A 1,071,256-nucleotide genomic window follows, 5' to 3' on the forward strand; every position below is an offset into this window, starting at 1 on the left:
GCACAAACTGGAATCAAGATTGCCAGGAGAAATATTAGTAACCTCAAATATGCAGATGACACCACCACAGTGGCAGAAAGCAAAGAGGAACTAAAGAGCCTCTTGATGAAGGTGAAAGAAGAGTGAAAAAGCTGGCTTAAAACTCATTCAAAAAACTAAGATCATGGGATATAATCCCATCGCTTCATGACAAATAGATGGGGAAAAAATGAAAACAGCAATAGACTTTATTTTCTTGGACTCCAAAATCACTCTGGATGGTGACTGCAGCCATGAAATTAAAAGATGCTTGTTCCTGCTGCTGCTGCTGCTAAGTCGCTTCAGTCGTGTCCAACTCTGTGCGACCCCATAGATGGCAGCCCACCAGGCTCCCTTGTCCCTGGGATTCTCCAAGCAAGAACACTGGAGTGGGCTGCCATTTCCTTCTCCAATTGCTTGTTCCTAGACAGCTTATTAAAAAGCAGAGACATCACTTTGCCAACAAAGTTCCATGTAGTCAAAGCTATGGTTTTCCCAGTAGTCATGTACAGATGTGAGAGCTGGACCATAAAGAAGGCTGAGCACCAAAGAACTGATGCTTTTGAACTGTGGTGCTGGAGAAGACTCTCAGGAGTCTCTTGGATTGCAAGGAGATCAAACCAGTCAATCCTAAAGGAAATCAACCCTGAATATTCGTTGGAAGGACTGATGCTAAAGCTCCAGTACTTTGGCCACCTGATGCAAAGAGCCAGTTCATTGGAAAAGACCCTGATGCTGAGAAAGATTGAGGGCAGGAGGAGAAGGGGACAACAGGGTATGAAATGGTTGGATGCCGTCACCAATTCAATGGACATGAGTTTGAGCTAGCTCTGGGAGTTAGTGATGGACAGGGAGGCCTGGCGTGATGCAGTACATGGGGTTGCAAAGTGTCGGACATGATTGAGTGACTGAATAACAACTCCATATATCAAAAGATATTTAAGGTGATTAAAGGATTTAAAGACATACAAAAGAAGAAGTAGAAAATGTACATTAAGAAGTCCAAGCTCATACTGCTCACCACCCAACAGGTCAATTAATTGAGAGATGAGTTGCTAGGGTAAGGAATAGTGACTTTATTTGGAAAGCCAGCAGAGTGAGAAGATGATGAACTACTGTTCAATGAACTAATGTCACAAAAAACCATCTTCTCTGATTTAGAACTCAGGCTTCTTTGATAGGGGGAAGGGATAGTTAGGGAATTGGGATGGACAGGTACACACTGCTGTATTTAAAATAGATAACCAACAAGCATCTACTCTATAGCACAGGAAACCCTGCTCAATGTTATGTGGCAGCCTGTATAGGAGGGGAGTTTGGGGGAAAATGGATACATGTATATACATGGCTGAGTCCCTTCACTGTTCACCTGAAACTATCACAACATTGTTAGTCAACTATACTCCAGTATAAAAGTGTGTTGTTGGTTTGTTTTTTTTTTAAGTTCAGAGAGAGGCAAAAAGGAATACTGAGATCATCAGGAAGAGAAAGTATTCACACTGTGACCAAGGAGGGAGGGTGAGTTCCCAGGGTCTCCATGCCTCACTGAAACCTGCATAGTCCATTCCCCTAGGAACAACCCTCTGCTCCATGCTGTAACCCATTAAAGTTCTGAGAAATGTTAAAAAAAAAAAAAAAAGAATTCAGGCTTCTTTTATATTAAAACAGGGTGGGGGAGGTAAAATCCTAGAAAGGATGTGTTAATTTCTTACTGCCTAAGACTGTTCACAAGTGGCCCTGGTCAGCATGTTTCCTGTGAGCTAGACAAATGCTCACCTCCTGGGAGGCAGGGTTCCCAGAGATGCACCACTATGTATAATTTAGGCTTATGGGCAATATCCCTTTAGTGGTTAATTTGTAATAGAATACAAAGTTTCTTCCCTATTACAGTTTTCCACTGTCAGTGATCCATTTCAGAATCCTGTGGGAAAAGGGACAAAGACCTCCCTAATTCCAGCTGAAGAGGGATGACAAAGAGGTGATTACAGAATGGAATTGGTCAACCTTGAACAGAAAATATTCCTCAGAATCTTTTGATCAGTAGTACCATCCTATTTCTTTTTTAATCTACAACTATCTGAACCTGGTTAAAGCCCTTAGCACTTTATTGTCTAATTTAATTGAACTTGGGGTTTTGGTTCCTGTTCCCAACACATATAAATTCCTATGCCATTTATTTGGACAAAATTAAATATGCTGACCCTTCTCTAGCTACAGTGAAATTATAATGAACACTTGGCTTTTTTGTTTTTAGAGAGCAAGGTAAAGTCTTCTAACAGTTCACAAACCCACTGCTCTCTAGGCCTCTCAGAAATAGGATCATTTTTGGACAATAGTGGTACTGCTTTTTATCCCATTGTGATGAATCCATGGCTTACTCCAGCCAACTTGACAGATGAATACATGGTAAACAATAGCATGTGTGGCCCTGTCTGCCTTGCAGTCAACTGATGTCCAGGCCCTTATTCTCTCTGGGTGTTAAGAAGGACTCAGTCTCCAGGTCAGAAAGGATGTAAAGCAACTTCAGTTGGAAAGGCTACTTCTGGTGGAAGCAAACTCATGAGCAAGGGTTGTTATAGGGTCCAAGGTTTTAACATAATTGGCAATTTCTAGGTCTTTAGAGCATTTAGAGATTCTCCCACCCACGCAGACATCTGGAATGACTGACCATACCATATTCCAAAGGGGCTTAATTTAAGCCCACTTCTAGGAGCCACTCTGATCCATAGCAGGGCCACTGTCAAGGCCTTATCCCAAGTTAAATTAGTCTCCTGACATTTTAGCAATGCTCCTTTTTAACAGATGATTCATTTTCTTGGTTTTTTCCTATTGATTGTGGTCTCTGAGATGAACATAGTTTCCAATTAATTTGCAATGCTTTAGACACCTGTTTAATTATACTGAAGACAAAATCCATCCCACTGTCGTTTTGAAGGGTGTGAGGCAATCCAAATTGAAGAATAATTTCCCTAAGCAAGACTTTAACCATTTCAGAGCCTTTTTCTGTCTGGATGGGATATGCCTCCACCAGCCTGAAAAAGTACCCAAAACACTGGCAAGTGTATGAAATTTCTGTAGCTGAAGGCATTTGAGTAAAGTCTACTTGACAATCCCCAGTGGGGCAGGTTCCTTTGTGTTGAGTCCTCACCTGGGGAGGTCTGACAGCAGTCTTCAGTTACTTTTAAGCACATTTCATGCAATTCTGAGTGACTTTCTGGATGGTCTTTTGTAGGTTGCTGTCTTTCTGTCATGTTTGATTCTTTGCAACCCTATGGACTATAGCCAGCCAGTTTCCTCTGCCCATGGGATTTCCCAGGCAAGAATACTGGAATGGGTTGCTATTTCCTTCTCCAGGGCATCTTCCCAACCCCAGGACTGAACCCACATCTCCTACACTTGCAGGCAGATTCTTTAACTTTGAGCCACCAGGGAAGCCCAGCGGAATATTACTCAGCCATGAAAAAACAATGAAATAATGCCATTTGCAGCAACAAGGATGGGTCTAGAGATTATCACGCTAAGTGACCTATAACAGACAGAGAAAGTCAAACATTATAACCTATATATGGAATCTGGAATGAAAAAGATACAAATGAACTTATATATAAAACAGAAATAGACCCGCACACATAGAAAACAAACAAGGTTATCAAAGCGAAAGGGGAGGGAGAGGGATAAATTAGAAGGTTAGGATTAACATATATACACACTAATTTATATAAAATAGATAACCAACAAGGACCTACTGTATAGCACAGGGAACCATACTTATTATTTTGTAATTACCTATAAGGGAAAAGAATCTGAAAAAGAATATATATGTGTGTGTGACTGTGTGTGTGTATAACTGAATCACTGCTGTACACCTGAAACAAACACAACATTGTAAATCAACTACACTTCACTTTTAGAAAGTCATGAAAGAAAAAAATGACATTTAGCTTTGCATCTTCTTTTTGCAGTCACTGTTGCCTGTTGTTGAACATTTTAAAAGCAACATCTACCAACTGAGAAAGGTTCACTCCAAATGCACCATTTGACATTTGCAACTTTCTCCTGATATCTGAGACTCTTTCCCCAAAAAAGCAGTCAAATTAACCATTCTCGTATTTTCAGGGGTCTCGGGATCTATAAAAGGACAGTGTCTGTAGCCTGATCAATACTTTTCAAAAATTCAGAGGTGAGGCAGAGCAGAGAAACTGCCTGCAGGTCCGTTCTTGGGCCACACGGCCCTTTGCAGCACCAACCCACCCACTGTGCCTGCGTCCCGACACCACAGGAGTGAAGGTGGAGACCATCTTCCTGGAGCCTGGCCCTCCTTCCCCCAAAGCAGCCAGACCTGCGTGGTGCACTACATGAGGCACTTGAGGATGGAAAGAAATCTGATTCCTCCCAAGAGAGAAATAAGTCCTTTAAGCTTGTGCTGGGTGCTGAGTGAACAGGAAGTGATCTGAGGCTGGAATGAAAGGGTCGCTTAGATGTGTTTGGGTCACAAGGCCAAGCTGTCTCCCCAGACTATGCCTACGGTGCCGCTGAGCATCCAGGCATCATCCCCCCAAATGACAATCTGGTCTGTGTGGGAGCTTCTAAAACTGGAATGACTGGAATGGTCTCCTTCCTGGGCTCCCTATTCTTGGATGTGCCATAGAAGGATCTGGTTCCTCCAGCTATGCACAGCAAGTCTGCAGGTAGCTTTTCCTGATGTTCCACTGCTCTTTGTATAAACATCTTCCCTGGCTGTGTTCTGTCACCGGCTTTGCTCATCCCCTTTCTCCTCACACGGGTGTTGACCTCAACTATGGGCCATAAATCTCGTTACTCCTTTTAGTTTGTTTTCATTTTGAGGTGAAGATTGAGTTTCAGTCTTTTGGATCTAGGTTTCCAGTTAGGTTTTAGTCAAGTATTAACAGCACAAGTTATGGGTTAACTTTAGAACAGGAATTGGTATATGTATGTGTATGGGGCTGGGGGGAGGTGATGCAAGAATCTATATCTTATTTTTTTGGATGAAAGTCTTATTACATACTAAACCTTGTTGCTGTTGCACTGCAAAGTCACAGTAGATTTGAGGTGCTTTTGAGGGCCAAATTATTCTCCAAGTTTAGAGATGTTTTGGGGTTGAATTAGAAGCCCAACCCAAAACTAAAATGGGAAGGGGGAGAGTCTTTGCCTCTACTGTCCCACCCCCACCATCCCCTGTATCTGTCCCCAGGCCAGCAGGGATCTCTGAAGCCTTCTTCATGGCCTGGTTTTTCTAATGGATGTTCATGACTCTTATAATCTCACAACCATCCAGGCACCACTTCTTAAATTTTAAAAACTTTAATTGAAAGTTAAATTGAGGGTGTTGTTGTAGACACTTAACACCCATGAAAGCCCAGCCATCATGGCAAATCCTGTTGTCTTAAGAAAATAATGTTGGTCATCACAGCTTCAGCATCTCTTGGTTTTTATGCTCGGCAACCTCTACTGATCTCAGAGTTCCATGGCTTCTCCTTCCCCCCGATCCTTTTGCTGTCCTGTGTAGTGATTTGGTGAGAGCAATTGCTGCATATTTCCCCTGTCCCCAGAGGCTTCCCAAGTGGCACCTTGGTAAAGAATCCACCTGCCACCGCAGGAGACACAGGTTCAATCCCTGAGTCGGGAAGATGGCAACCCACTCCAATATTCTCATCTGGAGAATCCCATGGACAGAGGAGGCTGGCAGGCTATAGTCCATGGGATTGCAGAGAGTCAGACATGACTGAGTATGCACGAGTGCATGTGTGCACACATTCTCCCCAACACACACACATATGAGTTTCAAGTTTTATTATTGCAATAAAAGCACTTTATGCTGGCTTAAAAAAAAAAATGAGGCATCTTTGTTTTTGCTGAATTTCCTGAATTTTGTTCAAACCCTTTTGCTCTGGTACCTCTTTTCAAAGCCCTACCAAGATGAACTTATGGCAGAGCTCTAATAAGGGCAGGCATTCCTCACTCATGGGGGTTCCGATTTGGCTCAGTGGTGGGTACTGGCAAGCGTGCTTCCATGGTGCCATTTGGGTCTATTAGGTGGAACTTGTACACTTCTTCCCTGGCCTTATCAATGACCATTATCCTTTCAGCTCCTGTAAGCATATCCTCCCTCTAAGGAAGACGGCCATCTTTCCAATTAAGCAAGTCTGAGAAGGAGAAAGGACCATGGATTCATAGAAACCCAGGTGCCTGCAGTTTGTATTAAGACCTCCTACAGAATATCGGCACAAGGGAAATTGCCCTGCTCCAAAATGGCCCCTGGTTCAAACTGAGTGCCTTGTGCATTTAAAGGTGGTGCCAGACTAGGTCTCTGTGCCCCAGGAACTAACACAGGATTTTCTAATTGACTCTATGAGGAGGTGGAGCCAGTCTGACCACTTCCTAATCCCCAGTGTAGGAAACTGGGACTGTTCAGGATCAGGAGGCAGGGCTTCCTTGGTGGCTCAGTGGTAAAGAGTCGGCCTGCCAATGTAGGAGATCAAGTTCAACACCTAGGTCGGGAAGATCCTCAGGAAAAGGAAGTGAAACCCACTCCAGTATTCTTGCCTGGGAAAACCCATTGATGGGGGAGCCTGGCAGGGCTACAGTTAATGGTGTTGCAAAGAGTCAGACACAACTGAGCAACTAAATGACAACAAAAAAGAACAAGAGGCACCAGAAGGGGTGGGTATATTGGCATAACAGCTGGAGGAGCTGGGATGGTTAGCTCAGCCGGAGCTCGGAGCAACATATCCTCACCCTCATCCCCTTTCTTTTTTTCATGTATGACAGATTTTCTCTTGAGGCTTCCCTGGTGGCTCAGACGGTAAAGCGTCTGCCTGCAATGTGGGAGACCTGAGTTCGATCCCTGGGTCAGGAAGATCCCCTGGAGAAGGAAATGGCAACCCCACTCCAGCATTCTTGCCTGGAAAATTCCATGGACAGAGGAGCCTTGTAGGCTACAGTCCATGGGGTCGCAAAGAGTCGGACACGACTGAGTGACTTCACTTCACGTCTTCATTTACCATAAAGGTGACGACTGTCTGGCTTTTCTCCACCCTGATGTAATAAGACAAATGCTGCACATAAAGGATTTCATCATTCTTCTTCCCTGTTTCTTCAAAACATAGCTAAAGAGCCATTCAAATGCCACTATATAATCATAAACAGTAATTGATCATCTCTAACCATTAAAAGAATGCCTTTTTCCCTTGACATTAGCCAACAAGGCTGAATTCTGGGATAGGGTTTTGGGTGATTTTAGGAACCAAGGGGAAACTTTATCTTCTCCCTGAGAATATCCCACTTTCAGACAAGAACAGATAGGGTTTTTGTTGTTGCTGCTGTTCCTTTCCTCCATTTGACATTAGTCTGTAAATAAAAAATGGTATCAAGACAAAATGGAAAACCTGAAGACCAAACAGAAAACCCTAAATAAACCCTCAAATTTGGTCTCAGGGTTTTACATAACACAAGAAACATTAACCCCAAGGCAACATGACTCCTCGGAGAGCTGCTGGATCCACACCAAGGACACAAAAAGCCACAAATGATGTACTTGACCGGCAAGGGTGACAGTACAAGATGCACAGGATCCCAAGGTAACAATGCCTCAATCCCTTGTTGAGATCCTACCAGGTATTGTTGTCACACATTGTTACAATAAAAACCCTTCTCTCAGTCATGGGTTCATAGCTATAATCACTTACCCAAAATGTGCTTCAGAGAACTTGCTCTAGGAATAGTGGAAACATTCCCCAGATTTAAAAGACAGAAATATGACAAACAAAATAAACAGCATACACATGCTAGCATCCAAAGAAACAAAATACTTGTTCACAAATCAGATAAAAGTCCAAGAACTATTTTCTCTTTCCAACAGGATGCTTCCCAGGTGGCGCTAGTGGTAAAGAACATGCCTGCCAATGCAGGAGAAGAAAGAGACGCAGGTTCGAAACCTGGGTCAGGTAGATCCCCTGGAGTAGGGCATGGCAACCCACTCCAGTATTCTTGCCTGGAGAATTCCATGGACAGATGAGCCTGGTGGGCTACAATCCATAGGGTCACAAAGAGCTGGACATAACTGAGGTGCACACACGCACCCCACTCAAATAGAAAACAAGTTTGGTTTATTCCAGAGGAGAAAACCCAAAATGGAAGAGAAAGAACTTCCCGCATTTTCACATACTGGAGTGACCTACCCTACTGTACTGAGTCCATCAGTTCCTAGATACCGATTCCTGGCTCCCATTGCCAAGCCCTGGGGCAGCCAGCTCCATTTTGGTAATCTTGAAGGGAAGACCCTCAGGGCAAGCAACCCTGGTTAAGGCCTTACCTGAAAATTCCCCAACTGAGACTGACTGCCCACCAGCAGCAAGGCTCCAGACTGGCTTTGTCAATTTGTTAACCAAATCCAAGTTCATACTTCTCACCAAAGCCAGGCAAGTAAATCAAGAGTTGTTGGGCATGTAATAGTGACTTTATTTGGAAAACCAGCAGACTAAGAACATGGTGGGCTAGTATCCCAAAAACCATCTTCCTGGTTAGAACTCAGGCTTCTTTTATATTGAAGGGGGTGGGGTTAAAGTCCTGGTTCCCCCCAAACCCAAGAGGGGATGTGTTAATTTCCCCTTCCTTTAACTGTTCACAGGTGGGCCTGTTCAGGATGTTTCCTGTGAGGCAATCAAAGGTACTTTAGCTAAATTCTCATTACCTGGTAGGCAGGGTTCCCAGAGATGGGCCATTACGTATATTTTAACCTTATAGGCAGTATCCTTTTAGTGATTAACTTGTAATAGAAGACAGAGGTTATTCCCTATTGCAAGTAAATATCTCAAGATGAGAAAAGATCTACTAAGATCTAGGCAAAAGATAAAACTAGAATTGTTACATGCCATTACATAGAAATGTCAAACCAATATGCCAGAAGATATTATATAGGAAAACTACAAGCCAGAAAATTTTAGAATGTGAGTATTGGACAAAAATGTAATGTCCTCTGTATATATAGAGCTCTTAAAGTTTTAAAAAACCAAGGTATTTTCTGAATTTCAGTTGGCTCCTGATTAATTCTATACAGAAGCCACTTCATTCAGATATTTTGATGTACATTACAAAAATTATTTAACTTGGAAGAACATCAGGAAATCACAGGACTCAAAGCCAGGCTTTCTATGGATGTTTTTCAGGAGTTAGGGGAGGGGAAGATTAATTTTAATGGCCACAATGTTTAGTTTGCCTTTCTTACACGTTTTCCAGACTAATATTAATTAAGACTAGGTTATACTGAGCAGAAATTTGGAACCTAAATGGCCCATCTGTCTGAGAGTACATATTCCACTTTTTCTTTTTTTCCTAAAGAGAATCTTGGCCAAATACTAGAGTACTCCCTCAGAAACTCCTGATTATTGAGACTGCTAAATTTACCCAAAAGGTGTCACTCCTACAGTTACTCAATATTCCATTGTGTTACTACTTCCCCCCTAGATCTCTGAAATAGTAGAACTCCACATGGAAGATATCCAGTTCTGAACTTCCAGCTACTTAATATCTATCAGCTATGGGTTTACCTTGGGCCAAATGTATAAAGGAACATTAAGGATTTGGTTTTTACTATTTCCTCAGATCCTTTAAAATGTACCTCAGAATTAAAGTCAGGCAGGCACCCAGAAAATTCTTTTTGTACCCTCAGGATTCGTCTTTGGTTTGCATCGTCCGTGGTCAGCATTGCAGGACATTCTGCAAAATGGTTACATGAAATTTATCATTGTGTCCCTGTAAGAATGTTGTTGATTACATTGCACAATGGCCTCTTTATGTGGACTCTCAAGAGTTGTTTCATTCTGCCCTTCGTACTGGATATTTGTGCTTCTCCTGAACAGTTAGTTCACTTGCCACTATCTTATGGACACTGTGAGTTGGCTTTTCAAACTTGCTGATAAAAACTAGAGTTAAGTTTGTGCTCCATCCCAGAATACAGGGCACTTTGGTCTTCGTTACTTATGCCAGCCTCATTCTTGGCCCCTTTATCCCCCTCCCACCTATTTCAAATGATGTTGAAAGTGAAAGTGTTAGTCACTCAATCTTGTCCAACTCTTTGCGACCCCACGGACCGTAGCCTACCCGACTCCTCTGTCCATGGGATTCTCCAGGCAAGAATACTACAGTGGGTAGCCATTCCCTTGATATTATCTGGCTCCATTTTGCCTAATGCTGTAAGCCATCTTACAGCCTTTTTTGGAACAAGGCAATGTGGTGGTCATAAAGTGTCTTCAGACCACGCTAGCCAGCACAGCGACAGAGGCATACCCAGAGTAGCTCATAAAATATCCCGCAAACGTTCACAGTTCTCCATTTAACTCTTCATACAAACAAGGCTAAGAGTTCTCTTCCTTTCCCCCTACATTGTTTCTTCCTTCTCGGTCAATGCTGGTTCCTTTTTTTTTCTTCCTTTACCAAAAATTCTAGTAGTATCTGTGCTGGTTCCTTTTCTAATTCCCAGTTTTGTTTCCCTCTGGAGGTTACTGCTCTGAGGACCAGGTGCCAGCCCACAGTGTCAAGATGTTGGTACACATTTGCCCTCCAGAAAGGGCAGTGACCTCTTCTGTGGACACTTGATCCTCACTGCAACATCGTTATGCTGCTGTTTTGACATCTGGCCCCAGCCAAGCGGCTTCGTTTTTAAACACGCTCTCCCCACTAGAATGCAGTCTCAACTGCCCCCTTTTTCCTGTATCCCAGAGGATGCTGGAGTAGTCAGGAACATTCTTCTGTTTCTCATTGCTTTGATTTTCCTGGCCCTTTAGACAAACTTGAGACACTGTAACAACTTGCTGGCTCAGACAGTAAAGAATCTGCCTGCAATGCAGGAGACCCGGGTTCACTTAGAAGAGGAAATGGCAACCCACTCCAGTATTCTTGCCTAGAGAATCCCAAGGACAGAGGAGCCTGTCAGGCTCCATGGATTTACAAAGAGTCAGACATGACTGAGCAACTAAACATGCAACAACAACCTGATATGTTGTTGACTGAAAGGAGGGTAGGATTGCCCCATGCCCAACCCCCACTTACACACAGGGACCTTGAGAGAAATAGCAGTATTGTCATTAGAGGGACTCTAACTCATGAATTCCCAATCTATATCCCAGTAAGAAGTGATCCTTGACAGAGAAGAGAGGAATAAGAAGAACATGGCACTTGGAGGAGGTATTGAGTAGACCCTCAAGATGGAAGGGTACGCCGCTTCCCTCCTCATTCCCTTTTGCATATTTTTTAAAAGGAGGCAATATTACAGAGGTCTCTTCCACACAAAGGTCAGAAAAGGGCTCTCAGAGAAGATCATATTTTAACTCTGGGAAACTCGTACATGGGCTTCCCATGTGGCGCTAGTGGTAAAGAACTCACCTGCCAATGCAGGAGCCATAAGAGACACAGGTTCTATCTCTGGGTTGGGAAGATGCCCTGGAGAAGGAAATGGAAACCCACTCTAGCATTCTTGCCTGGGACATCCCATGGACAGAGGAGCCTGACAGGCTACGGTTCATAGAGCCACAAAGAGTCGGACACAACTGAAAAGACTTAGCACACAAATTCATACATAGCTAAAGAATTCTTCTAGAGAAGGTGTTTTTTGCCTTTAAGTCGCAATTATTTATTTTCATTTTTCAATTTTTTTCTTAATAAACTGCCTACTCATTTCCTTTATCCATGTGGGACTCAAAGCTTGCCTTTCTCTCAGTAATCTAATTTATACCATTTTTGTTAGTCTCTTTCCCTCAAATAATGATGTATTTGTGATATTTGTGAAAGGAAAGGGGAAGGGATAGAAATTTGAGTAAGAGGAGTGTTAGCATGTATGAAACACTAAGGAAGTCTCAACCGGGCTGTTTTGAGGAGCCCTGGGTCAAAGATCTCCCATTCAGAGGAATTCTGCTTGAGTGGGGAATAGCTTGGCAAATGGATCCCCATCATGCTCACTGTTGGCTTGGGGCAGCCCAGGAAAATGAAGACCTCAGCCTGAACAATGAGGCAGGTACATAGGTGCTGTATTTGCAGACTATCCACTACGACTTTCTTCACATTGGGTTCTTTTGAAGAGAGACGTGAACAGGGAACCTCTACAGCCACCACAGTTCACCATTGGTGGCGGGCACGAATCCTCGATATCCACACATTTGTCCTACGTAATTTCGATGGGCCACTTTTTCTGATGACAAATTTTCAAAACAGAAGTGAACAGGACACATTACAGTCCTTGTGTCTGCAGTTAGCCTTTGGGCCACAGCTTATGCTCACATCTCCCCTCTCCACCATCAATTCTAAATCTCTTTTGCCCTTAGCCATGCAGTTCTCGATGGCTTACCTGGAGTTGTGATCCAAACTCCCCTTCTGGCAGGGTCTGAGTTCCTGGCAATCATACTCTTATTAGGCAGGGCTTGATACACTTGTTCGTTTACAGTTACAGTAGGACAAGGGAGTAATGAGTGGAACCCTAGTGGATCACCTTGGCTTCACACACGTCCTTTCCATCTGCCATTGTGGAAAAGCAGCCCCACCTCCCACTCCTGATCAGGTTCTTTTGCCCCTTCCAAAGTGGCAACTCTTCTTCTTGTGTACTGGTTCACCCCATATATGTTTTGAGGGGAGACTCGAACAGCACACCTCCAGGGCAACCACAGCAAATAATGAGGGAAGTATTTGAAGTCAACAGTAATGTAGAAACCCAGAAGATTACAATTAAATTCATGTGCTACATGCAAAAGAGTGGAAGAAAAAGTTGGATATAGAGTCTTATACAGGATAATTCTTAATATAGTGAACATAGAATTTTACATAAGCAAGGGAAGGAGGGGAAAAAATACAACTTAGTTTTAATGTAATCTCTAATACAGAAAGAATAGCTTAAACATATACCCAAAAGAAGAAAATGAAATGCAAAGGATTAGGATCGTTGATGTTGTCATTTAGTCATTATGTCTGACTCTTTTTCCACCCCATGGACTGTAGCCCACCAGGCTCCTCTGCCCATGGGATTTTCCCAGGCAAAATAATGGAGTGGATTGCCATTTCCTTCTCCAGGGGATCTCCCCAACCCAGGGATCAAACCTGAGTCTCCTGCATTGGCAAGCAGATTCTTTACCCCGAGACACCTTGGAAGCCCATGATTGAGATTGTTGTTGTTCAGTCGCCAAGTCATGTCCAACTCTTTGAGACCCCACCGACTGCAGCACACCAGGCTTCCCTGTCCCTCACCATCTCCCAGAGTTTGCCCAAGTTCATGTCCAGTGAATCGGTGATGCCATCCAACCATCTCATTCTCTGTAACCCTCTTCTCCTTCTGCCTTCAATCTTTCCCAGCATCGAAGTATCCTATCATGATTGGGATACTAATTTATTTTTTAAAAAAAGAAGAAGAGTATTTCTCTTGGTCAAAATAAATGCCATAAATAACTTAAAAGGCAAATTAAAAAAATATTTTAAAAATAAATAGACTTGCTTTTAATATTCTTATATAAAAAACTCTGACAGTTTTACTTTTTAAAGCAAGGTTTTCTCCCATTTATGACTGGTGTGTAGTTTGTGATTCCAAATCACTTCATTCCATTCCTTTGGCTACATTACATAAACAGTTTAACTTGGAGGGTACATAGGGAAGCAACAGTGCTCAAAGCTGGTCATACTATGGAAGCTTTATTGAGGTTTTCCTTTTTCTCTTTTTTCCCCAATGTGCCACAGTGGGCTTTTGGTTACACCTTCCTTAAACATTTTACAGGATAAAACTATTGAGTCTGTGCTATATGGAGCAGAAACTTGGGTCCTCAATGGCCCACTTTTTGTGATGAAGAGCAAATTCCAAGTTTGTTCATGAGGAGCATCTTGGTGTGGTCTTTACTCCCCTGAGCCACTCTTCCTGGTGCACCAGAATGATGGTTCTTTTGGTTTTCAAGACACAGAGAAAATGTTTCTTTAACCCTGGTCCCCTGCCAGGTACTGTTTAAATTTGCACTCTGAATCAACCGAACAGAATAGCTGTAGGCCAGATATTGCCAGAGGGGTTTTACACTTTCCTGCTTATACTGCTAACTGTTATTTTTTAGTCTTACTACATCCATCCAGTTTTATATTATTTGATTACTTTCTATTGCTATGATTTATTTTCCCCTAACATATCACAGTCTGCCAAATTGTTTTCTTTTCCACAGATTTAAACCTTTGATATCCTCTTTTTACCAGACCAGTGGTTATCTTTAATTCTTTTCTCAGAGTTCTAATTTTATCTGAGTGGAGACATGTAAAAGGAACAGCCATATTATTGGAACAAAATTAAAATTGCCCATCACTTCCCGCATGAAACATGTGTACACTTCATCTTTGGCAAGGCGCTAGCTTTGAAAATACCAATGGAGTTATAAGGGGATATCAGAAAGAAGACACCAGAGGATTGGTAAGCCTCTCTCTCAGCATTCTGCTCATCTTTAAAATACCAGGGGAGATATGTGGCGATAACCAAAATAGGAATGTATACTGGCGCCAGCCATGTCCCTAGCATATTCCCTCAAGGTCAACTTCCTGCATTATTTATTTTCATTTATTTATTTTTGAATAGAGAATATATTTAGATGCCTCAAAAATCAAAAAAATATTAAAAGAAAAGTTTTCTAGGGTTGGTCGAAAAGTTCACTCAGGGTTTTTGGTAAGATGGCACAAAAACCCGAACAAACTTTTTGGCCAACCCAATATTTTTAACCCCACTCTTTCTTATCTAATTCTCATGACTGCTACTCCCCCATTACATGTAGCCACTTTCACTAGCTTTTCATGTGTTCTTTCAAAGTCCCTTTATATAGCACAAGGAAATACATATTTCCATTTCTTTAACATAAAATATACTATCCAGGTTTCTTTACTTTTTTTTTTCCACTTAGCAATATTTCTTGCAGATCTCTCCCTATTCATGTATAATTTTCCCACTATTTGTAACCCCTCAGTAGGGTTATATGGCAACAGCAATCTACCATTCCTTTATTGATTCCCACCATTCTCTTATTAATTAGTTCCAACAAATTACTATTACAAATAATACTTACAGTGAATAGACTAATTTATATGTCATATTCTACTCATGGAAAAGACCCTGATGCTGGGAAAGATTGAAGGCAGGAGGAGTAGGGGATGATAGAGGATGAGATGTTCGGAATGCATCACCGACTAAATGGACATGAGTTTGAGCAAGCTCTGGGAGATGGTGATGGACAAGGAAGCTTGGCATGGTGCAGACTACGGGGTCGCAAAGAGTTGGACACGACAGAGTGACTGAACTGAACTGATTCTACCAAAAGGAATCTACTCATAAAAGTTAAGTTCCCAGATGTGGGATGACTGGGTCACGGGATTTATGCATTTTCAATTTTGATATTTATAGCAAGATGGCTTTACTTAGGGACCCTCACAATTTACACTTATAACTAACAATGTATCAATGCTTGTCTCCCACAACCTACACCCCAGATACAGTGTGGAAAAAAAAGTGAAAATGTTAGTCACTTAGTTGTGTCCAACTCTTTGCAACCCTAGGACTGTTGCCCTCCAGGCTCCTCTGTCCATGGAATTGTCCAGGCAAGAATACTGGAGTGGGTAGCCATTCCCTTATCCAGAGGATATTCCCAACCCAGGGATTGAACCTGGGTCTCCTGCTTTGTAGAAAGATTCTTTACAGTCTGAGCCACCAGAGAAGTCCCATCTAGTCATATATTTAAAAGCAATTACTAATTCAATTGTCGTGACTACTTTGATAATACTGTTTGCTCATGTATGTATTGTAGGTCTTTTTCTTATCAACGTCAAGGAATTCTTCACATGTTCCTATGATGTAAAATACAGATAATTTTCTCAGTCTGTTTTTTGCTTTGCTTATGGTGTTTTTGCTTTGTAGATGTTTTATATGCATATAAAATTTTGTCAATCTTTTCTTTTGTGACTTTTGGATTTTGAATAGTTAAAGAAGATTTATCCACTTCAAACTAATAAAGGAAATCCCTTGTATTTTTTTCCTACTACTTATGACATGAAAAGCGGCTCCAACTTAATTTTGTTTCAAATGACTACCTACGTGCCAGTACTATTTGTTAAATAGTCTACTTTTTCCATCATTGACTTTAGATGTTATCTATAAGGTATACTAAATTCATTCATGTGTATGTAACAATTTATGTACTTTTTGCTCTGTATCACTAGCTACTTATGCAACAGCCCTATGTAGTTTTAATTATAGAGGCTCTATTATTTGTTATATTATGTCATAGTATGTCATAAAATAATATAGTGCTAAATCTAATGAAAGTACACTTCCTGTTACAGGTCTTTGATCCATTTTGAAGTAATTTTTGTATGTGGTATAAAGTAAGAGTTCAACTTCATTCTTTCGCACGTGAACATCCAGTTTTCCCAGCACAATTTATTGCAAAGACTGTCCTTTTCCCCATTAAATATTCTTGGCACCTGGACTGAAAATCAATTGACAACTTTCAACCTATGTGTGTCATTAAATCTGAAGCGAGTTTTTTGTATTCAGTATAGAGTTGAATAATTTTTTTCATTCTGCCAATCTCTGACTTTTGATTGAAGAGTTTAATCAACTTACTTTTAAAGCAATTACTTATAAAAGGACTTACTTCTGACATTTTGTTCACTGTTTTAGATATTTGTTGTTGTTCAGTCACTCAGTTGTGTCCAACTCTTTGCGACCACATGCACTGCAGCACACCAAGCTTCCCCGTCCTTCACCATCTCCCAGAGTTTGCTCAAACCCATGTCCATTGAGTCAGTGATGCCATCCAACCATCTCATCCTCTGTCGTCCCCTTTACCTCCTGCCTTCAATCTTTCCCAGCATCAGGGTCTTTTCCAGTGAGTCAGCTCTTTGCATCAGGTGGCCAAAGTATTGGAACTTCAGCTTCAGCATCAGTCCTCCCATGGATATTCAGGATTGATCTCCTTTTGGACTGATGGTTTTAAACATATCATGTATCTTCTATCCCCTTGTTCTTCCACCACTGCCTTCTTCAGTGCTTAGTTGATTTTTTGCAGTGAAATTCTTTAATTTCCTTCTCATTTCCTTTGTGTACATTCTATAAATATTTCCTTGTGGTTACCATAGGACTTATGACTTTCCTAGTGGCTCAGACAGTAAAGAATCTGTCTACAATGCAGGAGACCTGGATTTGATCCCTGGGTTGAGAAAGATCCCCTGGAGAAAGGCATGGCAACCCCCTCCAGTATCCTTGCCTGGAAAATTTCATGGACAGAGAAGTATGGCAGACTACAGTCCATAGGGTTGCAAAGAGTCAGATAGGACTAAACTCCTCACACACACACACACACACACACACACACACACACACACACACACACACACCCCAGAGGACACACACTTAACATTTAAATTTGAATTGATACCACCTTCAATAGCATACAAAAACTCTGCTACTATACAGCAGTACCCCCCTTTATGTTATTGACAAGACAAACTATGTTTGTATCTATTATGTCACATAACAGATTTATATAATTATTTTTATGCATTTGTGTTTAGATTATGTAAAAAATAAAAAGTGTAATTATGTTACAAACTAAAATTACAGTAACACTGGCTGTTAAATTTGCCCATGTATTTGCCTTTATTGGACATCTTTATTTCTTTATATGGCTTCACATTGCTGTTGAATGCCTTTCATTACACCCCGAAGGATTCCTTTTAGCATTCTTACATGCATGCTTGTTCACTTGCTAAGTTGTGTCTGACTCTTTGTGACCAAATGGACTGTAGCCCACTAGGCTCCTCTGCCCATGGGATTTCCCAGGCAAGAATACTGGAATGGGTTGCCATTTCCTTCTCCAGGGGATCTTCCTGACCCAGGGATTGAACTCCATGTCTCCTGTATTGGCAGGAGTGTTCTTTACCACTGAGCCACCAGGGAAGCATATTTAATGGGTAAGAAAAAAAGGCCTCCCTCAGCTATTGTTTATCTGGAAATATGTTAATTACAGCCTCATTTTTGAGAAACTGGGTATAGAACTCTGTTTAAAGTTTGTTATAGGCAGAAAGAATTATGAGGAACATGATAGGAAAAGACTCAATTTCCTGGAAATGATTTTTAGTAGAAATCTAGATTTACAGAGAACTCAAAAAAAATAATAAGGAATTGATTATTTGAAATTATAGGCAGATATATTCTTGTTGTGTAGTGTCAGAAAGCTTAGAAAAATTGTGTCCCGCACTAATGTGGAAAACGGAACTCACAAGCAATAAATTTGCATATATAGATAAGAAGATTTTCAGGAAAAGTTGTTGAAGATACTTCCGGTTTGCCTACAGTAATGTGACAGCAAGGAGAAATTGAGGGAAGAAATATTATATACAATATATATACTAAAAGTTAACTTTTGAAATTCTAGCCTCTCTAGGTGACAAAAAAAGCCTAGAGACAGAAATGGCTACCAGAAGTGTGGCATAAGGAAAAAGGTGGATGAGACAAATGGTCAGACGTCTCTGATTCACACAATTGGGCCTCTAAAGTCGGTATTACTGGCGTATCCTCTTGTCCCTTCAAGTAAGAAAACTGAGGTCACAGGACTTCCCTGGTAGTCGAGTGGTTAAGAATCCACCTGCCAATGCAGGGGACATATGTTCAGTCCCTGGTCCAGGAAGGTTTCACCTGCCATGGGGCAACTAAGCGTTACACCATAACCATGCACCCTAGAGCCCATGCTCCACAACAGTAGAAGCCACCTCAATGGGCACCACATCTAGAGAGTAGCCCCCACTCACCACAGTTAGAGAACGCTTATGCACAGCAATAAGACTCAGCTCAGCCAAATTTTTTAAAAAAAATTTTTTCTTTTAAAGATGGCAAAGAAAAAAAAGGAAACTGAGGTCTCATGGCTAATAGGTGGCTGAGCTGGGATTTGAACTCAGGGAACCAGCTTCTATACTCTTTACCACTACGTGATAATCATCCTCTCCCCATCCCAGAGGATGTTCATCCTGCCCTTTTTATGGTTAAGGGAACAGAGACCCACAGCCTATTTCATAGAACCTCACACAGCTAGTGAGGGGAGTAAAAACAGAGTTAAACTCATGAGTCTACGTCCAAAACTTGTGCTCTCCTATACTGTACACCACCCTTTGCTTTCCTAAAAAAAAAAAAATTTTAAATTTAAATGTATTCAGTCACATAAATGACCACTGCAAGAGACTAAGGGTGTGCCTCCCAGATCTTTCGGATCAAACCACAGGGCCTCAAAGAAACAGAAAGGCGCTCAGCAGGAAATGAGATAGAGAGGATATCTTTATCAAGGATAGAGAAGGAATTATCTCAAAAGAGTCTAGGGATCTGGCTTTTGTCTACTGAAGCTGATCTCCATGAGATCCATGGAAAGTCCATTAAGTTCTTGAGAAAAGGTAAAGATAAAATTTAAAGGAAATTGTTTAATACCTCCCACACAATCCCAAATTCTACTGGCAAGAAGCAGGCTAATAATACATGCTGCTGCTGCTGCTGCTAAGTTGTTTCAGTCATGTCCGACTCTGTGGGACCCCATAGACGGCAGCCCACCAGGCTCCCCCGTCCCTGGGATTCTCCAGGCAAGAATACTGGAGCGGGTTGCCATTTCCTTCTCCAATGCATGAAAGTGAAAAGTGAAAGTGAAGTCGCTCAGTCGTGTCCGACTCCTAGCGACCCCATGGACTGCAGCTGACCAGGCTCCTCTGTCCATGGGATTTTCCAGGCAAGAGTACTGGAGTGGGTTGCCATTGCCTTCTCCGAATAATACATGTTACCTTTCATGAAATTAGAATAAGTGATTCAAATATCTTTCATGAAATTAGAATGAGTGACTCAAATGAGTGTCTTCAGATGGAAGGAAGAGTCACATATGATTTTTCCCAAGCCTTGAAATATAATATAAGAAAAAACATTTGCCCAGCTGGATTTCAGGACTGTTAATGGACCAATGTTTCCTTTTAATCTACTATTTTCTCACCCTTTTGAGCCAGAATGTTGATAATTGTTATCCTACACTTCTCTCGCCATTGTAGCCCAGGTGCGTTGAGGGAAAATAACTTGTTTCTTTGGTTTCACAGGGTCATAGGTTAAGAGAAATCAGACTTCAAGAACTTCACTTAATAGATGACATCCAGGAGCCTTATTGGCATCTTTTTAAAATAATGTTTGATAATGAAGTTTTGGACTTGGAGCTGATAATATCATGAAATCCAAACTTAGATGATGAGATTTTTTTCTTTTTTTTTTTTTTAATTTGAACAGATTCTATAATAGGAGGATATTCCTGGGAGTATTGCCCCTAGAAAAGGAGCAAATATTTGGAAAGGACATGAATCTTTGGGAACTAGTGGAAGGACTGTAATAGGTAGAATTTTAAGATAACTTCCATTGTTCATACTTGGTATAATTATACCCTGTATAGTCCCCTCTCATTGAGTATAGAGGGGACTAAGAAAAGGGTGTGACTTGGTGACTAACCAGTTGACTTTGAGTTCATTGAAAAAGTGATTGTCCTGAAGTCTGATCTAATTAAGTGAGCCCTTAAAATAATGTCTGAGCCATTCCTAAAGAGAAAGATTCAAAATGAGAGAGGTTCTGCTGCTGACCTTGAAAAAGGAAATACCACATTGTGAATAACTATGCAAGGGACAAGAAACTGATAAAACTGAGGAAGTGAGAGTGGTCTCCAACCTATAACCAGCAAGAGAGCAGGGATTTCAGAACAACAACCACAAGGAACTGAATTCTTCCAGCAACCCATGAGCTTGGAAGAGCACCCTGAGTCTCAAATGAGATCATAGACAGGCCAGTGCCCTGAATTCAGCCTGGTGAGACCCAGGGCAGAGGACTCCCCTAATCCATACCCAGACTCTTGACTCATGGAAACTGTGAGATAATTGTGTTGTTCTAAGCTGTTAAGTGTATGATAATTTCTATATAGCAATTGAAAACAAATCATTGATTATTATACATCTCCAATACTTCCCTCTTTTAAAAAGAAGTACCAATTTATCAAGTATTTATCAAGTCTCTAGCTCATCGTTCTATGAGAAACTATGGAAATGAGACCGATTACTCAGTTTAGTATATCTTCATATCAAGAGCGGCCACACCGAAGGAGAAGCATCTACATCTGATGTAGATCATAAAATCTTGTACTTTCAGTCTGTTGCTGTATTAGGATGAAAATTTGGAGCCTGGAAAGGGGTTTAGTATAGTTTGCATGTGAAAGGAACATAAACAATCAGGGACAGTGTGCAGACTATGGTAGACTGATTACATTAATGGCCCCAGTTAATAACTGCACCATATTTAGTATGCCTGTAATCTTATAGGGGTAATCATATTCTTCTCCTACTCTGATTTAGGGCTCAGTTAGTTTACTTGCTTTGACAAATGACATATTAGAAGCTGTGTCACAAAATGTGGCTTGAAAGAAGTAGATTTTCTGCTAACCTTTTTGTGTTTCTGCCATATTATGAGAAAATGCCCATGAATGAAAATGCCCAATTAAGTGAAATAAACTTGGAGGAAACCAAGCTTTCCCACCATACCAGCTGAGGCCATCCTAGATCAGTCGTCAGTCAGCACCACAACAGATGAGGAAATTTAACTGAGACTAGAAGAAACTTCTAATAAAACTCAGCCTAAATGGTTGGCTCAAAGTGAGCCCAAAAATGCTTATCATTTTGAGGGTAATTTGTTACACAGCAGAACTGCAGCAGTAGATAAATGACACATCAAGAAATAAGAAACTTAGCATAATCTAGTTGAAGCACACAGCTTCCATCCCATTTAAAAACATTGAGGCACTGGTCATTTCTCACAAAATAGGCTCGTGAGTCACCCTGATGCAGAATTTGTCATCATGATAGATCCAAGCTCTTTTAAGAAACACCTCATATGTATATCTAATCCATGATTATCTGATAGCTGTAGCACCAATGACACTGGTATGTCTTACTAGAAATTCCATGTACAGTCAATAAAGAATTCATTGAGATGACCCTGATTACCTAGCTTGGCCTGTGGTTCATGATCTCAATATTCAGATCCCTAAACACAAAGAGGAATCCATTTTAATTATTCACTTCAATTTTTCAATAATTTTCACAGATGAGGAATCCCCACAGACAGATTAAGCCATAACTATTTACTTTTGAAATGTGTTTGTTCTTCTTTAGGTTTGCCTAAGATAGCCCTGTGTTACACATTCACCTGAAACAAGACCCCTGGACTTCATTATCTATATCCATAACAGAACCTTTGAACACTTTGCACTGAAATAGACATTACCACACATTAGTATACATGTCCAGTTAACGTTTTACTATCTGTGGGAGCCAACAGAATTTGTTTCAGAGGCTTACCACCAACTTATATACACAAAAATTTGGCAAATGGCATAGAAAATTCCTGAGACAGCATGTCTAACCTTGCTCTTTGCACTGGTAAGCGCTGTCTGTCCTTTGTAATTAGGAAAAAAACATTCAAAACTAAACTCTTGGTTTTATCCTTGACATGTATTCTTTGCTCAACCTTTTCAAGCTCAGTAAATAAAAAATATACCCGAGAACTAGGACAAAGCTCCGGAAATTATTTTCGTTCCAACTTTCCCCACATTTTCAAGTCATCAACAAATCCCATCAGTTCTATATAAAAAATATTTCTCAGAGACAAATAGTTCTGTTTTTTCTTCCTCATCTGCATTCTCAAAAGTTGTTCCTTTTTCCTCTACATTAACCCCTTGCTCTTTTATTCGTTCTTAACATTTTAGTTAGTGCTATCTTTAAGAATTTTTATTTTGAGATCATTTCAGATTTGCAAAGCATTTTAAATACAGTATAACTTTACCACATACTCAAATTTATGAAACATTAATATTTTATCACACTTGAATTTTTATTTCCATCTATATATCTATCTGTCTAGCTATAAAATTTATTTTCTAAAAGAGGTGAGAATTCCAGCTCAAGATACACATTGCATTTGGTTGTAATGTCTCTTTAGTCTCTTTTAATCTCGAGTTCCTCACAGATACATATATATATCAATGAGCTTGATACTTTTGAACAATAAGGCCAGTTATTTCATAGAACGTCCCTCAGTTCGGTGTTATCAGATGTTTCTTCTTGTCTAGATTTAGGATAGGCATTTTTGGCAAGAATATCACAGAAATGGTGGTTCTTTTGTTGCATTCTTTCAGGAAGCATGTGGTATCAACTTGTCCCATTATTACTGGTGATAGTAAATTTAATAGCTTGGTTAAAATAGTGTCTTCCAGACTTTTTTTTACAGTAAAGTTACTGCTTTTTGCCAAGGTTATTGTTAAGATATATTGATCAAAGCAGGATATTGAAGAGATATTTACACATCCATATTCACTTATTCACTGCTCTATTATTTTCAATAGCCAAGGGGTAGAAGCAAATCAAATGTCTATCAACAGATGAATGGATAAAGAAAATGTGATATAGACATATAATGAAATATTAGGCTACCTTAAAAAAAGAAGGAAATCCTGTCATATGCTACACCAAGAAGAAAATTCAAGGACATTGGGCTACCTGAAATAACCAGTCATGAGGATGGATACTATATGATTCCATTCACATGAAATAGTCAAAAGTCATAGAAATAGAAAGTAGAAAGGTACTTGCCAAAAATTGAGACAAGGGGGAGGAGAAATTAGGGTTTAATGAGTATACAGTTTCAATTTTGGAAGATGACAAAGTTCCAGAAATCTGTTGCACTACAACATGAATACAGTTAACATGATTGAACTTGTACAGTTAGAAACAGTTAAGATTGCAAATGTAATACTACGTGTGATTTTTGTTATACAATAAGAAGAAAAAGCAAGATGGCCAGAACACTATGTAAAAAATGTTTGTCTTTAATGGTAATCAAACAAATATTAATTAATTAGCAAACAAACTTACAGGTTGCCAGGGGGAAGAAAGGATAGAAAGAATTGTTAGATAGTTTGGAATCAACATGTACACACTACCATGTTTAAAATGGATAACCAACAGGACCTACTGTATAGCACAGGAACTCTGCTCAGTGTCATGCGGCAGCCTTGATGGAAGGGGAGTTTGGGGGAGAATGGATACATGCATATATATGGCTTAGTCCCTTTGCTGTCCACCTGAAAATATCACAACGTTGATAATCTGCTATACTCCAATACAAAATTTAAAAAAAATTTTTTAAGAAGATTGCTTTGTCAATCTACATTCATTTTAAATGGTTGTAGGAAAGTACCACAATTTATTTATCCAATCTCTCATTTGTGGTATTAAAAATACTTTCAAAATTTTGCTGCAATAAAACAATCTTATGTGTAAATATTGGAGAAGGAAATGGCAACCCACTCCAGTATTCTTGCCTGGAGAATCCCAGGGATGGGGGAGCCTGGTGGGCTGCCGTCTATGGGGTCGCACAGAGTCGGACACGACTGAAGCGACTTAGCAGTAGCAGTAGCAACATGTGTAAATATATATATATATATATTAATTAGAACCAATAGTAGCAATGAATATTATCATTATTGTCATCTTTGCCAACCAGCCTTTGCATGGATTAGGGTGTAAATTGATATTATCATCGTTTTTTTTCTTATTGGAGTATAGCTTGGTATTGGGCTGTGTATCCCCGGTGGCTCAGCGGCAAAGAATCTGCCTGCCAATGCAGGAAACACAGGTTTGATCCCTGGCTCAGAAAGATATCCTGGAGAAGGAAATGGCAACCCATTCCAGTATTCTTGCCTGGGAAATCCCAAGGACAGAGGAGCCTGGTGAGCTACAACTCATGGAGTTGCAGAGAGTAGAGTTGGACACAACTTAGCAACTAAACAACAACAAACATAGTTTGGTATTACCTTCTTGAAAGCATTTTGACAATTAATACATTAAATGTGGGAAAATAAAAGGTTACGGTGAAGTCCTAACTCCCAGCACCTCAAAAGTGAATTTATTTGTAAATAAGGTTGTTGCAGATGTAATAGTTAAGAAGTCACACTAAAATAGAGTCAGCCCTTAATCCATTTTGGTGTCCTTATGAGAAGAATAGAAGAGACACAGACTCACAGGGAGAGAATGCCATGTGACGACAGAGATTGAAGGGATGCAGTTGCAAGGAAGGAATGCCAGAATGGCCAGCAAACCACCAGAAACTAGGAAGAGGCGGGAAAGGATTCTCCCCTAAGGATGTGGAAGGAGCATGGCCCTGCTGGCATGTAGATTTCAGCTGCTAGCCTCCAGAACTGTGAGACAGAAAATTCTGTTGTCTTAAGCCACCCAGATTTTGATACTATATTAGAGCAGCTTTAGGAAACTAATATAGTATTTAATCATTACATTATAGGGAGATATTTTGAGGCTATGTAAACATCCTATTTTACTGTAGAGACAGAAGATGTGTGTGTGTACATATATACCTCTACATATTCTCTAGCTGCGTTCATTGGAAGGACTTAGAAGCAATGATACCCTAGAATATCTAGTATCCAGATCTTAGTTTCTACTTAATTATCTATCATTTTTGTGTTGAATAGTTACCTCTGTGGTGGTTCCAAAATGATGATTTGCCAATGCCATCATTATCTTCTACATTAGTTGATATTCTACTGTGATGAGGTATTTATTCATTCATGCATGCATGCATTCACTCATTTTTTATCAGTATAGATTCAGGGACTCTGATCTATAGTTTATAATATATTACTATACTAATTTTGTTACCCAAATGGTCCTATATTCAGCCAGTGTGAGCCCCTTCTAGCTGGCTCCTGAATTCTCTTTGGTAAACTTCCATTATTCTTTGGACATTTAAAAATTTTCTGGCAGAAGGTGTTCTGGGTCCATTTTCATGCTATTTCACCTGACACAAATGCTAAGCATGACTGGCATGTGATCATCTTTCCAATTTTATCTTAAATGTTTTCTCTTAAGATAGACCTATTTTCATCATTTAATCTAAGCATCTCCCTTCTTCATTCCCTATTGCAACACTCCTGTAACCTTCACAGCCTTTACTTATTAACATTAGATTAATTCCCTCAACAAATATTTATTTAACACCAACTAGCGCCAGACAGTGTACTAGACTTTGTTTATTGTCTTTCGTAACACATTATGTCCATTTTATTTACCAAGCAGAAGTCAATGCCCAGAACATAACAGGTCCTAAATAAATATTCACTGAATGAATGAATGAAATGACCTGATACTAAATCCAATAAGAAATTTTGAGATGGTTTGAGGGGGAGAAAAGGAACAGGAAAATATATTATTCTGTTAGACAAGTTTATCTCAATCTTGCCTTATTGTTTTAGTACTTAATTTGCTTCAGACACATACATGGACCCCCAAATTTAGGCAATAAAAATAAGCTTGTCATACAAAAGTCATTAAATATATTATTTATAAAATTACTGATGTAAGTCCACAATACATTACTGAAAACTCTTGAGAACAGGTATATTTTATTTTAAGATTCTTTAAGTGCAATTAATATAATGTATGTTCCTTATATTATGTAACATAGTCAATAGGGTAAGGGCAATACCCTATAATAAATGTTAAACTTTGTATAGCAAAGACTCATACCAAGTAGGATTAAGAAGGATAAGCATTCCTATTTTTGTTCAGGTCAAGTTCTATCATTAAATGGATTTTCTATGAAGCTATTTAAAAAATTGATATCTTTGGATTTGGAAATAGCAGATAAGGACTGTGAACTTAAAATCATATATTTTTCTACAATAATTCAATGCAGTATTTCTCCAAAAATGTGTTTTTTTAGCTTGATTTTTATACCTAGGCAGTTTCTTTCTTGTTTTTAATCCCACTGAATTAAAAATGCTATTTGACAAATTAGGTCACCAGGATGACAGAACTACTTACCTGCATATGTCCTTCATTTTCACATGCAGCTATTAGTCCATAAGCACTGATCACATGCTGTGTCCAGTCCACATCTGTGGGACAATGCTTGTGTTTACCACACCATCTTTTCTTCCTGAGTAAACAGGAAGACTGTATTTCCCAGCGTCCATGGTGATTATGTCTGGGTAATAAGATATTACCATTAGAATACAGATGAGAGGGATAGAAGCCATTTTGAAGCCCATCTCTTACAAACAATCCACGAGACCTTTCAGCTTTAATTTCCTATTCTATAGAAGTCCAGGATATCATGTGTTCCAAATCATAAGGCCTGTGCAATGGAGGAAGGCTGACATATGGGTGGTGGGCTCTGATGTGACTGAACGGTAAACTTTCACAGTGTTAAGACACTGATTTCAGGGATATGTTTGTCACATCAACACAATTCACAACGTAATCTTTTCCCTACATGAAAATTAATTCTACATGAAAATCGAGGCATGAGACCCCAAAGATAGAGCAAAAACTGAGCAGGCTATTCTCCCTTATATATGACTCTCATGTATACCACAAGTTAATTGGCATGTTGTGCAAGACTGTGGACTGAAATGTCAGCTAATAAGTACTAGTGATAATTGCCTTTAAACCCTGACTGTCAATAACCCTTGATCAAGACATTTTGCTAATAGCTCATTCAGCTTTCTCTCTGAGCTTCTCGCCTCCAATGTCCCTGGCATCTCTGAGCTGCTCTGCCCCGGGGTTTTCTCCAGAGCACCAGGATCTCACCCAGCCAGAGCCCATCAGTGCAGGGGAGTTAATGCCCCCCCAGAGCAACTCAACTACAAGATGGTGAATCAGTGAATGAAAAGTCTAAACCTTCTGTCACATGGTGGGAAAATTTCGAGGTTCATGCTACACAGTTCACTAGAGGATCCCAGTAGGACTGAGTTATGCTTTCCAGAAGAATAGCCAGATTCAATGACACACCCTTCATTGTCTTTCTAACCTCCTCACCTTTTCTCCTTCTATACTCTGGCTTCCTGGGATTACCTCCCAAAATGAATGGCTTGTTTTGGGGAGAACCAAGCTAAGTCAGTACTTCTGTGTTGAAATTATCTATAAATTCAATCAGTTTCATTCCCAATTGGTTTATTAAAAAGGAATTATGTATTGTGTGTAAAGGATGCAAAAACAGACATTAGTCAAAACAGACAATAAACTAGTTAATTGAGGTACTAGGGAACAGATTTCTGACCCAATAAAATCCACTTTTAAGGCTGGCACTTTTCTATTTGGGCTTCTTTTATGTAAAATCCTCACCAAAAATCATGTATTCCAGGACGCAGAGACTTATAGTCTATATTTTCAATGGGAGCCCTAATTATTTCTTACGTTCATGGCCTTGTTTTGAATTATAGTATGTGTACCTACTGGCATAGGTGCTTATTTTTTTTTATCACTTTTTTTCTTCAGTGAGCCATGTTTGAACCATTGATCCACATTTATGATTGGGAATGTAGAGCAGTATTATAATGATCAGTTGGAGCTTCTGGAAAGTAGATGCTGAAAGAGAATTGCAAGTTCAAATGTTTATTGGGACCAAAGCTGTGAAAGATAAGAGGGGATGGAAGCAGAACTGGGCAAGGAAAATCTTCAACTTCAGGGAAAATCTTCAACCCAATGATGGGAATCTGACATCTCTGAAAGGAAAGGGGGTGGAGAAGAAACAGGATTGGGAAGGAGGTCATCTGACCACAACACACATCTGACAAAGTCACAGCCAACCCAATAGAAAGCTCCAAAATAAACATTTCCCACTCCATTATTTTTGCCTGGAGAATCCCATGGACAGAGGAGCCTGGTGGGTCCATGGGGTCCCAAAGAGTCAGACACGACTGAGCACGCGTGCACACACACACACACCCCAGGCGCATGTGCGCGCGCACACACACACACGCACACACACACACACACACACACACACACACACATACACACCCACCCCAGGCCCTAGGACTCAGACCATGCTCAGTCATGGCTGGAGGGCAGCTGCCCAGGAAGGCTCTGCCTTTGTTCAGAGGCCAAAGGCGGATCCTGAAGGTGCTAACAACTGGAAGCTCTCAGCTAACCACTTTCCTCGCAGCTGAATGGCAAATTCTTTCCTGAAAGAAGATCCAAGCAGCACGCCACCATGGCTGCCACGATATTAACAAACATAAACATCAATATGAAAACTACATGATAAATTACTTACGATGAACTGCAGCCTATTAATGGAACGTAAAGTGAGATGATCTAACCACGGAAACCCTTGTTGCCCATGTACAATCTTTTAAAACATGCGATTTATTAATGACATAGTAAGATTTCAATACAACATTAAGTAACATTTTGATTTTGTGAAATGTGAACAAAATACCATCCCTGCCTTTTTCTGTCCATTAGATTCTGGCGAACACTCAACCTTATGTACCCTACCCTCTTGCTAGCCATTGGAGGGATCACTGTAACACAAACTGTAGCTGATTCATGAGTGTTCAGGGCTTCCCAGGTGGTGCTAGTGGTAAAGAATCCACCTGCCAATGCAGGGGACACAGGAGATGCAGGTTCAGTCCCTGGGATGGGAAAATCCCCTGGAGAAGGAAATGGCAACCCACTCCAGCATTCTTGCCTGGAAAATCCCATGGACAGAGGAGCCTGGCAGGCTATAGTTCATATAGAGTTGTAACAGTCAGACATGATTAGTGACTAAACCACCACCACCACATCCTCTGTTAAGTCCCAGGAAGGTGTGGTTGGGAGAAGTTTCAATGTCAAGGACATGACAGAGTATGCCCCCCTAAGTGGAAGACAAGTCATTGCACACAACACTGACAAGGAATCTTTTTGGATTCTGAAATCAGACTTACATAGCATTTGTGTACCTCTGAGCAATTAATTAATAGGAACACAGAAATCTGCCCAGAGCAGATTAAGAGAAGATTTTCCAGATGGTCTAGACCATAAGGTTTCCCAGACAGCCCATGAGCTTATCTGATGGACACACTGATCTAATAGTGTCCACGATGCATGAAGCAGGCCAATATGTTATAAAGACACTCTGCTAAGCCTTGAAAGTAGTGTTACCACAGGAGATCCTGGGGTTTTGGAGCTAATTCATGTCACCATCAGCAGGTAACTGTTCTCTTCTTGAGTAACAACTCCTGGCATGCTTCTAAAACCAAGGTGATTATAGAGTCAGGGTAAGTATGCAGTCTGGGAGGCCCTTCAGGAACTGTAGATCTGAACTGTCAGATCCAAAGAACCACATTTACCCTAAAACACTCCAAGAAGTAGTACATAGAAGAACAAGCTTTACAGGCCACAACGATATTTAAGTAAATGTGTTACTCACTTGGAACACAAAAGCATGCATTTATATATTACAGGAAGTGCTTAATAAAAATCTCATTAAATAAAGACTAAATAGGTGAACCTGTTCCTAGCAATGAAAGATTCCTACTATATAAGAGGCAATCAAATAGTTTCTGAAGTAAATTTTGCCAGACATCAGGCTTCATTAATAATATTTATTTTAAAGATCACTTTTTATCGTAACAAATATAAAGTCATCAATGTTTTACAAATTGTCAAAAATGCCTTAAGTACAAAAAAAATTAGTAAAATGAATGTTATACTGTATATTATTTGGTATATACTTAATACTGTCAACATGCATACCATATGTCAGAAAAGCTCATGCATTACTGGAAGAGAGAAAAAAATAAAAGTGCTGTATTAAGATTTCCCAGGTGGCTTAAGTGGTAAAGAATCCACTTGCAGTGCAGGAGATGTGGGTTCATTTCCTGGGTTGGGAAGATTCCCTGGAGGAGGGTATGGCAACCCACTCCAGTATTCTTGCCTGGAAAATCCCGTGGACAGAGGAACCTGGTGGGCTACAGTCCATGGGGTCCCAAAGAGTTGGACACAACTGAGTGACTGAGCACTCATGCACGCAAAAGTGCTATATTGTCTGATTACAAATTCATTGCTTCGGTTAGTTTTCTTTCTTCAGGAATACCATTTACCTGCAACGTGTAAGAATGAATACGAGTGTGAGTTAGACATGGACAACTTTTAGACTTTCAGCAAAACAAATTATGGCAAGGCATAATTTTGTATCTTCTTAACATAATTATGTTGCATTATTTCTTTGCATTTGGTTTTCAACAACAACAACAAAAAGAGGAAAGTCTAAATTAGTCCTCCCCTTCCTGGAGAAGGAAAAGGCTGCCCACTCCAGTATTCTGGCCTAGAGAATTCCATGGGCTGTATAGTCCATGGGGCTGCAACGAGTCAGACACGGCTGAGTGACTTTCACTCTTGGGTCAAAGTTATAATGTTTTATATTTCTCAAAAGGTATGGTCTGAAAATTCCTCCCACAATAAACAAAAAGAATGAGTTTGACTGTGGGACATACGACTGCATCGTTTAATCATGGCTCTTTAGAAAATACCATGTGGGTAGGAAGGACAGAGAAAATGAGAGAACCTGAAGGGACATCAGAACTGCTGGCATGGGCCTGGTCTAAATGGTAGTACTACTGTCAGCTCTTCACTGCTCTATTATCTGAGCTAGCACTTAAGTCCAGGATTACAACCCCAGCAGTTAGTTCATTTCTTAAAGTTCTGATGATCTTTTAAGAGAAAACAACTAACTAAAGAAAACAAACTTCAAAATACACTCTCCAAATTGGCAAATTCCATAGAGGAAGCTCAAATAAAATATCTTGATATCCAAGAGACAAACACTGTGCTTAAATCACCTCAGTAAGGAAAACTGTGATACCAACATAAGGCTTTGAGGTACTTGCAAAAAGCAAATTATGTAAACCCTGCACAAATGTTGTTGCCTCCTTGTGATACTAAGATAACCAGGATGGAGGGACAGAAAAGTTGTTGTGCCCATGAAAATATTGACACATCCATAGCACTGAATCTACACATGTGCACACAGAATGGAATAAAATTGAGAAAGAAACTTTATTTTTTCATTCAAATGAATAGAAAGGGAATAAGGAGTGTAACGTGCCCATTTAGCTCTTCTCTCCAGGAGGCACAAGTCTATTTGGTGTTACATTTATCAGAGGAAGAAACACAACAATCTACCATAATTATAAAAGATGCTAGGGTGGTTTCTCTCCCTTTAGCATTTAGGTAATTTGGGGACTCACTGAAAACGAGAACAAGTCGAAAATAACCAAGAAGAGATGGTGCAATAATATACCCCAAATTACAGAAAAATATAAGAAAACAAGAAGGTAATAGGCTACAGTGTTAACTAAAAAGGAGATGAAAGCCTTCCTGACTCAAGCAAAATGCTTGTTTCCCAAAACCTGTTTTAGAAAAATAACTTAGAAAATTAGGCTGAACAACCTAAAATCCCCCTAGGGAAATTCATTGGCTCTTATAACACTTGCTCAGGCATAAATTGTCTTTTTATTTGGAAATGGTGCCTATTACTAAAATGTAGCAAGCTAACAAGTCTACTTGCTAAAAATGTATACAACTATTAAATAAATCTAACATCATATACTTAGGTTTCCTTATTTCCCCCAATAGGAGGGGAGAGAAGTAAAATCTAGATTGTTTACATATTCAGAAGAACAATTTACTATTTTTCTAGATATTGTCTTCCTTCATTCCTTGTCTGAAATAATTAAGAAACAGAGGAAAGACATCTTAGGAAAGATTGAAGCCTATGAGCTTAATGAGGAAGAAGTCCTAGCATCTCCAATGTAGAAATACCCTTTTAAAATTTTATCTCTTGAAAAAAAAGTCATGAAATTAGTAGTAGTAAGGACTCATTTATTTCTTTGCTCTTTAGACAACACACATTTATAGCAGTTTGTTCCTTCATCAATCACCTGAATGCTCACATGGTAGAATCACTGCATCAATATATTGAACAGTCTTGTTGAAACATGTTAACATTTAATTAAAACAAAGCCATCAAAATTGTGGGGAAAATTCGTATAAACGTTATCTCATATTTAAAATCTGATGAACAACTTCATTATACTTGCCTCAAATCTTTGAAAAGTTGTCAAACGAAAATCTCCTTAAATTCCCGAAAGCATTAATAGAGAAGATAATTTTTTGAATGAAAATATGCACAGATTTTCTATATGTGCCTAACGTTTTAACAAGACTTACTTAATAGCTTCCCCACCACAATACCACTATTCATACTCAGAATTCCACATCCAACTTACAGTTTTAAAACTTCTCTTGCTTTTCCAAAAGAGCTACAAAGGCATTACTGGTTGCTTGGCAATTAGAACTAGGAATCAACCACTAATTAGAAGACAATCATGAATAAGTTATCTACTTGGTACAGAGATGAATGAAATAATTGGCTGTGGAAAATTTTTAGGGACTCTTGAAAGAAATAAACTTAAAGAAAGCAAGTCTTAGGGAAACAGAATAGTCCAGGGAGAATTGTCCGCCATCTTGTTATTGGCCATGTTATAACAGCTTTTTAAAGTTGCATTAAAACCAGGCCAACCATTTCTCCTTTATCCCCCTGAAGCCTCAGTGATTAGTCACAATGGTTTTCTTTTGTAAGAGTCAGTTTCAAGCTGCTCACTTACTGAGACAAATCCTGGAAGCATCCAAGCTAAGAATCTTTCATACCAAGGGGAAGAATAGGGAGCTTCGCTGAGGAAGGGGACTTTATTCAGTCTTCCTTAATTAGACAGGACCTCCATGGATGCTTATGCTTTAAGATCATTTACCCTCTGTTTATCACTCTGATGCCAATCTATGCAATAATCTAAGCTATTATCCTGAGGTTCTAACTCTGATTAAATAATGACACAACTGTTTTGCCTTACTTGGTAAAGCTAAAGCTTCGTAAATTATCTACTACTAAAACAATCTTTTCATCTATTAGCTTCATTCATAAACATCAACTTATTACTTTTAGTACTCACCTGTGGTCTGCTGTTGGGGAATTTGAGTCTGATGTGGCAAGTTCCTAGAAATGATTACCATTTTTTAGTAAGATTGTTTTTATTTACACACATGTAAACAGAGAGCAGACACATTAGAATGAAAAACTTTACAGCTAGAAAGGGCCCCAGAAATCATCTAATCCAGCACAAACATGGTCCCCCAACCCTCACAAGTTTATGGATGAGGAAACCAAGGTCTGAGAAAGATGAATAATAACAATATTTGATAATATTCAAGGAGTTTCTACTACTTGTTAAACTCTATCTCACAAGAGCACAAGGAGGTAGGTATCAATATTATTTTTCCCAATTTACACATGAGGAAATAGGCTTAGAGGTCCCAGCTAGGTCCTACATAGCTAGGAAGTGGTAGACCAAGATGCGAACACAGAGACTCCTGGGCTTGTGCCTGTAACCTACACACTTTGAGATCCAGGTCTAGATCACATGTACACACTCACAGAACATCTTCAGTCACTGTGCCAAGCCCGTGCTCCTCCATCCAACTCCCAGGAAATGATACTGGCTGTCCGCCAACTAGACAAGTCAAAAGTACAGAAGTCCTCACTGACTCTCCCCCCTCATTCAGCTCCCACATCCAATCACTTGGGAACCCTTCATGAGTCTCCTTAGTCTCCTGTGAATCTATTCACATCTTCCCCATCTCTACTGCTGCCTTGGTGGAAGCCATCATCATTTCTCATTTGGATCTTTGCAACTGGTCTGAACTGTTTCCTCATTCCCATTCTTGCTTCCTTATAATTTACTGTGCACATTGCAGTCAGACGATCTTCCAAGGCACCCATCTGACTATGTCATTCAAATGAACATATTTCATTATTTCCTTATACCTACCTGTGAATTAAGTTTCAAGTTTCTTAGTGTGGTATAGAAGTCCAACCCAATATATCTACTTCCTATATGGAGCCCTCCCTGCACCGCTTGAAATGGAACCACCACCATCATGGCCTCGATTATCTCTTGCCGTCAACTAGCTTGCATTTATCCTTGCAAACGCAACCCAAAACTTGTTAGAGTGGCCTCTTGTTACTCCCATAATTTAAAGTATCCCACAAGGAATGTTAATTAAAATATTTAACTTATTACTTTTAATTTATAAAGTAACATCTCAAATACCACCTCTTCTATGCCTCTTTACTCTCCAAGCCTTCCTTCCCCAATTAGGTTACCATTCAGCATGCTTTCATACACATGCTGACTTGTCATTGTATTTCTCCTCACTTAATATTTAATTACCCCAAAGTGCCTTAACAATGAGAATGTTCCTATTTTGCATAGTACCCCTAGCAGTAAGCATACAATGTCTGAATGAACACCTACAAAAATGAAGATACTTTAAGAGATTCATGTTCACTGACACACATTCACCCACTCATTTTCATATTTTGATATGAAAACTAGTTTACAAAAATGTACAATTTAGATTCTATGTGGAAGAAATTCTAGGAGTCAATCTTGCAGCAGAGTAGGGCTTGATCTAAGCCAGGGATTTTCAAGGCTTTTTGTTTCTCTTCAGGAATGGAATTCCTTTTAATTGAAATCCTAAGCAGAACTCTTGATGTACAAAAGAGATAAATGTGAGGTTGCCTGGGTTGAAACAAGGGAGCCAGGAATGCCGCCTCCTTTGTTTTCTTTGCCTCTCCTGCTGGCCCCTAAGGCATTTTAAAGAAACCTCCGAGAAACAGAGTTTGAAAACCATTGATCTGAATCATTTCAGCCAGGCAAATATTATGCTCCAAATACAAGGACCTAAACTGGAAAACAGTACATGCTACTTAAACATTGTTTAAACTCTTAAACTAATCCATAGGAATGTTAATGACTTCAAGTAATTTTTTTTTTTAATTTCAGTTCTATTTAAAAGATATGGTTAAGGAAATAAAATCAAATTTAATTCAATTTGAAGAAGTTACTTTATAATTCATCTCAATAATCACATTCTTTTTTTTTTTTTTTTGCTATTACCTATCAGCCCTATTTATTCTTGTGAGGTCTCAGGGAGTATTTTCCTTTGTTTATTCTTTCAGTACTTCAAACAATGTATTTATAGTGCTTTTGATCACAAAAGTAAAAAGATGAATTTACAAATCACAGAAAGGACATTAAGTTATAGATTTAAAGATGGAAAAACAAACATCTTTACTACCAAAGTCAAAAATGCAATTTCATTGGCATTTGGGAAGGGGATATTTGCCCCTTCAAGGGGAAACGAGGGAGTTTTGTATTAACATCTCAGGTACAACTTTGGGTCTATTCTACATTAGAAACAAATACAATACACCTTACACACACACACACACACACACACACACACTGCCTCATTTCCTATCATCTCTAGCTCTATTTAGCCTATTAATGGATAAAATCAATACATTTTGACAAAACAGACACACCAAATAGGACAAAGAAAGTCTCTCAAATACCCTAGATAAAGATAACCAAACTCAACAATCAAGCTGTGAATGAAGTAGCTGCCCCCACTCCCACCCCACTCACTGGTCAGCCCACTTACCCTTCTGTGGAACACAGTTTTAAAACCAAAGATCAGAGTCAATCTATGCCCTGTAATTTCTTCTCTAGCCATCGTTTTTTCCCCCTTCTTCTGCTACAACTTTCTAAATAGAAATGGGCTTGGTTAGGTTTGAAGAGAACTGGTTAGAGGAGAAAGTGCCACACACAAATAAGCAAAAAATTCAGAGAAGTATGAGCAATTGTGTGTGCTACATTGGTTTAGAGATTTCAAAGTATCTGCAGTGTGTGTTCCAATTGGTTAACGATGTACATATGCTCCTTGCAACTTCAGCGGAAACTTACATGAGTTGCAGATATATAAGCACAGTGTGTACAAAAAAGGTGCTCAACAAAAAATTTGTGGAGATTCAACATCCTCTGTCTCCAAGGTGTATACACATAACTGATTTTGTGGCTGTCCAAACTTGTGGCTACTTGTGCACCTGTGAGTGTTAATATACCTATGATGGGAATATTCGAAGTACATATTTCATTTAAAGGCTGAAGGGAGGTACCTCATAAGAGTGCTGCTTCAGGCGTACTGAAAAAATGCCCACTATTGACTCTGCTATAGCTGAGCAGAGACTGCAGTAAGAAAGTGGAAACGGTTTCATCTTTGGTGAAAGCAGGCTGCTAAAGGCAATTAGACAGGAGAGTGGGGTCTGACTTCAAATAGAAGTCCTATAATCCTTCAAAGAAAGGACCTTTATAAAGTCATAAGACTATTTAGAATAATTAAGTTATTAAAGGACTAACAGATTATTATGGGTGAACTGAATTATGCAGAGAAAAGATTTACAAAAACTGTAATTCTCTGAATTATTAGCATTAATTATTTTCTATTTTTACTACCATTAATTACAGGCATTTAAATAGAAAATTATGTAAATTAGCTATTGCACAAACTCTATCCTTTAAGATAGCAAAGGTAATAACTTGCAAATTAACAAATAAGTGATTTGGGGGGGAGTACACAATCATTTATTATTTGTATAACCATTTTATGGTAATTTGATGTTCTTGGATACCGTGTATAGTTATTCTATGAGTAAGGTTGATGATTATCAATTCATTATATTCCCACTTGCTTGAAGACTCAGAGCAAAGAAAGGTTAAGTGATTTCTACAAAAGCCACAGAATCTGTGTTGAAAACAAACGACATTAGTTTAGTTATGGGGAACACAAAACACCTCTTGTGAATTAGTATGGATTCATTTAACAATACGAAATAGTAACATCTTTTGGGGATTTCCCAACTATCAACAAAAACTGGTATTACCAAACCTCAAATTTTCTACAAATTCTTTTCTACAGAAATGCTGATTTGGGTCCTATGACTACTTTTACTAAGGAATCAAGCCATTATTTGGCTCAAAGAAGAAAGGAAGGACACAAAGAAATTGGAAACATCACCACAATTTTAAATTTCAAGATCTAATTTTAGTAAAAATCAATGTAGAATATACATGCAACATAAAGAAGAAAGGAGATATTCGTTTATTTTAGGTTTTTCCCTCATACTTTTATAAAGCCAAAAGCAAGTCTACCACAACTTTAAAATGGAGTCCAAAATCACTAGAACCAAAATCCATCAGAGACATATACTTATCGCTTTTAGTGTATCCTTGCTGAATTTTCTAAAAAGTCAACGGCTCTGACATATCCTTGGCTGCTTGACACTTCTTGTCAACAAGGAATTACTATCTTCATCTCCAGAAAGTCTCTTCAACTGATAACTTTTATTGAAATCTAACTTTTTATTTATGGAATTTTACCATGAAGTTGGTTCTCACTATTACCCAAGGGAAGACAGATGGAAAAATACTTTAGGTAAAAGCAAAATGATTAGTTACTAAATATCTATAATTAGAAGACTTAATTCTACTTTTATACTGTTAATTTGTAAAAGATTAAACACAACCTACTTCCTGTTTTGAGGGAGACCCAGTCACCCTGGATTAAGTGTTATGTTTAGCATAATGAATAAGGAAAATTTTGGTATAGACAAGTAAAATCTTCCTGGAAAATGTTTGGGTACCTTCCTTTATCATTCCTTACATAAACTCCTCATTGAAGATGCCTCCCATGCAGGAAAAATCAACTGATATTGATGTTGGTATAAGAAAAGGATAATGAGGAGGCAGATCTACCCCCAAAAAAGACCACGATACATTATAAATTTAAGAGTAAATCATTTTTTAGAAATTTGAATATCGGGGAGCCTCCGGTCAATGCTTTCCATAAAATTGCAAAGTGAATACAATTTCCTGGGTGGTTTTTATCCTTTCAAGTTTACCATTTCTCTGTCCCATTAAGACATCATTTTCTAGTCATCACTCACCTCTCACTTCTCCACACTATGCCCTTCAGCAATTTAAGGGAGTGTGAAAGCATAGAGGCTGATGGGCATAATAAACTCACGAAGCCCAATGCTCTAGCCTGCCACATTTTCTTTCGCACACACCCCTCAAGGGGAATTAGGAGAAACTGTTCCCCCTCCCAACACCCCCAGCAGAAATACCAGAAAACCTGAATCCTAAAATGGAAGCTCTTTAAATATTTAAAAGCTGGGATTCCCAATTTTATTTTTCCTGCTCCACCATAATACACCCTAAAAGCAGGGCCCTGGGATCTGTATCGTTAAAGCCTCACAGGGGAGTGTGGCCTGAAACTTGGTTTGGGAATAACCAGGCTAGATTATCTCTCAATAGTCCTTTTAGGACCTAAAACTCTACGCCTTGGAATTTGACTTTCTTAATTTAAATTATTGTGTGTTAGTTGCTCAGTCATGTCTGACTCTTTGTGATCCCCATAGACTATAGCCTGCCAGGCTCTTTTGTCCATGGGTTTCCCAGGCAAGAATACTGGAGTGGGTTGCCATTCCCTTCTCCAGGGAATCGTGCTGACCTAGGGATCAAAACCAGGTCTCCTGCATTTCAGGCAGATTCTTTATCATTTGAGTCACCAGGGAAGCTCATAATTTAAATTAATATAAAAGCTTATGTTTGAGATACATCATGTGTGCTAAGTCATGTCAGTTGTGTTTGACTCTTAGCAACCCTGTGGACTGTATGTAGCCTGCCAGGCTCCTCTGTCCATGGAATTCTCCAAGCGAGAATACTGGAGTGGGTTGCCATGCCCTCCTCCAGGGGATCTTCCTGACCCAAGGATCAAACCCACGTCTCTTACGTCTCCTGCATTGGCAGGCAGGTTCTTCACACATCAGTTAAAACTATATTATATTTTTGATATTATGTCTTTGGTAAGAAACATAACATCTAAACACAACAATGATTCTTTGGGCAAAGAGAATTTACTTTTATTTTTTTAAGATTTTTTTTTTTTTTTTTGATGTGCACAATTTTTAAAGTCTTTATTGAATTTGCCACAACACTGCTTCTGTTTTATGCTTGGTTGTTTGGCCAAGAGGCATGTGGGCTCTTAGCTTCCCAACGAGGGATCAAACCTGCACCCCCGCACTGGAAGGGGGAGTCTTAACCATGGACCACCAGGGAAGTCCCTAAAGCAAACGGACTTTTAAGAATTACTTGAGGGTGTGCTTTCTAGCAATAAATTGTAATAAGTCAGGGAACTGCTTTTAGTGGAAAAAATTCTTCCTATTAACGGTCACATATTCACTAGCTACAAAGATAAGCAATTAAGCAGAAATGTAAGAAGTCTGACTACACTTCAGGATGGGGGACATTTTACAGAAGACCTGGCTAGTGCTCCTCAAGACTGTCAAGATCATGAGAAACAAGAAAGGTCTAAGACACTGCCTAGAGCAGAAGAGACTAAAGAGATATGCCGATTGTTGTGTCCTACACAGAATTTTGGAGAAGAAAAAGCTCACTGAGGGAAAAACTAGTGAAATCTGGGGGGGCGGGGGGGGAGGCGGGGAAGCAGTCTGAAGTGTGGTTAATAGTAAAGCAGAAACGTTGGTTTCTTGGGCTTCCCAGTTGGTGCTAGTGGTAAAGAATCTGCCTGCCAATGCAGGATACATAGGAGATGCAGGTTCAATTTATGGGTCAGAAAGATGCCCTGGAGGAGGGCATGACAACCCACTCCAGTATTCTTGCCTGGAGAATTCTGTGGACAGAGGAGCCTGGTGGGCTACAAAGAAGTGCAAAGAGGTGGACATGACTGAGGAGACACAGCATGCACGCGATGTTGGTTTCTTAGTTGTAACAAATGTATTACGGGGCAGTAAGATGTTAACTTATGCCAGAAAATTTGGAAAACTCAGCAGTGGCCACAGGACTGGAAAAGGTCAGTTTTCATTCCAATCCCAAAGAAAGGCAATGCCAAAGAATGCTCAAACTACTGCACAATTGCACTCATCTCACATGCTAGCAAAGTAATGTTCAAAATTCTCCGAGCCAGGCTTCAGCAATACGTGAACCGTGAACTTCCAGATGTTCAAGCTGGTTTTAGGAAAGGCAGAGGAACCAGAGATCAAATTGTCAACATCTGATGGATCATCGAAAAAGCAAGAGAGTTCCAGAAAAACATCTATTTCTGCTTTATTGACTATGCCAAAGCCTTTGACTGTGTGGATCAAAATAAACTGTGGAAAATTCTTCAAGAGATGGGAATACCAGACCACCTGGCCTGTCTATTGAGAAACCTGTATGCGGGTCAGGAAGCAACAGTTAGAATTGGACATGGAACAACAGACAGATTCCAAATATGAAAAGGAGTACGTCAAGGCTGTATATTGTCACCCTGCTTATTTAACTTATATGCAGAGTACATCATGAGAAACGCTGGGCTGGAGGAAGCACAAGCTGGAATCAAGATTGCCAGGAGAAGTATCAATAACCTCAGATATGCAGATGACACCACTCTTATGGCAGAAAGTGAAGAAGACCTAAATAGCCTCTTGATGAAAGTGAAAGAGGAGTGTGAAAAAGTTGGCTTAAAGCTTAACATTCAGAACACTAAGATCATGGCATCCGGTCCCATCATTTCATGCCAAATAGATGGCGAACAGTGGAAACAGTGGCTGACTTTATTTTTCTGGGCTCCAAAATCACTGCAGATGGTGACTGCAGCCATGAAATTAAAAGACGCTTACTCCTTGGAAAGAAAGTTATGATCAACCTAGACAGCATATTAAAAAGCAGAGACATTACTTTGTCAACAAAGGCCCGTCTAGTTAAGGCAATGGTTTTTCCAGTGGTCATGTATGGATGTGAGAGTTGGATGGTGAAGAAAGATGAGCACTGAAGAACTGATGCTTTTGAACTGTGGTGTTGGAGAAGACTCTTGAGAGTCCCTTGAACTGCAAGGAGATCCAATCAGTCCATCTTAAAGGAGATCAGTCCTGGGTGTTCATTGGAAGGCCTGATGTTGAAGCTGAAACTCCAATACTTTGGCCACCTTTGTGAAAAGCTGACTTATTGGAAAAGACCCTGATGCTGGGAAGAATTGGGGGCAGGAGGAGAAGGGGACGACAGAGGATGAGATGGCTGGATGGCATCACCGACTTGATGGACATGAGTTTGGGTAAACTCTGGGAGTTGGTGATGGACAGGGAGGCCTGGCATGCTGTGATTCATGGGGTCGTAAAGAGTCGGACGCGACTGAGCAACTGAACTGAACTGAAGATGTTAACAATGGGAGATCTGTGGTGGGGTATCTCTGTGAACTCTGTATTATCTTTGCAACTTTTCTGTACCTTTTAAATCATTCCAGAATTAAAGTTTATTAAACAATAAAGACATTGGGGATTCCTAGGTGGTGCAAGTCATAAAGAGTCTGCCTGCCATTGCATGAGAACAAGAGATGTGGGTTTGATCCCTGGGTTGGGAAGATCCCCTGCAGAAGGAAATGGCAAACCAGTCCAGTATTTCTTGCCTGGAAAATTCCAGGAACAGAGGAGTATGGTGGGCTACAGCCCATGGGGTTGCAAAAGAGTCAGACACAGCTAAGCACACACATACAAACAATAAAAACATTAGCAAATATCAAACAAATTTGCTTTATATTTCTATACATGTAATAATTTTAAGCCTGTCTGTGCTGTCTCTCTAATCTGAAAAGGAGAAGAAACAGAAAATAACTTCCTTTTTAGCAAGTCCCCTGTCTTCGGACCTGCTCCAGTTACCCTTTCTACTATCTGTTCAATCACTTTGCCTGTAGCCTGAATCAGAAATCCTAGAGGTCAATGATCACAGTATCTATCACTGACTTGATATCAAGACTGGTAAATAATCTAATCCTGGTTTTGACCTAATTTAAAGTCTCTTAACCATATCTCAATTTTATTATCTGCAAATGATTAAACATTTTTTACTATCTAATTTAAGGGGCCAGTCTGGAGTCATATGGAGCATTCTACCAAAAACAAGGTTGTGTAATTGATATATACCTGTGGCAGCCTCCCATTACACAGTGTTCTCTAGACCGCACTGTTACAAGGTTCGCTATACATCAGATTGACTTGTTTAAAAGACCCAAACAGGTTTCTATGCAGCTCTGAAGAAAAGCTTTGAATGTTCTTGAGCCTTGCTTAGAAGTCAACATAAATTTGCAACCCTATCTTATGCCTAAATATTTCTGATGTCAAATCTGAAGAATAAACACAAAATGATGTCGCTATCCACATTATGAACAATAAATTCAGTACAGTTAGTATGCCTACGTGAAGATGAAACTCACGCCCTTTTAGAATGAGTTTAATGAATACCAGGCGGCACTATCCAAGGATATATATCCCTGGTTATCAAGTTCTGTAATGCCTCATCAAACATAATATCTCATTTTAACACTGAGATTTCAGTTTGATCCCAGTGACCAAAATATTTATCTGTGTGTGTACCTAAGCTGAAACAAACCTTCAAAAACAGGTTAGGAGCAAAAGCTGGATTCACGTAAAGGACAATTGTGATGAACCTGATACAATAAATTCCCTATTTTCTGGCATGGTTGGAAAATGAGGTTAATCACATATTCTGGCTTATAGAGAGTTACCATAGAGACCATGCACATATTATCCATTTCCAAGAATAAAAGAAAGATAATATACACTCAACACTGAAACTACATCGAATGTAATTTAATTTTCCTCTGATGAGTCAGACGCACTTGATGATCTTTCAGTGCCTCAGAATAATCATTGTGAACATCATCAATTATCTATGTACCCTATTTATATAGAAGTGCTAGTTAATGGACTTTTTCCATTAGCAGAAATCCGAATAATATAAAGGTTTTCTGGACTTAAAAATACATGTATGGTCAAATTGTTGCAAGTTCAATAAAATAATCTATTGCATTTGCAAATAGAGAGATCTGATAAACATAATGACAGTCTCGATGGGGTTATGGAAGGACCAGGAAGATGCATTTAGTTATAAACTAGATAGAAAATTTTATTTTGCTTGGGTATTAGCAACATTGCCAAATCCTAATCACAGAGAATCAAAATAAAGCTTAAGGAGTTATCCTTATTCTAAACATATATAATTAGAAAGCACATCTAAAAAAATGACCCAGCCTTTTATCCTCCCTTAAAGTTTTACTGACTTATTGTGAAATCATATTCAATTTCCCCTACTCATTATAATGAATATTCTTCTCTTCTAAAATTTGAAAGCATTGTTATTTTGTCAGTAGATGATTCCCAACTTCGTTCCTTAGATAGTTACCTCTTTTGACCTTTTCCCGTGGATTCACAGGGCATATCAACACACTAAAGGCTCTGAGAACTCCCCCAGCTTAAACCAAAAAACAAAAAGTCCTGTTTCCCAAATTTATTTGATTGTTTCTTTTTTGCAGATATATATCAACCTTTGAATGTGAGAAATGGAAACTTTAAAGAATTCTTCAATTCTTTTCAGTTTGAAAATGAATGATACAGCTGTTCATAATTTTCATCTAAGAAAGACAGGAGAGATTACAAAATTGTGAACTATGACAATATTCTTGAATACTGTAAAATTCAACATTCTTGAATTTCCTAATTTTTCTCAACGGTTTCTAATAATCCTGGCAAAGAGATTTCACAGTGACCCCACTAACCATTTGAGGACATAAAAATCCATCAGTTCCATTCAGTACAACTCGATTTTGTGAAACTTTAATATTTATATCCTTGATAGAATATTGTTTCCAAAACTCAAACTTTTAAATATATGCCATTTTCCCTACTGCTAATAGATTGAATCAGTTACTCGCACCCACCCACACACACACACATACACACCAATACATACCTTGGCCTATTCAACATTAACTGCACACTGCTAGCGGACTTCAGGAAAATACTCATAATACTCTTAAGAGCTTCATGCTCTGCTGACTGAGCTAGCAAGGCACACTTTCATAATACTTTTAGATGGTCAAAGTCTTTTGGACAAATTTATAGTCTGTCTATACTACTCATATTAATCACTATTCTAATTACTGTTTAATCTTCAAATTACCACATGTCATTTACATGGCTGTAAAACAAGCATTTGCAAAGTAAAAATGTACCCAATATGCTGTCCAAATAAATCTCTAATCAGTAAGAGGTTACCTTTATATCATATCCTAACATTTATGTAGTATCTCCGTATGTACGTATGTCTGTGTGTTGGGGGTGGGAGGGATAGATATATTTATTCTATTTACAAAAGTCAACTGAAAAAGAGAAGACTCTCAAAAGCAAACTGTGACTTCCTTAGGGAAACTGAATTTAACCCATTTTAACATATGTTTAAAAAAGTAAGAGTCATGTTCTTTGAAATAAATGACACTTCCACCTACAATTTCTTTACACTAAAACGGAGTTTCTAGACATATAATGGGTTCTCAGGAACAACTGGGCAATCTCCTCAACTAATTTCCTCTACACCTACCCCTTACAAAGGCCTCCTCCAAGCTTTCTGACCACACTCCTTCTAGCACAACAGAGAAGGTCTGTACTAATAGAGTGTCTTTACAGCCAAAATTGGAACTACTCATTTTGATATATAAGCAAATCATTAAAAAAAAAAAAAACCTTAAATACCCTGAGGCAAAAAATTTAGATTAAATAGCTCTCTGGTAATAACATTAAAAAACAGGTGAACAGAACCAAATAATTCTAATAATAATAGCTTTAAAAAATGATCAATTTGCTATGCTTTAGGATATGCCTCTCTTTTCACAATTAACTCATCTTTGAGCAAGCATATGTGAGTTCATTTGTTGTGCTAACATTAAGGTGAATGTCATCTTGTTTAGATTAGTGAGGGGAAAAAAAATATTTTCTCAAAGTAATTTTATGTATTTGCCGTGGCATTAGGATCTACACTATCAGTGTTCTTTGGCTACTTTTCTTCTCCAGTTATAAACAAACAAATAAACAAATGCAACCATAATGTAGAGCTCTGGTCTTGAAAGACATTAAGCAGACACATTCATGCATTAATAATGATGGTTCCAAGTGGACACTTACTGCTGCGTTTGCATCAACGGCATATTGGTGCTCTCATAATTGTCTGTGTGTAGAGGGGGTATGATTTCCCCAGTCACAGGGTGAAATACAGGAAGTGTGGACAGGGGCCATGCTATCTCTCTATTCTTGGACATGTCACGAAGCTCTTTGGTAGATTTCTGAATAGCACTATGATGAACCAGCTGGATGCTAGGTCAAAAAGAAATAAAACAACACAGATTTAAAATCACATATTAGTTCCAGATTATCAGTTTGAAAAAGTTACAAAATCTTTTTTTTTTTTTTAAATAAGAAGACATTATTGTACTTTGGGCATTCTATAAGTTATTTCAGAAAAAGATAAGTTTCACATACTTTTAACATAACAAAACTGAAAATTAGAAACTAACTTTTAAATAAACGTTATTTCTCGTTAAACTAAGCTATAAAGCACTGTGTTAATATTACAGCCCTAGGTAGCAAACTACTATTCTATTTAATCTCTATGATTAAGATAAAACTACCATAGCTTTTATACTGTTGCTTCTGATGGGGCATTTATACATACTCACATAAGTTTCATTTTATGGTAGGTTATTACTGTAGATTCAGGAATACGTGTATGAAAGGTCTTTTCATCTGTTCTCTGGTTTATAGAAATGCAGATTGGGAAATCACATAATATAAATGGCAAGTTAATATTCTGAATCTGAAATATTTTAGGTTTAATTTTTACCTATATAATCTTAGTTTTCACACCCTTTTTATTCTCTACCCCTCCTAAATTTCTCTATTTAGAAAGCAGCTTTCACATTTATGAAATAAACTATGAAAGATGATGAATGAAAAAAAAGCATGACATACATGTATGGCGCACGATGAGCAACTGAGACATGAAAAAGAAATGACAAAGAAAATAACAGGAAAGAAGACACTTACTCTGGTGTTTGCATGTTTCTCTTTTCCCTAGAAACAAAACAAAATTTATGAATTAAATAATAGCATTGAAATTTGGAACATTAAGACTATATGCTCATGGATCTCGCATGAGGTGGAAATGCTGACATTGTTACTATTAAATGCAACCAGGCAGCATTTGCCACCAGGTTTATGACATTACTTGGATGAGTACACATACAGAAATGGAATACTGATGAGAAACACAGAAAAAAAATGGCAAAAAATGGAGATTAAGAATCAAGCTCTTGGAAATAAATTCTATGACATAATGAAATCAGGCTACATGAAAAAATGGAAGAATTTGTTACTTGCTGCTTTATTAATATTTTATCATTTGCTTTGTCACCCTGACTTTCAGATAATCTCGGGAGATTATTTTAATTGACACAGATGTCCTGAAAGCACTAACTATTCATGAAATGAAGACTCATTGCTCAAATTATCATTTTATTTTCATTAATTTACTCCTAAGTTTATATATATCTACATATGTACTTTTAAACATTTAGGTTGTACTGCCCTGCTTGACATCCAGAAAAATTGCAAGAAGAAATCTGACCATCATTTCTGATCAAACTGAGACTGAGACAATTTATTTAAAGTGCAATTACCATGTCAATAGGTTCCGCAGTCTCTGCTTACACAGGACAGCTTATATAACCAAAATACCTAGCCTCAATTATCCTTGGGACTGTTTGGCAGTATGAGTTTACATTTAGCCTTAATCATTTTTGAATATAATAATTATAACCTTTAGTTTCACTAGACTCAACACTATTTTAATTCATTTGAAAGGAATAAAGTACTGTATTTGACTTGAGCATAATTTCATTTATAAGGTGTTTTATGAACTAAATGAAACTTGGGTTTTAATGGAATCTTATATAATATCTTAGAAGTTCTATAATTTTTTATTAGTGTTTTAAAGTACTCACACTCCTTCCCGTCGGCAGCACATGATATAAGCAAGTATTAGAAAAAGGACCAATGCTACTGCCGAGGGCACAGCCAGTGTAATTAGGAAATCCGTGTAATAGTCTCTGCTTTTCAAAGAATCAGAAGGGGGTTTGTACTCTCCACCATCAGGCAAAATCCCTTCTCCACGAATCACTTCCTGATAGGTGGACACTTGCTTTGTTTTATCAACCTGATACAAAAGAAGATAATTACACATGAAATTAATAGTTGCAAATATTATGACAGCTTAAGATCTAGACATACCAAGACAGACTAATTTCTAAAAAGCAACCTTTCCTGATTACTTTATCACCTTGAACTTGCAATTATTTATGGAACCTAGGAAGAAGTAATGAATGAAAGTAACAAGTTAAAAGGTTATATTGGCCTTTCTAGGTCTTTCCTACCACATATATACATACATATATACGTACACAAAAAATGTGTACACATGTATGATTGTTCTTTTTCACTTTACTTCCCCCAAAGCAAAAATCCTCCACGTGACTATGCATACTTTTTGTTTCCTAGTGACAAATCTCAAGTGCAAATGTCAACAAACCATCAAGTGACTGATAAACAGTATGTAGGTATGGTTTCTAAGGTTAGTGAAAGGGAGAAAAAAAAGAAAGGGAGAGAGACAGTTTCTAAATGCCTACAACTTTGATCCTCTGCTACCCAGCAGAAAGAAGTCATTTTTAGGAAAAATACACTATTTGCCTTAAAAATAGTTTAAGGAACATTCAATGCTATCGCTTCATTAAATTCTATCCCAGGCTCAAAAAATGTACAACACTTGTACTATATTAATTTACCTCCACATTAACTGAATTGCTTTCACTGAGCTGCATTTAATTATGCTAAGGGTTTTATGGAAGGACACAATAAAATAGCCATGTGAAATTTGTTACTACATTTGTTCCCTGCCTTAAAAAACGCTGGGGAGAATTATCTGCCGCATTTTTCAGTATCCTCGCCCTTAAACACCACTTGAAGAATTTTGCTAACGATACAGTGCTAGTAAAAACTTTTATCTTCTTCCAAGAAACTGGTGCTCTTCCTCCTTTAAGAATGAGAACTAAATAACAAATTAACTTTCTTATTTTACCAGGGACATTAGGAGGCTTATTGTCAAAGCTGACCTTAGGGCTTTCTGTTTTGATTAAGTGCAGGTCCTGATTTTCCAGTTCTTTTATATCTGCTCTATTATGCTTATTATCTGACTCTTATTCAAGCATCCTGAAATCTTCTGTGGTAAGATGTAACTTATACATACAAACATGCGAAAGAAAAAAAACAAAAATTCCCAACCTTTCTTTTTCTGCAGTCTCAACCACAGAAAATGCAGTCTTCAAAGCATGTCATTTTCAAACCTTTAGAAATTAGATACTTTTCCTAAACCTGAATAGTGTACAGCTCAAGCACAGGTAAAATGGCATCACCAGGGCTCTCCGTCTACTGCTCTAGTAAGAGGCATCTATTTAAGTTACGACCGCAGCCACTCCATCTTTTGTGCTCTTCTATGATTAGCACATGGCCAAAACATTGAGCTTTGTAAATTCAACATTCATCGAATAGAACACATAAACCACACAGCATCCGGATACTTTGACTGAATTTGAGAAAACAGAGAAAGTTTTCCTAAGGCACATGTGACGTGGAAAGAGGACTCTGGGGCGTAGGGCCACGGGTGCTAAGCGCTTCAGTGTGAGCAGGGTGTTCTCCCGTCCTGGATCTGGGACAGGCGCCTGCAGCTGGTTTTCTAAGACATCAAGTGACAGTTGTGTTTATGTGTCAATAACTTTGTCCAAATGTCAACTTTAAACTTAGACCTAACTCACCACCAATCATTAAGAGTGGACTGAAGTTAAATCTAAAGGTCACTAAAGAAGTAAACCAACATTCCTAACTTCCAGAAAGGAGAATCAAAAATATAATAGAAATTATATGTACCATATCATATGTATCTGACATACATATGAAATCTTACTCATATGTTCCTAACTCTTTGAAAAGTTCCTGAGTCTTTAAAAAGTGATTTGGAAAAAAATTAATACTTAAGGGGCTCTGGGTAAGATTCTAACTTTCCTCTTTTTTTCCCTTTATTCCTTGGTCTTTCCTGACAATGAGTTTCCAGGACACCGAATCATAGCACAATTCTGCTTTATTTTCAGATTTATCATTGCACTCCAGTCTCGCCTTCCAAGGTGGGACAAGGCAGGATATTTGAGGCTTCCTGCCCATGTTACACTGACTCCAAAACTTGACTTAGTAGCCACCTGGATGTCCGGAGGATCATTCAGACCACCTGCCAAGCTAATCCGGCCCCAACAACTAATCAAGAGTAGACTGAGTACGGAAGTGGAGGTACAATTTCTTAAATGGATGCACTGTCAACGGTCTCACTAAATCCTTAAAAGTCAAGGGAAGTCAACTGCAGTTAACAAAGTAAACCCAGGATTTGTTCCTGAAAGCAGTTCAGGTTTTAGTCAAATGCTATTTTCGGCCACATCACTTCTAGTTACAGTTGCAAAAACAAAATCAAAACTCACCAATGAAATTTTGCACCAGTCAATGTAAAATTGAGTACGGAATTTTTTATCACATGTTATTACAGGCTCCATTTCTTGACTGCATCTCAATTGATTCTGTGGATTTTCAACTTCTCGTAAACAAGAAGAAAATGGGACGTCGGCACCAACCATGACATAAACGCTGCAAAAATGTGAAACTCTCAGGTTATCCTTTAAGAAAATTGGAAACACTGAAATAAATCTACCCTGAAAGCAGGATTTATCCTTTTGAATTGAGGGATTATCTAGAATCATCCCTAAGGTAGGGGCCTGGGCTTTAAAAGCAGTGATTCATGTAGGGGCTTCTTTTCATTCTTTCCTTTATTCAACCAATATTTACTGAGTGCTTTGGTGTACAGACACTCTCTTGACTCGGTTCCTTTCTAAAATTTTTTCACCCTATATCATATTTTGATTAGATTTGATAGACTCCATTCGAAATATTCTTAAATTGTTTAAATAATATTATCACTAAGATAATTATCAGTAATAATTCTTCATCGAATTTCATTTTAATAAGACTGTGATATTACATCCTGAGGTGTGGAACTGCAGGCAGATCTAGTCTTTCTAACAGTTCTATCTTTGAGGCTTTTCTACTGCACAGACCCCCTACTGTTAGGTTCCTCAATACAATGTCTCTAAATTTTTATCTAAGAAGCTAACGTAAGAGAAAAACTACTGTTTGGTAAACACAAATTAGGCAAACAAAATTTATTTTCTTGATATGTATCTTGGCAACTAGATTTGCCAATTTAACTGACCAATAAGAGTTTCACAATAAAAGAGACGACAGAGATAACAGTGTTTAAGTAATCTTGGAGCAGCTTGAGCAGCTAGGAATTTCAAAGGTCTTTTCAAAAGAAAAGGGAAAACCAGAAAATTACTCTAAATAAATTTTATTTCTTTTCTTAATGACACTGCTATAATTACTTGTAAAATGGAATAAACCCGTCAAAATTCCTGCCATCTTTTTTACAGAAATTGACAAACTGATCCTAAAATTCATATGACAATTCAAGTGACGCACACACACAAAATTCTTGAAAAAGAAGAACACAGTTGGAAGACTCACAATTACCATTTTCAAAACTTACTACAAAGCAATAGCAATAAAGAGAGTGTGGCTCTATAATAAGGCTTGGCATGTAGATCAATGGACTAGAATTCAGAGTCCAAAAATAAAATCTTTAGCAAATTGATTTTGTCACAGGTGCCAAGACAATTCAATGAGGGAAAGAACAGTCTTTACAATGGTACTTTAGAACAACTGGATATCCACATGCAAAAGCAAGAAACTGGACCCCTACCTCACACCATATAAAAACCTGACTCAAAAAAAAAAAAATCAAAAACTTAATGTAAGGGCCAAAACAATTAAGCCCTGAGAAGAAAGCAGGAACAAATTTTAATGACCTTGGATTAGGCAGTAGTTTTTAGTTAAAATTGCATTTTATCAAAATTTAAAACTTTGTGCTTCAAAGGGCATCATCAAAAAAGTGAAAAGGCAACCCACAAAATGAAAGAAAATATTTACAAATCATACATCTAATAAGGGACTTACACCTACAACATATGGAAGACTCTAACAACTCCATAACAAAACGACAAATAACCCAATTTTAAAATGACAAAGGATCTCAATATATATGTCTCCAAAGAAGATATACAAATGTCCAATAAGTGCATGAAAAAATGTTCAACATCATTATCATCAGCAAAATAGACATCAAAACCACAATGAGATAGCACTTTACAGCCATTAGAATGGCTATGATGAAAAATACAGACACTAGGAAGTGCTGCCCAGGATGTAGAGAAATTAGAATTCTCCTACTCTACTGGTGGGAATGTAAAATGGTGCAACCACTTTGGAAAACACCCTGGAAGTTCCTCAAAAGATTAAATACAGAGTGACTATATGATGTAGCCATTTCATTCCTAAGTACATACTCTAAGAGAAATTTAAATACATCTATCAAAAATCTTGTACATAAAAGTTCATAGCAACATTCTTTGTAATAGTCGATAAGTAGAAACAATTCAAGTACTCATCAACCATCAAATGGATAAAAAGTAAAATATCCATATAATATTACTCAGCCATAAAAAACAATGAAGTACTGTACATACTACAACATGGATGACCCTTGAGAGCAATATGCTAAGTGAAAGATGTTGGTCCCAAAGGACCACATATTGTATGATTCCATTGATATGAAATGTCCAGAATAGGCAAATTCATAGAGATAGCAAGTAAATAAATTATGGTTGCCTAGGGTTGGGGGTTGTAGTGGTGGTGACTGCTAATGGGTGTAAGAAGGGAGTGTTAGAAGGATAAAAATGTTCTAAAATTGACTGTGGTAATGATTGTACAACTTTGTTAATAAACTAAAATACATTGAGTTATATATACTTTAAATAGGTGAATTGTATATTATGTAAATCATATCTCAATAAAGCTGTTTTTTAATGAAATGACATAAAAGCATGACACAAAAATTCAAATTTATGTAACTATGAAGCCACACCCTTAATTAACAGCTGTGTCCCAGAGCACAATTACACAGATTCAGCTGGTTGTGCATTATGTCAAGTTAAAAATTTATAAGTTCAGAAAAAGTAGATGTAAGAAACCACTGGTAAAGAATTCACATGATTAGTGAGTAGAAATATATTCCATTTACAGGAATATTGCTCATCCTTAAAAAAGAACAAAATAATGTCATCTGCAGCAACATGGGTGGACCTAGAGATTGTCAAACTTGAGTGAAGTCAGACAGAGAAAGACAAACATCATGTGGTATCACTTATACATAGAATCTGAAAAATGGTACAAATGAACTTACTAATAAAACAGAAATAAAGTTACAGATATAGAAAACAAACTTACAGTTACTGGTGGGAAAGTGAAGGGTGGAGGGTGGGAGAAGGCATAAACTGGGAGATTGGAGTTGACATATACACACTACTACATAAAAAATAGATAACTAATAAGGATCTACTGCATAGAACAGGACACTCTACTTAGTACTCTGTAATGACCTATGTGGAACAAGAATCTGAAAAAGAGCAGATATACATATATGTATAACTGATTCACTTTGCTGCATACCTGAAACTAATACAACATTGTAAATCAACTACTCTGTAATAAAAATTGTAAAAGAGAAATATATTCTATTTAGAACATCTTGTTACTTTTAAGCTTCATATAAAGCCAATTTCTATCCCCTTATTAGCTGCTTTGCAAAGACCATATTTTTCCTTGATAACTGTGAAATATATTTGTAAATACAGAAATTAAATATTTCAAAAATTGTTAAAAGTCCTCTTGCTTTTACATAACATTGATTTGCATTTATAATTAGTAAGATTTTTAATTAATTCACTTCAAGATAACATAAATAGGTATAAGCATAAGTTTTGGGTGCTCTGAAATGTTTTTTTTCCCTCAAATTATAAAAGCAATATAAAAACATTACACAAAACTTGGGAATAAAAACAATTAATTTCTATTACCAATATCATGATTTTCATTTTCCAATGTACCTTGCAGAATACTTTTCAAGTGTATATATTTTAACCTAATTGTAATCATCTCCAAAATATAATTTTGTATCCCACTTTTTCACTTAATGCATCATAAGCATTTTCCTCATAGGCACTTTCCATATTTTATAGTCTTTGTAATTACATTTTTATAGGAATATAATTTTTAAGTGTGCATGATTTATTCATAATTATTTCAGAGTTGGCCACATAAGTTGCTTCTAATGTTTTGATGTTATAAATAATACTGTAAAGATGATCTCTGTGCATATTCTTTAACATTACTATCTTAAAAGAGATGCCTAGAAGTGGAAACATTTTTATGACAGTTGACACATACTGCCAAATTACTTTCATCTCCACTTGGATGATCCAGCAGCTTCACAAACTTAGCATGTTCCAAACTGAGCTCATCATCACCCCATCCCACCTCCACCTGTCGCCCCTTCCATCTTCTTCTCTCTCAGTGATTGGCAAGGGCAGATGCTCAAGCTCCAACATCACTGACTCCTGTCCTTTTCCCTATCATCTGTCTCTGACATTTACCCTGAGAGAACTCTCATAGACACCTGTCCACTCTGTTCCTACCCACAGCCAACATCCCAGTTCTAGTCACAGGGAGTGAAGCAACAGCCCCTTGACTATTCGCCTGGAACTCAGCCTCTCTCCCTGTCCTCAGGGAGTCTATTTGCAGCATGAATGATACTGGTTTAGAAATAGAAGCATTTGTATATTTGAAAGTTGCTAAGAAAGTAGTTCTTACAAGTTCTCATCACAAGAAAATAAAAACTAACTGTGAGGTAATGGATGTTATCTGAAGTTATTGTGGTGATCACTTCATAACATGTGAGTGAGTGAGTGGAGTCGATCAGTCGTGTCCAACTCTGCGACCTCATGGACTGTAGCCCACCAGGCTCCTCCATCCATGGAATTTTCTAGGCAAGAGTACTGGAGTGGGTTGCCATTTCCTTCTCCAGGGGATCTTCTTGACCCAGGGATCGAACCCGGGTCTCCCGCATCACGGGCAGACACTTTACCGTCTGAGCCACCAGGGAATCTGCTGTGCACCTTAAACTTTTCCAACATTATATCATCAATTATAACAAAACTGGAAAAATAAACAAGTTAATTTAAAAACTGCAAACAGGCTACTCAAGAGAAGTAGATATTGGATTAGACTTGTAGGTTAAAAAATAGGTATTTATTGGGTTTTTTTGTACAGCCAGTAAGTTTTAACATCTTGGTTTTTTAAAAAATAAATTTGTATGAGGCCATGTATAATAATTATAATTTCATGCTATACATGCTAAAATATATTTTTCATAATCTGCTCTTTTCCTAGATATTTGATATGCAGTTTTTGATTTACAGCTATTTTGACAGGCTAGCTTTTTGATAGGCAGAAATTCAAAATTTTTATGAAGTGAAATGAGGATGATCTTTACATTTATGATCTTAGCCATGCTTTCAAACTTTAAAACATATGTAAACAGATGACATGGCAGTGTATTATCAAGTACAAGGCTCTCAAGCAAATGTTAACAAAACGTGGTGACTCACAATCTTAGGAATTGAGCAGTCTAAATAAAACTTGCTCCTGTGAAGAATTTTTTTCTTCCAATTTGAAGAACTCAATTTCCCTTGAGGTAAAACCCATTTACTATGGTCTTTACGCATACAAAGTGCAGAACCATGTTACAGGTAAAAAAAATTATGTCAAACCTCTCCTGTTTTTCAGCAATAGTCAGATAAACACATCCAATGATTATATTTTTTACCTAGTTGTCCAAATAATGAATGTATTTTATTCGTGATTTTATGTATGTAAGAGACAGAGGACGGTTTAGAGAAGAAAGTGTCCAGCTATATTACATGCTGCCTGGGAACTCCTGAGCTCTTAAAAATGCATTTTGATTCTTGCCTCTGTCCTTGACCCCACTTCTCTGTTCTGTGCATATCAGTCAATTAAAAAACAAGATGAAAAACAAAGAAGACATAAAACTAAATAAAGCATCTAATTCAGAATAAAAAATAAAGAATAAAGGTCATTTCTAGACTCTACTTCTACTACTATTTGTTACTCCTCTTTACTGAAGAAGGGAAGAATGATCTTATCAACTGGCACCCAAGACTCAGACCTTTCTGGGGGATTTTGTGGGAGGATTTTCTTGCTTGAAGAAAGGAGGCATTTGGGTTCGATCTAATCTTTTAGCTCATGCAGTGCAGTGGGGCTCAGCAGGCCTACTTGCTAAAATGAAAATGTTAACACACACGATTGTTTGCAAGGTCCCTAGTGCTACACAAGACAAAATCCAAACAATTCTGCCTGGAGTACAAGGTCTTAACATGGTCTGGTCTTTGCCTCTTTGGTCATTATTATTTGTGGGTCCCTGTCCCCCATTTGCACACACAAAGCAGCTTTCCAAATCCACCAGGCTTCTTCCTACCTAATGGCTTTTGCTCAAGCTGCTCCCTCTGCCCAAACTCTCCCTTTATCATTTTTTGAGCTGGCTATTTTGTTAATTTCAGTTCAGTTCAGTCGCTCAGTCATGTCCAACTCTTGGCGACCCCATGGACTGCAGCACGCCAGGCTTCCCTGTCCATTAGCAACTCCCAGAGCTTACTCAAAATCATGTCCATTGAGTCGGTGATGCCATCCAACCATTTCATCCTCTGTCTTCCCCTTCTCCTCCCGCCTTCAATCTTTCCCAGCATCAGGGTCTTTTCAAATGAGTCAGTTCTTCACATCAGGTGGCCGAAGTGGAATCAGGTGGAATTTCAGCTTCAGCATCAGTCCTTCCAATGAATATTCAGGACTAGTTTCCTTTAGGATGGCTAATTTGTACTCATATTTTAAACCTCATCTCCTCTATGAACCCTCTGACATGGACCAGAAGTGGGGGAGGAGTCATTTCCATGAATACCTTAACTATGATACATACAACACTGTTTTCTAATTATCTGATTACTTTCTGGTCCCTAAGAGATGTGAGCATAGACTATACTCTTTATTTTTAAAATTTAATTTTATTTTTAATGGGAGGATAATCACTTTATAATCTTGTGATGGTTTCTGCCATCTATCAACATGAATCAGCCATAGGTATACATATGTCCCCTCCCTCCCCATCCCATCCCTCTAGGCTGTCACAGAGCACTGGTTTTGAGTTCCCTGAATCGGAGAGCAAATTCCCACTGGCTACCTATTTTACATATGGTAATGTATATGTTTCAACTGTACTCTTTAAATCACTGTACCCTAGAGAGTAATACATTATTCCCCCATAAAAAAATATTTACTAAATGCTAAACAATGGAAGAAAAAAATCAATCTATGCCTAGAACTTAGAAGAACAGAAACTAAAGACATATAGACATAGAGTTGCATGGATTTTTTCAATTGACTTATTTTTATATTTATAAAAATGGGCTTATATTGGCTTCCAATTTTGTTATTAAAGGCTCAAAAATTCCAATCTCATATCCTCATTCCCTAAAAGAAAGAATAGTTGCATCAAAATTACAGGAGGCACATTATTTAAGAATAAAGGACTATCTTGCTGCTGCTGCTAAGTCGCTTCAGTCGTGTCCGACTCTGTGCGACCCCATAGACGGCAGCCCACCGGGCTCCCCCGTCCCTGGGATTCTCCAGGCAAGAATACTGGAGTGGGCTGCCATTTCCTTCTCCAGTGCATGAAAGTGAAAAGTGAAAGTGAAGCTGCTCAGTCGTGTCCGACCCCCAGCGACCCCATGGACTGCAGCCTACCAGGCTCCTCCGTCCATGGGATTTTCCAGGCAAGAGTACTGGAGTGGGGTGCCACTGCCTTAAATCACCAAAGATGGGGACTGACTGAGCAGAGCACTACAAACTGGCCCAGGACCACAGCCTTGCATCAGATGAGTCCTTGGCAGCCTTTGACTTAGATTTTCTTCTCCAAGCGTAACTTCTCTCTGAGCCCTTTACAGGGCAAAAAGCAGACAATTAATTAGAGAGAGCACTCTGTGAGATTGTCTCGAGAATAAACTAGGATTCTCTGTTGCTGATTGAGGCTAGATCCACGGGCTTTGGTAACCAGAGGAAACAGTGGGAGGTTTGACAATCTCTTATGAAAAGTGAGTATATTCTTTAATCCTCACACCCCATCATTCCCTTCATAACCACCGTTTACACCACATCACTCACCCTGAGTTGGCAGCTACGCCATGCCCAGACTGAAATATGAACCTGCTCTTCTTTCCACCAGCTTTATCCCAGGCTAAATGCATCCACGAATCCTTAGTCTCTGGCTCAATGTCAAGAGCAAAAGCAGCCCTGAGACCACACCCAAAGAGAGAGCACAGTTGCCCTGGGGTTATGGGTCTGGAAAGTGAAAGGGAATCTTTTCAGGAGGTTCAGCTTTTTTTACAGGAGCTTATTCACGCTGAAGGAAACCTTTACCATTGGTTTCTGTTAGATTTAGAAGAAGTTTAAAAGCTGTCAGTGAGGTCTGCAGAAATGAGGGGAAAAAAATGCACATCAAGAAGGACGAGGAGCTTGGGCGCTGTAGCAGGGACTCCTGGTGACTGATATTTAATGGCACTGTGGGCTGTGGAAGGGCTGTAGGCTTACTCTGAGGGTCTACTACTGAAGAGTTCCTCTTGGCCATCTGCTGTGAGTTTGACTAATGTGGAAAAATTTTCAGTTAGTAAATTGTAGCTGCCATGCATCATAATAGGAAATAATTTAAGGAGATTTTTTAAAATCACGGATTGAGACTCACTCAAAGTATTAAGCAGAACACAGTAAGTTTTTAATACTTCTGAAGTATATTTTTAAATAAAATTTTAGAAAATAAAGTGATGCAATTCCTTTGCATCTCTGACCATACCCTTGATCTTTCCCGTATTTCATTTTTAATGACATTTATAGGCCATGTTACTTTCAAAAGAAAGTACAGACGCAAAAAGTTTAATAAGTGGATTAGGAATCATGATGTTGTTGTTCAGATGCTAAGTCACATCCGATTCTTTTGTGATACCATGGACTGCAGCCCACCAGGCGCCTCTGTCCGTGGGATTTCTCGGGCAAGAATACCGGAGTGGGTTGCCATTTCCTCCTCCAGGGGATCTTCCTGACCAGGGACTGAACCCACATCTCCTGCATTGCAGGTGAATTCTTTACTGCTGAGCCACCAGGGAAGCCCCCTCAAAAGTTCAACAAGTGAATTAAGAATCATGATATTCACCATTAAAAAGGAAAGAAGGCACAAGAAGTGAGTTAAGCACTGAATTTATTCTAAATTTAAGGCAAATAGGGTAAAAAAAAATAAAACAAAACCTATTTTTGTTACCTTGACATTATATAACAACCAAAGAAAATATGCAAAATTATTTCCAGGGACAAATTTTTCTTATGCAATTATACTCAAGTAGGATCTTACTCCATTGGTGCTCATATAGGTACACTGGAGTAAGAAAGTTGGCATTGGGTACAATTTATAGAAATTCTATTTTAAATGACTTACCATATGAATACTTTGTAAAGGTTACAGCTTAACATTAAATTAAAACTCATGGAAAGCATTTCTAGTTGGGAAGGGATCTGAGACAACAGGGTCCAAATAAATGCCACGGGACTGACAACATATGCCTCCCACTAGCAGGTGCTGGGGGTCAGTCAGCTAATGACTGGATTCTCCAACAAGTACTTGTAGGACAAAAAATTCTGTTCTTAATTTAGACTCACATGCTCAGGCCCAGCCCTAGACTCAAAAGATCCAGAATCTCTAGGGGGGATCAGAGGCCAGGAACCTAGGGATATTTTTAATAAAGCTCTACTGGCAGTTCTCAAGCTAGACACATTTGAACCGTACCGTTTTAAGTCAGAGTTTGGTTTAGAGAGGTGTTAGCTCAATTTAGTTTCTGTGCTGTGCTTAGTCACTCAGTCACATCCAACTGTTTGCAACCCCATGGACTGTAGCCCACCAGGCTCCCCTGTCCAAGGACATTCTCCAGGCAAGAATGCTGGAGTGGGTTGCCATGCCTTCCTCCAGGGGATCTTCCGACTCAGGGAGCGAACCCAGGTCTCCCACATTGCAGGCAGATTCGTTACAGTCTGAGCCACCAGGAAAGCCCTTAATTTAGTCCAGTGGTGGCTGAAAGTGCCTCTGTGGGTGGTGCCTACACTACTGATTAGGGAAGGGGTGAGTCCAGAAGAAAGCACAACTACGGAAAACTCTACCAATGACTGGTTTCCATGTTGCTTCCTCCAGCATCTTTTGGTCATTGTTTTAACAATCACTGTGGAACACATTACTTTAAGAAACTGTTGAAAAGACTCCAGGGACTTCCCGGGCAGTCCACTGGTTAAGAATTTACCTTGCAATGCAGGGGATGTGGGTTCGATCCCTGGTGGGAGAACTAAGATTCTATATGCCATGGAGAAACGAAGTCCATGCACTCCAACTACTGAGCCCGGGCACCACAACTAGTCTGTGCACGGCAGCCACAGATCCTACGTGACACAGCTAAGACCCAATAGAGCCAAATCAATAAATATTTCCTTAAAAGACTCCACATTTGGAGAATGTCTTCAGGGCAGATACTCCTGTTCATCTCCTCCTATGGTTCTACTTTAATTACTCACTGGGAAAAAGATCCATGTTGTACCTCTGAAGTAAAATGTTAAGCCCAGAATTCTGTTTTCACAGAGAAAGCCAACCAGCAGACAGGCAAGAAATAAAGCAACTATTATTCTCCGAACACTTGCAGGTATGCTTGACTGACTTCAAAAATCCATTATTGTACCATTGTAACACCTTAATTCTGAAATTTGTAAGCTGGACTTCACAGGTCGTTGCTTATGCTTCCATCTCCTTTCTGACTACTTGCTCTACCTTATCTATGTCTATTTGGGATTTCTTTCTTTATTTCCAACAAAGCTCTCCTTTGAAGTTGCCCTTAGATTTGATTCTTATTAATCCAGACATTCTAGTTAATTCCAGATGTCCTCTGTATAAATGTTACCAAGAATATGGATAAAGGAGGAGTTGGAAAAGGATATGTTATGCAAAATGTGATTTATTCTGTATCCCATACTTTTATAGGATTTAGTTTTTTAAAAAAAGCAGACCTGCCTCAACTTGCAGATTAGAAATTAAACAGCAAAATTCCATCACTGTGGGCATTCAGTATGTCATTGTGCTCAGGTATAAGTGTTTTATAACCTCTACAAGGGTGTAAGGCACATTCTATATCTGTAAGACTTGAGAATAGGCAAGTCCCTTTCAAATGCATCATCTCTTTAATCCTCACAACAACCTCGAAGTTGTTCCCATTGGAGCAGACGAGGAAGCTGAAGCCCAGAGGGGTGCAGCAGTTTGCCCAGTGTCACCCAGCTTGTGAGTGACAAGGCCAGGCTTTGGGAATGGGTTTCAAATCCACCCCAGTCATCAATCATCGCCACATGGTGGAAAGAATGTTAAAGGCGAAGAAATAGTTTCCTAGAATAAAGTTACAGCAATCTGTATGTCCTTCTGCAGCTGATAACTGGGGCATCAATTTCCTTTGAAACTCGGGGCCCTAAATAATCAGCTTCTCTATGGAAGGTACAAAAAAGACTTAGCACTGTAATTTATGATGCAAGTCCTGATCTACAATTAGCTTTCAAAGGACCTGGAACACCAGATATAAAGACCATTAATGTAACCTCTTTGTCAATACAGAAAATTGCTATTTTTTTCACATCTCTACAATACCTATCGCTTATTAAAAAGAAAAATGCCACAAGCCCTCTTCCATCTATACTAAGTTTGATAATATCACCGTATTTAAAAATCCACACTTAAGGCGATGAGATGAAGTCCGCTTACCCCTCCTTCATGTCGTTGATGGGCAGTGGGACTCGGCCGCCCCGGTCAAGGGCCGATGTGATGTTTATGGCGTTCAGGCGCTCTGGCTGCCACACATTTTTCACGGCCCCCAGGAAGTCTCCAAGAACCTCGCTGGCCAGCATTTCTTCTACGTTCATATTTTTAATGAAGAATTCTGCTTGATAGGGTAACGGGAAGTCTAATTTTGGTGGAAAAGGATATGCACACCTTTAATGAGGGAGTCTTTTGAAAGGGAAACAGAACAACAACTTGAGATTTGTTGACGTGTCACAGTCCTGGCTTTGGGGAACAGCATTATTACTGACTTCAAAGGCTTTCAGTGTAACAGAGGCTATATCTAAAAACACCACATACATTTGACCCAGAATTTTATCTACGATGTAATCAGATCCAAGGGACAGCAGGGCAATTCACAATTATAGGAAAAAGGAACAAAGAAAGAAAAGAAAAACATGCCAAATCTCATATCTGTCTCTAACTTGCCAGTGACCTGCCAGCCTTCTCACCCGGCCAACGTACCCAGGTAGAAGAAACATTTCCAGAACTGAGAAAAATATTTTGCGTTTGTAGTGTTTTAAAGTTGACAGATCTTTTTCACATTGTTTAATTTAATCATTACAGTCCTAGGCAGTCCTATTTCTATTTGAACAGAGGAGGAAGCAGAGACACAGAACAATATTCTTTCGAATAGAGAAGATATGACAAAATACCTGGACTTGTTTGTGGGTTGCTTATATAGGATATGGAAAACCATATTAATTTGCAGTATTACTGATATTTTTAGAGCATGCTAAAACATTACATTTAACTAAAATAAATATTGACTCCATTTTCAATAAGTACTTTGAAATCATAACTACTTCATTCTTTGCATCACTCCATAATTAGATATTCTAGAGAAATCATATTTAAAATTTCTCATGAAATTCCATATCTCACATTGTTAGACATTTACTTAGCTTTTTTCCTCCTCAATGTCTCATCAATAATTTCCCTCTAAAGATATCAAAAGGAATATTTTAAGCCAAACCAATGTCCAATTCAGGCTCTCGATATAAGAAACTTGAAATAAATATAGTTGATTTCAGCTTCTCAAATGTTAGTCTTGAATTACAAACTGTCATTTCCTATATTCTGGCTGTTCTATTAAGACAAAGAATAGCTTTCTTCTTGTTTAGTAATATTCTGTAATAATAAAAGCTACTTTCCTTTAATACTATGAGGTAGGCCAAACTAAGGGAAAGAGGTGAATTAACATATTTAGTACTCACAATCAGAAAGCAAGTAGGTACTTGTATTTTTCTCCATACTTTCAGAAGAGGAAGCTAACTTTTAGATCATATGAACTTACCTCACATGATTTTTACCTAAGCTAAAAGAGACCGTATATATAAAGTGCTCACCAGAGCTCCCAATATACAGTCAGAACTTAGAAAATATTAAACTTTAGAAATTATCCTAATAATATGCACAGGTTGCTTATTTGGATTCTGCCATGAAAATTTCTGGACTATCCACAGATTTAAAGTCCCCAATAATAATTATATTATGTATTGTTGTTGTTGTTCACTGGCTCAGTTGTGTCCAACTCTGCGACCCCATGAACTGCAGCATGCCAGGTTTCCCTGTTCATCACCAACTCTCAGAGTTTGCTCAAACTCATGTCCATTGAGTCAGTGATGCCATCCAAGCATCTCATCCTCTGTTGCCCCCTTCTCCTCTTGCCCTCAATCTTTCCCAGCGCCAGGGTCTTTTCCCCTCTGACTTACTATAACTCTTGTACTATCTGTCCATTCTTATTTAAAATAAGTAAAAAATTAAAATTGTACAATAAATAACTGAAACCTTGATGACCTCATTTATTAAGAAACCTCTTTAATATTAAAGGACATTTGATGCCAGACCTGAAGTCAGGAGATATTCTGGCTCTAGAGTTTTCAGGAGAGTTTTCTGGAATGTAGTGTCTCTAAAGATTTTTTCAAAGCCCTAATCACAGAAGGCCCTTCACTCTTCTCCTACACTGTAATTTATTCCGCTTATGATTTTGTTAGATTTGTTTGATGTATAGCCCATCTGCAATCTTCTAAAATATGCTATTCTCTTTGATGTAGATACGTTTCCTCTTTTATACAGATACATTTCCTGTTTTATATAGATAAATAGTAGCTTAATCATATTACATTCCTCCCCCATACTGAAAAACAGTCATGCAGAAAAATGTCAGGAAGAACAGTTTCTTGGCAATAAATAATATTTATAAATATACCAAGTATAGTTTGTTGAGTAGGCTAGAATTCTATCATCTATTCACTTCATTCGGTGTTTTTATATCCACTTGTCAAAAAAAGCATGCAAAACTTTTTCCTGTTTATCATCAAGGCTCCTCCTTGGAGAGCTGCTCTCTGTCTTTCCCTAATGCCTGTGACCTTCCAGGGCTCCTAAGGAGGCTGGCGGCCACCACCCTCCGCGGCTCCTGCGGTCTACCCAGCCAAGCGCTCTTGCCAGGTCTCCCAGAGATGAGTCACAGGAGCTTTCTAACTTTGGGGAAATCCCGTGCCTGCTATATTTGGACATCACAGAGGCCAAGGGAACAGCAGGCCAACTGAGTGGTGGCACTAAAACCTGATTTAGAGAATCACTCTACATACTCTCCTTGAGCTTCACGTTGTGTGATTCTACACACCTCATTTCCCATTAGATCTCCCAGAGCAGGAGACAGCTCCCAGACAGCAGGAGACAGAACGGAGCATGGTTATCCTGATACTCAACTCCTGTTACTGCTTTTCCTCACCTTATCTGGGAGCAATGACCCACGTATAGGTCATGCCCACAGACGCACACCCTAATGACCACACGCATTCCATCAAGAAGAGCAAGGAAAAATGCCTGCCTGCTGGTGCACTGTTTTTCAGAGTTTTGGCCACTGCTGTTGTTCACTTACTCAGTCGTGTCCGACTCTTTGTGATCCCATGAATGGCAGGCACACCACGCTCCTCTGTGCTCCTCTACCTCCTGGAGTTTGCTCAAATTCATGTCCATTGAGTCTGTAAGGCCATCCAACCATCTCATCCTCTGTCCCCCCTTCTCCTCCTCCCCTCACTCTTGCTATCTAATGCAATCTAATCATCTATAAAAGGGGGCTTTCTAAACCCAGATATTGGTCCTCTCCCAACCCTGACTTAGATAAATAGCCCCTCAGGACAACTTTCAATCCTATAGTCAACTAGCAGTCTTCCATTAGTATCTGCTTGAATATGGTTCCCACACATCAGCATCACCTGTTAGGATATATTCTGTGTCGACTGGACTGAGACCAGACTTGAAAAGAAAGAAGTTCAAACCATAGGCCAGGTTATTTTTCAATTTGTTGTTGTTGTTCAGTCGCTAAGTCGTGTCCAACTCTTTGCTTGTAGGGATTCCCATACCTTGCAAAAGATTTCTGAGTCCCTCTGAGAACATACTAGTGAGGTTAGTGGTCCAAGTTCACTGTAATATAAGTATATAACTGAACTGATGGATTCCCAAGGAAAGGGAACGTCACAACCATTCTGCTCATTAAGGATATTCCAGTTTTACATGGACAGCTTGGACTGGATGCAAGTACCCAATTACAATTTGAATAAAGAGTAAAAGTCTCCTTAATCCAAATGAGTACCTTACAAAAGCCCCTGGGAAGTGGAAAAGTCGACAGAGACTCTTCTGTCCTGGCCAAAGGAATGGGCACTTGGACTTTCTTCTCATATATGAAAGTAACAGTGAAAGTCATATATATGGTCGTGTCCAACTCTTTGCAGTCCCATGGACTCTAACCTATCCGGCTCCTCTGTCCATGAAATTCTCCAGGCAAGAGTACTGGAGTGGGTTGCCATTTCCTTCTCCAGGGGATCTTCTCAACCCGGGGATCAAACCCAGGTCTATTACATTGCAGGCAGATTCTTTACCTATTGAGCCACTAGGAAAGGTCATTTAAAATTTTAAACTAGCACATTTGTTGTCTGCAATTAATACAGCTAAAATGCCAAGAAGAAAAACTCATGTTAAGGGGTTCAAAATCATCAAGCATTCTCCTCAATTATGTATTGTATTACATTTTCATTTCTATTGAAATTAGTTTCTTTCATAGAGTGTAAAGATAACTTTAAACACAGCCTTTACTGAATTACTATGAATTGCAAATTAGTAGGTCCTGATAAAATGTGTTGTACTAGTAAATAGAAGTAAGAATTTTCCTATCCAGGATACACAATTGTTTTCCTGTGCTGGGGTTGGGGGGAATGTTGTATCAGTTCTTCTCCCATCACCCTCGTAAATGATATCTGGTATAGTATCCCATGATTTATAAATTTTAACCACCAAGTTTTTAGGGGTATGTCTTTCCCAACTGAATGCCAAAACAGCGTCAGAATATGCTAAGTGTTGGAGTAACTCTTGTGTCCCTAACCTTCTAAACCCTAAGGTATCACTTAATAATTTGAGCACGTGTAATTCTAAAAATTGCTGATGGACTCCAGTAATTACTCCAGCTAAATGATTAGCTATTTAGAAAGGAGACTGTGACCCAAATGATGGTTTATTTCTGTGCATCGACATCTCTTCATCATCACATACAATATGAGAGGTTTTAAAGTAAAATCATACCAATGACGAATTCTATGACCAGCCCTATGTCAAGCACATTTTGAGCCTTAAATGATCGCTTCCTTACCTCAGACTTACAAGAGGAATGGTATTAGTCCCACTGAACAGATGATTTAACCAAGGCCTGGAGAAATAAGTAGCCTCAATATCTGGCTCCCTATCCCGAGGTTTTCAGCATCGAAACAAATCATGATATCTTATAATGAATTAAATATTGCTGAGTTTTCTTTTCTACATTTTACTATTTCATTAGGTATGGTAGGTATGTGGAGCTTTAAAATCCTGAACTAGATTTTATATACCTATAAAATATAAGTGAAATACTTCTTGCAAATTAGGAAACAATCAATAACGTATTTTCCATACCTACCTTCTGCTGACATTATATTAATTATCAAATTGTGCCTTGCAGTCTCAAAGGTACGCCTATTATAGGCAGTTATCTATTAGAAAAAGAAAGTCATATTAAAGTAGCGAAATGTTATTTGAAAAATGAAATTCATTAAGGACTAAATGAAGACAAATTGTCGTTCTTTCCATTTTCATTATTTGTCTATATACTTACAAAATATTCCTTCTCTGAACAACAAGAATCAGAGCTTTTAGCAATATTATGGGAAGTAGATAATTAGTCAGGTCTATTAAACATGCTAAAACAACAAGTTAAAATCAGAAAAACCCTTTTATAGAAGACTGTTAAGTGCCAGTAGCAATGCAGATGCATTATTAGTAAATGTATTAACTATTATGAATTACTTACCAGAGCCATTCTAAACTTGAAATAAAAAAAAACATACAAAATCTATTTGTGTACTTTTGAATGGAACTTAAGGCTCATACCAGAAAGTATACTTTAAAACAAGCACATCTCTGTGTTGTCTGTATTTAGTACTAAACTGCATACCAACCAGTCAGGAACTGTCAGAACCCCTTTGGAAATCGTATCTCACAATGGAGCACAGCAGTAGGGATCACAGTCTGATGGCACATGCTCAAAACCACAAATCAATTCTTTCACAAAAAAATACTGGTAAACGTTTGTGGAGTCAATGAACTTACATCAAAGTCAACTCAGAAACAGCCACTGCAAACAACAAACAAAGCAAAGGCCAACAGCAGGATGTGGCTTCAAAAATCTAAGAATAATTAACTTTATAACAGATATGAAATCACTCAGACAGGCCTGCGGTACCTCAAAAGAAACCCAAAAAAACAAATGATTGTCTTAGCATCCCAGCACTGTCCTTCTGGCAGTAATTGCAGCCACAGTTGACACTGAGATAAAAAAGTAAGGCAAAAGAAATATCTTGCATACTCAGAACCAGTATCAAACATTTTAAGCATCATACATGAGCTTTAAATACATCACCCTCATCAGAAATATCATTTGTGACAACAGTGAAAATCAGAATTTGGGAATTATAAATTCTAAAACTTTAACAATATTTAAAAGTACATATTCTGAAAAGTGTATTATTCCACAAAGATAAAAGAACTTCTCTCTCCACAATCTGTCAGATTTCTTTTGGATTCAGTGACTTCTTTGCTGCTCTCTGTTGGGACACATGATCAATGAGGTTCACAACCAAACACTAAAATTAAAACTAGAAAAAAAAAAGACTAGTCATTAAATAAATGGGGCATTACTGTTTGCAAAGAAGCAAAAGACATTTGGGAATGCTCATGAGTTTAAAAGTTTACTCTGCAAAATTTTAATCATGTTCTCAATGGAAAAAATTCTAAATATTATTTGCTATAATATCTTAAAGCTAATGCTCAGGGAGACAAAGTTCAACATTTTCACATTAATTGTAATCTTTTTCTGGCTAGCCTTCCCATAATTATCAGAAAGTTCATTATTGTAAATTTCATAATTCTAATGAGTTTTTTAAAATCATAGGCTACATAAGAGAGTGAAGAACCTTTTCATAAATCAGGAGGAAGGATTTTATTATCCATATTTATATTTAATGCTTAATTTTAACAGCTATAACAGAATGCAATTCTTCTATCATTTCTAATGAGATATTTAATACTATAATATCATCTATCAAAGTCTACTTATCACGATGTGAAGCCCTTCATAGCACAGAGATAGGCACAGGTGTACACTTTTGGATCCCCTATTTCTAAAACAGTGGCTGATTTATTTTAGATGCTTAATAAATATCTACTGAACAAATTAGGGATGTAAGTAACTAAATATTTAAGATATGCAAAATCTTTTCACTATATTATTAACAGAATATTTTTAAATGCTGAAAATATGTTTTTATAGACCAATGTAAAAGGAGTTATTTACAGATAAAACACTACTTGCGTTAGATGAAAGATTTGCTGTTTTCATCATTTTTAAAGATATTATTTGATACTTATTCATAGCCTTATATGTTGGTAGTAAGGTATAATGAACCCCTGTGAATCATGGCTCAACACATGTGTTTCTCTTCTGTCCTAGCTTCTTGTCTCTCTCCCACCAGAGAAACCATTTTGGATTTTGTGTTTATCATCCCATTCGTTTCAAATATAGTTTCATTATACATGCATGTATGTTTAAAATACATTGTTCATTTGGATGGCTTTTGAACTCTCTAAAAATCATAAACTAGTCTTCAGAGGTTTGGGGTTTTCTCCAACATTATGTTTAAAGCATTTATTCATGTTGCCAAGCAAGTCTAACTTCATTCTTGCTGTAAGTGTTCACTGTGTGAAATAATTCCAGGAATTATTTATCTGTTCTCTTGTTGATGGACTTCTGGGTCTCGGTTTGTGTGTTTCCAGTGTTTTCCCATGCAAACATTGCTTAAGAAACATGACTGTGCATGCCTTTGGGTGCTGGACATTTGCAAATGTTCCTTTTTTTTTATATTTTAGTTGCATCACGTGGCTTGCAGGACCCTAGTTCCTTGACCAGTGATTAAACCCCAGGCCACAGCAGTAAAAGCACAGAGTCCTAACCACTGGAACGCCAGGGAATTCCCTGCAAGTATTTAAGTTCATATGTAGAAGCGGGATGGCTAGATCATAGGGTACCATAATATTCAGCTATGTAAAATACTCTGATTTCCAAAGTGATTACTCCAATTTCCGCATCCACTGCCAAAGAACTTTACTGAGGGTAAAATTCTCACTGCAGTCTTAATTTGAATATTCCTTCTTATACTCATGAGAGTAAACTTCTTTACTTAAATGGCATTTATGTCTTCTCTTTGGTAAAAATGTCCATTCATGTCTTTTTCCTACTGAAACTGTAGCTGTCCTTTTTCATATTTTACACACTTATTATTAGTCAGTTACATATATTTAAAATATCATCTTCCAGTTTGTGGGTTGTCTCTTCTTTAAAGTTTTCTTTTGATGAATGGAAATTCACAAGTTTAATATGGTAACTTGACCAAGTATTTCTCTTAAGTAAAAAATATTTAGGTTTTATTTAAGATATCCTTTCCTACCCCCAAATTCAGAAAGATACTCCTCTACACTTCTTAAATTAATTTATTTTAATTGGAGGCTAATTACATTACAATATTGTGGTGGTTTTTGCCATACATTGACATGAATCAGCCACGGGTGTACATGTGTCCTCCCATTCTGAAAAGCCCTCCCACCCCACCCCTCTGGGTTGTCCCAGAGCACTGCCCTGCTTCATGCATCAAACTTGCACTAGACATCTATTTCATATATGGTAATATACATGTTTCAATGCTGTTCTCTCAAATCATCCCACCCTTGCCTTCTCCCACATAGTCCAAAAGTCCATTCTTTACATCTGCGTCTCTTTTGCTGTCTTGCATATAGGGTCGTCATTACCATCTTTCTAAATCCCATATATATGCATTAATACACTGTATTGGTGTTTCTCTTTCTGACTTACTTCACTCTGTATAATAGGCTCCAGTTTCATCCACCTCATTAGAACTGATTCAAATGTGCTCTTTTTAATAGCTGAGTAATATTCCATTGTGTATATGTACCACAGCTTTCTTATCCATTCATCTGCCAATGGACATCTAGGTTGCTTCCACGTCCTAGCTGTTGTAAACAGTGCTTCAGTGAACATTGGGGAACATGTGTCTCTTTCAATTCGGGTTTCCTTGGTGTGTATGCCTGGCAGTGGGATTGCTGGGTCATACGACAGCTCTATTCCAGTTTTTTAAGGTATCTCCACACTGTTCTCCATAGTGGCTGTGTCAGTTTGCACTCCTATCAACATTGTAAGAGGGTTCCCTTTTCTCTACACCCTCTCCAGCATTTACTGTTTGTAGACTTTTTGATGGCAGCCATTCTGACTGGTGTGAGATGGTACCTCATTGTGGTTTTGGTTTGCATTTCTCTAATTATGAGTGATGTTGAGCATCTTTTCTTGTGTTTGTTAGCCATCTGTATGTCTTCTTTGGAGAAACATCTGTTTAGTTCTTTGGTCCACTTTTTGATTGGGTCATTTATTTTTCTGGTATTGAGCTGTATGAGCTGCTTGTATACTGGAGAATAATTCTTTGTCAGTTGTTTCGTTTGCTACTACTTTCTCCCATTCTAAAGGCTGCCTTTTAACCTTGCTTATAGTTTCTTTCGTTGTGCAAAAGCTTTTAAGTTTAACCATTGTTTATTTTTGTATTTATTTCCATTACTCTGGGAGGTGGGTCTTAGAGGATCTTGCTGTGATTTACGTCAGAGAGTGTCCTGCCTATGTTTTCCTCTAAGAGTTTTATAGTTTCTGATCTTATATTTATATCTTTAATCCATTTTGAGTTTATTTTTGTGTATGGTGTTAGAAAGTATTCTACTTTCATTCTTTTACAGGTGGTTGACCAGTTTTCCTAGCATCACTTGTTAAAGAGATTGTCTTTTCTCCATTGTATATTTTCGCCTCCTTTGTCAAAGATAAGGTGTCCATAGGCGCATAGATTTATCTCTGGGTGAATCAGCCTTCCTGACTTCCGACTATACTACAAAGCTACAGTCATAAAGACAGTATAGTACTGGCACAAAGACAAATACAGATCAATGGAACAAAACAGAAAGCCCAGAGATAGATCTACATTTTCACATAATAGCTTAAAATTTTGCTAAATCTTCAATATACCTAGACATGAGTTTTGTATTTCTTGGGAAATAAGAATCTAATTTTATGTTTGCCATGTGGCTGAGTTTCAGTCAATAGCTTCCTTTTCCCTAATCTGTGATATGTGGCACCATTTCTTTAGATATATACTGTTGTCCTTTATGTACATGGACCTGTCTCTGGGCTCCCTATTTTATTCATTGGTTAATTTCTCTATTCTTGTATCAATACAAACTTATGATTGGTTACTACAGATTCACAATAAATCTTGATATCTGGAAAGGAAAGAAATCTTTCTCCCTTTTTTTTCCTCTTTAAAAGTGTCTTGATTTTTCTTGGTCATTAATTTCTTTATCAGTTTTAGACTTAGACAATTTTAGTTGTCAAGTTTCATGAAATAACCTATTGAGATTTTTTTATTTGAACTGTACTGAATCTATAGATCAATTAGGAAGAAAGCAATACTTTCATGATTTTGAGTCTTCCTATCCCTGAATGATAGGATAGCTTTTTATTTATACAGGCACTATTTAATATCAATAAATTGTTATAATTTTTCCCATATATACCTTTTGTTAGATTTATTCCAAGTACATTAGAATTTTATTACTAAAAATGGTATCTTTTAAAAACTTGCATTTTTCTCAATACTTGTTATTTAATAAATAAACATAATTAAGTTAATATTGATCCTATAACTTACTGCCAGGCTTTCTTAAGATTTTAATAGCTTACAGACTCTTTATATCATTGACTATTCCATTTCTTCCTTTCAAACACTTATAAATTTCTTTTCTTTCTTTACTGCACTGGATAGGACTTCTAAAATATTCTGTAATAGATGTGATGAAGGGAGCTGTTCTTGTTTTGTTCCTGAATTTAAATGGAATTCTCCTAGTGTTTTCCCATTAAAAAATGATGTTTGCTATTAGTTTCAATATATAGCCTATTAGGTTAAGGAAGCTCACTTGTTTTCCTAGTTTGCTCAGAGTTTCTTTTTTCTTATCAAGAAGAGGTGTAGAATTTTAGTAAATGCTTTCTTTGAATCTATCCAGGTGACTGTGTTTTTCTTTTTGAATCTAGCAATGTGGTGACTTCCATTTATAGATTTCTTTTATAACTTTACTAAGTATTTTAAAAATTATTTTGACAATAACTCCAAATAACTTTCCTATATCTACACATATTCTATCTTATGTCAACACTGTCTTAAGCAAGCAGATTTATAGACAGACGTCATTGAAAAGTCATGTTAATACAAACTTCAGTTCAGATGAAGAATCACCTTCTCTCAGTCAACATGGAAGCTCATATTCACAGTCCATGGCTGATTACAACTCTGGAGAAAAACGCAAAGCATGTAGCCTCCTGAGAATTTGTAAAATTACTACAAATTTCTGGTGGCAGAAAACATGCCACCCATGACCTGCACAAACTCCTGGCAATTCTACAAGCAGTTCTGATGCTGGTGCCCTGGTCACTACCAGTAAGTCTTGACAGAATTGGAGAGTTAAGTTCAAGAGGGAGGGGATACAGGTATACCTATGGCTGATTCATGCTGATGTCTAGAAGAAACCAACACAATATTATAAAGCAATTATCCTTCAATTAAAAATACTACATTTTTTTAAAAATTCCAATTTAAGATCTTAGAGGCATTGAGGCCTAAAACTGTAGTAGAACTCTCTTGCCATTAATTGCCAGTGTAATTCAGTAAAGAGTGAAACACTTTTAGCTTTTCTATCCATTCATTAAATAAATAATTCCCATTAAAGGTTTGATGTCATCATTATTTTTATTGTTTTAATTTCTTTTTTTTTTTTTTTGGCCACGCCATGTGGCATGTGAAATCTTAGTTCCCTGACCAGGGATCGAACCCATGTCCCCTGCGGTGAAAATGTGGAGTCTTAACTACTGGATTTAACCACTGGACTGCCAGGGAAGTCCTTATCGTCTTAATTTCTAATATCTTCCAGGTATGATGTCAGGTACTGATAAAAATCTGACTAATTATAGCTCCACCATAACTCCCAAAGTTAAGGTCAAACATATCTGCATGGCTTACAGAGCCCTCCAAGATCTGCCCATATCATCACCAACACCTCTCTTCCCACCATTTGCCGTCTGGAGAGCATGCTGTCCTCTAACCACCCCTGAAGTTCTCTAAGACCATGTGGCTTCATTTATGCCTCCAAGATTTTGATGTGCTATATCTTCTTCCTAAAATAGCCTTCCTTCTACTTAGTGAAGTTCATTTACCCTCTTACAACTCTGCATCAGACAGCACCTTCTTATTATAACAGTTATGTCAGTGTTGGCTAAGTCTGAGTTTCCATTCCAGTGCTTCAACCTCAGAACTGTAAGACATGGCAGGTGATGGCTACTATTCATTTTTCTACCATTGACACCTATCATAATGCTCAGTACATGGTATGGTTAAAAAGACATCTGTTTAAATGCTTATATCTGAATGAACATGAAATCTGAAATTAAAATTTGGAGGAAATAAGTGCATTCATCTTCTTAAATAGAATTTATAGGAATATATTTATATTAAATATCTTTTATTTTTTTCACTAATTTAGGCTGCTCTTTTTTATATAAGTGCTGAAACAGAAAACTCTGTAGATGAACAGAAAGAAATGGTATGTTTCCAAATGTTATCTCATGTGTTTCTATGCATAAAATACTGAAAACCACTGCCACATAATTTTAATTACATTTGAAACTCAAATTACAAATAAACAAGAATATAATTTTGCTCTTTCTAAGTAAATTACCTCAATGACTGTTGGTTTTCCCACATTTTCGGCTGTTGGAGACCCATAAAGGACTCCATCACTATATGGTGTCCTTTGGATATATCGAAGCCATCCAGGACGGTCTGGGTAACCCATTAAATTTGTGTTAAATGTTATGGGATCGTTACTAATCTCACCTAGGTAAGAAACACAGAAGTAAGATATAAAACAGTTATTTTCATGTGTTGCTTTGATAGTTTCAACAAAAATATGTCCGTCTAAAAAGTTTTTCTTAACATTTGTAGCAAATTAAGTAAAACCAAAAGAAATCCATCTGAGAATTTACATTAGGACCTCATATAAAGAAAAAAATCATTTTGGTGGTTTAGTTTGTCTAGAAATCTGATGCAATGCAACAAAGAAAGCATATTCATGCAATTTTTTCGAATTGTCTTTTCCTTTCTTTAATTTTCTTTGGGAGGCGTGGGGGTCACATAGCAGTGGAGAAGTTCTATCAGTGAGACAACTAACTTTCAGGAAAATCCTCTAATCATGTTGATATGCTCATTCTTTTGAGAAATCTTTCTTTCATTAAACTCTGAACACTATCAACTTAGTCTTAAGGGATATCTCAAAATTATAAAACAAAAATAATGTAATTTCAAAACAATGGAGGATGAGTTGAAAAATCCAAATCTAAAAGAACTTCAGTAACATGACATTTATTAAATAAACAATAATAATAGCATCATTTTATTAGCATGCACCAAGCCCCATTGTTGTCTCTGGCCTCTATAGGCACTATTATTTCATCTGATTCCAAACATACCAATAAAAGTAGTACTATTATAGCCATAATTTTATTGATGAAATGTGTAATTTTCCACGTTAACTCTTCATAGTCAAATTAAGTGAGGAAACGAGAATTTAATCTTGGTTGACCCCAGAAACTATGCTCTTAACTATATGAAACTATATATTTTCTTCTGCTGCTTAAAAGGTTTAGCTATACAGTTTTGCAAAAGTACAATGCCTCATGAGAAAACATTTTATAAATAACTGATGAAAAGATTGACTTTTTTTCTTGAATACTGGTGAAAACATGGTTAACTATATTTTATGAGTATTTTCAGGTATGCTGTTCATCACATAATCTACAAAAATAATATTTATGCCATAATTTTCAGAAAATTCATTTTTGTTACTTAAATAAGAATCATAATAACAATATATTTTCTCTTGCTATTCTTTCTATATCTTCATTAAGTGGATGGCATTTATGACAATCGAACAAAACATAATTTAAACCAATAGATGATTAAATAAGGCTTTGTAATTGGTATTACTTTGAAGAAAAATTAATCTCCATTATATTATCATGAAGTTATATAAAATTATTTCATATTGTAAAAGTTTTTTTGAGAACCTTAATACCGTATTTCATTCTCTTCTATGATATATGTATAATTTTCTAAAAGTCAATGTCCTAGGTAAGACTAAGTCTTAATGTGGAAAATCATAATTTTACAGCTATAATTATCTCTATGAGAATATGGGTAGATGATTTGTCAGAGGTACAAAACTCAAGACTAGATAATCAGAAATATGCTTTCTTCAAAATTCAAAAATGAATTGTTTTCTTCTGTAATTAAATTTCGAATCTTAAAATGGGAAATATCCTATATCAATTTATCATATATCCCTACCATGTCAAATAATGTCAGAAATATATGATTAAATATTATCTGGATTATGTACACTGAATAAAAAGAAAAATTTAATAAATTAACCTCTTTATTTTTCCCCACCAAGAACATACCAGGTTTGGGGTAAGGTGGAAATTCCCCCTTAAAATACTCTCTTTCCAAAACATGAACAAAGAGGACGCCTGCGGAGGGGTAGACATTCCGATCGGCGTGTACCTTGGAGAAAATAGTGTACACTGCAAACAAAAAGGGAAGAGAAGAGATAGAAAGACAAATAATGAGGTCTGCTTTTGCAGATTCACTTACACTGTCAAACTGGGTTTCACTATAGAGACATTTCTGAGAAAACTGAAGCAACATGCAAGTTATTGTTAAGAAGTTTGTTTTAGGACAAAACATGGAACAACTCTCAACTTGGTGTGTTCACATACTTTTCAAGTACTATGTAAGCAGAATTAGGCACAATTAATTTTTAAAATTGTTATTAAATAATAAAGACAACCATAACATCTTTTTGGTAATTTTTATGGAGATTATTACCAACAAAATACATCATGAGAAGTGACCAACTATATAATTGCTACAGTATCTTTTTCATTTTACCTTTTTTCAAAGAAAAGTATAAAGAGCAACTTTTAAATGGTAAGAATCTCCACTGTATTAACTGTTTGCCAGACAAAGCATAAATACCATTGATAAATGTAAGGTGACTTTCAGAAATACTTATAAAAAGGCATTGGGTACTCTTTGAGTATTAGTTCTCATCTCTCTCCTAGAAATGATTTATTCTATTTTACCTGATCTTGACATTTAATAATTCATACATATAAGCTAGTCTATTATGCTATCTCCTAAATAAGCAATAACAATTACATAATAAAATTCAGGGCAAATCACTTCTTTAAGTGAAATGGGCAAATTTTATGATTTACTGGTTCCTGAAGACCCATGATGTGAGTACATTAAAATGACCAAATTGGTTTGATTAGTTTCAACTTATCATTTTTTTCCCTCTGATATCATCATCTCCACCAACACATTACTGCCATTACCCTTGTCACCTCTGCAACCTCTTTTGGTTTTCTATCTTCTTGTTTGGCTAGTGGCTGCAATTTTTAAACAGATAAACCCTATCAGGCAAGTTCTTTCTCTTAGTCACTGATGGATTTGTAAATGTAGTAATTAACCTTAAGAACCCAAGGCTGCTCACTCCAGGCTCACAACTAACTAAAAGCTCTGAATGGTAAAATCACTGACAGTAATTTTTCAGCATAAAAATAGGAACTCACAAAAAAACGTTGCTTTATCTGTGAAAACTTGCCCCTGCAGTTCCATGGATGGCTGCCAAAAATGGGGAACTGAACTAAAACATTTGGCTGGCAGCTTCATGTATCCATAGCTTTACTATGGAAAACACAACTTCAAAAGCTAAAGTAACAGAGGGAAGGAAGCAGCAAGTAGGTGTAAACTAGGTACGTAGGGAGACTTGCTTCCAGACTTGTTTTGTACCAGCACTAGGAAGCATTCCCATGGTTTTAAGTACCCAGTCTTTACCCAAGAGCAATTAACTCACCTGTGAACATGGTCTCGTTCCAAAAAAAAAAGAATGAACAAATGAATCGTAGAAATATAGTGGGGATGAGAACTGGAGATTTTTCACCAACCAGATTCCAGTGTCCCCGGAGTGCTAGGTGCTATGGAGATTGTGAAGATGGAGACCCAATCCCTGTCTTCTGTGAGTTCCCCTTCTGGTTTGGGACAACAACACCCACCTAACTAGGTATGACTCACAGAGAGACAAACTGCTCTGGCAAGACCTGGAAAGATGGTGAGGAGCAACGGAAGCTGGGAAGATCTGGTAAAGGTTTACGGAAAAAGTAGAATTCAAATATGGCTTTTTAAGTACCAGCAAGATTCTGAAACTCAGAGATGGACAATTTCGGTGGTGAAACATTCAAATTACAATCGTGGGAGACTGTGGGGCCCTTTTGAGAAAGGGAATGAAGCCACTGATTCTAGATCCTGGTAGGGAGACAAAAACTGGGACGAAGAACCAAATTACAGAGAGCTGTAAACTGCTGCTGAGAAGTTACTTCATGCTATACAGAAGGTGTTTAAATTCTAGATCACAATCTTACATCCAAAGCACAGGAATGCTTTACATAATTTAAAGGAATCTCTTCAGAGCTTATCCAATTCATTCTTTCTAGAGATTAAAAACACACTGAAGTCCAGCACCAAACTTTATTTACCTTTGCTGTTTTCTGGGCACCTTGGAGGTGTCTGGCATATGTGAATAATTTTATAAATGCCTACTGAATGGATTAATACAATCTAATACATAGCACGGTAGAGGGAAATAGTTCTTATGTTTGTGTACTAAATATATATAATGCTTAACTTCAATTTCAGTTTTGTAACTTATATTAATTCCCATATGTGTGTAGCAGTTTATGGGTTACCATTCTTCATTTACATTATAAACTACTAACAGTCTCCCTTAGTTTTTGCTGCCATAAGGTGGCAAATGCTAGCTTCTAAATCAAAAAGAAAGGTTGTTCATATTAAACAATATTGAAATGATTCTTTTTTCTATATGGCCTGTGGCTGGGCCTGAAACGGAACCATAAAAGGAGCCTGTCACTGCTTATCATCTCACTTCAAGGACTAGTATAGAACATCTCACTTTCTGCTTTCACAAAAAAAAAAAAAAAAAAATTTTTTTTTCTATGATCTACAGAGCCAAACCACAATCTACCATGGCCCCCCTGGGTTTTAAGATGACATGCACATTTCTTTATTCATGTGTACTCAATTGCCTTTCTGCAATCTGCTGAACTGCATACTTGCTGGTCAGTTACCTTGGCGACTCTGCTTCGCTGTAAGTATAGTATGCCATTCACTTTGAGAAAAACATGATACAGATGTACGACACATTCATCATCTAGAAATGGAAAATGACTAAGCCACTATGTTTTGTTTGTGAAAATAATACTTCCTTTCTGTAGCATCAGTTTAAATTATGGGCACCCACACGACATTTTAGAGAAGTGCCCTTTACCTTACCTTTCCCATTTGTTACTTGCAAAACAAACAGCTCTTCAATAGAGGCTATTAGGGCAGTATTTACACCTAGCTTCCTTTCAAAAACAACAAATGACACAGAGAATTCAAAGTGATGAGCTCCTATTCTAAACATAAGCTATACGAACAATACTGAGCAACCCTGCACTAACACCAACAAAGGCTGTTCCTTAACAGTGAACACATGTTGCGCTCACAGATGTCTAGGTAGTCCTCACTAACAGTAAGTTTGGAGCATATTGTTTTCTCTCAAAGCAAGTTTTGAAAATCAGATTTAAACACTCCAAGAATCTCTCAAAGACATGTCTCTGAAATAGGCTGAACAGTCTCCGAAATACACAAGCATACTGTGCCATGCTAATCAAGCTGAGGTCACAGGGTCTGGACGCTCTGTGTATCGCATGGCTCTGCAATCGTCTATGGCTGCAAATCCATCACCTCTGCAAGCACATGCCATTGGATACAAATGAAACAGGAAGCCAGTCTGTTGCTAAAGCCACGCAAATCCATCACCATTAATGGTCAAAATAATTAAACCGAAAGTCCAACTCACAGGGGGTCAAAAACATCATCTTCAAACCACAAGGGTAGCTAGATGCGCAAAAATTAAAAATTGAAAACAGGTAGTCATAAGTAACAGAATTTTTTAAAGGAAAAATTACATATCTGAGTTGAGAAGAGCAAAAGAATACGTGGGCACAAGCGGTTGGGGTAATATTTCACCATCCCGATGCAGCTCCAAAATCCTTTGTTAACATGCTAGCAAAATCTTTCCATAAAACTATGAAACTTTCGTCATAAGGCATAGAAACTACAGACCATTTTCAACAATGTATATTATGTGAATACAGAGAACCAAGAACCAAATAACAGACGGTGATGGCAGTAGCAATAAAGTGGGACCTCATGCTAGCTAAATAGCATCCTGTCTTCTTTTATTAATAGTCCATTTGAAATTTTCTCCCCATGGGAGCAACACTGAGATGAAAATAGGAGGGTGCACATTTGTGTGCTTATTTACAATTACTTAAAAACAAACGCAAATCTGCATGTGTTCACCAAACATCAAATCTGAAAGGACTGTGGTGATACAATGCCAACAAATCTAGAGTATGACACTTCACAATTATCAAAATGATTTTTCAGTGGCATATACATGTGCACAGACATATATAGAGTCTACTCTCCACAAAAAAGTCCAGAGAACACTTACAAGCCCTTTGTCTGTATCAAGAATGAAGAGATGACTATAAAGATAAACTGGCTGCTGAGTGTGGGACCAAGTCTCAGCTAGATTGAAATCTTAAAGCCTCCTCTCCTCTGAAATCTTTAAGAAGTCATAAAGGATTGTCAGTATTCAGATCGAGGTGACCTTTATTAGGCAGCTGTTATGTTGATCTCTCTCTCATAGAATGCTTATCAACAAATTAATCACTTTCAAAGGTCCACTTACATTATCATCTTCTAATTTTTTTGCGGTTTAAGAGAATACAGTAAAATCTCAGTTTACCAGGAACCCCAAGGAAGGAAACATTTTAGAGAGCTGAGTTTTCTGAAGTACTCCGTGGTTGATCCTTTTTCATTATGGGTGTAAGATCGTCATTTAGCACATCAATTATTGCACTCCGCTCTATTATACAATGATGCCCTTATGGACTATTTGGTTGCCTTGCCATTTACCGATCATGCTAGTGCTAGCAAGTAGCCGTCTGCTGATGCGTTTTGAGCTTGTACATTTTATAGATTTTCTGTTTTCTCATCTGTAGACAAGTTGTCAGCTGTCATTTCTCATTGCTATCAGTAATGTTTCCTCTAACAGCTTCTCTGTGCCTTCTTATTTGCGGCTATTAATTCGCTGCAGGTTTAGAAACCAGACTACTAAATGAGGTGGGATTGTGTGTTAAAGTAAGAACAAATTTGTACTGTCGTATCACTCGCAAGGCTCTGCTAGAGCTGAAAAAAAGAAGCCTGCATCTGCCACGACTCTTTTGGCAACCCAGAGACCCTTTTGTGGCATATTTCCCGATTCTTCGTTGACACAGTATATTCTGAAAAGATGATCTTACTATAATTGGGAGCCAGCCATTATTTGAGGAGATGGCAGCAAAAACTCTACATATTAAATGAATTCAGAAAAAAAAAAGTGTACCATAGAAAGCCTCTATTTAATCCATATGTTACATAAACAAACTGTCAAATCAAAATGAATGGATTTAATGTGCTCTATAAAATAATTTTTTACATATTTGCTGGGTGGGAAATACACTGCACAATTTAAACAAAGAGAACTACTGATTAAGTGATCTATTACCCTTAGCAATAGCTAAATCAGTCTAAGACTATAACACACTAAAATAAGTAATTTATTAATAAGAAAGTGAAGCCTATTTACAAGAGCATTTCAATTTTGTTAATTTGCCTCTCTTGTAAGCTACTCATTGGGAAGCATGACAAGGGTGCCTTAACCGAGTGCAAATTAGTTAAATAAGACTGCATGTTTTTCAAATGTTCACAGTACTGCTTTAATAGTATTATTTGAAAAAAATTTTGGATAAAAATGATGAAGAAGACTTTTAAATATGTTTAAGATACAAAGATAATACTGACTAGCCACTTATCTGGTACAGCTTCTCAAATAAACTTTTGCTTAAGCAACTAAATTTCCCAATTCTTCAAAATCCTATTTATAGAAGAGATACTTCTCTGCTAAAGTGAAGAACTGGATTATTATTTAAAAAGAAAGTTACACAAAAAATACAATTGCTGAAAACCTATTTTACTGTATGATCTTTGCTGATAATTCAGAACTATAAGCACGGGCAGAAAAAATAACACTTGCCTTCTCTTTTATAGTTTTAATATCTAAAAGCTCTTTATGAGGCTCAGAGCCCTGTATATACAGCACTCCAAGAAGCTTCTACCGATTAATCAGAATTGATTATAAGAGATGAATTCCATTTTGCTCTCTCTGCATCAAGAGAACTGATTTTAGGGTTTTCAGAGCCTGATATATCTACGGTTTTCTCCCTAATTTATTTTTCATTGTTTTATCTCTATAGTTTAATTGAAATTTAATTATTAAACCAGATAATGTCTACAGAAAAATATTTTGAAAGGCATCAATATCCAGCTGGTATACAACCTGTTTTGCTTTTTTTTTCCCCCTCTTTAAAAGTTACTGTGTGTTGTAAAGTAATTAGCCCCCAACTAAAATAAATAAATTTATTAAAAAATAAATAAATAAATAAAAGTTACTGTGTGTTTTATCAGTCCAGCTTTATAAATCTTGGCTTAGAATTAAAAGCTTCTCTCGGCAGTCTGCCCTTCACCCCTTGAGTTTACTCAACATCAAAGTCCTGAAGACCATTCATTCAGCAGTGGTCAGCTATTGTTTTTATTTCAGTCCCAGATAGTCTACACTTGGGCTTTAGAATTCATCACCGGGAAGGCATCAAATTGCCTTTTCAAACGTCATTCGTCTAAGAGATAGGACCACTTATTTTTACATGAGGTAGAAAAGAAACCACTACCTGGACCTTTTTTTTCTGTAGAAAAAAATCTTTTTTCTACAAAAACAGAAAGGTTTCTTCCTGAGATCTTTCCTCCCCAACCAAAGCCACTTACTAAAACCATTTTTCTACATGGAGTTAAATATCTTGATTTTTCCATTGAACGATCACATGTGTTTGTTCTGTTGTTTTTTCATAAATGTCAGTTGGAAAGTGGTTGCAAACCATTTTAATTGGTAATCAATAAACTTGGTCTCATAGAACACTGCAGTTGAAAAGGGCTTTATATGTCATCCTGTCGGGATGTGCCAAACACCTTTCTCTACTAAGGGAGAGGTCATTGTGTTACTTCCTATTTGGATATGGCCTCGGCATTCTACTCAACCCAGGATTCCTGCTAGTTAATACCAATCAGAGTCAGCATCCATAAAAACAAGTTCAGTCCTCCAATTTTAGAGTTAACAACATTGAACCCAGAGAGACTGAGTGACAGGTTCAAGCCTACAGGACTAGAAAGAGGAAGAGCCAGAACTTGAACTGGGGGTAGTTATGCATTTTGTTGATTTTGATAACATAAGGTAATACACTTGGTGGTTGTCCATTATTATAACCCACTACAGTAAACTCAGGGCTCACTGTATGTAGATATTTTAATAATGCAGAACTATAATAATAGGATTTAAATTAGAGGAGGAGACCAGGAAGGGAGAAAAAGCTAAAGAGTAAGTTCAAGAGCAACTGGGGAAATAAGAGAATGTGGTAAACTGAACTGGTTACCTCAGTAGATTCAAGATGTATTGATCATTTCTATTTTGAGAACTATAGTTATGGCTCAGGTTCCAAGGAGAAAATCAGTGTGAGGTCCAGTGGGAGCATGAAGTTTGACGCAGGAAGAGATAAGGATCTCTTGGAGATTCTAAAAAATGTGATAGTAAAAGCCTTGGAATAGTATATTTCACTAAGAATACCACCATAGTGGATGATTCAACTAAGCTTAACAGCCAGTGAGACAGTAAACGTAGAAAATCAAATAGGAATGGAGTGACATGCTGAAAGAGGACAGAAAGTCTAGGGATCAAAGTTAAACAGAAGAAACCAAAGAAAAGGGAAAAGAAGGCTGCAGGTAAGAGCAAAATAGTGTGAAGTCCAGAGGAAGGGTTTTGGTGATCTCATGTGAAGCAGCAGGAATAAGGGCAGATCACAAATCTTTGGGAGATGACAGAATAGAAATACGATGCCAAATCTGGGGCCATAACTAGAAAGATTAGAAAACAGGAAGAGTGGATGTACGGAAGAAGCTGAAGGCCCTCAGCTTAATTAAGGAACAACCAGATAAGGTGGTGCTAGTGGTAAAGAAGAGAAGGCAGTGGCACCCCACTCCAGTACTCTTGCCTGGAAAATCCCATGGACGGAGGATTTTCCGTCCATGGGGTCGCTAAGAGTCGGACATGACTGAGCGACTTCACTCTCACTTTTCACTTTCATGCACTGGAGAAGGAAATGGCAACCCACTCCAGTGTTCTTGCCTGGAGAATCCCAGGGACAGGGGAGCCTGGTGGGCTGCTGTCTATGGGGTCGCACAGAGTCGGACATGACTGAAGCGACTTAGCAGCAGCAGCAGCAGCAGTGGTAAAGAACCTGCCTGCCAATGCAGGAGACATAAGAGATGTGGGTTCAATCCCTGGGTCAGGAAGATCCCCTGGAGGACGGCATGGCAACCCACTCTAGTATTCTTGCCTGGAGAATCCCAAGGACAGAGGAGCCTGGCGGGCTGCAGTTCATAGGGTCGCAAAGAGTTGGACATGACTGAAGCAACTTAGCCCACATGCACGCAGATCAAGTACTCAGTAATGAATCCCTTGATGGAAATAGAGAAAATCCCTTGAGAATATCTAAGAAGGGTGTGGGGAAATGGCTGTGGGACAAATCACTTAGATCCTAGAACAAGTGCATCTACTGCTTTGTAAAACAAATTTTTGAGAATTCTCCATGAGAAGCTACTGTCACAAAACTCTGTTTTCTTTTAGATATTAGAGATGAAAATTCCTTAAACATGCAAAGGTGTTCATGGGTTTGTTTCAAAGACAAAAAAGCAGAAGAGATCCTGGGAGCCTTGGTCCTACTGTGAAACCGATCTGGGAGTAGAAGATTTCAGCTAAGGAATAATTTGATGCTATCTGGAAAAAAGTTAGTGACCTCAACTCAGGACTGTAAGAAGAAAATGAGGTAAGCCAGGAATCACTCCTATAAATACCAAGAAAGTCTTATATGGCAGTAAGTCCATCTTATCACAAAAAATTCCTGTTCTTTTCAAAGTATTTTTAAATTGCTATTTTTTAATAGATAGTTTGATTACCCCAAAGTTATAGAAACCAACCTACTGTTCTGCTACTGTTCCTGACCACATAAGAGTAGAAATTTGGGGGTGGGGGTAGGGGGGTGGGACGAATGTGGTTAAGAGGGATTGTAAAGACAAATAATCCAGAAATATTAAGTGAAAGCTCATGATGATAATTGATATTTTTAAAACAACTAATCTTTCTGTTGTTAAGTAAGCCTTTTTCTCCCTGATGAAATGCATTATTTCAAAGGTCCTGACATATTGCTAATGGACACATTAAAAATAGGGAAGGAAAATTTAGAAGGACAATCAATCATTCAAGGGTCAGGACATCTTTTCAATAGAAAACAAATGCCATCGAATTATTTAATAGCAAAACATAGTAATTTGGTTTTACAACAAAAATCATTCAAAAAAATCATTGATAATTAGCCAAAATATTTTATGACTTTATGACCATTTTTCTAAGGTTATGCAAATACTGTTTTTAAGTGATTTATATTAAACATACTTCTTAATGTTTTTCAATGTTACAAATAAATTGTTATAATAACTGCATTGCAATAAATTGTATAAGTGGCAAACTAGTGACTGGATAGGTTAAAAACAAAGTATTATTTTTAGTTTAAAAAAAGGCAAAACTACAGCAAAGGAAAAAAAAAACCTGAAGAATAATGGATTAAGAACACAGATGATCAGAAGTTTTAGCAGATTAGGAAAATAAAAAATTTTTCAGATTGACTTATCAAAAAAAAAAAATCCACACATGACTAAAAAAGCAAAAGGACTATTGGAAGCGGACATTTATCAGCTCCCCAAAAGGGATTCAGATTACAACCTAAACTCACCATCTTTCTTCCCAGCAGTCACTTTTCTGCTGATAATAAAACTGTTGGCCTGTTTGGTCTTCCATTTAACTGTTCCATTTATGCCATCAGCACAGCTTAATAAAAAAGCTTTTCAGAATGAAACAAATGCACAAAAAATGAAATTAATGTCAAATTAAAATGACTATCACAGATTACCTATTACTTGTTAACTGGGATCAGATTCCTGCCAGCCCAGCAAGCTACTGAATTCCATTCAATAAATATTTGTTGCATATCAACACAGGGAATATGTGGGGATACAAGGTAAAGACACAGTTCCTGCCCTCCAAGGAGCTTACAATCTGTAGGGACTGATACTTCATGTACAGAAATACATATGTCATATATAGAAATAAATATATATTAAAATATATAGTAATATATAGAAATATATATATATATATATATATTATATAATCTCTTCCCAAGTGGTACAGTCGTAGAGAATCCACCTGCAATGCAGGAGGTGTGAGAGATGCAGTTTCAGTACTTGTGTCAGGATGATCCCCTGGGAGTAGGAGATGATAACCCGCTCCAGTATTTTTGCCTGGAAAATTTCATAGACAGAGAAGCCTGATAGGCTACAGTTCACGGGGCCACAAAGAGTTGGACATGACTGGGCGAGCACACACGCACAAGAGAGATGTAATATAAATATATATATATATATATGCAATATATATGCACATACAGAAATATATAGTACAGTGTATATGTATAGCAATCACACATATACACACAGTGGTAGAAACCCTAACTGCTGCTGGAGGGAAAACAATTTTCCCTGGTGAGGAACGTTACGATAACTTTAACATGTCTTTCAAATCTATAGTTAAGTTTTGGAAACATTACAGCAGAAGCAATGAACAGAGAATCGGAGGAGGGAACACGTAATAGGGGCTATCTCTGGAACGTAAAGTAGCAGTCAGCATAAATCAGGGGCTGAAGAAAGGAAGAGTAAAGGCGGGGCCAGCTATAAGACATCATGGGAGATAATACTGACCATCCTTTCCAAACTGCTGGATGTGGGTGAAAAAAAGAATCAATGATGGCTTTGAATTTTTGACCCAGAATGACACAGAACAGTACTATATTGACTGAGTGAGTGCAAGTCTCTTCATTTCCGACACTTTCGCGACCCCATGGACTGCACCCTGCGAGGCTCCTCTGTCCACGGAATTCTCCAGGCAAGAATACTGGAGTGGGTTGCCATTCCCTTCTCTATGGGATCTTCCCAACCCAGGGATAGAGTCCAGGTCTCCTGCATTGGAGGCAGATTCTTTACCATCTGAGCCACCAGGGAAGCCCCCAAAGGAGTTCATTTCAGGAGAAAGATGGTAACTTTAATTTGGGATATGTCAAATTTGGGGTACCAATTGGATAGCCAGGTGAAACCAGCTAAGAGGAAGGTGGAAATAGAGCTCTGGTTCATAAGGGAACCTAATGCAGGCTTCAGATACAGATTTGAAGTTCATCACCAGAGAAATGATTGCTGAAGCCAAAGCCCCACTGTAATTCCTGAAAGAGATCATGTCCTCAGGTAACATGTGTTAGACTGTCAGGTACAAAATGATCTGGAGAAGATACACATTCACGTTCTTGGCTTATTTGCCTATCCTATTCCCAATTATCCAAACTGCCAATCTTACTGCTTACTCTTCCATCGTTCATCCTTATCTTCCAGACTTGATATTTACCATTTTCCTAACTACAGCATTGGGTCACCATCTCATTCTTTTTTCCTCTAGCCATCTCAGATATGTTTCCTCTGGGTTTAGCTCAGTCCCCAAATCCCCCTGGGTGTACCCTGTACCTCTGTCCTAGCTTCTGGAGCTGAAATACACAGCAAGAAGGGATCCACAAAAAGTGAAAGGGACAAAGAAGGCAGAGGAACATGTTAATAAATACATTCACGTAGCAAAAACACAAGATGATTCAGCAAAGAAATAAGAGACAAAGCAGTCAGAAATGTTGGACAACTGAGCCTGAAGTGTCATATATATGTTAACAGAAGAGATGCCAAAAAGGAGTGTGATCAACATCCTCACTTACTGCAAAAAGGTCAAAAAGGATGAGAGCTTAGAAGAGACTGCTAGATGTGAAAAGGGAGAAGTTAGCGGTGACTCCTTAAAGTGGAGTTCCAATAAAGTGATAAGAGTAGAAACCAGAAGCAAAGGGCCAAGATGTAGATGCAACAGATGCAGTTAATCTTTTAAGAATACTGGCCAGAATAGGGAAGCAAAGAAATAAAATGATATGGCAGACTGAAGAGCAGCAAGGTAGAGAGAAAGGTTGGTCCTTTTAGTGTAGGGAGACAGATTGTGTTTCTAAGCTGAGGAAAAGACATAGGGAGAGAGAAAGACTAGGTGTAAGGAAAAGGAGCATAAATGATGAGACACAATCCCAGAAAAATTAGAATAGGTGGGACCAAGCACATATAAGTAAAAAAAATACTTCATGAACCAGAGAGTAAGGACAAGCGAAGATAGAAATATTTGTTGGGGGTACAGAACACCTAATGGTGAAAGGGCTCCTCACTCTAGTGAATCAGAGATGAAAAGCTTATTTTCTTTTCAACTGAATTTTGACTAGAATTCTGAACTTTAAGTTACAGACATACCAAGTCCCCTTCCAAAATGAAAAGAGAATACAATTCAAAACCCGAGTTATTAAAAATAAACAACTGAACAAAACCCCGGGTGATCATTTCAGTGATACCTGGGAGTGGAAACCAGAGGCCTTAGCATCCCAAGTGAATAAATGACTTGGTTGGTATTGAATTTCTAAATCATGCAAACATAAGTATACTAATTTTCTATCTTCTAAAAGACCAATCTCATGGCTGATTTTCCTAATAAATGGTTGATTCACCTAAGAACTGAAGTTATGTCCTTCTAAATCTAGATGAAGAATACCGTAGTCATTTCCCAAATAATTTAACATGAAATAGGGTCAGAAATGTTCATGGTCTTTTGTGGCAAAATACCCCACCTCCAAATTTTTCCTAATTGCTGGGTTCCAAAGGCAACCTGCTGGTTACATAAGAATCATCTGGGCAGCTCTCTAAAAATACATATTCTCACACACCCTATAAAATGTATAACAAAAAATTTTAAAACACATATTCACGATTCCACCACAGAGAGTCCAGCTGAGGTGGGTTACACAATTTTATCAGGTGATTCTCACACACAAATACAAACTCTAGAAGACCAACAGAAGCCCTACAGAACCCAAGAGTATATAAGATATTCAACCAAGGTGCATCAAAAGTGCCAGATGTAGGGGTAACCTTATAACTGAAACCTTCACTCTCTCCAACTGGCCCATGGATGTAGCCAATTTGCAAGAACATGTAAGTCACTGCTGGGCAGTGAGAAATCTCAGCCTAGACAGACGGGAAGCAGGTGGCCAAATTCTTCTCTACAACTCTTCAAAGAACAAAGTATCTATGTGGACCTGACAAACAACACCGACATTTAAATCTTTCACATCACTTAGTCCTGAGCTAGGTGCTTTCATGTAGACTGTCTAGTTCAATCCTTACAAAACCAACAGAATGTATTAGCATGTCTGAAGGTTACAGACACTTGATCCTATAGCAGAATGGAGTAAATCCTGCAAGCAAGCAGGCACTGTCAGAGTTCCAGACTTCTTTATGGATTGGGGAGTAACCATAAAAAAAGAATGGTGTGGGTACACGGTACCCACACGGTACCCCTTTTGTTCCTTTCTTTAGTCTAGTCCAGTGGTTCTCAGACCACGCTGTGCCTAAGGGTAATTGTTCAGTTATATACACAAAACTATACAAATGTACTTTATAGTAACTTAAAGGATTTACTAGGGTAACTTAAGTTATGGGATTTTTTTTTTTTTTTGTCTTACACTCTGGCTTTCAGAACCTCACTAAACCCATAAAATTGAATGCCACTGCACACCCTTGCTGGGTGAGCCAACACACCATCGCTCATACTTTCCAGGTCCTGCATAAGTGCAGTCTACTTGACTTTTACAGATAAATTTCAAAATTCAAATCTGATTGGTGCTTCAATTGTTAAAAATTAGAGGCAGGGTGAAATATTTTAAAGGGCTTCCCAGGTGGCTCAGTGGTAAAGAATCCTCCAGCCAATTCTGGAGATGCAGGAATCACCAGTTCAACCCCTGGATAAGGAAGATCCTTTGGAGGAGGAAATGGCAACCCACTTCAGTATTCTTGCCTGGAGAATCCCATGGACAGAAGAGTCTGGCAGGCTATGGTCCACGGAGTTGCAAGGAGTCGGACATGACTGAGCAGCTGAGCACAGCACAAAACAGTTCAAACACATCCTACAAATAAAGCTCTATTTTAAGGCTGGCATTGCTTTGAGCATGTTCATTTTTTTAAAGTTTATATTGATCCATCTAAAGTCCTGCTTTGACCACATAAGACCACAGTCCAATAAATCTCAATAAAAAGACAACTTCTTACGCCTCTGCTCACCAGACAGTATAATAAAGGCAAGACACAACACCATGGATAACATGTTTGCTTAAACATTCAAGTCCCACACTTGAGGGAGAACTCTCAGTAATACTGAAATATCTATTTTTCATTGTGCATACAAGATCATGGATCATCCCAACTAACTTCTTGTATAGAAAATTATTATAATCTCTACAATGGTGACTATTGTCTACTTCCTTAGATCTTGAATTTCCCCTTTAGTTCATTTATGTTTAATAAAAAAAACTTTTTGAAATTTACTCTTTATTGACTAAAAGATTATTTAAATTAAAAAAAGAAAATTATTACAATCTGTACATTAAGAAATGGAGAATACTTACTCGTGGAAAAAAGCTAGTATTTTAATAACTTTGATTTTCATTGAAAAAGATCACCCTATTTTTTTCTATGAGAACAAATTTCCTTAGTTAGGATGGGAAAATATGGCTCAAATTTTTAAAATATTTATTCTATACATCACATTTCAAGATTAAATCTAGTGTTTAAAAAGAAAAATGTCAGCAGGTATAGACTGGTTCTTGGACTTTTTCCAAAGATAATGGACCATCCTCAGAAATCCTGAAAGGAGCGCCACTGTGCTCATTTGGTTCATGATAATCTATGCTACAGTTGTACCTGGATATGAGTTTCGCTCTAATTCATAAACACAAAAGCAAAGAATAAAATGAATCTTGTGTTTGCAGAGCCTAAACTAAGTCACACAGTCACACAACTAGCTAACATAGCACGGTATACAATTTAACCAATTCTTCAATGCTCCCTCTCAAAAATCCTCAAAGCCTGAATTAATCCAGTGGTGGCTGGCAGGACCTTAAATTCCCTAGAAACCATTCAATACTTCAAGTTTGTCTTAAGGTTCCACGATTCATCTGGAGTCTTATAGCAGCATGACTACATCTCATCTGGCCAGGGGCAAACACTCTCTGAAGAAATATTACTCTTTCCCAGACCTGAATAATTTGCTGACCTAGGGAGGTGGGGTTTTGCTATTTAATAAAAGCCATTGAAGACTTGTGAATAGTGACTGATTGCTGATGATCTAATCAAATGTCAAGGGATAGAAATAATAAATAATAACTTAGTTCGACATCACTGTCCAAGTAAATAGCAGGATACGCCAAATGAAATGTAATCTCATTAACCTGCTTACCTTAGAACCAAACTGTCAAGCCTTCCTCTGCCCACTGTTTCATCTGTCTCTTTTCCTATTTCACTCAAAGGGGACACAGAAGGGGACACAAAGGGGAGCATAAATGGGATACACAGCTCATGCCCCTCATCTCTCCCCCCCTCACCATTGCCTGTCATATGTCTCTCCTTCACCCTCTATGTTTTCCCTTCCCTTTTTCATGCAACTATCCTTAATATTTTATACACTGTCTCTTATACTGAAATCTTGTTTTTATATTTTTCTCTCTCAAAAACGTTAGCTGACATTATCATTGGCTACCAAGTTTTGTGTGCTAAGTGCAAGGTACGAAAGGTTTTCTATATAACTATTTCAACCCCTACATCATCAACTCTGTAAAATAGGTATTATTAGTTCCATTTTCAAATAAGAATAAGGACTCCTAGGAAATTATATAACTTAATCCCAGACCATATGTTTAGTAAGTGGCTGAGTTGGAGTTTGAACCCCTTTCTTGGCTGACTGCAAAGTCTCCATCATCTAACACATCAATGCTATCCCCAAATGGTTAAATGAGGATACAATTTGTGAACTATGTTTTTTATGTAATTTGAGATATTATTATTATTACCAGTAGGTCCTCTTCAACTTATTTTTCTTTCTAGAAGAAAATAAGTTTTGCCTGGCTGCTAGATTAGAAAGAGCTAGCAACGAGGAAATGCCCATGGAAATTAATCCTGTGTGTTAGGTACAGACACAAACAATTCATTAAAAGAAGAAAGTTAAAAGGTTAGCTGGAACCTACGGAGAGAAAAATGGCTTTGCTGAGAACGGTCCACCCCAACCTCCAAGGGAGTCAAGGAAAAATATTCCTTAGAGAAGTATAACAGCAAGAGTTTAAACTGAGAATGCCAGAATAAGAAGCCTCTAAACTTTGTTAAAACAGCAGAGCCTGGCAGGGCAGAACATAAACAATTATTTAATAAAATGTAAAGTTATCAGAATTTCATAATTTTAGCATAAGCTTGGTAAGATTTTAGGCTTCAGAGTGAAATAAAAATTAAGAACACAGAAAGGCTAGTGTTTAGTGTTTAAAATCAGCGTCTTTGGAGACAGAGCACCTGGGTTCATACTCCCAGTTTCTGTCCACTGGGCAAGTTATTCAAGGTCTCTGAATCTCAGTTTCCTTATCTGGTAGGAACAAAATAGTGCTCACTTCATAGAGACTTTGTGAATATACGTAAAACCCTGAGAAGAGTGCCTAGCGCGCAATGACATTCTCAAAACATGAGTTATTATTACACTTAAACTTCACTTAACATGAAGGAAATTTTAGATTTCTTTAAATGTGTTTTATTTTTTTTAAAAAACAGACATTCAAGTGGAAAAAACCATTGTCACTACAGTTGCTATTACAGAAAACAGAATTCTTTTTTCTTTCTCCTTCACAGTCAGGAGACACATGAAAAAATGATATTTGTATGGCGGAGCAGAGTAAACGCTGGAGGCTGCTCACCAGCCGAGACAAACGCCCAGGGGTTCCAACCATTCCAAACTCCACAGGGCTAAGAACATGGCATGTTAGCAAGTCTTCATTCCCAGTATCTGCCAAGGCAAACTGGTGGAGAGCTGCAGTTTAACCCTTCTGAGGAAAGCCAGGTGTAATGAGAAGCAAGTTATATTGACATCTGTACTCTCTGACTGGCATAAACTCTTAGGTATTTATTCTGAGGAAATAATGCAACAAAAGCAAACACTGCATGGGCACAAGATTCAGCTTTGCATCACACATATCAAAACCGGAGAAAAACTGAAACATCCAATCAAAGAAGAAGCGTTGGTTTGATAGAATAGTTTGTGGAGAAGGGAGGGTTATCCACTTCTCTTTGTGGTTTTACTCTCTTGCTCAAAGAGCCCAACCAAGGCACATATGGGGTTTTCACTGATCGGATACAGTACTATCTATATTGTACCTCAAAAATACTAGATGAAGAAGAAGATCCTTGAAAATGGGATATATAAAACATGCAATAGTTATATGCATAACAATTTAATGTTCCTATCTTCAAAATGTTGGACTGTTTCGAAATTATTAAAATTAGTGAAAGGTAGAATACAAAACAATACGCAGACTGAAATCTAGCCTAACAGTGCAATCTAGTGGGAAAGGATTAAAAGGCAAAGCAGTAAGAGCGACTGGGCTCAGGAAGTAAAACTGAAGGAAAAAATTCTGTCCAAAATAAAAAAATATAGTAATACAATACTAATGCGTGTTTATTTGAAACTGTCATTATTTTTCTTTATTATAGAAGCCACACATTTTCACTGTAATACATCCAAAGAGTATAACCAGGAGGGTATGAAATATAAAAGTTCCTTCCTACATATCTATTGCCGTCCCTCCAACGCCACTGCTAAGGGTATCCCCTCTCAACAGTCCTCACATCATTCCATATTCTACGCATATATAAATGTATGTTTGTACACAAACACATATAAACACACACATACCATGCTTTTCTTTCCATGATGTGATCACAGTTTTTTTCCCTAGCATACATCTTGGACATGTTTACACGATATCACATTTTAAGACCGCACAGCTTTACGCTTTGTGGCTCAATCATAATTTATTTATCATCACCTCAAGCTCCTGATCTTTCCCTTAAAGTCTGGTCTTCTTCCAGCATTGCTTATCCTGAGAATGGCGTCACCATTCATTCTCATGAATACAACAGAAATCTAGAAATCATCTTTGATTTTTTTCCTAGAGAAATCGTCTCTGGTAACTCTCCGCCCAAAATTCAACCCCCGACCCACTCCTATTGCTCTTTACCCCTCAACATGTTCTTCCAAACTTCCATCTCCCCACCACCTCTCTAGCAAGGGAGGTCATCTATTCCTCTCTACTCTGGATTACAAAAGTAGACTTGGAACTACTGCTTCTGTTCTGACCCCTCCAATCCTTTCATCACAATGCAATCAAAGTGCTCTTTTTGAAATGCAAATTTGATCAAGTCCTGCTTAAAGCCCTCCAAAGAGGTAGGTTTTAGATTTTAGGATGAAGGTTACACTCTTTAAAGTAGTCTAACGGGTCCAGCAAAATTTGCTCCCTGACCCCCACATCCATATTATTGTGCCTCCCCTTCTCCCCAGGCACCAACCTCACAGGACTTTCTAGAGCACCTTCTATTTGCTAGGGCACCCTGCTCCAGAGCCTCTACAGAGCTCTTCCTTTGACCTCCAATATACCTTTCCTCTTCACCTCACCAACATCTACTCATCCTTCAGGTCTGAGTACCTTCTCAGATAAGCCTTCCTTAATCCCCCTGATGGGCCAAATCCCCTGCTTAGAAATTCTATTAGTATTTGTAACACTTACCATAGTTCTAAGGGCACATTGATATGTGTGATTGATTAGTCTCTGTCAACACCCTAGTATAAAAGTTCCCTAATCTAGGACCATGTATTAACACAGTCTCAAAACCAGTCAACACTCAAAAAATAAATGAATAAAAGAAGTACTAGTTAGTAAAAGGAGCCACTATTTTTTCTAACTTTTCATCATTACTATCAATATAAACATCCTTATATTTTTATTTTTCATCACCTGAAGGAGTATCTTTGTAAGCTAAATACCTAGAATGTAAACAGCTAGACAAAAAATAACATATATCTCAAATCTTGATCAGCACATGTAACAACCTGTTCTGTTCTGTTTCTACTTCTGCAGTACTGGCCTTTGATTAGAATCAGCTCTATAACTACAGAAGATGAAAGATGGTAAAGTGCTCATCGATTAACTCTTTCAGAGAAGAGAAAAGCCACTATCATTTTACTGCACAGTGAGGAACACCAATTTGCTAAGGAGAAAAGAAAAATGAAAAACCTTGAGGCTAATTTTTCTCTCCCTCTGCATTCCAAGGTTAAAAAAAAAAAAAAAAATCAACTTTTACTTCTGTGCCTATTACTGAAGAAATCCCAGAGAACTAAAATATTTCACTTTAACTGCTATAGCAAAATTAACTGTGATGTCTCCCTTCAAATTGACAGTGAACTCCAAATCTCCATAAGAATCAAAGTGGTGACCAAATGAATGAGTGGAAAGCTCAAGAATGGGAAAGACTTTACACTGGAGCTGCCTAACTCCTAAACATTTTTGAAATGAGCGGCTTCACTTGTCAGAAAAGAGAAATGTCTGCCTTCTGTGTCACAACACAAGCAGGGGCAATATCCGTGGTACAGAATGCCAAAGAGCTAGTCTAAAAAAACTGATTAGTCCAAGGCAATTAACTAGAAAATGAGACATGCTAAAGATGAATGCTTTTAAAGTGATGAAACACATTTAAAACACTATTGCATAGATACTGCATAGGAATTCTCAGATGAAGACATAAAACATAAGATTTTTGCCAAAGTGACCCAAGAAGAAAACAGCACTTTTCTAACATGGAGTTTGGCAAGAATATAACATTAACAAGTATACCAGCAGTACCTGTTTTGCAGCAACCTGCTTATTTCCTAAGATAACTTCCTGAAGTTTTAAAATTTAAACACTGGGGATTATTTACTTCCCAAACCCAGCAGCAAGAGCAAGTATTGCATTCAAGGAATTGCAAGTAGCCGCCTGCAGATCAGGTGCATGAGCGCTGACAAGCCAGGCACTCAAGCTTTGAGCATTTCTCTCTCGGAAATATGAGCTCAGCTCAGGAACGCCTGTGGCATCTTCAACAACTGGGAGCCGGGCCATCGGCCATTACAAGCTGCCCAGTACATTACTACAATCCCACAAAAGTGCATTACACTTTTATAAAAGATAGAGAAAATAAGAAGAGAACGTGTTTAACATTAAAAATACACTTCACATATTCAGGGTTCGAGTGATCATATCTCTGACCTAACAATCTGAGTGGAGGAGAAAGTTCTGGGTGTGGGGAGAAGGGACAGGAGTAAAAGAAGCATGACAACGTTGATTCTAAAAGATGCCTGAAGAATGGTCTCTTCTTTCTTCACATTTGTGATCAGAATCCCCTTAGTTTTCAAGGGTCACTCACAGGCATAAAAATCGTCACCGTGGAGTGAGACGTGTTGGGCTTATCACTTCTTAGAACTGAGGTCCTGTGTGCCTATTCCACTAAGGAACTTTGAGCAATCACATTTTCACAGTGAGAGATAGTAATCAAAATAAACAATCCATAGGCAGGTGGAAAGAAAATCTGCCCCAAGACATGTTTGAGACACAAAGCCGGTGCTCCTAGGGCAGTGACAAACCAGGCTCACTTCAAAGGGAGTTAAAAGAGCACAAGGTCAGCGGCCTACTTTTGATTGAAAGGGTTTCTTTTCGAGTGAAAAGCTAAAAATTGTAACTGTTATGTATTACAAGGACATAGAAGGGGGGACTGCAGAAGGAAGACGGATGGCCTCACATTTCCCCTGGGTGAGAGGCTCTAGCAGCGTAGGGCTCAGCTGTCCTGTACCAACGGCTGGCAGCAGTCTACTCCCCCTTGACCTAGGGCGCCCCCGGGGCACCCGCAGCGAGAAACACCAGGGAGGGAACAACTTCAGGAAGCAACTGAAAGCCACTTTAGTTCTCAGGTTTTCACATTTGAAATGAAATTAGAAGGGAGGAAAGGATGCGTTAAAATGTCCAGTTGCAGCTCTTTTCAAGTTGTAAGAAATCAAGCTGCAACACACAGGAATACTCTTTCTTTTAGACAGTTGATCAGAAAAAAGAAAATGTTTACACCGCGACATCAGTGTATCTCTGCTGTCCTGCACTAAAATGTCATCATGGCCTCAAATTAAATATTCAATGCAAGAAAGGTAAATATTTCTGACACTTGAAAATAAGAGACCAAGTAAAGGTGATAAGTTGATTCCCTTCTTGAGCTTCACTGTTAGAAAGGTCTCAAGTTGAAACCCATCTCTATCTTTCACTCACTACAGCTGGTTCTGCTTTCTGAAGCAAACAGAAGAGAGTTTATGTCTACTTTTAGTCTTTAAGCTAAGCGTTTCCAGACCCTTTGAGGATACCTCCTATAACAAGATTGCCAGACCCCTCACCATCCCCACAGATTGTTCTGGAAGTTGTCTAATTTGTCAATGTCTCTCTTTAAATGTGACAGCCAGAAATGGACACGATACTACAGATGTGGTTAATTAGAGCAGGCTACTATTAATTTTTGTGACATATGGACACTATACTATTACTGGAATCTAAATTTGATTTTTTTTTTTAAATTTTGCAGCCACATCATGTCACTGGTTCATATTAACTGTCCTTCTCCTCAAAAACTGCTACCATATAAAGTTATCTCCTTCCTTTATGCAGGCCAATGAATTATGAGGCATTTACTGCTACAAAATATATTTTTGAATAGCACTGCAGCCTACTTAAACCATATTAACTCTCAATTCTGTTATCTATTTGTAATAGACTTTTTTGAAGTCAACCATGGATTTTAAAGCAAGCATCTTAGAACTTCATCAAAGTTATCCACAAAAATGTTGAAAAAGAGAAGACCAAGGGCAAAGGCTTGTGATCCTTCACCAGGGACCACTCCCAGACCCAAACTCAGTAACCAACACAGCTTGCCCCAGGCTCACAAAGCAATCCTGCTTGTCTATACAGCATCTTACATACGAGAGCCTCCGAAAAGCCTTGACAAATGCTCAGCTGAAAGCAAGATTCACTTATCTTTCAAAGCGAAGTGTAAAAAATCTACACACATGAAAATTAAGAGTCAAGTGAAAATATATATGCACATGGAACAAAGGCTAGAAGGGAAGGCACATCAGTGCAAATGTTTGTTCTCGTGTCAGACTGTGGAGACTATTTTTTATTCAATACGGTCTTTACTATAGTTACATTGTTTGAAAACCTGAAGTCCCCGGAATTTCGCTTAGACAGAAATGTGCGTGGAAGCTATTCAGAAGCCATCCACGTGAAACAACTTTAAGAGCATTGAGCCTCTATCTGATTCTACCACCCTGAAAATCCCAGTCGGGAAAACCAGTCACTTGAAAAGACTTGTTGATCTTTAGAAACACTAGCTTCCTTTTTTCAATTCTGCAGTGCTGCTTGTGGCTTAATTCTTCTAAAAATCAGGGAGGCAGCAAACTGAAGAACTGAATCCTAAAGTTTAGAAAAAGCCTCGATGTCTTGCATGTGTGTGTGCCCATGCGTGTATCTGTCCATGTCTCTCTGTTTGTCTGCCTGCCTGCCCACATCTGCCGGTCTTTCTGTCACATCTCTGTTGGAGAAATTGGAAAGGATAGAAAGAAACAAAAAGCATCATGTTAATATTTCCGTGAAGCTCTGGACTTCACAGAGCTCCAGCCCAAGAATCTGTAGTGGACATGTAAACATATGTTATCTATTCACGTAGAGTTCTTTTTTACACTGAGAGTGGGTAATAAGATCAACAACAGGATCTACACTTGGGTGTTTAGAACTGAGGTAACAGTAAGTTAAAAGAAAAGTGACCAGATAGAGTAAGCATGGACGCATAGTAAAAAAGAAGAAAAAACAAAGTGTCTGGTTATTTCAGAGAAAATGCGATCCATAAATACTGCACTTCTTAAAACCCCAACCCATCTGAATAACTGACGGAGAATTTTTTAACACATCAAGGTTTCTTCACTGCTTCAACATTTTACTTCAAGCCTGGTTTTCATCAGTTAAAACCAGTGCTAGAAACTGGATATGTGTTATCTTTCTCATCAGTTTTCTCTGGTGCTGTCCCTTGCTAATTTTCGATGTCCGAGAGACAAGTGAAAATTCCACTTTGCTTAGAAAAACAACTTGCCTACCACTCTAGAATTTAAAGTAAATAGATAAGGTCGATCAACTGGTTTTAGATTTATGGCAAACTCCTTATAATAAATGGATAAAATGATCAAGTATTAAGTCCAATTAATATTTGACAACTGAAAATTTTACTTTGCTGAGAAATATATTTTTCCTACCACACTAAAAGTTAAGTTAAATGCATGTAGTAAATCAGCAGATTTATAGATCCAAAGCAAACTGTCATCTAAAACAGATAAAATGTTTAACTAGAAAGTCCAGTTACTGTTTGGCAAGTGAAAATTCCACTTTTTATGAAATACATTTTTCCTACTACCCTAGACATTAAACTAAATATAAAAGGTAAATCAACAGCTTCACAGATACATGGCAAATTGTCTTAAATAAGTAAAATATCCAATTAGAAAGCTATTATTTGACAAGTGAATATCCCACTTGGGTTTGAAATAAAATTTTCCTACTACACTTGAAGTTAAACACAGGTAGTTAATCAACAGCTTCATAGATCCACAGGAAATTCTCATTAAAATGGATTAAAATGTTCCCATACAATGCCTAGTTATTATTTGATAAAGTAAATAATGCATATTAGCATCTCTTTTGCTATGCGTGTAATCTTGTGCAAGACGGGTAAGAAACAGATAACATTGGGAACAAATATCTGAGAAAATCCAAAATTCACTTATGACATCAAATAGCAAAAGAGTGTTTTAAATTCTTATGTATTTATTTGGGGGTGATTTTTAATGTTGTTCTGTGCTTTAGGTAACATAACAATATCATCTCAAGTATTTACCTATTAACATTGTATTTTTGTTTTTATATTTAATATTGTTTTGCTGCTTTAGATTAAAATTTTTTCTCAAAGCAACTTATCTATTGTTGCTTTTTTCCTTAGAAAAATCTATTTCTAAGCAAAGTAAAAATTTTTTCATATATATAGAATAAAAAACACAAGGATATATACCAGATTACTATGTGTGTGTTAGAATAGTGAGATCAGAGGAAACTCTCAGTTCTTTGGTTTTAAATATTTTTGTACTATGTTCATTTAAATTTCAATTAGAAAAAGTAATGACTATTATTTCCATTTTTAAAAAGATTCTGAAAATTTAATATTATTTAGATAGCTAAGGCTCCTTGAAGAGAAAAAATGGAGGAAATTAACTTGATCCCATTTTTAATTTTTAGAAATTATACACGTACCACTCTATGAAAAATATACATTATTTAGGCACGTGTATATGTATCGAGAAAGAGTCCATAAGGTTTACTGGGGTTGTCACAGGATAAAGAGGTTACAGGTGATCCTGATTTTCTTCTTGATTTTTTTTCCCAGTTTTCTGTAGTTTTTCCCCCTAAATTTTGTACAATGAATAGGAATTACTTTTATTATGATAAAGATAACACTAAAGCTGGGTTTTTTTCCTCCACCTCACCCCCCCCCCCAAAAAAAAGTCCTGGCTAACATTCTGAAATAAAAATTCAAATAGGTTCAAACTTGTTCAAACTTTTTAGATTTGTAAACCTGAGTTTTCTCTATCACCTATCCTGTTTTTTAATCTCATTTTTAAGAAAAAGAATGTCTATCAGTTACCAAACAACTAGATGAAGTAACTTTCCTGGATTTAAAAAAATGGTAAGAATTTGACGGTCTGGCGGTCACCAAAACAGTATTCTAGAAAACATAAGAAATCCTGAAAGCATTCAATATTGCAAGGAAGAGTGAACATCCTAAACATGGAAAGACACTAAGGCACTTCTAAACACTATAATTATATTCACCCAACTTCCTAGTAAAATATCTTTCAGTGTTGGAAATCTGCACCTCATTTATTCATATATCTGATGGTCAATATTTTATTTCTGATTAAAAAGTAGAATTTCAATAAATGTGCTAGAGTTGTTTACTCTTAGAAAGGCTGGCTTTAACTGAGATCCCTACCATTCTGTCATCTACGACGGGTCAAATCCTTATCTATCCTCTATGTACAAATTAATACGCAGCAATGTTACTCAAATCTGCTATTTTAGCCTTTAAATACAAATGTGTCTCATCTGTGTCTCAGGAACCTCACTCACTGGTAGACAATTGGTTTTTTCATTTTAACTTAAACTTCTTTTACTAAGATTATCAACAGATCGTCCCTTTTCTCAGTACCTAACACTTTCTTAAATTGAAATCCACGTTAAGGCTTTTTTATTTCAGCATCCTTCCTCATCAGTATTTTAGTCTTGGAACTCATTGCAATTTTCTCTAACGTAAAATATATATGTTTATAAACATACACAAATATTTGTGGCCAAATCTTGGCAACACGCTTCAAAGGATTAAACTTGCGGTTACCACGACTAAAGGTATTCATTCACCCTACAAGATTTAGAAAAACGTAACATTGCAGGGAGATCCATGTCTCTGCGTAAACCTTGTAATCATCACCAAAAGGCCGTAGCTGGGAGTCTTCGAAGCCCGCCGAATACACTGGAGGCATCCACAGCTGTTTTTAATTGTTTTCGCTTTCTCAAAATAGTGTACTTGGTGGGGCAAACAGTTGTGTTTGCAGCGTTTCAGGCCCCCAGCCGAGGTTAACCCTGACCTCAATGCCCTGTTTAACTCCTAGCATTTCATGATTCCGTTTCCTTGCTCCGCAAAACCTAAGAAAAACGAGATTTCCGTTGCCGAGAAATTCGCTTAGGAAGAAAGGAGAATTAGGCGTTTGAGATGCATATTTTTATGTTCTCTCCAGATCGGATTCAAGAAAAGGGGGAAAAAAAGATGTAGTGTGTTTGTAGAGCTGGGCACAGCTCGACACCCATTTCCTATGAGCTCGCCTCTGGGCCGCAGAGCCCCATTCGCAAGGTAAGCCCCCAACCCCCAGATGGTCGACGACCCCCAGCTTTGAGGCAGGGATCCGGAGAGGTTCATCACCAGGACTGCTGGGGATGGGTGGAGGGCAATGAGAATGGAAACTGGAGATGGAATTTCGGCGCTGCTGGGCAGGGAGGGGCCCGCGGGGGCGCAGAGAAAAAAAGGCCAGGGGTCAAGCCTGGCAAGGGAAACACGGGATTCGAGAAGTGGGGTGCGGGACATCTTGGAGGAAGCGTGCACTGGGGACTCCGCAGCATGAAGGGCTCATGCCCGGAAAATGCACCCAGGTCCCCCAAACCCGGGAAGGGGGGTGGGGAAGCAGCGGCCTGTTGGCCCCAGGACCTCCCGTCGCGCGCGGGCCACTAACCTGTCAGCAAGAAGGTGCCAGTGGTCGCGGGGCTCATCCTTCGTGTCCCCCGACCCTGTCCCGTCCAAGCACAAGGGTCTCCCAGCTCCCACCACCGGGGCAATTGCATTCTTGGCCTGGCTAGGCCGGCCGTCCTCGATTCTCCCTTCCCCTCCCTTTCTTCTTTCCTCCCAGCTCGGCCGGTTCAGCATCAGCATCCTGCACCCCCCTCCTTAATCCCGAACTCCCTCTAGCGGCGGGCCAGTGCAGCGGGGCCATGGCCCCCACCCCCATCTCCCCCATCCCCCCATCCCCTCCGCCCCCGCTCCCCCTCCACCCCCCCCTAACCCGCGGAGCACGCTGGGATTTGGCGCCCCCCTCCTCCGTTCAGCCTATATAAGGCTCCGGGTCGGCGCTCCCGGTACACGCGCTTCAACTTCGGTTGGTGTGTGTCGAAGAAACCTGACTACGACCTGAAGAGACCAGCGGAGACGGACCACCGAACCTCGAGGAAGGTCCGCTGAGCGGGCTCGCGTCCGGAGCCACTCCGGGCGGCCGAGCACCCAGCGGCGCCCACGCCTGGCACAGGTGTGGGACCCCATCTTTCCAGCCTTCGCAGAGGAGTCCTCGCGTGGTGAGTATGCGGTGAGGATGTTTCTTTTTCTTTAAGACCACGTTCATTCCCCGTTCTTATCGAGAGCTGCGGGAGATGGAATAGCGCCCCGAATGTCTCCACGCACACCTTGTCACGCCTTCACTGGCTGCACCCCAAAACTGTGTGGAGAATCCAAGCCTTCAGGGCTTTGGTTTCTAGTACCTAAGTCGAGATACGGGTTGTAGACAGATATGAGCTGCGGACAAACATGAGCTGCAGACGGACATGAGCTACAGACCAATTTGCAGATGTGCTGCAAAGTGATATCCGCTACAAACTAATTGGCGCTTCAGATGCGCTACAAACTGAGCGCTTCAAATGCGCTACAAACTGATAAGCGCTTCAAATGCGCTACAGACCCGATAGGCGCTTCAATGCGCTACAGACTGATGGGCGCATCAGTGCGCTACAAAGCGATGGGCGCGTCAATGCGCTATAAACTGATGGGCGCTTCTTTTGCACTGAAACCAGTATGAACTGCCCCGGTTTATGAATTGCCGCGATTTATGAACCACAGACTGATGACTGATTTGCGCTTTAAATGCGCTACAAAATCTGAGCTGTAGAAGATTAGCGCTACGAAAATGATACGATAGCACTACAACAGCGCCTCGTTGCGCTACAAGACCCAGGAACCGCAGAGGTACACGAGCTGTGGAACGTTTTATACCTAAAATGCGCTACAGAGTAGTAACAGCTGCAGAAATAGACAAGCTGTACTGCTTTGTGCTACAAAGAAACCAGTTGAAGCGGACAGGAGCTGAAGAGTAAGATCACTCTGTTCTTAGAGGAACCCCACCCTTTGTCTCTAACACACCTTTGGAATGGCTCCCACTATGTTTTTCTTCAGGACGGTTCTCTGCATGATGGTGCTGTTAGACAAAATGGAGCCCTGGGCAAAAATTAGTGTTTAACATTCTGCCCACACCATTCCTGCTATGGCAGTGGAGTGGAGGGGCTCTGACTGTAGCGTAAAAGGGAATCTTTTGGTGGTGGCAGGGCTCCCTTGCTTAGTTGCGCTTGATTGAAGTGGTGGTGTAGTTGTAGTGGTGGCGCGAATTGGCATCCAGCAACAGTTTGTGGAAGCTGTTGGTTTGCTTAGTATTGGGAGGCGTGGGGTGGTGGTGGGGGACTGGATCTGGGGGTGATTGCTCTTGTTGCATGAAATGAATCTGGCTGGTGGAGGCTGGTGGGAGGGGTTTGGGGAGGGGGAGATCCAGGGAGAGGCATGCAGCCCGTCTTAGACCTGCCCCGCCCATTCTAGCGCGCCTTCTCTGCAGTATCTGCTTGGAGTGGGCTTAGCGCCGCCCAGCGCCTGCTCTGAGCGCGCCTCCTCTGTGGCGCGCCTTCCCAGAGCGCGCCTTCTAGATCCAGCCTCCCCAAGCCCCACCTTCCCCTGAGCCCGCCTCCTCTGAGGCGGCTTCCCTAAACCCCACCTTCCCCTGAACCCCACCTCCCTTAGGTGGCACCTCCAGACCCCGCCTCTCTCTGAGCCTGCCTCCTCCGAGGTAGCTCGTCCAGACCCCGCCTTTCAAAACTTGGCCCCACCCTGAGCCTGCATCTTCTGAGCTGGCCTATGGCCCCGCCTCTCCAGAGCGCATCTGCGCCTGCGCAGTGTGAGCCCCCAACCATTTCGTCAGGGTTCCCCCCCACCTTTGCGCCTGCGCACCCTTGCTGCCTGAGCCTGGCTGCACAGCCCCGCCCTCCTGCGGTTTCTCTGCTGTGGTTTCTCTTCTGCGCAGGATTTGCCTTTTATCCACTGGTGTCTAATAAATATAAGAATAATATATAAGGACAATTAACAACAATAACAATTATACATGGCATTAATAAGCCACTTTTTATAAACACTTTGTATATATTAAATAACATAAACCCACAATTTAAATTCCTGATAGTGGGTTATGAAGGGTGCTTCCAAACTGACATGGCTGGCGCCTCTAAAGGCAATCTAGCTAAATTTTTTACTACAAATGAAAAATAAAATACTTTAACATTTTTAACTTGTAAGATTTTTTAAAATATTAATAAAAATTTAATTTTTTTAAATTAAAAAACTTTTTAAAGTGTTTTGGACACACTAGTGGACCTTTGTGTTGGGACCCAATGGAATCGTATGCTTTGGTGAATACAAAATAAAGAACAACTTGAACTTTGTTGGTGCTGCTGGCTTGGCCTCTAAAGGAGGATAAGGTGTATTTCTGCATTTTTTTCTTGGAATCTCTAGGGCATTAGCCCTGGCTAACTTGCCTACGTATTATTAATTGGGTCTGGCATATTGTAGGCGTTCATTAAATGATCAGAGTAAAATGGTTTATTCAGTGTCTTCCTCGGTGTGTGCAGGTGTTATCTGATCTTTTGTTCCTGGCTCTTTCTTGTGGTGGTTTGCTGTCCTGTGTTGTCCAAGATGCTGCTTGTTTTATCTTGCTCACATTTAACAGGATCTTAAAAAAAAATTTGCATTTTTAAGCTTGAATAATGTAAGCTGTAATTATAATTCAAAACAGCTAAATTAATTCAAAACACTAAAAATAATTGGCTTTTTTATAAACTAAAAAGCAAATCTAATTATTTAAATTTGGGGCAAGTGGATTACTTAATAGTACATAATTGTTATATTTAAAATTTGTGTAATGTAACAAAGTGGTTACATTACAAAAGATAGATTGAAGATTTTAGCTGTCATTTTAAAATATCTGTATAAAACAAATTTATAGTTTCTGCCAGTCAGATATTTATGTTTCTAATTAAATGAAGAAATTTTAAAACCTGGTTCCATATGTTATAAACCATGAACCAGGACTGTTACAGGGGCATTTGGAAGCATTGGCTCCCCAAATTTGTCACTCCCCACCAATCACGCCCCCCCAATACACACACACACACTGCCTCCATCAAGGATACAGTCTGTGGATAACATATCATAATTACAGCTTCAAGTCCCCAGGTTCCATTTACCCCCCCTTGCCGCCCTAACCCCTCTTCTCTTTGGAAATTCTGTGGCTGCATTATAAAGAGATTCAAAACAATGGTTTTTTAAAATGTGCATATTATTAGAATTTGCATTTCACTAACTGTACAGTTCTCAAAAAGAAATATGGACATTTTCAAATGTAAAACAATTAAGCATTGTTTGGTGAAGCATCATTTACTAGTGTGATGGTTAATGTGTGATGGTTAATGTGTGATGGTTTTTTGCTGCTGTTGTGCTTTGGTGTCTTTCGTGGGGGCGTTGAGGGAGGGTAGGGTGGGGGGAATAGAAAGTTTCAAAAATCATTGTGAAGAGTCAAAAATTAATCAAATGTATTTAATTCTTAAATAGAGTAATACTGAACTGTTTTTCATGTGTAAAGGTGGCATCTGTCCCAAGTGGCTTAGCTATATGCTGTGTGTTCTTTGAGGTTTTATTTTAGGAATGGGGCCTCTTGACCCCACCTCTGCAATCCAGTCCCTACTCGGGAGGCATTAAGGAACCATAGTCCTGTCATTCAAATCAAGTCACAGTGCCCCTGTTGCCTGTCATCTGGTGCTCCAGTTGCTGTTTAAACATTGGTAAACTTTACTTATGCTCTTAACTTGCTTGCCCACTACCCTATCAGTTTTAATGGTTAAACAACTCTGTTCTGGGCAGTTGACCCTTATAGGACTTAAGAGTCCCACCCCAAAATTACAAACCCTGGGGGTGGGAGCCTTAAGCCTGATACTGGCAAAAGTTAGGGACCTCAAACTAGTGATCTCACCGGTCAAATAAGGCTCTGAATTTGTTTGACCGACACTGGATTTAAAAGTCATACAAGAGTTAAAAGAGTTTGGGGGGGGGGTATTCATCCCCAAGTGAAATAGCTGTAGCCCCTCCCTATTGTCCAGTCTCTTTTCACATTTCTATTACCTTCCTGTCCCCAAAAGCGTTTGAATTTTAAGGTCTTACCGATCTTCTGTTTCCATAAACAATTCCATGATTGTTTACTGATTTCCTAATGTATTGTTATTTCTGTCCTGTCCTTGTGTTTTGCAGATGTGAAAACCATCAGACCTGGGCCTCAATAAAGCCCACCCCAGTGACTGTGATTGACATATAGGTGGTTAACCTTTCTGACCTGCTCCAGGCCATGCTGTGAAATGCCTTTTCAGAAGTCTTGTCTCTAACTTTTGAAAGTATTAATGTTTTGATGACAGAAGTGGCACCTGAGTCATCGTGACATGATGCAATGACCTGTGCTTATTAGTTGCTTTTTAATGGGACATTAAAACACTTCATTTAATTAATAAAAATGGCATTATTTTGTGACCTCATATTCTGAGTGTCACCCATGTAATCGTCTTTAAGCAGTTGGACATGAAACAATGTCACAGGCTATGATGTGTTAATTACATCTCATTTTTTCTAAACTTGAATGTCAACGATTAATTGTTTTCATAGTCTAAGTTATTAAAGTAATTAAGTAGCAGTTTAAAAATATTAAAATGGCACAGTAATTCTGTCCCTTAAGGACTCTGCTTGCTGCCACTCCTTGAAGAGGCGGAACCAACAGCCCGGGGCATGAGGGAAAATGGCTGTGGGTGGTGGGGCTGGGGCAGGGGAGGGGCCTAAAGAACTTGGAGGGTCTCAAAAAGAGGAGGAGGAAGGGGTATTTCTCTGTAGCCAGGCACCATGTTTAATTACTATCACCTTTTTCCCCCCACGTACCCTATTGATGAAATATTAGCAATTTTTCACCTAACTTCTCTGAATAGCATGTTTACTTTTGTGGCTTTATTTTACACAATTAATTTGGTGTTTGTTTTTGCCTTGGTGGGTCAGAAAGGAACAGGTGGCCAGGACTGCCAAGTTAAAATGTAATGAATAGGCAGTCTACCGGCTTTATATATTCTATTTTTAAAGTTTTGAGCACTTCTAGTTTTCCAAATATGAACACTTAATGCCCATTTGAAAAATCATTGATGTGTTAAAATAGTTACTCTAAATGAACTTAACCCTATTTCCAGGAAGTACACATGCCCCTGTGTGCTGATTTATTCTATATGTAATTTATTGTCACCCTACCCATAATTAGGGCATTAAGTCCCCTCATCCCTTCCCCCTCACACGTTCACCCCTATGGACACAGTCTTTTTTTAAAAAAAATGAGTATCTTTAGGTGGGATGTGGGACCCAGGTTGCCATAGTTGCAGCCCCTCCCTGTTTTAATCTCAGCCTCATTATACAGAAAGTTGAAGTTTCTGATTTTATTAATAACCTTATTAATATCAGCTAACAGTTGTTGAATATGCACTATGTGCTTTACTTGCATTATCTAATTAAACCCTCATTGTAAGTTTGAGGGACACTATTATCGGGCTTCTTTGAATGTTATATTTTATAGCCCAGCTACTCCTAAGAGGCATCAATCAATAACTGTTGGTTGACTGCATAATAAGGAGGGAAACCAGTATATACAGACAGCTGCTCAGTACCATTTCTATCCCAAAGGGGAACTCTAATTAGGGTCTGAAAAGGAATTTAGACAGTTCTCTGTTGGCTTTGTGGCAGTTGTTGTTTGTTTTGATAACTATTAATAGTTACCTTCTCTGTAAAGGTGGATCAGGGTCCTGACAAGTGGGCCAGAGTGCCCCCCGCCCTTGATGGGTTGATGAATACAGGCATTGTGAGTTTTAACACCCCCCTTCTTTTTCTTGGTTCTCTATTGGCTGGGATAGTAGCTGTTTTTCCCATAATAAGTAGTTATCATTTTGGCTTTATTTTACATAATTTTTTGGTATCAATCTTTGCCTTGAAGGTTTCTTGCTCTGCTTATAAAGTTTCTTATTTGGAGTGTCTACATTATTTATTAGTCAGTAAAGGTAATCATGCTGCTTATAAGAGTTGCGTATTGTTAAATTCTGATGAACAGGTGATTCTTGAGGAGGAAAGGATCATTTGGACATCAAAGAGGAGGATGCTTTTCATTGTCCACAGTCCTAATTGATTAACATCTTTTTTGTGGGGCTTTGGTCTGTTTATTAACTATGGATGTAAACAAGGGGAATAAAGATATACTTTAAATACTCATGTATTTAAAGTACTTTAGCAGATACTTAGTATTGTGGTGCTTTGAATGTATGTGTTGAATTTATGCTTTTATCTTCACTTACAGAAACAAAAAGCTTCTGAAAACCAAAAGGCGAAAAAGTGGTCGGGGAGGCCAGGACACAGGCCTCCATCCCCACAGGAGTGAAGCTACTACGCCTGGGAGGTCTCCTCCCACCCCAGCCATCACCCTGGGGCCCGACTGCCCACCACCTCCGCCTCCTCCTCCTCCCAACGATCCTTCCTCCCCCTCCAACTCCCCCTGCAGCAGCCAGAGGGGCCAGTACAACCCCAACCTGGGAGAACGCCGGCGAGAGGATCTCTCCGAAGAAATCAACAACCTCAGAGAGAAGGTCATGAAGCAGTCCGAGGAGAACAACAATCTGCAGAACCAGGTGCAGAAACTCACCGAGGAGAACACCACCCTCCGCGAGCAAGTGGAGCCTGCCCCCGAGGAGGAAGAGGACGACATTGAGCTGTGCGGCGCCGCAGCCGCTGCCGCCCCAGCCACCCTTCTCGAGGAGGAGTGCCCAGAAGACCTTCCCGAGAAGTTCGACGGCAACCCAGACATGCTGGTTCCCTTCATGTCCCAGTGCCAGCTCTTCATGGAGAAGAGCACCCGCGATTTCTCTGTCGATCGCGTGCGCGTCTGCTTCGTGACCAGCATGATGACGGGCCGCGCCGCCCGCTGGGCCTCGGCCAAGCTGGAACGCTCCCACTACCTGATGCACAACTACCCAGCCTTCATGACCGAAATGAAGCACGTCTTCGAAGATCCCCAGCGGCGCGAGGCCGCCAAACGCAAGATCAGACGTCTGCGCCAGGGCATGGGGTCGGTGGTCGACTACTCGAATGCTTTCCAGATGATCGCACAGGACCTGGATTGGAACGAGCCCGCCCTGATCGACCAGTACCACGAGGGCCTCAGCGACCACATCCAGGCGGAGCTGGCGCACCTCGAAGTGGCCAAGTCGCTGTCTGCGCTCATCGGCCAGTGCATCCACATCGAGAGAAGGCTGGCCCGGGCGGCTGCCACCCGCAAGCCGCGCTCCCCGCCACGCGCGCTGGTGGCCCCTCACGTCAACAATCACCACCACCAGGTAGACCCCACCGAGCCCGTGGGGGGCGCCCGCATGCGCCTGACGCAGGAAGAGAAAGAGAGACGCCGCAAGCTAAACCTGTGCCTCTACTGTGGGAATGGAGGCCACTACGCTGACAACTGTCCTGCCAAGGCCTCGAAGGCTTCGCCGGCGGGAAACTCCCCGGCCCCGCTGTAGAGGGACCTTCAGCGACCGGGCCGGAATTAATAAGGTCCCCCCAAGATGATGCTGCGTCATCTCCACACTTGCAAGTGATGCTCCAGATTCATCTCCCGGGCCGACACAGCCTGTTCGTCCGAGCCATGATCGATTCTGGCGCTTCCGGCAATTTCATTGATCACGAGTACGTGGCCCAGAACGGCATTCCTCTGAGAATCAAGGACTGGCCCATACTTGTAGAAGCGATTGATGGACGTCCCATAGCATCGGGCCCAGTGGTCCACGAAACGCACGACCTGATCGTCGACTTGGGAGATCACCGCGAGGTGCTGTCGTTCGATGTGACTCAGTCTCCATTCTTCCCTATCGTCCTGGGGGTGCGCTGGCTGAGCACACACGACCCCAACATCACGTGGAGCACCCGATCGATTGTCTTTGATTCCGAATATTGCAGATACCACTGCCGGATGTATTCTCCCATACCACCACCTCTCCCACCACCAACACAGCCGGCGTTCTATTACCCGGTAGAGGGGTACAGAGTTTACCAGCCCGTGAGATACTACTACGTGCAGAATGTATACACCCCAGTGGATGAGAACGTCTACCCAGACCACCGTCTGGTGGACCCTAACATAGAAATGATCCCTGGAGCACACAGCATTCCCAGCGGGCATGTGTACTCACTGTCCGAATCTGAAATGGCAGCCCTGCGAGATTTCGTCGCCAGACACGTGAAGGATGGGCTGATCACTCCCACCATCGCGCCGAACGGAGCCCAAGTTCTCCAAGTGAAAAGGGGGTGGAAGCTGCAAGTTTCTTATGACTGCCGGGGTCCCAACGGTGTCACCATCCAGAATCAGTATCCTCGACTCACGATTCCAAATTTAGATGACCAAGCTCACCTGGCGACCTACACCGAATATGTACCTCAAATTCCAGGATATCCGACCTACCCCACCTACACCGCGTACCCGACCTACCCAGTAGGATTCGCCTGGTACCCAGTGGGGCGAGATGGACACGGGCGATCCCTCTATGTCCCCGTGATGATCACCTGGAATCCTCATTGGTACCGCCAGCCGCCAGTGCCCCAGTACCCGCCGCCGCAGCCGCCGCCACCGCCCCCACCGCCGCCACCGCCTCCGTCTTACAGCACCCTGTGAATAGGCATCCTGCCTTTCAGGACCTCCACCCTCAAAATGAACTCCTGTTCAGCTTCTCAATCAGTGACTGTGTGCTACATTGGGCCACTGCACCTTCAGACCAACCTGAGCACAGGTTTTCCTCTGAAATGGTTACAGAAGGTCAGGGCCACCCTGGACTGACACCCATCTCAAAGCACCCACTGACCTCCACTGTTTGGTGGAAGCAACAAAATATTTACCAACAAATTATCGCTGGTTTTCCACCTTAACTGCCAACCTAATTAAAATTCGTAACAAGTTTACTTCCCAGCAAACCCTGGAAACCTGGGTTTTACCTGCTGAAACCTCTGTCACCATGTGAATTATGGGCTGTCGGATTCCTCATTTAACAGTTACTGAGAAGCTGATGCAAACACAGGAAATGCTGTTTTCCTTATGGAGGGGGAGGCGAGGAGGAGGACATGACTTTCCTTGCAGTTGACGTACCTTAACAGCCTTGGAGGAGCGAGGCCTTATTAAGGAAGCCACAATTACTGGTGCAGTGCCAACGGCTTCCGTGATGTTCTGGCTGCACCCTTTGAAACTTCACCATCTACAAACTCCATTTTCATGACTCAAAGAGTGGCAACTCGACCGGTTTTCCAGGGAGCAGGCAAAACCCCTTCAACGGAACACCTCAGGCCTCAGGAAGACGTGCTCTCAGAGGGACGTGTGCATGTTTGAGTGTGCCTTCACATCCTGGTGCAAATCATATGTACCCAATAACTCTGACTTTGTCACAACACCTTACCATCACCATGCCAGCAATGGCTTCCACACAAAACAGAAAGCCTGGTAACCAGAGACTGTTGGTGGCTCCAGGTTGTTAGATATTTGTGAAATGTGATCACCTCTCAGTCATGTATGAGGGCTAAGGCATAGCTAATAAGGACTCCTAAATCCCCGTACCCAACTCTTAAAGGAGAGACTCGGTTAATGGTACCATCTTGACCTGGAACTTCAGAAAGAATTTTCACAAGCATTGTTCACTGGCTGGAAGGGTGTCACCTGACCTGAAGTCTTGGGAGCATCTGTCCTTGTCTCTGCCTCCATATGCACCTGGGCATTTCATTATCAGTCCCCTCACTAGACTATAGCACTGGATGCTTAGGGAGGGGGAGTGTATTTTAGCATCCTCTAGGGGATGGAGCCGATAAGCTGCCAATGAATGGAAGGCCTCAGAAAGCAATCCAAAGCAACAGACGAGTTGTCTTCAATCCAGTGACATCAGCTGGTGTCTCCTGGATGCTTTGTGCTAACCTGGCACTGCCTGACTTCCTTTAGCCTGGTCCCTTGCTACTACCTTGAACTGATTATCTAATCTGTCTCTCTGTTTACTACTGCCACTTACGCTGCTGCAGGATTTGACATCCTTCCTGCCTGGTTGCTGAGACTCCATTTTGCCGCCATGGCATGGAGAAGAAAGAGGCAGGCTTCTGGGAGCAAGTGTTTGAACACACAGTCTCCAACAGTTTGAGCAGTAGAAAACAATATGGTGTATATTTCAAATAGCCTGTCATGAAGAGGAGTCCAGTGGTGAAGTTTCACTTTTCATCAGCATCACCCTTCACATATTCATTATCACTCACCCTTGCATGTTTAAATACTTAAAAGTTTTAGCTGTAGGTTGATAGTGTCCTTTAACCACTGTTAAAGTAGTGACTCTGCTTTCAAAGTTATTTCCATTGAATTACTGTCCAACTCTTACTAAATTAATTAAAATTGATACGTAAGGTAGTGTAAAATAGTTCTTTACTGTGAACTTCTCTTACAACACTGTGAATAAGAGGCTCCTCAGACTGGAGTACTTGTATAATAGTTCATCCTGTTCATCTTCAAACTTCTATTTTAACATCATCTATAGTTTAAATTTTTTTTTTTGATTGGGCCTTTAAAAATCAAACAAAATGATATACAAATTCAAAGAAAATACCTAATTGCCTAATTGGCTATTTAATCCAAAACAACTTTTCCTTTTTCTTTTGCAATGGAATCTGAAAGCTTGTCGGTCACTCATGTGTTCTAGGTTAATTTCTTTTTAAATGGTGCATTTGTGCTTCTGGACTTTTTGAAGCATCAGGTCAATTTACCTCAATCAATCCATCCTCCATACATTTGAATTCAAGTTGCTTTGTGTCAAATTTACAGTTGTCAATTGATCTTCAAGCTGCAGAGGGCCTAGAAATGGGCTACTGTCTGCAGCCCCAGCATGTGCACACGGACATTGCCATCACTGCAAGCGGAAGTCTGGGGACGTGACGACAACCATCATGAGGGAGTGCATGGTGGTGTGGGTTAACAACTCACGGAGGAGATCCCTGACACACCTTTGGCTGTTTTGTAGAGCTTGTGAAAATCTGTTTGGCAGTGTGTACTATGCCTTATAGCTATCATATATTATCTATATGCATAGGTGTTCAAGATAAGTAATCTCAAACTTATTCTATAGAATCAGAATTTTGTTAAGTTTTCTTTCGCTCATGTGTTTTCATCAACTTTGTTTTAATTGAATACTTTAAAAATTTTTGGCATTTTCCAACAAGATGCCTTTATTTGTAAGAAAGGAGAAAGCAAATTAATCTCTAAAGAAGGTAGAAAGGGAGCAAAATAAAGACAAAGATGATACATAAAACATCAAAATTGTTAGCAAAGCCAACAGTCTGCCTTTTGAAACAATGACAAAATTGATTGACTTTTGGCCCAAATGTTCAGTGTTAATTAAAAAATGAAGGAAGAAGATATAAGCTCCCATTGTTAGGCAGACCTGGAGAGAACTAGCTAAGGTCATCATGCTAGGTTGTTGAAACGGAGGAAGTTTATGTACATTTCTGAAGGGTCAATTTAGTTTGAGCAATGAGGTACTTGTAGTAGATACTGGAAAATGGAGAGTTAGTTGGAATAAATCATGAGTTAGCACAGTGAACTTCGGGTGGACAAAGAGGGGCACACATATATAGTGCAGTCAGGATTTCTGTTTAAGTTTGCAGGTACCGTTTGGACTCCTGAATTGATCCAGTCATCAACCACCACAGACATCTAACATCAGAATTCCAAGACTGGCAACAGAGAACACCCTGCTGGAAAGACCTGGGCAGAAATGAAGAGAACCACCTGCAGAGATGAAGAGCCTGATGGGAACCATGCTATGTTTTCATCTTAAAGAAGGAAGGCACATCTGTTGGGATTGAGAGTTCTTTGTTGTTTCAGATTGTAGAATGCTACCAAACTGGTCTGTGGAAACTTTTCCTTGTTTTTATTTTTTTGTTTAATGATTTAATTGGGGATATATATAATCATAAGTATTTTAGGGGGGCTTTTAAGTAATCTTAAGTGGGTGGGATTAGTTAAAAAGCATGCTACTATATATTAGATACCTCTATAAGTAAACATGTGTACCTCCTTGTGATTCTTTACCCTATGATTGCTACCCCTAAAGATTTCAGATAAACTTGAAGGGAACTGCAGGGAGATCAACCTTTTTAGGGCTATTGGACACAGATAGAAACTAGTGGGAGAAAGTTCAGGGATGATTGGATAAATAATCTAATAGAGGCTCTTTGCCCTGAGTATTAACTCCAGGGATTGAGATTGTAAGCAAAGTCTTTAGAGAGTTAAGATAGATGCCCTCTGAGAAATCGTTGCTGGAGTGATATTGATAACGATAGATGGTAAAGATTCATGGAAGTTACAGGAAAGTGATGAATAAGAACAGTTGCTTATGCCCCTGCCAGTGGCCCTTCTCCTTACCCCTGCCCCTTCTTCCTAACTCTGCACTTCCAGCTACCCCTGTGCCACCTCCCTACCCTTCCCCGTTTATTGCTATTTACTCTGTATTTCTCTCTATTTACTAATGTATCGCCTGATGTTATAATAAAAATTCAATAAAGATTTAGTGGTTAAGTGCAAACTGTGTTTTGATCATTTCAGCGTACACTGGACATCGAGTGGACGGGGTTGGGGGAGGATGGGAAAGGGGAAGAAGGAAAGGAGGTGGGGAGGGAGAGGGAGGGGAAGGAGGAAAAGGGGGAGGAAGAGGAAAGGAGGGGTGGACAGAGCGGAGAAGAGGGGGGAGGGAGGGGGAGGGGAAGGAGGAAAAGGTGGAGGAAGAAGAAAGGAGGGGACAGAGCGGAGAAGAGGGGGGAGGGAGGAGGGAAGGGGAGTCTAGAGGATGGGGTTGGGGGTGGGAAGACAGTGGGGTGGGAAGGGTGGGGTGCTATATATCAATCAAGCAACACAGTGTCCATTATTTACCCAGAATATTCCAAGAAATCAATGAAATCATTCCCAATGCAAACCTTTAATGTATAAAATAAAGCTCCACGATTAATAGCAACTCTATGGACATAATATAAAAAACTTTCTAAACTGAAAAACTTTAACATACATTAAGGCCATACAATTAATAGAGATTCTATTGACACGTATAACTATTTTTATATGAATTTGCCATGGGGTCACAGAGTCGGACATGACTTGGTGACTGAAGGACAACAACAACAAACTTGGAATACCTGAGATTTATTAATAGAAAATTATTAAAAACTTAGAAGACATACCAAATGTACTCAGGTATGACATGAAGGGAAATTAGCAGACAGATGTTTTTAACACCAAATAACACTAAAACAGGATCAGAGTTAGCATGAAAATCATCTAAAGTGACATGAGGTTGAGGAGGCACTCATCCTATCGAAGTTTATAACAGTTATAGGATAATAGGTTGCATATAGAAAACCTGAGCTAAAGGTATGATGATAATCATTTCACAAAATATATGTTGTTAAACTACTAAAGCTGTTCATCTTATATATATCAATTAATCGCAATAAAACTGGAAGAAAAAATAACATTGCCTGCTTCTGCCACTCCTTAGAAAAAGAAACCCTGAAAAAAAGGACTCAGTGATGTGCAAGTTTTGAAGGGTTACTGGGTTCATTGATGGGATAATGACGTAAATGCAATCGTTTATTGGGAGTTGCACATGGGAGACGATGACTAAATGGAATGATCTGGGGTAAGGATGGACACACACAACCTAAAAACTTTCACCTTAGAAGCACACCATCCTAAATAGTTACTCATCTAGCCCAGAGTTCATGGGCTTCCACAGTGTGCTGAGTGGTGAGCAGGATTTGCAAAATTGGTAGTGGGACACAATCAAATGCTTACTTGGGGGTGGGCATTACTTAATTTAAACAATATGCTGTTAAAGCTATTAACCAACCACTTTGAAAAGAAATGGAAGTATCCTATACATTCCTGTTTTGTTGCACCTAGACTCCTCCCCTTTCTGACCCCCACCTGGCTTCTTAAACCACGTGATTAAACAAAACTTAAGGGAGAATACACAAACTATAAAAACATATAAAAGCAATTAAGTATTAATGTGGAAAACTTTTTGATCCATACCTCAAAAAATACACTACTGAATTCCAGATAGATCAAGAACTATAGAAAGGAAGAAGCACATAATGGCAGAAGAGGGTAAACAAAATTATTCATGGAATATTCATGGAATTAAATTAGCAATCGCAACTAAGACCAGTGGTTTTGAATTCACAAAGAACTGTTCAACATAATGAAAAAATACATGGTATACACCTATAAAATATGTGATAACTGGCTTATTTACCAAGCAACAAATATTTTCCTAGAGACATTAAATACCCAGCCCCCACCCTTTACTCAATTTAGGGCTTCTTTAAAAATATATAAAGAATAGGGATGGGTAAATAAATAATAAATTAATAAATGTGTGCACATGTATGTGTGTGTGTGCATGTGTGTTCTGGCTTCCTTGAATATATACAGAGAAAAATCTACATGGATAAAAATGATAAATACGTGTATGTGTGTGTTCTTGCTTCCTTTCTGAATACATATAGAGAAAAATCTACATGGATAAAAAATATGTGTGGGGTGTGTGTGTGTTCTGGCTTCCTTGAATATATATAGAGAAAAATCTTCATGGATAAATAACTAAATACATGTGTGTGTATGTGTGTGTGTGCGCACACACGTGCGCCTGTTCTGGCTTCCTTGAATATATGTAGAGAAAAGTCTACATGGATAAATAACAAACAATAACTTAATTAAATAGAATAAATATGCGTGTGTTCTGACTTCCTTGAATATATGTAGAGAAGAGTCTATTTGGATAAGTAATAAATAAATAAATGTGTGTGTGTTTCATGTGTGTTCTGGCTTCTTTGAGTATATATAAAGGATCTAGGTAGATAGATAATAAATATTTAAATCAATAAATAAAGGTGTGGTCAATAAGTATGAATTTCTTTTAATGTGCCAGACACTAGGCTAGCTTTGGGGGACACAATGCTGGGCACAGACCTTGCACTGAGATACTTACTGCACTTAAAGGATAAGTACCCAAGGATTCTCTAGCCAGGGTAACCCAACATTTTAGGCATCATAGTTACCCAAGTTATTTTTGACCAGGCACAATTTAACCATCCTTTACTGCAAGAATCTTGCTTAATTTGTGGCATTAGATATTTTTTCTAGAATACACTAAATTTCTCAAGTATTCATTTTTATTAGCATTTAAATGAGAATTAGAAAGGATCAATAAGAGAAAGAGAGCCTAGATGGCTCTTTTCCTCCCAAATTAATCTAAGAAACCCTTTCAGCACACAGTAAACCTCCTCCCTAATTCTATTCCCAGATAATCACTAGAGATGGATGATATATGTACATCAGAAATCTTGCTTCCTGGAACTCAGGGTAATTTACACAATAATATTTTGATCTAAGACAATAGCGATTATTAATTATTAATTACTCAGAAAGATCATTGATTATTATTTTATATCAGCCTTATAGTCCAAACATAAGACAGTAGCTGGATTAAAATGATCAGTTCTATAACTTTGTATCATTGACTAGTTCTTTTCAAGCAGTCCATGTCATAAACCAAGAATGAAACAGGTGCGAGTTTTACCTAGAGACACACTCGTGAAAGTTTATAATGGATAAAATTCTTTTCAAAAATAACAAAACCATTTTTTTCAATTCTAAGAGGTTTGAACATTACTGAAGGAACCTGATGTTGAAATAAATCTAATAAAAAAAATACAACATCTTGCCTTCTAAGCCTAACCAAACTTAAAGACTATGTATTATTCACTTCTGTAACTTTGAATCACCTGAGCACCACCACCCCAATTTTCATCACTGCCTGCAGTTTTTAAGACTAATAACAAATAGGGTAAAGGCATTTCCTTAGTTTTAGGACCACAGAATCTGTGTATTGAATTATCAATTTTCTATCAATACAACTCTGAAATAATGCCCAATTCTGAGAACTAGGTTTAAGCTTTGTTACTAGGTGCTAAAACATCAAAATCAATGTTAGGTTTGGGAAAGTGTTCACTGATTACCTTTCTCCTCTTTTGAACTTACTTGAGGAATGAACACAGGAAGTTGGATGTGGGTTCAGTTTAGCTCAGTTCAGTCGCTCATTTGTGTCCCACTCTTTGCGACCCCAAGAATCACAGCACGCCAGGCCTCCCTGTCCATCACTAACTGCCTGAGTCTACCCAAACCCTTGTCCATCAAGTCGGTGATGCCATCCAGCCATCTCATCCTCTGTCGTCCCCTTCTCCTCCTGCTCTCAATCTTTCCCAGCATTAGGGTCTTTTCCAATGAGTCAGCTCTTCACGTCAGGTGGCCAAAGTATTGGAGTTTCAGCTTCAACATCAGTCCTTCCAATGAACACCCAGGACTGATCTCCTTTAGTATGGACTGGTTGGATCTCCTTGCAGTCCAAGGGACTCTCAAGAGTCTTCTCCAACACCACAGTTCAAAAGCATCAATTCTTCAGGGCTCAGCTTCCTTTATAGTCCAGCTCTCACATCCATACATGACTACTGGAAAAACCATAGCCTTAACTAGATGGACCTTGGTTGACAAAGTAATGTCTCTGCTTTTTAATATGCTATCTAGGTTGGTCATAACTTTCCTTCCAAGGTGTAAGCGTCTCTTAATTTCATGGCTGCAGTCACCATCTGCAGTGATTTTGGAGCCCAGAAAAATAAAGCCAGCCACTTTTTCCCCATCTATTTCCCATGAAGTGATGGGACAAGATGCCATGATCTTCATTTTCTGAATGTTGAGTTTTAAGCCAACTTTTTCACTCTCCTCTTTCACTTTCATCAAAAGGCTCTTTAGTTATTCTTTGCTTTCTGCCATAAGGGTGGTGTCATCTGCATATCTGAGGTTATTGATATTTCTCCCGGCAATCTTGATTCCAGCTTGTGTTTCTTCCAGCCCATCGTTTCTCATGATGTACTCTGCATATAAGTTAAATAAGCAGGGTGACAATATACAGCTTTGATGTACTCCTCTTCCTATTTGGAAGCAGTCTGTTGTTGCATGTCCAGTTCTAACGGTTGCTTCCTGACCTGCATACAGGTTTCTCAAGAGGCAGGTCAGGTGGTCTAGTATTCCCATCTCCTTCAGAATTTCCCACAGTTTATTATGATCCACATAGTCAAAGGCTTTGGCATAGTCAATAAAGCAGAAATAGATGTTTCTCTGAAACTCTTGCTTTTTCGATGATCCAGCAGATGTGGATTAAAGTAAGTCTTTTTAAAAATTAATTTTTATGGCAATACAATTGACCTAATGTTTTATTAATTCCAGGTGTTCATCAGAATAATTCTACACATGTATATATTATGAAATGACCAGTGGTAAGTTCAGTTAACATCCATCACCACACATTTTTTCTTGTAGTGAGGAATTTTTAAATTTACTATCTTAGCATCTTTCAAATATATAATACATTATTACTAAGTATTGAAACCATCTATACATTACATCTCCAGGACTTATTTTTTTAATAATTGGAAGTCATTTTGAAAACCCTTTGAAAATAATTTTGAAAACCTTCACCCATTTCACATACCCTCCATCCCCTACCTCTAGGAACCACTAATCTGTATCTGATGTATTTTTAGATTCCACAAGTCAGTGAGATCATATAGTGCTTGTCTTCTCCGTCTGACTTATTTCTCTTAGCATAACGCCTTCAAGGTCCATCCAGCTTGTCTTAAATGGCAAGATTTCATATTTTTATGACTGAATAATATTCCATTGTATAGGTGTGTATATATATGTATATATTTTTTCTTTATCCATTCAGCCATCAATGCACGCTAAGAGTGTTTCTTGGCTATTGTAAATAATGTTGCAATAAACACGGGGTTGAAGATATCTTTTTGAGTTAATGTTATCATTTACTTTGCATAAATATCCAGAAGTAGATCATGTGGTAATTCTGTTTTAATTTTTTGAAGAACTTCCATACTGTTTCCACAGTTACTGCAACCAATTTACATTCCCTTTTCCACACATCCTTTCCAACTCTCATTTCTTGCCTTTTGGATGATAGCCATTTCAAAAGGTGTAAGGTGATATCGCATTGTGGTTTTGTTTTGCATTTCCCTGATGACTATTGATTTTGAGTATCTTTTCATGTACCTGTATGTCTTATGTGAAAAAAGAGTCTATTCATATTTCTAACATTTTTATACCAGGTTGCTTTTCTGCTGTTGAGTTGTAGGAGTTCTTCATATATTTTAGATATTAACCCCTTATCAGATATATGATTTGCAAATATTTTCTCACATTTGGTGGGCATATTCAGTTTCTTCATGGTTTCCTCTGCTGTGCAGAAGCATTTTAGTTTGATGTAGTCCCATTTATTTATTTTCACCTTTGTTGCCTTTGCTTTTAGTGTCAAATCGAAAAAAGCATTGCTAAGACTGAGATCAAGGAGCTTATCATCTTTTTTTTCTTCTAGGAGTTAAATGGTTTTGAGTCTGATGTTCAAGTCCTCAATCCATTTAAGTTAATTTTTGTGTATGGTATAAGATAGTGATTCAGTTTATTCTTTTGCATGTAACTTTCCTGGTTTTTTTTCAATATCATTTATTGAGGAAACTATCCTTTCCTCATTGTATATTCTTGGTTCATTTGATGTATATTAATTGACCATATATATGTGGATTTATTTCTTTGCTCTCTGTTCTATTTGATTGATCTGTTTGTCTTCACGTCTATACCATATTGTTTTGATTACTATAGCTTTTTTGAAATATAGTTTGAAATTAGGAAGCAAGACACATCTAGCTTTGTTTTTCTTTCTCTAGGTTGCTTTGACCATTCATGATCTTTTGTGATTCCATACAAATTTTAGGATTATTTATTCTATCTGTGAAAAGTGCCATTGGAATTTTGATAGACACTGCATTGAATCTACAGATTGCTTTGGGCAGTATGAACATTTTTTTTTAAACAACAGTAATTCTTCCAATCCATGAGCCTGGAATATATTTCTATTTGCTTATGTGATCTATTTCTTTCATCAGGATCTTAGCTTTCAGTTGACAGATCTTTGGCTCCTAGGTTAAAATATTCCTAGGTCTATTATTCTTCTTGATGCAATTGCAAATGTGATGGCTTTCTTAATTTCTCTTTCTGATAGTTTGTTATTAGTGCACAGAAATGCAACTGATATTTGTTTATTGATTACGTACCCTGAGGCTTGGCTGAATTTATTGAAAACAGTTTTTGTGTGCAGTATTTAGGGTTTTCTATATATAATATTATGTCATCGTCAAGTAGAGACAGATTTACTACTTCTTTTCCTATTTGAATGACTTTTATTTTTTTTTCCCTTGACTAACTGCTCAAGCTAAAACTTCCAAAACTATGTTGAATAAAAGCGATGAGAGTGGGGGCATCCTTGTCTGGTTCCTGATTTTCAGCTTTGAGTATGATGTAAGCTGAGAGCTTGTCGCATATGGCATTTATTAGGTTGAGGTACATTCCACAAATAATAAATACTGGCAAGGGTGGAGAGAATAGGGAACCCTTGAACACTATTGTGCAAAGGTAAACTGATTCAGTCACTGTGGAAAACAGTATAGAAGTTTCTGCTGCTGCTGCTAAGTCACTTCAGTGGTGTCTGACTCTGTGCTACCCCATAGATGGCAGCCCACCAGGCTCCCCCATCCCTGGGATTCTCCAGGCAAGAACAATGGAGTGGGTTGCATTTCCTTCTCCAATGCATGAAAGTGAAAAGTGAAAGTGAAGTCGCTCAGTTGTGTCCGACTCTTCGAGACCCCATGGACTGCAGCCTACCAGGCTCCTCCGTCCATGGGATTCTCCAGGCTAAAGTACTGGAGTGGGTTGCCATTGCCTTCTCCATAGAAGTTTCTAAAAACACTCAAAATAGAGCTACCAGAGACTCAGCAATTCTACTCCTGGGTGTATATCCGAAAAAAACAGAAACACGTATTTGTAGATACATGCACCTCAATGTTCATAGCAGCATTATTTACAATTGCCAAGATTTGGAAGTAGCCCATGTGTCCATCAACAGATGAATGGATAAAGAAGATGTGGTATATATATATATATATATACACATACATATATACGTATATATATATACACACATATATGTATTACTCAGTTATTAAATAAAATAAAATTTTGCCATTTGCAATGACATGGATTGACGTGCAGGGTATTATGCTAAATGGAATCAGTCAGAGAAAAGACAAATACTGAATGATGTCACTTATATGTGGATTCTAAAATGTAAAACAAACTAATGAATATAAGAAAAACAGAAAAAGACTCAAAGATATAAAGAATGAACTAGTGGTTACCCGTGGGGAGAGGGAAAGGGGAAAGTTCAAGATAGGAGCTGGGAATTAACAACTTAGTGACCAGAGATGTATGTCTTCTGTTACCTGAATGTTATTGACTAGACACATTTCAATATTCACTTTCGTAACAAATGGCTGGCCACAGACATTCGTTTCTGCAAATATCCCCCAATCAGTAATGTTTTAAGAGCTGCAAACTACTATGTATAAAATAAATAAGCAACAGGAATATATTGCACAGCAGAGTTCTCCTGCTGAGAACTTCCCTACCACTCACACACCCCCTCCCCCCAACCAGGGCAAAAAAATAGTATTAACTTCTGTAAATGTGATGGGAAAAAGCTTAAAAAGCGCTTCTTGTCAGGGAATAACGGGCATCTTTCCTGAAGGACCCAGAGATAAAAAGTGAGACAATCTGCTGACCTTCCTGACATGGTGAAATAATGAAAGGTGCACTGTGGTCCAGTTAATTTAAACCTGAACTTACATGTCCGTTGTTTTCTCAATGTCCATTTGTGTCCATCTGAGGATCGAATTTTATATTTTTAGCTTACTCCAGCCCAGGAGGTCATGGTGGATTTTCATTTTCCATGTAGAATTTGCACATTATTTAACTCTTCTAACTGGGGTTAGCTGTAGGCTAGAGAACATTCAAGTTGAGACTGTCCCAACTATTGCACAATTCTTTAATGAATTGGCTTCCCAATTGGCCTGTGGCCAGCTCCCATTAGCAATCCTGCTGACTCAACACTTAGCATTCCTTTGCGCTTTCTAGCACTCATCCTGCTAGCTACTTTACATTTTTAAGAAATTCCTCAAATTTTCAGTATCATTAGAACATCCTGCCTTGTTTCCAGTGCTGTAATAGATTTGTTGCTTTTCGTGTATCATTCCTATTTTTCAGGGTGATCTTAGAGATAAAGGAAAATAATGTCTGTCATCTTAGTGTGGAGGGCACATTTGTTGTTTTTCCACTTCACAATGGGTAAATAAACCAATGGGTAAAATCAGAATGAACAGGCTAACTTAAGACTAAATAGGCATTGGTCTGATTGAAAATTCAGCTTTTTATCAGTATTTTTGGAAATTGTGCTTGTGCCAAGAATAATGGACATGAACATCTTTATTACTTTTAAAATGCAAAGTATTATTTGATGTTTATACAATTTGATGTTTGTACGGTCATTTCAGTACTCCAGAGAAATTTTTTCCTTAGTTCTTTTCTCAGTTTCAGTTCACTCGCTCAGTTGTGTCCGACTCTTTGCCACCCCATGAACCACAGCACGCCAGGCCTCCCTGTTCATCACCAACTCCCTGAGTCCACCCAAACCCATGTCCATCGAGTCAGTGATGCCATCCAGCCATCTTATTCTCTGTCGTCCCCTTCTCCTCCTGCCCTCAATCTTTCCCAGCATCAGAGTCTTTTCCAATGAGTCAGCTCTTCACATCAGGTGGCCAAAGTATTGGAGTTTCAGCTTCAACATCAGACCTTCCAATGAACACCCAGGACTGATCTCCTTGAGGATGGACTGGTTGGACCTCCTTGCAGTCCAGGGGACTCTCAAGAGTCTTCTCCAATACCACAGTTTAAAAGCATTAATTCTTCAGCACTCAGCCTTCTTTATAGTCCAACTCTCACATCCATACCTGACCACTAGAAAAACCATAGCCTTGATTAGATGGATCTTTGTTGGCAAAGTAAAGTCTCTGCTTTTTAATATGCTATCTAGGTTGGTCATAACTTTCCTTCCAAGGAGTAAGCATCTTTTAATTTCATGGCTGCAGTCACCATCTGCAGTGATTTTGGAGCCCAGAAAAATAAAGTCAGCCACTGTTTCCACTGTTTCCCCATCTATCTGCCATGAAGTGATGGGACCAGATGCCATGATCTTAGTTTTCTGAATGTTGAGCTTTAAGCCAACGTTTTCACTCTCCTCTTTCACTTTCATCAAGAGGCTCTTTAGTTCCTCTTCACTTTCCGCCATAAGGGTAGTGTTATCTGCATATCTGAGGTTATTGATATTTCTCCCAGCAATCTTGATTCCAGCTTGTGCTTCATCCAGGCCAGTGTTTCTCATGATGTACTCTGCATATAAGTTAAATAAGCAGGGTGACAATATACAGCCTTGATGTACTCCTTTTCCTATTTGGAAGCAGTCTGTTGTTCCATGTCCAGTTCTAACTGTTGCTTCCGGACCTGCATACAGATTTCTCAAGAGGAAGGTCAGATGGTCTGGTATTCCCATCTCTTTCAAAATTTTCTACAGTTTATTGTGATCCACACAGTCAAAGGCTTTGGCATAGTCAATAAAGCAGAAATAGATGTTTTTCTGGTACTCTCTTGCTTTTTTGATGATCCAGGGGATGTTGGCAATTTGATCTCCGGTTCCTCTGCCTTTTCTAAAACCAGCTTGAACATCTGGAAGTTCACGGTTCATGTATTGCTGAAGTCTGGCTTGGAGAATTTTAAGCATTACTTTACTAGCGTGTGAGACGAGTGCAATTGCGCAGTAGTCTGAGCATTCTTTGGCATTGCCTTTCTTTGGGATTGGAATGAAAACTGACCTTTTCCAGTCCTGTGGCCACTGCTGAGTTTTCCATATTTGCTGGCATATTGAGTGCAGCACTTTCACAGCGTCGTCTTTCAGGATTCGAAATAGCTCAACTGGAATTCCATCACCTCCGCTAGCTTTGTTCGTAGTCATGCTTCCTAAGGCCCACTTGACTTCACATTCCAGGATGTCTGGCTCTAGGTGAGTGATCACACCATCGTGATTGTCTGGGTCGTGAAGAACTTTTTTGTACAATTCTTCTGTGTATTCTTGCCACCTCTTCTTAGATTCTTTTCTGAATCACATCTATGTCCATTGACACAAAAAACGTTAACTTAGATTTTTATATGAAGATGAAAACATTTATTATGGTTATTTTGGAAGGTGAAATTTTGACTGACATTATTTTTGTTTCTAAACGTATTTTCTTTCTTTATTTTTTTTTTAGTTTCTATATCTCTATTTTTTTTAAATTAGTTTATTTTCTATTTTTTAACTTTACAATATTGTATTTGTTTTGCCATACATTAAACGTGGTTTCTAAAGTTTCTACAACAAACACACATGTAATTAAAAGGGGGATGTTTGTTTTCTTTCAGTTTGCTAGACAAATGTTATACCATACCCATGGCTACTTAAGAAAAGTAATTACATTTTTGAGCAGTAAATTTAAGGTATGGAAAATCTAAGGTATGAACAGTCTTATATATTCTGGTTGCACAGAGATTTTTTTGTGAAGTTTAAAACTTCATGCGTTATTTCTTTTCTACTTTTCCTGCCAGCTGCTGACCTTCAAAGTAACATTATTATTGAGATGACTCGTGAGAGTCAGTGTGAAATAGAACATTTTGCTGCTGGAAGTTCTTAGATTGCTTAGTACTATTTGGCAGTATTGGATAAAGGAAGAGCAAAGTTATAAAAACTAAGATTAGAAATTAGCTCTGTCAGCACACCTTAAAAGAACTATAATTTTGTTAGGAATGTGTAACAAAAGAGTCAGTGTTAACTGTTCATTTAACAGTAACATTTATTATGCAGAAGAAATAATGTGTTATTAGCATAGGAAGATGAAATCTCCTCTAAGGTCTAACCTGGCAAATACGTCTTTTTAAAAAATATCTATTTATTTATTTATTTATTTGACTTTACTGGATCTTAGTTGTGTTTGCAGGATTTTTAGTTGTGGCATGCTAACTCTTAGTTGTAGCATGTGGGATCTAGTTTCCTGGACCAGGGATTGAACCTGGGCCCCCTGCATCAGGATGGAGTCTTAGCCACTGGACCCCCAGAAAAGTCCCAAGATAACATCTTTTAAAATAAAAAATATTTTCTGTATCCCTTAACTTGTTTGCTGAGTTGTATTATATGATCATTATTAATCAGAAATAATTTCCTCCTTGTTATCCTTTAAGTAGCTTGTAAAGAGTCCTTTTCACATTAATGTAGAAATATACAGTGTGGCTCAATGTACATTCCTCACAAAAAATTTGGTGGCATCTATATTATTAGTAGGTAATAAAGAATACACATTTTTGCACCTAAAAATAATAATAGAACATGGAAGCTAGGAGTTATGTGTTTTTCCAGAAGTTAAGTAAATAGCTTAGCTATTATATAGTGACCAGTTCAACTCCCAATTTATCACTAATTTCCTGTGAGTCCTGGGAAATCCCTAAGTGTTTTAGTTCTTTTGTATCACTGTTGGCAATACAATGACCAGTTCAATAACATTTGTAGCTATATGATATATTAATTTTGAGATGCTAGAGGTAACATTTATAAATTGAATGGCCTAATGAAAAAAAAGTTGTATTAAAATTGTAATATCTTCAAAACCACCGTGAGGTAATATTTCACACTTGTTAAAACAAGTACTATTAAAAAAAAAAAACAGAAAATAACAAGTGTTGGCAAAATTGGAACCCTGATGCACTGTTGGTGGAAATGCAAAATGTTGTATATGCTATGGAAAACAGTGGCCTCAAAGTATTAAAGACAGAATTAGCAAGCCCACTCCTGGGTATATACCCAAAAGAATGGAAAGCAGTATCTTGACGAAATATTTACACACCCATGTTTATAGTAGCATTATTGACAATAGTCAAGAGTTGGAAGCGATCCAAAAGTATGTGGTACACATAGAAAGGAATATGATTCAGTTTTGAAAAGAAAGGAGATCATGTCACAGGCTAAAACGTACATGAATCTTGAGGACATCATGCTAAGTGAAATCAGCCAGTCACAAAAAGCCAAACTCTGTATTATTACACTTATTCAGTTCAGTTCAGTCACTCAGGCGTATCTGATTCATTGTAACCCCATGGACTGCAGCACGTCAGGCTTCCCTGGAGCTTGCTCAAAGTCATTTCCATCAAGTTGGTGACGCCATCCAACCATCTCATCCTCTGTCATCCCCTTCTCCTCTTTCCTTAATCTTTCCCAGCATCAGGGTCTTTTCCAGTGAGTCAGTTCTTTGCATCAGGTGGCCAAAGTATTGGCGTTTCAGCTTCAGCATCAGTCCTTCCAATGAATATTCAGGACTGATTTCCTTTAGGATTGACTTATATGAGTTATATGATTACATTTATATGTGTTATCTATAGTAGCCAAACTTATTGAACAGTAGAAGAATTGTTACCAGGGGCTGGAATGGAGGGAGAAATGGGCAGTTGTTACTTAACGGACACAGGATTTCAATTTTACACCATGAAAATGTTCTGTAGAGGCATTTCACGACAATGTGAATATATTTAACTTTAGTGAACTGTACGCTTAAAAGAAAAGCTAATATGGCAAATATTATGGTGGTTTTTTTTTTTTTTACCACAAATAAAAATGGAAAAAAGTATAAATCTGTCTGGATAGGATTAACTTTATGACTTTATAAGAAGGCAGCTATAGGAATGGAGAACTCACTAAAGGATTCTCTTCTCTCTAATCTCTCTTTATGCTTTAAATGCCTCCCTTAGAGCATCATTCGAGAGCTTCCCTGGTGGCTCATACAGTAAAGTGTCTGCCTACAATGCGGGAGACCCGGGTTCAATCCCTGGGTCAGAAAGATCTCCTGGAGAAGGAAATGGCAACCCACTGCAGTATTCTTGCCTGGAAAACCCCATGGACGGAGGAACCTGTTAGGCTACAGTCCATGGGGTCGCAAAGAGTCGGACACCACTGAGCAACTTCACTAGAGCATCATTCATTGGGTTATAGCATATTCATTATTGTGAGTAAATAGCTAACATAATGACCCATAGTCAAGTATTTACATTTTAAGGACATTTATATCAGATTGTTAAGAGTAAGCTTTGATAGAATAGGGCTTCCCTTGTGGCTCAGCTGGTAAAGAATCTGCCTGTAACGCGGGCAACCTGGGTTCTATCCCTAGGTTGGGAAGAGCCCCTCAAGAAGGGAAAGGCTACCCACTCCAGTATTCTGGCCTAGAGAATTCCATGGACTGTATAGTCCATGGGATCGCAAAGACTCAGACACAACTGAGCGACTTTCACTTGATGGAATAAGGGAGGAAAAGGAGTAGAAGGGAAGGTGTCCTTGGCAAAGGAGGAGTCACAGCCTGGTGAAGACTAGCTGTTTACCAAAAAATTCACCTATTAACTCCACCTCAGACCTGCAGAAAAATTTTCCCTTCCTATTTCCTGTTGCCCTGGGGAAAGATTCTGTTACCATAGTAAAGGGGTTCTCTATGTGTAGCCTATGCATGCCTTTCTAGGGGCACATAAAAGAAACATTGTGAGGGAATGACTTTCACAGCTCTTCACCTCTACTCCATCCGTGTGCTCTGCTTTAAGCAGCATTTTTCCTGTTTTTGAAATTAAATCCCATATTGATTGTTGCTCCTCATTTTCACATCTTCCTTTAGTTCGACTGTAGAACAATACATTATGATCATTACAAGGGAACCAGAAGTGGCAATTCATTTTAAGATCCATTCCAACACAGATCACTCACCTCCCAGCCTTGTGCTGTGGGACTCTCTTCTGGAAGAAACTCCATTTTTCATTTTGCGATTTCTACATATATGAATACTACACCCCACCAAAAAAAAAAAGGTTACCGTGGAAACCGGGGAGTTAGGAACTTGGAAACTTTAAAAGAAGCGTTCAGCTGCTGTGGCCAAAGCTGGGATAATAAACATGCATTTACCAGGGGAATACAGAACTTTCTATCATAAAGTTGGCTACTTTTTCTGCCAGGTGCTCCATAACTCTTCTACAAGTGTATTCCCAATACAGGAACAATATTTTCTGTATTAATGATGTAGGAAAATGTTTATTATTTTGACATAGCAGTATAGTGGTTAGTGAAAAAAATTAATTAAAACTTGATTTATATTACCTTATGTGTGTACATCTTTCCCTTCTTTTCAGCCTAAAGCTTCAAAAGGACATCCTTGAGGGTTTTATAGGTTTAAGTTTCCTTTGTTTTTAGTGAAGAATTGAAGTGATTTATTACACAAAATTTTGATAGCAGAGTAAGCTACAAAGGTGAACAAAATGCATAAACTCATTCTCCTAACTCATTTTAGTAAGTAACTGATCTATGTTCTTACAGTATTTTTTCTTAACATGTTTTTAACGTAGTTGAGATTATTGAAGGCTTTCATTGCAATAAATTTTGTTTATCACCTAGATCTTCTACCATCGGATATTCAAATTGACGGTAATCCATTCAGCTGTTTCCTATTTTTTAGGCTTGATAATAGGAAAGGGTTTGACTGTTGGTAATAGGGGATGGAAAAGGGGACATTATCAATATGTAAAACTTCCTTTTCTACTCTGAATATTAAATGCTTTAAGCTCTTCTTCCTCTAAAAAATGCTCCTAAAAATACTCTTTGTCCAAAATTGTTCTGTGGTCGTTCTTGTTGTTCTTGAAATATTTCTTCTGGTTGGTGCCCACATCAATCTCTATTCTATCATATTCTTGTGGCAATATAAACAGCATAAACTCTAGCCCAGAATTCACACATGGAGTCTGAATATACTAATTTAAGACTGAAAAAATATGCTATGTAAGTCTTTGATCCTCAGTGACACTTGAAGACACTGTTGGGAATCTAGAAATCACATGTAGAGGAAGGTAGATAAAGAGCTTTCCTCACAAATAAATTCTGAAGCTGGAGAGATGCTGAACAATTAGCTAAGATGAGGGTACCAAAAGTATTCTCAAAACAACCCTGTTTCCTGTAATTTCTTTGCACACACAAAATGATAAAAACAATACTCTTTCAAAGGCCCAGAAGCCATCCTAGGACTTGCCTACAAGTCTCAAAGAATAGGAGGTTTTAACATCCCTGAAAGTCCCAAGCATAGTGAACTTGCCATTAGCAAAATATTTGAACTTCTGAGGACCAGAGGCTGGAGAAAAAGAAAGGGAATTTATCCTTAAGCTGAAACTAAAAAGGCTATATATATTTTTTATCTTCAGCTGCCAAATTGCTACTATGTAAACATTGCTTAGAATGCCTCTTTAATCTAGGTGCTCTACAAAATGAATAAGATGTCAAAATACTCTTCTAAAACAAAGAATTCCAAAGTTCACTAAAACTTAAAAACCGAGCAGTGTTGGCCTACACCCTGCACAGTGCTGCAAAAAAATTAAAAATAAAATAAAGCTAGAAATCATTAGCTGGGACTTGGGGCAAGTACCTAGGAAGGTCAGTAATGTGACATGGCATAGGTGAATTAATCTTTGACAAAGGAGGCAAGAATAAACAATGGGGGAAAGTCAGTTTCTTCAGTAAGTGGTATTGAGAAAGCTGAATAGCCAAATGTAAATCAAAGAAATTAGAACACATTCTTACACCACATACAAAAATAAACTGAAAATAGCTTGAAGACTTAAATGCAAGACTTGAAACCATAAAACTCCTAAAAGAGCACATAGGCAAAACATTCTCTGACATAAATCATACCAATGTTTTCTTAGGTCAGTCTCCCAAGGCAATAAAAGTAAAAGCAAAAATAGACAAATGGAATCTAATCAAACTTATATTTTGCACAGCAAAGGAAACCATAAATAAAATGAAAAGATAACCTATGGACTGGGAGAAAATATTTGAAAATAATGTGAAGGACAAGGGATTAATTTCCAAAAATATACAAACAGCTGATATATCTCAATAACAAACAAACAAAACAAAAAAATGGGCAGAGTACCTAGACATTTCTCCAAAGAAGACATACAGATGGCCAATAGGCGCATGAAAAGATGCTCAACTTTGCTACTTATTAGAGAAATTCAAATCAAAACTACAATGAGGTACCACCTCACATTAGTCTGAATGGCATAATAAATGCCGGAGAGGGTGTGGAGAGAAGGGAAACCCTCCCCTATACTGTTGGTGGGAATGTGAATTGATGCAGCCACTGGCAAGAACAGTATGGAAGTTCCTTAAAAAACTGAAAGAAGTTGCTGTATGACCCAGCAATCCTCCTCCTGGGCATATATGCAGACAATAGTATAACTGGAAAAGATACACATACCCCTATGTTTGTAGCAGAACCATTTACCATAGGCAAGACTTGGAGACAACCTAAATGTCCATCAATGGATAAAGATGTGGAATGTTCGTATCCACAATGGAATACAACTCAGCCATAAAAAAGAATGAAATAATGCCATTTGCAGCAACACAGATAAATCTAGATATCATCATACCGAGTGAAGTAAATCAGAAATAGAAAGACAAATACTGTATGATATCAGTTGTATGTGGAATCTAAAATATGACATAAGTGAGCTTATCCATGAAACAGAAACAGACTCACAGGCATAGTGAACAGACTTTCGGTTGCCAAGGTGGAGGGAGGTCCAGGGATAGAAGAAGGGAGTTTGAAATTAACAGAAGAAAACTGTCAGAATGGATAAATGACAAGGTCCTACTGTATAGCATAGGAAAGTACATTCAATATTCTGTAACAAATCATAAAAGAATATCAAAAAGAAGACGTATGCATAATTGAGTCACTTTGCTCTAAAGTGATTTAGAGCAAAAAGTGATTTGGATCTAAAGCAAAAATTAACAGAGCATTGTAAATTAACTATACTCAATAAAATAAATTTTTAAAAATATATAGTCACTGAAAGGTACAAACTTTCAGTTGCAAGTCTAAGTCCTGGCATCCCATGTACAACACAGCAACTAAAGTTAATAACACTGCTTCATATACTTAATGTTTCTAAGAGAATAGATCTTAAGTGTATACACCACAAAAAGAAATTGCTAATTATGTAACACGATGAAGAGTTAGCTAAGATGGTAATCATTTTCCATATATAAACATATCCAATCAACAAGTTCACCTTAATTGTATACGATGTGATATGTCAATTATATCTCAATTAAGTTGGAAAAACAGCAGCAGCGATAATAACAACAAAACCCTTAGTCTCTGGCAAAAAGCCAGAAGCAAGTAATTGTGAACTGTTTGCTTTACTAACAGGAAAACGTGTGCTTTACATTCCTCTCCTAAGAAAGTAAAAGTAGGTAAACTTAGACCTGCCTGGCAATTAATGTTCCTTTATTTATCCAATTTGAAATGACTATCCAGATAGTCAACAAATTCTCTTCAATTTAGTTTAGTTAGGAAAGACCCTGAAGCTGGGAAAGATTGAAAGAAAAAGGAGAAGGGGGCAGCAGAGGACGAGACGGTTAGATGGCATCACCAACTCATGGACATGAATCTGAGCAAACTCCAGGAGACAGTGCATGACAGAAGAGCCTAGTGTGCTGCAGTCCATGGGGTCGCAAAGAATCAGACATGACTTGGTCCCTAAACAACAGTTTCAAATTACCAAAATCTGAAGACTGCTTTAGACAAACAGTCCCAAAGCATAATTATTTTTAAACAGTTTTAAAAGGACTCCTTTTTCCCTCTTCACTCTTAGAGATCACATAGGAGTAAAGTTTCTGAGAGCCCAAGTAGATGATTTATATCTCAAAAGCACAATAACAGAAATACCAATTCCTTCTAGAACACTAACTTCTTCTAATGGTATACGCAAAGTCCAGTTTTAGAATGGTAAAACAATTCCCATCTTGGCCATTTTCAGAGACTTTTTTCTAGTTTCTAAATAAGCCAATTCAGTTGAAAGAAATAACAATACTACATATCACTCACTCACATTCATATGCCTCACTTTCAGAGGAACAGGGATCAGCATTCAAGTTAACCGTTACCTCGACTGTTAACTCAGCCTCTGTGGCCTTTCTTAAATAGAAAGCAGTTGCTAGCGTGCAACTGTGGCCACCACCTTATTGTCTCTTTCTTTCCTGTAGAAATGATGGCCAAGCATCCCCACAATAACCTTAGGACTGTCTATGATTTCTCGGTACTCTCTTGGTGGCCCCCATTTATCAAGGACAGTCACCAAAGGGCCCCACATACCAGTGGGTAGCCACGCCAGGGTTACACCTGCAACTTTCAGGCCCCACATGCTAGGTCCCTGCAACTTCCCATCCCCCATCTTTATTTCCCAACATCTGGTGGCTCTTGGGAGTTTCCTGGGGCTCCTGGCTGATCCTATACTTGTGCCGCACCCTGAGGCCTCCAAGGCCTTGCCCAGCTCAGGACCAAAGAATGAGCCCGAAGGCAGTCACAGGGACATCAGTGGTTTAATGGACAGGTGAATCTGCATCTGAAGCAAGGTCTTGGAGCGAAACCCCGCCATGTGCAGTCAGCAGGACTTGGCAGCAGTGTTTGCTGCCGGGGGCACGGGGAGGTTATCCGCCAGAGGAGGAATTGACATCAGATGGGCTCATAGGCTATCAGGGAAACAAGCCTTTGAAAAACAGAGTGAAGAGTTCTGATCTAAAGCTAGAAATCATTAGCCAGGGCCTGGGGCAAGTATGTAGGAAAATCAGTTGGGTGAGTAGGGTGTAGGTGAAGCAGGCATTGGTCGAACAGGGGATGTACAGAGAACAGGAGAACAGCAACCCTGGGAGTCCCCTGGTGGTCCAGTGCAATGGGTAGATGTGTTCACTGTTGTGGCCCCAGGTTCAACCCCTGGTCAAGAGAACATCTTGAGTGACTTGACCAGACAAGTAGCTACAACATGTTTAAATGGTACTTTACCACTAATATCAGTTCAGTTCAGTTCAGTCACTCAGCCATGTCCGACTCTTTGCGACCCCACAAATCGCAGCACGCCAGGCCTCCCTATCTATCACCAACTCCCGGAGTCTACCCAAACCCATGTCCATTGAGTCGGTGATGTCATCCAACCATCTCATCCTCTGTCATCCCCTACTCCTCCTGCCCTCAATCTTTCCCAGCATCAGGGTCTTTTTCAATGAGTCAGCTCTTCGTATCAGGTGGCCAAAGTATTGGAGTTTCAGCTTCAACATCAGTCCTTCCAATGAACACCCAGGACCGATCTCCTTTAGAATGGACTGGTTGGATCTCCTTGCAGTCCAAGGGACTCTCAAGAGTCTTCTCCAACACCACAGTTCAAAAGCATCAATTCTTCAGCACTCAGCTTTCTTTATAGTCCAACTCTCACATCCATACGTGACCACTGGAAAAACCATAACTTTGTTGGCAAAGTAATGTCTCTGCTTTTTAATATGCTGTCTAGGTTGGTCATAACTTTCCTTCCAGGGAGTAAGCATCTTTAATTTCATGGCTGCAATCACCATCTGCAGTGATTTTGGAGCCCCAAAAAATAAAGTCAGCCACTGTTTCCACTGTTTCCCCATCTATCTGCCATGAAATGATATAAATCTTATGAATGTCTAGGCACAACTAGAATGTGTGTTTATTCTTTTTATTGAGAATTATTTTATTATAAAATTGTGGGCTATTTTCTGCACTAATATAGATGTATTACTGGGTTTCCCTCATGGCTCAGTGGTAAAGAATCTGCCTGCCAATGCAGAAGATGCACCTTTAATTCCTGGGTCAGGAAGATCCCCTAAAGAAGGGAATGGCAACCCACTCCAGCATTCTGGCCTGGGAAATCCTATGGACAGAGGAGCCTAGTGGGTTACAGTCCATGGGATTGCAAAAGAGTCAGACATGACTTAGTGACTAAACAACAAGATGTATTATTAGATTTTATTAAGAAAATTTTCTATAAAGTAGATAGCCCAACATTTTCTGTCTTATGAGCTCTCCAAGTGTTAAAAATCATTTTAGCCATTTTGTATGCCTGGTGGGATGCCATCTATGGGGTCGCACAGAGTCGGACATGACTGAAGCAACTTAGCAGCAGTAGCAACATGCTATACAATAAAAAAGTAAATTCAATAATTTATACATATATTTTATTTTGCACATCAACAAAAATACAATATAATATTCATTTAAAATAATAATTTTAATACTTAAAATATTTAAAATGTCAATATCTGATCATTTTTAAAATACATACGGATAAATTTAGACCCTTTCCTATTGATTAAGAAACAAAGGTGCTTAATTTTCTCGATTAATTGTGTAAGACAATGCTTACTATACTTAAAATAATATTTAAAATGAAATAAGTTTTATTTCGGGACTGAATAGATGTTTAAAGATATATTAATGTGTAACTAAATGTTATACATCAAAAAAAGCAAAAATGAGTTTGCAATTTTAACATAGTCTTCAAAAGATCAACTGATTTGTTAATTTTTTAAAATTATAAGTCTAAAGCTGTGTTTTCAGGCAATTTCTGGAGATCTTTCCAAAATAAAATAATAACCTTGGGGTATAGTAATTATTGATATTTTATAACACATGGCTAACACATTATGTTTTCTCCTTTTAACATAAAATTTTTAAGTCCTTCTCTTGAAGAACTATTTAAGAGTACTGTAACTCCTGAATTCGATTAAAAATAGCTTTTTTATTATAACCCCTGAGGAAGCAGAACTGTCTACTTCAGAGTATGATTAAATTTATGAGATTGATTTATGACAGTGACAAACAATATCAAAATTGAAACAGTAAACTTTTCCATTAGAATACAATAGATAAAAAATTTTTAATATATAGTATTACTTAGGATTAGATTCCATCATGGACAATGAAGGCATTAACAAACCTCTTGACCCTGTCAATTTATTCTGCACAATGTACAGTCTCAGAATATTTTATATGAATTACCTTTTCATTTGATAATTCTCATGAATTCCTTATATAGTGATGAGTTAGTTCAGGAGTATTAATAAAAAGTGTATCAACGTAACCTAAAATATTTCTGGCATCTCTCTTTTTATAAGATAAATGTATAAATCATTGTGATTTTCCAGGAGCTCTTTGAGAAATGCCATAGATAATTTTAATTTTGAAAGACATCTAATGCTCATTTTGGCAGCATCTAAACTAAAATTGGAATGATACAGAGATTAGCATGGCCCTAGAACAAGCATGACATTTAAATCTGTAAAGTGTTCCATATTTTTTCAGCAAATGTTGCCAGAGAAATTGACTATTCACATGCAAAATAATGACGTTGAACTCTTACCTTACACCATATTCAAAAGATTACCTTAAAGTGAATCAGGTACCTAAACATAACAGCTAATACTAAAAAGACACTTGGGAGAAAACCCACTTAAGGTAGTTAAACTCAGAGGACAGAAAGTAGAATGTTGGTTGCCAAAGACTGGAAGGAGGAAGGGATGGGGAGATATTGTTTAGTGGGTATAGAGTTCCAGTTGGGGAAGATGAAAATATTCTGGTGACAGATGGTGGTCATGGTTGCACAATAATGTGAAGTGACTTTTTGTACTTGATGCTAGAGAACTGTTCACTTAAGAGTGGTTAAGATGGTAAATTTCATGTTACATATATTCTGACACACACAAAAATTAAAAAGACATCCTAAAATTTTTAGTTTTTTGAATTTAGGATCAGTAACTTTTTAATAATCTTGAGGAAGCAAAATAAAAGTTATCAAAAGATTTGGTCATCTGGTTGAGACAGGAGCACAATTATCTGTTAGCAGGGATGAGTATACATAAATCAAAGTAAAAACTATATTTTACAATAAAAATAGAAGGTAACAAAATAGTAAGGAAATTTAGCTGTTCTGAAGAAATGAATTTTTGTTTTAAATAATCAAGGACATAATAAAGTCAGCACAAATTACTAAGAACTTATTCTGGCAGTATACAGAATTTCTGCTAAACTTGCAGATTACACAGACGGTAAAGAATAATCTTTTATCTCCCTTCTTAAAAGCAGACTAAATATTTCAAGAATGATTTGTATTTTCACAGGCAGAAAATAAAATTCCAGTATTGCATTAATTTAGTCTTTGGCAGCAAAGGATATTAACGTATCTTTACAAACAAGCTCATCAAAACTAAGCAAAATTTCACCAAAATTTTTAAGTATTTTGTCTATGTTCTTTCAGACTCAGATATTCTAAAATATTGCAAATAAAGTTCATTTATCTGAAATCATCTACAATATAAACACTCAAGTTTTATATTTCACTATGTTCTTTAAAATTCTGAACTTTACTCTGAACAAATTAATTGTGTTTTACCTCAGAAATAAAAAAAATGCCAGGCTACTTCACCTGATTGTCAGTTTTGTATTTCTCTTTCTCATTTTGTATGAGTTTATTTTTTTTTTAATTGCTGAGATTTTTGAAATGATCCATAGTATGGTCTATTTAGAGAATGTTCTATGTTCATTTGAATGATCATCATAAATCTCTTTTTATCCTGGGTAATATTTCCTTTCTTTGATGCCTACATTACATGATATTAATATAGCCACTCCAAGTTTCTTTTGATTATTATTTATGTAGTATATCCTTTACATAATTTTAACCTACTATTGCAGAGAAAGTAATCAATTGCAAAGAAGCATGAAGAAATTTGGGCATTGATGGAAATATTCAGTATATTGAATGGAAATGATATCACAAGAGTCATATCTGTTAAAATTCATCAAATTGTATCCTTGAATTGAGTGCAGTTTTTAGTACAAAAATAATACCACAACAAGATTGATTAAAGACAGAAAATAATATCAAAAAAAAAATCTAGAAGCTCTCCAAGTATTTGGAAATTAATATACTTCTAAATAAACCAGGGGTCAAAGAAGAAATCACAATGAAAATCTAAACTATTTTGAGTTGAATTAGTATGAAAAGACTTCATATCAAAATATGCAGAATGCAACTGGAGCAAGGATTACAGAGAAATCTATAGTTCTAAAAGCATATATTAGACATTTAACAACACCTGATCTACACCTCTACCTTAGGAACCTAAAAAGAAAAGTTAAATCCAAAGTAAGTCAAAAGAAAGAAACAATAAAAATCAGAGCAAAAATCAATGATATTGAAAATGGCTGATAATGGGAAAAAATTAACAAAACAAAAAGTTTGATCATTAAAAATATTAACGCAATGGATAAATCCCTTGATAGGAAACATGCTGTTTGCTTTCTCTAGGACATGAGCAAACTTATCAAAGAAAACTGGGTATCTTGGTGTTCTAGATAATATCTTTTTTTTTTTTTTTTTACCTTGAGCATTACCAAGAAAACTACGGATATTAGTCTTAGCAAACTTAGTGTTAGCTAACAGCTTGGGTAAGATTATGAAGGATGCTGTTCACCATACAAACAGTAAAGTAGGGAAGGAACATTCTTAGTATCCATGCAAAAGACACCAAGTGTATCATGTTCACAGCTTATGAATAATCATACAAAACTTAAGAAATAAAGCCAAGAGAGTATAGTGGATCATTATTTAATAAAAACATCTGAGTATTATTTTTAAGAAAATGAAACTGGCACTTTCACCTATATTTTACTATTCTCTTTCCTATTTGACTAGAGCTCAGACAATGTAAAATTCATGTGATTTTGTAGATTTCTATGTGATAGAAAAGTTAACTTCCAGAATTATGTTGGGGTTTTTTTTTTTGTTCACTTTTTCCTGTGAAGTAATAAGTTTTGCATCTCACCTAAAACTTACTGCAATATTGGTGCCTATAAATAATTCCTCAAAATGTTTTTGAATTAGCTTTACCATCTTACTTGCTAATGTTGGGAGATAATTCTCCATGGGTCTCTCACATTTCTGTGTGTCTTATGAGCAGAGGTACTAACTGCCTTTGTTCAGGATTATCTTTTAAAGAATGTTTGTATAGCAACAGCCTTGAGACACAGTATTTGCTTCCAGAGAAAAGCACAGGTTTGCTTAGAGTCTTAGAACATAGAGATAGGTTCCCCTTCTAAGTGGGATGGGAGTCAGGCATGCTTAGCATGCACTACCTAAGCTCAGAGTTTCTCTCCTGAAAGGGACCCATTGCACGTGCAGGGGTCACCTGGCCTTCTTCATATCACTGTGTGGAAATTGTGGTTTGAAAAACTGGCACCAAATATGCATATGTTCATACCGCTTGCTGTGCTGTGAGTAATACATTTCTTCTTGCCTCTCACCTAAACCATCTTGCGTCTACTGCTGGCAACCATGAATCCTTGGCAGGCAGCCTTTCAGCTTGTAACCAGGGTAAAATCTCCTACCCCTCCCAGTTCTTGATAGTTTCTTCGCTTTTTAAAAAATAGGCAAAATACGTGTTCATTCTGTATTGATAAGAGAGCTATGTTTCAATTATTTGAAAAATGTACTTCAACATGATGATAGATCATCCACTGAGATACTGGAGCGGCCTAACCTGCGGGTTCAGTAGGACAGCATTATGCAAGAACTGAACTTAATGTGTTCTTAAGCTGAGGCATGTCTTTCCTTGACCCCTATAGTGATTCTCAATCAACTCTAGAAACTTAACCTTTGTTGACTCACTGTTTCTCCAGCTTTTGCCTTTCTTTCCCCTCTCCTGATTTTTGTTTTCTTTCTTGGTTAAGTGTGTGAGTTGGTCAATGCTTTGTCTAACTGAGTGGGCTAAGTTGCTTTTCACAGTCAACTTCAGGGACAAATGGTCTAATAGGTCATCTTGCTTGCATAGTCAGTTGAGCATCTGATGTGTAAATGAATTTGATTTGTGTGCGGCTGATCAATGTTTCCTGATTGATTGCAACAATTTCTGATAATCTCTTTGAACTGTCCTGACATTTAGTAATCTCTGTGAGGGTGATGGAGATCTGTTTTTTGTCAGGTGACAGATAACAGAGAATCTGGTTTGTTTTCCTTTTTGACCATTTGTGAACCCATATCAACTAAGAAAATACTTGTGTCCACTGGAGGAAAAAGAACTGCGGAGTTTTTGTGCTCTGTGTTTACATTTACCCGTAGCTGAGGTTGGAGAAGTAAAGTTGCAAACTTTTTCTGTGGTTTTTGTGACTGAGAAAAGTCTTTAGCTCCTTCAGGGTGATTTCAAATATTTTTATATCTCCAGAGGGTATTAATAAATTGGACTGCAGAGTCTTACAAAAGCAGAGTTCTGTTCTGATTGTTTTATATAAGTTAATAAGTTATTACATACATATAATGTTCCCAGAATTTCTAGAAGTTAAATAAACTAAATTTGAATATTTTATATAGGTTAGTCTTTAAAAAGTACATTTCTAAAGAAACTTAGTTCAGAAGCATTTTTATATAAGAATCCAAAATCTACATTATGAAGATGAAATTTTGGACAAATCAGACCGGATTTGTAATTTTGGTTTAAACTAGGGTTTCTTCAGTTTGGCACTGTTGACATTTTAGGCCACATAGTAAGAATTTAAAAGATTAATTTTCACTTAAACATACTTTAGTATTTTTTTGAATCCTAAAAATATTTGTGGAAACAAAGATAACTTACTGGATCCATGGAACTGATGAAGGAAATCTTAGACATTTAAATCATGAAAAATTAAATTCATCTTGTATTTAACTAAAATCTTTCGCTAAACATTTTACATGTTGATAAAATTAGCATGAAGACATTATGTTGATTTTAAGCTACAATTAAATTAATCTAATTTGTCCAAAGAATTATCTTTTTAAGAAGAATATCTTCCTGGTTTTTTATATATAAGTAAATCTCTGTAATAATCTCAAAAATTTTAAAGATTGTGAAATTTTGCCAGAACTTCTCAATGTTGAGTTTTTCTTTCTAGTTGGAAACCGCATGCATTGCTTAAAATCATAGTTAACTTTTCTTTTGAGTTTCACTCTTGGCAAGGAAAAACATACAACAGAAGCACAAACAATATAATATTTCCTCCATCCTCATTATATTTTGGAAATTTTAAACCTTATATCTGCATTAGATATTATAGAATTTACATATCATGACTGAGCAAAGTTCATGAACAAATTAACTTCCAAATTTCCAAAGAGAAGGGAAAAAGAAAAGGAAAGAAGAAATAGGAGAAAGTCAGCTTAAGACAGATAAAGAATTATCAATAAAAGGCTAATTATCTAACCTCTGCAAGGAAGGGAAAGGGGTCAGATGAAGGAAACTCTATTTTCACAGATATACACACAAGATTAATAAAGCATTACAGTTTATCTGAATAATAACTAGGGTTTTTACCAAAACCTTATGATTAAAAAACTGGTACTCAGAAGATCCCTTGGAGGAGGGCATGGCAACCCACTCCAGTATTCTTGCCTGGAGAATCCCATGGACAGAGGAGTGTGGTGGGCTACAGTCCATGGAGTTGCAAAGAGTTGGACATAACTGAAGTGACTTAGCATGCAGTAATCACCAAAGTGGGAAAACTTAAGAGGGTGGATCTCTTATGTTAAAAAATAATCTCTTTTACATGTAGCTGTCCAGTCTTCCCCAAACTACTTAGAGACCATCTTTTATCCATTGTATATTGTTGCTTCCTCTGTCATAAATTAATTGATCATATGTGCATGGATTTATTTCTGGGATTTTGATTCTGCTCCATTAATCTATTTGTCTGTTTTTGTGCCAATACCATGCTGTTTTGATTACTGTGGCTTTATAGTATAGTCTGAAGTCAGGGAGATTGATACTCTGGCTTTGTTCTTTTTCTTGAAGATTGCTTTGGTTATTTGAGGTCTTTTGTGGTTGCAAACAAATTTTAGTGTCATTTGTTCTAGTTCTATTAAAAAGTTATGATTATTTTGATATTTCACTTATATGCAGAATCTAAAAAATAAAACAAATGAATATGACAAAACATAAATAGACTCACAGATACCATAAACAAACTGGCATTTACCAGTGGGGAAAAGGCTGAGAGAGGCAAGATAGAGAAAAAAATTAAGAGGTAAAAATTACTAGGTATAAAATAAACAAGATAGAAGGATATGCACAGGGAATATAGCCAATACTTTTTAATAACCTTAAATGGAATATAAACTAAAAATGTATCAAATCACTATGTTGTATACTTAATGTAATACTGTAAAACAATTATAACTCAATTTTTTTTTTAAGTTACCTCTTATTTGGACACATAAGTCAGAGAATCTCCTCCCAAGATTTTCTTCCCATTTGCATCTTGTTCATGTCAGGTATTCCCTGAAATGGCCAAAGTATTTCTAAATCCTCCTTGGTGAAACAGGTTAGTGAGAGAAATATGCACATGAATGAAAGCGTGAAGGCAGTATCTGCATGCCTCAGAGTGTCAAAGAAGACCTCATGAAAACCACAACACTTGGTGAGAATTTGGCCAATCAGCAAGCCTCACAGCCTTCATACTTCCATCTCCAAGCAAAAGAAATTAAATTAAGTGATGAAACAGAGGCCAGAAAGAGAAACAGCTCTATGAGGTTTGGATTGGTGGCCCAAGGCAAAAACGGTCCTGTAAGGATGTGGGTCTGATAAGGTGTTCTGAACTTGTCAGCACTCGGGGATGGATTGAGAGACAAACTATTAAACCTATGCTAATCCTTCCCCCCTCTAAATTTTCTCTGATGGCCTCACAACAAAAAAGTGACAAGAACATAAAAAGAACCTTAATGCTGTGTTATGAATAACAAGCTAGGTTTCCCTTCAAGTGTGAGTTTTCAAATTGGGCCAGACAGACAAGGGATCCCCAGGAGGAATTCTCTTATTCCCAGGAAACAAAATAAACTCAGCTTAAGAGAGTTTCACATAAATCTACTGGACCTGAGCACCAGTGCAAGACCTACTTGACCACTGCAGAGGAAGAGATCCCTGAACAGGATGTTCAAGAAGCCTCAAGGATCCATGTGGTTTCAGAGCTGAGGACCTTGGGCTGTATCAGCCAGCCGGTCTTGATCAGATCTTCTTGTGTCAATTCACCAAAAGAACAGCAGAGAAACCTATCGATCAAGCGAGGCCAAGGTTATTAGCGTTGCTGTCACAAGGGAGAGTACCCCCATGATCTTATTTGAGAAGGAAGATTTCAAGAAGTAATATTTGCAGGGTTTAAGAAGCTAGACTTACAAGGTTTAGAGCAAGTCTTTCATAGCAGTTTATTTTTGTGATAGTTTTGACACAATAATTTGGAATTGGTGGACATAGCATGGTGTTTTGATGACTAAACTGCTGAAGGATAAGGAAGCTCTTTGCCCAAACCAGCTAGTGTTATCTCAATAGGAGAACGGTTTATCCAAATGAGCAAAGTATATAGCTGAACAAAATGTGTTTGCAGCAATTCACAGAACAAAAAGTAAAATTTACTGATTTACAGTCTTATCTCCTTGGGGCATAAGCTTCCCAGGTGGCACAGTGGTAAAGAATCTGCCTGCCAATGCAGGAGATGCAAGACATGGGTTTGATCCCTGGGTCAGGAAGATCCCCTGGAGTAGGAAATGGCTACCCACTCTAGTATTCTTGCTTGGAAATTTCCATGAACAGAGGAGCCTGGTAGGCTACAGTCACAAAAAGTCAGACATGACTTAGTGACAGAGCATGTACGCCCGCCATGGGCCAGAGTTCTCTAGAACAAATGGTTGTGTCATGATAGCATAGGTGGTCTGAGTTCTCAGAACCTTTCTGTTCTGTGACCCCTACTATGGCTTGCCTAGTGGCATACGTGGAAAGTATCGTTGCTTTCAGATGATTTCCCTTATAAAAATTAGTAAATATCTTTCATAGGGGTAATTTTCTTCTCTTTTCTCAAAATATACCCTTTCTTTAGAGTGGTATCATCCTTTCATTGATCTGGTAATGTTTCTTTTTTTCCATTTTCTTGCAGATAAGTTGCTGCTGCTGCTAAGTCACTTCAGTCGTGTCCGACTCTGTGCGACCCCATAGACGGCAGCCCACCAGGCTCTCCCGTCCCTGGGATTCTCCAGGAAAGAACACTGGAGTGGGTTGCCATTTCCTTCTCCAATGCATGAAAGTGAAAACTGAAAGCAAAGTCGCTCAGTCGTGTCCAACTCTTAGCGACTCCATGGACTACAGCCTACCAGGCTCCTCCATCCATGGGATTTTCCAGGCAAGAGTACTGGAGTGGGGTGCCATTGCAGATAAGTTGCTGCTGCTGCTGCTGCTAAGGCGCGTCAGTCGTGTCCAACTCTGTGCAGATAAGTTACTAGTTGTTAATAGCATGCATGCGTGCTAAGTTGCTTCAGTCATGTCCAACTCTTTGCAACTGGAGAATACTTGAGTGGGTAGCCATTCCTTCCTCCATGGGATTGTCCCAACCCAGGGATCCAACCCACATCTCTTGCATCTCCTGCACTGACAGGCAGGTTCTTTACCGCTAGTGTTACCTGGGAAGCCCAGTTGTTAATAGGTTAGAGTTAGAAGTTTTGACAGGGTTTAGATCTCAGATTCTTTCCAGCTTCCTGGGCACATTGGGCTCTCCTTCCTTAATCTGCTCCCATTTATAGCTAGCAAGCATTCATCAAACTTCTAAGGATAGTAACAATCTTTTCTGACTTTAATATTTTGCAATTATTTCCATAAAAATCTAGGTTGAGAAAAATTAACAGTTTGACTCTTTTGTAAAGCAAACAAGTCAGACATGTCATTCTAACATGACCAGTAAAATAAAAAATAAGATTACAGATGACAGAATCTGTCCACTGTAATATGACCACTGCACTTTGTAATATAACTGCTTCATTGTTTTGGATTACAGTAAAAATGTTTTCATCCATTGTAATGAAGTGAAGTAGCCTGAGATACATATGTTACTGCCTGGATTTATTAAAACAGAGAATTAAAACCTAAATTCTAATATTGCTAAATATTAGAAACATTTCTAGAAACCATCCAAAAGAGCTTTTTAATTCAACGAGCCAGATTAAGAGGGAGACAGAAATAGATAATACAGATACAAAAGGAAAACGACCACATTGTGTGTCCAAGTGTCAAGAAGACTTTAAAAGTCAAAAGTGCAAAAACTAAAAAAGCTATGGGGATGCCTAGAGGGTAATTAGATATTTTCTAACATGTATAACAATTTGAGCCCTAGAAGATAGAAAGAATATGAAAAGAATGCAAGATATGGTCATGTCCAAGGTTTTTTGAAGATAAACAGGAAGCTATTTAAGTATGTTAGGACACAAAGAATTGAAAAGCCAAATAATATCATGAAGCAAGAGGCAACAATCAGTGGGGGCCCCACACTCCTTTTGGAAGACAAAAGTAGGCATCTTCTGATTAATGTCAGTAAACTGTTCCTGACAATCAGCACTTACACACAAAATTGTTACCAGAAGCCTATGTCCAATTATTTTAAACAGGAACACTTTTAATATGTTAACCATCAACTCAGTGCCTGCAACTAGTGTCTTAAAATACAGAAAACAGTTGCATATGAGTAACAGACTCTAACATTAGAATGTGAAATTATTATAATGAAATGTGTTGTGTGCAATAATGCTACTATGCCTTTTTTTTTACACTATGGGCATCATAAGAGTCACAATAAAAAAGATTTTTTACTGACATTATGTTACGCTTGTCAAGTCTTCTACTCTGATTCTGTCATTCTGTCAGTTGTATTTGGATCACGAGTCAAAACTTTTCCCTCTCATCATTTTGATTTAAAAAATACTGCATTGAGTTCTGGGAATAAAAGTATACATTTGATCCCATATAAACACCAGCCTAAAATATTGTTTTGAGAAATAAATATGTTTTGTGAAGTTAGGGGCATTAAAATCCAAGAGGCATCCCAGTGGGAAAATCTTAACTGTGGAGAGAATCAGCAATTTATGCCTATATTTAAAAAATTGTGACTTATTTGAGGCTTAAATTCATAAACTATGTGAAACTTCTCCATCCCCTTTTGAAAGGTATAGTGATTATAACTCAGACTTAGTTTGAGCCCCCACACCACTGTCATTAAGAATCATTCTAGGGACTTCCCTGGTGGTCCAGTGGCTAAGACTCCACATTCCCAATGCAGGGTGCATGGGTTCAATCCCTGGTGGGGGAACTAGACCCCACATGCCACACTAAGAGTTTGCATGCCACAGCTAATAATCTCATATGCTGCAACTAAGACCTGGCACAGCCAAATAAATATTTTTTAAAGAACATTCTAGAATTTTGCTTAAATAGGAAGAAAACTCTGATATACTACCATAAGGATGAGTCGGAGAGTATTAGGCTAAGTGAGATAAGCTAAACACAAAGAGACAAACACTGTAGATGCTCCATGTATGAGGCATCTTGACTGGCCAAACTCATGGAAAGAAAAAGTAGAAGGGTGGTTGCCACAGTCTGCAGGGAAGGGAGAAATGGGGAATTGTTTTTTTTTTTTAATGCATATAGAGTTTCCATTTTTTCCAAATGAAAAAGTTCTGGAGGTTGGTTGCCCAACAAAATGAATATACTCAACATTACTGAAATGTAAACTTATGGTACAGATGGTTAAGATGGTAAACTTCATGCTATGCGTTTTTGTTTTTGTTTTTTTTACAAAAACAAAAAAAGGGCAGGGGGGAGAGAATCATTCTAGACACTCACCTCACTCAGAAACCATCTCTAAATGTTCTTGGTACAACATATTATATCTTTAGTGATTAAGCATCTTTTTGCCCAGGAAGAATCAGGAGTATGTATAAAAATCTTAAGATAATAAAATCCATAGTGTCAATATTTTGCACTAAGGAATCTTGCATATTTGCCTCTCTGGTGGTTTAGTCACTAAGTTGTGTCCGACTCTTGTGACCCCATGTACTTGTGAACCTGCCAGGCTCCTCTGCCTGGGATTCTCCAGGCAAGTATACTAGAGTGGGTTGCCATTCCCTCCTCCAGGGTATCTTCCCAACACAGGGATCGAACTTGGGTTTCCTGCATTGCAGGCAGATTCTTTACCGACTGAGCCACCAGGGAAGCCCTATTTGCCTCTATATTTTCTTACTTGTTTGTATTAATACCCTAGTAATTCCATTTGCTAAAGTATACTTGTGTAATTGATTTAGGTTTGTGATATTAAATTCAATTCTTACTAAATTTATGTACGTTCTTTAAAAATTTAAGATAACTGAATGAGATTAAGAAGAGTTAAGTAGCCAGGAAGGCTGTATTTAAGCTAGGCAATTGTTTTGCCAAAAAGAGAATTGAACATTTTAATGTAAAACGCTAAACGTAAAAGGCAATGTAATAAACTGAGATGTTTAAGTGAATTTAATAAGTTTCTAAAATCCATCTTAAAAGCAACTGTAAAAATTTTCGAGACGTTTAGAAAGAATCCAGACTATGAAGTTACCTTAAAAGCTTAAGAAAGAACCAAGTAAATAAAAATAGTCATTTAAAAAGTAACCTAAGTAAACCTCTAAATGGCCTTTTCTACACATAAAAGCTGTCCTTGAGGGCAATCAAAAAAAAAACACAACCTCACTTTCACACAGACAATAATACGGAATGTAAAGAAGGGAATGAGAGCTGGGTTGTAGCAGCTAACAAGTAGTTGTGAACCGTCCCTGACGTGTGAGCAAGTCAGGTATCTGGGAGAACAGAAATAGAACTAAACTCAATGACTGCAGAGAACCCCAGCTAAAAGTGGACATGCAGATTGTTTTTCTATGTAAATTATATCGAACTCTTCTTGATAATTTTTAACCTCAGAGCCTTTCCTCAGTTCTTTATTCATTAATTGCCTTACCAGCCAGCAATTTGTGAGTTCTAGTGTCGGCCTGAACCTGGGGGGCTAAGACTACCAGGAGCCTTGATAATGAGCAAGGCTTAATTCTCTCTTCCTCTCAGGGACAAAGTAACTTATAATTCTGCTCAGGTGCAAAAGCAGTTTGAAACTGTCTCTGTCTCCGGTTCTCAAAGATTTTTCTCACAATCAAAGAATAGATTTTCCTTTCTTTTTAAGCAATCTGCAAAGCACCCCACTCAGTAACATGTACATTGAATAATTTGGGGGGAAGGTATTAAGGATGACCTGGTGTGATACCATTTTAATGAGCCAGTTTCTCTCTGAAAGAGCTGTGGGCTTTGGTGAATCAGAGGCACAGTTTTAAATGAGTCAGAATCATGTATTGATCACCCTCTGTGTGTAGATGATCGGGTTAGTGTTACTGACAATTTAAATGAATAACAAAAGAAAAAGCCTTGGATTTCAAAGAGTTTCTAACAGCCCTTTTGAAATACGGAACACTTACAGACAGGTAAGCCCAGGGTGACATGCTGCAGCCATATGTCACTTCAAGGCCTTGAGTCACACAGCAGGAAAAGAGGAAAGGAAATGAGGACTCCAAGTAGGCTGTAAAAATGAAGTTGCCTTCAAAGGAATCCTTAGACCAACCATCAGATGGAAGATGTCAAGCAGGGACTGGAGGAATCCATCCAAAATTATACCTCTTACTAAACACACAACTTGGTTCAACTGTCAGTTTGATGAAGACTTTGCAGATTAAAAAAAATGAAAAATCACTGCCCTCAAGGAGAGCCTGAAAATACTGGTAGATAAGACCAGAACATGTATCACGTACAGCTTCGCCCCAGGCCTCTACAGCAATCAGCCTGAAGAATCACAACTTGGTCAGCGACTGCCAGCTCCCTCTCATTGGGGTACCCAGCTTGTTGCTCAGGACCAACCAGAGAAAGCAAAGTATGTGTGCTGAGTCGCTCAGTTGTGTCCGACTCTTTGTCACCCCATGGACTGTAGCCCACCAGGTTCTTCTGTCCATGGGATCTCCCAGGCAAGAATACTGGAGTGAGTTGCCATTTCCTTCTCCAGGGGATCTTCTTAACCCAGGGACTGAACCGGAGTCTCCTGCATTGCGGGTGGATTCTTTACCGTCTGAGCCACCAGAGGCCCAATATATATTTATATATATTCATATTCCCAAATCAGTCATGGAGGAGGACCCACCTCTCCTCAGCCCACTTCTGGCTTCCCCTGACAGCCTCCAATCAGAGCACACCAGAGGCCTATCCCCCCCTCCACCCCTCATCAAGCCTCCTTTCCCGTCTTGGAGTCACTGCTAAAAGCAAGTGATTGGGTTTGAGTGCCCCAACTGGTAGCAAGCTCTAGATACATCACCTTCTAAAATTCTAACTTGGGTGGTACTCATTTATTTCCACAGTTCTGGTGGAGGCCCCACGCAGACACTGCCTGCTCTGTATGTGGCCGCTGACCCCAGACTTCAACCAGACACAAGAGACCCCCCCACCGCCCCCGAGGGTGCCCCGGTGTCTTGCTGCTCGTGGCCTATGGAGGGCACGCCAGAATAGAGGGTCAGAACTGGGTGGTGAGTCAGCACTGGGTCTGAACACTGCGCTCTTTGCAGAGTTCCTCTGCTATTTATCCTGAGATTATTAGGCAGGCTTCGTTACCGGTTCTCGTTTGTTTGGTGTCCTTGGTGGAATCAGGTCATTCTTCTTCACCCTTTTTTGCAGTGTTGTGCGCTTTCTATTTTGTGTTGTACTGTCTGAAAGTGTTGTTTGTTATAAGGAAGAGAGTCCCAGTTGAAAACACAGGATAGGTGTCCGTCAGGGTCCCATTCAAACATACCCTCTTTTGGGCTTCCCTGTAGCTCAGATGGAGAAGAATCTGCCCGTAAGGCAGGAGACCTGGGTTCAATCCCTGGGTTGGGGAGATCTCATGGAGAAGGGAATGGCAACCCACTCCAGTATTCTTGCCTGGGGAAATCCCATGGATAGAAGAGCCTGGCGGGCTACAGTCCATGGGGTCACAAAGAGTCAAGCACTACTGAGTGACTAACACTCCTTCTACCAGGCTCCATAAGTCTGTTCGGTCACTTCACAGACCCATGCATTTGTTCTTCTTACCCAACAGGCATCCATTTGGACAAATTCTGCTAAGGGTCACCAGAAACCTGATGAGTGTTTTCTCCCATCCTGACTTTTTATCTTGAGAGCTTGGCTTTGATCTAGGCTGACTGTTCACTCTGGAATTCTGCCTGTGGGGTGAAGAGTTTGAAGGGACGTGTGAAGATTATTGGGTCTACATTTGAAGGTAGCCAGACAGCCTTCTGATTAAGAGCCCAGTATGTGAGGAGCACAAGAATCACATTAGGAGGTCTCATGGCGTCATCTAAGCCTAAATCCTATCCTCGGAAAGAATCTTCCTCTGTACACTCCCATTACCATCCTTTTTCCTGAGCCTCTCTTACTAAATGACATAACTTCACCAAGGATGATCTGGGCCTTCAGGAGCACTCTGGAGAATATTTGACTTGAATGAAATTGTTCACTCAGGAGGTACCGTGGAAAAGAAAGAAAATAAGATTTTGGGGAGCCTAGCACTTGTTCCTAAAGATCCATGCCTCCCATGAGCCTGACATGCAGACAACTACAGAATTTAAACCTTTGAACCAAGGTGAGTTAAAAGCTGTAATTAAGGATTTCCCCAACACAGACAAGACCAACAACTATTCATAGATGATGCATATGACCTAGGGTTATCTGGCCTCTATCAACTTGTACATATGGTAGTCAGAACTTCAGAGCTAAATCCTAGATGGGAAAAGTAGATTGAACCAACTCAGAAAGGAACCTACAAGATGTCCTTCTGCTTTTCAAAAAAAAAAATTAATGTATTTGACTGCACCAGGTTTTAGTTGCAGTATGTGGTATCCAGTTCCCTGACCAGGGATTGAACCCTAGGCCCCCTGCATTGGGAGCATAAAGTCACTGGATGACTAGGGAAGTCCCCAAGATCTCTGTTCCAACAGTCAACCTGAGGGTCAGAAAGAAGCTCAAAAAGGAGACCAAAGTATTCTAATAGCCATACCTGAAACATTTCCAATAAAAATTGTTTGGCCCCTAATTGACTTATACAAACAGAAAAAAAGGTGAAACTATAGGAACAGGTTCTCAGTCAAGATTTAAAAGATCTAAACTTCCCTTGTGATTCAGTTCTGACACAACATATAGATGACATCATCCTTTGCTCAGAGAACAAGGAAGCCTGTGGAAAAAAGATGCCATTTACAGTCACAGCAGAAAAAAAAATCAAGTTTCTAAAGACATTACAGTTTTTCCAAAATATTACTCATTATTTAGGGCATGACCTAATTAAGAAGAGAAAAAACACTCTCCGAATAAACTAACAATATCCAAATTTAGCCTACAGTCCTTATAAAATGACAGTTGAGAGAATTCCTAATTTAACTGGATGTTGCAGACACTTGGGTGTCAAATTTTTTTGAGTTTCTAGCACTTCTGTATGAATTGAAGAGTTTGTAGTTCCTGACTATGGAGATAGCTGAACAATCTCCAACTGGTGAAGGTCTGGGTCTCTAGCCTTCCCTGAACTGGTCAGCCTCTCACAAGTGATAGAGAGACCAAAGCGTGAGGGGAGGTGGACTGAGAGACACACAGTGGACGCCGGCCAAATCCTACATGCAATGCAATTCTGACCCACAGCTTCTGCTGCAGTTGGCCCAGAGAATCAAAACTTGCCCGATGACTATCAGCTTTCCTAATTTTTGCCCTAACTTCCATCTTGGGAGGAACCAGAGAAAGCTAAGTAATCTATACCAAACTAATTACATAGGATGCTCCATTTCTAGTTAGCCCCTTGTTTCCTCTGTAATGCTTTTGCATTACCCTGTCTGCCTCTGCTGCTGCTGCTGCTGCTAAGTCGCTTCAGTCCTGTCCGACTCTGTGTGACCCCATAGACAGCAGCCCACCACGCTCCACCGTCCCTGGGATTCTCCAGGCAAGAACAATGGAGTGGGTTGCCATTTCCTTCTCCAATGCATGAAAGTGAAAAGTGAAAGTGAAGTCGCTCAGTCGTGTCCGACTCTTCGAGACCCCATGGACTGCAGCCTACCAGGCTCCTCCGTCCGTGGGATTTTCTAGGCAAGCGCACTGGAGTGGGTTGCCATTGCTTTTTCCGGTCTGCCTCTGAGTCTCTGCTAAGTGATGGAGACGGCCTTACTATAGCAAGCACTGAATAAATAACCTCTGTTTCTTCTCACTTGGGTTGTCTTTATTTATTTCCACATCTTCCATTCAGAATTTTCCCATTTGAGAAATTTTGGTATCTAGTTATGAAAGTTTCTAAGCACCATCCATTACACCTATAGCCAAGATAAAAAGGATGCAACCTGATCCCAAGGGCTTCCCAAGTGGCTCAGTGGTTAGAGAATCCACTGGTAATGCAGGAGCTGCAGGAGATGCGGGTTTGATCCCTGGGTTGGGAAGATCCCCTGGAGAAGGGCATGGCAACCCACTCCAGTAATCCTGCCTTGAGAATCCCATGGACAGAGGAGCCTGGCAGACTGCAGTCTGTGGGGTCACAAAGAGTCAGACATGACTGAAGCTACTTAGCACAGATGCACAGAGAGGAGACCTGGGTTCAATCCCTTGGTCAGGAAAATCCCCTGGAAGAGGGCAAGGTTACCCACTCCAGTATTCTTGCCTGGAGAATCCCATGGACAGAGGAGCCTGTACAGTCCATGGGGTTGAAAAGAGTTGGACATGACTGAGCACACAACCACTGATCCTGAATTGCAGAGTCAAAACCTCTGAGTGAAAATGCCATTTTGTCTTACTCTACTCAGAGTCACACTCAGGAAAACACCAGCCACCCCTGCAATAAAGATAACATATTATCTCCATCAACGTGATAGAAAAATAATCCAAAAAACAGAAGTAGGTAAAAGTGAGTATTGGGTATTCTCTAAGCTCAGTGCTGGGCTTGCTGCTTTAACTTCCTATTGCCTGCGCTATTATGTAACTCTGTAGGGACAGAGGTTAACATGCAGAATTTTTGTTCAGTAGAAACATAAATAACTTCTATCCTGTATCATTTATTGTCCTGTAAGATATGAAACAGCTTAGTATCTACCTCAGAAATCTACTAGTAATATTCTTTTATTAGATTCAAATTTACATTCCTGGCTCCTCCAAAGCCCTCTGGACTAGTTTTAACATCTTACTGGCTCCCTCATTGATTGATAAGTTGAATAAAATCTTTAACACATGTTCATTTGATATTTTCCTGAGACATGATTTTGTTTTATGAAAATTATACTTGAACCATTTAAAATGTAAGCTCTTAAAGGAAGGATGTCACATAATTTTTTTTCTTAAATATTGTAATATGATAATATATACTAATAGCTGTCCTAATATTGACTCAACTGTGCATTCCTGGGATTTAGTGTACATGATATTGTGGTACCAAATTCTAAACTACAAAATATGCAATTAGAATTTGGCACCCCATACATACATACAATGGAATATTACTCAGCCATTAAAAGGAATGCATTTGAGTCAGTTCTAATGATGTGGATGAACCTAGAACGTGTTTTACAGAATTAAGTCAGAAAGGGAAATTTAATATCATATACTGATACATATATATGGAATATAGAAAGATGATACTGATGAATTTATTTGCACTGCAGCAATGGAAAAACAGACACAGAGAACAGACCTATAGCCAAGGGAAGGGAAGGAGAAAGAAGGTGAGACGTATGGAGAGAGTAACATGGAAACTTATAATACCATATGTAAAATAGATAGCCAATGAGAATTTGCTGTATGACTCAGGGAACTCAACAGGGGCTCTGTGACAATCTAGAAGGGTGGGATGGGGAGGCAGATGCAAGGGAGGTTAGGGAGGGAGGGGACATGGCTGTACCTATGGCTGATTCTTATTGATGTTTGACAGAAAACAAAATTCTATAAAGCAGTTATCCTTCGATTGAAAAATAAATAAAGTGGCAAAAAAAAAAGAATTTGGCACTACAAAGAAAGGAAACCAGGAAAATGATATTTCAATAAGATAGTAACAGCAAGGAGATAAAAAATATAAGACCAAATAGTATAGCTGGAGGTGAAAAATACAAAAAGTGAAACAAAAAATTCTGGAGGGATTCACTAGCAGATTTGAGGAGACGAAAGAAAGCATCAGATAATTAAAAAATAAGTCAAATGAAATTATGCAGTCTGAGTAGAAAGAAAATAAAAGGATGAAGGAAAATAAACAGAGCTTAAGAGAATTTTGGCACACTGTCAAGCTGTGAACAAATGCATAATGGAAAGCCCAGAAGAAGAGGGGAGAAAGAAGTGGAATAGTTGAAGGATACTCAATATTTCAAGCAATAGTGGCCAAAAATTTCTCAATTTAAAAAGACATGGATCTATATATTCAATAAGCTCAATCCACTCTGAGACTGAGCAACTTTTCATACTTTTAATAGTCACTTTTGTTTCCTTTAACTGCCTGTTCATTTTTGCTCATTTTCTCATTTTTTAAATATTTTATATATATATTTCATCCATTCTATGGCTTTGTTTATAGTGTTTTATTGATAGATGATTTAATTTTTATATCAGCAATTCTTTTTGTTTATTTATATTCTGGGGGTTCCTGTATTGCTTATTAGTTACTTCATCCTCTTCCATATTATACAATTATTCTGTTACATTTGCTTCTAATATTTCTATAGTTTGATTTTTAACATTTAAAACTTGATTCCATCTGCAATTAACACTTCCCATATGAGAGATTGGGGAAATAAAACCTTTTCTTGTAAATGTTCAACCAGTTGCCCTGACATAATTATTGAATAATATCTTCTTTTCCCCACTAACTTTCTCCCCTCGACTAACTTCTAATGCTACCTATCTCTACCCCTACCCTTTAAGATTTAACATATACATGGGAAAATGTATAGACCCTTTGATCTGTCTCTTTCTATACCAGTATCTATGCAGATTCAAGAAAATTTTCATATCTAATAGCACAACTACTTCAACATTATTTTTTTCCACAAACTTCTTGGCAAGTTTCATGTATTTATTCCTTTACATGAACTTGAAAATTATTTTATTGTATCAAGATTAAATATCTTTGGAATTCTGATTGGAATTGTATTTGATTTATATATAATTCTGAGGAGGATGGATATGAAGGCTTCTCATCCTGGAAAATGATGTCTTTCTATTGAATAAGATTTGGTTTATAGTACTTAATAATTTTCAAAGTTCTTTCTACAAAATCTCATTCTTTTTGTTAAACTCATTCCTGCATATCATATAATTTTTTCCTGCATATCATTTAATTTATTATGGATGCAGGAAATTTTTCCATTTTGATTTCTATCTGGTGATTTATATCATAAAAACTATTAATTTTTATATGTTTTTGTTAGCTGCTCATTAAATTCTCAAACTAGCTGTCATAGTTTACAAAGTTGAGCCTCTTTTTCTTGGTATAGATCCATAATAACTATAAATAATAATAATTTCTTCTTTCAATAATTATGCTTATTCTTGTATATTTTGTATTAGCTACACTCTTTAGGAAAAAATGAATAATAGTGGGTGAATAGTAGACATTTCAGGAAAAAAATGAGTAATAGTGGGTGAACAGTAGACATTCTTGTCTTTTTTACTTGTTTTAATGGCAATGCCTTCAGTATTTTTCTATTTTGTATGATTTTTGTTGTTGGTAGTAGTTTCTGACAAAGCATTTTTTTTATCTTTAGGAATTTCTCTTTCTTTCTGCTTGGAGTTTTAATAAGGAAAGGCTAGTGAATTTTACCAAATCTTTAAAAGTTATCAATTGATATCACATAGTTTTGCTTTTTATAACTTTAAGTATTACCTTGACAGATAATCTAGTTATAATTGCCTTTCTAGAATAAATCCTACTTATTTTTGAGTAAAATCCAGGGCATTAAATCATGCCCTGCAGGATCTGGTTCTTACCTATTTTCAACATCTTTTGAAACCAATTTCCCTCTTAGCCTTTCCTCGCTACTATTCCACCCCACTAGCCTAACTTCTATACCTCAAGATTACTAAGCCTTTCTTGCATATTGTTATATTTGCCAGGAGTGTTTTCTCCCTACTTCTTCACAGGTCAGACACAGTCTCACCTTACAGACCTCAGCTTCTCCTCAGAATCACTTTTACTGACTCATCTGTCTAAAACTTACTCTTCTGGGTATTGTCTGCCTGATTCACTGATTTGATTTTCTTTACATTAGTTTTCAAAAACTATTATTATTTTGCTGGGGTGCTTTTGTGGTTTATTTCAGGATTAGCAAATTTTTGCCAGAAAGTGGTGGATAGTGACTATTTTAAACTCTGGTCCTTGGGGTCTCTGTCACAGCTACTCAATTCTGTCACCCTTGTGTGTAAGCAGCCACAAACAATACACGAAGAAATACATGTGGCTAATGTTCCAACGAAACTACCACACAGGCAGCAAGCCTGCGGATGGGGTTTGTTGACTTCTGGTTGTGACTTTAGTTGTCTTCTCTCGGTTTACCAAATTGAGTATGGATCAAGATTTCTCCTTGAAGCATGTGTTCAAGCAGAGGTTTAGCTGCATTCTTTTAGGTTTTTATCCAAAATGCTATCTTTTCTTTTACTCTCTGGGTGACTTCACATTTCATTTTAAAATCACATTTCTTCTTGGAATTATATTGAAGTATGCTTTCAATTATGAAAAAGTTTATATTTTTTCTAGTTATTCATTTTAATTTTTTATATTTTAGTGAAAGATACTAGTGTTCTTTATTCAAAATTTTTCCAAGCTTCTTATCTGCCCAATTACAGGAAATTTTTTATAGTTGTTCTGAGTGAAATAAAATAACAAATACATATAGTGATAGAGATACAAAATATCGTATACATATATATGTATGTTCTGTTCAAATGAAGAGTATTCTTGGTTATTTGATAAATATCAGTGATTATCATATCAATTTTGCTGTATTTTTATCATTATAAATATCCCTATTTTGTAGAATACTTTTAAATTCTACTACATCTGTTATTATTATTACAGATGTTACTACATCTGATATTATTACATTAATATTATCTCTGATTTTTCATTTGTGTTTGCCTAATGTATCTTTCTCCATCCCTTTGTTTTTATTCTTTGTTTCTTGCAGTCAGCTTATGCCTAGATTTTGTTAAACCAATCTAAAGTTTGTCTTTTTATGAGGGAATTTAACTAAATCAATTGTTCAGTTTGATTTTGTTTTAGCTAACCTATTTTATGTATTCCTTTATATATTTTGTTATAACCTTGTTTCCCTTCCTAGGGGCTTCTTGCATTGACTGTTTAAAAATTATGTTTCCCTTGGTAATTTATTCTATTATATAGCTCTATAGTTCTATTTTTATCAACCACATTTAAACTTCTAATTATCTCTAATGGCATATGCCAAAATGAAACAATTTTTGTAATGCTGTGTCCCAACTCTCTCTTCTATCATTCTCTGTTTTTTCCTGATGCTGGGGATTGCTGCTCTCTGACTGAGAACTGTGGAGGCAAAATATCCACTTGGATATTCTCAGGGTCTCTTAGATATTCTAACTGAATGTAGATAGAGCTAATGAGGAGGGGAGACTGGGGACAAGAATTTCCTCCCTCAGAATGTATCTGCAATGAGAAGGTGATGTCCAGCCAATTTCCGGTTGTTGACCCTCTTCCTGTCAATGGGCTGCATCCATTCCCTGTTGCATAGTTCCAGGGCAAAAGGTCAAGCATTCATTGGCTATGATTAGACATGTTTAAACCTTAACATCTGCTTGTAATTAGTATGAATCCTTCCAAGTTTCTGATATATGATGAATTCTAATCCTTAGTTTCCAGAGCCATTGCACATGTTTTTCTAATGTGTGTTTTCAAAGATATTTCATAAAAATTTGGGGGTTTCTTTAATAGATATTTAAAAAGTAACACATGTTGCCTAACATTTAGAAAATGTAGAAAAGTCCCCAGAAAGAAAATATCCATAACCCATTTATATAAAGATCATTTCTTTTATCAGACTGTTTATATATACATTATTCTAATTCTGATTTTATATCTGTTTTTGTAATACTAGAGTCTATTTGCAAACTGTTCCATATTTTAAAATTTTATATACATGAACTTTTTTCATTCCATTTAGTATTCTTTAACAGCATAATTCTTATTGCTACTTAGTATTCAATCTATAATTTCCAGAGAATTATTTTCAAATTTATTGGTAGAGTTGTGCTAGTATTTTCCTTTTACCTTTTAGTATCCCCTGGACTATGCTGCTGCTGCTGCTATGCAGATATCTGTTTTCTCATTCTTAAATTTGTTTATTTGCATTTACTATTATTTTTATTAGTTTATTAGAGGTTATTTTAAAATCAACACTTTTAAAAACTTGGTAAAATTTTATTTTAATATAATTTCAAACTTGTATAAAAGTTAAATGAATAGGAGGACATACCTATATGCCCATCACCCAAATTCACCAATTGTTTACATTTTGCCTGCTTGCTATATTACTTCATATGGGTATATTATATATATAATATAATATGTACTGCTATCACTATTCTACATCACACTATTTTTTTCTGAGGCATTTGAGAATAAGCTGAAGATATGCCTACTTTTCCCTAAATACTTCCATGTGTATTTACTGAGAACAAGGATATTTTCTTACTTAACCATAGTATAGTTGTCAAAATTAGAAAATCAGATATTTATACACTATTGTTGGCACAGCAACCCACTCCAGTATTCTTGCCTAGAGAATCGATACTATGGATAGTAGAGCCTCATGGGCTACAGTCCATAGGGTCACAAAGAGTCAGACACAACTGAAGTGACTTAGCACATGCACACACATTATTATTGAAACCACAGATCATATTCAAACTTACTTATGCCTCAATAATGTCCTTTATAACATTACGTTAGTTACTTTAGTTAGGATTTTTAGTCTGGAAGAATTCTTTCTTGAACTTAATGTTTTGAAGAAGGTTGTTATTTTTGTTGTTGTTATTTGCCCTTTTTAAAATTAATTCATTTACTTTAATTGGGGGCTAATTACTTTACAATATTGCAGTGGTTTTGCCATACATTGACATGAATCTGCCATGGGTGTACATGTGTTCCCCATCCTGAACCCCCCTCCCACCTCCCTCCCCATTCCATCCCTCTGGGTCATCCCAGTGCACCAGCCCTGAGCACCCTGTCTCATGCATCGAACCTGGACTGGCGATCTGTTTCACATAGGATAATATACATGTCTCAATACTATTCTCTCAAATCATCCCACCCTTGTCTTCTCCCACAGAGTCCAAAAGTCTGTTCTTTGTATCTGTGTCTCTTTTGCTGTTTCACATATAGGGTCATCATTACCATCTTTCTAAATTCCATATATATGCGTTAATATACTGTGTTACTGTTTTTCTTTCTGACTTATTTCACTCTGTATAATAGGTTCCAGTTTCATCCACCTCATTAGAACTGATTCAAATGCTTTCTTTTTAATGGCTGAGTACTATTCTATGGTGTATATGTACCACAGCTTCCTTATCCATTCATCTGATGATGGACATCTAGGTTGCTTCCATGTCCTGGCTACTGTAAACAGTGCTGTGATGAACATTGGGGTACACGTGTCTCTTTCAATTCTGGTTTCTTCGGTGTGTATGCCAGCAGTGGGATTGCTGGGTCATATGGCAGTTCTATTTCCAGTTTTTTAAGGAATCTCCACACTGTTCTCCATGGTGGCTGTACTAGTTTGCATTCCCACCAACCATGTAAGAGGGTTTCCTTTTCTCTGCACCCTCTCCAGCATTTATTGTTTGTAGACTTTTGGATAGGGATAGCAACCATTCTGACCGTCATGAGATGGTACCTCATTGTGGTTTTGATTTTCATTTCTCCAATAATGAGTGATGTTGAGCATCTTTTCATGAGTTTGTTAGCCAACTGTATGTCTTCTTTGGAGAAATGTCTGTTTAGTTCTTTGGCCCATTTTTTGATTGGGTCATTTATTTTTCTGGAATTGAGCTGCGTAAGCTGCTTGTATATTTTTGAGATTAATTCTTTGTTAGTTGCTGCATTTGCTATTATTTTCTCCCATTCTGAGGCTGTCTTTTCACCTTGCTTGTAGTTTCCTTCGTTGTGCAAAAGCTTTTAAGTTTAATTAGGCCCCATTTGTTTATTTTTGCTTTTATTTCCATGGAGAGGGCTGTTATTTTAGAGAAAGTCCCTTAATATAACTTTGTCTGATCTTTCTTCATGATAAGATTTAGGCTGTGCATTTTGGTGGAAATATTACAAGCAATGTTGTGTCACTTTCCATGCATCATATAAGGAGAAATGATGTTAGTTTTGGTCTCTTGGTTAAGGTGATATCTGCAGGTTTCTTCACTTTAGAGTAACTGTTTATTCCTTTGTCATTCATAAGTAATTTGTGGAGAGAGAGTTTCAGACTATGAAAATGTCCTGATCTTTTCCACCCATTAATTTTAGCATCTCTGATTGGCTGATTTTTAACTTAACCACTCGTTCTATATTTATTGCCATTTTACGAGAGGAAAGCTATTTATTCTTTCCTTTTTATCTTTTATATCTGTGGGTATATTTTATCTCATGAATTCTTATGTTATTAAATTGGTTATAATTAATTACTCCATATATTTTGGTATACAACCTATCCCAAAGTTACCAAATGTGAATCCCTTAAAACTGTCTTTCTTATCCTTTCCTTTAAAATAAACCTTCATGTTATACTGCTTTTTTCTTGAAGAGATCTCTAGCCTTTCCCACTCTATTGTTTTCCTCTATTTCTTTGCATTGATCACTGAGGAAGGCTTTCTCTGCATTCAAATGGGTATATCTTTCCTTTTCTCCTTTGCCTTTAGCTTCTCTTCTTTTCTCAGCTGTTTGTGAGGCCTTCTCAGACAACCATTTTGCCTTTTTGCATTTCTTCTTCTTGGGGATGGTCTTGATCCATGCCTCCTGTACAATGTCACAAACTTCCATCCATAGTTCATCAGGCACTCTGTCTATCAGATCTAATCCCTTGAGTCTCTTTGTCACTTCAACTTATAATCATAAGGGATATGATTTAGGTCATACCTGAATGGTCTAGTGATTTTCCCTACTTTCTTCAATTACACTCTGAATTTAGCAATAGGGAATTCATGATCTGAGCCACAGTCAGCTCCTGGTCTTGCTTTTGCTGACTGTATAGAGCTTCTCCATCTTTGGCTGCAAAGAATACAATCAATCTGATTTTGGTGTTGACCATCTGGTGATGCCCATGTGTAGTATTTTCTTGTGTTGTTGGAAGAGGGTGTTTGCTATGACCAGTGCATTCTCTTGGCAAAATTCTATTAGCCTTTGCCCTGCTTCATTCTGTACTCCAAGGCCAAATTTGCCTGTTACTCCAGGTAACTCTTGACTTCCTACTTTTGCATTCCAGCTCATTATAATGAAAAGGACATCTTTTTGGGGTGTTAGTTCTAGAAGGTCTTGTGGGTCTTCACAGAACCATTCAACTTCAGTTTCTTCAGCATTACTGGTTGGGGCATAGACTTGGATTATCGTGATATTGAATAGTTTGCCTTGGAAATGAACAGAGATCATTCTGTTGTTTTTGAGACTGTATCCAAGTACTGCATTTTGGACTCTTTTGTTGACTGTGATGGCTACTCTACTTCTTCTAAGGGATTCTTGCTCACAGTAGTAGATATAATGGTCATCTGAGTTAAATTCACCCATTCCAGTCCATTTTAGTTCACTGATTCCCAAAATGTTAATGTTCACTCTTGCCATCTCCTGTTTGACCATTTCCAATTTTCCTAGATTCAGGGACCTAACATTCCAGGTTCCTATGCAGTATTGCTCTTTCCAGCATGGGACTTTACTTCCATCACCAGTCACATCCACAACTGAGTGTTGTTTTTGCTTTGGCTCCATGTCTTCATTCTTTCTGGAGTTATTTCTCCACTGATCTCCAATAGCATATTGGGCACATACTGACTTGGGGAGTTCATCTTTCATTGTCCTATGTTTTTGCCTTTTCATACTGTTCATGGGGTTCTCAAGGCAAGAATACTGAAGTGGTTTGCCATGCCCTCTCCCATGGACCACGTTTTGTCAGAACTCTCCACCATGACCTGTCCATCTTGGGTGGCCTACAACCAGGCCACATTCAAGACAGATCATATCAGCAGCTCTGTAGTCCTCCACTAGGATCACATCTGGATGGTATGGACATGTGACTTTTGGAAGAGCATCTGAACGGCTGGTAGATGTCATCTTCACAGCCACTGTGGCTCCAGATACAAACAATGACAGATGCAACAGCAAATAAAGGACAGAAATGGTATGGACCTAACAGAAGCAGAAGATATTAAGAAGAGGTGGCAAGAATACACAGAAGAACTATACAAAAGAGATCTTCATGACCCAGATAATCATGATGGTGTGATCACTCACCTAGGGCCAGAAATCCTGAGATACGAAGTCAACTGGGCCTTAGGAAACATCACTAGGAACCAAGCTAGTGGAGGTGATGGAATTCCAGTTGAGCTATTTCAAATCCTAAAAGATGATGCTGTGAAAGTGCTGTGCTCAATATGCCAGCAAATTTGGAAAACTCAGCAGTGGCCAAAGGACTAGAAAGGGTCAGTTTTCATTCTAATCCCAAAGAAAGGCTATGCCAAAGAATGCTCAAACTACTGCACTATCGCACTCGTCTCACACGCCAGCAAAGTAATGCTCAAAATTCTCCAAGCCAGGCTTCAACAGCCTCAACAGTATGTTCAAACTGGATTTAGAAAAGGCAGAGGAACCAGATGTCAAATCGCCAACATCAGTTTGATCATCAGAAAAGTGTGAGTGTTCCAGAAAAACATCTACTTCTGCTTTATTGACTATGCCAAAGCCTTTGACTTGTGGATCACAACAAACTATGGAAAATTCTTCAAGAGATGGGAATACCAGACTACCTGACCTGCCTCCTGAGAAATCTGTATGCAGGTCAGGAAGGAACAGTTAGAACTGGACATGGAAAAACTGACTGGTTTCAAATCGGGAAAGTAGTATGTCAAGGCTGTATATTGTCACCCTGCTTATTTAACTTATATGCGGAGTACATCATGAGAAATGCTGGACTAGATGAAGCACAAGCTGAAATCAAGATTGCTGGGAGAAATATCAATAACCTCAGATATGCAGATGGCACTACCCGTATGGCAGAAAATGAAGAAGAACTAAAAAGCCTCTTGATGAAGGTGACAGAGGAGAGTGGAAAAGTTGGCTTAAAACTCAACATTCAGAAAACTAAGATCATGGCATCCAGTCCCATCTCCTCATGGGAAATAGATGGAGAAACGATGGAAACAGTGACAGACTTTCTTTTCTTGGGCTCCAAAATCACTGCAGATGGTGATTGCAGCCATGAAATTAAAAGACACATGCTCCTTGGAAGAAAAGTTATGACCAACCTAGACAGCATATTAAAAAGCAGAGACATTACTTTGCCAACAAAGATCCATCTAGTCAAAGCTTTGGTTTTTCCAGTAGTCATGTATGGATGTGAGAGTTGGACTATAAAGAAAGCTGAGCACTGAAGAATTGATGCTTTTGAACTGTGGTGTTGGAGAAGACTCTTGAGAGTCCCTTGGGCAGCAAGGAGATCCAACCAATCAATCTTAAAGGAGATCAGTCCTGAGTATTCATTGGAAGGACTGATGCTAACCTGAAACTCCAGTACTTTGGCCACCTGATCAAAGAACTGACTCATTTGAAAAAACCATGTTGCTGGGAATGATTGAAGGCAGGAGGAGGAGGAGACGACAGAGGATGAGATGGTTGGATGGCATCACCAACTCAATGGACGTGAGTTTGAGTAAGCTCTGGGAGTTGGTGATGGACAGGGAATTCTGGTGTGCTGCAGTCCATGTGGTTGCAAAGAGTCGGATACAACTGGGTGACTGAACTGAACTGATACTGCTTTTTTTTTTTAGCTCCATTAACTGTTTCCTGTTTTTAAATGTATTTACCTGTATATTCATGCTTACATAATTAATTGTGTATATAGGAAATGGCTCATGAAATTTCAACCTTTTTTTTTTAATTAGTTTATTTTCTATTTTTCAACTTTACAATATTGTATTTGTTTTGCCATACATTGACGTGAATCCCACCATGGGTGTACGTGTTTTCGTCTTCCAGAAACCCCCTTCCACCTCCCTCCCCATCCCATTCCTCAGGGTCATCCCGGTGCACCAGCCCTGAGCACCCTGTATCATGCATTGAACCTGGACTGGCGATTCGTTTCACATATGATAATTTACATGCTTCCAGGCCATTCTCCCATATCATCCCGCCCTCGTCCTCTCCCATAGAGTCCATAATACTGTTCTATTTATCTGTGTCTCTTTTGATGTCTCGCATACAGAGTTATCTTTACCGATTGACTAAATATCATATATATGTGTTAGTATACACTTTCTAACACCATACACAAAAATAAACTCAAAATGGATTAAAGATCTAAACGTAAGACCAGAAACTATAAAACTCCTAGAGGGAAACATAGGCAAAACACTCTCCGACATAAACCACAGCAGGATCCTCTATGACTCACCTCCCAGAATATTGTAAATAAAAGCAAAAATTAACAAATGGGACCTAATTAAACTTAAAAGCTTTTGCACAACAAAGGAAACTATAAGCAAGGTGAAAAGACAGCCTTCGGAATGGGAGAAAATAATAGCAAATGAAGCAATGGACAAACAATTAATCTCAAAAATATACGAGCAACTCCTGCAGCTCAATTCCAGAAAAATAAACGACCCAATCAAAAAGTGGGCCAAAGAACTAAACAGACACTTCTCCAAAGAAGACATACAGATGGCTAACAAACACATGAAAAGATGCTCAATATCACTCATTATCAGAGAAATGCAAATCAAAACCACAATGAGGTACCATTTCACGCCCGTCAGAATGGCTGCTATCCAAAAGACTACAAGCAATAAATGCTGGAGAGGGTGTGGAGAAAAGGGAACCCTCTTACACTGTTGGTGGGAATGCAAACTAGTACAGCCACTATGGAGAACAGTGTGGAGATTCCTCAAAAAACTGGAAATTTCAACCTTTTATTCAGAGGTCTTCAGTGAGAATAATCTTGACTTGGTAAGGAAATAATTTGCAGGTAAGACAGAACATGCTATCAGATGTCAAACACACTAATCTTCTATTGTTTGTTTTCCCTCATTTTAGCTTTAATGCAGTAGCTTGCAGCAAAGCATCTGTTGTTTTTATCTTTAAGATAACTATCTTCTTATGGGAGTAGGACCTCATTGGATTTGTTAATGTTCTAAGAACACTACATTAGTGTTTGAAACGTGAATCTATACTATCCACCACAAACATTTGCTTTTCAGTACCATTTTACTCTCTTTCATTGTATAAACTTGTAGATCTTTACTCTCTATATACTCTTTACTCTCTATATACTCTTTACTATTTCTTTACATTCTTTTGAAAATTTTTATTCATTTCTTTTATAGTGTATCACAAATTGGTGAATATAGTTCCCTGTACCATACAGTAGGACATTATTGTTTCACAATGATAATGAAACTAGAAATAAATATATAAAACTAAAATAAAACTAATATAAAACTAAAAATAAATAAATTATAAAAAGAAAATTGTAAAATTCACAAGTGGAGATTAAACAACATGCTACTGAACAATCGACAGGTCAAGTTTAAAATCAAAAGAAAAATAAAACTTATCTTGAGATGAATAAAAATGGAAATACAACTTACCAAAATTTATTGGAGCAGCAAAGCAATTCTAAAAGTTAGTTTATAATGATAAACTCCTTTATTAAGAAATTAAGAATCATCTAAAATAGCCTTTTTTTAATACCTCAGAGAACTAAAAGCATTAAACCAAACACAAGCCAAAATTGCTAGGGAGAAATAAATAACAGAGATTAGAGTGGAAATAAATGAAATAGAGACTAAAAGACAATAGAAAAAAATCAATGAAATTAAAAGCTGGTTTTTGGAAAATATAAATAAAATACAGAAACCTTCAGCTAGACTTACTCCCCAAAAAGTGAGAAAATTCAGATGAATAAAATTATAGAGAGGATACATAGTAGATGTAAAGCAAATGGAAAAGATCATAAAAGACTACTGTGAACAATATACAGCAACAAATTGGGCAATCTAGAAGAAATGGATAAATTTCTAGAATTATACAAACTACCAAGGCTGAAACATAAAGAAATAGAAAATCTGAACAGACCAGGTACTTTTAAGGAGATTGAAAAGTAACAAAAATCTCCCAGCAATGAAAGTCCAGAACCAGACAGCTTCACTGGTAAATTCTAACAAACATTTAAGGAAGAAGAATTAATATAAATCCATAAACTCTTCTGAAAAATAGAAGAGAAGTGAACACTTCCAACTCATTTTTATGAAGCTAGCATTACCCTGATACCAAAGCCAGACAAGGATGCTAAAAGAAAAAGAAAATTATAGGCCAATATTCCTAATGAATGTAGTTGCATAAATGCTCAACAAAATATTAGCAAACTGAATTCAACAGTAAAATGAAAAGCCTCATTCACCATGATCAAGTAATATTTGTTGCAGAGATGCAACAATGGTTCAACATATACCAATCAATGTGACACACCACATTAAGAAAATGATGGATAAAAATCATAGGATCATCTCAATAGATGCAGAAAAAGCATCTGACAAAATTCAACATAGATTCATGAATAAACACTCTCGACGAAGTGGGTGTACCTCAACATAATAAAGGTCACATATGAGAAACCCACAGCTAACATCGTATTCAGTGATAACAAGCTGAAAGGTTTTCCTCTAAGATTGAGAACAAGACAAGAAAATCCATTCTGGTCACTTTTATTCATCATCGTATCTGATATCCTAGCCAAGGCAATTGGTTTGGATAGGCAAGTCAATAGGCAAAAAAAGAAGTGTGCATGCATGCTAAGTCACTTCAGTTGTGTCCAACTCTTTGTTACCCTGTGGAATGTAGCCCGTGAGGCTCCTCTTTCCATGGGATTCTCCAGGCAGGAATACTGGAATGTTGCCATGACTTCCTCCAGGGGAATCTTCCCAACCCCTGCATCTCTGATGTCTCCTGCATTGGCAGGAAGGTTCTTTACCACTAGTGCCACCTGGAAAGTCCCCCCAAAAGAAATAAAAGTCATCAAAACAGGAACAGAAGAAGGAAAGCTCTATATATTTGCAAATGACATGATACTACATATACAACCCCAAAGACATCGCCAAAAAAATCTTTAGAGTTAATAAATGAATCCAATAAAGTTGCATGATTGAAAATCATTATACAAAAAATTATTTGTGCTTCTGTACACTAACAACAAACTATCGGAAAGGAATCAATAAAAAACTCCCACTTATTCAGAAAGAATAAAATACTTAGGAATAAGTTTAACCAAGAAGGTGAAAGATCTATACACTGAAAACTGTAATATCAATGAAATAAAGTGAAGAAGATACAAACAAATGCAAAAATATTCCATTCTCAAGGATTGGAAAATCAATATAGTTTAAATGTCTATACTACCCAAAGATTGAACTCTGATCCACAGATTTCAATGCAATGACCATCAAAATTCCAATGATATATTTTAACAGAAATAGAAAAAAAATCCTATAATTTGTATGGAACCACAAAAGACTTGAATAACAAAGCAATCTTGAGAAAAAAGAATAAAGCTGGAGGCATCACACTTCTTGATTTCAGAGAGTCCTTTGGAAATCAATCCTAAAGGAAATCAACTCTGAATATGCATTGGAAGGACTGATTCTGAAGCTGAAGTTGCAATACTTTGGCCACCTCATGCAAAGAGCCAACTCATTGGAAAAGACTCTGATGCTGGGAAAGATTGAAGGCAAAAGGGGAAGGGGACAACAGAGGATGAGATGGTTGGATGGCATCACTGACTCAATGTAGATGAACTTGGGCAGACCCTGAGAGATGATGAAGGACAGGGAGGCCTATAGTACTTGCAGTCCACAGGGTCACAAAGGGCAGGACCTTAGCAGCTCAACAACAACAACAACAAAGATATAGATCTTTTTACATAATATATGTTTGGATTAGAATTGCCATATAAAGTACCTACAATCACAAAATTACTGAATCTCTAAGTTAAGCTCTTACTTAAGTCTAATGTCACTTTCCATCTGATACTTAAATCCCTTGAAACTAATCACTTATGAGTGATTTCCAAAACTAGCAAACATACAGTGAAGGAACTATAGGTACAACCCATTCTAATTTTGCATTTTTCTAATATTTCCTTCCCTTAGCTCATTTACTATCTGGTTTTATTTATTTGTTTGTTGCGATTTTTCCATATTTATTTTTCACTAAGCAATTTTTTTAAAAAAAATAAAGACTTAGGGACTTCCCTGGTGGTCCAGTGGCTAAGACTCTGTGCTCCCAACGCAGGGGACCCAGGTTCGATCCCTGGTCAGGGAACTAGATCCCATATGCTGAAACTAAGAGTTTCCATGCTGCAACTAAGACCTGGTGCAGCCAAAATGAATAAATAAGTATTTATAAAAAATAAAAAATAAAGACTTATTGAGAGAATGAACTTATCATCAGGCCAAGCTACCTCTTTGGAACCTCTCTTTTCCTTTGATAATCAACTAAAAGATGTAAGTTGATGATTATATTTAGATGAAACAAAAGTGGAAGTGTTAGTCACTCAGTCGTATCTGACTCTTTGAGACCCTGTAGATTGTAGCCCACCAGGCTCCTCTGACCATAGAATTCTCCAGGCAAGACTTCTAGAGTGGGTAGCCATTCCCTCCTCCAGGGGATCTTCCCAAGCCAAGGATTGAGCCTCGGTCTCCTGCATTGCAGGCAGGTTCTTTACCGTCTGAGCCACCAGGGAAGCTCTTATATCTAGATATTACTAAGTAATAAAATTGTGTACCTAGAAGATTAATAGGTATTCAACTTTAATCAACCAAATGCTAGGCTGATATATTTAAATGAGTCTATTTTAATAACTTTTTATAAAAAGCAAAACAGAGGCTAATGTTGAAATCAAATTCAAAATTACAACTTAAAGAGGGTTTGAATTGAGTAACTCCATTATATGAAAAAGAAAGTCTCTTCACAAAAAGTATTTGTTGTGATAATGGATCAGGATTGAGATTTGATTATAAACTCATGTTTAGTTTAAAATAAATACAAGATGATTATATATATATAGAAATGAGTATATTTGTTTATCCAGTGGTTGATAGACACATATGTATCTCTTGCTCTGTCAGCTAAGAGGGCTTGAATCAGTGACACTCCAGTGGCAATGGGGAACCAGGGCTCCTTGGAGAAATGGCTGATTCTAGTGCAGGGACTGGAAATAAGATAATCCTGGAGCATATTATAGTGCTAGAAACAGGAAAGTGGCAAAAACAAAATCAAAACCCCACATGATGTCAAAGGGACACACAAGCAAAATGAAAGCTTGACCGGTGGTCAAAGCTGCAACAATCTGGGCAACTAAAAAACAAAACAAAAAACAACAACAACAAAAATAGTACTGGGCTGTAACACAAAGTATAAAATAAATATCTGTAAGTCCATTCTTATAGAACTACATGATTAAACAAATAAAGGACAGAAGAGATAAATTTCTTGTGCAGAGAGTTCTAAATAATTTTTCCAAATACTCTGATGTCAAGAAATGGAGGCATAACCCCCACTCTTTTAATGCGGACTGTACATAGCAACTTGCTTCCAAAGTATACAATATGGAAAGGAGAGGGGAAAGTATCTTTACAGTGGAGGAACCTGGCAAACAATACCTAAGCCAGCTGATTGAGGTTAGCATGAAAGTGTGTGTTCAGTCACTCAGTCAAGTCTGACTCTTTGAAGCCCCATGAACTATAGCCGGCCAGCCTCCTCTGTCCTTGGAATTTTACAGGCAAGAATGCTGGAGTGGTTTGCTGTGCCCTGCTCCAGGGGATCTTTCTGTCCTAGGGATCAAACCCATGCCTCTTGCGTCTTCTGCTTTGGCAGGTGGATTCTTTACCAATAGCGCCACCTGGTATCATACTGAGACAATGTCAATAAGGAGAACTGGGTGTGAGGGTAAAGCATTCTATGTTATCATCTTTTTTTGTAAATCTAAAACCGATCTTAAAAAATAAAGTTTATATTTTTAAAAGTATACACTGAAGTATGAAAAGTCCACTTGGTTTGGACTGTACCTATAAATTCTTAGCAGTCTAAAAAGGTCAATTTAGACTTTCTAGTGAGTTTGAGCAAGCTCCAGGAGATGGTGAAGGACAGGGAAGCCTGGCGAGCTGCAATCCACAGGGTTGCAAAGAGTCGGACGCAACTGAGAGACCGAACAACAACAACAAGGTCAATTGTAATGCTGCTGCTGCTGCTGCTGCTAAGTCGCTTCAGTCGTGGCCGACTCTGTGCTACCCCATAGACGGCAGCCCACCAGGCTCCCCCATCCTTGGGATTCTCCAGGCAAGCACACTGGAGTGAGTTGCCATTTCCTTCTCCAATGCATGAAAGTGAAAAGTGAAAGTGAAGTCGATCAGTCGTGTCCGACTCTTCGCGACCCCATGGACTGCAGCCTACCAGGCTCCTCCGTCCATGGGATTTTCCAGGCAAGAGTACTGGAGTGCGGTGCCATTGCCTTCTCCCAATTGTACTGAGGTATTATTTATTATTCATTCTTTGGAGAAGGAAATGGCAACCCACTCTAGTGCTCTTGCCTGGAAAATCCCATGCATGGAGGAGCCTGGTAGGCTACAGTCCATGGGGTTGCGAAGAGTCGGACAGACCGAGTGACTTCACTTTTCACTCACTTGGTTTGCAACATTTTTTTGATAGAATGATTCAAAGTCATTTAATGTTTTCACTCCCTCAGGTAAAAACTTCTCCATATGCTCTTCAATATGCTATTCTGTAATCTTTTATTGCAATATTTTTTAATAAAAATTCTTTGCAGAAACAATACATTGTGGAGTTGGGTTTTCAACTTTATTGAGTAAAGGACATTAGTTCTTCCTGTTGCAGGTTCAAATAAATCTCACATTTAAAATATATGTCTCATATAAATTACTTTTGTTCTGAAAAGGGAAATGTACCTTGTGAGATAAACAAAATACAGTGCAATATGTGACAGTTGTGGATCTGGGGGGCGGAAAGTGTTCCTAAAATGAGAAATTTCAAGTATAAGGTTGAACAAATTATTCCAATGATGATCAAATAATGGTAGCCAGGGTGTAAAGAACATAAATCTAAGCAAAGCATAATCTAAGAAACTCAAAACACATCATAAATTAAAAATATTTCTACATATTAGAAACAATGTTCAAATAATAAAGGTTTTCACCTTTTTCATGATTTCTCAATAAGGCAGAGGAAGACAGGGCCCTTTTTTGCCATATTTATATAAATATAAAGTTGATTCCTTTTTCTCTATTTTGAGGACTATTTATTAAGATCAAAGACTCTTTCCTGATATTAAAATTCTGCACAACCTCAGAAAAATTCCAGAAAGAAAGTTATTTCCCCCTTTGTTCAGGACTGCATATTCTGTGATGCAAAGGGGGAGAATTCAGTTCAAAATAGGAGTTTTCTACTAATGCATGATGATGTGACAAGTACAGAAAGCAGTCTTTAGATACTGGGGAAAGAAACTGGTACTGCTAAAAAAATTACACCTATTCGTAAATATAGGACAAAAGTATGACTGTATGTCATTTCAGTATCCTACTGAACACTGCCTAATGCGACCACCCAAGGATTATCTAATCCTCTAGGGGATAAACCTTTGTTTAACTTACTAGTTACCTTTGATTAAGACCCAGATTCTGTGAATTGTATGTCAATGATACAGATTTTTTTTTTTTTCCAGTAGAGGTGCAAATGGTAGAAAAGATAATACAAAAGGTTATGGTTTTATTGCCCTGTAGGATATTAATCAGTTTTATCTCTCACTGAGTACTTATTTCAGCAAGTTTTTTTCCTGACTGACTTGATATAAATCAATGTTAATCTCCTTCTCTCTAGCTCTCTTTCTCCATGTATATATTTCAAAGGTTCTTTAGGTCAGATTAACCATTGTACTGCCACCCTTGTTAGGTCAGAGACGCCTTTGATACATGTTTATTTTACATCTATATGAGAGTCATGCTATAATAAAATGATTCAAAGTAGTCTACTTTTCCAAGTGAGAACTTCCACATACTTTTCTCAACCTCTAAAACAGGTTACTGAAAAAAAAAAAAGATTTATGCCTAAACACACTGGTTTAGGGCCACATCACTGTCATCAGTGTTCACCTTTTCCTTACTGTTACATATGTCCTCATTTATTTATGACAAGGGCACAAGACAGTATTTGTGAGCTAGGATCAGTGGTGACAAAACATATATAGCTTAATTTTTGCAAAGTTGAATAGTTTGACCTTGTGATAGGTGAATGAGCTGAATATACATAAGCTTTCAGAGCTTTTAAGCAGATATCAGTTGCAGAAGATGCTTTTGTTTAACATTTACACTTGAAACAAAAACTATTTCATTAATGAAAATCATATTTAACCACCTCTCATTAAGTATTATCTTCAAGGGAACAAAACAGATTTCAATCTGTTGGTTATATGAGGTGAAACAATGGAGATTATCATACTAAGTAAAGTAAGTCAGAAAGAGATAACATTTCCAAGTGGAATCTAAAATATGACACAAATGAACTTATTTACAAAACAGAAACAGACTCATGGACATAGAGAACAGAGTTGTGACTGACAAGGGGGAGGTGGGTGGGGAAGAAATGGATTGGGAGTTTGGCATTAGCAGAGGCAAATTATTATATATAGGATGGATAAACAGCAAGGTCCTACTGTATAGCACAGGGAACAATATTCAATACACTGTGATAAACCATAATGGAAAAGAATATGAAAAAAGAATGTATTATATATATGTATAACTGAATCACTTTGCTGTACGGTAGAAATTAGCATTGTAAATCAACTATACTTCAATAAAATAAATTAAAAAATATAAACTGGAAACTCCTGTATATAGCTTCTGGGAAAAAATAAGTATTAGCAAAGTACTGTGCTAGTGTAACCAGTACTGATGATGAGAAAAGCCCTAATTTTTAGACATTTATGTAATTTGGTCAGCAAATATATATATATATAGTCACAGAAGTACAAAATTCTGTCCAAATGAAAAGCCCTTCTTTCTCCTGCTTATATTCACTTGTCATGGTTCTTATTGAATCTGTAATTTATGAGTCAATAAATGGCATGGTTGTAATTTGCACGCAAGACTTTTAACTCTATACCCAGTGCTTTCTCCGAAAGATGATAGTATCCATAATCTGTACATCCTTACTTTACATTATTTCAGAACAGGGTTTAGTAAAACTTTGTTTTGTATTTCAGCACAGGAAACAACGTTTTCAAGGTTTTACTCCATAGGAGCAGGATGTGTGCATGTATAGTAAATCCTGATCATCCATGCCAATAAAGAGCATTAGTACAGAAAAATGAAAACATCTTAACTAGTGTATCACTTGAAATAGAGATCAGTTCCATCTGCAAAGAGGTGAATGTGTTTCTGTGTCCAGTCAAATTTATCTTTCATGACAAACACCATGTAGTCAACATCTAATTGTTTTCCACATATTTTCTGTTCAAAATATTTAGTTATGGCCACCCATATTGCAGTTTCTGAAACACACATATTCAGAAAAGTTGAGGGTTTATCATACTTTTACTGAAGTACTGCCTTTATTACCGAGGCAAAGTATACTTGTGACCAAAAGACCAACAAATCTAGTAAGCTCTGGGGTTTTTCAACTACTTTAAGAGACATATTAATACATAGCACTACCATTTGGATAGTCTTCAAATGTAAAGTGACATAAATAAGTCAAGTGGAAAGGCCGGCCACATTATATTAGGGACTAAGAACCTCAGTTCCGATAACATTAACACTACAGTATGACATGATGCAATAATTAAGAAATCACCTCGGACTGCCTTCCTCCAATCAGAGGGCTGGGCTGACTTGGAGAAAATTGCCTAAGTTCTTTCTCTTCCATTTCATAATTTATTGTCTTCTCTAAATTTTTCCATCAAGAAAAATAAATTCAAAATAAAATTCTTATGTTTATGAACACAAAAAAGAATCTAAAATTTAAAGAGATATTTCTACCACCGGGGAACAAAGAAACAGTTTTCATAACTGTATCTAATTTTGCACTTGATCTGAAAAACTAATATGTTCTTTATAATACAACTATGAATTTTTGATACTGGAAAAATGTTCAGTTTATTGTAACAATACCTTAACTGTGCCAAGTAAGACAAAACTATGAATATCATTTATGCTTGGACATTAGGCAGTATTTTTGATAAATTGACTAAAAATTTAATTATATTAAATGCTAAGGATTATGAAAAGCTTTTAAAAATAAATTGATTGTTACTTATTTACCTGAGAACAATGTAGATACAAACTAGCATGAATTATTATAGCATTCACTTTTGAATACAACTGATGAAATCAATAGTAAAACCTACATAACTGAAATGCTCAACTTTGAAAAATTAGAAGTTGTTTGTCAATGTGGATTCTATCAGCTTTTGTTTTCCAACTCTCTAATTTTTTTTTTTCCTATCAAAAAAATTTCCCACATGTATTATCTTCAGAATCATTAATATCCAAGTCAGGTCAATGTAGTCTAATTAAATAATTTGGCACCTCAGGTAAGGAAAACAAATGCAAATAATTTCCAGAAGACTTAAAACCTGGTTCTTTCTATTATTGTTGGTATTTCAGTTCTGCCCAGAAACCCTCTCAAATTTAGCTGGAGACAGCTTCCATGGAAACTGAAGAATATGCTCTGATGAGTCTTGAAACAGACAAATAAGAATCTTTGCTTCTTAGCAGTGGGCAGCAATTTACCTCTCTGATGCTTAATGGGAGACCTTGGAATTTATTTTGGTTTCAGGCAAAAACTTGGGGAAAAAAACCAGTTCGGTCAATTATACAAAGTCTGAAACATAGATATCAGTAAAGTTGAGGTTGGCATATGATGTTGATATACATCCCAGCTTTTAGCCTTTCCATATTTTTTCCAAAAAATTAAATATCTTATACTACCAAGAAGAACTTTAAAAATTAATTTTCTTGATCTGAGCAAATATATCACTTTTTATTCTCACTGCTGGCTTTTAATTACTTCCTATGGAATCTAAAATGCAAAGTTATGACACTGAAAAAATGACCTTTGATTTTTTATGTTTTGGTAGAGAAAAATTGGGGATGGATTAATGGGAATGTACAAGTTGGTACATGAAGGAATGAAACACTTTACTGAGTTGAAAAACATACAAACTTTCAAAATCTAACAAAATCCCCTCGAACGTAAAAAAGAGAATTGGTATTACTCAAGAACAGATCGTGACCCTACTTGAAAATATCTCTGCATAAACTTCTATGGAAAATGATAATACAAGCAGATAAATCTACCGCAATCTCAAACCAGAATCAACAAAAAGACACTCAATTCCCCTAAGGGGAATCTGTTTCTCTTTGTTGTGACATTGGTTACTAAGGTAGTGATTATGTTTGAGAGCCCCCTGGCTACAAAACCATTCTTTTTTTTTTTTTTTTTTTATAAATTTATTTATTTTAGTTGGGGGCTAATTACTTTACAATATTGTAATAGTTTTTGCCATACATTGACATGAATCAGCCATGGGTTTACATGTGTTCCCCTTCCTGGACCCCCCAACCACCTCCCTCCCCATCCCATCCTTCTGGATCAAAACCATTCTTTTGAAGACCTTCAGTGGAATCTAATCAGACTCTTATAAAGAACTCACTTGTGCTCCAAGTGCACAAAAAATCTGAACCTTAGCAAATGGAAATTTCTCTGGTTGCAAAGCAAAGGCAAAAGCCAAGGTAATTATTGAAAATTTCGGCTTAAACCTGCTTTTACCTTAACTCTTCAGAACAAACGGTTAGAAGATGTCTATCTGGTATCATTTAGAACCCTGTGACCTAGGCATTGCCGTTGGCAGGATAACCAGTAGGTCGCATGAATATTTGTGTGATTTGGAAGACACGATTGCTGGTGTTGGGACTCACAGCATGCAAAGCACAAGCTGGATTTAAGCTCTCCCTCACTCTTCATCCAGGCATATTTGTGCAGTATGTAAACTGCTCAGCCATACACAGCAGCCCTTGCACTGGATCTTCAGTGTGCAGTGATGAGCGGAACAGGGCAGTCAATACCAACAGAAAACAAGAATTGGAATCTGGCTATTAAAGGACTATTATCATTAAAGGACAAATATCATAGGATATCGCTTATATGTGGAAACTAAAAAATGAATGATACAAATGAACTTATTTACAAAACAGAAGCAGACTCACAGACTTAGAGAATAAACATGGTTACCAGAGTGGGAGGAGGGATAGACTGGGTGTTTGGGATTCCCATGTACACACTGCTGCTGCTGCTACAGCTGCTGCTAAGTCGCTTCAGTCATGTCCGACTCTGTGAGACCCCATAGATGGCAGCCCACCAGGCTCTCCCGTCCCTGGGATTCTCCAGGCAAGAACACTGGAGTGGGTTGCCATTTCCTTCTCTAATGCATGAAAGTGAAAAGTGAAAGTGAAGTCGCTCAGTTGTGTCTGACTCTTCTGCGACCCCATGGACTGCAGCCTACCAGGCTCCTCCATCCATGGAATTTTCCAGGTAAGAGTACTGGAGTGGGTTGCCATTGCCTTCCCCAAGGGATCTTCCCTACCCAGGGATCAAACTCTCCTGCATAGCAGGCACAGTCTTTACCATCTGAGCCACCAGAGAAGCCCTGTATCATTTGCAATACCATCTAAAAATATGAAATAATTAGGAATAAATTTAGCCAAATAATGAAAGGAAGTATAACTGAAAACTAATAAACATTGGTGAGAAAAATCAAAGGGAACTAAAATACATATATATTTGTTAATCTATTGGAAGACCAAATATTTGGATTTAGATTTCCACAAATTAATAAACAGATGCGATGCAATCCCAATGAGAAACACAGCAAGAGTTTTTATAGAAATTGCTAAGATGACTTTGACATGTATATAAAAGAGCAAAAGACCTAGAAGAGCTAAAATAAAAATAGCAAAGTTGGAGAAATTGAACTGCCACATATAAGACATATATAAACTATAGTACATGGGCATATATAGACAGACAAAAGAACTGATAGAGAATCTAAAAATTAACCCATGTGTCCATGGTCCTTTGATTATTACAAAGGTACCAAGGAAATTCAGAGGTAAAGAATATTGTTTACAAAAATGGTGCCAGAACAACTAGATTTCATAATTTTCTAAAATTAAGTTATCCATACTCTACAACATATACAAAAATTAACTTGAGATAGATCATAGACCGGACTTTCCAGATGGTGCTAATGGTAAAGAAATTGCTGGCCAAGGCAGGAGATGTTAGATACCTGAATTCAATCCCTGGGTTGGGAAGATTCCCTGGAGGAGGGCATGGTAACCCACTCCAGTATTCTTGCCTGGAGAACCTCAGGGGCAGAGGAGCCTGTAGGCTACAGTCCATGGCATTTTAAAGAGCTGGACACAGCTGAAGCAGCTGAGCATGCAGAAGGTAGATCATAAACCTAACCACAAAATCCAAATTACAAATTTGAGAAGAAAATCTCAGGGACCTTGCTATATGTTTCTTTAACAGAACACAAAAGCATGACTAGAAAAGGAAAAATTGATAAGTATACTTCATCAAAATTACAAATGTCTGCTTGTCAATAACGGTGAAGGATCTCACATTTTACCCAACTGGCAAACTAATGTGTTAGCCTGCCATAGTTTCATATATGCTATCAACCAAGACTCCTCGGTCAAAGCTTTATTACTCAAAGCATAGCAAGTAGTATGACTATTGGCATCTTTCCACCAATTTTCTTTGTTCCCAAATCCCACAGGGATGAGGCAGATGGATATTTGAACATGCAGTTAGTTGCAAGATAGAGGTGCATTCTTGCTTGCATGCCCAGTCACGCTGGACTCTTTGCAACCCATGGACTATAACCTGCCAGGCTCTTCTGTCCATGGAATTTTCCAGGCAAGAATACTGGAATAGGTTGCCATTTCCTCCCCCAGGGGATCTTCCCAACCAGAGATCAAATCCTCATCTCCTATATTGGTAGGTGGATTCTTTACCACTGAGCCAACGTGCGTTACAGAGGAGGGAACTCAATCTTCTATGATGTGCAATATGCTATGGCTGCCCTTTGCTCTAGAAGGAGACATCACATTTATTATACTGGACAGTTGATGTGCCTGCCTTTTGCTCTGGAGGGAGATAAAATCTCTTGCTTCCAAAGCTACTTGCTATACAAACATCCATTAAAAGATAGTCTAGAAAAAAGTTCAGGTAGTAACTTACTCACAATAAATGAAGAAACATAAGAAACCTATGAAGAACTGTCTCCCTAAACTGTTCTTGCAAAGGCACTGTTAAGTACCTGAAAAAGGAAAGGCACAGAAAAGAAAATACTTACAACACATATATGTGACACAGAATATATAAATAAGTTCTACTAACTGATAAAAATACAAACAGCCCAAATTAAAGAAGAAGCAGAAGATTTAAGTAGGTATTTCACCAAAGATGTCTGAACGGCCATCAAGTATATGAGAAGACATTCAATATCCTTAGTCATTATAGAAATGCAAGTTAAAACCAAAATTTGATAGTACTACATATTTATTAGAAGGGCTGAAATACTGCTGGTGGGGGATGCGTAACAGTAGACCCATTTTGTAAATGTGCTTGGTAATTTCTAATAATATTAAAAATACACCTACCCCATGACCCACCAATTTTAATGTTAGGTATGTAGCAAAAAGAATTGACCTACCCAATAAAAGAAATACAAGAATAAGAATAAGATGTATAAAAATAGAAATACTTATAATACTAGCCCAAATTTGGAAACATCCTCAATGTCCATTGACCAGTAAATGAGTAAACTGTGATATATTCATACACGGAATACTACTTGGCAGTTAAAACAAATAAGACAAGTACTTCCAATATATATAGCTATACAGATGAACTGGAGAAACATTATGTTGAGCAAAAGAAACCAGATACAAAAGACCACATACTGTATGATTCCATCTTACTAATTTATTGGAAGAGACAGAATTAATCTGTAATGGCAAAAAGGAGATCAGTGGATGCTTTGGGATTCAGGATAGAGCTTGACTTCAAAGAGCTCCAAGGATCCTTTTAGAGTAATTAAAACTTTCTGCATCTTTGATTATAGTAGTGTTTACCCAGTTATACACATTTGTCAAAACTCATTAAACTGTACTTAAAATGTGTATTACGTTGCATATAAATTATGCCTGTGCATGCATGCTAAGTTGCTTCAGTCATGTCCAATTCTTTGTGACCCCACAGACTGAAGCCCACCAGGCTCCTCTGTCCATTGGTTTCTCCAGGCAAGAATACTGTAGTGGATTGCCATGAGCTCCTCCAGGGGATCTTCCTGACTCAGGGATCGAACCCTTGTTTCAATCATTTCCTGCACTGGCAGGTGGGGTTCTTTACCACTAGTGCCACCTGGGAAGCCCATAAATTATGCCTACTTAAAGTTTATTGAGGATATAATCCAGTTACATGAAAGATGACTTGAAAGAACAAACTCACAGGTAAAGACATTTTGAACAAAAAAAATGTGGTGTTAGATTTGCATACACTGAAATATGTGTAAATATAACCATTTAGTATAGATGATTATGCTAGATTCTATGAAAAATAAAACACCATTTTTTATCGTCAATGTAAAAAAGATATTAGTAATTTTAAGACAATTCAGTAAGGTAGCTGAGCACAAAATTACTATTCAAATCTTAATTGCTTTGCTATTTATAGTTTTAAAATATAATAGTGTATATTCCACTCAAAGTAACACCACAGGCAAAAAATCTCAGGGCTGTACCTGAATGGAAATATAAAGGACTCATGCAAAAATATTTCATAATTCTGCTGTGGAACATAAGATATACTTGAAGAATACGGCTGTCTTGGTTGACTGGTGCTGTATAACAAACCACTCTGAAACTAGGTGGCTTAAAATATGTATTCATTTGTAGATTTGCTGGGGTTTAGCTAGCCTGAGAGGAGCTTGCTGGGCAGTTGTGTGTCTCCCTAGAATTCTTCAAGCTGGTGAGAGTACTTCTTCACGTTGTAGCACCTGGGTTGGATCTGCTCTACACATCACTCAACCTCATTTTGGGATGCTAGCAGATGGATAATGTTCTCCTAATACCAGTGTAAAGGCAGTTTTATGACTCAAGAGCATATCAAATTTTGTTTATGTTACTTCTTAAGGAATCTTTAGCCAAAGCAAGTCTGCATGTTCATGGCCAAAGTCAATGGGCAAGAAAAAGTACTTCTATGGAGGAGTGGAAGACACTGCAATGTCACATGGAAAGGTTGTTTTATGGACTGGATGTGTCCCCCATCCCCAAATTCATATGTTGAAACCCTAACTCCCAGTGCAATGGTATGGGGGTGAGGATGTGGGGATTAGGGAGGTAATCAGATTTAGATATGGCCATGAGGGTGAAGACTCCTGAGAGTCCCTTGGACAGCAAGGTGATCAAACCAGTCAATCCTAAAGGAAATCAATCCTGAATATTCATTGGAAGGACTGATTCTGAAGCTAAAGCTCCAAATCTTTGGCCACTTGATGTGAAGAGCTGACTCACTGGAAAAGACCCTGATGCTGGGAAAGACTGAGGCAGGAGGAGAAGGGGATGACAGAGGATGAGATAATTGGATGGCATCACTGACTCAACGGATGTGAGTTTGTACAAACTCTGGGAGATAGTAAAGGACAGAGAAGCCTAGTGTGCTGCAGTCCATGGGGCTGCAAAGAGTTGGACACAACTTTGTGACTGAACAACAATGAGGGTGGGGCCCCTATGATGGGGTTTGTGCCCTTATAAGCAGAGGAGTAGACATCAGCTTCATCTCTCCAGCATCCAGCAAAAAGGCAGCCTCCTGTCAGCCAGGAAGAGAGCCTTTATGAGAACTGAATCTGCTAGCATCTCGGACTTTCCTGCCTCCAGAACAGTAAGAAATAAACATCTATTGTTTAAAACACATGGTCCATAGTATTTATTATAGCAGCCCAGTCAGGTTGTCATTAAAGGGATAGGTGAAGAATTGGACTAAACCAAAATCATACCTGGATTTTTGATAGAGTCAGTGATTATGGTGATTTTTAAACATTTACCCAAATTCTTTGACAAAAATGAATTCTTTGACTTCTCCCATGAAGAGGATCCTGTGATTCTTCCACTTGACCCAGGAGAGCCATTGTCTGTGAATAGAATGTGTCAGGAAAGATGCTACATGACTTCTGAGGCTTTGTTAGCAAAGGCTGTGCTTTTAAAAACTGCCTCAGTACTTCAGAATGATTGCTAGTGTGTTAAATAAATTTGTTACTTTACATAATGTGTTAGTACACATGTTTTCATTAGCACGACTAAAATGTATCCAATAATTAACACTTACATTTGTGCTTACCTTTACATTTCAAAAATTGTTTTATATAAAACCCATAAACAAATGCAAAAATAGACAAACAGACTTTTAGATTTGCTTCCAGCATTCAGCTTTCAAACCATATAAGTCACAATAATTAAGAATACAAATAAAACAATTGCATAAGACCAATTTCTCCTGATTATTCTATGAAGTCACAAGGAGCTGACTGGTGGCTACATTGTTGGTATAAGGCCATGCTAGGGGTAGATGAATTTAAGAAAGCTAAGTCCGGCCAAGCCCCAGTAATAATGTCCACAAGGCAAGTTCCCTACATCACGGAGTCCTGAAGGTGGAGTCTGTGTGGGAGCCGTGAAGCTGAAGTGGTCCTGTCCTAGACTGAAGCCCACCCAAAGCCCTTCATTTTCACTGTCTTAAGAAAAAAAATATATTAATGTCTTGATATGAAGCTAGTCTGCTCACACTGAAAAGATGGATTCACAGCATAAGGAACCAGCTTGTGGGAACATGTATGAGACCAAAGGAGGGAAATATTGCTAAATGGTGTCTGTTGTACAGAATTAGGGCAGCTGCAAGCAGAGCATCCAAAACCAAATTGATGGGGAAAACACATAAGCAAACCTGGAAGTAAAGCTGCTTGGCAATAGAATGTGGGGAAGATGGGTAGAAACTGACAGCAGCAACTAAATTTGCAAGAATCATAATAAACATATTGGATTTTTTTTTTTAACCAGGACCAAGACACGCTGTCCATGACATGGAGAGCACAAATACACAGTGTTGAGTGCAAAGACTATAGCTTCCCAGAAGAGCATGACCTGTCTGTCCAGTGTTGCTGTTGCTCTAAAACACAACGTGAGACTCTATCTACCTTATGTTTTCTCTCTCAGTTCAAGCTCTTCTTCCAGTCTGAAATAACTTCTTCCTCTTGCCACTATAAAGACTTCCTCCATCTGAATATCTGGTCTAAATCTCCTTGACTGAGCTCTGCTCAATTTAATCAAAGTCTCATTTGCTTTAATACGTTCCATGAATTAGCATCCATTTTGTTGTTGCTTTGTAAGTATGGTTGACAGTTATTAAAGTGTGGGTTCTGTAATTTTGACTAGATTCTAAACTCTGACTTTTTGGATATTTTATTCAGATGAGCATTTAATTTTTTCCCAAACTTATTGAGATATAATTGACATACTGTTGTGCAAGTTTAAGGTGTGTTGATATGACACAACTCTATATTGCAGTATGATTGCCACTGTAACATTAGCCAATGCCTCCATCACATCACACAATTAATGTTAATTGTTCACTAGAACAATTAAGATCTAGTCTCTCAGCAACTTCAAGGAATAAAACAGTGTTGTTGACTATAATCACAATGCTGTGCATTAGATCTCCAGAACTTATTCATCTTATAACTGAAAGTTTGTAACCTCTGACCATTATCTCCCTAATTCCTCTGTCCCTGGTTCCTGTAACCACCATTCCACTCTCTGTTTGTATAACTTTTTAAAATTCCACAGATAAGTGATATCATATTTAATTTATCTTTCTCTGACTTATCTCACTTAGCACAATGCCCTCAAGGTCGATCCATGTTGACTCAAGAGGCAGGATTTCCTTCTTTCTCATGTTGTTGTTGTTCAGTCACTCAGTCGTGTCCAACTCTCTGTGACCCCATGAACTGCAGCACTCCAGGCTTCCCCGTCCTTCACTATCATCTTCCAGAGTTTGCTCAAACTCACGTCCATTAAGTCGGTGATGCCATTCAACCATCTCATCCTCTGTCATCCCCTTCTCCTCCTGACCCCAATCTTTCCCAGCATCAGGGTCTTTTCCAATGAGTAAGCTCTTCACATCAGATGGCCAAAGTATTGGAGCTTCAGCCTCAGCAACAGTCCTTCTTTCTTATGGTTGAATAATATTCTCTTATATGTCTGTATCTATTCATCCATTGACAGACACTTAGGTTTTTCCTTATCTTGACTGTTGTGAATAATGCTGCAATGAACACAGGAGTGTAGGTATATTTTCAATATCTTATTTCATTTCCTTTCAATACATACCTAGAAGTAAGATTGCTGAATCATATGGTAATTTTACTTTTAATGTTTTTAAGGAAACTCCATCTGTTTTCCATAGTGTCTGAACTGATTTACATTCCTATCAACAGTTCACAAGGGTTCCCTTTTCTCCACATCCTTGACAACACTTGTTATCTTTTATGTTTTTGATGATAGCTATTCTAATAGGTGTGGATGATTAGTGACATCGGTATTATTTTATGTATCTTTTGGCCAGTTGTATGCCTTCTTTGTAAAATATATTAGCAGATTGAATTCAACAACACATTAAAAGGATCATACATCAGCATCAAGTGGGATTTATTCTTGGGATGAAAGGATAATTCAACATACATAAACCACATTAAATGTTGTATCCACATTAAAAGAAGGAATGTGGTAGCCATATTAAAAGAAAGAAAGATAAAAGTCATCCTTCTCAACAGATGCAGAAAGAAGCATTTGATAAAATGCAACATCCTTTAGTGATAAAACCCTCAACAAATTGAGTATAGAAGGAACATACCTCAATATAATAAAAACCATATAGGAAATGCCACATATTCCATCCTCAGTGGTAAAATTTTGAAAGCTTTTCCTCTGGGATCAGGAGCAAGATAAGGGTACCCATTCTCACCACCCTTATTCAACAAAGCACCAGCAATCTTAGCTTGAGCAACCAGGTAAGATATAAGAATAAAAATTATCTAAATCAGAAAGAAAAAGTAAATTTTTCTTTATTTTCAGATGACAGGATTTTATATATAGAAAACCCTAAGACAACCAAAAAACTGTTAGAACTAATTAATGAATTCAGTAAATTTGGAGGATATAAAATCAACATACCGAAGTCAGTTGTGTTTCTATACACTAACAGTGAAATGACTGAAAAACAACCAACTGAAAAAAGGACTCAAGTAGTTTATATTAAGTAATCGGGGACCCAGGTGGGAAAAGAGAGGAAGAGGGAAAATGAGGCAGAAACAATATTGGAAGTGATATCCAGGAATTTTCTTCAACTAATGATATATTTATGTGAAAGTGCTGCACTCGATATGCCAGCAAATTTGGAAAACTCAGCAGTGGCCACAGGACTGGAAGAGGTCAGTCTTCGTTCCAATCCCAAAGAAAGGCAATGCCAAAGAATGCTCAAACTACCGCACAATTGCACTCATCTCACATGCTAGTAAAATAATGCTCAAAATTCTCCAAGCCAGGCTTCAGCAATACGTGAACCGTGAACTTCCAGATGTTCAAGCTGGTTTTAGAAAAGGCAGAGGAACCAGAGATCAAATTGCCAATATCCTCTGGATCATCAAAAAAGAAAAAGTATTCCAGAAAAACATCTACTTTTGCTTTATTGACTATGCCAAAGCCTTTGACTGTGTGGATCACAATAAACTGTGGAAAATTCTGAAAGAGATGGGAATACCAGACCATGTGACCTGTCTCTTGAGAAACCTGTATGCAGGTCAGGAAGCAACAGTTAGAACTGGACATGGAACAACAGACTGGTTCCAAATAGGAAAAGGAGTACTTCAAGGCTGTATATTGTCACCCTGCTTATTTAACTTCTATGCAGAGTACATCATGAGAAATGCTGGGCTGGAAGAAACACAAGCTGGAATCAAGATTGCCGGGAGAAATATCAATAACCTCAGATATGCGGATGACACCACCCTCATGGCAGAAAGTGAAGAAGAACTAAAGAGCCTCTTGATGAAGGTGAAAGAGGAGAGTGAAAAAGTTGGCTTAAACCTCAAAGTTCAGAAAACTAAGATCATGGCATCTGGTCCCATCACTTCATGGGAAATAGATGGGGAAACAGTGTCAGACTTTATTTTTTTGAGCTCCAAAATCACTGCTGATGGTGATTGCAGCCATGAAATTAAAAGACACTTACTCCTTGGATGGAAGGAAGGTTATGGCCAACCTAGATAGCATGTTTAAAAGCAGAGACATTACTTTGTCAACAAAAGTCCGTCTAGTCAAGGCTATGGTTTTTCCAGTGGTCATGTATGGTTGTGAGAGTTGGATGGTGAAGAAAGCTGAGCGCCGCAGAATTGATGCTTTTGAACTGTTGCGTTGGAGAAGACTCTTGAGAGTCCCTGGGACTGCAAGGAGATCCAATCAATCCATCCTAAAAGAGATCAATCCTGGGTGTTCATTGGAAGGTCTGATGTTGAAGCTGAAACTCCAATACTTTGGCCACCTCATGCGAAGGGTTGACTCACTGGAAAAGACCCTAATCCTGGGTAGGATTGGGGGCGGGAGGAGAAGGGGACGACAGAGGATGAGATGGTTGGACGGCATCACCGACTCGATGGACATGGGTTTGGGTAGACTCTGGGAGTTGGTGATGGACAGAGAGGCCTGGCGTGCTACAATTCATGAGGTCGCAAAGAGTCGGACACGACTGAGCGACTGAACTGAACTGAATGATATATATAAACACACAGGTGTAAGAACTTCAGAAAGTTTCAAGCAAGGTAAAGAAAACCACACATGAGGCACATGACAGTGAAACTGCTGAAAACAAAAATGAGGAGAATCTCATAAAATCAGCCAGAGAAAAAGACCCATTGCATTGCAGTAATAGAAACAAAGCTGACAGATAACTTTTCAAAAGAATCATTGGAAAAAGATAATCAACATCTTTAAAGTGCTTAAAGAAAAAAAGCTAATAATTTACTACTTTATATTCAGCAAAATATCATTCAAAATGAGATAAAGATGCTTAGAGACAAACAAAAACTGGAATAATTATCAGCACACAGTACAAGAAATGCTGCAACTAATTATTCAGGCTGAAATAGACTGATGTCAGACGGAAGCACTGAACAATAGAAAGGAATGAAAAGTATCCAAGGAGGTAACAATGTGGGTAAATACAAAAGATTATTTGTTTAAATCATAAATAACATCAATGTCCTTCAGTGTATATAACAAATGTAAAAGTGAAACGTATGTTGGTAATTACATGAGGGCAAGAGATTTTTCAATATAGTTAAACTAGTGAAAGATTCCTGAATTATTCACAAAATGGTAAAATTAATAATATGATAGTCTGAAATAAGTTCAAGGGTGACCTATAATGGGCAACATACCACTTAAACATTAACACAAAGAGTTTATCTAAAGCATTAGGAGAGATAAAATGAAATAATTTTTAAAATACTTGTTCAGTACAACAAAAAGGCAAAGAAGAAAAAAATAGAGCAAAAATTGAAAACAAATAGTAAGATGGTAGACTTAAATCCAGCTATACCAATAATTACATTGAATGCAATAGTGATGAACTACTAAAATTAAGAAAAGATAGTGAGAAAGATTTTTTAAATGGCTCAGTATATTCTATTCACAATAGACACACTTAAAAATATGAAAATTGATAGGCTGAAAGAGAAAGAATGAAAAAATGTGTAACATGGGAATATTAACGAAGAAAGAGCTGACATGCCTATGTTATACAGGACACAGTAAACTTTAATACAAGTAGCATTACTAGAGTTAAAGATGGACGTCTGACAATAAGAGAAACAACTCACTAAGAGGGATAAAAATACTAATTTTATTTCCATCTAATTATGGTTGAAAACTGTTAGTGCCTCAGTCATGTCTGACTCTTTGCGACCCATGGACCGTAGCCCACCAGGCTCCTCTGTTTATGCAATTCTCCAGGCAAGAATACTGGAGTGGACAGCCATCCCCTTCTCCATGGGATCTTCCTGACCCAGGGATTGAACCCTCAACTCCTGCCTTAGCAGGTGGATTCTTCACCACGGAGCCACCAGGGTAGCCCACTGGGGTCTGTATTGTAGGCTAAAGAACCATAAAAATACAAAGCTGGACATTTAAATAGGAGAAGGATAGCTATATGACCTTTCCTTCTGAGAGAATAGAAGACTTAGTTCCTTATTATAAATATTCCTTGAAAAGAGAAAGGGAGTAATCTTGGGCTATTACCTTTTAGAAAGTAATGTGTTTAGGGGAAGATAAGACAAGCATCTCTGAGTTAATAATCAAGATTGTTATCTCTCTGGCTCCAGGAGTCATCCCCTTGAAATAAAAACTCATACCTCTGTGAAAGTAAATCTCTTTTAAGTTCTCACTATCTGTTTGATTATCATTTCACTTTCAAGGCTTATGTTTTAGTACAGGTTTTAATTTTCTTTGCTTTAGAAAGACCTAATCATGTCCCTCCCCATGAAAAGTTCTCCAAAGCTTTGTTACTGCTACTCAAAAAACAATTTTAGATGTCTTAATAAATACCATAGACAATATTTAAGATCTTAGTTATTAGAAAAGCTATCTAAATATTCAATGCAATTGAATTCAGTTTATCACAATTCCAATACAAACCTCAGAAGTAAATTTCCACAGGAAACTGTAAAGCTGATTTTCAAATTTATGGGAACCCACAAAGAACTAGAATATTTAAGAAAATTTTGAAAATGACAATGATGTAAGGCATACACTAATAGATTTTAAGACTTACTAGAAAACTGTAACCATTAAGAAATGTTTTATTAGTGAAAGAGATAGAAAAAGAATCAAATGGAATAGAAAAGTGTATGGAAACAGACCATACAAATATGAGTAATTGATTTAAGACAAGCATTTATTTCATTTAAATTTCAAAACTGAAAGGATTTGTCTCTCCAGTGAATAGTGCTGGACCAATTGGATAGCCATATCCATTTTCAAAAGCCCTAAATTTAAAGTAGTAGTGCTTCTGGGATATAACATAGGAGAATACTTCCATGATATTGGAATAAACAGTAATTGTTAAACAGAACACAAAACCCAGTAAATTAATTAAACTAATAAATATTATTAAATGACCAATATTATTATTAGTCTTCAGGGAAATGCAAATTAAAACCACAAGAGAATATTTCAAACTCATAATGACTAAACTATAAAAAAAAAAAAAAAACTGTATAGCAGATGTTGGTGAACATGTGGTAATTGAAAGACACATACATTGCTGATGGGAGGAAAACTATTTAACCATTTAAGAAAACTATCAGTGTTTAGTAAAGCTAAGCCCACATCTATCCTATGATGCAGGAACATTCAACAGATACAGTTCTAGGTACCTATTCATGAAAAATAAGTCCATATGTCCACCAAAATATATGCACAAGAATGTTCAAAGCATTTTTGTTCATCATAGCCTCAAACATGGCTATCAACTAGGAAATGGATACACATATTTTGATTAATTCATACATGGAGTAATACATAATAAGTGCATTACCAATAAATACAACCATTAACACAGATGTTATGTTTCTAATATATGTAGGACACAAAAGTGTGTATTCAGTGTGACTCTATTTACATGCAGTTCAAAAAATAGATAGTAATAGATGTCAGAATAACGCTTACCTCATGTATGGATATTGGCTGAACAGGGATGTGAGGGAACTTTACTGGAGTGTCCTGTACTTTGATCTGGGCTTCCAAGGTGGCCCTAGTGGTAAAGAATCATCTGCCAATGCAGAAGATGTAAAAAGACACAGATTTGATCCCTGGGTCTAGAAGATCCCTGGAGGAAGGCATGGCAACCCACTCCAGTATTCTTGCCTGGAGAATCCCATGGACAGAGGAGCCTGGCGGGCTACAATCCATAGGGTCGCCCAGATCAGACATGGCTGAAGCGACTTAGCACATATCTTGATATAGTTAGTAGTTTCTCAAGTGTATACATATATTAAAAAATCAATTAACTGTCATAAAATTAGTGAACTTTTGAACATTTTTGAGTATGCATTAAAGTCAATTGTAAAAAATGAGGAGTATGTTTATCTTTTGAGAAGTGTGTAAGCTTTTTCAAGTATGTTTTGTATGAGAAACAAGGGGATTCTCAGAAGGAAATACAGTTGTTTCTCTTTATTTGTGGTAATGTTCCAAAAAAATCCTTGTGAACACTGCATTAGCAGATACTGAGCCATTGCTCCTAGGAGAAATATAAGATTAGGTTCCTACTAATCTTAAAAGATTAGGTCTCGACTCAATGGACATGAATCTGAGCAAACTCTGAGAGATGGTGAAGGACAGGGAAGCCTGGCATGCTGCAGTCCATGGGGCGCAAAGAGTCAGACATGACTGAGCAACTAAACAACAGCAACGTCTGACCATGACCCGTTTGTCAACTGATGAATATATAACCTGGTTTTAAACATACTTCTGCTTAAGGACACCTATTTAATACACGCTGCTGATTCATTAACATCGAACTTGCAGCTAACAACACCATAACTCATGCCTGAACAAAGCTTATCTAGAACATACACATTCTTCATAAGACACATCACAATTTTCTCGTGCTTAGGAAACACCAGACAGTACTTCAGCACAATGTTTAGGGACTATTTGAAACAGCAAAGTCACACACACACACACACACACACACACACAAAACCACAAAAGAGCATAAGATGTGGCATTAAATAGATTGCAAAAAGAAGAAGACATAGAAACACCACATTTAATGTCAGTTGGGATCATTCACGTCAGATAACTCAAAATTTTCACCATTCTGTGCATGAATGACTGCAGAAGTGATGCAAGTATTGATTTGGGGGTCAGAAATAAATTTTAGTGAGGAGACAAATTTGCAAATAAATAATCTGTGAATAATGAGGATAAAGCATAACTAGGAGGTTGTTGTTATTTAGTCACTCAGTCGTGTCCTAACTCTTTGCAACCCCATGGACTGCAGCACGCCAGGCTTCCCAGTCCTTCACCATCTCCCGGAGCTTGTTCAAAATCATGTCCATTGAGTTGGTGATGCCATCCAACCATCTCGTCCTCTGTCGTCCCCTTCTCCTCCTGCCTTCAATCTTTTCCAGCATCAGGATTTTTTTTCAATGAGTCAGCTCTTTGCATCAGGTGGCCAAAGTATCAGAGCTTCAGCTTAAGCATCAGTCCTTCCAACGAATATTCAGGACTGATTTCTTTTAGGATGGACTGGTTGGATCTCCTTACTGTCCAAGGGACTCTCAAGAGTCTTCTCCAACACCACAGTTCAAAAGCATCAATTCTTCAGTGCTCAGCCTTCTTTATGGTCCAACTCTCACATCCATACATGACTACTGGAAAAAGTAAGAGGCTAAGACTCATAAATCTTTCATCAATTCTCAAATTTAGGAATAATGTCCCTTATGGGGAAACTGATTTAGAAGTTATCTAGGTAGACAGAAGGAAGTATGTAGGAAACATCAAGGCAGAAATGAAAGTAAGAAAAATAAAGCAAAACTGGATGTTTGGGCATTGGTTACGCAGAGCAATAAGAAGAACAAGAAATATGACTGGAAGAAATAAGAAGGTAAAATGGAGTTTGTAGTCTCCCAGAATCAGTGAAAAACTTCAACTCATCTCTTTTGCTCTCTTCTATGTGTTTTCTTTTTTCCCTTCCCAAATGCTTTCGTTTTTTTCAATTGAGGTATAGTTGATGTACAACATTATATAAATTTCAGGATTATAACAGAGTAGTTAATAATTTTTAAAGGTTATGATCCATTTATAGTTATTATAAAGTATTGGCTGTAATCCCTGTGTTGTACAGTATATCCTTATAGCTTATTTTATACACAGTAATTTATACCTTTTAATCTACAGCCCCTATTTTACCCCCACCTTCCCTCTCCCCAGTGGTAACCACTAGCTTGATCTCTGTATCTCTGAGTCTGCTTCCTTTTCATTATATTCACTAGTTTGTTGTATATGTTAGATTTCACATGTGAGTGATATCACACAGTATTTATCTTTCTTTGTCTGACATCACTTGGCATAATATCTTCCAAGTCCATCCATGTTGCTGCAAATGGCAAAATTTTATCCCTTTTTATGGCTGATAGTCCACCATGCATATGTGTGTGTGTGTGTATCTCCATTCATCTGTTGGTGGATATTTAGGCTGCTTTCATACCTTGGCAATGGTAAATAAATGCTGCTATGAACACTGCATATATGTATCTTTTTAAATTAGTATCTTCATCTTTTTCAGATATAGACGCAGGAGTGGAACTGCTGGGTCATATGGTAGTTTCAATTTTTGAGAAAAGTCCATAATTTTCTCCATAGTGGCTGCACAGATTTACATTTCCAGGGGCAGTGCAGGAGGGTTTCCTTTTCTCCATATCCTCACCAACATTTGTTGTTTTTTTCATAACAGCCATTCTGACAGGTAGGAGGCGATATCCATTGCAGTTTTGATTTGCATTTCTCTAGTGATTAGCAATGTTGAGCATCTTTATATCTGCATGTCTTTAGAAAAATTTCTATTCAGATCTCTGTCCATTTTTAATTGTTTTTTTGTTGTTGTTGTTGATAATGTTGAGTTGCATGAGCTGTTTATATATTTTAGATGTTAACCTTTTATCATTGTATCATTTGCAAATATTTCTCCCATTCAGTAGATTGTTTTTTTGTTTTGTCAATGATTTCCTTTACTGTGCACCTTCGAAGTGTTTTCACCACCTCTTCTGGGGGTTCAGATCCATCAGGACCTCATATTTTATTAACTTGGTAAAAATTTATTTAAAATACATTAAACCCTTGACAACATACTACAGTAACACTAATATAGATCTAACAGAAATGGCATTTAGAAGGGACATACATACACATTCCATCAGCCAGGATAGTATAGGTTATGCTGCTTTAAGAAACAACTCCAAAATCTCAAGAGTTTCATACAATAAAGGTTTATCTTTTTCTTTACCCACAAAGTACAAATGGCAGTTTTGTTTGTGATAGTTCCAAACTGGAAATAACTCACTTGTCCTTCAACAGGAGAATAATTAAATGAATATAACCACAGCACAGAATACTACACAGCAGTAACATGGGACAGCTATTGATAACACACAATGACAAGGTGGTTTTTGTTTTTTGTGTTTCTCACACAACATGGCCTTTGCAGATGACCTAGAGGTTCTGCTTTAGCTACAATCTCATTTCAGAGAATAGCTACTCCATGGCTGTTACCAAAACTGATGCCTTCCTGGGCCTGTGCAAATGTTCCTCCTGTCCTTCTATCGACCCTACCCAGGACTGTGCCATGTGGTAAAATACTTCTCTGCCATCAAGGGCTTTGTAGTTAATAGATACTGTTTAATAATCGTTAGAACCAGGTGGCCTCTATGTTTTGTTAGTCCCTAAACAATGATGAAGTCCCTCACTGAATATTCCCAGCCCCCATGAGGCTAGTTATCCATTCATAAATCTTGACTTAGGAATGCACTTCCTGTTTCCAAGAATGTATCCACATACCCTAGGTTAAGTGTAAAGCTGTCCCAGTAGCCCTGCACAGTGTGGAGTGCAGCTGTGAACACTCCTGGATCATGGTCTGCCTGATCCTACCAGGGAGTAAATTATCCTGTAACAAACTGATCCATTGATCGTATGGAGCTGCCTGCCTGCAAGGCAGGCAGCTTTTTGTTCTCAAGATGCCTTTTTTAGTTTGGTGGGCACTTTTTGTTTCTTCCATCCTCCAACAACCACAATCTCAAAAGTTGCTTCTGGAGTGTAGGAGAGGGACAAAATGGTTTTGGAGAGTTTTATTCAGCAATAAATGCTTCAATAGAGAAGTGAGAGACAAACACTCTATTCATAATCATTGTGGGCATCCCAGGTGGTGGTAGTGGTAAAGAATCTGCCAAATCAAAATAAACCATTGGCCAAATCTAAATAAAAAATTTAAATAACTTCATCCAACCCAAAGAGGGCTCAATGTTGTGTTCAGGATATTGTGGCTATGTTTATGAAGAATATTGTTCCATAGTTTCCTTTTCTCATGAAATTTTCTTCTGGTTTTGTATGAGGGTAATTCTAGTCACATAAAATGAGCTGATAAAAGTTTTCTACTCTATTTTCTGAAAGAGTTGTCTAGAATTAGAATTATTTTACTCTTAAATGTTTACTAAACTTACCACTGATTCACTCTGAGCCTGGAGTTTTCTTTATACAGTCAACCCATGAGCACAGGTTTGAACTTCATAGATCCACTTATATGTAAATGTTTTCCAGTGAATATATTGGAGTTGTCTTTTTTTTAGATTTGTGACAATTAGAAAAAGCTTGCAGATGAATTGCATAGATATATCAAATATTACAGAAAATAAGGTATGTGGTGAATGCATACAAAATATAAACATAGTAGTCTATTTTATCATTTACTACTGTAAAAATATATACAAATCTATTATAAAAAGTTAAAATTTATCAAGACTTACACAAACACTCACAGACTATACACCAAGGAAAACAAATAAATGTAAAGATACAATATTAAATCTTAACTGCATAAAATTAACTATAGTACATACTGTACTACTGTAATAATTTTGTAGCCATCGCCTTTTGGCTATTGTGGTGAGCCAAGTATTATGAATATCCACTTATTAACAAAACACAGTCTGATACTAATCATTTCCTTGTGAGCAATTCATCTCTGTAAGAAATTGTGTATCACGGTAAAAAGTTCTCTCTCATAATTCTGTATTTTTCCTCATGTTTGGTGCAATACCATAAATCTTGAATGACACTACGGGACCCATAAGAAGTACCACTAGTGATTCTGGAAGTGCTCCCAAGAAGCAGAGAAAAGTTATGACATTATAAGATAAAGGTGAGTTGCTTGAAATGTACTGTAGATTGAGGTCTACAGCTACAGTTACCCACCATTTCAAGATAAATGAATCTTGTGTAAAGACCATTGTAAAAAAACGAAAGAAAAGAACAACTTGTGAAGCTGTTGCTGTAGCTATGTAAACAGGTATAAAATCCTTGCACTTTTTGCAAATATTTTTTTATCTCATATTGAAAATGTATCTTTTCATGAGACAAATGCTCAGGGCTGGGGCAATGGGATGACCCAGAGGGATGGGATGGGGAGGGACGTGGGAGGGGGGTTCAGGATGGGGAACACATGTAAACTCATGGCTGATTCATGTTAATGTATGGCAAAAACCACTACAATATTGTAAAGTAATTAGCTCCCAACTAAAATAAATAAATTAAAAAAAGAAAGTATAAAAAAAAATAAAAAGAAAATGCATCTTTTATGTGAGTGCAGGCTTGCTAATAAGGAAGGCATACCTACAGACTCTGGGCTTCCCTGGTATCTCAGCTGGTAAAGAATCTGCCTCCAAGGTAGGAGACCTCAGTTCAATTCTTGGGTTGGGAAGATTCGTTGGAGAAGGGATAGGCTACCCACTCCAGTATTCTTGGGCTTCCCTGGTGGTTCAGATAGTAGAGAATCCACCTGCAATGCAGGAGGCCTGGGTTCAACACCTGGGTTGAGAAGATCCCCTGGAGGAGGGCATGACAACCCCCTGCAGTATTCTTGCCTGGAGAATTCCATGGACAGAGAAACCTGGCGGGCTGCAGTCCATGGGGCCGCAAAGAGTCAGACACGACTGAAGGACTAGGCACAGCACATTATCTAGAGACTCTAATATGATTTGAGAAAAAGTAAAGTCATTATATGACAACTCAATGCAAACAGAAGGTGAAGAATCTAAAGTTGGAGAATTTTATACCAGCAAAGGATAGTTTGATAATTTTAGAAAGAAGTTTAGCTAATAACAGTCAAAATAACAGGAGAAGCAACTTCTTTCCACCAAGAGGCAGCAGACAAATTCGCAAATGCCATTAAGAAAATCATTGAGGGTTTTTAGCTCACACAAAGGCGCCATATTCTGGGGGGGGGGGGGGGCGGTGTAAAAATACCACATTTATTAGTAAGACAAAGAAGTGAGTACCAGGATTTAAGGCAGGAAGGGATAAGCAAACTCTACTCTTTTGTGCAAATGCAGTCAGGTTTATGATGAGGACTGGCCTTATCTGTAAAGCTAACCCTGAGCCCTGAAGGGAAAAGATTAAGTACCAACTGCCAGTCTATTTTTGTACAACAACCAACCCTGGACAATGAGAACCCTTTTTCTGGATTGGTTCCATGACTTCATCTCTGAAATCAGGAAATACCTTGCCAGTAAAGGACTGCTTTTTAAAGGCTTTTATTTATTTATTTTTAATTGGAGGATAATTGCTTTACAATGTTGTGTTATTTTCTGCTGTGCAACAGCGTGAATCAGTCATAAGTATACATATATCCTCTCCCTCTTGAGACTTGCTCCCACCACCCCATCCCACACCTCTAGGTAAAGTTCTTTTTATAGTGTACTATCAGAGCTTCCCCAGTGGCTCAGTGGGTAAAGAATTCTCCTGCAGCGCAGGAGACACAGGATATGTGGGTTCAATCCTTGGGTTGGGAAGATCCCCTAGAAGAGGAAATGGCAAGCCACTCTAGTATTCTGTCTGAAAAATCCCTTGGACAGAGGAGCCTGGTGGGCTATAGTCCAAAGGGCTGCAAAGAGTTGGATACAACTGAACATGAGCACATGACCCCTAGCCACTCAGAATTTCATGAATTTTATTGGTTTCTTCAAAAAAAGCTCTTGGTTTTACTTTTTCTATTATTTATCCATCCTAAGGTTTCAAATGAGTAAGAGATAAGTTGTATTCAGAGTCATAGTGTCCCTACTACTAAGTCCAGTGTTTACAGACTGGGTTGAGTCATAAGAGAAGGGGTTAGTCTAAGGAAGACTGATGTTTATTAAATATTTGTTAAATTAATCTGCAAGGACTGTGGATGGCCTTTTTTGCCTAAGAGAAGGAATGGCCAGAAAATGTGGGGCTGCACCAGCAGAGGACAGTAGAGGCAACAGGAACTCTACAAGACTGTCACCAGAGCAAAGCAGTGGAGATGGGACAGTGTCCTGCAATCAGAGGGACCTGGGGGCCCTCCCTGGTGGTCCAGTGGTTAAGACTCCACGCTTCACTACAAGGAGCACAGGTTCGATCTCTGGTCAGGGAATTAGCATCCCACTTGTTGTGTGGTGCAGCCAAAATAAAGTTAAATAAAAAGTAAATACAAAAACAAAAAAAGAACCAAAGGGACTTGAACAGCAAGTCATTGCAGCTGGCGAAAAAAGACACACTCCAAAACATGCTGGAGACTTCTTATTCTGTGGTCAAAACACTGGAAGAATAAAAACTTCACTTAATACTTAATCTTTGTGGGAAATGTGCTTACAAAGGGGTCATCTATAACAAAACACTGGCATCAGTGAAGATAGTTTCATCAGCAGGGAGTGTTTTCTAAGGTTTGTGGTAGCATTCAAATCAAGTGATTGAATCAAGTGGTTGATAATTTTTCCTATTTTTATATTATTTCCCTAACTAGAATCTAGAATATTACACTGATTTGTATCCTCTATGATATAATCCTGGTTCACCATGGTCTGGGCAAGTGTAATATGAATATATATGAACACAAACATACATACACACACTATCATCCTCCTACCTTTCAGCCAAGTTCACAAATTATCTCATTTCACCACTTCCTCACACTTCTCCATATTGTCCTGTAGGGCAAAATCAGAAAAACTTTAAAGGTTGGGTAAACATGGATGTTATATGTATGTTTAGGGGTTGAAATGACAGTAAATGATACTTAGTCACTCCTGGATCCTCTGCTTTAAGATACCAGCGTTATTTTTCTTTAGCATTAGTGTAGATAATGTGAATTGGCTCCATTTGTGAAATAAAAGGAGAAACTAAACAAAGGCGGCAGAGGAGATATTTAATCAATAAATTCACGAAAATCAACATTGTAAAAAAACTGTACAAATATTTAGCCAAATTGGAAAACTATGAGTGTTCCCAGCATGAAATCTGGCAGTATAACAAATCACAAGAAAAATCATGTCTTTGTGAAATAACCAAATGTGAAATGAGTAAAACTATATGAGGTTAATTGCTAGCTCTAAAACAATGTTTGCTTGAATTTTTCATGAAGACTGTTTAATTAAATATGCTTGATATCTTGGGTTGCATGTTTTCTTCTATTCCCTAGTTCTGAGAATGTTTCATATTTGAGAGCTATGTGCTGCATATGCTGAAAATAAATCTTGGAAGATCATTTTGATGCTTTTGAGTGATTCACTATTTGACCATTTACCAAATATTCTTCTGTCCAGTCACCTCTGTCCTTCTAAACCATTTTAAAGGAAGAAATAGGATCTCTAAGAACTTTTTGGACTACTATTGCAAAAACTTGGTAATTTAACAATATATCTCGTTATATAGTATATCTTGTTATATATAATACTGCTTATACTAATAAAGGGCTTAGAAGGACAGAGGAAGTAGAAAGGTTAAGTCGAATGTTACGTTCTAATAGCAATATAATGATCTTGAGAGTGAAGAAGTCATTAGTTTCTGCCCTTTTCCCCTTATCATTTTTCTGCATAACCACAGCAAACCTAGAAAGTCTTTTACTCTCACTGAGATCAATTTTTAGCTTGGAATTCTGGTTACACCTGTCAACATCAGTCGTTCTGAGCCAATTTTTCCAATACTGATTGAAGTTCCCACTTTCTTTGTTCTTCTACATAGTTTTGAAAATATGCTATATTGCCACACATGTTAGTTTTTGTTTTTGTTTTTTAATTTTTTTCACTCCTTTAAAGCTTATTCTTCAAACTAGTCTGGCTCTATAGACTAACAAACGTAGGAAACATGTAAATCTACTATTTCTCTCAGTTTCTTAACAGCCAATTCCAGTTCTATTTTGTTCGAATTGTCTAAAACTTTCTCTGTAAATACCAATTTGGACATATTGACTTTGTGCACATTAATATTACATATTTCCCTACGGCCTGAGGGATGCAAACAAGTGTTAGTTAGTTGCTCATTCGTATCTGACTCTGCAACTCAACGGATTGTAGCCCACCAGGCTCCTCTGTCCACGAGATTTTCCAGGCAAGAATACTGGAGTGGGGTGTCATTCCCTTCTTCAGGGGATCTTCCTGGCCCAGGAATCGAACCCAGGTCTCTCACACTTGCAGGCAGCTTCTTTACCAGTGTGCCACCTGGGAAGCCCTTCTGCCCTGAGGGATGCAAAGAAGAGGAAGAGTCTAAAATCTGGTTAGGGTGAGAGGTTATACACAGAAAAAGTCATTGATCCATAGTGAATATACATTGAGGGGCAGACAAGGCCACAGGAATGCAAATAACATTTAATCACTGGTTGCTGAACTAGAAAACATTTTAGTGTTGAAAGTCACAGTAACAATGTCATTTTTAATTGTCATAATTATAGAATTCAATAAATTTTTGAATCATTTGCATGGTGTCAAAGTATAATTATCAAAAATCAAAAGTGACTCATACAAATATAGAATAAATGCTTGTCATAGATATATTAAGTCATTAATGTTGGAGGCAGTAATACAATAAAGTTTATTCAAAGACCACTCTGAGAAACTGGTTACTTACAGGGATTTTGGGAGTAGCTGGGGGAGAATACTAAATACAAACCAGTTAATTTCCAACAGGACAATTAAACTATAACATTTGTGGTTATCATCTTTACCAAATAAAAACCTGTAAGTTAACAAGGTCATTTATAGTATCTGTACTCTAATCAAATAGTAAAATAGCAAACTCAAGCATAAATACACTCTCTTAGATAATTAAATAAGCCCTTCATCCAATGGCCTTTATTACATTGGAAGGTGATAATGCTCCATCCCCAATATTCAAGTATTGGATTAAAAAAATTTTAACACTAGTTTATCTTCCTGGTTGTTCTAAGTAACTCATATAGTTTCTTGGCTTTGTTTTTCTTTTGCATACTCAGTCACAGTCATGTCCAACTCTTTGCAACCCCATGGACTGCAACCCACCAGGCTCCTCTGTCCATGGGCTTTTCTAGGCAAGAATACTGCAGTGGGTTGCCATTTCCTACTCCAGGGTATCTTCCTGATCCAGGGATTGAACCCTCATCTCTTGCATCTCCTGCTTTGACAGATGGGTTCTTTACCACTAGTGCCACCTGGGGAGCATCTGTTAAAGCATACATTTAATCACTTTTCTTGCTGTCTGTTAAAAGGAATTTCAGACTTATTTTTCTCACAGAGGAGTTAACAAGCCAATGTGCAAAAAGGATCTTTGAATACTTAATAGGCAATAATCATTATTACGTGGAGATACCTCACATCCAAGGTCAAAGTAACCCCAGTAAGACAGTAGGCACTGGAGCGGCTGTGAGGAGATACCCCATATCCAAGGGCAAAGGAGAAGCCCCAGCAAGATGGTAGGAGGGGCAAATTCACATTTAGAATCAAACCCCATTCCCACCAGAGATGCTCAGAGGGCTCAAACAAGCCTGTGTGCACCAGGACCTAGGGACCCCACAGAGACAGAGACAGAACTATGTTTGAGCATTTCCTGTGGAGGTACAGGTCAGCAGTGGACTGCCACAGGGACAGGGACTCTGGGTGTGGGTATGGCATAAGTTCTCTTGGAGGAGGTCACCATTAACCCCACCACAGAGCTGCCAGAACTTTTACACAGGACTGGGAAATAGACTCTTGGAGGGCACAACAGAACCTTGTGCACCAGGACCCAGGAGAAAGGAGAAAGGAACAGTGACCCCACAGGAGGTTGTCCCAGACTTGCCTATTAGTGTCCGGGAGTCTCCAGCAGAGGCCTGGGTCAGTGGTGGCCTGCTGCAGGCTTGGGGGCACTGAGTGTAGCAGTACATGCATGGGATCTTTTCAGGGAGGTCACCATTATCTTCATTACCTCCACCATAGTTTGAACCAGTGAACCAGTTAAGTTGCTCAGACGTGTCCGACTCTTTGCAATCCATGGGCTGTAGCCTACCAGGCTACTCCTCCATGGAATTTTCCAGGCAAGAGTACTACAGTGGGTTGCCATTTCCTTCTCCAGGGGATCTTCCCGACCTGGGGATCGAACCCAGGTCTCCTGCATTGCAGGCAGACGCTTTACCATCTGAGCTACCAGGAAAGCCCCAATAGTTTGGCCCCAGGTAAATAGAAGGGAGGGAACACAGCTCCACCCATCAACAGAAAATTGGATTAAAGATTTACTGGGCATAGCCCTGCCCATCAGAACAAGACTCAGTTTCCCCCTCAGTCAGTCTATCCCATCAGGAAGCTTCCATAAGCCTCTTATCCTTCTCCATCAGAGGGCAGAGAGACTGAATACCACAATCACAGAAAACTAACCAATATAATCCCATGGACCACAGCCTTGTCTAACTCAATGAAATTACGAGCTATGCCATGTAGGACCACCCAAGACAGTCAGGTCATGGTGAAGAGTTCTGACAAAATGTGGCCCACTGGAGAAGGGCATGGCAAACCACTTCAGTATTCTTGCCTTGAGAACCCCATGAACAGTATGAAAAGGCAAAAAGATAGGACACTGAAAGATGAACTCCCCAGGTCGGTAGGTGCCCAATATGCTACTGGAGATCAGTGGAGAAATAACTCCAGAAAGAATGAAGAGACAGAGTCAAAGTGAAAACAATACCCTACTGTGGATGTGACTGGTGATGGAAGCAAGGACCAATGTTGAAAAGAGCAATATTGCATAGGAACCTGGAATGTTAGGTCCATTAATCTAGGAAAATTGGAAGTGGTCAAACAGCAGATGGCAAGAGTGAACATTGACATTTTGGGGATCAGCGAACGAAAATGGCCTGGAATGAGTGAATTTAACTCAGATGACCATTATATCTACTACTGTGGGCAAGAATTCCTTAGAAGAAATGGAGTAGCCATCATAGTCAACAAAAGAGTCCGAAATGCAGTACTTGGATGCAGTCTCAAAAATGACAGAATGATCTCTGTTCATTTCCAAGGCAAACAATTCAATATCACGGTAATCCAAGTCTATGCCCTGACTAGTAATGCTGAAGAAGCTGAAGTTGAATGGTTCTATGAAGACCTACAAGACCTTCTACAATTAACACCCTAAAAATATGTCCTTTTCATTATAGCGGACTTTAATGCAAAAGTAGGAAGTCAAGAGTTACCTGGAGTAACAGACAAATTTGGCCTTGAAGTACAGAATGAAGCAGGGCAAAGGCTAATAGAATTCTGCCAAGAGAATGCACTGGTCATAGCAAACACCCTCTTCCAACAACACAAGAGAAGGCTCTACACATGGTCATTACCATATGGCCAACACTGAAATCAGATTAATTACATTCTTTGCAGCCGAAGATGGAGAAGCTTTATACAGTCAGCAAAAGCAAGACTGGGAGCTGACTGTGACTCAGATCATGAAATACTTATTGCTAAATTCAGACTGAAATCGAAGACAACAGGGAAAACCACTAGCCCATTCAGGTATGACCTAAATCAAATCCCTTATGATTATACAGTGGAAATGACAAATAGATTTAAGGGACTAGATCTGATAGAGTGTCTGATGAACTATGAACGGAGGTTCATGACATTGCAAGGAGACAGGGAGCAAGATCCTCTGCAAGAAAAAGAAATGCAAAAAACCAAAATGGCTGTCTGAGGAGGCCTTACAAATACCTGTGAAAAGGAGAGAAGCAAAAGGCAAAGGAGAAAAGGAAAGATATATCCATTTGAATGCAGAGTTCCAAAGAATAGCAAGGAGAAATAAGAAAGCCTTCCTTAGCGATCAGTGCAAAGAAATAGAAGAAAACAACAGATTGGGAAAGACTAGAGATCTCTTCAAGAAAATTAGAGATGCCAAGGGAATATTTCATGCAAAGATGGGCACAATAAAAGACAGAAATGGTATGGACTTAACAGAAGCAGAAGATATTAACAAGAGGTGGCAAGAATACACAGAAGAATTGTACAAAAAAGATCTTCGTGACCCAGATAATCACAATGGTGTGATCACTCACCTAGAGCCAGACATCCTGGAATGTGAAGTCAAGTGGGCCTTAGGAAGCATCACTACAACCAAAGCTAGTGGAGGTGATGGAATTCCAGTTGAGCTATTTCAAATCCTAAAAGATGGTGCTGTGAAAGTGCTGCACTCAATATGCCAGCAAATTTGGAAAACTCAGCAGTGGCCACAGGACTGGAAAAGGTCAGATTGATTGGAATCAATCCCAAAGAAAGGCAATGCCAAAGAATGCTCAAACTACTACACAATTGCACTCATCTCACGCTGGTAAAGTAATGCTCAAAATTCTCCAAGCCAGGCTTCAACAGTACATGAACCACGAACCTCCAGATGTTCAAGCTGGATTTAGAAAAAGGCAGAGGAACCAGAGATTGAATTGCCAACATCCACTGGATAATTGAAAAAGCAAGAGAGTTCCAGAAAAACATCTATTTCTGCTTTATTGACTATGACAAAGCCTTTGACTGTGTGGATCACAATAAACTGTGGAAAATTCTGAAAGAGATGGCAATACCAGACCACCTGACCTGCCTCTTGAGAAACCTGTATGCAGGTCAGGAAGCAACAGTTAGAACTGGACATGGAACAACAGACTGGTTCCAAATAGGAAAAGGAATACGTCAAGGCAAGAGGACAAGGAGACAACAGCAGATGAGATGGTTGTATGGCATCACCTACTCAATGGACATGGGTTTGGGTAAACTCCAGGAGTTGGTGATGGACAGGGATGCCTGGCGTGCTTCAGTCCATGGGGTCGCATAGAGTCAGACATGACTGAGTGACTGAACTGAATCATTATTACTGTCCCACTCTTGATTTTCTTCAAGAAATATTTACATATTTACATGGGATTCTAGTTTACCTTTTTCATCTTTATCATGTTTTTAGAGGCTAGGAACCTGTCTCTTTCCTATCAGAATTTCTGACTCATGGTAGATATCAAACAAATGTTTGCTGAATGAAGACCTAGTTTGTGTGAAAATTGGTCTTTGTTAATAAGGAAAACATTGTCTTCAAATTCAGCTACTTGTGATTTTTTTCTTCTATGGCCATTAATGCAATGGTTTTCCTCTGCAAGCAACCTTTCACGTTCTTTATTCCAACAGATCTGCGTCTTCTTAGTAAAACCAGTTAGTATTTTTGATCTAAACGTCACTCTTATCTTGACATCGGTGTAGGGGTATTGTTTACTAATAACCTTTTGATATGTTTTATTAGCCAAAAATAAATAATAAATCATCCTCCGCCTTTTTCATTAGCCTTTTATGGGCTTCCCTGGTTCAAGCGTCTGCCTGCAACGCGGGAGACCTGGGTTCAATCCCTGGATCAGGAAGATCCCCTGGAGAAGGAAATGGCAACCCATTCCAGTATTCTTGCCTGGAGAATCCCATGAAGGGACAAGCCTGGTGGGCTACAGTTCACCGGGTCACCAAGAGCTAAGCGACTTCACTTTCACTTTCACTTTTATGGAACACTTTTTACGATAAGCATCAGATTATTAATCTCTTTTCTGCTCATCTGCAAAATAAGGAGGCCATATATTATTATTATTAAGAATCTTTCTAGTCTAGGGCTTCCCTGGTGGCTCCGTGGTAAGCCCAGGAACCACAACTACTGAAGCCGCACACCCTAGAGCCCATGCTCCACAAGACAGGTCACCACAATGAGAAGTCTGCACACCACAACGAGAGAGCAGCCCCATCTTGCCGCAACTACAGCAAAGCCAGGGCAGGGAGGAGCACACAGCACAACCAAAAATACATAAATAAATAAAGGTTTTAAAAAGAGAATCTTTCTAGTCTATAATCCTTTATTGAAACATCGAAACAAGTCATTTTTATCATTTTTTTCACTTGAATTAAAAATAGCAATAATAACAACTTAAAGGACCTTCACCATAGCTGTCCTTATTTCAAATACCATAACATTATCTTTATTTGGCATACATTGTATAATATCTTCACAACTGTTAAATATGGCATCATACAATGAAAAATTAATGAGGCAAAACAGAGTTTAAATTCTGTCTGTGCCCTTTACAGAGTTTAAAAGATCACACATAATTAGTGAACTTTATAAAACTTAAAATCTCACAGGCACCAGACTTCCATTCCCAAATACCTATTTGGCTTATTCCAACATAATTTTAACATTCTCCTACCAAATAGGAAAAGGAGTACGTCAAGGCTGTATATTCTCACCCTGCTTATTTAACTTATATGCAGAGTACATCATGAGAAACGCTGGGCTGGATGAAGCACAAGCTAGAGTCAAGATTGCTGGGAGAAATATCAATAACCTCAGATATGCAGATGACACCACCCTTATGGCAGAAAAAGAAGAAGAGCTAAAAAGCCTCTTGATGAAAGTGAGAAAGGAGAGTGAAAAAGCTGGCTTAAAGCTCAACGTTCAGAAAACTAAGATCATGGCATCTGGTCCCATCACTTCATGGCAAATAGATGGGGAAACAGTGGAAACAGTGTCAGATTTTATTTTGGGGGGCTCCAAAATCACTGCAGATGGTGACTGCAGCCATAAAATTAAAAGACGCTTACTCCTTGGAAGGAAAGTTATGACCAAACTAGATAGCATATTAACAAGCAGAGACATTACTTTGCCAACAAAGGTCCGTCTAGTCAAGGCTATGGTTTTTCCAGTAGTCATGTATGGATGTAAGAGTTGGACTGTGAAGGAAGCTGAGAGCCAAAGATTTGATGCTTTTGAACTGTGGTGCTGGAGAAGACTCTTGAGAGTCCCTTGAACTGTAAGAAGATCCAACCAGTCCATCCTAAAGGAGATCAGCCCTGGGTATTCAGGGCTGATGTTGAAGCTGAAACTCCAATACTTTGGTCACCTCATGCAAAGAGTTGACTCATTGGAAAAAACCCTGATGCTGGGAAGGACTGGGGGCAGGAGGAGAAGGGGACGACAGAGGATGAGATGGCTGGATGGCATCACCGACTCGATGGACATGAGTTTGGTAAACTCCGGGAGCTGGTGATGGACAGGGAAGCCTAGCGTGCTGTGATTCATGGGGTCGCAAAGAGTCGGACACGACTGAGTGACTGAACTGAACTGAACTGAATCAGGAATAGATGCAACAATAATTCATTTTATGATAATCATTTTAGGGAGGCCAGATATAAGAAGAAGGACAAAATTATGTCCTACTTACAGAAAATCACACAGAAGGCAAGTTCAGGTTGAGGATATTAGCTTGAGATGCCCTAACAAAATAACATGGGCTGGGGTGCTTAAACAGACAATGGACATTTACTACTTACAGTTCTGGAGTCTGGGTAGTCTGAGATCAAGGTGCCAGCAGATTTGGTCTATCTTCCTTTCTTATGACACAAATCCCATCATGGTGATTCCACCTTCATGACCTCACCTGAACCTATTTACCTCCAAAATACCTCACTTTCTAGCACAATCATATTTCCTTAGGGCTTCAACATATGAATTTGAGGGAGGACACAAGCATTCTGGTGGGCTCCCCAGGACACTCAGTGGTAAAGAATCTGCCTGCCGGTGCAGGAGACACAGAAGATTCAGGTTCAATCCCTGGGTCAGGAAGATCTCCTGGAGAAGGAAATGTCAATCCACTCCAGCATTCTTGTCTGGGAAACTCCAAGGACAGAGGAGCCTGGTAAGTTGTAAAGAATAACTGCATGACTGAGCACACACAATTATTCAGTCCCTGTGCTGTGAGCTTAGTCACTCAGTCATGCCTGACTCATTGTGGCCCCATGGACAGAGGAGCCTGGCTCCTCTGTCCATGGGGATTCTCCAGGAAAGAATACTAGAGTGGGTTGCCATGGCCTTCTCCAGGGGATCTTCCCAATCCAGAGACCAAACCCAGGTCTCCTGCATTACAGGTGGATTCTTTTTTTTAATATAAATTTATTTATTTTAATTGGAGGCTAATTACTTTACAATATTGTAGTGGTTTTGCCATACATTGACATGAATCCACCATGGGTGCACATGTGTTCCCCTTCCTGACCCCCCTCCCACCTCCCTCCCCATCCCATCCCTCTGGGTCATCCTAGTGCACCAGCCCAGAGCACCCTGTCTCACGCATAGAACCTGGACTGGAGATCTGTTTCACATATGATAATATACATGTTTCAATGCCATTCTCCCAAATCATCCCACTCTCACCTTCTCCCACAAAGTCCAAAAGACTGTTCTATACATCTGTGTCTCTTTTGCTGTCTCGCATATAGGGTTATCATTACCATCTTTCTAAATTCCATATATATGCATTAGTATACTCTATTGGTGTTTTTCTTTCCAGCTTACTTTACTCTGTATAATAGGCTTCAGTTTCATCCACCTCATTAGAACTGATTCAAACGTATTCTTTCTAATGGCTGAGTAATATTCCATTTTGTATATGTACCACATTTTTTTTTTTTTATGGCTTCCAATACTTATTTTTATTTTATTTTTTTAAATTAGTTTATTTATCTATTTTTTCACTTTACAATATTGTATTTGTTTTGCCATTCATTGACATGAATCCACCATGGGTGTACATGTGTTCCCTTTCCAGAACCCCCCTCCCACCTCCCTCCCCATCCCGTCCCTTCGGGTCATCCTGGTGCACCAGCCCTGAGCACCCGGTATCATGCATCAAACCTGGACTGGTGATTCTCTTCACATATGAAAATTTACATGCTTCAATGCCATTCTCCCATATCATCCCACCCTCACCCTCTCCCATAGAGTCCATAATACAGTTCTATACATCTGTGTCTCTTTTGCTGTCTCACATACAGGGTTATCTTTACCAGTTTACTAAATTCCATATATATGTGTTAGTATACTGTATTGGTGTTTTTCTTTCTGGCTTACTTCACTCTGTATAATAGGCTCCAGTTTCATCCACCTCATTAGGACTGATTCGAATGTATTCTTTTTAATGACTGAGTAATATTCCATTATGTATATGTACCACAGCTTCCTTATCCATTCGTCTGCTGATGGGCATCTAGGCTGCTTCCATGTCTTGGCTATTATAAACAGTGCTGCAATGAACATTAGGGTACACGTGTCTCTTTCAATTCTGGTTTCCTCAGTGTGTGTGCCCAGCAGTGGGATTGCTGGGTCATATGGCAGTTCTAGTCCCAGTTTTTTAAGGAATCTCCACACTGTTCTCCATAGTGGCCGTACTAGTCTGCATTCCCACCAACAGTGTAAGAGGGTTCCCTTTTCTCCACACCCTCTCCAGCATTTATTGCTTGTAGACTTTTGGATAGCAGCCATTCTGACTGGCGTGAAATGGCACCTCATTGTGGTTTTGATTTGCATTTCTCTGATAATGAGTGATGTTGAGCATCTTTTCATGTGTTTGTTAGCCATCTGTATGTCTTCTTTGGAGAAGTGTCTGTTTAGTTCTTTGGCCCATTTCTTGATTGGGTCATTTATTTTTCTGGAATTGAGCTGCGTGAGCTGCTTGTATATTTTTGAGATTAATTCTTTGTCCGTTGTTTTATATGCTATTATTTTCTCCCATTCTGAAGGCTGTCTTTTCACCTTGCTTATAGTTTCCTTTGTTGTGCAAAAGCTTTTACCATCTGAGCTGCCAGGGAAGCCTTATTCAGTCCCTAACAGTAGGTACTTAAACCAAGTCCTCTGAACTTTGGGAAAGGATGGAAGAAGGCAGTGAATGGGTATGACTCTGTAAGTCTCCCATAATGTCTATAAATAAACAAAACATTCTATACACTTGTTAAGCTGCTATGACTCTTCTCTATAAGAGATTTTGATTTAGTATGTTTGGTGCAATTTCTTGGAATATGCATTTTTATTAATTGTTCTGACATATTCTGACTCAGGCAGTCTCTAGACTACGCTACTACTAAACACTGCATTAGATGATGTGTGAGGTCATTTAAATATCTAAAATGCTGATTACGGGGGCTTACCTGGTGGTCCAATAGTTAAGACTCCATGCTTCCAATGAGGGTGTGTGGGTATGAACCCTGGTTGACCAACTAAGACCACAGGTGAGGTCAAATAAATAAATAAAATGCTGTTCACAAAAGCTCAGGAATTCATTAGAATCCCAGCTGACTTTTCTGTGTGGTAGTATAGATAGTCAAAAAAAGAATACTACATGTGAACTGTATTTAAAAAATAAAAAGGCCTAATGACCTTGGTAACAACTACGGTGTGGTCACTCACCTAGAAGCAGACATCCAGGAGGGTGAAGTCAAGTGGGCCATAGGAAGCAGTACTATTAATACAAACGAAGTTAGTGGAGGTGATGGAATTATAGCTGAGCTATTTCAAATCCTAAAATGTGATGCTGTTAAAGTGCTGTACTCAATACGCCAGCAAATTTGGAAAACTCAGCAGTTTTCATTCCAACCTCAAAGATAGGAAATGCCAAAGAATGTTCAAACTACTGCACAATTGTGCTCATTTCACATGCTAGTAAGATAATGCTCAAAATTCTTCAAGCTAGCATTTAGCAGTATGTGAACTAAGAACTTTCACCTGTACAAGCTGGGTTGAGAAAAGGCAGAGGAACCAGAAATTAAATTGCTAACATCCACTGCATCATAGAGAAAGCAAGAGAATTCCATTCCAGAAAAACATCTACTTCTGCTTCATTGACTACGGTAAAGCTTTTGACTGTGTGGAGCACAACAAACTCTGGAAAATTCTTCAAGAGATGGGAATACCAGACCACCTGACCTGCCTCCTGAGAAACCTGCATGCTGGTCAAGAAGCAACAGTTAGAACTGGACATGGAACAATGGACTGGTTCCAAATTGGGAAAGCAGTATGTCAAGGCCGTATATTGTCACTCTCCTTATTTAACTTCTATGCGGGGTACATTCTGCAAAATGCCAGACCAGATGAATCACAAGCTGAAATCAAGACTGCTGGGAGAAATATTAACAACCTCAGATAAGCAGTTGATAAAACTAATGGCAGAAAGCTAAAGAGACTCTTGATGAGGTTGAAAGAGGAAGAGTAAAAAAGCTGACTTAAAACTCAACATTCAAATAACTAAGATCATGGCATCTAGTCCCATCACTTCATGGCAAATAGAAGGGAGAAAAGTGGAAACAGTGACAGACTTTATTTTCTTGGGCTCCAAAAGTCACTGCAGACAGTAACTGCAGCCATGAAATTGAAATTAAAAGATGTTTTCTCCTTGGAAGAAAAGCTATGACAAACCTTGACAGCGTATTAAAAAGCAGAGACATCACTTTGCCAACAAAAGCCCATATAGTCAAAGCTATGGTTTTTCCAGTAGTCATGTACAGATATGAGATTTGGACCATAAGGAAGGCTGAGCATTGAAGAATTGATGCTTCTGAACTGTGGTGCTGGAGAAGACTCTTGAGAATCCCCTGGACAGCAAGGAAATCAAACAAGTTAATCCTAAAGGAAATCAACCCTGACTATTCATCGGAAGGACCAATGCTCAAGCTGAAGCTCCAATACTTTGGCCACCAGATGAGACGAGCCTACTCATTGGAAAAGACAGTGATGCTGGGAAAGATTGAGGGCAGGAGGAGAAGGGGACGACAGAGAGTGAGATGGTTGGATGGTATCACCATCTCAATGAACATGAGTTTGAGCAAACTCTGGGAGACATTGAAGGACAGGGAAGCCTAGTGTGCTACAGGCCATGGAGTTGCAAAGTCAGACACAACTTAGCGACTGAACAACAACATATGGGTTGCCAAGATAATCAGCTGAGGAAATTAATACGTCATCTTGGAGATCTTTTTTTTTAATTAAACTAAAAAGAAATAATTAAAATCTCTTCTTGACCTTTGCTTGGCACAATGAACTTATTTTGCCATGGGAACAATAGTTATTCATTGTTAATACATTTTTCCTTTTCATACTTTCTCCTCTTCTTTTTCTTGTTTATTCATATTTTCTCTGGGACACTAAAAATGCAACTTTGCATATTTCCTACATTACCAGTATCATTGGTAAGTATTCATGTGTCCCTATACATACAGGTTATTATTTTCCCTTTTTTAAATTCAGTTTCATGAAGCACTGTAGGCCATTGTGCACATTCTTTAGTTTAAATTGTTTCTAATTAGAGTATTAGCCTCATTAGCTTTTTTATAATGCCCTGGAGGTGTTCAGTTCCATTAGTGTTTTTAAAAAAGGGCTAATCCAGAGGAAAAAATAAGAGCATCTGATTTCCATAGTCTTGTACAGTCTGAAAAGCTACTTTACTTCTCAAATAAGGACATTCTTGTTTGTGTTGTTGTCTACTTTTATGGTAACACATACTCACTATTAAAATCTACAAGGTAGATAATCTGGACCAATGAAGCGATATGAACTCAATGATAGTTTTGCCTTTTGCTCTGCCTCTTACCACCACAAGAAATAAGCTTTCTTGGTGTAGTGGCCACTCTGTATCAGGAGCTCTTGGCCAATTTCCAGGTCAAGGCCTGCTAAAAGCTTCTGAGGAGCCAAACAATTTAAATCCCCTACAGTTAAATTAAGCAGCTCTATTCAAGTAAACAACAGTAAAGGTGATATTACTTCCACAATTCTTTTAACAATTCATGAATTCTCAGCCAAGTTGGATGAGCTCATCTAATCACCATGGTTAAAACAAATGGAGCTTAGATTCTGCTAGTTCTTCTTCACCCACAAAATTAAATTTGCTGTTTTCTCTTTAATGGAAGATATTAGGGAGGAGAAGGCTTTGAATTGTATTGCTGCTGCTGCTGCTAAGTTGCTTCAGTCGTGTCTGACTCTGTGCGACCCCATAGTCAGCAGCCCACCAGGCTCTGCCGTCCCTGGGATTCTCCAGGCAAGAACACTGGAATGGGTTGCCATTTCCTCCTCCAATGCATGAAAGTGAAAAGTGAAAGTGAAGTCGCTCAGTCATGTCTGACTCTTAGCAACCCCATGGACTGCAGCCTACCAGGCTTCTCTGTCCATGCGATTTTCCAGGCAAGAGTACTGGAATGGGTAGGCTGGTTCATATTCCAGCCCTGCCTTTATTAATAGCTTTAGAGAGATTATGCAATGTTCTAAGTTTTAGAGGGTTTTTTCCCTCTACATGCATACCATATAGACATATTGCAGGAATTGATATAAGAGCCAATGTAACAGGCTTAGTACCATGTCTAGCATGCACATTGCTCTTAATAAATAAAAGTAGTTACTTTTTAGCAAGAGACCAAATATTGATATAGGTGAATGTTCATGTCTTTCTTCCCTCACTCCCTCCTAATCCTTTTTATTTTTTCCTCCTAACTAGAACAGGTGCTTCCCTCTCTGCCCCTTCTCGTACCTCCATGATCTCCACACTAATCCCTTCCCCCAGCCGTGTGATGGAGTCCAGTATTTCCTACTCTAGCCTTGCTCTTCCTGTTTGTGTGCTATTTTTTAGAACATCCTGACTCTATTGTTACCAAAATATATCTTTTCTTTGGATTCCATTCATTTCCATATCCTATGTGTTTTATGGGCTTCCCTGGGGGCTCAGATGGTAAAGAATCTGCCTGCAATGCAGGAGACCTAGGTTCGATCCCTGGGTCAGGAAGATCCCCTGGAGAAGGGAATGGCTACCCACTCCAGTATTCTTGCCTGGAGAATTCCATGGACAGAGGAGCCTGGCGGGCTACAGTCCATAGGGTCACAAAGAATTGGACACAAATGAGCGACCAAGACTAACTAATTGGCTCATTGGTTACCAGTCAGACCAGCAGAGGGTCATGCCCTTCACTGCTCCTTTAATAAGCATTGTGGAAAGTTCTGATCTAAAGCTAGAATAATCATTAGCTAGGGCCTGGGGCAAGTATGCAGGAAGGTCAGTCATGTGGGTAGGGTATAGGTGAATCAGGCACTGGTCCAAGGAGATGTACAGAGAGCAAGAGAACAATCACCTTGAGTGGCCTGATCCTATGCTCCACCCCTACAAACCCCTACAGCTCTTACAATCCTGGTCCCCTGCTCTTTTACCAAGTCCCTGAGGTCACGTAGGTAGAGGCACACTGTAACCAGATGCCATACATACATTATAGATACCAGCAGCCACGGAGTATCAAGAGTAAGATACCTAGTGTGCTAAAACCAGTCATTCACCAGGATATGGGCAAATTCTGGAGCCAAGCACTTACCAGGTCAAGGGGGAGGAAGTCAATGGTGGCAGTGCCCTCTCCAGTTACAAGGAAAGTAAGGCTGCGCCTAGTTTTTGCAAACCCAGAGACCTCCATGGGGAGAGGAAGGCCTTGCTTTGAAGGCAATATTCCATTGACCTCACCAGGAACCAGCAGTTACCTTACAATTCTGACTGCATTGTTATGTTGAATGCAAATAGGGCTAGACCCATTAGGTTTTTCCAAACAAAGGCAGTTAATCCCACTAGTTGGACCTGTATGTTCAGAAGGCAGGCTATTCCACTCTACACCATGCAGTGCAGAGGGGATCATGGGATGTCAAAGTTTATGAAGTGTTATAAAGTAATGTTCACAGACAGGAGTCCTTCATATGTATTGACAGGAAGATGGTAAGAGTCTTTCCCCCTCATTGTCAGTCATCCCCATATGGTCACATTAGCTTAGGGTGTGTTAGTTAGAACTACCTTAACACTCTCACACACACACAAACCAAAATGGTTTAAAGACTTAAATATAAGACATGACACCCTTAAAACTCGTAGTAGAGTACATAGGCAAAACAATCTGACATAAGTCATACTGATGTTTTCTTTGTTCAGTCTCCCAAGGCAAGAGAAGCAAAAGCAAAAATAAACTAATGGGACCTAATCAAACTTATAAGCTTTTGTACAGCAAAGGAAACTATAAACCAAACGAAAAGATAACCTATGGACTGGGAGAAAATATTTGCAAATAATGTGACCAACAAGGGCTTAGTTTCCAAGATATACAAACAACTCATACAACTCAACAGTAACAAAAAACAAACAAACCAATCGAAAACTGGGCAGACGACCTAAATAGATATTTCTTCAAAGGAGACATACAGATAGCCAGCAGGCACATGAAAAATGCTCAACATCACTATTACTATAGAAATGCAAATCAAAATTACAATGAGAGGAACTTCCCTGGTGTTCCAGCGGTTGAGACTTCAGCTTCCAATGCAGGGGCTGTAGTTAGATCCCTGGTCTGAGAGTTAAGATTCCACATGCCTTGCAGCCAAAAACCCAAAACATAAAATAGAAACAATATTGCAACAAATTCAATAGACTTTAAAAATGATCCACATCAAAACAAGATCTTCAAAAAAACTACAATGAGATACCACCTCACAACTGGTCAGGATGGACATCATTAAAAAGTCCACAAATAACAAATGTTGGAGAGGGTGTGGAGAAAAGGGAACTCTCCTACATTGTAGTTGGGAATGTAAATTGGTGCAGCCACTAGCAAGAACAGTAAGAAGATTCCTCAAAAAAGTAAAGTGTTGCCATATGATCCAGCAATCCCACTTCTGGGCATACATTCAGAAAAAACTCTAATTTAAAAAGATACAAGCACTGCTATGTTCACAGCAGCATTGTTTACAACAGCTAAGACCTGGAAACCAACTAAATGTTCATCAACAGATAAATGAATAAAGAACATGTGGTACATATACACAATGAACTGAACTGAATACACAATGGAATACTACTCAGCCATAAAAAGAATGAAATCATGCCATTTGCAGCAACATGAATGGACCCAGAGATCATTAAGTGAAGTAAGTAAGAAAGAGAAAGACAAATACCACACAATATCACTTACATGTGGAATCTAAAATATTATACAAATGAACTCATCTACAAAATGAAAACAAACTCATAGACATAGAGAACAGATTTTGTTGTTGCCAAGGGCGAGAGAGAAAAGACAAGAGATGGAGTGGGAGTTTGGGGTTAGCAGGTGTAAGGTATTGGATAAACAAGATTCTACTGTATAACACAGGGAACTATATTCAATATCCTGTGATAAACCATAATGGAAAAAAAATAAAAAAGAATATATATGCTGCACAGAAGAAATTAACACATTGTAAATCAACTATACTTCAATTTAAAAAAAAAGTCCTTCCTGTGAATTTTCTTGAAGATGAAGCACTTTTGTAAAAGCAGAGTACAATATCTGTTTATGAATGATAAAAGACTTTAAAAGGGACAAACACCTGATTCCAATGTAATTGATAAAGAAACTTGGTTACAATAACTAGAATCATTACTGATTATAATCTTAACCCTTAAGAACTTTAAACTCTGGCAAAAACAAACAAGCAAGTAATTGTGAACCATTTGTTATACTAGTAGGAAAATGTATGTTCGAGTCTTCCTCTCTTAAGAAGGTAAAGGTAGGCAAACTTAGACTCACCCAGCAATTAATGTTCCAGTATTTTACCCTCTTGCCAAATGCAGGAGACACAAGAGACATGGGTTCAATCCTGGGGTTGGGAAGATCCCATGGAGTAGGCAATGACAACCTACTCCAGTATTCTTGGCTGAGGATTCCATGGACAGAGGACCCTGGTGGGCTACAGTCCATGGGGTCGCAAGGAGTAGGACACTACTGAGCGACTAAGCATGCACACACACATTTTATCCTATTTGAAATGACCCAGATGGTAAATGAATTCTCTTCATTTAACTTAGTTTAGTTGCAAGTTAGCAAAATCTAGAAAGACTGTTTTAGATAGACGTTGCCAAAACATAATTAAGATTCCTATACAGTTTTAAAAGGCCTTTTTTCCCCTCACTCTTAGAGATCACATAGGATTAAAGTTCCTGAGAGCCCAAGCAGATCATTTACATCTCAAAAGCACAAGAACGGAAATACCAATTCCTTCTAAAAGCTAACTTCCTCTACTGGCATTCGCAAAAGCCAGTTTTAGAGTGGTAAAAGATTCCCATCTTGGCCATTTTCAGGGATTCCTCCCCTCCACCTTCCTGCCTCTAAATAGCCCATTCAGTTTAAAGAAATAGCAGTAATAAACAACATTACTTATCACTCACTCATATTCACATACCTCACTTTCAGAGGAACAGGAATCAGCATTCAAGTTAGCCTTCACCTGGACTGTTAGCTCAGCCTCTGTGGCCTTTCTCAAAATAAAAAGCAACCGCCAGCCCACAGCTGTGGCCACCACCTTTGGTCTCTTAACTTCTCTTTTCCCTCAGGGATGGCGGCCAACATCCTTGCAGTAGCCTTAGGGGTGTCTCTGAGTCCTCAGTACTCTCTTGGAGGCCACACTCATCACGGACAGTCACCAGAGGGCCCCATGTATTGTGCGCAGCCATCCTGGGATTACCCCTGCAACTTTTAGGCTCCACATGCTAGTGGGCCGTGCCTGCAACTTTCCACTCCCCCCCTTATTTCCTGACATCTTGGGCTTATGGGGGCTTCCTGGGTCTTCTGGCTGTTCTACTAATTGTTGCCACAGGCCTACAAGCCCTGTATCTATGAATCTATGCAGCTTCAAGACCGAAGAAAGAGCCTGGAATCAGCAACACAAGACATCAGTGGTTTCGTGAATGGGGAAGCTTACGCCAGTCTGAAGCAAAGTCCTGGAGTGACACCCCACTGTGTGCAGGCAGACTGCAGGGGGGACGTGGTGGCAGTGTTTGTTTCTGGGCGGAGGGGCGGAGGGGCAGGTTTGTAGTTATGGGGGGAAGTGAGGTCAGGTGGAATCATTGGTTTCCAGGGAATCCAGCTGAGGACATGCCCCTCACTTCCTCTTTGATCAGTTATCAGGTGGAGATGTTCTGATTTAAAGTTAGAAGGATCATTAATTGGGACCTGGGGCAAGCAGGTAGGAAGGTCAGCATTTGAGCAGGGTGTAGACGAAGCAAAGGTTGTACTAGGAGCAAGAGAATAGTCACCTTGAGTGCCCTGACAATACAAGTTCAGAGGAGAAGTTATAATCACCATAGCCAGTCCAGTGAATGAGGGATTGATGGATAGGCAAGCTTCACATGTGAACCTCATCAGGGAGGAAAAACTTTTCCTCTATTCCCTTATGTTCAGTATTAGGGGCCTGTGAATTAAACAAATAAAAGATTAACAGGAGAAAAGGCACACACTTTTTATTAATATTTACATGTATGGGAGTTCACAGAAAAGAAGTGAAACTCCTAGAAATGGTTACACCTGGGAGCTTATATACCATTTAAACAAAAGAATAGGGGATCGGGGCTTCCATTTATGATAAATCCTAGGAAAGTGACTAGGAAATAAGGTAACTAATGGGAGATAGGGGGTATTTTAGTAAGGTTTGTTTATGAAAACTTATCTAAACTTATCCATCCGTAGTGATGAGTCACTCTCTTCCTGGTATGGAGTAGGAGAGGAGATCAAAGGGAGGGGAAGAAACACCTTCATAAAGGGAATTTTATGCCTGGTTTTAGGCAGATAAGGGGAGGCTAAAGAGCTCCTTCTGCATCTGTTGATTATCAGTTGCCTTTAGTTCAAAAGGGACTTCCCCGGTGGTTCATATGTAAAGAATCTGCCGGCAATGCTGGAGACCCAGGTTCAATCCCTGGGCAGTGGGGGGGGATCCTTTGGAGAAGAGAATGGCAACCCACTCCAGTATTCTTGCCTGGAGAATCCCATGGACAGAGGAGCCTGGTGAGCTGCAGTTCATGGGGTCACAAAGAGTTGGACACGACTGAGTGGCTAATACTTCTGCTCAAAAGAATCCTTATGTCAAAGAAGCATATTTTATGGTGGCAAATCCTGATCTTCAGCCTGAGCCAACCACCATGTAGACAGATGTCTACCCAAGCAGAAACTTACTCAGCCAGATCTCCTTTCATGGTATGCTCACCATAATCTCATAAATGTTATCAATATCAACTACAGATCTTCTTTAAAATGCAGACTAATAAGTCCTCTTTCCAGCCTATCTCTGGAGATTTTGATCTGCATTGTCAACAAGCATTCAAGGTGATTGTTATGCATTTTAAAAATTGAGAACTCCACTAGTGTACCTTTGGCAAGTACATATAATGAAACAAGCCACAATTTTCTTATAAAGAACTTTTACCAGATTTTCAGTCAGTCCTGAATAATGAGTCAAAAGTTAACATCTTCAAAGTAAATGGAATTCTTTTCCCTAGTGTAAAAGAGATTGCTAGGCATCCTGCTATTTTACTTTTACCAGTCCTGGAAGCTGACATTATAAACAGAACCAGGCTGGGTTCTATTTTAAGACATATCAGCATTCCCCAGAGAGTTCTTAAAAATACTGATTCTCAGGTCACACCCCAGAACAATGAAGTCAGGACCTTTTGAAGTGGACCCAAGCATTTTTCAAAAGCTTGCCACAGGATTACAGTATGTAGATGCATACTGTAGATGTATTTAAGAATCAGTGTACTAGAGTCATAATACTCAACCCTTATTATTAGAATGCAATTATTAGAATGACCCAGGGAGGGTTTGCTAGTGATCCATTCCCAGAGGTTTCCATTTATTTATCCTTGGAGTTACCCCAGTTGTACAATGAATGGCCCATGTTGAGAGCAGAGACCATAGAGCCACAATTCAAAGTGAGAAGGAAGAAGCGTGGTAAGGAGGGAAACTTACTTTCAGATTTGAAACAGAGAAGGGAGAAGGGGAAAGTGGAGGATAGGGTTTAGAGTTTCACATCGAGAAAGAGGCTAGTTTATACCAAATGATCCGGCATAGGCACTGTAATATAGAAGTGAGTTAACAGTTCAAATATCCTAGTTCTGAATGCACAGCCCTTCTACTTGAAAGACTGAGCAATTCTATACTCCAGGCTTTAGAGAGGCAGCTATTCTTACTTTTTATCAACACCAGGTGTCTTTTTAAATAGCATAAGAAATGTTAGAAAAATTTTATTGCTCTTTAAGATATATGGTTGGCTAGGAAGACTGTGCTTCCCAGGTGGCTCAGTGATAAAGAATCCGCCTGCCAAAGCAGGAGACATGGGTTCCATCACTGGTTGGGAAGATCCTCTGGAGAAAGGAATGGCTCCACTATTCTTGCCTGGAGAATCCCAAGGACAGAGGAGCCTGGCAGGCTATAGTCCATGGGGTCACAAAGAGTTGGACATTACTGAGCCACTGACACTGAAACACTTCTATCAAAATTAATTGTGTATTTGATTTCTACATGGTGAACAAGATAGTAATTTATTAGAAACATTTTATATTTTTATTGATCCCTCAGTTATGAATTGTTTGTTCCTTATATTTCTTAGGTTTTATATACCTGAACATATGGCTAGGATCTTGCAGAGAAGTCATATTTTCCATAGTTGGAGAAATTTCATTTAAAGCAAAATTAAAATCATAGTATGCATCGACCTTGTGATTTGAAAATCCCACGGAAGTGATCAAAACAGTTTAAATAGGTGATGACAATGTACAAATATTTTGGAAAATGTGCCTATATATAAATATGTAAGTTTCTGGGTCGTCACCTACCTGAGAGTATCTCAGTGTCAGTTTTAAGTGTAGTGTTAGGTTTTTTAAAATGTGTTTGCTTTTTGGAAAATGAAACTCCATCACATAATAAATGACTTTCATTTATGCATCTAAATGGCTCATTTGGTCTTGGTCCGACTCTCCTTTGGGTGAGCATGTGGTGGTCTATCAATTGGTTCTATGTTGCTGGTCTTGCTTAATTTCTGAGGCTCTTGAGTTCAATTTATGAATTTGCAAAATATGAACACTTTGCATAAATTATATTACAGCACACTGTACTCAAATATAAGTAATTTATCATAAGAAAGTTTTCAGGCTTCCCAGAATAACATCAGAATAGACTGTTAGCTTCTAGAACAAAGCAAAAAAATAATTAAGTCCACAAAGTTCAACTGAGTTAAAGCTACATCAGGCCAAATTTACATTTCTGGCTAAGATTATATATTTTTTTTTGTTTTTGAAACTATAACTCCCTTCTAAAATTTTAATATAAACTCAATTTCACCTCTCAATGATGTGTTTGTTTCTATTCTCAGTATCATAAAATATGAATTTCATTTCCCCTGAGAATCCAGCTAGGCATTAAACTACTTTCAACTATTCACTCTACTTTTATGGTATTCACAAAATAAATATGAGGTTTAGATTATTGTTCATGTTTTGTCACACTCTTATAAGGAAATAAGTTGTAGTCTGACTTTTTTCATAGACATATACCATTTTGGTGCCCTTGGCTTTCTTTTAAAAATAATGTACTATAAAGGAACAAAACTTAGGTTGTAGGCCAGGTAACTACTTTCTTTTCCTTAGAAGACTTATTAGACCATAAATATATAAGAGCATTTCTTTTTTTTTTTTTAATTGGAGGATAATTGCTTTACAATATCTTTGCTGTCTGTTATACATCAACATGAATCAGCCTTAGGCATACACACATCCCCTCCCTCTTGAACCTCCCCCTCACCTCCCACTCCACCCCACCCCTCTAGGTTGTCACAGAGCACCGGTTTGAGCTCACTGCATCATACAGCAAATTCCCACGGACTATCCATTTTACATATGGTAAAGTATACATTTCAATGCTACTCTCCCAATTCATCTCACCCTCTCCTTCCCCAACTGCGTCCACAAGTCTGTTCTCTATATCTGCATCTCCATTTCTACTCTACACACAGTCTCATTAGTACCATCCCTCTAGATTCCACACATATGCATTAATATATGATACTGGCTTTTCTCTTTCTGACTTACTTTTATATAATAGGCAGGTTCATCCACCTCATTAGAACTGACTCAAATGCATTTCTTCTTATGGTTGAGTAAGATTCCATTGTATATCCGTACCACAACTTCTTTACACATTCATCTGTCGATGGATGTCTAGTTTGCTTCCATGTCCTAGCTACTGTAAACAGTGCTGCAATGAACACTGGGGTACATGTGCGTTTTTCAATTATGGTTTTCTCAGGATACATGATCAGTATTGGGATTGCTGGGCTCAAATTCTTCCAGAAAATTGCAGGGAAGGGAAAATTCCCAAACTCATTCTACAAGGCCACCAGCACCCTGATACCAACAACAGATAATTATTAAAGTAGAATTTAACAGTACTTTGCTCAGCTGTACAAAAATCAAGAGCAGGATTCAGACAGAAGATTTTACAGAATGAACCAAAATGATGATATGATTTTCAATGGCATGCTCAAACCATGAATGTAGGTGGAAATTCATGCTGAATCATTATCAATTTATTTAGGCAGAAATGATAACTTAAAGATTACAAAATCCATTTATGGATTTAAGCTTAATTTTATAACTAGCTTGACAAAATCAGAGATTACAGATATCGCTGATGTATTCTGAATGTAAGCCTGGGACTCTATCACGATTTTAGAGAAATATATTTTACTGCTACAATGAAGTATGTGTGAAATATTGTAAGACTAAAAAATAACAAACAGTTTTTACCCTTAAACAGGGATGGTTATTTTAAAAGATGGACCTCTAAGATACAAGATATCAACATTTGCATCTGAAGATGACAAAGCACTCTGATATTTACAAACGTAAAATAAGCAGTTATAACTAAACTTTTTGTAAACAAGTGACTCATTACTGTCAACATACTTTTCTTATTAATACTGGTACAGAAACAACAGTATGAGTAAAGTATCATTTTATGCTAGAGTTATGGGTAAAACCAGGGCTTCCCGGGGGCACTAATGGTAAAGAACCCACCTGCCAATGCAGGGGACCCGACTCAGGTTTCCCTGGGTCAGGAAGATACCCTGGATAGGATCGGAATTGCTCTTCCCTTACTTTGCCTATTTCATAAAAAAATTATTCTAGGACTTCCCTGGTGGGACGGTGGATAAGAATCTGCCTGCTAATGCAAGGAACACAGGTTTGATCCCTGATCCAGCCTGCATGCCCTAGAGCCTGCATTGCGCAACTATTGAGCCTGCAGGCTGCAGCTAATGAAGCCTGTATGCCTAGAGCCTGAGCTCTGAAGTAAATGAAGCCACTACAATGAGAACTCCAGGTGCTGCAGCGAAGAGTAGCCCTAGCTTGCTGCAACTAGAGAAAGCCCTCACGCAGCAACGAAGGCCCAGCACAGTTAAAAAAATAATAAATAAGTAAATAAAAATTATTCTAGAGACCTCCATGTTTGTTCTATTCTTTTCTCTCCCTTGATGAACTTCTGGTAACACATCATCAGCCAGGTGCCTTCATGCTATAAATCAAGGAGTGATGAGCTGTTTCAGACTCAGCCTAGTCAATTTTCTCATTTTAAAATTTGATTCAGACTTGATTTAGGCTTAATTTCACAATTACACCCAATATTTCACTTTCACATATGAATAATTTAATTATTTGAATAGATACTCAGAATATCCATTATGAAAACTGAAAAAATACATTGATAAAACCCCTAAAACAAGGTAGAATACATTTTGTACTTTTTATTGTACTAATCAATGGTCCTTTCTTCTTCTTCTTCTTTCTTATTTATTATTGGTTACAAAGGAAATAACAGCCCACAATATTCTACATGATTTGTAAAACAAATCACATATGAAAATCAAAATTCTCATCTTCCCCAAATATATTGCATTTTGGATGTCTTGTATGTCAGTACTAAACTTCACCTAACACTGACCAGGGATTCCCTGGTGGCTCAGTGGTAAGGAATCTGCCTACAGTGCAGGAGAAACAGGAGATGTGAGTTTGAGCCCTGGATCAGGAAGATCCCCTGGAGAAGGAAATGGCAACCCACTCCAGTATTCCTGTTTGGGAAATCCCAGGGACAGAGGAGCCTGGTGGGCTACAGTCCGTGGGGTCAAGAAAAAGTCAGACCGGACTTAGCTACTAAACAACAACACTGCCCCAGTCCCTTTCCAATTAGAACATGAAAAATTTATGACCTCTTATCCCCTTCACATTAATGATCTATTGAACTAAGTTTTGACCATTATAAAGTCAATATACTTTTCCTAATTTACAGAAGCTCAAATGTTGTCTATGACAGCGCCATTCAATAGAAATTTCTGTGATGAAAATGTTTTGTATTTATACTGTTCAATAGGGTAGCCACCAGCCACATGTAGTTACTGAGTCTTTCAAATGTGGCTAGTGGGACTAAGGAACTTAATTTTATTACTTATTTTTTTTAAATGTTAATTTTTATTTATTTATTTATTTTTGGCTTTACCAGGTATTTGTTGCTGCCCGGGCTTTTCTTTAGTTGTGGAGAGGGGGGTTACTCTCTATAGCAAGAGTTTCTCACTGCAGTGACTTCTCTTGTTGTGGAGCACAGGCTTTAGGGCTGGGAGGCTTCAGGAGTTGCGGCCCCTGGGCTTTGGAGCACAGGCTCAGTAGTGGCGCATGGCTTTAGCTGCCTCAAGGCATGTGGGATCTTCCCAGATCAGGGATTGAACCTGTGTCTCTTGTGTCAGCAGGCAGATTCTTTACCACTGAGCCTCCAGGGAAGCCCAGAACTTAATTTCAAATTGTATATGATTTAAGTTAAATAACCACATGTATTGGATTAGCTAGTAGTGGTCTAGTAGTCCCTTCAAACATTCAGATAAGTGTTAGAAATGGAAGGTGGATAATGGGCAAGCCAGGAATCTAAAATTATGTTTTAAAAGCTCTGTCATTCATCGCTTCACTATGAATTTTTCCAGAAGGTTCATATTAAAAAAAAAAAAATGAAACCCAAACCAACCGAATTCTTTAGGCTGCTTTTCTGCATGAATCATTTTTTTGTAAAGAGGTGTAAGACTGGTTTTGTTGCCAACTCTGCCCCCTCATCTACAGATAGAACTCAGTGATTAGGTTCCTGCATTTATTTAAGTTATTATCCTAAAAAACATGGTTTCCATACTGCAAATAAATGACAGGAACTTTTCCACTCATTTACCCCAGACAGCACAAATGTTCTTTCCAAAAGTGGAGACTAGAACCACAGCCCCCTCACATTGCCTGTTACATCTGTTTATGCTTATAGAAGTGACATCCACGTCGTAGACAGAGAATGCCAATTCCTTGGGAAAGCACCCAGAATTTGGTGAGGCTTGAAGAAAAGAAAAAAACCTCCACTGTTCAAAATAAGAGATACTTAGAATTGAGTAGCGACAAAGCTCTTTTGAAATTGAGAAAAGATTTTGCTTCAAGAGTATATAGATTCTGTGTACAAACTGGCCGGAGTTCATATTAGCTATAATCACTTTCTAGTGATAAAGCTGTGTGTGCTCAGTCATTCAGTTGTGTCTGACTCTTTGCAGCCTCATGGACTGCAGCCTGTCAGGCTCCTCTGCCCATGGAATTTTCCAGGCAAGAATACTGGAGTGGGGTGCCATTTCCTTCTCCAGGGGATCTTTCCGACTCAGGGATCGAACCCTGTTCTCCTGCATTGCAGGCAGAATCTTTACCACTGTGCCACCTGGGAAGCCCTAGTGAGAAAGCAGTAGGTAAGTTACAAAACCTAAACCTGTTTATCCATCTGTAAAAATGCAGGTAATAATGTTTCCCTTGGAAAAACTCATGTAAGGCTTTGAAATGGACAAAAAGGTTATTGAGTGTCCTTTCAATGGAATGCTGGATGTTATTACAGCAGTGGTCACCAATCTTTTTGGAACCAGGGACCTATTTAGTGGAAGACAATATTTCCAGGAACTGGATTGAGGGTAATGGTTTCAGGATGATTTAAATGCATTATGTTTATTGTGCACTTTATTTCTATTATTATTACTTCAGCTCCACCTCAGATCATCAGACATTAATTAGATCCCAGAGAGAGGCTGGGGACCCCTGGGATTCTTCATGGTTCTACAGTACTTTGCACCTTTGCCTGCCTTTGACTATACTTTTTACCATTCTATAATCCCTAGAAACGTAAGGATACTGTAAATGGTTCTTATCTGTAGAAATACAAAATCATTTTGTTCCTTAAGAGACACAGTTGATTACTACCCTGTATAGGAGATAATGCAAAACATCACATTTTAGTGCCTTATTAACCAGTTTTGCCTCTTTTCTGATTTTCCATTAAGTTTTGTTGTTCACATTGTCATTTGGACGGGTTATATCTTGATGTTCCCTCCCTAATTGATGAGTCAAATAACATTTTTGACACATCTTCATTTTACATTTCTATTAAGAGTATATTTTTACTTCTTGAAAAATTATCCTTAAAAGTTTCTACTCCATGGTTTTGTTTTGTTTTTTTTTTTTTTTTAGGATTGGTTTAAAGGTCTTTATTGACAGTTATGATAGATTTCATATTTTGCAGGAAGGCTGTAACACTTCCTGGATTTTTGATGGGGAAAGGAGGGGGTACTGAGCATTTATAAAAGAGGTGGGGGGTTTGGGCGGGGGGAGTCTGAAAAACTCTTTCCTGACAAGAAAGCCAGAAGAGTTCCTCCTCTCTCTCTTTTTAGCAGTGGCGCCTTAAGGTCAAGGTGGGTGTTAGGTGAAGCGCAGTGGCCTAAGTGGCGGCCATTCTGGATCTGGGCCTAGGTATTGGCCTTCCAGGCCAGGAGCGTTGCCCAGGGTTTTAGATGCCCTGGGGTCATGGAGTTAACTGCAGACTCTGTGGGATGGGGCCTCAATTACTCAGTTCTCACGGAACCAAGACCCGAGCCGAAGGGCAGGCCTTGCCCCAAGTCTGAGGGGCTCTTCGCCCACGGCGCGGGGTTGGGGGGGGTGGGGCGGCCTCGCCGCGGGCCGGTGCTTTTCGCCCTCCGTTGGCCGCCAGAGGCTCCCTCTCTCTCCCTCTCCTGGGATTTTGCTGCCGGGCTCCCTCTTTCTGCGGCCCTAGAGTTAATCCCATCAGCCGAGGTGAGGCACCTGTTACCCCGGGCCTTCCTCACCCCCGCGGCCTCTCCCTCATTCCACCTCAGCTCCGCGGCCGGCCAAACGGCCCGGCGCGGGCGGTCGCACGTGGACGAAGCCCCTGCCCTGGCCGGGACCCCCGCCCCAGGCAGGCCCGGGGGTGCGAATGCCTCGGGGCCCGGGCCGCCGCCCGCCCGCCATGGCGTTGGGGAGTGCAGCGCTCCTCTCCAGGCCGCCGTCCACGGGCCGGGCGCGCGTGGGGGCCGCGGCGCGAGTGGAAGCGGCCGCTGCAGCCGCCCTCCGCGCTGCGCCGTGAGGAGCGGGTGGAGGGGCGGCAAACGGGCCGGCGCCGAGCCGAGTTGCGGCCACCGCGGGGCGGGGGGCGTCTCGGAGGAGGGGGTGGGAGCCACGGCCGCCTGACCCTCCCCGTTGGCGGCGGCTCCGGCTCGGGTAAGGGGGAGGCTGTGCGCCGGGCGAGGAGTTGGGGAGGGTGGAGGTGAGGAGGAAAAAATCGGGATGTACAAAGGCTGAGTTGCAGGCTGAGGGTGGGGGTGGGTTGCGGTTGGGGAGCGATAGGTTGAGGATCAGAGGCATTATCAGTGGGATCTATTGTTTCCTGGCACTCTGAGACGAAAAACAAAGGGATTTATTAGCATTACCCTGTAATTTTTTCCTTTTTTTTTTTTTTTTAATGTGGCTGGGGAGCTCGGCTTTCCCCGAGCCACGCCGGCATCCGCCTGGCAGCCGCCGGGAGCCGCAGCCAATGTGTTAGGACTTCAGGTGCTTCTTGGCACAAAGCTAGTCCGCGACCTCCTACCATAGCGCTTGGCGTCACCTGCTCTCCCGGCCCTGCCCTGCCCGGGGCCGAGGGATTGCGTCCCGAACCAGGGAATCGGCTGCCTCTCAAGTTGGTGTTATTTATGTTTGTCTTTTGTGAGGGCAGGTTTTGAATCCCCCGGCGGCCCCATCGCCCCCGCCCCCGCCTCTTCGGGTTTGGAATAGGCGGGGGCGGGAGTGGGGTGTGAGGGTGAGGGTGGGGGTGGGAGTGGGGGTGGGGGGTAGAGAGTGTGAAGGCTTAAACAAATGTCAGGGTAGAAGGAGATTGTCGATGCCTGACAGAAAAACAGCCACCACACTCTGAAGCCTTTCTTGTTTGTCTGCATGGGCCATGCATGCGTGCTGGGCCAGGAGTCGAGTTTGGTTGGAGACGGTTTCAATGAAAGTGTGTGCTTCCTCATCTGATGGTGCGTGCGGGTGATAGGGCTTGGCCTAATATTGAAACAAAACAAAACAAAAACAAAAGGAAAAATCTTTAGAACTACAGTGTCTGCTCCACAGCGGATCTTGAAGTATTTGCTTGCTGGCATATTGATGTAAAATCCAGCTGTGGGCTAGAGGAAACCGGCCAGCATGCATTGCGTTGTATTCTGAGCTTGTAGTAAGTTAGAGGCAAGTGTAATAAACAAATCAGGGCTGTGAAAAGAGGTTTCATGGTCTGTTTACCTTCTGATCGTCACGTTCTCATACACTGATTCCCATGATACTGTATATCCCACTCTATAATTAATAGTGTTCACTCTTAGGAAACTTCCAAATATTTGATATGGTTCTGAACTTGGAGTGAAATTTACTGCCATTTAAGAACGTTATTGTGCTTGTTTTGGCCTGAAATTGCACTAGGGTTGCTTTGGGGATGCTGTAGAGGAGAATCTCGGACCAGAAAGAATGGAATAAGCCGCTGTAGGCATGTTTTGGAGTTTGTAAACATAGATTCTGAACTTTTAATTATGCTTATACAGAAAGAATAAGTTATACCTGATGTGGGGAATCTCAAGAGAATTTCATTTTTCTGGATAGTTTGATGATTTCTTAAAGATCTGGGGACTGCTGGTTTCTTTTAAGGTCATTCACAAAACCAACCAAAACTTGGGCTAAAGTATTGCTTTCAAGTGTACTTATGTGTCAGTTGTATGTGTGTGTGTGTGTGTGATTTTGGTGTGTGTGGGGGTCCTCAAGTTATGTTTGAAACAGTTTTGTTACCCAAGGTTGATCAGAGTTATAACTTTTAAATTCTTGGCTTTGAAGTTTCCAGTTCAATAAGTAATTTCTTAGTTGACATGTGGCTAAGCCACCTTGAAAAATGTATTAATAGTTGACTAAGCATAAATTCAAATAAGTAAATGAATTCAGAAATTCATTCTTTTCTGTTACAGATGAACCTGTAGTCTTGCTTTGAAAAAGCCATTTTGTGTAACTCTTGACTGAATAATTTCCTAATACACCTGTTGGGAGGATCACTGACACAGTATGCCATTTGAGAGGTACTTTTTCTTGACCAGATACTGGTGATTAGAGAAGAGAGGTGTTTTGTTTTTTTGGTTTTTTTTCCTGATCATTATGAACATTGGCTTTTCACCCCTGAAGTAAAAATGTTGAAAACTGAGTCTTCGGGTGAACGTACCACGCTCAGAAGTGCCTCTCCTCACAGGAATGCATATAGAACTGAGTTCCAGGCATTGAAAAGTACCTTTGACAAACCCAAGTCAGATGGGGAACAAAAAACAAAAGAAGGTGAGGGCTCCCAGCAGAGCAGGGGGAGGAAATATGGCTCCAATGTCAACAGAATTAAAAACCTATTTATGCAGATGGGTATGGAACCCAGTGAGAATGCCGCAGTCATTGCCAAAACAAGGGGCAAAGGTGGACCTTCATCCCCTCAGAGGCGAATGAAGCCCAAAGAATTTCTGGAAAAAACAGATGGCTCGGTTGTTAAGTTGGAGTCCTCTGTTTCAGAACGAATTAGTAGATTTGACACAATGTACGATGGCCCTTCATATTCTAAGTTCACAGAAACTCGCAAGATGTTTGAGAGAAGTGTGCATGAGTCAGGACAAAACAACCGCTATTCCCCAAAGAAGGAGAAAGCTGGAGGGAGTGAACCTCAGGACGAATGGGGTGGTTCCAAGTCCAACCGAGGCAGTACTGATTCCTTGGACAGTCTTAGCTCCCGGACCGAGGCTGTCTCCCCAACTGTGAGTCAACTGAGTGCAGTATTTGAGAACACCAATTCCCCCAGTGCCATCATTTCCGAGAAGGCTGAGAACAACGAATACTCAGTGACTGGACATTATCCCCTGAATTTACCATCTGTTACTGTTACAAATCTTGACACCTTTGGCCACCTTAAGGATTCTAATTCTTGGTCTCCTCCAAGCAAGCACAGTGACGATGCAGAGGATGCTCAGAAGAGTAGCACAAGCCCAGGACTAGAGGTGGCTTCGAAAAGTACCTCTCTAGCTTCTGTGCCTAGTGAAGAGGCGCAGCAGAGCAAGGCAGCCGAGGACCCCACATCTAACCAAGAGGCTCCCGACAGAACTGACAAAGACATCCCTGAAGAACCTGGTGCTGAAAGCAAGGCAGTGCCAGAGTTTGAAATCCCTTCACCACAGAACGAACCTTCAGAAGACGCAGAAGCTCGTTTGGTTGAGAGTGAGGCAGCAATGCAACAGAAGAGAGAACTTGCGGGTGGTGATTTCACCTCTGCTGATGTATCTAGGTTCACTTGTGAAAAGGAGGTATTTGAAGAGCCACATCATTTTGGGAGCTCCCATGTTTACATGCACAGTGACTATAATGTATATAGGGTGAGATCCAGGTATAATTCAGACTGGGGAGAGACAGGCACTGAACAGGAGGAGCAGGAAGATAGTGATGAAAACAATTACTGTCAACCTGATTTGGAATACTCAGAGATCGTTGGATTGCCAGAAGAAGAAGACATCCCGGCAAATAGGAAAATTAAGTTTAGTAGTGCTCCAATTAAGGTAAGTATATTTTCTTAGTTTGTCTTTGGAGTTTTTTTTCCCCCCTAAGTTTTTTTCTTAGTATTTGGGCCTAACTGTATGTAGACTAGGACTGACAAGTGTAAAAACTACCAGGTTGTTGATATACACATGTTGTCTGGTGATTTTAAGAGTTTGGAATTTTGAGAGCTATTTCTAGATGTGCTTTGTAGTTGTGTAAACAGCAATATTGAAGTTGAAGAAGTTTGGGGATTGTGAGATACATACCAGTGGACTGGAGTATGAATAATATGAACCCTGAAAACCAGGAGTGTTAGCTTGAAAGAGAATTACATCTTTAACTAGTTTTACTTGAAATTATCCATAAATAATAAAATTATCCAAATGTAAACCCTGTAGGATTTGAGGTATCATGTACAAAGGTAGAGTTATGATAACCTTGAAATAATATTCTTTATTTACTTGCTTAAAAAAATCTGAGTTATCCCTTACTTAAGTGTAAGTAGATTGTGAGGAATGCTGGAACTTTTTTTTTTTGTACTGCTCCTTGGTAGTGCATGTTTGATTCGTGGAAATATGTTAGCGGACTTAACTACTTAAATTGGAAAGCTATGACTCTAAATAGCTTTGAGCTCAGAATTTGTTATATGGCTTTAAAATGGAATTGTTTGAAAGGATGTTAAATTGATTTGCCATTCATGGATTTATTTTTACCTCTTAAAAACTGGATAAATGCCAATTGAATTCAGATACTCTATTCTAATGACTTCACTTAGTTAACATTTGGAATAGAAGAATAGCACAAAAATACATCCGCAGCAGGTGGTGAAACATTATTAGCTGATAATGGCAGTGGGGCAGGAGATGTTTGGTTGAGTATCAGCATCTCCTGGAGTGCTTTTTCAAAGAGTCCTTTCCCATCAGCTGAGTCCCAAGGTGCTGGCATGCCCTCCTAGGGGAATCTGGAGGGCTGTGGTGGCAGAGTATGTAGTCTGCAACCACTTTCTAGGGACTTTTAGGTCACACAGTGTGTGTAGATGATAGATTTGGAATTAGATATGTTATTTTCTTAAATTTTCTCCTCAAAATCTAAAGCCACTGTCTATTGTTATTTCCATCTTGTAAAACTTTCATAGAAGACTGTAAGATATGTTATTTACATAACAAAGATAAATATGACCTTTCTGTAACTGTGAAATTCTTTCTTGAAATAAGCTAATAATCAGTGAAATTATTTACTGGTGTTAACAGGCAAACTTGCCTTTCAGTAGTGTAAAGCAAAGTTTTGGGTCAGAATGGGCCATGTCAAGTTAAACTATGTTTGAAATAACTTCTAGAGCTATGAATCTAGTTTCTAAGGAAGCTAAATTTTTTTGCTGCTCTTTCCCACCTCCCTTTGTCATTCTCTCCCCTACCCCAAGTTGTAGGCATTCTCTTTAGAGGTCCCTTTCCCTCAGGCCGGTCCAGCCAGCTCCTAAATTTCATCGTTCAAGTCCCCTTTGCAAGTGCTCTCATTTGAGCATCATCTTTCTACCCCTTAGGAAGAAAGCAACAAGATTAAATTGTTACATAGCCAGCAAGGCAGGAATAACTGAAATGAACTCTTCAAGGAGTTTGTTAAAACCAGTGACCAACTCCCTAATGGGGAATAGCAGCTTATTAAAATTTATCAACCCAAATGGAGCACCAGCCTTGTGTTTGGGTCCTATGCTGCACAAAACATAACTGCAGTTACCGGTTTAATGGATTTTAAGGGATTTATCATTGAAACTTGGATGTTCATACGTGAACAAACCAGGATTTAGGGTATGATATTTTCAAATTGAAGTCATTTTTTTTTCTACCATTGCTTATAACAATAAGCATTTCGCCTCTTAATTTTCACATTAAAGACTGTATGTCACATAACAAGGAATGGAATAGAGTACATATGTTTAACGCTTTCCATTAAGAACATGGATCAAGCATCAGATTTGTGAAAGATAACATGCTGCATTTTAGTGGGCAGTTAACTGTACTAGTTGGAGTGGATTAAGTTTGCAAACAGAAGATCCATTCTTAGCCCTTTGTAATGAATAAGACAATTACTCTTTTCTTGTTCCCATTGTTTAACATGTAAGTGGATTCACTTGGAAATCTTGAGAGCTACTTTTCCACTGGTGGTGGTGATGATGGTAGTGTTTAGATTATTCTCCAATTAAGATATTTGCCTCAGAGAGTGGTAATAATGTTTATTGAAAGCTTGTCAGATGTCTACTCTCATGCTGTTAGCTGCAGAGGACACAAAAATCTATAAGGTTACCTCTTTCTCTATGAGCTTGTGGAGTCAATTCTTAAACACATGGCATTTAAAACCCATGAAACACAGTGTAAAGACCTGTGCTGAAGTGTCTGATGTCCTTTGAGTACTTTAACCGTTCTTGGCTATACTAAATGTGTGGCATGAACAGTATTCGATAGGTCATTTGGAAGGGGATACACTCAGCCATTCTCCATGGGTGTTTCCTTATTCTTTTTATAAATATTTCTTTATTGGAATGGGAAGTTATATGCTTTCTAACATAAATCTTTTCCTTTGAAATGTAAACACATTCCCTGTTTCAGAAGTAATAGCAAGCATATTCCTTACAGAAATGATCTTCAGAACTTGTACATTCTTTTCCCAATCCTCTCATCTTATTCTTCACTAAACATTCTCAACACTTTTGGCCTCTTGTTTTAGAACTTGTTTATGACCTTTATGTGTGTGACAGTGTCCAGTTTCTACTTCTGTAGATGTTTTAAATTGATATTTCCCTAAGATGTCTTAATCTGGACCTAGAAAAATGTCAAAATAATAGCTGATCTTTCCTGTGTATGTATATCCTTTATGTATAATTGTTGAAATTTTAGAAATGATCAGATTGTTTCTTAATGGATAGATTAATGTGCTTCATTGTGTCATGGAAAATTAGAATGAAATTAATAATAGAATATAAAATCTAACTTTGGGGTATGGAATGAAGGGAGTGTTATGAAGATATGCTGATTTAAGATATGGAATTATACCTTCATTCTCAAGAATTTCTCAGAATCAAGGAGTTGAATTAAATTTGTCTTAGGTAAATCAAAGAAAGGGTGATATTTAACTCTTTTTTTTTAATTATTTAAGAACATTTATTGAGTCCTTACTATGTGTCAGGAACAGTGAAATATAATAAATACGTAAAATTACCAGAGCTGATGAAGTCAGGAACCAGTGGCCGGTGGGAAGTATACAGCCCATTAAGGTCATTCTGCTCAACTCTGTTCTTGGATAATCTAAGATCATCGCTGCAATCTTGTTAAGAAAGTCATGACCCTTTCTCTGTTTCTGGTAGTCTTAGGTCCTTCAGATTGGTGTTCTTGAAACATAGTGTATCGGAAAAAGTGTATTTTTGTAATTCCCAGCAAGACAAAAATGCTGGATTAGTGTTGAGATACATTATGCTGTACTTTTCTGTGTGTTTTCTCAAGTTGCGTGGAGTTTTACAAAGCTGGAGTTGAACGAGAGTCACCAATGGCAGCAGTGTTGCTCTAAGCCTTACATGATAGTTGTTGAAAATGGATTTCTTAGCATTTGCTACCTGTTTTGGGGCTGTGAGTTATTGTCAGGGGGGTACATGAGGCCTTTTATTCAGGATGGTGTTCTGAGCTTAGTTCTGACAACCAAATTTCTGTCTTGGTGCAGTTTTCTTTAACAGTCCCGCTCAGTGCTTCTAAACTTGAATTTGCATTATCAATCACTCAGGGACCTTTTGAAATGCATATTTCTTTTTCAGTAGATGTTTTGTAGGAAATTACGGTGATGCAGTAGTTAGCTTCCCAGTACACTACCAGCTATCCCAGAGGTAGGGAATAGACAGGCTCAGCCACCAAATTAAAATGCTTGAATCATACGATTTATCAAGTCAGTTTAAAACACAGCCAGAAGCAAGAGGAAAACCATGCGGGTTGGTGAGGAGAGGGGCGGTAAGTTAACGAGCTTAAGGTACAAAGGAGATTGAAAGGAAGGACCCGAGTCCTTTCACTTTTTTGTACCTGAGTCCTGGGTACACAAAATTCATGTGTCCTGTCCCTCTCTCTCTCACATCAGCCTTTCCCACTGACGATGTACACGCTTGTGAGGACTAGAGTTGAGTAAGAACTCTGCACAGACTCGTGATGCCCTGGGCATCTTGCTTCCTGGGATACATACTTGCTGAATCGAAGAGAGTGGGGACAAGTACACTTAGATACAGGTGCTGATGAGCCATGGGTGCTATTTGCATTTCTTGGTGAGAGCACCTGAGGGTCCAGAATAGCCTCATACTGAAAGTCCTCACTGGAATGCTGATATGGAGATGGCATAGCTGTCAGTCCAGAGATGGCATGATAATGGCTTGGTCTTGCCATCCCTTTCTATTTTGGAATATCTTACAGGTTACTAACTTCCATAATTTTAACATATCTTGTGACTTTTCTCTTGGTCTTACAAGCTCTCATTACTGTGCTTAACTAAGTCACTGAGTGTTAGCTTACTACCATCAGTGATGATAACTTCTTAAGAGTTTCATCCAATCCATTTATTTTCTTGACCTTTATAAACAGAATTTAATATTCCCAAGCAATACTGCAAACTCTGACAATAGTAGGTCTGGGGTGAAATTTTGCATTTCTAACAAGCTCTCAGATTGGTGCCGATGCTGCTGATCACCAGACCACTATTTGGAATATGATTTTGAAGTATAATCTTCTGGCTTCTGAATGGGGCTTGTAACAAAATTTGCTCTTCAGATGGGTCTGCTGTAGCTGCTTGTATGGAAAAATATTCTTTGAAGCTGAAACAGGTGTAAAGTTGTTTCTGGATGCCAAAGTAGATTATGATCTCTAAATTCATAAGGAGTTTGGGTCATTAAAAAGTCATATTTTCGACTCTGTGTGGTCTAAATTTTTAATTATAGAAGGACAGGAGGAGGAAGTTCTTGACAGACTCAGAAATTCCATTTCTCTCATCCTTTTGGAAGCCTAAATTTAAAAGCTTCTAGGGAGAGTATAAGAATCATCATTTTGTATAGCATGCTTTTATTCGGATAGCATTCAAACTGAGCTTCCTTTTAAAATTTGGTGTTTTATAAATTATGGTTTATAACCAGGCAAATATGTCAAATGTTTTAATGTGCTGTGTGAAATCAAATAATGAATAGTTATTGAGTGACCCCTTTTCTAATACTGCATATGTGTATACTAATACCTTTTGCCCTCCACTGAAATTTGGTCATTTAATATTTAAATGAGGTTCTTTTCTACAGCAGCCTATTACAGATGTTTGCAGAAATTTATTTGTAGTAGAAAGATTTAAAGTTTCTTGCTTTTTGTGTCAACAATATTTTTTGTTCCCCTCTAAATTTCCTCACAAAGGTGCTCGTTATTGTGGTAATGAACTTTAAAGAAAAAAGGCTGAATTTGAGGAAAATAACTTTCTATTATGTCATCCATCCATTGTTTACTTTATTAACCTAGTCACATGCCCGTTAGCAGTAATTTGATTTAAATCTCTTCTGCATTAGATTTTTTTCTAACATCTTCTTCACCTAAAAAAGAAAAAAGACTTCAGAATTTCTATAGAAAAACACAATTATATACAGGATAAATTCTGTATAAGCAAATCAACTGTTATGTTTAGTTCTGAATATCACTTCTTCATTTTTGTGCTATTATCTAATTTACTAAATATTTTTTCTTAATTTCCTATGCTCTTCATTTTGAATCTTTCATTTTTGTTCTTTTGCTTCATTATAGTCTTTGGTTTTCATTTTGAATAGAAAAAAAAAGTAACTTTTCAAGTAATGCTTCACATTTTTTCTTTCTGGTCACTTTAAAAAATTACCCTGCTTCTAATCTCTTCATCTTGGTTTGTGACATAGAAACTTAAAGATGAAAAATACTTAAGGGTAATCTAGTGTAATTTCCTACTCACTTTAGTTAGCCCTTCAATAGCATATTGCTGACAGATGATCATTCAGCTTCTGCCTGAATAATTCCACTTATGGGGGGTTTAATATTTTGCAAGGCAAAAGGAAAGTTAGAAGGAGGGACATGCTGTGTGTGTGTGTGTGTGTGTGTGTGTGTGTGTGTGTGTGTGCGTGCTCATATATTTGTTTATTTTCATTTATCTTTAACTTGCAGTTTTTTATTGAGATCAAATTTAAATAACATCAGATTCACCATATTCAAGTGTACAATTTAGTGGTTTTCAGTATATTCACGATGTTGTGGAGCCAGCACTATTATCTAATTCCGGAATATTTCCATCACCCTAGAAAGAAACCCTGTGTCTGTTAGCAGTCATTCCCAATTCCCTTTCTTCCCACATCTTTTGGCAAACACTAATCTACTGTCTGTCTCTATGGATTTGCGTCTTCTGGACATTTCATATAAATGGGATCAAGGGCGTGCTTTTTAAAGAGAAATGTTGGAGATGCAGTGAGCATGTCTTGAGCTTTGTTAAAATTTAGGATACCATGTGGGAAGCAGACTATAGGAAGGTCTAGAGGGCAAGGATAAAGGACTTTATGGATGGTGACATGGTCTCAAGATGAAGTGACGGGATGTGGGGGCCACAAATGTTGCCTACCTATTAACGCAGTTTCATGGAGAGAAAGAAGACAGGAAGCTGAGATAACAGCAGGATACAGAAAGGAATGAGGATATTTGTTAACTGAGGAAAAATAGTGTATGGGGCAAAGAGGATGGTCAGAATCACTGCCTAACTTGGGACATTGCACTTTTCTTCATGTAATCTGAAATTGCCGTTGATGAAGCTAAGTGATTGCTTCAGCACAGGGTATCTTTAAAGGCACAGAAGTGCTGATGCCAATTTTCATCTTTACATTGGTCTTTTCTAGCATGAAGAGACTCTTGTCATTTTTCCCATGATCTGATTTATTTCCATCCTACTGCTCTTATGTTCTTGCTTCTATTATTCTTTTATGTTGATTGGAATTGTTCATGGACGAACTTCACTCTGTATTTTAAAACTTCTCCTCCTTCAATATTTCAATATAGATTTTATATACCATTCTGACTATTACCTCTATAAATCATGTATGAGGTAAGTCATTTTGGGCAGGCACTTAATTTATTGCACATTGTCAACTAAAGTATATTATATACATCACTCTTAAATATTACTAACTGATAATGAGAGTAACACCAAACGTTTCTTTCTTTTTTTTTTTTTAAGCTAGCGTTGTACACTGTTTATTTGGCTATGCTGGGTCTTCATTGCACAAGCTTTTCCCTAGTTGCAGCAAGTGGGGGCTACTCTTGCTCAGCTTCTCTTGTTGCAGAGCACAGGCTACTAGGGTGTGTGGGCTTCAGTAGTTGAGGCACATGGGCTTAGTTGCTCTGAGGCATGGAGGACCTTCCTGGACCAGGAATCTAACGTGTGTCTCCTGCATTAGCAGGCAGATCCTTTACCACTAGGCCACCAGGGAAGCCCCCAAAACTTTCTTGATATTCTGTAAAGTTGGACAAGTCTGCGTCTTGAAGCTTTGGTTTTCTTATGTGTAATTGAGGCTGTCTTACTCGTAATTTATCACTAGAATCTCTTCTCAGCTTTAACCTCTTGTTATCTTGACTGTATTTTAAACGTATTTGTACAGTATCATTGCCATAAATATTTGTGCTATTATTTCAAAGGGAAAAATTTGAACGTCTTTGTTGAAATGTCAAAATGAAGTCATGTTAAATTACTCTTGAGAGTGTTATTTATACTATAGATTGTAGTTAAAAACTTTAAGATGATTAAAAGATTAAACCCAAGGGAGTACATTTTGATAGAGTCACTTTTAGAGCAACTCGACTTTTGGAAGTATGGCTTGAACTATATATTAGAACACCTTGCTGAGGAGCCTAAGAATAAAGAAATGTTTTGTAATATAGTTGCTGACATGTTAATTGCTTTACTCACTTTTGTTCTGGAAATAGCTTCACAGCACAGTTCAGCATGATTGAGATATTGATAATTTTTTGCATGATTCCCAATTTTTTAGCCTAACTTGCTCTTTCTCATGTGCCAATCCTTACAAAAATGACAATGAAAAGGCAGAGTATAAAGATATTTGGAAATTTTATTTTTATTTATTTAAGAATATTTATTTGTTTGGCTGTGCTGGATCTTAGTTGCAGCTTGTGGGATCTTCAGACTTCCTTAAGACCTGCCAGACCTTAATGAACTCGTAGGTTCAGCATGTGGCATCTAGTTCCCTGACCAGGGATCGAACCTGGGCCCCCTGTGTTGGTAGCTTGGAGTCTTAGCCCCTCGACCACCAGGGGCATCCCTGGAAATTTTATATTTTAGGAGGAGCAAAGTCTTGTTGCTTGTTTAATATATTCCAGAAGGATTAAAAAAAAGCACTTGTAGAGTTAAAACTATTTCACATATATTTATATGTGAAGAAAAGTGGTTTTAAATGGACCGGCTGATAGACATGTTAGCCTCCTCCTCTCTCTTTTTAAGTCAGATAATGAATGAGTTTTATTCTGGAGAAAGCTAATCTTCCACATTATTTTCTATGCCAGCTGAAATACGGTGGGCTCGGTTGGGGCACATAGTGGTTGACAAAGGGTCAGGAAAATAAACAGAGCAGTGACCGTGGTAGCTGCCTGGGGAGGCCCAGGCTTGCAGAGTAGGGCTTCGGTGTTTCTCCCTGACGCTCTAGGGTTGGCATGACTCTGAGAAGCTGTGTGGCTGTGTGCCTCGAGGCTGTCACTCTTCAGTGAGGTACTCCTTTCTGTTTCCTCCACTTCAGATCTCTTCTCCAAATATTGCTTTTTATTCCTCTTCTTTCAAACAATATGAAAGGGATAGAACTTTGTGGAGGGTACATTCATATTGGAAAATATGTCTAATCTTGATATAAAGATTTTAAATAATACTTAAGGTCAAAGGTGCCTATTTTGAAAAGTTTTCCTTCACTGTAAGGGACCTCCATAGAGAAGGGAGAAGAACAGGTTTATTGGTTAGTTTTTAAGGTCCACTTGTGAGTCAGTGCTGTATTGATGGATTCTTTTTACTCAGCACTTGTTTCAGATAGAATGGATGTGCCAAGTTGTTTTGTAAGAAACAGACATAAATTCACACTTTTCGTTATGAATCAGCTATTGTAGTTTTTAAAAAGCACCTGTTCCTGGAGCTACAACTACTCTGTATACAATAAATAAGGAACAGGGATATATTGTATAGCACAGAGAAATATGGCTATTATTTTGTAATAGCTTTAAATGAAGCACAATCTATAAATTATTAAATCACTGTGTTGTACATGTAAAACTAATGGAATATTGTAAATGAACTACACTTCAATAAAAAAAAAAATTAAAAGAAACCAATCCTTACAGGAAAGACAAAACTTACTCTAGGGTGTTTGACTATCACCTTGTATACCAGTATGTGAAATGTAAGAGTTATTATTTTTTGGCCGCATCACGTGGTGTGCAGGATCTTAGTTCCCCGACTAGGGATTGAATCCATATTCCCTGCAGTAGAAGCGCAGAGTCCTAACCACTGGACCATCAGGAAATTCCCAGAACGTAATTATTTTTAAAAGTTTATTCTGTAGGTGGAATACTAAAATGCAGTAATTTAAGTTGTGCATCAGTTTTATTTTGGCCACTCCACGGACAAAGCATGCGGGATCTTAGCTCCCGGATCAGGAATCGAACCTGTGCCCCCTTCAGTGGAAGCACAGTGTCTTAGTCACTGGACTGCCAAGGGGAAGTCCGTAGGCTAAGGATTCTAGATAGTTTTGCATCAGTTTTAATATATGAATGCCAGAGCACACGTTTCCTCTTAGAAATTTTAAGATTGAGCACTGAACGTTAAAACAAACACACAAACAAGTCTCATGAAAAATAAAAGCTGGGTGAGAAATGAAAATTGATGATATAATAGAGGAAGAGGAATGTAAGAATGATGATAACATAGATCAGGTCTTTGTTGACTTTTGATACATGTGCACAACACATGTTATTTTGTTTCAATGTTAAATTAACATTGGAAGGGAATTAACTCTATATATAATTTTTTTGTCAGCATCTTGAATTATCTATGATTATTTATTTAGGATAGATTCCTAAAATACTTTAAAGCTGTTGATACACACAGTCTGAATTATTATTCAGAAGAATTTTATTAGTATATAATTAGCATTGCATTGGAATGTTTTTCTCATGATTCCTGGTGTTATATGTATGCTTTATAGTTTTCAGCTTGTTAGGTTTCTCATAATTTCTATGTATTATATTGACTTATTGGTGAGGTTGAATGTTTTCATCTATTTACAGGCATTTTTTTGGATATGAGTTCTGAGTATTATTTATTGCCTTTTTGTCAGTGATTATTAGTAATAGTCAAAGTGTTTATCAAAGTGTTGTCTTTGGTAGAAAGTTAAAAGAACTCAGATATTCAATTAATAGTGGAATGGTTATAGTATAATAAGATAAAGCTGTTATAAATCTTGTTTTCTATTTTTTTTAAAAAAAAATATGTATTTATTTAACTGGTCTTAGTTGTGGCATGTGAAATCTAGTTCCCTTACCAGGAATCAAACACCAGCCCTCTGCATTGGGAGCTCACAGTTGTAGCCTTTGGACCACCAGGGAAGTCCATAAAATTTTTGAAAATGAGAAATATTTTGCAGTATGCAATACTGTGGAGTAAAAAGACTAGTTAAATATTTAATATGCATTTTTATCACAATTTTAATTTTAAAACTGAAAGACTGAAGAAAGCCTAAAAATACATACAGCATAATGTTAATGCTAGTAATTTCTGGATATAGAAAATAAAGGTTATGTTTATAAAACTATTTTAATTTTTCTAGATTTACTAAATTCTCTACAATGATCATATATTATTTTAATTATATAAAAAATGGGGGACGCATTTGGAACGATCAACAGTAACAACTATGTTTTTTATTCTTTTGGCCATACTACATGATGTGCAGGATCTTAGTTCCCTGACCAAGGATTGAACCCACACCCCCTGCAGTGGAAGTGCGGAGTCTTGACCACTGGACCTCCAAGGAAGTCCCTAACAACTCTGAAGTTGACAGAAACATGAAAAATTACTGTCAGAGAGGAATTCTAATAATTAATTTTTTAATGGAATTTCTTTGGAGGTTAATATGTCACAGAACAAAATTTTGGAGTATAAATTTATGGAAAACTGAGGAGAGGTATTGGGTTTACGAAAATGGGTGAACTTTTGACAGTTGAATTCATTAAGGGCATACTTTCTAATCCTTGGTAAAATTGATCCCATATTTGTGGCTAAGCTTGTAAGCATTATGTGGGGCAGGACTTCCTAATGAATTTTAAATTGTGAGGATAATATTTGCATAGGTTTTAGGTATTTCCTTTTCAGTTGCTGTTGTGTGTGTTATATCCCAATGTGTTACTTAAAATGTGGGCATATATTCTGTATCTGAAGTGAAAAATATTTTGATGCGTAGTTTTACTCAAAACAATAAGTATTTGTTTAAAGAAAGCCTAACAATTTTCCCATAAGAGATCATGTCTTTTCTTTTGAATTTGTTAAATTCGTGAACCTTAACAGGCTTTGTCTTTCAGAAGCTGAGAACAGAGATGTTAAGTTTAGTATCTTGTCTACATGTAATCTTATGAAAACACTTGGATGCAGTCAGTTAAAAATGGGATTTTGTGTCCTAGGTCTCTACAGCATCTTTTGAATATGTTTTCTAAAATGCCAGCCAATATGTAGTTTCTTCTTCTTATTCTTTTAAGAAATATATATTTATTTGCTTGGTTGTGCCGGGCCTTAAAGTGGTTGTGGCGTGCGGAATCTTCGATCTTCCTTGCAGCATGAAGGATCTTCAGTTGCAGCATGTGGGATCTACTTCCGTAACCAAGGATCAATCCTGGGCTCCCTGCATTGGATGTGCAGAGTCTTAGCCACTGAAAGGGAAGTCCCTTTTCTTGACAAAAGCTTTAGGTGAAAAGATTGATTGGATATATGATTAGAGTATATGGTAGTATATAATATTTTTAGTTAGAGTCTAAAGATCAGTTACCCTCAAGCACTGGATAGTGTTGCACCTGTGAAAAGCTTTGGTAGACAATGCTGAAGTAAATAAATGGTGAGAAAAATATCTGGGGGAGATGGCAGAGTTTTCTGAAATCAGAAGTTAAAGTGTTGTTTTTGCCTAATTAGATCAAATGATAAATCATACAGTTTTGAGCAATTCCAGCATTTTATAAATTCTGGTGAAGTCCTTTAAATTGCCTTACTGTGTAATCTGGTGCTGTGTTATCTTTTTTTATTAGGTGTACTTAAACCATACTGTGATATGGCTAATAAATTCTATTTGTATTTTATTGAACACTGAGTTTATAATAGTACTACTTACATATGTATTATGTACATAATTATAAGTATTATTTAAAGGAAAGAATGCAGCATTATTAGGTATTCAGTCAAGTTTGAGGTGAGACTTGTGTTTTTCCACTGGGGACTGTGTTGCTTGTGGAATTTTTATATTGCTGGTTCTGTCTCTGAATAATGAGTTCTGTGAATAACATGTTTAAGAGCTCTCAAGAGATTGCTCCACTTTGCAAAGGTAGCAATTAGAAGTTTTAGTTTGAAGTTACTTGGGTTTGGCACTTATTGTTTTGTGAAATTCTTACCATTAATCTAGAAATGAATCATTGACTGAGTTGATCCCTGTCACTGGAGGATGGTGGAAATAAGCTATAAATATTGATACAAAATACTTTCAAAGTTGTGGTTTTTCCATATCTTGTGTTTAATGTTTAGGTGATGTATTTGTCAGGGTTCTCCAGAGAAACAGAACCAGTATAATGTATGCGTGTGTTTAAGTGTGTGTGTGTGTGTGTGTGTGTGTGTGTGTGTGTGTGTAGATAGATATCAAGAAAGAAAGAGAAAGGTAGAAGTAGAGATGTTTAAGGATTTGGCTCACGTGATTATGGAGGCTGGCAAGTCTAAGATCTGCAGGGTGGGCTGGAGACCCGGGGAAGAACTGATTTTCTTAAGAATTTAAGTCTAAAAGCTGACAAGCTGGAGACCTAGAGAAGCACTCAAGCTCGATACTCAGGGTTTAAGTTCAGAGGCTGTCTGTTGGCGAATTTCTTTTTGCCTAGTGGAAGTCAGTCTTTTGTTCTATTTAGGCCTTCAACTGTTTGGATAAGGCTCACCCACTTTATGGAGGGCAAGCTAGCTGCTTTACTCAAAGTCAACCAATTTAAATATGTGTGTGCTCAGTCGTGTCTGACTTTTTGTGACCCCATAGACTGTAGTCCACTGGACTGCTCTGTCCATGGAATTTTTCATGCAAGAATACTGGAGTGGGTTGTCATTTCCTAGGATCCAGGGATTGAACCCAAGTCTCTTGCATCTCCTGCATTGGCAAGTAGATTCTTTACCACCAGCGCCACCTGGGAAGCCCAACTTAATGATAGTCTCAATCAAAAATATCCTTGCAGAAATGTCCAGAATAATGTTTCACCAAGTACCTGCGTACCATGGCCCAGCCAAGTTGACACATAAATTAACTGTCATGGTCAGGTTTTATTATTTGATTATTTCCTCTGAAGCTGTTTCAGGGGAAAAAAATCTTCAATTTCTCCACATATCTTAGTGGAAGAGTTGTTCTGCCCCTGTCATTCTTAGAAAACTTACCAAAGGGGTTCTCCCTCTTGGGGCAATATGTAGGAGTATTAGGAATAGTAGGAGTACTAGTAGAAAAAAGTACTAGTATTAGTAGGAAAAAGAACACGTGTTTTGGAATCAGACCTGAATTCGGATCCTGCTGACATATGATCTTCTTTAGAATGTTTGTTTCAACTTTAAAGATAGGGACTTTGTTTTATGGTTGTCTAGCACTGTCATACTGTCTGGCACATAGTAGGCACATAATCAGCGTTAGTAACCTTTGATGTCCATCACTGGTACTCCTTATCACTTTCCTGTTCACTCTCCCCACATATGAAGGTCCAGATTGGGATGATGGGATGATATTTGTAGATGAACAATGATTGTATAATTTATTTACAGGTAAAACCCTTCAAGTCAGCAGTGATAAATGAAAGCTGAGTGATTCTGTTACAGACTGTAATCTTTTCTGGCCCCTGCTCTGGCTTGCTGATGTTGTGCTCTCTTTCATTTGGAAAATCTCAATCTATCCCCTGGTGAGATAATGACAGTTTATAAGTAACTAGAAATAGTCATTAAAGTATGGTTGCATGAGACATGGCTGTGAAAGTTGAGAGGGGAAAGTATTCATTTTGCTTTAACTTTATTTCTGCTTTGAGTGATTGCCCAAGCTTGTAATTAGTTGCAAGATAATATAAAACTTGAGGTTCCATATAAAAATTGTAAAGCTACTTATTTGGAAATTGAGTTAATTTGCCACAGCATTGGTAGCTTAAGTATGTAAACATATCTATTTTTCTTCATGAAAATTATTGAAAATTTAATTGAAGAAGGCAGTTGAATTATTTCTTATAATTTAGCCTCTTTCCCACCTTTTATATCCTGACCTGTTTCTTAAAATGTGATTTCTTTTGTACTTTTCAGTGATGAGAGAGGAATTCCCTTTTTGGATCACTTCTATTCCCACCCCCTTGATACTGATTTTAGAAATGTTCTTGGTTTTAATTCCAGACCTAAGTTATAATTTTGTAATTATTTTGGTAGCCAGTTATCTCATTCTCTGATCAAGTTCTTACTGTGTAAGATTTTTATTTATCCACAAAACAGTTTTGCATTTTTCTCAGTGCTTTTAAGTAATTAGTAACAAACTGCATGAGGACAAATAATCCAAGGTCTTCAAATCATATTTGTTATGCCATTTTATTAGTTATTTGTATATTTTTCCATGAATTATATTATGTGGAAGCTGTCTAACCATTGTTGTCAGGCTAAAATATGAAATAGCTTTGCTTATTCTTGTAAATTTGTTTATGTACAAAACGTGTATCGTTTTCCCCAGGCAGAAATAGCTTTTAATGGCACTCTAAGGAAGAGAATAGCTGAGCTGATTTCTGCATTTTCTTTTTAAATAAAAATGCAATAACCATTTTTTAGGGTTTATGTGCATTTCTGGAGACACAAAAATGTTCTGTGAAAATTACCTTTTAATGCTAGTTCAGTTCAGTTCAGTTGCTTAGTCGTGTCCAACTCTTTGCGACCCCATGAACCGCAGCATGCCAGGCCTCCCTGTCCATCACCAACTCCCGGAGTTTATCCAAACTCATGTCCATTGAGTTGGTGATGCCATCTAACCATCTCATCCTCTGTCGTCCCCTTCTCCTGCCCTCAATCTTTCCCAACATCAGGGTCTTTTCAAATGAGTCAGCTCTTCGCATCAGTTGGCCAAAATATTGGAATTTCAGCTCCAACATAAGTCCTTTCAATGAACACCCAGGACTGACCTCCTTTAGGATAGACTGGTTGGATCTCCTTGCAGTCCAAGGGACTCTCAAGAGTCTTCTCCAACATCACAGTTCAAAAGCATCAATTCTTCGGCGCTCAGCTTTCTTTATAGTCCAACTCGCACATCCATACATGACTACTGGAAAAACGATAGCCTTGACTAGACGGACCTTTGTTGACAAAGTAATGTCTCTGCTTTTTAATATGCTGTCTAGGTTGGTTATAACTTTCCTTCTAAAGAGTAAACGTCTTTTAATTTCATGGCTACAATCACTGTCTGCAGTGATTTTGGAGCCCCCAAAAATAAAGTCTGTCAGTTTCCGCTGTTTCCCCATCTATTTGCCATGAGGTGATGGGACTGGATGCCATGAGCTTGGTTTTCTGAATGTTGAGCTTTAAGCCAACTTTTTCACTCTCCTCTTTCACTTTCATCAAGAAGCTCTCTAGTTCTTCCTCACTTTCTGCCATAAGGGTGGTGTCATCTGCATATCTGAGGTTATTGATATTTCTCCCTGCAATCTTGATTCCAGCTTGTGCTTCATCCAGCCCAGCATGTCTCATGATGTACTCTGCATATAAGTTAATTAAGCAAGGTGACAATATACAGCCTTGACGTACTCCTTTTCCCATTTGGAACCAGTCTGTTGTTCCATGTCATGTTATTAAAATTGAGAGTTCATCATGTTATATGAATGAATTGAGCTAGTATGTCAAATATTATGTTGTTACTGGTGATAATATTCTTTGAGATTAATATGATTACGGCATTCTATAATTACTATTGTGAGCATAAGTCAAGGTTAAGAAATCACTTATCATTCAACTGTTTATAAATACCTGTTTATGCTGCAGCTGTTTGCAGAAGGATTTTATTCTGAATTGTTTGGTAACAGTCAACAAAAATTATTGAATATGCTTAATATGTTTTGAGCTTGGACTCCGCCGTGTGGTTGTTATGGTAAATAAGATAAGCCCTTGCTCCTCAAGACATTTATAGTCTTGTGACGGAGATAGAGAAGAAAACATTGAATGATATGATAACGTATATAGCTATGTACAGAAGACAGCCATATATTATTTATTGTCCAAATGTGATTCTTTCCAGAATAGAAAAGGAGTAATAATTACACATATTTGAGAAGTGGAATAGTCTGAGATGTATGTTTTTCTTTTAAATAAGAGAATAGACCATTGCATAATCTTCTTTGTATTATACAATGTCTAGGGAGACCATATACTTTCTTATCAAACTGGGACACTTTAATAATGAAATGAGTGTTGTCTATACTTATATGGAGACAACAGGCATAACCTAGGACTGACCTAAGGCAACCAGTATACATTGTCACCTACATATAACAGGGTGCAGAGGTGCTGCCAAGCCAGGGTGTCTGCCTTCTTGAGGAAGAGTAGCATAAGGGAGAGATTTTTAGAGGAAGTGATGATACTTGACACTCTAAAGATGACTAACAATTAAAATTGGGACCTCCTTAAAGCTCAACGTTCAGAAAACTAAGATCATGGCATCTGGTCCCATCACTTCATGGGAAATAGATGGGGAAACAGTGGAAACAGTGTCAGACTTTATTTTTTTGGGTTCCAGACTCACTGCTGATGGTGACTGCAGCCATGAAATTAAAAGACGCTTACTCCTTGGAAGGAAGGTTATGGCCAACCTAGATAGCATATTTAAAAGCAGAGACATTACTTTGCCAACAAAAGTCCGTCTAGTCAAGGCTATGGTTTTTCCAGTGGTCATGTATGGATGTGAGAGTTGGACGGTGAAGAAAGCTGAGCGCCGCAGAATTGATGCTTTTGAACTGTGGTGTTGGAGAAGACTCTTGGGAGTCCCTTGGACTGCAAGGAGATCCAATCAATCCATCCTAAAAGAGATCAATCCTGGGTGTTCATTGGAAGGTCTGATGTTGAAGCTGAAACTCCAATACTTTGGCCACCTCATGCGAAGGGTTGACTCATTGGAAAAGACCCTAATGCTGGATAGGATTGGGGGCGGGAAGAGAAGGCGACGACAGAGGATGAGATGGTTGGATGGCATCACCGACTCAATGGACATGGGTTTGGGTGAACTCTGGGAGTTGGTGATGGACAGAGAGGCCTGGTGTGCTGCAATTCATGGGGTGGCAAAGAGTTGGACACGACTGAGCGACTGAACTGAACTGAACACCAGGGAGAAGCATGATTGAGGTACCTGCAAACAAGTCAGGACAACTGAAGGAACAGCAAGGATGCATGTGTGTGTATGTGTGTGTGTGTGTGTGTGTGTGTAGTGTAAGATTGCAAGCGGGTGGTATTTGCATTCTAAGGGGTTGGAAATTGAATGCAAACTGTTCGGAGTCATTGAAGAACTGTGAGGGATGGATGACCTCATCATTTTTTTGTAGTGCCTCTCTCCTATGAGTGGTTATGGAAGGTTGGAGGAAATCCATTGGTTGTCTATGCTTTCTCTTTCATTCCATGTGTTCTTCCCATAACCATTTATCATAGAACTTTTCAACCAGCTTCTACTTAACCAGCTTTCTGGGCTAACTGATGTTTTCCATTTGGCAGATAAAGTGTACTAACTGTTACCCATGTGAGTGATTCTGATTCGAAGACTGTACTTTAGAAAGCCTTCATTATCATCCTGCCATATTGAGTTGTAGGCTAAGTGGGATTGGTTATGTATTTCTAAACTTATTTTTTTGTTTGCTTCTTGTCTTTCTAAATGTGTATTTAATTGAATATTAAGTAAATTGATGAAATATGAGTGTGAAAACTAAGTTTTTTAAAAATAAAAATGTAAATTGAATTCTTTGGAGAAATTTGACAAAGATCACTTTAAAGTCTTACTTTTGAATTTAGTGAGGGTGGTATGGATGAATAAAAGTGAATAAGTAATCTAAAAAACTGACTACTCCAGTTATTCTTCAGGTGTCTTTAAGCTTTTGGTATCCTTTAAGAAAGCCAAACTGGCTCTCATAGCCAGTGCATTATGCAGAATGATAATACTGATCGTTAATCTGCAGATCTAAACTCAAAGAAGAGGCCCTGGCATGATATCTAGAGATGGGTGAATGAAAGCACTTTTAGATATCTTACATTAATGTAAACATGTAAAACATGTATCAGTTTTTATGATTTCCCACTTAACTGCCTTTTTCAGTTAGTTGACAAAATCATAATCCAATTTGCTTTGGCTAAAAGGGCACCTTCTTTTTTTAGTTTTAGTTTTTATTGGAGTATAATTGCTTTACAATGTTGCATTAGTTTCTTCTGTACAACAATGTGAATCAGCCGTAAGTGTATATATGTGTATATATACACAGAGCACTGGGCTGAGCTCCTTGTGTTGTACAGCATCTTCCCACTAGCTGTCTGTTTTACCCACAGTAATGTATAGTTTTCAATGCTGCTATCTCAATTTGTCCCACCCTGTCCTTCCCCCGCTGTGTCCACAAGTCATTCTTTATGTCTGCATCTCTATTCCTGTAGGGCATCTTCTTGTAGAGAATATCTGCTCTCAGCTAGGCACTAAGCTGATCACCTAAATTATGTATTAGAACAAGGAGCCTGCATTCTAGTGGGAGAGATGGACACTAAAGTCAACAGTTATGAATATAGTGAGAGAAGCAGTTTGATAGAGGTGTGCATAGGATACTATTGGTATAGAGAAAGGATTCCTGGGTTCTGGATACAAGTTAGGGAAAGCTTCTAGGAGGAGATCAAGCTCTAGCTAAGTTTTGAAGGTTTAGTAAGTGTTTGTAGAGAAAGTTGCTTGTGTTCAAGATAGCAGGAAGGCACAGGGAAGAATGGAAAAGCTTGCTGTGTTTTGTAGATCTTAAAGTAGTTTAGTTCTGTTGGTACAAGGTAAGGTGAAGGCAGATTGGGAAGGCTTCTTTGTTTTATAGACTTAGGACTTTGCATGCTTTTCTGAAAACTTACCAGTTATGGGAAGGGAGTTTGAGCGTGGAAAGGCATGGTTGAATTTGTGTGTTAGAAAGACCACTTTGATGGAGGGTGGAAGATGGATTGAAGAGTGGATGTGGAGATGGGAGTTGGGTAGGTATGCAGGAGTCCATGTAAACAGGGATAAGACTGGTAAATGTTCGTTAGAATGAAAGTTAAGACAGGCAGAGGGCAAGCTGGGGCAAGATGGATTAGACAGAAAATGATGAGTGATATTGTTTTTTTATATATATAAAATTAACTTTTAAATACAAACACCATGTGCTGCTGTTTCTTATCTATGTATTTCTCTTGGCTTCTAAGAAATGGCCTTGCCTAGTACTTGGTTTATATCTCAGGTACTCAGCAAATGAGAGGTAGTGAAGGAATTAGCTGGACACAAAGAGGGAGTTGATTTTTTTTCAATCCAACAGCTACAAAATAGGATGGATAAACTAATGGGTTCCTTTGAGCAAAGACTGTGGATCTGCGGATTGGGTCCAGGTATCTACATCACTGGGGTACAGTAAGGAGAAATGAGAAGGAATACTACCTGAGGAAAGTGTTGGGAGCAGGCCCACATTTGGAGGAAGAGAGTATGAGAAAGAGTGCTTTGGAGAAGTCTCCAATGAGATCTGAAAGATTTTTAAGAAGTGCAGAGGTTGAACAACCTTCCTGGTGGGTTGGTAGATGAAGTACCAAACTCTGAATAATTCTGAGGAAAGCTGGTGGTATTTATGGATCAAGACTGGGGAAAGAGCTCTTCAGGTCAGGGAAAGTGAGAGAGGTCCAGAAATGTAAAGACATTGACAAATATTTCTGAGAAAGTAGGTTAGTATTATTGTACCACCTCAAATATATAAGTCAAAGTTGTGTACAAGGTTGGTAGCAGATTTGGAATCAGATTTCGGGGTCTAAAAGAACCAGGACTGTGCTTTAGCTATCAGAATCTTGCAAGCTAAGCCGAGATTGTTAATATATCCACCCAAAATAGTCAAGTATGCAGGTTGCTGTTACGTTCTGTAGAATTACTTTGCATGGTCAGCTGGAAGTTTTGCTTTTTTCCTTTGCAGATTTTTATGGCTATAGTATTTTGCTCTCTGATATATTAGATCTATAATGATCCCAAACAAAGGCTCTAGAATATTATTCTAAGTAGTAGCCCAAATTAGTATTGCTCTCAGTCTTCATTTACACTGCAAAAATAAGTGCTCATCAGTAAGATGTGTCTGTTTTCTTTTCTGAAGGCATGGTGAGCTTCAGATGGTATTTTGGTAACTCTTATACGACCCAATTGATTTCAAGCAATAACTTTTTGACAGGTCATTGTAAATTAAAATCTTTTTTCCTATTGGCCTAATGCTATATACAGTGAAATTTTGTTCCTGGAAATAGATGTCACCTTATAAAATTACTAAAGTTAGTCATGAGAATGAATAGAGAGAACACACAATGTAAGTTTATGCAGATGTTAAAATATATTAACCAACAGGGTAATAATATAAATGTTCCTTTTAGGGGATTTTTCTGCATGAATTAGACTGACTATGGGTTCTTAAAATACCACTTCTTTGTATATGTATGTGTGCCTCTTAAAAAGTATTTGGATAGGAGTGGCTGTTTCCATGGCTATTTCTTCTTCAGGGAATTTTTGCTGCTAAATCTACACTGACCTGACATTTACTTCATTTGAGGTAGGTGTTGGGCTGAGCATAGCCAGTTTTAAGGACAAGTTTAGTTTTCTTTGCTCTTGTGTAAAGTAAGTTGATAAATGCTTGCACTTGAGCCATTCTATCTCAGGAGTGGCTAGAGATAGAGCTACTTAGTATTGCTGTTCTTTAGAAAGAATGGATTATGATTCTGATTATTTTTAAACAAAGTAGTATTTACCAGCTGAAAGGTGTTTTGGATTTTGTATTGTTATACTTTGACTTATAAGTTTGTAAGTTGTGTCAAAAAGATCAAATTGTACAACTCCATATTAAATTCTCTGAAATGAAGATGCTGAACTAGATGATCTTTATGTCTAGAAGTGCCTTGTAGCTATAAAATTTCAAGCCTTTATTATACAGTTCTTAATTTGCTATGTGAATAGTCAGACTTCTTACGTTTGTGAATGTTGTTCTGAGGTGTGAATTTAACATTTGTTAAATTTATTAGAACTGAGACAGAGTTTTATAGAGCCACTTGCAGAGGTTAAATTTGTTCTGTGTTAGAATTGAGAGAATATGTATTCAGAGCATTTGACCTTGGAGTTATAGGTAGGAGTGTTTGAGAAAAGGGGAAAGGGGAATGGTGGGACTCATCGTGACAGTTCATGAATTAAATTAGCCACCTACTCCATCAATGATAATTATGATATGTCTTTTTTTATGCTGCTCTTCATTTACAAAGATGGAGACAGAGATTCCATCCTACCTGGGACATATGCTCTATCAGGAAAGGTAATAGGGCTTTGTTTCGTATATACTTTATCATTTGATCTCCTATGTGACTGGTGTCATATAACTGTGAAACAGATGGTCAGGAGTGCAGTATAGAATAACACTATGTGGTGGAATATGTGATTATATGACTAATCAGGACAGAATTAACTTTGACTATAAACCACACATTTAGATTGTCTTTGGCTATATATGTAAAGCCACATCTGTATGCATATATATGTGTATAGCATATAGTATCCTGTCATTGTGTGGGAAATTTTCAGTGCTTTAATTATGAAAGAAAGAAAGTATTAGTTGCTCAGTTGTGTCCAACTCATTGCCACCCATGGACTGTAGCCCGCCAGGCTCCTCTGTTCATGGAATTCTCCAGGCAAGAATAATGGAGTGGATTGCCATTCCCTTCTCCGGGGAATTTTCCTCACCCAGGGATCAAACCTGGGTCTCCTGCATTGCAACATGATTCTTTATTTATGAAGGATAGTTGCATTTGTTGTTGTTGTTGTTGTTCAGTTGCTAAGTTGTATCCAACTCTTTGCAACCTCATGGACTGCAGCATGCCAGGCTTCCCTGTCCTTCACTACCTCCTGGAGTTTGCTCAAACTTATGTCCATTGAATCGGTGATGCCATCCAACCATCTCATCCTCTGTCTCCTGCTTCTCCTCCTGCCCTCAATTTTTCCCGGCATCAGGGTCTTTACAATGAGTTGGCTCTTCCCATCAGGATAGATACATTATCAAACCTCAAAGCTGAAAGAAATTCTCTGGGAACATAGTTTGCCATGACTCTACTGTGAAAAGGTGCAAATTTACAAGATTAACAGAGAGAAGTTTATTATAGTTCAGGTTTGAACTACGGGCTGCTGCTTTTCTGTAAAGTCAGAAATACAACAAGGTGAAATTAAAATATAAAATATTCTGAACCATTTGCAGAAATGCCCCGGAAGCATTTCCTGTAAATCACTTGGAATCCCATGTGCAATATTATGTACAAATTTACCAAAAAACCCCCAAAAAACACCTTCTAAAATACTTCTTTTTCAAGTAAGAAACCAATGTATTTATATAAGCTAAATAAAATGAAACAGAAAACAACAGAAAATGTTAACAGAATAGGGATATAATGAAAAGAGGGGAAATTCTAGAAGTGAAGACAAGGAATTTGAATATTAAGTAGATGGCAATGTGAGGAATTCTATGTAAAGTATCAAAGTGCTTAAGTCATCACTGAATTTAGGTAGACAGGCAGAGGGATCAGAATAGAACGTGAAGTGGGAGTCATTCTCCTCCCTTCTTTCAACTATATTGCACACAGTGTTGGTGTGGCTCATGCTTATATTTGAAAATCCTTGTGCTCAGGTCGTCTACCCTGAGGATCTCTGATGAGCTGAAGAGTGGCATCGTAAGGCAAAACAGTGAGGTGTAGTTATATTAGGGGACTAGCAGTGGCTCAGTGGTAAAGAACCTGCCTGCCCACGCAGGAGACTTAGAGACATGGGTTCGATCCCTGTGTTGGGAAGATCCCCTGGAGAAGGAAATGGCAACCTACTCCAGTTTTCTTGCCTCGAGAATTCCATGGACAGAGGAACCTGGCAGGCTATAGTCCATAGGGTCACACAGAGTTGGACACGACTGAAGTGACTTAGCACACACACACAGCCCCCAGGTAAAGTCACCTGAGTAAACTTTCGGTTTAATTACTTTTTCTCTTCTGTAACCACCGAGGGATTTCTTCATGACTGAAAGACTGTTCCTTGCCACTTGACGGTACATGTTTGATTCCAAGCCTCTGTAGGTTCTTGAGTATAAGTATTCTGTGCATTACCGGCGGATCAGCAATCAAACAAGTGTTTGAGTGCCTGACCAGCCTAGCCCCTAAAGTCTCCAGGATATTCATTTGTTCTTTGTCTCACACACTTTTGTTGTTGTTGTTGTTGATCAGTAGGTAAGTTGTGTCTGACTCTTTGCAACACCATGAACTTTTGTGACTGTGCTTCAACCAAGTAATCTACATGGCTAGGAGCTCCTTAAGGGTGGAGAACTCTACGTAATTTTTCTGTCCACACTGCCTATGGCACAAATTAGGTATTCATTGATTAATTGTGAATGAGAGAAACTTTATAGCTATCTGCCCATAATTTAGTTCTATTAACATATGTCCTGATTTCCAGAGTTCTTAGGCATTAATTAGAATTACAAGTATGTGGTGATAGTGGTTTGGTTTCATGCAGAACTATATACCTCTCATATAAACTGCTTTTTATAGAAAATTAGAGAAATAACAATATTTTCTTTTTTTTTCTACCTGACTTTTGAGGAGATGAAGATATTCAAGATACCTAATAGCCTGATTCCTCAACCAGGCCATTGGGTAATGTGTCCCCGATGATGCTTATTAGCTTTCCCTGTAAACTGGGATAGCATTTTGGGTAGTTTGCCAAACCATCTCATTTCTTTGTTTAATTTGCAGTAACTCTGAGAATTAGTTTTTTTATAACAAGGTTTTAATATTGTGTATACTTATGTGTTGAGTATTTGCCTTGAGCATGGTGATATTTTAGACATCTCTCCATATGCTCACAGAGAGATTTGTTCTTCTCTTAGCATTATCTCAGCAAAATGATGACAAGGCTTATGAGAGGGAGCAGATATTTGCGGTGTTATTCGCTTGAATGGCATATATAACTCCTTTTGCTCATGGAAGGGGTGCTTTGAGTTTTAAGCATCTTCTTAACTGTACCCTTGTAGAAGTCGGGGTGTGCACAGAAGTGGTGTTTAAATCTATTTATTTGTATTTTGCTTTTTATTTAAAGTATTTATTGTGGAATCTATTGCTTAGGTTTTATATTGTTATAACTATTTTCTGTGTACCTTTTCTTTTTTTCCATTGCATTTCTGTTTTCAGTGCTTTCCTTTTATAAGGTGTAGTTTTTCCTCTGGAGCCCTTGAATCTGCTGTCTTTGTCTTTGGTTGTGCATAACCAAACATCATATGGTTGGAGTTGATATGATCAAATAATTATTTTCTTTTTAGCAAAACTAAATTGTGATTCTGTTTCAGGAACAGAAATTTAAATCTGGTTTTATTTGAGATGTAATGTGGTTATAAGTTTTGTAAGATTCGGACTCCCTAGTTGATATGTATCATTTTGTTACTAAATTGCCATTTTAAGTCTGCTTTCACCTAAAAATCTCTTCATAGAATTCCTCGCATTGCCATCTACTTAATATTCAAATTCCTTGTCCTCACTTCTAGGATTTCCCCTCTTTTCATTATATCCCTATTCGGTTAACATTTTCTGTTTCGTTAGTTTCTTACTTGAAAAAGAAGTATTTTAGTAGGTTTTCTTTTTTTTTTTTTGGTAAATTTTCTACATGGTATTGCACATAGGATTTCAAGTGATTTACAGAAAAGAAAAAAAAACAACCCAAATAAAAGTAGAGAATCAAGAATAAAACAAAGAGGAGCCCAAGTATGGAGAGTGCTTTGCATGTGATCGTGAACATCCTGTAAATCATAATGAAGATGAGATATACTCAGTTATCTGTTTCTGATGTTAAGGACAAGCAGCACTTTTTACTCCAGAAGCAGCAAAACTTTGTTTTGTTCCTATAAAGAGAAAGTTTTTATGTGGGATGCTGTCATGTCAGTGATAATAAAAATACCTAACATTTACCATGCAAAAGCAGGGCTTATAGGGTGTTTTCTGTATTAATTCATTTAGTCCTTAGGCTAGCCAGTCACTTTACAGCAGTAGCAACCCAGACACAGCACACATGAGCATGGAGCCTCCGGTTTATGGGTGATCTAGCTTGTGACTAGATCCAAAGTGGTCTGGTCCCCGTGCCTGGGCTTTGTATTAGTGCAAGACTCAGTCTTTAGAATAGGCCCTTTCTGGTAAGCTGTCTTCTTTCTGTTTTTAATACTACTTGTAAAATAGTTTTTCTGTTAATGCTTTTAACTGAGTTTAGAACTGACTGCCATTGCATAGTATGATCAAAGTAAATTCAGGTTCTCAATTTGAGACAAATAAAACTGTAACATTGTTAGCTTTTCTTTGTTAGTGTTATTTTATTGACTAGTCCTTGAAAAATTTCTGTGAAGAAGTTCATATTTAACAGATGGGGAACCAGAGGCAGAGTTAGGGCCATAAGATCAGGGTAAATTAAGAGGTGATCCAGGAGTAATTTGAATGTAGAATTCTTTTCGAGCAACATTTTGGCCTTTTACTAGATGTACATTTTATGTCCCGAGTAGAGCACTAGGCCATCAGTCTTTAATGGGTCTTTCCTGTAGCAGATTTACTGACAGCTCTGTAAGTATAATTGAGTTGTAACAGCCCACCCTTAATAATTTAGACATCAAACACTTGCTTTGAACATGTTGTCCTTCGTTTAATCTCCTCTTACATGACCTTTAAGCTCTCTAACATATGGTATAAATTTGAGAGCTTCTCAGCCTTAACTGCTGAGATGTATCCTGATTTTTATCATCCAAATGTTACCCCTCATGTTTATAAATTATTGTTAAATTTTTGTCAAAAAGATCTGGCCTGTGAATTCAGAACAGATCTGGTAACAGGTTAAGAAAATACTTTAAAACAAGTGCAGCCAGCAATTCACACTACCCTTGTATTCTATTTAGTCTGTTATCTGAACTTTTGTCATTTTGGGGTCCTCTTTTATTATGTAGATTATCTTTTAAAAATACATTTATGTTTTGACAAGCAACACCTGTTAACAGATTATTAAACTGGTATTCCCTGGGATGCACATTGGTGAACCATGTCACAAATCTCAACTCCATACCTCCAACCTAAAATAACATTTATGTTTTGGAGTAATGAATGTAATTTTTTGGATTAGCAACAGGTCTAACAGAATATCATGTAGTAAAGTGTGAGAATAATAAATGCAGTGGTTTGAGCTTTATAACATGTAGATTGTATGCTCATAAATAATGTAGTTTGTGTTTTAGTTACATTATGGAGGGGTCATTTTCATTGCCTGAAATTAGTCATCTTCAGTTTGTTTTTCTCTGCCAAGGTAAGAGAGGATGATAAGGCCAAGCTACAACCTAATCATTATTCCTTTCCATTGCTCTTCTTAGAACACTAGTGAGCAAGGGCTTTGTATGGTCTAGAGGCCAATAACAAGATGTGCTGGCACATTCCAAAGCTGTGTTTTACTGGATATTAATTCTTTAGGGAATACTGTGAACAAATGGCCCTGTGGTTAAATATGTTTGCATGTACGCATGCTCAATTGCTTTAGTCATGTGCAACTCTGTGACAGTTGTGTCTCAACTGTAGCCCACCAGGCTTCTCTGTCTATGGGATTCTCCAGGCAGGAATACTGGAGTGGGTTGCCATGCCCTCCTCCATACTTTATGTAGTAGCCCCTTCTTAGAGAATCACAAGACTATCAGCCTGTTCAAGGCTTCAAGTAGACCACACTGTCTCATTTTTGAAAAATTCTCTTCCTGCCTTATTCTTTTTCATGGTATCTTTTAGCATTTCATGGTATCATTTAGCATCCCATGGCTGGTGGAACACACTTTGGGAAAACTTGTTGTACAGTTTTGAAAACAGAATTTTTCTTTTAAATTGCATTTCAAAGGTTCAGTTTCTCCTATTGCCCCTCTCCCATTGATTATCCCAGAAATCTGAAAGTTACTAATAATGGATGTTGGGTTATAATAAAGTGGTTTTAATTAATGAAAGTACTGCTCTGATAAAGTAGTTTCAATTTTCAGTAAAGCTTGTTGCTATTTCATTTTAGAAACCAGGGACTTTGGATTTAAAATTTTCTTTTAATTACTGAATCAGTTTGGATTATAGCATGCTGTATTTTCTGTCTCATGATAACTATATTGCCATAAAATATAAGAAAATTAAAAAAACATTCTGTTTTGTTGTTTAAATAGTTGAAAAGAGTAAAGTAAATATTTTAAGCTCTGTTTACATTTGGAAAAGGAGATTTGAGCAGTAATCTCTACCCCTAGAGATACACTTTTTGGATAATTAAGCCTAAATTAAAATAGTTTTCTTCAATAACTAGGTTTAAGTGTTGCTGTATGGGTACCAGAGAAGGTAGTGGACTTTGAAGATACTTTCAGATTTTCCCGGCTATATTCTCCTATTGGTAATCATTAGCTATGAGTGATCTTTTTTGAAGAGCCTCAGTTTCTTCTTCCGGAAATGAAAGTCTTATTAGATGATCTTTTTAAGACTCTTCCAGCTTCTAAAATAATTTTCCTTTAATTCAATATCTAAAAGAAAAATTTCCATCCTTATTCCTTTTTTTGCCTGGAAAAGCTTTTAGCATCAAATCAGATTTAGGTCAATAGCATTAAGGGATTCTCTGTTTTCATCCTATTATTTTCTATCTTAATGCATGCATTATCTTCTTTATTCTGTAGGTTCAAATAGAACTATCTTCTGTGTGTAGAAAGTATTTATGAATGCTTATAAACAGGGAAACCTGAGCGAAGATCATGTGAAAAAATCTTCAAAAGTACTTTACTCTGAAATTATGAAAGTTGTATGCATGTGTGCTCAGTCATGTCCGACTGAGTCGTGTCTGACTCATTGCAACCCCATGGACTGTAGCCCGCCAGGCTCCTCTGTCCATGGAATTCTCTAGGCAGGAATACTGGAGCGGGTTGCCATTTCCTACCCAGGGGATCTTTCCTATCCAGGAATTGAAACCACGTCTCCTATGTCTCCTGCATTGGTAGGTGAATTCTTTACCACTAAGCCACCTGCTGCTGCTGCTGCTAAGTCACCTCAGTCGTGTCCGACTCTGTGCGACCCCATAGATGGCAGCCCACCAGGCTCCGCCGTCCCTGGGATTCTCCAGGCAAGAACACTGGAGTGGGTTGCCATTTCCTTCTCCAATGCATGAAAGTGAAAGGTGAAAGTGAAGTCGCTCAGTCATGTCTGACTCTTCACTACCCCATGGACTACAGCCTACCAGGCTCTTCTGTCCATGGGATTTTCCAGGCAGGAGTACTGGAGTGGGGTGCCATTGCCTTCTCCGACTAAGCCACCTGGGAAGCCCCAAATATATGTGCTGTGCTTAATTGCTCAGTCATGTCCGACTCTTTGTGACCCCTTGGACTGTAGTCCACCAGGCTCCTCTGTCCATGGGGATTCTCCAGGCGCGGCTACTGGAGTGGATTGCCATGCCCTCCTCCAGGGGATCTTCCCAGCCCAGGGATTGAACCCAGATCTCCTGCACTGCTGGCGGATTCTTTACTGTCTGAGCCACCAGGGAAGCCCAAGAATACTGGGGTAGGAAGCCTATCCCTGCTCCAACGGAACGTCCTGACCCAGGAATCGAACCGGGGTCTCCTGAATTGTAGTACGTCTTTACCAGTTAAGCTACCCGGGAAAGCCTATATATATATACACACACATACACACACATATATATTTCTTTCAAAGAATAACCTAGCAACTCAAAATAATTGAGTGCTAAAATTACCGAGGAGTGTGTGTGCTTTTTTGCATTGTGTGTGCTCAGTCGCTCATCACCAAATATTAATTTTGTAATATTTTCAGTTTAATGAATGACTAGCCCATAGTTGCTTCCTTGACTTTGGGAAAATCATTTCTCCAGTTCTGAGACTCTTTGGTTCATATATATGCTGAGAATTATCTGAATAAATTTACATATATAAAAGTAAACATAGGACCACATTTTTTTTTGGTCTTCATGTTTCTTTTTACAGTTAATATATAGTATGATAATTAAAGCCATTTAATGTCATTCTGTGCCCATGGGTCATATTTTTTAATAGCTCCTTAGTACAGATATTATAGTTTATTATTTATTTATCCTCAATTGATGGATATTTGATTATTTCCAGTTTTTCTCCTAGTTAATATCTTGATGTATTTTGTGCACACATGTGAGTGTTGTTGCAGGGTAGATTCCTATAAGTAGTGTTACAGTCCTTTCTTGTCCTCCAAACGATTGTTTCTGTCTCTCCTAAGTCCCTGAGCTCACTGTGCATCCCTGTAGCACAGTGCTGGGCTGTATTTTATTGTAAGTATGAGGCTGTCCCCTTCACTCGTGGATAGAGATTGTGATTGTTTATTGTTGTGTCCATAGCACTGGGCACACAGTAGTTAAAAGTTAAAAATACATTTGAACTGGACTTCTCTTGTGGTCCAGTGGTTAGGATTCCAGTGCAGGGAGCATGAGAAGTTCTGCATGACATGTGCCCCCCCCCCCAAAGAACTTAACTTGAAATCAGCATCCAAATCTTTAAGTCCTGACCTATCTCTTTGCAGTCTTCTTTAACTCTCCAGTAGTTTCTTTCCATTGCATTTGGGTCATGACAGCGTAGCTCTCCTGATATCTGTAGCTGTCATCATAAGGAGAAGCTCCTCTGCTCTTTGGAACTTAAGTTTCAGAAGCTTGACATGACCTAGTTACACAGGTGTGGTTTCTTACAGAATAAAATGCTTTACAGGTCTCTTGAGATAATTCTCCTAATTAGAAATCAACGCATGAGAAGGCTTATGTAATCAAGATTATGGTAGAGTGAATAGAAACAGGTATGAGAGTCAGATGTTTGCAAGCATCTTCTCTGTGTTACACTATAGTCATTGACTTTGGGCAGGTTTATTGATCATTTCCTCATCTGGTCTCTGTGAGACCCTGTTTCCTCACCAGTGGAAGGAAGATAGTAGTATATATTAAGACAGGGTTTTGGAAGGATTCAGGGAGGTCATAAGGGTGGAATGCCTAACTTGGAATTTGGATATGGTAGGCACCTGGGGAATGTCAGTTCCCTTCCCAGGTACCTCCAGAGTTTCCAGCCTTGAGGGGAACTGACTGCACAACACATCCATCATGGTTCTCAATACCCTTGGATACTCTGGTAGAGTAGAAGGTTTTTTTTTTTTTTTTAAGAAAACAGGTAAACAAATGTAATGATTTTATTTACAAGCAGGAGTGTAAGAAACTGCTAGCTGCAGAAGGTTGTTTTAGGTGTCAGATGTATCAGAGATTTTAGACAATTACTGTCCTTTTTTTTCCCATTTAGATGTATCTGGTATTTCCCCACATTTTTTTTTCTTGGTATGAATGTGTTGATTCTGGCATTGCTATCGTCACCAGGAGAAAGGTGTTACTAATTTACTACCATTTGTCTTTTTTTTCTCTGCTACCCTCCCTAATGACGTTTATTTGAAAAATTTCATTGATTTGTCCTGTTTCACAGTTGAGTTAGATTACATTTGTCAAAAGATCAGAAATGGTCCTGGTTCTCATAATTCTTTTTTTTTAATTTATTTTTTATTGAAGGATAATTGCTTTATAGAATTTTGTTTTCTGTCAAACCTCAACATGAATCAGCCATAGGTATACATATATCCCCTCCCTTTTGAACCTCCCTCCCATCTTCCTCCCCATCCCACCCCTCTAGGTTGATACAGAGCCCCTGTTTGAGTTTCCTGAGACATACAGCAAATTCCCGTTGCCCATCTATTTGACATATGGTAATGTAAGTTTCCATGTTACTCTCCCCATGTCCATAAGTCTATTCTCTGTGTCTGTTTCTCCATTGTTGCCCTGTAAATAAATTCTTCGGTACCATTTTTCTAGATTCTGAATATATGCCTTAGAATATGATATTTATCTTTCTCTTTCTGACTTACTTCACTTGGTATAATAGGTTTTAGGTTCATCTACCTCATTAGAACTGACTCAAATGCTTTCCTTTTTATGGCTGAGTAATACTGCATTGTGTATATGTGCCACAACTTCTTTATCCCTTCATCTGTCGATGGACATCTAGGTTGCTTCCATGTTCTAGCTATTGTAAATAGTGCTGCAATGAACATTGGGATACATGTCTTTTCAGTTTTGGTTTCCTCAGGGTATATGTGTAGAAGTGGGATTGCTGGGTCATATGGTGGTTTTATTCCTAGTTTTTTAAGGAATCTCCATACCGTCTTCCATAGTGGCTGTATCAATTTACATTCCCACCAACAGTGCAAGAGCATTCCCTTTTCTCCACACCCTTTCCAGCTTTTATTGTTTGTAGACTTTTTGATGATGGCCATTCTGACCGGGGTGAGGTTTTACCTCATTGTGGTTTTGATTTGCATTTCTCTAATGATGAGCGATGTTGAGTATCTTTTCATGTGTTTGTTAGCCATCTGTATGTCTTCTTTGGAGAAATGTCTGTTTGGATCTTTTTCCCACTTTTTGATTGAGTTGTTTGTTTTTCTGGCATTGAGTTGTATGAGCTGCTTGTATATTTTGGAAATGAATCCTTTGTCAGTTGTTTCATTTGCTATCATTTTCTCCCATTCTGAGGGTTGTCTTTTCACCTTGCTTATAGTTTCCTTTGCTGTGCAAAAGCTTTTAAGTTTAATCAGATCCCACTTGTTTACTTTTGTATTTATTTCCATTACTCTAGGAGGTGGATCATAGAGGATCTTGCTTTGATTTATGTCATTGAGTGTTCTGCCTACGTTTTCCTCTAAGAGTTTTATAGTTTCATCATTCTTGAGCAAAGGCATTTTTAAAAGAAATTTTTATTGAAGTATGGTTAATTTGCAATGTTGTGTTAGTTTCAGGTATACAGAAAAGTGAATCAGTTATATATTCATACTTAAAACTAATCTGTAAGTTTAGTCAGACCAGTTTGTGAATAAACAGTAAAACTACTTTGGAGAGCCTAAATGAGCAGAGATAGAATTGGTTGATTCTTCTTTAAGTAAGTTCTTTTTGGGGTACAGAAGTGCATTATGCTGTGCTGTATGTAGTTCTGGGGATTAAAAGAGTTCTGACAGTATGTTTTTTGTACAATCTCAGGTGAGTATCATGCTGTGAATACACTATTACTTTTTTAAAGAGAGATAAATGGTCATTTTCCCTCCATATTGTGAAAAAATGTATATAAATTTTATGAGTAAATATTTTATTATTTTTTTGCTGGTATAAGGATGTTAAGTCAGAATTCACTATGTGTGATGTAGATGAATCACTGCACAGGCTTTGAGGTGTAGTGGTTAGGTTGATGGACTTAGAGGGAGCAGAGCTAGGTTTGGGATTCTGCTTTGGAGCTTGCTCACTGTGTAACTTTGTGTACATCTCTTCCCAGTATCGGTTTCTTCATCTAGAAAAGGGATAATACTTTTTCACAGTGTTGTTTTGGGAACTAAATAAGAGAATATGTGAAAATGTGTTAGTTGCTCAGTTGCTGTTTGCAACCCTATGGATTATAGCCAGCCAGGCTCCTCTGTCCATGGGGTTCTCCAGGCATTCTCCAGAATGGCTACTGCAGTGGGTAGCCATTCCCTTCCTCAGAGGATCTTCCTGACCCAGAGATCAAACCTGGGTATTCTGCATTACAGGCAGATTCTTTACCATTTGAGCCACCAGGGAAGCCTCTGAGAATATGTGAAAGCACTTTCTAAACTTGAAAATTTTATCTACATGGATAGATAGAACAGTTAGTATGCACGCATCTACTGCAGTGCTGGTAGATAGTAGGCATATGTTAAATACTTGGTGAATAAATGCACCAGGGGAAAATTAAGCTGAAACAGTCTGCTTAGCATAAACGTTCAGGTTATCCATTTTTACTTTCTTCCTTCTCTATATTCCAAGTCAAGGAAAGAAATATCTTCTAAATCACAGATACTTGGCAGAGACATGATTTTGATGATCATCATGATAAAGGACTGCTCAATATTCCATTGGACTGTAGAGCACTTCAGTCAATAAAACAGATCGAGGAAACAAGTTATTTGTATTATTAAATGGTTTACATAAGAAATAGCTATTTATTGAATATAGACTGTGTACTTAGTGTTTCATCATTTAGATAAACCTGATTAGAGCTTATCATGAGTTCCAGTCCAGGGATTATATGGTGTCTAGCAGGGGCACGGGGAGCTCACCCAGCCCTGCAGCCTGCCAGATACACACTGTCTCTTCACTTCCTCACTTACGTGGTGCTTGACCTGGCCTGGTTGCTCCTTGAAAGCTCCAGAAGTGCAGGAGTGTGATGTTAACTCATGTACCACCAGTATTTGATATGGTGCCCAGGACATAACAGCTGCTCAATAAGTACTGTTGAGTGATGGCTTGATGAAGGTCCTGACTTTGCAGTGTTCGTGCAGGAAAGAACTTGCGCCATAACAGTCAAAGTAGCTGATCTTGAGTAAATCCTACAATGTGTCATGTCCTCTGCTGAGTGATTTGCAGGCAATAACTCATTTCATAGTCTTATAATACCTCGAGGAGGCTACTGGTATTGTTCACATTTTACATGTAAAGAATTGGCTTCTCAGAGGGGTTAGATAATTTGCCTGATATCTTGTAGCTATCTCCTGTTTCTTCCTTTCTCCCATTCAGGAGGATCCAGAATAGCATAATCTTTGCTTTTTCTTTTCTTCTCACTTCTGCTGAGTTAAGTTGAACTTAGCTTATTCTATCCAGACGTGCAGTATCCTCCTTAATACTGTGTCCCTTCCCTTCTCACTCATTCGTGCTTATTCTGAAGAGTCTCTCCCTCTCTTGGTCTGTGAGCCAAGTTCAGTTCAGTTCAGTCGCTTAGTCGTGTTCCGACTCTTTGCAACCCCATGGACTGTAGCACGCCAGGCTTCCCTGTGAGCCAAAGATGATGCTAATCATAGCTCATAAACATGAGGTTGGGATTAATGTTATATTTGTCATAAAGGAAAAGGAAATCTTCAAGCTTTAAAGGAAAATGAACTCTTCTGTTAGTCTCTGGAGTTCTTGAAAATAATTAAGTCCATTCTGAATCCCTCCAAATGTCTTCGTTTACTTTATTATCTTTCTCTATTGAAACCAACTTCTTTTCATGATCAGAATGCAAGATCAAGAAATAAATTATGATATAGAAGATTTTTGGTAGGTTCATAGAATTTGAAGATTGGAAATGGGTTTATTTTATTTTTTTGATTGGGAAAAATATTTTATAAATTAGAAAGCTTAAAATTTAGGAAGCTGGAAGTTTTAGAGTATTAACTCTGTCCAACATACCTTGCCCAGCTCCCATTTGTCTTCAAGCCATAAGAAGTCTTTCACAGTGAAGAACATACCTTGTCCAACAGCAGTGAAATCTGAGAAGAACTGAAAAATTGAAGATTACATTATGCACGCTGCCACTGTGGTTCTTCTTTTTCCAGAAAGAATGAAAGATAAATATCTTCTGCTTGATTTGATGTTATGTATGAAAGACCAACATTTTTTAAAAAACTTAGAAATATTAGGGCAGAAGGGAACATATAAGGACAAAAATCAGATGGAATTAGAGAAAGGAAGAGGTTTGAAAAAAGACAGTGGCATTTAGAAGCTGTTGGGGAGATCAGATGGGACAAACACTCAGGGGTAGGAACTAAGGAGCAAAGCAGAGATGAGTTTTGCCATGAACAGGTGACAGTGATGAGAGAGTGTCTATCTAGCTGAGATGGAGTCTGGATGAGCCAGTGTAGGTCACCTAAACTTCAGTGAAGATGTGGACATTGGAATTATCTTTACATTGAATTTTAGCCCTTGTAATTAGTGTCTGTATGCCCACATATGGGACAGTATAACTTATTGTTCATTTTGAACCTCTTCAGTGTGCTCTTTTTAAGAAGGCAGGAAAGTATGTTTGTATATTTCAGAAGGAGTTTAAAGGTTCCAGAAATACGAGTTGATACCTAATGATCAAGTGTCAATTAATTGGCAACTTAACCTCCTCCGCTCTTTTTGTCCTAGACTGACCATCTTCCCCAAATTAAAAGCCACTCATGTTTGTGGGATCTTTTAGACTTTTGTTGGCTGGCAAGTATGAAAACCTAATTTTGATTTAAATCTCGATTTTTGTACAGTTAAGTTTTAATTTCTCTGCATCTTTGAAATCTGTAAAAAATCACCTTGATAAGAGTTGGACTGCTATTTTTATTTTTAAAGTACTCAAGGAAATGAGAGAAAACGATTGTATTTTTTAGCAAAACAGTATAGTTCATTGGAAAGAGCATTGAGTTGGTTATGTAAGTTTCAGTTTTCACATTCTTGGGCTGAAGTTATTATTGTTATTATTTTTGATCCTCAGTTTTCTCACCTGAAAATAGGAAAAACATCTGCCTCATATGGCTTTGTACAGTACATGAAAAATATACAAATGGCCTAGTTTGTATTTGATACATAAATTTAAGAAATCTTATTTTCCTCATTTGTGTCTTCTTTTCAGTAAGATAGAATATTTCTCTCTGATTCTTAGTCCCTGAACTAGTCAGGAACTCAGAAGCCTTAATAGCAGGTCAGTTTCCCCAGGCTGTAGACTTCCCTCAGAGTTTACTTTGATTTCAAATTAGTTTGCCTTCTGTGTTCTACAACAGGAAATAACCACTTCCTAGACTTGGGTGGAAGCATAAAAAGAGTATGAACCTATCTAGGAATAAATCAACTACCTCAGTTAAAAGTCATCATAATTTAATAATTTAAAACAGAGATTGATGAACTATGACCCCTGGGCCAAATCTAGATCTCTGTTTTTATAAGGCCTTATAGAACACAGCCATGCCTATTTTTAAAGTGTTTTCTATGACCGTTTTGATACTCTAAAGGTAAAATGAGTTGTTGCAAAAAAGATCATATAGTCAGCAAAGTCTAAAATACTTATTATCTGTTTTATTTTTTTCAGAATAAATTTGTCAGTTCTTCACCACTGAGCCACCAGGGAAGCCCATACTAGATTTTCATAAAATGAGGTTGGAGTCATGTGTTGATAATTCAGATTTCTTGCAGTGGGATATGATTATGAGAGAATCATGGAAGGCCAAATTGTGACCTACATTTTATCAGAACTGGTGTATATGTTTCATAAATGCAAGTTTGCTGACTTCTTAGTTTGTTTTCTTTGTAAAATGCTTATCTCGGTCCATCCGTCTGTATGAGGGTCTGGCCTGTAATCCACCCCTGTTTCCAGCTACACCTCTTCATTGAGCCAGTCCAGGTTTCTCTGTCCTCCCATCCAACACATATATACCCTTTGTGATCACCTGCCCCTTTAGAGCTCTTTAATGACATTTAAATGAAACCATGCCAGATGTTATTAACATTGTGTTCTTTACACACTGACTAAGCATTTAACATATTATTCATTACTGAAGGAGTTTGTGACTATAGTAGAAATATGCTCTTTTTTTTTTTATAAAGAGCATTGCTGTTGTTCTTTGGAGTTGACTTTTAGTTCTTTAGATCAGCTAATTTTTACTCAAGGGAGAAGGGGAGTCTCCATTTCCTAAACTTGTAGTTATAGTTAAACTTTGACTAAAACCAGAGTGATGACCTTGTGATCAAAGACATTTCTTTGACAGATTTGTTCATTTGTAGAAATCTCAATTCCTTTTCAAAGCACTTTCTTTAGCCTTCATTTTTAGTATACTTTGTTGGACTCTGATTCTTTTTCTCAAAATAACAGATTGTCTGGATTTGGTATTCTAGTTGCATTTGAAGAGGATTTTGAGAGCTACTATAGAATTTTAATTGAGTTCTATTATTTCAGGGCATTGAGGGTAAGGCTTTTCGAATGTGTGGCTAGTTAGATTCCAAGGAGTCAAAAAAATTGAAATTTTTAATCAAATTTTAAGTTCTAAGTCTAGATTCTCCACCCAGTTCTGATGGGTTTGAGGGGATGGTCTATGATGTCCTAACTTTCATAAGATACATTTGTATTTTAAAAAGTCAGAGTAGGGTGATAGCAAAGGAGTTTAGGTCAGGTCCTCCAGTTCTTTGCAGACTTAAGTAATCTCATGTATGTTACTTAAACTCTTGTGCTTTTTTTCCTCTTACAAAATGATGATGATTATACCTTCTTCAGTGGATTGTGAAGCTTATTTTCATGACATATATAAAAGACAGGGATTCTTAAGGTCAAATGAACATAGTGTGGGTTATCTGGATAATTTAAGTCTGAAACCTTGAGAAAACATTTTATGGGAGTGGAGGAACATATTTTAGAGAGGATGTCTAAATAATTTAAATTGATTCATTGTACTTGTTCCAATTCACTGAAAATTTTCCAATCTTTTATTTTGTTTTGTATGAAATTGGCATAAAACTGTCATTTTAGTCACTTCATGTTTATGCCCAGTTCACAAACATCCTCTTGCTGTTTAGTCATAGTAAGGAGACAATTACATTCTATTAGATTGTATCAGTTGAAATAGGCTAAAATATTTATGAACATATGTTTCAAAATTTGGAAATATTGGAGGAAAAGAATCAATAAAGATGTAAATATGTTTTGTTAAAACAGTTTAAATCTGTTAAATATTTTCTTAGTAATCTGCTTGACATGCACAAAGCACTGTAAATAGAAATAACAGAACTCATTAACAAAGAGGTTTGCATGAATACAGAATCTGGTTTTTGGATTTTGTTTCATTAGTCTGAATATTAATTTTAATTTATTTTACTAGATTGATGGCTTTCATAGCATTAATTCTGGGAACTTGAAATCATCAGAAATCTAATATGATGCTAAGATGGTGCATAGATTCTTTACAAAGTTTAAAATTACACATGAAAAAAATGTATTGAGATTCTTCACAAGCTAAAGTGATACCTAAACTGTAGCAAAGTTCTGAAAGCTTTTTTTCCCCCCTCTAGAAGGAGCATTCTAAAGCTCTCTAGGAATACCCTGGGTAACTTACACCTTAATAACTCTTGGAGAGCACTGGCCTTAAATTCTTAAATACTGAAGAAGAGTGGTGAAACATTTTTTTGAAAGAGAGAAACATATTATAAGATTTATCCATCTATTTCCAGTTTTGACTAGAGTCAGCAGAACCAACAGATGAGGCCTGTTGGAGAGCTTTGCTAGGTTTAGACGGGATCAGTTCAAGGGCTGGCATTTACCTTTGGTGTTTGTGTCTAATTCTTTTGAAATTTTCAATTGCCTTTTTGTTCCTACCCCCCACAGATCTTTGACATTCACTGACTAATGTAGGATGGACAAGAAACAATAAGGGGTGAATTTTATAAGGCCTGTTTGGTTCAGTGGTATATTAAGAAGGATAGTACTCAGATTTCTTGCTGGCTCTGACTCTGGTTGAAGTATGAAGCAGCAGATGGGACACCTTGCAGGTTAGGTCAGGGAAGGTCTTCAGAATAGAGGGTGAAGGCTATGGCTCTCAAATAGAACAAGAATGGGATTACCCAAAATAAAAGGCTTATGCCCAAAATAAAACACAAGGGTGTATATTGTCACCCTGCTTATTTAACTTATATGCAGAGCACATCATGAGAAACACTGGGCTGGATGAAGCACAAGCTGGAATCAAGATTGCCGGGAGAAATATCAATAACCTCAGACATGTAGATGACACCACCCTTATGGCAGAAAGCGAAGAAGAACTAAAGAGTCTCTTGATGAAAGTGAAAGAGGAAAGTGAAAATGTTGACTTAAAACTCAACATTCAGAAAACTAAGATCATGACATCTGGTCCCATCACTTCATGGCAAATCAATGGGGAAACAGTGGAAACAGTGACAGACTATTTTTGGGGGCTCCAAAATCACTGCACATATTGACTGCAGCCATGAAATTAAAAGATTTTTGCTCCTTGTAAGGAAAGTTATGACCAACCTAGACAGCATATTAAAAAGCAGAGACATTACTTCACCAACAAAGGTCTGTCTAGTCAAGGCTATAGTTTTTCCAGTAGTCATGTATGGATATGAGAATTGGACCATAAAGAAAGCTGAGCACCAAAGAATTGATTCTTTTGAACTGTGGTGTTGGAGAAGTCTCTTGAGAGTCCCTTGGACTGCAAGGACATCCAGCCAGTCCGTCCTAAAGGAAATCAGTCCTGAATATTCATTAGAAGGACTGATGCTGAAGCTGAAGCTCCAATACTTTGGCCACCTGATGCAAAGAGCTGACTCATTTGAAAAGACCTTGATGCTGGGAAAGATTGAGGGCAGGAGGAGAAGGGGACGACAGAGGATGAGATGGTTGGATGGCATCACCGACTCAGTGGACATGGGTTTGAGTAAACTCTGGGAGTTGGCAGTGGACAGGGAAGCCTGGTGTGCTGCAGTCCATGGGGTCGCAGAGTCGGACACGACTGAGTGACTGAACTGAACTGACTGAAAATAAAAGGCAACTGTGACTTATTTTAGGGACTTTGAGATCTCTATTAGGCCAGTCAGTGGCTTAGATATTGGTGGGAATTCACTGAATGACGTGTGCTGATGTCTGTAGTAGGGCAGGAGGCTCACCTGGGGGTTGGTGGGCTGGTGATGGGAGAAACAAGTTTAGAGAGAGCCTCGGAGCACAGTAAATCACAGACTGTCATGTCAAGGTCATTTGTTCTTCTCTCCAGTGCGGTACTTCTCTGTTAAAATATTATGGTTCATGCTTCAAATGACATGTGTTGCCTCTCCCGTCAAAAGTCCTATTTTTTTTTTTTTAAGAGGTACCCCTCCCCCATCTTTGTTTAAAAGCAGAAATTCGTGAACATTTTATTGTTAAGATTCCTTTACACAAAAATTAATTGAAAACCCTAAAACGTTTTGTCTGGGTGGATTAAATTTCTATGGAAAGTGTATGTCTCTACTGTTTCTGCCTTTGTTCACTTATCTTCAATCATTTATACTTTTTAAAAAATCACAAATTTGACTTAAGGAGATAGGATGAGTGAGATTTCTGCTTGTCATTTTGGAGTATGAATAATGGATATTGGAAGTTTTGCATTTCATATAGTTCAGTGTAGTTCAGAGAGCTGGCTGGCCAACCCGGGGGTAATGGACTAGGCCAGCTCTTCCTGATGTTCATTTCTGTGTAAGTAAATTTCTGTTTCTGGGGTCTCTCTTCTGTTCTGATGATTGATTTATCCTTATTTCTACTTCAATCACAAGCTCATTTTGTCACTTTCTGTATGTTTTGGTACCAGATATTCAAGTTTCCCTACCTTGTTGTTCATTAAGAGCAGCTTTGCTCCTCTTAACCCTTTGCTCTTCTGTTTAATTTTAGAATCAGCTTGTATAATTTCTCTAGTCTTTTTTTCATTTTGATTGAAATTTCACTGAATCTGTACTTCAAGTTTGAGAGAATGTTTGAATTTTCTAGTCTGGCTATGGAGATTTTTGTATTTTCAAGTGTGACTAGGGAAAGGTGTATGATTAATATCTTTCTATTTCTTTGGGTGTTTAATATCTTTGTAAATTTTGTAAGTTATTATGTAACTTGTTTAAAATTTTTTGTTGCTTCTATAAATGTTATTTTTGTCTATTAATCAAAGGGCAGTTGATATATAATATTGTTCTTAATGCCTGATGACCTTCTGAATTATTATTAATTATAAAAATTTGCTTGTAGATTATTTTGGTTTTCTAAAAAGATGATCATATAATAGTTTAATAATGGTAGTTTATTTCTGCTTTTCTAAGCCTATAGGATCTTTGCCTTTTTATTTGTTTTTGTCTTACTTGGACCCCCTTCAAATATTGCCAGAGGTGGTGACTTTTTTGTCTTGTTCCTAATTTTAATGGAAGTTATTTTAGTATTTTATCACTGCTTATGCTGTCTATTGTATTCTTTGATATCCTGTATCAGAATAAGAAAGTTCTATTCAGTTGCCATTTATTTGGTGTTTTGCTTTTAAATCTTGAATGAGTATTAAATTTCATTGAACTTTTATGTTCTGTACCTATTTGTATGATCTTATAGGAATTCTCCTTTTATTATATTAATAGGTGTTTTTGATGTTAAACCACTCTTGGATAAATTTGGGATAAATCTATTGTTGTATTTTATATTTTTTATTCACTGGTTGATTTTATTTGCTATTATTTTATTCAGGAGGTTTGCGTCAGTGTTTGTGAGTGAGATAGGCCTCATAACTTTCCTTCCTTCTACTGTCCTTGCATGGTTTAGGTTAATAAGGGTGTACCAGTCTCATGCATGATCTGGGAGTGGTTCCTCTGCTATTTTCTGAAATGGTTGTGTAACACTGGATTGATTTCTTACTTCAGTGTTTGGTTCAGTTTTTTATAACACCATATAGGCATTTTCTTTTGTGAGAAAATTTAAAAGTTTCATTGAGTATCTTTAAAGATTATAGCACTCTTATGTTTAATGCTATTTTTGAGTCAATTTTGGTAGGTTATATTTTTTAGAGAATTGCTCATTTTATCTTAGTTTTCAAAATTATTACCATAAAGCTGTTTGTAATCTCTCTTTTTACATTTCTGCTCTAACTGTGGTCTTAATATTGTTATCATGTCTTATTAATTTATTGCAGATGTATGTGCTAATTTTAGTGTTTTCAAAAGAACCAACTTTTGTTTCCATTCATCTTTCCTGTTATTTTTGTTTTATTAATTTCTATTTATTTTTTTCTTCCATTTTTCTTTTTTTGGGTGTTCTTTTTGTAAATTCTTAGTTTGAATTTACAACTTAAATTCAAACTTAGCTCATTAATTTTCAGCCTTTCTTTTTAATACAAAATTTTAAAACTAAATTTTACCTTGTGTACTGCTTTAGCTAAATCTCACAAATTTTTATGTTCATATGTCTTCATTATTCCTATTTAAGTATGTTCTGATTTCTATGTGATTACTCTTTTACATGTGAATTATTTAAAAGTGTGTTTTAAAATTTCCCAATGAACACCTCCCATTTGTTTTTTATTAATTATTGTGAACTTGGATTGTCAGACAGTTAAGAATCTGGCCTGCAATGTAGGAGACCCAGGTTCGATCCCTGGTTGGGAAGATCCCCTGAAGAAGAGAATGGCTACTCACTCCAGTATTCTTACCTGGAGAATCCCATACACAGAGGAGCCTGGTGGGCTACAGTCCATGGGGTCACAAAGGGTCAGGATGCAACTGAGCAACTAACACTTTCACTTTTGCCTTATGATCATAGAATATGGACTTTATGATACTGACTTTTTTTAGATTAAGAGTAGCTTTGAAACATAGTTATGATCAGTTTTTGTAGCCATTCTCTGTGTACTTGAAAGGACTCTAGTTCGTGATGACAGTTTTCTATATGTGCATATTAACTTGTTTGATTCTTATGTTGTTGAATTTTATATCTTTGCTAAGTGTTTTATTGTTGATAGCTTTCTGTATTAGAAGTGAGAGAATTATGCTTTCCCACTCATAATGTTTTAGCTTATGTATTTTTGAAACTACTTTAAAGTATATGTAAGTTTTAAGTTGTTATACTTTCCTCTATAATTTTTAAATCAATCTTTGTGTATCATTACATGTCATTTTGCTATTTCTGCTTAAGTTATCTTATCTCTGATATAAATATATAGCTATGTCAGCTTTCTTTTGTAGACTAATATATCTTGTTTTATCTTTTTACTTGCAGACTTTTTTTGTCCTTATGCTTTTTAGGCATTTCCTTTGAAAAACATTGTGTTGGATTTTTTTTAAATCAGATTTTTCTTTTAAATAGGGAGTTTGGCTTCCTTAGATTTATTATGAGTATTAATAGATTTGTGTTTATTTTGAGCATTTTTTGCATGCACTCCCACATTTACTGTTTGTCTCGTTTCTCCCCTCCCCGTTTTTTTTTTTTGGTATGAGTTGTTGAGCTTTTCCTTTTGACTTGTTTTGTACTTTCCACTAGTTTGGAAGATATAGAGTCTATTTTTTAATTGGTAACTCTGGAACTGTACTTAACCATTGAACATCAGCAAATTTGGTTCATTTGTACGCATATATATTTCAGTAGTAAATACTACAGTACTACAAGGTCTGTAGTGGTTGGATCCATGAATGCCAGGAGCCTGAGATATGAAGGACTGACTATAAGTTATGTGTGGATTAATCCTCATGTAATTCAGTGATCAACTGTATATATTTTTTAGTGTGTGTGTGTATATAAGTATATGTATGTAATATCTTAACAAAGTCTAAAGTTATTCACTATTTCTACTGTTTTCTAGAGCTATAAAGTAATTTTTATTACCTCTCTTCCTGGGATTACAGAATTATCCCTACTTTAGGTCTTTTAAAAAACTTATCACATTAGACAGTTATTATTAACACAATTCTTTTTCTTAATACAATTTATATACCTGTTTTTCACTTTATTTTTTCATTGTTTATTCATGTTTTCCAGATTTTTTCTCTGAATTAGTTTCCATTTTTCCTGAGGGTATTTCCTTTAATAACAGATCATTGATATTAGCCCTCTCATATTTTTTATCTGAAATTTTATGCTTATTTTTGAGGAACCTTAAATAGCACACTATTTGATTCCTACTGTAGTAAAACAAATTTAGTGTAAAATTTTTTCTTCTTAAAATGTATATCGAAGTGTAATGATTTTTATAATTGTTCTTGCTTTCTATTATCCAAACCCATGTACTCTTTCTTTGGCATGGATAATCATGAATAACTTGTAGGAGATTCAGAATCTTTTTTTCTATTACAGAATTGACTCCAAAATAGTTCTCCTATTTCTTTTGATTCCCACTGGATAGTGATTTCTTCTTTTTTCTAATTGCTGTCCTATTAAAAATATCCAAACTTGCCTTGTGTTAATTTTCCTTACTTCCCTTGATTGTCTAGGCACTGAGTTTCCTCATAAAAGGGGAGGGAAGGCTATTTTCAGTATATTCTCATTTATTATAGATGTGTTGTTTCTTATGGTTTTAAAAATCAGTGCTTATTTGAGGGATAAATTTGACTTAAAATCCCTTCATTTGTGTATTTATTGTTTGGACATTGTGATAACCATCCACAATGTCCTCCAATAGAATTTGGAGATAAGTGTCTCCAAATTCTACCAGTCTCCCATGGGCTAGCTCCACTTTTCCAACTTACTTAGGTTTGGAGGCCAGTACTGCTTCAAGTTGGCAAGGATTAGATTTTCTGTGCCCTTGTTATAGACTGGGAACCACTGTCTTGATTCCTGTGTTTGGTTATCTGCCTTCATGGTACCTTGGCAACCTTAGCTAGGATCTTGCTCTCTGCTGCCAGGGCTGCCTGCCTCTCTGCCAGTCTGTGCCTGTCACAGCATTGTTCACTCTATCCTGTTGCCTCATGCTGTGTTCTCCAGTTACTGCTGGCCCTCAGTTTGGTTAGATTTCTTCCACTAGTGACTGCTGCTGGATAAGCTTTGAAACCCAGCATTTCAGTTGTGTCTGACCCTTTGTAACCCCATGGAATGCAGCATGCCAGGTCTCCCTGTCCTTCACTATGTCCTGGAGTTTGCTTCAACTCGTGTCCATTGAGTCGAGGATGCCATCCAACCATTTCATCCTCTGTTGCCCTCTTGTCCTCCTGCTCTCAGTCTTTGCCAACATCAGGGTGAGAAATGAGCAGCTCTTCGCATCAGGTGGCCAAAGTATTGGAGCTTCAGTTTCAGGATTAGTCCTTCCAATGAATATTCAGGGTTGATTTCCTTTAGGATTGACCAGTTTGACCTCCTTGCTGTCCAAGGGACTATCAAGAGTTTTCTCCAGCACCATGGTTTGAAAGCATCAGTTCGTTGGTGCTCAGCTTTCTTTATGGTCCAACTCTCACATCTGTACATGACTACTGGAAAAACCATAGCTTTGACTATATGAACCTTTGTTGGCAAAGTGATGTCTCTGCTTTTTAATATGCTGTCGAGTCATTTCAGTAGGCATTTCCCAGGACAGTCCATTTTGTTAGTATCTGAATCCCTGTTCTAAAGTAGCAGTCAGCATTTAAGAAAGGACAAAGTTGATTTGTTCCACAAACTTTCAGGAGAAAATTAGCTGCAAGTAAGAAACCTTCTTATTGAAAACATATTGAGTGTTAATAGTCTTTGTCTGGTTTTATTTTCAGACAGACATGTAACTACCACCTGTTTCCCCTAAAAGTAGAATTTTAAATCATTTATTTCACATATAAATATTGATATCTTTCATTCTTTGTTTTGCATTTCATATTATTTTGTCATATTTAATTTGACTAAATAAATGAATTATTCTTTACAGTATTGAAATGTTACCTGATTTCTTTCATATTTTAAGTTGCTACCCAGTGATTAATTTTTTAAGTTAACAGAAGTTGCACTGTAGTGAGACTGATTAAAATTTAGCAGTAGGAAATTCTAAAAATTGATACAGCAGTAGTAAAAAGGTATTTTTCCGGGACATATATTTTTTTTGTCCCTGTGAGCTCACCTTTGGTAAATGAGAGTGCTAAATGCATTAGATTTCTTTTTTTTTTTTTTTAATAAATTTGTTTATTTTAGTTGGGGGCCAATCACTTCACAACATTGCAATAGTTTTTGCCATACATTGACATGAATCAGCCATGGGTTTACATGCATTAGATTTCTTTATTCAAATAATTGTCATCAAACTGGTATCATTATTTTTTTTTTCCTTCTGAATCCACGTGTGTTCATTTATATTTGCTATCTTAGTGAATATCCACTTTTTACCTAATGTAAAAAAAGTGTTTGTGTTGTAAATTGCCCACCCTCTGAAGGCAAATTTTACTTTGCAATATTTCACAGTCTCTGGCTCAATACATGCACACAGCACATAGTAGGTCTTCAATCAGTGTTGGAATAGAAATCAATCAGATGAGCTGGCATTAAAATTTAGATTCAGAATTTTCATTTGTCAGTATTTGCAAAGATGTAGGTAGTTGTAAGATAACCACTTTCCTGCAGTTCTTTATATCCACATACCAGTGTATGTGATCACTTTTTTACAAATAAGGTATTAAACATCAAAGTGCTTTCTATCATGTTTAAATATATGTTTCAGAATTTAATTACCATTATACACTTCATTTATTTTAGAATATGTAAGACATATGGAATCACAAAGTTCTATCTCTTATTTTGCAAAAAATACAGGATTTAGTTTCTTATATACTTTTTCTTTTGTTTTAAAACTATCCTGCAGCAAGTTTAATCTGTAAATAGTGGTCTTATTCTTGGCACTCCATCAGATAGTTGAAGCATAAAATACAGTTGCTTTCAAAGAATTCTATAGTGATTAGCTTTGGTACAGTTAAAAATTGGCACCTGGGGTATCATATTTAGCTTGCTTTGCTGAAGCCCCTCATCACACTTCTATTTCTAGGAACAGAAGTAATAGAAGGAGGTAAGCCATACTAAGTAAAGCAATTATAATTTTTTCCCTCTATGTTTGGCCAAGTTATGAGAAAGTGCCTGTAGATTTGATAGGCCTGTTGTCATGATTTCTGGATAGAAATTTTACAAGTAGCTAATACTCTGTTTTAGATTAGAAAGTAGTTCAGTGAGTGAGGTGTTGCTTATAGACCCTTATTCTTTATTAATCATTAATCGGCTACCAGTATGAATTATAAGTGCCCACCCAAGGCAAGGCATAACGTATACTTTGTTTGCAAAAGGTCTATGATGTTGTTGCTGGTTTCAGTAGATTCAGCGCTTGCCAGGAACACAGTAGAAGCGAGGTGAATTTTGTAAATGACATGTTCCATCAGGAGTTTATGAATTTGACTCCAGTTACTGTGGCCTTTATGCTTGCACTGGCTTCTGGCCTTGCACTAGGCATCTGTCTAGTCTGAATGTCCCTTCTTCTGGATATCTGCGTGGCTGGTTCTTGATATCCAGGTTACTGTGCCTAAATGTCACCTCTTTAGAGGTCTTCCCTGTTCTCCAGTTTAAATTAGCCTCTTAGGCTCTATCATATCACAGTTTTTGTTTCCACAGTAGAACTTATCAATACCTTTTGCCCCAGGATAAGCAGAGACATTATCTCTCTCATTCACCTCTTTATCCTCAGGGCTTAGGTCAGTCAATACCTAGTACAAGATAGGTGCTCAAAAATGTTCCCTAACTGAATGTGTATATTTTCTCACTCAAACTTTTTTTTTTTGATCATTATTTGTTATAATGACACTGAATTATTATGGGAATAAATGATATTTGAGCCCTAAAATATAACGAAAGTGAAAGTCGCTCAATTGTGTCTGACTCTTTGCAACCCCATGGACTGTAACCTCTCCGGTTCCTCGCTCCATGAAATTCTCCAGGTAAGAATGCTGGAGTGGATTGCTGTTCCCTTGTCCAGGGGATCTTTGCAACCCAGGGTTTGAACCTGGGTCTCCTGCAATGCAGGCAGATTCTTTACCATCTGAGCCACCAGGGAAGCCCCAGAATATAGTGAAAGTCCACATCAAATTAGGGCTCTGAGGTCAATGCAGTTTCATTGTTATCAGCAATATGAAGCTTTGCTAGTGTATCTGCTTTCTTGTTATATTAATTATACATATATTTCCATTCATAAAATTTGAAACCTGACTATAATCCCAGTTTATGTAATCAATTTCCTTTTTTAATTGACTTGGTTATTTTGAAAGAAAAGAGACATTTTCTGTATCGCTGCCCAAATTCCCTTTAGGGCTTTTACAGCAGTATGGCTTAAAATTCCAAGGTTGAATATAGTTACATATTTTTACAGATTACAAAGTTGGGAAAATAGTTAATGAATGACTAGTACAGAGTTAATGAAAATAGTTAATAAGCAACCACTGAAAAGTAGAATAAAAGTTTTCATTTATATCCAAAGTAAATCTAAAATGACAGTGAAGGGGCACTCTAGATTTAGTTTATATATACATTAAAAGGCACAAGAATAGTAAGTGTTTAATCTTACTTTTGGAAAGAATCATTTACTCATGCCTTTAGTATTTAGTAACCACCTATAGTTATGGGATTTTGTGAATTCACATTCTGTAGAAAAAGTAGCCACTTTTAGAGCCTTTCATTAAATTTACTTTATTTGATATGGTGCTTTTGATACTCCTGACCATAGTGTTTTATGCAGAAAAATTATCCAAGGATTATATTGACTTTAAAAATTAATATTTAAAGTTACAGATTTAAACTTCTACTTTTACCTTTGATTTGTAAGTCTAGCATATAAATTATCTTATTCTTGTTATATCAAACTGTTAAAATTTTTGAATGATTAAAGGTTTTGAATGATATTTAGTCATATTTACAAACTCAAACACCTTAAACTATTTAAAACTATTCATATAAAATTTATTGTATTTAAGTGCTTTTCTGAAAACCAACATAATTCCTATACATCTCACAAATTAAACTATAAATATGGTGACTGTAAGGTTCCCATGATATGTCAACACTCTGTGTATCAAGGTAGTGAGTTTTCTATTTATAATCACTGGTCTAAATCAATTACTCTATTTTATACTTTAATTGGAATTACAAGGCTAAACCTATCACTCTAATAGGTCAGGTTATCTTAAATGTTACAAATCCTTAAAATATAATTGAGCTTATCATAAAATAGTAATGAGTTTGAATCTCCTAAATATTTTCACATTTAATTTAAATCTCCTCAACGTTATATCATCCCAAGCAGTTTTCTCAAACATTTGACCCTGCATGAGGAATTTGAATTGGACGCTTATCAGATTCTTGTCAGTTCTTGTCACAGACACATTAATTAAACCATATTTATAGATGACAGGGGCATATTAAATTAGTCCCTTCTTAACTGCATGCCCATAACCCTGTTCTGGTCATGTATAGAATGTTGTCTGTGATACTTGATTGAACTTTGTATTTCTTTGGCTTGTTAAGTAATTAAATATCTTTTTACCAAACTTTAAAGACTTTTGAAATTAGTGGAATTTTTTGTAATGTTCTTTCTGGCTAGAGCACAAAAATCTTACTGATATTAAAATTATCTGATTGAATGCTAGCATTCTCTCAAGACTTCGTTCAGTTACAACTTTCAGAGTCATTCCACTGATACTAAGTAAAAGTGATCAGTGAACTTTGCTAGTCTCTTAACCCTTCTTTAAGAGTTTTTATTGTATAGATGTCCTCTGTACTAGGGGTGAAAAAAGAAAGTACTCTTAAAAGGTATATTGATGCTAATCATATGGTATCTTTATGATATAAATGATAGCCTCTGTTCCTTTTAGCTCAGTCATGTCCGACTCTTTGCAACCCCATGGACTGACTGTAGTCTGCTAGAGTCCTCTGTACATGGAATTTTCCAGACAAGAATACTGCAGGGGGTAGCCATTTCCTTCTCCAGGGAATCATCCCAACTTGGAGACTGAACCCACATCTCTCATGGACTTTGCATTGACGGGCGAGTTCTTTACCACTAGTGCTACCTAGGATGCCCTCCTTTAGTTTAGGTCAACATAGAATGAAGAGAGAACTCAAAAATCCTTTTAGAAAGTAGGGGACAATAAAGGAAATAACACTAAGTCCTACCAACAATATTTTACATATGTTATCTGATTTAAAATAATTTCATTCTTAACCATATACCTGCCAGGTGGGTATTATTAGTTCCTCATAAAGTGTCTTTGTTTATAGATAAAGAGACAGTGGTTCAGTAAGGTTAACAACTTGCCAGAGGTCTTAAAACTATTAAATGATGGAACCAGAATTTGAATCTAGATCTGTTCCGAGGCAGACCTCTTTTCCTGCCATGGCAGAGGATAAATGAAAATAAATTGGAGTTGTATTCCTTTAAAAAAATATGTTTCTTCCTCATGTTTGCTTGTTTTCTCTGCTAACATATTTAGTAGAAAAGTGTTTGCTAAATTGCCACAATTAGTTTTGTAGACTCCCATGTTGGCAGAGAAAGATGCACTTTCTATAGAGCTGGCATCCACTTGCAGGTTTCTGTGGCCTTTTCTCTATGGAAATGAATTTGATTAGGGGAAGGCGAGAATTGAGTAATGATATGATGTTCCTAGTCCAGAAAGGAAGCTCCTGAGTTCACTACCTTCCTGACTTTCTCTTCTCCTTCCTCTGCTTCATAGAAAGGAAACAAAACTGGCCAATAAAGTGACATATTTGCCCTTGAAGAGGATTAGGATAAGCTATCCCCAAATATGCCAGTTTGGCATCAGGATTATTTTGAGCTGAAGGAAATAGTCAACAGATGCAGGAAGAGTTCTCTGTCCTCCCCTTATCTGCCTAAAAGCAGGATATAAATTTCCTTTGTGAAGGTATCCCGACTTCTGTACAATGGAGAAGAGACAGACTCTTGTCACTGGATTTGGAGAGTCATCACTGGGGTGAGCCTGCATAAGGTGAGGGTGGGACGTTCTGGGAGAATAGCATTGAAACATATATATTATCATATGTGAAACAGAACACCATTCCATGTTCAATGCATGAGACAAATGCTCGGGGCTGGGGCAATGGGATGACCCAGAGGGATGGGATGGGGAGGGAGGTGGGAGGGGGGTCCAGGAAGGGGAACACATGTAAACCCATGGCTGATTCATGTCAATGTATGGCAAAAACTACTACAATATTATAAAGTAATTAGCCCTCAACTAAAATAAAAAAAAAAAAATAGCCTTGTTTCTCCATTGCTTCCCCCCATATATTTCCAGGTCACTTACCCATAGTTTATCATCTCTCAAAGTCTAAACCTCCTTTCTTTTGTTAAAATGGTATATAAGCCCTTGAGTCTAACCACTTTTTTGAGTTTTACTTCTTTTCTGTGACTTCCTTCCCATGCACTTAAAATACTAAAAATTGTATATCTTTTCTCCTGTCAACCTGTCTTCTGTTAGTTTAATTTGCAGGCTCACCATTACTAAACCTAAGAAAGTAGAGGAAAAGGTTCTTTTCCTTGATATCTGAAAGAAAAACTTGAACCTTACAGCATTAGTTTATTTTTTCCCTATAATTGGGGTATCTTTTGGCTGTAGCAAATATTTATGCTTTTCAAAATGGTATCAAGACTCACAGTTGCAGTATTATTCTGGTAACTCAGTGGGTTGTATATGACAGGTATTATTCCTAATTCATTAGTAAGTAAATAAAAAAATGACTGACCTGAGTCACTTACCTCAGACTAACTCTGAGTAGAAAATCTATAATCTTTTAAAGAAAAGGAAAGGCTATGGGGTTCCTTATATAAATATACAATTAGGTAAATTCAGGAATTCTAGACAGTTATTTATAGGAAGGTGAAACATCTAAGAGGTTAAGGTCAACTTTAGAAATGACTGGTACCCCCTTTGCAAAAACTATTTGTAAATATCTGTACCCTCTGTGGTAATGAATAATGCCAAATTTGGATGTAAAAGGCTTCTTAGGCAGGAAATTACTATTTAAAGTTTGAGTTAAAGTGTTTGGAAAATGTTTGCCCTTATCCTTTAGCACACTCTGGTTTAATTTGTGATCTGAGCATATATCCTAAAACAGACTCTTATTGGTACATCCAGTGTATTTAGGCACAATCTGAGGATCAGCATGTCAGAGGATGCTCGTTTTGCCTTAACAGTGTTCATAAATATTTGAATGGTCATTATATGACTTATATGTTACTTCGGACTCAGATGAATTTCCTGCGATTCACTGCAGATAGACTAATCCTCTAGTCTTTTTTTTTTTTTCTTAATTTAAATCTTATCAACTATCAAGCATGTCAGAACTCATTCTCTCAGACTCAGTTAGTTCATTTATTTATTTATTTTTTTGGCTCAATCTACCTGGGTATCCATCCATCCTTTATATAGATTAGAATATGAAAAATATTATTTAATGCCTAATTTGTTCTCAAATTAGCTCATGCTATATTTCAGTGTAGCTTACTGTTCCTAAAATTTGTTGTCACAAAAATGTACTGTTGCTCAAGATATTGGTTATTAATTAAATTTTAAAGTATATACTATTAACTCTAGTGCTTTACTGTTCTTAGAGTTTTAAAGAGCTTTTTGATTAAGCAAGATGGTGAGATATTATTATATTGGTTATCACTAAAAACTAATGGGTTTAAAGAAAATTCCACTGAATATTACTACAAATGCTCGATAGAGCTTTTCTTCACTATATTAGGGGTTTATGACATATGACCCTAAATTGGATTACTTTATCCTTTTGCGCATAAGAAAACCTTTTCTGTTTAAAGAAATGTCGAATTTATTTCTTGTAAGGAGAAAATCTAGAGTTCTATTCATAAGCAGATAGTATTCAAGTAAAAAACAAAAAAAGCAAAAACCTCCAGTTGAAAATTCAGACTAATAGCCTGCAAAATCACCTTGCATTAAAAAATTCATTGAAATGATACATGTGGAATCTAAAAAATAAATATACCATAAGTGCAATGAAACTCACCTTGATTTTAGGCTTGATTTTGGAATCTGAGTGCTGAAGTGTCATTGACTTAAGCAGAAAAGGACTAAATATTTTCCTACTGTAGTCAAAGTAACATATTAACACAGGTCCCTTTGAATTTCTGTACCTGTGAGTTTCAGTGTAGGCAGAAGACTTGCCACAGAATAACAGGATAATAAGTAGTAGCTCTTGGAGAAATAAATTTCCTTTCTTGGACTTTCTTCCTCTTCATATATGCTTAATCAGTGAAACAATTGATTTTTGAATATGTAAAGTCATAGCATTTAACATTCCAAATAGGAATTATTTAAATAACAGCAAAAATCTGTTAATCTCAAGATGCTAGAGGAATCAAGCATTCAGGTTTACATAATAGCATAACTTTCATATGAACAAGCAATTCTGAAAGTATTAAAATGAAATATATTTAAAGAAGTTTTGATGACTTGAAGTTTTGATGACTTAAACATGACATTTTAGACATTTGAAATGAATTTTGGGCTTACCAATTAAGCAGCACTTAACTTGTATTAGTGAGGCATGGAATGAAAATTTGTAAATGAGAATTTTAAATTCTAATGTGCCAAAGAAATCAGTTTTCAGTTATAGTTACTAGTTTTTATAATGGGTTTATTGCTATAATTCATATGCCATAAATTGTTCTTAATGTATAGTTATTTATCCATCACTATAGTCAGTTTTAGAAATTTTCATTAGCCTTGAAAGAAACCCTGTATCAAGTCATTCCCCATACCCTTCTCACCCCAGCCCTAGGCAACTGTGGATGTATTTTTTTGTACCTTAATCTTCCTGTTGTGCACATTTTATATAAATAAAATTATACAATATTGTAGTCTTTTGTGTCTGGCTTCTTTCACTCAGCAAAGTGCTTTCAGGGTTCATCCATGTTGTACTATGCATCAATACTTTATTCTTTTTTATGGCCAAATAATATTCCAGTATATGGATATACCTTATTTATTTATCCATTCATCAGTCTATGGATATTTGGGAATCTTTCCCTTTCTTGACTATTATGAATATTCATATGTACATTTTTGTAGGGGCATATGTTTCCATTTCTTTTGAGTATATGTATAGAAGTACGTAGTAATTAAAAATATCAGTTTTACTTTGTTAAAAGTAAATAACATTTTGGATAAATGAACTAACATAAAGCAGCATCTTTGAGTAGTGGAAATGGGCATTTTTAATCCTGGCTCTAGTATTTAAACCTTTTATACCTCTGTTTCCTTGTATGACAAGTAAGATTTCAGTGGGACGATCCATTTAAACTCTTCAGCTCTTTGTGTGTGTATTTGCGTGTGTGTTTTCTCATTCACCAAACATTTGTTAAGTATCTGAGAGATTTGTGCAAGCACTTGGGGATAGTGAGTCTTCAGGGAAGCTTAGAGACTAGTCGGTAGGTAGGAGAGGGACAGGAAAAGCGGAACCGACAGTCAGCAGTTAGGAGTTGGTGTTCTGCATGCCCAGAGGAGGATGGGAATCACTGAACGCTGTTGGACCACTGAGGAGTGGTAACTCATCCAGTGTGTGTGCGGGTGCAAGAAAGTCTGGGAAAATCTCTTCATGGAAATGATGCCTAAGCAGCCATCAGCAAGTCAGCCAAGTGGATGAGTAAATGGCATTTTATAACAAAAGCTACTTGGTGATTATTTTGTGCTTAAAACGTTGGTGAGTGAATTGTTGAAGTTGACCAAGCAAGAAAAAAGCAGCAACATTTTTCTTTTTACTATTCATTGCCAGATGTCTTGGTTATTTTTCTTACTGTGAAAGAATGTAGAACAAACTGATTAAGCTTAAAATAACTCTTAACTCTCACTTGAACTCTTAGTTGAACTATTTTAGTTACCTTCAAAACTGTTGGCAATCATCTTGGGAAAATTCAGTTTTTTTTTTTTTTTCAAGAAGAAATGAAGCTTTGTTTAATAGTCTTTTTTTTTTCTTTTAGTATTCATATGTTTCCTTTGTTTAATAATCATTTAATTTTTTAGTAATCACATATCTCCTCATAAAGAAATGTGGAAATGTCCTTGGCTGAGGGTCCCTAGGTGGGAAAGCCTCAGAATGAAGTTATTTGGGTGAGGAATACAGATCCATGCATAAGCATGGCCAGCTTCACCCTGGGAATAGGTGAAATGGTAATTATGAGGCTCTGGCCTTGACTGCAACTCCCTTCAGAGACTGCAGTGCAGTGGCTGAGCGCCAAGTATGTGGAGGGTAAGTTACCTCTGTGAGACCTGCTAAGTGAAGTATTTTTGTTGCTGTTGTTACTTTTGAGGCTCTTGGCCTCGTCCACTTCTCCCTCCCTCCATCCCTCCCGTCCTTTCTTCCTTCCCTGCCTCTCTCCCTCCCTTCCTCCTTTTTCCTTCCCTCCTTCCTCTTTCTCTCTCTCTCTAATTTTTACAGAGATATCATTGACATATAACATTTTAAAAGATTAAGGTATACATGTTGATTTGATACATTCAGCTATTACAGTATGATTAACACTGTGGTGTCAGCTAACACCTTCATCGTCTCCCATAATTACCATTTCTTTTTTGTTGTGGGAACTTTAAGATCTAGTCTCTTAGCAATTTTGAGGAATGTAATACAACATTATTAACTATAATCACAATGCTGTGCAATAGATCTCCAGATATATTCCAGGTATACATCTTCTAACTGCAAGTTTGTACCTTTTGACTAATATATCCCTGATTCCTTACCCCTCTGCCCCTAGTAATCACCATCTACTCTCTTTTTATGTAAGTCTGAGTTTTTCAGATTCCACTTATAAGTGTTCATGTGCATTGCTTGTCTTTCTCTGTCTGACTTAACCTGACTTAATATGATGGACTCAAGGTTTGTTCATGTCACAGGTGGTTAAGATATCCTTCTTTCTCATGACTGTATAATCTAGTTTTTTTTTTTTTTATTGTTGTTGTTGTGTTGAGTTCTTTATATATTTTGGATGCTCACCCTCATTAGACAGATAGTTTGCTAGTGTTTTCTCCCATTCCATAGGTTGCCTCTTCATTTTGTTGTTTTCTTTGCTCTGAAAGAAGCTTTTTAGTTTGATGTTCTCCTCACTCATTGATTCTTGCTTTTGTTCAGAGACTTCAGTTTTCTATTTGTTTGGTAGCTGGCAGGTGGAGTGCATGTAACTTTGGAATCCTCTGTGGGTGGTAATCTGTAATCATGGTGATATTCCCATTGGAGTGTCTGCATGTGATCTTGGGTCACTTGAGAAACAAACTAACAGCCAAAAATGGTGCACTGAGCATTGTTCTAACTTGTAGAATCGATAATCTAGTTGAAATACTAAAAAACTCTTTAGTGCTATTGAAAACAAAAATACGATTAACTTTGCTCATAATTGGAAATTTCCAGGAATTTTTAAATTGCTCAAGATATAAGAATTCTTTCTTCCCCTCCCAAGTTCTTTTCTGTCTTTTATATCCATCATTTCCTTTAAAGCCTGCTTTAAAGCTTGCCTTAAAGAAAGCCTTCCATCATTAAAAACTCCCTTTATCTTATTTTCTTGAATACTGATATGTAATTTATTACCTAGTTTGCATTCTCCTAATGGATTGATTTAAAATAAAGTTATGGAGATATTTCTTCCCTGATCATGATGGCCAAGACACACACAGAAGATGACCATAGGACATGAATGATAATGCTTAATTTTAATTCATGAATGCAATTATCTGTTTTTTTTTTAATACACCTTTGGTTTTGTGCCATACATATTATTTCAGTGTCTTGTTATTTTAATTAGGCCGTTTGTCTGTTCTGAGTTTTGGTTCCAGATCTGTAAGGGGGAGAGACTCATGCTGACCTTGGCTTTCATAATTTATTACATTGATGCAAATGAAACATAGAACAGAGAGGAAGGAAACAACCTTTCTTGGCAAATGCATTTTTAACTTACCCTGTTAAGACTTTTTTTTTTCACTACAAGTATGATAGGCCGCTCATTCTCTGGCAGTGACTTCTACCTTGACCTGACTCAGCTAGTATGGTGGCTTTTTGTGCAATTATTTTCTCAACCTTCAATTTGTCACAAGTAGCTAAGCACTATCCCATGAATAATAGATTTATGATTTTTCTAGCATTAGCAGAGTGGTTAGGATACTAAGTTGTTCCAGCTGTGTTTCCTGGATTTGGTTTTTCTTCTCAGGAACTGGCCTTTTTGAGCAAGAAGAAAATGGATGATCAGTTAAGTAGATTTGTGATGGGTGTGTACTGGCCTGGCCAGGAGGAAGATTAATCTGAATATAGGTTGAGAGCACATAGAATACTTTAGGCTTTTGATGATCTAAATGTAAAGTGTCGCCAAGTCATGGAGCCAGATAGCTACCACATTACTGACTGGGAGACTAAATCTTAGAGAGACAGAGGCTCTTGCCAAAAAGTTGTCCCATTCTGAATTTAATATACACCTTCTGACACTTAAGTTTCATATACTTTTCATTGCATTGTATATAGAAACCAATGAAACGATAGGTTTTTACTGGTGAGAAAAGAACCATTTCCTGGACAGAATAATTAGGAAAAAACCCTACAGAAGTAGAAATGACTTACTCCATTTCCTCAGTATTCCTGTTATTTAAAATAATGTTGAGATTTTACTTCCTTCACTTTTCTGTCTTTTAAGATTTTTGTCCCTTTTCTTAAGTGCTGTGAAAATGAGACTTTCGTGAAACATAAAGTAAAAAAAGACATCCACTGCATCATAAAAATAATACATGTGTTTGTATATTTTGATTATTGTTGTTTACTAAAATATTTGCTATCTTAGAGTATAAATTCCTACAGTTAAAAGGACCAAAATGTTTATTTAATCAGTTGATGCTGAATTCTGTACTATGTATTGAAAGAAATACAAGATTTGGGGTTGGTAGAAGATCCTTTTAGGTAAGAGTATAACTGATGTTAGCAGATATAATATAGTTGATGGGACTTTGTGTGCCCTGGGATTTGGACATAATTGAAGAGGTAATAAAGACCAATATTGGCTGTTGTTGAGTAAGAGAGGGAGTTTTAAAAAGTGCTTCGGTCAGGTTGTTCAAGAGATGTGCAGATACTCTCTCAATTTGTCACATCTTCTCCTTCACCTGCTGTGTTCACAAGTCTGTTCTCTATGTCTTTATCTCTATTCCTGCTCTGCAAATTGAAACAAATCGAAACATTCCCATGTGTAAAATAGATAGCTAAGAAGTTACTGTGTAACAAAAGGAGCTCAGCCTGGTGCTCTGTGATGACCTAGATGGGTGGGCTGGGGGTTGGGGGGAGGGAGGGAGGGAGTTTCAAAAGGAAGGGGATATATGTGTACTTAAGGCTGATTGGTGTTGTTGTATGGCAGAAACCAACACAGCATTGTAAAACAATTATCCTTCAATTCAAAAAATATTTTTAGTTTAATAATTAAAAAAAGAACAAATGGAAGGCCATATGATACCTGAAATCAGTTGTAATAATTCGGTGTGTTAAGAGCCATGAAGGGATTTTGGGATTTAAACTTTCCCTTGAGGGACTAGTACATAGATAAGAGAGGAGTGGTTGTTATGGGGGAGTTCAGTTGTCTGTGGTAAAATACGTCAGACTGAGTACAGTCAAATTGAAGTAAGAATTTGAATGAGAATTTATGACTGGACTGGAGGGTTCATGGCGATGGGCAGGGATGAGAAAGATAGCTTGGGATCACATTACAGAGAGTCTCAAAACTTAGGAAGATGAGTTTTAATTATGGTTTGTAGAAATGGCACCCCTCTCCAGTATTCTTGCCTGGAGAAGCCCATGGATGGAGGAGTCTGATGGACTGCAGTCCATGGTGTTGCAAAGAGTCAGACATGACTCAGCGACTGAGCATGCAAGTCAAGACAAGTTATAGGGCAAGGAAAACACAAATTATGTTTTTAAAATTTTCAATTTTAAGAAATTTTTGATATCACTTGGGAAATTGTAGTTTCAGGGTCTTGGTCTCTGTTAGCAGTAGGATTTGGGGGGGAAAGGAGGTAATGTTAGATGAATTGAATGAGTTAAGGATGAATTTAAGGTAGAGGTTCTTAAGCTTGTATGTGCATTAGAATCTTCTGAGGAGCCGGTAAAAAATTTCCCAGGTAACACCCTTTGAGGCTCTGATTTTGAAAGGATGGGGAAAGGACAAATATCTACATTTTTAAAAGGTCCTCTAGGTAATTTTGTTATAAGCAGCAAACAAGTTTCCAGCCAAACATACTGGGATAATCACAGATGAAGAAATGGAAAGTAGGGGAGTAAATCTGTGAGACAAATAATGAGTTCGGTTTTGGACAAGCTGAATGTGATCTTTATTTGCTGTGGTGAGTTTGATGTCAGGACATCCAAGTGTAAAGGGCTGTGCCGTAAAGATAGGTCTTTGCATTGGATGGAGTGCATCTGTCTGGCTGTGAGAGTGGACCACATATCAGGAAAAAGGGTGCTGGACAAAGAACAAGGGGATAACCTTCTTCTGATTAGTTTACCTCAAAGGCACCAGGTCCTGATGGATCTCTTTAGTTAAGTCAGCTCAACACAGCTTTATTCTTATTTTTGTTCTAAAAGAACCCTGACATTTCTTGTTTTATTTTCTCAGCTCTTGGGAAATATACACAAATGTCTTTGGTGGAGTCAAGCTGGTCTTAACATAGTTCACAGTATTTTCAGCCACTGCAGACAGCTGTTTGGGCTATTCATTTGAGGCATTAAAATAATTCATAAACAAATAAAACACTGTTAATTATAGCACTAAACTGAGACAATGTGTCAATGACTTATATGGCTCTGTGCCTTCTACTCTTTACCTACTCCAGTGTAGGCATTGGCATCATTATTATGTTAATAATATCTGAGATAGCCCAACATGAGTTTGAGTAAGCTCCAGGAGTTGGTGATGGACAGGGAAGCCTGGCATGCTGCAGTCCATGGGGTCGCAGAGTTGGACACGACTGAGTGACTGAACTGAACTGAACATTTATAATTGATCCTTAATTCATGTTTTTCCGTGTTCCCAGAAAGCATTGTAGATAATCTTAGCTAGTATTTTGAAATTCTCAAAAATTAACTCCAATTTCTCTTAATTTGGGGGAAAAAAATACCATGTTGCACTGTTTAGAAGGGTCTGGGGTATATATAAATTGCTCTGATCTTAAATCAAATAAGTAGTGGCTTTCTGCTTCACCTCCCAAACTGATATGAATCATGGTGATAAAGTTTAGTCTAGTCCATTCATAGAGGAAGAGAAGTAGCCTGGTAGCTTAAAGCCCTCCTTTTGATTCTGCTATATATTTTAGAAAATGTTCAACAAGCTCATTCACCTCTGGACAAGCTGGAGGTCTTTTTAACTGCACCATCTGAGTAGAAGAGGCCTAATATAAAGTGACTTATTCTTAACCATATTCAGAAATGCCATGGGCCAAGTTGAATCCCATGAAACCTAACCTATATACAGATAGTTTCCAGCATATGAGCCAGTTGTGTTTCTAAAGTTTATGTGTAAGGCAGCTGTTTGGAACTCAGAACACATTTATTTTCCCCCTCTCACTGAAACAGTATAAAAAATATTGGCTGTGTTCCCAGGCCAGCTCACAAATCTGTTTTAACCCTATATGTACCCTAAATTTTAGCTGTACAGTTTCATGTCATTAAGGTGATATTTTTGTTTCTGTGGGAGAATATATCACAAATCAGTTTGAAAGAAATGGGTTATCTTTACTTAGCTGGGATCAGGATCTTCTCAGAAGGTGTCACTGACAAACTGGGAACTAGTAATTTAATAACTTGCACATTTGTAAATAGCTATCTTTACTCTATTATAGAGGCACATTTCTAGGCTATTCATTTCCCCGGTGATCACTGTTTCAGAAAGATGGTCTCAGTTTCTCACTCTTCTTTCTTTACTTTCTCTCCTTTCTTCTCTTCTCCCCCCAAAGGTGGGCAGTTATTAAGTTCATGTTCATGAATCAGGGGTTGCCTGTAACAGCAGATTTGGGTGTAAAATGTCTCGTGCTCTTGTACTTCATAACCAGCATTAATTAATAGGGTTAATCTTGTTCTCTCTTAAATGTGGCTGGTGAGGTCTTATTATATAAAACTTGTTTAGGAAATTATCCATTATCTGGCAAGGATGGTGATGATTGGTGTTGTCCAGGGCAAAATACTGAAATACTTACTAAATTATCAATGACATAAAATTTTATGAACTGTTATTATAACATTGCCTATTATATGGTATCTTACTGCTTTGAACTTTGATAAGATAGTGAATTATCTCTAATATTATTAACATATTATGTTCTCAATCCATATTTCACTTTGGTTGCAGTGGTGAATATGCATTCATTAAATGAAAGGAGCTTTGTAAAAGAATGATTAAGGCTGTTTTAAGTTCAACTTTAAGAAATGTTTTACTTTGCTGAGATTACTATTGTTTTGAATGGAATTGAGGATCTGGAGCCTCTCATTTATTCATTTAATTTTTCATTCGACATATATTTATTGAATGTCTATTATTTGTCAGTCTCTAGTCTAGGTATTGGAGAAGGCAACGGCAACCCACTCCAGTCCTCTTGCCTGGAGAATCCCACGGATGGAGGAGCCTGGTGGGCTGCAGTCCATGGGGTCGCTAGGAGTTGGACACGACTGAGTGACTTCACTTTCACTTTTCACTTTCATGCCTTGGAGAAGGAAATGGCAACCCACTCCAGTACTCTTGCCTGGAGAATCCCAGGGACGGGGGAGCCTGGTGGGCGGCCGTTTCTGGGGTCGCACAGAGTTGAACACGACTGAAGTGATGCAGCAGCAGCAGCAGTCTAGGTATTTGGGATGCTACAATGACCAAACAGATGTAGTCCTTTCCCATATGTAGCTTGTATTCTTGCTGGGAGTACAGAGAATAACAGTAACTGCCTAAGTAAGTATATTGTGTGTCTGAATATTTTGTGAAGGTAGATCCCACTTGGACATGTTTGAGTAAACTCTAGGAGTTGGTGATGGACAGGGAGGCCTGGCATACTGCAGTCCACGAGGTCTCAAAGAGTCAGACATGGTTGAGCAGCTGAACTGAACTGAAGTGAACTTCTATATCCTATGGTCAGTTATTAAACATAGTGGAAGCTAGTTCTGCTGCTGCTGCTGCTAAGTCTCTTCAGTCGTGTCCGACTCTGTGCAACCCCATAGATGGCAGCCCACCAGGCTCTCCCGTCTCTGGGATTCTCCAGGCAAGAATACTGGAGTGGGTTGCCATTTCCTTCTCCAATGCACGAAAGTGAAAAGTCAAAGTGAAGTCGCTCAGTCGTGTCCGACTCTTCGCGACCCCATGGACTGCAGCCTACCAGGCTCCTCTGTCCATGGGATTTTCCAGGCAAGAGTACTGGAGTGGGGTGCCATTGCCTTCTCCGGGAAGCTAGTTCTAGCCAAATGTTATATAGACATAGCTCTCAATTATCTAATATGAGGAAGAGAAGAGTTGTGTGCAATTCATACTGATTGAAAGTGTAAAAGTCATTATCTTTTCGCTTTGGTATACCTTGAGGTACTTACCTCTGTCGATTGAAATACTAGATATGAAAATTCATACTTGTGAGGAACCATTAGTGTAATTGTCTAGATCAGAGTTTTTCCAAAAAGTTTAACTCGTATCTCATTTTAAACTGTAACCCAGTATATAGTTCCACACATTTATGTGCATATGTATGTATGTGCATATATGTGTTATAATATGTAATATGTGATAGATAGGTAAAAGTTTCATGAAATAATACCTACCTTAACATCAGGGCTTCCCTTGTGGCTCAGCTGGTAAAGAATCTGCTTGCAAGGCAGGTGACCTGGATTCGATCCCTGGGTTGGAAAGATCCCCTGGAGAAGGGAAAGGCTACCCACTCCAGTATTCTGGCCTGGAGAATTCCATGGACTGTAGAGTCCATGGGGTCGCAAAAAGTTGAACACGACTGAGTGACTTTCACTTTCACTTGCATCATGTAGTACATTAGAATGTTTTTCTATTCTAATTAACTTTAAAAAATATTGTACATGATCTAAATTGGTTTCATAACCCATTGCTGGCTTATAACTGGATGTTTGCCTAATCTTGGCTTCACTGATCTCCAAAAGCACCCTGTAACTATGAAATGTTTTATTATGACAGTGTACATAAAAATTGCTTTTTTTTTCTTTTGGTTTTGGATTTTAAAAGAAAGGTGATAAAAGTATTGACTGTTTACTTAAAGGCCACTGATATCATAAGAAAGTAATCTTCACCATGAGATAATTTAAGAAATGCTTTTGACAGAGTCATTTATTCATACAACTAATCTTCATTGAGTGGTAATTATGTGTCAGGCTCTGAACTAAACATGTATTCTAATGTAAAGAAACAGAGTCTTTTTCTAGCTCCAAGCAACTTCCTGTGTAGCGGAAGGAACAATAAAGGAGCAAATAAATATTTATAAATTGCTATCGAGCTGTGATAGAAAATAATGGAAGATGGTTCCTTGCTCACAGTTTTTAATTACCTCAATTATGTGTAATTGAGAGAAGGGAAACAGGAGCTGGAAGCTAGGTTTTTGGGTCCATATGTCGGTTCATATTTCCTAGGTAGGGTACTCTGCTCTCCATATCCCTTTTAGGCAGGAGGTGTAATTTAAAAACTTATTAGAGGTAATTTTCTTTGGGGCATTTTTTTACTTTGTATTATAGATAATTTTCTTTTTAGCCTCCAGTTTCTGTTTAGTATATTCAAATAAAATTCTCAGGTGGTTTACCCATGGTTAATTTATAATGATACATATTTATGTATATATATTCTAATAGAGGCAATTTTCTGTTTTTAATTTTCTCACACTAATATCCACATTTCCTTAGCATTCAAGAGGAAAAGTTGAGGTTATTACAGATTGCTGTAGTTATTATAGAGGAAGATTGCTCAAGAATGAGAGTGTTTCCCCAAACTCCTTTATACTTCTATATATGAAGTGGAATCATAAAATTTTTCTTATCTCCTAATTTAATTCTAATAGATGATGCTGTTGCCATGCATGGATGTGTATGAGAAACTTTTGAGAAAAATGAGATATTAAAGAAGATTTGGCAGGTGGGAGGAGGGGAAGTGATAGTCCTTTTCAGATTTTTAGTGAAAGGACTGCACAATTTTTAAAGATTTGGAAACTAACATGAGATTATTAGGTAGAAAATACAATGGTGACAATTTTGATGGATAAAGAGGAAACTTTATAATTTTTGGTTGAATAATATTGGATATATTAGTCACGCTCTTTCAAGTTTACACCTTACTTTTATCATTAATGTTACTTTATTTTTAGTTCCATTGCTCAAGTTCTCAAAAGACCTGGTCTATTTCTCTCCCTGTCCCAGTATTTGCCACCTGATTTCAGGCTTTTTTACAATAGAATAATTAAAATTATTGTCACACATGTATTAAAATATTGACATTCAGAAATGAGATTCATGATTTTGACTTTTGGGTAGAATACACTTTTAGAAAAGATACTGCTTCTGGTTTTAGACAATTTTGATTTGTCCTTCTGGAAATTCAGTTGACTTATAATCAAATCTTTAATGCTCTAAAATTATCTGCTACCTTCCAACCACATATAAGATGACTTGTGTAGTTTGAGCAGCAACTTTTGGCTTGGAGCTGTTTTCTTGTATCTGGGTGTCATTGGCCCACCTTTCTTTTACGCATGAACTATAGTATTTGATATTATGAACAGTCTGGTTCCTTGGTGACATCAAAAATAAGAGGCCAGTGAGGTTTAGGGGTAAAAGTAAAATATTTGCAAATGGACAGAAATTGATAAACTGTCAACCAAAATACCATATCATGATTTTGACAAAAGTAAGGGATATTTATCTCTTGAAGCTTTTTTGTCTTTTAAATGTAGCTTTGGCTGTGCCTCTGTTGTGTATGATGACGATGATGATGGTGATGATAATAGCAATAATTCATTCTATTTAGCAAATTAGTAGCATTTTAGGTTTTGTTTAAAAGAAAAAAATGTAAATTGAGTGAAACTATAAAAGTAAGTACAAAGATTTAGAAATTAAATCCTTTTAAGAAAACAGTATCTTAGCTATTGAAAAAGTTAATGCTCTTTTTGCATTAAGTATAACAGTAGGAGAAGAGGTGTTTTCTCCAGTAAAATCGGTGAAGACGCGTTCATATCCTTTGAGCTAGTAGGCCTACTTCTTACAGTGTATCTTACATAAATAATCCAAAAGGAGGGAAATGTTCTTTGTAACATTATTTATACTAGTGAACATATATATCCTTACATATCTCCTTATCCTAAAGTATAAAATTTTAGGTGTCTTCCCAGAATGCTATAGTACCCAGTCTTTTACTAGAAGGGCTATATACAGAATTATTGTAGCAACAGGGGTCATGTAAAAAGGTTTTACACAATTAAATTTGTACCACTTATGTATGAACCATTTTTTTAATTCTCAAAAAAATACCCTTGCCTTTTGAAAACATACTTAAGATAATTTTTTTCCCTTCTGACTTATTTGCTAACTTACTTTTCTACCAGTTGCTCCTTATCTGGTTATATACATTTTTGTTGTTTTTTAGATTTCTAGGTTTATTCCTGTAAAATATCAATTGTCATTTGAAGTGCAGCTCTCTTGTGCTCTAAATTATTTAATATTGCAGCTCAAAAGTAAGAAAGCACATCTTCCATGTATAAGTTTTGATTTGTGGGATTTAAAAAATAGGTAACAATGAATAGTTACTATTGGGTCAGAGGTTCATTACCCCGGACACTTGTGGGCAAAAAGTCTGGGAATTTGTCATCTGTGTTTCCAGATGGGAAACTCTTACCTTCTGATATTCGGTCTTCATTACAACTAAAATACTAGAAAATTTTGTTAGAAGCAGATGTTGGGAGTATGTAAATGTAACCCAAGTGCAACTCTGGAGGAAATAGCTTAGTTAAACAAATGATAGAATTTTATAATTTAATGATAGAATTTTTGTATCTTCACATATTCTATTATTTATAATATAATTTATATAATTTATATAATTTAATGATAGAATTTTTGTATCTTCTCATATTATAATTTAATGATAGAATTTTATAATTCTATAATTTAATGATAGAATTTATAATTTATAATAATTTATATAATTTAATGATAGAATTTTTGTATCTTCTCATATTCTATTATTTATTAATATTTTAGACATTTGTAATTTAACTACTTAAGAAGAAACCGATCTAGTTTTAAAAAATTTGCTGGATGAAAGGACAGCATAGCAGTTTTGTAAGTTTTTTTTCTTCTTAATGTTTCGAAATGGTAATACTGTGTATTTAAGGAATGAATCAAATTGGAGTGATCAGCCAACTTTCAACAGATCTGAGTAGATTAGAAGGCCAGGCTAAATAATTTCTATTGAATATAAAAACTGAATTTGACTATCTGAATTATGTAGGTAATTATTTCTATTACATTTTCTTAACCTTTAGAAACAGTGGGAAAGTAAAATGAGAAGCTTCTACTACAGTACTTTATGGAAAATTAGGGGGAAATGGGAGAGATGAATGGGAAGAACACAGAGGATTTTTAATGCAGTGAACACACATTATATCATATCATATGGTTATATGTCGTTATAATTTGTTTTAATCCATAGAATCTACACCAAGATTAAACCTTAAGGTAGAGTATGGACTTTGAGTGATCAAAGTGATTATATGTTAGCAGCGTAGGTTCATCTTTGGTAAAACATGTACTATTCTGGAGATATTGATAACTGGGGGGTCTATGCCTGTGTGGGGGCTGGAATATATGGGAAATCTTTGTACCTTCCTCTTAATGTTGTTGTAAACCTGAAAATTGCTCTTTTAAAAAAAGTCTTTAAAAGTGAAAATAAGAAATTATGAGTCAAAATATGTGTTGAGAGGAAACCATTCTTTAGGTGTGAAATAGAATGACTGTATCTCAAATCCACATTTTCCTCAAATCCGCTTTTTCTTATCCTAACATTTTGGAGTGATTGACACCCTTCTTCTCCATCTCCACTGCCTTATGTAGTGGTGGTGGCCTTACGTAGTGGTGGTGGCATATTAGCATGTATTTCTTACTTTGCACAACTCCTGATTTAGCCAGATTTTTTCAGTGCTTAGCTGTTCAGTATTTTTAAGTTTGCATTATGTTTTTTTAAAATAAGGATTAAATATGGTGATCCCTTTGACAAGGAAAAAAAAAATCAAAGTAAGTGTAATTAACCCCCCACACAATGGTTTTCTCAATTTCAAGGAATCTTTAGCCTAGGATTTTTAAACTTTAGATTGTTTGAGAATCACCTGAAGGGCTTGTTAGACAAGACCGCTGGCCCTTACCTCCATGTTTTCTCATTTAGTAGGTCTGGATGTAGCCTGAGAATGTGCATTTCTGAGTTCATGTGGGTGCTCATACAGGCACCACACCAGAAAAAGCAAAACAGTTTATCATATATATTATACAACTCATTCTTAAAGTTTTAAAAAAAAAAGTAAAATCATCACTCACAGATACACAAGGAGTTTTATAAATATTGAACACGTGATGAATCATTATTTAAATCATTATTAGTGAGGTAATCAGCTGTATGTTTTAACCAATTCAAAGGAAAGTCAAAGATATCCAAATTTGTGTGGTTTAGGAAATACTGAAATGAATTTTTAAATGGTCAGAAGATCAGCCTTTTCCATTTCAGGGACTCATTGACCCTCCACTGTATGGATTTTCTATAGACAAGATATCTGCATTGCTCTTGGTTATCTATGATAATCAGTTATCTATAACTTACTCTGAGTGGTAAAATAGCTCAAAGATAAGACTAGGATCAGATAACAAGGAGTGGTGTATGCTATAAAGTCCATATTCTTTCACTGGAGCACGCGGTAATCGTCTCATTCCCAGTTTCCTTACAGTGATTTACTGTAGAACTTGTTTTTAAAGGTAGTTATCTTCTTTTCAACAAAACATCCCTGTGATTCTGATGCACCCTGAAGTTTGAGAACCATTTTTTAATGTAACAGTGGAGTGAAGTGTTAGTTGCTCCATCGTGTCCGACTCTTTGCGACCCTATGGACTGTAGCCTGCCAGGCTCCTCTGTCCATGGGGATTCTCCAGGCAAGAATACTGGAGTGGGTTGCCATTCCCTAATCCAAGGGATCTTCCTGACCCAGGGATCAAACCCAGGTCTCCCACATTGCAGGCAGATTCTTGACCTCTGAGCCAACAGAGGAGGCCCTTAATGTAACAGAGTAGACATTTATTGCATCTGTAACACATACTTACTAAGTCACATGTTTTCTCTCATCATACAAATTACTGTATATGTAACCAATTTATTTGGAAAATATATGTCAGGTTGCTCCCATTCGTTGAAAATTTTAATTTATTTATTGGCTATAAAGGAATTTAATATGCATTTGGGTAATAAGGTAGTTGTGAAGTTTTTTGAACATAATTAGAAACAGACTCTGTTTTGATCCATTTAAATATGCTTCATAAAGCTTTTGATTAATCAAAATATTAAAAATTTCAATTAAAAAAATTTTCTTAGAGTATATCTTAAATCAGTCTTTGGACATGCAATACAATGTTTCTCAAAAGACCCAGTTATTTTCAGAGGCCAAGCAGTATAATGTAAAGAGCACCAATTTTAGAAGGCTAGGCATGGTTTATTTTGCTTTTGTAGCTAGTAAGTTATAGGATTTGAAATTCATGATAGTGGTTGGATCATAAAGATAACTGCGTCTAAGCTCTTGTGATGATAGATAGGAGCATGCATCTGAATCTAGTACAAAATTGGGATGATGGAGCCGAATGAGGTTCAAGGTGTTAAGACTAACAATGTATAATACTTTGGATATTGCACAGTGGAAATCTTTTTAAGTGTTTACCAAATTGTTGTTGTTCACCATTTCTCTTTCCCATTTCCCCCTTTGCTTTTCAAAGTCTGATTGGTTATGGTTTCTTCCTTTAAAATAACTTTATTGAGATATAGTCAATGTCCAATAAACTGCACATCTTTAAAGTATACTGTTTGGCAAGTTTGGATGTAATGTACCTGCTTATGAGATTATCACAGCAATGAAGATAATGAACATATCATCATATACAAGTTTCTCTGAGTCCCTATGTAATTCCCACCTTCCACTTCAGACAATTAGTGAGATACTCTGTTATTACTGATTAATTTCTATTTTCTAGAATTTTACATATGTAGGATAATTGAATATGTCCCTTTTTTGGCCTGGCTTCTGGTTCAGTATAATTATTCAGGTTGTGCACACATCAGTTCTTTATTCTTTTGTATTGCTGAAGTGAAGTGAAGTGAAAGTTGCTCAGTCACGTCTGACTCTTTGCGATCCCATGGACTATACAGTCCATGGAATTCTCTAGGGCAGAATACTGGAGTGGGTAGCCTTTTCCTTCTCCAGGGGATCTTCCCAACCCAGGGATCGAACCCAGGACTCCCACATTGCAGGTGGATTCTCTACCAACTGAGCCACAAGGGAAGCCCTTGTATCACTGGGCAGGATTCTATTTAATGTTGTACCACAATTTGTTTATCAGCTTACCTGATGGGGGATTTAGGGATTGTTTACATTTTAGATATTATAAATAAGATTGCTATAAAATGTATGTATACAAGTTTTTGTATAAGCATACATTTGTCTTTTGGGTAAACATGTAGGGGTGGGTTGATTGGGTCACATGGTAGGTGTATATTTAACTTTTTTTGTTTGTTTTACAAAAGGATCCCTTTAAAAAAAATAATTTATTTATTTTAATTGGAGGCTAATTACTTTACAATATTGTAGTGGCTTTTGCCATACATTGACATGGATCAGCCATGGGTGTACATGTGTTCCCCATCCTGAACCCCCCCTCCCACCTCCCTCCCCATCCCATCCCTCAGGGTCATCCCAGTGCATCGGCCCTGAGCACCCTGTCTCATGCATCAAACCTGGACTGGCGATCTAGTTCACATATGGTAATATACATGTGCCAGTGCTAGTCTCTCAAATCATCCCACCCTCTCCTTCTTCCACAGAGTGCAAAAGTCTGTTCTTTACATTTGTGTCTCTTTTGCTGTCTCGCATATAGGGTCATTGTTACCATCTTTCTAAATTCCATATATATGCGTTAATATACTGTGTTGGTGTTTTTCTTTCTGACTTACTTCACTCTGTATAATAGGCTCCAGTTTCATCCACCTCATTAGAACTTATTCAAATGCATTCTTTTTAATCACTGAGTAATATTCCATTGTGTATATGTACCACAGCTTTCTTATCCATTCATCTGCCAGTGGACATCTAGGTTGCTTCCATGTTCTGGCTATTATAAACAGTGCTGCGATGAACATTGGGGTACACGTGTCTCTTTCAATTCTGGTTTCCTCGGTGTGTATGCCCAGCAGTGGGATTGCTGGGTCATATGGCAGTTCTATTTCTAGTTTTTTAAGGAATCCCCACACTGTTCTCCATAGTGGCTGTATTAGTTTGCATTCCCACTAACAGTGTAAGAGGGTTCCCTTTTCTCCGCACCTTCTCCAGCATTTATTGTTTGTAGACTTTTTGATAGCAGCCATTCTGACCATCGTGAGATGGTACCTCATTGTAGTTTTGATTTGCATTTCTCTGATAATGAGTGATGTTCAGCATCTTTTCATGTGTTTGTTAGCCATCTGTATGTCTTCTTTGGAGAAGTGTCTGTTTAGTTCTTTGGCCCATTTTTTGATTGGGTTGTTTATTTTTCTGGAATTGAGCTGCGTGAGCTGCTTTTATATTTTTGAGATTAATTCTTTGTCAGTTGCTTCATTTGCTATTATTTTTTCCCATTCTGAAGGCTGTCTTTTCATTTTGCTTATAGTTTCCTTCGTTGTGCAAAACTTTTAAGTTTAATTAGGTCCCATTTGTTTATTTTTGCTTTTATTTCCACCATTCTGGGAGGTGGGTCATGGAGGATCCTGCTGTGATTTATGTCAGAGAGTGTTTTGCCTATGTTTTCCTCTAGGATTTTTATAGTTTCTGGTCTTAACATTTAGACCTTTAATCCACTTTGAGTTTATTTTTGTGTATGGTGTTAGAAAATGTTCCCAGTTTCATTCTTTTACCGTGCTTGACCAGTTTTCTCAGCAACACTTGTTAAAGAGGTTGTCTTTTCTCCATTGTATATTCTTGCCTCCTTTGTCAAAGATAAGGTGTCCATGAAAGAAAGAAAATGAAGTAGCTCAGTCGTGTCCAACTCTTTGCGACTCCATGGACTGTAGTCTGCCAGGCTCCTCTGTCCATGGTATTTTCCAGGCAAGAATACTGGAGTGGGTTGCCATTTCCTTCTCCAGGAGATCTTTCCAACCCAGGAATTGAACCCTGGTCTCCTGCATTGTAGGCAGATGCTTTACCATCTGAGCCAGGTGTCCATAGGTGCGTGGATTTATCTCTGGGCTTTCTCTTTTGTTCCATTGATCTACATTTCTATCTTTGTGCCAGTACCATACTGTCTTAATGACTGTGGCTTTGTAGTATAGTTTGAAGTCAGGCAGGTTGATTCCTCCAATTCCATTCTTCTTTCTCAAGATTACTTTGGCTATTCGAAGTTTTTTATATTTCCATAACAAATTGTGAAATTATTTGTTCTATTTCTGTGAAAAATACCATTGGTAGCTTGATAGGGATTGGATTTCATCTATGGATTGCTTTGGGTAGTATACTCATTTTCACTATATTGATTCTCCTGATCCATGAACATGGTATACTTCTCCATCTGTTTTGTGCCATCTTTGACTTCTTTCATCAGTGTTTTATAGTTTTCTGTATATAGGTCTTTTGTTTCTTTAGGTAGATTTATTCCTAAGTACTTTGTTCTTTTTGCTGCAATGGTGAATGAAATTGTTTCCTTAATTTCTCTTTCTGTTTTCTCATTGTTAGCATGTATATTTAACTTTTAAAGAAACTACCAAGCTGTTTTCCAGAAGGGCTGTACCATTCTATTTTCCCACTAACAGTGTGTGAGAATTCTAGTGCCTTTACTTCTGCACCAACACGTGATGTGCTCAGTCTTTAATTTTAGTCATTCTAATAGGTGTATGCTGCTGCTGCTAAGTCATTTCAGTCATGTCCGCCTCTGTGTGACCCCATAGACAGCAGCCCACCATGCTCCCCCTTCCCTGGGATTCTCCAGGCAAGAACACTGGAGTGGGTTGCCATTTCCTTCTCCAATGCATGAAAGTGAAAAGTGAAAGTGAAGTCACTCAGTCGTGTCCAACTCTTCACAACCCCATGGACTGCAGCCTACCAGGCTCCTCCGTCCATGGGATTTTCCAGACAAGAGTACTGGAGTGGGTTACCATTGCCTTCTCTGCTAATGGGTGTATAAGAGAATGTTTTTGTAGTTTTAGTTTGAATTTCTGTAATCACTAATGACATCAAGCATCTTTTGTTCCTTTTCGCCATCTATATATCTTGTTTTGTGAATGTCTAATGAAATATTTTACCAATTTTTAAAGTTAAGTTGTTTGTTTTCTTATTGTTGAGTCTTAAAAGTTTGTTATATATTCTGGATAAGGGTCCTTTATAAGATACATGTATCGGCAAACACTTTTTCCAAGTGTTTGGCCTGTCCCTTTTTTCTCTTAACAGTATATTTGGATAGAAGAAGCTTTTAAAATTTGAAGTCCAGTTTTATAGTTTTTTCTTTTATGAATCATCTTTTGGTATCCTATCTAAGAAGGCTTTGGTTAACCCAAGGTCACAAAAATATCTGTGTTTCCTTCTAGATTTGTATAGTTTTTGGTTTTAAGTATATGATAACATTTTGAGTTAATTTTATATATGCTGTGAGATATGGATCAATATTCTGTATTTTTTTTTCATATGTATATCTAGTGGTTCTGTATCTTTTGTTGAAAAGATTATCTTTTTCTACTGAGTTGCCTTTGCTAAAAATCAGTGTCCATATATGTCTGGGTCTATTTCTGGACACTGCCTGTGCATTGTGTTGATCATTTTAGCTTTATAATGTCTAAAAGTCAGAAAGAGTTAGCCTTCACAGTATGTTCTTCTTTTTTGAAGTTGTTTGGGTCTTCTAGGTAATTTGAATTTCCATATGAATTTTAGAATTAGCTTGTCAATTTCTACAAAAGAAGCTGCTGGTATTTTGATTTGAATCTGTTTATCAGTTTGGGGAGAACTTACATTGTAACAATATTGAATTTTCATTAACAAAATGTAGCTCTCCATTTATATAGGTCTTCTTTAATTGCTCTGAGAAGTTTAGTAATTTTCAGTGTACACTCTTGCTCATTTTTTGGCCAGATTTATCCCTAAATATTGCATATTTCTTCTTAACTTTTTGACTACTTGGTACAGTTAAAATGATCATCTCATGTCCATATTTACAATTTCTACAATTTGTGTCAGTTCTTGGTTAGCTTCAATTGATTGATTTATCTCGATGTCATGGTTCAAGTTTTTCTGCTTCTTTAAATTTCTTAGGATATTTGATTGGATGCCAGACATTATTGGGTACTAAACATTTTTGTATTTCTGTTAATATTGTTGAGATTTTTTTTTCTAAGATGCAGTTAAGTTACTTGGAAACAATTTTATTCTTTTGGAGCTTGCTTTTAAATATTTGTTAGGCAGGGCAAGAGCAGTAGTTAGTCCATGGCTCATTATTCTTCACTAGTGAGGCAAGGCCATTCTGCGTACTCCTTGCAGTGTTCCATAAATTATGGTGTTTTCTCGTCTGGCTGGAACAACTGCATGTATATTTGGGGAAAAAATGTACCTTGAACTCTAGTTCATGATATATATAAACATTAATTTATGATGGATCATAGGAGATCATGGGAGAATATTTTCATGGCTTGAAGATAGGAAATGATTAATTATATAGGACATAGAAAGCACTAAACCTAAAAGAGAAACTGATAAATTTGACTTGATAAAAACTGTAATCTTCTCATCAAAAGGCACTGTTAAAAAATGAGTAAGAATACTGTGAGAAAGTATTTGCCCTACATATATCTGATAAAACACTCCCATGTAGGCTATTTAAAGTATTCCTACAGCTGCTTAAAGACTTTATCACTGATTTCCAGTAATGTGATTTGATGTTCTCTGGTGTGGTTTTCCGTGTGTATATCCTACTTGAACTCTAGCTGAGAGTTTATTATTTTTATAAAAACCTGGTAAATTATTGGCCATTATTTCTTCAAATACTTTTTCTGACTTTCTTTCCTTTTTGATTTTAATTGTGCATGTATCAGACTGTTTAATATTGTCCCACAGGTTACCTAGGCTCTATTCATTTGTACAGTTCTTTTGAAATTTCTCTCTTCCACTTTTGTTATTTACTGTGTTTTTAAACTTACTAATCTTTTCACTTCAGGTATTGTGTTTTTCATCTCCCCAAGTTCCATTTTTATGCCTTCCACTTTCCTTTTTATCATATTTTAAACACTTGAGCCTATACGTATAAACTGTTTTAAAGTTTCCTCGTTTGCTGAGTTTATTATTTTTTGCATCTTGGGGTCTATTTTATTCTTTTTTCCCTCACACACTTATGGATCTCATTTTTATCTTTTTACTCATAACACCTGGAATTTTTTGTATTGTGTGACTGCTAAGTCTGCTAAGTCGCTTCAGTCGTGTCCGACTCTGTGCGACCCCATAGACGGCAGCCCACCAGGCTCCCCCGTCCCTGGGATTCTCCAGGCAAGAATACTGGAGTGGGTTGCCATTTCCTTCTCCAATGCATGAAAGTGAAAAGTGAAAGTGAAGTTGCTCAGTTGTGTCCGACTCGTAGCGACCCCATGGACTGCAGCCCACCAGGCTCCTCCATCCATGGGATTTTCCAGGCAAGAGTACTGGAGTGGGGTGCCATTGCCTTCTCCATTGTGTGACTATTATGCTGTTAAATATTTGCATTTTTATTATATTTCTTTAGATTTTTAAACATTTGTTTCAGATGATGACTAAGTTGTTGTGCTTTAGCTTGATGTTTTTGAAACTTTTTCTCGAAGCTTTGTTGGGTTGGGTCTAGCAGGAGAAGGGGATGACAGAGGATGAGATGGTTGAATGGCATCAGCGACTCAGTGGACCTGAGTTTGAGGAAGCTCCAGGAGTTGATGATGGACAGGGAAGCCTGGCATGCTGCAGTCCATGGAATCACAAGGAGTCAGACATGACTGAGTGACTGAACTGAACTGAGCAAACCTTTATGGAGGCTAGGTTAGTGCTACTAAGATATGACCCTTCTGAGGTGTCTGCTTAGTGTCTGGGGTCTTCAGTGTCACTGCACTCATGTCTGTCTGAAACTGGTCTCCCAGCCCAGTGAGACCATTGGGAATTATTTAGCCTCCAGCTCCCAGATGGCTCACTAAACCTCATGGAGTTTTCTTCATGCGTTTGGGTAGTTTAATAGTCAGCCATTGACTCAAGGGACCTCTGTGCGGGTTCCTGGAGCTTTTTCTTTGCCAGCATCCCAACTCTCTGATATTCTCCCCCACAAACTCCAGCTTCTTTGGTTTCCCCCAAAATCTTACTTCTGTCTCCTCAATTCAGTGAGACTTTCATGATCTGCTTTCAGACGGTTCCCCTTCCTGCACTCTGCTGTGGAAAGTACCTCCTGGAAGAAGTTTCACTGCCTGTTTTTCTTCACTCATGGGTCATAAGTCCTGGGCTGCCTGTTGTCTGTCTCAGTGTCTGAAAAACTATCTTTTTCCAATTTTCTAGTTGTTTATGGTGAGGGGGCATTATGGCAGAAGTAAAACAGTATCTGTTTTCAATAGAAGTATTTATTGCAATCATGATCTTAAATAAATGGGATCTGAGGTTATTTATTTTTGTTGTTTTCTGAATAATTCTTTTCAGCAGCAAAACTCTTCTCCCCTTTTTTTTTCCAAATGAAATTCTACAATTCTACACAGGACTCCAATATAGAAACTAGTTAAAACTTCATCTGCTCTCATTTAAGTGAGGTGTGGAGCTGGCTTGGATTCCACCTAACCCTGAAGCAATCTGGTACTTCTGAAAATAAAATTTGAAGACCCATGAACTATTTACCCCTCTCACTTTACATGTGAGGAAACTAACTTCTAGAAGGGTCAAGTGTTTTGTCTGAAAGTAATGAATCTTAAACTATCTTGTTCATATGGGCTTTTTTGGCATTTGAAATAAGACCTCTTCTTTCCAAACTCAATGTCTTATTTTCCTTAGGTCAGCTTGACTGGGGGAAAAAAAAGAAAGAAAGGAAAAAGGTCCCTTTGATTTTGAGCTGTTTCAGCATGAGATTCTTAGAGAACTCCATTCATTTCCTATTAGCCTTTGTGTAGTGCATTGAACTCTCATGGACTATATTGTAACTTATAGCTGTTTAAACAGTTTTACAATAGTTTGTTTTAAACCAGTCCAGCACTTTGGTTTATTCTGCTTTCTCATTGCTTCTATATGGTAGATTTCAGCTTATGCATTTTATAAGAATTATGTATGCAGATACTTATATACCTAGATTTTATTCCTCATTCCTCTTATTGTGGTTATGTTATTTAATCGCCTGGAAACTACTTGGACGATATTCTAAAGAATGTTGTACTTTGAACTCTACTTAGTGTTTAGATAATTGGTTGTGACCTTGGGTTGTTGGGGAAGTTTTCGTGTTGAAGGAAGCAGAGTGTCAACAGCTTGCACTGTATTTCTTGGCAAAAACCTGCTTTGTGTGCACCTGGGGCTGTCTTCAATCAGAATCTAAGAGCTTACACTTCAGTCATTTCACCCTGAAAGCTATCCTGTGTTCACGCACTGCTTTATTATTGTGGTCTATAGTGTAGAAATGGGACAGTCACCATAGTTGGATGAGAGGTCAACAGGCAGGGTAGATGTAGCATTTACTCACTTTCTGTCTGCCAATTATAGCTAGATTTCAATATTGAAGAATAATGTTGCTGCTATTTTATCTTCCCCTTCTTCTTACTGAAAAAATGAACTCAAAAGAAAACACCAAATAATTTACATTATATCCATGTGGTGTAATTTTAGAGTTAAGATTTCATTTGAGACACATCCATTGTTAACTATTAGAGGCTCAATTAATGTTTGCCATTGAACAAATGAACTAAATCCAAAAAATATTTCAAAAGAAATTGTTGATGACATAACTACTTGAGCTGCTCTACTTTACAGAACAAGAAGAATTTGATTACTCTTTGGCAAAACCAGTCAAGTTACCTTATTTTTATATTAAGACCAGGCATCCCATGGTGATAACAGCTTTTCTATAAGTAGTGCAGGAAAATTTCCTCTTACTTTACTCTTACTCTGCACCCATCATAGTGTTTTTCACATGAAAGGTGTTCAGGAAGTGTTTGTAGAATGAGACAGGAAGTCTGTTCTACCACATTTCATTGCACTCATGGACAGGCCTAGCAAATCTTGAAAAAGTGATTTTTTCATGACTGTAATAATCTCACATGGATTTTTTCATAATATGCTTTACATCCACATGTGTTCACTCTCCACTTGTGCTATCTCTTAATAGTCATCTCTTTGCTAACACTAATTAGAATTTTTAATTTTTAAAAATTCTTATATTTTTAAAAATTTATTTTTAATGGAAGGATAATTGCTTTATAATATTATATTGGTTTCTGCCATACATCAGCATGAATCAGTCATGGGTATACATATGTCCTCTCTTTCTTGAACCTCCCTCCCACCTCCCACCACATCCCACCCTTCTAGGTTATCACGGAGCACCGGTTTGAGCTCCCTGAATCATACGGCAAATTCCCACTGGCTATCTGCTTTACACATGGTAGTATATTTGTTTCTATGCTACTCTCGCCATTCGTCCCACCCTTTCCTTCCCTCCTTGTGTTCACAAGTTTTTTCTTTATGTCTGCGTCTCCATTGCTGCCCTGCAAAGAGGGAAAAGTCTTATATTTTTAATGTGGTATTTGATTCTTTTTTCTGTCTGTTCTTCTTATAGTCTAAATAACTTGAATTTGATTTTTTTTACTTTTACCCAGGTGAAAGTTTATCACCTATTGGGAATAAAATTTGTAGTTTTTGGACTGATTACTAACATTTATAAAAGAGCAATTTGGGAAGGGTTTTCATGCATGTTACCTTGTTTGCTGTCTCAGCTTCACTGTTAGGTAGGTAGCCAGCTAAAGTAAGTGATATAGATAGATTAACTGACTGTGTCAAAGTTACACAGCTAGTTAAGTGACAGAACTCTGAAGCCAGTGTTCTTTTTGCTGATTGTAAACTGTCTCTGGATATTATGTTTTAAAAAGTGACACAATCTATTTGCTTTCATTAACTTTTATTAGAACTGACTTCCAATTTTGATTCAAAGAAATCATGAGGAAGTAACACTGTCCTCAGTGGGGACAATACAATTTCAGAGGTTGATTTTGAGAGAGAGAGAGATATTTATTGTTTAATCATATCATCATAATTCTTTTGTCTAGGGTCCTGTGTCTTAACATCCTTAGTTCAATAATCTGTTTCTGATATAAACAGATGATGAGAAAACAGTGATTCCCAGATCTGTTATTGCTGCTGTGGTAATTTGATGTTCTCCAGATAAGAATTTTGACTGATAGGAGGCTAGTCTGGAAGTCATATGTTTCAGGGGGCTCATATTGTTTAGATTTGGAAGTGTGCTTGCAATTGAATTCAGGAAGGCTGTTGTAAACAAGGACTTGGCCTGCATTATAATTAAGACTTGTATCTTCATGTAGCTATTCCTTTAAACTATTGAAAGAAAAATCTTTTATTTTTGAGATAGAAAATTTGAAGTTTTTCGAAATGGTCTTTTCCACTCTCATTCTGAATAACCATCACAGTGATAAGCATTTATATACAGGCAGAAAAGTTGAAAGTCAAAAAGTATTAAATCTTCCAGGGAATAAGAACCTTTGTGTCATATAATACATTGAAAAGAAACAAGTTATGAGATTTTTAACAGATCTGATTGCCTGGTGACTCCCACAATGAATATGAGGAGAATAAAATGATGCCTTGAGGGATTTTTGCAACAGTTTAAATCAGTTGGTCAGGAAGCAACAGTTAGAACTAGACAATGAACAACAGACTGGTTCCAAATAGGAAAAGGAGTACATCAAGGCTGTATATTGTCACCCTGCTTATTTAACTTATATGCAGAGTACATCATGAGAAACACTGGGCTGAATGAAGCACAAGCTGGAATCAAGATTGCCAGGAGAAATATCAATAACCTCAAATAGGCAGATGATACCACCCTTATGGCAGAAAGTGAAGAAGAACTAAAGAGCCTCTTGATGAAAGTGAAAGAGGAGAGTGAAAAAGTTGGCTTAAAGCTCAACATTCAGAAAACTAAGATCATGGCATCTGGTCCCATCACTTCATGGCAAATAGATGCAGAAACAGTGGACACAGTGACAGACTTTATTTTTTTTTGGTCTCCAAAATCACTGCAGATGGTGACTGCAGCTATGAAATTAAAAGACGCTTACTCCTTGGGAGAAAAGTTATGACAAACCTAGACAGCATATTAAAAAGCAGAGACATTAATTTGCCAGCAAAGGTCCATCCAGTCAAGGCTATGGTTTTTCCAGTAGTCATGTGTGGATGTGAGAGTTGGCACTATGAAGAAAGCTGAGCACCGAAGAATTGATGCTTTTGAACTGTGGTGTTGGAGAAGACTCTTGAGAGTCCCTTGGACTGCAAGGAGATCCAACCAGTCCATCCTAAAGAGATCAGTCCTGGGTGTTCACTGGAAGGACTGATGTTGAAGCTGAAACTCCAATACTTTGGCCACCTGATGCGAAGAGCTGACTCACTGGAAAAGACCCTGATGCTGGGAAAGATTGAAGGCGGGAGGAGTAGGGGACGACAGAGGATGAGATGGTTGGATGGCATCACCAACTCAATGGATATGAGTTCGAATAAACTTCGGGAGCTGGTGATGGACAGGGAGGCCTGGCGTGCTGCGGTTCATGGGGTCGCAAAGAGTCAGGCACAGCTGAACGACTGAACTGACATCAGTTGAAACACAAATTTTGTTTTGATTTGTTAGCCTTATTTCTTTAGTATTAATCGTGTTTCATTTTCCATATTCCTTATGTTTTTGATTAGTGTTTTTTGGTCATCAGTTTGAAAGGAGTTTCTTTTTATTGCCTTCTGAAACCTGAAGTATACCTATATCACAGGTTTTCTAATTTGTATTAAAGATAGAGAAGGTCATTAAAATCTGTTAGTAAGCTCTCCTTTTCCAGAGGCACGTTTGAGAAACAAAAACAAAGGAAACTATAGTGTTCTGAGTGGCATTAATTCAGGTATATCTGTTCTAAATGTTAATCACTGACAAAATTGTTTGAAGTGTTTTAGCATTCATGTGTCCCTCACAAGCCATGCTTTCTAGAAAAGAGAACTTTTGTAATAAGTGCCCTCTCTGTGGTGATTGTAAAGTGGCTTCACCTATGGTAAACACTGATGTTGATCTGTTAAGAGGAACTAGCTAGCTCTTCAGAATACTTTGTGGAAGTGAAAACTGCTTTTCATACTGAAACCATTGGGGAATGGTTGAGGGGAGGTTTCAAACTGTTAAAAAATATGTGGCTAAAAGTATATGAGTATGGTATTTCAAGTATATGAATATTACTACAAAAATTACAATAATACAGAATACAATTTCTTTCTATACCAAGTGTAGTATGTTGACATAATATTCCACTTAAAAGCCTTTCAAAGAAGAAGTCAGGGTTATGAGCCGTATGGGAGTCTATCTAAGTCCTGTCGATTCTAGAAAGCAAAGAAAGGAAAAAAGAGTTGAGAGATAGTGGGGATGGGTGTCTAGGTAAGGCACGAGAAAATGGTACCTGAGGAAGGTGCTAGTTGGCTAAAATGAAAGGAAAATCTTGTTGGGGGTGCCTGTTGGGAGAATGTAGGAATCTTCACTGAAAGAACACTCAGGTGAAGGTAAGGAGAATAGCTTAGACTTGAGGATGTATTCGTGGATTTTGAACCCAGAGTTAAGAGAAAAATATAGAGTTGAAAGCTTTTAGGTGGCCTAAGATCAGAAATAAATATGAAAGAAGAAATATCATCTCCTAGGAAGAATAGATCAGAAACAGAAAGAAATCTGGTATGTTTTCAACCCAAGACTCACTAATTGAATGGAATTGTAGGTATCTAACTTGTAGGTATCTAGTGTGTGCTCTTCTGATGTCTTTACACTGTAATGAAAGCGTACATCAAATTTACTCTTTATTTACATTCCATCAATGATAGCTGTAATATCTATATCTAGGAAAGAAAAGGCCAGCCTCATAATTCCTTGAATAGCCACACTGCAGTAGCATCCAGTGTATATGTCTATGGGAACCTGATCTTGAGGCTTTATGATTGGAGAATTACCAGTGTCATTGTAGCTTATCAAAAAGCCCCACCATATACATGTAAAGGACATGTCTTTAAAGAGTATGTAAGAACTAATCTGTAGAAAATTGCCTTTAAAATTGTTGGGTTATTATTTCTATTTTATTTTTGGGATTCATTCGTAATTATATTAGTGAGGTGTAATTCTTAGTGATTAAAGATAGCAATTGTTTTCTTCCGCTTTCAATAGTGGAATCTGTTTTCAGATTCAAACCTGTTAGGAAAAACTCATGAATAATTACTTTGTGTTCCTATTAATATGAAGAATCATGCATAAAATGTAGGTGCATGCCTGTCTCTAAAATGAACAACGAAATACAATTTCTTGGTTCTATTAGTTGTTACAAAACATAATTGCTCAGTTATTATCCTGTACTTCAGGTAAAAAAAAAAATCTTCATTATTGATTCCAAGCAAAATCATTTAGAAATTAAAGTCTACCATGTGAATATTAAACCATGGTATTTTAAAAGGGTATGTTTCTTCAATCTGAAAACTTTCTGATTAGGAAACAAAAATATGACATTTGTTTTGTCCCTCAGTACTCAAACAAGAAGTTTCTCATTTGGTGAGATCCCTTAATCTTTATGTAAATTTTTATAGGAATAATTTAAAGTAAGGGGAAGCAGCTCCCTGTCTCCTGTTTTTTTTTTTTTTAACCAGAACTTTGGTTTTCAACCCTGGCTTTTCTTTAGAATCACTTTTTAAAATTACCAATATGGTGAGACACCCAGAGATTCTGATATATTACTGGTTTGAAGTGGGGCTCAATAATGGTTGAGTTCCATAGGTGATTCATACAGCACTGTGTAAGTGCTGTAATTGAGATATAATTGACATACAGCACTGTATAAGAGATATAAATGGCATATAGCACTGTATAAGTGTAAACATTATGATTTGACTGATGTATATCATGAAATGATTATCACAATAAGTTTAGTGAACTTTATCATCTCACAAAGATACAAAATTAAAGACATAGAAAAATTTTTTCCCTTGTCATAAAGACTCTTAGAATTTACTCTCTTTCATATATAATGTATAGCAGTCTTATTTATATTTATGCAGTGTATCGCTAGTACTTATTTATCTTATATAACTGGAAGTTTGTACATTTTCATTACCTTCATCCAATTCGTCCTTCACCCAACTCCATCTCTGGTAACCGCACATCTGATCTCTTTTGCTGTAAGTTTGTTTTTTGGTTGTTCGAGTATGATTGACCTACAATGCTATATTGGTTCCTATAACAAAACATTGTTGTTGTTGTTGAGCCTGAGCTCAAAAGGTATGTTATGTTATATCACACATTAAATACTTTTTCTAGAACAGACTTTAAGGATATATTACACTGTTGAGTTCAGTTCAGTTCAGTTGCTCAGTCACGTCTGACTCTTTGCGACCCCATGAACCGCAGCAGGCCAGGCCTCCCTGTCCATCACCAACTCCCGGAGTTTACCCAAGCTCATTTCCATTGAGTCGGTGATGCCATCCAACCATCTCATCCTCTGTTGTCCCCTTCTCCTCCTGCCTCAATCTTTCCCAGCATCAGGGTCTTTTCAAATGTGTCAGCCCTTTGCATCAGGTGGCCAAAGTATTGGAGTTTCAGCTTTAACATCAGTCCTTCCAATGAACACCCAGGACTGATCTCCTTTAGGATGGACTGGTTGGATCTCCTTGCAGTCCAAGGGACTCTTAAGAGTATTCTCCAACACCACAGTTCAAAAGCATCAATTCTTCAGCGCTCAGCTTTCTTTATAGTCCAACTCTCACATCCATACATGACTACTGGAAAAACCATAGCCTGACTAGACGGACCTTTGTTGGCAAAGTAATGTCTCTACTTTTTAATATGCTGTCTAGGTGGGTCATAACTTTCCTTCCAAGGAGTAAGCGTCTTTTAATTTCATGGCTGCAGTCACCATCAGCAGTGATTCTGGAGCACCCCAAAATAAAGTCTGTCACTGTTTCCCCATTTATTTGCCATGAAGTGATGGGACCAGATGCCATATCTTAGTTTTCTGAATGTTGAGCTTTAAGCCAATTTTTTCACTCTCCTCTTTCACTTTCATCGAGAGGCTCTTTAGTTCTTCACTTTCTGCCATAAGGGTGGTGTCATCTGCATATCTGAGGTTACTGATATTTCTCCATATCTGAGGTTACTGATATTTCTCCTGGCAATCTTGATTCCAGCTTGTGCTTCCTCCAGCCCAGTGTTTCTCATGATGTACTCTGTATATAAGTTAAATAAGCAGGGTGACAATATACAGCCTTAAAGTACTCCTTTTCCTATTTGGAACCAGTCTGTTGTTCATTGTCCAGTTCTAACTGTTGCTTCCTGACCCGCATACAGGTTTCTCAAGAGGCAGGTCAGATGGTCTGGTATTCTCATCTCTTTCAGAATTTTCCACAGTTTATTGTGATCCACACAGTCAAAGACTTTGGCATAGTCAATAAAGCAGAAATAGATGTTTTTTTGAAACTCTCTTGCTTTTTTGATGATCCAGCGGATGTTGGCAATTTGATCTCTGGTTCCTCTGCCTTTTCTAAAACCAGCTTGAACATCTGGAAGTTCACAGTTCATGTATTGCTGAAGCCTGGCTTGGAGAATTTTGAGCATTACTTTACTAGCGTGTGAGATGAGTGCAATTGTGCAGTAGTCTGAGCATTCTTTGGCATTGCCTTTCTTAGGGATTGGAAAGAAAACTGACCTTTTCCAGTCCTGTGGCCACTGCTGAGTTTTCCAAATTAGCTGGCATATTGAGTGCAGCACTTTCACAGCATCATCATTTAGGATTTGAAGTAGCTTAACTGGAATTCCATCACCTCTATTAGCTTTGTTCGTAGTGATGCTTCCTAAGGCCCACTTGACTTCACATTCCAGGATGTCTGGCTCTAGGTGAGTGATCACACCATTGTGATTATCTGGGTCGTGAAGATCTTTTTTGTACAATTTTCCTGTGTATTCTTGCCACCTCTTCTTCATATCTTCTGCTTCTGTTAGGTCCATACCATTCCTGTCCTTTATTGAGCCCATCTTTGCATGAAAATTTCCCTTGGTATCTCTACTTTTTTTGAAGAGATCTCTAGTCTTTCCCATTCTATTGTTTTCTTCTATTTCTTTGCATTGATTGCTGAGGAAGGCTTTCTTATCTCTCCTTGCGTTTCTTTGGAACTGAGCATTCAAACAGGTATGCTGCTGCTGCTGCTAAGTCGCTTCAGTCATGTCTGTCTCTGTGCGACCCCATAGACGACAGCCCACCAGGCTCCCCCATCCCTGGGATTCTCTAGGCAAGAACACTGGAGTGGGTTGCCATTTCCTTCTCCAACGCATGAAAGTGAAAAGTGAAAGTGAAGTCGCTCAGTCGTGTCCAGCTGTTCGCGACCCCATGGACTGCAGCCTAGCAGGGTCCTCCGTCCATAGGATTTTCCAGGGAAGTGTGCTGGAGTGGGTTGCCATTGCCTTCTCTGTCAAATGGGTATAGCTTTCCTTTTCTCCTTTTCTTTTTGCTTCTCTTCTTTTACAGCTATTTGTAAGGCCTCCTCAGACAGCCATTTTGCTTTTTGGCATTTCTTTTTCTTGGGGATGGTCTTGCTCCCTGTCTCCTGTACAATGTCACGAACCTCCGTCCATAGTTCATCAGGCAGTCTGTCTATCAGATGTGGTCCCTTAAATGTACTTCTCATTTCCTCTCTATAATCATAAGGGTTATGCTGTAGTATTATATATTCAAACCATTTACATATTATTATTGTTGTTGTTTAGTTGCTCAGTCGTGTCTGACTCTTTTGCGACCCAGTGGACTGTAGACCACCACTCTCCTCTGTCCATGGGATTTTCCAGGCAAGAATACTGGAGTGGGTTGCCATTTTATTCTCCAGGGGATCTTCTTGACCCAAGGATCAAACCCACATCTCCTGCATTGGCAGGTGAACTCTTTACCACTGAGCCACCAAGGAAGTCCTGTAATATAGCATAGTGATTCTTTTCATATGCATTTCAAAATTATCACCACAGTAAGTCTAGTTATAATATGTTACCATACAAGCATATTACATGATTATGGATTCATTCATTTTGCAACAGGGAATTTATACCTTTTAATATACCTCACCTATTTTTGTTTTTTTGCTACCTCCACCGCTTAGCCCCTCTGGCAAACACTTATTTGTTTTCTGTCTGTAACTTGCTTCTGTTTTGTTCTGTTTGTTCATTTGTTTTGTTTTTTAGGTCTCACATATAAGTAAAATCATATGGTATTTGTCTTTCTATGACTTACTTTACTTAGCATAATACCCTTTAGGTCCATCCATGTTGTTGCAAGTGGCAAATTTTCATTCTTTTTTTTTTTTATAGCTGCGGAGTATTCTATTGTATATGTATACCACATCTTTATCCATTTATCTATTGATGGTTGCTTAGGTTGCTTCTATATCTTGGCTATGATAAGTAATGCTGCAGTAAACATAGGGATGCATTTATTTTTTTGTATTTAGTGTTTTTTTTTTTCTTTGAATAAATACCCAGTAGTGGAATTGCTGGATCATGTGGTAGTTCCATTTTTATTTTTTTGAGGAAACTTTATTCTGTTTTCCATAAGTAACACGTAGTTAGGATGAGAACCACTGCCTTGGAAACATTCAGATAAATTTTCTTTTGTCTTTATATAAAATCAGAAGGGGAAAGAGGAAGTAAAGGTGACCTGGAGCATTAGCTTATTTTAAGGGATCATGGTAAGGGAGCAGGTGAAGGCACCCTACGTAGCAGGGCTGTTATGTAGTACTGGAAGTAATCTTTGTTGTTGAATGCTGCAGTGTGGTGGCATTTCTTGCTGGGAGCAAAGGAATAATTGATTACTTCTGCTTTGGTTTTGCTTGACTTTGAGTAAAAAGTTGACTATCTCCTGCTTTCTTAAGCGTTTTAGGACAAAAAGATTCTGTGCCATGGGTATCAGGCAGTCTGTCAGAAAAATATGTGAATGGAACAGATTTGTGTGTTTCCCTTCAAACCAGTGAAGTCACAGGGATTCCTTTTGCTTTCTGGCTAAGCTATGGCAATGCAATTGCTGGTAATTTTATAAAAAAAATATTTCAAAGCAACAAGCAAGCCCCCCAAAAAGCCATTAGAGAGAGAGAGAGGGAGAGAAAGGACATTTCTGGGTTATATTGTATCTCTTTAAAAAAAAAAAAATCTATGAGAAGAGTTTAAAATCTTTAAGGAAAGCTTGCTTTGTCATTATGCTGTTTCTGTATCACTTTGTTACTATCCTGTCTGTAACTTTTCTAATATAAACTATTGTGCACATCTAAATTAATTAATTTGTGCATACATATTTATTGAGTGCGTTCCCTGTGTATAGAGCTGTTTAAAGCCTCTGAAAAGAAGAATAAGTATCCGTCATGTTAATACCAATTCTGGACACTCTGTGCCTGAATTAACTTTTTTCTCCCAACCCAGAGGAGTATATAGTCTAACTGGTATACTGTTAGATATTGCTACCCTGGAGTTAATTTGTTAAACACTCATTTCATCCAACATATCCTGTTGCACACTGCCATGTTGAAGGGAAGGAGAACACCCTAGAAATGGTGAGTCCTTCTCACTGATGACAGTACATATCCTACCAAAGATCTGATGGGTGTTTTCCAGTGGATAGGAATAAACCTATTTTTTTTTGCCAATCAACTGGGGAAAGATTCTTGATTTTCCTAGAACAGAGATGATGCAATTAATTTTTATGGAGACATACACTCGTTTGTTAGTGAAGTATGCTAGAATGTATTCTCCTGGTTGGGTTCCAGGCCACTAGCCTCTAAGCTGCATCTGGACAGGGATTTTATCTCTTTTTTTCACTACTGTATCCTCAATAAAAATTAAATGTTTTACATTTTGATGAAGTCATTTATTTACTTTTTAACTTTTTCATTCTTCTTACTAGTTATTTTGCTTTGTAAGTATATGATATAATCCACTTACAGTTTTCTCCATAGGGCTGAATACAGTAATCTTTTTACAATTTATTAAAAGTGTTAATCACTAAGTCATGTCTGACTCTTTGTGACCGTGTGGACTGGTGCCTGCCAGGCTCCTCTTTCCTTGGAATTCTCCAGGCAAGAATACTAGAGTAGATAGTCATTCCCTTCTCCAGGGGATCTTCCCAACCCAGGGATGGAACTCAGGTCTTCTGCATTGTAGGCAGATCCTTCACCATCTGTGCCCCTAGGGAGGCCCTCACAATTTATTAAAGACATGTAGTAAAGCCGACGGTTTGTGGATAATCTATGAATTAATTTTATAGAGAATAACAGTTAAAAATAAATGTCTTGAACATTAATGTTGAGTATTTCTTTTATAATAAGCCTTTCAGTTCAGTTCAGTCGCTCAGTCATGTCTGACTCTTTGTGACCCCATGAATCGCAGCACGCCAGGCCTCCCTGTCCATCACCAACTCCTGGAGTCCACCCAAACCCATGTGCATCGAGTTGGTGATGCCATCCAACCATCTCATCCTCTGTTGTCCCCTTCTCCTCCTGCCCCCAATCCCACCCAGCATCAGGGTCTTTTCCAATGAGTCAACTCTTCACATGAGGTGGCCAAAATATTGGAGTTTCAGCTTCAACATCAGTCCTTCCAATGAACACCCAGGATTGATCTCTTTCAGGATGGATTGATTGGATCTCTTTGCAGTCCAAGGGACTCTCAAGAGTCTTCTCCAACAACACAGTTCAAAAGCATCAATTCTTTGGCGCTCAGCTTTCTTCACCGTCCAACTCTCACATCCATACATGACCATTGGAAAAACCATAGCCTTGACTGGATGGACTTTTGTTGGCAAAGTAATGTCTCTGCTTTTCAATATGCTATCTAGGTTGTCCATAACCTTCCTTCCAAGGAGTAAGCGTCTTTTAATTTCGTGGCTGCAATCACCATCAGCAGTGATTTTGGAGCCCAAAAAAATAAAGTTTGACACTGTTTCCACTGTTTCCCCATCTATTTCCCATGAAGTGATGGGACCAGATGCCATGATCTTAGTTTTCTGAACGTTGAGCTTTAAGCCAACATTTTCACTCTCCTCTTTCACTTTCATCAAGAGGCTCTTTAGTTCTTCCTCACTTTCTGCCATAAGGGTGGTGTCATCCGCATATCTGAGGTTATTGATATTTCTCCTGGCAATCTTGATTCCAGCTTGTGTTTCTTCCAGCCCAGTGTTTCTCATGATGTACTCTGCATATAAGTTAAATAAGCAGAGTGACAATATACAGCCTTGGCGTGCTCCTTTTCCTATTTGGAAACAGTCTGTTGTTCCATGTCCAGTTCTAACTGTTGCTTCCTGACCTGCATACAGGTTTCTCAAGAGACAGGTCAGATGGTCTGGTATTCCCATCTCCTTCAGAATTTTCCACAGTTTATTGTGATCCACACAGTCAAAGACTTTGGCATAGTCAATAAAGCAAAAATAGATGATTTTCTGGAACTCTCCTGCTTTTTTGATGATCCAGCAGATATTGGCAATTTGATCTCTGGTTCCTCTGCCTTTTCTAGAACCAGCTTGAACATCTGGAAGTTCACAGTTCACGTATTGCTGAAGCCTGGCTTAGAGAATTTTGAGCATTACTTTACTAGCATATGAGATGAGTGCAATTGTGCGGTAGTTTGAGCATTCTTTGGCATTGCCTTTCTTTGGGATTGGAATGAAAACTGACCTTTTCCAGTCCTGTGGCCACTGCTGAGTTTTCCAAATTTGCTGGCATATGGAGTGAAGCAGTTTCACAGCATCACCTTTGAGGATTTGAAATAGCTCAACTGGAATTCCATCACCTCCACTAGCTTTGTTCGTAGTGATACTTTCTAAGTCCCACTTGACTTCACATTCCAGGATGTCTGGCTCTAGGTGAGTGATCACACCATCGTGATTATCTGGGTCGTGAAGATCTTTTTTGTACAGTTCTTCTGTGTATTCTTGCCACCTCCTCTTAATATCTTCTGCTTCTGTTAGGTCCATACCATTTCTGTCCTTTATCGAGCCTATCTTTGCATGAAATGTTCCTTTTGTATCTCTAATTTTCTTGAAGAGATCTCTAGTCTTTCCCAATCTGTTGTTTTCCTCTATTTCTTTGCACTGATCACTGAGGAAGGCTTTCTTATCTCTCCTTCCTATTCTTTGGAACTCTGCATTCAGATGGGAATATCTTTCCTTTTCTCCTTTGCTTTTCACTTCTCTTCTCTTCCAAGCTATCTGTAAGGCCTCCTCAGAGAACCATTTTGCTTTTTTGCATTTCTTTTCCATGAGAATGGTCTTGATCCCTGTCTGCTGTACAATGTCATGAACCTCTGTCCATAGTTCATCAGGCACTCTGTCTATCAGATCTAGTCCCTTAAATCTATTTCTCACTTCTACTGTATACTCATAAGGGATTTGATCTAGGTCATACCTGAATGGACTAGTGGTTTTCCCTACTTTCTTCAATTTAAGTCTGAATTTGGCAATAAACAGTTCATGATCTGAGCCACAGTCTGCTCCGTATCTTGTTTTTGCAGACTGTATAGAGCTTCTCCATCTTTGGCTGCAAAGAATATAATCAATCTGATTTCGGTGTTGACCATCTGGTGATGTCCACGTGTAGAGTCTTCTCTTGTGTTGTTGGAATAGGGTGTTTGCTATTACCAGTGTGTTCTCTTGGCAAAACTCTATTAGCCTTTGCCCTGCTTCATTCTGTACTCCAAGGCCAAATTTGCCTGTTACGCCAGGTGTTTCTTGACTTCCTACTTTTCCATCCAGTCCCTTATAATGAAAAGGACATCTTTTTTGGGTGTCAGTTCTAGAAGGTCTTGTAGGTCTTCATAGAACCATTCAACTTCAGCTTCTTAGGCATTAGTGATCGGGGCATAGACTTGGATTACTGTGATATTGAATGGTTTGCCTTGGAAACGAACAGAGATCATTGAGTTTAAATATGATTTTAAAACATTCCAACACATGTTGTCACAGATATTAACATATTAGAGAATTCCATTCAGAATCATACTGGTTTACTCGCATTTCAAAACACTTATCAGTGTAAAAATTTTTATTAGATAACTTTAAATTGTTTACCTAGTGAGTTTAAACCTTTTATTTTCAGAAATTCAAATTTCAGCTCATTTTAGGATCATATATATTGTAAAATGTAATATATACTAGCACCTGGTTATGGTCAATATCTATCAGAAAAGTTAATACAGAATTTCTTTAGGATCTGTGGTTCAGAAAAATATCCTGGTTTTATTTGTAACAGCCTATATAAATAACTGCTATAAACTTAGCAACTCACAATATTTGTGAATTCCTTTAACCCCGCTGAACAGATGTTAATAGGAAAATTAGGTTTTTTTCTGTTATCTAACATAAATTATTCTCACCTAAAGATACACAAAATATTGATGTGTAGGGTCATACAGTTTTAGAAATTGTTGTTGTTTTTCAGTTGGTTAGTTGTTTCCAACTCTTTGCAACCCCATGGATTGCAGCATGCCAGGCTTCCCTGTCCTTGACTATCTCCTGGAGTTTGCTCAAACTCATATCCAATGAGTTGATGATTCTATCCAACCATCTCATCCTCTGTCACCCCCTTCTCCTCCTCCCCTCAATCTTTCCTAGCATCAGGGTTTTTTCCAGTGACTCGACTCTTTGCATCAGGTGGCCAAAGTAGTGGAGCTTCAGCTTCAGCATCAGCACTTCTAGTGAATAGTCAGGGTTGATTTCCTTTAGGATTGACTGGTTTGATCTCCTTGCTGTCCAAGGGACGCTCAAGAGTCTTCTTTAGCACCACAATTCGAAAGCATCAATTCTTCGGCACTCAGTCATCTTTATGGTCCAACTCACATCTGTACATGACTACTGGAGAAACCATAGCTTTAACTAGACAAACTTTTGTTGATAAAGTGACATGTCTGCTTTTTATGATGCTATCTAGGTTTGTCATAGCTTTTCTTCCAAGGTGCAAGTGTCTTTTAATTTCATGGCTGTAGTCACCATCCACAGTGATTTTGGAGCCCAAGAAAATAAAATCTATCACTGTTTCAATTTTTTCCACAACTGTTTGCCATGAAGTGATGGGGCCAGAAATGAAGAGGCTCTTAGAAATAATCTAGGCTTATTTTTGGCATCTTTATTATAGATGATAATTTTATAAAAAACTTACTGATACGTTTATGGAGAGATTTTTAACTAAGTTTTTCACGCCTTAATATTTCTGTATTAGCCTTCTTTGTCAATTTTTACGAAGAGTCCCACTGAGAGATCAGAGTCATTTCTTCCAGTTTCCAGTTAACATAAGGAAGAAAATAAATTGAGGTCTTAAGAACCATTTTGATGCTCCTTTGAAAAGAAGGCCCTGAATAAGGTCCACAACCTATTATAACTGATGGTTAAATATATTTTTCAACACAGGAAATTCACTTTTCATTAAGTAAGATAATGCCTTCTAGTAGGTCTTTGAGAAAAAATGAAAGTGACTACATTTTAATTTTTTGGCTATACTGTGTGGCATGTGGGATCTTAGTTCCCCAACCAGAGATCAAACCTGTGCCGCTTGCATTGGGAGCGTGGAGACTTGACCACTGGACTGCCAGGGAAGTCCTGATTTTAATTTCAAAGAGTAATTTTCCAGAACCCTGCCCCTTCTCAGTTCTGATGTGGGCTTCCTGAGGTCCAACAGGGTTTGTTTGCTCCTCCATCTATTTAGTTATCTTACCACTGCCTCCTGTCATCCTTTGAGAAACACAGTTTCAAGGTCTAATAGGTACATGTGTGTGTATGAGTATATGTGTTTTAATATGTGGTCTACCCTTGCATCTTTTGGGGGCCATCTTTTTAATTTAAATGGTCATCCTCAATTTTAGGGGCTTCATTGGAGTATAGAGTTTTGCCTTATACTGTAAGTTACTCTAGGGCAGGGTGTCTTAACCTATGTACTATGATGTTTGAATCAGATAATTCTTTGTTCTGAGGCACTTTCTTGTGCAGTGTAGGATATTTAGCAGTGTTTTTGGCCCTATCCACTAGATGCCAGTGGTATTTTCTTCCCCCCATTTTTGACAACCATAAATGTCTCTGACATTGCCAGATGTCCTGTGGGGGGCAAAAGTCTGATTGAGAATCACACATGTGTCCCTCCTAATTATATATAATGTGTAAGAATAAAAGCCCAATAAATTTTTATTGAATTGCAATAGTGACTTTATTTTAAGGCCCGATTATACTGTGAAGAAATGTTTATTTTATAGCTTGTGTATACGAACAAATATGTAAATACTTGGAGAAGTCTAGGAAAACTTGGAAGTCTAATCCAAGTACTATATAAATAAAAGAGTTAGCTTTGGGTATCTATTAAAACAGTGTTAAATTCCATGTTTAGTTTTCTATTTGTGTCTGTTACACAGTTATGGAAACTGTTCCAGTTTTTTGTTTCTGTAAAATAGGGATAATATCTGTTTCACAGTTTTGTTGTGAGGGTCCAATTAGATGATTAGTATAATAGGCTCCTGCTGCTGCTGCTGCTAAGTCGCTTTAGTCGTGTCCGACTCTGTGCGACCCCATAGATGGCAGCCCACTAGCCTCCGCTGTCCCCGGGATTCTCCAGGCAAGAATACTGGAGTGGGTTGCCATTTCCTTCTCCAGTGCATGAAAGGGAAAAGTGAAAGTGAAGTCGTTCAGTCGTGTATGACTCTTAGCGACCCCATGGACTGTAGCCTACCAGGCTTCTCCGTCCATGGGATTTTCCAGGCAAGAGTACTGGAGTGGGGTGCCATTGCCTTCTCCATATAATAGGCTAAGCCCAGTTAAAAGGCCGATGCCTTTGGTGGGTGTAGTTTGATGGTACCTTTTCTTCTATTTTACTATTTGCATTCTGATTTACATAAAGGATTTCTAGGGGGTGGAAAACCTACTAGAAATCTCCCCACAGGTAGCATTGTAGATATATATGAGCTTTAAAGATGTACCATAGAGATGCCATATAGATTTCTCGATAAATTTCTTTGTAGAGTAGATTATAGAAAGGAACAGTGGTTGAGAGAGTATCAACCTTACTGTGGGATCCTGTTTCAGTTAGGGTAGTCTGCAGTGACAGTGTTAGTCACTTAGCCATGTCCATCTCTTTGTGCCCCTGTGGACTGTAGCCCACTAGGTGGCTCTGTCCATGGAATTCTCCAGGCAAGAATACTGGAGTGGACACCATTCCCTTCTCCAGGGGATCTTCCTAACTCAGGGATTGAACCTGTGTCTCCTGCATTGCTGTCAGAATCTTTACTGTCTGAGCCACCAAGGAAGCCCCTGTCTGCAGTAGCAAATCCAAAAATTTAATGGCTGGTTCAGTAAAGCTTATTTCCTGCTTACATAATAGTCATGGCTGCTTCAGGTTGGCAGCATTAATTCAGAAATTGAGGCTTCTTCCATCTATCCCCATCGTAAACTTCACTGTTATCCAGATGGTGGAAGAGGTAAGGGTGTGGAAGAGTCATCTGTCCTCTCCTAAAAGCAATGATTTGAAAGTGACAAATGAATTCTGCTCATAGTCTGTTGTTCTTCCTTTGGTTTAATGGCCACACGTACCCCTGTGGAGACTGAGAAAGAATGGATTTGACTCCTCCTTAGACTCTTTCCCCAAAGAGGATTCTTTTTACTGTCTTGACAAGGAATGCCCTCCAGCATTCAGGTGTGCAGAGATTCTTACCTCTTGACAACAAGATGTGATTGCTTTCCAGTGCTACCAGTGGGTAGTTATTAGGTAATTTGTGGGCCCCTCTTTGATTACCACATCTGTAGACCCATCAGGGCTAGATCCGGGTGACCTGTGATGGGAAGTAGAAATCAGGATTAATCCATCATGGAGTCTCCCATGTGCTCCTTTTGATTCCTGAGAAAAATGGAAACTTGTGCCATCCTGCCGGATGTCAGGCTTTGGCAGTCAAGTAAGTAGAGCTTAGAGTTGTTGGACAAACAACTGGAAGCTTAGAATCATCAAGAGCCAATTGAAATGGGATATATATATATATATATATATCCCAAAATATATATATTCATAGATTGGTGAAGTTTGAAAAATTCTGGTTACTTAGGTATAAAGAGACTGGAATTCTGTGCATGACATATAGCTCCCTAGTGCAGTCTGGTGGAGGATAGGGGGCAGGATGACCTAGCAGGAAAGCAGTGCTCCTTACCAGATGGGGCAAATGGCTCTTCGGGGTTTATAGGCATGGTCACGTGGCCAGGAAGTTGTTTTATCATAGGAAAAACAGAAGACCTTTATAATAAATTATTTGTTTAATGAATGATAAATTTTACTAAGACCCTGTCCATGCCAGAGCTTATAAAAACATATTTAGCATTTTTGGTACTGTACGTGCTGTAACAGTTCTAAGAATGTTAATATCAAAGGCTGTTTGGAGATACTGAATTTTATACCTTTTTCCTTTAAGTGCTTAATTTCTTCCATTGTTCTTCTCTCATTGTGTTCCTTGCAAGTTTGATAACTATCTCAGCTTTTAAATGAAAGAGAATTTGTTCTTTTAATTTTACTTTTTTTTTGGTTTCTATCACTGAATTCCACTCATAATACATTTATAGCAAGCAGCAGGAGGGTCAAGCTATATAATATATGTTGACATTTGTGTCTTTTAGTGTAGCTACCCAGTATTGACAGTGTATCTTGAGCAACACTGATATTTTCTGTAGTTAGCAAGTCTTGAAATAGTTTTTTTCTTGTCTTCTCCTTTGGTTTATCTTAAAATATATAATCATAATACCTAGTTTAAAAATTTTTTTATATACTGCTCTTTTGAAAGTTAAAACTACTTCATCAGGAAGAAATCCATCAAATTGTAGAGTGATCATAGTGTTTTATTTTGAATAACTCATTGATAAACATTTAATATATATATATATATTTCAGAGGCTTTGGGGAAAATTTGAAGAAGTTCATTCTGAGCTGCCTTCTGTTGCTATAATAATAATTTTAAAATTTGAACATAAGCTGGAAGATTTAATGATACAATATTCTTATATTGATGTTTGGTGTTTAGTTGCATATGTTATTTGTCTGTAAAAATATACAAGTTCCATTGATATCAGTATTGCACATAGCTAGTAGATAAAAATGAAGAATTGGGAGATGTGCCTGACAGAAATGCAGTCTGAGAAGAGAATTTTCCTCTTTGAATAGAATTCTCTTTATACTTGGCCGTAATTTTTTTAAGATAACAATGCTGCTTTTCAGAATTTAGCCTTTTTCTGAAGATATTTTTCATATCAGCATATTTCATCCGAAATACCTCATGCTAAAGATTATGTTAAATTTAAAATGAGAATTATTAATATCTGAATTAAGCACATAAAATTAATTTTATACTTTTAAATGTGGAATTACAATAAAGCATTGTTTTACGAGGTTGATTTTTCGATTATCTTTCAAGTAAAAAGCATGTGAAAAATTTTGGCAAGCTTGGTCTTTTTCAAAGTGAGTATGATTTCCTTTTCTAGAAAATTCTGATGATTGTGGTCTTGTTTTGTGAACTCCTGATTATAGGGGCAAATAATGAAGCTGTTTTATGTTTTTATTTTTTAAAAACTGAGCAATCAAGTTAAAACCTACAATAATGTTTCAACAGTAATCACCATATATATGTTCTTATCCTTTTATCTCTATTTGTTCTATAACCAACTCCTTTTCTTTTAATTCCTTAATTTTAAAAATTTTATTCAATTAAAATTTATTAATTGCACAATTACTAATAGTTAGGAATTATCACCGACTCAATGGACACGAGTTTGAACAAACAGAGAGAGTGAAGGTCTTGGAAGCTTGGCATGCTGTAATTCATGGGATCACAAAGTCAGAACTGACTTGGTTACTGAACGACAGGAATTATGAGGGTTAACATTTAAAAACTATTCTAGAGGTAGCAACTGTTCAGTTAAAATAATTCACAGCAAGTTGGCTAAAGATTCTAAAAGAGAATCAGTGTCACCTTGGAAAGAGCTCTTTCTTTAACTCTGTTCCACCTTCTTTTTTGGAATGAATTAGGTCACTCCCAAACCATGAAGTCTATGTCAGACTCTACATGGAGTTCTACTTTGCAACTCCATGCAAAGTTGAAAGAAATCGCTAATATGTTGAGTGGAAAAATTGGAACTAAAATTTATCTCAATGGGCTGATAGGCTGACATAGTAAATATAATTTAACATGGATAAACATGTTTCCCCACATTTAACAATACATAAATTAATAAGTTCAAGAAAACTCTGCAAAGTGTTTTAATTGACTGTGTATTTTATAAGAACCAATGCTATGGTAAAGCTGCTGAAGTTGCCATAGTATAATGGACTCTAGTAGTTACAGTTTCAAAATCAAATTTTCTGAGGGCTCCCTACCCTAAATTCTGTTATCAGCTCTTCAAGAGTATTTTTTCCTTTCTAGACTTCCTTTATTAAGGAATAATAGGACATATGTATGAATGAACAAGATCATGCTTTGACAAAGAGATATTTTGTTTGGAGGAATGATATGAGAAATCTGGAGTTGGAGAATCCTGGGGGACTTCATCTGAGGAAAAGTTTTCTTATAATGGGCATTATCCCTATTTTGAAAGCAAAACTAGGATCACTGAGCTGGGAGAGGTTTTAGGGGGGTTGGTTATTAATTCAGTTAGTTAAAAAACTTGGATACATTCAATATTGAATTGACTGGGCTGCTTCACCAAGTGAGTGGAACTAAAAAGTGAATTTCTACCATTACAAACTACAAGATTATTATACTATAATCAGTTGTGTTCTTATACCCTAACAGCAAATGATTGAGAAATTAAATTAAAAAGAATTCAATTTATAGAAGTGCCCAAATCATAAAATACGTAGGTATAAACATAACAGAAGATGTCCAAGACCTCTGCACTGAAACATAAAAACTATTGCTGAAGAAAATAAGAAGGCTAAATAAATGGAGAGATCAAACTATGCTCATAGGTTGGAAGACATAATATTGTTAAGATGGGAATTCTCTTCAAATTGCTCTATAAATGTAACAGAATTCCAATCAGCATTCTAACAGGCTTTATCTTTTTTTGGATAGAAACTGACAAACTGATTATACAATTCATATGGAAGCTCAAATCCGCTGGAATAACCAAAGCGATTTTAAAAGAACAAATTGGATAGTTTACCCTGTCTAACTTGAAACCTTACTATGCAAAGCTATAGTAATGAAGATAATTTGGTATGATGAAATTACACAGAACAGAGAATGCAGAAATAAACCCATTCATAAAAGATCAGTTGATTTTTTTAATTGAGGTATAATTGACATACAATATTATGTTAATTTCAGGTGTAGAGTCTAGTGATTTGACATTTGTATACATTGTGAAATAATCACCACAGTAAGTCATTGCCACCTGTCACCATATAAAGTTAGTACAGTATTTTGAAGATATTTCCTATGTTTAATTATCAATTTTATAACTAGAAATTTGTATCTTCTGATCCCTTTCACCCATTTTATGTGGTTTAATCTTTCTGTTCATTTAAGCTTCTTTATTTTTTTAAGCAATATTTTGTATTTTTCACTCTGTGAATCTCAGTGTTTGTTTTGTTTGCAGATTCTATATGTAAATGCAGGCAGAATCTGTCTGCCTTCTTGGACTTAGCATAAAACCCTCAGGGTCCACCATGTCACAAACAGCAAGATTTCATTGTGGGTTTGTGTGTGTGTGTGTGTGTGTGTGTGTGTGTGTGACTGAGTAATAGTTCATTTTGTGTGTGTGTACCATATCTTCTTTATCCATTCATCTATCAATGGATGCTTAGGTTGTTTCCATATCTTGGCTGTTGTAAATAGTGCTGCATTGAACATGGAGGTGCATATATCTTTTCAAGTTAGAATTTTTATTTTCTTTGGATAGATTCTCAGTAGCAATTCTCCTAACTGAAATTCTGTAACTGTAATTGTGGATAAATTGGTCTTTTGGGATTCAAACTCACCTCAAAGAGAACACTGTAGAGAGATCAGGAATATCTAATCATGGAATTCATATTAATTCTTTCAAATAATATATTCAATAAATTTAGACCAATCTGGTAATCTCATTGGACAACCAGAAAACAACTATCCAAAGGTGGAAATCCAGTCTTTGTCTGGATTAGCTAATATTTATAATCAGGAGTATAAGTGAAATGTAAGAAAAATGAATTTTTGTTATATAGAAATGAATTCACACTGCTTACTGTGTCTTTGAAGTGATTTAGAACAATCTCAATGCTTTGCTCCAGAAATCTTAAAATTAACAGAAACAAATTTTATTAATATATTATTAATGCAATTGTACATGCTGACATGTAGTATTCTAGATGAGAGTTTATGAGAAATCATGTGATGAGACAGGTATTAGCTAACCTTGTTAGGGATAGGAGAAAGAATGTACTGAATAGAAAGGGGAGCATGTATGTGGAGAATGAAAAAAAAAAGGTTTTTTATGTTAAGAAAAAAAATACTTTTTTTAAATTTAATGCTCTTAGAATAGGCTTTTACGTTTTACTGATATACTTGTTACATAAAGGAAATCTTGTTTAATACATATAAATTCCATGGACAGATGTTCCCTGGTGACAGTAATGAAACACCTACAGAAGTTGCTTGTGCCGGGGCTGCAATGATAGAATAGCTTTCTTTGAGTGGAGCCTGAAGCAGGAAGATAGCTTTACTGACCGAACATTGTGGTTTCACTCTTTATGCCATGCTTGGACAAACAAGAAGGTCAGTGTGAACAGTCTATTTGTGGATTGGTCTCAGAAGTCATTCTCAGAAGTTATTTTTAAAAAGCCAAGGAAAATAGAGCTCCTGTTTTTGGTGCATATGTCACAGCTGAGCTTCTCTGTTTGAAGAGCCTCATTTAATATTTTTTGCCTTTTAGAGAGTAAGTAAGCTCTAGACTACATCCTAGACACAGTAGCATTGATAGAATGTTAATATATAGAGGCTCTGTGTATTCTTTGGACCAAATACTTTCCTTTTTCACACTGCTTTGCCACAAATCTTTTCCATAGGGCGAGGAAGTGTTTCATGGATTGCCAAGCCAATTTTGAAAAGATGGCATGAAAATATCAGTTAAAATTTTTTATTATTATATTTGTTGTTAGTGAGTTCTGTATTAATAGAACTTTCTTGTAATCTGGAAATTAATAAGGTTTTGAACCTTAGGAAGTAGGCCAGATTTTGATTTAGAAAAAAGAATTAGGAAAATTGTGATTGAAATAATTGATATCAGGCAATAACTTATGATATTAGGATTCTAAGCAATTTGATAGAATGCGAATTGAAATGATAATTGACTGTTCTGTCATCAGTGATTGAAGGGAGCCCAAAAGGCCTGTTTAGTCTTAGGAAGGTATGGAAGAAGCCATGTGTATATGTTTATAAAATGAAACAGTTTTTTTTTTTCCTTAATAGGCTCAGTGAAGAGCTATTACATATAGAAGATTTATAACATTCTACTGCTAAAATTATTGCAATTAATTTTTAAGTGAGAATTTTATCTCACAAATCTCAGGGAAGAAAATCCTGTTTTGAAGCATGTGTTTTCTATCTTACTCATTAGTTGTTTGCTTTTTTGAAAATTATTTGGATGTGTGTTTGATTTCTGATGCATACTTTGCTGAATCAGAAGTGACATACATTACCAATTTAGTTGGTATTTAGTGTATTAAATGATTGGTACTTGTCCTGTGATTTTTGTGTTATGGTCTTAAAGTGACAGCACTCCTAGCTGAGCATCATGGCTGATAGGCGCATTAGGGCTACCTCCATTGCTTCTTAGGAGCCTGTGTAAGTGGTAGGATGAATACAGTAATGACAGTACATTTTGAGCCCCATAAGGACCCCTTAGACTCCTCTTTATGTTACCTCTCTGGCTTGTTCTTTAGTTAGAATTTTAAGCTTCTTGAGGGGACACTTTAGGCTTCTTTTGTGCTGTACACTGTGCCTATCTCTTTGCTAGTACTCTTTCCAAATGTCAGTGCTTCAGTATTCAAATCCAGCTCTATTACTTACCAGATGAGTAGTGGGCAGTGTCTCAGAGCACTGATTTTCTCATCTGTGAAATACAGATAACATATATCTCAAGATAAATGGTCAGCTCCAAATGAGGTATTATAATATTTAGAAAAAGCTTATTTAAAATATTCACATGTCATTTATCTTAACTCACTGTTTAATCAGTAAATTGAATTGAAGGATAACCTTCTTGCATTTGGTGGTATTTTAGATAACCAGTAGGCACTCTTCTGTTAAGTTCCTCTGAGACTGTGGTTGGAGAAAAACTGTATTTTAATACGTTTCCTCAAAAGCCATTTTTGTAACCATGTGTGTGTATATATATACATATATATATTTTTTTTTTTTTTTTGCACAGATTGAGACTAGAAAAAGAAACTGACAATATACTTTTATCTGTCTGATTTCCTAGAGTCAAATACTTTGTACTTAGTTTAGCAGAATTTTCTTGTCCAAGTGTTAGTTCTTGTTAGAACTTCTTGTTATTGTAGTGACAGCAAATGTGAGAGATGTGGTAACCCAGAAAGGGATAAAGAGTGACTCTGGCTGTCTGTCTACGTAAAGCTGCCAGTAATCAGTAATTTCAGCCAATGAAATAGTAAAGTTTGGTAAGTCAGACCCACTTAACCTCTTGTTTTTCCTTTAGAATGCAAAAGAAACATTTACTTACTCCTAGTTTAGAAGGCAATGGCACCCCACTCCAGTACTTTTGCCTGGAAAATCCCATGGATGGAGGAGCCTGGTAGGCTGCAGTCCATGGGGTCGCTAAGAGTCGGACACGACTGAGCGACTTCACTTTCACTTTTCCCTTTCATGCATTGGAAAAGGAAATGGCAACCCACTCCAGTGTTCTTGCCTGGAGAATCCCAGGGATGGTGGAGCCTGGTGGGCTGCCAAATGTGGGGTAGCACAGAGTCGGACACCACTGAGGTGACTTAGCAGTAGCAGCAGCAGTTTACCCAAGAGTGACTTTCCAAGTATTTAACAGCTGGTATGGCCTAGGCACCAGGGAGTTGGGACTAGAACAATGTCCTGGGGATGTCCTGTTCTACTAGGGCTTAGATCTTTAGTTGTGGGATTGGGAGTTTCAGCAGGTGGCCATGCAGGGGATCTGGCTGAGGAGACTGGGCAGCCTGTGTGGGAAGATGGAACTTGGGTCTTCTGTTAAACAGCAGCTCAACTTGTCGGCCAGGTAGTACAGAAACCTGTACGTGACCATTGAACATGCATACTTAGCTAAAGGTGAGTATCTAAAACTGGATTCATTATACCTGATTTTCAGTTTTTATGGAAACTCATTCATCCTTTTGACTCTCTTTAATCAGCCATAGTGATAGTTGTAGGTATCACTTAATATAACATTATTTGCATTTTTAAGAAAGTATATGTAAAGTGCTAGCTCTAATAAATGGAAAGAAATATATGCTCTGGGAAAACTGTTTAAAGAAATGTTATTTTAAGTTCTTTCAGAAACTGATGATTTTGGTTTATCTTAGTTATAATATTGAATTTTTATTTATTAGCTTTGTTATAAAAACAGTGTTTATAATAGAGCACAGAACCCTAGATAGCATATAGTTTTGGAAGGGCTAATTTACATATAATTATAGAGTTGGCAAAAAAAACCGTTAAATGATTTTAACCAGTTTGGTCCAACTTATCTGTGGTCAGTCACCCAGCTGGTAAAATAAATGCCCAGTGCTTGAACCAGCACATCTGTCCTGTCTCGAGTTATTTCTACTGTATCTTATTTGTGTTAAGAAGCAATAGCTCTCTTTAGTTTGTCTTATTCAGATCACTTTACCAACAATTAAGATATATGACCTTCAGATATGTATCATGGAAGTTATTGTTTCTACCTGAGATTTGGGGTAACTGAGGCCTAGAATTTTTCTTGGTATCTGATGTATCTAACTTCATTGTTCATGCTGGTTGGGTGAGAAATACGGCTTGTCACTTTTCCTGCATAGCCAGCCAAAGGTATCCTCTGTAGTTTGGCTGCCAATGAGCACGGTGAGAGTTAATAGATGGGCAGATCTATGGACATGTGTATTTTGAAAGCATATCACCAGGGGGAGAAAACTTGATACTTGAATTTTTACTGTGGCATAATCTTTTTTTTTTTTTTCTTAATTTAATGAGAAAACTTGAGATCCAGGGAAGCAAAGTCACTCAGGAGAATTTACTTATCAAAGTCACAGTAGGATTGTTATAACTAATTGAATTCTTTCTCCAGTCTACCCATACCTAAAACCTATCCCTTAAGACCCAGTCCAAAGGATACCTCTTCCATGTAGCCTTCTCAGGAGAAAGTAATAAATGACCTACAAAGGCCAGTCTGACTCTGGAACAACCAAATGAGGAAACTCTGACTCTCCAGATGACATTTTTAAGGAGAATTTTTGGTATAATATTTGGGAAATTGTCACCCAAGTTCTTTTAGTACACTTAAGAAAATATGCTTTTATTACAAAATAATACACAAAAGGAGAAGGAATTGGAAACCCACTCCAGTATTCTTGCCTGGAAAATCCCATGGACAGAGGAGCCTGGTGGGCTACAGTCCTTAGGGTTGCAAAAGGGTCAGACACGACTGAGTGACTGAGCATGCACATATACACTAAAATATATAAAACAATACAGGCTTTCTAGGTGGCACTAGTGGTAAAGAACCTACCTGCAAAGAAGGAGAAATGAGACGCGGGTTCAATCTCTGGGTCAGGAAGCTCCCCTGGAGGAGGGCAGGGCAACCCACTCCAGTTTTCTTGCCTGGAGAATCCCAAGGACAGAGGAGCCTGGTAGGCTGCAGTCCATAGTATTGCCCAGAGTCGGACATAACTTAAGTGACCTAGCATACTTTCATGTGTGTAAAACAATTATACAGTATTAATTATAACATAAATACCCATGTAACTACCTCCCACATATAGAAGCAGAATATTATCATTGACTCAGAAGTCATTTTAATCTTTGGAGGTTATCACTATCACTGAGTTTCATGGAAGTACTTTGTTTCTTTTTGAATAAAATTATTTTAAAGTTTTTATATGTATCCCTCAGTGGTCCTCTTTGTTCTTTACTTTTGCCTATTTTTAAGTACATGTTGAAGTTCTTTGTTCATTTTTTCATTCTGTGTGCTATCTCATCAATTTGCAGAATTTCTGTTTAAAGTTTGTCTGGAAACCCTTTGTTGCTTGTATCAGATACAGTATCTTGTCTTATCCTACGCCATTTGTTTCCACTCTTTATTAAAGTTTTTTGTTGAACTACAGTTTTTTATTTTTAAGTTAGTTAAGTTTATCGATTATTTCCTTTTTGGTCAATGCTTTTAGTGTGCTGTTTAAGAAAATTTCCCCTCCTCTGCAATTATGAAGATATTCTCCTCTATTCTAAGAGCTTTTTAATTTTGTCTTTCACCTTCTGCTGCTGCTAAGTCACATCAGTCCGGTCCGACTCTGTGCAACCCCATAGATGGCAGCCCACCAGGCTCCTCTGTCCCTGGGATTCTCCAGGCAAGAATACTGGAGTGGGTTGCCATTTCCTTCTCCAATGCATGAAAGTGAAAAGTGAAAGTGAAGTCGCTCATTCGGGTTTGACTCTGTGTGGCCCCATGGACTGTAGCCTACCAGGCTCCTCCGTCCATGGGATTTTCCAGGCAAGAGTACTGGAGTGGGTTGCCATTGCCTTCTTGGTCTTTCACGTTAAGGCCTTCAAATTCACCTGAAGTTTTTGTTGTTGTTTTATGGGTAATGTGAGGGAAAGGTTCAATTAAATTTTTTTCCTATATGGATATCTAATTGTACCAACATTATTTATAAAAAAGACTGTTCTTTTTTCTATTTCCATCACATGCTATTTTTGTCCTAAATCAACTTTTTATATGAGTCTGTTTCCAGGTTCTTTGTTCTGTCCCAGTTATACTTAATTTTGTCTTGCTATACCGGTACTGTGCTGTACTGTTATTATCAATAAATAGCAGTTAATTGATATATGTAAAATTATATAGAAATATGTTTTATATGTATTAGGTATTTATATATATAAATAAATCACTATGAAAAAACTTTATAACGGATAGAGTTCTAACACTTTGTTCTTTTTCAACAGTGACTTGTTTATTCTTGGCCTTTTTCACTTCCGTATAAATTTTAGAATCAGCTGGTCAATTTCCACACAGACTCTTTTGTAATTTTAGATTGTAATTAACCTTGAATCCATGGAACAGTATGGGTTAGATTGATCCTTTACTCTATACAAATGGTATTTTCTAGGCTTTTTAAAATTTTCTTCAATTTTCTGGGTTTTCTTAAATGTCTCAATTTTTTATAAACTAATTTTTGGATGTTTGTAAGTATCCCTATTTAGTAAGATTTCTGGTATACAAAATTAAAATAAAAATTAGTTGTCTATATAGCACCATCAAAGAAAGATTTGCTGCTGCTTCTGCTGCTAAGTCTCTTCAGTTGTGTCCGACTCTGTGCGACCCCATAATAGCAGCCCACCAGGCTTCCCCTTCCCTGGGATTCTCCAGACAGGAACACTGGAGTGGGTTGCCATTTCCTTCTCTAATGCATGAAAGTGAAAAGTGAAAATGAAGTCGCTCAGTCATGTCCGACTCTTCGCGACCCCATGGACTGCAGCCTACCGGGCTCCTCCGTCCATGGGATTTTCCAGGCAAGAGTACTGGAGTGGTTTGCCATTGCCTTTTCTGAACAAAGATTTGAAATGATACAATTTGCAAAAGCATTTATTTTAAATATATTGCAACCTAAGGTTTAAATTTACCACCCTATTTGTGTGCTTTCAACTCTAAAAGTTTTTGTTATTTGGTTCTGCAAAGAAAGTCGTACCCTTCTTATCTACCAGTTGTTTGTACAGTTATATCAATTATTCAGAATTAGGAAATATTCTAAGTTGAGAAGTAACAGATGTTTGATTTTATATTGTTGATGGCGTTACTATATTCTCTTGCATAAACTTATTTAAGCCTTCTAGTGACTGCATGAGTACAACATTATGATCCCTGTTTTATAATAGATGAAACAAATGTAGTGATATTAATTAGTTTGCCCGTTTTCACAGGACTAGAAAGTTGTGAGTACCTTGATCTGAACCAGGTTATGTCTAACACCAGTGTCCTTTGTTTTCACTTTTAACATTTTGTCACATGTCAGTAATTCCTGAGGTCAGCACAGTATTTCAGAATGGGATGGTAATTGATTATGATAATGAGAAACCTGATTATGATAATGAGAAAGCATCAAAAGACTAATTAATATTCATTTTATTTTGTTTCACTAAGTAAGAAAGAAAATAATACATTTTGGAAGAGTTCCATTCAAAACACTAAAATCAAATTTTAAGCCTGCTGAGCTTTATGATTCAAATTAATTCAAATAATTTTTTCCTTTAGAAGGGAGAAATATAATGCATAAATAGAGTACTTATTAATGCTAGCTATTTGTTAAAATAGAAAATTATTTTATAGTTAAGGACTCTACTTTTCACATAAAGGTCAACTTTTTAGGATAAAAATTTTGGAACTGTAGCTTATATTTATGTATCTTTTTCTCCTTCTGTCAGTGACTACCACCTTGCCAAATCTGTGGGAATTTTATGATCTGTTATCCTTTGAGATCTGCGGATTCATTTAAGCTTTTGCTGTGATTTTATTGGTTTTGGAATCAAGAACTAAAAGCTGAATATAGTTCACTATTCATATACCAAGATTTAAGGATGCTTAGTTTTTAAAAGTTCCTTTGGTCCCCATTAGATTTATTTCTGCTTGACTAATGAGTAGATGGAGAAAAAAAATCAAATATTGCATATGGTTTCTGGAGGTATTTTTAATAAGAAAATCAAGTCTGGTCAATGAAAGCTTTCAGAAAATGATTTTATGAAAAGCTTGCATTCTTAAATTAAGAACAGTTTTCCCCAAACTTGTGTCAGTCATACTGCTTTTTTAAAATTTTTGTCTCCATTTTTGATATTGCTTTAAAATATTTATTATCTTTGTGGAGATAATCCTGAGAGCTGTCTCCCACTTAGGTAAAGGTCAACAAAATGACAGCTGGAAAAACTCCATATTGTCTACCATGAAGGCTCAGATGAAATAGAAGAAAAATAAGTAAACGCTGTTGCGATTGTTCTACAATATACTTGAAGCTCTTTTAATAAGACTGTGGTGTGAGCAGTGTTTTTTGGGGGCGGTTAGCACGTCACTTTATTTTTTACATTTCCTTATTTTGTTTTATTTTTTAATTGGCGAATAATTGTTTTACAGTGTTGTGTTGGTTTCTGTCATACATCAACATGAATCAGCCATAGGTATACATATGTCCCCTCCTTCCTTAAACTCCCTCCCACCCCATCTCACCCCTCCTGGTTTTCAGAGAGCACCAGATTGTGCTCCCTGTGTCCTACAACAAATTTTCACTGGCTGTCTCACTGGCTGCTGTTTTACTTTCAGTAATATATGTGTTTCAGTGCTGCTTTCCCAATTCATGTCACCTTCTCCTTCCCATGCTGTGCCCGCAGGTCTGTTCTCTATGTCTGTGTCTCTATTGCTGCCACGTAAATAGTTTCATCAGTACCATTTTTCTAGATTCCATGTATATGCGTTAATATACGATTTTTTTTTCCTCTTTTTGACTTACTTCGCTCTGTATAACAGGCTCTAGGTTCATCCATCTCACTAGAACTGACTCAAACTTGTTCTTTTTGGTGACATATAGTAATATTTCTTTTTATATATGTACCACAACTTCTTTATCTATTTACTGTCGATGGATATCCAAATTGCTTCCATGTCCGGGCTATTTTAAACAGTGCTGCAATGAACATTGGGGTACATGTGTCTTTTAGAATTGTGGGTTCTCAGGGTATATGCCCAGTAGTGGGATTGCTGGGTAATATGATAGTTTTATTCCTAGTTTTTTAAGAATGTCCACACTATTCTCCAGAGTGGCTGTATCAATTTACATTCCCACCAGCAGTGCAAGAGGGTTCTCTTTTCTCTACATCCTCTCTAGCATTTATAGTTTGTACATTTTTTGATGTTGGCCATTCTTACCAGTGTAAGGTGATACTTCATTGTAGTTTTGATTTGCATTTCTCCAATAATAAGTGATGTTGAGCATTTTTTCATGTGTTTATTAGCCATCTATATGTCTTCTTTGGAGAAATGTCTGTTTAGGTCTTCCATCCATTTTTTCATTGAGTTGTTTGTTTTTCTGATATTAAGCTGCATGAGCTGCTTGTATATTTTGGAGATTAACCCTATGTCAGGTGCTTCTTTGTGGTTATTTTCTTACATTCTGAGGGTTGTCTTTTCATCTTATGTATGGGTTTCCTTTGCTGTGCAAAAGCTTTTAAGTTTAATTATGTCCCATGTGTTTATTTTTGTCTTTATTTCCATTACTCTAGGAGGTGGGTCATAGAGGATCCTGCTGTGATTTATGTCAAAGAGTATTCTGCCTATGTCTTCCTCTAAGAGTTTTATAGTTTCTGGTCTTACATTTAGGTCTTAAATCCATTTTGAGTTTTATTTTTCTGTACACTGTTAGGAAGTGTTCTAATTTCATTCTTTTACATGTAGCTGTCCAGTTTTCCCAGCACCCCTTATTAAAGAGACTGTCTTTTCTCCATTGTGTATTCTTGCCTCCTTTGTCAAAGACACAAGGCCCATAGGTGGATGGATTTATCTCTGGACTTTCTGTCTTGTTCCATTGGTCTGTATTTCTGTCTTTGTGCCAGTACTGTACTGTCTTGACTATTGTTGCTTTGTAGTATAATCTGAAGTCAGTCAGATTGATTCCTTCAGCTCCATTTTTCTTTCTCAAGATTGCTTTGACTGTTTGGGGTCTTTTGTGTTTTCATACAAATCATGAAATTTTTTGTTCTCGTTCTTTGAAAAATGCAACTTGTAACTTGATAGGAATTGCATTGAATCCCTTGAAAGATTACTTTGAGTAGTATAGTCATTTTCACAATATTGATTGTTCTAATCCAAGAATGTGGTGTATCTCTCCATCTGTTTGTGTCATCTTTGACTTCTTTCTTCAGTGTCTTAAAGTTTCGTGTATATAGAAATTTTGTTTCCTTAGGTAGGTTTATTTCTAGATATTTTATTCTTTTGGTTGCGATGGTGAATGGGATTGATCCCTTAATTTCTCTTTCTTTTTTTGTCCCAATCCCCATGCTCCAGCTCCCAGCTGTACAAGTTCCCATGGACTTGGGTTCCTGTCCAGAGTACATAGGGCTGTGTGTGGCATGTGGCAGGGACTGTCTGTGTGGTTCTCACTTCATTCAGATCAACACAGATCAGCTGCTTCACTCTTTGACAGTCTCACATGCTTTCCTTCTGTCCCAGTTGATTGCCCTGGATGTGGGGATCTCACTCCCATTTCAGCTTCCTCAGCCCCTGGGTGAAGGTCAGGTCCCACTCACTTTCCTCCTCTTTTTCCCTTCCTTCCTTCATCCCACCAAGTTTTACATGGATCTGTATTTTCCTTTCCAGTTATCAAGGACTCCTGCAGAACTCAGCTGGTTCTCTGCGAGGTCCTCTGCATCTGAAATGTATTCCTGATGCATCTGTACTCCACTTCCACCTATTCCTCTGCCATCTTGTCCTCCCCAAGTATTGTCTTTTAAACTGAGGCTTTCAACCTGTTGGCGGGTCATGAAATAATTTGAAGCATTGCAATGAACATTTTATTTAATGAATAGTGTAGAATATTATTTCAAATTTGAATGAGAAATTCAAATTTAAAAGTGAATATAGATTTAAGGGAATTTTAAATAGGACAAGTAAGAGTAGAAAAGTTAGTATACAAACAAAGCTCATTAATTAATGAAATTAATTAATTTCATTAATTCATGAAAATTTAGTATCATTTCCACAGACACACAGATCTATCAAATAATGTATATCAGGATCTAGTCCAAGAAATAGAAAAACATGTGTTTTAAAAGGAAGATATTTAATGTGAGGGAATTACCTGATTATGAAAGATTGTTCCTATTGGAATGACTTGCAAAGAGTATAGAACTGACACACCCAAGAGCTGCTTACATGTGAGGCTTTGCTAGAGATGTGAGTTTAAGAACATAGCTGCAATCAAGTAATTAGGGCGACCATTGTGGCTGTGGCCACAATTGCTTTTGACACCAGAAAATTGAAAGTGCTGCGATAAACACTGCCATAGAAAAAGCTCACATTTCCTTGGCCTTGTTTGCCGTTGAAACAGCCAAAAGGAAAATGACCTCTGCTGCAGTTTTGCTTTCATGATCTCAGATGAGTTGTTTATGTTTGCAGAACTAATTCTCATCCAGAATTCTGAGTACAAGAGAAATGTTCTTAGTTTATTGACCTGTCCAGCTATCAAGATGGAGGTTAGAAGGGCAGATGAGAGATCAGTGCAGAATATCCACATTAGTTCACCTCTTTGATTTCTCAGCACTCACATGTGCTCTCCTACTCATGCCTAGATTTCCAAACAACACCACTAATGGCAAAACCATGCAGTTGTCACTCCTACAAAGGAAACAAGCTCACTTCTTCCCAAAAGACGTTAGGACAGAGTCACTGTACCCAGTGAATGGATGTTCCTGTCCAGTAGAGATGCATACTGAAGTATTTGTATGTTATCTGGGATTTGCTTTAAAATATTCTGGAAAAAATAGTGGAGGGGAGAGATGAAGCAAGATTGGCAAAAATGTAGATTGTTACTGAGACTGAATTATGGGCACATAATAGTCCATTATTAGTGTCTATTTTTGTATAGCTTTGAAAATTTCCATATCTGCAAATTAAATGAATATGTACATGTAAATCTTTGCTCATAATTGATGTTAAAAAATTTACTGTTGGTTTAAGAAGAGTAACAGACAAAAGCTATGAAATAAAGAAACTGAACCATAGTGGTAAATACCTATACAAAGAAGAATATTGATTCTCTTCACTCTCTGAAAATTATTCAGTAGTGATTGCACTCCTAAATATAAAGCATTGTCAGTCTCATCTCATTTTAAAATGAAAATGCTACCTAGAGTTATGATAATAATAGTTAACTCCCACATGTTATAACCAAAAGTGATTTCTTATCTGTTTGAATTAAGATTAGAGGTGTTAAAGGTAGACATGATGTGTTACATCTGAACAGTGTCAAGGCCAGAGCTTCTGACTCTAAAATACCAGGTTTGCACCATAGAATATACTGAAGGGGGTATCCGTTCTTAGCATCTTTGAATGTGATCTGTACATGAGTTTTCTTTCCTTACCCCTTGTTGAGAATGGGGATCTGAAAGAACTGTGTATGTGTGTATTTTAATACTAAATTAATAGGAAAAGTGGATGTTGAGACTTCCATTATCAGCTCTAACATTTAAAGATCATGGAAGTTGTCACTCTCATGCTTACAATAAGAAAAATCTGGACAAATTAAAATATCCATACCTCCCATAATAGAACTAAGGGTATAGGGCAGACTACCACCCTGAAATCTGGACAGATGGGTGTATCCAGAGCATATCAGCCAAGATCTGCTTACCTGGAGCATAAGCTGCCAAAGCAGTAACACTTAAATGGTAGTAATAATTTTGATAAATTGCCAGAGGCTGAGTATGCACTGGTGAGAGTTAGAAACTCCTGGGGGCCACTGTCTCAGTCTACATTTCCACGGACCTTGCCTATAGGGTCTCCATCAAGTTCTCCCAGTGAAGATCTGAGAATGATTCCTTCATGGCTCTGACAGGAGGAGTGGATGAATAATTGTCACAAAATACACCCAGACCTTTCTCCATAAAAAGCCTACTTTCTAGGGTGAAAGTCTTTATCAGAGCCTTGTTCTAGATCCGTAAGAGCAGGGTATTCCTCTTTAGCCTCTTGTTGCCTTCCTGTCTCCCCTGAGGAGGTGGGGGGAAAGCTATTCAAGAAGAAACCCTTCTAAAAGTCACGGGCCAGAGACAAGATGCTTCAATTTCAGCTTTTAGATGTTCTTCACATCTCTTTTCATTTTCATCTGCCCTTCATTCAGGTTATCTTGCCTTCTAGTTCATTGAGAAAATAGTAACATTAGAAAACGTAGGCCATCTTCATTTCCACCCTTTTCCTCATGCCACATCCAGTTTTTACAAGGCACTCTGCATTCTCTGCAGATTTTGTTTAATGTGTTTTCTCCTCTCTATTTCAAGTTACTGCTTCATCCTTTCCCTGTCTCGCATGATTATTGTGATGGTCCTTTCATTCCTTTACCACAATAGCGTCCTATACAGTCTCTATGAACCAGATTAATCATATCTGTCCCATGCTTAATTAAACTTGTCTGTGCTTCTCACTTTGCCTATAGAGTAAAATCTACCTCATTAGCCTGTCCTTCAAAGACCTTCCTATTCTGCCCCAAACTATTGGGTCGACCAAAAAGTTTCCTTGGGTTTTTCATAAGATGGTAAGGAAACATCCGGATGAATTTTTTGGCCCGCTAAATGTATTTTCTGATTTCTGAAGGGAGAGATACCCCATGAAATATTTTTCGAGCTTACTTGACAGGAACATCCATTTGATGTCTCCTGGGTATCTTATGTTTTGCAGAGTACAGTTTGGGAAATACTAGGAGTGAGTGAAGAATGTGCAGTTTGGGGAATGGGAACAGGAGAGAAAAGCATAATTGAAGTCATCTTGGTAGTAATGAGCATGGAGGCCAGCTGCGTATGAGGTCATGACACACGTTAGTACATGATTCTCAAAATGCTGATTTTTTTTCTCCAAGATTTTTAGGAGTGATCCTCTGTGTCTGTTTATAATCTGCAAAGACCCTGTCATGCAGAAAAATAGGAGGAAAAACCTTTCCGCTCTGAATCTCAGGAGAAAAAAGATTTTCAGCATGTTTCTGGAAACTTGAATTGGCAGAATTTAGTCTTTCAGACAGCTCACTTTTATTTCACTTGTAGTTATATTTCATTTGCAGTTATATTTAACAATGTGAGTGTAGGCTTATTTGGCAAATTTGAAAATAATAATTTTCATTTCTTATGAATTTTTGTGCTGCTCTTTTTATAGCCTCCCTAAGATATTATTTACATTTATCAAATTGTCATCCTAAAATTAGAATATATCCCTGATAATGTTCCTGTCGTAAAAACTGTGGTTAATCATTTTTTATTTGCAATTTTTTGTGACTGAAAACCTTTCTTTTTTGGAATAGGGATAATTATTTATTGTCATGTCGTTAAGAAGTACTTAATCACTCTGAAATAACTATGACACATCAAAAACATTAAATACAGTCTATTATTATATTATCTTTTAGTTATTATACTATAATTTAAAAATTAATTATTTCTTTCAACTATTTTCAGTGAGACTTCCAGCACCTGGACTGGGGTGCCCTGACTGAGAGACTGAGAGCTCACACAGGGTGTTGCAGACAGGACCTTTAACACTTAACATAGGATGTTTTTATAGTTAGAGGACGAAATGCACGGTGAGTAATGTACTTCATTCTTAGAAACGAAGACTATCTCTAGGCCTTACTTACATGTGGGAGAGTGTCCACACACACATCCTGCTCCAGCCCTGGATGTGGGAGACTGTGATGACTTTGAGTGTAGCTATTAGAGCAGTAAGAGGGCACCCATGTGCCCTCTTACTGCCCTGTGGAGTTCCCAGTCCAGTTGTGCATGAAGTTTGCCTATGCGCAGGCATCTGACCCTAGGATCATAACGTAAGTATTGACTTTTCAAAAGATGTGGAATTAGGAGTGAAAAGAAAAAGTGTTTAGGAAGCCCATGTTACAGATGTATCATGGCAGTGAAATGGGTTTCTTTCTAAACTTTTGGCTCACAATACTGAAATTGCTACCTGTGCTACTACTTCTTGAAACTGATATGCTCTATTAGAAGAGGCATAGGACATGTCTCTTTATACAGAAAACTTTTTACATCAAATGGATTTAAGAATACTATCTTGTGATCCTATTTTTTGTGTTAAGGTGTCTATGCCATTTCTAGTTTCACCAATTAAAAATGTCAAATTTCGGCAAAGCCATGCTTCACTTATGATGCTTTGAAAAATAAACCTTACACTGTGATTAGTTTCAGTTGTAGATCATTTGCAGTATGTTAGGTTTCTTTATTATGTAATCTATAAATATCTCTGCCTGTACAACGTACCTGTTCCTAAAAGTATGTAATGGGATCCTTGTGATGTCTTGAACAAAAGTGAATCTTCTTATTGATGTTAAATCTAGTCAATAGATTGTCTAATGGTATTTTCATGATCAAGACAAAGAGAAAGATATCAAGCTACCAAAATACAATGTTTTAGGCATCATCCACATGTTAACATAAATTCTAAACAGTCCTAGATTTTTAGCTGATAGCTCTCATTTTGGAATTACTCTATTTCTGATACTTATAGAAGTATACTTTTGCTGAAAAAATGTTCCATTAAGACAGATTTTAGGTATTCCACTTGCTGTGTAATTTCTCTAACTTAGACCCATATTTTTTAAATATTGCCCTTCACAGCTAGGGACAGGGAAATTTTGCTACTTGTAAAGTCACAGTAACATGTATAAAAATTGAGACTGCTAAATTGTCTTTCTTCTTTATTTTCTTTAAAACTATTTTATTGTATTCCTCTGTGTTATTTTCATCACTTAAGGGAGTGAGATTTCAAATTAAATTCTAGGGAGACTTCAGTTCCCTTTGGGTTCTTCATTGCAGGTATGTGTGTGTATTGGGGGTAATTAGTGGTGCCTCATTAGGATAATATAGGCAGAGTATAAGACTGACTTCTGCCTTGAATAACTGTGCTGAGAAAAAAAAAAAGGCCCACGCCACTAAATAAATACCCTTGCTTGTGCTTTCCATAAAATTAAAATACTTTGGACAATAATACATAAATACAGCACAAATGAATGAAAAACTTGTGAGTGATGTACTGCTCTATTAATAAACTGTTAACAACATCATTTCTAAACATGAACTTAAACTTTCTACCTCCCACAGACCGCCCCAGGCCATTTGTTTGCTACTCTTTATTTTATTCTTTGCTTTAATAATTGTCCCCAGTTCTGTCTTTAAATACCTAAGTCTCTTATTCACTAATTTTCTTAGGTTGTGAAGTAATTCAGAGGTAAGATTAGTGGTTTACTCTTAAGTTTGGCCAAGGTTTAAGTTCCACTTATTGCAGCAGAAAAATAGCACATTGGAGATCCTGTGTTTTAAAATTTTACTGAAAAGGAGAAACACCAAGTGAAACCATAGGCTCAGTGAGGGGAAATGAGGCAGTTACTGGTTTTTGTTGTTGTTGTTGTTTGTAGTTAATATCTGGTCCCTGTCTCCCAGTGACTGTACTAAACTGCTTGTCTCAAGTCCTGAAAGACACCCTTTATACATCTTTCTCACTTCCTATTTAGGAAAAGATTGAGGTCACCTGAAGTGGATTCCCTCTCCTTTCGTCTCTTCTACCTTGACTCTTCCTCATCACTTGTACTTTTTTTTCTTTCTACTGTATGAAATTCTCTACTGTATGAAATTGAAGTTTAAAAGAAAAAAAATGTGAGCATTTTGTCCCTGTGGTATCATTTGAAAGATAATATAGTATCCGTTTTCCGTTTTTAATTTGAAAGATTCTAATGAGTTTAAAAGAGGAAAATAAATATCAGAATGGCTTGAAAACTATAAAGGGCTGTACAGTAAATTGTTATTAACATCTTTTTCCATTGTTTGAGCTTAAAATAGTTTGATCCAATTTTGTTAAAATAGTTTGATCCAAAATAGTTTTGATCCAATAGATTTGGTTTAAAAGGATGTGGTAAAATTTGAGTAGATTCAATAAAGAACAAGAATGAAAAGAACAGAAAATAAATCCTAAGAGTAAAATTGAAAAGGTTTGAGACTTTATTTGTCCTTATAAAACTAGGTAAGATGACTAACTCCTTCTCCTTTAAGCATATGGAATATATTGACATATACTTTATCTCTTTAAAAATCAAATGGAGAAAATGACCTTAAAGTGCAGCAACAGAGAATAGCCAGTTATAATTTCTGAGTTGAGGTGTTATAAAACACTGAAACAAGCTGCTAAAGGAAGACTTTGGATATTTTTTTCCTAAAGGCAGATGACCTGATGATCTCTTGTATTCCCTATAACCTTTTAGACTCTTACTATTTTATTACACTGGAATTTGCAGCATCATATAAGGTACTTTTTCACTTCTATTATATTTAACTTTTTCTTAATATGCACATTTTCTGAGAGGATACTTAAAAAAAAAAGAGGATACATTTTTAAAGAGAAAAGATGGTGGCTTACATGGATAATTGTTGGATTGAGTTCTGAGGATTCTCTGCCATGGATTCCAATTGTGGGGATATCAGCAGCTGTTTGTGTGCTAATGACTTCTCACCTCCTTTTTCATACCAGTATGAAATTTCTTGTCTCTAAATAATTCATCATCTTTGCTTCAATTAGACCAGAAATAAGAATCCAGAGATCGTCCCAGGAAAAAAAAGCAAACATTTAGGTCTTCTTGACCCTGAAATTCCAAAATTATTTCTGAATGTTTGTAACCAACTTGGTTGATCGAGTCTTTTTTCCTTGTTCCTTCTCAGAGAAGCAATGACCCGCAGCCATCTGTGACCACAAGCCAAATGTATTGTGACATTTGTAATCAAAAGCTTTTTGCAAGTGTTGGTTTTGGTGCTGGTGCCTCTCCTGGATTTCTTGATTTCAACAATGGAGTAATTCAGGAGAGCATAGAGGGTCCTGATCCCTCCAGGTGCTGTGTAACACACACTGTTGTTGGCAGCAGCTGAGAGTTATTGCACATTTACTTCCACTGGAGTTATACTCGTTCCAACCACAGGATTAAAGTCATGTCATCTCTTCACATTATTTTTAAGGGCTTTTTAACTTCTATATTCTAGATGAATAACTTGTATCAATAGGGGCTATTAAGTAAGTTTTTCAAAGCAAATATTTTATAGTACATTTTTTAGTTGTTGGGTACCATGTCAGTTATAGAGGGCCATCAATATAGTTTAAGTCTTCAATGACATAATCTCTAACTGTCTTTTCCCAACTAACTGTAAACCTTTCTTGTTAAAAATTCACTTCTTGAGCTACAATCGCTTTAGTTCTCCAGGATCTTTTTGTGTTTTGAATGACCTCATTGTTTCTTCACAGTAAAGAATGATTCTGATACTGCTTTGTTGTAAATATAGTTGAGTGCCCTTGCTGACATTCTTGTTGAGCCTGAAAAGTCCATTATGAGTACACTTTCTCTCAGGCTGTACCTTTGCTAAAATTGAAGGAGATTTTGAAGAATTTTCCCATTCTCTCTAGTTATGTTAGCTGCCTTCGGTTTTCCTTTTGGGTTTGCAGTCACTTTGGTCAGCTATATTGATTAATTCATTGGGTACCACTTTAACCTTTTGCGTTGTGGTGTGAAGTGTAGATTTAAAAGTGACACATTATTTAGGCCTTGGCAGTTGGAAATAATACATATAGAAGTTGTTTGATGATTTTTTTTTTTAATGTGTGCTGTATGCTCAACAGATACTTCTACAAATATAAGTATAAAGACATGCAGTTTAGTAAATATTTTGTTTTTTCTTAGAATACAGTTTTATTTGTAAGATCAATTAAAAAAAAACTAGTTATGTTTTTCCAGATTGAATATTTATTTTAAAAAAGAATAGCCACAGAGGACTTCATTATGTTTTTAATTTCTCATCTAATCTTACATAAAGCACAATGTGTGTGTGTGTGTATATATATATATATATATATATTTAAATTCACTTATTTTTAATTGAAGGATAATTGCTTTACAGTTTTATGTTGGTTCCTACCAAACTTCAACATGAATCAGCCATATGTTTACCCAGGAACCAAATGTATATTAAATTGTAGTACAAAAAAGTCCAATATAAAGCATGATGTAGCATGATAATGTATATAAAGCATGATGTAGTACAATATAAAGCATGATGTAAATGTCCAAAAAGTAGCATTTACTTTTTATTGACTAAGATGGTAAGAATTCAGGAGCATTTTCCTGCTTAATAGTTAACATCTGTTAAATCTATTTTATGACTTCTTGTATTATAACCCATTCTTTAACTTATCATTTTAAGTGTTCATTCAAAAAATTATGTGACTTGGTAGGGTTTTAAGATAAATAGGGTCATTTTTTCCTCAAAGCTAACTTGAAAAACTTGGATGTAAAGATAAATATTATGCATGTACAACAATAGAAATATTAATATAGTAGCCTATGTTACATTATCTCTGCTTTTTAAGAAAACCTCTGGGATAAACTTTACCAGGGAATTTCCATCTTGTGTGTGTTTGGTGGGTGATTTTAAGATTTCTACAAATCCCAGCATTGACTGTAGGTTGAATTAATATGTGACTCACATGTTTTGCTGTCTTTCAGATGAATGTAGAAGCAATCCTATTCAATGAATGTGAATTTATTTATACAGCTATCAAATTCATGGTAGATTTTTGGTCATTATATGTCCTTTCAGCCAGCTGGTGTTACAAGTGTATCCACTCTCATGTGATGGGTCTGTGCTCTGCTCTCTAGAAATATATATAGTTCAATGCATTTTGGTGTGTTGAAGATAGGAGAAATTTGAAGTGTAATCACAAAACTGTTTAGCCTAAAAAGAGAAGTCTGATGCAAGAGAATTTTAAAAACCGCTACAATAAGCTTATATAATTAACTTATGTTAGTATAGAAGCATGACATTTTAAAATGAATACATTGATCATTTTAGAGTAATCCACCATGACTTCCTCCAGTGGTTTCCCATTGCATTTGGGATTTATTTCTGTCTTTTATCATGTATTGCCTGGAACCAGGGTGACCATTTAATTTATCACTGAAATCAGAACTTTCTGCAGGGGAAAGGAAGTTGTATTTGTAATTGCTCCTGAAGAACAGGAGTATCTAGCTCTGTCTTAGGCAAATGAGCATGTACAGTTACTTGAACACTGAGACCCTACTGGCCTGTGCCTGCCCTTTCCGCCTCTTCTACCATTTTCCCTCATCTTCCACACTGGCCTTTTTTCTCTTCCTTGATTGGTCTGTTTGTATTTGCCTTACAGCCTTTATACTTTCTTGTCTGCTTGAAACACTTTGCCGGATATCACATGGCTAGTTTCTTGTTATTCAGGTCTTAGCACAAATACCATTTCATCATTGAGGACTTCCTGGTGCATGCATGCTCAGTCACTCAGTTGTATTTGACTCTTTGTGACTCTATGGACTGTAGCTTCTCTGTCCATAGGATTTCCCAGGCAAGAATACTGGAAGGGATTGCCATTTCCTTCTCCAGGGGATCTTCCTGACCCAAGGATGGAACCCACATTCCTTATGTCTCCTGCATTGTCAAGTGGATCTTTACCACTGAGCCACCTGGGAATCCCGAGGACTTCCCTGTCCATCCATCTAAATGAGCCCTTCTCTTTCTCAGCACACCAACCTTTGTTTTTCAAGGTATTTTAACACCATCTGAAATTTTGTGTTTGTGTCTTGAATTCGTTGTCTTTTCCCATAAAATAAAGAGTAGGAATAGTGTTTGCCTTGTTGATTACAATACTTCCAGTGCTTAAAACAGTGCCTGGTAGGTAAGGTTCAAAAATATTTATTGAATGAATAAGAGCAAGTTAATAATTGCAATTTGAATAATCTGTTTCTGATGAATTATATATTATGATGAAACACAAAATTTACTTGTGGGAATGAACTTTGATATAGGAGACAGAAGGGACTATTTTCTTGAATTACCTTAAACTTTCACTGACTATTCTTCCTTCCCTGTTCCTCAAATTTGTTAAGTGGTGATAACATCTGTATTGCCTGTCTCACCATCATAAGATACATGTTTGGGAAAGGAATAAATGTTAGGGGGCTTTTACAATTAGAAGGTATTATGATATATTTTCCACTTCTTTCCCACTTAAAATACTGCTATTTTCCAACTTCCCAACTTTTATGACCTTTGGGCTGGAAACCTTAGAAATAGTTAACTCTACCCATTCTTTTGTTCTTGACATGGAGTTTTGTCTCTAAGCTCTATTAATTCTCCCTTTGAAACATCTCCAATTTCAGTTTTTATTGCCACTACTTAACACCCAACCGTAGTGCTGCCTCATCACTTTTTCCCAGGTTACTATGATAATATTTAACATGTTTGTTTTCTTTTTCCCATCTGGCTCACCAAAGGCAGGTTAATCTTCCTTAAAAGATGTTTTCAAGTAACCTTCAGTGATCTCTATAGCCTATTTGAAGACATCCACACTTTTAAGCCTTGCCTTTGGAATTTTCTACTGTTAACTGTAGCTGATTTCTTGGATCTTGGATTCTTACTAATACAGTTATATCTGTGTTTTTTCCCCCATTTATTTCTCATTCCAACCTAGAATGCTCTTCTACTCAAGTACCTTATCCTTTAGGAAGTCTTTCCTGACAACATAACCCACATGTAATTTCAACATACTTAAAAATTTCTTGCACTTATTTTGTTACACAAACATTGTACCTATTGTTGCTTCCATTTATTGAGTACCTACCATATTCCAGTACTAATATTCCAGGTGTTTTACTTAATAATTAGAAAAATCAATACAAAGCAACCCGAAAAAGGTATTAAGTGTGGTTATTTGTTGACTTGTTATTTAACTGTTGTATATAAATGTTATCATGCTGGAAAATTAAAATGCTTTCAGAAGGCGCATGTTATAGAGATATTAATTTAACAGCTTACACTTGTTAAAATTGCATATATGTTTTAAAATTCCTAAAGGCTGACTTTTCTGGTAGAGCACACTTGATGCTTATGAGTTTGTGTGCTGAAGAATTTTAATGGAAAAGTTCTTATCTAAACAATTAAACTGGAATGACAGAAGTTCAGTGAATTTGCTAATTTCTTTGTAATCATTCATTATCCAGGAACAATGAATCCATAATATAACCATGGATTTATATGATATTTATCTCCCCCCCAAATTAACACACTGGTTTATAGTCATGCAAAGATAATTTCAATACAACAGTAGAATACTTTGAGCAGCAGAGAGGGGTTTTCTTTGTCTTTACTTCAAATCCTGGAACTCACAGTAGTCTGAGGTTGATGAGGTGTTGCATTCTTATTAATCATAGTGAGCTTATGATGTTGCAAACTACCAGAGTTTTCTTGCCATACGATTTTTTTTCCTTGCCATATGATTTTGCTGCTTTTTTCAGTTTGTGAACACTTCATACATTATATGACCATATTCCCAGAAGTTGCTTTAATGATAGCTAAGTTTGCCTGAAGTAATACTAATGGCATTTACAGCTGTATATAATATCATTCACCTCATGAAACTTATCACTGATCTGTTTCAAACAGATATTTTAACTAGTAAATTTTTGCAGGTATTTGCTTCAATAGCAGCTCTTAAAAAAATTGAAATTTTACACTCTTGAATCTTGAAAAGACCAAAATCTAAGTCAAGTATTTATGTGTGACTGTTGGCTATGTAATTCAGCCAAAATGGTTCTAGAAATAATCAGACACACCTTTGCTAGAATTTGTGAGACAACTTAAGATTACATATAAAGTTGATTAAATTATCAGTATGATTTACTGCTTAAAAATTGTTGAATTTTGCTCTTTCTCTTTGTAACACATGTATAGTTTGTTTGGAAATTTCATTTAGAGAAGAAAAAAAGGAATTTATGACTTCATCAAAAGCCTCATTAGGGAATATGTTTGGCCTTCATGCTGAGCTTTTTCTTTTTTTCTGCTGTTGTCTGTTCCCAAGAAATTCAGTCTTTGCACTCATGTAATTTAGGGGATTTCAAGTACTACAGCATTCAGCCACAGCTGTTTTAGATATGCCACAAATTGTAGTGGTATGGAATTTATTCTTTTTGAATATGGTGAAAAGCAAAGAATACTAAAAAGTGAACAAAACAAGGAAAATTTAAACTGTCTCCATAGTAATGAGATCATTCATTTAGCCAAAATGCTACAGTTTAGTAACTACCTTGCTTTTAGTGCAGCATCAAATCTTGGTGGTTTGTTTCTCACTTAGTGTGGATGTGGCATATTCTATATCTTTAGAGTGGTTTATAAGAAGTTATAGTCATGGTAGAGAGGTTTAACTTGGGTTCCCTCCATGAACTTGAGGCATTTTTCCCAACAAAGAACTGCAAGATGAAATTTTAGGTACATTAAAGAAAGATAGCTTGCACATCCTTTAAAACTTGGAAAACTACCCCTGTGTTTTATTTTTTCCTAATCCTCTCTGAGTTCATTTGTCAGTAACCCTCTTCTTTACTTACTCATTTTTATCCCTTCCACTTGGCCAGTTTACTACTTGGAATAATTTTCTGTGTAACAGAATCTATTTGATTCCTTCTTCCTCTACTCTTTCAGTTAGTATTGAAGAGAAATTAATTATATTGAACAATTGTTCTTAAATTTATTTCATTTACCCCCTCTCTAATCATCTACTTTGCTTCTCATTTTGAACTTAGTTATGGAAAGTAGGTCAGGATTTGGAAAGACCTTCGTTCTGAATAATTGGAGCGACCATATTTGCCATTAGGGAGATATATAGAGTAATTGTTATAGACCTATCTGAATACTAGAGGTTCATGGACAATATGGGAAACGTGTATTTCCAGGTTTGTACCTAGAGATTCTGATTTAGTAAGCCCAAAGTAGCCTTATGAATAAGTGCTATTAATAGAAATAATCAACAACAGTGTTGTTCTTAAGTCACCTTAAATGATACTTCTGGAATTGGTTTTAAAAGAAAAAAAAAATAAGAGCATTTGTTCTTGTGTAGATTTACCTCTAGAAAGGATTCTTTTTGGCTAACTGTTTAATTAATTTTTAAGTAGAGGAGAATGGGTTAGGCTAAATTAAAATAATTAACTGGACTATGAATGAATTCATTACTAGGTGTTAGATGTTATGCTGGGTAGGGTAGAAATGCAAAAAAATGACAAGCTGTTTTTCCCAGGGGAAAAAAAAAAGTATCAAAAGATGTATATATATTTGGGCTGGAGATGGAACCAGTCTAGGAAAGGAGACTTTTGAGGGGAGAACATAAACTGAGAAAAAACGGGGAGCTACACGGAGTCCTCAGGAATTTTGACTTTACCCGAAGGAAAAAGGATAAGGAGGTGAGGGCTGGGGTGTAAAGTTTTCGCATCAAAGAGATATTTTTCCAGTTTCAGTTATTCATGTATCATCTCTCCTTTTTTTTAAATTTCTAAGTACCATCCTAATTGCTTTTCACTCTTTTTCTTCTTTATAGGTGATATTGCATGGTTGAAAATAATCAAAACTTTATAAAAAGGTTTAAGACTCATTTCCACAGTTGCCCCAGGCCTCTTCTGCTCCTAACCCTCACTCCTTATAAACAGCCATCTTGTTAGTTTTTTGTTTACCCTTTCATGTTTCTTTTTACGAAGTCCCAGAGAAATCTATCACAGTATAGGCTTTCAGCCTTTATTAAAAGCCCACCCTCTCCAAAGTACAACAGAATAACAGCATAATAAGGGGCTCTAGCTTCTCAGCCCAGAATTCAGAGAGCTGTGGGTCAGTCAGCTATGTGACCATATGATTGAACTGTCCAAGCTATCCACCTGGTAGACTATGACTGAGCACTGAAGTAGTCCTGAGTATATTATTACTTCATCTTTCTGTATCTGTTAATCCTAGAACATAAGCAGTTGGTATTCTGTATGAGGTTGAACATGACAGAACTTTATGTACATTAAGTGTGGGCTTCAAGGACAAAAACTTCTGTGATGTATTAAAGTGAAAGGTGTTCAGTTGTGTCTGACTCTTTGTGACCCCATGGACTGTATAGTCATGGCCTGGATTCTCCAGGCCAGAATACTGGAGTGGGTAGCCTTTCCCTTCTCCAGGGGATCTTCCCAACCCAGGGATAGAACCCAGGTCTCCCACATTGCAAGTGGATTCTTTACCAGCTGAGCCACAAGGGAAGCCCAAGAATACTGGAGTGGGTAGCCTATCCCTTCTCCAGGGGATCTTCCTCACCCAGGAATGGAACCGGGGTCTCCTGCATTGCAGGTGGATTCTTTACCAACTGAGCTATCAGGGAAGCACCCTCCCCGCCCCCCCCAAAATAATTTTGTAGCACCATAATTCCACCACTCAGTTTTCAGTTTGGATCTTATTTCGTTTCTTTCATTCTGAGTGTGTACTGGGTCCTTGTGAGATTGAAATCCAACTTTGGATCTTGATCCAGACCCCCTTGTAGCCCTTCTGCTCTTGTCCTGGACAAGTGAGAGGGGATACAGCAATCTCAAGGGGTTTCTGAAACATGTGACTGAGGTGTTCTGCCACAGACATTGGGCAGGATAAGGTATAGGAGAAGCTGTAGCCTGAGGAGGATGTAGCAGACATTTTGGGAATGGCCCTGGAAATTGAAAAACTCCAGGGTATAGACTGACACAGTACAGGGAACAAGTCTCAGTCTGAAACAGGAACTCTGTAAGTGCTGCAGTGCCTTTGTTATGGAGCGCAGCCTTGTACAGCTTGCAGACCGCGCCCTCCTCACTCTGTTACCAGGCGACTTTTACCGGGAGATGGCTAATGGCGACTCAGCCATTGGTCAGCGCCACAGTGAGCCCCTCCCCCAGGTTGAGCACCTGTCAGTGAGTGACCTTTAGTGGTTCTGCTCAGACATTGGTTAGCGCTGCGGTGGGCCTCTCCCTCTGGCAATCAGCTGTCACTGAGTGACTGTTAGTGTCCGTATCAGCCAAGGATTGGTGGAGTGGTGGAGTGGTGGCTGTCGGGCGGAGAGTGAGGAAAGAGGCGGATCCTGGCTTTCTCCTCAGGACCCTCCAGCTCACATGGCCTCAGGCTGGCAGCTGACCTGGGGGCGCCGTGAAACAGACCGGGGCTGTGTCCTGCACAACTCCAGAGCCCTTGCCAAGGCCCACTGTCCCGGCCCAGGCCTTGAGGTGGCGGTGAACCTCTTCCCTGTCCCCACCTCTGTAACCTAGTGGCAGCAGCCTTCTGTGCAGAACACAGTCTGTGGCCCAGCCCCTGGCGTCTGGATGGCCAGAGGAGCCTGAGGGCCAGTTGGGTCCTGGGTGCCTGGCTCCCTCATTGATGACAGCTGGGCAAGGTCTGGAGACCCGGCCCTGAGGGAGCCGCCAGCTGAGATTTGCCTCCTCTCAGCCAGGACTGGACCTTGAAGGGTGACGGTTGTGCCTGGGGACCTGGCCTTTTCTTGTCAGAACAGAGAATAACATTTGTTTGATGGCGATTGACAGGAACATGTTACCTGACCATGACCTGACCTCAAGAAACAGGATCTGACAACAAGACATTTGTGGCAATTCACCACACCCTCCCTCGCCTTTCCTAGAAAAGGGCTTCACTGAGAGCTTTTGGGCAATTTGGGGTTTCTAAGGCAGGAGCCACCTGTCTCCTTGCAGGGCCCTCAGTACACCTTTCTCTGCTCCAAACTCGCAAATTTTGGTATTGTTTGGATTCACTGTCCATTGGGCACACAGACTGGTGTTTTGGTATCACCTTCAGCCCTAATTGGGTTAAGGCTCAGCTTCTGTATGTCCAGGCTTACTTAAGAAACTGAAATCCAAGCATCTGAGTTCTTGCTGCACATTACATGAAGCTAACAAAGGTCTGAGTAGGCTGGCTGTCCCACACTGGTCATCTCTGACAGTGGGAGTTCCAGGCAGCCATGCAGTTGAGTAAGGAGTTAGGGCAGAGTTGGGGATTTATATAAATTGGCTTTATGGAGCAGGGATTAAAGTGTATGTAAGGAATTGAACTGGGACACTAATAAAGAGCAGATATATAAAAGACAGATGAAGTGCCATGACCCATGGTTACCCAAGCCATAATCCCATCACCAGTGCCCAATGAGAGGGTCCTTCTTGAGTAGTACTAAAAACTGAGAGCAGATGTTATAGGAATTAGGTAATGGAAGCACTCAGTTATGAACCGTGGTTAAAGAGAAAAGGTCAAAAGCTTCCAAATTTTCACCACGAGTTGTAATTAGATTTAGATGCTGGCATCATCTAAGAAAGGCTTCCCAGGTGGCACTAGTGGTAAAGAACCTGCCTGCCAATCCAGGAGACATAAGAGATGTGGGTTCAATCCCTGGGTCAGGAAGATCCCTTGGAGAAGGGAATGAGTACTAACTCCAATATTCTTGGCTGGAGACTCCTCATGGACAGAGGAGCCTGATGGGCTATATAGTCCATGGTGTTGCATGAAGTTGGACACAACTGAAGTGACTTAGCATGCACACACAATCATCTAAGAAGGGTTTTGTGACTTAAGAAAGTTGGCTCTTTTATCCCATCCAAACTTCATTAGGTCAGATTATTCCAATTTAGATAAGATTTTAACACAATAAACTTGTACCATGTGGCAGCAAGCTCATGCATACATCACCTAACTGTACACTTTCCAGATGAGGCCTTTTAGTGAATATAAATATTCCGTTAACCCCAGTGTACTTCAGTCTATGAGTGTACAGTGGTTTGGCTGGAGATACCCTAGTTTAGGGGCAGATAACACAGGGAAGCTGAGAGCCAATAGTAGTGGATGGGATATGGAGTGGTAATGGGGAGGCGAGCAGACAGAAACTCTACCTTCAGCTTTAAATATATCATGCGTATCAAGATATACATTTATTCCAACAGAATCCTATTATAACATGGGATTTAAAAAAATCATTTGCATTGTCAGGGGAGCCCCACATTCCAACAATGAAAACAGCTGCACAAACAAACACCTGGAATTTTCTGACCATTTTGTCTTCCTGGGCTTGTGCTAGGCTCAATGCAGTGCTACCAATGGGAAATTCTTTATGGAAATCTACAGGAAGTTTTAAAGATGTATGAGCCAATATCTATAAAAATATTAAGTAGTTGGGCAAAAATTCCTTTGGTGATATCATAATAACTGAATTTATTGTAATAAGTGTTATCATTTTTGTGACAAAGTAATTTTAAAAAATTACCACAAAGCTTTAACAATGAATTATCCTCATTCTCTGAATGGCATTAATAAGTTGTGACTTTATCTCTGTTAGCAATATGATGTCACTGTTACCCAAGATACAACAAAACTATTAGTACAGAGCATTGTACCTGACAGTGGCTTGTAAATTAGTATTCCTAAAATGAAAAAAACAGGGATATAGTAGGTTAGCAAATACAGAATTTGCTTAAAATACTTTAGTGATTTGAACAAACCTGTATTACCATGAGAAGATGCTATACCAGGGCACTGAACTTTTAAATCATCAAGACAGTTTAATTGAAGAGAGTCTGATTAGCTTGTATCCTCTGGTAATTGTTTTGGTTCTCATTTTCCTTTGACAAGAGCAATTGTGTATATCTTGAAGATAGAGGAGATTCTCCTTTGCACAGCTGATAGGTGCGTGGAGTTAGAGAAATGAATTAGGTGATCTTTCAGGGTGAGGGGAGCAATCTGCCCAACATTTTGTCTGTTATTTTGTACAGAGTCAGAAACTAGTGTCTTCACACTCAAATTCTCACCCTTGTTTTTATGAAAAGCACATGATAATTACCATTTGAGAGGACATAAGAAGGAATTGCAAACCCCAGCTTCCCCAGGCCCCGATATGTTGGTGTGAAAGAGAACTGAAAATGTTCTTTTTAGGTCCTTCTTGCTCCTACAGATAGAAGCAGCTCAGCTCACAGATGAGTGATTTTTTTCTCCTGTTCAGCTATGATCGTCATAGTGTAATTATAAAACTGTATCTTTACCTTTCTTTTTGCTTCTAGCAGAGCTATTAAATGTTTTAAAGAGGAGTACCCACAGTGTGCTTTGCCGGCAGAGAGCACCTCTGTCTGCCTCTCCTTTACGAGAGGGGGAGTGTTGCTTGGTAGCGGTGGAGGCCGTGGGTGTTCGATGGCAGATGGGGGCTGCAGGGCTGCAGCTGCAGTCTTGCAAAGATTGTTAAAATAAACTTAGATTGCAAATTGACTGGTCAAATAGAGTGTCACAGTGATGAAGCAGAGTTGAAAGTCTGATCTGAAAAAGAGCAAAACCATTTATCTGAGCCATGGAAACTTTTATGCTGAGCAGTGTGGATGAGGTTCTTGGCAAAGAATTGGTGGCCTGTGCATCTAAGAGGCCTCTGGGGGGTGATTGGAAAAATGGTCACTGACAGAGTATTTTGCTGAAAGAGAAAGCAATTCCATTATTTATTTTAAGAAGTTTTCATTCCGAAAACTAATTTTTTACAACTCTGTAATGTGTCTTAGTACATTTTACCTGTATCTCATTCTCACGTGTGCATAAGATGGACTTTGTATGTAGTAAGTTTGCACATTAGATGTTACTTTGGCCTGCACTGTACACTATAATCACACTTTTCTTAAATTTCAGAAGAGCCAAATGAATAAATGGTTGGTGATTGTCAAGAGTTGTGGAAATTTATAGAGATTTGTCTTTTAGTGTAGTTGAGTCTGAAGTATAAATAAAATGAAATACGTTAGTTTATCATACATTCTTATTTTCCTTCATATTTTAATTAGGTTGTAATACTTATTATTTTGAAATTAGGTGTGAGGTGGTTTTTATCATGTGAGTTCATTTCAGTTTAGTGAAGAGAGCATTACAAAATTTAATGTTAAAAAGGGGGACTTTGAGGTCTTCTTATCCTGGTAATAGTTTAACTTGGACCTTAAATTGTTTATGCATCCAGCAGAATTTTTTTTTCTTTTATCTTTTATTTTTTATTTTTTATTTTTATTTTTTCTTTTATCTTTTAAAGTACAGTCTTTTACTATTATTTACAGTAGTTATGTTCTATGAAGTTGGTGCAAACACTTTATTAGGGAATATTACATCTTTGCTCCTAGGGAAAATATAGTGTTTTATTCCCATGAGCCTTTGATCACATTTTCCTCAACAAATCAGTATATAGCTTGTTTTGTATTGTGTGTTTCTGTGTAAAAGCACTTTATTTAATGTTTTTGATTCATTAACTCATGACCAATGCTGGAAATATTTTTAAAAGTACGGTAACAGAGATGAAGAATGCCTTCAATGGTCTATTTTGAAGACTTGACTCAGTTAAGGGAAGAATCTGTGAACTTGAGGGTAGAACAATAAAATTACCCAAACCAAAAAATAAGAGCAAAAGAGAGTAGGGGAAATATAGAGCAAAGTTTCAAAGACTTCTTAAATAATACTAAAGTCTAATGTTTGTATAATGGGAATGTAGAAGAAGAGAAAGTATGGAATAGAAGAAATATTTGAAGAGATAATGGGCAGATTCTCTAAAGGTAACAAAATACATTAAATTATGGACTAGAGGAATCCAGAGATTCTCAAGTAGGATAAATATAAAGAAAAGTCTCCTAGGCACATTAATATTAAAATTACCCAAAATGAAAGAGTAAATGAAAATCTTGAAGAGAGGAAAAAAACCTAAATGACAGACATAGCAATGAAGGTACAAATTTTACCTGAACTCTTTTTCAGAAGCCTTGCTTCTGAAGTGGAGTGAAATTTTTTTAAGGCCTGGAAAAAATAAAGTCTGTCAACCCAAAATTCTATACTCAATAAAAAAAAGTATTTCAAAAAGAAAAGTGAAAAAAAAACAAAACAGTTTTTTGGGAGAGAATTCATTAGCAGCAGACCTGTGCTTCAAGAAATGTTAAAGGAAGTTCTTCAAACACAGGAATATGATACCAGACAGAAACTGGGACCCACATAAAGAAATGGAGAACCATTGAGAACATCAGAAGTTGACATTCCAGGTACCTCTAAAAATTAGAATGTGCAAAGAAGATCAGGAGATTAGTTTGATGCTTTGAGTGATCTCCCTGACAGTGCAACAGGTGAAAATCTTCCTCTTTACCACTAGGAGAAGATAAGAGTTTTATTACATAAAGAATTTGAGAAAAACTGATTATGTTCATTACTGAATAGTTAGATTGCCAGTCTCCTTCCCTTATGTTGTTCCAAGCAGGAGGAAGATTCTTCTCTGAGAAAAAATGTTAAGCCAAGAGGAAAATTCTGACAGCTATTTGGAATTACCCGACTAAATTGCTGGATTATCACTTCATCAACACATATTGAGATTCATCAGTTAATGACTCTTGTTCCAAGGGCACAACACTCCAGTCAGCTTAACAGAAATATACCATTATGGGTTGAATTGTGTCCCCTCTCCCCAGATTCATATGCTGAACCCCTAAACCCCAGTAACTCAGAATGTGACTATATTTGGAGATAGGGCCTTTTGAGAAGTGATTAAGTTAAATGAGTTAAATAAGGAGGGTTAAATAAGTTAAATAAGGTGGGTGCTAATCCAGTCTGGCTGGTATCTGACTGGTGCAGTTGTCCTTGAAGGGAATTGGTTCCAAGACCCCCACTTAGGTACCAAAATCTGAGGATGCTCAAGTCCCTAACAGTTGATTCTGTGGGCCTCTGGCCCTCTGTATCCATAGATTGTGTATACAGAAGGCCAACTGTAGTTTGGGGAGAGAGAGGAAAAGAAAAACGAGGGCACTTTGGAGACTCTCCATCAGATGGCTTGATTTTATTATTTAGATTTTGTATAAAGGTTATGTATATAAAAAGTAATATTCTCCAGCCTTTTTATTGTTCCATAATTTTATGCTCATCAGTCAGCCTGCATTCTTTTCAGTGTTGACATATGTAGATAGTAGCAGCCAGGATTCTCCACTTAAAAGCTAATTTTTTTACTTGTTAGGTGCCTGCCTTGCCTTTGAGACCCCTGGTTTGTACAGCACTTTTTTTTTTTTGGCTCCTGGGAATCCTTCTGTTGGAGACAGAGTGAACAAACAGACAAGAGAGAAAGCCAAAATAAAAGAGAGTAAAATTAACCATTACTTTTTACCTTAGGCACTAGGGTCCTTCAACTTCCTATAGGCAGTGCAGGGAATCTCATTATATACTGTTGTTAACACAATAAAATGGGCTCTTCTTATCCTGTGGGGTTACAGCCATATAATTCCAGTTTATATTGTTCTCAGGTACCTTTTTTATATATGATGACTTCTCTTTGTGACTGCAAATATTTCTTTATTACAAAGAAAACTTTTTCTGGCCCATCTTACATTAAGGTTTCCTAAGCTATTGGCTTGCTTGATTCTCTTTGTTAACTTTGATGTAACATTGCAGTGGCATCTGGTGTTTTCTAGGAATCATTCCACAGTGTGTAAAAACCATAGATGTCAGCCTCATATCCTTGCAAAATATATTTCTTCCATTATATGTGATGGAAAGTTGTCATTGTTGAGCTTTTTATATCAATTAGAAATGATTTTGGTTTAATTTATTTGAAAATAACATTGTTGAATGGAGGTACAGCTCAAGAAAGATATTATTTACTTGAGTAACTAGACCACCATGACCTTGTAACAGTTTACTGTGAAACCATTCAATGAAAACAAATAAAGGAATTACTGAAAATAAGCAGTCAGAGAGGAAATGAACTGTAACTTTACTATTTCATAGAACCAGAAAAGCTAGGATACTTGGCTAATGCTAAAATTTAAATTTCAATCATTGTCATTTCTAACAGAAATGTGTAAGATGCTGTTTTTGCCTATGAAATAAGACTGCTTTGTCAGAGTTCATGTACTTATGAAATTACAAGTTCAGCATCATGATGAATGATATTTTCTGTGATTTCTTGGAGTCTTTTGTCAGATCATGTTTCCCCTACCTGGATCCCTCTTCTTATAGTCATTACCTAGTTCCACTTAGAGATATTTAACATCTTTGTTCTTCTCAGATTACTATAAAATCATTATTTGATCTTTCCCTATATGAAAAAAGAATATTAATGAACAATGGCTTCTGTTTTATAACTTTTAATTGGAGGAGGTCTTCAGATGATAAGGATAATGTAATTGGCAAAAAAACTTTTCGAGAAAACTTTTTTTTAGAATTTCAAAGGGAAAAGAAGTAGCTTTTCATTAATTTACTGGGAACATTTATTTATGGTTCATCTCAAACTGGAATTGAACCCATTCTATCTCAACTGAGCTACAGCTCAGTTGGTAAAGAATCTGCCTGCAATGTGGGAGACCTGGTTTTGATCCCTGGTTGGGAAGATCCCCTGGAGAAGGGAACAGCTACCCACTCCAGTATTCTGGCCTGGAGAATTCCTTGCACTGTATAGTCTGTGGGGTCGCAAAGAGTCAGACATGACTGAGCGACTTTGGCTTTCACTTTTTCTTTCAAACTGGAAACTGGCCTTCATATGCACTATAAATTACGATTTTTCACTTGATTCATTTATATCCAGTGCTCACATGAGTAAGTGATCATACTTGGAGATCATTTGATACTATCTCAGTGTCTGGTAGGATTAGCAGGCAAAAATTAGTAGGATTTTAGGATTTCAAGAATAAGTACCTGAGGATATCCTCTTTGTTGTGAACTAGCAATGGCACAGAAGAATTTGTAATACAGTGGGAGAAACTAGCAAACTAGGAAGATGCTGAGACTGGGAACATATTATAGAGATTAATCTATTTTCAGGGTTCCTTGCAAAGGCAAATAGTATCAGATCCTTGACTGAGAATTTTTAAGATTTTTTTTCCCCTGGATACAACATTTTGTTGAACATCTTTTGTGTGACATTTCATAGAGTGTGGCAAACTAGAGTTGTCAAGAGCTTGGCTCAACTCACTTTCTACTTTTGTTAATTTTAAGTGAGCAAAAGGTAGACCATACAAAAATGTTAGCTATCTAAGGACCATTATTTTCAATAGCTACGATTTTCAAATAGCTGAGAATCAGTATTTTTAAAATTAAAAGAAAATATTTTATTATAAAAGGAATTATTTGTAAAAAAAAATATAGAAATAATATAAGCCAGAAGGAAGTAAAAATTGTTTGTAGCACTGTTATCCAATGTTAATTGAATATATATATATAGCTTTATTTTTCATATTTTATCTACCATATCTTTTACCCACCTTAACATATTCTAAATAATGTAGTTCATTTCATTAAATATTATTCTGCATATAACTTTAATTTCTGCAAGCTATTATGTGGGTGAACTATACATTAATGTTCAATTTAAGTGATTTAATTTTGTTAACTGGATTTATTATAAAAGAAATACAAATATTCATCATATAAAGCCATGACATGTTAACTCTGTTATCATTTAGTCTTTTTTAGGGGAGACATTTTTAAAATTATATTTTATATTAAAACTACTTGTATAATTTATACAACTTTTGCCTTATTAAAAAGAAAATGTATAGTTAATCATTTTGATATTTCAGAGTTTATATTATGAATCAATATTGTCTTAATATAGTTGCATATAAAATATATAGGCATATGTAAAATATAACATAAGTTTAAATTTGGATTTCTTTAAACATTTCCAGTGTATGTATTTCAATGGCAAGATTTCTTCAAGACCTGAGTTCCTTTCCTCAGTCGCTCAGTGGTGTCTGACTCTTTGTGACCCCCTGGACTGTAACCCACCAGGCTCCTCTGTCTATGGAATTTCCTAGGCAAGAACACTGGAGTCGGTTGCCATTCCTTTCTCCAGGGATGACCTGAGGGAATTGAACCCAGGTCTCCCACATTTCAGGCAAATTCTTTACCTTCTGAGTCACCAGGAAGTTCCCAGTAAGATGACAGAATTCTTAAAAATTAAGCCATTTTCTGTTTGAATAGTGTTTTGTGCACAAGAAACATTTGAAATTTCATTTAAAAATGATTACAGTGCAAAAAAGGTCTCTAAAGTATAGTCTAATGTTACATGTTCCGGTAAAATTTTTCCTTTACATGAGTGTCAGAATATGAGCAAAACCCTTTTCAGTAGGGTGAATTAAAGCAGTAAATTGGAGGGTAAAAATAAAAATACTCCTAAATTCTACCATGACTTTGGTAATAACCATTGAAAGTATAGATCAACTGAATATCATCATCATCTTTATGAAAGCTTTTGAAATGATCTTCTGCCAAAAATACAAAGGCACATTACCCAATAATGTGTTCCTTCTTCAGAGTCCATTCTCTGTATAGAGTAGTAAAGTAGAAACTATCATGATAATTTTTAAGGATGTGATTATTTAAATTGTCAAAATGTTTTTTTCTAAAATTAATATGCTTCTTTTCAGAGAATCTTTAACATGAAAGCATATATGAACAATCAGTCCTGCTGCTTAAACCAGTTTTTGAGGACTGAATGGGTTAAGGAAGCACATTTGTGTTTATTTTGTTGTTTCTTCCCCCCATTCCCAGAATCTCCTAATGGACGTGATGAAGAATGTGCTATCATATAACTAGGCCAGGCAGGAGAACATTAAAATACTTACCTAGGTGATTTTGAGAGCTAGTAAAACACACACACACACATGCACACACACACACACACACACACACACACGTGTTATCAAGATTTTCAGTCCCCAGTTAGATTAGAAATTCATAAACATACCAAAACCATATTTGGTCACAACTGTAAACTATTCCAAAAAATACACTGGAATCAGAAACTATTTGAAAGTGTAGTTTAGTTCTGATGACTTAAGCTCCATACAGTGATTTAAAAAAAATTATGAAATTTTGTCTATTTAGGTAAAATTATGTCATTTGTGAAGGCCTACACATAAATGTCATCACATGAAATTACTTTTGTAAATCACATGATAGGTAACTTAACTGGGTGTATCATTTTTTGGTGGCACTGATTTCACAGGAAATTTATGCCCTGTTCTTAGCTGGCAAAGGGGAGGGCAGAAAACTTTTCTTGCCTCTGTTGAGTCTCAGCTGCCTTGAGCTGAAAATAATTCTTATTCTGAAGTGGCGCAGTCTGGACTGGTGTATCCTTCAACCTACTATCTCATACTGCGTGGTATAATTTTCTTATACTGAAATCTTTTAATCAACTACAGTGAATTTTTAATTGAAGGTTAACATGATGTATGCAAATTGTTTGGGGTACTAGTTAAATACTAATTATATACTAGGTCTGCTTGTATAAATAAATCTCAAATTCAGTAACAGTTTATTTCTAAGGATCCTAATAAATCACAGATTAAAGAAAATAGATGATATAAGTGGAAGCATATATTTCTATGCTTTGTATGTAATACTGTTTCATTTATTGTTATGCTTTCCTCTTTACTGATAAATTAATCATGTATAGGATTTTTAGATATTTAGTTTTCCTCTTGTTTTGAAATATAAATATTAAAAAGTGATTGAAAAGACTAGTAGATAAGGTAGGTAAAGTGTTGATTTTTTAAAAAAAATCACATTTGTCAAACATTAAAATAGTAAAGAAACATATAAAACAAGAAAAAATGTTTTGTCATGTCCCATTTTCTAAAACTACTAAGAAATTTCCTTTGTTTCCTTCCAGAAATTGTATATGAATTTGTAAATACGTATCTATGCTTCTTTAGTGTAAAATGATTACACAAGCATGTGCACAGCCACACACAGCTTTTGGCAACCTGAACTTTAAGGTGTACTGTGAGAGTAGTCAGAGTGGTTCAAAGGAAGCACATATCAACTTCAGTTAAAAAAAAACTGATTAAAATGGAGTATATCATTCAAAATAAAGTTAAGCACAGTATCTTGAGCTCTGCTGCCTGGGATTGAACCCCAATTTCAGTGTTTACTATCTGTGACACCTTTGGCAGGTTTCTTCATGTTTAGAATGGTGGGCAATACTAATATCTATCTCATAGAGTTGATGTGAGCATTTAATATTAACTCTGAAAAAGTACTTAGAATATTCCTGGCAGTACAGAGCCATAGTATGTTAGCTGTTATCTTTCCGTTTTTCAGGATTTAAAATTTTATTTTATTCTTTCTAATATTGTCAGATTATCCTTTTTTAATATTACAATAATTTATTGGTCTTTCAAATAATAAAAAAATTATTGCAGTGACTTATTGGTCTTTTAAATTGTCTTTCAAATTGTGTGACTGCTTTTTCCTATCTTCAATACTAGACGTTACTGATTTTTCAATTTTTGCTAATATGGTTAGCTTTACTAATTTTTATTTTAATTTATATTTAATTGTAAGTACACTTGAATACCTATTTATAGGGGACTGTTTGTGATTTTTTTCCATGCAGAACATATCCACAGAATTGGCTCATTTTTCTATTGGTTTATCACTGTTTTCCATTTTGCTTTCTAGGGATACTTTCTCTTTAGAGGGAGTAAATGTTTGTCAGCCCGTTTGTACTATAAGTAATTTTCTCAGTTTATTCTTGACTTTTGACATAAATATTTGTGTTTATGGCTTCTTTTCTTTTTTGCCCATGATTTTTCTAATTTTTATGTATTCAGGTTTATGTATTTTTATTGTTACTGCTTTTGAGTATTATTTCATTCTTTGAAAGGTCTTCTCTAGCAGAGGCTCACATTTAAGATTTACTTGTCTATTTCTTTAGTGCTTTTATAATTTTATTTTTGCCTTTAGATCTTTGATCCATTGCAAACTTAACCTTGTTGGTGTAAGAAATGAAATAAGGATCTAGCTTTAGTTTTTTTCTCAGATGGTTAAAATATTTTGCAAATACTATTTATTAAATATTTCATCTTCCCTTCACTATTTTGAAATATTGTACTTCTCATAAACTTAAGTTGCATATATTTATATACATATATATTTATATATGGACTTCCTAGGTGGCACTCATAATAAAGAACCTGCCTGCCAATGCAGGAGACATAAAAGACATGGGTTCAGTCTCTGGGTCGGGAAGATCCCCTGAAGGGAAGGTATGGCAACCCACTCCAGTATTCTCGCCTGGAGAATCTTATGGACAGAGAAACCTAGGGGGCTACAGGCCGTAGGGCCACAAAGAATCAGACACAACTGGAGTGACAGCATACACACACATATGTGTATATGGTGTTTATATGTATGTATTTGAGTTGTAGCTTTCTGGACTTTATTTTATTTCACATCTGTCAGTGTACTGTTTACTAATAATAAGCAATCATTTTTATTATATATTTGTAATATTTTAAAATTCCTCTTTTTTCTAGCTACCCTTCCCCAACACTGTTTATCCAGAAATTTCTAGTTCATTCTTTAGTGTAATTCATTCCTGGCAAACTTAAACTTTTTTGTCATATTTCAAAATATAAGTCCCATGAAATTTGTAAGTTAGGTGAGACTCCATTGAGTTTACAAGTTCAGTAGAATTTAATATGGGCTTCCCTTGTGGCTCTGCTGGTAGAGAATCCACCTGCAATGCGGGAGACCCTGGTTCGATTCCTGGGTCTAGAGGATCCCCTGGAGAAGGGATGGGCTACCCACTCCAGTATTCCTGGGCTTCCCTTGTGGCTCAGCTGGTAAAGAATTTGCCTGCAATGCAGGAGACCCGGAGTCGATCCCTGGGTTGGGAAGATCCCCTGGAGAATGGAAAGGGTACCCGCTGCAATATTCTGGCCTGGAGAATTCCATGGACTGTTTAGTCCATAGGGTTGCAAAGAGTTGGACATGACTTAGGCGCTTTCACTTTCAGAATTTAATATCTTAATATTTAGTGGGGAAATTTCCAAGGTAATCATAAATGTGATATTTTCTTTCTTTAGATTTTCTGTCACTACTGTTTATATATGAGAAAGCTTTCAGTTTATATATATTAGTTTTCTAACCTGACTCCTAACTTAGTTATAGTGTTGCTAATATTTTCCAGTTGATTTTTTGGTTTTAATTTTATCCCTTGGAAATTATAGTTATGTCTCTTTCCTTCTAATACTTATGCCATTATTACAATGTTTACACCTTTTATTTCTTGTTCTTGACTCATGTAACTGGATAATTCTTTCCAAAGAGTCATCCCATCAATTTTTTTGAGTGAGTTTATTCTAAATGAGCCTCTTTTGTAAATATATAGTTGGCTTTTAGTTTTTAATCCAGTCTCACATTCTTATTCATTTAAATAGCTGATTGCTCAGTAAGGAATTATTATGACAGAAATGTTTGATCTTAATTTTACCAGCTTACTGTGTCACAGATTTTTCTTTCCAGTGCTTCCTTTGTTTTCTAGTTTTTGCTTTATCGTTCATGTTTTTGTTATTACCCTTAATAGTGAAATAAATGATTAAAAATTCTAGTTATATAATCTATATTCTTTCTTAATCAAGTAGAGTATTACCAGGTTGTTACTGAATACGAGAATTATTAGTGTACTTTGAAAGAAATCAGACTATGCCAAACCGGCTATTTTAGCATAAGTTAGTTTGAACTGAAGGTAAGTGAGAAGCACCAGAAATCAAACGAGCTGTTTGCCTGCCTCCTTTCTGCCTGAAAGCAGGGCATAAATTTTCTGTTGTAAAGGTGAAATAAATATCCATTTGTAAACATGCCCCTTTCCCACCTCCCTTCCTGTATCAGGAAGAGGGCAGTGATTCTCACCACTGGAGATGACTTGAGTCTGTACACTAAACCTTTCTGAACAGTTTAAACCTTACATTTCTGAGTTACCTTTCTGCCGTTTACCACCTGTAGGAGTACAAAGTCCTTTTTTTCTTTGTTTAGTCATTTCTCACAAATTATGGCCCTGTGGTAAAATGGTCTATAAGCCCCCAGGTGTAATCACTCATTTGGGCTTTCACTTCTTTTCTGTGAGGCCCCCAAGATTTAAAGACAGTAATAGTGAGGGGACATATGTACACCTATGGCTGATTCATGTTGATGTTTGACAGAAAACAGCAAAATTCTGTAAAACAATTATCCTTCAATTAAAAAATAAATAAATATTAAAAAAAGACAGCAATAAAATTTGTATGTGTTTTCTTATATTAATATGTCTTTTGTCAATTTAATTTCTTGTCCCCATTGATAGACCCTAAGAAGGCAGAGAAAAAAATTTTCATTTCCTACAACTTCCGTTTCCATTTTTTACTTTCCTCTCATCTTTTTGATTTTTATTTACTGTTCAGAAAAATGTGAAATCGTGTCTTTCTTATAGATTTAATAATGAACAAGCATTAAAGAATTTAATTTACTCATACAATATGAGGGAACCAAGTAGATGTTATAGCAGGTTCAGAGAAAGTTAGAACCATATAGATTGATATGAGCTAGAAAAATGTTGAGATGGCATGCAAATGAAAGCAGAATTGGTTTTTCTTCTGGGAATAGAATGTCAAAACACTGTCAGGCAGGTCAGAATTTACATATCTATCCTTGAACGATAATTTACAAAAGTTGAAAAATATCTCAAAGATAACAGTAGAACTACATTTTCTTAACCCAGAGGGGTGTGCTACATGTGATGCATAGTTTTCATTGGAACACAAGAAAAGTTTTGAGCTTTTACCTTGAAAATATTTCTGATATTCATTTTATATATTATTATGTAATTTCCAGAGTTGTTTAGCATTCATTCTCTATGTTAGGAGTTAGAAAAATTTTTCTTTTAAGGACAAGATAGGAAATATTTTATGTATTGGTGAGCAAGTATGGTTTCTGTCATATATTCTTTGTTTTATTATTTTTATTTTCTTTCTACAACACTTTGCAAATGTAAAAACCATTATTAGCTTGTGGGCTGTACAAAAATAGACCGTGGACTGTATTTTGTTGACCTTCACTCTATACAAATGATTTGAGGGTCAGCACCAGCCTTTTCATACCATCAGTTGTTAATTCTTGAGATCTTCGTTTTCATAAGTCTCCTAGCTGACTGGTATTCATTATCAAATATGCATGAACACATTTTTCCCTAGAAAGCTTATTAGTGCAATGTGGTTATTTTTCATTAGTCTGTGCATGCTTCCCAGTGCTTTTATGTGCATCAGTAGTGCATCAAGGGCAAGGCAGTGGGAGTGATGTGTTTTAGGTACAGGCTATGCATAGGTTCATTATCTGCAGAAGATTCTAAAATAATAATAAAGTTGAATAACAGTCAGTCTACTCAAGTTCATCTCAAGAGTAAATTCAACTTCTGCTTCTGTTCATGATGTACTAACAAGGATTTAATTTACCCTCCTCCTTGAAATAACATAAAATGGACAACTGAATGAAACAATGGCAGTGAAGATATTGGATATCAGGCAATACAAGACAGTGATCCCTGAGAGAGGGGGAGAAAGGTGATTCTGCAATTGCCTAGGTTCACCTGAAGGAAGTTACCCAGACCATGGTGCAATAAGCAGAACCCAGGAAGAGGTTATCATTATTAATCACTGAGATGTAGCTGGGGAAGCCAAGATACCTGGAGTCCATGGGTAGAATAATGATGAGAGCACTGCACAAAGTGAACACTCTAGACATCTCCAGAGGTCCTCCCTTAAAGACTGAGATACTGATCTGTGCATGCATGTGAGAAAAGTACTAATGGTCAAGGAATGAAACAACAGAAAGGATTAGACGGAACAGTACCCATATGTCATATCTGGTGTTAAAGAGTGCTTGTTCACAACAGCTAGAATAGAAGAAAATCTTATAATTCTGTAGGTATTGGTTAGAGTGTCAAAGAAGGGTCTCACTTCCTTAGTGGAGAAAAAAGTTAACTCTAGGCTAAATGTGCCTTTGTATCTTCCTAACAAAAGTTAAAATCAAGACCTGAATGGATGAGACAGTTTCCAAGTAACTTAACCATATCCCAGGAAAAAAAGCTCAAGGGTATTTGTAGAAACACAAAAATACTTCTGATGCAAGAAGTTGAGTAAGAGTCACAGTATCTGGCATTCAATTAGGAATTTCCAAGATGTAAAGAAGCAGGGAGGCAAAACCATCATGAAGGAAAAAAAGCAATCTTTTGATCCTGAGACGAAACAAATGGTGGAATTAGCACACAAGGAAATTACAATAGACGTGGAAATTATTAAGGATTCAAATTAAACTTCTAGAGATGAAAAAATGCACTGGTTGGATTTATTGCACGTTAGACAGTCAACCCATACCTCGTACCTCCCCAGGAGACACTCAGACACAGTTCTGTCTCAAGTCTCTGTGGGGTCTCTGGGTGGTCCTATGTCTGAGTGTCTCCTGTGGAGGTATGGGTCAGCAGTGGACTGCTGCAGAGCAGGGGCTCTGAGTGCAGTAGACCTGAGTATGGCATAAGCCCTCTTGGAGGAGATCGCCATTAACCCCACCATAGAGCTGCCAGAACTTACACAGGACTGGGGACACAGAATCTTGGAGGGCACAAACACAACCTTGTGAGCACCAGGACTCAGGAGAAAGGAGCAGTGACCCCAAAGAGACCAGACCTGCCCATGAGTGTCCAGGAGTCTCTGGCGGAGGCGTGGGTCAGTGGTGGCCTGCTGCAGGGTTGGGGGCACTGAGTGTAGCAGTACATGCATGGGATCCTTTTGAAGGAGGTATCCATTATCTTCATTACGTTCACCATAGTTTGGCCTCAGGCCAAACAACATGGGGGGAACACAACCATGCCCTTCAACAGAAAATTGATTTAAAGATTTACTGAACATGCCTCACCCCCCATCAGAACAAGACCAGTTTCGCCCTCAGTCAGTCTATCCTATCAGGAAGCTTCCATAAGCCTCTTACCCTTCTCCATCAAAGGGCAGACAGACTGAAAATCATAATCATAGAAAAGTAACCAATCTGATCACATGGACCATAGCCTTGTCTAACTCAGTGGAACTCTGAGCCATGCGATGTAGGGCCACCAAAGACGGATGGGTCATGGTGGAGATTTCTGACAAAACGTGGTGCATTGGAGAAGGAAATGGCAAACCACTTCAGTATTCCTGCCTTGAGAACCTCATGAACAGTATGAAAGGCAAAAAGATAGGATACTGAACATGAGCTCCCCAGGACGGTAGGTGCCCAATATGCTACTGGAGATCAGTAGAGAAAAATTCCAGAAAGAATGAAGAGATGGAGCCAAAGCAAAAACAGCACCCTACTGTGGATGTGACTGGGGATGGAAGTCAAGTCCCATGCTGGAAAGAGCAATATTGCATAGGACCCTGGAATGTTAGGTCCATGAATTCAAGGCAGATTGGAAGTAGTCAAACAAGAGATGGCAAGAGTGAACATCGACATTTTGGGAATCAGCGAACTAAAATGAACTTGAATGGGTGGATTTAACTCAGATGATCATTATGTCTACTGCTGTGGGCAAGAATCCCCTGGAAGAAATGAGTAGCCATCATAGTCAACAAAAGACTCTGAAATGCAGTACTTGGATGTAATCTCAAAAATGACAGAATGATCTCTGTTCGTTTCCAAGGCAAACCATTCAGTATCACAGTAATCCAAGTCTATGCCCCTACCAGTAATGCTGAAGAAGCTGAATTTGAACGGTTCTATGAAGACCTACAAGACCTACTAGAATTAACACCCCAAAAAGATGTCCTTTTCGTTATAGGGGACTGGAATGCAAAAGTAGGACGTCAAGAAACACCTGGAATAACAAACAGGCAAATTTGGCCTTGGAGTACAAAAGAAAGCAGGTCAAAAGCTAATAGAGTTTTGCCAAGAGAACGCACTGTCATAGTAAACACCCTCTTCCAACAGCACAAGAGAAGACTCTACACATGGGCATCACCAGATGGTCAATACCGAAATCTGATTATATTCTTTGCAGATGAAAATGGAGAAGCTCTATACAGTCAGCAAAAACAAGACCAGGAGCTGACTGTGGCTCAGATACATGAACCCCTTATTGCCAAATTCAGACTTAAATTGAAGAAAGTAGGGAAAACCACTGGACCATTCACGTATGACCTAAATCAAATCCCTTAACGATTATACAGTGGAAGTGACAAATAGATTCAAGGGATTAGATCTGATAGAGAGAGTGCTTAAAGAACTGTGTACAGAGGACTGTGACACTGTAGAGGAGGCAGGGATCAAGACAGTCCCAAGAAAAAGAAATGCAAAAAGGCAAAATGGTTGTCTGAGGAAGCCTTACAAATAGCTGAGAAAAGAAGAGAAGCAAAAGGCAAAGGAGAAAAGGAAAGATATACCCATTTGAATGCAGAGTTCCAAAGAATAGCAAGGAGAGATAAGAAAGCCTTCCTCAGCGATCAATGCAAAGAAATAGAGGAAAACAATAGAATGGGAAAGACTAGAGATTTCTTCAAGAAAATTAGAGATACCAAGGGAATATTTCATGCAAAGATGGGCTCAATGAAGGACAGAAATGGTATGGACCTAACAGAAGCAGAAGATATTAAGAAGAGGTGGCAAGACTACACAGAAGAACTATGCAAAAAAGATCTTCATGACCCAGATAACCATGATGATGTGATCACTTGCAGAGATCCTGGAATGCCTTAGGAAGCATGACTACAAACCAAGCTAGTGTTGGTGATGGGATTCCAGTTGAGCTATATCAAATCCTAAAAGATGATGGTGTGAAAGTACTGCATCAATACGCCAGCATATTTGCAAAACTCAGCAGTGGCCACAGGACTGGAAAAGGTCAGTTTTCATTCCAATCCCAAAGAAAGGCAATGCCAAATAATGCTCAAACTACCACACAATTGCACTCATCTCACAGGTTATCAAAGTAATGTTCAAAATTCTCTAAGCCAAACTTGAACAGTACATGAACTGTGAACATCCAGATGTTCAAGCTTGATTTGGAAAAGGCAGAGGAACTAGACATCAAATTGCCAACATCAACTGGATCATCGAAAAAGCAAGAGAGTCCAGAAAAACATCTACTTCTGCTTTGTTGACTATACCAAAGCCTTTGACTGTATGGATCACAACAAATTGTGGAAAATTCTTCAAGAGATGGGAATACCAGACCACCTGGCCTGCCTCCTAAGAAACTGTATTCAGGTCAGGAAGCAACAGTTAGAACTGGACATGGAACAACAGACTGGTTCCAAACAGGAAAAGGAGTATGTCAAGGCTGTATATTGTCATCCTGCTTATTTAACTTATATGCAGAGTACATCATGAGAGACGCTGGGCTGGCTGAAGCACAAGCTGGAATCAAGATTGCTGGGAGAAATATCAATAACCTCAGATATGCAGATGACACCACCCTTATGGGAGAAAGTGAAGAAGAACTAAAGGGCCTCTTGATGAAAGTGAAAGAGGAGAGTGAAAAAGTTGGCTTGAATCTCAACATTCAGAAAACTAAGATCATGACATCTGGTCCTATCACTTCATGGCAAATAGATTTGGAAGCAATGGAAACAGTGACAGACTTTATTTTGGGGGGCTCCAAAATCACTGCAGATGGTGACTGCAGCCATGTAATAAAAAGATGCTTGTTCCTTGGAAGAAAAGTTATGACCCACCTAGACAGCATATTAAAAAGCAGAGACATTACTTTGCCAACAACATTCTGTCCAGTCAAGGCTATGGGTTTTCCAATAGTCAGGTATGGATGTGAGAGTTGGACTGGAAGGAAAGCTGAGCACCAAAGAATAGATGCTTTTGAACTGTGGTGTTGGAGAAGACTCTTGAGAGTCCCTTGGAATGCAGGGAGATCCAGGCAGTCCATCCTAAAGGAAATCAGTCCTGAATATTCATTGGAAGGACTGATATTGAAGCTGAAGCTTCAATACTGTGGCCACCTGATATGAAGAACTGACTAATTGGAAAAGACCCTGATGCTGGGAAAGGTTGAAGGTGGAAGGAGAAGGGGATGACAGAGGATGAGATGGTTGGATGGCATCACCGAATCAATGGCCGTGAGTTTGAGTAAACTCTGGGAATTGATGATGGATAGGGAATCCTGGCATGCTGCAGTCCATGGGGTTGCAAAGAGTCGGAAACGACTGAGTGACTGAATTGAACTGAAACATTCACCAGGTAAAGATAGTGGAAGGGATGATGTAGTAATAGAAGTTCTCCAAATTGAATCAGGATGAAAAAAATATTGGGGAAAAGAAATACTGAAAGGTACATCAGTAAACTGTGAGATAAGTAGTCAAATAAACATTAATGTATTACCAAACTCATGTTCAGCTGCTTGACTGTCAAAAGCCAGTAATCAAGAAGGAAGTGTTAATAGAAATGAAAAGTGCTTTATTCACAAAAGCCAGCAATCTGGGGAGAAGGTAGAATTTTGTCCCAAGACCATTTCCAGAGATTCTGCTCGGCCAGGACAGTTTTTAAAGGGATAAAGTCAGGGTGGCTTGGGAGGCCTGGGAGGGAAGGTGCAGGGAAGACACTCAGTGAATCATCCGGGCAGAACATGGGTTCTCCATCATTCTGCATTGCGTGTAAGCTGGCAGACTCTCACTTCAGGTGTATTCTTGCCTGTGTGGTCTGCCTGCAGGATTGCTTAGGGGGGCCTGTTTGTTGGAGAGCTAGTCATTCTTTTACTACTTAATTGTTCAGTCTTCTTTTTCTATAGGAAAAGATTCCACAGGTTAATTGGATTCTTTCAAGGGTCAGTTCAGTTCAGTTGCTCAGTTGTGTCTGACTCTTTGCAACTCCATGGACTACAGCAGGCCAGGCTTCCCTGTCCATCACCAGCTCCCGGAGTTTACTCAAACTCATGTCTATTGGGCCGGTGATGCCATCCAACTGTCTCATCATCTGTCGTCCCCTTCTCCCGCCTTCAATCTTTCCCAGCATCAGGGTCTTTTCAAATGAGTCAGCTCTTTGCATCAGGTGACCAAAGCATTGGAGTTTCAGCTTCAACATGAATCTTTCCAATGAACACTCAGGACTGATCTCCTTTAGGATGGCCTGGTTGGATCTCCCTGCATTCCAAGGGACTCTCAAGAGTCTTCTGCAACACCACAGTTCAAAAGCATCAATTATTTGGCACTCAGCTTTCTTTATCGTCCAACTCTCACATCCATACATGACTACTGGAAAAACCTTGGTCTTGATTGGACGGAACTTTGTTGGCAAAGTAATGTCTCTGCGTTATAATATGCTGTCTAGGTTGGTCATAGCTTTTCTTCCAAGGAGCAAGCGTCTTTTAATTTCATGGCTGCAGTCACCATCTACAGTGATTTTGGAGACCCCAAAAATAAAGTCTGTCACTGTTTCCACTGTTTCCGCATCTATTAGCTATGAAGTGATGGGACCGGATGCTATGGTCTTAGTTTTCTGAATTTTGATCTTTAAGCCAACATTCAAGGTTAACTTTGAAGGTTAGAGGGTAAAAAAAATGGGCAAACAAGAAAGGAGCAAAGGAGCTGCTTTTAATTAATTCCTCACTGTCAGACATTATTTTGTTCTATATGATTAGGGGTTAAGATCCATCCTCTGTAACTTTGGAAACTCAAGAAAGGATATAGAATATGTTTTAATTTCAGCTCAAGAATAGTAAAGATAGTATCAAGAAAAATAGCAAACATAATTTATAAAGTAGCTGATACTTTAAACAAGAAGTCATTGAAATTCATGAAAATGCTCTTTCAGTTTAGAAAAAAATGAGTTTAGAATATGAGAGGGCCTAAAGAATAAGACTGGTCAAATTATTGTCATTCCTTTGGTTAAAGCCGCCTAACACACTTATTGTAGCTGCACTGAGAATGTGAGTCTGTCTTCTCATTTCCTCACCCTCTAAGGCATAGAAGTAAGCATAAAGATGTGAATGTGCAGCACCAGGTGTTTACTTTTATGCTATTGAGATATTGGTGATGTATTCTGGATATCTTTCTCTAATCAGATTATTTCTCTAATCAATAATTTATTTAAAGATAAAGACCCATTGACAGCAGCCCACCAGGCTCCCCCATCCCTGGGGTTCTCCAGGCAAGAACACTGGAGTGGGTTGCCATTTCCTTCTCCAATGCATGAAAGGAAAAGTGAAAGTGAAGTCGCTCAGTCGTGTCCGACTCTTTGCGACCCCATGGACTGCAGCCTACCAGGCTCCTCCGTCCATGGGATTTTCCAGGCGAGAGTACTGGAGTGGGTTGCCATTGCCTTCTCCATAAAGATAATTAGTTCTTGTATTTAATTTAAATAAAAACATTAACTGTAGTTCCTTATAAATTTTAGTCTCCTTACTCTAATTTTATTTGAAACTAAAAATAAATTTTGTTTACTCACAGTACTATTGAATCCTTAATATGGGCAGTCTGTTTGCTAGATCATGGTCTATAATGCTTGAAGGAGTCACAGTTTCCTGGTTAAAGTGAAACATGATGAACTATTTATAGTAAAGGGGCAGATGATCTCATGTATTTGAGTTTCCCATGGAACATTATTCTTTGGGATGGTTACAGGTGTGCTGAAAAAAAAAATTAAGTTTAGCCAATCCTGGGCTTTTTTATTTTCCTGTTGTTATCACCTTTATTGTTCTGTAATCCCAGGTCTTCTCTGTGCCTTTAATCTAATAATACTGATCCTGACTGTGGTGTTTGATTGTCTCCCAGTTGTTTGTAGTCAGGAAATCCTTTTTAAGGCAACACCTATAAGTATCTGCTGGAACTGAACCAAGGTTTATAATAGAAGAGAGTATAAAACTTGAGTGGAAAAAGCTCCTAACTCATCAAAGGGAATTCTAGTTCTTTCACGTAGTTTGAGATCTTGCGATTGCTGGAGATACTGATAAGAGTGTTATCAGGGAGGAATGTGTGTGTGTGTACGTGCATGCATGCACGCGTGCCCTCAGTCATGTCTGATGCTTTGCAACCCCATGGACTATAGCCCGCCAGGAATTTTCCAGACAAGAGTACTGGAGTGGGTTCCATTTCCTTCTCAGGAAGATCCCAGGGGATCTTCCCGACCCAGGGATGGAACCTACATCTCTTGCATCTCCTACATTGGCAGGCAGATTCTTTACAGCTAGTGCCACCTGCAAATCCCAGGGAGGGGATGGGAAGTGAGAATATTTAAAAGTCTTGTAAGATCTGTTATATTGTTGGGATTTTGGTAGCTTATAAGAATCTTTTGAAGGTATTTAAATTTGAAACAAACAAGAAACTCATCTCTCTAAGCAGAGCACAGTCCTGATGAAATTCTCGTTTTTAGAAAAGTAGTGACAATATGGGGTGATTAGAGTGGTACCTGAATAGATGCTGAGAATTGAATTGATTAGTAATAATTTAATGTGTCAATGAGAAGAGCTTCTGTCACTGTGGAGGAGAGAAAGAAACTCAGATTATATAAGGAGATAGAGTATAGTGGGCCCATTCCTCTGATTTTTACTTTAAGAGACTTAAATGGATGGTAGTATCCTTACAAGAGTCTCTCTCTCTCTCTCTCTCTTTTTTTTTTAAAGAACATGGTATTCTGTATTACATGCTTTCTAAGTTTATTTTGGAAGTTTTACTGAAGTTAGTAAGTAGTCAGAAAGCACTGTGCAGTTGGAGAAGCTTAAAGATAAAAGAGGATGAACTACACCCATAATGGTCTGTATTCCTGACCAAACTCTTCTTTTTGAGGTTTAGAGTTTGAGGATCCTAACAGACAGTATTTCCCTTCTCTGATAAAACTGCACCACATGTGAGATAACATGATAAGTCTATAGCTATAGAGATCAAAATTCCCTTAGTAAAGAGTAGGTATGGGCATGTACCTTAGGTTGTAGGGCCATCAGTCTTCCTAAATTCTGAACTCCAAAATTATACTTGCCATTCAGTTCCTGCTGACACTGGAAAACAACAGGGCTCTCCAGCGAAGAGAAAGCTCTAAAAATTAAAGCATTAAAGAGCAGATCAGAATATGGGCTGCTGCTGCTGCTGCTAAGTCATGTCAGTCATGTCCGACTCTGTGTGACCCCATAGACAACAGCCCACCGGCTCCCCCGTCCCTGGGATTCTCCAGGCAAGAACACTGGAGTGGGTTGCCATTGCCTTCTCCAGTGCATGAAAGTGAAAAGTGAAAGGGAAGTCGCTTAGTCGTGTCCGACACCTAGCGACCCCATGGACTGCAGCCTACCAGGCTCCTCCATCCATGGGATTTTCCAGGCAAGAGTACTGGAGTGGGGTGCCATTGCCTTCTCCGCAGAATATGGGCATCTGCTTCCAAAAAGAAGAGCAGAGTCACACAGCCCTAGTTTCTTATCCCTAAAGGACCAGGCAGATAAGTAAATCAGTTTTACCTGGGCCTGGAGGCATATACTGTATAATCATAAGGGATTTGATTTAGGTCATACCTGAATGGTCTAGTGGTTTTCCCTACTTTTTTCAATAAGTCTGAATGTGCCAATAAGGAGTTCATGACCTGAGCCATAGTCGGCTCCCGGTCTTGTTTTTGCTGACTGTATAGAGCTTCTCCATCTTTGGCTGCAAAGAATATAATCAATCTGATTTCGGTGTTTACCATCTGGTGATGTCCATGTGTAGAGTCTTCTCTTGTGTTGTTGGAAGAGAGTGTTTGCTATTACCAGTGCATTCTCTTGGCAAAACTCTATTAGCCTTTGCCCTGCTTCATTCTGTACTCCAAGGCCAAATTTGCCTGTTAGGCCAGGTGTTTCCTGACATTCTACTTTTGCATTCCAGTCCCCTATAATGAAAAGGACATCATTTTTGGGTCTTGTAGGTCTTCACAGAACCGTTCAAGTTCAGCTTCTTCAGCATTACTGGTCGGGGCATAGACTTGGATTACTGTGATATTGAATGGTTTGCCTTGGAAATGAACAGAGATCATTCTGTCGTTTTTGAGATTGCATCCAAGTACTGCATTTCGGACTCTTTTGTTGACCATGATGGCTACTCCATTTTTCTTCTAAGGGATTCCTGCCCACAGTAGTAGATATAATGGTCATCTGAGTTAAATCCACCCATTCCAGTCCATTTTAGTTCGCTGATTCCTAGAATGTTGACATTCTCTCTTGCCATCTCCTGTTTGACCACTTCCAATTTGCCTTGATTCATGGACCTAACATTCCAGATTCCTATGCAATATTGCTCTTTACAGCATCAGATATTACTTATATCACCAGTCATACCTACAGCTGGGTATTGTTTTTGCATTGGCTCCATCCCATCATTCTTTCTGGAGTTATTTCTCCACTGATCTCCAGTAGCATATTGGGCACCTACCGACCTGGGGAGTTCATCTTTCAGTGTCCTTTCTTTTTGCCTTTTCATACTGCTCATGGGGTTCTCAACGTAAGAATACTGAAGTGGTTTGCCATGCCCTTCTCCAGTGGACCACATTCTCTGAGACCTCTCCAACATGACCCGTCCGTCTTGGGTGGCCCCACATGGCATGGCTTAGTTTCATTGAGATAGAGAAGGCTGTGGTCCACGTGATCAGATTGGGTAGTTTCCTGTAATGATAGTTTTAGTGTGTCTGCTCTCTGATGCCCTCTCACAACACCTACTGTCTTACTTGGGTTTCTCTTACCTTGAACGTGGGATATATCGTCACGGCTGCTCCAGCAAAGTGCTGCCGCTGCTCCTTACCAAAGGAGAAAAGGAAGCATATTCCCATCTGAATGCAGAGTTCCAAAGAATAGCAAGGAGAGATAAGAAAGCCTTCCTCAGTGATCACTGCAAAGAAATAGAGGAAAACAACAGAATGGGAAAGACTAGAGGTCTCTTCATGAAAATTAGAGATACCAAGGGAACATTTCATGCAAAGATGGGCTCGATAAAGGCCAGAAATGGTATGGACCTAACAGAAGCAGAAGATATTAAGAGGAGGTGGCAAGACTACACAGAAGAACTATGCAAAAAAGATCTTCATGACCCAGATAACCATGATGGTGTGATCACTTACCTAGAGCCAGACATCCTGGAATGTGAAGTCAAGTGGGCCTTAGAAAGCATCACTACGAACAAAGCTAGTGGAGGTGATGGAATTCCAGTTGAGTTATTTCAAATCCTGAAAGATGATGCTGTGAAAGTGCTGCACTCGATATGCCAGAAAATTTGGAAAACTCAGCAGTGGCCACAGGACTGGAAAAGGTCAGTTTTCGTTCCAATCCCAAAGAAAGGCAATGCCAAAGAATGCTCAAACTACCGCACTATTGCACTCATCGTACATGCTAGTAATATTGAAAATTCTCCAAGGCAGGCTTCAACAATACGTGAACCGTGAACTTCCAGATGTTCAAGGTGGTTTTAGAAAAGGCAGAGGAACCAGAGATCAAATTGCCAACATCTGCTGGATCATCGAATAAGCAAGAGAGTTCCAGAAAAACATCTATTTCTGCTTTATTGACTATGCCAAAGCCTTTGACTGTGTGGATCACAATAAACTGTGGAAAATTCTGAAAGAGATGGGAATACCAGACCATCTGACCTGTCTCTTGAGAAACCTGTATGCAGGTCAGGAAGCAACAGTCAGAACTGGACAATGAACATCAGTTCAGTTCAGTTCAGTTGCTCAGTCGTGTCCGACTCTTTGCGACCCCATGAACTGCAGCACGCCAGGCCTCTCTGTCCATCACCACCTCCTGGAGTCTACTGAAACCCATGTCCATTGAGTCGCTGATGCCATCCAACCATCTCATCCTCTGTCGTCCCCTTCTCCTCCCGCCCCCAATCCTACCCAGCATTAGGGTCTTTTCCAATGAGTCAACCCTTCGCATGAGGTGGCCAAAGTATTGGAGTTTCAGCTTCAACCTCAGACCTTCCAATGAACACCCAGTATTGATCTCTTTTAGGATGGATTGATTGGATCTCCTTGCAGTCCAAGGGACTCTCATGAGTCTTCTCCAACACCACATTTCAAAAGCATCAATTCTTCGTCGCTCAGCTTTCTTCACCATCCAACTCTCACATCCATACATGACCACTGGAAAAACCATAGCCTTGACTAGACAGACTTTTGTTGGCAAAGTGATGTCTCTGCTTTTAAATATGCTATCTAGGTTCGCCATAACCTTCGTTCCAAGGAGTAGGCGTCTTTTAATTTCATGGCTGCAGTCACCATCAGCAGTGTTTCTGGAGCCCCCGAAAATAAAGTCTGACACTGTTTCCACTGTTTCCCCATCTATTTCCCATGGAGTGATGGGACCGGATGCCATGATCTTAGCTTTCTGAACATTGAGCTTTAAGCCAACTTTTTCACTCTCCTCTTTCACCTTCATCAAGAGGCTCTTTAGTTCTTCTTCACTTTCAGCCTTAAGGGTGGTGTCATCTGCATATCTGAGGTTATTGATATTTCTTCCGGCAATCTTGATTCCAGCTTGTGTTTCTTCCAGCCCAGCATTTCTCATGATGTACTCTACATATAAGTTAAATAAGCAGGGTGACAATATACAGCCTTGACGTACTCCTTTTCCTATTTGGAACCAGTCTGTCGTTCCATGTCCAGTTCTAACTGTTGCTTCCTGACCTGCAGACAGGTTTCTCAAGAGACAGGTCAGATGGTCTGGTATTCCCATCTCTTTCAGAATTTTCCACAGTTTATTGTGATCCACACAGTCAAAGGCTTTGGCATAGTCAATAAAGCAGAAATAGATGTTTTTCTGGAACTCTCTTGCTTTTTCGATGATCCAGCGGATATTGGCAATTTGATCTCTGCTTCCTCTGCCTTTTCTAAAAGCAGCTGGAACATTTGGAAGTTCATGGTTCACATATTGCTGAAGCCTGGCTTGGAGAATTTTGAGCATTACTTTACTAGCATGTGAGATGAGTGCAATAGTGCGGTAGTTTGAGCATTCTTTGGCATTGCCTTTCTTTGGGGTTGGAACGAAAACTGACCTTTTCCAGTCCTGTGGCCACTGCTGAGTTTTCCAAATTTGCTGGCATGTCGAATGAAGCACTTTCACAGCATCACCTTTGAGGATTTGAAATAGCTCAACTGGAATTCCATCACCTCCACTAGCTTTGTTCGTAGTGATGCTTTCTAAGGCCCACTTGACTTCACATTCCAGGATGTCTGGCTCTAGGTGAGTGATCACACCATCGTGATTATCTGGGTCGTGAAGATCTTTTTTGTACAGTTCTTCTGTGTATTCTTGCCACCTCCTCTTAATATCTTCTGCTTCTGTTAGGTCCATACCATTTCTGTCCTTTATCGAGCCTATCTTTGCATGAAATGTTCCGTTGGTATCTCTAAATTTCATGAAGAGATCTCTAGTCTTTCCCAATCAGTTGTTTTCCTCTATTTCTTTGCACTGGTCGCTGAGCAAGGCTTTCTTATCTCTCCTTGCTATTCTTTGGAACTCTGCATTCAGATGGGAATAGCTTTCTTTTTCTCCTTTGCTTTTTGCTTCTCTTCTCTTCCCAGCTATCTGTAAGACCTCCTCAGACAGCCATTTTGCTTTTTTGCATTTCTTTTCCATGGGTATTTTCTTGATCCCTGTCTGCTGTACAATGTCATGAACCTCTGTCCATAGTTCATCAGGCACTCTGTCTATCAGGTCTAGTCCCTTAAATCTATTTGTTACTTTCACTGTATACTCATAAGGATATGAACAACAGACTGGTTCCAAATAGGAAAAGGAGTATGTGAAGGCTGTATAATGTCACCCTGCTTATTTATCTTATATGCAGAGTACATTATGAGAAACGCTGGGCTGGAAAAAACACAAGCTGGAATGAAGATTGCTAGGAGAAATATCAATAACCTCAGATATGCAGATGACACTACACTTATGGCAGAAAGCAAAGAAGAACTAAAGAGCATCTTGATGAAAGTGAAAGAGGAGAGTGAAAAAGTTGGCTTAAAGCTCAACGTTCAGAAAACTAAGATCATGGCATCTGGTCCCATCACTTCATGGGAAATAGATGGGGAAACAGTGGAAACAGTGTCAGACTTTATTTTTTCGGGGCTCCAAAATCACTGCTGATGGTGATTGCAGCCATGAAATTAAAAGACGCTTACTCCTTGGAAGGAAGGTATGACCAACCTAGATAGCATATTGAAAAGCAGAGACATTACTTTGCCAACAAAGGTCCATCTAGTGAAGGCTATGGTTTTTCCAGTCGTCATGTATGGATGTGAGAGTTGGATGGTGAAGAAAGCTGAGAGCAGAAGTATTGATGCTTTTGAACTGTGGTATTGGAGAAAACTCTTGATAGTCCCTTGTACTGCAAGAAGATCCAACCAGTCCATCCTAATGAAGATCAGACCTAAAGGAGATCAGTTCATTGGAAGGACTGATGTTGAAGCTGAAACTCCAATACTTTGGCCACCTCATGCAAAGGGTTGACTCATTGGAAAAGGCCCTAATGCTGGGAACGATTGGGGGCAGGAGGAGAAGGGGATGACAGAGGTTGAGATGGTTGGATGGCATCACCAACTCGATGGACATGGTTTTGGGTAGACTCCGGGAATTGGTGATAGACAGGGAGGCCTGGCATGCTGCAGTTCGTGGGGTCGCAAAGATTCGGACACGACTGACCAACTGACCTGAACTGCATTGAACTGAACTGCACTGAACTGGAGGCATACCCTAATGTCCCATCCCATGACAAATAAAGCCAAGGGAAAGGATTCCTTTTCTCTCAGTCAGTGGCACTGCTAAGACTAGAAGCTATTTATGGAATGATTTATGGAATGATAATATTGTACTTTGAAACAGCAGATTATTATGGGTAAAGTTTTGGAGTTTTAAAGTGAAAGTCATCTTAGAGACCATTTAGTTCACTCCTTGTATTTTTACAGATGAGGAAAATGTGGACCTAAAATGTCAACTTTCTTAAGATAACACAAGTGGAAGAGCGAGATTGGAATAACCATGTAGACATCTATTTATAAGCAGGAATGCTAATGTATTGTTTTTTCAACAGAAAATTTAGTGAGTTTCTTCATTTCCATTTTTCATGCAGAAAACAAACATATTTAACAAAAACAAAGTAAATTCATAATCCAACCGCCTTAAACAACCACTATAATTTTTACATATTTTCTTTTCAAATGCTTTTTAACACATAAATGTATATGTGAAGTATAACTGCAATTGGAGGTTCCAAATTGAAATCGTTTTCTGAGGAGGGCTTATTTTGGTTCATGTGAGAGGACTTATTTTGCTACTTTTTTTTTTTAATAGAGAACCATTCTGAAGGAATACAGGGTAGTATCAAGAATACTCTATGACACATCTTGAAATTACTGTTCTAACATCAGATTTGATTAACTGTGTGATCTTGGATTGCTTCCCTGAAACTAAAATAACAGATTAGACCAGATATGACAAATATGTTTCTTTTGTCCTTGTCCTGACTTGCTCACTTAGCAGGGACTACATTGGAGATGCTGGGAGATGGCTGAAGTCAGCTCACATCACTCACCTGGTTCATCCACTGAAGAATGAGGGGGAGTATCATGTGTGGTGTGTGTTTATATCCCCAGTTGGGCAATTGCTAAGATCCCATCTGGTTGTAAAAGTATGTGGCGTATAAATTAGAAGCTCTTTTTTCCAATTGAGACCAATTTATAGTTTTACTGAGTTTTTATTCATTTTATTGGAATATAGTTGATTTACCTGAGTTTTAAATAAAGTCATATTCTTCAGACTGATCAGTCAGTTTGCTGTACTTGTCTATGGATGTAACTCAGGGATCAGTTCTGTTTTCATATGATGAAAAATCTCATTCTGCATAAACACACAAACTGCCCAGGAAACTTCAGCCAAAGTATGGTAATAGATTTTTGTTCAGCATGAGCAGTGATTTTCCACTGAGCAGACCCTCAGCCAGATGTCTGAAAGAAGAGAATGTACAGCTGACTTCCCTATAACCTATTCTCAGAATTAAAACCAGAGTGTTCCAGTAACTAAGCTCTCTTGCACAGGAAGTGGGATCTAGATATTCTTTGTTATTGAGGATAAAGGCTTTTGTACCATCTTAGTATTTAAGGTTGAAACTCTCAAATGAATTTTTTTTTAAATGATACCACAACTAGAAAGCATAGTTCCTATCTGCTTGGCACATACGAGCTTATTATATTAAAAAACCTGAATGTAAGTTTGTTTTGCATTTAAGATTTACAAAACAGATGGTGTGTTTATTCCTTAGTCTCATCATTGCAAACATCCGTTATCACAATATAAATTAATGTGGTACATGTTATTAAAATATATTTTAAATTAATATAAAGTCAGATAAACTTGCTATTACTTATGCTTGTTGTGAAAGATTTATGCTTGTTGATCATTAAAGATTTGGTAATGAGTATTTCTAAAATAGCATTTATTGTTTTTCACTTATTTACCAACACTATATTTTTTAAAAGATAGAAAAGTATAAAGAAAATAGTTTATAAATTTAGTATCCCAAATTGTTTTATCTATATGTATATATATAATTAGGATCGTTCATATTCTATGTGTATGTACACACACACATAGTTTTATTATTTTTTCAGTATCATATATATGAACTTTTTTGTATCATTACATAATCTTACAAAGCATGATGATTATGGTACATCCAGAAGGATCAGTGTGTTCCATCTTATGGATATTCCATTATTTATTCATCCTTCCTTTTTTACTTAGCTTGTTTTGACTTTTTCCTCTTTTATAAATAATACTATGATTAATGTCAGTGTACCTACATTTCTGGGTAAGTATAATGTATGATTCCATTAGATTAAATCCTTAAAATCTACTAGGTCAATTGAAGATAAATGTTGTATTCTAATGCATATATATGGTATCTAGAAAAATGGTATTGAAGAATTTATTTACAGGGCAGTGATGGAGAAACAGACATAGAGAATAGACTTAAGGACATGGGGAGAGGGGAGGAGAGGATGAGATGTATGGAAAGAGTAACATGGAAACTTATATTACCATGTGTAAAATAGATAGCCAACAGGAATTTACTGTATGGGATGTGATGGGATGGGGAGGGAGATGGGAGGGAGGTTCAAAAGGGAGGGGATATATGTATACCTATGGCTGATTCATGTTGAGGTTTCACAGAAAACAGCAAAATTCTGTAAAACAATTATCCTTTAATAAAAAATAAATTAATTAAAAAAATTATAGGATCCTTGTTCCTTTTCAAGTTATATTGAACCAGAAACTCTCGGAATAGGATTCAAGAATCTGGAATTCCTAACAAATTATACAAATAATTCTATGCACGCTAAAGTTTGAGAAGCACTGATTTAGTCTTTGTATTTGACAGAATACAGCAAAATTCTGTAAAGCATTTATCCTTCAGTAAAAAAATTTTAAAAATCTATTAGGTCAATTGATTTTAAAGTTTTCAAGATTTTTAACATATTGCTGTCTACAAACATATACCAGTTTACTTTATTCATAGTATATTACAGTGATAATTTATCCCTTTGCCTGCTTTTAAATCTTTGTAAATAAAAAATAACTCATGTAATTTGCATTTCTTCATTTTCTAGTGAGCTTGAATCCTAACCCCTCCCCCTCATTTATTGGTCCTTTGCAGTAGTAGAGTGTGTGTGTGTGTGTGTGTGTGTGTGTATGTGCATATGTATATATATATGTTGTTTATTCTACATGGGGTGCTTATTTCATATTTTGGTGTTTTTAATCATGCTTCCTTTACTAAAGCTGTAGGTATTGGGGAAAGGCATGAAATTTTAATGCAGCCATATCTGGGCTTATATTTCTGTTGCCACATGTTTTTTCCATGTGTCTTTGAGCAAACTACCTGTCATCTCTCAGCCTGATGTTCACTGATCTGTGAAATAGGACCAATATGGGACACTTATCTCAGAAGAGGCACTCTGTGATAGGTATGATTATCTCCCTCTTCCTCATCTCCCCATTATCACCTTCAGTTCAGTGCAGTCACTCTGTCGTGTCCACTCTTTGTGACCCCATGGACCGCAGCATGCCAGGCCTCCCTGTCCATCACCAACGCCCGGAGTTTGGTCAAACTCATGTCCATTGAGTCAGTGAGGCCATCCAACCATCTCATCCTATGTCATCCCCTTCTCCTCCCACCTTCAATCTTTCCCATCATCAGGGTCTTTTCCAATGAGTAAGTTCTTCGCATCAGGTGGCCACAGTATTGGAGTTTCAGCTTCAGCATCAGTCCTTCCAGTGAATATTCGGGACTAATTTCCTTTAGAATGGACTGGTTTGATTTCCTTGAGGTCCAAGTGACTCTCAAGAGTCTTCGCAAACACCACAGTTCAAAAGCATCAATTCGTCGGCTCTCAGCTTTCTTTATAGTCCAACTCTCACATTCATACTTGACTACCGGAAAAACCATACCTTTGACAAGACAGACCTTTGTTGGCAAAGTAATATCTCTGCTTTTTAATATGCTGTCTAGGTGGGTCATAACTTTTCTTCCAAGGAGTAAGCGTCTTTTAATTTCCTGCCTGCGATCACCATCTGCAGTGATTTTGGAGCCCCCCAAAATAAAGTCAGTCACTGTTTCCATTGTTTCCCCATCTATTTGCCATGAAGTGATGGGACCAGATGCCATGATCTTAGTTTTCTGAATGTTGAGTTTTAAGCCAACTTTTTCACTCCCTTCTTACATTTTCATCAAGAAGATCTTTAGTTCTTCTTTGCTTTCTGCCATAAGGGTGGTTTCATCTGCATATCTGAGGTTATTGATATTCTCCCGGCAATCCTGATTCTAGCTTGTGCTTCATCCAGCCCAGCGTTTCTCATGATTTACTCTGCATGTAAGTTAAATAAGCAGGGTGACAATATGCAGCCTTGACGTACTCCTTTTCCTATTTGGAAGCAGTCTGTTGTTCCATGTCCAGTTCTAACTGTTGCTTCCTGATCTGCATAAAGATTTCTCAGGATGCACATCAGGTGGTCTGGTATTCCCATCTCTTAAAGAGTTTTCCACAGTTTGTTGTGATCCACATAGTCAAAGGCTTTGGCATAGTCAATAAAGCAGAAGTAGATGTTTTCCCAGAATTCTCTTGCTTTTTTGATGATCCAGTGGGTGTTGGCAATTTGATCTCTGGTTCCTCTGCCTTTTCTCAACCCAGCTTGTACTGTTGAAAGTTCTCAGTTCACATACTGCTGAATGCTAGCTTGAAGATTTTTGAGCATTACCTTGCTAGCATGTGAAATGAGCACAATTGTGCAGTAGCTTGAACATTCTTTGCCATTGGTCTTCTTTGGGATTGAAATGAAACCTGACCGTTACCAGTCCTGTGGACATGGCTGAGTTTTCCAAATTAGCTGGCATATTGAGTGCAGCACTTTCACACCATCATCTTTTAGGATTTGAAATAGCTCAACTGAAATTCCATCACCAACACTAGCTTGGTTTGTAGTGATGCTTCCTAAGGCATTCCAGGATCTCTGGCTCTAGGCAAGTGATCACACCATCATGGTTATCTGGGTCATGAAGATCTTTTTTGCATAGTTCTTCTGTGTATTCTTACCACCTCTTCTTAATATCTTCTGCTTCTGTTAGGTCCATACCATTTCTGTCCTTCATTGAGCCCATCTTTGCATGAAATATTCCCTTGGTATCTCTAATTTTCTTGAAGAAATCTCTAGTCTTTCCCATTCTATTGTTTTCCTCTATTTCTTTGCATTGATCACTGAAGAAGGCTTTCTTATCTCTCCTTGCTATTCTTTGGAATTCCGCATTCAAATGGGTATATCTTTCCTTTTCTCCTTTGCCTTTTGCTTCTCTTCTTTTCTCAGCTATTTGTAAGGTCTCCTCAAACAACCATTTTGCCTTTTTGCATTTCTTTTTCTTGGGACGGTCTTGATCCCTGCCTCCTCTACAATGTCAGAGTCTTATGTCCACAGTTCTTTAAGCACTCTCTCTATCAGATCTAATCCCTTGAATCTATTTGTCACTTCCACTGTATAATCGTTAAGGGATTTGATTTAGGTCATACGTGAATGGTCCAGTGGTTTTCCCTACTTTCTTCAATTTAAGTCTGAATTTGGCAATAAGGGGTTCATGTATCTGAGCCACAGTCAGCTCCCGGTCTTGTTTTTGCTGACTATATAGAGCTTCTCCATCTTCGACTGCAAAGAATATAATCAATCTGATTTTGGTATTGACCGTCTGGTGATGTCCATGTTTAGAGTCTTATGTTGTTGGAAGAAGGTATTTGCTATGACAGTGCGTTCTCTTGGCAAAATTCCATTAGCTTTTGACCTGCTTCTTTTTGTACTCCAAGGCCAAATTTGTCTGTTACTCCAGGTAACTCTTGACTTCTTACTTTGCATTCCAGTTCCCTATAATGAAAAGGACAACTTTTTTGGGTGTTAATTCTAGTAGGTCTTGTAGGTCTTCTTGAACTGTTCAACTTCAGCTTCTTCAGCATTACTGGTCGGGGCATAGACTTGGATTACCGTGATATTGAATGGTTTGCCTTGGAAACGAACAGAGATCATTCTGTGATTTTTGAGATTGCATCCAGGTACTGCATTTCAGACTCTTTTGTTGACTATGATGGCTATTCCATTTCTTCTTGGGGATTCTTGCCCACAGTAGTAGATATAATGGTCATCTGAGTTAAATCCACCCATTCCAGTCCCTTTTAGTTCGCTGATTCCTAGAATGTCAACGTTCTCTCTTGCCATCTCCTGTTTGACCACTTCCAATTTGCCTTGATTCATGGACCTAACATTCCAGGGTCCTATGCAATATTGCTGTTTCCAGCATGGGACCTGATTTCCATCCCTGGTCACATCCACAATGGGATGCTGTTTTTGCTTTGACTCCGTCTCTTCATTCTTTCTGGAGTTTTTCTCCACTTAATCTCCAGTAGCATTTTGGGCACCTACCGTACTGAGGAGCTCATCTTTCAGTGTCCTATCTTTTTGTCTTTTCATACTGTTCATGGGGTTCTCAAGGCAGGTATTCTGAAGTGGTTTGCCATTTCCTTCTCCAATGGACCATGACAAAAATCTCCACCATGACCCATCCGTCTTTGGTGGCCCTACATCCCATGGCTCATAGTTTCACTGAGTTAGACAAGGTTGTCCTCCATGTGATCATATTGGTTAGGTTTCTGTGGTTGTGATTATCCGTCTGTCTGCCCTCTGATGGAGAAGGATAAGAGGCTTATGGAAGCTTCCTGATTGGAGAGACTGACTGAGGGTGAAACTGTGTTTTGTTCTGCTGGGTGAGGCCATGCCCAGTAAATCTTTAATCCAGTTTTCTGTGAAGGGTAGGGCTGTGTTCCCTCCCTGTTGTTTGACTTGAGGCCAAAGTATGGTGGAGGTAATGAAGATAGTAGTGACCTCCTTCAGAAAGTCCCATGCCAAAAAAAAAAGGGCCTCCTTCAAATGGTTCCATTATCATCTACCTGTCATTTTTTTTTGAACAAATTTAAAGGAATGTCTATCCACGTTTGCTGTTTGCTTGTAAGCAGATTGGGGTGGGTTCTCCTTCCATTCCACCAAATGGTCACTATTGAAGTCATCTTTTCTTATGATAGAGCTGATTGGCAAAATTTGCATTACACATACACACACACACACACACACACACACACACACAGGAAAAGGTGGAAAGGACTAGAGTTGGAACAGGCCCAGACAGCAAAGAACACACACACACACACACACACACACACACACACACACACACACACACACACACACACACAGGCCCAGGCAGCAAAGAACACACACACACACACACACACACACACACACACACACACACAGGAAAAGGTGGAAAGGACTAGAGTTGGAACAGGCCCAGACAGCAAAGAATCAGCGTTTTCTGTCCTGTGTCTGATACCACTTTTTTGCTAAGGCCTGGCTCTCCCTGTGTTGCATTTTTATATTTCCCATAGCTACTGCCAGAATATCAGTAACCTAAATGCCAGAGCTTTTAGTGGAAGCCAGCAGGGTAGACCAGATGATGAAGAAGATTTCCTTTGCTCATGTTGAAAACTTGTCTGTAAAACTTGAACAGCTGTTTGAATGAACGAACGGAGAAACTATTCAGGAGAATTTATTTACCGAATTTCCAAAAAACGTCAATTTATCAGACTGTCTCCTTTATAAGGCACTTCTGTCAACAAACATGTGTTGCGTAAGTACCCTGTGTCAAGCTCAGTGCCAAGTGGTAGAGATGCAGTGGGTAATAAGATTTGTTTTCGAGTTTCCAGTTAGTTTTAAGATTTAAACATATAATATTATTAACAATTAAAAGGAAGGATATAAGCTCTAAGAGATTGACAGAGGACTTAATGAGTTCTGGAGAAGATGGAAGTGATCCAATGTTGGAGGATATTGTCATAATGAGGCTTCAAAATATTGAAGAAATTGAGCCCTATATTTCAAAACAGTGTTTTTTGTTTCTTCCATTGTGAAAGGGTGAGGTATGTTTTCCTTTGTATTAAGTTTTTTTTTTAAACCTTCTATGTCAAATTGATTAGCATGAGGGGAAAGGGCATTAGACTAGCCAAACTTAGGCACCTGACAAGCACATTTCCCCTCCATGTGGCAGTAAGGCAGATGGAGGCAACATGGGAACAGATTTTGGTAGTCAGCTTTCACACATTGGTTTGCTTGTGGTTTTTGGCTTGAGAGAGGATAGATACCAGCAGATGGATTTTCTCATGGACGGAACACCGTGACCAGAACACAAAACTGAGTGACGGCTCATTCATTTAAAAAAATCAATTATATAATTAATTTGGCTTTGCTGGGTTTTAGTTGAGGCATGTGGGATCTAGTACCCTGACCAGGGATTGAAGCTGGGCCCTTTGCATCGGGAAGCATAGAGTTTTAGCCACTGGACTACCAGGGAAGTTCAGTTTTCTGACTGCTGGATTTTAATCAGCAAATCTGCTTCAGTTGTGAGCCTGACTCCCAGTCACTTAGTGAGAGTTTCTGCACTCAAGACTGCCAAAGAAGCCAACCACTTTTATATATTTATGTATTTAAGTCAGCTATCTAACCAAAAGTGAAATACTTTTAAATTCCTCCTGCCAGTCTCTCAAGCAGAGAACCCAATATTAAATATTATTATATCTCTCAAATGTTACACTTTTAGAAACCTAATTATCCTTGACTGTCCTATTCTACCAATACATTTTTATATTAGCATTTCAAAATACATTTAAAAAATAATCAGTTCTACCAAACTGACTTCTCTTGTCAATCACACTAATCTGATCAAAAGGGGAACATTATAAAGTTTCTTTCCAGGAGCTAACCGGCCTTTAAAAAAGGAGAGCAGTGGCCTTTTTTTTTTTTTTTGGTATTATCTAAATAGGATATAAAATTAATTTTAATAATAAACATTCCTTCTTTGGTAATACTGATTTCTGAAGTAACCATTGTGTGTGTGCGCTTAGTTGTGTCTGACTCTTTTGTGACCCCATGGGCTGTAGCCCACCAGGCTTCTCTGTTCATGGAATTTTCCAGGCAAGAAATACTGGAATGGTTTGCCATTTCCTTCTCCAGGGGATCTTCCTGACCCAGGGATGCTTCCTGAACCCACATCTCTTGCGTCTCCTGCATTGGCAAGCAGACTCTACCACCTGTGCCACCTGGGAAGCCCCATCTTAATGACATAATCTTAATGATACAGTCATTAAGAGTATGTTATTATGTCATCTATTCTGGAATAAGGCCTTGTAAATGATTATGCTAACTGGGTTTTATCACAGGTTTATTTGGCTAATGGATTAACACTAACCATCATCTCCAACTGTGCATATGTGAAGACTTCTTTGTTTTGAAGTTGTTTTAAAGTTTTTTATGAATGAGTCTCCCTTTTGCCTTGTTTCATTTGTTCAGCAATTCTGACTTAAGATACAGTCCATATATAGATCACTAACAATGATAAAACCTGATTGCTTTTAAGACATTGAACATTGTTAACAGGAGATGATATTGACTGTGGTAAATATTTCACATGGACAGATGGACAGATGCACATGGACAGATGGTAAATATTTCACATGGACAGTTCACATGAACTATGGACAGAGGTTCGTGACTTTGTACAGGAGACAGGGATCAAGACAATCCCCATGGAAAAGAAATGCAAAAAAGCAAAATGGCTGTCTGAGGAGGCCTTACAGATAGCTGGGAAGAGAAGAGAAGCGAAAAGCAAAGGAGAAAAGGAAAGATATTCTCACTCGGGAAAGGAATGCTTGGTCATTATACAGAGTTGGAAAGCACAGAAAAGGTGTGCAGAAGAAATGTAAAATCACCCATATATTCACTCTCTCTATTTCCCACCCCAGCCCCATCTCCCAAGTTTGTTGTAGAGAATGGGAGATACTACATTTTTCTTTTGGGGCCCGTTAAGTTTGAAGTGTTACGGAGGCATTGTACTGGCCCAGAAGTGTGGACTCTTTGTCGTCAGGCACTTGTGTAGCAGTGGTTGTTGCATCCTCTTCTCTGCAGAGCAGTCACCTATTTTTTTAACAAAGTACCACTTAGCTTTGTTGGCATCTTTGTTTGTACAGACAGTTTCTGAAGTTGTGGAGACAATTGATTTAAGAAGCATAGTGGTTAACACAGTATTTACAAAGTCATCATTTCTATTACAAGATATATGAGGTCAAAGTTAGTGTGATTCAAGGGTCAGTGATCCCCAGCTCTGACCATTAATCCTATGGTAATGGAAGTGATGGCAGCTTTCACCTCAAACACACCAAGAATTAATGCAACAACAGCACTGTCCTCCACGTGTTTTGACAGAGATTGCCCATTATCTTGTTTCCCTTGAAGCACTCCTGCCCTTTAGGCTTTGCCAGTAAATAAAAGAAGAATGAGACAGATACCATTTGTAGATTTAGTGTTATGTTGACATTTTCGACAATGATCCAGAATCAATTACATTTGACCATAGTTCTTGGAGAAGACTAAGTGGAAGGGACAGTTTGTTTATAAGAAAGCAGAGTCTTTCCTGCTTTGTGGGGGTAACATGATAAATTTTAATGTTGGATCACAGCTGTGCTGAATGTAGTAAAGTTCTGTCGCATCTAGTCTTAGGTTTACAAGCTCAGCCTTGTACGTAGCATCAGTATCCTCATGTATATATGCATTCCCTAACAATTGGTTGTTTGTTCTTCTTCTTTGTCAGTTTTTTCCACCATGTGATGTCTGGCCTCAGCTTGCAGAGTTTAAAAATGAAGCATATTTTACTCATGACCTTTATAGAAATTAAAATTTTCAGTTGGCTCTGTAAGTCTCAGTTGATGGTAGAAATGCTTGCTAAAAGATTTTTTTTTTTAACTTTATCAGCATTTGAACTTGTTGGAGGTTTTGAAAAATTGTGCAACCTTTGCTTCTATTATTTGACCTCTGGTAAAAGGTGATAAAGGTCTTCCCAAGGTGGCTCAGTGGTAAAGAATCTTCTTGCCAATATAGGAAACACAGGAGACATAGGTTTGATCCCTGGGTTTGGAAGATCCCCTGGAGAAGGAAATGGCAACCTGCTCCATTATTCTTGCCTGGAAAATTCCATAGACAGAGGAGCCTGTCAGGCTACAGTCCATGTGGTCACAAAGAATTGGACATGACTGAGCATGCATGCAAAAGGTGATAAATCTCAAGTAGAGATTCTCTCCTCTAGAGATGGACACACTCCTACTAAAGTGCAAGATTTTAGATAGGTCTTTATCTCATAGACATAATTTCTACATAATTTTGCCCTAGCAATTCAGCGAAGATAAATCTTTTATTGCCGTTGTCACTCACATGGCTCTGTTGTCTCAGCTGACCTTGGAAGAGGAGCTTCATCTCCCAGGACCTTGGTTTACTTATGGTCCTTCTGAGACGGATGTTGCCTCAGCTCTTTGTGCTTCCCAGTCCCTGTGTCGGGGCACATGCCCACGTCCCTGCCTGCCTTCTGTTGTCCTGTGAATGGCTGGCTACATCACCAGGGGCACCTTAGGCAAAAATCTCTTAGTACCTTGAGGACTTCAACTCTCACTAAGTCCCCTCAAAGGAATGACAGTATAGGATCTCTAGAGCTTCTAACTCATCCCCGCTTCCAATTCTGCTCCCCTCTAATCCTCTTCATAAACTCTCATTTTCTTTCAAGGTTGTTGTTGTTCAGTCAAGGTTACAGCACATGAATCTTACTCACACAATGAATCATGTATCACAAAGCTCTCCCTATATACTTTTTTCCATCTCTTACCATTCATTCACCACTGCAGCTTTGGCTAGATCGAATTACTTTGTCCATAATTCTGGTGTTCTCTCTCATTCCTACCTTTAACATAATATTTGTTCTCCCAGAATGCCTTTCATAGGCCTCCCCTTCCCCACTTATTATTTGCTAATGGTAAGGATAGCTAACTAAAGTCTGTGCTTTTAAGACCTCTCTGGAGATCCTTTCTTGCTTTCACCTCCTCCCCTGTCTCTAAGGCAGGCTTAGATGCACATACACCTAAAAACTTATTGCTTAAGCATGCTGTTTTTTTAGTCTCTATATCATAACCATTTTATATCAAGACATGGTCCATACGTGTGTGTGTATGTGTTCAAATCAAACTGGAAGATTTAAAGTATAAAATATACCCTTAGTAAAATTGTAATGAACACTGATGTTTTCTGTTATATTTTTCTGTTTAATTTTCTCAATGCTGTTCGTGACCCATTAGATTGATTTTACAACAAACCACTCTCCCCAAATAACTGTACTTTGTCCTGTGGTGAAGACTTGGAGTGTGGTGTATCAGTCAGAGTTCAACCAGAGAAACAGTAGGAGATACATATTAAGAGGTTTATTTCAGGCAGTTGGCTTATACAAATGTAAGTGTGCAAGGTTGAAATCTGTAGGGCAGGCCATCAAGATGGGAGGGAGGAACTCTGCAACAGACTGATGCTGCTGTTCAAAGGCAGAATTTCTACTTCCTCCAGGAAGCCTCAACTCTGCTCTTAAGGCCTTTCAACTGATTGAATGAGGCTTACCCCGATTTTCTAGGGTGATCTCCCTTACTTTTTTTTTTGGCTCTACCAAGTGGCATGTGGCATCTTAGTTGCCAGACCAGGGATTGAACCTGTGCCCTCGTCATTGGAAGTGTAGTGTCTTAACCACTGGGCCCTCCCTTATTTAAAGTCAACTGATTTTGGACTTTAATCACATCTACAAAATACCTTACAGTGGACCTAGATTACTGTTTAATTAAATAACTGGGGGCTGTAGCCTAATCTAATCAAGTTGACATATCAAAAGACCATCACAGTAGGTATGAGTAGCTTGATCTTCAGCCCATTTTATTATTTAAAGAGTAGAAATCAATTTTAGTTCACCCACCTCTAGTATACTTTACATCACATTCCTTTCTTCTGCTGTACTCAAGTTAACCTCCTTGAGATCCTTACCCACTGGTTTGGCCGTTATTTAGTCACATCCATGTTTTTACATTTTCTCCCATCACCCTGGATAAATGCACAAGTTTTGACAGTTTTACAACTGCAGAGCTGTGATTAGTTGCTCAGTCTTGGCTGACTCTTTGCGACTCCTGTGGTCTGTAGCCTGCCAGGCTCCTCTGTCCATCCGGATTCTCCAGGCAAGAATACTAGAGTGGGTTAGTTGTGCTTTCCTCCAGGAGATCTTCCCAACCCAGGGATTGAACCCAGGTCTCCCACATTGCAGGTGGATTCTTTACCATCTGAGCCAGCAGGGAAACGGCTCCTTCTGCTTTTAACCTGAACCATTACTTCTGATGTTATTTTTGAACAGATGATCAAGTTCCCTACAAGGCTCTTTCTTTTACTCTATTTCCAGGCAAAATTCTGGGTCTGGAGTACACTTCCCAAGGTTGTTAAAACCTCAAAGTTTAGTATTTAGTCCTCATGATACCCCATAGCCCTCATATCAGAGGTGCAGTCACCCTTGGGACCTTTGGATGGGGGAGAGTAAATTTCTATACATGGATAACTCTTTTACCTTGGAAAGTCTTTCTTTTCCCAGCCTCAAACCCTCTTTGGTGTGGTCCGTGACTCCCTTTCTCCTCTTTAACCTCACTACCCCATACATGCTGTAGTACTCACCTCCATCTGTTTTCTTATTTAGACAATTCAAAATAATCTCACTCCGTGGGGCTTTAGAAGCGCAGTGTGGTAGTGAAAGAAATGAATACCAGCCGCTAAGACAAATGCGAGAACAGACTCTGGCTTATTAACTCAACCTGTTGCATCTGTACAGGAACATTACTTTCTGTGAATGGGAAGTTATTTCTCTAGGGGATTATCCTGCCCCCTCCAAAAGTTGCCAAGTGGTGCTAATTAGTTCACTTTTCCTGTGATGAAGATACCTGTTCAGTGGGAACTGGACCAAGGCCACCAGTTTATTTCATGCTGGCCACTGGTTGTCAGTTTGAAAAGCATATGTCTCTGATTTAAACTAAAAGTCTGGCTGAGCTGAAAGAGAACGTTGCTAATTTCTCATGGATGTGTTTAAATGTTTATTACAATTTGAAAAATACCAAGAAAACATGAACATCTGTGGAACTGCCCAGTTTTCTGTTCAACTGTCTACTGGAAAAACTCACTTTTTTGGACAATTTGTCCAAGTTTAAAATAAGCTAAGTTTATATTTATTTATGATGGAATTTTTTTTTAATTACTCTAGTGGCATAAGCTGATTTTGTAAGGAGATATTAAGCTTATTTTTAAGATTTTTCAAGGACTTTAACTATATACATATTTGTAGATAAATGTGCTAATTATAACTGAATTCTAGTTTGTCAAAATGAAGAGATACAGGACTTTCTAATCTTTTTATTTCACTGATAATTTCTGTGTATGTGACCTTAATAAAACTCCACTTATTTTTAAGTATTCTTTCATAAAAAGTTTTCTTATATTTAGCTTATCTTTCTGCAGAGTCAACTATTGCTATTCTAAATTTGAAGAATTTACATTCTCCATATTTCATTGTTGATTATCTACAAGTATGAAGTGATTGGTGCCATTGATAATACAAAAACGTATGTTTAATTTTATCATGGGTTTTGTGTACATTCCATGAATGTATCTGGGGATATAAAAATTTACAACACTCCAATGATATATAGAGAGGCACTATCTAGATATGATTATCTCAGTTAGATGTCAAGCTTTTGGAGCCAAAGAGTATTCTATTTTAAGGACTTTGTGATAGTTAATTTTATGTGTCAACTTGTCTAAGCTATGGTGGCCAGATATTTTAGATCACGTATTATTTTAGATGTTTTTGTGATGCTGTTTTTGAATGAGATTAACATCTAAATTAGTAGACTTTGAGTACAGTAAAGTAAATTGCCCTCTGTAATGTGGGTGGGACTCATCCAACCAGTTGAAGGCTTTATAGTAAAAGACTTACTTCCCCTGAAGCAGAGAGAATCCTTGGGCCTGAACTCCCAACAGCAACTTTTCCCTGTGTCTACAGCTTGCTCCTCTGCAGATTTTGGATTTGTCAGTCTCTGTAATGACGTGAGCCAATTCCTTAAAATAAATCTAGTTAATATAAATACAAATATGAGGGCTTCCCTGGTGGCTTAGGCAGTAAAGAATCTTCCTGCAATGTGAGAGACCCAGGTTCGATCCCTGGGTCGGGGAACATCTTATACACATACACCTCCTGTTGGTTGTGTTTCTCTGGAGAAACCTGACAAATATAGGCCTCTTTGTGTTGCCTTTTGATCAGCCTGTTCTCTACCTCCCGTTATGTCAAGTATATTTGTTTTTTCACTTCCTGTTCTTTAGTTATTCATGAAACCACTAGGCTTGCGACTAGTGAAATACACCTTTTATCCTTACAGACTTTGTCTTTATTAGTTATCCTCATATATGCCATGTATATTGTTCTCTGAGCTTCGAATTTCTCCTGTAAAAATATGAAAAGTAGATACTCTCCTTTTTTCTGCCTTATTTACTGGATCAGTTGGTACAATAGTTAAAGACTACTTCTTTAAAGTTAAAGTTAAAGCTTGATATTGTCTGTAATTTACTTTCAGTTATTACAGCATACACATCACCATATTTATGGGTATAACTTTCTTTTAGGAGTCTTTAGTTAGCACTCTAGGTACAACATTCATGGATCTTCACTCAAGGATTAGTATTTGAAAGACCCTAATTAGAAGTCTACACTCCAGAGATGCATACTTTAAATCTGCATAGGAAGGTTTATTAATTTTAGGAACGTTACAGATAATTGGTTAAATGAGTGATGTTGAAAATACGTGGATTGGTTTTAGAAATATTTTATGTAAATGGATTTTGATTCAAGCAAGCTAAGCTTTTGGAGTAGCGTCTAACTGTTATTCATTTGGTCCTTTTTTCTGAAATGTAGGATTTTGTTGACAGACTCAGTTAGGTTAGAGACATCATACTGTGGAATATTGTCACAGTTGCTTTAAGCATGCCTCCATGCAGGTTACTTGCCAGAGTAACTGAAGGACAGAAATCTGAGACTGTACTGAGCATGCAAGATAGAGCTGCGGGTCTGTTTTTTCAACCTCCTGCTCATCAATGTGTTTATATTCATCAGAAAGCTCTCACCTATTTAGAATCTTTGGAGACTGCCAGTGCTTACCCCCAAATGCCTGATGATTTTAAACTCCAGTTTGGCTTATGTCAGTTTGCACCAAGAACCTAACATACTCCCTGGCACACACTAGGCATTCTAGAAACTATAATTCTTAACATTGTAAATCAGTGTGGGAAGGAAAGGAAACTGAAGTTTTGTGTACATTGTTCTAAGGCTGTCAGGATCCTCCTTTCTGAGGATGGTTTATCACCAAATTTGTTTTTAAAAACTTTGAGGTGGACTATCTTCTCTTAGTTTCAATTTATAGAGTCTCTTAAGCAGAGCGACTAAAATCATGTGAAGGTGAGTTAGAGTTCTGCCAAGGAAGCTTGTGATAAGTGGGGCCCGTTTGTGGAAGCATGTGAATGCTTGGCTAATCTCCACGAGCATGCTGTGCCAAGCCATCATCTGAAGTACAGCTTGCTAGAACCTGGAACATTTTCCATCTTTGATGTGTCAGGAGATGAAGCAGAACACAGACGACAGGCAGAACTGAAACCTTGTGGAAGCCTTGTGGGAGATTCCTTCTAGTCAGTATTTACAGAAAATCCTGGATTCATTTTGACCTGCATTGATTAAAGAAAATGTGTCATAAGGAAGTAAAGGAAATCAGGTTTTTTTCCCCTTATTGTTGAAAAAATGTTGCTGTTGTTTTGAAAAAGTGTTGGAGCTCCAATTACTGGAAATGTGAAAAAGAATGGTTCTAGTTGAAATCTTATAAGCTAATTTTAACTTTATTTATTTTTCATAACTTTGGGTTGCAGGGTCAGAAATGTCGTTGCTAACTGTATTTGTAAACTTGTTATCCTTAAAAGCCTGCCTCTGCTGCAAAGTAAGGGACAAGGTCTTGTTTTGTTTCCTTTGATCAAGGAATTGCTTGTTGGCTCTGAAACAAGAAGTCTTAAATTTAAACATCCTTTTGCTTTTCTCAGTGAAATAACACAGAAACAATGTAAAGGTGACTGAACTAAATATATGTGTATATCTCTTGAATGGTGCTGAATAGTAGGACACAGGATGCTGTTGGCCTTTAGTTTTTGCATTTTTGCATTGTGGCAATATCATGATGAGGTTTTGATTATTATTTGCGTAATTAACTATTCATTTTATTTGTAGAGCAGTTATGGTAATATAAGTAAAAATGATAGAACTATTGTAAGAATACTGAATGAGTCATGACCATATTGATGAAAGGGAAAGTCTTACCTAGGTCAGTTTTCCTTTCATCTTGAGGTTCTTCCTGGTCAAGGCAAAACAAAGCATGACAAATAACAAGCCATTGTGTAATGATATTGTACTGCTCTGGACACAGGTAGGGGTTTTGGCAGGCCAGTCTACATTGTAGTACCAAATTAGTCTAGTAGATTTTTGTTCAAAGGGCATTAAGCATCATAGTGGATGAAACATTCAGAACTTACTTGTAAATAAGAATATGAGATGAGTGTAAGTATCTGGGGAAATATTATTATCTCTGATTACCCTGGGAAATCTTTCCCTCCCCTTACATTGAACCCAGCATAATTATTTGGATTGTCTCATTTTATTTTCATAGCAACTTTATATGATAGGTATTATTATTATAATAGCCATTTTGTAAATAATGAAACTGAGGCTTAGAGTGGTTTTACAGTTTGGCAAGAGCTACATGGCTAGGGAATTTAGGAGATCTTTAATTTAGATTAAAGTTAGGGTCATACCAATTGAGAATATATTTAAACCTATGTATATGGGCTTCCCTGGTAGCTCAGCTGGCAAAGAATCCGGCTGCAGTGCAGGAGACTCCGGTTCAATTCCTGGGTGGGGAAGATTTGCTGGAGAAGGGATAGGCTACCCACTCCAGTATTCTTGGGCTTCCCTGGTGGCTCAGCTGGTAAGGAATCTGCCTGCAATGTAGGAGACCTGGGTTCATTCCCTGGGTTGGGAGGATCACCTGGAAAAGGGAAAGGCTACCCACTCCAGGATTCTGGCCTAGAGAATTCCATGAACTGTATAGTCCATGGGGTCGCAAAGAGTCAGACACGACTCAGTAACTTGCAGTCACTATATAGGTATATATAGAGATAGAAGAGTAGATACATATGGATATAGATGTAAATATATCTGCCATGTGCCTTTTTGGTTAAGTAAGGTATGAGCCTTTGGATAAGTAATTTCAAAGCCTTTCATGTTTGCAGAGATAGATCTTTCTTATTATGTGATCATTATGTGAAATTACATCTTTGTAAATACTATAACATAGTAAGACATCTTCTCTATCTTTGAACATTTATGTAATTTTCCATTTTGGGGAATTACAAATGGTTCTTTAATGAACTTCCTTGCACAGATATCTGTGCACACTTGTAAATATCTCTATAAATACTTACATATAGCATTACTGGATCAAAGGCATTTACATTTGCAATCTTGATAGCTAATTTCAAATGATGACTTTTTTCCTGCTTTTTCAAGAGTATTTTTCCTATATCCTCACAAACACTAGATGTTGCAGTCTTTTTCAAAAAGTCATCCTATAGGTGAATATATTGTATTTCCTTCTTAAATTAATTTTTAAGAAGAAAATTTTTAATGATATTGAACATCTTTACATCATTTATTGAACAGTAGTGTTTCTTTGTTGAATTCTCAGTTTCCTTCCCCCTACTTATAGATGTAGTTTTTAAGTTGATAAAACATTTTTAATATTACAAATGTTCATATTTCATCTTGATATTTGACAATATATTCTCCTAATATTTGACCTGTTTTATAATTTCATTATGATGTATATTGTTACCTAGAAGTTTTTAGCATTAATATTTAATCAAATAGTTTATTTTCATTAGGCTTTTTAGGACCCGTGGCTTTTGGGGAAGATTCTCTCTTGCCTGTTAAAAATATTGTTTCATATTTCCTTTTAGCAGTTTGTTGTTGTTCAGTCACTAAGTTGTGTCCGACTCTTTGCAACCCCATGGACTGCAGCATGCCAGGCTTCTGTGTCCTCCACTGTCTCCTGGGGTTTGCTCAACTTCATGTTCATTGAGTCGGTGATGCTTTATAACTGTCTCATTCTCTGTCGTCCCCTTCTCCTCCCGCCTTCAATCTTTCCCAGCATTAGGGTCTTTTCCAATGAGTTGGCTCTTCACATCAGGTGGCCAAAGTATTGCAGCTTCAGCTTCAGCATTAGTCCTTCCAAAGAATATTCAGGGTTGATTTCCTTTAGGATTGACTGATTTGATCTCCTTGCAGTCCAAGGGACCCTCAAAAGTCTTCTCCAGCACCACAATTCAAAAGCATCAATTCTTCGGTGCTCAGCTTTCTTATGCTCCAACATGACTACTGGAAAAACAATGGCTTTGACTAGATGAAAGCTTTGTCAGCATAGTGATGGCTTTGCTTTTTAATACTCTGTCTAGGTTTGTCTTAGTTTTCCTTCCAAGAAGTAAGCATCTTTTAATTTTATGGTTGCAGTCACCATCTACAGTGATCTTGGAGCTTAAGAAAAGAAAATCTGTCAGTTTCCACTTTTTCCCCATCTATTTGCCGTGAAATGATGGGACCAAATGCCATGATCTTAGTTTTTTTAGTGTTGAGTTTTAAGCCATCTTTTTCACTCTCCTCTTTTACCCTCATTGAGAGGCTCTTCAGATCCTCTTTTTTGCCATTAGAATGGTATCATCTGCATATCTGAAGCTGTTGATATTTCTCCTAGCAATCTTGATTTCAGCTTTTATGGCTCATCCAACCTGGCATTTCTCATGATGTACTCTGCTTATAAGTTAAATAAACAGAGTGACAGTATACAGCCTTGTCTTACTCCTTTGCCAATTTTGAACCAGTCATTTGTTCCATGTAAGGTTCTAACTGTTGCTTCTTGCCCCGCATACAGGTTTCTCAGGAGACAGGTAAGGTGGTCTGATATTCCCAACTGTTTTAAGGATTTTCCATGGTTTGTTACGATCCATGTAGTCAAAGACTTTCTCATAGTCAATGAAGCAGAAATAATTGTTTTTTCTAGAATTCCTTTGCTTACTCTGTCGTCCAACAAACGTTGACAGTATGTTCCCTGGTTTCTAAACCCAGCTTGGGTGAGGTTTTTTTTTTTTTTTCCTACAACTGGAAGTTCTTGGTACATGTACTGCTGAAGCCTAACTTGAAGGATTTTGAGTATAACCTTACTAGGATGAGAAATGAATGTAATTGTTCAGTAGTTTGAACTTCAGTAGTTTAATAATTTATAATTTTTTTGTTCTTAGCTGATGTAAATTTTACTTTTGTTATTCATATGAATTAGGAATTTTTTTTTCAGGAGGATATCTCGTTCTTTCCCTACTATTTTTTTAATAGATCACCCAAACTAATTTGAATAGAAAGGTAGAGGAGGGAAACAGAAAGTACAAAAATAGATCTGTCTTTGGGCAAAGCATATTGCCTTAATAAATGAGGTTTTATTATATGTTCTGATATCTGATAAGGTTTGTTTCCATCCTTATTCTTTGTTTGCAAGCAGCTTGCTAGTTTTCAGGAAGAATGTTAGTGGAATTTTAATTTTGATTGCCCTGTATTCATAAATCAAATTGAGGCAAACAGACATTTGCAATAATTTAGGATCATAGATGATTTTACAATATTAAGGATTTTAATACAAGAATATAGCATGACATTACACTTACTCAGGGCTTTTTAAATTTTTCAGTTACGTTTTATAGATAAGGATATTCTTGCATATTTATAATCACTAATTGAGTATTTTATAATTTCTGATCTTTTCTATTATATTTTCTAAAATTACTATGGATTTTTTGGTTAGTTTTCAAATTCTGCTTTCACTGAACTTTTTTTCTTCCCCAAAGGCAAGACAACACTTTTAATTTCTTTAAAACGACATTAGTACTTTCTGTCTGTAGGTCTCACAATAAATTTGAGGTTGTATGATAATTTATCACAGGTATAATACTTAGGGAACTACATTTCTAGAAACACACTTGCTTTTCTTGTAATTGTCTTCCAAGTTTGTAGTAGCACCAGCCCAAATTTGGCTTGCATAAGTTTAAGAGAATGATTTTTTACATGAGTGAGGAAATGTAGAAATCACTGAACTCTTGTTAGTTCTAAATTTTTCTTTTTAACCTCTTGGATTCTCCAGGTAAACAAAAGCTTAATTTTCAAATAATGAGTTCTGGCCTTCTTTTTTCATGTATTTATAAGAGTGTGCTTATGTGTCCATATAATTTACCAACAATGAACAAGCTGAGGATGAAAAGTATATTATCTTATTTGTTCTCTACAGAACGAAATGGTGATATAGTCATCTGATTGCTAGATGCCTCAAACATTATTTAAAATATTATTTTCCAATCTGTAGTTATATAGTTAGTTTTCTGTATGTTTTATTTAATTTTGGGATATCCTCAAAATGAACTTTATACCAGCCTTATTGGGAAAGAATATTTGCTAGCAGATGTGTGTGTATACACACACAGTTCAATTCAGTTCAGTCACTCAGTCATGTCCGACTCTTTGTGACCCCATGAACCGCAGCACGCCAGGCCTCCCTGTCTATCACCACCTCCAGAGTTTCCCCAAACTCATGTCCATTGAGTTGGTGATGCCATCCAGCCATCTCATCCTCTGTCGTCCCCTTCTCTTCCTGCCCTCAATCTTTTCCAGCATCAAGGTCTTTTCAAATGAGTCAGCTCTTTGCATGAGGTGGCCAAAGTATTGGAGTTTCAGCTTCAACATCAGTCCTTCCAATGAACACCCTGGGCTGATCTCCTTTAGGATGCACTGGTTGGATCTCCTTGCAGTCCAAGGGACTCGCAAGAGTCTTCTCCAACACCACAGTTCAAAGACATCAATTATTCTGTGCTCAGCTTTAGTTATAGTCCAACTCTCACATCCATACATGACTACTGGAAAAACCATAGCTTTGACTAGATGGACCTTTGTTGGCAACGTAATGTCTCTGCTTTTTAATATATTCTCTAGGTTGGTCATAACTTTCCTTCCAAGGAGTAAGCGTCTTTTAATTTCATGGCTGCAGTCACTATCTGCAGTGATTTTGGACACCCCAAAAATAAAGTCAGCCACTATTTCCACTGTTTCCCCATCTATTTGCCATGAAGTGATGGGACTGGATGCCATGATCTTAGTTTTAGAATGTTGAGCTTTAAGCCAACTTTTTGACTCTCCTCTTTCATTTTCATCAAGAGGCTCTTTAGTTTTTCCTCACTTTCTGCCATAAGGGTGGTGTCATCTGCATATCTGAGGTTATTGATATTTCTCCTGGTAATCTTGATTCCAGCTTGTGCTTCTTCCAGCCAGCGTTTGCAGGGTGACAATATACAGCCTTGACATACTCCTTTTCCTATTTGGAACCAGTCTGTCATTCCATGTCCAGTTCTAACTGTTGCTTCCTGACCTGCATACAGGTTTATCAAGAGACAGGTCAGGTGTTCTGGTATTCCCATCTCTTTCAGAATTTTCCACAGTTTATTGTGATCCACACAGTCAAAGGCTTTGGCATAGTGAATAAAGCAGAAATAGATGTTTTTCTGACACTCTCTTGCTTTTTCAATGATCCAGCGGATGTTGGCAATTTGATCGCTTATTCCTCTTCCTTTTCTGAAACCAGCTTGAGCATCTGGAAGTTCACGGTTCACGCATTGCTGAAGCCTGGTTTGGAGAATTTTGAGCATTACTTTACTATCGTGTGAGATGAGTGTAATTGTCTGGTAGTTTGAGCATTGTTTGGCATTGCCTTTCTTTGGGATTGGAATGAAAACTGACCTTTTCCAGTCCTGTGGCCATTGCTGAGTTTTGCAAATTTGCTGGCATATCGAGTGCAGCACTTTCACAGCATCACCTTTGAGGATTTGAAATAGCTCAACTGGAATTCCATCACCTCCACTAGCTTTGTTCATAGTGATGCTTCCTAAGGCCCACTTTACTTCACATTCCAGGATTTCTGGCTCTAGGTTAGTGATCGCACCATCATGGTTATCTGGGTGGTGAAGATCTTTTTTGTACGGTTCTTCTGTGTATTCTTGCCACCTCTTCTTAATATTTTCTGCTTCTGTTAGGTCCCTACCATTTATGTCCTTTATTGAGCCCATTTTTGCATAAAATGTTCTCTTGGTATCTCTAACTTTCTTGGAGAGATCTCTAGTCTTTCCCATTCTATTGTTTTCCTCTATTTCTTTGCATTGATCGCTGAGGAAGGCTTTCTTATCTCTCCTTGCTATTCTTTGGAACTTGCGTTCAAATGGGAATATCTTTCCTTTTCTCTTTTGCTTTTCGCTTCTCTTCTTCCCACAGCTATTTGTAAGGCCTCCTCAGACAGCCACTTTGCTTTTTTGCATTTCTTTTTCTTGGGGATGGTCTTGATCCCTGTCTCCTGTATATCACGAACCTCTGTCCGTGGTTCATCAGGCCCTCTGTCTATCAGATCTAGTGTCTTAAATCTATTTCTCACTTCCACTGTATACACACACACATACACATATATAATATATAAAATACATATGCATTCTTTTATTCACATATTAAATGCAGGAGTTAAGTTGAGTTATGTTGTAGTATGAATATCATTTGAATCCTTGTTTAGCGATCATGTAATTGAACCTTCTAGCAGAAGTAGAGTGGCAGACATTAATGGAATAATTTCCAATCATCACTGCCAATAGTTTCCAGGACATGTATGTTCCAGATTCAATTACTTTTTTGTGTGTGTTATTAAAGTTTGTTTCTCTAGGCATATTATATTGTGATCCATTCAATTGTCTATGTTTTCCAAAAGATACAGATTTTTTCCAGTATCTTATATTTGAAATATACATTTCACCTCTTCTACATTTGAATATATGAATCCTTGTTTATTTTTAGGATTCAGCTCACATAGTTCCCCTTCAATGAAATTCTTCCCTTTCTCAGGACAATAAAAAAATTGCTTGGTATACTCCTTTGTTATATCAATTATCACACATATGGTAGTTGTTTATTTTTATTTCTGTGTCCCTACTAAACTGTGAGCTACTTGAGATTGTGCCTTCTTCTGTGTCTAGCATAATGTATGGCATAGAGTTGGTACTGTATAACTTTTTGATGCATGAATATATGTGAATTAATGATTACCAAAACTTATAAGGGAAGTGAAAGACCAAAAAGGCTGTCTAAGAGAAAGTCATAAACCTGACAATTTAAGAAAAACACTAGAAGGTTCTATGGAAGGGGCATAGGAAGCATATTTTATGAAAAGATTAATTTAAAAGATACAAACCCCATAATCTAGAGGTGTTCCTTTTGATGCGGAAATGTTTATTGTGGTGGAGCAATGTGATAGAGACCAACTGTGAATGGTACATGGCCATGAATACATGTTGAAAGTCAGGAACAAAAACTATAAATGACACGATTTTGAGAAGTATGTAGAATTAGGAACCACACTACATCTGTTTCTATGTATCCAATATGTATTTCTGGTTTATAGATTGCCATATATAGCGTGTAAGAGCTGCCAGTTTTCCAGTAATATGAATGTAAAGCACATCTGGACTAGCAGGGCCAGCTTTATAGACAACAGACTTGATTTCTTCCATCTCTGACCTTCATTCCTGCTTTCTACGTTTATTATCACTTTTTATGTATATTTTTTAAAATACTGTTCAATCAGAGATTTTAAATTTTGGAGGACAAGACAGAGTTTTGTCAGGCACAGTTTGAATACTTCATAACTGTTGAATTTAATTGAAAATGTCAGTTTTTATCATGCAAATTAATTTTGTTTGATGAATTATATATTTCTTTCTTTTAAATATTCTTCAGTGTATTAAGTGAGGGATTATATACCAGCTTCCAGTTTGCTTTAAAATAAATCAAATATTTCAGCAGAAATAAGGACAATAAGTTTCTTATGGCTACATTTGAAGACCACACATAATGATCTTTTGAATGATTTAGGTCAGGAAGAAAGACCTACCAATATTCCATTTGTTCTGCTGATCTTGAGCAATATTTTGATAGTCATTTCATTAAAATGTTCAGTGAGAATTTAATTTATATTTGCATGCAAGTAAAATGAGAGATGACAAATGAGAGCTTAACACAGCCTGGTACAGTATAGTATAGAAGTCAGTTTCAGTGATTCTATGTTTCAAATATAATTCTAGTACCAGCACACTACTCACCAGGGCTTTTACAGGTCATAGCATGAAATGGATTCAGTGTGGATATTTGCTTTAGTAGCATGCTCAAGATGCTTTACCTTAGTTTTATTGCAGCTAATATAGTATACCCTGATTCTGTAAAAAGTGATAAATATTGATAACCATATAATGATTAGCTGTTGGCTACTGTTGTCTCTCAAATTATTAAAAGTGGTACATTTTTTAAATTAGTGAGTTACTTTTATTCTGATTCAGTTTTCCTTTTCCTAACATCTCTATTGATTTGATGACAAAACAGTTGTTTAGAGAAATTCTTCATACAAAATTTTTAACTTATGTAGTTTTGGATACTTAGCAGATTTTCTTAAATTAAGAAAGCTGTCTTTTCTGGATTTTGATCTTATTGTTGACATCTTACTACAGGTCTTCAGCACATACTCCAATGAAGACTATGACAGGAGGAATGATGAAGTTGACCCCGTGGCTGCTTCAGCTGAGTATGAACTTGAAAAACGTGTAGAAAAGCTGGAACTTTTCCCAGTGGAACTAGAAAAAGGTATATGAGCTCTGCAATGTTAATGTTATACTGGTATTTTAATAGTATAGAAATGACTTTATTTTCCCTAAATATAGCCTTTTTTTTTCCCCTAAGGATTGGAGAGAGTTTTCATTGTCATGGAAGGTTTTATTTTTTAAATTTCAAAAACAGTTTATATGAATTCTGCATAGATGGTATATTGAAAGACTCCTCCCTCACCATCCCTGCTGAAACCCATCTACTTTACTTGGCTGGATTTGTGACTAGGAATAGGGAAGTGTGAATGAGGTCTGATGTTTTCTTGTATTCCTGCAAACCACTGGTGCATGTGAAGAGTCCAGGGAGAGTTGCTATAAGTGAGAGCTTAGGCTAGGTGATTGTTTGTAGTTTTTTGTTGGAGGGAGAGTGGTCATGATTAGATGCTGAATGTAGTAGATATGGGAGTACCGAACATTTAGGAAATGATGGATTTTGGAATGAAGGCAGTGGCGTCCTCTTCATCTCTGAGGGGAGAAGTCTAAAGGAAAGTAGGGAGGACAAGACAAAGGGGCTTTCTCCTGATTCCTCCCAGGAACCACAGCCTGCCTGCTGAGTAGCTGGGAACTTATGGGCCCAGAGCCTGCTGTGTTTATCATCACAAGTCATCATCTCGGAACTGACCTAAGACCCAGTGAACAGAAAATCAAAACATCTCCAAGAGCTTTGGAAAAAAGCAGAACAAACAGATGACAAATAACAAAAAAGAAATAAATGAAAAAATGAATAAAGATATTCAAGCATGGCTTTAAAATGACATCTTAAGCAAATTAACAAAACAACAAAAATATTTATTTTAAAATTTAAAATTTCAGTAGAGGCGTTGAAGAGGAAAGGATGGTTATTATCAAGACTCAAATTGGTGATGTAACAGATAACGCATAAGAAATGTCCCAAAGTAATTCTCAAATGACAGAGCAAAAAATCCAAAAAAAATCATGAGAGAGACCAAATATATAAATTGTAATAGAAGGAGAAAAGACAGTACAGGATAAGATACATATTACACAAGATAGAAGAAATTGACAACTCAAAAAATATCTGAACCTCATGCTTGAAAGGTCTTAGCCAATTTGTTGCAAGTGAGAGGACTTAAAAAAATTCCCATACTCAGGCATAGCCTGGGAAAATTCTAATCACCAACATAAAGTAAAAATCTTATAAAATACCAGGCCAAAATCAAAGCAAACAAAGAAGCAAATGTGCTTAACGAAGGTAAAATTATTAGACCAGTATCAGGCAACACTGGGAGTAGGGGGGCATAGGGATCATTGCATATACCAGTGAGAAGAAAAAGGAAGATGATTCAAGACTCCTGTATCCATCCCAGAGAGAATTTGCCTATCCTGATGAAAGAAAGAAATTTGCTAGTACTTAAAGATTTAAAGAGCACATCTCCTTCATAATTCCCAATTAGCAGGTGGGTGGGGGTGGGGGGGTGTTGCCTGGAGAATCCCAGAGACGGGGGAGCCTGGTGGGCTGCTGTCTATGGGGTCGCACAGAGTCAGACACGACTGAAGCGACTTAGCAGCAGCAGCGGTATGGGGGAGGGGGAGAGGGGAGAAACAAAGAACAGCTTGTCCAAAACTGAAAATGTGAGGGAAAGAGTTGAAATGTAAGTATTACTTAATATTTAAGTATTAAGTATAAAATTGCTTGGATGAAAAAATATAAAAAATACCAATTATTTCCCTTAACATGATTGGCTAATAATTATTCCTGTTATTTTCATTTAAGGTTAAAGAAAATGTAAGACTGAGGCTTATACTTTTCATTCATTTAAAAATGTAAAAACCATTCTTAACTATGGCCCATATAAAGGCAGCTGGATTTGGCTGTGGGCCATTGTATTGCTTTTAATAGCAAAAATGAGAACAGTCTGAATATTCATTGATGATAGAAAAGGGTATTTAAATTGTAGCATATCTATTCCATAAAGTATTACTCAGTAGTAAAAATGAAGAAGCCACAGTTCCGTGGAGCAGTGTGTTATGATCCTTACAAACGTGAAATTGTGTGTAGCGGGTGGGAAGCAAATCACAGAATAAGCCATTCAGTACAATTCCATTTACTTAAATTTCAAAGCCAGGAAAAATTAAACAGCATATTATTTAGAGATACACAGATAAATGACTTTAAAAAGTAGTGTTTTAATACTAATACTACCTTTTAAAGGAGGTAGTAGTTAACCTTGCTAGTAGTAGCAAAGGAGGAAATAGTTAACACCATATTTAGGATAATGGTTACCAAGGAGAGTTATGATTTCAGGGAGTGTACTTAGTGGTCTTTGAGGGTATTGGTAGTGTTCTGGCTTTGTTAGTACATGAATATTTGTTTTATTTTTGCTTCTATACAGTATTTTATAGATAAATGTTTTTATTCATTCTTGTTTGTGTGCTATATTTCAAAATAAAAGTTAAACTAGAAAAATTGAACTAGAAGAGAACTAAATGAAGTACGGTTATTTTAATTTTTGAAGAGCCTCCATAGTGTTTTCCATAGTGTCTCCAGCAATTTACATTCCCAACAGTGCACAAGAATTCTTGTTCCTCTTCATCCTTCCCAACACTTATCTCTCTGTCTTTTTGATGGTAGTCACTGGAACAGGTGTGAGGTGATGTATCATTGTTGTCTTGTAGCTATTGATGCTGTAAAAGTTGTATTGTGGCTATTAAAGATACAAAAGTGAAAGTGAAAGTTGCTCAGTCGTGCCCAACTCTTTGTGAGCCCTTGGAATTCTCCTGGCCAAAATACTGGAGTAGGTAACCATTCCATTCTTCAGGAGATCCTCCCAAGTGAGGCATCGAACCCAGGTCTCCTGCATTGCAGGCAGATTCTTTAGCAGCTGAGCCACCAGGGAAGCCCATTAAAGATATAGGATCCTGACTGAAGATAGATTAAAGATACAGGATCTAAGCATAGATATTCTGCATTCTTGGATGGGAAGATTCAGTATAGGAAAGTCTCTCCTATATCTGATAGGTATCTTCTATCCTGATAAAGTAATATATAAATTTAATGCAATTCAAATAGAACTGTCATCAGTTACACTGGGAGAAGGGATAGCATAATACAGTAGTAAATTTTACATGGAAAAATACAGACCTAAGAGCAGTATGAAAAAGAAAGTGAAAGAATTTAATTTTCCAAATATCTGAATGTAATGTAATTCCTCGATAATCAGAACAAATTGTAATCATACAGCAGTTGATCAGTGAAACAAAATACAAGGTCCAGAGAATGATGTTAATGTGCATGAAAATTTAATAACTTGACATGTAAGATACTCTAATTTAGGAGTAACAGGGTCCTTTACAAATTGTTCTGGCATAACTGAGCATCTATCTGAAAGAATATTAAGTTGGGAAAACTTCATTTTCATTCTATCATGTATAAAGGTAAACTGCATGAATTAAATAATAAAATATTAAACAAAGATATGTGACGAAAACATATATCTACATCTGGGCTTCTGGGAGGAGGGGCTTAACCATTTGGAAAATCAGAAATTATAAAAGAAAGATGGACCAATTCACTCATTCAAAATTTTAAACTTTTAAAGGCAATGTTGTCAAACAAAGCCAACAGATAAGTGATATATTTAGGAGGGGAAATATTCATTTTGGTGACATGGAGTTAATAACTATAATATTCTAAGAGTCTTTGTAAATTATCAGGACAAAAGAGACAGGCAAAACTCATTAGAAAAATTGGCACTTTACTTTAGAGGAAATTGAATGGCCCACATTCCTATGACTACAAGCTCAAACCTCACTAGCAGTGAGGGGAATGCTGAACCAACATGAGATTTTTTTCCTGGTAGAGAAAATAAACGCTGAGCTCCAGAAGGTGGTGACAGCATCTTCCTAACATAGCCTCAAGTCTTTTCCATCTTTTCCTGGATGTTTTGCATACTTTGTGCTCTGCCTGTTCCTAGTAGAATATATACAGAGGAAGACAGGGTCGCTGCTGGGTCCTTGATGGTGCAACCAGAGGAATCAAAGCCTTCAAGTGTGTGGCTCTGGACTTCACCCATGCTTGCCATCTCAGAGAAGCTGTACAGAGATGAAATCAGTCAACTGATCTTTGGGTTGATTGTACTCTTCCTTTAGTTTCCTTTCAGTTATCACCATGTCTTTCAGGTGGTCTGCACTGAATTGAGGGTGGCTCAAGCCAACATACTGCTTTGCCCATAGTTGCATTTTCATCTTTGCAAGACTGAGTAATTTTCCAGTTAGAGCATCAAGGGGAGCTATGAAAGGAAGGGAGATGATTTTACTAAAACCTGAATCCAGGCAGAGAAAATGGATTTAAAAACTAAGATGTAATTTTCATGCAAGATATTTGTTGGAAGAAACTATTAAATGGCATGGTAGTACAGAGAATCCACATTTGAGAGGAGCCCTTTGAGTATACTGAGTGTGGAAACTTAATGTTGGCTTGACATGTGGTAATTCATAATGAACAAAAGTTCTATAAATACAATGAATATGAATAAGAATCCCCCTAATACTTAATATTCACCAAAGATTTCATACAGAAGAGAAGCACTGCAACATTATTCAATGTGGAAAAGTCTACAGCGATCATCTCTTAAACAACACAAGAGCAAACTCACTGAATGTAGACACTGGGAAGGGTTTTGGGCATTAGTAATCCCTTCATAAATATAAACATTCACACTCTAGAGAAATCTTATGAATGTGATAAATATGTGCAATAATTCTGCAATACAGCTAACCTTTATACACATAAGAGAATTTGTGTAACAGAAGAAACTGTATACATGTAACCAATGAGAAAGAGCTTTCAGCACAGATCTGACCTTCATGTGCGTTAGAAACCTCATTCTAGGGAGGAACTGTAAAGCTATAGCGAATGTAGGAAAGTTTTTAGAACGAGAATGCTTCTTGATGAATATGAATACCTATACCAGGGAAACAATTAGAATGTAATAAATATGGAAAATGATGTGTGCAAATATTCTAAATGTAAGGAATAAAGGAAGGTCTCCCGTGATCACTCAATTTAGTCAACAGTTCTCACACTGGAGAGGTACCTATGCCTGGAATCAATGTGGATGTGCCTTCAGCTGGGGATCAAACTCTATACTAGTTTTCTTTAGCACACAACTGAGCAAAGACATCACACTTTTGCTAAATGATGTATTTTTAAACATATGTAGACTAAAGATGTAGGATTATGAGTTGTACTTAGAAATACTTAAAGCAGAAGCTAATAAGTGATAATCAATGAGATGAACCCTTTTCAAAAAATTACTAGCTGAGAATACTTAGCAAATTAAAGGTTATTGCTAAAGAGTCTTTTAAAAGCATGAAACATTCTATTGAGCACATGAACCAGTTTTTTTTTTAACAATCCAACACTGTTGATTAGTTAATATCTATTTTTATACAGCTAATGCACCATTATTATAAAGACTTTGAGGCTATCAGAAAACAACTTTGAATGTTAACCAAAAAATGTGGAATGCAAATAATGTATCTTTTATTTCATTAATGTTAAAATATATGTGTTCACAGAAAGGAGAATTGTATCTGAATTTAAAAATGTGATTGTCAGTATTGTTCAAAGGTCCAATAAATTGGAAACAGAAGTGAATGCCAAATGGTTGTATAAATTATGACACCTTCTCACTATGAACTGTTATGCATTCTAAGTGATTTAAGGCTATATAAATTGATATCTTATCATTAGAGCAGAAAAATAAACTGCAGAGAGAAGTAGATATAATATGATCTTGTTTGTATAAAGGAAATAAGAAGGAAAATTAAACACTATATAATATATATTCAATTATATGCACATATATGTATATATTTTATCTGATCATATGTTTATATGCTTGTATAGTAGAACAGAAGAAAATATTGAGAGATACTTACCACCTTATTAACATAAACGGGGATGTGGCCCAAGTTAAAAAAGAAAAAGAAGACCACATAAGTAGATGGGAAATTCCAGGTATAATCACATTAGTTTAAAATTATATACTCAAACATACATATATGTGTGAGTATGTATGCTCTGTGCTTAAAAATATTGTATTATTTAGTTAGGCTGTGTTTTCAGATAGATTGATTGCTCAATAATCAAGTTATTCCTTTTCCAGGGATCACATTTTACTGCAATAGTAAAATGAAAATAAACTAATGAGCCTTTTAAGGGATCTTATTTAACATCCTTGCTCCCCAGCATAGGATAAAATTCTGTCAAAGCAAACATGTCAGGATAGTTCACAAAGAACAAAATTAAAAGCAGCAAATAGATCTCAGAATCTAATTATGGATGAGTGCAAAATTAAGGTTGTTCACTTTTTTCCTTTTTCATAGATGAGGATGGACTTGGCATAAGTATTATTGGAATGGGTGTTGGAGCAGATGCAGGCCTTGAAAAGCTGGGAATATTTGTCAAGACAGTGACAGAAGGTGGTGCTGCTCAGCGAGATGGCAGGTAAACCAGCTACTGTTGTTAACATCTAAAATCTGGGAAATGTTTCTGGGAATTTCTTTCATTGGTAGCTTTCTTTTGTTTTTTTAGAACAGAATTTCAGAGTGTATCTCAGATGTGGAAAATGTTAAGACTTTTGAATTACTTTTTGATTTGTAGTCAGAATATATTTCTTTAATGTATATTAGATAAATAGGTGGATGGGTCTGTTATCTATATCTGTCTTCCTTTGTATATATCCATTCATCTGTCTAGCTAGTGGATAGTGATCAGAAACATGGTATATATTATTTAACAATATGTACTATGGAGATCAGCATATAGTTTCACTTGAGAAATATCAAGCCAAATGATAGTAGTTCTGGCACTTCTGAAAATGATAGTGGTAGGAGAGAGAATAACAACTTGGATTCTGCAATGATGGTAATTGTGGAGATCAATGTCTCTCAAAATGTGTTGTCTAAAAACATAGGTTCTTGAGTGCCATCTAGACCTGTGGAATCTCTTGGAGAGGGTTAAACATCCTCTTCGGATAGTTGGATACACACCAGAGCATCAGATGTTCATATTTTATGTCTGAGCTTTCATCTTGAGCTATAAGTATCTTTAAAGATTTTAATTAATCCTTACCTAGCTACTGATGCAACAAATTGGGGATGATACAGAGGATTGGCAGTAGAAATAAAAGTAGACTCAAAAATATGAGCGCCAAAATCAATGAAATAGCATCTTATTTTTTTCAGAAAATTAAATATTAATAACTGGCTTTGATTTTTTTCAAGGTTTAAGTTTGTATTACTTTTACCATCTTATCTATAAATAATAAATCATGTTGAAAATCATTTGCGAATCTCCAGTGAAACCAATAGTAGTAATTCTAAGATGTTTCCCAAGAGGAACTAAATTGATTTATTTAAATAGAAAGCCACACCTTCAGAGGAACTAAATTGATTTGTTTAAATAGGAAGCCACACCTTCATTATCATCTCTTTCTATGCGGTTAGGGATCACATCTTACTAGTAACCTTATTTGTATTCCCATAACACTTGAACAAAAAAGGTCTGAAATGAATGTTTTCAGTGAATCTTCAGCTGACTAGGTGTTATACTTAAAACAAAGAAAGTAGGATATTAATATTTTGTGTTTAAAAGTAATTTATTGTCTTACTCCTTTGCAAAGTAGTGAAGGAAATAACTTCTTTGCTCTTTCAATGGATCCTATAATTGTTGTTGTTCAGTTGCTAAGTCGTATCCGACTCTTTGCAATCCCAGGGACTGCAGCATGCCAGGCTTCCCTGTAAAATAAAATATTCCTGTAAAATATTATATTTTGTGATGGTAGTAGTATTTCCTATTATTAATTTAGAACCTTTCTTCCAAATGAGTTAAAGTTTGTTTGCAAAAATCTACATCTTTTTTCTTTAAGTTTCATGAAAAATGTAATTATTCTAAAGTAACAGGGAATAATTCTTATTGTTAATATTCAAACAATATTAATTATTATCAATCACCTCTCTTAAGTAAATGGGCCCCAAAGCCAAACTGAAACACAAATTGATTTAAAGACAAAAAAAGTAGAAAATTTGAGGTCTTCTCTGGTGGTCCAGTGGTCAAAACTCCACCCTTCCAATGTGGGTGCAGGTTCAGTCCCAGGATGAACACTAGGATCCTACGTGCTGAGTGACCAAAAATAAATAAATAAAGTTAAGTACTCTTGGTCACCAGACTACACCGTTAAAATCGTGAGAAGGCAATTCATTGAAGAAAAAAAGAAAATTTCTTATTAATCAGTTAGTCAATTCCTGTTTTCTAAACTCAGAACTATTTGTTTTTCCATCACTCATTTTTAAAATTAGGTTTCTTTTATGTTGACCTGTTTACTGATGTTTTCTCCTGTGTAGTTTTAATATTTACATTGCTATGAGAACTTTGCTTTACCCATCCCAATGTGCATTTCCTCAGACCTTCTAAATGAATATTTATCTAGTGCAGTAATCCTGCTGTTATTATAATAGATACTTGATAAATGCCTCAGTGAATATATTAAAAAAGACAACTAGAGGTAATGAAATGAGAAGAATCTTTGGGATCACGTGACATATATATATATATATATGTGTGTGTATATATATACACACACGTGTGTATATATATATATATTTGAAAATAAGTGGTCACATTATTATACCTATGGCAGTGTTCACATCTTTTAAATTATTATACTTATTTCCACCATTAAAGGTGTACTCATTTGCATAGCATTTAAAATTTACTATTTAAAAGTTATCAGTGTAAAAAAATTAGAAAAGGAACATTTTGGTTGGTGTTTGCAGTCAATACATGTATACTTACTGATATGGAAAGTTATTTTTACTTACTGATATGGAAATATATTGTATTAAGGATTTACAAAACAGTATGATGAGTGTAATGCTGTTCTTATGCAGATATGTTTTCTATTCTTTTCATCCCTCGCCCATCTCACTCCCATCTCTCTCTCTTTTTTTCTCTTTCTCTCTCTCAAGAAACTTAGAATTAATATACATCAAAGAGCTGAATGGCTCTAGTCTATGTTTCCATTTCAGCAAATATGGAATATTTAATTTTTCTATAGAGAATATGTAATACTTTATATAGTTTAAACTGCAACTAAAATAATCATCATGTGACTTTGGAAAAGTTACTCTTCAGAACTCAGTTGTGGACAAAATTAAAGTTCCAGGTTAGATATTCCTTTTAGCTTTAAAAGACTGAGTCTGTATTATAGCTTTCTAGCTTGCTGTATTATAGCTTTATAGCTTATAGATTTCTAGCTTCTTAATAACGCTTCCTTAAGAAAATGATTTCAGTGTTATCTCAGATTTGGTTAAACTTCCTTCAAGGTATATCAAATAAACAGATATATAGAGAAAATTCTTTTCTCCCTCCTCTTCCCTTACCACCCCTGATACAAGAAGCCTTTTTTATTGTGATGTTTTTACCCCTTCCAAATGTCTCAGAAACTAATCACATTTTGAGTAGTTTTAAAAATTTACCATGGATATTTATCTCCTGAGTATCTAGTACAGTTTAAAAGTTTTGGGTCTCCCTTACTATTCGATATGATATCTTAACATTCTGAATTTGTCTTCATATCTGTCTGTATCATTTCATATGACATCTGAAATGTAGGAGGTGCTCAGTAAATATTTGGTGAATAAGTAAATACCTGTGTTTCAGTTGCTTTCAAGACATTTACTCTTGGGACCTAACATATTCTTTTTCTGTTCTTTTCTCTCTCTTTTATTGTGCTACTTTGCTTTGTAATTTAGAGGGTAACTTGTAATATAGCTGAGTGGCATGATAGACATTTACACTTTGTTCTAAATTTTTATTAAAATAATATTGTTATTAACCATTATTTTTTGCTGCAATAATGTTATGAATATACACAGGACACTTTAACAAAGTGGCCAGTTTTACAAACTGACCAGCTACCTTCCTGTAAATTGCATTCCAGTCGACAGTATTTCCAGGGATGAACAGATATTTCCTCTGCTATTCTGGAAAAATTTTGGAAAGTGTATGTTACCTGTAATCTTTCTACTCTGGGATGGTCTGATGCAGAGAAACTGTCCAGTTAATTTTTACTACCAGGACTCATCCCTTCTTTTCTGCTTTTTTAATTATGAGCCAAGATTTGAAAGAGATTATCAATTACTGCTTTTTAAAGTTGCATCTAAAAGTTGCCCTCTCTCAGTAAAAAATTCAAGCAAAGTGGGTATAAGATGCCAAAAAACTTTTCCCTACCATAGTAACCACTTACATAGTAAATATGCTGCTGGTTCATGACCTTCTGGGTTGTAGGGTCAGTCCATGGTTGCAGTCACCCTGAGCTGGTGCCCTTTTTTGTAACTAGTATTGTTTACTCCTCTCACTCCTGTTCAGTCACTTATTACCTCTCCTCCTTCTTCTGCTCATTTTTATAGTTTCTTGAGTTTGTCTCCACATTAATCACCATACAACTTACCTCTAAAAAGGTAAATTGAAATGCCCTTCAAATTAAATAGCAAAATCTGTGGAACTTCCCTCCCTTTCTCCCTCTTTTCTAATTTAAAGGTGGCTTGAATTTCCTTGTTTTAATTGTGTATCAGATTTTTAGATCCTTTCTTTAATGAATATCACCTTGAAATGAGAAAAAAATTTTTTAATTGATACCCTTTTAATGAAAATAATAATCAAATAATATTGAGCTCTCTTTATCTCCTTAATGCTCTCTGTATTAAGGCAGGCAGGAAGAATTATGTAGAATCAGAGACCTGCATTTTAATTATGAGATGCTTCTTTCTTACACCCGTCTCTGAATTTGGAGAGCAAATCCAGCCAAATATCTGTTGCCACTCTTCATGTTGCATGGAATGCTTTATAGCTCTACTGTCTTCCGCTTCCAGTGCTCTTTATGCCTTTGTGAAATATGTATTTCCACTTAGTATCACTTTTCTTCTGCCTGAGTGATGTCCTTTACCATTTTATCACCAGGTCTTCTGGTGATGAATTCTTTCAGCTTTGTATATCTGAATAAGCCTCTGTTTCACCTTTGATTTTTTTAAAATATATTTTCTCTGTGTATAGGATTCTAGGTTGACAGGGTTTTTTTGTCCATTTAGAGCTTTTTCCAGATGTATTTTCTCATTTTAGGTTCTTGAGTGTGCATGAACATAAGGATGCCTACACAGATGAATTAAGAAAATTAGGAATTGCTATAATATAAATAATAAATATTGTTTATTTTATGCTTAAATTAATAGTATTTGGTAAGCATTGTGAAATTTGTTGTAAAACAGGAACTCAAAACCATTTGTATGAATTACCCTGTCCTTTACATTTTGAGAAAATGTCTTTTTGGCTTTGGGTTATAAGTTATAGTTTCTTGAGTCCAGAACTATTAGTCTAGTTATTTTACGGTTATTCACATTTGCATCTCTAATAAAGAACAAGTGATTATAATGCTTCAGTCTAGAGCTAAACTTTTTAGGCTATTTCTACAGTCACTGTAAAATGTCATCATCACTTGTCAAATAAGCATGTGCTAATTTTAGAGAACATTTTAAAGTTACAAATGTAATACATGTTTATGGTTAAAACTTTGGAAAGTATAGAAAATGTAAAGAAGAAAATAAAAATCTCATTTAATCCCACCATGTAGAGTTGACCACCCTTAAAATCTTGCTGGTAAATTTCCTTCCAGAGTTTTTTCTGTGCATATGCCTAGGTTTACTTTCTTACAGAATTAAGATCGATTGAATATATAATTTTATGCATTTTCATGCATTTTATTCAATAAAATAATATTTGTTGAGTGCTTACTATATGTCAGGCAGTGTGCTGTCTTCTTTGTATTTTGTACCTTTTTAATCTCACTAATAGCCTTGATTAAATACATGAAATTATTGATATTTCTGTTTTACATATAAGAAAGCAATGGCTCCTCTTATACAGTCATAGCAAGTAAGTGGCAGAGCCTAGCTGTGAACTTAGGATATCTTACTCCAGAGCCCGTGCTCAAATAGTATGTTATGTTATATCACATATTAAACACTTTTTCTACAACAGACATTAAAGATATATTATGCCATAGTATTATATATGTAAGTGAAAGTGAAGTTGCTCAATCGTGTTCAACTTTCTGTGACCCCGTGGATTGTAGACCACCAGGCTCCTCTGTCCGTGGGATTTTCCAGGCAAGAGTACTGGAGTGGGTTGCAATTTCCTTCTCCAGGGGATCGTCCTGACCCAGGGATCGACCCAGGTCTCCTGCATTGCAGGCAGGCGCTTTACTGTCCGATCCGCCAGGGAAATCCTTATATATGTAAACCATTTACATATTGTTGTTGTTTAGTCACTAAGCTGTGTCCAACTCTTGCGACCCCGTGGACTGTAGCTCACCAGTCTCCTCTGTCCATGAAATTCGCCAGACAAGAACACTGGAGTGGGTTACCATTTCTTTTTCCAGGGGATCTTCCTGACCCAGGGATTGAACCCCAGTCTCCTGCATTGCAGACAGATTCTTTACCACCTGAACCACGAGGGAAGCCCACATATTGTTATACTAATATATTATTTCAAGATATTGATCAGGTTAGCATTTTTATGTAAAAATCATTGTGAATATCTCTGATTATTTTTTGAAAGTACTTTCTTGAAGCAGAATTACTATGTCAAAGTGAATTGCACTTTAAATGTTACAGAAATGCGTTGCTCACCTGCCTTTAAGAAAGGTTGTTCACTATTTGCTCCCCAGCAGTGTCAAAGAGTAGGCTGTGTGTGTGTGTGTGTGTGTGTGTGCTCTTAGTCATGTCCGACTCTTTGTGACCCCATGGACTGTAGCCCGCCAGGCTCCTCTGTCCATGGGATTCTCCAGGCAAGAATACTGGAGTGGGTTGCCATTTCTTACTCCAGGGGATCGTCCCAACCCAGGAATTGAACCCGCGTCTCCTGCATCTCCTGCATTGGCAGGCAGGTTCTTTACCACTGCACCACCTGGCAGGCCCCTAGAGTAGTCTACTGCACCCTCATTAAGGTTGCATATTGTGTTATAAAATTTTGAAGAATTTGATACTTTCTTGTTTTTAATTTGTTTACTGGATGGTTGTATTTCTTTCTTTTTCTAGCAATTATTTTCAGTGGGCTTTTCTCCTGTTGCCTTTTTTACTACTGTGTTATCATCTGTTCTTTTAGTGCCAATTTCTACAAATAAGTGGTCCATGCCACTGGTTCCACTTCTTAACTGTAGTGAACTTTCTCCTCTGTTTCCCCACTCTGATAACAAAAAATGATCAAGTATAATAGACAGAATTAAAGTGAAACTTTAAACAACACAGTAAAATTCTGTATTTAGTTTCTAGCCTTAATTTTCTATCAAATTTATTGCTTTGAAATCATTTACCTCCTTTTTGAGATATTCAAGTAACATTTCTTAGGCCTTATGTTAAACTTTTCAGTGTTGTTATAGTCATTCATTTCAATGAGTTCCATGTCCCTTTCCTTGATTTGTGTTTGTTTGTTTTTATTGATGTGTGTGTTTGTGTGTGTGCATGTGTGTGTGAGACACAGAGAGAAAGAGAAGAGGAGGGAAAGAGACTTTCCAGGTTCTCCTTCAGTATAAATCCTCCTATTTTCACCCTGCATTGAAAGGATGCTTCGCTTCCAAGGTGAGCATCTTGAACTCATTTTTGTATTCAAGTCGTTGTTTAAAATGACTCAACATAAATTACTCCCCAATTTATATCCCAGTCTTGGTGCATGTAGAACTTACTCATTTATTTCATGTGTGTCTTATGATTATCTAAAATTTATCTTAAAAGAAATTGAATTTCTCTTTTCTTTGATCTGAACATGCTGTTTTTTATGTTTATTCTGTTTTTCATGACTTTAGATGTAAACTTCCTAGTCATATTTTGTTCTTTCATTTTGCCCATTAGTATCTTTCTTTCTTGTATATATATATATATATATATATATTTTTTTTTTTTTAGAATGTCCCTCAGATTCTTTTTTCCACTGTTTTAATTTATTAATTGAAGGATAATTGCTTTACAGAATTTTGTTGTTTTCTGTGAAACCTCAACATGAATCAGCCATAAAGATACATATATCCCCTCACTTTTGAACCTCCCTCCCATCTCTCTCACCATCCCATCTCTCTAGGTTGATACGGAGCCCTTGTTTGAGTTTCCTGAGTCATACAACAAATTCCCATTGCCCATCTATTTGACATATGGTAATGTAAGTTTCCATGTTACTCTTTTCATACATCTCACCCTCTCCTCCTCTGTCCCCATGTGCATAAGTCTATTCTCTATGTCTGTTTCTCCACTGTTGCCCTGTAAATAAATTCTTCAGTACCAGTTTGGTAGATTCTGTATATATGTGTTAGAATATGAAATTTATCTTTCTCTTTCTTACTTACTTCACTTGGTATGATAGGTTCTAGATTCATCCACTTCATTAGAACTGACTCAAATGCATTTCATTTTATGGCTGAGTAATATTCCATTGTGTATATTTACCACAACTTCTTTATCCATTCATCTGTCGATGCATATCTAGGTTGTTTCCATGTTCTAGCTATTGTCTATAGTGCTGCAATGAACAATGGGATACATTTATCTTTTTCAATCTTGGTTTCCTCAGGGTGTATGCATAGGAGTGGGATTGCTGGGGCATATAGTGGTTTTATTCCTAGGTTTTTAAGGAATCTCCATACTGTCTTCCATAGAAGCTGTATCAATTTACATTCCTACCAACAGTGCAAAGAGTGTTCCCTTTGCTCCAGATCTTCTCCAGCATTTATTGTTTGTAGACTTTTTGATGATGGCCATTCTGACCGGTGTGAGATGATACCTCATTGTAGTTTTGATTTGCATTTCTCTAATAATGAGCAATGTTGAGCATCTTTTCATGTGTTTGAGAGCCATCTGTATGTCTTCTTTGGAGAAATGTCTGTTTAAGACTTTTTCCCACTTTTTGATTCAGTTGTATGTATATTTTGGAAATTAATATTTTGCAAATTAATCCTTTGTCAGTTGTTTCATTTGCTATTATTTTCTCCCATTCTGAGGGTTGTCTACCTTGCTTATAGTTTCTTTTGCTGTGAAAAAGCTTTTAAGTTTAATCAAGTCCCACTTGTTTACTTTTGTTTTTATTTCCATTACTCTAGGAGGTGGGTCATAGAGGATCTTGCTTTGATTTACGTATTCAAGTGTTCTGCCATGTTTTCCTCTAAGAGTTTTATGGTTTCTGGTGTTGCATTTAGGTCTTTCATCCATTTTGAGTTTATCTTTGAGTATGGTGTTAGGAATTGTTCTCATTTCATTCTTTTACATGTAGCTGTCCAGTTTTCCCAGCACCATTTCTTGAAGAGGCTGTCTTTGCCCCATTGTATAATTCTTGCCTCTTTTGTCAAAAATAAGGTACCCTTAGGTGCATGGGTTTATTTCTGGGCTTTCTATCTTGTTCCTTTGGTCTATATTTCTGTTTTTGTGCCAGTGCCATACTGTCTAGATGGCTGCAACTTTGTAGTATAATCTGAAGTCAGGAAGGTTGATTCCTCCAGTTCCATTCTTCTTTCTCAGGACTGCTTTGGCTATTTGGGGTCTTTTGTGTTTTCACATGAATTGTGAAAATATTTGTTCCAGTTCTGTGAAAACTGCCATTGGTGATTTGCTAGGGATCGCATTGAGTCTGTAGATTGTGTTTGGTAGTATAGTCATTTTCACAATATTGATTCTTCCTACCCAGGAACATGGAATATCTCTCCATCTGTTTATGTTGTCTTTGATTTCTTTCATCAGTGCCTTATACTTTTCTGTGTACAGTTCTTTTGTCTCCTGAGGTAAGTTTACTCCTAGATATTTAATTCTTTTTCTTGGAATGGTGAATGGGATTGATTCCTTAATTTCTCTTTCTGATTTTTTATTGTTACTATATAGAAATGCAAGTGATTTCTGTGCATTGATTTTGTATCCTGCAAGTTTGCTGTATTCACTGATTAGCTCTAGTAATTTTCTGATACTATCTTTAGGGTTTTCTATGTACAGTATCATGTCATCTGCAAACAGTGAGAACTTTACTTCTTCTTTTCCGATCTGGATTCCTTTTCTTTCTTTTTCTTCTCTGATAGCTGTAGCTAGGACTTCCAGAACTATGTTGAATAATAGTGGTGAAAGTGGACACCCTTGTCTTGTTCCTGATCTTAAGGGGAATGCTTTCAGTTTTTCACCATTGAGAATAATGTTTGCTGTAGGCTTATCACATATGGCCTTTATTCTGTTGAGGTAGGTCCCTTCTATGCCCATTTTGTGAAGAATTTTAATCATAAATGGGTGCTGAATTTTGTCAAAGGCTTTTTTCTGCATCTATTGAGATTATCATATGGCTTTTATCTTTTAATTTGTTAATATGTTGTATCGCATTGATTGATTTGTGTACACTGAAGAATCCTTGCATCCATGGAACGAACCCAGCTTGATCATGGTGTATGAGCTTTTTGATGTGTTGCTAAATTCTGTTTGCAGAAATTTTGTTGAGAATTTTTGCATCTATATTCATCAGTGACATTGGCCTGTAGTGTTCTTTTTTTGTGTTGTCTCTGTCTGGTTTTGGTATCAGGGTAATGGTGGCCTCGTAGAATGAGTTTGGAAATGTTCCTTCCTCTGCAATTTTTTTAAAGAGTTTTAGAAGGCTAGGCATTAGCTCTTCTCTAAATGTTTGATAGAATTGTCTTGTGAAGCCATCTGGTCCTGGGCTTTTTTTTTTTGGGAGATTTTTGATCGCAGCTTCAATTTCAGTGCTTGTAATTTGGTTGTTCATAATTTCTATTTCTTCCTGGTTCAGTCTTGGAAGACTGATCTTTTCTAAGAATCTGTCCATTTCTTCCAGGTTATCCATTTTATTGCCGTACAGTTGTTCATAATAGTCTCTTAGAATCCTTTGTATTTCTGCATTGTCTGTTGTATCTTCTCCTTTTTCATTTCTAATTTTGTTGATTTGATTCTTCTCTCCTTTTTGCTTGTACATGACCAAGCAATTTTCACTTTCAAACCGAATATCCATTTCTAACCTCTATCGGACCTCTCCTCCCATCCTGGAAGCATGGTGAACATTAAGAATAAATAAGGAAGATGGATGAGCTGAGCTATAGAGTCCAGGCCTTGGTAGCAAACAACTCCATATTTACAAAACCAGAAAAGATGTCAGATGTCCTCATTCTGATGTGTAGTTTCAAAGAAATCCAATAAAAGTCTTAGGAGTCTTCTTTTTTGGGGGATAGAAATTGACTAGCTGGTTCCAAAACGCATATAGAAACATAACGGACCTACAATGCCAATTCTGTAAAAGAATAAAATTAGAGGACTGACCTTACCTGATTTTTTTCAAGACTTACTACAACATTTCTGTAACCAAGACCATACGATATTGGTATAAAAATTGAAACAGAGATCTGTGGAATAGAATAGAAAAGTATGAATAGGCTGAAACAGATATAGTCAGTTGACTTTCAATTAAAGTGATATAATAATTCAGTGGTAAAATGTATAATCTTTTGTACAAATAGTGCTGTAAGGATTAGATATCTAATATTCTATAATAACCTAAATGGGAAAAGAATTTGAAAAAGAATAGGTACATGTATATATGTGTATAGTTGAATCACCTTGCTGTACACCTGAAAGTAACACAACATTGTTAATCCAATCTACTCCAACATAAAATAAAAATTTTTAAAAATTAGATATCCATATGGAAAAATAAAACAACCAAACCACAGACTTTATCTTATACCATGTACAGATTAACTCAAAATTATAGATCTAGGCATAAGAGTTCCATGAAAATCTAAGAGAATACATAGGTGAAAGTATTTGTGTCCTATCATTAAGCAAGGATTTTTGAGACAGCGCACAGAGCATGGACCATTAAAGAAAAAAGGGAACTGTATTAAAATAAAAACTTTTATTCTTTAAGAGGCATGGTTGTGAAATGATAAAGGGGATCTATATAGAGAAGAAGAAAATATTTGTTAAACATTCACGTGAGAATTTGTGTCAAGGGTGTGAAGAAAACTTACAACTCAGTAAGAAAATACTGACAAATAAAAATAATTGTATTTGAAAAATACAAAGGAAAGATTTGTGTAGTTGTTTCAAAGAGAAAAATATATGAATGTTCGATAGCATATGAATATTTGTTCATCATCATTAGTCCTTAGAGAATACAGATTAAAACTGCAGTGAGATACCATACTTACTAGAATGGCTAAAGTGGAGAACACTGACAATGTAAAATGTTAGCAAGGATATGGAGAAATGGAACTCATACATAGCTTGTGGGAACATAAAGTTTCACAGGCACTTAGGAAAATAATTTGGCAGTTCTTTTAAACATATACTTAACCTTTCAAGCCAGCAATTCTACTTGTTGGTAATTTCCAAGAGAAATGAAAATGTATGTCTCCATAAAGACTTGTAACTTTATTTATAATAGACTAAATTGAGGGAAAAAAATGTCTGTCCTGTGCTTTACTCTGTATCTTCTGAATGAGAATTTTGGAGGAGGTGCAACGTGAGGAATTTTTAATTTTCAGAATTACTCCATTGTCCCATTGCAGTTAGGCAGTTTGGGAACCAGTGCCCTAGACAATCCTATCCAGTATGATCAGGCCTCTGCCAGCTCATATTGTACTTCTGTGCAGATTTGAAAAATGCAGCTTTCCCCTCCTCCCTCCACTTTAGGCACCAGTCAACTTTATGTAGAGATTTGCTTCTTCTGGACATTTCATATAAATGGAATCATATAGCATGTGGTCTTTTGTGACTGGCTTTTTTCACTAGTGTAATGTTTTCATGGTTTAGTCATGTTGCAGCATCTATCACATTTCATTTCCAAATAATATTCCATTGAATGCATATTTCATATTTTGTTCATTCTGGCACCAATTGATGGATATTTGGGTTGTTTCTGCTTTTTGGCTATTATGAATAATGTTGCTTTGAATATTCATGTGCTATTTTTGTGTGAACAGGTTTTCATTTCTCTTGAGTATATAGTCAGGGTGGAATTTCTGACTCATATGGTTACTCTGTGTTTAACCCTTTGGAAAACTGCTGGATGGTTATATTGTTACCAGTAATGTATGTGGATTACAGTATCTCCACATCTCATGAAAACTTATTGTTATTTTTTTTTAATTCAAGTATAGTTTATTTACAATATGATATTAATTTTGGGTGTACAACACAGTGAATCAATATCTTTATAGGTTATGCTCCATTTAAAGTTACCATCTGTCTTTTTCTTAATATATGTACTGGAGTTTAGTTGATAAACAGTGCTGTGTTAGTTTTAGGTACTATCTGTCTTTTGATCATAGTCATCTTAGTAAGTGTGAAGAGGTATCTTACTTTAGTTTTGATTTGCAGTCCCCTGATGACTAATGGTGTTGAGCACCTTTTACATATGCTTATTTGCCATTTGTGTATCTTCTTTGGAGGAATACCTATTCAGATCCTTTGCTCATTTTTTAAAATTGAGGTATAATTGACATATAACATTGTATTAGTTTCAGGTGTAAAACATAATGATTTGATATTTACATACATTGTGAAATGATCACCTCAAGAAGTCTAGTTAACATCCCATTGCCAGATGTACTTATAAAAATGTTTTTCTTGTGATGAGGAAAATTAAGAGCTAATCTCTTGACAACTTTCAAATATGCAATACAGTATTATTAACTGAAGTCACCACATTGTACATTATATCCCCATGACTTATTTTATAGCTGGAAGATTGTATCTTTTGACCCCCTTTTCCCATTCTGCCCATCTCCCACCTCCATCTCTGGCAGTCATCTGTCTGTCTCTATATGAGCTGGTGGTTTTTGTTTGTTTGTTTTGTTTTTTAGATTCCCCATGTAATTACCTATGTATTTTGCTTTCTATGTCTGATTTACTTTTAAGTTGGATTGTCATTTTATTATTGGGTTGTAACTATTCTTTATAATAGTCTAGATACCAGCCCCATGTAAGATATATGATATATAAAAATTTTCTTCCAATCTGAATTATTGCAGATTAAAACAGTGAGAAATACTACTAGACACCTATTCGAATGCCCAAAATCTAAAATATGTACAATACTGATGAGAATGTGATGTAAAGGAACTTTCATTCATAATTTTGTGCTGTTATCATTTCAAACTTTGTACAGATTGCACATGACTTCTTAACTCTCATGATTTCAGTTTCTCCAGTGACCTTCTCATCCTTTACCCCTAATGGAGGAACATAAGTTCATTTTTCAAATACATGAAGGGGTATCATAGAAAAAGGAGTTGACTCATTCTGTGTAACTCTAGTAGTAAAAGATTACACTCTTTTTAAATTATCTTTTGAAGAGTCCTTTAAAACAGAGAGAGTTTTGTCAAAATGCAGCACATTTTATAGTGTCTTTTTGGCTCCAGATGGTATAAACCAAGGCAAATAAAAATTACTTCTTTAAACCTTCATCTTGCTATACACATTCAAGTTTTGATCATCATTATGTTCTTTCATATGCTAAAACAGGCTGATACATTTGGATTAGCCTGCTGTTCTTTTTCTTAAAATACAAAAATTCCTTCCATTACCTTATTTACATGATTTTATTTTTTTTTTCATTATTGTTGTTACCATAGTCTTAATTATACATTTAAAATTTAACTTGTTGCCTACTTAACTGACTTCTAGTAACAACCCTCACTGGTAGCTTGGAAGTTGGTAATAATCACCTGTCATACACAAACAATTTAGCAGACCAGCAAATAGCATTTTCTGCAGCCACTATACTATACTATACTATAAAATAGCCATTATAATATTTTTACATCTTCTTAATGTGCCACAATAAGCACATTCTTTAACACAAGGAGAATTGTGTATTTTAAAAGCATCATGACCAAAATTTTTGAAATAACTAAGAATCTTGGAAATCATGTTTTAAGCTGGCACTCTATAAAACATAATTACTGTTGATATAAAAGTTTGTTAATATTATGATTCAGTTTAGTTAAACATACTTTTATATTTTTTTCCTTTTTAAACTTTATGTAAGAATATTGTTAATCTATGTGATCAGTGTCTCAGAATTTTAGAAAGTTCAGATTAACTGGTCTCCTTATGAAAATATAAAGCCACACCTTTATAAAATCATGGAGAAAACTTTGTTGTTGTTATTCAGGTGCTAAACTGTGTCCGACTGTTTGTGACCCCATGGACTGTAGAACACCAGGCTGTCCTCCACTATCTTCCAGAGTTTGCTCAAATTCATGTTCATTGAGTTGGTGATGCTATCTAACCATCTTATCCTTTGCTGCCCTCTTCTCCTTTTGCCTTCAATCTTTCCCAGCATCACGGTCTTTTCCAATGTTACTTTAAACCAAAATTATTAAATTAGTCTTATTCATCCAAAGACTCACTTTTTCACTTTTATTACATGAACTTGGTCTCATATGAAAAAACTTCTAAGCTTCTAGCAGAATCTCCAAAAAGGATTTTTTTCTTAAATGTCTAGTACATTGAAACTCTCATTAGATACTAGAAAATAAAATTTATGAAAGTGATCACTATTCTCTATGAACCAATTAGATTATCACTCCTTTAATTTCAGAGGCTTTATAATTCAGTTTATTAAGACCTTTGTAAGTTAGGAACATACTTTGTACTCACATAGTGAGGTCATGGCTTCTCTCAGTTATTACAGCACAGAGAACTTGTAGCTTCAGTTCTGCAACCTCAGGAACAAGTTAAGTAGGCCAAGAAACACAAAAACTCACTGGTCAAGATTTCAAAGGACTTTTTCCTTTCTAGGGTTCATGAAAATTTTTTTAATGAAATGTTTTGAGCTCCCAAATAGACAAAAATCTTTGACAAAGATCTGGGGCTTGGAGACAAATTTTGAATCTGTAAGAGTATCTTAAAAATCAAATATTTTGTCAGCTCATTTATTGTGAGTGGGAATATATTATGAGTAAAACTAATTGTGGGTAATTTTTTCCCTTTTCCCAAAGGATACAAGTCAATGACCAGATTGTGGAAGTGGATGGAATCAGCTTGGTGGGTGTCACACAGAATTTTGCTGCAACAGTTCTGAGAAACACCAAGGGCAATGTCAGGTATGTGGCTTGAGATATATACAACTTGATTACTTGATATTTTGTTGAATTTTAGTTTTCTCTCTAATTGTACCTATAAATATATGTAATTACCAGAAGAATTTTATCTAATTACTAAAAACTTGTCTTTAGCTTAAAAATTTTCCTTCTTTATTGTGATTAGTTCATGTAAATTAATTTAAGACTAAAAATTATATTAATAATATTCTAGAAAGACATGAAGATATGAAATATACAGTATTGGTATGGTTAATTGCTGAGCTATGTTAGTGTGTTTCATTGCTAATATAGCAATAATTTCTAGGAAGATAGAATTTATCAGTAAATATGAATTTAGGCCCCAGATCCCTTCAATAAAATCAGTTATGCAGTAAATTGAAATGATTATACATATATCCAGTGATACATGGAGAAGGCAATGGCACCCCACTCCAGTACTCTTGCCTGGAAAATCCCATGGACGGAGGAACCTGGTAGGCTGCAGTCCATGGGGTTGTGAAGAGTTGGACACGACTGAGTGACTTCACTTTCACTTTCCACTTTCATGCATTGGAGAAGGAAATGGCAACCCACTCCAGTGTTCTTGCCTGGAGAATCCCAGGGATGGGGGAGCCTGGTGGGCTGCCATCTATGGGGTCGCACAGAGGCGGACATGACTGAAGCGACGCAGCAGCAGCAGCGATACATGTTACTTAAGACAAGTAGGTGGAATGATTTAAGATTGATAAATTCATTTTAAAATCTCTTTCTCGTTTTAAAGAATGGCAAGACTAATCTTTGATCAACTATAACTTTTCCAACCTAATAGGACAGACTATACATTATTTTGAACCTTAAATTTATATCCAACCCTGACGTCCTAAAATGTATAGTTTGGAAAACAAATAAAGTAGTTCTGTGCCAACTAAAGTCAAGGTTTTAATAAATTTTAATTTTGGTCACAGGGTACTTATTTTTTAATGTAGTATTGCTTATGCCTTATACTTTTCCATAAATCCTATAAAGAAGCACGTTAGGGGACATTATTTACTGTGTATAATTATGAATGTATTTTAGTATTATCTTCAAAATGAAACTGCCAAATATTCTGAAAATATTGATGAGTTAATATTGCTATAAAGAGAGTAACATTAGGATTTTATTACAGCATATTTTATGTTGCACAAGCATGGGTTTACGTTTTATAATTTAGACTTTTTCAGTTGGAAAACATCCTTTAATAATGTAGGGAATGTTAACCTAAATGACTTCTATGGGTGCGATGTCAATGATTCAAGAATACGCATCATCCTAAGAAAAGCATGTAAAATAATTAGAAAGAGTGCAGGGAAAATTTGGAGCTGCATGGGTGGGTCCCTCAGTAAATGTGATTGTCTCTGCAGAATTGCTGTCTGTTCTTTAGACAGCACTTTTCTATGTCAGTGTAGAACTTGGTTTTGAAGCTGCTCTCATTACATTTTGCAGTGAATGTTAAAGTGAAATAAGTAAGAAATATGTTCAACTTATAAGAATATTTCTCAGCTGGAAAAAAGTTTGTAGTTACATAGACTCATAGCCACCCCTTTCTTTCCCTTCATAATTTTGTACTCATCTCAAGCCTTGTACAGATGGCAAATGGCTTCTTAACTGTCTCATGATCTCAGTCTCTCCCTTCTTTAATCTGTCTTCATCTTTACTTCTAATGGAAGAACATAAAAGCAGTTTTTAAGTAAAGGCCTATCATGGAAAAAGCAATTGACCCATTCTACATAATTCTAGTAGTAGAACTAAGACTTGTGGGTAGAAATTCTTCTTTTGTTATGTCCCTCTTGTCTTTGTTTTTTTTCTTCCAACAAGAAGCCATAGCTTTATTAATAATAGAAACAGTACAAATTTCCAGGCCAGCTTCAGTTACTCTTTTGAAACACCAAAAAAAGTCCTCTTTTCAGATGGTTACATTGTTAATTACTATTGTTCTTCAGGGTTCGGACTGCCTTTGCTCTGGACACATTTGCTTGTGACATGAAAAGTTCTATGTCCTTAACTTCCACACCTGTTTCATCAACCTCTCCTCTTTTACAGTTGGAGTCTGTATGTTTTCTTGAATGTTTGAGACAGCTTCACCTTGAACTTTGAATTTCTCAGCAGCTGCTAATTGTGCTTGGTGAGATAAATCCTCCATCTTGGCTTTCCCCCAAATTATGTAGGTATCTAGGCTCTTGTACACATCTGCTTTTGTGATGACAAAAAGGATATTCTTAAATTTCCAGATATTGACTCTATTAACCCCTGTAACCTCTTGCAGACCCAGTTTGGACATAGACATCTGTGTCTTCTTTTCCCTTTTGCTCTGTTTTGCTTTACTGACTTGTTCTTCATCGATTTCATCTGCTGCTGCCAGTTGGGCTTGTTGTTTGGTTGGTTGCCTGTGTAGAATCCTGTTCCTCAAGCTCTGGTACTGATTCATTACTATCAGATTCTGTCCCAGACTCTGTCTCAGTCTGGGGCTGTGGTAACTCCTGTTCTTTAACAAGGATGGTTTTGTGGCTTCACTGGGCATTTTGTGTGGGGCATGCGGTGTTGATGTTTGGCAAAAACCAACACGATTCTGTAAAGCAATTAGCCTTCAATTAAAAAATTAATACATTTATAAAAAAATATGGAGGCAGAAAGAGAGCCCCTCTCCTCTTTAGAAAGCTTCAGTCTCCCTCCATTCTGTGCATAATCTAAGTTCTTTTTAATAAAAAGCCTTTCATCCCCTAGGTTTATGACTTGTGCTGTTCTGTGTTTAGTTGCTCAGTCGTGTCCAACTCTGCGACCCCATGAACTGTAACCCGCCAGGCTCCTCTGTCCATTGGGATTTTCCAGGCAAGAATACTGGAGTGGATTGCCATATTCCTCTCCAGGGGATCTTCCCAACCCAGGGATCGAACCTAGGTCTTCCACATCGCAGGTGGATTCTTTCCCAGCTGAGCTACCAGAGAAGCCTGTCTTAACACCTACCTTTCCCTATATTCATGCTCTAGTACAGTCTTACTAGTGTAGTCATCATCTTTCAAACATGGATTATGAATTTCTTTCTTTCATTCTTTCTGTTTAAAATACTCTGTTCTAGTTACAACTTACTTATCTTGAAAGTATTTCAGCTCCTTTGCCCTCTAAGAAATCCTTCTTGATCTCCCTGTTTCCTAGTGATCTCTTCTTCCTGGTAATATCCATCATTCATACCAGTTTTTTGACCTGAAGGTTACAGGACATTCTACATTAATTTTTTAAAGGCATGTATTTAATTTCCTCATTTACTTTGTAAAAATCTTAATATCAAAATGGAACCCGTAGCTTCCTTTATTCTCTCAAATTATTTAACCCAAGGTTTAGATTGATGTATAACTCAGGGTCTTAATTAATTGAATGTAAGTAAAAAGACTTTTCTCAATTTTAACTTATTAGAAATAACACCTGAATCCTCTGAATTAATTTTAGGTGGTAGTTCTTCATAAGATATTAGTACAAAAGTGAAAAGTGAAAGTGAAGTTGCTTAGTCGTGTCCGACTCTTTGCGACCCCATGGGCTGTAGCCTATGAGGTTCCTCCATCCATGGAATTTTCCAGGCAAGAGTACTGGAGTGGGTTGCCATTTCCTTCTCCAGGGGATCTTCCCAACCCAGGGATCGAACCTGGGTCTCCTGCATTGTAGACAGACGCTTTTACCATCTGAGCCACCAGGGAAGCCAAAATAGGGATGCAAAAGTTAGATGTGTATTTTTAATGAACTTTTTTAAACTGAGGGTTTAAAGTATGTATGGTTCTATGTTGGGAGCTAGCTATCACATTTACTGTTTCCTAAAATTTATTTTTTAAAAGGGATATCTAAGAAATCACTAAATTAATTTGAATGTTTCAAGCTACTAAGTACAGATCAGGAATGAAGGTATGAAACTCATGGCTTTGAAGAGCCAGGAAGGAGAAAGATAAGAAACTAGTAGTGATAAGGAAGTTGAAGCTGAGATTTGGACATGATTATATTTTAAGCATTGAAGATTTATTTTTTAACTTATTTTCTGGAAGTGGATGTGAAATTGGTGCCATCATTTGGATATGAATCAAAATCACACAGTGAAATTCTGTTGACCTCACCCACAGTTACAGAGAATCACTTTTATCTGAGCTTAGTCTATTTCTTTATTAAACTTAGAATGGCTGTACCTGAGTTTATGAACTAATAAGTCCTAATGAAAGCCTCATAGAAGTCCCATTTTTGACATATTAGAGAAAGTATAAGACAAATATTATTAATATGATAACTTACAAGGGCATATATATTTTTCAACCCTATATCATTTATATGAATTAAAGCATATTAGGCCACTGTGAAGGAGTGATTCAGCTCAAATCAGGCTATATTCCTGAAGGATTAGAAGCTCAGGGATGGCTCAAGGTGTTGAAAAACCACTAGTATTTCCTCAGTTTTATTGATAGCATTTAAAACTAAGTAATCCTAATGAAATCATGGTGAGTACTATACTAATCATGTTAATTCAGTTCAGTTCAGTTACTCAGCCATGTCCAACTCTATGCGACCCCATGAACCACAGCACACCAGGCCTCCCTATCCATCATCAGCTCCCAGAGTTTACCCAAACTCATGTCCATTGAGTCGGTGATGCCATCCAACCATCTCATCCTCTGTCGACCCCTACTCCTCCTGCCCTCAATCTTTCCCAGCATCAGGGTCTTTTCAAATGAGTCAGCTCTTCCCATCAAGTGGCCAAAGTAATGGAGTCTCAGCTTCAACATCAGTCCTTCCAATGAACACCCAGGACTGATCTCCTTTAGGATGGACTGGTTGAACCTCCTTGAAGTCCAGAGGACTCTCAAGAGTCTTCTCCAACACCACAGTTCAAAAGCATCTATTCTTCAGCACTCCGCTTTCTTTATTGTTCAACTCTTACATCCATACATGACTACTGGAAAACTCATAGCCTTGACTAGACGGACCATTGTTGACAAAGTAATGTCTCTGCTTTTTAATATGCTGTCTAGATTGGTCATAACTTTCCTTCCAAAGAGTAAGTGTCTTTTAATTTCATGGCTGTAGTCACTATCTGCAGTGATTTTGGAGCCCCCCAAAATAAAGTCAGCCATGTTTCCACTATTTCCCCATCTATTTGCCATGAAGTGATGGGACCAGATGCCATGATCTTAGTTTTCTGAATGTTGAGCTTTAAGCCAACCTGTTCACTCTCCTCTTTCACTTTCATCAAGAGGCTCTTTAATTCTTCCTCACTTTCTGCCAGTGTGGTATAATCTGCATATCTGAGGTTATTGATATTACTCCCAGCAATCTTGATTCCAACTTGTGCTTCTTCCAGCCCAGTGTTTCTCATGATGTACTCTGCATATAAGCTAAATAAGCAGGGTGACTATATACAGCCTTGATGTACTATTTTTCCTATTTGGAACCAGTCTGTTGTTTCATGTCCAGTTCTAACTGTTGCTTCCTGACCTGCATATAGGTTTTTCAAGAGACAGGTCAGGTGGTCTGGTATTCTCATCTCTTTCAGAATTTTCCACAGTTTATTGTGATCCACACAGGCAAAGGCTTTGGCATAGTCAACAAAGCAGAAATAGATGTTTTTCTGGAACTCTCTTGCTTTTTCGATGATCCAGTGGATGTTGGCAATTTGATCTCTGGTTCCTCTGCCTTTTCTAAAACCAGCTTGAACGTTTGGAATTTCATGGTTCAAGTATTGCTGAAGCCTGGCTTGGAGAATTTTGAGCATTACTGTACTAGCATGTGAGATGACTGCAGTTGTGAGGTAGTTTGAGCATTCTTTGGCATTGCCTTTCTTTGGGATTGGAACGAAAACTGACCTTTTCCAGTCCTCTGGCCACAGCTGAGTTTTCCAAATTTCATGACATATTGAGTGCAGCACTTTCACAGCATCATCTTTTATGATTTGAAATACCTCAACTGAAATTCCATCACCTCCACTAGCTTTGTTCGTAGTGATGCTTCCTAAGGCCCACTTGACTTCACATTTCAGGCTCTAGGTGAGAGATCACACCATCATGATTATCTGGGTCCTGAAGATCTTTTTGTACAGTTCTTCTGTGTATTCTTTCCATCTCTTAATATCTACTGCTTCTGTTAGATCCATACCATTTCTGTCCTTTATCGAGCCCATCTTTGCATGAAATGTTCCCTTGGTATCTCTAATTTTCTTGAAGAGGTCTCTAGTCTTTCCGATTCTATTGTTTTCCTCTATTTCTTTGCCCTGATCACTGAGGAAGGCTTTCTTATCTCTCCTTGCTATTCTTTGGGACTCTGCATTCAAATAGGAATATCTTTCCTCTTCTCCTTTGCTTTTCGCTTCTCTTCTTTCACAGCTATTTGTAAGGCCTCTCAGACAGCCATTTTGCTTTTTTGCATTTCTTTTTCTTGTGGATGGTCTTGATCCCTGTTTCCTGTACAATATCACGAACCTCCGTCCATGGTTCATCAGGCCCTCTGTCTATCAGATCTAGCCCCTTAAATCTATTTCTCACTTCCACTGTATAATCATAAAGGATTTGATTTAAGTCATACCTGAATGGTCTAGTGGTTTTCTCTACTTTCTTTAGTTTAAGTCTGAATTTGGCCATAAGGAGTTCACGATCTGAGCCACATCAGCTCCCAGTCTTGTTTTTGCTCACTGTATAGAGCTTCACCATCTTTGACTGCAAAGAATATAATCAATCTAATTTCGATGTTGACCATCTGGTGATGTCCATGTGTAGAGTCTTCTCTTGTGTTGTTGGAAGAGAGTATTTGCTATGACCAGTGCGTTCTCTTGGCAAAACTGTTAGCCTTTGCCCCGCTTCATTCTGTACTCCAAGGCCAAATTTGCCTGTTATTCCAGGTGTTTCTTGACTTCCTACTTTTGTATTCCAGTCCCCTATAATGAAAAGGGCATCTTTTTTGGGTGTTAGTTCTAGATGGTCTTGTAGGTCTTCATAGAACCGTTCAAGTTCAGCTTCTTCGGCGTTACTGGTCGGAGCATAGACTTGGATTACCGTGATATTGAATGGTTTGCCTCGGAAACGAACAGAGATCATTCTGTCATTTTTGAGATTGCATCCAAGTACTGCATTTCGGACTCTTTTGTTGACTATGATGGCTACTCCATTCTTCTAAGGGATTCTTGCCCACAGTAGTAGATATAATGGTCATCTGAGTTAAATTCACCCATTCCAGTCCATTTTAGTTTGCTGCTTCCTAAAATGTCGACATTCACTCTTGCCATCTTCTTTTCGACCACTTCTAATTTGCCTTGATTCATGGACCTAACATTCCAGATTCCTATGCAATATTGCTCTTTACAGCATCAGACCCTCCTTCTATCACCAGTCCCATCCACAACTGGATGTTGTTTTTGCTTTGGCTCCATTCCTTCATTCTTTCTGGAGTTATTTCTCCACTGATCATGTTAATTACTTTTATTAATTGATTAGAAAATGGACTCACAGGACTCAAATAATTTATGTTCGGAAGTAACATAACACAACAGTAGGCTGAGAAAGATAAGCATTGAAGGAATGGGCATGGAGGAATCAGACGCAGTCTTCCTTATCATCCCCCTACTGGAATTCACAGGACTTCTTGATGTCCAGATTTTAAACTACCACGGTCATGGGTATAGTACCAAGAAGCCCAAAGCTAATGTGTGGTATGGGCTCTCATAGTGTTAAGGTTTCAGTTACCCCTAATATGCAGATAAAAGCACAATTACAGTGAAAATCTCAACAGGCTTTTTTGGAGAAATTGATATTTTTTAAAAAGAACAAAGTTGGAGGACTTCCACTGTCTGAAAACTACACTAGTCAGAGCAGTCTTGTTTAAGCATAAGAATAAAAATATAGATTAATGGAGCCAAATAGACAGTTTCAATATAGACCTGCACAGACATAACAATTGATTTTTGACAGATGCACCAAGGTAATTCAGTGGTGGAAATTGGAATCTTTTTATAAAACAAATGGTGCTGGAACAATTGGATAACCACATGAAAAAATAATGACCTTCTTGCTATGGTGTGTACAAAAATTAACTCAAGATAGATCATAGACCTTAGTGCAACAGTTGAAACCAAAAAATTTCTAGAAAGTAGGCAAAAATATTTATGATCTTGGGTTAATGAAAGATCTTTTAGCATGCAAAGGCAAGAAATATAAGAAAAAGAAATGATAAATGAAACTATGAAATTTTAAAACATTTGTTTGAAAAATACCCTTGAAACAAAAAAGCCAGCTGCAGACTAATATTTGCAAAATAATTATCTAATAAGGGAGTGTTAATTAGAAGATATGAAGAACTCTTTGTAATTCAATAAGAACATATACGGACATCCCTGATGGCTCAGACAGTTAAGAATCTGGTTACAATGCAGGGGACCCGAGGTTAGATCCCTGGGTCAGGAATATCCTCTGGAGAAGGGAATGGCTACCCACTCCAGTATTCTTTTTTTTTTTTTTTTTTAATGATGCCAGTACAATATGTTTATTATAGAAACTTCAGGAAACACAGATTAACAAAAAGAAAAAAAAAAATCACCCATAATTCCAAACCCCAGAGACAAATCCATTTTGCACACATTCTTTTGAACTTTCTTGTATGCATAGGAACCTTCACACATATCAGTTTATTTATTTTTTTTTACAATAAAAGGATCCAGTCATGCCTAATGTTTGATAACCTCCTTGTTACTCAAATAATTGTGAACATAATGCCTTGTCTACTGTATACATATTCCATTTGATATTTTATAACATACATGCTATATTTTAAACAGAATATATACTAATAGTGACCATTTATTGAGGGTTACTGTGTCAGGCATCTACTGAGTACTCTGCATATTTTATCTCATTTAAACATCTAAGCAAGGTAGTTTCCTTTTATTTATTTATTTTTTTAAATTTATTTATTTTAGTTGGGGGCTAATTACTTTACAATATTGTAGTGTTTTTTGCCATACATTGACATGAATCAGCCATGGGATTACATGTGTTCCCCATCCTGAACCCCCCTCCCACCTCCATCCCCATCCTATCCCTCTGGGTCATCCCATTGCCCCAGCGCTGAGGATTTTTCTCATGCATTGAATCTGGTATGGTGTTCTGTTTCACATATGATAATACACATGTTTCAGAGCTATTCTCTCAGAATGTCCCACCCTCACCTTCTCCCTCAGAGTCCATAATAATGTTCTATGCATCTGTGTCTCTTTTTCTGTCTCGCATATAGGGTTATCATTATCATCTTTCAAATTCCATATATATGCATTAGTATACTGTATTGGTGTTTGTCTTTCTGGCTTACTTCACTCTGTATAATGGGCTCCAGTTTCATCCGTCTCAATAGAACTGATTCAAATGTATTCTTTTTAATGGCTGAGTAATATTCCATTGTGTATATGTACCACCGCTTTCTTATCCATTTGTCTGCTGATGGACATCTAGGTTGCTTCCATGTCCTGGCTATTATTAACAGTGCTGCGATGAATATTGGGGTACACGTGTCTCTTTCAATTCTGGATTCCTCGGTGTGTATGCCCAGCAGTGGGATTGCTGGGTCATATGGCAGTTCTAGGCCCAGCTTTTTAAGGAATCTCCACACTGTTCTCCATAGTGGCTGTACTAGTTTGCATTCCCACCAACAGTGTAAGAGGGTTCCCTTTTCTCCACACTCTCTCCAGCATTTGTTGCTTATAGACTTCTGGATGGCAGCCATTCTGACTGGCATGAAATGGTACCTCATTATGGTTTTGATTTGCATTTCTCTAATAATGAGTGATGTTGAGCATCTTTTCATGTGTTTGTTAGCCATCTGTATGTCTTCTTTGGAGAAATGTCTGTTTAGTTCCTTGGCCCGTTTTTTAATTGGGTCGTTTATTTTTCTGGAATTGATCTGCGTGAGCTGCTTGTATATTTTTGAGATTAATTGTTTGTCTGTTGCTTCGTTTGCTATTATTTTCTCCCATTCTGAAGGCTTCTTTTCACCTTGCTTATACTTTCCTTTGTTGTGCAAAAGCTTTTAATTTTAATTATGTCCCATTTGTTTATTTTTGCTTTTATTTCCAATATTCTGGGAGGTGGGTCATAGAGGAGCCTGCTGTGGTTTATGTCAGAGAGTGTTTTGCCTATGTTTTCCTCTAGGGGTTTTATAGTTTCTGGTCTTACGTTTAGATCTTTAATCCATTTTGAGTTTATTTTTGTGTATGGTGTTAGGAAGTGTTTTAGTTTCATTCTTTTACAAATGGTTGACCAGTTTTCCCAGCACCACTTGTTAAAGAGATTGTCTTTTCTCCATTGTATATTCTTGCCTCCTTTGTTGAAAATAAGGTGTCCATAGGTGCGTGGGTTTATCTCTGGGCTTTCTATTTGGTTCCATTGATCTATATTTCTTTCTTTGTGCAAGTACCATACTGTCTTGATGACTGTGGCTTTGTAGTAGAGCCTGAAGTCAGGCAGGTTGATTCCTCCAGTTCCATTCTTCTTCCTCAAGATTGCTTTGGCTATTCGAGGTTTCTTATATTTCCATACAAATTGTGAGATGATTTGTTCTAGTTCTGTGAAAAATACCATTGGTAGCTTGATAGGGATTGCATTGAATCTATAGATTGCTTTGGGTAGTATACTCATTTTCACTATATTAATTCTTCCAATCCTTGAACATGGTATATTTCTCCATCTGTTTGTGTCCTCTTTGATATCTTTCATCAGTGTTTTATAGTTTTCTATATATAAGTCTTTTGTTTTTTTAGGTAGATATATTCCTAAGTATTTTATTCTTTTTGTTGCAATGGTGAATGGTATTGTTTCCTTAATTTCTCTTTCTGTTTTCTCATTGTTAGTGTATAGGAATGCAAGGGATTTCTGTGTGTTAATTTTATATCCTGCAACTTTACTATATTCATTAATTAGCTCTAGTAATTTTCTGGTAGAATCTTGAGGGTTTTCTATGTAGAGGATCATGTCATCTGCAAACAGTGGGAGTTTTACTTCTTCTTTTCCTATCTGGGTTCCTTTTATTTCTTTTTCTGCTCTGGTTGCTGTGGCCAAATCTTCCAGAACTATGTTGAATAGTAGTGGTGAGAGTGGGCACCCTTGCCTTGTTCCTGACTTTAGGGGAAATGCTTTTAATTTTTCACCATTGAGGATAATGTTTGCTGTGGGTTTGTCATATATAGCTTTTATTATGTTGAGGTATGTTCTTTCTATTCCTGCTTTCTGGAGGGTTTTTATCATAAATGGATGTTGAATTTTGTCAAAGGCTTTTTCTGCATCTATTGAGATAATCATATGGTTTTTATCTTTCAAATTGTTAATGTGGTGTATTACATTGATTGATTTGTGGATATTAAAGAAACCTTGCATTCCTGGGATAAAGCCCACTTGGTCATGATGTATGATCTTTTTAATATGTTGTTGGATTCTGTTTGCTAGAATTTTATTAAGGATTTTTGCATCTATGTTCATCAGTGATATTGGCCTGTAGTTTTCTTTTTTGTGGCATCTTTGTCTGGTTTTGGAATTAGGGTGATGGTGGCCTCATAGAATGTGTTTGGAAGTTTACCTTCTTCTGCAATTTTCTGGAAGAGTTTGAGTAGGATAGGTGTTATCTCTTCTCTGAATTTTTGGTAGAATTCCGCTGTGAGGCTGTCTGGTCCTGGGCTTTTGTTTGCTGGAAGATTTCTGATTACAGTTTCAATTTCCATGCTTGTAATGGGTCTGTTAAGATCTTCTATTTCTTCCTGGTTCAGTTTTGGAAAGTTATACTTTTCTAAGAATTTGTCCATTTCTTCCAAGTTGTCCATTTTATTGGCATATAGCTGTTGGTAGTAGTCTCTTATGATCCTTTGTATTTCTGTGTAGTCTGTTGTCTTCTCTCCATTTGCATTTCTAATTTTGTTGATTTGATTCTTCTCCCTTTGTTTCTTGATGAGTCTTGCTAATAGTTTGTTAGTTTTGTTTATCTTCTCGAAAAAACCAGCTTTTAGTTGTGTTGATTTTTGCTATGGTCTCTTTTGTTTCTTTTGCATTTATTTCTTCCCTAATTTTAAAGGTTTCTTTCCTTTTACTAACCCTGGGGTTCTTCATTTCTTCCTTCTCTAGTTGCTTTAGATGTAGAGTTAGGTTATTTATTTGATTTTTTTTCTTGTTTCTTGAGGTATGCCTGTATTGGTATGAACCTTCCCCTTAGCACTGCTTTTACAGTGTCCCATAGGTTTTGGGCTGTTGTGTTTTCATTTTTATTCATTTCTATGCATATTTTGATTTTTTTTTTATTTATTCTGTGATTTGTTGGTTATTCAGAAGCGTGTTGTTTTGCCTCCATAAGTTGGAATTTTTAATAGTTTTTCTCCTGTAATTGAGGTCTAATCTTACTGCATTGTGGTCAGAGAAGATGATTGGGATGATTTCAATTATTTTGAATTTACCACGGCTAGATTTATGGCCTAGGATGTGATCTGTCCTGGAGAAGGTTCTGTGTGCACTTGAGAAAAAGGTGAAATTGATTGTTTTGGGGTGAAATATCCTGTAAATATCAATTAAATCTTGATGATCTATTGCATCATTTAAAGTTTGTGTTTCCTTTTTAATTTTCTGTTTGGTTGATCGATCCATAGGTGTGAGTGGGGTATTAAAGTCTCCCACTATTACTGTGTTATTGTTGATTTCCCCTTTCATACTTGTAAGCATTTGCCTTACATATTCTGGTTCTTCTATGTTGGTTGCATATATATTTATAATTGTTATATCTTCTTCTTGGATTGATCCTTTCATCATTATGTAGTGTCCTTCTTTGTCTCTTTTCACAGCCTTTAGTTTAAAGTCTATTTTATCTGAAATGAGTATTGTGACTCCTGCTTTCTTTTCGTCTCTGTTTGCATGAAATATCTTTTTCCAGGCCTTCACTTTCAGTCTTAATGTGTCCTTTGTTTTGAGGTGGGTCTCCTGTAGACAGCGCATATAGGGGTCTTGTTTTTGTATCCATTCAGCTAGTCTTTGTCTTTTGGTTGGAGCATTCAACCCATTTACATTTAAGGTAATTATTGATAGGTATGGTCCCATTGCCATTTACTTTGTTGTTTTGAGTTCGTGTTGATACAACCTTTCTGCGTTTCCTGTCTAGAGAAGATCCTTTAGCATTTGTTGGAGAGCTGGTTTGGTTGTGCTGAATTCTCTCAGCTTTTTCTTGTTTCTAAAGCTTTTGAATTCTCCTTCATATCTGAATGAGATTTTTGCTGGGTAGAATAATCTGAGTTGTAGATTATTCTCTTCCATTACTTTAAGTATGTCCTGCCATTCCCTTCTAGCCTGAAGAGTTTCTATTGAAAGATCAGCTGTTATCCTTATGGGAATCCTCTTGTGTGTTATGTGTTGTTTTTCCCTTGCTGCTTTTAATATTTGTTCTTTGTATTTGATCTTTGTTAATTTGATTAGTATGTGTCTTGGGGTGTTTCACCTTGGGTTTATCCTGTTTGGGACTGTCTGGTTTTCTTGGATTCTTGTGACTATTTCCTTCCCCATTTTAGGGAAATTTTCAACTATTATCTCCTTGAGTATTTTTTCATGGCCTTTCGTTTTGTCTTCTTCTTCTGGGACTCCTATGATTCGAATGTTGGGGCATTTCATATTGTCCCAGAGGTCCCTGAGGTTTTCCTCATTTCTTTTGATTCTTTTTTCTTTTTTCCTCTCTGCCTCATTTTTTTCCCACCGTTCTATCTTCTATCTCACTTATCCTATCTTCTGCCTCTGTTATTCTACTGTTGGTTCCCTCCAGAGTGTTTTTGTTCTCATTTATTTCATTATTCATTATATATTGACTCTTTTTTATTTCTTCTAGGTCCTTGTTAAACATTTCTTGCATCTTCTCAGTCTTTCTCTCCAGGCTATTTATCTGTAACTCCATTTTGTTTTCAAGATTTTGGATCATTTTTATTATCATTATTCTAAATTCTTTTTCAGATAGATTTCCTATCTCCTCCTTTTTAGTTTGTTTGATGGGCATTTATCATTTTCCTTTACTTGCTGAGTATTTCTCTGCCTTTTTGTCTTGTTTAGATTGTTGTGTTTGGGGTGGCCTTTCTGTATTCTGATAATTTGAAGTTCCTCTTTATTGTGTAGGTTCCTCCCTGTGGGTGGGGTTGGACGATTGGCTTGTCAAGGTTTCCTGGTTGGGGAAGCTTGTGTTGGTGTTCTGGTGGGTGGAGCTGGATTTCTTCTCTCTGGAGTGCAATGGAGTGTCCAGTAGTGAGTTTTGAGATTTCTGTGTGTTTGGTGTGACTTTGGGCAGCCTGTATATTGATGCTCGGGGCTATGTTCCTGCATTGCTGGAGAATTTGCGTGGTATGTCTTGCTCTGGAACTTATTGGCTCTTGGGTGGAGCTTGGTTTCAGTGTGTGTATGGAGGCTTTTGGATGATCTCTTATTAATCAGTGTTTCCTGGAGTCAGGAGTTCTCTGGTGTTCTCAGGTTTGGCGCTTAAGCCTCCTGCCTCTGGTTTTCAGTCTTACTCTTGCAGTAGCCTCAAGACTTCTCCATGCATACAGCACTGATAATAAAACTTCTAGGTTAATGGTGAAAAGATTCTCCACATTGAGGTATACCTAGAGAGGTTCACCGAATTACATGGAGAGGTGAAGGGGAGGAGGGTGATAGAGGTGACCAGGAGAAGAGGGGGACTCAAACGTGGAGAGAGCAGTCTAACCAGTAAGCACTTCCCTATGTGCTCTCCACAGTCTGGAACCCTCAGAGAGGTTCACGGAGTTACATAGAGAGGAGGGAGGAAGGAGATAGATGTGAGCATGAGGAGAAAGGGGAGAATCAAGAGGGGAGAGAGAGATATGGGCAGTACTCTGTTCCCTAAGTGTTCTCCGGTGCCCAGAACACCCAGAGATTCACAGAATTGGGTTGAGAAGAGAAGGAGGAGGGGGGGAGATAGAGGTGCCCTGGGGTAAAAGAAAGACAGTCAGTAGGGGGAGAGAGTAATCAACCCTGTAATCACACTCCTGAGTAAAAATGGGTACTAAAGATTGGGTTCTTATATGTACAAAATTGATATCAAATACTATAAAACAAAGATTAAAAATCTAGAGTAGAGGTTAGACTCTTAATAAAAAACAATATCAAAAAAAACGAAAACCAGAAAAAGTATAAGATACATGTATGCAGTTTGCTTTAAAAATAGGGTCTTTTTTTTTTTTTGCAAGGTAATAGTGGGTTATAAAAATGAAAATTAAAGGTGTAATAGAGGACTTAAAGAAAAAAGAAAAAAAAATTTTTTTTAATTAAAAAAAAAATGATAATAGTAAAAATATATCCAGGACTTTCTCTGGAGCTGTTGCAAGCAGTGTGGGGTCAGTTCAGTTTCAGATAGTTTCTTGTTCCTGCTTATACTTTTCAAGATCTATAGGTCCCTTTCAATGTAGTTGGTGTTAACTACAGGGGTTTTAATCTGTTGACCTGTCACTTCCAAAGTGGTTCCCTGTTTATTTGGCTTCTGTTTGCAGGTCTCTTCAGTGTCTAATTTCTGCCCTGACACAAGAGGGTGGAGGTGGTCTCTTTAGGTTCCCTTGTTCAGTCATGCTGTGGGGAGGGAGGAACACTGCAGACCAATATCACTGGCATGTGTGTGGAGAGCTCGCAGTGTCTTGGCCACACTGGATTTGCCCCTGCTCACCCTGCTCAGGCTTCAGGTTATTCTGCCTGGGAGCAGGCCCTGAGATGCGTGCAGTTTCCAGGTCTAAGCTGCTCAGGTTCAGGCTCTCGGGTACTCCACAAAGGCGCAGACTCTCGGTTGGGCCTGTGGTTTGTGCCGATCCCTGGTCGGGGCAGCTCAGGCAGCCAGGTGTTTGGTGAGCGCACTCTCCCCTGTTGGGGCAGTGCAACTTATCACCTCCCTGGTCCCAGCCTCGGTTTCTGGGCGCGCCCGACTCCAGTGTGCCTTGTGTCAGTTCTGGGTAGCTGGCCTCTGTCTGCGACCCTCCCGGCGGATGTCAACCCTCCAGAATCTCAAGAAGTCTTTATAATAGTATAAAGTTAAAAAATAGAAAATAAACTAATTAAAAAAATAAAATAAAAATAAAAAACAATAAATAAATAAACAAATAAAATAAATAAAAGGGATAGCCATCAAGGGCCTACTGTATAGTACAGGGAACTCTGCTCAATGTGATGTGCCAGCCTGGATGGGAGGGGAGTTTGGGGAAGAGTGGTTACATGTATATGTATGGCTGAGTCCCTTCACTGTTCACCTGAAACTATCACAACATTGTTTGTTAAGCAGCTATACCCCAATACAAAATAAAAAATTAAAAAAAAAAAAAAGAAGTCTTTGCTCTCTGGGGCTGAGTTTGCCCCTTTCTGGCTCTGGCTGGCCCCGCCTGCCTGCTGCGTCCAGCGGGGGATGGGGCAGTCCGCAGCTGGCTAGCTCTTTCTGGTATTGCTCAGTCCTTTGTTCTGTGAGCGAGCAGGTAGTGCCTTAGATTTGGGCTTTTCACAGGATAGTTCTCTCTCTCTCTGGCTATCCCACAGTTTAGGTTGCTATCTCATGTTAGCTCCCTCAGATTGCCCTTGGGGAATTCGGGCCCGGTCCTTACCCTAAGCAATGCTGCCCGCTCCTCTCCGTTCAGCCCCCACTTGCTGGTGGCGGATGCGAGCATCTGGGGTACTTTGCTGGGAGTTGCCTTTAGGCACGTAATCTGTGGGTTTTATTTATTTATTTTTCTTTCCGGTTATGTTGCTCTCCGAGATTCGAAAACTTCCCCCAAACCCGCTGGTGAGGGGTTTCCTGGTGTTTGGAAACTTCTCCTCTTTTACCATTCCCTCCCTGGGGCGGGTCTCCGTCCCTAACTCTTTTTTCTCTCTTTTTATCTTTTATATTTTGTCCTACCTCCTTTCGAATACAACGGGCTGTTTTTCTGGATGCCTGATGTCCTCTGCCAGCATTCAGAAGTTGTTTTGTGAAGTTTGCTCAGCGTTCAGATGTTCTTTCGATGAATTTGTGGGGGAAAGAGTGGTCTCCCCATCCTATTCCTCCGCCATCTTAGACCCCCGCCCCCCTCCGCCCCAGTATTCTTGCCTGGGAAGTCCGATGAACAGAGGAGCCTAGCCAGGTATAATCCATGGAGTCGCCAAGAGCTGGACAGGGCTGAGTGACTAACACTTTCACTTTCAAGAACATATACAACCCTATTCAAAACCTGCAAATCAATTAACAAGATAACTTCACCAAGGAAAGAGAAAGCACATGACATGCTGCTCAACTTTTAATCATTGGGGAAATGCAGATTAAATCCACAGTGAGATACAACTATACCCTCACTAGAATGGATGAAATTTAAAATACTGATACTACAGTGCACTGACAAGGACGTGGAGCAACTTTAGCATCCATTCATTGTTGATGGGAATTCAAAATAACACAGCAACTTTGCAGAACTGTATAGCAAGTTCTTATAAAGTTAAACATATACTTATACCAGCCAGGAGTTCTACTCCCAGCTATTTACTCAAGAGCAATAAAAACAAATATCTACCCGAAGGCTCACAGTCACACATTCATAGGAGCTTCATTCCAAAAGCTCCAAACTGGAAAAAATTGAAATGTCCTTTAACTGATATATGCATTTACAAATTGTATTATATTCCATACACTGAAATATTTCTTAGCAGTACAAAGGAATGGACTGCCAATGTATTTAGCACCACGTATGACTCTGAAAACTATTTATATTGAGTAAAAAGTGAGACACAAAAGGCTTTACACTGCCTGATTCTATTTAAAATGCATTGAAGAAAAAGGAAACATTTGTGAGGTGACAAAATGTACTATATTGTGCTTATTGTGCTTGTTATAAAACTGTATACATATTTATCAAAACATATTATACAATTCAAGTTTGGTAAATTTTGTTGTAAATAAATTTGACCTTAGTAAAACTGATTTTTTAAATGTGTGATAATAGTTACAGTTATCTTTAAAAGTGCCATGCTAACTAATTATATTGAAGTGATGGTGATTTATAAAGGAGGATCATGTTTATTTAAGAAAGGCAGATGCAGTCAAACAATTTCATTAGCAATATGTACATTTTATTGTGCTTTATATGTTTATTTTTAAAATATTTTATTATTGGGTTCTTACTAGAAAAATATATATATCTATATAAAATTCTTTATGTCTGGACTTTTTTCCTTATTCAAACATTGAGTTGCAACATAACTTTTAAGAAATCAAGTTTTTGGGTCTATAGCTTTAATTGGGACTTGACTGTCTTGTTTACTACTAAGTGCCTGGCATAGTTGGTGTACCTATTGTTGCATGACATAATACACCCCCAATTTAATGACTTGGAACAACAAACTTATTATCTCATAGTTTCTGTGATCCACTTCCCAGCTTTCTGGTGAGTGCCTCTCTACAGGGATTCATCACAACATGGAAACTAGATTCCCCAGAGGGAGTGATCCAAGCGAGTAGCCAAGATGCAGTCTGTCATTTTTCATTTTGCTGAAGTGACATTCCATCAGTTCTGTATTTCATTTGATAAAAGTAAGCCAACAAGTGCACCGCACATTCAAGGGGAGAGAATTCCACAGGACTTAAATGTAAGAATACAGAGATTACTTGAATTCAGCTTGGGGGCTGCCTGTTATATAGTGATCAGTAACTAGTTGGACAGAACTAGTTGTACAGACAGATGGATAGGCAGACTGCTGCTGCTGCTGCTAAGTCGCTTCAGTCATGCCCGACTCTGTGCAACCCCATAGACGGCAGCCCACCAGGCTCCTCTGTCCCTGGGATTCTCCAGGCAAGAACACTGGAGTGGGTTGCCATTTCCTTCTCCAATGCATGAAAGTGAAAAGTGAAAGTGAAGCTGCTCAGTCGTGTCCAACTCTTTGAGACCCCATGGATAGGCAGACAGATTTATGTTATTCCATAATATGTATTAATGTTGCATACCCTATCTTAAGAAGAACCCTAAAAACCTTGAGACTTTTTAAGAAAGACTGACCTTTGGATGGTGAGAGGTCTAAACATTTTTCCTTCTATATATGAAAGATTCTACAAACTTTTGCCTAAAAAATAGAAAACATTTAAAAGACATGGTAACAATTGTAAAGCATTTGAAAGAATGAACTCTGGAACACGGATTGCGTGTGTGCTAGGTTGCTTCAGCCATGTCTGACTCTTTGCAACCCTATGAACTGTAAACTGCCAGGCTCTTCTGTCCAAGGGCTTCTCTAGGCAAGAATACTGGAATGGGTTGCCATGCCCTCCTCCAGGGGATCTTCTCCACCCAGGGATCAAACCTGTGTCTCTTATGTCTCCTGCATTGGCAAGTGGGGTCTTTACCACTAGTGCCACCTGGGAAGCCCAGAACTCTAGCCAGCTTCTTTGTGCTGAAAGGAAGCTGCTATAGGAAAGTGATGCTATAGTAGAGGTTGTGCTTCTGTATGAGAAATTTCTGATAAATTGGATGTTTGCTCGTCAGCACCATTCACATTAAATTTTAAATGCCTTCTGGCAAGTACCTGCTACTTATGCTCAATCACTATGCATTCATCATGCTTTTATCTCCAGTGAATGTATTTAACTACTTTTTGACATCAAGCCATAAAACACTTCTGAAGGTTAGGATTTTATAGAAACTGTAGTCATAGACAATAGAAAATAAATTAATCTGAGATTCTTAAATATTCCTCTGTCCTTGTTGGAAGAGGTTATACTATTCAAAAGAAGATTTAAGTGAATGATAAGTAAGCTTTTTATAGACATGCTCATGTTTATTTTGGGTTCTCTCCTGGACACGTAATTTCTAAATATGAAAGCTTTAAAAAATACTTTTTACTTAATATCATTGTGTATTTGAGATTTCCATTTGAAATGCACTGAGAGTTTCACTTTTTTAAAGAGCCTTGGTTTTGTGGTGGAGTGTCATAGATAATGGAGGGCAGTGAGAGCATTGTCATGTTCATGTTCATGTCATGGAAATCGTGAGTTATTGTGGATTTTGTATTTGCCTCACTTGTAAGACTACCCCCTTTCCCTCAGATAAGAGGAGCAGCTACTCTAAAGTTGGGACCATGGATAGTAAAATTTTACACTTGTATATGTGAAAATGGACTTCCTTGCTGGCTCAGATGGGTAAGAATCCACCTACAATGCAGGAAACCCAGGTTTGATCACTGGGTTGGGAAAATCCCCTGGAGAAGGGAATGGCAACCCACTCCAGTATTCTTACCTGGAGAAGTCCATGGACAGAGGAGCCTGGTGGGCTATAGGCCATAGGGTCACAAAGAGTTGGACACAACTGAGAGACTAACACTTTCATACATGAAAATAGTCAGCAACTGGTGATAGAAGACTAAAGACAGTAGGGATTTCAGGAAACTACTTAAAGGAGACTTTGGCTTAATGAGACATTTTCTGGTGTCACTATATACAAATTGACATTTAAAAAATTCTTTTTAATATTTGTGTGTGTAAATGTTTAAACCTGAGCCATTATTCCTGTCCTGTAAATAGGTTCATCTGTACCATTTTTCTATTAATAGATTCTATATATATGCATTAATATATGCAATTTTTTCTCTTTCTGACTAACTTCACTCTAAATAACAGAGTTATAGTTATAGACTATGTATATGTAGTCCAGTTTCACCCTTTTTCCTTTCATGGCTGACCAATGATCTAGAAAGGTGGGAGGCAGGCTCAAGAGGTTATACGGTAGAAACCGACACACCATTGTAAAGCAATTATCCTCCAATTAAAAGTTTTAAAAATGTTTACCACCCCCCAAAAAAATACTTGAGGCATCAAAGCTAACTATTAAACAGAGAAATGTCATTTCTTGAAAGGATGTAGCATTTTAAAAAATATGTCCTTGACATAGGTTAATGTTAGGGTTAGGCAGTGTTGTTAAATAATTCAACTACTTCTTTTGACATCAAACTATAGCATCAAGAAAGTTCTATATAATCAGAATTGAGTTAGATAGAAAATTCATTTCTAGGAAGTAATGCTTACAATTAAGTTAAAATTTTCAAATCTGGCTTTTAATAGCAAACATTTTGTAGGTGAATATAAATTTTTTAAAATGCTGAATATATAGTATATTAATCTAGATCCAATATGGAAAGGAAACTATGTAAGAATCTGCAAGTATAAGCAAGAGATAAAAGCTTGGATGTGCAGGACTTCAACTTCTGAATACAATCAGTAAATTTTAGTGAAGGGGGCTGGATATACTTTTGCCATCACTTGCTCAGTAGATTTAAGCCAAATATTTTAAAAGTTATGAGCTTCATACTTTAAAATATCGTCAAATGTAAAACAAGTGCGTTTTCACCAAAATGTTTAAAAGAACCATGTGATCTTGTGATCCAAGGCTCAAGTAAAATGATAGATGGTCTTATGCATCTATTTTTCATTTTGCTTTTTAAAGATAATACAGATTTTGGTCTGCATATAATAAATATTGTTTAAAGAATATTTGAATGAAAGAATTGATTTTTTAGGAACTAATAACTATATTCTGGTTTGTTGTTGTTGTTCATTTGCTAAGTCATGTCTGACTCTTTGCAACCCCATAGACTGCAGCACGCCAGGCTTCTCTATCCTCATCTATTTCCATGTCCATTGAGTTGGTGACACCATCCAACCATCACGTCCTCTGCCACTGTCTTCTCCTTTTGCCTTCATTCTTTCCCAGCATCAGGGTCTTTTCCAGTGAGTTGGCTGTTCGCATCAGGTGGCCCAAGTATTGGGAGCTTCAGCTTCAGCATCAGTTCTTCCAATGAATATTTAGAGTTGATTTCCTTTAGGATTGACTGGTTTGATCTCCTTGCAGTCCATGGGACTCTGAAGAGTCTTCTACTACACCACAGTTCGAAGGCATCAATTCTTCGGTGCTCAGCCTTCTTTATGGTCCAACTCTCACATCCTAGTTTAGCTTTTCCTTTTTTTGATTAGCTTAATTCCACAATTATAATTTAAAATTTTTTATGTCATAATAAGAGCCATATTTAACTAACATATTACTTCTATTAGAATAGCTTATGTCTGAAAAAGAGAACACTCATAAATCATCAAATCATCATCTTTCAACATAACCTTCTCACATCATTCACAGGAAACATGTAGGATGTTTATGACTATAATTCAGCAAATTGTAAATAGAATTTTATAGTTCTTTTGTTTTTGTTTGACAGCTCACCAGAAAATTCAATAAACTAATCAAATGAGTCCTTTATAATCTCATCATCTAAACTCCATAGGACAGTGCATGGACATTGCTGTGTCTGATTATAGATGGAAAGAAAAGGAAAAACTGATTTATCTCCCTTTGCCTATTTTATCTCAGCCTGAAGGGGAGAGGGGGCAGTTCTTTGTGAAATAATTCATGTTGCAACATTACAATTGTTTTTAAACACTAGAAATGAGTTGTGCTAAAAACATAAACCCTAGTAATAGATTTTGTTTTTAATATTGCCATTACTTGTCAGCCATAAGCTTAGAAAATACCTAACTTTTAATTTAAATGTCACATTACAGGGTTTTTTTCTCACCTCATTCTTTATATCTGAAATGCAAAAGATCACATCATTCCTTATTGAAGCAAGGAAAAAAATTAGAAAGCAACAAGAAAAAGATTTTTCTCTTAATTTTAAATTTATAAACAGGATGATTTGACAGTATGTGTTATCATTTCAGTCAGGGATAATGTCTAAAATATAAATAATAATTGCACAAAAATATTAGTTAATTTGGTCACATGTATTTCAAGAATCTTATGGTTGCTGGCAATCATTTTTGATGATTTTTAAAATTCCATATAAAGTGATTATATAATCCATACTTTCCTGTTTCATTCACAGCTCAGATTAAGGTTTTCAGAGCACAGTTCAGTGCAATGTTTCATCTTTTTTCCTGTGGTTGGTTTAGGAAAAACTCTCTTTCAAAATTAGCGCAAATAAGTAATTTAGATAGTGTTTACATATAGTATTTTGAAATGCATTCAATCCCATATAGAAATGTATATATTACCTAGATAAAGGCAATATAAAACATTTATTAAATACTCTCTAGGTACCAGGTAGTTAGTAAAGCTTTTTATATGGATTATATAATATTTGTTTGTTATTATTACATTTATTGTACATATTTGGAAATTAAGGATTTAGAAATATTGATACACTCAAGGTCACAAAGTCAGTAAGTCATGTTTATGGTTTAGTGTATTTGTTCTATCAGAACCAATCTTTTCTTTTGTATACACTTTCAGTCCCTAAATTATACTATCACACTATGTCCATACATTTTCTACTCATTTCTCTGCTAGGTTATACACATACAATAGGACACATTTATAAAGACCGTTTAAAAATGGGCCAAATGTTTAGAATATATAGAAAGGTAATTTGAATGTTACCCATTTTCCAAATAGAAGGTTTTAATGGGCTTCCTAGGTAGTGCTAGTGGTAAAGTTTATCTGCCTGCCAGTGCAGGAGACATAAAAGACACTGGTTTGATCCCTGAATTGGAAAGATCTCCTGGAGGAGGGCATGGCAGCCCATTCCAGTATTCTTGCCTGGAAAATCCTATGGACAGCAGACCCTGGTGGGCTACAGTCCATAGGGTTGCAAGGAGTCAGATACGACTGAAGCAACTTAGCACATCATTATAATAGTGCCTTAAAGACTTTTCATGTCTATACCACATTTTATTCTTATGTCACTCTTAGACATATGAGATAGATACTAATTTTCACGTGAGGGAAATAAAGCATAGAGAATAGTTTAGTTTCACTTCTGTGTGCTTTCCCTTGGGACCACGCTTATTATGATGATCTTCTATTATTAGAAATCTGTACTGTAAATTATACCATAAGACGTGACTAACTGGGAACTATAACATGACCCAAATTTGCTGCCTAAATTAAGATATATATCTATATAGATAGATAGATAGATATAGATATAGATATATAGATATAATTCAACATAAAATTTTTAAGTTAATGCAGATAGATCAGTGAATTGGAAGACAGAGTAATGTATATCACCTAGATTGAGCAGAAAAAAGAATTTAAGAAATGAGGATAGTTTAAGAGACCTCTGGGACGACATCAAGCATATAGGGGCCCAGATGGAGAAGAGAGAAAGGGGCAGAGAATTTGTTTGAAGAAATATAAGCTGAAAATATCCATAACCTTGGAAAGGAACAGACATCCAGATCCAGGGAGTACAGAGTATCCAAACAAGATGAACCCAAAGAGATCCACACCAAGACACATTATAATAATTAGAAGGGCATAAATTAGAGATACAGAATCTTAAAAGCAGCAGAGAAAGCCAACTAGTCACATATAAGTGAACTCCCATATGAATGTTAGCTTACTTTTCAGCAGAAATTTTTTAGGCAGAAGTAAGTTGTACCATATATTTAAAGTGACGAAAGGAAAAAACCTACAACCAAGAATACTCAGTAAAGTTATCATTAAGATTTGAAGGGGAAATAGAGTTTTATAGACAAGCAAAAGCTGAAAGTTTTCAAACCGCTAAATTGGCTTTATGACAAATGTTAAAAAGACTTCTCTAAGGAGAAAAGACAAAAAATAGACCACAACTAGAAACATTTAAATTACAGAAGAAAAAGGTGTTGTTGGTAAAGGCAAACATACAGTGAAAGTAGTAGATCAGCCATGTATAAAGTTAGTAGGAGAGTTAAAAGACAATAACTAAGGGATACAAAACCCAAAAAAGATGTAAAATATGGTAACAAGAAAGTTAAATGTGATTCGGAGGAGTGAAAATGCAGGGTTGTTAGAATATAGTTGACTTGAGATCACTAACTTATAATAAACACATATATATTGATGTTATAGATGAACCTCCTGGTAATCACAAGTCAGAAACCTATAATAGATGCACACACATGCAAGAAAAGAGAAAGGAATCCAGACAGAACATTGAAGACAGTTGTCAAATCACAAAGAAAGAGAGCAAAAGAAGAAACAAAAAGAACTACAAAACCCCCAAAACAGTAAACACAGTGACAATAAGTACATACCTATCAATAGTTGCTTGAAGTGTGAATGGATTAAATGGTCCAATCAAAAGATATAGAGAGGCCGAATGGAGTAAAAAACAAGGCCCATATGTATGCTGCCTGGATGAGAATCATTTCAGATCTAAAGACACACACAGACTGAAAACAAAAAGCAGGAAGGAGGTATTACATACAAATGGAAACAGAAAGCTGGGCAGTACTTATATCAGATAAGATAGACTTTAAAACAAAGACTGCAGCAAGAATAAAGAAGGACATCACATAATGATGAAGGGATCAATTCAACAAGAAAATATAACAATTGTAAATATGTATATACCCAACATAGGAGCACCTAAATGCATACAGCACATGTTAGCAAACACAAAGGGAGACATTGAAAGTAATACAATAATAGTAGGGGACTTTAACAGGCCACTTATATTAACAGGAAGATCTTGTAGACAGAAAATCAATATGGAAGCATTGCTCCTAAATGACAGATTATACCACATGGATTTCATAAGTCTCATGAAATGTAAGAAGATGGAAATCACATCAAGTATCTTATTCTACCGCAATGCTAATGAGACCATTACTATAAGGAGGGAAAAACCTTCAAAAAACACAAACGTGGAAGCTAAACAATATGGTACTAAACAACCAACGGGTTACTGAAGAAATCAAAGAAGGACTTGAAACACTGTTGGAGACAAGTAAAAATGGAAACACAATGATCAGTATCTATGGAACAAAAGCAGTTCTAAGAGGAAAGTTTACAGTGATACCAGATTACTTCAGGAGACAGAAAAAAAAATCTCAAATAAATAATCAAACCTTATACCTAAAGGAACTAGAAAAGGAGGGACAAGCAAAACTCGAAATTAGTAGAAGGAAAGAAATCATAAAAATCAGAGAAAAAGTAAATGAAATAGAGACTAAAAAAAAGAAAAAAGAAAGAAAAGATCAATGAAACTGAGACCTGGTTCTTGAAAAGACAAACAAAACTGGTAAACTTTAGCCAGACTCATAATGGGCCCAAATAAAATCAGTAGTGAAAGAGAAGTTAAAACTGACACCACTGAAATGCAAAGAAACATAAGAAATTACTATGAACTGTTACATACCTTCTAAGTTGTAAAAGACAACCTAGAAGAAATGAATAAATTCCTAGAAATATACAGTTCCCAAGATTGATTGAGGAAGAAATAGGAAATATGAACAAACTGATTACCAGTAATGACATCAAATCACTAATTTAAAAATCCTCCCCCCAAAAAAAGTCCAGAACTAAATGGCCTCACCAGTGAGTTCTACCAAACATTTAAATGACAATTGAAACCTGTCCTTCTCAAGCTACTTTGAAAATTTGAAGGGAAAGGAGCACTTCTGAACTCATTCTATGAGGTGAACATCACCCTGATACCAAAACCAGATGGAATTACTGCACAAAAAAGAAAATTAAGGTCAATATCACTGATAAAGCTAGATGCAACAATTTTCAACAAAATATTAGCAAACTGAATTCAACAGTACATTAAAAGGAATATATAATAACATGATCAGGTGGAATTTATCCCAATGGTGCAAGGATAGTTTGGTATCCAAAAATCAATTGATGTCATAACATTAGCAAATTGAAAAAAAAAATTATCTCAATAGATGTAGAAAAACTTATCAAAATTCAACATGCATTTATGATAAACAATAGGGAACTTACCACAACATAATAGCCGTATATGACAGACCCACAGAGAACGTCATACCCAATGGTGAGAAGCTGAAAGCATTTCTACTAGGATCAGCATCAAAGCAAGGATGCCAATTATTGCCACTTTATTTAATATAGTATTGTAAGTCCTAGCCACAGCAGTCAAATAAGAAAAATAAATAGAAGGAATCCAAATTGAAAAGGAAAAATTAGAACTATCATTGTTTGCAATGACCTGATTCTATATAGCAGAGTAGTAGTGTTAGTCGCTCAGTTGTGTCCAACTCTTTGTGACCCAATGGACTGTAGCCTGCCAGGCTCATCTGTCCATGGAATGCTCCAGACAAGAATACTGGAGTGGGTTACCATTTCCTTCTCCAATACTCTATATAGAAAATCCTAAAGTCGCCATCAAAAAAACTTAGAACTAACAAATGAATTCAATAAAGTGACAGGCCTCAAAATTAATATCCAAAAATTTTCTATGATTCTGTACACTGACAACAAAACATCAGAAAGAGAAATTAAGAAAACAACCCAATTTACAATTGTATCCTTAAGAGTAAAATGCCTGTGAATGAAGTGTTAGTCACGCAGTCATGTCCAACTTTCTGCGGCCCCATGAACTGTTGCCTGCCAGGCTCCTCTGTCATGGAATGCTCCAGGGGATCTTCCTAACCCAGACTGAACCTAGGTCTCCTGCATTGCAGGCAGATTCTTTTATATCTGAGCCACCACCTGGGAATAAACCTAACTAAAGCAATACAAGACTTGTACTCAGAAAACTGTAAAACATGGATGGAAGAAACTGAAGATGACATAAACAGATGGAAATATATACCATGCTTATGGATTGGAAGACTTAACATTGTCAAAATACTCCTCAGGCAATCTATAGATTTAGTGTAATCAGTATCAAAATATGAAAATCATGTTTCACACAACTACAGCAAATAATCATAGTCAATTAATCAAAGGAGGCAAGCATATAAAATGGGGAAAAACAGCCTCTTCAATAAATGGTGTTGTGATAACTGGACAGCTACATGCAAAATAACCAAACTGGACTACTTTCTCATACCGTATACAAAAATAAACTCAAAATGGATTAAAGACTTTTAAGACCTGAAGCCATAAAACTCCTAGAAAATACATAGGCTGTATGCTCTCTGACATCAGTCCTAACAATACAATTTTGGGGGAATATGTCTCCTTAGACAAGGGAAACAAAAACAAAAATAAACAAATGGGACCACATTAAACTAAAAAACTTCTGCACAGAGAAGGAAGCTATCAGCAAAGTAAAAAGGCAGCCAGCTGAATGGGAGAAGATATTTGCAAACAATAAAAGATTAAAGTCTAAAATATACAAAGAACTCGCATAACTCAACATCAAAATAACAAAGAACCCAATTTAAAAATGGCCAGGGGGCCTGAATAGACACTTTTCCAAAGAAGACATGTGGCCAACAGCCACATGAAAAGATGCTCAACATCACTAATCATCAGAGACATGCAAGTAAAAATTACAATGAGATATCAGTTGGTGATGGACAGAGAGGCCTGACGTGCTGCAATTCATGGGGTCGCAAAGAGTCGGACACTCGGACACGACTGAGCGACTGAACTGAACTGATCACATCAGAATAACTGTTATCAAAAAGACAACAAATAAGTGTTAATGAGGGTGTGGGAAAAAGGGAATGCTTGTGCACTGCTGGTGGAATTGTAAATTGTTGCAGGCACTGTGGAAAACAGTATGGAGTTTCCTCAGAAAATTAAAAATACAACTGCAATATGATTTAGTAATTTACTTCTGGGTATTTATTTGAAGAAAATAAAAACCCTAATTTGAAAAAAATATATGCACTCAAATGTTCACTGGACCTTTATTTACAATACCCTAGATATAGAAGCTTTCACTTTTCCCTTTCATGCACTGGAGAAGGAAATGGCAACCCACTCCAGTATTCTTGCCTGGAGAATCCTAGGGACGGCGGAGCCTGGTGAGCTGCCGTCTATGGGGTTGCACAGAATCGGACACGACTGAAGCGACTTAGCAGCAGCAGCAGCAGCAGATATAGAAGCAACTTAAGTGTCCAACATGAGGTGAAAGGATAAAGACAAAGTGGTACACACAACACACACACACACACACACACACACACACACACAGCTAAATAGGTGAAGGTTTTAAGAAATGCAAATTTCGTGTATATTCAGTCACACTTTTTATTATTGTTACAAACCTCTGCCATTACATTGGGCTTTTGCAGTTCTGTGGAGCTTTCCTTTTTCCCTTTTTTCTTCTTCTTCGTTTTTTTTTTTTCTTTTGTCTTTTTTATAATTTTAATTTTTAAAATCCTATTATATTTTTTCTATATTTATCACTTTGTTTGCTTTTCCTACTGTTCTCTTCCCCTTTCAGTTAATCTTTAATGTATATAAATCTTCATCTACCTCTGTTTAACTTTGCATATCTATTCTTTCTATCCTTTCCTTCTCAATATTTTGTTAGTTTTATTTTCATTGCTTTATTCCCCACTTGGCACCTTGCTTTAGTTTTGTTTTCCAGTTTGTGCTTTAGTTTTGTTCTGGTAGATACAATTTTTGGTTTCTTTTGTTCGCCAGGTCAATCTATTGTACTTTATTTTTGTTGAACTGTTTTGATTTTGCTTTATGGGTGCATATGTATACATGTATATTCAGTCACACTTTTTATTGCTACTATAAACCTCTGCCTCTGTGTTGGGCTTTTGTGGTTCTGTGGAGTTTTCCATTTTTCTTTCTTCCATTTTTTTTTCTTTTTTCCTTTTTATAATTTTAATTAAAAAAAAAACCCATTATATTTTTTTCTACATTTATTCCTATGTTTGCCTTACCTACTGTTCTCTTCCCCTTGAAGTTAATCTTTAATGTATATAAATCTTCTTCATCTACCTCTATTTAATTTGCATATCTATTCTTTCTTTCTTTTCTTTATTTCCTTTGCTCTCAACATATTTGTTAGTTTTGTTTTTATTGCTTTATTCCCCACTTGGCCCCTTACATTAGTTTTGTTTTCCAGTTTGTGCTTTAGTTAGTTTTGTTCTTAACTAGTAAATATAATTTTTGATTTACTTTGTTCTCCAGTTCAATTTACTGTACTTTATTTTTGTTGGACTGTTTTGACTTTGCTCATGGGTGTATATGTATATGTGTATATTCCATTATTTTAATTCTTATTTGCCTGATTTTGTAACTGCCATTTGTCTGAGGTTCACCTTTGGTTTCTCATTTTTGGATACTTAATGCCATAACAAACTACTTGTGAAATCTTTGTTCCTGACCAGAGATCAAGCCCTGAGCATTTGGAGTGGGAGCACTGACTCCAAGACCCAAGACTACCAGAGAACTGACCCTAGGGAGTTTCAAATAGTGAGAACTCACACAAAGGAAACCGCTTGAATACAAGACCCAGCAACACCTAACTGCCAGTAGCTCCCTGTGCAGGACACCTCATCTAAACAACAAACAAAACAAAAATACGAACCTTGCCCATCAGAAGAAAAACAAACAAACGAAAACTCAGCACAAGTCTCACCCTGTAGGAAGCTTCCACAAACCACTGGACCAACCTTAGGAGGGCAGAAACCAAAAGGAAGACAGAATTCAACCTTGAAGCCTGGGAAAAGGAGACCTCAAGCACAATAAGGTAAAAAAAAATAACGAAAAGGCAGAAAAATACTATACAAATGAAGGAACAAACTAGAAACAGAGAAGTCCAAATAAATGAAGAGGAAATAGGCAAACTACCTGAAAAAGAATTCAGAATAGTGATGGTAAAGATGATCAAAAACTTTGAAATCAAAATGGAGAAAATGCAAGAATCAATTAACAAAGACCTAGAAGAATTAAAGAATAAGCATATAGAGAAAAACAACACAATTATTAAAATTAAAAATACTCTAGAAGGAATCAATAGCAGAATATCTGAAGCAGAAGAACGAATCAGTGAGCTAGAAAATAAAATGGTGGAAATAACTTCTGAAAAGCAGAATAAGGTAAAAAGAATGAGAAGAACTGAGAATAGTCTCAGAGACTTCTGGGACAATAGCAAACACACCAACATTCGAATTATAGGGGTCCCAGAAGAAGAAGAGAAAAAGAAAGGGTATGAGAAAATTTTTGAAGAGATTATAGTTGAAAATTTCCCCAACATGGAAAAGGAAATAGTCAATCAAGTTCAAGAGGCACAAAGAGTCCCATACAGGATAAGACCAAGGAGAAACAGGCAAAGACACATACTAATCAAACTAACAAAGACTAAACACAAAGAAAGAATATTAAAAGCAGCAAGGGGGAAGCAACAAATAACATACAAGGGAAACCCCATACACTTAACAGCCAATCTTTCAGCAGAAATTCTGCAGACCAGAAGGGAATGGCAGGATATATTTAAAGTACTGAAAGAGAAAAATCTACAACCAAGATTACTGTATCCAGCAAGGATCTCATTCAAAATTGATGCAGAAATCAAAAGCTTTTCAGACAAGCAAAAGTTAAGGAAATTCAGTACCACGTAACCAGCTTTACAAGAAATGTTAAATGGACTTATATAGCCAAGAATTGGAGAAGAAAATGGCAACCCACTCCAGTGTTCTTGCCTGGAGAATCCCATGGACAGGGGAGCCTGGTGGGCTGCCATCTATGGGGTCGCACAGAGTTGAACACAACTGAAGTGACTTAGCAGCAGCAGCATAGCCAAGAAATACAAGAGAAGAAAAAAGATCTGTAAAATCAAACCCAAACAATTAAGAAGATGGCAGTAGGAACATATTTTTCAGTAATTACTTTAAATGTAAATGGATTAAATGCTCCAACCAAAAGACACAGACTGGCTGAATGGATACAAAAACAAGACCCATATATATGCTGTCTACAAGAAACCCACTTCAGACCTCATAGCACATACAGACTGAAAGTGTGAGGATGGAAAAATATATTCCATGCAAATGGGAAGCAAAGCAAAGCTGGAGTAGCAATCTTCATATCAGACAAAATAGACCTTAAAATAAAGAATATTACAAGAGATAAGGAAGCACACTATGTAACGATCAAGGGATCAATCCAGGAGGAAGACATAACAATTGTAAATATCTATGCACCCAAAATAGGAGCACCTCAGTGCATAAGACAAACACTAACAGACATAAAAGGAGAAATTGACAGTAACACAATAATAGTAGGAGACTTTTAACACCTGACTCACACCAATGGACAGATCATCAAAACAGAAAATTAATAAGGAAACACAAGTCTTAAATGATACATTAGATGAGATGAATCTCATTGATATCTTCAGAATATTCTATCCAAATGCAGAGGAAAACAGCTTCTTCTCAAGGCACATGGAACATTCTCCAGGATAGACCTCATCTTGGGTCGCAAATCAAACCTCAGTAAATTTAAGAAAATTGAAACTGTATCAAGCATCTTGTCTCAACCACAATGCTATGACTAGATTACAATTACAAGAAAAAAAACTGAAAGAAACACAAACTCATGGAGATTAAACAACACGTTTCTAAATAACCAACACGTTTCTGAAGAAATCAAAAGGGAAATAAAAAAAATTCTAGAAACAAATGACAATGAAAACACGACAACTCAAAACCTATGAGATGCTGCAAAAGCAGTTCTAAGAGGGAAGTTTATATCAATACAGTCCTACCTCAAGAAACGAGAAAAGCATCAAGTAGACAACCTAACTTTACACCTAAACTGGAAGAAGAAGAAAAAAAACACCCCAAAATTAGTAGAAGGAAAGAAATCATAAAGATCCGAGCAGAATAAATGAAAAAGAAATGAAAGAAACACGAGTAGAGATTAATAAAACTAAAAGCTGTTTCTTTGAGAAGATAAACAAAATTGACAAGCCTTTAGCCAAGCTAATCGAGAAAAAAAGAGAGAACCATCAAATCAACATAATTAGAAACGAAAAAGGAGAGGTTACAACAGACAATGCAGAAATACAAAGGATTCTAAGAGACTATTATGAACAACTGTATGGCAATAAAATGGATAACCTGGAAGAAATGGACAGATTCTTAGAAAAGCTCAATCTTCCAAGACTGAACCAGGAAGAAATAGAAATTATGAACAACCAAATTACAAGCACTGAAATTGAAGCTGCGATGAAAAATCTCCCAAAAAAAAAAAGCCCAGGACCAGATGGCTTCACAGGACAATTCTATCAAACATTTAGAGAACAGCTAATGCCTAGCCTTCTAAAACTCTTTCAAAAAATTGCAGAGGAAAGAACATTTCCAAACTCATTCTACGAGGCCACCATCACCCTGATACCAAAACCAGACAGAGACAACACAAAAAAAGAAAACTACAGGCCAATGTCACTGATGAATATAGATGCAAAAATTCTCAACAAAATTTCTGCAAACAGAATTTAGCAACACATCAAAAAGCTCATACACCATAATCAAGCTGGGTTCGTTCCATGGATGCAAGGATTCTTCAGTGTACACAAATCAATCAATGCGATACACCATATTAACAAATTGAAAGATAAAAGCCATATGATAATCTCAATAGATGCAGAAAAAGCCTTTGACAAAATTCAGCACCCATTTATGATTAAAATTCTTCACAAAATGGGCATAGAAGGGACCTACCTCAACAGAGTAAAGGCCATATGTGATAAGCCTACAGCAAACATTATTCTCAATGGTGAAAAACTGAAAGCATTCCCCTTAAGATCAGGAACAAGACAAGGGTGTCCACTTTCACCACTATTATTCAACATAGTTCTGGAAGTCCTAGTTACAGCTATCAGAGAAGGAAAAGAAAGAAAAGGAATCCAGATCGGAAAAGAAGAAGTAAAGTTCTCACTGTTTGCAGATGACATGATACTGTACATAGAAAACCCTAAAGATAGTATCAGAAAATTACTAGAGCTAATCAGTGAATACAGCAAACTTGCAGGATACAAAATCAATGCACAGAAATCACTTGCATTTCTGTACAGTAACAATGAAAATCAGAAAGAGAAATTAAGGAATCAATCCCATTCACCATTCCAAGAAAAAGAATTAAATATCTAGGAGTAAACTTACCTCAGGAGACAAAAGAACTGTACACAGAAAAGTATAAGGCACTGATGAAAGAAATCAAAGACAACATAAACAGATGGAGAGATATTCCATGTTCCTGGGTAGGAAGAATCAATATTGTGAAAATGACTATACTACCAAACACAATCTACAGACTCAATGCGATCCCTAGCAAATCACCAATGGCAGTTTTCACAGAACTGGAACAAATATTTTCACAATTCATGTGAAAACACAAAAGACCCCAAATAGCCAAAGCAGTCCTGAGAAAGAAGAATGGAACTGGAGGAATCAACCTTCCTGACTTCAGATTATACTACAAAGTTGCAGTCATCTAGACCGTATGGTACTGGCACAAAAACAGAAATATAGACCAAAGGAACAAGATAGAAAGCCCAGAAATAAACCCATGCACCTAAGGGTACCTTATTTTTGACAAAAGAGGCAAGAATTGCACAATGGGGCAAAGATAGCCTCTTCAAGAAATGGTGCTGGGAAAACTGGACAGCTACATGTAAAAGAATGAAATGAGAACAGTTCCTAACACCATACTCAAAGATAAACTCAAAATGGATGAAAGACCTAAATGCAACCCCAGAAAGTATACAACTCTTAGAGGAAAACATAGGCAGAACACTTGAATACATAAGTCAAAGCAAGATCCTCTATGACCCACCTCCTAGAGTAATGGAAATAAAAACAAAAGTAAATAAGTGGGACTTGATTAAACTTAAAAGCTTTTGCACAGCAAAGGAAATTATAAGCAAGGTGAAAAGACAACCCTCAGAATGGGATAAAATAAGAGCAACTGAAACAACTGACAAAGGATTAATTTCCAAAATACACAAGCAGCTCATATAACTCAATGCCAGTAAAACAAACAGCCCTATCAAAAAGTGGGAAAAAGACTTAAACAGACATTTCTCCAAAGAAGACATACAGATGGCTCTCAAACACATGAAAAGATGCTCAACATTGCCCATTATTAGAGAAATACAAATCAAAACTACAATGAGGTATCACCTCACACCGGTCAGAATGGCCATAATCAAAAAGTCTATAAACAATAAATGCCAGAGAAGATGTGGAGCAAAGGGAACACTCTTGCATTGTTGGTGGGAATGTAAATTGATACAGCCTCTATGGAAGACGGTATGGAGATTCCTTAAAAAACTAGGAATAAAACCACAGTATGACTCAGCATTCCCACTCCTAAGCCCATAACCTGAGAAAACGAAAATTGAAAAATACGCATGTATCCCATTGTTCATTGCAGCACTGTTTACAATAGCTAGAACATAAAAGCAACCTAGATGTCAATTGACAGATGAATGGATAAAGAAGTTGTGGTACATACACACAATGGAATATTACTTAGCCATAAAAAGAAATGCATTTGAGTCAGTTCTAAGGAGGTGGATGTACCTAGAACCTATTATACAGAGTGAAGTAAGTCAGAAAGAGGAAGATAAATATCGTATTCTAATGCATATATATGGAATCTAGAAAAGTGGTACTGAAGAATTTATTTATAGGGCAGCAGTGGAGAAACAGACATAGAAAGTAGGTTTATGGACATGGGGTGAGGGAAGAAGAGGGTGAGATGTATGGAAAAAGTATCATGGAAACTTACATTACTATATGTAAAATAGATAGCCAATGGGAATTTGCTGTATGGCTCAGGAAATTGAAACCAGCTCTGTATCAATCTAGAAGAGTGGGATGGGGTGATAGATGGAAGGGAGATTCAAAACGGAGGGGATATATGTATACCTATGACTGATTCATGTTGAGGTTTGACAGAAAACAACAAAATTCTGTAAAACAATTTTCCTTCAATAAAAAATAAATTAGAAAAAAAGAAAAGTAAAAATATTAAAAAAAAAAAGAAATTCAAATCTCTAGTTATATGTTAAGGAAGTCAAGGTGTAATGTACAGAATAAGGAATATGGTCAGTAATAGTGTAGTAAATCTGTATGGGAAAAGATGGTTACTAGACTTAGGGTGATCTTTCAGAATGTATACAAGTATCAAATACACCTGTAACTAACATAATATTGTTACATAATATTGTCAACTTTATTTCAATAAACAATTAAAAATAAATGTAGAGATTTACCGTGTTCATGGATCAGACAATTCTATATTGTTAATACAATTGATCCACAAATTGATCTATAGTTTCCAAGCAATCCCAAATGAAACATCAATGTGCTTTTTAAATGAAACTGATAAGCTAGTTTTAAAATTTATATAGCTATTTAGATAACTTAGAATAGTCAGTAATTTTGAAAAGGGCATACATAATTGGGTAACTCACAGCAGTAGTTTCAAGATTAAGTATATTGCAATCAAGGCAATGTGGTATTGGCACAGGGATAAAAACATCAATGGAGAAGATTGAAAAGTTCAGAAATCAGCACACAAGTACGTGGTCAATTTATTTTCAGCAAATGTGCCTAAGTAATTCAGTGGTGGTAACGAATAGTCTTTTCAAAACATGATATTGAAACAACTGGCTACCCATTTGGAAAATACTGAACCCTCCTTTACCAAACATCATGCATGAAAATAAATTTGAAAGATTTCACCTACCTGATATAAAATCAAAACATTAACACTTTAAGAAGGAAAAATATTAGGTTGGGACAAAAGTAATTGTGGTTTTTGCATTGTTGAAATTTGCCATTTGATATTGGAATATATTCTAAATAAATGTGGTTATGTTATATATCATTTTAATGAAGATTTCTTGCTTTATGTTTTTTTTTGCTAGTGACTTGTTAGTGTTGTTCAGTTGCTAAGTTATGTCCAACTCTTTGTGATCCCATGGACTGTTGCACTCCTGGCTTCCCCGTCCTTCACCATCTCCAGGAGCTTGCTTAAACTCAGGTCTGTTGAATCAGTGATGCCATTCAGCCATCTCATTCTCTGTCATCACCTTCTTCTCCTGCCTTCAATCTTTCCCAGCCTCAGGGTCTTTTCTAATGAGTCGGCTCTTCACATCAGGTGGCCAAAGTATTGGAGCTTCAGCATCAGTCCTTCAGGGTTGATTTCCATTATGATTGACTGGTTTGACCTCCTTGCTGTCCAAGGGACTCTTAAGAGTCTTTACTTGCTGTTTATTTTCTATTTATTTTAGACTATGGAAATGATGTTAGACAAAAAGCAGATTTGAGCAATTTTCTTATTTGAGTTCAAAATGGGTCATGAAAATCAGAGACAACTCGCAACATCAACAATGCATTTGGCTCAGGAACTTCTAACCTACAGTACAGTGCAGTGGTGGTTCAAGAAGTCTTGCAAAGGAGATAAGAGACTTAAGATGAGTGTAATTGCTGGCCATCGGAAGTTGACAGTAGCAATTGAGAGTCATCATCAAAGCTGATCCTCTTACAACTATTTGAGAAGTTGCCTAAGAACTCAACGTTGACCATTTTACAGTCATTCAGCATTTGAAGCAAATTGGAAAGGTGCAAAAGCTCGAAAAGTGGATGCCTCATGAGCTGACCAGAAATCAAAAAAACTGTCAATTTTAAGCGTCGTCTTCTCTTATTCTGAGCAACAGCAGTGAACCATTTCTCAATCAGATTGCAAAATGCGACAAAACACGATTGTATACAACTGGTGATAACCAGCTCAATGATTGGACCGAGAAGAAGCTCCAAAGCACTTCCCAAAGCCAACTTGCACCAAAAAAGATTATGGTTACTGTTTGGTGGTCTATTGCTGCTCTGATCCACTACAGCTTTCTGAATCCCTATGAAACTATTACATCTGAGAATTTTGCTCAGCAAATTGATGAGATGCATTGAAAACTGCAGCCCCTGCAGCTGGCATTGTTCAACAGAATGAGCCCAGTTCTCCATGACAGCGTCCAACCATGTGTTAAAAACTTGAACAAATTGGACTGTGAAGTTTTGCCTCCTCCACCATATTCACCTCTCACCAACTGACTACCATTTTTTCAAGCACCTTGACACTTTTTGCAGCGAAAATTGTTCCACAACCAGCAGGATCCAGAAAATGCATTCCAAGAGTTCTTTGAATCCCCAGCTACAGATTTTTATGCCACAGGGATAAACTTATTTCTCACTGGAAAAATTGTGTTGATTGTAATCGTTCCTATTTGATTAATAAAAATGTTTTTGAGCCTAGTTATGATGATTTAAAATTCACCACCTGAAAGAGAAATTACATTTCCACCAACCTAACAGGAGAAAAATCTTTGTAATATTAAATCAGGCAGATTTCTTAGGTAGGAAGCACAAATCACAATCTTTTAAAAAGGAATAATTTGGACTTCCTTGAAAGACTTAGGAAAACTAAAACACAAGCCACAGATTGAGAGAATATAATAAATCATATGCATATATGATTTGTGTGTGTATATCTGTGTGTATCTATAATACATATATATGTCAGGGGAGTGTGTAATTTCCTTGGTTCTATCTCACTGCAGCAAAAATTTGAAGTGATGATCAGACTAGTGTTACAGCTCAGTTTTATTCGGCAAGCAAAGGAAAATACATCTTTGAGGTGTGAGGGCTGGCCAGCCCAAAAGAAGTGAAGAGAAGAGAAGCCAGTGGATTAATTTTGGCTCCCCTTTTTATATGTTTTCCTCCTCCCCCTGAGCCTGTCCTATGTAAACTGGGCTAGCTAGGAAGACTGTTTGCTTCATCTGAGGTTCTCAGATCCTTCCTTTGTTCTATTTTTCTGGGCTTTTTCCTTTCTTTGTCTTTTTGCCACCACTATTTTGGACTCCTTTTTCCTATTCTAACTACCTAACATATATGTATCCAGAATATATAGAAAATGATTACAATTCAATAATTAATTTCCCAAAGAAAAATAACTTGGATGATAAATGAACACTGAAGCACACTTTCATAGTCCTATTTGAAACAACATAAAAATAACTCTAAAAATATATTTAATTACTAACATCCAAGTATAAAAATTTTGACATTTAGTGTTTTGTACAGAGAATGGTAGAGTATTTCTTTTAAAATTGTAATTGAAAGTAGCAAATTATTGTAATCCGAAATGTTAGTTGCTCAGTCATGTCCAACTCTGTGACACTCCATGGACTGTAGCCTGCTGGACTCCTCTGTCCATGGAATTTTCCAGGCAAGAATACTGGAGGGTGTTGCCACTTCCTCCTTCATGGGATCTTCCAAATCCAAGGATTGAACCTGCATCTCCGATGTCTCCTGCATTGCAGGCAGATTCTTTATCCCTGAGCCACTTGAGAAGCCCATTCAAAGGAAAACGTCAGTTAAGTTCAGTTCAGTACAGTCGCTCGGTTGTGTCCGACTCTTTGCGACCCCATGAATCGCAGCACACCAGGCCTCCCTGTCCATCACCAACTCCCGGAGTTTACCCAAACCCATGTCCATCGAGTCGGTGATGCCATCCAACCATCTCATCCTCTGTCGTCCCCTTCTCCTACTGCCCCCAATCCTTCCCAGCATCACGGTCTTTTCCAATGAGTAAACACTACACATGAGATGGCCAAAGTATTGGAGTTTCAGCTTCAACATCAGTCCTTCCAATGAACACCCAGGACTGATCTCCTTTAGGATGGTCTGGTTGGATCTCCTTGCAGTCCAAGGGACTCTCAAGAGTCTTCTCCAACACCACAGTTCAAAAGCATCAATTCTTCGGCACTCAGCTTTCTTCACTGTTGAACTCTTACATCCATACATGACCACTGGAAAAACCATAGCCTTAACTAGACGGACCTTTGTTGGCAAAGTAATGTCTCTGCTTTTAAATCTGCTATCTAGGTTTGTCATAACCTTCCTTCCAAAGAGTAAGCATCTTTTAATTTCATGGCTGCAATCACCATCAGCAGTGATTTTGGAGCCCCCAAAAATAAAGTCTGACACTGTTTCCACTGTTTCCCCATCTATTTCCCATGAAGTGATGGGAGCAGATGCCATGATCTTAGTTTTCTGAACGTTGAGCTTTAAGCCAGCTTTTTAACTCTCCTCTTTCACTTTCATCAAGAGGCTCTTTAGTTCTTCTTCACATTCTGCCATAAGGGTGGTGTCATCTTCACATCTGAGGTTATTGATATTACTCCTGGCAATCTTGATTCCAGCTTGTGTTTCTTCCAGCCCAGCGTTTCTCATGATGTACTCTGCATATAAGTTATATAAGCAGGGTGACAGTATACAGCCTTGACATACTCCTTTTCGTATTTGGAAGCAGTCTGTTGTTCCAGTACTAACTGTTGCTTCCTGACCTACATACAGGTTTCTCAAGAGACAAGTCAGATGGTCTGGTATTCCCATCTCTTTCAGAATTTTCCACAGTTTATTGTGATCCGCACAGTCAAAGGCTGTGGCATAGTCAATAAAGCAGAAATAGATGTTTTTCTGGAACTCTCTTGCTTGGTTGATGATCCAGCAGATGTTGGCAATTTGATCTCTGGTTCCTCTGCCTTTTCAAAACCAGCTTGAACATCTGAAAGTTCACAGTTCACGTATTGCTGAAGCCTGGCTTGGAGAATTTTGAGCATTACTTTACTAGCGTGTGAGATGAGTGCAATTGTGCAGTAGTTTGAGCATTCTTTGGCATTGCCTTTCGTTGTGATTGGAATGAAAACTGACCTTTTCCAGTCCTGTGGCCACTGCTGAGTTTTCCAAATTTGCTGGCATATTGAGTGCAGCACTTTTACAGCATCATCTTTGAGGATTTGAAATAGCTCAACTGGAATTCCATCACCTCCACTAGCTTTGTTTGTAGTGATGCTTTCTAAGGCCCACTTGACTTCACATTCCAGGATGTCTGGCTCTAGGTGAGTGATTACACCATCATGATTATCTGGGTCGTGAAGATCTTTCTTGTACAGTTCTTCTGTGTATTCTTGCCACCTCTTCTTAATGTCTTCTGCTTCTGTTAGGTCCATACCATTTCTGTCCTTCACTGAGACCATCTTTGCATGAAATGTTCCCTTGGTATCTCTAATTTTCTTGAAGAGATCTCTAGTCTTTCCCATTCTATTGTTTTCCTCTATTTCTTTGCATTGATCGCTGAGGAAGGCTTTCTTATCTCTCGTTGCTGTTCTTTGGAACTCTGCATTCAGATGAGAATATCTTTCCTTTTCTCCTTTGTTTTTCGCTTCTCTTCTTTTCACAGCTATTTGTAAGACGTCCTCAGGCAGCCATTTTGCTTTTTTGCATTTCTTTTCCATGGGGATGGTCTTCATCCCTGTCTCCTGTACAATGTCACGAACCTCTGTCCCTAGTTCATCAGGCACTCTATCAGATTTAGTCCCTTAAATCTATTTGTCACTTCCACTGTATAATCATAAGGGATTTGATTTAGGTCATACCTGAATGGTCTAGTGGTTTTCCCTACTTTCTTCAATTTAAGTCTGAATTTGGCAATAAGGAGTTCATGATCTGAGTCACAATCTGCTCCCGGTCTTTTTTTGCTGACTGTGTACAGCTTTTCCATCTTTGGCTGCAAAAAATATAATCAATCTGTTTTCAGTGTTGACCATCTGGTGATGTCCATGTGTAGAGTCTTCTCTTATGTTGTTGGAAGAGGGTGTTTGCTATGACCAGTGCATTCTCTTGGCAAAACTCTTTTAGCCTTTGCCCTGCTTCATTCTGTACTCCAAGGCCAAATTTGCCTGTTATGCCAGGTGTTTCCTGACTTCCTACTTTTGCATTCCAGTCCCCTATAATGAAAAGGACATCTTTTTTGGGTGTTAGTTCTAAAAGGTCTTGTAGGTATTTATAGAACTGTTCAAGTTTAGCTTCTTCAGCGTTACTGGTCGGGGCATAGACTTGGATTACCGTGATATTGAATGGTTTGCCTCGGAAATGAACTGAGATCATTCTGTCGTTTTTGAGATTGCATCCATGTACTGCATTTTGGACTCTTCTGTTGACCGTGATGGCTACTCCATTTCTTCTAAGGGATTCCTGCCCACAGTAGTAGATATAATAGTCATCTGAGTTAAATTCACCCATTCCAGTCCATCTTAGTTCGCTGATTCCTAGAATGTTGACCTTTACTCTTGCCATCTCCTGTTTGACCACTTCCAATTTGCCTTGATTCATGGACCTAACATTCCAGGTTCCTATGCAATATTGCTCTTTACAGCATCCGACTTTGCTTCTATCACCAGTCATATCCACAGCTGGGTATCGTTTTTGCTTTGGCTCCATCCCATCATTCTTTCTGGAGTTATTTCTCCACTGATCTCCAGTAGCATATTGGGCACCTGCCGACCTGGGGAGTTCATCTTCCAGTGTCCTATCTTTTTGCCTTTTCATACTGTTCATGGGGTTCTCAAGGCAAGAATACTGAAGTGGTTTGCCATGCCCTTCTCCAGTGGACCACATTCTGTCAGACCTCTCCACAATGACCCATCTGTCTTGGCTGGCCCCACACGGCATGGCTTAGTTTCATTGAGAAACTTAGTTTTATTCAGTTCAGTATATTAACAAAATTAAAGTTACTAACCAAAATAATGAAGTTAAATAATATATGGAAACTATATTATGGAGAGATATTATTTGTATTTTTAGAAAGAGCCATGTATTAGTGTTAAAAGATTTTAAAAAGTGAATATTAATTTGTTGAATAAGAAACATAGTATCAATGCGGACGTATCATAAATGACTAGATGGCAATAAGTAAATAGATGTCCTCCCTGATTTTCTCTTTATATTTTTTTCTTACAGGAATTATATTGACAAGTATTTCCCCTTGAGTATTTCTTGAGGCCACATCCTTTCTCATACCATCTTTCTCCAAACTTAGTGAACTGATTTACCTCTCCTTTGTTGTATTTTTTAGTTTTAAAAACACAGACCAAAAAAACTACATTTTTTTCTCTTCTTTTTTTAACCTTCAGAGTCATAGTAACTTAGCAAAAAGTCCACGCCTCCTTCTTATTTACTCACATAGAGTATGCCATACCTCAGAATGTTTTTCAAGTAGTTTTTGCATCTTAAAGAGAATTTAACTATGGAAATGATTCTAAAGTTCAGTGTTACAGAAAATTATGACCTTGCTTTCATTTTGTAGGGCATCAAAAATGTGTAAGTACTGGAGAATGCACTGCATCTTTTTTGTCTTCTCCTAAAGTAATAATTTTTTTGTGGTTGTTTACTTTTCCTATTTTCCTTTGGTTTGTGGCTGCAAAAATCACTTTTAATTGCTCAGCTAACCTTTCCTTCTACCCAAGCATACCTTTAAAAAAACAAGTAATATTATTTTTGTGAGGCTTGATATACTCTGATGAAATATGAAGCTTATTTACTTTCCTTAGCATTCCTTTTTTACTGGAGAGTCTGACTATACCAGTTCTCTTTAACTTTCATGTAGATTTGTTATTGGGCGAGAAAAACCAGGACAAGTGAGTGAGGTTGCCCAGTTGATAAGCCAGACGCTGGAACAAGAAAGGCGCCAGAGAGAGCTGCTTGAACAGCACTATGCCCAGTATGATGCTGATGACGATGAGGTAAGTTACGCTTGCAAACATTCTTCTTTCTTCTTCTTACTACATCCCTATTCGATAAAACTCTCTTTACCATATAACAGTAACACAGATCTTTGCAGTTTCTCAAGGAGAATGTATCAACTTGAACCTCACAAAAAGGAAATATTGCTTGCGTTTGTTGTTAGCTTATCAATCAATTAATGGTATCATATTTACAGTATGAAGTCTCTGAATCAAATAAGTCCTCTTTTACCATATTATTAAAATACATTCATTGAAACAAAAAAAGGGTAAAAATACCAAAATATAAATACTAGCTATCTTGGATTTTTCTCTCTCTGCTTTGTATTTTTCAATTGTTTTCCAAATTTTCTACAGTAAGTATGTAACAAGGACTACTTTTTCAAAAAATCAGTAAATATTTTGAATGAAAAGACATACATACATACACAAACATACACAGAAAAGTACTGAAAATTGCTGAGTGTTTTTAGATTTTTTTCCCCCCAGGACGAGAAAGTTCTTTGGATCTGCTCACTGTGATTTGTGCTAACATAATGCAGAACAAAGCTTTTCCACCAGCACGTATTCCATAGAGTAGATCCATATTGGAATAATTTTGCATCCTGGTCTCTGTCAAAGATCAAGCAAATGAATAGAAGCTAACCCCAAGTGAAAACGACTCTCCGGAACCCTTGTGTGTTGTAATATAATACAGATGCTGGTCTATTTCTAATGTGAGTGCCAAATGTACATTGATATAATGGGACAACATACTTTTTTATAAACATGTTAAACATGCGTATGTTTCACATTGACATGTCAAACGATCCATCAACAATGTAGCTGCAGTGTTTCATGCTCCATAAACATAGTGAATATTCAGGTAAAATAGATATTCTTCTCTATACCAGCTGATAGAAGGACAGTGCAACTTCGTGTGTTCAACCTCTACTCATCTGAATATTTTTCCAGGACTTTTTTGGTTTCTAGCAAGGACCTAGTGAAGATTAATAAAGAGACATTCAAGTATTTTTCATGTATTTTTAGTGTGGAATGTTCTAACCCAAATGTATATTCATTTTTCATTTCTTTGTAGTATAATGAGGATGTATGCTCTCTTTATTATAGTAGAAACATTTTTCAGTGGTGCTTCAGTCAACTATTGATCTAAGAATAAACATCAGACTATTCTTCACGTGAGTGAATTAGTTTCTTAAAATTCTATTTAATTGATTTAGTTTTTCACTTTCAGAATTCATTTTAAATGGCAAGTGTTTTTTTGAAACTAAAACAGTGATTTCCTCAAATATTTGAACTTTCATCTTCCCTATTTTTCAGTTCTCTGCACAAGTATCTTGTATTTTATCAGAGACACTGATTTGCTTTGGCTGCAAGCCTGAATTAGGATTGTAGAATCATTGCAGATTTGGCTGTTACTTGCTCACTCTGTTAGAAAAAATTTGGATTTGAGGTTCAGGGGAGTATGGGTGACATCAAGTGGTGGAAGGTGAGGAGGCCAAATTTTCCAGTCTCTGGATCTCAGTGTCTTTGCTTAAAAGTACAGGACCGGTTCCTCATATTGCATAAAGCATGAGGAATAGAGCATCTGGTCTAACAAGGAAAGAGGAAGAAATCAGATATTTCTTTAATTAAGGCTTCCCAACTGAACATTTTAGATCACATACTACATATTTCCCCCAGTTATTTTGAGGAATAGATCACATTGATCTGCCAAAGCTTTCAACCTAAAGTTGTTTTTTTTTTTATGTAAGATTCCCCCTAATAATTTGAATAAATGCATAAGGAATATTTGTCATTCAGTGTTTATACTTAGAAATATACCATATGGATTTTGTTTATTTGTTTGTATGCCTGTTTGTGGGGACTCCCCTGGTGGCTCAGCAGTAAAGAATCTGCCTGCAATACAGGAGACCAGCGTTTGATCCCTGGGTCGGGAAGATCTCCTGAAGGAGGGTATGGCAACCCACTCCAGTATTCCTGCCAAGAGAATCCCGTGAACAGAGGAGCCTGGTGGGCTACAGTCCATAGGGTCACACAGAGTCGGACATGACTGAAGCGATTTAGCAGCAGCAGCATGCCTGTTTTTATAAGGAAAGCAGAGTTGATTGTCACCTGAGCAGATATTCTCAGGAGCAAGGAGGGTAAATAAATATTCAGTGCCAGGCACTTTGCTGGGTGCCTTCCCTACATGATTTCAGATAGGCTTTATAATAAGCAGAAGAGAATCTCCCCCCCCCCTTTTTCTAAAGATGTAATAATTGAGGCTTTTTCTAGTGGTATAGCTAGTGGCTGCCAGATTTAGGATGGGAACAGGGTCCTCCTGGCTCCAAAGCCTGGACTCTTTGCAACACACTGCAGATTTTGAATGGAGTAGACTGATGTGTCTGTCTGTATCTAGGCACACACAGAGTAACTGGGACACAAGAGATGCTGGAAGGAGGATTCCCGTTTTGGGTAATGACGTTTCTTGTAATACCTAGGTTCTGGAATTCTTTGTTCTATATATTTCTATTAATAGGGGGATTGAATACTTGAAGAGTTATTTTACTATAGGTAAATACTTAATCCAGAAGTAGCCTGTGAAGATACAGCTTAAAGGGAAGAATAGCTGAGTATACAACTATTCTACAAAAAGTCAGAGTTTAGTTTCAGGTTAAACTTTTTCTTCTGCCTGCAAGTTGTTGAAATAGAAAGCAGGTGCTTGCTGCACCAAGTAACCTTCACTTTATTGAAAAGGTCAAGGAGCTCTTTCTCATGGTTTCCTTCTCTCTCATGTTCCTTTTGGACATATCTTTCTCCCTTTCTTGTGTGTTACACACTGCCTCACCAAAGCATACCCAGCTAAAACCAACCATTAATTTTCTGTGTGTTAGAGAGATGAAAGGTCTGCAAATAGTGAAAACCCACTTTTGTGTAAACATGTCAATTTATTTACTTGATTTAGACTTATTTTTTATTAGTGCTTCTAGATGTTTTTAAATTGATTGATTTGAGTGTTATGTCCTTATTTTTTATTTATTCTCTCTCTCTGTTAATGAAAAGTAAAATACATAATGAAAATGAAAATAACCAATATTGGTTATCCAATGAGCGATTTGGATGGTCCTTGAATAATTTATTAATTTCATATGTAATTGAACAATTTATTGATTTACATATCCTTGTTAACCCTGAGTTATGTAATCAATCACTTGATTTCTCATTTTTCTTAACCATTTATAGAATCATCATGTGATTTCAAAGTTAGACTCATTTTTATTTGTTAATATCCCCCATGACGTTCCCTAGGCCAGCCAGGAAAACCTCTAATTAAATGCAGAACGACCAGGCTCATCCAGTTAATTTCCAGAGCCAGCACTTAGACCAGCATTGTCTACTGAAGAACAGATAACTCTGGTTTTGGTCAAATAACCCAAGGTTGATTCTAACTTGGAATCTGTCACATTGACAGAGGGGAGTTGCTTGCTTGAATTGCCTATAAGGAAAACATTGCACTGTGAGGAAATATATCCTGAAATTGTAGAAGTACAGTGGGCCTCTTATCAGAACCGTATTGAGGATTAAGAATACTTTACCATGTATTGTGTGTGCTTATATGTATCTGTTTTAATAGTTTAATAAATTGTAAGTCATACTCCAGTAGAATTTAAAATATATAGATAATCCCAAACTTCATTTAAATTTCTGAATTTTCTGTTTTTTTCCTTCAAATATTTAAACTGGAAGAGTTTAAAATAAGCGAATGCCCAGTTCAAGTTGAATTGCATTCCTGTTTCTGTTCATTCTCTGTTAAACATTCTGATTTTTTTTAAAAAGTTAAAATGGCCCTGCCTAACAGCTGAAAAATAAAAGAATGGATCCTTTAAAGAAGAGGGAAATGTAAATCTGAACCACTGAGAAATTTTAAATATAGATCTGAGTGTATCTGTGATAAGGCATTGTACTTCTGGATTTATAAAATGATTGTTCATTTCTTTTTCTTTCTTTTCTTCGTTAAAAAAAAAAAAAAAAAAAACAATCTGAAAGGCAACCATGGAGGATTTCAGTAAACCCCTCAGACAGTCAGCACTATCCCATGAAATTCTGAGGGTATAGTAAATTTTTCAACTAGATTTTATTTTCAATAACAAATTTAATTTCCATTCGTATGCCACAGCTATCAGTGTTTACCTTTTAAGGGGAGATGATGTAATTCTGGCATATGTTTTGCATCACATGAGTCATGTATCTGTATTTTGGGAACGCGTTTCTATCAAAAAGAGCAAAATGCAATGCGAAACACTGTGGGCTTAGACTGGAAATGAAATGTGAACTGGTACTGTACCACTTTTTAAAATTAGAACAAATGTAATGGTTGTTCACATTAAAATGAGTTACTTTACATACACTTTTAAAATTATACAATTATTTTGCTTTTGCTTCTTTAAATGTTAAGATATAATATTTATTAGACTTTGAAGTCTTAGATTATAGATGGCATTTCAAAGCCTTTTTGTGTAGTAGTTTGAAACAGGATTAACTATCACTCCAGAAACCGAGGCTCCTTCTCTTAAAATATAATTTAATCTTTCTTTCATAATTTGTTTTTATTGCTAGAAATTATTACTATAACTACATCATGACAACATTAGTTTTTTTAGAATCTTTTAAAGTATTGAATACAATTTAGAACAGCTGCTTACATGGATATGCATTTTTATTGCTTGTGTTCATATGTAATAATTAGAAGCAGAAATATAATGGAAGTTATGATTTGCACAAGAGTTAAAGGTTTACAAAAATGTAATTTTTATGTGAAAAAGCATTAAAGGGATAACATTAAATTTGAGTTATGCTGTTTGCTGTTTCTGTTTGGAAGCAGCTTGTGTTGTTCAGTTCAGTTCAGTCACTCAGTCGTGTCCAACTCTTTCCGACCCCATGACTCGCAGCACACCAGGCCTCCCTGTCCATCACCAACTCCTGGAGTTTACCCAAACCCGTGTCCATCGAGTTGGTGATGCCATCCAGCCATCTCATCCTCTGTCGTCCCTTTCTCCTCCTGCCCCCAATCCTTCCCAGCATAGTGGTCTTTTCCAATGAGTCAACTCTTCGCATGAGATGGCCAAAGTATTGGAGTTTCAGCTTCAACATCAGTCCTTCCAATGAACACCCAGGACTGATCTCCTTTAGGATGGACTGGTTGGATCTCCTTGCAGTCCAAGGGACTCTCAAGAGTCTTCTCCAACACAACAGATCAAAAGCATCAATTCTTTGGCGCTCAGCTTTCTTCACAGTCCAACTCTCACATCCATACATGACCACTGGAAAAACCATAGCCTTGACTAGACGGACCTTTGTTGGCAAAGTAATGTCTCTGCTTTTCAATATGCTATCTAGGTTGGTCATAACCTTCCTTCCAAAGAGTAAGCGTCTTTTAATTTCATGGCTGCAATCACCATCAGTAGTGATTTTGGAGCCCAAAAAAATAAAGTCTGACACTGTTTCCCCATCTATTTCCCATGAAGTGATGGGACCAGATGCCATGATCTTAGTTTTCTGAACGTTGAGCTTTAAGCCAACTTTTTCACTCTCCGAACAAGAGATTGCAGTTACTGTGGATGGCCTTTTAATAGTATGAACTGGCTTTATAACTGTTTACATGGTTGAAAAACTAAGAGTTTGGGGGTATTCTCTTAGTTCTTGAAAGTTTATGTTACAGTAAGCACTGGAACTTCAGTGTTTTTTCCTTCCTTTATATTAGGCTACTATCTCTAGCGGAGGGAAAAGCCTTTTTTAATTTTTGTTGTCAACCATTTTAGAGCACTGTGGCTGAATTGCAAGGAGTGTCTGGCAACTGCAATAACAATAACAACTATTTCCTAAAGGTTTGTTTTTTGGTGGAAAATAATGCTTATCTTTACCTTCCTGCTTCATGTGTGAAATTAAAAATTCTATGTGTCTTATTAACTAGCTGTGTGCTCAGAAGAACTTCTCTAGAACCATGTGTTTTGTATGTTGAATAACAATTTGAAAATAATCACTCAAAAAATAGTATTTAATTCTGAAACATAGTACATATTTTAGGCACAGGTTCTGCAGTTTGGACTTACTTCCTAGTATTTCACCATGGATGTTTTTAACTCCTAACATTTTAAATATTTTGTAATTTATATTAAGGAGAAGAAAAAGATAACTAACAATAGGGCTGCATGATGTTTATAAAATACAATATACACAGCAATTTATATATATTGTCTTTAAATTCAGTGATTATTTTTTAGAAAAGGATCGTTTGATAAAGTTCTTAATTTTTAAAAGAACTAAATGCATATATCTTTCAATTATAGTAGTACTTGTTTACATGACATATTGTAGGCATACTAAAAAGTATAAAAAGATTTTATACTTTAAATAATAAAATAATTCTCACAATCTATAGCTGCCAGTAACAGTGATAGAGTAACTTAGAAATGGGAAGTCAGGTGTATTTAAAAGGGAGGTTGCTTTATGGTGATTAGAAGAGCCAGAAAAATAGGAGAAATACAAAACCTTTCAACTTGTATGCAGACTCCAATTTGACTGGACTTTTAAAATTACTATATTTAATTATACCCTTTGGTTTATGATCTCCAGATCTCTACTAGTGGTCATTGGCATTGAAATCCAGAATCATAAGGTACTTGGAAGACATTCAGTTAAAGGTTGTATTCATTTTTGGTCTTACCTAAGCAGTGTACACATGTGCACACAAGCACACACACACCCAAACACACTATGCTCAGGAGGTGGCATACTGCTCTACTTGAAAAGTCCTCTCTAGTAATATTATTTGTATATAGAAACATTATTATTTATAATATTGAGCAAAGACAGGAAGATGTAGAGTGTGAAGGGAAATTAGAAGTTAGAACTGAAAACTTTGCCTAATTAATGCCATCTTTTTGTATCACATATTTGGGGTTTATTTTTGTTTATTATAATTCAAGTGATTTGAATATGTTTTCTTATTTTATTTCCAACTACCACATTGTCATATTAATTCATGAGCCAGATACAAAATATCAGATAAAATTTAAATTAAATTTCTCTCAGATTACAGACTTTGTACTTTCTAGAAACCATTCTAGAACAATTCAGTGATGAACTGCAGAGTTAGCAATGTTGCACCAATGCCATAAAAACAAACACAAATGACAGCATTTTTCCAACTTTAAAAACATCTATGAGTTGAATATAATTTTTTACCAAAAAGCTCTAAAATGCTAAAATGCACAGTGAGAGTTGGGCCTTATTATCCTGGGAAACTAACTTCCAGTTGGCCGTAGGGATCCTGTTGCATCTCCTGTTTTCTCTACCTTGAATGCCATTCCCTGCACTCTTTGTTGCTCTTGTGTGCCCATTAATCCTGTTCACCTTTCAGGAGTCTGTTTAGGTTTCATTCATTCCTCCGAAAGCTTTCCTGGGCTCTCTCAGCTGGGCTGAGGGCCCGTTTTTATTCAGTCAGTAGCACCTTGTGTAGCTTTCTCTACCACTTTTTATCTACTGCGAGTTTGTAATCTCTTCAATGGCAGCTTTCAATAGCTGGTTGACTTTTAATACATGCAGGGATGAGTGCAACACTGGACAGTTAGAGGAAGCCAAGAAATTGAATCGAATTGAATCACTCAAATGATATGAAGATGAAGAGTGGAGAGAAGAGTTAAATGAGGAGAATGACGTTTAGTTAAGAACATAATCTGAAATAGTGAAGGAAAAATGGCATGGAATACAGGGATAAAAGAATCTAACTAGGAATAGATTAGAGACTGAAGATACGGAAAGAACTGAAGGAATAAGCTGTACTTGTCTTTGGGACTTTGAGGGTTAGCACCTTTCTGTGGGCTTTTGCTATCACATTTTAATTGTTTTGAGAGACTGTAAATTTACAAGACCTTATTTTTATCACATTGCACCAAAATCTTCTGCATGTAGGCCAAGAAAAAAAAATAATTAATGCATATTTCATTCCTTGAAAACCTTTGGGACCTTGGAAATAGCATCCTGGTGACACATACTGACATGACTTCTTTTTAGTCATAACTGAATAAACATGTAGTAGAAACAGAATAGTTGAAATGGCCTCAGTGATACCAACATCTATACTGCATAGATCTTCTCCTGCCCATTGTATGAACTTAGAAATATCCTTCAATCATAGAAGTCATTCCTGATACCAGGAATATAGTCAAACCTTTAGAGTGTGAAATGTATATAATGAGGTATATAGCCTTGGTACCAACACCAAATAATGATGAAAAAGAAGATTTGTAAGTTATTCCTATTCAAAAGAATAAGAAGTTCTTCCTATTCAAAATAATACAAAAAATCCTAAACAAAATAGTAGCAAACCATATTCAATAACATAAAAAAGATATCATGGCCAAGTTGAGTTTAGCCAATAGTGCAAGTATGGTTTAACACTGGAAAATCAGTCACAGTTGCATCTGACATTGTCCTGAAAGGCATGAAGAAATAATTAAAGAAATAAATTAGAAAGAAAGAAAGATTTATCATTACCAAGTGATTATCTGTTTGGAAAATCTCAAATATATATATAGAGAATACATTACAGATGGAAGTAAAATATGATTTCTGTGAATTTGCTGGATACAGAATTAATATAAATTATAACATCTATTTCAGTGTATCTACATAGAGAAAATGTAATTTATAAGCTATTTACCTTGTTAAAGGCAAGAACATGACTAACAAAAGATAAGTATGACCTTCATGGAGAAAAATACATTTTATTGAACTTTATTAAAGCTTGTATAGAAAGACAAAAAAAAAAAACCTCTTGTTCATGGACTAGGAGACTAAATAGCTTAATCCAGTCAATTTTCTATAAGTTAATTTATATATTCAATATGATTGAAATAAAAATGATTCTAAGGAATTTTTAGATGGAATTTGATAACCTAATGCTCAAATATATATGAAAGAGTAATGTACCAAAAATAACCTGGTATTTCACATGGTATTTATTATTTATTATTAAGAGATATTTATTATATTAAGAGATTTTTATTATTAAACTGTAGCAATTTATTTCTTTAGAACCTAGGACAACAGAATGGACAAGTTGGTCAGCTAGCTCAGAAACAGACCGTACCACATGGAAAATTTGTTTGTGACACAGATAACACTCTATATGAGTTGAGAAATATTAGGCTTTTCAATGAAGGGTAAATGGTAAAATTGCAATCCTCATCTCAATCTGAGCTCAGAAGTTCATTCCAGATGAATTATTACTCAAATGTGAAAAGAAAAGCTGTAAAATTTAGGATTCAGTATAGAAGAATATCTTTATGACTTCAGTGTAAGAAATGGTTCCTTACATGAGACACTTAAATCCATAAAGGAAACAATTGAGAAAATTGAGTTCATTACGATTAAGAACTTCTACTTATCAAAAGAATGCTTCTGTGAAAACAAAAAGACATACCAGAAGCTGGAAGAAAATATTTGAAAAAATAAAAAACTGAAAGAAACCTGTATAAAAAGTCCTCTATGAGCCAATGAGAAAAGTCTACATATAGACTATTGACTTAAATAATCATATTGTAGAAGAGAAATCTGAGTGGTCAATGAGCACATGAAAAGATGCTCAAACATATTAGGAATCAAAATGTAAAAATTAAAAACCAAATGAAATACTATTTTCCATCTATTAAATTGATTTAAATGGGATATTTTAAGTTTTGGTGGTAATATGGACTAAAAGGAACTTTTCTCTGCAATAAATATAAATTGGCCCATTCACTTTGAAAAATGATTCGGCATTATCTAGTGAAGTTGACTCAACAATTATATTTCTTAAAAAAACACCTGAGTAAAATTCTTAAATTCATGAGGTGTTGCTGTTGTTCCGTCACTCAGTCATGTTTGACTTTTGTGACCGCATGAACTGCAGCACACCAGGCCTACCTGTCCTTCACTATCTCCCTGAGATTGCTCAAATTCATGTCCATTGAATCCATGATACCATCCAACCATCTCATCCTGTCGTCCCCTTCTCCTCCTGCCTTCAATCTTTCCCAGCATCAGGGTCTTTTCAAATGAGGCAGTTCTTCGCATCAGGTGGCCAAAGTATTGGAACTTCAGCTTCAGCACCAGTCCTTCCAATGAAGGACTGATCTCCTTTAGGATGGATTGGCTAGATCTTCTTACAGTTCAAGGGACTCTCAAGAGTCTTCTCCAACACCAAAGTTCAAAAGCATCAGTTCTTCAGTGCTCAGCTTTCTTTTTAGTCCATCTCTCACATCCATACATGACTAATGGAAAAACCATAGCTTTGACTAGACGGACCTTTGTTGGCAAAGTAATGTCTCTGCTTTTTAATATGCTGTCTAGGTTGGTCATAACCTTTCTTCCAAGGAGCAAGTGTCTTTTAATTTCATGGCTGCAGTCACCATCTGCAGTGATTTTGGATCCCAAGAAAATAAAGTCTACCACTGTTTCCATTTTTTCCCCATCCATTGGCCATGAAGTGATGGGACCAGATTCCATAATCTTTGTTTTTTGAATGTTGAGTTTTAAGCCAGCTTTTTCATTCTCCTCTTTCACCTTCATCAAGAGGCTCTTCACTTTCTGCCATTAGAGTGGTGTCATCTGCATATCTGAGGTTATTGATACTTCTCCCAGCAGTCTTGATTCCAGCTTATGATTCACCCAGCCTGGCATTTCACATGATGTACTCAGCATATAAGTTAAATAAGCAGGGTGACAATATACAGCCTTGATGTACTCCATTCCCAATTTGGAACCAGTCCATTGTTCCATGTCCAGTTCTAACTGTTGCTTCTTGACCTGCATATAGGTTTCTCAAGAGGCAGGTAAAGTCGTCTGGTATTCCCATCTCTTTAAGAATTTGCCACAGTTTGTTGTGGAAGCACAGTGCAATATCATTCTTGTAACAGAAAAGAATTGGATACAACTGATATCTCTATCAAGAAGAGAATGGGTTAATATGTTGAGGTATATTCATTCAATGGAATGCCATACAGATGTTTCTGCAGTTCATAACAGAAATTTCAGGAGCCTATAATTAAAAGGAGAAAGGCACAGAAGAATACATGATTCCATTTATATGAAGCTTAAAATCATGTAAAAATTACTGATACATTACTTAGTCATACAAAAATATAGTAAAAGTAAAGAAAAACAAGAATGATAAAAATCAGCAGAATTATTCTGAAGGGCAAGAGACTAAACTATTATAGAATCAAGAGGCACACAGAGAAGACTATAATTGAAATGTAGTGGTAATGCTCCTTAAAGTTGTTAGTTCATTTGTGGTGGTTATATCCTTATTTCATTATATTTTTGTATATTTCATAAATACTATTTGTGTCAACTTAATATTTAATGAAAAAAGTTAAAAACTGTCATGTCCAATTGCTTATATTTAACAGTTATGTGGGTATAAAATGAATATGACATGATTCCTGCTCTCCAGGGACCTATAAAATGACTTAAAGACTTTGTGTCTCAAAGTGGGACTCCCATAGTACTTCTGTAAGATTGCAAATTTCTTCATCCAACCTCGCATCTGCTGGAACAGAATATGCACTGTAAATGGCCTAGGGCTAAGGGAGTTTGTGGGAAGGGTTAGGTATAATCAGGGCTGGAGCTGTCCAGTTTAAAGATGCCAGGAAAACTGACGAGAAGACTTTTGAGTGCTGGTATTGCAGACACTTTTCAAGAAAAAATTGTTGTCACAAACCACCAGATAGCCATAATGAGGAAAGGAGTAAAATTATTCTCCCTCAAAGGAAATTATAAGTTTGAGAGTACATTTATTATTAATCCATAGAAACACCATCAATGATATTTTTGTTGGTCTTTTTGTTTACTATACATTCTGTAGCTATAATTTCTAGATCTATGTGATAATCAGCATTTTTGCAATCATATAAGTCAATTTTTATATGAATACACCATATTTTCTGAGATTCAATTAGCTGTACAATTAAAGAATTATTAAAATAATAATAATGTGTGCCACTTGGTCAGTGTAGTTGTTCTCTTCTGCAGATTAAAGATTCAGGGAAATACAAATCTCTTAGTCTCTTCCCACAGTTCTGCTGGCACCAGCATAAGTGCTTCATTGTTTCCTTAGCAAGTAAAATGAAACTCAAGGAAGGCTGCCAATTTGAAATTGCAGTGTGACATTTGAATTACAGAGGTCTACTTTGGTCTCTTGACTGTTTAGTTCTGGATATCAGTGGGAAAAATAGGGATCACTGGTTCCCTACTCATATAGAATATATCCTTCAGAGACTTAAAGACAATGACATTTATATCTTAGTAAGTAGCTATCATTTATAAAGAGGAATTGAATTACAAATATTGAGTCATGGAAAAATATAGTTTATACTCCCAAGAAGCTTAGTATTTTGCTGTGGAAACAAATATATATGGTAAAGAATTTAAATCATTTTCAAGGCAGTCTGTCAAAAGGCCAGAAAACCATAGTATAAAAGGATCATCACAACAAAGGACACACAAAAGTAAAAGCATGAGTTTGAGACTTGTGGTTTCAGTTTTTATTTGCAAGAATTTGTTTGTTGTTATTGTTTATATGTTTTCTGTAACTAAGAAGCTGGGCCAGCAAGAAATAAAAAGACCAGTTTACCTGTAGAGTATATAAAGGAATAACAGTTGGAAAGTCTTCAACAGAGTAAACTTAATAATATTATAGAAACTTCAAAAATCAGCTGAATTTCTAGGCAGTTTTTGAAATTAACACAATATTGTAAAGCAACTATACCTCAATAATAATAATAATTATGATTGGGAAACAGTTCTTTCCAGGGCACTAACATTTCTGAGGCATTGACTACTCTTTGTTCTAGACTATCTGTTCAAGTCCCTTATGATTATACAGTAGAAGTGACAAACAGATTCAAGGGACTAGATCTGATAGAGCGCCTGAAGAACTGTGGACGGAGGTTCGTGACATTGTACAGGTATGGACCTAACAGAAGCAGAAGATATTAAGAGATGTCAAGAATACACAGAAGAACTATACAAAAAAGAACTTCATGATCCACTTCAGATAACCACGATGGTGTGATCACTCACCTAGAGCCAGACATTCTAGAATGCAAAGTCAAGTAGGCCTTAGGAAACATCACTCCAAGCAAAGCTAGTGGAGGTGATGGAATTCCAATTGAGGTATTTCAAATCCTAAAAGATGATGCTATGAAAGTGCTGCACTCAGTATGCCAGCAAATTTGGAAAACTCAGCAGTGGCCACTGGACTGGAAAAGGTCAGTTATTCCAATCCCAAAGAAAGGCAATGCCAAAGAATGCTCAAACTACCACAATATTGCACTTATCTCACACGCTAGCAAAGTAATGCTCAAAATTCTCCAAGCCAGGCTTCAACAATACGTGAACCATGAACTTCCAGATGTTCAAGCTGGATTTAGAAAAGGTGGAGGAACCAGAGATCAAATTGCCAACATCCGTTGGATCTTTGAAAAAGCAAGAGAGTTCGAGAATAACATCTACTTCTGCTTTATTGACTATGCCAAAGCCTTTGACTGTGTGGATCACAACAAACTGTGGAAAATTCTGAAAGAGATAGGAATACCAGGCCACCTGACCTGCCTCCTGAGAAATCTGTATGCAGGTCAAGAAGCAACACTTAGAACTGGACATGGAGCAACAGACTGGTTCCAAATCGGGAAAGGAGTGCATCAAGGCTGTATATTGTCATCCTGCTTATTTAACTTACATGCAGAGTACATCATGACAAATGCGGGACTGGATGAAGCACAAGCCAAAATCAAGATTTCCAGGAGTAATATCAATAACCCCAGATAAGATGACACCACACTTATGGTAGAAAGCGAAGAAGAACTAAAGAGCCTCTTGATGAAAGTGAAAGAGGAGAGCAAAAGTTGGCTTAAAACTCAACATTCAGAAAACTAAGATCATGGCATCTGGTCCCGTCACTTCGTGGGAAATAGATGGGGAAACAGTGGAAACAGTTACAGACTTTATTTTTTGGGGCTCCAAAATCACGGCAGATGGTGACCGCAGCCATGAAATTAAAAGACACTTGCTCCTTGGAAGGAAAGTTATGACCAACCTAGACAGCGTATTAAAAAGCAGAGACATTACTTTGCCAACAAAGGTCCATCTAGTCAAAGCTATGGTTTTTCCATTAGTCATGTATGGTTGTGAGAGATGGACTATAAAGAAAGCTGAGCACTGAAGAACTGATGCTTTTGAACTTTGGTGTTGGAGAAGACTCTTGAGAGTCCCTTGAACTGTAAGAAGTTCTAGCCAATCCATCCTAAAGGAGATCAGTCCTGAACATTCATTGGAAGGACTGGTGCTGAAGCTGAAACTCCAATACTTTGGCCACCTGATGCAAAGAACTGCCTCATTTGAAAAGACCCTGATGCTGGGAAAGAGTGAAGGCGGGAGGAGAAGGGCACGACAGAGGATGAGATGGTTGGATGGCATCACCGACTCAATGGACACGTGTCTGAGTAAACTCTAGGAGCTGGTGATGTATAGGGAGGCCTGGCGTGCTGCAGTCCATGGGAATGCAAAGAGTCGGACATGACTGAGCGACTGAACTGAACTGAATCAGTGATACCACCTCTATCCTGGAAGGCATTCAGGCTGACCTCAGCTCACTGGCCAGGGTTGTTATGGATTATAGAATTGCCTTCACCCCTAGATTTCTCCCTTGTGGTCCCATTGTAGGTCTGTAAAATCACTGATACCTCCTGCTATATTTGAGGATATAGTGGTATGGCTCTATTTGCACTGATACCACCAGTACCTTAAACCAAGTGAAAAACTCAGTTGAAGAAACTTAAGGAGAAAGCCCCCTGGATTTCTAAAGTAGACCTTGATAGTTTATGGAATTTGTTTAGCCAGTAGGGTCTGGAAGCCTGGGGAGTATGGTCAGTCTCAGAACTGCAAGTTGGGCTCATTCTGCTATTTGGGGTTCTTTTAATAGTAGTTTTAATTATATGCTGTGGGAAAGACTGAATAGATTTGGTCTGGCCACTCTTGGCCACACGTATCAGTGTAGTCAAGGGAATGCCATACTTATGGGAAGGTTCATCAGATACCCAGATGGTGCAGAAATGAGGGTGAATATTATTGGGAAACAATTCCCCCAGGGCTCTCTCACTTTTCTGCACGTGTTGTGAGCAGAGGCACTAATGGCCTTTGTTTCAGATTATTTTTTCAATAATATTTTACATAGTGAACAGCCTTGGAAAGTATAGATAGTGTCTCCCTTTAAGGTTGGTGACAGACTTGCTTATCACCTTTGATAAAAAATTTGAGTTTCCAAAGCTCAGAATTCTTAACAAAAGATTTTTATGGTCATACGCTCTGCTCCATTTTTAGACCATGACAGAATCCTATATTTGATCTTTGTTTGGAAGCCATTTCTTAGTCTTAGAATCAAGACTCTCAGAACTATCAAGTTTTGTTGGTTTGTTTCTGTTCAGCTGTCCTCTGAGTTGATCTCTAGTCATCATTTTTTACTGTAAGCAGCAGAAAGAAAGCAGACAGTGCCTTCAACACTTTGTTTGGAAATCTACTTCTCTAGTTCACTTGGTTCAGTAGGAGTATTTCCTATGTCCTGCTTTCAGAAGGTGATAATGTGGCTAAGCTTTCTGCCACTACAGTCTTTTCAAGGCAGTTTAGGCTGCTTTAACATACTCTTCAAAATCCTCCCTGCTTTCATGATTCCAGACTTCCCCGTTTTGCTATATTTATTTATGGCTGTGCTGTGCTGTGCTGAGTTGCTTGTAGTGTCCAACTCTTTGCGACCTCATGGACTGCAGCCCGCCAGGCTCCTCTGTCCACAGGGAATCTCCAGGCAAGAATACTGGAGTAGGTTGCCATGCCCTTCTCCAGGGAATCTTCCCAACCCAGGGATTGAACCCAGGTCTCCCACATTGCAGGCAGATTCTTTACAGTCTGAGCCACCAGGGTGGCTATTGTTCTATAATAAATTACCACTAGAACGTAGCAACTTACAATAAGAAATACTCACAGATTACAGTATCTGTAGGTCAGATTAGCTGGATACCTCTGACTCAAGATGTCTCACAAAGCCAAAAGTAAGGTTGTAGCTACAGCTGCAGTCACACACATGCTCAACTTGGTAAAGGTCTGTTCCAAGCCCACTCATAGCTGTTGACTGAATGCAGGATATACACTTTCAACTCAGCAGGCCTCAGGTCCTTTCTGGCTATTGGCCAGAAACAGCAGTTTCTTGTGATATGGGCCTCTCCATAGGACCACATACAACATGGTGGCTTGGCTTTCAAGAGCAAGAGGACAAAAGAGATGCCAGTCACAGGTTTTTGAAAACTAATCTTAGAAGTGACATCCCATCACTTTTCTTGTATCCTGCTTGTTAGAAGCGAGTCTCTAGATTCAGTGCACATTCAAGGGAAAAGGTTATAGAAATCCATGAGGAAGGGATCAATGGGGGTTATTTTAAAGCCTGCCTACCACAGTGGTAAAGAGCTTTTGAGAAGTATACTTTGGAAAAGGAAGGAGGGGGAGGAGCTAAAGAAAGCTTTACAATTCTGTAAAATCTAATTCTAATTTTTGAATGGTCTACCACAATTACTAGAAAATTTTAAGAAGGGTTAAAGATGATTTTGAGTTCTTACAGAAGATTGTGGCAAATCTTAAATCTATCTGGTCAGAATTTTAGGAGGAATAATCTGCCAGGAGTATTATCAGTGACCTGAGGAGCTGAGCATCTGAAGGCAGGGAACACTAGAGGCATTATCAGTAATAGAGATAAGAGATGTTAAATATTTCTTGATTCGGTGACTAGACAGTAAGAATGGAGTGAAATTTCAGAAAACATTCTGAAAACAAAGAAAAGAAAATTTTGAATGACTTGATAAATGAGAGAAATGAATATATGTCTTGAGCCATACATCATGTTGGACGTTTTACATATTTTATTTCTTTGAGTCTTCTCAATACCTATGAGATTGGAATTTTTCACACCATTTTTATAGAAGAAGAGATCACAGAAGACTCATGCTAAATGACTTGCCTACTATCATACAACTGTGGTATTGCTTTTTCTCTTTTGGGGCCCTGCTCTCTCCAGCTCCCAAGCCATGCTGTCTTTTGTTGTGCTGTTCTGTAGCATTGTCTTGGAGAAACCGAAGACAGTGGAAATAATCATAGTCCTGATGATTAGCATAGTCATCTAGTCATTTAGCATATTCTAGGCACTGTGATTAATACTTTGAATATATCACTACTAGAAATTTTCCCAACAACGTTATGAAGAAGGTGTTATTATTCCCAATGACATGAAAAGAGACCAAATGGCCCAACATTACAAAACCTGGACACGCAGAAGTCAACTGACAGAACACAGAAAGAGAGACGCCTTTTCAGAGATGGGGATGCTTTTGCTGAAAGTCATCTGGATGATTGATGTAGACTGAGGAATTTTAAACATTAAAGTGTTAGTTTGAGGTCTTTCTCCTCCAGAGAAAAAGCAACTCTCTTCTGTCCTCCCACAGAACTGAGTCTGAAAATATATATAACCAAATTCAATTCCAGTAAACAAATTCCAACAAAAACTGCATAATTAAGGCTACTTTTATGATTAGCATCATTTAGTTTCCCTGAATTTACCAGAACAAACATTGCCACAGCAAAAATGACTACTAATGGTTGAACCTAACAACAAGAGAATATCCCCAGAAGGGTCATTGAGGCCCAGCTGCAGCTGTGCTTTCACCATATTTCTTACTTGAAAGCTGAGAATCAACAGGAAAATCAGGCTCTACCATGCTGTGTAGATGTGGCTAAAACTGTATTAATTTATTCAGCAAACATTTGCTCAGTGCCTACTTCATGCCAAGCAGTGTGCAAGCCACACTGGAATTACAGGCATAGATTATACCTGGCATTCTCAGGGAATTTGCCATTGAAAAAAGTTATTGGGAGAAGGCAGATTTAAAAAAAACAGCCAAGTTTTATGGGTGAAGTACGGCATGTCACAGAAACATTAAGAGGCGGATTAGAAGAGTCTTAAAGGCAGCAGCCTCATAGGATGTGCTAAGTACATGGATATTCATTTGGACCATTAGGGAAGGAGGGGAGTCAATAAGTGAGGAGAACAGAGACCTGGAAGTTTGTTTGACCTTGGGTAGAAGCTAGTACCTACCCTAAAACTGAGAACACAAGAAAAGGAGCAAGTTAAGGAAAAGGAAAAGCTTTACTTCAAAAATGACTGGTTTGCTTTTAAAAGATTCGTGTGGCCAGGATTTCTAGGACATTATATTTGTGAGACCAAAAGCAAACAAATGTCTAGTTACAACATTTGGTGAAGCTTTCAGTTCAGTTCAGTCGTTCAGTCGTGTCCAACTCTTTGCGACCCCATGAACTGCAGCACGCCAGGCCTCCCTGTCCATCACCAACTCCCGGAGTCTACTCAAACCCATGTCCATCAAGTCGGTGATGCCATCCAGCCATCTCATCCTTTGTCGTCCCTTTCTCCTCCTGCCCCCAATCCTTCCCAGCATCATGGTCTTTTCCAGTGAGTCAACTCTTCGCATGAGGTGGCCAAAGTATTGGAGTTTCAGCTTCAACATCAGTCCTTCCAATGAACACCCAGGACTGATCTCCTTTAGGATGGACTGGTTGGATCTCCTTGGAGTCCAAGGGACTCTCAAGAGTCTTCTCCAACACCACAGTTCAAAAGCATCAATTCTTCGGCACTCAGCTTTCTTCACTGTCCAACTCTCACATCCATACATGACTACTGGAAAAACCATAGCCTTGACTAGACGGACTTTTGTTGGCAGAGTAATGTCTCTGCTTTTCAATATGCTATCTAGGTTGGTCATAACCTTCCTTCCAAGGAGTAGGCATCTTTTAATTTCATGGCTGCACCATCAGCAGTGATTTTGGAGCCCCAAAAAATAAAGTTTGACACTGTTTCCCCATCTATTTCCCATAAAGTGATGGGACCAGATGCCATGATCTTAGTTTTCTGAACGTTGAGCTTTAAGCCAACTTTTTCACTCTCCTCTTTCACTTTTGTCAAGAGGCTCTTTAGTTCTTCTTCACTTTCTGGTGAAGCTTTAGCCTATTGTTAATGTAGTATAAGTACCACCACCAGCAGTTGCTGCTGCTGCTGCTAAGTCGCATCAGTCGTGTCCGACTCTGTGCGACCCCATAGACGGCAGCCCACCAGGCTCCACCGTCCCTGGGATTCTCCAGGCAAGAACACTGGAGTGGGTTGCCATTTCCTTCTCCAATGCATGAAGGTGAAAAGTGAAAGTGAAGCCACTCAGTCGTGGCTGACTCTTAGCGACCCCACGGACTGCAGCCTACCGGGCTCCTCCGTCCATGGGATTTTCCAGGCAGGAGTACTGGAGTGGGGTGCCACCAGTAGCCGTGGTCACTTATTTTGAGTATCCGCCATGTGCCTGCCCTTGTGTTGAATATTCTGCAGACACCATCTAACTAACTGTCATGAAAACCTTGTTACTCTAAGGAACTGTTTTTATCCTCACTTTATGGATGTGGCAATTAAAACTTAGATCTGAAAAGTAACTTTGCCAACATCAAGAGCTGAGATTTGAACCCAGGCCCAAGTAATTTCAAAACCAAGTTTCTTTAATTGGTCTTTGCTATAACAGATACTGTCTGTTCCTTTGTAAAACCTATACTGAGATCTACAGCCCTCCTGAGTATTCAAGGCTCTAATATGTCTACATGCTTCTGGTCCCTCTAGAACCACCAGAAGAAGCAGAAGCTTCCAGTCGTACTTAATATTGTAATTATGTATCTTAATAAAATATTAAATCCTCCGATGGAATATGAGTATAAAGGAAGTTATGTCTATGAAAGCAGATAAAATTCTTTGTAGAGATTCAGAGAAGACTGGTAGCTCAAGAAAATTAGATTGAAATAGAAATGCAAAAGAGAAAAGCTATAAAAATCTAGAGGAATTTCACACTCATTTTGCCTTGCAAGTATCTTTTTCATCCATTTTAAGACAGTGCATTAATTCTTTGGAGTATACACTCTGCTTCTGGTTTATATAACAAGGAGTACATGAGACATCAGTCAGCATACCTGTGAGCCAAACCTTTTGAAGGAGACTTCTGTGCGCTTGCCCAGGGTGAGCATACTATGAGAGAAAAGAAGAGGACAAGAACTTTGGAGCTCACTACAGGCAGGCGCAAGTCTTCAAAGTGAACTGAATGATAAGGTTCAAAGATGCAGAGAGTGAATCTCAACACAACAGGATTATGCACCAGGGCTTTTGGTTGGAGAAAAATGAAAGGAATGTATTTCCATCTATTTTTCTACAAAGCTTTAGTTCTGTAGACTGCCAACAGCATAGTAGAGAAGAAAGAGCATGGGCCATGGGATATGTTAAATGCGTAGCTTCAGGAACATAACTAATTGACCTTGTGGAAAGTTTCTGAGCCTTGGTTTCCTCAAGTTAGCATAGTATAGTGATATCAGACAGTTTTTAAAGAATGTACAGTGTTGGGCACATAGTAAGTTATTGGAAAAAAAAATCACTGTTCTTTTTTTTACCCTTTTGGGATGCTATTTAAAAGTATAAGATGTTAGTCAAGAAAGTAGATAAGATGATAAAATGGCAAGAACTATTCTTGCCTCATTTACAGTGGATTTGCAAGTTGGGACAAAGAACTTTCAAGAGTTTCTGTTTACTTAAAAGATGTTGAGTATTTTCAGAATAAAGAGATAAAGAGAAGAAGGATCAGGATGCCAATGGAAACACTTTGCTGTAGCAGTTTTCGGGGGTACAACATTGTCCATTTTCCTCTGTAAATGTCAAATTCAATCCAATTTAACTTTGAGGTTTATGAAATTCTGTATCAGTCCATGTAATTTATTTTATTTGCTGACTAACCATAAAAGTAATTTCCATTTTCTATCAGAAATCTTCCAGCAAACAAAAGCCCAGGACCAGACGGCTTCACAGCAGAATTCTACCAAAAATTTAGAGAATAGGTAACACCTATCCTACTCAAACGCTTCCAGAAAATTGCAGAAGATGGTAAACTTCCAAACTCATTCTATGAGGCCACCATCACCCTAATTCCAAAACCAGACAAAGATGCCACAAAAAAAGAAAACTACAGGCCAATATCACTGATGAACATAGATGCAAAAATCCTTAATAAAATTCTAGCAAACAGAATCCAACATCATATTAAAAAGATCATACATCATGACCAAGTGGGCTTTATCCCAGGAATGCAAGGTTTCTTTAACATCCGCAAGTCAATCAATGTAATACACCACATTAACAAATTGAAAGATAAAAACCATATGATTATCTCAATAGATGCAGCAAAAGCCTTTGACAAAATTCAACATCCATTTATGATAAAAACCCTCCAGAAAGCAGGAATAGAAGGAACATACCTCAACATAATAAAAGCTATATATGACAAACCCACAGCAAACATTATCCTCAATGGTGAAAAATTAAAAGCATTTCCCCTAAAGTCAGGAACAAGGCAAGGATGCCCACTTTCACCACTACTATTCAACATAGTTTTGGAAGTTTTGGCCACAGCAACCAGAGCAGAAAAAGAAATAAAAGGAATCCAGATAGGAAAAGAAGAAGTAAAACTCTCACTGTTTGCAGATGACATGATCCTCTACATAGAAAACCCTGAAGATTCTACCAGAAAATTACTAGAGCTAATCAATGAATATAGTAAAGTTGCAGGATATAAAATTAACACACAGAAATCCCTTGCATTCCTATACTCCAATAATGAGAAAACAGAAAGAGAAATTAAGGAAACAATACCATTCACCATTGCAACAAAAAGAATAAAATACTTAGGAATATATCTACCTAAAGAAACAAAAGACTTATATATAGAAAACTATAAAACACTGATGAAAGAAATCAAAGAGGACACAAACAGATGGAGAAATATACCGTGTTCATGGATTGGAAGAATTAATATAGTGAAAATGAGTATACTACCCAAAGCAATCTATAGATTCAATGCAATCCCTATCAAGCCACCAATGGTATTTTTCACAGAACTAGAACAAATCGTTTCACAATTTGTATGGAAATATAAGAAACCTGAAATAGCCAAAGCAATCTTGAGAAAGAAGAATGGAACTGGAGGAATCAACCTGCCTGACTTCAGGCTCTACTACAAAGCCACAGTCACCAAGACAGTATAGTACTGGCACAAAGATAGAAATATAGATCAATGGAACGAAATAGAAAGCCCAGAGATAAACCCACGCACCTATGGACACCTTATCTTCGACAAAGGAGGCAAGAATATACAATGGAGAAAAGACAATCTCTTTAACAAGTGGTGCTGGGAAAACTGGTCAACCACTTGTAAAAGAATGAAACTAGAACACTTCCTAACACCATACACAAAAATAAACTCAAAATGGATTAAAGATCTAAACGTAAGACCAGAAACTATAAAACTCCTAGAGGAAAACATAGGCAAAACACTCTCCGACATAAATCACAGCAGGATCCTCCATGACCCACCTCCCAGAATATTGGAAATAAAAGCAAAAATAAACAAATGGGACCTAATTAAAATTAAAAGCTTTTGCACAGCAAAGGAAACTGTAAGCAAGGTGAAAAGACAGCCTTCAGAATGGGAGAAAATAATAGCAAACGAAGCAACAGACAAACAATTAATCTCAAAAATATACAAGCAACTCCTGCAGCTGAATTCCAGAAAAATAAACCACCCAATCAAAAAATGGGCTAAAGAACTAAACAGACATTTCTCCAAAGAAGACATACAGATGGGCAACAAACACATGAAAAGATGCTCAACATCACTCATTATTAGAGAAATGCAAATGAAAACCACAATGAGGTACCATTTCACACCAGTCAGAATGGCTGCTATCCAAAAGTCTACAAGCAATAAATGCTGGAGAGGGTGTGGAGAAAAGGGAACCCTCTTACACTGTTGGTGGGAATGCAAACTAGTACAGCCACTATGGAGATTCCTTAAAAAGCTGGGACTAGAACTGCCATATGACCCAGCAATCCCACTGCTGGGCATACACACCGAGGAATCCAGAATTGAAAGAGACACATGTACCCCAATGTTCATCACAGCACTGTTTACAATAGCCAGGACATGGAAGCAACCTAGGTGTCCATCAGCAGACGAATGGATAAGGAAGTGGTGGTATTTACACAATGGAATATTACTCAACCATTAAAAAGAATACATTCGAATCAGTTCTATTGAGATGGATGAAACTGGAGCCCATTATACAGAGTGAAGTAAGCCAGAAAGAAAAACACCAATACAGTATAATAATGCATATATATGGAATTTGAAAGATGGTAACGATAACCCTATATGCGAGACAGAATAAGAGACACAGATGCATAGAACAGTCTTATGGAATCTGAGGGAGAAGGTGAGGGTGGGACTTTCGGGGACAATAGCATTGAAACATGTATATTATCATATGTGAAACAGAACACCATTCCATGGTCGATGCATGAGACAAATGCTCAGGGCTGGGGCAATGGGATGACCCAGAGGGATGGGGTGGGGAGGGAGGTGGGAGGGGGGTCCAGGAAGGGGAACACATGTAAACCCATGGCTGATTCATGTCAATGTATGGCAAAAACTACTACAATATTGTAAAGTAATTAGCCCCCAACTAAAATAAATAAATTTATTTTTTAAAAAAAAAGTAATTTCCATTTTCCACAAAGATAAAAAAATTAGAAGAACATATATTTTGAGTCTACTAAATGTAACTTTTAAACTTCAGGTGTTTATGGGGTTCTGTAGTAAATCCACGCCATATTCTAAAGCCTGTTTAGGATGGGAGTGATAAATAATCAACGAGAGAGAATGGCAACATGTTTTTAAACACTATATCCAGAGCTTCTGATAAGTAATAGTAGAATAAAGACAGTAAAATACACACCTTGTCCTCAGGATGCTTATGAGATTAATTAGAGAAAACCCTAGTAAATGGAAAGATGAAATGAAAGATAAAAAATTTTAACAGAATTGCAGGCAGTTTGGGTATTGAGAAGGAGACTGGCAAAGTAAAAAACAAGAATCAAAACAGTTCTTAGTGACTTACATTTATAAAAATAATTTTGATTACTCAAATGGATAACAAAGCCAGAATTATACTTAGAGGTAAGAATTGCATATATTGTACAAACCCTAATCCTGTTATTCACTAAAAGGAGTGTTAAAAAATTAATGTGATATAATGCTGCCTTCTCATCAAATGACTTTACAGGGCATTTTCTTGATATGATTGAAAACTTCCTAGCAGGCTATAGATATTACCAAGTAAATGCAATTGGCATTCTTGGATTCATTTTTTAAAAAATATTTTTCAAGATCCTATTATAGGTTAGGCCTCTTCCTAGGCACATATTTATGTTCATTCTCTTAAACATGGTGAAGAAGTACCTATTTTCAAGCTGTTAAAGGAAAATCAAATCGTTCGTTTCAACTCTTAGGTTTAAAAAATGCTATGCCATTATCAGACTTGAAATTTAACTTCAGATTTTATTGAGTCATTCATGATGTTTATCAAATTGATGTGATATAGAAGTGAATATTATATACCTAGCTTAGGCCTTCATAATTGCTGATAGTTGTAACTATAGGGTAAAGAATAAGTGCAAAGTTTTATATCTCTAAATCAGAACTTTCAGCAAGGTATCTTGAGATCATTTACTTGCCAGTCTTGCTACATTTCTGTTCATTAACATCACTGAGATTCATCAACTACCTGTTAGTTCTAAAAAATATGTATAAATAGAAGATGAGTTAATGTATAGAATCTCTCTCTCTTTCACACACACACACACACACACACACACACACACACACACACAAGTCTGGAATTAGACTCCTTTTAAGGTTTATAGGAACTAATCATACCACAAATGGAAGCTCTCTGGAAACAACCAGCCCCCACTGTTCAGTTACCTTCCCTCCCAGTGCCATTGACACTTAGAATGATGTTTACAGTTCAGATCATTTCAGACTGGTTTCTAAAGACTCCGAGGAGTCCAGATGCTGATAAACTATACAGTTTCAACATGGAGGGCAGCCACTGCTTTCCCTTTCAGTCAAGGCATCTCTAATTTTTTTTGTAGGGGAAACAGGGAGTTCTAATGTGTAACCAGTGTGGAAAGTCACTGATCTGTATGAAATATTCTGAGCTTACTTGTATACACAAATGCCACCGAAGTCAAAGTCTTCATGATAATAGTCTCTGTGTGTGGAAGAAGAGTCTGAGTATGCTGCTTCCTCCTTTGTTGTTCATCATACTCAATGGCCTCCAGAAATTGTGTGTGCATCTGGACACTGCAATTTAAGAGAGAAATTTGAGAACCTGGAGAGAAGTCAGTGTACAGGAAAAAGACAATTACACAGAATGAGACCTAGGAGGAAACTGCAATTATTTTACTTTGAAAGAGAGAATTCAGAATGGCAATAATAATGCTCTTTCAGAAATCAGGAATTATTACACTGAAGTTAATGACTGGATTTACTTCGTTTGCAAACAGAGTCAAGTAAATACGGTTTCAGGTTTAGAAAGAACAATTTAGTGTAGAACCAAAAGATAAAATAGCAATTGGATGCTAAGCTTCTTTAATCAAAGAAATAGATCACTCAGTACACTATGAAATGTTTTAAAGGCAATATGAATACTTATCTGTTTTATGTATTAAATGTAATACTCCCTGAAGTAACAGGGGTGAATTAAAGAAGCCTTGTTTTTCAAACCTGTGAATCAGTGATTTATCTTCAAATTAAATCAGAAGGTATAGATCTCAAACAATTAACCTGGTGCTGCCAGAAAGAAGCCGCTTTCTAATAATGTTAAGGAACTTAGTGGTGAGGAAGACTATATATTCCAAGGGTCATGAACTCAGATACTTACAGAGGCCCACGGGTATCATGAAGGAGTGATGCTAGCAGCTTAGAATAATGAATTATGGAACTTGTGGTGTATTAGAAAGTGTGTGACCCATGTAAAGGAACAACCACTGCTGACTCTGACCAGTGGTTCTCATGTCATAATGTGCCTTTATTGTCAGATCTTTGGTTCTATAAAAAAACCCAAAAAACTGGAAACTAGAATCTTAGGTGACATTTTTTTTAAACGTTGCCAAAATGCTGACATTTATCAAAATAGTACTAAACAGGCAAAGCAATGTACCCAAGTGGGCTGTAAGTTAGAAACTTTTGGTTTGCCCTTTAGGTCACTAGTTTACCACCATGTTAGTTAAACAAGCAACTGAAGCGGAATTGATTAAACTCTAAAGCTTAGGAGAATTAACCTACCAGACTTTTTTTTGTAAGGCTTAAATAAGGTCCCTTCCAACTCTGTGAATCTTTTGACCTACCGTTCCTTCTCTGCTGTCAATATTGGGTGACTTAATGCATTACAGGTGATAGGAATTTAAAGGAATTACTTACTTCTCTTAGCAATGTAATTTTCTTTAGTAAAACCATCAAATACTTAGATTTAAAATAGTTTGTTGCTTCACTAAAGATACTGCTGATGCAGTTAGATTTTTAGAAATGCACTTATATATGTCATAGTCATGTCACTTTGGATCTTTGAACTAACATTTGTAACCCTAGCTGCATGAGGCATGTTTGACTCAAAAGTCTACTTACACTTTTACCACTTGGTGACATATTTTATTTCTCTTTTATAAAATATTTTAAAAATAACTCACCTCCACATGAGTAATAACAGCTGGATTCCTGAAATTCCCTCCCTTTTAGACAGGAGAATATGCCACAGATGAAGAGGAGGACGAGGTAGGACCTGTTCTTCCTGGTGGTGACATGGCCATTGAAGTCTTCGAGCTGCCTGAGAACGAGGACATGTTTTCCCCCTCAGACCTGGATACAAGCAAGCTCAGTCACAAGTTCAAAGAGGTAAGTTGCTGATCTGCAAAATATTTTTCTCTACCTGTCCATTTCATTATTAAGTATATACTTTTGTTAGAAAAATATATTAAAAATAATCAGTTTTCAAAAGGATGCCTTTCAGTTACAGATTGTGTAGAATTTCATTGAATTTCAAGGCAAAAGTTAAGTAGATCTCATTATACAGTCATTAATTTAAATGCATTAAATTAATACAATCATTATTTGTCATGGTGACAGTTTCTAACTTGTCTGTTCCATAATTTCAAGCTACAGCTTTAATTTGCATTTTTTGTGATAAGTTCAGGTTGTATTTTTAAAGCTTTATGAAAGTTTCAGGAGCTGATTTCCTCAAAGGCAGTGATTGCTAAAAAGGAATTTTTTTTTTTCTTTTCCTAAACTAGACAAGATTCCAGCAGGGATTAGATGGTATTCCCAAGTGGCTTAATTGCAGAAAGTTCAATTTCTTGAAAAAGTTCAAGAAAAAAAAACACTTTTTTTTAAACTTTCGATTTTATCTTAGAATATGGTTGAATGAACTTTGAGCAGAGTTAACAGAACTACCAAGTGATATTACAGTGCACAGGGACTAGCAACAGCAGAAGCTGATACCATCTTTTGACCTAATGGGTGAAGAGGGAAAGAGATAACCTATTTTTGAAGGCGGGCCATTCACCATCTGCAGCTTTGTAAGATGCAGCCACTGCTAAAAACTACAACTTGGGAGTGAGGGTGATAATATTCCAAGACCCTCCTCTCCTCCGGCTGATGCTGCCCATCAGTCTAATCCAGGTAGGATAGCCTGGGCAATTCAGTCCTGAGGCAGGAGCTGTCAGAAATGGGCCAGGATCCCGAGGGAGTGAGGGAATGTAGATAACCACAAAACTCTTCTTCCAGATTAACTTCTCAGAACCTCAACATGTAAAACAGAAACAGTGATGAATGTGTCCCCAGGCATTTCACTCTCCATTTTTTTTGTGGAACTTCCTCCATTGTTGAAAACAAATATGTCATTATTTACAACCTCCCTGCAATAACTCTGAAGCACTGAGGCTTGAAAACCACTGTTCTGTGGTTACAAGTCTCTTAGGGACTTGACCCCACTTGGAAAGCATATTTTCCTATTCAAGAAAAACAAGGTTGATAATTGCAGATTTCTAATATCTAATTTTGATGTGTTAGAAACAGGGTCTTTAAAAAAAATATTTGTTTATTTATTTATGGCTGTGCTGGGCCTTCAGTGCTGCACGTAGGCTTTCTCTAGTTGTGGCAAGGGGGGCTACTTTCTCATTAGGATGCGTGAGCTTCTCATTGCAATGGCTTCTCGTGTTGCAGAGCAGGGCTTTAGGGCGCCTGGGCTCAGTAGTTGCTGCTCTTGGGCTTAGTTGCTCCATGGCATGTGGGATCTTCTGGGATCAGGGATGGAACAGGCATCCTCTGCCTTGCAAGGTAGATTCTAAACCACTGGACCACCAGGGAAGCCCAGCAGGGAAGTTTATATGTTCTCATGTTATACCTAAGACACCTAGTATATTGACTTACCTTTTTAAGTCCTCATGACAAATTTGTGAGGCCAGTGTCAAAGTGAATGTACTTTTGAAATTTAAGTTTTTATTAAATAAAACAACTTATGTTCATTATAGGGTTTTGGAAAGTACAGATTTGTATAAATGCCCCCAAAATCATTCATAATCCCAATATTATGGTATTTGATATTATAGGATATATATTGTGTTAAACTCCTTCTCGTGACACTAAAAACTGTATTTTTAGGATCTTCCCATGTCATCAAATATTTTTCCAAAAATGATGCTTATTTACTGTTTATCTTATGGATCGTATATAATTTACTTCACCCCTTGTTTTGGAACAGTTCCTCTGTTTCCAGTTCTTTTTAAATTATTAAAAATAATATTGTAACAAATATTACATTTTCTTTAGGATAATTTCTTACAGTGGAATTATTAGATTATAGAGTATGAGTATTTGGGGGACTTGTACTTAGTACCAAGTTGCCACCAGCATGGTTTTTTTCTTGGTAATATAGAAATTTGTTATGTCTCCCAATGAAATGTGTTTAGAATGCCCAATTCTCTTCCACATGTTATTATTAGTCAGATTGAACCATTTCCATTTATATAGTTCACAGAGTCCTTCAAGCAGAATGCATGGGTTTTCCAGATGATTTGTGACTATTCCTAGTTCTAAATCAGATGCAAGCATCTTGGTGACAATGCTGCTGCTGCTAAGTCGTGTCAGTCGTGTCCAACTCTGTGCGACCCCATAGACGGCAGCCCACCAGGCTCCCCCATCCCTGGGATTTTCCAGGCAAGAGCACTGGAGTGGGTTGCCATTGCCTTCTCCATGGTGACAATGAAGTACACTATTATATAATGATCAGAATTCTCTTACAGTAGAGTAGCAATGCCTATCTTAGGACCATTTCTTATAAAGGCTTTCTAGATTAACTGATATCTTCAAAGAACGATGCAGAGAAGTGGCCAAGTGAAGTGGTATAATCTGTTTCTCCTCAGCTCTGATTTGGCCTAAAATTACATATTATCTGAAGAGTAGATGAACTGTTTGTTCTTTAAAAAAATCTTCCTTGAATATTGTAACTCTCAGTCTAACTTTGAGGCAGTGAGGACAAGGTTGTGTTCCCTGGCAAAAGTCTATTATGTAACTTACATGTTACCAGGTGAGTATGATCCCTACTCTTTGGAAGATAATTGAGCTGGAATTAGAATACATGTTTTTGTTTTTGTTTTTTCTAATGGAAGTTAAAGAGCTTAAAAAGCAGAAATAGTAAATGAAATGTTATAGCCTCCATTTTCTGAATTGAGCCAAGTACTCAATACTCCATAAATACTGTTTGAAATGGACTCCATAGTGCAGACAGCTACATGATCTAGACTGGGGGACAGCAAACTATGGCCCATTGGCCAAATCTGATCCACTGCTTTTTTTATAAATAAAGTTTTATTCAAACACAGCCATAGACATCCATTTATATGTTGTTATTTATTATTGTCTATTTGTTTGTGGCTGTTTTCATTCTACAGCAGTAAAGCTAACTAATTGCACAGAAACCATATAACCTCTAAATCCTAAAGTGCTATTTGCACTTTTACAGACAATGATTGCTAACATTGGTGTGGGCTGCTCTGTGATCTGAAACCATTCTTTGTAACATGGCTGATTTAGTTTTAGCCTGAGAAACCAAATCGGCATTTTTTATTTTGACTTTTAAGAATTGAACGTTTGTCACCACCTCTAAAACAGGCAAATACTGTGTCATTTCACTTAAAATCCTTTTATTCTCTTTCGTTTTATATTTAACATACGAATATATTCATTTGTTCAGGGGTTTACCACAGAGTATCAGCTGCCTGGCCCTCTGTCACAGGATTTGTGTCCTGTACGCTGCCACTGCCACAGTTTTAAACTTATGTAATTAACATAACATACCCCAAATTATGCACAGAATCTGGGGTGGAGTGGAGAGTCATTTTGTGTTGGAGTCTGTAAAAAAATCTCATATTACAGAAAGAGTTCTCTTAATTATATTATTTCAACCAAAAGTATACGTTATACTATTTGGGCAAAGCGCATTATACTAACATTCTCTCAATCATTCCCATTTTTAGCCTATTATATATCGTGCAACTGAACTCTAACCTCCTCTGTTTTTTGTTGAATATTTTATCCAGTCTTTGCACAGTTCTTGGGATATACTTAGTGGTTAAATATTTGGTGAATGAATGGTATCAAGCATATACTAGAATTTGTTGTATAATACAAGACAGCTATTTAATTTCCCAAACAGTTGACAAGGGAGCTAGCACATTTATTAAATGCTCATTTAACCATTTCCTTCTGGTTGGAAGGCCAGCATTATTATCTGCAGTATTTGTGTCTTTACACTCTAGACTGCCTTTGACCTTCATATTCTGTTTCATTTTCTCATTAATCTTTGGTGCAGTAATGTTAGACTATATATAAAACATTAATGAAATAAATCAGATCCACCTAATTCTTCTCTTCAAAAATCCCTTTACTTTTCAAGTTATTCAAAAAAACACTTGAATCACTTTAACTCCCTTGAAGAAACTTCTTTGCATTTTTTATTGTAATTCCATTAAGCTAGTAAATTAACTTGCAAAAAACTGGCATTTTTATCACACTGACTCTTTTAATCCAAGTTCACAGAATATATCTGTTTAAAGTCTCTTTCTGACCCTCCCTCAAATTTTATAGTCCCCTCTACTATGTAAGTGTCACGTATAAGTAATAGAAAGTCTTAACCAGAGTGGATTAATCAAAAGCTGCCACAAAGATTATATTAGCGCCAATATAAGTAAAGAATCCTTCTTTATTTTTCTATTTTCAGAAATGACTTATAAAAGAGACTTAATGACTTTCATAAGGTCAAAATTTGTGTTCGCTGAAAGTTTGTTATTACTCAGCTATAAAACCATATGTGCATTTGTGGAGGAAGATTTTTAGAATACATTTTATAATAGCTATTACTCTTTTCAAGTTTTCAAGTTTTTCTTGGGCCAACTTTGGTATTTTGTATTTCTCAAGAAATTCATATATTTCCTCTAGGTATTCATATCTATTAACTTATATTTTTATAATATGGCTTTAAAATATTGAAATCTTTAGTAGCTATAACTAGTTACCTTTTTTATTCTTTTTTTCCTTTGAGCATGTTCAATTTTTTCTTAGTTTTTTTCTAGAATTTATCTGTCAAGTTAGATTTACATTTCCATTTTTCATTTTTAAATTTAAAAATACTTATTTTTTTCTACCAATATCTTTGTTTTTTCTCCTGTTTTATTTTTTGGTATTTATCAGTTGCATTCAATACATTTATTTTTCTGATAACCCTTATATTTTGATAAGTATATTTAAAGCTATAATTTTTTTCCTGAATATTGCTTTAGCTATATGCACCTTTTCTCTTTAACACAAGAATTATTTACTGGTATATTTTACTTTCCACACCTATCTACTTTATTTTGCTATCCTTTTGTTTTTGGGTTCTAATTTTATGACACTATTCAGAAAACATATTCCGTATGGTAGCTGTTTTGAATTTTCAAGACTTCTTTTGTAGCTTAATTCATAAATAGTTGTATTTAAATATTCCTTATGTATGTAAACATCACACATATTCTGTACTTTGATATGAAATTTATATAAGCATTAAATTTATATCGATAAGATTAATACAAACACACAAATGTCTTCTCTGTAGCATGGCTTAGATTTTGTGGTTTGATGTACCAATTCTGAAAAGTATAAGTTAAAACCATCAGCTACAGTTTCTTTCTTCCTATAATTATAGCAGTTGCAGTTTTATATATTTTAAATCTTTGTTGTTAGCTACACATATGTTCAGGATTACTACAACTTTTCAATTTATTGTAACATCTCTCTTGTTTCTAATGACACATTTTACTACAAATTCTATTTTGTTTGTAGAAATTCAGCACTGCCTTTCTTTGGCTTCATATATGCCGCAGAGCATCTATTTCTTCCGTCTCTTTATTTTCAACCATTCTGTATCCTTTTCACAATTGTTTCCTTTAGTCAACGTATTCCTAAATCTTACTGTTATACTACTCTTAAGAGTTTCTGTTAGTTAATTGGTCGGTTTACCCCATTTTATTTAATTATTTTAATATTAGAACTTACATCTACCATTTTATTTCATAATTTCAATGCTTCTTTTTGTTTTGTTTTTTATCTTTTTACTTGCTTGCTATTAGATATACCACTTTTTCATCTGCTGCTTAACAGTTACACATGTTTATTCTCTTCTTCTCTAACAGTTACTCTCAAGTAGCTTTGACTCCGTCTTAGGATATTTTCACCCAGCAACATGGAAGGCAGACCAGCAGCTATGTCTTTACCATTTAACAAAATAATAGCCTTAGCATACATTCATCCACCTCTCCTCCCCTCTAATACTGACACAGGAATAATGATTAGCTGGTTTTAACATTTTAATTCACCACCTTTTCCCCTAAAAGTGTTGTTGCACAAGCTAATTTTTTTGAACTAGCACTGCATACTGTAAAAGAAAAATCTAATGACAACAGCCATTTGGATACTTGTATTACTTTAACCTTGTACTTTAAATTTTTTATCACAATTTCTTAAAGTAGGTCTCCTTTCATTCCTTTTTTTCTAATCTGTTTTCCTGTTCTGTGTTTGTGTTTATGTTTTCATTTTGGTCTATGAACATTTTCTTCAGTTTTTAAGTGTTTTTTCAGTTTCTGTTTCTTTAGAAACACTGTTTTTAGTATTATCTTTTTACCTTTCTTTTCTTCTCTGTTTTTTTCCCATGCCTGGGATTGTCCTCAAATGTGTCCTCTCATATCAGTGTTTCAGCTCACTGTAGCATTAAGTATGCTTTTAGCTTCAAGTTTATGTGTTCTTTTTTAGCACTTCTAAAATGACTTAATTCTTTTAATACATTTTAGTTTCCGTGTTCTCCATTCATTTTTCATGCTTCTTCACTTTCTCTTCATCCTCATATTCCATAGAGTTACCTTAAAATATCTTTTTATTTATGGGATACATTGTTTTCACAGGTTTACTTATTTGAATTTTCAAGTTTATATTCTCTTTTCCCTGATCTGAAGAATTTAGTAATAGGCTTAGTTTTGCCTTTTTCTCATCTATTTATCTTGAATGAGGCAAAAACCATTTTTGTATCCAATGTTAATCAGGAATTTTTCACTTCTTGAAACCACAAATCCCATTTCTGGACCTCCATTAGGAGGACATGTCTATGTGCCTAGTTTCCAGCCTGGTTGCTGCTTTCTGGCAGCCTCTCATCTAAAGCAGTTCTCTGTACTAAGGTGCGATGTCCACATCTCACCATGCAGCTCTGTAAGTTAAAGAAAAAAAAGTTATTCCTTGCTCTCAAAGCACTTACTGGGACTGCCCCTGCACTTTGGGGTCTGGAGCTGTAAGTATGCAACATGCCACTGTCAGCCATCTTCCTGCATTCTTTTTCTCATGTAGCAATTGCTTTCTGAATGAACATGGAAGGCGGAGCGTGAGAGAGCCTGGTGTGAAGCCAGCTCCAGGAGAGACAGTAGAGTTTGCCTTCTTCCTCATTGATAAACTTGGTGTCTCAAGCCGTTAGTGAGAGAGGCACAAGGCTCCTCCCTGTCTTTGGAGTGAAGATAGTGAAGCTTGGATAGATTTTTCTTAATTCAGCTTCATGATTCACATTCTAGTAACAGTTGTTTTTAGTTTCAGTATCAGTTTGGTTGTGAGTTTTTCTTTTCTAGTATGATTTCACTGGAAATTTAGTGGAAAGTAGGAAGAGGCTGAATCAGAAACTGCTGGCCAGGTGCCATGTCAGTGGACTGTCCAGTGCTTCCTTTCCACCATTCCTTCTTGAGAGTCATAAGTATTAGCTCCCAGGAAAAAGAGTTCTGCATTTATCTGGAGGAAAAAAATGGAGTCTAAAAAATACGTTATTTTACCTACTTAAGTCATAGAGATTCTGTGAAAAGTAATTTAGAAAAAATTATTAATGCATTAGATAATAGAGTTACCTTTATGGAACTGTCCATTAATATGTCAAGAAGGTAAAAAATTGTTACATACTTAACAATAAACAGATATTTATTTTAAAAGGAACTGTAATTATAGGCTGTCACCTACATCCAGCACCTTCACCATGAATAACCAGTTTATGAGCACTTCCTTAGAGAGTGACTTGGTAGACTATGTCACTCTATGCTGCATATACTGCAATTAATGTTGCCATTCAAATTAAGTTATGACAGCATTCAATCAGCTGACTTCAGCTAGTTCTGCATAGTCTATTCCCTGAGAAGAACACTTTGGTTAATGTAAAGATAGGTACCATTTATAAACCTTTGAGCAGAAATGATAAATAAATATAGCATAGCTTAATTTTAATGGCACCAAAGTACAGGCAAGAGCAGCCCTGATTTCTTCTTTCGTAGAATTTATGCTGTCATAGGTAAGACAGCCTGCAATCTGATGATCACAGATACAATTGTAAAAATTCTGATTCCAATGCTGAAACCACTTCATAAAGTTGTATGCAAATATCAGTTATTATTTTGTGCTTGTAAGAATGAGCTTCCCAGATGGCTCAGTTGTAAAGAATCAGCCTGCTAATGCAGGAGACTTGGGAGACACGGGTTGGGAGACATAGGTCGGGAGGATCCCCTGGAGTAGAAAATGGCAACCCACTCCAGTATTCTTCCTTAAAAATCCCATGGACAGTGGAGCCTGACAGGCTACAGTTCATGGGGTCGCAAAGAGTCAGACTGAGCACACACACCACCACAAAAATAAGAACAGAGAATGTAAAATCTCCAGTACTAGAGAGCTCTTAAAATATTTCCTGCAAAGATAACATTTTTCCTTTTTAAAGAAAAAATGATTTACGTGCCTGTACAAGATAAGTAAAGAATGCAAAAGTTCAGTCTTATAATGTTTATGCATAAAAATGTTTGTTTCTTGTGCAGTTATATTTGGATATATTGATTCAGTGGTATGAGTACATGTTCTGTATTCATCTTTTTGAAATAAATAAACAGGAAATAAACACAGCAGGTACACCTGCAGAATGTTACATGAGAGCTACTGTTCTCTGTAAGAGTGCGTATATTTCTTTGTACTGTAATCCTCGGGTCGATATCGATGGCATTCATGTTCAAGAGGACAGAAAAGATGAAAGAGATTGGCCTTATAGACATTGACCTGCAGGCCTTAACCTTTTCTTTTTCTTTATATATCCTCTCTTCCCAAGTCTTCTCTCCAAACCTATATTCTCTGAAGCCCAAAAGTTCCAAAAGGTATTTCAGGTTCTGTGTCTATTAAGCAGTTATGTAGACCCTGCTCCCTGCAGTCAGCTGTTGTCTGTGAACCCTTATACCTGTACTTTGGAAAGGCTATTAAACATGGAAGGAGAACTGCTTTAGAATAAGAAAATTCAATTTTGTATGCACTGTGCTTCTTTTGTCAAGTCACTGTACCTCTTTGAAAAGCAGTTTCCTCTTCCTCATGAAATGGAGGTATCCCAGCCCCCCACCCTGCCCACTTTGTCTGGGAGGCAAGGGTCCAAATTTGGAGATATGACACATAGACCAAAGCTACAAGTCATCTGAAGGTCCTGAGTTTTTCTCATGTATCTGGAAACTTCTCTCAGGAGGTGGTGTTTATTAATCTCCTCGAAGTAAGTGTTTCAAAGGTAGATTCTGTGTAGCGTTCATGTATCCTCAGTGACTAGTACAGTGTCTGGCACATAGTCTCATTCAGTAAATGCAGGTTGAATAATGCCTGAGAAATTTCTAAGTTCAGTGACTAAAAGCAAATGACTGAACACCATGTTGTATGTAGTATGAGAATATTCGGACCCCAGAAGTGATCCATGGTTTCCAGGTGGAGTCTTATTTTCTTACCTGAGAGGTGACAGTGATCACACATGCCTCAGCGTTTCCGTGATGATCAGATGAAAAGTGTCCAAAGCTGGTTCAGATGAGGTGCAGAGGAAGGGAGGAATGGAGTAGGTGGGATCAGACCTGGGATAATTTCTTCACCACCACCTTAGGGTTTCTGTGATGATCAAATGAAAAGTGTGTCCCAAAGCTGGTTCAGAGGAGGTGCAGAAGAAGGGAGGAATGGAGTAGGTGCGGTCAGACCTGGGATAATTTCCTCTCCATCACCTGCTTCTGCTGGGAACTTGAAGAGCCCATGTAACTTCTCGGAGCCTCTTTCCCTGTCTGAACAGTGAGGTTAACAGTGCCAGTCCTACCTCCCTCACAGATCCATTCGGAGTGAGGAAGGAGGAGATAACAAAAGGTAAAGGATGCTACAAATGTAAGAAATTTAGGGCTAGAGGAAAGGACTGTAGACTGGAATTTATAAAACCTGGCTTTGATACTTACTAGCTCTGCAACTTAAGCTACTGAAACACAGTTTCTTCCTATATAAAATGAAAAAGTTCAGTTCAGTCGCTCAGTCGTGTCCGACTCTTTGCGACCCCATGAACTGCAGCACGCCAGACCTCTCTGTCCATCACCAACTCCCAGAGTCTACCCAAACCCATGTCCATCGAGTCGGTGATGCCATCCAACCATCTCATCCTCTGTCGTCCCCTTCTCCTCCTGCCCCCAATCCTACCCAGCATTAGGGTATTTTCCAGTGAGTCAACTCTTCGCATGAGGTGGCCAAAGTATTGGAGTTTCAGCTTCAGTTAGTTTATTTTTAATGCTTTTCCTTTTAATAGTGGTGGATTTCTAGACATTCTGTTAAGGTGCATGCAGGATTAAAATAACTACATATCTATCATTTTAGGCTGTGTGAGTATTAGGGAAGCCTTGCACTAAAACTTTTGTCCATCTTCTGATAATGTCTGAATTTACAGAGTTCATTCTGCTTTCATATAGCTAAAGGACTGGGCTGTACTGAGTATCACTCTAAGCTTTAATCAGTGTTCTCACCTCACTGCTTTATGAGTTCAGTTCTCTTCTGTCATCTGTTTCAGTGAGATGGGAGGGGTAGGATAACTGAAAATCAGCTTGGCTGCTTCACAGTTTCCCCTTGGTTTGTTCCACATGTCACTTGATTAATCCAGCGTATGCATTCCTAGGAATGAAAATGCTGGCATGGGATAAGAGTTTCCACACTCTGCAACCATGACAATCATCTCCAGGGTCTTCATTTCATAAAACGTCACACCTGTAGTACTTGCAGAGGATGTGGTGTTCTTCCCATCCAGCCGTCTCATTTTTCATGTAGGAAACTGGGGCCCAGAGCTATAGCTTGCTACAGAACATGGTGATTTGAACAAAGAAAATCCAAAGTCCTAACACGCTGTATTGCAATATAATTGGTTACCCTACAGGGAGTTAACAGCTGAGAAATCAAATACGGCACTTCCTGATAGTTGCAGTGTTCATCATAAAATCTACTCTTGATTTCTTGCTACTCTTTAACTAGAACTAGAGGAGTTGGTTTTATTTCAGATGCAACATTTTATAGCATTTAGGACTTTTAACTAAGAAGCAGAGTTGGAGTAATCATATTTTAGTCCTTCAAATCATTCTTTCTTAGTGTTGGCTGACTAAGAGTACTTCCCCCTCGAGACTGGAGTGCAGAAGCCCCTGGCAATGGTGAGGGTGAAAGGAGCCACAGCCCCAGAGGCAAGACTGCAAGCGTGACCACGCCCAAAAGCAGGAGAGTCAAGTGTGCGAGCAGGGCAGAATGAGACGTAAAAGTTTCAGGATCACCCCACAGGAGCAGGAGCAGAGACGTAGCTTTGTAGCCCACCGAGCCTTAAACCTCGAATGAGACCTGAAAGCATCACGGAGGGGGAACATTTTATAAGGAACTTGGGACTCCTGGTTTCTGGGCTCTTATTCATCAGCATCTAACCCTGGATTCTAAGTTCTTTCCCTCTTCATCCTTCCCACGTGCCCCTAGTGGTCAGGCAAAAACCAAGGACATTAAGATTACAAACCAGAGAGAGAGCTGTTTATGAGGTGGTGTGATCTCCAAAGGTTCACATTTCTGTCTTTTCATTAGCTATCTTTCTGATAAGAAAACTTTAGACTTGTTTGATTACAGTAATATGGGAAGATTACAGTCCCTCTGTACAATCCTAAATTCACAATGGTCTGAAAAAATTATTTTAAAGTAATTTTGTGGCAGATGGTAGTAAATCTGACCAAAATTGACAGGCTGCTATTTACAGTCTTTATGTACCTCACTTAGTGATAATATTCACATGTTTGGTGGCAAAGATATCCATGTATTTGATTATGGAGAGCCTCCACAGACCCTGCTGTGGGCAGTCAGCAATTTATGGAAAATGCGTCTTACTAAGTTTCTGAAATTGGAAGAACTCTGAATTCCAAAAACATCTCACTCCAAGGATTTTAGAAAAGTGATTTCCAACCTAAAAATTGTTTTCCATAAATTTTGGGTTTTTGTCTTTTTTTTTTTAATACCTTAAAGAACGATTGTTTCCTTCCTTTTTCTTCCTTTACAAAGAAAGCAAAGTGTGGGGAAGGGAGAAGCAAAACAAATCTAAATGGTGGCTCTACAGAAAATCAACCGTAGCTGAAGCTTTGGAGGGTCCAGGCCCTCAGTAGGAGTAAATGACTTAAAGGACAGACATCTAGATCTGTACTTTTACCTGCAATGTAAAAAAGAAATTACACATCTTGTCGCGGACCTGCATCGTCCTGGACTCCAGCTCTGCAGCCGCAGCCCCAGCTGTAAAAGAGCTAAGCTAAAACGCGTGCGACTCGCGGAACCAGAGCGCCGCCTTCCTTCCAGATTTGGAATCGAAGCTTCCCACTGGCCGTCTGCCTGCCAAAGCTGTTCAGTCCTCAAGACTGCAAGGAAACAATTCCTTGACACTCAAATCACAAAGGAAGAGCTGCAAGGAGGACAGGAAAATGTGTTTCCTTCTCTTTGGTCCCTGAGCAATTAAATTCATAACCTAATCTGATGTTAGAGAGTGTGGACCATAAACCCTGTGTTTAATTAGTTCGCACCTAGAGAGTCATTTTACACACTAGACATTTTAATTTACAACCTGCTGCACTGTAGCACTTTTCTAGCCCTTCAGCTATATAATAAGGTATTCTGCCAGCTGTTGAGGCCTTAAAAATGTAGAAAAATATAGATATGCTTAGTTCAGATTTTTTTCCTTTCTTTTCCATTTTCAGTTGCAAATCAAACATGCAGTTACAGAAGCAGAGATTCAAAAATTGAAGACCAAGGTAAGCACCAATACGTGGTGTTTGAATTGTGCTTTCTAAACTTCAGATGCTATGAATAAATTCAACCCAAGCACTAAATGCTTTGTTTCTGTACATTTAAAAGAACAGAAATGTGAGAGATTCGTTCCCACTGTTAGTGGAAAAACCTAACAGTGCACACCCTTAAGGGGTCAGCACCCCTCAGTGAAAATAGCACAGTATTTTAAAATTACATATTTACGTATTTGCACCTTTGTGGCCAGTTCCCTCTGAACTTTCTCAAGAAGTAAATGTTTATAATAGTTCAAACATTCAAACTACATTTTGACCACTAATCCTTAAACACAAGCTGTTATACTGGATCTCTTTATCTTTTATCTTATTTTACATAAATTTAATCATTTTATTTATTTTTAGCGTACCAGAAATAATGTATTTTTATTAACATAGCACATTAATTAGGTTTCATAAATAAAAATTCAAATATCTAGTAATTAAATATTATGAAATTTAATTAACATATGAATAATTTATTTTAGGTGCCAGATGCTACCAGAAATCTTTAGACAAGTTTAGTTCACGTCATTTAAATTTGTGAGAAAAAAACTGGTCTTGATAAAAGGAGTATGTATTTTTAGTTTATATATGAAATAATACAAAATTCAAAAGGGCATTTTTAATTGGTAAATTATAAGGTAAATTTCAGTTTCTTGAACTGTGTCTAGTTTCATCAAATATGTAGTCTCAAAGATTTAAAAACATCTTGTGAATTACTTTAAAAATACAGTTATGTTTATTTTTTATGGCCTTCTAATAATTCAGACATAATTCCTCCCACACCACTAATAGTCTGTTTCCCTATTCACATTATATACACTTGTTTTGTTTTTTCCATGTGTTTTAAATGGAGGTAAATTAGCAAGGCTATTTTGGGTAAATGGTATTTTCAGCTAATAACTCTGTAGCTCTTTAGTCAAAACATGTCTATACATCATTCATGGTTTCAGCCAAGCTCTGTGAATAATAATTTTTAAATTAGTAGAGATTGGTAAATAAACAACTTGAATACAAAACACTGCTTAATAAAGGTGCAGGTAAAAACCCAGTCCTGTTTTAAATTGTTATTGTCTCTTGGCATAGAATGGAAGAATAGAAGATTTTTAATTGTTAGTTACAGTCGGGAAAAAAGATTGCCCTCTGATTGTAAGTGCTTTAACAAGGCTTATGTGTTAGATATTTAATTTAGAAAAATCAATAAATGACTATTTTATATTTTTCTCAAAATTATATTGCCTGTGCCAACATTATATTACCTATGCTAATATCCACAGATTACCTTGTTTTACTGTTACTCTTTATATCCATGTTGATAATAGAATTCCTAATTTTGAAATGTTTTTGACTACTTTCTTACTTTGCAATCTGTTTTGCCTATGTATTTAGTTTAAAATACATATAAAAACATATGTATATTTCCATTTGCTGAATGCTGTGTGATTTTGGAATGTTTTAGATTTTGAAAATTGATATTAATAGCTTATAATGACTCTGCATCCTTTTAAACTTTAATGGAGGCATGTGAAATTGATGCAGCACTAGTGTAAAGGTTAGATGGTTATTGTGAATAAATGACCTTTGATCCCTTACCTAAGAGATCAGTCTTGAATTTCTGTAGAAATGAGGGATTTGGACCAGGGTCTTATCTTTTCCTAAACTTTTCTGAAAGCAGAAACCAGAGGAAGCTGCCTTTCTTTTCCATCGGAGAGATTTAAATTAATTCAGGAATAATTTATATTTTTACTTACACTGTCATTTATACTTTTATGCAAATTGGCATTTATCAGGCTCTAGAAACTCAGAACAATGTCAGCAAAATAATGAGCTACAGACTATTTTCATGAGTCAGTTGAAATAAAGTATGTGATAATATCGTCAAAAGGGATTAAGACAAAGTAAAAATAACTTTTATCAGATTATTATCCCCAAGGAGCTTTTCCTATCATGCTGATGTGTTATATCACAGTTCTCTTTTAAATATAACAATTTAGTCTTAGATGACTTCAGTTACTTGTCCAAGGTTTAAAGGCCAGTGTTGGCAGAGCTGGAATTCACATCTAAACTGTATGACTCCAGGGTCCGCCTCTTAATCATTGGCCATACTGTGCTCTGCCCCTCTCCTTCCCAGCTTGCCTCTCCCCACTCCTTTTTTAGTTACCATTTTGCATATAGTTATATGTTTTAAAAACAACTCTAAAAGAAAGCATGTTGAAGTTCATTGGATAGAATCAGTCAAATTCTAAAACATATTTTACTGCTCGGAGAATTTCATAGATTGCATGGTATGATGGAAAGATCATGGGAGTTGGAAACAGATCCATGTTTTATCATTTATCAGACGTATGACCTTGGACAACCATTTCACTTCAAGGCTTCCATTTTATAATCTCTATAAAATGAAAATCATACTTGCTCTTCTCATTTCAATGTGTTTCATGATAGAGTATATGTAATAATGGAATTTATTCTAAAATATACTATAAAAGTATGATAGATTTTTGTTACAAAAGTACCCAGAAATATCCTTGCTTTGACATTTGCTTTGTCCAGCTGCAAGCTGCAGAAAATGAGAAAGTGAGGTGGGAACTAGAAAAAACCCAACTTCAACAGAATATAGAAGAGAATAAAGAAAGAATGATGAAGTTGGAGAGCTACTGGATTGAAGCTCAAACGTTATGCCACACAGTGAACGAGCACCTCAAAGAGACTCAAAGCCAGTATCAGGCCTTGGAAAAGAAATACAACAAGGCAAAGAAACTGATCAAGGATTTTCAGCAAAAGTAAGCAGCTTCTAGTGATGTAATGATTTTTGTGTGCATCTAAAGAAGGCTTATATCCAGTAATTTTGTAGTATCTAGTGGAAAAGAAAAAATGACTTCAGAATCATCCCTTTAAGGAGCATACTTAAAATAATAAATAGACATTAAGTTTTAGAAATCTCTTGCATCAATGTTTCACATGCGATTTTATTTTGTTCTTCTGTGATTTTTTGGCAACCTCCTGTTTTGTTCTTGTTTTTGCTGTTAGTTAATCATTTATTGTAACTGTTAAAGCATTTGAACCTCTGTCCTTTTGAAACATATGTAACTTAGAAGCAAGAAGCCAAGTTGAAGTGTCATGCAGAATGACTGTTGGATATAGCATGTACAAAGCAGCAACTGGGGCCTTGATGAGGCTGCTTCTGTTTCTGTTCTTAGAATCAGTTAACTTCAGAATTTTCCCACTACAGATAGTGGAAATATTGACTGACAAGACCCCTTGCCCTGCTACTTTCCTTTCCTTGTGAGAGAACCACAAGGGCCTTGGTTCACTACAGTGAGAGACCATCACCACACTTGGCTTTTAAATTTCAATACCTATTTTCAAGCTAATGCTGCTTTGCTTCCATCTGTTGGATCTTGGTGTAATTTCAGGGAAACCAGGAAGATTTTTACCATATTTTTTCATCAGTTACTTAGAAAGTAACTCCAGTATCCCTTCTCGTCTTGCATGTCAAGCCTTATAAGCTAAGCATATATGTAAGATTCATGGTATCTGTTATTTCCTATCATGGAAATAATGGTTTTAATGTTTAAAAGGTATTGCTGTAAAAAGTATATTAAAAAGGAAGCAGTTGTTCTTATGACTGTGAATTCAATACATCTCTATTTTAATTCTTATTAAAAGTATTCCTAACTCTTATTTCATGTAATAATTTTATAATAAATTCTACCAAATTTGCATATTGCATTCCAAACTCTCAGTTGGAGATATTTCTCCTTGTCCTCATAATATCCTCAGATGTGTAGTGACAGCTTCCCCTCAGTGTTTCTGACCCATTCAGCCCCCTCTATTCTCATTTCTAGGAAGCAGTCTTATAATAATTATCTTTTTAAAACTCTTACCATCCATTCCATCAGTTTACTAGGTAAATGACTTTATAAATGTGAAATTATTTCTACTGAACATGTAATTATCTCCACTGAATTACCAAGGTGGGTCATTAGTTCAGTAGCTTCTATCTAAATATGAACAGGTGCTCCAGAATCAGGAGCTACAAATGAAAATCTCAGTAAGCAGAATCAAAGCATTTTTATTTACTTTGTATATCTTTAAAACATTTTATTTGCTTTCATTACTAGATACCTTTTCTCTGTGAGTGAGTTTTATTTATTTAAATAGCTGTCTAGTTACTTATTTCACTGTGTGGCTCATTGCTTCAGATAAGAATTTTTATATTTCCTTATTTATTGAGTATTTGATGCACTGAGATCTATTATTTTCTCCTTAAGAGAACTTGATTTCATCAAAAGACAGGAAGCAGAAAGAAAGAAAATAGAAGATTTGGAGAAAGCTCATCTCGTGGAAGTTCAGGGCTTGCAAGTACGGGTGAGTCATGTGCACAAAGCCAGCGTGTGATAGAATAGTCAGACAAAACTTAACTCGAAAACATACATGCAGCCCTGTGTTCATGTCAGCACTGTTCACTACAGACAGCTAAGACGTGGAGACAGCCTAAATGTCTGTCGACAAATGAATGGATAAAGAAGATATGGTGCATTTATACAATGGAATAGTACTCGACCATTAAAAAGAATGAAATAATGCCATTCACAGCAACATGGACGGACCTAGAGATTCTCATACTAAGCAAAATAAGTCAGAAAGACAAAGACAAAAACCATATGATATCACTTATATGTGGAATCTAAAATACTACCAAAATGAACATATCTATGAAATAAAAAAAGACTTACAGACATAGAGAATAAGCTTGTGGTTGCTAAGGGGAGACGATGAAAAGACTGGGAGTTTGGGATTAGCAGATGCAGACTATTATGCATAGGTTGGATAAGCAGCAAGGTCTTACTGTATAGCACAGGGAGCTATACTCAATATTCTGTGATAAATCATATAATATGATAAAAAGATAAATCATAGAATTTATCTTTCCCCATACACTGTAGCCTACCAGATTCCTCTCTCCATGGGATTTTCCAGGCAAGAATACTGGAGTGGGTTGCCATTTCCTTCTCCATGTCATTTTCCTGACCCAGGGATCAAACCTGAATCTCCTGCAATGCAGGTGGATTCTTTGCCAACTGAGCCACCAGGGAAGCCCATGATAAATCATAGTGGAAAAGAATATATATATATATATATATATATATATATATATATATATATATATACACACATACACACACGTGTGCATGTATATATACATATACATATATAAAAAACTGAGTCACTTTGCTCTACAGCAGAATTTAACACAATATTATAAATCAACTATATTTTAATAAAATTTGAAAAAAGAATAATAGGGTAGTTTTGCCTAGTGCTTGGAGAAGAGTGCTGCTTTATGGTTTCATGAGTGTATATATATTTTTTTCTCTCTTAGATTAGAGATTTGGAAGCTGAGGTGTTCAGGCTACTGAAGCAAAATGGGACTCAAGTTAACAACAACAACAACATCTTTGAGAGAAGGACATCTCTTGGTGAGGTCTCTAAAGGAGATACCTTGGAGAACTTGGATATCAAGCAGACATCTTGTCAAGATGGCCTAAGTCAAGGTTTGTTCAACCTAACCATAAAAATTGTTTTTAACAACTATAAAGTTTGGCCTTACATTCTTCTTTGTTTTACTCAGAGATTTAAAAGGTGAAAAAGCTTCCCTGCTTTGGGAAAGAAGAAAGGGCTTATCAAAATAGTGACCTATCATTTTGCTCTTGTTTTATCAAAAATAAATCTTTGAAGTAAAAAAACAACAAAATTTCAAGTTTGACAAGCCAGATACTAATTTTAAGCCACATAAACTTGATAGGCTTAATGAACTGCCTGAAACTGATCGTTTATCCCATCTAGGGTGAGCCACACGACTTAGGGATTAATGAGGAAGGCTGAAAATGAGTGATTTTTTTTAAGTCCCTAGAATGAAGATCTTTTTCATAACATCAGATGGCTGACTACCCACTTCCATCATTTAGAATTCATTGGGTTAAGAAGTTCTGTATAGTTTTCTGCTTTTACCTTGATGAGTTGTGTATATGTCTCATTCTTTCCTGTCAAAGACTAAATCAGACCAAAACACTGGAAACATTTTCTATTAATAATGGAAATGTTAATAAAGGGAATGATCTTTGTTCATATACCAACCATAAATGAATCACTTATTTTCTTCCCCCAATGCACCTGTACATGGATTGCGTGTATAAGAATGTGAATGCTTTAATATGTGTAGTATATTTATAAATTTTAAAATGTGTTAAGAATTTATGAAGATAAATACGGAGGAAGACGTAAAACTTTCAATTTCATCTCTTAAAATTTCTACCTAGTGGATGTTAGAAAAAGTGAAAATAAAAGAATGTCATGCAGTAGTAGCATTGTCATGAAGGGACTGACACCTTACAAGCAGTGGTTTGACATGCAGTAAAACTGAGATCACTAATGAGCTGTGTAATTCTTTGATGCTCTTTCACACATTAAAATGTCTCCAGTGAGATTTTCTTGATAAGCAAGTGTTTATATCATATCATTAACTTTCAGAACTAAACTCTTAGCTGTTAAAAATGAAAAGTATTGGAAATTTTCATTTAAAATTGAAGTACTATTTAGAGATTTGAGTGTCTTCACTAAGTTTATATCCTTTTGCTGTGTTTTCCCTTACTATGACATAAGCTATAAATAATGCCTCCCAGTGGTTAAAGAAAAGTATTTAGCACCAGCATTACCACTAACTGAAGAAGTGTGTGACTTCAGGAAGATCATTCAGCTTCTCTAGGCTGGTTTTTTACTATGCATAATATAAAAATAGCAACACTTCTTTCTTCTCCCCGCTAAACAGTGTTTGAGATGAAAAAAAAGAAATTTTATTAGAGCATTATAGTTACAATTTTTATATCTAGCACTCTGTAAGATGATATTCTTAAAAAATGGAAATCAAATCAGTGTGTTTTTTCTGACTTTTTTGAATATTTTAATTCTTCAGAATCACTGTAGTTTATAATAAATATATATTCCTGCTATGCCATACACAAAATATTATTAGTAACCAGTTACTTTGCAAAGTCTGATTCATTTCTTTTAGTTCAGAAATCAATATCTTGTCAAGCATATAATTAACAGTATTTATTAAATTATTTGACTACAGAAGATCAACATACTTTATTGTTAATATGTTGATTTGGATCAAAACCTTACATTTCTTCAGAACCCTTTTTCTTCTATTCTGCACCCTCCATTTTGCCACATAATTATCAGTTTCCCTAGCAACACTGTAGGTTCACGGTGAAATGCAGAGACTACTAATTCTTCCTGAAACCAATTCATGCTTGTGCAGTAGAGGTGGAATCAGTCATCTCAGACATTAGTAGCATACATATCAAATGGTCCTCTTTCAGTTTTGCTGCCGAGGACAGTCAGTGATAAATCTCCTTGAATTTCAATTGCTTGATCACATAAACTAAAATGGCTTGGTCAGTAGCTAGATAGGAATGCTCTGGAAAGCACTTTTCTAAATTGATCCTCTGCTTCTGTTGCTAGGGAACGCTGAAGTCGTCGTGGTTTAGAAAAGGAAGTAAAGCAGCAGACCAAACACAGGTCATTTGGCATGTAATTACCACCCCCACCCCCAAGCACACACCTTTTTGCACCAGGATAGATACAGCAGTGGAGGTTGGTTCTGCTAATGTTCACACTTGAGGTGCAGGGCTTTGTCTCCTCACCTCCTGTAGACTGTGCAGCTCTGATTCGTTTTCTAAGCACTGGAATCTTATTGATAGAGTGAGTGGTTTAGCATCTTTTTCAGTCTGAGTCAGCTCAGTGAAGAAAAAGGATTATCAATTACAGGTCAGTGAAAAACTGTGTTGGAATGAAATAGTGAAAGAAAAGGAAAGAGGGTGAAAGAGGCAGAAAAGTAAGAGGAGGAAAGAAAGCATGTAAGCAGTCACTTCTTCTCAAGAACTCATCCTATTTGGAACAAGCTTCCCAACTGTGAAAGGGTTAATTGTGTGACTCTCTTATTAAATTATGGTACATATTTAGAGTGATAAAACCATTTTTCAAATCATGCAAAAATTTACCACAGTTAAATTTCTATTCAAACATCATACATATGGCTTTTTCTATAAACTAAGCCTACTGAAATATCTCATTAAAATGTGGACATATTGGGAATTTCCTGGCAGTCCAGTTGTTGGGACTCCGCACTCTCACTGCCAAGGAACTCGGGTTCAATCCCTGGTCTGAGAACTATGCTCCCACAAGCTGCACCATGCAGTAAAAAAAAAAAAGTTGGCAGATTATATATACAAACATATTATTTAATACAGTTTGATACTTTCTTCTTAAAGTACATAAAGCAAGTATAACAGTTTTTTGTTTTTGTTTTTTTCATCAAGAGACACAGTTCAAGTCAGTTCAGTTGCTCAGTCGTGTCCGACTATTTGTGAATGTGAATCGCAGCACACCAGGCCTCCCTGTCCATCAACAACACCCTGAGTTTACCCAAACTCCTGTCCATCAAGTCAGTGATGCCATCCAGCTATCTCATCCTCTGTCATACCCTTCTTCTCCTGTCCCCAATGCTTCCCAGCATCAGAATCTTTTCCAATGAGTCAACTCTTCATATGTGGTGGCCAAAGTATTGGAGTTTCAGCTTCAACATCAGTCCTTCCAATGAACACCCAGGACTGATCTCCTTTAGGATGGACTGGTTGGATCTCCTTGCAGTCCAAGGGACTCTCAAGAGTCTTCTCCAAACCACAGTTCAAAAGCATGAATTCTTCGGCACTCAGCTTTCTTCACGGTCCAGCTCTCACATCCATACATGACCACTGGAAAAACCATAGCCTTGACTAGACGGACCTTTGTTGACAAAGTAATGTCTCTGCTTTTTAATATGCTGTCTGCGTTGGTCATAACTTTCCTTCCAAGGAGCAAGCGTCTTTTAATTTCATGGCTACAGTCACCATCTGCAGTGATTTTGGAGCCCCCCAAAATAAAGTCGGACACTGTTTCCACTGTTTCCCCATCTATTTGCCATGAAGTGATGGACAAGATGCCATGATCTTAGTTTTCTGAATGTTGAGCTTTAAGCCAACTGTTTCACTCTCCTCTTTCACTTTCATCAAGAGGCTCTTTAGTTCTTCACTTTCTGCCATAAGGGTGGTGTCATCTGCATATCTGAGGTTATTTATATTTCTCCTGGCAATCTTGATTCCAGCTTGTGCTTCATCCAGCCCAGCGTTTCTGATGATGTACTCTGCATATAAGTTAAATAAGCAGGGTGACAATATACAGCCTTGACGTACTCCTTTTCCTATTTGGAACCAGTCTGTTGTTCCATGTGCCGTTCTAACTTTTGCTTCCTGACCTGCATACAGGTTTCTCAAGAGGCAGGTCAGGTGGTCTGGTATTCCCATCTCTTTCAGAATTTTCCACAGTTTATTGTGATCCACACAGTCAAAGGCTTTGGCATAGTCAATAAAGCAGAAATAGATGTTTTTCTGGAACTCTCTTCTTTTTCAGTGATCCAGCGGATGTTGGCAATTTGATCTCTGGTTCCTCTGCCTTTTCTAAAACCAGCTTGAACATCTGGAAGTTCATAGTTCACGTATTGCTGAAGCCTGGCTTGGAGAATTTTGAGCATTACTTTACTAGCATGTGAGATGAGTGCAGTTGGGCAGTAGTTTGAGCATTCTTTGGCATTGCCTTTCTTTGGGATTGGAATGAAAACTGATCTTTTCCAGTCCTGTGGCCACTGCTGAGTTTTCCAAATTTGCAGACATATTGAGTGCAGCACTTTCACAGCATCATCTTTGAGGATTTGAAATAGCTCAACTGGAATTCCATCACCTCCACTAGCTTTGTTCGTAGTGATGCTTTCTAAGGCCCACTTGACTTCACATTCCAGGATGTCTGGCTCTAGGTGAGTGATCACACCATCGTGATTATCTGGTTCATGAAGATCCTTTTTGTACAGTTCTTCTGTGTATTCTTGCTACCTCTTCCTAATATCTTCTGCTTCTGTTAGGTCCATACCATTTCTGTCCTTTATCGTGCCCATCTTTGCATAAAATGTTCTCTTGGTATCTCTAATTTTCTTGAAGAGATCTCTGTCTTTCCCATTCTGTTGTTTTCCTCTATTTCTTTGCACTGATCGCTAAGGAAGGCTTTCTTATCTCTCCTTGCTATTCTTTGGAACTCTGCATTCAGATGGGAATATCTTTCCTTTTCTCCTTTGCTTTTCACTTCACTTCTTTTCACAGCTATTTGTAAGGCCTCCTCAGAGAACCATTTTGCTTTTTTGCATTTCTTTTTCTTGTGGATGGTCTTGATCCCTGTGGCCTGTACAATGTCACAAATCTCTGTCCATAGTTCATCAGGCACTCTGTCTATCAGATCTAGTCCCTTAAATCTATTTGTCACTTCCACTGTATAATCATAAGGGATTTGATTTAGGTCATACCTGAATGGTCTAGTGGTTTTCCCTACTTTCTTCAATTTAAGTCTGAATTTGGCAATAAGGAGTTCATAATCTGAGCTAGAGTCAGCTTCCAGTCTTGTTTTTGCTGACTGTATAGAGTTTCTCCATGTTTGGCTGCAAAGAATATAATCAATCTGATTTCAGTGTTGACCATCTGGTAATGTCCATGTGTAGAGTCTTCTCTTAAGAGAAGAGAAGTGTTGTTGGAAGAGGGTATTTGCTATGACCAGTGCGTTCTCTTAGCAAAACTCTATTAGCCTTTGCACTGCTTCATTCTGTACTGCAAGGCCAAACTTGCCTGTTACTCCAGATATTTCTTGACTTCCTACTTTTGCATTCCAGTCCCTTATGATGAAAATGACATCTTTTTTGGGTGTTAGTTCTAAAAGGTCTTGTAGGTCTTCATAAAACCATTCAAGTTCAGCTTCTTCAGCGTTACTGGTTGGAGCATAGGTTTGGATTGTCGTGATATTGAATGGTTTGCCTTGGAAACGAACAGAGATCATTCTGTCATTTTTGAGATTGCATCCAAGTACTGCATTTCAGACTCTTTTGTTGACTATGATGGCTACTCCATTTCTTCTAAGGGATTCCTGCCCACAGTAGTAGATACAATGGTCACCTGAGTTAAATTCACCCATTCCAGTCCATCTTAGTTCACTGATTCCTAGAATGTTGACGCTCACTCTTGCCACCTCCTATTTGACCACTTCCAATTTGCCTTGATTCATGGACCTAATATTCCAGGTTCCTATGCAATATTGCTCTTTACAGCATTGGACCTTGCTTCTATCACCAGTCACATCCACAGCTGGGTATTGTTTTTGCTTTGGCTCCATATCATCATTCTTTCTGGAGTTATCTCTCCACTGATCTCCAGTAGCATATTGGGCACCTGCTGACCTGGAGAGTTCATCTTTCAGTGTCCTATCAGCCTTTTCATACTGTTCATGGGGTTCTCAAGGCAAGAATACTGAAGTGGTTTGCCATGCCCTTCTCCAGTGGACCACATTCTGTCAGACCTCTCCACCATGACCCATCCGTCTTGGGTGGCCCAACACGGCATGGCTTAGTTTCATTGAGTTAGACAAGGCTATGGTCTGTGTGATCAGATTGGCTAGTTTTCTGTGATTATAGTTTCAGTGTGTCTGTCCTCTGATGCCCTCTTGCAACACCTACCGTCTTACTTCAGTCTCTCTTACCTTGGACGTGGGGTATCTCTTCACGGCTGCTCCAGCAAAACACAGCTGCTGCTCCTTACCTTGGACGAGGGGTATCTCCTCACGGCGGCCCCTCCTGACCTTGAACGTGGAGTAGCTCCTCTCAACCCTCCTGCACCCGCGCAGCCACCTCTCCTTGGACGTGGGATGACTCCTCTCGGCTGTGCTTCTGTGCCGTCCGTCGACAGGCTCTAAATCACTTCTAGTTTACACCAGTATGGCTGTCAGATGTTAGTTTACACGTGTTTCAGGATGTGAAAAATGACAGGTTTGTCCTGCTGCCATGTGTCATGTTTGTAATTTCTTAGTGTCTGAGTAATGCTGGTCTATATATGAGTTCTCTAGTTTGTATCCAAAGGCCCTGAAGTGACGAGAAATGCGTGTGGCCACCCAGATATTAAGTCAGGATTAGAAAAAGAGCAGAGAACAGGCTTGTTAGAGAGATACTGGTAGAAGAAACAGTTGTAGTTGTAGTTTGATTAAATTCCCTAAAAAAACTCACTTAAATAACATGTGCTTACTGAGCCTCCAGGTATTCCAGATGAGGCAGGTGAAGGTTTTGGTTGGTTTAGTTGCTAAGTCATGTCCAACTCTTATATAACCTCATGACTCCACTGTCCATGAACTTCTCCAGGCAAGAATGAAGGAGTGGGTTGTCATTTCTTTCTCCAGGGGATCTTCCTGACTCAGGGATCAAACCCAGGTCTCCTGCGTTGCAGGTGGATTCTGTAATTACTGAGCCACCAGGGAAGGGTTTGATATGAATTGAATAGATACTATGAACATTTTAAGAGATGAGAGGGAGGTTGAAGATGGGAAAAAAGTGAATAAAATTAGAATTTTTTCCTGATTCAGAAACCTTACGTTAAAGGTGGGACCTTACATTCAAGGTGTGTTGTAGGGTATTTTTGGAGTAAAAGTAGGCTTTGGATGCATGAAGAACAGTTTATGCTTAATTCTGCAAGCATTGTGACCCACTAATGGTTTTGTTTTTTCTTAGAAATTAAAAACTCTATTAATGGAAAAAGATAGCATTTGCAATGGTTGAAAGTCAACCATAATGATAACAAGTGATACTTTCCAGCACAATATTGTAAATCAACTATATGTCACTTAAAAAAAATATTCCTGGGAAACAACACAATATTTCTACAGGGCAGGCACTGTTTTAAGTTACTCATAGTAATTCACTTAATTCTCACAACAACCCTAAGAATAGTATTGCTGTCATCACATTTTACAGATCAGAAACTGTAGATGAAGAAATTAAGCCGTCTGCCCAGGCTCACTGTGGTGGTTCAGATGGTAAAGAATCTGCCTACAATGCGAGAGACCTTAGTTCAATCCCTGGGTTGGGAAGATCCCCTGGAGGAGGTCATGGCAACCCACTCCAGTATCCTTGCCTGGAGAATCCCCATGGACAGAGGAGCCTGGGGGGCTGCAGTCCATGGGGTCGCAAAGATTCGGACACGACAGAGCGACGAAGGGTACAGCATACACACTCTGAACAGGAGAGCTGTTCTCATCCAGCTCTATGGCCCATTTTCTTAACTACGCAGATGAACTGTACTGCTTTTATAGACACGACTGAGCAACTTCACTTTCAGTTTTCCCATTCATGCACTGGAGAAGGAAATGGCAACCCACTCCAGTATTCTTGCCTGGAGAATCCCAGGGATGGCGGAACCTGGTGGGCTGCCGTCTATGGGATTGCATAGAGTCGGACACGACTGAAGCGACTTAGCAGCAGCAGCAGCTTTTATGGAATCCGCTGCTTCTCTTAGATAACTGATGGGAACTCTGCCTTCAGAAAAGGCTGAAATCATAAGTCAGAAAACCCAAAGCAATACCGTTAATAGCATTGAGGCATAACAGGAACTGGGTCACTAGTAGGTTTGTAAGTGTAATTCAAGGATCCCTTTGAATTTGGGGCATAACTACCAAATACTTCTTTTATTTCATACCCATCTACTCAGCCAGTGGACCACTGGTTAAATAACACTGAATGTTATCTTCTCCAAAGTATGAACATGGAATATTATATATAAAGCATTTTATCCTTAGTTCCTTTAGTTTCTTTCTATTTCTTAACTCTTAATGAAAACTATGCAAGAAGAAAATGACTTAAATTGCAAGATAGCAGATTATAGGAAAGTCTTGTGCTTCGTCGCTCAGTCATGTCTTGACTCTTTGCGACCCCATCGACTGAAGCCTGCCAGGCTTGTCCATCCATGGGGATTTTCCAGGCAAGAATACTAGAGTGGGTTGCCATGCTCTCCTCCAGGGGATCTTCCCAACCCAGGGATCGAACCCAGATCTCCTGCCTAGCAGGTGGATTCTTTACCATATAAGTCACCAGAGAAGCCACTTTCATAATAGATTGTGGCTGGAATTAGTCAATTCTGATATCTTTAAAAATATAAATATTTCTTAGCTACCTTTTAGGTTATTTAAGAATATCTTAGAGAAAATAATACCTTCCTGCTTTTCTGCTTTCCCTTACTCTTTTTCCACAAAATGGTTTGGCTGTTGCATTAAAGCCCAAGATTTCTTAAAAGTAGATCTCTAAGATAGTAGTCTACATTTGAATCCTGAGCTCAGTAAGTTGAAAACCTGGGACTTAGAGATATGTCAGTAGAACTCTGAGCCTGCTTAGGTATTCACACCAGCCAATTCTTTGGTCATTGTCCCTGTCCTTGCTTGTTGTGACCCAGTTGTTAGCTTATTGGTTTGCACTGAATCTGATTTTTCTGAATTGAATCATTTTTTGATAATTTACTCATATTTAAATAAAGTCTTTATCAAGAAGAGCAAGGGAAAGCAAACAACTGTTAGTAGATTGACTTCTGATCATTAGGAAATGTCCTTCTTTATTTCTAGTAATTGACCTTATTGATTTTGTTTGATATTTGAAGGGCTATGTTATCTTTCTTTTAGTGTTTGTGAGATGTCTTTTTCCATTCTTTTATTACAAATTTTCTGTCTTTTGTAAGCAATGGATGGTTGCCTATTTTTATTACAGTCTCGATTTTATATTTAAAAATTTTTCTCAACTTTAGAAAGTTGCTATTTATTTTTTGATATATTGAGTTTAAATCTAACATCTTACTGTTTGTAAATCTTTCTTTGTTCTTTTTATCTACTTTCTTGCCTTCTTTTGGATTAATTGAATGGGAATTTCTTTTCTTGTTTATTTTTTCCTATATTAACTTTATTCTTTTTTTGTGTGAATACCTATAGATAAAATTTAGAATATTTGCTGGAGAAGATGGATTGATTATTCATTAAGACGTTCCCATTCAGCTGTTGTGGGGGTTTTGTTTGTAAATAAGTTTATTTTCATGATTAAAAACTTTTTTGAATAATGACAAAGAATTTCTAAACATGAAACAATCAGTGGCTATATCTTGTAACCAATATTTGAAATTGAATGGACAAGTCTTATTGTCAGGATTCATTTTATTAAAAATAATCCATGAGTTGTTTCCATGTAAAGTCATGACTTGTTTTGTTTGAGAACAAGGCCCTACCACAGTTAAGCATAAAAAATATCTTCCATAATTGGAGTGTGACCTGCATTACTGAGTAAAGATTTCATAAATATTCTCAAAGAGTTGGGGATTTGTTTTTCTTTAAAAAGCATTCTTTTTATACGTGTCATTCTTAGTGACCTTTTAATAGAGGGTTAAAGTTTATACTCCCTGGCAAATGCCTTGAGTGTATCTTTGTATAGCTAATGTAGTATATATCTGTATATTTGATAGTTAGGCTGGATATGGAGTTAGTACAGGTTTATGAGGTTTAAAGTAACACAGTTATGTTCCGGAATAGGGTTCTTCCTGTATTTTCAGATGAGCAGAGTGAACACCCACTGGCTGGCCAGAATTCTCTTTATTTAAAATAAAACAAACTACTTGTTCACAAAAATAAATGTTGAATCTAGAAATACATTTTGAAGATCTTCATATACATTATCATGACCCCCTGTGTCTATGTAAGAAAGACAAAGCTGATTTAATATTAGAAAGCTCCTACAATTCACACATTAACTAGGAGAAAAATGTATATAATCATCTTATTAGACGAAGACAAACACTAAATAAAGCTGAACACTTATTCATAATAAAAAGTTTCTTAAACTAGAAATACATATGAACTTTCTTGTTATGTGAGGGTAGCAAGTCTCTGTCAGTTATTGTGTTTGGTGGTGAAATGTTAGAATCAAGAATTCCTTTTAAAATGAAGGCTACTTTTAACATTTCACCATAACTGTTTATTACACATCCACTCAATGTTGTCCTAGAGGTCCTATCAAGAAGTAGACAAGATAAGAGATAAAAGATACAAGGAATGAAAAGAGGCAACGTTACCATTATTCACCAGTAATAAAATTAAATACATAAAAAACCCTCAAGTCTTCAGATCATTAGAATTATTGAGTTTAACATGATTTTACAAGCTACCATTTATGATAGCAACAAAAAAAATAAGGTATCCAGTGTGAATTTAACAAAAGAAGCTCAAGACCCATGAAAAGACATTCAAGAAGACCTGTATGAATCAAAAGAGATAGGACTCAATATTGAAAAAATGACATTATGCCAAACCAATTTATATATTCCATGCAGTTTCCATCAGAATTTGAACAGGTGATTTTTCAGAACTTAACAGATTGTTTCTAAAATGTAGGTGGACAAACAACTTGTTGGCCCAGAGTAATCAAGATATTCCTGAAGAATACCAAGGGGAGGGAACTTGTTCTTTCAGTTGCTGAGATTCATTGTAAAGCAACAGTATTAAGACAGTGTGGTGTAATCTCAGCAACTGACAAGTATATCAGTACAACAGAATAGAGTCCAGAAACAGACTGGTCCATTCATGTTAGTTTGAGAATAATACAAAGCTGACGTGACAGATTAGTGGGGAAAGGATAGACCAACAGATAGCTGGGAAAATTGACCACTCAGGAGAAAACTGAAATTGGATCTGATCTCATATCATTCATGAAATAGATTTCAAATGGATTTAAGTCTCGACAATGAAAGGCAACATTTAAAACTTTTAGAAGAAAATGTAGGAGAATGCTCATGTGATATCTTAATACAAAAATTTCCAAATCATAAGCAAAATTTGATAAATTTGAGCACAATAATATTAAGAAAATCTGATCATGAAAAGACACTAGTAAAACCTAGAAGTGAAAAATTGAGAGAGGCTATTTATAGCCCATGTAACTAAGAAAAAAGATGGTTATTGTTATCTAGAATATACTTAAAACTTACCCAATCATAAAAAAACACAACTAACATAATAGAAAAATGGACAAAACACGTAAACAATCTGTTCACAAAAGAAGAAACCCAAAGGTTTGTGAACATAAATGTTCAACTTTATTAATAAGAATAAAATGATTGACAAAGATAAAGTTTCATGGTAATATTTGATAGCTAGTATGTAGGGGAAAAAAGGAAAACTCATACAACTATTTTGTTAAAACAATTTGAATTACCTAGTAAAATGGAATATGTGCAAATTCTATGGCCCCGTATGTTCACTTCTGTTGTGTATATGTGTGCTCTCCAGAAATTCTTGCTCTGTGCCAGGAGACATGTTCAAAAATGCACAGCAACATCATTCATGATAGCTACAGTTAAAAGGTAGTTAATCCTGATCAAACCTTTCAACATAATGTTGAGCAGACAAAAAGAAAAATGATTTGACGAATATTATATACAGTTCATTACCATGTATGTAAAGTTTAAAAAACAGGCAAAATTAATATATTCTTTAGAGATACTTTTGTGGAATAACTAGGAGAAAAAAACCAAGGGTTACAACTAGGAACAGGGCATAGAGGGAGCTTCAGAAGTAATAATTTTATTTCTTAGACTCGATAGTAAGTACATAAGTGTCTTTTTCCTCCTCCTATTTGTATATGACTTATATAGATGGTACACTTTTTTGCTTAAATAAAGTATTTTTAAATATAAAAAATTTAAGTAGCATAACTAAAAGATGAGAATGAGAAAAACCACAAAGGTTTTTTTTAGGCTTAAAATAAATACTAGTTTAAGATTTTTAAGGGAAAATAAAAAATCAGCATCAGCCATACATTTATATTGATAAGAAAGTTCCTAGACTTTGGACTCCTCCAGAAAATCATATTTTGCTGAGGCTGTAACCTTGTGTTTGTCTTTGTCTTTTTTGCCTTTCCCCGAGGCCTCATTGTTAGCAGCTCTTTTCTGGTACCTGTGGATTCTAGGCCAGGCCAGACTCCTATCACCACATCTGATTTATTTCCTAAGGGAGTCCAAGAATACACTAAACATTCACTTTTAGCACTGGAATCCAGAATATTAAACAAAAGTTAAAGACATAATTAAAGTCAGAATTCATGAAATGGCAAGATATTAAAAGGAAAGTGAATGCTTGGACTCCATTATCAGGAGTGTCCTGTATCAGAGCATGAGATTCAGAGCGGTGGAGTAATTATTGCATGCTGTCATGTGGTTTAGTTCTAACTTGAGGCAGGGGAGAATTCTCAACTAGATTCAAGCTTTCTTTATCATGCATATAGACATAATTTCTTGGTATGCTTTCACAATTTTCATTTTTCCTGAACAAATTATTTTCAGTAACTTTTAATCCCCAGTAAGTAATTTTGACCATGAAATATTATTGATTTGCACTAATTAAAGGTTGAAAATTCCCAGTAAGTCACTGTGGAAAATTTTAATGAACAAGCCAAATGAGTGAGAAATCAATACTTATTGATTGTTTTCTGGCATATCATTAAAGCCAAAATCTGTTCTCTTACCCAGAAAGCAAAGCACTTAAATTGCCTGTCTAGTTTTGTGCAAGTTTTGCATCTGTCCATGTGTAAGCCATTAAGACTTTTGTTGCCAAATCAACGAGGCATTCAAAAGGAGGTATTGAGTTGCAAAATGGCAACTCTCCTTGGTTCATATTTCTCACTGCATCTTCATAAGTTCACAGAAGTCACCAGACCCTTCAGTCATACTGAGATATGTGTGAGTACTAGAAGAGAGCTAGAGTTGTATTGACAGAAAGCAAGTGATTTTTGTCAGAATGAGCTTAAGCTTAGTAATTTTCTGTTAATTTTAGGAAAAGTGAGCTACTTCCTATTTTATTTTGGCTTTTGAGTAAAATTGAAAAGCCAGTTGAACTATAAGGTAGATTGTAATCTTCTGGAAGTAAAGACAGTTTTAACCCAAATGTGGAATATAACTCCTTTTCAAGGAAATTGTACAAGATAGCTGTGTTTTGAAATGTTTCTTTTGTTTTACAATGTGGTTCACCATGGAGTCACAGTTATATAGTATGGAAGATACCATATGGTTATGCTAAGGTAAGTTGACTAAAAGAATAGGCTGGGAAGTCAGGATGAAGGGATATAAAAGTAGAAAGGAGAAGATCCTGCACAAAGTGATTTGTATATGTAGTGTGCACCGTGAGTTCCTGTGGATTATTCAGGATTCATTTAAGGTGAAATTTATTCTATCAGCCAAGAGGTAAACAGGATCAACTATGGGATCATAGCATCTAGAAAATTAAAACTCAAAAAATGAACAGCTGTCTCCAGAATTGGGCCCAGAAAATTATCTTGTATGCGGAGTTCTGAACAATCTGCCAACCATGTTGTTCCAATAAGGTTTAAGTTCCTTAAAGTTTTTTTCTGTTACTGTGGGGCCCAGACATCAGATTATGATTAAATTCTTGTAGGTGGACATGAAGTAATGTTCTACTTCAATACTGGCCCTGATTATTTATGACAACTATAGGAAATTCCACTTATGAGAAAAGTTAGGAAACATTAGAACGTAGGTATACTAAAAATTCTGTTGCTTGTGAGTTTTGTTTTGTTTTGTTTTGTTTTTTTGGATGAAACAGAAGAGTTTAGGGGCACCAAAAAGTCATTCTGATTATTATTGTGGTTTTAATGTTTGATTTATTCAAGTTACATTATCAAAAACGTAGTTCTTTAAATTTTTAATTTGATATACAAATCAATACTAAGGGATCTTTGACTATTTAGTTACTATATACGGACTTAGCTAATCGAACATCTGCAAACATTTTAAATTGCATTTATGAATTTGTTATATTTGATTTCCTTTTTATGTACTATTAGCAACTAACAATATTTTCAAGTACTTAAGAAGTTTTTATGCATATCTATGATTCTTATATGTATTGTAAATTTTAAGTTTTCTTAAATCTTCTCATGCTGTACATAACTCAGTCTTTCCTCTAGTCAAAAGATACTTTCCCATTTAGGAAGCAAACAACTCTCATCTCAGGTAACTTAGGTTATTCTCTACCAAAGGCATAAAATCTGAATTCTTTCCATACTATAATCAAGGAAGATGTAGCATCAAATATATAATTTGGGGAGCCACCTAATTAGCATGCTTGGGATTACTCATATCTAGAGATTTTTGACAGAAAAGCTAATTTGATACCTGTAGGAGACCCTGAGTAAGAATACAGAAGCTTGTTTATTGTCATGTCAAAGACTCTAGAATATTAAGAAAAGGACATTCACATGATCCACCTTCCTAGACATAAGTTCTGCATTTGACTTCATAGTCCTACTCACAGAAGTCTGCAGTTCCCAGCCAGTTTGCCCATTTGATTTGATTTAACATTTATTCAAATTTTAGGTAATGCAGATCTTTTCTATCAAAGTCTAAAGACAGCTGACAATGAAGGAGTCCTAAGATAGTGAAATGCCTTGTTGTCTAAATCTAAATCCTGTGTCCCTTTGTATTCGCAGAATCAAGCAACTTGTACAAGTGTTTCAAATGATATATGGTGGAATTTAGGATATCTCATATAGTTTTTTTTGTTTTTCTGACTTATAGCCACTTCTTCTATGGGTAGGCTAGTCTAGTGGCATTTCTAAAGAGTCATTCCTGAGATATGAACTACCGAAATGACCCCTGAAAGTACAGTCTTAAAAGATATGGACAGCAAAATCTGGACCTCTCTCTACTCTGAGAATAGGAGTGTAGATTGACCATAAACTGAAGAAAGCTAAGTTAAATACCAGCCTGCCCTGGAAAAGCACTACATTAAATCAAATAGCCAAATTATGTTTCAAAGACCATATGGATAGTTTTTAGATTGCATTTGTTGATAAAGAGATAAAAAAGAATTCCTCAATATTTTTCAAAGATTAGCAAATAAAATGTATACAACAGTAAAGTCAGACATAATTAAAAATTAGGAAACAATAATCTTCTGATTGATCTAAAAGGGTAGGAAATCAAGTCAGCCTCCTAAACTTTCATGAATACTACCTGGGGTACAAAATTTGTCAGGTTTTGGGTGGTTGTAAAGAAATCAGCTACCAATAGAGTTTAGAGTGAGAGTTGCCCATGGGTGGGTTCCTAACCAAAGTGCTATCATAAGGTGAGCTACAGTTGTATAACTTGACCTCAAATTATCATATCTGATTCAGTACATCTTCCCCTACAGCACTAAAACAGAGAAGTAGCTGAAAGGAAGCTAAACTGTAGAGTCTTCTTCAGTCCAAATCATCTGGCAGTAAAATGGCCAAGCAGGCAAACAGTCTCCATATATGTGATAAAAGACAGCCGTCTCATGTCAGGGCAGGCTGATGGTCACAGGGACTTTGACTGGGTATCCTGGGCAGATATCAACATCTGAATCCTAGAACACTAGAGCTATCAGATTAGAATGAAATTAAGATGTCTCTAAAAGAAAGTATACTAAATGTGTGCTTTTTCTTTTTTGCTAATTTTAATTACATGTCATGTATAGATTTTTCTAAAATATTACAAACATTACATTACAAATAAGACTGAAGCACCTGTTGACCAACCTCTTCAAATCTAATATCTTCTTTGAAGGTAACCGCCATTATCAGTATGAAGTGTATCTTTTCAGTTCACTTGCTATGCCATTATATGGACATATTTACTGTTAGAAAATGTACTTTATGTTGCTGTTTTTTTAATATTTAAAATGAATATATATGTTGTTCTGCAACTTGGCTTTAGTCACTTAAGAGTATCTTGCTAATCTTTTTTTGTATGTCAGTAAATAAAGATATTTATTAAATGCTTATTATGTGCTCTTCCAAGCATTTATATATGTGTTAATGCATTTAGTCTTTATTATGTTGTTATCATCACGCCTGTTGATTCTGAGGGAAAGAGTGATTAGATAAATTGCCCAATTTAGTGACAGCCTCTGTTTTGGATTCTATTCAAGGAAGACTAACCCAAAGTCTTCTCTTGTGGTGACTCTTACACACCCTCTCTCTGAAGTACATTAGCCCACCTCTGATACAATATGTATCAACCCAAAGCCCTATGGGCCCATCTTTTGTGAACTTGCAGTGACTGAATGATGTGCAGATACTGTTTGAGTTTAAAGATGCCACCAGGTTCCTCATTAAGCTCAGCATTTTGGTTGATAATAGCACAAGCCAGGCAGAGTGGTAGTATAAGGTGTGAGTGTTTTTGAGGAGAATAATCCACGTAAGAATGCAGAGCAGACCCCATTGTTATGCTGCTCCAGTTCCCTCTGCTGATGTCTGATCCGTGGGCAGCATTCCATTTACATCAAAAACATCAATCTAGTGGAAAACCTGAATGACTCATACCATTACTGTAGGGAACTGGTTGCTGTATAATATGATCTATAACATCCTAATTTCACAGAACATTTTTCATAACAGCTGCTAAAAGTGTGATCAAATCCATTAAACACTTTTAAAAGATCCAATGTGAATCAATACTGAAGCTAGCCTTAAAATGCAGGTATTTTGAGGTGAAGTCCCACCCACTCAAAACTGCATTATTGTCAGCTGCTTCATACCTTTTCTGTATTTTTCTGCTGTGTTTATTGATCCACTTGTGTCTGCTCTTCTTTTGTATTTCTAGCTGCATTTGAGTCAGAGATAAGCTGTTTCAGAGTCTGAAGGGTCTGAAAGAAAGAATAGAGAAGAAAGGAGAGGAGGGGAAAGGGAGTTTTCCTCTGATTCTAATGGACAGCAGAACAAGAAATGCTGAAGAGAAGAACCCAGGGTCTTGGGCTATGAAAGCAGCATTATGCTGTGCTGTTGATTAAGATCTCTGTAGAGAGTGAATAACAGTGAGAGAGCATGGCCACCTAAACCCTTACATTGTATGCTTTTTTTCGTGTATGCTTAGTCGCTCAGTTGTGTCCAGCTCTTTACACTGTTGTGTCCAGCTCTTTACACTGAGCAGCACATAACTTAGAAACGTTGCACCAGTTGAACCATCGTCATCCACAAAACTGACAGCTAATTTTTCTATGTAAAGATTTTATTTCTTGGATAAATACACAATCAAATAAAATCCCTCAGTTTTTTGTGTTTTTTTTTTCTCCTAATTCTATATCCTTCTGGGAATTTGCCAAATAAGCCCTTGATGGGTATTTTTGTTTGGAACATAAAGTAAGACTAAAAAGAGGTTTCAAACAAGGTGGAGGATTGCTTGTGAAGTTTACTTTCAGACTTGAGAGTGGCCTTCTAGGATGAGGCTAGGCTTCTGAGGACTGTGCTCTATCCCGTCTTCCACAGATTAAGTGTGATACGGTCAGTAGACAAGTTAGTGACCGCTCAGCCTTGGTTTTCCTACCTGAAAGAGAAAGCTGGGCTAGAACCCCTCAGGTTCAAATTGTAATATTCTGATTCTTACATGATGTGATTTTAAAAAGCCAGCTTCTACTGGCTATTTGATCACCCATTAGTTCCCACCAGCAGAAGTCCTGTACACATTTTCCTTCTCTCATACACGCCCTCTAATACTTCTGAGGCGGGTATTATTTGTGGTGTCTTTAGTAGTTGCTTCTTCTGGACATTTCTTCCAGCTTCCTTCTGGCATAAGAGTTGATGAAGTGAAAGTTCTCAGCTCAATTCCAGTTTTCTGGTTCTTTAAAAAAATTTTTTTATTCCTCAGGATGGGAATACAAATTACTGATTTATAATCCATTGTTGTTTTTCAGTTGCTAAGTCATGTTCGACCTTTGGATGCCATAGACTGCAGCACCCCAGGCTTCCCTTTCCTTCACCATCTCCCAGAGATTGTTCAGCTTCATATCTCTTGAGTCAATAATGCTATATAACCGTCTCATACTGTCACCCCCTTCTCCTTTTGACTTCAATCTTTCCCACCATCAGGGTCTTTTCCAATGAGTCAACTCTTCGCATCAGGTGGCCAAAGTATTGGAGCTTCAGCTTCAGCATCAGTCTTTCCAGTGAATATTCAGGACTGATTTCCTTTAGGACTGACTGGTTTGATCTCCATGAGGTCCAAGGGACTCTCAAGAGTCTTCTCCAGCATCACAATTCAAAGGCATCAAGTCTTCTGTGCTCAATCACTGCTATAAAGAGACCCTGAGATCTTTGTTTTCAGGCCTTCAGAAATTGTTAATTGGATATGATGTGTGGTTGGTCACTTGGGAAATGGATTTAAAGCACTGCTTCTCAGACTTTAGCTAACTCTACATTTAATAGATGTTGTTACATGTGTGCTGTCCAGTGCTTTGCACCCAGTCAGCGCTAGCTGATGATAAAGCAAGCATCTGAGATAGCCATTTTGGGGTTGTCCAAAACCAAACCAGGCAAATTACTGAATAGCAATGGGGCCAGATTCCAGGATAACCTCTATACTCCCAACACTGCTAATAAGCAGTTTTCGTGTTCCCTTACTATATTTGTTCAGCATCGAGTGATGAGGTAGCTACTGCAGTCCTGGATGTTGTATACTGTGCTGGGTGCTCCAGAGCTCAGGTTCTGTTGCACAAGGAATCATGCTTACAAAAGTAGAATGAGCTTCTTTCTTAGGTCTTTTTGTCACTGGGTAACCAAAGCTGTTATTAAACCAACAAAAGAAGAAATCATCTCAGAAATAATTTTTCTATAGTTTTCAACATATTTCATAATAACCTGTTGGAGAAGTGAATTTCCTAGTCACATCATATGTGAATTGACAGCTGAAAACCCTGAACTCTAATTGCATTAAAATCTGATTCTAATAATTTGTTCAACATGAGCTAAGTTGGAGTGCACAGGCTAGTGGCCTAGGAGTCAAGAAACTAGAAAGTTTCTAGTCAAACTAGTTTGGTAGCTCATCAACTAGCTATATGGATGAGGACAAGACAGTCAAGTTTTCTGAGCTTCAGGAGAGCAAAATATATACTGGGCTACTCTGTCTGTTGGAGCTGTTGTGAGGAACAAATGAGATGGTGTATGGGACAGTGTTTGGTATTATAGAATCTGCAATCCAAATATGAGAAAGATAGATTGTAAGATGTGTGTGTACAGCAGTGTATCTAAACTATTGCATTCCTCTATGTTGTATTTCCATGTTTTATATGTAAACAAGAGCTTGTAAAGTTGATTCTCTCCCAATGATCACAACTCTTAATGGGCAGTTGCAAGTTCAGAATTTGTTAGAAGGAGGAAATTAAAGTAACCAAGGGGATTTTTTTTTCCATTGACATGTGAAAAATAAAGAGACTACTGATTAGAAAATATTTAGCTGTCTTTAAATATACCTGAATGGTCTGACTTTTCTGTTATCCACTTTCCTTTCAACTATAGGAAATGAATAGGAAAACCTTCTGTACATATTGTTATTCAGTGGATGTATCTCTCAGGGAACAATATATTTAATTTTATTTGTTAGAACCATATGCCAAGCACCATGTTCTGTAGGTAAGAAAGATACAATCTGAGATGCTTCCTTGTTTTTATAACATAATATATTTAAGCATAGTTAATACTTAATAATACTGTGAAAAAGAATTTCATGGGGTAATGCGACTGTGAAAAATTGTTTTAACCTATTAATATTCATACATGTTAATATTTTATGCAACTCAGTTATTTGCTTTATTTTTAATAATTTAAATCCAAGACCCACTTGATTATCAATTTCTTCAAGATTATTGCTTCATTTAATGACTAGCACTCTGAAAAGATAAAATAGGATTAATGATGAAACTTCATTATTTCTAAGGAGTGGCTACATGTACAAATGTAAGGAGTAGTACCAATGCATAAGGAGATGCACTGATGCAATCTCAAAAACGACAGAATGATCTCTGTTCGTTTCCAAGGCAAACCATAAAATATAACGATAGTCCAAGTCTATGCCCCGACCAGCAACGCTGAAGAAGCTGAACTTGAACGGTTCTATGAAGACCTACAAGACTTTTTAGAATTAACACCCAAAAGAGATGTCCTTTTCATTATAGGGGACTGGAATGCAAAAGTCGGAAGTCAGGAAACACCTGGCGTAACAGGCAAATTTGGCCTTGGAGTACAGAATGAAGCAGGGCAAAGGCTAATAGAGTTTTGCCAAGAGAACGCACTGGTCATAGCAAACACCCTCTCCCAACAACACAAGAGAAGATTCTACACATGGACATCACCAGATGGTCAACATCGAAATCAGATTGATTATATTCTTTGCAGCCAAACATGGAGAAGCTCTATACAGTCAGCCAAAACAAGACTGGGAGCAGACTGTGGCTCAGATCATGAACTCCTTATTGCCAAATTCAGACTAAAATTCAAGAAAGTAGGGAAAACCACTAGACCATTCAGGTATGACCTAAATCAAATCTGTTATGATTATACAGTGGAAGTGAGAAATAGATTTAAGGGACTAGATCTGATAGACAGAGTGCCTGGTGAACTATGGACAGAGGTTCGTGACATTGTACAGGAGACAGGGATGAAGACCATCCCCATGGAAAAGAAATGCAAAAAAGCAAAATGGCTGTCTGAGGAGGCCTTCCAAATACCTGGGAAAAGAAGAGAAGCAAAAAGCAAAGGAGAAAAGGAAAGATATTCCCATCTGAATGCAGAGTTCCAAAGAACAGCAACGAGAGATAAGAAAGCCTTCCTCAGCGATCAATGCAAAGAAATAGAGGAAAACAATAGAATGGGAAAGACTAGAGATCTCTTCAAGAAAATTAGAGATACCAAGGGAACATTTCATGCAAAGGTGGGCTCAATAAAGGACAGAAATGGTATGGACCTAACAGAAGCAGAAGATATTAAGAAGAGGTGGCAAGAATACACAGAAGAACTGTACAAAAAAGATCTTCACGACCCAGATAATCACAATGGCATGATCACTCACCTAGAGCCAGACATCCTGGAATGTGAAGTCAAGTGGGCCTTAGAAAGCATCACTACGAACAAAGCTAGTGGAGGTGATGGAATTCCAGTTGAGCTATTTCAAATCCTCAAAGATGATGCTGTGAAAGTGCTGCACTCGATATGCCAGCAAATCTGGAAAACTCAGCAGTGGCCACAGGACTGGAAAAGGTCAGTTTTTGTTCCAATCCCAAAGAAAGGCAATGCCAAAGAATGCTCAAACTACCACACAATTGCACTCATCTCACATGCTAGTAAAGTAATGCTCAAAATTCTCCAAGCCAGGCTTCAGCAATACGTGAACTGTGAACTTCCAGATGTTCAAGCTGGTTTTGAAAAGACAGAGGAACCAGAGATCAAATTGCCAATATCTGCTGGATCATCAAAAAAGCAAGAGAGTTCCAGAAAAACATCTATTTCTGCTTTATTGACTATGCCAAAGCCTTTGACTGTGGATCACAATAAACTGTGGGAAATTCTGAAAGAGATGGGAATACCAGACCATCTGACCTGTCTCTTGAGAAACCTGTATGCAGGTCAGGAAGCAACAGTTAGAACTGGACATGGAACAACAGACTGGTTCCAAATAGGAAAAGGAGTACGTCAAGGCTGTGTATTGTCACCCTGCTTATTTAACTTATATGCAGAGTACATCATGAGAAACACCGGGCTGGAAGAAACACAAGCTGGAATCAAGATTGCTGGGAGAAATATCAATAACCTCAGATATGCAGATGACACCACCCTTATGGCAGAAATTGAAGAAGAACTAAAGAGCCTCTTGATGAAAGTGAAAGAGGAGAGTGAAAAAGTTGGCTTAAAGCTCAATGTTCAGAAAACTAAAATCATGGCATCTTGTCCCATCACTTAACGGGAAATATATGGGGAAACAGTGGAAACAGTGTCAGACTTTATTTTTTGGGGCTCCAAAATCACTGCTGATGGTGATTGCAGCCATGAAATTAAAAGACGCTTACTCCTTGGAAGGAAGGTTATGACCAACCTAGATAGCATATTGAAAAGCAGAGACATTACTTTGCCAACAAAGGTCCGTCTAGTCAAGGCCATGGTTTTTCCAGTGGTCATGTATGGGTGTGAGAGTTGGATGGTGAAGAAAGCTGAGCACCGAAGAATTGATGCTTTTGAACTGTGGTGTTGGAGAAGACTCTTGAGAGTCCCTTTTACTGCAAGGAGATCCAACCATTCTATCCTAAAGGAGATCAGTCCTGGGTGTTCATTGGAAGGACTGATATTGAAGCTGAAACTCCAATATTTTGGCCACCTCATGTGAAGAGTTGTCTCATTGGAAAAGACCCTAATGCTGGGAAAGATTGAGGGCAGGAAGAGAAGGGGACGACAAAGGATGAGATGGCTGGATGGCATCACCAACTCGATGGGCATAGGTTTGGGTAGACTCCGGGAGTTGGTGATGGACAGGGAGGCCTGGCGTGCTGCGATTCATGGGGTCGCAAAGAGTCGGACACGACTGAGTGACTGAATTGAGTACCATTCCAAATAAATTAAACTGGAGAACAATTTTCCTCAGCCAGTGCCTATGTATGTTCATGGGTAACCTTCCCTCTTCCCTTTTAGATGGTAATTTTTGAGTCCTGGCTTAGCCTCAGGGCAGCAAGATTAAGGGTAGGGAGAGGCAGACTAAAGAGAACCACATCAGATTCTCCCTCTAGCCTTTACCAAGTCATTTGGTGTGACTCTTTTTTTTTTAAATTTTGAGTTGTTTTATTTAAAGACTTGAACGTTTTCCTTTGAAAAATCTGTGTCTTTAATGGTGAGGAGAGTAGATATTCGAGAAAAAGAAATGAGACAGAGATGCATGCAAATAACTTGGAATGTAAACTTAGAAGTTATTAAAAGGAAATTTGGAGAGGATATATTCATTTTTAACTTTTTAGCTCTTATACTATATTTTTTATCTTCTGGTTTTATTGAGATATAATTTATATTAAGCACTGTAAAGTTTAAGGTGTGCAACATAATAATTTTACTTATATCATGAAATGATTACCACATTAAGTTTAGTGAGCATTCATCACCTCTTATAGATACAAAGTAAAATAAAACGAGAAAAATTATTTTTTCCTTGTGATGAGAACTCCTAGGATTTACTCTCTTAAATGTCATATATAACATACAGTGATGTTAATTATATTTATCATGTACAATGTATTCCTGGTACTTATTTATCTTATCACTGAAGTTTGTACCTTTGACTGACTTCATCTAATTTCCCCTTCCCCCAACTCCCACCTTTGATAACTACAAATCTGATCTTTTTTTATGAGTTTCTTTGGTTGGTTGGTTGGGACAAGAGTTTTGAAGTATAATTGACCTACAACACTATGTTAGTTCCTGTGCACAACTTAGTGATTTGATATTTGTATACATTACAAAATGACCATCACAGTAAATCTATTTACCATCTGTTACTATACAAAGATATTACATTACTGTTGACTGTATTCCCCACTCTGTACATTTTATTCCCATGATTCATTTATTTTGTTAACTAGAAGCTTGTACTACTTAATCTCCCTCACCTATTTCATTCATTGCCACTTCTCTGACCACCATCCCTGCTTGTTTTCTGTATCTAAAACTCAATTTCTACTTTGTTATGTTTGTTTGTTTTGTGTTTTAGATTCCACATATAAGTGAACGCATACAGTAATTGTCTTTCTCTGTCTGACTTACTTCACTTAGCAAAATACCTTTTAGGTCCATCCATGTTGTTGCAAATAGCAAGCTTTCATTATTTTTTATGGCTGAGTAATAATATGTATGGATCTAATATAATAAAAATAGTAATAGGTATGGACCTCACAGAAGCAGAAGACATTAAGAAGAGGTGGCAAGAAGACACAGAAGAACTATACAAAAAAGATCTTCATGACCCAGATAATCACGATGGTGTGGTCACTAACCTAGAGCCAGACACTCACCTAGAGCCAGTCAAGTGGGCCTTAGGAAGCATCACTACGAACCAAGCTAGTGGAGGTGATGGAATTCCAGTTGAGCTATTTCAAATCCTCAAAGGTGATGCTGTGAAAGTGCTGCACTCGATATGCCAGCAAATTTGGAAAACTCAACAGTGGCCACAGGACTGGAAAAGATCAGCATCAGCTTTCATTCCAATCCCAAAGAAAGGCAATGCCAAAGAATGTTCAAACTACCACACAATTGCACTCATCTCACACGCTAGCAAAGTGTAATGCTCAAAATTCTCCAAGCTCCAACAGTACATGAACTGTGAACTTCCAGATATTTGAGCTGGATTTAGAAAAGGCAGAGGAACCAGAGATCAAATTGCCAACATCTGTTGAATCATAGAAAAAGCAACAGAATTCCAGAAAAATATCTATTTCTGCTTTATTGACTATGCCAAAGCCTTTGACTGTGTGGATCACAACAAACTGTGGAAATTTCTGAAAGAGATGGGAATACCAGACCACCTAGCCTGCTTCCTGAGAAATCTGTATGCAGGTCAAGAAGCAACAGTTAGAATGGGACATGGAACAACAGACTGGTTCCAAATTGGGAAAGGAGTACGACAAGGCTGTATATTGTCACCCTGCTTATTTAACTTATATGTGGAGTATATCATGTGAAATGCTGGGCTGGATGAAGCACAAGCTGGAATCAAGATTGCCGGGATATGCAGAGAAATATCAGTAACCTCAGATATGCAGATGGCATCACCCTTATGGCAGAAAACAAAGAGGAACTAAAGAGCCTCTTGATGAAAGTGAAAGAGGAGAGTGAAAAAGTTGGTTTAAAACTCAACATTCAAAAACAAAGATCATGGCATCCGGTCTTACTTCACAGCAAATAGATGGGGAAACAATGGAACCAGTGACAGGCTTTTATTTTCTTGAGCTCCAAAATCACTGCGGATAGTGACTACAGCTACAAAATTAAAAGACAGTTTCTCCTTGGAAGAATAGCTATGACCAACCTAGACAACGTATTAAAAAGCAGAGACATTACTTTGCTGACAAAGGTCCATCTAGTCAAAGCTATGGTTTTTCCAGTAGTCATGTGTGGATGTGAGAGTTGGACCATAAGGAAAGCTGAGTGCCGAAGAATTGATTTTTTTGAACTATGGTGTTGGAGGAGACTCGAGTCCCTTGAATTGCAAAGAGATCAAAATAGTCAATCCTAAAGGAAATCAACCCTGAATATTTATTGGAAGGACTGATGCTTAAGCTGAAGCTCCAATCTTTTGGCCACCTGATGTGAAGAGCTGACTCCTTAGAAAAGATCGTGATGCTGGGAAAGACTGAGGGCAGGAGAAGAAGGGGATGACAAGAGGATGAAATGGTTGGATGGCATCTCCGACTTGATGGACATGAGTTTGAGCAAGCTCTGAGAATTGGTGTTGGATAGGGAAACCTGGCGTGCTGCAGTCCATGGGTGGCAAAGAGTTGGGCACGACTGAGCAACCGAACTGAACTGAATATTCATGTGTGTGTATACACATCTTCTTTATCTATCTATCAATGGGCAGTTTATTCTACTTCATCCATAATACTAGTAAATTAAGTACTTGTGGTGGTTTAATTGCTTTTTGTTTTTGTTTTACTTGGATAGCCTATCTTGTTTTATTTTCCCAGTTATCTTAAATTTGCTGTTGAGGGAAGTTCTTTTCTAGTCTTTCTAGAGAGTTTAAAGAAGAACAAGCTAAATTTTCAGAAACTGTTTTGAGTGGAAAAAATTATATAAATATTAAGACCAAAGTGGTATAGTCCTTACAGTTACAGTTTTGGTAACTTTTGCTATAGAAAATTTATGCTGATGGTCACCTTTTGTTATCTGCTCTTGACCTGGCACTTGACTTTTGTAGGTTTTTGTTTTGGTTTCTAAGAGCTCTCAACTTTGATATACCTTCTTTTCACATCTTTCTTCATCCAACACTTCAGCATACATTCATGTAAACAAATAAATACAAATGCATGCTTTGTATAATTATATTATAGGAAGGTTTTATGATCTGTGAATGTTAGATTTTTGTTGTTGACTTTGGTCATCTTTAGTGTTGGTTTCTTTCTGTAGGCTTTGTACATTTCTCCTAAATCTCATCTTTGTTACCTTTGTTACCAGACAGACTACCATGATTCTTACCTGTTTCCTGCCTGGTGTTACTGACAACTTTGATATTTTGTTTTCAGTGTCCATAGTCTCTGTCAATCTTCTCCAAAGGTTTCACAGATTATTTTGCAATATTTTATTTTTAGACTTTAATGAAGCAGTCCCAGAGACAGAGCGCCTGGATTCAAAAGTGCTGAAAACTCGGGCCCAGCTCTCCATGAAGAACAGACGCCAGAGACCATCTAGGACAAGACTCTATGATAGTGTCAGCTCAACTGATGGGGAGGACAGTCTGGAGCGAAAGGTGAGCATCCCTGACCGCTTTCTGACTTGCAGCTTTGGGCTGTATCCTTGTTCCTACAGCTTATTGAAAATAATGATTTTCCTGCAGCCAGATTCTGTATTCTAGTTGAAAACAGCTGGAATAGTTCACTTCTTTGTCTCCTAAATTCTTATTCACCTCTATATATTGTTATAATTCAAATTCTTTCTGTACTCATTCAATGAACTGACAACCAAGAGCAATATCCGTATTGTCTTATTTCATGATGGTGCTTTTGATATTCAGCTGTTGATTTTTCCTGGTGGTAAATAATTAATGCACAAGTCATTGTTTTCATTATGTCTTAGGTGTCTGTGTTAGCTACAGTGGTAATATGGTACATTGTTGTGAACTATGCAATCTCATCTGTAAACCATCAAAAATTGCTTTTCATAGGGATTTACAAAAAAAAAAGGTCGGTTTGATTTCAAAGTAAGTATCAAATGGACTGATGTTCAGTGGCATAACCTCCTTTATAATCTTTTATGCCAACAGCCTTCAAACAGTTTCTATAACCACATGCACATTACCAAATCACTTCTGCCCAAGGGTTTGAGAGCTTCTCCAGAATCAGATTCTGGTGCTTCATCCCTCACTCCAGTGGCTGGCAGTGTGCCCTTCTCGTCTGACCACATAGCTGAATTTCAAGAAGGACCACTGCACTCGGAAGGGGAGCCTTCCTCCTCTGTTGGGGAAGACACTTCACTCTCCTCTCCTTCAAAATCTGATCATGATATGGAAGAATTGCCTTGCCACAATCAAGCAACCACCACAAAAATACTACAAGAAAAAGGTACTGTTAATTTTGGGTTTTTTAGCTTTTGTTTTGTCTGACTTCACTAACACCTCAATTTGTGGCACACAAAAACAAGGGCCTGTGTCTTTTGCACTAATCGACACTGCTTTCCTGTTACACTACGGGACAAGAGAACTCCCTTACTTTTTTATCTTTTCCTATCTGATTAGTATTTCACTTCCTCAACAAGTTTCTTGTTGAAGGAAATTCTTCAGGAGGCCTCGAGATTTTAGATAATAGCATCCCATAAAGTTTCAATAAACACTAACATACTCATATAGAAAAAAATAATATGTATATATGGAGGTGAAAACCGTATAGGTCTTAACCCATTAACTGGTTTTTATTTAGAAGAAATTCTCCCAGTAATTTATATTGCATAGAAGGTGATAGAAAAGCTATAATGAAGATAATACACCAAGATTAGTCCATAAATTTTAAAATATGCTCCTAGAAGTAACACAAGAATTTCATAGCAGTGTCAATAGCCTATTGTCCTTTGAGTTGTATGTTTTAATTAATAGAAGTAATAAACTCTTGCTTAAACAAGTTAAATGATGCAAAGATGCACAAAAAGTAGGCTCATTTTCATTTATTTTATGTAACTAGAGTCTTAAAAACTAGTTAAGATCACATGGAAGAAGAAAATCTTACACACATTGAGTCATTTTAAATACAATGGGTAAAAACTCCACCTGTAATGCAGGAGATGCAGATTCAGTCCCTGGGTCAGGAAGATCCCCTGGAAGTGAGCATGGCAACCCACTCCAGTATTCTTGCCTAGAGGATTCCATGGACAGAGGAGCTTAGAGGTCTATAATCCATAGTGTTGAAAAGAGTGAGACACAACTGAAGCGACTTAGCACACACATCTCTACCAAATTAAAGATTGTAATCTTTCTATGAATACATCCTGAATATAGGAAAACAATTGATTGTGGAGACTCACTTTGTTTTGTAACTCTTAGTAAGCATCATAGCTTTACCCCTGATATTTTCCCTGTTTTTCTTCCCTGAGCCTATTGATTTGCTGGAATTATCTTCCACAGGTTTGGTCCTAAGCACAAGACTTCTAGAAGAAGTTTTGAGGTAAAAATTAAATACTTAGGGTGTACAAGATCCTTGTGGAGGCAAGAGAAAGTATGTCAAACCTGCTAATTTATCAAGTTGGTGAAGGACTTGTCCTGTGATTTTGGCTTACTTTCAAAAGAATGAAGGCTTCAGAAACTCTTATTAATTAACCTAAATGGTGGATCTTAATAGCACTTTTATAGAAATATACTTGTAACAAGCCCTCCCTCATCTCCTCAGAAAAAAGTGTGCATAGACCTTACTTGGTTTGTATGAAGGCAAAAGAGCAGAGGAACCTATTTTGGAGGCATTGGTTAATACCTTGTATTTCACTGTTTGAGTTTTTCAGGTATAACTTAGCTGTCTGAAAGAAGTACATTGTAGTCAGAAAGTGGGTCACTCACACATGAAATCTGACTCAAATATTTTTTTTAAAGTGGCTACATCTTGTCTAGATTATTTCTCTTTTCATTCTAAAAATCAGGTGTTTCATCTCAGATTTGGGAAAGTATTACATGGGTATGATCTGTGTTTCACAGACCATTAGCAGTAATATTCAGCGGAATGTGGTTAGCAGTAATTAGCATGAAAATGTGAGAATTCCTTCTTTTCTCCAAAGACCTCCTTTGCTTGCCACTGCCTCTTCTTTGGGATTAAATTCATAGCTGCTGTAAGCAGGACCAAGAAATAGGGGTGGTAGTTTCTTCTCCAGAGATTAAATACTTGAGCTTTCTTATTTTTTATTTTCCTGGGTTGATGATGCTTCTGAGTAACTAGGAAGGAGCAATTAATTGAGCTTTTATAAAGTATTAACTTTATAAGTAGTCAGTTACTAGTATGATAACTGTTATTAGGTATTAACTATGACTGGATGAAAGTAGTGCCTCACATTCTTTCCTTCCCTTTATGAAGGTTTCCAGCCTTGAAGAACTCCGTTGTCTTACATGTTCACTAATATTAATCTATTCATTCATGTATTTATTCAACAAATATTTGAACACCTGTTCTGTGTCCAGCATTGTGCTAACAGCCAAATATACAATGATGATATTCCATTCTTTCCCGCAGGGAGTTTGTAGACTACAGTCCATCTCTATTTCTCTCTCTCTCTCTCTCTGTCTCCCTCAGACAGGTGACAAACCCTGTCTCTCTGACACCCCACAACCATCACCATCGATAACCTTATACTTGATTGCCTTCCACTCTCATGTTCTGTTGCACTTTGAAAGATAGCAAAGAAACCTATCAGTCAAGACTCTTTGCAGTCTGTAAAATCCTTGAGTTCTTTGCCATATGAGACAAACCCACTATTCAGACCAGGACTCAACAGAGGTTAAGTGTGATTAGCTTGATTTACCTGTGTGTTTGTGTTTATATGTGTGTGGTTCTTACAACTCATTGGCATCTCAATAAAGGAACTAGAATGGGGTTATTACTCACAAGTACCAACTGGACTTCATGTTTAAGTTCGTACCTAACATGCCCCTCCAGTAGATTCTGGACTTTCTTCAAAGCTCATCTTAAATTTCACCTCCTTTAGTGGACCCTTTGTACCCTGTCCCCCTTCTCAGGTAGAGTTAATTATTCTCTTTGATCCCCACAGAAATTTTCACACTGTTACTCCTGCTTCTGTCACTTTGTGTATTAGTAAGTGATCTCGTTTTCAAGTGTGAGACAGGGTTTTCTCATTCATCGTATTCATCTTTGTATTCGTGGTCCCTAGTAAGAAGTATGGCATGTAATTTATATCCATAAGTTTCTTGGATGAATTAATAAGTATGTCTCTCTAGATAATCAGTACAGGTCTTCTGGAACAGAGGTCATCAAACCAAATCCAGCCTCCACCTGTTTTTATAAATAAAGCTTTTTCAGAACACAACCGCACTCATACAGTTCCATACCGTTTTCATACTACAGTAGCAGAGTGAGTAGCTGTGACAGAGTCAGTAGCCCACAACCTGAAATATTTACACTCTGGCCTTTTACAGAGAAAGCTTGCTGACTCCTAGTCTAGACATACATTTCCTTCCACTCAACATTGTTGGATAAACTCTGAAATTGTCTTAGTCATTAGTTGCCATTTTTCTAGATTTTTTTTTGAAGTAATATACCATTACTTTTGGTCTACCAAGGTACCATAAAGGTAATAATTAAGTTAATAGCTGTAGTTTATTGCAATCCTTGGGCTGATTCTCTGCTATTATTGAACATGTAATTGAAGTAGGGTATTTTGTAAATTGTACCAATACCGCATTCGCAAGTCACCATTTTGTTAAATTATGAGACCTCAGTGGAAACTAGGACAGAAAGACTCCCGTTACAACTGGATATATGATAAATATCTAACTCCATTTAGGAAAAGGGGAATTTCCTTTCCATTTAGGGAAAAGAAAGAATGATAGGAGAACCACTGAAAGTAAGCTGACTAGATAGACGGGGAAGAGAGTGAGGAGGTTGAAACTGATCACAGGACTGCTGGCCTCAGAAAGCAAGGTCCCTGTCATTAATAGAAATCAAGAAATCAGAAACTTTATGGGGGAAAGATGATTAACTCATTTTTAGTAGAAGAGGACTTGAGCTCAAGAGAGAAGACAGGGCTGGGAGGTAGATTTGAGGTCCTTGATGCTGGGAAAGATTGAGGACAGGAGAAGAGGGTTACAGAGGATGAGACTGTTAGATGGCATCATCGACGCAATGGACGTGAGTTTGAGCAAACTGTGGGAGATGGTGAAAGACAGGGAAGCCTAGTCTGCTGCAGCCCATGGGGTCACAAAGAGTTGGACACAACTGAGTGGCTGAACAACAACAGCATAATAAAAGAAGAGGTAGTCAAGCGTCTTGTTGCAGTGAGAATAAGAAGAATACAGTCCCAGCAATGGCCTTAGTATTTGGCTCAGGAGATCAGTTATTACCTTTGAAAATGAAGACCAGCTTGCCAAAGCTTAAAGCTATGGCGTCTAGTGTGAAGACTTGGACCTCTGATTGCTCATGAAGGTGGTAATGGAGAGATTTCAAAAAGCCTAATGGAAATTTCAGATACAGCTAAATAAGCAAACAGACAAAACTGTCAAAATCCTTTTTCTTTTCCTGAAGTCTTACCAATCCATCGTTGGTTTTTATGTGGACTAGAAGTTCTGATGTACATTAAAGATGGATTTGATTGATTTAAACTGGAGAAGTACTTTATTACTTAATCTTGCCTCTTCAGTCTTTTGAAAGCATTCATTTAAGTGTGCCTTGGAACACACTTTGGCAAATGTATGAGATAATGATGTAGGGTTGCCTGGCAGCAGGCTCTGTGATGGACAGAATCAGGCTTTTAATCCCAAGATGTCCAAATAATTGCCACACTAATAGGTCATAAAGTGTTGCCGTGTACATTGTCTCATCTGGTCCTCACACCACTCATTGAAACATCTCCCAGCCACCTTTGTTTCCAAAAATAATAAATAAGTCTCTTCGCACAGTCCTCGCCATTAAGAGTTGCTCTAGAATTGATTTGGAAGAATATAGTATTTTCTTTTCTTTGACTTCTGTTAGGAAAACTGCAGTCCTGCTTTTTTAATGTCCATTTGCAAAATCACCTTAGAACGAGTTTGTGCCATGTCTGTAGTTTTTTTTTAGGTGAATATGTTACATCTGTGGCTTTTTAATTCAGTTATCTGAAGAGTAATGATGCAAATAGTCATAATAAATAGTTGAGGCTAGAAGTGGATTTTGACATGGACATATTTCTGACTTTTCTATTTCATTATGTACATTTCAAAATTATTGATTATTGTAATCAGAGTATCATTAACTAAAACTATGAAAAGCTCATTGATAAAAATACTTAGAATGTTTTTCAACATCCTGTGCTTCTTCAAAACTTTGAAAAGAAACTTCTAAATGAGAACTGTTTGTAAGTTATGTGTGTTTAGAAATTTCTCCTGAAATAGACAAAAAGCATAAGCAAAATTAACCCAGAAGGTTAACTGAATACTTTCTTAGGAGAACTATATTCCATGCCAAAAAGTTGCTGGATTTTCTTTTTAATTTTAAAAAGATAGGCAGACACCCACGGACAATTGAGAAAAAGCAGTTTTCACACACAAATATGCATCAAAGTTAAGATACCCTTTGTCAGTGATCTCAGATAACCGGATGTGCTGAAATATAATGCCAAACAGCATCCTTTACTATATAGTTCCAGGTAGAGCCATAGAAGTTTCTACCTTGTCCAAAGTGGAATAAGTGCCACTAGTGAAATCTTGTTCCTACAACTGATATTGAATTCCATTGGCAGAGTCTCTCCTCTGATTGGTTTCTGGCATCATCTCAAGTGTCCCCATCCCCCAGCAGCTGCTGTGCTTTCGAATGCCAGCATGACTCAAGAGAAGTAAGGATCATTCAGCTCCCAACACTGAGGAGGTTTTGGAGTCTTCCACATCAAAGAAGGCCAGCCAAGCTGTGCTCCGAGCCAACTTCTAAAAAAGACCTTTCAAAGTTGTAAATGTTTTATAGCTGAGCTCCTGCTTGAGCAGTCTCCCCCATGTTCTGTCTCCTCTGTCCCAGTGCTGGCCACAAGCCATTAGCAAGGGGCAGACCAGAAGGGGAAGCTTTGACTCTCACTTTCTCCGTGAATCTCCCAGACTCTCAGGGGTGACATTCTTTACTGGACTTGGGACATAGAGGGGAAGTGGCTGGGTTCCTGTCAGAAGGCGTTTAAAAACCCAAAGCAAGAAAGGCATGGAGGACCCAGCCCAGACATTTGAAGCAGAGTTGGGAGCCAGAGAATGAACAAAAGAAAAGTCCCTGCTTTGAATGTAAAGGATGATTTGATAGTGTTTATTCTTGCTTATTTTTTCATTCCACTTTATTTGAAGCTAAAATTCTTTTGATTTTAGAATTGGGCTTCTGTATAACAGGACCTCTCCTGGTTTAACTGAGTGTTCCTCAACATAGCTGTATCCTGTTTCCATATAAAATGCATCCATTATTTTCTGTTACAGTTAGGAATTGAGGCAAACCCCTTAGACACAGAGATGCAGTGACTTTTGACAATAGCTTTTTAAAAATGATAGTAATAGAAAAAATGATAATAATCATTTTTTTTACATATGTGTATATCCTAGATGGTGCCAAAAGTCCCAAATCACTAAGGGCATCCAGTTCATTGGTGGTGCGAGGAGGAAAAATTAAGCGGAAGTTCGTGAATCTGGGGTAAGCGCTTCACGAGGTAAAAAGCAAACCCTCTGTAAGAGAAGGGTTAAAGGAGAAAATGTCACATTCCCCTTTCTGACTATGTCCTATCATTACAGGGCACCTTTGCGGAAGAATTCCAACAAGGGAAAGAAATGGAAAGAGAAAGAGAAAGAAGCCAATAGGTTTTCTCCAGGTAGCAGGTATGGGTGGGTGATTAAGAACACAGGTGTGTCTGTGCATCTGAACTTTCTGACTCCCTGCCATTGTTAACCAAAGTCAGTGGTCAGTATCTTTGTGCTGATGTGATGTACCTAGAGGTGAGATGAAAGAAAAGTTGCACAGTTTGTATTTTTCTTACTTCAGTTATCGCCTACACTTGGACCTACACTTGGTCCATTGGTTTAATTGCAGAATTATGGTCACATGAACAGTTTCAGTAAATGCTTATCTAAATACAGCATAAATATATCTATGTGACATGTCAGTTAAACATATTTCAGCTTTTTTGCCTAGCTACCCAATATGCTTATATATTCTCTTTTTAAGTCTGAAAGGGTGATTTTGCATTTAAGTACCTTGTTGGCTTTCAAGACTGTTTCTGTCCACCTGCATATAAGAAAGATCACTGTCTCTGGACTCAGCTGTTAAATTGATTTTTGCAAATGCCATCAACTATACTTACTATTAGACAAAAACTGTCCTATAGAGAAATGAGCTTTGTATAACATGTTGTCAAGCTTTCCCAATTTTATTCTGAGATTGCATAATTGTAAACTTGGCTTTGTATAGGGAGACATTAAGGCACAGATGTGTGCTGTGTCTCAAGTCCAGCTGCCTGGGTTTAAATCAGTGCTCTCCCGCTTACTACCTTAAAATCTTGGACAGGTTATATAGCCTCTGTACCTTCATTTTCTCTTCTGTGAAATGAGGATAATAAGAGTAGCTACCTCATACATAACATTAGTGTAAGGGTTAAATGAGTTTTCATGTAAAGCTTTTAAACTGCTACCTTGAACATAGAAGGCATTCAAAAATAATAATAAAGATAGAAACTCACTATTATTATTATTATTTGCGAGTTACAAAGAAGTTTTATATTTATCATTTCATTTGATTCTTACAATAAGATTGGGAGGGGAGATAATAATACTACACTTTATTGATGAAGAACTTCTCCTTCACAGAATTTAATTGATTTACCCAGGATTATGCAACAGGCAATTAATGCCGGTCAGCTGGAGCTTGGCCTCCTGTCCAAGTGTCTTTTCTACATTGAATGTCATATGCACTTACTTAGGCATCTAATGATGCTTATATTGCTTTATGAATCTAGGGAATCATCCCAAAAGTGCAGACTAAGGAAGAAACAGACAAAATGCTAAGAATAAAGGAACACAAAATTATTTGCAAACCATGTATCCATTTTGTAGGTTGTCCCAAGCCTTTTTTCTTTTTTCTCTTTTCTGGCATACAGCTTGGTGAGAAATTGGACCTCTCCCTGTGATTACAGGAGAAGGGGGAGAGGGCAAAGGATGGGAAGAGAGAATTCCAGAATTTATTTCTGTTATTCTGGGTCTCCTTTGTGCTGCCCAACGGAGAATGGCAAGAAAGCTCTGTTTATATTGAGGACAGGAATCTCAGGGGGAAATTAGGCCATAGTGCAACTCAAAAGCAATTTTTAATTTTGCATGATTTTGAAATGAGAAATTTAGTGAGTGCCTTAGAATTAAGAATAGAAGAGTATCAAGTATGCTCAGGGGGAAAAACAACAACAAACGGTGACACCATTTAAGGGAGAGAGAGATGCCCAAATACACTACGGGAGAGACACTGGGACCCTTCAGAAATGACACTATGTTCCCTGTGGTCCCTGGGCTCCTGAGGCAGCCACCACCTCTCACCTTTGGAGTACCACCCTCAATGGGGCGTATTAATAAGCACAGGCATCCAGCAGAGGGGAGACAAGGTTTGACTGGATTTCATTATAGTAGCCAGAGAGTTCTCATGTCCTTGTTTAAACTGCAGGTGAAAATCAAGCAGGTCTTGATTCTCTTGGCAAGTGCTCACCTTACTCTAGGCAAAATCACACATAGCCCACGGCGGGCAGTCATCAGCACAGCACGATGCTTAACCACAGTTAATGACAGCTTTTGAACCAGCAGCCACCCAGGCTACCTAAACAGCTATATTTTAAAACATCAATTCTTCTGTCTCTCTGCATCAGTAGTCACAAACAGTTCACATATACAATGTTATAAAATAGTTTTCAGTTAGAATCATAGTTTCATAATTATTTGTAATTACAGTAGAATGTTGATAGGACTAAAAGGAACTCATGTAATTGTAATAATAAGACAGGAAAGAAGAGGGGCTTTTCGTGTTTCAAAAAATAAAATTTTTGAGCTATCAGAGTGATTGGTTAACAGTAATCAAATCTAACAACAGCCTCCGTTCTCCTATGTAAATGAATAATTGGGCCAGAACCTTATAAAACATATTCCATTAAGCATAGTTACTGTCCAGGATACTGCAATTGAGTTGGTTTCACAGGGTGCCTGAAGATAGGTGGGCGACAAGCACCAGTGCTGCAGGGTCCCACTGGTCTTCCCAGTGGTTAGAAGAACTGGAGTAAACTCATCATTCCTGTGAAGTTTTCTCAAAAATGATGCACAAACTGAGTTAGTAATCTTATCTCTTAGGCTTTTCATCTATTTCTTATAAGATTATAAAAATTGGATGAGGTCACTCAATTAGTGATAACCTGAGAGTGTTCCCTCCCTGTTGTTTGACCTGAGGCTAAACTTTGGTGGAGGTAATGAAAATGACAGTGACCTCCTTCAAAAGGTCCCATGCACATACTGCCACACTCAGTGCCCCCGAACCCTGCAGCAAGACATCGTCGACCCACGCCTCCGCCGGACACTCCTAGACACTCAAGTGCAAGTCTGGGTCAGTCTCTTGTGGGGTCACTGCTCCTTTCTCCTGGGTCCTGGTGCGCACAAGGGTCTGTTTGTGCCCTCCAAGAGTCTGTTAACTCAGCCTTGGGTAAGTTCTGGCGGCTCTGTGGTGGGGTTAATGGCGACCTCCTCCAAGAGGGCTTATGCCATACCCAGGTCTGCTGCACCCAGAGCCCCTGCCCCTGCGACAGGCCACTGCTGACCCGTACCTTTGCAGGAGACACTCAAACACAGTTCTGGCTCAGTCTCTGTGGGGTCTCTGGGTCATGGTGCGCACAAGGTTTGTTTGAGCCCTCTGAGCGTCTCTGGCGGGTGAAGGGTTTGATTCTGAACGTGATTTTGCCACTCCTACCATCTTGCTGGGGCTTCTCCTTTGCCCTTGGATGTGGGATATCTTTTTTTGGTGGGATCCAACATTCTCCAGTCAACGGTTGTTCAACAGCGAGTTGTAGTTTTGGAGTTCTCGCAGGAGAAGATGAGCACACATCCTTCTACTCCACCATCTTACACCAAAACCTTCCTCAGTGATCAATGCAAAGAAATAGAGGAAAATAATAGAATGGGAAAGATTAGAGATCGCTTCAAGAAAAGTAGAGATACCAAGGGAACATTTCATGCAAAGATGGGCACGATAAAGGACAAAAAATGGTATGGACCTAACAGAAGCAGAAGATACTAAGAAGAGATGGCAAGAATACACAGAAAAACTATATAAAAATGATCTTCATGACCCAGATAATCATGATGGTGTGATTACTCACCTAGAGCCAGACATCCTGGAATGTGAAGTCAAGTGGGCCTTAGGAAGCATCACTACGAACCAAGCTAGTGGAGGTGATGGAATTCCAGTTGAGCTGTTTCAAATCTGTGAAGCTGCTGCACTCAATATACCAGCAAATTTGGAAAACTCAACAGTGGCCACAGGACTGGAAAAGGTCAGTTTTCGTTCCAATCACAAAGAAAAGCAATGCCAAAGAATGTTCAAACTACCACACAATTGCACTCATCTCCCATGCTAGCAAAGTAATGCTCAAAATTCTCCAAACCAGGCTTGAACAGTACGTGAACTGTGAACTTCTAGATGTTCAAGTTGGATTTAGAAATGGCAGAGGAACCAGAGATCAAATTGCCAACATCCGCTGGATCATCAAAATAGCAAGAGAGATCCAGAAAAACATCTGCTTCTGCTTTACTGACTATGCCAAAGCCTTTGACTGTGTAGATCACAAGAAACTGTAGAAAATTCTTCAAGAGATGGGAATACCAGACCACCTGACCTGCCTCCTGAGAAATCTGTATGCAGGTCAAGAAGCAACAGTTAGAACGGGACATGGAAAAACAAACTGGTTCCAAACTGGGAGTATGTCAAGGCTGCATATTGTCACCCTGCTTATTTAACTTATATGCAGAGCACATCATGAGAAACGCTGGGCTGAATGAAGCACAAGCTGGAATCAAGATTGATGGGAGAAATATCAATAACCTCGGATATGCAGATGACACCACCCTTATCACAGAAAGCGAAGAGCCTCTTGATGCTCAGTGAAAGGGCAAAGTGAAAAAGTTGGCTTAAAACTCAGCATTCAGAAAAACTAAGATCATGGCATCTGGTCCCATCACTTCATGGCAAATAGATGCAGAAACAATGAAAACAGTGTCAGACTTTTTTTGGGGGGTTCCAAAACCACTGCAGATGGTGACTGCAGCCATGAAATTAAAAGACACTTGCTCCTTGGAAGAAAAGTTATGACCAACCTAGACAGCATATTAAAAAGCAGAGGCATCATTTTGCCAACAAAGGTCTGTCTAGTCAAAGCTTTTCCAGTAGTCATGTATGGATGTGAGAGCTGGACTATAAAGAAAGCTGAGCGCTGAAGTATTAATGCTTTTGAACTGTGGTGTTGGAGAAGACTCTTGAGAGTCCCTTGAACAGTAAGGAAACCCAAGCAGTCCATCCTAAAGGAGATCAGTCCTGAATATACATTGGAAGGACTGATGCTGAAGCTGAAACTCCAATACTTTGACCACCTGATGTGAAGAACTGACTCACTGGAAAAGACCCTGATGCTGGGAAAGATTGAAGGCGGGAGGAGACGGGGACGACAGAGGATGAGATGGTTGGATGGCATCACTGACTCGATGGACATGAGATTGAGTAAGCTCCAGGAGTTGGTAATGGACAGGGAGGCCTGGCGTACTGCAGTCCATGGGGTTGCAAAGAGTCGGACATGACTGAGCAACTGAACTGAACTGAACTGAAAGAGTAGAGAGCTTATGTTGTTCCTTGTGGAGACAAAATGATTCAAATACATTACCAACATGAAACAAATAAATGAGTTTAAAATAAGGAGAAAAATGCAGAGAAATGTGATTTGGTTCTATCTTTTTCAAATACATGCTCAGTGAACTTTCTGATTTAACCGGTTACACAGCAGATAATCAAAGCAGGAAACAGTTGTCAGAGCTTGTTCATCCCTTAAAGTATACACCAGAGTAAGATAAAATACTCTGCTTAGAGTAACGAGCCACTGGTGTCAGTGGAGTGTCCATTCAGGAAACACTCCTGGCTCAGTCACTGAATGGAAAGCCCTATGAGCAAACGTGGCAGGTGGGAAAATGACGAGGGAGATAGCGCTCCTCTATGGAAGTGAATCTGCTTCCTCCTTTTAAGTGTGACTAGTGGAGAAGACGCAGAGCTGGAACCCAGTATTCATCCTGACTTTGCCACAGGTAAGGCTCTGAATTCCTCACCAAAAAACAAGTGAGGTCAACTAAAACTGCATAGTCTGTGACTCCCCATCCATCTCTATCTGCATGATCCAACATGGTAACTTCTAGTCAGATGTGGCCGTTGAGCACTTGAAATATAGCTTGTATATACTGAGATGTATGCTCGATTTTAAAGACTTAGTATGGGATAAAAAATAATATGAAATAGCTTGATATTTTTATAATACTGATTGCATGTTGAAATAATATTTGAATATTTGGGATAAAAATAAAACAAATTAATTTTACTATTTTTTCCATGTGGCTACTAGAAAATTTTGATTTACATATATGATTCATATTATATTTCTATTGGATAGTGTTGATCTATATGATTTTATAAAAAACATACTCTTGATTTCTAACTCATTATTTTGTTGTTCTATAAATTAGCAAGTATTCATTTGCTTGTTTAACTTTTTTTATCTATACGTACTCCTCTTTGTTCCAAATATTATTTTATGATACAACAATATAATTTATTTTCAAAGTAAATTGGATGGGGAAAAACAAGATGAAACAAAAAGTAAGGTTGGTACTTAAAATAGAACATCTTCAGCAGTACTTCATAGTAAATGACAGTGGCCTCCAGTAAAAGCTAAGAGCGTAATGTCAAAGTAGTTAAGAACCTGAGTTCAAATCCCGGCTCTCTCTGTCACTTGTCCTCTAGAGCAAGTTACCTAACCTATCTGTGTCTCAGTTTTCTTATATTCTTACCTCTTCAGGTCATTAAAGGGATTGAGATTGCATTTAACCACATTTTAAGTCCTTAATTACTACTTAAGATAATTTTTATTGCAGTGATATAAAAATATTCTCTGTACATATTTTGCTTACAGTCTCCTTTATGCAGGGGTGACTTTGGTAATATCTTGAATAATACTTGGACTGTGTGGATTGTAGTTCAGACCACTCTTCATAGATGCCGTTTCTCTCAAAGATAAATCATAGCACTATAGTGAGTTTTGAGATTATACTAAGAGACAAGTACGTGGAGGGCAGTTCTGCCTTGTTGCTGAACAAGGGCAGAGCCTCTGCTACTGAGCGGGGGAGGAAACACACCCTTTCAGAAGAGCTAAGAGCAAGATAAAGCACAGAGAGGAAAACCTAAATCTGCCTAAACCTGGTCCAGAGAGGAGGCAAATTTTTCCCTCAAAAAAATGTTTACAAACAAAAATGTAGCTATAAATGCCAGTGGAGGATGGCGATCAGAAATTGGCAGAGTAATTTGAGCCTTTGAGCTTGGAAAGTTTTAAAGCACATGTTTGCAAGCCATTAGGATCCATGAGCAATGATGGCAGAAACTCACTAAAGCACCGCCGGAGAGCTTAACCTTGGCCATGGGCTCCTAGGAGCTCTCCCTTTCACTGGATATTTTCAATGCCCAAAGGTAGCTTTGTCCTTAAATCTGTGTTATAAATTTAAAGTAATTAATAAAGTTTCCCAATTTTACAACCTAACCTTTTTTTTGTTTCAGCTCAGCTTACAAATCTCATTTTGTTTATACATCTAATAAAATCTTATGTGAAATAAAGGCAGTCACTTTCGTGAAGACCTTTGAACAATATTAGCTTAGCCTCGGGAGAGCAGACTTGTTGCCTGTTTTAGGTGCATTTATAAATTTGATCTATTTCATTTTCCTTTTAAGTAATTTCCTGTGCCTGAAACCTGACACACTAACATTCCTAACAAGTTAGTACTTTTCATACTTAAAAAACTTTTCAAAATCTAATAAAATAGCTATAGTGACTCTAAAGGTTCCAGTACTCTTATCAGTGTGGTATTTAATTAATTAAATCTGAAATCAGTTAAATATATTAAAATAGACTCAATAGACAAGTTTCTCATATTTCTAATACAAATTTTTGTAAATACTAAGAAATATATTTATTACTCCTGAACTAACATTTTTATTTTGATAATATAGATTTTATTTACATAGTCATCTTGCTGTTTCATTTTATATCTTCCCAGTGTGGGAAAGACTCATTTAGGGAACAGTTTCTCCATCTAAAACGAGAAAAATATATTTTTCCCTCAACACTCCTAGGTTCTTCAACTGAAGCCCTGTAAATTAAACTGACAAAAGACAGTTAACAAGGGAAAGGCAAACAAATGTATTTAATGTAATTTTTATGAGACACAGGATCCTTCATAAGGAAATGAAGACCCAGAGAAGGAGTTAAGCCCAAAGAATTTTTGTAGTAGATTTGATGAAGTGTAGAAAGTTGTGGGGAAATGTGATAGGACAAAAAGGTATGAGCTAAGAGTAGTAAGCTGAGGAAACGTAGCAAGTCTTGTTCATTCATTTGCTCAGATCCTTCTTGGTACCTGTGGAGATGTCTACTCCTCTCCTCTGGATATAGGAGGGCACCTCTTACCCCAGGGTCTTATGGCCTGGTTCATGGGAGATGAAACTGTTCAGCTCTTCCTGCACCTGCCATTTCTCAAATTCCTTCAGCTTAAAATTTTCAAAATACTAGATATGCCTAGGTGCCATATTTTGGGGTAGCATTTCCTGAACCCCACCATAAGTCAAGGTTAAGCACTTTATAGTGACCATCTCAGATGGACAGTTGATTATTGACCAGATATTTAGACTATAACTCAGAATCTAGAAGCAGGACGTGTTCAGTGTTATTGGCCTGGCTGCATATGGACACCCTCTTGTTATAGCTGTTACCTGTTCAGGTCTCGGTCGCCTTCAGAAGGGGCTGGCTTTACAACTTCAGTCTCCTTGGTGAACGTCAGAACCTTACAGAATTACTTCATCTGATTTGAGTAAACGGAGGTCTGCAACCCTTCCTCTGGTTGCACCTAACTTTCTTCACTTAATCTCCTTTCCTACCTGCTTGAGTTCTATATCCTGTTTATACTTTCCTGTTCTGGCAGTTCCTGAACACCTAATTATATTTTAATGACTCCAGTTATATTCTGAGTATTTTATACACCTTTTATTCAAAATTAAACTGTAAAAATTCACCAAGGAGTGTTTACCTGAGCAACTTAATTTTGGGGTGCTAGCACCAGGATAAAATGGTTTCAAGATGTGTACAAATTAGTTAATTGTTCTATAGAGTTGCTAACTGTAAACCATTTAAAATGCCAGGAGACAGTTACTCCCACACCACACAACCCAAAAATGACATTTCAGGATTATGGAGACTTAACTTGAAGCCATGCTTTCTCCCAGTTCCTATGAATAAAACAATCAAGGGGACTTCCCTGGTGGTCCAGTGGTTAAGACTCAGTGCTTCCATGGCAGGGGACCCAGGTTCAATCCCTGGTCAGGGAACTAACATCCCATATGCCCTGCTGCCAAAAAAAAGGAAAAAGGAAATGAGAGTTTCCAGCAGGGATGTAACAGTAATTTACGAATCTAGTTTTTCCAAAAGTGATAGTGAACCATTAGTGTATAAACTATAAAAGAAAAATAAGCATAGAACACATACCTGTGTTGATCCTCCAAAAGTTATTTTCAGATCTATTAATTATTCATTTCTACCAATAGTGATTTTTCAAGGGGATTATTAAGGATCTAGATAAAGTTTATGCCCCTTGGACCATAATCTGCCCTCAGACTCTAAAAAGTTAAGAAGGGAAGGAAGAATTTTATGTTATTCTTAACAGATTTCTCCACAAAGTGAAACAGTCTGTAAGAGTGATCAGTAACAGAATAACCATTACCAAACCCTCTCTGCTCCTTTTGTAGACCCAAGAGTTGAGTTTATCCAAAAGGAGATTGGCATTTGTTTCAGAAAAGTTGGTAAGCTGAGATAGGTCTACAATTTTAAAGTAGTGACGAATTTTATTTCTTAAATCAACGTTCTGTACTCTAGTTCCAAGCAAATGGAAGCAAACCACTGTTCTAGTTTTGAAGGACACTAGGAACCACACAGAGGTTCCATCAGCTCAGGGAGTTTTAGAGTCAAGGATACACAAAGAAATGAGGGGCACAGCCAGACCTCCTGGAGAACTGGAACACAGTTTTTAAAGTACCCCAGGAGCTGCTGGTTTGCAACTGTGAGGACAGTTGCTGTCACCTTAGAAGTGGGCTTTCGTTGCTTTCTATGTGACTGTTCCTTTGTATCATTGATTATCTTGGTGTAGAAAGCTAGAGCAGAAAGCCTCTGGATGTCATCCAGGGCTGAACTTCCTGACTTCATCATTCTCACATCGTGGCCTTCAGACCCGTCTTCAGTGCTGGATGTACAAGCCCACATGGAATTATTTGTCTTGAGTATTTTCCTGGCAGTGAGAATTTTATGAAAGGGTTTAGTGAGATGTGGTCTTCAAATTTTGTTTGAAACATTACCTGGCTAGGATTCGAACTACCAAAAGTCCTTTTCATGGGTCTTAGAATGACAACAGTCAGGCAATAATATTCCTACTTCCTATCTATTAAAAGTTGTAATGGTGGTTGTTTTAAAAGCATTGTTACAAAAGCAGTTCACTTGGGCATAGGACAGGATACTCATGCTGTCATTAATAGTGGCCCCTTGTTTATAAACTTGAAAACAGTATCCATATATTTAAGTACTACCATACCTTATTTGAATTACGTATGGAACTCTTTTAAAAATCCCCATGTTACTTTGATTAACTGATTCAGAAATTTATAACCAAAGAGAAAAATAAACATCAGGTCCAGATTATCTCATATATCCCCAGTTATGAGAGTATGAGACTACAGAGAAAATATTTTTATGTTTTAAAGCATATAAAAAATATTTTATATAAAATATAAAAAATATTTTAAAGCATAACAAAATATCTTAAAGCATAAAAAAAATATTTTTATGTTTTAAAGCCCAGTTAGAGCTTTCTGAGCATTTTTACCAGAATGTGGGACTGAGCTAAAAGATAAGCCTGAGAAGTTAAATTATGACTAGCTAGATAGATTTACCTGCAGAGAGATCTACCTCCCCAGAGGTATGTGATTCTGTTTTCCAGGAGTGGGGTCAGGGAGAGGGGCTTTGAGACTCACCTCCGTGGAGATGTTCTAGGGGCTGTAAAGCTGGAGACATGAGTCTTACCTTCCTTCCTCTGACATAGATCACTTTCCAAAGCATAAGAACCCAAGATCCTTCTCAAGATGAACTTGTTTACATTAAGGGGATAAGATCTCTCTTCCTCTCTTAGAAAAGAGAAGGGGGAAAGCTGTCCTTCTCCTATATAGCCTTACAGATTCATATTTTTTTAAATTCCTCACATATAATAATATAGACCACATATAGGATGACAACTGGTTCTCACTGGGTCACCCTGGAAAGAGGAAATTAGGGCATGGCGAGCCAGTGCAGTGACGTCCTATAAGTAAATAATAACCTATTTCTGTGCCAGAAACCTCAAATTTGGACTCAGGATAATATTCATGAATACAGATATTAAAAACATTTAGTGAGTTCAGCTATATATTAGAAATGTCAATTCCAGGTCAACTCCCTCTCCCCCAAATTCTAACTTGGTAAGTCCAGGTACCCAAGAATTTGTGTTTATACAACTGCCCCAGATGATGCTTACTCATCAGACTTACATGGGGCCCACTGCACTGGTCCATGATCCAGGAATAAAAAGTGGACTTCCCTGGTGGCTCAGATAGTAAAGCGTCTGCCTACAATGCGGAAAACCCGAGTTCAATCCCTAGGTCGGGAAGATCTCCTGGAGAAGGAAATGGCAACCCACTCCAGTATTCTTGCCTGTAAAATTCCATGGACGGAGGAGCCTGGTAGGCTACAGTCCATGGGGTCACAAAGAGTCGGACAGGACTGAGCGACTTCACTCACTCACAGACCAGTCTGCCTCTGCTAGTATGCTTTCCTAAGTTCCGTTATTGTAACCCCATCCCACCCCCCATTTTTTAATAGTAAGTGGATTTAAGAATATAATTTTTTTTTACATTAAACTTTAGGATAAAATTGAAGGTTGGCATATTTCTGATTGGTCGTTCTCTATTATCCTTGCAGACCCCTTTGGTTTTATAAAGAACAAATACAAAATTAAAATCGTATCTTCTATAATCTTTAGTGTGATGAACACTTTTACTCATCCAACCTGTTGTTTCAGTGTGCTGCTAAAACTTGACTGACTTCTGCATTCTCTTGTTTATTGTTCTCATAACCCCTTTACATTTGTATATTGCTTTACAGTTTTATGAGATGCTTTTATAATAATTGTCCCATTTGATCCTCACAATATACTTTGGAAATGAACAGAAATTGTTAGGAGTTGTATCGTGAATGTAAATTTGAAATGTGTAGTATTTCAAAATAATGTGAAATGAAATGTGAGGTTGAGATTCAGTATACCTCTGGGACATAAGTTGCCCATAAGCCATGCTGTTGAGGCACTTTTAATTGAAAGGGAATCTATTGTCATGACATTAACAGCTAACAAATAATAAGTATTTTATCAGTTATCACTTGAACTTACTGAGGGTGCCTTCTTCCAAAATGCACAGAAACTGCTGCCCATTCCTGCCTTAGCTCTTGATGATTTTTTTAACCAAAAGATAAATATAAATACGCAGGTGCTTGCATTAAAGAAACAAAGTCTGTTTTCAGACTGTTTTTCAAATGCCGTTGAGTCCTTAAATGTTAAACAATAAGCACAGACCTTTCTACTTTTACAATTTTCAAAGCACTTTCACACATATCTAATTTAATTCTTTACCACATATAAGATACATAAAATATCCACCTTTTATAGATGAGGAAATAGAGGCAAAGAAGGCCCAAGGTCATGTACACAGGAAGTGAAAGACCCTGGACATCCAAGTAGGGCTTTAGGACCTCTAGTCTGGTTCTCTTCCTATGATAAGGCAGTAAGATTATGATGAAAAACCAATAAGGTGTGTATTCTGCTTAAAGTATCATGAGCCCAGAAATGTTCCAGTTATTAAATATATCATCTTCTAAAGTCTCAGGCTCTTGGGAACTTGTGTTCCGAGGAGGCCAGGGTAAAATGCTGCTTATGAGCTCATGTCACTAGTGGTGAGGCACTGGTGCATGAGCCAAATGAAGGGAGCACTGCAATCATTACCTCAAAGCAGCTCCTAAAAGACCATGCCCCTCCCTGATACTAATTTATCCACACACATTTATTCCCATTTCAAAAAAGTCATCATGGCAGTGGTGACACCAAAATACTTATCATTGTTACAACATCCATTTCGATGCAAAAAAAGATTAATGTTCTAGTCAAAAGTGCAAAATTGTTACTCTGTTGTGTAGAACAATTTCTCAAACTGTTACTTCAAACTGTATTCAGAGTCCCTTAAAAATTCAGTTCAGTAAGTTTTACATCTGCCCTTTTCCTTTGTCTAAGACACCTCTTCTTTTCATAACCCAGGATCTTCAGATGCAGGCTGGAAACCTGGAAACCAAAGCCATCCTCCACTGCTCAGGCCTCCACACGCTCAACTGGCCTGCCTTTCTCGTGGTTTAATGAAAGCCGAAAAGGATCCTATTCCTTCAGGAATCTGCCTCCATCTGCAAGTCCCCTTCAGCCTTCTCCTGAAGCTCTAATTTCAGATAAAAAAGGGTCTAAGGTAGAAAACATGTGGATTTAAAAAAGCAATCAAGAAAACCCCAATCCTTCCTCCTCTTCAGTCTTTGGAAAGCATTCTCAACTTGTGTGTATACTCTGGATTTGAGAAACCAATGTGATAACACTGCAATAAACAATGCATGGTATTTTTGTGTTGGGGAGAAAGAAAGCCTTATTTAACCACCACCTTCTTTAATACTATTCCATTCTAGATTGTACGTTAATCTTTGATTTGCTTGTCTTTTCACATATTGCTATTTAATCTCAGTTTGACAGTTAAGCCATGCTGGGAAAGATGCATTTGAATCCTGGAACAGTATGATAAATCTGTTTACCAAGTATTCCACTTTAAATTACGTTACAGAACTATTTTGCTGTGCTCTTCAAGATTTACTGGAAAACAAATAAATTTGAGACTGAATATGTGTTCAATATATCTAAATGAAACCCTTTCAAACAAATCAATGCTGACATAGCACCCTTACTTATTTCTTCTTTTAAATCAAACTTCCGTGTTGATAAACTGTGATCATTTTATCACCAGAGTTTTTTAACTTTAGCAGAATGGGGAATAATATGCTTATTTGTTTTTAAATGCATGATGGTTATTTCCAGCATGACGCTGCAAACCTTACCTAACAATTTATTGAACACATGTGGTGGCTAACTTTCATGTGTTGTTTGGTCTCCTTTTATCTATGTTCACTTTTCTTTCTCAAACAGTAACCTGTGATTAATGTTACTTGAATTTAATTCTTTTCTTGAGGTTAACAGCTCATAACGTTTTGACAGAGTTTGAGGTCGTATCTCCATTGACAGTATCAAATGGTAATGTGCTGTGTTAAATGCTCTCATGCTTAAATGTTTTACTAGCTTAGCTCCTTGTGCTCTGATTTCATCTCCTTTTCTGAAGTTTTAGCAAAACTTTGGAGTTTGCTACTGAATTCTCTAGCTCTGCCATGGTTTTTATTCTTGACAACCTACTAAACCCAATGCAAGGGAACCTAATGAAAACTATAACAGTCCAGCTTCTACGGAAGTGGAATGAGAAACAAGATGGTGTTGGTCAGGTGCTTAGAATTCCAGGAAAGGCAGTGCTTCTAGAATTATTAGCAAAAGAAGTTTTGGCAACAGCACACCACACTGGTCTTGAAACATTTTCAGTCTTGGATCTGAGAATTCTGAATGTTGTTTGAATAATTCCAGCCTTATCTTACATTGGAGAGACTCGAGAGATTTGGTTTAAAATGTTTTCACAAATGCAACTATGTAGTCATTGTGAGTTTACTTGACTGTAATATCCACTGAACATTTTAATAAAGTTCTGGGGAAGTTTTACTGACACACCCGACCTCCTCCAGCCCCAGGTGATTATTTGGAAATGTGTGTCTGGCCATGCTCCAGCCTCTTTGGTACTCTACTGGTGCTGTGCGAGAGCTGTATTTTAGCATGTAACTACTAGAGTAACGTCAGATTGTGACCTCCTCCAGAACTCATCATCTTGAAGGTTACATCCAGGAGATGATCTGCCATTTCTCACAGTGTTTATCATGGCCAGCCGCAAGCAGTCCTTCCCAGGGGGTGCTCAAGTTACCTTTCTAATATGGATTGCCATCTGTTCCTAATAACTCAGGCTCGCCACACCATCTTGTATTTTTACTTACACTGTTACTCATCACAATTAGCGCCAAAGAAGATAGGCTTATTAACATTACTCCTCTGAGCAGTTGTAGAGGATAATGAATGCTGTACCCTTGAAGAGAGAATGAAGAATCATTTTTCTAAAATACCTGTCCTTTCATGTGATAGAGAAAGAGCCCAGAATTCTGTGTCCAGCACAGAAGGCTAGAGTTCTCAACCACTGTCGGGTGAAGGTCACCAAACCAAATATGAATATCTTCTAAGATGACTTAAAAAGAACCTCTCCAAAGCTTGTAAACAGACTTATCTCTGGTTCACTCACCATGCTCATTTAACACGGAGCTTTATTTATTTTTTCAGAATTTTACCTTCAATGATGATTTCAGTCCTAGTAGCACCAGTTCAGCAGACCTGAGCGGCCTGGGGGCAGAACCCAAAACGCCTGGACTCTCTCAGTCCTTGGCGCTCTCATCCGATGAGGTATGTGCATGGCACAGCAACGGAGCTGCCTGCTCAGATCATACATGTTACCCATAAACTGTCACAGCAGAAAATGTTTTCAGGCAGGTTTTGCAGAGCAGTCATCAGGACTATGGTTTCACATTTGATTTGAAAGCCTTGTGATTTCGCCCGCTATCTGCCTCAACATGGAAGCCAGGTTCTGTCTCTGAGCCCCTTTAAGCTGTCCAGGGAACTCCTCGGCCTTTCTTGGATATAAATGGGATGGCTCTCCACAGAGGGGTGGGGCTGGGTGGCTGAGCCCTGGACAGCAGTAGCAGGGACTGCTCAGCAATCCCGAGGGAGTCGACAGCCCATCCTTCCCCTCCTCGCTCACCTTCTTCAGCACCCCTGGTGCTCCCTCTGAGTCAGGTGTGGCCCCTGATTGAGGGTCACTGCAGGGGAGAGAGGAGAGGTGCAATTCTGATAAGAAAGGACAACTAGGGAAGAACCACTTACTTAGAAGCCAGGGTCAAGTGGGCATTGTGATGAATTCTCGGGAGATAACTGTGTACAGGAGAGGCAGAAAGTTACACTGGTAATTTATGTGCCCCAAGAGATGTAGAAGTAGAAATACAGAAGTAGAAGAAAGAAATACCAGTACTGGAAGCAGGTTGGGGTCAGGGAGAGAAGCACTATAAGTAAAGATATATTCACCCGAAATATCTGTTCCTAGTTACTTCTTTCTAACATGATTTTTGCTTTGTAAAACTTTTATTCCTCTTAAATTTTTCTGTCCGTATTCTTCAGACCTGGCATGATTTTAATTGTATGGAAAATTTGTACTGTATATGCGTGCTTCCTATTTCTATAACACTTTTCTTTTTGATTCCTTTGTTGCTCTCTCACTCAGAGCCTGGATATGATAGATGACGAGGTGAGCTCTCAGTGGGCTGTGTGTGGTGGCTTACGGGGTATTGTCTGAAGCTTCTTTTCTTTCTTTGTAATGATTTAAAATCAAACTAGACAGGGAATGTTCTCCTGCAGTGGGTTTCCTCATGTTAAATAGTTTCACCCTCTGCCCTTGTCTCAATCTTAGTGGAAAAGACATCCAAAAGGGTCTCCACCTCCAGAGCCCCTTGGTGTGTCTCCCACCACCATTAGCCTGACACAGACCATTGTGTTCACCCCCTTGCCCTCATCTCAGCTTCCCCATTTCCTCCTGTGTCCCCTGCATGGTCACTAAGGTGCTCCCATCTCTCCTCCCAGATTTATCACCACCTTCATCTCCTCTCAGCCTAGTGGGTCTTAAAACCAAGCTGCCTTTGCACTATTCATAGTAATGTCCTGTGTTGGACAGAGCCAGAGATTTGGAATAAACTAGTAAGTGCTAAGCTCTGCCACGTGCTAGCTGCATAATCTTGGACAGGTCTGTAGACTTTCTGAGCTTCACTTGCCTCATTTATTAGAAGTAATTTGATAATTTGTAAATTACCTATCCCACCTTCCTTACAGGTTTGCTTGCTGCTCAAATGAAATAATGACTGTGAAATTTCCCCTACTAAAAATGCTTGAGGGCTTACTGCTCCCCTTCTAAGTAAAATATATACCTCAATATTTTAAAATGTATCTTTACATATCTCTAGTGTCTTAGCAGAGAACCAATGCAGAGCAGTTCATTACATACAGAGATAAATAAAGTATTTGTTTTCTGCATCTGATAAACTTTCCAAAGTGTTTTAATGTAAAAACTCTTGATATTACAATGTATTTTTCAGTTATTAACTTCCTACATTAATGTTGCTTTGTTTGGGGGAATTTTTAAATTTCCAAATACCTAAGGAAAATGTAGAGGTGATCACTGTGTATGTGTGTTACACATACAGCTAGACCCATTCGTTTACTCTAGGGCTTAAGAGCAAGTGTGGCTCTAGTAGGCAAGAACTGGCTTTTCAATAGCATCACACTCCTACTGAGCTACAGCTTCTCAGTCCTTTAACAACCCTGCATCACATTCCTACCTCAGATCCTTGATGACGGACAGTCTCCCAAACACAGTCAGTATCCGAATCGGGCCGTTCATGAATGGAGCGTGCAGCAGGTTTCTCACTGGCTAATGAGCCTAAATCTGGAGCAGTATGTCTCTGAATTCAGTGCCCAAAACATCACTGGAGAGCAACTCCTGCAGTTGGATGGAAATAAACTTAAGGTAAAGAATTGTATGTTACCAAGTATAATTTGTATTACTCGTAGCACATAAAATGTTTCCATTAGATAAGAGCCTTCTGCATATCTGAGAGGTACTTCTCATCCACGGTCAGCAGAGAGGACATTGAATCATTTCCCAGTGGTAAAGGAGGTTTTGGAAAATTGTCGGGTTCTGAATTAAACAGTAGGCTGCTGAGCAGGAGCGCTAGAGGTTCATCCATTGCTTCTGCCAAACAGCACATGGTCCATGTATTGACTGCTTACTTCCTCTGTAGTGTGAGTTTTAATAATGGCCAATGTGGACTCTCCCGTGACATTCAAGTTAAAATCAGATCCATGAATCTCCCCTTTTGAACTCCTTTCTCCTCCACTCTCACTGTCCCCTGCGTACCACTCCAAAATCAGGACTGTGTTCTCCCCAGAGCTTCGTCGTCCCACTGCAGCAGGCCATGTCCTCCTTCCCCTGCCATCACGCTCTCATTTTTACCTGTCCTGCCCATCTCCTTTAGAGTCTGAGGTGGCACCTACCCTGCGGAAAAAGGGCAAAAGGAGCTCACAGCCAGCCCACCACCCTCACCCAGGCGCCCTGCTGGGCTGATGGCAGCCGAGTATCTCTTGAGGGTCTTGAAAAGGTTACAGCTCAATCAATAGCCTGTAAATATGAAGGCCCATCAACAGGCCTGTCCCTGTGGGGAGATGGATGCATCCTGCTATTGATTCTGAAGGTCGTGAAACATTGAAAATGTGTAACCAGCTCCCCTTATTCTGAATTCCAAGCTTATCAAGCAAGCTCCTCATTATGATCAGGCTTCCTTTTGGGGTCTGTCTGCAGGGAGGGAACGGGCTAGTCATGCTGACATGAACACTGTTGTCCTGGAGACATTTTTGGTCTCCATTGTAAGTGAATACATTGGTAGAAAGGAAGCTGTTTCAGTTCCTCCTGCCCTTCTTGGAGCCCTCCGAGACGGGCAGCAGGTGCCTACTCCTAGCTTTTGAAGATATTGATGAGTTTGGCAGTACTTTTGGCTGCATATGTCTACAGCCCAAAGGTTGGAGAAGCAGAATTGTGCCCTTCCGCTGTTCATTTGCCCATTAATTACCAGTTCAGAAAGCATTTACTTGCTGTGGTTTACACTGTACTGTGCTCGGGACTCCAAAGAGCAAAAGAAAGAGTAAAGCTCAGCCCCGCAGTACGTAGATCTCTGGCAAGTGTAATCAGCCCTTCCTCATTTTCTACCTCTTGGATTATGTCTATATTAGTTCCTGAGTTTGGACTATCTTGTGATATCAACCTTATCATAAGCAGAGGGGTCATCAGTGTTCAGATTGTCTGTGGATGTGTTTCCTTCTCAGGCTCTCGGAATGACGTCATCCCAGGACCGAGCCGTGGTCAAAAAAAAACTGAAGGAAATGAAAGTGTCTCTAGAGAAGGCTCGGAAGGCCCAGGAGAAAATGGAAAAACAAAGAGAGAAGCTGAGGAGGAAGGAACAAGAGCAAATGCAGAGGAAGTCTAAAAAGATGGAGAAGATGGCCGCAGCCACCGAGGGTGCCAGTGAGCAGTGACACGCACCGAGATGCTTCCGCCTCTTCCTGCCCTGCTCTCCTCTGGAGGACAAGTAAGACACTGATGAGAAGCGTTATGTGCTCTAGGCAGACTGGGGAACCGTGTGTTCAATAACTGCAATTTTCTGCATCCATAGAGTACACTCTTAATCTTAACCTACTGAAATAATCCCAAGCCACCTTTGGTTTAGTAACAAACCAAGGATCTCATTTGTGAGAGACGCAAAGTAGCAGTGTTTCTTTGTGTTGGGTGGGTGGTGTCACTTGAAGAACCAGCGTGACCCTGTCCAGCAAAAGCACGACACACCCTGGCGTTGTCAGTGAAGCGCATGCATTCTCAGCACGGGGTCCTGCAAGTGAGCCCTGGCGCATGTCTGCGTGGCCGGGAGCACCGCTCTGCCTTGAGATCGGGGCTGCAGAATCCGCTCGGAGAGAAAGGTACCCCATCCTTGCTGGTGTCTGGACTGTGAGACAGCCCCACCGTGGAAATGCGGGTGCTCTACGGTGTAATTACCGACTGTGGCTAAAAGCAGGCAAAGTGTTCTGTTTGCTAGGCATCAGGAAGAGAGAAAAGAGTTACGCTTACTTGCTAACCCCAGAAGGAAGCAAAAGCCTTAAGAATGTGGATGTGGATATTACTTTGGGGTTCTGAGGGTAACATTTATCCTCCAGATTTAGCCAAACAAAGAAAAATTCAAGCATTAATGCAGCCATGGGATACTGGGATCTGTTGTTTCCTTTGCTACAGCAGTACTGTGTTCAGTATTTCAGCAGCCCGGACATACACAACACAGTTCATTTTTTTCCCCAACAAATTGAACAGGAAATTGATTTTTAAGGAAACCAACATTTTCAGGTTTCCTCTCCTGGGGAACATTTGGGCTGGTCTTCAGCCTGACTATGACACAATCAGAAACTCATCACATATTTTCTACTCAAGATTTCCCAAGTGGGCTCAGTTAGAGTTTTAACAAATGTACTTTTAAGAAAAATAGAAATACCAGTTAGAGAAGAGTTCGATTTGACTAACATTCAACCAGAGAAGCAATTTTATTGAGCACACAGAATGTTCCCGTAAAGGAGAACTGTCAGTTTTATTTTAGAGATGTTTTGAATGGTTTTTCTGAGCCAGTCTCTTTCATTCCTTGGAGATTTCCACTTTACAGTTAAAGTTTGTTTAAGATGGTACACACGATGCAGTCTAGCAGTGCAGGCAGTTGTACTTATTTTAAAGCCAGTATTAAGGACTTTAGTGTTTCATCAAACTAATTCAAGTGCAGGAGTGTGGGGCAGATGGAGGAGAAAATAAACTCACCTCGAGAAATTTCAAATGATGGATTTTGTTGTTGTTGCTCTTTTGCTTTTTATGCTCACGTATCTGGTTCTCTTAGCTGCATTGGCTGCAAAAATGAGGTCATCCACTTTTCAGAGGACGAGTTTCTAAACAAGAGTTGAGGCCAGATGAATTCCTGGACGAGTATTTTACTTCCTTTTCTTTGGTTTCAGCGGGGGTCTCTGTCCTTACCTTCCACTGGAAAATGTTCTGTACACAGAGCTTAGGGAAAAGCTTTCAAAGGTTACAAGTAACAAATAATGTTAAAGGGGCTTCTTACCATATAGGCCATCTCTTATTTTGAACATTGTGCTTTTTTTTTTTTTTTCTGCTTGTCTGAATATTCAAAATCTAAAATTGTCTAAACTACAATTTTATAATCTTGTTCCTCCCTAAGGCTTGTTTCCTTTTCAGTAACAGAGTATTGTCTGTTAAGCTTCAGTCCCTTTGTCACTAGGTATAGATCATCCGTTAGATCCTCAGAAACACCAAGTAACATTGTGTTTTATAATTATCAAAGTCACTACCTATTTTTCTTCTATCTTCATTTGGGGTATGATAATGAAACTGCCATACTGGAATCTATTAATATTTTGAGATGTGTGGTGCTTTGTTATTTATTAATGTCATGAGAAACCAGGAACCACTATCAATTAACTATAAAATTCAGCAAGTCTTTTCAATACTAAAAGACTAAATTAGTCAAAATCTGGTAATGCTAGTGCTTGCTGTTGTAAATGTTTGTGATTTTTGCTTATCTTTGGGGAAAAAAGTGATCTGGATCATACTGGAAGCTTCACTGTGTTCATTTTAGGAGTGGAAATAGAAGAATGATTATCTTATGTTTACACTTTGGTAATATTTGAAAGTGGATGTATATACTGGAAATGTCTGTAAGTCTCAGTCTCTGCACATAATTTATGATTATATTGCATTTGTAAGTGTCTTAGAAGTATTGTTCTTTAACTTTATTTGTACACTTCCAATATTTAGATCAATGACCAGTTGACAATATTATAAATTGAATTCTTATTCTTCAAATCATTTATTTTGTATTATAATTGTTCTGATTTTTTTAAGTTAAGTTGTAATTTTAGGTCTTAATAAGTTATTTTAACTAATTAAAACTGCTAAAATTGATTTGATTGTCCAACAACGGATAAAAAGTAAATAGATGATTGATAAAAGGATTTGAAAACAAAGTGAAGGACCTCAGATCTTGTGAACATTTTGTTGTACTATTATTTTCTTTATTGACTCTGGAGCATGATGCCTCATTGAGGTTCCAGTGTCTTATACAATCCTTACTTTAACGCTAGTGGTTTTCAGTATCCTTACAATTTAACACAGAATTGTTGCTTCATGAACATTAAAGACTTTGTATTAAATAGCTTTTTTATTTGTCAGAAAATGAACTAAAAGGGAATATCTGCTTACTATGAACTGTATTCCCTAAACGACAGCTCGGTATGACACCTGCAGTAGCCAAAAGTGTTTTGGGGGTACAGGTAATTCTTTAGGGGACAGGGAATTGTGCTGAGGCCAGATGGTAGAGCGTTGTGTGAGCTGAGTGTCTGGGGCAGGGTATTCCACTAAAGGACTTAGATTACTTTATTTAAGACTATCTCCCTTAAGGTAACTCACAGGTTATGTTATAGTTTTCTCCTTTTTTTCCCCTGAATCAGTTTACTGCAGAATGAAAAGTTAGGGTGGAAACTTACTTTTGCCCATTCGAACACACTGATGATGTCCACCATTAGCTTCATGACCACAAAGCTACTCTATGCTGTGGTCCTTTAGTTGGGGCTGACGTGGATTTCCCACCCTCCACATCAGGTAAGCACTTCTCACCCACCACAGTTCATGACTGCGGTGTGATAGGCACTAATTACGAACTCCGCCTGTAGGGGGCACGAAATGGGACCACTAGCTGTGCTTCTTGGTTGCTGGAAACAAAGGGATATAGAAGCCAAGACAGGAACCAAATGAGTCCTTGCCTTTTATCATGTAGTCATTGCTGTCCTGGAATCTTAAGATACTCCAGGCTCAATCTACTACTAGGCCCAAGCCAGGTTTTTTATCTAGCACCTTAACTAGGCTTTATGGGTTTTTGCTGAAGACAAAATTTCTTTGTGAAATAGGACTAATATGGGCTTTAGAGTTATATTTTAAAAAGATAAATGAAAATTAACATTCATGTGGCTATTCTAACTCATTTTTAAGTGTTAAAGGTTATACAGGCCAAGCTGCAAGAGAGGACAATCCATGTTTGACCACAGTATTCAAGAAGTTTCAAACTGAAAGGAATGTCTATGCTTAGGATGTGATGTAGCTCCTTGATTACATCGAGATATTTCCAAATTATCAACTTCCATTTGAGTAACTAAATTTACTGTCCCAATAGAGCTGTGGTTCAGAGGCATTTCAGTTTGGTGGACAGCAGTCACCAGGGTTCATGTCATTTGCTTAATGCCAAGTCCTTACTGCTTTCTAAATGAAAAAGAAAAGCTCAGTTTTTAAAATACATTTTTCCAGTTTACCTTTAATCAAGGATCTACCTGTACACTGTTCTGAAACTAAGCATTTAAGGATGAAGTCCAGAAATGTCCATATTTTCTACTAGAATTGTTTTCATTATGAAGATGGGGGTGGGAAATAAATTCTTAGAAAGACTCCTTGTCATATGAAATATGAATGTGCTTCAGAAATTTCACTCCTGAAGAACAGTCTGTGTATGCAGGCATTTGAAGTCTCAGGAAAGTTGGTCTTGATCCAAAACACTGGGGAAAAAAAAATAACACCAGACAGTACACCAGTAGTATTTAAAGTAATAGCATAGAATAGACCCAGTGGACAAGTTAGAAAGCAAAGAAAAAGCCTACAGAAGTAATTTCTCCTGGAACATGGAGACATCAGGGTCTACCTTACGCTAAAGAGAGGATCCTTAACGTGCTTGTGTGTGCATGTCTGTGTGGATGTGTTGAGGGAATGGTGTTTACTCAAAGGCTCACATGTGTGAGTGTGTGAACCAGGCATGGCATGTGACCTGCGTTCAGACCTACAGGGTGGGGAATGAAAGAAACATCATGATTTCCAATCCTTCCAATCCCACCCTAGCCCCAACCCCCAAACTGCTAGGGACTCAAGAATGAATGAGGTAAAGAATAAGAGAACAAGAGGCAACTTCTCAAGAATGTGCATGCCATTTGTGTTGACGTACAGAACTACATATGTGTGAATATATCTCCCACCATACATACACACACAAACTACAATCTCACGGCATAAAAAATAATTGTATATGGAACTTGGTAATGTCAGATAGGACCCCGAGCAGTATCATAGCCTTATTGCCACTTTTGTGTGTGTGTGTGTGTGTGTGTGTGTGTGTGTACATTGAATGGCTCATGAGATTTCAAGAGATTTTTTTTAATGTGTTTCTACTAAATGCACTTACCTTCTACATGTTTATATATTTTGGTAAAATTGGTTTATTAGATACTCGGTATTTTAGTAAGATGAAATTTCCTCACATGTTTGGCTAATGCTTTGATGTCAAGATTGCACATTGCTGAGTTGAAGCTCAGACGTTTATGCAGCTTTGGGCATTTGCAACTGCAGCCTGCAGTTTCCTTGGCTAAAAATTGCACTGTGTGTTCCTGCGCATTCGCTCACGCTCTAAAATGTATTTGGTCACTGTGACACTGCGGTCACTAAGTGCTGTCTCTCTGACTGCAGCGTTGCTGTCACGGGGCCATTTATTTACTTCTTTTTTGGAGCGATGACATGGTTAGGTCATCACCAAACATAACACAAGTGGATGTGAGCATGAGTATGTTGTTGGAAGATGTACAGTTCTGTTTCCTTCAGCTCTCTGATTCACACACCCAGATTTCCTGTTAAGAATTTAATCTTTCGTCCATGAAAGAACAATTGGCCAAAATAATTAAATCGCCTTAACAAGTGGAAATTATGAGGCACTCCAGCTAGATAGCATCTCCCAACAACATCAGATTTAGTTAGTGCTTAGTGAAAACCCTTAAATATATATATGTTTATGTTTTCCTTAATATTATTTATGATCATCACTACTGCTTTTGTATTTTTTAATGGTGTCACAGTTAAACCACCAGTTCACCTACGTATCACTAACAAAACTGGCCGGCTGAAAACGAGAGAGAGAAAATGAATTCTATTCTGTTGTTTGAGAAGCTGATTTATTTTCATCTTTCTGTATCACTAAAAGGAAAAGAGTTGTTTGAAAATCATTTTAAGTTCGATAAGTACAGAGAGCATGTTATCTGAAAATTTTAATTTGTACATTTTGATGTCTGATCATTTGCATGGAAGAGACAATAATGCCACGTCTGGATTGTTCTCTTGTGCTTGGTTAATATGTACTTCTCTAAATTGTTCTGTTTCAAACGCCATTTCTTACTCTTTGGTTTTCAGAGGCATTCAAAGCAAAATATCACAGTGGTCCTTTGTTTTCTGACCAATCTAAAAATACCTGTGATTAAATGTAATTTGTTAGTGTAAATAAATTTCTTGCCAATGAGTATTATTGTTGTTAGACAACGAATGCAATAAAAAGAGAAATACTAAGATCCGTCGAAGTAATGTGTTGGTTTTTTTTCCTCTTCTATTTTCACCTTCAACTAAAACAAGCCTTGCCTGGGTAAACCTGTATTAACTGTCAAAATACATCTATCAATCAAGAGCAAAGTGCACATTTTCCATGGAAATGACACTAAAAATAAATTTTGGCCCTGGTCAAGTGTAAATTGGCAGCTAGAATTGCATTTGAAAGCACAATTATGGAACTGGGAATAAAGTTAAAAGATCAAAGCTTCCACTAGAAGTTCCCTCAACCATCTTTCTATCCACGTCGTCACCATCACGGTGATACCGACCATGATACCTACCAGCCAGGAGCAGGCCTGTGGCCAGTCCACAGACTGGCAGCTGGCCTCACACGGCATGGGGCAAGCTTGAAGTTAGGCCATCCCAAAGCAAGGGGTTCCTTTCAACAGTCTGATTCCTAAAGCCTTAAATGTTCAGAAGACTGAAGATAACAAAAGAGGGATATTAATTTCTCTCACACACTCAACAGGCCATAATTTTTCTGTGCCTAGACCTTTGGCAGTGCACAAATTTAGATCTGAGCATCATGGAATAAATGCACCAAGCTGTTCTCTTCCTTGGAGTTGTCATGAAATTTCTAACCAAGGGGAAGCATGTTTCCCTTTTTGAATGATCTGGAGCATAAGCTATGTCAAATTGGTTAACTTTCTTTTGGGGGCAGAATTTGCTTATTCTGCCAAGAACAAGAGATAACAGAGTACAGTCATTTTATTGATATCAAGTGATTCTTTTCAAAGGAAATACCCACCAAAGCACCACAGCCATTGATAGTCTCAAAACAGTGTTTTTGAGGATCCAGTTCAAGGGCCGTGAATGGCACCACTGAATCACTAAGCACTCATCCAGCACAGGATATTATGCTCACTGAAATCATGATTAAGATAACTCTAATCCTGAAGTGAATAAAGTGTTCTTTTGATCCAAACAAGATGTTACTATTTGTTACTTTAAGTCAGGGGTCGTGAATTATCGGCAGTTGGCAGTTCTCAATTTCTTTGCAGAGCATTTTCCCCAAAATGCCAGACCATCATCATGGAACGTGCCTCAATAAAACTTTGTTTTTAATGGGACTGCCTTGTCATCCCAAAGAAATACACCAGACTGGAAACCATACCTTCAAAACAGACAAATAAATGAAGATGGGTAACCTTTTCATACCAGCTTTTATAAGAAAATGATAGAATCGTCTTTTCTTCCCCGTCACATATCTCAGAAGATAACCAGAGGTTGTTGATATTTTCTACTTTTTTGTTTATGTTTCCATTGGTTTCTTCTTAGCCTCCACAGCAAGTGAGAATAAGAAAAGAAAATTGGAAAATAGGAAATAGGTAAAGAAAACCTGCCTCTACACCACTTCAACAACAATATTGTCTTTGAGGGCACTTAGTTTTACCTGAATCAATTATGGGCTTCCTTCTATATCCAGTCATTGAAGTGAACAAACTTCTTCCTTTTATCAAGTCAGAGAAACTAAAATGTACAATTTGTGTTGAAATAACAGACACTCACTCATCATCGTAAGGTGTGATGGCACTCCCAAGAATTTGAAGATTTTCCTACTTGCCCTTGCTAAAGGAGAACTGGATAAGCAAGAGTAAGAGGAGGGTTGGGTAATTTAGGTTTATATTTACTGCATGCATGCTCAGTAGCTCAGTCAAGTCCAACTATTTGCAACCCCATATGGACTGTAGCCCACCAGGTTTCTTGGTCCATGAGATTTTCCAGACAAGAATCCTGGAGTGGGTTGCCATTCCTTTCTCCAAGGGATCTTCCCGACCCAGGGATTGAACCCACATCTCCTGCATTGGCAGGCAGATTCTTTACCACTGAGCCATTACTGGGAATGTCCTATTTAGCAGGGAAAATGGGAAAGAGTCTGAGTGTGCCAGGAAGTGTGATGGTTAGGTGAGCCTGGGGCTGAGGACACCTTGGTAGCACGTCTGGTTGACTGGCACATGAACTGAAGGCTCCAAGTGCTGGGGCGCTGATGACATGTGACTTCATCCTGCTCCCTGCACAAGACATGACAAGGCAGCAATATGCTCACATGCTCCGGGGAACACATGTTTCCAGGAGAGGACTTTCTGGGTCACATATAGTTAAAATACTTAAGACCTAACAGGTGATGTAATGATTTTAGCAATTTTATTTAAAGGATTTGTATTTGTAAGTGAGGTTTTCAGATATTCCAAGACTGATTTGATATTACACACCCAAAAAAGCCATATGCATAGTATCTGTTCCCAGCTAAACAGACCTCCATCTCCTGTGATGTCCAAGTTTCAGGTCAGCGTTCACTGTTGAGATGAGATCACTGTGGCCCCTCAGATGTGGCAAGCAGTTGTAGTGAAGAGCTCCCACTTGTCAGGGCAGGGGTGCAGATCAGCCAGTCAGAACTCACAGTAAAGAGCTTTGTGGAACACGGTTCCAACTAGCATTTTCCCCTTGTACACAGAAGCAACCGTACTTCCATGTAACACTTTACCATTGTCTGCAAAAACCACTGTAACTTTGGGTTCTTCTGCTAAAATGTTCTGGATTTGGAGCACCTATCCAAAAATAACACTACATTAGTATTTTTTAAAGTCACTCAAGACATAACTTTAAATATGGGGTCATTTCTCCATAAGAAGAAACTTCTGGTGAACCGTATTTTGTTCCAAAATGACTCTCTATAGATATCTGTTTCCTCATTGGCAAAAATGACAGATTCTGATCAGATCATCTTTAACAAAGATAGACATTCTAAAGACCTATAGAGGCAAGAACCGTAAGGCAGTAACATAGCCTGGGTATGAGACCATAAGGAGCACTGTGGTACACTGCAGGATGGAGTTAGGGTTACCCAGTAATAGTCAAATTATTGCCATGCTGGAATTCAGGCCAGGTTTTGTGTATTTTCAGGTAAGCTTGGAATTTGGATGTTTACACTTAATTCTTGGTTTTTAAATACGGGAATAAAGACAAAACAAAACAAAAAAGAGTGTTGCCCCAAAAGAACATACCTCTCCTCCACACTCATTATTCCTCTGAACTTAAGGTCCCAACTCCTAATATGTAAGGTTTTATGAGTTCAGTTTCCTTCATTTAGTTGAGCAGAAATATGATTCCATCATTAGCAGCAATATAGTAGTATTCAAGTTGACTACACATGATAGCTAATATTTGACAATTTTGGCCAATGAAGTGGTAATTTCATATGATTCACATACTATAACAAGCTCACTGTAAGGCAGGAGCCCAGGGTTAGCCCAGCCGTTGTATTCAGGGTCTCCCGCTTGCTGTTTGTTTCTCATGTGTAGAACGAGATGGGTGGGACTATGTGCTGCGCCGTGTGCCATGTCGCTTCAGTCCTGTCTGACTCTGCGCGACCTTATGGACTGCAGCCCACGAGGTTCCTCTCTCCATGGGATTCTCCAGGTAAGAATACTGGGGTGGATTGACGTGCCCTGCTCAGGTGGGACTACATTAACTCTAAATTCCCTTTCACCTTTAAGTTGGTGTTTTTCTGAAGGCTTTAAGATAAAATGCAATGACTTGAAGAACAGATACTGACATACAGAAACACTGAATATGATAGATTAGGAAGGCTTGTGCTTGATTATTAAAAGGTCCATGCGCGCATTTAAAAGGACCACTCCAAAAGAGCTGGCACCAAAAACAGATGTTTTAGGAAATTGCTAAAGCATTCACATGTAGTAGTTACTTACTGGGAAATAGTTGATGGTGCACCTTGGCTTTAGGAAACCACTCTCTATTAAAACTAAGTCACTCTTCTGGGGGGCAGTGCATTAGATAATGGATGGTTATTACTTTTTGCTATTCTTTACCAGATTCATCATTAGAAAGGAAGCATTTTTTTTTCCAGAACAGCAAACTGAGTCTGTGCTGTAGCAAATGATCCAAGTTCACCAAATGAGCTAACAAGTGAGAACAAATTAGAATCTTAACATTCTGCCCAGTTCTGAACAGTGAACACACCACAGCATACATTTCCTCAATTCTACTGAGCATACCATACAGCAGTCCTAATAGCTAAGAACTAGCAAAAGGCACAAAGGATTGCCATTCACCACAATCACAGTTGTCTTGTAAACCCAGAGAAAAGGTTATGAAGGGCAACCATGTAATTGGAAATACATATTTGCCTTTTGTTTCTTATCCAAGAGACACAGGCTTTAAAAAAATTTTTTTAGGGGTGAAGGGTGGAATGAGACTGACTCTTTAAAAAGAATACATGCTCAGTTGCTCAGTCATGTCCAACTCTGCAACCCCATGGACTGCAGCCCGCCAGGCTCCTCTGTCCATGGGATTATCCAGGCAAGAATACTGGAGTGGGTTGCCATGCCCTCCTCCAAGGGTGCCCCTTAAAAATAATATAACGGTAAACTATGTCAAGAATTATACTGAGTACTAGATGTAAATAGCCAGCATAATTAGTACAAACTGAAAACCGAGTAGAAAAACCTAGCTAGTTAAGTCATAGTAAACGTTCAAATGCTCGCGGCAAAGTGAGTTTCAAACTTTTGCTTGCGCTGTCAAAACAACCCACTGGAAAAAAAGACCATTGACATGAATAGAGTCTTTGGGTACTAAAACTAAGATAGAAGAGAAGGTCTTTCAAGCTCAGATCTTTCCAGCAAGGATTTATGTTCCCATTCTGCCTGGAAGGTTTGGAGAGGATGGCATCTCTACTTTACAAGTGCTCTATTACATGAACTGGCAAATGTGTTGACACACAGGAAAAGGATGTTGAATAGGAAGGCAGGTAACACATAAGTGTTTAGACCATAACAGTGTGGTCTGTTATATTTTTTAAACTATTGTGAGGGGCCAAGTTGGAGAAACTCACTACTGAAATAAAGATACGGAGCCCAATCCAGTGCTGGCTGTCCTAACCCAGCCCTCCAGGCTCATCCTCCACTCCGCTCAGCCTTTCCAGAGCCTGCTCAGGGCTCCCTGGCCCTCTACCTCCCAGCAAAGGTTGACAGGAAGCAGCAGCAGAGAGGGATGGGCAGACTGAGAAGGAGGTGGAGTATTTACCCCAGGCGCCCCTACCCCATGTGGGGCCATGACCCCATCTGGTTGGCTCCATCCCTCAACCAGAGGTCAGGTTCCCCTCCCAGCACCCTCTCCACACACAGCTCTCACCTTGTTTGGGCTTCTGGTAACTATTCCTACCTCCTGTGGTAGCCCTGGGGTACCACGTTACCCTCCCCCCATTCATTTCCCTACTTGTGCCCACACCTCTGTATGTAATGCCCTCATTAAAACCCCCCAAATTACCCAGTTTACAGGTACCATCTGTCTCCCACCTAGACTCTGTCTCAAATGCCTCCCAAAGTCAAATTCCATTTTTATCTGATCATTTAGGTCATCTATCCATGTCTCCCTTTTATTTGCACATATAATTGAGATTTATGTTTTCAACAGAAAACTAGCTGGGAGTGAGGTTGCTGATATGATTCTTTTCTCAAACTAACCTCTGATCCAGGAGGATTCTCTGGGTCATAGGAGAAGATTTTCATGCCATTGGGGTGGCAGCCAACCCAAAGGTCCCCTGTCACAGGATCCACGGATATGTTATCCACGAGTGTGTTACAGTCCAGAGACTTGTAGATTAAAACCAAGGGGAGAAAGAAAAAAGCAATAAAAAAAATTTGAGAGGAGATGGAGCAATACATTAGAGAAAACTCTCATGGCATCCTTGGGCAGCATACACCTGCTCCAGGGATAAGACAATTCTGCTCCCCTGCCCCGTTTCACTAGCACTCAGGGAATTCCTCTAGCTCTCCATCTGTGTTAGTATTTTGCCATTTTCCAGAACATGAGGGAAGGGGAAGATCAGAAAAACCAATAAAGAGTATTAAAAGTTATATGAAAGCATTTGAACTAATATCTGTGCATGAACTTAAAACCGAAAGTGAAAAAAAAAGTTTTCAGTGCAGCATAAAACAGTTCCTTCTAAAACGACATGTGCAAATATTTTTATAAGCATTCAGAAAACAACCAGGAAATGTAGATTCATTTCTGATGAGAGCATCAGTGAAGTGTAGGCTCTTCTTTAATGGCTAATCATAGGCTGTGCAGCCAGAGGAGAAATGGTCACCCGGGGTCTAATTTGTGCCTTGAAGTTGAGGAAGAGTTTCTTCTTCAGCTTCCTGATGTTATTCAACTCCCTGTTCTTCTGCTGTTTATTTTCTAAATATAAGTTGCAAGCATGTGTTGACTGCACAGATTGCTGTCACGGCTTAGTACCAGGATCATAAATAATACCAACCATTCTTAATTCCATCATTCATCATCTTGGCTGCCTTCTACCGGGGACAAATCGCATCTATTTGTCTACCTCTAACTCTCAGTTGGATAAACAATATCTACCATGTACCTCAAACAGAGGCCAGCATATCTCAGTGCCCAGAGACCCTAGAATAACTGGTGGTGACTCATCGCAAAGGCCAGAGACAACTGCGGTGAGCCCAGGCTGCCCTGTGCTTTCTGCTCAAAATGAGAGCTCTCCCTACCTGGCTGTGAAGGAACAAGGATGCTCAGGTGTTGAAGCAGTGCCTCTTTTCACCTTCATGCAGTGCCGTCACTCATTCCTACCCTGGAAACAGGCAAGTTTGGCCAAGGGAGGTGGTCTCCCTTCATCCTCTGGCCAAGATCATCTCCAAGTCTTCTCCATCCCCAAACCCCATCTACCCCGGTGTCAGGCATTCTAGGCTGATACATTAAATTCTTTTTTTTTTTAATCAGAGCATAATTGCTGTACAATGTTGTGTTAGTTTCTGCTGTATGATGAAGTGAATCAGCTATCTATCTATCTATCTATAGGGAGGGGATATGTGTGTGTGTGTGTGTGTGTGTGTGTGTGTGTTTGTGTGTGTATTATCCCCTCGCTCTTGAGCCTCCCTCTCACCCCCAACTGCCATCCCACACCTCTAAGTCATCACAGACCATCGAACTGAGCTGCCTGTGCTTCACAGCAGGTTCCCAGTAGCTAGCTATTTCACACACGGTAGCATAGATACGTCAATGCTACTCTCTCAATTCGTCCCACCCTCCCCTTCTCACTCTGTGTCCAGATGTCTGTTCTCTACATCTCTGCCCTGTTGCCCTGCAAATAGGTTCACCTTTCTGTAAGGAAAATGTTTGTCTCAGCGCGCTGCTACTATCTTTGGAAGGGGTCATGGCCAACCAGTGAATTCCGCAGCAGATAAAAACTTGCAGAGATGAGGGTAGGCTGTGAGAGTGGGAGAAGGACCCAGAAGCCTAGGGTTCCATTCATTCTTCACACCAGTAATAAGCGCCTGCTACGTGCACCAGCTGAGCAAGGGACAGAACTGTGTTCTGCCCAGGAAGAGCTGGATAGTCCAACAGGGAGCCTCAGCAATAAACTCTTCCCTTGCAAATCCATAATTCCCAGCAATACCAACTCACCAAGACGCAGGTACAGACCATGTGTCATGCTTCCACAAAGTCCAGTGGAAACTTCTGCATTCCTTGGTCAAGGAAACTTAATAAATGATTCTCTTTGGGGAAAACAGTATCCTCTATTAAAAAACATCCCAGTTTTTACAGAACTGGAACTCACTGAAGTGAGACTAATTCGTTGACTGTTTCTTGGAAAATTTTTTGAAGAAGGGATAATTTTTATTGTGGTCAAGTATGCATAACATGAAATTGGTCATTTTAACCATTTTTCAGTGTACAACTCGGTAGCATCAGGTGCATTCAAAATGTCATGAATCCACCACATTCCATTTCCTGACCCTTTGATCATCCCAGACAGAAGCTATACTGAATTGCTTCCCATTCCTCCCTTCCCCATCCTCTGGTCGCCCCTATCCTGCTCTCTCCTTATGAAGTTGCCTCTTCTAGGTACCACATATAAGTAGAATCATAGAATATTTGTCCTTTTGTGTCTAGCATAAGGACTTTTATGCTAAGTATTCTTAGCATAATAACTTCACTTAGCATGTCTTCAAATTCATTGGTGTTCTAGCATGAATCACTCCATTCCTTTTTAGGGCTGAGTAATATTTCATTCTACGTATACACTACACTTAGGACACAGACCCATCCACATTTCTTCACAGATTCTAATAACAACCCCAGCTAGTTTGTCAAATTTCTTGGCACTCCAGTATTAATCAGCTGGACTTGATTAACATGATCCTCCAAAAGAAAGAATAGCATTACATAGTTGAGCAGGGAGGAGTCTCACCCGAATTATTATGTCAGGACACCAGCAGGATTTTCTGCCAGAAGTGGGAGCCAAACCTGAAATAAACTTTGCCCTCAATCTTCCCTTGACAGGAGTAGCACCTTTATCGTTAGGTGTTGAATGTACATTGGATGGGGTTTTATTCTTATAAAATCCTTTAACTTTCAATTTGCAGAAGTATCTATTGTGATAACCACAATTTGCTTTGATCCCCTCAGCCAGTCTGAGTGTGTGAAATTCCATTTTACTACAGCGAATACCAAACGAGCCCTGTCAGTGATTTTTAATGCCAGACATGATATTACATTTGATGTGGTTTCAAGGTAATTTTCTTGGAATAAAGCCCCTCACGATGGTCCTTGATATGCGCTGATGGGCACAGTCACGGGGGCTGGTGACCGGGCCTCACAGTGCCGTGGGCGGTTCTGGTAGGGGAGAAGGACCTCTGTGTTTTTTCAAAAGCATCACTTTCATAATGCTCCACTTTACTCATACTTCTTCTTTCCACTCCTTTGTGTTTTTACCCCTTTTCATCCAAACCTTCAGACTGGATCAGAATTGGTACAGGATGGACCCCTGAAGAATGCCCAGCCCCAGCATGTTAATTTAACAATTAATTTGTTGAGTGCCTACTGGATGTGGGAACTGTCTCCGGGACACACAGAGAAAGTATCTGCCCTGTGACACTTTTACCCTAGTGGGACAGGCAGACAACACTGGGGAGCAGAAGGAAAATATGAATGTAAAATATGTTAGCAAAGGATGAGGACGGGAAAAAAATAAAGCCATGAAAGAGACAGGAAGTGTGTCTGGGTGCGCGCATTTGTCTAGGGAGAAGCAGAGTTGTAAGTTAAGATTAGGCAGCTGGAGAAGGCCTTGCTGAAGTGACATTTTAGTGAAATCTGGAAAGATGTGAAGGAGAGAGGCGTGGAGACCTGGAGGAAGAATACCTGAGCAGAGGGACAAGTTGCCCCAAGCTAAGGAAGGACATTGCCAGGAGAGTTCCAGAAATACTCAGGCAGGAGAAGCTCAGCAGCAGGGGCAAGGGTTGGAGACAGAGGTGGTAATGTGATGCGCTGCTGGACTTCTCGAGTACCTGGGCTTTATACATATTGTGCTGAGTGCTGTTGTGTACAAGCTGAGGCTATTGTCTGTTCCCTCAACATGGAGGAGGAAAGAGGGGAAGGAGGCAAGGAGGAAGGAAGGATGGAAAGGAGAGAGGAGGGAAGAGAGAAGTGAAGGACACACTTCCAAGCCAGAAATTCACGTGAACAGAGAGAATCAAAGTTTCATAGATGATGTGTGTGGGCTGCCACTTTCCACTCTGCCACTGAGCAAAGTGAACAGCAAATCCAGATGATGCTGATGGCTCCTAATAAAGGAGTGAAAAAATTGGTTCTCACCCACTCCAATTAGACAATCCTTTTTCCTCACTTCTAATTTCACAAATCAATTAGAATCTAATTATCACCCCACAAACTTATAGTGTTAATACATCTTACCTTCAATGGAGTTAAAGTCCAATTAGCATGCTTTTCATACACATGAATCTTATGAGCCAGCAATTCAGCTATATAGATATACCTTCAAAGAAGAAAGAGCTACATCAAAGCCCACGAAGTGAAGCAATTCAGAAGGTTACCATGCAGGAAAAATAACTCTTCCTAGGGGAGAACTTTGCTTAGAGACTGGAAAACGGAAGCTATCTCAAAATACACCAGATTCTGAAGGAACTCAATGAGTTGACAGTACACAGGGGAGTTTTAATCCCTGAAAAGTTATTTCAAAGATGGGAAACTAGTTGGCTCTAACTAGTAGGCAAGGAACTTAACTCTAACGCCACTTCTTAGCATCTGGGAGCAAAAGCATGACATCGCTTTTCTTGGTTTGTCAACATAATGGCAAGCCCCAGGTTCTGCATGTCAGCCCCTTGTTTGAGGCCACAGAAAATACAAGAGAAGACAAGTGCTTGGCCTGGATCTGAGAGCAGACTCCCTGCCCTCTGCGTGAGGACAGTGTCACAATCATCATTAAGATCTCTGGCCGGTCTAAGCACAGTGCCTCCCAGAACAAAGAGAGAAATGAGTGTGTGATAATCTGCTATTTTTGAAGACCAGGAGATGGTATGAGTAATTGAAAACTGTGCTGCTTTCTCTATATATGTTACTACCCTCTGAATATGTTACTAACCCTCTAAGTATGTTACAAATGCTTAATGATACGAGATGAAGAGGATTTTATACATACACCAGTCTTACCCAAAGTGTGGGCCCCAGACCCACTCTGTGACTTGTTTCAGAGTGACCACCAGAAAATAACAGGAATCAACTACATCACTAAGCATACTACTTATGAAGCTGACTTTTTCCCCATAGTAACACTTTCTTAATGAAGGAAGCAGTGGCTTGATTTACATTTTGGTACAAACTCTCTGTCATGTTACAAACCAGAGTGACGGATATAAATATACCCACAAATTGTTAATCGCAGGATACACTCAAAAATCTTCCTTCAAAGCAAGCAAAATCATACTCAATGTTTTTTGTATGTACCCTCCCTTGAAAGGCACTCCCCCGAAAATGCATTTAAAAGAGTGTGCATGCTCAGTTGCTCAGTCGTGTCCAATTCTTGAGGCCCCATGAACTAGCCCACCAGGCTCCTCTGTCCATGGGATTCTCCAGGCAAGAATACTGGAGTGGGTTGCCATGCCCGCCTCCAGGGGACTTTCCCAACTCAGGGATCGACCCCTTGCCTCTTGTGTCTCCTGCATTGGCAGCCAGATTCTTTAGCACTGCACCACCTGGAAAGCCTTAAAAGAGTATGCCTTCACAAAATAGTAAATTATGATTTGATATATTTTACTCCCTGAAAATTAAGATATTTTACATTTTCCCCAATTTCCTTTTACTGGAATAACATGCTAGAATGCATCCCCTTTTTTAGAAGATGAGTATGCTCTAAATATGTCGGTTGAGAATCTAGGGACAAACATGGTATTTTAAGGAGTTCACCTACTTGCTGTCAGGTGACATGCTGATTCCATTAGCAAAATCAAATCCACTGGCCACCACTCGAATGTCATCTGGACTGTAGTAAACAACATTTGACCATGCTAGACCCAAATATAATTCCCAGGATCTCATGTACTGGTCAACAAAATAGTGATCATTGGTGGCATAGAAGTGTTCACGGCCCACAGCGACAAGGTCATTCAAACTGCAATTGAAACATACACATATGACACAGGCAGGGAATGGTATGGTACCTGACAGGCTTATACATTGGCGTTCATGAATATATACTCGTAAAATCAGAATGTGCGATGGAACCTTCACAATAGCTGTTACAGCCCAGAATTATGTGCCATCAGTCCCGCCTATACAATCCTCAAAGACAGTAATTACCTAAGGAAACCCTAAGAGGTTATTATAGCAATGGAACAGAAAAACCTATTAGCTGTATCTTGGAAAAAAGTGCCGTGATGTGTGTGTGTGTGTGTAGACAGACTAAACTCCACAGACATTAAGTTAGTCCAGGAATCATCATCCAGGCCACATTTGTTTATGCTCATATAGAGCAGTTCAAGGCAGCACCAGGCAGTGGGAAAAAACCCAGCAATCTTGAGACTCACATTTTAGTTACAGCTCTGCTACAGGGAACAACAGACTGGTTCCAAATCGGGAAAGGAGTGTGTCAAGGCTATATATTGTCACCTGCTTATTTAACTTATATGCAGAGTACATCATGTGAAATGCCGTGCTAGATGAAGCACAAGCTGGAATCAAGATTGCTGGGAGAAATATCAATAACCTCAGAAACACAGATGACACCACCCTTATGGCAGAAAGTAAAGAAGAACTAAAGAGCCTCTTTATGAAAGTGAAAGAGGAGAGTGAAAAAGTTGGTTTAAAGCTCAACATTCAAAAACAAAGATCGTGGCATCCGGTCTCATCACTTCATGGCAAATAGATGAGGAAACAGTGGAAACAGTGACAGACTTTCTTTTCTTGGGCTCCAAAATCACTGCAGATGGTGACTGCAGCCATGAAATTAAAAGACGCTTACTCCTTGGAAGAAAAGCTATGACTAACCTAGACAGTATATTAAAAAGCAGAGACATTACTTTGCCAACAAAAGTCCGTCTAGTCAAAGCTTTGGTTTTTCCAGTGGTTATGAATGGATGTGAGAGCTGGACTATAAAGATAGCTGAGCTCCAAAGAATTGATGCTTTTGAACTGTGGTGTTTGAGAAGACTCTTGAGAGTCCCTTGGACTGCAAGGAGATCCAACCAGTCCATCCTAAAGGATGGACTGAATATTCATTAGAAGGACTGATGCTGAAGCTGAAACTCCAATACTTTGGCCACCTGATGTGAAGAGCTTACTCACTGGAAAAGACTCTGATGCTTGGAAAGATTGAAGGCAGGAGAAGGGGACGACAGAGGATGAGATGGTTGGATGGCATCACCGATGCTATGGACATGAGTTTGAGTAAACTCTGGGAGTTGGTGATGGACAGGGAGTCCTGGTGTGCTGCAGTCCATGGGGTCACAAAGAGTCGGACACAACTGAGCAACTGAACTGAACTGCTACTATTAGTTGTGTGATCTGGGAAAGTTAATCATTTAACATGCCAGGGCCTCAGTTTACTTATCTGTTTAGAAAAAAAAAAAAAAGGAGGAGATGGACTGGTCTATCTTCCAGGCTTACAGGGTCACTTTCAGCTGTAAAGTTTCATGATTCTAAACAGAGTGAAATATCCGTGAGCGAGAACGCTCAGAAATAGGATGCGGTGGCTTTTTTTGTTGCTGTTGTTCTGATTTTGATTCTCTCTGTGTTACTGAAAATCTAAGATATATGAGTCTGTTTTTCGGCTTTAATAGGTGCAACAGCGAGCACATAAGTGAGTCATTGTGCTGACTGAGGTGACAGAAGTTCCTCTGGGCCATTATCCGGACCAGAATTATCTCAGCTCCACTGCGGAGGGCGTCATGGCCCAGCACATCAGCTCTGACGCTGCCCCGGGCTCCTGGGCATCTTTGATAAGCATACAGAGCCTCAGTTTTCTCATCTGCAAAGAGAGGTTAAATGATTTTCCCAAAGTCATACAGCTCATTTGTATAAGACTAAAGGTCAGCATCTTCATTTGTGGCGTAGCAGTGGGAATTACAATGAGACAATGCCTGCCACTCACAAAGCCTCCATCAATGGTAGCCACTGTTCCTATATGAGAAAGGGGATCTAGGAATTTAGGATTAGTCTGTATGGGCTTCAGGCAGAAGCCTGCAAAGATGGGTTTTGTTTTTTTCTCTTTTTTAAAGGTAAATTTATGAAATTAGTATGCTTTTTAATGCTTTGCTGTTTTTCATTTAAAAAAAAAGAGCAGAGCAGAAAGGTTTAGAGTCATAGCTTTGAAATCTGATGGGCTCCATTTGAATCCTCCATTTGTTGCTTGCTCTCAATGTGGTATGTGGCCACAGCGTGTCACTATGCTCTGAGTCTCTCCATATTTTGGAAGGTTGGGGTATGAATAAAATGAAATAATTAATCAAAGACTTTGGCACCATGCCTGGCATATAGTAAATGATCAATAACGACCAATAATGTTATTATTATTAATAACCTGTTCTATTATAATAAGTTAGTCATTGGAATAATAACATTATGTTGTTGTCCTTGTATTAGTCACTCATTTGTATCCAACTCTTTGTGACCCCAGGTACTATAGCCCACCAGACTCCCCTGTCTATGGAATTCTCCAAGCAAGAATACTGGAATGGGTTGCCATTCCCTTATCCAGGGGATGTTCCTGACCCAGGGGTCAAACCCAGGCCTACCCACATTGCAGGCAGATTCTTTACCATCTGAGCCACCAGGGAAGCCCATTAATGCTATAGACAACCATATAAACAACCATCAAATACAAAGAGGAAAATATACATGACTAACCCTTGGGTTAGGAAAGTAGAATTTTAGTTAATTGTGACACTAACTATATTTTGGTTCTGTATTGCCAAAGATCAATGCATTTGCAACTGCCAAGTAGTCATGTACGGATATGAGAGTTGGACCATAAAGAAGGCTGAATGCCAAAGAATTGAAGCTTTCAAACTGTGGTGCTAGAGAAGGTTCTTGAGAGTCCCTTGGACAGCAAGGAGATCAAACTAGTTAATCCTAAAGGAAATCAACTCTGAATATTCATCGGAAGGACTGATGCTGAAGCTGAAGCTCCAAAACTTTGGCCACCTGATGGGAAGAGTTGACTCATTGGAAAGGACCCTGAAAAATGCTGGGAAAGATTGAGGGCAGGAGGAGAAGAGGGCAACAGAGGATGAGATGGCTGGATGGCATCATCAACTCAATGGACATGAGTTTGAGCAAACTCCAGGAGATAGTGAAGGACAGGGAAGTCTGGTGTGCTGCAGTTCATGGGGTCACAAAGAGTTGGACACAAGTTAGCAATTGAACTACAACAACAAAAGAAAAAAAAAATGCCCTAATCCTAGGAAATTGAACAAAACTAAGATTTCCAAGGTTAAATGGTAAAAGAAATAAAATAAGTTTCACTATCTCATAGCAACTCAGAGCAGAAGCTCCAGACTCAAGCTCCAGACTCAAGGATTAAAATTCCAGTTGTGTTTTCCTCTAGGAGTTTTATAGTTTCTGGTCTTACGTTTAGATCTTTAATCCATTTTCAGTTTATTTTTTGTGTATGGTGTTAGAAAGTGTTCTAGTTTCATTCTTTTTCAAGTGGCTGACCAGTTTTCCCAGCACTTGTTAAAGAGATTGTCTTTCCTCCATTGTATATTCTTGCCTCCTTTGTCAAAGATAAGGTGTCCATAGGTACGTGGATTTATCTCTGGGCTTTCTATTTTGTTCCATTGATCTATATTTCTGTCCTTGTGCCAGTACCATACTGTCTTGATGACTGTGGCTTTGTAGTAGAGCCTGAAGTCAGGCAGGTTGATTCCTCCAGTTCCATTCTTCTTTCTCAAGATTGCTTTGGCTATTCGAGGTTTTTTGTATTTCCATACAAATTGTGAAATTATTTGTTCTAGTTCTCTGAAGAATAGCGTTGGAAGCTTGGTAGGGATTGCACCGAATCTATAGATTGCTTTTGGTAGTATACTCATTTTCATTATATTGATTCTTCCAATCCATGAACACGGTATATTTCTCCATCTATTTGTGTCCTCTTTGATTTCTTTCACCAGTATTTTATAGTTTTCTATATATAGGTCTTTTGTTTCTTTAGGTAGATATATTCCTAAGTATTTTATTCTTTTCATTGCTATGGTGAATGGTATTGTTTCCTTAATTTCTCTTTCTGTTTTCTCATTGTTAGTATAGAGGAATGCAAGGGATTTCTGTGTGTTAATTTTATATCCTGCAACTTTACTATATTCATTGATTAGCTCTAGGAATTTTCTGGTGGAGTCTTTAGGGTTTTCTATGTAGAGGATCATGTCATCTGCAAACAGTGAGAGTTTTACTTCTTCTTTTCCAATCTGAATTCCTTTTATTTCTTTTTCTGCTCTGATTGCTGTGGCCAAAACTTTCAAAACTATGTTGAATAGCAGTGGTGAGAGTGGGCACCCTTGTCTTGTTTCTGATTTTAGGGGAATGCTTTCAGTTTTTCACCATTTAGGATAATGTTTGCTGTGGGTTTGTCATATATAGCTTTTATTATGTTGAGGTATCTTCCTTCTATTACTGCTTTTCAGAGGGTTTTTACCATAAATGGATGTTGAAAACACTCTCCGACATAAACCACAGCAGGATCCTCTTTGACCTCCCAGAATATTGGAAATAAAAGCAAACATAAACAAATGGGACCTAATTAAACTTAAAAGCTTTTGCACAACAAAGGAAACTATAAGCAAGGTGAAAAGACAGCCTTTGGAATGGGAGAAAATAATAGCAAACGAAGCAAGGGACAAACAATTAATCTCAAAAGTATACAAGCAACTCCTGCAGCTCAATTCCAGAAAAATAAACGACCCAATCAAAAAGTGGGCCAAAGAACTAAACAGACATTTCTCCAAAGAAGACATACAGATGGTTAACAAACACATGAAAAGATGCTCAACATCACTCATTATCAGAGAAATGCAAATCAAAACCACAATGAGGTACCATTTCACACCAGTCAGAATGGCTGCTATCCAAAAGTCTACAAGCAATAAATGCTGGAGAGGGTGTGGAGAAAAGGGAACCCTCTTACACTGTTGGTGGGAATGCAAACTAGTACAGCCACTATGGAGAACAGTGTGGAGATTGCTGAAAAAACTGGAAATAGAACTCCCATATGACCCAGCAATCCCACTGCTGGGCGTACACACCGAGGAAACCAGAACTGAAAGAGACACGTGTACCTCAATGTTCATTGCAGCACTGTTTATAATAGCCAGGACATGGAAGCAGCCTAGATGCCCATCAGCAGATGAATGGATAAGGAAGCTGTGGTTCATATACACAATGTATTACTCAGCCATTAAAAAGAATACATTCGAATCAGTTCTAATGAGGTAGATGAAACTGGAGCCTATTATACAGAGTGAAGTAAGCCAGAAAGAAAAACACCAATACAGTATACTAACACATATATATGGTATTTAGTCAATCGGTAATGATAACCCTGTATGCAAGACATCAAAAGAGACACAGATAAATAGAACAGTGTTATGGACTCTATGGGAGAGGGCGAGGGCGGGATGATATGGGAGAATGGCATTGAAGCGTGTAAATTATCATATGTGAAATGAATCGCCAGTACAGGTTCAACACATGATACAGGGTGCTCGGGGCTGGAGCACCAGGATGACCCGGAGGGATGGGATGGGAAGGGAGGTGGGAGGGGGGTTCTGGAAGGGGACAACATGTGCATCCATGGTGGATTCATGTCAGCGTATGGCAAAACAAAAACAATACTGTAAAGTTAAAAAATAGAAAATAAACTAATTTAAAAAAAATAAAAATAAAAAAAATAAAATTCCAGTTGTGCCCTTTACTGACAGTGTCCCCTGAAGCAAGTTATATCCTCTAGGCTTCATTTGTTTTAAATTCAATATGGTATAGTAGTAAAACCTAATTAAGAACATGCTTGTAAAAAGCTAATAAAATAATCTGTTAAATTAGCTATTGCACCACCTGAGTTATACCGGAAGCTCATTCAACTTTTATTATCACTGTCATTTCTACCATTAGTCCGGCTTCTCTAGTCCACACACTTTCCCCTAATTCAGAGCTCAGTATTGGTGGCAGTCTCCAGACACTCAGTGTCCTCATTCTCTTTCCAAAAAGTATTCATTGAATGAAGGTATGAAGAAACTCTCCCACCAAAAGCTGTTCTCTGAACTTGCATGCAGATGAAGACCTGGGCTGTAGTTTGTAATGGTCACTAATTGGTTAATTTGCCTTCATCCAGGAACCTGATTTCTCTGCAGTCTCAGCTTCCTCAGCTTCAGCCCCATCGGGTAAGACAGGAGAGGGAGGAGCCCTGGTAACACTGAGCACACATCACTTACCAGGTGCTTTGCGAGACACCGGCAAGTACATACCACATGGTTTAAAAGAAATCCAGATTTACACATTCTGAGATAATTGAGTTCTGCAGGTAAATTATTCAAATAGAGGTTAAGATTCTAAAAGGACCACAATGATTGGAGGATAAAAACTGTGTGGGAAGATAGTGTCAAATTATTTTCTTAAATCCATCATTACCTCATAAACAGAACCCTAGGGCTTCCCTGGTGGCTCAGCGGTAAAGAATCTGCCTGCGATGCAGGAGACGTGAGTTCCATCCCTGGGTTGAGAAGATCCCCTAGAGAAGGAAACCACAACCCACTCCAGTATTCTTGCCTGCAGAATCCCATGGACAGAGGAGCCTGGAGGGCTACAGTCCACAGTGTCGCAAAGAGTCAGACACGACTTAGCGACTAAACAACAAAGGCAAGTGAGGACGTCAGTTTTGTGTTGGGATCAGGGATCCGTGTGTGTTTCCTTTCTCTAGATGTTGTGCTGTGGAGGAAGCTGGGATGGATCTGGCTGTCAACCACAGAGCTGCTGTTTCAGAAATCACGTGCAAATGAACAGCAGGAGGAGCAGCGCTGGGAGGTCTTGGAGGCACTGGATCGCAGACCTCCTCTTGAGTTTGTGTTTCTAATTCTTAGAAACATGTACACTTCCAACTTTTACTGTAAAAATCGAGAACAAATAAGCTTAAGAGGTGAAATTTGTCCATGAAACCGGTTTGGGATTGAGATACTAAGTCTGGTTCTGGAGAAGAGCAGAGTGCTTTCTTGGTAAAAGCGTAAAGGAACATTCTCTGGGACCAGGAGCCATAAATCCGCATCCAGCCAACCCAGGAAATGAGGGAGGAAGAGGATGGGTGTCTTCTCTGGAGCTTGAGTCCTCAAAAGTTTCTGCGGATGAACATCTGGAGGAGTTTATGCTCAGCAGAAAGGAGACTTGCCCTCATTTACAGTCTATGGGAATTTGGATAGAATTTGGATCCTACTGTTGTGTGAAAATTGTATAAATCTTAATTATGTTGAATTGGTTCATGGTGCTTTTCAGGTCTACTATATCCTTCTACTTTTCTGTCTATTCATTCTACTAATTTTTGAGAGTTTGATATTGAAACTCCAACTTAAAGTCTTAATTTACCTACTTAAAAATAATTGTATTAATAATATACAGTGAAACTATATGTAACTTTCAGTTCAGTTCAGTCATTCAGTCGTGTCCGACATTTGCGACCCCATGGACTGCAGCACACCAGGCCTCCCTGTCCATCACTAACTCCTGGAGTTTACCCAAACTCATGTCCATTGAGTCGGTGATGCCATCCAGCCATCTCATCCTCTGTCATCCCCTTCTCCTCTCACCTTCAATCTTTCCCAGCATCAGGGTCTTTCCAATGAGTCAGTTCTTTGCATCAGGTGGCCAAAGTATTGGAGTTTCAGCTTCAACATCAGTCCTTCCAATGAACACCCAGGACTGATCTCCTTTAGGATGGGCTGGTCAGATCTTGTAGTCCAAGGGACTCTCAAGAGTCTTCTCCAACACCACAGTTCAAAAGCATCAATCCTTTGGCACTCAGCTTTCTTTATAGTCCAACTCTCACATCCATTCATGACTACTGGAAAAACCATAGCTTTGACTAGACAGACCTTTGTTGGCAAAGTAATGTCTCTGCTTTTTAATATACTGTCTAGGTTGGTCATAACTTTCCTTCCAAGAAGCAAGTGTCTTGTAATTTCATGGCTGCAGTCACCATCTGCAGTGATTTTGGAGCCCAAGAAAAGAAAGTTTGTCTCTGTTTCCACTGTTTCCCCATCTATTTGCCATGAAGTGATGGGACTGGATGCCATGATCTTAGTTTTCTGAATGTTGAGCTTTAAGTAACTTTAGTCTCCTGTAAATGTGTTATCATACTTTCATAATTTAAAAAATAATAAAGAGGAAAAAGAGCACTAGAAGAGGAATAAATGAAAGTAAAATAAAATTAAAAAAAAAAAGGAGAGTTGCCATTTTCCCCCCACCCCACCCCCGACTCCTGCCAAAAGGAAACACTAATAGTAGACAAACCATCCCCTGGTGTTAAAGGAAAATAGGAATATGACATATCTCAGTACTTAGGCAGAAGTTCATGTTTGATGGTTTTCAGATGCAAAAGTGACTTTTCTTCTTCTTGAAATTTAAACAACTCAACCGTGGACTTAAAATCTGGATGGCTCACCACCAGCAGGTACACGGTATTATCTGAGAAGAGATTAAAAACAAAAATTGAAACATTAACCGAGCTCTCAGCTGTCAGCTCTGTCTCCAAAAAGCAATTTCAACCCACCTCTAACCAGTACTTAGGATGTCAGGCAGATGGAATATTTTCATCTCTTTGTAGAGAGAAGCATTTGTGATTGCTCCAGAGAAAAATGGCTAAAGAAAGACCTAGTGACAGTGTAAAAAACCACCAGACTCCACAGAGGGAAAAAGAGTTCTCAACTTAAGAATGAGCAGCCCTTGACACTAAAACTCCAAAGAGCTTATTAAGCTTTCTGCTGCAGATGGTCTCAGCAAGATGCGGCACTGAGATAAAAGAGATAAAAGATGAGAAGAATATCAATAAGAGGAGGTGTGCTCAGGTGTAATTTACACAGTGTGAGATGATAAATTCCATAAAAAGAGCACCTGAGAGATAATATCAAAGGGATGCAGCTTCCAGGAGTCAGTGCAACTCTGCCACATGAAAGAGGCCAGTGTAAGTGGTCAAGGAGGAGTGATCGGATGTTAGACCATAGTCTTTGCCTTCGGAAGCAGTGAATCTTTGGAAAGCTCTGACGTGACCAAATTGGTGTTTAAAGGAAAATAGTGTCAAGTTTAGGAGGTTGAATAGAAGAAATATGAACAGAAAAGCCAGCTATGAGGCTTCCCCTTAGGCCCCTTGACAAGCAGATGTTTATTTTAATTGGTGTTAAGTGCTACAGAAGGAAAATAAAACCAGATAAAGGGATGCAGAGTAATGAGATGTCTTGTTCATGGTAGTCAGGCAAGTTCTGAGAAGATGATGCTAAAGCAGATACTGAAATGAAATGAGAGACTGAACTATATGAATATCTGGGGAAAGGGTGTTCTAGGCGGAAGGAAGAGAATGTGCAGAGGGCCTGAGGCAGGAGCTTAGCTGGAGGTTGTAGTTGGAGTAGATGTGAATGAAAGAGTGGGTGGATTGAAGCCACAGACATAGGAATCCAGATTAGTCTTGTAGGGCTTAGGGTGAGGCTCCAGGGCTTACTTACAGGGGGCTTTCAACCAAGGAGTATATGACTGTGGTATAGCAGTTAATTCAGGCAGGTGGAAAGAAGGGCTAAATCAGGAGGACACTGCTTCTCTCCACATGCCTGGATTACTGCTATACCCACAGTCATGTTACTCCTTGGTTGAAAGTCCCCTGTATGTAAGCCCTGGAGCCTTACCCTACTGACAGGAAAAGGCAGGAAAGGATATGAGATGAATTTGACAGGAAGCACCAAAAGTCCCTGATGATGGCTGAGGAATATGGGAAGTGGAAATCAAACATAAGTGAGGATTAAAACCCAGATTCATGTTTTGCACAGCAGAATCTACCTCTAGGAATTTATCATAAGTAGTCACAGAAGCTACATGCATAAGAATGTTTATTCTGGCATTAGTTTTCAGTGAGCATAAAGGTGGGAACAGGCTCAATATCCATCAAGAGATGAACTATATTGTGGTTCTCCCATGCCACAGAATTCCAAACAGCCATTACAAAGTAGCTCTGAATGCACTGTTAGGGAAAGGAATCCACGATGCAGTGTTTAACGCAAAGGTAATTTATATGAGGACCTGTATAATATTTATGTGGTTATTTTCCCTTTTTAATTCAAAAAAGCATGCACACACCCCACATCCTATTTCTTTGCACTTACAATATTTTAAAAATAAAATATAATGTTAATAAATGGGTGAAGAGATCACTGAAAGGGAAATATATATGTATGTATACAAATTTCAATAGATATATATATATGAAAGAAGTGAAGTCATACGGAGTAAACATGAAAAAGGGAAGATAAAAGGATGAAGAATTACTTTTTAACATTTTGAGTTTAATTTGGCTGTAAGTGTTGTGTTAGTCACTCAGTCATGTCTGACTCTTTGTGACCCCAAGGACTGTAGCCCACCAGGCTCCTCTGTCCATGGAATTCTCCAGGCAAGAATATTGGAGTGGGTAGCCATTCCCTTCTCCAGGGGATCTTCCTGACCCAGGGATTGAACCCGGGTCTCCCAAGTTGCAGGCAGATTCTTTACTGTCTGAGCCACCAGGGAAGGCTGTGGCTGTAGGAGAGGAATCCAAATAGAAATAGCTGGTGAGCTGAAGGGAGGGAACAGAAGAGCTGATTAAACTAATAATAATAATCCACTTTGGAGGGTGTTTACCTAGACAGCAGACACAGCTACAGTTGTGACATGGCTGAACTTTTTGAAATAGAGAAAGTAAGGAGGAGGTGAAAGACCAGTCCTTCAGGGAATGCTCAGAGAATTTGAAATGAGTGGCAAAATAATGAAGAGGATAGAAAACCTGCAGCAGGATCAGAACGAGAACAGATGAGTGTATAGGAGTATCAGGGAGGGGAGATTGCCTAGAAGGAACAAGTGCATGAGTACTAAGTTGTGTCAGTCATGACCAACTCTTTGTGACCCTATGGATGTAGCCCACCAGGTTCCTATGTCCATGGGATTCTCCAGACAAGAATACTTGAATTGGTTGCCACTCTCTTCTCCAGGGGATCTTTCCAACCCAGGTATCGAACCCAGGTCTCCTGAGGCTCCTGCATTGTAGGCAGATTCTTAACCACTGAGTGGCCAACATTATAAAATAAGAGTGAAGGAAGGAGGGGAAGAGTTGGGAGAGAGAGTTTCTTAATAAGGACATTGCTTATGGCTTTCAAGGCAACAATTTTAGTCCTCCCTTGCAGAAAAGTCTGCAAGGACCAAGGAAGGGATTGTCTGATGGAGGCCATGGGGATGGGCGTGGTTCTCAACCCTGGTCTCACATTCTTATCTGCTGGAGAGCTTGTAACAAGCACTACCACTCAAGCCTCCCCAGACCAACTGAATCAAAATATCTGGGGCTGGGGCCTGGGCATCAGGCTTTTTAAAACTCTCCAGGTGCTTGTGTGAGCAACCAGGGTTGAGAATTAATGTAGAGACCAAGGAAATGGCTGCAAAAAGAAGGGAAGAAATCAGATGAAAGCATAATGTATGGGGTAATTTGTCAAAATGTGGAGAAACTGTTTGAAGACAAACAAAGGAACCAGTGGGTAGTGACGCATTGAAGGTGACTATCAGTGGATCTGTAGGTTGCCCGTGACTTACATTAGAGAAATCTGTTGCTGTAAACACCTGGATCTGCATAATTGTTTAAAATGGAAAAACTCATTCCTATTAGGCTGAATATTATTACTACGGTAATTATAGGGATTATGTTAATGTTGCTATTTTTAAAAATTAGGTGCTTTGCAAATCTCAAGTATTTTAGCATTCTCAAGCATTTACATGGTTATGTTATGTTTAATTCACATAGGAGGTAAGTTTAATACCCAGAGTGAGAGCATTATTCATGATTGTACTTTAGTTGGATGAAAAGAAATATTCATTCATTAACATTTTTTTCTGTTTTTTTAAAATTTGGTTTTATTTTTAATAAACACTGAATTCGTTACCTTCGTCTGTGAATGTGCTAATGCCATGAGGGTTAAACGAAGATGCATTAAAGTCACTTCCAGTCATCTTCAATTCCAAAACTGTAGGATCCTCTTCGTTCAGGTCCATGAGAAGTATTTTTCCAGGCTTATCAGGTTCAAAGCTTTTTACTCCAGGATATCGTAATCCCTTATAAAATAACAGAGGAGAAAACACAGGCACTTTACAAATACTTCAAATGCTGATGGAGGCGGTATACAGCACATGGGTTCACACTGTCTGGTTCAGGCCACAAGCCACATGGCAAGACGATTAGCTGGCTTGTGCAAGCAGCCCTTGAGGGTCTCTGGAATTCACATGCTCCCAGGCGACCCCACATAATGGGCACAGACCCTTCCATCACCAGCTGCAAAGCATGTGTGTTGAATAGCACAGCTACCAACCCATGATGATGATAAGGAAAAAAAAAAAGGGGAAGAGCAGACCAAAGAGGCATTTATGAATAAGCTTCAGTAATATAAGCAAGGAACATAGAAGAACACTGGTTATGGATCATCCCCTGGCAGGTTTCATGGAAGCATCTCAGAAACAAAGATTTAGGGTTAGGGTCTAATAACTCCAGGGAGCAACTCTTTCCTTAGCTTGAAGGTAGAACAACATAGCTACCATTTGTTTTAGATAGTGGGGTCCTATGTAAGACTTAATCGAAATTTATATTCTGCTGCTTTAAAAAAGTTTGTGAGACACTTCTTCAGAGAACGATCAGTCTTCATAGGAGAAAACTGGGTTAAATAAATTACAACAGGCAGCAAAGGATTTTCAGTGGCTGGATGACTTGAATACTGTATTCTATCAACTCTGTTATCCTTCATTAGGTTGATGACTTTTGTTTTTGAGCTATATCATCTACCACAATGATCTGTGTGCAGGAGAGTTTCAACAACAGGGTGGCATTTCTTTCCAAAAGCTTGGAAATTGTGGCATGACCTACTAACATTTTAAAATTAAAAGGCTTATTCCAAAAAGTGTAAAAAGAAGGATTAAAATCTAAATGATATGTGAGGGGGAACACACACACACGCACACTCAATTCAGCAGATATTTGACTATACTGCTTATGTTCTTCAAGGAACAGACAGATGAATGGGAAGCCATTCTTGAACTCACTGGACTCAAATTGTCACAGTGGAAGATAAGGGAATACAGGAGCTCAGTGTACACACAGGAAGGAATACAAACATGCATAGAACACATACGACCATAATCATAACAGCAGTATGAATGCCTACACAGGTTGTTTTTTGAACCATATCACCGCTCATTTTATTCGAAGATGGGCATTGGTGTAAAGAAGGCTGAAATGAAAGACAAGCTGCTGGTCCTAGAAAATGGTTCAGAGCACAGGAAACGAAAGCAAACACTTACGGCGCTAATGAAAGCGAGTCCGTTACGAAGTATCTCCAAGTCTTCAGCGCCAGTTTCTTCAAAAAAGAGTATAGACAGCACAGATTGTTTAGACTGTTGCAGGAAGTTAGGAGGCCTTTTCTTCATCACTCCTAACTTGAAAATGGGGCTACATATTTAGTTCTTCTTTGATAGGTTCAGAATAAAGCATTCTTTCCTTTATTTATTCAAATTGATTCATATGATTATTTAAAAATTAAGAGATTCATATAATAAAGTGCATTTAAAATTTACACTTAATATATTTGTTTTAAATTTATGAACTAGAACTTTTTCCTCAGAGTCTGAAATCTCTTAAAGTTCATGGAAATTCACCAAATATACAAAAGGTATAGTAATTTGAAAACAGCTTGCAATTTTTAAAGACACAGAGTAAATTCCCCATATATGTTGACACCTAATCACTCCAAATCAAATAAACTCTTTGAAAAGCCCTATTGGAAACATAAGCAAATATCAAATGCTTTGGTTAAAGTGAGGATACATTTCATATTCTGAATATGCCTTTATGAATATCAATAAATAACTCACCAAGTTAGTTATGCTTGCTGCTGCTGCTGCTAAGTCGCCTCAATCGTGTCCAACTCTGTGCGACCCCACAGACGGCAGCCCACCAGGCTCCACCGTCCCTGGGATTTTCCAGGCAAGAGTACTGGAGTGGGTTGCCATTTCCTTCTCCAATGAATGAAAGTGAAGTGAAAGTGAAGTCATTCAGTCATGTCTGACTCTTCGAGACCCCATGGACTGCAGTCTACCAGCCTCCTCCGTCCATGGGATTTTCCAGACAAGAGTACTGGAGTGGGTTGCCATTTCCTTCTCCGAGTTATGCTTTAAATACATGTAAATTTTTTGAATTTCAATCAATTTCAAGACATATGTGATTTTTTATTTGGTATTAATTTTAGTGGAGATGTTCATTTTACAAATATCCAGTGATATTTCATATCAATATCATGCTTGTTTTCTGGAAAAAAAGATTGTACTATAAGATATCTGACCAAGCTAATTGATGCTATCTGCATAAAATCATGTGGTCTAGCCCTTCTAACCTCATCTGAGATAAATAATTCAAAAGAAAAACCCTCAAACATAACAAAAGCATGAATGTCAAACAAGCTGTTTTCAAATAACAAAGCTGGTTGGTTGAAACCAGATGAGGACTTGAGTCCTCCAACCCTCCCTGTTGGCTGTCTACCAGCTTCTATTACCCCATCCTTTTTATCTCTGCTGAGGGGCCTACCTCCCACAAAGGAGGCCCCCTAATTACTTTCCCAGCTTCCTTTGCAGCTAGGGCACCAGCCTGTTGTCTAGCTCTGACTAATGAGATCTGAGGGGAAATCTACTGAGAGCTTCTGGGAAAATTTTGCCTCCCAGATATTAAAAGAGAAATGCATAAGGAGAAGCCCTGTGGTAACTGCAAAGGTGCGTGAGGTCTTTATAAAAATTTACCCTTTACTCATTACTCTTTCTCCTTCTGTCCCTCCTCTGCCATCTGCTCAGGTTATGTTACCATAAAATCAAACGCTTCCTGACTACTGTTTCTGCTAAATGAACCAAACAAAAACAAATAATCAAAAAGCGGTCAAACCCCTTGATGATAGGTTGGTAGAGTCGAAGGTCAAGTAATCTGGTATTTACAACTAACTACTGACTTGATAATACTCTCCTGGCTAGTAGTTCTATTTTTGAACAGAATTAAATAGGTGTATTAATCAAATAACTCACAAGGTAATACTTCCTCCTCTCAAATGCTTACCTATTCCTTTTATTAATTTACAGCTAGGAAGTTCCACCAATTTTACTTCTCGGGAAGCGTTCATTCTTGCTCTGGATGAGAAAAAAAAAAAGGAATAAAATATGCATAAAACTATCCAGAAATTTAACTAAGTTGCAAAAGTAAGAAGCCAGTAAAATTCTCCTTAACTGTCCTTTGCCTGGGTTTCAACCCCAGGGTGAGTGATCCCTGAAACTTGAGCGATTCTACCAGACCAGGCCTGAGCAAGACACATGTGACCCCTGGGCATGACATTTAGTATCTATTTAGCAGAGGTGGGTGGATGTGCTGTGCACTCAGTTGTGTCCAACTCTTTTTGACCCCATGGACTGTAGCCCACCAGGCTCCTCTGTCTGTGGGATTCTCCAGGCAAGAATACTGGAGTGGGTTGCCATCCCCTTCTCCAGGGGATCTTCCTGACCCAGGGATTGAGCCCGTGTCTTTTGGGTCTCCTGTTGGCAGGTGGATACTTTACCACTACACCACCTGGGAAGCCCTGGGTAGACACACAAAGATGTGCAGTGTCCTCTTCAGCACTCGGTGCCCTTTGGCAGAACAGGAACTATTTCATCAACCATGTCAGGAGCCCTAAGTGGATGTTCGGGTTAAATAACAACATGGGTCCAATTTATTCCATTTGATGCTTTAGGGCTGCTGACAGATAGGCCTCCTGCCCATCTGCCCAATGTGGCCCCAAAGCCTGGACTGGGCCCCTGACTTCAGGTGCGTTACTTGAAAAATGCAGGTGTGCTTAAAGGATTTATAACTTCAGAAAATCCTACCCAAGGCCAGCATAATTAAAAGCGTCATGCGCACGTGTGCATACACATACATGCACACAAAAGTAACTTATTACATTGGAATGCATAAACGTCATGGGGAACATCTGAGTGAAGGACAAAGGAAAAACGAACAGCTGTGAGAAGGAGGCGCCAGCCGGCTGCCTGCGCACGTAGCACAGAGCTGTTGAGTTGCTGATGCAGCATTTGAAGGAATAGACCACAACGTTAGCTCAGCCAAGAGACTTACACAATAAACTTTTTTGGTTTTTTTGAGAACTAACGATAGTGTGCTGCACTTCATGGGGTCGAAAAGAGTCCGACACTACTTAGTGATTGAACAAGGACAACAATGATACAGTATAGTCAGAGTGGGTAGCAATGTTTATCCAACCAGCCCTAGAAATCTTATTTGACTAAAGATAGTCAGGCAGAGAAGTCTCTCACTTGCCTTACTGATGATTTCCTCTCATAGAAGGAAGAGGATGGGTGAAGGGGTGACTAGACACTTTGAATAAAATTGTTAACAACATGGTATAAAATAATACGAATTTGGAGGTGACTGATCTTCATGACCCAGATAATCACGATGGTGTGATCACTCACCTAGAGCCAGACATCCTGGAATGTGAAGTCAAGTGGGCCTTAGAAAGCATCACTATGAACAAAGCTAGTGGAGGTGATGGAATTCCAGTTGAGCTATTTCAAATCCTCAATGATGATGCTGTGAAAGTGCTGCACTCAATATGCCAGCAAATTTGGAAAACTCAGCAGTGGCCACAGGACTAGAAAAGGTCAGTTTTTGTTCCAATCCCAAAGAAAGGCAGTGCCAAAGAATGTTCAAATTACCGCACAATTGCACTCATCTCACATGCTAGTAAAGTAATGCTCAAAATTCTCCAAGCCAGGCTTCAGCAATACGTGAACTGTGAACTTCCAGATGTTCAAGCTGGTTTTAAAAAAGGCAGAGGACCCAGAGATCAAATTGCCAGCATTCGCTGGATCATCGAAAAAGCAGGAGAATTCCAGAAAAACATCTATTTCTGCTTTATTGACTATGCCAAGGCCTTTGACTGTGTGGATCACAATAAACTATGGAAAATTCTGAAAGAGATGGGAATACCAGACCATCTGACCTGTCTCTTGAGAAACCTGTATGCAGGTCAGGAAGCAACAGTTAGAACTGGACATAGAACAACAGACTGGTTCCAAATAGGAAAAGGAGTACGTCAAGGCTGTATATTGTCACCCTGCTTATTTAACTTATATGCAGAGTACATCATGAGAAACACTGGGCTGGAAGAAGCACAAGCTGGAATCAAGATTGCCAGGAGAAATATCAATAACCTCAGATATGCGGATGACACCACCCTTATGGCAGAAAGTGAAGAAGAACTAAAGAGCCTCTTGATGAAAGTGAAAGAGGAGAGTGAAAAAGTTGGCTTAAAGCTCAACATTCAGAAAACTAAGATCATGGCATCTGGTCCCATCACTCCATGGGAAATAGATGGAGAAACAGTGAAAACAGTGTCAGACTTTATTTTGGGGGGCTCCAAAATCACTGCTGATGGTGATTGCAGCCATGAAATTAAAAGACGCTTACTCCTTGGAAGGAAGGTTATGGCCAACCTAGATAGCATATTTAAAAGCAGAGACATTACTTTGCCAACAAAAGTCCGTCTAGACAAGGCTATGGTTTTTCCAGTGGTCATATATGGATGTGACAGTTGGACAGTGAAGAAAGCTGCGCCCTGCAGAATTGATGCTTTTCAACTGTGGTGTTGGAGAAGACTCTTGAGAGTCCCTTGGACTGCAAGGAGATCCAATCAATCCATCCTAAAGGAGATCAATCCTGGGTGTTCATTGGAGGGACTGATGTTGAAGCTGAAACTCCAATACTTTGGCCACCTCATGCAAAGAGTTGACTCATTGGAAAAGACCCTAATGCTGGGTAGGATTGGGGGCGGGAGGAGAAGGGGACGACAGAGGATGAGATGGTTGGGTGGCATCACCGACTCGATGGACATGGGTTTGGGTGGACTCCGGGAGTTGGTGATGGACAGGGAGGCCTGGCGTGCTGCAATTCATGGGGTGGCAAAGAGTCGGACACGACTGAGCAACTGAACTGAAAGGAACTGATCTTCCATCTTTTCCTTCAGAAAAAAGTGTAGTGTGTTCCCACTAGTCCTACTACTATGTCATTAGCTAGCATTTTCACCCTCTAATAGGGTCTGAGCTTAAGAGGCTAGCAGTGAGGTCTAGAAATCACCTTTGTTAAAGTGCCATAGTTCATTATTAGCATGGAGTAGAGATCTACCAGTCTGAATGCTACAGATCCAGAGGTGAATGGACAGATGAGGAAAGCCTGGCTGCAAGGAAAGGGTGGTCCCTGAATGATGGACATGAACTTGGAAAGCAGACTTCAAAGGCAAGCTGGGATCCACCTCCATGACTGAGAAACAAAGAGGTAGTTCAACAGTGGAAATTTGACATTATAGTCACAACAGTTTGCGACAAAGAAATAAAAGGGAAAGTTCGGAGCTTTATCAACTTTTCAGACTAAGACCCACATTAGGAAAAGCATTTTCTTTGGTGGAAACACACAGCACACACATACACACATAACTGAAACGAAGTTCGTGAAAGGATACTTCCCCAAATCAATGCGATACATTCTTAACTTTTCTATTCAATTCTGTTTCATTTATTTAAAGATACTGATAATACAAAAAGATAAATATTGGTGAGGGTTTGGGAAAAAACGGAACACTATTCCACTGTTGGTGGGAATATAAATTGGTACAGCCACTGTGGAAAACAGTATGGAAGTTCCTCAAAAAACTAAAAGAACTACCATATGACCCAGCAATTCCACAGCTGCATATATGTACAAAGAAAAGGAAAACACTAATTTGAGAAAGATACATGCAACTCAGTGTTCATAGCAGCATAATTTACAACAGCCAAGATATAGTTGAGATACGGGAGCAACCTAAGTACACCAACGGATCAGTGGATAAAGAAGCAATGTGTATATGTGTGTGTGCATGTATGAATTTTACACAGTCATAGAAAAATAATGAAATGTTGCCATTTTCAACAACATAGATGGACCTGGAAGGTATTAGGCTTAGTGAAATGTCAGGCAGAGAAAGACAAATACTGTATATTATCACTTATATGTGGAATCTAAGAAATAAATGAAAGAATATAACAAGAGAGAAACCTACTCACAGGTACAGAGAACAAATTAGTGGTTACCAATGGGAGAAGGAAGTGTGGAGTGGCAATATAAGGGTAGAAGATCAAGAGGTACAAACTATTATATATAAGCTACAAAGATATATTGTACAGCACAGAGAACACAGCCAATATTTTATAACTATAAATGGAGTATAATCTATAAAAAATATTGAATCACTATGCTGTATACCTGAAAGACTAATATAATATCGTAAACCAAACTATATGTTAGTCGCTCAGTCGTGTCCGACTCTTTGTGACCCCATGGACTGTAGCCCACAAGGCTTCTCTGTTCATGGAGTTCTCCAGGCGGGAATACTGGAGTGGGTTGCCATTTCCTCCTCCAAGGGGTCTTCCCACCCCAGGTATCAAACCTGGGTCTCCCACATTGCAGGCAGATTCTTTACCATCTGAGTCACCAAGGAAGCTATACTTCAATTTTAAAAATAATAAAATAAAAATAAATAAATAAGAGCTGGTCATAATTTACTAAATTGATTTTGTGATCCACCATTTGAAAACATAGCTTTACAGAAAGCTTAGTGAATATGTACAGAGTGCCCCAAGGAACTCAAAAGACAGGTACAAGAGGTCATAATCAAGGACAATACAAAGAGTGACACAGAAGAAGAGAGTCAATGACAAGCCATCAGTGAGCGGGTCCAGACTTGAGAAAAATGCCAAGGATAGCCATATTAGCTTTTTAGAGTCAAAATCGCACAGGAAGAAGAGGCTCCCTGGCTTGCAAGTTTCAGTACGTGTGATGTGTTCACAGAGTACAGACAAAAGCAGAAATGATTAGCCTCTATTCTTACTCAGGTTTCTCTCTCATGGAAGCTGATCTCTCACCTAGAAAAGGCAGAGTAATCACAGCTAAAGGGAGCCAGTTGTAGGTAAGGAGGCATTAAGTCAGCACTCAGCTGCTTTTGGTTCAAATTTGTGGCCATGCATGGATGCTAAGTCTCTGTGTGACCCCACAGACTGTAGCCCACCAGGCTGCTCTGCCCATGGGATTCTCCAGGCAAGAATACTGGAGTGGGTTGCCATTCCTTTTTCCAGGGGATCTGCCTGACCCAAGGACTGAACCCGCGTCTCATGTCTCTTGCATTGGCAGGAGGGTTCTTTACCACTAGGGCCACCTGGGAAGCCCAAATCTCAACCGACTAATCATTGTTACTGTAGTTCAGGTACTGCAATTACTCTGCTTTAATCCTCAAACCTCTCCCTGAGGTATTGTGTTCCCTGTTTTACAGGTGATGAAGATTAAGTGGCTTTTCAAGTCTACAAAATTATGAAGTGGCTGAGCTGGGGTTGGAACCCAAGTATGAATGCAAAGATCACACTCAGTCCTCTGCCCAGCAAAATTTACCAGTATTACCGCTTCCAAAAAGCTGGAAGAAATGCCAAAAGACAGCTCAGATTGTGTTACTATAACCCAGCTCATATTTTTCTATTTTACTTTCAATTATCAGGAAATATCTTGTCAAGGGCTTAAGTCCAAATGTTCCAGGTCTAAAGGACAAAGTTCAATGTTTGTGATGTGTCGCTGATTAATAAGCTGCTGAACTCTGGCCAGAAATCACATACTCCCTGCTATGAATTATTCTTTGCAAATACATGCCAGCTCCTTACAAAAGAAAGTAAGGATCTTTAGCTTTGCATTAAGAAATCCATTCTGGAACTTTTCTTGGGGCCCTATGTACCCTCACCGGCCTATCTTCTGCCACTGCACACTCCTCATTCTTCAATATTTCTTATTTGGACCTACTATCCTCAAAAAGATGGAATTTACATTTTTTTTAAGATTTTACTTGTTTGTTTTATCTTTTTTCTGGGTCTTTGTGGCTCCTCAGGGTTTTTTTCTAGTTGCAGCAAGTGGGGGCTACTCTCTAGTTGTGATGTGTGGGCTTCTCATTATGGTGGCTTCTTCTGTTGTAAAGCACGGGTTCCAGGGTGCAATGGCTTTAGTGGTTGCAGCGCAAAGGCTCAGTAGTTGTGGCTCCCAGGCTCTAGAACACAGGCTCAGTAGTTGTACACAGGCTTAGTGGCTCCACGACATGTGGCATCTTCCCACTCAGATCAGGGATCGAACCCATGTCTCCTGCACTGGCAGACAGATTCTTACCACTGAGCCACCAGGGAAGCCCTGGAATTTGGATTTGAAATCAGGTGCCATGACACCAAGAATCCTCTTCTCTACATCACTTTCTCTCCTTTCACTTGCTCGTGCAAGTTTTCCCTCCACCTAGTCCTTCCTGCTAATCCACCTGGAAGTTTCCTACTCATGACCGGTCTGCAGCTCCTCCTGATCTTTCCTGATAGGATTAGTAACCCCCTCATTTATCCTCACAAATCTTCACATCTACAGAGTCTCTTTCCATATTGTTTTACGGTAATCAGTTTGTAGTCTCATTGCTAACACTAAACTCTGAAATCTGTGACTGAATACTGCATCCTATTCAGTCCTGTGACTTTGCACAAGTACACAGAGCTCAAGTAAAAAGAAAGTACTTAGTAGATGTCTGCCAAATTGTTTGTGGAATTAGCAGGCTAGTGCATCAGATGGAGACGATGATGTTGGTTGTATTGATAGAGGAGGACCAGTGAATTATTTGTTCTTAATCTAGGGTCTCTGGAGAAGGAAATAGCAACCCACTCCAGTATTCTTGCCTGGAGAATCCCAGGGACGGAGGAGCCTGGTGGGCTGCCGTCTATGGGGTCGCACAGAGTCGGACACGACTGAAGCGACTTAGCAGTAGCAGCAGTAGCAGCAATCTAGGGTCTCAGTGAAGTCCTACCACAACATATATTCAAATTTCACTCATTTAGTGGATCTTTTATAGGTAGATTTTTGAGATAGCACGTGGCAATAATAAAAACTAACATTTACAGAGCATCTTTCATGGGCCAGATTTTATACATATACCTACTGTGATATATATTATGAGCCCATAATATTTAGGTGGAGAAATAGGCTCAAAATGGTAAAGTTGAGACAGGCTGACACCTGGGACTCTGCTACAGTGCTTGCACCTGGACAAACATCTCCCAGAGCAACAGAAGAAAAACTATAAGGGACTAAAAAGAACTGTATGCATATATAATTGGAACAAATGATCAACAATGTGATGCAAAAAGGACCAAAAATCCAACAGCCACTTATAAGTTGTCAGAGCAAAAGCAGGGTACTGCACATGATTCCTACATACAGTTCCATCAAGCAGGTTGGCCAACCACCCAAGCCACCCCTGTGGCCTGACCGCTGGATTGGCACCTACCCTCACCCCATTTAAGGGACCAGATTGCTCCCCAATCAAGGAGCGAGCAAGGGAACCTGTTACTTGTTTTTACTCCCTGTGCCGCAGCACGAGTCCCCTCCAAAACCTTGCCTAAATTTCTCTTCTGACCTGTTATCAATTTCTGTTGATTAAAAAGCCCGAGAATCCAGGTCAGTAACAAAGTGACCTGAAAGCTGCAGAACTGAGGTCCAACCCGGGTCTGCTGGAATCCTCCACTATCCTTTTCCCATTAGAGTGTGTTGCCTGGAGTGGGCACAGGGGTAGCAGAAATATTAACGCTATTAATAAACGCTAGCTTTGCTGTTCCCTTGTAATAAAGGGTTTCACGCATTACGTCCTGCTAAATTGCTTCAGTCGTGTCTGACTCTTTGTGACCCTATGGACGGTAGGCCCCAGGCTCCTCTGTCCATGTGATTCTCCAGGCAAGAATACTGGAGTGGGTTGCCATTTCCTCCTCTAGGGGATCTTCCCAACCTAGGGATTGAACCTGTGTCTCTTACGTCTCCTGCATTTGGGAGGCAGATTATTGACCACTGCTGCTGCTGCTGCTAAGTCGAGTCAGTCGTGTCCGACTCTATACGACCCCAGAGACGGCAGCCCTCCTCTGTCCCTGGGATTCTCCAGGTAAGAATACTGGAGTGGGTTGCCATTTCCTAGCGCCAGCAATTTAAGAAATGAGACAGTTGCCCTAGAGATGCATATTCAACATTCCATACACCAGGGGGCACTGTTTACATCGTAGTCCACTGGAAGTGCAGTGCGCAAATGCAGTGCGCCTGCGTAGTGAGCACTCTGCAAAACAGCGGCCGTTGGCACAGATGGGCAGGAAAAGACTACTAATCCAAGGGAGCTCCCTTATCTCCTTCCTCTGTGCTGATGTCACCTCAGAAGCATCTGAGAACCCCTCAAGAAACATATAGTATCCGTCCATGAGTTCCCTCCAGCTCCAGGACTACAGAACTTCTTGTGAACCTGCCTTACTCCCATACGCCACATCTCTGAGGGAAAAAAAGATGTATCTCCTCTAAGGATTCACCTCGACCTTGCTGCTGGTCTCAGCATATAATCTTTTCCCTTCTCTCCCTTAGATAGATTCATGATTTTTTCTGAAATTCAGAGGCCTTATCTCTAAAATGGGGATAAAGGTAATTTACTGATCCTCTAGGCTCTCTTTCGGAGAAGGCAATGGCACCCCACTCCAGTACTCTTGCCTGGAAAATCCCATGGACGCAGGAGCCTGATAGGCTACAGTCCATGGGGTCGCTACAGTCCATCGGGTCGCTAAGAGTCGGACCCGGCTGAGCGACTTCACTTTTACTTTTCCCTTTCATGCCCTGGAGAAGGAAATGGCAACCCACTCCAGTATTCTTGCCTGGAGAATCCCAGGGACAGCGGAGCCTGGTGGGCTGCCGTCTATGGGGTCGCACAGAGTCGGACACGACTTAGCAGCAGGCTCTCTTTATCTGGTTCTAAGTTGGGGGGTGGAGGTGGGGCACCTGCAAGATTTGGATGTCCTTTTGAAACCGTACACCTCAGGTGGAAATTCGAACACAATCTTGCCTCACGTGAGGCAGCAGCCCAGGAGAACCTCATGTGAGACTCCAACCCACAATCTTCTGACTGAAACCGCGCACCTAGTCTCGGGACTTACTGAAGTTCAGGAGAGGCAAAGTGAAAGGTAAGAAGTAGATTTATTAATATGCTTTGTAAAGAAGTTGCCGGGAAATGGGGCGTGAGAGGATGATCGTGTCTCAGGTTTCCGGCGAGCTCCTGAGAAGGTCTGCCAAGTGAGGGTGCTTGGCTCTGAGCAGGAAAGATGGCAAGAGCGAGCCAGAGTAAAGGGAGGAGATATGCAAGACTGAGACAGAATGCGGGCATCTTGGAGGGGAAACACGCAAACTTCCTGGCCATCTCAGAAGGCAAGGGTGGGGGCTGGGGATTCGCAGGGGTTGGTTAGTTTTTATGGGCTGGGTATTTCATATGCTAACAAGTGGGAGGATTATTCCAGCAATTTCAAGAAAGGGGAGGGGATCTCCAGGAACTGGGTCACCGCCCACTTTCTGGCTTTCTGTGGTCAGCCTCAGAACTGTCATGGTGCCTGTGGGCTTGTCTTTCTGCATATGCTAACCTACTACAATGAGCGCATAATGAGGCTCAAGTGGCTGGAAGTTGAAGCTTCCAACATGTTGAGTCTACTCGGTTCTAACCTGCTGTCCCTTGGATGGATTTTGTCCCGTCCAGAACAGCTAAGTGGTTCTTCCAAAGGTTGTGCGCACCCCCTCCCCTCCTGTTTCACTTTGGAGATTTGCATATAAATCCCCTGTGGAGCTTGTGAAATAAGGCTAGTTCTGATTCAATAGTGTGAGATGGGGCCTGAGACTCTACTAGTCCTGGGAGCTCCAGGTGATACTCAATGGTCCAGGGTCCTTTTGAATAACGTGCAATTTCCCTTCCTCCCCCATCTGAGCTGCTTGAAGGCTCTGCACCATCCTCCAACCCCATAACCACCCATTCTTCTGTTGTTTAGTTGCTAAATCATAGCTGACTCTTTGCTACAACCCCAGGGATTGTAGCCCGCCAGGCTCCTCTGTCTATGGGATTTCCCAGGTAAGAATACTGGAGTGGGTTTCCATTCCCTTCTCCGTGGAATCTTTTCCACCCAGACATCAAACCTGTGTCTCTTGCATCTCCTGCATTGGCAGATGGATTCTTTACCACTGAGCCACCCATCCTCCCAGCTGCACATTATTCATACTCTGCTCTCTGTTCTAGCCCTCTTTTTCATTCAAAAACCACAGGTCCACCCCATGGCCACTTTCTTTCCCTTCTCAGTCACCTGATTACAGCCAGAAGTTACAGGACTGAGGCTCCCTCCCCACGTGCTGGACCCAGGTGGTGAAAGTAAAACGGGGAGTTCTCACTCCAGACCAGACCTGGTCTTCCCACTGCAGCATCCCCATGGCAGAGTAGTTCTGGGAGGTGCCCTAATCACAGGCAAGGCTACCAAGGGGACTTGCAGAGACGCATTATGTTAAGCTGTGACCATAGTGTGCTTTGGTCCCTTCAGACAAATCACAGTCAGGCTTGGGGAGGTCCAGAAACCTGCTGCCCAAGGCCAGACCTCAAATTCTGTTGACATTTAAGTCTTGGTGCAAATCAATGATATAGAACAATCGGTCTCAAACTGTATCCCAGAGAGTTATACAGGTGGTACCAAGAAAGGGAGTAAAGGATGTGGGCAAATAAGTCTGTGAAATGACAAAGCAAAATCATTTTGTGTATTTTGTTACTGAAGGACTTTTCAAAGTGTTCAGTGTGCCAGAATGCACTGTCAATCTCTAGGAAAAGACTATAATAGACATTTCACAAATTTACTTTGATTAAGGAACCTATTTTTTTATAGAACATGTTTTGTGACTTGTATATGTTCCAAGGAACAAACTTGGAGAAATATTAATGCTGTCTCAAATAAGCTAAGACTTCATGTTGAGAGAGAAACTTTTTAGGGTAGTAGTGGTAAAGCTATACTTTATGTATATATGTATATATATGCATATATATGCACACATATATATAATGTATTTACATACATGTATTAATATTATATATAATGCAAAATATATATAAGTATATATTCTTCTTTGACAACAAATAGTACCATGATTAGTGAAAATCCACAAACTGTAATTTTTACATAATTAAAAATCCCAAATCACTGTCTGTTTCTTTCTTTTTTCTAAGTTTGTGATTCCAAAAGTAACCAAAAATTAGAAAAGAAAATCCCAATATTTACAAAAACCTATTCTGAATGAATGTATGTATATTTCTAAACAGTCAACAGGGTCATATGATCTTTTCCCAAAAGTCCAAAATGTTCAGTTTGATTTTTAGTAATGTTTTACTTCAAAGTCAATAATGAGGTATGATTGATTAATTGTTAGGGTTAGGATGATCTCTAGACTTTGAACCTCTATTAAAAAGTTATTATGAAACTACTGATACTTTCTTAGAAAACTTTTCCCCCTTGTATAGTACTTAAAGATTTATAAAATCTTTAAGGGAAGCAGAACACTTCTAAGCAGGGCACTTTTCCCTTTAAGGGAAGCAGGACACATTTATTAAATACTTACTATATCCCAAGCACATTGTTAGATGCTTCTTATATGAGGTTTTGGTGACGCAGTAGCCAAGATACACTGATATTCACGAAAAATAAATGTGAGAGATCCTTCAATGGAAGGGACACAGCAAGAACCCAGGACATCAAGGTCCCTCCTCTAACCCCTGACACATCTCCACTGAAGCAGGTGGCCATGTCCGTGCCCATTCCTTCCCATCTGCTCCACTGCACACGGGAGTTTTCTGTCTCTCAGCGAGGCCTCAAACTAAGCATCTCCAAGCTGGGAAGTTTTCTGCCACGGCCAGACAACTGAGGCCGGAGCTTCTTCCCTAATTCTCACAATATCAGGGGCAAATCTGAGAAGTGAATCTGTAGACAAGATACACCAGTATTTATGAAAAATTAAATTGGTGTGTGACAACAGCTTGGCCACTCACACCAAGGATAATCATCTCCTTAGCCTCTCTCCCAGGCCGTGAGCAAGGGTGTTCAGGTGGTTGGGGAAAGTTGGATATTTATGAAATCGCTTTGGGATGTACATCCAGCACTTGCCTTCTGATTTCCTAAGAGCCTGGAGCCAGCTTGGGCGTGGAGGGTGAGAGGGGAAGACTCCTGGGTCTGGCTAGTGGATAGGACAGACAGGACGGGGGTGGGCTGCAACCCAACTCACAGATAAGAAGACCGGTAATCCCTGAAGAATGCCAGCCACAGTCCCAAGAGGGTGAGCACCAACAGCTTCGCCATGGCCTGGGACAGACGGCGGTAGGATGGACGGACGCACAGAAGGGAGAAAGGGTGGAAACCCTGCGCACCCGCAGCCTAGGGCCGCTCTGGGGTTGGCCCCACCCCCTCCCCCGGGCGCAGCTCACCCCGCCCGCCCTGCTCCGGGATTGCGGGAGCTTGGTTGGGGTCAGCGTCTGCAGCCAGGTGCTGCGCGCTCCCGACGCTTTAAGGGGAGAACTAGCTGCCTAGAGCGGGCAGAAAGGGGCGAATAGGCAGGTCGGAGGAAACGGAGAGCTGTGGGAAACGAGAGCCAGGCTTTGAGGAACGCTCACTTTGTGCTAACAAGGTCCTCATCCTATGACTTAGAGGGCTTCAGTAACTTGATCACTGTGACTCAGCCAGAAAACGCACAAAAGGAAGGGAGGGCTGTGATTGGAATCTCTTAAGATACAAGTGTATTCTCACCCGACTACCACCACGTGTCTCCGTCAGACATCTGCATATCAAGCTTCCCTTTCTCTCAGCAGCACTCATCAGATACCTGTCTATGGTGTTCATTCATTCCAGACACTTGCTGACACTGAGTACCTGTTATGTGCCAGCAATCAGTAAAATAAACCTCTCTTGCATATGCTGTAGGTAATGCGTGTTTGCATTACGGGAACGCACATCCTCTGTGGAGAACAATAAAGCAGGGGAAGGCAGAGAGCAGGCATACTGAGGTGCCATTTAAGAAAGGGGTGTCCAGGGAGGCGTCACTGATAAGGACTTCTGAGCAAAGCAGGGTAGGAAGTGCCTCTACTCTCTGCCTCCTCTTCTGTTACCAGGAATGAAAGTTTCCTGTTCATGAAAGACCATCTCTTCTCTTTGCCCTGGGCTTCTTTTTTTAAATTTCCTTCTCAAGAATTTTGGTCCCAGACTACAACTTCTCCCTCCTACAACATCTTCCTCTTCTCTGGAATGTTGCCATTAGATACAGGCATGCTTTAGGTTCACTCATAGTTTTCTGGGGAAAATACTCTTTGATCCCACATTCTACCTACCTACTGCTTTCTTTCTCTGCTGCTTCTGTAAAAAAGCATTAATAAAATCTCTTAGACTTGTCAACAGTTGCTGCTTCCATTTTATCACCTCTTGTAACAGATTAATGATGGCCACAGATTCTTTGACACTCTTCCCTATTGAAAAGTGTGGTACAAGATCCCTCTTTTGACATTGGTGCTGTCTCTGTGAATGCCTTAATTTATAGAACGTAGTGGTGCTGTTCAGGTTTTCAGGCACAGCCTTAGAGACCAGGGGCTTCCATCTCTTGTCACTCAAACACTTACTTTTACATCTTGAGCTTCTGCTTAATAAATCTGACTGCCTTAATGGTGTGTCCATATGAAAGGGTCTGAGCATGTGGAGAGGGAAATTGGCCAGCTAAGGCCAGCCTTCTAGCTATCTCCACCAAGGCACTGGATACAACTGAAGCCTTCTTGGACACTTGAGACTTGTCCAGCCACCCAGAGAGTATCACTGAGGCACCATCCCAGTTGATACCACATGAAGCAGAAGAATCAACCTGCTGAATCTTGCCCAAATTCCTTACTCATTGTGTGTAAGTATAAGAAAATAATTTTTTGGTTTGGCAACTGATTTTAGGAAGTATCTTTAACCTCCCATTCTCCACTTAACCATTCTAATAGAGCTTGTGTTCCTTCAGCTCAACCATAGAATTGACTCTTATTAAACCACTCATTTGAACTGTGGTATTGGAGAAGACTCTTGAGAGTCCCTTGGACTGCAAGGAGATCCAATCAATCCATCCTAAAGGAGATCAATCCTGGGTGTTCATTGGAGGGACTGATGTTGAAGCTGAAACTCCAATACTTTGGCCACCTCATGAGAAGAGGTGACTCATTGGAAAAGACCCTAATGCTGGATAGGATTGGGAGTAGGAGGAGAAGGGGACGATAGAGGATGAGATAGTTGGATGGTATCACCGACTCAATGGACATGGGTTTGGGTAAACTCCGGGAGTTGGTGATGGACAGGGAGGCCTGGCGTGCTGCAGTTCATGGGGTCGCAAAGGGTCGGACACGACTGAGTGACTGAACTGAACTGAACTGAAACCACTCATAACATCTTTGTTACCCAGTCCAATGGTTACTTCTGTGCCGTAGTCGTACTCAACTTGTAACCACATTGGGCACAGATCACCACTTCCTCCTTTTTAAATACTTTCTCTTGTATTCGTGATCCCACCCTATCCATCTTTCTTCTACCTTTCTGGTCTTCTTTGCAGGGTCCTCCTGTCATTGACCTCAAAATAATGAAGCCCTCAGACTAGTTTTGAGATATCTTCTCTTTCTACATTCTTCCTCAAGGTGGCCCCATCCATTCCAGTAGATTTACATACCATCAGTATGCTGGTGTTTCAAAAATGTACACACCTAACTCAAGCCACTTACTGTGGCTCTAACAGATCATCTTTGATCTGTTAAAGTAGCACATACCACCTTCAGCAACATTTTGATATCTCATTTTTTTCCATCACTTTTTGTTTCTGAAGTCAACTTGTTAATTTATTTATACTTTGTTGCTGCCTAATGGAACGGAAGCTCCTTGAGGTCAGAGTTTTTGTCTTTTCTGTACTATGACCCCAGGGCATAAAAAAGAGGCTGGCAAGAAATGGTCCCTTATTAGACATTAGACTGGTTGGCTGGTGAGCATAAAAGAATCTGCCTGCCAATGCAGGAGACATGCAGGTTTGATCCCTGGGTCAGGAAGATCCTCTGAAGTAGGAAATGCAAGCCACTCTAATATTCTTGCGTAGAGAATCCCATGAGCAGAGGAACTTGGTGGGCTACAGTCCATAGGGTCACAGAGCCAGCCATGACTGAGCACTCAGAGATGAAGGATGATGATGGCTGGTGAGCACTCACACTGTGCTCAGTAACTGGCTGCCTGGTTGACGTTTCCACTGGGGTGTCTTATAGTCTCTTCAAAATGTCTCCAAACCAGAATTATTGATTCCCTCACACCAGCATGTTATAACCTCCAAACCCCCCACACTTTAATAAATGGCACCACTACCATCTAGTTGCTCAAACTCCAAACCTAGATGTTTTTGTTCATCCACCTCTTTCTCTCACATCTCCTTACACAGGCATATCCGTCATAGGCTCTACTTCTATATCAATTGTTCACGGCTGCACAATAAATTACATAAAAATCTCACAGTCAGAAACAGACATTTATTGTCTCTTGATAAACCCATAGTTTCTATAGGTCAGGAATCAGCATGGCATAGCTAAATACCTCTGGCTTGAGGTCTCTCATGAACTGACAGTCAGAGTTGCTGTGATGGTTAATTTCATGTGTCAATTTGACTGGGCTAAGAGATGACCCAATTGCTGGTAAAACATTATTGTGACAGTAATCCCAGAAGAGATTAACATCTGAATCAGTAGATAAGATCAGCTCTCATCAATGTGGGTGGGCGTCACCCAGGCTGTTGAGGGCCTGAAGAGAATAACAAGGTACAGAAGGGATGACTTCTCTCTCTCTTTAGTTAAGCTGGCACATTATCTTGTCCTGCCCTTGGATACCAAAGCTTCTAATTCTCAGACCTTCAAACTCTGGGATTTATACCAGTGGCCCCCTCATCTCTTAGGCCTTCAGACTGGACTGAATTATACCTGGTTCTCCAGCTTGCAGGCAGCATATCCTGGCATATATCAACTTCTGTAATCCTGTGAGCCAGTTCCACAATAAATGTCTCTTATCTCGCTCTCTATCCATCCTTTTTTTCTGGAGAACCCTGACTAATAGAGCTGTGCATGCATGCTAAGTCGCTTCAGTCGTGTCCGACTCTTTGGGACGCTATAGACTGTAGCCTGTCAGGCTCCTCTGTCCATGGAATTCTCCAGGCAAGAATACTGGACAGGGTTTCCATGCCTTCCTCCAGGGAACTCTTCCTGACCCAGGGATCGAACCCACATCTCTTACGTCTTTTGCATTGGCAGGTGAGTTCTTTACCACTAATGCCACCGATAGAGCTGTAGTCTCATCTGAAAACTCTACTAGGATGGGATGGAGGGGATGAGATCAGCTTCCAAGATCACTCACATAGTTCTTGGAAGATTGCAATCCTTTGCTTCATGGACCGCTCCACAGAGTTGCAGCACAACAAGGTAGCTGGCTTACCTCAGGATAAGCAGTCTACCCAAGCAAGAGGGTATGCCTCCCAGATGGAAGCCACAATCTATTAACAACCTAACTACAGAAGTGACATCCCTCAATGTCCGCCCTAGACTCTTTGCTAGAAGCCAACGACTATCTCCAGTCCCCCTTTTGGAGAGAGGAATTAAGCTCCCTCACTTGAGGGGAGGCATATCAAAGAATATGTGGGCATATCTTTAAAACCACTCCAACTTCCAAATCAGTCGTGAGTCAGCCCACTTCTCCCCTTTTGTACTGATCATCACTGATCTGGCTACTATTGTCTGTGGCACAAACAGCCTCTTCAGTGTTCTCTCTCTAACCCTCCAATCCATTCTCCTCACTGCAGGCAATTTTTTAAAAATGTAAAGAAGACCGTATCATTTCCCTGCCTCAGGTCCTCCCTACCATGGCTTCTCATTTTACTCTCTCATCATAGCCTAAAAGGTCACATGAGATCTGGCCTTGTGCCTGTGATCTGACCTGATTTCTTATTCTCCACTCATGAATGTTACATGCCAAATATATTGTACCTTATCATTCTTGCCTCTGCTAGTCTTTGGCTAGAGTATTCCCCTGTTCCCTTACCTGCTCCCTGACTGCTCCTTGATTTTCTCTTTTTTTGTCATTCAGGTGTTAGCTGAAGTGTCACTTCTCCTGAGAGGCCTTTTCTAGCGTTACTGTCTATAGTAAGCTCCTCTTGAGTCTTCTGCCCACCACCAGTCACTAAGACCCCAGAGCTGATATGAAATGGTTGGCACCAGTAGAGAAGTACTGTTTATTAGAATAGTGATACCTTCCTGTACTGGTTGGTAAATACTTCTTCAAACCTCCCAAGGGTTCCTCCACAATGCTGACCATTTCCCGTCTTTGGAAAACCACCTCCCCCTGTCTGCCCCCCCCCACCCCAATGTGAACCAGTGACTAAGGAGTTACTGCCTGGCACAGTAGAGTCTCCAGGACTCTTCTCCCACAGAGTGCCCTGCTTAATTTGAGAGTCTGAGAATGTGCGATACCAGGTATTAAGGACTTTGACTGTCACGCCTGCCTTCACAGCAACCTTCATCATAAGAGGCCATCCTTTTTCTCTGTTTGCTCACTTATATGCAGCCTGCTTCCCTTCATTAGTACTTAAACTTAAGGAAGGCAGAGGCTTTGACTAATTTGTCATCTTTCTTCTCAACTCCTAGATCAATTTCTGGCACATAGTAGGTATTCAAAAATTTGGAGAAGGGGTGAAAGAAGGGATGAATGGCAAAGGATGAGGATAAAGGAAGGAAGGAATACATGGGACTGAGGGCGGGTTGAAGAATAGAGAAGAGATGCCACTTCCTACTCTTCTGACCTGGTGATTTATTAACTGATTCATTCATTGTATGAATTATACAGTATAAGAATATCCTTTTCAATTTGTTTGTTCTACTCTGTCAGACCTTAGAGCACAGATTCTTAACTTTTCTTGAAGGGACTCAACCAGCTTTGAAACTACTGAAGGCAGTAAAGCCCCTCCTTGGATTCACACATCCACAAAATACTCACATTCCCTTTCAGTGGTTTCACATGTCCAACCTTGAAGCCTGTGATGACCAAGACCAGAGATCAAGAATCCTTGTCCAAAAAAATGTGAAAACTCTTGATTAATGAATGATTTCCTGTGGACTATCAGTTACTTTGAAATGACCTACTCTCTGTGGAACTCTTGCTCTGGGCCTCTGTACCTTCTCTTTTGTTTGAAACAATTTTTTCCAAAACCTCTCTATTCCTCATTGTTGACATGTCCACATCTTACTTGTTCTTTCAGATGTCAGTTTAGAACATATTTCAGCTAGTCTTTCCTGGCCCTTAAATCTTAAATACCCTTCTCCTATACACAATGCTTCTTTATTATTCTTACCACTCTGTGTGTATTATTAGTATCTTATTACTGTTTTGTTTTATTCACTAGACTAATAAACCTATATAACAATGCCTTCATTGTTATAGTTTGAGACCTGGTATAGCACCTAACACAGGTTAGATGCTCAATATATGTTGTTCAATAACTGAATAAATGTTTGACATCCATTCCTGGAGCCTCTGAATACTTTAATATGCCATAATTTGTTAACTTTAAAGTATCATAGGTCTTATGTTTATTATTTTATTACTTTAGTTGTTTTGTTATTTTATGTGCCACTAGAAAAGAAAAAACTATCAATTAATCTACAACATAATTCTTTAAAAACTATCAATTAGACAGTGACTTCCTATTTAAGAGTTGTTAAAATGTATAAAAAATTATAATGGAGTCCATGAAATACAAAAGTTTAAAATTAATGGGAAGCTTTGTGGGTTTTTTTAAACTTAGAATTCCTTTTTATCACAGCAACTTATAATCTAATATTTTCAAAAGTCCTGCCTCAGATATCACCCAGACTTTTACAATTCATTTCCTTTCCTCTTTTACTCCTCACATGCTAAATAGTTATTTGCACACATCGAAATGTTAGTTCTTAAATATATTTGGTAAAAAGCACATCTACTAATTCTTACAGAAACCTGAATTCACTGAATATTCAGTAGAACCTGTCAGTGCATTGGCAGAGAGCCAGAACCAAATCTGCCGAGCTTAATTCTCTGCAGGCACAAAGAGGTGGTCTTGTGGCTGCACTTGGTATTCTTCCTTTAGAAGTTGCTGAACCTGGTTGGCAGTAATTGCAATGTTCTCAAGTGTCTGCAAGTTATGAAATTCCAATGTCCTAAGAACTCCAATAACACCATTCTGCTTGAGGCATCTCTAGTAAAAATACAAAACAAAACCAAAAAACCAACTCAGAAACCACCAGACTTCAATCCTGGATTCATGGTCATTTTCTGAAATTCTATGGTAGCAGAAATAAAATGAAGATAATTCCTGTGGGTTTATTATATGAAATAAATGGAGAAAATCTGTGAAACTGCTATGCAGAAATAAAGCAACTGCAGTGCAAATAATAAAGTTCTATCCAAGTATAGAAAAAAGTTTAAAAAGTGCTTTCACCTCACAACATCCCTGGTAGGTGAGATAGGGCCAATGTTATTATCCCCATTTTATGCAAAGTCATTAAGTTAGGAAATGTAGGAGTTTCAGATATGTATGTCCAGCTTTGGTGATCCTAAATTTAAGTGCCTCTAAAAACAGAAAGTGTTAGTCATTCAGTCGTGTCTGACTCTTTGCGACCCCATGAACTGTAGCCTGCCAGGCCCCTCTGTCCATGGAATTCCTGACCCAGGGATCAAACCTGCTTCTCCTACAATGCAGGAAGATTCTTTACCGTCTGAGCCACCAGGGAAGCCCATGGGTTTGCAAAGAGTCAGACATGACTGAGCAACAAACACTTCAGAAATAGAATTTCAAAGTATGTAAAGCAAAAACAGACACTACTACAACACTTCACAACAGTTATCTAAGCATTAGATAAACAGTTATCTAAGTCATCTCAAAAACTGAAAAACATAAAGTTGAACAACAGAAATAATAAAAAGACCAGCAATCTATGAAATAGAAAACAAAGAGAGAATACCCATTGTGCAGAAAGTTGTTCAGTCATAGTGATGAAGTCCTGATACATGCTACAACATGGTGGCACTTTGAAAATGTTATGCTAAGTGAAAGAAGCCTGCATATTGTGATTCCATTTATATGAAATAGCCAGAATAGGTAAATGCACAGAGATAGAAAGCAGCTAGTCATTACTAGGAGTAGGGGAAAAGGGTAACAGAGAGTAATGGCTTAATGGACATGGGTTTCCTTTTTGGGGTAATGAAAATATTCTGGCACTAAATAGTAATGATGGTTGCATGATACTGTGAATGTATTAAATGCCACTGAATTGTATATTTCCAAATGGTGAATTTTATGTTATGGGGGTTTTACCACATTAAAAAAATCAGAGGACAAACTATTTAGAAAATGATTATTGAAAATATATAGTACTGAAGATGGTGGAGGAATAGGACGGGGAGACCACTCGCTCCCCCACAGATTTATCGAAAGAACATCTGAACGCTGAGCAAACTTCACAAAACAACTTCTGAACGCTGGCAGAGGACATCAGGCATCCAGAAAAACAGCCCATTATCTTCAAAAGGAGGTAGGACAAAATATAAAAGATAAAAAGAGAGACAAAAGAGTTAGGGACGGAGACCCATCCCGGGGAGTGAGTCGTGAAAGAGGAGAAGTTTCCAAACACCGGGAAACCCTCTCACCGGTGGGTTTGCGGGAAGATTTCGAATCTCGGAGGGCAACATAACCGGGAGAAAAAATAAACAAAACCCACAGACTACGTGCCTAAAGGCAACTCCCAGCAAAGAACCCCAGACGCTCGCATCCGCCACCAGCAAGTGGGGGCTGAAGCGAGAGGAGTGGGCGGCACTGCTTAGGGTAAGGACCAGGCCCGAATGCCCCAAGGGCAATCTGAGGGAGCTAACGTGAGATAGCAACCTAAACTGTGGGACAGCCAGAGAGAGAGAACTATCCCACGAAAAGCCCAAATCTAACGCACTGCCGCCCGCTCACAGAACAAAGGACTGAGCAATACCAGAGGAGAGCTAGCCAGCTGCGGACTGCCCCATCCCCTGCCAGACACAGCAGGCAGGCAGGGCCAGCCAGAGCCGGAAAGGGGCAAACTCGGCCCCAGAGAGGGTATCCCCTCTACCAAACTGCAAACAGGCTTCCAGTTTCTAAGCAAAGACTGCCTGAGATCCCGGAGGGTCGACAGCCGCCGGGAGGGTCACAGCCAGAGACCAGCTCCCCAGAGCTAACACAAAGCACACTGGAGCCAGGCGCACCCGTAAACTGAGGCGGGGACCAGGGAGGTGATAAGCCACACCTCCCCAACAGGGAAGAGTGCGCTCGCGAAACTCCTGGCTGCCTGAGCTGCTCCATCCAGGGATCGGCACAAACCGCGGGCCCAACCGAGTTTGCGCCTTTGTGGAGTACCTGGGAACCTGAACCTGAGCAGCTTAGACCTGGGAAGTGCAAGCATCTCAGGGCCCACTCCCGACAGAGTAACCTGAAGCCTGAGCAGGGCAGACTGGGAAAGCACACGCGCTGTGAGCGGGGGCAAACCCATTGCGGCCGAGACACCGCGAGCTCTCCACACACGCCAGTGATACTGGTTTGCAGTGTTCTTCCCACCCCACACCACGACTGAACAAGCGAACCTAAAGAGACCACCTCCGCACCTTTATGGCAGGGCGGAAATTAGACATTGAAGAGACCTGCAAACAGAAGCCAAATAAACAGAGGGAAGCGCTTTGGAAGTGACAGGCCAACAGATTAAAATCCCTGTAGTTAACACCGACTACATTGAAAGGGGCCTATAGATCTTAAAAAGTATAAGCAAGAACAAGGATCTATCTGAAACTGAACAGACCCCACACTGCTCACAACAGCTCCAGAGAAAGTCCTGGATATATTTTTACTATTATCTTTTTTTTTTAATTAAAAAAAAATTTTTTTTGTTTAAGTCCTCTATTACACCTTTAATTTTCATTTTTATAACCCACTATTACCTTGCCAAAAAAAAATCCTATTTTTAAAGCAAACTGCATATATATACTTTTTGTGATTTTGTTTTTTTTCCTTTTTTTTATATCATATTTTTTTAAGAGTCTAACCTCTACTCTAGAGTTTTAATCTTTGTTTTACATATTTCATATCAATTTTGTAAATTTAAGAACCCAATCTTTAGTACCCATTTTTACTCAGGAGTGTGATTACTGGCTTGATTACTCTCTCCCCCTACTGACACTCTTTCTTCTCCCCCAGGGAACCTCTCGGAGAAGGCAATGGCACCCCACTCCAGTACTCTTGCCTGGAAAATCCCATGGACAAAGGAGCCTGGTAGGCTACAGTCCATGGGGTCGCTAAGAGTCGGACACGGCTGAGCGACTTCACTTTCACTTTTCCCTTTCATGCACTGGAGAAGGAAATGGCAATCCACTCCAGTATTCTTGCCTGGAGAATCCCAAGGACGGCGGAGCCTGATGGGCTGACGTCTATGGGGTCGCACAGAGTCAGACACGACTGAAGTGACTTAGCAGCAGCAGCAGCAGCAGCAGGGAACCTCTATCTCCCACCCTCCTCCTTCTCTTCTCAACCCAATTCTGTGAATCTCTGAGGGTGTTCTGGGCACCGGAGAACACTTCGGGAAGAGAATACTGCCCAGATCTCTCTCTCCCCTCTTGATTCCTCCCTTTCTACTCATGCTCACCTCTATTACCTTCCTCTCCCCTCTCTATGTATCTCCGTGAACCTCTCTGAGGGTTCCAGACTGGAGAGCACAGTGGGAAGTGCTTACTGGCTAGACTACTCTCTCCACGTTTGAGTCCCCCACTTCTCCTCCTGGTCACCTCAACCCCCCCCCCTTCACCTCTCCATGTAACTCAGTGAACATCTCTGGGTATCCCTCACTGTGGAGAATCTTTTCACCATTAACCTAAAAGTTTTATTACCAATGCTGTATGGATGGAGAAGTCTTGAGGCTACTGCAAGAATAAGACTGAAAGCCAGAGAAAACTTTAATTAATAAGAGATCATCCAAAAGCCTCCACATATACACTGAAACCAAGCTCCACCCAAGAGCCAATAAGTTTCAGAGCAAGACATACCACGCAAATTCTCCAGCAACGCAGGAACATAGCCCTGAGCATCAATATACAGGCAGCCCAGAGGCACACCAAATCCATAGACATCTCAAAACACAATACTGGACACTCCATTGCACTCTAGAGAGAAGAAATCCACCTCCACCCACCAAAACACTGACACAAGCTCCCCCAACCAGGAAACCTTGACAAGCCACCCATCCAACCCCACCCACAGTGAGGAACCTCCACAATAAAGAGGAACTTCAAACTACCAGAATACAGAAAGGCCACACCAAACACAGCAATCTCAACAAGATGAAAAGGCAGAGAAATACTCAGCAAGTAAAGGAAAATGATAAATGCCCACAAAACCAAACAAAAGAGGAGGAGATAAGGAATCTATCTGAAAAAGAATTTAGAATAATGATGATAAAAATGATCCAAAATCTTGAAAGCAAAATGGAGTTACAGATAAATAGCCTGGAGACAAGGATTGAGAAGATGCAAGAAATGTTTATCAAGGACCTAGAAGAAATAAAAAGGAGTAAACATATAATGAATAATAAAATAAAGGAGATAAAAGACACTCTGGAGGGAACCAACAGTAGAATAACGGAGGCAGAAGATAGGATAAGTGAGGTAGAAGTTAGAATGGTGGAAATAAACGAAGCAGAGAGGGAAAAAGAAAAAAGAATCAAAAGAAATGAGGAAAACCTCAGGGACCTCTGGGACAATATGAAATGCCCCAACATTCGAATCATAGGAGTCCCAGAAGAAGAAGATAAAACAAAAGGCCATGAAAAAATACCCGAGGAGATAATGGTTGAAAATTTCCCTAAAATGGGGAAGGAAATAGTCACAGAAGTCCAAGAAACCCAGAGAGTCCCAAACAGGATAAACCCAAGGCGAAACACCCCAAGACACATATTAATCAAATTAACAAAGATCAAACACAAAGAACAAATATTAAAAGCAGCAAGGGAAAAACAACAAATAACACACAAGGGGATCTCCATAAGGATAACAGCTGAGCTTTCAATAGAAACTCTTTAGGCTAGAAGGGAATGGCAGGACATACTTAAAGTAATGAAAGAGAATAATCTACAACCCAGATTACTGTACCCAGCAAGGATCTCATTCAGATATGAAGGAGAATTCAAAAGCTTTACAGACAAGCAAAAGCTGAGGGAATTCAGCACCACCAAACCAGCTCTCCAACAAATGCTAAAGGATCTTCTCTAAACAGGAAACACAGAAAGGATGTTTAAACACGAACTCAAAACAACAAAATAAATGGCAACGGGACCATACTTATCAATAATTACCTTAAATATAAATGGGTTGAATGTCCCAACCAAAAGACAAAGACTGGCTGAATGGATACAAAAAGAAGACCCCTATATGTGCTGTCTACAAGAGACCCACCTCAAAACAAGGGACACATACAGACTGAAAGTGAAGGGCTGGAAAAAGATATTTCATGCAAATGGAGACCAAAAGAAAGCAGGAGTCACAATACTCATTTCAGATAAAATAGATTTTAAAATAAAGGCTGTGAAAAGAGACAAAGAAGGACACTACATAATGATCAAAGGATCAATCCAAGAAGAAGATAAAACAATTATAAATATAAATGCACCCAACATAGGAGCACCACAATATGTAAGGCAAATACTAATAAGTATGAAAGGGGAAATTAACAATAACACAATAATAGTGAGAGACTTTAATACTCCACTCACACATATGGATAGATCAACTAAACAGAAAATTAACAAGGAAACATAAACTTTAAATGATGCAATAGACAAGTTAGATTTAATTGATATTTACAGGACTTTCCACCCCAAAACAATCAATTTCACCTTTTTCTCAAGTGCACACGGAACTTTCTCCAGGATAGATCACATGCTGGGCCATAAATCTAGCCTTGGTAAATTCAAAAAAATTGAAATCATCCCAGTCATCTTCTGTGACCACAATGCAGTAAGATTAGACCTCAATTACAGGAAAAAAACTATTAAAAATTCCAACATATAGAGGCTAAATAACATGCTTCTGAATAACCAGAAAATCACAGGAGAAATCAAAAAAGCAATCAAAATATGCATAGAAATGAATGAAAATGAAAACACAACAACCCAAAACCTATGGGACACTGTAAAAGCAATGCTAAGGGGAAGGTTCATAGTAATACAGGCGTACCTCAAGAAACAAGAAAAAAATCAAATAAATAACCTAACTCTACACCTAAAGCAACTAGAGAAGGAAGAAATGAAGAACCCCAGGGTTAGTAGAAGGAAAGAAATCTTAAAAATTAGGGCAGAAATAAATGCAAAAGAAACAAAAGAGACCATAGCAAAAATCAACAAAACTAAAAGCTGGTTTTTCGAGAAGATAAACAAAATTGACAAACCATTAGCCAGACTCATCAAGAAACAAAGGGAGAAGAATCAGATCAACAAAATTAGAAATGAAAATGGAGAGATCACAACAGACTCCACAGAAATACAAAGGATCATAAGAGACTACTACCAATAGCTATATGCCAATAAAATGGACAACTTGGAAGAAATGGACAAATTCTTAGAAAAGTATGACTTTCCAAAACTGAACCAGGAAGAAATAGAAGATCTTAACAGACCCATCACAAGCACGGAAATCGAAACTGTAATCAGAAATCTTCCATCAAACAAAAGCCCAGGACCAGACGGCTTCACAGCTGAATTCTACCAAACATTTAGAGAAGAGCTAACACCTATCCTACTCAAACTCTTCCAGAAAATTGCAGAAGATGGTAAACTTCCAAACTCATTCTATGAGGCCACCATCACCCTAATTCCAAAACCAGACAAAGATGCCACAAAAAAAGAAAACTACAGGCCAATATCACTGATGAACATAGATGCAAAAATCCTTAATAAAATTCTAGCAAACAGAATCCAACATCATATTTAAAAGATCATACATCATGACCAAGTGGGCTTTATCCCAGGAATGCAAGGTTTTTTTAACATCCGCAAATCAATCAATGTAATACACCACATTAACAAATTGAAAGATAAAAACCATATGATTATCTCAATAGATGCAGAAAAAGCCTTTGACAAAATTCAACATCCATTTATGATAAAAACCCTCCAGAAAGCAGGAATAGAAGAAACATACCTCAACATAATAAAAGCTATATATGACAAACCCACAGCAAAAATTATCTCAATGGTGAAAAATTGAAAGCATTTCCCCTAAAGTCAGGAAGAAGGCAAGGATGCCCACTTTCACCACTACTATTCAACATAGTTTTGGAAGTTTTGGCCACAGCAATCAGAGCTGAAAAAGAAATAAAAGGAATACAGATAGGAAAAGAAGAAGTAAAACTCTCACTATTTGCAGATGACATGATCCTCTACATAGAAAACCCTAAAGATTCTACCAGAAAATTCCTAGAGCTAATCAATGAATATAGTAAAGTTGCAGGATATAAAATTAACACACAGAAATCCCTTGCATTCCTATACGCCAATAATGAGAAAACAGAAAGAGAAATTAAGGAAACAATACCATTCACCATTGCAACAAAAAGAATAAAATACTTAGGAATATATCTACCTAAAGAAACAAAAGACTTATATATAGAAAACTATAAAACACTGATGAAAGAAATCAAAGAGGACACAAAGAGATGGAGAAATATACCGTGTTCATGGATTGGAAGAACTAATATAGTGAAAATGAATATACTACCCAAAGCAATCTATAGATTCAGTGCAATCCCTATCAAGCTATCAATAGTATTTTTCACAGAACTAGAACAAATCATTTCACAATTTGTATGGAAATATAAGAAACCTCGAATAGCCAAAGCAATCTTGAGAAAGAAGAATGGAACTGGAGGAATCAACCTGCCTGACTTCAGGCTCTACTACAAAGCCACAGTCATAAAAAAAAAAAAAAAAGCCACAGTCATCAAGACAGTATGGTACTGACACAAGGACAGAAATATAGATCAATGGAACCAAATAGAAAGCCCAGAGATAAATCCACGCAACTATGGACACCTTATCTTCAACAAAGGAGGCAAGAATATACAATGGAGAAAAGACAATCTCTTTAACAAGTGGTGCTGGGAAAACTGATCAACCACTTGTAAAAGAATGAAACTAGAACACTTTCTGACACCATACACAAAAATAAACTGAAAATGGATTAAAGATCTAAATGTAAGACCAGAAACTATAAAACTCCTAGAGGAAAACCTAGGCAAAACACTCTCCGACATAAATCACAGCAGGATCCTCCATGACCCACCTCCCAGAATATTGGAAATAAAAGCAAAAATAAACAAATGGAACCTAATTAAAATTAAAAGCTTTTGCACAACAAAGGAAACTATAAGCAAGGTGAAAAGACAGCCTTCAGAATGGGAGAAAATAATAGCAAACGAAGCAACAGACAAACAATTAATCTCAAAAATATACAAGCAACTCCTGCAGCTGAATTCCAGAAAAATAAACGACCCAATCAAAATATGGGCTAAAGAACTAAACAGATATTTCTCCAAAGAAAACATACAGATGGCCAACAAACACATGAGAAGATGCTCAACATCACTCATTATTAGAGAAATGCAAATCAAAACCCCAATGAGGTACCATTTCACACCAGTCAGAATGGCTGCTATCCAAAAGTCTACAAGCAATAAATGCTGGAGAGGGTGTGGAGAAAAGGGAACCCTCTTACACTGTTGGTGGGAATGCAAACTAGTACAGCCACTATGGAGAACAGTGTGGAGATTCCTTAAAAAACTGAGAATAGAACTGCCATATGACCCAGCAATCCCACTGCTGGGCATACACACCGAGGAAACCAGAATTGAAAGAGACACTTGTACCCCAATGTTCATCACAGCACTGTTTACAATAGCGAAGACATGGAAGCAACCTAGGTGTCCATCAGCAGACGAATGGATAAGGAAGCAGTGGTACATATACACAATGGAATATTACTCAACCATTAAAAAGAATACATTCGAATCAGTTCTATTGAGATGGATGAAACTGGAGCCCATTATACAGAGTGAAGTAAGCCAGAAAGAAAAACACCAATACAGTATACTAGTGCATATATATGGAATTTGATAGATGGTAACGATAACCCTATATGCGAGACAGAGTAAGAGACACAGATGCATAGAACAGTCTTATGGACTCTGAGGGAGAAGGTGAGGGTAGGACGTTCTGAGAGAATAGCATTGAAACATGTATATTATCATATGTGAAACAGAACACCATTCCATGTTCGATGCATGAGACAAATGCTCAGGGCTGGGGCAATGGGATGACCCAAAGGGATGGGATGGGGAGGGAGGTGGGAGGGGGGTTCAGGATGGGCAACACATGTAAACCCATCGCTGATTCATGTCAATGTATGGCAAAAACCCCTACAATATTGTAAAGTAATTAGCCCCCAACTAAAATAAATAAATTTATTTAAAAAAATACATAGTACTAAAATTTAGACATCTTTAGTGAGAGAGAGAGAGAGGTTACAAAATCTAAAGAGAATATTATCACAGATCCTAAAAATATTTTTATAAAATAAAAATGTATTATGAACTACTTTATTCCACTAAATTTGAAAATTTGGATGAAAATGATGGAATTCTAAACTTAAAAAAAAATACACAAGAAGAAACAGAAAAATCTCAATAATTGTACATTTATGAAAGACATTGAATCTACTCTTTAAAAGAAAGAAAGAAAGTGGAGCAACAGGAACTCTCCAGCATTATTAGTGGAATGACTACCTTGCAAAGCTGCACATAGGCTTGTGTGGAACTAAATTATATGCTGGACATGAGTGTATCTTACTACTAACTCCAATTCTGCATGTATACCCAACAGAAATGTTTACGTATGTGTATTAAAATACATTATACACAAGGTTCATTGCACCTTAGTTTATAATTAAAAAAAAAAAATTGGATGCAGCATAAGTGTTCATCAGTAGTAGAATGGATAAATAAATTGTGGGATATTGATACAATGAAATACTGTACACAATAAATGAAAAAGAATACTGCAATGTGCTACAACAGAGGCTTACAACAATGGTTTATTTATCACCTACGCAATGTGTCCATTGCAAGTTGGCTGCAGCTCTGCTTCCTGTCATCACCAATCCAGGATGCAGTCTAGCAGAGCAGAGGGCATCTAAGACATTACCAGTTTGAAGGCAAACAGAAAAGAGACACAGTGAAACGCGGACACTTGATATTTCTACCTGGAAGAAGTGGCATGTGTTACTTTACCAACGTTTCATGGACCATAGTAAGCCATGTGGCCACTGTTTAAGTTCAATAGCACAGAGATGTATTACCAGCCCACTGAGAATAGCATACCAAGAAGAGAACAAGGATATTTGGGCAACAGTTATCCAACCTACCATAGAGGTTGATAAAGTGAATATCTAGCTTTTCTCTTGGGCTGATGGGAGTCATGGTGAAGGTCAATGTCTGGTTCCTTGGAAGCAGAGAATTTTAAAAGCTTATGTTTTATTGAGAGAGTGCTCATCAGGAAAAATTCTGGAAAGGAGTGAAGCTAGCAAGACAAGAAGAGGAAAAGGATCAAAATATTTAAACCTATTAATGGTAGGTCACATCTAACTTTATTGTTTCCATTAATTCTATAATGTGTTTGTTTGTGTGTGTGACTTTTAGCATACAGTGTGATTTATTTTCAGTACCAGTGGACTCATCTAGAATCCACTGATAATCTATTTTCCAAAGATCTTGAATTTACTCTGTATCCACAGACAGTCTTCAGATTCACTATGGAAGCCACTCGTTTTTACTGTAGTGAAAATTGCCAACAGTCCAGAGAATGTTCCATCTGTACTTCATTTAGGTTTTACTTCTTAATGGAATCAATGACATTTTACAGGTTCATGTGATACACCAGTTAGCTGTTAGAAACCACAGTGCTCCATTTCCCAAAATCATCCCTAATGAACCCAGCTTTTTCTGCTCTGTCTGTCTAGAGTATCAAATTGTGTGTTAAATGTTTCCATTACATTCTCTATTCCTACTTAAGCATGTTCCTCTTGGATTTCCTCACTTGCCCTTTTCTATGCTAATTATGGTCTTTTACATCTCCAATAAATTATTTTCTAAACAACCTCATTGCATGGGAAAATTGAATTTTGGCAAAAAGTAAGTGATTTGTTTTTTGCTGTAGACAATTTCCTGCAGTATTGTGATGTATAATAATTTGAATACAAGTACGTCAATAATATGATGTGTGCAACCAGGTCTTCTGTGATGGTGTGGTAGAGACACTAACTCAGCACCTTCCACCTCTTTTCCAACATCCTTTGGGTACAGTGGTTTAAACTCCTGGCTACATATTTGAATCATATAGGGAGATTTTATAACATAGCAGTGTCTGAACTTCAGCAGGGGTGTGGGTGAATATGGGGGGAGTCAGATACCACTCTTCTAATGCGCCTTCTTACCCTTCAGGGGTAGTAACTAGAACCTGTACTTCCACAGCTCTTGAAGTAACAGTACAGGATGTGATTTTTTGCCTCAAGTCAGAAGGGCTTGAGCAAGACTGAAATTTGAAACCTTGAGCAAAGAAGCAGTATAGCAAACATCTGCCCTGCTGGTTTGGCTGCAGGCATGGTTCTGGATCCTACAGTTCTTATGATTCCCTGAGCTCTGGGTCTTATTTATTGGGCCAAAATTATCTACACTCCCACAAACAGTGCATGAAGTCCCATATATCCTTAACTTTCTGTCAACACTTGACAATATTGAGTCTTTTAGTTTTGCTAGTCTAATAGGTATAAAGTAATTTAAGAGTGCTGTTTTAATTGGCACTTCTCTGATAATTGAAGGTTCTAAGCTTTTCTTGTGCTTCATTTTCTCCCCCTCTTCTGCAAATTGCCTCTTCACATTATTGCCTGTTATCTCTTGGGGTTACTGTCTCCACTTTGTTATTCTCAAGGGTTCCTAATATATTCTACTCTTTAATATGTTGTCAGTTTAACATTTCAAATATTTCTCATTCTGATATTCATCTATAATCTTTGTGAATGGTGTCCTTCACTGAATGGAAATCCTTAAGTTTGATGACTCAAATTCAATCAACTTTCTTGTCTTAGAGTTTCTATTTTTGAAACATTGTGTCAGACGTCATTCCCTATCCTTAGGTCATAGATACTCTCCTATATTGTCTTCTATTAACTCTAAAGGTTATAGTGTTGATCCTTGCTCAGTAGTTACCTAGTGATGTTAGGTAGGACATAGTTTTATTTCCTTGCATAATGTGAGCTGGTTTTCCCACTTACATTTCCTAAGCATCCTTACCGTATTAATTGGTGCTGCTAATTTGATCTTACTTGAATTCCCCAGGCAGAAATATGTTTCTGAGATCTCTGTTCTATCCCATTGCTCTATTTATCTTTTTCTTGTGCAAATACTAAACTGTTTTTATTATTAGACCTATCCCTGCCCTTCATTTTTATTTTCTGAAATTGACTTAGCTTGTCCATACACATAAAGAAATCTATCGTGAGGTACATTGTATATACTCAAAAATGTATTATATATATATATATATATATACATACATTGTACTATATACATTGTATATATATATATATGTATATATATATACATATATACATATATATGTATTGTATATATATATATATATATACACACATTGTATATACTCAAAAATGTATTTTATATATATATATATATATGGAGAAGGCAATGGCACCCCACTCCAGTACTCTTGCCTGGAAAATCCCATGGACAGAGGAGCCTGGTAGGCTACAGTCCATGGGGTCGCTAAGAGTCGGACATGACTGAGTGACTTCACTTTCACTTTTCCATTTCATGCACTGGAGAAGGAAATGGCAACCCACTCCAGTATTCTTGCCTGGAGAATCCTAGGGACGGCGGAGCCTGGTGAGCTGCCGTCTATGGGGTCACACAGAGTCGGACACGACTGAAGTGACTTAGCAGCAGCATATATACATATATATAGTGTTATAGAAAAATTATAAAGAAATATCAATGTAAACCACCATCCAAGTCAGGAAATGCAACAATGCCAGCTCTCCAGAAGTTTTCCCATGTATGTTGGCCTTACTACAATCCCACTTTCCCTAGAGGCAACCACTGTCCTAACTTTTGTGATATCCATCATTTCCCTGTTCTCTCTAATGTAACAATCTAAGCATGCATCCCCAAACAACATTGTTTAATTTTGCCTTTTTTGGGATTCCTCCCAAATAAAATCATTTTAATACCTTATGTATTAATTTTTATGTTTTTTGGCTCAACATTATTCATGAAATTCATCCATGTTTCAAATATCACTAGTTGTATACATTGCTGTATACTGTTTCATTGTATGAATTTACTACAATCTGTTTATCCATTTCAACTTTATTAACATTTGGTTATCTCTAGTATTGTTTCTTTTAATTTGAAAAAATTTTATTACAAACTCAATTTCTCTAATGGTAATAGAATTATGATTTATAAACTCGTCTTGAGTCAGTGAAGGAACTGTGATAGAGGACATTAGCTACTTACCCAAACCCTTCCTCTCTGGGCATAAGGAGACCCAGCTGAACTAAATTTCGCAGCTTCCCTTCCAGTTAGGTATTGCCCTATGATATCCATTATTAATAGAGTGTTAATAGAAGTGCCATTTCCAGCTTGGGCCTGAAGATATTTGGTATGTTTCCTCATACTTTCTTTTGCTTTTCTTTGGGATGGAAACCAATATGATGATTGTTCATGAAGATGTTAATACCCTACAAAATATACTCTCTTGCATGAAAACTGCTAGACCCCTGGAGTACCACAAGAATTTTCATGCCCATCTGTCTGAGAAACTGTTATCTGAGATCTCTGACGTGAAAGAGATTATAAATATTTTTCTAAAATGAGGAAGCATATATATAACACTGGCATATAACAAGTACTGTTCTACATTTTATATATATTAACTCTTTTAATCCTCTTAAAAACTGTAAGTGCTAATTAGTCTTATTACCTCTATTTTAAAGAAGAGAAAACTGAAACTCAGAGAAGGCCAGAGTTGCACAGATAGTAAATAACTGAACTGGGGTTCAAATCCAGAAAGTTGGTCTCCAAAGTCTGTGCTCCTACCTACTATGATGTACTATCTTTAAGCCACTATATACAAGGGGTCTTTATTACAACAGCTAGCGTGCATGCGTTATAAGTTGCTTTAGTCATGTCTGACTCTCTGCAACCCCATGGACTGTAGCCCACCAGGCTCTTCTGTCCATGGGATTCTCCAGGCAAGAATACTGGAGTGGGTTGCCATGTTCTCCTCCAGGGGATCTTCCCAACCCAGGGATCGAGCCCACATCTCTTATGTCTCCTGCACTGGCAGGCATATTCTTTACCACTAGCGCCACCTGGGAAGCCTGTTACAACAGCTTACTGTGACCTTAAAAATACAGGAATTTGAACATAGAAGCAGGGTTCAAAAAATGACCTTAAATATGTGGTTAGATTAGAGTTGAAGAAACATTTCACAGACTGCCAAACTGGAAATCCTTGTAACATCATCACACAAATATTTTAAGAAAAACATTTCCTGCAATAACTTGAAAGGCTGGCCATTTCCCCAAAGAGCAACTGGAATGTTGTTGTGCATTGGTTGGTTGTCCCTTGACATTTTTAGTACAGGACAGTGATAAAATTATGTGTTCAGGTAAGAACTAGCAGGCTTAAAGCAGAGGCTATAGAGGAGGTCTAGAAATGTGGTGCTGTGCCCCAAAAGCAGGAGGAAAACTGGCTACAGCTTATAGCCTTTCTCAAATACCTCCTAGTTAGGAAAACCAAGCGAGCCAGCACTGTGGGATATATTCACCACTTGGTCTCCTTTTACCCATTCCCTAAAATGGCCTCAAAGGAGGCAGAATTTAGGTGAGGGATAGCTAAATGGGTAGACATGGAAACCAGGAAGTAAAGTAAGCTTGAAAACTGTGTTCCAAAAAGGAATCTCAATTTGTTGCTGGCACATGGCAATTACTGGAAACAAACAGATGCTGAATCCTATCAAATTCTAACCTATTTACGTTTCAGAAGCAACCAAAAATCTGACCTGGAAATGTCCTCATATTCTCAAATGTACACCTGTAAGAAGGAGGCTACTAAAATTACATAGTCTTTCTAAGACTCACTTTCATGTGGTCTTAAAGCATAATGTACTAGAAAGAATTCCAAAAGGGTAAAATTTGGACTCACAGGGGACCTAGAAAAATACACCGTTACCAAGACAGGTAACCTTCTCATTTCTTCCCAGGTGAAATAATCTCATTGTTATGGACCAGAGACTGCTAAGTGTATTCTACTCTTCCTTTTAAGAGAAGAAACAGGTGTTTATTATTGTTTATTATTGATATTCTGCTCATAATCAGTCAGTTCAGTTGCTCAGTCGTGTCCGACTCTTTGCGATCCCATGAACCGCAGCATGCCAGGCCTCCCTGTCCATCACCAACTCCCAGAGTCAATCAAACCCATGTCCATTGACTCGGTTATGCCATCCAACCATCTCATCCTCTGTCATCCCCTTCTCCTCCTGCCCTCAATCTTCTTCTTCTTCAGGATCTTCTTCAGGGGGTCAAGTCTGTGGAATGTTGCTTAATAAGTGTTTACTGAATCAACCAAAATAACAAGTTTAAAGCAGCTGAGGATTAACAGTTCTGAGGCCCTGCCTCCTAGTTCAGAGTCAAGCTGATAACAACACTTCAATCCAGAGATAAGATATCACCATAAATAATGACCTGTTACAAAGATCAGATTACCCTGGCTTAAAGTAGACAGTGCCATCTGTCTTTGTCAGGTTTTCCAGAATCTGACTTCCTGTGTGTCTGCATTGGGAGAATGCCAGTTCAGGGAGGGCTTGGGCAGTCTCACAATGCCAATTCTTGCTTTTATCCATGTGTTGGGCATGTGACTGGCAGTTTGTGCCTTGTGCAATTGAAGGAAGAGAACGGGAATTGTAAATATTTGAACATTAGCTCTTCTCCTGGTCTGGACTGCAGGAGGCTCAGAATAGCACAGCTGTATGAGGTAATTTAGCCACACAGCTACCAAGTGAGCTGGACACCTCACTCATCACAGCTCACATGTCTTATTGTAGAAAGAATATTGGGAGTAGTAGGTTAAAGAATTGAGAGGTTTGGTTTCTTGTTGGACTGTCGCTAACTTAACTTACAATTAGGGGAATATTATGTAATCTCTCTGCTTCTTTATGTCTATCCATAAGAAAAGCCTGATACACTTTTATTGGTGTTTGTCATTTACTTAGAGTTCCACTTATCATAGAATTAGTGGTTTACTTTTGCCAAACGTGTAGACTTTTGGGAATACCTGGAGTCTAGAGCTCACAGTACAGGGCTTTGTGAAATACAGTGCCTATGAGAAGCTTCCCCCTGTAGATAGAAGCCACAGAGCTGCCCTGAAGGACTGAGCCATTGTTGGCATACATGGTGCTTATCACGGGCTTCTCAGACAGAGCCTTCCGGATGCGGAGTGCCTGTCAAGAAAGAACACTCATTAGTAGATATAAGAACAAACAGCTGTCAGAGACATTTTCCTTCCCCAACACTCCAGGACTTGTACAATTCTCAGAAATCAATAAGTTAAAATCTGTGCATCTTCAGCCTTTTTTCCCCCTTATTCTGATGAAAGTATTAATGTTTCTAATCAAGTGGGCTAGTAATCTCACATCAGCCAAATTCCTCAACAGATGGTTTTCACAATTTTGATAGTTCAGGCATCTCTATAGAGACAGGTAAGAACCATGAATGCTCGTATCTAATTGAGTGTGCAGCCTTCCTTCTGTAGAAAGGGTCTTGCCTTTCGCTGGGCATACACCAAAGGGAGGTAAATGTGGAGCAAAATAATGAAGGGACAGTGAGTTAGCCAGCCAAACCAACCCAGAACCAGTGGATGGTAGTTTTCACAGCTGCAGCCCCCACTCAGGGAAGCAAGCGTAAAGAATGCACACTCTGGAATTCACTCTGACACGACTGCCTAGTCCTATTTTTGATCTGCAGGATTAACACTCTTTAGTTTGCTAATCAGTAAATATACAAGTGCTCAGGTTTCCAAATAGCTTGGATGAAGTTCGCTCAACCAGGACATGATGTGAATTAAAGAAAACCAAGTAGGAGTTCATGAGTCTATATCGACATCTCTTATTAAAACAGAGTTTGGTAGAGTTGTTTTTTTTTTAAGTTCCTATCTTAAGGAAGATCCCACAACTTTATCTCAGGTTTGTTACGTGGAAATACTCAAGATGGAACTCATGTTGTAAACATTCAGTTCAGTTCAGTCGCTCAGTCGTGTCTGACTCTTTGCAACCCCATGAATTGCAACATGCCAGGCCTCTCTGTCCATCACCAACTCCCGGAGTCTACCCAAACCCATGTTCATCGAGTCGGTGATGCCATCCAACCATCTCATCCTCTGTCGTCCCCTTCTCCTCCTGCCCCCACTCCTACCCAGCATTAGGGTCTTTTCAAATGAGTCAACCCTCTGCATGAGGTGGCCAAAGTATTGGAGTTTCAGCTTCAACATCAGACCTTCCAATGAACACCCAGGATTGATCTCTTTTAGGATGGATTGATTGGATCTCCTTGCAGTCCAAGGGACTCTCAAGAGTCTTCTCCAACAGCACAGTTCAAAAGCATCAATTCTGCGGCGCTCAGCTCTCTTCACCGTCCAACTCTCACATCCATACATGACCACTGGAAAAACCATAGCCTTGACTAGACGGACTTTTGTTGGCAAAGTAATGTCTCTGCTTTTAAATATGCTGTCTAGGTTGGCCATAACCTTCCTTCCAAGGAGTAAGCGTCTTTTAATTTCATGGCTGCAGTCACCATCAGCAGTGATTCTGGAGCCCCAAAAAATAAAGTCTGACACTGTTTCCACTGTTTCCCCATCTATTTCCCATGAAGTGATGGGACTAGATGCCATGATCTTAGTTTTCTGAACGTTGAGCTTTAAGCCAACTTTTTCACTATCCTCCTTCACCTTCATCAAGAGGCTGTTTCATTCTTCTTCACTCTCTGCTATAAGGGTGGTGTCATCCGCATATCTGAGGTTATTGATATTTCTCCCGGCAATCTTGATTCCAGCTTGTGTTTCTTCCAGCCCAGCGTTTCTCATGATGTACTCTGCATATAAGTTAAATAAGCAGGGTGACAATATACAGCCTTGACGTACTCCTTTTCCTATTTGGAACCCCATAAACAGTATGAAAAGACAAAAGGATAGGACACTGAAAGATGAACTCCCCAGGTCAGTAGGTGCCCAATATGCTAATGGAGATGAGTGGAGAAATAACTCCTGAAAGAATGATGGGATGGAGCCAAAGCAAAAATGATACCCAACTGTGGATGTGACTGGTGATAGACGCAAAGTCCGATGCTGTAAAGAGCAATATTGCATAGGAACCTGGAATGTTAGGTCCATGAATCAAGGCAAACTGGAAGTGGTCAAACAGGAGATGGCAAGAGTGAACGTCGACATTCTAGGAATCAGCGAACTAAGATGGACTGGAATGGGTGAATTTAACTCAGATGACCATTATATCTACTACTGTGGGCAAGAATCCCTTAGAAGAAATGGAGTAGCCATCATGATCAACAAAAGAGTCCAAAATGCAGTACTTGGATGCAATCTCAAAAACGACAGAATGATCTCTGTTCGTTTCCAAGGCAAACCATTCAATATCACGGTAATCCAAGTCTATGCCCTGACCAGTAACGCCGAAGAAGCTGAAGTTGAACAGTTCTATGAAGATCTACAAGACCTTCTAGAACTAACACCCCAAAAAGATGTACTTTTCATTATAGGGGACTGGAAAGCAAAAGTAGGAAGTCAAGAAACACCTGGTGTAACAGGCAAGTTTGGCCGTGGAGTACAGAATGAAGCAGGGCAAAGGCTAATAGAGTTTTGCCACGAGAACGCACTGGTAATAGCAAACACCCTATTCCAACAACACAAGAGAAGACTCTACACGTGGACATCACCAGATGGTCAACACTGAAATCAGATTGATTATATTCTTTGCAGCCAAAGATGGAGAAGCTCTATACAGTCAGCAAAAGCAAGACCGGGAGCAGACTGTGGCTCAGATCATGAACTGCTTATTGCCAAATTCAGACTTAAATTGAAGAAAGTAGGGAAAACCACTAGACCATTCAGGTATGACCTAGATCAAATCCCTTATGAGTATACAGTGGAAGTGACAAATAGATTTAAGGGACTAGACCTGATAGACAGAGTTCCTGATGAACTATGGACAGAGGTTCGTGACATTGTACAGGAGACAGAGATCAAGAAAATCCCCATGGAAAAGAAATGCAAAAAAGCAAAATGGCTGTCTGAGGAGGCCTTACAGATAGCTGGGAAGAGAAGAGAAGCAAAAAGCAAAGGAGAAAAGGAAAGATATTCCCATCTGTATGCAGAGTTCCAAAGAATAGCAAGGAGAGATAAGAAAGCCTTCCTCAGTGATCAGTGCAAAGAAATAGAGGAAAACAACAGATTGGGAAAGACTAGAGATCTCTTCAAGAAAATTAGAGATACCAAAGGAACATTTCATGCAAAGAAAGGCTCGATAAAGGACAGAAATGGTATGGACCTAACAGAAGCAGAAGATATTAAGAAGTGGCAAGAATACACAGAAGAACTGTACAAAAAAGATCTTCACGACCCAGATAATCACGATGGTGTGATCACTCACCTAGAGCCAGAAATCCTGGAATGTGAAGTCAAGTGGGCCTTAGAAAGCATCACTACGAACAAAGCTAGTGGAGGTGATGGAATTCCAGTTGAGCTATTTCAAATCCTCAAAGGTGATGCTGTGAAAGTGCTGCACTCGATATGCCAGCAAATTTGGACAACTCAGCAGTGGCCACAGGACTGGAAAAGGTCAGTTTTTGTTCCAATCCCAAAGAATGGCAATGCCAAAGAATGCTCAAACTACCACACAATTGCACTCATCTCACATGCTAGCAAAGTAATGCTCAAAATTCTCCAAGCCAGGCTTCAGCAATATGTGAACCGCGAACTTCCAGATGTTCAAGCTGGTTTTAGAAAAGGCAGAGGAACCAGAGATCAAATTGCCAATATCCGCTGGATCATCAAAAAAGCAAGAGAGTTCCAGAAAAACATCTATTTCTGCTTTATTGACTATGCCAAAGCCTTTGACTGTGTGGATCACAATAAACTGTGGAAAATTCTGAAAGAGATGGGAATACCAGACCATCTGACCTGTCTCTTGAGAAACCTGTATGCAGGTCAGGAAGCAACAGTTAGAACTGGACATGTTGTAAACATTAGCCTCAACCAAAAATAAAGGGTGTCAGAGATTGTGAAGAAAGAAGTCTTACCTAAAATAAATAAATGATTAAACTTGAAAATGGAGACATGAAAAAGAGTCTAAGCAATTTTCAAATCATTCTATGGATCATATTTTCTTTTGTTCTTTATTATTATTATTATTTTTTTCTTCTCTTTTGTTCTTTAAAAGCAGATGTTATTGTTGGGCATTTGTAGAAAAGTTATATGTATCACTTTGTGAGGCACACATCTGAGGCTAGAGTAGCTTGCTACCTCAGGGTGACATTCTTCAGGCTCTAGTCTCAGACTGTACTTTTCATATTTTTTTGATGTTTTGGGTTTTTTGTTTTTTTTTTTTTTGGTTGTTATTGTTTCTGTCAAGAAGTTGTGACTAGGGAATTCCCTGGACGTCCAGTGGTTAGAACTCCATAATTTCACCGCCGAGGGCATGAGTTCAGTCTCTGGTCTGAGAACTAAGATCCTACAAGCTATGCAATGTGGCCAAAAAAAAAAAAAGTTGTGACTAATTTGTTAATAAAAGAAAAAAATTTTTTTTAATTTTTATTTATTTATTTTTACTATACTGCACAGCATGTGGGATCTTAGTTCCCCAACCAGGGATCAAACTTGAGCCCCTGCATTGGAAGCACAGAATCTTAACCAGTGGATTGCCAGGAAGTCTCAAGAAACAAATAAAAAAAAAAAAACTAAACCAAAGATTAGCAATTTTGGAAGCAGTATGTTCTCTTTACCCACTGGACCAACTACCAGGGTGGTGTTTGAGGCTCAATTTCCCAACACCCCGAACCTAGATTCAAACATTATATCTTTGTTAGAATCTTACCTTCTCAGTGAGGTCTATCTTGGTCTCTGTATTTACTAAGACCTGCTGTCCCTCTGTTCACAGCAGTCCTGATCCCTTTTACTCTTACTTTCCAACTTCAAACTTACTATTAATATATAATTTACTTATTTCTTATGCTTATTGTTCATTGAATGTCTCCCTCCCTAACAGTAGGGATTTTGGTATGCTTTATTTTCTGATATATATTCTAAGTATGAGAACGAAGTCTAGTGCATTATATGTGCTCAATAAATTTTGGGGAATAAATCTCTCATAATAGGTGTGCCAAGAATTTATATCTGTATTTAAATTCACTAGAGATTTTTTTTATTCTTAAGCATGATGCTGTAGAAATACTTTATGCTATTGTTTTTAATGCCATATAAAATTCAATGGTGTATGATATTATTTTAGAAGAGATTTAAAATAACATCTTTAAAATGAGACATTCTTCAGCACTATCATATATAATAGAACTGCTGGCAAAATCTAATTTTGTTTTGAGGTTACAGTCATTTAAATCAGGGTTGCCCAATCCCCTGGGCCTCGGACTGGTACCCATGATTCCCAAAAACAAGTATAGCCTTTGTATGGATGGGATATGTTGCTTAGCACTGAGGGTTGATGGGCACCAGATGACTTGAAAGGGTTAATGGGCTGTATCTCCCCAGCCTGTCCCAAATCTTACTCTTTCTATATGCGGAATTTGTTCAGTGCTGGAACATCACATATGACCTGCTGAATTCTCCCAAGTCACCTCCACACATTATTTGTTCTTGCAGCTTTCCCCTGCAGTTCTGGGAAGTCTAAGAACTTACTTCTGACCCTGGAGGATCCTCAGTGTTATACATCAGCAGCTTGATGGCATTAGGGTGGCATCCTGCCAAAATATCTCCCGTGTCAGGATCAACAGTTAAGTTATCCACTAAGGTGTCCAACTGGATTACCTTCCAACAAAGAGGAAGCAGTGAAACATTGTTCTGACTTTCATCCCTCCCTCATCCCTCCTACCAGCTCCTTCTGGCTCCCAAAATTGGTATTTTTGCTACTGAATTTTGTAAGTGCAAACATAATGTCACCATCATTCTTCTAAAATAGTCTCATTTCCTTCATTCAAGTACATTCCCAAGTCAAGCTTGGGAGCTAATGGAACATGTTGTGTGGGAAACCAGGGTACTGTTACCTTGAGTTGAGTTAAATCCCAGTTGTCATGTATTTTCATCACATGAATGTTCTTATCCACTACATCAGCTACATAGATATACCTTTGAAGTAAACAACATTTACATTTGAGCAAGTAATAATGAAAGATGACACTAACTCTTATTTTGGAAAAGAGATACACAGATTCACAAGCTCAACATGCCAGTGCAATACCTTGCTAAACCACAGTGAAAGATAATGGAGTAGTATGTTTAATCCTTTTGAAGTACTTTCAGTTCAGTTCAGTTCAGTCACTTTGTCATGTCCGACTCTTGGCAACCCCATGAACTGCAGCACACCAGGCTTCCCTGTCCATCACCAACTCCCGGAGTTTACCCAAACTCATGTCCATTGAGTCAGTGATGCCATCTAACCATCTCATCCTCTGTCGTCCCCTTCTCCTCCTGCCTTCAATCTTTCCCAATATCAGGGACTTTACAAATGAGTCAGCTCTTCATATCAGGTGGCCAAAATACTGGAGTTTCAGCTTTAATATCAGTCCTTCCAATGAACACCCAGGACTGATTTCCTTTAGGATGGACTGGTTGGATCTCCTTGCAGTCCAAGGGACTCTCAAGAGTCTTCTCCAACACCACAGTTCAAAAGCATCAATTCTTCTGTGCTCAGCTTTCTTTATAGTCCAACTCTCACATCCATACATGACTACTGGAAAAACCATAGCCTTGACTAGACGGACCTTTGTTGGCAAAGTAATGTCTCTGCTTTTTAATATGCTATCTAGGTTGGTCATAACTTTCCTTCCAAGGAGTAAGCATCTTTTAATTTCGTGGCTGCAATGACCATCCACAGTGATTTTGGAGCCACAAAAAATAAAGTCTGACACTGTTTCCGCTGTTTCCCCATCTATTTCCCATGAAGTGATGGGACCAGATGCCATGATCTTAGTTTTCTGAATGTTGAGCTTCAAGCCAAGTTTTTCACTCTCCTCTTTCACTTTCATCAAGAGGCTCTTTAGTTCTTCACTTTCTGCCATAAGGGTGGTGTCATCTGCATATCTGAGGTTATTGATGTTTCTCCCAGCAGTCTTGATTCCAGCTTGTGCTCCCTCCAGTGCAGCGTTTCTCATGATGTGCTCTGCATATAAGTTAAATAAGCAGGGTGACAATATACAGCCTTGACGTACTCCTTTTCCTATTTGGAACCAGTCTGTTGTTCCATGTCCAGTTCTAACTGTTGCTTCCTGACCTGCATACATGTTTCTCAAGAGACAGGTCAGGTGGTCTGGTATTCCCATCTCTTTCAGAATTTTCCAGTTTATTGTGATCCACACAGTCAAAGGCTTTGGCATAGTCAATAAAGCAGAAATAGATGTTTTTCTGGAACTCTCTCTTGCTTTTTTGATGACCCAGCGAATGTTGGCAATTTGATCTCTGGTTCCTCTGCCTTTTCAAATCCAGCTTGAACATCTGGAAGTTCATGGTTCATGTATTGCTGAATCCTGGCTTGCAGAATTTTGAGCATTACTTTACTAGCGTGTGAGATGAATACAATTGTGCGGTAGTTTGAGCATTCTTTGGCATTGCCTTTCTTTGGGATTAGAATGAAAACTGAGCTTTTCCAGGCCTGTGTCCGCTGGTGAGAGCTTTGAATATGAAATTTGACCAAAAGCAATGGAACTGGGTTTCCAAATGACATACAGGCTCAGTCTCATTAGTTAAAATAGTCACACCTTATTCTTTAAATTGAATGGAGGTAAGTGGATCTCTTATAAGGCCAATAGATTCTATACTTCTAGTGCTTGAAACTAGTGCTTAAAAAGATGTAGCAGATGATCATGAAACTCAATCATAATCATTTTAAAAAGAGGAAGAATACTTAGAGTTGTTTTCCACAGGGATCATCTCTACTTACTATCTTACCATTACATTTAATATTCATAGTACTCTTCTTTTTAAATAACCTTCCATTTTAAAACACTTGAAAAGAATGTTTCTCATAAAATTTTATACTGCATGAAATAGCATTTTCTCATAGAAAAGGCTGCTGTAGTATGAAAGGAAGTCTGCCACTTATACAATCACTGTGCCCAGTCTAAGTTGGGCCTCCCTGTCTAATAAGAACTTTTGGGTAATTGAACTTGGTATAAGTGGTTAAAGTCCTTCTGGCCTCATAAAGAATAGAGGTATTGTGCATTTATTCTGCTTTTTAGTCACACAAGAATTTGGAACAAATTATGCCTGCCTCCCTGTGTCCCTGCCCAGGCTCTTTTTGCTACCACCTGTCCTGGGTGTCTAGGAGTCCACCAGTACCTGGGCCAGGGGGTAGGGCAGAGCAGTCCTAGGCCCTGCCCTGACAGGCTGGAGCAGGCTGCGGGTACCTCCCATCCCAGCCAGCCTCCTGTCTCACCTAGCCTTCCATGGCCAGAAAGACGGGGCCCTTGAAATTTAAGAAATTAAGATAATAATATAAACAATGATGAAAAGAAGGCTGGGCCATAGAGACTTGTCCTCTCCTGGAGCCCAAGCCCCACCTGGCCTTGTGGCCATGCTGGATACCCACCTCGGGACTAGGCACACATCACCCCAAAACAGGGCCCCAGACCTCTGTAATTTTATATAGAGTTCGAGCTGAAGCTTCATATATTTAATTCGTTTTGTTAAACAAGAAAACATATATCCTTTTTCCTCTTTAAAAAAAAAAAAAAAAGAATTTGAAACAAGGACCTCATATCCATGAGTCCAAATCCTTTATTTTGTTGAGGGACCCTTATGTGCACAAGGGCAATGGTTGGCTTAAGATCACACATTGAGTGTGAACCCTTGCCACACTGGATCCCTGCACACATGTATTGAGTACTTAAGCCTCAAAAAGTAACCACTTCTTCAGGGACGGAGTCCACAAGAACATCAAGGGTAAAGGGCTGAAAATTCATAAAAGAGCTTACTTCTTGTCTAGTGAGATTGTAATTCCATTGGCAGAACTAAATCCTCTGGCCACCACTTTAACCTCTCCTGGGCTGTAGAAAAGCACCTGAGTCCAGCGAAGATCCATGACCAATTCTAATAGTGCCAAGAAGAAGTTGGTAAAATAGTGGTCTCTGGTGGCATAGAACTGTTCTGGTCCAAGAACCACAATATCATTCACACTAAATGAAAAAAAAATAGAGAGACAGAGAGAGGGAAAACCAACAAACCATGGACTATTTAAAATCATGAAATCTCAAAGACAATAAATTCATCAGCTTGAAGAATTGTACAAGAACTAGTCTAGATTAAAGAATTCCACAAAGAGTACATGACTTTTCATTGCCCTGATGGGTTTTGTTTTAGCCACTTGTTATTTTCTCACTCTTCCCTTCCATAGAAGTCAGCAAAAACAGGTAAGTATACAGATAAACCCCAAATCTAAATCTGTTGACTTGTGAATGTTAATAATAGTTATCTGTGGTGGTCATACTGCAGTTCACCAGTAGTTCTGGTTCTCTTCTTTCTTGAATTAGGCTTCTCTGTGCCCTTGAAGTTAGGTACAGCCATGTGACTTGCTCTGGCCAATGAAATGAAATGATATATTAGCTTTCAAGATGGGAGGCTTTGAGAGCCAGTATGCTTCCCTCACTCTCCCACAGTAAAAAGCAACTTTTCTGATAAAGTGTGGTCCTCTCTTAGGGTTCTACATGAGGACACCATACAACCAACTTCCTGAATCCACAGTGGACATATAGCATGAGTGAGAAAACAAAACAACTTCATGGGTTTGAGCTTGTGAAAGAGTTAGGGTTTTTCTTTTGTATTATTGCACAAAGACCCAGATCAGTCTGACCTTTATATTTTCTCTGCATAGGTGGGATTATGAGTGTTATTCTTTCTTATTTATGTTCTTCAATACCATTAAAAAATTTAAATGAATCAAGTCTTACTCTTACAACAAAAGTCTATAAAAACAAAATCAGTTCCATTTTAGAAAAGAAAAAAAGAGATGACTTGAAAAAAATGCAAGAAAAAAATTGAACTTTGTGTGTGTGTGTGAAGCTCCTTTATGAAAGCAACTTTGTAAAATACACAATATTGTCAATAAGTTTAATATGCCACCCTTTCTAGTGGTATACAAGATTTAAAAATTTTTTATTTTATATTGGAATATAGTCAGTTAACAATGATGTTAGTTGCAGGTGTATAACAGAGTGATTCAGTTAAACCTATACACGTTTAGACTTAATTTAGGAAAGAAAAATTTGGATGAATCAGGAGATACTTTGAGGTTTTGGTGTATAATGATTTTCCCAAGTTTGTTGGGCTACTTGTCTTTTAGGTCTCAGTTTACGCAGTCCTTCTTCCAAGAGGTATTGCCCAACACCATAGATTAAGTTAAACTCCCTCATAATATGCACTGTAGCACTTTGTTCCACCTCTTGAAATGCCTTTGTGTTTATCAGGGCACCTCTCAAAGTCCTCAAAGCCCACCTGCTCTGTTCCAGCTGGCACTCTTCACCCAGCTCTGCATGGGACCTTACAGAATTCCACAGTGCACCCTTCTAGTGCCTTACCCATGTCTGTTATGGGCCCTCTTACTCCTACTTCCAGGCCTCCAGGTTGATATCAAAGCATAGGATATCACCAGATTTGCCTTGCACATGCGTAAGGAGCTACATGCAGGAATTAAACACCCATTGAAGTAAACCTTTGACTACTGAAAGATGAGGCTGGTGTATAAATTCCTCTTCCTTTCTTATCTTGACTAGACTGTCTTGAAATGATGCCTATGTTCCTTATTAGAGGGCAGTCCCAAGATTTCAAGTAGTCAGTTGCACTTAGCATTGGTGGCTTGACAAATATATTTACTATAGACTGTCTTCTGTGTCAGTTCAATTCAGTTTAGTCACTCAGTCATGTCCGACTCTTTGCGACCCCATGGAGTGTAGCACATCAGGCCTCTCTGTCCATCACCAACTCCCAGAGTTTACTCAAACTCATGTCCATTGAGTCGGTGATGCCATCCAACCATCTCATACTCTATCATCCCCTGCTCCTCCCGCCTTCAATCTTTCCCAGCATCAGGGTCTTTTCCAACCAACCTAGACAGCATATTGAAAAGCAGAGACATTACTTTGCCAACAAAGGCCCGTCTAATCAAGGCTATGGTTTTTCCAGTAGTCATGTATGGATGTGAGAGTTGGACTATAAACAAAGCTGAGTGCTGAAGATAGATGCTTTAGAACTGTGGTGTTGGAGAAGACTCCTGAAGAGTCCCTTGGATGGCAAGGAGATCCAACCAGTCCATCCTAAAGGAAATCAGTCCTGAGTGTTCACTGGAAGGACTGATGTTGAAGCTGAAACTCCAGTATTTTGTCCACCTGATGCAAAGAGCTGACTCATTTGAAAAGACCCTGATGCTGGGAAAGATTGAAGGCAGGAGGAGAAGGGGACGACAGAGGATGAGATGGATGGATGGCATCACCGACTCAATGGACACGTGTCTGAGTAAACTCCAGAGCTGGTGATGGACAGGGGGGCCTGGCGTGCTGTGGTTCATGGGGTTGCAAAGAGTCGGACACGACTGAGCAACTGAACTGAACTGAACTAGGTTAGTCATAGCTTTTCTTCCAAGGAGTAAGTGTCTTTTAATTTCATGGCTGCAGTCACCATCTGCAATGATTTTGGAGCCCAGAAAAATAAAGTCTGTCACTGTTTCCATTGTTTCCCTATCTATTTGCCATGAAGTGATGGGACCAGATGCCATGATCTTAGTTTTCTGAATGTTGAGCTTTAAGCCAACTTTTTCACTCTCCTCTTTCACTTTCATCAAGAGGCTCTTTAGTTCTTCTTCACTTTCTGCCATAAGGGTGGTGTCATCTGCATATCTGAGGTTATTGATATTTCTCCCAGCAATCTTGATTCCAGCTTGTGCTTCATCCAGCCCAGCATTTCTCGTGATGTACTCTGCATATAAGTTAAATAAGCAGAGTGACAATATACAGCCTTGACGTACTCCTTTTCCTATTTGGAACCAGTCTGTTGTTCCATGTCCAGTTCTAACTGTTGCTTCCTGACCTGCATACAAATTTCTTAGGAGGCAGGTCAGGTGGTCTGGTATTCCCATCTCTTGCAGAATTTTCCACGTTTTGTTGTGATCCATTGTCACAGGCTTTGACATAGTCTCTTCCTAATAGTGCTGCTGTAAAAATGTTACCACAAGCTGGGAGGCTTAAGACAACACAGATTTGTTATCTCATTTGCTGTCTGTCTTCTTATAAGGACATCAATCATATTGGATTAGAGGCGGGCTCTAATATAGCCTCATCTTAACTAATTACATCTACAAACATCCTATTTGCAAATAAGGTCATGTTTTGATGTATGGGAGGGGGATTAAAATTTCACCTTATCTTTTTGAAGAGACACAGTTCAACCTGTGACAGTCCCCTTCCACTGCCTTAGGTTGGTCTCTGACTTTTGCCTCCTGTGCTGGTCCTCCCTAATACACGAACTGTGTCTCGAGTTTTCCCTCTGGCTATGCTGAGGAGCTGTTCCCATGAGGTGATGCTATTGCAGTCGATCTTCACAATCACCAGATAGGTAATCAGGCCTATGAGAGAATCCCCATTTTGCTGAAGAACACTGAAGCGCAGGTGAAGTGGTTGGTCCACAGTTTCTCAGTTACCTTGTGGCAGTTCTAGTCCCCACCACACCTCAGAACCCAGCACGATCCATCATGGGAAAAGTCAACAACGTGAAGTTCTCTTACTTCCTCCCCTCTGCTTTTGTGGCCCCCTGATTATGTTTGGAGAAATTAAAATATGTTGTTGAGAAAGAGAGCAAAGAAGAGAAGATGAACTGCGTTCCTTTGCTTTCCCTACTCTTCTACCTGATGCGAAGATGAGCCTCTGCTATTTTGGAACCAGTCTTTCAGTGCTGAGTCCGTTTTATAAAAGATTCTTCATAGTTCATTACAGGCTTGGAACAGGCAACCTAGCCCATAAAATAACTTAGAATTTTTCTCAAAGATGTTCACCACAGTGAATAAGAGCCCAGCTTTGAATTCAGATGGGTCAAGGTTTACACCTAGTTCAGCCACTTACAAGTTATGTAACTTGGGCAACTAACTTGGCCCCAAACTGCTCGAAGTCTGTTTACTCCTGCCTGTCACTAAGGGCAGTTGTGAGAAGAGGTGGATTAAATATTTTGGCACAATGCCTGGCACATAGTCAATACTTAATAAGTGTGAATTTGTATATGTGCCTACAGGCCTTTTCCTTTTTTTTCCTTCAAATTCTACTTTAAAACTCTGATTGAACAAAGGCATGGTCCTTCTGGAGGCTGGTTATACCATCCAGTGGGTGTGGCTTTCAGATTACAACCTACTAGGACAACTAGAGGCTGTGCGTGTTTAAAGAGCCCAATAGCAGGTACTGCACTGTTGTGTTACTGAGGATGGAATTAGAGCTGGGGAATCTAACTGAGCACCTTTATAGGATTAAAATGCTTTCAAAAAGTTGGAGATATTCAATACCAAATACAGCAATTTCTAGTGAGGTGCTGGGCAGTGTCACCATGGGAACCTTTAGAAAGGTTTAGGAAAAAAAGGCTTCAAAACAAAAGTTTAAGACAGCCTGCTGAACTAAGAAAACAAAGCACATAGCAGAGGCACAAAATAAATAGAAGTGCAAAATAATTCCATACCTTTTGAGAAGTTCGTGTTTTATAGTTTTCAGGTATACCAAAGAACGTTGTTGTTCCTCAAATTTAAATATTTCCACGGTGGAGTCCATATGGGGATGATTCACAACATAAAGATACACAGTTTGGTCTAAATTGAAAAAAGGCATAATTTCCAAGAAGTTGGCTTCTATTTCAACTACTTTAGACATAGTATAGAACTTGATTATGTCCAGGGATTTTTCTTACACATCTTGTATCTGACCCCCACGACCCATCTGCTGTAAGTCAAACAAATGCCAGAATCCCCCTTTTATTGAAGAAACTGACACTCAGAAGGTTAATGACTGATGAGCAATTTTACCACCACCCAGTGGCAAAGCCAAGCCCAGATAGTTCTGCAACGCTCCATTCAGCCTCGCCTGCACACCCTCTCTAACAGGAAGATGCAGAACTACCAGGGTGCATAAACACAGATGTGGTTTTCCAAGGTGGCCTTTCAACAAACAGAAGTGGGTACAAGCAAGTGAAGCTTTCCCGAGAATTCTTTTCTGTGAGAACTGCCTACATTGCAACACACATTTAAGAGGTGTCAGGTCTGAGTAAACATATTAAAATAAACACCTCCCACTTAGAGAATGAACTCCTAACACAAGTCACCCTACCTGAGGTTGCAGAAACGGTATTTATTCGTGAACCCAACGGATGTGAAATGTAAATATGAGTGTAGGAGAAGATAGATTAGCCAGTTCTAGGTTATAACCAGCCTCAGGAATGTTCATCTGTATATTCTCATACTGGAATATGAACTGCTGTGATGTGAACCAGATTAGGGTACTCTGGCTTGTCAGAGTAGTCTTTTCTAACTTACTAGGAGCTCTAAATCAGATGAGCTCCAGAGTCTGAAAAAACTTGGACCCATGCTTCCACTCAGGACTGGATCTGCATTCATCTCCTCAGTTCCCTTCTTGGGGTTTCCAGTTATGCAGTGGAGCAAGCTGGAAGCTGGAGCCCTGAGATGTGGGGCTTATCCTCAGGGCCCCTGAAACACACGGGCAGCTTTATCTGAATTAAGGAAAAGTGCTCCCTCACAGATGAACCTTTCTTTTGATCTGACCCAACTCTGTTCCAGGGACTTGACAGACAGAACACGAGTAGGATTTAGTCCCCACATTGCCCTTCAACAAGACACTCTTGCTGGTCACAGCATGAAAAATATATGTGCTGCCCTGGCTTTACCCCCTTCTTAAGACCTTTTTTTCATTTAAGAGATGCCTGGTGAGAAGACTTTTGTTTTCTATCTTCTCATTCATGCCAATTTACATATAATGTTTTGGCCTTGTGAATTAAATACACAATTAAAGGAGGTCACTAACAAATAAAATAAGATGTTAATAATAATACACTCAACTTCTGAAAACCTGATTATATGCCTGAGGATTAATCAGTAAATGCTGTTGCTGCTAAGTTGCTTCATTCGTGTCCGACTCTGTGCAACCCCATAGACGGCAGCCCACCTGGCTCCCCTGTCCCTGGGATTCTCCAGGCAAGAACACTGGAGTGGGTTGCCATTTCCTTCTCCAGTGCGTGAAAGTGAAGTCGCTCAGTCGTGTCCGACTCTCAGCGACCCCATGGACTGCAGCCTACCGGGCTCCTCTGGGAGCCGGGGATTTTCCAGGCAAGAGTACTGGAGAGTGGGGTGCCACTGCCTTCTCCAATCAGTAAATGGTCCTATCTTTAAAAAAAAAAAAACAGAAAGAAAAAACAACTCTCATTTCTGAGAGTGATGGGAATCATATGATGAATTTTCAGGAGGGAGTGACATGACCACATTTGCACAGAAAATAACTACTTGCTTATAAGATGATTTGAAGTGATACAAGAGGGCAGGTGCCATCAGGGGCCACTGCAGAATCTAAGAAAGACATGCTGGGGACCTGGACTGTGATGGTGCAGGGAGGATAGGGAGAGGTGAGCAGCTTGGAGAGTTCTGTGAGGGGTGGATTGGACAGAACATTGTAACTAGTCGACTGAATGGGGCAGGGAGAGGGGAAGAGTCAAAGTTGGGCCCAGTGTTTTATTTTGAGGAATAAATTATATATGAAAGTACTTTATGAACTGAAGAACGATATAAAACTGTTAGGTACAATTATCTTTTGAAGAAGAGCTTGCTAAGCAAATACACATCATATATTATTATAGATTTCAGGGGACTATTTAACTTAGTGAAAGACCCTGATGTGTGGAAAGATTGAAGGCAAGAGGAGAAAGGGATGACAGAGGATGAGGTGGTTGGATGGCATCACTGACTCAATAGACATGAGTTTGAGCAAGCTCCGGGAGATGGTAAAGAACAGGGAAGCCTGGTGTGCTGCAGTCTATGGGGTCGCAAAGAGTTGGACATGACTGAATGACTGAACAACAACAAAAATAGCTTTGAGCTATTTAAAAGGTGCCCATTTATTTAAAAATTAACAAGTCTCTGTTGGTTCAGATGAAAGGTATGAAACAGATCGATTGGATAAGTGGACTGAGATAATTATTAATAATTTTTTTGTTCACTGAAATTAGTCTAGCAAATTTATATTTAACAATGCATTGTAACTCCAGTATGTAATTGGAAGAATTAAAACACCATTCATTCAAAAATTTTGATTTGAAACACTTCCATTTCTCCTCCTTTTCATGTCATTACTACTAGAGAGGTTTTATTCTTCTTATATTTTACATGATCTGTAGACCCACAAATATTTAAAAATTGTTAGTCTGGAGTTATACACTATAAAGAAAAATAATATTATTTTAAAGCATATATAATATAGTGTATTCATAACTATGCTCTGTTTTCTGTGACAGCTTTTTTGAGATATAATTCAGTTGCCATTAAACTCACACTTTGAAAATGTACAGTTTAGTGTTTGTAGTGTATTCACAGAGTTGTCTAGCCATAGCCACTATCTAGTTCCAGAATATTTTCATCACCCCCCCCAAAGAAACCCCATATCCATTGGCTGTCACACCCCATTCCCCACTCTCCTGAGTCCCTGCCAACCATGAATCTACTTTTTGTCTCTATAAGTATACCTGTTCTGGACATTTAATATGAATGGAATCATACAGCATGTGGCATTTAGTGACTGAATTCTTTCACTTAGGGTAATGCTTACAGGGTTCATCAGTACTTCATTTATTTTTATTGCCAAATAATATTCCATTGTACAAACATACCACATTTTGGTTATGCATTCATCATTTCATGGGAATTTGGATTATTTTCACCTTTTGCATATTAGGAGTAATGCTGCTATGACTATATGTGTGTAAGTTTTTGTATGAACCTATGTTTTCAGTTCTCTTGGGTATGTGCCAAGGAGTAGTTTCTACATCATATGGCAATTCTAGATTTAACATTTTGGGCAACTGCCAAACTGATTTCAAATGTGATTGCACCCAATCCCACCAGCAAAGTGTGAGGATGTCAGCTTCCTTACATCTTTGCCAATGCTTGTTATTGTCTGTCTTTTTTTATTGTAGCTGCTCTATGGCTATAAAGTGGACTCATTATGGTTTTGATTTGCATTTCCCTAATGACTAAGGATCCTGAGTATCTTTTCATATGTCTATTGACCATTAGTATATCTCTTTGGAAGGATCTACTAAGATCTTTGTCTATTATTTAATCAGGTTATTTGTCTTTTTGGTTGAGATGTAAAAATTATTCATATATTTAGGATATAAGCCTCATCAAATATCTGATTTGCAAATCTTTTCCTCTTACTCATTAGGTTGTTTTTCACTTCCTTGGTGGTGTTTTTTCCTTTATTTGGTTCATCTTAATAGAAGTATATCACCTGGTAAGCCACTTTGGTATTTTATTATTTTTTAATAAACTTTTTATTTTATCTTAGAGCATAGCCAATTAACAATGTTGTGATAGTTTCAAGTGAACAGCAAATGGACTCAGCCACACACATACATGTATCCATTATCCACCAAACTCCGTCCTATCCAGGCTGCTACACAACCTTGAGCAGAGTTACCTGTGGTGTATTGGTTGTATCTTTTGAAGACTTTAATTTTGATCATGTCTAATTCATCCATTGTTTTCTTTTATGTCGTTTTGTAATGTTACATCTTCACTTTCATGCATTGGAGAAGGAAATGGCAGCCCGCTCCAGTGTTCTTGCCTGGAGAATCCCAGGGATGGGGGAGACTTGTGGGCTGCCGTCTATGGGGTTGCGCAGAGTCGGACATGACTGAAGCGACTTAGCAGCAGCAGCCACAGCGTAATATCACATGATTATTTTCAAAGGGCCTTTAGTTTATATGTTAGATTTCTGAGAACAACATTCAGACTGGTTTTGATGGTGAGATGAAAAGAGAATAGGAGAAAGAGTGTGTGACCACAATCTAGTCATCCTCTCTTTTATACAATTAAAAAAATGTTTTGATATGCATTTATTATGTCACAAATATATACCTCTATGGTAAAATAGCATCTTCCCTCCTTTGACATACATGCTGGGTAGTTTGAGGATGAGTTGTTTGTATTTCCCTCATTTCCCCCTTATTCTTAAGCATTCAGGTTTTACCTTTGTCAATGAAAGTACTTATTCCATGTGGATTAAAGGATGCTTTGTCAAAACCATCACTGATGTTTAATTCCTGGACCCGTGGGTTTTGCTCATTTAAATCCATCAAGAAGATTCGTCCTGGCTCATCTGGTGCAAGGTCTGGCATGCCTGGATATTTTAATCCCTTTAAGAAACAGAGAAACAAATATGTTCAAACCTCTAAATTTCTTTTATAGATTCCTGGGATTTTTTTACACTGTCAGGTGTTGCCATTATCTGATCTGAAGGATTACCAGTGTCTTCCAAGCCATTGGGAATGGGAATATGGGAAGAACCTATCTTCAGTTTTTAATATATAGAGAGGAGGTTAAGCCAAAGAGCATAATACAAGAGACTAAGCTGAATTACTTTGTTTGAGTCCCTTGGTCTGCCTAAGCTACAGGTTACTCATTTATAAAATGTGGAAGTTAAAATATTTTATTACTAAGGTTCTTTCTAGTTCTTTATAAGGTTCTTTCTTTCTAGTCCTAGGGTGTATGGTTTCATTGCACTGCTCCCACCCTCAGTTCAGTTCAGTCGCTCAGTCGTGTCCGACTCTTTGAGACTCTATGAACCACAGCACACCAGACCTCCCTGTCCATCACCAACTCCCGGAGTTCACCCAAACCCATGTCCATTGAGTCAGTGATGCCATCCAACCATCTCATCCTCTGTTGTCCCCTTCTCCTCCTGCCCTCAATCTTTCCCAGCATTAGGGTCTTTTCAAATGAGTCGGCTCTGCGCATTAGGTGGCCATGAAACTTGTTCTCCTATTAATTCTTAGCTGATCCTACTGTTTGTCATTACATAATATAACAATGTAGGTGGAGCATGTAGGAGCATGTTACACCCTACATTGTTATATTATGTAATGACAAAGAGTAGGATCAGCTGAGAATTAATAGGAGAACCAGTTTCATTGAGTTGACTATTTCTGACCTGTTTGGTTCCTATAGATTTGTCCAAAGATTTGAATGTGAATCCTTTTCTCCAAATACTGTAAAACATTCATTCCAGTAACTTGTACAGTGGCTGTTTCTACTGGAAGAACCAGGTGTTTATCAACCAATAATAAGTGTCCTGAATGTATTGGACTTTTGCTGCATCCCAGGTCACTGTGTCAAAACTTAGGATTGGTTTATTCTATACTAATTATAAAACTCAGCCTACTTCCTCCTTGTATCCTTCCTCTATCACTCTGATGTATGTAAACATCAACAACCTTGTATATTTTCTTGTACACTCATGTCTACTTATACCCAGTTTAAATTCTTTCCTTCTCTCTCTCTCTTTCTTTCTACTCTAACTTCTCCTTTGCACTCTCTCTCCCCTTTCTCCCTCCCTCTCTTACACACACACACACTCTTACTCATACTATTCTTGGCCTTTCCATTGCCTCCCCTGACCTCTGGGAGGGTAGGTCTTCAGTTCCAAATTTGTTGTTATTGAGTCACTCAGTTGTGTCCGACTCTTTGTGACCCCATGGACTGCAGCATATAACTCTGCCTGTATCTTCAAACTTTTCTTAGAATAGTCCTTCTATGCTTAAATCTTATGGGAAACCTGGCTTTCCTCAGGTAACACCAGCCACTGAAGCCCATCGGTGGAAGGGCTATTCCCTCTGTCATTCATCCTCCTTAAGTCACCACTCCTAGAGAACAGATCAGCATGCCCCTGTTGCTGTTGTTCAGTTGCTAAGTCGTGTCCAACTCTTTGCAACCCCATGGACTGCAGCAGGCCAGGCTTCCCTGTCCTTTGCTATCTCCAGGACTTTGCTCAAACTCATGTCCATTGAGTCGATGATGTCATATAACTATCTCATCTTCTGTCATGCCCTTCTCCTCCTGCCCTTAATCTTTCCCAGCATCAGGGTCTTTCCTACTGAGTCAGCTCTTCTCAGCAGGTGGCCAAAGTATTGGAGCTTCAGCTCAGCATCAGTTCTTTCAATGAATATTCAGGGTTGATTTCCTTTAGGATTGACTGGTTTGATCTCCTTGCAGTCCAAGGGACTCTCAAGAGTCTTCTCCAACACCACAGTTCAAAAGCATCAATTCTTTGGTGCTCAGCCTTCTTTATGGTCCAACTCTCACATCCATACATGACTACTGGAAAAACCATAGCTTTGACTATGCACACCTTTGTTGGTAAAGTAATGTCTCTGCTTTTTAATACCCTGTCTAGGTTTGTCATAGATTTTCTTCCAAAGAGCAAGTGTCTTTTAACAGCCCTGAGCCATGCACTTATGCTTCCAGACCTCGAATCAGTTAAGAGCCTGTCTTCTAAGAAAGACTCACTCTTTGCTCACTGCTTCCTTATCAAATTCTCTATCAAGTCTCTTTGCCCTGTTCTAGCTTTTATATAGGGCTCTTGCCTGGAAAATCTCATGGATGGAGGAGCCTGGTAGGCTGCTGTCCATGGGGTCGCTAAGAGTTGGACACGACTGAGCGACTTCACTTTCACTTTTCACTTTCATGCATTGGAGAAGGAAATGGCAACCCACTCCAGTGTTCTTGCCTGGAAAATCCCAGGGACGGGGGAGCCGGGTGGGCTGCCATCTATCGGGTTGCACAGAGTCGGACACAACTGAAGCAACTTAGCAGTAGGTAGCAGCAGCAGTCTAAAATCAGGTTGAAAAACACTACAAAGTTATCATCTTAACTTCAACCAGACATTCAATATTCTTTATCAATATTTGTGTTTTTTCTAATATGTAAACTACTGTGTATCTCTAAGTATCTATTTTGGATTTATTTCAGTATCTTCCATAGACCACACCATCTTTCTGTATTTTCAGTGGATGACTTTACCTCCTTTTTCACTGAAAAAAAAATCCATGCCATTCAACATGAATTTCCTGATTCCCTCCTTTCTACCTCAGTTTGTTCTTCAGTTTTATCAATTCTCATCCTTTCTCCCTCTTTTCTAAGCAGAGAATATCCTTCTGTTCTTAGTTAATTCCCTGTTCTCTGGGGTCTGTCTTTAGAATTCACCACTCATACTTCACCACTGTCCCCTTCTTTTACCTGAAAAATTGTTCATTTGTCTTTCCCTGAAACAAATATTTTCCAACTTTACTACTTCAAACAGGCATTTTTTTCACCTTCCTTCACTGTCAAATTTCTTAGAAACATCACTTGACCTTGTTGCCTTGGTTTGAATTGCTCCAACTCTTAATTCTCTGGAATCCATATTCTACCAGTTTGTAGAAATACCTCTATAAAGGTCATATCAACGGCCTCCAAAATGTCTTATTTAATAATCCTTCGGTTTTTCCTTATCTGTATCTCTGTGGCATTTGACACTATGGTAGAACTTTTATTTCTTATCAAAAAATCTAGAGTACAATTTCCAGATAGAATTACTGCTTCTTTTCCTGTCTTTCCCTCCTCTTGTCCTCATTCATCCCTCCCTTCTCATTCTGCACTCTTCCCTTGCAGAGCTCATTCATAAGGTTTCAGGTATTTCTTCTATATTAGTAATTATCAAATATGCACATTTCCCTGGAACCTCTCTATGGAGCCCTAGCTTGCATCCCAACTTCTTTCCAAAGGCAGCTCAAAATCAAATGATCAAAACCAAAATCATCTCTCCTCAAATCCTTGCTCTCATTTGTATGTATTCTCTGTTTAGGGAATCACTGGTCTCCCCAATATCAGGCCATACAGTTGAGACTCCAAATCTATCCTTTCCTTCATAGTCAATTTGTCACTAAGTCCAGTGGCACAAATAGTGGTGACACTGGGGGAAAGACATCAGAGACACCCAATTCTTCCCATTTTCACTTGAGGTAAATCTTCTCTTTTCACATAAGGAAAATTAAGCCCAGAGAAGTGAAATGCCTAAATCACTCAGATCATTAGCTGTACAGCGATGTACAACTTTTTGCCACACCATAAAGAAAGGTTTGACAGTAGAGAATATTGTATTGCTCAGGAACGCTGCTCAGGGCAGAACCCCACAGCAAGTACAGTGGGAGTTGGAGGAATGTGAGGGCACTGCCAGCTGGTAGAAGGATTAGGTGCTCTGGAAGTGGAAATGATCTGATTGGGGAATTTAAGGGTGGAGCATGGCAAACAAACATGACCTACATTAAGTGTCATGACAAATGAAACTCTTTACATATGCTTGGTTTTCTGTTTAAGCCAGTTAGGTAAGAATCTTGGCAATGATTGCAATTATTTTGATACCATTCACCCCTAAAAATGGCAAAAATCACCTGGGTGTGCAGGCGTCTTATTTCCACCAGCAGACTACAGGTACATGTGGACAAGCATTGAGCTCCTCCATGGCCCTCATTCACCAGTACACATATTCAGTAAGCAGTCAAGCACCTATGTATGCCAGATATTGTGTCAGGTGCAGCATGGCAACAGATACTCCAAAGTCCTAGTCTCAGAAGGACTGAAATCCAGGGAGGCAGCACCAAGCAAGAACATCAGATATGGGGAGGCATCTAAGACCCTAACCACAGGGAATCTATGGGATCATAGAAGAGCCATCTTGCCCAGAAAGAGAGTGTTAGGGATATTCCTGAGGAATTAAAGTTCCACTACAGGGAGTCCTCATAGGGAACTAGGAGTTAGATGGCAACATGTGAAGAAGGGAGTAATCTTGCTGGCAAAGAACATGTCAAGTCCCAAGGTAAGGAAGCAAATAGCCTGCTTGGCACCTCTAAATAGACTAAAAATATCTATCACACAGAATTACTCCCTAAATCAGCAGATTCCAAATATGTTCTAGGATGGCAGGAAAGGGCAGTAGGAGGTAACCAAGAAGAACAAGGACTTGAATTTATTGCAGTACAGCAAGATTAAAAATAAGCAAAGAACATTATCCTTATCCTATAAGAATGAGTTGTTTATTATTTTGCAAAAGGCTATAACATTTCTCATAGAATTATTTGTGATGAAAATCTCTACTTGCTGAATAACAAGAATTCAGTACACTTAGCTCTAGTGAAAATATTAATAGAAAAGAAATATACAGTAGGAACTACACATCTCCTAGCCATAAAATAATTGTTTTTAAAGGTCTGTCGGGCATCAAATTGAAAATCTAAATTGACAGTAGGTAATTTAAGTCAACAAAGAAAAAGCTTTTCTAGACAGCTTTAGTTTTGGGAGGAAAACTAAAGAAATAAAATCCTCCCCACCCACCTACCCTAACATATACCACCACCAGCAGCAATTTAAAATGCATATTGATGGGGGCGGTCCTAAGATGGCAGAGGAATAGGACGGGGAGATGACTTTCTCTCCCACGAATTCACCGAAAGAACATTTAGACGCCAAGCAAATTCCACAAAACAACTTCTGAATGCTGGCAGAGGACATCAGACACACAGAAAGGCAGCTCATAGTCTTCGAAAGGAGGTAGGACAAAATATAAAAGATAAAAAGAGAGACAAAAGAGGTAGGGATGGAGATCCGTCCCGGGAAGGGACGCTTAAAAAAGAGAGAAGTTTCCAAACACCAGGAAACACTCTCTCCGGCGGACCTGTGGCGAGCCTTGGAATTGCAGAGGGCAAAATAACTGGGAGGAAAAATAAATAAATAATTAAAACCCGTGGTTTATGTACCTAACAGCAAATCCCAGCGGGTGTGCAGCCCAGATGTGCGCATCCCCAACTAGCAAGCAGGGGCTGGGCAGGGAGGGGCGGGCTGCATTGCTTTGGGTAAGGACTGGGCCTGGATGCCCCGAGGGCAATCTGAGAGACCTAGATTGAGACAGCAACCTAGACCGTGGGATAGCTTTCCCACGAAAAGCCTTAACCTAAGACACTGCCAGGCGTGCTCACAGAACAAAGGACTGAGCAGAGCAAGTCTGCTGCGGACTGGCCCATTCCCTGCAGGAGACAGGCAGGTGAGGGCAGCCAGAGCCGGAAGGGCAGAATTGCAGCCCCAGAGAGGCATCCTATACCAAACTGCAAACAGATCTCATTGCTAACCAGGATTTCTTGGGACTCTGGAAGGTTGACACCCGCCGAGAGGGTCGCAGCCAGAGATCAGCTCCCCAGGGGAGAGCACGGCACACCTGGGAAGCTGCGCCTGTTGTACACTCAGAAAACCAAGCAGCTGGGACGGGGGAAGGGGAAAAAGGCACAGCTCCTGACCGCACTAGCCAAAAACCTGGTCACCAGAGCTGCTCGGACCTGGGAAGGGCACAAAACCCAGGCTCAACCAAGTCTGTGCCTTTGTGAAGTACCCAGGAACCTGAACTTGAGCGGCTTAAACCTGGGAAGTACAGGCAACCCCAGGCGCCGCTTCAGACAGTTCCTGGCAGTGCAACCTAGATCCTGAGTAGTGTAGACTGGGAAAGCACACATACCGTGAGCAGGGCAAACCCAGTGTGGTGGAAACATTGTGAGCACACGCCAGTGAGATTTGTTTGCAGTGTTCCTCCCTCCCCACAGCACAACTGAACAAGTGAGACTTAAAAAAATCAAGTGACCACCACTGCCCCCCTTGTGTCAGGGTGGAAATTAGACACTGAAGAGACCAGCAAACAGAAGAAGCTAAAAGAAACAGAGAGAACTGCTTTGGAAGAGACAGGTGCAACAGATTAAAACCTTGTAGTTAGCACCGACTACATAGGAAGGGGTCTACCGAACTTAAGAATTACAAGCTGGACCAAGGAACTATCTGAAAATGAACTGACCCCACAGTGTCCATAACAGCTCCAGAGAAAGCCCTAGATATATTTTTACTATTACCATTTTTTAAGTTTTTAACACTTTTATTATTTTTATAATTTAATTTAATTTAATTTAATTTTCTTATTTTATTTTTATTTTTAAGTCCACTATTACGCCTTCAATTTTCATTTTTATAACCTACTGTTACCTTGCAAAAAAAAAAGACCCTATTTTTATTTGTATTTTTTTAACTTTTTTTTTAAGACCTTATTTTTAAAGCAAACTTCATATATATATATTTTTTATAATTTTTGTGACTCTGGTGGGGTTTTTTTTCTTTTTTTTTTCTTGTTTTTTAATATGGTATTTTTTAGAACCTAACCTCCACTCTAGATTTTTAATCTTTGGTTTTTAGTATTTGTTATCAACTTTGTATCTTCAAGAAACCAATCTTCAGTACCCATTTTTACAAGGGAGTGAAATCACTGGCTTGATTGCTCTCTCCCCCTTTTAACTCTCCTTTTTCTCCACCAGGTCACCTCCATCTCCTCACTCCCCCTTTTCTTCTCAACCCAACTCTGTGAATCTCTTTGTATGTTCTAGGCTGTGGAGAACACTTACAGAACTGATTACTAGCTGGATCTGTCTCTCCCCTTTTGATTCCCCCTTTTCTCCTCCTGGCCACCTCTGTCTCCTCCCTCCCTCTTCTCTTCCCTGTGTAACTCTGTGAACATCTCTGAGAGATCCAGACGGTGGAGAGCACATAGGGAAGTGATTACTGGCTAACTTGCTCTCTCCCCTTTTGATTCCCCTCTTCTCCTCCTGGTCACCTCTATTTCCCTCCTCCCTCTTCTCTTCTCCATGTAACTGTGAACCTCTCTGGGTGTCCCTCACTGTGGAGAAACTTTTCATCATTAACCTAGATGTTTTATCATCAGTGCTGTATAGATGGAGAAGTCTTGAGGCTACTGTAAGAATAAGACTGAAAACCAGAGACCAGAGACTTAAGTCCAGATCTTGAGAACACCAGAGAACTCCTGAATCCAGGAAGCATTAAACAATAGGAGCTCATAAAACACCTCCATACCTACACTGAAGCCAAGCACCACCCAAGGGCCAACAAGTTCCAGAGTAAGATATACCACGCAAATTCTCCAGCAACATGGGAACATAGCCCTGAGCTTCAATATGCAGGCTGCCCAAAGTCACACCAAACCCACTGACATCTCAAAACTCATTACTGGACACTACATTGCACTCCAGAGAGAAGAAATCCAGCTCCACCCACCAGAACACTGACACAAGCTTCCCCAACCAGGAAACATTGACAAGCCACCCGTCTAACACCACCCACAGTGAGGAATCTCCACAATAAAGAGGAACCACAAACTGCCAGAAAACAGAAAGGCCACCCCAAACACAGCAATATAAACAAGATGAAAAGGCAGAGAAATACCCAGCAGGTGAAGGAACAGGATAAATGCCCTCCAAATCAAACAAAAGAGGAAGAGATAGAGAATCTACCTGATAAAGAATTCCGAATAATGATAGTGAAAATGATCCAAAATCTGGAAAACAAATTGGAGTTATAGATAAATAACTTGGAGACAAGGATCGAGAAGATGCAAGAAAGGTTTAAGAAGGACTTAGAAGAAATAAAAAAGAGTCAATATATAATGAATAATGAAATAAATGAGGTTAAAAACACTCTGGAGGGAATCAACAGTAGAATAACGGAGGCAGAAGATAGGATAAGTGAGGTAGAAGATACAATGATAGAAATAAATGAAACAGAAAGGAAAAAAGAATTAAAAGAAATGAAGAAAACCTCAGAGACCTCTGGGACAATGTTAAACACACCAACATACGAATCATAGGAGTCCCAGAAGATGAAGACAAAAAGAAAGACCATGAGAAATACTCAAGGAGATAATAGTTGAAAACTTCCCTAAAGTGGGGAAGGAAATAATCACCCAAGTCCAAGAAACCCAGAGAGTCCCAAACAGGATAAACCCAAGGCAAAACACCCCAAGACATATAATAATCAGATTAACAAAGATCAAACACAAAGAACAAATATTAAAAGCAGCAAGGGAAAAACAACAAATAACACACAAGGGGATTCCCATTAGGATAACAGCTGATCACTGAATGGAAACTCTTCAGGCCAGAAGGGAATGTCAGGACATATTTAAAGTGATGAAAGAAAATAATCTACAGCCCAGATTCCTGTATCCTGCAAGAATCTCATTCAAATACGAAGGAGAAATCAAAAGCTTTACAGACAAGCAAAAGCTGAGGGAATTCAGCACCACCAAACCAGCTCTCCAACAAATGCTAAAGGATATTCTCTAGACAGGAAACACAGAAAGGGTGTATAATCTCGAACCCAAAACAATAAAGTAAAAGGCAATGGGATCATACTTATCAATAATTACCTTAAATGTAAATGGGTTGAATGCCCCAACTGAAAGACAAAGACTGGCTGAATGGATACAAAAACAAGACCCCTATATATATTGTCTACAAGAGACCCACCTTGAAACAAGGGACACATACAGATGGAGAGTGAAGGGCTGGAAAAAGATATTTCATGGAAATAGAGACCAAAAGAAAGCAGGAGTAGCAATACTCATATCAGATAAAATAGACTTTAAAACAAAGGCGGTGAAAAGAGACAAAGAAGGACACTACATAATGATCAAAGGATCAATCCAAGAAGAAGATATAACAATTATAAATATATGTGCACCCAACATAGGAGCACCACAATATGTAAGGCAAATGCTAACAAGTATGAAAGGGGAAATTAACAATAACACAATAATAGTGGGAGACTTTAATACCTCACTCACACCTATGGACAGATCAACTAAACAGAAAATTAATAAGGAAACACAAACTGTAAATGATACAATAGACCAGTTAAACCTAATTGATATCTACAGGTCATTTCACCCCCAAACAATGAATTTCACCTTTTTCTCAAGCGCACCTGGAACATTCTCCAGAATAGATCACATGCTGGGCCATAAATCTAGCCTTGGTAAATTCAAAAAAATTGAAATCATTCCAAGCGTCTCTTCAGACCACAATGCAGTAGGATTAGATGTCAATTACAGGAGAAAAACTATTAAAAACTCCACCATATGGAGGCTGAACAACACACTGCTGAATAACCAACAAATCACAGAAGAAATCAAAATATGCATAGAAACGAATGAAAATGAAAACACAACAACCCCAAACCTATAAGACACTGTAAAAGCAGTGCTAAGGGGAAGATTCATAGCAATACGGGCTCACCTCAAGAAACAGGAAAAAAGTCAAATAAATAACCTAACTCTACACCTAAAGCAACAAGAAAAGGAAGAAATGAAGAACCCCAGGGTTAGCAGAAGGAAGAAATCTTAAAAATTAGGGCAGAAATAAATGCAAAAGAAACAAAAGAGACCATAGCAAAAATCAACAAAGCCAAAAGCTGGTTCTTTGAGCATAAATAAAATTGACAAGCATTAGCCAGACTCATCAAGAAACAAAGGGAGAAGAATCAAATCAACAAAATTAGAAATTAAAATGGAGAGATCACAACAGACAACACAGAAATACAAAGGATCATAAGAGACTATTATCAGCAACTATATGCAAATAAAATGGACAACTTGGAAGAAATGGATAAATTCTTAGAAAAGTATGACTTCCCAAAACTGAACCAGGAAGAAATAGAAAATCTCAACAGACCCATCACAAGCACAGAAATTGAAACTGTAATCAGAAATCTTCCAGCAAACAAAAGCCCAGGACCAGATGGCTTCACAGCTGAATTCTACCAAACATTTAGAGAAGAGCTAACACCTATCCTACTCAAACTCTTCCAGAAAATTACAGAGAAAGGTAAACTTCCAAACTCATTCTATGAGGCCACCATCACCCTAATACCAAAATCTGACAAAGATGCCACAAAAAAGGAAACTACAGGCCAATATCACTGATGAACATACATGCAAAAATCCTTAACAAAATCCTAGCAAACAGAATCCAACAACATATTTAAAAGATCATACATCATGACCAAGTGGGCTTTATCCCACGGATGCAAGGATTCTTCAATACCCACAAAGCAATCAATGTAATACACCACATAAACAAACTGAAAAATAAAAACCACATGATTATTTCAATAGCTGCAGAGAAAGCCTTCGACAAAATTCAACATCCATTTATGATAAAAATCCTCCAAAAAGCAGGAATAGAAGGAACATACCTCAACATAATGAAAGCTATATATGACAAACCCTCAGCAAACATTATCCTATATGGTGAAAAACTGAAAGCATTTCCCCTAAAGTCAGGAACAAGACAAGGGTGCCCACTCTCACCACTACTATTCAACATAGTTTTGAAGTTTTGGCCACAGCAATCAGAGCAGAAAAAGAAATAAAAGGAATCCAGATAGGAAAAGAAGAAGTACAACTCTCACCGTTTGCAAATGACATGATCCTCTACATAGAAAACCCTAAAGACTCCACCAGAAAATTCCTAGAGCTAATCAATGAATATAGTAAAGTTGCAGGATATAAAATTAACACACAGAAATCACTTGCATTCCTATACACTAACAATGAGAAAACAGAGAAATTAAGGAAACAATTCCATTCACCATCGCAACGAAAAGAATAAAATACTTAGGAATATATCTACCTAAAGAAAAGTATAAAACACTGGAGAAAGAAATCAAAGAGGACACAAATAGATGGAGAAATGTACCGTGTTCATGGATCTGAAGAATCAATGTAGTGAAAATGAGTATACTACCCAAAGCAATCTACAGATTCAGTGCAATCCCTATCAAGCTACCAATGGTATTCTTCAGAGAACTAGAACAAATAATTTCACAATTTGTATGGAAATACAAAAAACCTCGAATAGCCAAAGCAATCTTGAGAAAGAAGAATGGAACTGGAGGAATCAACCTGCCTGACTTCAGGCTCTACTACAAAGCCACAGTCATCAAGACAGTATGGTACTGGCACAAGGACAGAAATATAGATCAATGGAACAAAATAGAAAGCCCAGAGATAAATCCACACACCTATGGACACTTTATCTTCGACAAAGGAGGCAAGAATATACAATGGAGAAGAGACAATCTCTTTAACAAGTGGTGCTGGGAAAACTGGTCAACCACTTGTAAAAGAATGAAACTAGAACACTTTCTAACATCATACACAAAAATAAACTCAAAATGGATTAAAGATCTAAACGTTAAGACCAGAAACTATAAAACTCCTAGAGGAAAATGTAGGCGAAACACTCTCCCACATAAACCACAGCAGGATCTTCAATGACCCATCTCCCAGAATATTGGAAATAGAAGCAAAAATACACAAATAAGACCTAATTAAAATTAAAAGCTTTTGCACAACAAAGGAAACTATAAGCAAGGTGAAAAGACAGCCTTCAGAATGCTAGAAAATAATAGCAAACGAAGCAAGGGACAAACAATCTCGAAAATATACCAGCAACTTCTGCAGCTCAATTCCAGAAAAATAAACGACCCAATCAAAAAGTGGGCCAAAGAACTAAACAGACACTTCTCCAAAGAGGACATACAGATGGCTAACAAACACATGAAAACATGCTCAACATCACTCATTATCAGAGAAATGCAAATCAAAACCACAATGAGGTACCATTTCACGCCCGTCAGAATGGCTGCTATCCAAAAATCTACAAGCAATAAATGCTGGAGAGGGTGTGCAGAAAAGGGAACCCTCTTACACTGTTGGTGGGAATGCAAACTAGTATGGCCACTATGGAGAACAGTGTGGAGATTCTTCAAAAAACTGGAAATAGAACTGCCATATGACCCAGTAATCCCACTGCTGGGCATACACACTGAGGAAACCAGAATTGAAAGAGACACGTGTACCCCAATGTCATTGCAGCACTGTTTATAATAGCCAGGGCATGGAAACAGCCTAGATGCCCATCAGCAGATGAATGGATAAGGAAGCTGTGGTGCATATACACAATGGAATATTCAGTTCAGTTCAGTCGCTCAGTCGTGTCCAACTCTTTGCAACCCCATGAATTGCAGCTCGCCAGGCCTCTCTGTCCATCACCAACTCCTGGAATCTACCCAAACCCATGTCCATCGAGTCAGTGATGCCATCCAACCATCTCATCCTCTGTTGTCCCCTTCTCCTCCCGCCCCCACTCCTACCCAGCATTAGGGTCTTTTCTAATGAGTCAACCCTTTGCATGAGGTGGCCAAAGTATTGGAGTTTCAGCTTCAACATCAGTCCTTCCAATGCTCAGCCATTAAAAAGAATACATTCGAATCAGTTCTAATGAGGTGGATGAAACTGGAGCGTATTATACAGAGTGAAGTAAGCCAGAAAGAAAAACAACAATACAGTATACTAACACATATATATGATATTTAGGCAATCGGTAAAGATAACCCTGTATGCGAGACATCAAAAGAGACACAGATTAATAGAACAGTATTATGGACTCTATGGGAGAGGGCAAGGGCGGGAGGATATGGGAGAATGGCACTGAAGCATGTAAATTATCATATGTGAAACGAATCGCCAGTCGAGTTTCGATGTATGATACAGGGTGCTCGGGGCTGGTGCACCGGGATGACCCAGAGGGATGGGATGGGGAGGGAGGTGGGAGGGGGGTTGTGGAAGGGGAAAACATGTACACCCATGGTGGATTCATGTCAATGTATGGCAAAACAAATACAATATCGTAAAGTTAAAAAATACATAAATAAACTAATTAAAAAGAAAAAAAAAATAAAATGCATATTGACTATAGACACTGACTATACTGAAGAATTTAGAAATTGGGACCATTAAGGAATATTTTATGGGCCCCCCTTTTGGCCAAAAACACATAGATTTTTAAAATGTGTTATTTGATAGTATTTTATTGGCCCAAATGGAATATTAGAACATGCAATTCCAGCAATCAGAATTCACATTGGAAATGTAATTAATATCTACTTTTTTCAAAATCCTAAGTCCCACTCCAAATTGTAACTGATTTAAATAAGTATATGATAATTTTCAATATTTTTACAATATAACATTTTAATTTGTTGAAGTTCAGTCCTTCTCATAGATTCCTAATCATCCCAAACCTGTGAAGGTGGTACTGGAAATAAAATGCAGGTTTTTCCCTACTCCTCTTTGAAAGAGCTTTTCTTTAAATGCCGAGGAACCCAAGATGAAATGCTCTTGGGAAATGCAAGATGGTTATGAATTGAGTAACGTGGCTAATATTTACTCTGCAAACATTTACTGAGTTCTAAACTCAGGCAGGCATGATGAGATGAATACCAATTAGTAAGAAGATGACTTCCAGAAGCGAGGCTCAGCCAGTAGGGCAATGGTGAGGATGGATAGCTGCAGAGCAAATCTGGAGCCTCGTCTAGGAAGTGAATGGAATTGAATATACACTTATCGGTACTCCCCTGGGTATATAACTGCCCACCATGGGGTAGGCAATCCTGGGCACTTCTGTCTTGCCTCAGTTAGCCTCTGGAATCCCATTTTGGTGCTTTTAGTTGACTACACATAAGTGGGACACTTGTGTTGGTGATACTTAAGTTGCCGACACTAATGTTCTGTCCATACAGCTGTTGACTTGCGCATCTGAGGAGCATGGGAAATACTCACACTGGAGATAAAAGCCAGCCCACTAGGAAGGATATCAATATCTTCAGAGCCATTTTCTGTAAAAAAAAAAAAATAATAAAAAGCTGAGGATCAGAAAGATGCGTGAATAGTGGCTTAAAGAGTAATTTCACACACAGTCAAGACTTTGAACTTCTTTTGGAAACTACCTTAACTTTTTGAGCTATTTACTTGGGAAATTAGATTAACTTTCAGGAATCCTACAGGCATGCTACTCTCCAGGAAAACATGAGCCAGGTTCCTGAAATAATAAATTCTTCTTTTTTTTTTTCAGAAGTCCATTTTCAGGAGAAAAAAAGCAAATAACTATAAAATAAATTCATATTCTAGATTTATTCTTTAAATAAAAACTCCTAGAGCGTGTCCTAAGAGATTCAGCTTTACTTGCCACACAAGACAGATCTATAGACCAAGTGATAACATTTGGAAAGCCATCATTGTGAAGGTCACTTAAAGACTACTCTGCCAAGTATTTCTCTCCTCAAACTTGTTGAGGCCTGAAAAATCTATTGTTTTCTAATCATATTGGAAAATTACTAATTGTTCTCTGTTAGCAACAGATCATACACAACATAAAGCAACTAAACTCCAATTTTAAAAAAGCAATAAATCTTAGGATGAGCTGTTGGAAATAAATGAATTTGGAAGATTTTGAAAGAAACATATAATGAGTAAGTTATGACTAAGGACAGGATGAAAAGGAGGTTCACATGTTTTCTAGCAGAGAGGTGGACCCACATATGATGTGTTCACAGGCAGACAGCACTGAGGATGCAAGCAATGGTTATCAAATATGGCAAACGAATATGGCAAATGGTAATTTACAAATCTGATTGAAACAATATATCAAAGCCACATGCTCTTCTTAAAAATGTGATGTTCAAACTCTCCTATTAGGAGGCTAAGTACCCTCTTTCCTTAACCCTGGGTGGACCTTTCTAACTTCTCTGACAAATTGAATGAGGAGGAATTGATGCCAGCTGACATACAAAGTCAAGTTATAATCAAACCTGCCATTGCTCTCTTTCTCCAAGCATGTGCCTTGGGAGCTCTGATTCTAAATATAAGAAGTCTGGCTACTTTGCAGGTACAGAGGCGAGACTGTGGAGAGACCACACGGGGTACAGAGGAGTCTGAAGGTATCTCGGATGAGCTGAGATGCCCTCGCTGATGCAAAGGCAATAGAGATGAGCTGCCTCCCCTGAGCCCAGCCAAAACTGCAAACTCATGAGCAAAATAACTACCGTCCTTCTCAGTCACTAAGTTTTCAGGTAGTTTGCTGCGCAGCTATAGTAAATAGAATACATGGGAAAATGGTTACCTGAGGTAATGGATTCCTAAGGAGAATGGATGAAAGGAAAGTGGAATAAAGCCGAAAAAAAATGCAAATTTGAATCAACAGAGTAATAAACAATAGGCACTGAAAACTGGAGGACAGAAAAAGATTTAATCATATTGATTATGCTGAAGATGAAAACTAATCCCCAACTAGGAACCTGAAAATTAATCACAGTTTTCCATTTTCTAAGTATTCCAGTTAATCAAGATTTAACCAATATATGGTGTTTTGATGGTCTGAAAGATTTAATGCTTTTTCTACATAGAATAGGGCTTCCCAGGTGGCACCATGGTAAAGGATCCGCCTGCCAGTGCAGGAGACGCAAGAGATGTGAGTTCGATCCCTGTATTGGGAAGATCCCCTGGAGCAGGAAATGGCAACCCACTCCTGTATTCTTGCCTGGAGAATCCCCTGGACAGAGGATCCTGGCGGGCTACAGTCCATGGGGTTGCAAAGAGTCAGACACGACTGAGCATGCATGCCCTGCCCTACATGGAGTAAAACAGACTTAAGGAGAATCCAGCAAGTTGAATAAAACAGTTTTAAAAATCATGTTGAATATGGGTGGGTTAATTTTTAAAATGCATTTATTAATGTGTGGTTTTTTTGTAATTGTCGGGTTTTTTGGTTCATTTTTGGCTGTGCTGGGTCTTCACTGCTGCCCGGGCTTTTCTCTAGTTGTGGTGAGTGGGGTCTACTCTCTAGTTGCGGGGCATGGCCTTCTCCTTGCTGTGGCTTCTCTTGTAGCAGAGCATGGGCTCTAGGGCACAGGCTTAATGGTTGCCTCACTGCATGTGGGATCTTCCCGGATCAGGGATCAAACCCATGTCTCCTGCACTGGCAGGCAGATTCTTTCCCACTGAGCCATCAGGGAATCCCCTGGATGGGTTAGTTTTTGAACAAACCTTTTTCTATCTCTTTTTTCCTCTAAACACCACTTCTGGGCTTCCTTTTGCCGTAGTCTCCTTCTGCCTCTATCCTGGGTGGAAATACCAGCTTCTACTCACACTTGGCTATTTCTCATGGCAGAGCATCCATCCTACTTGTGTAATTTACTCTAGTCCCAAGGTGTCAGCTTCCACCCACATACTCTTAACTCTCCAATCTCTAAATCAAGCCCAAAACTTTCTCCCAACTTCCAGACCTCTGTATTCACCTGTATATACATGTAAAGCGAAAGTCACTCCATTGTGTCTGACTCTTTGTGACCCCATAGACTATGTAGTCCATGGAATTCTCTAGGCCAGAATACTGGAGTGGGTAGCTGTTCCCTTCTCCAGAAGATCTTCCCAACCCAGGGATCAAACCAGGTCTCCCGTATATAGGACATTTCTATCGGGCCTTTTCATTTCTGATGTTCAACATATATCAAAGCGATCCAGAAATTTCCCTCTTAAATCTGCTCCATTTTGTATATTTCAATTTTAGTGGATGACATTTCCATCCCCCAAGTACCCAAAGTAGGAACCTTGGAGTTATCCTTGATGCCTTCCTTTTCCTTACTCCCTGAAACTATCTAATTACGTCTCTCAAGCTCTAGAACTCCCTCCTGGATTTCTGTAATAGCTTCCTAGTAGGTCCAGTTTGCTCCTCTACAACCATTCTTTTTAAATCACAAACTTAACCGTGTGATACCCCTGCTTAAAACCCTCCAAAGATCCAGTAGGGCTGGCAGTAAAATTCTGAAACTCCTTGGCCTAGATCCCCAATTCTATATATACCTCTTGGCTCCCATCTCAATTCTCATGGCTTCCACCCTTCACTGTGTGATCTGGCTGTGCTGCAGCACTTGTGTCAGCAGTTCCCGAGGGGTACCAGGCTTGTTTACCTGCATGCCTGAGCACATGCTTTTACCTGCTTCTTGGCAACACACGTTTCCCACACCACTCTCACCTCCACTTGGCTGAGTATCACAGGCCCTTAGAGATGACTTGGATGCTGTCCCCTCAGCCTTTTCAACCTCTCTTGGCCCCAACATCCAATTTGTGTACTAATATGGTCACCTGTGACTACCTCCACCACACTTGGGCTGCAACTTGCTGGGAACAAGGACCTGGTTTTATTTAGTACCGTATCCTGGTACCCAATATAACATCTGCCTTTTCACTATAAAAGCTTTCAGCAACAAGCTAGTTGACTGACTAAAAAGGAGAAACTGTTTTAGTTTTTTGAACTTTGTCTTGTTTGAGGTTAAATTATTGACAAGTGAGTGTTAGTTTCTGAATAGAAGATGTCCTGAGTTGTATAATCTCTGGATTGGTCTTTTCATCTTCCAAACACCATTTCACACATCTCCCATGATAGCATTAACCTGTTTCAGTAATTTACCTGCAGCATGAGTGGGCATTTTCCAGAGATGCTATGCTGGTCTTTTTTTACTTGCTCAGTCCACAGCACAGGGAAGCTGGTGCTTTGCACTCAGATGTGGAAAAGAATTAGTAGCTGATTGTACATTATTCCTGACCCTCCTTTATGCCCCTCCCCACCCTGCACTGCATCTGCATGATGGCCCAATACATCTTAGCAACAGTGGCTCCTGTGGGAGTAAGAGCCTCTGGGACACCCTCCCCTGAGTCCTCTCCACATACTCTTTACCCTGTGCGCAGATAACTTTAAAACCCCACTGCTAAGTCTAAAACCAGTCTTACAAATACGTATCTACTGCCTTTTAATCTGTTAACCCTATTTTGTGGCATAACCTCATTTCTCTGGCCTCTGATTGTTTTCTACAGACATCTTAAGAAAAAGTCATGCCAAAACATTACTATCAATTAATATTATCATTTCACTTCTTTGAGGGAAGAAAACAGCCAGCTAAAAAAACAAATGGAACCTACCATGGAGTAGTAACGTGTCTTGGAGACACGGGAAGCTACAGGAGGGGAAAGGGAAGGAGAGGAAGATAGGAAGACTTCACATACAAGGGCTGTCTGTCTACTTGATAATTCTGCCAAGGGCAAACTAATAAAGCTGTTCCTATTTCAAGGGAAACTTTGATTAGCCAAATAACTTCCCAGTTAAGCCAATCTTTTGAGCCTCAAAGCCTTGGAAAAAAGATGAATTTAATATAAAAAAAGATTTTTGAGGTATGATTTCTGGGAGGTTAGAATTATTTCACTTTTTAAGCTTTCTTCCCAGTAAGAATACTGGGGAAGGAATGGGATTTCCCTGGTGGTCCAGTGGTTATGACTCTGTTCTTCCAATGCAGGGGGGCTTGGGTTCAATCCCCAGTGGGGGAACTAAGCTCCTACATGCCACGCAGTGTGGCCAAAATAAATAAATAAATAACACATAATAAGGAAGGAGAACAAAAAGAGGAAAAGTTTGTTCTACCAACAAAGTGAAAGTTTTAGTCGTGTTTGACTCTTTGCAACTCGATGGACTGTAGCCCACCAGGCTCTGCTGTCCATGGAATTCTCCAGGCAAGAATACTGGAGTGGGTAGCCATTACCTTCTCCAGGGGATCTTCCTGACCCAGGGATTGAACCCAGGTCTCCTGCATTGAGGGCAGACTCTTTACCATCTGAGCCACCAAGGAAGCCCTCTACCAGTAAAAGTAATCAGAAAAGTCTAGGTCTTGGAGAAAACACAAATCAGAAGTTTTCCCCAGCTCTGTTACTGCCTACTATACTCTGCCTTCAATTCTTTGGTTTTCCATGCTTTCACAAAGCTTTTCACTCTCAAAGAGGTGGGTCTTATGAGTACCATCTCATTAGTGAGCTTTATTTAAATATCCAGCTTGCCTTATCTTGGTCAGCTCTATTTATTAATATTTCACTCTTTTGCATCTCGGATTTTCTGTTTTCTGCTGCTACCATACTTCCCTGAAAAATGTGCTGTCAGGAGATAAGAAAGGCAGTGTTACACAACAGAGAGTACAAAGGCATAGAAGAAAACCACCCTGCCTCTTAATCTAGACCTGTCACCTTCTAGTTTTGGACCACTGGGCAGGCAACTTCATCCTTCTGGGTGTCAGTTTCCTAATCTACAAAGACAGATGGCAGCCCCCACTTTATGGGGTGTTTGTGAGAATGATGTGAAATGTTTCCAAAGGACTCAGAAGAAAGCTCATAGACACTAGGCCTTTGATGAGGTAGTATTATTATTTTTAGATATATAGCAATATTGTCCTATTGACAAATGACCCAGGATCATTTTGCTTGTTCAAGTTCTGTAAGTAGAGAATGTACATATGCCAATAGACATGAGATGTGCATGCCTTTTTTTCTTCTGCTCTAGTTTTTTGAAATAATTTTATTTATTTTTGGCCATGCTGGGTCTTCATTGCTGCGAGGGCTTCCTCTAGTTGTGGAGAGCAGGGACTACTCTCTAGCTGCAGTGGCTTCTCTTGTGAAGTGTCGCAGAACACGGGCTCTGGGGCACGCTGGCCTCAGGAATTGTGGCTCCTGGGCTCTAGTGCACAGACTCAGCAGTTATGGTGCACAGGCTTAGTTGTTCTGCACCATGTAGAATCTTCCTGGATCAGGGATAGAACTCGTGTCTCCTGCAATGGCAGGTGGATTCTTTACCACTGAGCCACCAGGGAGGCCCCTTCTGCTCTAGTTTCAACTCCTCAAGTCTATTTGAATCATACAATCTGAGAGTTGGGCTAGACTTTAACAATGCTTTAATGCTTTAACAATGCTCTAATGCTTTAACAATGCTCTAATTACTGTCTAAATTAATTGGCAGACTCTTTTGAGAGATATATGTATAATTAATATGGATATTACTCCACAAGACAGTAAACAAATGATTGAATGTTACATTTCCTTATTTTTAAAATCAAATTAAATCTGACCCCATGTCCAAATTGCACTAAACTGGTAGGAAATTCAGCCTTAGTCATTATTGGGTCTCTCTGCCAGGGTTGTGCAAGTAGCTTAGTGGATTTTAAAATGAAGCTGAATACTTGGGGAAGTCCATCTGGCCTTTATTCTACACTAGTCACAACTGAAATATTCATTGCCAAGCTCATGTGGTTCCTTTAATTTAGAAAATTTTGCCAATTATACATACTGCACACACACACACACACACAATCTTTGCTCATGCTATGACACACAGTATAAAGGATCCAGCCTCCCTAAAGGTATATTGTAGCCATTCCTTTACAGGTCTTGATTCTCCCCCAGAATGGGACAAAGTCCCCTGTTATTTAAAAAAAAATACTACAAGCACATATTCCCCTTCTATCTCCATCAGAATCCCTTGAAGGAGCCCAGGTTTTTAAATATCAAAGTCAGGAAATGGTTTTTCTTCAGTTCCTTCTGCTTTCTAGCTCACAGTACACACCTCATCTAAGACTAGGGAGCACAAGGGCCAGGCTATTTCTCTATTTATTTTAGAAATTGAGAGGAGGAAAAAAGACAGAAAACCAAAATCAAAAGGGCTCTTTTATATATATATATATATGTATGTATGTATTAGTAACATATCTTGGAGATCACTTATATCACAATAAGCTATACTGTTGTCCTGTCACATACTGAAATAATTCACAGTCCTTGACCCTAGGAGGTTTACAATCTGATTGTGAGAGAAAGACACTGCTGACTCTAAAATAAAGCATGTGGTAGGTGTCTCAAGTGAATGGGAGTTTCAGAGTGCTATGAGAATTCAGGGGTAGAAGAGGGATTTCCAGCTGATTTCAGCAAGCAGCAATGAAGAAATCATTGGAGGTAATTTCATGAGCAAAGATGAGAAAATGAAAGAATACATTCCTAGAACAGCATCTGGCTAGATTTTTTTTTTCCTAGTAGTATTATCAGGGAGAGGGAAAGGCTCAGAGCCAGAACACGCAATCAAGGCAGTAAGGAGTAAATGAGACCAGCTCTGTGTGGGGGCCCAGGAGAGGCCAACAGGTCTCACGTGAAACAGTGAGGGGTGAGGGGAAAATAAATGGTTCCTTCATTTTTTTAAAAGATTTTTTTAAAGTCTTTATTGAATTTGTCATAACACTGCTTCTGCTTCATGTTTTGGTTTTTTGGCCTCAAGGCATGTGAGCTCTCAGCTCGCTGACCAAGGATGGAATCCATATCTCCTACATCGGAAGGCAAAGTCTTACCCACTGGACTGCCAGGGAAGTTCAAGTTTCCTAAATTTTGAACTGAATCTCTTTGAGAATGCAGGTACCAAGCTTAAGAGAAGTCTGGAAGAAGAGCTGATTATGGGTGGGGTGTGAGAGAGGAAATGACAAAAAGGCAAAGTAGATTTCAAACAGGAAAAAGGCCTGCAGTTTGAGAGATCAAGGACCCAACTATGGATTTTCAATTAATTAAGAAAAAAAATCTCAGTTGATTGGGAGGTTCTTGAGAATAAGGGTTAACTCACATTTCTCTTGGTACTAGCAGATAAATTTTGAAGGCAGTGACACTGGAAGCTAAGAATATCATCAAGGAGAGGGGAGAAGAAAAAAAAAGAAGTAAGGCAACAGAAAAAGAGAAGGAAATGAAATGTCACAGAGTGGACAGGAGCAGAGTTCAGCAAGGGACCAACCAAAGAGCAGTCAACAACATATTTCAAATGATGGAGAGATGTCAGTAAGAGGACCGAGAAAAAGCCATAGATTTTGACGTTTAGGACACCCCTTTAGGACACGTGGAATCAGATAGCTTGGGTAAAATTGATGAGGCTGAAGCCTCAGTAGGAGGGTTTAAGGAGTAGCAGTGAATTAAATTAGGTGGCAGCTTCAGTCAAGGGGATGGGGACCAGGAAATGGCACTGTCACATACATACCAATTCCCTCAATGAGGTGGCAGTTCTGGGGTTCTACTGACTCCACTTCTCGATATGCATTCATTCTTTCTCTGTGGAAGATAAAAACACTGGAGGTCAATGCACAACATCCAAAATCAATGTCTAACCATAGTCTTTAACCACCTTCAAATTCATTAACTCTCGTTCTCATCATTTATGGATGATATCACAAATAAGTAGGCATCTCCTTTTATTTACATTTACTTATATAATGTGGACATACCCTGGGTAATGTGCCTCTTTTTATTTAATGGTATATAAGTATTATTAATTTAAATGCACAAAATACTATTATCTAATGTGATAAAATATCATCTATTATAAATCTGCACTTTGGTTCCCTTAATCTGTTACAGTCTTGCCTTTTTTTCTTTTTTTTAAGTAAATTTATTTATTTTAGTTGGGGGCTAATTACTTTACAATATTGTAGTAGTTTTTGCCATACATTGACATGAATCAGCCATGGGTTTACATGTGTTCCCCTTCCTGGACCCCCTCCCACCTCCCTCCCCACCCCATCCCTCTGGGTCATCCCATTGCCCCAGCCCTGAGCATTTGTCTCATGCATCAAACATGGAATGGTGTTCTGTTTCACATATGATAATATACATGTTTCAATGCTATTCTCCCAGAACGTCCCACCCTCACCTTCTCCCTCAGAGTCCATAAGACTGTTCTATGCATCTGTGTCTCTTATTCTGTCTCGCATATAGGGTTATCGTTACCATCTTTCAAATTCCATATATATGCATTAGTATACTGTATTGGTGTTTTTCTTTCTGGCTTATTTCACTCTGTATTATGGGCTCCAGTTTCATCCATCTCAATACAACCGATTCAAATGTATTTTTTTTAATGGCTGAGTAATATTCCATTGTGTATATGTACCACAGCTTCCTTATCCATTCGTCTGCTGATGGACATCTAGGTTGCTTCCATGTCCTGGCTATTGTAAACAGTGCTGCGATGAACATTGGGGTACACGCGTCTCTTTCAATTCTGGTTTCCTCGGTATGTATGCCCAGCAGTGGGATTGCTGAGTCATATGGCAGTTCTATTCCCAGTTTTTTGAGGAATCTCCACACTGTTCTCCATAGTGGCTGTACTAGTTTGCATTCCCACCAACAGTGTAAGAGGGTTCCCTTTTCTCCACACCCTCTCCAGCATTTATTGCTTGCAGACTTTTGGATAGCAGCCATTCTGACAGTCTTGCCTTTTGATCCTTGTCCCCAACTGCCTTCCCCAAATTCAACAGGGTCTCCTAATAGCTAAACTCTGTAGCCTTTGCTTTATTATTTTTAAAATTTTATGCTCATTTACTTTGCAAGTTCATGAGTTCATTAAATTGACCATAGTTTAAACAATTGGCCAAATTATTTTTGAATAGTGTTTTTGATTCCACAGTGAAACATTCTTCTAAACACCAGGAATAATTTTACATTTTTATTAAATTGTATTCAGGAAGATTCTATACTTATCTTACCGTGACTTTAAAAAAATGCTCTTTAGATTGGCTTTATAATTATCATTATTTTTTATGATCTTCTCACTTGTGTGCACTGGGAGCAAATGTAACAATAAACTCTTTCAAGCTGAACTGCTCCTGCGGGTGCTAAGTCGCTTCAGTCGTGTCCGACTCTGTGCGACTCCATGGACAGCAGCCCACCAGGCTCCTCTGTCCACAGGATTCTCTAGGCAAGAATACTGGAGTGGGTTGCCATTTCCTTCTCCATTCAAGCTGAACTAGAATGTATTATCAAAAGGTACCATGCTCCTCAGCAGATTCTGCCAATAGATGTGAACCCCTGAGGAGACCAACTTGTATTTAGAGAAATAAATAAAAACAACCCAAAGAGGACTGAAAGCAAGTAGAGGCTAACATCTATTCGGGAACACATGTCATCATCTAACAAACATTTCTGCTTGCTAGCCCAGTATTCTCCTGAGATATTTCTGGGATGGCTATCACCACTAGATCTTCCACTTCAAAAGGTCAGGTCAGATACCTAGACAATGCCAATCTCCCCTTGAGGTTTCAGTTCATTTCCCTGCTGTCCTGCTAGCTCCTTTAATCTGGTAACCCAGTACCCCGCAAGGTTGAACTTGCCTTGGACAACCTGAGCCAGCCAAAAACATCCAGCCGGTAGCCTGGCTCCCTCCCCCAAGACCAGCGCTTCCAACAGAGTTAGTTTGTTCAAGCGTGGGTGGAATGCTGAGGGTGACCTGGGGAAGTGGGGGCGTTGCATAACTTTCAGAAAATAAATCGGGGCGTTTCTGCCTCAGGATCTTAGGAAAGGCAAGAAATCAGCTCACTTTCCACATCAGAGCTTCTCGAGGGATAGTTTGTTAGGTGGGCTTGAGAAGAGGGGTCCCCAAACAGCTCATTCTTACCCGCTAAAGGCGGCCCGGGGCAGCCCTTAACCTAACTTGGAAGAAGAGAAAGAGAGCCCAGGATGCTCAAGATGCCAACTCACCTAAGTGTCAAAAATCTCTCCCCGACTAGGGCCAGGCCGGCGCCCAGCAGCATAAGTGCCACCAGCTTCCCCATGGTCTCCGGGCTCCAGGGGCGCCCAGTGCGCGCAGAGCACTCGGGAGGGGCTGCAGGCTGCGCAGGTCCCGCCCCCAGTGGGGCCCGTCCCGCCCCTCCGGCGCCCGGGCAGGTGCGCTGCCAAGGCGCTGGGCTAAGGTCGCTGTGTCCCGTCCCTCCCCGCAGTGCCACTCCGGGTTCAAGGCCACATTTACCTGCTTTCAAGGAAACCTTTACTCGTGGATTTCTTTTTTCTTCAGGGCTCAAAATACAGAGACAGGACCCATAGCCCCGGGTTCCTTTAGCAGCTTTGGCGAGATCCCACGGGTGGGTGGGACGATAGAGGAGGAGGTTTGCTGTCAAAAGCTGCGGAATTCTACCTGAGCTCCTCAGGTGGCTTAGGGGAAGCTGGAGGGGCAGAGAGTGCGGGGAGCTGTAGTTCAGACCCAGAAACTGCAGTTTGTGGAACGTAAGGTGTTCTATGAGACACAGAATTGATCCCTAGACACAGGGGGCGCGGGAGTGTTCTGTTTGTGGACTGGGCGGATTTGTGAATGTCAGCATCTGCCCCCAACATTTGAGATAAAGTCAGGAGAAGTGAAAGGAAAGAAATAAATAGAATAGGTAACAAGATGAGCAGAATGGAGGAGAGAAGGGGAGAAGGGAAACATAGTTTCTTTGGAAGGTTAGACTTTCAAAAGACTCCTAGATCCTTCTTTCTTCTGGATCTTTAGATCCTGCCAAGCAAATAATCTGCACTCTCCCATGCTCATGATAAGGATCCGGTTGGAAGAAGGGGAGCACAAGGTGGGAAAGACTTGAAGAGTTGGGGCAAAGCCAAGTAGCATCTTCAAGATCTGTTTTTATTTACCACAAGGGAAAAAAAAGGACTATTTCTATCGAGTTTAAGTCAACAGTGTTTGAGAGAACACAGAAGTGGAGATATTAAGCAAAGGAGGTTTCTGACTTATGGGATACATAAATACTGTCTGAATACATAATGATAGTGGAATAATAAAGCTTGCCATTTATGCAGCACCTACTATGTGCCTTGCATTGTCCTTAGAACTTTGCCTATGTTAACTTTTGATTCTTGGTGCTTCTCTGAGGTAGATAACATCCCAGTTTTATAGGTGAGAAAACCAAGGCACAGAGTAACTGCATACCTTGCCCTTGTCCACACAGCTAGAGAGTGGCAGGGTGAGCCCTTCCTATGCCCTTCCTCAGTTGTGCTGATTTTTATTGAAGCTGTGGAAGAAGGGCTACTAAAGGAACACTGTAACATCTGGAATTGTATTGGTAAGACAGTTACTTTTTAAGAAGATTAATTTGAAAAGAGTTCACACAGAGGAGGAATACGTATTTACATCTGCCTGTATTTATGTAAAAATATGGGAAAGATACACAAGAAACTAACAAACTGGTTTCCCCTAAGTGGGACAGATGGGATGGCAAGGAGACTTTTCAACCTTTTAAAAAAATATTTAATTTATTTGTGGTTGTGCTGGGTCTTCATTGCTACATGAGCTTTTCTCTGGTTGCAACGGGCAAGGGCTTCTGTCTGTGTGGTTGGGGTGTGCAGGCTTCCCAATGCAGTGGCTTCTTTTGTTGCAGAGCACAAGTGCTAGGGCACTTGGGCTTCATTAATTGTGGCCCCTGGGCTCAGTAGATGTGGCTCCCAGGCTCGGGAGCACAGTGCTTAGTTGCTCCAGGGCATGTGGGATCTTCCCAGAGCAGGGATCAAGCCTGTTTCTCCTGCCTTGGCAGCGGGACTCTTTACCACTGAACCACCAGGGAAGCCCTCAACATACCTTTTAATATCACTTTGATTTGTAATAAAGAGACTCCTGTGAAAACAGTGACCCATATTTCAGAAGAAAATGCGTAAATATACAAACACACACACATACAGACACAGACACACACACACATATGGTGTGGAGATTCTGCTGCTGCTGTTGCTTCACATTTCTTCACTTAGTCAACCCCCTGCATGTCTGTTTCAAAACAAACCCCATGGATCACTGTGTGGTGATGACTCTCCAGACAGGTTCATGGCCACTGAGTTTGAATTGTTCTCTGGAATGGTGTGTGTGTGAGTCCATGGGAGCCTGGGAAGGAAGGGAAGGAATGTTGCTTGGCATTCACCCTCAGCACTATTTGGTGAGCACTTACAACTACTTGCTCAGCACTGAAGACTTGGTGTGAACAAGATGCCCTTGCCTTCAAGGCGCTTACATCCTAGAGGGGAAATATATTTCAAGGAAGGAAGGGAGGGAGGATAGAAAAAAAGGAAAGAAGCAGGAGGGAAGGTAAAGACAAAAAATAGAAAAAGACAAAGTAAAGCAGTAAGTTGTTTCATGTTCTTTTATGAAATAATCAGTCATCTATAGCCGTGAGAGGAGACAGAGAGGTTCAGGAAATAATAGTTTTTTACGCTCACAAAACCTAAAGACAGAAGGACAGGCATGGTACAGTGCCATGTGGGAAAGACACCTGGATAATTGGAAGGCAGAAAACAGGACAGGAGGGTTGAGGCTGCTCCCTTTATTGGGGTTTTGACAGTAAAGCCAAGGCAGGGCATGGTGCATACCCTGTTGCTTCAGTTGTATCTGACTCTTTGCGACACTATGGACGATAGCCTGCCAGGCTTTTCTGTCCATGGGCTTCTCCAGGCAAGAATACTGGAGAAGGTTGCCAGTGTGCAGGGCAGGATGAACTACTTAGGACTGGCTAGTTTGAATAATTTTGGCAGGTTTGAGGCTATAAGTTAGTTGCTAGTTTCCTAGCACCTGGTCCTGGGATGACTACAGTAGAGGAATATTGTCTCTTGGCGTCTAAGGGCCAGATAGAGGGAATATGGCTGTAGACCAGTTAGTTTGTGAATCAGACACATGCTTCTGGTGGAGCCCTTTGCTGTCTCCCGGAATTGAAAGAGCCTCTCCAAAGAGGTGACATTAAAACTGAGACCTGAAGTAAGAGAAGAAACTAGGTTTGTAAAGAGTGGGAGGAAGGGAATTTCAGTGGAGGGAAAGATCTTGTTTGCCAAGGCGTGCAATTTACAGTGTGGCCCAAGCCATTGCTGGATGAAGTTGGAGAGGGAAGCAGAACCCAGATTACACAGCATCTTGCAGGTCTTAGTGGAGAGATCAGTAACACAGAAAGGTCTTGCAGGAGATGACGTGATCTGAGTACTTTGCTACTGAGGAGGAAATAGGTTGGAGAGGGGAAACACTGGTAGACAGAAGTCCACCTGCAAAACTGTTCTGGGTAAGAGGTAATAATAGAGATTGAAGCAGAGATAGAAGAATGGATCTGAAAAGATATTACTTGGAGATAGAGTCAGGTAGAGTTTCTGATAGTTGAGGACAAACGTGATATGAAAGATGACTGCAAGGTCTGAGCTGGCGATGTTAATTTTGAAGTAATCAGTATACAGGGAGTACATAAACCCATTGGAATGGATGGGGAAGAGGAAAGAGCACCCAATTTTGGCCCTAAAGAGCCATTACATTTCTGTTAATTTTTGGATGAGGTGTGCAAACCAGCAAAGGAGGGGAAAACAGGAGATAATGAGAATAGTATTGAGAAAGCCAAGGCGGAAGAGTGTTTCGACAAGCAAAGAAGAGAGCATGCCAAATGCTGCTTAGAAGTCATGTAAGATCAGAGCAGAGATAGAGGTAATTGGATTTGGCAACACAAAGATCTCTGATGACCTTGACTTGAACAGAGACCAGACTGTAGTTGGTTGAGAAGTGAATGGGTAATGAGAAAGAAGAGACAGTGTGGATCTCAAAGACTTTATTTATGATGGGTGTATTAGTTATGTATTATGATGTACTAAACTATCCCCAAACAAGGTAGCTTAAAATTCATGATCTGAGCATTGTTGTTGGTCAGAAAGTGGAAGCAGCTTAGTGAAGTGCTTCTGGTCCATGGTCAGTCATGAGGTTGCAGTAATCTGAAGATATTTCCAGCATCACTCAATTGCACGTCTGTCGTCAGGAGACCTAAGCCCCTTGCCATGTGGACCTTCCCATAGGGCTGCCTGAGAAATGTCTTCAGGATAAGGCAGCCAACTTTCCCCAGTGAGTGGCCTGAATGAGGGAGCAAGGAGGAAATCTTGACACCTTTTATGACTGAGTCTCAAAAGTCACATGTTGTCACTTTTTCCTTATTCTGTTTGTTAGACATCAGTCACTAAATCCAGCCCACTCTTAACACATTATTGACAGGGAGATTTTTGCAGGAATTAATACCTGTGGCTGGCGATTTGTTATGTAAGTGAATATCAAAACATCTTCTGGTCAATATTGTGCGTAACAAAAGATGTATTAATATGTCTGTGGTCAATAAGTTGTTAAGGAGCAGTGCATTAAGCTTGCCTTTGGGGGAAGAATGTCAAATCTTTGGACATATTTTAAGCCATCATTGGAATCCAGAGAAATGATGTATGTGGTGGTTAAAAATGTGAGATCAAGGGAGTGTTGTTTTTTAAATGGAAGATGTGGTTAGAAGGTCTTTGTGCTAATGAAAATGAATCAGTAGGGAAAGAGTTTGATGATGCAGAAGAGAGAAGGGATAATGGAAAAAGTGAAGTCCTAAGGACAACTGGAGGACTCCTTCTCTACTTTAACAGTAGAAATAGGAGGAGGTGGATGCAGCTAGAGTGAGAGGTATAACTTTGGGAGGGGAAATGTGAGGGGGCTTATATCTGGTGGTTTCCATTTTCTGAATGAATTATAAGACAAGACCTACCGACCAAAGTGTGAATAGATAAAGGCTTGTGGAAAGTTTGAGGAAAAGGAGAAGGTATAAAATTACTAACTCAAGAAAGAGAAAAGCTAATCTACTGAAGAAATTGAGGATTGCTTGACATTTTGAGTACCAAATCTGAGCTTTGACATTCATTCAAGAGAAACCATTCAGCTGTTTTGATTTTCCCAGGTCACATATAGCTGCTCAGGTGCATGTGTGAAGTAAAGAAATGGTTTGAGTTTTGCTTCTTAAGACAATAGGAGGAGAGATATGTAAAGGGGTTGAGAAATCAAGGAAGTGATTACAGGATGGAAGCTGGATTGGATAAGCAGAGATATTATGCAGAAGAGGGGACAGTTGGAAGGGGAGAAAGTTCTGGGGCTAGGGTTATCAATCAGTTTGAGGTTGGAATAATTCAAAAATTTTAGAAGAATGGCAGTATCTGAACAGATAACTTAGAAATGAAGGGGGTGGTGGTTGCGGAGTCTGAGATTTGAAATAAAGGTTTAATAAGTAAGAAAGTTTCTGATACAGAATATGACCATGGGAGTGGATGGCTGAGGCAGTGGGAGAAACGGGTGTTGGGAGTGGAAATTTGAGGTACACAGAAGCTACATGTTGGAGGATTTATCCACGTAGACTTTTAAATCATTGGGAATGAAAACGGAATAAAGACGTACTACTTTATTAGATGATTGTACTAATTTCCTACAAAATAAATAGTAATCTGATTTTGGATAGAAATTAAGGTAGAAATCTGTGAAAAGATAAGAAATAGCTCTCTAGGAACTGATAGAAAATAATTTCCAGAAAAACGAGGTAGAATATAGAAGAGGAAAAAAGGGAGTTCAATGACAGATAATTTTTTTAAAAATAGAGTATTGTCCATCGATATTACTAATAGAAATAATGGAAGAAAAATCACCATTTTGCAACTCCAATGTAATAATAATTGGGCAAGAACATTACTGAATGCCAAATAGATGAAAGGTTTTAGGTAACAGAATATTCACTTGAATTTATAAAAAGAAAGAAAAAATTAACCCTGTTGAGCAGGTGATCACCACCTTAATCAGTTACTCAGATTTAGCATCACAAAAAGTGAAGAAAACTATGTTTATATTCTCCTGCAATGCAGTGTGAAGCACAGGTCACTTATTAGTATTCTTGTCAAAATTGTTTAACTGGAATCTGGTCAAGCCTAGGGTAACTTCTAATTTACAGGAAATATGAGTGCCGCTGAACTGAGCTTAGGACTCCAGGAAGAAACGACCAAGTAAATTCAGAATGTAGATCATTCCAGAAGATATCTTGCTTGCACTGAAAAATGTGTCATTAAAATCAAAAACAAAAAATAGAAAGACTGTTTCACATTAAAAAGGATTCAAGAGACATAAGTAAATGTGAATTGTGATCCTCAATTGAATTCTGGATTGGGGAGCATGGGGGATGGGAGGGTTCAGTTCAGTTCAGTTCAGTCGCTCAGTCGTGTCCGATTCCTTGCAACCCCATGAATTGCAGCATGCCAGGCCTCCCTGTCCATCACCAACTCCTGGAGTTTACCCAAACTCATGTCCATCAAGTCGGTGATGCCATCCAGCCATCTCATCCTCTGTCGTCCCCTTCTCCTTCAGCCTCCAATCCTTCCCAGCATCAGGGTCTTTTCCAATGAGTCAATTCTTTGCATGAGGTGGCCAAGTATTGGAGTTTTCAGCTTCAGCATCAGTCCTTCCAATGAACACCCAGGACTGATCTCCTTTAGGATGGACTGGTTGGATCTCCTTGCAGTCCAAGGGACTCTCAAGAGTCTTCTCCAACACCACAGTTCAAAAGCATCAATTCTTCAGCGCTCAGCTTTCTTTATAGTCCAACTCTCACATCCATACATGACCACTGGAAAACCATAGCTTTGACTAGATGGACCTTTGTTGGCAACGTAATGTCTCTGCCTTTTAATATGCTATCTAGGTTGGTCATAACTTTCCTTCCAAGGAGTAAGCATCTTTTAATTTCATGGCTGCAATGACCATCTGCAGTGATTTTGGAGCCCCCCAAAATAAAGTCTGACACTGTTTCCACTGTTTCCCCATCTATTTGCCATGAAGTGATGGGACCAGATGCCATGATCTTAGCTTTCTGAATGTTGCGCTTTAAGCCAACTTTTTCACTTTCCTCTTTCACTTTCATCAGGAGGCTTTTTAGCAATTATTAAAGGCATTTGGAGACCACTGAGAAAATTTGAATTTGTACCAGATATTAGATGGCATCACTATTATTGAGAGGTATTATTACTGCTAAGTGTTGTAATGACATTGTGGTTATGTGGAAGGATGGCCTCATATTTAGAAGATGCAAGCTGCAGTATGCAGAGATGAAGTTTTATGATATCTCCAACTTGCTTTCAAATGATGCAGAAAAATAAAAGCATCTTTACTTGGAAAAGTAAAGCAAAAATGGAAAAATGATAACTGGTGATTGGTGAATATAGGTGAAGGATATTTAGGAAGTCACTGAACTACTCTTTCAATTTTCCTCTAGGTTTATACATTTCAAAAGTGGTGGAGGTGGGAAAATTGGGTTTTTCCAAATTGTTCTTTAATCATTTGTCTATGTTTAGTTCCTTCTTTTTTAATGTAATTCAAGTCTATAGTTTTTTTTTAATTAATTGGAGGCTAATTACTTTACAATAGTGTGGTGGTTTTTGCCAACCATCGACATGAATCACCCATGGGTGCACATGTGTCTCCCGATCCTGAACCCCTCTCCCACCTCCCTCTCTACCCCATCCCTCTGGGTTGTCCCAGAGCATTGGCTTTGAGCGCCCTGCTTCATGCATCAAACTTGCCCTGGTAATCTACTTTACATACGGTTATATACGTTTCAATGCTATTCTCTCAAATCATCCCACCATCTCCTTCTCCCAGAATCCAAAAGTCTTTTCTTTACATCTGTGTCTCTTCTGCTGTCTTGCATATAGGGTCATCATTACCGTCTTTCTAAATTCCATATATATGCATTAATGTACTGTATTGGTGTTTCTCTTTCTGACTTACTTCATTCTGTATACTAGGCTCCAGTTTCATCCACCTCATTAGAACTGACTCAGAGGCATTCTTTTTTATAGCTGAGTAATATTCCATTGTGTATATGTACAACTTCCTTATCCATTCATCTACCAAAAGACATCTAGGTTGTTTCCATGTCTAAGCTATTGTAAACAGTGCTGCAATAAACATGTGTCTCTTTCAGTTCTGGTTTCCTCAGTGTGTATGCTCAGCAGTGGGATTGCTGGACTGTATGGCCGTTTTTAAAAAAAATTGTTTATTTTTGACTGTGCTGGGTCTTCGTTGCTGCACACCAGCTTGCTCTAGCTGTGGAATGCGGGGGCTCCTCTTCACTGCAGGCCATTGGCTTCTCACTGTGGTGGCTTCTCTTGTTGCAGAGCACAGGCTCTAAGCGCTTGGGCTCAGTAGTTGAGACACATGGGCTTAGTTGCTTCTCGGCATGTGGAATTTTCCCGAACCAGGCATCAAACCCATGTCCCCTGCACTGACAAGTAGATTCTCATCCACTGTACCATCAGGATGTCCCTATGTTTAGTTCTTTATAATCTGTCTTTCTATCATCTATCTATTTTCTCATTTGTTGAATCTCCTAGTAGAATATAGGCATGTATCTGGTTCACTGTTATATATTAATGCCTAGCTCAAAGTCTGATTACAGAAATGTCATTTACTGTATTAAAAAATTTTTAAGAAAACAAAGTTATTCTCTTTGAAGTTATAAAAATTAGACTAGGCTCTTTTTTCTTCTTCTCTGCCTTCTGCCTTATGGAATAAAAACCTTGAAAACCAGGAGCAGAAAGCTAAGAGAGCGCTGCTGGAATTCTTTCAGTCCGCCTTCTCTCACACCCAGAAATGTTTTGTAGAAATCTCAGAGTAAGGAAAACTCTAGGTGGCCAGAGAAAGGAGGAGAAAGGTGGACATGGGTGGTGTGAAAGTGAGTGCTGTTAATTCTTCATTGTTTTGCCAAGTAAATATTCATCAGCCTAGACAAGCTATGTCTCTGAGAGAGGATTCAAACCGAGCAAATCAAGCCTAGAAAAGGGATCAGCCTTAGACTAGTTGTCAGTAATCATCCATCCATACACAAAATGAGAAAAACAAATACTAAAGTTATAGCGTATATTTAATTTTCCTTACTGCTCCTATTAGGTGTCCACATTCACATTCAGCTGCTGTAAAAGAGCTGACATTTTGTCAAAGACCAAAATGGATTTGTTGTCACCAAACAAGACCTCAGATTAAAACAAATTAAAACACACACACTCACATACCTGAGATCTAAATCCACCTATTGGTGGCACATCCCAATTGCCATTTCATTCCTTTTGAATGACCTCTTAATAACCAACCAAATTGTTAAACTCAATATGATCCCAGTAAGATCACTGTAAATAGATGCACAATATATTTATGAATCCCTCATAGCCCACAGAGGCTCAAAACCAGCATTTATTTAAAAAACAAAAAAACTTTAAAAATCTCTAAGATAAATGACACATGTGCTTATTAACTTTTATTTACTTTTGTCCAGATCAATTTTCTAATAAACACAATAGAAACCAAGTCTATCTGATGCCTGTTGTATTCTGGTACTTTTCATGAATATAGCTTTTTAGATAGTCATTGCTTATAGTCTAAAATCTAAAATATACGCTTCTTGGCTTTGGATCCCTAATGAATAATATTTAATCTTGTTTTGCTTATCTATGACTTAATGTTTTCTCCATGGATAATGTAAACAGCAAAAAATGGTAATTATTTTAGGATTAAATACATCCAATATATTATAGTAGCAGACTATTTAAAAATATAAATAAAAACACAGGCCAAATGTGGTCAAAGACCAAGATTAGGAATACTTATGCAATTTACATTTAAGTCTTTAAATGATCCTTCTGAAAGAACTCAAATTGATACCTATAAAAACAGAAGAAACTACGTATTAAGAAAAAGAGTAGATCATGAGATCCTCATTAGTTCCATGGCAGAAGCATCATGGGGTGGGTAACAGCACAGCTTCTGACATCAGAAGTAGATGAGAGCCACCCCTTACTAGGTATGTGACCCTGAACATCTGTGAAATGTTAACAGTGATAGAAATCAATACCTACTCCCTCAGGGCCCTAATTAGGATTAAATGAGATAATGAATGTACCATTTTTAGTACACTCTTTCACTTTATAAGTAATTGACAAATACTTTGATGATAACGATGCTAAAGATGGGAAAAGTATGAGAAGTGAAGTGCTTTGATGTTACAGTGGAAAAGAAACACAGAGGAATTTATAGGAAGTATAGTGAGTGGAAGAGCTTCCCTGGTGGCTCAGACGGTAATGAATTTGCCTGCAGTGCAGGAGACCACAGTTCAATCCCTGGGTTGGGAAGATCCCTTGGAGAAGGGAATGGCTACTCACTCCAGTATTCTTGCCTGGAGAATTCCATGGACTGCGGAGCCTGGTGGGCTACAGCTCATGGGGTCTCAATGAGTTGGATACAATTGAGAAACATACACACACACAGTGAGTGGAAGAAATGTGGTTGCAAAGAGTTGGACACAATTGAGCAACACACACACACACACACACACACACACACACACACACACGAATGCTCCCCTAGGCAGACACCTTCAGCCCTGATGGGTTGCAAAATGTTGGACACACACACAAAGTGGAAAGAATGTGGTTGCAAAGAGTTGGACATGATTGAGCAACACACACACACACAAATGTTCCCCTATGAGGCGGACACTTTCAGACACACACACATGTTCTCCTATGAGGAGGACACCTTCAGACAGACAGACAAACAGAGACACACGCATGTGTGCGTGCCTGGACAACTGATTTTGTCTCATCTGATGACGTTCACAGTTGTGTTCAATGAGGAGGTGGTGTGACTGACCTCCCAGCTCTGAGCTGTTATCTTCTCTTTGTATTCAAGTTGGCTCCCATTAAGAAAGAGAGCAGATAGAATACTTCATACTAATTGAGAATTCCAGTTACCATATTTAATGAATTCGTTGTTCTTTTTTATTCAAATAAAAGGCTTATTTTTCAGATTTAATGAGAAAAATTAGCATTGTTATGGCTGTCCCTCCTAAGGAAACCCCGCAAGGAAGTGGCCACTTTCTGCTGAGGATATGCCATGAGAATTAAGCACAGACAAAACTTGGGTTTTAGTTAGTCTTTACTATAACTCCAACTCTTTAATAGTAAACAAAGATGTAAGTATAAGATATCAAAACGTGTTATGTATCAGTAGTTCTGAGTCATAGTGGTCACACTGGTGGCGCTGAGGTCACTCACATTTTAAGGAAATATAATCTACCCTGTTTCAGTGGAATTCATGCCTGGCAGTTGGAAGGCAGACATGAGGCATATTTTGTGCAGAGTGTATTCACTTAGCTGAAAGCAGCTTTCTTACCTTTTCTTGGCATTTTTAAAAACTGTTCACTTTCTTTTTATGTTAGAAGTGCTATGTGAACTGAAGGGGTCCTTTCATTGCCGAAATAAATTTACTATATATGTCACACATTTTGGGGTCAACGTTGCTGGTTAAATTCCCTCAGAATTAGCAATTCATAGAAAATTAGTTGTTGAGACGCTAGCACACCTGCATACCAGAAGGACCATTTAGAGCTCACAGTATAGGGCTCTATGGTATAAAGTGCCTATGAGCAGCTTCTTGTCATACACGGAGGCCACAGAACTTCCCTGGAGAACAGATCCATTGTTGGCATAAACTGTAGTCACTGTAGGCTTCTCAGATAAAATATTCTGGATGCGGAGAACCTATTCAGGAGATATGAAGGATTAATATAAACCACCATCCACCCATGTCACTCAGTCATCAATAATCTTGCACAAAGACACAATGATTAAGAGGACATGCTGTTGAAAATAGCAGTTAGGAATTTTTTGAATGTTTAAATTACTTTGTTAAAACCTCAAAGAAAGTACTTTCTTAAGCCATCTAGTGACTGCATGCCAACACTGGATTGAGTGTTATTACAGTAACTGAGCATTAATAGAAAAACTTCCACACTAATGTGCCTACTTTAGCATGAACAAAAGTCGTGTCATACAGTGAGCTGACAATAAGCCAGGTATTTAAAAAATTGCCAGTATACCACACAAGGAGGGCACATCTTTAGAAAAGAGATCTTTTGACTAGCTTCTACCATCATTTAATACATCAAAAGATTACCTTTCTAAAAGTATTTGAACAATGTGAAATTCTGCCAATTATTGGCTTAAAGCAATTACGAAGCCAACCACCACACGTTTATTGTATTATTGGTTTAAAAGGACTAAACGGACCATCCCTGGGACAGTTTATTGTATTATTCAAAAGGGTTTGAATAATTAAGATTTAAAAAGTAAACAATAAAAACCTCTGATGAGGGAGGATTCTTCGGGTCATACACGAAGAGCTTCTGGCCATTAGGATGACAGCCTACTAAGACGTCCCCCGAGGAAGGGTCAATAGATAAATTATCCACCAGTGTATCCAACTTGAGTACCTTCCAAATGAAAACACGTCAACATCTAAATGTCACGAGAAACCTTGATTAGATAATTTAGGGCTAACCTTTCTTGCCCCTATGCATGTGGGGAAATTATACTCATCTCCTGCTTCCACCCTTTAACACCAATATTGCATAAAATAAATGTAATGCACTGGTTTAGAGTCACTTTTCATTCTTCCTGAAATTAAGAAAGTTAGGGCAGTAATCAATCTCTCTAAAAAATGAACTCCTTTCCCCCTTTAAAAGATGCACGATGATCGGTTAGCTCAAAAAACTCATTCAAAGAAGAAATTCTTCATCAATCTAAAATATGTGTTGTCAAGCAGGAAGAAAATAATAATGGTGTGGAACCCAATTTCCACCTTCATTTATTATTGAAAGAACTGACAACTTGCGTAAATCTTCATTTCGGAATTCATCTATTAGTCTTTTCAACTGTGAAAATTTCTTACTGGAATTCATCGGGTACCATCAGTACTTCATGGAGTGGGCTCTGACTCTAATGCAAATGGCCCTCCCAACATACTGCTGCATGTAATCAGTCAGTTCTTGTGACTTTGGGAAACAACAGACTTGGTCAAGTATAGACAGGTAGCAGTGAAAAACCCAGAAGAGCAACACTGGCTATTCTGTTTTAAGGGAGGTATTGTTATAATATAGTATGACTATGTAATTTCAAGATTAATGTCAACTTTAGATACAGAAAGAAATATTTTACCTTCATCTGAGTTAAATTCATATTAGGGTGCTTTTCCAAAACATGAATTTCATGAGCCAATATATCAGCAACATAGATGTACCTTTGCAGGAAGGACACACTGGTTAGAGCTCCAAGCCAAGACAAAGCTTCATTAACACAGCGGGAAGAATAAGTCTTAATAACCTGCCAAGAAGTTAACCCATGATGGGCCCTCAAGGAAAGCCTGATAAAGGTCAATTTTTATTTAAAAGTAAGCTCTCAAAATCAATTCAGTGCTGCTACAACAGTCGTGAAATTGTTAAATTATTTTTCAAAAGATTGGTAAGGAAAAATAATATAGGGCAGCCTTTAAAATATCAAGTCTGTGGGGTGGGAGGTAGGAAGAAGGTTCAAGAGGGAGAAAACATATGTATACCTATGGCTGATTGATGTTGATGTATGGCAGAAACCAACACAACATTGTAAAGCAATTATCCTCCAATTAAAAACAAATAAATTTTAAAAATATGTAAAGTCTGTGATATTTGCCACTGAAGGGACAATAAAACAAATGTTTAAAAAAACTTTTATATTCCACAATATAATTTGATATTTCAAGGGACCATATACATGTAGAAATATTTGGTATAAAACAGAAGACATATTTATTAACATATTGAGAAATTCAAGCATTAGAGATAAGTATCTACTCAAAATAATTTGTCTGCATCTCAGGAGGGTGAATTAATGGACTGCTTTACCATAATCTTCCTCATCGAATTGACTGTTCCATGGCAACCGTTCTACTGAGCAATTATGATGGGTAAAACCATGAACTCAGTATTGTGACAGATATAAACATGAAGAAAACAGCTGTTTTTCCTGAAAAGTTTATAGTGTGTGGTGATTATCAGATGGCCTGTACACATTAAACAAATAATGCAGCATGATGGTACCATAAGACATATTTTGGGTCTAGAGACTGAAGGAATATCTAACTCCTGAAAAACCAGAAGGGCTTACAAAGAAAGGGGCATCTGCAGTGGACATGGACTGAGCAACTGGATTTGAGGATATGAGGACAAAGAATCTTTTAGGCAAAAGAAAACACGTGAGCAAAGGTACAGGGGCAAGAATGAAGGAGGCAGGTTTGCAAAATAGTGAGCTCGTCTAAAGCGTAGTAAGTATGAAAACAGTAGAAGAGAGAGGTTGGAACTAGCCTATTAAAGTCTAGCCCTTTAGCCTGCCTTGATTTGATAAGCAGTTGAGGTCCACTGAATAGAGGAAAACAACAGATTGGGAAAGACTAGAGACCTCTTCAAGAAAATTAGAGATACCAAAGGAACATTTCATGCAAAGATAGGCTCGATAAAGGACAGAAATGGTATGGACCTAACAGAAGCAGAAGATATTAAGAAGAGGTGGCAAGAATACACAGAAGAACTGTACAAAAAAGATCTTCACGACCCAGATAATCACGATGGTGTGATCACTCACCTAGAGCCAGACATCCTGGAATGTGAAGTCAAGTGGGCCTTAGAAAGCATCACTACGAACAAAGCTAGTGGAGGCGATGGAATTCCAGTTGAGCTATTTCAAATCCTCAAAGGTGATGCTGTGAAAGTGCTGCACTCGATATGCCAGCAAATTTGGACAACTCAGCAGTGGCCACAGGACTGGAAAAGGTCAGTTTTTGTTCCAATCCCAAAGAAAGGCAATGCCAAAGAATGCTCAAACTACCGCACAATTGCACTCATCTCACATGCTAGCAAAGTAATGCTCAAAATTCTCCAAGCCAGGCTTCAGCAATACGTGAACCGTGAACTTCCAGATGTTCAAGCTGGTTTTAGAAAAGGCAGAGGAACCAGAGATCAAGTTGCCAATATCCGCTGGATCATCGAAAAAGCAAGAGAGTTCCAGAAAAACATCTATTTCTGCTTTATTGACTATGCCAAAGCCTTTGACTGTGTGGATCACAATAAACTGTGGAAAATTCTGAAAGAGATGGGAATACCAGACCATCTGACCTGTCTCTTGAGAAACCTGTATGCCGGTCAGGAAGCAACAGTTAGAACTGGACATGGAACAACAGACTGGTTCCAGATAGGAAAAGGAGTACGTCAAGGCTGTATATTGTCACCCTGCTTATTTAACTTATATGCAGAGTACATCATGAGAAATGCTGGGCTGGAAGAAACACAAGCTGGAATCAAGATTGCTGGGAGAAATATCAATAACCTCAGATATGCGGATGACACCACCCTTATGGCAGAAAGTGAAGAAGAACTAAAGAGCCTCTTGATGAAGGTGAAGGAGGAGAGTGAAAAAGTTGGCTTAAAGCTCAACATTCAGAAAACTAAGATCATGGCATCTGGTCCCATCACTCCATGGGAAATAGATGGGGAAACAGTGGAAACAGTGTCAGACTTTACTTTTTTGGGCTCCAGAATCACTGCTGATGGTGACTGCAGCCATGAACGCTTACTCCTTGGAAGGAAGGTTATGGCCAACCTAGATAGCATGTTTAAAAGCAGAGACATTACTTTGCCAACAAAAGTCCGTCTAGTCAAGGCTATGGTTTTCCCAATGGTCATGTATGGATGTGAGAGTAGGACGGTGAAGATAGCTGAGCGCCGCAGAATTGATGCTTTTGAACTGTGGTGTTGGAGAAGACTCTTGAGAGTCCCTTGGACTGCAAGGAGATCCAATCAATCCATCCTAAAAGAGAGCAATCCTGGGTGTTCATTGGAAGGTTTGATGTTGAAGCTGAAGCTCCAATACTTTGGCCACCTCATGTGAAGGGTTGACTCATTGGAAAAGACCCTAATGCTGGGAAGGATTGGGGGCGGGAGGAGAAGGGGACGACAGAGGATGAGATGGTTGGATGGCATCACTGACTTGATGAACATGGGTTTGGGTAGACTCCGGGGGTTGGTGATGGACAGAGAGGCCTGGCGTGCTGCAATTCATGGGGTCGCAGAGAGTCGGACACGACTGAGCGACTGAACTGAACTGAACTGAACTGAACTGAGGTCCACTGAATTTCTAGAATAACAGAGTGTGATAATAACAAATGGTCAGTTCTGTGCAGCAATCACTAAGCATGTGGTTTGTGCCTGGCTGGGCTCAGTGTGAGGAGTCAAAGGTGAAGCAGACAGAGGTCCCTCTTTTGGAGGTCTTGGAAGGGCAGTGGGACACAGAAAGACAAAATTGGCAATGGTGCAAAAAAAAATGGAGGTGGACTGAAAACAAATGGGAAGAAAGTGAGAGTGAGAACCCGAACCAAGCAGGTGTTAATGGAAAGGAAGGGGCTGAGTGTGCGGGATGGAACCACACACAGAACCAGTGTGACTTGCTCAGTGGCTGGGTAGGAATAGTGAGAAGGGAGTTAAAGCTGGATCCCCTATTGTTATTATTATTTTCAGCTTGAGTGACTGGAAAGTTTGACTCTCATAATTGAAAGATGAGAGTCGGAAAGAAAAACAGATTTGGTGGGAGAGATTGGATTGGATCAGTTACAGACAATTTAAAAGATTCTACCTTCATTTTCTGTAATCGACAATAAAGAAGAAATTGTCATGAAAATAAAGACATTTAGTTGTCAAGGATGGCAGATTTATTTCATGTTATATGTGTAGTAGTTTAAATTGTTCAATGTGCTAACCTAGTAAAAGGGGAAATTAATAAAGCATTTAATATCCCTTCTATAAACTAGAGTTGGACATATAAAAGTGAAAGAATTTGGGGGGGGATTTGGCACTATAAAAATTAACATTTAAAAGGAGCACTCTGAGTAAGTAGTTCTATTTTGAGGAGTTTGTTCTACAGAAACACTTGTACAAATGTGCAGAGGGAAGGGGCTCATAGCCCCAGATTTAGCCAATACCCAGTAGGCATTTGAATCTCGGCCTATATGACTCCAAAATCTGAAGATTTAACCATTATGCTGTCATTCTCCCTTGGGGGGAGGTTCTTCCTTAAAAATATATGGATAAGTTTCAGTGGTAAAAGAAAATTAAAAAATGTATTTTGTACAGAAAATAAAATTGTATATATCCATAGAGAATTGGCTAGTTTACAGTCATCCTTATAATGGAACAATATGCAGCCAATAAAACAATAACATATTTATTTAAAAGAAAAACATCTACCTTATATTTAAATATGTATATATAAATATGAACTCATTTTATAAAAATTTACATTTATAAAATTAAATTCTATAATGATAATATTTGTTGTCATTGTTAGCTGCTAAGTCCTGTTTGACTCTTTTTGCCCCCCACCCCATAGACTATAGCCCACCAGGGTCCTCTGTCCATGGGATTTCCTAGGCAAGAATACTGGAGTAGGTTGCCATTTCCTTCTCCACAGGATCTTCCCAACACAGGGATCGAACCCATATCTCTTGCTTGGCAGGCATATTCTTTACCACTGAGCCAATGGAGAAGCCCATAATGATATAGGCCAAATTTAAATACTGTATATAAATATATATTTATATATTGTATATAAATATATAGTACATCTAAGTCTAAGTCGCTTCAGTCATGTCCGACTCTGTGTGACCCCATAGACGGCAGCCCACCAGGCTCTGCCGTCCCTGGGATTCTCTATGCAAGAACACAGGAGTGGGTTGCCATTTCCTTCTCCAGTGCATGAAAGGGAAAAGTGAAAGTGAAGTCGCTCAGTCGTGTCCGACTCTTAGCGACCCCATGGATGGTACCCTACCAGGCTCCTCCATCCATGGGATTTTCCAGGCAAGAGTACTGGAGTGGGGTGCCATTGCCTTCTCCCTATATAGTACATATGTTTATATAAAACATTATATACATATTTAATAATAAATTATAAGCTCTCCTTTGCGCTCAGTCATGTCCAGCTCTTTGCGACCCCATGGACTGTAGCCTGACAGGCTCCTCTGTCCATGAAATTTTTCAGGAAAGAATACTGGAGTGATTTACCATTCCCTACTCCAGCGGATCTTCCTGACCCAGAGATCAAACCTGCATCTCTTGTGTCTCCTGCATTGACAGGTGGATTCTTTACCACTGTGCCACCTGGAAAGCCCAGTAACCTTGGAAGGCCAATAATATATTACATATATGTATTATAATAATATAGTACTATAGTAATAGTTATAAATACCATATATATTTATCATAGACCAAAAATAACAGATAAGCTATTTCTGCATTAAAAAAAAAAGAGCAAAGTAAAGAATTTCATCCAGCACCATGACTAAAGAGAAATGAAAATACTTCTATAAGAGCTCATACTTTTTATCAGGTGAAATATTGATCCCATTTGCTGAATCAAATCCTTCTGCTACCACTTTAACTTCATTTGGACTGTAGTAAACAACATTTGTCCAGTGTAAGTTCAAGTATGTTTCCAAATACTTTAAGAAAGGATCAGAGAAATAGTGGTCATTGGTAGCATAGAAATGTTCTGGTCCAACAGCTATGATATCATTCACACTGGAAAAGAAAAATAACATGTGAGAGAAAATGAAAAGCCAGTTGGTCTCCATATTAAAGATTAAGTATCCAGAAGGTTTACACAATATGTGCCTTAAATTCTTGGTAAGAGGTTCCCTAGGAAAAGCTCAGCTAAAATCACATGGGTATAGTTATATATGTAACCTACTATAATATCAATAGCTGGAGAACAATTTTGTATGGTACCAAGTAATCTGAAGACAGATCATTTAGCAATTATGGCAGGATTATTATAAAAGAAAAAAGAAGTTAGTGCCAACAGAGTGTGTTTTTTTGACAGCAAGAAATGTAAGGTTTAAGAACAACGTGAAAGGACACAGCTATCCACAGTATAGAGCGTGATGGAGCCTCATTGGCTGGTGAGCTGGTCAGGCTGTCAATAACATTTACCTAGCTTCCATTTTCTCAATTGCTGGATTTTCTTGAGTTCCTTTGCTTAGTTATTAGTCAAACTAAGGTTGACTGTTCAATTTCTACCTGACTTGCAAAGCCGACCTGCTGAGAATGAACAGGCACTCAATAAACACTTCCAGATAGATGGATGATGAAATTGCCATCGTGCAGTGCTTCAGGTGAGAGATTTATATGCTGAAAACAATTACATTTTTAAAACCAGTTAGGTAAGGGTGTTATTAAATTTAAATTCCAATTACCCTATGCAAAAATTTCTGAAAGAGCGGCTTTCCCCTTTGTTAAAGCCAAAACAGCTACAGGGAAGGTGGGTCCCCTCTTTCTGAAAGAGCTCCCTAAAGCAAAGGCTGCCTGGAGGGTACTTATGCTCCTACTTATTAGGAAGTGAATTTTTGGAAGAATGGTTGGCAGTTACACACTTAAGCTCTAGACAGAGAAGTAGATATTAAAAATATTCATCAAGTTCAAGCTTAAAAGATGCAGCTGAACCTCTTTTAGTCACATTATCAGCCAGCTGTGTTCTTGAAGTAGTAGTGACGCACTTCCAATTCTGTAGGGCCAGTAGCCCATGGCTACCTTGTGAAAACATTTCATGTTAGTTCCATACTAAGCATACAAACTCCATATAAAGCAGGCTACTCTTCCTTGGCAGGACAGGTATTATTATTATTTGTGTGATGAGTCATCTGAAATGGAAGGTGACAGAAGGAACAATGGTGAGGTTTGTCTTCTACTCTCGAGATGGCTCTGAAAAGCAAATCCCCTGCAGTCCAGCATTTCCTCATTTCTCAAGCGAGTCTGCATAGAACACTGACGTCAGCTTTTCCTGCTCTGCAAGGAAACTACTGCTGTTTAGTTGCTCAGTCGTGGCTGACTCTTGAGACCCCATGGGCTGTAGCTCGCCAGGCTCTGTCCATGGGATTTCCCAGGCGAGAATAGTGGAGTGCATTGTCATTCCCTTCAGGGGATCTTCCTGACCCAGGGATGGAACCAACATCTCCTGCATTGCAGGCAAATTCTTTGCCGCTGAGCCACCAGGGAAGCCCATTCTTCAAATTAAGGGACAGTTAATCTCTACAGTATAGACGATAACAGAAAACTCTCAAACCATGCAATTCCTGCCTCTTTTATTTAGTAGGTTATATGAATATAAATTCAATTAGTGGACATCATGGTAGAAATTCTGAGCAAGTTTTCATGAACCTGTTATATTTCCCAGTTTGAAAGGATGTGCATTTGAGAGAGTTTCTAAAGACTCTTTCTTGGGGGTTAAAAATCTGTGTACGATTTAATCACTTCGATACTGAGTTGAGTTTGGATAATGTAATTTTGCCATGGCTAAAACACTGGTTTCATTCAAAATTTTACATTCATGTAAATATTTATGAAAAGTAAAGTTGCAAGGAAACTATACATACACATATACATATAAATATGTATTTGTTTATGTGTGTGTATGTATGTATGTATTTCAGCTCTCACAAAAGATGGAAGGACCATGATATGGAATATCTGAAAAAGGTAGCAATAAATCTGAGAATGAACAAAAGGACTAATTACCTCGGAAGAAGCTCATGTTTTATTGTCTTTAGATGCAAAAGAGAATTTTCTTCCTCTTCAAATTTAAAAATTTCTACTGTATTCTTGAATTCTGGGTGGTTTACAACAAAGAGATAAACGGTGTCATCTAAAAAAATGAGAGAATAGAGTTCATTTACAAGATATAACCATAGGACCTCTGGGTAGACACTGACATTTAAATACCACGGGCAAGGACAGTCTGAATGTATAAGCTGTTAGAGGACCTAACAGATCATTCGTCTTTCCCATCTTTCCCATCACTGTCTGTCTAATGTTATTTCTGATCATTGGTCTCCTGACCTTTAAGAAAGAGTGTATCTCACTCCATATACAGAATTCATGGATAATCTGTTTATAGTTTAACTTAGAAATATAGCTCTTTTTCAATGCAATGAAAATAGATATATGAAAAGGTTATGAAATCTAAACATTCTTTCAGGTGTAATTAATAACTACTAGAAATTTCAAAATGTAGTATATAACTTACTGCCAGCTGAAGAGGCAATGTTGGACTTACTTGTATGAAGAATACAGAAACAATTCATGACTTAATTGTTCTCTTATACAGATACGATCCAAATCTATTTTCCAGTCATTTGCAAACCATTTGTTTTGTTTTGTTTTGTTTTAAATGTTGGGAGTGCATCAGTTCTTACCACTGTCTATGAAAGTGCTGATACCATGTGGATTAAATGAAGCCAAATTAAATCCACGGCTGATTCTTAATTCCAGTGCCCTTGGGTTTTCTTCATTTAGATCCATCATTAGTATTCCTCCAGGCTTATCTGGTGCAAAACTGTGGAGGCTTGGACATTTTAGGCCCTTTTGAAAACAGAGCAAAAGTTAAATATAAATGCTTAAGTATTTTTATGGACTAAAGTAGTAACTATAAATAAGCGATACTTTGGCTAAAGGTGCTGGCATAAAGCTAGAAACACAAAGAAAGCAGAGATGAAACAATAAGAAAAGAAAAATCGGGGGGTGGAAGGCTGAAAGCCAAACAGTATCTGATATTTCTGAGTTGAGACAGAGACTAGGGGTTTAGTCTCCTCAGAGGGTAACCAGAAGGTTGGTGGACATGAGATAACACACAGAGTTGAGGGTGGGACTAAACTGCTCTCTGACACATATCCATCGTCTCCCCGTTGGGACATCAGGTGGAACTTGGTCTAATTTTTTCATTGCTAGATCCTAAGGTTGGGTTAGTGCATGGCATGTACTCAGGCTGTCCTTTCCCACTGATTCTAAATGTCGCTTTTGTCATGTACTAGATCCTTGTTTACATATTGGTCTGTCTGGGGACTTGTGCCCTATTTCTGTGCTAATATGCTGCTTTTTAATTACTACAGCTTCATTCATTATATATATAGTTATATATATACATTATACTATATATAAATATATTTATACATACTATATATATATATATCCCACACCACATTGCTTTACCTTTACAAAATAATCTTAAGTATATCTGCTCATTTATTTTTCTGTATAAATTTCAGAAATCAAGTGGCTGTTCAAATGAAATCTTATTAATAGTAGCAGTAGTAGTATTACTACTACTACATTATTTGGTTTCTCCTAGTGCATGGGAAAGTCATTGAGTTTTATATATTCGTTTTGAATCGAACCATTTCACTCAACTTCCTATTAGGTCTAAGAGTCTGTCAGTTGAATCTCCTGGACTGTTTAGAAAAACAGGTAATCATGCTGTCTGAAATTAATGGCAGTTTTGGTTTTTTTGCCTACAGTGTATTTCTTTTTCTTGTTTTCTTGGGTTATTAAGAACTTTAGTAGATTACTGATGGTTACAGTGTTTTAGGGCATTTTCTTCCTTTTCTAAACTTTAATGGGAAGGCAGTGAATGTTTCACCACTAAGAATGATGTTTGCTGTAGGTTTCTGGGAAGTTTCCTTCTACTTCTAGTTGTTGGTTTTTTTTTTTTTTTTTGAGCTTTTAGTCAGGAATGAGAGTTGAATTTTATTTAATGCTTTTTCAGCACTCACTGAAATAATTGAGATCTTTTCTCTTTTGAATTTTTCAAGTCATACTTTATGCAAATTTAAAACCCAAGTGAAAGTGAAGTCACTCAGTTGTGTCCGACTCTTTGCAACCCCATGGACTGTAGCCTACCGTGCTCCTCCATCCATGGGATTTTCCGTGTAAGAGTACCGGAGTGGGTTGCCATGCCCTCTTCCAGAGAATCTTCCCAACCCATGGAAAGAACCCAGGTCTCCCGCATTGCAGGTGGGTTCTTTACCGTCTGAGCCACCAGCGAAGCCCAGTAATACTGGAGAGAGTAGCCTAACCCTTCTCCAGGGGATCTTTCCAATCGAGGAATTGAGCCAAAGCCTCTTGCATTGCAGGTAGATTCTTCACCAGTTGAGCTACGAGGAAAGCCCCAATAACTCTCCATAATTATCTTAATTTAAGATATCATTTAAACCTGTTTTTATCTCTTTTAAAATTTTTATTTTATTTCCACTTGTGGTAAAATACACATAACAAAAAATTTACCATTTTCACTATTTTTAAGTGTACAGTTCAGCAGTTTTAAGTACATTTACACTGCCATTTAAATCTCTATTCTATTCTATGTCATCCAAGTCCTCATTAAATGTGGTGTTAGTTTTGAGGTTGCCCCTAATTGTTGAATGGGATGGGTTAATGGGCTACAGTGCTTGAAAGAATAAACAAATGCCGTGATGTAGGAGGAGTTATGCATTTAGAAAGGAGCACATACTAGGAAATATTAGAGACAATGCTGAATAGATTTTAAAAATCAGTAAAATGAAAGTAAATCATTTTAAACCAGTGAAAAGTCATATAACCAAGGAAGGATAAGAGAAAATCATGCAGAAGAAATTCTGTTGACTTGACTACAAGATCATTGTGACTATATTAGATCTCTCAGCTAAAAATGGCTATAGATTTATGTATTTGAAGACCTCACTCCTCCTAATTTAGATTTATTTTTATGGGGATAAAATCTTGAAATAGATGAGTTCTGGATTACCCAAATCTCTGAGAACAGCTTCTTTGAAAAAAAAAAAAAGGCAAGCAACTGCTTTCTACTTTACTCTAGATATTTGTATCTTTGGTTATGTATAATGCTGACAAGGAATCTCAGCGCTTTTCCCTAAGACTGTAAGACATATGTCCAAGGTCTGCTTCTACACAAACCCAGAGTCCTCCCAGAAATATCATTTTACTCATTGTGAGTAAGTAATTAACTACAATTTTTCTTTTAAAGTTGTAGTTTGAAAATTTAATATAAATATCTATGTTTCTGCCAAAACCTACAGTATTTCTTTTCTTCCTCCATGGTAAACAACCAGCTGCTCACAGGCTTTCATATAAAAACCATCAAGAACCCGAAGAGTGTTCTAACCCTTATTCTCATCTAAGCTGTGTTCTCTCACCTTTCTCATAAGTCTGACAGCTATTTTATTAGTGTCACTACTGTCTTCTAAAGCATCTCTAAGTTTTTCACATCTTTCCCTGAGTCTCAGAGTCTGAAAATAATGGCTGCTGAGCGGGAACAGAATACCTACAGGCTGCCTTCAAAGTTGGATACTTTTTTCTTTATTTAAAAGATTTATTTATTTATTTGGATGCACTGGATCTTAGTTGCAGCATGCAAACTCTTAGTTGTGGTATGAGGATTTAGTTCCCAGGATCAAACCCAGATGCCCTGCATTGGGAGCGAGGAGTCTTAGCCACTAGACTGCCAGGGAAGTCCCAAAGTTGGATTCTTCTTTCTCAGGAAAAATGGAACCCATGAAGATGCTGAGGTTCATCACCTTGGCCCATATATATGGTTTTCCAATTAGAATGCATATTGGTATAACCTAGCATCACTCTGGCCAATCCATTTTAAAGTCTTTAAAATATATGCCTGAAAAGATTGTTACTTTTCAGGTTATAAAAATTAAGGCAAAAGTGAAGGGTAAACTCAATCAATGACTTTCCACTGATGATAGGCTTTTCAGCAGGGAAAAGAAAGAAAGAAAAAGCACTGGGCTTCCTTTGGGAGTTAGTATATTGTTCAAAAATAAATAACAGCAAGAATGCTAGCTTTAAATTGAATGTTGAATGGAAAGAAAGGTATATGCTGCATTTAAAATAGCATAATGTAGTATCAATATCCACAATCATGCTCCAGATATCGTTTTTAATAACAAACAAACAGATTGCACTGGAATATTTTAGTGGAAGGCAGTGGGGACATAAAGAGTAACAGATCAACTGGCAAAGACTTTTTCATCCCTATATTTAGAGAAGCTGGAGGTAAATTTCCAAGATCCTGTTTGACCTGTCTTTTGTTTTCAGAATATAATTTTGAAAGTGAGGAACTTTAAAAACAAGTGACTGCTTTGCAGGCCTCATCAAACTTCCTTGTACTTCTTCCACTGAGATGGGAAAGGAAGATACTCACCACACTAAAGAAAGCCAGACCATTGGGAAGTATGTCAATATCGTCAGCGCCGGCTTCTGTTAAGTTCAAGAAATAGATAAATGTCATGTTCAAATTCTGCGATTTGTTAGGTAGAGCTTTGTTTACTTTATCAGTGTCTGTATCTTTCGGCATGGTTCCGATTTTTTCTTCCAAGGAACCACTCTCTTTAATAAACGTCAGTCCAAATCCTTTCCTGCAGTGAACTTCTGACTTTAAATGTTAGAGATTTTATGTTTACTCAAATCAAAGTCAAGTAATCACTACATTTCTAGCTACGAGACTGAAAAAGTTGACATCTGTGCACTCTTATGATAAACAGCCAGATGTCTATACAAAAGTAATTGACATCAGGGGAATATTACTTTCAGAATGAAGGACTCATCGTCAGTTAACCATGCAAATATCTTGTCCCTTTCTCGGCTCGTTCAGTCTGAAACAAACACAGACATTTCTCTCATTACCAGAGATAAAACACCTGGGATTATATAGTCCCTCTTTAAAAAACAATGTCTGTTCGATCTCATAAGCAAAGAGCTTTCTGTTTAATCTTTAAATTTAGGCTTTAGATTAAAAAAAAAAAACTGGCAAAAGAAAATTAATGAAAAATACCATGCACCTAAGCCAGTTGAAGCTTCAACACAGTCTCTGAGACAGACTACAATTACTATTGATTGTTTATTGATTGTCTGCAGTACACTCCACACAGCACAGCAAATAATTAGACTTAAGACCTTCCCAGTGGTCTCACTGTGTAAATTCCATGGACAGGTAATAGACCCAAACACAAGAAAAGAATAAAAATGGCTTAGATTAAGCCAAATCATGACGCATTCTTTGAGTCCACAAAATTCAAGCCCTCTCCAGAGTATGTCTCCAAGATTATTTCTAGGTTATCAAAAACAAACAGCACCTATCCAGCTATTTGGGTTTTGATTCCTGAGTTTGCATTAGCTGCACTGCCTCTAGTGGTGCTCTTTCCATCACAGCGGAGAAACGCAAAAAAAAGAAAAAGTCAAGAACTTCACTTCATAAAGATGATCCATATGCTTATTTTCCCAGAAAGTGGAGAGATGTCTAAGCATAGTGTGCTGGAGGAGTTCTTAACCTGGGGTCAGTGGAGCCACAAATGGGTTTTAAAGACTCTATGGTTTTTCCAGTAGTCATGTATGGATGTGAGAGTTGGACTATAAAAGAAAGCTGAGTGCAGAAGAATGGATGCTTTTGAACTGTGGTGTTGGAGAAGACTCTTGAGAGTCCCTTGGACTGCAAGGAGATCCAACCAGTCCATCCTAAAGGAGATCAGCCCTGGGTGTTCATTGGAAGGACTGATGTTGAAGCTGAAACTCCAATATTTTGGCTATCTGATGCAAAGAGCTGACTTGTTTGAAAAGACCCTGATGTTGGGAAAGATTGAGGGCAGGAGGAGAAGGGGACGACAGAGGATGAGATGGCTGGATGGCATCACCGACTCAATGGACATGAGTTTGGGTAAACTCCGGGAGTTGGTGATGGACAGGGAGGCCTGCCGTGCTGCGGTTAATGGGGTCGCAAAGAGTCAGACATGACAGAGCGACTGAACTGAACTGAACTGATGAACCCTCTGAAATTCTGTGCAATGCAAAATGTCCTGTACATGTACAGATATCTTCTGTGAAAAAGGTTCTATGGTTTCAGCAGTTTCAAAAATGGGTCTGTGATACCCACCAAAAGTTCCATGGTGCTTCTGAACTGGTAAAGAGTGAGGACCAAGGAACCCTTCACCACATATACACACAAAAACACAAACATATGAACACACACGTGCACACAGAATTCTAGTCCAAGTTCTGCTTTCTAGATCCATTTAGTAGGAGCTCAATTAATTAAAATTTGTTGTTCCTGAAAAATTATTTAAGACAATTTCAATGTGCACATGCCTATACACATAGACAAAGAAAAGATATGTAGAAATAAAACTAACAATGAGTTTTTGGGTGGTGGGATTTTGGGTTGAGTGATTTTCCTTTTACTCTTTAAACTTTTCTTTTTTTTTTCTAATAAATTTATTTATTTTAGTTGGGGGCTAATTACTTTACAATATTGTAGTGGTTTTTGCCATACATTGACATGTATCAGCCATGGGTTTACATGTGTTCCCCATCCTGAACCCCCCTTCCACCTCCCTCCCCATCCCATCCCTCTGGGTCATCCCATTGCCCCAGCCCTGAGCATTTGTCTCATGCATCGAACCTGGAATGGTGTTCTGTTTCACATATGATAATATACATGTTTCAATGCTATTCTCCCAGAACGTCCCACCCTCACCTTCTCCCTCAGAGTCCATAAGACTGTTCTATGCATCTGTGTCTCTTTGAAGTACCATTTCACACCAGTCAGAATGGCTGCTATCCAAAAGTCTACAAGCAATAAATGCTGGAGAGGATGTGGAGAAAAGGGAACCCTCTTACACTGTTGGTGGGAATGCAAACTAGTACAGCCACTATGGAGAACAGTGTGGAGATTCCTTAAAAAACTGGGAATAGAACTGCCATATGACCCAGCAATCCCACTGCTGGGCATACACACCGAGGAAACCAGAATTGAAAGAGACGCGTGTACCCCAATGTTCATCGCAGCACTGTTTACAATAGCCAGGACATGGAAGCAACCTAGATGTTCATCAGCAGACGAATGGATAAGGAAGCTGTGGTACATATACACAATGGAATATTACTCAGCCATTAAAAAAATACATTTGAATCGGTTGTATTGAGATGGATGAAACTGGAGCCCATAATACAGAGTGAAATAAGCCAGAAAGAAAAACACCAATACAGTACACTAATGCATATATATATGGAATTTGAAAGATGGTAACAATAACTCTATATGCAAGACAGAATAAACTTTTCTTTGTTTTAAAAATTTCTACAAAACATATTCTTTCAATAATCAAGAAATAATCTAAGTAGAGAATTAGATGTAGTTTCATGTGGGTGGCCCCACTGCCTAAGAGTAATTGGGGCAGTGGCTTTATTAGCACCTGAAGCTTTAAAGATAATTAAGGACGAAATCTTACCGTATTGACTTCTCATGATGTGAGTGGAATCTTAAAATACAAGGTCAATATTTGGATGACAGACAGTAGGCTTCTTAAGTATCAGTCATTGTTGTTAGAAGGACCAGTAACTCAGCTCTCAGCTTTTCAACAGGCATTAACAGAACTCCAGGAGACAACTCCTGACCCAGCCTCTGAATCAAGCAAGCCTCTATTTGAGCCAGGAACCGAGGTCCTCATAAAAACACTGGGGTCTGGGGGCCCATCCCTTGAGCCCCTTTGGGAAAGCCCTTACCCTGTTATTCTTTCTTCTCCCACAGCTGTCAAAGTACCAGGAAATGATTCGTGGGTACATCACACTCGAGTTAAGAGGTGGTACCCTGACCAGAACTAAGCGGCGTCATTTTATGTCTTTACTTTCTATGCTCTGACTTTGTACTTTTCAGATGGGCCTGATAATCTATGTGAGCCTACTTCTGCTAACGCCAAAGATCCTGAGTCTGCTGTTTGATCCTCAGGACAATACCTTCCTGTCTTGGGCTCACTCCTATGCAGCATTTCACAATCAGTCTAACTGCTGGGTCTGTGGAGCATTCACTCCCCTATTCATCAGTGGAAGGCTTCCCGTGGTGGACATCTCCACTTCAAGGAAAAGACTCTCCAAGTCTGCAAATACCTTCAACAACAATTATATGTGATGCCTCTTCTTCAACTGATGACATCAAACAACCTTAAGATGGACTGATGTAACTATGAACATAATGTGACTTTTCATTTTGATTTTAACTTGGTTAAATGACGATTTTGCCTTACGTCTGTAACTGTATAATGGGGGTTTCTAACCATCTAAAAGCTTTTAAGTTACAAATGGTTATCCAAGCTCCTACAAGTGCCACAGCCTCCTCCAACTATTACTTGGGGCCCCTGGATCACAGACCCTCAATATGAGGGTTAGGAGAATATGTTGCCCAACAATTTAGGGATTATGCCCCTAAACAGCAGGAAGTAGTTATGGAATGAAAACGACGCCCCTTTCCCTTGGCAACATAATTCTCTTAAAAGAAAAGGGGGGAATGAGAGAGTCCTTTCCTAGGTGGGTTGATAAGAAGTCTAGGGGTCCCCAAGGAGAGAGGGGTCTAGAATTCTCAAGGAGAAAGAAAGGACAAACTTTTTTTTTTCTTTTCTCTCTACATTCCTTAGGATTATATAACAATAATGTATCCTGCCTGAGGACAGTCTCTGGATTAAACTTTCTGGCTAATTCTGTTATCTTAAAATGTAAATTATGGGAGTAGGTCTGTCTTTACAAGAATTATATAACAATAACATATCCTGCCAGAGGACAGTCTCTGGATTAAACTCTCTGGATTCTAATTCTGTTATCTTAAAATGTAAATTATGGAAGTAGGTCTGTCTTTACAGGGATTATAACAATAATGTATCCTGCCTGAAGGACAGTCTCTGGATTAAACCTTCCAGCTAATCCTGTTATCTTAGAGTATATAACTCCACTGCTAACACTAGCAAAGGGGTACTCTTTCTGCCCCCTTCTGATGCCTATGTCAGAAGGTTTCTCTGTCTCCTTCATACTTTAATAAAACTTTATTACACACACACACACACAATACAAAACATATTCTTTCAATAATCAAGAGAAGAACACCGTTTTTGAAAGATATTTTCACTTCTACCACATTGCAACTTCTGTTTCATTCTGTTGCTTAATTTCAAGGAAAAAAAGTCATATCTGTAAGCTTCTTTAGAATATTTTCCAGATCTAGTCCCCATCTTCACTTTTTTAGCCAATACAACAATAGACTTTTGTCATTTCATAACACCTTTTCAGTATGATTATTGTAAAAGTAGTCAAAGCTGGAGATGTGTTTTCTCCTCTAATTCAATAACAGAAACAGTAGTAGTATTAGTAGTAACAGTTATAACTATTAACATATATTGTGTTCACCAAGTACCAGGCTCCTTGTAAGTACTTTACACATGTTAATTCATATAATTTTCTAACTCGAAGAAACAATAATATTATCTCTTATTTTAGAGTAGAGAATATTGAGCCTTTGAAAGGTTAAGGTCACAAATTGGGGAGCTGGGATTCAAGTCTTTTGTTCTCACTTAAAAGTACATAGAAACAAATACAACCTATCATTGAATGAAATTTCTGTCACAACCATCCCCTGGTTCCTTTCTGAGAACACTTGACTTTGTAAATCCAACTGTGGTCAATTCTATATGTCGGCTTTTTCCTCAAAATGTTTTCTTCCATGCCTTTCACCAAGATCTTCATCAATTCATACGTTGTACTTTTCTTTCAAACTTCTTTCAAACCATCTTTCTCTAGAAAGTCTTGTAACTAGCATATCTGATTTTGATCCCTTCTTATTTCTCTAGCGATTATCTATCTGTGTCAGAGAAGGCCAACCCCTCCCCAGGATCCATACTTCCCTTATTGCTGTTCAGCTACAGGTACATGGCAACATGTGTGTGCTTGCTCGTTCGTATCGGACCCTATGTGACCCCATGTACTGTAGCCTGCCAGGCTCCTCTGACCATGGTATTTCCCAGGCAAGGATACTGGAGTAGGTTGCCATTCCCTTCTCCAGGGGATCTTCCTGACTGAGGAATCGAACCCAGTTCTCCTGCATTACAGGCAGATTTTTTAACCGACTGAGCCATGGGGAAAGTCCCTCTTGCTGATAAAGGTGGCTGTTTGTCTGAGTTCAGGTTAATGAGACATGAAAGTATAAGGTGTATGCAACTACTGGGTAAAAGAAAGTAAAACTATCTAGGTAAATTTTCTTTCTACCCCTTCCTGCTGGGAAATGGCAACAACTGGAGTTCTAGTCTTGGACCAAGATGATACGTTGAAGATAGCTATGTTGCTTCATCAGCCTTTGTCTCAGAATGACCACATGAAATACAGTCATCTAGTCACCCTACACCATTTGCTTGTCTTTGGACTGTCCCATAAAAGAAAATCAATTTCTTTCTTCTGTAAGTTAGTTACTGTAACTTTATAACAGCTGATCAGCCCTTCATACCCAACAGAGGATCCAAAATGTAATGTGGCTTATTATTTTCCACTTTTTTGGTTCATTAATCAGATATGTGTGTTAATGACTCTGGGAGAAGATACTATATTGAAAAAAAATTGCAAAGATTATTTAACCTCTTTGAGCCTTAGATCCTGATCTGTTATAAAAAGAAAAACAAAAAATATGTCCGTATCTCACACAGTGAGCCTTTTTGCTTTCCTTTTCATAGGTAGATTGCAAAGTACTTGATGACAAGAGCTACAAACGTTAATGCTGCTTAAAAAAAAAAATCTCTCAAGCAGCAGTTATAAAAATCTTGACTGCCAAGTGTATAAAATCATTTATTAACTCAAGAGAAATAATCCATTCAAAATTTTTAGACCAGGACTCTGAATGCCAGCATTTTCAAAGACATTTTAAAATGTTTTAACTTCAAATAGAATTAAATAACTCTTTAAGCATAATTTTTATTATTTAGATATAGATATTATGCCAAATCTTAGTTTCTGTTAGATACACTAAAAAGAAATTTTAAAAAAATGGAATAAGTAGTGAACTTACTTTCTGACCCCTCCCCCCACCCTGAAGGCACATATCCTGTATGATATGTGGTAGTGATTGTTGTTGTTATTGTTGTTTAGTTGCTCAGTTGTGTCTGACTCTTTTGTGACCTTATCGGCTGTAGCCCACCAGGCTCCTCTGTCTATGGATTTCCCAGGCAAGAATACTGGAGTGGGTTGCCATTTCCTTCTCCAGTGGTAGTGGTTATTTATTTATTAAAACAGACATGAGATGATATGATACATATAAAGCACCTAGGAGTTCATTTCCAGTCATGATGAATGTAGCCTTGATGTGTGTGTGTGTGTGTGTGTGTGTGTGTGTGTGTGTGTGTGTTTGTGTATGTGTGTTGTGTGCGTTCCTTGATGGGGATGGTGGGGGGCATGGGATATGGTCTTATCTCCTGGAAGGATTAGCTGGCCTCAAGTGCGTGGCTGCTACTGTTCCCAAAGTGGAAACTAAAAAAGAGAACTCCTGTATTCCTGCTGCCTACCATGAGAAGTTGCTTTTGCCCATATGGGAAAGTATACACTACTAATCCTTTGTAGTCAAAGACCACTGAATAAGCAACTGTTGTTAAAAACATATAACCACAAGCTATTACTAACCATTATGCATCCCTGACAAGCATTCAACAAATGTTCATATAGTGTATGCTAACCAGAGAGCAAAAGCAAAGAAGAAAGGGAAAAAAAGAAAAATACAATTCTAATTAGATCTAAAAATGTATCCCAAATGTGCTTCTAATCATTCAACGTCTTCGCTCCACTGCCTTTTGAAGTGCCTCAGAGACATTAAACACTTCACAAGAGGGGCCATAGGTGACATATTTCCTCTTTCTTCCCAATTTCAGATAGCAGCTTGCACACATCACAACATAAAGGTCACAAACACAGTCAGACGCCTGTTCAGAATACAAATGTTGTTGGACTTGTTTTCCTCTGAGGAGCTCTCTGTCCCAATGAGTTGCAGCAGCAATGCACTTGGCAGTCTGTCCTCTAATGCCGTCTGCTCTGAGACTTGAATCCACAGAAGGTGGGCTTCACAAACCCAAGGCTATTCAATAATTTTACAATTATTAACTTGGTAGCAAAAGTAACCTCCAGGATCACAAGCTCAACCTCCCAACCTGAACAGGTCCGTCTCAGATATTATCTGGCTTCTGCCGAGTGACCAGTTCCAAGGAGCTCTTTGGGCTTGCAGCCAGAAAGAAGGATGCAGTTGCTGAGTTTCTCAGGACTTCAGACAACCTTAATTTTAGGACAGTCTGCGTTATCCAGCATCAGTTCAGTTTCAGTCTCTCAGTCGTGTCCGACTCTTTGCGACCCTATGAATCGCAGCACGCCAGGCCTCCCTGTGCATCACCAATTCCCGGAGTCTACCCAAACCCATGTCCATTGAGTCGGTGATGCCATCCAGCCATCTCATCCTCTGTCGACCCCTTCTCCTCCTGCCCCCAATCCTTCCCAGCATTAGGGTCTTTTCCAGTGAGTCAACCCTTCGCATGAGGTGGCCAAAGTATTGGAGTTTCAGCTTCAACATCAGTCCTTCCAATGAACACCTAGGACTGATCTCCTTTAGGATGGACTGGTTGGATCTCCTTGCAGTCCAAGGGACTCTCAAGAGTCTTCTCCAATACCACAGTTCAAAAGCATCAATTCTGCGGCACTCAGCTTTCTTCACTGTCCAACTCTCACATCCATACATGACTACTGGAAAAACCATAGCCTTGACTAGACGGACCTCTGCTTTTTAATATGCTATCTAGGTTGGTCATAACCTTCCTTCCAAGGAGTAAGCGTCTTTTAATTTCATGGCTGCAATCTCCATCTGCAGTGATTTTAGAGCCCAGAAAAATAAAGTCTGACACTGTTTTCACTGTTTCCCCATCTATTTTCCATGAAGTGATGGGACCAGATGCCAGGATCTGAGTTTCCTGAATGTTGAGCTTTAAGCCAACTTTTTCACTCTCCTCTTTCACTTTCATCAAGAGGCTCTTTAGTTCTTCTTCACTTTCTGCCATAAGGGTGGTGTCATCTGCATATCTGAGGTTATTGATATTTCTCCTGGCAATCTTGATTCCAGCTTGTGTTTCTTCCAGCCCAGCGTTTCTCATGATGTACTCTGCATATAAGTTAAATAAGCAGGGTGACAATATACAGCCTTGACGTACTCCTTTTCCTATTTGGAACTGGTGTGTTGTTCCATGTCCAGTTCTAACTGTTGCTTCCTGACCTGCATACAGGTTTCTCAAGAGACAGGTCAGATGGTCTGGTATTCCCATCTCTTTCAGAATTTTCCACAGTTTATTGTGATCCACACAGTCAAAGGCTTTGTTATCCAGCATAGACCTTTTCAATCCAACAGTTGGGTATTTGACACTGAGTTTGTATCTTCCTGCTAAGTGTTTGGGTGACAAACAAAAAGGGGAAACCCCAGGTGAGAGAAGTCAAGGAGTCTAGTGAAGGGAGACACGACTAGAAGAAAGTACAAAAGTAGCAACGGGAAAAGGAGACAAGAGCACAGAGAAAACAGATGTACAGAGAAGGAGAGGGAGCAGAACCAGAAAGAAACTCTGAAGTAGAAAAGGCTGCTCTGAAAACTAATAGGTTCCATGAATTGGCTTCCTGGTGGTTTAGTGGTAAAGACTCCGTCTGCAGTGCAAGAGACAAGAGTTCGATCCCCGGGTCGGGAAGATTCCCGGAAGAAAACATGGCAACTGACTCCAGTATCCTTGCCTGGAGAATCCCACGGACAGAGGAGCCAGGCAGGAGCCTGAGGTCCATTGGGTCTCAGAGTCGGACACGACTGAAATGACGAAGCATGGCATGGCATGAAACTGAAGCCTTCTTTGTATGATCCAGAAAAGTTCCACTACTTTGTTTTTGACAAAAGTGCATTATGAATCCTGTCTGGAGTGAATGTGGTTGTAAATATGAGGTCCTGAGTTTATTCTTGTTCCAACTCGACGGCAATTTAGCAAACACTATCAAAACTTTAAATATATGTGCTAACTGAACAATAATCCCACTACTGAAAACTTATCCTTCAGGTAAAAAAAAAAATGCAAGAGCTATGTGCATGATGATGTTCACTGATTTGCTTGTAGTTGCAAAAAAACTGCAGCCACTCAAATGTGCATTAAGGAACTGGTTAAATAATAATGATACGTGCAAATATTGAAAAGAATGAGGTAGGTCTATTACAAGTGCTAATGTGGAAATCTCTTCATGTTCAGAATGAAGCAAGTTGCAGAATATAATTTTATACTAAGAGGCCATTTGTGAAAAAATAGATATAAATGTATATGCATATATTTGTTTGCATTTGCACTGGAAATACCAGAAAGGATAAAATAGAAACTCTGTGTCTGAGGTTATTTTTGTGGGAGACGGAAATTTTTTAAAAATTTAATTGTTTACTTGTTATTGAAGTATAGTTGGTTTACAGTGTTGTGTTAGTTTTATGTATACAGCATAGTGATTCAGTTATATGTGCATATATATATTCTTTTCCATTACAGGTTATTACAAAATACTGAGTATAGTTCCCTGTGCTACACAATATGCTGGACCTTGTTGTTGTTGTTCAGTCACTAAGTTGTATCTGATTCTCTGCAACCCCATGGATTGCAGCATACCAGGGTTCCCTGTGCTTCACTTACTGTTTATCTATTTTATATATGGTAGTGTGTACATATTAATCCCAAACTCCTAATTTATCCCAACCTCCCCTTTCCCCTTTGATAACCAAAAGTTTGTTTTCTATGTCTGTGGATCTATTTCTTTTTTAAAAAATAAAAAAACTATTTATTCATTCTTTCTTTACTTTTGGTTGTGCTCGGTCTTCATTGCTGTGCACAAGCTTTTTCTAGTTGTGGGGCCGACTCTTGTCGTGCCCACGCTTCTCACTGTGGTGGCTTGGACTCTAGGCGCTCAGGCTTCAGTAGCTGTGGCTCAGGAGCTTTAGAACGTGGTCTCAGTACTTGTGGCACACCAGCTTAGTTGCTCCGTGGCATGTGGAATCTTTCTGGACCAGAGATCGAACCCATGTACACTGCATTGGCAGGTGGATTCTTATCCACTGTACCACCATGGAAGTCCCTGTCTCTGGATCTGTTTCTGTTTTATACATAAATTTATTTGTGTAATTTTTTAGATTCCACATATAAGTGGTATCATATGATATTTGTCTTTGTCTGTCTTACTTCACTTAGTATGATAATCTCTAGTTCCATCCATGTTGCTGCAAATGGCATTATTTCATTCTTTTTTATAGCTGAGTAATATTTGTGGGAAGTGGAGATTTTGTTAGGAGATTTTTATTTTTTAACTTCTCTTCCTTCTGACTTACCTTTACCAACTAACTCCTGGGCAAATGTTACATAGAATTCAGTTGCCACACATGACAAAGAATACAGACCTGACAAAAATAGTTCAGCAAAGTCACTAAAAAAGCAAGAAATCTAACAACAAACATAGGGTTGTACAAATAATTAATAAATCACAGTGAGAGTAAGAAAAAATACAGGGTACATGAGATCAAAAGAGATGAAAAGGTTTTGCTGATCTAATGTGATTTTTCCTCTGGTAAACAGTAATTATGTGCCAAAATACTCTTAGTGAATTTTTTAGTATTAGTGGCCAAACAATGTGAGCTGTGTAACAAGCATTTTCTCAGACTCACCGATTCCTTTAATCAGGTGGCAGTTAGGAAGGTCTACAGATTCCACTTCTCTAGTGGCTTTAAGTCGATTCCTGTTTAAAAAAGAAAACAATCTATCTGTTTATGTATCCCTGCTTTGTAGCAGAAACGGTTTAAAGAGGCTTACAGCAATACAAAAAAACACAGCAATCTAAAGCGGATAAAGGAGAAGATGGAAAACAAGGGTAGGAACATAAAATAGCACCAGAACTGAAGCTAAAATAAAAATGCATATCACAAAGTTCTCTATGTGAACATGGGTCATAAAAGGAAGCCAATAATCCAACAAATACAGCTTGCAATGCATGTTCCTTTGCAAATATAAAGATGACACCAAGTCCCACTTCTCATAGCTCTTGTGTTGTGGGAAGAGCCGCAGATGTAGAACCAGAAGACCCAGAGGGGCTGAAAACTGCTCAGACCCTCTGCAGAATGACGCAGTGACTGAAGGCAGGCCGAGAGAAAATGGCATTGTTCAGAGCCTGGCTCACAGAAGATACCACGTAAATACTTATTAAGAGGTTGCGGAGCACCAACTACTCTAGCAAAACTACTTGCTGTTGTCATTTCATAAAAACAGAAGTGAAGAAATAACGAGAAAATGTTGAACTTTGATAAAGCATCTTCACTCTCCCCTCCCACCCTGGAGCAGCAGCCCACCAAGCAAGGTGGACAAACACATCTGGGCCCTACTGTTTGAAAGCTTCCCCAGTTCTCATCATCTCACCTTCTTTGTGTTCTCTACATACATAAATGACAACAATCATGCTTACAGAGCAGTCTGCATTTTGCAAAGTGGTTCACGCATACCACACACCTAAGAGACAAAATGACAGTGTGTCACTTGTCTCTCTTCTATTCATATCCTTGCCTCTTTGGACTTCAAGACGCTGAATATGGGGAAGGCTACTGTTTTCTTGGCAAAATGGAAGAAACCTCGGCCTGGATAACTCAGAATTACCAATAGGTAGTGGCAACTATGTATTTTGGCAGTTCACATATACGTGTGTGTATATAATATGAAAGTTTCTAATTAAAGTGTTAATCACTATGTATTTGGAATCATATAACTAAAATAGTATTAAATTTCTTAAAACAACATAGCAATAAAACAATGAAATAAAAATAAATGAATAAAATAAACATATAAAATATACGGACATAATAGAAAATTAAAAATAAAATAACAAACAAAAATTTTAAATTAAGCAGTTAAAGAAAAATACAAAAAGATCTCAAATCTATGAGCCCCAGGAGTGAATTAAAGGGAAAACAAGTATTCTTTTTAATTAATTTTTATTGGAAAACAATTATATTTAGTCTAACATAAGTAGTAGCAGTTAATACTAGTGATGAGGATGCTGCTGCTGATACTCATGGGTGATAAAAGGAAATCAGTAATAAGAAGGGCCAACATGTATCGCAAGTGTTAGTAATGAAAGAGATAGACCATGTTTCTGTCATGGCAACAAGACTGCACGACCTTTGGCAGGTCAGTTTAGGTCTATAGGCCTTATGTGGGATCTTAGTTCCACAACCAGGGATCAAACCCATATTCCCTGCATTGCAAGGCAAATTCTTAACCATTGGACCGCCAGGGAAGTCCCAATATCAGGGTTCTTAATTTCAGGCCCAGTGAACTTCGTGGAGTCCATGGGTAAAATTCAGGGGTCTATGAACTCAGATGGGGGGAAAAACACATCTTTAGTTAAACCTCTGACTGAAAGTGAGTATTTCTTTTGATGATGAGTGTAGGCAACAAACCACTGAGCTTTCTACTAGTAGTACCTGTGACTGTCACTAACAGAAATTGCAGATGTTGTTTCATAACATTTTAGTTGTAGATATCTCAAAATACCATTTATACTCATCTCTGCTCCACAGTACCTACTGTTAGGTATTCAATGACCTATAGATATATTTAAGGCTTATTATATCCTACATTAGATTTTTCAAATAGTTTGACAATAGAATTTAAGTAAGTTAGTATTCACTTAGTATTTAAGTTTGGTTTGTAATCCTGTGTATTTTATTTTATGCATTTAGAAACACGATGCTGAGAAGTCAAGGCTTCAGCAGATTTCCAAAGGGATCTGCGGCCCAAAGATCTAAGAACCTCTGCTCCAACACCATCATCACAGGTAACTGTTATTGAGCACTTACTACGTGTCTGACATTGTTCTAGCATTTTGCAAGAATTAACTCATTGATTTTTTTATAGCCCCTATATGGAGCATAAAGTATGATTACCCCCATCCTACAGATTAGGACACTGAGGCACAGAAAGGTGAAATAAAAAGCCAACGACTCAGGTAAATAGTGGAGAATTCAGACTATCTGGCTACAAGGCATGAACCCTTCACCCACAGTCATTACCAGGAAAGGAATCTCTATTTCTTTCACTCAGGAAAAGGCATTACCTTCAAAGTGGAATGAGACGGGGGTGGTTAGTGATTATCTTGCTTCATTTTGTGGTAACAGTAAAGATGCACCAGGTTGGCATGTCAACAGGGGACACAGTGTTCTTACCAGGTTTGTTCCTTATCGCAGTGCCTTTGAATTTACAAACCACTGGTGGGGCTTTATCCTTTAAGTGCAGACTTAAATTCAAACAGGGGCTTTATCTTTCACATACAGACTTGTTAGCCCCCTTGGAATTCACTCCCTCATCCCCTGTAATGCTCTTACTTAACTCAGAGTTTGTGCCCAGCCTTGTAAAGCTGAGGAAAATTTGCTCCAATGGAAGAGAAGAGAGGAGGCTGCAGGGAACTGGGGCGAACTGTGTTTGGAATAGGAAGACCTGGCTTAGAGTACAGGTTTGGCACTAACTATTGAACTAACTAGTTAGCTTTTCCAAGCTTCAGTTTTATCAGATATAATATAGGAAATATATAATATAATAAAGACAGATATGAAGACTGGGAGAAGGCAGGAAGGTAAAGGGCTTTCTTTCCAAATGTCAGTAAATGTTTGTTTTAGTTTAATACAAAGAACTGTTGACACTTTCAACACAAAGACTAGCACACAGGGCTTCCCTGGTGACTCAGCGGTAAAAAACCGGCCAGCCAATGCAGGAGACTCAGGTTGGATCCCCGATCCAGGAAGATCCCACATGCCGTGGAGCAAACCTTGCACCACAACTACTGAGCCTGTGCTCTAAAGCCCAGGAACCGTAACTACTGAGCCCACGCCCTACAACTGTTGAAGCTCACACACCTAGAGCCCACGCTCTGCAACAAGAGAAGTGACCACAATGAAAAGCCTGTGCACCGCAACTAGAGAGTAGCCCCCACTCTCTGCAACATAGCCCCCACTCGTGTCGCAATGAAGACCCAGCACAGCCATTTAAGACCAGCACACGGTAGTCACACAATAAATAAGGAGGATGGTGGCTGAGAAACAGGCTGCCCCTTCAGAAGTGTTCACTGGATAGCTTCTTGGTGGAGTTGTCATAACAGATGTCAGGCAACAAGCAGAAAGTTCAGATGCCTATTTCTGGATTTCCTGCTCAGGCACAGGTCTCTTATGCACTTAAGTCTCATGATTCATTCAAGGCTGTGTGCTTTGGAATAGGGAGCACAGGCCTGGAGACATTTGTGTATTTCTGTTTTCCCTTTTATTGTTCAACTATGGAGGAGTGGAAAAGTTGGGTATGATATGCCATCTTCCCCTGGGAAACTTATCCAGTTACAGTTCAGAAGGAAATAGACAACTCTGATCCCATTTATCCATCCATGACATACTATACTAAAATATTATTCATTGCTTATCTGAAATCCAAGTTGAAATTTAAGTGGGCACCTTGGGGGAGAGAAATAACTTGAGTGCCGAAGTACCATCTCTAAAAATAGAACAATGAAATAGAAGGCACCGGATGAGAGCAAAAAAACAAACCGAAAATCTGTTTTTTGAAGAGCCTTTCTTTTTGTGAAGATGGGAACATGCTGCTTTTCAAAATACTCTAAGGGACTGAAAGGAGAAATGCTATGCATTTAAGCACACCACCAAACTTCGTAAACAGTAGGTACTTGATATTCTGCACTTATAGGGTTGCCAGATAAAATGTGAGATGCCCAGTTAAATTTGAATTTCAGATAAATAATGAATACTATTTTAGTATAATTCCATCCCAAATATTGCACAGGGTATGTTTATACTAAAAAAAGATTTGTTGTTTATCTGACATTCCAGTTTGACTGAGCGTGTCCATTTCTTAACCAGTGAACGTTTCTCCTCTGACTCTGACCCTTCCTGTTGCACAGACAACTGTCCTCCTGGTGTTTTTTTATAAGCAGATGAAGCTACAGCCAAGTCAGTTGAGCTGGAAACTCTAGCATCACCTCTGACCTACCCCTCATCCCCAGGGCTTCCAGAGTTTGGGCCAAACCACTGCAATACTTTAACTAGTTTCCCTAGGTCTTTTTACTCTCCATTCTGGTACTTGTCAACTCTAACTTCATATGAGAATTATCAGGAGAATTTTTAAAAATAAAAAATACTCATGCCTGGGCCCCACTCAGAGCAACAGGATTGGAACTGCTGCGGGTGCAGGGGGTGCAGTCCAGACAGCAGGCCTCCTGGAGATCCTAAGTCACAGCCAGGATTGAGAATCACTGCTCTACTCCAATCCAGCCTTCCAGGTCAGCTCTACACAGTCCAACTGATTATGCTTTAGAAACTTTAAACAGGTTCCTGTTTAAAAAATAAAACAAACAGCAAACACTGACAGTCCCCTTTTGCCTATCAAAGCAGGCCCCAATTTCTCAGCATACCTTTAATAACCAGCTCAAAACCTATCCTTCCCCTATCCCTACTGTTATCATTCCTTAACTTTAAGCTCCCCTCAGATCCAAACTTCCCCACATCAGTCCCTTTGTTCATGCTTCAAACTCCATCTGGGACTGCCTCCTTCATCCCCTCTTGGGTTTCACCCATCCTTCCAGGACAATGTCAAATGTCTCTTCCTCCTGGGCTTCAACTTCAGGAGTTATCATTTTTCCTCCTTAAGCCTATAGGGGTTGGTTTGTACCTGTCCTGAACATCCTGATCGTCCCTGTAGCTCAGATGGTAAAGAATCTGCCTGCAATGTAGGACACCTGGGTTCGATCCATGGGTCAGGAAGATCTTCTGGAGAAGGGAACGGCAATCCACTCCAGTATTCCTGCCTGGAGAATCCCATGGATAGAGGAGCCTGACGGCCTACAGTTCGTGGGGTCGCAAAGAGTCGGATAGGACTGAGCGACTAATACTGCTACACTGAACATCCTAGTTTATCTATCTGTCTTATTTCTCTCCTTCCCTTTAATAGGGTAAGAACGGTGCCTTACTCTATTACAGGAGCCTAAGAGAGCACAGCATACAGAACAGATGCTCAGCATTTCTGGAATTCTTTCGCGTAAGGCTTATATAATTTGAATTGATAATTGGGAGACTTTGACATCTGCCTACTGCGTTTTTTTCATAATAAGTAAAATGTAAGGACTAGGCGTGTCCTGTTTGGCATTCTGGCTTCACGGTTCCTGGACGAGAAGATAAATTAGGAAGTGATGTAAGAGCAGTAGCTGAATATTTCAAGTATCTTTGATCTACCGCGCCAAGATTAGAGAGCAGAGGAAGCTTCTCCAACGCGGCAGGGGAGGGATGGAGAACAACTTTGTTAAAGACAGAGGCTGGTTTGGGCACCGAAGAGAAGCAGGATCCGTGACCTGAAATAAATCTTTATAATTAAAGTTTCAGTGCATGAGTAATAGTGTTGTTTTCAAGTTAAAGCACGAGGTTTGCCCTTGAGTAAATTGCACGGCACTCGCACAGCTTGTCAACCTAGGTAGCAAAGAACTTTGTGAGCAGCAAAGGCTTGTAAACTCTCCAGGAAGTCTCGCGATTCAGCCCAAACTGTGTGGGGTTTTGCGGGCGGCTGGGGGCGGGGTGGCGGCGCTCGGCGGGCCGGGGAGCAGAGCCGGCAGAGAGCCTCCCCGGCCCCGGGCCCCAGCACGAGGGTCCCCGCTGCCCCGCAGCCCCAGCCACCCCGACCCTGCGGACCCGGGAGGGCCCCCGGCCCTACCTGAGCGCCAGGAGCCTCTCGCCCAGCAGCGCCAGCGCGATCCCCAGCAAGCTCAGCGCCAGCAGCCGCCCCATGGCTCGGGAGCCGCGCCGCCTCGCTCCGCCAGACCGGGGAGCACTGTGGGCGGTGTCGCGGTACCGCCGGGCCACGCGGGCTGCGCTCCGCCCCGAGCCACCCTGCTGGCGAGAAACCGGGGCTCCGCCCTCGGCCCGGCCCTTGGCCTTTGACACCACAAACCGACCTCCTCAGACACCTTCCCTGGGACCAGGAGCCCGGCCCCGCCCCACTCGCCCCAGGTTAGGCCAGGTTAGATGACACTTGGACATTCCTTCACTTCCTTTGACTGACAGCCACGCAGGAATCTCAAGCAGCTCTCAGGCTTTTCTTAGTTCCCACTTCCCAGACATTCCTGCCGCCGTAGTCCTGGAACTTACGTCCTAGAAACTTATGAGGGACAGTTTTAAAGAGTGTGGGTATGTGCGTGGGGAGTTATTATTATTACTACAGGAAAAGATACTAGGTCATGTCTTGTAAATATATTATGTTGGAATCACTATTTTTAACAACAGGATATAGATGGGAGGAAGGAAACATCAAGTTTCTAAGCAGTGCTTCATCCAGACGGTGCTGTGCTCAGTCCAGTCACTCAGTTGTATTCGACTGTGATCCCATGGACTGTAGCTCGCCAGGCTCCTCTGTCCATGGGATTCTCCAGGCAAGAACACTGGAGTGGGTTGCCTTGCCCTCCTCCAGAGGAATGTTCCCAACCCAGGAATCAAAGCCAGGTCTCCAGCATTGTAGGCAGATTCTTTACCATCCAGCCCACCAGGGAACAAGTGAGTATGGCTGAAATAAGCTTCCAATGGTTTCTGGTTAATTGTCGCCCTACATTATGTAGGCAGAAATGATTACAATTGCTAATTTTCAATAGGCATAGGTCTTATTAACAATGAGTAAATAAAAGCAGATGCCAGTTTCTCACCTGTAATACACCCCAGGAAAAAAAATAAGACCCCTCATTTTCTGTAGGGCTTCCCTAGTAGCTCAGCTGTTAAAGAATCTGCCTGCAATGCAAGAGAGCCTGGTTCGATTCCTGGGTTGGGAAGATCCACTGGAGAAGGGACAGGCTACCCACTCCAGTATTCTTGGGCTTCCCTGGTGGCTCAGCTGGTAAAGACTCCACCTGCAATGCGGGAGACCTGGGTTTGATCCCAAGAGAAGAGAACAGCTATCCACTGCAGTATTCCAACTTTCACTTTCACTTTTCAGTTTCTGTATGTGAGTGTCTCTGATTCAGTCCTGAGGGATATTAAGTTCTGTTGCATGGTAGATAGAGAGTTACATAGTTGCCCTTTGAAAGTCCAGGAGGCTTACCTTTTTGTGTGTGTCATGGCCTCCTCTGGCAGTAGTGAAACTATAGATACCTTCCTAGAAAAATGTTTATAAATGCATGCAATGAAAGTACCAGTTGCAAAGGAGATCAATTACATTCAAAAGAAATTATCAAAGTGTCCTTTCAAAAGTTTGTGCTATAGTAATATAGCAGAGTAATGTATGCTACATTGTTAACACATTAAATAGCAAGGTGTAGCACTATTCTTTCAAGTAGTAATGAGCATAAATGTTATTTCAAGAAATCTGTAGCACTATAATGAAATAATGATCATAACTCTTATTTCCATTAGTAACAAAGTCACAAGTATTGCTAATGCTTCTGGAGTTTGTTTTCTACATTTGTAATTGAAAACAATGCTTAATTCCATTAGAAATCAAGATATTCCCCCCTCATTTAAGGTCACAAACCCTCCGGAATTCTATATATGGACCATTTGGATTAAGAATTGTGCCATCGTTACCCTATGATTGGGTAGGTAAGGGTGGGATCTCTTCTTTAGGGAGGGTTTTTATTTTTTTGTCTGTTTGAACACAAATACCCTGATACCATGCTATTTTTTTTTTTTTTTTTAATTTTTGGCTGTGCTGAGTCTTCACTGCTGCACAGGCTTTTCTCTAGTTGTGTGAGTGGCGGCTACTCTCTAGTTGCCATATGCAGGCTTCTCACTGTAGTGGTTTCTCTTGTTGCGGAGCATGGGCTCTGGGGCACATGGGCTTCAGTAGTTGTGGCTCGCAGGCTTAGTTGCTCTGCAGCATGTGGGATCTTCCCATATCAGTGATCCAACCCATGTCTCCCACATTGGCAAGTGGATTCTTTACCACTGAGCCACCAGGGAAGCCCTAGGGAGGTTTTTAATGACAGTCTTTGGAGAAGAGAAGAATCTCATATGTGACATCAGAATTTAGAATGAAGGCCTAAAAGAAAAGGCCTGGGCCTATGGCCAGGGCTTCTGTGTTAGTTTTGAGAGCCTTATGCCAATGATTCTGGATAGTGACCAGTACATAAAACTGTGCCTATACATCTAATTGTACATATAATTGTTGTGTGCTGTTTCCCTTTGCTATGCCCTGACATTTTTTAAACTCATGTTCTTAATATTAATAATTCAGCCTGGTTACAGCTGAACTTAAAGGGTCAAAGTTCTGTTTCCTTCAAGACATACTCAGGGTAGTGAAACACAGCTCTTGTGCCAACCTGCCTTTCTTGCCCATGGCAGACATCACTAATTGAGTCTTCTAATGTTTCTCACTAAGCCTAGGCTTGTCTTCACATCTTTTCAAACAATAGCAGAAGAGAAATAAAGGTCCCTGAGGTAGCCAGTGACAGAGGTCCATTCAGGATGAAGCCAGCTCACCATCTTGTGCCGCCACAACACCCTGGGGTTTAGGATGGAGGCATTTGTGGTAAAGAATCAGGCTTTCAAATGCAGCGAGACATACCATACCTGTCTCAAAGAATCTTGGGGAACCCTCAGTTTAATTTTATTAACTCGACCAGTGAGTTCCCTCAAACTTGGTCTCCTAATTCCTCATGACTCTGTGTGAAGAGCCCAATAGCTCTATTCTGGGAAGGGAGAGTTAGGGATTTGGGGATGGACATGTACACACTGCTATATCCAAAATGGATAAACAACAAGAACCTACCGTATAGCACAGGGAACTCTGCTCAGTGTTGTGACAGCCTGGATGGAAGGCAATTTGGGGAGAGAATGGATACATGTATGTATACACACACACACACACACACACGCACGCGAGTCACTTCGCTGTCTACCTGAAACTATCACAACATTGTTAATCAGTTATACTCCAAAATAAAACAAAAACGTTAAAATAAAAATGTACCACCACTCCCAATCCCTATCCCTACCATGCCAGGGCTGAGAATTATCTTTTCTCCTAGTTGGGCTGGGGGAAGAGAGATTTTCTGATTTGGAAATCAGAAGCCTAATTTCTTCATCGCAAGAGAATGGAGAAGACTGGTCATTAAATTCTATAGTACATATGCGTGATTACATTTTATAGTGTAGCTTAGCAGTCTTTTGAGATAACTGAAATTTGTAGGCTATGCCAGCCTAACCCCTAGCTTATGTTTTTTCATGGGAAAAATTGGTTTCTGACTCCCGAATAACCAAGTTACCCAATACAAAACAGACTTGTTTTGGAACTTGTTTGTATGCTGGCAATTGCTCACACTTGGTTGGAAGTATTTCTCAAATAATGACATGTAACTAGTTTGTAATTAGAAATTAATGGTTGTTAAGCAAAATTTCAGAAATAATAATAGTTTTTTTCAATGCTTCTCAAACTATGTGTGGTGAAGGACAGGTTTTCTTTGCCTTTGTAAAGTACAATGAAAGTGAATTAATTACTAGAAAATGAAGTGAAAATTCAGATTTACAAAATATAAGCCTAAATCTTTTATTATTTGATTCAGCAGATGTAAAATTACTTTGTCAAATTTGTATAATAGTTCTAAATGCTTACGCTCAAATTTTCATACTTATCTCACCATGGACCAGAAACAAAGCATTCACAGACCAAAAATGGTCCTTGGAACACAAGTGGACAGCCTTTCATGATCATATTTTAACCCTTTAAAGTTCTTTGCAGTATATTATCACCTGTAAAATCCCCAGTAATTTATGAAATAGGTTTCTTGTAATTATTGTCATTTTGTATAATATATGATGGGACATTCATCCCTCCATATCCTTTTTATTTTCTTCCTCTCTTTTCCTTTTTTTTTTAAAGAGTCATATCTTTAGATCTTTTAACATAAAAATACATGGAAGAGGTGTTATAAAAGATAGTTATTATCAGTAAAAGAAAGATTTGCTTTGTAGATGCTTCATACTAGTGCTCCTTGGAGGGTAGACTTCCCTAACAACTTACAGCAATGTGTAAATTCAAAGAAAAAATGAATGAGTTTTTCTATTGTGTTAGTGTATCTCTAGAACATATGAATAAAGAATTTTGAGATAATGTTGGAAGTTAATCAGATGGTCCGCTTGACCCAAGTCATTTTCTGAGAATTTCAGTATATTAAAAAGTGAAGAAATGCCATATAACAGAAATAGAAAATTGTTATATATTTTTTAAACTTTTATAATCAACAAATTAACATTCTTCAGATACTAGATTGAACAATATGAACTTGCTATTTATAGAGGTCAAAAACACACAGATGTAAAGTAAAATTTTATGTGCTAGTCACAAAATATATATGCATTTTGTGGAAAAAAAAAAGTTTATTTCTGGTTTATTACAGGAGGAATGGCCCAGTAAAATGAATGGGTTTTTAAAATTTAAGGTAAGAACAAGAAGGAGGAAGTGGAAATGTGTTAAATCATTCTAATATTCTTGCATGTGTGAAAAGAGAGCAGAGATACTGGGTATCTTTGCATTTTCTTAAGGTAAGATGCTAAAAAAAACACCGGCAGTGTGTCAGTTCAAAGGAAAAAATGAATGAGTTTTTTCACTGTGTCAGTGTATATCTCAGTTCAGTCACTCAGTCGTGTCCGACTCTTTGCAACCCCATGAATCGCAGCACGCCAGGCTTCCCTGTCCATCACCAACTCCCGGAGTCCACCCAAACCCATGTCCATCGAGTCGGTGATGCCATCCAGCCATCTCATCCTCTGTCGTCCCCATCTCCTCCAGCCCCCAATCCTTCCCAGCATCAGGGTCTTTTCCAATGAGTCAACTCTTCACATGAGGTGGCCAAAGTATTGGAGTTTCAGCTTCAACATCAGTCCTTCCAATGAACACTCAGGACTGATCTCCTTTAGGATGGACTGGTTGGATCTTCTTGCAGTCCAAGGGACTCTCAAGAGTCTTCTCCAACACCACAGTTCAAAAGCATCCATTCTTCGGTGCTCAGCTTTCTTCACCGTCCAACTCTCACATCCATACATGACTACTGGAAAAACCATAGCCTTGACTAGACGGACCTTTGTTGGCAGAGTAATGTCTCTGCTTGTCAATATGCTATCTAGGTTGGTCATAACCTTCCTTCCAAGGAGTAAGCGTCTTTTAATTTCATGGCTGCAGTCACCATCAGCAGTGATTTTGGAGCCCCCCAAAATAAAGTCTGACACTGTTTCCACTGTTTCCCCATCTATTTCCCATGAGGTTATGGGACCAGATGCCTAGGACATACGAATAAACAATTTTGAGGTAATGTTGGAAGTTAATCAAATGTTCCTTTTGACCCAAGTCTCTTTCTACAGAGGGCTGTCAGATTTGCTGCCTGTCTTCCAGGAGCTGTGGGACCATGTGGGACCTCTCCAGAGGTCATGGGGGTAGAAAATGTTGGGAGAGAGAAAGGTTGGGGAGACGAGACACAAAACTGCCAATCTCCTTCAGAGGCTGACTGGGTATGGCCTGAACTATATAGAAAAAGTAAAGATATGTTCCCTCCATTCTAGGAAATACACGCATGTTTTCCCATTGTCTAATAGCAATAATGTTTGTAATTTTCATAAGTAAACTATATGTGCACTCTCTTTCAGAGTAACTATCAGAATAATCTCTTTCAGAGTAACTTATTGAACATTTCCTATTCTAACACACTTTTCAGACATGACCTCATTTAATTCCCATAGCAACCATTTGAATTAGTTACTGTTATTCTCTCCAATTTATGAGTGATGAAACAGAAGCCAGTGGTTAAGTATCTTGTCCAGGGTTACACATCTAGAAAATGGTGGAACTAGAATCCAATATAAGAAAATATATATTAAGACCTAATTTCCAAAAAAACCCCTCATTTCAACCCTTGATATATTTTTTAATTGTTAAGAGACTTTTATTTGTTTGCTATTTATGGTAAGAGCAGAGATGAATCAGCTATAACAGGAGTTGTAGAAAATGATTTCATATCAACTCTCATGAAGGAGAGTCTTTAAAATTGAGTTGCCTTTTATACTTTTCCTCTGCCTGCTTGCATTACTTCACAGTTATTGAGTATATTCTGCATCTCCAACCAACTACTGGGAACTCAAAGGAGGCATACATTCCTGCCTTGGTGGAGGTCATAGTTTAGTGGGAGAGGGAGGTACATGAACAAACATGGACAGTGCTATCTGTCAAGGGCTAAGAACTTTGAATTTTACCCTGTATCTGCTGCAGAGCTACTAAAGCCTTTTAAGGAAGGGAGAATCAATGTTTCACAAAGGTCACTGGCTGTGGGAGGGTGAGTTGGGTGGAGTCTACTCCAAGTCTCCAAGTCCACCCAAGTCTCCTCAGAAGAAGATGTGAACAAGGCTGAGGCAGTGGGGAGGGAGGGCAGGGAGTGGATTTAGGAATTTCAGAGATCGAATGGATGGACATAGGTCGCCGATAAGATGTGGGGGAAAAGGAGAAGTTGAAGAAGACTTGGGTTGTTCACATGGATAAACGGGCATATCAGTCTCAGTTCAGTTCAGTCGCTCAGTTGTGTCCAACTCTTTGCGACCCCACGAACCACAGCACGCCAGGCCTCCCTGTCCATCACTAACTCCCAGAGTTTATCCAAACTCATGTCCATCTATTCAGTGATGCCATCCAACCATCTCATCCTCTGTTGTCCCCTCCTCTTCCTGCCCTCAATCTTTCCCAACATCAGGATCTTTTCAAATGAGTCAGCTCTTCGCATCAGGTGGCCAAAATATTGGAGTTTCAGCTTCAACATCAGTCCCTCCAATGAACACCCAGGACTAATCTCCTTTAGGATGGACTGGTTGGATCTCCTTACAGTCCAAGGGACTCTCAAGAGTCTTCTCCAACACCACAGTTCAAAAGCATCAGTTCTTCGGCGCTCAGCTTTCTTTATAGTCCAACTCTCACATCCATACATGACTACTGGAAAAACAATAGCCTTGACTAAATGGACCTTTGTTGACAAAATAATGTCTCTGCTTTTTAATACGCTATCGAGGTTGGTCATAACTTTCCTTCCAAGGAGTAAGCGTCTTTTAATTTCATGGCTGCAGTCACCATCTGCAGTGATTTTGGAGCCCAAAAAAATAAAGTCAGCCACTGTTTCCACTGTTTCCCAATTTATTTGCTATGAAGTGATAGGACCGGATGCCATGATCTTAGTTTTCTGAATGTTGAGCTTTAAGCCAACTTTTTCACTCTCCTCTTTCACTTTCATCAAGAGGCTCTTTAGTTCTTTTTCACTTTCTGCCACAAGGGTGGTGTCATCTACATATCTGAGGTTGTTGATATTTCTCCCGGCAATCTTGATTCCAGCTTGTGCTTCCTCCAGCCCAGCGTTTCTCATGATGTACTCTGCATATAAGTTAAATAAGCAGGGTGACAATATACAGCCTTGACGTACTCCTTTTCCTATTTGGAACCAGTCTGTTGTTCCATGTGCAGTTCTAACTTTTGCTTCCTGACCTGCATACAGGTTTCTTAGGAGGCAGGTCAGGTGGTCTGGTATGCCCATCTCTTTCAGAATTTCCCACAGTTTATTGTGATCCACACAGTCAAAGGCTTTGTCATAGTCAACAAAGCAGAAATAGATGTTTTTCTAGAACTCTCTTGCTTTTTTGATGACCCAGCGGATGTTGGTAATTTGATCTCTGGTTCCTCTGCCTTTTCTAAAACCAGCTTGAACATCTGGAATTTCATGGCTTACGTATTACTGAAGCCTGGCTCGGAGAATTTTAAACATTACTTTACTATTGTGTGAGATGAGTGCAATTGTGAGGTAGTTTGAGCCTTCTTTGGCATTGCTTTCTTAGGGATTGGAATGAAAACTGAGCTTTTCCAGTCCAGTGGCCACTGCTGAGTTTTCCAAATTTGCTGACATACTGAGTGCAGCACTTTCACAGCATCATCTTTCAGAATTTGAAATAGATCACCTCCACTAGCTTTGTTCGTAGTGATGCTTTCTAAGGCCCACTTGACTTCGCATTCCAGGATGTCTGGCTCTAGGTGAGTAATCACACCATCGTGATTATCTGGGTCGTGAAGATCTTTTTTGTACAGTTCTTCAGTGTATTCTTGCCACCTCTTCTTAATATCTTCTGCTTCTGTTAGGTCCGTACCATTTCTGTCCTTTATTGTGCCCATCTTTGCATGAAATGTTCCCTTGGCATCTCTAATCTTCTTGAAGAGATCTCTCGTCTTTTCCATTCTATTGTTTTCCTCTATTTCTTTGCATTGATCACTGAGGAAGGCTTTCTTATCTCTCCTTACTATTCTTTGGAACTCTACATTCAAATGGGTATATCTTTCCTTTTTTCCTTTGCTTTTTGCTTCTCTTCTTTTCTCAGCTATTTGTAAGGCGTCCTCAGACAGCCATTTTGATTTTTTACATTTCTTTTTCTTGGGGATGGTCTTGATTCCTGTCTTCTGTACAATGTCATGAACCTCTGTCCATAGTTCATCAGGCACTCTGTCTATCAGATCTAGTCCCTTAAATATATTTCTCACTTCCACTGTATAATCATAAGGGATAAATGGGAGAGGAACAGATTGGGGTAGCATGGACAGGGGATTAATGAGCACCATTGATGTGCTCCAAGCCCAGGAGAAAACTGCAGACAGGTTTTTAATGCTCAGGAGCAAGGTCTTGTTTGGACATGGAGACGTAGTGTGCATTAGCAGAGAGCTATGTAGAAAATCTTCAGGAAAGGTTGACATTGCCCCCTGAAGTGAGGTGATGTATGTAAAGGTCCTGAGAGGCTGAGAAGCAAGTTAAAAAGTGGGAGGTGGGATGGAGAATGAGGAATTGAACTGAGCTCTAGGGATCACCTTTAACTAGGGAGAGCAGACACTGGCATAGAGATGACCACTTTTTTTTTTTCTTTTTCTCTTAAATCTGAATATGGCCTTGAGGTTCTTTATACTACAGTGTTTCAGGCAGTCATTCCCTGACCATAGAGAATGAAACCTGTTTGCTATCCCTTTACAAGGACTGGGAACAATGTGAATGGTGGAAATGGTGGAAGTGGTTGGAAAGAAATCTCCAGAGTTATCTGTGCTTGGCATGAAACAGGCCCTTTCCTAGCCCTTGGCAAGAGTGTTCTGGAGCAGCTCACTGTCTTGCCTCCAAGATCTGTTTGATCTCATTAGGCCCTTTAGCCCTGTGTTATGTGGTTACCTTGAGAAGCCCAGGCTTCCTGGTCAACCTTCATCCTGCGCTCTTCCCATATGTCTGGGTACTTTCTCCCAGCTCTCTATCCTCCTCTGCCCCCACCTTCTAAAACACTTCTGTTATGTCCTCTGAAACCCATAGTCAGTCATTAACAAAATCCCCTATATCCCCAAACATCTCTAAATACCCTTTCAGCTTTCTATGTTATTTGTGCGTATGTACATGCTCAGTCACTGTAGTTGTGTCCGACTCTGTGCAACCCTAGGGACTGTGGCTCTCCAGGCTCCTCTGTCCGTGGGATTCTCCAGGCAAGAATACTGAGGTGGGTTGCCTTGTCCTCCTCCAGGGGATCTTCCCAACTCAAGAACTGAACCCATGTCTCTTATGTCTCCTGCATTGGCAGGCAGGTTCTTTACCACATGGCCCCCTACTTCAGGATACTTTCCTGCCTGTCCTAGATGGTTCTGCTCCTGCTCCCTTTTATACGATACTGCCAAAATGCTTGGCGATTTTAACATCCTTGTGGGTAACCTTTCCAGACTCACCTTTTCAGTTCCATGACTACTTTCCCTCCAGTGACCTTGTCTTTACCTTCCTTGGCTGCCTACTCCTATGGTTGTACTTTTAAGATTTTGCCATCACCAGTAATCACAATACTTGTACAATCTCAGTTCTAAGATTTCACTTTCCAGCCACCATCCCTTATCTTTTAGCTCACTCTCTCTCGTTCTCCACGTTTTGAAAAATTCTTTGACCTTGTTTGATGTCTTAACTCCTTTTTAAAATGGTTGCCTTTCACCGCCACCTCCCACACTCCGTTTAACTCCACTTTGCATAGTGCAGATTCTTTATGGTGTGCTTTTTCACTGAAATAGCATATATGTAAATCCAGCGCAATAGACTGTAAGTGTATATGTTTTCCCTAAATTCTGAGGGTGACCACATACTCGAATCTAGTAAGAACCAGTGAAAAACGATTTTGATCATTTCTTCTAGTCGGTGAGTTTTCTGAAAAGTGCATGATTTCTTCCTTTGAGTGCCCTTCCCTGCCATTTCTTCCTTGATCTGGTGAACAGCTTTGTCATACAGGCTGACAAAAAAGCAGTGCGAGTGATAGAACTGGGCCTGCCACAGGACACAAAGGAAGAGTATCACGGTGGATTTCGGTTTTAGACGGCAGACTCAAAGCCCATTCAAGGAGACATCTGAGGAACAGAAGTAAAGATTAGCAGATAATGAGATTCTAGGGATGGTCCTTGACATTGTAATGGACATCATGAACCTGACTGCAGCCTGGAGGATGGGCCAGACTTTTAACAAGTGGAAACTGAAAGCCCCCAACGCTAGGGTCAGAGAAGGGACAATGATGGGCAGTGGGAGAGGTCAAGAACTTTCTCCATAGGAGAAATGTGATAAAGACCAGGAAACTCTTTGTTTCTGTTTCCAGGGACCCCATCCCTTTTGCTAACAAACTGTGTGTGTGCAGCACAGACATGCGGGAGGAACTTAGATTTTATTTGATATGTTTTATTTTAGGAGAATAGACGTGAGAGTCTTAAGGAATGACTTTTGGAGACCTATTTCATTTTCTGCCTTTCATTTATTTTTTTCCTGCAAGCAGTGTTTTATTATTATTATCATTATTTCTTTTTAAGCCTGTGCACTTTCTTTTCATTACTTTATATTTCACAGGAGCTCTGGAGCTTGAATTTGCCTGGCTGCCTTGGGGGAAGATGAGCTCACATTTGGTGTGGGAGTTGGGGGTAGGGCTCTTTCTTATTTCAAACACAGATAGTGGTTATCATCTATGTTTACTTAATATTTTATGACTTGAAAAAATAATGACTGTTTACATGAAATATGATTAAATTGCAGAGATGGAGGGGGGATGTTAAATTAAGTCCTCAGTATTCTTTGTAACCTTATATTTCATTTCCAATAACCCTGTCTGCATTCCACAATTTAACTGGTGGATTTTTTAAGTGAGAAGACATTGAAGTTACTTGAGTATCTTAAAAATAGAAAATGAAGCCAGTTCTAGCAATGTGAGGCACTGCACAGAGGTCCATAAGTCATGAGAAATCACTGGAATTAGTCCAGGCAGGCCACTGGAATGATGGAAAATTCCTGGTGGAGAAAACTGGACAGAACGGAGCAGTGGGGAGTACACAGGAGGAAGGAGGGAAAGAAAGAGGACAGCGGGCCCATGGGGCAGCGGCTTCTGCTAGACTCCAAACTGGTGAGGGTCCAAGTGTGCTGACAGCTGAACTCCTCCAAGTCCAGGGCATCTCTGGAGCCTACCTGCCTGGAAGCTGGCTCTATCACCCCGCCCCCCTCCCCCCCACCAGGGGCTACAGAAAAGTTCACCTAGTCTATCTCCTAAAGCTTTCGTTAGCAACCTCTTGCCACCAAGGAGGGAAATGGCAATAGGCACCACTGTTCACCTGGGGCTTCCTGCGGGAGTTCAGTTCTGCCCAGGAGTGGGGCAGCTGGGCTGATTGCTAGGGACTTTCCCTCTTCTGAGAACTGACATGTAGGAGCAAAGGAAGGTTGGATTAGGTCACTCAGCTGCTGGCTCTGGTTTCTAGGTTACAGTGGAACCGCCTACTCTGCTCAGCAAGTTTTTACACATAATTTCAGGAGTTTTGTAATCATGTCAGATACTACCAGAGCCTTAGCCAGGAAAAACGATATGCATTGCTGACCTGTTTCTTAAGAAAAACAAAATAAATAAAATTTAAAACCCTATAATTTTACAACCTAACACTTTTTCTAAGTATAGGATTTTTAATGGATAGCTGCAATGCTAATTAAAAACCTGTGTATAAAGCTCCAGTAATGTCGCTTTATTTTATGTATTTGTTCTCCAAGACAGGATCACAGATGATAATTTTAAAAGACCATTGACCCAAGGACACTCTACTTCAATGTTAGGACCCTCCCAGTTGTGCTGAAGAATGAAATCTTTATGCTGAAGACTTTAGCTTTCCCTCTGTTCTGCCTTCCCTTCTAGACCATGACTCAAAAAGCCTGTCATTTCACACCCAACCTGGCTGCAGGTCCTTTTCTAGCAAACAAACAAGAGCCTTAGTACTCAAGAGGAATCTACCTTTAGCTCTTTGAAAATAACAAGATTTTTTCTCCAGGATACATTTGGAAAATATAGTCTGGAATGCCAGTAACTCCCCACTCCAGAGTCTTTTTACATGCTTTCCTACTTTTGTCAATATTCCCTAAACTGTTTATAGGATATTTCACCCCTTGCCATGGTAATACTGACAAAGCCAATATAACTCTCAACATTAGTACCAAAATTACATTCTAGTCTTGTTTGTATTTTTTACTTTTACGCATTATAAAAAGTCCCTCGAGTAGGAAGGTGATTGTAAATGGTAGAGTTAGGAGCATGGCTTTGTGTTAGTATGAAGAGAGCGAGGTTAACTCCCGATACAGACTGGTACTGAGACAATATAAACAGTCTGTCAGTGCTCAGACGTGTCCAACTCTTTGGGACCCTGTAGACTGCAGCCCACCAGGCTCCTCTGTCCATGGGATTTCGTAGGCAAGGATACTGAAGTCGGTTGCCATTTCCTTCTGCAGGGGATCTGCCCAACACAGGGATCAAACCTGTGTTTTCTGTATCTTCTCCATTGCAGGTGCATACTTTACTGCTGATCCACCAGGGAAGCCTGAGTCAGAAGTATATTGACCCCTGCTTATTGAACTCAGATGGGGTAGACATGACTTGATGAAGGATTTTCTTTATGTTACTTACACAAATAACATAGGAATGCTTTCACACTGCAAAATATTGAGAGTTGCTGATAAAATCTTAACCTTTTTCCAGCGGAGAACACTTTTCATAGTTTCATATATATTCTTTTTTACTATTATTATTTTCTTATATGTGAACCTGTAGAAACATATGGTATTGTATATGTGCTCATGAAACAATATTGTCAACTAGTTTTCTTTGGTGTCTAGGATGATTCTTTTTTGCTATAGAAAACACTCTTCAGAGGTGATCGTTGGTTTTAAAAATGGATAATTTATTAAAGTTACAGATTATGAAACCCATATCTTATGTTTTAAGAAGAGCTTACAAGTCTTATTATTCTATTCACAGCAGATTTCAACAACATCTTGTAAGAGCTCTTTAATTAATATTAGGACCAATTCATAAAATTAGATACTTAAACTTCTATTATCTAAACTGTATTCATGAAACTAAAATCTGTTTTCTTTAAAGTTCTACGTTGTATGATTTACCAAACAAAAATTTCCTGAGTAGCTAAATAGCTCACGTCTTCCCTGGTGGTTCGCATGGTAAAGAATCTGCCTGCAATACTGGAGACCTGAGTTCCATTCCTGGGTTGGGAGATCCCCTGGAGAAGGGAACAGCTACCCACTCCAGTATTCTGGCCTGGAGAATCCCCATGGGCAGAGGAGCCTGGAAGACTATAGTCCATGGGGTCACAAAGAATCAGACACAACTGAGTGACTTTCACTTTTTAAATAGCTCATATATCAAAAAAATTATATTTATAAATAGATGATCCTTAAATTCTATTAATGTTCCATTAATATTTATGAAGTGCAGATATTAAATTAAAACCATGAGCCTAAACAAATTATATAATACATTTTAAATTAGAAACATAAGAGATTGCTATTCTAATAAGCTATTATTCTGTTAGACCAAATTTTAAATATCACAGGTATTTGTTGTTGTTGTTCAGTCACTAAGTTGTGTCCAATTCTTTGCAACCCCATGGACTGCAATATGCCTGGCTTCCCTGTCCTTTACTATTTCCCAGAGTTCGCTCAGATTCATGTTCGTTGAGTCAGTGGTGCTATGTAATCATCTCATCCTCTGCTGCCTCCTTCTCCTTTTGCCCTCAGTCTTTCCCAGCATCAGGGTCTTTTCCAGTGAGGTAGCTCTCCACATCAGGTGGCCAAAGTACTGGAGCTTCAGCTTTAGCATTAGTCCTTCCTTCAGGTCTGATTTCCTTTAGGATTGATAGGTATGTAGAATATAAAAAACACCTGGAATAACAGGCAAATTTGTCCTTGGAGTACAGAATGACGCAGGGCAAAGGCTAATAGAGTTCTGCCAAGAGAACGCACTGGTCATAGCAAACACCCTCTTCCAACAACTCAAGAGAAGACTCTACACATGGACATCACCAGATGGTCAACACTGTAATCAGATTGATTATATTCTTTGCAGCCAAAGATGGAGAACTCTATACAGTCAGCAAAAAACAAGATTGGGAGCTGACTGTGACTCAGATCATGACCTCCTTATTGCCAAATTGAGACTTAAATCAAGAAAGTAGGGAAAACCACTAGACTATTCAGGTATGACCTAAATCAAATCCCTTATGATTATACAGTGGAAGTGAGAAATAGATTTAACGGACTAGATCTAATAGCATGCCTGATGAACTATAGACGGAGGTTTGTGACATTGAACAGGAGACAGGGATCAAGACCATCACATGGAAAAGAAATGCAACAAAGCAAAAGGGCTGTCTGAGGAGGCCTTCCAAAAGCTGTGAAAAGAAGAGAAGTGAAAAGCAAAGGAGAAAAGGAAAGATATTCCCATTTGAATGCAGAGTTCCAAAGAATAGCAAGGAGAGATAAGAAAGCCTTCCTCAGTGATCAGTGCAAAGAAATAGAGGAAAACAACAGAATGGGAAGGACTGGAGATCTCTTCAAGAAAATTAGAGATACCAAGAGAACATTTCATGCAAAGATGGGCTCGATAAAGAACAGAAATGGTATGGACCTAATAGAACCAGAAGATATTAAAAAGAGGTAGCAAGAATACACAGAGGAACTGTACAAAGAAGATCTTCATGATCCAGATAATCACGATGGTGTGATCACTCGCCTAGAGCCAGACATCCTAGAATGTGGGTCAAGTGGGCCTTACAAAGCATCACTACAAACAAAGCTAGTGGAGGTGATGAGATTCCAGTTGAGCTATTTCAAATTCTGAAAGATGATGCTGTGAAAGTGCTGCACTCAATATGTCAGCAAATTTGGAAAACTCAGCAGTGGCCACAGGACTGGAAAAGGTCAGTTTTCATTCCAATCCCAAAGAAAGGCAATGCCAAAGAATGCTTAAACTACCTCACAATTGCACTCATCTCACATGCTAGTAAAGTAATGCTCAAAATTCTCCAAGCCAGGCTTCAGCAATATGTGAACCATGAACTTCCAGATGTTCAAGCTGGTTTTAGAAAAGGCAGAGGAACCAGAGATCAAATTGCCAACATCCGTTGGATCATTGAAAAAGGAAGAGAGTTCCAGAAAAACATCTATTTTTGCTTTATTGACTATGCAAAGCCTTTGACTGTGTGGATCACAATAAATTGTGGAAAATTCTGGAAGAGATGGGCATACCAGACCACCTGACCTGCCTCCTGAGAAACCTATATGCAGTTCAGGAAACAACAGTTAGAACTGCACATGGAACAACAGACTGGTTCCAAATAGGAAAAGGAGTACGTCAAGGCTGTATATTGTCACCCTGCTTATTTAACTTATATGCAGAGTACATCATGAGAAACGCTCGGCTGGAAGAAGCACAAGCTGGAATCAAGATTGCCGGGAGAAATATCACTAACCTCAGATATGCAGATGACACCACCCTTGTGGCAGAAAGTGAAGAAGAACTAAAAAGCCTCTTGATGAAAGTGAAAGAAGAGAGTGTAAAAGTTGGCTTAAAGCTCAACATTCAGAAAACTAAGATCATGGCATCTGGTCCCATCACTTCATGGGAAATAGATGGGGAAACAGTGGAAACAGTGTCAGACTTTATTTTTTTGGGCTCCAAAATGACTGCTGATGGAGATTGCAGCCATGAAATTAAAAGACGCTTACTCCTAGGAAGGAAAGTTATGACCTACCTAGATAGCATATTAAAAAGCAGAGACATTACTTTGCCAGCAAAGGCCTGTCTAGTCAAGGTTATTGTTTTTCCAGTAGTCATGTATGGATGTGAGAGTTAGACTGTGAAGAAAGCTGAGCATCGAAGAATTGATGCTTTTGAACTGTGGTGTTGGAGAAGACTCTTGAGAATCCCTTGGACTGCAAGGAGATCCAACCAGTCCATCCTAAAGGAGATCAGTCCTGAATGTTCACTGGAAGGACTGATGCTGAAGCTGAAGCTTCAATACTTTGGCCACCTCATGCGAAGTGTTGACTCATTGGAAAAGACCCTGATGCTGGGAAGGATTGGGGGCTGGAGGAGATGGGGACGACAGAGGATGAGATGGCTGGATGGCATCAGCAACTCAATGGACATGAGTTTGGGTAAAGTCCAGGAGTTGGTGATGGACAGGGAGGCCTGGCGTGCTGTGATACATGGTGTCTCAAAGAGTCGGACACAACTGAGCGACTGAACTGAACTGAACTTTCCCAGCTTCAGGGTCTTTTCCAGTGAGGTAGCTCTTCACATCAGGTGGCTAAAGTACTGGAGCTTCAGCTTCAGCATCAGTCCTTCCAGTGAATACTCAGGAGTGATTTCCTTTAGGATTGACAGGTATGTAGAATATCAGTTCAGTTCAGTCGCTCAGTCATGTCTGACTCTTTGCGACCCCATGAACCGCAGCATGCCAGGCCTCCCTGTCCATCACCAACTCCCAGAGCTTAACCAAACTCATGTCCATTGAGTCGGTGATGCCATCCAGCCATCTCATCCTCTGTTGTCCCCTTCTCATCCTGCCCCCAATCCTTCCCAGCATTAGGGTCTTTTCCAATGAGTCAACACTTCGCATGAGTTGGCCCAAGTGTTGGAGTTTCAGCTTCAACATCAGTCCTTCCAATGAACACCCAGGGCTGATCTCCTTTAGAATGGACTGGTTGGATCTTCTTGCAGTCCAAGGGACTCTCAAGAGTCTTCTCCAACACCACAGTTCAAAAGCATCAATTCTTCGGTGCTCAGCTTTCTTCACCGTCCAACTCTCATATCCATACACGACCACTGGAAAAACCATAGCCTTGACTAGATGGACCTTTGTTGACAAAGTAATGTCTTTGCTTTTTAATATGGTATCTAGGTTGGTCATAACCTTCCTTTCAAGAAGTAAGCATCTTTTAATTTCATGGCTGCAATCACCATCAGCAGTGATTTTGGAGCCCAAAAAGTAAAGTCTGACACTGTTTCCACTGTTTCCCCATCTATTTCCCATGAAGTAGAACATAAAAACATGCAAAATTCTGAACACTAAATTATTGCATACACAGATTTGTTTAACTTGATATTTATATATTTAACTTCAGATTTTCTTAGGGTTGAAAGATGCTTCCCTACTGAAGAAAAGTTTTGTTATTTCACATTATTTTAGGAGTTACTTTCTTATATAATTTTGGGGTTGCTTTCTTTGCTTGATAGAGTTTGTAACAAACAGAATTATAGACTTATATAGTTGAATTACTGCAGCAATGAGGATATGCACTGGTCCTTACTTGTATGAGTCATTACAAAGCCAATTACTCCAAAACTTCAAGAGTACACTGGCCACAGACATAGCATACATGCCTGGCTTTGAGTCCTATCATTACTGGATTGGTCAGGGTTCTCCAGAGAAACAGAGCCAGTAGGATATGCATAGATATATGGAGAGAAATTTATTCTAAGGAATTGGCCCATGCGATTGTGGAGGCTTGGTAAGTGAAAAATCTGCAGAGAGAGCTGGCTGGAGACCCAGTAAAGAGGTGCAGTTTGAGTGCAAAGGCAGACTGCAGACACAATTCCTTCTTACCCAGGGGATGTCAGTCTTTGTTTCAGTAAGCCCTTCAAATTAATAGGATGAGGCCCACCCACATTATAGAGAACATTCTTGTTTACTCAAAGTCTACCACGTTAGTTTCATTTCAAAAGCATCTTCACAGAGATAATGCTGTTTGCAGTGACATGAATGGACCTAGAAATTGTCACACTGAGTAAAGTAAGCCAGACAGAGAAAGAAAAATATCATATGATATCACTTTATGGATGGAATCTAAAAAAATTGTACAGATGAACTTATTTACAAAACAAATAGTCACAGATGTAGAAAAAACGTATGGTTACCAAGGGGAGGGATAAATTGAGAGGCTGCGGTTAACTAATAAGGACCTACTCACAATAAACTGTGGAAAATTCTTCAAGAGATGGGAATACCAGACCACCTGACCTGTCTCTTGAGAAACCGGTATGCAGGTCAGGAAGCAAAAGTTAGAACTGGACATGGAACAACAGACTGGTTCCAAATAGGAAAAGGAGTACGTCCAAGCTGCATATTGTCACCCTGCTTATTTAACTTATATGCAGAGTGCATCATGAGAAATGCTGAGCTGGAAGAAGCACAAGCTGGAATCAAGATTGCCGGGAGAAATATCAATAACCTCAGATATGCGGATGACACCACCCTTGTGGCAGAAAGTGAAGAACTAAAAAGCCTCTTGATGAAACTGAAAGAGGAGAGTGAAAAAGTTGGCTTAAAGCTCAACATTCAGAAAACTAAGATCATGGCATCCGGTCCTATCACTTCATAGCAAATAGATGGGGAAACAGTGGAAACAGTGTCAGACTTTTTTGTGGAGAGGGGGCTCCAAAATCACTGCAGATGGTGATTGCAGCCATGAAATTAAAAGACGCTTACTCCTTGGAAGGAAAGTTGTGACCAACCTAGACAGCATATTAAAAAGCAGAGACATTACTTTGTCAACACCGGTCCGTCTAGTCAAGGCTATGGTTTTTCCAGTAGTTCTGTATGGATGTGAGAGTTGGACGGTGAAGAAAGCTGAGCACTGAAGAATTGATGCTTTTGAACTGTGGTGTTGGAGAAGACTCTTGAGAATCCCTTGGACTGCAAGGAGATCCAACCAGTCCATCCTAAAGGAGATCAGTCCTGGGTATTCATTGGAGGGACTGATGTTGAAGCTGAAACTCCAATACTTTGGCCACCTCATGCGAAGAGTTGACTCATTGGAAAAAACTCTGATGCTGGGAAGGATTGAGGGCAGGAGGAGAAGGGGATGACAGAGGATGAGATGGTTGAATGGCATCACTGACTCAATGGACATGAGTTTGGTTAAGCTCTGGGAGTTGGTGATGGACAGGGAGGCCTGGCGTGCTGCGATTCACGGGATCGCAAAAAGTTGGACACGACCGAGCAACTGAACTGAACTCTACTCTAGCCCAGGGAACTCTACTCAGTGCTCTGTAATGACCTATATGGGAATAGAATCTAGAAAAGAATGAATATAGGTACATGTATAAATGATTCGCTTTGGTGTACAAGAGAAACTCACACAACATTGTACATAAATTATACTCCAATAGAAATTAACTTTAAAAAGGTGGAGAGGACCAAAAATACCTTCATGAAAACATCCAGAATAATGTTTGACCAAATTTACAGCTGGCACTGTAGGCCAGCCAGATTGATACAAAATTAACTTTATAGTCACTCATCATTTAAATCAGATTAGACTGTGAAATCCTGCACAGCTGTCAACATCACTTGATTAAAACTTGCATTTCTAAGGTCAAAATGAGTAAACATAGTTCCATTTAACTCTAAGGATCTTTGAGCTTGCACGAATCCTACCTGAATTCTTCTCATATACTATCAGTATTGCTTATCATTAAGTCCCATAAAACTCTTATAGATGTGTAAATTTTATTTCTGAACTTGATGTCACTTACATATATTTTCCATGTTACTAGTTCTTACAGGAGTACTTCATTTTTGATGCATAATATTCTTTGCATCAATGTACCTTAGTATATTTAACTGATTCTAATTGATTGATATTCATTTTGCTATCACAAATAATTATGCAATAAGTATCTTACGTTTGATTTCTTGTGCATAAGTATCAATGTTTCTATAAGTTAAATGCTGAGAAATAGATTTGCTGAGTCTTAGAGTATGCATATATTCAATTTTAATCGATTACTACACTCCCTAATTGTCCTCCAAAGTGGCTATACTTTGTAACACAACAACAGTAGGAAAATACCTTTCCTTCTAATCCTTACCAATCAATTGATATTATAAGATATTTTATGTTTTGCCTATTACAAAAAAAAAGGGATTTTATTTTCCTTTTTATTTGTATTCTTTTGAGTCTTTCTGAGGCTAAGTATCTTTTTGGATATTCATCTGTCATTGTAATTCTTCTGCAACTTGGCTTTCTTATGTTTAAGAAGTGAGCCTGTTTCTGGAATCTTTGTTTTGAAAAAATTGATCTGATTTTCACATTATGCCAATAATGCTAATTAAATCATTATAGATTTATAATACAATTGGATATTGTGTTGGTTTGTGTTTAGTCTCTAAGTCATGTCCAAGTCTTTGGTACCCCATGGACTGTGGCCTGCCAGGCTACTCTGTCCATGGGAATTCCAGACAAGAATACTAGAGTGGGTTGCCATTCCCTTCTCCATGGGATCTTCCTGACCCAGAAATCGAACCTGTGTTTCCTGCCTTGCAGGCAGATTCTTTACCGCTGAGCCACCAGGGAAGACAGATTCTTAAAATTCTTAAATTTCTTAAATTAAAGAATTTAATTTCTTAAAATTCTTAAATTTCTCAAATTTAAATTCTTAAAATTATTTTAACCTTCTTAAAAAATATATGATTTTTTCCCGTTAAGATTGTACACATTAATACTTGCATTTATTCCTAGATAATTTATAGTTCCTGTGGTATCATAAATGTTGTATTGTTTTCCTAGGACTGCCATAAAAAATGACATGAACTCAGGGACTTGAGCAACAGTAATTTATTCTATTATCGTTCTGGAGGCTAAAATTTCAAATCAAGCTGTAGACAGGGCCACAGACCTTCCAAAGGTCTAAAAGAGGATTCTTTCTTTCTTCTTCCAGTTTCTGCTCTCCCCTGGCAGTCCTTGCTTCGTGGCATCGTAACTTGCATCTCTGCCTGCATCTTCATGTGACCTTCTTCCTTTTGTCTCAAAAATCTTCCTCTCCTTTTTCTTATGAAGACATCAATTTAGGACTGGTTATTTTTTTTTTTTTTTGAACTTGGGAATGATTTTATTTACTTAATATTTTTTTATTTTTAGCAACTTTTTATTTTGTATTAAGGTATAGCCCATTAACAATGTTGTGATAGTTTCAGGTGGACAGCTAAGGGACTCAGCCATACATATACATGTATCCACTATACTCCAACAAACTCCCCTCTCATCCAGAGTGCCACATAACATTGAGCAAGTTCCATGTGCTATACAGTAGGTCCTTGTTGGTTATCCATTTTAAATATAGCAGTGTGTACATGTTCATCCGAGACTCCCAAACTCATTCTAAATCCAAGATGATTTTGTCTCAAGCTGTTGTTTTGGTCCACTTGCTAAGTTGTTTCCAACTCCTTGTGAATCCAGGGACTGAAGCATGGCCAGGCTTTCCTATCTTTACTACCTCCCAGAGTTTGCTTAGATTCATGTCCATTGAGTCTGTGATGCTATTTAACTATATCATCCTCTGACACCCTCTTCTCCTTTTGCACTCAATCTTTCCCACCATCAGGGTCTTTTCCAATGAGTCAGCTCTTTGCGTCAGGTGGTCAAAGTATTGGAGCTTCAGCTTCAGCATCTGTCCTTCCAACGAAAATTCAGGGTTGATTTCCTTTAAGATTGACTGGTTTGATCTCCTTGCAGTCCGAGGGACTCTCAAGAGTCTTCTCCCACACCACGGTTCGAAGGTATCAATTCTTCGGCACTCAGCCTTCTTTATGGTCCAACTCTCACATTCATACATGACTACTGGAAAAACATATCCTTGACTATACTGACGTTTGTTGGCAAAGTGATGTCTTTGCTTTTTAATACACTGTCTAGGTTTGTCATGGCTTTCCTTCCAAGGAGCAAGCATCTTTTAATTTCATGGCTGCAGTCACCGTCCACAGTGATTTTGGAGCCCAAGAAAATAAAATGTCACTACTTCCACTTTTTCCCCATCTATTTTCTATGAAGTGATGGGACCATCACAGATGCCATGATCTTCGTTTTTTTAATGTTGAGTTTTAAGCCAGCTTTTTCACTCTCCTCTTTTACTTTCATCAATAGGCTCTTTAGTTCTTCTTCGCTTTTTGCCATTAGATTGGTATCATCTGCCTATCTAAGGTTGTTGATATTTCTCCTGGCAATATTGATTCCGGCTTGTGATTCATCCAGCCCAGGATTTTGAATGATGTAATCTGCATGTAAGCTAAATAAACAGGGTGACAATATACAGCCTTGATGTACTCCTTTTCCAATTTTGAACCAGCCAGTTTTTCCACATGAGGTTCTAACTGTTGCTTCTTGACTTGCATATAAGAGACAGGTAAGGTGGTCTGGTATCCCCATCTCTTTCAGAATTTTCCACAGTTCGCTGTGATCCACATGTTTGTAGCATAGCCAACAAAGCAGAAGTAGATGTTTTTCTGTAATTCCCTTGCTTTCTCTATGATCCAATGAATGTTGGCTGTTTGATCTCTGGCTCCCCTGCCTTTTCTACACCCAGCTTGTACATCTGGAAGTTCTCAGCTCACATACTGCTGAAACCTAGCTTGAAGGATTTTGAGCATCACCTACTAGCATGCAAAATGAGCACAACTGTATGGTAGTTTTTACATTCTTTGGCGTTGCCCTTCTTTTAGATTGGAATGAAAATTGACTTTTTCCAGTCCTGCGGCCACTGCTGAGTTTTCCAAATTTGCTGACATATTGAGTGCAGCACTTTAACAACATCATCTTTTAAGATTTGAAATAGCTCAACTGGAATTCCATCATTTTGACTAGCCTTGTTTAGTAATGCTTCTAAGGCCCACTAGACTTTAGACTCCAAGATGTCAGGCTGTAGATGAATGACCATATCACATGATTGGGTCATTAAAACCTTTTTTGTATAGTTCTTCTGTGTATTCTTGCCACCTCTTTTTAATATCTTCTGCTTCTGTTAGGTCCTTACTGTTTCTGTCCTTTATCATGCCCATCCTTGCATGAAATATTCCCTTGATATAGCCGATTTTCTTAAAGAGATCTCTAGTCTTAATCATTCTGTTGTTTTCCTCTACTTCTATGGACTGTTCATTTAAGAAGACCTTCTTATCTCTCATTATTCTCAAACTCTGCATTCAGTTGGATACATCTTTCCCTTTTTCTCTTGCTTTTTGCTTCCCTTCTTTATTCAGCTATGTATAAAGCCTCCTCAGACAACTATTTTACCTTGTTGCATTTCTTTTTCTTTGGGATGGTTTTGCATTGGAGAATGAGCCCCCAGAAGTCAGAAGGTGTCCAATATGCTACTGGAGAAGAGCAGAGAGCAATAACTAGTAGCTCCAGAAAGAATGAAGTGGCTGGGCCAAAGCAGAAATGATGCTCAGCTGTGGATGTGGCTGGTAGTGAAAGAAAAGTCCAGTGCTATAAAGGACATTGTTGCATAGGAATCTGAAATGTTAGGTCCATGAATCGAGGTGAATTGGTCATGGTCAAGCTGGAGATGGTAAGAGTGAACATTGACATTTTAGGAATCGGTGAACTAAAATGGATGGGAATTTGCAAATTTAATTCAGATGACTGTTATATCTATTACTGTGGGCAAGAATCCATTAGAAGAAATGGAATAGCCCTCATAGTCAATGAAAGAGTCTGAAATGCAGTATTTGGGTGCAATCTCAAAAAACAACAGAATGATTTCAGTTCATTTCCAAGCAAACTATTCAGCGTCACAGTAATTAAAGTTTATGCCCCAAGCACTTATGCCAAAGAAGCTGAAGTTGAATAGTTTCATGAAGAGCTACAACCTTCTAGAACTAATACCAAAAAAAAAGAAAGGTGTCCTTTTCATCATAGGGGACTGAAATGCAAAAGTAGGAAGTTAAGAGATACCTGGAGTAACAGGCAAGTTTGGCCTTGGAGTACAAAATGAAGCAGGGTAAAGGCTAACAGAGTTTTGTCTAGAGAACACCCTAGTCATAGCAAATACCATTTTCCAATGACACAAGAGACAACTCTACACCAAATGGTCAATCACCAAATGGTCAATACTGAAATCAGATTGACTATATTCTTTGAAACCACAGATGGAGGAAATCTATATACAGTCAGAGAAAAATAAGACCTGCAGCTGACTGTGGCTCAGATCATGAGTTCCTTATTGCAAAATTCAGGCTTAAGTTGAAGTAATTAGGGAAAACCACTAGGTCATTCAGTTATGACCCAAACCAGATCCTTTATTATTATATAGTGAAGGTGAAAATAGATTCAAGGAATTAAATCAGGTAGACAGAGTGCCTGAAGAACTATGGACAGAAGTTCATAACATTATACAGGAGTCAGTGACCAGAACCCTTCCAAAGAAAAAGAAATATAAGAAGACAAAGTGGCTGTCTGAGGAGGCTTTACATATAGCGGAGGAAAGGAGAAGTGAAGAGAAAGGGAAGATACATCCAATTTATCTCAAGATCCTTAACTAATTAGATCTGCAAAGACTGTTTCCATACAGTCATATTCTGAGATTTTAAGTGGATATGAACTTTATGGGAGATACTATTTAAGCACTACAAATAGGAACTTACTTTTTTCCAATGTATTTTTTCATTGGTTACTGAGGGAATAGAGGAAAGATATTAATTTATTGCATGTAGATCATATATGTAGGGTCCCTTTCTGAAAAATCCATGAAAATATTTTGCCAGTTTCTTCTTGGAGTCACTCTAATTTTCTGAGTGACCAACATTATTGACTGCAGAAAGTTCAATTTTAAATCTTTCCTTCAACCATTTATAGTCTGTTTTCTCTATCTCTTTCCTTGTGTAGGACTTATAATAAAATCTTGAATACTTTCAATTTACTCAAATCTTTTTTTATGTCTTTTAATAACGTTTCATAATTTCTCCACAAGGGTCTTCAGTTCAGTTCAGTTCAGTCGCTCAGTCGTGTCTGACTCTTTGTGACCCCATGAACTGCAGCACGCCAGGCCTCCCTGTCTATCACCAACTCCCGGAGTTTACCCAAACTCATGTCCATTGAGTCGGTGATGCCATCTAACCATCTCATCCTCTGTCATTCCCTTCTCCTCCTGCCTTAAATCTTTGCCAACATCAGGGTCTTTTCAGATGAGTCAGCTCTTCACATCAGGTGGCCAGAATATTGGAGTTTCAACTTCAACATCAGTCCTTCCAATGAACACCCAGGACTGATCTCCTTTAGGATAGACTAGTTGGATCTCCTTGCAGTCTAAGGGACTCTCAAGAGTCTTCTCCAACACCGCAGTTCAAAAGCATTCAGTTCAGTTCAGTTCAGTTGCTCAGTCGTGTCTGACTCTTTGCGACCCCATGAATTGCAGCACGCCAGGCCTCTCTGTCTGTCACCAACTCCCGGAGTCCACCCAAACCCATGTCCATCGAGTCGGTTATGCCATCCAACCATCTCATCCTCTGTCATCCCCTTCCCCTTCCGCCCCCAATCCTACCCAGCATTAGGGTCTTTTCCAATGAGTCAACCCTTCGCATGAGGTGGCCAAAGTATTGGAGTTTCAGCTTCAACATCAGACCTTCCAATGAACACCCAGGATTGATTTCCTTTAGGATGGATTGATTGGATCTCCTTGCAGTCCAAGGGACTCTCAAGAGTCTTCTCCAACACCACAGTTCAAAAGCATCAATTCTTCGGCGCTCAGCTTTCTTCACTGTCCAACTCTCACATCCATACATGACCACTGGAAAAACCATAGCCTTGACTAGACGGACTTTTGTTGGCAAAGTAAAGTCTCTGCTTTTAAATATGCTATCTAGGTTGGCCATAACCTTCCTTCCAAGGAGTAAGTGTCTTTTAATTTCATGGCTGCAGTCACCATCAGCAGTGATTCTGGAGCCCAAAAAAATAAAGTCTGACACTGTCTCCACTGTTTCCCCATCTATTTCCCATGAAGTGATGGGACCAGATGCCATGATCTTAGTTTTCTGAATGTTGAGCTTTAAGCCAACTTTTTCACTCTCCTCTTTCACCTTCATCAAGAGCCTCTTTAGTAAGCCATGCTGTGTGGGGCCACCCAAGACGGTTGGGTCATGGTGGAGAGGTCTGCCAGATTGTGGTCCACTGGAGAAGGGCATGGCAAACCACTTCAGTATTCTTGTCTTGAGAACCCCATGAACAGTATGAAAAGGCAAAAAGATAGGACACTGAAAGATGAACTCCCCAGGTCAATAGGTGCCCAATATACTAATGGAGATCAGTGGAGAAATAACTCCAGAAAGAATGATGGGATGGAGCCAAAGCAAAAACGATACCCAATTGTGGATGTGACTGGTGATAGATGCAAAGATCGATGCTGTAAAGAGCAATATTGCATAGGAACCTGGAATGTTAGGTCCATGAATCAAGGCAAATTGGAAGTGGTCAAACAGGAGATGGCAAGAGTGAACGTTGACATTCTAGGAATCAGCAAACTAAGATGGACTGGAATGGGTGAATTTAACTCAGATGACCGTTATATCTACTACTGTGGGCAAGAATCCCTTAGAAGAAATGGAGTAGCCATCATGGTCAACAAAAGAGTCCAAAATGCAATATTTGGATGCAATCTCAAAAGCATTCAGCTTTCTTTATAGTCCAACTCGCACATCCATACATGACTACTGGAAAAACCATAGCCTTGACTAGGTGGACCTTTGTTGACAAAGTAATTTCTCTGCTTTTTAATATGCTGTCTAGGTTGGTCATCACTTTCCTTCCAAGGAGTAAGCGTCTTTTAATTTCATGGCTGTAGTCACCATCTGCAGTGATTTTGGAGCTCCTCAAAATAAAGTCAGCCGCAAGGGTCTTACACATCTTAAAAATCAATTTTATGTCTAAATGCTTTATGATTTTGGTACATATGTGAAAAAGGCCTTCTAAAAATAGTGTTTTCTACTTTGTTTTTAGTGATATATAGAAATATTTAAAAAATTGATCTTACATTTTATGCTGTACTGAATTTTCTTTGTGCTTCTAAGAACTTATTGGTTTATTGCTCTGGATTTACTAGTAGAAAATAATACTTTAGACAAATAAAAAGAGTTTTTTCCCCCCCTTACCCGTATTTATATTTTTTTCCTTTTGGAGGGGGGTATTATCTAAGCCCTCCAAGATGCACTGAATATGAGTTAAAAATGAAGAAATGACTTTATCTAAGATGTTTCTAAAATTCTGTCATTAAATATGGTTTAGGTTTTTGATAGATACCTTCCTACACATTTAAGAAGCTTAGAAGCTGCTTCATCTTAAAAAGTAAAAATATGAACAAACTGAAAAACTACAAACTCTATTTAGACCCATCAGAGAAACGTAGTCACCAGGCATATTGCTGCCCCCCAAATTGAATAGACAAACTGGTGGATACAGAAAATTTCAACTTACTGGAGCAGAAACCCACGAAGAGAAACCTCTCTGGGAACGAGTGCCATGGTAGGAAATTTGAACTGTAATCATTGAAGACTAGCTAGATGCTTAGTATGGACAAGTCTGAAAGTTAAAAATTCCAGGGAAATCCAGTCATGGGGCCACTTCCACACTTCTGTGAATTTTATCACTAGGAGCTCCACCAGGTCCTCAGAGTGAATATCAGAGAAAAATCCCCACCTGCTTCTAGCAGAGAGAGGGGGAAAATATCCTTTGTGAAACATGCCATTGCCTTCTATTCTTCTTAACAAAGGCTGCCCTCAGGATAAACTATTTTACCAGAGTCTAACCAGGTGGAATTTTATCAGAGTGCAATGTACCTAGGGGAAGGGAAATACTCAACTCTAGCCCTGTGTAGCTATCCCATCACAGTTAGGAGGGGGGGAGAACTTAGAAGCACCGGTAAGGTTCACATTGCAGGGGCACAGGCTCCTCAAAAGACTAAGAGCTAATCACAGGACCACAGAATACCTCCTCTCTTCCCACACCTCACCACCATGTCACTAAAGGTATACTTACACTTGTTGCTTTACCTCAGTATACCATGTCTGGCTATCAAGCAAAAAATTGGAAAGCATACTAAAGGGCAAAAACACAGTTTAAAGAGACTGAATAAGCATCAGAACCAGAGTCAGATATGGCAGGAATATTGGCATTATCAGGCCGGAAATTTAAAACAACAATGACTAGTTTATTAAGGAATCTAATGGGAGAGCTAGACAACACATGAGAACAGACAGATAATGTAACAGAGGGATGGAAGTCTTATGAAAGAAGCAAAGAGAAATGCTAGTGATCAAACCACTGGAATAGAAATGAAAAATAGCTTTGATGGGGCCATTAGACTACATACACCCGAGGGAAGAATATCTGAGGATATCTCAGCGGAAACTTCCAAACTGAAAAGCAAACAGAAAAAAAGACTGAAGAAAACAGGACAGAATAACCAGAAATTGTGAGACATCTACAAAAGATCTAATGTATGCATAATGGGAATACCAGAGGAGAAGAGAGAAAGGAACAGAAGCAATATTTGAAATGATAATGACTGAGGATTTCCCCAAAATTAATGTCAAACACCAAACCACAGTTGCAGAAAGTGCAGAGAATACCAAGCAGGATTTTTATGATAAAAACAAAAATTAAAAAAAACCCCACTACATCTAAGCATGTTATATTCAGACATTAGAAAATCAAAGATAAAAAAAAATCTTGAAAGAAGCCAGAGGGGAAAAACACCTTATCTACAGGGAAGTAAAGATAAGAATTACATCCACTTTCTCAGAAACCATGCAAAAAGGAAGAGAGTGAAGTGAAATATTTAAAGCATTCAGAGAAAAACCACCAATCCAAAATTCTGTAGCCTGTGAAATCATCCTTTAATAGTGAAATAGAAATAAAGACTTTCTCAAAAAAATAAAAATTGAGGAAATTTTTTTGCCAGTCAATCTTCTATGTAAGAGATGTTAAAAGAAATTCTTCAAAGAGAAGAAAGTGATATAGGTCAGTAACTAGGCTCCAAATAAAGAAAGAAATAGCATCAGATAAGGAATAAATGAAGATGCCATTGAACTAAATACTGAACAAAATGATTCCTGGACCACTGAGAACCTCTGGCTTGACCCTTTTGTGAAAGGACAACCAGAGACCAGGAAGAGAATGGTAGACTTCTTAAATCCCTGTGTAGACTATATGAATGTTTGACCACTCATATCTAGCTTCTGGATCTACCCTGGGTCCACTGTACTCTCTACTTCAGTCTATGAGTTTCTGTCTCAGAAAATCACTGAACTGAAGAGCAAGAGAGTCAGAAATATGCCTTCCACAACTTTCAAATGCCCCAAGTCATCTTTAACCAGGATGGCTGCTCAGACTTACAAAGGCTTTCCAGGGACACTATTTCTTATCACTAGAGGAAGGAGATATATCTCTGGATGATGAAAAGTTAATCTTAGGACTTTCAGAAGGTATTAGTCATTTTCTCTCTCAGCAGAACCTCATGAAAACCCTCTTTCTTGGTACTTGGTGGTGAGAAAAGCAGTTATGGGAGGTTAGGCACTGTTGTTGTTGACTCAGTCATGTCCAACTCTTTGCGACCCTATAGACAGCAGCACACCAGGCTTCCCTGTCCTTCACCATCTCCCGGAGCTTGCTCAAATTCATGTCCTTTGAGTCGGTGATGCCATCCAACCGTCTCGTCCTCTGTCGTCCTCTTCTCCTCCTGCCCTCAATCTTTCCCAGCATCAAGGTCTTTTCTAATGAATTGGCTCTTCACATCAGGTGGCCAAAGTAGTGGAGTTTCAGTTTCAGCATCAGTCCTTCCAATGAATATTCATAACTGATTTCCTTTAGGGTGGACTGGTTTGATCTCCTTGAAGTTCAAGGGACTCTCAAGAGTCTTCTTCAACACCACAGTTCAAAAGCATCAATTCTTCATTGCTCCTCCTTCTTTCCAATGCTATTAAGAGATCTGTTGCATACTTTTCCAGTTCTGAATGCCTAGTCTCCAGTGCTCTGCAATCAAAGGCAGGCGTCTCTGACCTTGGAGCCAGTTCAATCCATATGGAGAGCCAGCAGTACTTGGGAGTTTTGTGTCCCCCATGGTTAACCTACCTCTCAACCTGTCCTGACATTCCCTCAGCCTAAGGCCAGTAATGGGTTCAGAAGTCAAAAAGCCCTCTTCCCTGGCTTCAATGAATGACATGGTCTAAGGAATAATTTATACTCCAGAGCTCCCCTTGGAATTAGGCTGGGACTTCACATGAAATCACATCCTTTCTCAGCTTCTTCCCTTTCCCTGTCCTTCTCCCATTCACTTGATGTCTCTAGGGAGCCTTTCTTTAATAAATCTCTTAGAGATGAAAAAATAAAAATTAAAGTTTAAATGTATGTTGAAATCTACCTAAAGTTTTACTTACACCATATGATATAACCATATTTCTTCAACGTTTAATGTGTTAATAAATTACATACACAGTTTTTAAAAAAATAGTAAATTCTACTTGGCCTTTTTTTTTTTTTAAATACACCACCAGATTTGATTTGCTATTATTTATTTAGGACTCTACCTCTTATGTTCTTAAGTGAAATTGACCTCTAATTTTATTCTTGGGCAAGGTTTGCCTTGTTTACATTTAGAGATTCTAATAATCTTATAAAATAACTGTCTTCTTCATTATGTAGTATATGGTCGTATTTTGTAATGATTCATGGATGTTTGATAAATATTTATGTCCATTAGGGCTTCCCTTGTGGCTCAGCTGGTAAAAAATTTACCTGCAATGTGGGAGACCTGAGTTCGATCCCTGGGTTGGGAAGATCCTCTGGAGAAGGGAAAGGCTACCCACTCCAGTATTCTGGCCTGGAGAATTCCATGGACTGTATAGTCTATGCAGTCGCAAAGAGTTGGATACTACTGAGTGACTTTCAGTTTCACATGTCTTTATTCGGTGCAGAATTTGCTCTGTTTCTCATAAATTGAAGCTTTTCAATGGTATATATTTATATTGCTTTGAACATTGTCTCTTTTCCATTTTTTCTAAAAGGACTGTTCTAACAGTATCTTCCAAAATTTCTGTTGGATAAAATTTGGATCTTCTTGATGGATTGCTTGAGGTTCTGTCTTTCTCTTCTTACTTTACATCTTTTTATTGTGTGTGTGTTCTCTATTCTGGAAAAGATATTTGGGTTTTACCTCCAGCTCACTAATTTGCTCTTTTGTGTTTCCCATCTGCTATTCTATTCATCTGTTGACTGATTCATTTCAAAGATGAAGCCTTTAGTTTGCATAATTGCTGGCTGATGCTTTTTAAGGAATTGCTGGTTAAAATACTCTTGGAACATGCTGTATCAGTTAAGCTTGGAATAAAATCACAAGTCCTTAAGATGGCCTAGAATGTCCTAGATGACCAGGCTCCTGTGGATTCTCTGAACTTTTCCCCCTGGCCCATTCTGCTCCAGACATTTTGGTTTCCCTGCTGTTGTCAACATTTCAAACCCTCCACACACATACAACTGTTCCTCCTGCTACTTGCCTTGTTTTCTCTCTGAATGTTGTAAAACTTGCTTCCACCGATTATTTAAATCTCCTCATCAGAGAGATAATCCCTGACTACTTTATCCAAAGCAGCAGTAATATCCTCACATACACATTCTTTCTCTCTCCCCACACACCTTTCTTACTTTGCTTTTTGTCCAAAACATGTTTTGCACTCTGCTATTTTCCTTTGCTTATTCTTTTGTTGTCTGTCTCAACCAGTGAAAATTGAAATGTCCATGATGGTAGTTATTTCATAGTGTGGATATACCATCTTTTGTTTATTCCTCTGTTGAAGGATATTTGAGTTGTTTTCTATTCTGAGTTATTGCAAGTAAAGCTTCTATAGGCATTATTTCACAGGTTTTTGTGTAAACATTAGTTTTCATTTCTCTAGGATAAATGTCCAGGAGTATAATTGATGGCTCATATGATAGGTGCATGTTTAGGTTTTTAGGAAAATCCCAAACTGCTTCTCAGGGTAGCTGTCTTGTTTTACATTCCCACTAGCAATTTATGAGAGATTCAGTTTTTCCACATCCTCTCTAGTGTTTGCTAATGTCAGTAATTTTTATTTTAGCTGTTTTAATGGGCATGTAGTGGTGGATCACAATAAACTGTGGAAAATTCTGAAAGAGATGGGAATACCAGACCATCTGACCTGTCTCTTGAGAAACCTGTATGCAGGTCAGGAAGCAACAGTTAGGACTGGACATGGAACAACAGACTGCTTCCAAATAGGAAAAGGAGTATGTCAAGGCTGTATATTGTCACCCCGCTTATTTAACTTATATGCAGAGTACAGCATGAGAAATGCTGGGCTGGAAGAAACACAAGCTGGAATCAAGATTGCCGGGAGAAATATCAATAACCTCAGATATGTGGATGACACCACTCTTATGGCAGAAAGTGAAGAAGAACTAAAGAGCCTCTTGATGAAAGTGAAAGAGGAGAGTGAAAAAGTTGGCTTAAAGCTCAACATTCAGAAAACTAAGATCATGGCATCTGGTCCCATCACTTCATGGGAAATAGATGGGGAAACAGTGGAGACAGTGTCAGACTTTACTTTTTTGGGCTCCAGAATCACTGCTGATGGTGACTGCAGCCATGAAATTAAAAGACGCTTACTCCTTGGAAGGAAGGTTATGGCCAACCTAGATAGCATATTTAAAAGCAGAGACATTACTTTGCCAACAAAAGTCCGTCTAGTCAAGGCTATGGTTTTTCCAGTGGTCATGTATGGATGTGAGAGTTGGACGGTGAAGAAAGCTGAGCGCCGCAGAATTGATGCTTTTGAACTGTGGTGTTGGAGAAGACTCTTGAGAGTCCCTTGGACTGCAAGGAGATCCAACTAGTCCATCCTACAGGAGATCAATCCTGGGTGTTCATTGGAAGGTCTGATGTTGAAGCTGAAACTCCAATACTTTGGCCACCTCATGCGAAGGGTTGACTCATTGGAAAAGACCCTAATGCTGGGTAGGATTGGGGGCAGGAGGAGAAGGGGACGACAGAGGATGAGATGGTTGGATGGCATCACCGACTCAATGGACAGGGTTTGGGTAAACTCCGGGAGTTGGTGATGGACAGAGAGGCCTGGCGTGCTGCAATTCATGGGGTCGCAAAGAGTCAGACACGACTGAGTGACTGAACTGAACTGAAGTGGTGTCTTCTAAAGGTTTTCTTTTGCATTTCTGTATGGGCTTCCTAGGTGGTGTTAGTTGTAAAGAACCTGCCTGCCAGGAGACGTAAGAGACATGGGTTTGATCCCTGGGCAGAGAAGATCCCCTGGAGGAAGGCATGGCAACCCACTCAAGTATTCTTGCCTGGAGAATCCCATAAACAGAGGAGCCTGGTGGGCTACAGTGTCACAAAGACTCAGAGACGACTGAAGTGACTTAGCACAGCACAATGACTGTACTAGCTTTCTATTGCTGCTGTAACAAATTTCCACCACTTTAGCGGCTTAAAATAGCACAAGTTGTTTCATAGTTCCATAGGTCAGAGGTCTGAAACAGGTCTCATGAGGCTAAAATGGTATAAACATGCCTTCCTTCCTCTTCAGAAGATTTATTTCTTTGACTTTTCCAGCTTCTAGAGGCTACCAGAGGCTCCAGGCCCTTCATCTGTCTTCAAAGCCAACAACATCACATTCCTTTGACACTTCTTCCGTTGTTATGTATCTCTAACCGTACCCGGAAAAGATTCTTACCTTTAAGTACTCATATAAGACTGGGCCTACCTGGATAACCCAGGATAATCCCCTTATCTCAAGGTTCTTAACTTTAATCACATCTGCAGAGTTCCTTCTGCCAAGTAAGATCATATGTTCACAGGTTCCAGAGATTAGGAGGTGGCCACCTTTTGGAGGCCATTATTCTGCCTACCATATTACAGTATTGAACACTTTTAATTGTGAGTCCCTTGGACAGCAAGGAGATCCAACCAGTCCATCCTAAAGGAAATCAGTCCTGAGTATTCATTGGAAGGACTGATGCTGAAGCTGAAACTCCAGTACTTTGGCCACATGATGCAAAGAACTGACTCATTGGAAAAGACCCTGATGCTGGGAAAGATTGAAGGTGGGAGGAGAAGGGGATAACAGAGGATGAGATGGTTGGATGGCATCACCAACTCAATGGACGTGAGTTTGAGTAAACTCTGGGAGTTGGTGATGGACAGGAGGCCTGGCGTGCTTCAGTCCATGGGGTCACAAAGAGTCAGACATGACTGAGCGACTGAACTAAACTGAACTGAACTGAATTGTATGTAGTTTCTATTTGTATACATTATTTGGTAAAGTGTCTGTTCAAATCTTTTACTCATTTTTAATTGAATTGTTTGTTTTACTGTCAAAGTTGAAATGCTCTTTACATGTTCTAGATTGTTGTTGTTTAGTCACTAAGTCGTGTCAGACTCCTTGTGACCCCCCCAGAGGGATTTCCCAGCCAAGAATACTGGAGTGAGTTGCCATTTCCTTCCTTTATCCAGGCCCGTGGATAGAACTCAAGTCTCCTTAATCAACAGGTGAATTCTTTACCCCTGAGCCACTAAAGAATTCATTCTGGATATGAATGTCTTGTTGAATATGCAAATGTTTTCTCCCAGTCTTTGTTTTGTCTTTTTATCTTAATAGGGTATTTTGCAGAGTAAGGATTTCAAATTTTGATGTCCTCCAATTCAGTGATTATTTCTTTTATAAATCATGCCTTTAGAGTCACATCTAAGAACTCTTTACCCAATTCTAGGTCACAAATATCTTCTTCATATTTTCTTCTAAAAGCTTTATAATATTACATTTTACATTTAAATCTGTGATATTAGTCCAGAATCAATAGTTATTTTAATCTTTCTGCATAATCAGGACTTCCTGAGCAAAAATTACTAGCAGTACGAGCTAAAGGGCAAGCATTTAATTCCCATAAATTTCCCTATATCACTGCTTTAGCTACATGCCACAGATACTTTTAACTGAAACTTTTATTGAGATAATTGTAGATTCACATGCAGTAGTAAGAGATAATAGAGAGATCCTTCATACACTTATCCCAGCTTCCCTCAATGGTAATATTTTGAAAAATTATAATATAATATCACAACTAAGATATTGACATTGATGAATCCCATTGTTTTTTCAAATTTCCCAAATTTGGTTTGTACTTATTTGTATGTGTGTGTGTATTAAGTTCTATACAATTTTATCACCTTTTTTGGTTCACTTATCCGCTACCACAGTCAAGACACTGAACAGCTCCATTACCACCACCACCAGGGCCCCTTGGTTGCCCTTTTATATCCATACCTCCTTCTCATCCTTCCTTTCTCTATTGGCTTACAACCTCTAGTCTGTCTTTTTTTCCCCAAATTTTGCAACTTCAAAAATGTTGTATAAGTGAAATCATGTGGTATGCAATTTTGGGGAATTGGCTTTTTTTAGCATAATTCCCTGGAAATTCATTCAAGTTCCAAGTTGTTGTATGTATCAATGCTGCTGCTGCTAAGTCACTTCAGTCTTGTCCGACTCTTTGCTACCTCATGGACTGTAGCCCACCAGGCACCTCTGTCCCTGGGATTCTCCAGGCAAGAATACTTAAGTGGGTTGCCATGCTCGTCTCCAAGGGATCTTCCTGACTCAGGGATCGAACCCATGTCTCCAGCATTGGCAGGCAGTTTCTTTACCACTAGTGCCACCTGGGAAGCCCACATATCAGGAGTTCATTTTAAATTAATTGCTGAGTAGTTTTCTATGATCAGTGTAACTATAACAATGTAAAAGTTTGTTAAGCCACTCATCTGTTGAAAAGCATCTGGATTGATTCCCATTTTGACCATAACAGAAAAAGCTTCTATTAAAAATCATCTATATAGTTCTTTGTGTGAGCATATATTTTCATTTCTCTAAGATAAATGCCTAAGAAAGCAATTGCTGGGTCATACAATAGTTTCATGTTTTGTTTATTAAGAAACTTCCAAACTGCTTCTTGGAGTAGCTATACTATTTTACATTTCTACCAGAAATTTATGAAAACATCCAGTTTCTCCAGATCCTCACCAGAATTTGGTGTTGTCATTAGTATTATTTATTTTAGCTGTTCTGGTACATATGTAGTAATATTTCATTGTGGTTTTCTACATTTCTGATATGTTGTATTTTCATTTTAATTCAGTTAATTTAAAAAGTTTTTCCTTAAGACTGGTTATTTGATATATGGATTATTTAGAAGTAGATTGTTTGATTTCTAAGTGTTTGGTGATTTTTTTTTCCTTTTCTTTTCATTATTGATTCCTAGTTTGATTTCATTATGATCAGAGAACATATTTTATTTGATCTCAATAATTCTTTTATAATTTGTCAAGATTCATTTTAGGGCTTCCCCAGTGTCTCAGTGGGTAAAGAATCTGCCTGCAGTGCAGGAGACACAGAAGACATGAGTTTGATTCCTGGGTTGGGAAGATCCTCTGGAGGATCTTCTCAAGAACACCCACTCCAGTTTTCTTGCCTAAAAAATCCTAAGGACAGAGGAGTCTGACAGGCTACAGTCCACAGGGTCGCAAAAGAGTCAGACATGGCTGAGTGATCAAGAACAAGGTTCATTTTATGATCTAAGAAATAGTCTTTTGGCAATGTCCCAAGCACACTTAAAAAGAATGTTTGTTCTGCTACTGTTCGTGAAATGTTCTTATAAATATGGATTAGATTTCTTTGCTGATAATATTGTTTAATTCTTTTAAATCCTTCCTAACATCTTTTTCTACTATTTCTACTAGCTACTTCCAAAGGGGTATTGAAGTCCCCAACTGTAATTGTGGATTTCTCTATTTCTCCTTTCATTTCTGTAAGGTTTTGCTTCATGTACTTTGTATCTCCCTTTTTGACATGTTTCTGGCCATTTGTATTTATAGTAATTGTTAACATTTCAGAATTCATGTCTGCTATCTTAATATGTGCTTTGTTTATTCCATTCTTCATTCTTCTATTCTTTCCTGTCTTTCTCTGCATTCTTCAGCATTTCATTTAGTTTTGTATCCCATTTTGATTTGTTGATCATATTATCTCGTGAGTCTGTCTCTTCATTTAGTTTATTTTACATGTCTGTGCTCAGGATTACAATAAGTATATGTAGCTTGCTCTAGTCAATTATTATCAGTATTTTACCACTTCAAGTGTGATGTGGATGCATTACCATCATTTAGGTCACTGTATTCTCCCTCTTTGGGACTTCCCCAGTGGCTCAGTGATAAAGAATCTACCTGCAATGCAGGAGCCACAGAAGAGGCAGGTTCAATCCCTGGGTTGGAAAGATCCCCCCAAGGAGGACATGGCAACCCACTCCAGAATCCTTGCCTGGAGAATCTCATGGACAGAGGAGCCCGGCAAGCTACAATCCATATGGTCATGAAGAGTTGGACATGACCAAGCATGCACATACCTTCTCCTTCTTTATGATATAATTGTCTTAAAATATTACTTCTACATACACTGAGAACCATATTAGACACTGTTACAACTGTTAAACATGATTTTTTTAATTGCATGGAAACATTATCTATTGGACTTGCTTATATATTTTGCCCTTCAAGTTATTCTTTCTTCGTTTCTGATATTCTTAGTTTCCTTCTGTTATCATATTTTTTCAGTGTGAAGAATTTCCTTTAGCTATTCTTTCATTCTGCTGGTGATAATTTCTCTTAATTGTTTTTAATCTTCAAATTCTTCTTATTCCTGAAGTATATTTTTACTGGATATATAATTCTGGGTTGACAGTTCTTTTCTTTCAGAATTGAAAACTTTTCTATCACTTCTTCTGACCTTCATTATTTTTAATGAGTAATCAGCTGTTGTTTGAATCATTGTTCCTCTGTGGGTTATATGTTGATTTTTTCCTGTTTTCAAAGTTTTTCTCTTGTCTTTTCACAATTTTGACTGTGATGTATTTAGATATGGATTTTGGAGGGTTTATTCTGTTTGTGGTTTGCTCAGCTTCTTAAATCTGTAGGTTTATATCTTTCATCAAATTTGTGATTTTTTTTAGCCATTATTTCTTCAAATTATTTTCAATATTGCATTATTTTTTTCTTTCCTTCTGGGACTTTAATAATATGAATCAAAGACCATTTGTTATTATCTTATAGGTCCATAAGACTCAATTTATTAAAAAAAATTCTGTGTATTTTTTATTAGATAATTTCTGTTAACATATCTTAAAGTTCGTAGATTCTTACCTTGTATCTCCATTCTGTCATTGAGTCTCTCCAGTGAGGTTTTTATTTAGGTTATTGTATTTTTCAGTTCTAGAATTTCTAATTAATTTTTCTTTACATTTTCTATTTCCTTGCAGCATTTTCTATTTTTAACAAATATGTTTCAAAAGTGTTCACAATTGCTTGTTAAAGCATTTTAGACAGCATTTTGCAAATCCTGTTCAGACAACTCCAAAATCTGTGTTATATAGATGTAGTCATCTATTGATTATCTTTTCTCACTTGGTTTATACTTTCCTGGTTCTTGGCATGACAGTTTTGTACTGTACCCTTGGCATTTTGAGTTTTGTGTTATGAGACTCTGATTTCTGTTAAGTCGTCTTTTTTTAGCAGCCTCTTTAGGTTCAGAATGTGTATACTGTTACTCTCTTTGTTTTCGGTAGTTCAAATATCAGTTTAGTTTATCAAGACCCTGCCATGCTATTCTTATCTACTCTGCTTCTGTTACCCGGAAGACTGTAGTGCATCCCACAGTCTCTCTGAACTGTCTGGGTAGATGGTGGAGTACCACCTCTTTGTTGCATAACACAGTTTGCAAGACAAGTTTTCACCCTCTGACTCATGTGAAAGTGGAAGTGTTTGTTCCTCAGTTATGTCCAGCTCTTTTGGAACCCCATGGCCTATAGCCCACCAGGCTCCTCTGCCCATGGAATTCTCCAGGCAAGAATACTGGAATGGGTTGCCATTTCCTTCTCCCAGGTATCTTCCTGACCCAGGGATTGAACTTTGGTCTTCTGAATTGCAGGCAGATTCTTTATCATCTGAGCCACCAGTGAAGCCCATCTGACTCGTGTGGTGAGGGTCATCTCCTTGTTACCACAGTGAGAAGGGTAGAAAACAGCTCTGCCCCCTTGGTCTGCCACTGCAGTGCCCATTGCGGTAGGGGAGAGGAGTGGTCCTTTTCCTAATGTTCACCCCCAAGAACAAGCAGGTATGATTAAAGAGTTTCTGTCTTGTTGATCACCTTTTCCTGGTCCTCTGGCTAGAGAAAGCAGACTTTTCTTGGGGTTATTTTCAGTCTGTGACTGTTTATGTTTCTGGGTTCTCATTCAGGCTGAGGTATTTATGAGGCAAGAAAAACCTCAGTGTATTTACTGCCAGGTTGTTCCTCAAGTTCCAAGGTCCCTAGCCATTCCACTTTATTTTCTCCTCCCTTCAGAGTCTTCTTTAAGTGTCTTTTTTTTTTGGACCCAGGATTTGTTGTTTTTGTTGCTGTGATTAGTGGAAGAAATAAAATAGAATGTGTTTACACCATTTTGTCTGGAACCAGCAGTCTCCAGAGCAGCACCATTTTTTCCCCTCCTATTTAATTCCATTTTAAAAATCTTTCTAGGTTTCCCTCAAAGTTGCCATTCATGTTTTCCTCTGTGGTAATGGATTTAACATCACACATCTTTTCTGTTATTTCTAGTTAATCACTGTGGAAGGGAGAGCTTCCACATGGAATCAGTCTGTCATCTAGGACCAGAGTATAAAGAACATTTGTTTCTATGAATTTATTTTATGTAAGTAAAAGTCACTCAGTCATGTTTGACTCTTTGCGACCCCTCCAGCCCTCCAGGATCCTCTGTCCATGGAATTCCTCAGGCAAGAATACTGAAGTGTGTAGCTATTCCCTTCTCCAGGGGATCTTCCCGACCCAGGGATCGAAGCCAGGTCTCCCACACTACTGGCAGATTCTTACTGTCTGAGCCACCAAATAGGAATATTTTATGTAAAGGGCTTATAAAATATGAAATTTAAATTATTTAAAACTCTCTTAACAAATCGTGCTTATTGAGAATGATAAAATTACATGCAAAGAAATACTAATTTGAGCAAAGACATATGCATCAATTAATAAAGCATTTGTGTGTTTAAAACCAGGATGTTTTTTTCTATTATATAAATATATATATATAGAGAGAGAGAGAGAGAGAAATACCACAAAGACAAACTGAACAATTGGATTAAGCTGCTTTTAAGAAATCAGACAACTATTTATTGAGGAATCATTGTTATGACTGACTCCATGGCAACAGTTGAGATGAAAGGTGAATAAATTGGGAGGAGAGAAAGAACTTAGGTGAGAATCCCAAGGGAAATCCAGAGAAAAGAGAGAGGAAGGTCTCAGGGGGACTTCTAAAAAGATTTGTCAGAGGTTTAAGAGGAAGACTGGAGGATCAGTGAGTTCTGTGTAACTACTGAGGTAGAAAAAAATAGTACCATTTTGAAATTGATATTTGCATTGATATTTGTCTTCAACTTAGTCATCCATTATAATAATTACTATTACTTACCATTTTACCACAGAAAATAACATGAACAATTTGAGAAACAAAAGTGAGTTATGACAGTTGTGGGCATGTAAGGATTTCAATTAAAGTGGAAAGGTGCCCTATTGAATTAAAGAACTTATAGAAAATTGTTCTGTATGATCAATGTGAGTTGAAGACAGATGAATAAAAATTTTGTAGCTTAGTTAAAAATAAAAAACTTTGACAGGTTTCAACACACTCATAAAAATGTTTTATTTATTTACTTCTTCATAGCAGTTCAATCCTTCACTATACAGTTGAGAGTATGAATTTAGAGGTTGCCTGTTAAATCTTTTTTAGCAAATTGAAAGCTAACACATAACTGATACCAGAAAATGAAGTTTAATTACCTTAAAAAATTCTGAATTATATTATTGTAATATAAACACATTTATATAATTTTTAAGTAATTATAATACCATTAGTAATGAATAGTAAAACATTACCAGAGATTGTATTGGATCTAGATTAATAAATGAATTAAAATTATAATTAGCAGCTTGTGAACAAATGGTGCTTGAAAACAACAAATGCAAATAATGCTTGAAAACAATGCCTTAAATATCTCCCATATTTTGTAATTATTAATTAGCAAACTACTGTTTTACAGACTGGATCAAGGAAAGCTTCAATGCAGCTAATGAAATTATCATAAATTTGAAATTAGTCTGGCCTGAATTATATTCTATTCTAAAGCTAAGAGCTTGATTTACATTTTAAATTTTAAATGCTTTTCATTTTCTTTCTTTGAAACCTTACCTCAAGTCTGACTATTTTGTTAATAGTCAACCTTTCTTTCCATGACACACATCAATAGTAAATTGAATGAAATCAGGATTCTTTTCAACTCTTTGAGAACTCATTTAAATGACTGGTACAGGAGTTCTGTGCACCAGCTTTGAAGACATTTTGCGTTACCAACCTTGACTTAAAATTATCTCCTTTTATACGAACTAGGGAAAGGTAAAAAGCTCTACGTTTGTTGTCAACGATAAGTTATTTTTCCCAATATTAAATTCTAACTTAAAACCTTATAAAGAATATCTAACAGAATCTTTAGGTCATGTGTTGTACCTTTAAAATGTCACTGTATTATATGTTTTCTATCACAGTAAAAACATTAAACAGCATCTGAGAAGAATCATAAAAAAGAGGAATATGTATGTATCAATTATATCTGAGCAAAGCTAGGGGAAAGTGCTGGGTGGTAAAATGTTTGAAATGATAGTACTTCATCATTTTCTATTCATTTCAAATGTTATTTCATACCTAGTATTCCTACATACAGAATCATTATTATAATAGACATACCCAGGTCACAGCAAGGCACAACTGGGGTCTGGGAGGGCATCATTTATAATGAATGCAATATGAATAGTGCCTCCTGGACTCCCTGGCCTAAATGCTTAATCCTGTGCTAGATACTGAGATGTCAAAGATCAGTATGATGCTATCTGTCTAGTTATGGAAAACAGATATGTGAAAACATAAATTTTATGGAATCCAAAAGGCAACAATGAAATATATTCAAAATACTGTGGAAATACAAAGGAAGAATTACAAGCCTGAAGGAGTCACAGAAGACCTCCTTGATCCACAGCCTTGTCTGCTTTTAAAAAAGTATCAACTGAGTCTTCACAATTACAATGTGCATTTAATTATAACAGCGAGCTTCCATTTATTGAACTCTTATATACTAGGCCCTATGCGAAGTAATTAATATGCCCTGCTTTTGATATAATTCACATGACTGTCTCATGTCATAGATATCATCTCTGTTTTATTGATAAGAAATCTGAAATTTGGAGAGGTGAAATAGCCAGTCAAGGCCACAGAGTTCTTCTAAAATGTGAGGTTGGCGTGGTGTGGACCTGGGTCAAATAAGAAATGATATACAGTAGGGGCCTCTTTTAACCTGTCAGTGTATAAATTGTGCCTGATCTCTGTATGGAGATTGGTTATGTTATGACCAGGTTCAGGGGCATGGATTACTAAAGGGTGTTTTTAGGAAATTAAGGAAGATAAAAGAAATGAAGTTCAGTCTGAAGGATAGCATCCTAGAGCAATAGCTTTTGTGCAGCAGTATACTGCTGGGCTTCTCTGGTGGCTTAGATAGTAAAGAACCTGCCTACAATGCAAGAGACCTGGGTTCAATCCCTGAGTAGGGAAGATACCCTGGAGAAGGGAACGGCTACCCACTCTAGTATTCTTAACTGGAGAATTCCATGGACAGAGGAGCCTGGTGGTTCATAGTCCATGGGGTCACAGCGTTGGACACAACTGAGCGACCGACACTTTCACATTTCATAGCTTACTGCTACCCTGTGTGTGTCTGGATTCAAATCCTGCGTCCATCAGTATGGCTTGTGTGACCTTGAGAAAATTATTTAAACTCTTATCTCTTACTCCTCTTCATGAAAAATACATGAATTATTCTTTGTTAAAAGTCAATAGTAACCTCTTAATAAATGTTAAAATTCTTTGATAGTAGTATAGGATGAATTGGGGAATGGGGGTCACAAATACTCAGAAATACTGTGTAAAATTATGTGTGGGTACATAGCATTATAGAGTGGATGGAAACCTATATCTGTATACAAATGTCCCAAAACATAACATTATGCAGTAAATTTTAAATCAAGATAAACGTGACCTCAAGTCCCCGTTTTGCCCTGGGTGGCAGGAAATTTGAGCTTGGTCAATACTGGTCCTCTCCCAGCCCCATCCTTGGACAACACAAAGCTTCCCGAACTTTCCGGGAGGCCTCCCATGAATGGGCTGGCAGGTTGTGCTCTGTGCAACCTCAGGGGCACAATTCACATCTCTAGAGGCTTGACCACATTCTTGAAACAGGAGGGTGGAAAAAATAGAGCATGAAACAACCCATCAATTAACATTTCAATAAATTATCCAGCCACATGCATTTTTTTTTTTTTGAGGGGGGAAGAGAGTCCATATCTTTCATTAGATTCTCAAAGCAAAGAGGGAGGCTGATTTGATCCAGCAAAAGAGATGGGTGTCAAACCTCTGTGCTCCACAAAGCAGGAAAACATCACATTTGCATTGATTATAGACCCTTTTCATAGTGCTGACACATCTATGAGCTTTGAGTGGCCTCATTATTTTTTTATTAAATTGGGTCAGGGTGGGGCCCCCCATTCAACCTAAATGCAGATGGAGTCATTGTGACTGAACCGCAATATACACAATAGGTAATAAATTCTGGGAAATGAAATCTGTCATCAGACTACCCTTTCACACAACAAAAAACAAGATGGGCTATAACATTGAGTTTTGAGGCAAAAAAGTCTCCAAGATAAAGAGCCAGAGTGGCATTCATTGGGTTATAAAGCATTTGGGGGAGGGGGTGGGGCTCTTCTTTGGCTAGAACAGGAAAGGGCCAGTGTTGATTCAGTAAAAAGTATGTAAAACTACTGAACAGAAGACCATGTACATAACGGAGGGAACGTGCGGAATACACAATGATTTTGCTAATGGATGTGGACACCTGAATGGCTGTTTCATTATCAGCCATATCTTCAAGTATAGGGAGAAAGTGCTTTCTGAGGAGTAGTAGAAAAAACACTCAGGTTAATGAAAAAAAGCCTGTACTAAGTCATATCTATCATTTTAAGTGCTCATTACAATGGTTATTTTTACCAGCATTTAATTTTTATAAAATTCAATTGATCAGACCTAGATCCATGATTAATCACCTCAGAATGACTAGACATAAATGGGTACTCATAAGCAGTCAGAGAATGTCTAAATCCCATTTTTTTTTGGCATTGTTCTTGCACTAAGTAGTGTCCAGTTTCTATATCCCATTAACCTTCAGAAGAATCTGAAATTCTGTATTTCATGACAGTTCAACTTAGTCTTCTGTCACATTGATTTCATAGTTCTTTAATAATTAAAAAAAATCAATGCTTTCAGAGTTCTGACATGTCATACAGTCATACTTTTCATTTTTTTATCATCACAAAAAATCATCAATTCATACAGATAGCTGAAGATTCTTCACTAATGTGTGGTGTAATACAAAGTACATAAAATTTAAGTTGGACAGATTAAAATTGTATACTCTATTTCTTCATTTGTTGAGCGGGAATACAGTACCTGGGCTTCCCAAGTGATGCAGTAGTGAAGAATCTGCCTGCCAGTGCAGGAGACACAGGAGACGCGGGTTCCATCCCTGGGTCAGGAAGAGCCCCTGGAGTAGGAAATGACAACCCACTCCAGTATTCTTGCCTGGAAAATTCCATGGACAGAGGAGCCTGGCGGGCTACAGTCCATGGGGTCCCAAAGAGTGAGATACCACTGAGCCACTGAACATGCACTCACGTTACCTACCTTACGGTGTCACAGGTAGTATATATAAAACGTCGAACAGTGTCAGGACATGGTTAGTACTGAACAAATAGTACTTTTCTTACTTCAAAATAAAAGTACTAGACAACTGATATGTAGACAATTGATATACAGAATCAAAACAAACTTTTTTTTATCTGGAAAGGCCCTCAGTACAAATTTTATCTTACAGATGAGGAAACTGAAGACCCAAAGAGGTGAAAAGACCTGTTTAAGGTGAAGTATCTATTTTTCTTATTAAGTAACTTCTTGTTGAATGAAGGAATAATTTACGTCATCATCAAAAACCAATTTCCTATGTGTCAGGTAATGATCTGTCTTTTAGAAGAATGGCCACATGTGACAATGGGAAATGTAAAATGTGAAAAAAGATTGAGAAGATTTGTATGTATTCTTCTTCTTAAATATGGTTTTCATTGAAATTATATATGTTGATTACATTTTACACTTAACTAATTTAGCTTGTCTATTTAGGTTAAAAATAGCATTGACTTATTGTTCTAATCAATTACCTGCTTACTCTTTTATAATTATTATATATTACATATTAAAGAAAAGGACTAAGTCACAGGTAGCACATTATGATAAACAGTAAGTCGTTTAATTACTGGTTCAGTGTCAGAAACAATAAAATTGTTGTGAATAAATTCGCTAGTATATAATACAGTTAATTTGGCATATTTCTGATGTTCAGAATTTAGTAAATTATATTTTGTAGTCTATCAGTCTTATCAGATTTATATACAAAAAATACAAAATGGTAGATCCCCATATAAAAGAAGAAGGCATTATGATGTATGAATTTTAAAATAGTGGTTTCCTAGAAATTGCACCGTGGCAGTCCTGCCTTCCTGGGGTTATTCAGCAGCACTTCAGCTTATATAATTACCACACTAGCCTCTCTTACAGAGCCCACAAGGCACCCAGGTCTGTCACCATGGCAACAGATTCTGAATCAGAGTAGCCCATCCTAATACAGTGCACAGAGCTTCTAGGAAAAAGTTTTTATTTTTTAAATTTTTAAAAAAATGTTGAACACATTCCCCCCAAATTACAGGTATACAATTTCTGAAGCTTTGTTCTAGTTTTGTTATAAGTGTAATCTGATCATTAAATATATGGGCATACACAGTTTCTTGAATAGCAAAGGATATATAATGCAAACATCTAAATACAGATTGCTTTTTCATCCTGGGCACCATTTTGAAAAGAAGAAGAAAATAACATTGCAGAGTAAAAAAACACCTGAAGAAATAGCTATGGGAGGAAATCAACTCTCTTTGATCTTTATGTTGCAGTAAAAGCTCTTTTTGCTTTTTTTAAAACTCTTAAAATGCATAGATCTGAGCAAATAAAATACTTTTTTTCCATTACACTTAAAAAAAAAATGAACAAACACATGTGGCAAGGGCTACATATAAACCTTATGCAGTAAAATTTGCTCTTTGTCTATTAAGCAGAGAGTACACAGATTTGCTCAAGATTCTGTCTACCCCCGCACCTCCAGGAGGCCAGTAAAGCCTTGTAGAGGCTGCAGCCAAAGCTACTTTCTCATTTCCTGTTTGCTGTGTGGACAGACCTTGCCACTGCAGTGATTGACCGTAACAAGAAAGACTGATAATTTTCGCCGTATGTGATAGGCCGTCTCAAAGCACTTCCCCATCCATTAACTCATTTGAAACTAAAAGTGGGGTTTTCTTCTCTCCCCACACCCATACTTATGTTTTATTTAAAATTCCTTTCTAATCTGTCACCAAATAAAAGAAAGAAATACACATAGTAACTCATAGTGCAGTATCCTGTTTACAAAGTAAGCCCAATCTTTTACTTTTTTTTCTTGCAGAGCATTACATTCACCTCCTAGTTGATGCCATATTTCCATTTCCAGCCATCCTTGATAACAGAGTGTCTCAGCTATTGATGACCTCTTTGAAATGTCTCCTTTTTCCCTTTGCCCTCTGGCTCGATTCTTACTGTGTATTCTGGGCTTCTCTTGTGACTCAGCTGGTAAAGAATTTGCCTGCAATGCAGGAGACCTGGGTTCGATCCCTGGGTTGGGAAGATCCCCTGGAGAAGAGAAAGGCTACCCACTCCAGTATTCTGGCCTGGAGAATTCCATGGACTGTATAGACCATGGGGTCACAAAGAGTCAGACACGACTGAGGGACTTTGACGTTCAACGTTTACTGTGTATTTTAAGGTATCTATCCTGCCCAAACACTAGCAGCCCTGTGACTTAGGGAGAAAGTACATTTAATCCATTCTACAGAAAAACAGGTGCTCCCTTCAACGTTAGTGGCTGGCCTCACAGAACACAGGGCTGGAGTCTGAGTCAGTTTTCATCCCCAGGGTTGCTGCCCCAGAGCCCCTGTTATTTTCCCATCTTTTTCCTGTGGGCTTCCTCATTTGCAAAACAATGTGTATTCCAGTTCGTGTCTTTCTAACTAATGGAAAGAGGAGGAAGGTGAGGAGTGGCTGTGTCAAGGACCTTGGACACTGCTAAGGAGGGCCCCTCTATTCTACAGGCTCCAGTATACTTAAAAAGTGAAGAAATGCCGAAGTAGGGTTGTACTGAACTTGAAATATTTACAGTTAGCCATTAATTTTGCAAGAGGAACAGAGGCCCTTCAATGCTATTAGTGTATCTCTATGAATGGATGTATCTAACCTCATTTGGAAATATAAACAAATGTCTAAATTTTTGGCCTGTGATGAATTTGAAGTCCTGGCCCAAGTGCTCTCTTGTCTCAGTAGAGGACTGCTTCAACATGAACTTCAGGAGTACAGAGGACAGTGATGGTAACAACCGAACAACCGCAATTGGGACAAAGGTGGCAGGTTAATAACAGCTAATACTCATAGAGCGTTTACTGTGTGTCCAGGACAATTCTACATATTTCATGTGTGCTAACATATTGTGCTTGCTTTGATAGCTACCACTGTTATTCACATTTGTATATGTGAAGAAACCAAGGCATAGAAAGATTAAATAACTTGCCCAGAGTTACACAACTAGCACTGAGTGTGTACTTTTAAGCATTGTGCTATTTGATCTCTTACTGAATACAAAGCAGAAACCACAAGGACCAACGTGGGAGTGCAAGTGTCCTCAGACTCACAGCAGAGGGGGGTGTGTTGGTGTGTGGTTGTGGGGGTGGGCCATGGTATCAGTAGTAAAACTAGGTGGGAGAACCGCAACGCCTGCCATTTTGATGCTACCCTCATACAATGGGATGGTTGTCCCATGGCTGCAGGAGCTGGGAAAGCAAGGTTGATATCTGCACTCATATTCTCTCCCCATAGGCCATATGATGTGTTTCAGCAACAATGGAAAGTGTCATTCTTCAGTGACACCCAGAATCCAATCTACCTTCATGGGCATGTGACTTGGGTTGCCCAGGGCCCTGGGCTCTGAAAGATCCAACACTTGGGTTAATCCTCTATTGTTGCCATCTTGAAAGCTTTACTAATTTTTAAACAAGAGATCCCATATTTTCACTTTGCACTTGCAAATTATGTAGCCATTCCTGTGTGCAGTCCTGAGCCATCTGGAGAAGCTTGTAGCTCTGATTTACCCAGAGAGACAAGATTTCCCTGGAACTTCAGCATCATAAATCTGCAGTGGCCTGTTAATGGATTTTCATTTTACTGCAGTGTAATACTCATCTTCACAGGGGAAAGCAGTCAGCTCACACTAATAGGGGCTTTAAGGATGTTCTGCCAAGGTCCACGTGCATAGCCTCGAGCAAAAAGACTCAGGAGAGGCTCCAAATTCAACAGCAGGGCCCACTACAAGAGAGCCTCTTTGCAGAATGATAAAACACTGTTAACCTCAGCTAGATTTGCAGCTGGCTCCAAGCAGTGCTCCTGCAGAGTCAAACAGGTCCAAGTATAAAAATTCCAGCTCAGGTCCTCATAGAAATTTCTAATTTCCCACCTCACAGTGTTTGCAGAATTTAGCGATGCTATAGTTAAGTCAAGATTTGCCAAAACTTACAGAGAAAAATCTGACTGCCTCAAGTACAGGGAAGACAATCTGATAAGTCCTCCGTTTCCTCTCTCCATGATCCTCCAGCAGTCTGGCACTAGAATAAATGACTGCTCACCAGTGGTGAGTTTCCATGGAATCAGTGGCTCTCGAGGCCTTTTCTTAAGTGAAGGGTAGCCAGCTGATTCTCCCCACCAGGGCAGTAATGATACCAGGGAGCAGAAACCATGAGGGGAAAAAAAGTCAACTTGTCAGAGCAGACAAAAAGGGAATTTCGTGCCTGTATCGTTCAGAGGAGCCAGAACCCTCATATTCAAAGAGAGATGGTGGGCACGGTAGGGAGGGGGTTAGTGGAGGGGGTTGGTGGTGAATTCATAATGATGGGCAATGTCGTCTAGCATTTACTATGCCCCAGATACCCTTGTAAGAGCTGTATACATATCAACCTAGTTAATCCTCACAACAAGCCAATGAGGTAGGTATTATGATGATCTCCATGTTAAAGGTGAAGGACCCGAGGTGCAGAGAGGGTGGGCAGTCAGGAGAGCAGCTGCTAGGGCCTGTAGGAGCTACCAGTTCATCCAAGACAATAACAGGCAGTGAGGAGCTCCCGGTGGGGCGGGCTGTGTGTGCAGCTGCTGAGTCTGCATCCTGTTTGTCCTCACAATAAACCCCCATTAATGAGGGAAGCACGATGGGTCTCCACTGCACTTGCAACCTGAAAGAGCCTATAGAATACAGATCCTACTGTGAATCCTTTTGTAATTTGGAGGTTTCTTTCTTTCTTTTTTTAATAAATGGAATAATCAGCCCCTTAATGTATCCCTAGGGAATTCAGGAGCGGGATGAAGAAGCGGCTCCTGTTTTTGAGGCATTTGCAATCATTGTTGGAGAGACAGAGCCAACAGATGGGGAACAGTAAGTGAGAGACGCCAGGGCTGGTGTAAGCAAATGCTGCACTGTGGTCTTCGCCTGTGAATGCTGTGGGGACTCAGGAAAGGGAAGGGTGTTTGCGATCAAGTTCGATGGGATGGGGGATGGAAAGAAGAAACTGGGTGGGGCTGGGCACATTTCCTGTTTAGACTCCACCTACAGCAACTATAAAATAAAGCCATCTATTATCTCAAAGGCTTCTTCCAGCTTTAACATTCAGTGAATCCTGACCTTTTCTGTAAGGCTGGATTTTTATGTGTGGTGTTTGCTAAAAGCAGATGCGCACCCAGAACTGACAGGATCTTGACTGCACATCACATGGTCAGGTTGATACAGTCTCCTGATCTCATGTCAGCTCCCAAGAGCATACAAGTCCTAAACTTTAAGCCCATTAACTTTTCTTGGCTATTCATTTGATTGACTACCCCAGCAGTACACGCATACACACAGACATTTTGGCCATTTGTATTTGTCTCTATTTTTTGACCAAAATATAGAAGTAGGCTATACATAGACTCTAACACTTAATAATATCTTGTATGTTTGAAGAAATAAAATTTTTCAAATGGGATAATCAGTCATCTCATTCATTATCATTTAAATTTCTTCTCTTGGGTCTTTGCTTTTGTATATCATCTTTCAATGGTCTATGTAATTCTAGCCCCCTATAGCTGGTTATGATCGCTTAACATACAATTTCAAATCAATGAGGTCTGTGATGGAGATTAAACAGATTTTAAAAACTCGTTTTTACATCATACACACACCATGTTTTCAACAGCAAAATGTTTTTAAACCCAGAACAGGATAAAAAAAAAATTACCTGATGTTCCTGATCATTGAAATATAGAAACCATAATCAGGGAAGGACTTAGAAGGTATTTGTGGTATGATCTTGGAGGTATTTGTGGTATGATCCTTAGAATGAAGTACCTTTCTCTAAACTGGCAGGTACTCTAGAGAGCCCATAAATTAATTGTTCTTTTAATGTGGTCCCCAGACCAGCAGCATTAGCGTTGAACAAATTCTCAAGTCTCACTCAAACTTAATGAGAACTTTGAGAGTTGGGTCCCAGTAGTCTGCAGTGTAACAGGCTTTTCAGATGATTCTGAAGTTCCTTAAAATTTGAGAAACCTTATCATAATTCAAATTGCCGATAGAATAGATCATTATAATGAATGACTATCTTCTCTTATACAGTCCTTCCCTATGACAAGCTGGATATAGAATTCGGATATAAAATTATAATCCAGAGTATTGGCATTCTTCAGTGATTCCCATTACTGACGGGGTTTAACATGAACCATTTGCGTTCAAGGCCTCCTATAGTTATAGACCCAAATCAGGTTTCCAGGTTATCTTCTACCTCTCCATTCTTTTTATTTTAGTTAAATTGGATTGGCCATTCTCTCCCCATGCCCTTACTCCCTGCTGTGAGGGATGGTTGACATACCTTAGGTCTGGGAAGACTGACATAATAGTAATCTCTGGTGAGTGGAGATTTTGGGAAGAGTGCATTCTAGGTGGTGCCACAGTATAATCAAACACCTGAGGTGTTTTGGTTTCTATCAGAATTCTATGTCAAATATCCTCTATGAGATCTTTCTTGAGCCTTCAGCCAGAAGGTAGAACTCTTCCTTCTCTAATGCTCTCACAGTATAATCTATTCTGACCTGTTGTGTAGTCTGTATTTCTCATTTCTCTGATTCAGTTATAAGTTCTTGAGATTGGGGGCTGCATCCTCCTACTCGTGGCTTCCCTGGTGGCTCAGATGGTAAAGAATCTGCCGGCAATGTGGGAGACCTGGATTTGATCCCTGGGTTGGGAAGATCCCCAGGAGGAGGGCATGGCAACCCACTCCAGTTTTCTTGGCTGGAGAATCCCCATAGAAAAGAGGAACTTGGCAGGCTACAGTCCATGGGGCCCCAAAGAGTCAGACACAACTGAGTGACTAAGCACAGAGACCCTAGCTCTTTACTAGTTACTATGCATTCATTGTCATCATTGTCCTCCTACTCATCTTGTGGCCACGCCCACAGAGTGTCAGACATATAAATAATAACTCTGAGAATAGCTGTTGAATTGTGGTATGTGGTGGCAGAACTGCCAGGCAAGCCTGGAAAGTCATCTGACAGTTTCTGACTAAGTCTGTTAGCTGAATGAGTTAGGTGTACATTGCATGCCTGTCCAAAATATTCCTTTGTAGGTGGCTGACATTTGTTCTTATAAGATTTATAGAAACTTCACAGCCTGTGTTTAAAATACAAAACCCACCTAGAAGGATCAAGATCTAGAGAACAAGCCTTGCTCTTTTACCCCCTGGCGCTATCAAGGGACAGCCTAAGAGGCATGAGAAAGGACCGGGGCTGGGAAACGGGAACAAATCTTTGATTTCACAGTCTTGCCTGGGGCCTTGACTGACAGTAGCTGCTGCTTTAACCTCCATCTGTGGCTTCACGCCTTTTTAGAAGAGACTCGGGAAATCTCGCTCTCGTCTTATATGGAATATTTTCTGCCTAAGAGGAAAATTGTGAGCATGAGAAGCAAGCTTGCTTTGCTTTCCCACACCCTAAGACAGACTTGTAAGACAATAATGATTTACAAAGAATCTAATGACACAAGGTATAAAGCACATTTAGTTTATTATTCTAAGTGCTCTTCTTAATACCACTGCAATGAAAACAAACAGTAAACGGACAACTGCCCTTCCCTTCCAAACAACGTTTCAGTTCAGTTCAGTCGCTCAGTCAGTCTGACTCTTTGTGACCCATAGACTGCAGCACACCAGGCTTCCCTGTCCATCACCAGCTCCTGGAGCTTGCTCAAACTCATGTTCATCGAGTCGCTGATGCCATCCAACCCATCTCGTCCTCTGTCATCCCCTTCTCCTCCTGCCTAGATATTTATATTTATGTGTTAGCTACTCACATTTTGAAATTCACTCTATAACGTCCTGGACCCATGGCAAATTCTGAACAGAGACATTCATTATAGGAAAACGTGATCATAAAAGATATGGTTTAAGTGGATAACTACCCCCCCTCAATTTTTAATCTGTAGTTGTGATTTAATCTAGATCACATTTTATCTGCATTGGCTCAGATTTTTTTTTCCCCCCTGGGATACTGCAGTTGTTTTTCCAAGATCGTTTACCGAGAAACACTGCCATCATGCGGCCTGGTTTGTTAAAGACAGCTCATAAAAGATGACTAGCAGCATGGCTTTAATTTTCTTTCCAGAAAAATGCTTGCAGCTTTTACATGTGCTTTGCTCTTTGAAGCTGTATTTGTGGATTCCTTTCTCAAAGAGCATTCTTAAAATATTTGCCAAAGGATAAACTCTGTGTCAGCTTTTGAATCCCCAGAGTACATAGTGACCACAACAGAATAATACATATATAAAATAATAATTGAACACTGCTTGTTTTACAAGTTTGTAAAGTTTTCATAAATGTGTCCATCTTAAAGAGAATAGGATAACTTTCTCGTGTGCACTAAAGTGGCTGCCTTTTTTTTCCTTCACACTACAAAGACTCTTTGGGGAAAGGAGGTATATAATGAGATCTGTAGGGAGGGAGTATCATATAGTTTAAAGGATGAAGCTTGACACTAAGTCTGAGGCTCCACTTTGCCACTGATTAACTATGGAATCTTGGGCAAGTCATACAAGCTCTCTGGTCTCAGTACTTTTTTTTTTTTTAATAAGTAAGTTTGATACACTTAGGTCAAAACCATTTTCTAGTTCAAAATTCTGTGATTCAACTTGACAAGTAAATAAGTTTTTTAAAAATCATGAGTGCCTTTTCTCTTTAGGTAGATTATTTTCCTATGGTTATCCTGTAACTGAAGCTTTGTTTGCATGGCTCATCATGCATAATTTTCTCTGTTGGAAGCCAGAGATTATGTGTTATGCTCAGTAGCACTCCGGCACAAACAGCTTTCATGCATTTTGTGGGCATTCACAGCTTAGTATCCCCACAAACATAAAGTAAAGTTGAAGAATCTTTGCAATTGGTAAACAGCTTACTGGCTTTCTGAGAGCTGTAGGTCTTAAAGGACATTCCAGAGTGTTAGAAAAGACAGCTTAGAACAGTCATTAACACCTGAAAGGGAAGGGCAATTTCTTCCATAATTATGCCTCCTGCTTTATAAATTTGTCAGAAGTAAAAAGAGGATACAAATGCTACTTGGAGTACAATCATGAGGTTAATATTCTGATGAAACAAAATTGTGGCAAACAGTTCCCTCGAGTTGATTTTATGAAGTGTGTAACAGGAAAAAGGATGGCAATACAAGCTGGGGTTGGCATTTGAACCATGTTGGAAGGGCTTGTAAATGCAGGCCAGTTGCTAGGAGACCTGGAGCACAGAGTTATCGCCACCCTGTGTCTCAGGGATGTTTCGTCTCAAGAAACCTTTCATTTCACAGTCAACGATGACATTAAATGTATAGTCTGTCAAAATTCAGGTGGGACAGAGCTTGATTATTGCTTACGTCAATACGGCCATTCTGTCATCCACCGCCCATTAAGAGAGCAAACAGAAGAGAACAATGTAACGTGATGCCAGCAACCAAGAAGCTCTAGAAGAGCTCCGAGTGATACACTACAAATTCAGTCTAAACACTCTCACATGAAAGACAGCTGGTTTGTTCACTAGCGTCAATTCCGAGTGTGCAGTAGTGGCTAAAGAATGGCCTCAGCATTCCGAAGAGACGAATCAGTTCAGTTCAGTCGCTCAGTGGTGTCCGACTCTTTGTGACCCCGTGGATGGCAACACTCCAGGCTTCCCTGTCCATCACTAACTCCCGGAGCTTGCTCAAACTCATGTCCATCGAGTCGGTTATGCCATCCAACCATCTCATCCTCTGTAGTCCCCTTCTCCTCCTGTCCTCAACCTTTCCCAGCATCAGGGTCTTTTCCAATGAGTCAGTTCTTTACATCAGGTGGCCAAAGTATTGGAGCTTCAGCATCAGTCCTTCCAATGAATATTCAGGACTGATTTCCTCTAGGATTGACTGATGGATCACCTTGCAGTCCAAGGGACTCTCAAGAGTCTTCTCCAACACCACAGTTCAAAAGCATCAATTCTTCGGCACTCAGCCTTCTTTATAGTCCAACTCTCACATCCATACATGACTACTGGAAAAACCATAGCTTTGAGTATACGGACTTTTGTTGGCTAAGTAGTGTCTCCACTTTTTAATACACTGTATAGGTTAGTCAGAGGGATGCCCAGCCACAATTAGAGTCCTAAGAGAGGATGTGCTTGAGAAGGATTTGGGTCCCTATTGTTTACAGAGAAGTCATTTCAGCCATTTATGGGATTTTTAAAAACAAGTTTTATGCTAAACACATGCTTCCAGTTTGTAATTCCACCAAGAGTATAGATGTGCAGAACTTTAGAACTGAAAGGATTTTATGAGTTCTTCTTGAGCTCCCAACTGGTTGAAGATGGAAGCTGACCCTCTGTGGGCAAGGGCAATGGGCACCCCATTCATAAAATGTGGCAGGGACTTCTGCCCTTGTGAAACACTGTCAAGCTTTGCCAATATCCAGAAGACACCATATTCAATGCGAGAGAAAAAAAGAAAAAGAAAAACTAAAGGCTGAGGAGTGGGTCTAGTAGATCTCATTTTGATTTAGAGGAAACCGAGTCATTGAGAGGCATTTTGAATTATCTAAAATGCACAGCTAATGATCACCAGAGCTAGGAACACAACTAGGTACCCCAATCCAGTGCTCTTTTGCAGGAACACACCAGGAGTTACTCAGGAGAGTTTTCTTTCTCAGGAGAGTTGTGATGTTCTGTTAGCTCACACTGACATGAACAGCAGCAGCAACAGTAATCCTGTGATGCTTCTGGAATGCTTTCCAATGTACAGAGCACGTTCATATGTTTGCTTTGAGTATTACCACCATGGGAATTGTCCTTATGAAATAATATGCTTAGTACACAGACTTGATCTGCATCATTATAAAAGTAGAGCTGTACTGGCACTAATTTGCTAGTTCTCTGTTGTGAACCCACTGCCGTGTTCCAACATCAGGGCTGATTGCAGGGGCCTTGGAGAATAGGGACTTGAAACCCCAGTCTGGTTTGAGAAGCTTTTGTGTTTGCCCCACTTCAGTATTGAATGCTTGTTTGCTTAGTTGCTCAGCCGTGTCCGATTCTTTGTGACCCCATGGATGGTAGCCTGCCAGGCTCCTCTGTCCATGGGATTCTCCAGGCAAGAATCCTGGAGTGGGTTGCCATTTCTTTCTCTAGGGGATCTTCCCAACCCAAGGATTGAACATGTGTCTCCTGTGTCTCTTACACTGGCAGGCAGATTCTTTACCACTAGCGCTACCTTCAGTATTGAATATCCACAAATAAAATGTGTACTTTTCTGCTTACTTACGGAAAATATAAAACTACAATATCATCAATGATAAGCCATTTTTGAGAACTTACTATCAGGCTAGACACTCAGAAATACAAAAATGCTATTCTAGGCTTAACTTAGAGAGAATTGAACTTGCGTTCAAGAAGTATAAGAAATGAAATAAATAGATAACCATCAGTTCCACCGTTAAGTTTCATTGAGGTTCTATTAATAGTTCTTTAGTTCAGTTACATTTGGGCTTTTGAGGAATGAGATCTCCCTACTATTATACTTTATTCCAATAGGGAAATATTTTATGACTTCAAACCAGTTTAAAAACAAACATTTAGAGTAGAATATATATCATGAGTTGAATGACCTATACTTGGGTTTCACTTGTCTGTACTTTGATAGCATGCTAACACTCATCCAAACCCACTTTCCAAAGTGAAAAGTCAGGAGGAGAAGCTACAGACATAGATTCATAGACTGGTTAATTATTCCCTCTATAGTAAAAAGTAAAATATATAGAAAATTTGAAAAAAAAATCTGAAAATAGGTAGAGGAATCTGAGCAAAATCTGGGAGGTAGTGAAGGACAAGGAAGCCTGGCTGTACTCCATGGGGTCACAAAGAGTCGGACAAGACTTAGCGACTGAACAACGACAGAGGTATCTGAATGAGGAAGGCCTTTTTGGGTCACCTCCTTCTCCTTATCTTGGGGCATTAGCATCTCCTGCTCCCGTGACCTAGAAGGCTCTTACCCTAGATATCAACATGCTTTGCTCCCACAGTTCCTTCAAGTTTTTGCTCAGGGGAAGCAAGGGCTTCTCTGATTGTGTATTTGAAACCGCAGTGCTTTCCAGGGCCCTAACACCTTCTCAGGACTAGCGTGGAAGTGGAGGATGCTTTTTTTTTCACTTGTTCTGAGGAACATGACTTTTTTCTGGTCTGTATGCGGGTGACTTAACAGGGCTGCTTGGGATCATAGACTTTACCTAGTCTATTAATTTCTATTATGGGCTTCCCAGGTGACTCAGTGGTAAAGAATCTGCCTGCCAATGTGAGAAATGCAGGTTCGATCCCTGGGTCAGAAAGATTCTCTGGAGAAGGAAGTGGCAACCCACTCCAGTTTCTTGTCTGGGAAATCCCATGGACAGAGGAGCCTAGCAGGCTGCAGTCCATGGGGGTGCAAAGAGTCAGACGTGACTGAGTAAGCACACAATCACGTGGCATGTATTACCAATTGACAAACTGTGTTTTCGTCTGCCTGTTTTTCAAATTCTCTGATGTCTCCATGATCCCTTCACTAGTATAGAAGCTCCATAAAGGTAGGGATTTTCTTCATGTATTTACAGTGCTCAAGAAGAGCACCAGCAGTAGCTAAGGTGAACCACAATGACTCTCTTTTTCTGATATTCATGGCTTTCTTTTTCTTTCTTTTAACATTTTTTTGGTACACCATGCAGCTTGTGAGATCTTCCCTGACCAGGGATTGAACCTGGGCCACCTCAGTGATAGCTGGAATTCTAACCACTAGCCCACCATGTAAGTACTCTGTGCCTTCTTTTACCCTCATTTCACACTGAATCAGGGAAGCTCACTATGGCCAAGAGAATATGGTGAAAGTAGTGGTATATGAGTTCCTAAGTCAAGTAATGAAAGGCATTGCAGCTTCCAGCTTTTTCTAATGGATTTTTCATTCTGGGGAAAGCCAGCTGCCACATCATGAGGATGTTCAAGCAGCCCGGAAACCAAGTTACCAGCACCAACTCGTTAGCCAAGTGACCAAACCATTTTAAAAGGGAATCTTTTAACATTTAGCCTTTGAGTCTTTCAGCAGAGGCCTCAAATATCATGTAGCAGAGACAACCTTTCCCTTCCCTGTAGTGTCTTGTCTGAATTCCTGACCCACAGAAACCATGAGAGATAATATGTGATTATTATTGCTTTAAGGTAATGCATTTTTGGACTATTTGTTAGCAGCAAAAGACGACTAATATAGTTCCTTGCCTCTGTGTGTGTGTGTGTGTGTGTGTGTGTGTGTGTGTTAGTTGCTCAGTCGTATGTGACTCAATGCGACCCCATGGACTGTAGCCTGCCAGGCTCCTCTGTCCATGGAATTCTCAGGCAAGAATACTGGAGTGGGGTGCCATTCCCTTCTCCAGTCTGGCCCATAGTAAGTTCCTAATAAATACTTATTTGAATGAAGGGATAAATTAAGAAGGTTTTCTCCCAATTGGTTACTTGATGATCATGATACAATGCCTTTTATTAGCCTAAATAAAACAGTATAAAAAGCCTTTGCTCCAACAGCAACATTGGTTTGGAGTCTCAAAATATAGGTTTGAATCTTGGATCTGTCACTTACTTGTCATTTGGCCTTGTATAATTCACTCACAGTCCTTGAATTCTTAGTTTTCCTAATCTTTAAATAAGAAATAATAATGCTAATTATAATTACACTACCAACAGTACCAGAAAGTGCCCTGTTGAGTTTATGAATCCCTGGATCAGAGCTCTCCTGAAACCTGTGCTACAACTAGAATTGTCCATTCTGTAAACCAGTCCATCTTTTTTATTATCTGTCAGTTCCAGTTGCTGGTGTTACCTGTAGCCAAAAGAATCTTTATACAAAACATTAACACTAACATATATGACACAATAGCAAACAAAACACTTTTTTAACCCCATGGGCCATATAGCCTATCAGGCTCCTCTGTCCATGGGATTCCCCAGACAAAAATACTGGAGTGGGTAGCCATTCCCTTCTCCAGGGGATCTTCCTGATCCAGGGATTGAGCCTGGGTTTCCTGCATTGCAGGTGGAGTCTTTAACATCTGAGCCACCAGAGAAAATGGTGCAAACAAAACAAGATGATACATAATCAGTAAGATACTAAATGGTAGTATTAAGGACAGCAGCTAAGAAGAAAAGCATGTCAAACCACCTTATCAACAGTTTTTGTGAGCTGATGGCAAGGACATCCTAATGTATCTGCCTAGAAAAGTCAGGGAGACCCAAGGGGCTCTATTTTCACAGAAATTTTGGCTTCTGTAGGTGTATTTTAGAAGTCTCAGCTTCTGATTTCCTCTCTATGGTTGCTTTGCGCTGATTTAGTAGCATCAAATTCATGTTTTAATGCCTTCAGGGACCAAGGAGCTATTTGTGTTTCAGAGAAGGTACTCCAGGAAGTGGTCAGGCTGTGTTGTACACAGACATTTAGAAAACAAGCAGCCGGACTCTGTGTCTGCTGCCTCACCCTCGGTCCCCAGAGAGTACAAGAGCGTCTTCCAAGTCACTTGCCACAATGTCATCACCTTGTTAGAAAGTTCTTCATTTTGCTCCAAGAACAGAGGACACTGTCCTGAGCATGTTGTGAAACACTAATGATAAACTCTTCTTATGGGATGGATAGTCTTTATTTTTAAGAGCTGAGGATAAAGGAATTTCCGACAGGCCTGAATAGACAGGGTGAAATATGGTGTCTATGTAATTTGGCCTCCTGAGGCCTAGAAAGATGGTGGTTTGAAGCAGTGGTCTGGATAATGTGGAAATTTCACAAATGTATTTAATTAGCATTGGTCACATTATTTCCTGTATATTAGAATGACCTTGATGGGCATTTTAATTAAGCTGCTATTTGTTTTGTGAGTGCAGATAGTAATTGCTTAGTTTTATCCTCTGCTGCTCAGATAAATTGGTCAATAATTGATTTTTTTAGCACAATAATCCAGATGACTTTCTCAATTTTGTACACTTCTTCATGAAAATTTGCTTTGTTTTCTCAATATTCTGCAGAGTTTACATTTATTTATTTTTATAGCTACAAGATGGGACTGAAATAGTTTCTGTGGGAAAAAGTGAAGTCCTTTCTTTAGGTCAGAGTTACATATTTGTTTCCAAATATTAAATCAGTGCTTTTAATTTTCATTCTTAAGTGGTGTACTTTGTACCCTCCAGGGCCAAGTCTTAATGTCTGTCAACCCAAGGAAAGAAAGTGTGAGAATACCCTAGGACATATTGACTTTTGATCAGGTTTAAATCTCAATCCCAACTTTTAGAAAAGCAATGCTTATGAAAATCAGGCTTTAAGAAAATGAAGATTTTTTTTACCCCCCTAAATCACTGTATCTCCTTCTTTAGTCTATCAAGAACCATATTCAAAGGGTTCAGGATCCAAAATTTCTTCCACGAGGCAAAGATGACAACTCTTCCACTTAAGGAGGGGAGTCAACAAGCTTGCTGACTTAGGGAGATAAAGAGGAAGTAAGAAGTCCCAAACTGGACCCTTTTAGTCAGGAATGCTGGAAGTCTTGAGGCATTTGGAGAAGAGGTATAAGTGGACTAGGGGGTTAGATGCCACCTTCTCATCCCTATTCACATACTTCTTTCAGGGTTGAATGTTAGTGGAGCCATGCAGAGGGGAGGAGGCTTGGAAAGGAGATCTGTCTGAAGAGGTCTGAGGACACTGAGATCGGTGGCCCAGCATCAGGGAGAACATAGACCCCTTGGAGAGCCCCAGCTCTCACAGACTTAGGTCCATGTCCATTCTGGCCCCAAAAAGATGGCAAGAAGGTGGCTATAGAAAGCTGCAGGTTCTTCATGGTCTCTGTATGAAGTGCGAGAGGGTGGCAATGTGCTTGGAGAGAGGACACAAAGTTTCAGAGCATACATTGGACTAACATGGCCAGAGGCTGTGGTGTTTGACGATGTCAAGATTGGAGGCAAATGGAAAATGGCAGAGTAGAAGGATGTGTGGTCATGTCTTCCAAAATCTCAAAATCTCAAACATAGACAGGAGGAAGCTGGAACCCACAAAAAAAGATACCTCATATACAATGACAAATAAAAAGCTGCAACAAGACTCAATCTTGATAGGAGGGGTGCAATCACAATAAAATCAAATCCCCATACCCGCTGGGTGCGTGACCCACAAACTGGATAATAATAATACCAAAGAAGTTCTCCCACCGTTGTGACAGTTCTAAACCTCATGTCAGGCTTCCCGGCCTAGGGATCTGGCAAAGGGACAGGGAATCCCCAGGGAATCTGACCTTGAAAGCCAGTGGGATTTAATTACAGGACTGGTGGGAACAGAGACTCCACTCTTGGAGAGCACAAATAAAATCTTGCATGCACCAAGACCCAGAGGAAAGAAGCAGTGACCTCACAGAAGAACCAGACTTACCTGCTAGTGTTGGAGGGTCTCCTGTGGAGGTGTGGGTCAGCGGTGTCTCGCCCCTCGAATAGGGGGTGCTGGCAGCAGAATCTGGAAGATGCCCCTTGGTGTAAGTCCTCTTGGAGTTGCCATTAACCCTACTATAGAGCCCATAGGCCCCAGGGCTGGGTTGAAAGTGAAAGTAAAAGTGAATTCGCTCAATCATGTCCGACTCTTTGTGACCCCATGGACTGTAGCCTACCAGGCTTCTCCATCCATGGGATTTTCCAGGCAAGAGTACCGGAGTGGGTTGCCATTTTCTTCTCCAGGGGATCTTCCTGACCAAGGCATTGAACCTAGGTCTCCTGCATTGCAGGCAGACACTTTACCCTCTGCGCCCCCAGGGAAACCCAGGGCTGGGTTGCCTCAGGTCGAAGATTGAAGGTAAATGACCAGGATCATGTGCTCCAGTGGTAGAGCCAGAAACCTGATACACCCAGACAAGACCAATTTAGAGCAGTCAGTCTGCTGTGGAGATGGAGATGGGGGTTCTCTAGAGGATAATGAGTTAATCTGAGGATGCCCTCTCTTCTTATGAGGTCATATAAGCTCTATTCCTACCCCTGACTGATATTCACCTGATATACTGGTCTAATCATACTGGTTGTTTATGGCCAAAGACTCTTCTAATTGATACTGGGTGCTAAATATTAGTATGTTGAATTAGTATTGCTCCTATAATATCTCATATTTTCAGAGGGAAAATCATATTAAAAATAACCATTTTAGAGGGAAATTCAGAATTCTCAAAGATAGAGAACTTTATCCAAAGAGACTGAGGATTTACCTAAAGAAAAAGAATATTTGAATCAGACCAAGCATATCAGTTTGGACTAAAATTAAGTTGTCCTTCCCTTTGCCACTAAGTGTGTTGGAAACCCATAAGGGGGACCAGATCAATTAATTGAGTGTAAACAAACCATACTATTTCTGTATGAAATTCAGTGAATTACAGCTTTGTGACATTTTCTAGTATACAGGAGATTGGAAAGATCTGGGGACTTCCACTACTAGTTGAATCCATCAGCCTAAGTCCACATGGATGTGGATTTTATTTTGTTCACTGCAGTACTCAAAGTAAGTGTGTGGCTTATGGTAGTTTCTGAGTAGGTCTTTGTTGAAGGAATTGCAAAGTGCTTGCAATGTGCCCTCTAAGAATCCAAGTACAATTTCCACAAAATCAGAGCGTCCCTGGTGTCATCCATCAGAATCCCTCATTTTCAGCTCCCTCTAGGAACCTTACGTTCCATGTTAGGCACCAAAATTTAAGAGGGGCATTTATCAATCAACTAGAGAGGATCTGGAAGAAAACAGGCAGGGCCAGAGAATTCTGAAAATCATCCCAAATAAGGAACAGTTAATACTTCTTGAGAAAAAAGTGATTAAAGAGAGAAAATGCTATTTTCAAATGTTAGAAAGAGTCAGGAACAAATGTATGGTTGCATGTTCATAGTTAGACCTAATGGGAAGAAATTATGTATAGGCAGTTTTTGACTCAATATAACAAAGAAGCCTCTGACTTTATCTTTTTTTTTCCAGCAAAGTTTAAAAAAGATTTGTTTCTTTATTTTTGGTCTTGCTGTGTCTTTGTTACTGTGCAGACTTTTCTCTAGTTGCAGCGTGGAGGGGTGAGCAGGGGCTACTCTCTAGTTACAGTGGCTTCTCTTGTGGCGAATGGGCTCCAGTGTGTGTGGGCTTCAGTAGCTGTGGTTCACTAGCTTAGAGCACAGGTTCAGTAGTTGTGGTGCTTAGGCTTAGTTGCTCCATGGCATTGGGATCTTCCCAGACCAAGGATCGAACCCATGTCTCCTGCCATTAGCAGGCAGGTTCTTTACCACTAAGCAGTCAAGGAAACCCTTAACTTTCCAATAATGGATGAATTGCTTTGTGAAGCACGATGAGAGATTTAATTGTGTATTTTCTAGCACTTTCTTCTCAATATTCATCGATACTTGCCTCCCTCCCTCTCAATTTACTTTTACATCCTTGAAAGCAAAAAACAGTAAAATTTGTAATCTTAAGGTTATATTTAAATCTTTCTTAAGAATTATGGAGCTTATTAAATAATCATGCATTATCTTAGTCCCTTGGGTCACAAGGAAGCAAACTCAAATATGAGAACATATCCTTGACTGTTGAGACTTGATCTCACTTGGATTATCTGATGTCTGTCACAAAGTGAAACTTCAAATTTTGCATGTCAGCTAAGATTTCATGAGGTTGGTAAAAGCATTGGAAAACTGTCCAAATCATTAACAAGACCATCTGTTATTTCTGTTGACAACTGAATAAGAAAAGTTTGAAAGCGTGAGAATTTGATAGGTGTTTTAGAGAAAACTCCAGGTATTGACTTTAAATGTCATTGGAATATCAAAGGATGAAGAAAAGCACTTGGCAAAACTTCTAAAGGCTCTTTAATACGTTTATAAATATGATTCTTTTCATATTAGTTTCACAGAAGTCTCTCAAAAGGTAAAAGATATTACTGCATGTGTTTATGAAATTGAATTAGAAAAATTATCTTAGAAATAGTGAACATTGAATTTTGTGGTTCTGTGAATTACACAGGTTGCTGTCAATATAGATGTTAAATATTAGAAGAGAAAAGATTTCCTATTATTTTGCTTCTATTTTTCACGATGAATTAGAAAGAATCTTCTGCCTCTTCTGATTGTGAAATTTAGTCTTAATTTTAGGTAGTGTGAATTTTTATTATCTTTTTTAAAACAACTTTTTATTTTACACTGGAGTATAGCCACTTAACAATGCTGTGGTAGTCTCAGATGGACAGCAAAGGGACTCAGCCATACATATATACGTGCTGTGCTGTGTTTAGTCGCTCAATCGTGTCTGACTCTTTGCGACCACATGGACTGTAACCTGCCAGGCTCCTCTGTCCATGGGGATTCTGCAGGCAAGAATACTGGAGTAGGTTACCATGCCCTCCTCCAGGGGATCTTGCCAACCCAGGGATCAAACCAAGGTCTTCAACATTGCAGATGGATTCTTTACTGTCTGAGCCACCAGGGAATATCCAGCACTAATTATCCTCCTTATTGGAGGATATGTAAAACTCTATGTCTCTGTTTTGTCTACTGGGCATGCTTTTTTTTTCTCTTAGTTTTGTCAAAAAGGGATAAATCATATCAATAAGATGACCATTATATCTACTTCCGTGGGCAAGAATCCCTGAGAAGAAATGGAGTAGCCCTCATACTCAACAAAAGACTCCAAAACGCAGTACTTGTGTGCAATCTCAAAAACGACAGAATGATCTCTGTTCGATTCCAAGGCAAGCCATTCAATATCACAGTAATCCAAGTCAATGCCCCAACCAGTAATGCTGAAGAAGCTGAAGTTGAACAGTTCTATGCAGACCTATATGACCTTCTAGAACTAACACCCAGAAAAGATGTCCTTTTCATCATTGGGGACTGGAATGCAAAAGTAGGAAGTCAAGAAACACCTGGAGTAACAGGCAAATTTGGCCTTGGAATACAAAATGAAGCAGGCCAAAGGCTAATAGAGTTTTGCCAAGAGAAGGCACTGGTCATAGCAAACACCCTCTTCCAACAACACAAGAGAAGACTCTACACATGGACATCACCAGCTGGTCAATACTGAAATCAGACTGATTATATTCTTTGTAGCCAAAGATGGAGAAGCCCTATATAGTCAGCAAAAACAAGACCAGGAGCTGACTGTGGCTCAGATCATGACCTCCTTATTGCAAAATTTAGACATAAATTGAAGAAAGTAGAGAAAACCACTGGGCCATTCAGGTATGACTTAAATCAAATCCTTTATACAATGAAAGTGAAAAATAGATTCAAGGGATTAGATCTGATAGAGTGTCTGAAGAACTATGGATGGAGGTTCGTAACATTGTGCAGGAGACAGTGATCAAAACCATCCCCAAGAAAAAGAAATGCAAAAAGGCAAAATGGCTGTCTGAGGAGGCCTTACAAATAGCTGAGAAAAAAAAAAATAGCTGTGAAATGCAAAGGAGGAAAGGAAAGATATACCTATTTGAATACAGAGTTCCAAATAATGGCAAGGAGAGATAAGAAAGTCTTCCTCAGTGGTCAATGCAAAGAAATAGAGGAAAACAATAGAATGGGAAAGACTAGAGATCTCTTCAGGAAAATTAGAGATACCAAGGGAACATTTCATGCAAAGATGGGCTCAATAAAGGACAGAAATGGTATGGACCTAACAAACAGAAGATATTAAGAAGAGGTTGAAAGAATACACAGAAGAACTACACAAAAGAGATCTTAAATGACCCAGATAACCACGATTGTGTGCTCACTGGACTAGAGCCAGACATCCTGGAGTGTGAAGTCAAGTAGGCCTTAGGAAGCATCACTACAAACAAAGCTAGTGGAGGTGATAGAATTCCAGTTGAGCTATTTCAAATCCTAAAAGTTGATGCTGTTAAGGTGCTGCACTCAATATGTCATCAAATTTGGAAAACTCAGCAGTGGCCACAGGACTGGAAAAGGTCAGTTTTCATTCCAATCCCAAAGAAGGTGAATGCCAAAGAATGCTCAAACTACCACACAGTTTGACTCATGTCACACGCTAGTAAAGTAATGCTCAAAATTCCCCAACCAAGGCATCAACAGTATGTGAACCGAGAACTTCCAAATGTTCAAGCTGGTTTTAGAAAAGGCAGAGGAACCAGAGATCAAATTGCCAGCATATATTGGATCTAGAAAAAGCAAGAGAATTCCAGAAAAACACCTTCTTCATTGACTATGCGAAAGCCTTTGATTGTGTGGATCACAACAAACTATGGAAAATTCTTAAAGAGATGGGAATACCAGACCACCTTATCTGCCTATTGAGAAACCTATATACAGGTCAAGAAACAACAGTTAGAACCAGACATGGAACAACAGACTGGTTGAAATTGGAAAAGGAGTACATCAAGGCTGTATATTATCACCCTGCTTATTGAACTGATATGCAGAGTACATCATCCAAATTGCTGGGCTAGATGAAGCACAAGTTGGAATCAAGATTGCCAGGAGAAATATCAGTAACCTCAGATATAGAGATAACACCACCCCTGTGGCAGGAAGTAAAGAGGAACTAAAGAGCCTTTTGATGAAGCTAAAAGAGGAGAGTGAAAAAAACTGGCTTAAAACTCAACATTCAAAAAATGATGATCCAGTCCCATCATTTCATGGCAAATAGATGGGGAAACAATGGAAACAGTGAGAGACTTTATTTTCTTGGGTTCTAAAATTGCTGCAGATGGTGACTGCAGGCATTAAGTTAAAAGACGCTTGTTCCTTGGAAGAAAAGCTATGACAAACCTAGATGGCGTATTAAAAAGCAGAGATATTACTTTGCCAACAAAGGTCCATATAGTCAGACCTATGATTTTTCCAGTAGTCATGTATGGATGTGACAGTTGGACTATAAAGAAAGCTGAGTGCCAAAGATTTGATGCTTTTGAGCTGTGGTGTTGTAAAGACTCTTGAGAGTCCCTTGGACAGCAGAGAGATCCAATCAATCAATCCTAAAGGAAATCAGTCCTGAATATTCATTGGAAGGACTGATGCTGAAGCTGAAACTCCAGTACTTTGACCACCTGATGTGAAGAACTGACTCATTTGAAAAGACCCTGTTGCTGGGAAAGATTGAAGGTAGGAGGAGAAGAGGACGACAGAAGACAAGATGATTGGATGGCATCACAGACTCAATGCACATGGGTTTGAGCAAGCTCCAGGAGACAGTTAAGGACAGAGAACCCTGGCGTACTGCGGCCCATGGGGTTACAAAGAGTTGGACATGACTGAGCGACTGAACAACAGCAACAAATAGCAATCAAGAATTACTGTAATTCTACTTGAGTCACCTCTGTGGACATAAAAGGTATAGTTTCTTGTTCGCAGCCAAGCATAGTGCTAAGGACATTGTAAATAATCAGTGAATAACTCTTTATTCATTTATTCATTCATGCTGGGCACTCAGGGCAGAAGAATGATTTTGTTCCCTACTTTATGGAATCTATAATTCTGTGGTTATTCTGAATTACCAAGTTATTGTTATTAATATGTTCAGTACAGAAATACATTTTATCACAAATGCAAGTTATGCTCATTGTAGATGACTTCAGAAAATAAAGAGATAAAGAAGAAACAGGTGTAATTTTAGCACTAGGAGATAAAAGCCAATGATATTTGGAAAATGATGCATGCATACAGATTTTTCTTCCCATGTGTGCATTTAGTACACATTTTATACATAATATAAATATATACAAATAATATAAGTATATACAAATATATATTAGTACATCATATAAATATAGATATTTTAAAAGATATTTATACATTTATTATTTTATAAATTGTTATAGATATTCTAAAATAAATATCTATCTAGTCATAATGACTGAAAAATATTCCATTATATGGATATGCCATAATTTATCAATGTTCTTACTGTTGGTCATTTATATTGCTTCCATATTTTTTACTATTATTAACAATATAATCATCCATATATACATTTTTATTAATTTATCCATCTGCCTTTTCAGGACAAATACTTTACACTATGTTAAGCTTGAAATTTTATCTCTTTGAAGATTTAAAATTAATAGTATTAACAGAAATTTTAAACATTAAAAAACAAGCTAATCTATAGTACTAGAAGTCAAGATAATGGTTGTTGTTGGGGATCAGGTGAGTGGAAGATGACATAAAGGGGGTTTCAAGTGTACCTGAACTATTTTGTGGTTGAACCTGAGGGTTGGTTACAGGCATGTGTTCACTTTGAAAAATTCAACACATTTATGACTTGTCACTTTCTACTTTCTTACATTTATGTTGTACATCAATGAAATAAGTAAAAATATTATGTTATGATTTGCATCCATATTTACATACTTACATAAATTCTAAGAAGTGAATACTATTACCTTTTTTAATTTTTTAAAATTTATGTTATTAATTATACTACAGAAAGTTTACGCCAGTTCTGACTCCCACAGGCAATACATAAAATGTAATATTTTTGTGTTCAGAGTAACACTATCATAATTTTTCTAATTTGTAGTGATGCATACATTTAAAAATTGAGTGTTTTTCTCTTTTACTTTATGTTTGGAAAATTTTCAAATTCATAGAAAAGTTGAAATACTATAACAATATCTGAAATATATAATTTTATTATATAATAGTAAAAAAAAATCATGGTCCTCTTAAATCCCTCATTAGATTTGCCAACTCTTAATTTTTTGCCATTTTTGCTTTTTCTGTCTCTATTTACACACTCATTCACTCACTCATTCATGTATCTATGCACGTATATATGTGTGTGGGTATACATATATATGCATTTAATTTTATACTTCTGAATTATTTAAAAAGAATCTTTAGACACCATGACAGTTTACCCCTTAAGAATAAGAATATTCTACATAACCACAATACTTATACCACACCTTAAAAAGTTAATAATAACTCTATTATCAAGTAACATCTAGTCCATATAGTCCCACAACCATACCAAGATAATCTTTTCTAACTGATTTTTTAAAATTAAATAAAGTTTAACCTAATAAGATTAAATAAAGTTTACTCACTCATTGCACCTAGTGGTTTTGTCTCCTTAGTCTCTTTTTACCTAAAATAGTCCCCTACCACCATTACCCTACCCAGCTTTCTTGCATGATGTTGGAATTTTTAAAGTCTACGGCACTTGATAACCTTCTGTTTGTTTTCAAATGTGTATGACCATGCTTGATTTTGCAGGCTCATATTGAAAAATTATTGTAGGTTTTCAGAAGCACATGTATCAGTGACTGTAATAAATTTTCATTTGTGACTATTGGTTAATCAGAGCAAGACATTGAATCTCCAGTTGGGCACCAGATGTTTTTACAAAGAGGGAAAAAAGCATTAAGAGCTTTTAAATCTTACACTATTACTCTGATTGTACAAGAAATAATGATGACATTTCAGTCTCTGAAAGATATTGTGAGGATTTTCCTTCATATTGACATGACATATTATTCAATGGATTAGTACAGAACCAACTTAAAAGACCTGAGAGGGCAGTGACAGCCAAGAAGGATATTTTGAAGTTTGAAATGATCCCTATATAAATAGAACGGATCAGCATAACTTTGGGATAAAATTAGCTGACAGTTTGTAGGCTCTCTAGCATGTGCCTGTTTGCTTGGTGCTGCTCGCCTGATAAAGCACAACAAAGCTTCCAGAGAGACAGGAAGGATGGACGGCACGGCTGCCCCTATCACGAAATCTGCAGCTGCCAAGTTAGTTAAGAGAAATTTCCTTGAGGCTCTAAAGTCAAATGACTTCGGAAAATTGAAGGCCATTTTAATCCAAAGACAGATAGATGTGGACACAGTTTTTGAAGTTGAAGATGAGAATATGGTTTTGGCATCTTATAAACAAGGTAAAAAATTACAGGTGTAATTGTAAAATCTATAGAAAATGGGTTGTTTTTTTTTTAATGTGCACCATTAGTCAACCAAGGTAAACTGGTAGCTCTTATTGTTTAAATATATGCTTAAAAAATATTTCTAATGTAATCGTTTCTTTCTCTTTAAACTAGACCAAATCATGAGCTGATATATATATATATATATATATATATATGAATGTATTGTTTTCTTTACTTTCCTTCTCTTTACTTTCTATATCCCTGTGCCTGGAATTTGAAATCTTAGATAAAGATATTCAGTAAGGCAGTTTCCTTCTATTTCTAGCTTTTCTTCTTCCTATAAGTGCATAAAGCTTCTCTAGATTATGGCTAAATAGATTGCTGAAATCTAATCCAGCCACTATAACTGGCTTGGGAACAGGCTACTAACTTTGTGTTAACAGGGCCCTTAAAGATAGATCATCTCTGTGTGCACTTGAAGGAAAAAGGATTTTTGCCTCTATTTGAAGGGTTGATAAATGGGTAAGGCTACACCTTGATGCACCTTTATGATCCTTGTCATTTTAATGAATTTTCAGTTCAGGTAGAAAAGCTAAAACCAGAAAAGCCAAAAAGTTAACTTTTTTCCCGTGACTATAGTGATAGCTTAAAATTGTAGATTTACTTATTACAGAGTACCTACCTTACAAAGAACTAAGGATAACAAAAATTAGAACCAAATTTCTTTTATCAAGGGATTTTCTGGAACCCATGCTTAATAACTCAGAAATAAATTAGAAGTGAGCAGACTCTGATTTCCCAAATCAGCTAGTTAATGGGGGAATTTGAGTAGCGAGGCCATCTGGTGAGCAGACTGCAAACAAACACCATGTTCAACATCACTTCTGTTTAAACAAAATAGAGGATAAGGTCTTGTGTACAGCATTGAGAGAGAGATAGCAATTCATTTTTTATGTTTAAAATACTTTCCGTTTGTATATAAATCATCACATGATCAATTTTCAGAAATGAATACTAATGGTATATATTTCCACATTAATACACTGTCATTTCTGAAGGAAGCATGAAAGAGCTGAAGCAAGTTAGTGTTTATAATTTTTACTTGAGGATTTTATTATAAATTGGCATTGCTATTTTGACTGGAGAATAAGGAAGGGGTCTGTGTTTTCAAAAGTGGTTGATAGAAGCTCTGTTAAGAAGAAAAAGTGTATGTTGTATGATTAGATTACTTTCATCTTATGTATTTGTTTAGTGAAAGACTTTCCGAATGCCAAATACATTTTAAGGTATTTTTAAAAACTTATATTTAAGCCTAGAGTAAAATAACTTAAATCCAAGTCAGCAGGTAATTTATGTGACCCTGAGTTGTGAAGACTGCCTTTCCTCATCTCCTGAGCATGCCAAATTGCGTAGATCATGCAAAGGTTCTGAGGTGGTGAGAAAGGGAGTTTTAGTGGCAGTTTACAGAGAAGGATGCTGTTTCTCTTGCTTCAAATGGTGTCATCATCCTTGAAAGAGAAAAAAAGTGCACTCTAAAATCTTTCTGTCAATATGAGCTGACTCTCGATGGTTTTCATAGAGCTAAATTTTCATTCATGCTAATGGGTGTTTTGATAGGACTGTGGGGATGGGGCTTTCAGTTAGAGAGAAAGCAAATTACACTCTCTGGTTTTGGGGGAAAAAAACAGAACCATTCCATTCCTATGTACACCAAGTGAATGCAAGAAATGATAGAGTTTGTGGTCATATCTTCAGAGTTTATGCGGGAAATCATCACTGTTTGCGCACACGTGTGCATGTCCACATGTACCTATAGGAAGAAATACACTTACTCTCTGTTTAATATGAATATGGGTATAAGACTCTGTCTCTTCAATCTTAATCCCATTTTCTTCACAGTTTCTTCAGATATTTCCACTTGGCTTCCAGCCTAATTATCAAACCTTTGCTTTTAGTCACGAATGGAAGTGAAGCATAGAATCCTAGTTGTTAGCCAAGCAAAGTAGACCTAAGTGGCTATATCAATTTCTAAGTCACAGAGGAATTCCCAAGGACTAGTGTAGTGCTGAGCAGGCTACACTGGTCGTTTGTTCTTTAGTTAGTTAGAATTAGTTCTTTTCTGAATAATTCTAATGAATGAGACCCTTTTCTGCGTGGCCTTGAATGGTATGTGACTGGATTAAACTTTGTGAGACTTTATTAAATCACAACAGATTTCTTAGATGTTGAATGCTGTTGAATTGTTATGCATTAGTTTTTGATTTTTTAAAGCACTTTTGAAAAGTTTTACAACAGAAAAGTGCACAAATCGTTAAGTGTGCAGCTTGATTAATTTTTGCAAAATGAACAAACGTCTGCAGCCAGCATCCAGGTGAAGAAATAGAATGTTACCGGCTTACTTTTAAAGTGTGGGAGTCTTCAGGTTTTAGTTGCTCAGTCACTCAGTCGTGTCCAATTCTTTGTGACCCCATGGACTGTAGCCTGCCAGGCTCCCTTGTTCATGGGATTCTCCAGGCAAGAATACTGGAGTGGATTACCATTTCCTTCTCCACAGCTTTTAGTTATTTTTGGCTTAATTGGCATGACAGGGTATAAAATCTAGAACATAATATGCTTCCTTTAAATTTGGTTGTGTAATTAGTAATGGACTCTATACTCAACATTTGATTGTCCTGTGGAAGATCAACAGTGGTACAATTAATCCCAAATAATTTTTGTTTCATTTAGGATATATTATAGCAGTTTACGTAAGACTTTTAAAAGTGACCACATTTTCACCTAAATTATGGTATGTTTAAGCCAGTATGAAAGTCACTTTACATTTTTTGTAAAGGCAACTCAAAAATCTGTTGGGGAAGAAATCAACTTGGAATCTTAACATTGCAACTCCAAATCCACAATCTAAATGGTATGCCAGTAATCAAACGTTGACCTCCTAAGCAAATGTAAAATATGGACTTGGTGAGGAAAGTAGAACAAAGTGTCTGGAAATTCAGTTCTGCTGCCCTGTCTCATTGAGCAGCTTCTCTCACCTGTGAGACTGAGAACAGATTTAGAAGCTAGCTTCTAGATCCAGATGGCGGGTCCTGCCTAGCCCCAGCCCCTAATAATGATTCTTTTTAAAAAGATTGCATTTATTTATTTATGGCTGTGCTAGGTTTCATTGCTGCACAGGCTTTTCTCTAGTTGCAGCAAGCAGGGGCTACTCTCTAGTTGCAGTGTGCAGGCTTCCCATTGCAGTGGCTTCTCTTGCTGTGGAGCAGGGGCTCTAGGGCACATGGGCTTCAGTGGCTGTGGCTCAGGGGCTCTAGAGCGCAGACTCAGTAACTGTGGTGCATGGGCTTAGCTGTTCTGCAGCATGTGGGATCTTCCCAGACCAGGGATGCAACCTATGTCTCCTGCATTAGCAAGCAAATTCTTTAGCACTGAGCCACCAGGGAAGCCCAATGATGATTCTTGGAGACATCTCTTTCTATTTTTTCAAGTATTTTGAACTTCATAATCAAGTCTTCAGATAAAATTATGTCTTATCAACTAAAAATATGTGTCTAACACTTTGTAAAGCAAACATCAGCAACATTCTGGTTGGCATTTGCATTATCTCCTGGGGAATGACAGACATGTGGATCTTAAAATGAAAACAAGTAAGCGAAATGACATCTACCAGCTGACCACTTTAAAATGGGAATGATGTGAAGTAAAGTTAAATAACGAGTAACTCTTAACTCCCAAATACAATAAACAGTTGAATAGTTGGGAGATGTCAATAATATACTTTATTATGAGCGAAGCACACAACATTTATAGTGAAAACGGACCTCGAAGAAAACGCAGAGTTATTCTCAGTAGGTGATCTCCATACTGGAAACGTGAATATCCATAAAGCTATTTCCAGAGATTTTTCTCACCGCATGTTTTGATTCTCCTTCAGGTGTATGAGCCTTGGCTCATTAATGCTACAAGAGGAATATCATACTTATCTCTTTGATATGAAATTCCCTAGTCAGCAAGGTTAATCAGAATCCTTTTATTAATCAGTGTAATGCACTTTAAGTACTTCATTTATGGCCCACAGCCACAGGTTCTTTGGTTGATAGTCATATTTTTAATTAAAATAGCCAATGACTGATTTCACTGAAAAACTTTCTGGCAGGTAATCTATCTACTAAGTAGCAAGAGCCTTCCAAATATCTTGAAATCTCTTATTTTCACTCTGTTAATGAGTAATCTTCTTATCACCTAATTTTCCTGTCTGCAAGAAATTCACTCCCCTGCTTTCTTATTGCCATCCTAGGGTTCTTTTCCCTTCCTAGATGTTCAAACATTTTTCTTTTAAATTTTACATTGCAAGCTTACTTTTTTTTTCTCTCCTAGGGGAACTCTGAGATTTATCCTGAAAATATTAGCTATTAAAAAATAGCCAAGAATTGTGCTCCAGTCTATAATCCTTCAGGACTGTGTAAATACGTGGACAGAGCATAGCAAATGTCTGCTAATCCAGCCATGAGCAGCGTGTGTAACCTTTGGCTGTAATAACAGAGGCTTCTCATGTGTGGGGTTCTTTGGACTCAGATAACATTATAGCTAAAAACTGTGGCAGATCTAGGACTTAGCTGAAAGTTTACCAGAAACGTGTACATCCTCCCAAACACTGGAGCAGAAACAACCCCCTCTTTCAAAAGATGGCGCAAATATTTCGCTCCTTACCCTCTTTTCTGAGCCAGCAGGTTGTCTACTGAATGACTCTGGTTTCTGATTTAAATTAAACACACACACAAACACACACACGAGAATTGGTCTCCATATTTTTGTAGGAGCATAACTCTATTCCTTTAGAACTTTTGCCTAAAAGTGATATTGGTTTGGAGGTGGACTGCATGTAGCTTTCAGATCATTGCTGGCTACTTAGAGATTTGTTGTTTCTGTTCAGTTGCTAAGTCATGTCCGACTCGTTGTGACTTCGTGGACGGCAGCACTCCAGGTTTCCCTGTCCTTCACCATCCCCTGGAGTTTGCTCAAACTTATGTCCATGTAGTCAGTGATACCATCCAACCATCTCATCCTCTCTCGCCCCCTTCTCCTGCCCTCAATCTTTCCCAGCATCAGGGTCTTTTCCAATGAGTCAGCTCTTCACATCAGGTGGCCCATGTATTGGAGCTTAAGCTTCAACATCAGTCCTTCCAATGAATATTCGGGGTTGATTTCTTTTAGGATTGACTGGTTTGAGATTTGGGAAGATTAATTATACAAACATGGGCACTTTCTGCTACTTAATCTCTGCAAGATATTTATCTTCATCTGTAAAGGGAAGCTTTGTCAAAACACCCTCTTAATCTCCTGCATGCTGATTATCTACAATGTTATGAAGGGGAAATTATATAAGCAGATTATGTGTCTTGGTCTGGGAAAGGTAAAAAAGTAACTATGTGCTGCTGCTACTAAGTCACTTCAGTTGTGTCCGCTCTGTGTGACCCATAGACGGCGGCACACCAGGCTCCGCTGTCCCTGGGATTCTCCAGGCAAGAACACTGGAGTGGGTTGCCATTTCCTTCTCCAATGCATGGAAGTGAAAAGTGAAAGTGAAGTCACTCAGTTGTGTCCGACTCTTCACGACCCCATGGACTGCAGCCTAGCAGGCTCCTTCGTCCATGGGATTTTCCAGGCAAGAGTACTGGAGTGGGTTGCCATTGCCTTCTCCGGAAAAGTAACTATAGATGCTATAAATCCAAGTGGGCATGGCCTGTATTTGAGAGTTCTTTCTGGGATTTTTGCCTTGGAGAAAGAATCTGAATTTTCATCTCTTTTCTTCTCAGTTAAGCTCCTTGCTCAGGCAGAGCAAAGCAGAGGGCATCACTGCACATAGACTGCAGACCTGGGGTGAGAACCGAGTGGTTTACATTAAGGCAGGGCAGTACCTTTCTCACCTCTGGCCCTATCAAGGGCTTTGTTCCTGGGTTTTCCTCCCACCCCCCCAACACCTCATCCTGTGTGCAGTCTGAGCATATAGTCAGAGGGCAGCCTGGCCTCTGCAGAGGTGAGCAGAGGGGGCCCTTTGAAAAACAAGTGCTAGGAGTGAATCACATTCTGAGTTCTGAAGCCCTAGGACAATTCTGCTGTGGAAAGAAGAGAGGGTGTGAAAGAGACTCTGCCCAGTTAGTTAACTGTATGTGCGTCATGCTGTGACCATTGGGGGTTATATTTTAGAGGAGAGATTTTGATCTCTTGAGATACCAGCATTGACACAAGTGTGTTAATAAGTGCCGCATCACTGCGGTTTTTGATGATGGCACCACCTCATGTTTGGTCCTCAGTGAGGGTGGGTATGGGGGGGAGGACACTCCTGCTTGTTGCTGCACTTGGTACACAGTGACCCGTGGCCACAGCCACAGCCTTATTGAAAGTGGTGATTGTATGTGGGTGGCCTCTTCGCTGTGGGCTGCTGCTTTCTCTGTAGTGGGCTTTCCTGCTTTGCAAGGGCTGAATTATCCAGAAGCTCCGCCCCACTGCCCCCTCCCCTCACCAAAGTTCTGCAGTGCAGCTTCAAGATACACTGCGAGGGACCCTGGTCTGTATCCGACAATCTGTCTTCTTCCTGATCTCTCCACTCAGCTCCCTTGGGACACCAGCTCAGGCATCTTGCTGTCACCCACCTACAGGAACATTCTTAACGCCCAGGTTCCTTTCTAAGAGAGGTGAGTTGTAGGTGCAGTTCGATTCAGGAAGTGGGCTGAATTCCAAGGCCTGGCCCTCTCTGAGCCCAATTTACTGGTTAGTGAGTATGATTATGAAAGACACAGATGTACCTGACTGAGAGGGCATGGATGACTGATTCATGTAATAAACAGGCAGGACAGATTCTCTAGGTGCTATTGGGAATTCAGGGGGAAGAAAAAAATCAACAAGCAAATGCATTTCCATATCAAAGCGGGACATACTACAGATGAATTCAGAATCTTCTTTCTTTCCTCATGGTTTGTGAAGCTGGGTTGGCACTACACCTAGTCTGATTCCACAAAGACAAAGACAGATGGAAACCCTGCATTGCAGATACCCTGAGTCCATTAGCTTGGACTAAGGCAAACGTCTTACGGCTCTAGCAGGCTGAAAAAGTGGCAGTTTTCTCATCTGGAAAATGAAAGGCTTGGACTGGATAACCTTCCCTCCAGCGCTAACATTCTGTGTTTCTTTGATTTTACATCAAAATGGTGTTTTCTTAATCAGCTCTCTGCTGCTTCCTTTCTGAGATCATTTTTCTTCCCATTGCAGAAGCAGACATGAGTTTCCAATCAGTTGCTGCATAGAGCTGCCTAATCTTTGCTGCTAATCAGCAGGCAAAACACACTCTGGCTTTCAGATCTGGAACCAGCTTCTTTGCAAGAGAGTTAGAAGAGGCTGTCTTTTGCAAATTGCTTGTAGAGGAAATTTGAATATTAAGATGACTAGGCGAATTGAGAGAGTACCATTGAAACATATACATTACCATATGTAAAATAGACTTGCTGTTGTTTGGTCGCTCAGTTGTGTCTGACTCTTTGCCACCCTGTGGACTGCATGCAGTACGCCAGTCTTCCCAGTCCTTAACCATCTCCAAAGGGAATTTGCTGTATGACACAGGGAACCCAAAGCCAGTGCTCTATGACAACCCAGAGGGGTGGGATGGGGGTGGGAGGTGGGAGGGATGTTCACGAGGGAGGGGACATACGTATACCGATGGCTGATTCATGTTGATGTATGGCAGAAACCAACACAATATTGTAAAGCAATTATCCTCCAATTAAAAATAAATAACTTTTAAAAAGTGGGAAAAATTAAATCATGTCATGGGCAAAAAAAAATCATAAAAAAAAGATGACTAGATATTGGTGTTATGTGATTCACTCCTTATCAAAAGCAGGTTGCATACCATTATAGCTTAATAACTATGCTTGGAGCATGGATTCAGCATACACAATTAAATGGAAATGTATTTATGGATACAGGCAAATGTATTGTATATACATATCTGCATATCTATATGTGCATATCTATTTATACACACACACAAACATAGGCACAGGGTTGATCCTTCCCAGCCCAGAGTGTCTGTGACACTATTTGCCTCTGCCTGCCAGGGAAATTCCATATTACCAAATGCCTTCCCTTTTCAGTGTCTGAAATCTGGAATTAGTATCTTAGAACTTAATTCTATTGTATGAATACAGATTCCTACGTAAATTCAGATAATCCTAAGAAGGTCATACTTTAAACAATCCTCAGTCTATTAGACCTTAGTGTAAATTAACTTTGGATTTCTTTTTAAAAACAAGTTTGGATAAGGGAAGAGTTGGAGAAAGAGAAAGCGAAATGATCCTAGAATTTCGAATGAGATGAAGAGATTAAAATGTGTGTGTGAGAGAGAGAGAGTGTGTGTGTGTGTGTATGTGTTATGTGTCTGTCTAGGTTGGAGGGAAGGCTGTAGAAAAACAAATTTCGAGCTGAGAGTATTCATTCCCTCAGGATTAATCAGCATTGTGCATGACCTCTTTAAATTATTTTCCTCTCTGGACAGGGCACCTAGTTTATTTTAATTTTATTTTTTATAAATAGTAGTACACACACAGGGACTAAATTTAAAAGCTCAAAGGGAGCATTCCAGGGCAAGTAAATCTATGTTATCGTCCCCCAGCCCCCAGTTCTTGGAGGCCACCAGTGCAACCAGTTCCTTGTGTTAGGTGTTTATAAATATTTTCCTACATATTAGCATTTATGCACACTCTTCAGCTCCCTGCTTATCTCACTTGATAATGTATCTTGAGATTCTTCCATATCAATATACACAGGACTGCCCCCTTCTTCATGATGGCTGTATAGTGTTCCACTGTATGGCTGTACATGCTTTATTTAAACAGTCTCCTACTGATGAAGATTGAGCTGGTTCCCTATCGCTAACCATTAAGAGCAATGCTGTAGTGCACTGCAGGTTGTTGTCCTGGGTCAGGTTGCCAAGATTCGTAACTCCCAGGAACTTCATACTCTTCATAAAGAGTTCAATACAAGTAGTGTTGCTGGGAGTTGTGTAATACAGTGGCCCTTATATGGCATTTCACACATGAATGAATGTAGTTGCAGGATAAATACCCAGGAGTGGCACACAGGTAGCACTTTCCACTTAAATGAGAGAATTTTAATACCTGATCACCAGGCTCACCTTTAACGTGGTCATCATCTTCCGAGTGCCTTGCAAATGCTCATTTTTGTTGCCCAGAAGTACTCACAATATTTTAGATTTATTCTGACCTCATCTATTAGCGAAGAATACAACTTTTACCTCTTTTGTTCTGGGTGCTACACTTTTATTAATGTAGTTAAAGGTTGTATCTGCTTTGGGGCAGCTTCATCTCACTGTTGGCTCATTTTGAGATTATTGTCAACTCAAATCCCTAGTTTTTTCCTCAAATAAATTACCATTAAATCATAATCTTCCTACCTTGTACTTGTATAGTGGAATATTTTTACAACCTAAAAGCAAACTTCTGATTTACCCAAGTTAACATGTATTTTGTTGTTTCAGCCCTAGAGTTTCTTCTGAGCTGTCAGGCTATGTCTACATCTTCAGCTTGCCATGAAATATTTCATCTTTCTGTACCTGTTTTTCATTCCCCACTCCTAGTGAGCTTGATGCCATGGCTCTGGGTATTGACATTGAAAAAAAAATGTTTATAAAGTTATCTCTGATGAGCCTAGAACCTATTACACAGAATGAAGTAAGTCAGAAGGAGAAAGACAAATATTGTACATTAACTCACATATATGAAATCTAGAAAGCTGGTACCAATGATCGCATGTACAGGGCAGCCAAGGAGACACAGACATAAAGAACAGACTTTTGGACTCAGTGGGAGAAGGAGAGGGTGGGATGATTTAAGAGAATAGCACTGAAACATGTACATTACCATGTGTAAAATAGATAGCCAGAGGGATTGTGATGTGTGATGCGGGAAGCCAGTGCTCTGTGACAACCTGGAGGGATGGGGTGGGAGGGAGATGGGGGGGTGTTTAGGAGGGAGAGAATACATTGTATGCCTATGGCCAAAACCAGCACAATATTGTAAAGTATTATCCTCCAATTAAAATAAATTAATTAAAAAAAAACATAGACACACAAAGTTATTTTTGTTATAGCTTGTCAAGATGGCAATTGTTGGATGCTTGGAATAAAGGACTAGCTCAGTGTTTAGAAGTCAGAGGTAAGAGGGAAAAAGGAGAGGAGAGAAAGAGAGAGAAGAGGAAAGAAAGAGAGAGAGGAGTTGGGGTGGGGCGGGGTGGGAGAGTTCCAGTAACTAAAGGGAAAAATTTAAGATCTCAGTTCTAGAAACAACTATGGTTCTCCTGATCAATTAATTTGTGTATATAGCTTGTGCTTGCAGGCATAGTTAATTGTGCAACACATCATGTTTTCCTGTTTATTTTGGCTGCTGGGAAGTTCAGAGGAAAATTTACAGTGCGGTTCTAGCATACGGAACACAGTTAACACAGTTTATATTTATTTTGGGCACCTATCTGACCCAGGACCTCTTTTTACTGTCCCACCTTATTTTTCCCATTGCTCTTGTTTTGTAGATCACTTTTTAAAAATCTTGTATTGTGTAAAATTTGTAAGCTGCTGTAAATTCTTTAATTTTTCTTTGGAAAGAGGTGTTGTATAAACTGATAGGCAAATAAAATCTTGGTGTGACAAATATTCTAAAGACATCAAATACATTCACACCTTAGCTTGACAGCAGCAACAACTAGAGGGAAAAAGCTCTGTGATGGAATGAAAATTACAAGCTTCTAACAGCTTTGAAATTGCTCAAGATAATGATTGGGAGTTTAAAAAAATTATTTAATAAGCATCTCATGTAAGATAAAATGCAATCACATAAATGAAGTCTCAAACAGAAATACTTTGGTTGGGCAGGAAGGTAAAGTAAACAAAGGAACAAGATAATAGGGAATAGTAAAGAGAGTGAGAACTTGAGAGCCCCAGTCCTATTTAAATAACTCAAATATGCTACTAAGTGAAACATTAGCAGATCCAACAGCTGCTAGTTACAACTTCCAAATCATTCCCCCAGTTTTATAAATGTGTAAAAGTCCCCACTAAGCAGGGAGTTATCCTAGGCTAATCCGAGGCTAAACTTTCTTTCCCTTTCCTTTTCAGGTTATTGGTTGCCTAGTTACAAATTAAAGTCTTCCTGGGCCACGGGCCTGCATCTCTCTGTCTTGTTTGGTCACGTGGAATGTCTTCTGGTGCTCCTGGACCACAATGCTACAATCAACTGTAGACCCAATGGGAAAACCCCTCTTCACGTGGCTTGTGAAATGGCCAACTTGGATTGTGTTAAGATCCTCTGTGATCGTGGAGCAAAGCTCAATTGCTACTCCTTAAGTGGACACACAGCTTTACACTTCTGTACAACTCCAAGCTCCATCCTCTGTGCCAAGCAACTGGTTTGGAGAGGTAAGCCTATCTGAATAGCTGACCTTTTCACCTATTTGCGTGGTTATGGCTTTGGAAATTGATGATCCTTACTTACATCAGGCAATGTAATTAATAGTACATATCTCTATGCATAAAACCTAATTTGAGGGCCCTAAAAATACATAGAGAGATGGATGGTTGTGTTTGCCCAGGTCCTTCATTGATGATCATATTGAAATCTTACTACTGTTTTAACTGCAGGAGTCTTGTTAATCTACACACTTATTTAACATATATTTATTAGCTCCTGTGATGCCAGGTAATATGCTAATAAGTAAGTAAAAAGAGAAAACAGTTTCTGCTCTCTTGGGGCTTATGTTCTAGTATGGGAGATGAATATTGAGAAAATAAATTCATAAATACATAATATAAATTGGGAAAGGGCAAAACAAGGTGGTATGAAAGAGAATATCAGGAATAAGCTAGTATCAAATGTATAAAGACTTCTCTAAAGATACAATATGTAAGCTGAAACTTTATAATGAGAAGGAATTGACCTTTAAAAACAAGAACAAAGAAAAAAAGTCTAGGTATAGGAAATAGCAAGTGCAGAGTTGTTAGGGGAGCAAAAACCTTGGAATACTCCACAAACGGAAGGCGGCCAGTATGGCCAGAGTATCGTGAGTGTGCAGTGAGGCAGGAGAGACGTGAGGGTAGATTGGAGTGCTACAGCATGACATTGGATATATTAGGTTATATATGGCCTGCTGGGGGCCATGTATGGGGTTCAGAAATGGAGTCACTGAAAAGTTTAAAGCAAGGAAATGACATAGATTAACTGACATTTAAAGTCATCTGGATATATTCAGAAGTTGAGTTGGAGAAGGCCAAGAATGGAAGCAAGAAAACTAGCAAGGAAGCTCTTGCAATACTGTAGGTGAGAGGGGGTGATGATTTGCACTGAGGGGCATAGAAAGATCAGAAAATGGATCTGCAATATGTTTTAGAAGCAGAATTGATGGGATTTGGACATGGACTAGATATAGGCTGCTGGTCGAGGGGTGGTGATAGAAAAGGAAATTTCAAGAATCATTGCCAGGTTTCTGGCTTTAGAAAATGAGTGGATAGTGATGCCATTTTTAAGATGGGGAAACTTGAGGAAGAAATGTATTATATGGGAAGGTTGTTATATCTTTAAAAAAAAAAAAGATTTTATAGGATTTATTTATTTATTTATGTTCAGCAGCTCTGGGTCTTCACTGCTGCATGCAGGCTCTGTTCTGGTTGTGGTGCGTGAGCCTTGCATTAGCTTTTCTTGGTGTGGAGCATGGGCTCTCAGGCACACAGGCTTCACTAGCTGCAGCCCTCGGGCTCACTAGTTGTAATGTGTGGCTTAGTTGCCCAGAGGCATGTGGCATCTTCTTAGACCAGTGATTGAACCCGTGTCCCCTGCATTGGCAGGCAAATTCTTAACCACTAAACCACCAGGGAAGTCCCGTTATATCATTTTTTAAAAGTCAAGTTTATGGAGGTAATAATTTATAAGCTGTAAATTCACTGTTTTTGAAAAATAGATAGTCGTGAAGCCTTTCATCACGGTTATCTCAAAAAATTCCCTAATGCCCTTTATAGTTAATTTCCTCACTCTACCCCCAATTCTGGCAACTATTGATCTGTTTTCTGTCCCTTTAACTTCATCCTCTCAGAAGGTCATATTAATTAAATTATACAATATGTAACCTTTTGAGTCTGACTTTTCCAGTTTAGCATATGCATTTGAGATTCATCAATGTGATTGCACTCACCAGCAAATCAGACCTTTTTATTGCTGAATAGTATTCCTTGTATAGATGTAACACAATTTATTCCCTCCTGAGAACAGGGGCATTTGGATTGCTTCTAGTTTTCGGTAATTTAGGAAAAAAAACTATAAACATTTGCATCCACATTCTTGTGTGGACATGTTTCATTTCACTTGGGTAAACACCTAGGAGCGGGATGATGGGTTGTTATGGTAAGTTTATAAGAAAATACTAAACTGTTTTCCAAGGCACGTGTACCATTTTGCATTCCTACCAGCAGTGTATAAGAGTTCGCATTACTCTCCATCCTTGTCAGAACTTCATAATGTCAGAATTTTAAAAACTGTTTTAGCCATTCTAATAGGTTATAGTAGCATCTCATGATTTTAATTTGAATTCCCTTAATGACCAAAGGGGCTTCCCAGGTGGCGCAGTAGTAAAGAATCCTCCCGCCAATGCAGGAGACACAAGAAACATGTGTTTGATCCCGGGTTCAGGAAGATCCCCTGCACAAGGAAATGGCAACCCACTCTAGTATTCTTGCTTGGGAAATCCCATGGACAGAGGAGCCTGGCAGGCTACAGTCCATGGGGTTACAAAAACTCAGACACAACACACACACACAATGACCAAACACATTGCATATGTTTTTGTATATTTATCTGCTAGCTAAGTATTTACTTTGGTGAAATATCTGCTCAATTCTTGTTTCTTTTTTTTTTAATGGGCTCTTTTCTTATTATTGATCTGTGGGAGTTCTTTTTGTAGATGTTAGGTATTTTTTTTAATTAATTTATTTTTTTAATTGAAGGATAATTTCTTTACAGAATTTGATATTTTCTGTCAAACCTCAACATGAATCAGCCCTAGGTATACATATATCCCCTCCCTTTTGAACCTCCCTCCCATCTTCCTCCCCATCCCACCTGTCTAGATTGATACAGAGCCCCTGTTTGAGTTTCCTGAGACATACAGCAATTTCCCATTGGCTATCTATTTTACAGATGATAATGTAAGTTTCCATGTTACTCTTTCCATACATCTTACCCTCTGCTCCCCTCTCCCCATGTCCATAAGTCTATTCTCTATGTCTGTTTCTCCATTGCTGCCCTGTAAATACATTCTTCAGTACCATTTTTCTAGATTCTCTATATATGTGTTAGAATAAGATACTATTCTTTCTCTTCCTGACTTACTTCACTCTGTATAATAGGCTCTGAGTTCATCCACCTTATTAGAACTGACTCAAATGCTTTCCTTTTTATGGCTGAGTAATATTCCATTGTGTATATGTACCACAACTTCTGTATCCATTCATCTGTCGATGGACATCTAGGTTGCTTCCATGTTCTAGCCATTGTAAATGGTGCTGCAATGAACAATGGGATACATGTGTCTTTTTCAATTTTGGTTTCCTCAGGGTATATGCCTAGGAGTGGGATTGCTGGGTCATATGGTGGTTTTATTCCTAGTTTTTTAAGGAATCTGCATACCATCTTCCATAATGTGTCAGAGTTCTTTATATATTTTGAATACTAGCCCTTTATAAATATGTGTTTTGCAAATATTTTAATTCACTCTTTGGCTTTTCATTTTCTAGTGGTGTTTTTAAAAGAGTAGAACTTTTAAAATGTTGACAAATTCAGTGTTTACATGCTATGGTTTGTGCTTTCTGTGTTCTAGCTAAGAAATGTTTGATTAACCCAAGTAACAGATTTTCTGCTGTGTTTTCTTCTAGAAGTTTTATAATTTTAGGTTTTGCTTTTATGTCTTTGATTAATTTTGAGTTATTTTTTCACATATGGTGGGAAGTATGCATTGAAGCTCATTTTGTGTGTGTGTGTGTGTGTGTGTGTGTGTGTGTGTGTGTGTGTATGGAGTGTATGGATGGCCAGTTGTTTCAACATCATTTGTGGAAAAGACTATTCTTTACCATTGAACTGTTTTGATAATTTTCTCAGAAGTCAATTGGCCAAATATGTATGGTCCATTGATCTATATATCTATCTTTTTGCTAATCCTCCTCTGACTTTGTTGCTTTATGTCTAGTCTAAAAAGCACATAGACTGAGTCCTTCTAGGTTAGTTTTAAACATGAAAGGTTTCAGACTTCTTTGAGACAACAAAGCAAATAAGTCAAGAATGTACTTGATATAAAAGTATAGATTTCAGAAAAGAACTCTAGACTAAAGCAGTAGGTTTTGGAACCATTGGCCTATAGACTGTATTTGAAACCAAGAAAATCAATGAACTTACCTGGGAAAATGGGGTAGAAAGATGAAAGAGAACTTAGGACCAAGCTCTGAAAAATTCTTATGTTTAGATGTTAGCAGGATGAAGAGGAGGCAATAAAAGAGAGTGAAATGATTCTACCTTTGATTTCTTTTCTTTGTGATAACGACTTTCCTCTCTCTCTATTTTTTATTTCTAAGAATGTATTAAGACATATTCCACACTGGAAAATAAAGAGGGAAATGGATTTGCAAATGAAATTGGAGAAAACCAAAGAGCAATTTTGACATCAAAGAAACTAAGAAAAAGGCAAGTTCAGGAATGGAAGAATGGTCTGCTGTACTAATAGCTACTGAGAGGTTTAATTAGGTGTTCATTGGATTAAGAGAGTTATTACTGACAAAAATAGTTTTGGTGAAATGGTAGGTGCAGAAGCCAGTTCAGAAGGTATGAATGGGAGGTTAGAAACTAGAGATGGCATATGCTGATGATTCTTAATTTTGGCCGCAAATGTGAGCATAGGAGTAGCATGATTGCGATTAGGCTATCATACTAGACTATTATCTACAGTTGAAGATGAAAGGAAATGTTTACATGCCGGAAATGATTTATAGAAAGCAACAGTTGAAGATGCATGAGACAGGATAACTGAAAGGTCTAAATCTTAGAGAAATTGAGATGCGGTGAAATCCAGAGACCGTAGGACACATCCTCATTTTCAGCGGGCAAGCCAAAGTAAAATATGGCTTTAATGCCAGGGCACTTGCAGATTTGGCTGTTGGAAGATGAGGGGGTCCCTTTCTGATACAAAGTCATCAGCCAAAGTGAGAGTAGAAAGATTGGAAATGTATTGAGAGAGGGGAAGATATGGAAAGACCGTGGGGAAGAATGGGAGAACATGCTTGAAGATGTTATGATCCTCTCAACTTGTGAGAATTAAAAGGAAAAAAAAATCAACCTGGCTTATTCTTCTTCTTGCCTGCCCTGGGATGAAGGTCCTAGTGCAGAGATGCTCAGAGGACAGGCATCTGTTGGAGCATGGGGCCATCACCAGTTTTCATAGTTACTTATACATTTATTTTTAGATTTAGTTTTTATTTTTATCTATATTTTAATTAATTTAAACTTTTAAGCTGTTTTCACAAATTTTGGGAAAATGTTAAGAAATATATTTGTATATGTTATATATATTTATATATGGTATATATATAAATATATTTGTTTAATTGTTGACCTTTTATATTGCTGTGTTTTCATCAGCTACAGACTAATAGCAAGCTGTCAACACTGTCTCTCCTCTGAGATATTGACACAGTTACCCCACATGTCCTTTATCCTGTGGACAGAGGAGACCTAACTGGAGAGGCAGGAGGAGACTGAACCTGGTTTCCTCCAGGCTGAGACAAAGAGTTAGATAACAACCTTGGAGAAAGAGCCAAAGAAAGCCCATCAAAGATAGCTCACTCTTTACCACCACTGCATGAAAGGCTGAGCGACAACAAGAAAGATAAATTAGAAAAAACAAAAATGTTCAACATCTGTGTGGCAAATAGATTATAAAATTAAAAGGCAGTCCTAAAACTGAGACTATTTGGGACTATGTGACAAAGGACTCATACTCTTAATATATAAAGAAACTTTAAAAATTAAAATTAGGAGGATGGCAACTAAGAGAAAAAAGAAAACCAAAGGGACCAAGAACAGGAATAGGCATTTCAGAAAAAGATAGGCATATGAACAAAAAATAAAGGTGGACAATGATCATCTGTATTGGTAATCAGTAAAATATCAATTAAAATAAGAATTAGATGCTTTTGTTTTATTTATTATGTTAACAAAGATACCAAAGATGATAGTACATGTGCTGACAAGCACATGGGGGAGTGCTCTTACACAGGCTAAATGGAGAGAAAACGTGTATGATTGAGGGGAATATCAAAAACTTACAGCTTTTTCTAACTGAGAAATTCTGCCTCTAGGATTAGGGACTAATTCAGCACCTTTGGCTCATTGTTCTCATTGATGTAGGGCCTCAAATTCAGACTCTAGATATATCTCCAAACAAAATTATACATTGAGTCAAAGAGATACCTGATGAGAAAAAAGACAGTTGTCATGTAACAGAATTGTGCTTGGTCACATGATCTGTAGTACACTAGAAATTGAGCTTTTCTCCTAATTCTATAAGAGTCTTCAAAATAGTGTGGTTACAGTGTATATTATTGTATATTTTTTCAATGAAAGCAGTGATTGGTTAGGGGATACGTTTACAATATGCCAGAGTTTTAAAAGACATATATTGGCATTTTTTAAGATACTTAGTGTCTCAAAAAAGTTGCCTAATTGTTTTTTTGCCCTCAGGTAGTCATTTATATTACTGAAAAACTAAAAAATACTTGCATATGTAATAGAAAAAACTCAGTTCAGTTCAGACACTCAGTCACGTCCGACTCTTTGCGACCCCATGGACTGCAGCACGCCCGGCTTCCCTGTCCATTACCAACTCCTGGAGCTTGCTCAAATTCATGTCCATGGAGTCAGTGATGCCATCCAATCATTTCATCCTCTGTCATCCACTTCTCCTCCTGCCTCAGGCTTTCCCAGCATCAGGTTCTTTTCCTATGAGTCAGTTCTTTGCAGCAGGTGGCCAAAGTATTGGAATTTCAGCTTCAGCATCAGTCCTTCCAATGAATATTCAGGACTGATTTCCTTTAGGATGGACTGGTTTGATCTCCTTGTTAAGCTGTGTTACTTCCATATCATAAAGACATTTAAAAATGATGTTGTAAAAGAATGTTTATTAACGTAGAAAGATTTTTTAAAAATAAGTTCATAAGACAGTATGAACTGCATAAACTTATTTTTCTAAAAATTAGATATGATTATGCATATCAGAAAATAATATCCAAATTATGAGCCAAACTTGGTAGCATGATTAATGTTTAGCTGTAGCTAAGCAACGTCAAAAAAATTGTTTTGTCTGTCAGATTCAAATTCCTATGATAAATATGTTTTAAATTTGGTACCTGTAAAATATATCAGAACAAAATAAAACTGTAAGTCAGGTAACTGAGGAACATTTCACCCATTTTATGAATGGAGAAACAGAGAAAAGGAGAAGAAAAGTGCTTGGAGGTAGATCTTCTAGTCTGGAAATTCTAGAAAACCTTCAGCATCTTGCAGCCTTTCTTCTGCATTTTAATGTCTTCAGTCTCTTGGACAGTGCTTGGCACATGGGAACAACTCAATAAATGGTCTCTGACTCATCTGGGAAGGACTCCAGGAGCCCTGAGTGCACAGAGGGAAACCACGCCCATCTAGTAAATATAAACTGCTATGTTCAGGGCTAATGAAATGCTGCTGGTGGTCAGTTTTAGCCTTTCAGTCTCTACAGACATAGACGAGGTATGAATTTTCTCTCTCCCAGACTATGTGGTATAGGCACTTTGAAAAGTCACATACATCACTTTGTAGCTGGACAGAGGGAATTGAGACAGCACACAGACAGGAAAATAAGTCAGGCTAACATTAAACTTGGGACCAGAGAAGTCCATTAGAGGAAAACCAATGCCATGGCAACTGAAAACCCATGTAATTTCATTTGCTATTTAATGGGCTCTTTGTGGAAAAGTGCTCTTTGTGGAAAAGGCTAATTGAGGCCAAAAAATTGCATGCAATTTTCTCTTAAAGGATTTTCCCTTATTTTTTCAATGTTGCAGAGCTGGCTTTGTTCTCAAGCTGGATTTTGTCTGCTATTTTTCTGTTTGCCTTCCTACTTAATGCCCCCCATCTTCTGGTCTTTGTTTCCTTTGGTATTAGTATAATAGTGTTCATCAGTTGAGAGGGCTTATTTACCTCAGTGAAAATGTCTTTTCTGTGAATCCTGCCTTTCCCTACGAATAAAGAGAGTCAGGTCAGGTTTAGCTGGCTGAAAAGAAGCATATTATTTCTACCTATTCCCTTTTGTAAGAGGAAAATGAAAGCTACTTGCTTTTCTCTGCATGAAGCAAATCCTGACAGTTGGAGGAAAATTTGTTACTGCAGGAAAGTCATAAAAATTCAAATGTTTCCTAGCAGAATATAGCATGAGGGCAACGTAAAGGAGACCATGCCTTTTAAAAGACTGTCCCCTGCTACTTGGTGTGACAGTGACACAAGTTACCCACACATTAGGAAATTCCCTATTCAGTGATGTGAACACAGGAAGACAAGATGTCATTGGACTTCACTTTAGTCAAGAAATAGATATGCCTGCTTGACACACACCTCGCTCATTAGTCCATCACCTCTGTCTTTCCATCTCTCAGGTTATACATTGTAGTAGCAGAAATCTGACCCTCCTAGTCACTTACAAACAACCTTGGGGATTTTTATCCCATCTGCTGCATGGTTAGTACCACATGCACAACATGAATTTAATATTTTCTTTAAATTGACATTATTATTAAATTTAATTTTAAAGGAAACTTTATATCACTATAAAAATTGATTCATCATTGTAAAAGATATGCCAAAACCCCTTGCCAAATATAGAAGGTAGTAGTAACAGGGCTTCTCTGGTGGCTTAGATGGTAAAGAATCTGCCTGCAATGTAGGAGTCCCAGGTTCGATCCCTGGGTCTGGAAGATTTCCTGTAGAAGGGAACGGCAGGCAACTCATTCCAGTATTCTTGCCTGGAGAATCCCATGGCCAAAGGAGCCTGGCAGGCTGTAGTCCATGGGGTCTCACAGAGTTGGACATGACTGAGCAACTAACACTTTTCCCTTTCACTTTCAATAGTAAGAGTAAATAGTGGGCAATCAAATTCTTGACCTCTGTCTACCCAGAGACTTTTTTCCTCAGCTAGCAGAGAATGGCTTTAAAAATCCACATCTTCTGGTTGCTGTCTTTCTGAAAGCATTGTCTTCAGTCCTTCTGTTCTGAATGAGTGAACTTGAAATTTGTTTGCAGACTGTCTCTCACACCCAGTCAAGCAGCAGGCATTCCAGCCCAGTAAAGAATGTCCCATGTAAAATCATGGCACACTTGGGAAGGCATTGACGTAAGCAGGGCTTTGTAAAGTTCGTGGTCTATTTAGAAGCAAATTTTAGAAGCCTCCTCTTTAGAATCAGGAGTGAAATAAATTTACTGCTCTCACATCTCACACCTCTGTCCTAGAGGTCCTAGCTGACACAAAGAGAAAAGAAAATAAGATGTAAGAAGATTGGAAAGCAAGGAAATAAAACAGCCATTATTTCATACAATATGTTTGTCTAGATTAAAAAAAATGAGAAAATTTAAGATAAAATGGTTAGAATTCATAATTGAGTTCAGAAGGGGTACTACATTTGAGATCAATTTACAAAAATCAATCACATTTCTGTACACCAGAATCAAGCAGTGAGAAATTATAAGAAAAGATGTATTTGTAAAATCACAAGAAATTTAAGGGACCTAGGAAATATATTCAACAAAAGGTGGAACAAACATAAAAATTGATTAAAAGACATTAAGAGGATACTACATTTATTATGAAAAATATATTTCTTGATTACTTTCTCCTCAGAGGCAACCACTTTCACTTCTTTTAGCTGATTAGTTTGATATTTATCTCCATATTGCTAAATAAATACCACTTATTTGTGCATAAAATTGAAAAGAGTAAGTAGCAATGTAAGCAGTTTCCTTATAGTCTATTGATTTATCATGATGGAAGTTGAAGATCTGGCTCCTTTTCCTCACTGCCCTCCCCATACACGTACATTTCTTAATCTCCATCCTCATAATATAATTGAGTTATAACTATGAGACTTGTAGTAAACTAGGATAGCCATTTCTTCTTTTTACAGCATTTTCCCTGGATTTGTGCATTATTTTCTGCATTTTCTCCTTTTTTTCCTATGAATCATCACTATTTTAACCCAAAACCTTTTGCCAATAGCTTTAATCTTTTCTGAAAATATTTCAATTCAATGGATATCTCATCAGTTTTATTTTTTTGTGAAAAAAGTCCCTTCTGGAGACAACAGATTTGCTCCAATGGCTGCCATCTTGGAATCTCCATTCTTCAATGTCCTGGAGAGTCCCTTTGCCTCTCACTGTGTTGAATTTCTTGTTTCCTGGATTTTGGGTCTTTCTAGGTCTTGGTTTGTTGCCTGTTTGGGTTGAGTACCTTTGTTAGTAGGTTTCTGAGCAAAGGTGCAAGAAACTCCTCATGCATTTATTCCACCCTGACTTGGCACAGAATTCTAAATTGATAATCATTTTCCTTTAGAATGATGAAGGCATTTCTGCATTGCCATTTTATTTCCTCGTAGTTTCTTTGCAAAATTCAGACTTAAATTGAAGAAAGTAGGGAAAACCGCTAGACCATTCAGGTATGAGCTAAATCAAAGCCCTTATGATTATACAGTGGAAGTGTCAAATAGACTCAAGGGATTAGATCTGATAGACAGAGTGTCTGAAGAACTATGGACAGAGGTTCGTGACATTGTACAAGAGGCAGTGATCAAGACCATTCTCAAGAAGAAGAAATGCAAAAAGGCAAAATGGTTGTCTGAGGAGGCCTTACAAAATAGCTGAGAAAAGAAGAGAAGCTAAAGGCAGAGGAGAAAAGGAAAGATATAAGCAGCTGAGTGCAAAGTTCCAAAGAATAGCAAGGAGAGATAAGAAAGGCTTCCTCAGTGATCAAGGCAAAGAAATAGAGGAAAACAATAGAATGGGAAAGACTAGAGATCTCTTCAAGAAAATTAGAGATACCAAGGGAACATTTCATGCAAAAAATGGGCTCAATAAAGGACAGAAACAGTATGGACTTAACAGAAGCAGAAGACATTAAGAAGATTTGGCAAGAATACCCATATACACAGATCTATACAAAAAAGTTCTTCATGATGCAGATAACCATGATGGTGTGATCACTGGACTAGAGCCAGACAGCCTAGAGTGCAAAGTCAAGTGGGCCTTCAGTTCAGTTCAGTTCAATTCAGTCACTCAGTCATGTCTGACTCTTTGCGACCCCATTGACAGCAGCATGCCAGGCCTCCCTGTCCATCACCAACTCCCAGAGTTTACCCAAACTTATGCCCATTGAGTCAGTGATGCCATCCAACCATCTCATCCTCTGTCATCCCCATCTTCTCCTGCCTTTATTCTTTCCCAACATCAGAGTCTTTTCAAATGAGTCAGCTCTTCGCATCAGATGGCCAGAGTACTAGAGTTTCACCTTCAGCATCAATCCTTCCAAAGAACACCCAGGACTGACCTCCTTTAGGATGGACTGGTTGGATCTCCTTGCAGTCCAAGGGACTCTCAAGAATCTTCTTCTTAACTGTCTCCATCTACCATCATAAAGGATTTTCTTAGATATTTTATAAACTTTGGCTGTCTGGTAAATTTACTATTTAAAGTTGAATAACTAAACACTGATTTGGAATCTGTATGTATGATTGGGGTTAGCTGACTATTGGCTTCACTATAGGTGATCTAATGGGAACTTTAATTTGATGAATTGGTAACATAGTACCTTTAGATCTTTTTTCTTAAGCTAGTCAGATTCTCCACAGAAATTTCTAGCTTCTTCCTGGAGGACTAAGGCCTGATTGCCAGTATTCCAGGTGTCCAGGTGGGGAAAAGAGCTTGGAATACAAATTGCAAATGTAGTGTACATATATTCTAGAATGGTTTGCCTGGCTGAGCTAACTTCTATGCCACTTAAGGCTTTAGTTCAGATATCAGTTCTAAAGATCATTCTTCTTGAATTCCCTTAAACTAAGACCCCTATGTTATTCTATATCCTCATAGTACATTGTAGTTTCCCTCTGTGGCACCTATATTTTATTTGCCTAGTCCTTTTATTAGTGTTACACCCCTTACTAAGTGAAGTGGCTCAGTTGTGTCCGACTCTTTGCGACCCCATAGACTGTAGTCTACCAGGCTCCTCAGTCCATGGAATTTTCCAGGCAAGAGTGGGGTGCCATTTCCTTCTCCAGGGGATATTCCCAACCTAGGGATTGAACCTGGGTCTCCCACATTGTGGGCAGATGCTTTACCATCTGAGCCACCAGGGAAGCCTGAGTTTCACATGAACAGAGTTTTGTTCAGCATAGCCTATGCATAATACATATTGATTGTTGAGTGTTTATTGAATGATCAATAAAGAACAAATATGAGAACTAGGAAGGGAGGACAGTGTGGTTGAACCAGAGCAATTCCATGACCATTACTGTCAGAATGACTCTGAGTTTATGGTCTGTTGCACTCACTGCTTGTTTTCCCGAATGAAGAGAGCAAGTTGGGATGAAGGGAAAAGTCAGAGTTGTCAAGTACCACTGAGAAATCTAGTAAGTTGAGAATTTAAAAGTTCCTTTGGATTCAGTGACATGCAAGGACTTGGAGATTGTAGCAAGCAATTGAGTGACGTATGGATGCAGAAATTAGAATGGAGGGGATTGATAATAAAAAGGCATCTGAGTGCGAACAAAACTTTGAAAGAGAGTTTGTGAGGAGGAGGCAAGAAGGAAGATAAGAAGATGGTGCTGAGAAATTTTTTCTTCTAGATGATAGAAAGCTGAGCATTTAAAAAACTGATGACAGAATTCACTAGTGAGTCAGACACTGAGGACAGAGGAGAGAGGAGGGATATTTTATGGTGTGAGAATCCAATAAGTGTGGGAAATGAGGTTGAGAACTAGGTAGAGGCATTGACTCTAAAGAGAACACCTCTTCTGTTGTAGTTGGAGGCAAGAAAAGAGAGAGACTGGAAGTTGACATGGGGTAGTCAGATTTCTTGGAAGTTTTCTCTGAAAGGTATCTTTATGTAAAAAAGAGGTGAGGAAATACAAGAGTGAAGAGAGAGGGGAAAGAGTCGAAAGATTGAGGAACTTAAAAAGGTTTGAAGTAATTATTATGAAGAGTGGGGGAATAATCTGAGTAGAGAAATACTGACTTGCTGGGCAGTCTCAAGGACCCCGTTGAGTATTTATGTTTGACCTTAAGGTGATACCAGTCTTGTACAGGTGGCACTGCATCTGTACGGTGTGATTTTTGCCACATAGCTCTCAGCTGCTTGGGTGCAGGTGCTGAGAGTGTAGATAATTGGGTTCACTCAGGATTAAGTTCGTTCATAGCACCAGGCATACTCTATGAAGAGTAGGAGGTAGTTCAAGGTTTTGGCAAAAGAGTGATTAAAATAATGGGGAATGGAACGCAGCTGGATAGGAAGGGGAGGGGAGGCATGTAAGGAATGTCTAATGGACAAAGAGACTGCGGAGAGGTGTTCCAGTGAAACTAAGATGCAAAGATAGGCAGTTATGATCCGAGAATTGGATTGGGGAATTTGTGATTTTTGTGTGCATGCTTAGTCGTGTTTGACTCTTTGCAACCCCATGGACTAACCCACCAAGTTCCTCTGTCCATGGAATTTTTCAGACAAGAATACTGTAGTGGGTTGCCATTTCTTATTCCATGGGCTCTTCCCAATCCAGGGATCAAACACATGTCTTCTGAGTCTCCTGCATCTCCTGCATTGGAAGGCAGATTCTATACCACTGAACCAACTGGGAATCCCCAGAGACTGAAAAATTTCAGGTAATGACTCAATCCAGGCACAACTATAGGTAGGAGTCACCACATCAGAAAGGAGGAGAAAGTCACAGGAATGAGATCCAGAAACTGAGAGACAGGGCATTAAACGGTCATCTGCGTGATTGTTAAGGCAACCCAGAATTTGTGTGGAGGGGCTCATGTGAGTCAGGTGCTGAAATCTTCAGAGATCGATGGGGAGATAAATGTATTCAGAAAGGAAGGTAGGTGGTATCGATGAAAAAGCAGAGCCTCAAAGAAGCTGTGGTGTTCCTTTTTATTTTTGCTTTTTTTCCCAAAAGTATTAGGGAATAATTGGAAGCAGCAATGGGGAGTCAGATATATGAAAAAACACCCAGCTATATACTGCAGGCCAGAGTTAAGCATCCCGCATGCCTTCTTTCAGCTTGGAACCAGGCAAAGCTCCTTTGGTTGCCATGGTGACCAACACCATGTCTCCGGGCTCATTAATCCTGTGTTCCAAACTAAGCACTTAGCGATAGGTTCTGAATAAATGCAACAAAGCTCTGCATACTGAAAAGGGCACATTCATGTTAAGCAGGGGAAAAAGGTTTTCAATTTCATTCATTAAACTGGAGTAAATAATTTAATATCTTCGTGCGTCAGTTCTCCTAGCTAATGAATAAGGATAAATGCTTAATGGAAAATCTAGCCTAATAAAGTTAACAGCATCGGCTTTATGTATAAAGGAAATTGATGTTGCTGGTATATATGCTTATGAAGGGGGAAATGGAAAGAAAAAAACATATATTAAGTGTCTGTGATGTGGAATGTCAGGTACTTTAAAATAAAACGTCTCATTTAATCCTCTCAACCACCATGTGAGATTGTTCTTATTATTCATATTATTTTCTTCATTTTATAGACGAGGAACTGGAAACTCGGAGCAGTTAAATAAGGCCCCAGTTAACACAATTGGTAGACTATAACCAGGCCTAACTCTATCTGATTTGGCTCCATAGTGGTCCTATAGTGCCTTGTTGAAAATTGTGTACTGATGATTCTTCTGGGACTTTTGGCTATTTAAAATCTCAGGAGAAAAGTTTGTGCTAAGGTGACACTGCCTATATAAAAGAGAAGTTTAAATGCTCTATTAGAATTCCATTAGCCAAAAAAACCCTTCACCGTCATAAGATGGTTTTAAAGGCTCTTGTTGGAAAAAAAAAATGAGAAGGTAGTTGGGTATATTAAACATGTTTAATTAAAAGTGGTGAAGAATGTTTCTTCCAAAACGCGCCTCCCCCCCGCCTCCCCAAAGTAATCGTTTATCCCACTTTGCCATTTGCAAGTACATGGAAGGTACATGTACATATATATGTTTATATATATACTAAAAAGTAAATTAAAAAAAAGAAGGTTTGGAATTGCAAAGCAGATCCTCAACACAGAAGCTGATTTCTTTCTTCTCAGTGTCATGCCTTCCAGCAAAGGTATAGATAAGTGATAGACAAAGATATATTAAAAATCCACTAATTCGTTTTCCTTAACATTAAAGTCTTTTAATTAAAACAATGCTTTGATCAATTTCTAATTTCTGCTTCTAATACAGCAAGGTTTAAAATAAATGGAAACAACTGGGTCCAAGTTAGATATCCCTGTCACTAAACTTAGCTGTTAGCACTTTCTTTTAATTCAAATACTAATTGTTTTGGTCTCAACTATATGACTATTCTGCGTCTATTTTCTTAAATATGGGTAATGGCCCCGGACTATTCCCAAATGTTTCTTCAGAGGGAAAGTGTTAATTTTGGCCCTCTCTCCCATTAGTGTTAGAGTTTTCCTTCTTCATCTCTGTCTTTCTCTACTTTAAATTCTCCCATCAAAGGCCATATGTGGAAAAAAAAAAAAAAAAAGCCATATGTGACCCAAGTTGCAAGTTTTCAGTCTGGATATTTTATCTTTGTTTTGTAACTAGAAACATCAGAAACCAGAAATTGAAGAATGATATTTCCTTCGGCCTCCTCTGCTTTATTTTTTTTTCCTATCAGCACTTGTCTAATTTGTTTCTTACTTAGAGGAGGCTGGATCTTATTATCTTCTGAACAGTTTAAACACCATTTAGCAAAAGATATCAGCTTTATAAACAGGAATGTAAGTCTTTTCTTTGTAATCTCCATAAGTAAGAATTTATGGAGGATAATCTAAACAGTTTTAGTAGGAGACTCCTGGGGCCAGATCTGGAGGTGAAACGGTTAAATCAAACAAGACCCTGGTGCTTCCATCTCAATTTTCCATTAAAGCTAACCAAGAAAACCTCCAAACAGAGAAAATAGCAAAAGCAGCAGAATTGGAGGCTAAGAATCAAACATAAGCCAGCTTCCTGAAGACGTTCCTACTAATTAGAAAACTAATGGGAAGGGAGCAAGAGTGGACTCCCTCTTTTCCGAGATAAAACATCTCCTGGCAATCACAAGAGGTATTAGCCGACCCCCACTGAGTGCCACTGATGGCTGAATACTTGTGGGGAGGCCCCTAGAGCATCCTTCTTCTTTGCCTTAGAAGTACCAGCAGCCCTCTGAAACTCTCTTCAATTAAGAGGGCCATGCCAAGCACAGAACCAAGTGGGAAAGGCTGAAAGTAAATGCACGTCTTGCAAACAGAGTTGTATTAACCTGGGTTGGGGCAGGAGGAATAGACTGAATAAGAGCCCTAGGGAAAGGTCTGCATGGACTTAATAATAACTGAATATGGTGTTTCTCTTGCATTCCTGGCATTTTATCCATATTCTCAATTGACCCTCACAACTATCTTGTGAGAGTAATACTATTCTTTTTATTTACAGATTAAAAAACACTGTGCTTTAGAAGAGTTGCTTAATGGAAAGACTGGGTTTTGAATGCAGGATGACCTCAATGCAGAGCACCTGCTTTTTCCACTAGGTGGGGCTGCCTCTCCTTTGCTACTCAGAATCCTGCCAAGAACAGAACCTAATCTGGGGACAGCCCTGCTGCCCTGTCGTGAATCTGTCTCCACTGTAGGCTGGATGTGTCAGTCAATAAACCAGCTGCTTCCTCAGCTCCTTCTGGGACTGCCTTGTTCACAGCCCCTGGTGAAGGGAAGGCTTAAGTTGTTAAGTAACACTGTATCCTTCCCTGCCACAGCCCATTAGACCAGGGGTGGTATGCAAGCCAGGGAATTCAAATTCAACTTGATATGTAAAGATGAACTCAAATATAGTGCATAAGAATGTAGGTTCTGGAGTAAGATTTGTTGTTGTTCAGTCGCTAAGTTGTGTCTGACTCTTTGCAACCCCCTAGACTGTAGCACACCAGGCTTCCCTGTCCTTGATCATCTCCCAGAGTAAGATTGCCTGCTTTCAAATTCTGACCTCCTTCCCATTCACTTCCTGCCTGAGAGAGGGCTGGATTTAACCTCTTCGAATCTCAGCCCTCATTTACTAAATGGGGAGATTGATAATAATCCAAGGTGATTCTAGGTCCAATAAGTTTGGGAAGATATATGTTAAATTAGACAGTTTTCCTTACCATAGGACTTTTCAGAATCCTTCATATGCTAATATAAATTGTGACTATACCAAGGGGCATAAAATTACTAATTTATTGAACTAAGAGCTTTCATTTTTAATAAAAATGCCACAGAACAAGTTTTGGGAAATACTGGCTTAGAATAGTGAGATTGGGGTTTATAGCTAGAAGGGGAACTCATATTTGGTACGTCAGGCACTGATTTAGCCCTGTGTACATCAGTCTCCCCTCCAACTTCCCTTCCAAGGGCAAATTCTATCTCACTATAGTAGGCAGATAATGACCCTCCACAGTTGTCCACAGGCTAATCCCTGGAATATATGAATATGTACACTTACACGGCAAGAGGGATTTTGAAGATGTGACTGAACTAAAAACCTTGCAATGGGGAGATGATATGGGACTGTCTGAGTTGGCTCATCTCCTTAGAATTGGAATTTCTTTTCTGGCTGTGGTCAGAGGAAGCCTAACTATGGTAGGAAGTTTAGAAAGATGTTATGTGAAAAAGATTACATACATCATTGGTGGCTTTGAAGGTGGAGGGAGAAGTTATGACTCAAGGAATGTAAATGTTCTCTAAAAGCTGGAAAATTCAAGAAGACAGATTTTCCTAAAGACCATCACACTGACTCCTGATCTTGGCAGAATTATGTTAGAGTTTTCCAAAGAAACTGAACCAATGTTGGGGCGGGGGGTGGGGGAGAAGTAGGAGAGATTTGTTTTAAAGAATTGACTGATGAGATTGCAGAAGTACAAGGACAACTGAAGTTTGAGATCAAGGCAGTCTGGAGCAGAATTCTTCCTTCTTCAAGGGCCCGTAGTCCTTTCTTGTAAACCTTCAACTGACTGGACGAGGCCCACCCACACTGTGGAGAGTAACCTGCTTTACTCAGAGTCTACTCTGTGTGTGTGCTTAGCCACCCAATCATGTCCAGCTCTTTGCAACCCCATGGACTGTAGCCCTCCAGGCTCCTCTGTCCATGGAATTTTATAGGCAAGGATACTGGAGTGGGTTGCCATTTCTTCCTCAAGGGGATTTTCCCCATCCAGGGATCAAATCCACATCTCCTGTGTCTACTGACTTAAATGTTAATCTCATCTGAAAAAACACCTTCACAGAAACATCTGTAATAATCTTTGATCAAATGTCTGAGCACTGTGGCCCAATTAAGCTGTCACATAAAATTAACTGTCATAGCCACTAAGACCTGTGTTAGACTTCTGACCTAGGGAGCCATGAGAAAATACATTTGTGTTGTTTTGGGCTACTAAATTTGTGGTAATTTGTTACTGCAGCAATAAGGAACTGATACATTCACCTACTACCCATTAAGCATTGCCATCGACTGTAATGCTAGTCACTTCCTACTGAGGACCTGATCATTTGTCTCAGTTTGTGTCCATTTCCCGAGTTCCATTGACAGGGATGGATTTCAGTTCTGACATAGATTGCCAATCCAAACTCATCCTCGGCTCCTGGACCTCCTCAGTGCTAAAGACCTTCACTTCACTCCAGTTCAACCACCCATTCCTATTGTGGCATCCTGGCTCTTTACATTGCTCCATCATTTTCCCTTCCTATCTTTTCAACCATCACTCCCTCAGTTACACCTTCCCAGGTCTTCAGTGACGTAGTCACTCCAATTCCCTGCACCTCTCTTTAATCCAGGTCTTCCAACCCTCCTAGCTTTGTTTCCTTTTACGTATCCTGATTGATGACTGGAACTACTGTCTCACCAACATTATGTCTTCCTTGACACAGCAGAGTTCTTTTGAGCAAATATGCCTAATCTGTGCTTACTGTTAACTATCTACAGCAATATGTTTAAAGGTGAAAAAAAAAAAAAAAAACTTTTAGCCACAGCTATATAAACTAAATATATCAGCAAACTATAAACTAAAACAATGAATGAAATTTCTACTAATTCCATCGTCAGAGGGAATGGATTGGGATATACATTTTTGATGAGCTGTCACATACTATCTCTTAAAAAGAATAGGATGGGTGTCACAACCCCCCCCCCTTAAAGGTTAGGGAGAGAAGTTGACTCTAATGTTCAGTATTCGGCTTCACAGATTCATTCCCCCCTTAATTTCTTCATCAGTCTGTATCCACTGAGAATACAAACTCACAGCATGCAACATGTCAGGAATTAGAGAATATCTTGTATTCTCAGTTGATTAGTCACTACCTGTCTTACAGAGCTCTCAAGTGTGAAGACAGTAACAAGATGTCCAACTGGGAGGCTATGAAAAATACACTGGCCCACAGGGAAGGAATGTTACCCTGACAACTCAGGAAAAGATAATTCTGCAACTGCTTTCCCACAAGAAATAGACAGAAAGATTGAAGTCCTCTGCTTAGCTCCATTTAAAGTTTGAAAGGGAAGTGGCCTCTAAGAAGCCTAAGCAGATATAAACGGATAAATGCAAAGGGAACAGGGGGCAATAATTCCCTCACCCATCATTCCCAGTTCAGTTCAGTTCAGTCGCTCAGTCGTGTCTGACTCTTTGTGACCCCATGGACTGCAACATGCCAGGCCTCCCTGTCCATCACCAACTCCCAGAGATTACTCAAACTCAAACACCACAGTTCAAAAGCATCAATTCTTCGGCTGTCAGCTTTCTTTATATTCCAACTCTCACATCCGTACATGACTAATGGAAAAACCATAGCTTTGATGGACTTTTGTTGGCAAAGTAATGTCTTTGCTTTTTATAATGCTGTCTAGGTTGGTCATAACTTTTCTTCCAAGGAGCAAGCATCTTTTACTTTCATGGCTGCAATCACCATCTGCAGTGATTTTGGAGCCGAAAAAAATAAAGTCTGTCACTGTTTCCACTGTTTCCCCATCTATTTCCCATGAAGTGATGGGACCAGATGCCATGATCTTTGTTTTCTGAATGTTGAGCTTTAAGCCAAATTTTTCACTCTCCTTTTTCACTTCCATCAAGAGGCTCTTTAGTTCTTCTTTGCTTTCTGCCATAAGGGTGATGTCATCTGCATATTTGAGATTATTGATACTTCTCCTGGCAATCTTGATTCCAGCTTGTGCTTCATCCAGCCCAGTGTTTCTCATGATGTACTCTGCATATAAGTTAAATAAACAGGGTGACAATATACAGCCTTGACATACTCCTTTTCCTATTTGGAACCAGTCTGTTGTTCCATGTCCAGTTCTAACTGTTGCTTCCTGACCTGCATACAGATTTCTCAGGAGGCAGGTCAGGTGATCTGGTATTCCCGTCTCTTTCAGAGTTTTCCACAGTTTGTTGTGATCCACACAAAGGATTCATAGTGAACAAAGCAGAAATAGATGTTTTCCTGGAACTCTCTTGCTTTTTTGATGGTCCAGTGGATGTTGGCAATTTGATCTCTGGTTTCTCTGACTTTTCTAAATCCAGCTTGAACATCCGGAAATTCATGGTTCACATACTGTTGAAGCCTGGCTTGGAGAATTTTGAGCATTACTTTGCTAGCATGTGAGACAAGTGCAATTGTGTGGTAGTTTGAACATTCTTTGGCATTGCCTTTCTTTGGGATTGGAATGAAAACTGACTTTTTCCAGTCCTGTGGCCGCTGCTGAGTTTTCCAAATTTGCTGGCATAGTGAGTGCACCACTTTCACAGCATCATCCTTTAGGATTTGAAATAGCTCAACTGGAATTCCATCATCTCCACTAGCTTTGTTTGTAGTGATGCTTCCTAAGCCCCGCTTGACTTTCCTTTTCTCTTCTGCTTTTCACTTCTCTTCTTTTCACAGCTACTTGTAAGGTTTCCTCAGACAGCCATTTTGCCTTTTTGCATTTCTTTTTCTTGGGGATGGTCTTGCTCACTGCCTCCTGTACAATGTCACGAACCTCCATCCATAGTTCTTCAGGCACTCTGCCTATCAGAGCTAATCCCTTGACTCTTATTTCTCACTTCCACTGTATAATCATAAGGGATTTGATTTAGGTTGTACCTTAATGGTCTAGTGGTTTTCCCTACTTTCTTCAATTTAAGTCTGAATTTGCCAATAAGGAGTTCATGATATGAGCCACAGTCAGCTCCAGGTCTTGTTTTTGCTGACTGTATAGGGCTTCTCCATCTTTGGCTGCAAAGAATATAATCAGTCTGATTTCAGTATTGACCATCTGGTGATGTCCATGTGTAGGGTCTTCTCTTGTGTTGTTGGAAGAGGGTGTTTGCTATGACCAGTGCCTTCTCTTGGCAAAACTCTATTAGCCTTTGGCCTGCTTCATTTTGTATTCCAAGGCCAAATTTGCCTGTTACTCCAGGTGTTTCTTGACTTCCCACTTTTGCATTCCAGTCCCCTATAATGAAAAGGCCATCTTTTCTGGGTGTTAGTTCTAGAAGGTCTTGTAGGTCTTCACAGAACCATTCAACTTCAGCTTCTTCAGCATTAGTGGTTGGGGCATAGACTTGCATTACTGTGATATTGACTGGCTTGCTTTGGAAACAAACAGAGATCATTCTGTCATTTTTCAGATTGCATGCAAGTACTGCATTTTGGAGTCTTTTGTTGACTATAATGGCTACTTCATTTCTTCTAAGGGATTCTTGCCCACAGTAGTAGATATAATGGTCATCTGAGTTAAATTCACCCGTTCCAGTCCATTTTAGTTTGCTGATTCCTAAAATGTCGATGTTCACTCTTGCCATCTCCTGTCTGACCACTTCCAATTTTCCTAGATTCATGGACCTAACATTCCAGGTTCCTATGCAATATTGGTCTTTACAGCAGCATACTTTGCTTCCATCACCAGTTACATCCACAACTGGATGGTTCACATGGACCACACCCTTGTCTAACTCAGTGAAACTATGAGCCATCCCATGTAGAGCCACCCAAGACAGACGGGTCATGATGGAGAGTTCTGACAAAATGAGGTCCACTGAAGTGGAATGGGAAACCACTTCAGTACTCTTGCCTTGAGAACCCCATGAACAGCATGAAAAGGCTAAAAAAATAGGACACAGAAAGATGAATTTTCCAGATCAGTTGTTGCCCAATATGCTTCTGGAGATCAGTTAACAAATAACTCCAGAAAGATCATCCCCAGGGGCTGTTCCAAAACTGTGTAGTCATACCTCCAGTTTCAGCAGCTTGCACATAGACAGTATCACATATAAGTACTCCAGGGTAAAAAAACTAATCTTCTACAGACTGTATTAGCAGGAAGTCTTTCCCTTGAAGACTCTTCCCTGGTATGACTCCCCAGCAGTTGTTCAGTCGCTCAGTCATGTCTGACTCCATGGACTGCAGCACTCAGGCTTCCCTTTCCTTCACCATCTTCCAGAGTTTGCTCTAACTTGAGTCCATTGAGTAGATGATGCCATCCAACCATCTTATCCTCTGTCACCTCCTTCTCCTCCTGCCCTCAACCTTTCCCAATATCAGGGTCTTTTCCAATGAGTCAGCTCTTCACATCAGGTGGCAAAGTATTGGATCTTCAGATTCAGCATCAGTCCTTCCAATGAGTATTCAGGACTGATTTCATTTAGGATGGACTGGTTGGATCTCCTTGCTATACAAGGGACTCTGAAGAGTCTTCTTCAACACCACAGTTCGAAAACATCAAAGAACAATGTTCCCTCTGGACTAAAGGAATCCCACTCATGGTCCAGAATGCTGGCTGCTCCAGAGAGGGCTTCATCATCACTGCTTTGCTGCCCTGCAGCCACTGAAAAGGGAAGATCCATTGTTCTTGACTAATTCCTTTTCACACACTTGATTTCTGCTAATCTAACTCACCACTCCCATCAATACATCACCATTTGTCTCATTCTAGTCCTGCCTCCCTGAAGCCAGGGCCATTCACCTTCGTCCCTGAGACAGATCTAGGCCTCCCTTTGTTCAGACCCCAGAACAAACAGAATTTTGTCCTTGGACAGAGGAGGAAGTCATCATTCACTTTCTCTTAAACAAAAAACAAAAACCCACAAAAACCTCAACAGTCTTCCTCAGGCTTAACCTCTTTCTCAGTTGGCTTAAACTACTGCACAATTGCACTCATCTCACATGCTAGCAAAGTAATGCTCAAAATTCTCCAAGCCAAACTTCAACAATACGTAAACCGTGAAATTCCAGATATTCAAACTGATTTTAGAAAAGGCAGAGAAACCAGAGATCAAATTGCCAACATCCTCTGGATCATCAAAAAAGCAAGAGAGTTCCAAGAAAACATCTATTTCTGCTTTGTTCACTATGCCAAAGCCTTTGACTGTGTGGGTCACAACAAACTGTGGAAAATTCTGAAAGAGATGGGCATACCAGACCATCTGACCTGCCCCTTGACAAACTTGTATGCAGATCAGGAAGCAACAGTTAGAACTGGACATGGAACAACAGACTAGTTCCAAACAGGAAAAGGAGTATGTCAAGGCTGTATATTGTCACCCTGTTTATTTAACTTGTATGCAGAGTACATCATGAGAAACACTGGGCTGGATGAAGCACAAGCTGGAATCAAGATTACCAGGAGAAATATCAACAATCTCAGATATGCAGATGACATCACCCTTATGGCAGAAAGCAAAGAAGAACTAAAGAGCCTCTTGATGGAAGTGAAAAAGGAGAGTGAAAAAGTTGGCTTAAAGCTCAACATTCAGAAAACAAAGATCATGGCATCTGGTCCCATCACTTCATGGGAAATAGATGGAGAAACATTGGAAACAATGGCTGGCTTTATCTTTTTGGGCTCCAAAATCAGTGCAGATGGTGACTGCAGCCAAGAAATTAAAAGACGCTTGCTCCTTGGAAGAAAAGTTATGACTAACCTAGACAGCATATGAAAAAGCAGAGACATTACTTTGCCAACAAAGGTCTGTCTAGTCAAGGCTATGGTTTTTCCAGTAGTTCTGTGTGGATATGAGAGTTGGACTATAAAGAAAGCTGAACACTGAAGAATTGATGCTTTTGAACTGTGGTGTTGGAGAAGACTCTTGAGAGTCCCTTGGACTGCAAGGAGATCTAATCAGTCCATCCTAGAGGAGATCAGCCCTGGGTACTCATTGCAAGGACTGATGTTGAAGCTGAAACTGCAATACTTTGGCCACCTCATGCGAAAAGTTGACTCATTGGAAAAGACCCTAATGCTGGGAAGGATTGGGGTCAGGAGGAGAAGGGGACAACAGAGGAAGAGATGGCTGGATGGCATCACCGACTCAATGGATATGAGTTTGAGTGAACTCCGGGAGTTGGTGATGGACAGGGATGCCTTGTGTGCTGTAGTCCATGTGGTCGCAAAGAGTCGGACACGATTGAGTGACTGAACTGAACTGAACAGTTGAATGACAATAGCAGCATGCAGTTTTTTTCAGTGAAAACACCATCCAGTCATAAGATATGGTCTGATATCGTGAGCACAAGATTAGAGCAAAGTAGTATGATAATAGTACATTTTCCAAAGTCTGAGTTATTCAATCTTATCTATGGTTACTTTGCTAAATTTTAGTCAATGTTTTGGAGGGGTTTTTTTGGAATAAAAAGGATAAAAAATTAAAATATTGTTTAAAGTGACTGAGCTCAGTGCCTACATGTGGATTGCTCACATCTAGAAAGATATCTTTTCCTTAAGGCTGAGTAAATTAAAAGTAAACAGAAGAATAAATAAACATAGACTCTATGAGAAGTCTGCATCCCAAGGGATGAGAAGCAATAATTGGATGCGTCAGCAGATAAGCTTTGATATGAAAAAGATTTGCTTCAGGAGACAGAAGGAAATAGTTCATGATATTTGCTTCCTGTTTTCAGTTTGTTTTTTGAAAAAATACAAATAGCTGTTAAAAAAGAAGTAACTCCTTATGAGAACAGATTGTGTCTTAAATGACTTGGTTTAGTGGCTGTTTATAAAGCCAGGCTGTTTTTCTACTCCTTCATTGGCCTTTCTGCAATCCTGTTTTCCTGGATTTGTTTCTCTCTTTCATGTTTAAAAGTTGTGGGGTGGGGTGTGTGCCAGGGCTCAGTCAGACACACTTTTCTCATCTAAACTCACCCTGCTGATCTTATCTAGTGTCATGAATTCAAATATCATCCAATGGTGCTCTCTCCCAGGCTTATATCTCCAGCCTGACTCTCTCCTCTGAAAATCAGCTCATCTATCCTACTATGTATAACCCACCTCCACTGGATGCTGAATAAGCACCTCGAGCTGACCGTGTCCAGACTCTACCTGTGTCTTAGTCCATCTTAATGCTCGCCATTTTTATAAATGGCAGTTGTGTTCTGTCAGTTGCTGAAGCCAAAAGCGTTAGGAGGGATCTGTGTTTCCTGACTTTCCCTCACACCCCACAAGACCTGTTGATGTATCTCTGGTCTGACCACTTCAAACCACCCACACTGGGACCACCTTAACCAAAGCCATGTTATTTCTCGTTGGCTACAATAGCAGACTTCAAATAGCTTCCTTGCTTTTGCACTTTCCTTTTTTACAGTCTACCCTCCACACAGGCAGCCTGAGTCATCTTTACAAACGATGAGTCAGATCTTTTCACTCTCCAGTGCTTCCTCCCATATTTAGAATATAATTTAAAGTCTTCCCCGTGGCCTTCTGTGCCTGACCTCATCTGATCCCTGCTTGCCTCACCAATGCTAGTTCCTACTGCTTCTTCTGTTACTCACATCTTTTTTTTTTTTTTAATCTCTGGTACACCCACTATTTTATTTTTTAAATTAATTTTTATTGGAGTATAGTTACTTTTCAATGTTGTTCTAGTTTCTGCTGTAAGGCCAAGTGAATCAGCTATATGTTGACATATATCCCTTCTTTTTTGGATTTCCTTCCCCTTTAGGTCACCATCGAGCATTGTGTAAAGTTCCCTGTGCTACACAGTAGGTTCTCATTAGTTTTGTATTTTGTCCATGCGTGCATGCTAAGTTGCTTCATTCGTGTCCGACTCTTTGAGACTCTATAGACTGTAGCCTGCCAGGCTCTTCTGTTCATGGGATTCTCCAGGCAAGAATACTGGAATGGGTTGCCATGCCTCCTCCAGGGGATCTTCCTGACCCAGGGATCGAACTCACATCTCTTATATCTCCTGCACTGGCAGGCAGGTTCTTTATTACTTGTGCCACCTGGGAAGTACATAGTGGTGTATGTATGTCAATCCCAATACACCTCTTTTGATGCTTGTCTTTGCATTTTCTGAACACATTGCGGTGGTTCTTACCTGCGTCAGAGCCTTTTCCCTTGTTGTCTTCCCTTTGCCAGAAAAACTTTTCTTCATGATCTTCAGGTGGTTTACTTTCTTGCTACACAAACGTCAGGTACCACCAGAGCCATTAAGTGAAAAACTTCATTTTTTTCCCTCATCATTCTGCATCACTTTACCCAGCTTTATTTTTCTTCATAATATATCATTACCTATAATTTTATCTCTCTCTCTCACACACACACACACACACACACACACACACATATATATGTTACTTTTTGTCTGTCTGCTTCATTTGCATGTGAAGTCCATGAAGTTAGGGACATTACCTGTCTTATTTACTATGGTCTTCCCAGAGCCTCAAATAGAAGCTGGTGCATAGTAGAGTCTCAATGAATATTTGTTGAATTAATAAATATATCAAGCACTAGGAACACAAAAGCAAATAAAAAGAGCATCTGCTCTCAAGGATCTTAAAGTGAGGAACCCAAACTTGTTGTTCCTTAGCACTCTAGATAAATTTTTTACAGAGGAGGGACAACCAGCACAGCCAGGAGTAAGGGAAGGTTTTTTAGAAGACATGATGCTGAACCTTTAAGGAGGAATAAAGTTAATCAGTCAAAGAAGAAATGCAAGTCATTTCAGGTCAAGGAAACAACATCAGCAAAGGCACGTAGGTGTTTGCACCAAACTGCAGGATGCTCAGTAATTAAAGCAAAGCGAGAGACAAAAGACAGCAGGAAAGAAGCCTGGAGAGGTAGAAGCTGGACTGTGGATGGCTTTATCTTTTATGATGAAAAGCTTAGACTGTATCGTACAGAAAATGGAAAGCCATTACAGGTTTTTATGAGATAGAGCAATATGGTCAGATATGCATTTCAAATACATTGCTCTCAGAATTATGGAGGGTGGATCTGAGCACATGGTAGCCAACATGGCAAATGCAAATATACAAACCAAGCAGTGGTCACAGGTTTGGAATTAATCGTGTCAGCACTCGACGACTGATGAAAAGGGGCAGGGGGATGAGAAAGGAGGAGGAATGGAATGTGAATTTCTGACTTTTAGTTTGATTTGCTGGGGCCAAAGCATTGCTGTTCACTGAAATATAGCTTATAGGAATAGCAGGATAAGAAGGAAATGAGTTTGGGACCTGTTAAGTTTTAGTGCTCAAAGAATCTCCAACCGTTTTTGTTCAGAATGCAGTTGTACATTTGGATCTGAAATTCAGGGGTTAGCTCAAGACTGGTTTTATATATATATATACACATTTATTTATTTATTTGGCTGCAGCGGGTCTTAGTTACGGTATGTGGGATCCAGTTCCTTGACCAGGAATCAAACCCAGGCCATGTGCACTGGGAGCCCGGAGTCTTAGCTGCTGGACAACCAGGGAAGTCCTAAGACTGGTCATTTATTTTTTAGCAGCTTTATTGTGATATAATTCGCTTATATGCAGCTCATCCATTTTAACGTGTGTAATTCAGTGACTTTTAGTATTTTCACAAAATTATGCAACCACCACCACAATCAATTTTAGAACATTTTATCACCCAACAGGAGAACTGTATCCTTAGCAGTCATCCCCCCCCCCCCTTTTCCTTCAACCACCACTCCCCATCACCTCAACCCTAGGCAACCACTAATTTACTTTCCATTTCTATGAACTTGCTTGTTCTAGACTTTTCATATACATGGATCAAACAATGTGTGGTCTTCTATATCTGGTTTCTTTCACTTAGCATAGTGTTTTCAGTTTTGAAATGATGAAATGAAACAATGTGTTAATGCTTTGTTCCTCTTTATTGCTGAATGATATCCCATTGTGTTGATATGCCACATTTTGTTCATACATTTACCAGTTGCTGCATGTGTGGATTGTTTTATGTTTTGGCTGTTATGAATAATGCTGCTATGAATAGTTACATGTAAATGTTTATGTAGACATATGTTTTCATTTCTATTGAGTAAATGCCCAGGAATGGAATTGCAGGGTCATAAGGTAACTCTATGCTTTAACGTTTTGAGGAATTGCCATACTGTGTTCCAAAGTGGCTGCACCATTTTACATTCCTACCATCAATGTATGAGAATTCTCATTTTTCTATTTCTTGACTAACAATTGGCACTATCTTTTTCTTGTTTCATTGAAGTATAGTTGATATACAATATCATATGTTACAGGTGTACAATTTAGTGATGCACAGTTTGTAAAAGTTATATCCATTTATTGTCAAAAATATTATAAAATTATCAATACGTGGTGCTGAGAAAATTGGACAGCTAACTGTGAAAGAATGAAATTAGAACACTCCCTTAACACCATACACAAAAATAAATTTAAAATGGTTTAAAGACCTCAGTGTAAGGCCAGACACTACAAAACTCTTCAAGGAAAACATAGGCAGAACACTCTTTAACATAAATCACAGCAAGATCTTTTTTTGGCTCACCTCCTAGAGTAATGAAAATTAAAAAAAATAAACAAAGGGATCTAATTAAACTTAGAAGCTTTTGTACAGCAAAGGAAATCATAAACAAAACAAAAAACCACCCTCAGAATGGGAGAATATATTTGCAAATGAAGCAACTGATAAGGGATTAACCTCCAAAATATCCAAATAGTTCATGAAGCTCAATCCAAAAAAAAAAAAGCCACAATCAGAAGATAGCAGAAGACCTAAATAGATATTTCCCCAAAGAAGGCATACAGGTGGCCAAGAGGCACATGAAAAGATGCTTAGCATCACTAATTATTAAAGAAATGTAAATAAAAACTACAATAAGATACTACCTTACAGCAGTCAGAATGGCCATTGTCAAAAAAATCTACAAACAGTAAATACTGGAGAAGGTGTGGAGAAAAGGGAACCCTCCTACACTGTTGGTGGGAATGAAAATTGATATAGCCACTATGGATGATAGTATGAAGTTTCCTTAAACAGCTGAAAATAGAACTACAATATGACCAAGCAACCCCACCCCTCAGCACATACCTGAAGAATACCATAATTTGAAAAGATATATGTGCTCCATTGTTCATTTCAGCACTATTTACAATAGGCAGTATATAGAGGCAACCTAAAGGTCCATCAACAGATGAATTGATAAAAAAACATGTGGTGCATACATACAATGGAATATTACTCAGCCAAAAAAGGAACAAAACTGTGCCATTTGCAGAATGGCAAATGGATGGTCCATCCATGTGGGTGGACCTAGAGAGTGTCCATACAGAGTGAAGTAAGTCAGAAAGAGAAAAACAAATACCGTACATTGATGCATATATGTGGAATCTAGAAAAAATAGTACCGATGAACCTATTTGCAAAGCTGAGATAGAGATACAGATATAGAGAACAAAATGTGGACACCAAAGAGGGGAGAGTTAGGGATAAACTGGGAGATTGGGATTGACATATACACACTTACAGTGATGGTTTACAGTGAACGATGTCAGATTCATGATCTCCAAAGAAGATTTAGCTTCGAGACCAGGGACCAGGCTTGATCACTCAAGAGCTTTTGTGTAGCCAAGTTTTATTGAAGTATAGAAGGGGACAGAGAAAGCTTCTGACATAGACATCAGAAGGGAGAGTGCCCCCACTCACTAGTCTTATCAAGGCCTTATATACTTTTACCAGACCCATTCCCTCAACATATGTCTTAAATTAACAAGGTTAGAACTAACAATAGAAAGGTCTCACCAGACCCACTCCCACAAATCTTAAGATAAGGGGATTAGAACTAACAAAGAAAGATCTCACGAGACCCACTCCCTTAATATACATTTGAAGATGACAGGATTAGTCAGAAGGTTCTCAAGAAGGAGAAACATGTCTTCAAGCAGGATACATTGTTGTTATATAATCCTTAGTACAGAGTTTAAGATGAATTGTTTTGTTGTGATACATTGTTGTTATATAATCCTTAGTACAGAGTTTAAACTGAGTGTTTTGTTTCAGCTCCCGCCTTAAAGAAAAGAAAATGTTTGTTTGTCCTTTTCTCCTCCTTGAGAACTCCAGATCCCTATCTCCTCCTCAAGAGCCCAGACCCCTCTCTCCTTCTTGGGGACCCCAGACTTCTTATCAACCTCCCTAGGAATTGTCTCTCTCACTTCTATGTATAAAATAGATAACTAATGAGAACCTGCTATATAGCACAGGAGAAAAAAAGGATGGTACAATCTTTGTAGGACAGAAGTTAATCTTAAAAATTCATTTCAATATACAGTTGGTGCAGACAAATACTGTTTGATTCCACTCACACGATCTACTCAAATTCATAGAGTCAGAAGCTACATTGGTAGATGCCTGGGGTTGGGAGGGGGTGGTGGGATGGGGAGGAAGAATGGGGACTTAGTGTTTATAATGCGGACCGAGTTTTAATTTAGGAAGGTGAAGAATTCAGGAGGCTGATGATGGTGAGAAATGCACAACAATGTGAGAGTACTTAGTGCCACTGAAATGTACAGTTAAATATGGTTAAAATGATATGCTTTATATCATGTGACTTTAACACAACAAAAAAACGTTTAAAAAATATTGACTATACTCCCCATATTGTACATTATATCTTTGTACCTTATTTTAAACCTGATAGTTAGTGCCTCTTAATCTCCTACTCCAATATTGCCCCTTCCCCTTATACTGTCTTTTTGATGATAGCCATTCTGGTGGGCATAAAGTGGTATCAAATTGTAGTTTTGATTTACATTTCTCTGATGACTAATTAAAAGACGCTTACTCCTTGGAAGGAAAGTTATGACCAACCTAGATAGCATATTTAAAAGCAGAGACATTACTTTGCCAACAAAGGTCTGTCTAGTCAAGGCTATGGTTTTTCCAGTGGTCATGTATGGATGTGAGAGTTGGATGGTGAAGAAAGCTGAGCGCCGAAGAATTGATGCTTTTGAACTGTGGTGTTGGAGAAGACTCTTGAGAGTCCCTTGGACCTCAAGGAGATCCAAAGAGTCCATCCTAAAGGAGATCAGTCCTGGGTGTTCATTGGAAAGACTGATGTTGAAGCTGAAACTCCAATACTTTGGCGTCCTGATGCGAAGAGTTGACTCATTGGAAAAGACCCTAATGCTGAGAAGGATTAGGGGCAGGAGGAGAAGGGGACGACAGAGGATGAGATGGTTGGATGGCATCACTGACTCGATGGACATGGGTTTGGGTGGACTCCAGGAATTGGTGATGGACAGGGAGGCCTGGCGTGCTGCGATACATGGGGTCACAAAGAGTCGGACACGACTGAGCGACTGAACTAAACTGAACTGAACTGATGACTCGGAGGAGGCAATGGCACCCCACTCCAGTACTCTTGCCTGGAAAATCCCATGGATGGAGGAGCCTGGTAGGCTACAGTCCATGGGGTCGCTAAGAGTCGGACACGACTGAGCGACTTCACTTTCACTTTTCCCTTTCATGCACTGGAGAAGGAAATGGCAACCCACTCCAGTATTCTTGCCTGGAGAATCCCAGGGACGGCGGAGCCTGGTGGGCTGCCGTCTATGGGGTCGCACAGAGTCGGACACGACTGAAGCGACTTAGCAGCAGCAGCAGCAGCAGAACTGATGACTAATGACACTGAGCATCTTTTCATGTGATTATTGACCATTTACATATCTTCTTTGTAGAGATAACTATTTATATACTATGCTCATTTTAAAATTGGCTTATCTCTCTTTTTATTATTTAGATATAATAGTTATATATTCCAGATACAAGTCCCTTATCAGACATATTATAGTTTGTATAATTTTGAGAGTCATCTGTTCATCGGTAAAGTGAAAAGAGTAGTTATGACTATTCAAGGAAGTTACATACAGTAAGAAACCAAATGATACCCAGGTGAAACAACACAATTTAGGGGTTTAGAAGAAGAAAAATCATAGAAAAATAATGAAGGAATAGCCAGAAAGGGAGGAGAAAGCATCCCAGGGAAGTTGAAACAGTAGAATTATAGAAGTGAATTGTCAGCACTACTGGATGCAACAAAGAAGTGCAGTAAGATGAAGATTCAAAATCACACATGGGAATGATCGATTGGAAGCCACTGGCAACGTTTGTCAGAGCAGTTCCAGGGTAGTGGTGGGGACAGAAGGCAAGTTGTGATGGACCAAGGGAATCATAGGTGGTAATGAAGCAGAGACCACACTTTCAAGAAGTTTGACTAAAAAGAGATCAAAGGAAATTGGAGAAAAGGAAAGGGACAGAAAGTTGATAGAGAGAGAGATGTTGGATATAGAGTAAAGAGATATTATCTGTGGAGCAACATTTGACTTCTGGGAAGACGATCAGTTGCAAAGATGGAGGTACTTGTCTTGTCTTGAAGTAGAGACCTCTCTTTCCTAACATGAAAGGGAGAGGAGATAAAGGTAAGTATCAAATCAGCCATAACAATTGTTTGTCTTACTGTAACTCACAGAAACTCAACTCAGCAAGGGTAGAAGTAACTACTGCTCATCTATATCTCTTTCCCTCCAGGCTCATGGAAGACCACACTTTCTCATCTAGTCCTCTTACACTTCAGCAGGATCATATGAGCCTTTTGACTAGTGTCATGTGAATAGAAGAAATGAGTCCCTTCTAGGTTTAGGCAATGTAAAGCCCACATGGGGTGTTTAAAGTCCTTTTCTCCCCACGTTGTTGTGGTATTGGAGAAATCCTCAGATAGAGATGGAGAAGCCAGAAGACCAAGGTAGCTTGGATTCCTGATGTTCTGTAACTACAGTGGACAATGTGAGAGTGATAAACAAACTTTTATCATATTCAGCCACTGAAATTTGAGTGTTATTAAGAAAGTGAAAATGAAAGAAAGTGAAAGTCTCTCAGTCGTGCCGACTCTTTGCAGTCCCATGGACTGTAGCCGGCCAGCCTCCTCTGTCCATGGAATTCTCCAGGCCAGAATACTAGAGTAGGTAGTCATTCCCTTCTCCAGGGGATCTTCCCAACCTAGGGATCAAACCCAGGTCTTCTGCATTGCAGGCGGAAGACCTGGGTTCTTTACCAGCTGAGCTTCCAGGGAAGCTCTCTAGTTCCCAGAAATGTTGTTACAACACTATAATTTAGGCTATCCTGATTAAATCCTAGCCTAAGGAAAATTTAGAATACATTGGCAATCAAGAAAGAGTTGTGTAACTTCACTAAGGGAAGGATAGAAATGTGACTGGGCAACAAGAACCAGTATTTTCAAACTGAGTTCAACAGGGTGAAGGTATATGAACCTTCAACAGGGAAGCCACAGCAGGCAGGACCAATAAGATACTTGGTAATGGTGGTATTAACACAATTTGCTCCAGACGATATAGGAATTGTGAGTGCCATCATGTTGGATCAGTCATCTGCAAAGATATTGAAGGGTGATGTCAGGACAGATAAAATAAAGACTGAGCCTGATACCTATGTCTGATGAAAATGGGAGAGTGACTGGGAGCTTGTGAAATGGTAGGTGAGAATATAAAAAGTAACCTCATTGGGTGATATAAACCTTAACTGATGAGGGGTTGTACACAAGGCTGAGAGAGTGATGGTTCAGAAGCACCATTGTTGATCTAGAAGAAGACAGTTCTCAACTCCAGTCCTTGGAGAATGTAAGTATACAGAAATGGGGCTTTAGGGGAAATGGTGTTTCATTTAAGATTTCATTTATGATAAGACTATGAAAGATACAGGAAAATGAATTTGCCATAGACTGTAGATTGAAAGGGCAAAATTGAAACTAGAACAAACCAGGCTGCTGAAAATGTACTTTGGTGACAGTTAATAACAAACTTGACACTGCACAAAATTGCATCCTTGACAAAGAAGCAGACTTGAGAAACAATTGCAGAACTTGCAGAAAGTGAAAAGCCCTGAATATGAAAAAAACCTAATCTTTGAATAATAGGTGTTTCTAAAGAATGCCAACTATTAATCATAAACAAGATAATATATGTAAAAATCCTAGTGAGTGCTTGAAAAATAGCAGACATTATTAATATTTTCATAAAAGAACACTGAACAAATATGCTGTCTTTTACTGCATAAAAGCCTATGCAAAATCCCTAGCATGGTTTTAAATGGAGGCAGGTGAATTTCAAGCTAATGAGAAAGAAGGTGTCTCAGACAAAACTATTAGCTACTTAGGATTCTAAATTTCTACCTGCAGTTAATAAACTGGAGGAAATCCCTTCTCAAATCCTTATTACTATTACTATACTATTACTATAACCCATAAGAATGTTTTCTCCACATTTCCATCTGTTCTCATGTATACTGCAGGCCTCTATAACCAATGAGACTAATTACTGTTCACTTTGTTTTTGCTACACTTTTTCTAAGAAAAGTGTAACATTTAAAGGTGATATTAAGAAGAATGCCATGAGTAACTTCACTCACGCATTTAGGATTGGAGTTTAAAAAACCATGAAGGGATTTTTTTTATCATTGACTGTAACTTGTTAGTGGATGATGAACATTTTGAGCAAAAAAAAAAATTTATAACTTTCAATACATATAAAAATGTTGCCTTTTTGAATATGACCAAAACTTAAAAACAGGATAGTAGAAAAAGTTTCTTGTATAAAAACCAGTTATTTATGTGAAGATGAAATAGGTAAATTTGGTTCCTAGTAAAAATAAATGAAAAATAAAACCTGAGCCTAGATATATCTTTAATAAAACATCAGCTTTCGACAATGAAAATAGTATAAGTACACAAACAGTGAATAAATAAAAAGTAAATTGCTTGTTTCATTGAGCATAATACCCTCCATGTTGTCACAAATGGAAATTTCATTCTTTTTTATGGCAGAGTAGTATTGTTGTGTGTGTGTGTATGAGAGAGAGATGCTTAGTGAAATAAGTCAGACAGAAAAAGACAAATACTGTACTTTTCACTTACACATGGAATCTAAACAACAAATATAACAAAGTAGAAATAGACTCACAGATACAGAGAGCAAGCTAGTGGTTAAAAAGGGAAAGGAGAGAAGGGACAAAGTAAGTGAAAGGGATTGAGAGGTATTAATACAAACCAGCAGTTACATAATAAATGTCACAGAGATGTAATGTATAGCACAAGGAATATAGTCAATATTTTATAGTTAACTTTGTATGGTGTATAATCTATGCAACTATTGAATCAGTATGTTGCATGCCTGAAACTGAATAATATTGTAAGCCAATAAATAAATGTAGGAAGGAAGCCAGTAGCCAGTCCTCATAGTTATATTACATGTAATCTGTATCATTACAACCTGTTTTATTTTCTTTATTGTGTTTGTCACTGTCTGAAATTGCCTTGTCATTTACTTACTCCTGTGTTTATTTTTTCTTTCTCAACTAGTATGGAAATTACCTGATAGTAGGGGTCTTGATCCCTTTTCATACTAGTCTCTCTCTCTGTTCCTGACACAGAACAGGATGTGTGAATGAATGGATGAATCTTGAGATGAACACTTGATCCTTGTTAGCAAAGAAAGCATCTCAAAGAATATGAATGAAAAGTTCACTGTTGGGACCAAAGGTGTAGTAGCTTAAGGGGAAGTCAGAACCCCAGAGAATTCTGAAAGCATGGGAGGATTTCTCGTTTTTGCTCTTCTGACCTAAAGGAAAATGAAAGAGGCTGGACTGAAGATAAGGAAAAGAGAAAATTTAAATCTAGAAATGAGACAAACCGCTTCCCAGTGACATTTATGCCAGAGTATTTTATCAAATAATAAGGTGCAGCCCTAAGTCGAGGGATAATTCAGAATTCGAGAGTGTTCCCTTGACAGAGGGTGGTTGGCTCTCCAATGTAGGATGCTTAAGGAAGTTATGCACAGAGAGAGCAGAAACAAAACACAGAACTAGCAGTGTTCACCTTGTCTCTACTTCTTGCAGCCGGCTGAAAGTCTGAACAAAGTGAAGATAGTCAACACTGTACAAATTCAGGGTTTTAGGAGAGAAAACAAGATAAACTGGTGGAGGGAAAGTCAGAGAAGAATAAGATTCAAGAAGATTGCACCCTATTGTTTCAACTGTAATAAAAGGTTTGCATCTAATAGAAGGCTTGGATAAAACTATCTCCATCAAGAGTTAATGAGCTAAGGAGGGTATTCTGTAGATACAACGACTGAATGTGGATGACTGTCCATTCCCCTCCAATACCAACTCCTGCGCTTTTGTTTTATAAGTTTATTATTTAGCTTTTTGCTTCAGTTCTGTTTACCTGAAATTTAACACGCACATACACAAACATACACACCCACAGACATAAGATCTAATGTGCTCCCACAGCATTGTTGTTATTTTTATTAGATATTCCACTATTTCTCTACTGACTGCACTGCCCCATCTGTCAGTCCAGATGCTTTCTATAAGTAGGTTTGTTTCTAGGCTGTACATTCTTTCTCATACTCTATTTTAAAAATTGAAGTTTAGTTGATTTTCAGTATAGTATAAATTTCAGGTGTACAACATAGTGATTCACAATTTTTAAAGGTTACACTCTATAGTTGTTAAAAATATTGTCCATAAGCCCTGTGCTGTACAATCTATCTTTGTAGCTTATTTATTTTATACATCATAGTTTGTACCTCTTAATTTCCTACCCTCTACTCCCTTGCCTTTACCCTCTTCTCTCTTCCCACTGGTAACCACTAGTTGGTTCTCTGTATCTGTGAGTCTCTTTCTGTTTTATTTTATTTATTGATTTGTTCATGAGATTCCACACATAAGTGATAACATATATATATATATACACATACACACACACTCACTACATGTCCTTTACTCATTCTTTTGTTGTTGGACACTTAGGTTGCTTCCATAAATTGGCTATTGTAAACAGTGCTGCTATGAACATTGGAATGCGTGTATCTTTTCAAATTAGTGTTTTCATTTTCTTTGGATATATACTCAGGAGTGGAATTACTGGATCATATGGTAGTTCTATTTTTGCTTTTTTGAGGAACCTCCATACTATTTTCCATAGTGTCTGCACCAATTTACATTCCCATAAGTGGTGTTAATTATAGTCTGCTTGAATACCTGGTAGGATAAGTGCATCCCTTTCATCATCTCTTCTTCTTTCTTCTTCTTCTTTATTATTATTATTATTTTTTTTACAAAATTCATTTGTTCATTACTTTTTGAAAAATTATGTAAAAAATGTTTGAATTACATCGAAATTATAGGTTAATTCAGGGAGAATTGCCATCTTTTACACTATTGAATCTTTCTATTAATGAGCATAGCAGTACTTTACATTTAAGTCCTTTGCCTTCAGTAAAGTTTTTATCATATTCTCCACAGTGATCTTGTTCATATCCTAAAAAATAAACAAGAAAAACATAAGCAACTCAATGAAAAATGGCAAAGGCTATGAATAGGCAATTCATGTAAGTGAAAATCTTGTTTCCTGTAGACATATGAGAAAACACTACTGCAAATAAGGGGGATGCAAATTAAATCAAAATAGCATTTCATATTAATTGGCAAACATTAAACAGTGTGATGGCATCAAGTGTTGGAAATGATGTTGAGCTTTTAAACTCTACTGATGGACATATAAATTGATATAACGCTGATGAGTATAATATGGTTGAAAATGTTCATATGCTACTACCACTAATTCAGTTTCTCTCTATAAAGAAACCCCTGCATGATTTAAAAAATATTTGTTATTATAAAAAGCTAAAACAACTTAAGTGTCTTTAGTAGAGAAATTGCTAAACTGTAGTTTAATTATGCAATATAAATCTCTTCAGCAGTTGAAATGAAAAAAAAAATCAGCTCTCTGCTCAAAGACATAACATGCTGACAAAAGAGGTTGCAAAAGTAAGTACCACTTATATGGTTTTTAGGAAAACAAAATAAAAGTGTGTATGTTGTTTATGGATACGTATGTGAGTAATGGGCTTTCCAGGCGGCTCAGTGGTAAAGAATTCGCCTGCCGATGCAGGAGACAAGGGTTCGATCCCTGATCCAGGAAGATTCCCTAGAGAAGGAAATGGCAACCCACTCCAGTATTCTTGCCTGGGAAATCCCATGGATAGAGGAGCCTGGTAGGCTGCAGTCCATGGGGTTGCAAAGAGTCAGACTGACTGAGCACGCGCACGCACACACACACACACACACACACGAATAATAAAAGAACAAAAATTTACAAAAGAATGACAAAAGTCAACTTTAGAATAGTAGTTACTTCTGAGGTGAAAGAAAGTGAGGGAAGAAAGGGGAAAAGGGCTGTTTCTTTTTTTTTTTCTGTAAAATTTTTTCTTAGAAAAAAGAAAACCAAAGCAAATATGGCGAAGATTAGTATCTGTCAAATATGGATAGGGGTATATAGATGTCTATTATATTTTCTGAGATTTTCTGTATTTTTAAGTTCTTTCATATTTTTTTAAAAAAAGCTTAGCTTTAGCGCTGATGTAAAAATAGATATTTAGATGTAGTAACACAGTAGATTTCTAACCTAACTCCATTTTACATATATAAACATAAAATACTTTTGAATTGTAAATAAACATGGAAATTTCCAGGAATAGAGCTATGCTGCAAATCAAGGCAAAACTAAACCAAGGTTTATTTTCTCATTTAGAATGCCATTCATTATGGCAATGACATGTGTAGTATTTGAATTACGATACAAACCCCTGTGTCAATTGAATGATATAGTTGCTGGGAGTCTACATATGGATTCAAACAAATAAACATTTCATGAGGCCATTTAGGACAGTCAATAACTTATTAAAATTTATACTACATCATTGTAATTTATATTATTTTTAACAGTCATAACTATATAGTTATGATTATCAGAAACTACTTTTATTTTGCCTTTACATGTTAGCTCAGTGCTAGATTTATTTTTAAAAGATTATGTATGAAAGTGGATGATGTATATTATTTATGAATTTCATTGTGGAATAGAAAAGGCATGTCTCAGAGGGTTGCGAAGCACTGGTCTGGCCTCATCTCTCATCTCCCCACTTACACACAAAAGTGTGTAAAAAAACAAACAACTCGGCAAGAAATCAAGTCCATCAGGACAAGGAGGGAGGCAAGCGCTGGCTTAGGGATGGAGTGAAGATGTGGATTCGTTGAGTCTGGGAAGATGAAGTGACAGTTTCTGCAGTAACCGAGACCTGCCCCCACTCCCACGTAGTTTGGGAGGTGGTAGAACTTGGCGGGGAATGTGGGTTCTTTGGAAAGGGTGCTTCTGAGGGCCAACTCACAGCCTGTAGAAAGTAGCGGAGCCCAGCAGAGGGAGCCATACGATGATGGATCACAGATAATCGGCCAAGGCAGCAAATGGGTACTTGGAGGTAGTTTAATTTTACTTGGAAAAAAGGAAATGTGAGGTCTCATAACTAGGATTCATGTAATTGATTCTGTATGTTGAAGGGTAATGAAAGGAGACTATCATACAGTATGGGAGAACAGTCAGTTAATTTTGCCTGACACTGTGTCCCTCCTGTGGGGACGTGTCCCTGTCTTCCTGGCTTCAGGGGAGTCTGAGGACCATTCCCGTGGCCAGGTTCTCTCTTCTGTGCCACTCTTACCCTGTGTCCCCTCTTCATCTTATTCTCAATGCACACAGATCTGTTCTTCTTTGCCTACCGATGAAGTCTAAAAAGTCCTGGTTCTTTAATAAAGCAATGCAAATTAAAAATTTTCTGTCTCATTTGCTACCATTTCAGACTAGTTCTGGAGTCTATCTTGCATAAATTAGAAAGTTCATGAAGGTCTTTCTCTCATTAAAAGTTACTCTACCCCAGAAATAACTTACTCTTCTTCCCTAAAATGAAAATTACTACAAATTTTGTGGGGCTGTAGTTTACAGAAATCTAAAGAAAACTTTTCAAGAAACAGACTGTGTTCCTACATGAAAAGACTCTATATTGTAAGAATATCAATTCTTCCTAAGTTGGTAAGCACACCACAATAATTTCTACGTGAATTAAATGTTAAATATTTTAAAATATATACAAATTAAATTGTAATTAAGCTGGCTAACGTTGAAACCTCTGAGAGGAGTAGGGCATTCTAATACCCAAAACAAAAACTAACGCACAAAAAAAAATACAACGGGATTTTTTGACACCATTTTTTACTTCCAAAATTGCAAAAAAACCTTTTAATTATGTAACTACATACTGGGTGAGTAAAATAGCACTCATGCATCAATGAGAGATAGTTCAGTTCAGTTCGGTTCAGTCACTCAGTCATGTCCAAGTCTTTGTGACCCCATGGACTGCAGCACGCCAGGCTTCCCTGTGTATCACCAACTCCACGCCAGGCTTCCCTGTGTATCACCAACTCCCAGAGCTTACTCAAGCTCATGTCCATTGAGTCGCTCTTTAAATAGCTCATATGTTTCAGCTTAATGACTCCATTTTGGGGGAATTTATGCTAAGGAAATAATCTTAAAATTTACCCATAAATTTATTAATTGTAGCGTTAGTCATAAGATCAAAACTTTGGAAAAAGTCTTTACACATAACAGTAGGGTAAACTGACTCTGTAGAATATTATGTCATTATTTTAAAATGATATTTTAAATGATAACAATATGGAAATACTTTATAATAGTAAATGAAAAGCAATGTTTGTTTAAAAATATTGAAATATATCTAAACTAATTGTTAATTAGGGAAAAATATCATTCAAACACATTGAGGTATCTCTATGTACTCCCATACTGGCTAAAATTAAATAGACTGAAAATCCCAAATGTTGATGAGAACCCTCACACATGGCTTATGGGAATGCAGACTGATACAATACCTATTTAAAAACATCTAAACATCTAAACATTGGGGGGATGCCCCGGAGAAGGGCATGGCAACCCACTCTAATATTCTTGCCTGGAGAATCCCATGGACAGAGAAGCCTAGCGGGTTACAATTCATGGGGTTGCAAAGAGTCAGACATGACTGAGCAACTGAGCATACACACAGACACAATACACATTATATATTATGTTATGTTATGAGCTTCCCAGGTGGTGCCGTGGTAAACAATCTGCCTGCCAATGCTGGAGACGTAAGGACGTGGGTTAGATCCCTGGGTCAGGAAGATCCCCTGGAGAAGGAAATGGCAACCCATTCCAGTATTCTTGCCTGGAAAGTCCCATGGATGGAGGAGCCTAGTGGGCTACAGTCCATGAACCACAAAGAGTCACAGAGAGTCAAACAGGACTGACTGAGCGACTGAGCATTCACACAAACACACAATGCATGTTATATATTATGCGTGGAATTGTATCCCCTGTTTGGCCACCTAAAAAGAAGATATGCTGAAGTCCTAATCTCTGGTAGGTCAGCGTGTGATCTTGTTTGGATACGGGGTTGTTGCAGATGTAATTCATTAAGATAAGGAGAGCAGCGTGGGCCCTTGTTGCAGTACGATCGGTGTCTCTGTAAGAAGATAGCCTTGTGAAGACGCAGAGAGAACCACGGGAATATGGCGGCAGCCCTCGGAGGATACATCTACAAGCCAAGGCACACCGGGGATCGACAGCCATCACCAGGAGCTCAGAGAGAGGCACGAGACAGAGTCTCCCTTTAAACTCTCTCAGAAATAGCCGCGTTTATCAACACTTTAATTTCACTTCTGATCTCTAGATTCGTGAACAAATTTCTGTTGTTTTTAGCCACCTGGTTTGTGGCATTTGATGTGGGAGCTCTAGGAAACCAATACACATTTTCACATTAAAGATGTAGGTATATTCTTTTTACATTCCCAAGGATTTATGGTCTCTAATTTCTTGAATAAATCACAAAATTTAAAATAGAAGTAGTCAAATCATTCTACTTTATTTGTAGTTCCTGGAAAAGTTCACTCAAAGACACAATTCAAATATAAAAATAAGGCTCTCCTATTCAGGAAAACAAACCATGCAGTATCTGTAGTTGTAGCAAGAGGTCAAGGATCCATTGTAAATGTCCAAATACATTAAACAATAAAGGATGTGGTTTGTTTCAAGTTGGCCTGTAAATGTCACCCTGACCCTTTGATTCCCTTTCTTACTGGAAATTCTCCAGTATCTGAAGTGACCCTGCACTGGCTGCTGGGAAGACATTCATTTCATTTCACTCCAGAGCACAGAAGGGCTGACCTGAAGGGGGATCTGACCCAGAGCTGCTCCAGGGCAGAATACTGATGAACACGGATGGCAGATCTTCGTGAGGGACAATCTTTGCTTATAATTCTGCTGTCTGAAGTTAGGAGCATAGACAGTCTCACAGTTTACAGAACAATGTGCTCTCAGAAACCTCACTAGAGGGTGAATTTTGTATTAGACAGCAAGCAAGCTGGTAGGAGTATCCCCTTTCTTAAATGTGTTCCATATGATCAGAGGATGCCATGAAAAACGGCATAAAGGAGCAACACATGGAGAACAGATTTTTTAAATTGACAAAATGCAACATGATTGCTCTGTTACTTTCAAGTTTTCAAATATCCAAAGACAGCAAAGCAAACAAAAAATTTTAAGGAAAATAATGAGGTAGAATGGCACAGTGGTGAGGGATTATGAAGCCAGGCTGTCTGCTTTCAAACTTCTGTTCTATTGCTTCTTAGCCGGATATAGTTTTTAGCCTAAGTACAAATTTCTTCATCTGTAAAATTGGGAAAAAAATGCACCTCCTGCAAAGAGTGGCTAGGAAGATTCCATGAGGAATATGAAAAGCATTTAGCTCAGAATGTTGTACATGGCAAGTGCTTAATAAATATTAGTCGCTACCTTAATAATAATAATGATAAAAGTCTTCCCAGATTTATCCTTGAAGTAACTATAAACATTTCCATAAACTGATTATAGAGTAGACCCTCTAGGGTCATTTAGCTTACCCCAATTAAACTAGGATGAGAAGGAAAATTTCGGTTTCTCAGATTGATCATTTCTAGTACTTAACTTTCCTATCAGAAAAAATAAAATTTACTCATTTTCCTGGTCTGTTAAATAAGTGGTTGGATTAAATAATTTCTAAGGAGATTTCCAAGCACTCATAATTTGTATTTCTAAATAGCCGTTGTCGACGATAAATCACACGTATTACATACAGTCTTTAATTGTTTTTTGTTTTTTTTTATGAGTGTTTTATTTTTCAAGCTTCTATTATTTTCCTTTCAAAATGTTACCTGTAGTCTAGTTTGGTCATCATAGTATTTATTTTTGCTCCAGTTGTGTTCCAAAGGAGCCTCATAGAATTCAGCGGCTTGATACTGTCAGTGTTCAGTCAGAAGACTGAATTTCTATATCGCTAAAGTTCTCTTGTGCCAAGTTTTTAGGTTTAGCTGCTTGGGAATAAAACAAACAAACAAACAAACAAAAAAAAACATGACATGATGTTTAAGAAATCTCATCACGAAACTGATGACTTTTAAAGCCACACATATAACATATAAGCCTCAAAGACTGTGATATAACCTTTATTTTTTCAATACTTGCTATTTTATTGATAAAAGCTATTTGGTTATCAGAATCACTTTGTATTTCCTAATCCACCTAGGAGTAGGAACTAGAATTCAGCTAACAATGCTGCAGCGCCCAGCCCCAGTCCTTCCTTCTCAGGCCCACTCTCCCATCGCCTCGTATCTTTACTGCTTGCCCAGAAGGTGGCACTGTCGTTTCAAAGCAGTGGCTCCCATGGGGTCCAGAAATGGAACTTGGAAAAATAGGTAGTCGGAAGCAGCGAGAAAAGGCCTGTTTAATGAACCTTGTGAGTAATGGTAAAATATGTTTAAATAATCGTCTGCTTCAACCTCCCTTTCTAGGGGCGAACGTGAACATGAAGACCAACAACCAGGATGAGGAGACGCCCTTGCACACGGCTGCGCACTTTGGCCTCCCCGAGCTGGTGGCCTTCTACGTAGAGCACGGGGCCATCGTGGACAGTGTGAATGCCCACATGGAGACCCCTCTGGCCATCGCAACCTACTGGGCCCTCCGCTTTAAAGAGCAGGAGTACAGCCGGGATCATCACCTCATCTGCCGCATGCTGCTGGACTACAAGGCGGAAGTCAACGCCCGGGATGACGACTTTAAATCTCCGCTCCACAAGGCAGCCTGGAACTGCGACCACGTGCTCATGCACATGATGTTGGAAGCTGGCGCTGAAGCCAATCTCATGGACATCAACGGCTGCGCTGCCATACAGTATGTGCTGAAGGTCACCTCTGTGCGACCCGCCGCCCAGCCTGAGATCTGCTACCAGCTGCTGTTGAACCACGGGGCTGCTCGAATATACCCTCCACAGTTCCACAAGGTGAGGCTGCCACGTGGAGAACTGGGTGGATGGGCAGCAGGGTAATGGCGACTCAAAGGGTGGCTCAGTCTGAAATCTCTAAGTCACTCGAGCTTGTTGGAGGCCTGGCTAACTGCCTCTGACCTTCAATCTGACCTTCCATTTATGTATATACCCCTAGCTATCTCATCCTAGTCCAAGTTTGTTTGAAATCTGGGCAGAGAGCAGAGAAAGAGAGCAAGAATAGCAGGTAATTCTCCAAGGCTTGTGTGAACACCAGTGAACTGGTAGTGGCTTCCAGGGGGACTGAATGGAAAAGATCAGAAGGATACTTTAAGTCTGCAGAAGCGGTGAATGGTGTCACACGTGCACGCTTGTCTCTTCAGCAGAATGTCTGCTCTATAGATGACAGAGCCTGCTTTGGAATTGGTTTGAATACATGAAAGGGTGGCTCAGTTTTCTAGTTTAATGAAAACCAACATTTATTAAGAACTAATAATATTTATTATAGATAATAAATTATATTCATTAAGCACACTTATAAATCATCTTACATTTCTTAATTTAATTCATTTAATTCTGCAATAATCTGATAAAGTAGATTATATTATTATACCTATTCTATAAAGGAGGAAACTCAGGCACAGGGTAGTTAAGCAATTTGTCTGATCTCACACAGTGGCACTGTAGGTATTCAATCTTAGTTCACTTGGTGCTAGTGTTTAATTTTAAAATATACTACACAACCTTTATTTTAAATAGTATTTATTGATAATCTCTAATGGGCTAGCAGGGACCAAATATTAACAATATTGGCAAGACTAATACATAGCCACTACTCTCAGTTAGCTTAGGATCTAGCTGGAGAGACAAACACGTAAACAGGTAACTTTAATATTTCATGGTAAATGACAGAATAGAGGAATGAAGGGCTCTATAGGCACATGGGAGAGAGTTTAGCATTAAGTTGATGATGGTAATTAATTTGGAAACCAAAATGCCTTTCACCTAAAATAAATCAAATGATAACGTACCTAGGATCTCACTCATCTTAAAGAATTAACAGGCAGCAGAGGAGTTTTATGTGCTCACTCATGCAGGGTCACAGAAAGCTAGCTGACAGAAGTTTTACTAAATTCACAGCCAGCTTCTACCTCCTACCTTGGTAAAATGTCTGAAGACCTGCAGTGTGAAGGTTAATTGGAAGGGAAGTTCCACTAAAGAATTTAGGGGAGGTGCACTCAGCACATTCCATATGGACAACCCACAGAACATCCCAGTGTAGATATGATGAGTCTGATGATTCCTGAGATCTCAGTAAGGAATTTTCTTTTGGTTGTCAGTGTTTCAATGGAGGACTTTTTTTTTCTTTAAAATTGTATGTAATTCTCATAATGTCCTGGAACTTTTTCAAAATTTTATAGAGAATTCCAAGAGGTTGTGGCTCAGCTGGTAAACAATCTGCCTACAATGTGGGAGACCTGGGTTCAATCCCTGGGTTGGGAAGATCCCCTGGAGAAAGGAAAGGCTACCCACTCCAGTATTCTGGCCTGGAGAATTCCATGGACTGTATAGTCCATGGGATTGCAAAGAGTTGAACACAACTGAGTGACTTTGACTTTCACTTTCCAAAAGATTATGGTGATTAGAAATAAGATAATAAATAATGTTACAATAATATCCTTTGTTGAGTTCTAGATAGGCTTTATACAGATTATTTACTTTTATTTTTATAATAACCTCTGAGGTAGGCATTGATATTATCCTCATTTAAAAGATGATGGAATTCAGATACTTTTCTAAAGTCACACAGAGTAAGTGAACAAGCTCATTTATTTTTTTTACTGAACTGTGTATTTCCTTTTAAAAATTATTTTTTATTGGAGTATAGTTGGTTTATAATGTGTTAGTTTCTGCTGTATAGCAGAGTGAATCAGATACGTTCATTTATTTAACAAGATTCGCTGAGTACCTATTATGTGCCAGGAACTGTTCTAGGAGATGGAGACAGAGCCATGAATCAAACAAGGGCCTTCATGGATGTTACTTTCTAGTGGGAGGTAGGGAAAAAACAAAACAACAAACGAAATAAATACACTCTGGTATGTTAGGTGCTATGGAGATAAGTAAAGCAACGTAAATAAAATAAGAGCCTGTGGGGTTTCTTTGGTTTACGTATGTGCTATTTTACAAAGGCTGATTAGAGAAAATGAGAATGTGAAGCAAGTCATGTGGATACCTAGGGGTGGGCAGAGGTGGGAGGGGAGCATTCTAGGCATAAAAAAGCAGGTGCAAAGATTCTGAGGTAAGAGAGGACTAAACATGTTTGAGGAAGCCAGAGTGCCTGAAGTGGGGTGAGAAAGGAGGAGAAGTCAGAGAGGCATATGAGAGGGTGGTTTGCAGACCATTTATATGGCCTTGTAGGCTGTGCTGAGGGGCTTCCTAGGTGGTGCTAGTGGTAAAGAACCCACCTGCCAATGCGTGAGACATCAGAGACCTGGGCTCCATCCCTGGGTCAGGAAGATCCCCTGGAATAGGGCATGGCAACCCACTCCAGTATTCTTTCCTGAAGAATCCAATGGACAGAGGAGCCTGGCAGGCTACAGTCCATAGGGTCATAAAGAGTTGGACATGGCTGAAACGACTTAGCATGCACGTATTGGTTGACTATAGGTGGCATTTCAAATAAGATGAGGGCTAAGAAGTTGCCATTGGACTAGACAACTAGTCTAGTTTTACTGGGGACCTCAGCAAGAGTTATTTTGGTGGGACACTGGTGAGAAAAGGTTAATCAGAGTGGATTCAAAGGAAAAAGGGATAAATGGAAGTGAAACCAGTGAAGAATTTAAGGCATTTTCATAAAATGGAAGCATAGCTGGAAGGGAATGATAATGATGGCTGATATGTTTGTTGACTGATGGGAGTGTTCTAGGAAAGGGAGAAAAACTTCTTGCAGGCAGTTATGCTTCTTGAGCACCATCTTGATTTGGAGACAGAAGATGAGGTCTAGGGCCCAAATGAAGATGTTGTTCTTAGTAGCGCAGACAGTTCATCCATCATAGTAGAAGGGAAACCAGTGCCTGTGTACCCAGATGTGGGGATGTTGGTTGACGTGTTAATAAGAGTTTGTACAAGTTCTATTAAAATTGCTTCTATTTTCTCAGTGAAGAATGAGAAGTGGATGGAGAAGAGGTTTGAAGGCTTAAGGCAAAGGTGAAGGTGTGAAATGTTTATCATGGGGAGCAAATGGACTTGGGAAATACAGTAGGGTTGCTGGTTGGCTCAAGCCTATTAAGGGTTAATAGTCATGTGTTTGATTCAGAATGAGGTCCATCTGACTCCTGAGCCTAAGCCCTTAGATTTAGCAGTTTCCGCTGTGTTTTCTGATATTACCCAGGAAGTGTAATTAAACCTGAAAGATCACAACACAAGAAGAGACCTAAAGAGGTCATTGTATTTAATTCTCAAGACCTTAGGGAGAAGTAGTGCTCTTATTGTGTTTGCAAATCTCCGTGAAGACAGATTCTACAGCATTCCCTTCCTTGGGTATCTTGTGGATTTTGGACCCCTACCCCTACTCTAGCATCCCTTCCACTTTTTTTTTTTTTTTGATAAATCATCTAAACTATCCTCTACTTCTTATTCCTGACCTGGAATAACTCATATGTATCCTAGTAAATTTTTACATCTTTGTGAAATCAACCCTGAATATTCACTGGAAGGACTGATGCTGAAGCTGAAGCTCCAATACTTTGGCCAGCTGATGCAAGAGTTGACTCATTGGAAAAGTGCCTGATGCTGTGAAAGATGGAGGGCAGGAGAAGAAGAGGGCAACAGAGGATGAGATGGTTGGATGGCATCACTGACATGAACTTGGGCACACTCTGAGAGATAGTGAAGGACAGGGAAGCCTGGTGTGCTACAGTCCATGAGGTTGCAAAGAGTCAGACACGACTTAGCAACTGAACAATCAGTTTGTACCTAAGGCTTTTCTTTTCCCACATCAAAGTTTGTATTTCTCCCAAGTTTTTAGCTATTACTTATTTTTGCCTCTGGATCTTGGTCAAGGTATGTCTGAAAATATCAAGAATTAGAACAATGCTTAACCCTTATATTTTCTTTATAAAATTTGGGGAAAGACTGCTGCCTAAATGGCCTGGAAAAATATTCATAAAATCTACTGTTGAAGGCACCTAGTTGGCCTCAGTTGTTAATTCTCATCTTCCTTGCAATTTCCTCATTGACCAATAGGCATTGGAATGAAAAAATACTTTATGATAAGTTTGGATGCAAGCACCTTAGAAATAAAGTCACTGGTCATATTCTATGATAAATTGAGCAACTTTTATTTAAAGTACAGTGATCCATAATTTTTAGCTATGAATATCTACTTCTTAGTTTGCACCCATTTTCTGGATTGTACACACTGGTATCTAGATTTGGCTAAAACAGTAGGTATTAACAATATAACCATAACTCAGCATTTTAAACTATATATGTGTGTGTGTGTGTGTGTGTGTGTGTGTGTGTGTGTGTGTGTGTGTGTGTGTGTGTTAGTTGCTCAGTCGTGTCCGACTCTTTGCGACCCCATGGACTGTAGCCTACCAGGCTCCTTTGTCCATGGGATCCTCCAGGCAGGAATACTGGAGTGGGTTGCCATTTCCTTCTCCAAAACTACATGTGAAAGGGTTCCTATTTACAATTTTTACCTCTACTTTGTCACTCATAACTAGTGACATTCATTCTAGACTTTGCCATGCTATGCATATCAGGAATAAAGAAACATAGAATTTGAGGTGGGGGGGCATCAAATAAATTTGTGACCACCACTCACCTAAGAGTGTGATTTTGAATGAATAACTTACTTCTTGAGCCTCAATTTCCTCCTCTGTGAAATGGATATGCTGTATGCCTTGGCAATAATATGCAGACTGATTCCTTCACTAGAAAGTAATGAATCTTACTCATAGTACATCACAAATATGCTCAGAGCCAAGAAGATGGTGCCAAACATATTCGTATTTTTTTCTGGAGGCAATTTCAGTCCTTGCAAGGTCCCTCCCCCAATTCCTCACTCCAGCCTTCATCCTGCATCTATAAATATCTTTCCCTTGGACTACCTCCATTTTTTACCTCCACCTACATCTCACTCTTCATAGTGGGACTTCTAGAAGACAAAAAAATCAGTCTGTTTCTCATATGACTCATTTCATAAAGCATAATTTTGTGTATATTTATGCTCTAAGGCCACCTTCCTTCCAGAGAAGAGGATGGAGAGAGACAGAGGGCATGGAGGACCCAGAGAGACATACCTTGCCACTTTATCCATGAATAATTATATCCTTCTCCTAAGGTTGTTTTAAGAATGAAACATGGTAATATTTAAAAAGTGTTTATCATTTCTGGTCATGTGTGTGCTAAGTTGCTTCAGTCATGTCCAACTCTTTGTGACCCCATGGACCGTACCCTATCAGGCTCCTCTGTCCACAGGATTCTCCAATTAAGAATACTGGAGTGGGTTGCCAGGCAACCATTAAATAAATAGTAACTGTAATTGTTATGACCATTGCTTACCTGTTGAGCAGTAGAATCAGTTTTCCCACGCCTGGTTTACCCACAGGGGTTTCCCAGGAAAGACAATGTATGAGAATGCCTAGAAACTAAATGTTGAATTTTATTCTGAAACACCCTGCTGGTTGACTGTGGATAAAACAGGTCTCTGCAAAAGTAAGTTGTTCAGTTGCTAAGTCGTGTCCGATTCGCTGTAACCCCACGGACTGCAGCATGCCATGCTTCCCTGACCTTCACCATCTCCCCGAGTTTGCTCAAACTCATGTCCACTGAGTTGGTGATGCCATCCAACCATCTCATCCTCTGTCCCCCACTTCTCTTCTTGCCTTCAATCTTGCCCAGCATCAGAGTCTTTTCCAGTGAGTCGACTCTTCGCGTCAGGTGGCCAAAGTATTGAAGGTTCAGCTTCAACATCAGTCCTTCCAATGAATGTTCAGGGTTGATTTCCTTTAGGACTGACGGGTTTGATCTCCTAACTGTCCAAGGGACTCTCAAGAGTCTTCTCCAGCACCAAAGTTCGAAAGCATCAAAAGTAAGTAAAAAATCCTTATCTCATTTCCTGGTAAGAATCATGTTAGGGTTGAGTTGCTGCTTCCCATCCCCCCAGGAGTGTGGTGCTGGTGGGGCAGAGCCACAGGTGACTCCAGATGGTGGAGGGAGAACCTGGTCCCATAGGATTGCTTCCTCCTGGCTCACAGATGGAGGCAAGTGGCTTCTAAAAGGTTTCCTGTGGGGCTGCTGGTCTGGAGAGCAGCAATGGTCAAGCTAGAAATACACCCACCTCCCCTTCCAAAGATGTACCCAAGGGGTCATGTACACAATGACCAAGGGGTCATTGTGTCTTCCTCTTCAATTTTAGAGCCAAAGTGGTCTTCACCAATTAGGAAAGGTCTTTAAAATTTCCAACCTCAAACAATTGCTGCTTCAAAAAAAAGGCATTCTGCCTGATTCCTAAAAACTTCTTTCAGTTACTGCAAACTTTCTTGACTAGACCTCTGGTATAAGAGAATGAAAGCACTTCCTTCTGGGATTGGAGATCACAAGCATTTCAGTTTTAGAAAGAAATCCTATCAGAATGTTACCCGTGGGGGAAGGGAATGTGACTATACTAAAAGCCCTGAAATTGAGATGTTGCCCTCTGGAATTCCCGCCTTTGCTTTTGTTGCAGAAAGGATTGGTAGCTATCTGGATCTGCCCATGGCTCTGGACAGTAGAACATCCCTCTCCTTGACATGTAATTTCTTGAGGCTGGTACGACAATTATGATGACAAACTGTATTGAAACTGAAGTTAATGCTTTTTTAAAAGTGCCAGACTAGAGGGGACAGGTCTTTAAATGGAGTTTCTGTTCTCCCACAAGAAATCTTCCAAATGTGAGGAAGATCCTAAGTCCTATTCACAAAGGCAGTTTTCTGAGAGATAACAGCAAGGGAAGTAGGAAGAGGGGCTTAGTAGCTGTGGGTATAAGTTCTCATTTGGCCATGTGATTTTGAAGTCCCTTAATCTTTCAGATCCAAGAGAAAACAAAGATTAAAAATATCAGCTTTCAAGGAATGTCTGAACAGTGAGTAAGGCACGTAAATCATTGAGGCTAGTAGGTGCTCAACAAAATTTCTTCCTTTCCTTTTCCTCCCAAAATGTATTCTTGGTCCATTGTAGGAGTCTTTCCTACCAGCCTTACTTTAGCAGCTTCACTCACCTGTAGAACAATATACAGTTACATGTTCCAGGGAACACTCTCTGTGGTTGCCATCTTATTCACTTCTGTTTTGCTCCTCTGAGTTCCTTTAGTTTGGCCATATGCTAAAGAGATTTAAGGATTCAGTTGGTAGATGGTTGGTATTTTAAACATTTTTGTTGCTACCCAATAGACTGAATAAGAGAACTGGCCCCTTTCCAAAGGAAAACTAAAGAAAAACTATTCAATTTACTATGCAGATGCTTCAAAGTGATTTAGAACAACTACTCCACAGCCCGACTTTCCAAAGAGAAAGTCATCTTTACGACAAGTATGACTGACTCATTTATCCAGAAGATAAAGTGATTTGTTCTCTTGTGGATGGGGAATTCGGTTTCCTTATTTACAAGGAACAAGGTCAGAGCTGAAGATGCTGTCTTCCAAATACAAAACAAATTTGTAGAGGGTGTATTTCACTGAAAGCCACCCTTATGTAATTTATGTATAAATTACATAACGGGGAAAAAAAGAATTATAGGGTCTGCAATCGCTTTCCAGGGTACAAAAGGACATTTGATTTTTTTTTTCCTTCAGCATAATTCAGAAGGAAGTGATACCCCAGGGAGCCAAGACTGGGTTTCTTGTAGGGCAAGAAAGACATTTTCTGGGGAAGGAAAAGGTATGTAAAAGTTTGGGGGAGGTAAAGAAGATTTCTGCCATTGAACCGTTCTGCATTTGAAGCCGAGGGTATAAGCAGTCTCTTTGATCATCAAGTACCTTTCTGTACACAAATATATCAATATAAAAGGGCAGACATAGCTTTAGAATTTCTCTGCTGAAGTGGCTTACAGGAGGCACTTACTTGTACTGGAAGGGTGGCAGAGAGATTTATCTTGAATCTGTTTTCTGATTTATGCTTTTAGGGGTCAGATGATGAGGGGAAGGGTCTTAAGGTCTCTCCAGTTGCCTCCTTTTGTCCAACTCTTCTTCTAAGAAGGGAGAACAGAGACCCCGGAGATGTGCAAGAGGTGAAGTCTCCTGGGTTTGCAAAGAGAAAGCGGAAGCTTCTACCTTCTGGGTCCGCACCAGGCCTTCCTCATTTGGTGGTCAAGGTTCCTGGGAGTCACCGTAGAGTGATTTAGAATTTGCTTTCTCAAGCATCTCTTTTTTGTTGTTGCCTGGTGAAATGATTACTGAGGCTTAGAGAAGGCATGTCCAGCTGTCTTAGTTCTGGAAGAAGCTAGACGTGTCAGAGTCAGACTAAAAGGAGCCTTTCCTGCTGTGAGAACCATCTTATGTCAGCAGAAAGCTTACTAGTCAGTGTAAGCAAAACCCAATGCAGCAGGCAGTGGGAGCTTTAGAACTTTGTGTGTCTCAAGACTGATGTTTAAGGACTACTTGAAATGTTTTACCCTAATGAAAGGTAAGTTATCTCCATGTGGTATATGGGAGTATTCCAGGTGCAAACTGAAGCACCAAATGTATGAAATTAGGCTCCTGAACTATGAATGAATTATATTCCTGTATACAAGTGGCCCTAGTGGTAAAGAACCCATCTGCCAGTGCAGGAGACATCAAAGACCTGGAATCCCTGGGTCGGGAAGATCCCCTGGAGGAGGGCACAGCAACCCACTCCAGTACTCTTGCCTGGAGAGTCCAATGGACAGAGGAGCCTGGCAGGGTACAATCCACAGGATCATGAAGAGTCGGACATGACTGAAGTGACTTAGCACAGCATACATAACTTAGTTTGAACTGTTTCTAAATAGAGGCTGGGAATAGGGTTGCCAGACAACATATAGGATGCTCAATTAAATTTGAAATTCATCAGTAAAAAGTAACTTTTAGTATGAATATGTCCCATGCATTACTGAGGCCATATTTATCCTAAAAATTGTTGTCTGTCTGAAATTCAAATTTACCTGGCACCCTACATTATTATTATTATTTGCTAAATCAAGAAACCCTAGGCGAGAAATAAAGGATGTGTTACAAGAGGAGAGTCAACTTTCAGCCACACATCTCCTTTGTGTTCAATGTGTTGGCAGGAAGTGGGAGGAATTCCTAAAGCCAGATTACCTGTACTGGGTATGTGAGCATTGTGTCTTTAAGCATAACCAGTGTGGTTTCCATGAAGAGGGAGTGTAGCCTGGGAATTCATGCAGTGCAGAAGTCAGTGTTCTGAATGGGGACCTGAACTACATGCAGAGCCTCATTACAAGCTTTCTGACTTCCCCATGCTCTTTGTTTTCGGAATTCCTGTACAAGTATATTTTTGACTCGGACCTTGAATTGATTTCAGCTGGTGTCTATGTCCTGGTAACTCTTACATTTAAATGTTCATTTTGGATTACTCATCTGATTACCTGCATATACTTTTCACCATGGTATATTCTTCCAGAAAGGATGTATCTGGGAGTCTTTAGAGAAGGATGTATATAGAGCTCTTGATGGATGCTATTTTCATTATTATTATTATTAACATTTTTGCGTTAAAAAGGGAATTATTTTGAACAAAATCCAGCCTATAACTACTGTAATGATTATAATAAGAATATTTCTTTTTCCAAATATCTGTGCGATAGGATTTGTGTCCTTAAACCATTCATTTCACTGGTCATTACTTAAGGATTAAAATAAGGTTATCAGACTACATTTGAAAGGGCACTAAACTCAGATGAAGGCCTAAAACCATGCTTTCTCTTTGTGTGCCTCTCTGAACTTCAATTTCCTTATCTTCAAGTTAAGGGTATTAGATAATCTCAAGGGTCCTTTGCAATCCTCACAGTCTCTGATACTATTATGGTAGCTTATAAACTAGTGTTCAGAGCAATCAGTCAGCCTCAGGTTTTGTCTGTCTCTTTTACATAGAGCTGCATATCTGCCATTCTCATCCCAACTGCAGAAAAAAAGAGTGCTACATCTGCCTCACTTTCCCAAGACCAAGGTCCTGGAAGAATTACCTCCTCACCTTGACAGCCATGTACCCATAGAGAAATCATTCTAGTTACATTTTCCATAGACTCAGAAATGCTGACTCTTCAGAGGTTGCATAGCAGTGGATGTCTGACTCCAACCCTTAGGGGTTGATGATATAGGATTATTCTTTATTTAAGTAGACCTGGCTAAAATATTGTCAGCAGGTCACCCTTGTGCACTGTACCTAGAACATGTATGTGAATGGGTCTTCTCATTAAACTAGTATTTATGTTGTGCACATTTGGACCTCACCACTGAGCAGGATGATTCTGATGCCTTAGCTGGTTTGGAGCTTCGGTATACACATTTAGTCTGCACTGGCTTATGACTGCAGTTCTTAAATACAGGGAGAGTTGAAAGGAATTGTGTGCTAGAACTGGCTTGCTGTAGCTTGCAAAAACTGATTATTAAATTACCAGGGGTTTTGTGAGTTGGTGTTAAATGCAACCATTATTAAAAATCAAGTCATACAAACCTACAACAAATAAAGCATATTAAAAACAAAAGCTCAAAATGTATTATTAATACCTCCTGATTATTTTACTCTGCATATCTATGCTCTTGCTATTATTTGCATATATTGGAGCTGTTTGATGAAACATATAATGATGCTACTGTACACCTCTTCCCTACCATATATTCAGAGACCTCATGTTGGTCACTTTACATAGGCCATGATGCAAGTGTTTACACCACAGAAACCAGCAAATGTTACCATTCAGACCTTGACTTACTTCTTTGTTGATGTCTAAATTTCCAAAATTAGGAGAGAATATTACTAATGCAGATTAAACTTAAAAATTTGCAGTGTGTGGTGTCTGTAGCTCTTACATTGTGAGTAGTGCAAAAAATTGAGAAAATCTGCTTCCAGTATTCAAAAAACTATTAAATGCTTCCACATAAAAGTCCTTATGTCATTGATGAATGAGTGAATTTCCAATATGTGTCTTCATTGTTTCTCATTTGTGAAGCAATTGCTACTTCATGTAATAAAAATGTCAGCTGATGTAAACATAGGAACTACATGCACTCTTCACTTGCAGACACAGACTAGCTATGAATATAACTTATGTCTATACAAAATTGATATAAAAAAAGTTAAAGCATTTTGAGAGCAGCAGTTGGCCTTATGGAATAGAAAATAAATCATATTGGGTATTTTATTATTTGTAAATTGTGGGCTTCACATTCTTTATATTAGCAAAACATAAACTTATATACATATAGATATGTGTACAATTTTTCTTTTTTTTTTTTTTTTTACAAAATGCCTTTTGAACATTTTCTAGCACACAGTTGACTTAAACCTCTACTTGCTAGAGCCCCTTCTGGTTAGTCTATTTGTTGGGACTGACATAGTCCTCAGCTGAGGCCATGCTTCCTAAGACCATACCATGTGAAGCAGAAAAAGCTTTTGATAAAATTTCAATATTGATTTATGAGAAAAGCTCTCCAGAAAGAGGGCATAGAGGGAATATGCCACAATATAATAAAGGCCATATATGACAGACCCACAGCTAACATCATATTCAGTGGTGAAAAGCTGAAAGCATTTCCTCTAAGATTAGGAACAAGACATGGATGGCCACCATCACCACTTTTATTCAACTTAGTTTTGACTTCTGGAGTCATACAGACCTGAGTTTGAATCCCATCTCTGTCATGTACTAGCTAAATATGCTTGAGTTTATATTCTCTCTGCCTTTGATTTTAAGTCTGTCGTGCAGAGATAATTATAGGACTTACCTCATAGGGTTGTTGGAAAATTCAGCGTATATTTAACACAGGCCATGGCAAGTGTAAGTTCTCAGAAATGGTAGCTGTAATTTTTTTTTCCTACATCCTTTTTCCTGCCTATTAGGATTCATCAAGCTTCAGACCACAGTCGTCTCTACCTTTTCTGTTTATATCCATTTAGAGTGTGACTGAGCCTGACCAGCACATTCTTTGGTGATTCACAAATCTCCTCCTTCATCTTGACGTTCTCATTAAAGGTATCTATTCATGCACATTTTTCACCAACCTTAGGACGTAACATAGGAAATTCCTTCTGTTCATTGTCTGACCATCCTCAGATTAGAATGCCCTTCCCATTTTCTCATTTCCACTGGTGGTACCCTATTTGTGCTTGATCTCAGGCTTCAAAGCTGCATTCTATACTCTCTCCTTCTCATGACTAACAGTGAAGCTGGCTGACAAGCCATTTGGTGCACTCCCATCCCTTGATATCCTTGTTTTTCCCTTTGTGGTCATGGTGCTCAAGAGACACTGATGATCTTTTAACTAAGAATTTAGCCTTTTATTATTTACTGACATACATTGCTCTTGAACTCTTTGAAATACCTATGTCTTTCTCTTCAACTAGGCTGTAAGCTCCTTGAAGACAAAAGCAGGATATAAACTCAGAATTACTGTCACAGTGCTTAACCCAGTGCTCAAAAAAGGCTTCCCCATGGAATGAATTGATTGAATATAACCCTTTCTTATTGAGAGTATGTTTTTTGTTGTTGCTTGTTTTAGCCACTAAGTTGTGTGTGACTCTTTTGCAACCCCAAGGACTGTAGCCTGCGTGGCTCTTTTGTCCATGGGTTTCTCCAGGCAAGAATACTGGAAGGGGTTACCATTTCCTTTTCTAGGAATATGTGTTTTTCTAGATTACATAGCTAAATGTAAATATGTAGCTTCCTAATGCCTGTTAAGTCAGTCCCAAGCTCTTCAAGCTAACCTTCTAGTTATACTGTCAGCTTACCTGCTCTTAACTTTATCTTCCTGAAACAGGCCCTTTAGTCAGGTGACCTTGGTACACACACACACAACTGGGTATTAAAATGATCATCCTTCCATCTTAGTTTTGTTTGAAGTCCCAAGACATTGGGTACTTACCACCTCACACTGAAAAATGCAATGCTACACCACCAAGAAGGACTTGCAAAGGAGGTGGGAAAAGCCAGTTTTGTAACTTTTGCCCAATAACAATAGCTGGAGGTTCAGAAGGACCAGGAAATTAGGAAGAAAATTTCCTTGAAAAAGTTATTTAAGTGCAGAGCCATGCCCACTTTCTAATGGTAGGCATACTGGTTTATCATAAAGCATAAAACTCAGGAATAGACAATTAGAGGAGATACATCGGGCAAGGCATGGGGAGGGTACACAGAGCTTTCATGCCCTTTTGGAGCACATCACCCTCCAAGCACTTTGATGTGTTCACCTACCTAGAAGCTGAGTGAGTTTCTTTTAGGGAGTTTCATTAGGTGTGACTGATGAAATCATTGGCCACTGGTTGTTGAACTCAATCTCCAGCCCCTTTGTCTTTCCCTGGTGGTAGAAAGCAAGGTGTGTAAAAGTTCCAAGCCTCTAATCAAGGACTGGTCTTTCTAGTAACCAGTCTACATCTCGAAGCTCTCTCAGTTCAGTTCAGTTGCTCAGTCATGTCCTACTCTTTGCGACCCCATGGACTGCAGCACACCAGGCCTCTCTGTCCATCACCAGCTCCCAGCATTTATTCAAACTCATATCCATTGAGTCAGTGATGCCATCCAACCATCTCATCCTCTGTCATCCTCTTCTCCTCCCGACTTCAATCTTTCCCAGCATCAGGGTCTTTTCAAATGAGTCAGCTCTTTGCATCAGGTGGCCAAAGTATTGGAGTTTCAGCTTCAGCATCAGTACTTCCAATGAATATTCAGGACTGATTTCCTTTAGGATGGACTGGTTGGATCTCCTTGCAGTCCAAGGGACTCTCAAGAGTCTTCTCCAACACTACAGTTCAAAAGCATCAATTCTTCAGCACTCGGCTTTCTTTATGGTCCAACTCTCACATCCATATATGACTACCAAAAAAACCAAGCTTTGACTAGATGGACCTTTGTTGGTAAAGTAATCTCTCTGCTTTTTAATATGCTGTCTAGGTTGGTCATAACTTTTCTTCCAAGAAGCAAGTGTCTTTTAATTTCATGACTGCAATCACCATCTGCAGTGATTTTGGAGCCCCCCAAGGTGAAGTCTATCACTGTTTCCATTGTTTCCCCATTGCCATGAAGTGATGGGACCAGATGCCATGATCTTAGTTTTCTGAATGTTGAGTTTTAAGCCAACTTTTTCACTCTCCTCTTTCACTTTCATCAAGAGGCTCTTTAGTTCTTTGCTTTCTGTTAGAAGGGTGGTGTCATCTGCATATCTGAGGTTATTGATATTTCTTCCAGCAATCTTGATTCCAGCTTGTGCTTCATCCAGCCCAGCATTTCTCATGATGTACTCTGCATATAAGTTAAATAAGCAGGGTGACAATATACAGCCTTGATGTACTCCTTTCCTGATTTGGAACCAGTCTGTTGTTCCATGTCCAGTTCTAACTGTTGCTTCCTGACCTGCATACAGGTTTCTCAAGAGGCAGGTCAGATATTCTGGTATTCCCATCTCTTCAAGAATTTAAGAATTCTTAAATTCTCTCTAGGAGCCCCATTAAGAGTCACTTCATTAGCATAATTGAATGATGTAAAGGAGCTCCATTTAGGGAGCTCTGTGTGTTAGGAACCAGAAGCAAAGATCAAGTATGTATTTCCTGTTATCCCACATCCGCAAGTACCTCCTTTCCAACTGCAACTTGAAATAAGCCTAGGCTATGGGAGAGGAGACACTTCTGAATAAAATTTAGAGTTTCAGTTATTAAAGTAAAATCAACATTTTTATTACTGAAATGACATTTTTCTCCTGCCTAGAAAAAGTTAAGTAGAAACAGGTGTGAGTCCTGCCCAGGATGTCATGTCAGAAATGGAGAAGGGTTCCAGGCAGTAAGTTAGTGTGAGCAGGACAAGGGGAAATAATAAAGTGGTGTTTCTTTGTACCTTTTGAAGCGATTCTGTTTCAACACAACTGTTATATTTGCTGATGCTACACATGTAGACAGGTCTCTAAGGGCATGCAGGCAGGCATGACTGCAGGACACAGCACATACACACACATACACACCCCTTTCTACCATTTAGGTTCTACAGTTGCACTCATCTCCTCCAAGAAATATTTCCTGGTTAGCACAAATCACACAGCTCTCCTTCTTGGAAATTCTATAATTCCTGTTTTTCAAGCCTAACACTTACATATGTGAACCAACCATACGTCTTCATTGATCTTCGCTTGTTTCATTTATGTGTTTTTGCTTCTCATTCTTATAGTAAGCCTCTCACCAGAAACCAGTATATTTTACTTTGGGGATATGTCTCCTATATCCCTCCATTGTCACTTAATAAAGGCTGCATGATTGATTGGTCAGATATGTCCAGATTTCATGGTGACATCAGAAGTTGATTAAATATTGAGTTTAGTCTAAAACCTAAAGCTAAGTCTTCCTGTCTCCTGATGGAAATGCTGGCTACCTGGACTCAGCTTCCTATTTTTGTTGTTGGTGGTGGTTGTTCAATGAGCTGTTGAACAGAGCATGCTAATGAAATAGCTAATCTTCATGAAGTCTTTCTTTTATTGCTGATGAAGGGGAAAATAGCAGTGAGTATAGTTTGCTGTATGACATAGGTCCTTGTTAGGCATTGTGCTGGGAAGATGCCTTTGATCAACGTTCATGCTACTCTATAGTTTTTGTTACCTCATAGTCACCAGTAGCTTAAGTTCTTGGTTTATGAATATTCAGCTTTTTGCTAATAAAACTTTCTATAGATCTAGAAGAGTTTCCCAGACCGCTGACAGTGTAGTTTGAGATCAGCCTCTCTCAAAATTGCTTCAGTTATGGGCAGGGCATGCATTTCATCAGACTTCCACCTTCTTTGTTAGCAACCTCTTTTTTACTTTCTCCTGAATGATGAAGGAAATCGGTCTTATGTTTTTAATCCTCCTGTCTACCATGGGAGCTGGCAGTGTGTCTGAATACTCAAAAGCTTGAGACTTGGTCAGAGCATTTCAGGGCTATAAGGAGGCTTATAGGTCCATGAAGTCTTGATGACTCTGTGAGTGGAATGGATGAATCATATATGTGCACTGAACAAATAAAACTCTGCGATGTCTCTGTAGGTGATACAGGCCTGCCATTCATATCCCAAAGCAATTGAAGTTGTTGTTAACGCCTATGAACACATCAAGTGGAACGTGAAATGGAAAAGAGCCATCCCTGATGATGACTTGGAGGTAAAGCATCCATTCACTTCCTCTGGTTTTTCACTCCACAGGACTTCCAGACCACAATGGAAGTGCAGGAAATTCTAATTTAAAAAAAAATGGGTTTTGAGAATACTTTTAAGAATTTGAGAATGCCACTCCAATATGAGACAAAGGGTTATAAAATGCAGGTGTGAGAATAGATAAATAAATAGGTATGTAACACTTGGGAGCATCTTGGGAATTTCTCCATCAAGGGGCAAGTTGAACAATTATATAAAGTTGACAGTTTTACTTTCTTCCTCATCAATTTAGATGAATTTCATAATAATAACAACAACAACATTTGGGATTACTCATATAGCATTTTTACCAGAAGATTAAACTGTTTTATACAGATTATGTCACTGACTTTAATAAATTGCTTGGTATAGATTATTTTCATTCACTTTTAAATATCCTAAAGTCTACTAAAGTAAGCAGGTAACAGAGTATTAAAAACTGTGGGACTTCCCTGGTAGTCCAGTGGTTAAAAGTCCGTCTGCCAATGCCAGAGACATGTGTCCCATCCCTGGTCTGGGATGGATCCCTGGGATCCTACATGCTGCAGGACAACTAAGCCTGTGCCCCACACCTACTGAGCCCCAGCTCTAGAGCCCTCAAGCCAAAGCTATTTAACCACGACTAGAGAAAGCCCACATGTCACAAAGAAGACCCAACGCAGCCATCAATAAATAAAGAGATAGATAGATGGATAAAATTGTGGTAAAAATCTGCATAACATAAGATTTTAGAAAAACTTTGTGAGGACTCATGCAGAAGGCTTTGCAAAGCTGAGTCCTCATGCCACACATGGACTTTGCTGCTTTTGTGAACCAGCTGTTTCACTAGCATTCTTTTCTTGGTTTTAACCACTGCAGCTGTCCCAACATGGGAGAGGTGTTGGACACAGAGTGTAGAGCTCCCTGGGCTTAGAGGCCAATGGCTTAGATGCAATGTTATTCTGCTACTTATTAGGTGCCTTAGCTTTGAAAATTTGCTTAACCTGTCTTAGCTTTATTATTCATGTTTAATTTTGCCTCACCGTCAGAGATTGTGCAAAGCTGCCATTAGGTATAAAGTAGGGACTAAACACATCATTGTTGATTTCTATTGATGTAAACTGTGACACTTTTCTGACTTTAACATGTCTTGCCTTCCTTTTCAGAGATACTGGGATTTTTACCACTCTCTCTTCACTGTGTGCAGTAACTCTCCAAGGACTCTCATGCATTTATCGAGATGCGCCATTCGAAGAATTTTACACAGCAGATGTCACAGAGTAATTCCTTTGCTTTCCCTCCCATTGTCACTGAAAAAGTACTTGCTTTTAGAGCCGGAGGGAATCATTTATTAAGCCTTATGAGGCAGAAGTTCCCAATCCTAGATCTTTAAGTGGACTCACTGGGTAGACACAGTTTGCATAAATAAAATGGTACTTGGGTTGATTATAACACTTCAGGGATGTAAAAACACTTTGAAACACTGTGTCGTTAATCCTAAGGTATCATGGTGAGGGGAAATAAACAAGAGGTAAAGTGAAGGTATTCTCAAAAATAAGAGCATATTCAGAAGGTACTGACATAATAATAATGTGTATAGTGCACTTACTTGGTACCTGCTGTAATTTTGTAAAAAGTTTCGTGTATTATCTCATTTGAGAGGGGACCCAGGTTTTCTTACAACCAATCTCATTTTCTCTCCCTTATCAGTAATAAGTTTACATTACCATTCAGTTGCCAACATGCAAGGCTTTGTGATAGGCCTCTTAATCTTTGTGTGCTCCACCCTCTCCCGCTTAGCAGAAAATTACTGTTGCTAGTTTTGCCAACCCCTTTCCCCATACCGAGCTCCTCAACTTACTTTCAGTGAAGAAAGCGTGAACATAGTCAAAACAAGGGGATCTTAGAAGCAAATTCGAAGTGAAAAACAAAGACCTATCTGCCTGAAAGTCAAAATAGACATATTAATGCACTCTCACTGAGCCAAAGACCGGAGATGCAAAGGCGAATCCGAAGCAAGAACTCCAGCCCTCCAGGACGTCATCATGTAGCAGAGGATCCAGACATTTAAGCAGGGAACTGCGGTGTCAGGTGTCAGGGCAAAAGCACAGATGCGGGTTCATTCTCAGTGCTTGCCCTTCAATGTCATGTTTCTGATGTGAAGTGTGGTTTTCTTTGAAGCCTGATGATAAAGAGTGAAGGGATAGTGTGAAGTAGAGGGGATCTCTGGCTGCTGTGTGTGTGAATGTAAAAGGACTCACTTTCAGTTTCCTGGCACATCTAGATATTTCTATTTTAGTATCATTTGCTGCATTGTACTGTCCCAGGTTCCTTGGGAAAAATATTGCACATTCGATGGCTCCCATGTATGTGACAAAGAAGTTTTAGAAAATGTGTGCAAGAAAATATGTGAAAGGACTTAGGTTGGTTACATCAATCTTTTCATGTAACAGACTGACATTTCAGAGCATTTTAGCTAGAAGATAAGGAGTATTTTGCTGGTGATGGCTGGGTGCAGAAAGCACATAGTAACACTTTGAAAATAGTAGAAGTTTGAGAAACTTGGAAATGCTAGTGTGTGACTCAGGTTTGTTAACGGTTTGCAGAAAGTGTAGATGGCTAACCTTTGGACTTCATGGTTTATGAGGCCACTTTTCACTTCATGTATTTGTTCTTGCTAGTCACTTTTAGATATGCTCAGTGACTTTCAGCATTATGTTTTAGAGCTTAGAGCAGAAGTAATTAAGCACAAATAAATCTATTTGCCAGTTGTGAGCAGGATTTTTTTCTGGGGGAGGGGTGTATGTACGTGTGTATGTTTCTCCATCTTGTTGAAGTTTACAGGCTTGAGTTTTGAGTAGAGATGAAGTCAGATATTCCACTAGCCTGCCATCTAGACTGTGCTTCGCATCTTGGGATTTGCAACCTCCTGGTGCTGTGTAGGAAAAATAATGTAGATGCAATAATCTTCCTAAAGTATCAGTTCTACTCAGACGTTCTGGGAGGAATATTTTGTACGAAAATGAGATCTGTATTATGCAACAGAATACTGTATTTGTGTGAAATATTCATATAAAACACAGTCCTTAAAAAAGCGAACAAACAGTTTACTTGCAGCAAGTGGTGTAGAACACATTCTAGAATGCCAGGTGGAGGTTTGCCCCCCTCCCCCCGCCTCTCCCCCAGTTTCAGGAGTATTCTGGCAGAAATATTTGTGATACTGACTTGGGCAATAATGCTGATGCTGAGGATGAAACGAGAGAGTATGTTCCTTTCATGAGGAAATAACGTTTCTCAGGCTGCCTGCTGTGCCTAGACGTTCTGTGTTAATCTAGTGTATGATACAGAACAACTTGTTTTGGATGGGTTATTTGTAGATTTAAAGTTGTTTCTCCTCATCTTTGAACCTTCATTTAGAGGACTTAAACAAAGCTCTTCTCTTTCCTTTCATCTTTGTGAGTTATCTGTTGATAAGACTTTTTCCTAACTGACTTCTCAGTAGTTAGACTAAAGAACTCTACATGATTCATTGCTTTCTTCCACATGGAGAAAAAAAAAAGAGAATGAGAAGATATGCCTGTAAATAAATAATATTTTCAAAAGAAAGTAAAGGGTAAACACAAATAAAAAACAGGCAATTGCTTTCAGAACAAAAAAGTGTTTTAACAATAATAAAGAAATTGTACTGAATCGTAGTCTTCTGTCTCTCACCGTCTCTGTCCTCTTGAGTTTCTAATTTCTTTTCATTCTCACCATTCAAGCAACCATGAGCAGGAGCAACGGAGGAAATTATACCCTCATGAGAGCTTTGTTAACTTTTTGTAAATAGTCACTTGATGAGGAAGAGTATAGATAGTAAATAGTCGCATGTGAGAAAGAATCTTGGAGATGAGGGAAAGACCACCCTGTCAGTTTTCTCCCTTCTTAGGAGCTAGAGGCACAAGTTCTATTTTTAAATCACCTAGTGTTACACTGTCACTTTGTCCTTCCACCCCAAACCCAGTGGTTTCTAATAAAAAAATACAGCAGTCAAAAGCCGACTGTAAGGATGAAAAAAGTAACAGACCATTTGCAGTGGCTTATCAATGTTGGAAAAAAAACAGCTGAGCCTTATATTTTTGTTATTTGGCTGATTTTTTTAAACTACACACTTTCAAAACTTTGTAGAAAAATCCAATGATTTACTTATTTTTTTTGAAACACAGACACCAGATCTAGTATATGGAAGGAATTCATCGTCATTTTCTTTGGAGTATGAACAGATGCGCTGCAGTGAAGTGTTAGAAGGTTTGGCTCTGGTGCCCGTCTATCTAAGTTTATATCCTGACTCTCAACCTAATTTGACCTGTTATCTAGGGAAAATGTCATGCTTGCTCCAGCCTCAGTTTCCTCATTTGTAAAGATGCAAATGGTAGTGGTGCCTACCTCATAAAACTTTTATATGATCACTTTGAAGGGCAGGGAAGGAAAAGTTTTACTTCACCCTCTTAGGGTCCCTGACTGGGTCTGAAAATTAAACTGACAAGGACAGATTAACAGGAGGAAAGCACATAAATTTACTTAATATGTTTCACATGACGTGGGAGCCTTTATAAGGAAATGAAGACCCTGAAGAAGCAACCTTGAGTATTTTCATGCTAGGTTTGATGATAAGTGGCTAGTTAGAAATATGATAGCTTAAGGAATATGAGGTCAGTGTGGTAAATTAGGGGAAGCCTGGGAATCCTAACTACTCATTAGGATTCTTCCTTTTTAATCAATTATTAGAGTATAATTGCTTTGTTGTGTTAGTTTTTACTGTACAGCAAAGTGAATCAGCCATACGTGCACATATGTCCCCTCCCTTTTGGACTTCCTCCCCATTCAGGTCACTGCTGCTGCTGCTGCTGCTAAGTCGCTTCAGTCGTGTCCGACTCTGTGAGACCCCATAGATGGCAGCCCACCAGGCTCCGCCGTCCCTGGGATTCTCCAGGCAAGAATACTGGAGTGGGGTGCCATTGCCTTCTCCATTCAGGTCACTATAGTGCATTAAGTAGAGCTCTCTGAGCTATACAACAGGTTCTCATAGTTATCTATTTTATACGTAGCATCAATAGTATATATGTGTCAATCCCAATCTCCCAATGTCTCCCACCACCCCTTTTCCCCCTTGGTATCCATGTATTTGTTCTCTACATCTGTGTCTCTCTTTTTGCTTTACAAATAAGATCATCTGTTCCATTTTTCTATATACATTAATATATGATATCTGCTTTTGTCTTTCTGACTTACTTCCCTCTGTATGACAGTCTTTACGTCCATCCACGTCTCTGCAAATGACCCAGTTCATTCCCTTTTTATGGCTGAGCAGTTTTGCATTGTTGGAAGTCTTCTTGATGTCCCTTTGTCTTAGAAGATAAGGGTGCTCCTTTCCTCCAGATTTAGGGAGAACACTTCCTGGAGGAGGGTTTTATGACCTATTTCAGGGAAGAAGGGGCAGGGATGGTCAGAGTGATCTTCATATTTTTGCTGTTTTCTTGAACTCCTTCAGTTTAAAATACTATGCCAAGGTGCCACATATGGGAATGAAGTGGGTGAAGCGAAGTGAAGTCGCTCAGTCGTGTCCGACTCTTTGCCACTTCATGGACTGTAGCCCACCAGGCTCCTCGGTCCATGGGATTTTCCAGGCATGAATACTGGAGTGGGTTGCCATTTCCTTCTCCAGGGGATCTTCCCGACCCAGGGATCGAACCCAGATCTCCCTCATTGTAGGCAGACACTTTACCGTCTGAGCTACCAAGGAAGCTACCATATGGGAATGGTGTGTCTAGAACCCATCAGAGGGTTAAATTTTTAGTACATTAAAGAACACAGAACAGAGTATGACATTCAGTAAGGATTTTAATATTATTGTTGTCCTTGTTACTGTCATATTGATTATTATTTAGGGAGAGCTATCTACCGCTGAGTAACATTTTCATAGAGTGAAGCTGCAGCTGAAGGTGACATGTGGTAGATTTCTGTTCACTTTTGGAACTACTTGTTGAGCTGCTTCTATGTACCAGGCACTTTGCTGGCAGCTGGGAATCAATGGACGACCAGACAAATCAGGTCCCTGACCTTCTTGGGGTTCTTTGAGTTGGGGACCAGAGATGGAAATAACACTGATGTAGAGGATTAGCAAACAGGCAAATTGATTAATTTGTGAAAATTTTCCCTTTTTTTAAGTGGGTTTATCAAGGATGCAGTGACTCCTTTTACCGTTTCCTGAAGGCTGCAGAATCACTTTATCATGTGGATAAAGAGTGTCAATCAGCTGTTTCCATCTTCACTGAGGGAAGAGGAGAAAGTTGTCTTGGTAGCAGGAGGAGTATAGGTTGGCAATTCACATTCCCAGCAGTGAGGGTTACTGCACATCAGAGTGAATGCACAAGAAGGGCTGGAGGATTTAATTATTCTTTCACTTTCAAGGGTTGATTCAGTACTAATACATGTATGGTTCTGTGCAAAATATGGACAGAAGAAGGGAGTGTTGATACCAAATTCTTGCAAGGTTCACTTTCAGTAGCTCAAAGTTTTGTGTTTTTTTTTGTCTGTTTGTTTGATTTTTACTAAGTAGTAAGAATAAAAGGTATACAGTGGGTTTTTAAAAGTTAGATGCTATCTAACAGAGCTGTTTTTCTGTCAACCTACCATAAAATGGTTGATTAGAAATGATTTTCAAAACCTATATTTCAGTGGCAAATTGCCTTTCTCCTATATTTGGTTACACTTGTCACCAATGAGAAGCAGTGCGTGAAATATGAAAAAACAACCTCCAAGAAGCAGTTGATTATTTTCTTTTTTTTCCTTTTTCTTTCTTTCTTTTTTAATTTTAGAGACACTAAGTTGATTAGGTTTGCTGAAATTTCTTATTTAGTAATTGGTTTTCTCAGATAGAGATATGCCTCAATGATATTGTATAACAACTATGCAAATAATGCTAATCCAGCCAAGGAAATAAAATAATGATGCTACCTTGTACTTGTTAAATTAAAGACACCAGTGGATTTGTTCTTAGTGCTTAATCAAGCATGGAAGATTTGACAAAGCAGAACTATCATCATGTGGTGTTTTGGGTGGTTTTGAAGTAGAAAGTAGGTGCCAGAGGTCTTCTCAAGCTCCAAGTGCCCAGCCATTGCCCAGAGTCACAAGGGAAGATGTTTACTCCCTGCCCCATATCAGATTTCAGGGAACCTGAAAGTCTCTGATTGAGAAGAGGTGGAAATTAATGGAGATTATAATCAATTTAATTTAGGAAGCAAGACAAATAAACTCAGCTCCCTTTCAGAACACAAATTCTCTCTTTCCCCTGTTTAGGGTCTGGCAGGATGACTTTAATGGGCTGCATCAGCCAGTCTCCTTTGCCCTGTCTTCTTGGTGGTTTCACTCAATGGGAAAACCATCAGGAGACTGAAGAGCAGGAGGAGATGGAGATGGGGGCACTTCCTGGCTCCTTCCCTGCTGGGCCTTCTCTTGATGGTGGATGAATTCCTTCCTCAAGGCCACAGTTCCTATGATGAGCCCTTCTCCTGAGCTGCTATTCTCCTTGATGAAAGTTTCTCCAGTCACCCTTGAGCGTGCAGTTCATTTCTTGCTGGGATTTTGGCAAATGCATAAACCATGCATAAGACTGTGATAAGTCAGTGAGATCTCAGGTGGTGGTCCAGACGATAAGTGCTGTCAGTGTTGAGGAAAGAGAGGGGTCCCTGGGGACCAGTGGTCAGGCCAGTGGTCTTGAGCTGTGACCCAAAGAAAGGGAGGGTTGGGTAATAATTTGAGTAAGAATAGGGCAGTGGAAGGGGTGGAGTTTAAGGTGAGTAGCCTCGGTGAAGGGTTAGAACTGTAACATACAGTGAGCATTTACTATCAATTAGACAAGCTTGGTGCAAGTAAAAGATGAACAGTTGTTGTAGAGAGTGGAGAATGAGGTTGACAGGGCTGGGTGGGATCAAATCATGAAATATCTTTAACCATGTGGAAGCACCGTGGGAAATCAATGGAATATTATTATTATCATAATTATTCTTTTCCACCCCTATAGCTTTAAAAGTAATAATAATTATGATACAACTACATAACATATATTTTATGATTTTCAGAGCATCTTCATGATGCTTAATAAATATAACTGTCTTTACCATTACCTTCAACTCTTCTTCTATGCCAAAAAAATTTACAATTCTGAAGATTTAGATGTGAAAAAAGATACAAAACATGAGATTAAAAACTCTTTTCTTCCCACATAAAACACTTCAATCAAATGGAATAATTTACTGGAGCAGAAAGGAATGATAGCCTTGCATTTTTTAAATATCAAAAAGCTAAAGAATTTTTTAAATTGGGAAACCTTTTTTAAAAAGGGAAACCTTTCTTCCAGTGCAAACGAGGATAAAGGAACAGACACAAAGCTTGGAGTTTGAGCACTGCTTATAATTCTTAGCACAGCAGTGTTCAACTGATAAATTGTTTACAGAAGCACTGACATAATTACAGCCCTTCAGGAACCCCAGAACTCCCCGAACTGCTGAAGTCAAAGGAACAATGAAAGGCCTCTTCGTAAGGTGATCCATCAGGGAGAGCTCAGGTAGCACTGAATTGTTTCTAAGTAACTTTGGCTGATTCTACCATAAATATACATACAAAGAAACTGCAAAGCTTTGTTCCCATGCATTAGCAAAACTGGGTGACATGGGAGGAAAAATCTGAATTTTGGAATCCAGTAGTTGAGTTTTAATCTTGACTGTGCTACTTAATATCTATGTGAACTTGGGCTAGTTTCTTAACCCAAGGGTCAGTTTCTTTATTTGATTAACTAATGATTAACTACCTGATTTGGGAACTAAATGAAATGATACATGTAAAGCATCTTAAGTGTCTGGTGTTCAGTTGAACCTTAATCAATGCTCAGGTGGTGCATGAGTCTGCTGGGTGGGAGGCATTATGTAGAATATACCTGAGAACATGTAGAGCTTCTAAGACACGTGTGGCGTGGACCACGGGCTTTTTTTTTTTGCATTTTAACTGCAACGATTTTTTTCTTGCGGTACCAAGTCTCTGAAGCAAACTGTTCCAAGCCAACTTCATTAATGGTTCTCTGCTGTTGGCAGTTTGACCTGAAGGAGGCAGTGTAGGAGAGTGTTCTCCCTGCTGTGAATCAGAGCTTTGAAACTACCATCAGGTCTCAATTCTAAAAATACTCAAGAGGACTTGAAGACTTAAAGATGAGATGTAAAACTCCTAGAAGAGAACATTAGGCAAAATATTATCTGACATAAATTGCAGCAATGTTTTCTTAGGTCAGTCTCTCAAAGCAAAAGAGATACAAGCAAGAATAAACAAATGGGACCTAATCAAACTTATAAGTTTTTGCACAGGAAAGGAAACCATAAATAAAACAAAAAGACAATCTATGAACTGGGAGAAAATATTTACAAATGAGACAACCTACAAGGGCTTAGTTTCCAAAATATACAAATAGGGCAAACATTCTCTCTCTCTCTCTCTCTATATATATATATATATATATATATTTATGTGTGTGTATGTTTAAAACATATATATATATATATATATGTTTATGTTATATATATATATGTTTAAAACACCCAATCAAAAAATGGGCAAAAGACCTAAATAGACATTTCTCTAAGGAAGATATACGGATGACCAACAGGTACATAAAAAGATGCTGAACAACGCTAATTATTAAAGAAATGCAAATAAAAACTATGATGAGGTATCACTTCACACCAGTCAGAAAGGCCATCATCAAAAAGTCTACAAATAATAAATGCTGGAGAGGATGTGTAGAGAAGGGAACCTTCCTATACTGTTGGTTGGAATGTAAACTGGTACAGCCACTATGGAGAACAGTATAGATGTTCCTTAAAAAAGGAAAGATAGAGTTATGATGTGATCCAGAGATCCCACTCCTGAACATATATCCAGAGAAAACTCTTATTTCAAAAGGATACGTGCAACCCCAGTGTTCACAGCAGCACTATATACAACAGCCAGGACATGGAAGCAACCTATGTATTCATCAACAGATGAATGGATAAAGAAAATGTGGTATACATATACAATGGAGTATTACTCAGCCATGAAGAGAATGAAATAATGCCATTTTCAGCAACAATGGATGGACCTAGAAATTACCATTACTAAGTGAAGTCAGACAGAAAAAGACAAATATTATATGATATCACTTCTATGTGGAATCTTAAAAAAATGTTACAAATGAACATATTTGCAAAATAGAAATAGACTTACAGACATAGAAAACAAGCTTATTACCAAAGTGAAAGGAGGAGGAGGGATAAATTAGGAGTTTGGAATTAACAGACACACATATAGAACATATAAACAACAAAGCCCTACTGTATAGCACAGGAAACTATACTCAATATCTTGTAATAAACTGTAATGGAAAAAAACTCTGAAAACTGAATCACTTTGTTGTACAACAGAAACTAACACGACATTGTAAATCAACTATACTTCAATTTAAAAATTAAAATAAAAAAAATGCATCTCTGAAGAAAACCAAACTGGAAAGCTCAAAGAAGACAAAAAGATCCACAGCAAGTTTCATTAATCTGCTGGTTACGGTTTCAAAGAAACCTGCTCTGCCCTTTGATCTGGGAATAAGGAAAAGGTCTTAAAACCATAGTTTTCTATCCCGTTTTATATAATCCAGAGGAAAAATAAAATTTCAGTGTGGCATGGAAATGGACAATTTCATTAGTAATTCCATTCATTTGATTTCTATTTTCTGCCCTACTTCCCTCTCGCCCTCTCTCTCTCCTTTTCCCTTCCCTTCTTGTCTCTCATCCTCATTTTTTAGTGTCCTTGTTGCCTCTGCTTGGCCAGGATCTCAGTGTGGGCTATGCAGAGGCAATGCTGGTGAATTCCTAGGGACTGTCAGTCATTGATGAGACCAGTATCTCCTGCAACTTTGCTTCGGGATGCATGAAGGTGACACATAAGTCATGCAGAAACTGGGACATTTTATGCTTCTTTCTCCCTAATTCTTTGATTCCTTGTTCCCAGTCTGAAAGCCACAATTATGGAGGAATTTGTTTTCTCCTTAGCAATAGATAACAGGTTAGAGATAAGAGTCAAGCTTGAAGCAAAAACTACCAAAGAGGTAATGAGAAAAGTTTCCAAGATGAGACTTGCATGATTCAGGTCTGTCTGCCTTGGCAGTGCCAGAGAAGGGGCCTGGTCAGCTAGTCTCACTTCTTAGCATCCCACATACTGCTGTGTATGTTCTCGCTAAGTTGCTTCAGTTGTGTCTGACTCTTTGCAACCCTATGGACCATAGCCCACCAGACTCATCTGTCCATGGGATTCTCCAGGCAAGAATATTGGAGTGGGTTGCCACACACTCCTCCAGGGGATCTTCCCAACCTGGGGATCAAACCCGCATCTCTTACATCTCCTGCATTGGCAGGTAGGTTCTTTACCACCCCCACCACCTGGGAAACCCACATATTGCTGCACCATCAGACAACTCTTTAGTGAAGTCTTGAGGTATTTCCTTTTGGAAAAAGCAGAAGAGTTGCTTCCCGAGATCATCTAGCAGCTAGCTGGCCACATGGATGAACAAAGCAAGTCAGCCACACTGGATTAGAATTCCTCTCTGCCACTCACTCCCTCTGAGACAGTTTCTCTCTTTGCAACTAGGGGCAGTAATCGCCTCATTGTAGAGTTGATGGGAAAGTAAATAAAAATGAGCATGTTTAGTATAATGCCAGGCACATAGTTAATATTTACAAAGTGGTGATTATTATTATTATAGTCCTATCCTGCTTGTCTTTTCCAGCTGAACTCTGTAAGTTTATAAATAACTTGTGGGACTTCCCTGGTGGCTTAGTGGTAAAGAATCCACGTGCCAGTGCAGGATGCACAGGTTCGATCCCTGGGTCAGGAAGATCCCCTGGAGAAGGATATGGCAACCCACTCCAGTATACTTGCCTGGGAAATCCCATGGATAGAGGAGCCTGGCAGGCTACAGTCCATGGGGTCCAAAGAGTCAGGCACGATTTTGCAAGTAAACAACAACAACAACAAAGTGACTTGTAGACCCACACATGTTAGAAACGTGTGTTTCTAACACTCAAATATCAAATGTGTTGATATTTGAGATGGTCTTCAATAGTCCTTACATTTTCTTTTCTGCCTTGGGACAGGGCTGACTAACTCATTGAACATGTTCTGCCTCTATATGTATAGTTTACCTTTCTTATTTAGATATTCAGTTCAGTTCAGTTCAGTTGCTCAGTCATGTCCGACTCTTTGCGACACTATGGACTGCAGTGCACCAGGCCTCCCTGTCCATCACCAGCTCCTGGAGTTTACTCAAACTCATGTCCATTGAGTTGGTGACTCCACCCAACCATCTCATCCTCTGTTGTCTCCTCCTCCTCCTGCCTTCAATCTTTCCCAGCATCAGGGTCTTTTCCAATGAGTCAGTTCTTTGCATCAGGTGGCCAAAGTATTGGAGTTTCAGCTTCAGCATCAGTCCTTCCAGTGAATATTCAGGACTGATCTCCTTTAGGATGGACTGGTTGGATCTCCTTGCTGTCCAAAGGACTCTCAAGAGTCTTCTCCAACACCACAGTTCAAAAGCATCAATTCTTTGGCGCTCAGCTTTCTTTATAGTCCAACTCTCACATCCATACACGACTACTGGAAAAGCCAAAGCTTTGACTAGACGGACTTTTGTTGGCAAAGTAATGTCTCTCCTTTTTAATATGCTGTCTAGGTTGGTCATAGCTTTTCTTCCAAGGAGCAAGTGTCTTTTAATTTCACGGCTGCAGTCACCATCTGCAGTGATTTTCGAGCCCCCCAAAATAAAGTCTATCACTGTTTCCATTGTTTCCCCATCTATTTGCCATGAAGTGATGGAACCAGATGCCATGATCTTAGTTTTCTGAATGTTGAGCTTTAAGCCAATTTTTTCACTCTACCTGGTGCTTGAATTTGAGCTCTCTTGAGATAGCAAAAGGGTGGCATGTGCCTTTTCCCATCTGTGGCAGGCAGTTCTAACCAGTTGAGATACTCTCTCCTGTTGAACACAGACTCAGCCACTGAATCCTCCTCAACACAGTGTGTAGACTGTCACTGCCAGTGCTTGCAGTTGATAGGCAAGATTAAACTTTTGTCATCTCTGGGTTGTATTTTCAAGATTCTCACAGACTCACGGTCATATATTATGTAAATAAAAAGCTGGAAGAGATAGAAAGAAGGTGATAATTACTGGCATAGATTTTTTGTTTTCATTTTTTATTTGTTTTCTCTGTGTGTGTATGTGTAAGTATAGAATTTTTTCAAGCATTTGTTGAGCTGGTCCCTGTAGCAGGTGCTGGGGATTCAGAGGTAAATAATAATAGTCAAAGTCCCAGACCTCATGGGGTCATTTAAGAAATACTAGTGCCCACTCCCCACCACTCTTTAAAAAACCTTAATAAGCTAATTTGGTTAATTATACATATGAGTGAGGTTAAGGACCTCACTCATCATATCGTGTTATATCATCAGTCTGCCTACTGTCTCCCCAACTAGGCTATATCAGTCTCCCCAACTAGGCTATAGCATTCTTAAAGGAAAGAACTTCTGTTTTTCAAAAGATTAAGGTAAAATGTACATACATCAATATGCACAACCTTTATATAATTGGATGAATTTTTATAAACATATATACCTGTGTAATCAATACTCTAATAAAGATAAATGCTGGAGTCCAGCTCCGGCAGCCAGGGAATCGCCCTGAAGGGATGAACGGGGTCAGCGAAGGAAAATGATGCAGTCTCTCGCTCAAAGCACTGGGCTGAATGTTTATTTTAAGCATCAGGTTTTCTTTTATACTTTTACAAAAACATTAGGTCAGAGGTATGACATCTTCAGTTTCCCCTCACCCATATTTACTGTTTCCATAAATCATTGTTGTCCTTCAGAGTGCCCTCTTAAGTGTCCTTGTGATAACATTGTAACTCAAGTTTGTCTCTAGGCTGTATAATACATTCCTCACTTTATTTCTTATCTCTTTAAATCCTGCTATCTCCTAGTAACTTAAGCTCATCATCTCCTAAAAAGGCTTTTAGCTATTAGTATCTCTAAAATACCTAGTTTCCATAAGCTATAGTAACATATGCCAACACTACAACATACCTTAAACTTTTAGCTTCTAACTATTCTTAATTATTCCTAACATCTAAACTCAGCAATTGAGGCAGGGATCAAGAAAATCCCCATGGAAAAGAAATGCAAAAAAGCAAAATGGCTGTCTGAGGAGGCCTTACACACAGCTGGGAAGAGAAGAGAAGCGAAAAGCAAAGGAGAAAAGGAAAGATATTCCCATCTGAATGCAGAGTTCCAAAGAATAGCAAGGAGAGATAAGAAAGCCTTCCTCAGCGATCAGTGCAAAGAAATAGAGGAAAACAATAGAAAGAGAAAGACTAGAGATCTCTTCAAGAAAATTAGAGATACCAAAGGAACATTTCATGCAAAGATAGGCTCGATAAAGGACAGAAATGGTGTGGACCTAACAGAAGCAGAAGATATTAAGAAGAGGTGGCAAGAATACCCAGAAGAACTGTACAAAAAAGATCTTCACGACCCAGATAATCACGATGGTGTGATCACTCACCTAGAGCCAGACATCCTGGAATGCAAAGTCAAGTGGGCCTTAGAAAGCATCACTACGAACAAAGCTAGTGGAGGTGATGGAATTCCAGTTGAGCTATTTCAAATCCTCAAAGGTGATGCTGTGAAAGTGCTGCACTCGATATGCCAGCAAATTTGGACAACTCAGCAGTGGCCACAGGACTCGAAAAGGTCAGTCTTTGTTCCAATCCTAAAGAAAGGCAATGCCAAAGAATGCTTAAACTACCTCACAATTGCACTCATCTCACATGCTAGTAAAGTAATGCTCAAAATTCTCCAAGCCAGGCTTTAGCAATACGTGAACTGTGAACTTCCAGATGTTCAAGCTGGTTTTAGAAAAGACAGAGGAACCAGAGATCAAATTGTCAATATCCGCTGGATCATCGAAAAAGCAAGAGAGTTCCAGAAAAACATCTATTTCTGCTTTATTGACTATGCCAAAGCCTTTGACTGTGTGGATCACAATAAACTGTGGAAAATTCTGAAAGAGATGGGAATACCAGACCATCTGACCTGTCTCTTGAGAAACCTGTATGCAGGTCAGGAAGCAACAGTTAGAACTGGACATGGAACAACAGACTGGTTCCAAATAGGAAAAGGAGTATGTCAAGGCTGTATATTGTCACCCTGCTTATTTAACTTGTATGCAGAGTACATCATGAGAAATGCTGGGCTGGAAGAAACACAAGCTGGAATCAAGATTGCCGGGAGAAATATCAATAACCTCAGATATGCGGATGACACCACCCTTATGGCAGAAAGTGAAGAAGAACTAAAGAGCCTCTTGATGAAGGTGAAGGAAGAGAGTGAAAAAGTTGGCTTAAAGCTCAACGTTCAGAAAACTGAGATCTTGGCATCTGGTCCCATCACTTCATGGGAAATAGATGGGGAAACAGTGGAAACAGTGTCAGACTTTATTTTTTTGGGCTCCAAAATCACTGCTGATGGTGATTGCAGCCATGAAATTAAAAGACACTTACTCCTTGGAAGGAAGGTTATGGCCAACCTAGATAGCCTATTTAAAAGCAGAGACATTACTTTGCCAACAAAAGTCCGTCTAGTCAAGGCTATGGTTTTTCCAGTGGTCATGTATGGATGTGAGAGTTGGATGGTGAAGAAAGCTGAGCGCCGCAGAATTGATGCTTTTAAACTGTGGTGTTGGAGAAGATTCTTGAGAGTCCCTTGGACTGCAAGGAGACCCAATCAATCCATCCTAAAAGAGATCAATCCTGGATGTTCATTGGAAGGTCTGATGTTGAAGCTGAAACTGCAATGCTTTGGCCACCTCATGCGAAGGGTTGACTCATTGGAAAAGACCCTAATACTGGGTAGGATTGGGGGCGGGAGGAGAAGGGGACGACAGAGGATGAGCTCGTTGGATGGCATCACCGACTCGATGGACATGGGTTTGGGTAGACTCCGGGAGTTGGTGATAGACAAAGAGGCCTGGCGTGCTGCAATTCATGGGGTCGCAAAGAGTCAAACACGACTGAGCGACTGAACTGAACTGAAACTCAGCAAACTTCTTTTGCCATAAACATTCCCCTTACAGGCAGGTTTCAGATAGCAATGTTTCCCATGGCCTCAGGCTGCAGCCTATGTGCTCATCCTGGAGCATTCTTTGTAAAGATCCTTGAACAAATGTCAATAGTTAACTTTATGGATTATAATTCTGTCCAGCCAACTCAACCAGAGGAAGGAAAGGACAAGTCAGAATCACAAGACCTAACTCCTTCATCCCGGGACCGTGCCTGCGGGATGAGGAGAGGGGGTTGGCGCCGTGCCTCCATTTTGTCAGTAATGCCTATCGCGGCTCTCGACAGATAAAGAAGACATATTACCCCAGAATGTTCCTTTCTGCCTCTTTCTAGTAAATTCTCACCTTCAACAGGCAAGATCATGTTATTTCTATTACCAGATGTTAGATTTACCTGTTCTTGAATTTCATAGAAATAGAATTATATAGTATATACTCCTTGATGTCTAACTTCTTTCTCTCAACATAGTATTTTGGAGATTCACCCATATTTTTCCATGTATCAGTAGTTTGTACCTCTTTATTGCTTAGTAGTAATTCCGCTGTATGAACATATCACAATATGTTTGGGCTTCCCAGGTGGCACTAGAGGTAAAGAACCCACCTGCCGATGCAGGAGACACAAGAGACTTGGGTTCAATGCCTGGATCGGGAAGATCCCTGGAACAGGGCATGGCTACCCACTCTAGTGTTCTTGCCTGGAGAATCCCATGGACAGAGGAGCCTGGCAAGTCTATGGGGTCGCACAGAGTCAGACATGACTGAAGCGACTTAACACACACACACAAACACACCACAATATGTTTATCCATTCTCCTGTTGATAGAGATTTGGGTTATTTCCAGTATGAGGTAACGATGGATGATGGTTAATTTTATGTGTCCACTTGGTTAGACTATGATACCCAGATGTTTGGTCAAACAGTAATCTAGATGCAACTGTGAAGGTATTTTTTTAGAAGTGATTAACAGGCTTGGAGTGTACTCATACCCATTATACTCCATATTATGAAGGCAGATTATCCTCCATAATATTGGTGGGCCTCATACAGTCAGTTGAAGACCTTGTAAGAAAAAGACTGAGGTCCTCAGAGGAAGGATTTCTGCTTCCAGACTGCCTTCAGATTCAGAATTAAAGCATTAACTCTTATATAGGTCTCCAGCTTGCCCTGAAGATTTCAGATGAGAGTTCCTACAATCACATAAGCCAATTCTTTCAAATAAATCTTCCCTTCTCTGAACACATATACACAGGGGAACCTTGACTAACACAATGGGCAAACTTGCTATAAACATTCTTGTCCAAGTCTTTTTGAGGACATATTTTCCATTTCCCTTGGGTAAATATCTAGGAGTGGAATCGAAAGGTCGGTCAGTGGGCATATATTTAACTTCATAAGAAAGTGTCAAATGGTTTTCCAAAGTTATGGACATTTTTTCACTCCCATTAGCAATACATGAGAGTTCTAGTTGCTGCACATTCTTATCAACCTTTAGTGGTGTCAGCCTTTTTAATTTTAGCTCTTTCAGTGAGTGTGCACTGATAAGTATTTGTAGTTTTTAATTTGCATTTCTCTGAGAACTAATCATGTTAAACAGCTTCTCTTGTGCCTACTGGGTATTTGTTTATCTTCTTTGGTGGGCTGCCTGTTCAAATATTTTGCAATTTGTTCCTTTTGAGTCTCAACTGGTAGCATTTAGTAGGAGTTACACAACTATTGAATGAATGAATGGAAGAATATTATATCCTCTATTATCACTGATTATTCTGAAATGATTATTAAATCTTTGTCCAGTTATTCATAATGCTTCTAAAGTGCTTCAGTAATGCCTGACACATAGGCAGCAGCCACCATTTGTCAGCTACTGATACCAACAAAGTCCGTCTAGTCAAGGCTATGGTTTTTCCAGTAGTCATGTATGGATGTGAAAGTTGGACAGTGAAGAAAACTGAGCACTGAAGAATTGATGCTTTTGAACTGTGGTGTTGGAGAAGACTCTTGAGAGTCCCTTGGACTGCAAGAAGATCCAGCCAGTCCATCCTAAAGGAGATCAGTCCTGGGTGTTCATTGGAAAGACTGATGTTGAAGCTGAAACTCCAATACTTTGGCCACCTCATGCGAAGAGTTGACTCATTGGAAAAGACCCTAATGCTGAGAAGGATTGGGGGCAGGAGGAGAAGGGGAAGACAGAGGATGAGATGGCTGGATGGCATCACCGACTTGATGGACATGGGTTTGGGTAGACTCTGGGAGTTGGTGATGGACAGGGAGGCCTGGCGTGCTGCGATTCATGGGGTCACAAAGAGTCGGACATGACTGAGCGAATGAACTGAACTGAACTGAACTGAATACCATCCCTATTTTTTGTGAGGAATTGGAGATCAGAAAGATTCTGTGACTTAACCCATTTTACCTGATTACTAACTGTCAAAAACGCTGCTCAACTCTGGGTTCTGTAATTTCACTTTTTTATTTTTTGTTATTACTAACTTGACCATTTAAATATAGGATTCACTGTTAAATGTGTTACTTCATATTTTCTTTTGACTGTTACTTATGACACATCTATTATTGCAAATACAACGGTGCTAATCATTTTACTTGTGTTTAACTCATTTAAACACAATGTGGGCTCCAAAATCACTGCAGATGGTGACTGCAGTCATGAAATTAAAAGACGCTTGCTCCTTGGAAGAAGAGCTATGACAAACCTAGACAGCATATTAAAAAGAAGAGACATTACTTTGCCAACAAAGGTCCGTCTAATCAAGGCTATGGTTTTTCCAGTAGCCATGTATGGTTGTGAGAGTTGGACTATATAGAAAGCTGAGCGCTGAAGAATTGATGCTTTTGAACTGTGGTGTTGGGGAGGACTCTTGAGAGTCCCTTGGACTGCAAGGAGATCCAACCAGTCCATCCTAAAGGAGATCAGTCCTGGGTGTTCATTGGAAGGACTGATGTTGAAGCTGAAACTCCAATACTTTGGCCACCTGATGCAAAGAACTGACTCATTGGAAAAGACCCTGATGATGGGAAAGATAGAGGACAGGAGGAGAAGGGGATGACAGAGGATGAGATGGTTGGATGGAATCACTGACTCAGTGGACATGAGTTTGTGCAAACTCTGAGAGGTGATGGACAGAGAAACCTGGCGTGCTGCAGCCCATGGGGTCGCAAAGTGTCGGACACGATTGAGCGACTGAACTGATACTGAACTCATTTAATTCTCACTACAATCCTATGATGAAAGTACTGTTATATTTATTTTAGACAATGAAACTGTAGCACAGAGATGTTATGCCATTACCCAACATCACATAGCTAATTAAGAGGTACAGTCAGGATTCAGGCTTGGACGGTTCCATACCAATGCCCAGGTGTTTTGTTTTGCTTCTAAACCATAATATTCTACTGTTTCTTGTGACAAGAATAATTTTGGACAAGTTGAATTTGAGGAGTTAGTGAAGCAGCAGGATAGAGAAGTTCAACAGAGTTATGACATTTAGGAGAAAATTTTTCATGGAGATGGGGGCAGGGGGACAGGAGAGCAGAGTGTGGTAAGACTGTGCCTGTGTGTTCAGTAAACTACAGTGCAAGATCATTCTAGGAAAGGTGTGTTAGGAGTGGTTAGAGAGAGTGCTGAATATATTCGAAGATGGACAAATTCTAACAGTTTGATTTCAGAAAGTTCTATCACGGCCCCCATTTTTTACGGACCTGCCTTATCTATGAGGCGAGACCTATAATGATGAAGTCTTATAACCTGCAATACTGTGTTCCTAAGATATTCCACAATGTTTTGGCTGCTGTTTGCTGTTAGAGTCCCAGACATGTGGACCTGGGTTACCTGCCCACAGGGCCCAGGAAGTCAGAGCCATTCTGATCACCCCTTTTCTATTTACTGGAAACCTCACACACCCCCTCAAGTGTCTGTTAAGTCAGGCTGACTGATTTCTCCTTCTGCTCAGATTTCGCTCCCCTGAAAAGGCCATCTGAGGAGCAAGGAGTGAGTCAGTCCCTTCAAGCTGGCAGTGCTCAGGGCTGGAGCTTAATTGGCCTTATCTTAGCTCCCACGGGGTAAGTAACCATGCCAAGCCAGAAGATCTAACCCTGGAAAAACAGGTGCACATATGTAAAGGAGGCCTTTGTGACATTAATAGGAGGTTAGCTGAAAGTCAGTCTATATTTGCTCCTTGCAACAGAATATTTATTGGACCATGGGCTACAAGGAACATTTAGTTGCCCTAAAAATTGATCTCTGCACTGAATATTTGGGCATGTCAGAAACACCAGGACTTGCGCAGCAGGTCTGAGCCGAAGTCTTCCTCTTGACAGTCCAGAGAGGCAGCGGTTGACAAGGAGTGACTAAGCCAGGCTGTGCCTACTGGGCTGCACACACAAACATGTTTTTGAAGCCCTGTATACACTCAGCAGGAACACACTGTTCTTTCTGGGTGGTTGCCAGAAACTTATGAGAGAGTTAGCTCAATGCCAAGAATAGACACCAAGGCCTCTCTCCCGCCTCAGAAGGGAACCCTGTGTGGTGCTGGGTGACCACCACCCCCTCCCTGCTCCTCAAGCCTTCCAGACCTAGCCGACAGACTGTTTCCTTGCGCTTCTCAACCCCTTGGGTAGTTTCAAAACAATTTCTAGAGACCAGTACATATCTCTGGGCCACTGTAGTCATGCTATTCAAAGCCAAATGCAAATATATTCCTTGTTCTTTCATTTGTTTTGCTTCTCATAGCCTCAGGCCATGAACCTTAGAGGTAACATTTTAGGAAAATAACCACCAGTCTTTTCCATTTCATAACAGGTATAGACTGCACTCCCACACTAGCCCTCTGCTGTAGTTCTGGCAAGGAGCACAAAGGTTACTTGAAATTCAACCAGTGCAGGCAAAGTGTTGGAAAAACATTTATCTTCTCTCAGAGCTACTTTTCCCCAGAGTCTTCCTAAATCCTCAGTGTCTCCATTTGGTTCAGCTCTATAGTCAAATATTTAGAACATTTTTCCTCTATGAAATGCCTATAAGAGGCAAGTGTCCATTTTAAAATAAATATTTTAAAGTGAATTTTTTAATATATTCCCTGTATTTGTATAGGGTATAGCTTCTTGTTTAAAATCTGCTTGCAGAGTTCTCTTAAGTTTCAAAAATTCAACTGCTTTTTGGTCTATGGAATTCTGATTAACCAAGATAAAACTGCATGGTGTCAACTACCTGAAATTTTGGCATTTACCCTATCCATGCACCCACCCACCCATCCTTCCATCCATTCATCCATTCATTCACTCACACTATATTTTTTGAGTTTGAAGATCCTAATAAGTAACTCATCAGCCTTTCTAGCACTGAAGTTGAGAACCTACAGTAATTAACAGATGATAAATGTCACACAGATCCTTATTGCTTATTAAGCAACTAAAAAAAGAAAAGCTCAGGAGAGAATGATCTGTGTGAGAGTTAAAGATCCTGCCATGGAGTGATTTCACCAACATATGCAACTGCAAAATATAGAAAGCCAAGCCCAGGCAAGATAAGTTCATTCTGTGCTTAGGACCTGCTAATTGGTTTCACATGTATGTGCATGGAACCCTCCTGGGGCTAGATTCCAATATGGGGGGAGAAATGAGGTAATTCACTGAAAGTTACATCTGAGTCAGACTGAAGGAGCTGTTATGACACTGAGCTGTGGTTATAATCAGAGTTGGTGGGAAGATGACACTTTATTTAGGAAGGTATTGATGGTCAAAAGAACTGACTTTGAATGCTGTTTCTCTACTTCCTAAGTGGGACCTTGGCTTTTCACATTATTTATTCAGTAAGTATGCATTGAGCCCTATTTTGTGCCAAATGGGCTTCCCCAGTGATGGTGGCTCAGTGGTAAAGAATCTGCCTGCATTGCAAAGACGCAGGAGAGGCAGGTTCAGTCCCTGGGAGGGGAAGATCCCCTGGAGGAGGGTGTGGCTACCCACTTCAGTATTCTTGCCTGGAGAAGCCCGTGGACAGAGGAACCTGGCGGGCTTCAGTCCATAGGATCACAAAGAGTCAGACACTGCTGAAGAAACTGAGCACACACACATGTGCCAAGCATGGTGGGAGGTGATGGAGATGTCCTTGCCTTTCCAACATAACACTGATTATGTTTTGGGCTTCACTCTCCTAAAGCATAATAATAGCTATCTTTCAGAACTGTGTGGAGTTCACACATAATGCTGTATGCATGACAAGATACTAAGAGGGACTTATTGTCTCTAACTGGCAACTTGGCTCCAAAGTTGGGGACAAATAGATGATAGTTAGAGGACAAAGATATGATTGGGATTTATTAAGAGGCAAATTCATTCTGCTGCCCTTGTTATCACTCTCAACTCACTAATCTTGAGAGAACTATTGAATTGTTAATCTTCAGCTTTAGAAAGAATTTCATGTCTTTTCCTTCCTCCCTTGGAGGGTGGTACTTGTAAAATAAGCCAATGGGATACCTCAAGAGAATGATTTGTAGAGATTGGGGAGGGGGTTGCCCACAAGAGGTTGAGCCTGGAATCTCATTTTTCAGTTGGATACCTACTTATGCAATGAATGGATTTGCTAAACTGCACTTTGTGCCTATTTGAACAATAGGAAAGAGGTTTATGGGAAAAACTCAGGGTAAAGAAAATGGGCAGTAGGGGAATAGGGCACATTTTCATTATCTGGCAGGAAAAGGACACATGAGTCTTCTGTAGGTCAAGTGGATACCATGGAAAAGAGTTATTGTGATGGAACCACACCCTGAAGTGTGACTAGGAGAAGAGACCCCAACAGTAAAAGTTTGTAGGGTGGATTATATAAGGACAGGAGTTGAGAGAGATTGGAAAAGGTCTACTGGAGCTGATTTTCCCATGAGAGGTGGCCTCTCAATGATGAGCCTGCCAAAGGGTCTTCCTAAGAGTCATCAGGTGTCCCTCAAGAGGTGCAGCATTTGGTTGATTGCCCTGGGGGAGGGCAGAACTCACAATGGCACTCAGTAAGTGTTAAAAAAATGTTTCTGCTCCCTTTGAGAATGCTGCCTGCCAGCCTTCAACACAGCAAAGGACTCAGAAGATGTGGGGGGGTTGAGGAACAGGGGGTGGGGATCAGGAAGAGATGCCGCCTCTCCTTGCCCACATTCATGCCTCAGCGTTGTCCCTGGATCTAGAAAGGAGATGGACATTTAAATTGGATGAAAATGGAAGTGGGAAGCGCTGGGGTATGTCTTTTATAAGCTGAAAAGATCAGAAAAGTGGCATCTGCTGGAGATGCCATAAAGTCTTGGGAAGGGGGATTCAATGGAGCATGTTTTAAAGCAGTGATTGAAAAAAATAAAACCCTATGAAGTTTGAACCCTGCTGAGTTCATAGTATTCAATAAACTGCTGACAAATGTGAAGTGCTTAGCAAACAGTCACTGCTTCACAAATGAAAGATATCATTACTCCTAGTCACCTAAAGAGAATAAATACTCAGAAAATGTCTATGTGTTTCAATATCAAAGAGCAAGTAAGATGCTCAATTTTTATTTTTGCTTTAAGAGAAACATAGTATGTTCATGATGTCTTCTGTTTTCCTCATGAAGTTCTTCTCAGGATGTTTTCTGGATTGTTTCACCACATTCCTTTTGCTATTTTAGGCATTTGCCTTTATATTTCATAAACCCTCTCAGGGAATGAGAGGATCATAAAGGTCATCTATTCCCACCTCCAACTTAGGTGAAGATAAAATACTATTTAATTATTAGAAAGATACTTCAAGTTCTTAAAAATGAAGTATCTTGTGTGGGGGTGCAATAAAGCAATTTCTGCAGACTTAGTGCACAATGAGGAAATCAGAAGTCCTGATATAGTGAAGCAGAAGGAAGAGGACACTGGACTTGCTAGGCACAGGGGAGCCAGAAGACGCCAGCAATGTTACAGTTCATGTGTTATCAACCCTGCTTAGCACCCATTTCCTCAGCTATAAAATGGGGGTTGTGACAAGGACCACACTGAATCATCATGATGATTAAGTGAAATGATTAAGTAAAGCATGGAACACAGTGCTGGGCACACAGCTGAGGCTCAAGAAGTAGCTGTTTCCCCCCTTCTGCAGTTGCAGGGTCAGAAGACACGCCTGGGAAGAAGAAATAATGAGTTATTCAGAGAGAGAGAGGCATTGGGAAGGGGAGTATCAGGAAAAAATCACTGAACATTCACTTGCACATTCAGTCGACTAGAGCTGGTACTTAAGTGCCATTATTAAGAGGAACCACATCTGGGGCCCTTTAAGAATAGGAGGGAAAAACTTTGTAACATTTTTGGGTCTCTCACAGCAAAGGCCACCTTATGATATCCCACTTAAATTCCTGATTTCCTTGTAAAGCAGGAAAGCAGTTAGGGTCTTCCTGCAGTCCTCACTAATAAGGTTTCTGGCCTCATTATATATAAATGTCCTCACTGCATGAGATTTAATGGAAAACAATTAGCATTTTTCCAGCTTTATTGAGGTGTGATTGACAAATAAAAATTGTATACATTTAGGTTGGAAAAAAAAAAAAAAGAGGAACCACAGAATATCACAGTGACACTATTGGAGTAGAATGACATACTGGTATTTTCATATTTACTTCATAATGTATTGATATCCTGGTATTAATATCTGTTGTTTATTCAAAAACAATGTTCAGAATTCAGCAAAATTTTCAAAACTCATTGAAACTAAATATTTGGTAGAGTTCACCTATAAAATGTATAAACATATTACATAACATGAACTAGATTTCAAAAATTAAATATTAAACATATATTACCATTCTAATTTGAATTAATAGCAAGAGAAACACAATAAAAATACTTATACTAAATAAACTAATATTATAAAAAGTGAAGAAGATAAATCCTGAAAATTAAAAATGAGTTATTTGACTTTTTTGCAGGTCTGATCTTAAGAACCACGTGTATCAATGGTATCATCTTCAATGGTGAGCCAGATTTTGGGGCAAATTTTTCTAGCCACTAGAAAAGCTTTTTCATATTTTATACTAGCTGGAGAAATAGTTACGAGATAAATATAAACTAAATCCAAATTTCTTTCTCAACATCTTTTACATACAAGTGATCTTATTTCCTGGGCTTCCCAGGTAGTGCTAGGGGTAAAGAACCGCCCTGCTAATGCAGGAGACATAAGAGATTCTGGTTTGATTCCTAGGTTGGGGAGATCCCCTGGAGGGAGAGTGTGGGAACCCACTCCAGTATTCTTGCCTGGAAAATCCCATGGACAGAGGAGCCTGGCAGGCTACAGTCCATAGGGTCGAAGAGTCAAACATGACTGAAGCGACTTAGCACACACACACAATCTTATTTCTGTGTGCTAATCTTTTAAAACTTTTTACTTTTATTAAAGACTTCAATATTTTTATTAACAGTGAGGTGTAGTTTTTGTTTCTAAGGCCCAGCAGTCGATTTGCAAGATCTCTGGTTCTTCGTTTCTGCCATGAAACAGCCTTTGTTCAAACAAACAAAACAAATCAATCAAACAGATAAGGAGTTTCCACACTGAACACTGATTGTTTTTGCTATCAACCTGGCCCCATTAGAAGTGTAAATATCCTGAGGGTAAGACTGTCTTTGTTCTTTATAATTCTCTTTTAGGGAAGCTCTCCTTCTTTATATATTCAGATTAATGCTAAAAATATATTTAAAAAATACCTCTTTCAAGAAGTAGACCTAGAGAGAATTTGATCTGGGAAAATCTGTGCTAAGAGTTATAATCTTTTTCACTTACAAGCCCAGATGCCTCGAGAGATCATAAAGCCTCCTTTTAAATGCTGGGTTTAACTCTTTAGGTACTTCTCAAGACATAAATAATTCAGATTTCAGATTTTTAAAATATTGAAATAATGGTATCACAGCAACAAAAAGATTGGTTCTTTAATATTTGACAAATCAGCATGATATACTCGAGTTCTAGAATATTGCAATTCAACATTGCAGTCACTAATTTAAATCGTCTTGCTCAGAAAATTTTCCTTCATTAAGCTAAGTGTCTAAATTCCATTTTTAGAGTAAGTCCACACTGATTGAAGGCAGATGTTTACAGGGTATACTTAAATACGTGAACACACCTAAGATGTCCATTGCAAGTCCAATGCAATGGACATGAACTTGGGCAAACTTCGGGAGTGATGAGGGACAGGGCCGCCTGGCATGCTGCAGTCCATGCAGTCGCAAAGAGTCAAACACGACTGGGCGAGTGAACAACAACAGCAAGGTGTCCTCACTTTAGTCGTTAATGAAAGGGATGCAGACCACGTCTGTTGTTTTTCAAAGCTGAGCAGTGGACAGAGAACTGCAGGTAGGAGGAAGATAATTATGATTGGAGGGTCAGACCCAGGAGGGAGGGGCAGTAGATTGGCCCTAGAAAGCCTGGGGCTTCCTCAGGAAGACAAAGTGGGCTTGGAAGAAATGCTGATGCAGACAGGGAAGGGTCAGAGGGTGGCCAGACACCTCTCCTCCACCACGTTTACACTGGGCACAGTTTGTTGCAAAGCCATTGTATTAAGTGTGACCGAGAAAATGTATCTTTTAAAAAGTGACAGTCCAGGCTTTTAAACAGCTTGAGGAAGGGAGAAAATCAGACCTAATATTATTATTGATCCTCCCAAGTCAGTCTCCAACAGAAGTTCTCCTGCTCTGTGTCACTGGGGCCAACAGAACAAGACCCAATTTGTATCAGGAACAGATGAAAGCTATACTCTCTGATCAAAGAACAGAGAGGTGCCAGCTTGCCTCTAGAACACACGCCCACCTGGACAGACCGCAGTGGGTGGGGCTGCTTTCCTGGGATCTTGCCGGCGGGGGAGGCAACAGGGTTCTCCCGCAGTGGGCGCAGCTGTGCGGCTCAGACTCCAGATGACACTGCCCGGAGCAGCATCTCTGCGCGGGCCCGCCGCCATCTTGAATATCAGTGTCTTGCACAGCGGTCTGTACCTGAGCCACGCAGGTGCTGAGATGTCTCCAAGGCCACTTCTCACCAGGATCTCTGGTCCAAAGCGCCAAGTTTGAGACCTGTGCACGTGAAACGAGATGAAGCGCAAGAGAGAAGGTTAGACCTTATTTTCGCACGTAGATGCCATCTTATTTTTTTCCTGGGACCGCAGTGGGCTTTGCTGGTGATGGCGTGTGCAAAAGAAGTGAGGAAACGCACACATTTATATAATCAGAAAATATTTAGGAAAAAATTAAGAATAAGTGAGGTTGGGTAAGAAGTAACAAAATGATTAGTGAAGTATAGGTTTCTTTGCTAAGTCACTTCAGTCGTGTCCGACTCTGTGCGACCCCATAGACGGCAGCCCACCAGGCTCCTCTGTCCCTGGGATTCTCCAGGCAAGAACACTGGAGTGGCTTGCCATTTCCTTCTCCAATGCATGAAAGTGAAAAGTGAAAGTGAAGTCGTTCAGTCGTGTCCGACCCTTAGCGACCCAATGGACTGCAGCCCACCAGGCTCCTCTGTCCGTAGGATTTTCCGGGCAAGAGTACTGGAGTGGGGTGCCATTTCCTTCTCCGATGGGTTTCTTTAAAGGGGAATATTTTGATCCGGGTTTTGAAAAGTTGAATGTTGTTGGCAGAAAGAAAATATCTTTCTACACTGACGGACTGGTATGTACAGAGGTGTTATCTTAGCTTGGGTTCCTGAAAAAGGGTCTGAGGTTAATCTTATGAGTGTTGGCTTTCCTTTGGAAGGCAATCCTAGAGAAGCAAGAGTGAGACAAAAAGAAAGGCTAAAAATAAAAAATAATGTCAGGGAGATTGAGTTATAGAACATTCAAATGGTTGCTCAATTATGCAGAACACCTCCAGAGAGTGTGCTGCATCATGAATTCATAGCATCTCAGAAAAGGGGGAAAGAAGAGGGAACAGTCTATTACCGACTCCTTTCTGCCTCCTATTTCTCATCTCTGGTTTGCCAGAGTGTTAACTTTCCCGTCTTCCCACCAGACAGCTGGTGGGATTGGATGCAGTCGCTGACGCTGTTGTGGTTTCTGCCATGATAGGAGTAATGGAGGTCATATCAGAGTCTGGCTTTTTCTCTCCAGGATTTGCAGTGAGGCTGAGATAACCAGGGTTAAATGATGCGTCTTCAAGGTTTTATAACCTTTGCGATGGCACAAGCCAATCAGCCATTCTGGCCTGCTCTTAACCATGAGTCAGATCAAGCAGCACTCGAGTTGGGGACAGATGACGCTCTGTGGGGGGCTTCTGTGATGGCCCAGTGATAAAGAATTTGCCAGTAATGCAGGAGACTCAGGAGATGCAGGTTTGATCCCTGGGTCGAGAAGATTCCCTGGAGGAGGGCATGGCAACACATTACAGTATTCTTGCCTGGAGAATCTCATGGACAGAGGAGCCTGGTGGGCTACAGTCCATGGTGTAGCACAGAGTCAGACATGACTGAAGCAACTTAGCATCCATGCTCGAGGCCTTGTGGATGTGAGGAGACTTAGGAGGTTGGTCTGGTACAGGCATGAAAATGGATGGTGAAAAAATAAGCATGTGTAGGGGAATAGGTCCCAGGCTGATGGGTGATTTATGGTATCCTTTGGGTGACATTTCAGGAAGCTAGGATTTATAAGTTGATCTGAGTTTGAAATTTGCCCAGTTTGTTTTGCTTATTATGATAGATACTATGGTTTTAACTATTCAGTAATCTTTTCAACTTCCTTCCTAAACTTCAGAGGCTGGAAAGGTAAAAGTAACACTTTTCAGATTCTGATGCAGCTAGAGTTCTGGAGATGATTCAGGTTGTGTCTAAAAGATGCACTCATGAAGCACTTGAATTCAGAACTGAAGGAGATGGGAATAAAAATATTTATGATGCAATCGTAGCAGGGATTGAGTGTGTAGACAGGAGCCAGGATCAGACTTCCTATCATGGCCCTGCCTAAGGCTTCCAGCTGGCTCGATTGTGTAGTGTAGCTTTGGAAATTTCTCCTGGATGCTCAAACTGAGACTGTTTCTCTCTTAATTAATTTATAAGCTTTTTAATGCTCTATTAAAACCTTTTTTGCTTAAATCACTTAAAGGGGGTACTATTCTAAGGAAATGACAATTGATACACTCATATTTTTTTAAGATTTGCCAAAGAAGTTCTTCTTCTCTTACCCACTGGACTGCCAACAAGTTCCCAAACAATTTTTATTATAAACCCAAATGCCTTTCAGGATTTAGTTCAGTTCAGTCACTCAGTCGTGTCCAACTCTTTGCGACCCCATGGACTGCAGCATGTCAGGCCTCCCTGTCCATCACCAACTCCCAGAATTTACTCAAACTCATGTCCATTGAGTCGGTGATGCTATCCAACCATCTCATCCTCTGTTGTCCCCTTCTCCTCCTGCCTTCAATCTTTCCCAGCATCAGGGTCTTTTCAAATGAGTTAGCTCTTTGCATCGGGTGGCCAAAGTATTGGAGTTTCAGCTTCAGCATCAGTCCTTCCAATGAATATTCAGGACTGATTTCCTTTAGGATGGGCTGGTTGGATCTCTTTGCAGTCCAAGGGACTCTCAAGAGTCTTCTCCAACACCACAATTCAAAAACATCAATTCTCCAGTGCTCAACTTTCTTTATAGTCCAACTCTCACATCCATCCGAGAAGGCAATGGCACCCCACTCCAGTACTCTTGCCTGGAAAATCCCATGGATGGAGGAGCCTGGTAGGCTACAGTCCATGGGGTCGCTAAGAGTCGGATACGACTGAGCGACTTTGCTTTCACTTTTCCCTTTCATGCACTGGAGAAGGAAATGGCAACCCACTCCAGTGTTCTTGCCTGGAGAATCCCAGGGACGGGGGAGCTTGGTGGGCTGCCGTCTATGGGGTCGCACAGAGTCGGACACGACTGAAGCGACTTAGCAGCAGTAACAGCAGCTCACATCCATACATGACTACTGGAAAAAAACCAAAGTTTTGACTAGACAGATCTTTGTTGGCAAAGTAATGTCTCTGCTTTCCTTCCAAGGAACAAGCGTCTTTTAATTTCATGGCTGCAGTCACTATCGGCATTGATTTTGGAGTCCCCCAAAATAAAGTCTGTCACTGTTTCCATTGTTTCCCCATCTATTTGCCATGAGGTGATGGGACCAGATGCCATGATCTTAGTTTTCTGAATGTTGAGTTTTAAGCCAACTTTTCACTCTCCTGTTTCACTTTCATCAAGAGGCTCTTTAGTTCTTCTTCACTTTCTGCCATAAGGGTGGTGTCATTTGCATATCCAAGGTTATTGATATTTCTCCTGGCAATCTTGATTCCAGCTTGTGCTTCATCCAACATGGCATTTTGCATGATGTACTCTGCATATAAGCTAAATTATCAGGGTGACAATATACAGCCTTGACATACTCCTTTCCCGATTTGGAACCAGTTTGTTGTTCCATGTCCAGTTCTAACTGTTGCTTCTTGACCTGCATACAGATTTTTTTAGGAAGCAGGTCAGGTGGTCTGGTATTCCCATCTCTTGAAGAATTTTCCACAGTTTGTTGTGATCCACATAGTTACAGTCTTTGGCATAGTCAATAAAGTAGAAGTAGATGTTTTTTTGGAAGTCTCTTGCTTTTTCGATGATCCAGCGGATGTTGGCAATTTGATCTCTAGTTCCTCTGCCTTTTCTAAAACCAGCTTGAATATCTGGAAGTTCATGGTTCACGTATTGCTGGAGCCTGGCTTGGAGAATGTTGAGCATTACTTTGCTAGTGTGTGAGATGAATGCAATTGAACGGTACTTTGAGCATTCTTTCTTTGGAATTGGAATGAGAACTGACCTTTCCCAGTCCTGTGGCCACTGCTGAGTTTTCCAAATTTGCTGGCATATTGAGTGCAGCACTTTCATAGCATCATGTTTTAGGATTTAAAATAGCTCAACTGGAATTCCATCACCTCCACTAGCTTTGTTGGTAGTGATGCTTCCTAAGGCCCACTTGACTTCACATTCCAGGATGTCTGGCTCTAGGTGAGTGATCATACTATCGTGATTATCTGGTCGTGAAGATCTTTTTTGTATAGTTCTTCTGTATAGTCTTTTAGGATAGAGAAGCCTTAAAAATGGACTCAGATGCATTCTTTGTCCTGTGAGCATTTTGATAAGTCTGACTTGAAGATTTTAGCCAAAAGCCCTTTAGACGTAGGCCAATTATTTAATGCTTCTGGGTCTATTACCTTCAGCACACCATCCAGATAAAATATGAAATTAGGGAGAAGTTGTTGCACATTTTGTTAAGGTTCTTTTAATGTGTGATGATGACGAAGAAGTCAAATTCATTTAGGTACATTCAAGGTTCTGTGTTTCTTCATGGGTATTATAGCCATTTGCGTGCGTGCTAAGTTGCTTCAATCGTGTTCGACTCTTTGCAACCCCATGGACTCTAGCCTGCCAGGGCACATGAATTCAGTCCCTGGCTGGGGAACTATGATTCTGCATGCCGTGTGGTCAAAGAAAATGTTTTTCCCAATAATATTAAGAGGAAAAAGCCTTTGAGACTAGTACTTGTTTGAGACCAAAGCAATGTGCAAGAAGCAAAAGTGACGTATGTAACTAATTATTCAAAATAGTTTTTAATGACATTCCAGAAAATGTTTTCCTCACAAAAACTTTCTCACCCAAAGCAAGAAAGATTATTTGCAAAAATCTCAACCGACACAACTGAGCGACTGCACAGCAACCACCAAAAGTAAAATTCATATCATGCTGAAATAATTTAAAAGATGTGCATTGTTTTCTAGATCCTTACCCATCAAAGTACGGCCCATGGGCCAGAACCATTAGCATCATCTGGGAAATTGTTAGAAATTCAGTCTCTGGCCCCTTCCAGGCTTACTGAATCAGAATCTACATTTTAACAATATTCCCATGTGATTTGTAAGCACATTAGAGTTTTCAAAGCCCCATTTTTGATATTGTAGAATTGTTCATAAGGCCAGTTGTTGAAATGGTTCCATTTAGCATTTAAATATGTCCAATGTCTAAAATGGCAAATGTCCATTGAAGTGAATTGCAGTGAAAGTTGTTCAACTGTGTCTGACTCTTCACGACCCCATGAGCTGTAGCCTGCCAGGCTCCTCTTTCCATGGGATTCTCCAGGCAAGGATACTGGAGTGGGTTGCCATTTCTTACTCCAGGGGATCTTCCCGACCCAGGGATCAAACCCAGGTCTCCTGCATTGCAAGCAGATTCTTTACTGTCTGAGCTACCAGGGAAACCGTAAATGTCCATTAAGGATCAGCAAATACTTATTTGTGTCCCTGTCAATGCTATTGTATGTGGATTATTAATTTAGTCAACTTTTGTTGTTATCACAAGGACCTCTGTTTTATTCATTGGTATTTCTGGAGCTTCTTAAAGTGAGAAACAGTCCTTATTTTTTTTTTTTTAACTTATTCTTATAGCTAATTGTTTTTATCATTTTTTTGTTGTTCTTTTAGTTTCCAATGATGGATTATCATTTAAAGATTCCCAAAAGGCTTCCCAAATGCCCTCAAGTTTGTTTTGGCAGACCCAGAGGCATTTTCTCTGTTCTATCTTGCTTCTAGAACCATGATTTGCTTCAGTGTCATGATGTTTTTAGCCCAAATCTAAGCAAATCATGATGGTCTGCATCCCTTTACCATATTCTGAATTTCCCATCCTTGTTTATAACTAAGGTGACTGAGACCTGACCAAAAAGGGATAAGTTGGAGGCTTATGGGAAAGCCTTTATTTCCTAATAAAAACAACAAAGGTGAAAAGGTAGCTTGCTGGGCCCTGTAATTGCTTCTTTTAACCTAAAAGACAAACTGCCTAGTGCTGTGAGTGTCGTCTTGAAACCATGATGTGATAAAAATAAGACTTGCTGAGAATGGTAGAGGGGAAGAGTAGAAAGAGCCCAATTCCTCTTGACAAGATTGAATCAACACTCAGGTCCTGGACTCAATTTCAGAGTGTGGGTTATGGAAAAACAAAACAAAGGGAAAAACAAAACAAAACCCACTCCTGCCTCCAAGCCCCATCTGCTTAAGATTTAGTTAGTCTCTTTTGTTGTTATTTGCGATTGAAAGTATTCCTAACTGGTACAAATAAGGAGGGCTTACTATAGTTAGGGGGCTTCCCAGGTGGTGCTAATGGTAAAGAACCCACCTGCCAATTCTAGAGATGTAAGAGACGTAGGTTAGATCCCTGAGTCAGGAAGATCCCCTGGGGGAGGGCATGGCAACCCACTCCAGTATTCTTGCCTGGAGAATCCCATGGACAGAGGAGCCTGGAGGGCTACAGTCCAAGGGGTCACACAGAGTCGTACATGACACAAGCAACTTAGCACTCACGCAGGCGCTATAGTCAGGGAATTACTCTGTAAGGGCAAATGGTTTTGCCCTCTATGGCTTATGGCACTATGTAGTGAGGCAACATGGAGGATAAGAAGAGTTAGATTCTGCTATTGGCCTCTACCCCTTTTAGCTGTGAGAAATTGAGCCTTGCTTTACAGAAACTTTGGCTCTGCTATTTACAATGTGAGTGTCAACTACCAGTGCTTTCTTTTCTAGCAAAAGGAAAGAACCCAAGGAAAAGAAAAAGAAAATTGGTTAAGTTCTGGAGGTTTTTTTTTTTATGTAAATGTATGAGGTTGTATAAAAGTTTCCAGAGAGTCAGATGTTTTCCTTGTTATTCGTTATTTCCTGAAACTTAGGCTTAATTACAGTATCTTCCCAGTAGCATGTTTTGATGAACATAGTGATTTTCTTTCTCTTTTGGGGATGAAAGAGTAAAACTTTAGGAAGATTTTCTTTTAAAACAATAGCCCTCTTTTCTAAGGTAAACAAACTCTTATGGTGACTCAAGACCTATTTCCTCATATCATGTTTTAAATACAGGATGTAAAAAGTCACATCTAGGGCCTGTTAGGAAAATAGGAACATTTTGAGAAAAGTACCAGATTAGCGTTCCATGTATTTTATGTCTGGTAGATTTTAGGTAAAATTTGCTACAGACTTTTCAAACTGTTAAGCTTTGATAGTCCCTAGATAGACACCAAATGGTTTTAATCCACCTAATGCTTTAAAAAAACTTGAGTTTGTTGCCAGCAACTCCTCTGTTTCTGTTCCACCTTACACTTCTACACTTAGATTTGCTCCACCTCAGAAGCACTGGCACTCTCTTGGTGCCAAAGTTGCATTAGAGTGAATGGTGAGGTCAGTGCTGGTGGGTGTTATGGATTGAATAGTGCTCCCATAAAAGATGTTGATGTTCTAACCCTAGCATCTGTGAATGCCCCTTTACTTGGAAATAAGTTCTTTGTTGATGATCAGGTTAATGTAAAATAATTAGGGTGGGTTCTAATCCAATATGACTGTATCGTTATACAAAGGGGAAATGTGAACATAGAGACAGAAGGAAGATAATCTGAAGATACAGTGATATGCCATCTAGAAGCCAAGAAACCCCCACGGCTACGAGAAGCTAGGACCGAGGCATGGAACAGACTTCCCCTCACGTCCCTCAGAAAGAACCAACTTTTCTGACTCCGTGATTTCGAACTTCCAGCCTTCATACCTGTGAGACGATCAATTTTTATTGCTTAAGCCACCCAGATTGTTGTCTTTTCTTATAGCTGACATTGGAAACTCATAGAGTGGGGGAGGACCTTCACCGTTCTGATAGAGGAGTTCCAGAGCAGTGCAACGTGGAACCCAGTGCTTACAAAAAGTTAAAGTCAAAGCACTTGTAGTATTTTTTTTAACAATTATCTTTTAAAAATATATTTCTAATTTATTTAGGAATAAAAATATATTTCTAATAAATTTTTAAATATGGGTGGGAACTGAGCTAGAAAACAAATCCGAGTGAAAGAAAACATTCTATACTCAAAATTTCATAATTGCATCTTTCTTTATTGAGGTTCCATACTCCTTAACTGGTTTATTACACCCAGATTCACCCTGCAGGACATGTTTGTTTGTTTGTTTGTTTTTTAATAAATTTATTTATTTTAGTTGGGGGCTAATTACTTTACAATATTGTAGTGGTTTTTGCCATACATTGACATGAATCAGCCATGGGATTACATGTGTTCCCCACCCTGAACCCCCCTCCCTTCTCCCTCCCCATCCCATCCCTCTGGGTCATCCCATTGCCCCAGCCCTGAGCATTTGTCTCATGCATCGAACCTGGAATGGTGTTCTGTTTCACATATGATAATATACATGTTTCAATGCTATTCTCTCAGAACGTCCCACCCTCACCTTCTCCCTCAGAGTCCATAAGACTGTTCTATGCATCTGTGTCTCTTATTCTATCTTGCATATAGGGTTATCGTTACCATCCTTCAAATTCCATATATATTCATTAGTATACTGTATTGGTGTTTTTCTTTCTGGCTTACTTCACTCTGTATAATGGGCTCCAGTTTCATCCATCTCAATAGAACTGATTCGAATGTATTCTTTTTAATGACTGAGTAATAGTCCATTGTGTATATGTACCATAGCTTCCTTATCCATTCGTCTGCTGATGGACATCTAGGTTGCTTCCATATCCTGGCTATTGTAAACAGTGCTGCGATGAACATTGGGGTACACGCATCTCTTTCAATTCTGGTTTCCTCGGTGTGTATGCCCAGCAGTGGGATTGCTGGGTCATATGGCAGTTCTATTCCCAGTTTTTTAAGGAATCTCCACACTGTTCTCCATAGTGGCTGTACTAGTTTGCATTCCCACCAACAGTGTAAGAGGGTTCCCTTTTCTCCACACCCTCTCCAGCATTTATTGCTTGTAGACATTTGGATAGCAGCCATTCTGACTGGTGTGAAATGATACCTCATTGCGGTTTTGATTTGCATTTCTCTAATAATGAGTGATGTTGAGCATCTTTTCATGTGTTTGTTAGCCATCTGTATGTCTTCTTTGAAGAAATGTCTGTTTAGTTCTTTGGCCTATTTTTTGATTGGGTCGTTTATTTTTCTGGAATTGAGCTGCAGGAGTTGCTTGTATATTTTTGAGATTAATTGTTTGTCTGTTGCTTCGTTTGCTATTATTTTCTCCCATTCTGAAGGCTGTCTTTTCACCTTGGTTATAGTTTCCTTTGTTGTGCAAAAGCTTTTAATTTTAATTAGGTCCCATTTGTTTATTTTTGCTTTTATTTCCAATATTCTGGGAGGTGGGTCATGGAGGATCCTGCTGTGATTTATGTCGGAGAGTGTTTTGCCTATGTTTTCCTCTAGGAGTTTTATAGTTTCTGGTCTTAACGTTTAGATCTTTAATCCATTTTGAGTTTCTTTTTGTGTATGGTGTTAGAAAGTGTTCTAGTTTCATTCTTTTACAAGTAGTTGACCAGTTTTCCCAGCACCACTTGTTAAAGAGATTGGCATTGTATATTCTTGCCTCCTTTGTCGAAGATAAGGTGTCCATAGGTGCGTGGATTTATCTCTGGGCTTTCTATTTTGTTCCATTGATCTATATTTCTATCTTTGTGCCAGTACCATACTGTCTTGATGACTGTGGCTTTGTAGTAGAGCCTGAAGTCAGGCAGGTTGATTCCTCCAGTTCCATTCTTCTTTCTCAAGATTGCTTTGGCTATTCGAGGTTTCTTATATTTCCATACAAATTGTGAAATGATTTGTTCTATTTCTGTGAAAAATACCGTTGGTAGCTTGATAGGGATTGCGTTGAATCTATAGATTGCTTTGGGTAGTATACTCATTTTCACTATATTAATTCTTCCAATCCATGAACACGGTATATTTCTCCATCTGTGTCCTCTTTGATTTCTTTCATCAGTGTTTTATAGTTTTCTATATATAAGCCTTTGTTTCTTTAGGTAGATATATTCCTAAGTATTTTATTCTTTTTGTTGCAATGGTGAATGGTATTGTTTCTTTAATTTCTCTCTCTGTTTTCTCATTATTGGTTTATAGGAATGCAAGGGATTTCTGTGTGTTAATTTTATATCCTGCAACTTTACTATATTCATTGATTAGCTCTAGTAATTTTCTGGTAGAATCTTTAGGGTTTTCTATGTAGAGGATCATGTCATCTGCAAATAGTGAGAGTTTTACTTCTTCTTTTCCTATCTGGATTCCTTTTATTTCTTTTTCAGCTCTGATTGCTGTGGCCAAAACTTCCAAAACTATGTTGAATAGTAGTGGTGAAAGTGGGCACCCTTGCCTTCTTCCTGACTTTAGGGGAAATGCTTTCAGTTTTTTGCCATTGAGGATAATGTTTGCTGTGGGTTTGTCATATATAGCTTTTATTATGTTGAGGTCTGTTCCCTCTATTCCTGCTTTCTGGAGGGTTTCTATCATAAATGGATGTTGAATTTTGTCAAAGGCTTTTTCTGCATCTATTGAGATAATCATATGGTTTTTATCTTTCAATTTGTTAATGTGGTGTATTACATTGATTAATTTGCAGATGTTAAAGAAACCTTGCATACCTGGGATAAAGCCCACTTGGTCATGATGTATGATCTTTTTAATATGATGTTGGATTCTGTTTGCTAGAATTTTATTAAGGATTTTTGCATCTATGTTCATCAGTGATATTGGCCTGTAGTTTTCTTTTTTTGTGGCATCTTTGTCTGGTTTTGGAATTAGGGTGATGGTGGCCTCATAGAATGAGTTTGGAAGTTTACCATCTTCTGCAATTTTCTGGAAGAGTTTGAGTAGGATAGGTGTTAGCTCTTCTCTAAATGTTTGGTAGAATTCCGCTGTGAAGCCGTCTGGTCCTGGGCTTTTGTTTGCTGGAAGATTTCTGATTACAGTTTCGATTTCCGTGCTTGTGATGGGTCTGTTAAGATCTTCTATTTCTTCCTGGTTCAGTTTTGGAAAGTCATACTTTTCTAAGAATTTGTCCATTTCTTCCAAGTTGTCCATTTTATTGGCATATAGCTGTTGGTGGTAGTCTCTTATGATCCTTTGTATTTCTGTGTAGTCTGTTGTGATCTCTCCATTTTCATTTCTAATTTTGTTGATCTGATTCTTCTCCCTTTGTTTCTTGATGAGTCTGGCTAATGGTTTGTCAATTTTGTTTATCTTCTTGAAAAAGCAGCTTTTAGTTTTGTTGATTTTTGCTATGGTCTCTTTTGTTTCTTTTGCATTTATTTCTGCCCTAATTTTTAAGATTTCCTTCCTTCTACTAACCCTGGGGTTCTTCATTTCTTCCTTTTCTAGTGGCTTTAGGTGTAGAGTTAGGTTATTTATTTGATTTTTTTCTTGTTTCTTGAGGTATGCCTGTATTGCTATGAACCTTCCCCTTAGCATTGCTTTTACAGTGTCCCATAGGTTTTGGGTTGTTGTGTTTTCATTTTCATTCGTTTCTATGCATATTTTGATTTCTTTTTTGATTTCTTCTGTGATTTGTTGGTTATTCAGAAGCATGTTGTTTAGCCTCCATATGTTGGAATTTTTAATAGTTTTTTTTCCTGTAATTGAGTTCTAATCTTACTGCATTGTGGTCAGAGAAGATGACTGGGATGATTTCAATTTTTTTGAATTTAGCAAGGCTAGATTTATGGCCCAGGATGTGATCTATCCTAGAGAAAGTTCCATGTGAACTTGAGAAAAAGGTGAAATTGATTGTTTTGGGGTGGAAAGTCCTGTGAATATCAGTTAAATCTAACTTGTCTATTGTATCATTTAAAGTTTGTGTTTCCTTGTTAATTTTCTGTTTAGTTGATCTATCCATATGTGTGAGTGGAGTATTAAAGTCTCCCACTATTATTGTGTTATTGTTAATTTCCCCTTTCATACTTCTTAGTATTTGCCTTACATATTGTGGTGCTCCTATGTTGGGTGCCTATATATTTATAATTGTTATATCTTCTTCTTGGATTGATCCTTTGATCATTATGTAGTGTCCTTCTTTGTCTCTTTTCACAGCCTTTATTTTAAGGTCTATTTTATCTGAAATGAGTATTGCGACTCCTGCTTTCTTTTGGTCTCCGTTTGCATGAAATATGTTTTTCCATCCCTTCACTTTCAGTCTGTATGTGTTCCTTGTTTTGAGGTGGGTCTCTTGTAGACAGCATATATAGGGGTCTTGTTTTTGTATCCATTCAGCCAGTCTTTATCTTTTGGTTGGGGCATTCAACCCATTTACATTTAAGGTAATTATTGATAAGTATGGTCCCGTTGCCATTTACTTTGTTGTTTTGAGTTCGTGTTGAAACATCCTTTCTGTGTTTCCTGTTTAGAGAAGATCCTTTAGCATTTGTTGGAGAGCTGGTTTGGTGGTGCTGAATTCCCTCAGCTCTTGCTTGTCTGTAAAGCTTTTGAATTCTCCTTCATATCTGAATGAGATCCTTGCTGGGTACAGTAATCTGGGTTGTAGATTATTCTCTTTCATTACTTTAATATGTCCTGCCATTCCCTTCTAGCCTAAAGAATTTCTATTGAAAGATCAGCTGTTATCCTTATGGGGATCCCCTTGTGTGTTATTTGTTGTTTTTCCCTTGCTGCTTTTAATATTTGTTCTTTGTGTTTGATCCTTGTTAATTTGATTAATATGTGTCTTGGGGTGTTTTGCCTTGGGTTTATCCTGTTTGGGACTCTCTGGGTTTCTTGGACTTCTGTGACTATTTCCTTCCCCATTTTAGGGAAATTTTCAACTGTTATCTCCTTGAGTATTTTTTCATGGCCTTTCGTTTTATCTTCTTTTTCTGGGACTCCTATGATTCGAATGTTGGGGCGTTTCATATTGTCCCAGAGGTCCCTGAGGTTTTCCTCATTTCTTTTGATTCTTTTTTCTTTTTCCCTCTCTGCTTAGTTTATTTCCACCATTCTATCTTCTACCTCACTTATCCTATCTTCTGCCTCCGTTATTCTACTGTTGGTTCCCTCCAGAGTGTCTTTTATCTCCTTTATTTCATTATTCATTATATATTGACTCCTTTTTATTTCTTCTAGGTCCTTGATAAACACTTCTTGCATCTTCTCAATCCTTGTCTCCAGGCTATTTATCTGTAACTCCATTTTGTTTTCAAGATTTTGGATCATTTTTATTATCATTATCCTAAATTCTTTGTCAGATAGATTCCCTATCTCCTCCTTTTTTGTTTGGTTTGGTGGGCATTTCTCATTTTCCTTTACTTGCTGAGTATTTCTCTGCCTTTTCATCTTGTTTAGATTGCTGTGTTAGGCATGGCCTTTCTGTATTCTGGTAGTTTGAAGTTCCTCTTTATTGTGGAGGTTCCTCACTGTCAGTGGGGTTGGACAGGTGGCTTGTCAAGGTTTCCTGGTTGGGGGAGCTTGTGTCGGTGTTCTGGTGGGTGGAGGTGGATTTCTTCTCTCTAGAGTGCAATGGAGTGTCCATTATTGAGTTTTGAGATGTCTATGGATTTGGTGTGCCTCTGGGCAGCCTGTATATTGATGCTCAGGGCTATGTTCCTGCATTGCTGGAGAATTTGCGTGGTATGTCTTGCTCTGGAACTTATTGGCTCTTGGGTGGAGCTTGGTTTCAGTGTATATGTGGAGGCTTTCGGATGGTCTCTTATTAATTAATGTTTCCTCTGGCTTTCAGTCTTATTCTTGCAGTAGCCTCAAGACGTCTCCATCCATACAGCATCGATAATAAAACTTTTAGGTTAATGGTGAAAAGATTCTCCACAGTGAGGGATAGGCAGAGAGGTTTACTTAGTTACATGGAGAGGTGAAGGCGGGGGGAGTGGTTGAGGTGACCAGGAGAAGAGGGGGACTCAAACATGGAGAGAGCAGTCTAGCCAGTAAGCACTTCCCTCTGTGCTCTCCACAGTCTGGAACCCTCAGAGAGGTTCACGGAGATACATAGAGAGGGGGGAGGAAGGTAATAAAGGTGAGCATGAGTAGAAAGGGAGGAATCAAGAGGGGAGAGAGAGATCTGGGCAGTATTCTGTTCCCTAAGTGTTCTCCAGTGCCCAGAACACTCTCAGAGATTCACAGATTTGGTTTGAGAAGAGAAGGAGGAGGGTGGGAGATAGAGGTTCCCTGGGGGAGAAGAAAGAGTGTCAATAGGGGGAGAGAGTAATCAAGCCAGTAATCACACTCCTGAGTAAAAATAGGTACTAAAGATTGGGTTCTTAAATGTACAAAATTGATATCAAATATATAAAACAAAGATTAAAAATCTAGAGTAGAGGATAGACTCTTAAAAAAATACAATATAAAAAAAAGAAAAAAGAAAACAAAATCACAAAAAGTATAAGATATATGTATGCAGTTTGCTTTAAAAATAGGTTTTTTTTTTTTGCAGGGTAATAGTGGGTTATAAAAATGAAAATTAAAGGTGTACTAGAGGACTTAAAGAAAAAAGAAAAAAATTTTTTTTTAATTAAAAAAAAATGATAATAGTAAAAATATATCCAGGACTTTCTCTGGAGCTGTTGTGAGCAGTGTGGGGTCTGTTCAGTTTCAGATAGGTCCTTGTTCCTGCTTATATTTTTCAAGATCTATAGGCCCCTTTCAATGTAGTTGGTGTTAACTACAGGGATTTTAATCTGTTGGCCTGTCACTTCCAAAGCGCTTCCCTCTGTTTATTTGGCTTCTGTTTACAGGTCTCTTCAGTGTCTAATTTCCGCCCTACCACAAAGGGGCGGAGGTGGTCTCTTTAGGTTCCCTTGTTCAGTCGTGCTGTGGGGAGGGAGGAACACTTCCAACCAATATCACTGTTGTGTGTGTGTGTGTGGAGAACTCGCAGTGTCTCTGCCGCACTGGGTTTGCCTCCGCTCACGGCATGTGTGCTTTCCCAGTCTGCCCTGCTCAGGCTTCAGGTTACTCTGTGGGGGAGTGGGCCCTGAGATGCGTGCATTTCCCAGGTCTAAGCCACTCAGGTTCAGGTTCCTGGGTACTCCACAAAGGCGCAGACTCGGTTGGGCCCGCGGTTTGTGCCGATCCCCGGAAGGAGCAGCTCAGGCAGCCAGGAGTTTGGCGAGCGCGCTCTCCGCTGTTGGGGCAGTGCGGCTTATCACCTCCCTGGTCCCCGCCTCGGTTTATCGGCGCGCCCGGCTCCGGTGTGCTTTGTGTCGGTTCTGGGGAGCTGGTCTCTGGCTGCGGCCCTCCCAGCGGCTGTCGACCCTCCGGGATCTCAGGCAGTCTTTGCTTAGAAACTGGAAGCCTGTTTGCAGTTTGGTAGGGGGTGCCCTCTCTGGGGCCGAGTTTGCCCCTTTTCGGCTCTGGCTGGCCCTGCCTGCCCGCTGTGTCTGGCGGGGGATGGCACGGTCCGCAGCCGGCTAGCTCTCCTCTGGTATTGCTCAGTCCTTTGTTCTGTGAGCGGGCCGGCAGTGCCTTAGATTTGGTCTTTTCGTGGGATAGTTCTCTCTCTCTGGCTGTCCCACAGTTTAGGTTACTATCTCACGTTAGCTCCCTCAGATTGCCCTCAGGGAGTTCGGGCCCGGTCCTTACCCTAAGCAGTGCCGCCCGCTCCTCTCCGTTCAGCCCCCACTTGCTGGTGGTGGATGTGAGCGTCTGGGGTTCTTTGCTGGGAGTTGCCTTTAAGCACGTAATCTGTGGGTTTTATTTATTTTTTCTCCCGGTTATGTTGTCCTCCGAGATTCGAAATCTTCCCGCAAACCCGCCGGTGAGAGGGTTTCCTGGTGTTTGGAAACTTCTCCTCTTTTACGACTCCCTCCCCGGGACAGGTCTCCGTCCCTAACTCTTTTGTCTCTCTTTTTATCTTTTATATTTTCTCCTACCTCCTTTTGAAGATAATGGGCTGTTCTTCTGGATGCCTGATGTCCTCTGCCAGTGTTCAGAAGTTGTTTTGTGAAGTTTGCTCAGCGTTCAGATGTTCTTTCGATAACTTTGTGGGGGAGAGAGTGGTCTCCCTGGCCTATTCCTCCGCCATCTTCCAGAACATGTTTTTATAATGTCCATCTTGTTAGACTGCCATTCATTCCCTGAAATTTGTTTCTCTTTTAAATGTAAAAGTCAAAAGATATTTTATTTTAATATTTCTTTGATCCTAATTTCCCTAGACCTCTGCCAACTCTGCCTTTAACATGTTTGGGTCTTGCCTAAACTCAAATTGGACCTCCACAACCTTAGCAAAATTCTTCTAGGAAAGTCTAGAACAGTCCTTAATATCTGCTCCACTGTATAAAAAATTCTTTCTGGGCTCCCCTTCAAACCATATTTCAAAACAAATGTGTTTATTCTTGCATTATCCTTAGTAAGAGATTAAAAGCTATGTAATAAGATAAAACTATGTCCACAGAGGGGGAAAGTTTTAAGTTATTCTCTAGTCTTCACTAAATAACCATAGTTCCTCTAATCTTAAAGATTTTAGCTTTCAACTTTTAGTCATTTGAATTCTTAGGCAGGGAGCCCTCATCAATTTTTCCATGTTAAGATAAAAATCACCAAACTGGAGATGAATTATTAAGGCATCAAGAAAAAATATCTAGTATGCATGTTGAGAGAAAAGCTTCCCACAATAAAATTTAGATAGAAGTTAAAGTTTCTGTAGGCTGAGCTCCTCAGATTAAAAGAGTATAGCAATTCTTTAATACTCCTTGTAAAAAGAAAGTACAAACACGTAGTAAAACTATTCTTCTTGCCATGTCAGCATTCCTTCGAGAGGAAGGAAAGAAAATGTTTTGTTGGGAGTTCTTCAATTTAGCTCTACGAAGTCTTAAAAACGTTTTGACTTTCAGAGGCACTTTTACAGAGCTGTAAAACTGCCTGTCTCCTCTCAGATTATCCTATATGCAAAGGCAGTGCTAATTTTTATAAAATGCTACTTTGATCATTCAGTTCCTTGGTCAAATTGATTATGGCCCCCTACTGTTTTTCAGATCATGTCTTATACTTTTCAAGATCTTTGATACTGTATACCCATCTTACCTATCCCAAATTTTATATCACTTTACCCCACCATACAATTTATCACCTTTGTTTTATTGCCTTTCTCTCCATCTGTCAACTCCAACACATATGGGTTTATAAACAAGATACACACACATACACCCGCATGTGCTCCATGTATATTCTGGTCCTCAGACTTTCACTTACACTTTTCCTCTTTTCTGCTGTCTGCTTGTATCTTTTTCTCCTGGCTGGATCCTAAATTTCTTAAAAAGCTCCATTTCCTTCTAGGAAGCACCTCTTATGACCTTTACTACATTGTTTTTCTTGTTCAGTCACCCAGTTGTGTCCAACTCTTTGTAATCCCATGGACTTCAGCACGCCAGGCTTCCCTGTCCATCACCATCTCCCAAAGTTTGCCCAAGGTCATGTCCATTGCCTTTGTGATGCCATCCAGCATCTCATCCTCTGATACCCTCTTCTCCTTCTGCCCGCAATTTTTCTCAGCATCAGGGACTTTTCCAATGTCAGCTGTTTGCATCAGATGACCAAAATTCTGGAGTTTCAGCTTCAGCATCAGTCCTTCTGACAAGTATTCAGGATTGATTTCTCTTAAGATCGACTGGTTTGAACTCCTTGCTCTCCAAGTAATTTTCAGTAGTCTTCTCCACCATCACAGTTTGTAGGCATCAATTCTTCAGTGCTCTGCCTTCTTTACGATCTGCTCTCACAACCTATTGTGACCACAGGGAAGACCATAGCCTTGACTGTACTGACCTTTGTCGGCAGAGTAATGTGTCCTTTTTTCAACCTCTTCTGTTTAGGTTTGTCATAGCTTTCCTGCCAAAAAGCAACTGTCTTCTGATTTCATGGCTGCAGTCACCATCCGCAAAGATTTTAGAGCCGAAGGAGAGGAAATATGTCACTACTTCCACCTTTTCCCTTTCTATTTGCCATGAAGTAATGGGGCCAGATACAATGATCTTAGTTTTTTAAATTTTGAGTTTTAAGCCAGTTTTTTCACTCTCTTCCTTCACCCTCATCAAGAGGCTCTTTAGTTCCTCTTTGCTTTCTGCTATTAGAATGGTATCATCTGCATATCTGAGGTTGTTGATGTTTCTCCTGCCTGTCTTGATTCCAGCTTATAATAACTCATCCAACCATGGCATTTCTCATGATTTGCTCAGTGTATAGATTAAGCAAACAGAGTGATAGCAGACAGCTCTGCCGTACTCCTTTCTCAATCTTGAACCAATCAGTTATTCCATACAGAGTTCCAATTGTTGCTTCTTGACAATACAGGTTTCTCAAGAGACAGGTAGGATGGTATGGTATTTGCATCTCTTTAAGAGCTTTCCACAATTTATTATGATCCACACAGTCAAAGGCTTTGACATAGTCGATTAAATAGAAGTTTTTCTGGAATTCCCTAGCTTTCTCTATGATCCAGTGAATGTTGGCAATTTGATCTCTGGTTCCTATTCCTTTTCTAAACCCAGCTTGGACGTTTGGAAGTTCTTGCTTTGCGTAATGCTAAAGCCTAACATGCAAGATTTTAACCATGACCAAGATTTTAGTATGGCAGATGAGTGCAATTTTCTGATGGTTACACATTCTTTAGTACTACCCCTCTTGGGAATTGAGGTGACGATTGACCTTTTCCAGTCCTGTGGCCACTGGTGGGTCTTCCAGATTTGCTAACATATTGAATGCAACACCTTGGCGGCATCATCCTTTAGTGTTTTGAATAGTTCTACTGGAATTCCGTCGCATACACTAACTTTATTAACAGCGGTGCTTCCTAAGGCCCACTTGACTTTGCTGTCCAGAATGTCTGGCTCTGGGTGGCTGACCACACCATGGTAGTAATCCAGTTCATTAAAATCTTTTTTGTACAGTTCTTCCATGTATTCTTTCCATCTCTTCCTGAACTCTTCAGCATCTATAGGTCTCTACTGTTTCTGTCCTTTATTGTGCCCATCTTTGGGTAAAATTTTCCCTTGATATCTCCAGTTTTCCTGAAGAGATCACTAGTCCTTCCCCTTCTGTTGTTTTCTTTTAGTTCTTTTCATCGAAGAACGCCTTCTTATCTCTCTGTGCTGTTCTTTGGAAATCTGCATTTCGTTGGATATACCTTTCCCTTTCTCCCTTGCTTTTTGCTTCTCTTCTTTCTTTAGCTATTTGTAAGGCCTCCTCAAATAACCACTTTGCCTTCTTGCTTTTCTTTTTCTTTGGGATGGTTTTGTTCACTGTCTCCTGTATAATATTATGGACCTCCATCCATAGTTCTTCAGGCACACTATTTACAAATTCTAATCCCTTGAATCTATTCATTACCTCCACTGCATATTAATAGGGGATTTGATTTCAGTTGTACTTGGCTGGCCTAGTGGTTTTACCTGCTTTCTTTAGTTTAAGCCTGAATTTTTCTATGAGAAGCTGATGACCTGAGTCACAGTTAGCTCCAGGTCTTGTTTTTGCTGACTGTGTACAGCTCCTCTATCTTTGGCTATAAAGAATGTAATCAATTTGATTTCTGTATTGACCATTTGGTGATGTCCATGTGTAAAGTTGTCTCTTGTGTTGTTGAAAAAGGGTATTATCTTTATTCAATGATTTTGTATAACAATTATCTACATTTGGACATCCATTTTCTTATCCTTGCTTCTGATTTAGATTGATGCTGTCTGGTGCTTGGTTAAATGCTACTTCAGAGTGCTTTCTAATTTTTGTTATGAACATACAGGCTGCTATAATTTTTAAGCTTTTTTTGCATCTTTCACAGTCCTGGACAATAATGGAGCATATATCCAATTTCAACAGCTCCCTTTTTACCTCTCTATAGAGAGCTGCAGCTATGACCCGATGCAAAGCGCCCATATATGAGGAGTCTTACCTGGCACAATACGCACCAACCCCCTTCTCTTGGGTAGACAAAGGCAACTAGGCCACTGGCAGCCACCATAGCCATCACCATATCTGTGGATCAAGACTAGAAATGGCCCTCCCCAATGTTGTATCTACTTTCCCTGTCTCCAAGTCTGAATTCTGTGAGACTTGGTCTCATGGAATAATCAAAACTAAAATAGCAGTTCTTCAAATCTGTATTGTTCTTTGTCATCCTTTGAGGTAACACCCTCAATTTATTATCTTTTGTGTGCTCACCTTTATAGAACTCACCTCCTTTGACAATATCGCTTCTTTTCCAAACTCTTTTTATGTCTTCTGGAACTCAGCCCTACACACTGGCTAACTGGACATTTCTTTACTTCATTTACCTTCATACAAACTGGACTTTTTCCAAATCACTTCTTCTGAAGGTCTCCTAAGACAGATATGAGTTCATTGAATTTATCTATCAATAATGAGTTACTGGTGACTTCAGCATCTAGAGGACTCGATTTCAATCATTTGTTCACAAATACTCCAAGCTTTCATTTCCTCTTTATTTTTATTTTACCTATTGGATGAACTCACTACCATAGATGAATGTAACTCTCCATGTTTTCCCTACCTGCATGGAAATCAGAAAACTACAGCCTGTTCAAGGTGTTAAGAAAAATTTCTTCGTGTCTAAATATTTGTTTAAAAAGCCTATATGAAACAGACCATATGTAATGCACAAAGGCTAAAATATTTGCTACCTGGCCCACTTTAACAACCAAAACATGATCTATCTACAACTCACATAATTTCCTCTTGTAATAGAGGATGCATTTGTCCCCTTAGCTAGTAAAAATTTTGCCACCAGTGCTCTGACTCATCCTTTCCTGCTATGGTGGACATATGCCTTTTGTTTGCTACCATGCTTTCCTTTGGGGAAACATCTCTACCCATTTTGTGTTATCTTTCTCAGTCTATATGGCTTGAAAAGTGAAAGTGTTAGTTGCTCAGCTATATCTGACTCTTTTTGACCCCAAGGACTATAACCTGCCAGGGTCCTCTGTCCATGGAATTCTCCAGGCAAGAATACTGGAGTGGGTAACCAATCCCTTCTCCAGGACATCTTCCCAACCCAGAGATAGAACCTGGGTCTCCTGAATTACAGGCAGATTCTTTACTGTTTGAGCCATTAGGGAAACCTCTATATGACTTAAATTGGAATAATTATCACCACACCCCTCTTCCTCTAGCCCCGTAGATAGGCACATGATTGAGCCTTGGACGCTTAGAACATTTCAACTCCATATTTACAGAAGTTGATTCCAAACAAGGCATTTGATCAAAGCTGGGTCTGGAGACATTCCAGGAGTTGTTCTGGAATAAGACGCTTACACTGAGTCCACTCCAGAGAAACTTCCCCAACAATGGGTCCTGCTGCCTGGTATCATTAGAGTCAGTAGAATGAGGCTGAATTTTCTCCAGAAGCAAAGGAAAGCTTTGTTGTTTGACCAAAGAATGGAGAGGGGCAAGCTCTCACTCTAAAGCACAGGCTCTCCTGGACAGTTCAGGAGTGAGGCTACTGTATAGGGTTCACAACAGAGGGGAGGGTGTGGAGTTCTGGCAGGTAGGTTGTGGCTCCAGATAGCAGTGCACCATCTCTGCACACAGCCTGCTGCTGCCATCTGGAATTGTGGAGCTGTGTACAGTCTCAGGTGGGAGACCTCTGCACCCAGCCCCACATGAGTAAGTGAAACTGATGAAGCACAAAGGAAAGGGGAAAAAAAGGTCAGACTTTATTATCCAGATCCTATTTTTATTTCCCAGGAATTGTTAGCTGGCTTTGCTGGGACAAAACTTGTCATATCTCCCCCAGAAGTATTTATTTACCTTCTGAAGGGTAAGAACCCAGGATCCTTCCTATTCTTCCCTGAAGGAGAGTTTGTATACATTAGGGAGAAAAATATTTTCTCACTGTGTCACAAAGGGAGGACAGGGGAGGACAGCTGCTCCTCTTCTCAATAAACTCTCAAGATTCCTTGGGTTCTTCATCTGTAGCACAGATCCCAATTAGTATGAGGTGACATCTGGCTCTCATTGAATCACCTTAGAAGGGACAAAGATTGTGGCCAGGGGAGCTGATACAGTTTTTAGTTGCTAAGTTGTGTCTGACTCTTTGCAACCCATGGACTGTAGCCCACCAGGCTCCTCGGTCCATGGGGATTTCCCAGGCAAGGATACTGGAGTGGGTTGCCATTTCCATCTCCAAGGGATCTTCCTGACCCAGGGATTGAGCCCACATCTCCTGCAATGGCAGGCATATTCTTTGCCACTGAGCCACTAGGGAAGCCCAGTTTTTACTATAAATAAGTATAAATAGTTTGTCTTGCCCCAGAAATCTTGAATCTAACTCTCAGGATAATATGGACAATAAAAATATTAAAACACATCAATATTTACAAGCCTAATTTCTATGTTCAGAAATAGACTATAATGTCCTTGAACATAGGGATTATTGTGATGTATTACAGTATTCCCAGTGCATGAGAGCATGTTCGGTTCAGTCCAGTTCAGTTGCTCAGTTGTGTCCTACTCTTTGCGACCCCATAGACTGCAGTATGCCAGGCCTCCCTGTGCATCACCAACTTCCAGATTTACTCAAACTCATGCCCATTGAGTCAGTGATGCCATCCAACCATCTCATCCTCGGTTGTTCGCTTCTCCTCCTGCCTTCAATCTTTCCCAGCATCAGGGTCTTTTCAAATGAGTCAGTTCTTCACATCAGGTGGCCAAAGTATTGGAGTTTCAGTTTCAGCATCAGTCCTTCCAATGAACACCCAGGACTGATCTCCTTTAGGATGGACTGGTTGGATCTCCTTGCTGTCCAGGGTACTCTCAAGAGTCTTCTCCAACACCACAGTTCAAAAGCATCAATTCTTCGGTGCTAAGCTTTCTTTATAGTCCAACTCTCACATCCATACATGACTACTGGAAAAGCCATAGCCTTGACTAGACAGACCTTTGTTGAGAAAATAATGTCTCTGCTTTTTAATATGCTGTCTAGGTTGATCATAACTTTCTTTCCAAGGAGAAAGTGTCTTTTAATTTCATGGCTGCAGTCACCATCTGCAGTGATTTTGGAGCCCAAAAAAATAAAGTCTGTCACTGTTTCCACTTTTTCTCCATCTATTTGCGATGAAGTTATGGGACCATATGCCATGATCTTAGTTTTCTGAATGTTGAGCTTTAAGCCAACTTTTTCAGTCTCCTCTTTTACTTTCATCAAGAGGTTCTGTAGTTCTCCTTCACTTTCTGCCATAAGGGTGGTGTCATCTGCATATCTGAGATTATTGATATTTCTCCTGCCAATCTTGTACAGCTTGTGCTTCATCCAGCCCAGCGTTTCTCATAATGTACTGCATATAAGTTAAATAAGCAGGGTGACAATATACAGCCTTGCCGTACTCCTTTTCCTATTTGGAACCAGTCTTTTGTTCCATGTTCAGTTCTAACTGTTGCTTCCTGACCTGCATGGCAGCACCTGGTGCTTAACAAATATTTTTTGATTGCTTGTTGAATAAATAAGTGGATTGCTTCAATGTCTAAAGAATGATTAAGTGTCATTCAGTGAAAGTCTGACTTGGCTTAACATCTTAAGCTTCTGATGTCTCTGCAAGTAGGTAAGCACTTCTGAAAATATTGTCTGAAGAAATCCAGTGGTCCACAGCTGGTCAGTTAGGCTCTGTGTGATGAGGTCAGTGGCAGTGTCCCTCTGCCTTGTAGATTAGCTATGGTAATCTATTCTTTCTCAAAGAAGGAATGTTTTCTCCAGAGTGAAGGATCAGGAGTACAGAGTGCCATGAATCAAACTCCAGCTCTGTTCTATGATAGGGGCAACTTCCAGAACTGCTTCATGGCCCAGTTTCCTATCTATAAAAGGAGTAGGATAATAATACCACAGATGCTGTGAGGATAAAAGGAGTGCATTTATGCAGAGGAGTTAATGATGAGTTATTGTGAGGGAAAATGGGTTAGTTAATGTAAAATCCTTAGAAAAATATCTGCTGCATAATAAATTCTATAGAGTTTTCTTTTTTGCCTACGCTAGTAAAGTAATGCTCAAAATTCTCCAAGTCAGGCTTCAGCAATACGTGAACTGTGAACTTCCAGATGTTCAAGCTGGTTTTAGAAAAGGCAGAGGAACCAGAGATCAAATTGCCAATATCCGCTGGATCATCGAAAAAGCAAGAGAGTTCCAGAAAAACATCTGTTACTGCTTTACTGACTATGCCAAAGCCTTTGACTGTGTGGATCACAATAAATTGTGGAAAATTCTGAAAGAGATGGGAATACCAGACCATCTGACCTGTCTCTTGAGAAACCTGCATGCAGGTCAGGAAGCAACAGTTAGAACTGGACATGGAACAACAGACTGGTTCCAAATAGGAAAAGGAGTATGTCAAGGCTGTATATTGTCACCCTGCTTATTTAACTTATATGCAGAGTACATCATGAGAAACGCTGGGCTGGAAGAAACACAAGCTGGAATCAAGATTGCCGGGAGAAATATCAATAACCTCAGATATGCAGATGACACCACCCTTATGGCAGAAAGTGAAGAAGAACTAAAGAGCCTCTTGATGAAAAGGTGAAAGAGGAGACTGAAAAAGTTGGCTTAAAGCTCAACGTTCAGAAAACTAAGATCATGGCATCTGGTCCCATCACTTCATGGGAAATAGATGGGGAAACAGTGGAAACAGTGTCAGACTTTATTTTTTTGGGCTCCAAAATCACTGCAGATGGTGACTGCAGCCATGAAATTAAAAGACGCTTACTCCTTGGAAGGAAGGTTATGGCCAACCTAGATAGCCTATTTAAAAGCAGAGACATTACTTTGCCAACAAAAGTCCGTCTAGTCAAGGCTATGGTTTTTCCAGTGGTCATGTATGGATGTGAGAGTTGGACAGTGAAGAAAGCTGAGCACCGAAGAATTGATGCTTTTGAACTGTGGTGTTGGAGAAGATTCTTGAGAGTCCCTTGGACTGCAAGGAGATCCAATCAATCCATCCTAAAAGAGATCAATCCTGGATGTTCATTGGAAGGTCTGATGTTGAAGCTGAAACTCCAATACTTTGGCCACCTCATGCGAAGGGTTGAGTCATCGGAAAAGACCCTAATGCTGGGTAGGATTGGGGGCGGGAGGAGAAGGGGACGACAGAGGATGAGATGGTTGGATGGCATCACCGACTCAATGGACATGGGTTTGGGTGGACTCTGGGAGTTGGTGATGGACAGGGAGGCCTGGCGTGCTGCAATTCATGGGGTCACAAAGAGTCGGACACGACTGAGCGGCTGAACTGAACTGAAGTGAATTGTTCAATTTAAAGCTTCCTAGGTGGTGCAGTGGTAAAGAATCTGCCTGCCAATGCAGGAGATGCAAGAGAAGCAGGCTCAATCCTTGTGTTGGGAAGATCCACTGAAGTAGGACATGGGAACCCACTCCAATATTATTGCCTGGAAAATTCCATGGACAGAGGAGTGGAGCAGGCTACAGTCCATGGGGTCGCAAAGAGTTGGACATGACTGAGTGTGCGCGCACACACACACACACACACACACACACACACACACAGCATAGACAAATATACCTTCTCGGGAGTTAAATATTCACCACGATAAAGGAATTTGGATTCTTAATATCATTGACCAGTCATATCATGAGTGCAAAATACAAAAGATTCTTTTTTCAGACCTTCCCTGGTGGCTCAGATGGTAAAGAATCTGCGCGCAATGCAGGAGACCTGGATTTGATCCCTGGGTTGGGAAGATACCCTGGAGAAGGAAATGACAACCCACTCCAGTATTCTTGCCTGGAGAATCCTATGGACAGAGGAGCCTGGTGGACTACAGTCCATGGGTCGCAAAGAATCAGACAAAACTGAGAAACTGACACCTTCACTTTTCAATGTTCATTTTAAAGGACTCAGAGAGAGAAGGAAGAAGTATATGAAACCAGTTTTTCTTCTAATACATTAAATTAATATTTTCAGCCAATGGGAATAATACTTTGAAAGACCAAGTCAATATTGTAACCAGTAGATTATCTTTGGTTAAGAAATTGTTTCTTCAAATTCAGTCCCTAGTTTTATTCCTAGGGTAAAAGTTTTATCCCTAAAATAATTTCTCCCAAATTAGTATAATCCTGCTTGTAACTATCTGGACCAGGTGAAAATAAGACTCATATCTGACTCTATACAGAATGCAGGATATATTTTCAGTTACAAAAAAACTATTATTGTCAGCCATTCCAAGAAAAATATAAGAAAATGTTTTCTACTTTCCAGTAGGCCAAAGAACTGTTTTCAAAACCTTTTTTAAAAATGTGTTTTGTGCTTGCTTTTGTTATCATTTGAAATTCTGCTTTCAGAAGATGAAATATGATATTTAGAAGGGGAAAGAGGCTGCCTGGGGAACAACTGAAGCCTAATTGTTATTTTTATGGTTTAAGTCTCTTTTTATCCATTCGACAAACAGTGTGTTTGCTTATGATGTGCAGTGAGCCAGTTTCTTTTCCATATTCTGGGAGGGACAGTCAGGCAGTCTCTCAAAGAGGCCCACAAAAGTTAGTGGATCTCATTAGCTAGCACATGGCAGCACCATCCACCCAGTTTTTGGTTGGGAAGCATTCCTAAAGAGGTCAAGGTCTGGGTTTGATCTCTACCTGAACCCAGATTTTAGCCTAACTCAGCAAATTCAGGTCAACAGACCATACTTTGACCTCAAAAATCTAATCCCAGTGTCATAATCAGGCAGTAGGGTATATTGGGGCAAATTTGTTACTATCAGTGATACTGCATGCTCATACTGTATGACCTCATATCTGAAGAACATTATTTTTATCAACTCATTTGTATCAGAACTTAATAGAAGGATCCAGTATCTATTACTTAAAAACCATTATGGATAAAATAGCTAATATCTATGTAAATTTAATTATGTGCCAGGAACTGTTATGGATGTTTTACATATATTAGCTAATTTTAATTTTCACAGCATTCCTATAAGAAAGATGCTATAGTATTATCCCCATTTCACAGATTAGAAAACCAAAGCAGAGAAAAGTTATATAACTTCCTGTGGCTATTAAGTGACAAAGCTGGCATGGAAGTGTAGGCAGCTTGGCTCCAGAGTCTTCCTGCCTGACCAGTATGACACTTGGATAAGAGCCCACTGTTTTCACTCATCGGTCAACATACCACAGGTTCTCTCTTCAGCTATTCAAATATTAAATTAATTTCTCATTTGAGAATATCATGCTGATTGCTGCCTTGTGTCTTGTCTTTTTTTATCTTTTTTCTTTTTTTTAATTTATTTTTAATTGGAAGATAATTGCTTTACAATGTTATGTTGGTTTCTGCAGTACAATAACTATACAGTGATAAGTGTATACATCAGTTATAGCTGAATCAGCTATAAGTATACATATATCCCCTTCCTCTTGAGCCTCCCTCCCTCCCACCCCATCCTAACCCTCTAGGTCATCACAGAGCACAGAGCTGTACTATACAGCAGATTCCCAGTAGCCATCTATTTTACACAAGGTAGTGTATATATGTCTATGCTACTGTCTCAATTCCTCCCTCCCTTTCCTCTCCATGCTGTATCCACAAGTCCATTCTCTATATCTGCATCTCTATTCTAGCCCTGCAAATAGGTTCATCAACACCATTTTTCTAGATTCCATGTATAACTGCATTGTTATCTTATAAATCAACTGACAGTGAGATGTGTGATCTTAAGATTTCAGTCAACAGAACTGTTTTGATCCTTTTACTGTCCTAGTAAATGGCTCTTTGATGCCCCAGGTACCACATCTAGACATCCAAACTATATTCACTTGAGCACCAGTATATCAATACATTTCCTATATTCTCCCTGGATTGTTTTTTTCATGGTCTTCTTCTCATTGTGTGTATTAGTCATTCAGTCGTATCACTCTTTGCAACCCCATGGACTGTAGCCCACCAGGCTTCTCTGTCCATGGAGTTCTCCAGGCAAGAATACTGGAGTGGGTTGCCATTTCCTCCTCCGGGGATCTTCCTGGCCCAGGGATTGAACCTTGGTCTCCTGCATTGCAGGCAGATTCTTTACCGTCTGAGCCATCAGGGAAGCCCCATCTTCCCACTTCCTCCCCCAAGAGTGTCCTCTTTCCACCTAGTCACTTTAGCCTGAAACCATCTTTCCTTCTTTAAATTTCTAGTAATTAATGTTAATGAATATTCCTGGCTATGTATGTTGGGAATTCTGGTATCTCCTTTCTTATTGACTTGAACTGTTAGTAAAATCTTTGGACATGATTCAGTTTCCCATGTGTTTGTGTCTCTGTAGATCTTCAATAGGACTCTAAGCTCCCTGGGGACACAGACCTAGTTTTAAGCTGAAATAAAAAGTTTGAGTAAGTTTGTATGTATATATTACAGCCATGATCCATCTGGAAATAAACATGGATCCTTCCCAGGTTGAGAAGAAATGCTGAGGGCCCTTAATATTAAGATGGGTGGCTTTGGTTCTAGATCAGTAGAATAATCTGCTCAATCAGGAATTGTTTCATTGATTTTCTCTTTCTTCCCAACACATCCAAAATATATTAATCAAGAAATATTTTTGGTATCTACAATACAGGAGACAGGCTTCACATCATGGTTTTTATACGGGTGTGTGTAATACATGATCCTGGATTGCAGGGAAAACACTATCTAGCTGGTTTCCTGGATTTTATGCCTCCCTATAACATTTAACAGGCAAACTTAGGAATTAAATCATAAATGGTCCTGCCCATGTGAGATCTTAGGGGAGGAAGTTGGGAGAGAAGGCACTTTGGACTGGGATGCTCAGTCCATGGAGAGGGGTATGAGTTGGGTCTAGAAGATTGAGTAGCATTTGGAAAAAAGGCAGAGAAGAAAAGAAGGGCATTTCAGCCAGGCATATTTACAGTGATCAAAAGGAAAGTGTTTGTTGCATATTTAGAAGCCAATATACTAAACAGTTCAGTAACAGTATATATAAATTGTAAGATTGGTTATATAGGTTGGAGTATAGAAAATTATAGATATCCGATTCTTAGGCACTTGAAGGTAGCAAAAGATTCTGAGCTTGACGGTGGTGTTATGAGAAGCCTACTTTGAACTGAAGAGAAATTGGAGGCAGGCTGTTCAGTGAAGAATTATTAGAAAATATAGATTCAAAAACTTCATTCACTCATGGACCTAGAGATTATCATATTAAGTGAAGTAAATCACTTATATGTGGAATTTTAAAAGTGATACAAATGAATTTATTTATAAAACAGAAACAGACTCACAGATTTAGAAAACAAACTTATTGTTACCAAAAGGGAAAGGGATAGGGATATGAGGAGGTTGGGATTAGCATATACATACTACTATTTATAAAATAGATAGTCAACAAGGACCTATTTTGTACCACGGGGAATTCTACTCAATATTCTGTAACAACCTATATGGAAAAGAATCTGAAAAAGAATAGCTATATGTATATGTATATGTATAATTGACTCACTTTGCTGTACACTGAAAAATAACATAATATTATAAATCAATTATATTCTAATATAAGATAAAAATTAAAAATAAAGTTCATCACTATTAATGTATTTTTTAAACTTTATTATTCATTCATTCACTATGTGAGAGTTCTTTCCCTTCCATTTTTATTGATATATAATTGATATACAGTACTGTATAAGTTTAAGATGTACAACATAATGATTTTATCTATATACATCATGAAATAATTACCATAATAAGTTGATTGAACATCCATCATCTCATATAAATGCAATTAAAGAAGCAGCAAAAAGTGTTTTTGCTTGTTACAAGAATAGACTCAAAGACTCTAGAATTAGGAGTGTCTTCCTTAAGCAACTAGAATTGATTATTATTTCATACAGGTAGATGAGAAAACTAGGACTCAAATAGGTAAAGAGAATTGCCTAAGAACATGGTATAAGATTTTCATTTTTGTATTCAAATTTTTAATTCATTTTTAGGTCACAAATTTATCATTTCAAACATATTTTGTTATTCTTAAAAGTGAATTAAAAAAAAAAAAGATTGAGTTAAGGGCAATTCTACCAAATATCAAAGTACATTTTGGGAACTAGAAACATATTAAAAGATATAGTTTTAATGGAATTGATTAAAAAAAAAAACCTCAAGACTTTGCCATTTAATAGGCTATTTGTTTTATATATTAAAGTATCCTTTTACATTTATGGAAAATGATATGCTAATAAATAATTCCTAGCTGTATTTCATTATTTGACAACCACTTCTGTGTTACTCTCATTATACTGAATGATGGCAGTAAACATAAAAATGATGTCTCATAATTTGTTGATAAACTTTATTATTTCCTTGCTGGATTTATCACTAAGACAGCTCACATCATTTTCATATCATTAATAGATTCAACATGTTTTCAAGGCTACTGACATTTCTGTTGGTTTTGAGTGGCTTTTAATGTTTATTTGCACTTCAGTAGGAACTGAAAAATCTCATTAAAAGACAGTTGCTCATTTCCATTAAGAGGCCATGAAATATGGATGGTGATATTTTTTTCATCCAAGGTGAACAGCAAGGAAGAATACTAATAAAGTCTGAAATACCAACCCATTTTCTCAAGAAATTTCCTTAGTAGTTATAACTTTTATCCATTATTTAATTTCTTTTGAAATACATGATAATTTTTAATGGCCAGAGGCCTCCAATGGAGAGCTACATTAAACAAGATCAATTGCAATTTATCTGGATTGGAAAAATATTCCAGAATTTCTGCAGTGTTGTAAAACTTTTTGAATATCATTTAAAGCTTAAAGTCTTATAAAATTTGATGTTCAGTTCAGTTCAGTTGCTCAGTCAGGTCCAACTCTTTGCGACCCCATGGACTGCAGCACACCAGGCCTCCCTGTCCATCACCAACTCCCGGAGTACACCCAAACCCATGTCCATTGAGTTGGTTATGTCATCCAACCATCTCATCCTCTGTCATCCCCTTCTTCTCCTGCCCTAAATATTTCCCAGCCTCAGGGTCTTTTCAAATGAGTCAGCTCTTCACGTCAGATGGCCAAAGTACTGAGTTTCAACGTCAACAACAGTCCTTCTAAGGAATACTCAGGACTGATCTCCTTTAGGACAGAGTGGTTGGATCTCACTGGAGTCCAAGGGACTCTCAGGAGTCTTCTCCAACACCACAGTTCAAAAGCATCAATTCTTCAGTGATCAGCTTTCTATATAGACCAACTCTCACATCTATACATGACTACTGGAAAAACCATAGCTTTGACTAGACAGACATTTGTTGGCAAAGTAATTTCTGCTTTTTAATATGCTGTCTAGGTTGGTATAACTTTTCTTCCAAGGAGTAAGTGTCTTTTAATTTCACGGCTGCAGTCACCATTTGCAGTGAGTTTGGAGCCGCAAAGAATAAAGTCAGCCATTCTATCCTCATCTATTTGCCATGAAGTGATGGGACTGGATGCCATGATCTTAGTTTTCTGAATGTTGAGCTTTAAGCCAACATTTTCACTCTCCTCTTTCACTTTCATCAAGAAGCTCTTTAGTTCTTCTTCGATTTCTGTCATAAGGGTGGTGTCATCTGCATGTCTAAGGTTATTGATATTTCTCCTGGCAATCTTGATTTCAGCTTGTGCCTCATTCAGCTCAACATTTCTCATGATGTACTCTGCATATAAGTTAAATAAGCAGGGTGACAATAGACAGCCTTGACATAGTCCTTTTCCTATTTGGAACCGGTGTGTTGTTCCATGTCTGGTTCTAACTGTTGCTTCCTGACCTGCATACAGATTTCTCAAGAGGCAGGTCAGGTGGTCTGGTATTCCCATTTATTGAAGAATTTTCCACAGTTTGTTGTGATCCACACAGTCAAAGACTTAGGCATAGTCAATAAAGCAGAAATAGATGTTTTTCTGGGACTCGCTTGCTTTTTCGATGATCCAGTGGATGTTGGCAATTTGATCGCTGGTTCCTCTGCCTTTCTAAAACTAGCTTGAACATCTGGAAGTTCACAGTTCACGTATTGCTAAAGCCTGGCTTGGAGAATTTTGAGCATTACTTAACTAGCATGTGAGATGAGTGCAATTGTGCAGTAGTTTGAACATTCTTTGGCATTGCCTTTCTTTGGGATTGGAATGAAAACTGACCTTTTCCAGTCCTATGGCCACTGCTGAGTCACCAAATTTTCCAAATTTGCTGGCATATTGAGTGCAGCACTTTCACAACATCATCTTTTAGGATTTGAAATAGCTCAACTGGAATTCCATCACCTCCACTAGCTTTGTTCATAGTGATGCTTCCTAAGGCCCACTTGACTTTGCATTCCAGGATGTCTGGCTCTAGGTGAGTGATCACACCATCGTGATTATCTGGGTCGTGAAGATCTTTTTTGTACAGTTCTTCTGTGTATTCTTGCCACCTCTTCTTAATATCTTCTGCTTCTGTTAGGTCCCTACCATTTCTGGCCTTTATTGAACCCATCTTTGCATGGAATGTTCTCTTGGTATCTCTAATTTTCTTGAAGAGATTTCTAGTCTTTCTCTTTCTATTGTTTTCCTCTATTTCTTTGCACTGATCGCTGAGGAAGGCTTTCTTATCTCTCCTTGCTATTCTTTGGAAATCTGCATTCAAATGGATATATCTTTCCTTTTCTCCTTTGCTTTTTGCTTCTCTTCTTTTCACAGCTATTTGTAAGACCTCCTCAGATAGCCATTTTCTTTTTTGCATTTCTTTTTCTTGGGGATGATCTTGATCCCTGTCTCCTGTAGAATGTCATGAACCTCCTTCCATAGTTCATCAGGCACTCTGTCTATCAGATCTAGTCCCTTAAATCTATTTGTCACTTCCACTGTATAATCATAAGGGCTTTGATTTAGGTCATGCCTGAATGGTCTAGTGGTTTTCCCTACTTTCTTCAATTTCAGTCTGAATTTGGCAATAAGGAGTTCATGATCTGAGCCACAGTCTGCTCCCGGTCTTGTTTTTGCTGACTGTATAGAGCTTCTCCATCTTTGGCTGCAAAGAATATAATCAATCTGATTTCGGTGTTGACCATCTGGTGATGTCCATGTGTAGAGTCTTCTCTTGTGTTGTTGGAAGAGGGTGTTTGCTATGACCAGTTCGTTCTCTTGAGAAAACTATTAGCCTTTGCCCTGCTTCATTCTGTACTCCAAGGCCAAATTTGCCTGTTACTCCAGGTGTTTCTTGAATTCCTACTTTTCATTCCAGTCCCCTATAATGAAAAGGACATCTTTTTTGGATATTAGGTCTAGAAGGTCTTGTAGGTCTTCTTAGAACCGTTCAATGTCAGCTTCTTCAGCATTACTGGTCGGGGCATAGACTTGGATTACTGTGATATTGAATGGTTTGCCTTGGAAATGAACAGAGATCATTCTGTCATTTTTGAGATTGCATCCAAGTACTGCATTTCGGACTCTTTTGTTGACTTTGATGGCTACTTCATTTCTTCTAAGGGATTCTTACCCACAGCAGTAGATATAATGATCATCTGAGTTAAATCCACCCATTCCAGTCCATTTTAGTTCACTGATTCCTAAAATGTTGACATTCACTCTTGCCATCTCCTGTTTGACCACTTCCAATTTTCCTAGATTCATGGACCTAACATTCCAGGTTCCTATACAATATTGCTCTTTCAAGCATGGGACTTTACTTCCATCACCAGTCACATCCACAGCTGGGCATTGTTTTTGCTTTAGCTCCATCTCTTCATTCTTTCTGAAGTTATTTCTCCACACTTAACACAGAGTTTGAATCTGCTTTTAAATGCGGGGATGCTGTTCTAAAGACAGAGGTTACTTAATGTGTTTATTCATGTATTTATCCAGGAAACATTTATTGAGTGTCTAAGTAACTGTCATAGCTTAGTTGGTAAAGAATCCGCCTGCAATGCAGAAGACCCTAGTTTGATTCCTTAGTCGGGAAGATCCTCTGGAGAAGGGATAGGCTACCCTCTGCAGTATTCTTGGGCTTCTCTTGTGGCTCAGCTGGTAAAGAATCTGCCTGCAATGTGGGAGACCTGGGTTCGATTCCTGGGTTGGGAAGATCCCCTGGAGAAGGGAAAGGCTACCCACTCCAGTATTCTGGCCTAGACAATTCCATGGACTGTATAGTCCATGTGGTCACAAAGAGTTGGACATGACTTAGCGACTTTCACTTACTTTACTTAAGTAACTGTGATGTAAGGTAAAAAGTGAAACATCCCCCCAAGAGATGTATGGATAGAATGTTAATGGAGATAGAAGCCTACTGCTCTAACTGTTCAAGGTGGGGGGCTTGGGGACCTGTTACATGAGCTCCTGTGAACTTATGAAAATTCCTCAATACTTTCATCAAGACAGACCAAAGTGACTTGGTGATTCCATGCACATTTGCAGGATTGGTACGTATCTAAATGTAAATATAGTACCTGAAAATGTAATAAGAGAATAAAGAAAATTTAAGGTCAATGTTTAAACTATTAGCTCACAATAATCTCTCTTTGCCCATGTTATTATAGTTAAGATCAAATGCTCTTACCATTTTGAACCAAATTTGAAATTCAGTTTTAATGAAAATTCAGTCCACCTTGTTGAATTTGAAAATTCAAAAAGATGTATGTGTGCATAAACAGAGAATTGTGGAACTTGAAGTCTTGCAGTTTTTATGGAAATGTAGATGAAGCTTTGAGCCCAGGGCATGTGGTAACACCCTACCTTCAAAGTAGCTTAATTCAAGGGAAAAGTTAGTTGCTTAGTCGTGTCTGACTCCCTGCAACCGCATGGACTGAGGCCTATGAGGCTCCTCTGTCCATGGGATTTCCCAGCCAAGAATACTGGGGTGGGGAGCTAAATCCCATGTGTGTATGTGTTCCTGGGCTTTCTTCAGACACATTGTGGTACTTCCTTGATAGAAGAAGAAACGAAGGTAGTCAAGTGAAGGGGAGTGTCACTGGTTAAGGGCTTAGGTGTAGGTTCTTTAGGATCTAATGCTGTAGGTTGATGGTATTTTTTTATTCACATATGATTATCCTTAGAAATACCAAGGGAACATTTCATGCAAAGATGGGCACAATAAAGGACAGAAATAATATGGACCTAACAGAAGCAGAAGATATTAAGAAGAGCTGGCAAGAATACATAGAAGAACTATACAAAAAAGATCTTCATTACCCAGATAATCACAATGGTATGATCACTCACCTAGAGCCAGACATCCTGGAATGCAAAGTCAAGTGGGCCTTAGGAAGCATCACTACGAACGAAGCTAGTAGAGATGATGGAATTCCAGTTGAGCTATTTCAAATCCTAAAAGATGATGTTGTGAAAGTGCTGCACTCAATATGCCAGCAAGTTCGGAAAACTCAGCAGTGGCCACAGGACTGGAAAAGCTCAGTTTTCATTTCAGCCCCAAAGAAAGGCAATGCCAAAGAATGCTCAAACTACCGCAAATTTCTCTCATCTTACACTCTAGTAAAGTAATGCTCAAAATTCTCCAAGCCAGGCTTTAGCAATACGTGAACCATGAACTTCCAGATGCTCAAGCTGGATTTAGAAAAGGCAGAGGAACCAGAGATCATATTGCCAACATCTACTGGATCATTGAAAAAGCAAGAGAGTTCCAGAAAAACATCTATTTCTGCTTTATTGACTACACCTAAGCCTTTGACTGTGTGGATCACAACAAACTGTGGGAAATTCTTCAATAAATGGGAATACCAGACCGCCTGACCTGCCTCTTGAGAAATCTGTATGCAGGTCAGGAAGCACAATTAGAACTGGACATGGAACAGACTGGTTCTTAATAGGAAAAGGAGTACATCAAGGCTGTCTATTGTCACCCTGCTTATTTAACTTATATGAAGAATACATCATGAGAAATGCTGGGCTGGATGAAGCACAAGCTGGAATCAAGATTGCTGGGAGAAATATCAACAACCTCAGATACACAGATGATACCACCCTTATGGCAGAAAGTGAAGAAAAACTAAAGAGCCTCCTGATGAAAGTGAAAGAGCAGAGTGAAAAAGTTGGCTTAAAGCTCAACATTCAGAAAACTAAGATCATGGCATCTAGTCCCATCACTTCATGGCAAATAGATGAGGAAACAGTGGAAACAGTGACAGACTTTATTTTTCTGGGCTCCAAACTCACTGCAGATGGTGATTGCAGCCGTGAAATTAAAAGACACTTACTCCTTGGAAGAAAAGTTGTGACCAACCTAAACAGCATATTAAAAAGCAGAGACAGTACTTTGCCAACAAAGGTCTGTCTAGTCAAAGCTATGGTTTTTCCAGTAGTCATGTATGGATGTGAGAGTTGCACTATAAAGAAAGCTGGGCACTGCAGAATTGATGCTTTTGAACTGTGGTGTTGGAGAAGACTCTTGAGAGTCCTTTGGACTGCAAGGAGATCCAACCAGTCCATCCTAAAGGAGATCAGTCCTGGTTGTTCATTGGAAGGACTGATGTTGAAGCTGAAACTCCAATACTTTGGCCACCTGATGCGGAAAACTGACTCATTTGAAAAGACCCTGATGCTGGGAAAGATTGAAGGCGGGAGGAGAAGGGGACGACAGAGGACAAGATGGTTGGAGGGCATCACCAACTGAATGGACATGAGTTTGAATAAGCCCCGGGAGTTAGTGACGGACAGGGAGGCCTGGTGTGCTGCAGTCCATGGGGTTGCAAAGAGTCAGACAGACTGAGCAAGTGAACTGAACTAATGATTACCCTGACAAGATTTTAGGATTCAGTTATGGCAAACTCATTCCACTAATTGTATTTTATTCTAATTCCTTTCTTTTTACCCTCCCTCCCTCCCTTCTTCTCTTCCTTCCTTCTGCCTCCCTCCCTCCTTCACCCCTCTATTCTTTTTGTTACAAACTCTGCAATAAGGGCATTATGGAGGTGAGCAGAGAATGTTGTCAAACGATAAAATAGGATTAAATTAGTAAAGAAAGAGTGTGAACTTAGCAAAGATAAAACATGTCACTACTTAATTTAGTACTTCTATCATATCATATTTCTACTGTATTATTATTTAGATATTTAATCTATAAATTGTTTGGGAACCTAAATTATCCAGGTAATTATTTTGATACTCTTTTGTATTTGCAAATACAGTCACTACGTGAGACTTTAAAGTAGATTTATCCCAAAAATGTAGAGAATACATGCATTACAAAACTGATTATTTAATTTATTCATGTAGATAAACATACATTTTACTATGTGTTATTGGGGCATAACTAAGACAGCAAAGGACAATCAGAAACTTCTGGAATGCTATAAGGTGTTTATCTTTCATTTAAAAATTAAGATTTTAAGTTTTTCTAAAACCAATATATAAATGAGATTTGATGTAATGTGAGGAAAACTTTTACTTCAAATTCTTCTTAGTATTTTCCATTAATTTAATAAAAGCACTTTAAAAGATTACATCTATCATTATAATAAAAAATATTTATTATAAAAATTACACATTTCTCTGTACATAACCTAGACACAAAAACACAATTTATACATTAATAATTTAAGTGGGCCTGAACATTCAGTTTCCATCCACTAGGATCCTAAAGCTCTTCCACAGATGTCACAGATACCAATATGGACTATTTCTATTTTATAGAGCTCCATTTACACATTGGATGTTACTGAGATACCAACATTTCTTTTTCTCTAGTGTCTTAAAGACAGTTCACAGTGTTTGGGTTAACTATTAATCAACTGCTTTAATTCTTTTGGTAAACACAAATATTTACATGCAAAAATGTTTAGATTTTTGAAAAGTCGAATATTCCATTGTAAATAGTTGTATATAGTCAATAAATGCATGAGCCAGAGTCCCACAATCAAGAAAGTCACTTCCAGGACTTCTGATGATAAAATCAGAAACCCGCAGTAAATCGTTTCAGCCTTCTGTGGCCACCACCAGAAACACCACAACACTAGGCCATGAGAAAATTAAACACAAATGTTAGATCCAACATATAGATGGTCCTGATTATTTTACAAAACAGAAAATGCTAGCTGTTGTTTTTTTTTTTTAATATTGCGGTTTCACAGAAGAGTTTATTATCTCATAAAAGCCTATTATCTTGTAAGAGTGAAAAAAACCATTGAAAGAAGCCATACTGTTTTGAAAAACACCAATTCATCCTCTTGTCAATAATTTATCCATGATAATATGGGTCATTTCTTGAAATAATTTATGGGGAATATAGCAAGATGCTTGTCTTCTGCTTCCCTCCCTCCTTCTTTTCCATCTTTCTTCTTTCCTTCCTTCTTTCTTTTTGTTTCTTCGTTTCTTGTCTGAGAGGAATGTGCTAGAATGCCCTGTCCGCCTGCACATTCTACCTGAACTCCCCAAAAGTGCCATATGTGTTACAGCTTTCATGCATTAGCTCCTATTCACAACAATTTACAAATGAAAGCATCCATGGCATGAAAACCTCTTACTCGCAGGCTATTTGTTAAAAATACTCCAGGAAGTATTTAAATTCCAATGTTCTTGAACCATTTGTTAATTACAAATTTTTATCAGATGTTAATGGTGGAGTGTAGAGAACATAATTAAATGTATAAAAATATATATCTCTTTAAGCCTAGAAAATAGATGCCTTTGGATTACCACCACTACAGGGTGGAGAACAGCCCTTCCTACTGAGTTAGATTCTGAATGCCTGATTTCTTTCCCTAATACTGGTTTTTCCAATCTACTTCTGTTTCATTTATAAGCAAAGAAAGATGAGGTTTTGCAGTCACTTTGGCAATTCTTCTCTCCCTCCAATTGCCAACATCCAGAATTCAGTGCACATTTTAAATTCAACCAAGACATATGCACCTTGCAATAAGTGCTCACTTCTTATTTGAGGTGTGAACAGGAAAAGCAACATAGTAAAGGCACTGTATTTATCAGAAGGGGCTTTCTTCTGAGATTTTACATAGACCCAGGCCTTGGCTGCAACTTTGAATAAAGCATGTTGGCTCATTTGTCCTCATTCAAAGTAAATGTTATTCTAGTCACTGACTTTTCACCTCTAGAATGCATAGATATTTATGAGATATATGTTTACATTTCTAATCATACAATATAAAATAAGCCCTCATCCTTTGAGTGGCAGGAAAGTACTGCCATAAATACCAATATCTGATGACATCAATCAATGGCCTAAAGTATCAGTTGGTTGAAACTGCTAGCTTTCATCTTCCCTTCTCACTCATTCCCATTTTTGTTGATAAATAGATGGTAAACAAGCTTATTTCTTCTTCAGGATTTGATACAAACTCATGCATTATTCTAAGTTAGGAGAATAAAGAGCTGGCCAGCCGTTACTCCTATGGTCCTGCAGTGTGCTCGCCTGGGTCACAGAAAGGAGCTCTCTTCCCTTCATATCAGTGTTCGGATCGAGGAGTTTTTGTTGCTGTTGTTTGTATTTGAGGAAACAAGAGTTCATGGGCAAACATTCAGGACACAGCATTGGCACAGACCCACTTTGATCCCTTAAAGTGTCCACGAGCCCCTCCTCACACAGCCACTTTTTCCTTTGCCAGGTTCTTTGGTTCCTTGCTTGGGACACACCAGTCTCCAGCCTCGCTGCTCATCTGATAATGTTTGAAGGCTGATTTGTTAAAGACTGGAAGTTTTTCTATGGACTCAGAAGACAGAGCCTGAAAGAGGGAAAAATCAAACCAGAGAAATTATTCATTGCATAATTTGTACTCAAAGTGATTGTTCAAAAGAAACTCAGAGGTAAGCATTCAAACATTCAAATATATTCTTTTAATTAATTTAGTAATAAAAGCACACCAAGAGTCCATGGTATGGTAGGCACTGTATGAAAGAAAATTGAAAAATAAATGTTATCTATACCCTATAGGGGCTGCAACAGTATATATACAATTATAAATTAAGAGGGCAAGAGGAGAAGAGGGTTGCAGAGGATGAGATGGTTAGATAGCATCACTGACACAGTGGATATGAGTTTGAGCAAACTCTAGGAGATAAGTGAAGGACAGGGAAGCCTGGCATGCTTCAGTCCATGAGGTCACAAAGAGCCAGACACGACTTAGTGACTGAATGACAAAATAAATTAGGGAACAGTATTTGTGTTCAGTAGTTACACATGCCCCTTATCTGGATATTGCTAGTGTCATAGAGTTGAATAAAAATAGACAAATAGGTTTTCCAGGCAAAACATCTACATATGTAATAAAGTGAGTCCTAACCTGACACTATTGATCTATTAAAGTCTGATACTGTAGATCTATAATACATTAATCTTTCTCAATACATTGAAGACATTTTTACTGTTTAAGAAATGAATACATTAACTATTTCAGGTGTCCTAAGACCATGTGGTAAATAATTCCCTTGCGCAAAACAGGAGCCTGGAAGCTTAATGTTTTAGCTGCTAATGACTGTGAATGTATTTTCATTTGAACTAGCTGGCAAATGATTAACCAGAATCAGGACAGTGACCTTAACAAATAAATTGAGGCTTTATCAGAAATGGAAAAAACATGTACGGAGTTTTAAAGTTTAAACAGGAAGTGCCAGGCACCCCATTGACAGCTTCTTAGCAGTCAGCTTTCCTCCCCCTGGATTTCTAATAATGTCAGCTTAAGGTCGTGAGTATCTTGTCTGCTAGGCTGAAACATTATTAGCATATATGCATTTCCCACAAGCCTAAGTAAAACAAAACTACAGCTATTCTCACAGATGTCAAGCTGCCTTGAAAAATTCACATGAGCGTCTCCTCACTCAGAAATTACTGCGCTTCAAACCATTTTGCTTCATTGAGACAGGTAGGGTCGCCTCACTTCCTTTTTGGCATATTACCATGCTAAATATTAATCAGTATAGTTACACATACCAAACAGAAAATGTAATGGCTTGTGGTCAATATTTGTGCTAACTCAGTTTGGGGTATTCACCATGGACCATAGAACTCAGAAGCAATCTTTTCAGAAATATGATTTTTTTTATATTGGATTTAAAGGATACCTTTAAGTAGATGATAGCATCAGTTCCGTATCCTGGCAAAGAGTAGAGATTTAGATCTCCTTGAAAGTACTTGGCATAGAGACGCGAAATCGGCAAGCCGTAACCAAAACCAGCCTGGAAGGGAAAGATCAGTTACTGACAAAGAAGTGAACACAATCATAGAAATACAAAATATACTCCCTGGTACTGATGTCCTAGAACTTAGACACGGATCTGCTTCCAATCAGAAACCCCTTGGAAACTGTTTCTTAGTTGGCTTTATCATTCCTTCTCATATCCCCCATGCCCAGTTTAACTAAATTGATTAATTTGCCTAAATACATCCTTGTAATCCGTGCTCTACATTTAGAACTAGGTGGCTGGGATGAGCTTAGCCATTTAATTGGTCTTACCAGCGGAGCATTCCGGGAATTATCCATCACAGGCTTTGGTGCAGTGGAGTACGTGTAACTAAAGAGACTGTCAATGACTCTCAGGGGAACACCACCTCCTCTGTCTGAAATCTTAAACAAACAAGTCATCAGAGCTATACGCTAAAAACAATGTGTATTTGTCTATACAAAAATGTTTTGTCTTCATCTGTGTACATGACTTTCATCTGTAGCTCAAAGCAGAGAGCTTTATTATTATTGACTCCTTTTTAAAAATTCTCTCAAGAAGGACTCAAAAGAAAAAAACAGAACAGTTACCTTAATTGTAAGATCTTCTTTCCCCAAGACAACAATCACCTCAATTGGTGTCAGGGAAGGCCAGTTTTCCTGGTGTTCAACTGTGGCCCTCATTGCGTTCTAAAGAAAACAAAACCACAAGGAATTCAATGCAGAAGGATGAGGGACAATAAATAATTGTTTCTATGTTTAAAATGAAAGCACAGAGGGTAATTCAAAGTTCTTATTTTACTTTTTTAAGTTAGGAGTAAAATAGCTCTGTGAATAGCCATTTATGAATGTGTCATGCAGAATGTATAATGAAAAATATTCATTTATCATGTAATATAGCTCTTGGGAGTAATGTCTAATGGAAAAACAATTCTGCTAGCTGTCAAGTTCTTATTTGTAAGCTTAATTTAAATGTAGAAATTGGTTTTTATAGTCCATTTCCTGGCTCTCTCTTTTCTGACTTTCCATTACATTTTACATCTCAGCACCAAAGACTATTACATAACAAATAAACAGTGAATCATTGAACCAGTTTATTGGCTTTTATAAAATTTGATGGGAAAATGCTGTTACTATGTAAAAGGATAGTAAATAATTCTAAATTAAATTTCAATTTGCATTTGATTATCATCTTAACTTTTACCAATGATGGCAAAATAACTGTTACGAGTTGGACCATTCAATTTAAAAGTAAATCAAATCAACAAAAAAGTGTCTTTGTCCTTTAACAGAAAGAAACCCAAATAAGTTTTCAGACAGCTAGATGAATTTCATACAAAGTTTGGTTTATTTTACCCAGTTTTTTCCTACCCTTCTGTTAGGTTATCTGCTTTCTGGTTTCTATATAACAATGTTAAGTTCTAATCATTAGCTGAAGTGAAATAAAATAGATCAGATGTTTGTAGTACAATCAATACCTCATTGCACTAGTATTAGAATAAGTTAGGAAATAGTGGGTTCTCTGAGTTATATCAGAGGCAGATTTCACATTTTTTTTTTTTAAGGCTTCCTCCTCTCCAGTCCAGGGGACTCGGAACCATCACAAAGCTTCAAGTGTTTTTCTATCTTTTGGTGTAAGGATAGAGTTTTAGTGTGGGCTTAGAACCTGGAACAGGATTGATCCTTAGTACCTGACTATCGCAGACCTGTAACAGCCACATCCTCTAAAGCTTGTTAGAAATGCAAATTCTCAGGTCCAAGATATCAGAATCTCTGAGATAGGCAGAAGAATCCATATTTAACAAGGCCTCTGGTGATTGTAACGCACACTAAAGTCTACGAAACACTATCCTACTGTTTGGGCTTCCCAGGTGGCTCTAGTGGTAAAGAACCTGCCTGCCAATGCAGGAGATGCCAGAGATGCAGGTTTGATCCTTGCACTGGGAAGATCCCTTGGAGGAGGGCATGGCAACCCACTCCAGTATTCTGGCCTGGAGAATCCCATGGACAGAGGAGCCTGGTGGTCTACAGTCCATAAAGTCACAAAGAATCGGACATGACTGAAGTGACTTAGCACACACGCACTGTACTCTCTTGCTATGAAAAGTGTGGAGCGTGGACCAGCAGCATCAAGCGTCAGCTTATTAGAAATTCAGAATCTCAGGCCCAATCCCAGACCCACAGAATCTGAATTTTAACAAAACTCCCAGGTGATGCACATTCCCATTAAAGTAGATCACTGAAGGTGCTGACTGTCCTCCGAGTATATTCTAGTCATAGACTGGGGCCTTGCTACCTCCAGTAATTCTGGACCTGAACTTCTGGATTTGGAGTTGGACCGGCCATGCGGGTGGAGGTAAACAGGCCTCAGTCACTGAAGCATTCACCCGATGACCTTCCTTAATGAATGCATGAATAACTAGTGCTTTGTTGGACACCTGAAAATATAATGGGAACAGGAAGCAGTGTGACATAGTGGGTCATATTGTACATTCTCAAATACATGTTGATGCTACGAGGAACTGCATATACACTTTCAAACATTAACTATAGCTTCTTTCTGTTAGAACATAGAAGCATGCTTGGGAGAAGAGAGTGAGGTTCCTGTTTAGTAGAGGATGATAAATGAAATAAAAATGTAACCAGTGAACTTTTTTTAAAAAATGCAATTATTGTGAAGTGTCTTACCTTGAATAATTCAAAGAGCATATGATGAAGGTGAGATGGAACATAAACAATATGAATTGGTTGGCCTGGAAATTTTACTAGAAAAAAATTAAACTCATTTAGAATTGGGAAACAAATATTTCATTAAAATATATTTTCATATCTATTTGATTAATATTTTAGATTTGAACAGAATTAGGATACTCCCCATCCTCCTCTAAAATCCTACCTTAGAACCTTCCCTTTTAAATAGTAAGCACAGCTGGCTTATTTTCAAAATGCTATTACAGTTGCTTCTTAGTGCTCTATGATTTAATTTTTTGCATTTCTGTACAAATACATATAGCCAGATAAATGTAAAATGAGGGTGCTCTAAATTAGATTACGTGGATTAGTTATTTCTACTTTCAAAACTTTTGTATTGAATACTTGTAGAGTTCAATTATATGCATTTTAAGAAATAAGAAAAATAAATGTGAAAGTCTACAATAACATCAAAATTGATGCTAGCTAGCTATAATTTTCATATTTTTAATGCATGGGAAAATAACATATCTGATTATTCTTGATTTTTGTGAATTAAACATAAGATCCCATAGGCTAAATATGCTTAAATTTTACCAAGAGGCTACAGAAAACAGAAACAAAAACCTCATAATACTCTGAAAAGAAAAATAAAAGTATTATTCTTTGGTGTTTCAAGCCTTGGCAGAGTTTGAAAACAAGGTCTGGCACAATTTCCTCTTTATTTTAGCAAACAGTTCAAGCAGTTTATCTCCAAGTATTATGCAACAATTCTGTTAATGCTGAGAAATATTTTTCAGTCCACTCCTACTTTTACTTTAGCCATCAATTCCGTTTCCCTTTCCCAAATCCATGAGCTAGGGTACTCTTAATTTGAGCAACTTGATTTAAATTCTCACCACCAACAAATATTGTTCCTGTATAATGATTACTTGAAAAAGATGTTTACTTTGAGTGGCAATTGTATTATTCCAATTTAAGTGTACAGTCTTGCTTTGAGAAGCAACTATGGGATAAGATAAAAATAGTGCATTGCACTCATCCTGTAATTACTTCAGTCAGTGTGGGAAGCCCTTCTGAAGTATGTTCTGCTTCCAAAACCATGGTATATACTTACATGAAATTTTTTTAAAAAAAATTTTGGTAAAAACATTTAACATGAGATCTACCTTAAATATTTAACTATACAATACAGTGTTGTTAACTGTAAGAGTGGTGCTGTAGAGCAGATCTCTAGAACTTATTCATCTTGCATAACTGAAACTTTATACCTACTGAATAGCAGCTCCCCACTTCCCCTCTTCAGCTTCTGACAACCACCATTCAACTCTCCACTTCTTTGAGCTTAACTATTTTTGATACCTTATGTATGTGCAGGTACACAGTATTTGTCCTTCTATGACTGGCTTCTTTCTTATAGTACAATTTAAAGTATTTTTGTTTTCAGGTCTGATAAGTAACCTCCTTAGGAATATATCTCCACTACCAAGTGGTTCTTCCTACTCTGCCCGCCTTATCACCACATTCTGAAGTTAGCAATCTTTCTTTGATCTAAGATACTGGAATTTAGCTGCTGCCCTAAATCCTGCATTATCTGTTCAAACCATTCTTCTTTATGAATTGTCTGAACTGAATATACTCAATTGGAATTTTCCAGTTGAGCTAAAGAGACCCTTGGCTTCAAAAAAAAATACGTGTAAAAATTCTAGGCAAGTTCAGAAGGGAAAAAAGGAACACAGAAGTTGCTTTGTATTTACAGGAAGAAATCATACTGGGAGAACATTGAATTTTCTACAGATTAAAATGTATCTAATTTATAACTTACCATTCACTTGTGTTAGCTTTAATTCTGGAGATGTTAAATAATACTGATCACAAAGCATCTTGGAACACTCAAAGGCATCTGGAATGGAAGTGTGTTTTCATAATGATTAAATGAATTCATGCCAAGTAAAATTTTGAAGTGATCATCAGTATATACACTACCTTTAATTTAAAATATTCATTAGAGTTCAGATTTATGTATATTAAAAATAACTTGTTGATATTTTATTTAAAAAAATGACAATGTTTAAGTTATAGCTATTGCTATAGGAATATGTGAACTTAAAAGATCAAATATAATATATGAGAATATGGCACATTAGCTATTGATGTTTGGATTTTTTATAATGAGTATTTAAACACCTGACTCTCAAAAGTAAAGACCTTCATTACAGAATTAATAAAAACATAAAAGGAACACTCTGAATATGAATTCATTCAGAGAGTCACCTCAACTGACTAGATGTATCAATCAGATAGTGTACATTTTCCATAAGGGAAATGCAGAAACCGACAGATTACCTTGGACCACTGCTGCCACATCACAGTTTGGATCAATGCTTCCAATGAGGCTTGGGTTTCCTGTCTGTAAGTCACTAAATATAAGGACTGTTGAAAAATAAAAACAAAGAATATCATTATAAAAATTGGGATAATAATGATTAGAACTACCACTGAGAAAGAATGTGACCCACCAAGTAGTGAAATATCTAGTTAGAGTACAGCTTATATTCTCCACCCATTTCTATATATATCATGACTATCGTGATGAACTAACTTACTGTGCTGGTTCATCAGCATCCGGGTAGAAATACGATTCATGTAAAATCGATCCAAGAAATACTGAAGATTTTGATTGGTGGCTGGGTCAGCTGTACAGGCATCTTTATATTCTAGGATTCCTTGTGCCATTGTAGGGATTACGTCATGGTGTCTGTTTCGAACTTTGATGAGAGTATCTACAAAACTAAGCCAAAATACATTTATGGTTAATAGAGGTTCAGGTAAGTTTCATTAATTTATATTTCTTAGATTACTTCAAAGAAGGTTAAAGCTTTTTTTAAGTACCCATATGAACAAATCAAATGATAAAATGTTTGGATGAAGCTTTATTTAGATTCTCACTACAGATTCTTTGACTACAGTAGAGGAGATAGTTTCATAAACAGGTTTATTTTGCTTTTAGCTTGCATGTGAAAATACCAGCTCTGTGACTGGTGTTTTCATTCCAGTTGTTCACTAAGGCTTCTCTTTTAAAAAATAATAATTAAAAAAATAAGTCATATTGGAGATGGCTCTAAAATGCCATTGTGAAAGAAACTGCAAATTTCTTGTCAGATTTAGAAAAGAATTTCATAGCTAGAAACTGTAAGTTACTCTGAAAGAAAATGTTTACTCTCCAATGACACTGTCATGCATTAGTATTATGTGATAGGAAGTCCTTCTACAAATCTGATCATCATCCTAAATTTATAATAAAAATGGATTTCCTTTTTCAAAAAATCCTCTACGTATTTCATTCTCAGAATCATGTTCAATGCCATCGTTCTCTATTACTTTTAAAAACCAGCAAGCCAAAACTTGTCATTTGTAAGGGGGTAGTTATTTACAATTCAGGACAATATTATAAACTATCCTTTAAGTTAGTTCTAAACAATAATATGATGTTTATAGTCAAAGTTTTAGACACTTATCCTAATGCATAACACTTACTCTGATAATGCCTTCTGATCCTCTGGGCTTTTCTCATGGAATTCCACCAACTCCATCAGGCTCTGCATATACCTACAAAGCAATAGATGGGTTTTAAGTTTTAAAGTTGAATAGTCAGTTACTGGTGGCTGAAAATAGATTGCTTTTTTCAAAAGATTTGAAGAGAGAAAGTATACTTAAAATGAAAACTTTCTTCTAAGACATTTGGAAAATATCATGTCTTAGAAAAAAGAAAACGATTTAACCCTCAACTTAATAACTTAAAATTTTAACTATCCTAGATCACTAGTCAGTTTTCTGTTTTGTTTGTCAAAAGTCTGTATTTTTATAGCAAAATCATTTAGAAACAACTTTTACAGAAAGGCTTCATGCTTTTTTCCTACTGCATTCATAGAAGAGTAGAAGTCTTGAAAGCAGCAGTAAATACTAGGGATTGAGTCTGTGTTTCAGATTGCAACTGTTTAATGACTGTATAATATATATATTCCTTAAATCAATAAACGAAGAGCTGTGCAGAAGGTGGGTTAGGGTGAAGGTCTGGTATATCCTGCCTCAGTGCATAACCTGGCTCTGTTCTCTGAAAATCTGCTGCTTTGGGTTATCTACTCTCCCTAACTCAGTATTTATTTTCAAAAAGAGATAATAACTGAACTGAGTGCCGGCTATGGGCCAGGTACTGTTCTCAGTGCCTTTTAAATGGATTACCTCATTTAATTACACCCAAATATCCCTTTGAGGCATCATCTTTATTCTCTTCCAAAATAGATGGGGGGATTGAGGCCTAGAGATAAGATACTAACCAAGGATTTTTACAACTAAGAAGGGACAGAGCTGGGATTTGAATCCAGAGGCTGCTTCATTAGTTGGCGTGTAAGCAACAAAAATTAGTGAGTGAGTGAGTAAAAGTCACTCAGTCGTGTCCAACTCTTTGCGACCCCATGGACTGTATAGTCCATGGAATTCTCCAGGCCAGAAGACTGGAGTGGATAGCCTTTCCCTTCTCCAGGGCATCTTCCCAACCCAGGGATCGAACCCAGGTCTCCCGCATTGCAGGTGAATTTACCAACTGAGCTATGAGGGAAGCCCCCATCTTTGATGTCTTCTTTTTTTTTATTCAGAATACTGTCAAATTTTTAATTCTAGCCAGACTCTCCACTTAGTTTCTGAATGGTATAGCCAAATGCCAGCAAGACATTTTAGGCCCTCTCTAAATAGTAGTCATTCTGTATCTATTTCTAGGATAGGATTCTTTTTGCAATATCAAACACTTTTATGATTTAAAACACAAATATGGTAACTGTTGATTATTTTTCATATTTTCTTCTAGAGGTAAAAATTATATTGTGAAAATATCTACTTTTTCAGGTTTATAGCTTTATAACTGCCCTTAGGATAACTTGCTGCTGCTGCTGCTGCTAAGTCGCTTTAGTCATGTCCGACTCTGTGCGACCCCATAGACGGCAGCCCACCAGGCTCCGCCATCCCTGGGATTCTCCAGGCAAGAACACTGGAGTGGCTTGCCATTTCCTTCTCCGGTGCATGAACGGGAAAAGTGAAAGTGAAGTCGCTCAGTCATGTCCGACTCTTAGCGACCCCCTGGTAGGACTGTAGCCTACCAGGCTCCTCCATCCATGGGATTTTCCAGGCAAGAGTACTGGAGTGGGATGCCATTATTAATAGAAAATTCTTTACATCTTGCTAAGTTGTTAAGGTTCAGACCACCTGTTTTCCAATTAAGATTTTAATACATTGTAAGAATTCATACTCAGATAACTGCTTTAAAACTAGAGACTGTTTCAGAATGGTTCACCACTTACCAGCTCTTAACTAATTGCACTGAAGAGGTATTTACTAGTCGGTCAGGGAGTATATAAATTTCCTTCAGGATATTGGCTAGCCTCACAGGCAACTCTTGTCGCAAAAATGCAAAAGAGGTTCTTTCACATGCGTTTTCTGAACCTGAAATAAACAACATTTATTTTTTTCAAAAACATTTACCTAAATTATATATTTGCGCAGCATTAACTATCCGGTTTTGAACACACACATATATATTACAAAATTTTATTTCACCCTCAGTATTAAGCATCTACTTATAATTCATTAGTAAGCATCTTCTTCTTCATTGTCTTTTTCTTTCTTTTAGAAAAAGTGACCAAATATGAGAATTACTGTTTTCTCTTTTTGATGAGGATTCACTTCCAAGAAGTCATAATATCCCAAGGCTCTTAGTATTTCTAAAAGAGTGCAGGATTCAATCCAATCACAAGGTGGAGAAGACAACATCAGAGTTCTAGATAGGAAGCTGGAGTAAGGAGATTGGGAGTGGCGGAGGGAGGATGTTCTGATGTTTACAGATTAGTGATAAATAATACATTTAAATCCTTGTAATTTTCTTAATAAGATTTTTCTGCCGAAAATTTGCAAATATTTTCAGCAGTAATGCAAATATAGAGAAAACGATAAAGGTAAAGAGACAAAGAAATTTGCTAGGACTACGGAGAGATGAACCCTGTGGAGGATGGCTAGAGGTTAAAATAGCAATTAATTCAAGCCTACTTAATAATACAAGAAATCTTCTCTAAGAAGTAATATGCGGTGAAGGAGGGGATAACGTTTCCTCTTTAGGGAAAAAAGGAAGTTTCACTATTGTTAAATGATGACTGGAGGCAAAAGTCTTTTGACTGAAAGCTTAGGACAGAAGGAGGAGGGTGAGCTCAGACTAGCCGGCAGACATCAGCCGGGCTGCAAGTGGCCTTGACCTGCAGGCACAGACTGTCAGAAAGGAGGCAGATCTAAGAAAGACAAAATGTGCTGGCGTCGAGGTTCCAGGGTTCAGCAGGAAGGCGGACCCCGGTTGTTTTAAGTTAACGAGTCCTCCCTCTACCGGGTCTGAAAGCTGAGGCAGCTCCCCAGACCCTCCCGGGCCCCACGTCCCCGCTCACCGAAGTCCAGCAGCTGCTTCATGGACAGCGGGGACGGGCTGTAGCGCGAGAAATGCTCGACCTCGCGGGGGATTAGGGTGCCGGCGCTGCGCATCACGAAGCGTGCCGCCTTCATCTTGATGCCCGCCGTTCCTGGCCGGAGTTGGGGCTGGTTTGTGCGGTGAACGCTGACCTGGGACCGCAGGAGGGGCGGGACGCGTCCGGGCAGGGAGAGCAGGTGGGCCAGCGGCCTCGTGCGCCCCGGCCTGGGCTGAGGTTCCGGGGGCGGGGGGGCTTCGCCGTTGAGGAGTCGGCCAGTGAGTCTGCGGAGCCGTAGGTGGCTTGAGACTCAAGTTCGTGTCCTGTCACCTCCCGTCGCCTCCCGAGGTTTTATTTGTTTCCCTGCACGTCCCCCCACTCTCCCCCACCCCGCACCCCGCCCCAGTTCGAGGGGAGGAGTCACTGGGACTTGGAGAGCTTCGTGAACTTGGGGCTGCGCCAGTCGGCTCAGATAAAGAACTTTGGGTCCCGCCTCCAGGTCGCGGAGGCCTGGTCCCCAGAGGCTGTCAGGGGTAAGGGGATAGCAGGAAGCCCAAGCGGACGTCAGGAGGTACGTCAGGACGTCAGGTGGGCTCAAGATCAGACCCTTGGGACAGGACTCCGGAGAGCGTGGGCTGGGGGCCAGCCCAGACGCGTCCTTGTTTACAAGAGACGGCTGTCTCAATGTCACGCATTCCTGGCCAGAAACTGTTTCCAAGAATCTGTGTTCGGAGACATCATTAGTCCTTGCTCAGAGCGGGGCTTTTACAGTAGCTAATCAGCTTTGTGCAAAACTATGGGCTGCTCTGCTATTGGACAGCGAAGAGAATCAACAGCCTGGAATTCTTCCGGCGTTTTCTCCATCAGTGAATGGCACAGATCGGGAACTGAAAGTTCCTTTTGCTGGAACTTGAGGAACAGACAAAAGAACGGGTTATTTTTCCTTGTGGCGATAAAAAAGCCATCAGTTTGTTTCCTTCCAGTAATACATTCCCTCCATTAGGCTTAAGTCTTTTAATTAAAAACAAGATTCAAAAGGGATTAACTTGTCAATTTGACTCACTTTTTCCCCTTTCCATCAGAGACTTTACCACTCTGTCCTTCTGTATGAAATGTCCTTTATCCAAATCTTTGCCTAAGATGTTATTTTGTGCCAGTAAATGTCCAGCACAACCTATGTGCCACAAGGTATCTTCCCTGATTGCTTCTCCTCACTCCTTCTTCCAAATATGGCTTTTCTCACTTATGACATTATATTGTAGCTATTTATGTTCTTATATTTTTTCCTTTCTGAACCCTCTGCCCTGAAAGAGATCAGGTTTGGGACCATGTCTGATGACCCTTTCTGAGTCCTACTTTGCTTTGTTGCTATTCAAGTTCAGTTATGGAAACATGGAGAAAGTTCCAAATTGCATCTCCACTTGGAGATAAGTTTTGATACCACTATGATTTATGTCTTTGCATTCTGAATCTTTTTTTACATAATTGCATAGCTCTATGAAACAACAACAGCAACAAAAATGTCAAGAAGTTAAAAGGCTAAATAAAACTTCTCTGATGAAGCAAGTAAATTTAAAGTAAAAAATCCTTTCTTTTTACTTTAATACATCCTAAGAACAGAAGTGAAAGAAAAGCACACCATTGCTTTTCTCACCCTGTGTGTGGGATCTGGTATAGGCAAAGTATTTCAAAGAATTCTACTCTTTAATCTGCAACGGAAAAGCAATGGAAATGATGGTGTTCATTACAAGCAGGTTTAATTTAGGAGAGCCCCATTGAGCACTTGACCTGGCTTACCCTGCAGGACTCCCATATATGTGGTGGGGTGATTAAAGATCAGGTGAAGTCATATGATGTTCACAGAGATGGCTAAGGGCTAAATGTGAACGGAGGTCATCACACTTTCGTGTGCCTGTTAACCCATCCAATAATATTTACCAGGTTGTTCTCACAGTACATTACATTCTTCTCTGTCATTTCTCTATGACAGGAACCGTTGTTTATTGACAACATCCATGGTAACTAGGCTGAAACAGACAGGTCAAGTTGTGTACCCAGTTGGATAAGATGCCATGTATTACCGTGATTAGAATGTGACCTGGAAAGAGAGCTGCATTTATATTCTCAGGCTGATCTCAGAACTTGGAGGTGATCCAGTTGCTATAACAGTAAAGGAAAGGGGATTATTGAGGAGCAATGGGTATGGACAGATCTGCTCATTCATTTGAGTAAAGGTAAACCATCAGAGGACTATCAGCGGATTTGGTGTTAATGGGCAGGGGGGGAATACCAAAGCTTCCCCCTTGTACCCTGTGCTGAACACATCCTCTCTGCTTGAGGCAACTGATTCCTGCAATTTTCAGGAGCACACTTATTTTCAGGAGCATCAGATGAATTCTTTCTAGCCTAGCAAAATCTAATAACACAGGAGCTGTGATTGAGCTTCAAGAATGCAAGTCACACTTTTGCCAAAGGGCTGGGCATGTCCAGCTTAAAGAATGCATCAAGCCTCTAAAGAGAAGCCCATTCAACTTTTCTACCTCCAGGAGCATATTCCAAAGAAGCGATTAAAAATATATATAACAAGAACTTTAGAAGCCATCATGGAAAGATGAACAGATTTGACTACAGAATATTTCAAGTTAAAAAAATGAGCAGCATACATGGAGAAAGTATTTTCAGAGTATATAACAAACAAATGATTGTTTAAGAAATGACTACTTCAACACGGAACAATATAGACATGCTCTGTTTCCTCATGGAGATTATAGATTTGTGGGGGAAACAGGCATTACAAAAGCAAATGGACAGAGAAGGCCATGAAGAAAATTCATTTGAAGAATATAATGGGGACTGTTGATGCTTTATTCAGGTATGACCTAAATCAAATCCCTTATGACTATGCAGTGGAAGTGAGAAATAGATTTAAGGGACTAGATCTGATAGAGTGCCTGATGAACTATGGACAGAGGTTCATGACATTGTGCAGGAGACAGGAATCAAGACAATCCCCAAGAAAAAGAAATGCAAAAAAGCAAAATGGCTGTCTGAGGAGGCCTTACAAATAGCTGTGAAAAGAAGAGAAGCAAAAAGCAAAGGAGAAAAGGAAAGCTATACCCATTTGAATGCAGAGTTCCAAAGAATAACAAGGAGAGATAAGAAAGCCATCCTCAGTGATCAGTGCAAAGAAATAAAGGAAAACAATAGAATGGGAAAGACTAGAGATCTCTTCAAGAAAATTAGAGATACCAAGGGAAAATTTCATGCAAAGATAGGCTCAATAAAGGCCAGAAATGGTATGGACCTAACAGAAGCAGAAGATATTAAAAAGAGGTGGCAAGAACACACAGAAGAACTGTACAAAAAAGATCTTCACGACCCAGATAATCACGATGGTGTGATCACTCACCTAGAGCCAGACATCCTGGAATGTGCAGTCAAGTGGGCCTTAGAAAGCATCACTACAAACAAAGCTAGTGGAGGTGATGGAATTCCAGTTGAGCGATTTCAAATCCTGGAAGATGATGCTGTGAAAGTGCTGCATTCAATATGTCAGCAAATTTGGAACACTCAGCAGTGACCACAGGACTGGAAAAGATCAGTTTTCATTCCAATCCCAAAGAAAGGCAATGCCAAAGAATGCTCACACTACCGCACAGTTGCACTCATCTCACACGCTAGCAAAGTAATACTCAAAATTCTCCAAGCCAGGCTTCAGCAATACGTGAACTGTGAATTTCCAGATGTTCAAGCTGGTTTTAGAAAAGGCAGACGAACCAGAGATCAAATTGCCAACATCTGCTGTATCATCGAAAAAGCAAGAGAGTTCCAGAAAAACATCTATTTCTGCTTTATTGACTATGCCAAAGCCTTTGACTGTGTGGATCACAATAAACTGTGGAAAATTCTGAAACAGATGGGAATACCAGACCACCTGACCTGCCTGTTGAGAAACCTGTATGCAGGTCAGGAAGCAACAGTTAGAACTAGACATGGAACAACAGACTGGTTCCAAATAGGAAAAGGAGTACGTCAAGGCTGTATATTGTCACCCTGCTTATTTAACTTATATGCAGAGTACATCACGAGAAACGCTGGGCTGGATGAAGCACAAGCTGGAATCAAGATTGCCAGGAGAAATATCAATAACCTCAGATATGCAGATGACACCACCCTTATGGCAGAAAGTCAAGAAGAACTAAAGAAGCTCTTGATGAAAGTGAAAGAGGAGAGTGAAAAAGTTGGCTTAAAGCTCAACATTCAGAAAACTAAGATCATGGCATCTGGTCCCATCACTTCATGGCAAATAGATGGGGAAACAGTGGAAACAGTGGCTGACTTTATTTTTGGGGGCTCCAAAATCACTGCAGATGGTGATTGCAGCCATGAAATTAAAAGACACTTACTCCTTGGAAGGAAAGTTATGACCAACCTAGATAGCATATTAAAAAGCAGAGACATTACTTTGTCAACAAAGGTCCATCTAGTTAAGGCTATAGTTTTTCTAGTGGTCATGTATGGATGTGAGAGTTGGACTATAAAGAGAGCTGAGCACCGAAAGCTGATGCTTTTGAACTGTGGTGTTGGAGAAGATTCTTAAGAGTCCCTTGGACTGCAAGGAGATCCAACCAGTCCATCCTAAAGGATATTAGTTCATTGGAAGGACTGTTGTTGAAGATGAAACTCCAATACTCTGGCCACCTGATCCGAAGAGCTGACTCATTGGAAAAGACCCTGATGCTGGGAAAGATTGAGGGCAGGAGAAGAAAGGGATGACAGAGAATGAGATGGTTGGATGGCATCACCGACACAATGGACATGGGTTTGGGTGGACTCTGGGAGTTGGTGATGGAGAGGGAGGCCTGGCGCACTGTGGTTCATGGGGTCGAAAAGAGTCGGACACAACTGAGCGACTGAACTGAACTGAACTGAACTGATGCTTTTTGGGCAAGGAAGGTCTCTCTGAGAAAGTAACAATTATAAGAGATGGAGCAGTCTTCCACTGGGGGGGTGAGAAGGGAATATTGGTGAAGAGATTGAGGAAAGCAAGGCCTAAATCACTGTTTGGTCTCTCATACTTCTTATAATTGGTACTTTTAGAGAATACTGTGTATCAGGAACTGGACTGGGGATGCATTGGTGGGTGCAAAAACATTTTCTCCTGACTAACAGTGGATGATGGAAAACAATAGTTGGTTTAAAAAAATTATGGGATTTTTAAAATTTTAATCCTCAGAGCAAGAAAAAAATGCAATTGATGGATTATCAAATATTTCTTAATAGAGATTTGATCAGTGTGTCACATTGGTGGTAATAGTAATGGTGGTAGTGCTAATATCTCCAAACTCAGGTGATGTTTGGAGGAAGAGCTGTGTTGGAGATTAGGGAATGCTCTCTCTGAGGACTGGATTTTGGGGTAACCTTAGAAGGATGAGGAGGATTTGGGCAAAATATTGATAGATGAAGTGGAAGAATATCTAAGCCTAGAAAAAGCATGAGTGTACAAGCTAGGGATATAGCAGAGAAATAATGACTAGTTTACCAAAGTGGGGAAGAAATGGAAGATTGGGTTACATCATGAAAGCCTTAAATGCTGGTATAAGGACTTTGTTATTCCTGGAGTAAGCATCATGAAACTGTTGAAGCCTTTTAGGCAGCAAGCAATGTGCTCCCTGCTCAAATTTGTTAGCAGCTAAACAATTCAATGTAACTAAACTTCACTGAATACCCATTATGTACCAGGCACTGTGCTAGGTGCTGGGGAACATAAAGATGAAAAGGGTAGAGTTCCTTTCTTCAAGGTTTAGAGAATGACATATAAATAGTCTAAAGAAAAAATAGTGTGATGTATATACAGTATGTGCTGGAGTGGGGGGAAGTGTAAGTAGTCAGCAAAGACTTTCTGGAGGAGGTGACACGTCTGAGTTATAAAGGTAGAACAGAGGTTCATGGGTGGACAAAGAGGAAAAGTGTTGGGGTAATGTGGGGAGGAGATGAAAAGAGTAATTTCATTTGCAAAATCTCTAGGCTTTGTCAAATCTGAGAAGGAAGAATGTAAAAAACAGTTCTCTGAACTTCTAAGCCTGTGCTCCTGGGAGGGGTGATTCAACAACAGAAGCAAGAAGTGAGAAGAAGGGAACACAAATGGTGAGTTTGGGAACACTTCGAGTTCAGGCGAAGTCACTGGGAAACAGTCACAGTTGTGATTACTGGTGAGGGAAGATGAGAACTCAAAGGCTATTGAGCCATTGCTGAGAAGTGACAGTGAATGAATAAGAGTCTCTCCCTACTTTCTTTACACGAGGCTCCCCTCACCAATCGCCTACAGCTATGTCTCACTGTCGGGAGCCGGGATAGGCATTACTGACAAAATGGAGGCACGGCCTCAACCCCCTCTCCTCATCCCGCAGGCACGGTCCCGGGATGAAGAAGTTAGGTCTTGTGATTCTGACTTGTCCTTTCCTTTCTCTGGTTGAGTTGGCTGGAAAGAATGTTATAATCCATAACATTAACTATTGACATTTGTTCAAGGATCTTTACAAAGAATGCTCCAGGATGAGCACATAGGCTGCAGCTTGAGATCATGGGAAACATTGTTATCGGAAACCTGCCTGTAAGGGGAATGTTTATGGCAAAAGAAGTTTGCTGAGTTTAGGGGTTAGGAATAATTAAGAATAGTTAGAAGCTAAAAGTTTAAGGTATGTTGTAGTGTTGGCATATTTTACTATAACTTATGGAAACTAGGTATTTTAGAGATACTAATAGCCAAAAGCCTTTTTAGGAGATGATGAGCTTAAGTTAGTAGGGGATAGCAAGATTTAAAGAGATAAAAAATAAACTGAGGAGTGTAATATACAGCCCAGAGACAAACTTGAGTTACAATGTTATCACAAGGACACTTGAGAAGAAACTCTGAAGGACAACAATGATTTATGGAGACAGTAAATATGGGTGAGGGGAAACTGAAGATGTCATACCTCTGACCTAATGCTTTTGTAAAAGTATAAAAGAAAACCTGATGCTTAAAATAAACATGCAGCCCAGTGCTTTGAGCGAGAGACTGCATCATTTTCGTTCGCCGACCCCGTTCATCCCTTCAGGGCGTTTCCCTGGCTGCTGGAGCTGGACTCCGGCATCTCACTTTTTTTCAGTGCACATTACTTCCTTCTGGAGTAGTCCTTGGTTTCATTCTCAGCCTCCCTACACTTACTGAAGTCAAAACCCTCCCTTTACTAAAGCAGCACCAAAGCAAAAGAATTTTTTTTCTTCTTTTTCAGCGGGAGCTCCAATGTTATCATAAAAAAAGCAAATGAATCCTGAAGGTAGCACATCTTGACTTTCCTTGGGGAAGCAAGAAGAATTTTTGCCTCAGTTCCAAATACAGGCTTACAGTTAATTTCCTCCCCCCACCAGAAATTTTTCAACTGTGTTTAATGTTTGCATTTACAAAACAATAAGAGAAGGTAAGCAAAGGAAATTTAAAAATTAACTAAAGAAAAAAATAATAGACATATGGAAACGTTTTGAGAATGATGAATGAGTAGGAAAATAGGAAGTAATAAGATAATGAGACATCATTGTTCTACCATCAGATTGGAAAATAACGAAAAAGGCTGATAACATCTGATGTTGGCAAGTCCTGGGGAAATGAGCTGCTCTACTATGTTATTTGTGGGAATGTAAAATTGGTAACATTTTCTGAAAGGCAATTGGCAGAATCTATAAAATTTTAAGGATAATTACCTCATGTTTCAGCCATTCCACTTCTAGAAACTTAACCTACAGTTTTACCAACAGTGAGCATGAAGATTTATGTATGAGACTGCTCATGGAGTGTTACCTGTAAGACAAAATTTTGAAGACAAAAGAACTTGTCTACTCATGGGGGAATGAATAAATAAATGACACCCATGCACTAAAATCCTAAAAGATAATGCTGTTAAAGTGCCGCACTCAATATGCCAGCAAACTTGGAAAACTCAGCAGTGGCCACAGGACTGGAAAAGGTCACTTTTCATTCCAATCCCAAAGAAAGGCAATGCCAAAGAGTGTTCAAACTACTGCACAATTGCACACATCTCACATGCTAGCAAAGCAATGCTCAAAATTCTCCAAGCGAGGCTTCAACAGTATGTGAACCATGAACTACCAGATGTTCAAGCTGGATTTAGAAAAGGCAGAGGAACCAGAGATCAAATTGCCAACATCCGTTGGATCATTGAAAAAGCAACCGAGTTCCAGAAAAACATCTATTTCTGCTTTATTGACTACACTAAAGCCTTTTACTGTGTGGATCACAACAAACTGTGGAAAATTCTTCAAGAGACGGAAATATGAGACCACCTTACCTGCCTCCTGAGAAATCTGTATGCAGGTCAAGAAGCAACTATGTCAGTTAGAACTGTACATGGAACAATGAACCGGTTCCAAATTGGGAAAGGAGTATGTACGTCTAGGCTGTATATTGTCACCCTGCTTATTAAACTTATATACATCATGTGAAATGCCAGGCTGGATGAAGCACAAGCTGGAATCAAGATTGCCAGGAGAAATGTCAATAACCTTAGATACGCAGATGACACCACCCTTATGGCAGAAAGCAAAGAGGAACTAAGGAGCCTCTAGATGAACATGAAAGAGGAGAGTGAAAAAGCTGGCTTACAACTCAACCTTCAAAAAATGAAGATCATGGCATCTCATTTGATCACTTCATGGCAAATAGATGGGGAATCAATGGAAACAGTGAGAGGCTATTTTTGGGGGCTCCAAAATCACTGCAGATGGTGATTGCAGCCATTAAATTAAAAGATGCTTGTTCCTTGGAAGAAAAGTTATGACCAACCTAGACAGCATATTAAAAAGCAGAGACATTACTTTTCTGACAAAGTTCTGTCTAGTCAAAGCTATGGTTTTTTCCAGTAGTTATGTATGGATGTGAGAATTTTACTATAAAGAAAGTTGAGTGCTGAAGAATTGATGCTTTTGAACTGTGGTTTTGGAGAAGAGTCTTGAGAGTCTCTTAGACTGCAAGGAGATCAAACCAGTTAATCTTAAAGGAAATGAGTCCTAAATATTCATTGGAAGGACTGATGTTGAAGCTGAAACTCCAGTACTTTGGCCACCGGATGTGACGAACTGACTCCTTGAAAAAGACCCTGATGGTGGGAAAGATGGAAGGCAGGAGGAGAAGGGGGCGACAGAGGATGAGGTGGTTGGATGGCACCACCAACTCAGTGAACGTGAGTTTGAGCAAGCTCTGGGAATTGGTGATGGAGAAGGAAGCCTGACGTGCTGCAGTTCGTGGGGTCCAAAGAGTTGGACATGACTGAGCGATTGAACTGATGCACTAAAATACTATCTGTTAGTTGCAGGGTGTGCAGTTAGCTGACAGCAAAGCTGCAGTCTCTTTGGGATCCACACAGTGTTGGAACCAATCCACGCTTTTCACATGTAGACCCGTGTGATGGATAAGCTCCTAGGGCTAGCCATTATCCCTCAGTGTGCACGTGTAAACGCTAAGTTGCTTCAGTTGTGTCTGACTCTTTGAGACCAATTTGAGTCCAACTCCTGTGGACCGTAGCCCACCAGGCTCTGTCCATGGGATTCTCCAGGCAAGAATACTGGAGTGGGTTGCCATGCCCTCCTCCAGGGGATCTTTCCAACCCAGGGTTAGAACTCACATCTCTTAATCTTCCCATGTTGGCAGGCAGGTTCTTTACCACTGGTACCCCCTGGGAAGCCCTCTCTTCAGTGTGGGAGTCTGCTAATGGGAATTCTCTGCTCTGAGGCATTCTCCCTGTTGGTTGAAGTTCTGTCAAACTTGCGTCGTGTTCTGAGTCTGACCCTGCTCAGTTCTGCTTCCCATGTCCGCACAACTACTGATCCATAGTCGGAAAGTTTTCTCTGCTCCCTTCTGCTTCCTCCCTGTTAGCTTTGCACAGGCCACCCCTCCGGCAGCCCAGCCGGGGGCTCTGGAGCAAACATTTCCCATTAGAAGAGGCCTATATTGGGCAGAGATAGCAATCGGTTCCCTGGTCCTTGAGGGTATAACTGGAATTTACATGCTTGGCAACTGGCATTTGGAATAATTTCACAGTAAGTCCTTGGCCTATAGGTTTAGCACTGTCAGAGTGGGAAAAGCCAAGTATAAGCTTCTGAAACAATTACAGAACACTATGATACTCTGGTGGAAATGACGGCGATTACTTCCATTCTTGTATCTCAAAGGTGATGGTCCCATCGCATTTCTACTGAATTCATCTGTAAAAACAGATGGCTCTTTGAGAATGATTGTGGACTACTGTAATCCAAAGGAGCAGAAGCCCTGATAGAAACTGCTGCTTTCCATGAATATGCTGCTTTCCCTAGAGCAGATTAGTATAGTCCAGGTTCATGTTGTATAGTCACACATTTGGTGAATGTATGTTTTTATTTCTACATAGACAAACAAAAAACTCCAAACCTCTTGAACTTTTGTCTCAGCAACTGCTTACCAGAGGACCTACACTAACATTGTGTCTATATTAGAAAATTGTCGTCTATATTTTGTTAATTGGCAAAAGCTTGTGGCATACTAATATATACACAGTATGGTTCAATTTTTTTAAGAAAGAAAGAGGATTTCCCCGGTGGTTCAGTGGATAAGAATCCACTTGCCAATGCGGGGGACACAGTTTCGATCCCTGATTGGGGAAGATCCCACATGCAGTGGAGCAATTAAGCCTGTGTGCCACAACTACCAATCCAGCACTCGAGAGCCCAGGAGCTGCAGTTACTGAAGCTCGCATCTAGAGCCCATGCTACACAACAAGAGAAGCCGTGAGAAACAAGTTTCTGCAATGAGAAAACTGTGCACCACAACGAAGAGTAACCCCCGCTTGCTGCAACTAGAGAAAGTCTGTGCAGCAACAAAGACCCAGTACAACTGAAATTATTAATTAAAAAAGAAAGAAAAATAATAAAAACTGAATATTTGAATATGAGTTAATATATGGATGTAAAGTGTCGGGAGCCGCCATAGGCATTACTGACAAAATGGAGGCACGGCCCCAACCCCCTCTCCTCATCCCGCAGGCACGGGCCCAGGATGAAGGAGTTAGGTCTTGTGATTCTGACTTGTCCTTTCCTTCCTCCAGTTGAGCTGGCTGGAAGAATGTTATAATCCATAAAGTTAACTATTGACATTTGTTCAAGGATCTTTACAAAGAATGCTCCAGGATGAGCACATAGGCTGCAGCTTGAGACCATGGGAAACATTGTTATCGGAAACCTGCCTGTAAGGGGAATGTTTATGGCAAAAGAAGTTTGCTGAGTTTAGGGGTTAGGAATAATTAAGAATAGTTAGAAGCTAAAAGTTTAAGATATGTCGTAGTGTTGGCATATTTTACTATAGCTTATGGAAACTAGGTATTTTAGAGATACTAATAGCCAAAAGCCTTTTTAGGAGATGATGAGCTTAAGTTACTAGGGGATAACAGGATTTAAAGAGATAAGAAATATACTGAGGAATGTGATATACAGCCCAGAGACAAACTTGAGTTACGATGTTATCACAAGGACACTTAAGAGGGAACTCTGAAGGACAACAATGATTTATGGAGACAGTAAATATGGGTGAGGGGAAACTGAAGATGTCATACCTCTGATATAATGCTTTTGTAAAAGTATAAAAGAAAACCTGATGCTTGAAATAAACATGCAGCCCAGTGTTTTGAGCGAGAGACTGCATCATTTTCTCCGCCAAGATGCAGTCCAAATGAATGAGAGGCTGCATCATTCGCCAACCCCGTTCATCCCTTCAGGGCGTTTCCCTGGCTGCTGGAGCTGGACTCCGACAGTAAAGGATCTGGGAAGGAATAATACCAAATAGTCATGGTATTGGGGGTGTATGGAAGGAGACACTCGCACTTCTTTATACTCCGTATTATATTCTCCATGATACGTGACTTTGTGCTTCACACACTCAAGCCAGTAATAGTTCTTGACCAAATGAACATGGTATAAAATAATGCCACTTGGGGAAAAACTGTTCCCTGTACTTGTTTGTCCTTACATTTTTCTTCTACGGGATTCCAAGATGAAGCAACAGTGGATTGAAGCAGCTAGGAGCTAGACCATGCTATCACTAAGTTTGCTACTGCCAATGCCAGGGTCCCCTGTGACTGTGTTTTGCCTGAATGCCAAAAATTGGGAAAGTAAGGTGGAAAGGGCGTTTGTAGAAATAAATGCTGTGCAATGGGTGATGATAGTCCAGCCCTGAGCATCTTGGTCTTTGTGTGTACTCGGTTGTGTCCGACTCTTTTTGACCCCGTGTAGCGCCTCTTTGTAGCCCGCCAGGCTCCTCTGCCCATGGCATTCTTCAGGCAAGAATACTGGAGTGAGTTGTCATTTCCTCCTCCAGGGGATCTTCCCAACCCAGATGTTGAACCTGTGTCTCTTGAGTCTCTGGCATTGGCAGACAGATTCTTTACCACTGCGCCACTTTGGTCTATATCACTGAATTGAAAGGTAGAACTGGGGCTCTGGAAAGCATATAATCCTAGACAACTTCAGAGGTCAGGTGGATGATTTATCTAACTTTGTCCTCATAGTTCCTTGAATTCTTTCATCTCAGTGACCTTAACACCTACTGCTTTTCTTCTTTAACATTAATTAATTAATTTGGCCATGTTGGATCTTAGCTGTGGCACAAGGGATCTTTAATCTTCTTTGTAGTATGAGGGATCTTCTTTAGTTGCAGCATCCTGGATCTTTATTTGCGACATGTGGGATCTAGTCCCCTGACCAGGGATCGAACCCAAGCCTCCTGCATTGGGAGCATGGAGTCTTAACTATCGGATCATGAGGGAAGTCCCCCTACCGCATTTCTGTTACTTATTTCCATGGCCACTTCACATGTCTGGTTATTGGTCAGGACTACCTTGCCTCTGAAAGCATGGAAACTCCTTTTCCCAACACACTGTCCCCTCTTTTTCCATTTGGTTCATTCCCTTGCTCTCTCTAATCCTGTTATGGCACCTGTCTTATGTTTTCCATTTCTTCCCTATTCACCCTAGAAGACCTGCACTTGGTTCATTCTCACCTTCATCCCTTTCTTGTTCTACTGTTGCTTCTGTTTTACTATCTGTTAACTGAAGAATAAGCATCCTATTTTATTTGTGAGATTTTCTTCCCATCTACCACACCATAGCACTGCAAGGGACCGTCAGCCCCCTAGACCTTCCCTTAGTCTTGTGTTCCAGGTTATATCCTGCTCCCTGAGGCTATCATAACATATCTCAGTGAAAAAGTGAATCACACAGTTAAGCTAAATGAGTCCGTGGACTCCATGTTGTACTGTTGGACCTCAGAGTCTACTTGGACTAGTCCTGCAATGCCTCACATCATGATTTAGCTCAGGTACCACCTGACATTTCTTCCCCTCCCTTTATCTGTCTTTGACTAGTGTCTTCTCCAGATCATTTTTTGTACCTCCCAGTCTGACCTAGTCTCTCATGCTCTTTGTCCTTCTTCCAGATATTTCCATTTTGCCCTCTAGAACTCAACATTTGTCTACAAACATTGTACATTCCCAGCATCCCCAATTTCTTCTCTAAATATGTTTATATTCTTGCCACAACCTACAGACTTCATGTCTCGTGCAAACTCTTAAGTGTAGATGGATGTTTTCCTTAACTCTAAGTATTTAATGACCTGAAGGTGAGATGAGTGTCTTCATCTTTCCACACCTTGTTTGTTATCCCTCTGCATTCAAAACATTACTCCTCCATTCTCCTTTAAAATCACAGGACCTTTGAAGACAAGGCATCAGACAATTGTACCTACTACTTTTTTTTTTTTTTGCTGCATTTTACGGCATAGCTGACTAATTCCTTTCCAGTATGCTTTCTGTCATCATTCTTATTGATTTCAACACTACTGTGAATGATATATCTATCCTTTTACCCCTGAATTCATCAGTCTCTTTACCTTATCAATATCTATGTATAGCTCACCTCAGCTACCCATTCCCATGAACACACCCTAGAACTTATCTTCACAAGTAATGCCACAACATAGAAAATATCAACCACTCTCTGTGTGCCACCTCCCATACTCCTAGATGACATCAACTGTCATCTCATGTACAGTATCTCAAACTCATTGAGACTCCAGTTTTGCCTTCCTTCCTTCCTCTGTGTCTTCTCTCTCCTCTTGTCCAGTTGGACTCCATTGTCCAACACCATAATTATACACTTAGGAAAACTCTTATCTCTCTCTCTTCCTGTTTTACTCATTAGGTGAACCAACCATAGTTAAGCCATTCTAAATATATACAGTGGGTACAAATTTTAGTTCACAAATGCCATATGTGCAGTTGTTGATATCATCTTGTCTATAAGTTAGCTTTTCGTCTATTACAAGACTGTTTGATTAATGGGAGATTTTATCATCCTTTCCCCCAGGGTTGCATCTGTGTATTCCCCGAGGTTTCACAGCAGGTGGAGATCTGGTGCTTGGTGTCACCTAGCCAAACTAGCTTCTATGGGAATGTTTCTCATTATATTTGATCTTAGATTGTTGGTTCATGTGAATTGCTACAACATCATCCCTCATTCCCATCTAAAGACCCACTTGAGTCTGTTTCTCTTTCTCTCTCTCGCATCTGTCTGCTCTTGGCCACATGGGCAGCATTTCATCCTGTTGTTCCTGAAACACAATGGACCCTAGTCTCCTACCCTATTTACTTCAGTGCCTCTGTTGTGATTATACTATTTAGGGCTGCAGGAAACTCTAGAAGGCTGATTCGTGCCTGTCTGCCTAATCTTCCATGCAGCCATTTCTACTCCTGCTGTGTTCCTAGGGTCTTCGTGCAGAAAATGAATTGCAAAGGCCTAGGCTTTGAGGAGTTTAGAGCATAGTGTGTGTGCGTGTTAAGTCACTTCAGTCATGTCTGACTCCTGCAACCCCATGGACTGAAGTCCGCCAGGCTCCTCGATCCATGGAATTCTCCAGGCAAGAATACTGGAGTGGGTTGCCATGCCCTCCTCCAGGAGATCTTCCTGTCCCAGGGATCAAACCGACGTCTCTTTAGTCTTCTGCATTGGCAGAAGCCAGTAGCGCCACCTGGGAAGCCTGAGGATAGTGAATATTCAGTAAATCACGTCAGGTTTCCCACTCTTACCTCTAAAACTGGAAGAGATTCTCTGGTCTGAGGGGTACAGAAGAAAATAAAAGGTGAAAGAAACCTGACAACAGCTCAAATGAACCTTAAGTAGGAGTTAGTAGATGGATCATAGAAACCACACATAGGTTTTTAGGAAAAAAGAAAACATATAACTCAATCTCTCAGATCTCCCAAACTTGTATTAATTGTGAGTTATGGCCTAGCTGACCAAATGAGGGAGGAGGGCATTGGAAAATAAGAAATGCTGGTGGGAAACAATTATTGTTTAGTTGCTAAGTCTTGTCTGAAAACATAGATGGTTAATATTTTGAATATTATCTGAACAAACACATGCATAAACATATGTATAAAGAAAATAGCCCAGAAGGTTTGTACTGATTATTTTGGGGTGGTAAAATTATCATTATTTACGTTTGCTTTCTTTTGTGCTTTTCCAAACTTTAAAAAATGGAACATGTGTTACTTCTTAATTAAAAGGAATTATAAATGTTATTTCAAAAGTTGAAATAAAACCACATGTAGCGAAAGAATAGGCCGAAGAATTTGACAGAGATCTATTAAAACAGGCTTTTGATGAAAGTGGAAGGCAGGATCAGGACAGGGAATTGGGTTAATGGCTCCCCCGCCTTCTACTGCTAACCCCTTGGGCGTAGGAGGCTTGACAACTCCAGACCTGAGGAGCCTGAATTCAGCTCCTCTTATCCTCCCTGACCTTTGTCTTCTGTACACGGATACTGAGCTGTTGTCAGCTGAGACTTTGTTTCCGCTTCTGTGACTTGCTCCTTTTCTCTGACTGCTGATCATTGCCCAAATTTCCTGAGATTATTACCAAGGGGGATCTCTTTCTCACCCCTCTCCGCTCATCCCCTGCTGCTGCTGCTAAGTCGCTTCAGTCATGTCTGACTCTTTGGACCCTATGGGCTGTAGCCCATCAGGCTCCTCTGTTCATGGGGATTCTCCAGGCAAGAATACTGGAGTGGGTTGCCATGCCCTCCTCCAGGGTTTCTTCCCAGCCCAGGGATCGAACCCCGGTCTCCTGCATTGCAGGCAGATTCTTTACCACTGAGACACCAGGGAAGTCCTCCTGCCCCCTACAGAGTCCAAATAGAAATCTCTAATTTGGAAAATCCCAAGTAGTGCCGAAGCCCAGCTTGGTTTGTGTAGCACTGACGGACTGCCTTAGACAAACTTCTATTGAAAATAAAAGGGACACAATCATGTATCAGGTCATCTGGAAGACAAATTTTAGAGGTCACTACCTCTTGTCCTTTCTTTGCTCATCCTAATGCAGGGCATGGTCAAAACTGAATCAACTAAATATCCACTTAAAAATGGGAAAATTTTGTCAGTTATACAGACATTCCTTTCTACCTGGTTAATTCAATTAATTCATATGCATTGGCCTGTTATATGCAGTGCATTAGTATAGCATTGCATGCTATGCTTAACAGTGAAAAGACAGATACATTAGACATTACACGCTAAATTTTTCTGTTTATTTGAAAATACCAATTTAAGCAAGTACATATTGTCCAAGCAGTTAGTCCTGCCTTCTCCAACTCTAGCTGACACCACCAATTATAGATCATAACATTCTTTCCTGTTTGGTGTGGTTTGGCCTTAGGATTCTTGCCAACACAGCACTCCAGAGATCAGAGAAGCAGAATCAGGTTTGGGAGATACAACCTCTGCTTATTTCTGGGTTGGGGATCCAAGCAGCCTTCACATTTCAGCCTGCAACCACACCTCTGCCTCCATCCTCTCCTTTCCACTTGGAAGAGCTGTCCTTCAGTGATATCGTCAAAGAGAAATACCAAAAGCATCCACTTAATCCACCACTTTTACTTGCAGAGGAAAAATGGAGGCAGACAGGACGTTAAGTCACCTAAGTCACATAAATAGTAGAAAGTGTGAATTTTGTAAACCTCAGTTGAAACTGGAATCTTTGCCATGCTCTTCTAGGCTTTGGCAATTTTAAGATTATTTTTTTACATGAACCTTTCTGACCTCTTAGAACTGAGAATGCCTGCTTGTCCTCTTGGTCCAGACCAGACAACTGCATGAAACTGAATTTGAGGAAAAAAAAAAAGGATGCTGGAAATTCAACAGCTTGTTTCCTTAAGGACACTGATTTTTTTCCTGGTGTCCTCTTATACTATGGGGCATAGGTTAGACTTTGCTGCACAGGAAATTAGACTGCGTTTAGCCTTAACAGTAGTCACACAGACACATACACCTTTCCCCTTTTAATTCCTCCCTTTTGAAAATAAACGTGAGAATTTGACAGTACCGAGTTTGAGGGACCTGGTTATATTATGTTTTCAGTTCACAGGGACCTAGGTGTGTTTCAGTAGTCAAGGCTGAGTCCAGAAAGGAAAGGTGTGGGATTCCCCATCTTTGTTCTTTCTCCTGCCCCTTCCATAATAGAGTTCTCCCACCTCTGCTTTCTATAAATGGGCACCTCAAAATCTACTGTGTATTGGAGCAATGGGATAAGTTTTCCTTTGCTAGGACGTGAATTTATAAATGCATTTCCTGTTTAAAAATAAAGTGACTCTGCCATGCAGTTTTCATCCACATTGTGTTGGGGGGAAGAATGCGAGCCCGTTCTGTGGAAGCGAAGCAGATGCTGGCCTCTCGCTGGCAGGCTAACTGGGGGAAAGGTCAGTCCCACACCCACGGCCTGAGCTGCCCTGCCTGGCAGTGCAGTCAACAAGGGAAGTTTAGTAGGTGAAGGGTCACCGCTGCAGCGCTCCACTTGCTTTCCCTGTGTCATTCTCAGGCATCTAATTTCTGTTCAGGGAAATAAAGCTCAGTAGAGAAAAGGTCACCCAGACCAGAGACAGCTCTATAATAACCCACTCCTGCCGAGACACCATGTCCAAGGCAAGAGGCCAGGTGCTCAGCTGTCCTGCTGCTTGAGTGGAAAAATAGAGATTGTAAAGTGCTTTGAAGACCATCCTGTACCAAACATGTCAAACTGATACACAACCTACTCACTGGCTACTTCATATTATGTAAAATAACTGTATAAGAAGAGAGTCTTTTAAAAAATGTATTGCAATAAAAGAACTTAGAGATTTTCTTATTAGTTGTTCTAGACTGAGCAGTCGGTACTGATCCTGGCACACGTTAGAATTGCCCAGAAAGCTTTTACAAACAACTGATGCTTGGTTCTAGTTGAATCAGAATCTGTAGCTGGGGCACCCAGCCATCTTAATTTTTAGAGAATGTGTCTAAAGTGCAGTTGCTTTATAATCTTAAAAATATGGCTGTGTGAAATGACTCCAGATTAGGAACAAAGTTCTCCATGTTCTAGAGAGGTGCGTTTTAGATTTTGGGTTATCACAAATCAGTAGGTTATGAAATCAGTTTGTCATTTGTTGTTGTTCAGTTGCTAAGTCATGTCTAACTCATTGCCACCCCATGGACTGCAGCATGTCAGCCCTCGTCATGTCCCAGAGTTTGCTCAAACTCATGTCCATTGAGTCAGTGATGCTGTCCAATCATTTTATCCTCTGTCATCCTCTTTTCCTCCTGCCCTCAAACTTTCCCAGCATCAGGGTCTTTTCCAATGAGTCAACTCTTCGAATCAGGTGGCCAAAGTATTGGAGCTTCAGCTTCAACATCAGTCCTTCCAATGAATATTCAGGGTTGATTTCCTTTAGGATTGACAGGCTTTATCTTCTTGCTGTCCAAGCAACTCTCAAGAGTCTTCTCCAGCACCACAGTTCGAACCACCAATTCTTTGGCATTCAGCCTTCTTTATGGTCCAACTCCCATATCCATATTTGACTACTGGAAAAACCATAGTTTGACTATACAGACTTTTGATGGCAAAATGAAGCCTCTGATTTTTAATACGCTGTCTTGGTTTGTCACAGCATTTCTTCCAAGGAGCGAGCATCTTTTAATTTTGTGGCTGCAGTCACCATCCACAGTGATTTTAGAATCCAAGAAAATAAAGTCTGTCACTGTTTCCATTTTTTCCCCATCTGTTTGCCATGAAGTGATGGGACCAGATGATGCCATGACCTTAGTTCTTTGAATGTTGAGTTTTAACTTTTTCACTCTCCTCTTTCACCTTCATCAAAAGGCTTTTTAGTTCCTCTTTGCTTTCTGCCATTAGGGTGGTATCATCTGCACATCTAAGGTTGTTATATTTCTCCTGGCAATCTTGATTCCAGCTTGTGCTTCATCTAACATGGCATTTCACGTGATATACTTTGCATTTAAGTTAAATAAGCAGGGTAACAACATATGGCCTTGATGTACCCCATTCCCAATTTTGAACCAGTCCATTGTTCCATGTCCAGTTCTAGCTGTTGCTTCTTGACCTGCATACTGGTTTCTCAAGAGGCAGGTAAGGTGGTCTGGTATTACCATCTCTTGAACAATTTAACACAGTATATTGTGATCCACACAGTCAAAGGGTTTGGCATAGTCAATAAAGCAGAGGTAGATGTTTTTCTGGAATTCTCTTGCTTTTTCTATGATCCAGTGGATGTTGGTAATTTGATCTCTGGTTTCTCTGCCTTTTCTAAATCCAGCTTGAACATCTGGAAGTTCATGGTTCACATACTGTTGAAGCCTAGCCTGGAGAATTTTGAGCAGTACTTTGCTGTTATGTGTGATGAGTGCAATTGTGTGGTAGTTTGAACATTCTTTGGCATTGCCTTTCTTTGGGATTGGAATGAAAACGGACCTTTTCCAGTCCTGTGACCACTGCTGAGTTTTCCAAATTTGCTGGCATATTGAGTGAAACACTTTCACAGCGTCATCTTTTAGAATTTGAAATAGCTCTGCTGGAATTCTATCACCTCCACTAGTTTTGTTTGTAGTGATGCTTCCTAAGGCCCACTTGACTTCACACTCCAGGATATCTGGCTCTAGGTGAGTGATCACACTCACCTAAGGTCATTAAGAGGTCACTAAGAGCTTTTTTGTCTAGTTCTTCTATGTATTCTTACCACCTTTGCTTAATCTCTTCTGCTTCTGTTAGGTCCTTAGTGGGTCATAACCAGCATTAAAATGAAATCAAATAAAGAAAGAAACATGCTAGTGATTAGTGAGATGGTAGGCGGTGAAACTTTTGTTTTAGCTCTGTCTAGGTCATGATCTAAGAAGACCAGTATTCTAGAGTCTAGGAAAAAAAGGTTTGTTGCCCTGTGCCTCCACAGAATTGTTCTAATTCAAAGAACAATTGGTAGGATTCATACTCTGAGAGGAAGGGGTGTCTCCACTGGAGATAATGAGTTTCGGGCTTTTTAAATTGCTTTGTTGATTCCACAGGATGTTGTGGCTGTGAGCTGGGAAGCCTGCCATGATATTATTTTGAAAAGTGCTGTGCTTTTCAAACAGTGTTCCTCCCAGATGGTTCCCATAGTTAGTTCAATGTAAGCATTTCCTCTTGAAACATTACAAATGTCAAGGGGAGTCATGACCAACATCTCAAGGTGAATTAATGAGACATTCAAATGAGGAGAAGATGGTTATTTACAAATCTGGATGGGACCTTACAGTATGAGTTTCACTCTAAGAAAACTGAACTGGCTAAGACAGAGTCGTGATAGTCCCTCTGACCCATGGTGTTATGGAGTGGGCACAGGCTGTCACGGGCCACGTCTAGAATCAGCCAAATGGTAGGATTCACACTCTGAGAGGAAGCGGTGTCTCCACTGGAGGTGATGAGTAACAGAATAGAGGGCTATCAAGTTGCTATTAGAGAACAAATCCAGAAATTGCCTGGAGAAAGTAGGAATAATGATGAGAGCCTCTAATTTTTGGATGGTCTCTTTTTCCCTGTCCACTAATGTCCTTTCTTCTTCATTCTTCTTTTTCTTTTTCTTTTCTTAATGGGGTCTTAATTTTCTGACCAAAGATCAAACCCAGGCCCCCTGCAGTGGAAGCATGGAGTCCTAACCACTGGACTGCCAAGGAATTTTCTGTTTTCTTTTTAATGAGTGCTTCTGGGTTATACTACATCCTTGGCTGCTAATGGATACCGTATTTTCAGGATGATAGCAGTTAGAGATCTATATCCTTTGTCAGTTTGAAAGGAAGTGGGAGGCCACAGTTTTATTAGATGTATACTTGAAATATCTGAATGTCTGAGGTGTCCACATTTTATTTCAATATTTTGACACAACATTTAAGGAAACTCTTTCTTTTCTTCTGCCTCCATATTGAGGAAGAAGGGTTAATATAATATACTTTGTCCTTCAAAGAAGCTGTCTAGTGGTTTGATTCACTAGCTTCAGTATTTTGATTTATGAAAGAATTGCTCAAAACCAGTGACTAGTAGTGTTTGCCTTTCTTTCTTAAGAAAAGATTTGCTGTGGTCCTCCAGTCAATGGAGTAATTAAAGCTAATTTCTCCATGGGCCTTGGAAAAAGTAGCAACAAATAATGGATTCGTCTGTCAAAAAATGTTTAAAGCAAACATCAGTCACTGATCAGCTACAAATCCATTTAAGGCAAAACCAGACCAGCCATGGGCAATTGTTCTCATTAAAACAGTGTTTAAACTGTTGTTTCCAGCTGACATAAGAGACGTATCAAACAAACAACACCTGCAATAAGAATTGTTGAAGTATTGATTTTTCATCATTCAAAAAGTTTACTATGCAGATGAAAAATAACTTGCCATCACAGTGACATTTTCCTAAAGTCTTGCTGGTAGTCAAAGGCATTGTTTTTCCTTAAACACTCAAACTTTAATTACTGGAAAAGGTTAGCATCCAAACCAAATCTAAAGTTGGCAAATTAGAGGTCACATCAGAAAAATAAATTGAGTTAGATTGAATGAATTTTTCATCTTGTATCCACCTCCCTCCTTAACCTTCTCTCCCTTCTCCACATGATCATTCTTTCCTGTGTTCACATTAATTCTATTAACAACTATGAGTGGATATTTTGACACAACAATATTTTGATCTCGGTAAATTTTACAATTCTATCACTAAGTCAGATTGTTCAGTTGAAAATTAGGCAATATTTTATAACAAAGAAGGATGGTTGACGTCATGGGGACCTTGGGTTCGTTCTTTTTGATACTCACTGAGAGTTCCTCCAAAAACATCATTTAATCTCTCCAGGTGAGTTTCCATGTTGATAAAGGTCAAGAGTTGTTGTAGTTGACCTCTAATGTGCACTGCACTCTTAAAATCTCCTTGTTTGCCCATGGTCACTTTTAAAATTCTCACTGAATGAGTCTGAGTAATTGTTGCCTTTCTCACATTGAGAAAGAATCTTTGCTAAGCATTCAGTGAGCATAAACTCTATTTCTAAGCAGGGGCGTTTTCACATTGTCTGGGACCAACAACCATCTCATTGCTGCTAGCTCTCTTCTCTGGAACAAATCAAAACAAACCCAGCCAGGGCTAGGCACATAATTTTGGTCCAACCCATTGAATGTTCTGTAGTGGAGTTTTGAATCTTGAGTGAGGCTGCAATTGCAGGAACACAGGGGACAGATGCTGGTCATCCGTCGTGACTGATAGGGTCACAGGTGTGAGGACCAGATCTCTCCTGGGTGTAACTTCCATCAGGTTTCTGGCTACCCCATCCCAGAGCTCCTTCCAATCTTTTCTGAACCTGATCCTCCCATGTCCTGTGGATTTTGTGGGCAAGTTTTCATTCTGATTAAGATAGTCCTGGTTAGGTATAGTTCAGTTCAGTTCAGTTGCTCCTTTGTGTCTGACTCTGCAACTCCATGGACTGCAGCACGCCAGGCTTCCCTGTGCATCACTAACTACCAGAGTTTGCTCAAACTCATGTCCATTGAGTCGGTGATGCCACTCAACAATCTCATCCTCTGTCGCCCCCTTCTCTTCCTGCCTTCAACTTTTCCCAGCATCACAGTCTTAGATCTTCGCATCAAGTGGCCAAATTATTGAAGCTTCAGTTTCAGCATCAGTCCTTCCAATGAATATTCAGGACTGATTTCCTTTAAGATTAACAGGTTTGATCTCCTTGCAGTCCAAGAGACCCTCAAGACTCTTCTCCAACACCACAGTTCAAAAGCATCAATGCTTCAGCGCTCAGCTTTTTTTATGGTCCAGCTCTCACATCCATACATGACCGTTGGGAAAACCATAGCCTTGACTAGACGGACGTTTGTCGGCAAAGTAATGTCTCTGCTTTTTAATATACTGTCTAGATTTGTCATAGCTTTTCTTCCAAGGAACAAGCGTCTTTTAATTTCATGGCTGCAGTCACCATCTGCAGTGATTTTGGAACCCCCCCAAAGTAAAGTTTGTCACTGTTTCTGTTGTTTCCCATCTATTTGCCATGAAGTGATGGGACTGGATGCCATGATCTTAGGTTTTTGAATGTTGAGCTTTAAGCCAACTTTTTCACGCTCCTCTTTCACTTTCATCTAGAGGTTCTTTAGTTCCTCTTCACTTTCTGCCATCAGGGTGGTGTCATCTGCATATCTGAGGTTATTGATATTTCTCCTGGCAATCTTGATTCCAGCTTGTGCTTCATCCAGCCCAGCATTTCTCATGATGTACTCTGCATGTAAGTTAAATAAGCAGGGTGACAATATACAGCCTTGACGTACTCCTTTCCCAATTTTGAACCAGTTCATTGCCCTATGTCCAGTTCTAACTGTTGCTTCCTGACCTGCATAGAGATTTCTCAGGAGGCAGGTAAGGTGGCCTGGTATTCCCATCTCTTTAAGAATTTCCCACAGTTTGTTGTGATCCAAATCAGAGCTTTTAAAAATAGGTCTATAAGCTGGCAATCGAGATACCTGAATGACTTTCCATGAAGTTTCTCCTCATATTTGGAGGCAAATACCATTCTACATATACATTCTCTGCCTCCCCCACCAAATCTGCACTCTTCCTTTGACATTTCTGGTCCTTTGACCATCTTGTAATTCTACAGTTGTACTCACCTACAATGGTTCTCTTATTATTCTTGACACCATTCTCTTGCATAGACTAAGGTTGAATTGGTTTTTGATGACACAACATTGTACTTTTGGTTGAGTTTATTGTCAACCAAAACGCCAAAGCCTGCTTCCATCTGTCCCCATAAACATATATACACTTAATTGAATTTTCAGACTCAATAGTTTGTTTTAAATTTCATCAATCTTGTCTATCCAGATCTTAGTGAATTCAAATTTTATAGTATTGCTTATCTTTTTAAGAAACTGGTTTGTGTCAAATGAAAATTTGACAATCCTGTATTGGCCATTTAGCTAAGTTGTTTGTGGGCTTCCCTGGTGGCTCAGATGGTAAAGAATCTGCCTTCAATGCAGGAGACATGGGTTCATTTGATCCCTGGGTCAGGAAGAGCCCATGGAGAAGGGAATGGCTACCCACTCCAGTATTCTTCCCTGGAGATATCCATGGACAAAGAAGCCTACTGGGCTACTCTCCATAAGGTAATAAGAGTTAGACATGATTGAGTGACTACTACTGCTACTACTAAGTTGCTTGTAAGGAGGATAGAGGTGAGGACCAAGCTCTTTGGAGGAACCCTAGAAAACTGGAAGAAAATAGAATACCAATTTTTGCAAGATGCAATTGAAAATAGAACACTATGCTCAAATACATGTGGGAAATGCTACATACTAAAACACTCTTTGAGATTTAAAATACATATTGATGATTAAAAACTCTTAAGAAACTTCCTTCCAGATTGACATTGGTCAAGTAATTTAGCATTTCCAAAGCCATGTCCCACTAGATATTTCTTGATAAAATAAGTTTTAAAAGGCTGGTGTAATAAATGTTTATTCACTTTGGACTTTCAGAATCATATTTATGGTAATGTTATAATGTGAATCTGTAGAATATTCAGTTTTTCTACAGTTTACTGGACCAGAGACTTTTCCTTTACAGAGCATCTTTCACGAGTGGTACAGTAAATTTGATAAAACCATGTCAGAGAATATTTTGGGGCTATGGTTGTTATATTGGCTCCATGTTGGCCTAACTTTCCAATCTCCAGTTCTGTGAACTGATCTAATGAATGATGTGCCTCCACCCATGCTAAAAGGAAATACTAAAATCACTTTTTGAAAGAACCCATTTTAAAAATCAACTCAAGTCAAAGCCAACTATATTATTATTCATATACAACAAAATGTGATCCTTTTAAGGGTACATTTTTAGAGTTTTGGCAGATGTGCACATCTGTGTGACCACAACCACAGGTAAGATGTAGAACACTTCCATCACTGCAAAACTGCCCCTCATGCTTTTTTTTTGGTAGTCAGTCTGCTATGCTACACACCCCAGGCAACCACTAATCTGCTCTTTATTGCTATAGATTAGGTTTTCTTTTTTCTAGAATTTCTTGCAAGTGGAATCATACAGCATGTGTTTTTGTGCCTGGCTTATTTTACTCAGCATGTTTTTCAGAGTCATCCATGTTATTGGATGTAGTTCATTTTATTGCCGAGTAGTATTCCACTCTGTATGTACAACACACCTTGTTTATCCAGCCATCTGTGATGGGTAGTAAGACTGTTCCTTGTTGTTGTTGTGCGTGTGTGTTCAGTCGTGTTTGACTCTTCGTGACTCCATGGAGTGTAGACCACCAAGCTCCTCCATCCATGGGATTTTTCAGGCAGAAATACTGGAGTGGGTTGCCATTTCCTTCTCCAAAGTCTGTTCCTAGTTATTCGCTATTTGAAATAAAACTCTTATGAACATTTTATACAAGTTTGTGTGTACCCCAGCAGTGTATGAGTTCAGTTTTCCACATTCTTACCAACACTTGGTATGGTTACTCTTTTTCATCTTAGCCATTACAGTGGGTGAGAAGGGGTATCTCTCTGTGGTTTTAATTTGTAATTCTCTGATGACTAATGGTGTTGCACATCTTTTTGAGTGCTATAGGCCATTTTCTATCATTTTTTGTGAAGTACCTGTTTCAATCTTTTGTCCAATTAAAATTTGAGTTATCTTCTAATTATTGATATTTAAGAGTTCATTATATGTTCCTTATGTGTCCTTTTCCAGATATATATGACATATGAAACACACACGTCCTACATGTTATATGTGCACACACATATATGTATTTATAGGAGCTTCAGTACTAAAGAATCCACCTGCCAGGGCAAGAGGTGTGGATTCGATCTCTGGGTCCAGAAGATCCCCTGGAAAAGAGAATGGCAACCCACTCCAGTATTCTTGCCTGAAGAATCCCATGAACAGAGGAGCCTGGCAGGGCTATAGTCTATGGAGTTGCAAAGAGTTGGACATGACCAAGAGACTAAACAACAATATGTATTTATACATATATATATATTGAGTATGCACACACATAATATTTTTGGTATATATTAGATATTTTCTCCCAGTCTGTGGTCTGCTTTTTAATTTCCTAAAAGATGTACTTCTGAAAACAAAAGCTTTGAATTTTTTTTAAAAAATCCAACTTAAAATTTTTTTTTCTTTAATGTTCTTGGTTTTTTAGTAATTCTGAGGACTTTTTTTGCCTAGCCATGGTCATAAAGGAGGAAGCGACTTTTCCCCCTGTATCTTATATTGGCTAATTCCAGTCATTGTGTTAAGACCTACTCCCATTCCCTTCCCTTCCACAAGCTCATGATGAGTTGGCTGGAAAAGAACCACTTGTTGGGTGTCTACATTAGCTAATGTGACAGAAGCGTGGTTAGGTCCTATTTAAAAAGAACACAGAGAACACGTATAATACATAAAACTCTTAGAAAAATAGCCTGAAGGCCTTTCTTAACCACTTTATTAAACAAGTCTTCTAAAGTTACTCTCTGTCACATCACCTTGGAAATTTTCTTCAAGGCAAAGTTATATTTGACCATCTTTGTTTATTTGTGTACCAATTTCTCACATGACTCCCTTGTTCGACTATAAGCGTTTCTGTCTTGTTCATATGTAATGAACAAACAGATGAACCAGTAGAGGCCAGATTGCAATGTGACTGACAGTATTGACATCAATTTGAGCTTTGTAGCTCCTGCCACTTCAGCCTCCAGAAGCCTTCCCTCTCTGTCACTCTCACCCACAGCATTTGTAAATACTACATGGAAGTAGGGCTTCCCTGGTGGCTCAGATGGTAAAGAATTTGCCTGCAATGACGAGACCCAGGTTCAATCCCTGGGTCAGGAAGATCCCCTGGAAAAGGGAATGGCTACCCATTCCAGTATTCGTGCTTGGAAAATCCCATGGATAGAGTAGCCTGGCAGACTACAGTCCATGCATGGGGTCACGAAGAGTCGAACACAACTGAGTGACTAACTTTCATACGGAAAGTTAACTTTCACACGGAGAGTAAGGCCTTTGCATAGAACTGTTAAGCCCATTTCTTTCAGGGAGGCAATCCCTCTAATTCTCATTTTAATGAGAGCTGAGATTCTCTGAAACTACCATATTCACCCTTTCATGAGTAAGAGATGATTCAGGGTGGGGTAATTGGGGAATTATTAAGAAGATTGCTTCTTTCTATAATTTCCTCTCTGGCCTTTTAGATGGGTAATTAGCAACAGAATATTGGTTTTCTTAGATTGTTGCCTAGTAGCCTAACCTTGGTTAAAGCAGTCCTGCTGGCATTATAGGAAAAGGTTTCATTTACTGGTGTTTATCATTCAGTTCCTGAAATTCACACTGGGTGAAAGCTGGCATGGCAGCTCTCAGCTCAGTTGCAACTTAAAAGAAAACAGATTCTGCTTTGCTTAAATTGTTTTCGATTGACTGGGTAAGAATAAATTAAAGGTTCTCATAGGTAATAGCTTCTGAATTCAATTAAAAATATCATCAGGCAGCTGCTTTCTTTTTTTCTGAAAGTACAGAAATGATTTTGAGCTAGTTAATTGATTTTCTTATGAAGTTTTTTTGACTGACAGGTTTAGTTGAGTTCTTACTCAACATTTTTCACTTATAGCAATATAGGAATAGAAAATGAGAATCAGACAAAAAATTCTAATTATCCTGCTATGTTAAAAATCTCAGAGTAATAACACCTTAAATGTCGATCAATTCATCTCTTCATTTGTTCATTCATTCAAACACTGATTCATTGGTCAAATATTTATCTCTTAATTTGGGCCAGGTTCACTGAAAAAGTGTTTAATACTTACCACACTTGGGATTTTTTGTTTGTTTGTTTGCTTACAAATGACCCTAGTTTGCTAGTCTGTAAATTTCAAGCAAGTTGGGGCCATGTCTGTTTTATTTACTGCTGGACCCTAAGTACCAAGAATAATGGATGGTGTACAGTAGACTTTCAGTAAGCATTTGGTGGAAGAAAGAAGAAAAAACAGGGGGAGGGAAGGAAGGAAGGGAGAAAGGAAGGAAGGAAGTACAGGAGGTTAGCAAGGGTAGGACACTGTGAGATGTTCTGTGCACTGCACTCCTTGGGTGGGAGAAGGCTAGGAACATACTTACCCAGAGACAAAGGCTAGATGGTATAAACTCCTACCTAGAATGCCAAACATGCTCTGACTTTGCACCTGCTGGAATCCTCTGCCTGATGCTCTGTGCTCAGTTGCGTCTGAATTTTTGTGACCCCTTGAACTGTAGCCCACCAAACTCCTCTGTCCATTGGATTCTCCAGGCAAGAATACTGGAGTGGGTTGCTGTTTCCTCCTCTAGGGGATCTTCCCAACTCAGGGATCAAACCAGCATCTCTTGCATTTCCTGCACTGGCCAGTGAATTCTTTACCACTGAGCCACCTGGGAAACCCTGGAACTCTCTCCAATTATCTGTATTGCTCTCTGTCTCTTCATTCAGATATTTGCTAAGTGTCCCATATCTGACCCCTTTCCTGACCATCTTTTTTAAAGCACCATACCTCCCTCTTATTACATTAAGCTTTTAGATTTTAGAATATTAGTCAGGGCTTCTTTGTTTTGTTCACCATGTCTGGCACACAGTATATGCTAAATCAATTTTTGTATAATAGATGAAGTGTTCCCCAAATGCAACACAATAAGTTAATTGCCTCTTTTGCTCCTTCCCTACCTCTAGAAAAATATCTTTGGGAAATGTGAGCAAGAGCAGGAGGTATTATATCACCATAATGATATCACCGTGGAGCATGTACTTACAAATAATACACAGTTCTGTCCTATTCATGTGATTTTGGAGACATCTTCATCTATCAGTTACCAACTTGCAGCTAATGAGGTTAGAAAGTTTCTTGGAACTCTCTTTAATATTTCAAAAAGTTTAATAAAACCAATACAGTTATCCTTAATAAAGCTGTGGGGAAAAACAAAAATAAATAATCCAGAGGTTGCAAAATTTTCTCAGGTCACAGTGATTTGATTATTTTTTCATAGTATTTAAAGCCAAAAAATGTCTTAACCATCTTATTTATTAAATATTTATATCCACACAACTTGTTAGTAATCATTTGTCTAAGAAATACTGCTATGTTTCCATAGAAATTTTAAAATATCTTGCAGGGCTCTTGTGAATTTTTTGTGGTACTCTGAAGTGATTTGGAACAAAGTTTAGGAACCATGGAGCTCACCAAAGCTTCTGAACAATGTATGTTCACCATATTAATAAGACCAAATTACTGTAATTCCAGTTTAATTTGGTCATTGACAGTATCATCAGAATTCCTGGGGCAAGATTGCCAAGCCAAATGCAACTATCAGTGCCCAAGCTGAGTGGTTATAGTGTTTCAATTGCATGGGTTAAATTCTGCCACTGTGACAGCCAGTGCTAAGCAACCAAGGGGTCTATGTCGCCTAGACTGAAAAACCAAAAAAAGAGAGGACTCAACCTATTAAAATTAGAAGTGAAAGTGGACATCACTACCAACTTTACAGAAATAACAAAGGATTAAACAAGTAATATGGACAATTTTATGCCAATAAATTGGATTAATTAGATTTAATAGACCAATATCTACAAAGACACAAACTGCCGAAACTGACTCTAGAAAAAATACAAAATCTGAACAGACCTGTAACAAAAAGTAATTTAGCCAAAAAACTATGCACAAAGAAAAGTCTAGGCCTGGGCAGTTTTACTGGTTAATTTAATAAAACATTTAAAGAATGAATACCACTTCTCCATGAATTTTTCCAAAAAACAGAAGAGAAGTGAACAATTTCAACTCATTTTATGGGACCACTTTTATGCTGATACAAAATCCAGACAAGGACATCACAAGAAAGGAAAACTATGAACCAATATTTTTATGAATATAGATACAATCCTCAACAAAATATAGCCAGCTAAATATGGGAACATATTAAAAGAATTATATATATATACACCATGACCAAGTGGAATTAACGCTAAGTTGGTTTTTACATCTGAAAATCTATGTAATGTGTGTGTGTGTATGTGCTCTATACTCAGTTGTATCTGACTATTTGTGATCTCATGGGAGTCCGCCAGGCTCCTCTGTCCATGGGATTTTCTAGGCAAGACTACTGGAGTGAGTAACCATTTCCTCCTCCAGGGGATCTTTTTGGCCCAGGGATCGAACCCACATCTCCTGCATTGGCAGATGAATTCTTTACCACTGAGCCACCTGGGAAGCCCAATATGTAATAATAAAGGACAAAATCTCACATTATCATCTGAATAGTGAAAAGTGAAAGTGTTAGTCACTCAGTCATTTCTGACTCTTTGTGACCCCATGGACTGTAGCCCACCAGGATCCTCTGTCCATGGAATTTTCCAGGGAAGAATACTGGAGTGGATTGCCATTCCCTTCTCCAGGTGATCTTCCCAACCCAGGGATAGCTGAATAGATGCAGCAAACCTATTTGAAATAATCCAATACCCTTTCATGATAAAGTCACTTTAAAAATTAGGAATAGAGGGGAACTTTCGCAATCCAATAAAGAGTATCAAAGAAAAGTCCACAGCTAATATCACACTTACTGATGAAAGACTGAAAACTTTCCCCCTAAAGTCAGGAACAAGACAAAGATGTTCGTTCTCATTACTTCTAGTCTACATTGTGCTAGAGATTCTAGTCAGTGCATTTAACCAAGAAAGTAAAATGAAAGTCTTCAAGATTGGAAAACAAGAAGTAAAACTGTTTCTATTCACAGATGTCATGATTTTGTATTTAGAAAATCCTAAGCAATCCACTAAAAACTAGTAGAATTTGTAAGTTCAGAAAGATTATAGGTTATAATATTAATACACAAAAATCAATTATAGATGGGTGCAGGTGATTAATAAGTACAAACTACTATGTATAAAATGAACTGTAAGGATATATTGTACCCCACAGGGAGTATAGCCAATATTTTTATAATAAAATTAAGTGGAGTATAATCTATGAAAATTTTGAGTCACCATGTTGTACACATGAACTAATATATAACATTATACATCTATGTCCCTCAATTTAAAATGATTAATTCTAGTTCTGTACACTAGCAATGAGTAATCTTAAAATGAAATTTGGAAAGTTTTTTACAAAGCTTAAAAAGAATAAAATACTTAGGATAAGTTTTACAAAAGTGTGACACTCACACTCAATAACCTTTAAAACGTTGAAAATGGTTAATGAGAATTAAAATAAATAGAAGGACATTTTATGCGCATGTGTCTTCTTACAATTGATCTACAGATTGAATTCTTGAATTCTTCTCCCTCAATTGATCTAATTCACTGTAGTTCTTGTCAATCTCATACTTGGTTTCTTTGCAAAAATTGACAAGCTGATCTAAAGTTCATATGGGGATTCAAGGAAACTGAAAGAGTCAAAATAATCTTGGAAAAGAACAAAGTTGTAAGTTGGAGGACTTAAACTTCCCAACTTCAAAACTCGCTGTAGAACTACAGTAATCAAGACAGTGTGACACTGGCATAAGGACACACATATAGATCAGTGTGGTAGACCTAAGAGTCCAGGGTTTATAGTCAATTGACTTTTGACAAATGCACCAAAAAAATTAAACGGGGAAAGAATAACCTTTTCAATAAATGATACTGGGGAAACTGAATATCTGCATGCAAAAAGAAAAATAAAGTTGGACCTATACCTCACATCCTATACAAAAATTAAGTAAAAGCGCATCACAGACCTAAATGTAAGAGCTAAAAATATAGCACTCTTAGAAGAAAGCATGGGCATAGATCTGTTACCTGGAATTTGGCAATGGTTTTTTAAAATATAAAAACAAAAGTATAAGAAACAAAATAAAAAATGGACTAATTTGACTTTATCAAAACTAACACTTTTGTCCTGCAAGGAATGTAATCAAGAAGGTGGAAAGACACACTGAATGGGAGAAAATATTTGCAAATCATATATCTAATAAGGGACTTGCATCTAGAGTATATAAAGGACTCTCAGAACTCAAACATAAAAAGACAAACTAATTAAAAAAATCAGAAAGGATCTGAACAGACATGTCTCCAAAAAAGGTATACAAATGGTAAACCAAAACCATAATTGGATATCACTTCATGTATGTATAATAAAAAGACGGGTAAGTTCTTGCTTGGGTGGCACATATACTACAATTGGAATGTTACAGGGAAGATTAGCATTGCCCCTGTGCAAGGATGACACGAACTCGTGAAGAACAAGCACTGGAAAGGAAGTGGAGAAATTAGAACCCTCATACACTGCTATTAGGAATGTAAAATAGTACAGTTTGGAAAACAACCCGGAAACTCCTCGAAAGGTAAACATACTGTCACCCTGCATGTGTGCATGCTCAGTCATGTCTGACTCTTTGTGACTCTGTGGACTGTAGCCCACCAAGCTCCTCTCTCCTTGAAATTTCCCAGGCAAGAATACTAGAGTGGGTTACCATTTCCTACTCCAGGGGATCTTCCCAACCCAGGGGTTGAACTTGCATCTCTGGCATCGGCAGATGGGTTCTTTACCACTGTGTCATCTGGGAAGTCCTCAAGTCATCCTATGACCCAACAATTCCATTCCTACACCCAAGAAAACACATGTCCGCCAAAATATGTTGTATGTGAAAGATCACAGTGGTATTCTTCATAATAGTCAAAGAGTAGAAATAATCCAAATAACCCACCAACTGATGGATGGATAATAATAAGTGGTATAGTCACACAAGGAAATATTATTTGGCAATAAAAAGGAATGAAGTATTGACACATGCTACAACATAGATGAAGCTTGAAAACATTAAATGAAAGAAGCCATTCACAAGAGGCCACGTATTGTTTGAGTGATATGAAATGTACAGAACAGGCAAATCCATAGGGACAGAAGTGTATCAGTTGTTATCTAGGGCTGGGAGTGTTTGGGAATTGACACCTAAAGAGAACAGAGTTTCTTTTGGAGTGATGAAAATGTTCTAAAATTTATTGTGATGATATTCTCACAATTCTGAGAATATGCTAAAAACCATTGAATTGTACAGTTTCAATGAATGAATTGTGTGCCATATGATATTTATATTTTAATAAAATTGCTACCAAAAAGGTCAATAATGTATTAACCAAAGACTATGCTCATTGAGGGATTTCCCAGGTGATGCTAGTGGTAAAGAACCCACCTGACAATGCAGGAGACATTAGAGACACAGGTTCAATCTCTGGGTTGGGAAGATCCCTTGAGGAGGAAATGGCAACCCACTCCAGTATTCTTGCCTGGGAAATCCCATAGACAGAGGGGCCTGATGGGCTACAGTTCGTAGGGTCACACAGAGTCAGACACATCTGAAGCAACTTAGCGCACACACACGTACTCATTGAAGAGGAAGCTAATGAATTGGAAGACAGACCTGAGAAAATCACTCTGAATGCAACACAGAAACATCAAGAAATAGAGAACTTGAATGGGATACATTGTTTGAGAATCTCTGTCATATGTCTAGCGGAGAGCCAAAAAAGAGAGAATAGCATTGAAACATGTATATTATCATATGTGAAATAGATCCCCAGTCCAGGTTTGATGCATGAGACAGGGCCCTCAGGTCTGGTGCACTGGGATGACCCTGAGGGATGGGATGGGGAGGGAGGTGGGAGGGGGGTTCAGGATGGGGACACATGTATACCCATGGCTGATTCATGTCAATGTATGGCAAAAACCACCACAATATTGTCAAGTAATTAGCCTCCAATTAAAATAAATAAAATTTTTAAAAAAGAAAAGCAAAAAAGTAAAGGAAATGAAGATATTTTTAAAAATTGATCATGACTAAGTAGTTTTCATGATTTAAGATAGATCAGAAGTCCAAGTCTGAAGGATTTCATGGAGAAGGAGCTGTTGCATATTCATATTTAAAGAAAAGTTTAAATCCATTTGAGAGAAAAATCATATTACTTATAAGGGAATGGTATTTAGCCTGACAAAACAATTCTGTTCAGTAGCAATGGGTGCCACAAAACAAAGAAACATCTTTAAGGTGCAGAGAAAAAAAAAAAAAATCAACTTTTACCTAAAACTCTGTAACTGTTGGGTTGGTCAATAAAAATTCTCAGACATCCTAAAAAATAATTGTTACTACTCATAGCTCTCTGCTTTTAAACTTCTGATTGACGTAATTCAGCAAGAAGGAAATTAAACCTATGGAGTCAAGAAGCAACACTAAACAACAAAATTCTAAGTGTGCTGAAGAAGTAAGAATGTCACTGAGCCCCATCCAACAATCTTATATTTCATATCAAGGTATCAGACAATATGATTAAACTTAGTATTGAACAGATTTGGGGTCTTAAGCTATTTTGAGAATCTTTTTATGTAGCATGAAAAGATTGAATTTTTACAGATGGAACTGAGATTTAAAATGTTGTTCAAGTAGAGGTGTGTGTGTGTGTGTTTCAGGGAGAGGCCTGTCTAGTTTGCTAACAAGTCTTCCCTGTCTCCAGGGAATTTGTGGTCAGCAAAAGACCAGATTATTGAAATGCAGGCATCAGAGCTGTCCCCATGGTTCTTTACCCCATCTCTCCATTCTCCATGTCTTACACTTCACTCTTCTCACTCCCATTTCCCGTTCTCTGTCCCTATTTGCAGTGACCCCTTCCTTCACTGATTGCTGGACACTGGGTAAGAAGCAAAAAAGCTATTCAGTATATCCATGTCGTGGGACCCTTTTGGCAATAAGTTACATCTAATCTAAAGTCACAGATGACTATTCAACCGGAATTTTTGCTTCTTTGAAAAACCATGGCATGTTTAATATACAGTTTAAATATGAGATGACCTGACCACTGTTGGCCAGGCCTTGGAGAAGCAAGCCTCCTGTGACTTACACAATGTACCTGGCTCAAAGTCTTAGGAAATGCATGGATCATTGTTCTGGTATGAAGATGCTGCTGCTAGGTGCCTCTTCAGACCATTTGTCAATCCCCTTTCAGGAAAACCCACTCTCCCAGGGTCCAAGCAGGGTATCACTGGATGGTAACTTTTGGTACAGTGAAGTATTATTCCTGTCTCAGTGACCTGATGCATTGCCTCAAGCTTCGTCCTCTTTGGGTCATATTGTTTACATTTCCCTTTTATCTTGTGAGGGACTACTGCTTTCACAGCACACCTCATTCTGAGCACTGACGTCAATGAGCTGATGGCTTCCATGCAGTTGGCAGAGCTCAGCTCACAGTTCTATCTCTCATCCGCTCGAACAGTCACAAACAGAAAGTCAAGCAGACCCTTTCCCGCACTTGTGCTATATTTATTCTTAGCACTCTGCTGAGACTTGGCAACAGTCAGTGGAGCCAGGAGATACTTTGTTTGGATTAGGTCAACAGTCATCCTCTGAGATTTTCATCTATCTTGTTTGTTATGATGCAGTGGTCCCCGTTCCAGCGTTCCATCCAAATCGCAAATGGCTTGGATAAATCCATCTTGATAAATGACATGGAGAGATGAATCACTGGTATTTATTTGCTTTGAAATTCATGTTTAAAATCAATCATTATTAATTAAATGACATTGATGTGTGTCTACCAACACTATTTTCTTAGTTAAGAAAACATGGATGCAAACTCTTAAAGAATTCCAGTTTCTCTAAGCTATCCTAATGCTTCTGCTCTTTAGTCGCTGAGTTGTGTCCGACTCTTTGCGACCCTATGGACTGTAGACCTCCAGGCTCCTCTGACCATGGGGTTTCCCAGGCAAGAATACGGGAGTGGGTTACCATTTTTTTCTCCAGGGGCTCTTCCTGATCCAGGGATCAAACGTGCATCTCCTGCTTGGTGGGTGGATTCTTTACCGCTTAGCCAGCTGGGAGGCCCTAAACTATGCAGAAGTGTGTAAATATGTAGCTGCTTAGAAAGGCCATTGTCACTGCTGTCATAATTTCAGTTATTCTGAAGAAGGTGTTAATATCCTTGCAAATATATATTAAGTTTAGTAGCTTTCTCCTTAAAGGAAGAGAATAGAGAAATGAGTATATACTCTGTAGAATGAAGCTAGGCTGTTATTATTAAAGTTCCTGTGTAGACTTCTACAAATACAAAGATTTCATGCTTTGTATTTTGACCTTCATAAATTTCTTCTCTTTAGAAATATAGATTTTCCATATCAGATATCCAGTTCTACTGCCTTTGCAATATGCTTCTCGTTTCATCATCACATCACCCACCTCACTGAATTGTATAACACTTCACGACTTTCAACCTCTGGTGTCTACTTTGGTCTTCACAACAGTCTTGTGAGATAGGGCCACCAGATATTGTATGACTTTTCATTTTATCTTAGGTGTGAATTGTTTTTCTGCTTATAATTAGTGTAGTTACAGTAAAATTACTTATGCTGTAAGAATTGTGCAATGTCCAGTAAAAACCAGAAGAAATGTTAAGATGTTGTAAAAACAGAGGAATTTCTGACTTAGGAGTCAGAGCCTCCTATGTGTACAGTGGAATAAACCTGGAAGCAAGCTAATGGGAAAAGGATGGTATCTAGTAAATGCCAAAAAAACAAAACAAAAACCTGGAGATACACATAAAACACTGCCATATTTGGCTTCTCAGTCTCTTCATGTTTTTCACGCATGCCTCTCAGGCCACATGTTGATCTTTGAACTACATTTCCTTTCTTCTCCCGCTGCTCTACCCTCTCCCCAGAAATTGTGTGCCTTATTTTTAAAAAGCTTTACCTACATTAAAATTTTAAGATATAGGATGTGGAGGAGCCTGAGTACTGTATAGGTCAGGGCAAGTAACTGCTGGCTGCTTTAACAGCCAAACTTTAAAATCTCGTTTACTTAACACAACAAAGTGTTACTTCTTACTCTTGTCACAGTCAAGTGCAGGCCAGGCAGATTTTCGTTAGTGGGATTTCAGAGGTCCAGCCTGCTTTCATATTGTAACATGGGAAGGCAGAGATTCACACATGCTCATAACTGCCATGGACCCAGAGAAGAACATCATTTACGTTCACATTTCCATTGGTCAGAACTGGTTATGAGGTCTCAAGTCACGTACAATGTTGAGAAATGTAGAGGAACATGTTGAGTATTTGGTGATCACTAACTGTATCTCGTGGGCTTCCCTGGTGGCTCAGCTGGTGAAGAATCCGTCTGCAGTGCAAGAGACCTGGGTTTGGTCCCTGGATTGGGAAGATCCCCTGGAGAAGAGAACGGCTACCCACTCCAGTATTCTGGACTGAAGAATTCCATGGACTGTATAGTCCATGGGGTCACAGAGTCAGGCACAACTGAGTGATTTTCACTTTCAACTATATCTCCTTGGCTTCCCTTAATTTTCATTGGAAGGACTGATGTTGGAAGCTGAAGCTCCAATGCTTTGGCCACCTGATGAAAAGAGCTTACTCCTTGGAAAAGACCCTATTGTTGGGAAAAATTGAGGGCAGGAGAAGGGGGTGATAGAGGATGAAATGGTTAGATGGTACGACTGACTCAATGGACATGAGTTTGAATAAACTCTGGGAGATAGTAAAGGATGGGGAAGCCTGGCATGCTGCAGTCCATTGGGTCACAAAGAGTTGGACACGACTGAACAACTGAACTATATCTCCTATGAATGTACAGAGTGATTTTGACTCATAGAAAATTAGAGCTGAAAAAGATTTTAGAGAACATCTAGTTTAATCTATTTCCTTATAGCATCAGAGGTTAAAGAGGTTGAATGACTTGGCCAAATTTGCACAAAGTGGCAGAGGAAGGCGTGATCATAAGAAGTTGTGCTTACTAAGCTCTTATTATGTGCCAGGCACTATGTTAACACATCTGTGTGCCTTATCTCCCTGAAGCCTCACATTGACCCCATAAGAGAGATGCTGTTCTTATCTTCATTTTAAGGATGACAAATTAAAGCTTAGAGAAGATAGGTAAGCAACTCAGGTCACGCAGTTAATAAATGGCAGAAGGCAAATTCAAACCCAGACTGCCTATCATGAAAATGTCAACATGTATCACTTGATGGCCACTATTTTTGTTCTGATTTCCAAATCCTTTTTCTGATCATACCAACAGACTACATGGTATGGGGATTAAATATGGACATTGTCATCAAAGAATTATGCTACAGAAACTTTAAGACCTAAACTGTTCCAGTGTCTCTACTTGTCTAGAAGATAGGCTGAAGTTATTTGTGAGAGCAGAGAGAAAGCAATGCCACAAACATAGGCAAATAACACTAGATTATCATGGTGAAACTTGTTCCTAGCTTTGGACATGGTTTTTCCATAAAGCACATGAGTATTTTCTGTCGTGAAAAATAGCCAGTACCTAGGAAATATTAACTTACACCTGCAGGGCAGATGAATGGAGAAAGCAGATGTTGCAACATCTGTTTAATAGCAAATACTAAATTAGATATCATGGTCATTTCTTGTGGTTCTTGTTATTCTACATGACAGCAATGCTGGAAGTTTTAGTCATAATTGTTCACATCTACTTATTTGATCAAGTAGTAGGCATCAAAGCCTAGATTTTATTTTGGAAAAGTTAGCTAGTTTACCATCCATGCAACATTTATTTCTAGTAAAAAAAAAAAAGGTCAAAAATAGATGTATAAAATGGTTTCTCATTAAGATTAAATTATGATGTGTTTTTCACAGTACCTGGAATATAGTAAGCACTCAATAGATGGAATCTCTTGCTATTCTTCTTCTCACTATTATTATTATTACTATTATTGCTGTTACACATCTTACCCTGTAAATCACTACAGAACCAGTTTTTTCTTTCTTTCAACCTTGATTTTATTTTAAAAAATATTTATTTACTTATATTTATTTGGCTGTGCTGGGTCTTAGTTGTGGTACATGGGGGCTAGTTCCCTGACAAGGGGTCAAATTTGGGTCACAGGTCAAACCTGTGCTCCCTGAATTGGGAGCACAGAGTCTTAGCCACTGGACCACCAAGGAAGCCCCACAACCTTGATGTTTCTGCAGAATTCTTTATACCAGTAGGGAATGAAACTTCACTGGGGAGATGGGGCAGTTATAACAGAATTACTCATCCTATTTGCTTAACTGAAATGATTGCTTGTCTGATTGACTTCACCATATTGCCAGGTTGTTTTAGACCCAGAGTGCAATTGGATGCCACCAGTTGGTCCAATAGGAAGGCATGAACCTACAAAGTTTCTAAAACATATGGACAAAGGCCACATAAAACATGAAATAATTAACTGAGTATCATTCCAAATAAGTGTTTTGGAGGAAAAATAAATTTCTGTTATCTGGTCTTGATGAAGTCTCCTGGGGAAGGAAGCATGCAGTCCAGGAAGAATAAGTCTAGTTGCCATTTGAAGAACTGGTGGGAGTCCCAGCTCTTGTTACTGATTGGTTAAGTCCCTTACTTCTTCAGAGATATCTGTTTTTAATTTTTCTTTTCTACTGTTAAATGGGGTGGTTATTTTGAGAGTCTAGTAAGATATATAAGGCTTAAAAATTCCATATTCATATAAACCCCTTCATAATATGAGAAGTCTAAAAATTTAGTTGTGTAAAATAGAAAGTCATTTTACTTCATGAGAAATAAAATGCAGGAAGTTCCAGGGTCCACGTGTGTCATTCCCACGACCCAAGGCCTACTGAAGCTTGGGATTTTGAAGTTTCCTGTTTAACTGGCCAGTTTGGGCCAAGAGAATTGAACCCTGGCCCATTCAGGATTCAGAGGACTGTTTTCCTTTCCCCAAATAATTTGAGATTGTTTACTCTTTCCACTTCTGATGTCACTTTTTTCCCCCTCCCACCAAAATAAACTTCAGCTTTTTCTGATTAAGACAGGGCAATCTTGTTATATCCAAAATCATTTTATCGGGATTTTCACTGTAGGTCTTTAGATTTATAGAGGTGAAGTAAGTTACCCATGGTCAGTGTGTAATGAAATAGAGAGAAGTTTGTTTTCCTATTTGTTAATAGGGAAAGCACTACTGTTTACTTGAGATAATAATCTGATACACTGTAATTCATCCTCTGCATGAACTGAGAAGAGGAATTGGCATTTTTACTGAAAGGATGGTATGGCTGAGGGAGGGGTGGAGGGTGGAGAAAACATAAAAAGGAGAAAGCAAGAAAAGAGAGTAGGGAGAAAGGAACTGGAAGAATACTGTGCTCAGAGCTCCTGGTAATCCCTGGATGTTCAATGTATGTAAAATATCCAGATATATACTTGAGATCATGGGTATTCCTGTGGAGTTCTGGGAAGGGGTTGAATTCTGAATCTGGGTTTCCATTAAATTGATATGGGAAGAACACAGATGAACATGGGCATTTAGGACCCCTACTGACATCCGAGCTGTTTGTGAAAGGTCCCAGTACTACTTAATAAGATAATTACTCATGGCCAAGTCATTAAAAATGTACACTAGAATCTTGGTGAAATGGTCTCAATTTAACATCAACTTTTGAGTCTGGATCCATATATAGTCTGTAGAAAGCTTAATTTATGTCTTATGTCTCATGTCAATTTATGTTTGATCTAATTTCAGAATATGGTTAAGTTTTAAGACTTACAGCTAAAACACCACTTTTCCTTAAATCCTTTTAGATTGCAAACTAAGCCAGAATTCACAACTGGTCCCTTCACTGCAGCACAAATAAGCACGGCTCTGTTGAGTAGCATATTGAAACCCTTAGAATTCTTTGCACAAAATTGAAACTGCAGAGAATGTCATTTTTTTGGAAATAAATCCATCCCATGGCCGTTGCATATAAATTTTCCACTTTGTTCTGAAGCCATAAAGAAAATTATCTTCAGCTATTCATCTACATGTAGTTGATATATAGGAGGCAAAGCTCACTTTAATATCATATAAAATATTTATTATCTATGTTATTAAAACATTACCCAAGACCAGTGGTTCCTGCTTTGCCCAAATAGCCCCTGAAAAATATCACACATTCTCATTGATAACAGTGACTTCCCAAGCCAGGATACTCCCTTAGGAGCTGGGGCAGGAAGGGGAAGAAATGTTTCCATTTTTAAGAAGTGGGTGAAACGCAGATCAGAATTTCAGAGCTTTGTGTGCAGTTATGAAGCCTCATTTTGAGAATCTGACCATTGTAAGTTGAACTGTGTCCTCCTTAAATTCATCTGTGAAAGTCCTGACCTCCCTGTTACTTCAGAATGTGACCTTATTTGAAGATACAGTCTTTAAAGAGATAATCAAGCTAAAGGAGGCCTTTAGGGTGAAACCTAATCCAGTATGTCTATGTGTGTGGGTGTGTGCATGTGCTCAATCACTCAGTTCTGTCCGACTCTTTGTGACCACATAGACTGTAGCCCATCAGGCTCCTCTGTCCATGGCAAGAACACTGGAGTGGGTTGCCATTCCCTTCTCCAGGGGATCTTCCCATCCCAGAGACAGAACCTGCATCTCTCGAATTTCCTGCATTGGCAGGTAGATTCTTTACCAGCTGAGCCACCAGGGAAGCCCTAATCCAATATGACTGGTATCCTTATAAAAAGGAAAAATTAAAGAACAAATCCCAAGTCTTGATTGTCCTGAGTCATCTCAGATCTTCTCTTTTGATTTAAAACATAATGAGGACAGGACATGGGTTAACAGCCAGAATTTTCAGGAGGGCAGGGGCAATTCTGGTAAACTTAGCATCAGGTTCTAGCAAAACCATCTCATATAATCCATAAAAACAAATGCCAAGTATAAAAAAAAAGTCAGCATACTATATAGGAATAAATGTTAAGCCAGATCTAAAGTAAAATTAAAAGAGAAAATTCTGTTTACTTTTAATCGTCAGAGACAGAACCAAGTGCAAATATTTCAAACATAGATTATTTTTAATACAAATTAAACAAATTCCTGCCTTGTAGGTGGATTCTTTACCAACTGAGCTATCAGGGAAGCCTAAAGTAATCCACGTGACAATATTTTATGTCAGGCAATGAAGAGGTGTAAAGGACAATTTGTCATACCATGTGTTTAAATCCTTTCTGAGCTTCTTGAGGGAGAAACTATAAAAGAAAAATAACAAAATAAATATCAAATTATTTTATGTATGAAACTTATTGTTGTTTCAATAGCGAAGGTATAGTTTGCTTAGCATGGTTTTCTCCTCAAAAAACAAGGGCGATGTAGGTAGTTCATTTTGGGAAGTGGCCCCAAGAAACAAGAGCAAAGCACAGTGGAGAATAAAGAAGGGAAGTGGGAGAGCTAGCTGAAGGGTGCATTCTTGAGTTGGTCACTGCTGCGGGCAGTGGGACTCTGACAAGCAGTGTAAACTGTGCATCAGAATGGACCACTGAGAGGCTGGAAAAGGGAGCACTTATGCTCATCCATTGCCTTGCATTCTCATTGGTCAAGAGTTGCCCTGTGAGCCTTAACTTAACTCCCCCTGTGTTTCCAGGCTGCACACGTGAGGGAATGTGACAGATACCCTACGGGTCCTTCAGGGTGGTGGCAGAAAAGCCAGAGGTGAGAAAGTAACAGATGAGTGGTGAAGCTAATGTGAGGTGCAGTCAGGAAATGCCTGTGAGCAGAGGCACGGGCTGCAGCAATGTCTGTCATAAAAGGTGAGCTGAGAGGAAGAGACGGGGTGCAGGGGGAATCCACTACATCCCACCTGCCAGCTCTGACTCACTCATGGTGGCTGCCACAAGTCTGGTATTGAGAAGAATCTGGAAGCCGATTCTGGATGTTATCAGCAAAGAACCCAACATCTGAGAGGTGGGAATTATGGCAGATCTTAAGTTCATCCTCATGTTATGTCATCTGGATTTTGATAGTCATGACTTTGTCTCCTTGCTTCCATCTTTGAAAGGAATAATGGGAAGGAAGACATTGGCAAATGGAGAAGCCAGAAATTGACATGATTCAGCTCAGAATTCTCCCTTTCACAGGAATGTTTAGATATTACCACAAGGAGTAAACCACCTTGTGTTTGGGGCATCTCTGGTGGCTCAGATGGTAAAGAATCTGCCTGCAATGTGGGAGACTCAGATTCGATCCCTGAGTCAGGAAGATCCCCTGGAGAAGGGAATGAAACCCACTCCAGTATCCTTGCCTGGAGAATCCCATGGGTGGAGGAGCCTGGCAGGCTACAGTCCATGGGGTCACGAAGAGTCAGATATGCCTGAGCAACTAGCAATTTCACTTTCACAAGTGTAAAACAGAACAAATTTTGTCAGTGTCCAAAAAAGTCTTTCATGGGTTGGATTGGCAGAGAATAACAAGGTCATTTGAATTAGTTTGCTTTTGATTGAAGAGAGTAGACCATCAGAAGCATGGCAATGAGTGCTTTCTACAAGAATGTCATCAGGAGACATGATATCGACTTTTTAAAGGAGAGAAAAAGAGATTTTTGTGTTAGACAGTGGAGAAGGAAATGGCATCCTACTCCAGTATTCTTGCCTAGAGAACTTCGTGGACAGCAGAGCCTGGTGGGCTGCTGTCATGGGGTTGCACAGAGTCGGACATGACTGAAGAGACTTAGCATGCATGCATGCATGTGTTAGGCAGAATTCATAGATCTCTGAGTCTTCAGGTGTTCTGTGTACAAGTCTTATTTCAGCTGCACACTCTTGCCATGTAGCTTTGAGAAGTTCACCTCCTTCTTTTGCACTCGTGAGGCTCCTGGGACAGGAGAAGTGTACATTCTTCCGGGTGATGATTGTCGTCCGTCCTTCAGACTTCCTTCCTCCTGCCTTGCCTTAGTCACCCATCCATGTTTGGTTACCCTTGTTGCCTGGCTTCTTCTTTCTTCATCTTTGCGTCTGATATGCAGACTCCACCTTCTCCTCCATTCCTCAAGGCAGCTCCACCACATGGCTGGTGTTGTCACAGTATTTTAATGAAGATTTGGGGATAATAAAAGGATTCCAGTACAGATGAGGAAGCTAACTGAATGGCTGACTTCGCTAAGCCTAATGAACTCAGCCAGTCCCTACTGAGAGGAATCCATCGGAGCCCTTTGCTCTTTCCCCACCTGCAAATGCCTCAGGTTGCTGGGGTCTGCAATTTCCCATCTTCCCTTTTCCTCACTTTCCTGGTGTCCCTAATACTTCCTTCCCCTCTAGTTGCCAAGGACAATTCAAGAAGCCCTGTAACATTATTATGCAACCCAATTTAGCTCTTGCTTTTTCTCAGTTTCTTTCTATCAGACCAGCCCACAGGCAGCTTTTCAATAGAATAACAATAAGACCCAGAAACAAGTCTTCCCAAATAAAAGTGATACATCCTGCTGCTCATGCAGAACACAGCTCCAGTGTGTTTACTTTTATTTTTTAAAGGCAATTTTATTTTCTTCATATATAAACAGAAGTCCAATTCCTTAAAATAGGCTTGGAGCTGGTTTAAGTTTGAAATTGAAGGAGTATTCCAGAGAAATTTCAGGATTTTGGATGGCCACAGAGACTGAGGCTGGTGGAAATAAGTTTTTTAATGGAAGAATATTTAAACTTAGGTCCAAGAGAGAACAAAGGAAGGACGTAAGGATTTTCCCTGCAAAGTACTAGAGAGAAACAAATACCAGAATTTGCAATTATGATGATTTTACTTACAAATATTATGGCTTAGAGATGTCATATTTGGTAAAATAAATAGATATTTTAGAATGAATTGAATATTTAGCCAGGTAAAAGAAAAGGTGAATAGGAGAACCACAGAACAGAACTGTTAAAAGTCTTGAATTGTACACTAAGACATTAAACCTTTTACATTTGGATTAGAAAATCCAATTATTTCCCCAAGAGTTTGCTCCCCATTCTAACTTGAGATGGAATAAACCCCCTTGTGTGGGAGGTAGAATTTGAGGGGATTTATTTCTTTTCAAGTTAAAGGGTGTTTGGAAAAAGCAGACTTTTGTTATTAGTGCTCAAAAGCATCCAGGTGATATTTTTTTTCTTTTGGCAGTGCTAATGATTAAGTAAAGTGATTACAAATGACAGAGGAAAGAACTACCATCCTACCAAGCATAAAATCAAAGCACTGCAGTTGAAATCACAATGAATGTACTGAAATTAAAGCAATAGAGAAAATCTAAGCAACTGCAAGTGAATAGTTACCGTATTAGAATATTTCTAAGGTCCTCAGTGAGAGGAAACTAGGGAATAAAAACAATCTTGAAAGTTATTCTGAAATTGGATTCATTTCCCATTCAAGAAATACGATTGTATTCCCTTCAAAATGACTTTCCAAGTCAACAATACTTATAGAACTCTTCATAGTGCTTTGAAATGACACACTCTTGTACAGAGTTCTTTCAGGAAATTGAATTTTTATTCTTCAAAGACCAAACTTGCATCCGGCATAGCTGGGAACTCGGGGGCAGGCATCTCCATAAATAACATTTTGTTCTGTCTTCCCTAAGAACTAGCAGAGAACTGGTTCAAGCTAAAGAATATGAGTTTGGGATTGGGGCAGGCCATGGACATCCACTCCACTGTGGGCCCTTATTGCCAATTCCTGCCATTCTGAAAATAGGGTGTGCTTGGCTCCTTGCAGGTGAAGTCCCCTCAACTTTGTAACTAGGACTTGTAGACATTTGCACAGTGGTGTCAAACAAATTCTGTGACTTTGCTTGTTCCTATCCACAGGTTATTTCTCGAGCCCCCGCGTCCTATGAAGTGCTGTTTGTAGAAATCTTTGCTAGCATGGTTTCTGAAACCTGATTCCCATCCTGATGCCTAGGACTCTGCCTGGCCCTATTCTGGATGGTGTGGCTGGTTGGCCTGCTGCCACTCTGAGCTGCTTCTTCTGCTCTATGCACCGTAGCCCCAAGTTAAGCCACGTCCTATCCCCTTGCCAGCATGAATTCCCCAGACATTGTACTCCAGGTCAGCCAAGAGTTCCTGAACATTCCTTTCTCAGAGGAGAAAATGATAACATTAGCCTGATTGGAACATTTAAGGAGCCAAAGCCACCTCTGCATCTATCAGCCTTACAGCGACCTTGTGGCCTCTTGCTTTGAATCTGTGATTAATGCTTTGACTTTGGCCCCAGTCTTTTGACTTAGGCTACCGTCTAAGTCTTGATCTTATGTGACTCCCAGCTACATCTGGGTGAGTTTTTATTCTGATGACCCATCTGCTGCTCAGTTTTCTCTGGGACTGACTGGCAGTACTGCTTCTTCCTACCCTTCTTTCCAATGAGTAGAGATGTGTCCTTGGGTAGAAGTCTCCATGTCTGAGTCACTGATGCCCACTCCCTCCTTACTCTACCATAGCCAGCCCCAGGTAGCTATTGACTGTTGCTCCTTCTCTGAGCTCATGTTGATGTTCTATCACTGTAACTACTGTAACTCTTTGTGCCCAGAGTCTCTCTGGCTCTCTCTCTCTGTCAGACCATCTCTGATTTTGCTTTTTAAAATAGCAAATCAACATCCAGAAACAATAATATCATATAAGCTCTGATGAATAATTATAAAGTGTCAATATTGGGCTTGTTATCTCTAAGTCTCATGACTTATTGCTACTGTCTTATCCCCAAGGTAGGTCTCATTACTCCATTTTATTGATGAGAAAAATGAGTCTTGGAAACCATATTACCAGAAAGTGGTGGAGCTGGAATCAGGCTGGGGTCTGGGATCAAAACTGAGGCACCTTCATTTTACCAGGCTGCCTTCCTTTGAGAAAAGCTATAATATATTGTCTTTAATCACCACCAATATTGTTGACTCTGTTTACAGGTGAATATACGGAGACTCAGAGTCATCATGAGTGAGGAGTCCTAATAATGTGGGAGTCAAATTTGACTCTGAAAACTTTTCTCTTTCCACTACAGGATGCTATGTTCCACAATGGCACTTACTACTTTTCAAGGTATATACTTGTTTTGTAAACACAAAAATTTCAGCCTGCAACCAGTTTAAGTGCCCCTATGATAAAGTCTCTTGTTATTGCATCTGAAACTTGGCTTGGACAGCACCTTCTTTCTCCTTCTGTTTCTCTGCCTCCTTCTTAGCTTCCCCCTCCACTTGTTCTTAGAATAATTCATCTTCCCATCTTTCAACAGGCATAGATTGTCCCTGAGGATGCTCACAGAACTTGAAATATCAGCCAGAATGTCAGCTTTAAATTACAGTGAGGAATGGAACTATCAAGCTCTCCAGTGACTCATGTTTGTTGATCAGTACCCTCTCTCCCTGTGGGCAAATCTATGTGGGATGTTAAATTTGTAATTGGGAGATGGGTTGGCAAAATAAGAATTGGAACAAGAGCAATTAGTTGGGGTGTCTGGGTGTGACAGGGTAAAATGGTTCAATGCATCCATTTCTGCATTTGAGATTTTGCTGTCACTGGCCTGGGCTGCTTGAATCCTTGGACCAGGGCACTGACTCTCAGATGGTGCTACTGTAGAGTGTTGAAAAGCTGTTATTGTGCTTGACATATTAAAAACAATTTTTAAGAATTTTAAAACTTTGATGTTCCATAAATACAAAAATATTTATGAAATATGTGTAAGATGTAAAGCACAAAGACAGTGAAAATCTACTTACCCACTGTCCAGGCAAAAAACAGAACATGACCAAGAATGTTGGAGTTTCTTGTATGTTTCTTTCTCTTCTGTGTCCCATTTTCCTTTCTCAAATAACAATGGTCCAAAATTTTGTGTTTATAATTTGATTTCTTTTCAAAATAAATTACTTTTTCCTTGAATCTCTAAATAGCATATTGACTTTAAATGAATGGAATCATGCAATATATTTTTATCATTTTTTAAAAAATTCATGTTGTTTATATAGCCAAAATTCATTAAATTTCTAGTCCATAGTAGTTCATTCCAGTAACACACAACTTATTATTCTATTGTTAATAGGCATTTGGGTTGCTCAGAATTTGTTGAAATAATAAATAGTACTACCAGATACATTTGGGGGTATTTCTCTTGGTGCATATGTACATGGATTTTCAGGAATAGAATTCCTGAATCATGGGGTATGCACATTTTCAATTTTACTAGAAAATAAATTTGTGTTCAAAGTGGTTGCTACACTTCTATCAGCTGTATAAAATCCATCTTTTTTCCCACACCCTCACAAGCATGTAATGTTGCCAGACTTTAATTTCCATTGTGGGTGTGAAATTTATCTCGCTGTAGTTAGAATTTATACTTCATCATTTCTAATGAAGTTGAGCATCTTTTCCTATGTTTATTTCCATTTAAGACTATTCATCTCTGAAGTTCTTGTTCAAAATGTTGCCCTTATTTTTTTGAATTGTTTGCTTTCTTGTCAACTGATTTGTAAGACAGGTTTTTTTGTCTAGGTTCTTATTTTTAAAATATATTTTGGAGATCAATCAATCCTTTTTCGGTTTTGTGTGTGAAAAAATCTTTTTCCCAGTTTGTGCATTTTCTTGTAATTATTTTTATGTGTTTTGAATGAAACAATAGAATTTAAGTTTTCCTTTATGGTTTGTGTGTCTGAAGAAATCTTTCCCCATTTGGAGGTCATAAAAGCACTCTCCTCTGTTGTTAAGTTTGCCTTTCTAAGACTGGTGTAATGGAACTGGTTTTTCAATATAGTGTATGAGAGGGATAGAATTTTATTTTTTCACATGTTAATACTCAAGTGTGCCAAGATAATTGATTGAGAAGTACATTCTTTCTCGAATGACCTGCTACACACTTTCTGTCATATATCAAAGATCCATATATGAGTAGACTTGTTTTTAAAGTTTCTATTCTGTCTCATTTGACTGTTCCATAACAAGACCCTCTGTCTTAATTATCATGGCTTTATACTAATTCTAACTATGTGATAAAATAAGTTCCTTTTCTTCTTTCTCTTCACGGCCCTTTGCTCTTTCATATAAACTTGAAAATCAACTTGTCAAGTACAACAAAGTGACTTTTGGGATTTTAACAGGAATATCATTGAAATCACCAATCAGTTTGAGAATAATTAATATTTCTGTGATATCAAGCCTTTCATCCATATAAATGATGTATATATCTATGTTTACTAGACTTTCTTCACCTTTCAGTAGAGTTTTATAATTTTCTTCATAAAGTTCTTGAATAATTTTGTTATATTTACTCTAGATGTTTTGCAATTTTGATGTTACTATAGATATATTTTTAAATTTTCATTTATGCTGTTGAAATTTATTTTTGTATGCTGTTTTACATTTTATAACTGTGCCAAATTATCACATTAAGTTTAGTAATTTATCTGTAACTTCATATGGATTTCTAACACACAGATGTTTGTTTTCTATTCACAAACATAAGTTAACAGTTTTGCTTCTTTCTTTCCAATTCTCATACCTTTTATTACTTTTTATTGTCTGACTACTGACTAAGGACTCCAGTACAATATCATTCAAATAAAGCTAGCAGATACCATGTCTTTTTCCTAACCACAAAGGGAAAGCTTTAAATATTTCATAATTAAGTATAATGCTAGCTATAGGTTTTCTGTAGCTATCATTTATTGGTTTAATGAAGTTGTCTTTTATTTCTAGTTTATTTTCGTTTAATTCAGAAAAGGATGTGGAATTCTATCAGTTGCTTTTTCTATAATCATTTATTTGAGATGGTTATACTCTTTCTCTTCTCTTCAGTTAATATAGTGATATATATTTATTCATTTCTTATGTGAAATCAAACTTTCACTCCTGGGATCAACCAGCTAATGCATTATCTTGATACACACACATACATACTTCTGGATCATGTTGCTAATATTCTCATTTTTGTACCTGTGTCTATGAGCAAGACTGAGCTGTAATTTTATTCTCATGCTTCATTGGATTTTGTATCAAAGCTACAGTAACCTGATAAAGTGACCTAAGGATAGCCCCAATTTTCCATACAGTGATTGTCTGTGTGAGAATGGAACTTTTTTCCTTAGCGGTTTGCCAAGTTATTTCGACCTTGACTATTTACTTGAAGTTACTGGCTCCACTGACTAGACCTTGTTTTTTTTGAAGGAAGATTTTAACTTCTGATTCAATTTCCTTTGTGGTCATGTGACTGTTTACATTTCCCATTTCTTCTTAAGTAAATTTTAGTATGTCATCTTTTTTTTCTAGGGGTCTAATCATTTTATCTGAGTTCTCAAATGTATCACATGGAGTGGGCTCCTAGCCTACTTTCTGTTCAGTTCAGTTCAGTTGCTCAGTCATGTCCAACTCTTTGCAACCCCATGGACTGCAGCACATCAGGCTTCCCTGTCCATCACCAACTCCTAGAGCCTACTCAAACTCATGTCCATTGCACTGGTGATGCCATCCAACCATCTCATTCTCTGTTGTCTCCCTTTTCCTCCCGCCTTCAATCTTGCCACCATCAGGGTTTTTTCCAAAGAGTCGGGTCTTCCCATCAGGTGGCCAAAGTATTGAAGTTTCAGCTTCAGCATCAGTCCTTCCTATGAATATTCAGGACTGATTTCCTTTAGGATTGACTGATTGGATCTCCTTGCAGTCCAAGGGACTCTCAAGAGTCTTCTCCAACACCACAGTTCAAAAGCATCAGTTCTTCGGCACTCAGCTCTCTTTATAGTACAACTCTCACATCCATACATGACAAATGGAAAAATGATAGTTTTGACTAGACAGACCTTTGTTGGCAAAGTAATGTCTCTGCTTTTAATATGCTGTCTAGGTAGGTCATAACTTTTCTTCCAAGGAGCAAGCATCTTTTAATTTCATGGCTGCAGTCACCATCTGCAGTGAGTTTTGAGCACCCCAAAATAAAGTATCTCATTGTTTCCATTGTTTTCCCATCTATTTGCCATGAAGTGAAGGGACCAGATCCCATGATCTTCATTTTCTGAATGTTGAGTTTTAAGCCAACTTCTTCACTCGCCTCTTTCACTTTCATCAAGAGGCTCTTTAGTTCGTCTCTGCTTTCTGCCATAAGGATAGTGTCATCTGTGCATCTAAGGTTGTTGATATTTCTCCCAGCAATCTTGATTTCATCTTGTGCTTCATCTAGCCCAGGATTTCTCATGATGTACTCTGCATAAAAGTTAAATAAGCAGGGTGACAATATACAGCCTTGACATACTCCTTTCCCGATTTGAAACCAGTCTGTTGTTCCATGTCTGGTTCTAACTGTTGCTTCTTGACCTGCATACAGATTGCTCAGGAGGCAGGTAAGATGGTCTGGTATTCCCGTCTCTTAAGAATTTTCCAGTTCGTTGTAATCCACACAGTCAAAGGCTTTGGCTTGTCAATAAAGAAAAAGTAGATTTTTTTCTGGAATTCTCTTGCTTTCTCGATGATCCAGTGGATGTTGGTAATTTGATCTCTGGTTTCTCTGCCTTTTCTAAATCCAGCTTGAACATCTGGAAGTTCATGGTTCATGTACTGTTGAAGCCTAGTTTGGAGAATTTTGAGCATTGCTTTGCCAGTGTGTGAGATGACTGCAGTTGTGCAGTAGTTTGAACATTCTTTGGCATTGCCTTTCTTTGGGATTGGAATGAAAAGTGACCTTTTCCAGTCCTGTGGCCACTGCTGAGTTTTCCAGATTCGCTGGCATAGGGAGTGCAGCACTTTCACAGCATCATCTTTTAGCATTTGAAATAGCTCAACTGGAATTCCATCACCTCCACTAGCTTTGTTTGTAGTGATGCTTCCTAAGGCCCACTTGACTTCACATTTCAGGATGTCTGGCTCTAGGTGAGTGATCACACCATCATGGTTATCTGCATCATGAAGATCTTTTTTGTATAGTTCTTCTGTGTATTCTTGCCACCTCTTCTTAATATCTTCTGCTTTTGTTAAGTCCTTACCAGTTCTGTCCTTTCTTGTGCTTATCTTTGCATGAAATGTTGCCTTGGTTGCTCTAATTTTCTTGAAGCGATCTCTAGTCTTTCCCATTCTATTGTTTTCCTCTATTTCTTTGCATTGATTGCTGAGGAAGGCTTTCTTATCTCTCCTTGCTATTCTTTGGAACTCTGCATTCAAATGGGTGTATCTTTCCTTTTCTCCTTTGCCTTTAGCTTCTCTTCTTTTCTCAGCTATTTGTAAGGCCTCGTCAGACAACCGTTTTGCCTTTTTGTATTTCTTTTTCCTGGGGATGCTCTTGATCCCTGCCTCTTGTACAGTGTCACAAACCTCTATCCATAGTTCTTCAGGTGCTCTGTCTATCAGATCTAATCCCTTGAATCTATTTCTCACTTCCACTGTATAATCGTAAGGGATTTGATTTAGGTCATACCTGAATGGTCTAGTGGTTTTCCCTACTTTTTTCAATTTAAGTCTGAATTTGGCAATAAGGAGTTCATGATCTGAGCCACAGTCAGCTCCTGGTCTTGTTTTTGCTGATTGCATAGAGTTTCTCCATCTTTGGCTACAAAGAAGATAATCAATCTGATTTCTATGTTGACCATCTGGTGATGTTCGTGTGTAGAGCTTTCTCTTGTATTGTTGGAAGAGGGTGTTTGCTATGATCAGTGTGTTCTCTTGGCAAAACTTTGTTAGCATTTGCCCTGTTTCATTTTGTACTCCAAGGCCAAATTTGCCAGTTACTCCAGGTATCTCTTGAACTCCTGCTTTTGCATTCCAATCCCCTATACTGAAGAGGACATCTTTTTTGGGTGTTAGTTCTAAAAGGTCTTATAGGTCTTCATAGAACCGTTCAACTTCAGCTTCTTCAGCATTACTGGTCGGGGCATAGGCTTGGATTACTGTGATATTGAATGGTTTGCCTTGGAAACAAACAGAGATCATCCTGTCATTTTTGAAATTGCATCCAAGTACTGCATTTCAGACTCTTTTGTTGACTATGATGGCTATTCCATTTCTTCTAAGAGGTTCTTAGCTTACTTACATCTATTTAATTTTTGAAGCAGCATAGATTATTTTCTTTTTAATATTGTTATTAGCATCTTTTAATCTTTTCAAAAATTTATCTTCAGATATCTTTTCCCATTTTATTTGTTATGTTAAAGAATATTATACATATTTTTACTCAGGTAAATTTTACCAGGCAATTTTCTTCTCTCTTATAAAATTATTTTTTCTGTCAAGCAATGGCATTCAGGATTAGATATTATACTAGATACTTGAAAAATCACTTTTTCCTTCACAAGTACTTTAAATGCTTCTTAAGTATAAATTTGGGTAGAACTCCAGTTGGAAAATAATTATGAAACCAGTTTGAGGAGTTAGGATATTAAATGTTCCCTTGTACAGTCTTAACAGGAGGTAACCTGGGTGTTCATACAAACTTCCCACTTCTTTACCTCCATAAGCTTTTGCAGACAGGTCTGAACAGGTTGGTTTTCAAATCCTGTAAACAATCTACCAGCACAGAACATAGCAACCATCAGGAAAGGACAAACAGGACCCTAGCTACTTCAAATGGGGGGGGGGGGCAAAAATGGAGAGCAGGATTAGGCCTAGAGGTCAAAGAATCTATGTTTCCAAACTTATTTTACACTGCATTTCCTCACTTCTTCCTGCTGGCTAAGCAGAACCATGAACCCATGTATTGGTATCCAGACAGGACTGTACTTCTTTGCTTTGCTTCAGTTCTTCCCTCTGCCTGGAACTCTTTTCTCATATCTCTTTTGCCTAAAACATGTCTATCCTAAAAATTTATGGTGTTCGCCTGTTAGGTTTCTGCCTAGCTTATGCCCCTCCTTCTTTGAGTTCCTTTCACTCTCTGCCCACAGTAGTGGCTCCTGCTGCTTTGCTTGTTGTATGCAACCTCTCTACTCTTACCACTGTTAATATGACCAGAATTGACATCTGACCAAAGCTGAGACACATCCCTACTTCTAATGTTTGGAACTGGGATTCAGAAGTTTTAGTGAGTCTCCAGTGGTCCATCTTGGGCCTGGATGTTGTGGCCTTTAAGGCTGAGGATGTCTTTCTGCAGTAACCATGCTCAAAAGTAGAGAAAGTCATTCCATAAATAGAAATGAAGGTAGGTACACAAAGAAAAGCAGAGATTTTGAAACTTGATGCTGATGGGCTAGATATAGTAACCTCTGTTCTATTTGGCTCCAGATTCCTGGTTCCATTTTCTCATTAGGCTCAGCTGTACTTTCCACAGTTAAATTCCAAGAACTACCATTGTATCCTTATATAGTAAAAACAGCACCACCACCCCCAACACTTTTTTAACTTTGGCCAGTCAGGTTAGATTCTGTTTCTTGCAACCAAAAGAAATTTAACAAAAACATCTCCTACATGAAGCCCTTCTTTATTCCTCCTATTGAAAGAAAAATCTTTCTATAGATGACTAACCAACTTTATTCCTCCACTCACTTAGAATATATCCTATTTATAAAAAGTACTCCTATACTACTACTTTATATTTTTCAATTTTAGACTTACATATTGACTTCATAGGGCTTCCCTGGTAGCTCAGCTGGTAAAGACTCTGCCTGCAATGCAGGAGACATCAGTTCAATTCCCGGGTTGGGAAGATCCTCTGAAGAAGGGATAGGCTAAGGCTACCCACTCCAGTATCCTTGAGCTTCCCTGGTGGCTCAGATGGTAAAGAATCTGCTTGCAATGTGGGAGACCTGGGTTTGATCCCTGGGTTGGGAAGATCCCCTAGAGGAGGGCATGGCCACCCACTCCAGTATTCTTGCCTGGAGAATCCCCATGGACAGAGGGGCCTGGTGGGCTACAGTCCATGGGGTTGCAAAGAGTTGGACACAACTGAGCAACTAAGCCCAGCACAGTACATTGACTTCATAAGAAGGAAAAAGAGGACTTGCTTCTGTTCCTGTCCTCTCTTTTTCTTTCTTTTTTTAAAAATTTTAGTTTTTTTGACTTGTAGCAAAATGTGATATTTTCAGACTTGTCAAAATCATCCTAAGCAAACTCTTTCCATTCTGTCTGCAGTTTCTGTCTTCTGGAATTTATATTCAGGGAATTCTGAGGAGGCCGGAACCTCGTCAGCTTATTTTTAAGGCAACTTCAAGGGTCAGACTTTTCTGTGTTTCAAAACCATAGATACTGGTTACCTGGATTACTGGTCTACACAGGCCACATAGAGGAGGCGAAGTGGTATGCCATCAGTGAGACAGACAAATAAACATTGATACATAAGTCAGAGAAAATTAGTAATGATAAGACTTCCTTCCATTGTTTAAAGCATTTGACACTATTCTTAATAATGACCTGTTTTTCCAGTCAGTTTTTAAATTGTGGTAAGAACACACAAGGTCTTCCCAGGTGGCGCTAGTGGTAAAGAACCCACCTGCCAATGCACACATGGCAACCCATTGCAGTATTCTTGCCTGGAGAATTCCATGGACAGAGGAGCCTGGCGGGCTACAGTCCATGGGGTCACAAAGAGTCAGACATGACTGAAGTGAGTTAACACACATGTACACATTCAGGAACACACAACATGAGATCTTCTCTCTTAACAAATTTTCAAGGGTACAGTATACTATTGTTAACTATAAGCACAATGTTGTACAGCAGTTCAGTTATCTAGAACTTTTTCATCTTGAATGACTGAAACCTTATAATTGTTAAACAGCAATTCCACATATACCCCCCCTTCCAGACCCTGTCAACCACTGTTTATTCTCTGCTTGGACAAATCTGGCTATTTTAGATGCCTCTTACACGTGGAATCACGCAGCATTTGTCCTTATGTAACTAACTTATTTCACATAGTATAATGTCTTCCAGGTTCATCCACGTTGTCACAAATGGCAGGATTTCCTTATTTTTTAAGGCTGAATAATATTTCACGAGGTCTATATGCCACATTTTCTTTATCCATTCATCTGTCAACAGACACTTAGGTTGTTTCCACATTTTGGCTCTTGTGAGCCGTCCTATGATTTGTCCTATGTGTCTTCCCGCTTCATTTTCCTCTCATCCTACTTTGGTTGTGTCATAATTTTGCTTAAATCAGTGTTCAATATTTACCTTTGAATATATATGTAAATATCATAACAGCTGAACCATATGCTATGATGTGATTACTTTCTGTTTTGTTTCACTGAGATTAATCATTGTCTTTTTTAAAAAGTTTTCTTAGTTTTCTATGTGAAAGTGAAAAGTGCAAGTCACTCAGTCTTGTCCAACTCTGTGACCCCATGGACTGTACAGTCCATGGAATTCTCCAGGCCAGAATACTGGAGTGGGTAGCCTTTCCCTTCTCCAGGAGATCTTCCCAACCTAGGGATTGAACCCAGGTCTCCTGCATTGCAGGTGATTCTTCACCAGCTAAGCCACAAGGGAAGCCCAGTTTTCTATGTACTTGTTATTCATTCAGCCACAAACTTTCACTGACAGAATTTTAAAACTCTTCTAAATACTGCAAACACATTAGCTGCTCTGTAAGTTCATTTTATTTTCTTGGAGATGTCCCAATGAAGCCTCTTCTTTTCCTCTTCCAACATGGATCAGTTGCCATCTGCACAATTATTATCCTGAAACTTTCTCTCACCACTTTCCTGTATGCAGTTCTTCTGTTTCCTGGGTCTCAATTTCTTCAATCTTGGTTTTACTTCTGATAGCTTAGAGACTATTCTCTTTAACCAGTGTTCTAAAACTTCATGGAGATTTGCCTGAATGTGAATCTTTTTACATTCATTGTGCAGGATGAGTCTTTTTAATCTACTAAGCCATGACCTTAGTATTTGGAATTTTTCTCTTATTATTTCTTTGATAGTGTCTTCTTTTTTCCTTTCTCTTTGTTCCATAGAACTCCTAGTAATTACAGTTTGAACTTTGTGAGGTAGACCTCTAGTTTTTTTATTTTCCACCTCTTTCTCTTATAAATGTAACCGTCCAGGAAACCTCCTCATCTTTATCCTCCAAGATTTCTACTGAATTTTTAAAACTTTTTTCTCCCCATCTTTTTTGAACTTCCATGAACTTTTTTATTTGTTTAGTGCTCCTTTCATAGCATCATGATCTCATTTCATAGATTAATATTTTCTCTTACATCTCAAAGCTTATCAGTTATAGTTGGGTTATTATGTATGTTATTTTTCAGTCACTCAGTCATGTCTGACTCTTTATGACCCAATAGACTGCAGCATAACAGGCTTCCCTGTCTTCACTATCTCCCTGAGTGTGCTCAAACTCATGTCTGTTGAATTGGTGATGTCATCCAACCATCTTATCCTCTGTCTACTCCCTCCCCTCCTGCCTTCAATCTTTCCCAGAATCAGGGTCTATACCAATGAGTTGGTCTTCGCATCAGGTGGCCAAAGTATTGGAGTTCCAGCTTCAGCATCAGTCCTTCCAATGAATATCCAGGGTTGATTTCCTTTAGAACTGACTAGTTTAATCTTGCTGTCCAAGGGACTCTCAAAATGGCTCAGCAGGTAAAGAATCTGCCTGCAATGCAAGAGACACAGGTTTGATCCCTGGGTCAGGAAGATCCCCTGAAGGAGGGCATGGCAGTGCTCCAGTTTTCTTGCCTGAAATCCCATGGACAGAGGAGCCTGGCAGGTTACAGTCCAAAGAGTCGAACATATCGTGTATAGGTATGACGTATAAGTGTGAAAGGTTTTGTATATAATTCATAGTATAGATTTCCCTCAGATATCATGTGATTCTGATGATCCAGTTTTTATACATTTCAGTTCAGTTCAATCACTCAGTCTGGTCTGAACTTTGTGACCCCATGCACTGCAGCACGTCAGGCTTCTCTGTCCATCACCAACTCCCAGTTCAGTTCAGTGGCTCAGTCATGTCCAACTCTTTGCAACCCCATGAACCGCAGCACGCCAGGCCTCCCTGTCCATCACCAACTCCCAGAGTTTACCCAAACTCATGTCCCTTGAGTCAGTGATGCCATCCAACCATCTCATCCTCTGTTGTCCCCTTCTTGTCCTGCCCTCAATCTTTCCCAGCATCAAGATCTTTTCAAATGAGTCAGCTTTTCGCATCAGATGGCCAAAGTATTGGAGTTTCAGCTTCAGCATCAGTCCTTCCAATGAACACCCTTCCAATGAAAAACTGATCTCCTTTGGGATGGACTGGCTGGATCTCCTTGCAGTCCAAGGGACCCTCAAGAGTCTTCTCCAAATCCTGCAGCTCAATTCCAGAAAAATAAACAACCCAATCAAAAAGTGGGCCAAAGAACTAAACAGACACTTTTCCAAAGAAGACATATAGATGGTTAACAAACACATGAAAAGATGCTCAACATCACTCATTATCAGAGAAATGCAAATCAAAACCACAATGAGGTACCATTTCACGCCCGTCAGAATGGCTGCTATTGAAAAGATTACAAGCAATAAATGCTGGAGAGGGTGTGGAGAAAAGGGAACCCTCTTACACTGTTGGCGGGAATGCAAACTAGTACAGCCACTATGGAGAACAGTGTGGAGATTCCTCAAGAAACTGGAAATAGAACTGACATATGACCCAGCAATCCCACTGCTGGGCATACACACTGAGGAAACCAGAGTTGAAAGAGACACATGTACCCCAATGTTCATCACAGCACTGTTTATAATAGCCAGGACATAGAAGCAGCCTAGATGCCCATCAGCAGACGAATGGATAAGGAAGCTGTGGTACATATACACAATGGAATATTACTCAGCCATTAAAAAGAATACATTCGAATCAGTTCTAATGGGGTGAATGAAACTGGAGCCTATTATACAGAGTGAAGTAAGCCAGAAAGAAAAACACAAATACAGTATACTAACACATATATATGGTATTTAGTCAATCGGTAAAGATAACCCTGTATGCAAGACATCAAAAGAGACACAGATAAATAGAACAGTATTATGGACTCTATGGGAGAGGGCGAGGGTGGGATGATATGGGAGAATGGCATTGAAGCATGTAAATTATCATATGTGAAACGAATCGCCAGTCCAGGTTCGACGCAAGATACATGGTGCTTGGGGCTGGTGCACTGGGATGACCCAGAGGGATGGGATGGGGAGGGAGGGAGCTTCTAGAAGGGGAACACACGTATACCCACGGTGGATTCATGTCAATGTATGGCAAAACAAATACAATATTGTCAAGTTAAAAAATAGATAAATAAACTAACTTAAAAAAAATTTGAAACATTAAAAAAAATAAAATGATATACATGTTTAAAAAAAGAAAAAAAAGAGTCTTCTCCAACACCACAGTTCAAAAGCATCAATTCTTCAGCACTCAGCTCTCTTTATAGTCCAACTCTCACATCCATACATGACCACTGGAAAAATGATAGCTTTGACTAGATGGACCTTTGTTGGCAATGTAATGTCTCTGCTTTTAATATACTGTCTAGGTAAGTCATAACTTTTCTTCCAAGGAGCAAGCATCTTTTAATTTCATGGCTGCAGTCACCATCTGCAGTGATTTTGGAGCCCCCCAAAATAAAGCCTGTCACTGTTTCCATTGTTTCCCCATCTATTTGCCATGAAGTGAAGGGACCGGATGCCATGATCTTCATTTTCTAATGTTGAGTTTTAAGCCAACTTTTTCACTCGCCTCTTTCACTTTCATCAAGAGGCTCTTTAGTTCTTCCTCACCTTCTGCCATAAGGGTGGTGTCATCTGTGTATCTGAGGTTGTTGATATTTCTCCCAGCAATCTTGATTTCAGCTCTGCTTCATCCAGCCCAGCATTTCTCATGATGTACTCTGCATATAAGTTAAATAAACAAGGTGACAATATACAGCCTTGACGTACTCCTTTACCTATTTGGAACCAGTCTGTTGTTCCATGTCCAGTTCTAACTGTTGCTTCATGACTTGCATACAGGTTTCTCAAGAGGCAGGTCAGGTGATCTGGCATTCCCATCTCTTGAAGAATTTTCCACAGTATATTGTGATCCACACAGTCAAAAGCTTTGGCATAGTCAATAAAGAAAATGTAGATGTTTTTCTGGAACTCTTTTGCTTTTTCCATAGTCCAGCAGGTGTTGGCAATTTGATCTCTGGTTTCTTTGCCTTTTCCAAATCCAGCTTGAACATCTGGAAGTTCATGGTTCATGTACTGTTGAAGCCTTGCTTGGAAAATTTTGAGCATTGCTTTGCTAGCGTGTAAGATGAGTGCAATTGTGCAGTAGTTTGAACATTCTTTGGCATTGCCTTTCTTTGGGATTGGAATGAAAAGTGACCTTTTCCAGTCCTGTGGCCACTGCTGAGTTTTCCAGATTTGCTAGCATAGGGAGTGCAGCACTTTCACAGCATCATCTTTTAGCATTTGAAAGAGCTCAATTGGAATTCCATCACCTCCACTAGCTTTGTTCGTAGTGATGCTTCCTAAGGCCCACTTGACTTCACATTCCAGGATGTCTGGCTCTAGGTGAGTGATCACACCATTGTGGTTATCTGGGTCATGAAGATCTTTTTTGTATAGTTCTGTGTATTCTTGCCACCTTTTCTTAATATCTTCAGCTTCTGTTAGGTCCAGACCATTTCTGTCCTTTACTGTGCCCATCTTTGCATGAAATGGTTCCTTGGTATCTCTAATTTTCTTGAAGAGATCTCTAGTCTTTCCCATTCTATTGTTTTCCTCTATTTCTTTGCATTGATTGCTAAGGAAGGCTTTCTTATCTCTCCTTGCTATTCTTTGGAACTCTGCATTCAAATGGGTATATCTTTCCTTTTCTCCTTTGCCTTTAGCTTCTCTTCTTTTCTTAGCTATTTATAAGGCCCCATCAGAAAACCATTTTGGCTTTTTGTATTGTTTTTTCTTGGAGATGTTCTTGATCACTGCCTCTTGTACAATGTCACGAACCTCCATCTATAGTTCTTCAGGCTCTCTGTCTATCAGATCTAATCCCTTGAATCTATTTGTCATTTCCACTGTATAATCGTAAGGGATTTGATTTAGGTCATACCTGAATGGTCTAGTGGTTTTCCCTACTTTCTTCAATTTAAGTCTGAATTTGGCAATAAGAAGTTCATGATCTGAGCCACAGTCAGCTCCCGGTTTTTGCTGATTGTATAGAGCTTCTCCATCTTTGGCTGCAAATATAATCAATCTGATTTCTGTGTTGACCATCTGGTGATGTTCACGTGTAGAGTCTTCTCTTGTGTTGTTGGAAGAGTGTGTTTGCTATGACTAGTTCGTTCTCTTGGCAAAACTCTATTAGCCTTTGCCCTGCTTCAGTTTGTACTCCAAGGGCAAATTTGCCTGTTACTCCAGGTATCTCTTAAATTCCTTCTTTTGCATTTCAGTCCCCTTTAATGAAGAAGACATCTTTTTTGGGGTGTTAGTTCTAGAAGGTCTTGTAGGTCTTCATATATCCTTTCAACTTCAGGTTTTTCAGCATTACTGGTTGGGGCGTAGACTTGGATTACTGTGACATTGAATGGTTTGCCTTGGAAACAAACAGAGATCATTCTGTCATTTTTGAGACTGCATCCAGGTACTGCATTTTGGACTCTTTTGTTGACTATGATGGATACTCCATTTCTTCTAAGGGATTCTTGCCCACATTTGTAGATGTAATCGTCATTTGAGTTAAATTCACCCATTCCAGTCCATTTTAGATCACTGATTCCTAAAATGTCAATGTTCACTCTTGCCATTTCCTGTTTGACCACTTCGAATTTGCCTTGATTCATGGACCTAACATTCCTGGTTCTTATGCAATTTTGCTCTTTACAGCATTGGACCTTGCTTCTATTACCAGTCACATCCACAACTGGGTGTTGTTTTTGCTTTGGCTCCGTCTGTTCATTCTTTCTGGAGTTATTTCTCCGCTGATCTCCAGTAGCATATTGGGCACCTACTGACCTGGGGAGTTCATCTTTCAGTGTCCTATCATTTTGCCTTTTCATACTGTTCATGGGTTTCTCAAGGCAAGAATACTGAAGTGGTTTGCCATGCCCTTCTCCAGTGGACCATGTTTTGTCAGAACTCTTCACCATGACCCTTCCACTCAGTGGCCTTACGAGGCATGGCTCATAGTTTCACTGAGTTAGATTAGGCTGTGGTCCATTAGTTTGGTTAGTTTTCTGTGATTGTGGTATTCATTCTGTCTGCCCTCTGATGGATAAGGATAAGAGGCTTATGGAGGCTTCGTGATGGGAGAGACTGACTGAGGGGAAACTGGGTGTTGTTCTGATGTATAAATGTTTATACATTTAGGAGCAAGTTACTGTAAAGGTGATTGATGATTAGAAGGTCTGTATGAAGGGAAGAGCTTGCTTACTAGTAGGACTCCACTTACAGCAGTGAAGCAGAAACTTGACTGTATTTTGAGAGCCTACTTCAAATTTTCTCTTGGGCTGGTCAGTTTTTCCAGGGAGAAATCTTCTAATTTCCTGCTTGGGATATAAACATGATTGCCAGTATTCTGGGAGTCTAGCAAGCTTTCCCTGAAAACTGCTATTTTTGTTTCAGAGCCTTATTCTTGCCTACAATTATACCTGGAGTTCCATATTCATAGTCTTTTGGTCCTTCACACCAGAGTATGTGTGTCTGATCTTCCGCTGATATTGGGGATGAGGGAATTCAGGCTTTGGAAGCAAATCTAGGGGTCTAATTGTTTTTTGTGCAAGCCTTCAACCAGTTCTTCTGTTTGCAATCTGCCAAACCCTGGCTTACTTTTTATTTGTGTTATCTTTTTATTATTGAGCTGAAAGTGTTCTTTGTATATTCTAGATATGAGTCCTTTATCAGATATATAGTTTGCAAAGTATTTTCTCCCATTCCGTGGGTTGTTTTTTCCATTTTCTTGATGAGGTCCTTTCAGGCACAAATGTTTTAACTTTGATGAAGTCCAGCTAGATGTTTTTTTCTTATTGTGCTTTTAGTGTCATGAATAAGCATCTATTGCCAAACCCAAGGTCACAAAGATTTACACTTAACATTTATGCTTTTTTCTAAGACTTTTGTAGTTTTGGCTCTTACATTTATGTCTTTGATCCATTTTATGTAAATATTTTATATACTATGAGGTAGACGTCAAAGTTCTTTCTTTTGCATATGGCTATATAGGTGTCTCTGTACCATTTGTTGAAAAACAACACCATTCTTCTCTCATCGAATTATTCTGGTATCCTAATTGGTAATCAGTTGGCCCAGATAAATGAGTTTATTTCTGAACTCTTAATTCTATTCTATTGATCTTTACATCTATTCTTATGCCAGTGTCACACTGTTTTGATTATTGTTGCTATGTAGTAAATTTTGAAATCAAGAATTGTAAATCCTCCAATTTTTTCTTTTATTATTTTGGCTATTTTAAATTCCTTGAATTTCATATGAATTTCATCAACTTCTGCAGAGAACCCAGGTGGAAATCTTACAGATTGCACTGAATTTGTAGATCAATTTAAGGAGTTTCTCAGCTCTTTCTTCCATTTCCTCCATGAAATATTTCTTGTCTAGAGTGAAATTTTGTCTTCTTTCTTGAGATATCTTAGAATGAGAGTAAAGACTTTATATAGAGTAGGAAATGGTAGAAATAGAGAAATACATGGTTTTTTAAATCTCATATTTTAAATTAAAGATGTGTTATTACAAGATATTTTTCTAGAATCTTCAAATTTTCTTAGGGGCCAGAATATGGAGCACAGAATTTGAAACAGGAAAATGACCATATTTAATATATGCAAATCCTCTACTTTGGGGGGAAATAAAAGCCCTATAGAAGAAAGAATATATATATATATATAAAATAGGAAAAGGAGTACATCAAGGCTGTATATTGTCACCCTGCTTATTTAACTTATATGCAGAGTACATCATGAGAAACGCTGGGCTGGAAGAAACACAAGCTGGAATCAAGATTGCCGGGAGAAAGATCAATAACCTCAGATATGCAGATGATACCACCCTTATGGCAGAAAGTGAAGAAGAACTAAAGAGCCTCTTGATGAAAGTGAAAGAGGAGAGTGAAAAAGTTGGCTTAAAGCTCAACGTTCAGAAAACTAAGATCATGGCATCTGGTCCCATCACTTCATGGGAAATAGATGGGGAAACAGTGGAAACAGTGTCAGACTTTATTTTGGGGGGCTCCAAAATCACTGCTGATGGTGATTGCAGCCATGAAATTAAAAGATGCTTACTCTTTGGAAGGAAGGTTATGGCCAACCTAGATAGCATATTTAAAAGCAGAGACATTACTTTGCCAACAAAAGTCCGTCTAGTCAAGGCTATGGTTTTCCCAATGGTCATGTATGGATGTGAGAGTTGGACGGTGAAGAAAGCTGAGCACCGCAGAATTGATGCTTTTGAACTGTGGTGTTGGAGAAGATTCTTGAGAGTCCCTTGGACTGCAAGGAGATCTAATCAATCCATCCCAAAGGAGATCAATCCTGGGTGTTCATTGGAAGGACTGATGTTGAAGCTGAAACTCCAATACTTTGGCCACCTGATGTGAAGAGTTGACTCATTGGAAAAGACCCTAATGCTGGGTAGGATTGGGGGCAGGAGGAGAAGGGGACGACAGAGGATGAGATGGTTGGATGGCATCACCGACTCGATGGACATGGGTTTGGGTAGACTCCGGGAGTTGGTGATGGACAGAGAGGCCTGGCGTGCTGCAATTCATGGGGTCACAAAGAGTCAGAGACGACTGAGCAACTGAACTGAACTGAACTGAACTGATATATAATTTTTAATTGAGTTTTTGTTGTGAAGATGAAATAAACTTTTATAATGTTCTTCTCACTGGAGTGGAATTCCAGAAACTTCATAAACCTAGGCAAAAAGAATTATCTTCAGGAGGCAGTAAATATTATTATTCACCTGTAACTATTGTTAATAGTAATATTAATAACAATAACATAATTATCTAAATAACTTTATGGCTTATAAACTAGGTTTATATACATTATATCTCTTCTGTATCTATTTTAAACCATTTTGCCACCACAACAAATAGGCCCTTTTGTGTCTACATTACTAATTTCTGTAAAAGTGTGTTTTGGAGTTGTTACCTTCTGCCTGACCTATAACATTTCAGCATGTGGAACAAGAATTGTTAAACTACTTTGTACTATGGACCCTTTGTCAGTATGAGACAGGCTTCTAAATCAGGAAAATATACTTAAAAACATACAGTAGGATAAATAGGATTACAAAGAAAAATAAGCTATATTAAAATACTGCTATTAGAATATTTAAAACCACATTTGCAGTATGTGTGTGTGCTCAGTTGCTCAATCATGTCTGACTTTTTGCAACCCTATAGACTGTAGCCCACCAGGCTCCTCTGTCCATGGAATTTTCCAGGCAAGAATATTGGAGTGGGTTGCCATGCCCTCTTCCAGGGGATCATCCCAACCCAGGGATCTAGCCCCCTTTTCTTGTGTTTCCTACTTTGGAGGAGGATTCTTTACCACTAGCACCACCTGGGGAGAGTAATGTGTGTATCTTTAAATAAATATTTTAAGAAATAAGAACTTACGACAGATCTAATAACTTCTTTGGTTTTAAGGTAGAAAAGAATACAAGCAGTATTTTAAGATACCTTCATAAAGTTAGTACAATATGAGAATAATTATGATTTCTATTGGTGAAAAAGAGATAGATTTTGTACCTACTTTCAAAATTGAAGAAAATGCTAAATTTCAGTTAGAAGTTATTGAAAATAATAGTATGACTTTTTTCCCATTCAAGTTCATGGACCCCTGAACTACATCCATAGACCCTTGAAGAAGAAAAGAGTATAGGAAGTGAAATCTATTTTGTTGCAAATAAAATTCAAGAAAACTCAACTCATCACTACATTTCTCTGTGTGTGTCTATGTTTTGATTGAACTTTGACTCACAAGGTGAGCGTGAACGGCCATAGGAAATATTCAAGCTGCTTTGCTTGATCTCTGTGAAAATGAGATTCTGGGAAAAATGTATTAAGATCCACTATGATGGGTGGTTTTCTCAACAAATGTGTTATGTCATTTTTGTGTCACCCAGTTAAAAATTCAATGTCAGCAAGTTAAAAGAGACGACTGCAAACCCAGAAACGTATCTCTAAACAGATCTCGCATTACTGGTTGAAACACTCTTTTCAAATCTGCCAATTTCTTACCTCTTCCCTTTTTTAATGCAAACAACTTCTGCACTAAATAAATATTTATTCATTAACTAGTACAACACCCTGTGCTGTCTGAGGATTTCATAGTCCAAATTCAAGTTTAAAGTCAAAGTGTCCTTGGCTGAGGTAAAAAGAAATGGAATGACAGGAAGGAGCTAGTAGACCATAAACAAACAAAAATTCAAATCTTTTCCCAATAGCCTTTTTGAGCAATACTCAAAAGACATAGAAAATGCTGAAATTTAGAATAGATCATGTTTTCCAGACAAAACCTTAGTTCAAATTGGAATACACATACAAGCAAGGCAGTTAACTGCAGAAATGTAATTTTGTTATATTAAGACCCACTGAATTACACGTGCTAAAGAGAACATTGTGAAGGCTCTCTCTATAGGCTCAAGATTAGAAGCTGCATGTGACATTAAGAGATAAATAAAATTTTGTTTTGTTTTGCTCCTGTTTCCCTTCCTTCCAACATGTTTGAAAAAGTGAATTAATCAATAAAGTACTTCTGAGAATGTGACCTAACGGGAGCATTGGGTGGGATTTCCTGGCTAAACATGTCAACCTCTTTAGTTTGTCCTTTGACCTTTATAATTTAATTCTTTTGGATCCTGAATCATTTTTAAAAACATTACCATTTTCCAGATCTTTAAGTATCTCTGAAAAGCATGAGACTGAACACCCATCATTAGCTATCACATAATTATTAGAGGATTAATTGACAGATAACTGACAGCTGGATTCTAGGACCCTGAGATAGCAGAGAAGTGTCTGAGAGGAAGGATACAGGGTGAATTCAGATGACCTGGGCCAAATCCTTCCCCTACTTTCTGAGCATCAGTTTCCAAATCTTTGAAAAGGTTTCGATTATAAAGTTTGGCTTCATATGTTGTAAGAACAGTCTGTAAAATTGCACTGTAATTAATAAGTACTACCTTGTTCTTTAGTGCTTTGTGTGAGTCAAAGAGTTGGGAAGGCAAATAACAGATAAGTGAAAAGAAATATTAATTTTTGATGATTTTGCCGAAGATGGGTCAGCAGGGCCCATATGGGATCTCAAAAGTGCAAGAGAAATTTTTTAAAGAGTGCAGGAGAGGTTTAAAATGCAGTTTTTGTAGGAAGTTTAAACCTAGAGTGTATCATCTTTAATTTATCTGTTCATCTAACCAACCTTCGGCAAATAATTACCAAGCTCCTATCCAATGCCTGGTGTGGAAAGAGTATAGACTCAGGAAAAATCTGTCATACCCCTACCAGCCTAGTCTAGTTGTAGGAGTCCCAGAGTTATGGATCTTCTTATCCTTATCCATTGAGTTTTCTTCCATTCAGCACTTTCAAACCACTGTTGCTCAAAATGTTCAGGCCCCAATGGAACATTTAGGCCTTTTCTGTCAAAAAACCTAAGATTTCCTGAAGCCAAGGAGGAGGTAGTTTTTGTGAAAGAAGCTAGAAAATTATCTGAAAAATTGTAAATCCTTAACACATGTGTGGGAGTGTTTATTATTTATTTATTTGGTGGTAGTGGTGTGGAAATTAGCTTGAGTGTCTGACATATGGAGGGATACATGGTTAAGTGGTAGCAGGCATTCAGACTGAGAAATCATTAAAAACAAGCAACTGGTCATTTTTCGTTAAGGTACCTACACAGAGGTTACAGTAAAATTATCAATTAAATTCATTTTAATTACAGGAAAAATATGCAGAGGATACCACACATTGATCTTAGGTGGCTTTTCAAAACCAAATGTGTGAACACAATGCATTACAATGTTACGCAGCTTGAAGGTCACTGTTTTAGTATTTTCTTCTTTGTCTGTCCTTTCACTTCACATTAACTTCACCTAGTCACATATTCCATTGGAGAAGGTACGACACAAAATGTTAATAAAGCGACATAATCAGCAGAAATTTTGTGCCTGCCTTTTGCATAACCAGAAATACTAGAAAGATAACTGTAATAGGAATCAGGCAACTTCTGTGAGCTTGAGCAAGACACTTAATTCCTCTCAATATCTGTCAAAATGGTGATACATGTAACTTGCTTACTGACATCATGCTGCTGCTGCTAAGTCACTTCAGTCGTGGCTGACTGTGTGCGACCCCATAGACGGCAGCCCACCAGGCTCTGCCATCCCTGGGCTTCTCCAGGCAAGAACACTGGAGTGGGGTGCCGTTTCCTGATCTCATGAGGTGGTTGTGAAAATCAAATAAAATTATTCACAAGGAGACTCTTTTTGTTAAATCAAAAATGTACAAATGGTGGATATTATTTTATTATTACTTTTGTATCATCTGTGCTTCTCAGTCTAATATTTTGTTCGATGTATATCCTCATCATTGTACCCCTTCTATTAATGAGGGCTGCTCCATGGAGTAGAGTCAGTTCAGTTCAGTTCAGTCACTCAGTCGTGTCCGACTCTTTGTGACCCCATGAATCGCAGCACGCCAGGCCTCTCTGTCCATCACCAACTCCCCGAGTCTACCCAAACCCATGTCCATCGAGTCGGTGATGCCATCCAACCATCTCATCCTCTGTCGTCCCCTTCTCCTCCTGCCCCTAATCCTTCTCAGCATTAGGGTCTTTTCCAATGAGTCAACTCTTCGCATCAGGTGGCCAAAGTATTGGAGTTTCAGCTTCAACATCAGTCCTTCCAATGAATACCCAGGATTGATCTCCTTTAGGATGGATTGATTGGATCTCCTTATAGTCCAAGGGACTCTCAAGAGTCTTCTCCAACACCACAGTTCAAAAGCATCAATTCTGCGGCACTCAGCTTTCTTCACTGTCCAACTCTCACATCCATACATGACCATTGGGAAAACCATAGCCTTGACTAGACGGACTTTTGTTGGCAAAGTAATGTCTCTGCTTTTAAATATGCTATCTAGGTTGGCCATAACCTTCCTTCCAAGGAGTAAGCATCTTTTAATTTCATGGCTGCAATCACCATCAGCAGTGATTTTGGAGCCCCCCAAAATAAAGTCTGACACTGTTTCCACTGTTTCCCCATCTATTTCCCATGAAGTGATGGGACCAGATGCCATGATCTTAGTTTTCTGAACGTTGAGCTTTAAGCCAACTTTTTCACTCTCCTCTTTCACTTTCATCAAGAGGCTCTTTAGTTCTTCTTCACTTTCTGCCATAAGGGTGGTGTCATCTGCATATCTGAGGTTATTGATCTTTCTCCCGGCAATCTTGATTCCAGCTTGTGTTTCTTCCAGCCCAGCGTTTCTCATGATGTACTCTGCATATAAGTTAAATAAGCAGGGTGACAATATACAGCCTTCTTTTATTGATCGGTGTATCTAACTGTCTAGTGGAAATGTAGTCCCCCGGATGCTGGAGCCACCACCGTCATGCCCAGGATGGAGTGGTGTCACCTTGTTATAAAGAGAATACTGTTGACAGGTTGCCTGAGGCCCCAGCCCTGTCTCCTGCCTGTGGGAGGATTTGCAGTGGCTGCTGTAATGGGAGATTATCCTGCTGCAATCAGGGAACAGAGGCCCTGCTGTGGCCAGCACAGCAGGTAAGAATCGAAAGTGGTGAATGACGCACAGTTTGGGAAAAAGAAACTAGCGACAGAATTAAAGTTTTAAAGATGGGACCTGGGGACTCAAGACCTCTTGGGTCAAGAGCCTTGCTCCCTGGAGCCACATCACTTTCATTTCGTGTCTTGGCCAGTAGAAAGTATCTGTTGTGTTACAATGAAGTCAGCCTCCTGTGTCCCCGGTCACGTCTCCCATTTTATTGATTACTTTAAACTATCTTTGTTATTTTCTTGTACGAGGGCTATCACCTAGCTGGAGACCATAGACCCGCATGTGCCTTGGGAAAACATCTTAGTGTGTGCACAAGCAGCATTCTGAACTTGCGCTGACCTGGCATTCCAAGGTCTGCACTATGTTTTTCCTTGACTTAGCAGCGCATGACAACTCCAACTGATGAACCCGAGGTATAGGTTATGCTATTTTCTCATGGCTTAGCCAGAGTAACAGACAGCTGACTATTAACCCCTGTAAGCTCCCACTTGCATTGGAGAATGGCCACACCTAATTCTGTTCACAGGATACACCATCTTCCCTAAACGGTTTGAATAATGTAGTAGCAGAAGAGCAGAAGAAAGTGATTTGGAAAATAGAACTAACCTGTTAGTGATGCATAGCACTGCTAGTTCCCAAAGTGTTCTTTGTTCTCATTACATTTTTATCTTTCTGCTGCTGCTGCTGCTGTTGAGTCGCTTCAGTTGTGTCTGACTCTGTGCGACCCCATAGACGGTAGCCCACCAGGCTCCCCCGTCCCTCGGATTCTCCAGGGAAGAACACTGGAGTGGGTTGCCATTTCCTTCTCCAATGCAGGAAAGTGAAAAGTGAAAGTGAAGCCGTGCAGTCGTGTCCGACTCTTAGCGACCCCATGGACTGCAGCCTACCAGGCTCCTCTGTCCATGGGATTTTCCAGGCAAGAGTACTGGAGTGGGTTGCCATTGCCTTCTCCTTTTATCTTTCCGCAAGAAAAATTAACAGCAGTAATACCTTACATGTGCATGCTATATTGCACCCTATAAATAATTTTAATGAAATATACTTTAATCCCTAACACCTCATAATAAAGTAGGAAGAGCATGATCTCATTTTAATTTTATAGAAAGGGAGATAAGTTTTAAAACTAGGTTAAAAACCTTGCCCAAGATCACATACCTCTTTAGTAGTAATGGTAAACCAAACTCAGGCCTTTTGTTCTGCATTTCTGTTTTTACATATTTTATATTTTTATCTATTTGCTCTAAAAGTTTAAACAACTGTGAACACTTGGGATGGTCATTAACTGTATATCAGAGAATTTTTCTGATTTGGAATAGTCTTTCTCCACCAATGGTACAATCTCGAGTAAATAAAAGCAAAGTAACCACAATATCACACAAAAACAAAGACATCACCATAATTATTTTTAAAAAGATTCTGTCAAAAGGCATTTTGACTGATTTTTCTAGTTGGATATATACCAGTTCGTTGAGTAAAGTATCAAAGTTCTTACCATCTTTTTCAGATATTGCTTAATTATTCCTGTTCTGCAGGTGGTACAAAATGTACTCATTTTGAAAGGGAGAGTTGCAGAAGATCTGCACTGAGGTCAAAGTACTTTTTTTAGTTTTCCCCAGTGATTAAAAAGCCTCAGGCCTAATGACAGGTCTGCCGGCTGAAGTAGCCAATTCAGCAAAAGGAGGAGGACTTTGCTTTCCAGTTGAGTCTCTACTATGGGTACTGCTAAGGGAATCTTGGCAGAGCCCCATTTGTGTTTGCCTATGAACTCTGTCCTTCATTACATAGAGGGCAAAACGGAGACCCTGCCTTTATGACATCAGAGAAGTCTTTGCTAATGGCCCTGCTCCGTGCTTATGTAATATAAAGTAGTGCTAAGAGTAGGGACATGGCAGAAAGGATTGCTTTAACAATTGCTTTAAAAGAAGTTTATATGGAAAGGGCATTTTGTGCATCATGATACATTGCCCTTACTTTCACATTATGCCTCATTTACACAATGTAAGTAAGGTGAAGATTTGGCAATTATCTATCTAGCTAATGTGATCAATGTTAATGGACAATCTGGTTAATTTGGCTTTTAAAAGTAGATTCTTAGCAACAAGAAATGAAATGCCCAGAGAGCTCTTAAAGGAATTTTCTTTAATTTTTAAGGTAAATTGCAGTTCCTGGTTTTATTTTTCAATTACCTATTGATGTTTTCAATAGTACTGCTGCAATAATAACAGTTTATTCTTAAATAGTCCCTTGCATTCAATTAGTTCAAAGTAGATTTGGGTAGGTTATCAGTTTCCATCCAGCCTTATGAAATGAATATGAGTTACAAACATTGGTAACTCTGCTACTTTTATTATCTTTTTTCTTCTCTAAATTCTAGGCATAGTGAGTTCTGATTTCTTTGAGAAATTTCATTTACTCTGTGTGTGTATGTGTATACACTGAGGGATAAAATTCTAATTCTTTTTACTCTGAGCTAGACTTTCCTTTCACTGTGGACTATATTGCTTATTCTCATTAAAATGTTATTCACTCATTTTAGGCAAATATTTATTAGACATATGCTAACTTTATGCAAAGCACTGAACTAGGTTTTTGTTTGCTTCATAAGAAATTGCCAACATATGACCACTCTTGACCTACAAAAACTTCAATCTCATATGGTTTGATCTGGTATATAAGAGATGAGATGAGTATTAGGGAAAAAGTCTAGGGTGCAGAGGGAAGATCTTTTGGAGGTAATGACATTTAGAATTTGGCTTGGCATTATTAGATTTCAAGAGAGATATAGTAAGGATGCTATTCCAGAACACAAATGGCATGTACAAGAATATAGAAACTTCCCAGGAGGTGGTAGTGGTAAAGAACCTGCCTGCAAATGCAGAAGACATAAGAGACTCAGATTTGATTCCTGAGTCAGGAAGATCTGCTGGAAGAGGGCATGGCAACCCACTCCAGTATTCTTGCCTGGAGAAGCCCATGGACAGAGGAGCCTGGTGGGCTACAGTCCATAGGGTCACAAAGAGTCGGACATGACTAAGTAACTAACACTTTTCACTTTCACACAATGTGTTCAGAGACTGACAAGTTGTTGAGTTGGCCTGATATCTGAGTAGAGTGAGATACAAGCCTGAAAAGAAAGCCCAGAGGAAGCTTACACAAACATTGGTCAAGGAGGCTGGGCTTTTTCTATTGAGAAATGTGAACTCATAGAAGGCTTCTTATAAAAGACATTAAATTTTGGAGGCAAGACCCAGAATGGACCGGAGATGGAAGATCACAGAGAAAGGGAACTCAGGAGAAAGGTAGTGATGCCTGAGATGAGAGTCGACTAAGTTGGGAGATGTCAATCCTGTGAAAGAACCATCAGGCATGACTATACAGACCAGACAGGAATCAGTGGCAACTTTATACATTTGAGAATGATGTGTGGGAAACTAGTGCTGCTTCTGCAGATGACTGTAACAGAAGGAGGAACTGGTGCTGAGAAAAGATTCTGACTTCGGCGCAGAATAGAAAAGATAGTGGTGCAGGCAAATACATCTACACAGAAAGGTCTAACTCAGAGTGGAAGTCAAGAATGTAACATTGGAGATGAAAAGTCAGCCTATAACAATGGATGTCACCAAACCAAGGGAGGAAACATACAAATAGTAAAGAATGCCAAGGATAGAAGCCTGGTTAATAACAACGTTGCAGGGTGAAAGAAAGGAGGGCTAGAGGAATCAGAAAACATAAGGGAGACTTCCATTTCTGGGACTAAGGCTGATCAGTTTGCTGGGACTAATACCTCACTGAGCTAAGTGGCCTATATCATATATAAAGAATTCCCAACACTGAAAATTCTGGATCCAATAATACTCTTTTAAAATCGTAAAGGCTTAAAAGCTGATAATAAAGCAAGTAATTATGAGGCCTAGGAGAAAAGTGAGGGCCCAGAGATTTGGTGCTTTGCCTTGAGGGCCTTTACCAGTTTCTACAAACTTGAACTTTTTTTTTTCTTGACTGTGCCAGATCTTAGTTGAGCATGCAGTATATTTTAGTTGTGGCGTGTGGGATCTTTATTTGTTGTGGCATGCAAGGTGTTAGTTGTGGCATGTGAGATCCAGTTCCCCAACCAGGGATCGATCCTGGGCTGCCTACATTAGGAGCATGGAGTCTTTGCCACCAGACCACTAGGAAAGTCTCTTAAACTTTGATTTTTGGCATCAAATTCCAGGGCTTGCTCAATGGGATCTCAAATGATCCCTCCCCACATTAAGCTGGGGCTCCAAAGGGCCAGGGGCTTCCCAGGTGGTGCTTGTGGTAAAGAACCCACCTGCCAATGCAGGAGATATAAGAGGTGCAAGTTAGATCCCTGGGTTGGAAAGATACCCTGGAAGAGGGGATGGCAACCCACTCCAGTATTCTTGCCTGGAGAATCCCACAGAGGAGCCTGGTGGGCTATGGTCCATAGGGTCACAGAGAGTCAGACACAACTGAAGTGACTTAGCACGGATGGATGCATGCCAAAGGGCCAGATCATTGTGGTAAGGGTAACAAGAGGTAAATTTATGTACCATGACCACCCAAAATAACCCCAAGTGTCAGGATTGGTGGTAGCTACCCACCAGAGGGGAATAAAATCTTTCCCTTAGAAGTTATATTTACAAACTGGTCTTTGTGCCGATTTTGCAGTCTGCATTCATATCATTTAAGTAGTTCAAAAAATATCAAGCCATGAATTTAATTTTAATCTGAATTGGTCTTAGGCTAGTAATACTGCTAACTATAAATGTAAATGCTTTCTGAGAGAAGGTGCCTTCATTCAAGGCTTCACAGATTCTCCCAAGTAATGTTTCAAGGATAATATGCAGCCCACAGTCTAAAATCACAAAGCATATAAAAAAGCAAGTTATTATCCATGAGGGAAATGAAAAAAATATCAGCAACAGAGACTTAAGATAGCAAATGAGAATTATTAGCAAATAATTTGCAATAATTATGTTGTATAATTTTAAATAAATAAAGGAAAAGCTTGCAAGTACCTGCAGGGAATAGGAAACTAAAAATTAGCATAAGAGATTTTTTTTTTTTTTTTTTTACTTTTCCTATTTTATTTTATTTTTTTATATATTTATTTATTTTAGTTGGGGGCTAATTACTTTACAATATTGTAATAGCTTTTGCCATACATTGACATGAATCAGCCATGGGTTTACATGTGTTCCCCTTCCTGGACCCCCCACCCACCTCCCTCCCCATCCCATCCCTCTGGGTCATCCCATTGCCCCGGCCCTGAGCCCTTGTCTCATGCATCGAACATGGAATGGTGTTCTGTTTCACATATGATAATATACATGTTTCAATGCTATTCTCCCAGAACGTCCCACCCTCACCTTCTCCCTCATAGTCCATAAAATTGTTCTATGCATCTGTGTCTCTTATTCTGTCTCGCATATAGGGTTATCGTTACCATCTTTCAAATTCCATATATATGCATTAGTATACTGTATTGTTGTTTTTCTTTCTGGCTTGCTTCACTCTGTATAATGGGCTCCAGTTTCATCCATCTCAGTGGAACCGATTCAAATGTATTTTTTTTAATGGCTGAGTAATATTCCATTGTGTATATGTACCACAGCTTCCTTATCCATTCGTCTGCTGATGGACATCTAGGTTGCTTCCATGTCCTGGCTATTGTAAACAGTGCTGCGATGAACATTGGGGTACACGCGTCTCTTTCAATTCTGGTTTCCTTGGTGTGTATGCCCAGCAGTGGGATTGCTGGGTCATATGGCAGTTCTATTCCCAGTTTTTTAAGGAATCTCCACACTGTTCTCCATAGTGGCTGTACTAGTTTGCATTCCCACCAACAGTGTAAGAGGGTTCCCTTTTCTCCACACCCTCTCCAGCATTTATTGCTTGTAGACTTTTGGATAGCAGCCATTCTGACTGGTGTGAAATGATACCTCATTGTGGTTTTGATTTGCATTTCTCTAATAATGAGTGATGTTGAGCATCTTTTCATGTGTTTGTTAGCCATCTGTATGTCTTCTTTGAAGAAATGTCTGTTTAGTTCTTTGGCCCATTTTTTGATTGGGTCATTTATTTTTCTGGAATTCAGCTGCAGAAGTTGCTTGTATATTTTTGAGATTAATTGTTTGTCTGTTGCTTCATTTGCTATTATTTTCTCCCATTCTGAAGGCTGTCTTTTCACCTTGCTTATAGTTTCCTTTGTTGTGCAAAAGCTTTTAATTTTAATTAGGTCCCATTTGTTTATTTTTGCTTTTATTTCCAATATTCTGGGAGGTGGGTCATGGAGGATCCTGCTGTGATTTATGTCGGAGAGTGTTTTGCCTAGAGATTTTTTAAAGAATCAAATATAACCTTTAGAAATAGAAATTACAATAACAGTTATTAACAACTAAATGGATGCTCTTAAAACTCAACTACAGACAATTCAATTAAAAAGATCTGAAGAGAAACCTCACCAAAGAAGATATTTAAGTGTTAAATAAATATGTGAAGAGATGCGAACATTGTATGTTATGAAGAATTTGCAAATTAAAACAATGAGATACTACTATATACCTATTGGAATGGGCAAAATTCCAGTCTAACAATACTAAATGCTGGTTGGCTAGGATGTGGAGCAACAGGAACTCTCATTTATTGCTGGTGGGAATGTGAAAAATACAGCCACTCTGAAGACAGTTTGACAGTTTCTTACAAAGCTAACCATAGTCTTAACCATACAGTCCAGCAATTGCACTCCTAGGTATTTTCCTGAATGGGTTGAAAACTTATGTCCACACAAAACCTGTATGCAAATATCTACAGCAACTTTATCTATAATTGCCAAAACTTGGAGGTGAACAAGATGTCCTTCAGTAGGTGAACAGAAAAATTGTGGTATTTCCACACATTGGAATATTATTCAAGGTTAAAAAGAAATGGACTCTTGTATAGTGAAAAGACATGAAAGAATTTCAAATGCATATTGCAGCGTGAAGGAAGTAATTCTGAAATATGATATTTAGGAGAAAGCAAAGTTGTAGAGACAGTAGAAACATCAGTGATTGCCAGGGGCTCAGGGATGGGGGCAGGGACAGATAAATAGGTGGAGCGTAGTGGGTTTGGAGGCAGTGAAACTATTCTGTATGCTACTTCAATGGCAGATACAAGACATTATGCACTTGCCAAAGCTCACAGAACTGCAGGACACAAAGGATGAGTCCATAGTTCCACAAACTATGAAATAATCACTCAAAGCCCATAGCTTACATCAGGGTTCACTCTTGGTGTACATTTTATGGATTTTGGCAAATGTATAATGACATATATTCACCATTATAGAATCACACAGAGTAGTTTCACTGCCCTAAAATTCCTCTATTCTATTCCTGTTCATTCCCCACTCCCTGCCAATCCCTAGTAACCACTGCTCCTTTCACTGTCCCTATAGTGTTTTTTTTTCTTTTTCAGAATGTCATATAGTTGGAATCATAGTTCAGAGCTTTTGCAGATTGGCTTCTTTCACTTAGTGATATGCATTTAAGTTTCTTCCATATCTTCTCACGCATAAAACTCATTTCTTTTTAACGCTGAATAATATTCCGTTGTATGAATGTATCAGCATATATTGATCCATTTACCTACTGAAGGACATCTTGGTTGCTTCCAAGTCTTGGCAATTATGAATAAATCTGCTATAAACGTTCACGTGCAGGTTTTTGTGTGGACATAAATTTTTAACTCTTTTTTACTTCAGTCCTCCAATTGTGTTGACTCTTTGCGAACCCATGGACTACAGCACAGCAGGCCTCCCTGTTCCTCACCAGCTCCTGAAGTCTGCCCAAGTTCATGTCCATTGCATTGGTGATGCTCTCCAACCATCTCCTCCTCTTTTAGGTAACTATTAAGGAGCATGATTGCTGCTCCTTATTGATTTATATATTTAGTTATATAAATGTATATATTTAGAGTATGTTTAGTTTTGAAAGAAACTTGAGAAACTGTCTTCCAAAGTCTGTTAATTCCTACCAGCAATAAATAAATAGTTTCTGTTGCTCCATATGCTAGCCACCTGGGAGGTTTTGTGTGTGTGTGTGTTGGATTTTGGCCATTCTAATGGGAGTGCAGCGGTATCACACTGCAGTTTTAATTTGCAGTTCCCTCTTGACATATACTGTGGAGTATCTTTATATAACATGTATTTGTCATCTGACTATCTTCTTTGGTGAGGTCTCTGGGTTTTTTACCCATTTTAAAATCAGGTTGTTCATTTTCTCACTGTTGAGTTTTAAGAGTTCTTTATATATTTTGGATGAGTCTTTCGTCAGATAGTAAAGCATCTGCCTGCATTGCAGGAGACCTGGGTTTGATCCCTGGGTCAGGAAGATCTCCTGGAGAAGGGAATGGCTACCCACTCCTGTATTCTTGCCTGGAGATTTCCATGGACAGAGGAGCCTGGCAGGCTACATACAGTCCATGGGGTCCCTGAGTCAGACGTGACTGAGCAACTAACACTTTCATCAAATATGTATTTTACAAATACTTCCTCCCAGTCCATAGATTGCCTTCTCATTTTCTTGGCAGTGTCTTTTGCAGAGGAGTGTCTTTTCCACTAAATTTAATGAAATCCATTTTATCAATTGTCTCTTTCATGAATCGTACCTTTGGTGTTGTACTAAAAGGGCATCAGCATACCCAAGGTCATCTATATTTTCTCTTCTGTTATCTTCTGGGAGTTTCTAACATACTTTTTATTGGACTTCAGTTGGGATGGGAAAGAGAGAACAGATTAGCGGTATTTGGGGATGTGGAGGGAGAATGGCTAAGAGTTTTTCAAAAACAGAGGTGGGGAAAAAAGCTACTAGAAGAACAGAACCACTGACTATGCATCCACTAAAACTCATGTCCGTGCAGGATTTAGGGGTGGAAAATGCGGAGCAAAGTTGTAGGGATTGTTTTACTCTTTTCCTATTGCTTAATGAGAATGAAAGAATTTTAACAGCTGGTCAGAGATTCATTCACTTTCTTTGCAGGTGTTAAGAGAAACTATACTGGGGGAAAGAAAAAGGCAGGTTAATCCAGTCTAATCTCTTTGTCAACTGAAACTCCAGATAAACAGACTAATAATATTTGCTAAAGGGAAGGGCTCTTATCATAGAATGCCTTAGCACGATGCCCTTGCTAAGGATTACTTAATAAATAAACCCAGAGTCTATAGATCTATGATGCAGGGTTCCCTGAAGAATCTCACATAAATTATATAACTCTTCTGGAGTATCAAATGAAGATATTTCATAACTTAAGCACTCTTCATGCTATGTGAAGTAAACCTGCAAAACATTATCTGAAATGTCATCTATTATTCTAGATCAGAGAGAACATATCTAATGTGGGGTAAAAGAACCCCCGGAGCCACCTTTGATGTCCCAGACTTCTGTCTGCTTTGCCCATGCCTCTTGGTTGTCCATATCCTCCAACTATTAATAAAGTTTGTTATTGCATAAGCATCCTTCAAATGAGCCTGATTTGACAACCTGATCTTGAGTATTACCCCACTCATATCAGTAAAATCAATTAAAAAATCAATAAAAGGAGTTTTCAAATTTAATGGATGGTGCAATATAATGCTTTATTCTATTGAGCCTTGGGAATAGACTAAGGTAAAATGAAATAGGCAGCAAATTATTGGCCCTTAGAAATTATTCTGCAACATTCTAGGATCCGTAAATATCTGTATTACCTCTGCTATAAGCCAGTATATGTGTGTGTGCTCAGTCACTTCAGTCGTGTCTGACTCTTTGCAACCCTGTGACCCGCAGCCCGCCAGGATCCTCTGTCCATGGGATTCTCCAGGCAAGAACACTGGAGTGGGTTGCCATTTCCTCCTCCAGAGGATCTTCCAGACCCAGAGATCGAACCCTCATCTTCTGCATTGCAGGCAGGTTCTTTACCTGCTGAGCCATAAGGGAAGCCCAAATCAATATATTCCATATAAAAACTTAAGAAAATACCCTAGAAAATGATTGTAAGAACATATGCCAAAATATTGTTAGTAGTCATATGTGGGTAGTGCCATATGGGGTAATACTCACTTTTCTATTTTATCTATTTTTCCAAAATATTTTATAATTTAAGGCATATTTTCTATTTTAAATCATAAAAGATAAACTTTAAAAACTATAATCAGTCTTTCATGATGCAGATTTATTGTAATTATGTTACAAAGATACTCAGCAAAAAGACTGAACAGAAATACACCATATGTTATGTAAGATTTTCTTGAAATTGTTAGGATTTGAATGGTTTGTTCATAATTTTCAGCAATTCTAAAATTTCTATAATGAGGATGAATTATCTGTAATCAAAATAAAAGCTAATTTTTTATGGAAGTGTGCATTATGAAATAGATTTGAACAGAGTATTTCTCCCTTCCTTTCTGTCCTTTTTCAACCCAAGTATTCCTATAAAATAACAGTTAATGTTTAATAGGCATAGAAAAAGTTCAACCCTTATAGATTTTAGCATTAAGAATGAATTCCTCAGAGTCACCAAGGTCCTTTTGTTCCTATCAAATTCTCTAAAAATGCTATTGATTCTATAATTTCATACATAGTTATTTAATCCTACCTATACGTATTTTATTTTGGCTATTTACAATGATGGATAAATTAGTCTAAGAATGTAAAAACATATCTTCTTTATCACCATTTTAACAATCAACTTTTCATATGCTTTCTTTAACCACTGTGGTCAGTGTTGAAATCTGACATTTCCGATTTCCATCTCTAAAAATATAAGGCAGAGTCTCTATTTTTCCATCATGCTCTAAGCACTACAGCAACTTCCTGAGAATAATTAGTCCTATGCGTATTTTGTTTCCTTGCATAGCAATTTCAGGGGAATGGCCCAGGAATGAGCTAAAACATTCAGTCTAGTGCCAGAACAAAAAGCATAAACTCAAGAACTTTGGATACAGACTAACTTTAACTGGTATCTGCTTAAAAAGACAATGGAAGTACATAAATCCACCCCTCTTCTTTCATTCATTTATTAATTCTTTTATTCAATCAGTAACTCCTAGCAACAACTGTGGGAGCAGGGGTGGGATTAAGGGGCTGGATAGCAACGAGCAAGACCAACACAGTCCCTGATACGACGGAATCTTAACACTTTAGTTAGAGAGGGGAGAATTAGATGAATGTAGTCAAAGGTACAGACTTCCAGTTATAAGTAAGTACTTATTGTTGTTCCATTGCTAAGTTGTCTCCAACTCTTTGTGACCCCATGGACTGCAGCATGCCAGGCTTCCTTGTCCTTCACTATCTCCCGAAGTTTGCTCAAACTCCTGTCCATTGAGTCAATGATGCCATCCAACCATCTCATCTTCTGTCTAACCCTTCTCCTCCGGCCTTCAATCTTTGCCAGCATCAGGATTTTTTCAGTGAGTCAGTTCTTCACATCAGGTGGTCAAAGTATTGGAGCTTTAGCCCCAGCATCAGTCCTTCCAATGAATATTCAGGGTTGATTTCCTTTAGGATTGACTGGTTTGATCTACTCACTGTCCAAAGGAATATCAAGAGTCTTCTCGAACACCATAATTCAAAAGCATCAATTCTTCAGTGCTCAGCCATTTTTATCACTACTGAAAAAAACCATAGCTTTGACTATATGGACATTTATGGTCAAAGTGATGTCTCTGCTTTTTAATATGTTGTCTAGGTGTGTCATTGCTTTTCTTCCAAGGAGCAAGCATCTTTTAATTTCATGGCTGCAGTCATCATCTGCAGTGATTTTGGAGCCCAAGAAAATAAAGTCTCTCACTGTTTCCATTGTTTCTCCATCTATTTGCCATGGAGTGATGGGACTGGATGCCATGATCTTAGTTTTTTGAATGTTGAGTTTTAAGCCAGCATTTTCACTCTCCTCTTTCACTTTCATCAAGAGGCTGTTTAGTTTCTCTTCACTTTCTTCCATTAGAGTGGTATCATCTGCATATCTGAGGTTGGTAATATTTCTCCTGGCCATCTTGATTTCAGCTTGTGCTTCATCCAACCCAGCATTTTTCATCATGTAGTCTCCATATGAGTTAAATAGGCAGTGTGACAGAATACAACCTTGATGTACTCCTTTCCCAGTTTTGAACCAGTCCATTGTTCCATGTAAGGTTCTAACTGTTGCTTTTTGACCTGCATACAGGTTTCTCAGAAGACAGGTAAGGTGATCTGGTATTCCCATCTTTTTAAGAACTTTCCACAGTTTTTTGTGATCCACAGAGTCAAAGACTTTATCATAGTCAATGAAGCAGAAGTAAATGTTTTTTCTGGAATTCTCTTGCTTTTTCTATGACCCAACAGATGTTGGTAATTTGATTTTTGGTTCCTCTGACTTTTCTAAATCCAGCTTGTACATCTGGAAGTTCTTGGTTCACATACTGTTGAAGTCTAGCGTGAAGGATTTTGTGCATTACCTTGCTAGCGTATGAAATGAGCACAATTATATGGTAGTTTGAACATTCTTTGGCATTGCCCTTCTTTGAGATTGGAATGAAAACTGACCTTTTCCAGTCCTGTGACCACTGCTGAGTTTTCCAAATTTGTTGGCCTGCTTGAGTGTAGCATAAGTAAGTACTCGGGGTATAATATACAACTTAATAAAGATAATTAATACTGCTATGTTATATATGAAAGTAACTAAGAGAGTAAATCCTAAGAGTTCTCATCACAAGGAAAAATTTCTTTTTTACTGCTTTAATGTTAAATCTATATGAGATAATGGATGTTTACTAAATCTATTGTTATCATCATTTCATGATGTATGTAAGTCAGATCATTATGTCATTCACCTTAAACTTAGACAGTGATGTATGCCAATTATACCTCAATAGAACTGGGGAAAATAAAGGAAAATAATAAGAAAGAAATAATCACAAAATTAAGGATATATTTATAATGTGTGATGATGACTATGAAGGGTCTTATGGAAAACAGTACAGGAGAACCTGGCATAACCTGGAAAGTCCAGAAAAGCTTCTTTGGAAAAGACATTTAACTGAAGCTGGGGGTACGAATAGGAGCAGAGAGAACGTCTCAGTCAGAAGGAAGATGGGAGAAAGTCCTGAGGAAGTAAACAGTGTGGAAAGGTGGCAGAACCATGGGAGGCTAGAGAAGTTGAACCAGTTAAGTGAAGGAGCCTGGGATGGAGGAGAGTCCAAGTGTCCAGGAACTTACAGATGGAATTTTTATCCAAGAGCAATAAAATTCACTCAAGGATGTTGATCAGGGGAATAACCCTCCTGGAGAAATAAATAAAAAATAAATGCCATGTTCATATCAGAGTTGAAGCACTAGGTCCCATCTCTTTGAGGACCTAACTGTATGCAGACTGTACAAACAGCAGACATAAAGTGTGCATCTGTGGAATTAAGTACTTTTTATAATATGATGGTTAAGACTTCAGGCTTTGAAATCAGACTGTCCTGCACTTGCCACGTCCTGAATGCGTGACTCTAGATGAGCTTCTAAATATGTGTGATGGAAATAATAGTTTGTTGTTGTGAGAGCTAAATGAATAATGCATATAAAATGTGAACACAGTGCTTGGTACATTATAAGTGATCAAAAATAATAGCTATTATTTCCTGACTCACTGCCATAGGAAAAGAATAAAATCATCACACAGTGGACCTTAATGCTCCTTACATAAGCTAATGCTGGATGTGATTTCAGGGAGCTAAATTGTACTCAGTGTTTTCAGAGTAATGAGCCAAATACATTAACTGTTCTGAAAACAGATGAAGCATGACTATTTTGACTAAATATAGAGATAATTAGAGTCTAGACTCTTATCTGTTGATAGGGCTTAGAGAACATAATGAGAATCATCATGCCATAATAGAATAATACACAAGGCTAAAAACAAATCAGAAATTTCACAACACTGATGAAAAACAGCTAATTTTATTGATGTCACAAATACATTATTAGCTGAGTCTTCTTACGATCTTATGATGTTTGTTTCATGTTGTAACAGCTTTTTAATAGTGTCATCAATTATGGTCTTTCTGTGGTTTAGTAAAATTATCAAGTGTCAGATAAAACTCTGTTTCTGTGGTTTTATAATATGCTTTGGAAGCACTCATTCTTTGATGCAGCTGAATATACAGATGAAAGGTCCTTAGAGGTATTCTTTATTCAAAGCCAGAGAACTGTTTTCTATAGGATATGAATTGACTATTTTGCCTGGTGTCAAGCCCTGACTACAAATTTGCATTCTGTTAACGGAGTAATTCATGTTACCACGAAAGGGGCGATACTATTGGATAATACACATGCAAATAAATACACAATACCAATGTGTTCCATGGAAAGGAGGAAAGGACAAGCTATAAAAGAATGGACTCTGTCTAGCTCAGGAAAGAGAACCAGATTAAATGTTAGAATTGTAGGACTCCTGTTCATTCCCAGCAGCGTGGAAAGAAGTGATAGGACTCAATTAATAATAAGACTATCTTCATTTTATACTTTAAGTTTTAAAATCAGTCCACAGTCCAGGGTCAGGAACACCAACCACAACTGGAATGAGTAAAATACGTGAATCAGGTGAGCTGCATTAGGGCTAAGCTTGGAAACATTAGTAAAAGGAGTATAGTGCGCGTTTGCAAATATCACTGATTACAACCAGTCCACGGTTAATTTGCTACTGGTCTTTCATGAAATGAGAGAGAGAAAGACATATAGTGAGTTTTTCATTGGATAAATTCTTTCAGTTCAATTCAGCTCAGTTGCTCAGTCATGTCCAACTCCTTGCAACCCCATGGACTGCAACCCCTCAGGCTTCCCTATCCATCACCAACTCCTGGAACTTGCTCAAGGAGTCCCTCGAGTCGTTTATGCCATACTACCAACTAAACCTCTAATGTTCCCTTCTCCTCCTGCCTTCAATCTTTCCCAGAATCACAGTCTTTCCCATTGAGTCAATTCTTCCCATCAGGTGGCCAAAGTCTTGGAGTTTCAGCCTCAGCATCAGTCCTGTCAATGAATATTCAGGACTGATTTCCTTTAGGATGGACTGGTTGGATCTCTTTGCAGTCCAAGGGACTCTCAAGAGTCTACCCCAACACCACAGTTCAAAAGCATCAATTCTTCAGCGCTCAACTTTCTTTACGGTTCAACTCTCACATCCATACATGACTACTGCAAAAACCATAGCTTTGAACACACGGACCTTTGTTAACAAAGTAATGTCTCTGCTTTTAAATAACCTGTCTAGGTTGGTCATAACTTTTCTTCCAAGGAGAAAGTGTCTTTTAATTACATGGCTGCAGTCACCATCTGCAGTGATTTTGGAGCCCAAGAAAATAAAGTCTGAACTATTTCCATTGTTTCCCCATCTATTTGCCATGAAGTGAAGGGACCAGATGCCATGATCTTCATTTTCTGAATGTTGAGTTTTAAGCCAACTTTTTCACTCTCCTCTTTCACTTTCATTGAGAGGCTCTTTAGTTCCTCTTCTCTTTCTGCCATAAGGGTGGTGTCACCTGCATATCTGAGGTTATTCATATTTCTCCGGGCAATTTTGATTCCAGCTTGTGCTTCATCCAGCCCGGCATTTCTCATGATGTACTCTGCATATGAGTTAAATAAGTTAAATAGGCAGGGTGACAACATACAGCCTTGACATACTCCTTTCCCGATTTGGAACTAGTCTGTTGTTCCATGTCCAGTTCTAACTGTTGCTTCTTGACCGGCATACAGATTTCTCAGGAGGCAGGTAAGGTGATCTGGTATTCCTGTCTCTTGAAGAATTTTCCACAGTTTGTCGTGATCCACACAGTCAAAGGCGTTGGCATAATGAATAATGCAAAAGTAGATGTTTTTTCTGGAATTCTCTTGTTTTTTCAATGATCCAACAGATGTTGGCAACTTGCTCTCTGGTTCCTCTGCCTTTTCTAAATCCAGCTTGAACATATGGAAGTTCAGGGTTCATGTACTGTTGAAGCCCCGCTTGGAGAATTTTGAGCATTGCTTTGCTAGCATGTGGGATGAGTGCAATTGTTGACTATTCTTCAGCATTGACTTTCTTTGGAATTAGGATGAAAGCTGACCTTTTACAACCCTGTGGCCACTGCTGAGTTTTACAAATTTGCTGGCATATTGAGTGCAGCACTTTCACAGCACCATCTTTCAGGATTTGAAATAGCTCAAATGGAATTCCATCACCTCCACTAGCTTTGTTTGTTGTGATGCTTCCTAAGGTCCACTTGACTTCACATTCCAGAACGTCTGGCTCTGGGTGAGTGATCACATCATCGTGGTTATCTGGGTTATGAAGATCATTTTGTACAGTTCTTCTGTGTATTCTTGCCACCTCTTCTTAATATCTTCAGCTTCTGCTAGATCCATACTATTTCTGTTCTTTATTGTGCCCATCTTTGCATGAAATGTTCTCTTGATATCTCTAATTTTCTTGAAGAGATCTCTAGTCTTTCCCATTCGTTGTTTATTGTCACCCTGTTTATTTAACTTCTATGCAGAGTACATCATGAGAAACGTTGGGCTGGATGAAGCACAAGCTGGAATCAAGATTGGCAGGACAAATATCAATAACCTCAGATATACAGGTGACACCACCCTAATGGCAGAAAGCGAAGAGGAACTGAAAGCCTTTCGATGAAAGTGAAAGAGGAGAGTGAAAAAGTTGGCTTAAAACTCAGTATTCAGAAAATGAAGATCATGGCATCCAGTCCTTTCACTTTATGGCAAATAGATGGGGAAACAATGGAAACAGTACAGACTTTATTTTCTTGGGCTCCAAAATCACTGCAAATGGTGACTGCAGCCATGTAATTAAAAGACACTTTCTCCTTGGAAGAAAAGTTATGACCAACCTAGACAGCATAGGTTGAAAGTAAAGAACTAAAGGCATGGGCAGCATAGGCAGAAAGTGAAGAACTAAAGAGCTTCCTGATGAAAGTGAAAGAGGAGAGTGAAAAAGTTAGCTTAAAGCTCAACATTCAGAAAACTAAGATCATGGCATCTGGTCCCATCACTTCATGGCAAATAGATGGGGAAACAGTGACAGACTATTTTGGGGGGGCTCCAAAATCACTGCAGATGGAGACTGCAGCCAGGAAATTAAAAGAGGCTTGCTCCTTGGAAGAAAAGCCATGACCAACCTAGATAGCATATTAAAAAGCAAAGACATTACTTTGCCAACAAAGTTTCATCTAGTTAAAGCTATGGTTTTTCCAGTAGTCATGTGTGGATGTGAGAGTTGGACTATAAAGAAAGCTGAGTGCCGAAGAATTGATGCTTTTTAACTGTGGTGTTGGAGAAGACTCTTGAGAGTCCCTTGGACAGCAAGGAGATCCAACCAGTCCATCCTAAAGGAAATCAGTCCTGAATATTCACTGGAAGGACAGATACTGAAGCTAAAACTCCAATACTTTGGCCACCTGATGCGAAGAACTGACTCACTTGAAAAGACCATGATTTTGGGAAAGATTGAAGGCAGGAGGAGAAGGAGATGACAGAAGATGAGATGGCTGGATGGCATCACCGACTCAGTGGACATGAGTTTGCATAAACTCCAGGAGCTGGCGATGGACAGGGAGGCCTGATGGGTTGCAGTCCATGGTGTCGCAAAGAGTCGGACATGACTGAGTGACTGAACTGAACTGTTACTATTGTTTTTCTCTATTTGTTTGCACTGATCAGTTAGGAAGGCTTTCTTATCTCTCCTTGCTATTCTTTGGAACTCTGCATTCAGATGGGTGTATCTTCCCTTTTCTCCTTTGCCTTTAGCTTCTCTTCTTTTCTCAGCTATTTGTAAGGCCTCCTTAGACAATCATTTTGCCCTTTTGCATTTCTTTTTCTTGGGGATGGTCTTGATCCCTGCCTCCTGTACAGTGTCACGACCCTTCATCCATAGTTCTTCAGGCACTCCCTCTATCAGATCTAATCCCTTGAATCTATATTTTACTTCCACTATATAATCATAAGGGATTTGATTTAGAGAAATTCTTTAGTGGGGATTATTCTTAATTTGTCCTTCTGCTCTTTCTTACATAGCATAATACTAGCAGAAGATGATTTTTTAAAAAATTAATGGTCGTGGTGAGACAAAATTTGATAAGATTGTATCAGTCTACAAAATATCTAAACTTATATATTTATTTAATCTGTGAAATCTAAAAGTCTAGTGTATGCATATTCAGTCTTTGCCAAGTCTTTTGTGACACCATGGATCGCCAGGCTCCTCTGTGCATGGAATTTTCCTCAGGAAGAATACTTGAGTAGGTTGCCATTTCCTCTTCCAAGGAATCTTTCTGACCCAGAGATTCAACCTGAATCATCTTTTAGTCTCCTGCATTGGCAGGTGAATTCTTTACCACCGAGCCATTGGGGAAGACCAAACCTCTAGTTCCACTGGTATTGAGACCGTGCCTCCAAAATGGTCAGGAAGATGTGAAGTCAAACAGCCTGTTAAGCCAAAGTCTGGAAACCCATAAAGTCAGATTGTTAAAATATATACATTCAAAGCAGTAAAGGTTGGAACCTGGAGGCTCTAGTTCAATTCAGGCCTGCAGGCTCAGGAGAGGAGAACATGCAAAACATTTAGTCCCTAATACAGGACCATTTGTTTAGAACAGACTCTGGCTCCAGTGCTTGCAGAGGACCCTGGGGTGACATACCAGGAGCAAATCTTTACTGTGAAGAGGGGGAGATGTGGGTTGCAAAGTGTGGGGAAACAAAAAGGGGCTAAGTGACCAGGGCACTTTGGACCCTCAGGACAGTTGCATTTTACCCACTAGTGTGTGTATGTGTGTGTATGTTAGTTGCTCAGTCATGTCCGACTCTTTGAGACCCCATGGACTGTAGCCCACCAGGCTCCTCTGTCCATGGAGTTCTCCAGGCAAGAAAACTGGAGTGGGTTGCCATTCCCTTCTCCAGGGAACCTTCCCAACCCAGAGATTGAACCCAGATCTTCCACATTGCAGGCAGATTCTTTACCATCTGAGCCACCAGGGAAGCATACTCACTAGTGTAGAAGTCTTCATATTTTAGCAACTGGTGGCCTTATGTTAGCTGAATATCATCCATAAGTATTGAGAATGGAGCTAAATCCCTTAAAAACCAGCAAGGAGAATGCCAGAGGGCTTTCATAAGCAGGCACTAGTATTTGGTATCAGCGTCTTTCCCAGACAGTTTTGTGAATTAATCCTTAATGCTGAGCCTTACTTGTTTCCAAAGAAAGGTCTGTCTGGAGTTTGCACTAATTTCTGTTCTGGAGGATATCATAGAAGTCAGTTTGATTCCATAATATTAGCCCTGTTCTTAGAAGGATTAACCTAACCATGGATCTAAACCACTAGACAGACTCTACCTTTGGAAATTATGAAGAGAGTTAGATTGGTTTTCCCATTCTCTATCCTTTCCAGGTAATAACCACAGTAGGTTTGACCTCATGGTTAATAACAAATTTTTTTTAATGAATCTTGTTTTTCTCTATTTCTAGAGGGAAAAAGGAAGGCACAGGAGAATATGATCTGTCCCAGAACCATTGGAATATAGCAAAACAATAAAAAGACTCCAGGGCCTCCAACGCCCTATGTTTACACTGCCCCCTGTCAAGATTATTTGTATATTTAACTCCTTCTCACTTTTGCCAGAACTGTTCACCCTATAGGATTCCTCTTTGAAATAAATCACTATAATTATTCAACTCATGTCCTGAGAAAGACTCCCTGCTCTGTACCAGTAGGATAACATTCTAGAAATAGTACTTACAATCTTTAAAATGGGAGTCAATAATACTAAATTTACAATCAAATCTCAGACGGTCCTTTATTGTTCTGTGGTTTGTTGGGTTGGAAACATTCATGGTCTCTTCAAGGAATTATAATGTAGTTATAATACAGTTTAATATCCTCAGATAAAATGTGTAACATCAGTGCATTATAATTAAAATGCATTATTAGAGAATCTCTATTTGCTTTTGCTATATTTAACATTTTTAATATGCAACATTGCTATCTCTAATTGCTCTTTCTCAGAATTACTGTATGAGATGAATGAAAATCATACTTGTGTACATCACCCTTTTTTTAAAAGGGAAGGAATGGAAATTCAGACAACTTGTTAAGATCACATAAATGAAAGGAAAAAAAACGGCTGTGAGAGACTTCTGCTCTGGCAATAAGGTAACACTAGAAAACCTGAAAAACCCTAGACATGTTAGAGAGTGGATTCAAAACAAGCAGATAAAATCCCTAGGCTCCAGATATGTGGTGGAAACAGAGGACTAGAGCGCTAAGGTGCCATGTGCGCTGATGCTGCCAGGGCTGTGGGGTGAGGGAGAGCCTTGCTCTTGGTAAACTAGAAGTCGGGCTCTAATATCCACATGGGGACAGCAGACAAAGGAGGGAATGTTTGTGTCTCCCTCAAATTCATATATTGGAGCCCTAACTCCCCAAAACCAGCCTGCAATGCAGGAGACCTGGGTTCAATTCCTGGGTCGGGAAGATCCCCTGGAGAAGGAAATGGCAATCCACTCCAGTATTCTTGCCTGGAAAATGCCATGGACAGAGGAGCCTGGCAGACTACAGTCCATGAGGTCACAAGAGTCAGACACGACTTAGCAACTAAACCACCACCAACTCCCCCAATAAGATGGTATTTGGAGATGGGGCATTTGGAGGTATTTATGATAGGGCTTCCCAGGTGGTGCTAGTAGTAAAGAACCCGCCTGCCAATGCAGCAGACATAAGAGATGTGGGTTCGATCCCTGGGTTGGGGAGATCCCCTGGAGGAGGGCATGGCCACTCATTCCAGTATTGTTGCCTGGAAAATCCCACGGACAGAGGAATCTGGTGGGCTACAGTCCACATAGTTGCCAAGAGTCAGACATCACTGAAGCAACTTAGCATGCATGCATGCTTGGTTAGATGAAGTCAGAAGGGTGGGACCTTAGTTTAATCAGATTAGTGACCTTTTTAAAAAAATAATTTTTTAATTAATCTTTGTTCAAGTGTAGTTGCTTTAAACGTGGTGTTACTTTCTACTGCATAGCAAAATGAATCAGCCATATACATACACATATCCTGTCTCTTTTGGAGTTCCTTCTCATTCAGGTCACTACAGTGCATTAAGTAGAGTTCCCTGATCTATGATCTATCTCATTAATTATCTATTTTATACACAGTATCAATAGTGTATATGTGTCAATCCCAATCTCCCAATTCTTCCCACCTTCTCCCATCCCTCTTTGGTAGCCATACATTTGTTCTCTACTCTGTGTCTCTATTCTGCTTTGCAAATAAGATCATCTATACCATTTGTCTAGATTCCACCTACATGGATTCATATACAATAGTGCATAAAAATATACAATTATTTTTCTCTTTTAAGAAGAGACACCAGAGAGATAGCTCACTTTTTCTCTCTTTCCTTCCTCTCCATCATATGAGGACACAGAAAGAAGGTAGCCATCTGTAAACCAGGAAGGGAATTCTCACCAGAACTTGACCTACTGACACCCTGATCTTGTACTTCCAGTCTCCCCAACTCTGAAAAATAAATTTCTGCTGTTTAAGCCCCTCAATCCATGGCAGCCTGAGTGAATTAATTCAGGGCTCAAATGATAAAGAAAATTGGAATTACTTCCCACCTAAAGCTGATACCCTGAAAAGACTGCACCATCAGTGAAGGGGGGAACTAAGAAATGCATTTGTTCCCTAGCAAAGGGAGACAATAGAGACATTTATGTGTTTCCACCTTGGTTCTGGGTTCAGTTCAGTCGCTCAGTCATGTCCCACTCTTTATGACCCCAGGAACCGCAGCACGCCAGGCCTCCCTGTCCATCACCAACTCATGGAGTTTACCCAAACTCATGTCCATTGAGTCAGTGTTGCCATCTAACCATCTCATCCTCTGTCATCCCCTTCTCCTCCTGCCCTCAATCTTTCCCAGCATCAGGGTCTTTTCAAATGAGTCAACTCTTCGCATAAGGTGGTGAAAGTATTGGAGCTTCAGCTTCAACATCATTCCTTCCAATGAACACCCAGGACTGATCTCCTTTAGGATGGACTGGTTGGATCTCCTTGCTGTCCAAGGGACTCTCAAGTGTCTTCTCCAACACCACAGTTCAAAAGCATAAATTCTTCGGCGCTCAGCTTTCTTTACAGTCCAACTCTCACATCCACACATGACCACTGGAAAAACCATAGCCTTGACTAGACGGACCTTTGTTGACAAAGTAATGTCTCTGATTTCTAATATGCTATCTAGGTTGGTCATAACTTTCCTTCCAAGGAGTAAGCGTCTTTTAATTTCACGGCTGCAATCACTATCTGCAGTGATTTTGGAGCCCCCAAAAATAAAGTCAGCCAGTTTCCACTGTTTCCTCATCTATTTGCCATGAAGTGATGGGACCAGATGCCATGATCTTAGTTTTCTGAATGTTGAGCTTTAAGCCAATTTTTCACTCTCCTCTTTCACTTTCATCAAGAGGTTTTTTAGTTCTTCTTCACTTTCTGCCATAAGGGTGGTGTCATCTGCATATCTGAGGTTATTGATATTTCTTCCAGCAATCTTGATTCCAGCTTGTGCTTCCTCCAGCCAAGCGTTTCTCATGATGTACTCTGCATGTAAGTTAAATAAGCAGGGTGACAATATACAGCCTTGACGTACTCCTTTTCCTATTTGGAGCCAGTCTGTTGTTCCATGTCCAGTTCTAACTGTTGCTTCCTGACCTGCATACAGGTTTCTCAAGAGGCAGATCAGGTGGTCTGGTATTCCCATCTCTTTCAGTTCTGGGTAGAGAAATCAAAACAAAAGCATTATATCTGATAATTTGATAACCACAGACCTGTGTCTCAAATAGATTTAGGGTTTGAATTTAGCCCACTCAAGGTTAAACCCTTGCCCCAGGCTGAGGAAATTGGCTTTGGGCCAAAAGTACCCCAAGTTCCTGCCCCAAACTAAACACTCTAAAGAAATATTCCCACAATATGAAATCTCATAGGAAAGAATAGTCATGCTAAAGAAGAGAGCTCATGATAAAAAAAAATTACAAAACACACAAGGAGAGTGCGAGTGAACAAAAATAGCAGAATTATCACACCAAAACTTGAGATAATAGAATGATAACCTGAAGCAGAATATAAATTACGTTTAAAATAATTAAGACATGAAAGAATTGAAATTCTAAAAGAGAACAAGAAAATATGAAAAATAGTAGTTATGTTAGATAAAAGAATAAGAAAGAAAAACATGGTATTTAAACATAATGAAATAAACAGGTTAGACATTTGAAGAACTGGTGAACTGGCAGTTCTAACTGAGGATATCAGAAAGACTTGTAGCACTGGGAAATTATGAGAAGAAAGAGGAGACAAAGGTTCCCACACAGCTATGAGGAGTTCCAGAAGGATAGAATAGGGAAAAGGGGGAAGAAGCTCTCCTGAAAGGCTTGAGAATTTTTCAGAAATGATGAAATACATGAATCCATAGAATCAAGAACCTCGTGACTTCCGAAAACCTTAAGTAAAAAAGAAACCCACACCTAAATACATCACGGTGGAGCTATACAACCTAAAATGTTAAAAGCAACAGTAAACCAAAGACACAACCAAGAAATGCACAAAAATCACACACAAAAAAGTGTTAATATATTATTAATAATATACTATAATTTCTTTAAAGAAATTAACTGAATTCATACAGAAGGAGTGGGATAAAAGAGACAGTGATAAAAAGCACATTCATAGACATGTGGATATATCTAAGCATCAGCAACGACAATAGTAACAAATTTAAGGATATAAAAATAAAACAGAAATACTAGAAAACTATTTAAAAAAAAACAAGCTTCAAGTAAAGCATCTAAGACCATTTTATTTTCAGAAGAGAGTAAATATTGCCTGGATTTAGGTACTGCTATGTAAATAATTCATGTTAATAGTTTAAAAGTATCACTAAAGGATGAGAAATAGAATGTATGACTTTTAAACCAGGGGCAGTGATTAAAAAAAAAAAACTATTAGTTAACTAGAAACCTGAAAAGAATATGAAGAAACAAAAAAGTAAGCTAAGTAGAAGGCATATGGTAGAAGTATCCATGTATACTACGCATGTATATCCATACTCAAAATAAATGTAAATAAATTAAATTCACCAGTTAAAACAGTGAAAAGTGAAAGTTTCACTTGCTAAGTCATCTCCGACTCTTTGCGACACTATGGACTATAGCCTGCCAGGCTCCTCTGTCCATAGAATTCTCTAGGCAAGAATACTGAAGTGGATTGTCATTTCCTTCTCCATGGGATCTTCCAAACTCAGGGATTAAACCTGGGTCTCCTGCATTGCAAGCAGATTCTTTACCATCTGAACCACCTGGGAAGCACAAAAGAGAATAGATTTTTTAAAAATCAACTCCACTGCTTATGAGACGCATGTAAAATATGACACAAAGTGCTGAAATTAAGAGGATAAAAAGTCATTTAGGAAAATGCTAACGAAAAGAAAGTTGGTATCACTGTAACATATCTGACAAAATAGTTTTTAAGTGAAATTTACAATGTATTATATATCAGATGAAAAAGCACACTATATAGTGATGAGGAACAAAAATACCAAGATGTAAAAATACTAAACTTAAAAATAATTGATGATGAAAGAATAAGGGGGCAGCAGGAAGTGAGATGATTAGATGGCATCACTGACTCAGTGGACATGAATTTGAGCACACTCTGGGGGATAGTCAAGGACAGAGGAGTCTGGCATGCTACAGTCCATGGGGTCACAAAGAGTCAGACATGACTTAGTGGCTACAACAAAAACAAACATAACTGACAAAACTACAACAAAAAGTTGACGTGTGCATAATCATATTGCAAGACCTTAATACATTTCTTTCTGTAATTCATGAATCAAGCAAATAAAAAATTGCTAAGATTTAGTATATATTTCAAGAAATTTAAGTTTGCTCTAATATACTTACATAGAATTCTACATCAAATAGTTAAAGAACACACACACTTTTTAAATACTGATACATAATTTACAAAAACTGACCACGTAATGGTTTCAAAATAAATCTTTACAAACACCAGTGGGTCTAGATTTCCTACATCATGCAGGTATTATTTTTAAATCCCAGTGCAGTAAAATGAAAAATAAATAGCCAAAAGATGATATTATCAAATTTAAAAAACATCTAAATAATTTATGGGTCAGTGAAGAGACTGTCATATCAAAATTTGTGGGTTGGGATTAACACAATTTTTAATGCATTAATTATATATATTAGGGGGAAAGACTGAAAATTAAGATCAGTCTGTGTAATTTTAGAAGGTAGGGGAAAAATACAAGTTAGGCAATACAGGAAAGATAAGCTTTCCATGCTTTATAAATTTCTGGTAGTGACTTATCTCTAATTGACAACTAAAAGCACTTGGCTCACACCTACACAAATGGTTCAACACTCAAGTTAGACTGCCTTCAAATTCTGGTTTTATCATTTATGAGCTGTGTGGCTATGGGCACACTGACTTTCATTGAGCCTCAGTTTTCTCATTGGTAAAATAGAAATCATAAAACACAGGAAGATCTCATCATCTTGGCATTTATTATCCAAGATTTTATAGGAAAATAAAATATGTCATAATATGAAAATATTGACTAGTGAGTTACCTCTTCAATTGACCTCCCCACTCAAGCACCTTGGCCCTGCCCATCAATGTAGGTCAACTCTCAGTGAGAGTACAAAACTTCTACACTTTCAGATAATGGTAATAACCATTAGGAATTATAATGCAAATGACTATAAAATAAAAATATAAATGATGCAAATGATGCAAGATGTCATTAAGTCAATGAAACTGGAGAAATATTTGAATTACACACAGAGCTACCAATGAATGTTATATTTGGCAGAGTTAAACATGTTGACACTTCACACACACACATAAAATTAACCAGCACAATAATATGATAGGTATTTCAAAGAAAAATAGCTTTGATATCAAAGTTCTAAGGAAATTCATGAAAAACTCAAATAATTTTGCAAAACCAACCCTCTTTACAATCATGCTGAAAATATAAACTGAAGAATATTGTATTATGCAATCATGTAATTTTCTTGGAAAAATATGCCTCTCCCTCTAAAATGTACTTGAATTAGTCTTTCTTAGTTTTAAGAATTAGTGCAAAGTTGCAGTTATAATGTATATGTGTTTTGATGAAAGATAACATTAGTCATAATGTTAATCATTTCTAAAGTTAATATTCTAATCATTCTCTCCTATAATTTACCATGGAAACATAAATTCCATTTCAATTGAGATCTTTTAATTGGTTTTTCCCAGCATCAATTATATTTTGTTAAGAAGGACTTCATGAACCTACAAAGGAGGTTACTATAAACCTTCATTAAGATAATTTATATAATTACAATGTGCCTGGCCCATAGAAAACATTAAGCAAATATTAGCAGTTAACTATCCTGTGCTCAGTCATTAAAAACTTTAAAAGATCTCCATGCAAACTCTCAATGTACCTTTTCAACATTGTTGCCTAATAATTGTCCTTCATAAACTTCAGATCTTGTTCACATTTAACTGTTCTCCATCTCCCACACATCAACACAGTCTACCTCATAGTCTTTCTTTGCCTCAAATATCTTTTCCCAAAATCTGCACATCTAGATTTTTCAAGGTTCAGCTTAAACACAACTTCTGGCAAAAGTTCTTTCCTAGCACTCCAACTGGAAATAATACCTTCTTCCCTTGTATTCTGTATTCTCCTAGTAAAATGTGTAACACTTGGATGGAAATTATCACATTTTCTCAAAATGGGTTATTGCAGTCTCTATTAAGATCAATTCCCATCTTTGAGTTATTTTATTTTTCTCATAGCTCCTCAAACTTTGATTGGGACGTTATATCCATTCATCTCCCCATTTGTCGACAAACATTTATGGAACTCCAAAAACAGTTTTTAAGTCCTTATTAAGTATTCATTGAGTGAATGAATTCAAGATAGAGCAGTTTATTAAGTGAGCATAATAGGAAATTTTCTTTTTGCGCTTGTCTGTGAGATCTCTTTCCAATCTTTTTTAAACTACGAAAGCTTGCAGGATCCTTGGTGTGTGTCGTTCCAGAGATGCGCTTGAGGGAGTAGCATGTGTTATTCATTACATCACATATAACCTTTTCAAGTTTACAATCAATCTTGCTTGGAAGCCTGGTGTCATTTAAGAAGTACAGCAGTGTGCTGGAAGGGGAGACAATCTGAGTTGGGTACAGTCTGTGAATCCAAATACCCTGCTTAAAGGCCCAAACATGGAGAAGGAGGACGTACTGAACACATCATTTTTCCTCCAAGTGATTGAAAAGGGATGGTACACTGAAGCTTTGTTGGGTTTCAATGCATTGATTTTCTCACTGCCTATTTTTCTCAGGTTTGTCAGGTACTTAAGAGTCTTATTTCATGTTGCCAGCAAACTTTCCCCATGTTCTTTAAAATTATTTGTGATTAAATTACCTACATTGTCTTCCAGGCTCTAATGATTCTCTTCCTGCTGAATTTTTTTTTTCCCTTTGTATGTGTGTGTGCACACTCAGTCATATCTGACTCTTCGCAACCCCTTGGACTGTAGCCCACCAGGCTCCTCTGTCCATGGGATTTTTCAGGCAAGAACACTGGAGCAGGTTGCCTTTTCCTTCTCCAGGGGAACTTCCCGACCTAGGGATCGAACCTACATCTCCTAGGTCTCCTGCATTGCAGGCGGATTCTTTACCACTAACTTTACTCTGTCTCTCACATCTTTATTTTCCATTACACTGCTTGCTATCAGTATCCCCATCACTTTTTCTGTTTTTGGAGTCTCTGTGCAATCTCATATTTGTTCACCTATTTGTTTATTCACTTAGCATATAGTTACTGGGCACATTCCAGCATGGAAGAGTGCTCTGGTTATAGGCAGAGTCGCTGCACTTGGGGAGGTTGCAGTCTAAAGTGATGAAGAGACACCGGGGAATGCAATTTCACAAAACATAACGAGGAAGCACAGGGTACCACCGTGCATATAATTGTGCAGGCATCTCTACCAAAATGCTGAAGCAGCACATTAATTATGGGGTAAAATCGATGGCCAAAAATTCTTGGAAGAGTTACTATTAAGCTGGGATATTAAGTCAGTGGTAAAAAGATGAATTCTGGGTATACCAAGAAGAATAGCAAAGGCAGCAGGGATGTTAATTGCAAAGAGTCTTGGTGGAGAACAGTATTTCTCGGTGTTGTCTACAGACCAACCGCATCCATCAGAATCATCTAGAATATTTAAAAAGTATGTGGACCTTGCCTTTAAATCTGTTGAGCTGGAGTCTCTGAAAATAGGTAAAATGTGTCTTTAACAAGCATCTTGGATTATGTATGTGCGTGCATGTTAAGTCGCTTCAGTCGTGTCTGACTCTTTGGGACCCTATGGACTGTAGCCTACCAGGCTCCTCTGTCAATGGAATTCTCCAGGCAAGGATTCTGAAATGGGTTGCCATTTCCTCCTCCAGGGGATCTTCCTGACCCAGGGACTGAAGCCGCATCTCTTATGTCTCCTGCATTAGACGGGCGGGTTCTTTATAATAAGCATCACATGGGAAGCTGGATTCTGTATAAACATGGGAAAGTTGGAAAGCATTGTATGGAGTAAGGGAGCCCTTACCTTTATACTATGCTATTTAGCAGGCACTTGGCTGCCTAAAGACTATTTCCCCCAGCTTCCCTTGCAGTTCTATGTGTCCATGTCTTTATCTTCTGACTGAAGGATGCTAATGGAAGTGATATATGTGTCTTTGGAGAAATTTTCTAAAAAGGAGACAGTATGTCTTTCTTATTTTTTTTATCTCCTTCCTGCTGGTAAAATGTGGATGAAGTGGCTCAGACTCTGGCAGCTGACTTGGACCAGGAGAGAAATTTTGGAATGGAAATATACGTGACATGAGAACAAGACAGAAGGCTCTGGAGAATTGAAATAATGGAATACCATTCTTGACTGAACTATCCTCAACTTCTTGGACTTGAATAAGAATTATACCAGCATCTTATTTAAGCCAATGCTATTGGGGACATTTAGCACCAGAATCCTAACTAATACTCTATAGCAATCTGCCAGCCTCCTTCCCTCTGATGGTGTTCAAGCTAGTGTGATTTTTTTAGCTACTCCTCAAGGCATGTAATACTGATGACCACTTCTCTTCTTTCAAATATTCTCTCCTTTAGACTTCCATGACAGCACATCACCTAGTGTTTTTTTTTTTATCCAAACTCTTCTCTGCCTCTGCTTATTCCTTAAATCACAGCTCTCAGTCATAGCTGTATATTGCAATCACCTGGGAAGCTTTGAAAGCATGTTGGTGCCTAGACAGGAGATTCTGTATTAATGGGCCTGTGTAGTGTCCTGGAATCACTATTCTTTACAAGCTTCCCAATGACTCTAGCGTGTAGCCATGGTTCACAGACACTGCCCAAAGTATTGCACTGGGCCTAAAGCCACTGTTGATTCTAAACTATTATTTTCTGCTTGCGCATTCACCAAGACCAATCTCATCTACTCCTGGTTTCAGTAAGCATAAACTGTGGAAAATTCTGAAAGAGATGGGAATACCAGATGGGAATACCAGACCACCTGACCTGCCTCTTGAGAAACCTGTATGCAGATCAGAAAGCAACAGTTAGAACTGGACATGGAACAACAAATTGATTCCAAATAGGAAAAGGAGTATGTCAAGGCTGTATATTGTCACCCTGATTATTTAACTTTCTCTTCCCATCATGAGAAACGCTGGACTGGATGAAGCACAAGCTGTAATCAAGATTGCTGGGAGAAATATCAATAACCTCAGATATGCTGATGATACCATCCTTATGGCAGAAAGTGAAGAAGAACTAAAGAACCTCTTAATGAAAGTGAAAGAGGAGAGTGAAAAAGTTGGCTTAAAACTCAACATTCAGAAAACTAAGATCATGGCATCTGGTCCCATCACTTCATGGCGAATAGATGGGAAAACAGTAGAAACAGTGGCTGACTTTATTTTGGGGGGCTCCAAAATCACTGCAGATAGTGATTGCAGCCATGAAATTAAAAGACACTTACTCCTTGGAAGGAAAGTTATGACCAACCTAGACAGCATATTAAAAAGTAGAGACATTACTTTGTCAACAAAGGTCCGTCTAGTCAAGGCTATGATTTTTCCATTAGTCATGTATGGATGTGAGAGTTGGACAATAAAGAAAGCTGTGTGCCGAAGAATTGATGCTTTTGAACTGTGGTGTTGAAGAAGACTCTTGAAAGTCCCTTGGACTGCAAGGAGATCCAACCAGTCCATCCTAAAGGAGATCAGTCCTGAGTGTTCATTGGAAGGACTGATGTTGAAGCTGAAACTCCGAACTTTGACCACCTGATGCGAAGAGCTGACTTATTTGAAAAGACCCTGATGCTGGGAAAGATTGAGGGCAAGAGAAGGGGATGACAGAGGATGAGATGGTTGGATGGCATCACCGACTCAATGGAGATGAGTTTGAGTAGACTCCGGGAGTTGATGATGGACAGGGAGGCCTGGCGTGCTGCGTTTCATGAGATTGCAAAGAGTTGGACACAACTGAGCGACTGAACTGAACATGCTGATGACTTTCAAAGTCATTTCTCTCAGATCTCTCTCTTGAACTTCAGTATAACAGCCAATTGGGCAGCTGCAATAGATATGACATTGATAACTTATGATTACCTATCATATGCAACTTTTTTCATTATTTCTTTGCCCTCCCCTAAATATACCTGTTCTTCTTCTTGCATTTACTATCTGTGTGAACAGTTATAAGAATTAGAAATTTCAGCTTCCTCTCCTACTCCCCTCACTATCTCAATGACTCTATATAATCAATTGTTAACACTTAGTTTCTAGATTTTAATGTCTCTCACATTTATTCCTATCTTTCTATCTCCACTGCCATCTCTTGCCTATATTGGTTTCTCTACAGAGTCTTGCTGCCTTCCGATCTTTCTCAGCACAGCAGCTGGAGAGAATATTTTGAAACACACACCCGATCATGACACTTCCTTGCTTAAAACCCTTCAGGGGTTCCCCTTTGCTTTGGAATGGAAGCCAAATGTCTTTGCCGGGACCACCAGATCCTTCATGATACACCCCAGGCTTCCTCTTTGAACTCATGGTTCATTATTCCTTTCCACCCTTATGCTACTATATATTGTTTAGTCACTAAGTTGTGCCAGACTCTTTGCAACCCCATGTACTATAGCCCACCAGGCTCCTCTGTCCATGGGATTTCCCTGGCAAGTTTACTGGAGTGGGCAGCCATTTCCTTCTCCAGGGTGTCTTCCTGTCCCAGGGATTGAATCCACCTCTCCTGAATTGGCAGGTGGATTTTTTATCACTAAGCCACCTGGGAAGCCCCGATGCTATTGCGTAGGTATAGGGAATTGTTTGTAATTTCCCACATTCAGGTTCTTCTCTGCACCCACCCTTAACTGTACTAAAATGTCCTAATTTCTTAGCTGATGGAACAAATAGTTCCTAGACTTCCCTGGCTGCAGGGAACTGAGTCTTGATTGCCACTTTTTTCTGTAAGCTTTTATATGTCTAAGGTATAGTTGACTCTACAACAAATATTATTTCCTACCTTCTGTGTTCCAAATGTCATAGAGCTTACATTGTGGACTCAATATTTAAGGGATGAAAATAGGTTATTAGTTATTTTATTTATGGGCTCAGAGAGCTTTGATAATTTGTCAAGCATCACAGAAAAAAGTGTGACTGAGACCATGTTTGAGCAAGGTTTGTCAGTTCCAAATCTCAGGTGCTCTTCTTATACTAACATTTGTTGTTCAGTCGCTAAGTCATATCCAACTCTTTGTGACCCTATGGACTGAAGCAACCAGGCTTTCCTGTCCTTCACCATTTTCCAGGATTTGCTTGAACTCATGTCCATTGAGTTGGTGATGTCATCCAATCATCTTATTCTCTGGCAACCCCCTTCTCCTCCGGCCCTCAATCTTTCCCAGCAGCAGAGTCTTTTCCAGTGAATCAGCTTTTCACATCAAGTGGCCAAAGTATTGAAACTTCAGCTTCAGCATCAGTCCTTCCAATGAATATTCAGGATTGATTTCCTTTAATTGACTGGTTTGGCCTCTTAGCTTTCCAAGGGACTCTCAAGAGTCTTCTCCAGCACCACAATACAAAAGTATCAACTCTTTAGTGTTCAGCCTTCTTTATGGTCCAACTCTTACATCCATACATGACAACTGGAAAAGCATAACTTTGACTATATAGACATTCATCAGCAATGATGTCTCTACTTTTTAATACACTGTCTAGGTTTGTCATAGCTTTCCTTCCAAGGAGTAAGTGTCTTTTAATTTCATGGTTGCAGTCACCAGTGATAACTTCTAAACAAAGATGATTTGTGAAGAGACCATAATTCAGTTCAGTTCAGTTGCTCAGTCGTGTCCAACTCTTTGCGACCCCAGGAACTGCAGCATGCCAGGCCTCCCTGTCCATCACCAAATCCTGGAGTTTACCCAAACTCATGTCCATTGAGTCGGTGATGCCATCCAACCATCTCATCCTCTGTTGTCTCCTTCTCCTCCTGCCTCAATCTTTCCCAGCATCAGGGTCTTTTCAAATGAATCAGCCCTTTGCATCAGGTGGCCAAAGTATTGGAGTTTCAGCTTCAACTTCAGTCCTTCCAATGAACACCCAGGACTGATCTCCTTTAGGATGGACTGGTTGGATCTCCTTGCAGTCCAAGGAACTCTCAAGAGTCTTCTCCAACACCACAGTTCAAAAGCGTCAATTCTTCGGCGCTCAGCTTTCTTTATAGTCCATTTCTTCCTCTTGCTTCAGCTTCTATGAGTTGGGATTTCTAAACCTCACTTTTTTCTAAAAGTGAAGAAAACCTCAACTAAACACACAGAATGTTCATCAATGAAAAATGCTTAATCTCACTTGAAATAGAAGAAATACAACTGCACAGATATACGAGTTTTCACCTATCAGATTTGCAAGTGTCCAATATCTGGATAATTCACTGTAATTGTCCAATTTATGGAGAAAAGGAATTCTCAGACTGTTAGTGGGAGTGCTAAGATGATACTATCAGGTGGAAGGTAATTTGGAAATGTTCGCTGAGATGACAAATGCGTTTACCTCTTAACTCAACAATTTCACTTCTAGGATTTTTTCCACAACGATTTTTATACATTTACAATGAAGAAGCTTTTATTGATTACAGCATTGTTTGTAATAGGAAAACATCAATGTAAATGTCCATCATTAGGGTCTGGATAAATGAAAAATATGGTACAATCATACAGGGGAATATATAAAATTGTAAAAGAATTTCCTTTTGGCGGATATGAACATATCTTCAACATACATTAAGAGAAAAATTTTAAGTGCTAATATTTGTATAACACATATATAAATGGAGAAGAAAGGAAATATATTTTCTTATTTGCTTGTATGTACATGGTTGTCTCAGGAAAAATAAAAATGTAGTTATCTATGAGGAAGGAACAATGGAACATGGAATTTAAGGGATAAGATGGGGAAAGAGATTTTTTTCATTGTATACATTTTATTTTACTGTATTTAATTTTTTCTTAAACTACATAAACCCTTCACAAATATTTTCAGTGCATACTTTTTAGAAAGAAAGACACAATAACAACATAGCCGAGATCCGGAATTCTAAATTATATGTGAGATGCCAGTGCAAAATGTCAGTTGCATAAATATAAAGAGCAGTTTTCTTCCATTTTCTAGAATTTCAGCCTTAAAGAGATCCATGCTACACAGCTGAAAAGAAATACCCCATGGTTATTGTGGCACCTACAGGACGCATCCAGAATTTTTCATTTTGTTTTTTTCTTTCTTTTTTTGTTTATTCTGAGTCAGTGGACGGGCCTGGATTGATTGATTTTTCCATTGGAGCTCCTGAACAAAAGCATTTTACTAATCACTGGACATTTACTGTCAGATGCATCTGGGTACAAATACTGTCCCTATCATTTACTATGTAGCACTAGGCAAAGAGCTATATCTTTTATATCTTTAAAAGACATAGTTTCTTCACTTGTAAAATGTGGACAATTTCGACCTTGTCATGTTGTTGGTGACTAATATTTTAAGTGAATTTGTGTCACTTAAAGAGTGCTGCCCCCCAAGATGGTCTGTGGTTGCTCAATGCTTCTGGCAACCCCAGGCCTCTGAACTTGCATCCACAGGAGGTTAGATGCGAAATAAATGCAGCCCACAGGAGGAGAGATGAGGATGTAGTTCTGGAGCCTCCCTGGCCAGCAAAGGAAGGGAGACTGGAGAGAGGGAGACAGAGAAAAGGGGAAGAGTGAGAGAGAGAAAGCAAGTGAGGGCGGCATCTGGACCCTTTGTACACAGGCGCACTGGGACCCCTGAATTTACCCCCAGCTTTTCAGTTGTAAAGACAATAAATTCCTTTCTCTAAAGCCAGATTGAGGGGTTTATGTTTTTGTTTTGGTTGTTACTGAAAGACCCCTAATCGTTTCTAACGCTGCCTATTAAAAGCTGCTCAACCTCACTCCATTATAAATTTATGAATTTAAAATGAGATAGCATTTTCTATCTATTGGAATGACAAAATATAAAAGTTAAGTTGATCACATATTATGTTGGTCAAACTGAGAGGAAATATATTATTTTACTAGTGAGAATGTGAGTTTAATCTTCCCTAAAGCGGGTAAAAGGCATATTTTTTAAACTACAAATACATATATCCTTTGACCCAGAAATTATGCTATTGTGTAATTTGTCTCACAGATATATAGCCTCCCACACAAAATGAGGCAGGGACAAGGTTACTCAGTGCAGCATTGTTTGGAAAGGTGAACAATAGGAATCAAACTAAATGTTCCTCCAGGGAGAATCCGTTTCATCCACACAGTGAAGGATGCTAAATCTCTTAAAAGGAATACATTTCTTTAGGACCCGCTTATGAAAAGCTCTCCATAATATATAGCTGTGTAGAAGAAAAAGAAAACAAAGGAACAGAAGAATGAATGTGAATAACTGGCATTAAAAATGGATGGGGAAAAGAATGTATATTTCGTTGCATATATATTAAAATCTCTAGAAAAATAGACAGAAAAAAGAATGCCATCATAAATGCTACATAGATGGATAAGAGACAAGGATAGAAGGAGTTTATTTTCAAACAAGATTTTTATGTACATTTAAATTTTTGAAACCTATAAATGTACAAGCTATTAAAAAATGAGGTAAATAAAATTTTAGGAGAAAGGAACCCTAACTTATATGTTGGAGATATAGAACTCCAAACTTGTGAGCAGGGGTCCTTGGACTGAATTGTGTGTAGACTGGACTCCATCCTCTAGACTGTCTGATTCTTTCCAGCCTTAAGAGATCAAGCTGCAGGGCTGGAAAGAAACATCCTGTGGTTAACAGTGCCACCTACAGGACAAACATGATATTTCAGTTTGTTTTCTTTGTTTTTCTGGGATGAGGAGGGTGGGGAGGGAGAGAACATCAGAATAAGTTGACTAAGGCACAGGGGAGGAGGGTGATTTTTCCCATTAGAGTTGCTAGTTATTGTGAACCTAATTTTTCATATAAGCGTATTGAAGGCTTAGACCTTAGAACTGGTTACAGATGGTGGCTTTGTCACTCTTCTTCCCAGCTGTAGGGCTACAGGTAAAGGCACTTAATATCTCAGATCCACAGTATCTATTCTATAAAACAAGAAATATGCTATACATATGTGTGTGTGTGTGTGTGTGTGTGTATATATATATATATACATGGGGATTGGTGTTCCTCAGTTTCCTCCTCAAAAACTAAAGTTTTATGGTATCTGGAAATTGGGGCGGGGGAGCTTCCCTGGTGGCTCAGACAGTGAAATATTCACCTGCGATGCAGGAGACCCAGGTTCAATCCCTGGGTTGGGAAGATCCTTCTCCAGGAAGGGAATGGCAACCCACTCCAGTATTCTTGCCTGGAGGATTCCATGGACAGAGAAACTTGGTCAGCTACAGTCCATAGGGTTGCATAGAGTCGGACATGACTGAGCGACTAACACACACATATATGTATATATCACAGGCTAATGCCTCACAGTATTTTTTAAATTTATTTTACTGAAGTATAGTTGATTTGCAATATTGTGTTAGTTTTTTCTATACAGCAAAAGTGATTCAGTTATGCACATCTTTTTTTCATATTCTTTTCTGTTATGGTGTATTACAGGATACTGAATATAGTTCCCTGCGCGATACAGTAGGACCTTGCTGTTTATCTCTACTACACTTAATAGCTTGTATCTGTTAATCCCAAGCCCTCAATCCATTCCCCCCATCCCCTCGCCCCGCTGGCAAGCACACATCTGTCCTCTATATCTGTGAGTCTGTTTCTGTTTTGAAGAAACGTTTATTTGTGTCATATTTTAGATTCCACCTATAAGTGATATCATATGGTGTTTGTCTTTCTCTGACTTACTTCACTTAGTATGATAATCTCTAGGTCCATCCATGTTGTTGAATTATTTCATTCTTTTGTATGACTGAGTAGTATTCCATTGTGTATCTATACCACATCTTCTTTATACAACATCTGTTGATGGACATTTAGGTTGTTTCCTTGTCTCGGCTATTGTACATAGTGCTGCTATGAACATAGAGGGAACATGAATCTTTTTGAGCTATAGTTTTTTTTCTGGATAAATGCTCAGGAGCCTGCTAGAGAAATTCCAAATCTGGCAAACAACAGCCTGTGATTATTTAATCTTTAAGACAGTCCTTAATACATGAAATCCATTCTAAGAGGAAGAGAGCTGCTCATGAGAAGGGTTCTCCTCCTACTCCCAAATTGCCAGCTCACAGGGACTATGGAAATACAAGACAAAGGTGATGACTCCAGAGAACAGAGCAGAGCGGTCAGGTTGGCCAAGGAGCTCACTACCTCCAGGTCAAGGAAACCTTGCCCTTTCTGCCTGTGAGGGCCGGACCAGAGACCGCTCTGTACCATTTCCCTTACCGAGTGGACGTTCTGTTTTGATTACCCTGTCCTTTCATGTGTGTCTTTTGGATTTTTAGGAACCACAGATTGCTGGGCCAGGCGGAGCCCCATCAAGACCTGACCAAGAAGACTGCACATCACCTAGAAATCTTGACCTTGGAGCAGGAGCCACACAAGTCGCTGTGCTATTTCCCTCTGGGAAGGGGGTGAGTGCAATTTTATAGCATGTAACTATGGCTTCATTACACCTACAGCATGCATATTTTTTAAGGTGTGTGTGTGAATAAAAAGTATGTGGATGTTGAGCCGTCAAAGGGGTGGATGACAGCAAAGATGTGCAGTGTTCCCCTGCCAGAGCTTCAGCATCTGTCTCCACATGAACAGCCAGCATCCCCACTTCCCACTCAATCCATGTAGTTTGGGGGGAATTCAGGCTTTGTCACATGACTCAGTCCTCTCCAATCAGAGCACTGAATCAGAGCTTGTTAGAGACCCAAGACAGAAGGAAAGTGGAACAGAAAAGGAGGGGAAAGCAAGTAAGTCACTGAGCAAGACAGAGAAAAAGAGTGAGAGAAATCACAGGCCTTGGGAACGTTGCCTTTGGATTAAGACTCATTGGAAAAGCTACACCTACCTCCAGTATGGTTAGTCTAGAGAAAACAAATATCTTCCTGCTGAGGCCATGGGAGCTGGGCTTTCTATCACTTGCAATTAGAAAAATGTGAACTCATTTGAATGGCTCTTAAACCAAAGGAAGCTCAAACTCACTTATAATAAAAACACAAAAAATAAAACTGAGGAAACTTTTTTTTTCTCACTCTCAGATTGATTAGAAAAAATCCAAAACACACTGCGTTGGCCAAGCTGTGGGAAACAGACAATTTCATACATGGCTGGCGGGCACATAAGCTGGTATGAGCCCTGTGGAGGGCAATTTGGAAATGTCAATAAACATTGCAGATGCATGTATTTTCAATACTTTCATATATATTCACACACATGCAAAATGAAGTTATGCAAAGCTACTTATTTTAGCATTATTTTTATTGGCAGAAAATCCACATGCATACTCATCGCTAGAGACCTGAATGGATGTAGGTGCATCCATATTGTGAGAATACTTTGAGGATTAAAAAAAAAGAGAGGGAAAATTTTATGTATTGATATAGAAGATTTCTAAGATATAGTGTTAATGTGTTAATGGATTGATCAAGATGGAGAAAAAAAGTACAGTGTGCTATCATGCAAAATTAAAAAAAGGTAGTTTAAAAATATATTCTCTTATATATGAATAAAACTTATTCTAGAAGTACAAAATAAGATGATAACTAGTAACTTTAGGTATGGATTTGATGAAACAGAAGTTTTTCCCACTATATTCTTTTGCACTTTTTTTGTTTGCTTTTGAGCCATTATAAATGTATTAAGTCAGTTCAGTTCAGTCACTCAGTCGTGTCCGACTCTGCGACCCCATGGACTTACCTGCTCAAAAATCAAATAAATTAAAAATAGAAAAAGTCCTAACTAGAGGACATACAGGAGCTACATACAAAACAATAGAAACATATTCTGGATGCTGGCGCTGAGCTGCATAAATTAGATGCAGCTTCCGCCCTGAGAGAGTTGTGCGACAAAACTGGGAAGATATATGCTGTGATGAGGGCGACACCTACAGGACAAGCTGAGAACTTTTCCTCTGTTTTTCCTTCTGACGGACAGAAATTGAGCAGGGAATGGAGGAAGTGCAGTGAGAATGAATTTCCCACTAGAGTTGCTAGATATGAAGGTTTTGCTAATAATGATAGAGATATTACAAACAAAACTATTTTAATATAAGGTACACAGGAAAGCAGGATGAAATAGAGGGATAAAAGTAGGCTGCTCTGGTTACAAATATTGGCTTTGTCACTCCCCAGCTGTATGGCTTCAGGCAAAATGGCCTCACATTTCTGAGCAGTAGAATTCACACTTATGAAATGAGAATAATACAACTTACCTTACGGGGTTATTGTCTCCTAATGTTTTAAGCGAGATTCATAGCCAGAAAAACCTTAAGCCCGACTAAGAGTAGCTTGCCATTGTTCAAGGTCCAAGGTCATTCCGGGCCCTTGAACCTACTCTTTCAGGAAATGAGATGCCAAACAAATGCAACCCGTAGAAGGGGCATATCACCTAAGGTCACCACCTCAAATGGGGCCATGGAAGATGAAGAGAAGAGAGAGCCTTCCGGGGTGACCGCATTATATGACTAATGAACTCACCTCACTAGGGTCAGGGGTGTCCCAGGTCAGAGCCCACTGTGGGCAGTTTTCCACTCTCCTCTTTTTCCAATGACGGTTTTACTTTGATTATCATTATCTCTTCCTGTAAGTGTATAATACGAGTTACAGTTTTCATTTAATCGTAATTTGCTGGACTGAGAGAAGCCACATTAGGACTCAACCAAGAATAATACTCAAAACCTAGAGATTCTGGGGTGGAAAAGTAACTAGTTTGCTTATGAGTTTGGGGTTGTTTACCTCACCTCCTTCTAAGATGAGGATGAGCACAGCTTTTATTGTGAGTAGTAGAGTTGCATGATTTCAATATGGACATCTTAGAAGATGCACGCATGGACAGAAGCGTGTATAGTCCTGTGACTCAGGCCTGGGCAAAGAAGCAGGACATCTCTCTGTCTACAGTGATGGTTCAAGGACAGGCATATAATAAAACTGAAATCAATGAGAGTCAGACCTAGTCTTTTTGCTAAACTTGAAGCTTGAGGATGAAAACCTGGTGCTGCCTGGGGCCACTACGAGGAGACAGTCTCAGAATAGAGCCAAGCAAATGGAAAATTCAGAGAGACAGAGCCAGAGAGGCTGAGAGAGAAAAGACAGGGGGACAGAGAGGGAGAGGCAGGTCAGCCTTGATGATACCTTTTGAGTCCTTGCATCAAGACATGTCTCTAGATATATCAACTGACTTTTCTTTTATGTGAATCTTATTTCTTCTCTGTTGCTTAAACCAGATTAAGTTGAGTTTTCTACCACTTGAAATTGAGTGAATTCTTAATGAACTTGTGAAAATGTTATATTCCTTCATTTAAAAAAGAAATACAACATACAGCTACACAGAGATACACTTTTCACCTACCATATCGTCATAAACACAAGCTTTTGATAGCACACATTTCAACAAGCTGTAGAACTAAAGTTATTCACATGCAGGACTATATGTATACATGTATATGTGTATATATGTGCGTGCGTGCTAAATTGCTTCAATCTTGTCTGACTCTTTGCCACTCTATGGACTGTAGCCCGCCAGTCTCCTCTGTCCATGGGATTCTCCAGCTGGGAAAACTGGAGTGGGTTGCCATGCCCTCCTCCAGGGGATCTTCCCGACCCAGGATCCAACCTGGGTCGCAAGGCAGGTGGATCCTTTACTGCTGAGCCACCAGAGAAATCCATATAGATATATAGATAGATATAGATAGATATGTATGTATGTATATAGATATGTATATATATGTGTATATATATATATATTTATTTATTTATATTCCTCTAGAGAACCCTAACTAATACATCTTCCCTCTTAAAATGTTTCCTTCATCAAATTCTCTTCAGTTAAATCCCTTGAATATGCTACTTGTTTCCTGTGACAGACTTCACTGATACAGTAAGTGGTATAAAAAATGGCTCAAGAAAACAAACCCTCCAAATGGGACTCCGACATTCCATTGCCCATAACTTTGATAAGCTCACAGATATCCTCTCCCAGGGAGAAGTAGGATAATAATATCCCTGATATGGAGCAATATCATGGTTACTCAAGATAGCACTGTTGTGGGATGTGGTACAAGTGAATGGCAAGACAAAATCAAATGACTAAAGTGTGTAATTGCTCTGGCAACACTGGTGATTATGATTACTGGCCTGGATGCTCCTGACAGCTTGGAGAGCTTACAAAAAAGAGGAAAAATGTTAAGTCTAGAGACTTGAACCTTCAAGTTGTGGAACAAGAAGAGAATCAGAAAACCTCAATGGTGGCCTTAAAAAAAATTATTTTCTAAAGGGCACACACAACCAAAATTTAGGTCCAAAGACTAACTACAGATGTAACAGAGAAATAGAACTAGTCAAATGTCCAATCTCTCTAGGTTATCATATGCCAGTTAAGGCACTAGTTAATGAGTGTGTGTGGAATTCTGAGACTTAGAATAGCAATATTTGGAAAACTAGACATGAGGCCGAGATTTTTGAACATTGAAATCTCCCCGAATCTTGCTTGCCTGATTAAACAGCCCAGCACTTTCTGAAGGAATCTTGACTTTCCTTTCATAAATTTCCTTTGTTGACTTAACTTAGGACAATCACCTCACAAGGGGAATCAGTTCTTCCCCGGCCCAGTCTCACCGTCTCTTAATTACTTCTAGATCCGTAGTGAGTTAAATGCCAGCACAGCCCAAAGAGAGAAGTGCAAGTTATTCTGCAGGAGGTATTGTAATAAATGTTAAATGTAGCTATAGGGCTTACCTGGTGGCTCAGTTGGTAAAGAATCTGCCTACAAGGCAGGAGACTGCCTGCAATGCAGAAGACCTGGATTCAGTCCCTGGGTCGGGAGTATCCCCTGAAGGAGGGCATGGCAACCCACTCTAGTACTCTTGCCTGGAGAATCCCATGGACAGGGGAACCTGGAGGGCTACAGTCCACAGGGCCTCACAGAGTCGCACACAAATGAAGCAACTTAGCATGCACGAATAAGAACTAGGCAGATGGGGGCAGGACTGGGAAGGAGACTATTGCATACCTTTTTACACTTTCTGATCTTGGCTTCATGTAAAATATTCTCTTTCAAGAAAACAAGGAAAAATGCATGTTAGAATTACAGAACTCTAAACACATGGGTGGGTTTACCAACATGAACCATCAGTCACATAAATTGGCTTCTTCTGTCTTCCAGAATTTCTTGTCTATCGCAGCCCTGGGAAATAAGAGCTGACAAATAAGAAAGAGGTATTCTGTGGTTGGGCTTCCCTGGTAGCTCAGCTTGTAAAGAATCTGCCTACAATGCAGGAGACCCCAGTTCAATTCCTGGGTTGGGAAGATCCCCTGGAGAAGGGATAGGCTACCCACTCCAGTATGCATGGCCTTCCTTGGTGGCTCAGAAAGTAAAGAACCCACCTGCAACGTGGGAGACGTGGGTTCGATCCCTGGGTTGGGAAAATTCCCCTAGAGGAGGTCATGGCAACCCACTCCAGTATTCTTATCTGGAGAATCCCATGAACAAGAGGAGCCTGTTGGGTTACAGTCCAGGGAGTCACAAACAGTCGGACACGACTGAGCGACTAAACACAGCACATTCTGTGGTTATGGTGGCACCTACAGGACAAACTGAGAATTTTGGTTTGTTGATTTCAGTTTTCTCTGAAAGGCATACATTGAAAAGAAGGAATTTTGAATCACCAATGGAACAGCTAAAAAGAGAAGTTTTAATAATAACCAATGGAATTATTCCAAAGATATAGTTATACAGGTCACACCAGATGGGAAATCAGAGTGATGAGATAAATATAGGTTGCAGAGCCTCATACACTTGGCTTCATATTTTCTCTGTGTTGCCTTCAGTACATGAACTGCAGCCTCTCTGAGCATTAGTTTCTTCACATATTTAGTTTCTTCACATGCACAAACCTGCCCCCTTTTGCAGAGTTAAGTGTAATATTAGAATGAATGCATGTAATATGCTGAATATGGAGCCCAGCACAGAGTTTTCAGTGGCCAGTGTATTCTTGCATTCTATTAATATATATCGTTCAGTATCATTGCAGTCGCGAGGCTGATCTCCCTTTAAGGCTCACCATGTTTCAACCCATCCCTACCTTGATGCATATTCACCTTTTCTCAACTTTCCATAAGCAAGCACATCACACCAAGCACAATTTAGCTTTCTTGACTTTCTTACTATCAAACCCACATAGCCCCATCTCCTCACTTCTACTATTCTCTTGATGCGGGGTCATTTTTTTAAACTCTTGTGTCTGTTTCATTTTTCAAGAAAAACACTACAAATTATATTTAAACATTTTTTTTAACCTAACTGACACTAGCATGTATTTATCCACATAACGACATGACATTTTCTCCTCCACGACCATAATGAAACTAGAGCCTGACCTTTTCTCACCCTCAGGACACAAAGGTTCTTCTGAATCTCTTGTTGACCTTATGTCTATATGCACAGCCTCACATTTTTTAGAATGGTGCGCTTCTGTATGTGTGTAAGGCTCAAGCAAAATAGAATTTGAGATAAGAGCTGAGAGAAATTCATGACTAATTTTAAACCATGAATGTATGTTAAAGGCTTTGTGATTCAGTAAAAGAATATTTACTAGGGTAACAAACTAGGCAGGAATGATTATTTAAAGAAAATAAATATGGAGTTATGTTTAAACCTAAAATAGAAAGAGGGTTGATTCCCTGCTCTCATGATGTTTAGACCTGCTAGAGAAGAGAAAACTGGCAGTAAAGTATATGATGATTATAATCAAAAGTAGTGCAGGATTCAGAAATAATTAAATAAAAACAAGGGTAGATAGAATTGTGTTTCCAAACATATGGTGCTGCATGTCATAAATATTGTGATGAAGCTAATGATCCACAGGGTTCTGAGCTGGTCAGATGACACTCTAGTGGGAAATTTCAACAACTGGATGGCAGGAATTACAGAGAGTGACTAGTCGTGATTACTGAAAGATCTATGCTTTTGTGGACACAAACCCAACCATAGAAAAATGGCATCACCGACTTGATGGAAATGAGTTTGAGTAAGCTTCAGGAGTTGTTGATGTACAGGGAAGCCTGGTGTGCTGCAGTCCATGCGGTCGCAAAGAGTCAGACACAGCTGAGAAACTGAACTGAACTGACAGAAAAATGAAAACATCATATAGCAAATATAATAGTAATATATAATATTGCTCTTAAATGGTAAAATATTGCTAAAGAATTCAGAAGTTAGGTTAGAGAATCATAAACCTATGGCAATATATGGATGTCATGTTCCTTGATACTGTTAAAAGCAAAGAAACGGTTGACATTCAGACTCCATAAAAGTCACAAGCTGGAGACAGTCATTACTGGAATGGATATTTACAGGATGGAAAATTAGATGACCAACCCTAAACAGCAGTTTAAGAGCTAAACAGGGAAAGGTTATAGAAAAGCAAAACTATACTGATGAAATTAGGATGAAAGTATTAGTTGCTCAGTCGTATCTGACTCTTTGTGACCCCATGAACTATAGCCTGTTAGGATCCTCTATCCAAGGAATTCTCCAGGCAAGAATACTGGAGTAGGTTGCTTTTCCTTCTCCAGGGTCTCCTGCATTGCAGGCAGATTCTTTACCATCTGAGCCACCAGGGAAGCCCAACTAGGAACTACCATCTGAGCCACCAGAGAAGCCCATCTAGAAACTAGGACAGAATGGGCATAAAACACATATATAAATTGTTGCTCAGATAAGCATAGATGAAATGAAGATTAGATCATTTTTAAGGCAAGACCTCCTCAGGAAATAATTACAATTATGGGAGAAACTAAAACTGGGGCTTCCCATCAGATGACTCAGGTAAATAATCTGCCTGCAATGCAGGAGCCACGGGTTTGATCCCTGGGTTGGGAATATCCCCTGGTAGGAAATGTCAACCCACTCCAGTACTCTTGCCTGGAAAACCCCATGGACAGAAGAGCCTGGCATGCTATAGTCCATGGGGTTGCAAAAGAGTCGGATATGACTGAGTAGCTAAATAACAACAAGAAAAGTACAGATGGGGTGTGATGATATCCCAGTTGAGATAAGCACGGTTAGGACATAGTTATACTACTGAAAGGTATGGACATTACTGCAAACCAGAGTAGATTTGGGGAAATAGAAGGAAAGAAGCCTATAAGAAATCTACTAGAAAAAAAACAAGACGAAAGACACCCTCTCCCCCACACCCACTGCACAGTTTAATATGGACATGAAAAGCATTATATCTACCTTACATACAGGCAACCCCTGAGACAGAATAATAGACCACATAAGAACAAGTGGCTGTTATGCATTACCAAACCAAAGAGGCTCTACCATTGCAACAAGGAAGAGAAAGAATGAGCTATCACAGTCAAGGAGACAAGGGAAAAGCTCAGACCCAGGATAAAGAGCAAACCTAGGGCTCCAGACTAGGTGCTTTGCATTGTTTTATCTTCCCAGATTAGACAGTTTTTTTCCCATATAATCTATTAAATGTAATTGAACTAAAAATGCTAGGATTACTAGGTACATGATGACAAATATCAACACTTTCAGGAAAAATGGCAAAGTATACATAAAGGAGAAAGGTAAGATTTAAAATCTTTGGAAGAGAGGCTTCTCTAGTGGTCCAGGTGTTCCAAGAATCTGCCTTGCACCACAGGGGACACCAGTTTGACCCCCGGTCTGAGAAGATCCCACATGCTGCAGGGCAACGAAGCCCCTGACACAACTACTGAGCTTGTGGTTTGGAGCCCATGAGCTGCAACTTCGGAAGCCTGAGTGTGCCAAGCCCGTGCTCTGCAGTAGGAGAAGTCACTGCAATGAGAAGCCTGCTCGCCACAGCTGGAGAGTAGCCCCCTCTCACTGCAACTAGAGAAGAGCCCATGCAGCAGTGAAGACCCAGCACAGCCAAAAAACAAATAAATAAAATGTTTGGAAGAAGCTGATCAATAGGAGTTTGGTAAACTGAGATCTAAAATCAGCCAGTTGCCTTGTTGGAATTTATGACTTATCCCTTAATACCAAACTCTGAATGAATCACTGGAACAGATGTAATTAAGAAATTACAAGATATTGGAGAAGATAAAATGAGTTTAGCTGTACATATAATTCTATTGGAGAGGCAAAATTGGTACCATTGTCATTATTCACATTGAGCTGTGAAATGTTACATTTTTATTCCCTTGAATCAAGTTTATTCTTGTAAGTTTCATAGAATATATTCAGCGCTTTTAATGTGGGAAATTTTTCTAGAAATTTGCCCATTTCATCTATGTTTTCAAATTCATTGACATAAAATTGTTGTCGAGGTGGCAGTAGTCATGGTATCTCAGTGGTTTCTTTTTGATAATGTTTTGAAAAAATTATAGACTCATGAGAAGTTGCAAAAATAGTACAAAAAGGTCCTGTATACCGATCACCCCACTTCCCCCAGTAGTAACTTTGTACCATGTGAAAACTAGGAAATTGACATTGGCACAATAATACTGACTAAATACAGACCTTATCTGGATTGTTTTACCCTTTACATGCACTGCTTTTTTTTTTTTCTGGGTGTGTATAGTTGTATGAAATTTTATCACTTGTATAGACTCATGTGGCTGCCATAACAATCAAGATATGGAATTGTCCCATCACACAAAGGTCCCCCATTGTTCTACACTTTCATAATTACACCTCTTCCCTACCTTCTGACAGTCACTCATCCATTCTCTGTCTCTATAATTTTATTTCAAAATTGTATAAATGAAATTGCATCATATGTAGCCCTTACATACTGGTTCTCTTTATTCTGCATGGTTGATGATATTGAACATCTCTTCATATGCTTATGTGCACCCATATTCCCTTTTTGGTTAAGTGTTTCAGACTGGATTTGGTATTTTATTCTTTTGCTTTGCTAACTGCGTTGTTTGTGTTTTTTCTGGTAAACTCAGAGTTCTTTATATCTTTTGGATACAAGTCCTTTGTCAGATATGTGATATGCAAATATGCTTTCTCAATCTGTGGCTTATCTTTCTAACCTCTTACCAGAGTTTTTCACAGAGCAAAAGTTTTTAATTTTGATGAAGTCCACTTTATCAATTTTTCTTTTATGGATTATGCTTTTGGTGTCAAATCTAAGAACTCTTTGCTTAGCCTTCGGTCACAAAGATATTTTCTAAAGGTTTTCCTTAAAAGCATTACAGTTTTACTTTTCACATGTAGGCTTATGTTTCATTTTGAGTTAATTTTTTGCATAAGGCATCAGGTTTGCATCAAAGTTCATTTTTCTTTCTATGAGGGGTCAATTGTTCCAGCATCATGTGTTAAAAACTCTATTTTTCCTTCATCACATTGGTTTTTCACTTTCATCAGAAACCTGTTGGCCGTACTCATGAAAGTCTATTCTGTGTTCTCTATTTTGGTCCGCTAATCTATGCAGCTGCCTTTCGCTGGACCGGCCGTGTGGAGATACCCCACATCCAAGGTCAGAGAAACCCCAGTAAGACGTTAGGCACTGGAGCGCCTGTGAGGCGATACCCCATGTCCAAGGGCAAAGGAGAAGCCCCAGCAAGATGGTAGGAGGGACAAATTCGCGTTTAGAATCAAACCCCATTCCTGCCAGAGAGGATTAGAGGGCTCACACAAACCTTGTGCACACCAGGACCCAGGGACCCCACAAAGACTGAGACAAAACTGTGTTTGAGCATCTCCTGTGGAGGTATGGGTCTGCAGTGGACTGCCACAGGGACAGGGGCTCTGGGTGCAGCAGACCTGGGTATGGCATAAGCCCTCTTGGAGGAGGTCGCCATTAACCCCATCATAGAGCTGCCAGAACTTACACAGGACTGAGAAATAGAATCTCAGAGGGCACAACAGAACCTTGTGCACCAGGACCCAGAAGAAAGGATGAGTGACCCCACAGGAGACTGCCCTAGACTTGCCTGTGGGTGTCTGGGAGTCTCCGGTGGAGGCCTGGGTCAGTGGTGGCCCGCTGCAGGGTTGGGGGCACTGAGTGTAGCAGTACATGCATGGGATCCTTTGAGGGAGGTCACCATTATCGTCATTACCTCCACCATAGTTTGGCCCCAAGTAAATAGCAGGGAGGGAATACAGCTCCACCCATCAACAGAAAATTGGATTAAAGATTTACTGAGCACAGCCTCCCCTAGCAGAACAAGACCCAGTAACCCCCTCAGTCAGTCTCTCCCATCAGGAACCTTCCATAAGCCTCTTATCATTCTCCATCACAGGGCAGATAGATTGAAAACCACAATCACAGAAAACTAATCAATATAATCACATGGACCACAGCCTTGTCTAAGTCAATGAAATTATGAGCCATGCCATGTAGGACCACCCAAGATGGATGGGTCATGGTGAAGAGTTCTGACAAAACGTGGTCCACTGGAGAAAGGAATGGCAAACCACTTCAGTATTATTGCCTTGAGAACCCCATGAACAGTATGAAAAGGCAAAAAGATAGGACACTGAAAGATGAGCTCCCCAGGTCGGTAGGTGCCCAATATGCTACTGGAGATCAGTGGAGAAATAACTCCAGAAAGAATGAAGGGATGGAGCCAAAGTAAAAACAACACCCCCTTGCGGATGTGACTGGTGATGGCAGCAAGGTCCGATGCTGTAAAGAGCAATATTGCATAGGAACCTGGAATGTTAGGTCCATGAATCCAGGCAAATTGAAAGTGGTCAAACAGAAGATGGCAAGTGTGAACATCGACATTTTAGGAATCAGTGAATTAAAATGGACTGAAATGGGTGAATTTAACTCAGATGACCATTGTATCTACTACTGTGGGGAAGAATTCCTTAGAAGAAACGGAGTAGTCATCATAGTCAACAAAAGAGTCTGAAATGCAGTACTTGGATGTAATCTCAAAAACAACAGAATGACAGAATGATCTCTGTTCATTTCCAAGGCAGAACATTTAATAGAACAGTAATCCAAGTCTATGCCCCAACCAGTAATGCTGAAGAACCTGAAGTGGAACAGTTCTATGAAGACATACAAGACCTTCTAGAACTAACACCCAAAAAAGATATCTTTTTCATTATAGGGGACTGGAATGCAAAAGTAGGAAGTCAAGAAGTACCTGGAATAACAGGCAAATTTGGCCTTGGAGTACAGAATGAAGCAGGGCAAAGGCTAATAGAGTTTTGCCAAGAGAACACACTGGTCATAGCAAACACCCTCTTCCAACAACACAAGAGAAAACTCTACACATACACATCATCAGATGGTCAACACTGAAATCAGATGATTATATTCTTTGCAGTCAAAGATGGAGAAGCTCTATACAATCAGCAAAAATAAGACCAGGAGCAGACTGTGGCTCAGATCATGAACTCCTTATTTCCAAATTCAGACTTGAATCGAAGAAAGTAGGGAAAACCATTAGACCATTCAAGTATGACCTAAAACAAATCCCTAACTATTACACAGTGGAAGTGAGAAATAGATTTAAGGGACTAGATCTTATAGACAGAGTGCCTGATGAACTGTGGACGGAGGTTCGTGACATTGTAAGGAGACAGGGAGCAAGACCTTCCGCAAGAAAAAGAAATGCAAAAAAGCAAAATGGCTGTATGAGGAGGCCTTACAAATAGCTGTGAAAAGAAGAGAAGCCAAAAGCAAAGGAGAAAAGGAAAGATATATCCATCTGAATGCAGAGTTCCAAAGAATAGCAAAGAAAGATAAGAAAGCCTTCCTTAGTAATCAATGCAAAGAAATAGAGGAAAACAATAGAATGGGAAAGACTAGAGATCTCTTCAATAAAATTACAGATACCAATGGATATTTCATTCAAGAATGGGCTCAATAAAGGAAAGAAGTGGTGTGGACCTAACAGAAGCAGAAGATATTAAAAAGAGGTGGCAAGAATACACAGAAGAACTGAACAAAAAAGATCTTCATGACGCAGATAACCATGATGGTGTGATCACTCGCCTAGAGCCAGACATCCTGGAATGTGAAGTCAAGTGAGCCTTAGGAAGCATCACTACAAACAAAGCTAGTGGAGGTGATTGAATGCCAATTGAGCTACTTCAAATCCTAAAAGATGATGCTGTGAAAGTGCTGCATTCAGTATGCCAGCAAATTTGTAAAACTCAGCAGTTGCTACAGGACTGGAAAAGGTCAGTTTTCATTCTAATCCCAAAGAAAGGCAATACCAAAGAATGCTCAAACTACCGCACAATTGCACTCATCTCACACACTAGCAAAGTAATCCTCAAAATTCTCCAAGTCAGGCTTCAACAGTACGTGAACTGTGAACTTCCAGATGTTCAAGCTGGTTTTAGAAAAGGCAGAGGAACCAGTGATCACATTGCCAACATCTGCTACATCATCAAAAAAGCAAGAGAGTTCCAGAAAAACATCTATTTCTGCTTTATAGACTATGCCAAAGCCTTTGACTGTGTGGATCACAATAAACTGTGGAAAATTCTGAAAGAGATGGGAATATCAGACCACCTTACCTGCCTATAGAGAAATCTGTATGCAGGTCAGGAAGCAACAGTTAGAACTGGACATGGTACAACAGATTGGTTCCAAATAGGAAAAGGAGTACGTCAAGGCTGTATATTGTTACCCTGCTTATTTAACTTATATGCAGAGTACATCATGATATGATGCTTGATGAAGCACAAGCTGGAATCAAGATTACCAGGAGAAATATCAATAAACTCAGATATGCAGATGACACCACCCTTATGGCAGAAAGCGAAGAACTAAAGAGCCTCTTGATGAAAGTGAAAGAGGAGAGAGAAAAAGTTGACTGCTGGGAGCCAGCTCACGAGATCCCACCCATGACAGAGTCATGAGGAGGACCTGACGAGCAAGCAACTCAGGCCTCAGCGATTCTCGGAAGGCTGCCTCAGTGCTCACCTTAAAGATGATATCTATCTTTCTGATGTCTGCTATAATAAACCTCTTCTTATTTTCTGTGACTTAGGCAGAAGGCCTTTTTTGATCTTTTCTCAAATAGATCAATCTAAAACTTTAATCGACGAAGCCCCCAGTGGTGGCACCCTATAAGATTATCTAAGATATAGAGTATTTTAATCTAAACTCCTCTTGCTAGCATATTAGTTTGTTTGATAAATATACCTATGCCTTTGTAGCTAATGTGCATGACTGCTCATTAACAATAAAACAGCATTGAGAGCCTCTGCACAGAAAGCCCCAATGGACACAGAACCCTTCGTAGGAAAAAAGGCTTATTAGGAAATATAAGAAATATTGCTTTATGAAACTGTTACTTAGTCTATATTTACTCACTATGTTTTTGCTCTTAATGTATTTAGCCTGGACCAGCTGGAGCAGGACTCTGGCAGTTGACTTAAAGCTCAACATTCAGAAAGCAAAGATCATGGCATCTGGTCCCATTACTTCATGGCAAATAGATGGGGAAACAGAGGAAACAGTGGCTGACTTTATTTTGGGGGGCTCCAAAATCACTGCAGATGGTAACTGCAGCCATGAAATTAAAAGATACTTGCTCCTTGGAAGAAGAGTTATGACCAATCTAGGCAGCATATTGAAAAGCAGAGACATTACTTTGCCAACAAAGGTCTGTCTTATCAAGACTATTGTTTTTCCAGTAGTCATGTATGGACGTGAGAGTTGGACTATAAAGAAAGCTGAGCATCGAAGAATTGATGCTTTTGAACTGAGGTGTTGGAGAAGACTCTTGAGAGCCCCTTGGGCAGCAAGGAGATCCGACCAGTCCATCCTAAAGGAGATCAATCCTGAATATTCATTGGAAGGACTGATGTTGAAGCTGAAACTCCAATACTTTTGGCCACCTAATGTGAAGAACTGACTCATTTGAAAAGACCCTGATGCTGGGAAAGATTGAAGGCAGGAGGAGAAGGGGACGGCAGAGGATGAGATGGTTGGATGGCATCATTGACTCAATGGACATGAGTTTGAGTAAACTCTGGGTGTTGGTGATGGACAGGGAGGCCTGGCGTGCTGCGGTTGATGAGGTCACAAAGAGTCGGACACGACTGAGCGACTGAACTGAACTGAATCTATGTGTTTATAGTTCTATAAACCTGTCTTTATTATTGCAGTCATACAGTAAGTCTTAAATCAAAGTATTCTGATTTCTCTAACTTTATTCTTCTTTTTTAATAACATCTTAGCTAACTCCAGTTTACTTGCCTTTTCATATGAATGTTATATTAACATGAATTAAAAATGGCAACCCACTCCAGTATTCTTGCCTGAAGAATACCTTGCCTGAAGGCTCCCAGAGGAGCCTGGTGGGCTACAGTCCATGGGATCCCAAACAGTTGGACATGACTGAAGTGACTTAGCACACACACATATCCACTAAAAGACTGTAAGAATTTTTGTATGAATTGCACCAAATCTGCAGATAAATTTAGGGATATAACTGACACCTTCACTACATTGAGCAAAGTGTTTCTCTTCATTTTATTGGTGCTTCTTTTATTTTATCAACATTTTGTACTTTGCAGCATATCAGAAGACTGTGCTCAGTCATGTCCGACACTTTGCAACCCTATGGACTGTTGCCCGCCAGGCTCCTCTGTCCGTGAGATTTTCCAGGCAAGAATATTAGAGTGGATTGTCATTTCCTCCTCCAGGGGATTTTTCCAAGCCAAGGATCAAACCTGTGCCTCTTATGTCTTGTGCATTGGCAGGTGGGTTCCTTACCACTAGTGCCACCTATAGAGTGTTTTTGTTTTGTCTTGTTTTTTTATGTAGACTGGGATTCTAGAGAGTATGACCTGTGTGACAAATTCAACTCATTGTCAGGTTTGGAAATAAACTTTCATAAAAACATGCCAAGTTGTTTATGTATTGCTTATGACTGCTTTCCTGCTACAATAGCAAAGTTGAAAAGTTATGACAGAGACCATATTGCCTATTTTCAACTGAAAATATTTACTATCTATTCTCTTTCAGAAAAGGTGGCTAACAAGATTATGATGTGACATAGACAATCATGCAATATGCAAATAGGGACAATTTTTTTTCTTTTTTATTATCTGTATGCCTTTAATTAGCTGTTCCAAAGAATAGCATGAAGAAATAAAAAGATTTCCTCAGTGATCAATGCAGAGAAATAGAGGAAAACAATAGAATGGGAAAGACTAGAGATCTCTTCAAGAAAATTAGAGATACAAAGGGAAAATTTCATGCAAAGATGGGCACATAAAGGACAGAAATGGTATGGACCTAACAGAAGCTAAAGATATTAAGAAGAGGTAGCAAGGATACACGGAAGAACTATACAAAAAAGATCTTCATGACCCAGATAACCACGAAGGTGTGATCACTCACCTAGAGCCAGACATCCTGGAATGCGAAGTCAAGTGGGCCTTAGGAAGCATCACTACGAACAAAGCTAGTGGAGGTGAAAGAATTCCAGTTGAGCTATTTCAAATCCTAAAAGATGATGCTGTGAAAGTTATGCACTCAATATGCCAGTAAATTTGGAAAATTCAGCAGTGGTCACGGACTGGAAAAGGTCAGTTTTCATTCCAATCCCAAAGAAGTGCAATACCACAGAATGTTCAAACTACCACACAATTGCACTCATCTCACATGCTAGCAAAGTAATGCTCAAAATTTTCCAAGGCAGGCTTCAATAGTACATGAACCATGAACTTCCAGATGTTCAAGCTGGATTTACAAAAGGCAGAGGAACCAATGATCACATTGCCAACATCTGTTGGATCATAGAAAAAGCAAGAGAATTCCAGAAAAACATCTGCTTTATTGATTACACCAAAGCCTTTGACTGTGTAGATCACAACAAACTATGGAAAATTGTTCAAGAGATAGGAATACCAGGCCACCTTTCCTGCCTCATGAGAAATCTGTATGCAGGTCAAGAAGCAATATTTAGAACCAGACATGGAACTACAGACTGGTTCCAAATTGGGAAAGGAGTATGGCAAGGCCGTATATTGTCACCCTGCTTATTTAACTTATATGCAGAGTACATCATGTGAAATGCCAGGCTGTATGAAGTGAAAGCTGGAATCAAGATTCCCGGGAGAAATATGAATAACCTCAGATATGCAGATGACACCACCCTTATGGCAGAAAGTGAGGAAGAACTAAAGAGCTTCTTGATGAAAGTGAAAGAGGAGAGTGAAAAAGTTGGCTTAAAACTCAACATTCAAAAAACGAAGATCATGGCATCTGGTCCCATTACTTCATGGGAAATAGATGGGGAAACAATGGAAACAGTGACAGACTTTATTTTCTTGGGCTCCAAAATCACTGCAGATGGTGACTGCAGCCATGAAATTAAAAGACCCTTACTCCTTAGAAGGAAAGCTATGACCAGCCTAGACAGCATATTAAAAAGCAGAGACATTACTTTGCCAACAAAGGTCTGTCTAGTCAAAGCTATGGTTTTTCCAGTAGTCATGTATGGATGTGAGAGTTGGACTGTAGAGAAAGCTAAGCATTGAAGAATTGATGCTTTTGAACTGAGGTGTTGGAGAAGACTCTTGAGAGTCCCTTGGACTGCAAGGAGATCCAACCAGTCCATCCTAAAGGAAGTCAGTCCTGAATATTCATTAGAAGGACTGATGC

At 38.7% G+C, this 1,071,256-nt stretch overlaps 8 protein-coding genes, 1 long non-coding RNA gene, 5 other non-coding genes and 1 pseudogene across 52 annotated transcripts; 6 read left to right on the top strand and 9 right to left on the bottom strand.

The window, feature by feature from the left end:
- Positions 1-30,522: 30,522 nt before the first annotated feature.
- On the bottom strand, positions 30,523-110,178 carry SGCE (sarcoglycan epsilon). Of its 14 annotated transcripts, none has more exons than XR_014066081.1 (13): positions 109,554-110,178; positions 76,075-76,197; positions 74,295-74,452; positions 66,823-66,895; positions 61,794-61,992; positions 50,371-50,533; positions 47,797-48,008; positions 46,841-46,867; positions 46,474-46,547; positions 45,923-46,111; positions 33,942-33,985; positions 33,033-33,067; positions 30,523-31,034 (listed from the first exon to the last, which is right to left on the bottom strand). XR_014066081.1 is itself a non-coding variant. In XM_081531495.1 (13 exons), exons 1-13 carry the CDS (start codon positions 102,550-102,552, stop codon positions 30,984-30,986), a joined length of 1,491 nt encoding a protein of 496 aa, XP_081387621.1. In that variant the 5' UTR covers positions 102,553-102,620; the 3' UTR covers positions 30,523-30,983. The 14 variants fall into 14 exon arrangements, 11 of the variants coding, with proteins under 11 accessions (XP_081387621.1, XP_081387622.1, XP_081387623.1 ...); XR_014066083.1 differs by lacking the exon at positions 109,554-110,178 and adding an exon at positions 102,444-102,620; XM_081531495.1 differs by lacking the exons at positions 46,474-46,547; positions 109,554-110,178 and adding exons at positions 85,744-85,851; positions 102,444-102,620.
- On the top strand, positions 102,901-115,497 carry PEG10 (paternally expressed 10). The gene is given in 3 exon segments (XM_081531494.1): positions 102,901-103,067; positions 109,212-110,392; positions 110,395-115,497. Coding segments are annotated over 3 exon segments (2,361 nt in total). The 5' UTR covers positions 102,901-103,062; the 3' UTR covers positions 111,570-115,497.
- A 21,646-nt stretch (positions 115,498-137,143) lies between these two features.
- LOC145524906 (U6 spliceosomal RNA) lies at positions 137,144-137,247 on the top strand. The gene has a single exon (XR_014067941.1). It is a non-coding gene; the product is annotated as a U6 spliceosomal RNA (small nuclear RNA).
- Positions 137,248-169,347: 32,100 nt separating this feature from the next.
- TRNAG-CCC (transfer RNA glycine (anticodon CCC)) lies at positions 169,348-169,420 on the top strand. Its single transcript has one exon. It is a non-coding gene; the product is annotated as a tRNA-Gly (tRNA).
- A 32,020-nt stretch (positions 169,421-201,440) lies between these two features.
- TRNAC-GCA (transfer RNA cysteine (anticodon GCA)) lies at positions 201,441-201,513 on the bottom strand. The gene has a single exon. It is a non-coding gene; the product is annotated as a tRNA-Cys (tRNA).
- Positions 201,514-225,797: 24,284 nt separating this feature from the next.
- On the top strand, positions 225,798-588,321 carry PPP1R9A (protein phosphatase 1 regulatory subunit 9A). 16 transcript variants are annotated; one of them, XR_014066087.1, is made up of 23 exons: positions 226,437-226,621; positions 228,385-229,995; positions 409,325-409,457; positions 415,829-415,949; positions 431,533-431,637; positions 474,890-475,025; positions 501,869-502,024; positions 514,759-514,812; positions 517,399-517,628; positions 519,120-519,216; positions 520,232-520,403; positions 546,979-547,136; positions 547,650-547,947; positions 554,136-554,223; positions 554,322-554,405; positions 567,282-567,480; positions 569,481-569,600; positions 571,585-571,767; positions 573,120-573,382; positions 576,348-576,498; positions 582,609-582,726; positions 587,752-587,856; positions 588,080-588,321. XR_014066087.1 is itself a non-coding variant. In XM_081531508.1 (20 exons), the coding sequence occupies exons 2-20, from the start codon at positions 228,601-228,603 to the stop codon at positions 573,327-573,329; spliced, it is 3,951 nt and encodes a 1,316-aa protein (XP_081387634.1). In that variant the 5' UTR covers positions 225,798-226,177; positions 228,385-228,600; the 3' UTR covers positions 573,330-576,050. The 16 variants fall into 16 exon arrangements, 13 of the variants coding, with proteins under 13 accessions (XP_081387634.1, XP_081387636.1, XP_081387640.1 ...); XR_014066088.1 differs by lacking the exons at positions 582,609-582,726; positions 587,752-587,856; positions 588,080-588,321 and adding an exon at positions 578,784-579,269 and having other exon boundaries at positions 547,704-547,947; XM_081531508.1 differs by lacking the exons at positions 226,437-226,621; positions 576,348-576,498; positions 582,609-582,726; positions 587,752-587,856; positions 588,080-588,321 and adding exons at positions 225,798-226,177; positions 480,827-480,892 and having other exon boundaries at positions 547,704-547,947; positions 573,120-576,050.
- LOC145522671 (nascent polypeptide-associated complex subunit alpha pseudogene) lies at positions 432,704-434,176 on the bottom strand (annotated as a pseudogene). The gene has a single exon (XR_014066091.1). The product of XR_014066091.1 is annotated as a nascent polypeptide-associated complex subunit alpha pseudogene (transcript).
- Positions 435,272-435,344, bottom strand: TRNAC-ACA (transfer RNA cysteine (anticodon ACA)). Its single transcript has one exon. It is a non-coding gene; the product is annotated as a tRNA-Cys (tRNA).
- Positions 581,435-614,895, bottom strand: PON1 (paraoxonase 1). Of its 3 annotated transcripts, none has more exons than XM_081531530.1 (9): positions 614,813-614,895; positions 605,978-606,048; positions 604,183-604,238; positions 602,778-602,946; positions 599,172-599,298; positions 590,549-590,749; positions 589,036-589,117; positions 584,790-584,918; positions 581,435-581,855 (listed from the first exon to the last, which is right to left on the bottom strand). In XM_081531530.1, exons 2-9 carry the CDS (start codon positions 606,039-606,041, stop codon positions 581,697-581,699), a joined length of 987 nt encoding a protein of 328 aa, XP_081387656.1. In that variant the 5' UTR covers positions 606,042-606,048; positions 614,813-614,895; the 3' UTR covers positions 581,435-581,696. The 3 variants fall into 3 exon arrangements, with proteins under 3 accessions (XP_081387656.1, XP_081387655.1, XP_081387654.1); XM_081531529.1 differs by lacking the exon at positions 614,813-614,895 and adding an exon at positions 613,425-613,602; XM_081531528.1 differs by lacking the exon at positions 614,813-614,895 and adding an exon at positions 607,381-610,155.
- Positions 614,031-873,353, top strand: ASB4 (ankyrin repeat and SOCS box containing 4). Of its 3 annotated transcripts, XM_081531520.1 has the most exons (8): positions 614,031-614,994; positions 723,019-723,113; positions 772,606-772,649; positions 777,251-777,339; positions 808,546-808,845; positions 852,818-853,308; positions 869,534-869,647; positions 870,825-873,353. In XM_081531520.1, exons 3-8 carry the CDS (start codon positions 772,606-772,608, stop codon positions 871,011-871,013), a joined length of 1,227 nt encoding a protein of 408 aa, XP_081387646.1. In that variant the 5' UTR covers positions 614,031-614,994; positions 723,019-723,113; the 3' UTR covers positions 871,014-873,353. The 3 variants fall into 3 exon arrangements, with proteins under 3 accessions (XP_081387646.1, XP_081387645.1, XP_081387647.1); XM_081531519.1 differs by lacking the exons at positions 614,031-614,994; positions 723,019-723,113; positions 772,606-772,649; positions 777,251-777,339 and adding an exon at positions 797,085-797,375; XM_081531521.1 differs by lacking the exons at positions 614,031-614,994; positions 723,019-723,113; positions 772,606-772,649; ... (1 more) ...; positions 869,534-869,647; positions 870,825-873,353 and adding exons at positions 797,085-797,375; positions 858,534-858,662.
- Positions 640,393-684,676, bottom strand: PON3 (paraoxonase 3). Of its 4 annotated transcripts, none has more exons than XM_081531525.1 (10): positions 684,583-684,676; positions 682,088-682,158; positions 673,993-674,048; positions 659,644-659,809; positions 655,076-655,202; positions 650,344-650,544; positions 647,419-647,500; positions 647,054-647,182; positions 641,408-641,573; positions 640,393-640,661 (listed from the first exon to the last, which is right to left on the bottom strand). In XM_081531525.1, the coding sequence occupies exons 1-9, from the start codon at positions 684,654-684,656 to the stop codon at positions 641,415-641,417; spliced, it is 1,065 nt and encodes a 354-aa protein (XP_081387651.1). In that variant the 5' UTR covers positions 684,657-684,676; the 3' UTR covers positions 640,393-640,661; positions 641,408-641,414. The 4 variants fall into 4 exon arrangements, with proteins under 4 accessions (XP_081387651.1, XP_081387653.1, XP_081387650.1 ...); XM_081531527.1 differs by having other exon boundaries at positions 647,054-647,173; positions 647,413-647,500; XM_081531524.1 differs by having other exon boundaries at positions 640,393-641,573.
- Positions 695,630-727,152, bottom strand: PON2 (paraoxonase 2). Of its 2 annotated transcripts, none has more exons than XM_081531523.1 (9): positions 727,034-727,152; positions 720,955-721,025; positions 709,603-709,658; positions 705,818-705,983; positions 705,141-705,231; positions 702,948-703,148; positions 697,708-697,789; positions 696,855-696,983; positions 695,630-696,252 (listed from the first exon to the last, which is right to left on the bottom strand). In XM_081531523.1, exons 1-9 carry the CDS (start codon positions 727,105-727,107, stop codon positions 696,094-696,096), a joined length of 1,029 nt encoding a protein of 342 aa, XP_081387649.1. In that variant the 5' UTR covers positions 727,108-727,152; the 3' UTR covers positions 695,630-696,093. The 2 variants fall into 2 exon arrangements, with proteins under 2 accessions (XP_081387649.1, XP_081387648.1); XM_081531522.1 differs by having other exon boundaries at positions 705,141-705,267.
- LOC145523259 (uncharacterized) lies at positions 799,991-805,210 on the bottom strand. Its single transcript, XR_014066453.1, has 2 exons — positions 805,062-805,210; positions 799,991-801,744 (listed from the first exon to the last, which is right to left on the bottom strand). It is a non-coding gene; the product is annotated as an uncharacterized LOC145523259 (long non-coding RNA).
- Positions 873,354-934,928: 61,575 nt separating the features above from the next.
- On the bottom strand, positions 934,929-947,263 carry PDK4 (pyruvate dehydrogenase kinase 4). 2 transcript variants are annotated; one of them, XM_081531544.1, is made up of 11 exons: positions 946,921-947,263; positions 945,793-945,934; positions 943,976-944,047; positions 943,045-943,229; positions 942,785-942,871; positions 942,264-942,341; positions 940,436-940,512; positions 938,339-938,437; positions 938,042-938,152; positions 937,650-937,763; positions 934,929-936,313 (listed from the first exon to the last, which is right to left on the bottom strand). In XM_081531544.1, exons 1-11 carry the CDS (start codon positions 947,033-947,035, stop codon positions 936,170-936,172), a joined length of 1,224 nt encoding a protein of 407 aa, XP_081387670.1. In that variant the 5' UTR covers positions 947,036-947,263; the 3' UTR covers positions 934,929-936,169. The 2 variants fall into 2 exon arrangements, with proteins under 2 accessions (XP_081387670.1, XP_081387671.1); XM_081531545.1 differs by having other exon boundaries at positions 943,045-943,289.
- A 32,264-nt stretch (positions 947,264-979,527) lies between these two features.
- LOC145524915 (U6 spliceosomal RNA) lies at positions 979,528-979,632 on the top strand. The gene has a single exon (XR_014067947.1). It is a non-coding gene; the product is annotated as a U6 spliceosomal RNA (small nuclear RNA).
- The last annotated feature ends 91,624 nt before the right edge of the window (positions 979,633-1,071,256 follow it).

Source organism: Giraffa tippelskirchi, chromosome 10, assembly GCF_054371585.1.
Source record: "Giraffa tippelskirchi isolate mGirTip1 chromosome 10, T2T-mGirTip1v1.2.pri, whole genome shotgun sequence".
NCBI lineage: Eukaryota > Metazoa > Chordata > Mammalia > Artiodactyla > Giraffidae > Giraffa > Giraffa tippelskirchi.

Excerpts from the sequence above, each read along its gene's own strand:
- SGCE (XM_081531495.1), bottom strand. The coding sequence starts at position 102,552 with ATGCAATTGCCCCGGTGGTGGGAGCTGGGAGACCCTTGTGCTTGGACG. Across the intron at positions 50,534-61,793 it reads ATCAACGACATGAAGGAGGG|CGTTTATGTCATGGTTGGTG; the intron begins GTAAGCGGACTT and ends ACATTTTTGCAG. Across the intron at positions 33,986-45,922 it reads CCGTTGATGCAAACGCAGCA|GAACTTGCCACATCAGACTC; the intron begins GTAAGTGTCCAC and ends AATCATTTCTAG.
- PON3 (XM_081531525.1), bottom strand. The coding sequence starts at position 684,656 with ATGGGGAAGCTGGTGGCACTTATGCTGCTGGGCGCCGGCCTGGCCCTA. Across the intron at positions 682,159-684,582 it reads GAGAGATTTTTGACACTTAG|AGAAAGAATGAATGCATATC; the intron begins GTGAGTTGGCAT and ends TATCTTCCACAG. Across the intron at positions 655,203-659,643 it reads AAGTACTTTCATTGACAAAG|ACCAAACTGTGTATCTTTAT; the intron begins GTAAAACCTGAA and ends TTTTCAATTTAG.
- PDK4 (XM_081531544.1), bottom strand. The coding sequence starts at position 947,035 with ATGAAGGCGGCACGCTTCGTGATGCGCAGCGCCGGCACCCTAATCCCC. Across the intron at positions 945,935-946,920 it reads GAAGCAGCTGCTGGACTTCG|GTTCAGAAAACGCATGTGAA; the intron begins GTGAGCGGGGAC and ends TGTTTATTTCAG. Across the intron at positions 938,438-940,435 it reads TGCTCTTTGAATTATTCAAG|AACGCAATGAGGGCCACAGT; the intron begins GTAAGACACTTC and ends TGTTTTCTTTAG.
- PON2 (XM_081531522.1), bottom strand. The coding sequence starts at position 727,107 with ATGGGGCGGCTGCTGGCGCTGAGCTTGCTGGGGATCGCGCTGGCGCTG. Across the intron at positions 721,026-727,033 it reads GAGAGGCTCCTGGCGCTCAG|GAATCGACTTAAAGCCACTA; the intron begins GTAGGGCCGGGG and ends TTTTTTAAACAG. Across the intron at positions 697,790-702,947 it reads AATATTTCACCTGATAAAAA|GTACATCTATGTTGCTGATA; the intron begins GTATGAGCTCTT and ends CTTCCTGCAAAG.
- ASB4 (XM_081531519.1), top strand. The coding sequence starts at position 797,189 with ATGGACGGCACGGCTGCCCCTATCACGAAATCTGCAGCTGCCAAGTTA. Across the intron at positions 797,376-808,545 it reads TTTGGCATCTTATAAACAAG|GTTATTGGTTGCCTAGTTAC; the intron begins GTAAAAAATTAC and ends TTTCCTTTTCAG. Across the intron at positions 853,309-869,533 it reads ACCCTCCACAGTTCCACAAG|GTGATACAGGCCTGCCATTC; the intron begins GTGAGGCTGCCA and ends ATGTCTCTGTAG.
- PPP1R9A (XM_081531506.1), top strand. The coding sequence starts at position 228,601 with ATGTTGAAAACTGAGTCTTCGGGTGAACGTACCACGCTCAGAAGTGCC. Across the intron at positions 519,217-520,231 it reads TTCAGGGCTTGCAAGTACGG|ATTAGAGATTTGGAAGCTGA; the intron begins GTGAGTCATGTG and ends TTTCTCTCTTAG. Across the intron at positions 570,496-571,584 it reads TGGATATGATAGATGACGAG|ATCCTTGATGACGGACAGTC; the intron begins GTGAGCTCTCAG and ends TTCCTACCTCAG.
- PON1 (XM_081531528.1), bottom strand. The coding sequence starts at position 607,430 with ATGCTTTCTAAGGCCCACTTGACTTCACATTCCAGGATGTCTGGCTCT. Across the intron at positions 602,947-604,182 it reads GACTCGCTTTCATTAGCGCC|GGATTACGATATCCTGGAGT; the intron begins GTAAGTGTTTGC and ends TTATTTTATAAG. Across the intron at positions 584,919-589,035 it reads GGACTTTAACTCCATTGAAG|TCTCTGGACTGTAACACACT; the intron begins GTAAGATGTATT and ends TTAATCTACAAG.